We start from the raw sequence: 980004 nt of genomic DNA, 5'->3' as shown, positions 1-980004 counted from the left end.
CCTTTATTTCAATCCTTCAAATGAATTGTTGGTGTCAAAGACCTGAAGGAGACCTTAGACTTTTTAGCTGTAAGCAGTACCGAGCTGCACTCCTCCTCGAGGAGTGAGTTGTGCCAGGCTCGTAAACTGGAGAGTATGAACATGGAACAGCATCTTTTAAAAATGTAGTTGCTGCTGGGGAGCCTCCATTAACTCCACATCTCCTCATCCCTCCTTGGGCATTATCCATGAAAGCCTCTGCTTCCGCTGGGGTTTCCCTTTAACCACTCTGTGCCAAGTTGGTTGCATCTCCCTAGTATTAAGACAGTTGAGATGTCCCATGTACAGAGGAAGGGATTCAGACAAAGTCATGATTCCAAAGTAGCAGCCTATTCTTGGGATGACTCAGATGTGGCCACTGGAATTGGAAGTGGGGCGAGGAGGCCACAGAGCCTTGGACCCTCAGTAAAGGAGGCTTAGCAGCAAACCAGGGGGCCAACCCTAGATAAGCAAGCAGCACTTTTACTGGAAATTATCTTCTGCCCTTTCATCTAAAAAAAATAGAGACAGAGAACCTGCTTTTTAAACATTTTAAAATCAATAAATATTTCTAGCTGTGTGACCCTGGGCAAGTCACTTAACCCCAATTGCCTAGCCAAAAAAAAATCAATAAATATTTCATATGGCTCCCAAAAATGTTCCTCTATGGAACAGATCCTCCACTAGGACAGAAGTTTCCATGTTGGAAAGGCCATGGGGAGCAGTAGAAAGAGCATTGAATTGGGGCAGCTAGGTGGCACAGTGGATAGAGCACTGGCCCTGGATGCAGGAGGACCTGAGTTCAAATCCGGCCTCAGACACTTGACACTTAACTAGCTGTGTGACCTTGGGCAAGTCACTTAACCCTATTACCTAGCCCTCCCCCCCCAAAAAAAAAAAGAATGCAAAAGAGCATTGCATTGAAGTTAGGACACCTGCTTTCATCTCCCAACTCTGGCATGTTAGCCACTTAACCTGGTCAAGGCCTCCATTTTCCTCATCTGTGAAATGAGAATCCTAATACTTTCATTACCTACCTCACAGGGCTGTTAGAAGGACAGTACTTCCTACTAAGAGAGAATAATCCCTGATAAGTCCTGTAAAGCTGAAAATATGGACTAAATCTGCTATCCAAGTACCATCCCAGCTAAGGTAGTAAAGGTTCATTTCCAGAAAGATAATGACAGTAGCAGGTAGTAGTAGTAGTAGTAGTAGTAGCAGTGGTAGTAGTAGTGGTGGTGGTGGTGGTGGTGGTGATAGTAGTAGTACTACTAGTAGTAATAAAATAATAATAATGGCTGGAATTGATTTAAAATTAAAAATTAAATTACTTAAATTTATTATTTAAAGTTTGCAAAGCTCTTTATAAATGTTATCTCATTTTATCTTCATGACAATTCAGGGAGTTAGGTGCTATTATCTTATTTTACAGATAAGAAGACATGCAGAAATTCAAGGTATTGCCCAGGATCTCACAGCTAGCAAGTATATGAAGTCAAATTTGAACTCTGATTTTGCTGACTCCTTGTCCAGAGTTTTATCTGCGGCACCCACTAGCTGCCTCATGTTAGCCACAAGGGGATCAGTGTCTAGGTCTCAGTGACCCATGAAACAAATTACAGTGTTACCACTTATCAGGCATTGCTATAATCAGTCTTCTTTTCTAGAGAATTTTTCAAGTGAGATTTATATTTATGTATAAAGCATTTTTATAAACCTTAAAGCATTGTATAAATTTCACTATCAGCAAGTCCCTTCACCTCAGTTTCCTCACCTGTAATAATAGCACCTACCTCACAGAGTAGGCAGCTAGGTGGTGCAGTGAGCACCAGCCCTGGAGTCAGGAGGACCTGAGTTCAAATCTGGCCTCAGACACTCACTAGCTGTGCGACCATGGGCGAGTCACTTAACCCTGTTTGCTTCAGTTCCTCATGTGTAAAATGAACTGGAGAAGAAAATGGCAAACCTCTCCAGCATCTTTGCCAAGAAAACCCCAAATGGGGTCATGAAGAATTAGATGTGACTGAAATCACTCAGCAACAAAATGAGATGATGTATGTAAAGGGTGCTACAAGTGTTAAATGTGAGCCGTTGGTATCGTTCAGTCCTTTCCAGTTCTGATCTCCTGTGAACCTTCCAGGCAGTTGGTGGTCGTCCAGATTGGCAGACAGCAGACGTGAGTGACACAGCCTGGACCTTAGAGATCTAGTCTCGCCTGATGCCTCAGAAGGCAGGATGATGGTCAGAATCAGCTGGTGGACCTGGAAGTCGGGTCTGCTGGCTCCCTTACACCACCAAACACAGGGAGAGGCAAGGCAAGCTGTCCCTCCCCCAAGGGAGGCAAGCTTTCAGCCCTGCCTTTCCCACAGCAATTATCCTGCTCTAGCCCCCAGCGGCAGAAAGCTAGGAGTTGACCGAGTCCCTATCTGGAGAGTTCCAGAGATGGAGGGGTGCTTGGTCTCTAAAGTTCCCTACCTAGGTCCCCGGGGTTATGGAAGAAAGCCACAGGAAAGGGCGGGCAGCAATTTTCTCTCTGAGAAAAGCAGAGCTGTCTCCTCCTCAGAGCCTTGGAGGAAATGAGCCAGCCCCTCCTGTCTGGCATCCCATCATGGGGTCACTGTGGCCCAGGAATCAGGAACTTCCAGAACAGCATCCCACCAAGGGTTGTTGTTGTTGGAAAGCGCTAGTTTTTTGGAGGTTGTAATAAGGGATAGAGTGAGGGGAAGCTGTGACGTTGTTGGAATAGGAAGGAAAGCATTTATATAGTACCTACTATGTGCCAGCACTTTACAAATATTATCTCATTTGAGCCTCACAACAACCCTGTGAGATAGGTACTATTATTATCCCCATTTCACAGCTGAAGAAACTGAGGCAGCTAGAAATTAAATGATTTTCCCAAGGTCACACAGCCAGTATCTGAGGCTGGATTTGAACCCAGGTCTTCCTGAACTCCAGGTTCTATCCACTGCACCATCCTGTTACCTTTTCTTTAGTCAGTTCACTTTCTATTTATACATAAAAAAAAGAGAATCGTGGTGTACTAGATTGGTGTCTGGCCACAGAGGCAGAAAGCCCTGATTCCAGGTCTTGCCTCTGACACAGACCATCTGGTTGACTGACCATGAGCTCTGTCACAACCCCTTGGGACCCCTGGCAGTTTTCTTAGGCCTTAGGTTACAGGTCTACTTGCCAGGTCTTTATGGGTAGAGAGATTCCACACCAATAAAAATCATACGTACCCTCTCTCCCCCTAAAAAAATGTCCCAAGATGCAGCTAGCAAGCCCATCCAGATGTTGCATTTCCATGGGAACCAAGTCCTCGTCCAACCTCTTGGAGTTGACCCGCCCCAAGCAAGTCTTCCTTCCTCACCCCACTCACCAACCTCCCCAGAGAGGCCTGTGGTGGCCTCTGGCAGCTGTGCTCTGTTTGTGAGGTGTCCAGATAAACTTTAATCATGTATGATGGTTCTCTGTATTCCTTCCCACATTGGGATAAAGGAGGAGAAACAGCCAGGATTTCAGTCATTGTGCAGTAATATGGGCAATCATCTGCAAAGAGAAAATCATGCACCAACACTCCCTCCACTTTGGTCTTGGCTTGTAGCCCTTTCAAGTTGAAGGATTTACCAACAGTTGCAGTAGCTGACCTTGATGCCATGTTCATCCTCACTGAAAGCATTTGACAACATGGCTGCAAACATCATGCTAAAAAGCCTGGGAGCAAGCACCCAGCCTTGTTTCACTCCACTGGTGACTGGGAAAGCACGAGAGCATTGTCCATTACCCAGGACCCAGGCAAGAATGCTGTAGCTGTGTGAAATTGACCTACAATGCTGAGGAACTTCTCCGATTATGCACTCAATGCAGCCTCCGAAGCTGAGGTGCAACAAAGTATGGATCAATTCTCTGCTCCTTGTGCTAATTTTGGCCTAACAATTAATACCAAGAAAACACAGGTGCTGCATCAGCCACCACCACACCATTCATATGTGGAACCAGCAGTTACAGCAAATGGAGAAGTTTTGAGTGCTGTGGATAAGTTCACTTACCTTGGTAGCATACTTTCTGGAGATGTACACATGAGGTTGACGCGTGCATTGTCCGGAGCTGGCTCAGTGTTTGGGAGGCTCTGAAGGAAAGTATGGGAGAGAAGAGGTATTAGACTGACTACCAAACTGAAGGTCTGCAGAGCCAATGTGCTGACCTCATTGTTGCTCGCCTGTGAAACCTGGACAGTATACCTGCACCACACCGGAAAACCGAATTGCTTCCATCGGAATTCTCTTAGGAAGATTCTGAAGATCACCTGGCAGGATAAGATACCAGACACTGAGGTCCTTTCTCTAACTAAACTGCCAAGCATTCAAACGCTGCTTCAGAGAACGCAACTCTGATGGGCTGGCCACATTACTCGAATGCAAAATGTACGCTTGCCAAAAAGACCATTTTATGGAGAGCTCACATGGGGCAAGTGTTCCCACGGTGGTCAGAAGAAGTGATACAAGGACACTCTCAAGGTCTCTCTTAAGAACTTGGGAATTGATCCTGTGACGTGGGAGGCACTGGCACAGGACCGCTCAGCATGGCGTGCCCACATCAGAGAAAGCCCTGTCCTCTATGACCAAAGCAGAATCGAAGCAACTCAAAGGAAACATAGAATTCACAAATGTAGAGAAACCACCCCAAAAGCTCACACAGACTATTCGTGCCCGACCTGTGGTAGAGCATTCCGAGCTCTATTGGTCTGATCAGCCACAGTCGGACACAATGTAACTTGACTCCAGCACAGAGATGTCATTTTGGCCCTCTTGGAAAAGGAGGAAGGATTACAGCCAACCCATATGGGCAGAGCACCAGAAAAGACCCCTGCTGCCATAGATCTGAGACAGAGAAGCCACAAAGAGCCTTAGAGGCCGTGAGTACTAGCCCTCTTAGTCTACAGATGAGGAAACAGGTCCAAAAAGGCCACATTACTTGTCTAGGGTCACACAGCCAGTAATTGTCAGAGGCGAGATTTGAACTCTTTCAAGTCCAGTATGGCAGCTAGGTAGCTTCATAGCGCACAGAGTCAGGAAGACGCCTCTTTCTAAGTTTATGGCCTCAGACGCTAGCTGTGTGACCCTGAGCAAGTCACTTAACCCCATTTGCCTCAGTTCTTCATCTGTAAAATGGGCTAGGGAAGAAAATGGCAGACCACCCTAGTGTCTTTGCCAAGAAAACCTCAAATGGGGCCACAAAGAGTCAGACATGGTGGAAATGACTGAACCACAGCAAACAACTTTCAAACCCAGTGCCCTATTCGCTAGGCCGCACTGCCTGATTCAGAGTGAACCAGAGGCATTTATTAAGCACCTACTATGTATCGGGCTAAATGCTTTACAAATATTATCTCATTTGTTGCTCACAACAGCTCTGGGAGATAGGTACTATTATTATTCCCATTTTACAGTTAAGGCAACTGAGGCAGATCGTAGCTGAGTGACTCGCCCAAGGCTTACACAGCTACTAAGTGTGTGAGGTTGGATTTGAACTCAGGTCTTCCTGACTCCAGGCCTAGCACTCGATCCACTACACCAGCTAGCTGCCCAAGGTTAAGGAGAATGAGTTAAGGAACTTAATTCAGCTTTCCCACATAGGCTAAACCCCTGAATCAGTTTGGAATTGTTTGGGGGTTAAAGTTGTCACTCCTTTTTTTTCCCAATCTTTTTTTATTTTATGTATTTTTTTAGGTTATATAACCACATAAAACATTTCCATATTAGTCAGGTTGTTTTCAACATTCACTTTCGTAAGATTTTGAGTTCTAAATTTTTCCCCTCCCCTCCTCTCCCCCCTCCCCAAGACAGCCAGAAATCTGATATAGGCTGTACATATACAATTATATTACACGTTTCCACATTAGTCATGTTGTGAAAGTAGAATCAGAACAAGAAAAAAACCACGAGAAAGAAGAAAAAGAGAACATGGAACGTTTTGATCTGCATTCCGATGCCATGGTTCTTTCTCTGGAGGTAGACAGTATTTTCCATGAGTCTTTTGGAATTGTCTCAGATCACTGCATTGCTGAGAAGAGCTAACTCGATCACAGTTGATCACTGCACAATGTTACTATTACTGTGTACAATGTTCTCCTGGTTCTGCTCACTTCCTTCAGCATCAGTTCATGTAAGTAAAAAATGTCACTCCTGCTTGGCCCAGAGAAAATGAGGATTATTGGAATGTAGATTTAAAGCTGCAACGAATGTACCTCAGAGGTCTTCTCATCCAATCCCTTTGTTAAAAATTTTTTTAATTAATATTTTTGACAACACCTTAATTTCCAGATATATTTTCCCTTGCCCCTACCCATTGAGCCACCTACTCTTACAATGAGTAAAAAAGAGAGAAAGAAAGCAATTTAGCAAAACCAACAAGCGCATCAAGTGTGTCTGACGGTATCAGCAATATTCCACACCCATAGTCCCCCTCCTCCCTCACCCCACTCCCTTGCAGAAAAGAGAGATTCATTTCCTCAACTTTTCCAGGGTAAATCTTTAACTCCATCATCCCCCGGGGGAATTTTAGGTGGATGCTGTGCTGGATTGGAGTCAGGAAGACCCAAGTTCAAATTTGACCTCAAACATTTATTACTTGTAAGACCTTGGGCAAGTCATTTATCCTACCTGCCTCAGTTTCCTCAGCTGTAAAATGGGGATAATAATAGCACCTATCTCCTAGAGTAGTTGTGGGGATAAAATGATATAATATACTGAGTAGTGCTGTGTTAACGTTAGCTATTGTCATATTATCATCATTAGCTGCCAATGAAGAAATCAAAGCTCATGTCATTTAAGTGATTTGCCATCTCTAAAGCCCCAGTTCATATGCCCAAAGGGCTATAAAACTGGGCATACCCTTTGATCCAACAATACCACTACTAGGTCTGTATCCCAAAGAGATTAAAGAAAGAGTGAAAATTACCCATATGTAGAAAAATATTTATAGCAGCTCTTTTTGTGGTGGCCAAGAATTGGAAATTGAGGGCATGCCCATCAATTAGGGAATGGCTGAGCAAGTCGTGGTATATGATTGTGATGGAATACTATTGTGCTGTAAGAAATGACAAGGGAGATGGCTTCAGGAAAAACTCGGAAAGGTCTATATGAACTGATACAAAGTAAAGTGAGCAGAACCAGGAGAACATTGTAGACAGTAACAGCCACACTGTACAATGCTCAACTGTGAATGACTTAGCTACTCTGATCAAGACAAAGATCCAAGAAAATTCCAAAGAATGCATGATGAGAATTACTGTCCACCTCCAGAGAGAAAACTTGATGAACTGAGGGCAGATTGAAGCAAACTTTTTTACTTTCTTTTTCTTTCTTTTTTTTTTGCAACATTGCTAATATGGAAATGTGTTTTGCATGACTTCACACATAAAACCAGCATCATATTGCTTGCCTTCTTAATGGGTGAGGGAGAGACTGGAGGAAGGGAGATATTTAGGAACTCAGAACTGAAAAAATAAATGTTGAAAATTAGTAATAAAAAATAAAGTCTCATTTCATGAGATAACTTCAGAGGTGTTCTAGTCCATCTTACCTATGGATCCAAATCCTGCTTTTTACCCACTCTTCAAGCAGGTGTCAGGTCATTTAGTCTCTCTGAGCAAGTTGCTAATTACCAGTTACAAGCTGTTATACTGACTTTGTACCACTGTACTGGCCTGTCCTGGCCTGTCCTAGTTTTTCCTAGGCTACCTATTTTATCTATTTGCCATGTGTCAAAAATATATGTCTTACTCTACATCCTAAAGCTCTCTTTTAGGAGGTAGCGTGTTTCATCACTAGTGCTCTGGAATTGTGGTTGGTTATTGCATTGGTCAGAGTTCTTTCAAAGTCATTTGTCAAAGACTTTTGAAGTTGTTTAACTTTACAATGTTGTTATCACATAAATTGTTCTTCCGGTTCTCACTTCATTCTGCATGAGTTTGTACAAGTCTTCCCAGCTGTCTCAGAAACTTACTTTTGTCATTTCTTATATCACAATAGTATTCCATTACATCCACATACACCCATCTGCTCAGCCATTCCCCAGTTGACAGGCACCTTCATAGAATCTGGTTCTTTGCCACCACAAAAAGAGCCACTATAAATACATTTCTACATATGGGTCTTTTTCCTGTTTTATTTCTTTGGGGTATGTATATATTAGTGCTATTGCTGCTCCAAGTGGATCACAGATGAATAAATTTGGCTGCATAATTTCAAATCACCTTTCAAAATGGCTGAATGAGTTCAGAGCTCCATCAATAATGCATTAATATTCCTTTTTTTGTACTGTCCCTCCAGCATTTGCCATTTTTGGGTCAATTATGCCATTCTGATGGGTATGGTAGAACCTCAGAGCTACTTTAATTTGCATTGCTGTAATTATTGGCATTTGGAGAATTTTTCATATGGCTATTTATAAGCATGGATTTCTTCTTCTGAAAACTGCCTATTTATATCCTTTAACCATTTATCATTTGGGGAATGGCTTTTACTATAAATTTGAATCAGTCCCCTATATATCTCGGAAATGAGATTTTTTCAGAGAAATTTGCTACAAAATGTTATCCCAGTTACCTTCTTCCCTTCTAATTTTAGAAGCTTTTGTTTTGTTTGTGCAAAAAAACTTAATTTTTTTTTTTAGCCAATTGGGGTTAAGTGACTTGCCCAGGGTCACACAGCTAGTAAGTGACAAGTGTTTGGCCTGAGGTGGGACTTGAACTCAGGTCTCCTGACTTCAGGGCCAGTGCTCTATCCACTGTGCCACCTAGCTGCCCCAAACTTTTATGTAATCAAAATTGTCCATTTTATCTTCTATAATCCTCTCTCTATCCTTTATGAATTCTTCCCCTATCAATAGATTCAAAAGTGAGAGAAATTATTATTTCTTTCTTATGTTAATAACCAGTTATTGAACTAGAACTAAAGTTTTTCCACTTCCTATTTCCTCATTCAGAAACCAGTGCCTGTAGCTTATCCCACCGGCCATTGAAGTGCAGGGCTGATAATGAGATGAAATCTTGGTCAAAATCAGAAAAACTTAGATTATCAAAAGGTAAAGAAATTCTAGTTTAGGTGAATTGGTGGATTCCAGGCCACTGTGTTTTAGTCAGATAGGTCTGAGTGGAATTGGATTCTTCTTTTGGTCTAGATTTCCCTAAACTGAGTGGTATGGGGATAGATACATCTCATTGACCAAGACTGAGTGATCAGAGTCACAACCCCCCCCACTCTCATTAGAATAAGCCCACCTCTCATTATAATATCTATTCTGTCTTATTACTTGTTAACCAATCTGATGAGCTGATTTCTGCCCTCAAGTGAATGCCATTTTCCAAAGGCTTTATAAGTACTGAAGATTCCTCAGGTTAGGTCTCTTTGCTCACCTAGAGGAACAAATGAGCATTTTATTGATTATTTGCTAACTGTAAGTACTAAAATTGATTATAATTTACCCAGAAACTTTGTCTCTTGGAATTTTCACTCACCACAGAAAGTATCTTCTTCCTTGCTCCTGTTTATGATGACACCTTTCATGGCAGTCATGTACCCATTTAGAACTTATCTTATGAAATGCTACACTACACCTAGTTTCTGCCAGGCATCTTTCCTGTTTTCTCAGAACTTTTTGTCAAATGTATGTGTGTTCTTACCCCACCCCCCACCCCCAATAGCTGGCATCTTTGGGTCTATCAAAAACTAAGCTACTATGCTCATTTTCCCCTAAATAACGCATATCTAATCTGTTCTACTAAGCAACCTCTCTATTTCTTGGCCAGTACCAAATAATTTTGATGATTATCACTTTATAGTATGAGGCAGCTAGGTGGTGCAGAGGACAGAGTGCCCTGCCTGGATTTAGGAAGACTCATCTTCCTAAGTTCAAATCTGGCCTCAGACACTTACTAGCTGTGTGACCCTGGGCAAGTCACTTAACCCTGTTTGCCTTAGTTTCCTCATCTGTAAAATGAGCTGGAGAAGGAAATGGCAAACCACTCCAGTATCTTAGCCAAGAAAACCCAAATGGGTCATGAAGAGTTGGACACAACTGTAAAACAACTGAATAACCACAACAACAACACTTTACAGTATAGTCTGAGATCTACTCACTTTCAACTTTTTCACTATTTCCTTTGAGACTCTTGACCTTTTGCTTGCCCTCGCCTTGGAAGCTGCCTGTGCCACCGGGCTTCAGCAGCCTTTTCAAACTGGAAGATTTCTCTTCCCCTGGGACCCCTTCCTTTGATTGATCATTTCTTCTTCAAACCTCCTTGAAGGAAGGGACCCCCAGGTCAGCTATGTTCACTACTTCATTTCTGTCTGGGCCCTGCTCCTGACTCTCTGGACTTTTCCAGCATGCCCACACACATCCCTTAGCTTTTTGGCTTCCTTTTGTGTACTGTCTTCCGTCACTGGACCATAAGCTCCCTGAGGGCAGGAACTCTTTTGGTTTTTGCTTCTATAGTGCAGTGCCTGGCATTTGGTGAACACTTAATAAATATTTGTTAGCTTGACTCTAGCAGAATTTTGTTTGTATTTTTTTCTAGGTCTATAAAGTAATTTTTTGAGAGTTTGACTATAGAAGTTTATGTATGGATTGTTCAATTTCTTTTTTCCAAGATTGGGTTATTTAACTTTTATTTCTTGTTTTGATAATCTGGGCAAAATATTATCTAATAGTTTCCTTTATTTTTTCTTTGTTATACATTACCTTTTTCATTTTTGGTATTGATATTTTGATTTACCTCTTTCTTTTTTCAAAATTGAATTAGCTAATGGTTTATTTATTTCCTCCCCAAAAAAGCTGCTTATTTTATTTATTAATTTCATGGGGGTTTTTACCTTTAATTTTGTAATCTCTTCATTGATTTTCAGGATTTCTATTTTTGGGGAATTTTATTTGGGGAGGTTATAATTTGTTGGTTTTCTCGGGTTTTTGTTTGCAGGCTAATTTATTGGTCTGTTCTTTCTCTCTTTTATTGATGAAAATGTTTAGAGATGAAAATTTTCCCCTAAGAACTGCTTTGGCTATATCCCAAAATTTTTGGTATTTTATCTCATTGTCATTATTATCTTTAATGAAATTATATTTGTTTCTATGATATGTTCTTTGACCTACCCTTGCTTTAGGATTAAGTTACTTAATCTCCAATTCATTTTTAATCCTTTCTTCTGGGGCCCCTTTATTGAATATACTTTTATTTTACTATAGAACATAAAAGATATGTTTAATACTTGTGTGACCTTTTCAGGGAAGCCTGGCTGACCCTGCATTATTGGTCAAAAACAAAAACAACAACAACAGGTCCTTAGGACATTCCAGTGTCTTAGTGAGACAGAAAAGTTTCCTGATGATAACTTTACAGTTAGAAAAGTTGCTAGGGGTTATCCAGCTCAGCCTCACTTTGGAGATGAGGAAATAGAGACCACACAGATAGATAGTAAGAGGCAGAGGCAGGGCTCCCATTCAGGTCCCCTGACTCCAAATCCAGAACTCATTCTACTATACAAGTTGTCCTCAGAACAACAGCTTACATTCATATGGTGCCTTCCCTGCACCAACCCCATAAGTTGGACAGTGCAATTATTATTACTATCATTTTACAGATGAGGAAACTGAGGCCCAGATGGGTCAAATGATTTGTCCAAAGTCGCATAGGCAACTAGTATCAGAGATGGGCTATGAAGCCAAGGAATCTTGTCTGTCAAACAAATAGATAGTGGCTGTTCTCCCAGAGCTGGGAGCTGATCCAGGGCTCCCCCTCACTTGGGTCAGGAACAAGGAGCCCAGCCTCAGGACACTGTGCCCATAACACTGAAACCAATCATTGATGAGGACTGAAATTTGGGAAAGAGGAACTTCCTGCTCAGCTTCTCAGGGTAGGACAAAGTGACCTCCAGGCTCCCTTCAGTCTCCAAGAGCTCTGTGAAAGCTCAGAAACACCAGCTGGATCTGAAATGAAAGGAAAACAAGTGAAAGTTTTTGACTTCTCTGGTGATAATCATGAGGTTTTTTGCTAAACAAGTGAGAGGCTAAGACAAAGTTCTTACTATTCCTGAGGTCTTTGAAGACTATCCCCTTCCCTGCAAAATGCCCTCCCCACTATGATCCCTGCTTTTTTGGAATCCACCCCTTCTATCAAGACCCAGTTCATAGGATGCCCTCTAGGATGATCTCCCGAGGAAGATTTTCTCTCTCTCTCTCTCTCTCTCTCTCTCTCTCTCTCTCTCTCTCTCTCTCTCTCTCTCTCTCTCTCTCTCTCTCTCTCTTTCTCTTTCTCTCTCTCTCTGTCTTTGCCTCTGTTTCTCTCTTTTTCTTTCTGTCTCTGCCTCTGTCTCTGTCTCTGTCTCTCTCTCTCTCTGTTTGTCTTTCTGTCTCTGTCTCTTTCTGTCTTCCCCAACACTGATATCCATAGAAGCTTATTTGTACCTCCATCCACTCATTCAACTCCAGTCTATTCTGGGCCCAGCCCCATCAGCCTCCAGCCGCACTGATTCTATCATCTCTTCTCTGCCTACTTCCTAGCTTCTACTCCTGATCCAGGATGGCCATTTCCCTGATTTTTAAGGAAGATGTTATTTTCCCAAGTCCTTCTCCCTTCGTAGCCTGACACCCCCTCCCCCAGCTCTACTGCCTCTCTGGGTAGCAAGGATCTCCTGGTGTCTGGCTTTTTATGCGCCATTTCTTCTCACCTGCCTTTCCTTGCCTCTCCTCTGCCTCCCACCCAAGGGCCCAGGTCCTGATTTTCCTCTACTATCTTAGCAGATATCAGGATATTTAGTTCTCTGAACAAGCGCTCATCTGCTAATTACCAATTACTAATTGCTGGCTCCCCTCTTGGAAGCTCCATCTTTAGAGCACAGTTGGATTAACAAAGTCAGGTGGCATCATAGGTGAAAAGCCAGCCTTGAATGAGTGTGCTTGGGGCCCAGATGTCACTGAGTATTCTGGGAAAAGAAGGGGGGGGGGGCTTGGGGTAGCTGAAGGATCCTAAGTAGGAATCAGTGAGAAGCCAGGGACAGTGGCAAGGCCTGGAATCTCTGCTGTTGGGGGAGGCTAAGACTAGTGGATAATGCTTGGGTTTGGGAGTTCTGAATTGCAGCAGGGCTAAAGCTGATCAGACCTGAACTAAGCGTGGCACCGTTCTGGTGAGTGCCCAGGGAAACCATCAGGATGCCTAAGGAACTGGCCTAGGTTGGAAAAACCAAGCATGTGAAAGTTCTGGGATGATCTATCAGTAATTGGGATCAGGCCTAGGGGTGGCTGATGCACTTCTAGCTCAGGAGAAAGGAAGACCCAACCTCAAAAACAAAACAAACCAGTGAAAAACCGAGAATAAGTGGTGAGGTGGAGGTGTCCTGCAGTGAATGAAAAGAACAGATGGGAAGGCCACTGCGTTTTCTTCCTCTGTCTCTCCCACTCTGAATCAGTTACTTAGAAGTCCTTGGTACCCCCATATCCTCCAACCAGAGCTTGAGCCGAGATATATAATGGCCAGCTTGCACTGGCTAAAAGCTATAGCTCCCCACCCCCAATTTTTTTTTGTTTTTACTTTTGAGGCATTTGGGGTTAAGTGACTTGCCCAGGGTCACACAGCTAGTATGTGTCAAGTGTTTGGTCTGAGGCCGAATTTGAACTCAGGTCCTCCTGACTTCAGGGCCGGTGTTCTATCCACTGCACCATCTAGCTGCCCCCACCCCCGATTTTTTAAAATACATTTTATTTGTAAATTTTAGATCACCTTCATTTCTAAAAAATATCTTTCCCCTTGTGCCTTACCTGGCAAGCCATCCCTTGGAATAAAGAAGTAAAATGAAAGGCAAAAAAATCAGTTCAGCAAAATCAACCAATACATCAGCGGTATCTGACAGCGCATGCAATGTTCCGCATCTGTTGTCCCCCACTCTTAAGGAGGGTCCCTTCTTTTTTTCTTTTTAAATACTGTTTTTTCCAATTACACGTAAAGATAATTTTTAACATTCATTTTTAAAAATCTGAGTTCCAGATTTTCCCACTCTGTCTCTTATCTTCCCCCTCCCTAAGATGGCAAGCAATTTGATATAGGTTATACATGTGCAATCGCGCAGAACATTTCCGTATTAGTAATGTTGTGAAAGAAGAAACTGACCAAAAGCAAAAAAAAAAAAGTAAAAAAGGAAAGTAAAAAACAGTATCCTTTAATATGCAGTCAGACTCCATCAGTTCTTTCTCTGATGTAGATAGCATTTTCCATCATGAGTCCTTTGGAATTGCCTTGGATCATTATATTGCTGAGAAGAGACAAGTCGATCACAGTTGATTATCATGCAGTGTTGTTACTGTGTACAATGTTCTCCTGGTTCTGCTCACTTCAATGAAATCTGCCTGCTTGTCATTTCTTATGGCATAATAGTATTCCATTACATTCATATACCACAACTTGTTCAGCCATTTTCCTATTGATGGGCATCCTCTCAATTTCCAATTCTTTGCCACCATCAAAAAAAAAGCTGCTATAAATATTTTTGTATATGTAGATCCTTTCCCTTTTTTTATGAACTCTTTGGGATACAGACCTAGTAGCAATATTGCTGGGTAAAAGGGTATGCACAGTTTTATAACCTTTTGGGCATAATTTCAAATTGCTCTCCAGGATGGTTGGATCAGTTCACAACTCCACCAACAGCACATCAGTGTCCCAATTTTCTCACATCCTCTCCAACATTTATCATTTTTATAAGAGTCCCTTCTTGATTCACCAACACATACCCCATACTTGTTTCCTTGTAATTATTTTTGTTGTTTTCAAAAAGGAAGATTAGGAAGGATTTATCTTTGGGGAAGAAGCTCTAGAGATATGTTAATTCCATTCAACAAGAATTTATTAAATGCCTACTATGCATCCAGGCACAATTAGGTGTTGGATATACAACACAAGAATGATACTTTTCCTTCTCTCTTAGAGCTTATATTCTCTTAGGTGTACAGGGAGAGAGGGATGACAAGAAATACACAGATAATTCAATAAAATATATAGAAAATAAGTACCAGGTCATTTAAGGAGACAGGGAGAACACTAATAATTAGGGTAATCAGGAAGGAATTCTTATAGAGGAGACACTTGAGATGAGTCTTGATGGGAGCTAAGGGCTCCAAGTGGTGAGGAGGGAGAGCATTTCAAGCAGGGGAATAGAAAGCAAAGTTCTTTGACTGAAACATAAACTGAATGAGAGAGAATAATAGGAAAGAGAAATAGGAGTCAGATTGTGAAAGGTTCTAAATGTCAAATGTGCCAATTCATACCTGTCATATCTGCCAAGATTCACCCCATCCTTCAAAGTCCAGCTCCTTTCATGATCTTCCCAGATCAGTCAGTCAACAAACGTTTATTAAACACTTACTATGTATCAGGCACTGTGCTAAGTGCTGGAGATACCAAAAAAAGGCCAAAAGCTCTGCTCTCAGGGATCTCACAGTCTCCCTTTAGGGAGAGACAGCACACAAACAAATATGTACAAACCAGATATATACAGGAGTAATTGGAAATAATCTAGGAGAGGGAGGCATGAAGATTGAGAAGGACTAAAAATGGCTTCTTGTAGATGGGGGGAGGGGATTTTAGCTAGGATTTGAAGGAATTCAAGGAAGCCAGGAGACTGAGATGAGGTGGGAGAGAGTTCTAGACAGGGGACTAAGTCATGGAGATGGATTGTCTTGTGTGTGTAAGAGACAAGTATCACTATATAACAGCATGTTGGGGGGAGGGGCAGAGCAGTAAAGTTTAAGAAGAATAAAAAGTTAGAAAGAGGCAAGGTTATGAAAGGCTTTAAAGCAAAGCAGAGCTTTTTTCACTTGGTCCTAGAGGTAATAGGGAGCCACTGGAGTTTCTTAAGTAGGGAGTGACAAGGTCAGACAACCTCTCCCCTTTTGCTTTAGGAAGATCAATTTGACACTGAATGGAGGTCGGAGGGCCTTGAAGAGCAAACATCAGGCTATTATAATAGTCCAGGTGTGAGGGAACAAGAGCCTCCACCAGGATGTTGTTGGGGCCAGAGAAGAGAAGGGTACATACATACATGAGAGATATTATGAAGGTAGAATTGACAGGACTTCGCAAGTGATTGAATATCGGAGTTGAGGATGACACCTAGGCTGTGAGCCTGAGTGACTGGGAAGATGGTGGTATCTTCTACTATAATAGGGAGATGTAGAAAGAGGGAGAGTTTGTTCAGTTTGGGGCTTGTTGAATTTAAGATGTCTGTGAGAGATCTAGTTCAAAATATCCAGTAGGCTGGAAACCGAGGGGATGCCTGGGCAATGGCTGAACAAGTTGTTGTATATGAGTGTAATGGAACACTATTGTGCCATAAGTAATGATGAGTGGGTGGGTTTCAGAAAAACCTGGAAAGACTTATACGAACTGATGCAAAGTGAAGTGAGCAGAACCAGGAAACTGTTGTATATAGTAACAGCAACATTGTGTGATGATCAGCAATGACTGACTTATCTCTTCTCAGCAATACGATGATCCAAGTCAATTCCAAAAGACTTATAATGGAAAATTCTATCCACATCCAGAGAAAGAACTGAAGGAGTCTGAATGCAGATTAAAGCATACAATTTTTACTTTCTTTGTTTTTTCATGTTTTTTTCCTTTTGTTCTGTTTCTTTTTTCACAACATGACTAATGTGGAAATGTGTTTTACATAATTGCACACATATAATCTATATGAGATTGTTTGCTGTCTTGGGGAGGGGAGAGAGGAGGGAGGGAGAAAAATCTGGAACTCAAAATCTTATAGAAAAATTAATGATGAAAATTTTCTTTACATGTAATTGGAAAAAATAAAATGCTGTTTTAAAAAGATATCCAATAAGCAACTGGAATGCAAGACTGAAGGTCAGAAGAGAGGTTAGGACTGGCTAAATATGAAAATCATTTGCATAGAGATGATAATTGAATCCATGGGAACTGACGAGATCACCAAGTGAAATAATATAGAAAGAAGGAGAGAAGGTCTAAAACAAATCTTTGGGAGCATTTGGTTTAAAAAAATAGGGTTATCTTTTGTCTTTATCTCACCTTTTCTGAATATATCTATTTCAAGATGTCCTATTAGCAGCCAGGGTGTATAAGGCTGAAGACCAGGCTAGAGGTTACACCTGGATAGTTAGATGAATCATCATCTCTCTCTCCCCTTCTGTGCATTTCAATAGCAATTTATCTATACTGTTGCCTAGCCATTCCAGTCTAATCCATTATGGACCCTGAACCATCTGTCCCCCCGCCTAGATCCTGTCTTCTGTGTCTAGTTTCCCACCCACCTGAATACTTTGAAAGAGCTTCAGCTGTGGACAGCTCCTTTCCTCAATAGCTATGAGCGTTTCTCCCATAGACAGCAGTTGTGTTTGGGCAACCCCACATGCCCTGCCTCTGCTCAGGTGGCCTAGGCAACTGGCTCCAGTGTCACATAATCACAGTGCAGACCCAAGTCCTTGGGCCCCACTCACAGTGCACCACTCAGTCCTTCCATTTTCTTCTAGTCCATTTTCAGCAGCATTTTCCCACAAGCATCAAACAAACTTCTCTGTTTTGACTTTCCCCCCTCCCTGCTCTAAGCCCCATAAGTATTTAAATCACCACTAAAATGATGTGGAACAACTGATTTGTTTAGGAGCCATGAAGTCAAACGAAGCATCCCATAGAAGGTGAATCATCTAAGCCACACACATTGTTCCCAGCGCTTTATGGGGGGCAGGGATCCCCCAGGAATCCTCTCTGCACCACAACAGCTGGGAAGCCCAATAAGTGCTCTTTCTGCCTTTGCCATATCCAGCCCCAAGACGGGCCTCAGTGATTTATCACTTCCTGAAGAAGGGGGCACTCCTATCAAATGCAACCATTGCTGGTACAAAGTTACCTTCACTGTAAAATGGGAATGACAACACCTACCTCATGCAACTGTTGTGAAGATCAAATAAGATAAAATGTGTAGAAAGTGCTCACACAGTGCCTGGCAAATAGTAGGTGCTATATAAATGTTTATTCCCCATTCCTTCCCATACTTAAACACAGTCTCTGAATCCATTGTTCTTTCTACTATACCACAGAACAAAGGGCTATGGGCCAAGAATCCTGGGAAGTACTCCACTCACTTACTATGTTACCTTAGGAAAACAAGTTTAATCTTTCTGTGCCTCAGTTTCTTGCTCTGTAAAATGAATATAATAGTTGATGTACTACTTACTTCACAAAGTTGTGAGGATCAAATGGAGATGAAAACATCTTATAAATATTTCTTTCAGTGCAGACATTATGTCATTGATAGAGGGAACTCCCAGTAAGGAAATTTCCTCTGCCAAGGCAGATTGGCAGTTGTTTTGCAATAGTCTGAAAACACCCTGGGGATGCTAAGAGGTCAAATGACTTGTCCAGAGTTACTCCACCAGTATGTGTCAGAGGTGGAAATTGAACTTAGGTCTTCTGACTCCAAGACTAGCCCTTTAATCCACTACTCCATGCTGTCTCCATTTTTGTAAACATAAAGTGTTCTATAAATGCACACTGTTGTTAGTATCATTGGCTGTGACAATCACACTACAGACAGCTATCTATAGAAGGTCATACAATGAATTAACTCATCTTAGGACTAGAGCAAAGACTGTATCAGGTTTTACCTCAACACAGAGAAGGGTTTTGGAGCCCCCTTTTCCAGATTCTTAAAACAAAATTTTTTTTTAAAAAAAAGTTAAGATTTAAAGATATCACATTGCTTTAAGTATGACTCAACTGGACAATGGGAGGGTAGTTCCAATGACCTCTCAAGGGCTGTTCTGTTTCCAAGAGTTCATGACCCATTGTGAGCCAGGGACTTCATCTGTGATGTAAAATGACCAAGGCTTCACAAGCTTTGTTTCCATTGACCCAACTGGAAACCTGGATGATGGTCAGGATTTTGCTGAAAACCAGATGCTGTAAGGGGTCTCAGGTTTCCTGATAAACAAATTGCAAAAATATCCACCTTCCCGTGAAATGTTCTCCACAGCAGGGTCAAAATCAGCTTTCCAGAAGAGACACGATGTAATAGCTGCTTCCTATGTGGCTGCCCACAAGCTTCCTACTCCTAGGATTATGATATTGCTCAAGATATTAGCTTTACTCTCCATCTCTCTCTATTCCCCAAGCTACAGCTTCCTCATCTGTAAAGGGGGGATTATTGCATTTGCAACTACATTTTGAAAGGGCTTTCCTAGATTATCCTAGTACTTACAAAATGAATTCCAGCACGTTTTACCAAATTGCAAAGATATTAAGTATAGACTGCCATGATGGACTGAATCTCTGATCCCTAATGTCCTGCAGCCTGGAGGCCACATGTGGCCCTCTAGGTCCTCAAGTACAGCCCTTTGACTGAATCCAGACTTCACAGAACAAGGCAGGGTGGGGAATTTGCAGCTTCAAGGCTGCAGGTTCCCCACTCCTGCCCAAAGAAATTCTCTACACTTTGGCTAGAATAACTGTCAATAACTTACAAAGATAGGGCAGTGTTCAGGACTGTGATGAGTACCTAACTTAAGAAATAATAAATTGCTGAATTATTGAAGTAAAAACAAAACAGACTTAATTAGCTTTCTAATATAAAGCCATGAGAGATTCTGAATAGAAGAGCATAAAAGAAAAAGGCACTTCTAGATAGACGATGTGTCCTTTGTCTAAATAAGTTAGATGAAACAAAAGACAAAAACTTTTTCTAACCAATGACTTACATATCTTTCTGGGCTACCACAGGCTTTTTTACAGCTAATATTTTTGCCTATACTCAGCTAATATTCAGGTTATAAGTGATAACTGTCTCCTCTTAAAACATAAGAACTCCAGCTAGGAAGAGCCTTCGAGATAATAGCAATCCAGCAATTCTCAAAGTGTGGTCTAAGGACCCCACGGAGTCCCTGAGACTATTTCAGGGGGTCTGTGAGGTCAAAATTATTTTCATAATAATACTAAGATGTTCTTTGCCTATTAAAATACTCCTCCCTTTTCCAACTACATATCTGTGTGAGGTCAAATTTTCTTCATATACTTTAACCAAAACAACATAACCCAATGAGTTGAATGCAGAAGCAGATATGAGAATCCAGCTGTCTTCTATTAAGCCAGACAGTAAAGAGATTAGCAAACTATGTAAAATAATGGCACTTTTCTCAATTGTTTTGGAAAATATAGTTATTTTCATAAAAATATGTTATTTTTTTAACATGTAATGACTTCATTAATATTTTAAATGAACGGTGTTTTTTAAGTTATCTGTTTTAATTTCTAATGTGGTAGATATTGATAAAGCCCAAATAAATAAAAATTCTTGGGGGCCCTCAAAGATTTTTAAGAGTTAAAGGGATCCTGAGACCAAAAAGTTTTAGAATCACTAATCTAACCATTTTTTAAAATAATATTTTATTTCCCCCCAATTATATGTAAAGATAATTTTTTACAATTTTGAGTTCCAAAATTTCTCCTTCCCTTCCTCACTTCCTCCCAACTTAATATGGTAATCAATTTGATATAGGTTACATATGTGCAATCATGTAAAATATATTTCCAAATTAGTCATGTTGTAAAAGAAGAAATAGACCAAAAGAAAAAAAAAAGAGAAAAAAAAGTAAAAAGCAGCATGCTTAATCTGCAGTCAGACTCTATCAGTTCTTTCTCTAGATGTAGACAGTGTTTTTCTCTTTCTTTCTTTCTCTTTTTTTTTTTTGATGAGGCAGTTGGGGTTAAGTGAGTTGCCCAGAGTCACATAGCTAGTGAGTGTTGTGTGCCTGAGGCCAGATTTGAACTCAGGTCCTCCTGACTCCAGGGCCAGTGTTCTATTCATTGCGCCACCCAGCCATCCCTAGACAGCATTTTTCATCATGAGTACTTTGGGATTGTCTTGGACACTGATTTAATGTAATACCCTCACGTAATGCCCTCCTCTTGGCATAAAAGTCTCAGCCAACTCAAATTCATAGAACCACAGAATCTCAGAGTCAGAAGGGACCTCCAGGATCAACTCATTCAAGCCCTACCTGAACCCTTCTATCTAGCAGAGGCCAAATGACCATTTGTTGGGGATATTGTATAGATATTTGGATGTAGATATGCATTAGAGGCTCTCCAGTCCCTTCTGACTCTAAGATTCGGTGATTCTTTGACAAGCAGTCCTTAAAGTCTCCTCCTGTTCTGATCTTCTGTCTCCCTTCCTCAGCTCTTTCTATAGGTCTCTTAGGATCTAGGGCTGGAAGGGACCTCAGGCTGAACTCCTCATTTTCTCTCCACTAAGTTTGTTCTCCATCAAGGACACCATTGTGGCATTTGGCCCATAGCCTTGGTTAGAACTCAGTCAGGAAAAAGAATCTTCTGTAGAGAATAACATTACAAGATGGACTGCAGAGCAAACACTAATCCTGCCAGGAGACATTTATATTTCTATTGGAAAGGGAAGGAGGGGAAAGTGTGTGTGCGTGTGTGTGTGCGTGCATGCGTGTGTGTGTGTGTGTGTGTGTGTGTGTGTGTGTAGAGAGTTCAGATGGCCATGGACATTTCAGAAAGTTCAATTCTCTGGCTACATTCCCTGTTAAATATTTCTACTTGGGGTTAAAAAAAGGGTCATTATATTAGAATGGGGGGTGGGACTTTTCAAGGTATTGAACTTGAAATGTAAACATACAAGAGATAAATGAGGTTCCTCTTGCTTCTCTATACCACCTCCCACTCTCTTCTTTGGCCCTGAAGATTTCTGGCCTGGAATGGCAATCTTTTCCAGGGGCAGTCACAGCTGCTCCAGACCTTGTAGAGAGCACAAGGAAGCTGCCCCTTGAGCTGACAGACAGAGAGGGTACCATAATAAAATTAGTGCTAAGAAGTGTCATCTTTGGGAATCCAAGGGAAAGAAGGGAGGTAGCATAGCCTGTTAGCAAGAACACAGGACTCATAGTTTGAAGCCTTGGGTTCTAGTCCTTGTTCTCACAGGCTCACAGTGTATCCTCAGGAAAATCACATCCTTTCTCTGGGCTTTAAATCATCATCTTTAAAATAGTATCAATGATTTCTTTTTTTATTAATTTATTTTGATTTATCAACAATCACTTCCATAAGCTTTTGAGTTTTAAATTTTTCTCCCCTTCCCTCCCCAAGATGGCGTGCAATCTGATATAGGCTATACATACACATTCCTATTAAACATATTTTCACATTACTGATGTTGTATGGAAGAATTAGAACCAATAGGAGGAAATATCAGAAAGAGGAAACAAAACAAAACAGAAGGAAAAAATAGCAAAAAATATGCTTCGATCTGCATTCAAACTCCATGATTTTTCTCTGGATGTGGATAGCATTTTCCATCATGAGACCTTTGGAGTCAATGATTTCTTTAAAAAAAAAATTTCCTCCTCAGACAGTCCATGCCTCCCTAGCATACTGTATGTCCTAGGACTTGCCTATAGGCAAGGCCATGGCCACAGGGAATTGTGCATATAAAACCTTTTGGAGGTACAAAATGAGAGAGACTAAATGAGCAAATCCTAGAAGCAAAAACAAAAAACATAGTAGCCAAGTTTTTTATAAACCCAAGAACAAAACTATTTGGCAAATGTTGTTTAAAAAACACTGGAAAACAATTTGGTAGAAAATAGTTTTTAAAAAAATATTCTACCACACTTCATTTAGCTTCAAATGGATGTGATCTAATTATGAAAATATCTTATTGTTTAAAAAAAAGTTAGATAAGAATAGAAAGATGTGGATGCAGTTATGTTAGGGGGAAAATTCATAATCAGACAATGTAATTACAAAAGGCAAAACAGATAATATAAATTACTTAAAAATTTTTGTGCAAACAAAACCAAAGCAACTAGCTTAAGATATACCACAACATGGGGGTAAAAGTCTTTGCTACCAATATCTTTGATATCTAAGTTTAGTAGGGAAATTGGCACAAGATCAAGAGTCATTTCCCAATAGACAAGCGGTCAAAGGAGATGAATAAACAATTTTCAAAAAGATGTGAACAGCAGTTTTATGAGAAAAAATTAACCTAAATCACTAATAATTATAGAAATTCAAATTAAAAGAATGCTGAGATATCCCTTCACACTCATCAAATTGGCAAAGATGACAGAAATAGTTGGTGTTGTAAGGTCTGCGGGAAGACAAGCATACTAATTTCCTGTTGGTGGAGTAGTAAAATGGTCCAACCATTCTGGAAATCAATTTGGAATTAAACAGGAAACATTACTAAACTATTCAAAGAATGATTCCACTAGTGAGTATATATACCCCAAGGAGGTCAGTGACTGAAAGAAATGTCCCATGTGTATAAAAAATATTCATAGCATCCAATAAAACTGGAAACGAAGTATGTGCTCATCCATTGAGGACTGACTGAACAAACTGTGATATAGGAATATCATAGAATCTTAAGAAATTACGAATGGGAAGACTGGTATTAACTGGCTCAGAAGAAAATATGTACATAGGGGCTAAAATTAGGTAAATGAAAACAATGCTAGAGCACAACAGAAATCAGATCAAATATCGTGATCGATATTCCTTGAGAGTCAGTTCCATGAGGTTGCCAAGGTGAAGAAGGGGAAAACATGCTCCTTGGAGTCTACATAGCTCCTACCTTTTGGTTGCAAGCACAGCTCCTTCCCTCAGCAGAAAGTCACAAAATTGAGACATGCAGAGATACAGTGGCATTCACTTTCCCGTTTCACTACAAAGTGTAGAGAAATCAGTCCATTAATCAATAACCAGTACCAGGCACTGTGCTAGGTGCATAAGTCAAAGCATAATAACTGGCCAGCCACTGTGGCCTAACCCTAAGGACTGGATGTACCTCATCCATTTAGCTAGCCAATTCAGTATTAGGGAAGCTATCATAAATGGCAGAAGCCAAAGATGCAAGCAGAAATGGTGTTGAGATTCTGGTACAGACATAGTTATGAGAAAAGAACGCCAGGGGACCCCAAGCCATTAGGCTGACCAGGAATAAAGACTGAGGTTGCCATGAGGGAGGGAGGGAGCAGAGACAGATACTGAGGACACCAAGCCTAAGATAGATCAGGAAAGATACAAGCATTAGGTTGCAGGGTCTCAGCCTAGGCAAGCTACCTCTTGCAGTCACCCTAAGTTATTGCAGAAGCAGAGGCTTTTCCTGCCTGGATTTTTTGGCTGTAAGCCTAAATTGCTCCCCACCCCCACCAACAGCCCTAGAAGGCATTCCCCCGGTTCTTACCCAAGGAGCTTCTAATGAACCTTTCATTAGCCCCTTAGCTAAATCTGCCTCCATCCTGATAGTTACTCAGACGCATGGACACAAAAGCCCTGGGCTAGAGTAGGTGCTCTATGGACCCATGGCCTCCCAGCAGGGCTGTCCCTTCTATGTCTGCATTAGCATCACATTGGTATAAGCTGTTTCTATGATTCAAAAGCATTCATTTATTCATCCATTCAACAAATATTTGTTAAGTGCCAGGCATTATACTATTTTGGGGATTCAAAGACAAAACCTAAATAATCCTTGTCTTCAAAGGGCTTTCATTCTATTCAGATCTATCCTTCCTCCCACTCCCTGCACCCCAGCTGTCCACAATTCTCTCTGGACAAGTTTGATGTTAGTTCCTGCAAATGCCCTTCCTGACCAGGCTCTCAATCCCCTACCAAGCACCCTACTAAGTGAATGCTTAGCAGATAATTGCATCTCCATCCTCTCCTCTCTCCCAACCACCCATTCATGCTCACCTAGGGCCAAGCTCAATGTATCTCCTCAAAGACAGAAGCACTCCAAGTACTTTGTGAGGTGAGAGGTCATCTTCAAAGGCTTTTCTTCAGAAGTCTCACTCCCTACAAAACAGATGGGCATCTCCCCACTTCACATCCTCAAGGATCAGTTTCCACATATTGTACATTGAATTCTTTTTTGGTCTTCGTTTTTCAGGAGGCCTTGTCAAGAGCTAAACCTAAGCTCTAAGTACATTTTTCCTAGGGGCACCAGGGTGGAGGTTAATGAGCCGAAGAGAAGTCAGACAAAAGGGGCCCAATACCTCCCATTAGATGCAAGATGGCTGCCATAGGACTAAATCCATCCAGACGGCGTATGGGTCCAGAGCAAGAAGAAGAAGATGCATTGCCCCCAACGCCTCAGTCACAGCACTAGTTTCTTAATGTTAGCATATGTAGAAGGACCTATTGTTTCCTCCATTGGAATGACAATCCCTTGAGGGCTGGGACACTTTTCACTTTTCCTTTGTATCCCCAGTGCTTAGCACAGAGTCTGAAATACAATATTCAATAAATGCTACATTGAAGGACTTCTCCAAGATTTCTTTTAGCTCTAAAATCATATGACCCCATGCTTCTCCTTTATTGGTCCAGAAGCCAGCAGGCCTTCTGCCCCTTCCAGGCTTTGGATGGAATAGAGTTTAATGAAAGATTCTGGTGACTAGCTGTCTTCCTTCTAGGCAAAGCTACATCCTCTGGAGCTGTTGGAAGTCCTGCCTGCAATTCTCTCACATGAACACAGAGGGGAGCCAAAGCACATGATTTCTAAATCCAATAACCAGGGTGAAATACTAAGTAAAACAAGTATTTAATAGCATATATTTCTATTTCATCAATTCCGTCACCGCTCAAGGTCACCTTTGAAATCCACCACCACCATTCTTTGTGGGAAGGGAAGGTTTTGGCCATTGACAAGGAGTCCAGAATCAAAGATTGTCTACATCTTCTCATTGGGACAAAGCTGGACCTTTCTGGGAACTTTCTTTGCCCATAGGATTATAGACTTAGAATTGGAAGGGACCTTAGAAGTTGCTTGGTCTAACCCTCTCATCTAACAAGTGAGGAAACTGAGGCCCAGAGAGCTGAAGGTGTCCAAAGTCACCAAGCTAGCAACTTAGAGCTAAAGTTTGAATGCAAATCATCTAACTCCAAATCCAGGGCTCTTTCCACTTTGTTATATTGAGTTTTTACCTGATAATTATGTAATAAAGTAGCTTTGTCTGACTGGATCAAGACACTAATAGATGATCATTCATTTATTTGTTTGTTCATTCATTCATTTTTAAAAAATAGCTCAGGAACACCTACTCTGGTCAGGACCTTATGCTTTACACTGAGGGGGGATACAGAGATGAATACAGCATTGTCCATAATTAATTGCAAGTTCTGACTTGCAGTCTAGTTGGGAGGGTGACATTCAAATAACTATGATAGAAGGTGGAATGTGATCAGAGGTGCAAAGTCTCTGTCTTCAAAGAAAGGAGATAATATTTCTCATTGGGAAACAAGGAAAGTGTCATAGACAAGATAGCACTGGAGCTGGGCCTTGAAGGATGAGAAATAACTTGGTGGGCAGAGGTAGTGGAAGGGAAAGCATTCCAGGAAGAGCCTATGTAGGAAGAGGATATGCAAAGTAGGGATAAGACAGGAAAGGCAGATTAGGACCACATCTTGAAGGGCCTTGAAAGGAACTGCCTTAATGCTGAAAAGGGATTAAGAAGAAAGAAAAGGGCAGACAGATCTTGAGTCCCTGGGTGATGGCAGCAGAAGGGGCAATGAAGGTATATAGCCTAAGTCCAACAAGTAGATGTCTAATTCATCCAACCCAGGCACTTGGGTTCAGTCAAAGCAGCACAGTGGACCCCAGGACTGGTCATGGAAACTGTTCCTGGGAGCTGAGGCCAGGAAGCTGGCAGGCCCAACCTGCAGATGTGAACTATTAGGCCTCCACAATGGGCTTTATTTGAATTGGATGTCATTCTGTTTCTGTCCAGATCATGACTTGGCCAACAAGCCCAGGGCAGGTTTATCCAGACTGAATGCTTGACCCTGGTTTCTGGGCCCCATTTGCCCAGCTGGCCAGGCCAGCAGCGATCAGCAGCTGGGGAATGTCCAACATAACTTTACCATTGGCAGAGAAGAGGGCCCTCCTGGGCAAAGACACAAGCTCACCCAGGTCCTGACCTGCAGAATTAAGCTACATTCCCCAGAAATGAACTGGGCTGTGCTTCCATTAAATTGTGCAGAGGGGCCAAAGCTTAAATCACTTCCATTCAGTGGTCAAAGGAAAGTCAGTCTGCTACACCCCAAGCCCTTTCTCTCCTGGAATGATGCTCAGATCATTTTGGCTATCCTAAGAAGTATTTCCAGGAAGTGGGAGGACAGCAAGGAAAATCAAGAAGAATCCTTGGGCTGGAAGAAATTTTAGCAATTGCCTGGTCCAGACTCCTCATTTACAGAAAAAGAATCTAACCCCAGAGAAGTGAACTAAGAATTAGTGGCAGAAGGGGAAGAGGGACCCAGGTTCCCTGACTCCCAGGCCATGGTTATTTCCATTAGAAGCAAGTGCTGAGGTTGAGATAACAATGAATGGAACATCCACGTGGAAATGTTTCATGGGTATTGGGAGTTTCAGAATTTCCACTTAGCTGAAAGGACAGGAATAAAGCAGATAGGGTAGCAAAGGGAAGGAATGATGGATTTGGAGTTTGAGGACCTAGGTTTGAATCCTCTGGGGAGAGAGAAAAAGAGATGGAGAAAGAGAGAGAGAGAGAGAGAGAGAGAGAGAGAGAGAGAGAGAGAGAGAGAGAGAGAGAGAGAGAGAGAGAGAGATCTCAGACAGTTCCCCAAAGTTTCTAGTGTAGCAAGGTGGGGATAGGGACATCATAGAGACTGCCAGCTCTTCTCATGTCAGTTTCATCCCAGAGCTTTTTCCTTCAACAACCTGAAGTGGGGTTAGCACATCCATTTTCTTTCTCAAAACTGGAAGCCAGAAACATGTGAAGCAACTGCAGAGTACAAACACACTTGAGCCCGAAGAAGGTCCAAAGAAAACTGAAGAGCTCTCTTTTTTCTTTCTTTATCTCTTTTTTTCTTTCTTTCTTCTCTCTCTCTTCTCTCTCTTCCTCTCCCTTTCTTTCTCTCTCTCTCTCCCACCCTCCCTCCCTCCTTCCCCTTTCTTTTGCTCTCTCCCCTCCTTCCCTCCCTCCTTCTCTCTCTCTCCCTCCTCTCTACCCCCCTCCTTATTCTGATCCTAGCCCATTAAGGCAGGCATAGGGCATTGATCTCCATCAATAAGGAAAGGGTCTCATACCAATGGCCTTTGAGCCTGGGCTTTCTCTGACCCTGAACAAGTCCCCTAATTCCTCTGAGCCTCAGTTCACTTACCTGTAACATGAGGGGGGTGGATCAGATGACCTCTTAGGCTCTTTCCAGCTCTAGCTCTCAGGTCCTATACATGCCGAAGTCTGACTACAGGTATCCCCATGAAGTTTTCAGAGGAATGGAGTCATTCTCCCCTCTACTGGGAGAAAGTTTAGGTGAAAAGCACCCTGGCAGAGAAGGCTCCTTCCCCTTCATGCCCAAGAACCATTTATTTTCTCAGTCATGACTACTGAAGCCATGGTGACTGTCGTCCAAGTTGAGTTCCTAGCTCCTCTTCCCAAATTTATCCAGCTTCCTCCAGCCCCCTTCTCTCTTAGTTCCAAGAAGGGGATATTTAATTGCTCTATTATTCTTAAATATCTTTTTATGGTCTTGTCTTTCCAGTTTAAAACAATGCTACCCTATAATTCTCTGTTCTAAGGGCCGACTCTCTGGAAAAAGGAGAGGAAGGGAAAGGGACACAGTGACATTTAGCCCATTATGAAAACAAAATAGCACAATAAAAATTTACTTTCAAAAACATTTCCCTATCTAGTCTGCAATGCCAACTTTTCCCTTTATCCCACTCCCTTCGGATACTTTCATACTAAGCTCTAGGCCCCCAGAGGCATACTAGAGAAAGGGCCAACCTTCAAGTCAGGAGGACCTGGGTTCAGGTCCTACCTTCACACATTAATTTGTTGCTCTGAGCCAATCATGTAACCTCTTGGTGCCCCCACCGGCAAAACCCCCAAGTCTCTAAGACTAAAAATAATAGAGGAATTGCTGCTAGGCTGGGTAGCAGAAGCTTCCATGTTGATGAAATCATTGTTCCAAACCTCTTTCCCACCCCCACCCCCATATGGGTGTACACACATCCACATTTGTACAAAAAGTACTTGTACTGATATCACTGACCTGGAAGAGATATTAGAAACTTTCCAAACGTCATTTAATAGAGGAAGAAATTAAGGCCCAGAAAAGGGAAGGGACTAGCCCAAGGTCACCCAGCAAGTTAGCTCTAAACCTAGGACTAAAGCCCAGGCTTTCTGACTCTCTGGCCCTCGCTCTTTCCACTGCACAACATTCTCTCTCTCTCCAAGGAGACCTTTCTCTGGTGGAACAGTCCCTATCAGACAAATAGCTTCATGAATAATTGCCCTGTTCAAGAAACTGGTTATGAAATCGCAAATGTACCATGTGATCCTACAACGTGCCCTTAGGAGAGATGCCTGCTGCTCCCCCTCCTGTCTTGCCAGTGTCAGAACTGATCATATGGCTGGGTGGCTGCACCAGGACTGGCCTGATTGTCTATCCCTGCAGTATGCTTGGGGTGAATGGTGCTCCCCACGTGGCCCTCTGACCCCAAAGCTCTGCTCACCAAATAGAGCAGGGATAGGATGGAGACCCTGATGATGAAGCTGAGTTGCCCAGAAGATTTCACACCAAGGGGCTGACAGCCAGCTGAATTCCATCCCCATAAAAATGTACTTTTATAGCCAGAGCAGATTCAGCCCTCTGGATGAAGCCCATGGAAAAACAGGCCCAAGCAGCCAAGTCTCCCTCCTGCCCTGGGGCTCACACTGGAGCAGCAGAGGAGAGAGAGCACCCCAGAAACAATTCGGCACTTTCATGTAGATCTGTGGTGCTCCCTCGCTTGTCCTCCTGGAAGGAATTATTACCCCAACATGGTGCAGCTAGTTCTGGGGCACTAGTGGACTCTGGGTTGTGTCCTCCCCTCTGGAGCCTCATCCTGAGCACTCAGCTGTCCCCCTTCCCCAACCAGGCACGTCCTGTTTGTGGGGTATAACATGGTGGGGCAAATGGTAAACCTACCCTCCTCCCTTCCACCATCCTTAACCCTAAAAACTATCATCTTTGGCCAAGTTCAGCTGCACAAATTCAAGGCTACCAAATTCCTAAAGATGCCTTTTGTAGCGTTTGGGGAAAACAAATGACATCAGAACAAATTCTCAAGCCTCCCAAACAGGCCAAAGGTTGGCTTTCTGATAATGAATCTGTGTACAGTGGGCGAAGCTCCTATTGGATTTGGCATGAAGAAACCCTGCTTAGAGTGGAATGGAACAAAAGTCTCAGGCTTTTTTTAACTCCAGGAAAACTGGGTAGCCATGGAGCACTTGCCCCATACAGAATCTGGTACCAAAGCAGGCCCAGGGTGACCATGACATTGTAGGGATGGGGGCCAGAAGGACAGGCAGGCAAGATGTATTTATCAAGTATCTGCTATGTGCCTGGCAGGGACAAGGGTATCAGGAGAACAAGGCAAGAGGGGGAATGAAAAGACCAATGGAAGGGGGCAGCTAGATGGCGCAGTGGATAGAGCACCAGTCCTGGAGTCAGGAGGACCTGAGTTCAAATTCAACCTAAGACACTTGACACTTAGTAGCTGTTTGACCCTGGGCAAGTCACTTAACCGGATTGCCCAGCAAAAAAAAAAAAAGGACAATGGAGCCAATGGAAGACATTTCACTGGTGTGGGCAACTCCCCGGTAGGTACACAGTAGGTTCATAACAGATGTGTACTGCTATACACTGCTGGAGGCACTGACTGGGAGAATTATTGCTTGGGGATGGCTCTAGGCCCATAGGATTATGGAGTTAGGGCTAGAAGTAACCTCAAAAGGTATCTAATCCAACCTCTACGTTTTGGAGGCAACAAATGAAAGTCTAGAGAGAGTGTGTGACTTGGCCTAAGGAGCAGATTCGAACCCACATCCCCTGATTCTAAATTCAGCTGTTTCCTCTATACCACTTTGGCTCCCAGATTCAGTCTACCTCTTGGTACTCTCTGGCTGGACCTATGTAATTTTTTAAAAAGTAAACTTAGTGGAGAAAAAAAAAGTCAGTTAGATGGAAAAATAACCATTGCTCGAAGATTTGTGTGCAAAGATGTGGGTTTTTTTTTTTTAGTGGACTGCAAGGTTAATACGATCCAACTATGTGACACAGCACTGAGAAAAGATAAGTAGCACCAGCCTGCACTGACAGTCACGGTAACAGATGAAAGGAAGACGGAATCCTGCTGTATCCCACCCAGGGCAGTTCCATACCTGGAGCAGTTTTCACTTCTGGGGACCATATTTTGGGAAGTAGACGAGAATCTAGGAGTTCATCCAGAGTCAGGCAACCAGGATGATAAGAGGACTGGCTGATGCCAGAAGGGCACCAGCTGAAGGAACTGTTAGGTTTAGCCCGGAGAAAAAAAAGACTGGCGGGAAGGGGGAGCATAATAACTCTCTTTAAGCATATAAAAGGTTGTCATATAGTAGAGGGATTAGCTTTATTCTCTTTGAGCCCAGAGGGCAGAGCAGTGAGTGAAATACCGAAAGACAGATTTTGCCTTACTGTAAAGAAAAACTTCCTGACAATTACAGCTGCCCAAGAGTAGAATGGACTAACCTGGGAGGGAATGGGCTTCCCTTCGCTGGAGTTTTCAGGCATAAATTAGAGAAACACTTCTTTTAGAAGGTATTCATGTTCAGCTCCAGGTTGCACTAGATAGTTTCTGGGGTCCTTTCCAACTCTGAGATTTCCCAATATTACCTACTTCTGTAATAATGATAATAACATAATGTAATGCTAATAATGTAATGTAACTTATATTTCCATAGCACTTTAAGGTTAGCAAAAGACTTTCCTCACAACTGTAAGGTATGTGGTACAAGTATTCTTTACTCCATTTTACAGATGGGGAAACTGAGACCCTGAAAGATGAAGTGACTTGTCCGAGTCAAGGCAGCTGGGATTTAGACACCAGTCTTCATCTTCCAAGTCCACTATGTTCCTCTTTCCGCTGTGCTCTATACTTCATACTTTCCAAAGTGCCTTCACAAATATTATTTCATTGGATCCTCGGGCCCCTGGGGTGGGGGTGGGGTTGGGGCAAGACAATCTGCAGTAGTAACAGTGCTGGCATCAAAGAGCCAAAAACAAGGGGGTTGTTGGTAATGGGGTCAGGGTAGAAAGCAGGCAGGAGCCAGAGGAAGAGGGACAAAGTCAAGATTCAGAAGTTTAGACCACGGAGCGATGTTGAAATCCACAGGGAAAGCCAGCAAGAGTGATTTACGGTCCAGAAAAATCCAGAAAACCAGGTGTCCAAACAGATTCAAGGTCACAGAAGGGGGTTATTTTCTGCCCTAACTCTCTCATTGCAGCTTTTGTACCCTAGTGTTTGGGGTTAAACCCACTTCTTTGATCTTCTGGAGAGCTTCAGTTGTGGACAACCCCTCACTCTTTCCCCATTACTCATTAGTCTTTCCCATATTGGAAAACCACTATATCCTCATGGTGGGTGGCCACTATTTTTCTCCTCAGGGATTGATTGCCCCAGACCCTGGTGGTTTGGCTTGATCAGTTCCATGCCCAAAAGAAATCCCCACTATAACAAAATGGAAAAGAAGCTGTCCATCCTTGGTTTAAAAGCTGCAATGAGAAGGAATCCATTAGTGAAAAAGATCCATTCCACTTCGAGTTAGCAATAAATGTTGGGAAATTTTTCTTACGTTAGCCCTAAACTGGCCTCTGTAGCTTCCATCCATAGTTCCTGGTGTTGCCCTCCAAGACCAAACAGAAAATGCATTATCCCTCTTTTTCATGGGATAACCAAGACAACTGCCATACCTCTCCACTCCTGTCCCACACCTGCCAAGTCTAACCGTCTCCAGTCCCTTCAGCCTCTTTGCTGTTCATCAAACAAGACACTCCATCTTCCAACTCTGCATTTTCAGTGGCCGTCTCCCATACCAGGAATTCCCTGCTTCCCCACCTTTGCCTCCTACCTTCTCTGGCTTCCTTCAAGTCTCTGCTAACATCTCACCTTCTGCAAGAACCCTTTCTTTGTTCTTCTTAATCTTAGTACCTTCTCTCTGAGTTTATCTCCAACATTTCCTGTTTATATGCAGTTTGGACATCGTTGTTTGCATGTTGTATCCCCCATTTGACAGTGAACCTCTTGAGATCAGGGACTGGGTTTAGGGTAAGGTTCATTTTGCCTGTCCCCGACTTAACTACAACAAGCAGAAAATGAAAGAAAAAATTAATTTTCTGAAAGGGCTACATGAATACCTAAAAGAAATGAAGGAAAGGGTTAAAATGAAATAAAAGTTCACAAGGAAAGAATTGGAAGGAGAATAAATAGCTTTGAAGAGAAAGTGGTAACCCTTATCCAAGTAAAAATAGAATAGTCCAAACAGAAATTAACAGCCTTGTGAGACAGAAATCAATATTAGAATAAAACTAAAAGATTGAAAAAAAATGGAAGAAATTGCATGAAAGCTGATATCAAAAACAACTTATTTGGAAAACAGTTCAAATAATTTAAGAATCATTGGACTCCCTGAAAACCGCAATTTAAAAAAACCCTGGATACCATATTCAAAGAAATTAGAACTGAAAATTTCAGTTATTGGAATCAGAGAGCACAGTAAAAATAGAAAGAATATATCAATCACATCCCAAAAGGAACTCCAAAAAGTTTCTAGGAATGTCATATAGTCAAAATCTAGAGCTCCTTTTTTTTTTTTTGGCTAAGCAATGGGGTTAAGTGACTTGCCCAGGGTCACACAGCTAATAAGTGTTATGTGTCTGAGGCCGGATTTGAACTCAGGTCCTCCCAAATTCAGGGCCAGTCCTCTATCCACTAGAGCTCCTTTGTTAAAGAAACAATATTACAAGCATCCAGAAAGAAGTTCAGGTACCAGTCAGGATCACACAAGACCTGGAAGCTTTAATTATAAATGAGAGGAGATCTTAGAATACAATATTTCAAAAGGCAAAAGATATAGGGAAGCAACCAAGAATAATCCTGTCAAACTGAATGTAGTACTAAACAAGGGGAAACAGACCTTTAAAAATATAATAGAGAGCTTTTAAGCATTTTTATGAACTTTTTTTAAAGGAACTTTTAAATACAAATGTTTATAAGAAGTCAAACACATTCAGAAAGAAGAGTATATTTGAGCAATTGGAAGGAGCTGTATGATGATATAGTGTTAATATTACCTAGGAGGGGGGACAAGGATATCTTTAGAATTCTAATATCCTCAAAGGGTATCAGGAGAATTAAATGAGAAAAGCAGAAGACCTAGAAATAGATTGGTTCTATTCTGAGGGCTTGAAAGGCGGAAAGAGAAAAAAAATAACATTAAAAAGGAAAGGGAGGGAAAAAATAGAATCTAAGGAACAGTAGATGCCTCTCAGACAGTTGGGGAATGACTAAACAAATTGCAATAGATGAATGTAAAGGAATATTATTGCACTGTGAGAAAATATAAAAGAGGATATTTTGGGAGGTAGGCAATCAGGGTTAAATGACTTGCCCAGGCTCACATAGCTAGTAAGTGTCCGAGGCTGGATTTAAACTCAGTTCTTCCTGACTCCAGGGCCATCCACTGTACCACCTACCTTCCCTAAAAGAAATTATTTTAGAGAATCCCAGGTAGAGAATCCTAGAACTGATGCAGAATGAAATGAGCAGTACTGAAAAACCAATTTATATGACAGCAACTTGTATAGAAAAACAACTCTGAAAGACTTAGGAACTCTAATCAATGCAGTAATCAATCATGTCTTCAGACGAAGTGATGAACAGCATTAATTAACTGCCTCCTGATAGAGAGGTGAAGGACTCAACGTTGCAGAAAGAAATATACATTTTGGGGCACGACGGCTGTGTGTATTCATTTTGCTTGGTTATGCTTATTTGTTACAAGGTTGTTTTTCTTCCCCCTTTTCTCTTGTTTTTTAATGGGGGAGCAGGTGGGAGAGAGGTAGAGAAGGGTGAAGAAGTAAGCAATAGCAATACTGAAAAAGAGGGCCACTGAAACATTGTTTAAATGCATAGAAAAGAAGAGAAGGAAATTCAGAAGGAAGCATAAATGTACAAGACAATGTTGAAAGTAACATTTGGAATTTATTATATACTTTTTTAAAAAAGCAAGCAGTCTGAAGTGTTAATTCACGTTTTCAAATACAGTTTGTGTGTGTGTGTGTGTGTGTGTGTGTGTGTGTGTGTGCTCTGCTGTGCATATGGAAATGCTTTTTTGGTGTTTAAATTCAGAATAAAAAAAACTAAAAACAAAACGAACTAAAAACCAAAAGCAGTTGACTAGAGTGACTGTCTTTCCACAGCCCCTCCAACATTGACTATTCACTTCTTTTGTCATTTTTGCTAATTTTCTAAGTGTGAGGTGAAACCTCAGAGTTGTATTGATTTACACTTTTCTCATGATTAGTTTTTTTTTGTTTGTTTGTTTTTCTGTTTTTGCTTTTTGCTAGGCAATTGGGGTTAAGTGACTTGCCCAGGGTCACACAGCTAGTCTCATGATTAGTTTTTAAGAGGATTCTTTCATATTGTTTTTAATCCTTTGCAGTGCTTTTGAGTGCTGCTTGTTTATCACCTTTGTCCTTGCATCTATTAGGACAAAACTTTTTGCTCCAATAAAACATTTTTTCAAATACAGGATAAGAGGAGAGATCTGACTTAGAAATAATTCATATTTAAAAATCTGATTATTCTAGTGGATCACAAGGGGTTTTTGTTTGTTTTTTTGTGTTTTGCGTGTGTTTTGATTTGTTTTGTATTATTTTGTTTGTCTGCACTTGAGATTTCACCAGTGTGGGGAACTCCAGGCATGGAAGCAGATCCACAGCTCATTTCTAACTTAGCACTTTAGAGAATTGCCTTAGCAAGGCCAGCCCTCTCTTCACTACTATATACTGACTCACCAGTGTTGAGATATGAATATTTATTCCAAAGGGGACACAGTGCCCTGTGCTTCCGAAGGCTTTCTGAGGCATATTTGGGGGTTGGCAAACATGCTGTTTTTAGTCACGCTGGACTGATCTCGATGATCTCGAAAACTTATTGAAACTACATTTGCCCCTGTTTCCCTGCAGGCGTCCTAGGAAGCTCAAGGAGGGAAGTGGGGAGAAGTTGAAAAGAGAGAGTGAGTTTGGGTAAATGAATCCTTGTTTAAGGTCCTTTTTGTTTTTTGTTGTGTGGTCAGTACAAAATGCCCAAGTTTGCTTTTTCAGCAGCTGCTGTTTTTCCTTCTTGTTAAGATCTTAATACAGAGCATCAAAAGACCCAAGTGCCACACTGAAGAGAGGCCAGGCTCTCCTGGAGGATTTCTGGGATGTGCATTTAAGTAACTTAATTGTTCATGGGTCTTGGCAAATGTGACCATTTTCTGACAATATTTAGACTCTGATGTAAGTGTGAACCAGCAAATGACCTTTAAAGTAACAGCAAGAGCAAGATATTGTGTTTAAAAGCTTCCAATTCTCCCTTGGAGCATTTGCAGACTTTTACCCTTTTCAACACTGGCTAAATAAGGCTCTCCAAGAGTACTGCCCACTCATGCAACTTAACCCCAGACTCTCCCAGTTGGCAGGGACCTCAAGGGTCATTGAGTCCAACCTGTGCCTAGATGAGACACGTACCTTCTACCAGGTGCCCAACAAAGTGACCACCTCACCCAACAGTTGATCAACTCACCTTTGTTTGAAGATGTCCATTGAGGCAGAACCCACTATTTCTGACCATGTCAACCTCCCAGTTCAATGTGATTCCCTCTTACTACCAGAATCAAATAAAAACTCCTCCGTTTGACATTTAAAGACCTTCACAAATTGACCCTTTCCTACCTATCCATTCTTCTTGTACTTTTGACCCCTTTACATATTTTGCTGTTCTTCCCAAATTATGCTTTCCATATCTTCGTCATTGGCTATCTTCTGTGCCTGGAATGCTCTGCCCTCTCACCTTCTTTGGGCTTCCTTCAAAACTCAGCTCAGATCACACCTTTTTCAGGAGGTCTTTTCCAGTTTTCTCAGATGCAAATGAGTTCCCCTTACAGATTATATTCCACCTGCTCTGTATATCTATATCTACACGTGTGTCTATAGTCCTATTTATCTAGCTATTTACATGTTATTCCCCCCTCCCTCAGAATGTAAGCTCCCTGAGGGCAAGAACTAGTTTTTGTTTTCCTTTGTATCTTTAGCCCTTAGCACAATGCCTGGCACATAGTAAGCTTTTAAAAAATGCTTGTTGACTAAGAATGCATGAATGAATTCCCTAGGTAGCTCATGCCATTTGTGAATGACTCTAACTCTTAGAAGTTTTCTTATATTCAACCTATATTTAACTCATCGTAACCTCTCTTCATTGCTTCTAGTTCTCCTATCTAGGGGTAAGCAGGGGGAAAAAATCTAATCCCTCTTTCATGTACAGTCACCTTTCAAATACTTGAAGACTTGTGTTGTATGAAAGGAGAGAAGGTTAGCACTCCCCTTGATAAGGATAGAGGAGGTCCTACTGGCCTTTATAATACATATACGGCTAAGGCATTGCCACCTACTTTGTGGCATCTAACCATGTTTTTGAAAAATTTAAAACTCAAAAGCTTATGGAAGTGATTGTTGATAAAACAAATTTTTTTAAAAAGTAAATATAAAAAAAAAGACCTGAACAAATACTTGAAGACTGATGAATATTTCCCCTAAATCTTCTCTTCACTTTGCTAAATATCTCCCAACTAGTTATTTCAACCTATGTACAACCTATGTATGGATAACCCTCCATGCTCGTTGTTGCCTTATGGATGGTCTTTATTTTTTTTTCTCTCTTTTTAAACTTATTTAGTATCTTATTTTTCTCCAGTTACATGTAAAAACAATTTTTAACATTCATTTTTTAAATTTTGAGTTCCTAATTCTCTTCCTCCCTCCCCACCCCACTCCCATTGAGAAGGCAAGCAATTTGATAAAGTTTATACCTGTATAGTCATGCAAAACATTTCCATAATAGTCACATTGTGAAAGAAAACATAGACCAAAATGGGGGGACCTCGAAAAATAAAGTTAAAAAAGTATGCTTCAATCTGTATTCAGACACTATCAGTTCTTTCTCTGGAGACGGGTAGGTTTTTCATCATAAGTCCTTCAGAGTTGTCTTGGATCATTGTACTGCTGAGAACAGTTAAGTCATTCACAGCTGATGATGTTACAATATTGCTGTTACTTTGTTCACAGTACATTTCACTTTGAATCAGCTCATGTAAGTCTTCCCAGGTTTTTCTGAGAGCATCCTGCTCAGGATTTCTTATAGCACAATAACACACATGCCACAATTTGTTCAGCCATTCTCCAATTGATGGACATCCCCTCAATTTCCAATTCTTTACCCCTAGAAAAGAGCCACTACAAATACTTTTGTACATAGAAGTCCTTTTACTTCTTGTTTTTTGTCTCTTTTGGGATACAGACCTAGCAATGGTAATGCTAGGTCAAAGGGTATGCATAGTTTTACTGCCCTTGGGGCATAGTATGGATACTCTTTAGACTCACAAAACAGTAGGGCTGGAAAGAACCTCAGACATCCTCCAGTCCCGTCCTTTCTTTTTGTAAAGGTCAAAGCTGAAACTCAAGGAGGGGGAGTGATTTGTCCAAGATTAAATGGCAAGCCAAGATTTGAACCCAGGCTATAGATGTGAAGATGGATAGGACCTCCCAGATCATCTAGTTCTCTCTCATAGGCAGCTCCCTTCTTCCATACTGTATCCAAATGACACTGATTTCGTGGGATTTAGAACTGAAAAGGATCTTAGAGGCCATCTAGTCTCACTCCCTTATTTTATAGATGAGGAAATAGAATCCCAAACAGATGAAGTGATTTCCAAGATGACAATGCCCATTTTCATTTCGGAGAAGCTGCAACTTATTTCAAAAGGGCTGGGGATGGTCATGTCTGTGACTCCTGCTCACAGGGAGGCTGGGATGTAGCAGAAAAGGAATTCGAACCCGGGTCCTCTAAGTACAGGTCCAGCATCCTTTCCAATGCAGTAATCTGTCTCCTCTAATCTTCAGTGAGTATGCTTTCCACTACTACATACTGCCTATGAGAGCTCCTCAGAGCCTTTTAGAACAGACCCATCAAATACTGGAATGAAGAACCAGATTAAAATGCAATTGGGAAGTATTTAACAAAATAAATAAAAATATGATAGAACATAAATAATGTTAATATTTGGTTTTCTAAGTCAATATGCTGCCCGCAGGGATCCTTATGTAGGGCTTAGCACCCCTTCCTTTTCTATTTGAGTTGGATGCCACTGTCTTAGAATACTTGTGGTGGCGATGTAGGCCAATGGAATTCTTTTTCTTAGAGGCACAAATGGTGAGAATCGGGGAAACATCTTAGAGCCAACATAAACAGGTTGACAGCCACTTGCTGTAGGACAATAAAATAGAAAACCACTTAGCCTATGTGCCCAAACCAACGATAACAGAATTCTTCCAATAGGCAGTTACTAGAAAACAGTCATCAGCTTTTGCTAACATTTCAGGTCCCTTATGCTAACAACTGTGCTATTGACGGCAGCCTAGATACTTCATTCTCTACAACCTTAAGTAAGGCATTTAGCCTTTCTGGGCCTCAGTTTCTTCTTCTGTATATGTAGAGGTGGGACTAGGTTATTGCTAGGATCCCTTACAGCCCTGCATCCTATGAGTCATTCCTGCCCCTCTTTCCCATTGTGAACTTAAAACTCTATGAAATATCACTCGAGGTGTTCACCAGTTATGTCCATGAAGCTCCTTTGGGTAAAAGAAGAAACAAAGGTAAAGACAACAACCGTTTCACATGACCAATAGTTGTCCTCAGAGACTGAGAAGATGACAATCCCTATTTTTATTCGGGAGAAGCTGCAACTTATTTCAAAAGGGCTGGAGATGGTCATGTCTGTGACTCCTGCTCCCAGGGAGGCTGGGCTGGCAGATTGCTTGAGTTGGGGAATTCTGAGCTGGGCAAAAGCTAAAAAAGGTGTCCCCAGCAAGTCCAGTACCAACATAGTGAGCCCCAAAGTGGAGGATCACCAGGCTGTCTAAGGAGGGGTAGACTGGCCAGGTTTGGGGAAATGGAGCAAATTAAAGCTTCTATGCTGATAAACGTTGGGATCCGGTGCAACATTTGTAGTCATTGTGCTTCCAGCTGAGGCAAGTTAGGGAGACCTAGCCTCAGAAAACAAACCAACCAACCTTCAAAAGGTCCATGATTTCGTCAGTCCTCTCTCCACCAGTGTAGATGACACCCCCTCCAAATCTTAGTAAATGGTACATCAAGAGTTGCTGAGCAATACAAGGGTCTAAGACATCTCCAAAGGCCTCATGATGGAAAATGCTACCCACAAGGAACAAAGAACTATGGAGTTTGAATGCAGATCAAAGCATACTATTTGCTCTTTTTTTTTCTTCTGTTGTGTTTTGTTTCCTTTTTCTGGTAGTTCCTCCTATTTGTTCTAATTCTTAACTTACAACACCACTAATGTGAAAATATGTTTAATAGGAATGTATATGTATAGCCTATATCAGATCGCCCACCATCTTAGGGAGGAAGGTGGCGAGGGAGGGGGAGAAATATTTAAAACTCAAAAGCTTATGGAAGTGAATGTTGATAATTCAAAATAAATTAATTAAAACAAAACAAAACAAAAAACCAAAAAACAGTTGCTGAGGCCAAAAGACTTTGTCCTTTCTCAGAATGAGTTTCTCCAAACTTAGGCTGGGCCTAGGCTAGTGTTATCCATTGCTGAGCCGGTAAAAATATGCACATTTGTAAAACACTCCAATTCTTCTAGGATCTAGGGTCCCTGAAGTGCAGGTACCCTCTACCATGTTGCAGAACTAACTTAATTACAGTCTGGTGGATGGTCTTTGAGGATGAGAGACAGCAAAGAGAAGTCTCCCTAAGAAAGGAAAAGCATTTGATAGCTATGATTAGACACTCCCTCCTTGCAATGATAATGAAATGAATGGGGGGAAAAAAACCCATAAAATGCTGATTAAGCAGTTATTAGGTTCAAAGCACCTCGCTAAATGCCAGAGATACAAGTACAAAAGCAAGACTGTGCTTACTCTCATTTTAATAGGGGGACACAACATGGAAAGATTTTAAGTACAAGTCAAAGGGAAAGGCCTTATTGGTCCCTAGGGGGCAGTAGACTACTGCCTACAAATGCATCTTCTTTACCGTCATTTCCACTTGAAAACACCATATCCATCTCTTGTGCTGAACCATTTGACAATGCCTGCCCTCAATTAGCTTATTGTCATTTTTTTTCCTACAGCAATTTCAAGGATTATCATTCCCATCTTATAGAAGAGGGAAGTGAAGCTTAGGTGAATTCATGACCACACAGCCAGGGAGTATCAGAGCTTGGGTTGAAACTCAGGTGTTCTAACTTTTTCTACTAGAGTAGATTTCCTAAATGAGTCCATAGCTTTGCATAAATAAGGACAAATCGAATGGTATAGGGACAAACTGGTGATTTCAATAGTACGGTAAACTTCCAGGTGAGGAAACTGACTTTACCAATGCAAGTCAGCACCTCCTCTGAAACTTAAGTCTTTACAGAGTTGCCTAGAGCAGGGGTAACAATCTTCATGGGCCACTTATTGATTTGGAAAACCACAAATGAACACTATCTATGTTGTATTATATATTTTTAGAGGGCAGGTAGGTGGCGCAGTGGATACAATGCCAGGCCTAGAGTCAGAAGACTCCTTTCTCTGAGTTCACATCTGGCCTCAGATACTTCCTAGCTGTGTGATCCTGTTTGCCTCAGTTTCCTCATCTGTAAAATGAGCTGGAGAAGGAAATGGCAAACCACTCCAGTATCTTTGCCAAGAAAACCCCAAATGGGGTCATGAAGAGTTGGACACAACTGAACAACAAAAATATCGTATTGTATTTTTATGTGTTTTGTTAAGCATTTCCCAATTACATTTTAATGTGTTTCAGCTGCACTGGGGAGTTTTATAGGCCCTGTAGCAAGTTTGACACCTCTGGAGAACCCTGAGAAGCAAAGTAACTTGCTCAGGGTCAAATAGTCAGTATGTTAACAAGCATTTACTAAGCACTTACTGTGTGCCATGAACCAAACTAAGCGTAGGAGATACAAAGAAATGAAAAAAAAACCGCAGCCACTGATCTCAAGGAGCTCACCTTCTAATGGGGGAGACAAAAAAAATGTACATATAAGATATATACCGTGAAAAGGGGGAGAAGGGGTGGGGAGAATGGAAAAGGTCTTACAGAAGATGGGATTTAAGCTGAGATGAAGGAAGCTGGGACAGGTAGGTGGTGACAGTGGATAGAGCACAGGGCCTGGAGTTAGGAAGACCCAAATTCAAATCCAGCCTCAAACACTAGCTGTGTGACCCTGGGCGAGTCATTTCACCTTATTTGGGGTGTTTTTCTCATCTGTAAATTGAGCTGGAGACGAAAATGGCAAACTATTCCAATGTCTCTGCCAAGAAAACTCCAAATGAGTTACAAGTCAGACATGACTGAAATATGGTCAGACTTTTACTTTAGGAAGATCAAACACAGGATTTGATCCCAGGTCTTCCTGGATACAAGAACTTAAGCTCAAAGAAAGTAGTGACAGTAATGAATGTGACAAAGAATGAGTTATGAAGGCAATCAAGATTAGAAAAACAAACTAATTTTCCAAAAAGGGAAGAAGTTTTGAAGAATCAGAGGAGAGATAAACAAAATTGGAAAAGGTCCATCAAACTGACAAAACGAAACCTTTACCTAAATAGCTAATAAAAATCAACAAACAATAAGCTAATTTCGTTTTTTACAGAGGGAAAAACTAAAGTAAATAGAGGAAATTTAGAACATTTTTAGAAGCTTGTATACCTGATTATACAATAAAAAGGATAAATGCCTACAAAAATATTATATTCCCAAATTAACAAACCAGAAAATAAAGAATCTAAACAAGTAGATCTCACAAAGAGAAAATGAACAAGCTAAAATTAACTCACAAAGAAAATAACTCCTGGTCCAGACATATCTATAAGTCAATTCTGTGAAACATTTATATAGCATAAGCCTAAAGCTACCCAAACTATTCTCAAAAATGGAAAAAGAAGGTACCCTGTCAAACTTCTCCTATTGGATAAATATGGCCTTATATGAAATGAGTCATAGGATGATAGATTTAGAACTGAAGGAGAACCTTAGAGATCATCTAGTTGAACCAACCCATTTTAAGTAAGAGTAAATTGAGTCCCAGAGAGTTAAGTCACTTGCCCAGAATCATGAGATTGTAGGTGGCGAAGTCCATATTCAAATCCAGTTCTTCTTACTATAAAATCTAATGTTCTTTTTACTATACCAGGGCTTTCCAATTCCAACCTGAAACACTCTATACGCTGCTGTTGTTTTTTGTCCTTCATTCTCTAAAAGGACCTATGACCTTAGGGGAAGGTAGAGTAAAGAGTGCTGTGCTTGGAATTAGTAGAGGGCTTCAGTAGGATTGGGAGAAAGGGGTGTGCGGGCAAAGTGCAATGCTCTGGGAGAGTGACCGATAAATAACCCCAAGGTCAAAGTCAGAAATCTATGAACAGATCCAAGGGGCTCCAGAAGAGAACAGAAATGTGGCCTGGGTCCAGGAGCAACAAGGCCAAAGCCAGAGCAGTGAGAGTCCAGGAGAGGGTGTGTATCAGGAAGAGAATTCACAATGAACTAGGTCAAGAAAACACCGATGGATAGGAGAGGTCATAGGATGGAGATTTAGAACCGAAAGGGACCTTAGAGGCCATTGAATCTATCATTCATTTTATGATAGGGGAGATGGAAGAAAAGGAAGGTTAAGGGACCTGCCCAGGGTCACACAATTAGCAAATACCTGAGGTTGGATTGGAAATCAGGTCTTTCTAACTCCACAACTAATGATTTGTGTGCCATTCAAAGAATCAACCTGAGGACTTTTATAAGTAAGGTAGGTAGTACAATCCCCATTTTACAGAAAAAGGGAACTGAGGCTCAGAAATTTGTCCACATTGGAATGGCCAATCTGCATTATAAAGAGCATTTAAACACAGATTATTAGGTCCTGAAATTAGGTCCAGCACTCTATCCAATATACTACACAGCCTCTTCAAAGCCAAAGCACCCCGATACAACATTTCCAAGCAGGGTATCCCTCCTTTAGGAGCTGACACTTTCCTCATCTTCCAAAGAACTTCCTAGGGTCATAGATTTAGAGCTGGGAGGGACCTTCGAGGCCGTCAGATCCAAGCCTCTCATTTCACAGATGTGGAGCCTGAGCCTCCGAGAGGTGAAAGTGACTTGTGGAGGGGCACACAGCCGGTAATGCCCGAAGCAAGATTCGAACTCAGGCTTTCCTGATTTCAAGTCCAGTGCTGCACCCACTATAACATGCTATTTCTGTCACCTCCATTACTTAATGGTCCCTGGATGACCAGATACATCTCCATAATACCCCTCCACACACACACACACACACACACAATCTCTGTCTCTGACTCTCTTCCTCTCTTTCTCTGTCTCTCCCTCTCTCCTCCTCCTCCTCCTCCTCTTCTCCTTCTCTCTCTCTCTCTCTCTCTCTCTCTCTCTCTCTCTCTCTCTCTCACTCTCTCTCCTCCCTCCCTCCCTCCCTCCCTCTCTCTCTCTCCTCTCTCTCTCTCTCTCTCTCTCTCTCTTCTCTCTCTCTCTCTCTCTCTCTCTCTCTCTCTCTCTCCTGGTACTAGAAGGGTGCGTTGTCTCCTTTAGAATCAACACTTCATACATCACGGATTTGTGGTTTCATTGGTATGGTCAGTCCCTCCGTGGATGCAGAATGCAACCCTTCCCTCCATGTCTCAATGTACAAATTTCATGAATTTCTGTGGCAATAATAACAAGAATAGGAATCCATTACCTGTGTTATGTTTGAAAATTAAGGTAAACTATTTCCAGATCTATATCCCAAAGAGAGTTTATTGAAAAAGGGAAAGGAGCCTATACATACAAAAATATTTATAGCAACTCTTTTCGTGGTAGGAAAGACTTGGAAATTGAGGGGATGCCCATCAATCAGGGAATGGCTAAACAAGTTGTGGTATATGATTATGATGGAATATTATTGTGCTACAAGAAATGACAAGTAGGCAGATTTCAGAAAAACCTGGACTCACATAAACTGATGCAAAGCAAAGTAAGCTGAACCAGGAGAACATTGTACACAGCAACAGCAATGTTGTAAGATGATGAACTGTGAATGACTTAACTATTCTTAGCAACACAGTGGTCCAAGACAATCCCAAAAGACTCATGATGAAACATACTGTTTGCCTCTATAGAAAGAACTAATATTGTCTGAATGTAGACTTAAACATATTTTTCTTTCTTTCTTTCTCTCTCTCTATCTTCCTGTACAAAATGAGAAATATGGAAATGTTTCACATGATTGTATGTGTATAATCCATATCAGATTGCTTACTGTCTCAGAGAAAGGGGAAGAGAGGAAGGGGAAGAAGGATAGAATTTGGAACTTAAAACTTTTTTATTTTTTTTTTTTTGGCGAGGCAGTTGGGGTTAAGTGACTTGCCCAGAGTCACACAGCTAGTATTTATCAAGTGATCAAATGTCTGAGGCCAGATTTGAACTCAGATCTTCCTGGCTCCAAGGCCAATGCTCTATCCACTGTGCCACCTAGCTGCTCCAGAACTCAAAACTTAAAAAAAAATGTTAAAAATGGTTTTAATATGTAATTGGGGGGAAATACAAACTTTTTTTAAAAAAAGAAAATTAAGGTAAACTAAGAGACAGAGTGCAAGGCAGTTGCAGCAAAGTAGACAGTGTGCTGAGCCTGGAGTCAGGAAGACTCATTTTCCTGAGTTCAAATCCAGCTCCAGATATTTACCCTGGGTGTGTGATCCTGGGCAAGTCACTTAACCCTGTCAGTTCCTCATCTGTAAAATGGGCTGGAGAAGGAAATGAGAAACCACTCCAGGAGCTCATGAAAAGTCACACATGACTGAAATGACTGAATGTAAGACAAAGTTCTGAGCATGATCAATTTATTAGTTAGGCCAGCAGTAACCAATAAACTGGGTCTATGGCCTCTCAATAATCAAAGACCTTGAGTGAGGGCTGCCAGGGTATTTTTTTTATAACAATTAGCAAGATGACAGAGGGAAATCTCAAGCAACATAGGCATCTTCTTCTGACTGGTTAGCAATAACATAATCAGAATTGAGTTTATATCATTTGGACCTAATCTTCTGAAATTCCCTTACCCACAGCCAAGACATGTGATTGGAATCACAAGACAAAGGTTCTCTGGGATAGGAATTGCTATCCTAGTTTAAATTGATGAGATTTGACCTTTTAGGTTAATCAAGTTTCTCTGGAAAATGGGTGATGGGTAGGGTTACAAAGGTAACTGCAAGACAAACACTTGACCTTTACACAAGTTTTTCCAGGATGTGGGTGGTGGGTGAAGTTTACTTGGAGAAGGAACCAGAAAGGGAATAATAAATCTAGCTTGGTTGAGTCTTATAGCAAAATAGAACTAAAATCAATTTTCAATTTTACACCTGGAAGTCAACCTTTTGACTAGGAGCTTCTTCAAACCTGGTTAAACTTATCTTCAAATACTTCCTCATTGGACTCATCCTCAAAGCCTTTTCACCTTGATAGAAATTATAGAGGTTGAGCTTCATGGTCATCAGCTTGGAGATCTGGGAATTCTATCTGCACCAGAATGAGCTATGAGGAGCAAGACTCTTTTTACTTAAGACCTCTTGGTTATAAAACACTTTACATCCATCTTCTCTTGTGATCTTCACAACAATCCTGTGGGGTAGGGGGTGCTAGTATTGTTACTGCCATTTGCAGAGAAGGGAACTGAAACTCATAGGAGGAGAATAATTGGCCTGAAGTCATACAAGCTAGTAAGCATTACAACTGTTACATGAATTCTAATGACTCCCACACTCTTATCCCTCTTTCTCTCACTGCTCTTCTACCTCAGGACTCAGCTGCACCCAGAGTAGGGAGCAGGGAATAGGAGTTGGGAAGGGCTGCTCAATGGTCAGCTAGGTGGCAAAGTAGATACAGCCAGCAATTCTCATCTTCCTGAGTTCAAATCCGGCCTCAGACACTTACTACCTATGTGACTCTGGGCAAGTCACTTCACCCTGTTTGCCTCAGTTTCCTCACCTGTAAAATGAGATGAAGAAGGAAATGGCAAACCACTCCGATATCTTTGCCAAGAAAACCCCAAATGGGGTCATGAAGAGTTGGACGCAATTGAACAACAACAGGGGCAGTTTTAGCCCCTACTTTAAATATTTTCCACTTGGAAGGAATCCATAAAATCTGTGTTTGAAGGAACCTCAATGATCATCTAATCCAGCCTGTACCTGAGCAGAAATTTCTCTAATAACGTCCCCAACAAGTGGCCATCCAGCAGTGGAGTGAAGAAGAAAAATGCTGAATTTGGGGCCAGAAGACCTGGGTTCAAATCCTAGCTCCATCACTTACCACCTATGTGAAGTTGGGTAAGTCAATCAACCTTCCTGAGCCAGAGTTCCCTCATCTGTAAAATGTGGGGTTGGATTGGATATATCTTACTTTAGATATTTAACTATGTGTGTGTGTGTGTGTGTGTGTGTATATATATATATATATTTATCTTTATATATTGACCATATATTATACATATATTAAACTATGTTATATGTAATATTTTAAACTATATATCTAACTTTAGATATTAAACTACATATCTTTATATATTAAGTTTAGATATTAAACTATGTAACTAGATATTCCAGCTCCCAAGTTTTGACCCTATGACTTCTTGAAGACCACTAGTGCTTGGGGAACTCCCTCCTGAAACAGTTCATCCCATTTTGCTTTGCTCCAATTATTAGAAAGATTTTACCCTTAACTGAGTCAAAATCTACTTCCTTTTTTTTTTTTTTTTTTAGGCAGTTGGGGTTAAGTGACTTGCCCAGGGTCACACAGCTAGTAAGTGTCAACTGTTTGGTCTGAGGTCAGATTTGAACTCAGGTCCTCCTGACTTCAGGGCCAGTGCTCTAACCACTGCGCCACCTAGCTGCCCCCAAAATCTACTTCTTTACACCTTTCTTTGATCTCAATTGTGCCCTCCTGGACCAAACCAAACAAATCTAATCCCACTCCCAGGTAACATTCCTCCAAATATGAGAAGACTGTTGTTATGTCCTTTCTACGGTTACTCTCCCCCAGAACGGAAAACTCCCCTCCCCAGTCACTTGAACGAATCTATCAATAGATTGGCTTTAAGTTCCTCCATCCTGTTTGCCTTAAGGATGCACTTCGAATTTGTTTCCAAAATGTGATGCCCAGATTTGAACACAATATTCCAGATATGGTCTGACCAGAGCAGGGTCCATCAGGACTTAAACATCCTGTGTTCTGGGCAGAGTGCCACTTTGAATGCAACCTAAGAACAAATGTTATGAGGCATCTGGATAAAGTAGTAGAGTACTGAACTTACAGTCAGGAATACCTGAGTTTGAATCTTGACTTAGACACTTAGCAGCTGTGTAACTCAGGGCAAGTCACTTAACCTCTCTTAGACTCAGTTTCCCCATCTGTAAAATGGGGGTAATAATGGCACTTACCCCATGGGTTTTTTTTGAAGATCAAATGAGATGAATATAGAAAGCATTTTGCAAACCTTGAAGCATTATGTCAATGTTAGCTACTACTATTTTGGCTATCATGCTGCACTATTGATTTATTTAAAGATTTCAGTCTAATAAAATCCATGGGTATTTTGTTTTTAATTTTTATTTTATTTTATTTTTTGCTTTTTTTTTTTTTAGACAATTGAGGTTAAGTGACTTGCCCAGAGTCACACAGCTACTAAGTATCAAGTGTTTGGTCTGAGGTCGGATTTGAACTCAGGTCCTCCTGACTTCAGGGCCGGTGCTCTATCCACTGCGCCACCTAGCTGCCCCTATTTTGTTTTTATTTTTAAATCTAATATTTTATTTATTTCCCCAATTACACATAAAAATAATTTTAACACTCTTTTTTTCAAATTTTGAGTTCCAAATTCTCTCTCTCCATCCCCTCCCACCCCAATTAAGAAGGCAAGCAATTTGACATAGGTTATACATACAGAGTCATGCAAATCACATTTCCATGTAAGTCTCCATAAGTATTTTTACGTGAACTATTGTCTAACCAAGTCTCCCCCATCCTACTGAACAGTTTCTACTCTCCTTTTAGTCGCTGTCTAGTTTGTTACCTGGAGAAATTGCTCCAAACTTTTCATTGTTCCCTCCTTTTTTATTCAGCCCTCTGGATGCCCGCTCTGTTGTTAAGACCTTTCCTTCATCCTAAACTTCATCCTCTCATGCTTGTTCCATCTTCTTGTGTTCTTGGAAACCTGGCTTCCTCCAGAAGGAGCAACTGCATCCCTGGTCACCCTTTCTGGCATTGAGAGCCGCTCTGATGCACCTCACTTCATGGGTCAGAAACAAAAGTAAATAAAATCTTCATTTCCTGTGGTCATTTCCAAATGCTGCCTCTCCCACCATCACTCAGCAATCCTGCCTCCTTTGAGTTTGACCCCATTTGTCTTTATTACCAGGTCTAGATTCTTTGCGCAGTCAGTTACTGACTACGAGATTATCCTCCCCTCTTTCTCAAAAGTTCAGTCCTTGGCTCATGGCTTATTCTTCTTCCCCAAGCCAGACTTCAATATATGCATTGCCATCCCCTCAAATGTACTGGATTCCCAGTTAATCTCCCTCCTAAACTCTCTTGGTTTATATCTTTATTGCATCTGAGCAATCCCCAGGGATGGGTACACCATAGGATTCACAATCACCCATATCAGTGTCTCTGTTGCAACAAGAACTCTGAAATTCTTCTCTCTAATCATGAGTTCCTATTGTTCCATCTCTTCTCTTGCATCACTCTTCCTCAATTTATTTTTCATCTTCATTATGATTTCTCATCCCTGAATTATTCCCTGTTCTTCTAGGCTATCACCCTTGCTGTGGCTTCATTTTCATTCTTTCACAGTCTCAATTCTATTGTCGATCAATTACAGCACACCCTCAAGGCTCTTTCTTCAAGACCCATTTATATTGGCAGGTTGGGTCTCCATATATACATATATATATCTATATAATGGGGGACTGAACCTTCATATAGTCAATTAGCTGCCAATTTTTATTAATTCAACTCCTAAAAGAGCTCTCCCATCTATTCCCTTCCCCTTACTCTGAGGACCTCTGCCCTATTTTAAGCCATTTCTCTCATCTCTCACCTTAGCTGTTGTTATTTAGTCATGTCCAACTCTTCATGTCCAATGGACCATGCTGCCATGAGTTTTCTTGGGAAAGATGCTGGAGTGGTTTGCTATTACATTACAGTACATTAAAGCAAACAGAGGTTAAGTGCCTTGCCGAGATTCACATAGCTAGTGAGTGTCTGAGGTCACATTTGAACTCAGGTCTTCCTGAACTCCAAGCCCAGCGTTTTATCCCCTGAGCCATCTAGCTGCCTTCTCTGAGCTGTTGTAATAGTCTCCTGATTTTTCTTCCTGCCTTCACATAGCTGGCAAAATAATCTTCCTAAGGCATGAGCCTGATCATGTGACTCCTCTGCTCAAAATTCTTTATTGATTCCTTGTTGCCCCTAGGACAAAATATAAATTTATCCTTCTGGCAACTACATCCTTCTAGTACTCTTTTCTGGCCTCTCCTCACACTGTTCCTCTTCATGTGCTCCATCTTCTAGCACAACAGTTGTACCCTGGACTTAGCTTTTCACTCCCTCCTCATCTCTGTTTCCTTCTTCAAATTGCCTTGCATTTCCACAGGTTATATTCCCTTGATAAAATGTAAGCTCCTTGAGGGCAGGGACCATCTCATCTTTGTATTTGTATAGCCTAGACCAGAGCCTTACAGTAGTAGGCACTTAAAAAACATGTGTTCAGTTGGATTGAAACTATGATTCTTTTGTTTAGCCTAACCAAGAAAACCCAGGAAAACAGCAGGTGGCAGCAATGTTTTAAAAACAAAATCACTTGAGTTCTAGCAAAAACATACATGTTATGGAACAATCCTCTCTTCTCAGAGGCTGCCAGCTGGTCCTGGTAGAAAGTATGCTAGTCCCTCAATGATGGGCCAAGTTCATTAGTTGGGAGATTTCGTCACTGGAAGAGTCCGCAATGACCTAAAAATGACTGGAAAGGGAAGGAATTTCATCCCTGCCCTTCCTAGCACCTTCATTGCTGGGTCACAAAGCTTTAGAATCACAACCCCATAGGTCTGGAACTATAAGGGACCTCAAAGGTCATCAAGTCCAATTCCCTCATTTTACAGATGAAGAAACTGAGGCCCAGAGACTTGCCAAGAGTCACACAACTAATAAGGGCATGAAGCAGAATTCAAACCTAGGTCTTCCTGACTCCAAATCCAAGGCTCTACTCATTAAACAACTAACTCTTTCCCCTAGGGTAGTTGTTTTAGGACACTGGGAATAGCCTGTTCGTTAGCCAAAAAAAAAAAAAAAAGGCCTTAGATAAATCAGTTGGTGTTTCCTTCCTTTTTTTTCTTTTTTGGCTAGGCAATGGGGTTAAGTGACTTGCTCAGGATCACACAGAGAGTAAATGTTATATGTCTGAGTCTGGATTTGAACTCAGGTCCTCCTGACTCCAGGGCTGGTGCTCTAGCCACTGTGCCACCTAACTGCCCCCCTCCTTCCCTTCTTTATAGAGATGGTAAAGTGTGGGCATGGGGCATTGTATATACTGTTAGATTTGATCCACATGGTAGCTCCTTTTGTTGAATGTTAGTCCCCATCTATTTCATTCTTTGGTACAAGGGATGGCTCAGTGGGTAGGAGAGGGGGAGGGATATATGCAGAAAAGAAAGTGATGTTAAAAAAAAGACACCAATGAAAAATTTTAATTACAAAAAGATCAGCTGGGGCCTTAGCATTTAAACTGGGGTTCTTTGACGGAAGAAGAAGGTAACAGCTCTTTGCCCCTGCACAGGGACAGTTAAGCCATTAAGGGCTGTAGAGGTAGACTCTGCTTCTCTGTCAATAAAATGGGGTTTAAAGACCATGTTAAAAAAAAACAACAACTAAGCCTATATATAATGTCTCCAAAAAGTTACTGAAGTAAGTGGTCCATTATGCTTAATATCCACAGGCCAACAGGAAAAGAATCACAAAATGTTAGAAGGAAGATCCCTCAGGAAGCATCTGGAATCCGACCCCTTCATTTTAAGGGATGAGGAAACTGAGACCCAGAATGAGGATGTTTCTTGACCAAGATCTTCCAAGGACCGGAACCCAAGTCTCTTGTCGAGAGCATCATTACACCATGAGAAGTAGTTCATAGTTGGGCTGGTCTTACTTCTTTTCCAGTGGGCCAGCTGTCTCCCCAATGGGTCCAAACTCATACGTCTATTTAAACAGTCACTTAATCGTTCAAGAAGCATTGAAGTGCTTAGTAGGTGCCAGGCACTGGGAACATAAATTCAAAGAACAAAGCAATCCCTGCTCTCAAAGAACTTGTGTTCTAATAGAGGGGTCAACAATTCCTCATGGAAGTTTGTGGAGAATACATACACATGGGACATGCCAATTTTCCTCCTTTTAAAAAAAAGTATATAGGGCAGCTAGGTGGCGAAGTGGCCCTGGAGTCAGGAGGACCTGAGTTCAAATCCGGCCTCAGACACATAATGCTTACTAGCTGTGTGGCCCTGGGCAAGTCACTTAGCCCCAATTGCCCTCACCAAAAAACAAACAGAAAAAAGTATATAAACTGGATCCAGAAATCAGTTACCAAAATGTGCTTACTTTTCAAATCAAAGATTCTCTTCTCCTTGAGTCATCAAGCAATCGCTCTACAGTGATGTCAAGAAGTGTCTAAGTGAGGTTACTTGATCTCCTACTTGGAGGAAAAGCCCATATTTGTGAAAAGGATTGGTTAGAAAAGAACAATGTATTGATTGATTCAGGGGCAATTTTCTCCATTTTTCTCCAAGATGCTTGAAGAATGAAAGGGCATAACACAATTGTATTTGCTCCAAGACCCAAAATAACCCTCCTTTGAGGTAAAGAAAGGCCAGTTCTGTAACTGGAGAGACCCACATACGTGCTCCTTCTCCTTCCTAGAGCAAGTGCCAAGGTCTTCCATGCTGAGAACTCCTTAAGCTGAAAGGGCCCTTTAAAAATATCTCATGAGGAAAACATTCTGGACTTCCTCTGCATGCAATAAACAACATCTATTTGGGCAATTAGGGGCTGATGTTCCAGAACTCTTATCAACATTTTATGTCCCCCACAACTCAAAAATGATGTGAAATCAGTAAGAGCAGAAAATTGACAGCACCAGGAAACTATTTGGATAACTAACTGTCTGGAGTTACCATTATTGGCTTTAATTAGACCTAGTGGCTCTCGGATCCCGAAGCAGCCAGAAAAGGGGCTGTTCCATGCCAAAGTATTCATTAGTATCCCCTTCTGGTCATCTGTTTCTGAAGAAAAAGTTTCACTCTGGCCCCTCCTGGCAATTCTTCTGGAGAGTCTTATCAATGTCTTCAGATTTTTTTAAGGCATCCATTAGACATTGTGGTTGTATGCACAATTTCTATTTTCAATTAAGGAGCATGTTGTGGGAAGGAAGAAGTCAGATTGCCCCTGCCACTGCCTAACTACAGAAGAAAAAGAAGTGTATTTTTTTTCAGTAGGTAGGTAACAAGCATTTACTAAGCATTTTCTGTGTGTCGGGGACTGTGCTAAAACAAAGAAGTTTAAAAAAAGTTTAAAAGTTGCTGAGTTTCACTACCATATGGGACAGGATCAAACACAGCTGACCTTTTCACCAATCACCCATCTTTAAACTGGTGGACCAGAAATCTTGGTCAGATATCTTGGCTTTCTGAGAGTGTGTGGACATTTGAATCTCTTGTCCCTAAACATAAGAGAGCAACATAGGCCAGTGCTCTCTTCTGGAAAGAAATAGGAATTAAAAGTGATTGCAGACTTCTTGGAAGTTGCTCACAGTCTATTAAGAATTGTGCCTTTCCCCCAGCACATTGGGTGGACCCTGTGTGGTGAACTGATGAGACATGCATCATCGCAGGGAATGTCCACATCCCTGAGATCATAGCTCCACTGGATTCTTTTTCTTTTTGGTATTTCCTTACATGTGTACATGTTTCCTCCTAACAGAATGTGCATTCTTTGTATCGACACTTCCTGGCACAATGACTGGTTCATGGAAAGTGCTTCATAAATACCTGGTGAATGACAAACAGCAAAACACAGAAAAGACAAATTGTGCCTTTATTGTTATTGTTATTGGGCCATAAGATATGACCAATATGAGGAATAGAGAAGTATGGGAAGATATAGTATGAAATTCTTATGAAGGTATAGATCAGACTAAATGTCACCAACACACCCATCTGAAGCTACAGAGCTGTCCAGGCAGTTCAGCAGGGTTCCAGGGGCATAGAACTGGTAAAGAGTGAAATAAGTAGAAGCAGGAAAATGACATACAAGGTGAATACAACAATGTATGTAAACAGAAAGACAACAACAGAACAATGAAACTCCAAGGTATGCAATTAACAATGAGCAAACATGGCCCCAGAGTGGAGAAAATGTACCTCCTTCTCTTGTTTGGAGAAAAGGGAGCATGTAAAAGACATAGTTGGTGGGCTGGTTGGTTTTTCTGCTCTCCTTTTTTCTGCTTTTCTTTTTTTATTCATTGTTACAAGGCATGCTGGCCAGGCAGAGGAAGGGTGGGAATATATTTAGAAAGGAAGTTGATACCAAAACAAATGATATCAATAATTTCCTTTAATTGTGCCCTTGCCTTGTGGGTGAGTCCATCTGGATAATGGGCATATAGGGCAATAGCGGGTAATGGAGCAGAATCCATTCAAGGTTAAGTGTGCCTTGGTGAATAGCTCCTACATGACAGAGTCCTCTTTCCAAATTTAACATTGAGCATTTTCAAAATAGTTTTCCCTTTTTTTCTTTTAGTTGGGAAGATGATGCAGAGAACTGGGGCAAAATACTTTTTCTGGCAAGCCAATCATGTCTATTTTTTTCCCCTGAAGGGGAAGAAAGCATAGAGAACAGAAAAGGCAGGAGTTAGGTAACTTCACCTGGCAGCTGCCTACAGTGGCTCCTGAGGATGGCCATCAGAATCCCTTTCTGGTTTTAAGGCAACCATAATTTAGATAAAATGAGAAAATCATGACTTTTAACCCTGCACAGCATCGTATATCAAATGCAAAAAATAAAACCTAACTATGTGGATTTGTGTATATGAAATGTGGAAACTCTAAGCCTATTAATCTGGGCCCTAGAGGAAAAAAATATGTAAATTGTTCATGCGAGCAAGGGATAACTATATTACTTATTTACAAAAGGACTGGGCAGGCTCAGATGGCTCACGTCCTACCTCTGTGCTGCTTCACCTCTTTGGGCCTCGGTTTCCAGATCTGTAAATTAAGGGGGGTGGACTAGATGACCTCTAAGGTCTTTTCTAAATCTGAACTTAGGAACTGATAAACATTTCCCCAATCAGACTGTTTCTCACACTGAGCCCAAACTAAGAATTTTTGTACCCACTGTATAAATCCTGCCCAGGGCAAATGGCATAAAGCATGCCTTATTTGGAAGGAGGAAGGGGCAAAACACCAGCTTAGAGTGGGGAGAGACCGAGATCTCAGGACCCAGTACACCAGTGTAAGGTCATTGCTCTGGAAGTTGCCACAGAAGCGGGTGGAGAGCAAAGCACCATGGACAAGGAACTCATCCATCTGCCAACAGATATTTTCCTAATTTAAAGAATTGTTCTCACTAGGTGCTGTAACTGCTTAAGGACTGCATGTGTTGTCAGTGTCTTCCAAATTCATCGCCCTGAGGCAAAACTCTGTTTGCCCAACTGTAGTTGTCTCTGCCCATATACTCCTCACCTCTGTCAGCTGGATAACCAACAAGTTGTTTCTACAAGACCAGCATGTGGAGACCAATTCCAGCTTAACCCATGGAAGAATTTTCTAACAACCAAAGTTGCCCCCAAATGGAATGGACTTGCCTTGTAAAGTAATGAGTACCTTGTCTTTGCACGCATTCAGGTAGAGGCTAGGTGAACACCTGTTGGGTGAACCTGGAGTTCAAGGCAGGACCTGATCATTTCTGAGATCTCTTCTAGTTCTGAGAATCTATGAATCTACCTCTGTATGGACATTAGGCTCTTCTTCCCAACCCCTTATCCCCAGATGACTTTTCCCTTGGGCATAGTTCAGGACTTAGTGACCTTGGAGAAGTCACTTAATGTCCCAAGCCTCAGTTTCCCTATCTGTAAAAAAGAGAGTTAGACAAACCAGCCTCCGAGGTCCCTTCTAGCCCTAGTTCAAAGAGCCTATGAGGGAGAGAGAATCATTTCTCTAAAGTGAGATTGAATGGGAGCTGCCCTAGCCCAGCAGAGAGTGCTGGAGCTAGGTTCAGGGAACCTAGGTTCTGCTCTTACCAGCCAACTCATTTCACTTCTGTGGGCCTCACTTTCCTCATATAGAAAATGAGGTTTGCTAGATTATATATCACATTAATATTATGGTTATTTGTATCCATGTCAAAGTTCCTTGTAGCTCTAAATCTGTGAAAACAAATGGCCCTGTCCCAAGGCCCAGCACTCTTGTGTCTATGTGACTTTGTAGGTTCTCTGGAGCTAACACTAGCAGCAAGGAATTGTGCCTTAGACAAGGATGACTCTAAGAGAGAGGCCTTTCCCTCCCACGCCAAGCCTGGAAGTCTTTAGTGTATGTGCTAACTATATTTGGTCGTCCAAACCAAAGTAAGAGCTCAGGCAGGGTGCTCAACTGAGGGAAAATAAAATGACTCTTGATTTATGCTGTCTGCTTCAGACAAGGACCCACTGGCTGCCTTTGGTTTAAATGTGCTGTGTAAAGGGTGAACAGCACAATGCCTTGAGCTCAGAAGCAATCGATACTCCTTAGGTAAATGAAGAGATGAAAGAACAGTTGTAAGTAGGCTTTCTCTCATTCCCATAGGAAATCATAAAGCATTTTCCGGAATCTTACCCAGGTGGCCTTGACATCCCCAGACAATTTTTTACTCTAAGTCTCCAAAATGCAGTTTAGACCATGGCTTTAGCCATTGCAGATGAACTGGATGAAAATAATGACACCCCCTCCCTCAGCCATTCAGACTTTTGAGTTGAGCCGGGCTGCTCATTTCTCAAGAAATCACCCGGTCACCAGCTTTAGGATTAAAACCTAATGCGGGCGGGGGGGGGGGGTTTCAAAATGAGCTAACCTTACACTATAACCTCACTGTTAGGATTAAAAGAAATTACAGGATTTTAGAAAGAAAGAGAATTTAGAGCTTATCTAATCTAAACAGATCATTTTAAAGACGAGAAAACAAAGGCCCAGGCGTTGGTAGTGACTTGTCCAAGGTCCCACAGATGCTAAGTGGCACTAACCTAGGTTTGATTATAAATTCAGTGCTCTACCACACTTTTATGTACTGCCTCCCCACAAAAGTGCCTTATAAATATAACAAGAGAAATAAAATGTTATTATTAGCAGTCAGTAGTATGTTTTAATCTGTAAGTACATCCCTTCATATTATCGGTCTGTTATTAGGACTTGAACATGAGCTGAGCTAGTTAATTCTGAAAGCAATAAGTGATTTATTTGGAGCAGTTTCCTCCATTGAAGGAAAGATGCTGGGGCATGGAGTGGAAGCTGGGGCAACAGGAGAAGGACAGTAGGAAGGAAGGAGTACAACCAGGAATCCTACCAGGCCAAGGTCTTCAGACCAAAGCAGTAGGGAGGAATCCTTGACAGTCTTTTGACAGAATGCCCTTAGTTCTTGTTTTTGTTTTTTAGTCACATCTATGACCCCTTTGGGGGTTTTCTTGGTGGAGTTATTGGAGTGGTTTGCCATTTCCTTCTCCAGCTCATTTTACACATGAGGAAACTGAGGCAAACAGGGTTAAGTGACTTGCCCAAGGTCATACAAATTAGTAAGTATCTGAGGCCAGATTTGAACTCAGGTCCTCCAGATTCCATCCTTGGTACTCTATCCACTGCACCATGTAACGACTGGAAGAGTGGGACACACTTGAAAGCAACTGAATCCCAGCTCTCTGACTCTAAATCCAGCATTTTCTACTCCCTGACCTCTGGTTCATTGATCATCTGCTTTAGACCCAGACTTTTAAGGACCCTTCCATGCCCTACCATAGCAGTAGCATTTTTGATTCATGGGATCAATAAATAGCTAGTAAATTAATTTGACTAATAGGGCCTGAGGCAAAAAAGACCTAAATCTATTCCCCTCCATTGTGACGAGAACATAGCTTCAAAGCTGGAAGGGGATCTTAAAATCATTTTTACAGATGAGGAAAGGGAGTCTCATAGAGGTTAATTGACGTGCCCGAGGTCACAAAGGTCACATGTGGCAGAGCTGTGATTTGAATCCAGATCCTCTGATTCCAAGTGCAGAGCTGGGTCCATGGCATGCAGTGCCTTCCAGGTACTAGGCTCTGCTTCCCACCTCCCATGCCTTCCCAACTAGGAATCCAATTGTTCCTTGTGTCACTAATTATCAGCCTGAGTGAGAAGGTGAGAAAGAGACCGGGAGAGAGACAGAGAAAAAGGGGATGGGATCTTGGCAGGGGCCACTGAAGGAACCAGACCGCAAGATCCAGGGGACAGAGCCAAAAGGAAACGTTTCCAGAGAGCGCCTTCCTTTATTCCTTGTTACCAAAAGTGTATTTTTCTTTTCTTTACCAACCTCGAAAGGTTTCTGAGGATCTTTTAAGACGAATTCAAGGTTCGACCACCAGTGAAAGGCAGGCGAAAGCTCTCAAGGTCGGTGTGGTAGTTCTGGGCAGGGATACAGCAAGGTTCTGAAGGTGAAGGTGGCTGGGTGCGGGCTCGGGACCTGGGATCCCCCCAGGTCGGGGGTTATTGGTTCCCCTTACCCACTCACTTAAAGTGCTCCATCACAGGCAGGGGCAGGGGCAGGAACTTGGCGACTTTCCCCTCCAAGACTCCTTAAATTTTCCCTCGGTCCCCCCAAGCCCGGTCACACAATAGAGGACGGAAGCCCTGCTTCCACCCTGGAGACTCAGGCAGCACTTTGAAGTTAAAGTCCCGAAGGAAAATAAAAAGATGAAAAAAGGAACAGGGCGAGAGGGGGAGAGAAAGGAAATCAGAAAGGAGGAAGAGGAGACGGAAAGAGAAGGAAGAGGAGGAGGAAGGCAGTGGAGTAGACAAAGAGAGAGAAGGCAAGGGATGAGGAAGGGGGGCGGGGAGGCCAGTGAAGGCCAGGTGTTTCTGGGGGACCCCGCGCTGCTCCCAGGCACGTCCCATCCTGTCCCATGCCCTCCCGCCCCTGGCCGACCGAAGCAGCTGCTCAGCACAGCGTGAGGGCGCTGAGTCACTGTCCCAGCGTCGGGAGCTGCCGCACAGGGCTTGGGGAAGCCGGCCTTGGTTGGCATCCGTGAACTTTTTTCTTCTTTTCTTTTCCTGGTTAAAGTTGTGTGCTGACTCCCACGTACGAGGCTGGATCAAACCGCACGTACCGCATGACGGCTCGGGCTGAGGTGTCCGTCCCACAGCCACCCGCAGGGGGCGCTGCAGCCCTATCCAAGCCAAGCCTCCCCTGGACTTGGCTCCGGCGGGTTGGTGGGGGATGTTGTCTTTTCCAGCTGCGCTTTCCCGGAGGTGCGCGGCCAAGGAGCACAGATCCGGTGCCTTCTAACTTTTCCTGTGACCTCCGGTCCGGGAAAACCCCTCACTTAGAGACCCTTGAAAACCTCTGTCCCCTCTCTCTAGGTCATTTCTCGTCGCCCTGGGAGGGCTAGGTCCCTAAATTAAGGGCTCTGTTGCGTAATGGTGAGTCGACTTCGCGCCTGGCCTGTCCCCAGAGACTTGCCGCGCAGCAGCACACCCCACCCGAGCAGTCCAAGTTGTGACAAAGCCCCGCGACTTTGGGCGCCTGTAAGGCGCCCCGACCCAAACCACGGAAGGAGCACGTGCCGGAGAGTGGGGAGAGGAGAAGAGAGGGCATCCAGGATTGATCCTTGACCTTGTGATCTTATAAGCCATTATGATTTCTGGTTGGGAAGAATGAGGCTTGCGGAGCAGCGTGTCACTTGACCCTCTCAACAGCTGAGGGCCAAACCTCGAGAAAGCCAAGGTATTGTACCAGGAAAAAGATTTCTGCCTAGTCAAGGGAAGTGGGAGTTGGGAAAAGGATCTCCACTTAAACCCCTCCAATAGCACCCATCAGAGTCCAGCTTTCTCCAAACACGATTGAGTCCAGAACCACGTACGTCAGTATTGTAACTGTTTATTAGTTTTGCTATTCGCCACATCACCACCCTTTTTAAGAAAATATAATATACAGAGACGTGGAATTTTCTTTTTCCACCAGGACGGAATGTCATACACTCACACTTTCTCTTAACGCACTCACTCATTTCACACACACCCTCAACGTGGCTGTGAGAGGGTTATACCAGGCTGAGACCAATCTGTGACATTCTCATATTAAAATTAACGCAAGGGGAGGGAGATATACACTATTTTAAAATGCCCTTATACAATATAATACAATATATAACGTACAAAAATAACTCTGAATTTACCAAAAAAAAAAAACCTGACAGCAAGATAAATATCAGATAGTTACCTCTCTATGAAAATGCATTTTAAAAAGCCACCATTGCACTTTTCCTCTGTTATGAAAAGATCAAGTAGTTCCGAGATTCCCGCCCGACAGCGGGGAGAAGAAGCCGGCAGACTCTCAGTTTGGGCTCCTTGGGTAAGTCCAAGTTCCCTATATCTTCATTCTTCACACGTCGCAAGTCCCAGGCATCTTTCTCCCAGCCCTAGCCTTCTCTGAATGATTCCCCAAGGGACCCTAGGCCCGGCCTGGGTCCCCGCAGCTTGGATGCGGGTTAGGTTCCAGGAGAAGCAAAGGGCGTGAAGGCAAAATGCGACCGCGGTCAGTGCCCACTTGGAGAGGACGCTTTCCTCTCCAAGAATAGGGACGAGGAAGACTTCGGGAACTCCTCTAGTGGATCTAACGTCTCCATCCCGCAGGACTGACCCCCTCCCCGCTACCACGGAGGCCGGCCGGCCGGCGCCCATTGGGTGCAGTGCTGTGGTTTCGCCGCGGCTACCGCCCCCTACGTCCAGAGGAAGGCGGCCCCTCGAAGTGGCGCCGGGCGCAATCGGCTCTCAACGCAGGCTGGCTCGCTGAGGGGCCAGAGGCGCGGCTGCCGCTACTGCTGCTGTAGCCGTCCGGAGGAGGAGAAGGAGGAGGAGGAGGAGGAGGAGAAGGATGAAGAGGAGGAGGAAAAGGCTGAGAGTGTCCGAACAGGAGAGCCCTCCGCAAGAGAGCGCCTACGCCGGCGCCCGTAGCCCTGGGGGCTGATTTTGTTAGGGGGCGCCGAATTGTCCTTATCTTTGTCCGTGAGCTGGTAGATCTGATGCGCCAGGTTCTGCAGGGTGCATGTCCCAAAACGGCAGCCAATGCGCAAGCTCTGGAACTGAGGAAAACTGTTCATACTCTGGCGGTAGCGCTTGACGCGTATGCGGGCTGCGTCCGGACTGCTGCGGGGACAGGAGGGACGGAAAGGAGTTAGATGAGTCGAAGGGCCCCTAGGACCTGGCTACCGGCCTGCGCCGAATTAGACCAGAATCTTAGCCTAACTAGGGGAACCTGGGCGGGGAACAGGGATTCTGTGTTGCTCAGTCGAGGCACGTTTCTCAGTCCTAGCCTTTCCTCAGTTCTGGACCCGAGTTGGGACGGGGGGAGGGGAGGGAGGGGAACAGCAGCTTCGAAGAGGAAAAGGATTCCCCAGGAGGGACCCACAAAGTTACCTGGGCTGTGGAGTGCGGGAAGCACCCTTCACGTCCTGGGTCCGAATAAATGTCTGGATAGGACCAGCCTTCACCTCGGCTGGGCTAGCGAGGGGATTGCCTGGCACACGCAATTCCCTCTTTCCCCGGCTCAGAGCCCATTTGTTCCATCTGGAAAGTAACCAACAGCGACGCCATTAGCACCATATGGAACGAATCCCAGCGCCCATTCCCCTTGGTGAGTGGTAGCATCAACACCGTACCCTTTTCCCCTGTACCCTGAGTTAAGGGGAGGATTCCTCCCTCCAGAGTGTCTTTTTCCCTCCTGAACCCAACTTGGCTAGAGAATAGCGTCGCGACTTACTTCTTTCTGAACTCTGAAGCCAAATCGAGCCGCGCAGTGTCCGCCCCTAGGAAGGCGAAGGAGCCCAGGTAAATTAGGGCGACTGGCACCAGCTGCATTCCGGCGGCGATCCGGTCACCCTGGATGAAAGAGAGAACCGAAAAAGTCAGCGTCTGGCTCTAGTCCTGGCTGCGGCCTTAGCCCCTTCCCTGACCCCGAAGCAGCTCTAGTTCAGCCCCAGCTAGCTGAGAGCCGCAGACCAGTGGCCCCAGAAGTGTCCTAACCAAGTCGCCGCTCCTGTTTGCTCAATCTCTTGTCGGGCCAGGGCAGATAAAGGCGCCTGTAGGCTTTGCATCCGTCAGCCGGCTGAACTGACAAGCTGAGTAGGGAGGGGGGTGGGGGGGAGGTTCCCTCACTCCGTCAGGCAGGACTGCTTAAATTCTGAGCTTGGGAGTCACTTTGAAACTTTTCTAGGAGCTTATTCTTATGGGATAGAAGGAATCCCAAGCTCAGAGTAGCCCTGAGCTCATTCGCAAGGCAAGGCTTGGACTAGGCAAAGGTTCAATCTCCCTCCGCCCGCCTTTCCATTCTAACCCCCTTCCCATCAAATTCCACCCCCACCCTCCTGCCCAAATCTCGGCTCCAGAAGCCTCGGCAGGATTGTCTGGAAGAGGCACAAGTCGGTGCAGGGACCTGAGTTTTCTGATCAGTGACTTTGAGGAATAACTTAAAGCCCATTCTCCCTACCCAACCTCCACTGCCACTACTCCAAGCCCGAAAGTCCACCCTTACCTGCTGCTGAAGGTAATCCAATGAGAGGGTCAAAGAGTCCCACCCCGGCGACAGAAGTGCTATTAAGAGGCGGAGGTAGGAAGCGAAGAGAAGGCGCAGGAGCAGCACGAAGTCTTTAGGTCCCCAGTTAAACCTCTGAAGTGTCCTGCGCTTGCCTCCTACTTTTATAAGAGCTCAGCGGGGGCGGGGCTTGCTGGGGGTTCCACTGCGGCCGCCGCGGGCGCTGCTGCTGCTGTTAGTGCAATCATTTCCCTCTCTTCCTTTTTGCGCCCTGCATCGAGGGCGCCAATACTCACAACGTTTCCTGCCTCAGCCCTCCCCGCCCCCAGTGTAAGGCGAACGAGCTATCCTCTGGGTTAGGGTACGGTGGGCAGCAAGGGGACCTTCACCCACTGCATCCACAGCATCCAAGCTGCAAGAATTATCACTGATGGTGGGGGGCCTGCTCGTGCCCACTCTCTCCCCACCATATCATCTCCTTTTGGAGCCCCTGCCTACGCTGATGCCCCGGCGAGATCCTAGCCTCCAGCTAAGGTGACTCGGCTAGCCTACGGAAGTCGAGGATTCAAGGCCACTGGGACTCTCCTTGGGTCTCCCTCTCATCCTACCTGCAAGGCTCCTGTTCTAGGAAGGAGCTATCTGGGGAAGCACTTGAACTCGGCCTCAGGCGTGGTAACGAAGGGAGGGCATGGGAGTGAGGGAGGTTTGCCAGACACCAAGTCTGAGACACTGGAGTTCTGGAAAAGACCCGATGGGTCTGGCAATGGGCACGAGATCAGGAAAGCTTGGGCAGGGGATTTTTCTAAGGGGAGAATCTGTTGAAATTTCAGATATTTCACTCCGATGTGTAAATTCAAGAGCGAGATGTGTTAAATTTGTGGTGTTATTGTTTAGGAAGGAACTGGTTGGCCTCTGGCCAAGAAACTGCTGACTTCTGTTGGAACCCCAAAGCCTTCCCCCTGAGGTAAGGGCGAGATGGACAGCAACGCAAATACCCCGTTGCCTGAGCAAGAACCTCTTCCAGGGGGCTGGGGCTGCGTCTTTGTGAGGACAAGAAGATCGTAGCCAGGGAGTTGAGTAGTTTTGCAGACCACTGTAAGTCTTTATAAAACTTTTAAAGGCTGCCTCGTGATATAATGGAAAGGAAGAGTGGGCTCCAGGGCCAGCTCCAGTACTTTCCAGCCCTGTGACCTTAGGCAAGTCATTCGCCTCTTTGACTGCCTACTTTCCTCTTCTAGAAAATGGTGGTGATATTAATACTGACATACTCCTCTTGTCTGTGGATTCTAAAGTACTATTTATATACTTGTGTACTCCTGTTCCTCACTTGGCTTTGTTTCTATCTTCTGCAGGTGCTTTAAATGGGAGTCCCCGACTCCTCACCTCCTGTCTCTAACTGCCTGCCCATCAAGGCTTCCGAACCCTCTGGTTGAACAGGTGTCTCTGTGGTCCAGAGCTCTGGGAGCCTGGGCACTCCCGACCCCTCCAGGAGAGTGGCCAGCCGGCTTGTGGCGGCCACTTTCCAGACCTCTTTTCATGTCCCTTGCTTCTAAGGTGTGAATGGAAAGGCCACCTGGATCGAGGTTGCGTCAGAGGAATCACCTTGGAGTGAGTCACTTGCGCCCGGAGCAAGATGTGTGGTGGCTGTGGGATGGTTGGGATGTCCCCCAAACCTTCGCCCTCTCGAGCTAGCTAGGCTCAGCGGCAGCCTCAGGATTCCCGCCGCAGTTGTGGTAGAGTGGCTTCCCCGGTGCACCCGAGGCAAGGGCTCTCAGGGCTATCGACTCATTAACTTGGACCTGGCTCAGAAACGCCTAGCTGTGCAGGTGGGACAGGGACAACATTCATTGTTCAAATATTTATTGACTGCCTACTGTGTGTTAGGCGGCTTCATCCCTTTAGCTTCTGTCTCTTTGCTCATCTTCCTCCCTTTTAAAAATCTTTCACTTCCTTTCTTTGTATCCTTCCTTCTCTCTCTCTCTCTCTCTCTCCCTCCCCCCTCCTCATCACAGTACCCAGCGCTTAGCACAGTCACTGGCACATAGACTTTTAATAAATGTTTATTGAACTGAATTATAGAATATTAGATCAGGAAAATCTTAGAAATCATCTAATCCACCCCTCCCCCCACCTTTTTTACGGAGGAGGAGGTAAAGGTGCTGAGCCAGGATTCGAGCCTAAGAATAGCGATTGACTCCAATTCTCAGTCTCCTATTTGTTTTTTCCTGCTTCCGTCTCTGTCTCGTTGCTCCAAAACAGATTACTTTCATTTGTCCCCTTCTGTTGTCCTTGCTTTGTCGTCACCCTTGGGAAAAGAAACTTTTCCTTTGGGGAACTGGGTGCCTGGACACAGTCAAATCAAAGGACAACCTGACTGTCCCAGGAAGGAGGGTGGTTTTACCCCCATGTTCCAAGGAGGTTGCTTCTTTGTGTTGCTAGTAAGGAGTCGGTAACACTTAGAGTTGAGCTGTCAAAAGCCGGTCTCCCAACCCCACTCCCCCAATCAGCTGTCCAGAACTCTTCACTCGCTTCCAACCCCGCCACACAAGGGAGCGTTGAGCTCGGCTCAACTTAGAGCGAGTGCCACAGAGGTTTGTAGCCAGAGATAGTGTGAGCTCTCTCGGAGTTGGAAGAGACCCAGCTCTGAGACGAGCTGGGCGGTCCTGGGCTAGTTATTTCGTCTTTTTAGGTATCAGTTTCCTCATCAATAAAATGGGGATAATAAATCTTGACCCGATTGGGAGAAAGCGCTTTTTAATTAGAAGGGCATGGAGATGTAAGCTATTATTCCGCCTCCAGCCCCTGGTAGGGGAGTGAGTGTGGGGTGGAGGTGGGGGGAAGGGAGGGGAGGAATGAGGCTTTTTAGGACAAATTATGCTTTTAAGTGAGAACTTCCCCTCCCTTTCCCGCCAGGACAGAGCCAGGCTCCGGCTGAGGTTCAGGACAGGCACTCGCTTCCCTCCCCGCTCCCCAGCAGGGGGTCGGCCGTCCGGGAATGGCAAACGACAAAACTGAAACTTGGCAAGCCTCTTATCAGTCCAGGTGCACTTGGCTGCTCCTGGGACCTTAGATCTGAAGCTAGGAAAACACTTCACCCGCCCCGCCCGGCCCCCGTCCTGCCCCCCGTCCTCTAATTCAGATGCTTTCCTGCCCCAAAGAGTGAACCAGCTCTGCCTGGTTTGTTTGCGGGAGCTCCCGCTGCCTTCTGGAGTGAGTGCGTGTTTTCCAAAACGCCCTGGAATTTACCATGGCAAAATAGGCGCACCATGTGAGATCTATTCCTCTGTGGACATTCAACGAGTTTAACCACTTTGTTCTAGGGAATCTATGATATACAGTTTTTTTCTGGTCACATCCCAACTGAAATACTTCTTGGCAGAATTCAGATCTTTCTTTTTCACGTGTACCTGCTTTCATCCATTCAGGTTTCTCTGGATGTGAATTCAGATTGAGCAGAAAGTCTCCTCTGAGACTGCCCAGGGCTTGGAAAGTGCAAAGAAGAAGAAAGAGGTAAGAAGGAAGTAGGCTGGAACCCAAAGAATGTTTTCCAGATTCACATAAAGAGCCAGTCTCTAGTTTATACAGATCAGAGCATCCAGCAAATTGAAGAAGAAATCCAAGTAGATTCCCCCCCCCAACATGTCTGTGGGGTGGGGCTGGAAAAATATTTCTATTAAATTATAAGCTCATGAGGGCAGACCCCTGAATTTTATCTAAAAGTTATTTTCTTTGGTCTCCTTTAGTACCCACTGAAGGACTTCTTATTAGTAATAATAAATGCTTGTTGAATTGACTTACTCTAATAAGCCAAGAAAAGAGTCTTGGAGTGTAAGACCCCCAAAGACTCAATAGTACAGGTGACAAATCGCTAGGCACAAGTATATGTATTTAACCCTCCCCACCACAAAAAATGGAGGAAAGGATGTAGGGGAGCCACAAATAAGTATTTGGCCCAGACCTGTTATTTCAGGCATTTCAGAAATACTAAGTATGGAAAAGCCCTACCTTAAGGGCAGATCAGAAACTCCTTGGGTCTGTAACCTTTGGAATTAGAGTTACTCCAGGACATTCAGAGATGAAGTGACTTGCCCATGATTCCGGGGCTAGTGTGTACCATCAACATTATTTGAACCCAGATATATCCAAGAGGCAGGTTCTCCACCACACACATATGTGTGTGTGTGTGTACACACACACACACACACACACACACACACACACATACACACATACTTCCTGTGAAACTTTTACAGGTGCCCTCAGTGCTTCCAGGGGTGGGGAACCTGCAGCCTTGAGGCACATGTAGCCCTCTAGGTCTTCAAAGGGACCCTTTGACTGAATCTAAACTTCAAATGTGAAGGTTCCTTACCCCTGGAACTATCCCTTTTCTCTCTGTCCTCAGATACACAGCACCTCCCCCCCCAAAAAAAAATCTGGCTATCACTTTTCCCTCTTTCTGCTGTTAGATGGAGAATAGATGAAGGGCTGAACAGCTGTTTCTGACACTGACTACCTTTTCTCTAGGCTTCTCTGGTTTATATATTCCTGGTCAGTTCCTTAAACCAGTTGCCAATTAAATATCAAGAACACACCCTGCAGAGAAAATTAGGCTAAATAATCCAATGTTTGAACCATGTGTATGAAAAGCAAAGAATAGAACATTTGCTTCTTTGAAAAAGAAGCATTTGATGTCTATTGGCTCCCCTTTTAACTTGCCCTATAGCTTGGGCAGGGTTTATACTAACTTTTAGGAGGCTGTTTGAAAGCCTATTTGAACCTATTTGAAAGGTAGTTTATTCAAAGAGTTCTATATAAAGCTCTGACAGCATTTAAAAACTGACAGTATAGTTAAGGACAGGATAGTTGATAGAGATTGGACACCAAAGCAAGTCAACACCTCTCTGCAATTTATAGTTTTAGAGTAGCAAGGAGAGTTTAAGTGACTTTCCTAAGGTCAGGACAGCAGAAGCGTCAGAAGCACGAGTTAAATCCAGTTTTTCTTAGTCTGGATCTTCAAGGCATAGAAATGCACACAGCAGAGCCTCAGGGTGAAGAAAAACATTCCACTTTATACCCCCTAGTTACAATCCCCTTCCTCAAAACCCATTGAGAAATTTGCTTCCAAAATCTGATTCATCCCATCAGTTGAGTGGAATAGGGTGGTTCTCTGAAAGTCCTGCCTAAAACAAACGGAGATCTCAAGTCTCTTAATCCAGGCACAATCTGTCTTATTTGCCTCTGACATATAGGATTACAGAGACTTGTTCATAATTAAACTAGATAAGGAGCCACCCTGAAAGCTTAAAGGAGAGGTTTTTTTAGAACAAGTACAAGCATGGTCATTCTTGACATAAGGCATGTTGACATAGGCAGTCAACATGAACATATGAAACTTCTTACCCAAACAGGGTAAACAAAGTGCAGATGAGGTTATAGTAAATGAGTGGATCCAGTGGATGATATAACCAACATAGCTTATTGAAAAGAAGGAAAGGAATTGCGGTATGCATCTACTCCTCTTAGGATGAGGTTAGGGAGAGTAACTTCCATCAGGCCGTCCGATTCCACCAAATAGGCTGTCAGGGATATCATACTGGGCTGAATGATTTATTGATTTGACCCAGTGGGGCTTTTCTTGCGTGAGTGTGTCCTGAATGTTTTCTATACGTTCATGTATATATAGGTGTATATTTATATGTGTGTATAGGTATAGGTATAGGTAAATGTATACAGCAGCTAGGTGGCACAGTAGATAGAACTTCAGGCCTGGAATTAGGAAGACCTGAGTTCATATGTAGCCTCAGACACTTATTAGCTGAGAGACCCTGTTCAAGTCACTTAACCTGTTTGCCTCAGTTTCCTCATCTGTCAAATTCGGATAACAGCACCTACCTCTCAGGCTTATCGTGAGGATCAAATGAGGTAATATTTGTAAAACTCTTAGCACCTATTTCTCAGAGTTGTTGTAAAGATCAAATGAGGAAATAATTGTAGAGTATTTAGCATAGTGCCTGGCACATATATAAATGCTGTAGTTATTATTATTACTAAAGTCTGATAGAGGTGAGGCTAACCAAAGCAGGATTTCAGTGACTTTGCAAAAAGCAGGTCTCAGCCTAGTACCTTCTGCCTCATAAACCTCGGCTCACTAATTTGTTGAGCAGAGACAAACCACAGGAAGTACTTTGAATGAGTTTAGAGAACTATCCACTTTACTCACAAAAGGCAGCAGCTCTGATGCAGCGGGAAGTTGGCAAGCCTCCCTCCTTTCTTTCTTTATCTCTTTGCCATTTCCGCCTTCAGACAAGGAAGGAGATGCTTTGGCTCTTGGAGACTATTGCTTCTTTCATCCTTTGCTAGGCCCTCGGGTTTCTTCTCGAGGCTCCTGGGGAAACAAATCTGCATTTGTTCAGGCAGCTAGTGAAAGGTGGTGGTGTTTTTGTTGATCTCGGGGGATTTTCTGGCCTCTAGCCAACCCGACTAATCAGGCTATGTTGTCAGACTCTTATCAGCCTCAGCCTCCAGGCAGCTGTTGGCTGGGGAGCAAAGGGCGAAGCTACTTTATTTGTATATGAAATACTTGTATGTGCCCGGAATGTGCCCTCATATTAGGTACATCTGTGTATGTTATGCATATATGCCACATGCTGAAACCAGATTCTGCAAGCTGCCATATAGGGCTTGTCAGAGGACCTTGACTAGGGGAAAGGGGTATTAGAAAACAAGTTGTGTGTTTTTTTAAAAAAATAATACTTTTGAATTTATAAGCACTGGAGTCAGAAATAATTAGGTTAAATGAAATAATCTTAACAGTGCCTTTTACAAAGCAATTAAATCTTAGGAGAAACTTAGGAAGGACATCACGGAAGACACCACAGAGGTTATATATTCCAGTCCACACGTTAAATAAAAAAAACACGTCTACGGCACATAAGCCAGCAAGTAAGCGACTATATAGCTTTTTTGCTTGGAGACCTCTACTCAAGGGGAACCCACTCTCTCCTAAGACTGTCATTCCACTTTTGGATAGCTTTAATTTTCGGGAAATTTTACCTGACAAGCCTAAATCTGCAGCTTCTACCATTTACTCGTAGTTCAAGGAGTATTACTTTCTTCAAATATTTGTCATTTGGAAAACGGTGCAGACATGCTCTGCATGCATCAAAAGCCAGAAGCAGAAGCTGTGGGTGGAAGTTACAGGGAGAGGGGTGGTGGTGGTGGCAGAGTCCAGTTCAATCGTGGAATGAGGAAGAGAACCGCTGTGAGCTGTCGAAGAACAGTTCACCAGCGGAGCCTGGATAAGCGAGCTCCGTGCGTATTGTACAGGGGAACTCTTGCGTGGAGTAGAAGTTTGGAGTAGGTGATCTTTAAAGTCCCTTTCGAGTCTGAGAGAAAGGCTTTAAGGAAAGGCTTTCACTGATTTGGGAATAAATTAAATCAAGTCGTACCCTGACCTTGGTCAGATTCAGTCGGACAATTGCAAACTCTGCAAATGGCATTGTTTGATGTAAATATCCGAGTGGCGTCACGCTTGTAGAACTCAAATTGTTGGTTGGTGATAATGAGGAAGGGCAAAGTCCAAGACCTCAGATTGTCCAAGAGTTTTAAATCTGCAACCCAACTAAGCCGTACCCCAAAGATTCGGGCGACCCCTGCCCCTTTCCTCATGTGGCGCTGATGGAAATGCCCAGGCCAGTAAAATGGCCCGAAAGCAGAGGCCACAGGCGGATGACCGAGGGTTCGATGGAAGGGTAAACTGGGGGGTGGGAGGTCCGAGCTGTCCGTCACAGGTGGCCTGCGCTCGCCCCCTAGAAGCAGGAGGGCACACAAGTGCAGGAGGGATAGAAGGTAGGATGGACAGCACTTGTGTCCCGGCACGGCCGGGGGGCTGCGGCAGCCCGCGGGGCCTCCCCTTGCAGCCCGAGCTCGGGACGGTACAACCCCCCAACCCGGCTCAAAGGTCTCTGAAAGCTTGGCCGCGCAACGTAAACAGGAAACGAGCAGCAAAAGCCCTGGCGGGGCAGATTCCAGACCATTGGCCGCGGACTTTTCGTGAGCCGCCCCCCAGCCCGCTCGGGTCCCGCTCCACAAGTGGGCTGAGGGAAGGAAAGGCCTGTGCAAGCCACAGCTGCTCCCAGCCCAGGCGGGGGAGGGGGAAGGGAAGATGGGGGAGGCCGGCGCGGGAGGGGGAGGAGCGCAGACGCGGGGGGAGGGGGCGCCGGGGCTGAGGCTGCGCAGCTCCGGGAAGCGCTGGGAAGCCGACGAGAGGGAGGAGCCGGGAGGAGGAGCGAGTCTCGCGCGGCGCGGCGCCCCGCGCAGGCGCAGAGCGCGCCTCGGTTGTCAAACATGGCTGAAGTGCCGCCGCTGCCGCCGCTGCTGCTACCGCCGGTAGAGGGAAAATGCTGAGCGCTCCCGGGCCAGGCGGGCGGCGGCGGCGGCGAGGGCGGCGACGGGGACTGGGTCCCGCTTCCCGGGCGCGGGGGCGGCGGCGGCGATGGCGCGGCTGGCGGACTACTTCATCGTGGTGGGCTATGACCACGAGAAGACAGGTAAGGGCGTGGGGCCGGCGCGGGGCGGGCGGGCGCCGCCCCTGGCCCCTCCCCGCCTCCTCCCCTCGGCCGCCGCCCCCGCCCCCGCCCCGGGAACCCGAGCCGGGCCCAACGGCCCCGCAGGGGCGCCCATCCGCGTCCTGCTGCGCCGGGCCGGGAAGGGCCGGGGGCTCCACCTCGCCGGGCCGCACTGGGCCCTTCCAGAACGGGCCGGGGCGCCGGACTGTCCGGCTGGACTCTGGGCTCCGCTGACCAGCTGGGGAGAGGAGGGCACAGCCTGCCCCGCCCTGCCGGGAGGGATAGAAGGAAGGATGGAAACCGGGGGTTAGGCCAGGCCGGGTTCCAGCCCCGAAGGAGGATGGGGCTGGGGGGCGGGGCGGTGCTTCCCCTGCTCCTGAGAAGGGACTGGGAGATTGTGGTGGGATGGGGGCGGGCCCGGAGGGAGGTTGATCTCTCCTGGAAAAACCCATGCCGGAGTCCTGAGTGAGAGATGATGAATGATGCTGGAGGGGTGGCCTTTGCTCCCTGGAAGTTCTGCTGGATTTCTGTTGCAGCCTTATCCTTCCCTCTTGGGGGGCCTTGTGTAGCCACTTGTGGGGACCACATGATGGGAAGCGGTTTCAGGATAAGGGGGTGTAGGTGGGGTTACCTAGCTTAGCTAATGAACATCACTGAGAAGTGGCTCTGTCCAATTCTTTCTGGACAAGGGTAAGAGGTTTCCAAAGTAAAACAATTGGATATCATTAAGAAAGGATAAAGTTGGACACTCGAACTTTTAAATGTATATTTTCTTTGTTCTCATTTAGGAAAATATCAAGCTTTTTTTTCTTTGTAAAGAATACCTTCCTAAACATAGAGCTGAGTGATTTTTTAAATTCGTTTTTCTCATGTTTATACAGTTTAGGAATTTTGTGACAATTCTCTCGTTTATCTTTTGCATTTATGTCCATAGCAGTAACAAGTGGAACACAGAGAGCTCTTCTATTTTAGCATATAATATTGGAAAAAAACTTAAAGGTGATCTAACTTCCTCCTTCCTTATATTACAGATGAGGAAACTAAGTCGAAAAGAGTTTGTTACTTGGTTTTTGGTTCCCCTCCACAGGTTAAAATAGAGGCCTGTCTCAGGCTATTACTTTTCCCATTGAGCTGTTTGTCTCTTAGCGTGATTGCCTCGTCAGAGCTTTCCCTACTTCATTGGTGGCTTTGTGGCAAGGGAATTGGATTTGGAAGCGGAAGACTGAGTCCAAATCCTACCTTAGGCACTTTCCCAGCTGTGTGACCTAGGTCAAATAATCTAATTTATCTCTTATTTTTTTAATTTGTAAAATGAAGATAATAATGGCACCTACCTCACAGGGTTGTTGTGAGGACCAAATGACATACCATGTACTAAGTAAGCACTTTGCACACCTTAAACAGGCTATAGAAATGTTAGTTATTATTAGCAACAGTAAGAATCTTTCATCACTCCTTGTTATCCTGACCTTTATAAGAATGTTCCCTCCTCTTCAAAAAGAAGGGCTAACCTAGTTTGCAACTTGGAAAGGGAATAAGCATTTGTTAAGCAACTACTATGTTCCAGCCACTGTCAATTTGATCCAGTTTGAGTATGGAAGTTCTTCAGTGATAAGATAACATAAAGTGGCATCAGTTTCTTTTAGCCACATTATGTTCTCTTTTCAGCAACTTAAATTCAAGTTCACATTAGTTGTATAGAATGGAATCTTGATAGTGAACAAAATACTTTTTCCCGCCTAGATTATTGGTCAACTAGTTGTCTATATTTGACATCACTTTTTCAATAATACTTTCAATTTCAGTAATATGTTATTTTAGAAGTTTTAAAAAATACACTTTCTTGCAATGAAGTCCACTCCCATTTGTTAAATTATTAGGGAATTATGAATCTTTTAATGAATAAACCTTAATTTTAAAGACTTCCCCCCCCCCAAGACTTTATTGCCTAAATGTTTCTAATTGCTAAACACAATTTAAAGACTTCTATTAATGGTTATATGTCAAGAGACCCTAGTACATAAAGATTCTTCTATGTCATTTATTACTTAGATTTTCCTAGAATTGTAAAATCCGCTGTAAATTATAAATCTACTGTATCTTTATCTATAAAGTTACTTTGTAATTAAATATACTTCCATCTTAATTTTTTTTAATATTAGAACTTGATAGAACTTGAGTAAGATGTATCCTCTTTTTAAATGAAACTCAGGTTTCCCTTTTTAAGGTTCAAATAGGCCCTTTTAAAAACTTCTTCAGTACCTTAAGAGAATTGAGCACTGCAGTACTTTATGCAGGTTGACTATGTTTCTTTTGTGGCAGTTAAAAGCCCCCCTGAAAAAAAGGGGAATCAGGATTTGTCCTAGATGGCAGAAGTTGTTTAGTTGTTGAATAGTTTTATTAATTAGAATATACTTTTAGTATGAATTTTATTTTATGTAATTTAAGGGTTACATATATTATTTCTTTTGTTTCTCATGATTTTCTTGAGTGTAAAAGTTACTATAGTTTTTATTAAAGTTTTGCTTTGTACTTTTTACAATATTTTGAATTTTGATTGCTTTAAAATATTTGTCATGCTCTATTAATAGATTTACTCAATTTAATATAAAGAAATTGATGTCTTATAGAGGGAGAAAGCATCAAAACTGACATTTATGATTTTGAATGGAATACTTCATCCTTGATTTTTTTGTTCTCGAAAGATACTTATCAAGTATATAAGACATAAATTTATGGCATTTCTAGTGATAAGCTATGCTTTTGGGAGGATATAGTTTTTGAATGTTCATTTACATCAATATGTTATATTTACTCATTTTTTAAATTGTCTAATCATTTTTACTGTAAGAGTAATTTTCTCATGGTTTCTTTGAATTTTATACAAGGCAAATGGTGCCTGGCTTAGTTTGTTAGTGGGCTATTACTTCCTAAAAAGCATTTGTAGGATTTAAGGTTTTAGAATTTAGTTTGGGTAAATGTTGCTCTTTCCACTAAAGTCCTGTTCTGGCTCATGGTGATATTGATTTCAACGGTTATATGGAAGGTCCTCTCAAATTGGGAAGACTTCAAGTCTGTTCCTGTAGTTCCTGGATCAGCCTAACTAAATTCAGGAAAGTTATTACCACGAAGTTGGCTCGAGTAAGTGATGACCCTATCTACTAAGTCATGAAGGAGTTTTGGTCTTCGTTGGCCAAGTATGTTGTGAAAATCACATCAAGGTTTAAGAAGATGAAATGCTAGAGGGAGAAGAATGAGTAACTATCTCATAAGTTGCAGAGGTGGGGAACCTGTGGCCTAGAGCCCACGTGTGGCTTTCTAGGTCCTTGGGCTTGGCCTTTTGACTGAGTTCAAGTTTTACTGAACAAATCCTTTTATTAGGAGGATTTGTTCTGTGAAGTTTGGATTCAGTCAAAGGGCTGCACTTGAGGACCTAGAGAGTCATATGTGGCCTTTAGGCCACAGGTTCCCCACCCCTGGATGGTATGGCAACAGTATTCAGATTAAAAAAAAAACCAAAAAACTTAACCTTTAGTTTTCTTTAGGCATTGGCAGCTGAGAAGTAATTTTAAATATAATGCATAATTATAATTGCTATATGTCACAATTTGCTGTGTATTTTCAAATCTCTGATGAGTTGTTATTACCTTATCAAATGGATAGAAGAGTACCTCACAGGAATATTGTGATGCTCAGATGAGATAGTGGAGATGAAATGTTTTGTAAACTATAAAGTGCCATTGTAAATTGTTGTTATTCTCAATAAAGTCTATACAGTGAAATTTGAAGTTCCAGTCTGTTTTTATCTCAAAGTACTTGGGACTTCTTTCATTATTGTTCAGTTGTCAACTGAAGAATAATATATGGTTCATTTGTGATGTTATCACTTGTTATAGAACATAGGATAATTATATATTTTTAAACATGAAAGCCAACTTTACATTGATGAGTAATTACATGCAAAGCATGGCAGAGGTGACTTAGAGTCCAGTGGTATGAAACTCAAATAGAAATGGATCCCTGTTGGCGGTATACTGACTTAGAATACCACAAATAAACCTTATCTATGTTGTATTTTTATTTATCTTGTTAAATATTTCCCAATTACAGTTGAATCAGGTTTCTTGGAGTGCCAGCCACTTGACTACTTGTAACCTGTTGTGCCAGAGTTTGACACCTCTGCCTTAGACTTATGGAGGTGCCATTGATGGAAGTTAAGCATGGGAATCTATTTGGTGAGGGTGGGTGGGGCTTGGGGTTGCCTCAAGAGCTCAATTCTACCCGTGTGTTGATTTTGAGGTAGGTAGAGTCCTTTGGGTGGAAATTTCCTTTAGGATGCTGAGCAAGGACAGGTTAAGGTTGGAGATAGAGGTTTTTGAACCATTTTAACAATTAAAACTTTAAGCACTTACTGTATGTAGGTTCTGTTTCTAGGCTCAGGGGAAGGTAAACTGTTTACATAGTCCTGCCCTCATAGAGTTTAGACTAGGATATAAAAAATAAATGGATAGCTGGGATGTATAGCATTAGGATGATTGGGTTCTTAGCTGGAAGAATCTTTACAGATGTGGAAACTAAGAGCCAGAGAGGTTAATTACTTGCACATGGTCACACAGGTAGTTAAGTAGAAGAGCCATGATTCAGATCCTTGTCCTTTGATTCTAAATATAGGGTTCTTTTTAGCACTCCGTGTACAATCCAGTGTAATGAACATTTATTAAGCTTCTCCTACATGTACTTCACTGTGTGAGATAGGGATGGGAGGAAGGATGGTAATGATGGGGAATCGGAGAAGACTTCATGGAAGAGGTGGCATTTGAATTGAGTTTTAGATTTGGGTAGAAATTCAACAGGCAAAGAGGGGAAGGAAGACCATTTCAGAAACAATTTGAACAAAGACAACAGAAAGAGGTCATAAAGTGCAGTTGTCTAGTTTGACCACTATGGAGAGTGCTGGGAGGAAAGAGATGTGAAATAAGGGTAGAAAGGTTGGGTGTTGCTAGATTACGGATGACCTCAAATGCCAAGCACAGCTTTCCACATATTTAGTTAAATTTTGCTCCATTCCCTGAGAAAACTTTCCTTACTCTATACTTGTGTCTTTATTCCCATATCCTCCTGTCCCCCCCTGGGAGCTTACTCCTTGAAAATTTCTTCCCTTTCTCATTTATTTACTGGCTTCCTCCTTGTTGCTTAACAATATGCCCAATAGCTCCCTCATCCTTGAAAAACATCCTTAAAAAACATTCACTGACCCTGCCATTCTCTTAAAATGCTGCCCTGGGAGTCTCCTCTTTTCACCCCAAAACATTCAGAAAGCATGATCTATAGCAGAGATGTCAAACATTCTGCTCGACACTGCCAAGTGCAGCTGGAATCAGATTAGCATGTAATTGGGAAGTACTTAATAAAACAACTTCAAAACAATAAAGCATAAATAACATTGAGTTTTAAAACCTAGGTCAGTACACAGCCACCGGGATCCTTATGTAGAGATCAGTGGTTCTCGTTTCTGTTTGAGTTTGCTACCATTCATTGATTTACCTTCACTGGCTCAGTTCTGTTTTCTCACTGTGAACTCTCTCTGATGGGGCTTCTGACCCCACGACTCTAGGGTTACCAGTCATTTCATAACTTATAAACCACAGGATCATAACTTTAGATGAGAAAAAGACTTTAGATAATTTAGTATTCCTCTCCCCCCCCACCTCTTGCCACATTTTTTCTTACAGTTGAGGAAACTGAGGCACAGAGAGGTTACAGGTTAGGCGACTTGTTCAGAGTCTTACAAATATTTAACTGCTTTGTATGTGTTTGTATTTCTTTTCTTTATATTTATTCTGCACATATATACATCTCTCTCTCTCTCTCCTCCCTCCTTCCCTCCCTATTTAATCTTGTAGTTTCCATGTTAGAATGTAGGTTCCTTGTGAAGAAATTCATTGTATTTGTATCTTCAGCCCCTAGCACAACACCTACTTAGTAGATGCTTAATAAATATTTTTTGGTTGACTCCCTGATTGATCTTCCTCCGAGGAACAGTTCAATTGCTTCCTCCTCCTTGAAGCTTTCCCTGACCCCTCCAGTTTTTATTGTTTTTTCTCTCTCCTCATGTTTTCCTTGACGATCTTTCCTTTGACCTGTACTCTCTGCCTTGTATTATGCTACTTTGTGTACAGGTTGTCTCTCTCAATAACACATGCATTATTTGAGATCAGGAACTGTTTCCCTAGTCTTGGCATGGTGCTTTGTATGTAATAGGAGTTTAATAAATGTTGATTTGAATTGGACTTATTAGGCAAACAAGTAATCACTGAAGATTTGTTAGCAGGGATGAGACTTTGTTAGCAGGGAGGTGCAGCTCACCACCTCTCCTATCAGTGTTCATGAGGTTAAAGTTGAGGAGCTGGAGTTTCTGGTATTTATTTAAGCATAAAGCCAGCTTCTCTTTTGAAAACAAAATTTGTTGATCTTTTTGTTTTTCCATCAGTCATTTCTAGATATAGATTCCTGCCTCCATAAGATAAATGCCCAATGACCGCATATCTTATAACAGAAAAACCATTAGGTAAAACCAGCCAACATAGTGGTTGACATGCAGCTTTCTGTACCCGATAGCCCCCACCTCTTTACTGAAAGGGAATCAGTACATTTCACCATCTGTTCTGTGTGGCCAAGATTGGTCAATATAATCACTCAGAGCTCATTTTTGTTTTAGTGTTCTTTTCACGTCCAGTTTTGTAGTCGCTGTGTATATTGTTATCTTGGTTCTGCTCACTTTATTTGCCCTAGTTCATACAAATCTAAGGGAAAATATTCTGACAGCACTGTGAAGAATGGAGCTGGTGGGCAGAAAGCAGAGGTGGGTTAATGGAACGATTTAGAGAAAGAAACTCTGGTTTGGAATGTTGCTCACTGCAGTGTAATGCTGGGCAAAGCTCTTCATCCTTCTTGGCTTTCTTTTCCTCTTCTGCAAAATTTAGAGTTGAACAAATGATTTTTTTAGGCCCCTTCCAACATAATTTCTTCTGAAGCTATTGTGGTAGTCTACAACATGGTAATTGAAGATCTGTAGTAAAGGAGAGGTAGTGGCAATAGGAGGTGGTCTCAGGTGAGAGATGTTGAAATCAAAAAGAATTAGTAACTGAGTGGCCATGAGAAGTGCAGGAGGAAGAAGAATGAAAAAAGAAACAGGGAGAGTAGATGGGGCCAGTGCTATAGACAGACAAATAATGAAGTTGGAAGAGGAGCAGGTTTAGAAGGAAAGCTAAATTCATTTTGGATATGTCAGTTTTGAAGTGCTGGTAAGCATCTAGATAGAGCTTTATTGTAGACAGTTGGAGAAGCAGGCCTGGAGCTCAGAATGGAGGTGAGGATGTGTGTACTTGTGCATGTGTGTATATGTATGCATGGTGTGCATGCACAGGCGAGAGCATGGACTGCTGACTGAGTTGACCATATACATACAGGTAGTAGTTGAAGTATTGAGTAGACATTACGATTTTTTCTTAGCAAATGAAGTACAAGAATAGGAGAATCAAGGACAACCTTAGGGGATATCCCTTAAGGAAGAAGTGGAAACAGATGGGGTTAAAGAGAACCAGAGAAGATAGTGCCGCAGAAACTAAGGGAGAAACTAGTTGCAAGGAGGAGGGTGTAGTTTTCAGTGTCAAATGCAAGTTTTACTGTCCCAAAGAGAAAACATTTCACAAATAGAAACCTGGTACCCAGAGAGATGAAGTGATTTGCTGAGTTGTTCCTGACAGCTAGTTATTAAGAAAAATTAGATAAGAACCAGATTTCCTTGCTTTTAGTCCATGTTCTTTAGAAGGCACTTACCCTTGCATTCTGAGAGTCCAGAGATTGTTGATTGTCTTTCAGTTTTGTTGGAATGATATCTAGACCAGCAGTCTTTTAACTTTTAAAATTTCATATCCACATAAGTAATGCCTTTTGAGCATGTACCCCCAGTGTGTCTATTTATTTACAAATGACATACATATGTTATTGTATTAATAAGTTATGTTGTTTGTCCTTCATTTTCTAAGAGGACCAGTGACATCATGGGTGATGTCTTGACTAGCATGTGAATTGGATTTAAGAGAGGCAGAGTTGCACAGAGTTGTCAATCTCTCTCTTTCTTCTTGAGTCATAGAAGTCCAGTGGCAGGACAGAAGTTAAGATGATTGGCTATGGCTCAGGATGCAGTGGATGACCTTGGAGTCTTTGTTGCCTGACCAAACACTTAAGCACTCCACGTTGCCTGCTTCAGCCACCTTTATGGTCTTTGGAACAAATTGTTCTTATCTGCCCATTCTGCTGGGGGAAGTCTTCACATGCTTGGGGTAGCCATCCCCCTACCTTGTGGACGTGTTTGAGGCCCATCAGTTATCCTCAACTTGATTTAACTCATCTGCTGATACTATTTACCAAGGTGCGGCTGCTGTGCATGTTAACAGTTCTTGGAGCCACAGGTGAGAGTTGGGTGAATCAGGGAGACCCCAAAGGTGGATGAGCAGCCCTGAAAAGGGCTCAGCAGCCCTCACATGAGAGATGTTAGTCCTCCTGAACACCCCATACATATTATAATAAGTTATGTACAGTTTGATAGGGTGGAGGTGGAGTGTTGTCTTTAGAGGTCAGGGTGAAGTCATCCTTGTTTTCTTGGGGGAGAGAAGAACCCAAATAGTCATCAAAAGACTCTTCCCCATTAAGTACAGCATCATTTCTCCCCCACACACACACTTTGGTTCCAAGTTGTGGAAGACATATACTATCCATCCTTCCATAAGGATGAAGCTCTGGAATAGTCCCTATTCCTATGGAAGTCAGGTTTACCTGTCTGTGCACATTGTAGCTGGTCTCTGTCCACTGGGTGTGGAGTATGTGTGAGAGGGGTGCCTAGAAGTACTCATCTCATCCATGCTCCCCCAGTGCTGATGTCTTAGGTTCCTGCTCTTCAAGGAAGCAGTGTGTTTGCCTGTCCCCATTGCAGTCTGAGCTTTCTAAAGGCTCAAGTGTGCCCCCTGTGCTTACTTTCTGAAGGATAGAACTAGGTATGTGGGAGTCACATATGCCATCCATTCCTGCCCCTCTCCCCCTCCCCCCTCTACCCCCCCAGCTCAGTACCTCACCATTACACCCAGGTCTGAGGGAAGAAAGATCTGCCTTCCACCTTTCTCTGTTTCCCCCATCTCCAACTGAGTTCTCTGGTGCTTAGGAGGGGATGGGGAAGAGGGTTGGGCCAGGAGTTCAGCTGCTTGCCTATTATATCCATTTGTGTTGCTTATAGATGAAGGAGGGTAAAATAACTTTTGGCTGGGAAAAGATTTTGTGTTACTTTAAGTTTAATGTCCAAAGGTCAGATTTTTATTCTGAATGTATTATCTGAGAGACCACTTGTGGGCTTCCAGAGACAAGAAGGTTGTTCGAGTATTTGGAACAGAGAAGACAATGACATTTTCAGGGAGAATTAAGGCTAAGGCTAAGATGCACTAGAGAAGTAGTTGCAGTTTCACATAAAATATAATTAATTCCTTGATTGTCAACAGCATTTGATAGACAGTGGTGACATGTTTTGGGTCCAACCCAATGTTGTGTGGGTGAGACAAGAGCAAACTTTGGTAACTTCCACAGCATTACAAATTCACTAATACTATTTTTAAATACTCAGGAGAGTAATGTGATATATAAATTTTAAAAAGTCCTTTAGGGAAAAGTTACACATCAGAAGACGTAGATTAGTTTAGATTAGTTCTACTTCATCGCTCCTTTATTAAAAAAAAATCCATGACTTCTTGTAGCAGACCCCCTAGATTGTTAGGTTAAAAGAACATGCACATTTTGGTGTACTTTAACCAATAAACATTTTCTTTATTTGCATCCTAATAGTTCAAATATTTATTTTAATGAATATTTGTTTTATAGGCAGAGTTCCTGAAATGAAACTTCATTTGGGGTAAACAGTCATTTATTTTGGAGCATTTGGTTGGGGGTGGGTGGGAGGGAGAGAGAGAGAGAGAGAGAGAGAGAGAGAGAGAGAGAGAGAGAGAGAGAGAGAGAGAGATGTTTGCAAGTGTTTCTGAAAGCTAGTTGCTTTTCAGTACGCCTTCTCTGATTTCTTCTTGACCTCAAGCTGCTTTTCTGTTTAATTGGAATTCCAATAGCAATTTAGTAGCTAATAGTGGGAACACTTGTAAACACCTACAGATAGTCTTGGTGGTTCAAAAATGAAACTGTTGGCAGTTTTTTTTGAGGGGAAGATAGATGGTATGCTAACTTGTTAATGGAACTGTTTGTATAGCCAGAGGAATTCAATGGCAGTGTGTGATATATCCCTGAAGAATTCTTTCTCTACAAGTAAGAAATTCCTTTGTAGAAAATTAGTGTTAAAGAATCAATGGAAAAATTTTTTGCTATGTTTTGAGTTCTATGTTTTTGGAATTATATCCATGAGCAAAATTTTTATAGGAGTTGGAAAATTCTGAATCTTGCAAAAACTTGGAGTGATAACAGAGCAACATTATTTCAGGTTGCCTAGAAAGCTGTTGCAGAGCAGCTAGGTGGTTCAGGGCATAGAGCCCTGGGCCTGGAGTCAGGAAAGCTCATCTTTCTGAGTTCAAATCTAATCTCAGACACTGACTAGCTGTGTGACCCTGAGCAAGTCACTTAGCCCTGTTTGCCTCAATTTCCTCATTTGTAAAATGAGCTGGAGAAGGAAATGGCACACCACTGCAGTCTCTTCACCAAGAAAACCTCAAATGAGGTCATGAAGAGTTGGGCACAAATGAAACGACTGAACAGCGACAACAACAAAAGCTGTTGCAAAAGTAGGTCTTTGAGTATAAATGTTTTGGATGTTCACATGTATAAATCTGCTCTGGTATGTGTATGTGATTTGTACCCTGTACCATTTCATTTTATATTTGAAACAGTTTGAAACAACAAATCATTAAAATGTTACAAGTTCAATGAGTGACTTTTCTTTTAACCCATTCTGGTGTAGTATTCCTGTTTTTTTTTTTTGAAGGTGATACTATCTAAATCAGGGTGATTTAGAAAAAAAGTTGAGCCATATTAATAAAAAAGCTATTTAATTTAGTTTTTTAAGTGAAAAATATAAAATGTTCTGTTTACCTTTTAAATTAGTATTAAAATTAAAATTTATCTTTTAAATCAAGAATAGAAAACAAATTTTTATTCAGTAAATATAGCACACATCATAATTAAATAGACCTGTGATCTCGTTTTTGGTATTCCATTATTATGTTGCAAATTGCAATCAATCTGTGACCTTTTATCCTATATAGTTCTTGTAAATGTCTTACCAGGAAGTCTGTCCAACATGTTGGATCTTTCCTTAGGCCTTTTAGGAAGATGACTGGCTTATTTTGGCTATACATTTCTTTGATAATATATTTTATACTGCTTCTTACATGTACCTATTTATGCCTGCTTCGTGTCTCTCTGTTGCTTTTTGGGTGACCTGAAATTTTGATTCTTTGTGTATGGTAGTGTTCTATTATTCCAATCATATAACGTAATGAGAAGAATGGTGATGTTAAAAAGATGGGGGTTTTTGTTTGTTTCAGTGAGAAAACATCGATATTGTTGAAAATGTGGTTCAGTTTTTTAAATGTTATCCAACTTTTTATTTCTGGGCCCAATTCCTTTGCCTATCCATAGTGTCTGTTCAAAATGTATGTACCAGATGGTAATACAGTGAAAAGTCAGAAACGATTCCTGCCCTCAAGGAACTTATGTTCTAACGGGAAAGACAACACATATAAATCAGATGTACAAAACAAACTGGGAGTGGATGGAAGGTAACCTTAGCAGGGATGGTACTAGCAATAGAAGGGAGCCTTAGAAGGACTTTTGGAGGAGATTTCTTTTGATCTGAATCTTAAAAGAAGCCAGGGATTCTAATAGTTAAGAGGGAGAATATTCCAGGCATAGAGAGCAGACAGTGCAAAGAAAACCAGAGGGATGTGTAACAAACAGCCAAGTAGGCCAAGATGGTTGGGTCAGTGAGTGTATAAAGGGTAATGTTTGTTTTTTTGTGTTTGTACCCTGTATAGATTGCCCAGGCTTTAATCTGGCTTTCTGAGCCTGTCATTTTGTCTGCATTCTGCTACTTGTCTGCCTTATTATTTGTTCTTGTCCTGCTGTTTCCATACTTGATCGAGAACCAAAGACATATGTACCTTTGCCACACTCCTTACCTGTTCTGCTTTGTTCTGACCCTTAACTTGTCTCAATCTTCATGTCTATGTGGACCCTTTCTCAGACTGATTTGTCTATTATTGACACCTGGTCTGCCTCTTCCGTCTTTCAGTCCTGTCCCTTCACAATTTGCCAAAGTATTTTGGGCCCCACTTTACCCCTTGCACTTACATTTGCTTACTGACCAGAATCCTGAAGATAATGTCCCAACACTATGCTATTATCTAGAAATGTGCTTATATTAGATTTAGTTGAAATTCAAGGCACTAATAAAACAAATATCACATTTTCCCTTCTTTGATACTGAAAAGAATAGAAATTCTCTGGAACCTTTAATTGGTTTGGGATTCTGATATATTTATGCTGATTCAACTTAATTTGTATGTATTGAGTATATTGAAATTGTATGTATTGAATTTTTAAAACAGTGTATTTTGTTTTGATGGAACAAGTACTTTCCAACCAACACGCAAACACCCTTATAAATTACCTTCTTTTAAAAATTCCTTTTCAAATAAAAACAATCTTTTTGATAACAGAAAATAAGGATGTAACCTTTAGTGTTAGATAAATTGTTTAGCAATCATTTACTAAGTGTATAGGTAAAAGATGCGTAAGAGTTTAGATGAATTCATAGGTAATAGAGACATAATAGTTTAAGGGAAATGAAAGATATTTGGAGAGAATGTCTCCTGCCTTTAAAATTTTTTTTTATTCTGAATGTAAATACCAAAAAAATTATTTTCACAGATGTAGCAGAACACATTAAAATATCCACTTTATAACATTTGATTTTTTAAAAATATTAATTCTGCATGTTATTTTCAAAGCTGTCCTGCTTACTATCTTTGCTTCCTTTTGAATTTCCTTCTCTTCTGTGCATATTTAATAGTGTTTACAGTGACCCTCATATCTTTTGGCATTATAATTGCTAACTCCCACAGTCCCTGTTTCTGTTCTCTATTAACCAAGAGAAAGGAAGACCAAAAAAATCTCCCAAACTCCTTACAACAAATTAGCCCAATTAAGAAAAGTGAATATGTAGAAAGAGCCAAAAATGTATGTCTTTGCACCTCATGTCCATCATCTCTCTGTCAAGTAGTAGGTAACATGCTTTATCATAGGTCCTCCAGGGATAATGGTTGGTCATTGCTTTGATCAGAGTTCTTAAACCTTTCAAAATTGTTTTATTGTCCTTTCATAAAATCCTCTTTCATAATTTCTTGGGGTGCAATCTTATTCCCTTACATTTATATACTACAATTTGTTAAGCCTTTCCTCAGTTATCCAAGAGGTAAGTTACTAGCTGTGTAACCCTGGGCAAGTCACTTAACCTCTGCCTCAGTTTCCTCAGCTATAAAATGGGGATTGTGATAGCACCTCCCTCAGTTGTGAGGATCAAGTAAGATAGTATCTGTAAAGCATTTAGCTCAGTGCCCTGGTATGTAGTATATACTTGTTCCCTTCCCTTCTTCCCTACTTTTAAAAACAATAATTTAGGATCAGAAATTTGTTTTGCTCATAACTATTCCCTCTTCAATAATATTATCCTCCCTTTTAACCTAGTGTTGCCCACCCCTATCTTGCTTGTTTCCTTTTTGAGTTTGATGTATTACTATACCAAATGCATGTGTGTTCAACTCCCTTTATCCATCTCTGATAAGAGTGAGGTTAATTAATACTGTTAGTTAAGAATACAGTTCCTTTCTGTTAACAGGCACAGACTCTCAGGGCCCCTATATAAGTATCTCTCTTTCCCGACAACACAAAAATAAGCACACGTTTTCCTTGTGTTAATCACTAATGACTCAGCCTATATAGGAAGATGTACAACTGACCCAAAGTGGTCAAATTTCTGGGGTGATAGCTCCTAATGAGAACTATACATAGGCTAGAATAATTAAGCTTGCAGGTTAAAACTTAGAAAAACAATCAGACTGTCCTATAGTATTTCTTTTGGGGTCACTGTTAGTAGCACATTGAAATGAATGGGTCATATCTCGCCCAGGATAGCAGAATTGTATTCCCAAAGCTAGTTGGGGGAGCCCCAAACACTGGCAGAGAGTTCCTGGTTTGCACAACCCTGTATCTTACCTGTGAGACTGCACAGAATTCTAGCTTGTCCATGGCCTATCTCTTTGAAACTGAGTCCGGCAGGTAATTCAGATCTCTGGCAGAGGTAGCACGCTGCTAGGAATTATGACTAACTACAGCTAATGGCCTCCCATGGGAGTGGCAGATGATAAGAGCACTTGGGCTGCTTAAGTGCCTACTCTCCTATAGTTCTAGTTTGTTCCTTGCCTGTTCTCAGCCTTTCTGTTTGACAGTTGACTCTGAGGGTCATAATTGTGCTGGTTCTAAAACTTAAAAAAAATATCACTTCATATTTCCTTTCAGTATCATCATTCAGTTCAACAGATGTTTAAGTCTTTCTTTGTACAGTATGCTAGACTAGGTTTTAGGCCTGCACAAACAAAACAGTTCTTGCTGCCAAGAAGCTTATGTTCTACTGGGGGGATTATACCATGCACATATATAGATAAGGAAGTGCTTGATACATAGAGGAGTGGAAAAGGATTTCATCCTCCAAACAATGAAGTAGCTGGGGAAGTGGAAATTCCGTTATAAATTTGTTTCTTCTTAACCAGGAGGATTATGGGAACCTTGGCCTAAAGGTTGTCTTAGACTTCGTGGAAAGGATAGGAAATGTGGACATGCACCCTAGATCTTGGGAGAACATATTTCAAAGGATTCAGACTCTAAAATGTAAGATCCGTGGACTAAAATCCTCTAGGAGAAATAGACTCAAGCAGAATTGGGGTGGGAAGGAGGAAGCATGTGTTAAAGAATGAACTTCTAAAGACTCCAAAACAATTCTGATGGAAAGGAAGAAAAAGGAAAGTCTTTTGGAAGAGATTGATATAGATGTATCAACTGGTGTATGGTGTCCATATTCTTGTATGGAAGGTGGAATGGAGCCATAGTGGGGGAATACAAAAGTATAATCCTGTATTACAAGACAGCATCAGGAAAGCTTAAGTTCAGAATAAGCTGAAGCTAGAAAAATTAGTCTTTGTAATAATAATAATGATGAGAAAATAGCATTTATATAATGCCTGCTATGTGAAGGAACTGTAAGAAAAACTAAGGATAAGAAAAGATTCTTACAAAACCATATTAAAGAAAACAGGAAGAATCAAAATGACAGGATTTCTGCTTGAGATGAATGAGACAGTGACAACAATGAGAAGGCATTACTGCTCAGGCAAATGAGCTTTAGGCTAGAAAATGGGGACTAAAAATGGCTAATAAGAACTTGATACCTAAGATAAGTTAAGGGGTACCTCACTGCCCTTGTCACCAGGCCCAGATGAACTACATCTGGGATATGAAAAGAACAGGGGAGGTAGCCTGAGGCCATGGAAAGTGGGCTGGATTTCAAGGTAAAAGACCTGGGTTCATATTGGAGTCTACCACTTACTACCTGTGTGACTTTGGACAAGTCACTTGACTTCTCTGGGCCTCAGTTTTCTCAACTGTAAAATGAGGGTTTTGAACTAGGTGATCTCAAAGATCTCTTGAAATTCTAGATTTATGGTCCTGTAATCTGTGATCTTATGTCTACTATTAGTGCAGAACTGGAAAGAGGCAATTGTTGTCCAGCCTTTCAAGAGGGAAGAGAAGGTTAGCAAATTCCAAAGGTCACTGCTATGGACTTTGATTCCTGGCAAATTTTAGAAACTGCTATTAAGGGAATAGTTGGTGGACATCTAGAAAATAAAGCAGTCATCTCAAGAGCCAAAAAGAACAGGTCATGCCAAACTAACCAAATTTCCTTTTTTGACATAGAAACTGTACTGGCAGAAAAGGAGTATGTTATTGATAAAATACATGGAGGAGAGCATTTGACCAAATCTCTCATGTAGTATATTCTTGGACAAGACCAAAAGATGTAAACTGCATAACAGTACCATTAGGTGGATTTTGAAGTTGGTGAATTCCCCTTGGTGGCAACTGGTCAATAGTTGGCATTGGTGGTGAGAGATTGTGAGCCCCCTGCACTACTTCCCTCAGTGATAGCTACAGGAACCAATCTTGAAGCCACCATGGTGGTATAAGTAGTACTGCTTTTCCCAGAGCTTTTGAGTCCTGGGCTATCTCCACGGGGGTCTGAGGAGAGGTAGTGGTAGTTTCACTTGCCTGCCATATGCTGCCTCCTGTCTCTTCTTCTGGAAGGCCAGTGGGTAGCAATTGGTCTGCAGTTGGTAGAGATGGCTGGTTTCCCTCCACAGTAGTTGCTTCCTAGGATGATGGCTGTGGAGCTGGGCTGGAAGCAGGCTGAGGGGCATTACCATTTCCAGGACTTTCAAGCTTACGTGCACATCATGGCAGTTGGTCAGAGATTGGTGTGGGTGGTGATGAGGAAGGTGGAACCCTTCTCCATAGGGATATATTTGTAAGAAACATAATATCCAGGACATTGTGGTGGTAATTCTATTTCTGCACTCGGGCCTCATTGGAGGCCAGAATTTGCCTCTGGCAAATTTACATTTGTAGTATTGTGTTCATTTCTGAGCTCCACATTTTAGTAAACTTTGATAAGCTAGAGAGTATCCTGAGGGGCTTGACCAGGATGGTGAAGGGCCTTGTGATTATGCCATATGAGAATTACTTGAAAGAATTGGGGAGAAGATATGATTTAGGAGGGATGAAATCACTGTCTTTCGGTAGTAGAAGGGCTCTCTAGAGGAAGAGTTATTGGACTTAATCCGTTTGGCCCCGGAAGGCAGAACCAGAAACAGTGAATGGAAGCTGCAGAGAGGCAGATTTTGGCTTGAGGAGCACTGTCCAAATGTGGGATCGGCTGTCCCAAAAGGTTGTGAGCTCCCCTCCTTGAAGGCCTTTAACTAGGCAACATGCCCACTCATTGGGTATGTTATGGATTCCTTTTGTATATGGGTTACATTAGATAACTACTGATGACAACGTTATGCTTCTCCAATTCTTCTGTGATTCTTCTGTGGTCACAGATGGAAGAACTAGCAATCATGATTAGAAGTTGCAAAGAGACTGATTTAGGTTTGATGTAAGAAAAACTTCCTAACTATCAGATAGTGGGTTCTCCTACTGCAGGCAGAGACTGGGTTTCCATTTGTTGGACGTGTAAAGGGGATTCTTGAGGTGTAGACTGGCTACATGACTTCTCAGCTTCCTTATAATTCTGAGATTCTTTGATTGTGTAATCCAGAATAAAGAGCCTTTCACAGAAAGGGACATTCAGCAAATGTCAGCATTGTCCTTGGTCTAGCATACTTTCTTTATGTTTTAAAAACAAAAAACAAAAACAAAAAAACTAAGGCAAAATGTGGGTCAGATTTTGGTTATGTTAATATAGTAAAGAAAAATAATTGTAAGCAGTTCTGGAACTTTCAAGTCTCAAATTACTTCCTGTTTCACATAAATATTTTCCAAATAAAACTCATTAAAATATAAGATGGAAAAACTCTGGAAATTCAGATCTTGTATTTAAAGAAAACACTGAATTTTTCAATGGTAAGCTTGATGCAAACTAAATCTTCTAGGATTTAGTAGCACCTGTTTATGTCTGCAAATGGGTCTTCCATTTTTCTTAGCTTAATAAAAATCATGTCATTTAAGGAAAAGAATCAAGTATCTGAACAACTGTAGAAAAAGAGGATAGGATGAAAATTAATTTGCAATGGAAAATTTGGAAATGCATTTGGGAACGGAGTGAGTTGTACTAATACTTGACATAATTGTCCCACACAAGCCTGGGGAATTTGAAAAGAATGCTGGCTTGTTTTCCTTTGAGAGACATGCTATGCTAAATAATTATGTCCTTGCTTTCATACATCTTTAAACCAAAATATATACAGAATTAATTATAGCAAAGGAAGTTGATAAAATAGAAAAAGGTAGAAATGAAGAAGAAAGAAATTTACACTTAGAGCTCTGAAAGTTGCATAGTTTTCTTCTTCAAATAACCTGATTCCAGAAAAACAAAAACAACATTTTTAATGATGTAGAGATTATGTAAAGCTTAGTCTTCTGGGCAGGCACATATCTAAATATTTTTGGAGCTAAAAGTAACTTTAGAGCTAGACTAATAGAAATTGGCAAAGGAATCATTTAAGGCCTAAAAAGGCAAATGAATTGTTTAAATTTTATAGAGTAAGTTGTGATACCTTTTTTGTTTGTGTCCAAGCCTGTGATATCATTGATTAGGGAACTCTGAGTGTGAAAACTAGTCCCATTAACGCAGATCAGCAATTCATTTGTAACTCAGTTTCTTTTATTAGAAAAGTTGTCTGGGACAGTACAAGTTTAAATGACTTGCTCTTGTCTACACGTCTGGTGTGTGTCAGAGGTAGACTTGAGCATAGGTTCGCCTGCACCAGCACTGGCCTCCACTTCACTCTAGACGTAATAATAATAGTAATAATAATGATACAGTTCAGAATGTCATACTTGTAGTCCACATCTTCATTCACAGTACCTGGATGGTAGTTGTAGGTAGATGGTAGGCCCCAGAGACAATTGAGTTTGTCTTTTGGACTCTTGGAGAACACCCAAATGTGAGGGTTCCCTCTTATCTGTCAGAGGTTGAAGTAAAGGGGTTGCAATGAAACAGGGGCCATTTTAAGATCATATATATTTATAGTGTACCCAGTTAGTTTGGTAATGTGACTTGTGTGACACCCATGCCTTCAACATTATGTTAGTTGGAGGTGGATTTATCTCAGTAGGGCTGAGATAATCATGGTTTGGGCTTTGCAAAGGGATCAGGAGTGATCAGAAAATGAGATTGGAGCAGGGATGGTAGACTGAGATGGATGGAATATCATGAGGAAGATGAAGAATAAGTTTAATAGGAGTGAGACAGATGGAAGGATATCTGAGAGAGGAATTTCATATTTTTGGTCATGGGGATATAAAGATTGTGAGATCATGCCCGTGCCCATGCCCATGCCTGTGTCTGACTGAGATAGAGTGAAGGTGAAGCTCATGGGAATTGAGGAGTTTGATGAACTGGGCAACCAGGATGTTTGACGAGACAGGAGCATGCTCTCAGGTGTGAGGGCAGCATGGAGTGTGAGTGAATAAAGCACCAGTCTTGGAGTCAGCAAGACCTATATTCATGCTCTGTCTTTCCAGTGCATTTTTCATGCAGCTGCCAAAGTGGTATGTGTAAAGCTGGAACTGACCATCCTACTTTCCAGCTTGATAAACTCCAGTGACTCCCTGTCATGTCTAGGATCAAATACAAACTTCTGTCTTTGGCATTTAAAGCCCTAAGCCTTTCACACAACCTGGATTCAACTTTCACCATTTCAGCCTCACTATATATATTACTCCCCTTCAGGTTCTCTGAATTACAGCCCATCTGGCTTTCTTGTCCCATCTATGTGCCTTGGCAAGAGGCTGCCCTCCCGTGACTCCTGCCTCTTCTCTGCTGCTTAGAATCCTTAATTGCCTTCGAAGTTTAGCTCAATTGCTACCTCCTGTGTGAGGCCTTTTCTGATTCCCCCACTCCCCCAGTTGCTAGTGCTTCCTCTTTCCCCACCAATACTCTGTATTTATTTTATGTGTAAATACATATATACAGAATGGCTTGAAAGACATTGCAGTTTTAGGCTTTAATAGCTTTAAATTGTGTATGTGTATATGTGTGTGTGTGTATATATATATACATATATATATATAACTATGTGTACACACACACACACACACACACACACACACACACACACATATATGTATATAGTCTGTCCTGATAAAATTTAAGCTCCTTCAAGGCAGATATTTTCATTTTAGTCTTTTTATTGCTACCAGCTGACACACAGTAGGCAGTTGAAAATATGTTGACTGATTGACAATGCATAATATACATATATGACTATGTATGTTTTTCCTGATAAAATATAAATTTCTTGAGGTTAGAGACTGTTTCATTTTTGTCTTTGTATTCCCATCATCTAGCATAGTATCTGACGTGTAGTAGGAAGTTAATAAATATGTGTTGATTGACATATCCTGGCACTCTGGCCCTGAAAAAAATTATTTAACCTCTCAGTGCCCCTGGCAACTCTCTAAGGCTGTAAGTTACAGAACCATTGCTTATTATTATTGAATGTAAAGGGAGTTTCCTCACTGGGGAGGCCCTATACCAATGATATCACAGGCGTGTGAGTTGTGGACACACCCACACACAAACATACACAAATTGAGGGCAGGAGTTGAATTGAAGAGAGTGATTGTGAGTCAGATACTAAACTCCTTGAGGAAGGAGGGACGATGTCTTAGGGGCTAGAAAAGTTAGATATTTGAGAGCAGCCAGAATCTGGGTAGCCTAATATTTGTGGATGGAGTGAATCTAAAAGAGGTGAGGTTATTGAGATATCGTAGCACAGAGGAGTAGTGTTTATATTTAACAGTTCCTCCTGATCTAGTGTGTTGCCAGGTATTTCTCTTGAGAGAAGGTGAGTCTGGAGTTAGAGAATGTGACCAGGAGTGTCATGCTTTGTGTGTAAGAAGGTGGAAGTAAGATAATAGGTTTGCTACAAAGGACAGTTTGTTAACTATATAAGGAGGTTATAGAGAACATACTAGAAGGGAAGAGGGCAAGAAAGGGGAAAGCTGAGGTAGACTGCAATGAAGCAAGTAGGGAATGTATCTAATGCTCTTAAGTCTGTGATCCCCTGATCCCAGATGAGTATAAAAATATATAAGACAACACTTGCTGCAATTCAGTCAGACTTGCAGTTTTTGCTATTAGGAATTAATTTGATGGAACTCAAATATTATTAAACGATTCCAGAAAAACTTCAGTTTAGTGGAATTAATTTTATTCATGTAAAGGTCCCATTTTAACAGGTAATTATTAGAAATTTTTTTTGTTTTAATTAGTCTGCATGTTGGACCTAGATACATTTATTCTAGAAAAAGATACACATCATTGTTAAAACCTAGTTTTCTAATTAAAATTTAATTTTTTTGATGTTTTATAATCTTAAAGAAACCTGATATTTTAGTTAAGATATAGCTCGTTTTGATGTAGCATTTTTACAAATGTCGTATAAAATAATTTTATTAAATTTAAAAATATTATCGAGGTATTATTCATTCTTCAGGAAGTACAAAAGGTGAGAAATTCTGTAGTGACTATCAGGTCATCAGCTGTGATGTACCTCTGCATGTTTTGAGAAATTTTACCAGCTGTTTTAATCCAGAAATAACAAAGAAAAATTTTGTTCTCCATCGATTATGTCCTGAGGCAAATTTTTCGTTTTATGTTGTGTGAAGGGAAATCAGGGAATATTATTTAATCTTCAGTGAAATGGTCTGTGATCATTTGTATTCAATCATATACAATTGAAATGAAATAGTTATTTAGATGAAATTCAATCAAAGGAAAATATAGGTATTTGAATTACGCTGTAGTCTCTCCTGTGCAATGTAGGCTCCTTGAAGGCAGGAGCTGTTTGCATTGTTGTCTTTGCCTGGGCATCCAGCACAGTGCTTGGAACATAGCAGCTCCCTAATCAATGCTTGCTGAATGAAAGGGAACAGATTATGGAATAGAATTTCTCTTGGAGGATTAGTTAGCACCCCAAGAAAATATAGGTGAATCTGTTTTCTAGTCATTGTCATCTTCATCTAATTTAGCAACAAATAACAAATACTTTTATGTTCTTCTTAGATTTAGAATAAGGTACCAAATAGCTAGTATTGCTGTTGACAGGAAAATATGTGACCTTTCTTGAATAGTGCTAGCTAGCCTAGTCTTTGGACCTTTTTTCAAGTGTCTTTTGACCTTGAAGTATGTCTCTCATTGAGTGTGTGACATGAAGGAAGAAGTCTTCACATTTTTCTTTATATTAAGCGAGTAGGTGGTGCAGTGAGTGGTGGAACTTGAGTTGAAAAGACTTGAATTTAAATTCTTCCTCAGACACTTAGCTGTGTGTCTGTGGGCAGGTCACTTAACCTTTGTCTTTTCTGCTTCCTCATCTGTAAAATGGGGATAATTAGAGCACCTAAGTTACAGTTATTGTGAATACCAAATGAGATAATATTTAAAGGGCTCTGCTAAAAGTGCTCTATATATCTTATTATTTAATTTACCTAGTTTTAAAAAAAATCCAACAAATTTGCAAATTCCAGGAATAAGCTTTTATTGTTTAATAAATTTGCTTCAAATTTATGTGTTTTTTTTGCTATGAAACATGGTAATTTCTTCTTTTAGCTTAGATACCTTTAGAAATACTTTGACATAAAAATATATTCTACTTCCATGGCATCACACATTTTTTACAAAGCTTCTTTTAATGGAATATTTTATAAAGTTAATTGCTTTTTATTTTTTGGCTAGCACTTGTCGGAGTTCTTTCATAACTGTGAAATAGTTATTAGGTGAAATTCAATCAAAGGAAAATATAGTTAATTGAATTATGTAAACCCTAGTCTCCCTAGTACAAGGTAGGCTTCTTGAGGGCAGGGATTGTTTCATTTTTGTTTTAGTTTCCCTTAGATTTAGAAGTTTTACCAGCTGTTCTAATCCAGAAGTAACAAAGGGAAATTTTGTTCTCTGTTGATTATGTCCTGAGGCAAATATTTTCTTTTTATATTGTGTGAAGGGAAATCGGAGAATATTATTTACTCTTCAGTGAAATGATCAGTGATCTAGGGACTTCTTGATGAGGAAATGATCTTTACTACTGCAGAGCAGCCTTTGCTCTGAAACTTAGTCTCCGGTGGCTGTCTGGGGCACTGAGACAGTGAGTGACTTACCCAAGGTCACGCAGCTGGTGTATCAATCACTCAATCGACAAACATTTATTAAGCTCCTTCTACGTCCCAGGCACACTTGGGATACAAAAAGGGGCAAAAGACAGTCTCTGCCTTCAAAGAGATGGATTTGAACCAGTGTCAGATTCCTAGGCAGGCTCCCTATAGATTAAATCTCCTAGACATTATTACTCTGGTAACAACTTAAAAAACTGTAGCTCCTCATTCAGATTCCTTGATGCAAGTGAGGCATGCAACATGTTCAAATGTAGAAGCTGCTATGTTTTTTATGAGTGCTTATAGGCCTGTTTTGTCCTGACATTGATTAAACTGTACCAATTTGAAGTCCAGAATAATTCTGCATTATATTATTTTCATTACAAGAAATCTGTCAGTTAACATGCACTAATACAGTGTTTGGGGAATTATGATTTGGTGCAAACATTCTAAAAATGGTTTGGAATTATTCTTTTAAAAAGTGACTAAAGTAGGTATACCCTTGGATCACACTGCTGAGCACTGACCACTGACCCCCATGTGCCAGAATATTCCCAGGAATGCTTTAGAGTTGCTTAGAATTGGAAACAAAGTACCTGCCCTCAATTAGGCAATGGCTGTTTTGCCATTTACGGTATGAGATGATGATGCGTTATTACTGTTTTATAAGAAATAACAGATATGAAGAATTCAGAGACACATGGAGGCATTTATATGAGCTGATACAGAGGAAAGTAAGCAGAATTCTGAGAATACACAGTGACTATATCAGTGTCAGTGGAAGAAATAAAAAAACAAATCTGAACACCATGTAAAAACCACGCTTGGCTCTGGAAAAGAGACGAGATAATGTACCCTCTTTCTTCCTTTGCTGAGGTAGGAGGACTTTGAGTATGGAACATTGCATATGCTATCCAATTCAGTTGAAGTGGTAGGAAAAGAAGGGGGAAGGGAATAAGCATTTATGTAGTATCTGCTATATCATTTGAGAGGTTGTCTGAACTGTTCTCCGTTTCTTTTTAATTTTGTGTGTATGTATGTGTGTGTGTGTGTGTGTGTGTGTGTGTGTGTGTGTGTGTAGCATCTCTTCTGGGCTAGACTCCCAATTCTATTCATAGGTTGGACCCTGGGGTTGGGAAGGGAGAGGCAAATTACCCTCACTTTCTAGGGTGGGTCTGCACTCCTAAAACCATAGCTCACGTGGCTTTGTAAGAACAGTAGCTATGAAACACTTCTCCTCTTACCCTTTCCTCTGTCAAATCTGGGCGTACTGTCTACCTATGTATACAGTGTCAAAGGTAAGGATAGGCATAGATTATGCTAATAGAGGGACTCCACACTTGGGGAACACATTTGATCCAGGAAAACTCACCTCTGGCACTGAAGGTCCTTGGTGTCCTTTCTCTTCTTGTGGGAGCCTAATGTTGTTTCTCCAGGTACAGTAGCTCTGCTGGGCTCCTCAGTCAGGATTCTCCAGGCCAGTTCTTCTCTCTACCTTAACTCCCATTGGCCAGGGTTGGCTCTCAGTTCACAGACCTTACATTTCCCAAAGCTGTTTCTTGCCTTGACTGATTGCTTAGACAATCTCTCTTGCTTTTTAAGGGTTACCAGGGGCCTGGCCCAATACTTTGGCCAGTCAGTGGCTAGGTGCCCTCTAATTGAATCAAGCTTGACTGAAGACCTTTTTTCACCCTTTATAAAGGGGGTGGCTTAGTATAAATACTTCTTTGTACTTCATTAAGATCTTGAAACCTCATTGTCTTTATTACCGCCCCTTACATTCTATAATTTTATTAACTAGGCTGGTGGGGAGATGAATTAATCATATATTTCTTGATCAACTTGGACCCTCCTTCCCTATGTTTGTTAGAAGGGATTATCTTGCTGGATGGGAGGGGGAGGAATGTATTTAGAAATGAATTTGATTTGAAAGTAATAGGTCACATCATTTTTAAAAAGGTAAAACAATTGCACTAAAATTTTCTCTTGATGTGGCATCAGTCTTAATAGGTTGGCAAAGTAACAGCTCTTTCCTAACATCAGCCTCCATAGCACATCATATAATCAAAGGAGCATCTTTAATTATTCCTATTGCTTCATTCACTTGCAATGCAAAATACAAAGATTTTAGTTTCTTAATCACAACAGTCTTCTGACATCTGAGCTGTTCTTTATTTTTAAAAGTATTTATTTAGCATTTTATTTTCCCCAATTACACTTTTAAACATTTTATTTTTTAAAAGTATTTATTTAGCATTTTATTTTCCCTCTAACATTTTTTAATTGTAGTTTGTCAGGAATCTAGTGTTATGCATCACTTCAGATTTCTTATTTCAAAAATAACTTTTATGTTGAAATGGAAGCATTTTATAATTGAGTTAAAAAAAAAACCTTGCTGTTCTAAAAAGATGTTTAGCCCAAACCAGTTATTTTAACATTTGACTACATTGACTTTTTACTCATGCTAATTATGTTGTTTTCATTCCTGAATTTCATTTACTGCTGGAAGATTTTTTTAAACAAATTAACTTTTTACCCCATGGCAGTAACTGTTCTGTGTTGGGTAATTGGTAATTTTTTAATCATCTAGTGTTAGATTATTTTGGATGCTGTTTCAGAAGGATTAGTGGTATTTTATATCTCCGTTTTAGGATGTGTTTATGTTAACTATTGAAATAAATGACCCTCTATATGCTTATTGAGTAGGTGAAATAATATTGTATTTAGATGACCTTTAATGTTCCTTGCAAATTTTAGGACTGTGATTGTACATTGGACACGGATAGCATTTTGTTAGGTATTTAGCTGTGGGATCAGCTTCAGATATTGGCTTTCTTGGTATTCAGAAAAAAAAATACAACATATCCTGTAATCAGCTGATCATCATGCTGCTATTACTTTGATCATATAAAATTTAATGAATATTTAAAAATAAAATGATACACGAAAGAGGTTCACTTCTTTTGGAAAATGGAAAACTCAAGTGTTATGTCAGTTGTACTTAATGAAAATTTATAAGCATAGCGCTTTCAGAAAGTAGATTGTGTAGTATTTTCTTCTTAGTGCCATAAATTAAATTTGAAATTTGGAGGCTTAATGTTACAGTTATGGCTTAAGCCAAAGTGTCCTGTATTTCATCCTTTTCCTAATAGTGTTTTCCCTATGGTTATTAGGGCAAAATTTATTGTTATTGATACTCATAGAATGTTGGAGATGAGAGAACTTTTGAAGTTGTCTGGTCCAATCCCTTTATTTATAGATGTGGAAATTGAGGCTCAGAGAGGGAGAAGTTCATGGAAGTTCCTAAGTTCATGGAACTTGGGATTTGGACCCGAGCTCTCTGAGACCCAGTCCAGGATTCTTTCTACTATTTTATGTTGCCGCTATTGTGTGATCAGCTCACTTTCTCGATAAAGAATCTGAGGGCAGAAAGGGGAAGTTACTTGCCCAGTTCATCATTTCCACCCCCATTCCCATCCCACCTCCAAAAGCATTTCTTAGCTGCATTTGTGACATTTAGTATAAGAATAAAAATAAGACATGATTTATTTCCCAAATGTGTATATGGCTGCACATGAAGCAAGCAGCAGCCATGGCATTGTATGCCATGTATGGTGTGGCTGTAGTTATGGAAAAAACGCTGGATTAGAAGTGAGAAAGTCTAGAATCTAGATCCAGCTCCACCATTTATGGTGTAATTCTGTGTAGCTAACTGCTGTCTAATTTGATGCATTTTAGTTTGAAAGTTTTTTCATTTGAAGACTTCAGGTTATGTAAAATTAGTTAACCTTTCTTTATTCTAGCTTAATTTTTTTATGCGGAGAAATGGGTGGGTAGAGAATTTCAGTTGTTTAGACTATGATATGCAGTTGGATGGACAGTCTCAGAGAATTGGTTTATAAGTACATGTGTCTTGGACTGATACGGTACATAGACAGTGAACTGGCACTAGAATTGTAAGGAAGGAGAGTGGACAGGATTCCCTTTGAGAAATTGCTCAGGATTTTTAATGACTGCAAGCTTTTAATTGAAACAAGCCCTCTTTAGCATCAGTATTTTTCTTCATGATGCAGTGTGGCTTTCAATCAGGGAATGCTACAGTATCTAAAAATTAAGAGTTGAAGGTCAGGGGCGGCGAGGTGGTGTAGTGTATAGAGCTCTGGCCTTGGAGTCAGGAGTACCTGAGTTCAAATTTGGCCTCAGACACTTCCTAGCTGTGTCACTTAACCCCAGATTGCCTCACTAAAAAGCAAAAACAAAACAAAGAAGTTGAAGGTCATCAAAAAGACAACGGAAAGGCATGTAGTTGGCATGAGTAGGCTGTAATACTCCATTAAGTAAGAATTGCGCCTGAGTTGTGTAAAAAATGCCATTAAAGAGCTGTATACCTAGAAAAAAAGTGGGGCTCTTGCAGAGAGTGAGAGATAACTGATAAACAGATCTCTTGTTGTGTTGGTGCATATCTACCATCAAAAGATCTAGAGCACAGGTTCTTGACCTGCAATCTGAGAACCTTTTTTTTTTTAATTTGATAACTATGCTTCAATATGATTGATTTCCTTTTGTAATCCTATGTTTTTTAGTTTAAAAGCATTTTGAAAAGGGGGCCTATCAGTTTCAGCAGACTACCAAAAGGATCTGTGACACTAAAACAGTTAAGAAGCTCTGCAGAAGAGGAAATTTTCCAGTACATTGAGTAGGCACTCCCCCATCCTGAGGGATTTACAGGAGGACAAGGACAGGAGTTTAATAGGATGAGAGGCATGGATGAGTTGTTGAAGAGACTGCCTAGGTTAATGAGATCATAGACCTATTGAAGTATCCTTAATGCAGTAATAACAATTTAAAATTCTGCCTGGTAAGTTATCATAAAATAGCTGAACATTGTCCTGACTTTTTGAGAGATGTGATTCCTCAGCTTCTCACTCTCTCTACTTTTTATAAATTAGTATTTTCCTTAAGAACTGCAGAAGCTTTGCTTCCTTCCACCAGGGTAATGCTTAAGGAAGATGCTCCACATTGGGGCTGGAGTTATCTGTGCTAAAATACTCAGTTAAAATACATGGACATTTAGAAAATGTAATAAAGTCTATAGGAATTGTTTTTAAAATGCAAATATGTATTGCAGATCTGTTAAGGAGATACTGTAAAGGCATATGATACATGCATTTTAGGGGAGGAATAGTAAACTATCACAGAGCCTAATGTACACCAGTGATGCCCAGGGTTTGTTGTGTTGCACAGCCCCCAAAAAAGAGAACTTGAGAAAGAAGAGTGAAAAGCCTGGCTGAGAACCAAGGGAAGGGGTCCAGAGGGGATTATATAGGGCCAGAAATTTTGTGTTGGAAAGGATATTAGTGAACTCCTTCATTTTATTGATGATGAAACTGAGGCCCAGAGAGGTGAAGGATTTTTCAGGTGCTTACTGTATTCAAGGCATTCTGTCTTGCATGAGGTAGCACAGGTAGTGATTTTCAGAATGGAGATTGGAAGTCGTATCTGTGAGTTCTAAATCTAGTGTTCTTTCTAGTACACCATTTTTATCCATGAGTCCTAGTTCTTTTCATTGTAGGCTATTCTGAATAATGCTTTTCCCTGTTCTACATGTGCTTGTTCTTTTGTTCAGCAACTATTTATTGAATTCTTGCTGTGTAAGTGGTACAGTTCTGGTCACTGTGAGAGGAGATAGAAAAACAGAATCCTGGAATTTAGAGCTGGAAGGGACTTTTATAGATCATTCAGTTCAATGCCTCATTTTATGGATAAAGAAATTTAGATCTAGAAAGTCTACAAAGTCCCTTGATTTCTTGTCAGGTACTTTTTTCTTCTCTGCCAACATTTTTGAGGATGAGGATCCCTTTTTAACATAAACAAATTTCATGAGCCCTCACATAATATTAATTAATATTAATATAATAATAATAATTAACTTGTACAGTTAATATCTGTTGGTTGACAAAATGCATGAAGACAAAAGTTACTGTGACCAGTAATATTTTAAAATTAATTGGCATTTTAATCACTGTAGCGTCTATATAGACCTTACTCATTTTTCTTGAACTATTCTTCCATCCCACCTCATCTAAGATCAGAGATGGTGATATTCTTGATGTTGTCATCACCCACAAATGCACCACTTCCGTATTTGTGAACTCTGAAGTTCCCTCTTCTGATCACAAATTGTTGCAATTCTGCTTCTTTGCCTTGCAGCCCCAGGCCTTCACTGTAACCTCCTCATCCCACTGTTCTTTGTCCTCATTGTAACTTTCAGTTTCTTAGAAGGTAGGACTTTAGCTGAGATGGGAAGGAAACCAAGGAAGCTAGGAAGTAGAGATGAAGAGGAAGAGAGTTCTAGGCATGGAGTCGACCAGTGAAAGCACTTAAAGGCTGCAGATGTGGTGGCGTGTTTGAGGAACAGTAAGACTAGTGTCACTGGATAGCTGAGTGGAAAGTGGCAGTGGAAGGTGTATAAAGACTGGAAAGGTCGGAAGGCCCCAGGTTATAAAGGGCTTTTAAAGTCAAGAGGTTTTTATATTTGATCCTGTAAGGGCAATAGGGAGTTACTGGAGTTGATTGAATAGGGGTATTGAGGTGACATGATCAGATTTGTGCTTTGGGAAGATCAGTATGACAGCTCAAATTAGACAGCTAATGGCATAGAGACAGCCTCTGGCCTAGAGTCAAGAAGACCTTATTTTAAATTTGGCCTCAGATACTTTCTAGCTTTATAACCTTGGGAAATTCACTTAACCTTTATTTGCTTCAGTTTCCTCACCTGTAAAATGGAAATAATAATAGCACTACCTCCCAGGGTTGTTGTGAGAATCAGCTAAGAGAATAACTATAAAGCACTTATTATAGTGCCAGGCACATAGTAGACACTATACAAATATTAGTTGTTATTGTTGCAGTTGTCATTTCAGTGGAAGATGGATTGGAATGGGGAGAGACTTGAATCAGGGAAACCAACCGGGTGTTATTTCAGAAGTCCAGGTAATGAGGGGCAAAGTAAGGTAATGAAGGCTTGTACCAATGTGATAGCAGTGTTAGAGGAGGGAAGGGGGCCCTATATATGTTACAACAGTAAATTGACATAACTTTGCACCTGATTGAATATGAGGGGTTAGAGAGAATGAGGAGTTGAACATGACCTGGGTTGTGAGCCTGGATGACTGGGGGAATAGTGGTATCTGCCACACCCCGCCTCCCCAGTAAATTCCAGCTGCTCCCTGTCATTTCCAGGATCAACTATAAAATCCCATTTGATGTTCAAAACCTTTTATAACCTGGCCCTGTTCTATCTTTCAAGTCTTCTTCACCTTATTTCTTTCCATGTACTCTGCAGTCAGATGACAGTGGAGTCCTTGCTGTTCTTTGAATAAGGCACTCTGTCTTCCTATTCTGTATATTTTCAATGAAATCCTCTCCCTTCTCATCTTTTCCTCCTGGCCTTCCTCAAGACCGCCATAAAATCCCACCTTCTACAAGAAACGTTTCTTCATCTTCCTCAATGCTAAGGCATTCCTTCTGTTGATTATCTCCAATTTGTTCTGTATGTGTTTTATATTTACACAGTTGTTTTTATGTCATTTCGCTTATTAGACTGTGAACTCCTTGAGACCAAGGACTGGTGGGTTCCCCCCCTCCTGTTTCCTATTCTTTGTATTCCCAAGGCTCAGCATAATGATTGGCACATAGTAGGTGCTTAATAAATGCTAGTTGAATGACAGAGATGTCAGATATGCATGTTTGAGACTTTGTTCTGTTTATAAGAAGGTATGTTTACTTAGTTGTTCGTAATCATGGTTCGTATTTTGTTGGAGCTAAGCAAAAGTCAGAATTACAGTGCTTGAAACACGTGTGGATTTATGGACCCCTTGTAATAACTTGACCCTTTTTAAGGACAGTTGGCCCATAAACTAGCAACTATACTGTCCTACCTTTGCCTCACACTGTCTTTAAGGATATTAATTTTCTAGGTACCAAAAAGAGGGATGCTGGGCCAGTGACAGGTAGCTAATGCTGGAGACTAGTAGAGACTAGGGAGGACTAACTAGAAAGCTTATAACCTCCAAATTCAGAGTTTAGTGGAGAGGTCACTTGTCTAAAGTGGGAGTAGTGGTAAAGACTCACAGTACCTGGAAGAGATTGTTTAGTTCTTTGAAACTTACGTTATGAGATTAAGTATTTTAAACCTGTGCTAAGCTCCTTTATTATTTTGACATTGCTTGTAGTTTGTTTTGTAGATTCTGTTTTGTTTTTCAATTGTAAAACACTTATTTTTTTTTCCCTTCCCCTTACCCCCTCTCAGCTGGGAAAAAAAAGAAATGCAAAACCCTTATAACAAATAAGCAAACAGAACAAATTCCCATATTAACCATGCCCCCAAATATATATATATATTTTTTTCTTCGTTTTCGTCCATTACCCCTCTGTCAAATGGTAATTTGAGTACTTCATCTTTGGTCCTCTGGAATCATGGTTGATCGTTATGTTGATGAGAGTTCTTCAATTCACTGGAGTTGTTTGTCTTTATAATACTGATGTTATAGTATAAATTGTTTTCTTAATTCTTCTCACTTTACTCACCATGAGTTGATACAGATCTTCCCAGGTTTTTTTGAAACGATTCCTTTTAGCACAATAATATTCCATTGCATTTCAGTACCATAATTTTTTTAGTCATTCCCCAGTTGATGGACACTCCCTTAGTTTTGAATTCTTTGCTTCTATAAAAAGAACTGCTGTAAGTATTTTTGTACATATGAGTCCTTTCCACCTTTATTTGATCTCTTGGATATATAGGCCTAGGAATGGTATCACTGGGCCAAACTGTTCTTACACAATTTGGTAACTTTTTGAGCATAATTCCAATTTGCTTTCCAGGGTATCTGTACCAGTTCACAACTCTGCCAATATTATATTGATGTGCCTGTTTTCCCACAGCTCTTCTAGCATTTACCTTTTTTTTTCTGTCAACTTTGCCTACTTTATGGATGGGGGAGGTATTATAACATATTTGTTTTTGTTCAGTTGTTTCAGTTGCATGCGACTCTTTGTGACCGCATTTGGAGTTTTTTGGGGCAAAGATACTGGATTGGCTTGCCATTTTCTTCTCTAGCTCATTTTACAGATGAGGAAACTGAGGCAAACAGGGTAGAGTGACTTGTGTAGGGTCACACAGTTAATTGTCTAAGGCTAGATTTGAACTCAGGATGATGAGTCTTTCTGATTCCAGGCCTGACACTATCCACTGTGCCACCTAGTTGCCTAATTATAACATCAGAGTGTTTTAATTGTATTTATCTAATTACTAGTGAATTAGAACATTTTTTCATAGTGCTAGAGATAACTTAGGTTTATTCTCTTGAGAACTGTCTATTCATATCTTTTAACCAGTTATTAATTGGGGAATGGTTCTTATTTTTGTCGAATTAAATTAGTTTCTTACGTATCTTAGGAAAATGAGACTTTTATAGGAGTCACTTGCTTCAAAAATATTTCCCAGTTAACTTTCCCCTCTAATTTTGGCCGCATTGATTTTGTTCATGCAAAACTTTATTAATTTTATGTAATGAAATCGTCCATTTTATCTTTTATGATTCTCTCCCTTGTTTGGTCATTTTCGTATCTATAGTTCTGAAAGGTAATTTCTTTCATGTTCCTCTGTGGTTTTTTTTATGATATGACTGAAGTTATGTATTTCTTTGGAACTTATCCTGGTATATGATGTGAGGTGTTGTTCAAAATCTGATTTCTTCCAGACTGCTATCTAGTTTTTCCAGCAGTTCTTGCCAGATGGTGAGTCCCTAACCCAGTAGCTGGGGTCTAAGATGCTATGTCTGTTTTCTTCTGTGTGTTGAGTATCTAATCTGATCCACTGATTGAACTAATTGTTTTTTAACCAGTCCCAACCATAAATGTTTGTGCTTTATCCAGAGGACTGGGGAACTATTGAGGCCTCATCAAGGGAGTAAAATGATTAGACTTATACTTTGGAATAGCATTTTGACATTTTTTTTGTGGAAATTGGATTGAAGAGAGGAGATGAATTAAGAGTCAATTGCAATAGCCCAGAGGAAAGATAATGAGATTCTGGATTCAGGTGGTTAAGGTATAAGTAAAGTGAAGATGTATACAAGAGATATTGAGGAGGTGGAATGAGAGAGAGAGAGAGAGAGAGAGAGAGAGAGAGAGAGAGAGAGAGAGAGAGAGAGAGAGAGAGAGAGAGAGAGAGAGAGAGAGAGAGAGAGAGAGAGAGAGAGAGAGAGAGAGAGAGAGAGAGAGAAGAGACAAAGATTATTACCATGTTGAAAACTTAGATACTTGGAAAGAATGGTGATACCCTCAATAGAAATAAAGAATTTCAGAGGAAATTAAGAGGAATTTAAGGCCTGTAAAATACCATCCATCTCTAAATCTAAGATCCTAGCCTCTCTAAAATGGAGATTATACCTCTACTGCCTGTTATTACAGGATCAATATGAAAAGTGGGTTAGAAAATGTATATGGAAGCACTTTGAGAACAGTTGTTGTTCATCATTATTGAAGAGGTTCAGTGATGTCACAGGGTGATGTCTTGACTTGCATGTGATCTAGATTTAAGTGAGGCAGAGTTGTACAAAGTTGTCAGCCTCACTGTCTCTTCCAGAGTTATCAAAGTACAGTGTCAAGACAGAAGTTAAGACAATGAAATGGATTATCTTGAAGTCTTTGATGACTGACCAAGCTCTAAGCATTCCACAGTGTTTGCTTCAGTCACTTTCATGATTCTTGGAACCAGTTGTTCTCATCTGCCTATTCTGCCCGAAAATTTGAGAACAGTAAAGTCTTATGCAATGTGATGGAGACAGGGTGCTATATTGTGTGTGCCAAGTGGCATGCTTGGAATCAGGAAGACTGTATTTGACTCTCTCCTCAGATACTGATTGGCTATGTGATCGTGGCAAAGTCACTTAACATCTCTCAGCCTCAGTTTTCTCATCTAGAAAAGAGAAATAATGAATAGTAACATTTACTTCCTAGGGTTGTGGTGAGAATCAACTGAGGTAATAATATATGTGAAGGTATTTTCAAACATTAAAGTGCCCTTTAAATGTTTGTTATTATTAAGTAGCAATAATACGGTGGCATCATTTCTTTTACCAGTCACTTAAAATCACTTTTTTTTTTTTTTGCATTCTAGTCAGTTTATGGAACATATGGTTTATTTAGGATCACAGCCATAGATTTTTGCCCTCTTGTGGTAAAATAGGGACATTTCTCCTTTTTGGCTGATTACTGGTACATAAAAACCACTGACTTGGGGAAGGTTTGTTTTGGATGTGTGCTCTGTTGGCTTGATTCATTTACCGGCTCTGTGTGTTATTCATCTTCCCACTTAATTACTGTTACCATTTCTTGCAGTGAGAAAACTTGAGAAAAATTATGTAGTTTTACTTAAACCTGATAGGAAAAGGAGTGTTGGTTTCCTTTCAGTAAATCATGTTAGCTAAACTCATAGAAGCAGCTATTGAAGAAATTTAGCTTCTGTGTTATAACATATTTTCCTGCCTCTAATTCATGGTTAATCAGGCATTATGTTTATCTCCTTATTTCTTGATGCTTTTCTTTTATCCACTGAAGTTATTAATAGTATGTGCCACATTTTTTTCATATTTGCTGATTTGGGTGTCATTTTGTATTTGCATACTCATTATAAGGAATTTAAGCTCTGACCTATCAAATATATAACTAATTTTCATAGATATCTAATTACAGGCAACTATATATCCCATATAAGGTTATTCAAACCAATGTAGTTTTTCAATAACAACGTTAATATATTTTAAACATCTCCGTAAAGTTTAAACATCGTGTTAACTTAATTTGACTGAGTGACCATTTTGTTGTTGTTCGTTTGTTTAGTCACGTCCAACTCTTTGTTTCCTTATGGACCATAGCACACCAGGCCCTTCTATCCTCCATTATCTCCCAAAGTCTGTTCAAGCTCATGTTCGTTGTTTCCATGACAGTATCCATCTCATCCTCTGCCATCCCCTTCTCTTTTTTGCCTTCAGTCTTTCCCAACATCAGGGTTTTTCCAATGAGTCCTGTCTTTTCATTATGTGATCAAGTTATGTAAGCTTCAGTATTTATCTTTCCAGTGAGTAGTCTGAATTTCCTTAAATACTGACTGATTTGATCTCTTTGAGAGTCCAAGAGACTCTTGAAAGTCTCCTCCAGCACAATTCAAAAGCATCGATTTTGTGATGCTGAGCTTTCCTTATACTCCAACTCTCACAGCTATACACTGCTACTGGAAAAACCTTAACTTTGGCTAATACAGACCTTTGTTGGCAAGGTGATGTCTCTGCTTTTTAGTATGCTGTCCAGATTTTCCGTAGCTTTCCTTCCATGGAGCAGCATCTTTTAATTTCATGGCTGCAGTCACCATCTGTAGTGATCTTTGAGCCCAAGAATAAAATCTGACATTGCTTCTATTTCTTCTCCCTCTGTTTGCCAGGAAGTAATGGGACTAATTGCCGTGATCTTAAATTTTTTTTTTAATGTTAAGCTTCAAACCAGCTTTTACACTCTCCTCTTTCACCCTCATCAAGAGACTTCTTAATTCTTTACTTTCTGCCATCAGAATGGTATTGTCTGCATATCTAAAATTGTTGATATTTCTTCCATCTTAATTTTGGCTTTTATTTCATGCAGCTTGGCATTTTCCACGATGTACTCTGCATATAAGTTAAATAAAATGACAACATACAGCCTTGTTGTACTCCTTCTCCAATCTTAAACCCATCAGTTATTCCAAGTTTGATTCTAACTTTTGCTTCTTGACCTGCATACAGGTTCTTCAGGAGACAGTTAAGATGATCTGGTAATTTCATCTCTTTGAGGACTTGGCACACTTTGTTGTGATCCACATAGTCAAAGGCTTTAGTACAGTCAGTGAAGCAGAAATAAATGTTTCCCTGGAACTCTCCTTTGCTTTCTCCATAATCCCTCAAATGTTGGCAATTTGGTCTCTAGTTCATCTGCCTCTTCAAAAACCAGCCTGCACTTCTGGTAGTTTTGTGCTCTCACATTGCTGAAGCCTTACTTGCAGAATCTTAAATGTAACCTTGCTGGTGTGTAAAATGAATGCAGTTTATTCAGTAATTTGAACATGCTTTCTCATTGCCCTTCTTTAGGATTGGGGTGTAAATTGATCTTTTCTAATCCAGTGGCCACTATTGTGCTTTCTAAATTTGTTGGCATATTGAGTGCAACACTTTAACAGCATCATGTTTTAGGATTTTAAATTGTTCAGCTGGAATTCCATAACCTCCACCAGCCTTATTGTTAGCAATACTTCCTAAGGCCCACTTGACTTCATTCTCCAGATGTAAGGCTTTAGATCAGTAACCCCACCATTGTGGTCATTGGTGATGCAAAGATCTTTCTTCTATAGTTCTTCTGTGTATTCTTTCCACTTCTTTTTTTTTTAGGCGATTGGGGTTAAGTGACTTGCCCAGCTAGTAAGTGTCAAGTGTTTGGTCTGAGACCTGATTTGAACTCAGGTCCTTTGGACTTCAGGGCCAGTGCTTTATTCACTGTACCACCTAGCTGCCCCCTTCTTTCCACTTCTTAGTCTCTTCTACTTATGTTAAGCCCCTACCATCTTTGTCTTTTGTCATGCCCATTTTTGCACGAAACATTCCCTTGATAGCTATAATTTTCTTGAAGAGATCTGTGTTTCCCATTTTGTTATTTTCTTCTGTTTCTTTGTATTGCTAATTTAAGAAAACCTCCTTATCTTTCCTTGCTATTCTCTGGAATTCTGTATTCAGTTGAATGTATCTTTCCTTTTTGCTTTCCTTCTAAAACTAAAGCCTTATCAGTCAGCCATTTTGCTTTCTTACTCTTCTTTGTCTTTGGGATTTTTTTTTTGTTGCTGTCTTCTGAACAGTATTGTGAACCTCTGTCCATAGTTCTTCAGGCACTCTTTCTACTAGATTTTATCCCTTAAATCTATTTATCACTTTCATTTCATATTTATAAGGGATGTTATTTAGATCATACCTATATAGTTTGATGGTTTTCCCTACTTTCTTCAGTTTAAGGCTGAATTTTACAATAAGAAGCTTATGATCTGAGCCCCAGTTAACTCCAGGTCTTGTTTTAACTGTATATAGAGCTTTTCCACCTTTGGCTGCAAACTATGTAATCAATCTGATTTTTATATTGAGTATCTGGGAATCTCCATGTGTAGAGCTGTCTTTTGGATTGTTGAAAAAGAGTGTTTGCTCTGACCAGTGGATCACCTTTTGTCAGAACTCTTCACCATGATCTGTCTGACTTAGGTAACCCTGAATGGCATAGCTTATAGTTTTATTGAGCTACGTAAGCCCCTCCTCCATGACAAGGCAGTGATCCACGAAGCTTTTTACCTAATATCCTCTTTTTATAAAATCAATAAATATGTCAGAGCATTATTATAATCATTGCATCTGTTTAAGGCCCCTTTCTCACTTTATCCTTGTATCCCTAATTTTTGAGCCCACCACTGATCTCTATCTCCTCTGGTTCCTCTCTCCCCCAACTCCCATTTGCCTCAAAAATCTACTCTCTGGGTCAATGCTCTCCCACTTCCTCAGGTGCCAGTTTCCTTCAAGAGTTCTGTCTTCTCCCTTCCAATGTAGGACCAGTAGACTTTTCAAGCACCAAATTTCCCCAGGCCAACCCCAGTGTAAGGTCCCCATCTCCCTTCAAATACCAACTCTCTACCCATTGGAGCATTCATCATTGGAGCATTCTTTGGAGCTCCTTACCACCACGAAAGTAGACTCCTTCCTTTCATTGCCTTTTCAGGCCTTTCCCTTTCCTCTTTACCCATTTCCCTAGTAGGCTTTTCTCTTTCTGAGACAACAGAGGTCAAGTTCCTCTTACTGACAGTCCTTGATTTGATCCTGGTTATCACATACTCCTCTTTACTGTCTGCTTCCCTTCCCACCTGCCTTCATGTACCCTATAATGTTGTAATGTAATTCCACAAAAAAGCCCCAAAACATTAATTGTTCTATAGGCAGGGTGTCAGCAGCTTCTGTCCATAATGCCCCCTGACCACCTCTTCACTGTTACCCCTAGCAATTTTTACCTAGTATGCTTTTAGACGTCTCTTACTGGTCTTTCTATTGTTACTCTGTTGCTGTCTATGCTTTTTGCATTTGTTCATTCCTCCTATATTTTATTGCTTGTGGTGTTCAAGAAGGAAATAATTTCTTCAGTTCTGGTTTTCTTTCTAAAAAATGTCCTACTGCTTCTTTCTTATTGAACATCCATCTTTTTTCATGAATCATGTAGCTCATATTTGCAGAGTAGCTTACCCTGGGCTACATCCTAAGCTCCATTGCTCTTTAGAACATGTTACTCTATTCCATCATATGTTTGCTAGTGGGTGCAGAATTTGAATTTCTTTTCATTTGTATTTGAAGGTCTTTCTTTTGACTGCTTGTAGAACTTGTTTCTGAATTTAATTGTTAAGTTTAAACACTGTATATCTTGGAGTTTTCAGCCTTGAGTTTTTTCTGGAGATATCTGCGAATTCTTTCAATTAGTATCTCATTTCTGTATTCAGAAATTCTGAACAATTCTCTTCTGTTACTTCCTGCATTATAGTGTTAAGATTCTTTTCTTTTGGGAGATCTATAATCCTTAGGTTGTCTCTGCTCATCCTGTCTTTGATATCAATATGTGAGCATATTTTCTTTTAACGCTGTTGTTCTTTGCTTTACTTCTTCTAGATTGTCCTTCACTTCTGTTATTTGCATTCTCAATTTATTGTTCTTTCTTTTGTTTCTTTGGTGAGGCTTGCCATTGCAGATTTCGGTTTTCTATTCTGTCCATTATTTTTGTGATATAGGCCTTAAATTCTGCTCTCATAATCTCATTTCTCTTTTGAACCACTAAGGAACAAAATGTTCTATTCATATTCTATAAGGTCCTTTGTCTTATCAAGTGTTGGATCATTTTCCTTTATTTTGTAGTTTTTATTCATAGATTTCATTCATAGATTTATTAGATCTTGAGACCATATTTTCTTCTGTTGTTGTTTTTCTTGTTGATTTATCTGCTTATGTTTTAGGTCTTTTGAGTTTTCTTCTTCCTGAAATCTTTGGTAATTTTAGCCTTTCTTCCTCTTATTTTCCTGTGTCACCCACTTTCTGATTTTTTCCCCTCTGATTCTAGTTTCCTTGGGGATAGGATCTCAATGCCTCAGCCTCTTCCCATGCTGGGCAATTCACAGCTCACCGGCCTTGTTCTCTTCCCCGGGTGACTTTTGGGTAGTCAGAACTGGCCTCAGCTGGATGCTGGGCTCTTTCCCTCAGCCTTAGTGGAGTGCTGCACTCCCTTCACCCCACATTCCTATCTCCACAATGTCCTGCCTCGAGGTCCTGTCCTCCTCCCTCTGTTCCTTAGTTCTTTGTCCTGGCACTGGCTATTCAGAACTTTGCAGCATTGCTCCTACGGGGTTTTGTCCCCTGAAAGGTTTTTGTTCCTGAAGGTCTGAAGCCATACTGGATGTCTGTTGAAGCCAAGACAAATTTCTGCAGCCTAGAGCTGGGGTCTCCACCAGACTAGAAAGAAGGAGGAGAGATGGGGATGTGAGAGTGAGTACGTCTGTGGTGGGTCTTTGGGACTGCTAGGGCAGCCTTGATTCTAATAACATGGGAGTTAGGAGAGGTAGACTGAGTGAGCTTAGGGTTGGTGAGCAATGATTCATAGGTTTTTGGATGTTATTGCTTTTTTAAACCTTCTTTTGGATTCTGATTATCCTAAACCATGGAGATAACTGAAGTTGCATATCTTTTGTGCATAATTTCTATTTTGGAGAGGTTTGAGAGGTTGTGGGGATAAGAGAAAATGTCCAGTCCTCCATATTGTTGCTCATGTGACCCAGAAGTTTTCTTATAAAGGACTTTAAAAACTAAACAGAAGATTTTATATTTGCTTCTGGAAGTAGTAGGGAGGCAGTAGGCATGATTGAATAGTAAAGTGATATGGTTTAAGCTGAAAAAACCTTCAGATTCTCCCTATTATCTCTAAATACTTGGCATTTAAGGTCATTCACAGTGTTTCTTCTACCTACCTATTTTTCTAGCTCCTCCCTATCATGCATTCTATTTTCTAGCCAAATTGAACTCCAAACTGTGGGATAGTGGAGCTTGATAGTGGGCTTGAGGAGATGGTAGAGTCAAGCAAAACTTCTTAACATTGGATGAAATTTGAGCATGTAGGAAAGGGACAGGGAAGAAACCAGTAGAGGTGGCTTTAGAGGCAAGTTCTCCAATAATGAAAGAAAATAAAGGAAGAGATACTATTAAAGGCATGCAGTAGAACCTTGGTAAAAAGGACCACCTCTTCATCATATCCTAGAGGAAAGGAAGAGAGATGGTAGATGGCATCAAGGGGTTTTCAATATAGACCAGGAGAGAAGAAAGAACTCATAGCAAATAGCCTCTGTGGAGGAGAAGCCTTTTGCCTAGATTGAAGCAGATGCAGTAGTCTGGAAGGCCTGAGGAGATGAGAAAGGGTTTAAAAACAACTCATTGTGACATCTTCTAGCACTGTTCAGCAGTGAGTCAAAGCAGGGACTGTGGATCACCCAGTTAAGCATTTATTAAGCCTGCTATGTGTCAAGCATTGCTAGGCCTTGGGTATACAAATGCGAAGCGTATACTCTCGGAGGGTTAGAGAGAGAGAAAATTTGTACATAAAGAGGGTGTCTTTAGAAAGTCGATACAATTTTAACCCATTAAAACTGTTAAAGCTTAACACTTAGACTTTTTGGGATACCTGGTATAAATATGTACAGAACAAATATGAGGTGGAAGATAGAGCAGGCATACCAGTACGGGGATCAGGAAAGACTTTACATATAAGGTAGTGCTAGAGCGTCATCTTTGAGGTAAAGGTGAGGAAGGAGTACATTCTAGGTATGAAGGATGACAAAGGAAAATATGGAGAAGGGAGATGGAGTGCCATGTGGGGAATAGAGAGGATTTTGGATGGATCATGGAATAATCCGTGATTGAGGGTTAGCAAGTGGCACTAGGACAAGGGGACATGGGATTGACATATAAAAGATAGCGTACAGTTGAACTGGTCATACCATTAAGATTGAGAAGAGAGGCAAATGTAGTCAGTGTAGGAGTGTTAATATATAGGCATTGTATCAATTAATTATATAAGTGTAAAATATGTACAGCATAAATATAAAGTTAATAACTATAAATATACAAAATAGTTAAATACGGGTTAATTATAGACCAAAGGCACTCCCAGTTGGACCACCCCTCAGAAAAGGCTTCCCGAAATTGGAACACTAATGCATTGTTGGTGGAATTGTGAAATGATTCAACCATTCTGGAGAGCAATTTGGAACTATGCTCAAAAGACTATAAAACTGTGCATACCCTTTGACCCAGCAATACCACTTCTAGGTCTATATCCCAAAGAGATCATAAAAATGGGAAAAGGACTCACATGTACAAAAATATTTATAGCAGCTCTTTTTGTGGTGGCTAAGAATTGGAAATTGAAGGGATGCCCATCAATTGGGGAATGGCTGAATAAGTTGTGGTATATGAGTGTAATGGAATACTATTGTGCCATAAGAAATGATGACAGCAGGCAGACTTCAGAAAAACCTGGAAAGACTTGTATGGACTGATGCTGAGTGAAATGAGCAGAGCCAGGAAAACATTGTACACAGTAACAGCAACACTGGGTGATGACCAACTTTGATAGACTAAGCTCTTCTCAGCAATGCAAGGATCTAAGACAACTCCAAAAGATTCATGATGGAAAATGCTATCCACATCCAGAAAAAGAACTGTAGAGTCTGAATGCAGATCAAAACATACTATTTGCTGTCTCTCTCTTTTTTTTTTGTTTCTTCTTTCTTGTGGTTTCTCCCATTGGTTCGAATTCTTCTTTATAACATGACTAATGTGAAAATGTTTAATATTTAATATGTGAAAATATATTTAATATTTAATATGACTGTATACGTAGAGCCTTTATCAGAATGCATTCTGTCTTGGGGAGGGGAGAGAGGAGAGAGATGGAGAGGGAGAAAATTCAGAACTCAAAATCTTATGAAAGTGAAAAGTAAAAATAAACAAATTTGAAAAAAAAAAAGAATTCACCTAAAAAAAAAAAAGGCTTCCCGTAGAAAGTAGTGCCTGAGCTGTATTTTTGGGCTGAGAAGTTTAAGTGATCTTCTCAGAGCCACATGTAGGAAAGTGGCAAGATAGACTTGGCTAGAACAAAAGTTATAGGCCTAGGGCCTGTTGGCAATAGGATGCTTAGTTTTAAAAGTAACAGTTGAATTTCGATCTTAATCAAAGTCAGTGGAGTTCAGTTTTAGCAATTGTGGTATGTTAACTCACTTGTCTGTAGCACTTTAGTGATATGGTCTTTTGTGACAGTACCATGTAAAACCATAACTATTAGAAAATAAAAAAGAAATGGTTATCAATGATGAGAGTTAGTAGGCGTGGCATCTTTTTTCCATAGTTTGGCTGTAATGTAATGTAATGTAATACTTTTGGGGTTGTAATAGATAGAGCACTGAATTTAGAGTCAGGAAGACTTGAATTTAAATCCTGCCCTCGTTGCTTTCTGGCTATGTGGCTCTGGGCAAGTCATCACCTCTCAGCCTGAGTTCCCTCATCTACAAAATGGGGATAATAATACACCTACTACCTAGGGTTTTTGTGAAGCCATAATGAGATATTATTTGTAAAACATTGTGCAAACTTTAAAGCTCTATAGGTCTGCTAGTTGTTATTGTTGTTGTTGTTGGGTTTTTTTGCTAGGCAACGGGGTTAAGTGACTTGCCCAGGGTCACACAGCTAGTAAGTGTTATGCGTCTGAGGCTGGATTTGGACTCAGGTCCTCCTGACTTCAAGGCCGGAGCTCTATCCACTGTTTCAGTTAGTTGCCCCATTAGTTGTTGTTATTGTTGTTGTTGTCATTCCTTTTTCACTTTAAAGGGGCAAGAAGCCTGTACAGTTATCTCTTCCACATCTTGGGGTTTAGCGGCAAGGCTCTCCTGTGATATGGAAAATTTGTGTATAATTTTTTTGTCCCACCTGTCGTACCAGAGAAGAGGTCTGAATTTTTTCTTTTTCTTTTATGGAAGTATTTACAGTATCTTATTACAAAATTCGGGTTGATATTATACAATACTATACACATATTTTATGTATTTCTGAGTTTCTAAACTTTTTCTGTGTCATTTGCTGGCCTTTGCATGTCTTCTGCAGCTTCCGCAAAACTCCCCCCAAATTCCCATTTAATTTCTTATACTGACCCATGACATATTGAAACTGGGAAAGGGAAAGTTGTAATGTGGAGGGGATAACTGCATTACTTAAGATTTGATTAGTGCAGGAAATTGTCTCAAATCATTGACATGGTTATCTGGTCCCCTGAAGCATAAGAACCCAGTCTGTGGGAAGTTGGTGCTCCTCAGGTTTGGAGTAGGAGAAGATCCATGGCTGCCTCAATTGATGTTGTATCCTTACTGATCCTTTTTATAGTTGAGTAAACTTTTCTTTGGTAAATAATATTTTGTGGTCTATGAGTGTCTCATTGCTTTCCAATTTCTGAGCCTGGACTAGCCTGAGTGAGTTCTGACTTAGAACAGGAGGTGTAGACAACGTACACACACACACAAATACAAAAATTGTTGTGAATGCTAAAACTCATTACTCATAATATGTAATTTCACTTTTGCATATATTTAATTAGACTATCCAGTATGATTTATGAAATTCTTCATATTCAATGAGAATTTACTGAACACTTCCTTTGTGTAAGACCCTTATATAGCCATTGAGGGAATTTCTTTTTTGATTCATTAAACATTACTGAAGTCCTACTATGTATAGGTCATTGTGCTGCATATTCTACTTTGCATGTGATTCTTGTCCATCTGTAGGCACAGGTTGTTTAAGTCAAGTCAACAAGCATTTATTCAGCGCTTTACCATGTGCCAAGACACTGTGCAAAAAGATAATTCCTGCCCTAAAAGAGCTTACATTCTAATAGGAAAGGGCAACACATAGAACTGAAAAAGGAGCAGGGGAGGCACCTGAATGGAGGGCATGGTGGCCAAGTCTGGAGAATGAATGTAGCTGGTCTGGGCCCTTCTTCAAGAAGGAGGTTCCAGGAGTAAATTACCAATGGGGGAGAATGTAGCTGAGGCCTAAAGATTTTAGGAGTGTAGGTTTCAGAGTGTTTAGGGAGAGTTCATGTAGAATTCCTTGGAATAAAATTATTCATTAAAAGTCAGCCCAAGAGATGGCAAAAGAAAGGAATTTTTTTTCTTTATGAGGTAATAGAAAATCATAGTGTCTTCTGAAGACCTCTCAAATCTACTTTGGAGTACAAATTGGTTAGGTTTCTTTTAAACTTATAAGCATATAAACCATAAGTTTTTACTAGGTTATGAAAATCTTAAGAGTCCTTGTCTGGTGCAAAGATGCATTTAATCAACCAATAAAAATTTATTAAGCACCTATTATGTTCCAGGTACTATGCTAAGCTGTAGGGATGCAAAAAGAGACAAAAGACAGTACAGTGTGACTTGACATACCTGGAAGAAATCAGTACCAATGCTATGGACCAGCTGTATATTTGTTGTTGTTTTTTTTATTTAAATTCTTATTTTCTGTCAGTCTTATTTCTCTTAATTCTGTCATTAATTTTGTCTCCTGAATTAATGAACACGTATTACTGACCCACTTAAAAACTTTTGCAGAGTTCTACATGTAGCTGTTATTTTCTTATTTTAATGGACAAATAACATTTTCCTTGGTCTCTTTAATTTTAAAGTAAATTACTTTTCAGTTCTTTCCAAGGTATTTTACTAAATATAATCATGAAAAAAAAAAGTTCACATTCCCCCAAATAAACCTTTTGAAAAATAGGAGCTTATGCTGGAAAATGGGAGAGCCCTTATACTCCTACAGCAATTTTTGAACAAAAATTCATTTCCATAGAAATGAACAGACTTCTTTCATTATTTTGTGAAATGGAGGAAATATGAAAGCTTTTGTAAAACGATTTCCTACACTTTGTTTTAGTGAACAAATAGTTTTTATTTTCCTTATCCTCTAAAGTCGGCTTCTATTGGCCTCATTACAGATGTTTATTTTGTAAAGTTCTAATTGGCCAATAAATTGGCCGAACCTTGCAATACCCTATCTTCTTAAAGAAAAAATGGAAACAAAATGTTTTAAATTATCTTTTGCTAAACATGTTTTATGCATATTATGTATTGGGTGGGAATATTATATATTAATAGGAAACCTTTTTATGGGCAGTTAGTTGATACAATGAATAGAGTGCCAGGACTACGGCCAGGAAGACTCATCTTTCTTAGTTCAAATCTGGCGTCAGATACTTACTAGCTGTGTGACCCTAGGCAAATCACTTCATCCTGTTTACCTCAGTTTCCTCATCTGTAAAATGAGCTAGAGAAGTAAATGGCAAACCGCTCCAGTATCTTTGCTGACAAAACACCAAATGGGGTCATGAAGAGTTGGACATGATTGAAAAAAAGGGCTGAACACCAACAAAAGGTGACAGAAAGCTGGATGGTGTAGCTAATAGTTTGGAAAAAAAAATAGGGATTCAAAATGACACAGAGTTTGGAATATGATAGTCTGAACTAAAATTTAATAGGTATAAACGTAAAGCCCTTCTCACGGATTAAACCACACTCACATCATGCAACAGGGGAGACATAGCCTAGGTTAATTCATTTCATCAAATGTTTATTAACAGTAATTTGCATGAAAAAGACTTGGGAGTTTTAGTCGATTGCAAGCTTGTTGTAAGCCAGAAGTGTGATGTAGCTGCCAAGAATACTACTGGGGTATTAGGCTGCATTAATAGAAGTTGTGTTCAGAACAGGGGAGACAAGAGGCCCTGCAACTCTCCCTGTTCATACTCCTCTGTCTTGTGGTTAGTTGTGGTGCCTGCATTTTAAATGTTCCTTGAGCAAGCTAGGGTTGGTGCATGAGAAGGCATCCCAGATAGTGGAGGGACTGATAATCATGACTTGAGCATATGTGCCATTTTAAAAGAGAGTATTTGAAAGATGTATAAAAAAGGGTAGTAGGCATTTTCTGTGGCTCCAGTTAGCCAAATTAGAATTAATGGGTGGAAATTGCAGGAAAGGCAGACTTCAAAATAAAGAAGAATTTTCTAACAGTTACAGTAGGCTTCTTTTTTTTTTGGACATTCTATCATTATTTTATTTTTTAAATTCAGTTTGATTTTATTCTCAGTTCTGTATTCTTTCCTTCCCTCTTTTCCCCCAATGCATTGAAAAGGCAAGAAAAATAAAACCTATTATAAATCTGTATAGTCAAAACAAATTCCTGCATTAGCTTTGTTGGGGAATAAAAGATAAGTTTCAGTTTGTACTCTGAATCCATCAGTTCTCTATCTCGAGGTGGATAACATATTTCATCATGAGTCCTTTGGGATTTTCATCAAGAGTCTTTTGGAATCAGGTTTACTTTTAAGGTAGTGAATTCCCTGTCACTGGTGTTTAGGTAGAAAATGTGTGGCCCTCATTAGTGATATTGTATAGAGGATTTGTGGTTTGGGTGAGAATTTAAACTAGTTGGTTTTCCATGGTCTCTATTAATCAGAGATTTTATGAATGTAATAATACTTGAAAAGTGTTGCTACTGATTGGTATCACTCTTTGATATGAATGGGGCTAATGAGATTTCTGTGTATTTATATAACTAGTTACTTTTCTGACCTCCAAATTACACTAGAAGCCAAATGGATTGTTTTTAGGTTTTAATGTCAGCCTGCTATTTGGGTTGTAGTCTCAAAAATGTGGCAGGTGGCCAGCAAATGCATAATTAAATTCCTTGTATTATTCAGTAAATTTCTTGGCAGTATTAAATGTGAACATCCAGTTTGCCAGATGTGTAAAACCTTTGAAAAAGAAAACTACACTGGGAAGAATTTATCATACATTCTTGGTTAATGTTTGTGATTTGGGTCTAATGCCAAGAAAGAATATCTGTGTTTTCTAATTTTTTTTTTTTGCTGATGAATTATTTATATAATGTAGTTCTAGAAAACCTGCACTTCCATGAAGACCTAGTACTTCTATAATTTAGCTGCTTATCTTCTTAAAACATTCAATATTCAATTGGCATTTATTTAAAACCTACTATTTGTGAAGAACTGTGCTTGGCAAGGAATGGGGATAATATAGTTTTTATGTAGTCGCTGCCTTCAAGAAACTTGTTTAGTGTACACAAATAGTGGTAATACAAGTTACGTTATAGTAAGAGCATAAGAAATTTCAAACAGATTGATATATTTGTGGAGGGAAGATCAATCATTTTTAGCTGAAGATATCAGGAAAGGCTTCATGGAGGTCTTAAAGGAAAAACAAAGATTTCAACAGAGATGACAGACCATTACAGGTTTTTTGCAAAGGCTTGGGGACAAGATGGAGCAAGATGAGATCAAGGAGTGATGAGTAGCTCAGTTTGGCTGAATCATCGAGTCTTTGGAGAGAAATATCGTAACGCATGGCTGAAAGGCTAAGTTGGAGTCTGACTGGAGACCTTGAATATCAGGCTAAGGGATCTGTCCTTGATTCGTTGGACAGCAAGAAACTGCTGGGAGTGTTTGAACAGATGAAAGTGATCAGGCATGTGCATTAGGATGATTATTCTGGAAGTGGCATGAAATAATTGCTGTTTTCTAATTTTCCCATTATGTCAGTGACTTTATTCCTTTTTTCTCATAGCGTAGAGGGAGAACATGATAGAAAAGTGTTAGTATTTTGAACTTGGGCTCTGAAGAGCTAGATTAGAGTACAGCTTTTCTTATCCTTGTGATTTAGTCTCTCTGCTGAAGTGAAACTCCCTTTCCCCCGTATTCTCATTCCTAACCACTTCAGCTCCTGCTTCATAGCCACAACTACCTTGGCTCTCCTATCACATCATGCTGTCTGGAATTCCCCACTCAGCTGTTAACAAACTCCCCCATATCTGACATTTCTTCATTGTATGTTTTTCCCATCTTCCAGTGCTCACTGAAACCTAATTCTTGCTGAAAGGCATTGTATACTTGACTATTTTCTCCCTAAGTAGATTGATTATCATTCTCTAATGCCTCAGTACACACTGGGCCAAAAGAAGAAGGAGACATCCTTGTTGCACCTCACCAATTCCAGATTATCCCATTGCTAAAATAACTCATCAGATTCATCTCCTTTGAGTTTTACCACATCCCTCTCTATTAGCCAGGCCAAACTCTTACTCAGTTACTCACTGGCCTCCAAATCCTTTTTCTAAAGGAAATTTCGTATCTGATTCATAGTCTTCTCCACTTGAATATTTACATTGCTACTTTAGAATTTTAACCTACACTTGATATCCCTTCAAACACCTGGCCTCCCAGTCATCAATGCCATTAACTTCCATGACCTACATTTCTGTTCTACCTCAGCTACCCACAGGGGTGCTTACAGTCTTATAACTCATCATTACTCATAACTGTGTTTCTTCTATGACCTTCAATTCTCAGATTCTTTCCTCTGATCATAAACACCTATCCTTCCAGTTCTCCCTATAATTCATCAAGGGGTGAAGTGGATAGAGAACTGAGCCTGCAGTCAGGAAGACTTGAGTTACAATCTGTGTCTGGGTGACCCTGGGTAAATCACTTAATTTCTGTCTGCCTTAGTTTCTTCAACTGTAAAATTGGAAAAATAATAGCCCCTCACTACCAGGATTGTTGTGAGGATCAGATGAGGTGTTTGTAAAGTGTTTAGTTCAGTGCCTTGCACATAGTAGGCATGTAATAAATACTTTTCTTTTCTCCTTTTTTCCTAAAGGCAAAACATGCAGAGTTCTAATCTTGTATATTCTATTTTTAAAGACAGCTACCTGGTGCAGTGGATAGAATACTGGGCCAGGAGTTAGGAAAACATTAATTTAGATCTGGCCTCAGATATTTTATTAATTGTATGACCCTGGACAAGTCATTTAACCTCTCTTTGCCTCAGGTTTTTTTAACTGTAAAATGGGGATAATGATGGTACCTACCTTACAGAATTGTGAGACTCAAATGAGATAACATTCGTAAAGTTCTTACAAGTGCCTTACACATAGTAGGTGCTTAATAAATACTTATTCTTTCCCCTTCCCTTTAAACAATTGCTCTTCTTCCTCATTTCATCCTCTGGTTGTAGGTCCTGGATCCATCACTTCAGCCTTATTTTCCTTCCTTTTCAGTCTTAAGCCTATGATTACTCAGTTTAACTCCCACTGATTCACTTCCCCCTTGGATCTGCAACTCTGTGTACACATTTCCAGCTCCCCAACCTTGATTTGAACTCCTCATTTGCCCACTTTCATTGCCAAATATTGCTGGAGAGAAGTTACTTGTATCTCCTCCTGTGTGGCCATTTCTGTTGTAAAGTCCTATAATTAATACCTTCATAACATCTCTCCTATATCCTCCTTCTCTCTTCTACACTGCCACCACTGTGGAGGAGGCTCTCATCACCTCAAAACCTACTAGTTGGGTGCCCTGCTTTAAGTGTCTCTGAACTGCAGTCCATCTTCCACTCACCTGTCAGATTGATGTTCCTTAAGCGCAAGTCTAACCATATCACTGTCCTATTCAGTAAATTGCCATGCCTCCCACTTACCTTCAGGATCAAATATAGAATCCTCTGTTTGGCTTTTAAAGCCCTTCATAGGCTGGCCCCTTCCTCTTTTTTCAGCCTTTTTTTGTTTTTCTTTGAAGCAGTTGGGGTTAAGTGACTTGCCCAGGGTCACGCAGCTAGTGTCTGAGGCTGGATTTTAACTCAGGTCCTTCTGACTCCAGGGCTAGGGCTTTATCTACTGCATCACCTAGCTGACCCTCTCTTCAGTGTTTTATGCTTTACTCCTTTTGCCCCTGCATACTCTGATCCAGTAACGTGGCCTCCTGATTTCTTGCAAAATGGACTCCCATATTCTAACTTTGGTCATTTTTACTGGCTGTCCTCTATTCCTGGAACACTGTCCCTTCTCATCTCTGCCTCCTGGCTTCCTTGAAGTCTCAGCTAAAGTTCTACCTTTTGCAAGAAGCCTTTCCTAGTCTTCCTTAATCTTAGTGCTTCCCCTCTGAGATTACCTTCGATTAATCCTGTATAGATTTTGTTTGTATGTAATTATTTGCATATCATCTCTCCTGTTAGCCCATGAGCTCTTTGAGGGCAGGGACTAGCTTTTTTGTTTTGTTTTTGTTGTTATGCCTTTCTTTGTTTTCTCAGTGCTTAGTATAGTTCCTGGCACTTAGTAGGCACTTTATAAATGCTTTTTGACTGACTGACTCTTTCTTTTGCTGAATCATCAGTCCATTTCCTTAAAATATTTAACATCTAAACATCTAAAGGTAGATGTTCCCCCAAACCCCTTTTTTCTTGTACTATCTCTTAGGTCATTAACTCCCATTGTCTCCCATATACTCCCATGTAGAATTGATCTTATCTAAGCAGATGAGTCCCATATCTCTATATTGAGCCCTGACAGCCATTCTAGTCCTGAATCACAAACTCCTTGCCTGGACACTTTTAAATGGATAGTACATTGGCATCTTAAACTCAGAAGCCTCATTTTTTTTTCTCTTAAGTGGCTTGATTTGCTCACCTAATTGCTGCTGGGATAGTTTTCTGAAATGTGGAATGTATTTCCCACGGGGAATGGGAAAAGGGAGATCAGAGAAGCAATGACTAAAATTACAGAGTATTTGTGTGTGTGTGTGTGTGTGTGGAATAACTACTACACAAATTATATTCACCTCTTTCCAATGAAAACAGAATTCATGTCAACATTCCAACTAGCAGTGTGATGCCTGCAGTGCAGCAGTTATTTGATGATGTTGTATCTAAACCAGATCAAACTTAAGTTTGGACAGATAGATTTTTAAATTCTTTGATAACATGCAGTCAATAAATACTGCTTGGTTGATTGATGAGGAATTATATTTCATCCTTGTCAAAAATATTCAGAAAATGAGATTTATAAGAGGTGCTTTTCAAACATTGAATAAAGAATTGCTTTAATTGTTAAAATTTGCAAGATTATCTTCTGACTTGATATCTTTATTGCTTGAGAATTGTTACAGATTTGTATTGTAGATGTTACTTTAAAGTTTTAGAAAAATGCTTTTTAATAAAGCAAGTAGTAGAAACATAACAAGCTTACATTTAAAGAGGAAAAATAAAGAGTTAATATAGCTTAGACACAGTGTTATCAATGGTTTGCAAGTAAAGAAACAGTTTATCATATTTCTCATTAATTTGGAATGCAAAAAGCATTAACAGTTCACTTCTGGAATTTAAAGGGCATGAAAGAGATGGCATTTTGACCCAAAGTGGGACAAAGATTTATGCAAGAAAGTTGATGAAGGGACTGGGGTTTAGGAACTCATATTTCTATAAACAATACTTAAAGGGGAAGAGTGATTTCTGCAGTGGGATTGCCAAGGAAAAAGTGATGGATTTCTTACATGCTCTTATTTAAAGGGAATTATTCTTTTGTGTTGTGAGAGCTAGCCCAGCATAATGGATAGAGAGCCTGCGTGGAAGCCAGAAAGACCTAGTTTAAAGTCCTCCTCCTGACCCATACTTTAGGACCTTGGGCATGTCACTTATTCTCTCAGTCGCTGAAGTAGCTCTTTAAGGCTCAAAGTTGTAGAGAAGGTAGAGGGAATTGCATTGGTAGAGGGAGTCCCTCATCTGGGAGTTAGTTCCATATACTAATTAGATCGCAGATCCAGTCCCTATCCTTAAATGTTGTTAAAATTCTTTAGTCAGTTCATTTAATATAAATGTTGCATCACCTGTTGATTATCTGCATGTTCTTTAGCTGCTTAAAAACTTTAAAATAGTTTTTGGGTTCTTCCTAACATTTACCCTTATAGGAGTTGCCTTTCCTCGTGGTCAAATGGTGTTTGTTGAAAGAATGAAAATTAACTTTAAATCTTGATATTAAGCTTTAGTAAAGTGAATCACATAACTCCAAAAGAGTAATTATAGCATTGCTGGACTTGGTGTGAGAAAAACCTGGGTTCAAAATCTGACTCTTCTACTTACTGGCTCTATCACCATGTGCAAATCATGGAGCTTTTCTGAGCCTCTGAGAATTCTGTAAGGCTTCATTACTTAAGTTGTAGAATGGCTGTGATCTCAATCTGTGTATACAGTTCTCATACCAAGGAAATCATATGATAGAACAGGTTATGATTGTCCCAGTAGGATTCATTTTATGTTATCTTTTTGCTGCCTTCCTCCAGGACAGAAAAAGGGAGTAGTTCTTAGCCACATCCTTTGATCCAATGCTTTCCCCACTGCCATGCTGCTGTTTCTCTGTCAGTGCTCAATTATTCTCAACTTTCACCCTTTTCACTGTAGTCCATCTCACCAAGTTATTTTAAATGTCCAGCTAAACTTTTCTATAGTGTCAGGAAAAATTGGAACATGTGCTATTGATATATACTGTGGAGGTGAATCACAAATACAGCTGCTTTTTAGTTTTGTTGGTGCAGGTTTAAAACACTAAACTGTCTCTTCCAGTCTTACCACTTCCCCTTCAGTTCGCCATCCCTTTCTCTTGGTCCTCATCCTTGAGATTAAGGATGTCTTATCTAGTCTACCGTACACTCTTGGGTCAGGCTATTTCCTATGGTGCCCCCTTCCTCCCCTCTTTTAGTTTCTGGAATCAGTACCCACAGGCGCCCCCCCCCTTGGGGCTCCATTAGACTCTTTCTCATTGGCTATTACCTAATAAGACACTGCAGTCTCCTTCCACATTATCCAGATAGTGTCAGGTCTTCCTGGTTTTCCGTTAAGAATTCTATTTCTCTTCTCCCCCTGTTCTTTTAAAATAGACTCTTCTAAAAATCTATCTTGTAAGTACCTGCATTTTCTGATTAGTGCATCTTGGATATTCTGTTCATTCTCTTGTCTCTCCCTTCAGCCCTTTAAACTTTAATAACTTCTCTTTAGTTCTCCACAGCTATCTGCTGTGTCTGCTGCCCCCTCCTCTACTTCACATATGTTTCATATATGTTTATTCATTCTATTTCCAAAGCTTCTCTGACATACAGTGTTACCTTTTTGTTCTCAGGGCCACCACCTAATTTCAGGTCAGCATCACTTCTTACATGGTTTATTTTATTAGTCTTCTATCTGATCACCATTCCCCTCCTCTAATCCATACTCTGTACTGCCAAATAATTTTTCCTAAGGCATAGTATTGATCATGACACCCCCTTGCTCAAAAAACTTCAATGATTTTTTTCTCTTGCTAGTAATATTAAATACAGTAGACATTTAAGGCCCTTCACAGTCTGATTTCTTTCTCCCTTTCCATCTTATTTTGTATTATTTCCACAATTGGATATATCATCTCCTGTCTCCATGCCCTTCACACAAATTGTCTTCTTTCTCTAGAATTTACTTCCTCTTCATTTCTATCTTTCATGGTCTTTATCTTCTTTTAATGCTTAGCTTAAGTGCCACCTCCTCTGGAAATTCTTCCTTGAATTCCTTTCCCCTCACAAATAAAAGTTTGTTCTTCTTTTCCAGATAGCCTTAGCATACTCTGTCTGGATTTCTTCTTTATTTCCATCACTCCCTACCAAATATGATATAGTATATGTTGCAGCCTGCTAAGTTATATGTATATATGAACAGGCACACATTATAGATGAGGACTTAGTGGGGAGAAATGCTATAAGGATATCGACCAAGAATAAATATAAGACTGGGGAAAAAAAAAGAGATGAGATGGTTGGTAACTTGGTCAGATCTAGGGATAACTAATGGACAGCCGGAGTGCTCCATTAGTGTCTATGAAATGTCAAAAGAACAAGAGGAAGCTCCCTAATATGTTAAGTGGGCCCTCTGTGTCAGATTTGTGAGGTGATATGCCCAAGAGTCTGACAGAATGGCAGGCATGCATGGGATATGTTATGCATTGCTGAAAGAAGTACTCACATTGATAAGATCACAAATAGATTAGATTTTGGGCTTTATGTGTGTTTGTGAGCACATTTGTATCAGGGCAGTCAGTTTTCCTTGATAATCCCTTAAAATATGTGATATCTAGATTCATTTTTTGATCATGGCTTTCAGGTAGTCCAATAATTCTTAAATTATCTCTTCCTGATCTCTTTTCCAGGTCAGTTGTTTTTCCAATGAGAGTTCACCTTTTCTTTTATTTTTTTTTCATTCTTTTGACTTTGTTTTATTGTTTCTTTTTTTTTTTTGGCTAGGCAGTGGGGTTAAGTGACTTGCCCATGATCACACAGCTAGTCAGTGTTATGTGTCTGAGGTTGGATTTGAACTCAGGTCCTCCTGAATCCAGGGCCGGTGCTCTATCCACTGCACCACCTAGCTGCCTCTGTTTTTTTGTTTCTTGATGTCTCATGGAGTCATTAGCTTCCACTTGCCCAATTCTAATTTTTAAGGAATTATTTCTAAGTGAGCGTTTGTACCTTCCCTCTGCCCCATTTGACGAATTCTGCTTTTTAAAAAATTAATTAATCAACTAATTAATTTTTAGTTTTCGACATTCACTTTTATAAGATTTTGAATTCTAAGTTCCCCTCCCCTTCCTGTCTGCCCCTCCCTCCCCAAAATGGCAGGTAATCTGATTTAGGCTATACATGTACAATCATATTAAACATATTTCCACATTAGTCATGTTGTGAAAGAAGAATCAGAACAAAAGGGAAAATCCACAAGAGAAAAAAAGGAGAAAATAGTATACTTTGATCTGCATTCAGACTCCAGACTTTCTCTGGATGTGGATAGCATTTTCCATCATGAGTCTTCTGGAAGGAATTGTTTTAGATCATTGCATTATTAAGAAGAACTTAGTCAATCAAAGTTGGTCATCATACAGTATTGCTGTTACTGTGTACAATGTTCTCCTGCTTTTGCTCCTTTCACTCAGCACATGTAGGTCTTTCTAGGTTTTTCTGAAATCTACCTGCTCATCATTTCTTGTGGCACAATAGTATTCCATTACATTCACATACTACAACTTGTTCAGCCATTCCCCAATTGATGGGCATCGCCTCAATTTCCAATTCTTGGCCACCACAAAAAGAGCTGCTATAAATATTTTTGTACATATGGATCCTTTCCCCTTAGATTTAGAGGTGATATTGCTAGATTAAAGGGCATGCAGTTTTATAGCCCTTTGGGCATAGTTCCAAATTGCTCTCTAGAATGGTTGGATCAGTTCACAACTCCACCAACAATGCATTAGTATTCCAATTTTCCCACATCTTCTCCAGCACTTATCATTTTCTTGTTTTGTCATGTTAGCCAATCTGATAGGTGTGATGTGGTACCTTGGAATTGTTTTAATTTGCATTTCTCTAATCAATAGTGATTTGGAACATTTTTTCATATGACTATAGATAGTTTAATTTCTTCATCTGAAAACTGCCACCAATTTTACTTTTTAAGGAGTTATTTTCTTCAGTGAATTTTTTGCCTCTTTTTCTATTTGGCCAGTTCTGCTTTTTAAGGAGTTCTCTTCCTTAGATTTTTGTGTCTTTTATCATTTGCCCTATTCTGTTTTTTAAAGTGTTGTTTTCTTCAGTATTTTTTTATGCCTTCTTTACCAAGCTGTTGACTCTTTTTTCATGATTTTCTTGCATCACTTTGACTTCTTTCACCCTCTGCCACTCTCATTTGATTTGTTTTGCCTTTTCTTTTTTTTTTTTTAGGCATTTGAGGTTAAGTTGACTCCACTGCACCACCTAGCTGCCCCTTTTATTTGATTTTTAAAATCCTTTTTGAGGTCTTCTAGGAATTCTTTTTGGGCCTGAGACCAATTCACATTCTTAGATCAATTCACATTTTTTTTTTCCATTGAGGTTTTGGGTGTAGCAGTGTTGACTTTGTTGTTTTAATAACTATGCTGGCTTCTTGTGATTCCTTCTGCTTTCCCAAGTATTCACCAACCATTTGTTTAATGGCCTATTTTAGAGATTTGTTGAGAATTAATGTCGAGGTCATTAATCTACCATTTTTGAAATATCCTTTTTAACAATTTTTGAAAATTGAGACATTTGCACAAATCTGCTTTCTTAAGGATTACCTATAATTATAAAATGAATTATGTAGTTAAAATAGCCTGTAAATAGGAACCTGTATATGCATAAGCATGCTTAATAAATATTTACTCAGTTGTCTGTTGAAAGTTAGTCATAAGTGGTTTGTTGAATTGTTTTAAAAATAGTTATTTTGCGAGTTGTTATTTTACATTATAACTACAAATTTGCCTTGAATTTCTTTTACAGGGTCTGCAGAAGGAATGGGAAAAATAATCCAGAGGTTTCCACAGAAGGATTGGGATGATACACCTTTTCCACAAGGAATCGAATTGGTAAGGTGTTGCTTTATCACATTTTTTTTCTTTACAGTAATGTCTCTGTCATTACTTTTAGTGTTAATTAATTTGATCTTTTACTTGTAGCAAACTTCACATTACTGTAATACTTCAAAAAATATAGTTTTGTCAGTATGTATATCCTTTCTACAGATAAAGATGTCAACATTTCCATAATGTGGTAGATACTCTTCAGGAGTAGTTGAGTTTCCACATTTCAGCATCTAGTGGTTAACTTTCTGTTGGAGAATCTTTCTGCACCTGAGGAATTTGTTAGGACAGCAGCTCCTGGGTTCCTATTTTTAGCTTTTCTAGGTGCAGAACTTGTCAAACTTTGTGCTGCTTTAGAAAAGTCTTTGAGAAACCGGTATAATTTACACATCAGAGGAAGCATTGGAGAAGGGATTTGTTGGAGGCTACTCCTAGTAATAATGCTAAAAAAATACCAAATAATTTGATTCAGAGAGTCTTCTTTTGCTGCCTTGTTTTCATCACAAATTTCCCTATAGCAAATCGTAAACATTAGAAGTTGGTCCTGGTCCTTCTCTTTTTGAAACAAGCCCTGTATTTGGCTGCCATCTCCTCACCATTGACAGGTTTACTGAAGTATCAGATCTCAGAATGAGAAGGGGACTTAGAGGTTATCTGATCCAACCTGTACCTGAGCCGCATTCCTCTCTACAGTGTACCTGACGAGTGGGCATGCAGTTTCCAGTTGAACTCTCCCCGGGGAAAGGCAGCAGATTGTCCTTCTATATACCACATGAGGCCATTCTGTGCCGTCTCTGGAGTCTTGTGTTCAGTTCTATAGAGCATATTTTAGGAATGACTTTAATAAGGTGGAGTATGAGGAGCTGTTTGTTGAAGGCCCTGTGACTCTTTCCTCTTGAGAAGAGAAGATGTTTTTGGGAGGCGTGATAGCTGTCTTCAGATGTGGGAAGGGTCTGCGTAGATGGTAGAAGAGAGACGGCCTGAACTAGGAGCAGTGTGCTGAAACTGAAAAGAGGCAGATTTAAGCTGAATGGAAAGAAGAAATTCCTCACATAGAGTTATTCAGTAGTGGGATGGGTGTCCATAGGAGGGGGAACGTTTTCTTTTCTTGGAGTCTTAAGAGGAGGGCTGTGGTACAGATGATTCAGCTCAGGTTTTCAGAAGGAAGGAGCTTTAGGGACCATCTAGTCCAGTTCAGTCCTTGAACATAATTCCATCTTCACGTCCCCCAAGACTAGTCGTCTAGACCCCTGTGAGTCCACTGAGTCAGAGGGAGTGACTGAAATGTCACTGCTCTTCAACCCCTGAGTCTCACTACTAGGTGTGTACTCCAGAGAGTTTGTGGACAGACAGTAAAATCCCTTCTACACCCAAACAGTTATAGTAGCACTTCTTTCTGATAGCAAAGAACTAGAAACAAAGTAGTTACCCATTGATTAAGGAATAACTAAACAAACTGTAGTCTATTAATATAACAGAATATTACTGGAGAATAAGGCATGACAAATAAGAATAATTCAAAGAATTATGGAATAATATATGAACTGATGCAATGTGAGACAAATAGAACCAGGAAAACAATCTACATAATGACAATGACAGTGTAAATGGAAAGAACAAAAAGAGTGAAATTGGATAATGGGTAATTATAATGACTAATAGTGGCACTGAATAAGAGGTAAGAAAATGTACTTACCTCTTCTCTTTGTAAAGATGGGGAGGGGGCAGCTAGGTAGCGCAGTAGATAGAGCACTGGCCCTGAAGTCAGGAGGACCTGAGTTCAAATCTGGCCTCAGACCAAGCACTTGACACGTACTAGCTGTGTGGCCGTGGGCAAGTCACTTAACCCCAGTTGCCTAAAAATTAAAAAAAAAAAGAGATGGGGAACTAAGGGTATAGAATATTTTATATATTTTCACACAGTTGATGTGTTGGTTGGTTCTACTGAACTTCTTTCCCCTCTTTTTAAGCCTTTTTTTTTTGGTGGAGGAAGAAGTAGTTATACAGGTGGAGGTGAGGGTGAGGTGAAATAAAAACTGTCAGTAAAATTAAATTTAAAAAAAAGAAAATAGTTGAGTATATATAGGGAAATGATTTTTGATTTGCACTCTTCTGATTGGTTTTCTTTTTCCTTCTTGTTCCCACCTTCTTAACTTTTCTGCCATGGTGTAACACACAAGTAATCAGCACAGTTTAATAGTTTGCCATTTCATATTGCTTAACTTTCCCTTTTTTACCTTTGCATGTGACTCTTTCCTAGCCTGTGACTTTCTGCTGAGCCATGTGGCAGTATAGAAAATGTGTGTTGCTATGCTCAATTTTTGAAACCTGACCAAAGCATCTGTGGCTGTACTCTCAGTGTCCCAAAGGGTCACCTTTAATTCTAGCTGCAGTGGTATGGAACACTTGCTAAATGATATACCAGATAATGAAATAATCAGTTTTTTTTTTCTTTAGAAACTGCTGTGCTAATGGATTAGAAGTTTTCCTTTCAGCTGCTCAGGCTGTCAGGAGTGGGGATATTTGCTGCTGGGGAAGGGCAGTGAAGGAGGAGTCACTGAAGTTGACTTCCACAATCAATAATTTTTCCTTCTTCAAGACTGCCTGAAGCCTGAGCTCTGCAAATATTAGTTAATTTCTATCATGTTGATAGGAGGCCAGAAATTTTGGGTTCTAGTTTTGGCTGTTTTACCGACTACCTGTATGACCCAGGAAACACAGCAGAGTCTCAAAGGATTTAAAGCTGAAAGGTACTTTTTGGTTTATATAGTTTAGGGTTTTGTAATTTATTTGACCCCTTTGGCAGTATGGTGAAACTTATAGATGCCTCTCAGAATAGTATTTTAAAATGCATGAAACAAAAGTACATAGGACTGCAAAGGAAGCTAGTTACTTTGAATAGTTATCAAAATATTACAAAAATGTTCATGGATCTTAAGTTAAGAATCCCTGATCTAATCCGATCTTCACATTTTACAAATGAAGAAACGGAGGGCCAGAAAAGTCAGTTACCTCTGGGGAAAACATTTTCCCTCTCTGTATCTCAGTTTCCTCAATCTGTAATATGAGGGATTTTGATTAAATGATCCATAAAGTCCATTCTGTATCTAACACTATGATTATAAACTATTTTATTCATTTTTTAAAAATTTCATTTGTATGATGTTCATTTTTCTATAATTTATCCACTAATTTGAATTATCTGGCATCTGTTGTCAAAATAATATAATTTTTAATCACTAAAGTTATAGAAGCCATAATTTCTTAGCTAAATGAGTTATTTATTGCTAGATGTGTTCCTGCTTGACTGCAAATACTATTCTATGTAAAGGCCTCTATGAATTTGAGGATTGCTTCTTTTCTGAATGTTTTGTCAAGTAATAGACATATCTATAGAGTAGTCTGAGACTATTTTGTTTGTGTCTTTGTATCCCTAGCAGTAGCACAGTACCTTTAAATGCTTATTCATTGATTTTTGTTTTGAATCTAGATGTAGAATTGGAAAAGAACACAGAAAGTACTAGTCCAGTTGCTAACTGCATCATAAAGCCCATCTATAGTATTGACAGCAAGCAGTCCTGCGGCCTGTGGGTGAGGACTTCCAGAAGGAGGGAGCTTGTTGCTCCCAGCAGCCTCCCATTCCATTTTTGATGGTTCTAACAAGGAGCTTTTCCAGACTTTGAATTGAAACATGTTTCCTTATAAACTTGTGCTTTTGGTTCAGTTCTGACCCCCTTCCATCAGGAAAAAAAATCTTATCCTTCTTCCTGGAATGCCAGTCTTTCTAATGTTTAATGATTGCTAACATGTCTCTCTCAAGCTAAACAGCTTCAGTTCCTTCAAAAGATCCTTAAAATTAAATTCAGCCTCTTTTAAGCCCAGGCTTTGGAGTCGGAGGTATTGAGTTCATATACTGCTTCTGCCTCTTGCTACCTCTGTGACCTTAGGCAAGACATTTAACCTCTTTGGGTTTTCATTTCCACAAGCATTGATTAAACACCTATGATAATGCCAGGTGCTGTGGATACAAAGACAAAAATTAAATAGGTCCATACATGTCTTCAAGAAACCTAAATTCTGTGGGGGAGAAAGCAAATATAACCTGGACTCTTATCAATATAGACAAAATAAATTCACAGTCATTGTTGGAGGAGGCACTAGAGATTGGAGGTAGAGACCAGGAAAGGCTTATGGAGGAGGTAGCATTTGTTTGTTGTTTGTTTTTTGTTCTCAAAGACCACCAATGACATCAGGAAGGTGATGCCTTGACTTGCAGATGGATTGAATTAAGTGAGGCAGGCCTGTGCAAAGTCACTAGCCTCACTCTCTCTCCTCTGAAGCCATCTGGGATCAGTGACAAGAGCTGAGCCTTGAAGGAAGGCCAGATTGTAGAAGGTGAAGGGGAGGAAGAAATTCCTTCTGTCCCAGGGTGGCAGTCCATGCTCAGGCATGGAGGCAGGAGCTGGAATGGTGTCAAGAACAAGAGCACGGGGAAGGAATAAAATTGGAAAGCGAGGCTGGATACACATTGTGAAGCGTGTTCAGTGCCAAAAAGGAGTGTGTGTGTGTGTGTGTGTGTAATTTATATATGTGTGTATGTGTGTATATGTATATCTGAAGAGTTTATATTTAGTGATAATAAGGATAACACTAGAATTTCTTGAATAGTTAATTAAGTGACATGGTCAAGGTGCTTTAGGAATATTACTAGCAGCTGAGTGGAGGATATGTTGGAGAGGTAAGAGACTTGAGGCAAGGGAAGCAATTGGGGACTTTTATAATAGAACAGGCAAGAGGTAATGAGAGTCTTAAGTGAGGTGGGGTCCATATGGGTGAAAAGAAAGGGATGTGTGTGAGAGATGTTGTGGAGGTAGAACTGATGAGGTTTGGCAACAGATTGGATATGGGGGATGAAGATGTTGTTGTCCAGTCATTCAGTTGTGTCTGACTGTTGGTGACCCATGGACCAACTGTTCATGAGGTTTTCTTGGCAGAGAGACTACTAGAGTGGTTTGCCATTTCCTTCTCCAGTTGAGGGAGAGTGAAAAGTGGAAGATGATATTTATGTTGTAAGCCCTAGTGACCGGGAAGGTAGTGATACCCTCAGCAGTAATAAGTAAATTCAAAAGAGGAGTGGGTTTGGGAGAAAAGATAATGAGTTTGACTTTGGATATATTGAGTGTGAGAAGCCCATCAATTTTCCTGTTTGAGGTGCCTGACAAGTAGAGGACTAGAGTTCAGTATGGTATCTAAGGTCCTTTACAGCTCTAAATCATGTTTTAGATATCTAGTGCTGTCCTTGGGCTCCAGAAATAGAATGTGTTATTTGAAGACTGGGATGGCAGGACTATGGTGGACTTCACCTTGGACAGTGTGTATTTCTAGGACCATAGTGCTGGTTGCCAAATAATAAGTGCTTAGGCTGTATCTGTTGAATTGAATTGAAGGCTTCTCTTTCATAGTCTTTAGCCTATTTGCTCATTCAAAGAGGACCCAAACCAGAAATTTAAATTTCCATGCCCCAAAAGAAATTCTCTCTCATTTGCTAGCTATTGAAATTCTATTCTTTAGAATCAGGACTTTTTTTGTTACTAAAATTGATATTTCCCGTGGAGAAACAACACTTTATGTTATTATTAATTGCTCATACCTTAGTATGAATGAAGGATCTGTTAACAACTGTCATAAGGGGAAGAAGAACTTGTGTGAACTTCAACCTGAAGGGGAAGGCTGGGTAGCACTTTCACAGTTTTCCCTAAAGTCAGCTCTTGCATTCAAAAAATTTTAGTATGTTGAAATTTTTTTTAAATGATACTGCCTCTCTCCATGTAGTATATACCATTTTTAAAAAATTCAATATATATACCGTTTTTACAAAATTCAATATTAAATATAAATTATGTCAGTTCTCTATAGTTAAATTGTAAGATCTAATATGAAATAGGCATGGTGAGACAGCGTTTTATCCTATCACCTCCCTGCCACGTATAGAGAATGTATCAGTCCCCAAGGAGGTAATAAGGGGAAACAATGAATATAAAGGGAATGGTGGCTTAGAGAAGGTGTTTTGGTATGGGAAGTCACATAGCTGGGCATGAAGCCATTGCCAGTAGAGCTATCTATTGATCACCAACATTTTGGGGAAAGTTGGGTTGTAGTTGTTAGTAGTGTTTATTTGACTATTGCTGAATAGTTGCTTCACAGATCCTGACCAAAAATCTAACTTGGAATGTGAAGGTGATGAGTGGGTGATCTTGATCAGATTACATCTGGAGTATTGTGTTCTGTTCTCAACCTCATGTTTTAGAAAGTAGCTTGATGATCTGGAGAGGATCCATTTTAGGGCAATCAGAAGTCAAATTTATATCATATGAGGAATGGTTGAAGGAACTGGGAGTAATTAGCCTACGGAACAAAAGATGGGGGTTGGGTGGCATAGTATCTAGAGAATGATGGAGAATAGCTGTCAAATACTTGAAAAGCTCTGGGTTGACTAGATGACCATGAGATTCCTTCCAGCTCTGAAATTCTTTTATTCTGAAGAGGAATGATTTTTAGGCTTTCAAGTTCTAAATTTAACTTTTTAATTTGCTATTTCCCCCCATAGTAATTACCTTATGCTTTTGCTTTAGTTGTCCTTTACCAAGAAATAGTGAACTTTAATTTGGTTGGATTTTAAAAATAAAAATATGAAAATAAGCTTAACCTTACATAATGACTGCTCTTCCAATTTGAAGTTATTTTTATTTTTTTGTGTGTGTATTTTAGTCATACAAGGAAACCACAGACAGCCATACAAATAAATCTGAGTTAATTTTAGGGTCAGCATTCAAAGAACAGTAGAATAATAGTATTGCAGTCATTCTATGGCTTGTAGTCTATTTCTGGACTATGGGAACAAATGTTTTCTGGGGCCAAGTCTTGAAGCATCAGCAAAATATTGTTGTTTTACCATTAGTTAGAACCCAGCAGTTCTTCTTAGTGTAGTAGGGAGAGGGGGGAAGGGAGGTGATAAAGACTAATGAATGAGAGGATAGATAGCAGGCCTCTCCTGGACTATTGACCACAATATACTGAGCACCTTGGCTACTCAGTCAGTGTTCCATGAAGCTAGAACTCCATGGCGTACACTTTAGCCAGAGCAGACCAAGAGGGCCTGCTGTTTTCCATCACTACCAGTTCTATTATATTAAAATATCACACATTAATTTTATATATTTGAAATTTTATAATCCAGTTGGTCAGAGATTCTGTGTCTCCTGTGTACATGTAAAGCTAGATGCCAAGGGAACTATGAAGTCTGGATAAGACAGAATTCTTGTCCTCATGGAACTTATAGTTTGGTAGAATGTGACACCAAATTATGATAGTTAATATTTCTATAGAGCTTCAGTGCTTGCAAAACTCTTTCTCCCTAAAATTGTGTGATATAGGGAGTGTAAAGTATTATTATCCCCATTTTACAGATGCAGAAATTAAGGCTCTAGTACTGGAGAGGGTGGTCAGGAAGCAGTATCTTCAGAGAAAAGCCAGGTTTCTGAGACTACAAGGATATTAAAGGAACGTGAGAAGAAGAGGTCTAATACAAAGGTCAGTGTGTTAAAGAAACAAACACAGAACAGTGGAAAAGGTGGATAGAGTTGGATTGGGTTGACATGAAGGGGCATAAGGAACTACATAGTGATACCTGGGGATGGCAGCTTTAATTTAGGCAGTCATAAACTCAGAAGGATTGTCATGCTTTTTTCCCCTATAGTAATGAAGTTGAGAGGTGGAGGTAGGGGAGAGTGAGTGGCATTCTCTACTGGCTAGACTCTAGTGTCCCTGATGGGATGAATCTTAAATTGAGGCCAGCTAGGAGAGTTGAGGTTATGTTTGACTTGCCTTTCAATTAGAAATTTAAACAGCTGTGCCCCAGGGCAAATATCCAAGTCTATTGGGTGGAGAGGGAGGATCCCTAGAGGTCTTGAGAATTGTTGCACCAGGTAGTATGAGGTAGACAGAGAGGATAAATGTTAAGATGCCTGTACTGCCTAGGTCATAGTAGTATGGCTGAATGGAATTTGGAAGCGGCTGAATGGAATTTGGAAGCAGCTGAATGATCAGACTCAAAGTTGATCATTAATGAATCAGTATCATCTTGGTGAAAGACCTCTGTGTCAAGGTTCTATTCTTGGCCCTTTGTAGCTCAGTATTTTCATCAATGACTTGGGTGAAAGTACAAAAGCACACTTGTCAAATTTGCATATGGGAATTACCTAGGTTTACAATCTTAGGGTCATCCCTAACTCCTCCCTCTTAGGCCACAGGTCTAATCTGTTGCCAAATCTTGTTGCTTGTACCATGAATGCATCTCCTGTCTCCTCTCCACTTACACATCTATCACTCTAGTTCATGCCCTCATTCCCTCCCATCTGGATTATAACAATAACCTTCAACTTGGCCTTCCTGCCTCAAGTCTGTCACTGCTCCAATCCATCTTCTGCTCAGCTGCCAAAGTCGCCTTGCTTAGTACACTCCAGTGGCTCCCCATGACCTCCAGCATCTAATATAAAGTCTTCTATTTGGCATTTAAAGCTCTCTATAACCTCAGCCCTTCCTTTCTTTCCCATCTTCTTACTATTACCCTTCTCCAAGCATTCCAGCTACAGTGTCCTACTTGCTGTTCTTTGGATACAACGTTCCATCTCCCATCTCTGGGTGTTTGCACAGGCTGTATCTCTTGCCTGAAATGCACTCCTTCGTCACCCCCACCTTGTGATTTTCCTGGTTTCATTTAAGTCTCATCTTCTGCAAGACTTTTCTGGTCAGGCCCTCAGCTGTTGGTGTTTTCCTTCTGAAATAACTTCTCATCTATTTATGTAGGTCTTGTATATACATGGTTATTTTCATGTGTCCCCCCATTACAATATGATTTCTTTTAAGGGAGGGACTATTTTTGCCGTTATTTGTATTTCCATGGACTACAGTAGTGTCTGGAACGAGTAACGATTTAACAAATACTTTTTCATTGATTGGTTTCTTCATCTGTAAAATTGAAGAGTTTGGATGAGATGATCTCCAATGTCCTTTCTATCTCTAAATCTGTGATTCTATGTAGATAGGAGGTTAGGCTTCTTATTGCTTACTTCAGTGAGTGGGAGTAAGATTAATACATGTTTGTGAATTGAATTTAAATATTTCGGTTTGTTAATGGGTGGCAGAGAGACCAGTTTCCTAGGATCACAGATTTAGAGCTGAAAGGAACCTTAGAGGCCATGAAGTCCAGTCCCTCCATTTTACAGGTAAGGGAACTGATCCCTAGAAAGGGTAAGTGACTTGCCCAAGATCACACAGCTGAGAACCCAAGTCTTCCTTATTCTAGGTTCATTGCCATAGCCACTCGGCCATGCTGCCTCTTTCAGTTCAGTATAGGGAAGACATTTCTAACAGTTAGAGCTGTCCAAAAATGCAATGGAATGCTCTAAAAGTAGCAAAGTTCCTCTACTCTGACTTTTCTCCCGGGGTGTCACAGATCCCAGTTGTCATTTGTACACTTCAGACAAATCACTTTACCTCGCTAGGCCTGAGTTTTCTCATTTATAAAATGAAGTTGGATAGGCGACTGTCTAGGGTTCCTTCTCCTGTGGTTTGATGAAGGAATTACTTCATTGGCTGCAAGATTAGACTAGGTGACCACCAAAGTATCATCCAATTATTTTTTGTTCCTACAACTACTTGATTATTTCTTTAAAAAGAGAAAGTACCTTTATTAAGCATAGACTTCCCTCATTTTGTGTGATAATTTTGAGCAAGTCCCTGCTTTTTCATTTTAAGTAAATACTGAAGTGTGGCTAAATTCTGAGAGTCTCTTAAATCATTACAATGATTTACAACCTTTGTGAACAGTGAGATAGAGAGCAGGAAATTCCCTTTACATTTGTAGTGTATTATGTTGCAATAAGATGTGGGTTACTAACACTGAAAATCAGATTTTGATTAGCCTTTAAAATTTTTTTTAAAAGATTATGAATTGCATGAGTTAGCATTTTAAATTCCCAGATGAACACGTTAGATGCTCTGTTCTGTCAAGCATGAGATTTGGGGCAGGAAATTCTTTGAATTACTTCTGAGACCCCAATCTGTTGTTGGTTCTTTCTTTTTTCTCCACTTAATAGTATTTTATTTTATTTTTCCAATTAAATGTAAAAGATAGTTTTCACCATTCACTTTTATAAGATTTTGAGCTCCAGATTTTTCTCCTTCTCTCCCTCCCCAAGACAGCAAGCAATCTGATATAGGTTATACGTGTACAATGACATTAATAATATTTTCACATTAGCCATGCTGTGAAAGAAGGATCAGAACAAAAGGGAAAAACCATGAGAAAGAAAAAAAAAGGGAAAATACTGTGCTTTGTTTTGCATTCAGACTCCATAGTTCTTTCTCAGGATGTAGATAGCATTTTCTACCATGAGTCTTTTAGAATTGACTTGGATCATTGTATTGCTGAGAAAAAGATAAGTCAATCATAGGTGATCCTTGCAGTGTTGCTGTTACTTTATACAATGTTCTTCTGGTGCTTTTCACTTCACTCAGCATCAGTTCATGCAGGTCTTTCCAGGTTTTTTTGAAATCTGCCTGCTTAAGCTCTTTTTGTGGTGGCAAAGAATTGGAAATTGAGAGGATGCCCATCAATTGGGGAATGGCTAAGCAAGTTGTGGTATATGAATGTAATGGAATACTATTGTGCTGTAAGAAATGATGAACAGGCTGACTTCAGAAGAACCTGGAAAGACTTATATGGTCTGATGCTGAGTGAAGTGAGCAGAACCAAGAGGACTTTGTACACAATAACAGCCACATTATGCAATGACTGATATTGTTAAACTGAACCCTTCTCAGCATTAAAGGATCTAAGACATATCCAGAGGCCTCGGGATGGAAAATGCTGTCTACATCCAAAGAAAGAACTATGGAAGTCGAATCGCTATCACTTTATTTTTACCTTCTGTGGAGTTTTGTTTCATCTTTCTGATGGTTCCTCCTATTGGTTTTAATTTTTACTTACAACTTCACTAATGTGAAAATATGTTTAATGGGTATGTAAATGTAAAGCCTATATCAGATTGTGAGCCATCTTGGGGAGGGTGGAGGGGAGGAAGGGGGAGAAAAATTTTCAACTCAAAAGTGTATGGAAGTGATTGTTGATAAGTCAAAATAAATTAATAAAATTTAAAAAAAAAATCTGCCTGCTCATCATTTCTTATGGCACAATAGTATTCTATTACATTCTATTACATTACACAGTTGCCTAATTGATAGGCAATTTCCAATTCTTGGCCACCATAAAAAGAGCTGCTACAGATATTTTTGTACATGTGGGTCCTTTTCCCCATTTAATGATCTCTTTGGGATATAGACCTAGTAATGGTATTGCTGGATCAAAGGGTATGCACAGTTTTACAGCCCTTTGGGTGTAGTTCCAAATTGCTCTTCAGAACGGTTGGATCAGTTCACAACTCCACCAAAAATGCATTAGTGTTCCAATTTTTCCACATTTTCTCCAACATTTATATTTTCCTTTTCTGTCATATTAGCTAATTTGATAGGTGTGAGGTAGTACCTCAGAGTTGCTCTATTGTTGGTTCTTAGATAAATTGACTAGTTGTTAGACATTGTCAGATTTTGAGAATTGTTTTTACAAGTGAAGTAACGTTAGATATCTAAAATTCTTGACATATTTCTTAATTGTTATGATCTACCTTTTTTGATACTAGTATTCCAACAACTAATATAGTATATGATGGATACATACAAAAGAATTGTTTGCATTATATTTTTGTTGAAGACAATAATGATAAATCATACTGCTTTAGTGCATAGCAGTTTACAAAGTGATTTTTTCACAGCAATCTTTTTGAGACAGGATAAGGTTAAGTTGTACCCTCCTTTTACTTCTAGTTGTTACCTGAGGCTTATGAAAGTTAAGTAACTTGCCTTCGATAATAAATATGGAGTGTCAGATCTGGGACCCAAGTTTTTTGGTTTAGTTTTTATTTTCTCCTCCCCCCCACCCCCAATACGTTGTGCTGCCTCTCATTACTAGATAGCTTTGGGGGAAAAACTTCAAAAAGTTAAGTGGCAGTAGCCCCTGGTACAGTGGACAGCACTGACCCCAGAGTCTGAGGATTTGGGTTCAAATTTCATCTCTAACATTCACTGTGTGTTTGACCTTGGAAGTCACCTCTTCTCTCTGGACCTCAGTCTAGTCATTTGTTGTAAAAGGAAGGGGCTAAATTAGGTGGTTTCTTTGTTGTATTATCCTGTGATTTCATGGATAGCCTACAGGTAGGAAAGACATATTGTGGTAGAATTCTAAGGTGAAAGTCATTCTCAAATGTACACATACATACGTGCGGTACGATTTTGTTCCTTTTTCATCATGGGCTCATTTCATTTCATCAGCTTCTCTTGTATGAGTTCTCAGACTGCTTTGAGTCTTGACTATAGTTGATTATGTTTATTTCATGATAGAAAGCTACAGATAAATTACAGATGAATTTTCTCAAGCATTGCTCAGGATTTTTTCCATACTGAAAGCTGAATTATATGTAATTATATCTACAACAGTCGCTCTTCAATTGTACTGGTCTCTCAGTTGGTCTGTGTCGAGTCTTATAGATGATGGCATGTATTAATTTTGCTTTTAAACTGAGTCAGTCATTTATTTTTGATGCCTTTCATTGATATCTTGTTAGACATAATGCTTTTCTTCTCATTGTTATTTTGGGTTAGTGCTGTGAGTGGTAGGTAGTTTTAATCACTCAAAGTAATTTTCTGATGAAAAAAATTGTAGAGTTGTTGACTTAAATCTTACTCTACTATAGACATTTTCCTTGAGTAATGTTGTGATGTAGGGAATAGTTTTCAGTCATATTAATATAAGACTCTCTGAGCAGGTGATTTTTTTTTTCTGGGACTGTGATTTCATTTGTAGAGAGAACTCTGAGGAGGACCTTTCTTTAACAATGCAGACTGCTCCATGCTTTGCACACAGTTGTTTGGGGGCACTCTGAGATTAGTTGTCTTGCCCTTGTCTTGACTTGTCTTGACAGTCACACAGTCAGTATGTCTCAGTGGCAGAACTTGACCCCAAATCTTCCTAATGGCTCTCAAGATATGCTCCCTTTTGACAGTCCTTTGAGTCAAACATGTCTTCAAGAAAAAAGATTTGCTATCATTTCTAACAGTTATCTAATGATAACAATTCCTAAATTATGATGTTTCATTATTGTGATCAACAAAGAATTGATTAAGAACCTATATACATATGATGCTATGCTAGGCTTTGTGTAGTCTCTGTTAAAAACATAGGGATCTAGGAGCGTAGGTATCGCCATTCTGGATCAGATCTGTGATCCAAGAAGCATGTGATCTAGGACAGATTTGCCCTTCTGGACATCAGCCTTAAAGGTTATATCCTTTGTACATCCTAATTTTTACCCATAGTCACTGAAACTCATTAAACTCTCCTCTACTCAGCCACACTATGGGCCTCATCATGTTTGAATTCGGTTTCAGGTAAAAGAGAGATTAGCTTGTTCCACTTCAAGTCATGGGCATTTACGAAATATCTACTATGTGTAAGTGTTCTATACTGGTAATACAAAAATTGAAAAAAAAGATATGGTCTATCCTTGTCATTAAAGAGACATATGTTTTGATCTTGGTGGAAATGTAAGAATATATGGTATGTATACTGATAAGTATGACAGAAAGTAGCGTGTGGCAGGGCTGTAGGAGAAAACCAGATAAGGTGCTCAAGGAGTCTTGGAGGAGAGAAAGAGCAAAATAAAACATAAGGGAACCATAAAAGGCTTCATGGGGGAAGTGGGTTCTGTGTTTGACCCCAAGGTCAAAAGTAGGGGCCATGAATGGAAGTTGCAAGGGGACAAATTTAAATTTGTTATGAGGAGAAGTTTCCTAACAGAGCTGTCCTCAAAGTGGAGAAGGCAGTTTTAGGAGGTGATAAATGTCTGTTTGTTGGAGGTTTTCAAATAGAGGCAGGACAACTGCTTATTGAGGTGTTACTGAGGGAAAGTAAATGTGCTCATACCATTAAGGATTTAGAGCTGGAAGCAATCTTAAAGTCAGTCAACAGAGACATTTCTTAAGTGCTCACTGTTAAGTGCCAGGCATTGTGCTAAGTGCTGGGGATCCAAAGACAAAGAAAAAATAGTCCTTGCTCCCCCAGAGCTTATTATGATGCTGCCCCCATTCTGACCTACACAACATATACACCAACAGGTGTGTAAGATACACAAGGAGATTAAAATACTCAGCCAAGACTCCACAGGTTATATGTGGTAGATTTAAGATGCAGACTCAGGTCTTCTGACACCAGATACAGTAAGTGCCCTTTCTGTTGCACCATATTCCATCCTGTATGTGTTGGACTTAGATGACCTATGAGGTCTCTTCCGACACCGAGTTTCTGTGATCTCAGACGTCTGTATTCTCCCTTTCTGACCACCACCACATTACTTCTGATGATTTGTACTCACAAAGTCAACAGACACTTTGGAGACAAGTCCAAAACATATCTGATTATGGATTCTTTCTGCGACATCCCAAAGAAATAGTCTTCCTATCTCTGCTTGAAGACCTCCAGTAATCTGAACTTCCAGACCTTATGAAGCAGCAAATTCACCTTTAGATAGTTCTTGTTAGGGTGCTTGTCCTCATGCCAAACTTTGGTCTTCCTCTTTCATTCAGTGCTCCTAGTTCTGTCCTCATGGGCCAAGTAGAACAAATCGAATTCTATTCTTGTGTTAGTTCTTAAAAAGCTTTGGAGATAGCTGTTGCGTCTCCTCTACATCTTCTCTTTTTCTGGCTGTAGTTCTTTAAAGCATTCCTAGCATGACATAATCATGAGGCCTCTGGTTTCCTTTATAACCTGGTTCTGGTTACTTTCTAACTTATCAGTGTCCTTCCTTAAATATGGCACCCAGAAATTACTCTGACAAAGGCAGAGAACAATCGGACTATCACCCCTCTAGTTCTAGACACTAGGTCTCTCTTAATTCAGTGTAAGAGTTCACTAACTTTTTTTTGGCTGCCATATCACATTCTTGACCCATAGTGAACTCATGGTTCACTCCCTACCCCCTATCTTTTCCAAATGAGCTGCTCTTTAACCACATCATCTCCATTTTGTACATAAAAAGCAAATTTTTGGAATCCAGATGTAAAACTTTATTTATTCTTATTAAAATTAATACAATTTACAGTTCAGTTCAGCAAACATTTATTAAGTGCCTGCTGTGTTCAGGGCACTTGAGATATAAGGACAAAAATTAAATAGTCCTTGTGCATTCTGCTGAGGAGGGTGATAGACTATGTAAATAGATGGGACCTAAGACAAGGCATTTGAATGTGGGGAAGTGAACATTAGCATCTGGGGAAATTGGGCCAGTCTTCATGGAACTGAGACTTAGAAGGAAGATAAAGATTCTACAAGGTGGCTCTTAGGCAGGAAATACATTTCCAGGCAGAGAGGAATGGTTCGAGCTGATGTACTGGTGATGTACTGGTGGACATTGGGTGTGGAGCTTGGGTCCCAGCTAGTTCAGTTTGGATGGAATGTAGACTTTGTGAAGGGAAACAATTGAAGGTCATTGTAGTCACCATTATAGCGTTAAGCATTTACTTTGTGCCAGGCATTGTGCTAAGTACTGGTAGTTCAGACAAGGGCAAAAACAATCCCTGCCCTTAAGGAGCTTACATTGCAATGGGGAAGACAACATACAAATAACTATGTACATACAAGTTATGTACAGAGTAAATAGAAGGTAATGTCAGAGGGAAGGTACTGGTATTAAGAGGACTGGGAAAAGCCTCCTGCAGAAGGTAGGGTTTGAGTTGAGGCTTGAAGGAAGAGCCAGTAGGTGAAAGTGAGGAGGGGGAGCATTTCAGGTATGGGGAACAGAGCAGAGCCAGTGAAAAGGGACAGACTTGGAAGATGGAGTGTTCTGTGCAAGGAGCAGTGCAGGATCAGCAGAGGAGTGTAAAATAGAAGAAAATAGGAAGGGTAGGAAGGGTCCAGGTTGTGAAGGGCTTTCAATGCTGAAAACAGATCTTATATTTGATCATAGAGAGTGACTGCAGTTTAATAGGGGGATGTGTGGTCAGACTTGTATTCTAGGTAGATCCCTTTGGCGGCAGCTGAGTGGAGAATGGACTGGAATGGCAAGAGACTTGAGGTGGAGAGACCGACCAGTGTCTGCATGTGAGGTGATAAGGGCCTGCACCAGAGCGGGGGCTGTGGATAATGGATATATGTAGGAGGAATGTTGTGAAGGTGGAAATGACAAGATTCAGCAATAGACTGGGTGGGTGGGGTGAGTGAGAATGAGGAGTCTAGGATAACACTGGATAACCAGGAGGATAGTGCCTTGGCAGTAGCAGGAAGGTGAGGAGGAGAGGGGATAATTTTGGGGGAAAGACAGTGATATCTCATTAGGACATGTTGAGCCTAAGATGTCTATGTGATATCTAGCTTGAGATGTTCGGTAGGTGATCTGCCTTTGAGATAAGGCTGGAAAGGTAGATTGTATAGGACCTTAAATGCCAGTTTATATTTTCTCTTAGAGGCAAAGAGTGACATGATCATACCTGTGCCTTAGAATAAGCATTTTAACAATTATGTGGACGGAGCATTGAATTGGGAAGAGACTTGAAAGCAGGGAGACTAATGAACTATTTAAAAAGTTCACAGATGAGGCGTCAAGAAGACCTGAACTAGGGTGTTGTCAGTGTGAGTGTAAAGAAGAGGACATGTAGGAGAAATGTGTGAAAGTAGAATCCTTGAGATTTGATAACAGAGTGGATGTGGAAGTTGATGAAAAGGTCAAACCTGGCCCATACATTATGCATCTAGATGACTGAGAGTATCTTCAACAGAAATATGATGTTTGGAAGGGCAGGGGGATGGTGGTGGTGGTGGTAAAATTAGGGGAAAAGATGAGTTCTGGTTTGGACAAGTTGAATTTGAGATGTGGATGCAGTACTTAGATATCTAGGGGTCAGTTGGTGATTTTGAACTAATGTGCAGGAGAGAGATTAGGGCTGGTTATATTGATTTTGGAGTCATCAGTGTAGAAATGCTAATTAACTCTTTGGTTGCTGATGAGATCCCTATTAAAATAGAGAATATAGAGAATGAAAGAGGAAGGAAGGAAACAAGCATTTATTAAGCACCTGCTTTGTGCCAGGCTCTGTGCTAAGTGCTTGACAAATATGCTCTCATTTGGTCCTCAAAACGATTCTGAGAGGTAGGTGCAATTTTTAGCCTCATTTTACATTTGAGAACTCTGAGGTAGACTGAGGCTAAGCGATTTGCCCAGGGTCACACAGGTAGGAAATGTCTGAGTGTTTGAACTCAGGTCTTTCTGACCCCAGGCAGTATCCACATGACTACCTTGCTGCCTTTACAGAGAGAGGAGGGACAGTGACAGTCTCAAACTACTTGTGATGCTTATTGTAATCTTGATTTATGTCTTCCTTTGCTGCACTAGGATGACATTTATTTGAAAACTCACTTCTGTACTGTCTTATAATTTGACTTTTCTATGTATGTATCTTGGGATCTTCCTTGAGGCCAGATTCTATATATTATATTTCACATGTCTTCTAGCAGTTAGTACAGTGTCAGGCCCTGAGTGGGTGCCCTTGCTGGACAAGTGAAATTTGCACCTAGTTTCTTTGGCATTTCTCTGATATTTGTGCATTATTGCTAATATGTGGAGTGTCCCATTGTTAAGATATAACCCCTTTTGGAAGACAAGGGATGTGTATGTCATGTGAATATACAACACTTGGATACTCATTAAATGTTAAAAACAACTGGCTTCTGATAACTTAAAATTGTTTTCTTAAAGTGTGTTTACGGTCAGAGAAACAGCTGGAAAATCACACTTCTTTTGCTTCACAACATGGTCTTTGTGGGCCTTCCAATTTTCATATGCTTAGAAGATGAGCCAAAATAAGCATTCTCAGCTACTATCAGTGTGGAGTGATTTTAGCTATGAATAATATCATTTATAATATTTATATCTTCATAATCTTCTTACAATTTACATTCACATATTTTAATGGTTCACTAAAAATACATGCAGAATAGCTAGAAAAATGGTATAAAGAAAAAGTCTGTATTTTATCTTTTCTCAAGTCAATATCCTATTAAAATTTCATAGCTATATGTAAAATTGTGAGTGTCTGCTAGGAGTGTGCTGGATTTGCTGTCAGGAAGACCTAAGTTTATGTCCTGCCAAAGATCCCTGCTTGCTCTGTAGAACCAGCCATCTCCTCTGTCTCTGAACTCTGCCTTTTCTTTGGCTATCTCCCTGTTAGAATGCTTTCCCTCCTGGTCTCTGTGTGCTCTAGCTTCCCTGACTTCCTTCAAGACTGAGCTGAAATCTGACCTACTGTAAGAAACCTGTCCCAGTCCCTTCCAATGCTCATGCCTTTCCTCTGAGGTACCTCCAGTTTACCCCATCTATATCTTGCATGTATGTAGTAGTTTGCATGTTGTCTACCCAATTAGTATATGAGGTCCCTGATAGTAGGAACTGTTTTTGCCCTTTGTTGTATCCCCATGGCCTGGGACAGTGCCTGGCACATAGTAAGCTCTTATTAAATATTTATTGTGTTGTTGTTTACCCTGAGTAACTTAAACTCTCAGCGTCAATTTCCTCATCTGTAAAATGGGGTTAATAATAACACAGAATTCACTGGGTTTGTTGTAAGGACCAAATGAGATAATTCATGTAAAGTTATTTACAAACCTTAAAGTGCTACATAAATGTTAGCTATTATTATTATTATGAAAATCACAATGGACTATTTGTGCACATTTAAGTGTAAGGGAAATAGAATTGTCCTTTAAATTTAGAGAATACGACTTGGCAAACATTTACCTAGTACCCACTGGGGAGAGAGAACTAGGCTAAATACTGGGAGCACTCCAAAATGTAAATAACATACATCCCTTGCTCTTTTTTAAGCTGATTGTCTAGGAGAAGGATAACACATACTTGGATAACTAACTATCCCTCATATTGGTAGTACAGCTACATTGCTTCTTTAGGCAGATATCAGAAGAGTTTGCTAACTTGGTCACAAATTTATTTCAGCGAATTGTTTTACCTACAGTGTGACAAAAGCATATGAAATTTTATTTATGAGATGTTGACTTTGGAGATTCAGTGGTAGGTAATTCTGAGGCTTTGATCCCAGGGTAATGAAACAACACAGTTCAGAGGAGTTAAAGGCATTTTGGTCAGGACTGACAGAAGTAAAATACAGAGTAAAGAATTGCCATTTTAATTCTCAGGGATTTCTTCTGATATTTTTCTTTTTTGGATCCAGATCAGTAAATTCATCAGTGTGGGGAACTTCCAGTATGGGAACTCCTTCCATTAATTCAGATCAGCTCTTCTATGGATTAGTCAGAGATAGTTGCATGAGACAGTGAGAAACTAATTAGATAAATCAACTACAGTTTTTTTTCATTTTTTAATTAATTTATTTTGATTTATCAGCAATCACTTCCATAAGCTTTTGAGTTTTAAATTTTTCTCCCCCTCCCCTTCTGTCTCCCTTCCTAAGGCAAGCAATCTGATATAAGCTATACATATACATTCCTGTTAAACATGTTTTCACAATAGTCATGTCGTAAGGAAGGATTAGAACCAGTAGAAGGAACCACAAGAAAGAGGAAACAAAACAAAACAGAAGGAAAAAAAGAGCAAATAGCATGCTTTGATGTGCATTCAAACTCCATAGTTCTTTCTTTGGATGTGGATAGCGTATTCCATCATGAGACTTTTGGAGATGTCTTTTAACTGTAATTTAAAAAAATATGTACTAGATATAAGGTATTGGGGACACAATGATAAAAGAGACAGCATGTATACATTTAAGTACATACAAATAAATGCAAGGTAGTTTTGGAAGGAGAGCACTAACAGTTGAGGGGCTCAAGAAAGGCTTTGGGTAGAAGGTGGTAGTGAGGAGGAAGTGCATTGGCAAAGGGACCAGCCTGCTCAGAGTCTCTGAGATAAGTGAGGAAATGGTGTGTTTGAGGAACAGTATGAAGGCCATGGATTGGATCATGAAGAGGAATAATGTAAGTCAATCTAAACCTGAAAAGGTAGGTTGGGGTTAGGTAGTAAAGGGCTTAAAATGCTAAACAGAGGAGTTTGTATTTGACCCTAGAGTTGATAGGGAACTACTGACATTTGCGTAGGGGAGTGTTGTGGTCTTTAAATAACTCTGAGGTAGAGATGCCACCACCTTGGACTCTTTATCTACAGTATAGGAAATACTGGCATAGAATACTAGGAGAACAAATAGTAGTAACAATTTATATAATGTTTTATGGTTTACAGAGCTATTTAATATAGTATCTCATTTGTTCATCATAACCATTCTGAGGTAAGTTGTAGAGACACTATATGTAGGGACGTGCATTTATGTTCCTCGTGAGCATAAAGACACAGAGCATTTGAATAACTTGTCCGAGATAATGTAAGAAATGACAAAGGTATGAACCTAGGTTTTCTGACTTAGTCTCCCCATCATAATACACCACAACTGCCCCTACCAATGGGAAATTGGGAGGATTCTAATTACATTTTGATTTATAATCAAAGTTTTTCCAGTTATTACATCTCTGTCTTTTCTGATTCTACCCTTTTCTTCTTAAAGTAGAATTTTGGGTTTGAATTTCACAGTAGTTGCCCTTTTAATATTGTAGTTTTAGTATAAATCTAGTTCCTACTTACCATAATTCTTTTTTTTTTTTTGGTGAGGCAGTTGGGGTTAAGTAACTTGCTCGGGGTCACACAGCTAGTAAGTGTCAAGTGTCTGAGGCTGGATTTGAACTCAGGTCCTCCTGATTCCAAGGCCAGAGCTCTAGCCACCTAGCTGCCCCTTACCATATTTCTTAACAACAGTAATAATAACAAATAAATACATTGAAAAATAAGAAATCTTAAACCCTTTCTCCCGGAAATGTTTTTTCCCTAAGGATTAAAATGGCTGTGATTTCATAAAAAAATTTTTGTTAGCATGTTAACTACCATTGTTCCTAGGCTGAGACAAATATGACTTAGTAGTCTACAATTCAAGGCTATAACTTGATTTTTTTTTCCTTTTTGGTGAGGCAATCAGGGTTAAGTGACTTGCCCAAGGTCACACAGCTAGTGAATGTTATGTGTCTGAGGCTGTATTTGAACTCAGGTCCTCCTGACTCCAAGACCAGAGCTCTATTCACTGCGCCACCTAGCTGTCCCTTATAACTCGATTTTTTGAATACATGGAAACTGTTTTCTGAAAATGTGCTGTTTGTGGAGGCTAAGTTTTTCTGTTGCTAATTACAGAACAATTAAGATTCCATAAAGATATTAGGTTGTGTAGTCTGTTCACAGGAGTATTATATATTGAGTACCTATAAAATCTTTAATAGTCTCTCATTCAATCCAGTCATTGAACTAGGGCATCACAGTTATTATGTGAATGTAATATATTCAAATCATTATTTGCCTAGGATAGTAGCACTATATTTTAAGGACTTTTATGGGACTTGAACCATTAAGGAATATAGTTACCTCCTGCTTTTACTTGCTAAAAATGGATACCTTTTTTAATGACCAAAAACTTATCAACATGTTTAATGAAGTATGGTGGCCTCTAGTGGTGCATATGTTGATATGAGAATCACTAATATTACTAGGCACAAAATTTTGCACAAGATATACATTGACATAAAGATTTTAGGAAGTTTATATGTAATGAAAGGAAAGTTCTCTTTTTGTGTGTGAATTTAAATTTTATTCTGGAATTGGAAATCTTTCAAAGTCTTGGTAGAAGTATTATTGTGGTGGATTTTCAGTGCTGCTGAACTTTCCTCACTTTGAACCACAGAATGTCATAGTTGGAAGGGACCTCAGACACCATTTAATCTGCTCTGTGCCTGAACTAGAATACCTTCTACAGCAAATGCAAAACATATGCAAAAAATAGTTATTTACTATTGTTGACTTGAAGACCTCTAATAAGAGAGTGCCCACCATGTTCCTGGGCAGTTCATTTCACTTTTGGATAGCTCTTTTAGGAGGTTTGTTTGTTTGCATCAAGTTTCAGTTTTCAACTTCTATTTCTTTCTGCCAGTTCTTCTTTCTGGGGCAAGCAGAACAAGTTTATTATGTTTTCCATATGAAAGCCCTTTAATTACTTTTTTTAGTTTTCATATCATAGGATCATAGATAGGGGCTGGATGTGACCTCAGAGTTCATCTACCCCCAAGTTCCTAGTTTCTTAGACGAGGAAATTGAAGCCCAGAAAGGTAAATTGACATCCCTAAGGTCTCGTGTGCAGAAAGTAACAGAGCTTATCCAGCTCTGGAATTTTCTTCCAAATCCAGCATTTTCCTCAGAGCACCCAATCCCCCCGAGTAAAGTTCCCCAGTCCTTCCATGTACCTTTATATGCTATGATGTTGAGGCTCCTTTGCCACCCTAAGCATTCTTCGCTTGGTTACTCTTCAGCTAACCATTGTCCTTCTAAAAATATTCCAGATATATTCTGACCAAAGTAAAGGAAGGTGTGATAGTCACCTCTTTATTCCTGGAAGGTGTGCCTTTCTGAATAGAGTCAAGGTAACATTTACTTTTTAGCTGCCACAACACTTTTTGACCCCTGTTGATCTTGTAGTACCCTAAAAACCCCAGATCTTTTCCACAGGATCTGCTTGCTAGTTGCCACATGTATCCCCACCTTGTACTTGTGAAGCTAATTTGTTTTGACCCAAGTCTAAGACTTCACATTTATCCTTTTTAAATTTCATCTTAATAAATTTGGCTCAATGTTCTAATCTGTCATGATTATTCAATAACTGTTTATTGACATATCTAAAACTGAACTTAGTATCTTTTTCCTAAATGCTTCCCCCTTCCAAACTTCCCTATTACTGTTGAGGGCACCATTATCCTTCCAGTCCTCCAGGCTCATAACCTAGGCGTCATCCTTGGTTCTTCAATACCTCTCACCTCTCTTATATTCAGCCTTTTGCCAAGGTCTGTAGACTTCACCTTTGCAACATCTCTCAAATACACTCCCTTTTCTCTTCTAATAGTGCCACTACCCTATTTTAAGTCCTCATCTCCTCACACTTGGATTATTGCAATAGCCTGCTGGTTGGTCTGTTTGCTACAAGTCTGGTTCTCCCACCACCACCCCCAATCCGTTTTCTAGTCAGCCACCAAAGTGATTTTCCTAAAGGAAAAATCCAACTATGTCATCCACACCCCACTTAACTTAGTGGCTCCCTATCACATCCAAGATCAAATACAGAATCAAGGCCCTTCACAACCTAGCACCCCCACTTACACCTATTCCCACCTCCCACCCCACTTTGATCCAATGATACTGGCCTTCTTTCTCTTCCTAGAACAAGATACTCCCATTTCTCAGCTCTGACCATTTTCTCTGGTTGACCCCATACCTGGTCTCATCTCTTCCTTCTGGCTTCCTTCAAGTCCCAGCTAACATTCCACCTTCCACAGGAGGCTTTTCACAACCTTTTAATTCCTGTGCTTTCCCTCTCTGGTTTATTTCCCACTTGTCCTATATGTAATTTATTTGTATGTATGTTTGTGTGTTGTCTTCTCCTTTAGATTGTGAGCTCCTCAAGGGCAGGGACTGTCTTTTACCTGTCTTTGTATCCCCAGCTCTTAGCACAGTGCCTGGCATATAGTAGACTCTTTTCTTTTCTTTTTTAGGCAGTTGGGGTTAAGTGACTTGCCCAGGGCCACACAGCTAGTAAATGTCAAGTGTTTGGTCTGAGGTCAGATATGAACTCAGGCCCTTCTGAATTCAGGGCCCGTGCTCTATCCACTGTGCCACCTACCTGCCCACATATAGTAGACTCTTAATAAATACTAATTGATTTACTGATTAACTTGTAATAGGGTCTGAATTTGAACCCAGGTCTCACGGCTCCCAGTACAGTGTCCTTTCTGTTATACAATACTGCCTCCTTAGTCCCTGAATGCTGTAGTCTTCGATAATGGGATTTGTAATAATTCATATTCTAATGTGTTGGTTCAAGTTGGGAAGAGTTGGTATACCGCAGCTAGTATAATCAAGGTTTGATTTCTGTTATTTGATATAAACTTTCAAAGTCTAAAATCAGAATAATTTTTCAGAGAGACAGTTTTGTGACTCTTGGCAAGTCCCTTAACCTGTTTGTAACTCGTGCCACTCTCTAGAACATCTTTACTAAGTTACCGTTTGATCATCTGCTGCTTTGGTGGAGGCAGTTCCTACACTGCCAGCTATTTGTATTTTCAGTGACAACTTGTATATGTGGATATAGCTTATATTTTCATTGAACAATAAGGACTATGTCAAATCTTTCCTTGCATTTTTTTTACTTTAAAAAAAATGTTTTTTTGGAAACTCTGCTGCCTGGTATGTAACATACCTGGAAAATACCTAGCCATACTGAGAAATTAGCTATAATTTTTGCAGTTCCTGCCTCATTATTTGTAGTTCATTGGTTAGCAAATAAGCAGCACAACTAGTTAACCTGTTGCTGCTTGTCAAACAATTTTTTAAAGAAAGAATATGAATGGAGGTTAGGTGGGGTTTTTTTTTTATCATCTTTAGGTATTTCTGATTCTACTAAAGCACGCTGTAACAGGAGACTGAACCCTCCCAAATATCATATTGTATTAGCAAAAATGTCTTTAATATGAGAAAGTGACAGGCACTCGTTTCTTGACCTAAATTATTTCAAATTGCATGTAAAACACATTATTTTTGAGAATTTTGTGTAACAGTGGGTCACCCACAGAGTATGTAGAACCGTTTGAATTTGAGGCAGTTTCTCACATCTGTACCTATACAGTGCAAGGAGAGCAATAAAGGGTGGAGATATATGTACAGTCAGACATCTGTAATTTGCTATTGAGTCAAGTGAGTACAAGTACAAAAAGGACATGCTATTTCTAAACTAATCCTCAACTTGAGTAATTATTTCAGTGATACTAGGCGCTCAGCTTTGAGCTTATAAGGAAAAGCATATTCTATGTATCTTGTGACACCAAGGGCAATTGTGTTGATAATGAGAAGGTATTCAGAAGGATGAAAAGAGATTAGGATTTATCCTTTTAATAGAATTTTTAGCCATAGGCATGGTTTTTAGATTAACAGGCTAATTAGCTTTTTAAAGGCTAAAAACTGATCTGTAAGCTTGATTTGTCCTTTAAGCATCTCTGCTCTTGAATAATGGCCCCCTTTATTTATTTGTTTGTTTATATATTTATTTGATCTGCTTCACAAGAATTAGTGTTCCAAGGTCAATAGGCAAATTTAAGGCTCTGTCAGAAGCAGCTAATGGGAATTGGTCTGTAGATGCTTTATTAGAATGGATTTATAGACATATAGAATATAATTTTCTTGTCTGTTACAGTATCAGTTATAGGCTTCAGTTTTGCAGAGTAATTAGGTCAGTGATACATATATTCTCAATTTGCTAGCCCTGTATCTGTTATCCCTGAGGCTTTGCATTTTTCCTTAACTTGTAGCGGCCTTAAAGTAAGTTTAAAAGTAGCATCTTTCAAAGTAGCTTTAGTAAGCTAACGATTCTAGTTATTTTTATGTGCCAAATGTGTATGGCACATAGAATTATATGATCTTAGAAGGGCCCTGAAATGTCATTGCATGATCCAAATGGCTGATTAAGTAGTTGGTTACTACATGCATTTTGAAGACTTATGTTGATTCAAAACATACTGCTGCTTAAGGCACTTAAGTCCTTAGAATCTGACTGTCCGTTCAGGTGCTTTTTCATCAAAGTGAAACTAAAATTAATTGGTAGTTTGATCATAGTCATAAAGATACTTATAAGAATGCCTAAAAAAATAATGAAAATCCTGCAGAATGGATAGTGAAACATAATTCCCCTCTCATTGCAGAAAATAGGGACTACCAGGTCAAAGTATTACATACATTGTCTGAATTTGGATTGGGAAATAAAATAAAATTGAATCTAAATGAAAAAAAAAACCCAACCCAAACACTTTGCATACATTATCTTATTTGGTCTTAAACAATTATTTGAAGTAAGTGCTATTATCCCTATTTTAAAGATGAGGAAACTAAGGCACTTAGTTAAGTGACTTGTCTTAAGTTAAACCCACTGCTAGTTGTCTGAGACAGGATTTCAACCCAGGTCTTCATGACTCCAAACCCAGAGCTTATCTGCTGTGTAACATTTCCTCTCGACCAAAATCCATATGATTATAGGATCATGGACTTAGAACTGGAGGAGACCTCCAAGTCAAAACTACTTTATAGACGAGATGCAAAGAGGTTAAGTGACATTTCCAAGATTATAAAAATAGGCAGAATTTGAACCCAGGTATTCTGACTGCAAAGCCAGTGCTTTTTCCGCCGTACCAGAAAAGTCATAGAGAAAGCAGAAATTTTATATTGAATCCATCTTTCCTTTTGTTATTTTGTAGTATTAGAAAGTTGATTTTCACTAATCATTTAGTGAATTTTTGCATCTTTAATCTTTCCAGCTGTGACACCAGACCTTTGTCATAGTTCTTTATTAACAATTGTCATAGAACAGCTCCCCTTAGGTGTTTAGTGTGCACTGTTCTCTAGTAGATAAATGATCAAAGGATATGAACACAAAATTCTCAAAATATGAAATGCTAAGTATTAACAGCCATATGAAAAAATGCTCCAGGGGCAGCTAGCTGGTGCCCTGGATTCAGGAGGACCTGAGATCAAATCTGGCCTTAGACACATAACACTTACTAGCTGTGTGACCCTGAGCAAGTCACTTAACTCCATTGCCTAGTCAAAAAGAAAAGAAAAAATGCTCCAGATCACTAATAATTATAGAAATGCAAATCAAAACAGTCCTGAGGTTTCATCTCACACTCTGTAAATTGGCAGAGATGACAGAAGATGGGAATAGTCAATGTTGGAGAGATTGTGCGGAGATAGGCACACTAACTGCAGTGTTGTGGAACACTGTGATAGTAAGGAATTGGAAACAAAGTAGATGCTCGTCGATTGGGGAAAGGATTAAGTACATGAGTGGAATACTGTAAAGTACATAGTATTAATAAGTGGTAAATGATGAATATGATGAATACATAGAGACATGGAAAAATCTACCTGAACTGATGCAGAGTGAAGAAGACAGTATGTATGACAAGTACAATAATTACAACAAAAAGAACAACCTCAAAAAATCTAATGTGAATGGGTCAGAATTACAAAGAAGCTCCAAAGAAGAGCTGTCCGAAGATATTCCTTTCCCACTGTTTTGCAGATGTGGGAGGTGCACAAGTGTGATACACTGCATGTGGTTTCAAACTTTTTTGATATATCAATTGGTTTAGCTGGGTTTTTTTACCTCTTTTCTTTTTTTTTCCTTTAAAAATATTATTTGTTGTATGGGATGACCCACCAGAAGGTGAAAGGGGATGGTTGAAAAGTAGTTCTAGTAAAGTAATTGCCGGGGAAGAAAAAAGTACTGCTGTGAAATCCCCAGATTACCACTGACATCACTCTGTATAGCCCAGGAAAGGAGTTCTGTATTTGTACGACCTGAAACTGTATCAGAGGTGAAAGAGCATCTGGAGACCCTTTTCACCTGACTCCAAATCTGCCACTTTGGACCAGAGCCAAGCAGGCAGGGCCCAGAAGTTATTATGGCCTGAACTTGCCAGCTGCCCTGTGAGCTCTGTTTGGCTGCTAGCAGAACCCCATGCCCATCCTAGCTCTAAGATGAGGGATCTTGTATGACAATAACTCTAGCTATTGCTGCACCAAGAAAAGTTTGGCAGATATAGTGAGATGGCTTCATCAGCAGACACTAGGGGAGGAACTGAAAAAATGAGCAAACATAAGAAAATACAAGTACAAAGATTTCTTTTTTGGGTACATCTTACATGTTCTTTAATCCTTTAGGCCTTCTTCTGAATTCTTGAAACGGGTCTTTACCATCATTTCCCATAGTTTAGGTTAGGTAGAATATTGGGAATGAAGGTCCATACTCACAGGCACCGTAGAAACCACCTGTGCACCTCATTTTATAATCCAACCAATTCATTTTAATAATGAAGAGACTCAGAGAGGTCAGCTGGCCCTGTGTTATTTTGTTGTTTAGTTGTTACAGTCATGTCTGACTCTTTATGATCCCATTTGGAGTTTTCTTGACAAAGATCCTGGAGTGGTTTGTCATTTCCTCCTGTAGCTCATTTTACAGATGAGGAACTGAGACAAAAGGGTTAAGTGACTTGCCCAGGGTCACACAGCTAGTGTTAGAGGCCAGATTTGAACTCATGAAGATGAGTCTTCCTGACTTTAGGCCAGGCACTCTATCCACTATACCACCTAGCTGCCGTGTCCTGTTTTATAATCCTAGCTAATATGAGAGCTGGGAGCACATATACACATCAATATCTGTATGCGTGTGCATGCACACAGTATGTGAATTCTCAGATACTCTCAGAATTCTTCTATACTATGATGAAAAGATCATTTCATATTTTTATTTCTGTTTTGTATCTATTATTTTTCCTATAATTATCTAAGTTCAGCTCAGCAAAAGGAATTTATTAAAATGATCAACTTTTACAAAAAAAGATCAATTTTTCTTTTTCAATAAGATGTTTTCTCTTTGGAATTGATATCAAAGTAATAACTTTGTGTTCACAGTATTTTAGAGAATTGTATATTCATCTTGAAAATCAGAATGTAGGCAAGAAGATGGTAATTAGCCTATTCAAAACAAACAACACATCTGTCATTTCATTTACACAGCATTGACCTAGCTATGATATCCTTGTTATAAAATTGACAGTGACAATAGCTGTTTTCTTATTATATAGTAATATTGCAATGTGGTTGCTTAATTGTGATGTGGATGTAACCCGAGGCTCTTGAATGGTTTGTGTTTAGAGCAAACAGTCTCTTTCAGGTTTTACCAAGCAGGAAAGCCTTTGTGTTTAGGCTTGGCAATTGACTGTGTAGCTATCATCTGAGAAGCAGCCTAGCTAAGTTTGGGGATGTTCATCACCAGATTAGATGCAGGTGATGAATTTTTTGGCCATAACTATTAAAGACCATTTATTTAGTTGTAGAATAATCTATGCTGGTGGAGGGAGTACTCACATCAATGAAACCACAGATCCTTGAAGTATTGAAGTTTCTTAAACATTATAAAGGAGAGTTCCAAAAATTTAATGTGGCTTTATAATTCATAAAAATATTATTCAAGTAAAATCCTAGCAACACCCCCCACCCCCCAACGAGAACAGATTGTTCTTCAAAACTAAACATAAAAGTAAACATGAGGGCAGTTACACTTATTTCTTTAGTCCAGGACATCAAATTAAATTAAGACCATAAGTCAATTTTCCCTCGCTCTCAAAGAATGTAGGACTAAAGTATAATTTTAAAAAGCAAACTTTTCACTATTAAAAAATTTATTCAGCCTGCAGAATGTTCTATAGAGATATTTGTGGCTTTAGTAAGTATGGAGCTAGTTACCTAATTTCTTTCGCTGATTTGAAAGGATGGAAAATGTAATCCCAACTAGTCATATTTTGGAAAATGGAACTTTTATTGGAGTAGGGACTAATGCTGTGTTTTGTCTTTTGAGCTTTTTAAATCTCAAGTGAGCTTCTTCATTGATAGATTAAAATTCTGTGATGTAAATTATTTACATTGTCAACTAATAAGTACTTAATATGGTAGAATACTTAGTGTTTGAACAAATTTTTAAAAAATCATAGTTCACATTTATATACTGCTTTAATTAAGCTTTCTTTATAAAGTGCTTTACTTACAGTAATTGGGTGAGATTGCCAGAGATAGAATCTTTGTTTCATTGTCCATCAAATTTTTGAAGACATCTGTCATGTCCCTCATAAGTCATAATAATAATAATAATAATAACTAGCATTTATGTAGCATTTAAAGGTTTGCAAGGCACTTTACAAATATAATCTTTGATCCTCACAAGGTAGGATCAATTGAGGTAGGTACATATGAGGAAAATGACAGAGAAGTTAAGTGACTAGCCCAGGGTCTCTGGCAGATGAGAGATGAAATGACTGAGGAAACTAAAGTTTGAGCATGTCTACTCATTAAGCAATATCAGGCAATTGCCCAACAAACAGGGACTAGACTTCCTCATTTTAGGCTTGGCTCCTGAGTACGGGGTGGGGTGGGGGGAAGATGGACAGATTTTTATACATTGAAAACAATCAAATGAGATAAATAAATTAAAAGGAAACAATACAACATTAGGTAATCTGATTTCTAATTGTATGAAAGGTTAGGAACCTTTCCAAGTTGGGAGGAGAAAGTGATCAGGTGCGGTTCCCTGGAATCAGAAAAAAGGATGTCCCACTCCCCTCAAATGTCTATGAGCAATCAAAGGAAAATAGAAACAATAACTGGTTGATCAATACTGAGCAGCTTTCAGATAAGACATATGGGTTGCTTGAGATGTACAAATGTGAGAAAACTCCTTGCACCAATCTTTGAATCTGACTGGATTTCTGGTCAGCATGACCTAGGCTCTTAGTTAAGGGTGTCTAAACAGCAGGTGGGGTGGGTCAGCTTCCCAGCCAGGCAGGGCTGGGTTCAAACAATACAAAAAGGTTTTCTCTCTATTCCTACATTGAATATAATTTTCTCACAAGACAGAACTTGGACTAGACCCATAATTGAATGGAAAAGGAACTGAGCTAACTCCAGAATTGAGTCACAAGATGGAGTCAGCATGGTTCACTCCATTCCCACAATTAACCCCTTGCTATCCTAATCCCTTCAATTCCCTCCATTTCTTCAGGTCACACTGCTAAGTAAGTGTGACAGTAAGTGATAATAAATTTTAAAAATAGTTTTGGATTTTGGAGGCTCCATTGAATCTTTCTGCTTTTCTAATGTATGAAAAATTCTTTGCTTAACTCCAGAGTTAAAAGCCACTTCTTGCTGAGATAGTGTCTACTGGATGTACCAAGCTAGTACTAGTTTATCTGCAGCTCAAACTGACACAGCTGGCGTGCAGGATTAAACTCAGGTTTTCCTGATTCCCAGTCCAGCACTCTATCCACTGTGTCATTTAGCTCATCTTCTTTTCTCCATTCTAAACATCCTCAGTCTCTTAAACTAATCTTCATATGTTAACAGCCAAATGACCTTCACTACTTTAATTGTCTTCCTAATATGTGGAACTCAACAAAGCTGGGGGAACAGTGAGTAAAAGCCTGGGACCTGGAGCTGGAATTCAAATCCCATCTCAGACACTAGACATTTACTAGTTGTGTGACCCTTGGCAAGGCGCTGCACTTCTCTCAACCTGTTTCCTCTTCTATAAAATGAGGAAAACAGGAGCACCAGCCTCCCAGGGCTGTTGTGAGGATCAAATGAGATAACATATGGACAGCACTTGGCAGACCTTGCGGTCTCTAGAAATGCTGTTCCTGTTGTTGTTATTGTTAGTTATTATTTTTATTACTATTGTTACATGTGATCTGACCAGGAGAGAGTAGAGAGGGACTGCTAATTTCTGAAAGCCAAACATCTTTTGAAAAGACTAACAGACAAATTTTATTGATGTCTTTGTTTTTATATTACCTACAGTTCAGTATGTATCCTTCTCTCCTCTATCTGTCCTCTATTTCGAAAAATTTTAAGAAGGGGAAAAAACATTTTAGGAAAACTAACAAATGTTAAAAAAAAAAACTGACATTATATGCAGTGTTCCTGACCTCTGTAGAGAAAAATGGGAGAGATGTTCCTCATATCCCCACTATCCCTATGGTCATAAAGCGATACAGCCTTGGAATCATCCTCTACTCATTACTTTTATTTGTATGCCTATCTTATAGGCTGCCACACTTTGTCATTTCTATCTCCACAGCTTTCCCAACACAATTTTCTTTCTGTGATGTAGCCACACTCATCTCTCTTCTTCATGCACAGCATTGCCTCCTGTGTCCATGCCTTTGCTCTAGTACTGAGAATCTACTCAATATGCGTGGCATTCCTCTTCACTTGTGCCTTCTAGATTACCTCTTCTGTGTCATCTACAACTCAAAAACGGCTTGAAGCCTTTCTTGATCGACTGCTGGTGCCCTTTCTTCTAAACTAGCTTGGATTTACTCTTTGTATTCATGCTCTTTATCATTATTTTGTATATACTTGGTGTCTTTTGTATGTATTTGGTGTCTTCCCCATTAGAATATTAGCTCATGTAAAGGATGGATTATTTCATTTTTCTATTTGTATCCCCAGTGTCTAGTAAAGTACCTGGCACCAGCAAATATTGGATTGTGGATGATGAATTGATTGCTCACATGTGTCTGCCCTCCACTCACATGGCTACCACCATACTTTAGGCCTTCATCACCTTTTGTCTAAATTAAGGTAGTGGCTGTTTGAGTATATCAATAGGTGTGTGTGGGGGGTATGTATGTGTGTCTGTGTGTGTGTGTGTACACACACACACACACACACACACACTCATACACAGACATACATATATAACATTTTATTCTCATTTTGTTTATAGGCCATTAATATTCCATCATGTTAATGTATCACAACTTGTATAGCCATTCTTCAGTTGATGGGCATCTACTTTGTTTCTAGTCCTTTGATACTACAAAAAGGGCTGCTATAAATATTTTTGATTATATGGGGCCTTTCTTTTTTTCACTGACCTCCTTGGGAGGATGTACTTGGCAGTGTGATCTCTGGGTCAAAGGGTGCGGACATTTTAGTCTCTTTCTTTGTATAATTCTGAATTTCTTTCCAGAAGGATTGGACCAGTTCACAGCACTACCAGCACTACATTAAGGTGTCTTTTTCCACAACTCCTTTAACTGTTATGATTTTCATGTTTTATATGCACTTGTCTTAACATACCCTAAGATTGCTGAAGCTTTTTTGGCTACTATCCCACACTCTTAACTCATATTGAGTTTATAGTCCACTAAAGCCCCCAGATCTTTTTCAGATACTATCAGTCTTCCCTTCCTTCATCTTATACTCCTGTACTTGAGAAGTTTGACGTTTGTAAGCCATGTATACAACTTTATATCTAGCTCTATTAAATCTTACCTTATTAGGTTCAGCCCAGTGATCTGACCTTAGGGGTGGGGAACCTGCAGCCTTGAGGCTACATGTGGCCCCCTGGGTCCTCAAGTTTGGCTCTTTGACTGAGTGTCCTTTTGACAGAGGATTTGTTCTGTAAAACTTGGACTCAGTCAAAGGGCCAAACTTGAGGACCTAGGGAGCCACATATGGCCCCAAGGCTATAGGTTCCCTACCCCTCTAGCCTGTCAGGGTGACTTCTGACTGCCATCCATGATCCTTCCAATCTTTTATCATAAGCAGATTTGGTAAATATGCCATCTATATACCTTTATCCATATCCTTGATAAAAATTTTAAATAGCCCAAAATACTAAACACTGCTCTCTGGGGCATTCCACTGGAGATCTTTCAAGGTGATAATGAACAGTGGGTCTTGCCTTTCACCAATTCTGAATGTATCTTGTTGTCTGATAATTCCCTCCATGTATTCTCTGAACTTCCCAAAAGTAGAGTTGTCTTAAAGCGAAAGGGGCTGCCTTAAGCAGGGTATTCCCCTTACTTGTGAGCCTTTTATATGTGAGTAGATTTGTGTATGAGTTGGATTAGAAAACTACTGTGGAGCACTTGAATTCTCAAATTCTATAATTCTGTAATTCTCTATTTTCCTAAGAGGAGCTTGAGAGACTTTATGAAATTCTTTGCTAAAATCCAAGTATATAATATCTGCAACATTTCTCTTATCTTCTAGTTTAGTCACCTTGTGCAAAAAGGAAATGAATGTTAGATTTGCAGCTGGAAGGGAGCTCAGAAGCCCTTCTCGTGGAGAGATAGGAAACAAGGCCTAGAGCGGTTCACTAACTTGCCCAGGGGCAGTTGGTAAGATAGTAAGCTGCAGAGTTGAGCCCTGGTCCTCAGCCTTCGGAGACAGCTCTTTTTCTGCTGCACCAGATGGTCTAACTTAGAGTTAGAAGGGACCTTAGAGGTCTTTTAGGGTCCTGTTCTCACCTTTTACAGGTAAAGGAACTGAGGCCCAGTAAGAGGAAGTAGCCTGGCTAAGGGTACCCAGCTAATGAGCCAGCAGAGCCAGGATTTTAACAAGTCCTCTGTCTAGATCCAGTGCTTTCCCCACTCTACTGCTCTGTTCTTTTCATTAGATGGTTTAGAATTTTGTTGGCAATTTAAGTCAAACTCACTGACCTAGAATTTATTTGCAGAAATAATTTGAAAATCAAGATGTCAGTTTCTCTTCCCTTATCTTATGGCATCTTTCTTTTCCTTCATAATTTTTTAGAGATCATGGGGAATGCTTCAGGACCTTAGGATATAGTTCATTTGGGTCAGATGACTTGAACTCATTAGTGGCATTTAGATCCCATTTAGGTGTTGTCAAGTCCCGTCCTGTCCAACATCTGTCATAGACATTCCCTTCTGTCCTCTGACATTGCCACAAGCCTGGTGCATGTTATCACCTCATATCTGGATTATTGCAGTAGCTTTCTGGTTGATCCCATAATCTCAAGTCTCTCCCCACTGCAATCTGTTTTCTACTCAGCTATCAAAATTGATCTTCCTAAAATTTTTAGTAAGGCGGTCATCTGACCATGTTACCCCTTACCCCATTCATTCAACTCCACCGGTTCCCTATTGCCTCCAGGATCAAATATAAAGCCCTCTGTTTAGCTTTTAAACCCTTCATAACCTGACCCTTTCCTACTTTTCAGTCTTCTTACTCCTTACTCCTGTATACATACTCTGCAATTCAGGGGCACTGGCCTTCTTGCTGTTCCTCTCACAAGACACCTCATCTCCTTGTTGAAGCTATTTTCTCTGGCTGTTCACCATGTCTGGAACTCTCTTCTTAGCCTTGTGGCTTCCCTGGATTCCATAGAGTCTCAGCTAAAACTCTGCTTTTTTCAAAAAGCCTTTCCCAGTGTTCTGTAATCTTAGTGCATTTACTCTGTCAATTATCTTCAATTTATCCTATACTTAGCTTGTTTGTATATAATTGTTTTCATATTGTCTCCCCCAATAGATTGTAAGCTCTTTGAAGGAAATAACTAACTACCTTTTGCCTTTTATCCCCAGTGCTTAGGATAGTGACTAGTACATAGTAAGCACTATATAAATGCTAACTATTATTTTTATTTTTATCTCACAGTGGCTGTTAGAATTGGAACTTGGGTCCATCTCACTCTAGATTGATCACTCTTTCCATTGTGCTATGGAAAGATGTTATTTGGCACATGGAATTGATTTCATGATGTTTCCAGCAAATTTCACTGGAGAGGGCAGGGTATGTGGGGAAGAGTTCTGCTGTAAGTTAATGCCAAAGCAAATCTGGGGGACACCAGTGGGACTGTTCTTTGCCTAAGATATTGGTTCTTCAGTAAACATGTCATTCGAATCAGTAAATCTGGAGAGTCTCTATTGATGAATGTAGGCCAGTATACAGTGAACATATATTATTAGATTCTGTGAAACTATGAAAATTAAGCATCACATTCAGGCATGTGCATATCAGAATGTTTCCTGTTGATGATATGAAGTATAAGTAGGCTTCTCAAATTGGATGCTTGACAACCTTTTGCTTAGAAAACTGGGAGGGACCACTGAACTCTCTGTGAGTCTTTTCAGAATTCCTAGCTATTGTCCTCAAGATGATTTCACCCCAATTCCAGAAGGTTTAAATCATCAGTGATTGTGAATTTGGATACATAGTCTCTCTAATTCTTCTCCTATCCTTATTTGGTGTCCTGTCTTCCTATTACATGCCTGTGCTTGTTTTCAACTCATTGTTTGCAAGTAATTGCTTTAAAATATTCAAAAGTCTCCATCTTTATGGTCATTCATTATTAACATTTCTCCTCTATTTAGTTAAAAGGCCAACATATAATTTTCTTTTTCTATGTTTTCCTTTTCCGCTACTGAACATGGTTAAACAATATTTTTCCTTTTAAATGTTTTTATTGATGCCTGCTGTTTTTTACATCATCATAGTTTTCCCTAGTATCCCTTTCCATATCTTTCCCAGAAATCTGTCCCATGTAGCAAATAGTATTTTTAAAGATTAAAAAAAAGAAGGGAAAAAATCAGCAGAAATAAACTACACATTGAAGAAGTAAGAAAACATCTGTGGACTGCCCATTCCCATGAAGGGAGTAATTTGAGATATCCTCTTATATCTCTTCATTCAAGTCATAATTGATGTTTACAATTTTGTTATATTCACTTTTGATTTTGTGTGTGTGTGTGTGTGTGTGTGTGTGTGGTGTTCATTCCATTTACACTGTTGTAGTATCATGTGTATTGTTTTTCAGGCTCTGCTTACCTCACTCCGAATCATTTCATGTAGATCTTTCTTTGCCTCTCTGCATTTTCATTGTGTTCATTATTTCTTACAACACAGTAATATTCCATCACACTCATGTTTCACAGACAGTCAGTAGGTATCCACTTTGTTTTTAGTTCTTTGCTATTACGAAAGTGGCTGCTATAAATATTTTGGGGTATATGGCAACTTTTTTTCTTATCAGTGGTTTCCTTGACATATAATCCCAGTCAATCAACCAATCAATCAGTAAACATTTATTAAGCACCTACAATATACCAGGCACTATGCTAAGCACTAGGGTTACAAAAAGAGAAAAAAGATAGTTTTTTGCCTTCAAGGAGCTCACAATCTAATAAGGGAGTAAACTTGCAAACAAATATATACAAAGCAACCTATGTATAGGGTAAACAGGAAATAATTGAAAGAGAGAAAGCACTGGAATTAAGAGAGATTAAGGAAGGCTTCCTGTAGAAGATGGGATTTTAATTGGGACTTGAAGGAATCCAAAGAGATCAGTACCCAGTAATGGCATCTCTGGTTCAAAGGGTATAGACGTTTTAGTCATTTTATTTGTGTAATTCCAAAATGCTTATATCAATGCACAGCTTTACCAACCAATGTATTAGTGCGCCTGCCGTGCCATAACTCCTTCAACGTTGGCTTTTACAGTTTTGAGGGTTGTCTTTGCCAATTGTCAGTGGGCAAAGTAAAACCTCAGGGTGGTTGTGATTTGCATTTATCTTATTATTAGTTGTTTGGAACATTCGTGTGGTTGTGAATATTTCATATTTCTTCTTTTGAGAACTTTTTGTTCGTATTCTTTGACCACTTATCTATTGAGGAATGGCTGTTAGTCATGTATGTATATGTTTTGTTAATTGTTTATGTATCTTGCATACCAACCCTTAAAAGAATATTTATTTCTATATCCTATTCATAGGTACTATAACCTCACTAGCTACCAGTTTAATTATGAGAGCAATTCAGCGCATTTGCTAAAAATAGTGATTTTGATTCAGGCTAAAACTGGATATAGATAGTTGTGAAATCGCTGAAGGGTGAAACATCTCCAGTGAATATTTGAGAAATATTTTTGCCTCCTATTAAGAAAGCAATCAAGATTGTCAAGTCTTGTAAATGCCAAACTGAGGAATTTGTATTTTATCCTAAAGACTAAAATTGGGAGCCACTGAAAATTATTTGGAAGTAGAGAGTGACATATAAGGTCTTTTCTTAAGATTATTTTGACAACTCTGTGAAGTATATATTGGAAAAGGCTGGAAACAGTGAGACAGAAGAGGTTTTTGAAATAGTTGAGAGGAGGGGCAGCTAGGTAGTGCAGTGGATAGAGCACCAGCCCTGAAGTCAGAAGGACCTGAGTTCAAATCCTGCCTCAGACCAAACACTTGACACTTACTAGCTGTGTGACCCTGGGCAAATCACTTAACCCCAATTGCCAAAAAAAAAAATAGTTGAGAGGAAGTGATAATGTAAGTCTGAGGATGGTAGCTGTGTAATTGAAAAGAACAGAACAGAAGGCAGAGATGTGGTAGAGGTAGAATTGATATGATTTAACAACTACCTGAATAGAATTGAAGGAGATCAAGTTGTTGAAGATGAATTTAAAGTTATGATCCAGGATGGCAGGTAGAATGATGGTACTCACAAACAGAGATGAGGAAGTTTGGAGGAGAGGTGCGGTATAGATAAGGAGAAGGAAAATAATGGATTCTATTTTGAGCACATTAGACAAATATTTGCCACAGTTTTATGGAGAATTGGTCTCTTATACTCTTGATTTATATCCTTAACTAAGAGATAAACATTAATGGCAGTTACACATAATTCAGAAAGAAATTAGGACCTATTTCATCATGTAATGTGATGAAATGTCTTATTTAAACTGGTTGGAGAGATGCTTGATGAGGTCGGCTTATTTCCTATTCCTTCTAAGTGTTGTCAAAATAAGTATTATCAAATTTAGCAATTATAAGCAGTTGCCTGGATTGCTGTCAGTTCTGAACCTTGGAAGACAATTAATGAGCATCTAAGTGATTATTCTTGCTCTACTTTTCAGTAATTGACATGGCTTTACAGTAGTACATAGTCACTGACTTCTAAAAATGTCCTCAAAGAGCCCCAGATGCTTTACCAACACAGAATTTTTGTGAACAGAAGTCCTTAGGAGCTTGCACTGTGTGTGAAAAGAAGAGTGAGATATTAAAGTATGTCTGTCATCCTTTATCCTTAGCAATTCTAGAAGAAGAAAAGAAAATTCTTTCCCAGTTTGTAGGAGAGATCTGTGTATATCCAAGCCATCACCCCTGTACTAGTTCTACTCTCCTCCTTTCCCCATCTTGATCCCTTGATGTCCCAGTTCAACTCTACACTATTTTCTTCTTTTGGTTCCATTGCCGGTGTTGCCTTACTAGCCACTACCTTGGTTCACCCCCACCATCTGCTGCCTTTGCTCCTATGCAAGTGCTGCTTAACAAAGATAAAGAAAAATCACAAAACTGTGCAAAATGGATTCACTACAAATTATTTTTCGTAATTTCAGCTGGGTCCTCACTGCTGTTAAGCAGTCCTTCTTCACTCCAACTCACTATCCCACTGTACACAGTGGCTTTTCCAAATGTTTTTATCTCTTTGAAGACCTCCCAAGGCTCCCCAACACTCTCAGTTGAGAACCTTGCTTCATTTTGCAGAAAAAAAGTTGTAGCCATTCGTTGTGGACTCCCTCTTCTCCCCTGTTCCTTATGTCACATTATTCATATTCTTTCAGCTACTATCTCCTTCTTCACTCCTGTCTCACATGAAGAGTTGACCTTACTTTTTACCAAGCCCCATCCCTCCACCTGTACAGGGAATCCCGTTCTACTCCATCTCCTCCCCACAGATTTCCCCCCTGTCATCCTCACTGTATCACTTGTCTGCAGTCTCTCCCTGTCTACTTTCATCCTATATTTCTCAGGCCTTTTGTAGGTAATCTTCTTGAAAAGATTGCCTATAATGAGTGCCTCCACTTGTTTTTCTTTCAGTCTCTTCCAATTTTTCTACAGTCTGGCTTCTGATCTCATCAGTCCCAATTTCAGTTTAAACTGCTCTCTCCAAAGTTTTAATGATCTTTTAATTGACACATTTAATGGCCCTTTCTCATTCCTTATCCTTCTTGACTTCTTTGCAGCTTCTGATACTGTTGATGACCCTTTTCTCCTTGACATTCTCTTCTCTCTAGGTTTTTGGAATGCTGCTTTCTGTGGTTCTCCTCCTACCTATCTGACTCCTCCTGCTTAGTCTCTTTTCCTGAATCTTCATCTAGATCATGATCACTGATCTAGTATCCCCCAAGGCTCTGTCCTGTGACTTCTTCTCTACTCCCTCTATATCATTTCACTTGGTGAACTCATTAATTTTCACGGACTTATCATTTTTATGCTGATGATTCTCAAAATCTAATTATCTAGCCTTAACCTCTCTGCTCACCTCTAGCCTCATAAATTCAACATGTCTAAAACTGAACTTACTACCTTGTCCCCCAGTCTCTCCTCGCTTCCGTATTTCCCTATTACTGTTAAGGTCACCTTACATCCTCTCTCTCTCACCCCCTATATGCAATCTTCTGCCAATGCCTGTCAGTTTTGCTTTTGTAACATCCTTTGCATATGACCTCTTCTCTCTTCAGCCACCAGCCTGGTGCCAGCCCTTATCACCTCATGCCTGGACAATCACATTATCATGCTTCTTTTGCCTGTCATAGTCTCTCCCCACTCCATTCCATTCTCCACTCAGCTGTCAAAGTGATCTTTTTACACTGCAGGTCTGACTATGTCACCCCTCTCTACTCCATAATCTTCAGTGACTCCCTATCACCTCCAGAATCAAATATAAAATTTTTAGCATTGAAGAATCTTCCCCCACTCCACCTCCCTTCCAGTCTTATGCCCTCACCCCTTTATCCTTCGGGCAAATAACCCTGTCCTCCTTGCTGTTCTTCTCATAATACCCTTGTCACCTGACTGGGGCTGTTTTCACTTTGCTGTCCCTCATGTCTGGAATGTTCTACCTCCTCATCTGAGCCTCGTCTTTCTTCAGATGCCTGCCTTCCCTCTCTTAATTAACTCTAATTTATCCTGTCTGTAGCTTGTGTGTATATAGTCATTTTCATATTTTCTCCTTCATTAGACCATGAACTCTGATAGCAGGAACTGTCTTTTGTCCTTTTTTCTTTGTTTTTTAATCTGTAGCACTTTGCGCAGTGTCTGGCATGTAGTTGGAGATTAATAAATCTTTATTGACTCAGTGACTGGAAATAATTAAGGAAGGTTTAAGGGATAAATTGAAGAAATTAGAGAAAAAGTGCATACATTTATATCCCTCAACAGTATTTGAAGAAGAGGCTATGGTATGCATGTCTCTGTCTTGTCTATGGCACCCAAGTGGGTGCTTCATTCCTAATAAATATTTGCCCTGTGAGTACATGAATGACTGTCCTGCCCTTATTTGTGGGTCAGACTGTTAATTTTTTCCCCCTAGTGCTGATGAGAGCAGAAGAGCCTTGTGTTAAAATGTGTAGATTTAATGAATCATGTTTAGTTGAAATGTGTAACAGAAACCACCTGCTCCAGAGAGAATAGCAGGGATTGAACATACGAGGCTCTGCTAACCCAGTAAGCAAATATTTGATTGTGAAAGCCATTCATGCTTTTGTTTGTTGAGAAAACCCAGATCTCATCATTAAGTTACACTTTTCTGTTGTTGATGAAGCTGCTTGTTAAACAGTATAAATTTAACTTATTAAATCTTGTTTATGATTATCTTTTTAGGTTATAATTAGGTAACTAATAGACAGGCACTACTTTTATTTGCCTATTTTATGTTAGGTATTTGAGATTAAATTATACAAATTGCAGAGGATTAAATGCTAGACTTGGAGTAATGAAGACCTGAGTACAATTCTTGCCTCCGATATTTGCTAGCTTTGTTACTCCAAGTAAATCACTTTGTGTCTCATTTTTCTCAGTTTCTTCATCTGCAAAATGGATTTAATAGTAACATGTATTACACAGGGCTGTTATAAGGATCAAATGAAATAACACAAGTAAAGTGCTTTGCAAACCTTAAAGTACTATATAAATATAGACTACTTTTATTATAAAGATAGATAAATGGAAACCAGGACCACTTTATATTTTTTATGCTGTTGGGTTTTTTTTTGAAGATTTGCTGCTTGTTTGAACCCTAAAAAAACCCTACTAAAATATTGCTATTTATATATTCCTTGCTTTTGAATTTTGGTATCTTCATCATCATCATAGCTAGCAAATATTTAGCAATTAAATCAGTAATGAGACATGTAAAAAACTAAATTTATCTAAAGATTTTGTATTGTACAGATTAAATTATAGTTGAATACCAGAAATCAAGCTTTGGATCTGTCTCCAGAGAATCAGAATTTGAATCCAAGCCTTGCCACTTACTGCTTGTATTACTTTAAGGAAGTCACTTAACCTGTCTGGGCCTTAATTTCAATATCCATAAAATTAGGGAGCTGGATTAGATTAATTGTGAAGTCCCTTCCAGCTTTAAATCTGTGATCTATGATTCAATTTCATGAAACATCTCCTAGTTGTTAGATCTGTAGAGCTGTTTCCTAGTCCCTGGAGGGAAAAGGATGGTTGATTTTTCTCAAAGCTATCCAAGTTCTATTATACATAAAAGAAATGTACTTTCAGTTTGAGAAGTTTAAAAGATAAATAACTAATCTTTTCTGGTTAATCTCTAGGCATAGGCGTATATCTAGGCATAGAGAGAGAGATATAAATCATTTATTAAATAAAAATAATTTGTTAAGCTTTTTACAATGTGTTAAATTAAACATTTGTAGCATTCTCAATACTGGGGATACCGATATGAGCAAGCAAGACAGTTTGTGTCAAGGAGCTTGAATTTTAAAGAGGAAGCCAGCACATAAAGAGGAGCTTGAAAGGAGGGGAGCTATTCCAGTTGCATGTTGCAGGGATCCTCAGGAAGATGACAGAATGATTCATTTGAAAGAATGCATTGGTTTGTAAAAGTTAAGATATTGGGTAAATGTATATTTCAGTCCTTTATTGGATCTGTGGCCTCATCAATTATTGGTATTCCTATCCTCACTATCACTTTTGTAGCACTTTTGCTAGTTTGCAAAACATTTCACAAACATGTTCTCATATGATACCACAAAGTCTTCTTATCTTCAATTTTACACATGAGAAATCTCAATTCTAAAATGTCAGAAGTAGGATTTCAATTCAAGTCTTCCTGACTTTGAGTTTCATTCTCTGCCTGTGGTACTGTTCCAAGATTCCCTTGTCCTGGTCTTTCTCCTGAGTTCTAGCCTTGCACCACCATCTATTTACTGCGCAATTCCAATTGAGTGTGCTAGAAACTTCTCACATTTAACATGATGAAAGCAGAATGCATAATCTTTCCTCTCCCCCAGGCCCACCCCTATTTGCTTTCTTCTTAACTTCCTTATTTCTGTCAGAGACACCACTATTCTTCCAGTCACCTGATTTCACAACCTTGTATTTATCCTCAACTCTTTCCTTGCCCTTGTGCCTCCCCCTACCATGTCCATTCATTTACCAGATCTTATCAGTTCTATCTCCACAGCATCCTTACTCCACATCTACCACCTTAATATAGTAATTATATCAATATCATTAAGAAATACAGTCACCTAAATTTGCTGAAATCACCTCTCACCAGAATTGGTGAAATGGTATCCTAATTGGTCTCCCTGCCTCCAGTCTTTTCTCTCTAGTCCATCCTCCATATAGCTGCCAAATTGGTATTTCTGTAACATAGACCTAATCACATCATTACCCTGCTCAATAAGCTCATGTGGCACCCTACTGCCAGTAGAGTCATATACAAAATCCTTTGCTCTTTACTTTACTCTCCTTCATATAATTTTCAATCCAACAAATTGGTTTTCTTGCTATTTTTTCCATATGCATGATATTCCACCCCCCCATGTCTTTGCACTGGCCGTCCCTGTTACATCTAGAATGGCCTCCTTTCTCAATTCTTTTAGAATTCTAGCTTCCTTAAAAGCTCCGTTTAAATGCTTCCTTCTACATGCGGCCTTTCCTGATCCTCTCAGTTTCTCTTGCCCTGCCCTCCCAAAATTGCTATGTACTTAGTTTGTATATATTTTGTCTTTATCTCTCCATGTACATGTTGTTTCTCCAGATATCATATAAATTCCTTGACAAGAACAAAGACTATTTAGTTTTTCAAGTATGAGCCCAGTGACATACTTAACATAACCCTATCATCCAAGAACTTGTCTATGTAGGTTCAGATAGGCTCTTTTCCAGGTTTGCCATAGGGTAATCCCACTTCCCAGAGTCTAGGAAATGTTATGGAAGGAGAGAGAGAGCCCTCATACTGATGAAATCACAGGTCCTTGAAGTGGAACTGTACTTTCTTATTGTTGCCTGTTTGGGTTTTTTTTTGGTTTTTTTGTGGTTTTTTTGGTCTTAGACAACATGAAAGAGCAAATTAAATTTACAAGCTACTGATAAAATAGTTCTAATTAATTTCCATAGCCTCAGATTGGTTAGAACAAGGTTAAGTGCTGCTCAGAGCATTAAGGTCTTTATTAGTTTATTGTTTATTACTTGTGCTTCAAAAAAAGTTATACATACTGTACTTTTTAAGTGAGTTATAAATCATTGGCAATTGTACTGTCAATAGCATTTTTTCAAAAAAGAAAAGAGACTTCTTTGGTATTTTCATCAAATCTTATTTTTTGCAGAAACTAATAAATATTTTTTGTTTCTAAGACTGCTGTGTTTGACTTAATTTCATTTATCACTTTCTCCTTTCTCTCACTCTCTGACAGATTTGGTTTCTAAAGACTTTGGGGGAAATTTTTCCTTTATTAAGAATGCTATTTCATTATAAAATATTTGATCTCTGGAAACAATTTTTTAAAGGGTAAGTGGTAGAAAGCCAAATGCCATTATAAAGAAATGTATTCCGTGACATTTTTAATTCTTTTATTCAACTTGCAAAAAAGAAAAAAGGAAAATCACTAAACTTTTTAGCGACTTATTGGTCATCTTTATTTTTGTTTTATTTTTGCTTTTTGGTGAGGCATTTGGGGTTTAAGTGACTTGCCCAGGGTTACACAGCTAGTAAGTGTCAAGTGTCTGAGGCTGGATTTGAACTCAGGTCGTCCTTGGTAATCTTTAGAAAAGAAACATGTGAGTGATGTGTAATTTAGTTGCAGAGTCTCAAATATTTTTCACTACTGGGTCAGAGTTCTCTTTTTTTGTATACAGGCAGTAAACTGACATTAATATGGCAATATAAAATGCCTTTTAATTTGAATTAATCTAAAAGATAGTTGTTTCTTGATTTCTCATTAATTCAGTTAGTAAACTTGATTTGCCCAAATGTAATTTTAGTAATGTCTTTTAATTATTGAGTGTCTTCCTCCATAGTCAAAAAAGAGTAGGTATTTTATAGACATGGGCTGGTCCATGTCTATAGCACTTTGGTCCTATCTTTAAAGTACACTTCAACATTCCTTTTCTGAATTGGTCCTAGTACTTCTATAGAAAATTATAGAAAATTAAATGGCATCAATTCAGCAAGCAGTTGATGGTTAAACCTCAATGACACTTCTAGCCTAGATTAAAGCTAGAATTTGAATCAGTTTTTTTTAACTGTGAAGTGCAGTATTCTTTCTTCTCTACTACATTCCTGAAAGGGCATGCCATGAGAAGAGTCAGTATCCATTTTTGTATTGTTGTATTGTTTTGTATTGCTAGACCATTGCTTCAGGTACTGTTTAATTATTATTATATTTTGGATGAGATCTGTGATTTCATTGGTATAGGTGAGGAACTTTCCCCAGCCATGTAGGTCAATACATCTTATGCAAATTATAGTCTTACAGAATTGCCTAGGGCACTGTGAGTTAAACAGACTTGTTTAGGTGGACATGGCCAACTTGTGTCAGAGGCAAGTCTTGAACCCAAGTGTTCCTGACTGAGACTATCTTCACCGCTTAGTTAACACAATTGAATTCTTAATGCCTTTGTAATACACAGCATGGTGTAGAAACATGAGCATTAAGAATTTAGTTGTGTTATGTGGGGTGGTGAAGGGAAGAAAAGGAATGCCAAGGCTCAAATATAGGGAAGCAGTATCAAGCTAGGCTGTATCCTATTGCCTAATATCTGATAGGCTTTGAAGTTCCTTTTTTCATAAATCTCAAATGACCTGGTAATCCCCCCCAGTTTTTTTTTTAATTTTACAAATAGGTGCTAGTTGAGCTTTGAGGTTTCTTTCAATCTGAGACTCTACAGTTCTGTCAAGTGTTGTAATAACTATCAACAATTAGTAGCAAATTTTATGTCTTAAATGGCCATTGTTTCACATCATTTGAGAATTGGAAGGGACCTCAACTGCTCTCTGGTTCAATTCATACATAAAAGGAATCCCTGATACTCTATTATTGATGGACCCAGACCCTGCGTGAAGACCTTCAGGAAGGGGAAGCTTCCACTCCTTGAGGCAGGCCAATCTACTTTTGGATGGCTTTAATTCTTAGAAAGTCTTTCCCCAATGTTAATCTTAAATTGACTTGTTTGTGACAACTAACTCACTGTTCCTGGGGCCTAAGAGAACAAGTTTAATAATCCTTCTTCCACATGATAGCTATCAAATACTTGAACATGGCTATCATGTCTCTTCCCCCACCTCACACTCCTTTGAGTGTTTTCTTTTCCAAGCTAAACATGCCCAGTTCCTTCAGCCTAACTTTATAAAACTCAAAGCCCTTCACCATCCTAGTTACCCTCCTTTGAATACTTTCCAGCTTATCAGTGTCTTAAACTGTAGTAGTGCCCAGAACTGAACACCATACTCTAGGCGAACTGAGATGAGAGGAGAGAAATAGTCATCTTCCTTCCCCAGTTGATAAGTGGTCAAAGGATATGAAGAGGCAGTTTTCAGAAGAAATCAAAACAATCAATAGTCACATGAAAAAAAAGCTCTAAATCACTACTGATTACGGAAATGCAAATTAACACAACTCTGAGGTACCATCTCACATCTATCAGAGTGGCTAACATGATAAATACTGGAGGGGAGGTGGAAAAATAGGGACACTAAAGCACTGTTAGGGCAGCTAGGTGGCGCAGTGGATACAGTGCTGCCTGTAGTGAGGAAAACTTTTCCTGAGTTCAAATATGGCCTTAGATACTTCCTAGTTGTGTGACCCTGGGCAAATTACTTAACCCTGTTTGCCTCAGTTTCCTCATCTGTAAAATGAGCTGGAGGAGAAGGAAATAGCAAACCACTCCAGTATCTCTGCCAAGAAAACCCCAAATAGTGTCACAAAGAGCCAGACATGATTAAACAACAAGATTAAGGAACAAACACACTTGGGAAAGTTAAGAGAAGGTTTGGGGAAGAGGAAGATTGGACTGTTTGGGCAACTTTAAATAAAAGTCAGGTAGTTTGAATTTTGGGCAGCTAGGTGGGTGCCATTGTGCATGGAGCGCTGGGCCTAGAGTGAAGAAGACTTACCTTCCTTAGTACAAATCTGGCCTCAGACACTTACTAGCTGTGTGACTCTAGGCAAGTTATTTAACTCTGTTTGCCTCAGTTTCCTTATCTGTAAAATGAGCTGGAGAAGGAAATGGCAAGTCACTCCAATATCTTTGCGAAGAAAACCCCAAATGGGGTCACAAAGAGTCAGACATGATTGAAAATGACTGAACAACAACAAATGCAATGTTGGTGGAGTTGTGAACTGGTCCAACTGTTCTAAAAAACAATTTAGAACTATGTTCAAAAGGGTATAAAACTATGTATACCCTGTGACCCAGAAATACCTCTACTAGGTCTATATCCCAAAGAGGCTAAAAAAAAAAAAGGGAAGAGGACCTATATGTACAAAAATATTTATAGTAGCTTCTTTGTGGTGGTAAAGAATTTGGAAATTGAGGGGATGCCCATCAATTGGGGAATGGCCGAACAAGTTGTATATGATTGTGATGGAATACTGTTGTGCTGTAAGAAATGATGGATGGCATGTGTTCAGAAAAACCTGGGAAAATACATATGAACTGATGCAAAAGTAAAGTGAGCAGAACCAGGTAAACATTGTACACAGTTACAACAACATTGTAATGATGGTCAACTATGAAAGACTTAGCTGCTGTGATCAGTGTAATGATCCATGACAGTTCCAAAGGACCCATGATGAAAAATGCCCTCTACCTTCAGAGACAGATCTAATGAAATCTAAGTGTGAATAGCAGGCTTAGTGAATGTTTAATTGAATTGAATTGATTAGCCCAGGAAAGATTTCCCCCACAAGTAAGCAGGGTGATGATGGACAAGGGTGATTAATTTAACAGATTAGGATAATTATCTGAAGAAACTAGTAATATCTTTGATTACTTCAGATCATAGAATTGTCTGGAAAGGATAATCCCTTAGAAGGGAGTGTTCAAAGCAGAACTGAATGGTTTTGATTCTCCATAGTTTTGCTAAAAGTTGTGAATATTGTTGATTAAGCAAACTGTTAACTGAATTTCTGCCTTAGCCTGAGTTCTATTACTATGTCATAGCATATTGTGAAATTTTCTTTGTTCAGAAATACTATAAACCATAACTTTGGAAATGGCTAGTCCAAGAAAGACTTTCAAGTATAAGATGGCTTTATCCTCTTTTATTTTTTCTCTAAGCAGAAATACTTAGATTAGAATAATCAAAATTAATAAAAATTGTTTCTAGAAGTCTTGTCCCTAAAACAAAGAGTACGTAATTTTCTTCAATAGTGACTTGCTCAGGATTCATAGCTAGTAGATGTTTGAGGCAGAATTTCAACTCAGATTTTTCGCACTCATAAGTCCAGTGCTGTTTACTACGTGACCTAGATTTCTTTGAGTAGGTGAGAGTTACTCTTCTCTGCTCTTATCTAGAAATGTGATTTTGTCATCATGTTTTAGGAAAAACATTGATAAACTAGAGAATATCTATTCTAGAGGAAGGCAACCAGTATATCTCTTTACACACATACGTATACATATATGTACATATACATGTATACATGTGCACATATATACACGTACACATATACATGACTTTTTATTCATGCCACTGTCACTTTCAAAATATTTTCCCTATACAGAATCTGTTCTTTTGATTATATTAACTTAAGCATGTGCGTAAGCCAAAACATTCCATCAGTCATTTCTGAAAGGGCATGCAGTGTTACCTACCTGTAGTCTACTACTTTTCTATTGAGTAGCAGAAAGTATGTTTCATATGTGATCCTCTAGTGCCAAAACAGGTCATTGTAGTCAGTTTAAATTCTGATTTCTTTTACTGTTGTTTTCATTCACATTATTGTAGACATTGTATATATTGATCTCTTTGTTTTGCTTTCCATTTTTCATCAGTTCATACAAGTTTTGATATGCTTCTTTAAAGTTTTCCATTTCTTCTAGCCCAGCAATATTACATATTCATATACCACAATTTGTTTAGCCATTCACAAATTGAGAATACTTTGATTCCCATTTTTTGTGACCATGAAAATATGCTGCTAGAAGTGTTTTAGTATATATGAGGTCTTATTTTCTATGGGATATATACCCAGTAGTGGTATCACTGGACCCAAGGGCTTGAAGATTTCAGTTACTTTTTTTGTAAATTCCAAATTGTTTTCCAGAATGGTTAGATCTAGACTATTTGTGCATATCCAGCACTGGATTATTTCATTGTTTATAAGCCCCTTTGTTATCTTGGTGCATATGAGGTAAAACCTCAGAAGTATTTTAGTTTGAAAATCATCTTTGATTAGTGATTTGGACCATTTTTCATATGGTTGTTGATAGTTTGCATTTCTCTTGAAAACTGTATAATTTAACACTCATCTCGTTGGTTCTTAGTTTAAATATAAGAATTATTTTTTAAACTTTAATGAATTTAGCTGGATTTGGAGGTAGAGAGGACAGTTTGATTTTTTATTTTTTTAGTCCTATAGTATTTTTAGAGAAATGCTACTAAGATTATTTTCAAATAAATACAATAATACTACTGATGGGGTCAGACCCTGCAGAGCAAGGCTATTTTCTTCGAGAATCTTATAAATGTTTTAATAAGTAGGTAAAGATCTTGTTTAACTAGCATGCTCTTCAGGCATGAAGCTCGTACTGAAGTGGCTTTTATGAGAACTCATAAAGAGCTTCATTGTCGCAGAGACTAAATATTCTCTTTAACACTATTCTGAAGTTTGCATAGTAAGCTCTTTTTTTTTTATCTGTACATAGTACAAAAAAACCCTTAGCCTAGCAGCTTAAAATGATCACCAATTCCAAATTACTTTGGCTATATGTTTATCAAATTAGCATAAATACAAACTACTTGCTTGTAGTGAAAATATTTTTAAAGAGAAAAAGTAACCATACATTTAAAAACAATTATTCATGAATATAATGGACTATTACTGTGCTGTAAGAAATGATAAATATGAGGAATGAAGAGAAGTATGGAAGAGAAGTATGGAAAGACTTACCTAAACTGATATACAATGAGTACAACAATGTAAATGGAAAAAACAACCACCACAAAATAATTGAAAGTGAAAATAACAGATTTACAAAGAATAAACTTGATGCCAAAGAAGAAATATGAGAAGATACCTCCACCCTCTCCTTTGTAGAAGTAAGAGGTATATTGGGAGAGGGAGAGTTAAACATTGCATATATTTTCAAATTTTTTTGTTGTATTGATTGGTTTTGCTGATTTTTTCCCCTCAATTTAAAAAAAAACTTTATAGGAAGGAAAAAGGATAGGAATATTGGAAGAAATTTAGACAATGTAATAATAAATGTTATCAGTAAAATTTATTTTTTCAATAACATGATGTACAAGTAAAGGGAAGGGGAGAAAGAAAAAAACACTATTTTTTAAAAATAGGCATTGGAGGACGAGTAGGGAGAAGTCCATTCCAGGACTCTAGGGCATGCTGGGAACAAAAAGGTCAGAAAGGTCTGGACCAGATTAAGGAATTTGGTCTTTATTTATTAGGAAATGGTTGAACCACAAATCTCTCTCTTAACACGAAAGAGTGATATAATTAGTACAATGCGCTAAGGAGATTACGAGGAATGTTAAACATAATTTTGGGGAAGAGAGGTTAGAGGCAGAATCAGTTGGGAGATATATGTGACAGTGAGAAGAGTGTCAAGTTTCCTCACAATCTGTCTTTGAAAGAAGAATTGATAGAATCTTTAAATCAGAATTTGATTTTATATTTGTATAGTTTACATGAGTGCTTTATACCAAATAGGAAATTGATTTAAATTTTTATATTTATTGTACATATATAACAGCAGTTACAGAATAAATATTTTCATAGTTACAATTATAATAATAGTTATTATTATGTGTTTTTAAAATATGTGTGATAAACCTAAATCATAAATAATTTTGTTATATGTTTTGTCTCCTGTTGACCAAACTGAGCTGTGGTTGTCTATAGGTTATGTAGGATCAAGGAAGGAAATTGACAAGGATGGTTTTCATAGTTAGAGATGTCAAATTCCTTTAATGAATTCAACCAGTTCATCAACTGCTTTGCCATTAGAGTATATTTATTTGACTCTACTATTACTTGATTTGTAATGTTAAGTGAATATTTTATTTCCTTTGTATATTAAACTGGATAATTGTTTTCTTTCTTAAGACAGTGTGCTTGGTCTAAGCAATGGTTAAGTAACAATACTACATAGACTTGAGGGAAGATTATCAGTAAAACACTTTTTTAAATGTACAGAAAAAAAGTACAGATTGGGACATAAATAAAGCAATTTTTTTAAGCACCTTGTTGGACTACATACATATATATATATATATATGTTCTTTAAAAGACAACTGTATATAATAGAAGCTTAGTTTCTCTTATGATCCTCTTCCTTCCTCTTTGTACCTTGAAATATTTGTGCTTGTTGATAATTAAGTCCACATTAAAAATTAATTAAAATAGTGCACTGTTGGCAGGATATTCCCTTGGAACAGCTAGCTAAGTTTTTTACAATAATCTTCCCTCTCTTCCCCTCTGACCCTCAGATGTAGCTAGAAAAGAGGAAGATTCTGATTTTTTTGTTTGTTTTTGCCCTAGCAGGTAACTAGCAATGGAAATAAAGAAAGACCATCTGATAAATGAGCGATTGTTAACTTTAGATGTGAGGGCTCACTCTCATGCTCCAGTGTTTCAAGTTGTAATCATTTCAAGTACAAGAAGTAAAACTATTTCTAACACTTTCTCTGTGTTGAAATTCACCTGGGACAAACCATTTTAGGAATTAAGATTTCTGTTATTAATTTTTATTGCAAAATAAAAATAGCTCTCTTTTCTGTTTGACTCCTTCTTAGTCTCCTTTGCTGGGTCTTCATCCAGGTCACACTATCCATGGATGCCTCCCCCAACCCCCTAAGGTTCTGCCTTTGACCTTCTTTTACTCTCTCTCTCTCTCTCTCTCTATTATTTAGCTCAAGTAATCTGATCAACTCTCATGTTATCAAATCCCAGTTATCATCTCTATGTTGAGATTTCTCAGATTTGTTTATCCAGCCTTTACTTCCAGTCTCATCTCCAACTGCCTATTGGACATTTTAGACTGGATATCTCAAAGACATCTTAAACTCAGTATGTCCAAAACTAAACTCATATTTCCCCCATACCTCTCCCTCCTTCATAATTTTTCCTGTTATTGTTGAGAGCACCATCCTCCTCCTGGTCACACAGGCTTGCAACCTGCTATTTTCATCTCTTCAACTCTCTCCCACCGCCACCTTTCCCCTCTTGCTCCTCACCCCCTTCAGTCTTGTTACCAAGGCCTGTTGATTCTGCCTTCTTGACATCTCTCATTTATGCCTCCTCCTCTTCTCTGACACTGTCTTTATCACCTCACATCTAGATGACTGCAGTAGGCTTCTGATTGGTCTCCCTGTCTCAAGTCTCTTCTCATTCCACTGTCAAATTGATCTTCCTAAGGTGTAGATCTGACCATGTCACCTGTCCTATTCAGCAAATTCCAACGGCTCTTAATTGCTTCCAGGATCAAATATAAAATCATCCGTTTGACTTTTAAAGCCCTTTATAATCTGGCCCCATCATTCTTTTCTAGTCTTCTTCCACCTTAGGCCTGGACTTTACTGTTCAGTGACATTGGCCTCTTTGCATTATCCAGTTGTTATATTCATTTTGTTTCACAAAATTTGATTGCAAAAATAAATATAGCAATAACAGCTTACATTTATATAATTACCTTATGATTTATAATGTGTTTCTTCCACAAAAATCCTGTGAGGAAAGTAATGCAAGTATATTAATTTTATAAATTAAGGAAGTGGATCTGTGATTTCATCAGTATAAGGAACTCTTCCTACCAATTCAATTCCTTCTACTTTCTTTTCAATTTATAGTCTTAGGTAGTTGTCTAGATCAGTGCTTCTTAAATTGTGGGTCGTGATGTAACTGAATGTGGGGGTCTTGAAAAATTTGGCAACAGTGAAAGGTTTCTGAACACACAACGACCAAAAATTAATTCAAAATCAAATGCGTAATGAATCTGGGGTGTTCCTGGCAGTGCTTGCCCATGTTGCATCTTCACTGCAGCCTTGGTTCTGAACACACAACATGCACACTGTGCATGCCGTCAATGCCATGCACCACCAATGAACACTGCCAGAAACACCTCAGCTCAGATTCAAGACTGTTGTATGTTATGCATTTCAGTGTTTTTAACTGAACATACAAAATCATTAAATGAATTTTGGATTGGGAGTAGGACAGAATTTCCAAGAATTTCTGAAATGGCCCTAAACATACTTCTGCTATTTTTTACTATATATTTATGCTAAGCAGCGTTCTCAGCATTGACAATTATAAAACCAAAATATCAATCAACTCTGTGAAAAACATTGAAGATGCTCTATGTTCAGCAGTATCAACTATTATGCTGAAATTTAATTCTTTATGTAAAAATAAACAAGCACAGAGGGCAGCTAGGTGGCACCAGTGCTGGGATCAGGAGGACCTGACTTCAAGTACAGCCTCAGACACTTAACTAGCTAACTGTGTGACCCTGGGCAAGTTACTTAACCCCCATTGCCTCTAAAAAAAAATAGATAAACAAGCACATCCATCTCATTAGTATACAAATTTGTTTTCGTCTTTAATAAACAGTAAAATTATGCATGTACCAAAGACTTATTTTAAAATAAATTTCTTTGTGGTTTACTATAAATGTTTGATTTGTATACCTATTTTATATACCTGTATGCCTAGGGTTGAGTCAAATTTCACCCCATAATTTTTTGGGTGAAAAGGAGTCACAAGTGGAAAAAGTTTAAGAAGTCCTGATCTAGATCATTGGTATAAAACTCAGATAGAAAATGGGCCATGCAGGTTACATATTCACTTAGAAAATCACATATTAACATTATCTATGTTCTATGATATTTTTATTTTGTTAAATATTTCCCAGTTACATTTTAATCTAGTTTGGGAGTACTGAAACCCAGTGGACACCTTTGGTCCAGAGCACAGGATCACACAGCCAGTGGTGTGAATATGAGACTTGAATCCTAGTTTTCCTGGTTTCAAGGCCAATTTTTTTTCCTACTATGCAACACTGCCTCTCAAGTTATCTAACTTTGATTATTTTGTTCTTTCCAGCATACCATATTGCCTCATAGTATTCAATATATTTCCTATGTGTATATACATATAGATATGCATGTATATATGAATACATGTTATATGTACATACAGATATTATTATTACCTATTCTGATTCACTCATTATTAGATATTTGCAAACTGAAGTCCAGATTGGGGAACTGATTTCTCCAAGGTATTAGAACAAGGTCTGTTAAATTTCTTTGTACTGTGTTTCCCTGTGTCATACTTATAACATTCTTGAATAACTTTATACATTGGTTTTTTTTCAAATGTATTCTTCCATTTCTTTTCTCTCTCTCTCTCTCTCTCTCTCTCTCTTTTTCAAGTGGGAGTTTTAATCTGATAAATAAAGGCTGGGGTATTTTTTGGAAAAGTGGATGAGAAAGAGAGTTCTTTAATAGGTCCCCCAGTGACCCATAAGCTTTCCTGGCCATTTATTTGGCATTCAAGGCTTTACTCAACTTCTCTTGGACATAAATTTTCTAATAATATTTTAAGTGGCAATTAATAAAGTAGAATTATTTATTTCATTTTAGTTTGTACACACACACACACACACACACACACACACACAAGGATTTATATCTCTTTTAAAGAAGGAAGTAGGGAATGGGGATTTGACCTGTAATCACCTATAGATGTATGCTTAAAACCACTGGGATGTCTAACTTCTTGATTTTTTACATTTTTGTCTTTGTTTTACTCTAGTCCCTATTGTAATCTGGAATGCAGCATGAACTTCCGGGAAGAACAAAAGTGTTACTTTAAAAGTGCCTAAATAGGAATAGAGTCATCAGTCAGTGACTAAGGAAAGCTGGATTCACTGTAGCAAGTTGTTGAAAGTTTCTGATGTCCTGTCCTACAGTAAGACAAGTATTTGGCAGTCAGCTTTGGGGATTGTGGGAGAGGTGAAAGGAAAGGTGAATTCTAATAATGAATCCCGGCAGGAACTGAAGGAGGCTTTGTTTGTTTCTCTTACTTGTTTTGTAATGAGATCATTTGTTTCAATGAATAAGTAAGCTGGAGTGACATGAAGAATTGCACGTTGCTATTGATATGAAAAAATGCCAACATTCTTTTCATTTATCATGAATTCCAGAATGAGAAGACTTGACCAGAAGTGTCACATTCTTTTCAACATGTAATGTTAGTTTTTTAGAGGACATAAAATCCTAGCTTTTCCGAAATCCCACTACTGCTGTATAGTTATAATCAGAAAAGTGTTTTGCACAGGGAATAGATTCCTTAAACCTATTTAATTCTGTAATCATTTATTGAGCATCTACTTTGTGCTGGAGGGATATAAGGATATGGGAGGAATAATATATACAAAAATAAATATAATGTAAGCAGAATCAGGAGGAAGAAAACAGGAACCATATGAGAAATTAGGAAAGGCTTCCTGGAGAAGGTGCCGTCTGAGATAAGTCTCAAAAGAAGCTAAGGATTCTAAGTAGAGATGAGAAGGAAGTACCTTCTAGACAGGAGAGACAGCCTGTGCAAGGGCATGGAGATAAAAGCTAGAATTTTAAGTTTGGGAACAGCCAGTGGGTCAGTTTGGCTGGAACACAGAGTTGTACACAAATAGGAGAAATATTAAATTTGGAATGGTAGTTTGGTTAGAAACATATAGTAAAGGCTGAGGTGTTTGTATTTTATCCTAGAGGCACTGGGAACTATTGAAGACTGTTCAGCTGAGGAATGACATAGTCAGACCTGGGTTTTAAGAATATTATTTTGACAGTTGCATGGAATACAGATTGTTGGAGAGGAGGTATACTAGAAGAGGGTATCTAGATGGCATAGTAAATAGAGTGCCAGGCCTGGAATAAGGAAGACTCATCTTCCTGAGTTCAAATCAGGCCTCAGACAGTTCTTAGCTGTGTGACTCTGGGCAAGTTGCTTAACCCTGTTTGCCTCAGTTTCCTCATCTGTAAAATGAACTGGAGAAGGAAATGGCTAACTACTTCAGTATCTTTGAGAATTGGACATGGCCAAAATGACTGTACAATAACAGCAACATCATGCTAGAAAGAGACTGAAGACCAATGAGGAGGCTATTGCAATAGTCTGAGAGAGATAATGAGGGCTTTTATTAGGGGAATGGCTGTGTGAGTGGAAAGGAAAGGAATGAGAGAAATGATGCAGAGGCCGATTTGATAAGACTAGGCAGCTGACTGGATATGAGAGGGGAAAGAGTGAAGAGATAAGGATGACTCTAAGTTTTCAAACCCAGGTGACTAGGACAGTGATTCCCCCAACAGAATTTCTGAATTTGGAGGGAAATAAGATGAGTTCTCTTGAGTTTGTGACCAATACTGCAGATTCACGAGATTTCACCAGCAGGGAATTGGTGATAGGTGTCTGGATTTTAGGAGAGAGATTAGGGCTTGACATATAAATTTGGAATATAAAAATTTATATAACATATATGTATATTTTAGATATAAATTTAGATATCTAAATCTGCATAAAAGTGATAATTTGGCCCATTGGAATTGATGATATCACAGAAATAGGGAAAGAAATAGAGAAAGAAACATGCAGAGACACACAGCTAGGAGAATTAAGAGAAAGCTGGAGAAGGAAATGGCAAACTACTTCAGTATCTTTGCCAAGAAAACCCCAAATGAGGTCACAAAGAGTCTGACACGACTGAAAAAACTGAACAAAAACAGTCCCATAGAAATAAAGGGAGGAAAGAGCATCTAAGACAAAGACCAAATGAGTCTGAGAAAAAACCATAAGATTTTCCAATTCAAAGATCATTGATAACCTTGGAGACAGTTTTAGTTGATTAGATTGTGTCAGAAACTAAATTCTGTGGGAGGTGAGGAGATGAAAGCAATGAGCACAGACAGGTTTTTCTTCAAGTTTAACTGTGAAAAGAATAGATATAAGCTAATAGTTTAAAGAGGTTGCAGGATCAAGGGAAGATTTTTTAAGGATTAGGGGAGCCCTTAGGCCTGTTTATAGGAAGTGGGGAAGGAGCCAGTGGATAAAGAGAGTTTGTAGATGTTATAGACGAAAAAGGCATACAGGAAGGGATGAGATCAAGAGTGCATCTAGAGGAACTAGCCTTGGCAAAGAGAAGCCATTGCTTCTCCAATTACTAGATAAATAAGGAAAGAATGAGGTACAATTTAGAGGGGATTTAAGGTAAAGAGTAGGGGTTAAGAAGGAGCTTATGGTGGATAAACTCTGTTTTCTCAGAGGCCCTTTTCTTGGGTCTGAAGGGAAGATGACACTTGAAACAGTCCCACGAATAGGGCCACTGATGTGTTGAAGCATTACTTCAGAGAAGAGGAGAATTCACTCTGCCCTAGAGGACAAAACACTGCCACAGGCAATTGCTAATATAACACTTAGAAGTTTTTTTTTCTTCTCCCAGGATATTGCATTAAACTTTGGCAGAAAGACATCTATGTAATTTAGTCACAAAAGGAGTTTAGTTCTTGAATCTAGGTAATTGCTTCAATTGACATTGGCCCTCTTTTAATGCAGCCAAAGACTGAATTAGCTTTTGATACTATCACATCAAATACTGATACTGAGCTGCCAGTCTTGCTTCTGAGACCTCCAGATCTTTTTCAGATGAGTTACTGTCTACTCATGCCTTCTGTAGCTTTTATTGGTGAAGCCATACATACACTATTTTTTCCATTCCTTCTTACTATGGGAGCACAAATATACCGCATTGGATTTGCCATCTTTCAAATTATTTATTTATTTGTTTGTTTGTTTTTTTTTTTGGTGAGGCAGTTGGGATTAAGTGACTTGCCCAGGGTCACACAGCTAGTAAAATGTCATGTTTGGTCTGAGGTCAGATTTGAAACTCAGGTCCTCCTGACTTCAGGCTGGCACTCTATCCACTGCGCCACCTAGCTGCCCCGATTTCTCATTTTTTTAAAACAAGCTTTTCAAATGATTGAGCTCATATTTCTCATGTTAGTTTTGTCTCTTTTGTTCCTTTTTTTTGTAATTCTCTTATTCAAAGAGCTACAGCAGGTTTAGAGTGGCTTTGCTTCTTACAATGAGGATCTTTTTGTGTATTCTTTTGTTAATTTTGCTAGATCTTTATGGAATTTTGCTCCCAAAAGGTTGGTAATCTGTTTTATACTGGAGATTTAACTTATAATTACATACTGGTGTCTGTCAGATTCTCTGTTTTATTTTCCGTTTTCTTTCTTAAGTTTGAAGAGGGAAAGCCCAGATGTGTTTTGGTAAGAAAAAGTTCAATCTTGTCATGCATGGAATGTGACATTTTAGTTCATGGCTAGTTTCACTCATACTCTGTTTCTTGAAATTTGACACTTTTAATTTTGTGGTGACTCAATCAACATTTATGGCATACCAAGTCATATTTGATTTGAGATGAAAATTTTAACTTGTTTCTTCTTTGGAGAATGGTAGGTTTTGCCTTTTTAACAGTAAAAACAAAATATCTGTGACACTGTAAAATAATTTTTGTGTTTTGTTTATTTGTATTTAAAATCTGACCACAGTTATTTGCCCAGCTGCCTGAGAAAAAATTGTAAGAGAAAGCTGAAGAGTTGTTGGCTTAACATCAAACTTGAGTTTAGCGTGTATGGGTAAAAAAATAATGCATTTTATAGTACAAGAAAGAAACAACCTAAGTATTTTAGTTTAGTGGCCTGCATGATGAAGATAGCTTGCATCAAATGTTCTAATTTACTATTTACTTCACATTCTTTCAATACTCAACAAAAGTGGTGATTATAAAATAAGTGTTGTCAGGAAAGGCCCATATTACACCTGAATTAAATTCCCAGAAGTAGCATTATATTATGCTCTGGGCACATTCTTCTAACTCTCACTTGCACGAATGAGTTTGGTTACTAGCAAGTAATTGACTGTTGCGCCCATCAGGGTTCTAGGTTAATCCTGGGAAATTGGGGTTTTTAATATTACCATTCATGAGCTTCCATCTGGTGTGCTCTTTAGTATTGATTAATTACTTGCTATCAATCAGATTTTACACTAAGAAGGTATAGCAAGGTCAGAAGTTATAAAAAGCATCCCTACCAACCAGGGAATAGTTCTCTTCACTACACACACTTGGTCTCTGGAGGGTGTGGGCTCAAACTAAAAGGACAAAGGGACGGAGGCCTGTATGTAGGGAACACATGTGGCCACAGGGAGTTCCTTGACTTTTGGCCCAGGGGTTCTTTTTCTCCTTAAAGTTCCTGCCAAGTCCACTTCTCGTAGGTGGCATTGCCAAAGGATTGCTTTCTTGCTTAACTGGGGTAGTTCCTTGCTGTACTCCATGTCCTGGCTGTCAGAACATTTCAGTTTCTCTACTGGGTCAAGCTAGTTGCTTTTCATTGTTGGCTCCTCACCTTGCCATTGCACTGGCTCCGGTTTCTGAGAACATCTCTGGAGACTTTTTCAGTTTTTCAAATCTGACAAAATCATAACCTGGTCAGTTTGGCTTTGGATACTCATTCATTTAATGATCAGGAAAGAATAAACCCAGCAAACAGGGGTATCATGCACGTGGAGACACCTGGTGGCTAGATAGGGAGGTGAGGCAGCTCAGCAGCAGACTGACTGGGCAGCTGAAAGCAGATCTTTGCTAGGAACCTTTGGATGAACACTCATCTCTGGCTTAGCCAGTTAAAAGATCTTGCATTACTACATGGTATGATCATAGGATACTTGCTCTTTTCTGAAAAGGGAAAAGGGTTATTACACATGCCTGGAAGCAGGCTCATCAAAGTTTCATGTGTTGGATTGTCAGCAGACAGACAATATTGCATATCCTCATCAGGAAGGATAAATCTCTGCATGCCCTAAGGACTAGGTCCTCATTGATTGGTCTCGCATTATACAGAGTTTAACAGTAAAGTTGTGTATTCATAAATATATTTGTATATATGTATTATATATAAATTCATATTTATATACTTGTTATACTCAACACTTACACTAAATTAAAATGAAAGCTCTACTTTATTTTTATATTAATGGTGTAAATACTGAATGTAAAAACATTTTTAGAGTTCTTGTTAAGGCCATATCAAAAAAATATATATGTAGCTAGGCAAACATGAGGTTGATTTAGTTTGTGTATACTTTCCATTTTTACTTCATTAATGGCCTAACTAGAATATACATGATGACCTTCCTGATTTCCCAGCCACTTAGTGCCTTTCCCCCTCTAAAATTACCTCATATTTGTTTTATATATGAGTGGGAGGAAGGGAGAGAATTTGGGACTTAAAATTGAAACAGGAGCAGAGGGGGATGGACTGCCTTTGAGGAAAAAACAAAGTGTCTTTAATGATCCAGCCTCCCTCACCCACGGCTCTTCTCTCTGAAGACAAATGCCCATCTAGTTTTAAATTTTTTTAACATTACTTTTAACATTCTTTTTTTTTTAATTTTGAGTCCCAAATTCTCCCCCTCCCACTTATTGAGAAGGCAAGTAATATATCAACTATACATGTAAAGTCATGGAAAATATATTTCCATATTAGTCATGTTGCAAACAACAACAATAACAATAAAAAGAAAGAAACATGAAGTAAGTGAAAAAAGTATGTTTCAGTCTGCACTCAGAGTTCATCAGTTCTCTCTCAGGAGGTGGACAGCCTTTTTCATCATGAGTCCTTTGGAATTGTCTTGGATCATTGTACTGATCAGAGTGGTAAGTCTTTCACAGTAGATCATTGTTACACTATTGCTGTTGCTGTGTACAATGTTCTCTGGATTCTTCTCACTTCACTTTGGATCAATTCATATAAGTCTTCCAGGTTTTGTTTTTGAAACTATCCTACTTATCATTTCTTACAGCACAATGGTATTCCATCATAATCATATACCACAACTTGTTCAGTCACTCCCAGTTAATGGGCATCCCTTCACTTTTTGTCCAAAATTCCTGTACAAGGATCCAGCACCTTGGGTTGTGTGAGGGAAGTATGGTGTACTGAAAAGTGTGTGGTGTGATTTGTCCTTCATTCTCTAAGTGGAAGGAAGACGATGCCGTGACTTACAAGGGAATTGGATTTAAGTGAGGGAGTGCTGTGCAAAGTTACCAGCCTCACTTGCTCCTCCGGAGTCATCTGGGTCCAGTGGCCAGATGTAGATCAGGACAACTGGAGATGGCCCAGCTCATTTGTAAAATGAGAAGTTTGGACTTGACCTTTAAGGTCAATTCTCTCTCTCAGTTCATGAATTGCATATCATAGTCTGAATAATAGATGTCCTTCATCTTGAGTTTTACCAGGTAGATAGTGTGGTCACACTCATTCTAGAGATCATGGACACCGTTAAAGAGTGGCTGCAATAAATGTTCTTGGGCTTGATGGGATCAGAGTAATGTTATCTCCCTACAGTAGCCTTGCATTGAGTAGGCACATTTGTGGAATATGTAAACTTTGAAACATTGCGTAAATGTGACTAGTTGTTGTTACAAATATTTTTTGATCTTCCTAACAACCTAAGAATGAAATTGCATCAGTAACCTTACCTCTTTTGTGCAGATAAGAAAGCTGAGCTACAATGTTTTACATGGTTAGTAAATGGTAAAGATGATGCTTAGCCTAGCTAGTTTGGTCCAAGTCCAGGGTTCTTTCCCCTAGGTACAATATGCTTGCATTATGTTGCTAATTAAATTAAAGTTTGCAATGACTCATTTATCTATCTATAACAGTTTTGTCTGTAGGATTTGACAAAGCTCAAAGTCTCAAGGTATACTAATTAAAATTTCAATAAAATGTTACTTAATGTCAAAATAAGCTTTTAATTGGGGATTGCAATTAGTATGATTGAATATATGGAAGAGGATTAAAAAAATGGATTCTGAATTCTTAATCTGATTAAATCAGGACAACTTACCCTTGCTTTAAAGTAAATTCATAATATATATTCATTTTGCTAATAATTCAATAAATATCTGCAGTGTCATGATAGTTTTTGAATAGTTGAAGAAAAATTTGTGAGATTTCCTCCTTGCAGTTTTAATCTTGGCATGTTTGTAAGTGACTAGGATGAATGAGGAGGGAAATGTTGTTTTATTTTTTCCTACATCTGGAAGAGTGAATTCACATCTGGTTCACGGATTTCCTCCATGGAGATAATCCAAATTCAGTGTCAAGATTAGAGCAAGCATTTATGGGTGTTCAGAATTTTGGGTGGAATTTGAAATATTTTGTTTAGAAGCAATGGGCAAAACAATTGACTCAGATGTTTGTGTTCATATGTTCTAATTTTAGATATATTTCTCCATATTTAAAAGTAAAAAATTTTGTACTTCATACCATACCAAGGGAATTCTAAACACTTGCTGAACAAATCCTTTTTGGTGCTCCTACACCCAAAATATCCCATGAAAGGAGCTATAAATTTACTTTATTTCCTTTTACTGTTCAAGTCTTTATCATGTAAAAGTTCCCCAACTGTTCTTTTAAAAATGTACCACATCAAAGTATGCTTCTAGTACGTACTTTTTGGCAAGATGAATTGTCTCAGTATAATTATTAACTCTCTTTGTAAGTTACATTAATCATTCAAAAATTTATTGTAATCTAAACCTATGTAAAATGATATTCACAAGTTTTGCATTTTAGAATGTGTCATTCATTATTCTGCATCTTTCCCATAACTATAATGGCTAACAAATGTATTTGTGTCTGAAAGGGCTCCCTTGAGCAACTAAAGTAAAAACATGTGTGTGCCCAATCCCAGGAGTGTGCAAACTAAAAATGGCATTATTAAACTTTTCTGAATTGCTGGTTTTATAGAGTTAGGTTGCCAAACCAAATTACTGGTCATGTGAAGTAAGCATGCCATGGTGAGGTAAATGGGTGTGGATTTATAAATGTCCCACTTTAGAAAAAAATGTCAAAATTTTTAAACATTGTTATATTTTGGTTTCATTCTTACCATTTCACCATTATGTTCTTGCTGTCATGTCACCTTTTGTTTTATGTATAAGAGCACACTTGGATATTCTCAGTGACCTCTACTTTTCTTGGTGTGGGCACTCCCTTTTCAATGTTCACAACTCTTGTCTGTGTTTTTTTCCCACAAGTTTTCTACATTGGACCCACTTATTCTATACTAAGGAGCCCCTGTAGTTCTTTTCATATTGTTACACTACTAATATAACATTTGGATTTTCCATCTTTCGTTTCATTCTTGTCATAGGCCTAGTTCACCTCCTTTGGTCATCGTATGTGTTCTGGTTGACATCTTTAATTCCACTTCTTGCTTGCAAATAATCTTTGTAATGTTGGTACTTTGATAACATGTTTGTAGCTACTATACCAAATGTTGAACTTTCATAGCTGTTTGATTTATTTGTAGTTTAAATTCTTATGATTTTTTCCCATAACATGCAGTCACTTGGAATGACCTTTGGTCCTGTGCAAAGCAATATGATCAAGCACATTGGAAGATCATCGAATCCAACCTCCACTGGAGAAGGCCAAAAGAGGGTAAATGGTTGCTCCGAGGTTACCCAGTGCTAAGTAGCTAAGCCAAATTCAAACCCAGATGTTGTGCATCTAAGCCAGTGGTCTTTCCACTCTGCCATGTGGCCTTTTATTGCACCCTACTAACTCACACAGGTTGCAGCAACTTGACATTATGAAGCATAAATTTAGCTTTAAACTTTCTATGGAGTCTTCTACAGTTGACAGAATCATTTTACATATATATTAAGTATAAGAGTTCTGTCAGCTATTATTTGTATTTCATCCAATTTTTCAACATGCTTCCACCATTTAGGTAATTTGGCAGTCTTCCTAAAAATGCCACCCTTTCAGGTGGGTGACTGTGTATATAGTGTCTAATAATATCAGATAAACACTTCTTAACTAATGAATACCTTATAATGAAATAACCATTTCCTTACCTTGGTGGAAATTATTATCCTACTGTTTTTATATTACAATATTTTAAAGTTGCACATGGCTTTAGAAGGCATTTCTGTGGCATGACAAATGAGTTCATTTCATTATAGGGAAGTGACTTGTGACAGGTGTGGAATATTTAATTAGACCCAGACGGTATCCAGGCTAGCAAATGGGCTGAATTTGGTGGGAAATCCAGGTGGGAAAGACCATCAGCTTTCAAAATGGAGAAAGGGAATTGACTAATTTAGCCCCAGAAGCTGTGCTGCTCACTCACAGCTAAATCACAGCCGTGTTCTATAATGTTCTAAAGTACCTCAGTCCTAGACTCTATAAGTTCTGTTTCATTTTCATTCTTCTATCATAGTTCTTTTTGAAGAAACCCAACTGCTGTCTCAGGTAGCTAGTGTTAGAAATTGTTTGATAGAATGTCCTCTCTCACTACCTCTTTTGTTTGCCTTTGGTGGATCTTGCCATGTATGCTCTCTCTTTTTCCTTTGTCTTTCATTACTTGTTAATTCTTTCTTGTCTCTCTCTCTCTGTCTCTCTCTCTCATTCCCTCTTTTCATTCCATTTGATAGCTTGAAAAGACCACAAAACACTAATCAAGGTAGATTCATTTAATAATGCTACTTGTATCAAGGCAACTGGGAACTCACTCTCTCTCTCTCTCTCTCTCTCTCTCTCTCTCTTCTCTCTCTCTCTCTCTCTATATATATATATATATATATATATATATATATATATATACACACATACATACATACACACACACGTATACATATACATGCACACACATATATAATGTATATAATATATTATATATATATATATATGTATTATGGTTAAGTTCTGACATTAACATTGGATATACAAATATACAGTAGCTATCCATATAAGCAGGCTCTACTGTTGGCTGTCACTGTCCTCAACAGAGTTATCAACCTTTATAGATCTGAGAAAAATTGTAACACCAAACAGATGTAAGCTTTTATTATCTGTGTTGGAACTAAGTAGAATCAATCAGCTTACCTATTCTAGGCTTATCTACTTCTGTTCCCCAGACGAACCTTCTATTCTAGCCAGAATGGAATGAGTTCATACTGTCTTATTCACACATTTCATGCTTTCCTGTCTTCTTGCCATTCATTGTTTCTGACATTTTCCTACCTGGATGACTCTATCCTGCCTTTTCTACTTGTCTAAATCCTATCCATCATTTAAGGATTCACATCTTAGCTCTAATATAAAACCTTCTCTCACCACTCAAGCTTCTGATGATCTCTTCTTTCTGGGAAAGGGGGACTTACATTAGAGAGAATAAAGCCCCTCAGAGAGGCCTCATAATTCTTGTTACCACCCTCAGTGCGTTGTGGTTTCAAAACTTTAGATAGTTGTTGTGATGCACTCTGCTGGAACAGCAAGTAAATGTGGAGGCAGCTGTCCACTGCAGTCCTGTGCTGCTGCCTCATCTTGTGCCTCAGACTGCTTTATAGGTAAACATGGAATGACTGTGGCCTTTTGAACAGAGTCTGTGTTACACTGAATTCCACTCCACAGTGAATAGTTTTTAGTAGTGTATGTGACATGAAAAATTCCTAGAAATCACTGACTGTGACCCTGTGAGGACACCATTTTAAAAATGAGAGTAGATGCCTGTTTAGATCATTTCAAATTCCAAATCTATGATCCTAGTCCAAATGCTCATGTTACAGATGAGAAAATTGAAATCCGAGGAGGGGAAGTGGGTTGTCCAGGATCCCACACAACCACACATCTTTGTTTGAATTGTGGAGAATATGTGTTTGTGTGGTGCTTCATTTAAGTTTTTTCTTTGTTATTGTTTTTTCTTATCCTTTTTCTTATCTATTTATTTTATTTCCTTAAAGGAAGGAAAGGGGTTTGCTAAGACATATCATTTGGCTTCCTTTTTCACAGGAAGAAGTGTCTATCTATCAGTGTACCTTCAAGTCGATATAGCCAGAACTAAGTCAGGATGTTAGCTGCCTGTCTATTAATACAGGATAAAGGCATTTCTACCAGCCAGAGTCACATAGTACAAACAGTTGTTTCTGGATCACTTAAAGACTAAACTAAGCATCAGAAGTAACTGTTTTTAAAATTCCCAAATGTCTGAGTCATATCCTGTGATGTATACATTTATGTTGACTTGTAGTGGAAAGAGTTACCTTCCATAAATATGTGAAAATCATATAACTTTTATGAGATTATGAGTGCAACCTTAGAGATGACTTTAAGCGATCTACTGAATATTATTAAAATCAAGTGAGGCATTAGCCAGGAAGACCTGTGCTCACTTAAGGTATTCTCCACTGTTACAGAGGGTAACCTATCCAAAGTCCAAATAGAAGAAGTGTTGTGTATTGGTAGTGAGGTTATTCAAATCTTCATATTCATATATGGCATCTTGCTCGTTTTATTTAGCTACAGAATGTCACAAAACTGTCCTCAGTCATAGCTATCATAGTTTTAGCATAATAGGCTTTAACTAGCCATAGTAAAACAACAACAACAACAGTTACAACTAAGTAGATAAAGAGCTTAGTCTAACCTGTATATTGCAGTTTAGTGGGCAGTCCATAAGTCAAGAAGCACACTTATCTTAGATGAGAGTTCAGACATTCTTAGTGAAGCATTGGTTCTGGTACTTGCAGCTAAGCTGAGATAGAAATCAGAAGGGTGGTATCTAAGTGAGTAAGAATAAAGGGAATAAATGGGAGACACATTTTGGAGGCCAAATTTATTTGACAGATTGATTCAATATGGGGAATAAGGTAGAGGAAGAGTCAAAAATGACACTGAGATTTTTAACTTTAGTTACTGGAAGATGGTAGTGCCTTTGACAGAAACAGCAAAGTGGTGAAGAGGGATGAGTGTTGGGGAAATAGAATTACTTCTGCTTTGGTCATACTGAGTTTCGGATGACAGTGGGACTGTAGACAGAGATGTTCAGTGGGTAGTAGGTGATATGTGACTAGAGTTTGGGAAAGAGAGTAAGACTTGGTATATATATTTGGAAGTCCTCTGCATAGAATGATAATTGAACTCATGAGAGCTGATAAGATCACCAAGGAAAAGAGTGGAGGGGAGGAGAAAGAAGAGGTATCATGCAAACTTAGGGTGGCGTTCCACATACAATGACATTAGGATGAGTTAGAATGGTATATTGATATAGCCGAAAACAGCATAGAAGAATATAGCAGTTCAGTCAGGGATAGAATTGTATATGGCCTTCCTTGCCCCGATTGTCTCATGAAGCAGCATGGTATGAGTAATGGCCTGTCCAAATGAGCAATGGGATATACCTTCTGGTCGACAGCTCAGTCATTGGGGGCCTAAATTTACATAAAGTTTTCAGATAACGCTACTGTGGCAGCTGTCACATTGTCAGTGGAATGGTAGGACAAGAGAACATGGGCTAGTGTCAAAAGGAAGTTTCTAAAAATGAACCAGAAAGACCTACTCAGGATGAAGAAAGTAGACTTATAACTATTGTCCATTAGGAAGCTTGCTGGAGATTTTCAGCCGCCGTTTCTAAATAGAACTGGCTACAGTGTAAATCTTAACTTACACAGAGTTATGTAACAGGAAACAAACCTAGGAATGTGGGGTTGTCAACTCCTGTGGATATTCAGTCCACCTCCTGGAATCATTGTTTTGGCCTACCTCAACGTAAGCTTCACCTCTACTAATTCTACATCAAATGGCTGAGAAAGTGTCTGTTGGATACATCTTAGAACACATCAGACAAGCATTAATACTATGACAATTAATATGAGGTTTGAGACAGTTGATTGTAGAAGGCTTCTAATCCATCTTCCCCAAGATCCTAGCCTGGACCAGAACAAATCCCATGCCTCTTAACCTTGCTTAACCTTGGAGAGCCAGGTGGTCTGGCTCCCTAATCTTTTCTAGGGATAGTGCTTCTCTGCCGCTGTTTATCCAAAAGCAGAAGGAGGTGTTTACTGTCTAGCAGATAATGTAGGACAATGCAGTCATGCCCAGAACTGCCAAGGAATTAAGACTTATTTCCATTTCATTAACTGTAAGAGTTATGGTGGTTGGAAGTGGCAGATCATGTATTCTACTTCATATGTCCCTATCCACGGTAGAAAGACCCTGACAATTTGGTGGTTTATTAGTGCATTTAGTATAAAAAATGAACTCCTTGACTTGGCATTTAAAGTCTTCCAATCTGGAACCAAACCCACCTTTACAGGCTTATTCTGTATTATGCTTCTTGACACACTTAATGTTTATTTAGCCTTCATTGTTGGTGTTAAGTCATGTCTGACTCTTCGTGACCCCATTTGGGGTTTTCTTGGCAGATACTGGAGTGGTTTGCCATTTCCTTCTTCATCTCATTTTACAGAAGAGGAAACTGAGGCAAACAGGGCTGGTCCAGGGTCACACACTGGCATGTGCCTGAGGCCGGTTTTGAACTCATGAAGATTATTAGTCTTCCTAATTCCAAGCCCAGTGTTCTTATTCACTGTGCCACTAAGCTGCCTTAGATTGATTTCCTAGAGAAGCTCTATCTCCTGCCTCTGCCTGCCTTTCCCTAAACTATTTCCTATGTAGAAAATGCTTAATCTCCTCCCACCTGCCTCTTGGAATCCCTAGCTACTCAAGACTCTGCTCAAATACTTCCTCCAGGCACACCATCACACCATGATGTCTGGGGCCCCCAACAATGGAAGGGAAGAGAGCCCGAGGGGCATCATTTCCGCAAAGCCAGCTTTGCACATTCCAGAGCCACTGTCAACAAGGAGAGCAGCAATATCATCCTCCATGGTGAACTTTGAAGGGGCAAGTTTAAACCCTTAAGAGAGAGAGAGGGGAGGTGGTACTACACCTGGAGGCAGGGGCTGGGAGGAAGATCTCACAGCTCAGCTTCCTAATTTCTAAGAAATTTCTAGATTGTTTCTAATCTTTTCTTATAATCTATCCCCCATATAGCTGCCAAAATAATATTTTCCTTTTTTTTTTTTTAGATATTGGATATTGTAATGTGTAGCAGTCTAAAATATCCAAAGCACAAATTCAGTATTTTAACTTACTAGACAGGCAAATAGGCATTTCAAAATCGTGATGAAATTGATTATATAATGTATAATGTAAATAGTAATAAAGGCCTATATTATGCGTACTGCTTTTCTCAACACAGCTGTCTTGCAGGCCAACTCTGCATAAACATGGTATTAAGTGCAAAATAGCTCTGTGGTACCTTCACCTGTTTTGAAAAATTAGACCATGAAAGTACGAAAAACCTTTTTACAGGTAGGCACCTAGTTATTCTAATAATTTTCTTATATTGGTTGTTTCTAAATTTGTTTTCATCAGATAATCTAATGTGGATGATACATATGATTTGCCAGGAAAAAAAACAACCCAGCACCATCTCAGATTGAGTACACTTAAACATATCACTCTCTTAAGAAGTACTATCAGTATAGCCTTTGCAAGTATCCCAAAGCGTATACTTAAAGAATTTTTTAAAAAGTGTTTGTGGTGTTGATATGTTTAATTCTTATACCATACAGTTTTCTAGTGAAGATAGCATTGTGCTTTATGCAACAACAGAAACCTCAAAATAATCACACAGGAAGACTTAAGGGAGAATAAACTAGGATGGTCCACAGAGATATAAGATGAAATCCACTGTGTTGGGATTATAACGGGAAAAAGTGGCCCAGCCTACGAGACAAGCCCAAACCGCCATCAGAAGAAGGAAACATGCTGTGGTCCAAGATGTATGCTTAATGTTTTGTCTCAACCCTCAGTCCTTAGTGTGAAAATTAGTCTTCAGTCCAGTCCAGTCAGCAAAAATTGACTGTGCAGTTTTCCATTGTGCTTATTGTACAGACTGTGTACATTCTAGAGAGTTCCTTCAGTGCTACACTGTTGTACTTCTTGTCCCAGCAATTTGAGAGCTTGCAGATACCATAGTGTCATCAATAAGAACAGGCCATGGTCCTTCATCATAATTAGATATGGTATTTACTGTCATTATACTGAAGTCTAAAAGAAGATTCCAGGTATCTTTAGGTATTGATTGTTTATGATGTTCCAACAAAAATTTGCTCCCCAAGGCTAGGAACTTAAATCTCCTGCTAAGTACTACATTCTAGGAGACAATGGCCATTTCTAGATCTAATTCTTTTTGTCTAGATTTAGAGTTAGAAGGGCTTATGTTTCCACAGGTAGAATAATACAGAGATTTAAAGAACAACAGCTCCAGGAAGTAGTACACTGTAGGTGGGCTCAGGCTTAGCCAATAAAAAGTAAGTTGATGGTTCCATAAAGACCCCAAAATCAAGATAGGGGTCAAGCCAGCTCAGACCAGTTAGGGTCAACCTGAGGATACCTGAAAAATGTTAATGCGCCTGCTTAATGAACTTCATTACTATTTTCTGACACACCCCGCATAAAATTAGAGCCTCATTAACGAGTCATGGGATGTATGACCAAGGGAGGGGCAACATACTTGAGCATATCAAGGGGAAACATGTAAGGAAAGGTGTAACCTGGGAAGGGATGGACCAATCCAGGCCTGGGAGGTTTCCCGCTGAATTCAACTGCATAAAAGCACACTTGCCCTTGCACTCAGGGCCCACCCCTCCTGAAGAGGGGTGGAGCCCGCTTCTGGCCAGAAACATCTAAATCCTCTGGACTTTCTTTGTAATAAATTTTCTTGATACTAAATTTTTGGTGTCAAGCCTATTTCTAACACTAGGATTCTTTCTAAACTTTAAAAGTAAACTGGTAAAAATCCTTAAATCATCCTGGCTCTTTCAACTCTTGTTCTATCTTGGGTATCTGGGCCATTAGCATTTCTGTGTCGTCACATCTTCATTCTGTCATGAACTCCATCCATGAACTCCTGCTTTGACAGTTCACACTATGTTGCTGCTCTGAATTTCCAAGCAGTGATTAGTATACTAATCCTGATTGCATTAAGTGCTGGGTCATCACAAAAATGCTGTATACCATCTAAATCAATTTTATTTTCATCTTGAGCATCAGGAATGTGACCTCTTTGTATCTGTTGTATAGCTTTTCTAACTTCTTTCTGTCTAGTGATCCTTTAGCACTTTCTTGTATCAGTATGAAGTTCAGGATTCTTTGGAGGGGAGAATTGTCTGTTGCAACATCTTCCTAGATGGACAACTCACAGCTGTTTATTCTCTAGATTGTGTGAAGATCATAAACTGACAAACTTTATTCTTCTGCAGTGATTTCAACTTGTTCCTGTTGGCATCATCCAGGCCTCTCCTCTCCTTTGCCTCCTCCCAGCCACCTATGCCCTTTAAGCCACATGACGTTAAATGGAATCTTTTAAACATAGATTCTTTTATATAAATTTTACTTTCACCTTTTGGACAGTATTGTATCTCTTTAAGTTTTTCAACCCTACTAAGCATCTCAAACTCCTAGTGATTAATAAATTCTTTATCCTAATGGGAGGCTCTCTGGGAGCCTATTGTGATTTAGCAGTAAGTTATATTGGGTTAGTGCTATCAGTGATTTTCTATAGGTTATCAAGGTAGACAATGAAATGAGCTGCTTGCTATATTCTGCCTGCCACCACCTTTCTACTGAGAGGCTAATACATAGTAGATACAGCTTGACCTTGGGTGCCATTCTCAGTCCTACTGTTTGGCATACCAAATCTAAACCTCTTTAGCTAGTTTATCTGCCTTCCATAATGTGGCCCTGCAATAATTATTCAGTTTTAATCATCATCTTTAATCCTTTAATAATAATTCTTACTCCCACCTCTGCTCTGGACTTGTCAGGTCAGGTTTTTGTCAATTCTCCATTACATTATATCCATTTGTACCTTTGGATCATTGTGTTGCTTTTCAAGGCCAAGATGCTTTACTTATCCCTTGTCCACTTATTCTCTCTGTTTCAGATTGTATGTATCCTTCAAAGTCCAGCTCAAGACCCATGAAACCTTCTCTGGGCACTCTCCTTTCTTTGGAAGTTTTCTGCCTCACCTCACTTAGCACTTAATTATCTTTTGATGTGTGTCAAACTCCTGAGAGCAGGAAACTTTGCCTTTATGGTTCCCAAATACACATGGCACATATTATAGTATTAGATACATCTATGGGTTAATACACCTTAGAAATATTCTGGTCTGAACTCCTCCCACTATTTTACAGATCAGGAAAAGAAGACCCATGGAGGGCCTTTCTTCCTTCTCTGCAGCTGTAGCCACAGCTTCATAGCTGCTCTCACAGCACAGGCTGCTGTGGAAAGGAAGAGGCAGGCCCAAATAATCTTTTCTTAAATTTTTTCTATTAAAATTTTATTTTCTCTTCTACCTACCACCCTCCCCAACCACTGGAAGAAAAAAGATAAGAGAAAGCCTAGTAACAAATATGTGTAGTTAAGCAAAATAAATTCCCTCATTCACCATATTAAAAAAATATATTTTTTATTCTGCACTCTTCAGTTCTGTATCAGGAGGGGGTCAGCATTCTTCATCATTGGTCTTCTGGAATCATGGTTCTGGTAAAATAATCTTGAATCATGTATCACTGCCCCATTCAAGAAAATTTAGAGGCTTTCTTTTGTTACCTATTGAATAAAACACATACTCCTCAGCCTGGCATTTAAAATCCTTCATGCCTGGCCCTCATGCCTGAAATGTACTCTCTTCATCCCTGCCTTTTAGAGTCCTTAGATTCCTTCATGGCCTTTCCAGATTCTCTTAGTTGTTGCAGTTCTCACCATTTTCAAATTATCTTGTACTTACTCCCCTCTGTAAAATAATAGTCAGCTCCTTTAGGGCAAAGTTTTTTTTTTTAATATGAATTTATTTATTTTTAGTTTTCAACATTTACTTCCACAAGATTTTGAATTCCAAATTTTCACCCCATCTTGCCGCTCCCCCATCCCAAGATGGCATACATTCTGAATACCCCTTCCCTTAGTCTGCCCTCCCTTCTATCTCTCACCTTCTTCTCTTATCCCCTTCCCCTTCTATTTTCCTGTAGGGCAGGATAGATTTCTGTATACCTCATTTCCTGTATTCCTTATTTCCCAGTTGCATGTGGAAATATATTTTTTTAAACATGTGTTTTTAAAACTTTGGGTTCCAAATCTTCTCCCTTCCTCCCACCCCATCCACCCTCCCTCATTGAAAAGGCAAGCAAGTCAATACAGGCCAAACACGTGCAGTTATGCAAAACACTTCCATAGTAGACATGTTGTGAAAAACTAACTCTATTTCCCTTGATCCTATCCTGTCCCCCCCATTTTGTCTGTTCTTTCTTTTAACCCTGTCCCTCCTCAGAAGTACTTCCTTCTGATTACTTCTTTCCCAATCTGCCCTTCTCTCTGTCATCCACCTGCTCTCTTGTCTCCTTCCTCCCCTATTTTCCTGTAGGGTAAGACAGATTTCCATACCCGATTGAGTATGTATGTTATTCCCTCCTTAAGCCAAATCCTATAAGAATAAGATCCCCTCATTTCCTCTCACCTTCCCCTGTTTCCCCTCCACTGTAAGAACCTTTTCTTCTTGGTTTTATGTGAGATAATGTACCCCATTCTACCTCTCCCTTTCTCCTTCTCCTAGTGTAGTCCTCTCTCACCCCTTAATTTTATTCTCCAGATATCACCCCTTCATCTTCAACTCACCCTGTGCCCTCTATCTATCTATCTATCTATCTATCTATCTATCTATCTATCTATCTATCTATCTATCTATCTATCTATCTATCCATACATATAATTTTTCCCCTCCCACTACCCTAATGCTGACAAAGGTCTCATGAGTTATAAATATCCTCTTTCCATGCAGGAATGTAAACAGTTCAGTCTTAATAAGTCTCTTATGATTTCTCTTTCCTGTTTGCCTCTTCATGTTCCGCTTGAGTCTTGTATTTGAAAGTCAAATTTTCTATTCAGCTCTGGTCTTTTCATCAAGAATCCTTGAAAGTCCTCTATTTCACTGAAGGACCATTTTTTCCCCCTGAAGGATTATACTCAGTTTTGCTGGGTAGGTGATTCTAGGTTGTAATCCTATCTCGTTTGCCCTCTGGAATATTATATTCCATGCCCTTCAGTCCCTTAATGTAGAAGCTGCTAAATCTTGTGTTATCCTGATTGTGTTTCCACCATACTTGAATTGTTTCTTTCTGGCTGCTTGCAATATTTTCTTCTTGACCTGGGAACTCTAGAATTTGTCTACAATATTCCTAGAAGTTTTCCTTTGGGGATCTCTTTCAGGGGGAGATTGGTGGATTCTTTCAATTTCTGTTTTGCCCTCTGGTTCTAAAATATCAGGGAAGTTTTCCTTGATAATTTCTTGAAAGATGATGTCTAGGCTCTTTTTTTGATCATGGCTTTCAGACAGTCCAATAATTTTTAAATTCTCTCTCCTGGATCTATTTTCCAGGTCAGTTGTTTTTCCAGTGAGATATTTCACATTGTTTTCTAGTTTTTCATTCTTTTGGATTTGTTCTACTGTGTTGTGATTTCTCATAAAGTCACTATCTTCCAATTGCTCTATTCTAATTTTTAAGGAAGTGTTTTCTTCAGTAAGCTTTTGGACTTCCTTTTCCATTTGGCCAATATTTCTTTTTAGGGCATTCTTCTCCTCATTGGCTTTTTGGACCTCTTTTGCCATTTGGGTTAGGCTATTTTTTAAGGTGTTATTTTCTTCAGTGTTTTTTTGGGTCTCCTTTAGCAAGCTGTTGACCTGTTTTTCATGATTTTCTTGCATCACTCTCATTTCTCTTCCCAGTTTTTCCTCTGCTTGTCTTACTTGCTTCTCAAAATCACTTTTGAGCTCTTCCAAGGCCTGAAACGGATTCATATTTTTCTTGGAGGCTTTGGATGTGGGAGCTTTGACTTTGTTGTCTTCTTCTGGTTGTATGTTTTGATCTTTGTCACCAAAGTAAGGCAATATAGTCTGACTCTTTTTGCACTGTTTGCTCATGATCCCAGCCAACTACTTGAGTTTTAAACTCTTTGTTAAGGTAAAAGTCTGCAGAGATACTGTAGGGACCTGTAAATTTTCAGTTCTTCCAAGGTGGTATGATAAGGGGCGAGGTGTTTACTCCTTTCCTGGCCTGTGCTCTGACCATTGAGTGACCGGCCACAAGCAGTCTTTTCTCTCTTGGAACTGTGAGGAGGGTTTCTTCTCTACCACTACAAGCTCCACCACACCAGCACTCCTCCTCACCCCAGGACCACCACCCAGAACTGTGACCCAGATCCAAGCACGGGCAAAGCAAGAGATTCCTGCCTCAGCACTGGCAACGAGATCCCTGCAGTCCCCCTCTGATCAGCCACTTGATTCCCCCTCACTCAGTGGACCAGAAACTCAGGACGCAGCCACCGCCAGGGCGCCCTCACTCTGTGCTCTGGAACTGGCTCTGACCTACCTCTTCTCTCACCGAAAAAACAGACTTTTCTCACTGACCTTCTAAGTTGTCTTTGGCGTTCCTGGATTGAGGAGTCTGGAAACCGCCACAGCTGCCTGTGATTCTTTCCTCTGAGGCCTGTTCCAGGTTCCCTGGGGCCTGCATGCCCACTCCACACTGAGCTCCTCTCCTCACCCAGTGCGATATGCCTTTCTGCTCAACCATCCAGGCTGTCATGGGCTGGAAATTTGTTTTACTCTGTCTTTTCGTGGGTTCTGCTGCTTTAGAATTTGTTTAGAGCCATTTTTTTAACGTGTATTTGGAGGGTTTGGGGGAGAGCTCAAGCAAGTCACTGCTTTCACTCCACCATCTTGGCTCCGCCCCCAGGGCAAAGTCTTTTTAAAAATTTTGTCTTTATATATGCAGAACCTAGCATAATGCCATCTACTTAATAAGTATTGAATGAATGAATTTGTTGCTATTTATGTCATTTTATTCTATTCTATTTGATTCATAATCATAAACTGTCAAGATTATAGGATCCTAATCTCATTCAGTGTGTTTGCTCTTCTACCCAATTCTGTATTATTTGCAAATTTTATAAGCATGCCATTTATGTCTTTATCCAAGTCATTGACTCAGATCCCTGGAGTATTTCAGTGGGTTCCTCCTTCCAAGTCAATATTAAACCGTTAAGTGAAGTCACTTTGAGTCCAGCCAGTCAATCAGTCCTGAATTGTACTATGGGTTAGAAACATTCCTGCATCTTGTCCACAATAGCATGATTTTGTCAGATAAACTGCATCCACAGTATTGGCCTTAAGCTAGCAGTCTTTGCAAAAAAGGAAAGGCGTTTAGCCTGTTGTGCCCTTTTTTGATGAAACCTTATTGATATTTTTAAATTTCTACTTTGATTTCTAGAAATAATTATCCCTTTCAAAATTCATAGTAATAATAATTAAAATTTCTGTAGTGCTTTAAGCTTTACAAATTACTTTCTTCTAAACAACCGTGTAAGTTAGGTAATGTAAATGTTATCACCATTTTCATTCAGATGAAGAAACATCTAAGAATATATAAGTAATATATCCATAATCAAACAGAATATCAGAGCCAAGATATATTTATTTACTGAATTATACTTAATAACAAATGAATAAACATGTATGTTTATCTTTTTAATTTAATTATAATATACATAGAGAAAGACATAAGTACATTTAAAATGTCTTTGAGGAAGATTATTTAATATTTCACATGTGTATATCTTATTTTGTCAGCTACTATAGGTAAATTCCTGGAGAACAAAAACTGTGTCTTATAGTTAGCTGTTCCAATTCCTCTGGCTCCCAGAACTGTACCTTTGCATATAGTAAATTCTCAGTAAGTACTTACTGAATAAATGAAAACTTCAGTGGGAAATTGAATAAAAGAAAGAGAATTGCTATAGTTCCATGAAGAAGCTTCATCTTTTTGGAAAATGGCCTTTTCTCCTAGTAATATATTTTAATATGTATATGTATGTATGTATATATATACTCCATATATAAGTATGTATATACATATATATATACACACACACACACACATAAACACATTTGTAAATATCTGGCATAGATACAAGGGAAAATGCTAGAGTGATGATGGAGTTAGGGGTTGGAGACAGAAACCTCTGCTCTTCTATATGGTAGCGATTGCAAGGGAATTGTCTATACTTGCCAAATTATGTGTATATATTGTGGCAACTTTTAAGCTTACCACCTCAGATAAGAGCCTTGGAAAAGGATATAGGAAGATCCTGGCCCATGCCCTCTCTGTTAAATCAGATAAAATTCATTTTGTGTCAGGGTATTCAGTAAAACTATGAGAATATGCTTCCATAGATGTTACTCATTATCAGGAGGATTACTTATGAGATCAGTCATTGTTGATGACAAAATGTGAATTATTTTTATTTTTCTCTTCATGCATTATGAACCCTTGCAGTAGTATTTTTCTTACCTATTTCCCTTAGTCATAGGATTAATTTTCAAGGCTGCAAAAAATAGGAGCTGCCCTGAAAGTTCAAAGAAATGCCATTTTATACAAAAGCTGCCTTGGAATGTTGTCTTGCAGTCTACTTTCATACATGGAAACCATAAGAATGATTTCTAACGTAACTAAACTTTGCACAAGACTAAGATTTTATTCTTAGTTCTTGTTACTATTCTTAGTTCATGGCTTTAAAAATTGTGTTTAAGTACATTTCTAGAGGAAATTTAGGGTGTGGATGGTGGTGAGAAGAGAGGTTCCAAATATATCAGTTTATTTATTACTCTTGAGTTTTACCTAATTTGTAGATTTTCTGAATTGCCATCATCTCCTCCTGCTGTATCATATGCCGTATGATATCAGAGAGAGGACATGTATACAAAGAACTATAATTTAAAATAGATTACAAGTACAAAGAAGCGGTACAATTTAAAGAAGCACTTAAGAATCTAAGGTAGATGCTTTTGTCTGACGAATCTGTGTATCAGGAAAAGCTATTCGGACAAAGTGGTATGTAAATTGAACTTTGATGGATGGATTGGATTCCAATGGGGCAAAAGGCTGGGGGAACTTAAGGGGAAGACATAAGCAAGGAGGCTGTGAAGGAATGAACTCAGAGAAGAGAGAGTAGTAGAAAAACATGAGATATGGGGAGGTTATAACTGGATTTGTAGAGGCCTCAAATGCTAAGGTACGGAGTTTGGACTTTATTTGGAGACAATGAGGAGTCAGTGGAGGATTTTGAACAGGGGAATGGTGTGATGAGAACTATATATTAGGAAGATCATCCTACACGTTTACCTGTTGGATCTATGGATAAGTTTATGACCAAACAAGATAGAGAGTAGCATAGGAAGCAAAATGGCTTGATTATATAAAATTAAAAGGGGCAACTAGGTGACACAGTGAATAGAGGGCTGGGCCTGGAATCAGGAAGACCTGAGTTTAAATCCAACCTCAGATACCTATTAGCTGTGTGACCCTGGACAGTCACTTAATCCTATTTGCCTTGCTTTCTTCATCTGTACAATGAGCTAGGGAAGGAAATGGCAGGCCTCTCCAGTATTTTTGCAAGAAAACCTCACATGGAATCACAGAGAGTCAGACATGACTGAAATGAATGAAGAGCAGCAACAACAAAAAACAACAAAGATTTTATACAAACAAAACCAATTCAGCCCAAATTGGAAGGAAAGTAGGAATCTGGGGAGAAGATTTTACAACAAGTTTCTCTGATAAAAAACCTTGCTTCTCAAATGTGTATAGGAAACTGAGCTCTCCTTGCCAGTGGGATAGAATACAAATTCTTTAGCCTGTTATTTAAGGCTCTTTACTCTCTGGTTCCTACCTTATTTCATATCTCTCCCTTTCAGAAAGTTTACATGATAACCAAATTGAATTACCAATTGTTCCTGAAACTCAACACTTCTCTTCTCTCTCCATGTATTTACAAAATATTTCACCATATTGATTTGAAGTGCCTTTCCTCCTCCTCCCTGCCTTTAGAAGTTCCTTGGCTTCCTTTAGGGTTCAGCTTAGGAAACAATTTTTTGTGAATCCTTCTGTGATCTTCCCAGTTATTACTATTTTCTCCCTCCTCAGTTTTTTGTACCATTTTTATTTGTATATGTGTAGAGTCTCCCTCCCTGCCCTGACCTGGTAGAATGGAAGCTGCTTGAGGGCAGAGACTGTTTAATCTTTGCCTCTTCAACATCAGGCACATAGTAAATATTTAATAAATGTTGAATTGAACTTGAAAATGTCTCCTATTGTAAGAAATGAGTATAGAGGAAGAGGGAGAAGCTTCTGTTTTTATCCTTCTCTTTCCCTCATCCCCTCACGTGGAAAGTAGATTTGTTTGTATCCAACACCCTATTCTCCATTAAGATATAGAAGAATAATAGGGGCATACATAGAGCTAGAGGGAACCTCAAAGGTCATGTACTCCAGCAGTTGAGGCCCAGGAGGATGGAGTGGGGTGCCCAAGGGCCACACAGGTAATAAGTGACAGAGCTAGGGTTTGAACCCGGATCTTCTGATTCCACTGTCTCACACAGCTTCTCCAAATACTGTAGATAGACACGAGTGATGGAGAAGTGTGGTGTGTTTGGGACAGAAAACAAGTATTGCTAAGGAATGCTTGGCTAAGTGTGAAAGGTTTACATTCTGTTGGTAAAATAAATGATGCATTTTCTGTATGGATGCACAGTATGAAACTTATTCTTTTGTTGCTGACCACATCCTTCCATTCAGAAAACCAAGGCATTTCAAAACAGAAGCTGGGCAGCTGAGTGTCCAGGACAGTTAGTATTCTCAGCCTCAAGTGTTGGCCAAAGACTGTTCTTGGAACAGAGAATCTTTTTTTTAGGGTTATGTGGCTTCCTGCTAAGTGCCTGGTCCACAGATAGCTAAAGAATAGCCAAACAGATTCTATTCTTATCGTAATTTTACTTTATTGAATGAAGCGTAAGTTGTCATAAATAACTTTTTGTTTCCTTTGTTTTTCAAGTGTCTACTCTTCTTTTTGAAGGTCCTCACTTGTTTTTACAATGCTGGTTGTTAGTTGAGTGGCTTCTTCAAATCAAGTGACTTTTTAAAAATAGAAATTTGCACCAATAGTGCTGTCATTTATAACCATGCTGTTAGGGATGGCCCTTATAGTAGATAAGTCAGGTTGAGTCAGCAGTCATATATTAAGCATCTTCTCAGTACTAGCCACTGTGCTAGTGGGTATGGGGATACGAAGAAAGGCAACAATAACAAAGAGAATAGAAATAGTCCCTGGTCTCAGGGAGCTTACAACATTCAAAAATAACTGTGTACACACAACAAATACTGAGTAAATTGGACATAATCTTAGAGGGAAGGCACTCAGTTTAAGGAAGCCTGAGAGAGGTTTCTTGTAGAAAGTAGGAATTTACCAAAGACTCAAAGGCAGCCAAAGAAGCTGAGAGGTAGAGAAGAGGAGGAATACCATTTCGTATCATGAGGGTCAGCCGGCCAGAGAAAATGCACAGAGTCAGAAGATGGAAAATATTGCAAGAGGAACATCCAGGAGGGAAGTGAGGTGTGAGCAACTGGAATGATGGGAAGGAGCCAGGTTATCAAAGGCTTTGAAAACTAGAGGGTTTTATATTTGGTCTTAGAGATAACAGGGAGCCATTAGATTTGATTGAATGGAAGTAACATGGTCACATACATTAGGAAGATCAATTTCAATGCTGAGTGGAAAATGGGCTGGAGTGGGGAGAGACTTGAGGCTGGGAGACCAACCAGAAGGTTAATGCCATAGTCTCAGCATGAAGTGATGAGGAAGTAAGTATACAAAGTATTGGCTGTCCAGAGAATTTTTATAGATGGTATAAATTATATAGATAAAAAATTTAAACACACAAAAAAGATCATCAGGCCTATGCTACAAGGACACTGACCAGAAGGGCAGCCAAATAGATATTCCATAGTGTTTCAGAATCCATTAAGAAGATATCTGTCCATATTTCTACAAAGATGCCCCTTTTGCATTTGATGACCCTGATTTAGCTCAATTCAGCAAGCATTTGTTAACCATCTACTATTTCAGTATACTGTGCTGGGCTTTATGTAAGGCCATCTCTGATGACATAACTATAACAAGTAACTACTTGTTGAAAATGTTCTTTCTCCCTCTGGTTTGTGGTAGTAGAAATGTCAGGAATTATAAAGACGTGAGGTAAGAACTTTGTACTCTGATATTGCATCCTGTGGTACTGCAGAGGGGATGATGATGATGATGATGATGATGATGATAGCTCTCATCTGTATAATACTCTAAGGCTTCCAAAGCATTTTTCTTATGTTATTTCATTCAATCCTCTCAATAGAACCTACCTGTGAAGTAGGCGCTATTATTATCCCCATTTTACAGTGAGGAAGCTGAGGCTGTGAGAAAGGTTAAGTGATTTGCCCAGGGTTACACATATATTAAATGTCTGGAGCAAAATGTGCACTTAAGTTTGACTGATTTCAAGTCCAACATTCTATCCATTGGGCCACATAGCTGCCTCAGAATTAAAGATGTCTCAGGGATTAAAAATGGACTTTTGACAACTACAAAATAAATAATCCACATATAGATCACTGAGAGTTTTTATTTCTTGATTAGTGTCCCTATATGATGACCTCTTTTAAAAGATTTTTCTACTGGAGGAAAAAATAATCGTTGTTTGGGGAGAAATTTGGTAGAATTTAATTTGAGTATTTTATTGTATATCTTCTGCCAATCAGTTAGCATTTATTACTAGATTCCTTTGTGACTTCCAACTGACCTGTGCACTGTGGAGGGATACAGAGAAGTATATTAACAAATCATTACCTTTCAGGATCTTGGAACCATGGTATTTATATACATGAAGCAGTTGAGGGGCAATATAATGATGAAGTTTAATATTCTAGTTTCAAAATATCTGGTGTGTGTAGTAATTTCTGTGAATGGCCAGGAAGAGAAGACAGCATAAAAGAAAAGTTGCTCCCTTTACCCTACCATATCTTCTTACTAAAGAAGGTAATGATACGAAACTGCCTTGGAAAGTACAAAGCACTTCACCAATAGACAATGGGTATGGGACTCCAAGACTTTTCCCTTATTCTTCACTCCTAAGAAGCTTACTCTTAACTCTTGCCTCACAAGTGAGCATAGCCTTTATTCAGACTGTGACAAATACTTTTGTAATGAAGCCTATATTTTTGTCATTGTACAGGTACGCATCACTTTAGATCTTTTCTTGAAATGTATGTAAATCAATCAAACAATCACTTATTAGACATGCATAGTATATACATATTAGACATGGGCATACAAAGACAAAAAAATCCGTGCCCTCAAGATGTGTGTGTGTGTGTGTGTGTGTGTGTGTGTGTGTGTTTGTGTATAACATACACAAATAAGAAAAGTACAAGGAAAAGTGAGGAAGGAGAGCTCTGGTAACTAGGGACACTCCACAAGGCTTCCTGGAGGAGATGGCTCCTGAACTGAGCCTTGAAGAGGGAGACAAGGATTCTGAGAGGTAGAGACGAGGAAAGAGCATATTCTAGGCATGAAAGGATAGCCTGTGCGAATGCGTGGAGTCAGAAGGTGCACCTAGCAGTGGTACCGTTCTTCTAGAAGCAATTCCTAAAGGGGAATAATTGGAAACAAGCCTAGGAAGATAGCCAGATTTTAAGTCCTTAAAATGTCCCTCCAGGAAGTTTGTATTTTGTCTTTGAGGCAATAAGGAGCCAATGAAGGTTATATCAAAGCAAATATTAAAACACTCTCCTTCATAACTTCATCATATTAAGTATTATTTTCCTAGTGAGGCATATAACTGTGTCTGTCATTGTAAATTCATTGAGTCTTGGTCCATCAGAATAGGTTTTTGTAAGACTTAGCCCAATTCCTAGTGCAAGAAAACTTCTTCATGAATGGCTTGGTAACAGTAATGATGACCAGAGAGATCTCTTCTTTTTTTCTCTTGTACATTGCTCCCAGTGTCCACTTTACCTCCTTTATGCTTCTTTCTAGGCAGCACAGTATGGTACAGTCCAAAGAATACTGCATTTAGACTTAGAAGGTCCAGGTTCAAGACTTTTGCCTGTCACATACTAGTTCTAATTATAAACCAGTCATTTAGCCTTCCTCAGCTTCCCTTTCTGAGCCTGGAAAAGAGAGCTTGTATTCTGTCCCCTAGAGGTTAGTTTGAAGTTTAAATGAGGTGAAGTACAAGAAGCAACGGTGGAGTATCATTTCTTTATTTGCTTCAGGCATTCAAATTAAACCAGTACTTATTCAGTTCCGTTTGGTTGCCTAACCTTGTTATGCTGAGAGGAATAAGAAGCTGTAGTCACACCTTAAGCTTCACATATGCAGCCCACAAAATTGGAAGATCTTTTTGGTTTCACATTACCCTCTTTACACTGGCCTTTTTTGGGTGTTTCATTCTCTACTGTGCTGATAGGCACACTTTGTGGTTCTGCATGGGGGATACCACTTTGAGTCAGGAGGAGTTGGCTTTCAGGCCTGGCTCTGCCACTAATTCAGTGAGTGACTTTAGACATGACTATCTTTCTGTGCTTCATTTTTCTTGTTGGTAAAATTAGAAGCATGCTTAGGTGACTCCTGAAGCTCCTTCCAATTCTGGAATTTACTCTGGAATTATAGTGGATCATTGCACTTCTGCCATTTACTCAACATTATAATGCCTTTCATTGAGGCATAAACTCAGAGAACCATAATGGCTAACTGTTGAATTTTACCTCTCCCTTCTGCTTTACTGGACTGTGCACTTCATTAGACTAGGTACTATTTTCCAGGCCCTCTCTTTGTGAAATAATGTAGTTTGGCAGACATTTAAATTAAGTACCCACTATGTGCCTGTATCCCCAATAGACTGCTCTTTCCACAGACACATGATTTTCTTCTCAAGTCCTCCTTTCTTTCTGCCTAGGAAGGTTTAAAAACAATACATTTTAGATTCCAAGTTTGGTGATGAAAAAAATTGATTTGCTTTATGAAATAAGTTATCTCTAAACAGAAGAATTATAGAAAAAACAGTGACCCAAAGTAACAAATGGATGAAAATACTCAGATTTTTCTTAGGTCCTCTAAACAGCAAAGCAGTAGTTATTAAAGAGATTATTAAATAATTATTAAAATTATTAAAGAACAGCTGATTTGTCTGTCAGATTTATCTTCTAATACTATAAGAATTTAGGAAGGGACCTTAAAGATCATTTAGTTAAACTCATTTCATATTATAGAGAAGTAAACTGAGATCCAGAGAAGAGAGAGGGATTTGTCCAAGGTCACACAAGTCGTTAAAGAGCTGAAAATAGGACCCAGATCCTCTGACTGCTTAGTGTAGTCTTTTCCCTACATCATCTCACCTCTAGGCTATGAACGATTTCATTACTTTGTATTTACATAGTGACCTTCATCCAAGCATCATAAAGCTCTTTACAATAATTTTCTTTTCAAATGGCACATAAAGTAGAGGGCAAGTATTTTAGATTTGAATAACTGATTGCCTGTGACATTCTCAAGGTTACTGTGGTAGCACAGCCACACATGTAATAAGGCCCTTTCAGTTCGATTCAGTCTACAGATCCTTGAATTTTAAAATAAAGCTGATTAATTTTAAGTGGTTGAAAATGAGTGTTTATAGGAAAATTACAAGTTTTCACTTACTCTGACCATGATGTAATAAAATAATGATAATCTTCCCTAAACTTAATTTAATTCAAGGATTTGATTACTAAACAGATTTTAAAATACAATATTGTTATGTGGAATATTGTAATTGTAAGTATTTCTGATTTTTTAAAGTTTTTAATTCATGTATGTCTCCACTTTGGAAAAATCAGGGAGTCACTATATTCATATATTTTAAGAATATTGAATGCTAAGCATCAGTGTCTTTCGGTGTGTTATAATCAGTTTAACTTATTTGGAATAATTGGATGTTAGAAGAAATTCTGTGATGGTTATCCAGTTTAATATAGAAATGGTTCGGTACTGCAAAATAGCCTAAAGACTGACTGGAGGCAACTTGAAATAAAGATATAATTAACTTCTTCAGGTATCTAGTTCAGATCTTAGAGATATTTTTCCTCTCCAATTTTACATGAGCGTTTTGGTTGGGACATTTTGTTCAACTATGTAATACTGCTACTTAAATCCAGTATCAGATAACAGTAATTTCTTCCCTTTTTCATACTTTCCCTCTCGCCACCCCTACCCTCCCCCCCAATCTTTGTGGTCTTTGTGTTATTCTGGGTGCCAGGAATTTGCCTCATCTGACCTTATTCAACTGTGTTGTTAAATCTTAAACAACTGTATGGAGATGTGTTAGATTTTTTACTTCATCTTAAGATTTTGCCAACATGGAACATAATTCCTATGCAGTATGTACTCTGTGTTTTATCTATGTTATTCATATATGATGGTGGAACTTTTAATGTTTATTAATCTTGAACTAGTTTTGAACTTAATTTTTGTAAGGCAGTTATTTTGCCACTAACTATACCTTGGAAGGCTTTCAAAAGTACTTTATTTGCAGTATTTATAGCAGCTCTTTTTGTGGTGGCAAACAATTGGAAATTGAGAAGATACCCATCAGTTGGGAAATGGCTAAACAAGTTTTGGTATATGAATGTTATGGAATATTATTGTACTATAAGAAATAATGAGCAGGTAGATTTCGGAGAAACCTGGAAAGACTTACATGAACTGATGCTGAGTGAAGTGAGCAGACCCAAGAGAACATTGTACACAGTGATAGCAATGTTATATGATGATCAACAGTGAATGACTTAATTATTCTTAGCCATACAGTGATGGAAGACCATTCCAAAGGACTCATCATGAAAAATGCTGTCCACCTCCAGAGAAATAACTGATGGAGTCTGAATGCAGATCAAAGTATAATATTTTTCACTTTCTCAATTTTTTTCCATTTTTTTCCCTTTTGGTTTGTTTCTTCTTTTACAACATGACTAATATGGAAATATGTTATGCATGATTACACTTATATGACCTATGTAAAATTGCCTACCATCTTTGGGGGTGGGTGGGAGAAAATTTGGAACTCAAAATTTTAAAAAATGAATGTTAAAAATTGTAATTGGGGGGAAATGCTATATATGAAAATAAATACTTTATTTACAAAACCCTATGACCCCATGACACAGTTTCTGCTATAATATCAACCATTTTCTGGCCTCACGTCCATCTTGATTTGTTGCAATCTTTCTTTTATAAAGGCCCAACTCAGGTACCACCACCTACATGAAGCTTCCCTGGATTAGTATCCTGTTGTTACCCTTGGCAAAAAGGATCTCTCTCTCTGTCTCTCTCTTCCTCCCTCCCCTCACTTCATCCCTTTCTCCCTTTTTCCCTCCTTCAATTCATCCCTCCTTCCCACTCCTTATACTTTTCATAGCCCTCTTCCTGGATCTGCCATTTTACATTTCACTAATTGTCCTTTATATCATAGTTATTTGTGTATCACATTTGTCTTTGTAACCCATAGTGCCTAGAACATTCTCCAGAGCACTAGAAGACTACTCCAAATATATAATGGGCACTAAATAAATGTTTAGTGAATTAAAATAAGTCCTCCACTCGTCTCTCCCTTTGGATATTTTATTATCATTTGATTGCCAAGAGACTGGCTGCATTCCAGAACTGCTTTATTGAACACCCTGTCTTGCCATTTAAAGTTAAATGTGGCATTAAAATGATGTTGATGCAACTGATTAAAAAGCTAGATATCATTGCTATGCAGGTACACTGCTCACATTCTTTATGAAGCCTCTCTACAGACTTCAGGGAAATAGTGGCAGACAGATAACCCTGGCATAGGGCAGTCTGGAATACAGTGAATCCCTGAGGAAAGGCGTAGGACGTTCTGAGAGGAAGAATTCTATATGGCCCCACATTTCAAAAAATAACTTCTGTAGTCACAAGATAAAAAGAGGCTTTATGTGTGTGTACTTTGGAAAGGTTTGTTTGTCTTCACAAACACATCTGTAGACAATTAATGGTGTTGCTTATCAGTAACATATATCAGTAGTAGTTCTAATATTTGTGCAAGAAATTTCAAATCTTTAATAATTGTAAAAAAATAGTATATAAGTACTTGAAGAATAGTTTCAGACATTTGTAAAAAAAAACTCTGTTTTTTTTTCTTCCAGAATATTGCAATGTGATGTAAAAAAGAGCACTTGTCCAAGAGTCGTGAGACCTGGCTTCTGGGCCCTGTTCTCCTGCTCTGTCTCTGACTGAGAACAAGTCCCTTTCCTTCTCAAAGCTTGTTTCTTGAAGCTAAAAGGAAAGAGATTAGACTAGATTGCTTAGGAATCCTCCAGCTCTGGGAATCTGTCATCTGCACTCCCTGCTTTGGTTGATTTTTATGTCTCACAACTTTGAAGTTAGGTGAGATGACCAAGACTGCCAAAACTGACGTGGCTATTGTATTGTCATAGAACTCGAGGCATTGGACACTTTTTGGTTAACTTATGGCAACATGGCACACTTGATTTGAAGTCAGAAACCCCTCCTGCCTTCAGCCTCTGACTCTGGCTCTGGCACTTGCTAGGCCTGTGACCATGAGAAGCTCACTCATCTACTTGCTCCTAACCTGTTTCCTTGGTATGTAAGGACAAGCATGTGTGATCAATTACCTCACGGGCTTAGTGTGAGGACCAGTTGACATAGTTTATGTAAAGTACTTGACAGACCTCAAAGTGTTATAGAAATATAAGCTACTGTTATATTATTATGTCAGAGACCTGTGATTTCATCCACGTGCAAACTCCCCTCCTCAAGACATATCATAACCCATCTTTAACTTTATCGATAAGCCTTAAGAGTTGTCTCAAGGTCAGAGAAGTTGTGGCTTGCCCTTGGTTGCACATTAGTGTTGGGGACAGTCTCTCTGATTTTAAGTTTAGCACACTCTCCATTGTATTACTAAGCTGTTGTTGTTTCTACTGCTATCTTGTGCTGATCATTTTCAGTAGAATTCAGATAGAAATAGTTCTAGGACAAATCACTATCCTGCTGTTATTCTTTTATTGTTGCTGTTCTACGAATGTCAACACACAAGAGAATAAAATAACTGCTTTTTTAATTAAATAAGGGTATTGGGATATAGGCTTGTCTTCTGTAGAAACATTAAAAGCATCTGTGGGACTTCCATTATTATGAATACTGATAGTAGTTTAATTTGGTTATTGTCTATAGGAGAATATGGATACAAATCTTGAAAGAGGTGTGGATAGGATTATAGTATGCACCAGTGGAGAGAGAGTACCCATGTAGATGAGATCACAACTTCATTAACAGAATATTTTTGGAAATTAGGGTTTGGGTGACCTTGGACATAGACCATAACTTCTCTGGGCCTCAGTTTCCTCATCTGTAAAAGAAGTAGGTTGGACTAGAAAATTTTAGCAGCTCATTTATAAAGTACTTTATAGTTTAGAAGTGCTTTGTGGTCTGTAAGGCCCTTTTCAGTTCTAAGGTTGTGTTCTACCCCCTTTTTATTAATGTAGAACCTTGGGACACATCTCCCTCTGATGGCCACAGAAGGAAGTGGGATGCTTCAGACCAATTCTGTTAACTTCTTACCAATATCTTTGGCAAAAGAACAGTTAAACCCTACATTTGTTCCTTCCAGAATCTATCTACGATGATGATAGTTTATAAAAAGTGCACAGATACTGTATCTGGTCTGGAGGATGGAGGAAAAGGTATTCAATAGCTGTTCTTTAAGAGGCGATAGGAAGTCATCGAATAACATCCATGGTGGAACAGTGATGACACTCTGATCTGATGTAGCTCTTCTGGTATTAGAAGACCCATAGCTTTCTCAGGAAACTGCAGAGGTACTTCTGATGTGTAGTGATTTTCTTGAAATCACTTTGCTTGGATTTTCATATCTGTAAAGAATATGAACATTTTCTTACAACATTTCTTTCCAGTTATACCAGAGGCCATTTACCTCACTGGAAATAGATTTTAAGACATCAAGTAGAATTATAATTTTGATTTTTAAATACTTAACAAGTGGCTTGAGATTATCATGATTTTTAGTGCAAATATGTTAAGCTGTGTGTGTTTATTTAGCCATACAAAATTGGAAGAACTACCTTATGGCTTTCTTCCAGGGGTTAGGAGAGAAGCAAAACTCCCTAAAACCTTGGTGGAATTGACAGCTTTCTCTGGCCCAAATTCTTTCTTGCTTCATTAATTGTATTACCTTATTTTTACAGACCACAAAAATGTATCCTGTATCACCTGTCAAGTATGGAAATTCCCTGAAATGAAAATGCTAAGTTATTCATTCATTCAGCAAGTATCTATTAAATACTTCTTTATTGGCTTTAAGCACAGGGCTAGGCACTTTTAGGGATACAGTGTTTATGGCTGTGTTCCTGCAACCTAGGAGTCTAGAACATAAAATAAAATAATCAAATGTCACTGACAGAAGGTTGTTTCATATTATGGATGAAGAAGGGGAGGTTTTGAGAGGTGACCTGTTGATTATAATATTTTTGTAAATGAACCTTCTTTCCATTATATATCACTGTGCAGTACTGTCCTCTAAGGGCTGGGAGATAAAGAGTTAGGCTTCAAAGATTGAAAAATAACACTAGACAGTGTGCATTTAAACATGGAAGGACAGAGCTTATGAGTGTCTCAAATCATCTGGAAATAATAGTACTTCAAGAAACAGTGATTTTGTCCTTGTGAGTGTCATTTATGCCAATGAAGTTCATGACCTTCCCATGCCTAAGTTAGAGTGCCTTCATCATGTGGCTGTCACCAAAAAGAAAGTCACCACTTGGTGGCCAGCATTCCTAAAATAGCTAGTCTTGTCCGCAGACAATAGACATGTTACTGATCTACCACAGGACTTATGTTCTGCTGGCATAGCCAGAGAAAATTCAGGATGACTTCCATCAGAGGAACATTTTAATGGAGGTGTTTGGAATTCAGTTTAAATTCAGCAAATATTTATTCAGTTCCTACTATGTTCAGAGTCCTCTGCTAGAGTCTAGGAAAAGACAGAAGCAAAGACAGAAATGAGAGTCCTTGTCCTCTGAAAGTTTATATTCTACTAAAGGAATGAAACATGTACACGAAGAAGTGTGATGCAGTGGAAAGGAAACAGTCCCTTTGGACCTTAATTTCCTCATCTGTGACATGAAGCAGTTCGATTAGATGACCTGCATGGTTCCCTCCAACTCAAGATCTGTGACTGTAGGTATGATACGAGGTCAACTGGCAAGTTGAGGGATTAGCTACTAGTCCAGTTTATCTGGAATGTAGTATTTATGTGCTTGCTACACATAAAGCCAAAAGATATGAGAGTTGCAGCTAAGTGGAAAGGCTCACAGGTTCACCTCCTAGAAGCAAATAAAGGAATTAGTGGAATTGGTTTCATCATGTGCCCTAAGACAATAAAGAGCATAATTTCAGGAAACAGTTGGTTATCTCTGCTTTCAGTACTCATGATGAGCATAAGAGATCACTACAAATTTGAATGCAACTTATGAGCCAGCATCTTTTGTTGAAGGTTAGAAGGTAAAGAAATTCTGTGAAAGACTCCACAAAATCCTCCAGCACATTGATTCTTGGTGACTTTAATTGAAAGGTAGACATAAGGGAGTATGGTTAAAAAAAAATCTTGGAAAATATAGTTAAGGATTAAGAAACAAAAGAGTCCGAAAACTTGTAGACTACTTAGGAGCCTCATGCTTCTATATTGAAATGGTATATTACAATTCAATAGTATATGCAGATCAGGTATTTATTGAGCCAACTGCAGTGTTCAAGATGTCAACCTCAGCTTTCTAGGAGCTAACAATTTAGTTGGGACAAGAAATACCTAATGAACAATGTAAGGCAACACATGAAGAACTATTAGAGACAAGTCCTCTCTTGGGCTGGAGTAATCAAAGAGGAGGTAGGTATTAATCTACTTTCAAAAAAAGACTTAAAATTCAAGACATTGATGAATGAATAAGCATTTGTTAAATTCTTGCTGTTTGCCAAACACTGCATTAAGGTCTGGGGATACAAATACAAAACCAAAGATAGTCCTTGCTCTCAAGGAACTTGTATTTTAATGGGAGAGACAACACACTTAGGAGAGTTGCACTTTGGTCTTCTAAGTCATAGGAATGGTGAGTGAAGCCATTAAGAAGTAGATTGACAGAATCCATTTGGAAACAATTGAAAAATTGATTTGATCATGATTTGTGGTTCCAGAACTGGAGGGCAAGAGGACTGGGCAGCAAGGCAGCTGAAGGTGACCAGAAAATAGGGAGTGAAGTGAAGCATCATGGCCTAGTCTTTTCTGAAATTGTGGTCTGGGAGATAGGTATGCTCTCCAGAACCCACTTTAGATGTATCTCCTATCTAGATTGTAAGCTACTTGAGGGCAAGAACTGGGTCTAATTCATGTTTGTGTACCCAGGACCTGGCACATAGTAAATGCTTAATAAATTTTTGTTGTTAATTCATACTTAACATTCCAGATGTGCAGATGAGCCCATGGGGCTTTCTTTCTGTATTACTGTTTTCATAGCTTGGTCTTCCTGAAAGAGAACAACCAGACTTTTTAATTGTATCAACTTTATATGAATCAGTTAACACAAAGGCCAGATTTCAGTTTAGTTCAGAAGTTTCCTAGCTCCAGGAATTGTCATCATGGTGGAAGTAGAAATAACAGCAACAACAAGAAGTGACTTTACATACTTCATATACATTCTCATAGTTGTTGGTTGAGCTTCATAAATACCCTGCGATAGATACTACATGTATTATGATATTAAACCTATTTATATTATATTAAAAACCTTTTATAAGTAGGAAAACTGAGGTTTAGAGATGTCAAAAGACTTGTCCCTAAGGTAACACAGCTAGTAATTGTCAGAATTGGAACTTGAGCTCAGGTCTTCCTATTTCCAAAGCTGTCAGTTGAACCCCTGCTCCATTCTGCCTTATAAGAAGAAGAATAAGTAAGATGTAAAGTTAGTTTGACCATATTTTTGGTAGGTATACTCAGTAAGTACATAGGGCTTATTTGAAGCTATTGAGTTATTGTTTTATTTGTCAGGGAGGATGAAAGATAAGCTAGAAATAATCCCCCTTTTCTATTTTTTTTTGTTCACATTTGTGAAGTTGTTTGAAAATACATACATGTGACGCATCTATAAATCCAAGAATATAAATGTTAATTATCAGGGATTTACTAACTACTCTAATATATAATATATAATGCTCTAATAACAAAGGTTATAGAGTGAGTCTTAAAGTTTAATTTTTATGTCAAATTTCTTCCCCTGCCTCCCCGTTTGAGATATGATGAATTGTTTGGGTTTTTGTTGTTGTTTTTTGTTAATTAGTTGCAGTTACTCTATGGGAGCATTTCTGAGTCATTCATCACATAAATGCTGCAAATGATAGTACTTTATTATGGAGGGAATGGAAAAGTGGTTGGAATGTATTTAAAAGTACTGCAAGATTGTATGGAGCCAAAAGAGAAAGAAACTGACTGAGAATAGTCATTCTGTAAGTGAAGGAAAAACCCAGTCATGGGCTTGGCAGAGAGAACACTATAGCAGCTCAAGCTACTATAAAAATACTATACTACTGGAGATCTCTCCCTGCCAAAAGTAGAGTAGAGATAGATAAATAGATAATTTATGATAGTGGTTCCAGGCAGTGGAATCAATAAGTAGGTCTGGGAAGGGGTGGGAGTGGAGAGTACAGGGTAAGAAAGGGGCAAGGCAGCTCAGATGGAACAGAGTTGAGAATGAGCTAGAAGTGAAGAGCAACTAATAATTTGTTTAGTTATAATTTCATCCTTTAAAAGATGAAGGAACCAAAAAGGGGATATTCTGTTCTGGAATGATTTTCACTAATGGGGAGGAACTGGTCCAGAGGGTTGAAAGGATGTGAGAGGGAAGTGTCCATTTCATCTTCCAGTTTATGATAGAGGAGAGGAAATCTGAACAAAGTCTAACTTGAACCCTAGATTTTTGGAAATCAAAAAACACAAGATTAAGAGTAAAGATAAAATGGTTCAGGGGAAGTCAGTCCAGGAGAAATGGGAGATGCTAAAAAATGAAATTCTGAAGACTCAAAAGGAAACAATTCCAATGAAGAGCGAGTGAAATTTGTCAGAAGAGACTGATATAAATGCCTGGGGAGGTTACCAACCAACCTAGATTTTAAAAATAAATGTACATAAAATAAAATCAACACCAAATAACAGAGAATAAATATAAAAGCATAGCATCACCCTATAAAAATAATGTCAGGAATACTGAAGTTCAGGATAAGCTGGATCTGATGAGAGAAGCTAATGGCAACAAAAATGTTTTGGTTTTTTAAAAAGCAATATTGGTGAGGGGGAAGGAAGATCAAAGAATCACCTTTGCCTTAGGTGGATTTGACAATAATAACTGACAACAGGGAGAAAGCAGAACTTCTCAATTCTTATTTTGGTTCTGTTTTTTCTGTAAAGGAGAATGACCTTTACACTGGAAATGACAGAACAAAAATGACTAACTGAGAGTGGATACCCAGGTAAGAGGATATCTTTTTACCTTTGATGAAATCAAGTCACTTGGCCCAGGTAAATTACATCCTTAGGTACTGAAAGAACTGGCATATATGAGTGCTGACCCTCTGTTAGTGATGTTTGAAAGATAATGGAAAACAGGAGAGCTACCACAAGATTGGAAAAGAGAAGAGAGTCTGCAAACTAGAGACCAGTGAGTTTTACTTCATTTCCTGGGCAATATTTCTAGAATGGATCATTAAAGAGATGGGTATTGAACATCTAGAAAGAGAAACAGTGATTACAAAGAGCCAATATGTCTTTGAGAGGAACAGGTTATTTCCTTATTTGACAGGATTACTAAACTAGAAGTTTGAAAGGATGCTGGGGAGATAGTTTACCTAGATTTTAGGAAACTTTTGATAAAGTATTTAATACCTTTCTTTTAGAAAAGGTAGAGAAATGTGGATTAGATGATAATATGATCCAACAAGATTCACAAGTCAGGAAGTTTACTCTGTTCTAGTCACTATTCTAAGCACTGAGAATATAAATAAATGCAAAAGAAAGGACAAATCCCCAACTGGGATGGCGGCTCATAAAAGGAAGCTGAAGAGTAGGGTTATGTATGAGGTTTCTGCAAGGGGGGGCATGGTGGTGAAGTCCAGAGAGTCAAAAACAGAGCTGGGAGGAATGATGGATGGCTATCCTGGTCCTTTCCTCGAAATAGAGGTTCTAGGAAGAACTCACTAATAAGAGAAAGGGATCACAGCAGTATAAGGATCTTCCAGCATGAGAAGATAGCTGGGGCAGCTTGGTCAAGTCCAGAGAGTCAAATGTGCAGAGGGGAAAGAAGTGAACAACTGGTTGGACGACTAGTCTCTAAGAGTGAGAGTGTTGTCAACTCAAAGAGTTTTAATAACAAAGGTTATTAGCAATTCAATGTCATTGTGATGGGAGGTCTCCTGTAGAGTATCCAAAGTATCTGCTTTTTTGGCCAGGTACTATTTAACATTCTTATCAGTGACTTAGATAAAGGCATAGATAGTATGCACCTCAGACTGGGAGGATTAGCTAATGTACTGGATGAGGGAGTCTGGACCAAAAAGCATCTTGACATGCTAGAGCTTTGGGCCAAATCTAATAAGACTAAATTCAACAGGTATAAATGGAAAGCCTTGTATTAGATACAAAAAAATCACCTTCATAATTAAAAGATGATGGAGATATAGTTCGACAGCAGTTCTGAAAAAATATTTGGGGGTTTTAGTAGATTTGTAAGCTCTCTATGGGGTTTATGTATATACACATATACATATATGCAATATTTGTACATACACATATATATGTATGTATGCCATATATTTACTATCAGTAAACCTCATATCTGATCAAAACCAGTTATGATCTGGATTTATAAAAATCTGAATTCTAATAGAGAGTCCAATTGTTTGCTTGTCTTTTTTCTATTAAGTGCCATTGATCTGAAGAGGGAAAAATTACCTGGAGGTCACATGTAAGCAAAGAAAAAAATAAATTTAAATTAACTTTATGTAGTGTTATTTTATACATGCATATACACAGGGATTCAATTGAGTGTCATATCCAGAAAGATTAAAATGAAGAGAGAGGGGGAGAAATAAAAAGAAGACTGATTTTTTTACTTTTCATTGCTACAGTTTAGGAATAAGCAGTTTATAATACCTGCCTAATGATCCATTTTTTTTAACCTCCTGGAATCTGTTTTTTACCCCTTCCCTCTAGGAACTGACCTCTTAAAGTAATCATTGATGCCCTAATTGCTAAATCTTGTAGTAGCCATATTTCAGTCTTCTTCCTTATTGAAATTTCTATAGCATTTAACACTATTAACTACACTTTAAAAAACAATTCACCCCTTGGTTTCTCTGCTACACTTAGTGGGGGGGGGTGAGGTGAGAGAGTGGATGGGAATTGGGATGAGGGGATTGTTTTTATAATATCGTATTATAAAATACAATATTTCAGAACATGAAAACAGTAGTATAAAGTGAAAATTTATATTGTAATATGAAATGAGATGTTATTTCATTTATTTGAATAGATCTCATTAGTGAGGGTATTCCATATATTTTTACAGATTGCAAACTATCTATATCTTTTTTGTAAAACCATCACAGAGGATCTATTCAGTGTGCCAGAAGCCTGTGTTTTGAGTCTTTTATTTTAAGAAAGTTGGTCATAAACCAAAGCTGCTGCAAAACTTTTTCTGCATGAGAAAGGGACTGAAAAATTCTGGAGGGTGAGGAGAGCCTTAGCTTGCTTCAACCTTTTTATGTTCTTACGAGGCCTCTGCTAGGGTACAAATGGGCCAATTAAAAGCATAGCAAAATGGATCTGGATATACAGGGACAAGATAAAGAAGACACCACTCTATGTGAAATACCACATGAAACACTATGTGGAATAACTTTGAGATAGAAATCACTTGAAAATTGAAATATTATGATATTTATTTGGTATCATTTAATATTTAGCACCTGTTGAATTACTGTATTTTTGGTCCTTTGATAAGACTATATAAAGTCCAGTGCAAATGGTCTTATCCTTCTAAAAGTTTATGCCCATAACTTGTAAGACTGGCATAGATGTACCATGCATAATAAGTATGTGCATAATAAAACAGAAAGAAGCATCTTTCCTTTTTTTTTTGAAAATTTTTATTTTCAATTTCAAATTCTATCCTTTCTTCCACTGCTTCCCCTAACCATTGAGAGGCAAAGAAATACAATACCCATTACACATACGAAGTCCTGCAAAACAAATTTCCACATTAGCCATGTTGGGGGAGGCAGAGAGGAGGCAAAAGAAAGAGGGAAAAAATACGCTTCAGTCTGGACTCAGAGTCCATTAGTTCTCTGTCTGGATGTGGAGAGCATTTTTCATCATGAGTAATAGGCATAATTTTCAAAGGCAGTGATAAGAATCATAAAGTGAAAAAAAAACCCTAAGATTTTATTTTATTTTTCCATTTTGATGACAGATTATCTTGTCAAACCCCTTCATTTTACAGATGAGGAAATGACACCTTCGAGGTTGTGATTTGCCTAAGGTCACGTGGCTAATAAGTTGCAGAGGTGGACCACAAGTTCCTGAAGGAACAAGTGAATTCCTTCCATAGAGGGGAGGAGGGAGCCACTGACCAGAAAAATTATCTGCAGAAGTTTTTGAAGGTTAAAAGAAACTTTAATCCAGGTTCCTAGTTCCAGCAGGTCTCAGAAAAGGGCCCGAGTAAAATAACTGGCTTAGCTTCTCCATATGTATAGTCTTCCTATCCGCCTATAGAAGCAAAATTCAGTACCAGGACAGTAAGGCCAGCATATTACAGGAAAATGCTAGAGCTATGTAATGTACGCTAATGTCCATGTGAAACTCAGTATCTTGTGATGGTTTTTTTCCCCCTATGGAAGAAACTGCATAACTTCATTCACCTGAGTCTTCTGATAAGTGCCTGCTAGTTTGTACTACCCAAGTGCTTCATTTCTTAATTAACCTGATACACAAACCACTGTTTGACATACAGATTGCAGCTTGACTGTAAGGGAAATGTAATACCCAGGTGGTTGAAAACTTGTCTCCAGTCTTCCCATTCACCCTTTTCCCAATGTGCTTCTTGTTCAGCTTGCCCTTGCTTTGAAAGATGGATGTTAATGTTGCTGCTCACGAGAGAAATACTTTTTAAAACTGATGATGGGGGAAGGGAATCAGTTGAGTGAATTAAACAAATTTCTGCATCCTACCTAAAGTAAGTGGCAAAATATTACTTATTCCTTAGTACTTTAACCAGGTAGAAATGTGGGAAGAGTTCTCCCTCTAATCAGATCAATTAAAGGTGTAATTCTGCCTAAGTGTGAAAAGACCTTGTGTACATGGACTGTCCTCCAAATTGCATGTAAACTGCTGGAGGGTAGGGACTTTATCATTTTTGTCTTAGTATTCCTGGTTCCTAGAATTGTGCTTGGCGTGTAGTAGGCATTTAATAAGTGCTTGTCAAGTGACTAAGTGAATAACATAAAGCAGATTCTACCTCTTGACCTCTTCTCCTATGTGTCTCATTCCCCCTACTCCACACACACACAGCACACTCCTTTTTTAAAGGCAACACTGCTGTAGAAATTCCTGAGAAACTGCAATTGATGCCATTGCACAGATATGTCCAACTGAGCATTGTTTTGCAATTAGAACATGTTGTTCTGTTTGCAATTGCTTTTTCAAGCAGTAGTGAGAAACAGCTTAAGCAGATAGCAATCTCTTGTTACTGCTTCTAACAATAATATTTAGTAGCCAGTGGATATTCTGCAAGTGTATTTCTCAGAAAAGCTGTGTTAAGTAAACAAACACTAAATGCTCTGAATGACTGATAAATGATAGAATGAAAAGACAGTCAGCTGCCCGTATCAGAGTAAAACATTGTTTATATATCATGGTAAATAATACTCCTCTTGTTTAGACAGGTCTTATCAAAGACAGTGTTAACATTTCATACCAAACATTTTTATAAAGCTCACGAGAACTAAAACTAACAAATTTTGAACAAGGCTGCCTCTAATCATATTTCATCAGTTTGTATTCATTGTATATTTTGATCTATTTCCAGATCAGAAGTTATAATACTGTTTCAAAGGAGGGAAGATCATAAGTTATGCAGTTATTTGAAACAGCCAACATTTACAATAATAACTGTATTTGTGGAATACAGACTAGGTTCGTTTTGCCATTGAATTCTGAGCAATAGAGAATGCGTTGACTTCGCTTTATGCAAACACTTCTATCTTTCTTAGTCATTTTGCCTTATACAAAAGAGTTCAAAACAATGAGTATTTCTCTTTGGAGGGTGTGAGTGGTGTACACACCCATACTGGAAGGTGAAACCTGACTAAATACTTTTGAATTGATGTAGACTAGGCATAGCCCTATTAAATGATCATTTAGAAAGAGGCCTTTTGCACTTCACTTCTGCAGAACTTTGTGCTCTGGTGTTATGAGGGTTTCATAAGGTACAGTCAGTGCCCACAGAGAGCTTACCCTGTGCTAGGCAGGCTCCTTGTGTATAAAGACAGGCCAGTACTTGTCTCTGCTTTCTGGGAGTTTATAATAGTTTGGAAAATAAAACTAAACTAGGTGAGACAGCGTGGTATAGTTGAAAGACGCTGAACTAGTGCTCGGGAGATGGGGATGTGAGTTCTGGCTCAGCCACTATCCATCTCTATAACCTTGGACAAATCAGGAAAATGAGGAGGGTAGATTAGATGATCTCTAAGGTGTTGTAGCTCTAAACTTCAAGAGATTTTTGTTATTAGCACATTATTTCTTACAATAGTAGCTTTCTAATGAGAACTTTGTATTTAGTCATTTTTTCATTGTTTCATTCATTCATCAGATATTGATTAATAGTCTATATACCAAGGATTGGACTCAGTATTGTAGGAGCGATACTGTACAATGTACAGGGCCTTTGCTTATAAAGAGCTTACAAGAAAATAGGAAAGACATGAGCAAATAAGTATTTTATTCTTACATAATAAATCAGCATAGCTAAGAAACACATACCTCTTTTCAGTATCTTGAGCACTGATGAATGAATTTAGGCCCTATGTTTTAATTGCTTTTAATATGGTTAATCCCATTTAGGTAACATTTTCTCTTTTGAAAGCATATAATATGATTCAAGCCTACTCATAATCTACTTCTATTTGAGAAGTTGTTCCTTGTCTTGTGAATTTAGAAATCTTTCCTTTAGGGCCTGTATATCTTGTAAATGATGTTCTCTTTGCTGTGGAAATACAGGAGAATTCATGTATAGAGAATCCTCAAATCCTATGTTTTTGTAACGGTGACCAACCAGTTCTGAAGTCAGTAAATTCAAGACTTCCTCCTTCCTTGGGATGTATTAAGGCAGTTTACAAACATAAGAATTCAATAGTTGAAATGTTGTGACTCCTGGCATAATTATTTAATTATTTATTATGATATTCTGGATGCATAATAAGCTAGAATAGGAGAAGTGTGGCTATTTTGCATGTGTAAAAAATTCTAGTAGAGTGGCATGGGAATTAAAAGTGGAAAAGCCCCAAACTAGAGAATTCCAAATTGTCTTTATCCAGGAAGTTAGTAAAATTCCTATGTTTATAATTTACCAGAAGGAAAGGTCACACAAGGTCATAAAAGGAAACCTACCTTACTTCCCATGTGCAAATATTGATTTTGAACATACTTTTCAGAAAAGGGAATTTTTATGACTAACAGGAAATTTCTCTTTTAAATATTCTCAGTAACTGCTTCCTGAAGTTATTATGCAGGTATGTTTTCTTTTCCTGAAATATACGAAGTTTTGAGAAGTGAGCAGGTTTGGGATACCTAGAAGAATTAAAAATGATCATTTCTTTGATTTCAGATGAAATATACAAAGCTTCTATTATGCATTTCCCTCTTAACTTAGAAATTGTTCATTTCATATCGCATGTTAGAATTGTTTTTAAGAATGTCTGCCTAATAAACTTGACTTTGTTATAAAATGATGCAATGGTGCAGTCATGTGAAATTATGCTTGGCAATTCTTACCATGCATTTATTTCTACCTGAGTTGTAGGTTGGTTTCAAAAGAAGCCCTGAAGAAAGTCTGTTGTACTCTTCTAAATGTGGCTATAATATAATTTATTACAAAGTCACTCTATATTGCAAATAGTTTGATCTTCTGCCAGATAACTTCAAAAAAGAACTAATCATAGGCTAAGGCTTTCTTGTCAAAAGTGTACAGGTAAACCAAGATATACTGTATGTGCTTTCTTAACTTTGAAAAGGTATCAGTTTAGGGTTCATTGTATTATTTAGTTGTTAAAGAGATGCATTTATTCTGCCACTTCCTTTGTAGGATTTAGAGCTGAAAAGAACCTTAGAAATCATGTGACCCAGTTCTCTCATCTTATAGATTAGAAAACTAAGGCTCAGAAAGACCTACAAGTTGTAAGTAACGAGCTGAGATTCCCTGAATCCAAATTCAGTACTCTTTCTAGTAGACCTTGCTAGCTGAGTTTCAAAAGTTACTTTTCAATTATTTGAAAATATATTTTTAACCTTTCTTTACCTATCCACTGCTGTTTTCCCTTCCCCCATCCCCAAAATATAAACCGTGTAGCCAGGTAATTAATTCATAAAACTGTCTAGGTTAAGCGAGTTGTGAGGAAATTAAACGTGTCTTTGACAGCATTCCAAATATAAATGGCTTGTATATTATTTATTTTGTATTATCTGTACTTGGTCTCCTTTCTTTTGGAACAAGTAATAGAAGGTTGACTAAATAGAAAAACAATTTTAGTATCTTTAATGAGCGCTTTGCGGATGCCAGTGCTGAGATTTTGTTCATATAAAAATCATTTTTCTTTTGTTTAATGCTGTTTCTTAGTCTTGCAACTATGACATTTACATTCGAGATTCTTTTTGTAATAATAATAATAACTCTTGCTTATAATGATTGGAGATTAACAGATTAACTCATCTCCAAGATGAGAATGGAGATGAATAGGTTCAAAATGTATAATTCTCTCTGCTAGGTCATATGGACTAATATAATGCCTGAGGAAAAGCCGTACAGGGGTAAGAAGAGCTTTTCGGGAAGAACATTGGGAAAGACACAAGCCAGGATGAGCTGGCCCAGAGTGGGCAGGGCTAGGAGAATACTTTAGTGGAAACACCATAGGGAGGAGAGAAGAGAGAGAGAAACTAGGATTACTTTAAAGTGCTGAGTGAATTCTTTGTAGTAGGTAGCAGTCAGGTAAGCAATTACTAGTTTTAATCAGAAGCCAAAGGGAATGGATATGGAGAAAAGGATTTGCTTCTTCCGAGATCATGAGGTGCTGTAAGAAGTAGGTTGGCCTTCTAGACTATAGGATAGAAATAGGAGACAGACTTCTCTCTGTTTGGAATTTAAAGATTTTCACACTGGCTTCAAGCTCTCTTTCCAGACTTATTTCATATTACCTCTTCTTACATAGTCCATTTGCCAGCCAAACTGGCCTACTTGCCATTCCCTGTACATGGCAAGCACTCTCTCTCCAATCTCTTTGCCCATGCCTGATATACTCTCCCTCCTCCATTCCATGCCTTGGAATCTCAGCTTCCTTCAAGGCTCACATCAGCTGCCACCTCCTGCATGAAATCATTCCTGATGCCCACAGACCTCTCTTACTACTTGATTTATATTTGGCGTTTATTTGTCTGTGTACTTTTTGTTTTCTCCCGATAGAATATGAACTCCTTGAGGCTGGAGACTGCTTTCATTTTTGTCTTTATAGCTTCAGCTCCTGGCCAGTGCCTGGCATACAGTAGGTGCTTCATAAATATCTGTTTAACTGAATTAAATTGGTGTACTAGCAAGCTAAAAATCTAACCTAGAAAACAGGACTGCAGAAGAAAAGGATAGTGAGAACAGGCTGAGGAGCCTGAAGGTAGAGTTCCAGTGCTGCCCATAATGGGTGGAACTTTCAGATACTTCAGGGAAATTCTCATGGCAGTAGAAGGTCAATATACTTGAACAAAAAGAACAAAGTACATTTTTATAGCTTTGGATAAAATTGCGTCTCAAATCCTATATTCCACGATGACCTGGCACTTGGGAATTGTTCAGCCTTGTATTAATGAGTATATTTTCCTAAGCACAAGTGCTCACACTCCATTAGAGAGGAGTGAGTCACTCCCTTAGTAATCTCCTAATCTCAATTAGAATAGTAAGATTTTTTTTAGCTGATAGGTTTCTTGAATGTCTATGTTTGTACTACCAAATAAGGTATTGTACTAGTTTTCTGAAAAATATTAAATGTTTTCTCATTTAAATAAAATTGTTTACTTACATAAAACATAGCTAGTATTTACATAAATCATATCTAGTATCTGGGCTCACAAATTAGATAAACTTGTTTTCATAGAACATTTTATGGAGCAATAGCAATTTTAAAATACATTGATAAACCACAGAAGAGACTGCATTTATAAACACATTTATTATAAAATCTACAAATATGAACATAAATCATTAACCAAAGAAAAAGAATGTCTACCAGTAAGCTACTGTTCTGCATTTAGAACTATCATAGTCTCAATTTTATATCAACAATATATGGCTAATTTTGTCTCTTCACCTCAGGTATTGCATAAAGTCTTTGCTTTAAAATATTCTGCTGAGTCCTTTGTTAGATTCCTTGATACAGCATTTTCTAAGTAGACATCAGTTTTGCCACACTGTTTGAAGTTATTCTTCAGATTCTTTCTGTTCAGTAATGCCATATCTGCTTTATAGCACCAGCCTCATCCTGCAGATGTGTGCCATCAGTTACAAGGTAGTCAGCTGTAAATCCATCCCTTTGCCTAGAAAAAAAACTCAGAGCTTATGCTGTGCTTTTGGTGGGCTATAGGATCATAGAGTGTTAAATCTGGGAGCATGTTAGGGAATATCTGACCCAGTTTGCTCACTTCACAGATGAGGAAATTGAAGCACAGAAAGAAGTAGCTTGTCCCAAATGATTGATCTTGGAAGTAGCAGAGCCATGACAAGACATTGATCTTCTGGCTAAATAGTTAAGTGTTTATCCATAATGCCACACTATAGTAGTCTCATCTTAAGCTATAAAGGGTGAGAGGGCCTTGGTGTGGCATTTAGCAAGATACTTGGCATGTAAGTGATGGATGAAACCACTCAGGAATGTCCGTGTGATATCTTTACAGCTTGAAGTCTTTGCCCTTTAGGAGGCTGAATGCTACTGTTTCCCTGTTCTGCAGACCTTTCATTTTTGTGGCTCTTTGGCACTGAACTCATGATATTCTGCAGCACGTGTTGATAGTACCACCTCAGAATCCCAGAGTGCCAGAGGTGGAAGGAAATTCAGTGACCAAACAAGTCCATTCAATAAGTGATCATCCAGCCCTCTCTTAAAGACGTCAGCATAGGGGCAACTCACCGCTTCCCCCGGTAGCCCATTTTACTTTGGCTTAGCTTTGGTGATTAGTAAGTTTTTCCCTTTTGCTTCTTTGCAGCTTCTACCAGCTGCTCCTAGATTGGCCTGTGAACTGTAGAAGAACAAATCTAATCCATCTTCCAGGTGACATCACCTCAGATAGTTGAAAGCAGCTATTCCCCAGTGTCCTGCCTACATCTTCTTTTTCCCAACATCCCCAGTTACTTCAACTGATCCTTATATGGTAAAACTTGGGGTTCTGACATCCTGGTTTCTATTGTCAGGATGGGAGGGAGAAAGAGAAGGGAATAAGCATTTATATAGAGACTCTTATGTGTCAGGCACTGTGCTAAACACTTTATAAATTTTATTTCATTTGATCTCATTTGCTTTTCAGTTTATTGTTGTCCTTCCTAAACTTTGGCACTGAGAACTGAACATAGTACTCCATATATTGCTTGACTGGCGCAGAGTACTATGAAAATATCACTCCCTTTTTCCTGGAAAATGTGTCCCTCAATGCAGCCTAAGATTATGTTAGCTTTCTTGGCTACACTATCACACTGTTGATTTAAATTGAACTTTCAGTCTATTTACAGATGAAGTCCTGTCTCCTTTATCTTAGAAGGGCACTCCACTGGACCATGATCCAAGTTGACATTAAATTATTGACTACTTTTTGTGTCATAACCATTTGTGGATTTATTTCTGATTCGATCTAGTCATACTATCAAGTTAATCACATTTCTTCATCCTTTTCACAAAAGTAACATGGGAATTTTTATCCTATGTTGTACTAAAATTGAGGTAAATTATATCTATAGCATTCTTTGAAGTACCTGTTTAGTAACCTGTTTCAGCCCACCTTCCTCACTCCACCAAAAAATGAAATGAAGTTAGTCTGGCAGGACCTGTTATTGATGAAGATATGCTGAATCTTTGTGGTTAACTGTTTCCTTTTGTAGATATTCACTAATCATCCCTTTAATAATACATTCTAAAAATTAATTTTTGACTAGCATCTTACACTATTTAATACATTAAGTTTAAAAAGCATATATGTCCTGAATATAAAGGTCAGACCATAAGAAATAGAGGAGAACAAGATCAAATACCTTTCAAAGCTATGACCAGGGGGACAGTCTAAACTAACAAGGAATAGAACTGGTCACAGAAAATAAAATATGTAATTTAGATGAAATGAAATTTTAAAACTTTTGCATAAACAAAATCAATGTAGCCCAGATAAGAAAAGCTTTGATTGGGTAAAAAAATCTTTGCATCATGTATCTCTGATAAAGGTCTGATATCCAAGTTTTACAGAGAATTAACATAATTAAAGATGAGGGACTACTCCCTGATGGCAGAGTGGGTCAAATAACATGAATAAATGATTCTCAAAAGAATTCCAAACTATTAAAGTTTGTGAAAGATTGTTCCAAATCAATAATAAAAAAAAGAAATGCAAATCAAACCGAACAGATTTTGAGAAGGATGACAAAAATGGAAATGGTATTGGAGGGGTTGTGGTGTGCCTAGAGAGGCATATCAATATGCTATTAGATCTCCGACTTCTCCACCATTTTGGAAAACAATTTGGAATTTTGCTAAAAATGTGCCTAGAATGGCTTTATCCTTTGACACAGAGATTCCACTTTTGGGCATACAACCCAGGGTTATCAAATGCAAAACCAAAAGGTCACATATACACAGATATTCTTAACAGCATGTGTGTGTGTGGGGGGGTAACATAGAAGTGTCAACAAAATAGCTGTCTTTGATTGAAGAAGGGCTAAACAAATTATGGTACATGCATGTAATGATAGAATATTACTGCACAATAAAATGATGAATGTGAAGACTTCAGAAATGAATGGGACAATTTGTATGAACTGATTCAGAGGTGTCATTAGAACCTGGGGGATACACACACACAAACACACACACACACACACACACACACACACACACACGTAATTGCTACCACAATGTAAATGGAAAGAATAAAAGAGATGAAAGCAGAGAGAGAGAGAATGTTTTGTAATTATAATGACCAAGAAGCTTGGTCCGGAAGATGGAATAAGAAAAAAGTTCTCCTTCCCATCATTGGAGAAGTAGGGATCTATGAGTGTAGAACATTACAAATACTGTCAGACTTATTTGAAATATTGGTTGTTTTTGCAGAACTTCCTCCCCTCCCCTTTATTCTTTGTTGTAAGGAATGGTCTTCAGGAGATCTGGGGTGGGGGGGAGGGGAGGATATATTCACAAATGAAGTTGACCTAAAACCAAAAGATATCAGTACAATTTTTAAAAAAAATAAAGCCTTCTAGAATTTGGCCAGGATTTGAAATCAAACCCATTGGCCTTTAGTTTGCAGACTTAGAATCATAGGACTATAGATATAAGGCTGGAAGGGGTGGCTAAGAGGCCATTGAGTGTAGACTGCTCTTTTTTGTAGATGAAGAAACAGGCCTAGGGAGGTTAATTGGCTTGCCCAGCGTAATCCAGGTAGTAAGTGTTAACAGAAGAATTTGAATCCATGGCCTAGGACACCATAGGCCATTACTCCTATGACTCCACTACTACACCCACTATATCCCATTCTTTTTTGGTTTTTTTTGAGAAAGAGAAGTCATTCATTAAGACAACTATTCTCTATGTTTTTTTCAAAGATTACTGACAGTTCAACAATTATATCTTCCACTTCTTTCAGTATATGGTTCACTTGGGCCAGTGAATAACTCATCTCTATCTTGCTTATTATGGGCATCAATTCCCTATTAGTCATTTTTATTCCGTCCTTTTCAGCCCAAAGATAATTTGACTTGGCAGAAGAAAAAACAAAAACAAAAAACAAACAAGAGCTGAGCATCAGTTTCTTCTCTGTGCTATCCATTAATATCCTGGCTGCCCTGAGCAGCAGCCCATCCTCTCCTACTATCTCATCTGATAGTGGGTTGCCAACAGAGGGAGAGCTTTTATAGCTCTTTCTTCCTTCAGGGGTTTTGGCTATTAGAATTTCCTTGGTACACATTGTCCTTGGATTTGAATGGCACTTTCAGAGCTGTATTGTAATGGAATTGAAACACTAGATATGGAGTTAGAAGACTGGACACTGGTTTAGCACTCTCCCTTACTTCCTAGGCAAACTTGAGTTCCATGAGTCTCAGCTTCCTCCTCTGTAAAAGCAGTGATCCATCATAAATAATAAAATGTTCAAAAGGCTCTTGGACACTTCTACAACCTACAGTTCCTGTATCACTCTGTGCTGTCTTTGTTGATCCCGTCCTGTCCATACCATCTAACTCCTCTTGTCCCTTCCCTGCCCATGTTCCTCAGTCTGCACTTTATAGATATTCTTCCCCTTCTTCTACACTCAGCTCCACTGTATCTTCTCTGATCCCAAAGTAACTAGCAGTGATTCCTCCCTCATGTGAATATTAGCTTACTCTTTACTCTTAGGACTTGTAGTATAGTATAATGTTAGGAGCTATAGAACCTTCTGAAAGTTCCCATAATTCTTGGTACCCTCATGAGAAACAAAGATGACTATTAATGGAAATGACACTACAGAAGACCTCACCATCTGCCTGCACTTGCCTCCTGAAGTATCCTGGGCCTTTCCTTCCTACTTGGGACTAAAGTCTCTTATGTGCATTGTCTCCCTCTGTTAGAATGTGAACTCTTTGAGGGCAAGGACTACCTTTTCTCTTTGTATCCCGATAACTTAGCACAGGGTTTCACAAAAACTAAGTACTTAAGACATGTTTTTTTCATTCATTCATTGCTTAGGATATACAGATGTGAGGCTTTCAAGTTGTTATATGCTTTTCACTGTTTCATTTCTTAATTTGGAACACATTTTCTTACCTTTTTTTTTGATACCTTTTGTCATGCCCACTTTCTTGTTGGAATAACCGAATTTCAAGGCATTATGTCTAATTACTTTGGATACTCTTATTAGATTATTTATATAATTTCTCTTCTTCATCCCTTGCAATGTATTGGTGCTAAACAGCGAGTTTTCTTAATGATAGTCTCTCTGCTTATGCTCATCATAAGCACTGAAAGATGAGGTGACTAGATTTCCTAAGGAATGGTATTTCTTGTTGCCTTTGGCTCCTGATGGAAACTAGGTTCACCAACTTCTTCATTTGCATTTCTTAGTAGAGCTTTTGAGCCACCTTTCCATTTAGATAACTGTTCATGGTTTCTGGTTTCACTTATAGAGAGAATGTTACTTTGAGTGTGATTTAGTTACATGTTCAGTTCTAGTCAAGTCTAACTCTTTGTGACCCCATTTGGGGTCTTCTTGGCAAAGATACTGGAGTGGTTTGCCATTTTCCTCTCCAGCTTATTTTACCCATGAAGACACCGAGGCAAACAGAGTTAAGTGACTTTCCCAGGGTCATGTAGCTATTAAGTATTTGAAGTTAGAGTTGAACTCAGGAAGATGAGTCTTTCTGATTCCAGGCCGAATTCTCTATCCTCTGCTCTACCTAGCAAGCCCTATTTAATTACTACAGAACTATATAAACTTTTCATCACTAGATAAAGATTTCACATTGAGAATCAACATTCAAAGTAATCTTTATAGTTAGTATAAAAGCTTTTGTGACATAGTACTATCTCTCACTCACTGCTCATTTTCGCTGAGGAAGCCCAAAGGGGCAATACTGACATCTTTTGCCTATTTTAGGCTTCTGGAGCAAAAGACTTATCAGCTATTGGCCACATTGCTAATCATGTCTTTTTGTTCTTAGGTAGGCTAGTCCTTAGATAGCAGATAACCTATTACTGGCACCTTATCAAAGCTTTTCTAACTTGGGAAGCTTGAGTTTTGCTTCCACAGCCTTCAGCCAATTAACAAGCATTTACTAAGTACTTACTGTGTGACTGGAATTGGTGATACAAAGACAAAAATGAATCAATGCTTACCCTTCAGGACCTTAGATCCCAGATTCACTGTTACCATATTCCCTTCCCCCCACTTTATTTTTCTTCTTTGTACAATGATGTGTAAGCATTACAGGTCTCCATTATTAAGATGACTGACAAATTTTAGTTTTCTACTATCATATGAGAACATTGAGACAACATACAAACATCTTACATAAGTTAACTAGATGCACAAATTTACAATTATGTAAATGAAATTTTTTTTTCAGCTCAAGATTTAGTAACTTATCCCCATGACATTGAAGGAAAATAGGTTGCAGAGGGAAAAAAATCCACTGGCCCCCATGGTTTGGATTTAAAAATATCTCTATGACAAATTGTCACATTCATCATGAGTTCTTATTGGTCTCAGTAGGGAAATTCTAGAATAGATTCTAAAGTATCTGAGCTTTTGATTCTCCGTATAGACCTGATACTCTGCATAATAAATTGTACAGTTGACAAGTCTCAACCAGGCAGAGAGCTATGTTATATTGCCAGCTCAATTCTTTACAGACAAATTAATCCTTAGCATTATTTGCCTCTTGAAGTAACTTGTATCAGGATTTAGATTAAAGATAGGTACAAGGTAGGCTAAAATACACACCAAAGGAACATATAATTTAAATATGAGGCCAAGTCACTGTTGGTTAAAAAAAACTAAGAAGTTTGCTTAATATTTGTTTAATATTAAATGCAAAATTCACCCAAGACAAGGGTTTTGGTTTTGGTTTTCCCCAAAGAAGGCTTATTCCAGTTTCGTGAGGTCTAATATGAGGTCTGTAGTTGCCATGGCAAATTTATTATTTTGAATAATCATGCAAATGCTACACATGTACTGGCAGTCCCTTTAGGATCATTTGTAGCAGACATTTTCCTAGGGAAAAAAGCATAATATTTTAAATATGAAGGCAATCTTATTTTGTAACATTTGTGACATATTTTTTGATAATGAGGCACTCCATCAAAATATTGGCATTTTTAATGACAATGAAGGGTGTAAGATTTGTGAGATAGTAAGTTTTGACTATATAGTTTTCACCATTTTAAGTCCTGCACCTGTGATAGCGTATTTCTTCCTGTTTGCCAATAAAGTCATTAGGGGAAAAATCATGTTTTTGTCCTGTTTACTCAATCCTTATCATTCTGTTCACAATCTTTCAGTGACCCTTCTCATTACCAGCTGTCTAAACATTCTTTCATATCCCTAGCAGGATCTTATGTACAATTTCAAGAATTGTATTGTCCATTCCTTGACACATCTTTTAGGGGGGAAAAAAAGATCTAATTGCTGAAATAGCTAAGTTGTCTAATATTGTGGTATTTAAAGACTAAGTTCTATGATGAGTGGATTTTTTTGTTTTGTTTTGCTTTTTGTAATGATCAGTTGGATTTTCTGTATCTAAAGAAATGATTTTTGTCACTCAACAGCCCTGCTTGAGAGGGCTTTCAGAGAGAGAATGGTATAATAACTAAAGACATGGAAAAGGCCTTGGCACAAGTCACATATGTAGCTGTAGTAGAATGTAGGGGAAGGACCTCATAGAGAGGTAGGCCAGGGCGCTCTGAGATACAATGAGAGTATAAACTGAAACTTACACTCAAAGGAAATTGAGGAAGCTGTAATATTCAATTATCATTCTGTATCATTCACCTTTATAAACAGTTTTAGATGAATTAGCAAATTTGAAGAGGATATAGAGGTTAAATCAATTTATGTCCTTCTAAAATTGTTTTTGAAACAAAGCTCTACTACATAATGGGAAATCTTTCTTTATTCTACTGAACAAGTGAGCTTCGTATCTTAAAATATGTAACTTTTATACACATGACAAATTTTGCCTCCATACCTCGCATGCTTCCACAGCAAACCACAAATGCATAGATTGTAAGGCTCTTATAGAAGTCCTAGCAGCAAAAATCCAGAACCAGCCTTCTAGCCCACAAAAACTCCTACCCTGTTATAATATGGCAAGTTTGAATTTTTTTCTAGGAAAAACTCTAAATTATGTCACCATAATTGTCCCTGAAATTTCCCTTGACTCATTCTTGCTGAAAATTTTATGAGCTACTCCTTTTGTATTGTAGACAGGACAAAAGTATATCCATTAAAGTGAGGAGTCATGGTCTATGATGGCTAATATTCTGGTATTGGAGGCAGGATGTTCATTTGTATGATTAAAAGAAGGAATTTTGGCACAAACTTTTTTTTCTTTTCAAATTCATTTTTATTTTAAAACTTGTGAAATACATAGGACAATTAAAAAAACTTTATTGAACTATGGAGGTAAGGAAATGGGTAAAGCTCTTGGAAAACTGAATGTGGGTATGATAATACAAAGAAGATTTTAGAATGATAGACAAATTTGTCATTAACTTGTAAGGCTATTTGTCTTATTTGTATTTGTCTTGAATTTATAGCATATAAAACATCATATGTCATGCTTTTTTAGTTTTATTATTATGAAGTAATATTGATGCAGATAAATAGTAATAAAATACTAGCTATATTTTCTTACATGAAGTTATTTTATGATATCCATTAAATATACCTTCAGTAGAATAAAATCATTTATAGCTGTACAAATACATTCAGTTTTCCTGTTTTTAAAAAGTCAATTTTGACTACATTAAATTGAAAAGTTTTTACACAAACAAAGCCAATGGAACCAAGAAAATTGGAAAAGAATTTTTACAACCAGTGGCTCTGATAACGGCCTCATTTCTAAAATATATAGAGAATTAAGTCAAATTTATAAGTATGCAAGTCATTCCCCAGTTGAGAAAAGGTCAAAGGATATGAACAGGCAGTGCTCAGATGAAGAAATTAAAGCCATCTATCGTCATATGAAAAAATGCTCTAAACCACTATTGATTAGAGAAATGCAAATCAAAACAACTCTGAGGTACCACATCACACCTATCAGATTGGCTAACATGACAAAACAGGAAAATGATGAATGTTGGAGAAGATGTGGGAAAACTGGAACACTAATGCATTGTTGGCGGAGTTGTAACATGATCCAACCATTTTGGAGAGCAATTTGGAACTGTGCCCAAAGGGCTGTAAAAATGTGCATACTCTTTGACCCAACAATAGCACTTCTAGGGCTGTATTCCAAAGAGATCCTACAAATGGGAAAAGGACCCACATGTACAAAAATATTTATAGCAACTCTTTTTGTGGTGGCAAAGAATTGGAAATTGAGGGAATGCCCATCAGTTGGGGAATGAATGTAATGGAATACTGTTGTGCTATAAGAAATGATGAGCAGGCGGACTTCAGAAAAACTTGGAAAGACTTATATGGACTGATGCTGAGTGAAGGAAGCAAAACCAGTAGAACGTTGTACACAGTAACTTAACAGCCATGTTGTACAATGACTAACTTTAATAGTCTTAGTCCTTCCAGCAATACAAGGATCTAAGACATCTCCAAAGGTTTCATGATGAAAAATGCTATCCACATCCAAAGAAAGAACTATGGAATTTGAATGCAGATCGAAGCATACTATTTGCTATTTTTTTTTCTTCTGTTTTGTTTTGTTTCCTCTTTCTGGTAGTTCCTCCTATTGGTTCTAATTCTTCCTTACAACATGACTAATGTGAAAATATGTTTAATAGGAACGTATATGTATAGCCTGTATCAGATTGCGCACTGTCTTGGGGAGGGAGGGGGAGAAAAATTTAAAACTCCAAAGCTTATGGAAGTGATTGTTGATAAATCAAAATAAATTAATTTTTAAAAAGTCAATAATGTTTGTGTAACTTGAACAGTTTTAAAATATATCCTATATGAACTTCATTGAAAATTTGAGAATTTGTTGGAAAAAAAAATGAGTTGGCAACATGCCACCATGGTTCAGGGGGTATCTTTGAGCTCCATGGGTCTATTAGCTCAATGGTCAGCTTATCCAAGGGGCCATTGGCCTCTGAGACAATCCTCTACTATCCAAGCTCAAATAAAACTAATTCCTTTATAATGAAGGATATGAGTGAGTCATATCTTCTATGTAAGACTATTTTTTTTCCCCTTGTATCAAGGCTCCTGGAAAACTGTGTGAATAATTAGAAGTTTAATGAACACAGAGCAAAGGAAAGGGGATAAGGTGGTGTTAAAAGCTTGCCAAGATGAACTCTCCCTCATTAACCACAATCTAGTACACTAGAATTCTTCAACATGGTCCAAATATATGCTGTGCTGTAAAATGAGAACTCTTTGGAAGGGGAAAAATATGTGTAGTATACATAGTGTTTAGATACACACACACACACACACACACACACACAGACTGGATAGACTTCATCTAAGGTAGATTTGTGTAGGTGGAAGGAGAGAAAGGAACATGTTCCTTCTGTTCATTCTTCTTTTCTTCTTCCCCTCTCCTCTATTTCCTTTTTCTTCCCTTACCCTATTCTCTCCTTTCTGTTCATTCTCTCTTTGATTGGGAATCCATTAGAATGGACCTTTAGGATTTTATCACCATAGGGCTCTTGGGCAGCGAGGTGGTGCAATGGATAGAATGCCAGGCCTGGAATCAGGAAGAGTCATCTTTCTAAATTTAAATCTAGTGTCAGACACTTAGCTATGTGACCTTGGGCAAGTCACTTAACCCTGTTTGCCTCAGTTTCTCAGCCATAAAATGAATGGAGAAGAAAATGGCAAACCACTACAGTATTGTTGCCAAGAAAACTCCAAATAGGGTCACAGAGAGTCAGACACTAGACTGAACGACAGGAAAGGTAAGAGTGTCTTCTCAACTGATGTAGCTCAATCCCTGTTCTCTCCTCTTAGAGACACTGAGCTGTTATTTAACTTTCCCATGGTCACAGAGCCAGTATGTGGAGTAGTTAGGATTTGAACACAGATCTTCACTTTGAAGTCAGGTCTGTAGGCAGCTAGGTGGTATAGCAGATTAAGCACTGGGCCTGAAGTTAGAAAAACCCAAGTTCAAATCCAGCCTCAGTTACTATGTGTGTGACCCTGAGCAAGTCACTTAAATTCTATCTGTTTCTACTTTGTCGACTGTGAAATGGGGATCTTATTTAATAGCACCTACCACAGAGTTGTTATAAGGATCAAATGAGGTAATATTTATAAAGCATTTAGCACAGTGCCTGGCACATAGTAGGTACTTAATATTTTTTCCCTTCCCATATTCCCCCCCATCCATTATGCCATGCTGTCTCTCACTTCTTTATTTAAATTAATGCAGTAATTTGGCCATGGAACACATTTGGGCTTGAAATATATTGATGGTGTCTATAAATGTTGCTGAAGGAAAGGGAGGAGGTCTGAGGAATAGATCAAATAAAGATAAAGGGTTTTGAGGACAGGGAGAACTGGCAGTGAAATTCATCACATGAAGTAGTATAGGCTAGGCAACTATACTGCCTAGTATATAGTGGCCCAGTGGATAAAGCACTGGGTCTGGAGTCAGGAAGACTTGAGTTTAAATCGAGTTTCATTTACTAACTGTGTGACCCTTTAACCTCTGCCGCAATTTCCTCATCTGTAAAATGTGCATAATAATAACATCTGCCTCTCTGGGTTGTGAGGCTTAAATGAAGTAATATTTATGAGGCACTTCACTAATTAACTAAACTATGTGCTTGACACATAATAAGTGCTATGTAAATGCTAGCTATTGTTATCATTATTATTTTTGGTTGAAAGAGTATTGGATTTGAAGTCAGAAGACCTGGATTCAAACTTAACTCTTCTGCTTACTACAAATTTGTCTTTAGGCAAGGTAGCCTTTCAGAGCCTCAGTTTCCTCATCTATAAAATGAAAAGACTATATTAGATGGTATCTGTGATTCCTTCTAGCTCTAACATATTCTAATCATAATTTTTATAAAAGCCAAAATAACGTTGTGACTCAAAATCACAGCCCTCTGGACCCGTGTACTAATACTGACTCAGCTCACATCATGCGAGGACTTTAGCCAGCTCGTGGACTAGGAAACTCACTACTGATGAGGCAGCCCTTTTCCAATAGCTCTAATTTTTACCAAGTTTTTCCATATACTAAGACTAAATTTGGCCCTGTCACCTTCTGGGCCAAGCAGAATAGTGAAAGAAGCTCCAGATTGAGAATCAAAGAATCTGGGTTCCAGTCCTACCCCTCTGGCTTCATATCTCTGTGACCTTGGGAAGATCACATTGTTTCTTGGAGTCTCTTTTTTAAAACATTTGTGAAATAAGAGGATGGGATGAGATGACCTCTCAGTCCATCTCATTTCTAAATGTAGGCTCCCATAGGTTTGTAGCTCATATGAGAACTTTGTAAATACTTGAAGATGTGTTCTCACCTCTCTCTCTCCCAATTCTTGTCATGTCCAAGCTAAACATCCCTAGTTAGTTAGTTAGGTTTTTTTTCTCTAACCAATACTCATGAAAGCAGGTCCTTTTATCAACTGGTTGCCCTTTCTTTGGATGTTATCCAGTCAATCAAAATCCACCTTAAAATGTAGTGCCCAGTATGTTATCAGGGGGTAGCCAAGATGGCGGAGTGAAAGCAGTGAACTTGCTTGAGCTCTCCCCCAAACCCTTCCAAATACCTATAAAAAATGGCTCTAAACAAATTCTAAAGCAGCAGAACCCACAAAAAGACAGAGTGAAATGAATTTCCAGCCCAAGACAACCTGGATGGTTGATCAGAAAGGTATATCGCACCAGGCTAGGAACGGAGCTCACTGCAGTGTGGGTGCACGGGCCTCAGTGAACCTGGAGCAGGCCTTAGAGGACTGAAATCGCAGGCAGCTGTTGCGGTTTCCAGACTTCTCAACCCATGTAAACCACAGACAACTTAGAAGGTCAGTGGGAAAAGTCTGTTTCTGCGGTGCTGAAAGAAGAGCGCGCGGTCTCAACTCCGGTTCCCTGAGAGCGTGGCCCTGGGGAGGGCAGCTGTGTCCTGAGCTTCTGGCCCACAGACTGAGGGGGAATCCAGTGGCTGATAAGAGACAGAGTGCAGGGATCTCTTTGCCAGTGCTGAGGCAGGAATCTGTTCCTTTGCCCATGCTTGGATCTGGGTCACGGTTCTGGGCGGTAGTCCTGGGGTGAGGAGGAGTGCTGGCGTGGTAGAGCTTGTAGTGGCTGTGGAGAGAAAACCCTCCTCACAGTTCCAGGACAGAAAGGAGTGCTTGTGGTCACTAGACCAAGCACAGGCAGGAAAGGAGTAAACACCTCATTCCTTATCATAACACCTTGGAAGAACTGAAAATTTACAGGTCCCTACAAGTGTCGCTGAAAACAGCTGTACAAACCCCAGAAACTTGGGACAGAACATTCTCCACATTGGAAGCAGGCTTTTACCTTAACAAAGAGTTTAAAACTCAAGTAATTGGCCAGGATCATGAGCAAGCAGCGCAAAAAGAGTCAGACTATATTATCTTACTTTGGTGACAAAGAAGATCAAAATATACAACCAGAAGAAGACAACAAGTCAAAGCTCCTACATCCAAAGCCTCCAAGAAAAATATGAATCCGTTTCAGGCCTTGGAAGAGCTCAAAAGGGATTTTGAGAAGCAAGTAAGATAAGTAGAGGAAAACTGGGAAGAGAAATGAGAGTGATGCAAGAAAATCATGAAAAACAAGTCAACAGCTTGCTAAAGGAGACCCAAAAAATACTGAAGAAAATAACACCTTAAAAAATAGCCTAACCCAAATGGCAAAAAGGTCCAAAAAGCCAATGAGGAGAAGAATGCCCTAAAAAGCAAAATTGGCCAAATGGAAAAGGAAGTCCAAAAGCTTACTGAAGAAAACTTCCTTAAAAATTAGAATAGAGCAATTGGAAGCTAGTGACTTTATGAGAAATCAAGACACTGTAAAACAAATCCAAAAGAATGAAAAATAGAAAAAATGTGAAATATCTCATTGGAAAAACAACTGACCTGGAAAATAGATCCAGGAGAGAGAATTTAAAATTATTGGACTATCTGAAAGCCATGATCAAAAAAAGAGCCTAGACATCATCTTTCAAGAAATTATCAAGGAAAACTGCCCTGATATAGTAGAACCAGAGGGCAAAATAGAAATTGAAAGAATCCACAGTCTCCTCCTGAAAGAGATTCCCAAAGGAAAACTCCTAGGAATATTGTAGCCAAATTCCAGAGTTCCCAGGTCAAGGAGAAAATATTACAAGCTGCCAGAAAGAAACAATTCAAGTATGTGGAAACACAATCAGGATAACACAAGATTTAGCAGCTTCTACATTAAGGACTGCAGGGCATGGAATATAATATTCTGAGGGCAAAGGAGATAGGATTACAACCAAGAATCACCTACCCAGCAAAACTGAGTATAATCCTTCAGGGGAAAAAATGGTCATTCAGTGAAATAGAGGACTTTCAAGCATTCTTGATGAAAAGACCAGAGCTGAATAGAAAATTTGACTTTCAAATACAAGACTCAAGTGGAACATGAAGAGGTAAACAGGAAAGAGAAATCATAAGAGACTTATTAAGGTTGAACTGTTTACATTCCTGCATGGAAAGATGATATTTATAACTCATGAGATTTGTCAGTATTAGGGTAGTTGGAGGGAAAAATTATATATATATATATATATATATATATATATATAGTAGTAGATATATAGATAGATAGACACAGGGCACAGGGTGAGTTGAAGATTAAGGGGTCATATCTGGAGAATAAAATTAAGGGATGAGAGAGGATATATTAGAGAAGAAGGGAGAGGTAGAATGGGGTAAATTATCTCACAAAAAAAACAGAAAAGAAAAGGCTCTTACAGTGGAGGGAAACAGGGGAAGGAGAGGGAATGAGTGAATCTTATTCTCATAGGATTTGGCTTAAGGAGGGAATAACATACACATTCAATTGGGTATGGAAATCTGTCTTACCTACAGGAAAATGGGGGGAAGGGGACAAGAGAGCAGGGGGATGATAGAGAGGAGGGCAGATTGGGAAAGGGGGTAATCAGAAGCAAATACTTCTGAGGAGGAACAGGGTCAAAAGAAAGAATAGAATAAATGGGAGGGCAGGATAGGATTAAGGGAAATAGAGTTAGTTTTTCAGAGCATGTCTACTATGGAAGTGTTTTGCATAACTGCACATGTATAACCTATATTGAGTTGCTTGCCTTTTCAATGAGGGTGGGTGGAAAGGGAGGAGGGGAGAAAATTTGGAACCCAAAGTTTTAAAAACATATATTTTTTTAAAATGCTTTCACATACAACTGGGAAATAAGAAATACAGGAAATGGGGTACAGAAGTCTATCCTACCCTACATGAAAATAGAAGGGGAAGGGGATAAGAGAAGCGGGGGAGAGATAGAAGAGAGGGTGGACTAGGGGAAGGGATATTCAGAATGCGTGCCATCTTGGAGTAGGGGTAGGGGCGAGATGGGGTGAAAATTTGGAACTCAAAATCTTGTGGAAGTAAATGTTAAAAACTAAAAATAAATAAATTTAATAAAAATTTAAAAAATAAACTGTGATATCTTGAAAGAAAAAAATATATACACTAAAATGTAGTGCCCAGAACTGAACACAGTATTCTCCTTGTCATCTGAGTAGAGCAAAGCACAGCAGTGAACTGTTACTATCCTCTCATTGTTAGGGTACAGCAGTCACATCTCCCCTTATTCTCTGTTCTCTATCCTGAATATTCCCTAACTGCTCCAACTGTTTATTCCTATACTCCATTCTCTTTTGGTTGCTTTCCTTTGGATGCCTGTTAAAATGTAGTGTCCATATTCTAACACTTTTCAGATTCAATCTGATTAGCACAGAGTAAGGAATGATTATGACTTCCTATGATCTGGGTACTTTATTTCTATACAACAGGAAATTCTTCTGCAGCCGAAGATTGTTTTAATTTTTCTGGAAACTGTCATTGACTCCTGTAAGCCTGTTGTCACCTAAATTGCTCATTTTTTTTTCATATGAGGGGCTGCCAAGCCGTTTTCTCCACTTTGTACTTCCTTAATTGATTTTTGAACTTAAATGCAGGATTTTACATTTATTGTTATTTAGATTTTCAAGCTTGATGCTATTTGAGGACTTCCTTTATTCATATTTTTGGATTGTTTATAGCATATTGCCTAGCCCATAGTAGAAGCTTTATAAACATCGCATTGACTTGCAGAAAGCTGCCATATCTGTGCTCTGGCCCACACCTTTACAAGAGCGGAACTGAGCTCTGCCCTATGCTGATGTTTCCTAGTGTGTGGGACAGTGACCACCAAAATCAAGAATTTGGAATCTGAATCAGAGATCAGAAAAGGTCTTTATTCTTTCTCATGAGAAAGAGCACAGCCCTTGTGACTCCTGAAGCAATGGCAACCAGGGAGTGCACAGCTGGCCATGAGAAGCAAAGTTTTGTAGCCCTAACGGGTGCCCCCTCCCACTCTCTTACCTCTTTCCCCCATTGGCTGGGTACTCAAGGCGTACAATCTAAACGCAGCAACTGATACCCAGTAGAAGCAAAGATACCCGTATTTGGGAACTAGATGTATGCGTGCGCCAGGAAACGGGAGTGACCAGGAGGTGCCTGTGCTGACTTGGATTTTTCAGAAAGGTGAAACCCAACTCAGGGCTTAGGCCTGAGGAAATTGCACTTTAGGCCATCTCTCACACTAGGATTTTCTTTTTTCTGGTTTGGGGGAGTGGGAGGATTTCTGAGCTGTCAGGCAGGAAAAAGCCCAAAGGCAGCTTAGAGTTCATCCTGCCATGGGGGGCCCAAAATAGGGGTTTCTTTATCTGAAAGCATATACATGTTTTCTCACAAGTAGAAGATTTTTTTGTGTGTGTTTGGACAGAACTCTTCTTACTTTAAAAATAGAAATATTTATTTTAAATAGGAGATAGTTATAGCTATTGATCTCTACTTTAAAATTAAGAAAAATTAGGAGAGGTGATTTGAACTATATTACTAATTTACTGAGCTTCCTGCAAAAAGGTCGTGTTAGTTGGTTACAGTTTTTCCTTTCATAACTGTTATATAACTCTCCAAACAAAAATGTGGCAAGATTTTCATTTTGTAAAGAAGTGGATAGTGCCACTGGCAGCTTATAACTCATTTTAGCAATAGTCAGGTTTTCATCTTTGTTCTCTGTAGGTTAATGGTAGGTAAAAGTGAAGAAAGGTGCTGATGGGAAAGCATGTGCGATCAGGAATGGCCATAAAGAGAAGTAGACAGCACATGAGGTACTGCTGAAATGTGAGAAAAGTGCTTTGTAAACTTCATAGCACTTTATAAATGTGAGCCATTATTGGTAGGAATTGAAAGTAACTTGTGTTAGGGTATGGTCATGCTAATGAGATCAGAGAATGAAATAGTATTCCAAAATAACCTCCAGTTCTGTTTTCTGTCACACATATTTTAAGAAACATTGCTAGATTATTCTTTTTATGCTGAGTTGAAAATTAAGTTTGTGAACCTCTGAGTGAACTTTAGACAATCTTTTTTTATCTAACTTGATGCTCTTTGCTATTTTTATTGCAATTACTCATGAATAGCCTTTATTTCAAAACCACCAGTTCTATCTTTTTTTTCCCCTCATTCTCAAAAAAATGAAAACTTTCTCTTTCTTTTTTGCCTTCCCTCAGGCTAGTATCTCTGGAAAATTCAGGCTCTCCTTATAAAGCAATATACATGTTAATGAAAATGCCAGATGTTATGAGTTTCTAAACAAAATTTGACTAATTTCATGATGTAAGAGATAATATAGGTCAAGTGGATAGTAAAGCGTAGGCTGTAAATAACTGAGTTAAAGAGAATTTTTTGTATACATTTTTTTATTTAAATATTTCACAGAAATTTAAGGAGAGATAGACATATGTGTGTATATACATATATGAAAAAATGAATATATTCACATATATGTATATGTAGGCACATGTTTGTGCTTGTATCTGTCTCTTTTTTGATGCAGAGATAGATACACATAGATATAGCAATATGTGTATTAAGCTATTATGCTTAAAATGTCACTAAAACTTTTGTAATACCCTGTATATCTCTTTAGTAATTACATAATATTAATTTTTCATTGTTCTTTAAAATTAAATTATAAACTGCTTTTTTTCTTTTCCCCAATTAGTTTTGCCAACCTGGAGGATGGCAACTGTCCAGAGAGAGAAAGCAGCCAACATTCTTCGTGGTTGTCCTGACAGATATTGACTCAGATCGGCATTATTGCTCGTGTCTAACTTTCTATGAGGCAGACATTAACCTCCAGGTAAAGTACCTTAATAGCAAAAATTCAGCTCAGTTTAATTGAATTAAAGTGAACATTTATTAAATGCCTGGTACATAAAAGGCATTATGAACTCAAAGATGAAAAACAACAGTTCCTTCACCCTACAGGAACTTACAGTGTAGTATGGGTGATGAGTTACATACATAAGTAAATATAATGCAAATTAGACTATGATGAGTGAACTATTTTTATTGTTGTTCAGTTGTTCAGCTGTGTCAGAGTCTATGTGACCCCATGGACTTTGTTGATGGTATTTTCTTGGGAAAGATCCTAGAGTGTTTTACCATTTCCTTCTCCAGTGTCTCCCCATTTTATAGATGAGGAACTTAGGCAAATAGGGGTTAAATGACTTACCCTTACAACTAGTAAATGACTGAGGCTGGATTTAAGCTCAGATATTCCTGACTCCAGGCCTGATCTCCTCTCTACTTCACCACCTAGCCGCCCATCATGAATGAATAGGAAAGATTAAATAAATGTTACAACAGATTCAGGGGGAGTATGGTCGCTTGTGGCTTGGTGGATATAGGGAAGATTTGTTAAAGCATCTTGAATTTCATTTGGGGAGCCACTGACAGTTTGGTGGCAGTGTCAGAATGGTACGTGAAAAAGAAATTTTTACCAGGGGAAAAAAAGACACTGAAGTCTAAGAGTTTGTTGGCATTTTCTTAAGATTTCCCTAGATATATTTAGTGAAATTGTGTTTTTAATTTTTAATAGGCTAATGTTCAAAAGTAGTATTATTTTCTGTTTGACAGAAATAGAGACATGCAAAGCTCAGTTACTTCCCAGTATTAATGGTTCTTTTTGAAAATGTTAACTATAGTGGGTGATTTTAATGAATAGAGTGGATATGAGTAGTAGGAAACACATTTTCTATTGCTGAAAACATCTGATTTTAGCTTGGAGCCCTTCTTCTCAGGGAAGTTTCAAGGAGCACACTATAACCTGGTGCTTGGAGCATAGAAGAACCATTATTCTTATTTAGATCCTTTCCAATTCATCCTGTTAGAATATGTAAGACTTTATTTGCTTGTGAATAAATTCTTTGTTTGTTGGATAGATACAATGAACATTGATATAAAATGTGGAATATTTTTCTATTCTCTCTTTTTTATGAAGAACTGAAAAATATTTAATATATTCAGTTTTTACTTTAAAAAAAATTAGGATCTTCCAAGACAAAAAGGCAACTAATAGGAATAGGAACTAATATGAAACTAGAAACCATTGTCCCACAAATGAGCAACAAATAAATAAATAAATAAACCTCTAAAGAAGAATTTCAAATTATTAATAACTATATGAAAGAATGCTCTAATCTCTAATAATAAGAGAAATGCAGATCTTAAGGTTTCACTTCACGTCCATTACATTGGCAAAGATAACAAAAGATGGGAATAGTAAACATTGGAGAGGTTGTGGAAAAATGAGTGGAGCTATGAATTGGTCCAACCATTCTGGAAATCAATGTTGAATTATACAAAGAAAATGTCTACAATATCCCTACTCTTTGACCCAGAGATTGTACTTGTGGAACTATTGCCCCAAGGAGGTTAATGACAAAAAGAAAAACCCAGCATGTACTCCACGTATTTATCAAAGCCCTTTTTGTAGTGACAGAAGATTGCAAACAGAGTAGATGCCCAGGTGTGAACAGGCACATGAATGAAATGGAATGTTAATCTACTGTAAGAAATGGTTACTATATTAAAGAGAAATTTGGGAAGACATATACAAATTGATACAGAAAGCAGAACCAATGAAATCCATTTACATATTACAGTAACAATGTAAAGAGAAAGAACTACAATAACAAAGCAGTTGAAGCTGAATGATACATAATGATAATGACCAAGCTGGACCTAAGGAACAGATGAGAGAGGGAGTTTCAACCAAGCAGAACCGCAGATGCTGGAGTAGGGTGGTATACAGCCCCAGTAGAGGCATAGAGATGAAGCGTAAAATGTTGTGTACTAGGAACAGCAACCTAGTACAGCAAGAAGGTAGGTAAAGGGCAGGCCAGGGGACTGGCAGAAGTAGTAGGAATGAATGGTATCTTCCTCTGTTCCTTGTAATCCAGAGAAGGCCAGGCCAGGAGACAGAACTCTTTTGAGATGAAGTCATGGCTAGTGGGGGAGAGTCTTTCAGATGATTTCTCTGCAGAGAGATGAAATTTGCTGTAAGAATTTGCATATTCTCCATATTCTTAGGTTCCAAATCATAAATCAGTAAGCAGTCACTGGAGGGTCATCAAAGTCAAACTTCCTAAAATCCACTCCAGAGTAGGAAGATCTAGTGTTCCTTTCTTTTTTTTTAATCTTATTTAATATTTTGTTTTTCCCAATTACATATAAAAACAATTTTAACATTTTTTTTCACATTTTGAGTTCCAAGTTCTCTCCCTCCCTCTACTCCTCCACATTAAGCAAGCAAGTAATTTGACATAGGTTATACATGTGTCGTAATGCAAACACATTTCCACATAAGTCATTCTGTGAAAGAAAACAGACCAAAAAACCCCAAGAAAAATAAAGAAAGTAAAGGAACAGTGTCTTTAATCTGCATCCAGATTCTACCAGTTCTTTTTGTGGAGATGGATAGCACCTTTCATCTGAAGTCCTACAGAATTGTCTTAGATCATTGTATTGCTGACAATAGCGAAGTTATTCATAGTAGATCATTATACAATATTTCTGTTACTGTGTACCATGTTTTCCTGGTTCTGCTCATTTCACTTTTCATCAGTTCATATAAGTCTTTCCAGGTTTTCCTGAGAGCATCCTACTCATCATTTCTTAAAGCCCAGTAGTATTCCATCACAATCTTATACTATAACTTGTTCAGCCATTCTCCATTGATGGAAATCCCCTCAATTTCTGATTCTTTCCCACCACTAAAAGAGCTGCTATAAATATTTTTTATACATAGGTCCTTTTCCTTTTTGTTTTTTTATTTATTTGGGACACAGATCTAGTAATGGTATTGCTTAGTCAAAGAGTATGCATGATTTTATAGCCATTTGAGCATAGTTCCAGTTTGCTCTCCGAATGGTTGAATTAGTATAGAACTTCACCATAGCACGTAAGTGTTTTAATTTTCCCCCATCCCCTCCAATGTTTGTCATTTTCCTTTTCTGTCATTAGCCAATCTGACAGGTGTGAAGTAGTAGCTCAGAGTTGTTTCTCTCATCAGTAGTGATTTAGAGCATTTTTTTGTATGACTATAAATACTTTGATTACTTTGTCTGAAAACTGCCTGTTCATATCCTTTGACCATTTATCAATTGAGGAATGGCTCTTATTTCTATAAATTTGACTCAGTTTTCTATATGTTTGAGAAATGAAGTCTTTATCAGAGAAACTCATTGTGAAAATCCTTTTCATAGTAATGATTACCAACTATATTTCCCTCCATCCTGTTTTCTCCGTTTATCCTATTCTCATTCTCCTTTTACCCTGTCCGTTCTCTAACATGTTTTTCTTTTGACTTTTGCCTCCCCCAACCTGCCCTCTATTATATCTACTTCCCACCTTCCTCTCTTCTCTTATCCTCTCCCCTTCTTACTTTCCTGTATGATAAGATAGATTTCTGCACCCAAGTGAGTGTGTATATTATTCCCTCTTTGAGCCAATGCCAATGAGAATAAGATTCATGTGCTCCCTATGCCACTTCCCCCTTTTCCTCCTCCATTGTAAAATCTCTTTCAGGCCTCTTTTATGTTAGGTAATTTATCCCATTCTGCCTCTCCCTTTCCTCTTCTCTCAGTGCATTCTCCTTTTTCATCCCTTAATTTTATTATTTAAGATAATCATATCATCACATTTAATTCATACCTCTGCTTTGTGTCTTTTTATACTCTTTCTAACTGCCCTAATAATGAGAAATTTTTTAGGAGTTACAAATAGTATTTTCCATGTAGGAATAAAAATAAACAGTTCAACCTTAGCGAATCTTTTTCCTGTTGAACTTTTTATGCTTCTTTTGCATCTTCTATTTGAAAGTCAGATTTTTTATTCAGCACTGGTCTTTTCATCAGTAATGCTTGAAAGTCCTTTATTTCATTGAATATCCACTTTTTCCCCTGAAGGATTATACTCAGTTTTGCTGGGTAGGTGATTCTTGGTTGTAATCCTAGCTTTTTTGCCCTTTGGAATGTCATATTCCAACCCTTCTGATCCTTGTCATGTAGAAGCTGCTAAATCTGGTGTTATCCCGACTTGCTCCACAGTATTTGAATTGTTTCTTTTTGGCTGCTTGCAGTATTTTCACCTTGATCTGGGAGGTCTGGAATTTCGCTATAATATTCCTGGGAGTTTTCATTTTGGGATCTCTTTCAGGAGGTGATTGGTGGAATTCTTTCAATTTCTGTTTTCCCCTATGGTTCTAGAATATGAGGCCAGTTTTCCTTGATAATTTTTTAATATGTGATATCTAGACTCTTTTTTTGATCATGACTTTCAGGTACTCCAGTAATACTTAAATTATCTCTCCTGGATCTTTTTTCCAGATCAGTTGTTTTTCCAGTGAGATGTTTCATATTTTCTTCTTTTTTTATTCTTTTGATTTTGTTTGATTGTTTCTTGATGTCTCATCAAGTCATTAGCTTCCACTTGCCCAGTTCTAACTTTTAAGGAATTATTTTCGTCAGTGAGCTTTTATACCTCTTTTTTCGTTTGACCAATTCTACTTTTTAAGGAATTCTCTTTAGTGAATTTTTTAAATGTCTTTTTCTATTCAGCCAATTATGCTTTTCAAGGCATTCTTCCCTTCATTGGATTTTGTGCCTCTTTTTACCCTTTGGCCTATTCTGTTTTTTAGGTTGTTACTTTCTTCAATATTTTTTTGTGTCTTCTTTACCAAACTGTTGACTCTTTTTTCATGATTTTATTTTATCGCTCTCATTTTTCTTTCTTGATTTTTAAAATTCTTTTTGAGCTTTTCCATGGGTTGAGACCAATTCATATTTTTCTTTGAGGCTTTGGGTGCAGGAATTTCGACTTTGTTGTTTTCTTCTGAGTGTGTATTTTGATCTTTGTTACCATAGTAACTTTATGTGGTCAGAATATTTTTCTGTTGTTTGCTCATTTTCCAGCCTATTTCTTGACTTTGAACTCTATGTAAAGTGGAGCTCTGCTTCCCAAGTTTCAGGGGTTTTTTTGCAGCTGTTTTCAGAGGTAATTCTAGGGATCTCTAAGTTTTTGGCTCTTCCAGGGTGGTATGATCTAGGCCCTAGGTGTGTTTACTACTCTCCTGTACTATGCACTGGCTTGTGAGCAACAAAACTCTTCATCCCTGTAACTGTGACTAGGACTAGGGGCTCTGCTCCCTTGAGGCTGCAAGCTCTGCTGTGCTAGTGTTCCTCCTTGCACTATAATTAAGACACAAGACTGTGACCCAGATCTGAGTATAGGCAATGCAACAGAGTACTGCCTTGGTGCCAGCAAAGGGACCCCTGTCAATCTCTTTCTGACCTATTGTCCAATCTCCTTATTATGTATGAGCTGAGAGGTCTGAAAACTGCCCCTGCTGCCACTGATTCAGTCACCCCCCCAGTCCCGCTCCTGGTTTGCTGGGGCTTGGTCTGTGCTGAACTGTGTTCCTCTCTCACCCTGGTGCAACAAAACTTTCCTGCCAACTTTCTAAGTTGCTGTGGACTGGAAAATTGTTTCACTCTTTCTTTTTGTGGGTTCTGCCTCTCTAGAATTTGTTTAGAGTCATTATTTAAAGATATTTGGAGGGGTTTGGGGGAGAGCTCAGGAGAGTCCTTGCCTTTACTTGGCCATCTTGGCTTCGCCTCCCCAGGGCTCCATTTTTTAGTGGATAAGTGATCTATGGATATGAAGAAATAGTTATGAAAAGAATATTTGCAAACTGTTAATAACCATCGAAAAGATTGCTCCAAAGCACCAATAATAAGAGAAGTAAAAATCACCCAACTTTGAAATTTTACCTCAAACTAGTAAAGATGACAGAAGATGGGAATAATAAATGTTGGAAAAGATTGTGGAAAGAAAAGTACATGTATAGGCTATTGGTGGAGCTGTGCATTGGTCCAACCATTTCTAGAAAGCAATTTTGAAGAATCCTAAGAAAGTGATTAAAATTATCATATTCTTGGACCCAAAGATATCACTGCTAAGCGTATACCCCAAGAAGGTCAGGGACAGAAAGTTCCTATATACACCAAAACGCATGTAACAAAACTTTTGTAGCAGCAAAGAACTAGAAGCAAATTAATGTCCATCAATTAAAGAATATCTGAATTAATTGTGGTACATGAATATAATGAAATATTACTGTGTTGTGACAAAGGATGAATATGAAAAAGTCAGGGAAGCATGAGAGAACATATGAATTGGTGCAAACAAGTCAAAAAGCCTGTGGTGAGGTCTAGAAAAGTCAGACTTGGCAGATTACCTGTCCTAGGCATTTCTGGAAGAATACTGAGAAAAACTGCAACTGGAAAAGCTGTAAGATGATTGCAGAGCCGGGTGGGAGTCAGAAGTCCTGAGGTGTGTTGCTAGAGGCAGTGTTCTCTCAGGGAACTGAAAGGCAAGAGCTTTGGGGTTCTAGATAACTCATTGTAGGAGAGATGGAAAGGCAAAGCTGGCAACGAGGAAAATTATATTTGTCTGCATTTGGTTTCCAAATAATGTAAAGAAGTTGATGTTTTCAAAGTGTCTCCAGGAAATGCACGTTGTTAAAGCACCAGTAGAGTAGTCATATATAATTTTCAACCCAAAGTCACTTTAAATCTCAATTTGTGCCTGACATACTATTTGATGAAGTTTTATGCGTGTTTCCTTACCTCATGCATGTGATTGCAATCATGTTTGTGGTAAATATAAATTCCCAGCAATTCCTATTGCAATCTTTGATCAGATGCCTTTCAAAACACTTGGTGATTAATTCTCACAATAACCTGTGAGGCTAAATTACCCTCCTTATTTCATAAATAGTAAACAGAGGATAAATGACTTTCTCTGGGTATCTATGAAAACAAAGCTTAAGAACTGCTTGAATTCTATAGCCTGGGTTGGGGGAGGGAACGATATTTCTGTATCTGCTGTCTTTGTGATACTTAGTAAATACACCTTTTGTTTTTAATGTCTTTTTAATTTTGTAATTTTAATTAATTTATTTTGGTTTATCAACAATCACTTCCTTAAGCTTTTGAGTTTTAAATTTTTCTCCCCCTCCATCCCTACCTCCTTCCCCAAGAGAGCTCGTAATCTGATATAAGCTATACATATTTATTCCTATTAAACATATGTTCGTATTAGTGATGTTGAAAGTAAGAACTAGAACCAATAAGAGGAGCATCCGTAAGAGGAAACAAAACACAACAGAAGAAAAAAAATAGCAAATAGTATGCTTCGATCTGCATTGAAACTCCATAGGTCTTTCTTTAGATGTGGATAGCATTTTTCATCATGAGGCCTTTGGAGATGTCTTAGATCCTTGTATTGCTGAGAAGGGTTAAGTCTATCAATATTAGTCATCGCACAACGTGGCTGCTACTGTGTATGATGTTCTCCTGGTTCTGCTCACTTCACTCAACATCAGACCATACAGATCTTTCCAGGTTTTTCTGAAGTCTGCCTGTTCATCATTTCTAATATGCCTTTTGTGAAAGCTTAGAAAAAAAGAAGTGAGAAGGCAACTCCTTCCCTGTTTTACAGAGTTTGGAGACTATACCTGTGGCGCATTAAAGATAACATCAAACTCTCTCAATATATGCATTAGTTTTCCTAAACTGTTTGTTTTCTCTCTTTTTCTTTGTTATAAGGGATATAGTTCTCTGCAAGATAGGAGGAGTATATTATGAAATGTAAGTGATGTAAAAACAAATGATATCAATAAAAATTTTAAAGGGCAAAACATGAAAAGTTTAAATGCTGTTTGTTTATGATTGTTCTTTTTCACATAACAGTAGTGTTTAAGTGTGAATTTGGGGGTTAAGGATCCAACTTCTCTGTTAAGTGTTGTCAGGCATCAGACCCTAGCCAGAATTTCCGGGCAGTTAGATGATTGGCCAAAAAAAAAAAAAAAAACAAGTATTCAGGCACCTAGCCTAAAATATGGAACAAACAGTTTGAAAAGCTAATAATAAACATGATTTGAACAAAATTTGAACCAGATGACCTCTGTAGTCCTTGCAGTTCTGCAATTTTGTGATTCTCCAATTCTGATTTAGAAATCAGAGATATTCCCTCATAGATCATCTTGGTTTTAAGATGTCTGCTTTTCTGGCATGAACCATTTATTAGTGTCCTTAAAAATCTGTTTTTCTTTTATTTTTGGACAATTTAATGAGCTCAAAAATAGATACTTGAATTCCCATTTAGTGTGAATTACTTCATACTGTGTATGCTATGACACACTAGTTGGAAGCCTAAGAAGGACCACCTAGGGACAGATATAATTCAAAATACAGTTGTGCAACTTTAAGAAGATATATTATCTTTCCGATATACAGTTATACTGTCAGTAATCACAAGAAATACTTTGGCATTAGATGTGTCAGTACCTTTCCAGAGTGATCTATCTAGGAAATCTGATCCCAAATTATCTTTGGTAATTAATAAGAGATGAGTTATTTGATACACAAAAAAATGTTATTGTTATAGCTTATTAAAAAAAGAACTTCTTGGTGTTTCAATTACTTTAAAATCTTGTTTTAAAGAAAATATTTTAATACTTGTTACAAACCTAGACCTGATTATGCAGTTGATATTTTAAAACGTGAGCCTAAAATGTACTAATATTAAAAAAATGTAGATGTGTCAGCATGACTGTTTTTTGCTAAGAGCCAGTATTCTTAGCAGATTGAGCAATATGAGCCAAGAAATTTAACACTAGCAGCACATCAATTTTGGGAAAACAGATTTTCAAAGGCCTCAGGATAGATAGGACCATACAGCCCAAAATTCAACAGGTCGTATCAGCACAGGGAAGAGAAGATGCTCTCAGTAATGGCGTTCTGAAGACACAAAAATCACTTCAGTGAGAAGGAAAAGATGGCGTTGTCTAAAGAGCATGGATATGTGGGAAATACAGCAATTAAACTGTATTTTTAAAATATACGTAATGAAGATGAATTAAAGCAAGGGCAGATAATGGAGAATGAATGCCAAATGTTGCACAATCCTGAGAGAATCATGACAGGTGTACAAAATATAAGTGTGTGAGCTGAGACTGATGAGGAAACCTCAGCACCACAAAAAGTATTGTTTTGTTTTAAGTTGTATTGGGAAAAGCAGTATTAAAGAAGGAATAGAGCTACTTCTCCAGTTGGGATAGGGGAGTAGTGGCAAATGACAGAGAAAATGCAGAAGTATTATGGTCTTATTTTGCGTCTGTTTTCTCTGCCAAGGAGAATATTTTTTGAATCAGAAAGGACAAAATTAAGTTGGCTAATTACAATATTGATAACCACAATAAGAAATGAAATGGTAAGAGAGACACTCATTGCCCATGTTTCATTTAAGTCATCATTTTCAGATCATCTGCGTTGTAGAATATTGTAAAAAAAAAACTCAGAAGATCTTTGTTTGATGATTTTTAAAGATGATAATAATAGCTAGCATGCATGTAGCACTGTGAGTTTTCAGAGTGCTTTGCCTGTGTTCTTTCATTTAGTCCTTACAAGCACCTGGTACTATCATTATCATTCTCATTTTGCAGATGAAGAACTGAAGATGACAGATGTTAAGTGAGTTTCTTAGAGTTACAGAGCTAGTAAGTGTCTGAGAAAGGATTTGGACTCCTGACCTCAAGTCCAGCACACTAGGCACCTTGAACTTGCTTCTTATTGTGGCGAATAGAAGAGGCCAGTAGACTGGAGAAGAGTAAATGTTGTTCCAAATTTTTTTTTAAAATGGAGAGAATATGTAAACTATAGGCCAGTTAGTTTGACTTCAGTTTCTGTAAAATTCTTGAACATGTTATTTGAGAAATAATTAGGAATTTCTAAAAGAAGAAGCAGTGGTTATAAAAGGCCAACATGACTTCATCAAGAACAGGTCATGCCAAACTAACCTCATCTCCTTTTTGACAAGCTTACTAGATTGGTATATTTGTATAGATGTGGAGGTACATTAAACTTATTTTTATTTCAGGAAAGCATTTAACTAATCCTCTCATGTTATTCTTGTGGAGAAGTTGGAGACAGAGATGAGAGATAGATAGTAGTATGGTTAGGAGGATCCAGAACTGGTTGGATTTCCAGACTTAAAGATTACTCATTAATAGTTGGAAAGAATTCTTTAATGGAGGCCTCCAAATATCTGTGCTTTTCTTTGTACTGTTTAAAGTTTCTATCAGTGACTTGAATAATAGCATAGATAATATGTTTATAAAATTTATAGCTGACAAAAAGGCAGGACGGTTAGCTAAGAAATTGAATGAAAGGATAGAACAATATATACAGTCTATTGTTTAGTACACATTTTCATTTTTTAATTTAATTTTTTATTATTAAAAAATCTACTTTCTCTCTCTCCGATTTTTTACCCTCCAGTTGGAAAAAACAAACAAAAAACAAAACCCAAGTAACAGATATGTATAGTCAAGCCAGACAATCTCCTCCATCACATGTCCAAAAAATATATCTTGGTTTGTACCTTGAGCTTCATCACGGTTTCTGTGGAATTATGGTTGATCATTGCATTCATCAGGGCCCTTAAGTTTTTCCACAGTTATTTACCAGATTATTTTCCCATCATTTCTCTCTTCCCCCATTTTATGTCTTCTTCCTTTCTTTTCTTTTCTTATTCTTTTCTTGTCTTCTTCAAGACATAACAAAGCCATACCCAGGCCTTCTGTCTCATTTAACTCCCTCTATGACTCCTGATGATATTAGGACGTTAGGGGATACTTGTATCATCTCCCTCTCTTAGAATGTAAATACTCTGAGCCAAGATGGCAGAGTAGCAGGAAGCGGTCCGGTGAGCTGTGCCCCTCTCTCTCAATTCCTCCTATATCAAACTGAATTCTGTTGGGAAGTCTAGGAAGTCACAGTGAATCATTTTTCCAGGCCAGGTCAGCCTAGGGAGATGGAGATATTCGAACAAGGGAGATGGTGTCTGGCCAGAAGTGTTTGCCACACTGGTCATTCTGTCACTCAGGGACAGGTTGTGTACCAGGTCAGGAAGAAGTCACAGACCAATATCAGGGCATTGTGACAGGCTTGGGTGCCATCTGACTTCCTCTAGACTTCAAAACCATGCTTATTTTTTCATGCTGCCTTATCTTGGAGCCTGACTCCAGAACAGCCTACCTTCCCAGCCCACCCACCTTGAATTGTTCTCCACAAAGCTTACCCCCACCCCTTTTCAGATCGCTGAAGTTCTTCCTTGATCCTCCAATTTGTGGAGGAGTCAAGGTTGGCTCTTGGGCCCCCTACTTCAGGTTGTCAGCTATCTTTTGTGAATTGTATTTCTGCATTAGAATGTAAGCTCCTTGAGGGCAGGAGCTGTCTTTGTTTTTGCTTTGGATTGATTTTCCATAGAACTAGTCCATTAGTACTTCTTATCTTGAACGGAGGCTGAAGAAGAACAGTGGATGAATCCAAAGTTGAACAGATCCTATCTTATTGTTGGTTTGCCTTCACACTTGGCTTTTAAAATTCATGTACAAGAAAAGATACATCATGAATGGAGAGATATTTCAGAACCATTTTATAATTTAGATCTGATAGCTAGACTTTTTACAGAAGGCTTTTCCTTATCCTTAAGTTGGAATTGGCTTACTCTGGAGGCTGAAGCTAGCAGTGAAATGATTAAGGGTTACAATATTGTTTTGGAAGTGCTGCCTGTCACATGGTTTGAGGTATTATGTACTATATTTATTTATAGGTGTAGAGTGACTACTGAGGATCCCATAAATATAACTGCAGCTAACTTGGCATTGACATACTAGTTCTTAAAAGAGGAATGCTGCATTATACACAGAATTACTCCAGACAATATAAATCTTTACTGTATGTTTGAAGAACAATTTACAAGTAAATGCTAATAACATGCAATTCGATTTAGAAGAATGATAGTTATAGGAACTTTTGGCACATGTTTTTATTCAGTGTGACTTGATGCATCTTTTAATTAAAATGTCATACTTGGTTAGAAAGATTTATTAAATAAAAATGCTAGAATCCTGAAAAGACAGGTTTATTACAAACATTCCAATTCATTCATCTTATTTTTTAAAACGATTGTTCATCCTTATTAATTCAGACATCTCCTGAAGAACGACTATTCAATCCCAACTAAAAGACTTTCTCTGATGCCACAACATGGTGAGGAGGTGACCCTGGGGTCTTCAGAATCAGTGAAGTGCTGTAATGTTCTACCAAGTTGACAGTATTTTGAGCATGGGACTTCCAGTAGCCTGCATATCTTTTGTTCAAGGGCAGCTTAAGTTTAAAAAGACTCAGTACCAGAAGGCTGCCTAATAGGTGATGAATTTTTGGCCATAGCAACTCATGAAGACTACCTATTAAGTCATAGAAGGATCACAATTGAAGTCAGTGGATGTCATATTCAGGCTGATGGTATTATGGATTTCCAAAGTATTGGAAGACTAGCTTAAACCTGTGTCTTCATATTCATAAATCCATTAGTTAATCATTAATTATTTCAGCCTTATCTCATGTGATGAAATATGAGGAGCAATTAAACCAGTCAACCAGAGTGACTTGTTGATGAAGTAAATCTCTTCTACACTGAATCTACCATAAGGACATAAATTGTGGTGTATTATATCCCAGAAATTTATTTCTATGAGCATAACTTAGAAACACATAAACATATCTTAATAACTTGCTTGCAGAGTTAGCTTTTGGTTCACAGTGCAGCAGCCTAGTAGCCTACCTCCAACAGTCCTTCAGTAAGAGCCTTGAAATATTGTAAAAGTGGCAGAATATTATCATAGAATGTTAGGACTGAAGGAGGACCTTAAAGGTAATCTATCATTTTACAGAATTTAAGATGTATTTTTAGGTAGGTTGGATTCTGAACTAGATAAGTTCAGAGCACTGATGTCTATCTGAATGCTAGCTAGCCGCAAATATTCATTTGTCACATATTCCACATATTTGTTTTTCTTAATAAAAATAATTTATTAAGTAAGATATTTAGTGTGAATAATAGATGTCTTGGGAAAGACAAAGAAACATGGGGGAAAGAGGGGACGAGTGTATGGATTTACAACCAACTTTCACATCTAGTGATAATTTTATTTCCAGCATTGGAAAACTGTGATTTTCAAATATTGGAGCATTTTTTTTTCAGAGGAGTATTGATAGCTTGGATTTCTTCCTTCGAAAATTGCTTGTTGGGGTAGCTAGGTGGCACAGTGGATAGAGCACCGGGTCTGGAGTCAGGAGGACCGGAATTCAAATCCAGCCTCAGACGCATAACACTTACTAGCTGTGTGACCCTAGGCAAGTCACTTAACCCTGTTGCCTAGCCAAAAAAAAAAAGAAAAGAAAATTGCTTGTTCATGTCTTTTGTCCATTTATCATTTAGAGAATGTCTTTTATTCTTTTTTAAATAGTATTTTATTTATTCTAATTACATATAAAGACACTTTTTGACATTCTTTTTTTAATTAAATTTTGAGTTCCAAATTTTCTCCCTCCTTTCCTTCCCTTCCCCTGCCCAAGACAGTAAATAATTTGATATAGGTTATATATTTGCAAGCATGTGAAACATTTCCATGTTAGTCATTTGTGAAAGAAACAGAACAAAAGAAAAAAAACACAAAAAAGTGAAAATAAGTATGCTTCGATCTTCATCCAGACTCGATCAGTTCTTTCACTGGATGTGGATAGCATTTTTTCCATCATGGGTCCGTGTATAATGTTCTCCTGGTTTTGCTCACTTCACTTTAAATCAGTTCATGTAACTCTTTCTAGGTTTTTCTGAAATCAGCCTGATTGTCATTTCTTATAGCACAATTGTATTCCATTATATTCATATTCCACAACTTGTTCAGCCAGAGAATGTCTTTTATTCTTATAAATTTAAATTTGTTCCTTATATAGTTTGAAAGTGAGACCATCATCAGTGAAACTTGCTGCAAAGATTTTTTTTTTGGGTCCTAGTTAATAGTTTACCTTTTAATTTTTGCTGCTTTGGTTTTATTTGCATAAAACCTTTTTAATTTCATGTAATCAAAATTACCCATGTTATCTTCTGTGATCTTTCTATCCTTTGTTTTCTCATTAGTGTCTTCTGCTTTCCCTAGATCAGAAAAGTCATTTCATATGATCCTTAATTTATGTTATTACCCTTTATGTCCGTTATGTATCCATTTAGAACTTATCTTGGTATATAGTGTGATGTGTAGGTCTATATCTAGTTTCTGCCAGAAATCATTCCAGTTTTTTTAGCAGTTTTTGTCAAACAGTGAATTCTTACCCCGGTAGCAGAAGTCTTTGGGTTTATCAAACACTAGAATATGTTTCATGCATCTAATCTGTTCTGCTGATGAACCTCTCTATTACTGAACTAGTACCAAATCAGTTTGATGATTACTGTTTCATAGCAAAGTTTGAGATCTGGTCCTAAGACCCCTTCTTTCTCGTTCTTTTTTCAATATTCCTTATTTCTCACCACCTTGGCCACCATGTCCCCTCAGATACCAATGGAGACAATGTAGGACCATGAAACCAAGAGCCTTGGGTATAACAATACTTCCAGTTCAGTGCTCTCAGCCATCATCCTGGGAAACAAACCCTATGGAGATGCAGCTTCTCCTGCAGGTGCAACAGCCAGAACTACTGAAAATAAAGAAAGGAAAGTTCTTGTCACTAAAATCTTTGGCATTATCAAATGGTTTCACATCAGAAATGACATCACAGGAGAATTGTTACCATCTGCTTTGCCACTGCACTCTACTGAACATGGAGTAGCTGAAACTGTCCATATATGTTGTCTCCTTTCTAAAAATGTAAGCTCCTTAAGGGCAGGGCCTATCTTACTTTTGGTTTGTGTACCCAACACATAGAATACTGCTTTGTACATAGTAAGTGCTTAAGAAACACTTCATTCATTCACTCACTCACTATTTTTATTGGGATCCTTGACTTTTGTTTCTCCAGATGAGTTTCATTATTATATTCTTCTAGCTCTATAAAGAATCCTTCAGTAATTTTGGGTAGTATTGTCATTTTATTATATTGGCTCAGCTTATCCATGAGCAATTAATATTTCTCCAATTATTTAAGTCTGTATTTCCATAAAGAATATTTTGAATGTTTCTTTCTTCTGTATATATGTTCATAAAAATCTGAGTTTATGAGTTCTCATTGTATTCTCATTGATCTCCAAACTAATGAGGGATTGAGGGGATTAGGATAGTAAGTGATTAGTTGTGGAAATTGAGTGAACCGCAACTGATTCCATCTTGTGACTCAAATCTGGATTTACCTCATTTTCCTTTCTATTCAGTTATGGATCTAATAATAAATTTTATCTTGTGAGAAAACTACTCAGTAGTGGGAATTGGGAGAAAACCTTGTTGCATTGTTTGAACCTGGCCTTGTGTGGCTGGGAAGGTGGACCACCCACCTGCTGTTTAGAGACTTTTAACTAAGAACCTATGTAATGCTGACTAGAAACCTGATCATATCAAAAGATTGATGCAAGGAGTACATCTCAGACAACCCATATGTCATATCTGAAAACTGGCCCAGTATTAATCAATCACTTATTGTTTCCATGTTCCTTTGATTGAATACAGAAACCTAGGGGGAGTGAGACACCTCTTTTTCTAATTTCAGGCAATTACACCTGATTACTCTCTCCCTCCCAACTTGGAAAGTCCCTAATCTTTCCTTCAGTTAGAAATCAGATTACCTAATGTTGTATTGTTTCCTTTAATAAATTGGCCTTATTTCATTATGGTTTTAACGTATAAAAGTCTCAGATGTGTTCTAGGCCTAGTTGAGGAGATCTGGAGCCAGTTTGTTAGGCAATTATCATGCAATGCTTAATAAATCAACATGCTCAGAAGATTGAACCTTTCTTTCCTCAGTCATTTCATCTTTTACCCGCCATACTAGCAAGCATTTATTAAAGACTTACTATGTACTAGGAATACAAAGACAAAATGGAAACCAGTACCTGACTTGAAAGAGCTTATATTCTTTTTTTTTTTTTAAGGCAATTCCCTCCTTTACCTTCTTATCAGGGTTATTATTATTGGGGGGGGTTTGTTTGTTTGTTTGCATCTTTGAAATTTAATTCCCTAAGAGCTCCTCGTCCTCTTTGGCCAGCTTCTCATACAAAATACTAGTCCACAAGACTAATCCTTTCTCTGCACACTTTGTAGTCTGTTCTCTTCGTGTAGCATTTATGTCAGACTTGTAGTCATTTGCCCATAAAGTTCCTGTCATTTTTTAGCAAATCTATTTTGTTTGTCATAATCAGATATAGAAAGTTCCCCCTTAGACCTGTAGAAGGATGAAATTACCATTAAGATAAGACACATGTTTATCATCAGGTAGAGTATACTCACAGATGCTGGTGCAGTTAACATCTCTAATCACATCACATAATGCTTCTGTACCACCTGTGTAATGTTTCCCAGATTCCTCACCTCATTCTTTCTCCTAGCCAAGTGATCTGCAGCATACCTTTGCAAGTCTTACTTCTGTTTTTGCTTCCACTGAACTTCACCAGAACAGAAAAACAAGGTGCACAAATGCTACAGCAACACTACAATTTCGTCAACACCAAAATTAAAACAAATTTGGTATCATTTTCATCACCCATGTTGGTCTCAGAGAAGAGATGAAAAAATACATCTTTTTCCTTTTTCTTGGACAATTCCTGGGAATAGTGGCTGCAGAATGTTGCATAAAATATCATAAAATACCTGTTTTAAATGGTTTGGCTTATTTTGTTGTTGTTACCAGGGAAGTTTACCTAGTTGAGTGGGTAGCAGAGTAAGTCTGGAAATGACAATAATGGGAAAAAATAAAAGTCATCAATAAAACTTAAAAGTAAACTTAAAATGGTTAAGGACTAAGTGATTTCATGGGTTCTGTGTAGTTCTAACATGGTAGGTCTATGAAAACTAAAAGAAAAAATGAAAACTACTCCTTGAACTTAAACTGAGATAATTCAGGAAACTATTACTACCATGTGATGCGATGAAACTTTATAGTTGTAGTAACCAACAAAAAATATAACCCATGGGAATATGGAGAAATTTTCCAGTCACATACCTGGCTTATTTTCCAGTCAATGCTCTGAGGTTTTTTTGGAGGAATGTAGGCATCAGAAAACTCAACAGCACCATGTATTTCTTTTAAAGATAATTGTGATATTTCTAAAGAGGGAGAAGATATTATGCCAGAGGTGTCAGATATTCTACCAGCAGGCTACATGTGGCCCACAGCATTCCCAAGTACTGCCCCAATTTTAAAATGTAATTGGAAAATATTTAACAAAATACATAAAATACAATAAAACATAGATAATGTTAATATTTTGTTCTCTAAGTAAATTATGTACCCATAGGATCTTTATATATGACCCCCCATTTTGATTTGAGTTTGACACTATGCTTTATGTGATCAACTGAGTATTTATAGAATTAATAAATTATTTCCAAAGTATCCTATTGCCTTCTCATGGACCAAGCCCATGTTACATCATAGGCTGCAGTGTGTATTTTTGTCATAGAGTACATTCTGCTTGGAAACAGAGAATGGGAATTTATCTTTAAACTTGGAACATCTTATTCTCCTGGGGTAAATATTCTGAATTAAGAATAAAAACATCTCATGATTCATAACAGTCCTACAAAATGAGAATCAACATCTGTAATGAGAAGTGATAAAGATAAAAATGGAAATGTTTTCTCCTTACTAGTTTATGGGAGTGGGTATTTTCTATTTCCTGTTGTTGACTGCTCCATTGAGTGTGTATTTTATGGAAAAGGGAGACTTCTAGAACAAAATTTTAAATGTTTTATTTTGCATTGTTATTAAAGTAGGTTAATTGCCATTTATTTTAAATTGCTGTCTGTTTTAGCTGACCTCTAATAATACTCCTGGGTATTTTTCACAATGTGGATATCTTTGTCTTTTCCAGGAATTTCCATCATTTCTTTGTCATTTTGAATTCATTAATAAGCATATGAATCATATGATTCATTATTTGTAGCCACCTATTGGTACATTAATGTTCTTCAGATTTTGTTATTTTTAGGGATTCTAGAAGGCATTAATTTCAACATATGCTTTATAATGAAGTAAAATTCCTAGAAATAGTTATACATAGTATACCTCATCCTGAAAATTAAATGTAAGTTAATATTTCCTTTTGGAAGTTTATTCTTAGTCATCAAAAATTTCTTAGGATCATAAAATTTAGAGCTGGAAGGGAACTCAGACATTTTTTCTATTCCTGGCACTTTACAAATGAGAAAACTGAGTTCACAGTGACTCAAGGTCACAGTGGTAGTAAATAGCATAACCTGCCTTTAGAGATTAAATCCAGTGTTATTTGCTCATTCTACTGATAGGACCACCATCTTAGTTCAAGCCCTCATCACCTCTTAACTGGATTACTGTATAGTCAGGCAAAACATAACATAACATAACATAACATAACATAACATAACATAACATAACATAACATAGTCAAACAAAACAAATTCCACATCTGGACATTGCCCATGTCTAATAAGGTCTTCCTCGTTCTGAATCTTGAGTCCATCATCTCTCTGTCAGGGAGTAATGTGCTTCACCATCAGTCCTTTGGAATGGTGATTGGTCAGTGCCTTCATCAGAGCTCTTAAGTCTTTTGAAGTTGTTTGAACAGTAATTTATTATTTTATAAATTGTTCTCTTGGTTCTGCTCATTTTGCTCCAAGGTTTCTCTGAAACTGTCCTTTTTGTTATTCTTGCTACACCATGGTATTTCATTACATTTATGTACCCTGTTTTGTCCAGCCATTTCCCAGTTGATAGCATCCTATTAGCTTGCAGTATATTACCACTATAAAAAGTGTTACTGTACATATTTTTGTATGTGGGTCCTTTTCTACTTTATTTGATCTGTTTGCAGCATACCTGGGTCATAGTGTCTACACAGTTTAATGTTTTGGGCATAGTTCTGAGTTGCTTTCAAGAATGGTTGGACTAATGTACATCTTCACCAACAGCATACGAGTGTTTATTTTCCCCTCAACTCTTCTAACATCGGTCATTGTCCTATTTTGCCATCTTTTTCAATTGGATCAATATGTGATGAAATTTCAGTTACTTTAACTTGAATTTTCTACTTATTGGTGTTTTGTTGCATTTTTTTCTTGTACCTTGTCATATCCTTTGACCATTTGACCAATTGAGGAATAGCTTTTATTCTTACGAATTTAAATCAGTTGCTTATACCTATAAATGCCATTATTATTATTGTTATTTTTATGTGTCTTGAAAATTAGACCTTTGTCAAATAAATTGGCTGCAAATATTTTTTCCCAGTTAACTATTTCCCTTGTAATTTTTTTGTTCGTTTGTTTGTTTTGCTAGGCAGTGGGGTTAAGTGACTTGTCCAGCATCACACAGCTAGTAAGTGTTATGTGTCTGAGGCCAGATTTGAACTCAGGTCCTCATGACTCCAGGGCCGGTGCTCTATCCACTGCGCCACCTAGCTGTCCCATCCCTTGTAATTTTAGCTGTTTGTTTTTATTTATGGAAAAAATTTAATTTGTATAATTAAAATTGTCCCTTTTATTTTCTGTGATTTTCTCTATCCCTTTTTTAATCATGAACTCTTCCCATATATAAAAGTTATATAAAATCTAATTTAATTTTATCTTTATATATTTTCTTTATGATGTGACTTTTAATATATAAAAGTTATAAATCTATTTAAATTTATCTTTATATATGGTATAAAGCATTTATTTGAATCTAATTTCTTCCACACTGCTTTCTAATTTTCCCAGTTATTTTTGTTAAATAGTGATTCATTACCTCAGTAGGCAGATGGTAGTGGGTTCCCCCCTTGCAGGAGGTATTCACTCAGGGTTTGATGACCAGTTGTTGGGTATGTTATAAGTCATGGGTTCTATCAGGTATATGTTGTATTAGATGACATTTAGAGTCCCATCCAGTTCTCAACTCCCGTGATTCTGCAGCTGTTTCCCCTCTGGGTAAGGATAAAGAACAGGAATCCTTAACAATATCTAGTGACTGTCTACCTTATCTCTAAGTTTCAAGCTTTCCTAGCCTCAGCAACTGCTGTTGCCACTGCTCAGGAGTACACTGGAAAGGTTAGGGGTTTGGACTGAGAGAGGAGGAAGAGCAGGACGCTGCGAATGCAGTCTTTGCTGTTTACTTCTTTTCTTTTAATTTTCTGTGGCACTTACTTTTTTGGACTTTTCATTTTTTTTTCCTTTTTTGATTATAGTTCTTTTACTTCGTTTGACACATTTTTAAAAAAAGTTTTTGAGGTAGAAGTGTAGAGAACTGGGGTTGTCCACAACCTTTCACTGCCTTCTGATCCTCTGAGCCATAATCCTCATCCATATGTAATCTCCCCTCCTGTCCTCTAATTCACAGTGTCACAGGTACAAGTTTGAATCACTGTGCAGATTATTTGTATATTCTCTTAACTCTGTTCTTCCCATTAGTAAGTCTGAGCCAATACAGGCTGGATTTCTCATCAGAGTGAGAGCAGCTAGAAGTGGCACAGTGGGTAAAAGAGCTAGATTTGGAATGAGACCTGAGTTCAAATCTAGCCTCAGACTCTTACTAGCTGTGTGTGGCCTTTGGCAAGTCACTTAACCTCACTCAGCCTCAGTTTCCTTATCTGTAAAATAGGGATAATAATAGCACCCATTTAACAAGGTTGTGAGAATCAACTAAGATAATATATGTACAGTGATTTGCAAACTTTAAAGTGCCATGTAAATGATGTCTGTCATCATCATTATGACCATTATTGTTCATTCTGCCCCCATTCAACAAATAGAGAAATTATCACTTTGTTCTATATTCCAGGTTCTGCCCACTCTCTTCCAACAAACACTTGTAAAATGTGGGATCATAACTCTCCCCTTGCAACAAAATGAAATAATATATGTGAAAATGCTCAAAATAGTTCAGCACTACTTAAACTGTGGGTCACAACCCCATATACAGTTACAAAAAATTTGACAACAGTAAAAGATTACGCGCAGGGACCAAAAATTAATTAAAATCAAACATGTAATGAATCTGAGGTGTTTCTGGCAGAGCTTGCCCATGTTGCATCTTGCAACTTCACTGCAGCCTTGGTTCTGAACACAAAGCACGTGCACTTTGTTTCTTACTTCATGGGACCTTGGCATAGTCTAAAATTGACAACTGAGAGTCATCACCAAACCTCTGTAGGACCATAGGTTTAGAACTGAAAGGAACTTCAGAAGCTATATATAGGCTAACCCTTCTGTTTAAAAGATGAGAAAATGAAGAAGTAGGGAGAACCAGTGATTTGGCCAAGGTAACGGTAGTAACAACACAAATAAATATTAAGTGTCAGAGGTTCTGTGGCTTCATTTAGTCTATTCCCCACCCCCACCCCCACCCCGGCTGCCTTTCTTAAAGCAACTTTCTTCCTAGCTTCTACTTTAAAATTGCCTTTATGTGGTTAGGAGAATATTTGGACTTTCTTAGTCGGTGCAGGTTTAAATCTTATGATGATCTATACTATTAGCTACAAACCAAGGATAATACTTCTACATGTTGATTGCTCTATCTCTGTTTTCTAGGGAACAAAACAAGAAGACATTGAAGGTGAAGAGGAAGTGACTGGTTTAATTCAGCCTGCAGAAGTATTTGCTCCCAAAAGCTTGGTGTTGGTGTCCAGATTAGATTATCCAGAAATTTTTAGGGTAAAGAACCTCACAGCTGTCACACATGATATGTGCTAGTTTGCAAATTTGTTTTTAATGAATATTGATGACAACCTTATTGGATTTTAAATGTCTCAATATAGGTTTAAGAATTTCCCAATAACATGAAATTAATCCAAACTGAATAGAATCCTTATCTAACGGATGGAAAACCCGATAAGTTAATGTAGTTATTCTAAACTCCTGAGGATCTGATTTGTAATCCTTGATATCCTCTACGTATATGACACATGATTTTTATCATAAAGAAATATTTACTTTTTAAATTATTCCAAACAAACTTGACATTTGGAAGAATGTAATGAGCATGAAGATGGGCTCTCAAGTGCAAGTAAAACAATGAGGCAGTTGGAGGTTTTGACTTGTTCTACAAGCACCAAATGCAGTGCAAAGCTTATACAGTGGGGTGCAAGAGTTTTCTTTCCTTGGCCCCTGAGTATTTTCACATCAGCAGTTATTTTTGTTTGTAAATATTCAGAACTAAATAATGATGACATGATACATGGATTAGGGAAATAATTCATATACCACAGAAATTAAATGACAAGAAAGAACTAAGAAATGTTAATTTGTCAGGATTGTAAAATTGTGGACAGATACAGGGAAAATTTTAAGCAAAGGAAAAAATTCTATAAAAATGTATTTTTTTAAAAATTGAAAGAAATTTCTAAGTGTACTATTTTATCACCATTTCTACCTGTCATTGCAACTCTGTCCCAGCTCTTAGGGGAAGTCTTTTCTCATCCTAACCTGAAACACACCGATGATTCTCTTCTTTTCGTTAGGAGGGGAAGATTGGGACTATGATTTCATTGATATAGGGGATTCTTGGTGAGGAAACTCCCTTCCCAGAATCAGATCAGCAAATGTTCTTCAATTTACAGACTTAGTGAGTTGCCTAAGTTACTGAGAGTACCTTGTCCAAGGTCACATGGTAATGAGTCAGAAGCAGGTTTTGAAGGTCTTGCTGATTCTGAGGCTTCCTCTCTGTATAAATGCCAATGTATCTGCCCCAAATGATGACTAAAACAGATTAATTATTGTTATGAAACAAATTTGTGGAATTTATAAAATCTAAAACTAAAGGAAGTTTAAAAATGTTTGCTTTTAAAAATTTGGGGAAGAGGGTTTGAGGTTTGTTAAAGAAACCTAGCAGTTTTTCCCAGGTTTAATGGAAAAATTTGAAATTAAACAGAAAAACTCATTTTACAAAGTTTCTGTCATAATGATTCCATAAAATATATGACATTTTCTTCATGAAATTCATTATACATTCACAGTAAAATAGCCTCATTAGGCTCAAGGAAAAAACAGTTCAGGGAAAAACTTGAGTTTTTCTCATGAGATAGAGAAAGAGCTCTTGTGCCTCTGTGTTCATTGTCTGCCCTTGTTTTATTTGTAGGCTTGCCTGGGCCTGATCTACACTGTGCATGTGGATAGTCTAAATTTCTCGTTGGAGAGTCTCATTGCAAACCTCTGTGCATGCCTTGTCCCAGCGACTGGGGGTTCTCAGGTAAATACAAGAAAAAGGGAGCTGGAGAATGGAATATTTTCCTAGTTAATTTAATTTATGAAGAAAGCAAAAACTAAATTCTTGGAATATTCTTCTTAAAAAAGGGATTATAGTTCAGTTAAATACTGTCCCCATGGCCTGCCTTATAAAAAGAGCAAAAATTCCATCCTTTACTTAGGTCATAAGGTTAATTTTGGTGGTAGATTTCCTTTACAACAAAGCATAATAAATTAGATTTTGTGTAACTTGAACTGTACCTTAAATTTAATTTGAGGTATGCACATATACATAATTCTAGTAGAGCTATTTTTTTCTTTAAAAACTGGATTCTCCATTTCTCTGTACATTTTACTTCTTCTAAATTCATCCTTAGCTTATTCTAATTAGTCTCAATAATAATTTTTGTGAAAATAAGATAAATCACAATTCTTTATCACATCTTCAAAAATTCCCTCTCTTCTGTCACTATCTTATTTATAAATAGGGATGTGGAAGTAAAAGGAGGGAAAATGCAAAGGATAGGATGAAAGTAAATACATAATTAAGTCATAACTGAAAATCAAATAACTCACCCATAAAACAGAAAACTATCGCAGAGTTTGTTAGAAAACAGATCTCATGGTATGTCATTTACAAGTAATACATTTGAAACACAAAGATTTACAGAGATAAAATGAGGAGCTATAGCAAAATCTCTTATGTTTCTGCTGAACTTTAAAAAAAAGTAAGGATAGCAATCATGATCTCAAATAATGCTACAGTGAATATGGAAAAGACTAAAAAGAGGTAACCAGGCAAATCAAACTGAATTGTACTACTTAAAACTACCATAGATAAAGAATATCAACAATTAACATAGATGCACATAATAACATAGTATCTAAATACTTAAAAGAAAAGATAGCTAAATTATACAGAGAAATTGAAATATAATAGTGTGGGACCTTAATGTACTCCTTTCAGACCTAGATAATATCAACCAAAAGATAAGAAAGAAATTAAGGACCTAAATATAACTTCAGAAAAAGTAGAGGTGATCATTGTCTGATGATTACTAAATGGGAATAAAAAGAATTTACACATCCCTCAACTGACTCTACCATCTTTACAATTTACACTATATTGGGGCAGAAAGACTCCACCGGGGGACACCTAGGTGGCGCAGTGCATAGAGCGCCAGCCTTAGAGTCAGGAGGTCCAGAGTTCAAATGTGGCCTCAGACACTTGATACTTACTAGGTATGTGATGCTGGGCAAGTCACTTAAACCCAATTGCCTCACCCCAAAATAAAGACTCCACCAGCAAATGTAGAAAAGCAGAAATACTAAACACATTATTTACTGCTCATAGTATAATAAGAATTACATTCAATAAAATGTCCTTAAAGAAATAATTTAAAGTAATTGGCGACTAAACAGCATAATTCTAAAAAAAAATGAATCAAATAAAAAAATACAGAACCAACAGAAAATTCCATCGTGACAAAAGTTAGGGTACATATAAAAGCTTATGATATGCAGCTAAATCAATTCTGAGAAGAAAATTTAAATCTCTGAATACTTTTTATCAGGAAAAGAAAGAGCAAATCAGTAAAGTGAGCACAAAGCCAAAAAAAAAATACATGAACAAATCACAAATTTCCAACTAAATAACAAGGTAGAAATTCTGAAAATGAAGAGATTTATAAAATTGAAAGCAAAAAGAGAATCGAATTGATAACTTCAACTGGGAGCTTATTTTAAAAACTAATAAAATAGATAAGGTTAGTTAATCTGATTTAAAAAGAGAAAGGCTTCACAGCATGGCTATCATGGAAGTGTTTTGCATAACTACACATGTATAACCTGTATGAAGTTGCTTGCCTTCTCGATGAAGGTGGGTGGGGAGGGAGGAAGGGAGAGAATTTGGAACCCAAAGTTTTAAAAACAATTCTTAAAAATTATTTTTACATGCAACTGGGAAATAAGATGTACAGGCAATGGGGTATAGAAATCTGTCCTGCCCTGCAGGAAAATAGAAGGGGAAGGGGATAAAAGAGGGGGTGGGGGGTGATAAAACGGAGGGCAGATCAGGGGACGGGAATTCAGAATGCATGTCGTCTTGGGATGGGAGAGGGGAGAGATGAGAAAATATGGAACTCAAAATCTTGTGGAAGTAAATGTCGAAAACTAAAATTTAATTAAATTTAAAAAATAAAAAGAGAAAGGAAAAACAAATTGTACATATCAAAAAATGAAAAAAGAGAATTTGCAGCAATTGAAGAAGAAATAAAGGAAATTATCATAAACTCTTTTACACATTTATCATCAGTCAGGAAACTTAACATTTACTAAGTTGCTGGAGTGTGCCAGTCACTGTGCTCATACATGCTGAAGATACAGAGAAAGTCCAAAACACACACACACACACACACACACACACACATATACACACACATATACACACACGTGTGCGAGCTCACCAGCCCCTGCTCTAAAGGAGCTCTCAGCCTAAATGAGGGAGACGACCTGCAAACAACACTGTACAGATGTAGGATAAATAAGGGATAGTCTCAGAGGCCAGGCATTCACATTAAGGAGGACTGGAAAAGATGTCTTAGCAGAGCTGGAGCTTTATCTGAGATTTTAAGGGAGCCAGGAAAGCAAGGAGGCAAAGATAGAAGGGGGATAGCCAGTTAACATGCTTGGTGTTCAAATTGCAGCAAGGAGGCCAGTGTTACTGGATTGGCACAGTAGTACATGGTGGAGTTAGGTGTAAGAAGACTAGACAGGTAGCAGAGGGCCACACTTTCAAGGGCTTTAAGAAAATTTTGTATTTGCTTGTGTGGAGATAACAGAGAGCCCTTGGAGTTTGTTTTTTAATAGGAGGTATGAAGGGGAGAAGAGAGTGATATAAAATATAAATTATTTATCATCTCCTGGAGTACTGTGGGTAGCATACATTTGTCATTGTGGTCTGTCCCTCATAGCCTCCTCTTTGCCTTCTTTTCCCCATTGTCACCCTCCTCATCCCGTCATCTTACCTGCCTCCTCTTTCCCAACAGAACACATGCTGACTGAGCCTGCAGTCTTTAGGCTTGAAGGGGACTTGACTTTGGGAGATTTTTCTTCAACTAACTTTACTGTTTTTACAATCTAATGAACTTTGTTTTTGGAAAACCATGTGCATCTCCTGTTCTTTTTTCTTAAAATATTATATGAATATACAGAAATAAGGAATTTTTAGTAATAGATGATACTAAGTTCTTTAAGTGTTAAATATGTTCATTTTCTACTAAGCTCTATTTGCTCGCATCTGCTTTTGTGAACTGAGTCTTAGTCATACAGTTGTAAACTGTGGGAGGGAAGAGGTTGTTTCATTTCTGTGGTTCTGTCCTAAACTCTGAGCTTAGTGCCTGGCACATACAAGGCACTTTAAAAATGCTTGCTAATGGATTGATGAACACTGTCCTTGCTGCCTTGATTGAAGCAGCTTAATGAGTGGCCTAGCATAAGGCAGAGCAGCTCCAGGGGTCTATTCCCCATTCCTGTCTAGGGAGTTACTTTAGTTTATGCAGAACAGCTTAGACTAAAATTCTGAAAGTTGAAATTTCCTTGTGTGCAACAGTAAAACTATATTCTTAAAGTCGAAATGTGAAACCCTAAGTATGACAGACTATGTGTTTGCAGATATTTTCTTCTGTTTACTCTAGATAAAAGGAGTAATTTTTTTTTTCTACAGAAGCTGTTTTCCTTGGGAGCAGGAGACAGACAGCTGATACAGACTCCTTTACATGATAGTCTTCCTGTCACAGGCACCAGTGTGGCTCTCCTGTTTCAACAATTAGGTATGTTTATTCTGGGTTCCATAATGGTCTCTTAAGGAAGATGATGAGAAACTTTTCCTTTTAGGTCAGGTCACCTGTCATGAATCCAAGAAAGCTTTTACTATATAGATTTTTTTTTTCTTTTAAATATATTTTAGTCCTAGTTTTATCTGCTTTCTTCCTTTCAAACTTTTGTTGGGGCCTAATTTTGTAGTATGTTACTTTTGTCATTTAGTCAGAAAGCAAATTAGGCTAAATGTATTCTAATTTTTATTGTGATATGATATGTCCTTAAAAATGCACAGGAAGCAGGAAACTTTATTTTTCCCTTTCCTCAGAAACTAAGTCAACAAGCTTCTGAAAGCTACTACGTGCCATAACCCCTCATGTTTCTAACAATTAGAGCTACCTACCAAACAAAGTGCCTACACAGCCCTGCGTTGTCCCACAGCCTATCCCAGTTCTGGCAAAGTTTCTTAGAATAGCCAGAACTTGATTTCTTACAGGTAGCACACAGTCTAGCCTACAGTCCTAATTCCTCAGTTTGTACTATAGTTTTGCACTCTACTTTTCCCCTCAAGTCTTTCTTCTTGAGACACTGTTGTGTAGGCATTCAAGGGAATGTTTAAGGAAAGGAACTAGAACTGGACAGATGAGGAACACAGTCAGAGTTGTGTGAATGGCTGAGCTAACTCACATGTTGGCAAGAAATGGTAAAGAGAGATGCTGTTGCCTCTCAGATAGAATATATGCTCCTCTAGTGAGCATTAAAAACTCTTCACAACCTGGCCCCAAGCTGCACCCCCAATCTTCCCCACACTCCTATACAGCCAACCATCCCTTGCTGTTTCTCACATACCGTGTTCCCACTCCTGCCAATGTCCTCCCTCCTCACTGCCACCTTTTGGAATCCCCAACTCCCATCAAAGCTCAGGCGAAGTGCCACCTGCTCCAGGAAGGCATTCCTGCCTTACTCCTTCAATGCCATTAGTGCCTCCTCTGCACAGTCACCCTGTATTTATTTTGCATATACATAGTATTCCTACCAACTCAGTTTGCTCATGTGTAAAAGGATAGGATTGGACAAGATGGTCTTTGAGTTCCTTCACTGCTTCAGGTCTGTGATATAAGCCTCTGCATGGAATCTCCTGTGATTGTAAGCATCAAGGACTGTTTCATCTTGGATTTTGTATCCTTACCTAACACATTTCCTGGCAAATAGCAGGTGCTTAATAAATAAAAGCTTGTTGGTTCATTGATAAGGGAAGATGGTCATATTGTGGAGAGCCTTGAATGCCAGGACAGAACTGTTTAGATTTTATTCTAATGGATCTTTATTAGATTAATAGATAAGATAATAGATCTTTAAATAGATAAGAGATAATAGATTAATCTTTATTCTCTACTCAGTGGGAAGTTATTACAAGTTCTTCAGCAGGGTGAAATGATTGTTTTAGGAAGTCTAGAATTAAAAAATAGATTGGCATAAGGAGAGAGAGACCAGCTAGAAGGTTTGTGCAGTAGTGCAGGTAAAAGATGATGAGACGTTGGGCTTTTTCTACCTGTTCATTTCAACTGAATGGCTATGATTTGTTGATTTCAAGTTGTCAGTAGTAACAGGGTAGAACCAAATAAAAATATGCTTCTTCAGGCTATAAAGAGACAGCATCTTTATCATTTTAAAGTCTGTTTCTATCAACACTGAAGAAAAGGAGATACATTTTGGCTCTGAAAATCAAAATTGATGCATGTGTTAATTTTTCTGTCATTGACCAGCCTTCTACTTCTGCAACAGCCATAGATAGTTTGTAGGAACATTTTAAAATGTGCCCCAAATGGCAAAAGCACAAATAGTACAACTTTAAATAAAGGGTAGAAGTTACAAAACGTGTTGCTCATAAGTCTTAATCTTGGTTCACTGAGTTGAAGAAGAAATAAAAACAATCAGTTTTTGAGCTTCTTGGAGATAGGTAGCATTTAACATCATTTGCTGTCACATTGGATCATATTTCTCCTTTGAAAAGCCCAATGTGCTACTTTAGAATTGAATATGCTTTACTTGAAAGAAAATGCTCAGAGTAGATCTTGTCTTCAATAGTTTCACAAATGTCAAAGTATGCTCTTTGTGAATTCTGTTTTTTTATTAATTGGTAGAGGCTTCTGGCCCACCAAAATATTAGCATTGTCAAGGAAATATGAGCCTCAACAAGATCATAGGACCAACAGTTTTGTTCTATTTATATCTATTTATATTTTCTTTTTTTAAAAAAATTTTATTAATTCATTTTGATTTATCAACAATCACTTCCATATGCTTTTGAGTTGAAAATTTTTCTCCCCCTTCCTCCCCCCCACCCTCCCCAAGACGGGACACAATCTGATATAGGATTTACATTTACATTCCTATTAAACATATTTTCACATTAGTGAAGTTGTAAGTAAAAATTAAAACCAATAGGAGGAACCATCAGAAAGATGAAACAAAGCTCAACAGAAGGTAAAAATAAGTGATAGCGATTCGACTTCCATGGTTCTTTCTTTGGATGTGGACAGCATTTTCCATCCCCGAGGCCTCTGGAGATGTCTTAGATCCTTGTAATGCTGAGAACGGTTCAGTTTAACAATATTAGTCATCGCATAACGTGGCTATTATTGTGTACAAAGTCCTCCTGGTTCTGCTCACTTCACTCAGCATCAGACCATATAAGTCTTTCCAGGTTTTTCTGAAGTCCGCCTGTTCATCATTTCTTATAGCACAATAGTATTCCATTACATTCATATACCACAACTTGCTCAGCCATTCCCCAATTGATGGGCATCCTCTCAATTTCCAATTCTTTGCCACCACGAAAAGAGCTGCTATGAATATTTTTGTACATGTGGGTCCTTTTCCCATTTGTTTGATCTCTTTGGGATATAGCCCTAGAAGTGCTATTGCTGGATCAAAGGGTATGCACATTTTTGTAGCCCTTTGGGCATAGTTCCAAATTGTTCTCCAAAATGGTTGGATCATTTCACAACTCCACCAACAATGTATTAGTGTTCCAATTTTCCCACATCTTCTCCAACATTTATCATTTTCCTGTTTTGTCATGTTGGCCAATCTGATAGGTGTGATGTGGTACCTCAGAGTTGTTTTGATTTGCATTTCTCTAATCAATAACGATTTAGAGCATTTTTTCATATGACTATAGATGGCTTTAATTTCTTCATCTGAGAACTGTCTGTTCATATCCTTTGACCATTTATCAATTGGGGAATGGCTTGTGTTCTTACAAATTTGCCTTAATTCTCTATATATTTTAGAAATGAGGCCTTCATCAGAAAGACTGGTTGTAAAAATTCTTTCCCAATTTTCTACCTTCCTTCTAATCCTAGTTGCATTGGCTTTGTTTGTGCAAAAACTTTTCGGTTTAATGTAATCACAATTATCCATTCTGCTTTTCATAATGTTCTCTATCTCTTGTTTGGTCATGAATTCTTCTGTTCTCCATAGATCTGATAGGTAAACTATTCCTTGTTCTCCCAGTTTACATATGGTATCAGCCTTTATATCTAAATCATGAACCCATTTTGACTTTATTTTGGTATATGGTATAAGATTTGGGTCTATGCCTAGTTGCTTCCATACTCTTTTCCAGTTTTCCCAGCAGTTTTTTTCAAAGAGTGGTTCTTATCCCAGAATCTGAGGTCTTTGGATTTATGAAATAATAGATTACTGTAGTCACTGACTACTGTGTCTGCATATTTAACCTATTCCACTGATCCACCTCCCTATTTCTTAGCCAGTACCAAGCAGTTTTGATGATTGCTGCATTATAATACAATTGAAGATCTGGAATTGCTAGGCCACTTTCCCCTGCATTTCTTTTCATTAGTTCCTTTGATATTCTGGACCTTTTGTTTTTCCAAATGAATCTCGTTATTATTTTTTCTAACTCTATAAAATAATTTCTTGGTAGTTTGATTGGTATGGCACTGAATAAGTAAATTAGCTTAGGTAGGATTGTCATTTTTATTATATTACCTCAGCCTACCCATGAGCAACTGATGTTTTTCCAATTATTTAGATCTCTATTTATATTTTCAAGGACATTTAAAGTTATTATTGATAATTAGCAGCAAGTGGCAGTGAAATACAAACATTTGTAGTTTTATTTTCAAGCTTATGTAGTGGCTCATATGCATTTACAAGTTGGAAAAAATGTTTGTTTAAAATTGCACAGGAATCTATTTTTTTAAACAGAAAATTTATCATAGTCTTTAGCCATAAAGAAAATGAAATGCTTCCAAAAATTAAATTGTTTTAATTCTCTGACTAATATTAAATCAATGAAACAACAAAATATTGCCTTGATTTACTAAGAATATCATGGAAGAAAATAAAACTATGTTGCCTAAAATATTTTTATTAATAATAGTAAGTTTTAAAAATATTTATCCTGAATTACAATGATTTTAAATTGTTTTATTTAAAACAATTTTGAAATTAAATTATTTTATTAAGAAAATTTAAACTTCTTTTTTCTTGCAGTTTAAAAATTAGAACTTTTTAATGCATTTTTGCATGATAATTATTTTCCACTAAACACTCTTATGCCCACTACCCTTACCTGCAAGCAAACAAAAACAATTAAGTTTAACCAATCAGATAAAACCACTGGTACTGACAATGTATTGTATAGAACATTCTGTATCTTTAGGGCAGCACTACCCAGTAGAGAAGAAGAAAAATTTTCAGCTTTATACATATGGAATTAACATTGGACATTCCAATTTTTCAGACTTCTATTGACTTTATTTACATTATTGTATTCATTGTGTATATGATTTTCCTTAATTTGATTTGTTCATTCTATATCAGCTCAGTTTCCCTATGCGTCTCTGAATTCCTCATATTGTTCCCTGTGTTTTCAATTGATGGATATTTGTGTACAGTTTTTAGCTATCATAAAAAGTGCTACTATAAATTTTTTGGTTTACATAGGACTTTTCTTTCTGTCACTGTTTGAATAGTCTTTTACATTTTTACACATAATTGTGAATTGTTTTAAATAATAACAATAATAATAATAATAACAACTAGCATTTATATAGTATCTATTATCTGCCAGGCACTGTGCTAAGTGCTTTGCAATTATTATCTCATTTCATCATCACAACAGCCCTGGAGGTAAATGTTATTATATATATTGCCATTTACATTTAGAGGTTAAGTCACTTGCCAGGGTCACACAGTTAGCAACTGTCTGAGGCTTAATTTGAATTCAGGTCTTTCTAGCTCCAGGGCCAACATTTTAATATACTCTGTCACCTTGCACACCAATTCATAGCTCCAGCAACACAGCATTAGTGTATTTCATCATCTTTGCCAATTTGGTGTATGTGAGAAGATATCTCACTTGTTTTACTTTGCAATTCTCTTTTTACTAATTTGGGGTATTTTCATGCATTTCAAAGTAATATTTTGCACTTTTTCTTTTGAAAATTGCTCCTGTCCTTTGAACAATTATAAATTAGAGAATGGCTCCTAGTTTTAGATAATTGTATCAATTATTTATAGATTTTGGAAGTCAGAATTTTGTCAGCAATATTTGGTGTAAAGATTGTTTTTCATACTTGATATTTTCTCTTTTCTCAGATGCATTGGTTTTGTTCATGCAAACAGTTTTAAATTTTAGATAATTAGTTTTTATATTTATTTAATAATAATTGTTCAGTTTTTTTTTCAATTTCTTCAGTCACTTGTCGGATTATAAATGGTTGGTCTCCATCTCCCTAGTTGTGATAGATGCAACCTTCTGTTCTCCCCTTTTGTTTTGTGATCTGTGTGTTGTGATATGACTTGATAATACTCAATGAAAGTTTCACCACTACAGTGGAGATCCAGTACAGGGTTCAAGTTCAAGAGAATTCTTCATGGATGGTGAAGGCCTCTTTTCCTGGTTTGAGATGACTTTGTGTTGGTTGCATCAAAGTCTGGTCTTTTGCAGAGCCTCTTGGATGAGAGTTTTCTCCTCTTTTTGTCATCTTTTAGAAGTCTTAGGTCTTTTCTTCTGCACAGGAAACATAAAGGGGATGAAGAATGTATTTTACCCAAAGTATGACAATCATTTGAAAGGATAACCCATGGAGTTGGTCCATCAGTATGTATCTCTGAAATAATCAATACAGATGGGCAAGTTGGGCACAGAATTAAACAATAGGGGAAGCATGGGATGGATTGCCTTAAGGAAATTATAAAACTCTTTGAAAAACCCCAAATCTATTGAAAATAACACCCCCCCCCCCAAAAAAAAGGGCCAGGTTTTCTAGGTATGTGACCAACAATATGAAGGAGTAGATACTTTCTTTGATCTGCTAACCTCTCATACCTTTCCAAAATAGGAATCATGTTTAAGAGTTAAAGCAGTTTCAACTATTTCTATAGTTTAAGACTCCAAAAACCCTAATGAGGCAAAAACTCAGTAAACAGCAAAAAAAGAAAATCCCAAATCCATAACATACTCACTTAGCACCCTTTCATCTTTTGCCCCACCAGCAACCACAACCTGGCAGACCTGCACAAGCTGATCCACAGGCTTGAAATAGAACTCAACCCTACCCCCATGCCAACCCCGACTCCTTCTCCCTGAACCTCAGAAAAACCTTGAGGCAGAAGCTTTCTCTGGCTGGCATAGCAGCATGGCAGTGTTCTATTGTTGCAGCAGAGCTCAGCCTGAGGATGAAGGAAGCAGGATGCTAACATATGTGGGGGCCCTTCATAGGTCATTAGGAAAAAGGACTGGTATCCAGCTATGACCAGTTTGGTCCCACCAAATATTACTTCAGGCAGAGACCAAGGCCAGTAAAATGTAAATTCCCCAGAGTGGGAGGAGGCTGAGATAGTTTTGAGGCCCACTCTCAGAAAAACTACCGTCAAAGGGGAGAGAGTCAGAAAGGGAGCAATAGGAGATTATACTATAGTAAATGATCAGAGATATCAAGAAGAAGAAAACTCAGTTAAAGAGCGTATGTATGAGGTGATAAACCAACAGGGAGGATATATACATGCGTATGAAAAGCAGCTTATCTTTATTAGAAAAAAAAACATAAGGGTACAAGCAGCAGGTAAACAAGATTTAAAGAAATGAGGAAATTCTTGAGGGTAAGAAATAAAGGTTGATCAGGCAATGATGAGTCAGGGTTGGAAGGAGGAAATGGAGACTGATAGAGCTGGGGAGAGAGGATTGGTATTGGTGCAGTATAATGGAGTGTCTCCCTCCCTCCTTTTCTCTAAAACCACACTCTGAATATCTCCAAACAGATTTTTCTGTGATTGTGATTGTTACGACAATAATGTATTTTAAAATAAAAGATCAAATGAGAATACAGTTAACAAAAAATCAATTCAGTGTGGGCCATAATAAAAGACCTATGGCTTTTTGCATTCTTGGTATGTCTGTTTCTTTGTTGAAATGCTTTCGAAGTCTCAATAACTACTAGTAAGGAGTGCTACACATTCCTTATGATTATAACCTTGAGATATTCCTTAATGCTGGGGTTCTTCACCTTTTTTTGAACCCCTTTGCTATTCTGGTGTAGCCTATGGACCTCATCCTCAGAATAATGTTTTTAAATGCATAAAATAAAATATTTAGGATCATAAATAAAACTAATTATGTTGAAATACACTTATAAAAGCTGAAAGTCCAAATATTTAAAAGGTCCAAGGACACCTTGAAATTTACCCATGGTTCCCTTAGGGGTCTGTGGCCCCTAAGGTAAGAATGACTGATGTTCCAGTGGGTCTTGTCTCCTCCGATGAGAAGCCCCGGTAGAATGAAGCTAATTGACCCATCTTTTACCACTTTAATATTCTTCCTTACAAAGTCCTGTCATTGTCCATTACATCAATTCTGTATGTGTGCCAGGCCAGCAGAGACTTTCCACGAGAATGTGCGACTTTCATTTCTGTGAAAGTTAAGAGACATGTAGGAACTGGGTTTGCAGTTGGTGGTGTGGTACTTCTTTGCAAGGTGCTCCTTGCCATGAGCTCTGTATTGGGCTCATTATCTTTGGAAACTATTTGTCTGCTCTGAAGGGAAGATATTAATGATAGAAGGAAATATAACAAGAAAATCCAAGAGGTAATAATAGAAAGGAAAATCTCATTCCAAATAACTACAAAATACTTAACTTGGGGATCAATCTACCAAAGTATAAAAAATAGATGTATGCATTCAATTATAAAATATTCGTTCCTTAAACAAATAAAGAACAACTTGAATACCTAGAGGAGTATTCAGTGCTCATGGCTGAACCATAACTATATGATAAAAATAACAATACTAACAAAACTAATTTATACTTTAAATGCCATATTAATCAAATTATCAAAGAGATACTTTACAGAACTTGAAAAATATTAACAAAATTAATTTTTAAAAACAGGATATAGAGTGTCAAGGGAAATTATGAAAATAAATAGGGGCAGTAGCACTTCCATATCTCAAGCTATATTGTAAAGTGCAGAAGTCATCAAACCATCTAGTATTGGTTAAAAAATAGAGACATAGGTCAATGGAACAGATTTGACAAGAGAGAATCAGAAACAATGGAAGTCAGTAATCCATTGTTTGATAAACCAGAAACAGATTACTTAGGTAAGAACTTTCCTTTTGGATTAAAAAAAAACCCTCAAAAAATTGGATTGCTATGTGGCAAAAATTGGGCCTAGACCAATATGTTATGTCATATTCCACAACATAGTTTAAATGGATATATAGCTAATATTGAAGATTGTACTTTAAAAAAATTAGAAGAAACAGATCATAAAACTTTCACAGTTATAGGTAGGAGATGTATTCTTAAACAAAGGATAGAAGCAATTATGAAATTTAAAATATATAACTTTGATTACATGAAACTAAAAAATTTCTGCACAAGCAAAATGAGTGCACCAAAGATAAGAATTGAATGAAATGGGAAAATTTTTGTATCAAGTTTTTCTGATAAGGGTTTGGACTGCTGCCATCCTCCTAACATTCTTAACCACCTACTGAAATCTGGCTCAACCAGTGGCAAGCAGCCAGTTATTGATTGTTGCACTTTCATTTTAACCCCTAATCTGGTCTGGTAAAGATAAAGTACACTTTCCTTTATGCCAAAAAAAAAACCATTCACTAGTGGAAGAACTTGATTATTGTGAAAGGAAAGACTTTTAGTGTTATGAATCATTTTGTACTAAACGACTAAAACCAACTGCTGTTCTTGAAGCTCCTGGATATACTCACCTTAAAGTATTATGAAATAAGAATTGATTGGATTTCTTGACTGATAGGGCACAGGAGACACAAATGATGGCTTAGCATTTGGAGCTTGGATTACCAGAAGTATGATGAGCGTATTGAAGGAGAAGAAAGCAAGCTATGAGGAGATAGGTGGTGGTGGTAAAATCAAAAATCAGGATTATTCAGATCATAGTGTACTGTTAATAGGGGGACATCATTAGGTCTTACATTTCAACAGTACCTTCTGCCTCTGGGCCCTTCCCTCTGATTAGAGAGTGGAGAGTTTCTCCCAGAAACTTTATTTAAGGAGGGAAACCAGGCCAGCCATCTCGTCCTTTCCCACCTCATCATGTGCCCCTCTACTGGATATATGCATTCCCTTTCCCCCTTTTCAGCTTCCTTTTGTGTGTTGTCTTTCCTCATTAGACTTTAAGCTGCTTGAGAGCAGAGCTGTTTTTCAAGAAATCAAAAATGGAAACTGCACAAGACAAAGTAAATTGTTCCATCGAAGAAATAAAAAAGAGGAGGAGGAGGAGAAATAACAGCAGCATTTGCCAACTTCTGTTCAATTTGACAAATTGGGTCCACAGAGGCCAGCTATTACTACGGTTACCCCTTGAACATTAGGGGATTAGGGGTGCAGCACACTGCAAATCTGGAAAATTCGCATAAAAACTCTTGTCCCTCTCTTCATACCAGAGAGGAAGTCTGAATTATTATGATACTAAGAGATAAAATATATTGATATTATACAATATTCTGTATATGGTTTATGCATTTCTGAGTTTCTAAACTTTTTGTGTGTCATCTGTGACTTCTGCAAAGTTCTGAAAAAATTCCCATTTAATTTCTTATGCTGGCTTGTGATATATCAAAACTACAATATCTTCTAAGCACCTGGTTCACTCCTTCCACAAATGTACACAGCATCCATGGAAGGAGTAGGCTTAAACTTAGACAGTAATAATAGTGAGGCACATATGTAAGACATATGTGTGATAAACCTTAGCTCACATCACCTGCTCTGGAAGTCCTTTCTGTATAAAGGCTTCATGCAGAACCCTTGTTGTTGATGTTGTTCATCCTTTGTTCTTGAAGAAGACCAATGACATCATGAGTGTGATGGCTTTACTTGCTCATGAATTGGATTTGAGTGAGGCAGAGCTGCTGAAAAGTCATCAGTCATCAACCTCCAGCCTCGCTCTCTCCTCCAGTGCCATTAGAGTGCAGTGGCAATACAAAGGTCAAAATGACTGGCAATGGCCCAGGATGCAGTGGACAACCTTACCCTTTCTAAATTAAGGTCTTTCCCAGGTCTCAGTTTGATGGAGGCCATACCCGTTCAATGACTAAGGGCTAGGTAAGAATTGAGACAAAAGACGACCCAATTTACCATCCCAGTGATATCAGTCTGGGAGAGGAAGACCCTCAGAGTTTCTGGCCAGAACTGAAAACAATTGGTATCTCATTTTAAGCCATCAAAACCTACAGTATGGGCCATAGTTGCTTGGGCCAGGCTTATTATTGTCCATTCAATGAAACCAGAATGATTTGGGTTTGAAGACTTAGTCAGGTAGCTTTTTTAAAACCTGTTTGTCCTTGCCTGTCATCTTGACCTTTGTCTTGCCACTGTACTCTTGATGACTCAGGAGGAGAAATAGAGGCTGAGGACTTTGAGCAGCTCTGCCTCATTCAAATCCAATTCACAGACAAGTCAAGACGTCAAAAGATGACCAACAACTTGAGAGCAGAAACTGTCTTTCTTTTTCAAATTTGTATTCCCAACACTTAGCAGCAGAATGTCTGGTACCTAGTAGGTGCTTACTAAATAGTTATTGACTAAGTTCTTGGACAGGTTGTAAAATTTACCTTCGTCCTTATATACCTCATTGATGGTAATTTCTGGAAATAAAAGTCAACTAGCCTATCTAACTAAGGTCAATAGTAGTGTTTAGTTTGAAAAGAGCTTAGACCACATCCTGTAAAATTAATTAAGCTCTGAAAGTGAATTATTAAGAGTTTGAGCTGTTTGAAAGAAGTTGGTTGCTCAAAAGGATCTGTCATTTCACCAGTTTGAAAGTTCCCTCCAGTGATGCATTTTCTACCCATTCATGCCAGACTATCCTGGACTCCTCTTACTCACATCCTTCCAAAAGTTCTCCATAGGAGATCTCTCTGGTATGAGGGAGGCCTTTTCCCCAACATTGCAAAGGTACTAGTGAAGAACTCTAATTTATAACTGTCATACCTCATTCTTGTCACATGACGAGCCTATTTTCTATTCCTGTCACACAATTCTTTACTTCTATTCTTTTTCCTTTTCAGAGTTCCCTAGTGGATCATATATTACATCTTGCTCATGCCTACCATACACCTTTTCTTTGCCTTCTACGTGATACTCTAGTGGGGTGTATGAGATGTCAAGGGAGGACGAGTATCCCTGGTGTGAGGGCTTGCTGAGCCCTTTTTGTGTCTCCTTGTCTACCTTTTGTGTACAACCAGTCACCCAACTCTTGCCTGTGGCTCCAAGAAGCTGTAGCATGTGCAGCGGCAATACCCTAGTAAAATCATCTTGTCAGATGGGTTAAACCAGGTTGAGAGTAACGGACCACTCTTAGACCCATCAGTGAATTAGGACTATGAATACCTCAAGCATGTGAAGATTTCCCTCTGGCAGAATGGGTGAATGAGAACAATTTGTTCTAATGGCCATGAAGGCAGCTGGAGCAGGCACTATGCGGGCCTTAGAACTTGGTCAGACATTGAAGATGCCAAAGTCATCCACTGCATCCCAGACCATCAACAGACTTTTGTCTTGCCACTGTACTTCAGTGATTTTGGAGGGGAGAATGAGACTGATGACTTTGTGTGACTCTGCCCGTCTTAAATCTAATTCACATGGAAGTCAAGACATCACTCCATGATGTGGTTGGTCCTTTTCAAAAGACAACTGATACTCTAACTCTTTTAAGGCAATGGTGTTCCATAGCTCACTGCCAAATGGTAACAATAATAAAATGCCAGTATTAAAAAGGTAGACTTTTGTTTTTATAGGATGTGTTAGATCAGTAAAAGAGCTTTGCAGTTTTCCAAATGCAATCCATGCTAGTCTCATCCCCTGTTCAATTTCAGGCACAGCTCACTGTCCACCTGGATTTTCTGTCCCAGATATAAATGCTGGTAGACAAACGACAGAATGTCTATGCAAATGCAAGTTAAATTCTGAGCAATAAACATCTTCATCCACTTGGTCTTTACTATATGGATGGATAAACCAAACTTTTGGGGAACTTTATGTAATTAGCACAGTAACATCTGCCAACAAGAGTATTTTGGGGGACCTCACCATTCGCAGGTCCAACTGGACTTGGACAATCTCCATCAAATGGCAGATGCCTTCAGTGCACATACTTCTTCCTGTTTTATCCCTGCCTGGTGTTTATTGCCAGATGGTCATTGAATGTGATTATTTATATTATTAAGTACTCCAAAGAATCTTAAATAGTCTTGATATGTGGATTGAAGACATTATAAGAGAGCTTATGAGTTATTACTTGGTTCTACCAAATCCAGTGCTTTTCTTAATTATCAAGAAACAATAAGTACAGTGAAATCTTACATTCTCTGTATCTTTCAATTCTCTAAATCTTCCAGTTAAGTGTTAAAGATATATAAAGATGTAATCTATTGTTGAATATCACTTTGTGAGAGCCTGCTTATTCCCAACTAATACTCTCAGCAAGGAGACCCTCAGTTTATGTAGAGATGGTTACCATGAAGATTTTGTATAGCTGGAAAGTTGGTAGTTATTGATACATTTTTAATAAGGTCCAATATTTTTTTCCCATACCTTTGCTGTTTTCTCCTTTAGATAGCTTGTATGTTGATCCTTCACTGTCTTTATAATTGTATAGTATCAGAGGTAGAGCCAAGATACAAAAGTCATAGGAAGCAGTAGAATTAGCTGCCCTCCAAAAACTCTTCCAAACAGATCTAGGAAATGGACCAGAATAAATCTTGATGGGGAAATCTAGAAAAAATCAAAGTGAGTCATTTGTCCAGCTTGGTTCAGAATGGGGAGATAGATGGAGGTCTATAGACACCAGGGTTGGGGCTGGTCCTGGAGCACAATGTATGTAACTCCCCCAGCACCCTGGGAGAATCTGTTCACTGGACCAAGAAGAGGTCTAGACCCATACCCAAGCCGTGCTATGGCAGTACAGTAGGGATAGGTGTAAACTGGCAATTTTGTTGCCCACTGTCTAGTTCTGGATCACAGATCCAAAGAGTAAGAAAAAGAGGACCTCTGCACAGGCATGGAATCCTTGAGTAGGGCAGTCCTTGATAGTGTTTCAAGAAAGGAGGAAGTTTAGAAGTCAGCAACAGAGATATGACTCAGATCCCAGGTACAAGGTCTCATTTTCAGCATCTAGCCTAGCCTGCAGAAGAATAACCAGGGCAGAAATCCTAGACCAAAGGGGAGCCTATAATTTCTGCCACTCTGAACAAACAGAGCTTTCCAGCTAGCTGTTAGGGGATGAGTCCAGCAGTAATCTGCTGTTGCTCGGACAGAAACCTATGTCAGGAACTCAGAGCTCAGACTGGGGTGGGGCTAAAGGGAGTAGCAATCAGACTCTGCCTTGGATCAGACCATTTCAGAGCACTGAAAGCTTACAGGTCCCCAGACTGCCCTGAAGTCCTGGAATGACGTAACACTCAGTACTCCAAGAAGCCATCAACAGAACCACCTCAGACCTTTTGTTCTGTAGTGCCACACACCCCAGCCCTAACTTCAAGGTCCAGAGTCAGGAAGTAGGCTGGAAGAATGAACAAAGGAAAATAAGAATCCCACCATAAAGAGCCAGTATGATGATGGAGCAGCTCAAGACAAAAACACAGAATGACTCCAAAACATATATAAGCAAAGACTTAGAGAAAAAAAAATGCAGGTTGCATACAAACTCAACTAGAATTCCTAGAAGAAATGAAACAAGAATTCTTTTTTAAAGAGTTAAAAAATGTTTTTATAAATGGCATGAGAAAGTGTGAGGAAAAAATTGGAAAAGAAATAAAAGCTTGAAAGAAAGAATTGCAAAGGGAATTAACAGCCTAGTATAAGAAGCACAAAATCTTTCCCAAGCAACAAAACTTCCTGAAAATTAGGGTGGATGAAATAGAAACTAATGATTCCATGAGGTAACAAGAAATATTAAACAAAGTCAAAAGACTTTTTAAAAGAACAGAAAGTGTCTTATAGCAAAAACAGCTGACCTGGATAGCAGATTAAAGAGGAAAAAAAAACAAAAAACTAGGAATCATTGGACTATCTGAATGCCATGACCAAAAAAGTTTAAACAAAAAAAGAGCCTAGATAGCCTCCTATTATAAGAAATCTTAAAACAAAACACCAACTGCCCAGATCTCTCAGAACCAGTTGGCAGAGCAGAAACAGAATCAACTGATCCCTTCCTGAAAAATAATCTTAAAATGAAAACTCTCTTGAATATCATAGCCAAAATCCAGAGTTTACAGATTAAAAGAAAATACTGTCAACAGTGAGAAAGCAAGCCAGGATCAGAGTTACACATGGTCTAGCAGCCACCACTCTACGAGAGTAGAGAGCTCAAGAATGACTTACCAGGCAAAACTGATTATAATGCTGCAGGGAGAAAATGGACCTTTGATGAAACAAAAGACATGTTCTTGAATAAAAACAAAACAAAACAAAGCTTTGTAGAAACTTTGAAGTTCAAACAAAGTTTAAATCTCTGTAAGCACATTGAGAGTGTTAGAGTCTGAGTGTTGTCGTTCTACCACTTTTCTTGGAGAATCCAGATTATTTAAATATTTTTGTTCTAGATCATTTCTATTTTTATTTTGTTTTTCTTCTTTTGTTTTTCCTCTTAAGGCCCTTTGGATGACTTTTATGCTGGATTCTTAGCAAGCTATTTTAAAAAATTTATTTTACCCCTCATAGCTTTTCTTTAGTTTATGAAACAATACTTCTCATAATTGTAAGATTTTACAAATGAGTTTATGTTTAACCCAGTTTGCATCCAATTCCCTCTGGAAGAAACTCAGACATTTGTTGACAGACATTTTACAGGCTCATTTGGTCCCTTTATTGAGATTATTTATATAGGTTAAACTTCTAAATGAATTATTACAGTCATTGTTGATGTTGTTTTTGTTGTCTGTTTCCCATTTTTAAAATATTCAGTTATTTGTTCAAATAGTTCAAGTTTGTCATTTCCATTATACACCATACCTTTTCTCACTTTTGAGTGGGTGCTTTGTCTTTGTTATGTTTCATTTTATTTCTTCAGGGCAAAGAGCTGACATCAAAAAAAAGTGGGAAGACTGTTCTAAAGTAACCTATATTTTGCATCTTGGTTTAAACTAGTTTTAAACTATGAATTAGGTATTTTTTAAATTGAATGATGAGAAAGATTTATCGTTGCATTAGGTTTGTCTTCCTTCTTGCCACCTCCCCTGCCTCTAATTTCTTTTTCTTTTCTCCTTTTAGTATAGTCCCCCTTTTAAATTGATACTGATCAATCTAAATTCCAATTAAAGAATTTTTAGTGAAAACTTTAGTGGAAGATGTGTGTCCCATTTCTCTATAGTGGACTAACAGATATGAGTAATTTCTCTGGCTCCTACTGAGAGTATATCAAGAGTTTTAGCTAGAGCTGGTGCAGATAAGATTCAAAATAAATGAGCCTGCAAAGAAATCTTGACTTGACTTTTCCATGCAAACAACTTCCCATTGCTGAAGGTGATGAAGTTGAGACTAAATAGCCAATTATTGAGGAGAATCACATTTCTTTTAGTGTTTAACTAGAAATTATTCATTTCAATTGTGATATTCCTATTGTCACACAAGTAGTAGCTAAGTGGAGTTATACTTGATATCTGAGTCTTCATATTACAAATTCAGCACTCTGGGGAAGCAGTATAGGAAGAGCGAGTCAGATGGAGGACCTGGCCTTAATTCCTACTTCTGGTGCTTATGACTTGTGAAGCCTTAGGCAAGTCTGAGTTCCCCAGTCTATAAAATGAGAGGTTTGGACTATTGACGTCTAATGATCAAATGAGATCTAATAAGATCAAATGAAAAAAATGAAGATCTAATGAAATCTAATGATCTAATGAAAAAAATAAACATTTATACAGCACTTACTGTGTGCTAGGCACAAGAAATACAAAGACAGAAATAAAAGTTTTTATCCTTAATAAAAATAATTCTAATAGGTAACATTTAAGTAACACTTATTATGTGCTAGGCACTGTTTTAAGTGCTTTATGAATATCTTGGATGATCTTCATGGCAACCCTGAGAGGCAGGTGTTATTATTGTCCTTATTTTATAGGTGAGGAAACTGAGGCAAACAGAGCTTAAGTGACTTGCTTAGGGTTCTACAGCTAGGAAGTGTCTGAGGCTAGATTGGAACTCAGGTCTTCTTGACTCCTGGCCCTACTCTCTATCCATTGTGCCACCTAACTACCTAAAGGAGCTTCCATTCTACTGAGGAAATACAGCATGTTTATAAGTCAGTATTAGAAAGCATAGAGAGAACTACACAGAGTCACCAGAAGAGGCAACTATCAGAAAAAAGCCTTGCTCAGGTAACATTGAGTTGAGCCTTGGAGGAAATGAAGCCTTCCAAGGGGTGGAGATGAGAAGGAAGGGTCACCAGAATTAAGAGTGAGCAGGCTAATTTCATTAGAACAAAGAACGTGCCGGGGGCGGAGCCAAGATGGCAGAGTGAAAGCAGTGACTTGCTTAAGCTGTCCCCCAAACCTCTCCAAATACTCTTAAAAATGGCTCTAAACAAATTCTGAAGCAGCAGAACCCACAAAAAGACAGAGTGAAACAAATTTCCAGCCCAAGACACCCTGGATGATCGATCAGAAAGGTGTATCGCGCTGGGCTGGGAGCGCAGCACGGTGTGGGAGCGCAGGCCACAGCAAACCTGGAGCAGGCCTTCAAAGGAGTGAATCATGGGCAGCTGTGGAGGTTTCCAGACTCCTCAACCCTCTAATGCCAAAGACAACTTAGAAGGTCAGTGGGAAAAGTCTGTTTCTGTCGGTGCTGAGAAAGGAAGGCAGGGTCTCAGCTTCATTCCCCAAGAGCGTTGGGGGGGGGGCAGCAGCTGCTTTCCGAGTTTCCGGCCCACAGACTGAGGGGGAATCCAATGGCTGATCAGAGAGGGACTGCAGGGATCTCTTTGCCAGTGCTGAGGAAGGAATCTCTTGCTTTGCCTGTGTTTGGATCTGGGTCACAGTTCTGGGTGGCGGAGCTGGGGTGAGGAGGAATGCTGGCGTGGTGGAGCTTGTAGTGGCTGTGGACAGGAACCCCTCATCACAGTTACAGGACAGAAAGGAATACTTGTGGTCACAGGCCAGGAAAGGAATAAACACTTCTCACCTTATCATACCGCCTTGGAAGAACTGAAAATTTACAGGTCCCTACAAGTATCTCTGAAAACAGCTGTACAAACCCCTGAAGCTTGGGACAGTACATTCTCCACACTGGAAGCAGACTCTTACCTTAACAAAGAGTTTAAAACTCAAGTAATTGGCCGGGATCATGAGCAAGCAGCGCAAAAAGAGTCAGACTATTTGATCTTACTTTGGTGACAAAGAAGATCAAAATATAGAACCAGAAGAAGACAACAAAGTCAAAGCTCCTACATCCAAAGCCTTCAAGAAAAATATGAATCTGTCCCAGGCCTTGGAAGAGCTCAAAAGGGATTTTGAGAAGCAAGTAAGGGAATCAGAGGAAAAACTGGAAAGAGAAATGAGAGTGATGCAAGAAAATCATGAAAAACAAGTCAACAGCTTGCTAAAGGAGACCCAAAAAAATACTGAAGAAAATAACACCTTAAAAAATAGCCTAACCCAAATGGCAAAAGAGGTCCAAAAAGCCAATGAGGAGAAAAATGTCCTAAAAATAAAAATTGGCCAAATGGAAAAGGAAGTCCAAAAGACTACTGAAGAAAATACTTCCTTAAAAATTAGAATAAAATTGGAAGACAGTGACTTTATGAGAAATCAAGACACTGTAAAACAAATCCAAAAGAATGAAAAATTAGAAAACAATGTGAAATATCTCATTGGAAAAACAACTGACCTGGAAAATAGATCCAGGAGAGAGAGTTTCAAAATTATTGGACTGTCTGAAAGCCATGATCAAAAAAAGAGCCTAGACATCATCTTTCAAGAAATTATCAAGGAAAACTGCCCTGATATAGTAGAACCAGAGGGCAAAATAGAAATTGAAAGAATCCACTGATCTCCTCCTGAAAGAGATCCCCAAAGGAAAACTCCTAGGAATATAATAGCCAAATTCCAGAGTTCCCAGGTCAAGAAGAAAATATTACAAGCTGCCAGAAGGAAACAATTCAAGTACTGTGGAAACACAATCAGGAGAACACAAGATTTAGCGGCTGCTACATTAAAAGACCGCAGGGCATGGAATATAATATTCCGGAGTGCAAAGGAGATAGGATTACAACCAAGAATCACCTACCCAGCAAAACTGAATATAATCCTTCAGGGGAAAAAATGGTCATTTAGTGAAATAGAGGACTTTCAAGCATTCCTGATGAAAAGACCAGAGCTGAATAGAAAATTTGACTTTCAAATACAGGACTCAAGTGGAACATGAAGAGGTAAACAGGAAAGAGAAATCGTAAGAGACTTATTAAGGTTGACCTGTTTACATTCCTGCATGGAAAGATGATATTTATAACTCATGAGATCTTTGTCATTATTAGGGTAGTTGGAGGGAAAAAATTATATTTATATTATATTATATTATATATATATATTATATTATATTATATTATATGTATTATATATATATGTATGTATGTATGTATGTATATAGATAGATAGACAGACACAGGGCACAGGGTGAGTTGAAGATTAAGGGGTCATATCTGGAGAATAAAATTAAGGGGTGAGGGAGGATTATACTCAGAGAAGAAGAAAGGGAGAGGTAGAATGGGGTAAATTATCTCAAAAAAAAAACCAGAAAAGAAAAGTCTCTTACAGTGGAGGGGAAACAGGGGAAGGTGAGAGGGAATGAGTAAATCTTATTCTCGTAGGATTTGGCTTAAGGAGGGAATAACATACACATTCAATTGGGTATGGAAATTTGTCTTACTGTACAAGAAAATAGGGGAAGAAGGGGACAAGAGAACAGGGGGATGATAGAGAGGGCAGATTGGAAAAGGGTATAATCAGAAGTCAATACTTCTGAGGAGGAACAGGGTCAAAAGAAAGAATAGAATAAATGGTAGGGCAGGATAGGATTAAGGGAAATAGAGTTAGTTTTTCACAACATGTCTACTATGGAAGTGTTTTGCATAACTGCACACGTACAACCTATATTGAGTTGCTTGCCTTTTCAATGAGGGTGGGTGGGAGGGAGGAGAGAGAAAATTTGAAACCTAAAGTTTTAAAAACATATGTTTAAAAAAAAGTTTTCACATGCTATCGGGAAATAAGAAATACAGGAAATGGGGTACAGAAGTCTGTCCTGCCCTACAGGAAGGTAGAAGGGGTAGGGGATAACAGAAGGGGGGAGAGGAGGAAAAGAGGACAGACTAGGGGAAGGGATATTCAGAATGCATGCCATCTTGGGGTGGGGGGAGGGTGAGACAGGGTGAAAATTTGGAACTCAAAAACTTGTGGAAATGAATGTTGAGAACTACAAATAAATAAATTCATATTAAAAAAAGAACAAAGAACGTGCCAAGTGAATAATATGGTAGGGTGGGCTTAACATGGTCACAAATCACTCTTAAGAATTCTCTGATTTTTATGGCATCGGATTGTAGTATTATGCTGACTTGTTGTGTGACTTTCGGCAAGTTATTTAACCTCTCTTTCTTTATCTCAGTTTCTTCATCAAATAAAGAGTTGGATTAGATAATTTCTAATGCTCCTAATTGCTTTGATTGTATAACTTTCTATTCATAAGAACAAAACACAGCATTAATGAGATACCTGGTATTTTTGAAGAAATTAAGGATAGATGGTAAGCAGTGTGGAAAGATTCCTAGACTAGTAGTCAGGAGACCCAAGTTCAAGTTCCAGCCCAGCTACTTACTTAACTGTGTGACCTTGAGCAAATAATTTAACCTTCCTGAGCTCACTTTCCTCATTTGCAAAAAGATGATAAGGATAAAGGGAAATAGCTGAGATCATAGACTTTGAAGTTGAAAGAGATTTTTGAGATCATCTCAGAGGAGGTTTCTCGAGGTCACAGGTTCCCCACCCCTGATCTAGCCCAACCCTTCATTTTACAGGTGAGGAAATGAAGTCTCAGAGAGGGTAAATGCCCTGGCTTTTCAGCTAAACATTTCCTCAAGGGTAGGACTCTCTTCCATATAACCTGTCTTGTTCCCAGAAGGTAGCAGCAAGTAGCACAGTATCCTACAGTAAATGTGTTGTTGGTGGCAATAATGGTAACTAAATACATTTATCAAGATAGTTTTACTGGCATTTTGACCAGAGGGTAAGAGTATAGAATACAAGCCATTATCATGACAAACAGATAAGCATAATTAGTATGATTCATAATCTACTACTCTAAGAAGGCTATCTTTGAATTAGAAGAATATTTTTGAACAGTTCATGAATTAAGCCTTTCTAGATGGTTCTGTTTTAGTTTTTATTTGCATTTTAATTACAAATTATGATTAAATAAAGCATTTTGATTTCTTATTTTGGTCTTTAAATTTTACATGCATTGATTATCAGTGGCACATTGTGTCTCAGTTGCCAGAATGTGTATACCTTTAATGTCAGATTGTTCAGGTCTCGACTTAATTCCCCTTCTTTAACTAGGGCAGTCTGTCTTCTTATTAGGGAAATGGTCCATATTTTCATATACAAAATTTTCTTTTTGTCATTTCCCACAAAGAACATTAGACTTACCTTCAAAAAACCTTCTGAAAAACTGAAAATAATTATGTCTTTCAGTAAGCATGAATTTGACCCAGATAGTTATCAGCCAGGCCTTTCAAAGCTGTTTTTCCTGTACATCTCAGTAACACAGCTGATGGAAAGGGGGAAAAACATTCTCATTTCCAGAGTGGATCCAGATGGCAATTGTTTGAAGTTGAGCAGTCCTTGAATCTTGGAAAGTAGTGACCAATAACAGGAAACAAATAAACAAGATAGAGACATAATTGAGAGCTCTCTTGTCTTAAAGTCAGAAGGCTTTATATATAATACTTATATTTAAACATTAATAGAAAAAGCAATATAAACAATAGAGTAGAATCCTGTGGTTCTTCATCCTCTGCTTTTTTGGTCAATGTGTATGGAAGGATGGGTTTGAATGTTGTATTAATTTTAGCTTGGATTTGAAAATTTAAGGATCCTAATATCATTTTAACTGAAGAAGTGAAAGGGAAAAAAATGACAAACCCCAGCAAAAACCACCATACCACCATAGTATCATTATCAACTTACATACTTATTAAGGTAGTGAGTAATGCCCATTACTTCATTGAAGCAGCTTTAGAAACCATCTGAATTATCATTGGCTTCTTGAGATATGGGGAGGGTTTTCATTTTTAGTTTTCTAGTACAGACATTCCTTATATAATATTACCCTAATCAACTTTGTTTGGCAGTAACATCATTACCTAGTAATAGTAACATTATAACCAAATCTCACTGCAGCATTCCAGAACTCTTCTGTAAGGTCATTTTGCCATCTACCACTTTAGAACACTGTTCCTAAGATAGTACATGACAGCCCTTTAAATACTTGAACATAGAAATTCTATCTCCTATAAATCTTCTGTAGGCTTAATAACTCCAATTTCTTTCATCAATACATATATGCTGTAGTTATAGGAGGGTCTAAAATTATTCTGGGCTTCTCAAAGAGGGTGGAAGTTTGAGTGAGGCAGATTTTGGTTCAGTATAAAAGAGAGCTCTCCCGTACTTCAAACTGTAACGCCATGAACTTCTTCCTCACGTTAATGAATTGTTTTACATAATAGGTAGACCAGCTGACATCTCCACTAACAGTGTATTAGTCTAACCGTACAGTCTTAACTGTATTGCTACCAATCTTCTAGTATTAACTTTTTAAATCTTTTTTCTCCGTTTTCCGGTTTCATGTGAGTTAGGTAATACTTCACTTATTTTAATTTGCCTTTCTTTTATTAGAGATTTGGAGAATTTTTCACACAGTTGCTTAGTTTTTATTTCTTCTTTGGAAAACTATTTGGTAATATCCTTTGACTAACTGGGGAATGGCTCTTAGTCTTACATATTTGTACAAATTCCCTGTAGATTTTTGCTTTCAAACTTTTAGCAGAGATGTTTAATGCAAATAATTTCCCTACTTATATCTTTTTTTATTGTTACAGCATGCATTTTGTTCATGTAAAAGTCTTATTTATATAAAAAAAACTTTTCTGTTTTTTCTTTCATATTCTCTTGGCTGGTTATGAATTCATCCACTAAATATAATTGTGAAATATACACACACATACATACATGTGTATATATATGTGTGTGTGTGTGTATATATATATATATATATATACACACACACGTACATACACACGCACACACGCACACATATATATGCCTATACAGAGAGAGAAAGGGGAACAGACATATAAAAGATATTGTCCTTTAATTATTTTGGAATTTATTGTGCCACAGTGTGTAGCGTGTTGCTGTAAGACAGTTTTCTGCCCTATTCTTGTCCATTTGCCAGGTTTCTCAGCAATTTTTGTCACATAAGGAGCCCCTCTTCTAGATGTTTGTCCTCTTGGATTCGTTTAACCTGGGAGTACTCAACTTATTAGGTTCTGAAACTTGATTGTCCACTAACCTGCTTCTCTATTTTTTTTTTCTAATCAATACCAGATAGTTGCAACAATTACTGCTGTATAATTTTTAAATGCTAATTCCTGACCTTCTTTATTCTCACCTTTTTTCATTTTTTCCCTTGAAATTCTTAACATATTTTCTTATCATTTGAATTTTGTTATCATTTTAGTATTTTCTGTAAAGTATTCCCTTGGTAATTGAATTGGTAGTGCTCTATATGCAAATTCACTTAAATAGTATTGTCCTTATTACATTGGTGTAAGAAGCCATGAACATAGAATATTTCTCAAACTATTTAGTAAGTTTTTATTTCTGTGGTGTGTTTTATAATTTTATTTGTATAGTTTTAGTTTGTGTCCTGTTAGATTAACTTTCAGATATTTTATTCATTCTTGTAGTTATTTTAATGGAATTTCTCTTTCTAAGTATTTCTCCTAGTTTTGTTGTATTACACAGAAATCTAGTGATTTTGTAGTTTCATATTATATAATCTTATTATCCTCTTCATTGATTCCACTAGGTAAATTTTTAAATTTCATAGGATTTTGGAGTTTGAAGAGACCATGAAGATCATCTAGTTTAGTCCCCTTACTTTGCAGAGAGGGAAACTGAGAACCTGAGGGGTTAATTGAATTGACCAAGATCACACAGGTACAAGTGGCAGAGCAGGGATTCAGACCCATAACTTCTATTCCAAGTCTTGCATTCTTTTCTTTACTCCATGGTGCCTTTACTAGAATCTCATGTAGTGAAACAAATATTTGAAGATTAAAATTCAACTTCCACAGATTTCCAGCTTCCGTCATGACTTCCATTCATGACATGTGGAATAATTTTTTACCTTTACCATTTCACATGATTATAAAATACCTAAATATCATTTGACTGGAAATATTGAGGATTTGTAGCCTTGATTAGGTTATTTCATGTATTTGTGTTTAACTAAATTGTGGCTTGTTGTGGTCAAGGATTTATACCAAGAGTGTTTTAACACGTTTCTTACTAGAGCACTGGACATGACGTCAGGAAGAGCTGAGTTCAAATTCAGTCTCCGACCCTTACTAGCTGTGTGACCCTGGCAAGTCACTTACTATCTATCTTTCCTTTCAGTTCTCTCAACTATAGAGTGGGGATAATAATAGCACCTCCTTCCCAATGTTGTTGTGAGGATCAAATGAGATAGTAATTTTAAAGCACTTTAGCATAGTGCCGGGCACATAGCAAATCCTGCATAAATGCTTTATATCGTTATTATTATTTGCAAATATTGTAAATATTTTTAGGTTGATTGATGAATCCTCAGTTTTGAAAATGAAAACTAAAACAGGAGATAGGCAAGATTATTGAGGCCTGCCTGATCAGGATCTCTGCACTATTTTCCTGCTGCTTTTTGTTTGTTTGTTTTTTCCTTATGTAAAAAGATCCTTTAGACCTGAGGGCTGCATACCCTGTGAAGAAGAGAAAACCGAATGCATCAAATATTCTGTCTTTCATACATTAGATTTTAAGAGTATGATAGATATACCTTAGTAGGTTTGGGGCTAATATGCTTTTTTTTTTAAAAAATTGGCAAATATAGTCCTATATTTGTTTCAGCAGATAGAGTGCAAAGATTTGACTCTCCCATGTGGTAAACACATAAAGTCTTCCTTCACGTTTTAATTTGACGCTTCTTGGGATTCAGGTTCTTAGACCAGTACTGGGCCACTCATGTGAAATAATGGATTAGCAGCAGCAATTTGTTTTTGTTTTGTTTGTTTATTGTTGGGTTTGTTTTGTTTGTTTTGTTTTGTTTTTTGTTTAAAGCCCTTATTACACTAGGTCAAGAGTTCAGTACCTGGGGGAAAACTTTAAGGCATATATACAGGAAGCAGATAAGGCTGCTGTCTGTGGCTTTCTTATTCTTGACCAGTTTTCTTTCCTGTGTGTGTATCAGGCTAATAGCATTATTCCAGCTCTTGGGTGTTTTCTTCTTTCTAAGGATTGCTGTGATAGTGAATTGTTTTTTCCATTTTTGAGCATTCTGCTGTTGTCACTGTCATTACAAGGCCTTCCCTTCCTTGTGATTTCCTATTAATCTCTTGTTCTCTATCATTTTTTTTTAAACAAAAGTCCTTATTGTTTCCATGTCAATTTTAATGGAAGTACTTGGGTCTTAAATGTAATGCAAAATGATTACTTTCAGTATTTATAATATTTTCTTCATTTTAGGAATTGGACTTTATATGAGTCAGTTATTGCAGTGTATTTCATATAAAGTGTTACAGGTTCTTGGAAGTGGATAGAACCTTAAAGAACTGTTAAGTAACTCATTTTAACCAAGTACAGAGGAATACTATAGCTGGCCCCAATTACCGGCGGGCAGGAAGACACCAGAGCCAGAACCAGATCAAGCTGCTCTCTTTTCTCAGGTCACTTTAAATTCAGATTTGAATTTGGGTATCTAGATGATTTTTTTAATGTCCCATTTGCTTTGCATTTCCCATTTCATGAAGAATTCTTTTGGTGCCATGTAACTAGCTATTCAAAAGAAAGTTTCATTTGAACATTTAAATTTTTAGTATGTTAGAAAAGGAACCGTTTCATTCACATCCATCTTTATCTGCTTCCATTAGTTCTTCTTCCTGTTCCTACCAATTAAAATCGTGTAATTAGTGACTTTTGAAGTGGGATTAGCTTTTGTAGCAGAAATGAAAAGATTCTGTGTTCCTGAAAGTAAAGTTTGAAAATACACAAGAAGAAAGAACCAAGGGTTCTGACAATTGTTCTCTTAAGTAGCATCTTTAAAGAGAACATTCTGTTTCTTGAATCAGAATAGTGAGTGCTTACAACACTAGGTTTATGGCCATGCAAAAGTCCTGGGATTAGGAGCCTCTCAAATTGTCTTTCTATTGAAGAATGAATGCTTGTAGCTATGTTTCATAAACTCACAAAGTGATATATCAGAATCTGATGCTTAAAGACATAAATGTGTAGCTGTTTGTGCCATTTTCCCTACAATGTTTCTATCACTAGTCTTTCAATTTCCGTGCAACTATAGTAAAAATAAGTAAAATGACCCTTTTCTGTCTTGTAATACATATAGTAAAAATAGTTGGAGAATTTGGGGACCATAAGAAATCAGAACATATTTTGTGCCCTAGAAGAAGGAAATAGGATATTTAATTTTCTAGTACAGCCATATTCACAATTATTTTCTTGAGTTTCACATCCCTTCCTTTGGGGACTGAAGCAAGCTTTAATCTATGGCATCAGTTTTTGCAGAGCACTGTATTTTGGAAACTGCTTAGAGGTCATGCTGAGGCAGGGGATCCCAGTCCAGTTCAGTTTCTCTAAGGACACGATGGAGAAGAAAGGCCTGCTGCAGAAGGTATGAGCTGAATCTTGAAGGAAAACAAGGTTATGCTGGGCAGAAGTAGAGAAGGAGACCATTCCAGTAATGGGAGATAGCAGCTGTTTATCCAGTGGTATAACTTGTGCATTCCCCAACTCCACTGTTATCATCATTACCTCTTTGGAAGATGACATTTCCATATTCCTTGCTATAGACACCATCTCTGTCACTGCTACAGTACGGTTTCTTTAACTCCACTGTTTCTTCAGTCATTGCCTTTGACTCAGGACATCATTAAAAAAAATTCAACATTTAGAATCAAAAGATTGTAAATCTAGAACTGGAAGGGACTTCACAATCCAACTCCTTCATTTTACTGATGTGGAAACTGAGGTCCTAGGAGACTGAGAATCTGCCCAAGGTCCTACAGGTAGTAAGTACCAGAAGGTGGAGTTTGAATAGTGCACTTTCTGCTATACCACATCACCAATTAATTACCTTCCAGTATGGGATACTGTGTCAATTTCTGGAGGTATAAATTTTCTTTACTAGCTCACAATAGCAAGGGAAGGACAAATATGCAAATAATTTTGATGAAGGAAAAGTGAAATTAGTACAAAGTAATGTAAGAAATTTGTGGGAGAGATATTTTTGTCTGGAGGTGGCAGGGAAGGCTTTATGAAGGAGGTAGTATCTGAATTGGGCCTTCAAAGGAGAGAGGGATTTAGACAGATGGTATGGAGGGAGACTGTTCTAGGTGAAGTAGAGTGTGTGCCAAAGACATGGATACTGTATGATCAAAATAGGGGGCGGTGTTCAGTACTTTAAGGTAAAGGTAAAATTAGTCTAAGTTGAAGCCTGATTGTGGAGGGACTCATAGGCTAGTATGAGAAGGCTGAGAAGAAAGAAAAATGCTTTTTTACTGGACTCTAACTCTCAAATCCATTTTAAAAATACAACAAAATATATATATATAGATAGATAGATAGATAGATACAGGAACCTCCCTCTAAGGATTGATTAACTAAGGTATCCTATATTGAATCAAAAGTTGAAATAACTTTCTAAACTGTTTTCTTGCTTCCAAATTATCTTAAATACTTATCAATGTATTTTGACATTTAAGAAGTATCCCAAATATGCTTTCATTTCAGTATCAGTTAAACATTTCATCATCCTAGTCAGTTGCAAACAACTTGAAATGAGAGGTTTTTTTTTTAATAATACCATCACTGTCTGTGGACTTGTAGAATGTGGCCACTGTAGATCATTAAATTCAAGTTGTATTTTTACAGCCGTAGTTTGTTTGTTTTTTTAATGGAGACATGCTTTCCTTTTGTTAAAAATTATTTTTACCTATTTTTTTTACATTAGTTTTTTTAAATGTTCTTTTTCTTCTTCTACCCAGCAGTGTATTCTTTCTAACAATGGTTTGTTGGGAGTTTTTAAAAGAAGAAAAAATAGTTCAGCCAAACTAACTAATTCGAGGTCTGACCATGTAATATTCTGTACCCATAGTTTCCCACCACTATAATAAAAGGACAGAGATGTATTTTCTCAACTCTTCTCTACTTAATGCAGTCTGAGGTTTTTATTCTTTTTATTTATATTGTTTTAATCATTGTCAGTGTTGTTTTCGTAGTTCTGCCTATTTTATTCATCATCTCTTCTCATAAGTCTCCTTATGCTTTTCTGAATTCTTCCAAATCATTTCTTATAGCACAGTAATAGTCCATTATATTCATGTACCATAGTTTGCCCATTCTTCTAATCAGAGGGAATCTATTTTGTCTATAGTTCTTTACTACTACAAAAAAGTGTTGCTAAAAAGATTCTGTAATATATATGGAACCTTTCTATCTTTGGCCTTCTTTGCATATATGCCTAGCACTGAGATTTCTGTACATGGTCATTTTAGTTACTTTACTTAGCATAATTCTGAATTGCTTTCCAGAGTGGTTAGGTCAATTCACAGTTGTTTTCACATGTAATTTGGAAAAAATAAAATATTAAATATTCAAAAAATTCAACAAGCAGGATTTTTATGTCACAAGGTGGCAGACTGAATATTTTCTCTCATCTTCTCTAACCTCTCTAAAGTAGAAATTGTACATAGAGATAAAGCAGTTTCAGCTATCTCCACTGTCTAAGACACAAAACTCAAATATGATAAAAATTTTGTGAACCAACAAGCAGAGAAGGCCAAAATTTCCTAACCTCTAATGAGTGTCATGCAACTCCCTCTCCCACATCCCTGAAGATGCTCCAGGCAACAGGGTTGCACAAGCCAACCCACATCTTAAAAAATAATTTATCTCTACACCCTAACCACCTTTCCTTCTTCCTAATGCAATGGAGATCCAAACTTGAAAACAGCAGAAATTTGCTCAGGCCCCAGTAACCATGTGACAACATTCTGTGCCACTGCAAAGCTCTTCAGACTAGTAGAGAAACAGAGAGAACAAGATAGTACATATGTCTTAGCTGATAGAACTCAACTCTACACTCTGATGCCCCCTCCCTTCCTCCTAATTTTATGAAGATCCAAACTCCAAAGAATAAAAATTTGCTCAGGTTGTGATAGTAGTTTCATAAGACTCTGTGCCAGTGGGTTATAGATCTGAGGAACGAAGGAAATGGAACAGGACACATGTAGGAACTACACAGCACTCCACTAAAGGGCCCAGAATGAAGCTGCTGCCAGTTCTAGGCTCCCAGAAATCATTTGGGACAGGCACTTAAGGCTGGCGAACTGTAAATTGCCCAGCATAGTAGGAGGCTGAGATGCTTTGAGATCCAACCATAAGTGAAACTGCCTTCAGAGGGGAGGGAGTCAGAAACTGACCAATAGGGAAAAATTAGTGGTGAGGGTAGGGGGAAGGGGAAGAGACTGAAATTACCGAATATTTCAGGAGGAAAAAGCTCAAAAGCCTTGAGTATCATCAGATAAACCAACAGGAAAAAATATTAACAGCAGGAAGAAATATGGATGAGTTTCGGCATCTCTGAGTAAATACTACAAAACAAATGAAAATGATTCAAAATCTGATGAGATAGAGGACTCAGTGGATATTGAAGAGATAATGGAACCACAGCACAATGTTCCTGAATGTTTGAAACAGAAACAGACATTGTGACAATATAATCTATGGCCTTCGCAGAAATAATTATCAGAATAGAAAAAATTGTATCCATAATGGCATCTCACCATAGAGAATATAGAGTGGATAAATGATTATAAATGCAAATTTACTGAAGAACAGTCTCAAAGAAGAGAAGTAAAAAAGCAATAACATTAAAAGAAAGCATGTTTTCCATACAAGCAAAACATGATGATCTCAAAGACATAATGCGTAGAGACAAATTAAGGATTATAGGTCTCCCAGAACTCAAGTTAAGAAACCTGAACACTATAATAGAAAAAAGTAATATAAGAAAACTTTCCAGAAATTCTGAACATGGAAAAATAAACTGACAATTGAAAAAAATCACCTCCAGGGGGGAAAAAAACCTGACTGCAAATTCCAAGACATATAGTGGTTAAATTTAATAACTCCATTCATAAACAACAAATTCTGCAAGTGACCAGGAGGAAAGCCTTCAAATACAAGGAGAAAAAAATCAAGACTATTCTGTCCCCACCATAAAATGTAAGAAGGAATTAAATAATATGTTCTGAAGAGCAATGGAGCTCAAGACACAGTCCATAGTGATCTAACCTACAAATCTGAGCATAACTATAAATTAAAAATGGTGGCTATTCAGTAGGGAAAAGTGATTTGAAATATTTTTAGAAGAAAATCAGACCTGGGGAAACTATACACTTCTCAAACACCTTGGACAACAAAAATACAAAAAGTGTTAAGATATACAGTAACAAAGGACAACAACAAAATAACAACAGAGAGGTCATTAAGAGATTCTTTCTAAATGTACTCAAGGCAGCACGGTTGAAAGCATAAGTCAAATAAAAATGATAGTGGAGAAATAGGCCTAAAACATCATGTACTAAACCTCACAACACTTCATCTAGAGGTGAATCAGTGTTTGTTTTTTCTTGTTGTTTTTGTTGGACTAAATTATAAAAGGGGAGAAATAAAAAGAGTAATCAGAATGTTTTATGCACAATTATATGCTGACAAAACTGAGAACGCACAAAAAATTAGAAAATAACTCAAAAAATATAGAATACCTAAATTGACAGAAAACTGAATAGAGATTTTATATAACCCAATCTCCAAAAAGGAAAATAAATCTAGCTGTGAAAAAAACTATCAATGAAAGAAAAAACTCTAAGTACTAATGAGTTCACAGGAGAATTATATCAAACTTTTTTAAAAAATCAGTTTTCATACTGTACAAATATTTTCAAAATTTTAAGTAAGCACCCTACTAGAATCCTTTTACAAGACTAGTCCTAATACCTAAACCAGAGAAGGACAAAACACAAAAGGAAAACTATAGACCAATATCATTAATGAATATAATTTTAAAAATTTTAAACAGAATCCTGTCAGACTACAGTGATTTATCCAAGAAATTATTCTTGATGACTAAGTTGGATTTATATCACGGATGCAAGGATGGTTCAACATTAGGAAAACAATCAACATAATTAATCATTTTCAAAGCCAAAATATCCATGCCCCCGCAACCTACAAAATACTGGCAGAGAAGAACCTTTCTTAATGTCAGAAAATGTATTTAAAACCAAAAGCAAGTATCATATGTAATGGGGATGCACTAGAACTTTTTACATTAAATAAAGGAGTAAAGCAAGGATGCATGCTCTCCCCACTCTTATTCAGCATAGTTATGGAAAAACTGGCAACAGCAATAAGGCGGGAGGAAGAAGTTAAAGGTACGAATATAGATAAAGAGGAGATAGAACTATTTCTGTTTGCTGCTGATATGATGGTATACTTGGAAAATTCTAGGGAATCAGCAAAGATACTAATCAAGACAATAACTAGTTACATGGTTGCAGGCCACAAAATTAATCCTTAAAAATCACGTACATTTCTATGTAATGATAAACTCTTAGAGGCAGTAATAGAAAAGCAAATCCCATTCCGAATAACTGTAAAATGACTAAACTATCTGGAGATCAGTCCACCAAAGCACAGAAACAACTTGTATAGATTCAGTTACAAAGCGGGTAGTTATGTGGCATAGTGGATAGAGCACCGGCCCTGGATTCAGGAGGACCTGAGTTCAAATCTGTCCCCAGACACATAACACTCACTAACTGTGTGACCCTGGGCAAGTCACCTAACCCCATTGCCTAGCCAAAAAAAGAAGAAGAAAGTTTCAATTACAAAGGGCTCCTTAAATAAGTAAAGAACACTTTGAATAGCTGAAGTAATATTAAATGCTCATGCTAGGATGTGCTAGTATAATAGTGAATTTACAGTCTTAATGCTATACCAATCAAATAATCAAGAGGGTATTTTATGGAACTTGACTAAATAATACCAAAATTCATTTGGAAAAACAAAGGATCTGGGATATCAAGGAGAATGATGAAAAGAGCTAGGGATCAGGGGAGAATAGCACTTCTAGTTCTCAAGCTATGTTATAAAGTAGCAGTCACTAAAACCGTCTGGTATTGGTTGAAAAATAGAGTGGTAGCTTAGTGGAACAGACGAGACAAGGGGGAATCAAAAACAATGAAACTTAACAGAAAATAAAAATTATTTAGGGAGAAAATGTTATTTGATGAAAAGTGCTGGGGAAACTGGAAAGTAGTCTGGCAGTAATTCAACTTAAACCAATATTTTATACTATAGTCCACAACACTTTCTAAATGGACGTGTGACCTTAATATTCAAGATTATACCATCAAAAATGTGAAGAGAATCAGATTATATACCTCTCATAGCTATAGGTAGCAGATGTATCTTAACCAAATAAGGAGTAGACAGAAGATAAAATAGATAACTATTTGCAACTGAAAGCTTTTGCAAAGACAAAAATAATGTTTCTAAGATAAGAAGGAAAATGGTCAAATAGGGAAAAAAAATCTTTGTTATCACATTTCTCTAATAAAGGTTTAGTATCCAAGATAGATAGATTAGATAGATAGATAGATAGATAGATAGATAGATAATCACAATTCCTCCGTAGTTAAATGTTCAAAGGATATTTACAACTACATAAAAGAATGCTACAAATCACTAATAATAAAACAAATTCAAATCAAAACAACTCAGGTTTTACCGCACACCCTGCAGATTGGCAAAAATCACAAAAAATGTCAATGGTCAAAGTTGGGAAGGTTTGTGGGAAGATGGGTGTTCTAATGCATTGTTAATGGAGCTGTGAATTGGTACAAAGATGTTGGAAAGCAGTTTGTTATACAAATAAAGTGATTAAAATGTTTATACCCTTTGACCCAGGGATTTTATCACTGGACTTATATCCCAAGGAAGCAATTGATAAGAAGAGAAATTCCCTATATACCCCCAACGTACTTATAGCAGCCCTTTTTATGAAAGCAAAGAATTATAACTAAAGATGATACTCAGTGATTGAGGAATGGCTAAACAAATTGTGCTACATGAATGTAAAGGAATATTACTTTGCTATAAGACATGAGGAAGGTGATGAAGATAGAAAAGCAGGGAAAGGGCTACATGTACTGATCGAGGTTGAAATAAACAGAGCCAAGATAACAATGTACACAATGACTGCAATATTGTAAATAGAAAGAACAATAACATATAAAAAAAGTTAATGCTGAAAACTTATAAAGAACAAGCATATTTTGAAAGACAAGCTATGAGAGGATGCTCCCAGCCTACCCCTTTGCGGAGGTGTGAGGTCCACAGGTTTTCCAAACTGTATGTGTTTTCTTACTTTTTCAGTGTATTGATTGGTCCTGGAACTAGATCGTCATCAGAGGGAAAAACAAAAACCTTTTATTAAAAAGTAAAAGTACTTTTATCGCAGCAAATGTATAAAACCTTGAGAACCACCTGACGGGAAGAGGGCAGGGTTCCCCTGATTATAGCCAGTAGGGTCAATTACTCATCTAATGGTAGGGACAGTGTCATTTAAACATTTAATTTATATTTTGTGTAATAACCAGTCAGTACTTTCATTCATTAAATAGTATTTATTGAGGTGAGGGGGAGTGGCTACATGCAAGGGCCCTTGCTAGGTGCTGTAGTGAATACAAGTAAGCAAAAAGACATTTGTTCTCACAGATCTTACAGCACAAAGGAGAAATTAGACATATATTAATAACTATGGCAGAAGGAGCACGTAGAAGTGTTTTTTCCCAGCATGACAATTGGTATTGTAGAAGGAGTTCTGGTTCTGAAGTCAGAGGTCCAGGGTTCAGGTCCTCTTTCTGAAGCATATCATCTGTGTGGTCGTGGGCAAGTCATTTAAACTTCCTGGGCCATAGTTTTTTATCTGTAAGATGAGGAAGTTAGACTAGATACCATGTGAGTCCTTTCTAGGTCTGGACTTAAAATCCTAAGGGGTACAATTCTTCCAATTGGTGCCAATTGGTGGCATTTGAACTGGGCTTTGGGATAGAGATTAGGTATGTGGAGTAAGAGGTTGAAGGATGGAATGTCATTGCAGATTAGACAACCTAAAGAAAGGCAGGAATGAAGAAGAGTTCAGAGCGTGTTCAAATTTGGTTAGAGCATTAAAGAGTGTAGAGGAGAATGATAGTAGATGAGGTTGGAAATGTAGGGACCAAAATATAAGAAGCCTTGAATACCAGCATGACTAGTTTTTATTTTGTTTCATTTTGCTCAGAGCAGGAGGTACAGTAGAGAAGTACCAGGCCTAAAGTCTGGAAGACCTGAGTCCACATTGAGCCTCAGATGTTTTCAAGCTATGAGGTCCTAGTCACTTAAGCTCAATCTGCTTCAGTTTACTCAACTGTAAAAATCATTCACCTTTCAATGTTGTTGTGAGGATCAAATGATATAATATTTGTAAAGCATTTAGCACAGAGCCTGGCACATGGTAGACACTTAATAAATGCTTGTTTCCTTCTTTCCTTCCTTCCTTCCTTCTTTTTTCCCATATTCTCACGCTATTCTCCTTCAATAAGAGTATTTATTGTACAAATCATTCCCAAGGGCTGCTTCTCTCTGTGATTCATCTCTGCTCAGCAGCTACTTTCTGAACCTGCTCTGTTTGGCTCAGAATCTTCTTCTTCTTCTTCTTTAACTTAAAGCTTAAAGCTTAAAATAATTTATTGGTTAGTTGGTTGGTTTATTTGTTTATGATTTGCACTCCAAACTAGTTATAAAAGCACTTTATTGATTGGTTGGTTGGTTGGTTGGTTAATTGGTTTATTTATGATTTAGAGGCCCAACTTCTTGTTGTTATTGTTGTTTAGTCATTCAGTCATGTCGGACTCTCTGTGACTTCATGAAGCATAGAATATTGTCCATAGGGTTTTCTTGACAAAGGTTTGCCTTTTCCTTCTGCAGTGGATCATTTTTTATCAGAACTCTCCACTGTGAGTTATCTGTCCTGGGTAACCTCAGCTACACAAGCCTGTGCCACAACAAGGCAGTGATCCAGGAAGGAGCCCAACTAGTTATATACAAAAGCACTGGTCATGTTGTTTGGTTTTCATTTGAAAGGCAGTGGAAAGGAATTGAAGGAATCACATCGAAAATTTTCCAGTGTGAGGTGGAAAGGAAAAGGACACGTTCTGATCAGAACTGTAATCTGACAGCCACATTCAGAATGAATTGGAACAGGAATAAATGCATGGAGAGCACTCAGTTAGAAGGCTCCAAGAAAGAGATATTAAGGTCTTTAACCCACCTGGTGGCTGCAGAAAAAGGAAAATATCTCTATCAATACTTTTTAATAAGAGTGATTCCATTTTTCAAAGAGCTAATTTGTATTTGTACTTTTTAAGACCATTTCTGAGTCTCATCTCTTTAGTGATTACTACTACTGCACGTTTCAAAAAAAACCAAACTCTTCCGTCTCATTTAATCTGCTAATACCGCAGGTCTGTAAGGAAGCATCATTATTTCCATGTACTCTTTTAGTAACATTGGTTATCACTATTCAAAAACATAGACTGGATTGTGGAAATTAAGTTTAAGAATGCATAATAGTATCCAGACTATAATAAAATAATGAGTGTTGTACTGATTTGAAGGATTAGGCAAACTAAACTGACCATTTGAAAAAAACAGCAAATTCATTGGCTTTCTGCCACTTAGAACTGTACCACATGTTTTCCTACAATGATTCCAAGAGCACTGATTTCTCTTTCTTGTCATTTTAATCTCTCTGTTCTCTGTTGGCAGTGTGTTTGAGGTATGTACATGCATGTGGTAAAATTGTGTTCTTCTCTTTTCAGGAATCCAAAATGTCCTCAGCCTCTTTTGTGCTGTACTCACAGAAAACAAGGTTCTCTTTCATTCCACCAGTTTCCAGAGACTTAGTGATGCTTGCAGAGCACTAGAGTCTTTAATGTTTCCTCTTAAATATAGGTGAGCTTTTATTAACTGGCCCTAATATTTATTCTCAATTTATATACTCACTGACTATAAAGTTTACAAAGGGATTTCAGCTAAATAGTATAGTTAAATATGAGCCACTTACATGTGTCTCACTGAAGGTTATGCAACAAACTGACTCATAATTTTGAACACTGTCAATAATAAAATTCTAGGCCACATTGAAGAAATTATAAAGAAAAATGTATGCAAAATGAAAAAGAAAATATGCTTAATGTGATTTTCAAAAATTACTCCTAGTTATCCTTATATCCCTATTCTTCCGGCTCAATTATTGGAAGTTCTAAGTCACCAACACCTTTCATTATCGGAGTTCATTCTGTCTTTCGTACTGAAGTCCATGAACTTGTAAGTATTCACATTTACAATTACTATCGTTATTTAAAAATTTTACCATATCTCTTTGTTTCCAGTGATACCTTTAATCTAGTGTTAGGATGTTTCTGTTTAATTCTCAATAAAATGGTGATGATAAAAAAGGATGATAGGATCCACTTGAACGTATAACTGTCTATATTGCCTTACGCCTGCTAGAATCAGTGCTCCTGGAAATAAGTCTATTCATGTAATTAATTTCTTCTCTCATAGAATAATAAGTTTGTATATTCACTAATGGTATAATAAAATTGATATCTTATTATCTGTATCACAGTCAAACAACAATCATAACTTCCATCAGATCCATCAAGAAAGATGGATTTGAAGTTCCTTGGCAAATGTCCTAGTTATGAATACATTGTCAACTCTAAAAGCTTACTTATCCTAATGTACAGTCCCTAGAACATAGTAAACGCTTTTATATGCTTGTTGCCTCCCCACCTGAGATGAGATGCCTACTTGTCTTCATTTGAAGTCATTATTACTTGTCAGTAAATAATTATTAGATTGAATCTTGCAAAAGATATTGACAGAGATGGTGTAGCAATAACAAATAACAGAGAGAAAGTAGCTCAACTCCTATTTTGCATCTATCCAGGATTTCAAAGGTTCTGTCAAGACTTTCTTGCTGGAAAAAGGCCCTCATGCCATATTTATCTTCTAAGCCCCTTGTGAAACTATACAACAGAAAGGGCCAAAGTTAAAGTCTTCTCTTTGATCAACAAAGATTTCCTTCCCTGATGTAATATTCATATTAAGTCTGTAGATGACACAATTATAAATGCAGGTGACAAAAAACTAGGAAGACTAATCAGTATATTAGAAATGAAAATTCAGAAAGATTTTGATAGGTTAGAATGTGGAGGGAAAACTAATAAAATGAAACATTTTCTTTGATACCTCACTGGTCCACGATTTCATCAATGCAAGTACTCCCTCCACCGATAGAGATCACAGGGAGCCCAGCTGGTCATTGAGTGGTGCCTACATTGTGTCTCTAGGATTGTACCCCACATCTTTCTGTCTTGGGTGAACATGCAGAACCTTGGACTCTATTGGCATAGCCCTCAAGAATCCAAGGTTCTTACCGTGCTACAGTGAGACTCCAAGAGTAGGATTTTTATGAAGAATTTTACATGAGGTTATCAAAATACCAGTTTGATTAATGTTAACCTAAAATACTTGAAAATTCTGTTCTCTTAATTAGGTAAATAGATTCCTTTCCTATCTCATTTATACTGTTCCATGTGCTTATTATTAGCAGGATATCCAGGACCTCAGTCTAATTGATTAGTAATTTTGAATAATGACATACAGTTGAATAATTTTATAATATATTAATTTATATTTTTACATTAGCATATGATCAGTTTCAGTTTTGGTTTATTTTTGTTTCCTCCAGTTGGATGTAATCATTGCCGATTTGGATGGAGGCACTATTAAAATCCCTGAATGTATTCACCTCTCTCCACTCCCAGAACCACTGTTACATCAGACACAAATGGCCCTTTCTCTGGTATGTCATATTTTTAATGGTGATTTTGTTTGCAAAATCAGCATAGAAATTAAATGGTTGGGAATATAAGGGCATTGGACACCTATTTAGGTGAACACTATGGTTTCCAGATTCTGAATGAATATTAGTAGGTGAATAATTGCGTAACACAGTATGTCATAGTGGATGGAGCTAGAATTGCTGTCTGGGAGACCTAGATACACATCCAGCCTCACTCAGACCTTTACTCTGATCCCAGGCAAACCCTTTCAGCTTGCTGAACCTCAGTTTCCCCATCTGTCAGTGAGGATAATCATCACATCTACCTCACAGGGATACTATGAGGATCAAGTCAGATAATGTCCTGTATGTAAAAACCCCTCACCAAACACATCCAGTCAGTCACCAAGTCTTGTCATTTCAGCCTCCACAGTTTTTCTCATACCTGGCAGTTTTCTCTGTTCACATAGCCAGCACCGGTATTCCAGGCCTAGGCACTTCTCCCTGGATTCTGGCAGGGGCTGTCTACTTTGTCTTACTGCCTCAAGTCTCTCCCCTCTCTGGCTGACTATCCGTACAGCTGCCTGAAGCACAAGTCCCACCATGGTTTTTCCTGTACTCTATAAGCTCTAAGGAATCCAGGGTCCAGTGCAGACTCCTCTCTTTGGCATTTAAGGCTCTTCACAATCTTGCTCCAACTTTGCCTCCTAACCTTATTACACACACCTGCCCTTCAGCCCCTTCTGTAGTGCAGTTACATTGGTCTTCTTTCTGTCCCTCTCCCATGCCAGTCTGTTTCCTACCTCTGTGCTTTTGCCTCAGCGGTCTCTCCTGCCTGCAGGGCCCTCCTTCTGTTTCACCTCAGAGAACTCCTAGTTTCCTCCCAGCTCAGCTCCAGCATTACCTTCTCCATGAAGATTACCCTGATCCCCCCAGTGCCAGGGGCTCCTCTTCACCTACACTTGAAAAAAATAACCTCTCTGCCTTATGTCTACACTTCTGTATGTATGTCATCTCCCTCGATCAAGTGTGAGCTCCTTGGGCAGGGTGGGGGGAGGGGTGGAGGAGGGTCAGGTCCTGTTTTATTTTTGTCTTTTCGGGTGATGGATATCGATTTTTCTTTCCAACCTTAGAACGCTATATAAATGTGCTCTTTATTTTATGTCAGTTTTCTTAGCTATATTTGTCAAATATAGACTCTCCTCTCCAGCACCCTAGATGGGCATCACTACAATTTCCAGTTCCTTGCCACCACAGAGAAAGCTGCTACAAACATTTTAGAACATATAGGTTCTTTTCATTTTTCCCTAATCATCTTTGGAAATAGACCAAGTAGTGGTATTGCTGGGTTAAAGGGTAGTTTAATAACTCTTCGAACATAATTCTAGATTGCTTTCCAGAATGGTTGAGGATATCTTAACAGATCTTGGAGAGCTTGATTATTCATTTATCCTGCCTGTCAAATTGATATCATCCTTTATCATCTTTGCTGATTACTTCAGTTTCTGAAACAGGTAATCACTGTGCCCAAAAGGGCAAAGATTTTGTGTGAGTCATCTAATTGAGTGACTCAGCTCTTGTGAAATTTTGAATACTTCTCGGCTAGCAAGATGGTGCCTATTGATGGAATTTTATCATTTTCTCTGTTTACAGAAAAGTATTTCCACAGTATTAGGACAATTTGTTTATTAAAATATATTTATTTTAGATTTTGCACCCAGACCTAGAAGTAGCAGATTATGCATTCCCTCCACCACGGACAGCTCTGTCACACTCAAAAATGCTAGTAAGTTTATCATTTAATTTTGATTTTTTTGTAATAATTTTTAAAAGATACTTTTATTGAAAAATATTTAAGGAATTGAGATCTCGGCTTCCTTAATTTCAACCAGATAAGCATCACAGTGTTCTCTCACAGGACAGCTAGAAGAAGAAGCACTAGTCTGGGAGTCAGAAGCCCTGACCACTGGCTGGAATAGAAACAAGGGTTGGGTTGTGACTTTGGGCATGTTATTTTTAAGCTTCAGTTGCTTTCTCTAGATAAGTATCTAAGATCTCTACTAGTTCTAAAATTCCCATGATTATTGCACATGTATAATTATATAAGATTGCTTACTGTCCAGGAGGGGAGGGAGGGATAGAATTTAGACCGTAAGACTTAATGTAATTGGGAGAAAATAAAATATTATTTTAAAAAATCCCATGATTATAAAAACATAATTTGCCAAAAAGAAATCTTGATCATCACTTTATTAATATAGGAAAAGTTAGTCATTTCATAGAGGAACTTTGATAGAATCTTAGTTTTTTAAGATCTAATACAGCTTTGATTTCTAGAATTAATTTAGGATTGGAAGCTTTTAGTGTTGTTGTTGGATACGAGTTGAAGGAAGAGGGGTATTCCTTTAGCCCACGGACAAGGGAAAGAATTCTGGAGCTTCTGTTTAATGGAGAATGATGTTATAATCAGTGGGTAGAAGGTGCAGGGAACCAGAGTGGAAGGAGGGGCCGTTTCTTTCTCCTGTGGGTTGCCGTCGTGGAAGTGCTGAGCAGAGACTAAACCACCTCTCAGAGCTGCTACATGGGGATCCCTACGTGGGGGGCAGAGGAGACCAGATGATTCCCAGGTCCCTTCCCGCTCATTGGTTCTGTGGCTTTTCTCGTTGTTTCAGTAAAGCCTAACATTTTTCCCTTCTTGTTTTCAGGATAAAGAAGTGCGGGCAGTTTTCCTTAGATTATTTGCACAGCTTTTCCAAGGCTATAGATCTTGCCTGCAGCTTATCAGAATCCATGCAGAGCCGGTCATACACTTTCATAAGGTAACTAACATTAACAAACCTTTCAGCCTGTGAAAAGAAAATGAATTACTCCCCTTTTAGAACTAATACCAGGAGACAGTTAAATGTGAGATATTAGAAGAAACAAGCAGTAGTACAATGTAGTGAGAAAGCTATTTGATCACAAATCAAGTGGATTCTAGTTCTCGTGGTTCTGCCATTGGCTGACTGTGATCTTGGCTAAGTCTTTCCCTGGACCTCAGTTTCCTCTTCTGTAGAACAAGGGAGTTGGACAGTGATGTGTGAAAAATTATTCATTTGGACCCCTACTCCATTCCAATCAGTATCAGTCAGTTCAGTGTGATTCCATAAGGGGTAATGATGATTAATGATTATTAGTGAAATATTCATCTGGTAACATACTAGTCAGTTATCTAACAGTCAATACAAGAATATACATGTACTAATACATATTTTATAAAATTCATATAGGGATAATTAGGTAAGGTAGGTCCTAATAGTAGGCCTCTATGGTGGGCCTCAAACTTTAATCCAACATTCACCACTTGTTTACCAATTATGAAGCTTACTTGGCAAGCATAAGAATGCTGACAAAGGTATCTCCACCTGTTTTGCTCAAATTCCATGTCCATGCCTACTGTGGGTAGCATGATATAGAAAGTCCCCAATTTGTACCTCCAGACTACCATCTCTTCTCTGACATGAGAAGGTGACCATCTTATGACCACTTAGTCACTGGAGATGACCCTTGCCTTGCCCATCTTGTGTCCCCCCACACTGATGTATCATTTCTGGCCCTCGTAGAGGGTCAGAATCAAGGTCTGTCAACCAATGAAATTTTGTATTTTACTGTGTGTCTTTTGCATGTTTGGGTATGGGTATCAAGCCCTACAAAAGTAAGGCCCTGGGAAAAGGAAGATCATGAGGAAGATCTGAGGTCCACTTCAGTAGTGGGAACCACCGACCCTTTAATAAAGTGCTATTGGCTTGGAGCTGTGCCTCAGTGGTTTTTCTTGCCGATTGCACAATTTTAAACCCACAGATGTTAGTAACAAAAAATGTTCATTGACATTTACTTAGCCATTTTCATTTACGAAGCATTTATAGACTTTATCCCATTCAAGGCTTTTAGCAGCCTTGTGTGACAGGTTGTGTCACAAGGATTCTCATTTCCATCTTAGCAGTGATCCCTACAGCCCCTGTCAGCTCAGACATGTCATCCAGAGTTATCAGGCCTCCACAATGGACAGGACTTACTTCCTTTTCATGGATATTGTGAGATCCAATTTTTTAATAAGCATGTTTTTTATTTTTTAATCATATTATGAATTTTTTTTCACTTGGCATTTTATTTCAAATAATCATAGCTCACATTTCCGTAGCATTATAGTGTCACTAAGGTGTTTTCCTCTTAAAAGCCCTGTCCTTGAGCAGTGTTACAAAAGCCATTACACTTTTTACCTTGTTGAATCCTTAGAACAAGCCTGCCAGAGAATGGTTCAGATGGTATGATCCCCATTTTGCAGGATTACTGATTGAATCATTTATTAAGCATTTACTAGTGGTGAGGATACAAATAGAAAGGCAAGACAGTCCCTGCTCTCAAAGAAATTATATTCTAGTGGAGATGACATTTATGAAGGTTTCAGGGGCAAGTCAGATGGAAAGGTCCCACAGACCTTAGTTAGGGTCAAGTGGCAAAGCAGATGGTAATGCCTCTTCTTTCATGACGTTTCTATTGATAAAATTGTATCAATTTTTGATGATGAACCTTTCGACAAGGATTTTGGTGGCAAGAACTTTTTTGGGGGGGGTGGGGAGCTTTTTTTTCTCTTGGTGAGGCAGTCAGGGTTAAGTGACTTGCCCAGAGTCACATAACTAGTAAGTTTCAAGTGTCTGAGGCCAGATTTGAACTAAGGTCCTCCTGACTCCAAGGCTGGAGCTCTATCTTCTGTGCCATCTAGCTGCCCCCAAGAACTTTCTTTTCAGGGTCTTCATTAGCTGTGGCTGTAGCCCCTTCAGGAACAGAGGCCAGGCTTCATCTTTCAGGGGCTGCTGCTTAAGATGATGGCTGAGGGCACTGGTTTGGAAGCCTTGCTGTTCCCAGGGTTTTGGGGTGGGTCCCACCCTGTGTCCATCAGGGATGAAGGGTGACCTTGGTCAGAGTGGTTATTTGATTCACCTGGCATCTGCTACCTCCTGTGTCTCCCTCAGAGGGCCTGGCTACTCCAGCTAGTCTGCCTGGTCTGCCCTGTGGGTGGCAATTGGTGAAACTGTCTTAGAAAAGGACTTGTCTTTAATCTACCTAGCTAGTAAATGGCCACGTCAGGTTCTTCTAACTCTGAGTCCTAACTCTGATCAAAACATAATGTATCAAATGTTCTTTAAAATAGTGGTGCTTCCTCATGAACTGAAGAAATTTGGTAGTTTTGGTTTTTGTTTTATATTTACATTTTGTCCATGTGTACCTTAGTAAGTTATTAATTGGTCTCTCCCATTCATATTTTTTATTGTACAGACAGCTTTCTTGGGACAGCGTGGTTTGGTTGAAAATGATTTCCTCATTAAGGTGCTTAATGGAATGGCATTTGCAGGCTTTGTGTCAGACAGAGGGCCTCCATACAGATCCTGTGATCTCTTTGATGAGGTATGAATTATCTAAGGCAATGGTTCTTAATGTGAGGGCCACAGATTCCCCAAGGGGTCTATGAATAGATTTTAGGAGTACATGAACTTAGATGGAAAAAGCAAATTGTTATTTTCTGTAACCTCTAGCTGAAATCTAGCATTTACTTCAGTTAGGAATTTTAAAAAAAAATTATTCTGAGAAAGGGGTTCATAGGCTTCACCAGATTTCCAAAGGGATCTGTGATACAAAACAGGTTAAGAGCCCCTGATCTAATATGTCGTATTTTATATAGAATGAGTGTAACAGGTGAAAGTGAAGGGGATTTTTTCTTAAATCTTCGATCTAATAACAATTATTGCTATAAGTACATTTTTAAAAAAAACCATTCAGTATCTTGAGAAGGAAGTGCATGACACAGTGGATAGAAAGCTGCCTCATTCAGAAAACCCTGGGTTAAAACCCCAACTTGACACCTGCTGGTTGTCCAACCAAGTCACCTGACCTCTCCTCCAACTATGAATTGCAGAGCAGCTTCCAGTCTGCATTGGTGGAGGTAGATTCCTAACCCAATGAAATCACAGGTCTGGACAAAATAAAATTATAGACCCTTAATAGTTTTTACTATACATCTTGAGTATAATTTAATTTATTTTCTGTTTTAATTATCTGGAGAGTTTATATGAATATTAAGTAATAAAGTACGTATTAGAAGTAGTAAATACACGTCATTGGGACTAATGATTTTTCATAAAAAAGAAATAACAATTTAAAATTATTTTATATAATTTTGCTTTAAATTTTAGAGTAATTTTAATACATGAACAGAACTTTTGATGTAGAAAGTGATAATAAAGTGATAACCTTACCAGCCTTATTGGAGTGAAATTATATATTGGTATGTAACCAACAAACTTCAAGGTGGAGTCTGCTAAGTAAGTGGTCATTTCTGAAGAGCTCAGACTTATCTGCTAGGCCCCTTGTGTGTTATTCAGCAGTAGCTACAATGTATTCAGTTCTTTCTTATCAAGCTCACTCCTCTAAGAGCTACTGGGGAGCCCTAAATGAAAGAAAGTAGCCTCTCTCAGGCTCATAGTTTACCTCTTAAAAGGTTACATGTGATAGACCCACGTACATCATCATGATGCTGTTTAACATCAGGATCCCCACTATATTAGGAGATCCAGAGAGCAGCCTCAGGTACATTGGGTAGATTCCTCAGATCACAACTTTGGAGTTGGAGGAAAGCCCAGCAGCCTATCTGTCCTTGGAAGAGAATCTCAGCCACCAGACATGTGACAAAGTCATCCCATGTGTCCTTGGAAAGCCAGGAGGAGAAACCCCCTGCCTCCTGAGGCAGCCTCCTCCTCTTTGTGACAGCTCCTATGGTTCACTGGTGATTCTTATTTGTCTTCCCATGACTTTCACTCATTTTGGTCCAGGGAAGAACTCTGAGCCAAGCCCAGGCATCTGACCCTTACTGCTGGTGTGACTGAGGGCAAGTCACTGAATCTCCCTAGGCTTTAGCCTCCTGTTTATAATTCAATACAGCCCATATCTATTGCATACCTGTTATATACAGACTCTATGCTAGGCAGTGAATGGGAATATAAAGAGAAATAAAACAGGTCCTTCCTTTAAAGAACTTATATCAGGTAGAGAGGAAATAAAACATGTATACAAATAAATATGATATATTAATATAGTATGAAGCAGAAGGCAAAATTGAACAAGTGCTAAGGTATTATGAAAGTTCCTAGGAGGGAGGAATTGTTTCTTACTGAGGAGATCTAAAGCATGCCTCTCACCAGTTTCTAAAATAAGTACAAATTTAGTTTTGAATTGAATGGCCAAAGTTCAGAGGAGAAGAGACCAGAATTACAAGATGTTATACTTTTTTTCTGGAAGATTTTGAAGGTTAATGAAAATCTTGACATATTGAGGAAATGTTTAGACCTCCTAAATTCTAAGTGTTACCAGTTTTATCAGTTTTGGGATTGGCAGGGCTCCTGTGGGCCCTAGAAATATCTTTAACAGGAAGTAATATCCTACATTATTAGAGAATGACCATGGCATTCCTATGCCATGAGCCCTAAAGCCTGAACAATAGCCAGAATACAAAGTGGGGTAGGTTTTTAGCATCATAGTTTTATGCTGGCATTTAAATTTGTGAATAATATAAGATTATTGTACATTTTAATAACATAGCAAGTAGATGTTGTGTGTTGAAATTGGTTCCTGGCTTTTGTTTCCTCAGTTGGTAGCCTTTGAAGTGGAGCGAATTAAAGTTGAAGAAAGTAACCCTCTGAAAATGATAAAGCACATTAGAGAACTTGCAGAGCAGCTCTTCAAAAATGTAAGTTATATTCACGTCTATTTAGTTAACTCAGGAATGTTAACAGTACCAAATGAGGTGATTTATTGTCTACAAAATTGAAAAGCAGCCTCCTGGTGATAATCTTTTTGCTCTGGTTTAAAGCTGTGGGACTATAAATTTCATGGTTTTACAGATGGTACTCTACAACCTACACTGAAATAGCTCACATTTTTTAGACTAATTTGCCTGTCAGTCACAGCATTATGAAAACTTCTAGTTAAAACCCTTTAGTTTGGCTTTTGTCTCTGTTGTACGTAAGTGGATTTGATCTGTGTTTTCAGTTTTTCTAAGAGAGTATTGAGTATGTACGTCACATACATATAGAATTCATTTTGGAGCCATCACCACATTAATGTAGACCTGGTTTTTTTCCCTTCTTTTATTACTATTTTTGGTACTTCTTCCATCACCCTTTCTACCATCAAATGGCTCCTGCCGTGCCTTCCCTCCAGCATACATTTATCTAAATGTTTGGGTAGCCCGTGTCTACTTCAAGAATTCCTTGGTGGGTTAAAGCTGCTATATAGCTAGTGGCTTTTTAAAACCACTAATGATCAACATTTTGTGAGTAAATGTTCATTTCATATACTACTATAGTCTTAAATTTAGCTATTATGATCTTTTGGATGTCCAATTGTAGTGTAGATCCTTGCTTTAGGGGATGCTATGCAAAATATAGGATTTTCATTGTAACAGGTTTAGTCACACAGCTTGATCTAAAGTGTCCTACCAAATGAATTTCAAAGATACATACATACATATATATGTATATATACATATATATGACATAAAGAGATATTTAACATGATGAGAATTATATTCTCAGAAGTTGGGTGTCAATATGATGAAAATCAGTTAGTTGCTTGCTATTTAGGGTTCCAGTATAGGTCTGTGCCAGGATTTCTGGAAAGATATAGGAGAAAATATGAATAAGAGAAGAGTGGGAGAGTTTCTTCATCTGTCTTAGGTTGTTGTATGAGGTCTGGCATCTAGGCAGAGCTGGTCATAGGCCAGAGTTAGGTGGAGGGAATCATGGTTACCAACAGGGCTCAAGTTATGGATAATTGATGTAAGTGTCAAAGAGCCTATTTATTCTTTTTAATTTAATATTTTTTTTAGAATATGATACATTAAATTTATTGATGTCTTATTTTTATGTTACTTACATTTACCAATATATGCCTCCCTATATGCCCTATATGCCTCAGAGATATGAGAAGGGAAAAAAAGTTGAAACTAAATAGCTGAGGTGGGTGGAGCCAAGATAATGGATTAGGGGCAGCTAACCAGCTGAACTCTCTCAACATTCTCCTTCAAACAACTTTAAAATAATACCTCAAATCAAATTTTGGAGCGGCAGAACCAACAAAAGGTTGGGATGAGCCGTTTTTCCAGCCTAAGAAAACTTAAGAGGTTGGCAGGAGTAGGGCGGAGCCAGTATGACAGAGTAAAGGCGAGGAGTCTCCTGAGCTTTCCTAAATTCCCCTCCAAAAAACACTAAAATAATGCCTCAAAATGAATTCTGCAATGGGAGAACCAACAAAAGGACAGAGTGAAACAATTTTCCAGGCTAGGATAACGTAGAAGGTCAACTAGAAAGGTTTGTCTTACTGGGGTGAAAGTAGATCACAGTCCAGTATAGGCAGCACTCTTACGAGCCAGCAGTAGGCCTTGGGGATGACAGAATTAGGTACAATGGCTTCCCGAGTTCTCAGCCCACAGATTGTAAGGGGGATCAGAAATCTTGTCAGAAAGAGATTGAAGAAGACCTTTTGCTGGCACTGGTCGCAAGACTCTTGCATTGCCCATATGTGGTTCTGGATCATAGTCCCAGAGTGAGAAGGAGGAAGAGAAAGAGCAGAGACCCTGGTCATACTTCCCGGGTGGAAAAGAATGGTTGTGGTTGCTCACAGACCACAGCACAGGCCAGGAGAATATTGACCGTACCTCTCCTTAGAGCATACCACCTTGGGAGAAGTGAAACTTAGAGGCCCCCCAGGACTAGCTCTGAACACAATAGCATGAAAAACCTGCAGCCTGGGACAATGCCCTCTCCACCCTGGGAACAGAGCCCAACTTTATACAAAGTTAATAGTTAAGATAAAGGCTGGAAAATGGCAAACATCAGAAAAGTACCTGACCATAGAAAGTTACCATGGGGACTGGGAAGATCAAATCACAGACTCAGAAAATGAGACCAGAGCAGCTACATACAAAGCCTCAAAGAAAAGTTGTAAGTTGCTCTCAGGCCCTGGAAGAGCTCAAAAAAGATTTTTAAAATCAAATAAGGGAAGCAGAGGAAAAGTGGAGAAAAGAAATAAAAGTGATACAAGAAAGAGTCAGCAGCTTGGTAAAAGAGGCACAAAAAATACTGAAGAAAATAACACCTTTAAAAAACAGAGTAGGCCAAATGGTAAAAGTGTCACAAAAATCCACTGGGAAAAAAAGGATTCCTTAAAAAGAATTGGCCAAATGGGAAAAGAAGTACAAAAATTCACTGAAGAAGAAAACTCCTTAAAAAGTCAAATTGGCCTCATGGAAAAGGAAGTACAAAAGTTCACTGAAGAAAATAATTCCTTAAAAACTACAATGGGGCAAGTAGAAGCTAATGATTCCATGAGACAGCAAGAAACAATAAAACAAAATGCAAAGAATAAAAAAATAGAAGAAGTTGTGAAATATCTCATTGGAAAAATAAGTGATATGAAAAATAGATAAAGAAAAGATAATTTAAGAATTATTGGACTACCTTAAAGCCATGATCAAAAAAAGAGCCTACACATCATATTTCAAAAAGTTGTCAAGAAAAACTGCCCTATTATCCTAGAATGAGAGAGTGAATTAGAAATCAAAAGAATCCACTGATCACCTCTTGAAAGAGATTCCAAAATGAAAACTCCCAGGAATATTATAGCCAAATTCCAGAGCTCTCAGGCCAAGAAGAAAATATCGTAAGCAACCAGAACAACAACAAAAATCCAGTTCAAATATCATGGTACCACAGTCAGCATACCACAAGATTTAGCAGCTTCTATATTAAAGGATCAGAGGGCTTGGAATGTGATATTCTAGAGGGTAAAGGATCTCAGGTTACAACCAAGAATCATATACCAAGCAAAACAGTGTATGATCCGGGGGGGGAGGGGGAGTTGATGGACATTTCATAAAATAAAAGACTTTCAAGCATTCCTGATGAAAAAAACAGAGCACAATAGAAAATTTGACATTGAAACACAAGACTCAAAAGAAGCATAAAAAGGTTAACATGGAAGAGAAATTATGAGGGATTTGATTAGAGTAAACTGTTTATATCCTACATGGAAAGATGATACTTCCACCTCCTAAGAACTTTTTCCTTATTAAGGCAGTTAGAAGGAGTGTACATGGAGGGCTCAGGTGTGAGTTGTGTGATGAGATGATATCCAAAAAAATAAAATTATGAAGAGAGAAAGAGAGATGCACTGAGAGAAGGAGGAAGAGAGAGGTAGAATGGTGTAAATTATCTCACATATAAGAGGCACAAAAGAGCTTTTACAGTGGAGGGAAAAATGGGGGCAGGTGGTGGGCAACTCTTGAACTTTGTCCTCATTGGAATTGGTTCAAAGAGGGAATAACATAAACACTCAGTTGGGTATAGAACTCTATCTTTCCCTACAAGAAAGTAGAAGGGAAAGGGGATAAGAGAAGAGGTGGGGAGCTGATAGAAGGGAGGGTGCATTGGGGGAGGTTGTGGTCAGAAGCAAAACATTTATGAGGAGGGACAGAATAAAAAGAGAGAGAGAGGATGAATGGGGGAATGCTGGATGGAGGGAAATACACAGTAATCATAGCTATGAATGTGAATTGGATGAACTCACCCATAAAACCTAAGTGAATAGTAGAGTGGATTAAAAACCAGAATCGTACAATATTCTGTGTATAAGAAACATACATGAAACAGAGAGGCACACACAGAGTAAAATAAAGGGCTAGAGGAGAATCTTTTATGTTTCAACTAAAGTGAAAAAAAACAAAAAGCAGGGGAAGCTATCATGATCTCAGGCAAAGCAAAAGCAAAAATAGATCTAATTGGAAGATACAAGCAGGGAAACTACATTTTGCTGAAAGTACCATAGACAATGAAGTTAATAACAATACTAAACATACATATATGCACCAAATGCTATAACATCCAAATTCTTACTGGAAAAGTTAAATGAGTTACAGGAGGAAATAGTAAAACCATAGTAGTGGGGGACCCCAATTTGTCCCATTCAGAATCTAATATAAATCTAAATGAGAAAGACATTAAGAAAATGAATAAAAATTATAGAAAAGTTAGTTATAATGGACCTCTGAAGAAAATTAAATGGGAATAGAAAGGAATATTGTTTTTTTTCTCAGTGGTACATGGCCCCTGCATAAAAATTGACTTTGTATTAGGGCATAAAATCTGCACAACCAAATTCAGAAAAGCAAAAATATTACATACATCCTTTTCATACCATAATGCAATAAAAGTTGCATGTAATAAAGAGCCATGGAAAGATAGATTAAAATTGATTGAAAATTAAATAATCTAATCCTAAAGAATGAGTGGGTCAAATAACAAATCATAGAAACAATCAATAATTTCATTAAAGATAGTGACAGCAATAGACAACATACCAAAATTTGTGGGGTGCGGCAAAGCAGTACTTGGGGGAAATTTTATATCTCTAAATACATCAATAGAATAAAGAGCAGATCAATGAATTGGTCATGCAACTAAAAAAAAAACTAGAAAAAGAACAAATTAAAAATCCCCAGTTAAACACCAAATTGGAAATCCTGAAAATCAAAGGAGAGATTAATAAAATTGAAAGTAAGAAAATCATTGAACTAATAAATAAAACTACCAGCTATTTTTATGGAAAAAAAATAGAATAGATAAACCATTGGTTAATTTGATTAAAAAGAGAAAGAAGAGCACCAAAAAGGCTTGGAAAGGGTGAATTCACCACCAGTAAAGAGGAAATTAAAGCAATTTTAGGAGGTATTTGCTCAATTGTGTGTCAATAAATCTAACAATCTAAATTAAATTGATGAATATAAAAATATATAAATTGCCCAGGTAAACAGAAGAAGAAATAGAGTACTTAAATAACCCTATGTTAGTAAAAAGAAATTGAACAAACCATCAATGCTTCCTAAGAAAAAATCCCCAGAACCACATGGATTCATAAGTGAATTCTACCAAATATTTAAAGGACAATTAATTCCAATAAAAAAACTAAATAAATAATTTGGGAAAATAGGCAAAGAAGCAATCCTTCCAAATTCCTTCTATACAAATATGGTGCTAATACCTAAACCAGGAAGAGCAGAAACAGAGAAAGAAAACTATAGACTGGTTTCCCTAATAAATATCGATGCAAAAATTTTAAATAAAATACTAGCAATAAGATTACAGTAATATATCAAAACGATCGTATACTGTGGCCACATGGGATTTACATAATGAATGCAGGGCTGCTTCAGTATTAGGAAAGCTATCAGCATAATTGACCATATCAAAAAGAATAAAAAAACAAACAGAATCCTATGATTATCTCAATAGCAGAAGAAGCTTTTGACAAAGTGCAATACTCATTCCTATTAAAAATACTAGAGAGCATAGGAATAAATGGAGCTTTTCTTAAAATGATAAATAGTATTTATCTAAAACCATCAGTCATCATATCTGCAATGGGATAAGCTAGAAGCCTTCCCACTAAGATCAAGGGTGAAGCAAGGATGGTCATTATCACTACTATTACTCAATATTGTACTGGAAATGCTAGCTATAGCAATAAGAGAAGAAAAAAGAAACTGAAGGAATTAGGATAGGCAATAAGGAAATAAAACTATCCCTCTTTGCAGACAATATGATGGTAAACTTAGGGCCTGGTGGAAATAATTAACAACTTTATCGAAGTTGCAGGATATAAAATAAACCCACTTAAATCATCAGCATTTCGGTATACACAAAGTCTAGCAATAAGAGATAGAAAGAGAAATTCCATTTCAAATAATTGTAGCAATATAAAATACTTGGAAGTCTACTTTCCATGACAAATCCAGGAACTAGATGAACACAATTATGAAATACTTTTCATACAAATAAAGTCAGATTTGAACAATTAGAAAAATACCAAATTGCTAATTGGTAGGCTGAACATAATAAAAATGACAATTTTACCTACGTTAAGTTACTTATTCAGTTCCATACCAATCAAACTACAAAAAAAAAAAACATTTTACAGAGCTAGAAAAAATAGTAACAGTAATTCATCAGGAAAACTAAGAGGTCAAAAATATCAAGGGAATTAATGAAAACAATATTAAGGAAGCTTAGCAGTACCAGATCTCAAACTGTATTATAAAATGGTAATCATTAAAACAATCTGGTACTGGCTAAGAAATAGAGTGGTGGATCAGTGGAATAGATTAGGTGCCCAATAAACAGTAGTAAATGAACACAGTAATCTAGTATTTGATAAACCCAAAGATCCAAGCTTTTAGGATGAGAATTCACTATTTAACAAAAACTGATAGGAATATTAGAAAACAGTTTAGCAGAAACTAGGTATAGACTAACATCTTACATCATTTACCAAGATAAGGTCAAAATGGGCACTTGACTTACACATAAAGGAGGATACCATAAGCAAATTAGGGGAGCATAGAATGGTTTACCTCTCAGATCTAAGGGAAGAATTTATGACCAAAAAGGAGATAGTGAATTTATGAGATATAAAATGGATAATTTTGATTATATTAAATTTAAAAGGTTTTACGCAAACAAATCAAATGCAGCCAAGATTAGAAGGAAATCAGAAAGCTGGGAAACAATTTTTACAGCAAGTTTCTCTGACAGAGCCCTCATTTCTCAATAGAACTGAGTCAAATTTACAAGAATATAAGTCATTCCCTAACTAATAAATGGTTAAGGAATATGAACAGGCAGTTTTCAGATGAAGAAATCAAAGCTATCTATAATCATATGAAAATAGTGCCCTAAATCACTATTGATTAGAGAAATGTAAATTAAAACTACCACCTCACACCTGTCAGATTGGCTAATATGACAGAAAAGGAAAATGAAAAAATGTGGAGGAAATATGGAAAAATTGGGACACTGATGCATTGTAATGAATATTTATAGTGGCTCTTTTTTGTGGTGACTAAGAATTGGAAATCAAAGGGATGCCTATCAATTAAGGAATGGCTAAACTGTGGTATATGATTGTAATGGAATATTATTGTGCTATAGGAAATGATGAACAAAATATTTCAGAAAAACCTAGACTTACATGAACTGATGCATAGTGAAGTGAATCGAACCAGGAGAATGTTATACACAGTAATAGCAATATTGTTCTGTGATCAACTGTGAATGACTTAGATATTCTCAGTAATACAGTGATCCAGGACAGTCCCAAAGCACTAATGATGAAATATAGTATCCACCTGCAGAGAAAAAATCGATATTGTTTAAATACAGACTAAAACCTGCTATTTTTCACTTTATTTGATTCTTTTTCTTTTATTTGAGTCTTCTTGTACAAAATGACTAGTGTAGAAATGTTTTACATAATTGCATATGTATAACCTATGTCTAATTGCTTACTGTCTTAGGGAGGGAGGGATGGGAGAAAAGATACAATTTGGAACTCAAAACTTTAAAAAAATGTTAAAGATTGTTTTAGCATATAATTGGGGGGGAATAAAATATATGTAATATATTTTTTTTTAAAATGATAAAATCATTCTCATCAGAAAAACAACTGACGTGGAAAATAGATAATGACATCATATTTCAAGAAATTATTAAGGAAAACTAGCCTGATGTCATAGATACAATAGAAATTGAAAGAATCCACTTATCATCTCCTAAAAGAGATCCCAAAATTAAAACTCCCAGGAATATTATAGCCAAATTCCTCCTAGGTCAAGAAGAAATTATAGAAAGCAGCCAGGAAGAAATAATTCAAATTTCATGGAGCTAGAGTCAGGGTAAAACAAGATTTAATAGCTTCCACCTTAAAGGAGCAGAGGGCTTGGATTATAACATTCCAGAAAGCAAAGGAGGTAGGATTACAACCCAGGATCACCTATCCAACAAAACTGAGTATTATCCTTGAGGAGGTAAAAAAAAAAAGGATATTTAAATATTAAATTAAATATTAAAATAGAGTACTTTAAAGCATTCCTAATGACAAAGCCAGAGATAAATAGAAAATTAGACATTCAAATGCAAGAGTCAAGAGAACCATAAAAAGGTAAGCACGAAAAAGTGATCATAAAGGACTCAATCAAGTTAATCAGTTTACATTCCCCTATGGGAAGATGATAGATATTTTCTTTTAATTTTTTTAATTTTTTATTTTTTTAGGCAGTTGGGGGTAAGTGACTTGCCCAGGGTCACACAGCTAGTAAGTGTCAAGTGTTTGGTCTGAGACCAGATTTGAACTCAGGTCCTCCTGACTTCAGGGCCTGTGCTCTATTCACTGCGCCACCTAGCTGCCCCTAAGAGCTTTTACTGTGGAAGGGAAAATGGGAGGAGTGGCAGACAATGCTTCAACCTCATTATCATTGGGTTTAGTACATAGAGGGATGAAAAAAATATATATACTTAGTTGTATTACTTAGATATATAACTTACCCAATAGGGAATACCAATAGGTGGAGAAGGTGGTAAAAGAAAGGGCAGGAGAATAAAAGGGAGGGAGGATTAAGGGAGGCAATGATTAAAAACAAGATAGACTTTTGAGAAGGTGAGGATAAAAAGAAGAAGAAACAAGAAATGTGATGGATACACAGTAATCATAACTGAGTGTGAATAGGATGAACTCATCCATAAAGTGGAAACAGAGAGCAGAATTGGTTAGACATTGGAATCCAGCAATATGTTGTTTACAAGAGACACAGTTGAAACAGAGGTACATTCAGAGTTGAAATACAGGACCGGAAAAGAATCTGATATTCTTCAGCTGAAGTTAAAAATAAGGCAAGGTTAGCAATTATGATTTCAGACAAAGCAAAAACAAAATACAATCTAATTAAAAGAGATAATCAAGGAAACTATGTTATGCTAAAAGGTATCATAGACAGTGAATTAATATACAACATTTTACTGCAAGTGTCTCTGATAAAAGCCTCATTTTTCAAATATATACTGAGTATGGAACTGAGTCAAATTTATAAATATAGGAGCCATTCCCCTATTGACAAATGGTCAAAGAATATAAACAGTTTTCAGAAAAAGAAATCAAAGCTGTCCATAGTCATGTGAAAAAATTCCCTAAATCACCATTGATTAGAGAAATGCAAATTAAAACAACTCTGAGGTAGTACCTCACACCTATCAGAAATGATAAATGCTAGAGGAAATGAAGGGAAAATAGGTATACTAATGAATTCTTGGTGGAGTAGTGAACTGGTCTAACCATTCTAGAGAACAATTTGGAACTATGGCCAAAGGGCTATAAAACTGTGCGTACTCTGATCTGGCAATACCACTGCCAGGTCTGTATCCCAAAGAGATCAAAGGGGGAACCAAGATGGTGGAGTAAAAAGTAAGTTACTCTCACCTTCCCTCATTGACCTCTGAAAACCCAGAAAATATCTACCCAGGAAAAACCCTGAGCCAGCAAAAAGACAGGGCACAGCAGTCTTGTACCCCAGGAAACTTGGGGAATTAGTGGGAAAGGCCCCTCTCATTATGCGGAAAGGGGAGCAAACCAGTGGCATGCCTCACCTCAGCATTTCAGGGGAGATCCTGAGAATCAGGTTGGTGGAGCAGGCAAATGCCAACACCAGGATCCCCCCTCCCCCCAAGAGCTTCAATACAGGAAGGGGAACTGGAAGACACCAGTTCGGAAAACCACCACTGGTGACGCTTTCTTCAGCAACGAAATCACCCAGTGCTTCAACACAACTCTGGGAAGCACAACTCCAGAATGCAAAGCTCCAGGCTGGCAGAAATCTACCAGCATTGAAATATTCCTGTGCAAGTCCCAAGCCAGCAGGAGCCAAACATTCAAGTGCAAGGCCGCAGTGAGCAGTAAAAGAAGCTTGGGTAAGTGCCCCCTTTGTTCCAGCAGGAGAACTCAACATTTTTTTTTTAAAGTCAGGAAATAGGCAAACACCATGAATGAAAGGCAGAAACTGAAAATGACCTTAGATTCTTATTTTGGAGAAAGGGAAGATCAAGGCTCAAAATCAGGAGAGGACAACATTGTTAATATACCCACATCTGAAACCACAAACGGCAATATAAACTGGTGTGTAGTCCAAAAAGCCTTCTTGGAAGAACTCAAAAAGAATTTTAAAAGTCAAATAAGAGAGGTAGAAGAAAAATTGGGAAAAGAAGTGAGAGGTATGCAAGAGAGCGTCAATAGCTTGAAAAAGGAAGGACAAAAATTAACTGTAGAAAACAAGTCCTTAAAAAGTAGAATTGGCCAAATTACATGTAATAAAGGACCATGGCAAGATAGAGTAAAAATTAATTGGAAGCTAAATAATCTAATCCTAAAGAATGACTGGGTCAAACAACAAATCATAGAAACAATCAATAACCTCATCCAAGAGAATGAATGACAATAGTGAGACAACATACCAAAACTTATAGGATGCAGCAAAGTTTTATATCTCTAAATGCTTATATGAATAAAGTAGAGAAAGAAGAGATCAATGAATTGGGCATGCAACTAAAAAAGCTAGAAAAAGAGCAAATTGAAAATCCTCAATTAAACACCAAATTAGAAATCCTGAAAACCAAAGGAGAGATTAATAAAATTTAAACTAAAAAAACTATTGAACTAATAAATAAAACTAAGAGCTGGTTTTATGGAGGAAAAAAAACAATAAAATAGATAAACCTTTGGTTAATTTGATTTAAAAAAAGAAAGAAGAAAACCAGATTAACCAGCATGATAAATGAAAAGGGTGAATTCACACCAAGGAAGAGGAAATCAAAACAATAATTAAGAGCTATTTTGCCCAACTGTAAACCAATACATTTGATAGTCTTAGTGAAATGGGTGAATATTTACAAAAATGTAAATTGCCCAGATTAACAGAAGAGAAAATAAAATACTTAACCCAATTTCAGAAAAAGAAATTGAACTAGCCATCACTGAACTCCCTAAGAAAAAGTCACTAGGGCCAGATGGATTTACAAGTGAATTCTATCAAACATTTGAAGAACTAATTCCAAAACTATATAAACTATTTGGGAAAATAGGTGAAAAAGGAGTCCTACCAAATTCTTTTTATGATACCAAAGAGATAAAGGAAAAGGAAAAGCATCTATACATATAAATTTTGTTGTTTTTTAGTTTTTGGTTTTTTTGGGTTGTTTTTGGTGTCAAAGAATTGGAAATTGAGGGAATGTTCATCACTTGGAGAATGGCTGAAGAAGTTGTGGCATATAATTGTGATGGTGTAAGGTTGTGCTATAAGAAATGACAAGAAATGACCCAGGACAATTCTGAAGGACTCTTGATGAAAATATGCTATCCATCTCCAGATAGAGAACAGATGAACTTTGAATGCAAATTGAAGTATAATTTTCTCACTTTTTTCCTTCCTTAAAAAAAAAAAAGATATGCTAACAAATGTTTTGCATGGTTTCACATACATAATTGATATTATGTTCCTTGTCTTCTTAGTGGGTTTTGGAGGTTATGGGAGGGAGGGAGAGAACTTAAAATTCAAAATTTAAAAAGAAAAGAATGTTAAAAAATTTTTTTTTAAAAAGCCTAACATGATGAACCAGGTCCTGCTTTATATGCAGCTTCACACTCATACTATCAACTCCCCTTCCCTTCACTTCTCAGCCTGTTAAATTTTCTTCTCAAGTCTGTTTTTCTTTATAGGAGTGCTTCAGATGTCTCTTTTTTATTGAACATTTATCTTTTCTCTTTAATAACTAAGCTCAGCTTTACAGGATATACCACCTTGGTTTGAATCCTGAGCTCCTTTGCTCTTTGGATTTATTCCCTCCTACAGTTATTTAAAGATTTTTCTTTTGGTTTCTTGTGGAATTTGTTGTTTATCATTGAAATTGTTAAATTTAACTACTATGTATCTTAGAGCTTGCTAGCATGGGTTTGTTGTTGCTGTAGTTGTTTCTTCCCTGTAGACAGTCTGTGGATTTTTTCAATTGTGACTTTATTTTCTGTATTCAGAAGTTCTGTACCAGGGGTGAGCAACCTTGGAACTTTTTATTAAAGGATTTGTTCTGTGAAGTTTGCATTCAGTCAAAGGCCCAAACTTGAGGACCTAGAGGGCCACATGAGGCCTTGAGGTTGCAGGTTTCCCACCCCTGATCTAAACAGTTTTATTATAGCATTTCTTGTATTGTGATATTCAGGTTTTTTAACTTTTCCTGTTCTTCTGGGTGACCTATAATCCTTAAGTTATCTTTACAGATCCTGTCTTCTAGATCAATATACTTTGCTTGCATAAAGATCATATTTTCTTTTAATGTGATTGCTTTTTACTTTTTTCTTCCAGATTGTCTTTTACATCACTGTATTTCTTATTACTTGTTCTCTTTTATATTTCTTTGGTGAAGTCTGGTACAATGAATTCAGGTTTTTCTGTTTTACCAAATATTTCTCCTGTGCAGACCATCAATTTCATTTCATAATTCTTACTGCTTTTTTAAACCATTCAGGAATATCCTGCTGTGGTTCCATGCTTTCTTGGGAATCCATAGGGGCCTCTGTGTCATCAAGTGTGGATTCATTTTCCTGTTTCTTGAAACATTTAGTCATAAATGTCTGGACTTGTTTTAATGATCAGGAGGCCATATTTCCTTCTTAGTTTATCTATTTGTGCTGAAGGTCTTTAATTGAGTTTTCTTCTTTCTTCAATCTTTTGGTATTTCAATCTTTTTTCCTTGTATTTCCCTATTGCTCATTTTCTGACTCCTTTCCCTTTGATAATAGTTTCCCTGGGGGCTGAACATAAAAACTCCCATCTTTCTCCCATGCTGTGGATTCATCTTTCATAGGACTCAATCTCTGCCCTGCATGACTTTTAGTGGGAAGAATTGGCCCTGGCTTGATGCTATTCCACCTTTATTTTTTCAAGCTAGTTGGACGCACACATACACACACACACACACGCAGAGTACCCCAATTCTCTGGCTGGGCACTATTGCACCACACAGGGTTGTCACATTGCAGTCCCAGCCATAGCAAGCTTTTGGTTCTTGGGCTGTGAAAGGAAGAAGAGGAGTTGAGTTCTATTGCAAGGCAATGGGTCAGCTTGTATAGCTCTCCCAGAGGGAGTTACCATTGGGAATGTCCAAGGAAGACCATTAGGGATTGGCTTTCTCTCTTTTAGTTCATTGTATTATTGCCTCATTAGGTTTCTTGGTATCTAAGACCATGGAAAAAGCTGATATTGCACTATCTCTTGTGCATAATTCTAATTTTGGAGAGGTTTGAGAAGTCATGATGATCAGGGAAAGTGTCTCTAACTTGTTGATCAGACGACCAAGCCTGTTTAGTCTTAAAGTTTCAAAATCCTGCTATATCCCATCTGATTCTCCAGCATAAGAAATTGACTCCTCTTTCATCTAATATCGCTTATCATCATGTTTCAAGTTAATAACCATAGAGTTAAGACTGAAAGTAGAAAGCTGGGTAATAAAGTACCTGGCCAAAGAAAGTTTGAATGAGGTGTTTTGTTTTGTTTTTGCTGTTGAGAAGGAAATGAGAAAAATATTGTAAGTTTTAATGTTATAGTGAAGAATGAAACATCAGATTTTCACAAATGTTTGAATATCAGTATTGCTAAAAAAGGCAAAGCCAAAAATGACTGTAAGAATGTAGCATCATAGTAGTGCCAAAAGATGGAAAATAAAGAAAATTTTGAACTGTTGGCCTTTGGATAGTGGAACTAAGCCTTCTTGAGTCTTCTGTGCCTTACTGTGTGATGAAGACTTCCTTGGCCTGTTGCTTTCTGTCTGAAGGACTGTTAGAGTACTAATCCTTCTGAGTAATGGCAGGAAAGCAAAGGTAATTTTCTTTTACTTTTCTTTTTTTTGTTTGTTTGTTTTTAGGCAATTGGGGTTAAGTGACTTGTCCAGGGTCACACAGCTAGTAAGTGTCAAGTGTTTGGTCTAGCATAAAATTTGAACTCAGGTCCTCCTGATTTCAGGGCTGGTGCTCTATCCACTGCGCCACCTAGCTGCCCCAAAGCTAATTTTCAGAAGCTAAATTTCAAGGGAAATTTCAGTCTAGAGGTACAGAACATGTCTTTTATATAATTAAGATAGCATAAATTGATTTTGGTGCAATGCACAGCTCGTTTGGGTGCGTTTATGAAGTTGGTTTTGTGACTAAACTTTTTTTTAGTTTTTTAGTTTAAAAATGAATTTTTCAAAAGTCTACAAAGATTAGCATTTCCATATAACAAAAAACTTAAAACAAGTACTGCACGTAAATTCCTGAATTTATATTATATACTGCTTATTTAAGTTTATATTATATTAACACAATAATATACCCCTTTCATATGTAGTGCTGTCTTCTGTGTATATTTTTAAAAACTTTTTACTGATTCTCTTTTCCTTTTTGCATTACTATCACAACTCATGCATCCCACATACGTGTACCCGCAGCTCAATACATGAACACTTCCTGGAAACTGAAAGCCTTATTAGAGACCTTGCCTTATTCGCTTGAAATCTTAGTGTGGTTGTCAGGCTAAATTGGATGAAGACGTTAATATGAAAACGTGTAGTTTTTTAGATTTATTGGACTATATCTTGAGTTTGTTATTCAAAATAAACAAAAAAAACGTTCAAAAAGGAAAAATTGCAAGTGCTTGTTAGTTTCTTAAAAGAACAAATACATCTTTTACAAATTACATTTATGCAGAGTCTGTTCAGTCATGATAATTCATGGATCCTGGAATTTTATCAGTTGTCAGTTCATTATACAGTTCTGTCTTTATAAGTGAGGAAAACTGATATTATAGGCATGTATAGAAACTTACTAACCTTAGCATTCTTGTGTTCTATGGAAGATGAATTTATTTTCTTTTTACATTGGCTATATTTGGCTCAGAGGGACTCTTAGTTGTCTGCTATTTGTATATTATTAGTTGTTTCAACTGAGAAGCAGTATTTTTTTTATCCCTAAGGATTATTTTTTAAATGTCAATTATATTGAATTAGTAATATTTTGAATATATGGTTCTCAGTAAATCACCTGCTTTTTTTTTTTGGGGGGGGGTTAGGCTAGGCAATTGGGGTTAAGTGATTTGCCAAGAATCACACAGCTAGTGAGTGTTATGTGTCTGAGGCCGCATGTGAACTCAGGTCCTCCTGACTTCAGGGCCGTTGCTCTATCCACTGCACCACCTAGCTGCCTGTCGCTTGCCTTTTCATAGAAGGATATACATTCTTTTGTTGACCACATTCTAAATATTTTATTGTTTTTCTTGACTGATTCCCTAACGTCCAAGACTAGCCAACAATAACAAGATAAACTTTTGATTTTTCTCTTTACCATAAAATTTTTTTAAAACCCCATTAGAATAAAATTGCAGGTTCCAGCTGCTGAGTGCCCACTGTGCTTACTGAATAGAGCTGGCATTCAGTACAGACGGATGGTGTTCATTGAATTATTGCAACTTACAATTTTTCCATTTCTGATTTCAAAAACAGTACAAAAGTTATCATAGGGATCAGGCATGCCATTTTTAAAAATAATCATTTAGGTGGAGTTATTTTGTTTGTTTTTACTTTTTGGTAAATGTTAATAAATTTTGAAAGATGACACCTTCAGATAAATTTAAGGAAGCAAAGGCTGGGAATTAAAACAAATGTTTAGCCAAGGGAAGGTCACTTTTAGAAATGGTGCTGATTGTCTCTCCTGTAATTCTGGCATAGCATGTTCAGGTCTACTCACAAGAGACCCTTATGTCTCCACTGAGACCCTTAAGAGATTTTCTGACACTGAGACCCTGGTATGTCAAGGTTCCCTTCTTCTTCCTCTAGACCTAGCCTGACTTGATTTGTCATATCCCTATGCCTTGGGTCTACTTGGACAACTCCAAGTCTTGACTGCTTTGGTTCAAAACATTACTGAAAAAGTATGTTTCTAGTAAAGACTGAATGAGAGACTAACTCAGTTTTTATTTTTTTTTAATTCAAATATTTATTGAGTGACTACTATATGTGCACTGTGCTTCTAAGGCATTTGGGAGGGATACAAAAATATGTAAGTTATATTCCCTGCCCTCAAGAGCTTACAGTCTAGCAGAAGAGATAAACATGTACAAAAATAGCTAACTCAAAGGAGTATTCCCTGATGGAGTTCAAGGAAGAGAGAGATTACTTCCAGCTGCAATGATCTGGGCAGATTTCATGGAGGAGGGAGTATTTGAACTAAGTCTTGAAGGACAGAAAGGCTTATAAAATGGCTTTGTAGGGACTATTCATCCAAATAAGTATTATTTCCTTTACTGTGTGAAGCTGTGTGACCATGGGCATTTCTTTTCCACTGGAACCTCTGCTTTGAGGTAGGAGCAAAGCGGTGATTTCCAGCAGGGTCACTCACTGCATGGCTCCCAGAACTGTCTCATGACCTCATACTGGGAACAATCAGGTACATAAGGAAATGGAAGGACAAGGTCAACCACAGGTATTTTTGGGAAGTTGTATTAGATCAGTCAAATTCAGCCTTTAACAGAATAAAAGGATATGAGAAGGAATGGGTTCCAGTCTCACCCACTTGCCATGAAACAGAGAGAAGAGAGGTTAGGACTGTCTGTTCTTTATGACTCAGGATTCCTTCCAACCACTGGAGTGACCACCTGTGATTAAAAAATAAAATCCCAAACCCCCAAAGCTGTATACCTTTCCTCTTATCTGTTTACAGCATACTTCTTTTTTCCTTTTTTCTTTTTAACAGTCATTTTTAATAAAATTTTTGAGTTCCCGGTTTTCTCCCTCCATTCCCCCCCTCCCTAAGGCAGTAAGCAATTTTATATAAGTTATATATGTGCAATCATGTAAAACGTATTTTTGTATTAGTCATATTGTGAAAGAAGAAACAGAACAAAAGGGAAAAAAACACAAAAAAAATAAAGTGAAAATAGTATGCTTCGATCTGTATTCAGACTCCATCAGTTCTTTGGATGTGGACAGCATTTTCCACCATGAGTCCTTGATGAACTGTCTTGGATCATTGTGTTGCTGAGAAGAGCTAAGTCAGTCATAGTTGATCATTGCACAATGTTGTTGCTGCTGTGTACAATGTGCTGCTGGTTCCCTAGAGCTCACTTCTGATGGTCTCTAAAGGAGGTTTGGTACGAAGAAACGTATTACAGATGTCTCTTTCTCTGTTCAGTGTGTTGAGGGGAAGGAAGATCCCACTACCTTCCTCTTCTCCTCTTATTGTCTTCTCTCCTCTCCTCATGGATTCTTTTTTTAAATTTTTTTATTTATTTTGCAAGGCAATTGGGGTTAAGTGACTTCCCAGGGTCACACAGTTAAGCATCAAGTGTCTGAGGTCAAATTTGAACTCAGGTCTTCTAGAACGCAGGTTTTCCTGACTCCAGGGCCAGTGCTCTAGCCACTGCACAACCTAGCTACTCCTCCATAAATTCTTAAAAAAAGACTGCTGCTGAGTATAGGAAAATACCAACCTTCCAGTCCTGATCTCACCTTCGTTTTCTCTCTTCTTAGACTGGGGATAAAAAAACCTACAATTTCCACTGTCTTTATAGCCATCCCAAGCCTTGCCAAAGAGTTGGTATATATTACTAGTTCACATTTATATGGTGCTTTACCATTTATAAAGTGTTTTTACATTCACTAGCTCATTTGATAACAATAACCCGTTTCTTTTTTTAAGATTCAAATATTTTGTTTTTTATCCAATTACATGTAAAAACAATTTCTAACATTCTTTTTTTTAAATTTTGAGTTCCAGATTCTCTCGCTCCCTCGCTTCCTCCCTCCCTCCTCTCCCACCTCTCTGAGATGACAAGCACTTTGGTATTAGGTAATAACCCATGTTTCTTCAAAATTTTGATAGACCTCCCTGGAATGGATATTTTTTTCACCAGAATATATTGAGAAATGTCCCTGTTTTCTTATCTTTGTCATGATTATCTATGTACTTATTCCCACAAATACTTCTCTAGACCTAGCCTGACTTGATTTGTCATACCCCTGTGCCTTGGGTCTACTTGGACAACTCCAAGTCTTGACTGCTTTGGTTCAAAACATTACTGAAAAGGTATATTTACAGTAAAAACTGAACGAGAGACTAACTCAGCTTTTAAAAACATTTATTAAACATTTGCCATGTTTAAGACACTATGCTAGGTGCTAGAAGAAACACAAAATTTAGGTGGGATACAGTTCCTATCCTTATAGACCTTAGTCTAATAGAACACTTTCCTCAAAATAACTCTGTAACATAGGTGGTATACCTGATGTCGTCCTCATTTTACAGAGGAGCCTAAAGCTCAGAATGGTTAAGTGATTTGCTGAGACATAGACAACTAGCAAATGTTGGAGCCAAACTTAAATGCGGGTGCATTGTTCCTCTCTGCTCAACTGCCTCTCTTTTTAGAACCAGACTGACTATGGCATAGCAGACCACAGTGAGATAAATTTCACTTTTGTGTCCTGTCTGAGGTTCCAGTTTCCTCCAACCAGTCTTGAGATTTGTAATCTCCCAAGCAAGGCAGTGGAAGGGTGACCTGATGAGCCTGATGGCTTATGTCCCTAGTATGGATCTGATCTTTGGTAAAGATTTAGGCTCTAAGCCACATAGTCTTGAACAGTGATTCCCAATTGTGGCCTTGGATTCCTTCAGGACATTTCCAGAAGAACCACCCTCAACTAGTTATAGGTCCTCAACTAGATATAGGCCATGATAATCTTCTACCTTTGGATACCTTACAGCAGAACTCTGCTGAGATAAAAGATAAGGGGGAAATGAAGGAAAAAGTCAGGAGGAGCTGTGAAGGTGGGGGTGGGAGTTGGGGGGATTGTCCAGAATAGTTTTTGGTCCCAGAAGAAATAAATTTAAGCCCTGAAAAAAACTAGAATGCCATTCTACCCCCTTCTGTCCTACTTCTTTCTTTGTCTTTGAGGAAATGTTAAAGGAGGGATTTTTGGGGCAGCTAGGTGGCGCAGTGAATAGAGCACCGGCCCTGGATTCAGAAGGACCTGAGTTCAAATCCAGCCTCAGACACATAATACTTACTAGCTGTGTGATCCTGGGCAAGTCACTTAACCCCATTGCCTAACCAAAAATAAATAAATAAATAAAATCAAGGAGGGATTTTTATCCTGGGATCTATTGACTTTTTATGTCTATATTAATAACAGTTCAATATAATTATTTTTCTTTATAATCCAATGGATTTTATTTCATGCATTTAAAGACACTCCTCTTAGGAGACATCCACAGTTTCATCAGACCACCAAGGGGTCCGTGACACAAAAAAAAGTTAAGAACTCCTGGACTAAAGGAAATTAGAATGAGTAATAACAGAAAGACTAGATGATTCATTAATTGTCTTCTGGAGAGAGTCTGGCCATTGTCTTTCTCCATAAAGGAAACATATCAAAGAGATTAACTTAATTTCAGGAAGGAAAAGAAAGGTTTGATATATGAAAGAAAGAGCTTCATGTGCTTTTCCGAGAGGGTCATTAGACAGTGGAGCAGAAGCTTTGGAGTCACAGAATAATAGAGCTGGAAAGGATTTTACACATTCAGTCCAATACCCCCACCCCCACATACACACATAGATTTTACAGAGGAGGACACTGCACCCTAAGAGAAGAGAAGAATCTAAAACAGAGGCCTGGTCTTCTCAGTTTTTTGATTCAGTTCACTACTCTTTCTACCAGACTTCTCCTCCAGATCATGCCCTCTAACTGTAGGTGTCCCTCAGAGTTCTGTCCTGGGCCCTCTTCTCCTCCTATACTTCTTCGCTTGGTGATCTCACCAGCTCCCATGTATTTAATTATCATCTCTGTGCAGATAATTCTCAGATCTACCTTTCCTACCCCATTCTCTCTGCTGACCTCAGGTCTCCCACCTCCAACTGATTTTCACACATCTCAAACTGGATGTCCAGTAGACATCTTAAACTCATTATGTTCAAAACAGAATTTATTATCTTCCCCCTTAAGCCCTTAGTAGGTATTTAATAAATGTTTATTAACTTGCTGACTAATTAAACTGTCTTTCTTTTTAGAAACTCTGACCATGGTAATATGGAGAAATGCATCTCTCTTTTTTAAATTTTTTTATTAATTTAGTTTGATTTATCAACAATCACTTCCATATGCTTTTGAGTTTAAAATTTTTCTCCCCCTTCCTCCCCACCACCCTCCCCAAGACAGTGCACAATCTGATATAGGCTATACATATACATTCCTATTAAACATATTTTCACATTAGTGTTGTTGTAAGTAAGAATTAGAACCAATAGGAGGAACTACCAGAAAGAGCAAACAAAACTCAACAGAAGAAAAAAAAATAGCAAATAGTATGCTTCTATCTCCATAGTTCTTTCTTTGGATGTGGATAGCATTTTCCATCACAAGGCCTTTGGAGATGTCTTAGATCACTGTATTGTTGGGAAGGATTAAATTTATTAATATTAGTCATTGCACAACGTGGCTGTTATCATGTACAACATTCTCTTGGTTCTGCTCACTTCACTCAGCATCAGACCATACAGGTCTTTCCAGGTTTTTCTGAAGTCTGCCTGCTCATCATTTCTTATAGCACCATAGTATTCCATTACATTCATGTACCACAACTTGTTCAGCCATTCCCCAATTGATGGGCATCCTCTCAATTTCTAATTCTTTGCCACCACAAAAAGAGCTTTTATAAATATTTTTGCACATGTGGGTCCTTTTCCCATTTTTATGATCTCTTTGGGATAGAGACGTAGAAGTGCTATTGCTGGGTCAAAGGGTATATATAGCACATTTATAGCCCTTTGGGCATAGTTCCAAATTGTTCTCCAGAGTGGTTGGATCATTTCACAACTCCACCAACAATGCATTAGCGTTCCAGTTTTCCCACATCTTCTCCAACATTTATCATTTTCTTGTTTTGTCATCTTGGCAATCTGATAGGTGTGATGTGGTACCTCAGAGTTGTTTTGATTTGCAGAGAAATGCATCTCTTAAAAAAAGGTGACTAACTAGATGACCATTTGGAGTTCATTCAATTCAGTTCAGTGTTTGTCAAGCCCTTGCTATGTGAAAAGTCCTTCTAGCTATAGCAATCTAGGATTGGTGATGCTCCGAGTGCCTCAGAATTAGACACTGCACTTCTTAGATGGAGACTACAAAGGATAATGATAAAGTGACTACATTGGATCCCACACTAAATTAGCAGCAGTGGAAGGAAAAGAACCCAGATGGTCCCGTTTTTAACCGGTCAGTTATTTAATAACACTTTTAAAATTCCTTTTTGTTAAGTAAAGAACTAGCCATGTAATTTGAATGAGCATTTTCCAATTATTGTAGTATAATTGTGAACCAGTGATTCCATTCAGATGTTTATAAATGCTTAGCTTGAAGCCTGGTATGTTCATCTTCACATACACCCCTTCTCCCTGCTTTTTAAATTCCTCAAAAATAAATCTTATTGTAGACTTTCTCATCCCTTTTTAGAGTTTCTTTCTAGGACTTTTTGAGGTAGGTCTAATGAGAATTTCTGAATGGTAGTTCATTGAGTCGATTTGGTTAGGGATATATGTTTATCACCTTATCTTGGTAATGACAGAAAGAGATTGACAGGGTACAAGTAGGCAAACATGGGCAGCTGCAGAGTGAGCTTTATAGGAATGGAGACCATTGCGGGCTGGACATATGGCTAGTATAGCCATTACCAGTGTGTAACAACCTGACTGCTTTGACTTTTGAGCTTTTGGTGTCAGCATCTGGTCGTATTTAGGGCTTCTGGACCACATCTTTAGGATCACTGATATACTCAACACAAAGGAGCACTTACTGCACAGAAATAGAACATTGTGATATAACATGAAACCTACATAAAGTGAATAAACCATAGCTCAGAGCATGCCGGTTATCATCTTTGTGTGTTTTATTTGGGAAAACTGTAATGTTTCTTCTTAATTCCATTCACTTTAGAGTTCCATCCTAATTTGTTTCACATCTGGAACTGAGCATTCTCATTCTCTAGTTTATGTAATTTAAGTCTGTTTTCTCAAAATTTAAAGAAGGGAAAAATGACAGAACTTGGGCTGTCTTATATAAATAACATGTGATCTTTAGCCTTATTTCATTCTACAACAACAACAAAAAATACCAAGTAGATGTTTAGTACATAAGGTAGGATTGTTAACGTATTAGGTGGAAAATACTATTCCTATTACATTTTTCAAGGAAGTTAACTGCCAGACAAATTGAATTTACACCACTAACATTTATGCCTTAGATTTCTGTTATGAAGCAAATGGAAAATGCTACTCTCCAGCTGCTTTTTTTTCTTTTAAAAATGAAATGTGTTTTTAGAACCTTAGTATTCAGTTCAATTCAAAAAACTTTTATTAGGCATGGTGGTAGGCATTGGAAATACAAAGAAAAAAAATTAGATAGTTTCTGTTCCTAAGGAGTTTAAACATCAATACCAGTAAGTAACTTGCCTAGCAAATATCTACACATAAATTAGTTAATTTCATTGTATAAAGTATTATTACATTTTTTCAGTCCTTCTAAATTCCCTTCAGGTTCCTTGACAATTAATTGTCCATCACTTTTCCTCATATGATTTATATGTTTCACTTACTTTTATGTGTCTATCTAGACATACACACATATACATAACACACATGCATAACATACAGTCATGCATACATATATACATACATACATATAGCTAGATGGTACAGTGGCTAGAACATTAGACCTGGAATCAGGAAGATCTGAGTTCAAATCCAATGATCAGCTTCTCATCCCTGGTCTTTATCCAAGCCTCACCTCTTTAGGAATCAAGTCCTTATTGAGTGTTAGACTTGGAATCAGGAAAGCCTAAATTCAAATCTTACTCAGACACTTTCTGTATGAACTTGGCTGGGCAAGTCACTTAACTTCATCTACCTCACTTTCCTCATTTATAAAATGGGGAAAGTTCTGTGCACGTGACAATTGGGTAATAGAAATATAAAGTGCCTATTAAAGTCAGAGAGGAAGGTTTATTTCAAGCTTAGGGGGATTACAGATTTCAGGGAAGAGGTGGCATTTTAGTTGGGTCTTGAAAGATAGGTAATATTCAAACAGGGAGAGTTAGAGCAGAGATTAAGTTCTAGACATGGGACATGATTGAAACCAAAACAGAAAACAGCAAGTACTGTAATTTGGCTGAACGTAGGGAATGTGAAGAGGAGCAAGAAATAGAACCAGAAAGGCATGGTCTCACATGACTGTAGAAAGCCTTGTTCAGCTGGGCTGAAAGAGTATCAACTGTGTGCAGAAGGCAATACAAAGGGAACATTTCTGAGAAGAGGAATGGCATGATCAATTTTCTGTCCAAGGAAGATTCATCTCAGAGTCATGTTAAGGAGGGGAGATAGGCTCAAGGCTATCACAGTACTTCAAATAAATGATGTTACTTAGGTAACAGCAGAATTGAGAAAGAAGATCCAGAGTGGAGAAATGGAATGCAGGTGGAATCTTGGCAAAGAATTTAATATGGGAGGTGAGAAAGAGGGACCAGTGAAATGTAGCAGCGATGTTTATAAACTTTAGAGCCTGAGTGAATGATAATCTACTGATACAACAAAAATAAGTCATAAGGAAGAGCAAATTTGGACCTAGGGAGGGGGAAGAAAAGAGGGAGATAATTTTATTTTTGAACATGCTTAATTGGAGGTACTGGCAGGGGCATCCAAACAGAGTTGCTGAGGAGGCCTTCGGAAATGTATTTTTAATTGTTCTTCATATTAAATGTTTACTTCTATGCCATCTAGATGACATTCGACATCTCTCATTTTTTGTAGTATTTATCCACTACCAAAAATATTAAACTAAATAAAATTTTTCTTTCATAGTAATTTACTCTAACTAGAACTGTGTTGTAGCTCAATAAAGGCTACATTGAAATCCCTAAATCACCCTGAATTTTAAAAAGCACTGCTGTTATGTTATGCTAGGTGTAGTTGAAAGTCTGCACAGCAGTATGAGAATTTTGTATATATCATTTCTAGAGTATAGTCCATGTGATATGATTATGGAGTACCTTCAACGTGGAAAATGTTGCTTATCCTCCCTTTGGGATCAAAGGAGAGTGGCACTTTCCCATATAAAGGATAACCTTCTCTGTCCTGTGTCCCTACAAAGTAAATTTCCATCCTGATCCATTCATTCATTAAATATTTGTTGAAAAATTGTATGCAATGCCATGTGTGAAATTTTAAAATGTATAAAATACAGACCCCAAACTAAAGGAGTTTACAATCCCGGCTTCCACTTGGGGGAGAATGGAAGCAGTCAGTCAGTCAACAAGCATTTATTAAATGTTTACTGTGTGCCTGGTACTGTGCTAAGAATTGCTGGGGATACGAAGAAAGTAAGAACAACAGCAACAAAAGCCCCTGCTTTCACAGAGCTCACATTCTAATGGAGGAGACAACACATAAAGAACTGGGTTATTCATTAAGGCAGGTTAACGGCACTGTGCAGAGTGCTGGACCTCAGGTCAGGAAGACCTGAGCTCAAATTCAGTGTCAGACACTTAGTAACTCTATGTCCCTGGACGAGTCACTTAAATATTTCTTGTCTTGAGTTTCCTCAACTTTCAAGTGAGGATAATAATAGCACCTCTAAAGAGTTTACTTAGCACAGTGCATGGAATATAGTAGGTGCTTAATAAATGATCATTTTCTTCCTTCAGTTAGCTGCATGCAGGATATGCAAGGTATTTCAAAACTCTTAGTCCAGTTCTATGCTAGTAAAACTATGTATGGCGGGCAGTAGAGAGGCACCAGAAGTTTTTGAGTAGAAGTGATACGATCAGATCTGGAGTGTGATTGATTTAAGGAAGATTCATCTTACAGCTGTGTTAAGGATGAATGATACGGGGAGAGACTTGAGGCCGTTAGTGGAACCCAGGTTTTAAATGATGAAATGGGGTAACATCAGAATCAAGAAAGAGGTACTGGAGTTAAGAAATGCAGTGGAGGTTCGGTTTCAAGCTACTAATGCTCCAAACAGCACTAAGATTTTGGGGACACTCTAGATACAGTGTAGATTTAAAACTAATTTTGACAAGCATACCAGGGCATCTCAGTGGTTGTGATCTTCCCAGCAGAAAAGTCCCTACAGGAGAACATCTATTCATTTCACCACAGCTTCTGTTATTCAGGCCACTGTTGGGACGCCTGGGGGAAGGCCTTTGAGAGCCAAGTTACTTAGATACACAAGAGAGAGAGAGTCTCAGTGCTTTGTAGTCATGCCACATTTTTTAAACAAATTTGACTTAATTATCCACCCTCTTCATCACACGTGGTTCCAAGGAACATTTTCTGTTTCCACAAATCAAATATGTCCTCAATGGATGGGATTTTGTCACTATCAAAATGTTTAGTTTATGTAAAATTCTAAAGGACACTTCCAAAGAGAAATTCTTACATGTTTTGAGCAAAGGCAGCTCTTTGAGATGCATGAGTTCTGGTGTATTGCTTACAAGGCTAATCTTGTTATTTTATGGACATCTTTCACTTTTATTTAAAGGCTATACTTAAATTGAAAAAAAAAGATAGCACAAAGTAACAGTATATATATATATATATGTGTGTGTGTGTATACATATATATGTATATGAAAGAGGTAGATTTTCAATCTGAGGATCAGAGATCAGAGAATCATACTAAAAATTTTGACCTGGAAGAGACCTAAAAGTTTACATTTTGTCTCCCCCATTAGATTGTAAGCTCCTTGAGGACAGGGTCTGTCTTTTGCCTCTTTTTGTATTCCTGGCACATTAGGGACACTTAATAAATATTTATTGAATTGAACTAATATCCACCCTCCTCACTTTATAAATGCCCAAGGCCCCAGGTAATAAGTATCAGAGGTGAAATTTGAGCCCAGGTGCCCTTACTACACATCTAGCACCTTTTCCTATGTACCATGCAATACCTAAGGATTAGAGGGCCTGGGTTCAAATTGGAAATTGAATTTAACAAATATTTATTACATGCCTACTATGTACCAGGTGCTGTGCTAGGTGCCTTGGATACAAAGACAGAAACAAATCAGTCCCTGTCTTCAAGGAGATTACACTCTATTGAGCAGGCAGTTTACAAAATTCATGCAAAGTAGTGCCAAGAACTTCATGAGGTAGACAGAGCTAATTACTGGAGGATCCAGAAAGGCCTCATTAAGTAGAAAGTACTTGCACCTTAAAGTAAGCTAGGGATTTTGTTTGGTGGAGGGGAGAAGGGTGTGATGCATTCCACTTGTCGAAGGCACATAAGCAAGAGATGAGACGTCACGCGAGAGGAACCACAGCTGGCAAGCCAGCTTGGCTAGAGCAGTGCCTGAAGTGTAGTCATATCAAATAAGCAAGAAAGGTAAATGGAAGGCAGAGAGAGATGGGGCAAGGCAGGGAGTTAAAAGCTAAGCTGTACCCGGAGGTAGAGAACCAGTGACAGTTTTTTGAGTAGAGTGATGACATAGTCCAATCTATATTTTAGGAATATCTAATTAGCAGCTGTACAAAAAAGGAAATGTAGAGGGAAGGTCCTGGAGACAGGATGACCAGTTAGGAGGTTATTTCTGCAGTCCAGAGGAGAGATGGTGAGGTTATGTTAGTGGACAGAAGGGGAGAGAGGCAGGATGTGAAGATGCAGAATCAACAGGGTTTGGCAACTGATTGTATATGAAGATTGAAGGAGCATTATGAGTCAAAGATTATTCCAAGGTTGCAAACTTTGTTCCTGAAAGTATGGTGTTGATTGACATCAATAGAAAAATGGAAGTTTAGAGGGGATAAGGTTTGAGGAAAATAAGTTCTGTTTTGAGTGTGGTGACTTTGAACAAAATATGCAGTTATGTCCTTTGCTGTGAGGTTATACTAAGTTTTTCAGTATCTAAGGTGCAGTCAGTCCTCTCCCCAGCAAGTCTTGCTTAAGTCCTACTGCCATTTGTTATTAACAGTGTCTCTCCCAGGTGCTGAGAGGTAGAACGGTGACTCCTTGGGGGTTTGGAGAGGAGAGGAGGTCTCCAGGCATGGCTGCTTATTTTGGATCAGGGTTTTTTTTAACAGGGTAGCCAGTAGAAAGCATCAGGAATTCCTTGCTCTTCTATATTGACCTGTTGTATTTTCAAGGATGATGTCATTTTATTTCCATAGCTATACATCTCTTCCACCAACACAAAACTGGTTCAGCTTTAGAATTGTGGTGACCAGGCAAGAAATGGTAAGATGCCTACAGTAGGGATAGTCTACATCTACACATCTGCATTTGAGTTTAAAGTTCTTATCATGCAGCCTCTATTACTTGTATTACTACAAGGGTCTTCTATGGGGAGAGTGGGATTTACCAGTAAATCTAGAAGCCTTGCTTGGTAGGTCCCCATTCCCAATAAAGTTCAACATCAGCACATACATGCACATTTATGCCGCATATGTCTAGGGAATATAGTGGATAAAACATTGGACTTGGAGTCAGAAGGTCTCAGACCAGCTGTATGAGCCCAGGCAAGTAACTCAATCTCTCTCTGCCTCAGTTTCCTCAGTTTAAAAAAAAATGGAGATAATAGCACGAGATTGTTTTGAGGATCACATAAGATAATTATGTAAAAGTACTTTGTAAACCTTAAATCTGTTGTTGTTATATAACAAGGCTTCATGTAAATGGAGAAAATGTGTATTACTTTATTACTTCATATGGAGATGTAGTTAGTTTGTAGTAAGCCCAGTGCTATCACAGCAGAGATGATCAAACAGTAGTTCTCGGGGATGTGACAATCACTGAAGCTCCTAGAGATGGCCCCCATCAAAGCCAATGGCCTTTTTTCAGCCTTTGGTAACCTGGAACCACACCTTGCTTCTAGGTCCTCCTCCTTCCTTGGCTTTATTGCCTTAAATAATTTCTTGCTGGCTTTGACTTTCTTCTGGTTCATTTTCCTCCTCCCAGCCACTTAAGGGAATCTAGCCCCTGCTCAGCCCTTTCCTCTCTTTACCTTCTCATGGACATCTCCTTCAGTGCCTCCTTGCACTTTAATTATTTCCTTTGCCCAGGTGACCCTCTGATCTGTGTTGCTAGCCCTGATGTTTTGCCCGTGCTCCAGTTTCCAGCTCCCTTGTAGCCCTTTCACCCGGATGAAACACACTTCAAACTCGGTGTATCTGAAAAACTCATTATTTTCCTTTCTAAATCAGTGCCTTCTCTCTTGTGTCTGCTTATGGTGATCCCATTTTCTTTGTCTCATAACTTTGGGATTATCTTTGAGTCCTCCCTTGCTGTCACCCACTGCAGTGCCGCCTTTTGTATTCTATTTGTTTTGCCTCTACACTCCTTGCTACAGAGTCCAAGGGCTATGCTATTGCCAGATTAATTTTTGCAATGTATTGCTTGCATTATGCCACTCAGAATCCTTCCATGGTTGCACACTACTAAAAGATGAAGCAAAACTCCTTTGTTTGGGATTCAAGGATCTCAGCAGATTTACCTTTTTAGCTTTATTTTCAAGTGTTTCTCCTCGTCATCGTTATGATGATCATTATCATAAATCACATTGATACAACACCTTGAGGTTGACAAAGCATTTTAGGTACATTATCTCACTTGATCCTCATAACAACCCTGGGAGGCAAGGGCTGTTATCATCACTATTTTACAGATGGGGAAACTGAGGCAAAGACAGGTTAAATGACTTGCCCAGGATTATACAGCCAGTAAGTGTCTGAAGCAGTCTGTGAACTTTGGTCTTCCTGACTCCACTGTGCCACCTTTACGTGAGCCTTCCATTGCTCCCAAACCAGTCTCCTCACTCTCCCCTGAAAAAGCTTTGTGTTGTCTTGCCCTGTTGGTTCACACCTTCACTCATAGCTGCCTAGAATGTCTTTCCCTCTCTCAACCCTCTCAGTCTTCCTACTCCTCAGGTCCCATGTCCATGCCCTAATGTCCTTCTGTTGTACTACTGTGCCAAGTATAACATGGGGGAGATTTAGGGACAAATAAGTTCCTATTTGTAAAAAGTCTTAGGGACAGTTTTAATTGACTTTGATGTGAATCATCATTGTGAAGCGCCAGCCCATAAAAACTAATGTAGTCTGACTACATACTTGCTCCAAGGATCTGTGATTTCATCAAAGTGGGTTTTCCTCACCAGTGCAGTCCTCAGTCCCTTTCTCATTGCCTCATGGCCCTCACAGGTTTCTATGGTTAAAAAAAAAAAACTGGCTTATGAAGTAAATCGGCTTATGACTAATCTTCCAGTAATAAACCTCTCTGAACTTAGCTAGCTTCATCCTTGCATGGCAGACATATAATCTATGGTCAGGCCCATCATTGAAGAGTTACCACTTTGTACTGCCTGCTAGACATTGCAGGCCACTGGCATGCACTTTGAGAACCCAGGTTCACATTCACACAGTGATGAAGCATTAGAGTATCAGAACTTGGTAGTTGAATGAATGAAGTAGGCTGAATGAACTAGAAGTAGAAGGATGGTGCCCAGAATAAGGAAAGTAATAAAGGAAGTCTGATATTTTAGAAAGAACCCTGGATTGAGAGACAAGAGACCCAGTCTTCAAGTCATGGGACCACGGTAAGTCCTTTAACCTTTCCAAGAGCCAGCTGTGATGTAGTAAAAACAACACTTTTGAAATCAGAGAACTTGTGTTCAAATCTTGACTCTACTACTTATTAACTGTGATCTTGTGCAAGTCATTTCATTTTCTGGGCCTCAGTTATTTTATCTGTGCAATGAAAGAGTTGGAAGAGATTTCTGAGGTGCCTACCAATTCTAAATATGTTGGTCCTGTAATACAGCTTTGGCTTCCTCAGATGAGGGGCTAATAATTGGCTACCTCACAAGACTGTTGCAAGGAAACTGTAAAGGTATCATATTATTCAACTTCCTATCATACTCTGTACTAGTGCAGTTATACCTAGAATATTATGTTTAATTCTGGTTGCCACAGTTTAAGGGACATATTAACAAACAGGGAGACAAAAGGGGAATAGCAAAGAGACTTAAAAACCTGTCTTATGAACGTAGTATACTCTCTAGGGAGAAAGGAATCTGCCCATGTTGTACCCAGTAGGTAAAATTTCAGTGTTCTCTGTAGGAGAGTGCATTGTCACCCTCACCTATAGTCCTTAGAGGGCTCAGCTGCATTAGAGGCTAGCACCCTCAGGTTCAAAGGTTACCCTAGTTACAAATTCCTAAATCTCTATACCCAGCGAGTTTATCTTTGATGGTCAGTAGTCACAATTATTATTATAATCAACATTGTTATTATTAATAACTAGCATATATATAGCACCTACTATGTTCCAGGCACTGTATGAAGCACTTTGCAAATAATATCTTATTTGCTCCTCCCAATGACCCTGTGAGATAGGTACTATATTATTCCCATTTTACAGTTGAGATAACTGAGGCAAGCAGCTAAAATGACTTGCTCATAGTCACACAGCTAGTTTCTGAGACTGGATTTGCACTCAGGTCTTCTTGACTCCAGGCCCAGCACTTTATCCACTGCACCACCTAACTCAAAGCAAAGATATTTATTAAGATGGTATAGTATGAAGAGTAGCTACAAAACACTTTCCTCATAAACCTGGGACACAGTGTCCCATAAATATACAAAATGTTAATGGAAAGAGCTATAAAAACTTAGAGCACCCTGGTTATGAAGTGCATATGTATATGGCTAAGTGTCTGAGGGAGAGACAAGGGTAGCATGTACCAGGCAGGTCAAGCCACCACCACTACCTTTACCGCCAATGCAGGGGCCTCTGAGCCTCAAAGCCCTGGAACTGTCACTGCCCCACATAGCTATCATCCAGAGAAGCTGGAATCTACAACTCCCCACCTGATTCCTCAAGAAGCTCCAGTCAGACGAGAACACAATGCTAGGCACTGTGCTTATCACTCAAGATACAAAGTAAAACAAAACAAAATCAGTCTCTGCTGCAAGGAGCTCACAGTCTAATGGTCTGTGACATCCTGCAAACACTTATATACAACCAAGATACAACCTCAGACAGAAGGCACAACTTTTAAGGAAGACTAGAAAAGGCTTCTTGGAGAATATGGGACTTTAGCTGAGACTTGAAGGACGCCAGGGGGCAGAGTCCTAGACATGAAGCACAGCCACTGAAAATGCCCTGAGTCCAGAAATTGTATGTCATGTTTGAGAAGCAGCGGGGAGGCCAGGGTCACTGGATCTCTGAGTAGGTGGAGCCTTATCCGGCCACCCTTGAAAGTGCTGATCTCCCTGTAGTGCATCTATTCTGTTCCATTCACATGGCATCTTCCACCTACTTCCTTATATAATTGTCATTCATATGTATGTGCTGTCAGTTAAGAGAGCCAACTATCTTCTACATCTTTGTATCTACACACACAACACCTGGCGCAAGCTCTTTAGAGTAGTCAGTAAATATTTAGTAAACAAAAGCCATGCCCCTGGCTACCAATTTGGTGCCATGTGCTTGGTGTTGAGCTGGTATCAAAACAGTCCCCATAGACCTATCAGAATTGTGCTAATCTCCTCATGTCCTGCCTGTGCCTCTGTTCTTCAGTCATTTTCACCCAACCTGGTCCCTCATGGGTCAGCAGGGAGGGATATTAGACAGATGGGAAAGATGGATGTGAATCCTGTGAGTCACTCAGAGGCATGGCAGCAGCCTTCCTGGAAGCAGAGCAGGCCCCTTTTGAACCTAGTGCCCAGAGCAGCTTTTCTTATATTCTGGAAGGGAGTGTGCCCTCATTCCTCTTCTTATTGAGGGGTGAGGCACAAAGTTGTTTTATTGAGGAAGGAAGAAAATTGCCCAACTTGTACCTAGTAGGTGAAACCCCAATATTCTCTGTAGGAGAGGGGACTGTGACCCTCACTAATAGGCCTTGGAGTCATCTGGGAATTCAGCTGCATTAGGTCTCCCCTAATTTATTGTTACTTTAGAAAATACTCTTCTCTAAGGAGATTGGTAGCTTCTAATTAATGCACATCATATTATACTGCCCCTTACTCAGGGCAAGGATTAGCATCTGGGCGTAATGACTGCATTGTTTCTTAATATAGTAGCTATTAATATGTTTGCCTCTTGTAAATTTCCAGTTGAGTTTTTTTGATTGGAGGGGTTTTTTTGTATTTTCCTCATCTTCAGCCTTATTTTCCATAGACCTGAAGATGTATTCTCACTTAGTCTGCCTCCCCAAATCCATCTGTTTCCATACTTCAGAATGAATGTCTTTCATAACTGGGGATTTGGGTAGGGGGAAGCCTGTCTCCCTCCCTATCACGGCCTTGTTCTCAGGGCCACTAAACATTCCTTCTGGAGTACACAGCAATTTGTAAGACTTTTTGACAGGTCAGGATTGTGACTGAAAGAAGAAAGATATTGGGACAGCAGCTCTCTCAGGCAATTCAGTCTGGTCCTTTTGGAGGAATCTTTGCCAAATTCTCTGAAGCTGTCTAAATTTTTTGCCTTTTCTTTGTATTTGAATTCCTTACTGAATCAAGGGACAAATTAATTTCCCTTCTCTTCAGTGGAAAAAAAATATTTTTCCTTAATGAAAAATAAAAATCAGCCTGCATTTGTAGGCTGATGATAATACCATCACCATATTTTTATATAGGTTTTCCAGTTTAGAAAGCTTTAGAAGAGTTTTTACATTCATTATCTCATTTAATATTTGTAATTTGTGAAGACAACTTGATTTAGTCAGTCAACAAACATCTATTAAGCACTTAACTGTATGCCAGGCACTATGCTAAGTGCTGGGAATACTACTACAAGCAAAAAGAAAGCCAGTACCTGCCTGTAAGGAAGGAGCTTACATTTTAATGAGGGAAAATACCACATAAAAGGGAGCTGAAGGGGTGAGGGAAGGAACAGAGCCAAAAGATGGCAGATCTGGCCCTCCCCGAAATGGAGGCCATGGAAGTGTTTTAACAGTGGGATAAGAGGATATCTGAGGGGGAGGGGAATGAAGGCACCTGATGCGTGGAGTGGAGAGTCAGAAGAAGAGCCAGGAGAGGGAAGAGCACTGGACTGTGAGTCAAAGGACCCAAGTTTGAATCCTGTCCTAAAACTTACTAGTGGTATGACACCGAACACGTCACATAACTTCTCCAGACGTCATTGTCCTCATTTGTAAAATGAGAGCATTAGACTAAATGATTTCTTATGTCTCTATATCTCTGATCCTTGTAATATAAAAAAAAAATCAATTAAAATTCATTTTAGCTATAGGAAGACTGTTAAATACTAGAAGCCCGAGACCATTTAGAGACTTTCACTGTTCCAGCGCATGACTAGATCATATTTTCTGAAGCTCCTTTGTAGACCAATGTCATTTGTTCTATGAATCTATGTAACTAATGTGAATGGGGTCCTCTAATTTAGACACAAAAGTTGTCATTTGTTCCTCTGCCCAGTAGAGGGCAGCAGCACGAGGGCTATGACATCACAAGAGCATCAATTTGGAAGAGTCTTATTTTAATTTCCTAAACTCAAATGAATGAACCATGACCAAGCAGAATTCATCTCTAGACTTTATTCTAGTGAAACCTGCCTATACACATGAAAATTCAGTCTCACTTCTAAAGGAACACAGACTCTAGAGTCAGGGCCTGGGTTCAAATCCTACCTCCCACACTTACTTGTGTGACTTTAGACAAGTCATTGAACCTCTTTGGGCCCCAATTCTTCATCTCTGTAATGAGGAAGTTGTACTACTAAGTTGGCCTCTGAGGATCTCTGGATCTATAATTCCATGATCCCATGACCATGTTTTACCTTGACCAGAATGGACCTTTACCCTGGCTGTTTAGGGTTGTGGGGGATGTTGAGGCCAAGCAGCAAGAACACTGACAGGCCAGGGAGTCAGAGCACCTGGGATTGGATTTCAGCTCCTCTGCTTACTTCCTGAGAGATTTTAATTAAGTCCTTTTAGCTCTCTTGTGAATAGGCTCTGAATCCTGGGAAATCCTGTAGTGGAATGCATAAGAAAGGTAATTCAGCACACTGTATTCAGCTTTGAATTGTGTTTTCTGAACTGTATTTTCAGCTTTGAATGCTTGTGGGTGACTCAGAATGTGGACAGCCAGCCTGTGCTTCTCAGAATCCCATTCCCCAACTTGTCAAATTAACAATCTAACCCTACACCATCTGCCCCTCCTCCACACTTTCTCATTTCCCATGATCCTCCTGGTATTCAGGGCCTCCAAAATCAGAGTTGTCCTTGACTCATCCTTCCCTGTTACCTTCCAGTTATGAAAGCCCTACAACATAGCCTTACTTTCTTATCAGTGGTAGCCATTTTTGTTTGTTGCATGGGCCCCAATTTAATCTGTTGACTTGATTATATTCAATTTAATTTTGTGCTTGTAGAGTGCTGTAAATGTGAATTGCTATTATAAACTGCTAAACTGAAGTCAGCAAACAAGTAAACAGCATTTATTCATTTTATTATTCACTGTTTGTGGGAAGAAGCAATGAGACTAGGTAGGATATACAAAGGATAAAGACATAGACCCTGACTTGAAAGAGCTTCAAAATGAGTATGTCATGAAAGATTACCCTGAAAGAAATTGCTGGATTGTAATAGACTAATCTTTTTTTTTCCATTTCCTGCCTGATCTTCATTTTCTCGTTCAACTTGTTCCCCACACTGTTGTTACATTCAATGAACTGTTGACATAATTTTCCCTAAATTTACTCTTTTGCAGGAAAACCCAAATCCTCACATGGCATTCCAGAAAGTTCCACGCCCCACAGAAGGTTCACACTTGCGAGTTCACATACTTCCTTTCCCGAAGATTAATGAGGCCAGGGTTCAGGAGCTGATACAGGAAGGTCTTGCAAAGAACCAGCTTGCGCCTCCTACTTCTCGAGTGGAGAAGAAATGTGTTGTGCCAGCAGGCCCACCTGTTGGTATGTGTATTGGGCTCCTTTTTGATGTTGCTTATGTTGTCTTGTTCATTGACTCAGGCTCTTTATAAGAATTCAAAGCTCTAATTCGCTACTGTGTATACCTATGAGGATTAAGAAAGGCCAATTTGAGAATTTTTAGGCAATTACATTTTTAATGGATTTGTTACATAATTATGGTTAGTTTGATTCTTTTTTTATAACTGTCTTGGGACAGGTAGAAGGGGAATTTGTTCCCAGTTGAATTTAGTTGGACAGTAGCCTTCATTTGTTTCCTTTTTTGTAATCTCCTTCTCTTCAGAATCCTCATTTGCTTCATCAGCATAATTTAGGCCAAATTCTTTCCTCAGATTCATGTGGAAGGTCCCACTGGACTCAGTGGGAGCTGCACGTGTGCATCCAAGAATCTAGCCCCAGCAGCCCTTCCTGTAAGGCGAAAATAAAAGTTGGCAAAGCCTGCATCCTACTTGCTATTTCATTACACACGAAAAATTGAAAATGCTTCGTTATACAGTTAGTATTTCATAGACTTGCAGAATTGCCTGTACCACCTGAAGCAGATTTTAATCTTTAAAGATTTAGAAGCTAATTAGTTTTAATCTGCTCGCTGAGAATTTCAAAGAAGGAAAAAACCCAAAGAATGAAGATGAATGAAAGTGAAATCCTGGTATAGTGGAAGAACCCCAGATTAGGGATTCAGAAGAAACAGATGTAGTCCTTGACTCATCACTGGGGCACAAAGAGAAGCCTGGTCCCTGGTAACACTGGCATGGCTTGTTCTTCACGAATCCATGCTGGCTCTTAATGATCAGCACCTCCCTTTATAGCTGCTCACAAACTATTCTTTTAATCATTTGTTCTGGAATTTTTGTCAGGAATTGCAAAGAAGCTCATTAGACCATTCATGCCTCATTTTAAAAACTGTAAGATTTGTTCATTTCTAATCCTTAAGTACCTCTTTCAAGCTCTGCAGTTTTTCATAGATCATTGACAGCATCCCAGCAACAATATCAATGGCTTGTTTTTGGTAACTTGGGGTATATTTTCTGTGGAGCCATTTCCTCATTTACCTGGGGTTTCAGTTCCTTGTTTACTGTTTCTTTTCTACATGTACTGCCAGTCTGAAGATCTTTCCCCTTAGAAAAAAACAATAGGATTCTGGGAAGATGGCAGAGTAGGTCAGAAAATCCTAAGCTCTCCAGATTTTCCCCACTAAGGACTGATCAAATAGCACCTCAGGGCCAGCATAAAGCAGTAAAAATAAATGAGAGTAGGGGCAGAACAGTGGTCCTCCTGGAACAATTGGAGAAGATCTGAAGAAAAATCCGGAGGAAGAGGTTTGGTCCCTGTGAAGAATAAACACCTCCAGGCTAGTTCTGCTTGAGTAACAAGCCCTGGGGTTAGCTGGGTTGGGAGGCTGCTGTCACAGGAACTTTTACTCCTGGGAGAGTGAGGGGAGTTGGGCATCTGGACCAGGAAAGATTGAGGGACCCTGTCCTGACAAGGAAGGCCAGTGGAACTCTAAAGAAAAAGAGGAAAGTTTGGAAGAAGGACACGTTTAGGGAGAAGATAATCATCTCTGTTTTGGGGAAGAGGTCATCAGATGTCTCCTGGAGCACATCCAGAGATTGTGAGCGCACTACTTGGTAGCCTGTTCCATTTGTTACAGCTTCAGTTCAGTTCTTCATGTGAAACCAAAATCTGCCTCCTTTAACTTCTATCTGTTGGTTCTAGTTTTGGTCTCTGGAGCTAAATAGAGTAAGTGTAATCCGTCTTTCATATGGCAGTCCTTCAAATATTTTAGAAACAGTGATCGTACATCCCTGTGTTGGGAAATAGAATGTCAAATTCACCCAGTGCTTGGAATTCAATTAATCAACAAGTATTTATTAAACAGATTATTATGTTACTGGCATTGTACTAAGCCCTGAATAAAGAAAGAAAAATCCCAAACAGTCCCTGTCCTCAAGGAGTTTACATTCTAATGGGGAGGGCGGGGGACAACATATACATAAATAGATACATGCAAGTTACGTGCAAAAGAGATGAAAGGTAGCTAGTCCAGCACAGCAATTCCCCTTACTGATCCTTCCAAGCCTTTTTAACTTTGAAGTTATCATCAAGGAAAGTTATCAGCTGTTCTACTTTTCAAAGACAAAGAATTCTAACAGATATCCCAATAATCCCCTGTGTGTGCCTATTATCTTGTGTCTCTGTACTACTATTATGATTAGCTTCAGGAGCTTCTCAGCCAATCTCCTCTAATAGCTAGTTGGGGTTAATATATTAGTATCACAATGTTCCTTCTCTTCCTCTGTCCACTGATCCTCATCCAATTTCTTTCCACTTTGTATCTCTTGGCTGATGCATAGATTTCTCCACAAAGCGTATATCTTCTTCACATTTAGGGTTACACTCTAGCCTTTTCATCTAATCTGTTTCTTTTAAATAAACATGCTTCTGTTATTATATTCCAGTCTTGAATCACACCCTCACCAAATGATAACTCTGAAGTTGTGCTGTCTCTGTTTATTAAGCTCGGTTAGTTCACTTAGTTTATTACCCATATTCTGTGTATAGACATCTGAAGCTATGAGTGTCATTAGTTCTTCCTTGAGTCATTAATTTAATAAACATTTATTAAACACCTACATACAGAACACTATGTTAGTATCTGAAAGCAATAATATTTTAGATAAAAGCCCATTTCTTTGGGAAGCATTAAAGTTAAACTGTACTGCGGTAGCAGGAATGGAATAAGGCAGAGAACAGGTGCAGAAGAGGTATTACAGAGGTGAAAAAGGAAGAACATTGAATATCGAGGGAGAGAAAAAGGAAGACAGAGAAGGAGGAGAGACACAGAAAGAGATAGAAAGAGGAGGGAAATGGAGGGAGAAAGCAGAAAAGAGTAAGAAAGGGGAGACAGAAAAAAAGAAGGGGGAGGAAAGGGAGAAAGAGAGAAACCACACATTACCCCATCCCCCCCAAAAAAAAATTCAAACTTGAGCTACTGAGTGAATATTGATACTACAAGCAGGATTAGTGAAATCAGAAGGAGCAGGATTTTAGATAAGGATAACAAGCTCAGTTTGGGACAGGTTGAGTTTAAAGTGCCAGTGGGACATGTAAGTAGAACTATCCTAGGGACTTGGAATCATGAGTGTGTGGCTCAGATGAGAAATTAGGTTTTTTTTGTTTTTTTATTTAATATGAGGCAATTGGGGTTAAGTGACTTGCCCAGGGTCACACAGCTGGTAAGTGTCAAGTGTCTGAGGCCAAATTTGAACTCAGCTCCTTCTGACTGGAGCTCTATCCACTGTGCCACCTAGCTACCCTGTCAGAGGAGAGATTAGAATGAGAAATGGAGATCTGGTAGTCATCTATGTTCTTTCTTATTGTCCCTTGTTAATTACTTGACGTATTCACTACAATTTTTCCTACAACTTTATGCAATTCTCTAATGTATCTGATTTAACAGATATGCACAGGCAAGTTTCTCTTTTACCCTCCATTATTAGGTTAAAACCTCACCTGAGACTTTTCAGACAGCCTCTTTCCCTCAGTTAATTAGATGGCCCTAACCTAGTAGATTTTATTATCTGAAGTTTAAAAATAATAGCAAAATGTAAAAATTTTCTTAGAAGCATACTTCCTTTAGGAAATTTAGAAGTATTTAATTTATTTTATGGATTATTGCATTATTTCTCTTCTTGTAAAGTTGGAAAGTAAGTTTTTCTTAAGGCTTTTCAATTTACATCAAACTTGTAAGCATATATTTTATCATTGCCTAACATCATTGCCTTGCCTAAGAGCCAGATACCTCATAGAGATCTAGTATGTGAGATCTATGGCACTGATCCTTAGCCACCCCAACACTCGCCCGGTGACTGCACAGCCAGAAGAGCGACATAGAGTAGTGCAATGGGAAGTGACCGTGGACTGGGATCTCAGAAGGCTTCAAGCAGCATTCTTTTGGTCTTTGGGTCTTCTGAAGGTAATTGACTGATATTTCTGTTTCTTTGCTAGTTTCAATCATGGATAAGGTGACAACAGTGTTCAACAGTGCTCAAAGACTGGAAGTTGTTAGAAACTGCATCTCCTTCATATTTGAAAATAAAGTATTAGAAACTGAAAAGGTAATTTTTTAAAGTTTATTTGCCAAAGTACGTGTTTGCTTGTTTCCATGTTAAATTTACTCATGTTAAATTACCAATGAACCTTTCCACAAACCCTGTCCATTTTTCTTTTACCAGATTCATGACCTGTTTTGGTAATTTGAAATGAATATGATTATGTATCCAAATTAAAACTACAGAAGATGATATTGCTGCCAATTAAGTTCCACATATAGTTCTTTATTTTATTTAACCTGGCAAGAGCTGGCAATGAAATATTATTCTTGGACTTTTCAGAAAATTTTTTTCAAAGTTTTGGCATAATTGTCTGCATTGTGAAGGATTTTAGCTATTCCACAGAAGTGTATTTTACAGATACCTAAAACTTCTTTAGTTATCAAAACTTATTTTCTTTTAACCATTTAGCATAGAATATTTATTAAAATATATTAAATTCTTTTCTGCTTTATTAAATAGAGTATGCAGAACAAATTTTTTGACCTTTAATCTTGTCTAGATGATTCAGAATCTTTCCAAGTACCAAGTGTTATACTGTGTATTGCACATTGAGCCTTTTCAGGCCTATTGAGGATTGCTGGAGTAGATGACTCTCTTTCTCTCTCTCTCTGTCTCTCTCTGTCTCTCTCTTTCTCTCAGGTGGCCCCGAGCTGCTGTGCTTATGGGGTTCTTTTGTCTGCTTTAGTAGTTTTCTGATCTTCCCCCATTACTACCATCAGATTTTCCCTTCTTGCTGCTGTCACTGTTCCTATCTCCTTGGTCTTCTCCCAGTTCTCTTTAATTTGCTGCTTTTTAATATAATTTGGAGAGAGATAGGTGGCACAATAGAGAGAGTGCTAGGCCTAGAGTAAGGAAGACTTATCTTCCTGAATTCACATCTGGCCTCAGACATTTACTAGCTATATGACCCTGGACAAGTCACTTAACCCTCTTTGCCTCAATTTCTTCATCTATAAAATGAGCTGGAGAAGGAAATGGCAAATAAGCTTCAGTATCTTTGTCAGGAAAACCCTAAGATGGGATCATGAAGGGTCAGACACAACTGAAATGAATGAACAATAAAATATAATTTGAACTGAAGAACCAGATAATGAAACTTTTTAGAATTATATATAAAGTGAAAATAAATGGTCTGTGAATGAAAAGTTGAAGAGCTTCCTTAAGAAAAGTACATGAACTTTTGTGCATGAACTTTATGACAGCTATTTTGGCTTCTCAGAGTCCTTTTTTTGCCCATAACTTGGGTATCTATTCTAAATAGTTGAAGTTTTTAAGTGAGACATTAATATATGCTCTTTTCCCCAGTAGATTTATTTGAGTTCTTTTCAGATTAGAAAATAATTTTTCTACAAATCAAGGGTTGAACTACAGTTAAACATCTGGTCAGAAAACGTTGATACTTTGAAAGATCCATGATTTTGTTGGTATAGGTATTCCTTACCCTAAAGCTACTAACAGCCTTTCCATATTCCAATGGATGCAGAGCCAGGATCTCAGCACCAAGTTGCCAACCATCTGTTGATGAGATTCTCTTTAGCTGAGCTGGTCCTTGGGTCAAGGTCTGTCCCTGGGCCCATTTAAACAAAATGTCCCCCCTGAGGAGGACTCCTTAGAGCTTAAGTTCTGCTGGCATAACTTGTGAGAACCCAAGATTGATTTTTAATGAGGGACTCTAGCAGAGGCTGACCAATTTCAATATGTAAAAGCTGTTGCTTTTCAGAGTTTTCTGATTATCTTTGTTATAGAGAATCAGCCAAATTTATGTGAAAGTCTGACTCATGGTCTTGTAACAGTAGTGAATTATATGACAAACTTTTTCATAAAATTAGTACACAAGACCTAAATAAGTTGATCTTCAGTGATTCCAACAGATACTTATAATTCTACTTCTAAAGGTGGATGTGAAATTTTTACTATATTTGCTTCCTTGTAACTTAAAATCAAGTGACAATCTCTCTGTTTAATGTCCCCTTCCTACCCTAAAAGCTGTGATTTCAGTCATATAGGAAACTCCCTGCCCCAGAGAAGTTTAACCCTTTCTCTGCTAGACACAGATGTAGAATTTGGCCTGTAGTTCCCAGCAGTTAAGTGACTTGCCCAGGTGCACAGTTAATATGCATCAAAGTCCCGGCTTGAGCCCCAGATGCTCCTAACTCTAATGCCTCCCCTCTGCTTACTATAATGATGCCTTTCTCAGGAGTCTTCATTTGGAATCTTTTTTTTTTTTTAAGATTTTTTAAAATTCATCATGTCTCTGGCCATGTTGTCTCTCATGCTGGTTGCTTTTCTTTCATATTCCCATAGAATGCTAGACCAGGAAGACACATATGCATATTCCTTGCTCCCTGTCATCATTCTCAGCTCCTCCCTCTATCACCAGTCAGCAACCCCTTCTCCTTTGTGGTTCACTCCATCTCTCTCTAGTTCATAGAGTAGATTCTTGTGGCTGTACTCAACTGGTCTCTAAGTCAGCTTTCCTTTCTTTCTCAATAAGTTCAGGATCAAAAAAAAAAAAGTTCAGGATCTGGCTCAGTCTCCTTCCTTCATACTTGGAGATTTCAGTTTGTATGTTGTTGTCCCTTTAAACAACCCCACCTCCAAGTTCTTCACCCTCTTCAGCTCCTATGAGGTACATCTTAATTCTATGTCTAACACTTAGCTCATGCCTGAAACATAGTAAGTGCGTAATAAATGTTGATTGATTACTTAATGTCAGCCATACACAGGCAATGGCCATACATTATGTCTAAGCATCACTCATAACTTGGTCATCTCTCAGGTTCGAACTTCAGGATTCTCTTCTGATCATAATCTACTGTTCTTCCATCTTATCTTCTGCCTCACTTTTCTTACCCCAGAAAACTTCTGGCCCTCCTTTTCTCCCTTCTCTCTCCCTCCTAATCTCTCATCCAAGTTTGATCTAGCCTCACTTTCTTCCCTTTATAATTTTTACTCTATACGTTGACCTCCACTCTTGACTCCCTTATTCTGTCATTGTTCTGCTGTTTACTCTCAGCTGTCACTGGATCACTCCTACTGTCCTCCTTATCCACTTTTACTCTTATGCTGTTGAATGTGACTAAAGGAAGTCACACAACCACACCAAACAAATCCCTTATGGATTCATGCTATTTCATCTCAATTGGGCCATTACTGTTGCAGTGGCAGTCCTTTTGTTCTTCTTTGATTTAACTCTATCTCATTCCCCTTAGCAGTTGTTCAAAATCTTCTCATCTTTCTTCAAGACCACAATTTTACCCTATGGTCCACCAATCTCAGCAGATATAACCTTCTAAAATAGAAAACTGAGGCCATCTATCATGAGTTGTTTTTTTCTACTACTCTGCACCTCAAAAGCCCTGTATATCTTCACCCATTATCTGCTTCTTTGTGCCACTCTCCAAGAATGAGATCATCTTGCCTATACTCTACTTCTGCCTGCTATCCCATCCCCTCCTTTACTTTCTAGAAAGTTTGCCACATCCGTCATTCCTTCTCTTTTATCTTCAATCTCTCTTTTCTGCTAGGTCCTTTTCTTCTACCTACAATTATGTGCCAGTCCATCCCATCCTTAAAAAACAAACAAACAAACAGAAAACCTTCCTGTTGTTTCCTCAAACTGCCATACCATCTCTTTTTTTTCTTCTTCCTTTCACTGTCAGACACCTAGAAAAATTATCTCTGCCTCCACTTCATCAACTACTCACTCTCATGTAATCTGACCTCTGACCTCTGCTAAAACTTTCCCAACTCAAGTGACTTCTTAGCAGTTAACTCTGATTATCTTTGCTAAGGTTTAATCCTCCTTTACCTTGCTGTGCTTCTAACATTGTTGAACACCCAGCCCCCTTTCTCATAGATGCTTTTCTCTACCTTGGCTCCCATGACACTGCTCTGTTGGTTTTCTCCGTCACTTACTTTGCTTGTGCTTCTTTGACCATTTCTCAGTTTCCTTTGCTGATCATCATTGCCCAGCTAGGTTCCCTGACCCTGGAAAGCATGTTTGTTACCTAGAATTCTCTCTTAGGCTCTCTGTTCTTCACTCTTGGCAAATCTCATCAGCAGGCTTGAGTTCAAGTGTTATCTTCGTGCAGATGACTCCTACAGACCTCTTGATTGTCCCATTGGCATCTCAGATTCTATCCAAATAGAAGTCATTATCTTCCCTCCAAATGCCCATCTTCTAAACGTTCTGAGGCAGCTAGGTGGTACAATGGATAGAATGCTGGGCCTAGAATTAAGAAGACGAGTTCAAATACCACCTCATATACTTACTAGCTGGGTGACCTGGGGCAAGTCATTTAACCTCTTTTGCCTCTGTTTCCTCAACTGTAAAATGGGTACCATAATAGTATCTACCTCCAGGGTTGTCGTAAGGATCAAATGAAATAATATCTATAAAGTGCATAGCAAAGTATCTAGCATGTTGTGGGTGCTATGGAAAAGTTAGCTGTTATTATTATTATTGTCATTAAACATTCCCTATTGATGTTAAAGTCACCGCTATTCTCCCAGCCACCCAAATTTATAGCTTCAAAGTCATTCTTATCCCATCTTCCATATCCAATAAATTGCTGTATCATGATGCACATTCTTGATCTCTCATATCTTTCCCTTTCTCTCCATTCACATTGCCATCACCCTAGTTCAGGCTCTTATCTCCTCTTGCCCAGACCCCTACTGGTCACCCTCCATCCAGTCAACTCTCTCTCCAATCTAGTCTCCACATAGTTGCCCCAAATATCCTTTATGTGACAAGGTTCTGACCCTGAAAGCCATCAGTGGCTCCCCATTGCCTTTAGGATAAAATATACGCTCTTATTCTAGTGTTTAAGGCTCTCCACAAACTGGATTCTACCTACTTTTCCTGCCATATTTGCTTTTTCATGAATTCTGTTCTAGCCAATTTAGGCTTTCTCTGCTCTCTTTTCATTCACAGTGGCTGTCCCAAGAACCTGGAATGCATCACCCCATCATCTCAGTTTCTCAGACTTCTGGCTTCTTTTACTGCCCAGCTCATGTGCTGCTTCCTACTCAAAGCCATTACTTTATTCTCCTTCAAACTGCCTTTTATTATGTTCATTCATGTACATATTCTGTTTGTGCATGCACACACACAAACACACCTGTAGTAGACTGTAAGTTCCTTGATTGTCCGCCAGAACATAGTTTGGAGTCGTTTATTTGTTTGTTTCCAGTAACTAACAGTGCTTTTTGCATGGTGGGTATTTAATAAATACTTCTTATTCAATTGAATTATTGTTTTAAAATGATCTCCTGTGGGCTATGATTCACATATTTATTTCAGTAGAATTAGGGTTTTGGTCGTATGAGTAAAGTGAAATTTTCTTGTTCTCAGACTCTTCCTGCTGCATTGAGAGCCCTCAAAGGAAAGGCAGCACGACAATGTCTTACCTATGAATTGGGTTTACATGTGCAGCAAAACCGGGCCATACTAGATCATCAGCAGTTTGACTACATTGTAAGGATGATGAACTGTACTCTACAGGTAATTTGTGCTTTTTCTTTCAGACCCCTCCCCCCTTTTGGGAATGATATTTATTATCTGAGATTTAATAAAAAACTATCTGTGAAGTTCTTAGACTTTCCAGAGCCAAAATAGTAAAGAGCCAACATCCACACCATTTCTGCCAAATATGCTTATTCAGTGTTTGGCATGAATATTAAGTTTCCTTTCCATCCATGCTAGATATTGGATTATTCTATTAATTTTACAAACAATGTCTTTGGAAATGAAAAGTTATCTTACAAATATTATAGTGCATATTGCTTTATAGAATTGCTTATTCACTTAAAGACAGTTATATTACCATCGTGTTTTTAAGTCTTGGTTTTTATGAAGGGTTGGTAGCAGAATAGAAGGTCAAACGATGCCATAAATGTAAGGATAAATGTATTTTCTGGCACCTGTTAGCTCAAGTACTAGGTACTCAAGGATACTACATGTTCCCATAGATAGAGCCAGCCAGGAACAGTTTTAGTGCCCAAAATTTACAGTCTTATATAGACACACTTTACATTATTCCAGCTGCTCTTGCTCTTCAGATAATCAAGTTTGTCCCTGTTTATTAAGAAACTAAGGGAATGAAGAGAATATGTATGGCCTCTGTTCTTTTTAATCTTCCCATAATTCCAAAGCCAGTAGTAAATCTGGGATGGGTACATAGGTAAATAATGAAATGCATTTAGAGCAGAAGATAGTAATGTGTTAGGACTACCAGAGCCAAGATCCTCTACAGACATTCCAGTAAAACTTAATGAGAATCACCTGTAGAATCCTCCACCCAATACAGGGATGGACAAGATAGGATTCTGCAGAGAACCTTGAGTAGATAAATGAGGTAAGGTGGAAAACACTGCACAAAGTAGCCCCAGACACCTGAAGAGGAGTGCTTTGGAATTGAGCCTGCCTGGAGTCTAGCTACACCCAGAAGGGAAGTGGGAGAGGAGAGGAGGAGAAGGAACAGCCCTGGTTTAATAGAAAGGCCCATCTATGAAGACGCCATACCAGGCAGCCATAGCAGCAGCACAGCAGCCAGAGAGAAGGGCTTATCCAGAGCATCTCTGAAGCCCTGTAACAAGAGGGAGTTCCTATGCAGAGTCTAGCATCAGAGTAGCCCCCAGAGCCTTGGCCAGACTCAGAACCAGGCAGGACTTCCCCACACCACTTATGATTGCTGGAGCTGAGCTTCACACAAGCATCCCCATCTTCTCCTCCTTACCACCTTCCCTCCAGCCTAGATACTGGGGCTGCTGAGATCAACAAACAAAATAAAATAGTAAATGCTATGACCAAATACCTTGGATTTAGAGATATCCTGTGAGTAAACCTGAAGGATAAGAGCCTTCCCACAACAATTAGGTGAAAAGCCTCAGGGAGAAAAAGGCCTGGCTACAAAGATTATAGATTACCTGGAAGAAATGAAACAAGAAATACAAAATGAAATAGCAAGACAGGACAGAATGGCAGGGAGAATTGGCACTTTAGAATAGATGATGGAAAATCTCACCCGAGAACTGAATGCCCTGAAAATTTGAATGGATCCAATAGAAAACAATGACTCAATGAAACTATTAAAATAAAAAGATTGAAAAAAGAGAAATATAAAAAAAATATGTATTACAAAAAACTGACCTAAGAAGCAGATCAAGGAGAAATACCTTAAAAATTATCATACTATGTGAAAATCATGATTTTTAAAAATTTCCTGAGTACCATGTTTCAAGAAATTATAAATAAAAACTACCAGAATTCTTACAACCAGATTTCAAAGTGAAAATAGAAAGAATCCAACGATTATCTACTGAGAGATACTGCAAAATGAAAACTCCAAGAATGTCATAGTCCAAATCCAGAGATTTCAGGTCAGAGAAAAAAATGCTACAGACTGCCAAAAAGAAAGAGGTCAAGTTGCCAGAAGCCACAACAAATATCACCTATTACTTTGCAACTACTACTGTAAAGGAGAGGAAAGCTTGGAATATGTTTTTGCAAAAGATGAAGGCTTACAACGAAGAATAACCTATCTAGAAAAATTAAATATAATTCTGAAATGGATTTTTAATGAAATAGATTTCCAAAAAAAGACCAAACCTGAATAAACATTTTGGAAGTGGAAATGCAGGAGCCAAGAGAAACATTGAAAGGTATGTACATTTATTTAATTGGTTGGAAATATATGAAACTGAATTTTTTACATGACAATAAGGGGGAAATAAATTTTTTTCAAGAACCTAATATCTTTAAGGGTCTTAGAGAAAAGTTAGTAAGACAGAAGGCCACTGGGTGGTTTTGTGTTGTTTGGATGATTGTAAACAAAAAAGGGGTGGGAACTGTACATCAACATCAACAAATAAAAAAAGAACAAATCCATGATTGAGCACACAACTGAAAAAAACAAAAACCTTGAGCTATAAATTAACCCCCCCAAGTAAGCAACAAAGAAGACATTCTGAAAATTAAAAAAGAGATTAATAAAATTGAAAGCCAAAAAAAGAGCAAAAGCAAAACATCACATTTATAAATAAAATAAGGAGCTGATTTTTGAAGAAAGTAATAAAATAGTTTAAAAGTTAGCTAATCTGGTTGTAAAAAGAGAGGAAAACAATTGTCCGTATTACAGATGAGTAATGGGAGTTCACAAAAATGAAGAAGGAAAATATATTAAATGATTTTTCTCAATTATATATTAATAGCATTAATAACTTAAATGACATGTACAAAATATCCAATACAAAATATCTAAATTAACAAAAGAAGAAATAGAATATTTAAATAACACAATGTCAGCAAAAAATTAAACAAACTATAGTTAACTCTCAAAAAAAAAAAAGACCTCAGGAAAAAATCAATTTGCAAGTAAATTCTCTCAGACAGTCAAAGAATATTCCAACATTGTATTAACTGGGTGCAGAAGTAGAAGAAGATGGCACCCTTCTAGTCTCTTTCAAATATTGTCTTTATATCTAAACGTAGGAGAAATAAAGCAGGAGAAAAAACTGGGTCATTTTCCCTAATGAACATTGAGGCAAAATAAATAAAATATTAGCAAATAAGTTATATTACATATTAGAAAGATTATACACTATGACCAGGTTATATTAATACTAGGAATGCAATAACATAAGTAAAGCTATATAATAAATCATATTAATAATAAAAAATAAAAGCCATGTGATTATATTAATAAATGCCTAAAAGACTTGTGATAAAATTCATTAACAGTTTCTGTTAAAAGCTCTGGAAAACATAAGAATAAATAGATCTTTCCTTAATATAGTAAATAACATCTGTATAAAACCAAGAGCAAATGTTGTATATAATAGGGAGTAGTTAGCAGCTTTACCAATAGGATAAAGGGGAAAGCAAAGTACTATTTAACATGATTCCAGAAAAGGAAATTAAAACAGTACGACAAGGAAGAAAAATTGAGGGAATAAGCATAGGTAAAGAAGAAATCAGTTATCACCTTTTGCAGATATGATGATTTATTTTAAAAGCCCTAAAGTCAATTAGAAAATTAATTGAAACAATAAACTAAAGTTTCAGTATATAAATTAAATCTATATAAATTACCAGTATATTACCAACAAAACAGACCAGAAAGAGCCAGACGGAAAATCTATTTCAAAATGACTACAGAAGGTATAAAATATTTGGAAGTCTATCACCATAGGTACAAAATTTTTGGAAATTTATCAACCAAGATACATCCAAGAACTATGAATCAAACTAAATAAGGACAGACCTTGATAATTAGCAAAAATATTAATTACTTATTCATTACTAATACTACTTAATTACTTGGGATGAGCCAACAAGATAAAATTGACAGTATTTCCAAAATTAACTTATTCAGTGCTGTACTAAACTACCAAATGATTACTTTGTAAAATTGAAAAATACATATGTGTCAAAATTTATTTGGGAGAAAATAAAGTCAAAATTCTCAAGGAAAATAATGGGGGGGAAAAGGGAAGCAACAGAGTCTATCAGTACCAGATCTCAAATTATTCTACAGAGTAGTGATAATTAAAATTATTTGGTACTGATTAAAAATCAGGCTGATCAGTAGAACAGATTAGGTGGCTTGGTTGGTGGTTGTTCATTGTACTCAAAGACAATCAAAATGACATCACTTTGTCAGGGTCAGTGTAGAGTGTGACCCACTGTAGCTGATCAGACCAGTACTAGTTGGAAAACTCTATTAGAGGTTAGGCACAAATAGCCATATGAACGTTTGGGATGAAGATGTCTCCAAAATTGTGCATCTCACGTTTCTTTTGAGCTATTCCAATTCTGCTTTGCTCATAGAACACAGTACCTGCTTTGGTGTGGGCACATCATACTGGACGGTCCTGTTCCATTGTCTTCTGTGTCCCACAATTGATACCAGAGTTCTTCAGAGAGACCTTGAGTATCCTTGTATTTTTTCTTCTGACCTCCTCGTGAGCACTTGCCTTGTGTGAGTTCTCTGTCAAATAGTCTTTTACACAAACGTGTGTTTGGCATTTGAACAACATGGCTGGCCCATTGCAGTTGCACTCTCTGCAGTAGAGTTTGAATGCTGGGCAGCTCAGCTCGAGAAAGGACCTCAGTGACTAGTATCTTATTTTACCAGATGATCTTCAGAATCTTCCTAAAACAATTCAGATGGAAGCAGTTCAATTCCTGGCATGGTGCTGATATGCTATCCAGGTTTCACAGTCTTAAAACGGTGAGGTTAGCACAGTGGCTCTGTAGATCTGTAGCTTGGTAGACATCCTCTTCTATGCCACACTTTCCTTCAGAGCCTCCCAAACACTGAGCTAGCTCTGGCAATGCATGTGTCAGCTTCATCATCTGTGTGTACATCCCTGGAAAGTATACTGCAGGGTAATTGAACTTATTGACAGCATCCAAAATTTCTCCATTTGCTGTAATCAGCAGTTCCACTTATGGATGGTGCAGTGCTAGCTGGTAGAGAACTTCTGTTTTCTTGTTGTTAATTGTCAGGCCAAAATTAGCACAAGTGGCAGAGACTCAATCCATACTTTGTTTGGATCTCAGCCTCAGAGGCTGCGTTGAGTGCACAGTCATCTGCAAACAGAAAATTGTGCACCAACTTTCCCTTCACTTTAGTCTTGGCTTGTAGCCTTTTCAGGTTAAATAATTCAACATTAGTGTGGTAGATGAACTTGATGCCATTTTTGTCCCTATTGAAAGTGTCTGACAATGTTGCTGAAAACATCGTGCTAAAAAGCATTAGGAGAAAGCACACAACCCTGATTCACTGCATTGATGACTAGAAAAGTATGAGATCATCCCCCATTATCTTGAACCTGTGCAAGTATGCCATCACAGAATAACAATATTCAAAGGAAGAAATCCAAGCTGCCAACAATCATATTAAAAAAAATACTCCAAGTCACTTAATTAAAAGTGAAATGAAAATTAAAACAACTTTGAAGTTCCACCTGACATCCATCAGACTGGCAAAGATAACAGGTGTTGGGAACATAGGATTTTGGAGTGTGAAAAAACAAACACATTTCAACATTTTTTTTTTTTGGCGAGGTAGTCAGGGTTACGTGACCTTCCCAGGATCACATAGCTTGTAACAGTCAAGTGTCTGAGGCCAGATTTGAATTCAAGTCCTCCTGATTCCAGAGCCAGTGCTTTATCTACCATACCACCTAGCTGCTTCCCCTCCATTCTAACATTTTTGATAGATATTTGGTCTAGCCATTCTTTTTTTTTTTAATGTAATATGTAGAATTTATTATGTAATTAAAAAAAACCAATTGGTGTCAAATGTAGGTTCATGAGGTCTAGCCATTCTTGAAAACAATTTAGAAGTGTGCCTCCAGAGTTACCTAACTGTGATACCCTTTGACCTAGCCAATACTATTACTAGATCTATAACCCAAAGAGATTAAAGAAAGAGAAAAAGGACTTAGGTGCACATAAATCTGTAACAGATCTTTTTGTATTAGCCAAAGACTGGAAACTAAGGGACTGCTCTCCTTTTGGAAAATAGCTAAGTAAATTATGGTATATGGATATAAGGAAATATTATTGTGCTGTAGGAGATGGCAAAGTGGACAATTTCAGAGAAAACTGGAAAGACATTTTTAAACTGATGCTGGGTGAAGTAAGCAGACATGGGAGAACAATATCCAGTGATAACATTATACAGAAAAATGAGGCAAGACAAAAAGCAATTTATTAAGTGTTTACTGTGTGCTAGGCCATAGTGATAAGTGGTAGGGATACAAATACAAGCAAAAAGACATTCCCTTGCCTTCAAGAGGCCTATGGGGGAAGACAGCACCAAAAAGGGAGTTGGAAAGTAGTGAGGAGAAGGGAATATATCCAGCATGGAGACATGGTATCTAAGTCTAGTAAATCAGAAGCACAGCTAGGAAAGGAATGAAAGCAGGTCAGCCTGAGCCTCCCCACAAAATGGAAGCCCCAGGAGAAGCTCACCAGTGAGACAAGAGGACCAGCATAACAGAGGGATGTTCCAGGGTAAGAAAGCCTCAAGGGACTGATGGGTGTTCCGTGTAAAACTGCAAATGAAACATGGTAATGTCATCTGGAAAATTAGAAGCACAGTCAAGAGGAGAAAAATAATTTTCCAGGGACTATAATCAGTGCAATGTTAAACTACTGATCCAGAGAACTAAAATGAAACACACTACCCAACTCCTTCCAGAAGGGTGATAGCCTTGAAGTGCAGAATTAGGCATACAATTTTGGACATGGGCAATATAGATATTTGTTTTGGTGGATAATAAATAGTTGAGAATTAAATAATTTTTTGTAAAAGAAATGCATTTGAATCAGAATCCACAAACCCTAAGTAATGCAGTCCCTGTATGGTCAGTTCTCCAATAAGATCAGTGCAAAAGAATCATAGAATAATAGATTTGGAGTTGGAGGAGCCTCAGAAGTCATTTCTGAAGTCAATCTCTGAAAACTAGATTCCAGAGAAGGTGAGTGCCCAGAGTTAGAGAGTTACAAATTCAGGTCTCTTTCCACCACACAATGGAAATGCATTTTCCACCAGCACCTCACATGAAATATAGAATATAATGGCTCAGTCAACTAGAATACAAACATCTACTATGTACAAGCCAAAAAAAAATCATTTTTATTCAACTTTTCTATGTATTTTTATGCTTACATTTGAACATATATACGCATATATATATCTCTGTCCATCCCCCTCAGTTGTGAAATCTTTGTTCATGGCAGCCCATGAAACAAAGAAAAATGAAAAATGGCTCTCTGTCTTATGTGACCTTTCTCTACTTGATCAGAGATGGTGGCAGAGGGGCAGAAAATGGGTAGGATCAATAGGAGTCTTTTTCTAGTGACTAAGATTAAATTATAGGAACTAGATTTTTATCTGGCAGGTCATTCTCACTCTAAAGTGAAACCAGGTAACCCAATCATTAGAGTGTTGTAGCTGGAGTCAAGAAGACCTAAGTTCGAATCTAGCCTCAGATACTTACTAGCTGTGTGACTAGGGTAAGACATTTCACCCCTCTGCCCCAGTTTCCTTATCTGTAAAATGGGGATATTAAAAGCACCTATTTCCCAGGGTTGTTGTGAGAAGAAAATAAGATAATTTTTGTAAAACACTTTGCAAACCTTAAAGCATTATATAAATGCTAGCTGTTGTTATTACTATTATTACAAGTTGGAGAAACAAAGGAGTAAGTTTTATTGTGCATCCAAAGAAACAAGAAACATCATTTTATGAGATATTTGGTCATTTTATATTGCAAGACTCACAGTAAGCATTTGAGAAGACGACCATCCTGCTAACAGTGACAGCTTATGTACCCATATCTGTCAGAAGTTTAGATAGTAGAGGAATTATTCAAAGAATCCAATTAGATATCCCAAATGAAATGAATGTGTATTGTAATATTCATTGTACTTCAGTGCAATGGTAAGCATAGTGAAAGATAGCAAAATATGTTGGAATTTATGAATATGTTCTAGGAGTAAGAAATTAAAGGGGTCAGGCCTGTGTATTGTTAATACTTTCTTCGATAATAGAATCAGGAGACACAATAAGGACCAAATAACATCATGCAAAAATTAAATTGATCATATTTTATTAGATGGGAAACAATAGGTAATTAATGTGGAAATATTTGTGATGTTTGTGTGCAGCCAGACCACTACTTCTTAGAGCAAAGATTAAAACGAATGCCAAATGGGAAAAAAAAATTTAGAAGATATTATTTACAACTAAAACAATTCCTTTCTGACCTATTTAAAGAATCTGTTGACACCAAAGAGTGGGAAATAGATAAAAGGCTAGACATTTACACTGACTGCCCATGTTTGCTCAGGAAGATTAACTGATGTGTCAGTTGCCAGAATAAGTAAGTTTAGAAAACCAGCCTTAACCAGGAAGCACGAGATCTCCTGACTAAAAAGAAGGATGAGGCAGCCCAGAGGAATACCACTTAAAACTATAAACTCATTTGTAAAAATCTTACAGAGAACAATAGCAGAATTTTACCAGAAGTTTAATCTCCTAAAACAGTAAAAAAAAAACAAACCCAAAACCAACAACAGGGAGAAAACAAGTTTAAAGAAGCTAGTGAGAGATTCAGCTAAGCAAAATGACCCTCAGGTACTTAATAATTTAACTGGAAGGAGGATAGCAAAGAGACAACAAGAGGAAAAGGTCTGTGAAGACTTCTGCAGCAGACTTTTTAACCGTAAATTATAGTGGAGCTACAATATTCAGAGTCTTAACATCACAGTCCTAAATGCTACATGAACACATGGAAATGGCACTAAAGAAAATAAAACTTTTCCAAAGTAAAATGGGCTGCCTTGGGGGGGTATTTGGGTTCCCTTCCACTTGAGGTCTTAATGTAAAGGCTGAATGACCTTTTGTCAGGATATATTGTACAGTAAAGAAGATCCATTTTCTGACATGAGTTCCTTTTAACTCTGGAATTATGTGATTCTGTGCAAGATGGAAAGAGCACCCAAACAAGACCAAATATGCAGAAGAGTTCCATGATGGAGGCACAGAGTTCTGAGTAGGAATTCCAATAGCTGAGGCAAGATATCAGACAAAAAGTAGCCAGCCATAGAGTGGGTGTCAAGAGTTCTTGTGTCTTTATAACACTAGCTGTGTGACCCTGGGCAAGTCACTTAACCCCATTGCCTGGCCAAAGCCAAAACAAACAAAAAACAAACAAAAATAAGAACAAGACTTCTGGTGTCTTTAGGAGAAAGCTAGGTTTCAGTGGGACCAAAATATAAAAGGAATATGAGAGAGAAAGATTTAAGATGAAGGGACGTTAACAATAAAGAAGGGTCCTAGAGGGCACAGTGAAAAAAGAGGACTGAAAGGGGCAGCTAGGTGGCGCAGTAGATAGAGTCAGGAGGACCTGAGTTCAAATGCAACCTCAGACACGACGTTTACTGGCAGTGTGACCCTGGGCAAGGCACTTAATCCCCAATTGCCTCACCGAAAAAGCAAAAAAAGGAAAAAAAGGACTGAGGAGGACTGGGGCTGAGCTTTCTAGATATGCAAGGATGAGAAGATGTCACCAGGCAAAGGGGGTTTTGCTTAAGCAAAAGGTCATTTTGAATCACAGGGCTTAGAGGAGCAGGAGGCAGAAACTGGAATGGCAGGTATCAAGTAGAGGAGAACTGAATTGTCTCTGAAGTTCTAATGAGAACAGTTGACAAGTGTGTGTGCAGATGCTGCCTGTGGCAGCCCCCCAGGGGAAGGCAGTGCTTGTGTTTGGAGGGTGGGGATTCTTTGTTTGACAGGAAGCATATCAGTTGTTACAGTCATCACCAAGAACTTATTGAGTGCTTCCTCTTCAGAACACTGTGCCCAATACCAGGGAGAGTAAGGGAGGCAGGAGTGAGGTGGGCAGAGACAGGCTTTGACCAAACGTGTCCCAGGTGTCCAGCCTGGGGTGGGTTTTCATATCAGGTGGACTGATGGGAACAGTCTTCCCCTGTAGGAAGGTGGCCCTGCTAGGGGTGGCATTCCTGACTCATTGAGAGAACAGTGCACACCTGACTGCTGTAGAGGCAGAGGATGGGAGAAGTACACCCTGCCACCCTCCTCACTGTCACTGTCCTCTAGCTCTGTAGAGACACAAGAAGTGGGTGGGTGTTGAGTGAGTGATTCTCAAGATATCATAGAATACTGCATAAAGGGCGTGGTGGGTAAGAAGAGGCTGAAAAATGTTATAATGAAGAATGGCTTAGGAAAAAAAGCCTAAAAACTGTAATCAAAGAAATATATACAACCAAGAAAAAAAGTACCCATCATGTAGAGATTGTTGAGAGATAATCCAAGGATTTATAATCTCCATCACTCTACACGCAACCATTAAGAAACCTAAAGGAAGACATGAAGCGCATTGAGCGGACTCCCTGTGGAGGATTTCCATGAGGACATGGGCAAGATTCTCTCAGGATTGGGGGGAGAGGAGACTAAGCATTTATATAGGATCTGTTTTGTGCCAGGCGCTGGGCTAAGGACTTTACAAATACTGTCTCCCAAAAACCCTGCAGGGTAGATGCTATCATTATCCCCACTTTACATTTAAGGAAAGTGAGTTAGAGGATACCTGATTTGACTGGGGTCACACAGCTAATGTGACTCACAACCCAGGAGTCATCCTAGACTCCTCTCATCTCTTACCTACCTCTCTAGTCCATTGCCAAGGACTATCTGTTTCACTTTTGTAACATCTCTAGAATGCACCTCCTTCTCTCCTCCGACACTGCCACCACTCTTATGCCTATCACCACATGCCTGGACTTATCATAGTAACCTACTGCTGGGTCTGCCTGCCTTAAGTCTTTCCCTACACCAATCCATCCTTTATTCAGTTACTAAAGTGATTTTCCTAAAATATAGGTCTGATCATGTCACACACACAACCCCCCAACTCAGTAATCTCCAGTGGTTCCGTATCACCTCCAGGATCAAATACAAAATGCCCTGTTTGGCATTCAGAGCCCTCTACAATCTAGCCCCTTTCTACCTTTACAAAGCCCATAACCTAGCGCCCTTCTATCTTTGCAGTTTTCTTATGCTTTACTCCCTACCACATCCCCTTCCACAAACAAGGCACTCCATCGCGTGGCTCCAAGCATTTTCTCTGCCTATCTTCTATGCTTAGAATGTGTTCTCCCTCCTCAAATATGCCTACTGACCTCCCTGGCTTCAAGTCCCAACTAAAATCTCATCTTTTACTGGAAGCCTTTCTCAAGCTCTCTTAATAATAGTGTCCTCTCTGTGTCAATTATTTCCTATTTATCCTATGTGTAGCCTGCTTTGTATATGTTTGTCTGCTTATTTTCTCTCCCATTAGATTGTGAGCTCCTTGAGGGCAGGGACTGTCTTTTGCTTCTTTTTTGTATCCCCAGAACTTAGCGTAGTGCCTGGAACATAATAGACACTTAATGAATGTTTATTGTTAAGTGTCTGAGGCCAGATTTGAACTCAAATCTTCCTGATTCCAGGCCCAGTGCTGTAACTAACTGCATCACCAACTGCATAGATGAGTTGTGATCTGCATCATTGGAGGGAGTACCTACATTGATGATGTCCCTGATTCATGAAACTGTTGAATGTATAATGATCTCAAAATTGTTTTTGAATAAGATATTCAAAAACTTGATTCAAGAGGTATTAGGAAGCTACTTTTTTTTGTCTTTCTTTTTCACCAGTTTTATAAAATGTTAATACCATGGTCTCAAGTTAATCCAAAATCCCTTTAGAATCATTTCCTATGGCAAAGAAGGCAGTTAAAAATTAGTGTTTCAAAGTATCCCTACGGCTATATACAAAGTAATGATATTTGCTAAGATGCCAACAAAATAAGTAATTAAGTAGAATACCTTATAGATACTAGTAAAACAGAAAATAAGATTTGCCATGGATAATAAAATCTTTACATTTTCCTCAGATGCCTTTCACTAATATCTATTTGTTGTTGCCTCATTTTGTTTCATTTTGTTTTTTTTAACTAGCTTTATACTTCTAGAGTATTATCAAACTAATATCTTAGATTTTAGCATGTTCTTTACCCAGTTACAAAGAGGCCTAGCAATTGACCATCTAGCTTTGAGCCATATATTTATAAGTTAAAAGATAAAAGATGGGGAATGAGTTACCTTGTAGTAAATATCGATTTACTTGTTAGTTTAAACAACTAGCTATGTGGACCTGGGCAAGTCACTTACCTTCTCTAGGTCTGTTTTCTCATGTGTAAAATGAGTGAATTCGACTGAGGTCCCTTCGAACTCTAACATTTTATGATCTAAGGGCGTGTGTCTGCCCTTGGAGTGGCCCTGGTCGACATTTTTATCAATTACTAGAGTCTTATCAGGCATACCTGTCAATTTTTCAGATGACATAAAGCTGAAAATCATTGTGGATGACAGAATTGGATTCCAAAACTTTTTGTGAACAGTTGAAGATAAAGGGCTAAATCTAATAAGATGAACTTTCATAAGGATAAATGTAAAGTCATTGACTTAGATTTAAAAACTCAACTGCCCCTAAAGATAAGGGAGATATTTCTTGAAAGGAAAGAATTCACTAGGAAAAAACAAACAACCTCAGGGATTTTTATTGACTGCCAGCTTCAGATGAGTCAACAGGATGTTGTGACTGCCAAAGAAGATCTCGAGGGCTTGGGCTGCATTCTAAAAGCATAATCTACAGAATCAAGGAAGTGACAGTCCTTCAGTGCTCTGCCCTTTGGGGACCACGTTTCAGAATATTGCATTCAATGCTAGGTGACACATTATAAGAAAACTATTGACTAACTGGAGCCTCTGCAGAGGAAGGAAGCAAGATCATGAAAGGATCCAAGAACATGTCATAAGAGGAGAGGTGAAAGAACCCGAAGAAAAGACTGAGAGGGAACATGGTACCGGAAGAACGATTAGATTGTTCACTTAGTTCCACTGGGTATGTTACAATGCAGCCAGTGTTGGCTCAGTCTGAACAAAAACTTCCTAACCACTAGAGCTGAACAGAAGAATGGACTTCCTACAGGAAGGGGGGAGGAGTTTCTTGACACTGCAAGTGTTCAAGTAGATGCCTGATGACTGAGTATTAAGTATATCACAGAATGACTTAGTATGTTGGACAGCTAATTGGAATAGAATGATCAAAGGATCTTAACTTTTTTGTGTCCTGGATGTCTTTGATAACCCTGAGACCTCTTTTGACAATGACATCCTTTGTAAAAAAATTCATAGTTGAAGGAAAGGATAATTATCAGAGGTTAGTGAAAAGACCCTAGAAATCTATACCAAGAATCCCAGGTTAAAAACCTCTCAACTTTGTGTTCTTTAGGGTCTGGTCCAATTCAGAAATTTAGTGGTTTTATAAGTGGTGGTGGTGGTGAATATCAATTGTCCTATTTCTGGTACAGTTTCTCTATTATATAATAACTAAAAGATAACACTATATAAATGCTCCAGAAGATAATTTTAGAGTAAGCTTGGTCTAATTGCAAAGCCACCTAGGCCCTAAGTTTTTGTTGCTTTTGCATATTCTTATTGTGCTTCATAAAAAAAAAGAAAGAAATGTGTTTTTCGTTGCTTTCAAATGTGCCTTAGTTGAAAGATTTGTACACTCAGCATACTGAATTATTCCTATAAATACAAATAAACTACACCCTAGTCTTTGTCTAGCATTCAGGATTATACAGAGGTCTTCTGCAGTTACAATAGGCCCAGAGGTGATATTCTGGGGTTTAATGTGTTATTTATTGGCACCTTGGGATTTTTCAATATTTATGCTCTTGTTACAACAATGTACTTTGTAGGGTTTGACTTGACATTCTGAACATTTTTTACAAAAGCATACAGTTTCATGGCAGAAAGGCCAAACATCTGCAGTGGTGTTTTAGAAGAGAAACATGAGTCAGATGAACCAATTTTTAGGTAGTGATTCAAAAACTTCAGTGATTTTTGCTTTCCATGACCTAGAAATATTCTGCTTTTCCTGCCCCCTGGGGAAAACTAAATAGGATATGATTACCGCCCAAGGGCTATTTCATTTATCAGGATCATTTTATGGCAAGTTAATAAAAAGAAATGGTTCGTAGAGACTATGAGTTTTTCTAACACATCCTTGTCATTCAAAAGAACCGATTCCATTTTGTATATAATCTGTGAACCTCTGACATGTGATAATTTTTTTTAAATTGCTAGTATCTTTTTGAACCTAGACTAATGAAAAATTATCTTATAAAATAAAATAGTTGGCCAATAACTCTCTTTCCATTTTAGCAGGTATAAGGTGGAGCCTTTATATTGTCAAGATTTTAACTGAGTTATTTTGACTATAGAGCATAATTTAAAGGCCCAATAAATAATACAATGTTAGTATCAGTGTTTGTGGATTCTTAACTAGCTGCCAAAGTGTTCACTCGGTATATGACTTAGAATTTTTTTTAATGCTCTATTAGTGTTCTTTTCTTTTTTTGAAATTTCACTGTCACTTTGCATGGATCTTCCACCAGCCATCTCCCTTCCCTTACCCCTTGTAAGAAGTGGAAGAGTCAAACAAAATAAGCCAACATTTGCTGTTTCTAAAATGTGCACCTCACTCCACATTGCTGGTCCACTTCTTGGCCAAAGTGCTTCAAAGTCAGTCTTCTGAAGTTATGAGTAATCACTGCTTTCACCAGAGATATTCAGTCATTCAGTACTGTTTTCTTTGCCATTGCTGGCATCCTCATGTAAATTATTTTCCTGATTTGAGTCATTTTGCTCTCCATCAGTTCTTACAAATCTTCCTTAGTTTTTTTCCCCCCAACTTCTTCATATTTATTACTTTTTAAATGGTACGATAATATTCTACTGTATTCATATACCTCAGTTTGTTCAGCCATTCCCAGTCAATGGGCTCTCTCTCCCTTAGTTTCCAGTTCTTTGCTATTACAAAACATGCTATTATAAACGTTTGTGTGCAGACTTTTCCCTCTGATTTTTTATTCTTTAGATATACTCCTGGTAAGATTACTACTGGACCAAAAGTACAGTGTAGCAACTTTTGGTGTCATTCCAAATTATTTTCTAGAATAGTTGAGTAGTTCATGGCTCTGCCATCTGTGCATACTGTGCCTCTTTTCCCACAGCCCCTGTAATATTTACTGGGGTTTTCCCCCCATCTTTATCAGTCTTGTGTGTATGAGATGAAACCTCCGTTGTTTTAATTTGCGTTTTTTATTTTTATTAGGGATTTGGAGCATTTAAAATTGTTGCCTTGTCTAACTTTTTTTAAAAGACGTATTTTGGAAGATTATTAGATAAGATATGATCTGCATACTTCTCATGATTTTAGAATAAATGGGGATTTGTTATTGTTTAGTTCAAACGTATGGAGTATTTTAATTTTAAGTTTCAGTTATCTCTGTATGTAGTCAGTTAAGGATGTTCCACAAAGGATTCCTGTGTTGAGGGGGAAGTTGGATCTCAGAGGTCCTTAGTGACGCTTCACATTCTTTGATTCTGTGATTTACTCATCTTGTTTCCATTTTTATTTTACTGCTTTCATTGTTACTTCATTTTTTAAAATCTTCATTAATTCTTTGTGGAGAGTCATTGGACTTTTTAATCACCAAAATGAGGGTGAAACAATCAACAAGCATTTATTAAATGTTATTGCTTATTCAATCAACAATCACTTATTAAATGCCTAGTAAGTGGTAGGCACTATACTAGTCCCTGGGGATACAAAAGCAAACACTGCTCCTTAGGAGCTTACATTCTAACATGTGAGGCAGCAAGTAGAGATAGAAATACAGAGTAATACAAAAGGAACAAATACAGAGTCATTAAATACAAGATTTTTTAGCATCTGAGGGGATCAGGAAAGGCTTTATATCGAAGATGATGCTTGAATTGCATCTTCAAAGAGCAGAGGAGTTCTTGGAGACAGAAGTGAAGAGGGAGTGCATTCCTGATACAGGGACAGCCTGTGCAAAGGTCTGGAAATGGAAATGGAGTGCCATCAGTTTGACTAGATTACAAAGTACAGGACAGGGAGTAGCATATAATGAGCCCAGAAAGATAAATTGAGGAAGGCCATGAAGGGCTTTAGAAGCTGAATAGAGGAGTCTATATTTTATACCAAGGGCAATAGAGAGCCACTGGAGTTTATTGATAGAAGAGTGGCATGCATGAAATAACTAGTAGAATTCTTCTCCTTACTAAATGTAATGTGACATACTTGCTTATATTATCAATGGGTAAGAAACTAGCAAGGACATGACCTTCAGGAGGAGGCACACAGACATTTCATTTCTTTAAGGTAGCACTTACTAGCTGAGTGACTGTGGGGATTATGTAACTTCTGTTTTGCCTCATTTTCCTAAACTGTAAAATGAGAATAATAGTAGTACGTGCCTCACAGAGTTGTTATGACCATTAATTGAGATATTTTTGTAAAGCACATAAACAGTGCCAAATAGATGTCCATTCTCTTCCCTTCACCCTTCTCTTCTTCATAAGCAGTGGTTAGGATTTACATAGATGTCCATCTGAAAGTATATGAACAACATTTGCTTTGGCAGTAACGAGGTACCTAGTGAGGAGGTGAGAGAATGTTCAGATGGCTTAAAGCTCGAAAGGCACAGAGGGAGGCATAAATTACTAAATACCAACATAGACTATTAGTATGCGCTGGTGTCAGCATGAAATACCAATTATATTATGCAAGCTAGGGTTTAGGACAATGGCATCACGGAACCTTTTATGTATATGCCCAGGTCACTTTCTTGCTATTTTGCTCCTCTTGCTTCTTAGCACATTTTCTTGCTAATACCTTTAATCCTTGGGACCAGAATCATTCCTTAAATCTGACTTTGTCTTTCTAATTATTTTATTTAATCTCTAAAGCCCCCCCCCATATCTCAGTCTTATGATTCTGTCTATCCAGGAATAGATTTAGCCCTAGCTGTCCGATGGTGTACTTATACTCCTACTGAAAATTGCATTTTTATCTGTGTATATGTTATATGCGTGGTTTATGTCCATTCTCATTCTATAAATTCTTTGAGAACAAGCTGCTGTTTTATTATTTTTTGTATACTCTTAGAGCCCAGTGCAGTGTTCTTAATAATTGTTTGTTGCATTTAATTAAATTATTAAATGATATGAAAAAAACTATTTTTCCTTACACCACTCTACCCTACCTTTTTTATAATTTTTTTTATACCTTAGGTCAATCAAAAATATGGTTGAGTAGTTTTAAGACTGCTTTGGGAGCTCAGGTCAGATTACTGTATTTTAGGTCTCCAAAACAGTCTCAAAGCCTGCAGTGACTATGTAGTGGACTTGGCCAAGCTCCTTCCTCTAGCAGCAGTTGTGTTCAATGTCAAAGACAACCCAGCAGACATCCACTGCTAAGGATTTCGTGGTTCAGGTGATTGCAGAGCGCTCCTGTCAGAAGCAACAGGAGCATGGAAAATAGTAATTTAATTGTTCCATTATTTCTGTCAGTACCAAAGAGCCAACAGAGTGACTAAGGACCATGCCCTCTCAGAGTAGGAGAGCATTAATATAAGACTGAGTATTGACTAAAAAATAAAATTAAAAGTCAACAGTGATGTTTCTTAAAAACAGCTTGTTAAGGATTATATATATTCAAAAGTCTTGGCTTTTCTAGAAATATAGAAGCTCTGAGTAAAACTAGAGAATAGATTAGGAGAGGGGAAAAAGCAGTCCTTGAGATCAGAATCCTGAAACCCTCCAATGTGCCATCCACAATAAAGTCATATAATCAAGAAGAGTTTTAAAAGCATTCTAGGAATGCTGACTTAACCAGCCTGCATGCAGACAGCTCTAGCCACTCAGGGAGTGCAGGATTGTGGGCATCGTCAGGAATTTAGCTATCAGCAGAATGTATACAATATTATAATAATAGATTGTGTTTTTCTTGTATTTTAAAGTTTGCCACTACAGCCTTGCGGGGGTGGGGTAGAGCACATATTATTCTCCCCAATTTTTCAGATGAGGCAGCTGAATAACAAAGAAGATAAAGTGACTTGTTCATGGTCACAGTCTTAAGAAGTATCAGAGCTGATCTTGAGGTCAGGCCTTTTGACTCTGAAACTGGGTCCCTTTCATCTAAAAGCACGCATGCCTTTTATTAGACTCTAAAGCTTCTTCGGGACTCAAAACTGCTGTTTCATTTCATTCACTTATTCAGCAAACACTTGAGTACCATCTCCCAGGTAAAAGATCCCATGCTGGGCATTACGCACAATTGCACTGGATATCCTCAATCCCTGTCCTCTTGCATCAGTGCTACTATAGCATACAAAAGGCCATTGGAATGTTGGTGTGAAAGAGGTCACTTCCAGAGAGGAGAATCAGCAAAGACAGAAAGGAGACAGCATTGGCCACAGGCCTTGATAGCTAAAGGTTCTTGCAAATTCATAACAGTAGAATTGTTTCCAGATCTTTATAGCATGTAGGAGATTCAGAACTGGGTTTTCTGTATGTTGAGAGAAATTTTTGTATTAGCTTTTAATCAGTCCTTATAGAACCATTATCTTGATCAAACAGCCCCCCTCTTCAAATTAAAAGTTCTTCATCATTCCTTTTTGTGATTAGAATAAAACAATGTCCTAAGACACCTTAGCAGCACAAAAATTTACATGCTCTAAAAAGTATTTCCAATTACCATTATCTAAACATTACTTCACTTTCTAAATTGGGAAGGAATACCAATTACCTCCAGAGACTTTGAACTAAGAATTATTTTGGAGTGTATCTTCTGGCATCTGCTCTCCAACCCAAGATTCACTAGTGCAGAACCTACCAGATCTTGCAGAAAAAACCTCTATCGATCTGTCATGTCATATGTCAATGATGAAATACAGACCAGTTCTTAAATATCAGAAGCAGAAATTCGATTGTAAATTCCATTATGTTCCTTCAGTAAACACTGTTCCTATGTTTTTAACATTCCACAGTCTTAGCAAAGGCTTTGGAAGTAGATCCCAGAATTTCACAGTTGCAAGGGACCTTAGAGGCCAACCAGCCCAAGCTATACTTAAACAAGAATTCTCTCTACATAATTGACTTGATGACTACAGTAGTTAATTCTGATCCAGTGAAGCCAAAATGAGAGGGACTGAAAATTAGTCATCCAGTCTTTGCTTGAAGAACTCTAGTGAGAGGGGAACCCCCTGCTTTTCAGAGCATCCCATTATGCCTTTGGAGGCCTGTAATTGTAAAGAAGTTTTTCATTAATCGAACCTCAGTCTGATTCTCTGAAATTTCTACCTGTTCCTCCTAATTCTGCTTTCTGGGGGCAAGCAGAACTAGTCTGATCCCACTTTCACATTACTGTTTCCTGGGGTGGTAATGGGTCAAAATTCAAATCCATACTCATATGAAGAAAGTCTCTCAAGGTTTGGCTCTATCAGCTATTAACATCCCTCAATTTCCCAAAATTAATTCTCCCACAAAATTAGAAAAAACAAAATTAAGGTACTTTCCACATTGTATCCTTCTACATAGGCCCAGAGCCAATTCAGGAAAACACCAGCTGTAAGCTCCAGATAATAAATAGTTCAGCAATTTCAGTTCAAAACAGAGAAGCAGTTGGATAAGGACCAAACTTTGCTTCTCACATTATGCTTCTAGAAAAGTGGCCCCCAGAGTTATTTTAGCATATGAGCACAGAGAATGTCCTTGAAGAAATCCCTGTGGCAGTGGAAATTATTTTAAAGTTCAGTCTGCTTCATATAAAAGTGACTGTGTGGGTACAGTATCACTGTAAATGCACTATTACAGTGTAGGATCAAAACTTTAATCTTTTAGGTTAGGCTCTAGAATGCATCTAGAAAGAGAAGAGTTTGAGATGATGAAAATGAGAGAATATGTAGATTAGGACATAAATCATTTTTCCTAATGATATGCCCTGATTGGGGTTAAGAGTGAGCCAGTTGAAAGCTATGTAAAAATAAAAAGCAATTTATTTTTTCTTAGAGAACTACAGACTGCTATATTGTTTTTTAAATTAAGAAGTAAACATAAAACAGCATTCATTAAAACAAATACCAAGATTGAAATATTGCTTCCCTGTTATAGAGTTTTCTTTTATGCCACCCCACACCCCAAGCACTACTCCATAAATATTTACAAAATAACTTGATGCTTTCTAGGAGCAATATAGGGACACCAAAAAGAAGTCACTCTGAACTAATTTTATATTGATAGAGTACTAATTTGTTAGATCTGGAAAATGCTACAGATATCATTCCTTAGGACTTCAGAAACATGATATACTTGTGACTTTTAATATTATGAAATTGAAACTATTAGGTAGATTTGAAAATGGTTGAATAACTATGCTGTTAGAATATTTTTTAATGACTTGCTATCAAGGTGGATAGAAATCTCCAGTGTAGTACTGCAAGGTTCTTTATAATCACCCCCATAAGGTAGCAGGAAAGATTGAGTCAGGAGGGGACCAAGTGAAACCTAACAAAGGCCATGTGAGATTTGATTTTTGTAGTTTATGCTAGTTTTCCTCCCAGCCCAGACCTTTCCTCTTCAGCTGCCCTTCTCTTGTCCACCAAATCCCTAGCATCTACTGCATGCCAAAAGGTGGGACCTAATAGCCCTGTCCTTCATGCTGTCTTTTTTGTCATTTTTATCAAAAACAGATGGAAATACAAGAAGGCATACTTGCCAGATTTTCAGGTGATCGAAAACTGAATGGTATAATATCATTAATGATGTAATACTGTGGGTGACAAGAATACTGAGTAAAAACAAACAAAACATTTCAATGGATGTAAAATTCTTCTTTTTTGTTCAGAAATCAATTGTACAAATATAGAAGGAGAGAGAATAGTCTTGGCAATAGATCATGGAAAAAATATCCAGAGAATTTATTCAACCATGGACTAGATATGAGTCAACTATTTAATGCAACTGTTTTAAAGAAAAAAACTAACCACGTCAGGCCATACCAACAAGATATGATGTCCAGATCACAGGCGCATTTGTTTTTCTGTTCTTGAAGCTCATCAGACATCAACTAAAGTACTGTGTCTAGTGCTAGGCATTTTGTGTTAATTTTATTTCATTTTATTGATTTTTTTTTTGGTACCAGAACCATTTTATGATTTATCAGTGTGTTTAACGACTTATTTAACACACTAGTCCGCTCTTCTCCTTCTACTCCCATCTCTTTTCCAAAAGCAGGGAGGGAGGGCATAGGTGGGACCAACATTGCTCATTGATTTTATTCTGAGTTCAGATGCCATTAGTGTTACTTTTGTTCACATTATCGTAGTCATTGTGCATATTATTTCTTGTGTTCTACACTATTTGTATCAGTTAGTACAGATTTTACCTGCTTTTCTGAATTCCTCATACTTATGGTTTCTTATAGTGCAATAGTATTCTGTTACATTCATTTACTATGATTTGTCCAGCTATTCCCCAACTGATAGGCATTCACTTTGTTTCTAGGTTTTTGCTGCCATGAAAAGTATAGGGATTAATATCTTGTAACTAAGATACTCAGGGGACTTGAAACCATGTCATTAGTAGAATGTTCAAGGAACTGGTAATAATTAGCCTGATGAAAAGATGACTAAGGAGACGTACATGCCTTTCTCTAGATATTTAAATGGCGAGCATATTTGTTCTGTTTCATACTAAGAAAAGAGAACTAAAATCAATGGATAGGACGTAATTATTATTGTAAAAGAGCTTTCCAGCAGGAATGGATCACTTTTGGAAATAATGAACTCAAGATATTCTACCAGAGTCTTCATGGTCACCTGGAAGAGATGTTGTAGAAAAGATTTCTCTCTAACTATAACAGTTAACTATCTCCAGACTAACAGCTAAACTATTACTGTCTCAAGATTTATCTCAAAGATGTGTGTGTATACATACATACATACGGAGAGAGGGAGAGAGAGCAAGTCATTGGGTTCTGTTTTCTAATCTTTTCTAAAGCACTCTTCTTTTTATGGGTAAATTTATCCATTAACATTCAAGGTTATAATTAAAGTTTCCTTTTATCCCCACTATTAAATCCTGTTTAATTTCTTTTAAAAAAGTTTTGCTTGGAATAAACATTCTGATCCCAGTCTCCTCCCTTAAAGACATTTCTGCCATCTTCCCTGCCCAGCCTAGATCTAGATCTTAAATTCTGTTTTTGCTAATACATTTTCTTCTGCATTTTGTTTGCCATGTTCATGGTTATAAACATGAATGGAGATGCTACTGGAATATAAAGATAAATAAATAAAATGATCTCTATTTTAAGTGGGTTGAGTTTGAATTTCCACATCCAGGCAAAAATGTCCTGTAGATAATTGTAGAAACATATCTGAAGTTAAAAAAAAAAGAAATGTCAGGCCTCAATAGAAATATTTGGAAGTCACCTGTTGAAATCATTTGTGAAGAGAGAGGGCCAAAGAAAAACCTTTGAGGCATACTCACATTTTTCTTTGGCAGAGCTTGGTACAAAATCTTCCTTTCCATCCATTCTTGGCTGTTATCATTAGTGATTTTATTATTCATATGACAGTTTTTCTCATAATCTGATCATGCAATTCCACAACTTCCTCATTACCACTTATCTCCTCCGTTTATATTCAGACATGTTCAAATATGATCATACCTGTCACTTCACCATATCTCAGGATTACATTGCCTCTAAGATGCTGAATTTTGAAATCCCACTCTCCAACTAAAACTTCCTATGCTTTGACCTTTCCCACAGTCTCACTGACACAAAACCTCCTCTTTATAATGAATAATTTTGGGGGTTTACTGCTATAGTCTCTTTTCTGTGGTTTTACTTAAAATTTTATTCCAGTATTTATTAGTGAAATTGGGCTATAGTTCTTCTTCTGCTTTATCCTTCCATGGTTTGAATATTAGAGTCCTAAGTTATCTCATAAAAGCTGTCTAAAACTTAACTTTGACCCTACTCTTCACAGGGTCTAATTAGTTACTGACTGGGGAAGGGAATAATATTTATATGGTACCTGCTATATGTACCTGCTAAGTGCTTTGTGAATCTTATTTGAGCCCCACAACTCCCAAGGTAGGTACTATTATTATTTACATTTTGCAGTTGGAAAAACTGAAGCAAACAGAGGTTAAGTGACTTGCCTGGGGTCACAGAGCTAGTAAGTGTCTGAGATCAGACTTGAACTCAGGTCTTCCTGACTGCCTTGCTTTATCCATGGTGCCACATAAGTGTACCTACATGCTGAAAGAACAATGTTTCCTAGAATTTGCCTGGAGGAATTTAATTCCAATGTGCCACCACCCACCCACCCCCAACCTGTAGCATAAGCTTTATTTATTTCTTAAGTGATAATGGGCTTTTTCTTTGAGCACTTCCTGATTTTACCTTATCTGCCAGGAATTTTGAGTCCTTTTTCTTGTGGATCCTCTTCTGATTTCTGTGTGGAAAAGCAGGACAACAAAAGCACTAACCTGTTAGTTCACTTTCCCCTTATACTATATGTAGAAGAGACTCCTGGACTGGAAGACAGAACCCTCTATTCTAATCCAAGCTCCATCACTGACTAGATGTGTGACCTTTTGTTAACTTACTTCTCCTCTTTGGCCTCAGTTTCTTCATATGTAAAATGAGATTTAAGTTAGCTAATTTCTGAGGCCTCTTCCAGCTTTTAAGATTTGTTTAAGCCCATCTTGAGCCGATTTATTCTTTCAGACATCCCATTCATCATGTATGGCTTCTTGTTTAGTATGGCCATTTAGACAAGTATCTCCACAGATACTTTGGCTGTGGTTGTAAATTCCAGAAGGTATTTGTATGTAGTTTATAGAACACAGTGCTAGGCTCAATATGTGCATTGGGAAAGAGTATCCTCAAAATAGCATTACTTCATTTCTAAAAAAGATATGTCCCTGTAGACTGTGGCAGTGATCAGACTCTTGGCTGAACATTTTCTGATGTATTATTGATAGAAAAGTCATTTTTTTAAAATGCAAAGCCTGATCTGAAACAGACACTCACTAAAATCAAAACTGATAAGGCCAGAGTTGCATTCCACCACTGGAGAATCTTTAAATGATTTAAATCCAATGGAAGAATTTTTGGCAGATCAGAGATAGACTTTAAGGAGAGATGGGACTGTGAAAAAACACAGCTGGAATATTTATAGTCTGAAATTTAATTCTTCAAGCATAGGAGCATGTTGGAAGCTGTTTACTGTTGTGAAATTTGGATCTGTCAAGAGTTGTTTTGACCACGTAACCTTAAAGAATGAAGAGTTATGTAAAAGGGGACGATCTTTTTGGCTTTAATAAGTAGAAAGATACAGGTTGCGGAGACCTTCAGGGTTTCCCAGCCAGACTCCACTCTCTGTGAGCTCCTCCCACCATGTTGGTGTTAGGCTTAGAGTTGCCAAAGTTGGGGCTTAAGTGGTCTCCTTTAGTAATACACCCCAACCCTGGCAAAAGGCCCCTGAAGTTAACTGGTTTTCTCTCCTTTCTGAAAAATTCCATCTTAATTTCTGGCATAAGACTCCTAACTGATGCGTAACCAAAATGAGGCAAAGCCAGGCCAAACTGTGAGGTAAGCATAGGATCTGAATCAGCCAAAGAGTTACCCACTTGGACTGAATTGTGGGTTATTTCAGTCATAAAGGCCTTCCTTCCTTCTTTTTTTTTTCCTTCCTTCCTTCCTTCCTTCCTTCCTTCCTTCCTTCCTTCTTTTCTCTGTCCATGCTTCTTTCCTTCCTTCCACCCATCTATCCATCCTTCCTTCCTTCTTCCTTTCCTTCCTTCCATCCTTCCTTTCTCCTATCCATGCTTCCTTCTTTCCATCCATCCTTTCTTCCACTCATCCTTCTTTCTTTCCTTTCTTCCATCCATCCTTCCTTTTTACTTCTTTCCTTCCTTCTGTCCATCCTTCCTTCCTTCCATCCTTCAACTCTTTAAGGGCCTTAATTTTTTTTTCCACAAGAAACTGTCAGTTATGTTCCAATTCTCTAGCTTCAGTGACACTGATAAGAAGAAGATGAAGGGTGTAGTCTAAACTGAACAATGAAGATTGTTGCCTTGGGTTAAGTAGAGGAGGCCAAAGCATGACAGCTAGAGGAGTGGCTGTTTGTTGTCTCCCATATGCTGACATATCCTTAGGATCCCTCACCTGAGAATTCTCTTTCTCTTGAGTCATAGAAGCTGGGACCTCCAGAGGGCATCTAGTCCAACCAACCCCTCTCCAGTAGAGTGATCTCTCAGCATCCCCACAAGTAGGCAGGTCTTTGATAAACTAGACAAGGACAGTGAAGGATGGTAAAAGACCTTAAGGTGTATTAGCAGGTCTAACCATGCCACTTCCCTACTTGGTAAACTCCAGTGGTTTCCTGTCATTTCTGGGATCAAAGTTAGACTCTCCTTGGAATTTAAAACTCTTCATAATCTGGCCCTAATCTTCCTTTTCATGCATGAATGCACTTGCATTGCATGCACACACACACACACACACACACACACACACACACACACACACACAAGTATGTTATCATGGGAAGAATGCTGGACTGTGTGTCTCCAAAGAACTTAGTTCAAGTCCTGACTTCATCACTTTCTATAATGCAAGCTCTTTGGGAGTAAGGACTGTTTCAGTCTTTGTCATTATATCCCCAACACGCAGGACTCTGGTTCGTGGTAGATTTCTTACTGACTGATTATATTTGAACATCCTACCTGCCTCTGGGCTTCCGTTTTCTTTTAAAACAATGATTTAGATTAAAAGCTTTCTGAGATTCTTTTCAGAGATGACATTTTCCTTACAGTAATATGACCGTCTCTGTTACTTATGAGGCAGAAGTATAGTTGGGGGGGGAGGGGAAGTGCTAGGCTTGGGGTCAAGAAGCCTTGGGTTCAGCTCCTGTTCCTGCCCTGCCCCTGCCCCTGGCCCTGGCTTCTTAAGCTCCAAGCTCCAAGAGCCTTTGAAATCACTGAGGATGACCTCCTTCTTTTACATGAGGAAATTGAACCCAGAGGAGATGAATAACTTGCCTAAGGTCACATTGTACCAGACCTTACCTCTCTGAAGGTCAGTTCTTCATAAGGTACCTGTGGCACCCACTCACAGGGTAGCTGTGAGAATCCAGTGAGATAATGTGTATAAAATACTATGTAAATTTTAAATGACTCTTATAGCTACTCCTGCTCCTGCAATTGCAGCAGACAGATGTTGTTTAGAAAGGAGACACAAAAGAGTGCCGGGCTACCTATAACTCTACAGAAAACATCTCTCCTCTCAGGGTCAAACCCCCAGGAGCTGTTTGAAAACAGGTAATGGAGCACAAGGCACTTTTCACAACGAACAGGAGATAAAAGAGATGAGTTAGCCTGAACTTCAAAGGGTCTGCAGGCAGCCAGAGTCAGGAGATATACATCTTCTACCCTCTGGCCTGCTTATTAAGCTGCACTTGAGTGCTTTGCAAACTATCTCTAATCTTGCCTCAGCTCTATTTTTTTTATATAATGAAATTTTCCCCCCACTTTGAGTCTCTTCTTTGTGAGCTTTTCTGATCACTCTGTTGAATGAGTAGGGCTGATTTGGACTCTCTTGTTTCTCTGTTAAGGATACTTGCATATATTACTACTGAGTTACCATTGAAAAATTAAGTGTAAAAAAATTGAGATCAGTATTTTTACATCAGTAGAAATTTGTAGTTGCCCCCCAAGTTGTCCTGTACTGGGGTGAGGTTGCCAGGAAATTTAGTTGAGATGGCTCAAAATAGAACAGGCTTCCTTAAGAAGTCGGAAAGTCTTCAATTGAAGAGATGTCAGAGATGTGGCTGAGGTATGAATTGGCCTAACCTAACTACTGAGTTTCTGAAAGTCCATAATCTTCTTCAAAATGGTCTGAAGCCTCTAACTTCCCTTTTAGGACAGATGTGCCAAAGTGAATTTCATTAAGTGCAGATCTGTCCAGGTCGCTACCCTACTTAGCAAACTCATGGCTCCCTATTACCTCAGGGACAAAATATACAGTTCTCTGTCAAGCTTCTAAATCCCATCACAATTTGACCCCAGCCTATCTTTCTAAACTCATTTATACATTTATACTTCCTTCCCATACTTTGTGATCTATTCTGGAGATAATCAACAGAGGAAAATTTCTCAAATTATGGGAGAATGGGAAAAGCCTTTCTGTAGATTCTACAGGGTTGTCAAACTCAGCCAGCAAAACTCATAAATGTGGCAGAACCAGATTAAAATATAATTGAGAAGTGTTTAAGAAAATAAATTAACATGCAATACAACATAGATAATGTCCATTTGTGGTTTTCTAAGTCAATATGTTGCCTGCAAGGATCCCTTTCTGCTTGAGTTTGACACCACTGCTGCAGAAAATGAGATGTTAGTTGGGACTTGAAGGAAGCTAGGGAAACCAAGAGGGGGAGATGAAGAGAGAGAGCATGGGGGACAGCCAGCCAGTTCTCAGGAGCGGTAAATAGAACGTTGCATTTAGAATCAGGAAGACCTAAGTTCAAATCCTTCCTCAGACACTTATTAGTGTGATCCTGGGCGAGATATGTATCTTCTCCTAGCCTCAATTTCCTTATCTGTAAAATGGGAATAATAGGGAATAACCCTAACTTACAGAGTTGTTGTGAAGACCAAGTGAAATAACGGATGGAAATGCTCTGCAGACCCTAAGTGCTATAACTGAGCCATCGCCAGCCCTTGTCTTGACACTGGACTCTGATGACTCTGGAGGAGAGAATGAGACTGATAACTTTGTTCAGCTCTGCCTCAAACCCAATTCACTGGAAAGTCAAGCTGTCACCCCCGAGGTGTCACTGGGACTGTTCCAGAATGAAGGCCCAACAGCAGCAACAACCAGCCAGGCTGCCCCTGGCTCTGCTCCTTGTCTCTGACGCTCTGTCTTCATGCTTTTGTATTGTCTGTCTGCCAAGCAGGGAATGTGTTACCACACTCACCTCACAGAATCCCTCCTTCCTTCGTGACTTAGCTCACAAGCTTTTTCCTAATCTTCTCCATTTTTAATGTTTTCCCTTTGTTTGCATACAAATGATTTGTCCAAATGTATACAATCAACGTATTCTCTTCTTGCTGTTAGCCATAGCCCAGAAATTTTACTTATCCTATTATGTACATAGTCCTTTGCTACAGATAAATTAAAGGTAAACTTTAATCCCTTGGTCAGTCAGTAAATATTTATTAAGTACTTACTGTGTTCCAGGCACTATGTTAAACATTTGGGACACAAAAAGAGGCAAAAGACAGTTCCTGCCCTCAAGGAGCTGATGACCTAATGGGGAAGAGAACAAGCAAACAAAACTATACAGACAAGTTCAATATTGGATAAATAGGAAACAGTGAACAGAGAAGGCACTAGAATTAAAAGAGCTTGAGAAAGGCTTCCTGTAGGAAGTAGGATCTTAATTGGGACTTATAAGAAGCCAGAAAAGTCAATAGGTGGCAGTGAATAGGAATAGTGTTCCAGGTATGGAGGACAACTAGGGAAAATGCCCAGAGTCAAGACATGGAGGGCCTTATTTGTGATATAGCCAGTGTCACAGGATTGAAGAGTATGTGTTGGGGGGGGGGAAGGTGTAAGAAGACAGGAAAGATAGGAGAGGGATGGGTTATAAAGGACTTTGAATGCCAAATAGGAAGCCACTGGAGCTTATTGAATTGGGGGAGGGGAGTTTGACATGATCATACCTGCATACTTTGGTATGAAAATCACTTTCATGACTGAATAGAGGATGGATTGGAATGGGGACAGACTTGAGGAAGGCAGACCCACCAGCATAAGGATATGGGGGGCTCCATTAGAATGGTAGCAGTGTCAGAGTAGAGAAGGGGGCATATTGGAGAGATGTTGTAAAGGTGAAATTGAAAGGCCTTGGCAACAGTTTGGATGTGAAGGCTGAGAGATAGTGAGGAGTCAATGATAACATCTAGGCTGCAAAACCCAGGGACTGAGAGAATGGTGCTGCCTTTGACAGTGATAGGGAAGTGGGGGGAGATAAGTTTTGTGGGGAAAGATAATGAATTCAGTTTTTAATGTATGGAGCTTGAGATTTCTGTTGGACATCCAGTTTGAGATGTCTGAAAAGCAGTTGAAGAAGCAAGATTAGAGTTTGGCAGAGAGTTTGGAGCAGAATCTTTAGATTTGAGATTCATCAGCATAGCGACGGTAATTAAATCCATGGGAGCTGATGAGATCACCAAATGAAGTTGTATAGAGGGGGAAGAGAAGGTGGCCCAAAACAGAACCCTGGGGGATAGCTATGGTTGGAACAGTGTGGGCTGGAGGAGGATCCAGAAAAGGATACTGAGAACAAGTGGTAAGAGGAAAACCAGGAGAGAATGGTACCCCAAAAATCTAGAGGGAAGAGAATACCAAGGAGAAGAGAGTGGTCAGCAGTGTCAGAAGTTGCCATGATGTTGAAGAGAAGGAAGATGGAGAAAAGGCCATTAGATTGGATAGTTTCAATGAAAAGATAAGGTTGGAAGCTAGATTATAAGAAGTTTAGAAGAGATGGGGGAGAGAAAGGGGAGGCACCTATTGCAGTCAGGCTTTTCAGGTAGTTTAGTCACATGAGACAGAAGAAATATAGGATGATAGCAGGGATAGAAGGATCAAGTGAGGGTTTTTGCAGGATGAGGGAATCAAGAATATGTAGGCAATAGGAAATGAACTCATAGACAGAGAGTGATCATAAGTAAGTTATAGACAGTTACAGCAATATTGTATGATAATCAGCTGTGAATGACTTAACTATTCCCAGCAATACAATAATGCAAAATAATTCTAAAGAGGACTTACGGTGAAAAATGCTCTCCACCTCCAGGGAAAGAACTGCTGGAGTCTGAATGCAAATTAAAGAATGCTTTTTAAACTTTCTTTATTATTCTTGGATTTTTGGTCTGCATTTTCTTTTGCCACATGGCTAATAGGCAAATGTTTTCTATGACTACACATGTATAATCCATATCAAATTGCTTGCCTTCTCAATTAGGGAGGAAGGGAAAGAGAGAGGGAGAGAATTTGGAACTCAAAATTTTTAAAAATGAGCATTAAAACTTTTGTTTACATGTAATTACATATTTATATGTAATTTTGTTCACACAGAAGAAAAAACAAAAAATTAATGTATAAAAAGAAAGAAAAAAAGAAAAAAGTGACAGAATAGTGACAACAGAGGCAATAGGATGGAATGGAATCGCTTGAGCTGGTAGAGGAGTTAACCTTGGTAAGGAGTAAGACCACCTCATCATCTGAAACAAGAATGAAGGAGGGTGACGGAAAGCATGTGAGTGATGTGAAATGAGATGGGGAGAAGAGGGAGCTCACAGTGAATGGCCTCAACTTTTCCTGTAAAGTATGAGGTAACATTCTTAGTTGAGAGGCTGGGAGGAGGAGGAGGAGCCATGGGAGGTTTGAGGAAGGATGAAAAGGATTGGAAGAGCCACTGTCAAAAGTAGGATAGTGAGTTGATAAGGCAGATATAGTAGGATGATTACCTAGCAGCAGTGAGACCAAGTTGAGGTTGTGTGACATGAATTTGTAGTGGACCCAGCCAAAACAGTTGTGTGATTTTCTCCACCTACGTTCAGTAGCATGCATGTGAGTAAAACTGGTGAGTGGTGGAAGAGATGCAGTGCTGAGGCTTAGCAAGGTGCAATCAATGAAGTGATAGAAGAGGCTAGGAACTCAAGAGAAGAGGGCAGTGTAGAGTTGGATCAATTAACCAAGGGGTCAAGATGGGTAAAAGAGTAGAGAGGAGCTAGTAAAGAGAGATGACCTGAGAGAGAACTGAAGGGTCAAGGGATTGGAGGTCATGGTGCAAACAGAAAGTAGAGTTTGGTAAGGGAAAGCAGAGGAAGAGATGAAAAGCTGATTGATTATGGTTGGATTAGGGAATTTCAGAATTCTTGAACATGAAGGTAGTGTATTTGTGGTGGTGGCAAGATCAAAGGTATGACTATCTTTGTGGGTGGCTGAAGTGGGGTAATAGGGAAGATCGTCATGGGAAGTGAATATTTTGAGGAATTGAGTGTTTAAGGGAGAGTCAGTGTATGTTGAAGTGCCATAGTAGTGTGAGGACAGAAGTTGGGGAGGAGAGAAAACTTGTGATTCATGTACCAAACTCGGTGAGGAAGGAAGGGGAGGGATATGGAGGATCGATAGACAACAGCTACCAGAATTTTGATTGGGTGGTAGATATGAACAGCATGGACTTCAAAGGAGGAGAGGTTACCAAGATGGAGGTAGGGGGAGAATCTGGAAGTCTCAAGGGGGAGCAAGGAGTATTCCAACTCCCTTGCCTCAACCAGGAGCTGAGGGAAATGAGTGAGGGTGCAGCCAGTACTAGGAGGAGTAGCCAGGTACGCTGTGTCATTGATGGGAAGCCAGGTTTCAGAAATAGCTGGTAGATGGAAGGAGTGGGAAAGGAATAGGTGGATTTAACTAAACTCAGTTCCTAGAACCCCAGTTCTTAGAGTTCTGAAAGAAAAATGGAGTGGCCAGGAATTATTGGAGCTAATAAAGTGACCACAATCAGAGAGGTTGTCTGAGAGCTGTAATTAAATAGGTCCAAGGCAGCCCTCGAACCAAAAGACTTCCTGGATGGGTAGCTTTTATTTGCCCTCATCCAAGGGGAGAGGCTCTTCTCTTCCAAAGATTTCACCCTTGGGCCTTCCCCTATGGTGTGTATGCTTCTCCATATAGAGTATAAAAATGACTTTATTGCCATATATAGGTAGCTTGGAAGATAAATTTTATATAGGTTAATGATTTCAAGTATATTACTCACTTTAACTTGGTTAACATGATACTCAGGTTAATGCAATCCCCAGGCTTTTTCAGGCTCTAACTCAAAGTTTCACTTCCTGGATGGCTATCTAGCAAACCTTGTAGCCCTGATTTTAGGTTCCTTGTTTTCTTCTTTTCTACTCAGCATTACTATTTTTGTCTTCAGTCATCAAGCATTTTTTCTCTCTTCCACCATCTCTCCACTAAAAACAAAAGGAAAACAAAACATATACAATAAATATATATTCAATCAAAGCAAATTCTCATATTGATTATGTCTGAAAATGAGTTGGCATTACTTCTTATCCCTTGTCCAAGCCAATAGCTACTTCTCTTTGCTCCCTTGGACACTAAAGAAGCAAGTTTTGTGTTTGTTAATAGTTTATTTTGTTGTATTGTGTTTTAACAAATTTAAGGTCCATCCATGAGCTGGTTGTGAGCTTGTCTGTAGTCACCTGAATACTCACTTGGGTAGCTTTCTTAGATTCCTTCCCATCCATAGAAATCTTCCCATACTAGCTGGTCTCTGTCTTCGAGGCAGCACTCTGAATGACTCCCATGAACCTCCACTTCTTTCCCTGTTGAATTTCTCACCCTCAAGTTTCTTGCACCGTTACTGGGCTCATAAAATTCAGCACTGAAAGGAATTCTACAGTCCAGTTCTCTCATTCCTCACTTACCAGATGAGGAAATTGAGGCACAGAGAAGTGAAGTAACTTGCTAAGGTCATCCAGCTGGTGAGCAGTAGAGCCCGGTAAAGGCCAGGGAAAGCTGAGAGAAGTATCGGTCACTGTCAGTTGAGGTTACCTGGTATGCTTCTTGGCTGAGGTCTTTTTTTGAATGAGTCTTGAAGGAAGGGATGGACTTCAGCCAGCAGAGCCTGGCAGAGGTAGGGGAGTAGAGAATATATTCCAGGCATGGGTAAAGGAGTGGAGATGGAAGTCAGAGCAAGAATGGAGCTGGAGGGTAAGTATGAAAGTAAAGCTAGAGTTAGGAAAATCAGTTAAGACAGTAGTCTGGGCAAGAAAAGTTGAGAGACTGAACAAGCATGTTTGGAATGTGAATAAAAAGGAGGTAACCAGGTGTAAGAGAGATTGTAGAGGGAAATTCATAGAACTTGGCAGTTCATTGGTTGTAAAGTGAGGTAGAGAGAAAAGCCAAAGATGACTCCACAGTTATGAGTCTGAGTGACTGGGAAAAGGGTGGTACCATTGACAAAAATAAGATTATTTCCTTTAAGGGCCTTTAAATTATTTTCTTTCTATTCATACTGCTCATCCCATAGCCTAATGTAGTTTCTCCAGTTTTCTGTTAAATCTTCATGTCTCTACCCCCTTTTGACTTTGCTGTAAAAGCTCCTGTAAATTCTCCTTCATTCCTTATGTTGTTCCTACCTCCAGCCTTCTGACCACACTACAACCCTCCCAGGAAGACATATTCAACCCAAGCATAAGTCTCTTCCTGTTTCTTCTACAAACATCAACAGACATAAAACTCACATTTACCGTGTGGAGATTTATCTACAGTAAAAGGATACCTTGGAGTTTTCATCCAAAAATGTTCAAGCAGGAAGTAATCTTTGGGTCAACTTTTACTCCTTTTGGCCAGAGGCCATTTCAGAACTTAGAAAGCAGTATGATCTTCGTGATAAGTTACACAGCATGAGTTTCTCAGCACAAGAATATTTAATGTCTTGAAGCTAGGTAGCACGGTGGATAGAGCGCTGGCCTCAAGTCAGGAAGACCTGAATTCAAATCCAGCCCCAAACACTTATTAGCTGTGCAGCAATGGACAAGTCATTTAATCTCTGTTTGCCTGAGTTTCCTCATCTGTAAAATAATAATAACACTTATCCTAGGGTTGTTGTGAGGATCAAATGAGATAATAATTATAGAGTGCATAGCACAGTGCCTGACACATAGTAAGTGCTATATAAATGTTATTCTGTTAACATTATTACTATTAGAAGGCATCAAACCAGACACCTTATTTTCCGAGGATTTGAAATACATCTGCACTGACATTCTGTTAAGTATGAGACTACTATTTCACTGTCAGTTTAACCGTCATGTTACCAATAACTAACCAATTTTAATTTTTATTGATATCTTTTATTTTTATATCACCAGCATTTCCTATTTATTCCCTGTAATAAAAACTAGAAAAGAGAGGGCAAAGTTTAGCAAAGCTGTATACATATCAACCAAATGTGGTGTTACATGCAGTCTTCCATACCAGTATCCTCCTTCGTCTGCAAGGGAAGCAAGGAATTACATCCTTGTATTTCTTTCCTAGGACCAAGCTTGGTCATGATAGATTTACAGAATTCAGTTTCCGTTGTTGTGTAGTGGTTCTTTCCATTTACATTGTTGCAGTCATTGCATGTACTGTTTTCCTGGTTTTGCTGATTCCATTTTGTATCAATTCATATGAGTCTCCCCTTGCTTTTCTGTGTTAGGGTGAGGTCAAAGCTACCCTACCATTTAGCTTTGATAACTTCATTAGGTGAGAATGCTTCTCCATCAATTAATTAGTCAAAAGCCCTTAGACTAAGTGTGAAAAGTCTTTGAAAGCCATTGGGTGAAATGAAATGAGCAAGACAGGAAGTCAGTTCTAATAGCCTGAGGAAACTTGGTAATACCCAGGGATCATGGGTCAGCTATAATTTATCATTTGAGCTGAGAAGGGATAGAATTATAAAAACTGGAACATGTGGCTTTCCAGTACACGCCTAAGGAGGATCTAGGGGGGGTGGGGGTAGGCTTTGGCTTCATCCTTAGGCTCAGACTTGGCCAGTCTCTCTCCACCCCCTTACTTGGAGGAAACTCTTCCAGCTTCATAGGGTCCAGAGGATGTTGAATTTCCCATCAGTGTCCTAAATGCCATTCCCTGATCAGCTGGCAACAGTGTCTCTATCAATTGCCAAAGACAAACTCAAAACAGATTCACCATGCTTACAGGAAACTTCTTGAGTACCCCACGAATGGGATGAAAGGACTTCAAGAAACCAGGAGTCCTAAGTGACCTCTTTAGCACATGTGCTTCAGAAGCTTAAGGCTGTTCTCTCCTGTACTCTGTGTGTACTGGTAGAACATTGGGTCGCAGATGTTCTGGGGAATGTTTTGTGCCAGCTGTTCTTACCACCTTTGCAAATATCCCTTTCTTAAAAAACAAAACAAAACCCTACTTGAAACTGCCTAAGTGATTCTGAACTGATCATCTTGGAGTGAAGCACACAGTAGAGTCTAGAGCCAGTGTATTATAGAATTACCCCCTGACCCTTCAGAGGTTACTCCTAAAACCCTGAGGGGGGAAAGTAACCAAGCTATGGAGACCCAGTGTGTCCATGGAAGTGGGAGTCACAATAAGGATCCCCAGAGCTGACATGAGTTAGACCTATCTTCATCATATTTATTCTTTGTTATATCACAGTAATATTCCATCATGCACATGAACTTGTTTAACACTTTTCCAAAAGATGGTAACTAGATGATTTTTGAATGAACCATTGTAAAAAAGAGAAAAAAGTTTATGGGTCTGTCAAAAAACAAGTAATTTGCTGTTAAAATTCATCTTGAATAAATGCTAGTTAAAATTACCCTCTCTCCACCTCTTCTTCCTTCATCATCTCCCCCAAGGAATCTCTGACATGGATCAAGACACAGAACAGGATAGAAGGGGAAGAGGAATAGCCTCTGACTCAGTCACTCCACTGATGCAGGTTGGTGGGTCTACAAGAGACAATTGGTGTCTGCTTTATAGCAAAGCACTAGGCATATTCTCGAAACATTGTTCAAAAGAGTTTTCTCAAGTTAGAGAAAATAAAGTTGACTGAGTAGAATTATCTGTTGTGATTACTTTAAATTTTCATTAGGTCTAATAAGCCAGTCAGTATTTTGATCAAGACTATAATTGAGAGACATTATAAGTGTGCTCATTACTTAGTCATACCATCTGTAAAATGACATTTGTCAAAATTTAGCTTTGTCCATAAAATTCAGATTTATGATATATTATTTATAGTTAATATAAATTATTTAATAAGGGTGAAATAAATCCATAACCATTCTTTATTTTCTCCACCCCCCAAAAAAAAATTTAATCCTGTCACCTTCCTGTTTTTTCAAGCCCACTGCCCTGCTCTGGCCTTGGTGTTTTGTTAAAAAAGAGGAGAGCAGGCAGCCTCTACAGGTCCTTCTTCTAGCTCTGACATGGTGCAGTTTCATGAAGGACTTCAGTAATGGAAAAACTGTCACTGTACATTGTGGTGCTTAAGAGTTTAGGACATGAGGGGCAGATAGGTGGCGCAGTAGATAGAGCACCGGCCCTGAAGTCAGGAGGACCTGAGTTCAAATCCAGCCTTAGGCCAAACACTTGACACTTACTAGCTGTGTGACCCTGGGCAAGTCACTGAACCCCAATTGTCTTTAAAAAAAAAAAAGAGTTTAGCATATACAGAAGCAAAAAGAGAAACCTTACATTGAGAGAGATTAAAATTATCTAGTGACCAGAATAAAAACACAAATGAAAAGATGTAAATAATCCTTTTTGAAGATTTAAAAATATAGTAGAGATAATTTCTACATTTGAAATTAGACATGATTGTTGTGTTACCTGCTGTGAGTGATTTGCATATTAATTGATTTCCTCCAGTACAACCAATATAAACCCGTTGAAACAGAATGCCAATGAATTAGTATCAGGATACATTTGGACCTGAGCTTCATAAATATATTACAGAGGTGCTATTTTGGACATGTAGTTTGGCCAGATTCTTTATGTGTGTTTTCCCCAATCTGTTTGGAAAGAGTTTCCTTGAACATTTTCTTGAAACTTAGTAGGAATTAATGATAAGGCAATTTCATTTAAATGTCCCAAATGGCCCATTTTTCTGGTCATTCCTGAGATATGAGTTTATGCTGGGATCATAAGTTGAGATAATAATTTGGAATACAGCTAGTATAAAGCACAACATAGTTGTATTTATTCCCAAAATATTTTTGGCAGATATAATAGATTGTAGTTAAGTATAGTGAATTGTTAAATACTTTAAATGGACATGTGGTATCCCTCCCTCTTTCTTCCTCACCTCCCCCCACCACAACACACACAATAAACTTGAATTTTGAATTTTAGGTGTTTTATTTTTTTTCGTTATGTTTTTTAGCTTGAAGGGAGTGTCTTCCTCCTCTGAAATTCTCCCATATATTAAGCGAAATTCTTATTTATTTGAGTCTGGATTAGGTGATATGGCTAAATTGTATAAAGGTGGTTAATATAAATGCAAAGGTTTTTTTTAAATATCATCTTTTTTTTCTTATTTAAGGTCATGTTTTCATGATCACATTTCATTAATATTCTTGACATTTTTTAAGAGGTAGAAAAGTTTATTTTACCATTAATTCTAATAGACCTCGGCATTAACAAGGAAAATATTTATACTATCTTAATGTAGTAACTCTACAGTCTACCACCAAACTCAAGCAAACTAGTTATTTACTTAGATGCTGTGCTCAAAAAACACGTACTTGATGTTAGGACTCAGAATCGTAGAGCTTGTCACAAAGGCCTAGTCAAGTATTGTCTTTGTTGTTCAGTCACTTCAGTCATATCCAGCTCTTCATGATCCATTTGGGGTTTTCTTGGCAGAGATACTGGAGGGGTTTGCCATTTCCTTCTCCAGCTCATTTTACAGATGAGGAAACTGAGGCAAACAGGGTTGTGACTTGCCCAGAGTCACACAGCTATTAAGCATCTATGGATGGATTTGAACTCAGGTCTTCCTGAGTTGAGCATTATATCCACTGTACCACCTAGCTGCCCATTTGGAAATTATGTAACCCAAACTGAACAGGAATTAAGTGGCTTATTCTTAGCCACAGGCTGGCAGTGTTAGAGACAGGACTCAGACCCACATCTTTCCATTCCCTTTCCATTGTACCATACTGTACATGTGAACATAGGAGAGTGACCACGAGTCTCCCCAACAAATACCCACCCCCTCAGAGCTCCATAGGAGCCAGAATTGGAGCTGGAGAGACTTGTATCTCTAGATCTCATGATTTTGTCCTCTCAGAGTTTATTTAGTCCAACTTCCTCTTGACACATGAATTCTTTTCACCACGTCCCAAAACGTTATCATACAGTCTCAGCTTTAACATGACCAGTGATTCAGGGAACCCACTACCTCTTTAGCAGCCATGACTGAACAGCTCTAATGGTAGGAAGTTTTTTATTATGTTAATCAGAAATCTACTCCTGGTGCTGCCCTCTGGGACCAAAGAGTAAGCCTCATCCTTCTTCAGCAGGACAGTCCTGCAGGTGTTAAAAGACAATGAACTGGTCTCATTCTATCCCCTCTTAAATATTTTTTCTCAGGGCAGCTAGGTGACACAGTGGATAGAGCACTGGCCTTGGAGTCAGGAGGACCTGAGTTCAAATCTGGGCAGCCTCAGACACATAACACTCACTAGCTGTGTGACTCTGGGCAAGTCACTTAACCCCAGTTGCCTCACCTATAGATATAGATAGATGGATAGATGGATGGATGGATGGATGGATGGATAGATAGATATAGATATGTGTATATGTGTATGTATGTATGTGTGTGTATGTATATATATATATATATATATATATATATATATATATATTATATACTTTTTTCTTCTCTAGGCTAAATTTAATAAGCTCTCTCCACTTACATAAATAATGTAGTGATTGATTGGTCCCCTTACCATCCTGGAGTTGCCAACATAGGTGATGTTTAGAAGTGAACACAATTCTAGAGATGCTAATATTGTAGCATAAGACTTTTTGATCTTAAAATACTTTTAAAAGGCTACTAAAAATTGCTACCTTCCTTGTGAATTTGTACATAAAATTCATAAGGTACAAAGGGTATTAGACAAATAGAGTATGGCTTATTGGTTATAAACCAATAAAAAAAGGCATTTGGTTATAAGCCTCTGACATGTAATTTCAGAAACCTAATCTGAGCTGCAAATCTTTTTGGGGGGGACACCAAGGTCGCTTAAAGTGGGTCCTTGACCCCATCCTTGCTATCTTTTGACCACTGCCTCCCTCAATCCCACCTCCCTTCTGTTAGCTCCTCCCTTTTCTCTTTTACCCTTATTACTTCTTCCCTTTCTTCTATCCCCCCTCCCTTTTCTTTCCCCTTTTCCCTCCTACTGCCTATAACACCATCCTTGTTATTTTGAAGGTGTAGGATGTAGGGAGGAATAAGTCTAGCATATAATGGGGGAGAGAATGAGGAAAGCAGGCTGATTAAGGTAAAGTGTTCCTGATAAAGAGTAGGTAAAATTAGATTGGTGGAGGAGTTGATGGTGTATTGACTTCAAAACATTAAAACCCACATTGTCCTTGCTTTCGTGCTTTTTTTTTTTGCTTTTTTTGTGTCTATAGAATGAATTTACTGATACTGTTGTGTCTAAATATAGTTGTAGTCAATGTGTGCATCATTCTTTGAGTCCTTTCAATTAAGTCTTCCCATATTTACTTAAATTGTTCTTATTCGTCAGTTCTTATATTACAATAATAATCCGTTCCATTCATGTACCATAATTTGTTTAGCCATTCCCTCCTCAGTGGAGACTTGTTTCTAGTTTCTTGTTATTATGCTGCTGCTAGGAGTTTTTTAATGTAGAAATCAGTCTTTTTTTTTCCTTTCCTGTCAATAACTTCTTTAACTGTCATCCCACTAGTGGTACTATTGGGTTAAAGGGTATGGACATTTTTAATAGTAAGTAAATATTGCTTTCCAAAAAGATTGGACCAATTGATAATTCCACCAGCAGTGTAATAATATGTCTGTTTGTCCACAGCTGAACCAACATTTCATTTTCTCATCTTTTACTATTGTGTAATTATTATTATCTTTTATCTTTGCCAGTTTGATTGTTGTCAGGTGGTATTTGTTTTAATTTGCATATTGCTATTTATTAGAGAATTTGGACTTTTATGATTGTTGATAATTTGTATTTCTTTTGAGAACTTCATGTTCATATTCTTTGGCTATTTACCCATTGTTGAATGATGTGGCAGTTTTTGAGCATAGAAGTGACATGATGAAAGAAGTTTAGAAAATCTGTTCTAATAGAGGAGCCATTAACTTACACTTTCTAAACAAAAGGAAACTTCTCTTCCCCCACCCACCCACCCAATTTGTATATAATGGAAAGTCCACTCTCCAAATAAAATTTTAGTTTCAGATACTATTTTGAAACAATGAAAATTTTGTGTTAATAAAAATATGAAACAACTTATATGAAAAATCCTGTGAATTTTTTGAAATTGTCAATGCTTATGGAATTTTCTTGGGGAGAGGCATGGGAAAGAGAAATATTAGAATTGGCTTCTCAAAGGTATTTGGGTTTATAAGATGAAGTAGTCGTAGACAGTTGGGAATTAAGATTACTATACTCACTCTGCAATCACAGAGAGAAAAATTAAAGACAAGCTGCATTGCAAAGTCAGGACAAAGCATATGCATGAATTTTCAAGTCTTTGCAAGTTTGTAAATTACCTGGTATGTTTGTGGCAACAATGCTATTATGTAGCAGAAGGACAAGGAAATTGAAGATGTATATTTAGGGACTGATTCTCCAATAGATAACTGCACAGGAATGTGATTGCTATATTAATAGACCTGACATTATTTTTTAGGCTTTTTCCGTTGTTTCTTAACTTAATTAAGCAGAAGGTTGGTAATGTGGTTTACAAGGTATTTTGTATTTGTGTTTTGCAATCAGTGTCTGACTGGAGGACAGGTTTTAGACATGTACTACAATGTGTAAACACTGAAAAAGAATAAATAAGTACTGCCTGTCTAAATGCTTTATGATGGTAGGTCCCTTGCTAACTGGTCACGTATTTTTAAAATCTCCTCTTGTGTAATTTTTTAAATTTGTGAAATATTTTTGGAAATTATTGTGTGAGACTTTGCATCACAGCTGGTGTCATTTAAGACTTGGACAGAGTCACTTCAAATGAAGCCCCGCTGTGAAATGAAAGTCTGGAGGCATCTTGGCATCCTAACCATTTCCTTGGGAGAAGATTACAGCTCGAATATGTTGAACTTTATTGCCATGGGCCTCATGACAGTCTTCAGAAACATGCATGGCATTCCTGTTAAAGAATCTCAGATGTTCAGAAACAAAGGAAATTGTCTTCGTGTATGCAGCAGTGTCCCAAGGAGGAAAGAAAGAAGGAAAAATGTGTATGGGGGGAGAGGGGAGGATAATGTTATTTGCTCACTATGGGCCATTAGACATGGGGAAATAATGGAAAGATGTGCAACTTTGGCAAAGGAGTTAAGTACAATGGCTTCCTAAATGTCTCAGATGCCTTTTAAGTGAAAAATCCAAGTAGCAAAGTAACATCCAGACCACAGCTATAGCGCCTGTCTGTTCCACGCTAAGCATTCCTACAGTATCACTATAGTATCACAGCAATTTTGGATTGCTATTTTGAGATGAACATAAAGGAAACTAGCATCATTCAAATAAAAGAGTTATACTCTTAGTGATAGTAATTTTACAATATATGCTAGAATATGGGAATTATCTCATTGCTTGTACCCATGTTCCAATTTACCCTGTATAGATTCCAAGGTTCTTGAGAGCAGGAAGCAAATTTTATCCACCTTTATAGCTCCAAACAACACATGCTTTGTACTTTTTTGGTCCAGACCTGTGATTTAATCAGTGTAAAGAACTCTACATTTAGAGACATCCTTCACTGATCTAGACTGACAGCTCACCTGTGACAATCTTAGATAGTTACCTGGGGCACTGAAAGGACAGGCCCATGATCATATATCTAGTATATGTCAGTCAGGTCTTGAATCAAGGTCTTTCTGTGTTCAGAGCTTGTCTTTATCTGTTGTACCACAGCTACATGTCACACAGCAAATCCTTAATAAATATTTGTTCAATTGAATTGAATAATCAGTCTCTGACAGAGACATCTCAAAAGATAGGACGTAACAAAGACATTGGAAATACCCTCCATGAGGGGTCATTGAAGAGACAGAGGCAAAATGGCAGAGTGATAGGAACAGTACAAGCGTGCTCGGCACCACAAACTTCTCCTAACAGGTCTAGAAAATATGCTAGACTAAATACTGAAAGAGAAATCCAGAAAAAGTCACAGTGAGTCATTCGTCCAGCTCAGGCTGGCATAGGGAGACAGACAGAGGTCTGCAGACTAAGGATTAGAGTCATTCCCGGAGCATAGTATATGTAGTACCCAGGGAAACACTGTGTATTGGGGCAAGAGGAGATCCCATACCTAAACCACAGCACTACAAGACCCATATTGGGTACCACGATGGAGACAGGTGCCAACTGGCAGCGTTGGTTCCCACTATCCATTCCCAGATCACAGATCCAGGGCAGGCTGAGAAGGGGACTGCAGCAGGGGAGCAGTGTCCCAGGTAGAAGGGCCCTGGGCTTTATGTGGAGAAAGGAGAAACTTCAGAAGCCAAATGCAACAGTAGTATTGTGCCTCACACTCCAGGCACAGAGCACAATCTCCCTTAAAGTATGTAGCCCAGGGCCTGCAAACAAATAACCAAGGCAGGAATCATAGGCCAAAGGAGAGTCTACAATTCTGCCACTTTAAACCAACAGAGCTTTCCAGCTGGGTGGTAGGGACTGAGTCCATCAGCAGTGTACTCTTGCTCAGACCCAAACCCAGCCACAGTCTTACAGAGCTCAGCCCAAGGGAAAAGCAGTCAGACTCTACCCTGGATCAGACCACTTGGGAACCCTAAAAGGTCTCAGGTCTCCAGCCTGTCCCTGGTCTCCTGGAACAACACAACCCTCAGTACAACAAAAAAGCAGCAAGAGAACTAGCCCAGACCTTGCTTTCAGACATGCTCAGGACATAGCCTTGACTTCAAGTCTAAAGTCAGAAAGAATGGGCAAATAATAAAGAACCCCTCCATAATGAGCTATTTGGGTTGTAGGGATGCTAAAACATCTGTAAGTATTGTCTCAGAGAAAAACAGTTTGGGCTCAACTAGAATTTCTAGAAGAAATAAACATGAGGTTTTTTTTTTAATAAAATATGAGTTAAATTTTTTTTATTTAAAATGAAATTAGTGCCCGATGGGAAAATTGGTAAAGAAATGAAAACTATAGAAGAAAGAATTGGAAAGAGAATTAACAGTTTGGCACAAGAAGTACAAAACCTTGTCTAAACAACATACTCCCTGAAAATTAGAGTGGGCCAAATAGAAGCCAGTGACTCCATAGTGCAACAAGAAATCTTAAAACAAAGTCAACAGACTAAAAATAAAATAGAAGAAAATCTAATGTATCTTATAGCAAAAACAATTGACCTGGAAAACAGAGAAACAACTCGAGAATGGCTGGACTTTCTGAGTGTCATGCCTACACACACACACACACACACACACACACACACACACACACACACACACACACGTATGCCTAGATATACTATTATGAAAATCTTAAAAGAAAACTGCCCAGATGTCTTAGAACCAGAGGGCAAAGTGGAAGTAGAAAGAAGGTCACCTCCTGAAAGAAATCCCAAAATGAAAACTATCAGAAACATCATAGCCAAAACCTAAAGTTTCCAGGTCAAAGAAATATAAGCAGTCAGAAAGAAAGCACAGTCAGGGTCACACACAGTTTAGCAGCTACCATGCTAGAGGAGCATGTGATTGGCATATGATATTCAGAAGGCAAAGTATATGAGCTTACAGACAAGTTTAACTTACCCATATAATGCTACAGGGGGAGCAAGGGCTCTTTAATGAAATAGAAGACTTCCCATGCATTGCTGATGAAAAGTCCAGAACTTTGGAGAAACTTTGAAGTTCAAACTCAGGAATGAAGAGACACATAAAAAGACAAACTTGGATGAAGAGTGACAAAAGACTAAACGAGGATTAACTGCTTGCATTAAAATATATGGAACTGATACATGTTGTCCTCTCCAAACCCTATCATCATCAGGGTCCATAAAGGGAATCTAATTAGACAAGACCTGGGAGTAGTTCTGTTATGTCTTGATGTTCTTCAGAGAAGAATGGAAAATAGAGAAGAGGAGCAGACTTGGGGAGGGGGGAAAGTTAGGGGAAAGTATCTCGAATAATCAGGGGGCACAAGTAGAAGTCTATACAAACGAGGAGGAGGAGGAGGTGAGCAGCAGCTGATATTTGAACCTCACCCTCATCTGAACTGGGCAAAAGAAGGAAGAATACACACACACACACACACACACACACACACACACACACACACAGCTGGGTACAGAAATACTTTTCATTCAAAGGAGAAGTAGAAGAGGAAAAGGGGAGGAGGCAGGAGGGGAAGTTAGAGGGAGGATAGATTAAGGAAGAGATTAGTCCTAGAAAAACAAAGTCTAAGGATGTACTAAAATATTTATGATTCTTTTTGAGGTAGCAAAGAGTGGGAATCTGAGGGAGTGTCCCTAAATTGGAGAATGGATGAATAAGTTATGGCATGTAAATGTGATGGAATACTATTGTGCTGAACTCTTATCAAGGGAGAGAACAACCCCAGTTCCAGAGGACTAATGATGACACGACACACGCTATCCATCTCCTGATAGAGTGGTGAAGGATTCAGAATGCAGAATGAAACCATTTTAAAAATATGACCAATGTGGAAATTTGTTTTGATTGTATATTTTTGTAACCAGTCTTGCTTTTCTAATGTTCTCTGTTTGGTGGGGAGGGGAGAAGAAAGGGTGGAACTGGGAATGAGGGGGAGAAGGCAGATCTTGGCTGATGAATATTTTATTTTATTTTCAAGCTCTTATTTTTTAATTTTTTTCCTCTATCACATCTTTAATTTACTTAATGATTTACTTAATGATTTGCTTTTATTTAAAGATTTATATTTACTTGATGATTGCTCAGATTTCAAACTCTTTCCTAAACTCACGTAGTTTTTTTATCTCTATATTAATTACTTTTTAGTTTTCAACATTCTTTTCCACAAGATTTTGAGTTCCAAATTTTCTCCCCATTTTGTCTGTCCTCCCCACCCCAAGATGGCGTGCATTCTGAATACCCTTTCCCCTGTATCTTGCCCACTTCTCTTATCCCTTCCCCTTCTGTTTTCCTGTAGGGCAGGATAGATTTCTATACCCCATTGCCTGTATATCTTATTTCCCAGTTGCATGTGAAAACAATTATTAACATTTGTTTTTTAAAATTTTGGGTTCCAAAATTTCTCCCTTCCTCCCTCCCCACCCACCCTTATTGAGAAGGCAAGCAAACTCAATCTACATGTGTAGTCAACACACTTCCATAGTAGTCATATTATGAAAAACTAACTATATTTCCCTTCATCCTATTCCACCCCCTCTCATTTATTCTATTCTCTCTTTTGACCCTATCCCTCCTCAGAAGTGTTTGCTTCTGATTATGCCCTACCCTATTTGGCCCTCCCCTCTATCATCTCCCTGCTCTCTTATCCCCTTCCCCCCATTTTCCTGTAGAGTAAGATAGATTTCCATATCCAATTGAGTGTGTATGTTATTCCCTCCTTAAGCCAGATCCAATGAGAATAAGATTCACTCATTCCCTCTCACCTTCCCCCATTTCCCCTCCACTGTAAAAGCCTTTTCTTGTCTGTTTTATGTGAGATAATTTGCCCCATTATACCTCTCCCTTTCTCCTTCTTCTAGTATAATCCTCTCTCACCCCTTAATTTTATTCACTAGATATCACCCCTTTATCTTCAACTCACCCTGTGTCCTATATCCATCTGTCTGTCTGTCTACATGTTTACCTATCTATCTGTCTTCACACTCACACATATTTGTTTTTTCTTTCCAACTACCCTAATACTGACAAAGGTCTCATGAGTTACAAATATCTTTCCATGCAAGAATGTAAATAGTTCAACCTTTCTCTTTCCTGTTTACCTCTTTCATGTTTCATTTGAGTCTTGTATTTGAAAGTCAGATTTTCTATTCAGCTCTGGTCTTTTCATTAAGAATGCTTGAAAGTCCTCTATTTCACTGAATGACCATTTTTTCCCCTGAAGGATTATACTCAGTTTTGCTGGGTAGGTGATTCCTGGTTGTAATCCTGTCTCCTTTGTCCTCTGGAATATTCTGTTCGAAGCCTTCTGGTCTCTTAATGTAGAAGCTGCTAAATCTTGTGTTTCTTTCTGGCTACTTGCAATATTTTCTCCTTGACCTGGGAACTCTGGAACTTGGCTACAGTATTTCTAGGAGTTTTTCTTTGGGGATCTCTTTCAGGAGGTGATTGGTGGATTCTTTCAATTTCTATTTTTGCCCTCTGGTTCTACTATATCAGGGCAGTTTTCCTTGATAATTTCTTGAAAGATGATGTCTAGGCTCTTTTTTTGATCATGGCTTTCAGATAGTCCAGTAATTTTTAAATTATCTCTCCTGGATCTATTTTCCAGGTCAGTTGTTTTTCCAATGAGATATTTCACATTGTTTTCTAATTTTTCATTCTTTTGGATTTGTTTTACAGTGTCTTGATTTCTCATACAGTCACTAACTTCCAATTGCTCCATTCTAATTTTTAAGGAAGTATTTTCTTCAGTAAGCTTTTGGACTTCCTTTGCCATTTGGCCATTTTTGCTTTTTAAGGCATTCTTCTCCTCATTGGCTTTTTGGACCTCTTTTGCCATTTGGGTTAGGCTATTTTTTAAGGTGTTATTTTCTTCACTATTTTTTTGAGTCTCCTTTAGCAAGCTGTTGACTTGTTTTTCATGATTTTTTTGCGTCACTCTCCTTTCTCTTCCCAATTTTTCGTCTACTTCTCTTACTTGCTTCTCAAAATCCTTTTTGAGCTCTTCCATGGCCTGGGACCAATTGATATTTTTCTTGGAGGCTTTGGATGTAGGAGCTTTGACTTTGTTGTCTTCTTCTGGTTGTGTGTTTTGATCTTCTTTGTTACCAAAGAAAGAGTCTATGGTCTGACTTTTTTTGCAAGGTTTGCTCATGTTCCTAGCCAATTATTTGAGTTATAAACTCTTTGTTAAGGTAGGGTTCTGCTTCCAATGTGGAGAATGTACTGTCCCAAGCTTGGGGATTTTGTGCAGCTGTTTTCAGAGATACTTCTAGGGACCTGTAAATTTTCAGTTCTTCCAAGATGGTAGGATCAAGGGCAAGGTGTTTACTCCTTTCCTGGCTTATGCTCTGGTCCATGAGTAACCACAAGCACTCTTTTCTGCCTTGGAACTGTGAGGAGGCTTCCTCTGTACTGCCACTACAAGCTCCACCATGCCAGCGCTCGTCCTTGCCCCAGGACTGCCACCCAGAACTGTGACCCAAATCTAAGGACAGGCAAAGAAAAAGATGCCTGCTTCAGCATCAGCAAAGAGATCCCTGCAATCCCCCTCTGATTAGCCACTCTATTCCTCCTCTTTCTGTGGGCCAAACTGTAGAAGCAACCGCCACCCTGGAGCTGTGCTGGGACTGGGGCCAGACTGAGCTTCTCTCTCACCATGGTCATATAAATTTATTTAAATCGCTAACAACTCTAGAAATAAAAAGAAAACCTTTCGTGGGAAATATTAATACCTCTTCTTGGTCTTGAACTTTCAATAATCCCTGAAGATGCTCCTTAATTCTGGGAATTTGAAATTTTGTAACAAGTCTATCTTCATCATTTCTCTACCATTTGTTATTTTTTTTTCACATCGATCATCTTCCCTCTCAACATACTTTCCAAACTAGAGTACTCATTTTTTAAGTGACTTCATACAGCTGCTTAAATTACCACCTAAACTACCAACACTTTGATCATTTTAGTTAGACTTTTTTCTAGTTCCATTATATCTTTTTGGAGGTAAAGCTATGGGAATATTATGAAGGCCTGCAAGGGTGGGTAGCCCCTGACTTTTTATAGGTCATAAGATAAAAGTTTTCTCATGCTTTTCTATTACCCTTCTTGATGATGCTGCTATATGACATGATTGATTTTTTTGGTTCCAGATTGATCTAACGTGTTCAGGGAATAATCAACAAATAGGCACTTATTAGGAATTAGCCAGGCTCTGTGCTAGCGGTACCAAAAGAACCAAATAGTCCTAGCCTTCAAAGGAAGTGTGCTGGATCAGGGGACACAGAATGTACTCATTAGTGATGAAGTAAACACAAGGTCATGTCAAGGGGAAGGCCCACACAGCTGTGAACTGTCTTCAGTGAGTGCTAGATCTCTTTCCTAGGTCAACACTGTTACCTCAGAGTTTATAGTCCATTCAGCAGAGTTTGGATTATTTCTCCCAAATCTTGGCCACATGGAAACTCATCTGCTTTTCTCTTCCCATTCATATGGCCTCACAAAATCTTTCTGTAGTTTATTTCCTTCAGCTTGATTTCTTACAACCTTCAAGAGTGCCATTTGCAAAGCCGAAGATTTTATTGTTTGTTGTTCTCTTTTTAAGATCATATAAAAATATCCCTAAGCTATTTTGTGTTCAAAAAATGAGTCCTCCCTGCCCCCTTACTATGTAGTAACTCAATTTTTAAAATAGTCTTTGGTATGGAACTTTGTTAGATGCTTTTTGAACATCTACATAGATTGTGCTTAGTAGTCTCCTTTCACTCCCGTAAATATTTGCCCTTCAGAGATCTCTAACCAAAACTGTTTTCCCTATACAGAAGCCTTCATGTGTGCTAATTGTTTTGAGTGGTCAATGATCCTGCCCATTATTATAGATCTCTTCAGTTTGCCCACTGCCGTTGTGAAACTTGCTGTCCCCTAATCTCCTCTTGATTAAGAATGCGTACCACATTAATCTATCCCAGCCTAGTTTTATTACTGGAAAGAGATCATCTTATCCAATCTGCTGATCTTACAGATGAAGAAACTGAGGGCCAGGAAGGATAAATAACTTGCAGAAGGTCACAGAGAGTAAACAGAAGAGCCAGGATTTGATCCCAGGCATTCCCAATTTTGAATCCAGTTCTCTTTCTAATAGCTATAGCTAGCTAACATCTTTATAATACTTTAAGATTTGCAAAGTGCTTTACATATGTTATCTCATTTGCATCCTTACAGCAACCATATGAGGGAGGTACACAGTATTATGATCCCCATTTTACATATGAGGAAACTAAGACTGAAACAGGTCAAGTTACTTGCTCTGGGTCAAGCAGCTAGTGAGGTCTGGGACAGGATTCTAACTCAGGTCTACCTAATACCAAATCCAACCTACTCTTCTCTATGACACCAAACTGTCTATACAACTTCAGCTATACCATTTCAGACATTCATAATGATAATGTCATAATTTGAGCCAATAGTTCTACAAAATGAATTTTATGTTTCTTCAGAACTCTCGAATACCATTCAACTCTGGTGAAATGTCATCATTTATTTTTTGCATTTACTGTTATTTGAAATTATACATCCAGTTATCAAAGGATTTTCTCCAACATCTTCAGTAGAGATACTTAAAGTTAAAGAATACAGTCAGTCTACCTGCTGTCTTCTTTTATCCTTGAGCAGGTCCTTCTGTACTATCTGCAGGCATCAAGAGGTAATATTCATTCTTTAACTGGCTTCATCCTTTTGATAAAGTTAATTAATATATTAGAGATCAATCGGTCATACTCCATAATTTCCTTTCCTTTTCCATTATTACCAGACCAAAAGATCTCTCAGGTTTACTTCAGATATAACAATATCTTGTTTAAAATGCCAAGTTTAACTCTTAAATTCATAAGTAAATTTAGCCACTTAGATATTTTTTAAAAGCTTATTCCCTCCCCCAACACATAAGTCTCCCATTTTTTAGAGGAAGAAACTGAGTAATTTGCCGATGGTACCTGGACCCAGGACTCAGGTTCCCTGATTCCTAATCCAGTGTTCTTTTCTATTACAACATGCTACACAACTTGTTTTGAAATCTTTTACAAAAGTACTTTTAGCCAAGTGTAGAATCTTCTCAGATAAATTATATAGATCTTGAAATTCAAAGTAAGTTATCAACAACAGTCAGCTCCATATTAAGTTTATCCTTTGGAAATATGCCTGTTAATGAGCATATGTAATAGATGCTTCTATGAAAATGGCTGCTCTTTACTTATATAGCATTTGCCATTTATTAATAAAGCATTTGCTGAAGATATGATCATTTATGTCTTTAGATATAATTTTTTCTAGGACTTTTGTCAATGTTTTATAAAACTTAAAGTAAATAAGTTAAGCCATCTTTGAAAGTTCCCCTTTTTCTCCTCTTCCTCATCTCCCATGACTTGGATATATTCCCCAAATATCTCCTTCATCCTTGTCACACAGATGTGGCCCTTCTTCTTGCTTCCTTCATGCACAAGTTATCATCTTCTCCATCCTCTACCATGCCCACTTTCTCACTAATCTTCAGTTTCTCCGTATCTACTGGCTGTTTCCCTGTGGTCTAGAAATATGTATTTTCCCATCCTTAAAAAGCCTCCCTTGATTCAAACATTTCCCACCGGCTACCATCCTATGTCTCATCTTCCTTCCTGGCTAAACTCTTTCAGGAAATCATCTACTATCTCTGTCTCCAATTTCCCTTTCTCTTGCCCTTTTCTAAGCCCTCTGGAGTCTGGCTTCTGACCTTATCATTCAACTGAAACTGCTCTCTGCAAAGTTACCAATGATGTCTTAATTGCCACACCTAATGGTCTTTCCTCAATCCTTGTCCTTCTTGACCTTTCTGCAGCCTTTGGCAATGTTGATCGCCCCTTTCCCCTTAACTCTCTCTTTTCTCTAGGTTTTTGTGACATTGATCTCTCATAATTTTCCTCCTACCTCTCTAAAGGATTCTTCATTCTCCTTTGCTGGATCTTTTTCCAGGTCATTATACACTAACCACAGGTGTCTCCCAAGAGTGTGTCTATGGCCCTCCTCTCTTCCCTCTATAGCAGGAGTCATCAAACATTTTATGTAAAAGGCCAGGTAATAATATTTTAGGCTTTGCAGGTCAAGAAGTAAAATCAAGGATATTATATAGGTACCTATATAGCAAAAGAAAATAAATTTCCACAAATTTTTACTGATAGAATTCAAAATAAAATAATTATGATGGATACAAGTTTTTGTAATACAGGCCTACTAGTGAGAAGAATGGAATTCTTTTTGGGGGAATAACATTTCTCTTAATTGGGGTTCAATGTTAGTGTTCCCTATCATCAAAATCAATTGCAAATGTTCATCTGTTAATGCTGATATGTAATGAGATTTTGCATATTTTATATTTGAAAATGGTTTTTCACACAGATAGATACTGCCAAAGACTGACATCATTCCATAAACATGATTTTAATTGAATACATTCATCTCTTAGGAGACATTTATAAGAATTCTATTAGATTTTTCTTGATATTTGCCTTTTTAGGCATGTCATTACATTTCAGATTAATCACATCCATTTGAAAGTTAGGTGGAAGTTCCTCAATTGCAGAGTTGAGTGGATTTTGAAATATGGAAATTTCTATTGCACTTGAATCAAGGTCTGAAAAATGCTGTTAGAACTTAGAAATATATATCTGCTGTAAATTGGTGTGGGAATAGAGATCTTGCTGCTTGTTTTAACTTTTGACAGCTCAGGAAATATATAAATAAACTTGACATTTGTGTCATCAAATTGACTTTACTGTAGTAGAAGTTTTGCATGTAAGCAGTATTTTGCCTCGTAATTTTAGACTAAATTCATGAAGGATCATTATCAGGACTGCAGATAAAGCAGTCAAAATCATTCAGAGATTTTGACCATAATAGAGGTTGAAGGCAGTTTTGCTCATTCAGAAAAATTTCAGTCTCAGCCCTGAGCTCAAAAACCATAATAAGACTGTTTTTTCTTTCTTCTTTTCTTGTTTTGACACAACAGGTATTCACTTGTAATTTAAAAAAAATAAGGGGCAGCTAGGTGGCACAGTGGATAGAGCACTGGCCCTGGATTCAGGAGGACCTGAGTTCAAATCCGGCCTCAGACACATCACACTTACTAGCTAGGTGACCCTGGGCAAGTCGCTGAACCCCATTGCCTAACCAAAAAAAATTTAAAAAATAATAAAATATCACAATGCAATGATACATACGGCACCTGAAACACTTTTAAGTAATAACTGTGTTACTGCAATTTGTAGTGGGCCAAGCAGCAGTACCTCCATTGCATCTACTGCACTCTGCCCTTGTAATGCAAAAGCAGCCATAGACAATACAGAAACGAATGTGCAGCTGTGTGCCAATACAGCTTTATTTATGGAGACCGAAATTGGAATTTCTTATGATTTTATGCATCACAGAATGTTATTCTTTTGACTTTTTTCAACCATTTAAAAACATAAAAATCATTCTTAGCTCATAGGCTATAGAAAAGCAGGTAGCAGGATAGACTTGGCCCATGGGCCACAGTTTGCTGACCCCTGCTATATAGTCTATATTTTGTTGTTTAGCTCCCAGAGGTGCAATTATCTTCTCTATGCAGATGATTCTCAGATCTCTTTATCCTGCCCTAACCTCTCTCTTGACCTCCAATCTCACACTCAGCTTATGCGAAATTAAACTTATTTTCTTTCAAACAAACCCTGTCCTCTTCCCAATTTCCCTCTTTCGTTTGAGGGTACTACCATTCTCCCAGTCTTCGAGTTGGTCTCTATGCCTCATCTCTCATTACTCCAGTCCATCCTCTAAAGCAATCAGCTACCAAAGCAGTCTTTCGAACACTTAGGTCTGACCACATCAGTCCCCTGTTCACAACATTGTATAAGCTCTGTATTACTTCCCTGAACAAGTGTAAAATTCTGTGTTTGGCTTTTAGAGCCCTCTGAAAACTGGTCCCTTCCTACATTCCCAATCATCATACACTTTATCCTCCTTCATGTACTTTAAATGCTGGCCACCTTGGTGTTCTTCACACATGACACTCCATTTACCGGCTCTTTTCCTTTTCATTGCCTAGAATTATCTTCCACCTGATATCACCTCCAATTTGTTTCAAGACTCAGCTCAAATCCTACCTTCTTCAAGAAGGTTTTATACCTGGTACGCACCTCCCCTCATCTCCTTTCCACCCTCACCCCCCCCCCACATACACACCCCTAATGCCTTCTCTCAGCAATTACCTACCAGTTATATTGTCTGTATCTTAATCTTTACATGAGTGTGTTGTTTTCTGTTTATTGTGCCTTTGATATTTATGGCAACTGTTCGTTACTCTTAGCTAGAAAGGACTTCAAGACAAAGCAGTAGAAGTCATAAATGAGCATTCATTTATTTCTGCAAAATAATGTGGGAAAACATAAAATGCATATCCCTAAAAGAGACCAGAAAGAAACTCAGTCTGAGGACTTTGTGAAACCTTTTACATTTCTTTGAAATGCCCTCAGCCCCTTTGAGTGTGTTTTGTGAATCAGTTTCCAGTCTGACATGAGATTATGGAGTGCCTCCACTGCACTAAAAGCAACTAAGGGAAATCCACTTGACTCTAGTTGTTGCCTGATTAGCAAGCGGATATTCTACCCTTCAAGGAGTCGAGTTACGTTCAGCATCCTTAAATGCCTTTGATTCTGATACCTCTCTTCCCTTGAACAGCCAGATTCCTGGGGGGGAAAGCTGTCTACACTAAGTTGCCTGTACTTTCTCTCACTTTTCATTCCTTTCCAGTCTGTTTTATCACCTCACCGTGACTCAGCTGAAATGACCCTTCCCGAGGTTACTAGTGATATCTTAGTTGATAATCACGAAGTCCTTTGCTTAGTACTCATCCTTTTTGAGCTCTTTGCAGCATTTGATACTGTTGACCACCCCTAGACGCAGTAACATCAACTATGCCAGCTGCCCCTTTGTTTCGGTTTCCCTCTCTTTCCTTCCGTCGCTCTCTGTCTAACTCCGTCTCTCCCCACCTCTTTGCCCACCTCCTTTACAGGATCACCAGTCATGTCCTGCCTTGGACCGTGGGCATCCCACCAGGCTTTATGCTGGTTCCTCCTCTTCTCTCTCTCTTAAGAATTACGTCAGCTCCAATGGGTTCGATTACCTCTGCAGATGATTCCCACATTTATATGTCCATCCCTAATCTCCTTATATACCAAGCACATCACCGACTACTTATGTACCTTCTGTGTGCATCTCAAACTCAGTCTGTCCAAAAGGTAACTCATTCTCTTCTCTGCCACTCCCAAAAACCCAACCCATCTCAAACTTTCCTATTTTCCTGAGGGCAAATTAGCCTACCCGTTAACTAAGTTTACAACCTAACAAAATCGTCTCTGACTCTTCACTTTCCCTCAGCTCTCATATCAAACCAGTTGCTATGTTTTGTTGGTTCTTACTTCACATCTCTTGCATTATTAGTCCCTTTTTTTCCATTCTGGTGGCCACCATCCTAATTCTGGCCCTCATCACTTCTCATCTAGACTGTTGTGATAACCTTCTGATCAAATTGTGCTTCCAATTTCTTCTCTCACCAATTCAAACTCTGCACAGTTGCCAAAATAATTGTCCTAAAGTACAAGTCTGATTGTATCAGTCCCCTGCTCAATGACCTTCACAGTTCAAGAAACAGTTGTCTCTAGGATCAAACATTAACACCTTAGCATGAAATTTAAAGACTTTCCCAGTCTGGCATCATACCTTTCCAACTTTGTATTGTACATTACTCTCCTTGACACACAAAGTTCTACCCAAACTGATGAACTTGCTACTCCACAGATTCAAAATTCCATCTCCCATTTTTATACCTTTGCACAAGCTGTCTTCCATGCCTAAAATGTACTTCCCGCTTACTCTGACTTAGAATCTTTGTCTTTTTATAATAGAAAGATTTTTTATGAAGTCTTTAAAGATCTTTTCTCTTTGTCATTTATTGTCCTTCTTTCAGTTTCATCTTTAAATGCCCTCTGATGGTTTTCCTTAGTTGTATCTCTCACAAGTGTTCCTTAAATTTACTTATTCTCTTCACTACATCTTATTGTTTTATGAGGTGATTCTAACTGCAATCATCCATCATACTTCTCCATAAAATTTTTAGTTTGTATTCTAACCTGTTTCTGCCCTTAACTACTATACCTCTTCATTTGGCAGAGATCAGATATTTTTTAGTTGAGTCAGTTCTTAGACTATTTTCATCTTTTCTTTTTGGTGACTTATTTGTATCTATTAATCTTCTTTAGGAAATAGTTATAATCTGTGTCTGTATCCGTTCTGTCAGTTTCCCTCTTTTCAGTATCAACAGCTTGTTTAAAAGTTAGGTTAGAGTTATTTTAATTGTATACAATATCTTTTTCTCATTTTTAAACTTCCAATTTTGAATTAATTTTATCTTTGAACTAACAAGTCAGGAGCTGACCACACACAACCAACCAGCTCATTTGGGTACTACTCCCATAGAGAAAGTTGTTCCTTGTATATTAAAATATAATCAGTTTCATTTTTTGTTATATGTGATGTTTGCCATGTCTAGTAATTCCAGGTTCTTTTCTTGAAGAAAGGATTTATGATATATAAGCAGAAAGTTTTTTCACCCACAATCCTTTGGCTTCTTTTACTTTGGACTTCTATGCCATATTTTCTAGTCTATCTATCTAGCTATAGGGTATCTGTAGCTTTTTTTTCTCCTATGCTCAAAGCCATTGATTATCAAAGTATAGATTTAATTTGGAGAGTTTTATCCAGTGCCTTAAAGAATTTCTTTGCCTCCCCAGTCTCTTCAGTAGACATTGGGCCATGAGCTACAGTTATTTTAATGGTTGGTCTTTTTATAAATGTTTATCATGAACAACTGATTATCAATACAAGGGTGACCAAGTATTGTAGGAAATGCTATTGCTTGCCTGTACACATACAATAAAACTCAACTGTGCCAACTCCTTTATTTGTTTCCTCCAAGGACAGTGTTTTGGGCATTCTTCCATTTAGCTGCTATGTCTTTTTGTCTTCTTTTAAAGGAATACCTTAGTACCTAAACTTCAACATGGATAATCAGCTTCCTAAATCTGTTCGTGCTTATACTCATTTTTATACTTTGTTGGCTTTTTTCTGGATGAACATTCTAAAAGATGGTGGAATTATTTTTTTTTATCAAAAACATTTTTAGTTACATAGTGATTAAAAGCCACAATACTCCAAAACCATCATCTGAGCAAGTTAAACATCAGCTTGATATAAACTTCATTTCTCTTGTATAAACAGCCATAAGAAATGTATAAATATATATTTCCTTAGAACTTTTTGAGAACTTTTAAATGTTGTGTACATTAAGAGACTATCATAGTTATGTTGAATTTTGTAACAAGAAAGTAAGGGATTTAAATTATTTTACATGTGGCATTAAGCCACTGAAACCTTTCACAGAGTAAAGCTAGAGTTCTTGGAGTTCTTTCTTCCAAGTTTACTCTCACTAGGGAGAATTCACATTTTTAGCTGTAATGAGGGACAAACATTTTCTCTGATCCCTTTAAGCCTCTGGGCTAAACTAAGAACAGCCACCACTAGGATCTAGACTGGTAAGAGATGTGCCACATAGGGGAAGGGCTATATACCAGGATACGTTGTTGCCTTTCTCTACCTCTATAAAAAACACTCCTCTTACTTACCTTACCTACTATACTAGAAGAGATTATATAAAATAAGGGCATGGAGCCCTAATTTCTGTAAGCCACAATCACTTGGCAAGATGAATTGCTGAACTGTTTCTTTTTGTTTTGTTTTGTTTTAATGTGTGTGTCCATGTTTGCGTTAACTTTGCATTATTTGCAAAAACTGGAAAATCCAGTGTTTTATACAAAGGCAAGTAAATTCCACATAAAACCCTAGAGATTATAATTTTGCTTTTGCAAATAATCCACCGTGCCCATGAAAAGACATTATGTCCTCCAGACTATTTGCAAATAATATATTTCCTTTTGCTAGTATGAAGGCAGTCTGTGTCTTTATGAATTATATGAATTACATATATGAGTTGAAATTTTCTTCTAAGTATATAGCATTGTTCTAGCCAACTAGTTAATGTAAACTAAATGGAGTTAATGTAAACTAAATGGAGACCTTGTGATGTACTAAAAAGAGCCTTAGGTGTGGAGTCAGGAGAAACCTCAGTTTGAATCCTATGCCTAATATGAATTGTATGACCTTGGTATAATATGGTTTAGTGATAACAAGTAGCCAGCCTTTGAACCCAGGACCTCTGATTCTAGCTTAAGCACTGTCTCCACTAGACCACACTGCTTAATAAAACCTATAGACCTTATCTAGAAGGGCTATTTTGAGAATCAAATAAGAGGGATCAAAGGAGAAATAAAACACTTTGCAAACTTAAAAATACTACATAAAATATGTGTTATTACCTGAGATAACTAGTGTTTCAGAGGTGAGACTAGAAGTGTTAAAGGAAAGTTGGGGGATTTAGTATGAATTTCTAGTTATCCTTTCTGAAGAGCTAAGCAAAACTTTGAAATTTAGAAAAGTAATGAAGAATTGGAAAAGGAATTGGAATTTAGACAAGGAATGAGAACCTGTAGAGGTTCATTAGGGAGAATAGTTCCATCTGATGTGCAGTAATGTCATCTGCCATCCATTTTCTCTGGAGTTATCTGGTATGCATCTTATGAAGCCTTTTTATGATATTCCTAAGAAGTATTAATCCAACCTCCATGAGCATCCCTACTGAAGAAAGAACTCACTCCCATTGAAGCTGCCTCTTCTATCGCTGGACACTTTTAATTGTCACTTAATATTGGTCTAAAATCAGGCTCTTATCACTAACCCTGACTCTCCCCTCCCAAACCACACAGAATAAATTGACTCCCTTCTCCAGATTACAGTCCTCCACATACTAGAAAAGACAAACGTTGAAGGATCATAACATGTAAAACTGCAGAGGTCTTCTAGTCTGACCCCTTCATTTTAAAGAACTTGCCCAAAGTCACATGAATATCAAGTTGCATGACTGAGATTCAACCCAGGTTTTCCGATTTCAAATCCAGTGGGAGGTTTTTCCTACTGTTCCATAATTGTACACCCAGTCTGCCATGCCTTTGCTTTTCCCCAGCAAGCCAAGCCCCCATATAAATTCCTTGGCAAAGCAAACTACCTCCATCCTCCCAAAGCATCATCGTTCCCCCGGAGCAAGGAATGTGGGAAAGGGAAGGAATAGCCCCAGGTGCACAATCTCAATGGCACACATTCTACCCTACCGGAGTAGCGCCTTCTTTTAGGTTTCAGATAGCTTTTTGTTCCAACTCCAGAATCTGTAGAGGGTAGCCATTTCAGAGAACCTCTGAGATAGAAAAAAGAAGTCTAGCATATATTACTAGCTCGCCTCAAAAGCTCATATGAAATAAAATATTTACATAGTTTAAATAAAAACTTTAAACAAAAATGGTTTCATTCATGGGTTTGGTTTATTTCCATTTACCTTTAAATTTCCATAAAATGTTTAAAGAATTGCAACCTCATTGTGAATATCCTAGCTACAACACATAAAATTGCTTTTTCCATGTACTTCAATTACTATTAACTGAGGTGGGTTTGGGTTGGTTTTTTTTTTTTTGCAGGGGAGGGGGAATGCTATTACAACTTAAGCTTTTCCTTTGCTGTTAAATTGATCCACTTTGTGTGAACAACTTCCCAGCCTAATTTTCTAAACTGTAATTTGGCACTGGCAGTGAGAAAACTGTGACTTGGAATGTAATAGGGGTTCAATTCAATTCCAAGGATTTGTTAGGCAACTTTAAGAATGCTCTTAAGAATGCTCAATGCCTTTGTTGCTGGAGGATTACAGAAGTATACAAAATTGTACCTGCCTCTGAGGAGTGCTTAGCATCTTTTTGGAGACAGATAAGTCTTACACTGGGAAAATAAGAAAATAATAAAGAACTATGCAATAAATTGAAGAAGTGAATTGAGGTTGTGAAGAGAAAAGACCTAGTGGGTCAGAATTACCAAAAGGGAACTGCAATCCCATCGTTCCTGTGGTTGCCTGAATCACAACCTCAGGGTCATCCTTGGGTCTTCACTACAAATGCCAAGTCTTCTCGCTTGCCTTCACAAAATCTCTCACATTTGTCCCTCATTTCTACTCACACAGCCCCTGCCTCAGTTCAGGTTCTCGTCACTTCATGCCCAAGCTGTTGCAATAGCCTGTGCTTCCCTCCACAGAGTCTGTGCTGCAGCAATGCTGGCCTCATGACGCTCCCTGCACATGACATTACATCTCCTAACTCGTCAATTTTTCATGGGCTGTCCCTGGTGCCTGCAGTGTTCTCCCTCTTCACAGCCACCTCCTGGACTCTCTGGCTTCTTTCAAGATTCAGCTCAAATCCCACCTCCTGAGAGAGGGCTTTCCTGGTCCCTTTTACTGCTGGTCTCTTCTAGCTGTGATCACTTGCCATTTACTCTCGTCTGTAGTTTGTTTGCATGTTATTTCCCCCATTAGAATGTGAACTCCTGGGGCAGCTAGGTGGCACAGATACATAACACTAGCTGTGTGAACTTGGGCAAGTCACTTAACCCCATTGCCTAACCAAAAAAAAAAAAGAATGTGAACTCCTTGAGGGCAGGGACCTTATTTTTACTCTCTTCATATCCCCAGCATTTAGCACATTGCCTGGCACATAATAAGCGCTTAATAAAAGCTTGTTGATTGACTAATATTAGTTCCTTAAGAGAAAGTGCTGTTTCATTTTCAATTTTTTTATCCCCAGCACCTATTCCATCAGTGCTACTTCATAAATCTCTGTTAGATTTACAAAGTGAGGGAAGGAGAGAGATGTACTACTTATCACCAAGAACGGGATCTGGGAGCATAGAGAGAAGTCTAAAGGAGCTAGAAAAGTAATGGACCTGAGGCCAGTGTGTCATTCCCAGCAGAGACTTTTTAGGACCATATGTGGCATTGACCCTGCCCCTCTTCACCCCAGAGCTCTGACTGGGGGATGACCATACCTGTCACAAAAGTTTGTTGTTGTACACTTCTCATGGATTCCTTCAGCTGGCCCTTTCTGTCTCCCTTCTGTTAAACTTGCCTCCTCTATGCCACAGGAGAGAAGTTTAGGGAACCTAGAATTCAGGTCAGCCAGCACTTCCTAAGAATCTAGAAGTGGACACGCAAGGCATTTACTAAGTCCTGGGAAGACAAAGTAAAAAATAATAATAACAATAACGCTTTTGTCCTTGGGCTGAAATGGACAGACAGAATGGGTAATGAATGGACAGGTGCCAAAATAAGTTCCTAGAAGCCACCCTAAGACTAGGGCAGCAGAGGAGGGATGTCACAATTGACTTTTCTCAGAGTTGATCTTTCAGCCAGATATGTCCATACTAATGCTTCTGTTTCTTTGCTTTGTTTAAGGACTGTTCAGCCTTGGAAGAATATAACATTGCAGCAGCATTACTGCCTTTGACAAGTGCTTTCTATAGGGTAAGTTTGAATGAGATTATAATAAGTTGGTTCTGATTTGCTTAAACATATTGCTTTCACTTAATTTAAATTCAATTTAATAAACCTTTATTAAACCCTTACAAGGCCCTCTGCCATGATGGGAATTCAGATAGATCAATTTAAAATGGATCTCTTAAATCAATAAAAAGGAAGGAGTAATCAGAATACATTTTTTTTAAATTTCATGGATACATCTTATTATTTGTTTCTCTCTAAACTGAGGAAAAGAAGAAAAACATGCCAACCCAGCTTATCTTTGAACTAAATGCATACTGTTTTCTTCAGAAAGCTTTAAAAACTTCACTTCATATAATTAGCCTTAAATAAACCTGTGTGCTTGTTAATTTTTTCAAAAGGCCAGTTATTTAATTTTCTTTATCTTTAATCTACAATGAATGTTACATGGAAACATTGACAAAATGCAGTCCTATTTATAAAAATCCGATAAGATTTATCCTTAATATCAGACTTAGCAGTTGTTAGTTTGTTTCAGTTTTTTGTTCATCATTATCATTATTTGTCGAAGCCACACTGAAACTGGACAAATTTAGCTCTTTACCTTTTTGGAATTTATTTCTAGAACATAATGTAAATGTCAGCTTAGACAAATTCCCCCACGTAAAAATCATAAACCTCTACAAATATTGAGAATTGCTTTTCCCTGCCGCATCACCATGGAGAGAGAAGCCAGCCTGCTAACAGTCCTGTCAATAGCTCAGTCTGTGTGACAAGTGCGAGTGACATGGAAGCTCCCAAGACTTTGCCAAGATTTCTGCCTCTTTTAGAGAAAATGTGACTACTTTATGTATTCATTCACTTATTTGTGGAAGAGTTTAAATAGTTACAGTTCTTGTTAAACCTGAGTATATCATTTACCTACATCTAATCTTTACCTATTAAAGCTTGACCTCGGGCGCAAGTATGCAAAAATTTCCACTTGTGACACTATCCACCCAATCGTTTCTTTGCTCAGATCTTGGGAATGTGTTGTTCAGTTCACTCCACTGAATTATTGGTTTTCTGAACTAAGATTTTGCTTTTGGACTTGCTTTTTCCAGTTTGAATTGCATTTTTATGTTGCTTATACATCTTTAGCTACAAAGTCTCACTGACGAGCAGAATCTCAGGTCTGGCATGCTTTTGACAACAGAGCAAAATTTTTTTTTTCATGTTCTAGATTATTGGCGTCAAATTCTTTCAAGGTCATCAGCCCTCAGTAATCAATGTGTTGCAACATATAGTGCTACTCTTTGTATGCTTTTGCCTTTTTCAGTGAACAATGATATTTGACAAAGTCCTTCATGCTGTATCTGTGGCTAATATGAAGGCATCCTTGCTAGACATTAGTAAAGTTAGATACTAATAATGTTACTTAAAAAAAAAAGAAGAAAAATAGCCATTCATATATTTCTGTAAATGCACAAAAGAAAATAGAAGGAAGCTCACAAAAGCAGGACAGCTTTGAAAGTTACATGTCAATTTGTTATATACAGTTTTTAAAGAGCAAACTTTGCATACTAGAGAGTTGTGGTTTTTCCATATGATTCTCCTTTTTCTGATCTGCTTTGTATATGGAAATGTTCTTTTTTGGTGTTGGCTAAATTTAGAATTTTAAAAAACTGAACAAATAGTATGGTTCATTGGAATTAGAATTGGACAAATGGCTAGATTCAAAAATAGTCATGATTGGTTCATTGTTAACTTGGAATGAGATCTCTAAGGGAAGTCTCCGAGAGTTCTGTGCCTAGCCCTGCAACACTTATAAGTAACTTGCATAAAGGCATAGGTGGCATACTTATCACATTTTTAGATAACACAAAGCTAAGAGTATTAGCTAACACAGATTGACAAAACTAGGGTCTAAAAGGAACTTGACAGGATAGAACATTGTGTTGAATCTAATAACATGACATTTAATAATTTAATTTAATAAGAGATAATTGTCTTCCCTTGAATTCAAAAAGTCAGTTTCACAAGTAAATCAGGTGATTTAAGTGAACTTTAAGCTCAGTATGAATGATGAGTATTAGTTAATTTTATGTTAGCTTATATTGAGAGGGGAGTGTTGCCCCCAGGTGATGGTAGTCAAGTCACCTCAACTGGTACTTATTAAGTACTTACTATATGTCAGAAACTATGCTAAGCACTAGTGGTACGAAGAAAGGTAAAAAAATAAAAAACAAACAAACTCACCATCTAAGTACAAACAAGAAGTGTAAAGAATAAATTGAAGATGATCTCAAAGGTAAGGCACTAAAATAAAACTGAGAAAACCTTCTTGGAGAAAATAAGACTTTAACTGAGACTTGAAAGAAGCCAGGGAAACCAGAAGATGGAGATGAGGAGGGAGCCAGACATGGAGGACAACAAACAAAAGTGCCCAGAATTGGGAAATAGAGTGTCTTGTTCTAGGAACAGCAAGAAAGCCAACGTGACTGGATCTAAGTGTACACGGTGGGGTATGGGACAGAGAATTAAAGGGCAGTAGGTATGAAAATCCTAGAAAACTAGGAAAAGGCCAGGTTATGAAGGACTTTAAAAGTTCAATAGAGAATATTTGATCATGGAGGCAACAGGGAGCTTCTGGAATTTATCAAATAGGAGAACAACCTAATCAGACCTGTGGTTTAAGACTGTCAATTTGACAGCTGGACAGAGGATGGACTGGAATGCTGCTGTAATAGTCTAGATGTGATGTGATGAGGGCTTGCACTATGGGTGGTGGAAGTGTCAGAGGAAAGAAGGTGGTAAATGCAAAAGATGTTGGAAAGGTAATATCAACAGACTTTGTAACACATTGGATAAGGGAAATGAGAGAGAGTGAAGAATTGAGAATAAAACCTAGGTTTTGACCTTGGGTGACTGAGAGGATAGTGATGCCTTTAACAATAGTAGGGAAGTTGGAAAGAGAGGAAGGTCTGAGGGAAAAGATAATGAGTTCAGTTTTGGCAATGTTGAGTTTAACATTTTTACGGACTTTCAATTCTAGATATCCAGTAGGCAGTTAAATATGTGAGACTAGAAGTCAGTAGAGAGGTTAATAAGTAGATAATAAGTAGAGGTGAATAAGTAGATCTGCACAAAAATGACAATTGAATCCATGGGAACTGATAAGCTCACCGAGCAAAATACTATAAAGGGAGAAGTGAAGAAAGCCCAGGACAGAGCCTTGGGGAACAGCCGCAGTTAGCAGGTATAGCCTGGATGAAGGAGACAGAGAAGGATTGGTCAGACTTGTAGGAAAAGAACCATAAAAAATCAATTTTGTGAAAACCTAAAGAGAAGAGAGTGACTGATGGTGTCAGAGGGTGCAGAGAGGTCAGGAAGGATAAGGATTGACAAAAGGCCTTTAGATATGGCAACAGAGATTGTTAGTAACTTCGAAGCAGCAGTCTCGGTTGAATGATAAGGTTGGAAGCCAGGCCACAGAGAATTAGGACAACAGTGAGAGGAAAGGAAGTGGAGGCCCTCATTGTAGACAGCCTTCTCCAGAACCCTAGCCAGGAAAGGGAGAAGAGATAGATGCACGATGATAGTCAGTAGGCAGAGATGGATCAGATGAGGATTTTTTGAGGATAAGAGAGATATGAGAGTGTTTTTAGATAGTAGAGAAGCAGCTTGTAGAAAGAGAAATACTGAAAATAAGTGAGAGAGTGGCAGTGATGGAAGGAGCAGTCTGGAGAGAACGTGATGGCATAGGAGCCCTTGGGCGTGTTGAGGAGCTTGCCTCCTCACAGAGAAGGGCCATGTCTTCCTGTCAGTCAGTCAGTCCACATTCATTAAGTGACTACTGTGTGCCAGGCACTGTGCCAGGTGCTGGCAGTACAGAGAAAGGTAAAGACAATCTCTGCTGCCAAGGAGCTCGCAGCCCGATGGTGGAGAGAGCGTGCAAACAAGCTATGTACAGGATAAATCGGAAATAATCGACAGAAAGAAGACCCTAGAATTGAGGAGGATCAGGAAAGACTTCCTGTAGAGGTTGGATTTTAGTTGGTTTGAAGGAAGCCATGGAAGCCAGGAAGTAGAGGGAGCTGAGAGAATTCTAGGTGTAGGGGACAGCCAGGGAAAATGTCTTGTTCAAGGAAAAAAAGAGGCCAGTATCACTGGAGAACAGAGGACATGGTGGAGTATAAGGTGTAAGAAGACTGGAAAGGTAAAAGACGGTTTGATTTGAAGGGCTTTGAATGCCAAACAGAAGATTTTATATTTGATTCTGAAGGTGGTAGGGAGCCACTGGAGTTTATTGAGTAAAGGGGTGACATGTTCAGACATGAGCTTTAGGAATATCACTTTGATAGCTAAGTGTAGGATAGACTGGCATGGAGAGAAACTTGTAGCAAGGAAGCCAGCCAACATGGTATTCCAGTAGTCAGGAAGTAGACATTCAGTGTCTACTATGTTCCAGACACTGTGTTACGAGCAAGGGATACAAAAAGAGGCAAAAGATAGTTCCTGCCTTCAGGAAGCTCACAGTCTAATGGAGGAGATGACAAGCAAACAAATGTACAAACAACTTATATTTACAAGAAAATAGGCAATAGTAAAAAGGAAGACATTAGAATTAATAGGTTGGGAAATACTTCTTGTAGAAGATGGGATTTTAGTAGAGACTTGAAGTCAAGGAAGTCAGTAGGTAGAGATGAGGAAGCAGAATGTCCAGGTATGGAAAACAGTCAGAGAAAATGTCCAGAACTGAGAGATGGAGTGTCTTGTTCGTGAAACAGCCTGGAAGAGTGCATGGTGATATGTAAGGTGTAAGAAGACTGAAAAGGTAGGGAGCTAGATTATGGAGGACTCAGAATAACAGAGGATTTTATATTTTATCCTGGAGGCAGTAAGCAGCTACCAGAGTTTATTGAGTAGCGGTGTGACATGGCTAGAGCTGAGCTTTAGAAACATCACTTTGGTGGCTAAACGAAGGATGGATTGGAGTGGGGAGACTGGAGGCAGGCAGATCTACCCATAGACTGTTGCAGTAATCCAGGTGTGAGGTGATGAGGGCCTGCACCAGGATGGTGACAGTATCAGAGAAAGAAGGGATCATATTCAAGAGGTGTTGTAAAGATGAAATAGACAGTCCTTAGGAACAGACTGGATATAGAGGGTAAGAAATAATAGAGTCAAGGATAACGCATAGATTTTTATTCATTTATTTATTTTTAGTTTTCAACATTCACTACCATAAGATTTTGAGTTCCAGATTATCTCCCCATCTCTTCCCTCCCCCCAAGACAGCGTGCAATTTGATATAGGTTCTACTTATACATTGAATAGTGAACCTATTTTCACATTAGTCGTGTTGGAAAGAAGACTTAGAACCAATGGGGAAAACCACGAGAAAGAAGAAACAAAAAAGGAAAGAAAAAAAAGAGAGAGAGCAAATAATATGCTTTGATCTGCATTGAGATTCCATAGTTATTTTTCTGGATGTGGACAGCATTTCCATCATGAGTCTTATGGAGTTGTCTTGGATCCTTGCATTGCTAAGAAGAGACGAGTCTATCAAAGTTAGTCACCAAACATTGTGACTGTTACTATGTACAGTGTTCTCCTGGTTCTGCTCACTTCACTCAGCGTCAGTACATACAAGTCTTTCCAGGTTTTTCTGAAGTCTGCCTGCTCATCATTTCTTATAGCACAATAGTGTTCCATTACATTTATATACCACAACTTGTTCAGCCATTCCCCAACTGATGGATATCCTCTCAGTTTCCAATTCTTTGCCACCACAAAAAGAGCTGCTATAAATATTTTTTGTATATGTGGGTTCTTTCCCCATTTGTATGATCTCTTTGGGATACAGACCTAGAAGTAACACATAGATTTTTGAGCCTGGGGGACTAGAAAGATGGTGGTACCCTCTAAATGAAAGAGAAGTTAGGAGGGGTGGAGAGTTTAAAGGGAAAGATAATGAGTTCAGTTTTGGAAATGTTGAGTTTAAGATTGGACATCCAGTTCAAGATGTCAAAAAGACAGTTGGAGATGCAAGATTGGATGTCAGCTGAAAGGTTAGAGTAGGATAGGTAGATTTGAGAATCATCAGCATAGAGATGATAATGAAATCCATGGCAGCTGATGAGATCACCAAGTGAAGTAGTATAGAGAGGGAAGAGAACAGGACCCAAGAAAGAACTCTGTGGGACACCTGTGGTTATAGGGCATGATGTGGATGAGGATCCAGCAAAGGATACTGAGAAGAAGCAGTCTGACACACAGGAGGAGAAGCAAGAGAATGATGTTCCAACACCTAGAAGAAGAAGAGCGAGATCAACAGTATCAAAGACTGCAAAGAGAGAATAAGGATTGGGGAAAGGCCATTGGATTTGTCAACTAAGAGATCACTGGTAACTTTGGAGAGAATGGTTTCAGTGGAATGATGAGGTCAGAAGTTGGATTCTAAGGGGTTAAAGAGGAAAGAGAAGCTACCTATTGTGGATGGTCTTTTCAAGGAGTTTGGCCACAAAAGGCAAAAGGAAATAGGATGATATAAAATGCGGATGGAGGGATTAAGTGAGGGTTTTTTCAGGATGAAACAAATTGATGAAATTTTCAGATATGAGCATGTTTGTAGTACAAAAAAAGGAGACAGTAGACAAGGAGAAATTGAAAATAAGTGATAGAGTAGGGATGACAAAGGAGACAATCTGTTGGAGGAGATGAAACGGAATGGGATCACTTGTACAGGTGGGGGAGGGGGACCTTCATAAGGAGTCAGGCCACCTCTTCATGTGAGACAAGGGTGAAGGAGATGGTGGTAAAAGGCATCTGAGTGATATGAAGATGGGAGAAGACAATGACTTCAACTTTTTCTGAAAAATGGGACAAGGTTCTCAAGTGAGAAGGTGGAAAGAAAGGGAGCCATGGAAGGCTTGAGTAGGGATAAAATGGTCTGGAAGAGCCACTGTATGGAGAGTGGGATAGAGAGTTGGTAAAGAAGATGTAGAAGGATTGCCTAAGAATAGCAAGGGCCAGTTACTGTTGGGTAACAAATTTATAGAAGACTTAGAACAGTTGTATGATTTTTCTCCACCTACATTCAGTAGCATGTGTGTGGGAGGGAAGGTGGCAGATAGTGGGAGTTATCCAAAGCTGAGGCTTGGCAGGCACAATCAGTGTTAGGATAAGTGGACCAGGGAACTCAAGAGAAGAAGACCGTATAGAATTGAGCTGGTTCACCAAGCGGTCGGGATGGGGAAAAGAGAGAGAGTGTCTAGTGCAAGGGACATGGCCTGGTACAGAACTGAAGGGGTGACAGATTTTAGGTCACAGTGTGGACAAAGGGTTGTTGTGTTTGGGTAAGGGAAAGCAGAGGGAGAGGTAGAAAGCCTATATATATATATAGACTTTGGGGAGCAGAGGAGAGGTTACTAAATGATGGAAGTAGAGAACCTGGAAGTAGCAATAGGGAGCAAGGAGTAATACAACTCCCCATACTTCAACCAGTGAGCTAAGAGGAATGAGTGAAGGTGCAGCCAGTACTGAAAAGGATGGCCAGGGATGCCATGTCATCCAGGCACAGCCAGATTTCAGTGATTGCTAGAAGATGGAAGGAGTGAGAGAGGAAAAGATTTAGGATGAAGGGAAGTCATGCCAGAGGGACACATGCAGCAAGAGGTGGAAGGAAGGTTCAGTCATTCCTCTTCTCACCTGAGACAAGAGATCAGGCAGGGCCAGAGGTATGGGGTGATGAAGACTTACACCAGGGTCAAGGCAGGACTAAAGGAAAAAAGAAGGGGTATATGTGAGAGACATCACAAAAGTCAAGTCAACAGGCCTTTGCAACAGATTGAATGTGGGCAGTGAGAGCGAGTTGAAGAGGATTCCTAAGCTGTGAGGCTGGAGAACTGGAAGCATGGTGATGCCCTGGAATGTAATAGGAAAGAGAGGAAAGGAGAAGGGTTGGGGAAAGGGAAGAGATGAGTTCAGTTTTGGAGACTGCGAGGCAGGGCAAAGGAGGAGATAAGTAGCAAAGGCATCTGAGTAATGTGACAGGAGGAGGAGAGCAGAAGAGAGAACTCTTATGGAATGGTCTACATTTTTGTGGGGTTTTTTTTTTCAGTGAAATGTGAGGCAAAGTTCTCAGCTGAGAGGTTTGGGAAAGGGGAGCCCTAAGAATTTGAGAAGGGATGAAAAGTTTGGGAAAGATCTCTGTCGTGAGTGGGATAGTAAACAAAGGATTGCCTTGCCACAGAGAGGACCCATTTGAGATGATGTCACATAAATTTGTAGTGGACCCAAACGGCATGGTTTTGTGATTTTCTCCAGCTCCGTTGAGCAGCATGTGATCAGAAGTGAAGACAGTAGATTGTGGGAGTGATCCAGGGCTGAGGCTTGGCCAGGCTCTACTCTGCTGTACTCTCCTATACTCTGCCCTGGTCAGACAATGGTAGAATATTGCATTCAGTTGTAAGTCCCACACTTAAGTAAATAACCAGGATGTTAGAGATCACGCCATGTCAGGAATGGTTGAAAGAACAAGCAGCATTTTACCTGGACGTGGTTATATGGAACAGAGATTAGACTTGTTCTCATCAGAGTGCAGAATTAATAACAAGAGATGCAAATAGAAGCCTGATTTAAGGAAAAACTTGCTAACAGCCAGAGCTATCCAGTAATGAATGGACTGACTCAGCTCAAGGAGTACTGTAGAGGTGTACATCTATTACAGAGGTATTCTAGCTGAATAACCATTTGTCAGGTGTGTTGTAGAGGGCATTCTCATTCAAGTGCTAGAATCATTCAGAACTAGAATAGGTAGTCTCTGAGGTCCCTTCCAATTCTGAAGAGTCTCTGATTTATTCACTAATTTCTTGACACTAGTCATACTATCATGGGCAAGTCATTTGGTTTCCTTACCTGTAATGTGGGAATAATAGTACTCATAACAAGTTAGTGTAAGGAAAGTCCTTTTTATCAGCCACTGATATCCCAGTCCCTAGGGGCAGCTAGGTGACACAGTGTGTACTTTGCCAGGCCTGTAGTCAGGAAGACTCATCTTCAAAACCTGCCTCAGACACTTTCTGGCTATGTGACCTGGTGCAAATCACTTAACCCAGTGAATCTCAGTTGTCTCTTCTGCAAAATGAGCTGGAGAAGGAAATGGCAGACCATTCCAGTGTATCTGCCAAGAAACCCCCTAATGAGGTGACAAAGAGTCAGACATGACTGAAACAACTCAATAACGCAAGTCATAGTCCCTGCTTCCAGAACTTCTGTGCTTTTTTTTTTGGGGGGGTGATACATACGTGCAAATGGTCATCGTACCAAGTAGAATATATAACTATATGGACAAGGTCTAAATATAATGCTATGAAAGATTCAAGGAAGGAGAGACCACTTCCTGCTAAAGGAAAAACTTCTTGGATGAGGTAATATTTGGTCTGTCTGGTCAGATGATTCTTAGACCCACTTCACAGAAGAGGTACAAATCTCTTCATTTACCCTTACATGGTATAGTTTGCCAAAGTTGCCATTTTAATGCAAACAAAACAGAAAATACCTTTCTCTGACCTTGATTCAAGGATACAATAGGGTCAACCTTGAAGGATTCTAAAGTTTATCTAAGTACAGATGAAAAACCACCAAAAACAGGTCATAGGAAGACCCAGAATGTCTTACTGACTGCAGAGTCATTTATGCAGACTTAGGCTCTTAACCAAAAAAGGTCACACTTATTTAAATTGTAGACTCACAAAGCATTTGAAACCGTTTGGGGTTGAGAGGTCAACATGAATCTGAGTTATTCACTGTGAGCATTGTAGACTAAGAACATTCAGCTTACAGTGTGTAGCTGAGAGCACTTGAAGCAAATTGTGTGTCATTCAGGAGATAGTGCTTTTTGAAATTAGTTGTGATTTAATGGGAGGTTAAATAAAGACATGAGATGAGAAGGAGTTCCTCACTCACTTTAAAGCAGAGGTTCTTAATCTTTTTATGTTATTGACCCCTATGCCAGCCTGGTAAAACCTAAGGACCCCTTCTTAGAATAAGGTTTTGTTGCCTATATTCATAACTGAAGGAAATGCTAAATTTTAGTTAGTGAAAATAAAGGTATATTTTTCCCATCCAAATTCACACCCCCCTCAAAAAAAAATCTATCCACAAGACCCCCTTAAAGGCCCATGGACCCCACATTAAGATTTTATAGCTAAGAAACGTAAATTTTAAGTCTCTTTAAGAAATTTCCTACTTGGTAATTTCAGAACTTTGACTTTACACAATTACAACACATATCCAATTGGTAGCTGCCTCTCTTCCCAATGAAATTCCAGGCTTGACTCTCCCTTCTAATTTAAAAAGCAAAAGCCCAAAGGAAACAAACTTAGGGTTTCTTAATGGAAAATCAGTTGAACCAACACCTGAGAAAATAATTTGTGTAAGTATAGTTTGCCAAATATATGTCAACTCAACAGGAAATCAAAACTGGCCTATAAATTCATATTGCTTTGTTTCTGTAGCTGCCATTATTTTAAGAAAATGCTTCCCTCATGCCCTTAGCCTGCCCTTCCCTTTGAGTATTAAATTAGTAACATTAAAATTTACTATCTCTGGCCTTCATCTCAAATTCTCATTTTTAGTGGTGTGGGCAGGGAGGGCTGTGGCATCTAAGATTCCTTTAAACTCCATTATCTAGGAATAGCCAGCCAACAAAAACTGTGGTAAACTAGAGGATGGAGTAACCTTAGGTTGTGGCAAAACAGTTTATTTGGGGGAGGGGGCAGGGGCTTTCTTATTCTTTCAGACTGAAGACACTACTACATTTTTAGCTTTTCTCCACTGCTTTAATACTCAGCAAATGTGCTTTAACAAATTCTCTTCTAGTTGGAGCGTTATTAAGAAATGTCATGTTCTGGCTAATCAACTATTTAGGCAGACAAAAATGTATCACCAGCCCATTTGTTCTTACACATGAATGGCTAGGATGGGGAAGTGCAGTACGGAAGGGCAGCGTGACCATATAGAAAGTACCCTGGATTTGGAGCAGAAGACCTGAATTCAAGCCCCAGCTCTGCTGTTTTTACTCCCTTTGCGGCCTTAAACAAGTCATTCTTCCATTCTGAGCTTCTGCCTCCTCATCCATAAAGTGATGGTGTTGAACTAGATCGTTTCTAAGGTCCCTTCCAACTTCCAATCCTATCCACGGCCCCTGACCTTATGGAGCTGACCGGCTGACAGCACGCTCCCAAAGGACTATTACAGATGCCTAAGAAAAGTACAGAGTGTTTGGCTGGGTCTGAGCAACATCATGTTGTACTGGGGCCATGAGGCAAAGATATAATCCAGTCCAACCAGAATTTGCCAACAGCCTACTATGTGAAAGGGGTGGGTGGCACAAGGATGAAATATGGTCCTTCTGTGAAGTAGCTGACGTTTTACTGGAAGAGGACACAACCTGTGTGATGAAGGAGGTGGGAGAAGAGGCATAGGTAGTTAAAGAGAGAGGCCAAAACAACCTGAAAAACATGGCCATGGAGGCTCTAAATAAACCAGCTTGACTGGAGCATAGCGTTCATGAAGGATCATAAATAGAGAGCTGACATACACCCTAGAGACCATCGAGTCCATAGAGTTGAAGAAACTGAGGCCCAGGAAAGTTAAGCAACTTGCCCATAGTCACACAGCATCAAAGGTGGGACTTAAACTCAGGTCCTCCAGGTCTTTTGACCCTAGAGCTGGTCATCTTTCAACTGTGCTGTTTCCATGAAAATAGTGTGAGATAAGGCTGGAAAGGTAGCGTGACCCCAGCTTGGGGAAACCCTTAAATGCCAGCCTAGTGTAGGATCGTTATAATAATATCATTTCCTTGCCCCTAAATTGGTAACAAATAGACTTTAGCCTTTGATGTGTTAGGAGTCACTTCAGTATTAATGTCACAGAATTGTCATGACCATCAGCTTTCATACTGTAGCTAAGTTAATGGTCAGTTATAATTGACTGACTAATAATAATTACTATTGTTATAGCTAATATTTATATAGTTCTATAAGTTTTACAAAGAATTTCACAAATATTATCTCACTTCATCCTTACAACTCCAGGAGGTAGGTGCTATTAGTCTGCCTGTTTTACAGATGAGGAAATGGAGGCTGAGAAATGGTAATTGACTTACTCAGGGTCACACAGCTAATAAGTATGTGAGGCCAGATTTGAACTCAGATTTCCTGACTCCAGGTCAAGAGCTGTAGCCACTGTGCCACTTGGCTGCCAGAAAAACCAGCTTTTACTACATAAAAACATAATAATATTTTACATAATGTTTCATGATTATAAGATGCTTTAGTTATTTTTCCCATTTGATTTTTCCAACAGCCAAAGGAAGTGGGTAACACAGGGGTTGTTGTTTCATTCTCCAGATAGGAAACTGAGGCTCAGAGAGGGTGAATGACGCCTAGTATTTCATGGCTCAGAAGTGGTAGCAGAGCTGAGGCCTGAACCTGGGTTCTGTGTCTCCAGGCCCAGTGCTTTCAGGAGAGTACTGCACAAATATAAAAAGAAGTAGAACACTAAAAAGTCTTCCCTTCAATTTGTAAAATGTAAAAGAAAAGAAAATGTTCTTAAAAATAGACAAAGAATTTTGTTTTTTTCTAAATCTAGTATCTGCATAAATTACATTTCCTATGACAGGTCCCAGAGGATAAGCATTTCTGGCAAAAAGACTGAAGTATCTTTATTTATTATCTTCCCTAAAATTCAGTATCAGTCTTCTAAATAAGTCAATCTGTTCAGCAGAGAACTTTTCTGAGAGCGAAGAAAGGCCCAGAACACTACTGCTGGGTCGCATCAAACTCAGGACCTGGATGGTGGTTAAAATGTTTATTATACTAGATACTTCCAGCAAAACCTGAGTCTTGGGGATGGTTTGAAAATCAGTGTCCTCTTCACTTGGTTCTCTCATCTTTCTTCTTTTATTTCTTTTCTTTTCTTTTTTCCACTCCTTTCTCCTCTAAGTCCTCTATATCATCCTCTTTTCTCATGGGAATATTGATACAGAAAGCCTTCCCAAATTGCTTTATACTTAGATTTTTTTTCTCGTGATGTTCATTTCTCTTACTTCTCTGGGAAATTCTGTTTCTGTGGGAGATCACCCACCCTGAAAAATTGGAACTTATCCATAGTAGATATAGAACGAGAGAATGTCAGATCTAGAAGCAGCCTTACAAACCATCTTGTCTGATCTTCTCATTTTTCAAAGGAGGAGACTGAGGGCCCTAGAGAGAAAAGAACTTTTGTAGGTCATACAACTCATTTGTATAGTTTATTAAGAAGAGTTTCCACTCACCATTTAAATCAGTGTTTCAGCCTGACCTTTGGAGGTATGTGCTAGACAGGAGTGGAACTCACAATTCTTTTTTGTATGTTTTTTTCAGTCAACACTTATTTTTGTAGTATCATATGTTCTTCAGCCTAAATATTGTCTCGTATTAAAACTAATTGTTGAAGATATCAGTACACCTCTTTCACACCTGGATAAATATGATGTAAATATAAAGGAGAAAGTAATTGAGAATTTTTTTTTAAATTTTTACAAGTTGAATATGATAGACCTATGGTGATTTCCAAATCAGAATCATAAAAAGCATGCATAGTTCTAGTTTTAACATGTTACCTTTACAGTCATGTTCTAGGGCATAAAAATTCATAAATGCAGAAAAGCATAAAAAATTTTAAAAAAAGAAAAGCATTTTATTGAAGATATCCTTTATTGACTTCAATGCAATAAATATGTGTATAATATATATATGTATCATATATATACATGCATACTACATAAATTATACATATATAAACACATACTAATAAGGAGAATTTAAGAAAGTTCCAGTGTTTCATGGAATCTAAGATATGGTGCTTGGAACTGAATTCAGTAGTTTAGATGTGACCTGACCAAGACAGAAGACAGAAGGACTAATACCTTCCTTTTTCTGGACATTATGCTCCTGTCACATATTTGACCCATAATTGAGTTTGTAGTCCACAAAAATGTCAAGGTGATGTGAATTGCTGTTGAGCCATCCTATCCCATTCTTCTACTGTTGATTTTTTTTTTAAGCTAAAGTGCAGCTATTGAATTTTATCTTGGTAGATTTGAGGCAGTTTTCCAACCTGTGAAGATCTTTTTGGATCCCTAGGCTCTCCTATAATATATTGACTATTTCGCTTAAAATCTGTATTGCTTATTTATATTGGCTTCAGAATCACTCAGGTCATTTGTCTGCTGGCTTACATAACCTACCTCAACCTTTCTAGTAGATTTAGGTGCTTGGCTCCTGCTTTTTTCTCTCCTCTCCATACCTGTGTGACATCATTATCTTTGTGGATGACCCACCAGATACTCTGGCATCAGTTCCTCAGCCTCCTTAGCTCTTCTTCCTTAACTCTTTTCACCCCCACTCTCTGTGAGGCTCCAGCCTATTCATAACCCTGGAACTTATACAAATTATACTCTGCCATCAATATCTCAAACTTGGTGCTGTCTCTGTTTGAGGAACAGCCTCCTTACTATTGCTTCTCCCTCTTTCATGCCTACTGAACCTACTCCAGATTTTCACTAAGACCGTTAATTGTCCCTGTCTCCCACTTGACCCAACCCCCTCCTAGCTATATTTCTTTCAGTGATGTACTTAGTTTACAAATGAACCACCAATGTTCAGTAAGTTCCTCATTACTGCTATATCTATTGGACAAAATTTAAAAGAGATAATGAAGAATACTAATATCATCTTACATTGGTAGTGAAGGCTCTGTAGTCATGCTTCCAGGTCCCACTTGGACTACAGGTCAGGGCCCCAGAAAGGAACTGCTGCTTCTCTCCTTAAAATTCCAGGGGAAACCCTGAGAGGCCCAGGGGCTTTGCTAATACTGTTATTCATGAGTCCCTCTGGAGTGCTCCATCTTGATTAACAGCTAACCAGACTTAATTAGCTTTTGGAAAATAGGTATTTACTGAAGAAGTAGAGTTAAGTAGAGGTGGTAGAAAATATGCCCCTAAAGTGTGGGCACACTTTTTGTACCAGTAGATACAAAGTCCTGGAGAAAGGAGGCTCAAGTTTAGATGATACATAGGGCAAAGGGGTATCTCACAACTCTTGGTTGCTGAAAGTCCTTTTTTCACTTTGTGGGGTCCTTCTAAAGTTCCCCTTTGGCATAACATCTGCTGGACCTCTTGTAGATTCCTGAAGTTGCTTTTCCTCAGCATGTCTAATTTGTCTTTGGCTTTGGATTCAAGTGCTGTTATCAGCCAGTGTTGTATCACAAGCATGATAGGATGCCAGGGTAAAATCTGTGTCTTCTAACCTTTCAAAGTCCACAAGATCATCCTTGAGTTAAGGTAGGGTGGAGAGAACATGGGGACTCCTCTCTTCACCCTCACCCCTACCCCCTAAGCATTCCCACACCAGGGTTTTGCTGGAACCATTTCCACTACTAGAGGCATGCTGCTGATCTTTTTACCTAAGCCCACAAGGTGGGACTGACTGTCCTCTATAAAAACCACATTGCTATCATCCAGCAGCTCAGAAGTACTTCACTATTCCTTTGAGTGATTGTTCATAGCTAATTTATGCCTTTGATTGTTTGATTCAATAGAGATATCCAAGCCTTGTTCACTTAGATCACATCTCTGTTTGATTGATTGTTTCAATCCAAGGTCTTCTGTAATTATTGAGTTGAAGGTTAAGTAACAGCAAGCTGACCTATTGCTGTAGCCTTCGAGTTTTTTTAACATGCACAACTCCTATCCCATTTACTGTTGTACAGAGATGTTGGTTCCAATTCTAGTTGCCTGTTTAACTTTATATTCTATCTTTATCTTGTTTCTCAAAGATGTCTTAGTCTCAAAGAGCACATAATATGCTTTATGAATCTTTATCCTTCCCCCGGTTTGAGACGCCTGCAACAGAATATACTGCCGATAATTTTTTAAATATCAACAATCATTTTCATCTCAAAGAACAAGATATAATGGCTTAATAAAGACTTTAAAATACTTTATAAGCAAGGACATTAAATTATTAATAATTATTCCATGATCAATTTTCTTGGACTAGGATTTACTTTTATGTTTTCTGTGACTAATAAATTTGCTTTGTAAATCAATCATGTAAGTAAGATGGTGGTAGAACAAATTTAGCCTATTAAAGAAAGTCAACTCCTACTCAAGAATTGATCATATTCTTGCATACAGTTGTATCTTGATTATAAATTTGCCCATCAATTCATTAAAGCAGGCTTAACAAGACTTGAACATTGTAGTGCTTTGTTTTTGATTGGTTCCAGGCAGTATACATTTTAGGATAATAATGGAAGGGATGTCAGAGGTCATCTAATCCAAACCTCTGATTTCCTAGGTGGAGAAACTGAGGCCCAGAAAGATTAAGTGACTTACCCAAGATAACTTATCCAAGAGAGTTCAAGAAGCATCCACTGAAGAACTGCCAAGAGTGAGCTCAGGATTAAAGTCAAGGAGCTGATAAAATATAAGTCATAGATTTGGAGCAGGAATGGACCTTAGACGTCATTGAGATATTCAAATTAAGCATAAATTCATTTAGATTCTGCAAAGTGATGTGCACTAAATAGGGATAAGTTTTTGTTACTTGCTGCACCCCAATAGTACTTCAGCTCAGAGCCTGATGCCAGGACTATAATGCATCCTGATACCCACCAACCCAACAGTTTAGCTTTTGGTATTAGTTAATATCATAAAGGAAAGGAGTGAAAATAATATGTAGAAGCTGCCAATACTGGCCCTTTCCCTCTCTACACACCTCATTGTGTCTCAGGAGCAAAGGTAGAAATTCCTGTTCCTCCTTAAAAGTGGTGGCCCAAGCTCCAAAGGTGATATAGCTGTCAAGGAGGCTTGAAAAACATGGCACCTTCACATAAATTAACCATGTATTAGGGCATAAAAATCTCACAAACAAATGTAGGAAAGCAGAAATATTAAATGCATCTTTTAATGATCATAAAGCAATAAAAATTATGGCCAATAAAAGGCCCTCGAAGCAAAAATTAAAAATTAATTGGAGATTAAGTTAACAATCCTAAGAATGAGTTTATCAGAGAACAAATCATAGAAACAATAAATAATCTCATCAGAGATAATGACAGCAATGAGACAACATGAAAATTTTGAGGATACAACAAAAGTAGTACTTAGGGAAAATTTTATGTCTACGTATGTTTATCAGTAAAAGAGAGAAAGAGCAGATCAATGAATTGGGCATACAACTGAAAAAAACCAGAAAACTAACAAATATTAAAAACTCCAATTATAAAAACTCCAATTAAATACCAAAAGAGAAATTCTAAAAATCAAAAAATCAATTAACAAATTAGAGCAACAAAGAAGAAATTACCTGTCTGATCTGTGGATGAGGGAGAGTCCATGACCATACAAGTGATAGAGGTTCATGGGAAGTAAAGTAGACAATTTTAATTACATAAGTTTAAGAGGTTTTTGCACAAACAAAACCAATTCAGCCAAAAATTAGAAGAGAAGCAGGTAAGTAGGGGGTGGGAATTTTTTCTGCAAGTCTCTCTGATAAAGGTTTCATTTGTAAGGTATATAAGAAACTGATTCAAAATTATAAGGGCTATTCGCTCATTGATAAATGGTCAAAGTATATGAGTAGGCAATTGCAGAGGAAGAAATCCAAGCTGTCAATAGCCATATTGTTAAAAATGTTCCAAATCACTAATAATTAGAGAAATGCAGATTAAAACAACTCTGAGGTACCACCTTACACCCGTAGGATTGGCCAAGATGACAGAAAAGGAAAATTACAAATGCTAGAAAGGCTGAAGGAAACCAGGCATATTAATGTACTGTTGGAGTTGTGAACTGATCCAGCCATCGTAGAGAATAATTTAGAATCATGCCCCCAAAGCTATTAAACTGTGCATGCCTTTTGACCCAGCAATACCACTACTAGATCTATACTGCAAAGAGATCAAAGAATGAGGAAAAAACTCATATATACAAAAATATTTATTGCAGCTTTTTTCATGGTGACAAAGAATTGGAAACTCATGGGGTGTCCATCAGTTGGAAAATGACTGAATAAGTTATGTGTGTGTGTGCATACATGGCATTGAGTGTGTGTGTGTGTGTGTGTGTGTGTGTGTGTGTATTATGTATGTATGCATGTGTGTATCTAACTATAAGGAGCCAATGGGGTGGGAGGAATGGGAGATGACTTTTGAAAAACCTGGGAAGATTTGTATGAACTGATACAAAGTAAAGTGAGCAGAACCAAGAGAACAACTTATAAAGTGACAATACTGTAAAGACAACTTTTTTTTTTGTGAGGCAATTGGGGTTAAGTAATTTTCCCAGAATCACACAGCTAGGAAATATTATGTGTCTGAGACTGTGTTTGAACTCAGGTCCTCCTGACTCCAGGGACAGTGCTCTATCCACTGTGCCACCTAGCTGCCCCCGACAAACAACTTTGAAAGACTGATCAACACAATGGAACCAACCACGATTCCAAATGTCTTGTGATAAAATATGCTGTCCACTCCGGAAAGAGATGTGATAGACTTAAGAGTGCAGATTAATGCATTTTTTTTAAACATAGCTAATAACGAGAATTCATTTTGCTTGACTATTCATATTTGCAAAGGGCTTTGTTTTTCTTGCTTTCTCAAAAGGTAAGGTAAGAGAAGTAACTGAAAGAGAATTTAGTAAAGAAAGTATTTTTAAAGGAACTTTGCCCAGATTTATGACTCCTTCCATGAATAAAATTGGAATATTTCAAGATTTGCCAAAACCTTGGCAATGCCTTGCCAGCTTTGATTACCTCATAACTGATGTGACCACTTCTTGTGTATTCAGCTCCAGTGGCCAAAACTTATAGTATTTTGTTAGCGAGGAAGGCTGGTTAGATCAGCACCTTCACCCAAAAGGCGAGGGGCAGAAATAGCTAGAGTGATTGATCAATATCCATTAACATAGCCTCTGATTGCAAAGGAATTCTACCAACTCCTATGTTTAGCCTTGTCTGTTTAACCTAGAGTAATGGCTTTCTAAAAAGCTCTAGTTTCCTTTGTCTAATTCAATATAAAATCAGCCCATAGATCTAGTCAAGTGATTATTATTTTCAGGATATAACTAAGTCATATGGGAGGAGTTATGTGTGCAATCTCTTTTTCCCTGGCCAGACAAGGACAGGGACCAAAAGGAATCTTTGGATCGAATCTGCATCATTGGATTTCTATACAATTGAGTATGTCCCCGTGGTGTGTGACACTATACAAATCCGCATCATTAGATTTCTATACAACTGAGTATGTCCACATGGTTTGTGACACTGTACAGTACAAGCAGTACAAATCTGCTCTCGGCCAAGTGGTGCCTTCCTTAAGCCTATTAGAAGATACAGTGCCACTGTATTCTTTAGTTTGTATAATACCTAAGGTCTAATCATGGTATAACCAGTATCCACACTGGCTACCCTGGGGGCATGGAGCCTGAAGGTGCTTAGACTGCCCCTTCCACCACTAAATTCAAAGCTTCAAGCAGCAGCACTTACTAATTTGAATAAATCTCTAATAGCCAGGTACAGAATTAATCTAGGAGATGAAATATTTAAATTTAAAAATTCACAATCAGTAAAAGCTCATGGCCTCTGCCTTATCTGGCTGGGCTCCCCTCTCTGTTTACTGCTTCCCAATTCATAGATTTAAACACTTACCATAATGTGACTGAATAGTTTGTTGAATATATCATAAATTGAAAGGATATGTCAAATGTACCTGTAAGGAAAAAATCCTCCCACTGTCTCATAAACCTTTTCCCACTTGCCCTCCTGTATCTTAGGGTTTGAGGAGAAGAGGGGGCTCCCACTACATATAACGCAGGAAAGAGGATGAGAGTACCTTCACGCATCTTAAGATTATGACCATAAACACAGGATAGGTCGGAAGTGGGAGAAACAGCAATGAAAATTAGTCTTCACCCTCCCAGATCACCAGTCCAGTGGGATTCATAATGTCCACAACTTAAAATCTCTCTTCTTGCAGCTCTAATACAGGTTCCATATTTCTCCCATAAGCCTGGTGCCTGTTTGTATAGGAAACATTCCTGGAAGAAATAGAACTTGTACTGGAGCACTGAGAAAGTCTATAACCAGGCTTAAAGGAGAGGAAGAATCATAGCTCATGGTTCCTTAGGGATCATCTAGTTTAAGGCTTCATTTTACAGTGGAAGAATGATGTTCAGAGAAGTGAGGCTGCTTGCCTAATTAGGATCACACAGCCAATTAAGTAGCAGAGGCTGGTTTGGAACCATGTCCCCTGACTCCAAATCGATTATTCTTTCTGCTAAACCATACCTCCCCCAGGTAAATCTTACACGCCAAAACAAAGATACTGTGACAAAATGGAGCATGTTGTATCTGATGGCTTGACTCTATCAAAGAATTTCTTGGGAAGGTGAGATTTTGATAACCCTCAAGGCCAGACTGAGGATTTAGAACTTAATGTCAGGCCACAAAGAGCCATCTTAGGTATTTAAACTGGGAATTAGCTTCATGAAAGCATTGTTTTATAATCCAGCAACAGTATGTAGAGTGGGTTGAAAGCAAGAAAGATTAGAAGCAGAGAGGCTAGTTAAGAAGATAGTACAGTGTGGGGGCAGCTAGGTGGCACAGTGGATAGAGCACTGGCCCTGAAGTTAGGAGGACCTGAGTTCAAATCCAGCCTTAGACCAAACACTTGACACACTAGCTGTGTGACCCTGGGCAAGTCACTTAACCCCAATTGCCAAAAAAAAAGAAGAAGAAGAAGAAGATAGTACAGTGTATGCCGGGGTGTGCTAGCACTAGCCCAAACTGATTATTACATTTTCAGTGTAAGCATTCACACCTCAGAAATCAGCAAAGTCACAAATCAGAGCTTGATTTATTGTTCTTTTGATTGTCAAGACTTAACAAAGTGATGGAAAAAATGGTTCCTGCTACTCATTAAACTTAAAAATATATTCCACATACTTTTTTTCAGAGTTGTTAAATATTTACCAGTGTACCATGTAGAGACATATAAAAATAAAACACCATATATGGAAATATTCTTCAAAGGTTTCATTCTAGATTGCTTTCCATGTTACTGCTTATACCCAGGTTATGCAATTATGCAGCCTTTATAAGCCAAGATATTGTGTCATTTTAACTTGCTTTTCCTAAAACAACTCAAAGTTTCCTTTCTGTGGCCTCATCTCACTGCCTGTGAACTTTGTAGGCAACCAGGGTTTTTCTATAAAGTAACTATGACAGTGCTGATTCCCAAATCTTGGGTTTTCTGCACATCTCAACTCCGGCAGGATTAGTAAGTCATGACAAACGCTTGCCTCTCTTAGGCAAACATAGATCTGAACTCCAAGTGCCCTAGTTCCAGTTTTGCTTTCTCATTAGTTCTGATTATTAAGGAGACACTTGTGTGGAAACCAAAGCTTTGTCTTCTTCCTGAGTCACTAATTTCACAATTGCATGTTTAGTGATACAAGCCAGGCTCGAGTAAAGAGTTTTGTGTTCCAAGCAAAGCTGTGTAAAAGCAGTGGGTTTACATGATCATTTTCCATTAAAAAAAAACAAGCCTATTATAGCTTAGAAAAAAGTGGAGTTTGGTCCAAAGACACAATCTGTTATCTTTTCCATCAAGGAAGCTAATTGGAGCTGACATGACTTCTGGGAAATGCATTGCAACTGACATCTGGGCCTGATGCACGCCAAGTGTTGTCATAAGAAATCAGGTTATCCAGAAATGGAATCAGAAGCCTTTAGGAAGACCAAGTGGGAAAGACAGTCTGTACTGCATCAGCCCATTTATGATGAATGTTCTCTTCATAATGACATTATTTACATATCCCTATTGAAAACCCTAATTGCCTGAATATTTTTGTCCTTTCTTTCAAGTCTTTTCCCTTTAAAAAATATTCCCGTGGTGGCCAAAGACAGAGTAGAATTCTGTTGTTATTGTTCTTGTTGTTGTTCAGTTGTGTCTGACTCTCTGTGACCCCATTTGGGGTTTTATTGGCAAAGATGCTGGAGTGGTTTGCCATTTCCTTCTCCAGCTCATTTGACAGAAGAGGAAACTGAGGTAAGCAGGGTGGAGTGATTTGGTCAGGGTCACACAGCTAGTTAATGTCTGAGGCCAGATTTGAACCCAGGAAAATGAGTCTCCCTGACTCCAGGCCCAGTACTCTATCCACTCTGGCACCTAGCTGTCCAGAGAACATAAAGACTAACTCCTATTCTCTATCCTTCCTCTCTCACTTTTTTCTTCCCTCTCCTCCAACCACTGCCTGCCACAGATTCCCTGATTTTGTCATATTTATGACTTTTGTCTCCTCAATTATACTATAAACCCCTTGGCTTCACAAGTCATGTCTTAAACATTTTTTCCCTATTAAGATACCTTCTCTGCAATTTAGAATTAACCTCCTTCCCAATATTTGTAAATCCCTTCTTTAAATCTTCAACAGTGGGCCATTGGGTTGAACACCCTCAGCACTATGGACCCTACTATTAACCCATTCCATTTTTGGACAGGTGTAATGGAAAGTTCTTCCTTGAATTGAGCTGAAATCTGCTCCTGTAGAATTGGTTAAGTTGAACTGTGCTTCTCTCTAACGTTGGTCTTGGTTATGTTCTGGAACCAAGAAGAACATGTCTGTTCTTCCTTGTGATCTTTCAAATACTTTAACAGCTAATATGTCCCAAACTCACTCTAAATCCTTCATCCGTCTTTCTCTTTTCAAGGTTAAACCTATCTAATTCTTCCAACCAGCCCTTATACAGTATGGTCTCCAGGATGGTCTCCGGGATCTCCTCCATCCTGCTCACCCCACCCTCTGGATGTGCTCCAGCTTGTTGGTGTTCCTCCTAAGATGTGTCATGCAGAACTGAACACAGCTCTCCAGATGTGCACTAACATTTCTGGCAGCTCTGTCATGTGGAGTGCTCAGATGATAAATATGTGTTAGTTGATACAGCAGTAACTGAATTTATCCACAGCTAGCGCTGTTGTGCACATACCCTTTCACCGTGGATGCCTACCTGTCTCTGATCTGTCGTTGTACCTCGTCATGCTGGGCCTCAACCGAGAATTTGCTGAAGTGCGCATTTGGGCCATTCGTCGCCTTTCTCTTTGAACCCTTCAAGTTTTTCTTTCTGGTCTTGATAGAAAAGATAGAATCTGCCCAAAAATATTTTGAGAGCAGTTTAAAATCCAATTCAAAACAAAGAAGTTACAGTATTAGTGTTGCTCTCATTATTAATATTCATTTATCATTTCCTTGAGGAAACATTTACTGGGCACCACTAGGTATAATACCCTGTGCTATAGGGCAGTGGGAGTAGATGAAGAGTAAGATGCAACCTCTGGCCTCAAATAGTTCGTTGTTTAGCAGGAATTGTTAGAGCTGTACTCTGATAACTTGAATACTAAGGAGAATGTAATAAGTGCATAAGAGTTTATTGATGCCCAGAGATGGAAAAGGAAGACTTCATGAAAGAGATAGCATTCAAGCTCACCTGGAGGGATGAGTAGGATTTCAACAGATAAGGTGAAGAAGATGGAATTTAGGTGCAGGGAACAGCCAGCGTGAGCAAAGCCACAGAGGAGAGAAAACAGGGGGTGTTTAAAGAAAATGAATTGTCTGCTGTAGCTGAAATGTAGTGTAACCGTAGGAGATTAGGGAGATGTAAAACTAGAATGGGAGGTCAGAGGGTCTTGACTGCCAGGCTAAATTCAGTGTTTTTCGGGGGTGGGGGAGTCATTGAAGGTTGAGCAGAAAAGTGATTAGATTTATACTGTAGATTAACTTGGCAAAGTGTGCAGGTTGGATTGGAAGCTGAGAGAGTAGAGGTAGGAAGTTAAGTTAGGACATGAAAGAAACCAGAAAAAAGAGAACATCATACCTTAGTCACCTTGGGCTCCACATCTCATTTACGTTTCCGGCTTTTGGTCACAGAAGTGACCAAATCAAGGACTCTTTCCCCTGAGATTTATAACCTGGGGCACTTAGAGGTGGAGAATCCTTCCATTAAAGTGCTACCTAAAAGTTGGTATCTTCATTCCTGTTGACTCAGACTAGACCTTGTCTTTTCCTCCTGTTCTTTCTCTGCTGTTGTTTAAAAAACAAACAAACAAGAATTCAAGAGGAGTGTGTTTCACAACTCTTCTGTGGGTTTCCTTGTTCCCTTTATTGTGCTATCACAAACACATATAATGTGAATTGAAGCTTTTGCAGAATGTGTTGGCATTTCACTTTGTTTGGGAGGGTCCTTAATATTTTTTTCACTTTCCATTGGAGCTCACCGTTGCCCAGTCCCTACATAGAAATTGGAAAGAGTTTGTACAGTGTGGTAACAGTGCCTAGTTCAGGGCCAAGCTCAAAGTAGGCACTCATGTAAATGCTGGAACCTAGAAAGAAGAGCAACTGCAAAGTCTGTGCTATTTTTAAGCCAACAAGAAGATCAGCCAAAGAAAGAAAGGGAGGGTCTGATTAACCACTTCCCTGAAAGAAATCTGTAGACACAGCATCCCTCAGCAGCCAGCATCCTCACCCTGAGTCAGCATTATTGGAGTTTTTGAGGAGTCACTGGGTGCATGCAAAAGAGCCATGCAGGAGTTACTAAGCTAAGGAAAGGGTTAGTAGAGCAGAAAGTCATCTAGGCTGTACTATAAATAATGCCTTCAGTGACTCAGCACATTCATTTGAATGTCACAATACAAACATGTTGTCCCTGACCCCTGAAGTTTTTGTACTCCAAATTCCTTGTGAAACTTCTGCAGCTTTATAGCTACCCCTAATGACCAACCAGGAGGTTTTACATACCACCAGAGGAGCTGCCTTGGAAGAGCAAGTAGAAAGGAGGGTCACCCCCAGAAAGGGATAGAGGAGATCACAAAAGATAAAAGAGGTCATTTTGATTACATGAAATTGAAAAGCTAGGATAAGAAAGGAAATCATAGATGGAGGGGGGAATCTTTGTGCATATCTCTGATAAGGGTCTGGTATTTCATATACATACATACATATATACACACACATATACATATGTTTGAAAGTAATACAAATCTGTATTACCCATAGCCATTCCCTAGTGAATAAATGGTAAAATATGTAGACAAACAATTCTCAAAAGAAGAGTTTCAAAGAATTAACAACCATATGAAAGATTGCTCCAAATCGCTTATTTGATTAGCTCCAAATTACACCGAAAGAAATGTGAATTAAAACAACTTAAGGAATCTCACATGTTCAGCAGAATGGCAAAGTGACAAAAGATGGAGTCACTCAGTGTTGGAGGAAATTAATCCAACTGATAAAATAATATGTGAAATAATCCAACTAGTTTGAAAAAGGTTGAAATTTTGCTTTTAAAAAAGGTAACATTTTCGTATTCTTTGGCTCATAGATTCCACTATTAGGCATATACACCATTCCTAGCCTGGTTGAGGGCAGATAAAACCGAGTTGGAATTGCAATCACAATCAATGCAGATAAGAAAAATGAAAATTGAAAAATGTGGTTCCCAAATGACTATTTTTCTTAAAGAGTCATCTGTGTTTATAGAAAATGCCTACAAGGTTTCCCTGCTTCAGACACAGTTCTGCTAATGATATTTTTTTCAGTTTTAGTTTAGTTTTTAGGGGGAAATGAGTAGCTGGAAACTAAATGAAAAAAGTTATATTCAAAAAATATAATAGTACTATAGCTTCCCCCTCCATCCCTTAAAAAGACTTTTTTCCATATTATTTAGCTGCTAAATTCCATTAAAATCATGGATAATTATGACAGTCATATTTGTGTATTTTTTTTTAATTCTCTTTACCTCATGTGAATTTCTGAGGACAATGGAGACATTTTGAAGTTTGAAGTGCCTTTGCAGGGTACTTCATTTCCTTCTAGCTTCATGATAGGCATGGTAATCTACTTTCTAGAGCCTTCTAGAACCTGTCCACATCATGAGTGGCAGGAATGGCCCACCTGTTTCAGGCCATGAAATAGTGTCTTGGATTTGGCCCCATCCCTGTTATAGTGTGAAGGATTGAGAGCCTGAAGCAGTCAACTGGACCCAAAAAAAATCAGACTAATAAATTCTTCCTTTCCTTTCATATGTTTTATCTTTTGGCTCTGATAAAGAAAACTTTGGCTATCTTTTTGTTACCTTATCTTACCTGAGAGTCAAGACAATTAAAGAATTGAAAACTATTGTTATAGGTGTTAGAGTTTAACAGAAGTTTCTAGAAGTAATTACCTCGGTGTCTCAGACAGGAAGATTTTTTTTTTTAATTTAAAAATATGTGCAGTAGATAACTACCTACCTTGCTTACCCCTTATTTCCAGTTACTCCCCCATTTAAAAAAAAATTATTTAGAAATTACATGTAGGGCTGACCTTAGGGAAAAATGGTCAGTCCCAGACAAGCTGCTCCTAAAAATGCCACAAAAACTGTTCCATATGCCCCTCTCCCTTATCCAGTCACTAATTTGCCTTTCCATGTCTCAGCAACTTTGCTTTAGTTCCATGTGAGCTGGTCACAGTTTCCATAATGCCTACAATATGTAGGTGCTCAAGGACGCAGGCCTTTGGTCTCTGCTAAGCTAGACTGCCCTGAAAAAAGTTTAATAACACGTTTATGCTAAATAGTTCACTTTTCTTACTTTCCTGTGAGGTAGTTGATAAAAATAGTATTCCCATTTTTACAGTTGGAGAAATCAAGGTCACCCAGAGAGGAAGTGACTCAGTCAAGATTACCCAGTTATTGAGTGGCCAGGCCAAGATTCTACTGTGTTTGTATCAATTGGGTGTAGTGGCAAGAGCTCTCAATCTGTGGTCGGTGGTCCTAGGTTTAAGGCCAGGCAACCTTGGCTGAGTCATTTCATTTTTGTGACCCTCAGTTTTATTCTCTGTAAAATGGGATTAATCATTATCTTCCTCACATGGTTATTGTAAGAAAATGCTTTCTAAACTTTAAAATGCTATATAAATGTGAATTATAATTTAAACTGGAAAACTTTTCAGGCTAGTCTAGTCCATATTGAGTCATTTATCATATAAACGTGTATTGGCCCACTTTCTTTCCTTAATAAATACAGAATGACCATATTTCTATCTCCTTTTGATTAGTGAGGCTTCCATAGGTGTTCAGTCATGATTATTCTTGTTGCCAGACTTGAAGATAGAAAATACATAGCACACTGGTGAATTTGGTGATTTGTCACTGAACCCAGACTTTATTCTGGAACCTTTTTTTTAACCAAATCTCTGACTCTGGCTCATAGTGAGCATCAGGAAATGGATGTAGGTGTTACAAGGCCCAGTCAAGAATCTGCTTGCTGACTTTGTTAGGACAAAACTCCTGTACAACAAAAGAATCTGCATGCTCCCACCCACCCCCCCCAGCTCATTTCAATGAGGTTTTACCTATATCACTAATTCATTGCTAACCTTTAGCAGCTCTTTGATTTCCTCCTTTACTTTCTCATTTGTAAAATGAGAATTCTTAAGGAAGAGACTTCCCTTGTGTGGCAGGGAATGAGTAGTTGTGGACCACTGCAGAAAAAAGGAGTTTAAATCCACCCTGGCTGATGCCTTCTTTCTCTCACTTCTTTTGCATGTATTATCTCTATCATAGCACTTTATTGTATGCAAACAGTCCTCAAGTTGAAAAAGTCCATTTATAAGTGGTTTGGGGAACTTGGATTGGTTTTTCCCATGCAACAACATTATAGATGGTGGTTAGATTCCCAGACCAACCCACAAAAATATAAATAGCTAGTTGAAGTATGGGACTATCTCAAATACATGTAACTACCATTTATATTGGAAAAGGCATGCCACGTGCCAACTTGGGATGCCTTACGAGCAGGGACTCCCTGTGTGGGTCCCCACAGGCATGTGGGGAATTACACAGGGCCTGTCTGGGGAAGTTGGGGGAAAGCTAGATGAAGTAACTTGTTCAGTTTCAACATTTGCACAAAGAGAACTGGAAATGAAAATATAATCAGATGATATGCAAAGTCAGAAACTACAAAACAGCAGATAAAGGGATTGTTTTATTGTGGAAATGCTGATCATCTGCAGGCTTTGATAACCGTTGCTAGGCATATGCACCATTCCTAGAAGGATTTGAAAGCAAAATCAACTCAGATAAGAAAAATAAAAATTGAAAAATGTTCTCAGGTGGGAGAAGCTTAGGGGTGGGAAGGAGAGATTTAGAGGCAAACTAATCTGTGGCCCGTTTGTGTACATAAGAAAGTGTCTTTCAGGCAAGATGCTCATTATTGCCTGTTGTCTAAATGTCTCTGTCCACACAATTTAGCATTTTATTTTAACAGTGTGTCTGTGTGTGTATAAATAATGCTGTTATATGAGATGCCATCTTCATCACATGTGTGTATATGTGTGTTATCTTCCTAACCAGATTGTATGGTCCTTGTGGGTGGAACATATCTTAAGTTTCTTTGGTATCCATAGTGCTTCTCATAATGCTAAGGACATGACAGAATCTCAAATAGCAGTAGGCCAATTTTTTAAATTACCATTGGAATTTTAATATTAGGATTAAAGTGGTCGTTTATGCAGAATGTTTGCATTGTATTTTCTTGTTACTATATGCTGTTTTAGAGATGATTTTAAAGAATTGTTATTTAAAGGTAGAGGTTCTCCTTCTACCTTACTTTCTGTGCCTTAGATATCTGTGTGGTTGAAAAAAATTCATCACTCAGTGGCTGACCCTCTGAAGTTAAGCCTCTGTATGCTTAGCCAAACTGTTCTTGAAAAAGGAGACTTAAATATATCACTGGGCCTGGACATAAGGCCTTTCTGGCTTGGTGTAAGACCTTCCTAAATTTCTGTCTCTCTGGAACAACTTTCAAGAATCCAAGGTTAGTACTCCAAGTGCTACCAAAAGACGTCAAAGGAGAATAACAGTAAGATGTAGGAATAACCAACATATAATAATTCTAAACAGACAACAGTGCAGACAACCAAGGGACTTACTGAAAGCAGCAATAGGAAGTTAATTTCTAGGGCAGTAAAATTAGGGGAAAGGTCTTTCCTTGCAGTACTCTGCCCCTTCCAGAAATAATGCATACCTTATTTCCTCTAAATATTTGTAAAAGCTATTTAGGAAGTACTGAGAATTTGTGATGTTCTCAGAACTGCAAATACTGTCCAACTCTGGAGGAGAAAATAGAGGATTTTATAGCCGTATAAAAAAGAGTTGAAAAGGACTTCAGTTGCCCTCTGGTAAAGTCTTTCCTCTTAGAGAAAAGGAAACCAAAGCCCAGAAAGAAGAAGTGGCATTATTTGCCATGCTTCAAGTTAGCCTAGAGGCCTCAGAGCTCCTTTCCAACTCTGAGGTTCTGTTATTCTCATTGTAAAAAGTCAATAACTAAACATTCCTTTATCTGTTAAGGACAGGGACAAAAGAAATGGTTCCAAAAAGTGAGAAGGTCCAAGTAGGCCTGTAGGATCCCAGAGGCCTCTCCCAAGCTTGACATCCCAGGATGCCATGGTTCTGTTTCATGACAGAACAGAGATCTCCCTTTACCTACCTTCTGGTGGCCCGTAGAGCTTAAGCGTTTCCAAAAGAAAGATTGAAAAAACTTTTAAATGACTAATGTTTGAATGACTGGAAATGAAAGTATAATCAGATGGTGTGCAAAGAGAGAAACTAAAAAAAAAAAAAATACAGATCAAGGGGATATTTTGTTGTGGAAATGCCAATCATCTGCGAGCTTTGATAGCTGTTATATTGCGGAAGTTCATGGCTACAGAAAAACCTCAGCATGTAGTCAGTCTTTGTATCCGTAAGCCCGGGACCTTCCTTAAAAGTAATTGATTGCAGCCGGCTCATCCAACTTTCTGTGCTAAGGTTTTGTTTCTCCGAGGGAGGAGAGCTTTCTTAGATAAGCCAGCCCCATGTGCCTTCTTTATTTGAAAGGCTGCCTCACACTGACCTTCCTTGGCCTTCACTTGTGCTAGCTTTTCTTCTGAAGTTTTTATGCCCAGTTGTATTTGTTTAACCAGCCCCTGACCATTAAGCCCCGGTATTGATGTTGTGTCAAATAGACCATTCTGTGTTCTTTTTAGAAGCCCTAGATAGAAAGGAAGAGGCGCTGCTTAATATTGAACCTCTAGGAACTCATAAATCACATGCAAAATTACTCAGGGTTGGGAAGGGAGGCTATAGTCTATAGTTATTCTTTCACTACTCAGTAACTAACTGTATTATAAAATCCATGCAGAAATATTACCTGCTTCTATAGGATACACGTATGTGCAGACATACATTACATATATACATCACAGTTGTGAAACACGTAGTAAATTTTCAGTCTCCAAAAATACATTTGGGTGTTATTTCCCATGGGTAGAAAACATCTCACATACTCAAAGGATTTAGAGTTGGAAAGGACCTTAAAGATAATTCTTAAGAAATCATGTTTAAACTGTGTTTTATAAAAGTACTTAACTTTCCATTTTGAAGAAGAAAGGTAATCTTGTGTGTGGTGTGACAGAAAATGGGATGCATGGCTTACAAAAAATTTTGAGAAACGGATTAGAAATTCTGTTTTGTTGCAGTAAGAGATTTGAGATTGACTGTGGGTTTGTTCTGGGATTTGAGTTGGTTTTTTTGTTTTACATTTGAATGATCCTGATAAAATCTGCCTCTAGAATCACGGTTGGCTAGCTGGTTGGGTGGTTGGTTGGTTTTTTGCAGGGAGAAGGATCTAAACTTGTGATCTCATCAGTATAAGGAATTCCCGATGAGGAGCAATCCTCTGCCCCAGTAGACTGACACCTTCCTGCAGCCTGCAGTTTCAGTGGCTGCCCGGGCCTGAGAAGGTGAGTGACTTGTCCAGGGTCACATAGCAAGGATGTTCAGAGAAAAGACTGGAGCCCAGGTCTTGCTGAGTAGCAGACTGGCTGTCTACCTGTTACACCATGCTACCTTTCCTAGAATCATAGAAGCTGGAAGAGACAACTCACGTCAAGAAAGGAGACAAGATAATCTCCTTTTGGAGAGTGTTTTATTGGTTGCTGCCATTAGAAACCACCATAGTAACCATTTTCTTCAGAAGCAGCATGATGTAGTACACGAAAGGGCTAGACTTGGAGTCAGCAAAGACCTTTGTTAAAATCCTGCCTGTAGGAAAGTTACAACCTTTCTGGGACTCAGTGTCTTCATTTGTAACACAGGGATAATAAATACATGTACCTAACTCACAAGGTAGTTGTAAGGCTGAAATAGGATAATGCATGTAAAGAATTTTGCAAACCATAAAGCACTATTATATAAATAGCAGTTTCTATTATTTATATTAATCAATGGTAAATAAATAATAAACATTTATTAGATACCTACTAAGTGCCAGACACTATGCTAAGCACTGGGAATACAAATAAGAAAAAGAAAGACAGTTCCTGCCCTCAAGGAGCTTACTGTCTACTAGAGGAGGGCAACCTGCCAAAGGAAGCTGAAAAATAAGGGTTGGTAAGAGGTAAGGGGGCATGGTAGAAAAGTCAGAGAAATCCAGAATTAGTAAGTGAAGCCAGGTGGGAAATGAGAAGATATCTGAGGATATCTGTTAATACTATTGTAAGTATTGCTATTCTTATGTTTGTACAGCTTCATGAGCATCTGTCTAGAATCGTAGATTCACTTCTGGAATGTACTTCAAACGTCACGTAGCCAAACCCCCTCATTTCACAGAACAGTGGACTTGACCACAATCCCATGGGTAGGAAAGAGCTGAGGTAGATGTTGACCTTGGTCCTCTGACTCTAAAACCAGAGCTCCTTCCAGGTCTCTCCAGTCATCTTTAATCTAATCCAATGGATGAGGAAACCAAGGCTCAAAGACCGCCAGCAATCTTCCCCAGACTCAGATGAGCTCACGTATATTAAGCACTTTGCAAACATCGAAGTGTCTGTTGTTCTCATTAATAATGTCTTCACCAAAAGCCAAAACGGAGAAAGACAATTATAGACCAGTTTCCCTAATGAATATAGATGTAAAAATTTTAGATAAAATATTAGCCAAGAGATTACATCACTTATTATGAGGATAATACACTATGACCAAGTGGGATTTATACCAGGAATGCAGGGCTGGTTCAGTATTAGGAAAATATCAGCATAATTGACCATATCAATAATAAAATTAACAGAAATTTAATGATTATCTCAATAGATGCAGAAAAAGTTTTTGACAAAATACAATATCCATTCCTATTAAAAAAATAAAACACTGAAGAGCATAGGAATCAATGGAGTTTTCCTTAAAATGATAAGTAGCATCTATCTAGCATCAGCAAGGATTATATGTAATGGGGATAAACTAGAAGCATTTCCAGTAAGACCAGGGGTGAAACAAGGTTATCCATTGTTATTCAGTATTGTACTAGAAATGTTAACTTTAGCTGTAAGAGAAGAAAAGGAATAGAAGGAATTAGAATAGGCAATGAGGAAACAAAACTATCACTCTTTGCAGATGACATGATGGTATACTTAGAGAATCAACTAAAAAACTACATGAAATAATTAACAACTTTAGCAAAGTTACATTATATAAAATAAGCCCACATAAATCATTGGCATTTCTATATATTACTAACAAAGCCCAGCAGCAAGAGATAGAAAGAGAAATTCCATTTAAAGTAACTGTAGACAACATAAAATATTTGGGAGTCTACCTGACAAGACAAACCCAGGAACTATATGAACATAATTACAAAATACTTTTCACAAAAATAAAGTCAAATCTAAATAATTGGAAAAATATCAGTTGCTTATGGGTAGGCCAAGCTAATATAACAAAAATGACAGTTCTACCTAAATTAATTTACTTATTCAGTGCCATACCAATTAAGCTACCAAAAAATTATTTTATAGAGCTAGAAAAATAATAACAAAATTCATCTGGAAGAACAAAAGGATTAGAATATCAAGGAAGTTAATGAAAAGAAATGCAAGGGAAGGTTGCCTACCCATACCAGATCTAAAACTGTGTTATAAAGCAGCAGTCATCAAAACTACTTGGTACTGGTTAAGAAATAGAGTGGTGGATCAGTGGAATAGGTTAGGTACACAAGATGCAGTAAGTAGTCAATGTCTATAATAATCTACTGTTTGATAAACCCAAAGACTCCAGCCTCTGGGGTAAGAACTCACTCTTTGACAAAAACTACTGGGAAAACTAGAAAACAGTATGGCAGAAACTAGGCATAGATCAACATCTTACACTGTATACCAAGATAAGGTAAAAATGGGTACACAATTTAGACATAAAGGTGAAACTGTAAGCAGATTAGGAGAGCAAGGAATAGTTTACCTGTCAGATCTATGGAGAAGGGAAGAATTTATGACCAAACAAGAAATAGAGAACATTATGAAATGCAAAATGAATAATTTTGATTACATTAAATTAAAAAGGTTTTGCACAAACAAAGCCAATGCAGCCAAGATTAGAAGGGAAGCAGAAAGCTGGGAAACAATTATTACAGCCAGTGTCTCTGCTAAAGGCCTCATTTCTAAAATACATAGAGAGCTGAGTCAAATCTGTAAGAATGCAAGTCATTCCCCAATTGAGAAATGGTCAAAGGAGAGGAACAGGCAGTTTTCAGATGAAGAAATTGAAGCTATCTGTATTCATATGAAAAAATGCTCAAAATCACTATTGTTAGAGAAATGCAAATTAGAGCAGCTCTGAGGCACCACCTCATACCTGTCAGATTGGCTAACATGACAAAACAGGAAAATGATAAATGTTGCAGAAGATGTGGGGAAATTAGAACCCTAATGCATTGTTGGTCCAACCATTCTGGAGAACAATTTAAAACTATGTCCAAAGGACTATCAAACGATGCATACCCTTTGATTCAGTAATACCACTGCTAGGTCTTTATCCCAAAGAGATCATACAAATGGGAAAAGGACCCACACTTACAAAAATATTTATAGCAGCTCTTTTGTGGTGGCAAAGAATTGGAAATTGAGGGGATGTTCATCAACTGGGGAATGACTGAACAAGTTGTGGTACGTGAATGTAATGGAATACTATTGTCCTATAAGAAATGGTGAGCAGGCGGCCTTCAGAAAAACCTGGAAAGATTTGTATGGACTGATGCTGAGTTAAATGAGCAGCACTAGAGAACACTGTTCACAGTAGCACAGCAACATTGTGCATTGACCAATTTTGTTAGACTTAGCTCTTCTAAGCAGTGCAATGATGTAAGACATTTCTAAAATACTCATGATGGAAAATGCTACCCACATCCAGAGAAAGAACTATGGAGTCTGAATGCAAATTGAAGCATAGTGTTTTCTCCTTTTTTTTCTTTCTCATGGTTTCTCCCTTTTGTTCTGATTCTTATTTCACAACATGACTAATGTGGAAATATGTTTAATATGAAAAAAGCATCTGTTTCTCCAAAAAAAAAAAACCAGGTCATGCTACATTAACCTCAAAAAAAATAATAATGTCTTCACCATCCCCATTATTTACTATGAATAGTAATAATAGGGCTAGGACTTGAGTGCCAGTGGCCTTACTTACTTTTCCTGAGTGTCAGTGGGCTTCTCATGCTGAGCCTCTCTCAGTTTACAGAAAAGAACGTTTGGTTGGAAAACCCAGGTGGTATTTAGGATCAATCTGCCAGGCAGAATAACTGGGCAGTACACTCCAGGATCAAATATAAGTTCCCCTTTTTGGCTTTTGTACCCTGGCCTCTTCCTGCCTTTCCAATCGGCTTACATTTTATACCCCACACATTTACACTTAGATTTACACCCCACCCTGTCTTTCAGCTCCATGTTTTTTCACTGGCTTCCCTCAAAACTCAGCAAAAATCCCACCTTCTGCAAGAAGCCTTTCTTGACCCCTGCCCCCTTAATGCTAATGCCTTCCCTCTGAGATTACTTGGAGCTTACCCTGTAAATATCTTGTTTGTTCTAGTCGTTAACATGTTTTCTCCCTCATTAGACTATAAGCTCATTGAGGATAGGGAACATATTTTTGCCTTTCTTGGACTCTCCAGGAGTTAGTCCCATCGCCTGGCACTTATTAAGGGCTTCGTGAACACTTACTAATTTACTGACTAACTGCCCAGGGAAATTAATGACTCACCCAAGGTCAAGCAATTAGTGATTAGGGATCTGAGCCAACAATGCTCTGACTCCAGATTCGTTATTCTTTCCCCTTTATCATGCTTCCCCTCTAAAAAAAAAAGTAAATTCACATTAACAGAAGTTGCCTTTTTGAGCTTCATTCCCAAAATAAATCTGTGCTTTCAGACATACAACACTCTACATTTTTTTCAATCTACAAAAAGTCTGCCTGCAACTATGTTGCGCTCGTTTTTCATGAGAAATTGGCAAAAATTAGCATTCAAACTGCCTTAAGCTCCAGCCCATCATAAGGTCAGTCAGCAATCCACGGGTCACCTTATGAAAGATCTAGTCAGTCATCAACAAGTCAGAGGGAGTCAGCCTCAGAAGTTTTAGATCTCGATTCAAGTTTAGGAAAGAATGTTCTAAGAAACAGAAGAACAGTTCTTCATGGAGCTGCAGCACAGCAGGATCCATGAGGGAGGAGAGGCAGAGAGAGGGAGCAAGAGCAGCGGCGAGGGGAGGCGAGAGAGGAAAAGTAAGAGAACTGGGGAGAGGAGGAGAGTATCTACACCAAAGCCTATGAGAATCTTCTTTGTAGAGAATGTGCGAGCTGAGGACACAGGATGGGAGCTGGACAGCTTTCTGGCGTTTCCGAGAAAATCTTAGGGTGACTTCAGCATTTAGTTTTAAATACTTAATTACAGAGTAATGACATATAGAGTGGCATAGTAGATGGATAGGCTGCCTCAGAATCGTGAAGACCTGGATTCAAGTTCCTCTTCTGACACTAACTGACTTTGGGACCCTGGGCAAACTTCTCAAAGCTAGGGCAACTCTCTAAGACTACAACCTAAGGTGCAGAATAATTCCCGATCTGTATTAGTAGGGGAACTCTCCTCATCAGGAATTTTATAAGTCAATGAAATCACAGAACTGGATCAAAAAACCCCCACTAAATCCAAATAGCAAACACAATAACCACTTCAAGAGCTTGCGCGCATGCGCACACACACACACACACACACACACACACACACACACACACACACCCATGATGCATTTTAAAACCTGTAATGAGCAATTTTTGCACTTTCTGCTAGTTTAGTTATGTCTTTAGCTCAGATAATCTAATGCCTAGCATAGTGCTTTTTACATTTTAGACAATTAATGTTGGTTAAGTTGAATGATTGAGTTGAATGTATGCAAAAATAGTACTGTGTACTGTTGTGAAACATTCTTTGGGTAAACTTTGTCAGAGATGGTCCTTTGGGTGACTTAAATTATTTGTTTTCCACACTGATGGTTGTGTTTTGGTGTGTTCTCACAGAAACTCGCCCCTGGAGTCAGTCAGTTTGCTTATACTTGTGTGCAGGACCACCCTATATGGACTAATCAGCAGTTTTGGGAGACAACGTTTTACAATAATGTGCAAAATCAAGTTCGCTCCCTATACCTCTCAGCCAAGGAAGACAATCATTCAACACACTTGAAGCAAAAGGTGAGAAAATAGGAAATGTCTTTGTAGACTAGAACTCAGACAGTAAGTGGAAGCGTATTTTTAAATGTACAGTCACAATTAAAAAAAAAACTCAATCGCTTTGGTTTTTTTGCTTGTTGTTTATTAGGTGAATTGATATTTATGATGTTTATTTATATTAGTATCTTTGAACTGTTCATAAGCCCTGAATTTTAACAAATGAGAATCCATTGTGCCTCTTTTTGGGAACAGCTATTGGAAAACAGAGGTAGGGGGCCTCCTAAAGCCTCTCCCTATATGTTTATGCTTTTGTGAAGTTCACCTTTTATAAAACCCTCTTAAAGTGACCAACAGACCATTGACAGGTCACTGCAGGCAGGCTGGCATAGTGCTGGTGGCACTGTGAGTTGGCTTCACCTTTGGGGAGCTTAGTCTGGCAGTGTATAACAAAAGCTACAAAACTATGTGCCCTTTGACTTGGAAATTCCACTTTGGAACAGATATCCCAAAGATATAAATCCCAAGGGGAAAAGAGTAATTTGTACAAGGATCATTTCTAGAAGTGCTATTTATAATCATGAAAAACTAGAAGGGTAAGCATCTGAACAAATGAAGGTGTTGGAAGAGGATAGAACACTTGGGAATTGAAGACTAAATTACCTGGGCTTTGTTTATTCCTCAGAAGGTCTGTCACCTGAAATCATGTTTAGTGACAAAAAAGAAGACATGAATTACAAACATGCAAAAACTCATCCCTGTAAAGCTCATTTAGCAGAAACAGGAATGAAAGAGGGATGGGATTCAGACCAGCTACAGCCAGATCTGGGTAACCAGCTCTTCCTCAGCTGTGCTCTCTTGAATAAGTTACAAGAAAAGGCCTTTCTGTCCATTGTGGCTCCTCTCACTGGTTTTCTATAGCATTGTTTGCTCTTTGAAAGAATCTCTTCAAGTCTGTACCTCATCTAGCAATTCGAATGGAAATCTTAAAATTCTGGATTAACATCTTCACCAGCAGAACATATTAGACTGCCCATCCTCTCCCAAACTTGCTATCTTTTTACTTTCATGGCTTCCTTATTCCTGGAATCCTTTCCCTTATCCCCACCCCTAATTACTACCCGTTAAAATCCAACTTATCATTTTTCCCCAGCTCAGATGTTGTTTCCTTTATAAAACTTTCCTTAATTCCCCAGCCAAAATTTCTATTTCCCTTATCTGTACTACAATAGCACTATATTTGTACTTCCGTTATGCACCTATGACAGACTGCCCTGTGACATGATTTTTCATGTATGCATTCTGTCCTTCCTCCCCATAAAAATGCTGGGATATTTCCTTGGCTGCCTTTGTATCCCCAGGGCCTACCATAGTGCCTGACATGGAACTGGCACTTTAAATAAATACCTGTTGGATTAAATATTATGTTATAATTAAATCCTATGTGGTAAATTTCTTGCCAGCATAGCTGTCACTGCTAGAGTTCCTTTATAGGCTTATGAGGACAGAGACTGTACCTTTTCTTTTACCAAGTCAACAAGCATTTATTAAGCATTCACCATGTATGAGGCACTGTGCTAAGTGCCATAGCCAATCATATAACATAATACTGTATGTGACCAGGGTAGGTTTGTGGTTATATGGTTTATTTAATTTCTCTTCTACAACTGACATTTTAATGCAGTCCTATTTGTATGAAAATAGTAGATAATTTTAAAGAGGCAGCCATTTGGCACTGCATTTAATTGAAAGACTCATTGCATTTATATATCATAGATTGCTGGATGGCTCATCTTGGGCAAATATTACACACTAGGGGCTTAAATAGTGCTTTTTATCAACAATATATGTTGCAGTTATTCTTCCATCAACAGAGTCCACTAGACACATGATTGTGACAGTACACCTTTGCAAATTTAGTCACTGGAAATTCCCATTTTGGGAACATACATCTAGAATCTTAACTAAACTAACATCATAGTTTAGTGACTCCACTTGAAAATTGTGATTATGTGCCTTCTCATTCAATCAGCTGGTAAAAGCTTAATTATTACGGTCATCTCTCATAATCTAAGTAATTATTGTGTGATAAGTGAAGCATGCTTTTCTGAATTTCTTTTGGAACATGTGATTTGGTTAAGAATTGACTTTCAGTAAGTATTCATCTTTTGTCATAGACTACTAAAGATTAGTGTCTGTGCTATTGCTTTTGAAATCAAATTAGATTATTGTGCTCCAGTGGTCGTTTTTAGCATGTAGTAACATTTAAATTGAACTTTTTTCAAAGTCATTTGTATATCAAACACCAAAGTTTGTGTTCACGTCCTCCCTATTTGTTTTAAATGGCTAACCCCAAACCAACACTTACCCATGTACCACTGCACAAAAAAAAAATGCATTCCATATAATTTAATTCTGATAAAACCTATAAGTTCAACTGTATGGGGGCACCCCTCTTTTTACAGAAATCATTTTAGTACTATTATATTCAACTGCATAATCTTCACTTTCAAGAAAATGTAAGTATTTTCCATCCCTGCCATCAAAAAAAAATTAGCATCTCAACATTGTTTCAAGGAGCAATAGGCCAGTTATTTACTATAGTTAATATATTGGAAGTGATACAGTTTACAGATAGAGTTAAGTAAAGCGGAAACCACTTGGTCTGTTAACCTGGTTTCACTGTGTTCTTCATAGAGGTTCATTGAAGTACTGAGAATTGAGATTATTAACTCTCCATTTTTATTTTATTTTTTACACAACAGGTTATAGTTATCCAAATGTTAAGCTATTGAGACATAGTCTTCATTTTTTAGCAACCTCTGTCTCATTCTTTGGACTATATAAAATGATTAGTATTTTCTCTTCATTCTAATTACTTTTTTTCATAGGAGAAAATTCCAAAAAGCACAGAGCAGGAGAAGACTGCAATGGACCTGGCCGCAGAGCAACTGCGGTTGTGGCCTACACTGAGCAAAGAGATGCAGCAAGAGCTGGTGCAAAAGGAGGAAAGTACGGTCTTCAGTCAGGCGATCCACTTTGCAAACCTCATGGTCAACCTGCTGGTACCACTGGACACAAGTAAAAACAAACTCCTGAGGACATCTGCCACTGGAGACTGGGAAAGTGGAAGCAACAGCATTGTCACAAACAGGTTGGGGAACAAGAGACAGGATGTGGACTTTGTTTGATGATCTTAGGCCAATATCATTTTTTTAAAAAGAGAACATATAAAATTGGGGACAGTTTTTCCTATAAAATGTCAAGTCTTGACCTCTTGGTGTCACTTCATAATGCTCACTTGCCCAGCTTAAAAAAGCTTTACTTGATCCTATTACTCCTTACAAATACTGTCCAGTGTCTCATTTCACTGCCAGACACCATGATTTACGTCTGTTATGTCTACTTCTAATCCATCCTTCCCATTAATCTGTCTTCCTTTCACTTGTCCGTGTGGTGAGATTGCTTCCTTCAAAGATCACCAGTGGCCTCCTTCTCATCAAATCCAAGGGCTTTGTTTCGCGTCTCCATTGGCTCCTTTGACCTCTGTGCAACATAGGATACATCCTCTGTGTATTCTCTGTCTTGAGTCAATAGCCAATAAGCATTTATTAAGCACTGTGCTAAGCGCTGAAGATACAAATATGAAAAAAGAACAATAGTCTGCCCTCAAGGAGCTTACAGTCTAACGGGGGAAGACAACACAGAAAATGAAGCTGAAAAGCGGGGGAAGGGTGGAAGAAAGGAACTCAGCATGGGAGCGTGATAGACGTCAGTCCGAGAAGTCCCAAAATAGAATGGCAAGCCAGACAGAAAAAGTTGGCAGAGGTAAAACTGGAAAAGCAGGAGAAGCATAAGGACAATACAGTGTCACAGAATCCAAAGGAGGAGAGAACATCTTATTTCTCACCTGGCTGCATTACTTTGGGGCTTTTCTGACTTCTCCATCATGCCCCAGGAGGCTCATTACTGGGATAACCTCATTGGCCTGTCTGAGCTGAGCTCTCTACTTAAATGAAGGTTTGGAATTCATGTCCCCCCCCTCCAGTCAGAAAGGTAGAGGGGAGTGATAAGATGGAGTACCAAGACCAGTGGGCTCTTGCAGGCAAATGAGGTTATCCCAGTAATGAGCCTCCTGGGGCATGATGGAGAAGTCAGAAAAGTCCCAAAGTAATGCAGCCAGGTGAGAAATAAGATGTTCTCTCCTCCTTTGGATTCTGTGACACTGCATTGTCCTTATGCTTCTCCTGCTTTTCCGGTTTTACCTCTGCCAACTTTTTCTGTCTGGCTTGCTTTTCCCGTCTCCCAAGTGTCTCCCAGTATCCTTTCCTTCTAATATTCTCTCTTACTGAGCTCATTCACTCTCAGTTTCACCTTATTCTGATTATGCAAAGTGCATCTCCAACCTTAACTTTTCCAAAACCCTTTCCTGTTGGTAATCCATAATCATTCTGCCATCATCTTGGGTTGGAAACTTTGAGATCATCCTTGACTCTCTTCTTCACATCACTCCAGGATAGGGGATCATCACATCCTTGTAATCTTTTCATTTGAAAGGTTTCCCAAATTGTTGCCATCTTCTTCATTCCAGTTGCTATCAGCCTAGTCCTTACCCCTGTATTACTATAATGGATCATTTCCTCACTGGTATCCCTAATTCTAGTCCTTTTCCCTCTATTCATTTCTGTATACCACAAAGTGTTTCTTCTAAGAACACTATTTTCAATATGTCACCCAACTCAAAACCTCAGGTAACTCCACATTACCTGTCTCATCAAATCTGAATTCTGTTACATGTTCAAGGCCCTACATAATCAGATCCCACCCTCAATATCTTGCCTTATTTCCTTCCACTCTGTCATGCTAACATCCCCGTTGTCCCTACAGATGCAGTGCTTTGCTTGTGGTGTGTCTTCCCACAGGCTTTCCTTCTGGCCTCTATCTGTGCATGTCCTATCAGTCATTCAAAGATTGGTTAGGCCGTCTCCAGGAAGGCCTCTTCACTGTTTCAACCCAAGGGATCTCTCCCTTTGCCAAGCACCAATTATCCTCTGAACTAGTACCATCATCTTTAGCATTTAATTATTATGTAATTGTTTCCTATAGTAATGGCTGCAGCAGGGAGTTGGTCAGGTGGAAAGGAGTTCCAACTCCCACTTCCCCAGGATGCTTTTCCAGCTTTATCTATTGCCCAGAGCAGCCCACCTTCTTCCCTTGGTCTCTTATCCACCAGCCCTTCCTTGGCCCTTGCCATCCACAGGCAGCTCTCCGGAAGAAGGAGACACAATTGCCCAACTTCATGCCTTTCCTGTAGATGAAGGGCTCTTAATCTTAGGTCTGTGGATAGATTTCAGGAGATCCATGAACTTGGACAGAAAAAAAAATTACATCTGTATCTGCACTAACCTCTTAACTGAAATTTAACATTTCCTTGAATTATTTAAAAAACTTTATTTGTAAAAGGATCCATAGATTTCAGCAGACTGCCAGAGGGTCAAGTAAAAGAACCCCTGCTGTGAGACTGAGATCTGTATATACATATTCCTTAGATTTTTTTCCTGTGGATTTTTTTGCAAGTAATTACAGAGAATCAGAGAGTATTTTAAAATAAACAAGGAAAACTATAAGAAGTCTCCAAAACACAGAAGACACAATAGCCTGATTTTCATTGTACATACAAGTAGAACTGGGTCTCGATACTTGTAAGCATCCCTGTTCATTGATCGTATTCTTTTAGATGTCACATTTTCTACTAGATGGTAAACAGTTATTAATTAAACAGATGCCAGCAATATGTGGTGATGTAAAAAAAAAATAAACAGAATTGGAGCTTTGAAGAAGCCATGTGCCTATAGATGTGAAGATAGCTTTTGAATTTTACATTATTTTGTCAAAGTTAGGCACCAGTATTGCAGCAGATGTTACGTAGAGCAGGTGAGAATAAAGTGCCCTACTCTTGAGATACAGATGTTAATATTTGACAAGCGGCCCCATCAAATCCCCCTGGGTTAATCAGCTGGATAAATGAACCAGTAGAGTGGCTCCCCAGCATTGGTCAGGTTTAACACCCATTTCTGCCGCTGGCTTCTTCAGCATTGCCGGAAGTGTTGCTGAGAGCTATGACACAGAGAGTGGCTTTGAGGACTCAGAAAACAGTGACATCGCAAATTCTGTTGTGCGTTTTATAACCCGGTTTATTGACAAAGTTTGCACGGAAAGTGGAGTTACTCAGGATCACATCAAGAGCCTTCACTGCATGATCCCAGGTAACTTCTGATTTTGTAATCATGTTCTTTGGTGAGATCTTTTTGTTGTTGTTATTGTAGCTGCTTTGGTTCAGCCCAAGACTTATGAGTCATAAATTTAGAACAGTACTCAGAGGCCACTCTGAGATCACCCTTCAACTTATAGATGAGAAACCTACAGTGCTAAAGGTTAAGTGACTTGCCTAAGGTCACACAGGTAAGTAAGCAGGCAAGCTAGGAGCCAGCCTCAGGTCCTCTGACTCCAGAGTCACAACTCTTAGCTGCTCTGATAAATACCTAAATAATCTATGAATCAAATATTTATTTTTGCCCTACTCTGTGCCAGGCACTGTGCTGAGTACTAGGGTACAAAGACAAAAAAAAACCAGTCCTTGCCCCTCAAGATACTTCTGCTCTGTTGGAGGGAACAAGTGTGAATAAGTCAGTACAAAATATATGCAAAGTCAGTGCTGGGTGACTTGGGATGGGGGCGAGCAGAGGGGAGGGAGGAAGAGAGGCCCAGACAGGTGACATATGAGGAGACCTCATCTAAGACAGGGCTTTTGAACTGATCTTTGAAGAAAGTGGGGTATTCCAATCTGTGTGGGCTATTTACTATTTAAATAAATACAGGATTTCAGAACTCATTTGTTCATTTGCATTTCATTTGTATCATTTTACCCTACATACTCTGAATCCTTCTAGGAATTGTAGCAATGCACATTGAGACCTTGGAGGCTGTTCATCGAGAAAGTAGAAGGCTCCCCCCAATACAGAAGGTAATACTGCAAAAGGCGTGCTCTCTCCATAGGGAAGATTCCTTTGTGTTTGGCAGCATTTTTTTTTTCAAAGAGTGGCAAGAGACGATTGAACCTGGAGGGGTCATTCAGCTTCGTTCCTGGGAATGGCTTGTTCTAGCTTTTTTCTTAGCTCACATGCCGTACTAGCTTAGGAGAACAGACCCAACCACTGGGCCAAGCCCAGAACTTAAACTAGACCACGGGTAAACAGGCAAGAACACCTAGTGAAGGAGCTGGGCTAACCAAGTGATGCGGACATCTACAAAGCAAATAGTCATTTTGAAAGTCTTGAGCCCTCCACTGCCCCAGGATGTAAGGACAGTGGCCGTACATGCCCAGCTTCTTGCGGTTTGGTCAGTGTATTGCTCAGTTCACTGAGGTCTAGATGACCACTCAGACCCCTGACCCCAAGCGACAGATTTGTCATCATACATCTTGGGTCAAAATCAGACATTGAAATAAAGCCTTGTGTGCATATCTTTTTCAGTGCCTTTTTCATGTCACTGTCTTCTGCAGGCCTGACTCCCTGACACTTCCCCCAACCTTGTCAATATTGCAAAAACCACTAGCTCCTTATTAGGATCCCCCTTTCTTATTCCCTAATTCTAAACCACCTAGCTTATCATTTGGGGTCTCATGATAATAGGTACAGTGCATACAGTGTCGGCCTGGAGTCAGGAAGACTCATTTTCATGAGTTCAAACCCAGCCTCACACACTTAATAACTGGCTGTGTGACCCTGAGCAAGTCACTTAACCCTGTTGGCCTCTGTCTTCATCTGCAAAGTAAGGTAAAGGATAAAATGGCAAACCACTCCAGTATCTTTGCCAAGAAAACCCCAGATGGGGTCACAGAGTCAGACACAGCTGAAATGACTAGACAAGAACAACAGCAGTTCTAAGTGAAGCTTTATATCCATGTGCAGTAATGGAAAAAAGTGTCTTGTTTCTTGAGTATTTAAACATCCAGAGTTTTGTTGGTGATACCATGGTGTTTCTTTTCTCATTAGCCTAAGATTCTAAGACCTGCCCTACTTCCAGGAGAAGAAATAGTTTGTGAAGGCCTCCGTGTGCTACTCGATCCCGATGGAAGAGAGGAAGCTACAGGAGGGCTTCTAGGAGGTCCCCACATCCTCCCTGCAGAAGGAGCCCTGTTTCTTACCACATACAGAATTCTGTTTAAAGGGACCCCTCATGATCAGCTAGGTATGGCTCACAAGATACAAAAAATCCATTGCTGGTAAAAAGGTTATACAGATCTTGTACTCCATGCCAATGTGGTTAAAGCAGTTGGTTGTTGGGGGTGGGGGTAGGGGGCGATTTGTTAGCTATTATTTTGGAGCAAGAGCTAGTACTTTGTAAAGTCAAATTTCTCCCAATGTGCTTTGGGTCTGTCATTAGCTAATAACTGATTGGACAGTCGGATCATTTGAGGAATCTCAGGTACCTTCCTAACAATAAATCACAAGTGCATTTGTTCAAATGAGCATTCATTCTGTTTGCTTAATGAATTACTTCAGGACTAGCAAAACTTGTGGATGGACCAGGCAGCCAGCCACCTACTTGGTGTGATTAACTGGGTGCCAAAAACACCTCATTTCCTAGAATGCTTCCATTACTGTCCTTGAATGGAGTTGAAAATCCCACCACCCATCATGGTCCTGACCTTCTGCCAGCTCTGGAATCAGTGTCTTAGCCTAAATGAGCATTCTTCTCAATTTTGTCCTATGATGCCACACTTTTACAAGGAAAATAATAAGAACAGGTCTTTTTTTCCAAGTTCTGCCTGATATTTTTATTGATTCTCACTTTTTACGTTTCTTTAAGGCATATTGAATTAGCTTGAAAGTTCTTTACTGGTAATTGCAGATCAAAAAAACTTAATAATTGGGGATCAATCAACAAGCATTTATTAAGCTCCTGCTGTAGCTTCAAAGAGTGACTAACATTTCTATAGCACTTTGCAGTGCACAGAGCACTTTTTATACTTTATCCATCGCATTCGATCCTTATAACAGCTCTGTGAGAAGGGTACCACAAGTATGATCCTGATTTTACCTTGGAGGAAACTCAATGGAGTCAGGAGGAATTGAGTAAGTTACCCAAGACCCAGAGCTCCCCAGTGGCCCGACTCCAGGGCTCTTCCCCCGCAGTGCAGAATGGCTGGAGTCATCTCTCCTGCCTCAGCCCATTTCTCTTGTGATGCTCAGCAGTGTTATGGAGATGGGTGCCTCAGATTAGATTTGCCGTCTATAATTACCAAATAGACTTTTCTGCTTTACCTAAACAGGGAATAGACTTTCAACCGTGCCCTTAAGAGCATGCTGTCTTAGCTTCTGTCCCTGACTGGCTCAGATGATCTATTGTCAGTCTTAACACTGAAACATAAAGGAATCTTTTGGGGAAAATGACGGTTTGTGTTTAGGCTTTGCAGCCTCAGCCTTCTCATCCCCACCATTTTACTCTGTGATGCCCTCTTCTAGGGAGGCAACTTTGGAGGGCTTCTTGCATCACGTTTCTCTCTAGTTTTTGTTGCTCTGGAATTACTTTTAACCTAGATGTTGTCTTTAAACCTTTATGTATCTCAAGGACTAGTAAATTATAATCACTTAACATCTCAATTCACAGCCATAGTTGTGCCAAATTTACTAGCCAGATTGGAAAGGCAGGAAAATATGGCAGAAAGGCCCAGTGGGTAGGAGATCCAGGGCCCAACCAAGCTGTACCAACAACATGCGACATCACTTTGAGCAATTACTCTGGTTCTCAGTTTCCCCTTCTGTATAATTAAGAGATTGAAGTAGATGGTCAATATCCTTTCTAGCTCTGACATTCCACATTCAATGACAGAGTGTCATCCTGTCATTCAAACCCTTTAACAAAGAATATGCTTTACCAAAGGGTGTTAAAAATGGTCATAGTCCTGGGTAGGGGGAGTAGAGGAATGTTATATAGTGGGGAATATAGATGACAGAGAAACAAATGATAACAATAAAATTGTATTTAAACATTTTTAGGCATTTGAACAGATGTGCTGATGACTGTGGAAAAAAGGCAGCAACCTTTCAAGCTGTCTTCCTCATACATGAATACGTGTACAGGATTTTTACTCCTGAGAGTACATTTAAGTTGTCTTTTCCTTTATGGTACCAGTTATTTTATGTGCTCTAAAACTTTATTAGAAATTTAGTAAGCTTTGCCAGCACCTGAGTAGTATTACACTAATGCTCAGGGGATGTTTGATTTTCCAGACTATGATAGGTTTCTTACAGAAGGCATAGAACAACCATTTAGCATTTGCCTGTAACTGAGCCTGAATATTTTCTCATTTCTTTTTCCTATTATTACTACTTCTTAGAAAGATTATTTCATTTTTGTCTTTGTAACCTCAAAGCCAAAGGCATGTCTTCTCTAAGGAGTCAAATCTGATCAAAAAGTCTCCTAAGAAAAAAAGGAGTCATTGAGTACACAGTTATCAAAAGCCTTGGAAATTAAGAAAATCATGCATGCATTATGAGACAATCGCTTCAGATATTTATATGATTTTGGTATTTACCGTGTGCTTCATTTACATTGTTTCATTTGACTCTCCAAACAGACCTGTGAGGGAAATAGCCAGGTGTCCCCATTTTACAGATGAGGAAAACTAAAGCCCAGGTGAGGAAGGGACTTACCTTCTTGCCCAGCAGGAGACAGTAAATGGCACAGCTGGATTCCTGGACTACTTCTCTCTCTATACTCTCCCCCTTGGTCAGCTCCTCTGTTCCCATGGCTACAACTATCATCTCTACATAGATTTTGATGAAGGAGTGACTACCAACGTAGATGGCATGTTTATACAAGTTGTAGCTAATGTTTTGGATAGCACAGTCAGGATACAAAAAAATCTTGGGGCAAATCTAATAACATGAAATTTAATAGGAATGAAGGCAAAGACTTAACAATTGGATGCTCTAGGCAACTCTCTAAGACTATCATTTGAAGAGAAGTTGCTAACCTGCCTTGATAAAGGGAATGTCCCCACCTAGGAGCTTCCTGTACCAAATGAAATCACTCCCTGTCCTTATACCTATCTTACATTTTGTCCAAAGATCAGATTCAGAAGTACAAAATGTTGGGGGAAAGGGGAGGGAACTGTTCAGTGAGCAGTTCATCTGAAAAAGCTCCATGGGAGTCAGCAGCATGGTAAGGCAGCTGAGAAAGGGGATGCCTGGAAGGAGGGCATGCAGCTGGCTAAGAAGATTCTAAGGATGGGGTTTAGATTTCTAGACCACAGATTAAAGCAGAGGAAAGCAGGCCCCTGTCCAGGGATGCAGGCACCTAACAAAATGTGTGGATCTGGAGTCTTGCAAGTCCAGTCAGAAGGACTGAATGGTCCATGTGTATCCACTCACTGCAAGATGGAGGCACTTCCTGCCCTCCAGGACCTCATCCTCTCATAGCGAGAGGCCACATTTCCAGGAGGATTCAGCCACAGGGCAACTGGCAAGACCCAAGGGGGTCTGGAGGACACAAAGGCAGGACAGGTGGAACTTAATGAATTCAGGTCACCAAGCCCAGATGAACTGTATTTGTGGCTTCTGAAACACTGACAAAGTGATTGTTAAACCACTTTCGTTGACCTTGGAAAGATTGTGGTATAGTAACAGATTTGGAGTCAGGAAAACCCAAGTTAAAATTTTGCCTCAGACATTTACTAGCTGCATAACCCGGAACAAGTCACAACCTCTCTCAGCCTCAGTTTTCTTATATCAAATGGGAATAATAATAGCACCTCCCTCACAGGGTTATTGTGTGGATCAAATGAGCTAACTTATGTAAAGTCAGTTAATAAGCATTTATTAAGTACCTACTATTTACCAGGCGGCAAAAGACATTCCCAGATTTCAAGGAGCTCATAGTCCTATGGGAGAGACAACATGCAAACAATTTTGTACAAACAAGCTATGTGCAGATAAATTAGAAATGATCAACTGAAGGAAAGCACTAGCACTAAGGGGGATAAGGAAAGGCTTCTTGCAGAAAGTGGGATTTCAGTTGGAACTTGAAAGAAGCCAGGAGGCAGAGATGAGGGGGGAGAGCACTGCAGGCATGAGGGGCAGCCAGTGGGAATGCTGTGAGTCAGGAGATGAGGAACAAAAGGGGGCCAGTGTTACTGGATCACAGAGAAGGTAGGGGTGAGGGAGTAATGTGTGAGAAGATTGGAAAGGCAGAGGAGGGTGGGGAGGTCATGAAGGACTTTAAAAGCCAAACAGAGGCCTGGAGGTGCAGGGAGTCACTGAGTAGAGACCTTCACTTTAGGAAGATCACTCTGATTGTTGAATGGAGAATGGATTGTAATGGGGAGAGACTTGTGGCAAGAAGACCAGTCAGCAGGCTGTCCCAGCAATCCAAGCATGAGGGGACGGGGGCCTTGTCATGCTGGTGGCAGTGTCAGAGGAGAGAAGGGGCCATCTGCAAGGGACATAATGAAGGTCAAATCAGCTGGCCTTGGTAAGATTGTATGTGGGGATGAGAGAGAGGGGGATGGTTTGAGCCTGAGTGATTAAGAGGGTGGGGAAACCTTCAGGAATAATATGGAAGTTAAGAAGAGGGAGGATTTGGGGGAAAAGATAAGGAGTTCTATTTTGTACTCATTTTTTAAGCTGTCCAATAGGCAATCGGAGATAGAAGATAAAGTGAATTGTTTTGAATTCCCAGTCCCCTAATTATATAAAATCTAATAAAGAAATCACCCTGTGCTCATTGACCTGCCTCCCCACTGCAGCCAGGCGATTTGCATTGATTTCTATTTTGGTCGAGTCTTTCTTGATGACATAAGCAGGTTATTAGGAACCTATGTCTAGCCCAGTAAATCCACAAATGCCAGGAGCCAACTAAATGTCTGCCCTTCTACCTCTTGCAGGCCCTCACTCCTACACATCTGTGAATATTGAGTGTCCCAAGTACGATGTCAACTAAAAAGAATCCTTGCCTCCCAGATTCGTTTGTGAACATCCTAATGGAGAAACTGTCCCCTGCTACTTGTGTCCTCTCCAGTGCCTTGCATTTAGTACATCCCTTGACCTCATGTAACTTTACTATTTAAACTTCTAGAAACCCAAGACCTGAAGTCAGAGCTAGGCAAAGGAGCATATATGCCCCTTATGAGGCTTGGCTGTGGCATCTTCCTGTGTATGACTGTCTCAGGACATGGAGAGTTACTTTGGTGTAACATACAGGACTTTTCACAAAAGAAATATCTCTATACCTCAGAGAACAGAATTAGTGGGCATTAATATCATGTCCATTTATGCAAAATCAGATTATAAAGTGTCCTTTGTTACATCCTTAACTATTTACCCCAGTTACCTGCCTAGCTTGCCTACCCCTCATCCTGACTTGGTCTGACACTAAACCCCTCATCCTTACTCAGGCAGATATTTTTAGTATTTGATTCTTTATCCTAGGTGATTAAGCTCTAAAAATACAAGCCCCTCTTTGCTGTACTCTGGAAGGTTTTTTGTTTGTTTGTTTGTTTGTTTTGTGAAGCAATCAGGATTAAGTGACTTGCCCAGGGTCACACAGCCAGTAAGTGTCCAGTGTCTGAGGGCAGATTTGAATTCACGTCCTCCTGACTCCAGGGTCAGAGCTCTATCCGCACAGCCACCTAGCTGCCCCTACTCCAGAAGTTCTTGACCGTTTTTGTGGCATGACCCCTCAAGCAGTCTGAGGACTTGAGTCAAGGACCCCTTTTCAGAATAATGTTTCTAAGTAAGTGAAGAAAATGCTAAATTTCAGTTAGAAGTTAGTAAAAAAAAAAGATGGAATTTTTTCCCCTCTGACTTCGCAGTCCCCGTGCAATCTGTCCATGGACTCTCAGGTTAAGGACCCCTGTTTTACACAGACATTATTTGGCAAAGCATTTCGTGGCCACTGACTAATTTGATGCCCACCATGCCCCTGTAAGTCATGTAGTACAAATAATATCATCCTCGTTTTAGCACAATGCCTGGCATATAGTAGGCATTTAATAAATGTTGGTTGACTGCCAGATGTAGAAGTTGAGGCCCAAAGTCACTCAGGAAGTGGCAGAGCCAGGGCTTTGAACTCTTTCCATGCCACAGTGCTGTGATAGGCACCTGCTGACCTCCAAGCTGCTGTTCTTTCAGACAGACAGCAACTAGGCTGGAGATTGGAGGGAAATGTTGCAACAATCCCGAGGTGAGATGAGAACCAATCTGCAGGTAATAGATGAGCAGCATTCACTCTTCCTCTAAGCCATTGTCACTGAGCAAGAGAAAGTCTCTTGCTCAGGTTTTGCCCCAGCCATCTCCGTCTCTCTTTCTCCAGGGAAGTGTCTGAAAGACAGTGGTGTCCCTGGTGAACTAACCCACAGTCTGTGTTCTGTCTTAGTTGGTGAGCAGACAGTCGTGCGAAGCTTTCCCATAGCGTCCATCACCAAGGAGAAGAAGATCACCATCCCAAACCAGCTGCAGCAGAACATGCAGGAGGGGATGCAGATCACATCGGCCTCCTTCCAGGTACCAGGGAGGGAATGATGTGGTGGAGTTTAAAAGGGACCTGCCGGTTGGACTAGACCAGGTTCAATTCAGTAAACATCTAATAAAGACCTACTATGTCAGGCACTAGGTGATACAAAGGTTAAAAAAAAAAATGGCACAAAAATGGTGAAGACCTCCCACTCCCCCAGTGGCTTACAGTTAAATTGGGAAAAGATGAGACATACATGAATATGGATGATATGGGGTGGAGTAGGCCAGGGGCAAATGACAGATCCAAAGTGCTATAAGAAAATGGGGACAGCCCTGAAGTCAGGAGGACCTGAGTTCAAATCCAGCCTCAGACCAAACACTTGACACTTACTGGCTGTGTGACCCTGGGTAAGTCGCTTAACCCCAAATGCCTAAAAAAAAAAGAAACTGGGAATGGAGAAAGCACTTCTAGTTTGGTGGGGTGTGGGGGAGGAGCCACTCAGGGAAGGCTTTGTGAAGGAAATCACTCCTGAGCTGGAGCTTAATAATAAGCTGGTATTTACGTGTAGAGCTTAAAGATTTGCAAAGCACTTTACAGATATTGTTTCATTTTTGTCCTCATAACAACCTTGGGAGGTAGGTGTTATTTCCATTTTACAGATGAGGAAACTGTGGCAGACAGAGCTTAAGGGACTTGCCCAAGGTTACATAGCTAATAAGCATCTGGTGCTAGATTTGAACTCAGGTCTTCCTAGCTTCCTCAAAGAACTTAAAGGAAAACAAAAGTTTCAATAGTCAGAGACAATTGGGAGTGCATTGCAGATAAACTCAACCAGTCTGCACTAATGCTTGGAGTCAGGAGAAGATGGGATAAGACTGAAGAACAATGAGGAGTCTGTTCTGATTTGAATATAGAGCTTTTAAGAAAAACTGTGAGATAAGGCTGAAAAGTAGGTCGAATCCCTGTTGTGACAAGCCTTGAATCCTTTGAGCAATGGGGAGCCATTGAAGGTTTAAGATTGTTACTCCAGAAGCTATATGAAGGTGATACTGGAGAGGTTAAAGACTCGGGGTGGGGAAAGCAGTTAATGGGCTATTACAGTAGTCCAGTGAAAAGGTGACAAAGTCTTGAAAAAGGGAACACAGAGAATGAAACTGTTGATGATGTGGAGGATGAGAGTGTAATAAAAAGCTTCAGGAAGAGTTCAGGCATATCGAGAGCCAAGCCTACTAGAAGGTAACCTTGGAGACATTGCAACAAACTCCACTGCCCCATGGCCACGCTCCATATGGGGATGATCATCTTCCTCCTAGTAAGAGACTGTGGTTTCAATTAGGGAAACTATGTAGGGAACTGTGGAGACAAGGTCTGGTTTATTCAGAAGAGAACCCTGTTGACAAATAGTGTGCTGCAAAAGAACCCATTTCCCCTGACATTTCTCTTGGGGTAGCCTTTAAATTTCTCTGACCTCGGAATCGTCAAGATAATATAGTCTGATTAGTATTAGTCAGAGGAAGTTAAAGTGGAAATGAGACTTTAGGAACAATCTACTCCCAAAGGCCTTGACTGAATTCTTCATGGCCACTCCATGTCACGTGACACTGTAGATTACTGCCTCCTCCTTGCGTTTGCAGGACACCTCTTTCCCAGTTCTCGTCTCGTCTATCTGACCACTCTTTCTTAGTCTTCTCTGCTGGATCATCATGTAAGTCTCATCCCCTATGCCTACGTGTACCCTAGGGTTTTCTCCTGGGCCCTCTTGTTTCTCCAAGTTCTCTGTCTTACTAATCTCTTCAGTTCCTGTGGCATCCGCTCCGTACAGATGACTGTTATATCTGCCTCTTCAGCTGTCATCTCTCCTGAGCTCTGTATAGTCCTACATCACTAACGAGATGCTTGATGAGCACCTCCACTTACGTTTCCTGTAGGCATTTCTAATTCAGCAGGTCCAAAATGGAACTCAAGGTCTTTTCCTTTAAACTCAAACTTCTTCCTAATTTCCCTGCTTCTGTCAATAACACCACCATCCTTCCTATTACCCTGGTTTGCAACTAGGGTCCTCCTTGCTTTTTCATACTCTCTCATTCCATATATCCAACCAAGTTGCAAGACTCATCAGTTCTGTCTCCAGAATGTTTCTTGCATCCATCATCTTTTCACTACTCCTGTATCCACTGTCCTAATTGAGGCCATCATCACCTCTTACCTGTCACAATTCTTTCCTGATTGGTGTTCCCACTTCTAGTCTCCCATCTCCAGTACATTTTGCACAACTGCCAAAGTGATATTCCAAAAGCCTTTCCAAGAGGAACCTGTGAGTCACCCATTAATTTAGCTTCAGTTTCCCTTTGTCTTCTGGTTTCATTTAGAGGAAGAATGTCAAGAATGATATGATTGATTCCTTCCACTAATATGTCCACTCAATGGTCACTGAACAAGGTTCTCACATTCACAGCACCAATAGTTAAATTAATGTTCATGTAGACACTCTAAAGACAGCGATTCTTAGCGTTCTCTTCCCCACATTCCATCATTCTCATTGTCTCAGTAAAAACAGAATGGAGCCATGCAAAACGGAAGACCATTTTGTATTTTTCTTCTTTTTATCATGGGTTACCCTGACCAAAGAATTAATCATCCGGTGGCAGCTTCTGGTGGTATCTTACTTAGTTCTTACTTACGCAGATTCTTAGAAATAGATGTAGGCCCTCCCTGGGACTATGTTGTAAAGCTCTGTAGTCTTTTAGGCCTCTCCACAGCTGGTACTCCCCTGGCACAGCCTTTGAGAAGCCAAGATCACCTCCCGGCCAAGATGATGCTCTCAAGACTGTTTTGATGAATAAGATCCAAATTCATTTAAAAGTGTTACTGGAAGGAGAGGGAGGGGGAGAAAATTTAAAACTCAAAATCTTATGGAAGTGAATGTTGAAAATTAAAAATAAATAAATTATTTAAAATTTAAAAGAAAAAAGTGTTACTGGATTTATAGTAACTTTTTGTCATGTCTTTTCTTAATCAACCAATACTAACAGTCTACCTGATCATGTAAATGCCAAAAACATTTTCACCCAAGGGGTCATTATATTCAAAAACAGCTGGAAGCTATGGGCCTTAGGTGATTTCTGAAATCCAGACTTGCCCCAACTAGTTAGTGACAAAGCCAAACTATCACCCAGGTCTCCTGACTCTGGGTCTAGAGAGCATGCTTTATTAATGCATTATGGCACGCTTTCACACCATCACTCTGGCCAAGACAGACTCTCCTAAAGATGGCGACAAAGTGGTAGGTGAGGTCAGTGTTCAGTAAACCTTGGTTTTCCCATTTCCCAGGGGCTGGGAATCTGCTCTTCCCATGCACTTTTGGATGTCTAAAGACTCTGAACTGCATTGGTAACAAAGATATTTTCATACTGCCATGGACAAATGCCATTTGGCTTCTTCTGACTATTCAGACTGCCAGCTATTCCACAGTGAACATCGTATGGGCCATCCACGTGACCATGAGTTTTGGCCAAGAGCTTTCTAGCCAGTGTCTTGTGGCCCATCTGGGTAGACCTGTTGGGCCATGTGCCCAGGTGGAGAGAGTCAGCTACTGGCACAATATGGCATACATTTCCTCCAGCCTCTCGTGGCTGCTAGGTGGCATAGTGGACAGAACACTGGCCTTGGAGTTAAGAAGACTTGGGTTTGACTTCTTCCTCAGGTACTTCCTAGCTGTCTGACCCTGGGCAAGGCACTTACTCTCTCTCGTCCTGAGTTTCCTCATCTGTAAAATGGGCATAATAATGACCATAGCATCTAATTGTCACAGAGGTTTGTGAAGATCAAATGTAATAATGTATATAAAATATTTTGCTAACCTTAATGTGCTGTATACCTGTCAGTTAATATTATTAGTTTGTAGATTCCATTTCCTAGCACAGTAGGCACTTAGTGAATGTGAGTGTAATTGAATTATAAACTAACAGTGGTATGTTAGCTACTTCACCAATAAAATAATAATAATAACTAGTTGTATATAATTTTTTAAGATTTGCAAAATGCTTTACACAAATTATCTTATTTAGTCCTCAGAACAGCCCTCTAAAATAGATATTAACTGGTGTGATCATCCCCATTTTACATATGAAGAAACAAAGACTTGAGAGGTGGAGCAGCTTTCATCTGGTAGCACAGTGTTGGATTTGAGATTACAGTTGTATCTCCCAAGTCTGCCTCTTTCTCCCAACACCCTTGTTTTTCCTCAGTATAGACGTGGCGTTCAAGAGATGAGTTATTTAAATGATGACAAAAGAGCAAGGCCAAGCCTTCCCCCTGAACCTGCTGCTGGCGTTCAAGAGATGAGTTATTTAAATGATGACAAAAGAGCAAGGCCAAGCCTTCCCCCTGAACCTGCTGCTGGCAAGCAGCTCTGGAATGCCTGGTAACCAAACCTAATGCGTTTTCTCTCTCTGGTCTGCAGCTGATCCAAGTGGCCTTTGATGAAGAAGTAAGTCCTGAGGCGGTGGAGATCTTTAAGAAGCAGCTGATGAAGGCCCGCTACCCCCCATCAATCTTCAGCACCTTTGCCTTTGCTGCTGGCCAGACTGCCCCACAGGTCATCTTACCCAAGCAGAAAGAGAAGAATACTTCTTTCCGGTAAGAAGTTCTCTCTACATTCTCTCTGTGCTGCCAGGCTTGATTGTGGGGTTATTGCCAAGCCTTTAGTCACTTTGATTTTTAAATTAGGTAAGATCACAATAAATTGTGAGAGCTGGAGTTTCTAATTCTAATTAGTTAAATGATCAGTGTCATCAAAAGTATATTAGTACTATTGGCCAGGTTCTATATAACCTGTACTAGAGTGAGGAGGGGGGACCTTTATAAACATGGAGAAAAGGCATACGGTGTCCCCTATAGTTTGCAAACTAGAAGTGTAGGATGTTTGTAGTTGCCATTAATACAGACTATTGATAATATACAACTAGCCACCTGAAAACACTCTGCCATCTTGGGACTCCTATTATCAGTTCTACCAGTTAGAGACCATGAATATCAGACACCATGAAAAAAAGTACAAATATTTTAGGTAATTATAAGCATAATATTACAGAATATCTGTGCTAAAAAGGAGCTCAACTCATCTAGTTCAATGCCCTCATTTTTACAGATGAGGAAAGTGAGGCTCATTATAAAGGACTTGTCCAAAGATACACAGCTAGCTAATTAGTGGCTGACATGGAACTACCCAGAACTACCCAGAACTCCTGATTCCCAGGCCTGTGCTCCTGTCATTCTGCCAGACGGGCCCTAGAATCACTATATTATCCAACATGCTGGGATCTTATGCAGTTCTATTGGAGAACAGTAGGAAATAAGGGGAAAGAGAACAGGCCTGGATTGTGGAGAGTCCTGGAAGCAAGGTAGGGAAGTTTTGGCTTGATGAAGTAAGCAATAGAGAGTGATTGTATGTTCTAAATGAAAAAGTAAACCTTACATAATGAAAGTGATGCTTGAATAAGAGCTAATCCAGCTACCAAGTGCACGGTGGTTTAGAAGACCTGAAACTAGATCAGGGCAACCAGTCAAGGAGTTGTTGCAGTGAAGTCCTTATAAGGTGAGAAAGGCCTGGGTCAGGCTGGCAGCAAGGAGATAAAGAGGGGGTAAGTCTGTGAAGTGTTTGTGAATACTAGAATTCAAGTATTTTTTTTTCAAATTCTAATGAGTATTTTGTTTGATTTGTGATCTGTAGCACTTTTTCAAAAACAATAGTGAAAGGTGCCAAACGAGCAGGGAAAATGACCATTGGTCGCCAGTATTTGTTGAAGAGGAGAACAGGAACGATTGTGGAAGAGCGAGGAAATCGTCCTGGGTGGAATGAAGAGGATGACATCTCTGGTACACACAAATTCTATTTCATAATTAAATTGTGTTTTGACTCTGTGTAGGAGACAAGGATCCTACTGTAACAGGCAATAATCTGAAAAAGGCCCTACAGGTCATCTAGTTTAGACACTCCTTTTAGATCTAAGAGAAATGAAGCTTAATGAGATTAAATTATTTGCTCAAGATGACACAGAAAATTGTTGAGAATGCCAGGAATCACACTCTGGTGTAGAATTTAGCAGCCCTCTAGCCATGGGTTTCCAAGACCCAGATTTCCTAGGGAAAATTTTGGCTGCTGACCAGAATCCCACAATTAGACTTTCACAGTTTTCCAGTGATGAGGTAGATTTTGTTCAATGGTCTCCATGTCTCACATTTCTAAAGCTGCCTTGCTATGTCTGTCAACATTAAACTTCAGGGTTCACAAACAGCATTACCAGCCAAACATGGTGAGGAAATCAAGTATTTTTCTGTATAGTGTGTGTATGTGGGCGTGCATGTGCACGTGTACTTGGACAAAAGGAGTGGATAACATGTTCAAATTTGTCCTTTTTGGGTTAGACAGAGCATGCTCTAAGGACTAGGCTCTTAGTGATGAAGGAGGGCTGCTTTCCCAAGTTCACTGAAAAGAGAAACATCTGACAGGACCTGTATGTAGTGGTGGACAGGGAGGGGACCTTGAGTTCTTGTAGGTGCTGCCTGTACAAGCCAAGGTCTGGTCAGTCTCCCTACTTGAAGTTTCTCCCAATTTCAATCCATTCTCCACTCAGCCACCAAAAGACAGGTCTGACTGTGTTAGCCTCTTACTCAGTAAACTCCAGTGGGTCCCTGTTACCCCAAGGATCAATTATAAAGACCTCCTTTTGGCTTGTCAAGTCCTCCCTACTTTTACAGCCTTTTTATGCTTTCATCTCTTTCATGGGCTCTGGGATCCAGGGACGTTGGCCTCCCTTGTGTTCCTTGCACCTTCTTGTCTTGTTCTCCTTCTTGTCTCTCCTTCGGGTCTCAGCTAAAATCCCCTACTGGGAAGAAGTCTTTCCTGGTACTTCTTAATACTAGTACCTTCTCTCTGAGATTGCCTACATTTGACCATTCAGAATATCTTATTTGTACATAGTTGTTTGAATGTTGTCTGCCCCATTAGAGCGTGAGCTTCTTGATGCCCTTCCTTGAACCCTAGTGTTTAGCACAGCAAAGGCACATAACAGGCACATAGTTGATGTTGACTCATTAGCCTTCAAGGTCCTACCTACCCAGAATATTGACCTAGTATTGGATTGTTTGCTTATTGGCCAAAGACCAGTTTAGGCAAGTGTAGAGAGAGTCATCGCTAGAAGTTTGCCCACTGAGAGATCAGTCTTTTATTGGCCATAGCATTCTAATGAACATCCCTTTATCTGTGTCAGTGTGGGGTGGGCACACACCAGGGAGAACAAATGGACCATTTCACCAACACATGAACATATCAGATGAGAGAAATCTTAGAAGAGCAGAATAGAAAGCAGTGATGTACTGTAACAGGCAAGAAGCTATAACCAAAAATCCAACTGGTAACTTCTCCCTGCTCCTGCTTCCAAAATCAATGAAATCACAAGGATATGCTTCTGAAACCCACTACGAGAAGGAACCCTTCCAGAGAGGCAAGTGAAGAGCATTCAGCTGTTGGAAATAGATCAAGATTAAAGGGTAGGGCAGGTAGAAACCGTCTTTAGTTACTTTATTTTATAGATGAGGAAACTAAAACTCTTAAGTTTCATTAATTCAAGAAAAAATGGAGGAAAAAACCATCTCATCTCCATGGTTTCTGTGGACCAAGGTGGTAATAGATGTTTATAAACAATAAATTATTACACACAGTCTTTCTTATTTAAAAATTTAATTTTTTAATATATTGAGTGAAATGACTAGAGTTATTTAGGACATTACCGTAATTTAGAACATGTTAGAAGGGGCAGCTAGGTGGTACAGTGGATAGTGCACCGGCCCTGGAGTCAGGATGGACCTGAGTTCAAATCTGCTCTCTGTTTCTAACTGTGTGACCCTAAGCAAGTCACTTAACCCTGATTGCCTCACTCCCCCCCAAAAAAAAAAAGTTAGAGCCCTGAGCATCAGGAAATGAGGGTTCCAGACCCACCTCTGCTAACATGCTGTGGGACCTGAGCAACTACCTTCCCCTATTTTGAGTCTCCATGTTACCCTCTCTCAAAGGAGGGATCAGGTGGGCTTTTAAGGAGCCTTCCAGCTCTGGTGGTCTGAATCTGTGCTTAGCTATAACTTCTCTTTAAATCATCTAGTTCAATAGCTCATTGCTTTCAAGGAATACTGTCCTTGACAGCACTTGAAAAAAAAAAAAGAATTATCCTTCCAGAGAAAGCCTACAAGCATAGAAAATTCTGTACTCCCGAAGGAAAGTAGACCCAGCTTCCATTATAAATATTTTGCTAGATTTTTCCTGGGAGGATTCTAAAATAAAATGAATAGCAAAATGGCAAAGCAGCAGTAATTATAACTTGGATTTTTAACCTCTGACCCAGAACCCCTCAGCTCCAGGTTTACATGAACCAGGTTCCCTCTTGGGCACTTCTCACATAATCACATTCTTTGGCTCAAGATTTCCCTTAGAAACATTAGAAATTGGTTCACAAGCACTGTGTTTGGAATCAAAGGACCTAAGTTTACATCCTTGAATAGTGAAATTCATTTACCATCCAAACGATGTCAGGACTGAGTTTGTACAGCAATTTTGTTGGAGTTGAAGATCACCGGTGTAGGACTCTGATATATTATTCTCAGCCTCATATCCCGTCACAACCTGCCTGGCCTTCATAAACAAACCTAACTAAAATAAGAGATCTTGGATATCAAGTCAAATTGGAACTACTTTTAAATAACAAGAATTTGTTTAATGGCACTGAGAATATGAGTGAAATGGTAATAAAATTATCTCTTGGCATTAATTTTCCTGAACATCTCCCATCATTCCTGGAAAAAAAAATACTTCTTGTAGATGTGTTTGAATATGATTTTTTTTTGTAAAGAGTTACAGCAACAAGAAAAAAATGCTATGTGGATATTTATGTGTGCTGTTCTAACCATCTTTAATACCCGTTTGAATTAAACCCCTCTATACTAAATATAAGTGTCTCCCAGAAGTTTTTAGGCGCTATTTTTTTTCACTTTCTCCTTTCTTATAAATGTGTTTTTACTATCACAGTTTCAGATGACAGTGAACTGCCCACCAGTACAACCCTGAAGGCTTCTGAAAAGTCAACAATGGAACAGTTAGTGGAACGTGCCTGTTTCCGAGACTATCAGCGTTTGGGTCTGGGAACCATAAGTGGCAATTCTTCCCGCTCCAAAACGGAGTATTTTAGGATTACCGCTTGTAACCGGATGTATTCTCTCTGCTGTAGGTAAGTACAATGGTTTCTTTGTGTCCCCCCCCCCCTTAGCCTTCTTATTATGTTCTCCTGCACACTGAGTGCACGCACTTAGAAAGTCCGAAAAAGGGTCTTGTCCCTCCTTCACAGAGCCTGTTCTTGCCACATCAATTTCGCATCAAGGCAAAGGGGTTTTTTTCTCCCTAATTTTGCTTTTTTCTTCATTATATTGCTTTTGGTCAGATACTTCCTTCACAATTTGTTTCCTTCCAGAATTTTTCTTTGGGTAGGTGGGAGGGAGATCAGTCTGAACTCAAGGTCATAGGGCAAGCTTCACAGAAGAACCTAGGACTCAACTAAGTCCTGAAGAAGAGGTAGCACTTTGATAGAAGAGGAGGAGCAATAAAGGCAGGCATGATATATGAACCATTTCTGTGTGCCATACAACCTGGACTTTTTTTCTTACTGTTATATTACATATTAGATGTAATTTAATTTCTGTATTGTTTCTCTAGATTTTAGATCTTTTTTTTTTTAGTGAGACAATTGAGGTTAAGTGACTTGCCCAGAGTCACACAGCTAGGAAGTATTATGTGTCTGGGGCTAGATTTGAACTCAGCTCCTCCTGACTCCAGGGCCACTGCTCTATCTACTGCACCACCTAGCTGCCCCTTAACAATTACATTTTTTTTTCTTTTTGGTGAGGCAGTTGGGATTAAGTGACTTGCCCAGGGTCACACAGGTAGTAAGTGTCAAGTGGCCGAGGTCAAATTTGAACTCAGGTTCTCCTGATTCCAAGGCCAGAGCTCTATCCACCGCGCCACCTAGCTGCTCCGATTTTAGATCTTTTAAAATCATTTGTGAAAGATAAATTTTATTGAAACTAAATGTGTATATATAAATATAGAGAGACATATTCAAATCTTTTATCCACAAACTTTCTCACCACAGATGTTTTTCTTTTTCTTCATGAATTTGTATTCATAAAGTAATCTTAATTCCTCTCTTCTGTTCATATATTTCCTTTTCATATAATAGTTCAGTTTCACGAAAACAACTTGGAAACTTGGAAATAGTTAGCACTAGTGCTCTTTGAGGTCTTGATGCAAAATCAAATGTTTGTATTAGACTCAATTTGGGCTCTGTAAGAGGCACAGCATTTTTATGACGATCTATGGCTGAATTTTTTTGCTGAATTTAATTTCATCATTACCTGTTTCCCTCACCCCCAAGACTGGTGTCATCTCTTCCTTATCTGACAACACAGCGCATTATTTTATTTATGTACTTTCATTTTGGTATTAGACTGATAGGTCAGGGGAAAGCTTTAGGCATAGTCTGCCTTGATTTCAGCAAAACATGGGACAAAATCGCCATGCTGTTCTTATAGACAAGATGGAGAGATGGGGGTTCGACAATAGTGTATGTGAGTGGGTTCAGGAGTAGTTGAGTGAATGCCCACACTGAAAGAGCAGTCTTTAATGTCCTCATGTCAAATTTGAGACAGTTTTATAGTGAAGTGGCCCCAGCATCTGGCCGTGGCCCAATATAGTTTGACGTTTTTATCAATGACTTGCATATAGATATTGATGACAAGCTTCTCAGATGTCTGGATAATACAAAGCTGAGTGGGATAACTAACAACATTTGGTATAACAGTCTGAATTTTTAAAAAGCTCTCAATAGGCTATAATGTGGACTAGTTAGGAAATTTATTAGAGGTAGATTTTGCATTTTGGTCCAAGAAAATCAGTTTCATAAATGGGTAAGGCATACCTAGCGATAACAGAAACAATGTTTTTAGGGAACTGCAAGCTCAATGAGTTGATGGTGCAAAATGGAAGTCAGAAAAAGCTATGAAGTCTTGGACTTTGAGAGGCAGTCACTGGGGGTGGAGGAAAAACAGAAAGAGAAAGAGAGGGAAGGTAAGAAAAAGAGAGATGGCTAGAAAGGGAAGGAGAGAGAGTCAGTGACAAGGGGGAGGGAGGGAGAGGGAGAGAGAGAGAGAATGAGAATGGATTTAGTCTGAGTACATGCCCAGGCGCTGGGCTAAGCCTATCTCACTGTACTGTGCACTGGTCTGACTGAATTGTTCTCTTCAGTTCAGGGCACCACATTTTAGGAACAGCATTAACAAGGAGGAGAGTAAAGCCTGGGTAAAGGGAGCTAAGGTTGTTTAACCTGAAGAAGAGAAGACTTAAGAGAGAGACATGTTAGCATTCTTCAAGTATCTGAAGTGCTGATATTGTGGGCAAAAACGAGAATCAGTGCTTAGAAGCATCAAAGAGTCAGATTGAGGTTTGATGTTGGGAAAAACTTTCTAACTCTTAGAGCTATCAGTTTCAGTCCTTAATAGCAGTTTTACAAAAGGATCAGATGGAGTAGTAAAGCATAAATTAATAAGGCTTTTATTAGAATACGTTTAATCTCTCATGGAGGGTGGCTCAGGGCCTCAAACAAAACAGAGAGCCATACCTTTATGTTGCCATCACCCACAAGTGTTCTGCTTCAGTATTCATGAACTCCGGAATTCATTATCTATTGTCGTTCCACTTCTCTCTCTGCCTTAAAACCTCAAACCCTGTTCTTCATTTTCAACACAACCTCCAGTCAGTCCCTCCACCCCTCAGTTCCTTGCCCTGCCTACATTCTTCTTCCTTCCTCATCTTGACCTGCTGGTGAGTCAGTTCAACTCTGCATTGTCTCAGTTCAACTCTGCACTATCTCCTTGAGTCCTTTGCCCTCTTATCATGTTGCCCTGCCAAACCTCACACTTGGATTATATTCACTATCTGCTATCTTTTCTCCTGTTCTCATGCTGCAGAATGAGGTTGAAGTCATGAAACTGCTGAGTCCACTACAGATTGATCTCACATAGTGTTACCTGGGCCCTCACTGCTGCAAAGCAATCCTTTTACACCTCACTTTAGGCTCACCATCCCAGTCACCACAGTGACTTTTCCAAACCTTTTCATCGTCCTCAAACTTCCCCACGGATCTCCCTCCTTCCACTTTTTCAGCTGAGAATCTTGCTTCATATTTCACTGGAAAAAATTGAGTGTGTATGTATACACACAAGTACACATAAACATACACGTACACATACACATATACACGTAAATTCTGTACCCTAAATCTGTCATGTCTTTCTAATGGAATGCATTTCTAATGGATGTACTCACTCACAGGTCCAACAATAGTGTATCAGTGTTTTCCTATAGCTCCTTCAATATTTATCATTTTCTTTTCACAGTCTTTGCTAACCTGATGGGTGTTAGGTGGATTCTCAGAAGAGCTTTAATTTATACTTCTTTAATTAATAATGATCTGGAGCATTTTTGGTCATATAGACTGGAGTATTTTGTAGATTCCCTGGGTTTCGTCCCCTAAGAACCTTAGACCAGAGGTATCAAACTCCTGGCCAATACCAGCAAAACTCCCCGAGTGCAGCCTGAACCAGATTAAAAATGTGATTGTGAAATGTGTAAATAAATAAAAATACAATACAACATAGATAATGTTAATTCACAATTTCAAGGATTAGTTTCTATTTGTGTTTGACACCCTGCCTTATATTCTTATAAATTTGAATCAGTTCCTTATATATCTTGGAAATGAAACCTTTATCCAAGCAACTTGCTGCTAAGATTTTCTCCCAGTTAATTGCTTCCCTTTAATCTCAGCTTTATTTGTGCAAAAACTTTTATAATGTGATCTTTTTTATGTTTAGGTCCAATATATATTTGGAATTTAACTTTGTATGAAGTGTTAGGGGTTGATCTAAATCTAATTTCTTCCATATTGCTATCCAATTTTCCCAGCAGTTTTTGTCAAATATTGAATCTTTATCATAGTAGCTGAAGTCCTTGTGTTTATCAAATACTATTGTAGGGTATTAGAAACATTTCTTTCTGTGTGTTACATACCTAATCCATCCCACTGGCCAGTCTTTCTACTTTTTGATCAGTCCCAAATTGTTTCAGTTATTGCTGGTCTTCTTTGTTTCATTTTCTTTTCATTATTTCTTTTCAGATTCTCGACCTTTTTTTTTCCTCTCTGTGAATTTTGTTAATATTTTTTCTAGTTCTGTAAAGCAGTCCTTTGGTATCTTGATTGGTATGGCATTGAATAAATAATTTAGGTAGTATTTTCATCCTACCTGTGAGGAACTGGTATTTTTTCCATTATTTAGGCTTGTATTTCTGTAACCAGTTGTTTGTAGTTGTATTTAGTTCTAGCATGTGACTTGGCAGGTAGACTCACATGTATTTTATATATTCTGTGATGATTTTAAAGGAATTTCTCTTTCTTTCCCTTCATGCTGGGTTTTTTGGCATTAAGGTACCATAGACAATGAAGTAATATCAATACTAAACATACATGTATGTGCCAAATGGTATAGCATCCAAATTCTTTTTTTTTTTTTGGCTAGCAGTGGGGTTAAGTGATTCACCCAAGGTTACACAGCTAGTAAGTGTTAAGGTCTGAGGCAGGATTTGAACTCAGGTCCTCCTGACTCCAGGGCTGGTGCTGTGTCCACTGTGCCACCTCGCTGCCCCCAAACATCCAAATTCTTAAAGGAAAAATTAAATGAGTTACAGGAGGAAATAGACAATAAAATTATATAAATGAGGGACCTCAACTTTGTCCTTTCAGAATTAGATAAATCTAACCACCAAAATAAACAAGGAAGAAGTTAAGGAGATGAATAGGATTTTTTAAAAGTTAGATATGATAGTTCTCTGGAGAAAATTGAAAGGGACCATAAAGGAATATACCTTTTTCTCAGAGATATATGGCACCTGCACAAAAATTGAGCATGTATTAGGGCATAAAAACCTCACAGCCAAATGCAGAAGAGCAGAAATATTAAATGCATCCTTTTCAAATCATAATACAATAAAAATTACATTCAGTAAGGGGCCATGGAAAGATAGATTTAAAATTAATTGGAAACTAAATAATCTAATGCTAAAGAATAAGTGGGTCAAAGAAAAAATCATAGAAACAATCAATAATTTCATTAAGGAAAGTGACAATCATGAGACAAAATACTAAAATTTATGGGATATAACCAGAGCAGTATTTAGAGGGAAATTTGTATCAATAAAATAGAAAAAGAGCAGATCAATGAAATTGAGCAGGCAGCTAGAAAAAGAACAAATTTAAAATCCCTAATTAAACACCCAATTGTAAATCTGAAAATCAAAGGAGAGACTAGTAAAATTGAAAGTAAGAAAACCATTGAACTAATAATAATAAAACTAGGAGCTGGTTTTATGGTGGGGGAGGGGGGACAGTAAAATACATAAATCATTGGTTAATTTGATTTAAAAAAAAAAAAGAAAGAAAACCACGGTACCAGTATCAAAAATGAATTTACTGCCAATGAAAAGGAATTTAAGGCAATTATTAGGAGCTGTTTTGCCCAATTATATACCAATAAATCTGACAATCTAAGTGAAGTGGATGAATATTTACAAAAATATAAATTGCCCAGATTAACAGAAAAGGAAATAGAATACTTAAATAACCCCATCTTAGAAAAAGAAATTGAGCTCCCTAAGAAATAAATTGCCAGAACCAGATAGATTCACAAGTGAATTCTGCCAAACATTTAAAGAGAGTTAATTCCAATATTATATAAACTATTTGGGAAAGTAGGCAAAGAAGGAGTCCTACCAAATTCTTTTTGTGACACAAACATAGTGCTTTTACCTAAACCAGGAAGAGAAAAAACAGAGGGGAAAAAAAACTATAAACCAATTTCCCTAATGAATATTGATGAAAAAATTTATACACAATACTATCAAGGAGATTACAGCACTGTATCACAAGGATCATACACTATGACAAAATGGGGTTTATACCAGGAATAAAATGCAGGGCTAGTTCAATATTATGAAAACTGTCAGAATAATTTACCATCTCACTAATAAAACTAACAAAAATCATATGATTATCTCAATAGGTGCAGAAAAAACTTTCAACAAAATCTCACACTTATACCACTATAAAGTCAAAATGGGTGTGTCATTTAGACACAAAGAATGATACTATAGGCAAATTCGGGGAACATAAAATAGTTTACCTGTCAGATTTATGGATAATGGAAGAACTTATTACCGAACAAGGGGTGAGAACATTACAATATAAAATGGATGATTTTGATTACATTAAACTGAAAAGTTTTGCACGAACAAAATCAATGCAGCCAAGATTAGAAGGAAAGTAGAAAATTAGGGGGGAAATTTTATAGCAGGGTTCTCGAATGAAGGCCTCATTTCTCAAATATATGGAGAACTGAGTCAAATTTATGAGAATACAAATCATTCCACAACTGATAAGTGGTCAAAGGAGATGAACAGGCAGTTTTCAGATGAAGAAATCAAAGCTATTTTAGTCATATGAAAAAGTGCTCTAAATCACTGTTGATTAGAAAAATGCAATTTAAAACAACTCTGAAGCACCACCTTACACCTATCAGATTGTCCAATATGATAGAAAAGGAAAAGAACAAAGGTTGGAGGGGATGTGGAATAACTGGACACTAATATACTGTTGCTGGAGTTATGAACTGATCCAGCTATTCTGAAGAGCTATTTGGAACTATGCCCAAAGAGCTATAAAACCGTGTATACCCTTTGGTCCCGCAATACTAGTACTAGGTCTGTATCCCAAAAAAAATTTTTAAAAGAAGAAGGAAAGGTCCTTTATGTACAAAAACACTTACAGCAGCTCTTTTTGTGGTGGCAAAGAATTGGAAATTGAGGGGATGCCCATCTCTTGGGAAATTGCTGAACAAGTTGTTAATAATTGTGATGGAATACTATTGCACTATAAGAAATGATGAGCAGGATGCTTTAGAAAAACCTGGAAAGACTTACATGAAGGGAAGCAAAGTGAAGTAACAGAATCAAAATAGCATTATATGCAGTAATAACAATATTATATAATGATCAACTGTGAATGACTTAGCTATTCTCAGCAATACAGAGATCCAAGACAATTTTGAAGGACTTGAGATGAAATGCTATCTACCTCCAGAGAAAGAATATCCGATAGAGTCTGAATGCAGATCAAAGCACACTATTTTTTAAATTTTCTTTATTTTTTATGGGTTTTTTTTCCTTTGGTCTGTATTTTCTTTCACAATGTGACTAATACGGAAATATGTTTTGCATGACTACACATGCATAACCTATATCAAATTGCTTACCTTCTCATTGAGAGGGGAAAGGAGGAAGGAAGGGAGAAAGTTTGGAACTCAAAAAATTTTTATATAAATGTTAGTTGGTTTTACATGTAATCAGAAAAAATAAAATGTTTTAAATTTTTTAAAAAAAGAAAGATTTCACTGCTTGATGAGGAATGGTAGAAAATAGGATGGTTCACTTGGAAAAAATGGAGGGAATGAGAAGCCCCATAGAGGGCATAGAGTGAGGTGGAAGCAAGATGAGTTGAAATTTCTTAATGGAACAAAGGGAGCAAACTGGCTGCAGCCCACTGTCCACACAAAGCCAAAACCTGAACTTAACCATGCTTCCTAACCAGTGTTTGAAGCTGCTCTCCTCACTTCCTTCTACTCTATTCGAGGGCTGTGTGTGTTGAGTTTTATGTTGGCTTTTTTGTTATTCCAGACTTATAATTTAACTGGCTAGGGAGCTTCAGGAATGGAAACTTCCTCTGTCAATGCACATTAGGAGTTCTCTTTTATAGTCTTCAGGAGTTGCACAAGACACTGAGTGACCTGAACATAGTCACATAGCCAGCATAAAGACACAAAGATAAATAAAATATGCTCTTACCCCTCAAGGAAAGTAGAGTTAAGTGAATAAGACACAAATACAAACGACTGTAATCTAAAATAGAACATGAAAACTGTATGGAAGTAGAACAGAGATCCAAGATCCACTCCTTTCTGGAAAGGAAGGTGGTTCAGATCCTCATTCGTGGAGGAGATGGTATTTGACCTGGACTTTAAAGAATAGTGGAGAGAGTCCTAGGTGTACAATCAAAGGACCTGGATTCAAATCCTGGCTCTGTCACTGTCCACTTACCTGGAGCAAGTCATTCAGCCTCTGTGGTCTTCACTTTCATATCTGAAGAATTAGAGAGATGGCATGGTTAGATGGCCCTTCCAGCTCTGAGTCCATGGTCCATTGGGTTACATGTAGTATATGGTTTTATCAATAATTTGGGGCTTTTTAAACAGTTGGGAAATGGATTCTCCCACAGTTAATCTGAATAAATGAGATGTTACTACATATTAGAAATCCAGAATAAGGCTACCTGTCGTACCCAACCTTCAAAATGCTTTCCAACATGAGCTTAGAAGCTTGAGAAATGATTTTTGCATCTTCCTTTGTTGAAGGAGGTAAACAGCATATCTAAATAGGAGCCTTCCTCATCAGCATCAGAGCTGAGCTGCCCATAGACTAGAGAAAGGAGGATAGTGGTGAGTGTGAAATCTCCTTGGGGTTGAGTTTCTAAATTGACTCATAGAAGGAAGTATATTAAATTCCTTGAAACCTGCCCATCTTTTTACACTCACTGAATTGTAAAATAAGATGCTCATCTGTTTTTCTGTTCTTCCTGCATCATATCCTGCAATTTTTAGCTAATCTGTTTTTAAAATAAGTATCACTATGCAGTGTTAATAAAATATTTAAACACACTTTGACATGTGAACATATTGTCCTAGTACCAGCAATGATTTGTTTTTCATTTTTAATCCTTTAGCCATCTCAGGCAATCATATATCCTGGTGCTAAAACCTTTGTTTTGTTTTCAATGATCCAGTCTGCTGTTGGCACTGTGACATGTCATTCTCATAAACCGGACACCAAACCATTAATCTTTACAATCTTTATTTCAAGTTGAGGAAAAGCAGAGCTAAATTAAGAACACAGTACAAGGGGAAAAAACAGGTTCAAACTGCAGGCTTTTCACCAGTCAAACTTTTCACCAGTCAGCTTTGCTTTCAGAGTCCTCTAAAAGCAGAACTTGTGCCGCTAAGGGATGCAGTTGTCATTGAAAGTGTCCTGTATATTAAAAAAAAAAGTTTCCCATTTCAAAATTCATCACAGAAATAAATGAAGGGAACAAATTGTTGACATAAACCAATCTACTCCCCCAAGAGATTGCACATGTTGCCATTTAAATTGTGATCCTCTCCTAAAAATAAGATTTTCTGGAGCTTTGAACAACCAGTCTGATATTCATTCTCATTCTCTCTCTCTCCCTCCCTCCCTCTCTCTCTCCCTCTCCTTCCCCCCTCTATCTTTTCCTCCCTTTTCCCTCTTGCTCTTCTCTCCTTTCTTCCCTTTCTGCTCTTTACTCTCAATCCCTCTTCCTTTCCCTCTCACTCTACTTCCCTGTCCCTTCCTACTTTCCTCCCTCACTATGGAACTGAAGCTACCCAGGGCTTTTAGTGGTACCTCAAGCTGTCCAGGACAGTAGCTTACCAAGAGTGGCTCGCTGCTATCGGCAAAATCGCCTGCCTGTTGTCTGCTGGAAAAACACCAAAACCAGTACCCTGCTGCTTCGAGCCGGTGGATTCCATGGAAAAGGAGTTGTTGGGCTTTTCAAATCTCCAAACCCTCATTCTACAGGTAAGCACTCAGTGTAGCCCATACAGGCCAAATGTATTCATTTTCCTCACCAGGAGAAGCCATGATCAAGGCACAGCAGAAAGAGCCCAGTATATTGCTATTCTACTTCCAGCTCTTCCATTGATTTTCTGTCTGGGCATGGCCAAGTCATTTTTCCTCTTCAGATCTATTTTTCTTCTCTAAAAGGAGAGAATTAGACTGGATGATCCATAAGGGTCTTCATATCTCCCACCCTAATCCTAATGCATGCCTAGGTTTTCCTTATTTTCTCTCATGTTCTCAAGTATAAACACCATTTACTTCTGTCACTTTATCCTTCTACGTCATGCTGTCATTTAGCTGATTAAAGCCTTTTCCAACTTTACCATAATATGAGCCAAAACTATGCTAACCTTGACTGCTGGTAGTCTACTTTTATTTAAATCCCTTCCTTACTTGGATCTTAATAAAAGAACTTCTCACAAAGTAGTCTTGAAAAAGTACCTGGCAGGGCCAAGATGACGAAGTGGCAAGAAGAAGAACTGCTGAACTCCTCCAAATATCTCCTCCACAAAGACCTAGAAAATGCACATACCAAGTCCTAATTGGAAATTCAAAGAAAAGTGACAGTATGTCAGATTTCTAATCTGAGAAAATAGACAGGTCTGTAGACCCTGGGGAGGGAAGTCTGGCCAAAGGCATGCCATGTGGGACATTCCAGAAGGCCGAGGCTGGGCACCAAGGAAATTAGAGGACCCAGACCCCCTTAGGAGGACTCCAACTTTCTGCAGGATGCAGGAACAGGTGCCTGCTGGCAGCTCTGTCATTTAATGCACAGTTTCAGGTTGCAGATCTAGAACAGAATGAGGAGGGGAACCTGCACCTAAGGGTAATGTTCTGGGATGAATAGCAGGTGTGGGCCTGAGTCTGTATGCTGAGTGAAGAGCAAATTCAGAAGCAAATAATGGCTGTGTGGCATAGATCCAAGAGTATAACAGTGTCTCATTTCCAGCCTCCATCATGATCTGAAGCCTTCAGGGTCATAACCAGGGTAGGAGTGCCAGAGCAAAAGGGAGCCGACATTTCTGTTGCTCTGAACCAGCAGAGCTTTCCAAGTGTATGAAAGTGGCTGAGTATAACAGCAGTCTAACAGAAACATCTAACCAAAGGCAAGCCCACAGGAGGATGGTGCATTCCCAAACTCAGGTCAGGAATCTGTAGAGCTCAGACCATGAAGGCGGTGATCAGACTTTTCCCTAAATCATGTTGCATGAGTTTTCTTTATATTTGCTAGCTAACTACTGCCAATAATCCAACATAAGACAGATAGGAAAAATTGCAGTTTATTCATTCAGAGTGAAATGTGCTCTAGACATGTGAGGTTCTTATAATTCAGGAAGTAATTCATGTAATCATTCTTTACCTGAGGCAGAAAGGAGACATGCTTGTTACAAAGCAGGTTAATCATGTAGAAAGGAAAGGTATACTTGTTACAACAAAAGAGGATGCCCATCACTAGTTTAAAAAGTATGTCCTTGTTAAACATAGCCATTCACACTAGATCAAAGAGAATCACTTGTACCTTGTGAGACAAGAAAAAGAAAAGGAACAGACTGTGGGCTGTGAAAATATTGCTTTTCAATGATAAAACCTTTTTTTGTATCAATTAGAACCATAAAGGAGATATTAAAAGAAATCAGTATGTTGTGAGCTGATCCTACAGTACATGCTGAGGCAAAATGATGAATATAGAACAAAATAGAGTTAGTTATATCAACTCTTTTTTTTAAATTTATTTTATTATTTATTTTTGGGGGGTGAGGGACCTAGGCAATGGGGTTAAATGACTTGTCCAGGGTCACACAGCTAATGAGTGTTATGTGTCTGAGGCCAGATTTGAACTCAGGTCCTCCTGACTCCAGGGCCAGTGCTCTATCCACTGCACCACCTAGCTGCCCCTTATGTCAACTCTTAACAGACCACTTTTAGCTATTAAAAATCCACTTTTAACAATCACAAGAGTTTGGGATCATCAAAAGCTTAGAGATACAAAGCCTGACCTGTCATTGAGATTCTAGAATACTGTAACGTTCGGTACCCCAGGAAAGCAGCAAAAGGACCCAGGATGAGATAAGCTCAGCCCAGATGTTCCCTCCACAAGTGAAAGGGCAAAGTTCTAACATAAAGTTCAAAGTCTGGAAATAAGCTGGAAGAATGAGTGAATTTTTTTAAAATCCCACCATAAAGAACTATTATGATGCTAGGGTTTCTCAAGACACAAACTTAGAAGAAGAGAATGATTCCAAAAGGTCTACAAGCAATTTCAAAGAAAAATTCAGCTTGGACACAAGTTCCACTAGAATTCATAGAAGAAATGCAGCAACAATTTAAGACAAAACAAAACTCATAAAAGATAGTGATTATTAAGTGGTTTTAAAAATCAAATGTGAACACTAGAGGAAAAAATTGGGGAAAAAATTACCTTGGGCAAGTCATTCAACCTCTGTAGTCCTCACTTTAATATCAACAAAATGAGGGGAGAAGATTTGGAAAAAGAAGTAACAGCTTGGAACAAGAAGTATAAAATCTTACCCAGGAAACAAACTCTCAGAAGTTTAGAATGGACCAAATAAAAGCTAATGACTCTGTGAGACAACAAGAAATATTCAAAGTCAAAAGAAATATAGAAGAAAATGTAAGGTATCACATAGGAAAAAAATAACTGACCTGCAAAATAGAACAAAGGGAGAAAATTTAAAAATCAATTGACTCTCTCAAAGCAATGACCAAAAAAGGGCCTAGACACCAAATTTCAAGAGATCATAAAAAGAAAACTCCCTAGATCTCTTGGAACTAGACAGTAGATGGAAATAGAAAAGAACAGACTTCTTTGGGTCTTTTTTGTCAGTCACCTCCAGAAAAAAACTCTGAAAAGAAAACTCCCAGAAACATTGTAGCCAAAATACAGAGCTTCCAAATCTAAGGAAAAATACATTACAAGGAGCCAGAAAGAAAGAATTCAAGTACCAAGGAGCCATAGGCAGGATCACACAAGATTTGGCAGCCATCACATAAAGAAGCAGAGATCTTGGAATATGGTATTCGAGAAGGCAAAAATATAGGCTTAAACCAATAATAACTTGCCCAGAAAAACTGAGAGTAATCCTGCAAGGAGTAAAATGGGTCTTTAATGAAACAGAGGGTTTCCAGGCACTCCTAATGAAAAGACCAGAGTTATCTAGAAACTTTGAAATAAAACTTGAGACGCAAGAGAAACAAAAAGGTAAATGTGAGAGAAAAATCATAAAAGACTAAATAAGGATAAATTATTTATGTTAGATTAAGGGATGGATTAGTAAATAAAAATAAGTTCTTTTTTTTTGTTTGTTTTTGTTTTTTAGGCAATTGGGGTTAAGTGACTTGCCCAGGATCACACAGCTAGTAAGTGTCAAGTGTTTGGTCTGAGGCCTGATTTGAACTCAGGTACTCCTGACTTCAGGGCTGGTGCTCTATCCACTGTGCCACCTAGCTGCCCCAATAAAAATAAGTTCTAACTAAGAAGGATTGATTTCAAGGAGGAACTTAAAAGAAGGGATAAGAATTAATTATTGGGCCCTGGGCAAAGGAAAGAGAAGAGAGATAGGTGAGCAGAAGCAGATTACACTAAACCTAGAACAAACCTTGTGCTGAATTTGCTCACACTCTGTCACCACACTCATGTTCTTTTTAAAGAAGGGGCAAAAAGCAAAGAGAAGGAAAAATATAAAAGAATAGAATGGATGGAAATTCACAATTAACAATCATAACTGTGACTGTAAATAGTATGAACTCACCCATAAAATGGAAGAGGATAGCAGAATAGATTAGAAAATGGAATCCAACAATATGTTGTCTCCACGAAAAACATTTGAAAGACAAAAGACACACAGCGTTCAAATGAAGAGCTGGAGCAAAATCTAACATGCTTCAGCAAAAGTTAAAAAGGCAAGGGTAGATTGGGTAATTAGGTCGCACAGTGGATAGTGTCATGCCCACAATCAGGAAAATGAGTTCAAATCAGGCCTTAGACATTTACTAGCTGTGTGACCCTGGGCAAGTAACTTAACCCTGTTTGCCTAGTTTTCTCATCTGTTAAATGAGCTGGAGAAGGAATGGCAAACCACTCCAATATCTTTGCCAAGAAAACCCCAAAAGAGGTCATGAAGAGTTGGACATGGCTGAAAATGATTAAACAACAACAACAACAACAACAAAGTAACCATGATCTTAGACTAAGCAACAGCAAAAATAGACTTAATTAGAAGAGAAACAGACCTAGATGATGAATTATTGTCAATCCTAAATATATATGCACCAAATAGCAGAGAATCTAAATACTTAAAGGAAAAATTAAATGAGTTATAGGGAGAAATAGTGAGATTATAATAGTGGGGTATCTTAATTTATTCCTCAGACCTAGATAAATCTAAAGCAAAAAAAGTGAAAAACCTGAGTAGAATTTTAGAAAAGTAATTTACAATAGACCTGGAGACTATTGAATGGGAATAGAAAGGAAATAAAAAGGAGTGTGTGTGTGTGTGTGTGTGTGTGTGTGTGTGTGTGTGCGTGTGTATTTCTCACTGTGCATAATGCCTTCACAAAAATTGACTGTGTAGTTGGGCATAAAAACTTTGCAAACAAATATAGAAAAGTAAAAATAGCAAACACATCTATTATGAACCACAGTGCAATAAAAATTATATTCAGTAAAGGGCCACTGAAAATGATTAAAAATTAATTTGAGAAATTGTAAAGAATAGGTTGGCAAAAAAAATGTATCAGAAAAAAATCATTAATTTCATTAAAGATAGTGACAACAATGAGACAACATACCAAAATTTAGGGGATTCAGTCAAAACAACCCTTGGGGAAGATTTATATCTCTAAATACTTTCAGCAATAAAAGAAAAGAATAGATATTGGTCATGCAGCTAAAGGGGAAAAAAAGCTAGAAAATCAGCAAATTAAAAACTCCAATTAAACACCAAAATAGAAGTCATGAAAATAAAAAAGATTAAATTTGAAAGCAAAAAGCCCATTGAATTACCAAACCAAAATAGAAACCTTGAAAATCAAGGAAAAAATTAAAAATGAAAGCGAAAAAACATTGAAATAAAAAATAAATCTTGGCACTTTTTTAAGCATCAGAGTACACAAACCATTACTAATTTGTTAGGGAAAAAAAGGAAAGAAAGAAAGAAGAAAAGCAAATTACAGGTATCAGAAATGAAAAGGTAAGTTCACAACCAGCTAAGAAGAAATAAATTGTTAGGAACTATTTCACCTAGTTATTTGCCAATAATATAGGCAATCTAAATGAAATATATGCATATTTATAAAAATACTAATTGCCCAGATTAACAGAACAAGAAATAAATGACTTAACCCAATACTAAAGAAAGACATTGAATAAATTATGAATGAAATTCCAAAGAAAAATACCCTAGGACCAAATGGATTTGCAAGCAAATTCTTATTTTAAGAACAATTAATTATAATATTACATAAACTGTTTTGAGTAACTAGGAAAGGAAAGAAGCCTTGCCACATTCCTTCTGTGACACAAATATGGTCCTGATATCTAAACTAGAGAGAGTCAAGCAAGAGAAAGCAAACAATATAGAGATATCCCTAATGAATATTGATCTCCCCCAAAAAATGTTAAATATTAGCAAGAAAACTACAACATATCATAAAGATTATGCACTGTTGCCCAATTGGATTTATACCAGAAATGCAGAAATGGTTCAATATCAGGAAAACTGTAAACAGAATTGACCATACAACAAGAACAGCAAATTGTGTATGATCAATAGATATAGGAAAAGATTTTTGACAAGATACAATACCTATTCCTGTTTTAAAAAAAAAACCTTAGAAGACATAGAGATAAATGGAACTTTAATTAATGTGGCAGGTAATATTTATCTAAAAGCAAGAGCCAGCATTATCTGTAATGGTGATTATCTAGAAGCCTTTCCAGTCAGATCAGTGGTAAAATAAGGATGTCCATGATCATTATTGCTCTTCAGAATAGTGCTAGAAATTAGATATAAGACAAGAAAAAGAAATTTCAAGACTAAGCGTGAGCAAAGAAAAAACAAAATTTTTGCAGAAGATATGATGGCTTACTTGGAGAACCCTAAAGAGACAACTAAAAAAGCTAATCAAAACAATTAACAATTTTATCAAAGTTGCAAGACATAAAATAAATCCCCATAAATTATTAACATTTCATACATTACCAACAAAATCCAGCAGGAAGAAAAATAGAAAAAGAAATTCCATTTAAAATAATTACAAAAAGTATAAAAACCTTGGGATTTTACTGCCAGGACACATGCCAAAACTATATGTACAAAACACTGTTTACACAAATGAAAACATTTAAATAATTGGGGAAATATCCATTGCTCCTGGGTAGACCAAGCCAACATAAAAAAATGACAATATATCCTAAATTAATTTATTCAGTGCCTTAACCAATCAAACTGTCAAAGTAAGATTACTTTATGTAGAGCTTGAAAAATTAAGAATAAAATTCACCTGGAGGAACAAAAGATTAAGAATATCAAGGAAATTTGTGGATAAAAGTGGGAAAGAAGGGGGTCTAGCACTATCAAATCTCAAACTATACAGCAAAGCAGTATCAAAACAACTTGATACTGATTAAGAAATAGAGATCATTAAAACAGGTTAGGTACACAGACAAACAAGCAGAGTAGCATAGCATTTGATAAACTGAAAGACCCCAGCAATTTAAATAAAAACCAACTGTTTAACAGAAGCTTGGGAAAACTGGAAAACCAGCTGGAAAAAACTAGGTAAAGACCAACATCTCACATCATAAACCAAAATAAGTTACAAATGGGTATATGTCTTAGACATAAAGAGTGATATGATAAATTAAGGGAGCAAGAAAGTAATGACTTATCATATCTATAGATGGAGGAGAAGTTCATAACCAAACTAGAGCTTCACAGGAAGGAAAATGGACAATTTTAATTACATAAAATTAAGAAATTTATGAACAACCAATTCAGCTAAAATTAGAGAAGCAAATTGGGGTGGGGGGAAGAGAACTTTGCAGCAAGTTTCTCTGATCAAGGTCTCATTTCTTTTTCTTTTCTTTTTCTTTCTTTTTTTTGGGTTTTGTTTTTTTTTTTTTGGAGGCATTTGGGGTTAAGGGACCTGCCCAGGGTCATACAGCTAGTAAGTGTCTGAGGCAGATTTGAACTCAGGTCCTCCTGACTCCAGGGCTGGTGCTCTATCCACTGTGCCACCTAGCTGCCCCCAAGGTCTCTTTCTAAGATATATGTAGAACTGATCCAGAATTATAAAAATACAAGCTATTCTCTACTTGATAAGTAGTAAAAGGATATGAATGGGTAGGTTTCAAAGGAAGAAATCCAAGCTTTTAATAGACACATGAAAGTTATTTACATTGCTAATAATTAGATAAAAACCCCTCTAGGGTTCTACCTTACATCCATGAGGTCGGCAAAGTAGAACAAAAAAGAGAAATGACAAATGCTAGAGAAGTTGTGGCGAAATAGGCAATTAATATTCTCTTAGTGGATTTGGACTGATGCCCTTTGACCTGCAATACCACTACCATGTCTTTATGGCCCCAAAGAAATCAAGGAAAGAGGAAAAGGACTCATATGTACAAAAATATTAAAAGAACTCTTTTCTTAGTGGCCAAAAAAATGGATACTAAAGGGGTTCCCATCAGTTGTTGAAACTAAAGAAGTTATGGTATGTGAATGTGATAGAATGCCATTGTGCTGTAAGAAATGATGATGGGGATTTCAGAGAAACCTGTGCAGACTTACTTGAACTGATTGAGAGAGAAGTGAACAGAACCAGAAGAATAAGTTATACAGTAGAAACAGTATTATAAAGATAAAAAACTTTGAAAGACTTGGGAACTCTAATCAGAAAATGACTAACCACAGTTACATTGGACTCATAATGAAACTCATCTCCTGGCCTCGAGTACAGATTGAAACATTTTTTTACATGGCCAGTGCAGGAATTTGTTTTGCTTGACTATACATGTTTGCATCAGGAACTGTGTTTTTCTTGCTTTCTCAGTGGTGGTAGGGATTAGGAGGGAGAGAAGGGAGATCTTTGTTCAAAAAAAATTATTTTAATCTAATTTTTAAAAAATAATGTGAGTACTCATAGCACATCACTAGTTTCCATGAAGATGAATAAATGAAGGATGAGATCCTTTCTCTAAGTCAAGGTTTCTTAACCTGGCATCCATGAATTTATGTTTTAAAATAGGCTAGTAACTGTATTTTAATATCATTGGTTTCCTCATAACCCTATGTATCCTCTCTTATGCATTTAAAAAAAAAAATTACTCTGAGAAGGGATCCTTGGGCTTCACCAGAGGGGTTCATGACAAGAAAGGGTGAGTAGTTTGCTCTGACTTATTCCACCCCAAAGAAAGAAAGCAAGATGTGGGCAGCAGTTCTGTCAGTGGGCCACAGCCTTGCTAGCTAAACTACCTTGAGTTCTCCTAGTATCCATCCATGTCCTTTTGCCTTTTCTAATGTCAGCTGCCTCCTTTTGTCCCATTTGGCTTAGTGAAAGCAAAGGCATCCTCTGCTCCTGGTATAGAACAATTTAAGACCATGTATATTGAAGTCTGAACATTTTCGTGAATTTAGGTAATTGACCTCACTGAATTGCTGGTGCTCTGGAATTCACCCAAGCTGTACTGTAGTTATAGTAGCGTCTAAGTATGTCTGAGTTACATAACTGGACTCCTGATGAGACTTCCCTTAAGCTTGGGACATTAGCATTTTTGGTATAATCTTTTCAATGAAGTGCTGCCTCTTTAATCTAAATCCTTTTCACTTTTAAATGGGAAAAAAATCTAAATTTTTTTTTGTTGCTTTCCTCTTTTCTAGTAAAAAAAAAAGCACCTGCAAATTATAGATGGAGGCTAGGGTTGTGGTGAATAGATAAATGAAATGCATCGGCATCTCAAGTCATGTGGGTAGGCTCAGTTCTCCTCTCTGCCCTTAAGAGAGATATGAGCAATGCTTCTAATGTTTGCAGAGGGCAGCAGCTCTTTTCCTTGTCCACAGAGCTCAGGGAAGTGTGTAGGGACTTTAAATGAGCATCTCTTTTTCTCAGCTTGGAAGGACATCGGGTATCAGATGTTGGAAAATTCAACCACCTTCTATTACAAATGGGGAAACTGAAGTCTGGACTGGAGATGTCACTCACCCAGCTTTACGTAGCTAGCAAGTAGCAGAACTTAGGCCTGTTAATGCCTCATCCAGGGTCCTTTCCACTCCACAGAAAACCAAATCTGTATTTACTTCAAGGACATTGCTTTCAGATATGGCACTAGCAATGCCAGTTTCTTTGGTTCTTCCAGCCACTGTAGGAGCAGCAGCTACATGATCAGGAAATTCAGCAGTTATATTTGTGGACTTATATCCGTGCCAGGCATAAGGGGCAAAGTTGGATTGGAACACCAAGCCTGCATGGCATGGAGAGCCATTTTCCCCAGCATGACCAATTCTGGCGTGCACAACCAGATTTGACCAAGGACCCTCACCCTGCTAAATTTGTGAGGAATGACAAAACTGAGGAGATTTTCATTATGAAGATATTGTGTATTGCTTGAAGTGGGCCTTTTTCAAGTAGTTTGGGGGGGGGTGTGTTTAAACTGGTAACATGAAGCTTTGTTTGACATGAGCATGCATAAGACCATGAATAAGCAGCCGACAAGTACTCTGGGCCCAAGTTGTGCTGATATAGTCACTGCTTCTCCCCTTTGACCTTTTCTTCCATTTCTCTCTCTCTAGCTCCCACCTCCTCTTTGGAAACTTCAAGTAGTATAGAACAGGAGAAATACCTGCAAGCCTTACTGACTGCAATTTCAGTTCATCAGAAACTCAGTGGCAGTAACACCCTCACTGTCAGGCCAGCCCTTGCTCTGTCTCCAGGTAAGGTCTTCTTAGAGCTGGCTTCTACTTGGGAAGGCGCAGGATAGGACTGCTGAGTCATTTGCTTGTTAGTTTTTCTAGCAATTTGTACTGTTCCTGTCAACAGGGTGTCACCGGGAGATTGCTGGGCTCTGGCTATTTAGCAATCAGGTTTGTTATCTATCCCAGTCAGGAATAACCAGATTTAAATGTCATATTTGAAAGTTGGAATGAGGGGTGGAAGACTAGTGAAATGGGAAAGTTTCATTTTGTTTTTAGTGAGAATCATTTTTTTAGCTGAAATGTTATGAAGTGATTCCAAATCCCAAATTGTTAATGGTGTTACAGAAATTATAGGGGAATAGGTATCTCCATTATCATATATGTAGTTTCAAATTCCCAAATTACTGCACTATCTTATTGCCACCTGTATTTTAGATAAAGCCTTGCAGTTCAGTGTGTTTTGGCTAGATCTGGATGAAGCCATTGAGACTTACATTCATATTCTGTTTCAGTTATCATGTGATGAAACCCGATAGGGTTCATGTAAAGGTAACCCTGATGTGTTAGACACAGGCGCATGTGACTTGAAAAGTTGGTCTACTTGGCATAATCACCTGTTTGAATCAGCCCAGCAGACGCAGAAGATGGCTTTTCTTGTAAAGTAACACCATCTAGAAAGCATGCTTGCTTTGCTGCATTCATCATTGAATTCTTTGATTGCATTATCCAGACCTAACCCTCCATAATCTTGCAAATGTGTACGTTATCTCTGACAGAGTAATCATGTCTACTTATTATCTCTAATACAGCTTTGGGTGCTTAAAAAGTACAATATTTGGCAGCAATTTGACGTGTTATACGTGAAGAGAACAATATGTCATTTGAGTAATGTCAACTTGAACAACGTGATAGTTTTTATTCTTCTTTTTGGCTGACTTTAGGCTCTGAGCGAAAGACTTCAAGAATGTCCACTGTGCTCAAGCAGGTAGTGCCAGGACATTTGGATGTAAATCCATCCAATAGCTTTACCCGAGGAGGTTAGTAAGATTAATTTTATAACTGAGCACTGATGTAATTAAAGAATGCCCCATAAAAAATAAAAGTGGAAATCATAAGCTCATAGTTAATTGTTTTAAGTCTCCATGGAGCACCTTATATCCATTAATTTTTCATGTTTTTTAATCACCTTTTCTTGTAAATTATTGATTAATGAATTAATAAAATGTTAAGATATAAGCTTAACTGCATGAGATAAGTGGTATCATAGTAATCTGAGGCTTATGAGTTTTTTTACTTGAGGACATTCAGAAAATCTCTGAGGGGAGAAGGGGATCACTTGGGGAAATGCATAAATGACCCAATTTGTAGAATAACTCGACTTGGTGAGAGCTCCATAGTGGTTTTAATTTTTAGTCATGGGACAGCCAGGCCCCAGACCTGTAGCTAAGCAGAGACAGCAGACATTGGACCCTGGGGGCTTGTGCTTGTCAGGGGACAACTCTCGTTACCCCTGAGCTTCTGATTTGGAGGGTTAGGTGTCATTATGAAAGTAAAATCTGCATGCTGGATTATTTGCTAAATGCCTCCTTCCTCATAAAGAGCAGCTGATCTTAGGAGGAAGGGAGAGAACAGTTTAGAAAAGACCATGTTAGCCCTGAGAGTCCCAAAGGGCTCCCTAGTATGTGCTTCCCCAAGAGAGGCAGGGAGAAGAGCGCCATTCCTTCTCTAGGTGAATCGAAGGAGATAGCTCCTCACCCAAGCTGCGCCTTCTCCCCTCTGCCTCCTGCAACATACGTACAGCTCCTTAGAGTCTGCAAATGGTCTCCATGTACATGGAGACGTTCAGACCATGGAGAAGTGACTGAGATAGGCCTCCATGCATCATTGAGTACAGACCTGCTGCCCAAGACTATGGCTGAACTTAATTGTCAGTCTATTTAATAATCTTATCAAGGCCTTCCAGCCCCCTTCTACACATAGTGCTGTGAAAGTCATCAAATTTCATTAGGGTAGAATATTGACCAAGCCATTTGGCAGTGCTGGCTACAGGAATGCCTCTGCATGGCAGCCAGTCACCAACCCCAGCTGCATCCCTCAGAAGCATTTTTCCAATTTTTCTACTGCCAACTTATAACCCTGGCTTGTGTGCTTCATTGAGAACCCCCCCACCATGGCCTAAAGCCTACATTAAGTTATGGTGACCTCAGTTATAAAAATCAGTTTTCTGTCACAAAGAGCCTAATTTATATCACTCAGAATACAAAAGGACCATCTCTAATTCTGCCTCTCACTTTGGTGCAAATAGGTACTTGAGGTAAAATGTCAAATGTGCACGTGTAGATAAAAAGACGGGATTACAGGTTCATGCTGCTTACATAAACGCCTACGTATTTGTGGAAGAGAGATGCAGCTTATGAGTAAAGGCATTTATTTTTGAAGCCGGAGCTCTTGTCGTTGTTGTCCTTGTTGTTATTGTGCTTTTTAATGAACATGTCTTTGGTTATACCAAATGGTTCCATGGTTACTTTATCCCAATTTGGTGCTGCACGGGTCTGATTTATACTGGCCTCCTCAAGTGCTCATACTGCTATCTGGCATTTCCCTGTCAACCCAGGAAGCTCTAAAAAGATGTGGTTATTTTATTGAAGAAGTGTGTTTCTGGCTGAATGGAACTCCCAAAAACCTGGTTCCTTTTGGTGTAATTCAACGACGCCTCTCAGTTGCGCTTCCCATTTCAAGTTTCATGGAATATTTATGAAATTTGGTACCTTTGAAAAAACAGGTACTGAAATTTCATTGCACAGGAGCGTGGTTCATCTTTTGGTGTGGGATGAGTTGAATCTTGTACTTTTTTACTGTGGTTTCATAAGATTTTCTCTTCAATGTTAAATTCCTGAGAAAATTAGTAACCAGTTTCTTCTTTCTTACTCTACTGTGACTTTTGCTTCACTGCCTATCCCTTGCCTTCTCCCGCCTTTAATTCTACCTACCAGTGTCTGGGCACAGAGATAAATGTTTCATTCAGACAAACCCCAAATCAACAACAAAGGGAAGAGTCCATAATCAAGGTACAGTTCTCTGTGTTCTGAGACATCCATCATTCTCTACCATGTCCATAACTTGGCATGTTTTCATGTTGTTCAAAGGGATGCTTCTATTTTTATTTCATAATTTAATTCACTGTGCGTTGAATTACACCCCTTTTGTCGAGTAGCATGGCATAGTGGATGGAAAGCCAACAAAAGAGTCAGAGTGACCTGGGTTCCAGCCCCACCTCTGGCATCTGCTGGCTGAGTCCCTAGGTGCCTCTCCAAGACTATATGGTGCAAACCAGTTTCCAGTGTTCATTGGCAGAGCACGTTTTCTTACCACGAGATCCCTACACCAGTAAAATTATAGATCAGGTCCAAAAATTTTTTCATCCATATTCTAAATTATCAAGTCCACCATTCTGTTTCCCTAAGCTTAAAAATATCCGTTAGCATGGCCCCTAAAGCAAGCTCAGTGCACCATATATGAGGACACCTTTTTTAGCTAGAAAGTGTTTTCCTAAGACTTGGGGTTGCTTCTCCTCATATCACAAAAATACTCACAGACAGAGAAGCATACAAGAGGTTATCATGTTGGCTTCTAGCCATGTAGAAACTCAGCCCTGTGTTATGCCTGTCAAAGAGGGCTCTTCCAAGAATAATGCAAGCTTTTCTTTGCAAGCGCACTGGAAGTAGCCGAGAATCACTGTCACCCCATCACTGGTAGAAACATTTCTGTCTGTGTGCCTAGCAAGTAATTCTATTGCTCTGAATGTGCTGTAGCAGATGTTCTCTGATTATATATGAAATAAACCTCTTCCTCATTGCCCTATGATGTGAGATGTGATACAACATGATTCAGATACCCATCATACCTCCTGGAGTTTATAGTTTTGTAGAAGCCAAGCAAATAACAAATTGCCTTTCTCACTAAATATGTAATATCCTTGCCTAAAGAAAGAAATTCCTAATGATAATTGATATAATGAAGACAAAATTAAAACCTACATGGGCTTCTTCAAACATCAAGAATGTGCATTCTTTTAGAACACATCTGCATCTGACCTTCCTTTTGGATTTGTCTTCTTCCCTGGCTTCAGCGAAATGCAGAATTCCAAGCCATCATTGCTTACTAGGTTTTAAGAAACTGTATGTTAAGAGAAAATAAGGGGGAAATTCTGTCATTCTCAGAATCTTCAGGCTCTCAGACTGTTCATGGCCTCTGTATGATTCATTCAAAGGTATTGTTTTCCAGTCCAGCATTGAGTTTTTGTAACTTTTTTTTTTATCATAGCTGCTAACTCCAGCAGGAAGAATGTTAGTGACATCAGTCCTTAAGTCTTCAGAAAGTATTGGGGAGAAGATTCCCAGAGAGCACGACCTTTCTTCTACCCCCACCTTTCCCCAGTCTTCAGCCTGAATACTATGCCCGGTACACACAATACTGGTGATGCATGGCTAGCCTTTCTTTCAGCAAGCTTTTTACCAGCCTCTAATCACCAGTCAAACATGTATATGATTCTATAACACAAGCTGATCCTTTGCTCCTTCTGTTCCCATGGCAAGTCAACTGCTCTTTGAGCTCTGGGGAAGCTAACTGTCACTTAGCTGTCAGAAGGAGTTAAATAGGACTCTTAGCTTAAAACTTCCCAAAACAAGAGGCCTGAGATTCTAAAAGCCATGCTCCTGGAGAATGCCAGAAATAGCTCTGCTAAGTGATGCACTGATTGTGTGCATCAGAGGAACCTGCAGAGAAGCCTCTTCTGTTGTTGTTAATGATAATAATGCATATCTGAAGTGCACTGAAGTTGACAGAGCCCTCTGACACAACACTGGGGGTAGGCAGTTCAAGTGCTAGTATCTCCATTTTATAAATGAGGAAACTAAGGCTCAGAGAGGGGGAATAACTGGCTTAAAGGGACATAACTAGTGATCATTAGAATAGGAATTCATCTAGCAAAATGACTTTCTTCTATTTCCTCCAAGTACTCTGGTTCATTTTGGAAAACTTTGGTTTTAAGAATATATTAATCCTGGTTCAGATTCTAGTATCATTAAGCTATATGGAATTGATGCTGGTCTCTTCTCTTCAGAATATGTACGAAGTGCATGCTTTTGGTACTATAGTCAATATAATTTCCAGGTAAGATAATTGCATTCGTCCGACCTGTTTTGTAATGTTTGTGCCTCTTACAAAGGTGTCTGGGCAAGTCTTCGCTCCAGCAATCGCTTTATCACCTCTCCAGCATCCTTCATTGATGTTGGCGCCCGACTTGCAGGCAAAGATCACCCGACATCCTTCAGTAATAATGCCTACATACAGAATCAGCTCCTGAAACGCCAAGCTGCCTTGTACATATTTGGTGAAAAATCACAGCTAAGGGTAACGTTTCTCTTTATCACTCAGGAAAGTGAAGACAACTCTTTGGGCTACTTCTGATTCAGATGCTGTTCTTTGTGAGCCTGTTTCTCTAGCCTAGCTTCCCTGCATGCCTTGGGTATTTTAAAGATAATGAACCTCACCTAGTGACTCTGACCCTGGTGAAGCCCCTGGGCATCCCCAACGCCAGCCCCCTCCTCAAAGAATGGGCACCATTGGCTGCTCATGTTTAAAGCCCTTTACAACCATTCTTTTTGTTCAGTTTCTGGGAAGCTTTGTGAAGAAGGCAGGGCAAGTGTTGTTATCCCCATTTTACAGATGAGAAAACCAAGAATCAGAGAGGTAAAGTGAAAGAGCCCAAAGACGCTGTTAGGAAGTGACACGGTAGGGTTAGAAAATAAACACACTTATATATGTGTATACACACATGGATTAGGCCCATCCTTATTTGGGGAGGATTGTGAGTCAGTGTCAATTTTGATAGCTAATATATGTATACATACTAGCATTATATTGAGCCCAGGTCTCCTAACTATAAATCCAAGGCTCTTTGGGACACAGTAGAGCCTAATTTTGTCAAAAAGTGGCTGAGCTAGAATGATATAATGTGAAAGTTTGGAGATCAAGACTATTCTAATTATCGTTTGGTGGGAAACATGCCTTACCTTGAAGTCCCTAGTCAAGGGAAGCAGGTTTCTGGTAATAAGCTTATACATATAGAATCTGTACCAAGGCTTTGAAATCTAGCCGTAGCGGTGACTGTGCTAGGAACAGGATTGAGTACCCTGTGTTGGTGCTGTAGCCTTCCTGAATGGGCATGCTGAGCATGCCCAACACTCTAAAGAATTTGGGTCTGTTTGCAATACCTTCAGTTATTCAGCATATGTTTACTGAATAGGTGATACATGTCAATTCAATAGTAGGAGCAAAAAACCAACTAATTCATGTTGTACCACCCACCTTACCTGTAGTTGTTCTGGGCCTTAATCTCCCTGGGCACGTTATGGCTAATGCGTGCATGCACATGCATGAACACACTTACACACCCGGACTCAGGGCTATGAAGTAGTTTTTAGAATTCATCTTATTGATTTAGAGTTATAAAAATATTTCAGGTACTGAAGTATGTTTGTGTATGTGTGTATATTTATATATCCATTAGCCATGGAAATATGCATGTACCCATAATCCAAAGAATTCAAGATACACTTAAAGAAAATCAGGCCATGACACCAAAATAAAATCACTATTCTAAACATACTTTACAGTCACTTTTGGTTTGATTTGGTTTGATTTGTGTGAGAATCTGTATTTGTAAGAAGACATCCAGCAGATATTTGTGTCCTCAGCCCCTTGGGACAAAAGAAGGAGGAAGGTTTTTGAAAACCTTTGCAAGGTTGATGTGTGTGTTATATATTCAGGGGGATGCATATACTCTGCTCCTTCATACAGGGCTAATACAGTGGATTGGGGCTCAGAGCCGATGCTAGCTTTGTTGTGCTGTGAATCTGTGGCAGTCACAAGAGTCCTCTCTAAAAGAGAAATGCCCTACAGCAGCAGTAGGTGCCATCCCCGAGTGAAGCTCCCACTCATTGACACTATGAATTGATTTTTAATTAAGAAGTCCCCAAGAAGCTTTCAGTCTGAGGTCACATAGAAAGTCATTCCAAAGTAGCTGTCTGTTAGTCCAAACAGGCCTGGTGCACAAGCTATAACATGGAGCAAAGAGCAGAAGTACCTGTCAGTCTCCTTTCCATGCCTCCCTGTGGCCCTTTTGCCTTATGGGGTCTTCATCGATATGACAGATGAGGAGCAAGGCCAGCTAGTCAGATGCCAACATCAGGACAGCCTCATCAGTGGGACACTAGCCAGTCATGTCATTCCATCAGTGATAGGACTGTCAGAAAAAGGGAGCAAACAATAGGTTTTCCCTTTACCCATTGAAGCCCAACCCTAACATATATAAGAAAGAGCTGGATTTCATCAGTATGCTCCAGTTGCCACACACTAGAGCAGAGTTTGTCATTTGTTCTTTTAGAAAGGAGCTCCCCTACTTAGAATGCCAACAGCGGCAGCTGGTGAGTTCCCGCTGCCCAATCTCAGTCTCACCATTTATCCTGGACAGTCACACTTCAACACATGAAGCCATCTCCATCGACAGCACTCTCAGGAGAGGTGCAGCACTCCTTGTGAACATGCCCTGCTGCCCTTCCATAGGCATGGCAGCCAGCAGAGTGCCGTGCGTGGCCCAGCACCAGGCTGACGGTGGTCGACAACTTAGGAAAAGAATGTTTAACTTAACTCTAAAGGGACCAAAATAAAATACTGTTCCTAGAAAACTACACATGTGACCTTATCAACAATTTTCCTCTTAGAGCAGTAAGGGTGAGTCGTTGTACAGTGAAGTTGGAGGGGTTTAAAATGAAAACATCTCCTCACAGATGAGATTGGGAGGCTTTTTAGTCATCTTAAGAGCAAAGTAATCAGTCTTAAAGTTGAAAGAAATTTCCAGCTGTGAAATAACATTCTAAATAGGACCTCCATCAGTGCAGTATTCCTCCATAATAAAATATTTTAATGGATGGATCCACACAGCTCACCCAGGTAGTTAAATATCCTAAGTGAGATAATGCAGAGTATTAGGAACCCTTAGAGCTTCATGAGATAAAGTGTTTCAGATGGAATGGGTATCTTGAATTGGCAACTTCCTTTGTTATATGGTTTGTAACCTACAGTGGGGGAGTCAGGACTGAAAGGTAGCTTCTTCAGCAGCCACACCTTCCATCTTAACTAACCTTTAGCTGCCACACAGGGTAGTAGAACAAGCCAGGCTCAAGACCAGAAGATCAAGGTTCATGTGGCCAGGGACATCAAGCAGGTGACTTTATCCCAATGGTCCTTGGCTTCTTCCTTTGTAAAATAAGAGGGATAATATGTGCATGTCCGCCTGTGGGAATGTGAGCTGTCATTACTGTTATTATTTTCTGTTCCCTGGCTTTCAGAAAATTTGCATCACAGGAGCAGTGTAATTTGTTTTTTGAAACACTGTATGACGTGACACTCTCCCCTGCTTGAAGAGGTACAATAACATATCCTCCCTTAGGATTAACCTAAGGGTACTTTGGGCACTCTTGACTGGCCCTGTTGGATTATTAGTATAGCACAACCATCTAAGGGATTCCTTCCTATTTACTGGCATCACCAACTCCCTCTAATTGACCCATTTTAAACTTCTAACAGGTTTAACCTAACCAGTTGAAAATAGGCTTAAAGAATAGGCAGTTATAAGCTCAGCCAGTATTTAAGCTTTACTCTGTCACTTTAGGGTAGCTAGGCAGTGCAGTGAATAAAGTACTGGGCCTTGGAATCAGAAGACCTGAGTTCAGATCAGGCCTCAGACACTTATTGGGCAAGACTCTGGGCAAATCACTTAATCTTTTTTGTCTCGGTTTCCTCATCTATAAAATGAGCTGGAAAAGGTAATGGCAAGCTACTCTAGTATCTTTGCCAAGAAAGCCCCAAGTGGGGTGACGCAGATTTAGACACAACTGAAATGTGTATACAACAACCCTCTCTTTAGGCTCTCAAAATGATAGTAATTTTCCATATTCAAGTGATACAATAGAGGACACAGGGAAGGTGGAGGCATCTTACCCTGTACAAGCTTTGGAACACCCAATTTTACTTGAATGACAGTTCCTGTAAAGTAGATGGGATTAGCCATACAAGTCCTCATTTCCTATGAGGCTCTTCTGCATGTTCAGGGATGGAGTTTGAACCAATAGGCTTACTTGGTCACATCAAGTATTGACAGTTTTGCTAGGTCATTTGCAGTGCCTCTTCTGAATAACCTTTGGCACCTTTGTCCACAGGGTTTCAAATTAGAATTTGCTTTAAACTGTGAGTTTGTTCCTGTTGAATTCAATGACATCCGGCAAGTGAAAGCCAGCTTTAAAAAGCTGATGAGGGCTTGTGTCCCCAGCTCTATTCCTACTGATTCTGAAGTGACATTCCTCAAGGCACTAGGAGACTCCGAATGGTTCCCACAGGTAATTAATTGATGTGGTAGGTTTCTTCCAAGTCCCCTTAAGTTTCCTAATCCTGTCTGTCCAAGAGATTTCTCAGCATTAGGAAAAACTGGATACCAAACTTCAAGGTAAGCTGGTCTGGGGATCTCAATCTTTGAAAACCACTCACAATCCACACCTTAGTGTTTGAGTACCTTTGTACTAGTCCCAAACAAAAAACAAAATCTGGCTATGGCAAGAGATGGATGCACCCCTCTGCTGACCCCCCAGCTTAGGTTACATTTCTATCCCCGTATGCTCTTAAAGAAAAAAACTTAAAATCATTTTGATAGCAAGAAAAAAAGGGGACATCTGAATGAAATTCAGTTCAGCAACTTGTGGACTTAGCAGGATCAAGTAAAGGTATTTTGTTTGTGTTGGTTTGATTGGGGGTTTTTTGGAGGTAATTGGGGTTAAGTGATTTGTCCAGGGTCACACAGCTAGTAAGTGTCTGAGGCCGGATTTGCTCTCTGGTCCTCCTTACTCCTGGGCTGGAGCTCTATCCTGTTAAGGATAGAAGAGACCTTGGCATGTTTATAGGCACTGGGACAACTGGACAGACATTGAAGAAGGGCAGAAAAAAAGAATACCTTTGGGACAGGCTTCTGGAGGAGGAAAGTATGGATGGAATTAAGGGCAGGAAAGGGACTAAGTCCAGAGACTAATACAGAGAAGAGAGATGATGCACAGTATGTCCAATCAACACATATTCATTCAACACTTTAGATGTTGTGCTCAGCTTCATGCTTGGCCCTTTGGGATACAGAAAAAATAAAAGACCTAGCCCCTGCCCTGATGGAGGCTACACTTTAATTAGGATGATATCCACAGCTGTCCTACATTCTCCAGTCCAAGGTTTCTATATGATCTTCCCCGATCTTCCCCTACCTTCCCTAGACTATTGAACCTGGTTCAGTTCTCCTGCCACCACCATTCTAGCCCCTAGGGAAGGCTCCTACACCACCATCACTGCACCCTGCTGCCCAGCTTAGTTACCCTCAAATGCCTTCCTGTGCACAGTCCCTGCCCCCTGGTTTCTTCTCTCCAACTCATCTCTAGACCAGGCCTCTGTCTGCCCTTCATCACCCTCTGTTTGTCTCTTGTGTCCTATGGAATATTCATTTGATTGTAAGAAAACCCTATTCTTTGACATTCTTTACAAGCACTGCCTCCATTTCCTGGCTTTAACAGAAACCTGGCCTTACCCTGATGACACTGCCATCCTTAAACCTATCTCCAGCAGAGGCAGCTCCCACTCTTGCTTTCCTAACTCACTGGGAGGAGAAAAAGGGTCCTTCTTGCCAGTTCTGGAGTAGTCCTGTTGCACATCACTCAACATTCAACTTATTAGACCTTCCCTTAATGCATATGTCTTTGTTTCTACCTATATCATTCCCCCATTCCTATTGAACCTTTATTATGACCTCTGCTTCCTTGACCACTGAGTTATTCTCCAAGTCTTTAGGCCTCTTTTAGCTTTACTTGCCTTTCTCCCCAGCTAAGACCCCTTGGTCATTTCAGTGATGTTCCCACTAAGCACTCTAGAATCCCTCATGCCCTTGACCTTTAAACATACCTGCTTTGAAAGTCCCAAATTCTGTCTTGGGAATCCTATAGACAGCACTACCATAATGCACTTTCTTGGCTTATACTCTTAAGCAGCCAAATATAGCTAGAGAAAGTAATAAAACTATGTTGATTCCTAGAAATTCATGGTTCTTAATCATAATTTGGGTCAGCTAGGTGGCTAAGTGAATAGAGAGCTGGGCCTCAAATCAGGAAGACTCATCTTCCTGAGTTCAAATCTGGCCTCAGACACTTTACCTGTGTGACCTTAGGCAAGTCACTTAACCCTATTTGCCTCAGTTTCTTCATCTGTAAAATGAGCTGGACAAGGAAATTAACAAATCTTTGCCAAGAAAACCCCAAATGGAGTCACAAAGATTTGGACACAACTGAAAACAATTCAACAAGAACTACCACAAATCATAGCTCTTTATCAGATTTCCCACATTGGCTGTTCTAAAACCATTTCCACCATTTCTGAGCAGATGAGTTTGACTTCTCTTGCACTGAGAAGACTGAGACTATAGAATACAAGCTTTCTCAACCCCCTTCCTGCACACCTCCACATGTCTCCATGTCTTCCCTCACCTATTTCTCCTTTCTTTCTCTATCTGAGGCAGAAGCAACTCTTCTGTTCATCAAGACCTGCTGTTTGACTTGTGTCACATTTCTCTTCCCTCTTCTCTTTCACTGGATTTTTCATCGTAGTCATTTCCCCCTCACATGTGTATACACACACACACACACACACACACACACACACACACACACATCTTCACACTTTCCCCTCCACCTCAAAACACATGTATTCCTCCCCTGTCTTAAAACACTTTCCCTAATACTTCCCCATTTGTCCTACTGTCCTTAAGACTTCTTTTCTCTGCCATCACTTCTTCACTACCAGTCCTTAACCCTTGGAAATCTAACATCCAGCCCAATCACTCTACTAAAAGTGTTCTCTTTCACATCAACAAACCACTTAATGACCCACTCCAAAGGCCTCGTGCCCATTCTCATCCTCCTTGGCTTCTGTGCCACATTTGACACCGTTGGCAGTGCCCTCCTCGAGTCTCTCTCCACTCCCGGCTTTCTCGCTACCATTATGACCTGCTCCTTCTTCAACTCTTCTTCCTTTTCCTATTCTCTCAAAGAAGACATTCCCTTGGGCTCAGCTTCTCCTCACCTATTGACAGTCCTCACCCATTACCTCTGTGCAGATCACTCTCAAATCTAAATCTCTGGCCCCGTTTCTCTCCTGAGCCTCAGACATATATTTTTAACCAATTCCAAGGCATCTCTAACTGGATATCCTGCCAGCACCTCAAATTCAGTACATCCAAAATTAAACTCATCATATTGCCCAAACTAGTTTCTTTTCTTGACATCCTTTTTTTGTTCATGGCATTATCTTCCAAGTCACCCAGGACCAAAACACCACCTTTGATTCTTCCCTTCCATTTATCAGTCACTTCCAATTAGTACCAAATCCTGTGAATTTAATCTCCACAGTGTCTATATCTTAGTCTTTCCATTTCAACTGCCCCCATCCTAGATGAGGCCTTCATTATCTCCCACCTGAACTGTTGCAATGATCTTCTAAGTGGTTTCTTGTCTCCTATTTCTCGCCCCTTCAATCCATCCTACTTAAAAAATGGCCTGATGCATATCTCTGATCAGGCTACTTCCCATTGCCTACCAAATTCCTTAGGCTGACATTCAAGGTCTTCCACAAAGTTTCAGCTTACTTTTCCAACTTTATTTTGTGTTGCTGTCCATCATGTACCAGCCAATTTTAACAATTCATCATGCCACAAACATTTCTAGCATTTTTCATTCATCTGCCTTTACTCATGTTATTGTCTAGGCTTTACATGTCCTCCCACTTATCTGTATCCATTGAAGTCCCAGCTGTTGTAAAGGACCCAGACCAACTCCTCTAGGAAGCTTTCATTGATCTTCCTGCTAGAGAGTGGTCCTCATCTCCTTTAGCCAACCCGAGTACTTCATTTATACTTCTTTTATAACTTTACCACATTCTTTATCTTTGTATGTACACACTCACTTAAGCACAAATGCACACACCCAGAGTTTCCTTTTAAGCATGTTGAATTTGTAATGATGATGAGACATGCAAGTTGAAATACCTTATAGGTTGTTGTAAATATGGGACTGAAATTCAGGAAGGTTAGGCCAGACATAAAATTGGACATCACCAGCATAAAGGCATAGCTGAAAATGTAAAAACAGATAAATTCTCTGAGCATAGGACAAAAAGGAGGACTGAAAAGAGAGCCTTCTAAACTTTTATGTTCAGGACAGGAGAAGAAAAGGAAAGGAATAACAAAGATGATAGAGAAGGAATGATTCGAGAGGAAGGAGGAAAACCAGGAGAGAGCAGTGTCAAGGAAGCTAAAAGAAAATAAAACTTCTAGAAAGGGAGCGAGAAGGAAATCAGTAGCATCAAATGCTGAAAAGGGCCAAGGATGATGAAGATGGAGAAAAACCATTTGTATATGGCAGTAAGTTTGTCCTTAGTAAAGTCAGAGTCTAGGAGTTAGAGGAGAGAATGGAGGGGCTATGGAAGCAGCAGGCATAGTCCACTCACTAAGAGAGGAGAGTGTGGAAGGAAAGAAAGAGAGAAGAGTGGTAATTAATGACTTCCAGGAAAGTCCTAGCACTGGTTTGTTTTTTGTCCAAAACTATGATTTTCATCATTAGGTGGTATGGGTAGTAAGCTAAATGAAAGTAAACCAAAATAAGATTCACCTATGATAGTCAAAAAATATTATTTAAATTACATTATGTCTGAGAGAAAATTTAACTGCTTTACCTTCTTTATTCAAAGCACTTTTTGGTTGCTTCTAGATAGCCCTTTCCTCTCCTGGACAAGAGAGATAACCATAATTTTATCTGATTTGGGGCAAAATTTATCATCTTCATGTGTAGAGCTAGCCCTTAGCAACTTTAAGAAGTAGAATTTATTTTTGGTACCCTCCACCTCTCCTTTTAGAGCTCCACTTTCTTTTCCTGGTTCCTCTTTCCTCCTTAGCCCCTTCCCCTTACTTATGCACTCAGATATCTGGTGCCTAACCAAGCTGTCCCAAGATCTCCCTCCCAAGGCCTGTGCTTTAATCTTCAGATTTGTCTGGCCATCCTACTCAATATGCAGGCTTGTCTGTCAGTCTCTGGTATCCTCAGTCCCCAATTCTCTAGGAAAGTTAGGTTCTCTCAGTACCTAACTCCCCAGCAAACCAGAGTGTGAATAACAAATAACAGGTTCATGGGCTGTCCTCAGAGGAAATTTAACAGTGAACTCATGGACATGTGGTAGGTGCCTAGTCCAAAAGAATTGCAGTCATTATGGCAACCAAAAGGTGAGCAGGCATGTCAGGTGCAGAAGGACATTCCCCTCCCACTATTCCATGCTTAGAAGTGACACCAGCAAAGACTTACATGAACTGATATAAAGTGAAGTGAACAGAACCAGGAGAACATCAGATGCAGTGGCAGCATCATTGTTTGATGAAGAATTTGAACGACTTAACCATTCTCAGCAATATAGTGATCCGAGATAATCCCAAAGGACTAATGATGAAGCATACTATCCACCTCCAGAGAAACAAATGATATTGTTTGAATAAAGAGTGAAGCATGCTATTTTCCACTTTCTTTTATTCGAGTCTTGCACAAAATGACTAATATGGAAATGTTTTACATGATTGCACATGTATAACCTATATCTGATTGCTTACCATCTCGGGGCGGGGGGGGAAGGAGGAAGGGGTAGAATTTAGAACTCAAAACTTAAAAAAAAATGTTAGAAAAATTGTTTTAACGTATAATTAGGGGGAAAATAAATTTTTTTTAAAAAGTGATACCAGCCTTGTTCTTGGGGCCCCTCCCACTTATTAAAATATGCACATGGTTTTTAAAATGTGGACAGCCCCCACTGGTACTGCCAAGAAAAAGGCCTCTGAAATCTTGGGTGGAACTCTGTGGCAAATTTATGGGAGGACCCAGGCAAAAGTCACATAGGTTGGCCAGGCACAGAGGAATTGTAGGCGTTGGAGGGAATCTCTAGATCAATGAGATCACAGATTAGTTTGAGGATTTTTAAATGTGTCTATGTCTCTGGCCAGCTCAGATATATTAATGTTGAAATCTACCTACTAAGCTCAAGGCATGAATTTATTATAAGGACTTTGAGTCAGTTGGCTTAGTATCATCTTTGAGAACAAATGGAGAAAGCTTTCTTCCCATTTGATTACATAGTTATTATCATGATTGACTTGAAACATTTTGAGCAGTACTCAATTAAAATGGTGGAAACATTTTAAAAAGCACAATCATTCAGCACGTGCAAAACAGTCTTCTTACGCCCAAAGATCATCTCAGACCAGACTACCTTGCTTTGAGATTCTAGCTTTACCACTTGCCAAGGAATTCTATGTGATCAAATTCTCTCAGGACATTATTACTTGGAAACTTTTAAAAGCAGACATTAAGACATTGTACTAGGCATTTTATCTTGATTTTACTGAAACGCTTCAAAGTTTACAGACAGTCCTGGGGTTACATTGTCCAAAATACTCAGCCGTGTTCAGAGCAAAATAACCTGTTACATCCCAGCTTGACATAAAGGCTCTGTGTCTACTGTTGCCAAGCGAAGCTGTGTTTAATCATGGTCTCATTTCTGTCCATCGCTCAGCTCCACAGGTTACTGCTGCTGGCCATGGTGGTAGCTGAAGTGCTGGAGAGCGGCTCCTCCGTCCTGGTCTGTTTGGAAGATGGCTGGGATATCACCACACAAGTAAACTGCTTGCATGCATTTTGTCATGTTTTTAACTTTGTCAGTTTAACATGTCAGTTTTAACATGTCAATTTAGTTTGTTGCAAAGTTCAGCAAATACATCTTATCATCAGATGAGCACTGTCTTTGTCAGTAAAGAAATTCTGTTTTGAATGTGCTCTTCCATCCAAATATTCTGGCTTTGGAATTTCAGCACCTATTGGGCCTTTGCTCAGCACCCTTGGGCAAAATACCAGCATTCGTAGCTATATTGAGTTGGCAAAGGAATGAATATCAACCTTCATTTGAGCTTACCCTTACTCACTTAGGCAAAGATTTGAGTCATTCCTCTCCATTTCTTGGCAATGGGAATCCTCCTTGTTTTTCCTGAAATGGTCAAGAATAGAGAGAGGAGACCATCATTATTGGTGGAACAAGGAGAATATGAGTGAGTTGCGTATGGATTCTTATCAGATTGATTCATTGATTAATAGAATAGAAAAAGCACTAGAATTAAAGGAAGAAATTATGGGTTCTGTTCTTGGTTCTGCTACATGATAATAAGCAACCAACAATCTATCTGAGACTCAGTTTCCTCATCTGTAAAACTGGGATAATCATAATTCTCAAACTATTTCCCTTATAGCACAAATTCACTAGTACAGTATCAGGAAGACATGATTAAACAGTGGTGAATCACCAAAAGAGCTGCAGGGTTTATTGAACTATAAGCTCAATATAAGTCATTGCCAAAAAAAGCTAATATGATCTTAGACTGCATTAAGAGAGACATGGAGCACAAAACCTAGGAGGTTGTCATCAGACTATCTTCTGCCCTGGTCAAGCCACCACTGGAGTGATGCCACCACTGTTCAGTGTAGGAAGGACATTGGCAAACAGGAAAGTATCCTGGGGTGGGTAATGAGAATGAGAAGGAACTAGAGCCCTTTTCATTCAGTTTAATGGACAGTTATTAAGTACATACTATTGTCTAAGATGCTGCTAAGGTGCTTTGAATAGAAAGACACAAACAGAATTGGCCCTGCCCTCAAGGAGCTTACATTGTATTGGGGGGGAAAGGGAAGGAATATAACATGTACGTAAGTGTAGTAGAAGAAAAATTGAGAAAGAGAAAGCAGTAATATCTGGAAGGCATCAGAAAAGACTTCACAGAAGAGGCAGTACCTGATCTGGGAGTCAAAAGAAAACAAGGATTCCAAGAGGCAGAGATGAAGGCATATGTTCCAAGCATGGGGGAATGAACCCATGCACAGAGGCAAGAGCTGGGGGGGTCTTAGCCAGAACCTAATGTTTGTAAAGGGGGTTGGCATGAAAGAAGACTGGAAAGATAGGTGGTGCCAGGTTACAAAGGGCCTCAGTGCCTAGCTCAGGAAGCTGCAGAGTAAGAGAGTGACCTGTTCAGGCCAGTGCCTTAAGAAGGCCTGTGGAGTGGCTGAGGAGAGGGTAGACTGCAGTGGAAGAGACTGGAAGCAGGGACACCAAATAGGAGGCAATTAAAGTAGTGCCAGAAGAGGTGACTAGGGTGATGACTGTGTAAGTGATGAAAAAGGAAATAGGGAGACAGAATCAACAAGGCTTAGCAGCAAATAGGACATAGGAGGTGAGGGAGAAGGAAGCATTAGGGAGGACTTTGAGGCAATAAAAGTAGGTGACCAGGAAGATGGCGGTGCCCTCAACAGAAACATGAAAATTGGAAGTAGAGAAGGGTTGTGGGAGAAGATAATGAGTTTGAGGTGCCTGTGGGGGGATATCCAAGGAAAGATTTCCAACAGGCAGTTGTTGAAGCAGGGCTAAGGTTCAGAAGAGGGGTTTGGCAGCTTGGGAAGTCATCTGTAGAAAGGAGACTTGAACCCAATAGGAGCTGATGAGCTTTCTAATAGAGGGGGGAGAGGAGAGAAGAGAGCCCAGGACAGAGCCCTGACAAATGCTAACACTAAGGGACCAGAAATTGGATGACAGGCCCACAAAACAGGCAAACGGGTAGGAGGGGGACCAGAAGAGACAATGACATAGTAGAAAAAAAGATGGGCAAAATAGCTGCCTTCATGTATTTGAAGCATTTAAAGGTTCACACATTTAGAACTAGAAGTCACTGTCATCTGGTCCACCCCCCTCATTTTATAGTTAAGGAAACAGGCTAAAGTCATAAAGAGGTTAAGTGACTTGCCCAAACCCACAGTTAGTAGAAGAGTCAGGATTTGAATTCAGATCCACTGACTCCAAATCCACTTTCTACTGCAGCGTACTGATTATTATAGCTCAGTCGAATTCTTTTAGTCATAAATTCCTTCTTTAAACATAGATCTTTTCTTCACATTTGAGGCAGAAAAAGGAAACGTGGGTGGAGATTACAGAGAGGCAGAACACTTCCTAACTTTAGAACTATCCAGAAGTAAATGGGATGCTTTAGGAGATAGTGGGGTCCTGAGGTCTTCCAGTAAATGCTAGATAACATTGGGGATGCTGTCAGGAGAATTCTTGGTCTGGCACAGGTTGGACTAGATGGTTTCTGAATTCCCTTCCAGCTCTGAGCTTCTCTGACTCTACCGGTGGCTATGAGATTAGCACTTTGTAAGCAATAAAGTGCTGTGAGCAGCAGCGTCTCGAGGGCAAAGAGAGGGTCTCCAAACACAGAGATCTGGGCAGATCTCCAAACTCAGAGATTTGGGCTCAAGGGCAACTTCCTGTCTGGGTGACCCGCATTGGCAGAGGAAGTGTGCTCCTCATGGAGTTCCATCTGCTGCTGAAGTCCCTATCCCTGGGCTTATCAACTAACCTCTGGTAACACTGATAATCTTACCATAAGCAAATATATCATGGGCTAGCTTAGCCAATTGTGGTTCAAATTTCGTGTTTCCTGAAAGAGAACACTGTAGTCCAATTTATCTTGAGTTTGTACAACTTACTTGAAAATTCATGAATGAATTTGTCGCAACCAACTTGATCTGCTGCTGGCAGTGCTTTCACAGTGTGTTTGTTTTACTCTGTAACTGCCCTTCTGTCACACAGGGATCATCGTGGAGCGCAGAAGCCTTTGTCTTTATTTCTTTTCTTTTTTTTTTAAAGGCAATTGGGGTTAAGTGACTTGCCCAGGGTCACACAGCTAGTAAGTATCAAATGCTTGGTCTGAGGCCAGATTTGAACTCAGGTCCTCCTGACTTCAAGGCCAGTGCTCTATCCACTGCACCACATAGCTGCCCCTTGCAGAAACCTTTTTCAAAATCGTTGCTAACAACCTGTCCTCCCTGTCTGCGTTCTAGGTGGCATCCCTTGCCCAGCTGCTCAGTGACCCATTTTATCGGACTCTGGCAGGCTTCCAGATGCTGGTGGAGAAAGAGTGGCTCTCTTTTGGCCATAAATTCAGTCAGAGGAGCAACTTGACCTTCAATTGTCAGGGCAGTGGCTTTGCTCCCATCTTCTTGCAGTTCTTGGACTGTGTGCACCAGGTAATCATGATGCAGTTGGATTTGTATGGGCTTCAAGGGAAGGGAAAGGAAGGGGAAGAGAAGAAGCATTGGTTAAGCACTTAGTACAAAGTGCTCTGCTAAGCACTTTACGAAGAATATCTCGTTTGAGCCTCATAAAAATCCTGTGAAACAGGTGCTATTGTTATTCCCACCTTACAGTTGAGGAAAGTGAAGTAGACAGAGTTTAAGTGACTTGCCCCAGGGTTATACAGCTAGTGAATATTGAAAGCTGGATTTCAATTCAGGTCTTCCTGACTCTAGGCCCAGTGCTTTATCCACTGCACCAAGTGACTGCCTCCATTCATTAGCTTATTGAAGTTGTTGAACTTCTTTTTTTTTTTTTTGCAAACAGGTTTTTAATTTATATATATTTATTGCTTTTGAGTGAGGTGATCGGGGTTAAATGACTTGCCCAGGGTCACACAGCCAGTAAGTGTTAAGTGTCTGAGGCTGGATTTGAACTCAGGTCCTCCCGACTCCAAGGCCAGAGCTCTATTCACTGTACCACCTAGCTACCCCAGTTGTTGAACTTCCTGAAGAAACTGATGGACTGATACTGGCTGGTTGTAGTTATTATTAAGAAGAGTAAGCCACTGTGACGTGCATTGATCTTTGATGTCTCCATCAGTAAGAAAAATGAAAATGTTTTCATGGCACAGAACAGGCTTCAGAACAAGGCTGATTGGTGTTAAACTGTTTGACCAGGCTTTTTAAAGAAAATGTCTATTGAGTAATTCTGACTGTGTGTGAGCAGCATCTGGTGAAGTTGGTCACCCCCACCCAAAAAAAAAAAACCTTATCAGAAAAAAGAACATCCATTTTCCATCAAAGGAAATCCCAGTCTTCCTGCAAATTGCTTTTCTTTTGCCAGCAGATCAAGATCAAGCATGCTTTCTGCAAAAGCATTCTTACTGGGCTCCCAGGAAAACAATGCACGTGTTAATTCCCATGCAGACAATAGTGTCCTATAGTGGAAAGAGCCCTGGACTCGGGATTGAGGAAACCTGGCTTCAAATACAGGCCCAGGAACTAGCTGGCTGTGCAAAACTGGGCATGTCATTTCTCATCTTCTGTAAAATAAGTGTTGGACTGCTTTATAGGCTCCAAGAGGTTAGAACTGAAAGGGACTTTAAAGATCATTTAGACCAACTATCTCATTTTACAGATGAGGAAACTGAGGAGAGGAGATGTTCCTAGCCCAAGGTCGTGAAGGGAATAGATGACAGCTAGGGTTCAAACCAGTGTCTTCTGATTCCAGAGCTCGTGCTCTTTCCACTATACTACTAGGAGATCTGTCTCTTAGGCTGAATTCAGGTATTATGACACATGTAAAGAGAAGGTCTGTTTTAAGAAAGAACTTAAAACTGAAAAATTTAATAGTGCAAACAATGGAAAATGGCCCCGATTGCAAGCCTGGCTCAATAAAACATGTGAGGCCATGATACAAAAGTAATTGTCATCACATATTCCAACATATTTCTCTCCGAAGTACATTTATAATTTTTTAGAACCTTAGATGCACTTTTAAGATGATGTTATCAAAGGGCAGGGGGAGGGGTGGAGTATGTGAGCCATACATTTAAAAGTAATCTACATCCCAAGCACACCAAGGGGTAGTTTAAACAATATATAAATTGGAATGAACTAATCCTTACACAGTATGATACATAATAGCTTCTTGAATCCTGGAGCCACGGAAAGCAGTCAGTACTGGGATTTGGGTTTTGGAGATGCATCTGGCCCAACATAATACAGACAAAGGAAACTGAGACTCTGAGAAGGAAGGTGACCTGCCCCCAAGGTCATACAGATAGTATGTAGCACACCCTCAGTCTAGTACTCTGGCTCCTACACTATGCTCTCTTTTTGTGTGTTTTGTCTTTGTTATTTCAGTACTCCAGCACTATTACACTAATTAATGGAGGTAGTTCCTTTAATGGTGTAACTCATAACTCATCTGCACAGTGTCATCTTGTCTTTTTCTTATCCATACCCCCCCCATACATCATTGACACAGGGGTCCACCTAGTTTGGTGAGCGTCTTCTTCTAGGTCTCTTTGCTGTCATGTGAGTATCAGTGTCCTTTTCTTTCTAACACCTTTTCTTGTTCTATGGCTAGATCACACCCTTGTTTGGCCAGAGTTCTCTTTGTGGATATCTTTTATACCACTTCTTACATATAATTTTTCATTTTTAATTTGCTACAAATCATTTATATTCCCCATACAACTTAAAATTTTGATTTGTTGGAAATAGTGGTTTTCCCTTATTCCCAGCTGTGTCGCATCACCAGAAGAACATTGGTGTTGAAAAGAAGGGTCTTTCAGAGAAGTGCTCAATCCAGTCTGCTCTCTTCCTGCTTTTTAATTCTGGAAACACCATTTGCAAGCAGTGAGCTCTCTATCCAGTTTGCAAACCATAGTCAGGATGACAGGGATTTTTCATCTGCTTGGCTTTTCTTGTGTAGATGGTTACCATTTTTGTGTTTGTGAATTTAATTTTTAATGGTTTGTCATAAACTTAAATATTAAATCAGCAAGCATTATTAAGCTATTACTTTGTACCAAGCACTATGCTAAGTGCTAGGAATACAAAGAAAGGCAAAAAGAAAAACAACCCTTACCCGAGGGGCTTACATCCTAATGGGGAAATACTGCATATGAAAGGAGCCTGAATAGTGAAAGGACAAGAAGTTGGATGGGAGAGAAAGTACAGAGAGTTAGGAGAAGAGCCTGGGAGGAATGAAGTGATGATCAGGACTGACCTGGTCACTTTCCTTAAAGTGGAGCTTCTTGGAGGAATCAGCCCATCAGAGGAAGGGGCTGCAAGTGTGTAAGAGTCTTCCAGGGTGAGAAGACCACTGTGACATGGTGGCCAAAGCCACAAGATTCAGGAGAGGAATAAAGCAATAAACATTAAATATGAAACATCAGTAGGACCAGTTTAACTTGTTACATTTAAATTCATTTCCTTGTTCTAACTCCTTTGATTCTATAACCTAGTCCAATACGTGTTTCACAGAAGAGCAGGGAATTCACGTGGCCCGAAAAAGGCAGGGCCTTGATTTGAGCCCAGGTTTCCTGAGCCCTAATGTCCACTGCTCATTCCACTTTCAGAAACCACCATAGCTTTTCCAGCTGTCCCACTAACTCTTTATCAGAGTGCTTTATTTGCCTGCTTGTTTCCACTTACTTTCCTCTGATGTGGTCACAGTATGTACTCTTTGGTTTCTACTTTTCTCGTTCTGCAATATTTCTTAAAGGGCTTTCCTATGTTCATTATATTTGTCAATCTTAAATTGCATTATATTATTACCTCAGTTTAATTCCCCTCTAATTACACATTCAGTTTGCTATAGTTACATAGAATACTATAAAAATATGTGAATAGATAGCTTTTTTTAGTTTTTGACAATACCCTCAGTATATATTCCCAAAAATAGTATTATTGGATCAAATATAACTTTTACTCCATACTACCTACAGACTACTTTCCAAAAAGATCTTGTTAATTTGCGATTCCACTGGCAATGAAGGAATGTATGTATGCCTATTTGTCCAAAACTTGCCAACACTGAGTTTTATTGCTTTTAATTTCCCCCCCTCAATTTGAAGGGTGTGAAATGGTACTGATAATTGTTTTAATTTGTGGCTCTTTGATTATTTGCAAGGTTGAGCATTTTCTCAAGTGAATGTTGACAACTTCTGTTTTTTTGAAAATTGTGTTTTTTGATTATCCATTGTAAATTGGGAAAAAACTTCATAAATTTGTAATTGTTCCGTATATATTATCACTCATAATATCTAAAAGAATAGGAATACAGGGATTTTCCCCCAACACAAGAAAAACTATCTACCTTAAACCAAGGGCCAACATAATACACAATTTTTAAGAACTCCAAATATTCCCATCCAAACCAGATAAAAAAACAAAGATACTGAGTTTTTCCACTTTCATTTCGCTGAATACTAGGAATTCTGGCAGTTTCAATAAGACACACACAAAAAACATATAAGTGATTAACATTGCAAATGACAAAATCAAGATAGCATTATTTTTTAGGTGACATGCTAGAATGTCTACAATATCTAGCAGTATGAATCAAAAAATGAATTGAAACAGTGAGTTTAGCAAGATCTTAAGATATAAGATTAGCCTGCAAAAACCATTCACATTCTTATTTGCAATAAAGATCAAGGAAGCATTCTTTTAAAAAAAAAAGTCATTTACAATAATGGCAAAAACTGTTAAATATTTGAGAACTAATTTAATCAGTCAATCAGTGCATATTTATTTAGTATTTAAAATGTGCCTGGTGCCCTAAGAGGCTCTGAGAAATACAAAGAAAAAGTTAAAAAGTCCTTGCCTTCAAGAAGCTTACAATCTGAGGAGGAAAGAATACACATACATATACATATACACACATGTATTATGTGTGTGTGTCATGTACATGCAAAACAGATACAAGACAATCTGGATAAGGGGAAATCCTTGCTCCCAGGGGGATCAGGAGAGGACAAGCAGGGGAGGCAGAGCATTCCAGGCATCATGGATGAGGAACAGTAAGAAGGTCAGTATGGCTGTGAGCAGAAAGGATTGATGCCCAAGTCTTGAAATAGAGGATGAGGCCAGGTAGCAAAAAGCTATGAATTCCAAACAAGCACAAGAGTTTATTTTTGATCCTAGAGGTGATAGGAACCTTCTAGAATATTCATGGCCATGCTGGCACTTTAGGAACAATCAGTCTGGCAACTGTGTGGAAGATATATTTGAGTAGAGAGGAACTTGAGGCAGGGAGAATGAGTCAGGAGCTGTTGGAATAGTCAGTGCAAGAGGTAATAAGGACCTAAGTGATGGTGGAGCTCACATCAGTGCAAAAAAAGAAAAGGAGACAGACAGATGATGTTAGAGAAGAAACGGTAAGATTTGGTAACCCGTTGGATACATCAGATGAGTGACAGTGACAACTTGAAGACGACACCAATATTGTGAACCGAGGTGACTGGGAAGTTGGTAGTACCCTAGACAGAAACAGTGAAGTTTGAAAGAATGGTGGGTTTGAGAGATTGTGACATTTAAGAAGTGTGAGAGACATAATTTCTGGATAATTAATCATTTTATTAATAAAAGGAATGGACATTTGCTCACAGCTTGGAAAAATGGGTGTTCCACAGGATGGCAATCAACTCTGATTAACAATTAATGATAGGTGGGCCTATTCTAATGAGTGACATCTTGGGCAAAGGGACTACTTCTACACCCAGGTAGCCTTGGGCTACCTAGATTGAGGATTAACCTCTGCCCCAGTTAGCTGGAGTGGAAGCAGTGGGGGATTAGAAGTCTGATCTAGTTGGGTGGAGTAGCAGTACCCAGAATGAGAAGAATGTTAATCCTATTTTCCATCAGCCTTGTCCTTGAGAAGACTGGGCTTTGGACAAGGAAATAGGACAGGGAAAAAAAGCTTGGGTCTCCCCAGTTTTAATAATTGGCTTAATATGAGAGAGAAATTTCTCTCAAGATAAAATGAGTTCTATTTTAGGCATGTTGAGTTTCAGATACCAGTGGTAATCCAGTTCAAAATGTCCAATAAGAAGTTTGTTATGCATAACTAGAGCTCAGGAGCAAGACTGATACTAGATATAAAGATCTGTGAAACATTAGCATTGAGATAATTAAAGCCATGTGAGCTCATCAAGAGAGAAATTTAGTTAAAAATGCATATAAACTATGAAATGATAATGACTGAAATAATTTGAGGAACATTCTGTGTTTACGAATAGGTTGGTTTACTATAGTAAAAATGACAATACTCACCAAATTAATTTATATATTTAATGCAAGACCAATAAAAATGCCAAGTTTTCTTCATAAAACCAAATAAAATCAATATGAAAGTTATATGGAAAAACAAATGGGCAAGAATTTCAAAGGACTTATAAAAGCAGTCTAACTCCCCCAGACTTCCAATCTATCACAAAACGTTCATGAATCTCATTTCGGAGGTTCCATGGTATTCTGGGCCTTGATGCAGTTAGTAAAATGTGTCATCTGCACACTGGAGCATATGGAAGACTTCTCTGTGGACATGATGCTGAATGCTGTCCATGTGAGAGGCAAATACCTCTGACTATTCACGTTAAGTAAGGCATAAACCAGAGCTGACTGTCACCAGAGGTGTTTCCCACTACTGTTTCTGTTAAGTTAATATAATACTTCATAGTTACCAAGTGCTTTAAATACATTAATTCATTTGTGCCTGATGGCAGCCCTAAGGGGGACTCACTTTTTATTATTTAATTGTTCACACTTTTCAAATGAGGAAACTGAGACCCAGAGAGGCCAGATGACTTGCTCTAAAGCCATAACTAAGAGGTGGCAGATCTCTGCTTTTTCTACTAGATCAGGCTTATAGCTCTGTTGGTTATTATATTAATATAGAAAAAACTATTTAGAAGAGTATTTTTTTGTTAGATTGTTTGACTCTGAGATGAAAGACAGGTTGTTTTTCATGTATTGCATATTAATGGTTCACTAAGCACAGTGAAAGAAAAGACATAACTGCCTTAAGACTTTTCAGCATAGGGGCAGCTGGGTGGTGCAGTGGATAGAGCACCAGCCCTGAAGTCGGGAGGACCTGAGTTCAAATCTGGCCTCAGACCAAAACACTTGATATTTACTAGCAGTGTGACCCTAGGCAAGTCACTTAACCCCAATTGCCTAAAAAACAACCAAAAAAAAAAAGACTTTTCAGCATAATTTCAAGATTTTTTTTGAAATTTTAAATTATTTTTCAAGTCTCTTCTGACTTAACAACTCCCATAACCATAACCATAACTTCAGCTGAAGGAAGTAGTGGCAGAGTGGGTAGGCCTCCTTAAGTGGAGCATTCAAAATGGGCTTTTATTATTTGCCCACGTTCCCAAAGCATTCTGTGGCTTTCAGAGAGCAGCTTGTTTTATGTTAGAGTGGGGCCATTTTGCCCTGGAGCAGTGGAGTTCAAGGAGTGCCACTGGTAACAAATGTCCTGTCTGTTCTGATTGACTTAACTCTAAGGAGGTGTTCTATCACCTCCAGCAGGCTGGTCCAAGGAGAAGAAATGCCTTTTTGGGTTTCCTTTCCAGTGAACTTCAGGGAGAAGTCAAAGTCACAGGCGTACTCCAGTTGGCCTGTCTGCTGCCAGAAGTTAAGCCAACACACCAAAGATTGCTACCAAAATAATTTCTGAAAGAAACAATGACCCATGAAAACATCCCCCTTTACCCATTTTCTCCACCATTTAACTCTTTCAGACTCATGGACTGAAGCCTCAGAGCAATCCAGTGAGGCGTACTTGAGCTTATCCATGCGTTCAAATTACAAAGAAAACACGTGAGGTTCTGCCTCTTAAATTAGAACTGCCTCATGGCATAAAAAGCTCTTGTTGATGCCAATAGCTCCAGGTGTCAGCTGAATTACAAATGCTAAATCACTGTTTCATAATAGCAACATCTGGCAAGTTTCTCCTCCAAATGACAGTTTGGCTAAAGTGATGTCATTACAGGAAGCTTCGTTTGCTTTCAACAATGGAACTCAAGTCAAAAGGACAATCACCAAACTACCAAGAGCCAATCATTACAGTAGGTTGCTTTTCCAGTTACATGCCAGCAAAGAGGCCTACCTTAACAGGGAATCTGTTTTCTCTGACTATGTCAGAGTTTTCCTTTGGAATTCTGACAGATGCTTCCAGGACAAATTTGGAGAAAGAAAGAAAGAACTACAACACATTTTTGCCTTCTGAACTTTAATGAAACTGACTCACACCGGTGTGTCTATAGACATAGTTACCAAATGCCAGCAATCTAATTAGGGCTGTTCAAAAAAGTGAAGAGGTAATCGACTCATTTAAGATTTGAATCCTCTGGTTGGTGTCACGAAGTATCAGCAAAGCTGTAAAATGGAGTACAGGTTTGGGCTCTTCTGAGGCATTGACAGATGGGATATAGCCGGTAGAAGTGGAGCAAACACTATACCTGTGTCTCAGCTTTCAGCCATCAACATACGCAGGCACAGCTAATACAGACTGAGCTTCATAACAGAGCACCTTCCTTTATTTAGTGGAAGGAGCACAAACTGCAGCAATATCATGGCTTCCTGGTCCACAGTTGGAGTCATAGAATGTCTGAGCTTCAAGAAACTATCTAGTGCGATTCCTTGAATGTACAGAAAGGGAATCCAAGGCCCAGATCTGGGAAGAGACTTGCCCAAGGATGCATAGCTTCTAAGTATTAGAGCTGGAATTCAGACCCAGGACCTCAAATTCCAAGTCTATTGCTCTTTCTACTGGGCCACATTAATCCTCTACACTGGATTTTCATCTGGTATTAGACTCTTCTAAAATCATAAGTAGCTTGAAGTCTGTGCTTGCAATATTATGATAAATTCTCAGTGTGAGAACTCCATTTTTAATTTGATGGACTTCATTAGTTGCCCATCTTGGCCTCTCACTTTAGGAAAGTATTTAATGGTATACAGTCATAAATGATGTAAAATACATAGTTCACCAAGAGCCACTTCATATTCCTTTACTAAAGAACTGAGATATTCAATTTTCCTTGCATATTAGGAGATATCATTGAAATGCTTCAGTCTTTCAAACTCCACTTCTGACAATTTTCTTTGAAACCACATAGAGTCATCTTTTAACTTAATGTAGCCTTGTACATGTAAAGGCACATTGGATTTAGAACAAATGGAGGAAAAGTGTTTTGTTTATAATAAGAATTTCAAGGCCTCAAGTCTGATTTCCAGTGGCTGTCAGCTATTGGCTTGTTCATGCCAGTGAAGTGTATGATATCGGTGTATCCAATAACAGGAATCTATGGGAAGCCCACCAGCTAATGTGGCAGTGGCTTCTTTCCCAAAGGCAGGTAAACTTACTCTGAGTGCAATGCCTGTGGCCCTGAGTGGGAGAAGAGTAGAGACTAGCTTGATGTATTGTTGAAGGACCACACAGGACATGGAGTTCTCTGCTATCTTGGGGGTTACAGAAGCTCAGTCTCAGGTATTACAGAATTTCTGTCTTTGATACTCAGGCCTGAATGTCAGTGTGTCTCTGAGCATTTAGTATTAGTGTCTATGTCATATGGAGGCAAACTGTCAACCTGCATGTTGATTGTAGATGCTAGAATACCAACAAAGAAGGGAAAAATCTAAGAGTGATGCTAATTACAGTCATGTTATGTGAACTTCTTGCTAATTATGCTGAATTACTATGCAGCAGGAGAATTTACATATTGTTAAATATATGTCAGGTTAATTTGAATGAGTTTTATATGATTAGAACCCTAACCTCTGTTCACGTGCACTCAGTCTTCATAGTGTATTGCTCCTCAGGCATGTTCATAGTATCTGAACCTGATTTAATCTAGAGATCATTTTGTATAATACCTTTATTTAACAGAGAGAGAAAGTAAGGCTCAGAAAGGTCGAGTGCTTTGCTTAGAGCAATTTTGTGGCAGAGCTCGGACCAGAATCTGAATCTTCTAACTCTCAAATCAAGGGCTTTTTTCCATCAGTTCTACTAACAACTTAATAACAGGGAGTTATGGCCCTGTTTCTTGAGGCAAGTTTTCCTGTCCATGCAAATGAGGCATCTGGGGCAGCTAGCAAGAGCGGCAGCTCATTATCCAGGTATGCAATTGATCTGGGGCCTGTTAGGTTAAGGGCCTGACTGTCCTCTTATTGCCTCTTCTGAATTCCATGTCTTTTCTAGATAAATTAAGAGCATTTTAGCCTGATCCAGTTAACAAACAGGCTGAAAACATGTTGAAGGAGCCTTTCTTCACTATAGGAAATTAAGATTCAACTGTGTAAACTATGGCAAACAACATGCAGAAACAGCACATATGACTTTGGATTCCTATTTCCTTTTGGAGTAATTAACATACTATAAAGCGCCAAGTTCACCTTGGCTTGCAAAATACAATTGAATATATTTGATGCAAGATGCGTTTTGGAGATGATCAACTTAAAGAAAGAACAAAGTTGACTTTTGCAGATGCTTTTTGAAAATTCCAACTGCAGTGCTAATTTGAAACAGCTTTTTAATAGAGTAAAATTATGATTGGAACTTTATTCATCCAGCCAAAGACGTCCTAGCTTCCAACAAAAATATTTTTTGGCTTAGGCAGAATGAAGTTAGAGTTGTGTGTTCTCTCTCTCTCCCTCTGTCATCTTGGTCCTGGAAGGAGAATATATCATAAGTCTGCAGTCAGATGGTCCATTTGAATCCTAGAAACTAAACCCATTTTTTGCTAATGCCAGATTGCCTTCTAAATATCTTCAGATATTTAATCTGTGTGAATCCCAGAACCCTTAGCAAAATCTTCTCATTGACTATTCTAAAATTTCTCTACCTTTCTCCAGTCCCCAGTGCCATTCCTACCTCCTCAATCTTAGCAGATAACCTTGTCTTCTCTTTTACAGAAAAAAAAAAAATTAAGACCAGCTGTGATTTGTGTCACCTTCTCCCCTCTCCACCTTATATAGCTCCTCCTCCTTTATCTCTTCCTTCCTTCCCTCCTCTTTTCCAAGACTAGCCCTTTTTCCATTGCCTTTGACCCTCTGCCTTCCCATCTCCTCTAGGACTTTGTTCCTCAAATTCTCCCTTTATTCTCTTTTATCTTCAATCTGTTCTTTGTTGGCTTCTTCCTTTTAACATCCAGCCATGCCTGGGGCTCCTCATCTTAAAAAGGCCTACATTTGATCCTGCCAGACTGCCCTCAGAAAGCTCACCCTTTGTAAAGACATTTTTCCCACTGTTTTGACAAACTGCATTCTTAAAACTCTTATCCTTAGCCCAGGTTCTGTCCTCACAAGCAGCACAGAACACACCTTGTCTCCAGGAAGGTATAGCTTGTGAGGGAAAAGAACAATGAATTTGGAAGTGCAGAATTCCCGGTTCAAGTACCGTCTTGGCCACTAACGAGCTGTGTGACCTTGAACAAGTCAGTTCTCTCAGAGCCTCAGTTTCTCCCTTTGTAAAAGCAGAGCGTTGAAGTGATTTCTAATGTCCCTTCCAGCTTTAATGTTCAAGGAGTCTGATAATGCGTGATAGCCCCTTCAGGTGTCTGAAAATATTGTCATGTCTCCCCTTAAAACCTCCCACCCTGCAGGACAGTTGTGGGATGAACCAGGAGTCACTAATTAAAATTCTTTGCTAAGATGAAGGACCACCAGGCTTTACCAGTTTCCCTTCTCCTGTACCCTCTAGACCCCTGGGTACTGCCATCTAACCTACCACTGTTCCCTGAGGACCCCTAGGTCTTTACATCACCTCAGTAATGCACCCTTAGGACTCAGGGGCTTTTCTAGCTATCCTGCAAATGATCTCCTCCCAAGCTTGTTGTCTCCTTTAAGAGTATACAGCCCCTTATGATCAATGACTGTCTCACTTTTCTGTTTGTATCTACCATGCTTGCCACATTCTAAGTGCTTAATAAATGCTTTTTCATTCAATCACTCATTCCAAGATAAATATTCCTGGTTTTCTGACCCCTCACCATGGTTATCATCTTCTGTTCAATTCAATAGTTGGGTGTCAAAATATATCTAGGGAAGTAGGAAGGGAAGGCAATAAGAAAAGGCAAAGGGAGGCGGATTGGGGGAGGTGGTGGTCAGAAGCAAAACACTTTTGAGGAGGGACAGAGTGAAAGGAGAAAGAGAGAGAAGGATAAACAGGGGGGAAATAGGGTGGAGGGAAATACACAGTAATCAAAATAATGAATGTGATGGGATGAATGGGATGAACTTACCTGCAAAGCAAGCAAATAGAGTGGATTAAAAACTAGAATCTTACAATATGTTGTTTACAAGAAACATACTTGAAGTAGAGAGTAAAGGTAAGGGGAAGCAGAATCTATTATGCTTCAGTTGAAGTTTAAAAAGCAGGGGTAGCCATCATGATTTCAGACAAAGCAAAAAATAGATCTAATTAAAAGAGATAAGGAAGGGAACTACATCTTGCTAAAAGGTACCATAGATAATGAAGTAATATCGATAACTAAACTTATATGCATCAAATGGTATAACGTCCATATTTTTGAAGGAGAAGTTAAATGAGTTACAGGAGGAAATAGTAAAACTATACTAGTGGGGGACCTCAACTTTTCCCTCTCAGAACTAGATAAATCTAACCACAAAATAAACAAGAAAGAAGTTAAGAATGTGAATAGAATTTTAGAAAAGTTAGATGTAAAAGCCCTCTGGGGAAAATTGAATGACATAGAAGGGAATAAACCTTTTCCTCAGCAGTACATGGCACCTACCCAAAAACTGACCATATATTAGGACAAAACAGTTAATGATGTCGTTGAAGAGGATGACCAACCTTGAATTCCTGGTATAAATCCCATCTGGTCATAGCATATGATTGATATATTTCTGTAATCTCCTTGCTAGTATTTTATTGAAAATTGTTGCATTGATATTCATCAGGGAGATTGGTTTATAGTTTTCTTTCTCTGTTTTCACTATTTTATTGATGTAAGCATTTGGAAATATAAATTTTTTCCCATGAATTTTACTATGTTGTCTCATTGTTATCATTCTCTTTAATGAAATTATTGCTTCTATAATTTGTCCTTTGACCCACTCATTCTTTAAGATTAGATTATTTAGTTTCCAATTAATTTTTAATTTATGTTTCCACAACCCTTTATTGAATATAATTTTTATTGCATTATGATCTGAAAATGATGCATTTACTATTTCTGCTTTTCAGCATTTGGTTGTGAGATTTTAATGCTCTAATCCATGGTCAATTTTTGTGTAGTTATGTTTAGTGTTGATATTACTTCATTGTCTATTGTACCTTTTAGCAAAATATAGTTTCCCTGCTTATCTCTTTTAATTAGATTTATTTTTGCTTTTGCTTTGTCTGAAATCATGATTGCTGCCACTGCCTCACTCAGCCTGCCTCCTCTCAGCACACCATCACCTCATCTCTTATCTCCTTCCTCTTGTACTTCCCTGTAGGGTAAGATAGATTTCTGTACCCACTAAGTGTGGATGTTATTCCCTCTGTAAGCCAGTTCTCATGAGAGTAAGGTTCCAGTATTGCCTACCACGCCCACCTCTATATTACCCTTCACTGTAAAAGCTCTTTCATACCTCTTTTATGTGAAATAATTTACCCCATTCTACCTCTTCATTCCCTGTTCTCCCAGTATATCCCTCTTTCTCACCTCTTTATTTTTTTGGATATCATTCTGTCATAGTCAACTCATACCTGTGCCATCTATGTGTAGTCCTTCTAACTGCCCTGATAACTATTAATAAAGTTCTTAGGAGTTACAAGTATCATCTTCTTGTGTAGGAATGTGATCAGTTTAACCATATCAAGTCTCTTATTATTTCTCTTTTATGTTTGCCTCTTTATGTTTCTCTTGAGCCTTGTATTTGAAAGTTAAATTTCCTATTCAGCTGTGGTCCATTTTTTTCCCCTGAAGGATTATACTCAGTTTTGCTGGGTAGATGATTCTTGGTTGTAATCTTAGCTCTTTTGTCCTCTGGAATATCATATTCCAAGCCCTCTGCTCCTTTAACATAGAAGCTGCCACATTTTGTGTGATCCTGATTATGACTCCATAATATTAAAATTGTTCTTTTATGGATGCTTGCAATATTCTCTCCTTGACCTGGGAGCTCTAGAATTTGGCTATAATATTCCTGGGAGTTTTCCTCTGGGGATCTCTTTCAAGAGGTGATCAGTAGATTCTTTCAATTTCTATTTTACCTTGTAGTTATAGGATATCAGGACAGTTTTCCTTAATTTCTTGAAAGATGATGTCTAGGCTCTTTTTTTTTCAGTCATGGCTTTCAGGTGGTCCAGTAATTCTTAATTATCTCTCCTTTATCTGTTTTCCAGGTCAGTTGTTCTTCTGATGAGATAGTTTACATTTTCTTCTGTTTTTTCATTCTTTGCATTTTGTTTTATTTTTTCTTGATGTTTCATGGAGTCATTTGTTTCCACTTGCCCAATTCTAATGTTTAAAGAATTATTTTCTTCAATGAGCTTTTGTACCTTTTTTTCCATTTGGCCAATTCTACTTTCTGAGGAGTGCTTTTCTTCAGTGAATTTTTGTACGTTTTTTTCCATTTGGCCAATCCTGCTTTTTAAGGAGTTCTCTTTAGTGGATTTTTGCATCTCTTTTGCTATTTGGCCTATTCTGTTTTTTAAGGTATTATTTTCTTCAGTATTTTTTTGAGTCTAAATATCAAGCTATTGACTCCTTTTTCATTATTTTCTTGCATCACTCTCATTTCTTTTCCCGGTTTTTCCTCTGCCTCTTTTATTTGATTTTTTTAGCCCTTTTTGAGCTCTTCTTTGAGCTTCTTTTGAGCTTTTTCTTTGAGGTTTTGCTTTGATTCAACTGTCTTCTATTGAGTTTGTGTTTTGATTTTCCCTATCACCATAGTAACATAGGTCAGGTTTTTTTCCTGTTATTTGCTCATTTTTCCAGCTTATTTTTTTAACTTTTAAGTATATGTTAAAGTTGGATTCTGCTCCCAGGGTTGAGGGAACATTGTTCCAAGCTTCAGGTTTTTCATGCCACTGTTTTCAGAGCTAGCTCTGGGGGTCTGTGAGCTCTCAGTTCTTTCAGGATGATGTGATCTAAGGAGAGGTGTAGTCACTGCTCTCCTGGCCTGTGCTTGACCTGGAACTGCAACCCAGAAGTGTGTATGGGCAGTGCAACAGAGTCCTGTTTCCAGGGCATGTCCTGCAGTAGTCTGCACTCCACTCTCATCCTAGTGACACAAACCTTTCCTATTGACCTTACAAGTTGTCTTGTGGTGGAAGATTGTTTCACCCCATCCTTTTGTTGATTCTGTCACTCCAGAATTTGTTTTGAGACATTATTTTAACATTGTTCAGAGGGTAATTTGAGAGAGCTCCAGTGACCTGCCTTTACTCCACAATCTTGGCTCTGCCTCCTTCCATTTATTTTAAAATTCCTCTCAAATCCTTCTACCTTCCATGAATACCCTACCTGTCCCACAGAGTTGTGAGGATCAACAGTAACAATATCATTGGAAAACAGTTCTATTCCATCCATAAAGCCTTATAGAAATTTCAGGTTCCATTATCAGCAGAAACCGCCTTGATTTCCCCCATACTAAACTCATACTACCAGAACTATAGGGGATCTTAGAAATTTTCAATCCTACCCCATCATTTTTCATTATTCATTCAGAGGAGGAAATTAAATCCTCACACCACTTGTTATCTGGGCACATCCACAGGTATGTGCCAGTCATATGATACCTGTCACATTCTACCTCATATTCTAGTTATTTGTTTATGTATTTTGTTTCCTGTATTAGCTCCTGAAGGACAAACCTATTACAATGCTTTGTGTATAGGAGATGATCAGAAAATATTTACTTAAAAATTAAATGAATTTAGATAAATAAGTCCTTTTGGGGACATACTTGTGTGGAAGAGGTATGAACATACCCGAGACCATGATGTCTCAGGTTCTCCTTTGAGATCTTCCATAAAGATCTCAAAGCTAGGTGACAACTTTGTTTTATCACATGGATCACTCTTGTCTTTGTTTGTTCTAGGTTCACAACCAGTATCCAACAGAATTTGAATTCAATCAGTATTACTTAAAATTCCTGGCTTTCCATTATGTCTCCAATCGTTTTAAAACCTTTCTTCTGAACTCAGACCACGAGCGATTAGAGCATGGTATGTATCTGCATATAGTCCTTGCACCTCTGTCCATAGGTTTGTGTGTTTTTCTTGTGGTGAGACCAGGGGAGTTTTGTAGTGGGGCAGTTTGCCTTAAATTAGCCATATAAGACCTGGATTTTGAGCTCCACATAGTTCTTCTTCAAGGCAAATATTTTGTTCTTGAGAATGGGATAAAACTATCTCAAGCTAACAAATACAAAAGTAGGATTACTTTGCATTTCATTACATCAACTAATTTCATGTAACTGTTCATCACTGTACTTCAAGCAAGCCCATCTGTGATAAGAACATCCCTATGGTTTTTTACCTTGGAGAGGGAGGAGAAGAAACTGTCACAGGATGATTTTTTAATTTTATATTTAAGAAAAGGTTTCTGTAATTCACATTCTAATTCTTTGAAATTGTACTTAATGGGCTTCTTGTGGCTGCTGTTATTCTGAATCTAATTATTCTGAAAAATGTATTTTCTGTATATTAACATATGTCCAAAGATTCGTACTTGGGCGGCTTTTGTAGGAGGAAACAAAAAACCATTTATTGATAGTGTTGATTTGACTTAAGCTTAAGTTTAAGCAAAGATCTCCTTCACGGCCTGTTGGCTTCCTTAAAGACTCAGCTGAAATCCGCCCTGCTATGAGGAACCTTTCCTGCTCCCCCTCAATGCTAGTAGTACTTTCCCTCTGAGATTGCCTTTGACCTATGGTCTTATCCAGCACGAATTACAGCCCTCTTTCTGCCTTTAGAAATCATTTCATGAATAACTATGACCAAAAATAGTCACTCCTGCCTAGTGGCCAGAATTCTGGTGGTGAGCGTCTCTTCACTTCAAATGACAGCAAACAGTCTATTCCTGGGGCTCTCAATGGAGCCTTCGAGGTCACCTCCATGTCGCAAGTCACAACAGGAGAAGACGTTAGTAGAAGAACAAACAGTGTAAATTTAGATTACTTGTTTAATGTGCTGATGAGTGCCATCTTTTTTAAAATAATATTTTTTTTCCCAATTACATGTAAAGACAATTTCTAACACTCATTTTTTAAAATTTTGAGTTCTAAATTCTCTCCCTCCCTCCTCCCCTCCCTGAGACTATAAGCAATTTGCTATTGCTTATACATGTGCAGTCATGCAAAACATATTTCCATTTTAGTCATGTTGTGAAAGAAGACATAGACCCAGAAAAAAAAGACTCTATTTAACCAGAAATTGAGTGGTCCGTTACAAAGTTCCCACCCACATGTCCACCTTAAATTTTCACATCATGAACATAATCACAACATCATCATTTAGCATTCCCAAGTATAGCTATTGTAATGTCTGAGTAAAGCTGGTTACAGCACATGAGCTCCTCGTCTTTCCAAGAGAGATCTGAGTGGTTGTTTAAACTAGCTAAACTGGCCACTTGTTTTGGCAGCCTCCCCACTTGTCTTCCCTTCACAGCCCCTGCCCCACTTAGACCCTGTCAAGACTGCTAGTGAAGAAAAGCAAAATGGCTTGTTTACACAGTGTGGATAGGATAGGAGTCAGCTACTCCAGTCCTTGTGGTGAGGAGGCCTACCAGGCTGTATGTTCTGCCCTGCAGCTGTATCCTAAGATCTTCTGGGTCTTACCATCTGCCCTTTTCCTGCAGCCACCAGACCCCTAGGCACTTTAATTTGACCTCTTCATGCACCCTAAGGATTCCTGGGCCTTATCATCCTCCCTGCTACAGAACCCTTAGGACTTGTGGGCCTTTCTGGCACCTTTGATGCATTGCCTCTCTCAATTAGAATGGGAACACTTGAGCAGAGACTGTTTCTGTTTCTCCGTTTATCTCTCCAGAGCTTAGCATAGAGCTTGACATAGAGCTAGTGCTTAATGTTTTTTTCATTCGTTCATTTACTCTGTCATCATGAAACTATGGCACAGTACATTTCTTCGTTCACATTAAGTATTACTGTGACTGGTGAAGCCATTTGTGAAAACTTAGCACCATTTAAGAACCATGAAAAAATTTGTCATTTAAGAACATTCTGTTGTTTTTTTCTCTTAGGGTCATAGAGCCATAGGATGTCATACCTGGAAGGAACCTTTAGAGAGTGCTTAGTGTAAGCTGGGGAAATGGTCTCAGAGAACGGAGCTAACTTGCCCAAGTAAATCTAAGAGCTAGTGACACATGTGAGACTAGAACCGTATTTCTTATTTTAAATGTTTCTCTTTTTTCCATCTGTGTTACTTCCCATTATCTCACCCTGAACCCCAACAAAGGAGTCCTCCTCTGTAAGAAATAAAACAATAGTCAAGCAATATAAGTTATTGCATTGGCCATGTCTGAAAATGTATGCCTCATTTCACACCCCTAGTCCACCACCTCTCTGTCAAGAGGCAGGAGATATGCTTAATCATCAGCCTTCTGAAATCTTGATCCATCATAGAGTCAGGGTTCTGAAGTCTTTACATTTTTCCTTTACATATTGAGGTCATCATGTACATTGTTCTCATAGTTCTACTTATTTCACTCTTCTTAGAATTTCTTAACCTCCAGTGCATTACTCTTTCCACTGTACCATTACCTCCCTCAGTCCTGTTCCTAATGAGTTAAAAGGATAACCATATTTTAGGAATACCTGTAGTGAATCACTAACAATACATCATTTGAGGAATAACTTTGGCTCTCTGTGCTTGACCATTGTCAAGAATACAAGAGTCAGAATATGGAAATATGTTTTGCATGATTACACATATATAACCTATATCAAATTGCTTACCATCTTAGGGAGGAGAGAGAGGAAAGAGGGAGGGAGAACATTTTGGAATTCAAAATCTTATTTAAAAAATCAGTGTTGAAAATTGTCTTCATGCGTAATTAGAAAAAATAAAATACTATTTAAAAAAAGAATGTAACAGTCAGGGACCCCATCCACATAATTATATAATAGAATATTAAAGACTTGATCATACACTAACAGATGCCAGATGTGTGCCTTGGAAGATTTAACCCTACATGCCCAAACACTTTAAGTATTATTAAAGGTGTTGATAATGTAAAAGGGTGTGTGATCTAGCTGTGATTTGTTTTTCAAGTTTCCCAACTGGCCTTTTTTCATCTCACTCACCAACAACTACCAGCAAACATCATGTCCTGAAGGGGAGGAGCTCATGTTAGGGTATGAGAGGCAGGATATTGTGTTGTCAAATACAGCTCCAATCCTTTCCTCCAAAAGGTGACTGCAGCCAGTTTGGACTGATACTCTCCCACATGTAGTATGACATAGTGGGCAGGAACATTCCCTGTTTCTTTAACTGCATTAAGGCTAAATGGATGAACAAGTTCATTCGTCGTGGCTAAATGAAGTCCTGTCAATCATTGTGTATTTGGTGTAGCTTTCAGGTAATTGAGCGGAGCAGGAATTTTAAAACAAGCTTCAGCCACTCCTTTCTGATAAATGAATAAATAGTTGGTTGACATGAGTCATTTGAGCCATAGCATAGCAAGAAGTCACTCCTAGATGAGGCACCACTCTTAATTATCAAGGAACCAACATATCCGAAGAGACTCCTGGCTTTTGGTCCCATGTCTTCAGTCCAGTCTACCCCAGCCTGCCCAATCTACTTAGAGAATTATTCTAGGTAAAATGCAATAAGGGGTTGCAGCCCATTTTAATTCATTAAGAAATACAAAAGAGCTGCATGGAGCATGCTGAATTGATCTTACAAATATGTCTTTGATTATCACCTTTTTTTAAGTTTAGTGCTTCAGGATTGAAACCACACCTATTTTCTATCATATGAAATCACCGTGATCATTATTTAAGGCGTATATAAATGGTTAAACAATTAAGAAAACTCCTTAAAATGGTTTCATGTCTGACAAGTACAGACTGGGGAAAAAATTCTAATTATGTAGTGGGGTGCAGCACATGATTGCACATTATTCTGATTTTCAACAAAGGAAAAGAGTAGGGTTTGCATATTATAGGCCAATGAGCTGACTTCAATTCCTGGCAAACATCAAGGATGTAGTATTGGAGGAGTGGTGAACATCTAGAAAAGGGGACAGGGGTCAGAGAGATGACATGGCTCTCTAAATCACAGATCATGCCAGGCTAACCTTGTTTCCTTTTTTTTTTTTTTACAGGGGTACTAGACTGAAAGATCAGGGAACCACTTCAGATATAGTTTTAGTTTGCCTAGATTTTAGCAAAGCACCTGACAAAGGTTCTCATGCTAATGAACAAGATGGAATAAAGTAGACTAGACAATAGTACCATTTAGTAGATGTGGAATGGCTAGACTCAAAGAGCAGTCATTAAGGATCTGATTATCTGCTTGGAAAGAGGTCTCTCATGAAGTACTTCTGGAGTCTAGGGAAGCTGTGCATGCCTGAATTTCCCACTTGTTTGTAGTGTTCCCAGCTAAAATCTTGAGTGTACTGGCCAAGAATACTGTGCCATGATAGTCACTCATTGTCTCCTCTTTATACACTCTGGTTTAGTGACACTGGCCTTCTTACTGTTCTTTGAACAGAAGACTCAATGTCTCAAGCTCTGGGTACCTTCTCCAGGTCCTTCACACCTGGAATTCTCTCCCTTATTTCTTCTTCTTGGCTTCCTTCAAGTCTCAGTTAAAGTCCCACTTTCCACAAGAAGCCTCTCCTAGTCCTCCTTGATCCCTTTGAGACTACCTCAGTTTATCCCTTCTCATATCATCTCCCCACTGGACTGCAAGCATAGTTTCCCTTCAATAAGGGCAACCATTTTTGTTGTATCCTTTATGAGTTCAAAGTCTGACATATTTTGAAGTTAGTTCCTCACATGTAATGAACAAGCTTTATTGATTTTGCTAGGACTATATTTATCATACTATGTGTGTGAAGTAAAATTTATATTAAATTTATAAGTTTTCTTTTTTCTTCAATTCATATCAAATCAACAAGCATTTATTAAGCTCTTGCTATGGTGCCAGGCACAGTGCTAAGCACTAGGAATACAAAGGCAATAACAGGGGTCCCAGGCTTCAAGGGAATTACATTATAATGTACTTTATAAATACTTTGTACCTAGCAATTTTCATACTATAGTGACAGGGAAACTCAAGACACAAACACAGAAGAAGACAATGACTTGGAAACATCTGAAAGAAGAGCCTCAAGAAAAATGCAGAATGGACACAGGCCCAACAAAAATTCTTAGTAGACTTAAAGATATGAGTTTTTTTTAATAAAAGCAGAAAATGATTTTAAAAAAACAAGATCAGTAGAGGGAAAAAAATGGGAAAAGAAATGAGAGCTTTGCCAAAAAAAAAAGTATGAAAAGAGAATTAGAAGCTTTGTAAAATAGATTCAGAATATAACTTTAAAAAAAACCTCCTTAAAAATTAGAATTGGACAAATGGAAGCTAATTACCCCATGAGACATCAAGAAATAATAAAGTCAAAAGTCTGAAGAAGAAAAAAAAGAAGAAAAATGTGAAATCACAACAAAAATAGCATGATTATTTCAATAGATTAAGAAAAGGCTTTTGAGAAGATACAATAATTAGTCCTATTGAAAACACTAGAAATCACAGGAATAAACAGAACGTTCATTAAAATGATAAATAGTCTCTATCTAAAACAAAGAACAAGCATTATTTGTAACAGAGTAAAACTAGAACCCTTTCCAGTAAGATCAGGGGCAAAGCAAGGATGTCCATTACCACTATTACTATTCACTATTGTACCAGAAATGCTAGAAAAGAAAAATTGAAGGAATAAGCATTGAAAAGAAGGAACAAAACTATCACTTTCTGATGGTTTACCTAGACAACACAAAAGAGTCAACTAAAAAAAATTAGTTTAAACAATAACTTCATCAAAATTGCATCAAAAATCATCAGCATTTCTGTATATTACAAAGAAAATCAAGCAGGAAGAGGTAAAATGAGAAATTCCAATTAAAATAACTACAAACAATATAAAATACTAGGGAGTCTACCTGCCAAGACACACATAAGAACTATATGAACACAATTAGAAAACACTCATCACACAAATAAAGATAGATCTAAATAATTGGATGAATATTAATTGCTCATGAATATGTTGAGCCAATATAATTTAAAAAGACAATACTACTTAAATTTACTTATTCAATGCCATACTGATTAAACTACCAAAGAATTATTTTATACAGCTAAAAAAAAAAAGAAGAACATTCATCTGGAGGAACAAAAAGTCAAGAATATCAAGGGAATCAATGCTGAAAATGGGAAGGAAGGGAGCATAACTTTTCCAGATCTCAAGCCGTACTACAAAGCTATAATCATCAAAAGAATTTGGTACTAGCTAAGAAATAGAGGAGTTGATCAGTAGAACAGATTAGATACACAGTATACAAAAGCAAATGAACGCAGTAACCTCGTCTTTGATAAACCAAAGATTTCAGCTGTTGGGGCAAGAACTCACCCTTTGACAAAAACTTAGGAAACCTAGAAAGTAGTCTGGCAGAAAAATAGGCACAATCTAACATCTCTCCTCAATACAAAGATAAGCTCAAAATAGGCTTATAATTTAGACATAAAGGGTACTATCATAAGCAAATTAGTGGAGCAGAGAAGAAATTACCTGTCAGATCTATGGATATGGGAAGATTTTGTGATCCAACAAGAGAGGTTTGTAGGAGGTAACATGGATAATTTTGATTACACAAAATTAAAAAGTTTTCGCACAAACCAAACTAATGCAGCCAAAATTAGAAGAATAGCAGGAAACGGGGGAGGGGGGAAATCTTTGCAGTAAGTTTCTCTGATAAAAGTCTCATTTCTGAGATATATAGAGAACACAGTCAAATTTACAAGAATAAGAGCCATTCCCCAATGTTGAAAGAATTGGAGATGTTAACCTAGAGGAGAAAAGATTTAAAGACATGGTAATTATCTTCAAATATTGCAGGAACTGAATTATATTCCTTCTGCATGATCCCAAAGGGAAGAATTAGAAACACTAGGTAAAAGGTACAAGGAATTAGAACTTATCTCAAAATAGAATGGACTATTTTAGGAAGGTAGGAATATCCCACTCCAAACAAGGATTAGATGGCCACTTATCAGAAGCATTATAGAGGGAATTCTTGTTCGGGGTGGATTGGACCATGAACCTCTCAGGAGCCTTCCGGCTCTCAGACTTTTGAGTTTCTGTGAATGAGTGAATGAAAAAGCATTTATTTAGAGCATTTTGTGGGCCAAGCACAGTGCTAAGTGCTAGAGATACAAATGCAATAGCAATTGTAGTTCCTGCCCTCAAGAAGTTTATGTTCTAATGGGAAAGATAACACACGTGGGGCGGGAGCGGAGATGGTGACCAGTGGGACTTTGGTCTGGAAAGTTAAAGGGATGATGAGTAAGACCATAGTTGAGTAAACTGACATACCTCACCTAGGATCAGACAGAGTTGATTTGGTCATGGTTCCAGAAGGGGGTTTAGGTGTGTGATAGGTATATGCACATGTGGATATAGGACAAGGTGATTGGAGAGACAGCTTGGAAGCTGGCCAGAGAGTGAGGAGTGAGGTGAGGCATGCTGGGGCTTTGAGTGGTCCTGGGGAAGCAGTCACCAGTCAGAACAGTGGGGCCCAGGGCTGAAGTTCAGCCAAGCTGTGGTCCAGAGCCAATGTATTGTAGATTGAGAACTGGAAGGGTCCTTAGAGGTCGTTGAGTTTGACTACCCCATTTAAAAAGAAATTCACTTAATCTGTTTTCTCTCCCTCCCCCACTACCACCATTGGAAGATAAAAGAAAAACAAAGCCCATGTGATAAATATACACAGTCAAGCAAAACAAATTCCCAGATCATCTGTGTTCAAAGAATATCTATCTCAGTCTGTGCCCTAAGTCCATCACCTCTTTGTCGAGAAGTAGGTACCATGTTTCATCATCGGTCCTCTGCAATCATAATTGGGCATTTTGTTGATTAACATTCTTAAGACTTTGAGAGTTGTTTGTCTTTGTGGTCAATCCTCTTCATTTTACAGATATGAAAACTGAGGCCAGAGGAGTTAAATGACTTACCCAGGTCACATAGGTAGTAAGTGAGAGGCTGATCAAATCCTCCTTCAACAAATTCAGTGTTCTTTCCATCACATTCCATATTTTTTCTTATTCTCATTGATCTGTGAAAGCTGTCGTTTTCATTTCTATAAAATTCCCATGGTTTTAAGACCTGTGAGCATTTGCTGTGGTTTCTTTAAGTTAATTTTGTCAGCACTTAGCATAATGGCTGGCTCATAGTAGGCACTTAATAAATGTTTATTGATTGATTCCCTATTCCATTTAAAATATCCCTCCCTTTTCTGTTTAAATTTTTTTCTTACCTCACATTTTTGTCCTAGACTTCATTTTATCTAACTTTTATTTTTGTGTTGTTTTTAAGGAACACTATTTGAAGATAAAGGAGACAAGCATGCCAAAAAGGGAATTTGCATTTGGGAATGTATTGAGAGGATGCACAAGAGGAGTCCCATTTTTTTTAATTACTTATATGCACCAGTGGAAACAGAGGTACTCAGAAAAATCATTGTTGTTTGATTTTTTTTAACATTGCCCTGGAGTTAACGTTTTACTGAGTTTAATTAAAGTAGCATAAACTGATTATAATCTGTTTAGACTTTCAGAAAAGTTATATACCAAAGATACCTTGGGACCATTTGGGGTAGGGGATAAGGAGATTGTTTTGTCAGGGAAAGAACTTTCCTGATTTAGAAACAGGAGACAAAAAGTAGTTCCTCAAACAATAATGCCGGATCTGGTCTTATTGGGCTTTTTAATAAGTCATCTGAAAAAAAGACATGCTAAATGAAATCCTCCAAGTCTGTGAAATGTGAGAAGTAGGATAGATAAGCTTGGGGCAGATCTTAAGAAGATACATGGGGGAGATAAAAAGAGGCAGCTGAGCTTCAGTGTTTCTCAATGCAAAATAAAGGAGTAAGGGGAAAGTAAACCAAACTCCTCTACTGCAAGACAATATCTGAACTCTCCAAAGGGACCTAGGAGTCCTAAATGTCACGGACAAGGCTGAGGTATTACAACATAGGCCAGCCAGGTGTTGGACTTTCATCAAGCAGAGTAATCCTACACTGGTGCAGAATCGTGGCACGTCTGTCTCTGGAGTTATAAGGGTAGGCCTGGTAGCCTCTCCTCAAGAGAGAACATGAAACTAGAGATAGTTTGGAGAAAGACAGCTCCCTGATCAAGGGGCTGGAAGGGGATGGGGGGAAGGGACAGTCCTGTATGAAGTCAGACTAAAAAGATGATGAAGACACGTTGTTAAAAGGAGGAATTCTAGGAGGATTATGATTGAAGTCTGCAAAATGGTGAACATCCAGGATGAGTAGGATTTGGGCTGGCTCACTTGGTCCCAGAATACTGTCACTGGAAGAGTATGAAGCTTGAAAAGGGCAAGGTTAGGGTGTATAAAAGGAAGAAAAGGAAGTTTGCATGGCTGGAAGTAAACTGGTCAAATTCATTAGCCTTAGTCTAAATCAATTCTGAAGAGATTTCAGTGAAGTCATATAATAGCAGGGCTGTAATGGCTTATTAAGGGAAGCAAAGATGTTTGGAGCATATCCCTAGAACATGAGGCTGTCATTGAAGACGGTAGCCATATGCTTCTGCAGCACATGTCCCTCGTGCCTCTTGCAAAGATAGAAGAAGTCAGGGTCGAAAAGAATAACTCAAAGTGACAGTCCTCATGCTTAGGAATGATTTGTAAGGGAAAAACTAGATAAAGGTATCACTCTTTACCTTCACAAAGAGTTCTTTTGGCTCAACTCATGGGCAGTTCTAGATGTATGCTTTTAAATAAATTGCTTAGGAAAGTCAGGTCACCAGGATTGGTATTGAGAGTATTTCTGCCAAGGTGATGGTCAAAATATTCCATGTTAATTCCTGACACTTTCAAAAGAACGGTAACTTTACTACTTAAAGCAAACTGCCTCACTTCTTGGAGCCCAGCACGTAGGTATGGAGAGGGAAGATTCCCAATGTGTTGAAAAACGTTCAACCTTCAGGGTAATGGTGTGAATTGCAATGTTCCATTTAAACAGGTACTAAAGCCCAGTATAAATGTATCCAGCCTCAAGAAATGGGATTATTACATGGAAGAAACACTGTCCACGGGGCCTTCTTATGACTGGACAATACTAACTACAAAATCCACACCTTATGAAGACACAGACCAGGCAGATGGAAGCAGGTCACAGAGCCAGAGGAGATAGTGTGGCCATGCTATGATGATGTCAGTAAGGTGCAGCCGGATGCAATCACTAGCCTCTTCTGCGTAAGTCAGCACACTCAGAAAGTACCATTTCTTAAGTTGCCTTAAGACACAAGTGCCTGTTTCCTCCTCCAGATAGAAAGCTAGGAACTGCACTCAGTTAGAGCCTTGGGCTTAGGAGATTTTTTTCTGTGACCTTAGGAAGTCAGTGCAATTGACCTTGGATCTGGGTTTCTGTTGTTTTCATAAACAGATGTACACACTGCTCTTGTTACTCAATGACAGTACTGTAGGAAAGCCTCAAAGTATGCACAAGAAAACCAGTTTTGCTTAGAAACATTGTCATGGGAAAAAGTGGAACTGGCAAAGTTTGGTATCCTGATGTCACTGCTGTAGTTGAAATGAGCAAAATGGCTACATAGTTGGAACCCAGAAAGGCCAATTTTGTGGCATAATTATGAAATGTGTAAGGGTAATTGTTAATATCCCGAACAAGAACCCACCTTCCTTTGTAAGGAGAAAGGGTTGCAATATCCATGATAGCCAACTGCCTTGCACTGCAAGAATATTCCCAGATAAACTCAATCCCTACCAAGAAACATTTGGAAATAGAGTAAACTCCAGTTATATGACTGCCTGCCTCTCTGGGTGCTGTATCTGTTAACCCTATGCTGGGAGATTTCTAAGTTTGAAATCCAGACCAGTAAGACCAGCTTGCATGGGCAGGGCCAGATATCATCACCTCATACCTATGTAGGCATCTCTCAGTCTATCTTTCCCACTCTAGGTTTATTTCCTATAGGATTTGTTTTGCTGACTGTACCAGAGATACACCAAGACAGTCAGGTCCCAAGGCTCCACAGTGGTTTGGGAGGAGCATTTTCATCTTTTATTATCTAAGCCCTTTCATTCACTAAAAGGCTTTGTTTTGAATTCTTAAAACATCACTTTACACATATAAGCATCGCATAAGGAAGTCCCACCACCTGGACCATAGGGACCCTGGCTTTGGGGGCCAAGCAAAGACCCTGTTTCATTTCTCTCCCTGGTTGCTATTTATAAATAATAAGATATTGGGTTCTAATGCCAGAGCCCCAAGCCTCATCTGGGCTTTTTAGTGTCCACTCTCTGCCGTCCTTCACAGATTTAGATGTGATACAGCTAATGAATCAGTTAACCTGAAGTTGACTTCCCCCAAACCTCTTTTCTTTGACTGCAGGAAATTGAACGGTTAGAACACAAGTTGAACCAAACCCCAGAAAGGTGGCAGCAACTATGGGAAAAAGTGAGCGTGACTCTTAAGGAAGATACAAGACAAGACCAGGTAAGTGGGTTCACGGTAGTACTTTCATGTATCTACCATCTTCTGGACCATCATTTTTCAGGTCTCTACATGTGAGGCTTTTGATGCGAGGCAGCCTGAGCTCTGGAGTCCATCACAGAAATATTCTGAATAGTCATAACCTGGCTTCTGCACAGAGAGGACCCAAGAGACACAACTGCATGAGTGTCTCACATTGCCAGGTGTCCTTATGCAAGCAGATCATGTGTGTTTCACTGATCCATTCCTGTTGTCAATAGTCATGTATCATATGCCTATTATGTGTAAGGCAGTATGCTAAAAGTAGGGCAGCTGGGTGGCACAGTAGATAGAGCAGTGGCCCTGGGTTCAAATCCAGCCTCCCACACTTACTAGCTGTGTGACTCTAGGCAAGTCACTTAACCCCAATTGCCTCCACACACACAAAATAAAATAAAAAATAAAAGTAATAGGGGAGATACAGGTGTAACTACAAGAGATATGGGCATTGCCCTCCAGGAATTTACATTGTAGCAGAGGATGTCTAAACTAGATATGCATGTGTGCATGTGCTAACAGATGATGAGTCCATATTAAGAGTCCATATGAGATGAGAGAAGAAGCACTCCCTTCCAGCTGCAGGGGACCAGGGAAGGCCTTGCCTCACGAAGGAGCCAGCATTTCTGCTGAGCCTTGAAAGATGGGTGGATTTCCCATCACCTCTCTACAGTCTGGCTTCTGTCCTCATCAACTGAAATTGCTCTCTGTAGAGTTACTAATGATCCCTTCTTTGACACATTAATGGCCTTTTATCAGTCTTCCTTCTTCTTGAACTCTCTATAGCCTTTGACACCTCCAGTCACCCTCTTGTCCTTGATATTCTCTTCTCTGTAGGCCTTCAGGACACTGCTCTCTCCTGGTTCTCCTCCCACATGTTTGACCATTTCTCAGCCTCCTCACTAGATCTTCATCCAGGTCGTGCCCCTTAAATGCAGCTGTCCCCAAGGTTTGGACCTAGGCCTTCTCTTCTCCCTCTATACTGTTTCACTTGGTGATCTCATCAGTTCCCATGGACTCAACTATTATCTCTGTGCAGATGATTCTCAGATTTATTTGTCCAGCCTTAACCTCTCTACTGACCTTCAGTCTGAAATCTCCAACTGCCTGTTAGCTATCTCCTGTTGGTTGTCCCAGAGACATCTTAAATTCACCATGTCCAGAACTAAACCCATTATCTTTCTCTCCAAAACCTGATCTCTTCCTAACTTTCCTATTACTGTGAAGGGTCCCAAAATCCTCCCATGCACCCAGATCCCCAACCTAGGTGTCATCCTCAACTCCTCATTTACAGCCCCCATAATCAGTCAGTTGCCAAGTCCCATCATTTCTACCTTCCTAACATCACTCACATACACTCCCTTTTCTCTTCTGACACTGCCACCACCTGGTCCAGGTCCTCATCATCTCAAGTCTGGGCTATTGCAGTAGCCTACTGGATGATCACACTGCTTCAAATCCATCCTATGCCCTACCCCAGTCAATCCTCCACTCTCCTGTCAAATTGATCTTCCTAAAGTACAAGGCTAACCTTGTCACCCACCACCATTCAGTCTATACCAGTGATTCCCTTCTCCCTTTAAGATCAAAGATAAAATGCTTTGTTTACCTGATAAGTCCCTCTATAACCTGGTCCTTCCACCTTTTCAGTCTTTTTACACTCTTCATATCCTTTGTCATCCAGTGACACTGGCCTTCTTGCTGTATCTCCCAACTCCAGGCATTATCGTTGGCTGTCCCCTGTGTCTGGAGTGCTCTCCCACCATCTCCACCTCTTATGCCCCATGGCTTCCATCAAGTCAAAGCCAAAGTCTCCACTTCTGCGAGAAGGTCTTCCTCATCCCCTATCATAACAGTGCCTTCCCTCAGATAGTCTCTCAAATTCATCATGTCTGTATCTTGTTTGTAGGGAGTTTTTTGCATGTTGTCTCCCTGCTATACTGTGAGCTCCTTGAGAACAGCAGCTGTCTTTTGTCTTTCTTTATATCTCTAGCCCTCAGTACAATGCCTGGCATATAGTAAGTGCTTAATAATTGTCTGTTAACTGACTGACTCTGTTGAGCTTTTAAAGGCCTTCACTACTTATTTCCAATCAATTTTTCCAGTCTCAGTGTGTATTACTTCCTCATCCACACTCTCAGTCTAGCCAGCCTAGCCTTAGAATCAAGAAAACCTATGTTCAGCTCCTGCATGTGGCACTTATTAGCTGTATGACTATGGTCAAACCACTTAATCTCTGTGAGCCTCAGTTTCCATATCTATAAAATGGAAACAGTGGTATCTACTTCCCTGCATAAGACTGTTGTGAAGCCACAGTGAGTTAATGTACAAGCTGTAAAGTAATATATGAGTGTCAGTTGTTGTTATTGTCGTCTGGTAGACATTCAGTAAACAGTCATTAAGCCAAAAAAGGTTCAGAGGAATATGAAATAATGTCAGATGTTGTTGTGAATACTGACTCTGCAGGTAGAAGCTCTGGGTTAAGAATCTTGTCTCTGATACTTAGAAGTCGTATGACCTTTGGCAAGTCACTTAATCTTCTGAGCCCTCAGTTTCCTCATCTGTAAAATAGAAAGGATGGACTAGATAGTCCCTGAGGTCTTGTCTAGATCTAAATCTACAATCTCATGAGAGGTATTAGAAAAAAAAGGAGGCCATTGGATGTTGTAAAATGAAGTCATTGGTAACAATCTCATTGCTTTGCATATAGTAGGTACTTAATATGTATTTGTTGAAATGAATTGAATTCTCTCCATTTGGGATCCAAAAACTACTAATAGGGGTGGGTAAAGGCTTCCCTGGTGGTGGTATCCTAGGAACAGGATGCATGTCTGTAGCCTCAAGTTTTCCAGCAAGCTGTTGAGTTTTAGAAATGATTTTTTCAAAATGTTCTAACTCACTCTTGATTGGCGAAATGCAAATTAAATAATTCTGAAGTACTACCTCATACCTATTAGATTAGATGATAGGACTGAAAAGGAAAATGACAGATGTTGGAGGGGGTGTGGGAAAAATGAACCATTAATGCACTGTTGGCAGAATTATGAACTGATTCAATCATTCTGGAGAGCAATTTGGAACTGTGCCCAAAGGACTATAAAACTATTCATACTCTTTGTCCTAGCAATACCACTTCTAGGTCTGTATCCCAGAGGAGATTAAAAAAAAACAAAAAGGAAAGGGTCCTATGTGTACAAAAATATTTATAGCAGCTGTTTTCTGATGGCAAAGAGTTGGAAATTGAGGGGATGCCCGTCAATTGAGGAAAGGCTAACCCATTGTGATATGTGATTATGATGAAATACTATTGTGCTATAAGAAATGATGAGCAGGATACTCTAGAAAAACTTGGAAAGACTTCCATGAGCTGATGCAAAGTGAAATGTACTGTATACAAAGTAACAGCGATATTGTAAGGTGAGAAGCTGTGAATGACTTAGCTATTCTCAGTGGTACAGTGATCCAAGACAGTTCTGAAGGACTTAAGATGAAAAATGCTATCTGTCCCCAGAGAAAGAATCAAGGCGTCTGAATACAGATTGGAGCATACTTTTTAACTTTATTTTGCTTGAGGTTTTTTTGTCTATGGTTTTTTTTTTCACAGCATGACTATTATGGAAATATTTTGCATGACTACACATGTATAACCTATATCAAATTGCTTGCCTTCTCAATGAGGGAGGGGGGAGGGAGAAGGAGGAAGGGAGAAAATTTGGAATGCAAAGTTTTAAAAACAAAAGTTAAGAATTGTAGAGTGCTTGTTGTGTGGCGAGCACTGGACTAAGTAGTAATGACACAGGGCCTTCTGTTCAGCAGGTGGAGGCAGCGTGTGTCGGGTGCACGGCCTCAACAGGACGCAGCGTGGATGGGGAACTGGGGGGGAGATATTGAACAAATTTCTAAGAATTTCATTAGTTGTAAAAAAAATTCTTTTTCCAGCTTGCTATCCAAGGTGGACTAAAAAATGTGTTTTATGTTTTCAGCCCCGGAGACACCCTTCTAGCTCCTCAGGAATTGTGACCACCAACTTACACTCCTATCAGAAGAGATCTCTGCTTCACCTGCCTGACAGTGGCCTGGGGGAAGAACAAAATGCCAGCATCTCTCCATCCAATGGAGTGGACCGGAGGGCAGCCACACTCTACAGCCAGTTTACTTCCAAGAATGATGAGAACAGGTGACACACAGGGTCCTCTCCAGTTTCCCTGCCACCTAGAGCGTGTGTCCCTGTGGTCATCGGCATAGGCAAGGAGGATGCTCATCTCTGTGTCCCTTTTCTTCATTCCTCTCTATAGCTAACTCAATTTGTCTTTCTTTGTGGAATTGCCTGCTATTTGCCAGGCAAAAAGTCGTAGGATGCATTTCTGTTTTACTGAATGTTTGATTAACTTTGGCATAGATGAAGGTTTTATATACTTCGGTGGATCTGTGATCTCATTGGTGTGGACACTGCCTCCAGTGGGGTAGGTCATCGCCCACCCACACCTTCTCCTGCTGTCCTGCTTTTTCCTGTGTTCTCTGTAACTCCTCCCCAGGGGCTGACCAAGTATCTGGGGTCCTTCTAGTGGTCTCAGCATTCTGTGAGTACCAGTGCAGCACTAAGACTCTGCCTCTGTTATCCCTTACTGGTGCTACAGAATTGGTCAGAACACGCCCCACACGTGTTGTCTCTTTCCGTTGAATAGAAAGTCCTGTGTAATTAGTGCTTATTCCAGTGCTGGCCACATAACAAGCACTTCACAAGTGCCTTTTCATTCATTCGTCTGTCCCGCTACATACATTATGTTTTGGACAGTGAATAGTCTTCATCAACTTGATTCCCTCATGAGTGGTGAGGATGCACACTTTGGAGTAGCTGTGACTCTTACTTACAAGGCTCTTCAGTGTCCTAGGGCTTGTTAAACTTTTTCCAGTCACGGCCCTTTCAGTGCTTCTTAAACTGTGGATCAGGACCCCATGTGGGTCACGCTGGGGCACAGTGTGATCTGCAAACAGGAGCATCTAAAGATATCGCCGTTTATAGAGAATTGCTCTCTCTCCGTTTGCGTCCTGCACGGACATTCTCTGTGACAGTGGAAAATCCCCAGTTTTGTGCTTCACTGAATATTACTAAACGAGCAAGTTGTCAAAGTTACCTCTCCTGTTAGGTCCATCAAGAATCTCGTATCATCCTAATGTCGGCATCAGAAATACCTTTAAACAGCTTTTGGAGCAGAGCCTTTAAGATTACATTTTTCCTCTACCAAACCAAATCCTACAGGAGAATGGTATTCACTGTAGAATCTTGTGTTTTCAGCCAATTGGGTAAAGGTGTGGTTTGCTATAGAATTTCATTTGCAAAAAATTGCCTATTGCTTTCTCATGTTCTTATCAGAGATGCTTGTCCTTTGTGTAGATAACTCTGATGACAGTTTCACAAAGATGGAAAAGTAGGTATATGGATTGGTAATTGTTCATGTCCTCTTTCTATCACCTTTTTTCTGTAGTTGATTTTTTTTTCCCAGTCATTTTGTATGTTCCCCTCTTGTAAATATCTGGGGACTCAATCTCTCAGTGCTTTCAAAACTATGTTCCTTGTATCATGGTCCTCTTCTTTATATTATACTTGGTCTAATTTGGCATATTTCCTTTAGCATTATTTCTCTTTAACGGAACACACTAGGGACTATCATGTTAGGAAGGGTTTTCAGAGTCTAAATGTGGTGGTTCCACTGTCACTGAGGGAGGAAATTGTTTGTTGATGGATCTTTTCCATTTTTGTCTTTTTATCATCCTCCTTCCAGTTTCCTCTTTAAATAGATGTAGGATGATCTGTCTTAATTAGACCTCAAGCCAACCATTCTGCAAACTTATTTTTTCTAAAGTTACTTCTCACTCTTTTGTGAAGTGATTTTTGCTTATAATCTTCCACAATCTTCATCCTTCAGATTTGAAATTTGGTAACTGGGCATCTGTCTAAGCCTGTGTTGCCCTTGGTTACCACCTCTCTCTACCTGGCAGAGATCAGATTTCTGTCTGAGGCTGTTCCTAGATTTTTTTGGCCTCCTTTTGGTGGTTAATTTAACCTTTGCAGTGGTTAAATTTCCATGAGCAATGGTGATTGTCTACAAAGATATCTGTTCCTTTATCTATTTCCCATTATAAAAAAATCAGTAGATTGTTTTTCAATGTAGGCCTTATGTTTTCATCTTACCTTTTTATTTGGTGTTTTGATCTCTTCTTTAACAAGTTCTTGGCCTGTCTGACACAGACAGATGATTTGGGGATTATTCTCACATTGGTAACCAGTCAATTCTTGTCTCTTAAGATGTGATCAGTTTGGGGCAGCTAGGTGGAGCAGTAGATAGAGCACCGGCCCTGAAGTCAGGAGTGCCTGAGTTCAAATCCGGCCTCAGACCAAACACTTGACACTTACTAGCTGTGTGACCCTGGGCAAGTCACTTTAACCCCAATTGCCTAAAAAAAAAGAAAGAAAGAAAGAAAAGAAAGATGCGATCAGTTTAATTTTTTGTGATATTATTCATTGTTTAATATGTCTGACTCTTATTCAAGAGAAAGTATACATGCCATGTAGTTGTGAGGCTTCTGTGTAGTCTACAAGCCTTTGGCCTTTTTTTGTTTCATTTTCCTGATCTGTATTTTCCAACATTTTTCCACCTTCCTCCTTTATTCCTACCTTTACATTGGAGCCACTGAGCATAAAGTAAATGTTGATTTAATTAGAAGTCCTTATCAAATTAATTTTAGAATTTGGAGTCAGAAGACCTGCCAGGCTCATATGCCAGTTTGGTCACTCGCTAGCTGCGTAACTTGGCAGAGGTCCCTCTGCCTCTTTGCACTTCAGTTTCCTCATCTCTAAAATTGTGAGATTGGACAGCCCCGGGGTGAGCCGTACCCGCAGTCAGAAGCAGCCAGACAAAGCACAGAGCCGGAGCAGAGAACATCAGCGCCTGCACCTTAGGTTTCCAGGGGAGGGAGAGAGGCCTAGGCGTGGCCGAGGCCTTTCTGCTCATCTCCTCAACTTCCATCCTGCCAGGTCTTTTGAGGGGACGCTGTACAAACGAGGAGCTCTGCTGAAAGGCTGGAAGCCCCGCTGGTTTGTGCTGGATGTGACGAAGCATCAGGTAACACTTCCTTCCCATCTCCTTGACAGGGCTGTCCTATCAGGCTGAGTAGCCCCTGGACGATTACTGGAGTGACCAGATGATGTGTCTGCCTGCTGCAGGGCACACTCATGCTCACACATGCACATGCTCGTTATTCCTTTTTGTCCCGGTGATCGCAGACCCTCCGCCCATGTCAATAATCATCAGTTTCATAAGGTGCTGTGGCTGGTCTGCATCCTTGAAGGGAAGGTCAGTGATGAGATCCCAGCTCTCCTAGAAATAGCAGCTCCATTTCTGCAGGGCTTTAGAGGGTGCATAGCACTGCCCTCACCACCCTTGGCAGAAGCTGTGATTAACCCTTGTGGTTATAAGAAGATCAGGGTTCACTTGTGTGGCTCCAGTCCCTGCCTTCCTCACCTCCTGTGATTGGCCTCATCCAGCCCCCACTGCACAGCCCTGCTCTGTACTTTGTCCTGAGATTGTGTGGCCCCCACAATGACGAGTCAGAGGACACCTTGGAGGGCAGAGATGGAACAGGCAATCTGAGTGGGGGAGAGTGGGCTTCAGTAGGGGCTGGTGTCCTCTAGTGCAGGGGCTTCAAAATGACCTCGGTAAGGCGGTCCGTCCCTAGAGAGCTATGGCGTGTGTGATCTCACACTCACCACTCCTGCTGTACTCTGGCATCCTTATTAGTGGGGGCCACATGTCCAGCTGTCCTTGGTGACAGGATGGGCAGTGGGGCAAAGTGGAGAGTTCTAGATGGGGGATCATCGCTTCTTTGTTGGGTCCTCTGGCTATCCCTTTGCTGCTCTGGCCTTGTCTTTAGAGAAGGAGCTTGGATCAGATGATCACTGAGACCCCCTGCAGCTGCCTAGCTTATATGGCCCTAGAACATGCCCTCTGCCGCAGGTAGGTGTGGGGATGGAGCAGTCCCTCCCAAGTCTCCAGCCACTTCTGTACCACCCTGCAGTCCGTGCCATGAGGAAGGCCCCCTGAGTACTAAGGGGATTGCCCTTTCCCAAGGCATCCTGTCCTCATCCATAAAACTGAAGCACTCTTTTTTTTACAGTCTGGTGAGAAAGGCTTGATATCCACAATGCCATATCTCCACATTATGTGAATGTGCCAGATGCACACCAAAGACCCACAGTCTTTCATTGTGTGAGAGTGTTCCAGTCTCCAGGTGCCCTGGGGACCTCTGCTAGGACCATGTTGAGACTGCCTCTGCCTTTGCTCCAAGAGTTTGGCAGAGGTCATGCTTTTGGCAGAGGAATGTAGAGAATGTGCTTTCAGATAGGCAGAGGGCAGCCCTTTTGATGGACTTAGAAATGTCATGGAAATCCTGGTGTCTGCAGAGCAGAAGAGAACACCATCCGACCACTAACCACAGGAGAAGACTGTCATGTTGTAACCATAATTAACAATTACATGAAATTATACTCACATTTTTTGCTGATCATTATAAGTTCTTGAAAACCCAAGAACACAGACTTTTCATTAGTCCCACTGATCCCAGGCCAGGAAGGTGGCCACAGGGAACATAAAGGAAATTCTGGGCCCAGCAGTAAAAGACAACAGTGGAACTAGATGTGAAAAGAAGCCAAGGCATAGAGCCCAGGATCAATGGTAGAGTCGTCCATTGCCCGCCTGAGTGAGGAGGGTCCTCAGAGGCACCCCCTCTAACACCCCAGACCAGCTCTCATCCAGCCTGTGTTTGGATTGCTGGATCGAGTCTCACCCCTGGCAGAGTTTTAAACAAAACAGAAAATGTTGCCTCCCAACACTGACTTGGGCCCTTGATATCCTTGGATTCAAGATACATAATCCTGGGCCCCTTGGAAGGGTGGGAGCGTCGGAGGGGTGTGAGTGGACCAACTCAGAGGTGATATAAATCCACTTGTCAAGGCACATTAGAAGTGGGTCTGCTTTGGTAGAGCCCAGCAGGTGTTCTCCCTGCTGACACTATCTTAGACCTAAAGAAAGAAGAGACCTTAGAGGACATCCAATCCAGTCCTCTCGTTTTCCAGACCTAGAGAGCTGAAGTGTGAAGCCCAAGGTTAGACTGGTGGCAAGTATGAGGAGGGTAGGGTTTGAACCCAGGTCCTTTTGAGCCATTGCTCCTTCCGCTGTACCACACTGCCTCAGGATCACAGCTTCTTTGCGCCATCACATATATTTAGACCAGATGATCCTCCACTTTTGTTCACATGTATTTAATTCCTTCCCTTTGTCTCCTGCATGTTCTAGTTGAGGTACTATGATTCTGGTGAGGACACAAGCTGTAAAGGGCACATTGACTTAGCTGAAGTGGAAACCATCATTCCAGCAACCCCAACTATGGGCGCCCCAAAGCATGCCAGTGACAAAGCCTTTTTTGATGTAAGTACATCATGCCTTTTGAGTTCCTTCTGAAGCTAGGAAACATTCTTTCCACATATATTTTCATGCTTCCAGGGTACCAAGAACAGTGTCACACACCTGCTAATTTAGGCCTGGGTGGCCCACATGCAGCCTAAAGGCCAGAGGGGTCTTACTTGGCCCCCAGGTGTAGCCCACTTGAAATATTTAGCAAACAAAAATTTTAGCTAATTAACAAACATTTTTGTTCCCAGGGGCTCGGAGGGCCAGATCACCCACTCTTGATAAGCACTACCCCTGGGTGTCATGGGAACGAGCTGGGATTTAATTCCATTAAAGTGAAATGTCAGTAATTCTATAATTAAATCCTTGTCACACAAGTCCAGGGATTTCAGATCTCTGATATCTGGGAGTACTGTTGTGAAAGGTAGAACTGCTCCTGCCTGAGCCAAGAGAGCTGTCTCAGCCAGCCCTGCGCTCTGTCCTTCGCCTCTACACTAGTGGCCGCTTGGCTTTCGGACAGTCTGAGCAGGTGGCATATTATTAACGTGCAAGAACAAACATACTTTAAGGGGGAGGTGCATGGCTGTGAACTCGTTGACATCCAGCTCAAGTTCCCTGAGCCATTGCTGCGTCTGTGAAGATAAATTTTTCCTTATCCTGTCTTCACCACAGACTTTTTTTCGTTGGGTTTATATCCCATTTTTCTACCTTCCATGGATGAAAATGAAATCGACCCATTTCTCTGAAATCACTCACTATCCCATCAGTTTATCCTGAAGAGCAACAATTGGTCTTTATTTTCCCTTGTCTTATGTCCAGGCTTAGTCTGCACAGTAAGTCCACTAGTAGAAAAATGACTCCCTAGTTGTGTCAGGCCTCCCTAAAGACCAGGCTTCCCAGATCTGTTCTTCCCTAAGTTTCTGGGGGATTTCTTGGGAGAGCCCAGCCCCCTGCAGCTGATGAAAAGGGCATATAACGGACAGGCAGTCACCACCACAACTTATGGCAAGACCCTGGTCAGTGCATTTCTGCTCCTCAGCCCTCTTTCCCCTTCATCCCTATCCCTTCCTGCTCTGACCAGGCAGTCTTTTTCTAAGAGCAGATACTCTGGTAGGAGAACCCATAGCCCTGCTCCCGGGGAGCTGCCTTGTGTCCATCCCTTCGGACCACTGACAGTATTTCTTACTTGGAGAACTGAAAAGAGCAGTGTTTATAGGAAGTCACATCAGAGGTATGGAGGGTAAGAAAGTGATTGTGCCTAGTGAGAGTCAGAGGAACCAGAAGAGTTAGCAGAGCAGAAATGACCTCTGGGCGAGATGCTGTTGACAGCTGACTAAGCCAAAGCGGAGCAGGCTTAAAATCATCACAGTGTTTGACTCCTGCCCTGGCAAAAAGCCCCCAGGGAGTCTTCCTTCTCATCTCTGGTGTTTCTGTTTCATTGTGTAGCTGAAGACCAGCAAACGCGTGTATAACTTCTGTGCCCAGGACTCACAAAGTGCCCAGCAGTGGATGGACCGGATCCAGAGCTGTATTTCTGATGCCTGACCAGACCCCCTCTGGGATACAGGAACGAGAAGGAGGCCTTTGGCTGCACCAATGGGAAAGGTCACAGGAGAGACTTTGGGAAGCACCAGCACCAAGAAATAGCTCTCTCTCCCCTTGAGCCAGCCTCACTCACTGTGTAGATCTCTAGTCTAACTCGCTTCCCCAGACTACTTCCCCCAGTTGTGTTTGTCACATGGAGCCTGCTTGGGTCTGCAGTAAGCTGTACTGACGGGGCAGCGTGTACAGCCCAGCCTCCTTATGCCATGACAGCAATCTGGGGCCAGCCCAGGGGGGATTTTGGAAACATCTGCCTGGGTCGCTATTTACTTGGCAGAGCCAATGGTTTTGCAAGCAAAAGTAGAAAACCTCTGGTACCATCCATCCTTAGTTGGAGCAGTCATTGCCATCAGGCCTGATGCAGATATTTCATGGGCTACATCCCATAGCCAGCTGCTGGCTGTGCCAGGTGTGGGCTGTTTTCAATACATGCTGAGCTTACCAGCTTTGGTGGGACTGAAGGAAGAGACAAACCATGTGACCCTGCCAAGAGATTTGACCTCTGGGGAAATGGGAGAAAGATTAGTCTTCAAATGTATAGACTCTAAAAGAAATTGCTTTTCCAAGGCTGAAAGAAAGAATGCTCTTTGCATGCTCTTCTGCTCACTCTCAACTTGTATTCACAAAGTAACACAATGATAAATGCACTAAACAATAAAGCAGGGCTAGGCCTGGAAATCCTCTCAGTGCAGCCACGTGGGCAGGCAGGAGTGTGCCACCACGGTCGTGCCATGTCCCGCCATGTGCCTCCGAAACAAGCCTCAGAGAAGGGGACAGGAAGGAGAGGCAGAGCCCAGGAGGGTCATCACAGGCTGGAAGGTGGGATTGGATGTTGAAGGCAACAATTTTTGCACATAAATTGTAAGAACAATTTTAGATTTTTACATTTGAAAACATTGTGTTTATTAAACTTAAAGCTACAGAGCAAATACCCTTCCCCTTGTCAGCAGGGAGCTAGAGCATCGTGTCTTGTTTGGAAATGTTAATATGTGAAATATCAGACTAATATTTCAAAGAATCTGTATATATGATTTAGTACATTCTGATTTTTTCAGACTTCCTGCTTGTAATTTAATATAAAACTAACCAAACTGATTCACTCATAGGATTTTGTTTATTCCATGGGTCCTTCTTCTAAGAAAAACCACTCTCTTTGGGGGCTGAAGATTAAGAGTAAAATGTCCAATTTCAAACTGTATACATACCAGGAAAAAAAGAGTTGTCTTAATATATAAGGAATTGGGGGGGGAGGCAGGAGACAATAGGAATGAAGGACTTTTCTGTCATTTTCAGTTTATACACCTCCACCTGTGAAAATGGCCGTTGCACATAATTTGTATTTTTCTTTGTATATGAAGTACTTTTTTATGTACTTTGTAAGATATGGACCCCATCATTTCATAGGTTGAAACTGTGCACAACACTCTTTGGTAATGAGGTTATTTTAACAATTTTATGTAGGTGTGACATGACTTTATAACCATCTTGTAATAAACATACTTCTTAAAAAAGCACAATCCCTCCTTTCCTGGGGAATCCAAGCCCGGCCTGGCACTCTCTGTTTTACATGCATAGAGTAATGGGGTTAATAGGTTTAGGATTCAGATATGGGCTGAAACCCAAACAGGGAGAGCCTCCTGACTGAGGAGGCCATTTTCCCAGCAGCCTGTGCAGCATGCTGACTACCAGACACATCCAGCTGGCAGTCCCAGCAGCATCTCAGCATGTCCAGTCCTGCTGCTTTCCCAACTTCCCTGTTTCTGCTGGTGTCATCACATCCTTCCAGTAACCCTGATTCAGAACTTCACAGCCATCTGTGACTTCTTCTCACCATTCCCTCCCCAGCTTTCTGTTTCTGAAACTCCCTACACCCTAGTCCAGATCTTCATAATTTCTTACCTAGATCACTAATTCAATTAACCACCATTAAATGCCTCCCATATGCAAGACATGATGCGAGGCAATGGGGCTAAAGCTCTAGAGAAGCAGGGTTGGCAGCACATGGAGGTTACTGTAGACACATAAATAAATGTTCAGTAACTCAATCATAATAAAACATAACCATAATCTGAGCAGAAGAAAAATACAATGTACTATGAGAGATCGGAGGAAGGAAAGACCATTTACAACTTACACAGTATGGAAGGGAAGAGAGAAAAGATCAGGAAAGGCCTCATGGAGGTAAAGCTGGATCCGACCTTGGAGATCATCTAACCAACCCCCTCATCTTCAAGATGAGCAAGCCAACACTATGACTTGTCCAAGGCCACACAGTCAGTAAATAGCAAAGCTAAGCTTCAAACCACATCCTCTGACACAAAATCCAGGGCTTTCTATACTATACTACACTTCACTGCCTCTGTTGTGCTGGCTCTTCAACCACAGACAGAATTTCAAGATGCAGAGATGAAGAAAGGACCTTCAGGTATAAGCAAAGACCCTGAGAAAGGAAAACATTGGATGTATACAACGAACTGTTGCAGCAACCACCAAGGGGCTCTGTTATCTTCTCTCCCCAATCCATCCTCTGTGCACCAACAGAGTAATCGCCCAGGTTCTAATAGTATGAGCTGTCTTCCTTAAAAACCTTCAGCAGCTTGTCGATGGAAGGATGAAGTCCAAATTCCTGAGGCTGGCATCCAAGGCCTTCAGTGACTTGTTTCCAACCTAGCTCTCCAGCTTTATCTCAGTTTGTGGAATCTCTGAGCTACAGGGGCTCCAGGGTCATCTAGTCCACCCTTTACTTCACCAAAAACCCCCTCTGCAGCACAGCCAACACTGGCAAGCCTTTATACAGACTGCTCCTGAAGGAGACCCTACCACCTCTTGAGACAACCTGATCCGCTTTGGGATAGCGCTCATTGTCAGCAAGTTTTTCCTTACATCGAGCCTTCAAATACTTGAAAATAACAATCATGCCTCCACCTTAAGTCTTCTCTTCTACATGTTAGACATCACCAGGGCCTTCCATCAAGCTTCATGGGATAGGATTTACAACAGGAAATAACTGGTCGCTGGAGCAAAAATGATAAGAATCTTAGGGGAAAGGACTCTACTGTCTTGGAGTTTGCGTTAGAGAAGAGGAAAGCTAGGAATAGTCCAACGTGCTCCAAAGGTCTTGGGAGATTAAATTACAAAGAGTGCCAGAAAATGTAGATAGCAATGCATGGACTAAAATTCCACAAGAAACTCTCAAGAATGTAATTCTGAAAACACAAAAGCCGTTCCAATGAGGAGGAAGAGGGGAAGTTGTCCAAAGATAGAAGACAGAGACAGAAAGAGGAGAGAGGGAGATGTGCAGGCACAAGCACCACAAGTGTTTATTAACTGCTCACAGGGCCTGTGGATACAAATACAAACAATCAAACCAACACCTGCCTTCAAGGACCTTACGTTCTAATAGAAGATGACAAATAGAAAGGAGAGTTGAAAATCTGGGAAGGTCTAAAAGGAACAATGCAAATACGAAAGCAACTCCCTAGCCAATTTAGATTTTTTTAAAGACCCGTACAAAATATGGAAGCAAGATTAATTAACCAAGGATAAATACTAAAGAATGACACCCACCTGTAAAAGTCAATAATGCTAAAGCTAAGAATGTAGGAAAACTGACAGGGAAAGTAAGGACAACAAAAGGCAGGAAAACTGTGTTGTAGAAAATCAATAGAAAGGATAAGATGCTTTTTAAGAAGGTAAAAAAAAAGGATGAGATGGTAAAAGTTCAAGTCACTTTACCTAGGTGAACTACATGTTAAAGTTTAAAATATAATGGAGAATAGGAAGAGACAGCAGAGAATTAATTGTCAATATCCCACTTTCAAGAAAGGGAAGAGAATGGAACCTGCAAACTCTAAACTGATGAGCTTGATTTTTATTCCAAACAAAATTCTAGAACATATTAAAAAGATGGTTAGTGGACATTTAGAAACAGAAGCAGTAGTCACAAAAGGCCAGCATGGCTTCACCAAGAATAGGTCATGCCAAACTAATTTTCTTTTTCTTTTGGCAAGATTGCTAAACTGACAGATAAGAATGCTGTCAATCTTTATCTAGATTTTAGCAAAGAATTTGGTGAAGTCACTCATTCTGTTCTTGTGAGAGAAAAACAATGGAGAGATGTAAGCTAGATAATTTGGGAGATGCAGAACTGATTGAATTGCTGGATCCAGAGTATTTCAGTATCAGCTTGGAAAATGGCAGCATACAATAACAGATTGAGTGCTGGGTTTGGAGCAGAGAAGACCTGAATTCAAATTCCCCATCTGACTCTAGATGTGTGACCCTGGGTAGGTCACTTAAACCTCTGTTTGCTTCAGGCAACTCCTTAGGACTTGTCTATCAACTTGTAGATGGGTTTCAATTTGAGTTCCCTCCACATTGAGTTACCTACATTGATTAAATCACAGCTCCTTCTCATTTTTTCCCATTAACTTGAAAGGACTTCTCCAGTGAAGTGAACAGGGATATGTGATTGGCTTTGTACTACTAGGCAGCTAGGTGGTACATTAGATAAGAATATTGTATTGTTGTTAGGAAGATCTGAATTCAAATCTTGCCTCAGCCACTTATTAGCTGTGTGATCCTGAACAAGTCATTCAGTTTCCTCATTTGTATAATGGGGATGATAATAGCACCCACCTTCCAGGGGTGTTGTGACGATAAAATGATTAACATGTTCAATACTTGGTAAACCTTAAAATGCTATATAAACACTAGCTATTATTGATTATTACCATTATATATTGTTATTAATGACGTGGATAAAAACATAGATGGAACACTGATGAAATTAGCAGATGACACAAATCTGGGAAGGACAGTAACATACTAGGTAACAGTGTCAGGATCCAAAAAGACCTCAACAGGCTGAAACAATGGACCTAATCTAATAGGATGTGATCTAGTAGGGATGAATGTAGAGTCTTATACTGGATTCAGAAAATCACAAGCTCAGTATGAGTCAACATTGTGGTATTGTGCCCTAGGAAGCTAAAGTAACCTTAGGCTGCATTGAGAGGTATAGTGTCCAAGAACAAGTCATAATCCCGCTGTGCTTTGCCCTGGTCAGAATATATTAGGTTCAGCTGCAGGGAGGGGAGGCTGGGAAGGGCCTTGCTTTAAGAAAGATGTTGAGAGAGACCAAAGAGCATCCAGATGAGGGCAATCAGGAAAACGGAGTCTCAAGGTCTTGGTGGAAGGAAGTAGGAATGTTTAGCTTGGAGAAATAAGTGAAAGACATTAGGAAAGACATAATAACTTTCTTGAGGTATTGAAAGGTCCATCCCATGGAAGAGGAATGAGGCTTGTTCTTCTTGGCCCTGGAGGACAGACTAGAAGCAAGGAGGGGCTGGGGAGATGGCAGAAAGATAGATTTTAGGTGTGATGTCAGGAAAAACTTCCCAGTAATTAGAGCTACCCAAAAGAATGGGTTTTCTCGGGAGGTAAGGGGTTGCCTCTCTTGAAGCTCTTTAAACAAAAGCGCCCCCCTTCGGGTATGCTGCAGCAAGCGCAGAATCCTGGGGACTGTGTGACTGACACACCTTTGTTCTGCTGAGACCACTGGCCAGAAGCTTGGCCTTGGGAGCCACACTCATTCTGCCAGAGTTGCTTGGGCCAGAGCAGCAAATAGCCTCCCACTTTCTCTCTTGTGTTGCTTTCCAGGGGGCACCATTAGACTACGTTATTCTAGCAGTGTTGTGTCTTCACGAGGAATTTCACTGGGAAATTCCAGCTGGTTGGGCTTTTGACCCTTTGTTCTGATTGAGTCGAGTCTGCTTGGAATGTCAAAATTTTTACCTTTCAGTGACCTTTGACCAGAATGTGGCTGGAGGAGAAGTAGAGTCAAGATGGTGGAGAAAAGGCAGCAGCTCACCTGAGCTCTCCCCAAAACCTCTCTGAACACCTTGAAATAATGCCATAAAACAAATTCTGGAGCTGCAGACCCCGCAAAAGCATGGGGTGAAATAATTTTCCAGCCAAAGACCACTTAGAAAGTCAACAGGAAAGGTCTGTTGCACCTAGGTGAAAGTGGAGCACAGTCCAGCACAGGCCACAGCAGCACAGACTCAGCCCCAGGAAACCAGGAGCAGGCCTTGGGAGCCACTGAATTGTAGCCCCACCAGCAGCTTCCGGAGCTCTTAACCCACAAACAGTAAGGGGGTCAAACAGTTGAACTGAAGGAGATTACAGAAGTCTCTTTGCTAGCACTCAGGCAAGACTCTGTTGCTTTGCCCATACTCAGATCTGGGTCGCAGTCCTGGGTGGCAGTCCCAAGGTGAGAAGAAGCACTAGCACACCAAAGCTTGTAGCCACAGTGGAGCAGAGACCTTCCTTATAGTTCCAGGACAGAAAAGAGTGCTTGTGATGGCTCACAGACCATAGCACAGGCCAGGAGAGTAGTAAACACACCTCTCTTCAAATCATACTACCTTAAAAGAACTGACAATTTACAGGTGCCTAAAAGTCTCTCTGAAAACAGCTGCACAAAACCCCGTGAAGTTTGGGACAATGTGCCCTCCACTCTGGAAGCAGAACCCCACTTTAACAGATAATTAAAAGTCAAGAAATAGCCTGGAAAAATGAGCAAACAACAGAAATAAAAACTCTGACCATAGAAAATTACTATGGTGACAAGGAAGATCAAAACACACACTCAGAAGAAGATAAAGTCAAAGCTCCAACATCCAAAGCCTCCAAGAAAACTATCAATTGGTCTTAGGCCATGGAAGAACTCAAAAATAATTTTGAAAATCAAGTAAAAGAGATGGAAGAAAAATTGGGAAGAGAAATGAGAGTGATGCAAGAAAATCATGGGGAAAAGAGTCTATAGCTTGGTAAGGAGACAAACACACACACAAAAAAATACTGAAGAAAGTAATACCTTAAAAAACAGAATAGAACAAATGGAAAAAGAGGTTTAAAAAAAAGCCAATGAGGAGAAAAATGCCTTGAAAAGCAGAACTGGCCGAATGGAAAAAGAGGCACAAAAATTCACTGAAGAAAAAACTCCTTAAAAAGTAGAACTGGCCCAATGGAAAAAGAGAAACAAAGGCTCACTGAAGAAAATAATTCCTTAAAAATAAGAATTGAGCGAATGGAAGCTGATGACTTTATAAGAAATCAAGAATCAGTAAAAACCAGAAGAATGTGAAATATCTCATTGGAAAAACAATTGACCTGGAAAATAGATCCAGGAGAGATAATTTTAAAATTATTGGACTTCCTGAAAGCCAGGACCAAAAAAAGAGCCTCGACATCATCTTTCAAGAAATTATCAAGGAAAACTTCCCTGATATTCTAGAACCAGAGGGTAAAATAGAAATGGAAAAAATCCACTGATCACCTCCTGAAAGAGATTCCCAAAGGAAAACTGCCAGGAATATGATAGCCAAATTCCAGAGCTCCCTGGTGAAGAAGAAAATACTTGAAGCAGGCAGAAAGAAACAGTTCAAGTATCATGAAGCCACAGTCAGGGTAACAAGAGATTTAGCAGCTTCTACATTAAAGAATCAGAGGGCTTGGAATATAATATTCCAGAGAGCAAAGGAGTTAGGATTACAACCAAGAATCACCTACCCAGCAAAACTGAGTATAATCCTTTAGGGGGGGTGTGGATCTTCAATGAAATAGAGGACTTTCAGGCATTCTTGATGAAAAGACCAGAGCTGAATAGAAAATTTGACTTTCAAATACAAGACTCAAAGAGAAACATGAAAAGGTAAACAGGAAAGGGAAATCATAAGGAATTTAATAAGGTTAAACTGTTTATATTTCTATAGGGTAAGATGATATTTGTAACTCACAAAAACTTTCTCATTATTAGGGCAGTTAGGGTTGTATGTAGAGGGGACAAGTGTGAGTTTAATACGAAGGAATGATATCCAAAAAAAAATTAAAGAGTGAGAAAACAGAATGCACTGGGAGAAAGAGAATGGGAGGGGTAGCATGGGATAAATTATCTCATGTAAAAGAGGCAAGAAAAAACTTACAGTGGAGGGGAAGACGTGGGAGGTGAGGGGGAGGGAGGGAGTGAACCTAACTCTCATTAGAATTGGCTCAAAAAAGGAATAACATCATAAGATAGAAATCTATCTTACCCTACAGGAAAGTAGGAGAAGAAGGGGATAAGAGAAGTGGAGGGTGATGGGAGGGCAGTTTGGGGGAGCTGGTAGTCAGAAGCAAAACACTTTTGAGGAGAGACAGGGTGAAAGGAGAGAGAATAGAATAAATGGGTTAGGGGGAATAGAATAGAGGAAAATACATTGAGCAATCATAACTGAAAAAAATTTTGAAGCAAGTTTCTCTTATAAAGGCCTCATTTCTCAAATATATAGAGAACAGAGTCAGATTTATAAAAAATAGGAGCTATTCCCCAATTGATGAATGATCAAGAGATATGAATAGTTTTCAGATGAAATAACCAAAGCTATCTATAACCATATAGAAGGTGCTCTAAATCGCTATTGACTAGAGGAATGCAAATTGAAACAATTCTGAGGTACTACCTCATACCTATTAGATTGGCTAATAGGACAGAAAAAGGAGGATGACAAATGTTGGAGGGGATGTGGGGGAAGTGACACATTAATGCACAGTTGGTGGAGTTGTGAACTGATTCAACCATTTAGGGCAATTTGGAGCTTATAGAGTCAAGGGGTTATAGGACCAGGCTTACCCTGTTGATCTAACAGTGTCACTACTATATCTGTATCCAAAAAGAGGTTTTTTTTAAAGGCAGGGAAGGGGGAAGGACCTATATGTATGGAAATGTTTATAGCAGCTCTTTTCTGGTGGCAGGGAGTTGGAAATTGAGGGGATGCCCATCAATTGGGTAATGGCCAAACAAATTGTGCTATGTGATTATGATGGAATACTATTGTTCTGTAAGAAATGATGAGCAGGATGCTCTCAGAAAAACCTGGGAAGACTTACATGAGCTGATGCAAAATGAAATGTACTGTGTACAAAGTAACAGCAATATTTAAGATGATCAACTGTGAATGTCTTAGCTATTCTCAGCAATACAATGATCCAAGACAATTCTGAAGGACTTATGATGAAAAATGCTGTCCATCCCCAGAGAAAGAATTGATGGTGTCTGAATACAGATGGAAGCATTTTTTTAACTTTCTTTATTTTTCTTTAGTTTTTTTCTGTGTTTTCTTTCACAACATGACTAATGTGGAAATATGTTTTGCATGACGACATATGTATAACCTATATCGAATTGCTTGCCTTCTCATTGTGGGGGGTGAGGAAGGAAGAGAATTTGGAACTCATGGTTTTAAAAATGAATATTAAAAATTGTTTTTACATGTAATTGGGGAAAAATAAAATACTAAAAATTGAATAAGATGAAATAAGAAAAGCAAAACTCTCTGTAATGAGGTTAAATGTAGAGTACATCTATGGGCCAGAAAGAATAAGGGAGCCCCTTGACCTGTACGTATCCATATATACCCATGCAACATGAACTCTAGGGTCCTGCTCAGCCTCTCCTGGGCACTGGAGAGCTGGATAGTGGGTAGGGATCTTGTCTGGTCACAGAATCAGAGATGGTTATGGTCAAAAAGATCTCCCGAGATCATCCAGCCCGATACCTTCATTGCACAGAAAAAGAAGCTAAGGCCTGGGGAGGACAAGGGAGTTTGCCCAAGGTCACATGGCCAGCTGCAATGAGATCTGCCAGGTGTAAGACTCTGCACTGGTTCAACCTTTCCCAAACTGATTGAGCCACAGAGCACTTGAGAGTCTGTAAGGTACTGATCGAAAGTGTGAGTGCTGCTGAAGGCATATTCATCCAATGGGCTCTTATTAAGTGCCCTCTGTGTGCCAGATAAGGTGCCAAGCATGGAAGACACAAAAACAAAAACAGTCCCTGCCCTTCAGGGGCTTACACTGTACTCTCGCTGACATTATCTATGAAATAAATTTCCCTCGGTAAAGGGAGAGTTTGGGAGGTTGAGGATCAAAATAAAAATAAAGAAAAAACTAAAATTGTCTGCACATAAAAAGAGCTGAGAATCCATCATTTCCTGCCTTGGAAGGACATCCCTGCATCAGTATTTTTTCTTGGCAGCCCGGACACACCATGCATGGTTTGAGAAACGTAACTCCAGACCTTTCTTTTGTCTCTTCTTGGCCGTGCCCTTTGGTTTGGATATGAGCCTGGCCAGGATGCCATGATTTGCCTGCCCATTGCTGGTCACTGTTTCTCCCCATCCCACTCCCAGCACAGGTGAGTGAGTCCAGCAGGACTGAGCATCGTTAACCTGATGAACTTGTTCAAAGCCTCATGGGGAGAAGACAGGGATCTGCTGGCAAGCAGGATACAGTTGGCAAGCATTTAAGTCAAGCGTCTAAACATTTCCCTGACCTCTCTCCCAGCCAAGAGTGGTAAAAAGTGCATCTGGCAACCCAGCTGGTGGGGAAAAACCAATGGAGAGCAAGAGACCTTTCCTGGAACAGTTCCAAGCCTACCACCATGCAGCTGAACTTAGCCCTCACCCAAAGTGAGCCATTGGACTTTTCCTCTTTGCCCATGAAGGATGCTGGACCCCCTGAATTAGTCATCTCTCCCTGCTCCCTGGTGATCAGTCAGCTGTCCCCTGGGGTTCCTACCACACCTGCCCTGCCCTATTCAGTTCACTTGAGAGTCTAAGTTTAACTGAAGTCACTAACGAGAAGTGCCTCAATTCAGTTCAATACAAGCATTTACTTAACACCTACTATGAGGAAAGCCCTTTTCTTGGGCTGAGAATACACAGCTAAAGCGATTCAAGCCCTGTCTTTAGGGAACTTCTAATCTTTGAAGCAGGGAGGGAGGGAGAGGCAGAGAGAGAGAGAATTAAAATACATCATTGAAATACGAGCCTTTTGGTCCAGACTATGATTTCACTGTTGTGAGGGAACTCGTAGTGTGAAAACTCCCTTTACCTTTTCAGGTTGGCAACTTGTCTGTGACCTAAATATGACAGAAACATAGGAAATAGACGGATGACAGATTTGCAAGGGGAGGAACCACTTCTAATTGGTGGAATCAGGAAAGGCCTAGTGGACAAAGTGGCTACTTCTCATCAGGCAGGGATATAGAGGGAGGGGACCTGGGGTGGGGGGGTGAGGAACTGAGTTAGAGGAAGTTGAGACCAGATTCTACAGAGCCTTGCGTGCCAGACTAAGGACTTTACCTCCACTACATGTGAAAGTCTACATTTTGAGGAATAAAATATGTGACTTTCCCCATCACAGTTTCAATATATCGTGGGTCAGCATAAGGAATTATATGGGAATTTTGTGGGAGTTTTGCGGAAGCCTCAGACAACACACAAAGGCCAGCAGACAGCACAGAAAAAGTTTAGAAACACAGAAATGCATAAAATGTATGTATGTTATTGTATAATTTCAACATATTTTGTTTTTTAATACCATAGTAATTCAGGCTTCTTCTCTGGTAAGAAGAGAGGGCCAAAAATATTTTATGCAGATTTTCCAGATTGCAGGGGCACTGTACCCGTAACCCCCATGATGTGGAAGAGATAGCTGTAATAGAATAACAAATTCTGTTAATCAGCTTTGAAAGAATATGAGGTTCATAAAGAGTTTGCAAAATATACTAAATGGAGAAAAAATATTCCATGGACACCATAACCAGGACTATCAAAAACATAAGTCATGATTGAAATAAACATCTTTTGAACAATCAGACATTGAGAAGAAAGAGCCCCAGACATGAAGAGACCTGGGTTCTAGTCCTCACTCTGTTACCATCTAGTTATGTGACCTCCAGCCATTTAATTTCTCTAGGACTTGTTTCTTTCACAAAATGAGGGGATCTATATATTTTACTCTAGAGAAGGTGCTCTTTAACCTAGGGTCCATATTTTTTATATTTGGTCATACATTTCAATACAATTTCCTTTGTAACCTTATGTGTTTTTAAATGCATTTAAAAATCCTATTCTGAAAAGGGTTCCATAGCCTTCACCAGACTTCCAAGGGAGTATCTAACATAAAAAAGATGAAGAAATCCTGATCTAGTGTCAAAAGTTGCTAAATAGGACTGAAAATGACTCAGTGTGAATAAAAGACATGATATGGAAGCCAAGTGAACTAATGAGATCTTTAATTGCATTAATGTAAACCTGGTGTCCAGAATGAAGGAGGTAACAGTCCCTGGTCAAGTCATATTGGAGAGTATTGGGTTCAGTTTGGGGGCATCCTATTTTAGGAGGAAAATTATCAGGTGGAGCGTGTCCAGCAGAAGGCAACTCGGGTGGTTAAAAGACTGTGCCATACTAGGACCACCAGCTAAAGAAATGAGGGAGGAAACATGGGGGTGAGGGCTGTTTTTGAATTCTAAAGGGCTACCATGCAGAAGAGGGATCAGATGTAGGGGAGTACTGCCGCCAGCTCAAACTAGCTCCTGGGAACCTACTGTCAAGTTTTCAGAATGAACATTTACGCCTCGGAAATCGCAAACCCCACAATCAGGGCTTGATTTACTCTCTTGTTGTCTGGCTAGACTTAAGAGTGATGGAGAAAGTGTTCATCATGTTCATTAAACTGCAAAGTGTGTCAAGCACGCTTTTTCCCCCAATTGTTTGTTAAACATTTACCAGCACACCCCTGAAAGTGCATTCTATATGGCCCCATTGGTGCAAAGGAAGATCAGTAAGTGAAAACTCAGTGGCTTCCTATTGCTTTGTATTCCAGAATCCAGTATCACCCTACCATTCCATTCTTAACTTAGTTACTTTCTTCCATGACCATACATTCCGGCCAAAGTGGCTAGCTCCCACCCAAATATGTACATGCTTACCTGCCTCCGTACTAGAAAATGCCCCTATCCTCCATGCTGGATGAATCGCTACCTATTTTATAAATAAAGCCTAGTTCAAATTCTTCCTCCTCTGGGAAGCTTTCCCTCGTTCCCTTGACCAATAAGGACTTTTCCCCTCCCGCAACCTGATCTCACAAACCAGTTTGTTTTGTACCTCTCCAGTATGTCATGTAGTGATATGGATGACTACAGTTTTCTGTATTCATGTCTTGTCTCTCTGCTAGACTGGAAATTTCATGGATCAGTCAATAAGCATTAGTTAAGTGCCTGCTATGTGCCACTACTACTATGTTCTAAATATGGGGGTTACAAAGAAAGGCAAAAAAAAAAATGATCTCTGCTCCCAAGGAACTCATTTTAATGAAGGCAGGAACCATGTCTTATCTAACCTTGGCATTTCCTGTAGTGCCTAGCACAGAGTGGGTGCTTAATCAATGATAAATCAATGCATAGAGATTATAGGGAGACTTATTTCAGCTTACTGTAAGGAAGAACTTTGTAACAAGCAGCAGTCAAGCTGTCTTTCTTGTGAAGAAATGAGCTCCCTGTCACTGGAAGTGATCAGTGATATTGTAGAGAAGATTCCTACACTGGGCAGGATAGGAGATAAGGCTAAGCCTCTAAGGGACCTTTCAAAACTCCCAGATTCTCTAATAGGTCTAAGTTAGGAAAAAAAGTGTAAGTGAATGGCCCTAGAGTTCAGAACCAATGAAGTAAGACCATCAGAGAGAAAGAAAGAGAGAGGATGACTGATGGGAACAGAAGCATGGTCTGAACCCAGCACAGGTGGATTTTAAAAAGCAAGAGAGGCCCATGATGGGTGTGTTTTGGGCAGGTGAGGGGGGCCACGGGCTCTGAGGGGCTTCCCTCAGCATCTACATGGGCGTGCAGAATGTAGCAGTTGAGAAGAAAATGTAGGCCTGAAGAAAATGATGGTGAGGGGAGAGCGTGGGAGTGAGGAAGGATTACTGCCAGGGAAAACACCAAAAACATCAGACCTCCATCAGTGCCAAGACCTGACAATGGTGAAACAAAGCTCCCTCTTCTCAAAAGAGTGAGATGAACCACATTCTGTCGGACAATTCCAATGCATTGGTTGGTTGTTGTTTTTTTTAATGGTATTTCATTGTTACCAGAAGGGCTCTATTGGTATTAAGGAGTTAATTGGGGAAATAAAGGTAATGCAAACAATTTTTAAGCCTTTTTTTGAAGAAAAGAAAATAGGAGGAGGAGAAAGAATGGAGAAATGATAGTCAGTGTTACTCATTCCCCAGGAAAAGGAATTTACCTCTAGGGAGGCAGCAGGTACAATGGAAAGAGCCAGGGTGTGGAGTGAGACAATGTAGGCTGGAATCCCTGCTTCTCCTGTGACAGTGGACAAGTCACTTTATCCCCCCAAGCCTCAGTTTCCTCATCTGTAAAGTGGGAGTAATAATATTTGCACAACCTCCCTAGTAGAGCTGTTAGAAAGAGAGCACTTTGTAAACTATTAAGTGTTATTTAATATCGTTATTGTTATTTTATTATTATTAGGCTCCTTCCCACCAAAGTCCTCCTCCTCTGATGTTTCATTATGACATGAAGGTGACTGTGGGTTCTCAAAGGCCGTGCCGATGGCCTCTGAGCTTTGGGAAGTCCTACCAAGATGGAAGAGCTTCAGGGATGGACTTGGCTATCGGCCATCGATTGGTCATCCAATGACTAGCCTCATTAACTATGGTGAGGGGCTTATCAGTAAATTGCCTGCAGGGAGATGAAGGCTTTGGCCACAGTCATTCCCAAAGGCCATCTAGTTAAGCATTGAGAAATCACAATCTACATAGACAGCACCCATGCCAGGGAAATCACAGGTCTTTGAACTATTCAAGTTTTAATACTTTAATTACATCTAAGGTCACATCAGTGACTTCAGAGGTAGAGATGATCTCTCTATCAACATAGGTCATACATAACTCCTCTATTATTGGGTGAAAAAACAGATCAATGGAACCAAATAGAAAAGCCAGTAAAAGAACCAAATTTAAATGAGAAATTCATAAACCCAGTCTCCTAAAATATTTGAGAAAGAAATTAATATTTTAAATTTTAAATTATTAGGCCAGTTGGACAGCAGTTCATATATCAATTACTGTCAATAATAACCAGAGTCCAGCCCATCACCTGTGTCGTAGGGGAGTGGAGGGGACAGTGGAAAAGTAAGAGATGTCGGCCATGGTGATATACCACGTACCGTGGTCTCTGCGTTCCCCAAGACCACTCCAGTTAGCTGTGAGGGGCTGACAAGAACCCCCAAACTCTGGCTAAATGATCTCTGACACCACCAGTAATTGGGTCAACATCAGCCAGTATGATGTAACTTCTTTTATGAATCTAAGCACTATGTCTCACATTCTGCATAGCATTCTCTCCACCAGTCTGGAGTCACGTGGACACAGCATGCAGAAATACCCGTGGCTTGGCTTAAAACCTGGGTTACCTCAGAAATAGATGAAGCCTCTTCAAGAGCATCAGGATGACCAGCTTGACACTGAGGCCAACAAAGCTAACATCCCTTCCTTGTAGTCTGGCACCTCAAGAAGGCAAGAAAGATATATTGGTACAAATCAGAAATAGCATTTCTGCCCTTGCTGGGGAGCTTCAGGGCAGATGTCACTGACCACAAAAACAGGGAAACCACAAAAACGCGTGAGATGGACCGCAGATAAAAATGCTTTTATTATGTGCCAATATGACGATATAACAAAATTGGAAACAGATTTTGCCAGCTGCAGGCAAGGATTCCATGCTGCTTTTTGATGACAATATCTTTAGTTCCAAGTTGCACAACCACAAATTACAGATCAATGCAAGGCAATGGTAAGAAATAACTTCACTCCTAAACCCAGATTAGATAAAATAAGAGAAATTGAGATGTTACTTAAATCTAAACAGGGAAAAGCTAAAGAACTTAATACCAACTCCCTCCCCACCCCCCAAAAAAGGGCTATCTACTCCTGAATCAGATGGCAAAAATAATTCAAATGTTGCAAATGATTTTGAAAAGGAGATAGAAGGGATAGATCATAGGATCATGGACTGAGATCTGAAAAGAACCTTAGAAGTCATCTAGTCCCTTAGTTTACAGATAAAGAAACTGCAGTCTGGAGAGGTTAAATTATTGCCCAAGGTCACACACATGATTCAGGACAGAAGCAGGACTTGAACCCAGGCTCTCTGGCTCCAAAACCAGCACTCTTTTCCCTCTATCACAATGGCATCCAGAGCCCAGCAAGGCCTCCCTGTTCCCAGCTCTTCCTTCTCTCCCAAGCCCCACTCTGTTCATGGCCAGAGGCAGCCAAGCCACAGTCTCTTGGGGCTCTAGCCACCCACCTGTGGAGGCCAAGAAGCCACAGGCTCTTCCTAGCATCCTTCTCCTTCACTAATCCCCCCATCCCATGTGGGTGTGGGAACAGAGCAGCACTTCCGCTCCCCCAACAAGCCAAAATGAATCCATCTGGTTCTCTTCCTTCCCTGTGGGCGGGAGCTGTCCCTTGGGACCATTGGTCAGAGTGACAAAATTGGCTTCAGGGTCTCTGTGACTGGAGCCCTGGCAGCGGGACAGAGGACGACTGTGTCTTCCTTCTCTATCTCTCTCTGCGCCCTAAGAGCCACTGTCCAGGCCCAGGACTTCTTTGCTGAAACGCGGGTGATGGGACCAGTAGGTTTCCAGGTGGGAGTGAACAAGCAATCTGGTCCCACAGAACCCTAGAATCTCAGAGTAAAATGAGACCTCATGACCGCGTAGTCCAGTCCAAACCCAACAAAAATAAATGATCATCCAATGTATGCTTGAAGCCGTTCCATGCAAGGGAAGCTGCTATGCACTACCTGGGCAGCTCTAATGGTTAGGAAGCTTCTCCTGAGACCAACTCCCTGTGCCCCTGGTTCTGCCTGATGGAGTCAAACAGAACCGATCAGCTGCTGCTTATGCAGGATAGCCCTTCAAATGCTTGAAGAGTAGCATGTGCTCTCCCACCCACCCACTCCCTACCCTCAGTCTTCTCTTCTCTTGGCCAAACATCCACAGGCTTGGTTTCACACTTAGGATGGTCTAACCATCCCACTGCAGCACCTCCTCTGACTGCCATCTGATGCCTGTAATTCTGCCATTAGAGTTTCTAGAGTTTTGAACTTGGAGTTAGAAAGATCTGAATCCAAATTCTGCCTTAGGAATTTATTAGCTGCATGACCCTGGGCAAGTCATTTAATATCTCTTAGGCTTAGTTTCCTTATCTGTAAAATGGGGGCAGTTTAAAAAGGGCATCTACTTCATAAGATTCTTGTGAGGATCAAATGAGATAACATGTATAAAGCTCTTTGCAAACCTTAAATGTCACATAAATGTATCATCACCATCGTCATCATCATCATCATCATCATCATCATCACCACCATCATCACCATCATCATCATCATCATGGTAGGCCAAGGTTTATCCCAGGGAAGGGCGTACTATAACTGTCCTTAGTCACGAACATAGGGTAAGTGGATGAAGCAGATCTGGATAGAGGGATGGGGGCATAGAGCTTTGGTGCAGAGGTTGGGGTCAAGAAGAGTATTCGCACTAAAGAGGAGACAGTCAAATACACCAGACCCGCCCTGCTGCCCTTGAGCTCTAGCTGCTGCTTTCTGTTTCACTCAAAACCCAGTGTTCTGGAAGACCTAAAGAAGATTCAGAAACCTCGTGGACCTCATGGAACTCGAGGCTATGAAGCAAATCACTCAAATGTGTATAAAAGGAGGAGAACTGGATCTGAAGGGGCAATCAGCATCATAGAGAGGACTCCTATATGTCAGAGGAAGGGAGAGGTCATTTCTGTCTCAGAGAGGCATGGAAAGTTTCATGAAGGGAATGCCATTTTAGCTGGGTCTTAAAGAATTATGCCTCTGGTGGGGTGAACTCAGCTGCTTCCAATGCAGGAAAAACTAAAAGGGGCCAGGAGCTGTCCACAGCTGAACTTCATGCAGAGGATCAGGAAGAGGTAAGGAGCACCCCAAAGATTAGGGTTCAAGGGGCAAGAAGATAAGAATTCATTATTTGTTTTTAAAAAATTGTTGGGAAAACTGGAAATCAAGTCTGGCAGAAATTGAGCTTAGACCAGTATCTTAACACCATTTACCAAGAAAAGGTTCAAATGGATACATGACCTAGATATAAAGAGAGAGATTACAAGAAAATTTGAAGAAGATGGAACATATTGCCTGTAAGACCTATGGATAGGAGAACAATTTATGAATAAATAAGAGAGGGGGCAGCTAGGTGGTTCAGTGCATAGAGTGCCAGCCCTGGACTCAGGAGGACCTGAGTTCAAATCCGGCCTCAGATGCATAACACTTACTAGCTGTGTGACCCTAAGCAAGTCACTTAACCCCATTGCCTAGCCAAAAAAAAAATAATAATAATAATAAAGAAAATAAATAAATGAATAAATAAGAGATAAAGAGCAGTATGAAGTATAAAATGGATAATTTCAATCACATTAAATTTAAAAAGTTTTGGAAAAATAAAACAAATGTAGCCAAGATCAAAAGAAAAGCAGAAAATGGGGGGGGATTTTATAGAAAGTTTCTCAGATAAAGTTCTCATATCTCAAATATATAAAGAATATTGTCAAATCTCTAAGAATACGGGTCATTCCCCAATTGACAAGTTGTCAAAGAATATGAACAGGCAGTTTTCTGAAGAAATCAAAATAATTTATAGTCATGAAAAAAGTGCTCTAAATCATTATTGATTAAAGAAATGCAAATTAAAACAACCTTGAGATATCATTTTATACCCAGATTGGCTAAAAGATTGAAGGGGAAAGTGACAAATGTTGAAGGGGATGTGGAAAAATTGAAACACTAATTTGCTGTTGGTTGAACTGTGAACCAATCCAAGTCATCTGGAGAGCAATCTGGAATTATGCCCAAAAGTTATTAAACTGTGCATACTGTGTGCGTACACTTTGACCCAGAAAAACATTACTAGGTCTGTTTCCAAAGATGATTAGGGAAAAAGGAGAAGAACCTATGTGTTCTAAAACATTTATAGTAGCTCTCTCTGTGGTGGCAAAGAGATTGGAAATTTAGGAGGTACCCCTCAATTGGGAAATAGCTGAACAAATTGTGGCATAGGATGGTGATGGAATACTGCAGTGCTATAAAAAATGGTGCACTTGGTGATCTTAGAACAAGGATAGACTTGCACAAAATAATAAAGAGTGAAATGAGCAGAACCAAGAGAACATTGTAAACAGTAAAGCACTATTGTTTTAAGAAAACTTTGAGCAACTAAGGCATTTTGACTACTATAAATACCTAAATTAACTACAAACAACCTGTAAGGGAAGATGCTGTCTGCATCCAGAGAAAGAAATTGATAAATGGAAGTATGTATAGAACAATTTTACATAACTATGTACATATTTGTATCTAATGATTGCCATCTCTAGGGCAGGAAAGGAGGTAGAAAAAAAAGGGGAGGAAAGAAAGTTACATGGTAACTTAATTATATATTTAAAAGGAATAGCAAGTTGTACATAATAGATTTGCAGATTCATGTACAATCACTTTTTTTTTCTATTCTACTATATTGTGGAAATGCTTGTTTTATTTCTTAAATTCAAAATAAAAATTTTTAAAAGGGCAAAGGCAGTCATCACCCCTAAGGAAGTCAAATTAGGAAATACACCCTGTGAACCCTATGAGGTAGGTGCCATTTTTACCTCCCATTTTACAGCTAAAGAGTTCGTCTGTTTGGAGAACAGTTTCTTAGATGCCCAGCTGGCCCTAGACTGCCCTCTCCACTGCAAACCTCCTTCAGTCATTCACTTGGAATGTCAGTGGTTCCAAGTTGACATTGAACCATTAATGACTATTCTCTGAGTCAACTGGTTCTGAATCTGATTATGTTAACATCCTTGTCACCGGGTCAGCATGAGACATTTTATCAAGTGCTTTGCTAAAATTTAGGGAGAGCTACTACATTTCCCTATGTATGTGTGTATATGTGTATGTGTCACACACACACACACACATATGTATAATATATACACATGCATACACACATGCATTTCTCTATATACATAAACTTACATGTGTATACATATGTGTGTCAACATACATCTATGTTTATTAACACATATAGAGAGATGGGTACTAGGCCTGTGACTCCATTGAATTTGGGAAACCCCTGGATGACAAAACTCCTTCTATCAATGCCAGGCAATTTATGGTCTTAGGGAGATATCTAGAGAAATGGTCCAACCCAAATAGCAATAGGGGCCATAATCCCTACATAAGGATCTCGGTAGGCTGCATATTGACTTAATTTTAAAATGTAATATTATCTGTTTTGTGGTATTTTATTTATTTTGTTAAATATTTCCCAATTTTAATCTAGTTTGGGCCCATTCTGGACTACATATGGCCCACAGGCCATGTGTTTGCCACATGGCCTGAGAGGTTAAGTGAGTGACTTATCCCGGTCCACTGAGCCCCATTACGTTTCTGGGATGGGACTTGAACACAGGTCTTTCTGGCTCCAAAATCGCCTTTTTATTCAATATACCAAAGTATATATACACATACACATGTATATACATATTTATATCTTTTGCTTTTAATTACATTCATTTCTAAATATGCCTATATACATACCCAACAAGCCATTTTTATGACAAATATTTTAAAAGAAATGAAAAAAAAAATCAGATTAGAACTAATATTGACCTGGCCTGATAGTGTTTGCAGCATTCTACATTCATAGTTCACTATTTCTTACAATAAAGTGAAGAAAGTGCTTTTTTTTGCTTTTTTTCTATTAATAAGCTCTTATTTTCTCTCCCTCCCACTTCACCCCCATTAAAAAAGAAAAAGAAAAAGAAAACCTTTGTAGCAAGCATGCATAATGAAGTAATACAAATTTTCACATTAGCTCTGTCCAAAAACTATGCACATCTCGATTCTGTACCTTGAGTCCATCACCTCTGTGTCAGAGAGTAAGTAAATAATAAATGTCATCATCCACTGAAATAGTGATTGGCCGTTACCTTGATGAAAGTTCTTAAATCTTTCAAAGCTGTTTGTCTTTACAAGGTCATTGTTACTATAAATTGTTCTCCTGGTTCTGCTTACCTCGTTCAGAGCCAGTCATACAAGAGTTCCGAGGTTTCTTTTAAATGGTCCTTTTTGTCACTTCTTACAGGACTATAGTATTCCTTTACATTCACATGCCATCATTTATTTAGCCATGCTTCCATTGATAGGTATCCTCTTAGAAATCTGCCACTACAGAGTTGCTAAAATTGTATTTTGCACGTATGGATCCTTTTCCTCTTTCTTTCATCTTTTCTGGAGGATGGATCTAGTCACGGTGTGTACTACCAGGTGGTATGAGTTAAAGGGAATGTACAGTGCAGGCACAGTTTGGCATCCTAATTCCAAATCACTTTCCAATAGCGGCTGCGCCTAGTCATAGCTCCACCAACTGGGCATTTATGTGCCTCTTTTGCCTCAGCCTCTCCAGCATTTAGCATTTTCCTTTCTTTGTCAAGCTTCACTTATGTGATGGATGTGAGGCAGAAGGAAAGCATGTTTTCTCAACTCTTCTTCAGGGTAATACGAGGTTACTATGATTCCATAAAATTTAGTGTCAGTCTTTTGTCCTTTCCATTTATATTACTATAGTCAGTCTATATGTTGTTTTCCTAGTTCTATTTATTTCACTCTGTATCAGTTCATATAAGTCTCCCTGTGGTTCCATGAATTCTTCACATTCATCCCATATTGTAAAATAATCTCCTATTGCATCCCTGGACCACAAATTTGTTTCAGTCATTACTGGATAGATGGATACCTACTTAGCTTTTTAACATAATTCCAGATTGCGTTCCAGAATGGTTGACCAACTTAAAACTTATTAGTTCCTCTCCCTTCTCATAACATTTTTAACATGACAATTCCCTCTTTTTTTTTTGCTACCTTTGCCAATTTCGTGGGTGTGATAAAACCTCAGTGTGGTTTTGTTGTGCAAGCTAATCGTGATCATAGACTTCCATATGGTTGTTAATAAAATAAGACTTTGCAAGTCTTCTTTTAAGAATTGTTTGTTCATATCTTTTGACCTCTTACCCTTTGGGGAAAATGACTCGGGCATAGCCTCTTCTTGATGAAGCTGTGCTGACTCTATAATCACCATTTCCTTTTCTAGTTATTCACTGACAATCTCTTTACTAATGACTTATAGATTTTTGCCAGGAAGTCAAGCTCACTGCCTATAATTTGTAGGCTAGTTCTATTCTCTTCCCTCTTTTGAAAATTGGAACAATATTTGCCTTTCTTCATTCCTGTCATAGGCACTTCTCCTATTTTTCAAAATATTTACTCTCACAGTGATGTGGCAATCTTGTCGATCAGTGGTTCAGGTGATTTGAACTCACCATTGGGCAGCCAAGTGTTCTCAAGCTAGGTCCTGATTTATATTGAGTATCCACTCCCTATTAGTTATTTTTATCCCATTCTTTCTAGGCTAAAGGTCATTCTCATTAGCAGAGAAATAAAAAAAAACAAAATAAAAACTGAGAAACAAAACAAAATTAGAACAGAAATGAAATAAAAACTTCTGGACATATCTTTTTAATATCTAAATTGGCCGGTAACTTCTCTAAAAAGCCACATCATTCTCTTCAAACAGGTGTCATTTTTCCTCCTCCTCAGAATTGTTCCCCTGCATGCATTAGATTTTTATTGTTGGGAGTCACCTGTTTCCCCTGGGTTTACTTCCCCTTGTCCATGGGATCCTATCTATTCTCCCTCTTAACCTTTTGAAACCTATTCCCCCAAGATCTGGAATAGTGGATTTGGTTCTGGGCTCTGTGTTTTAGGGAGAACATTAATAAGCTATCTTATTAAGCTGGAGGACAACCAGCATAGTTATGGTGGTAGGTTCATTAAATATAAGAACTGGTTGAAGGAACTGGGAATATTTAGTCCAGAGAAGAGAATATTCTTGAGACCATGAGAGCTGCCTTCAAACATTTGAAAGGCTGTCATGTAGAAGAAGGAATCGAATTCTGTTTGACCCCAGAGGGCTGAACTGGGTATATTAGATTGTAAGTATAAAGAAAGATGGAGTACTTATTGCTACAACATCCTACTGTATTTACCATATTCTTGTTTTCTTCTACAGATTCCATATCTTTCAATGCCAAAGAAAAGTGAAAAGTTGGGTGGCAAAGATTTAGGGTTCTATCCCAAAAGATGCTGGAGATTCACTGGGAGGAAAGGGGGTATCACAGGATTGGAGATAAGCAAATCTTAATTTCAATTTTCAAAAAAAGGACAAGAATAAAGTTTGCAAATTGTAGACCAGTGGGCTTGACTTAGATTCCTGGGGGGAATCTGGAATGGATCATTAAAGAGATGGTTAGTAAATCGAGCAAGAAACATTTCTTAATTTATTTTATTTTATTTTATTAACAAAAATCCATCTTCCCTCCCTCCAAGCTCCCCCTTCCCGTAACAAACATTTGTTATGCATCTACTATTCACCAGGAACTGTGCTAGAAACTAAAGTTACAAAAAGAAAAGTTAAGTAGTCCCTGTCCTAAAGGAGTTTACATTCTATAAGGGGAGATACCATGTGCATAAAAAATAGACTCAAGCTACCTACCAAAAAAAGGTAATTTGGGAGGGTACTTAGTAGCCAGGGGGAGCAGAACAGGCTTCACGAAGGAGGTGGCACTTTAACTGAACTTTGAAGGAAACTTGGCATGCAAAGAGGCAGAGGTAGACTAAATATTCAGAATAAGATGCACATTTTTGGACATGGCCCATATGGGAATTGGTTTTCTTGACGATGCATATTTGTTGCAAGAATTCTGTTTTTCTTCTTTTTCTGCTGCTGGGGGAAGGGGGGAAGGAGGGAATGCTACTTAATTGAAAAAATAAAATTTAATTTTAAAAAAGAGGTAGAGATGAGGAGGAGTACATTCCAGCCATGGAGAACAGCCTGTACAAGTCTCAGGGGTGAAAGACGGAGCATCATATTGAGAAATAACATGAAGACCAGTTTGGCTGGGTCAGAGAATACATTAAGGGGTATAATGTATTATGAGACTGGAAAGGTTGGAGCCACATTGAAAAGGGTTTGAAATGCAAGGAAGAATTTGTGTTTGATCCTAAAGATGAGAGAGCCATTGGAGTTTAATGAACAGGGGAGTAGATGTGGACAGACTTGAGTTTTAGGAATATCATTTTGGCAGGGTGCATAGAGGTTGGATCAGAAATGGGACCAATTGTTAAAAGGTTATTGCAATAATCTAGGAATGAAGTAATAAGGGACTGAACTAGAGCAGCTGCTGAGAAAGGGATGAATGGAAGAGATGTGGAGGAGGAACCCCAAAATCTGATGACTCACTAGGTATGTGAGGTGAGAGACAGAGAGTGAGGAGCTGGGGATAACTCAAGGTGAGAATATAAGTGAAGCATGATGGTACCCAGAGCAGAAATTCAGAAGTTCAGAAGAGAAGTGTTTTGGGGAAAAGATAACGATTTCACTTTGGACATCTTGAGTCTGAAATGCCTTTTGAATATCCAGTTTGTAATATGCAAAAGGGAATTGATGATATGGGACTGTTCAGGAGAGAGACTAGGGCTGAAGAGGAGTCATCTGCGTAGAGAGGATCATTGAACCCCTGAGAGATGACAGGGCCACTGAGAGGAAAGAGAGAGGAGGGAAAAGATGCCATGACAAAACCTTGGAGGATGCTATAAGCAGTCACAGAGAAGAAGCAGTCAGGTGGGAGTACAGCCAAGGGAAATGGGCATCCCAAAAGCCCAGAGAGAAGAAAGAGTCCTGGAGGAGATGATGAGCAGCACTGTTAAATGCTGCAAAGAGGTCAAGAAAGATGGCAGATAAGAAAGACCATTGGGTCACTGACAGAGTTGTTGTGAGGAGCAGCTGAGATCGTATTTGTAAACCACTAAACAAAGTGTCTGGGATGTAGTTATTATTGTTGTTATTGAGTTGTTTTCAGCCACGTCCAACTCTTTGGACATGTCCATTGGGGATGTTCTTAGCAAACACTGGAGGGGTTTGCCATTTGCCTCTCCAGCCCATTTTACAGATGAGAAACTGAGGCAAACAGGGAGAAGTGACTTGCTCAGGGTCACACTGCTTTTAAGTGTCTGAGGCCAGATTTAAACTCAGGTCTTCCTGACTCCAGGACCAGCACTCTATCCACTGTGACACCTAGCACCCTTCCTTGTAATGCCCTGTGGCCAACACTGTCCTAGGGCTCAGGAGAGAGAGGTTTGAGTCCCAGTGAAATGACAGAGCACGTGGGTTTAAATGCCACCTCCAAGCCTTACTACCTTGGGCAAATCACTTCTCACCCTTCATTTCCTCATCAGTAAAAAGAGACTTGATCTCTGAGGTTTTACAGGGCCATTTTACATTCCATGGTCTAAGACTTTAAACTAACAGCAAGGTAAGATGCAGTGGGAATGATGCTACCATTGCCCAAAAATATAAAACTGTGTTTAAGGTGATTGAAATTGTGCCAGCCCAGGTCAAGAAGAATTTACTGCCAGCCTTGGAGAAGCTGGGAGGTCACAGAGTTACTCGCGGGACTTGGTGTGTTGAAAGAAGAACACAAACAGCCAGGCCACCTGGTGTCCAGCTGCCCTGGCTGCCCCTCTCTCTTTTCTGGACTGTCCAAGGGAAAGGGCAGGAACGTGAGGGGAAGGAAGGGGAAAAAAGCAGGCAGAAGAGGGAGATGATTGATTGAAAGACAGCAGTGCCCCCAAGCCCTAGTGGCCGACGGACCCCGAGTCGGTTGGACTGATTCACCACCTCCCTGCAGAACTAGGTGTCTGGGGAGGAGTCTTTTGTGAACCTTGGCAATGAACTGGGTCGGAGGTTGAGATGTGGTTTGAGGGGCTGATGGAAAAACCTGTAATGGATAAGAAATCTCCTTCTCCCCACTCCCCTCCCCATCTTGGGAGAGGAGATTTTCCAGGAAAACTTTCCATCACTGCAAAATGTTTATTACCAAAGGTCCATACATCTTAAAACCCACCCCTTAAAAGCCTGACTCTCCCATCTCTTCTTTTTGCTTGAATTTTACTCCTCACAACCCTGGATCCCTGTCAGCAAGAGTCTGTAATACGGAGGTTGCAAAGAACAGCCTGTACCCTGTGGAGAATTTAGAATCTCGCCTTTCTCAAAATAGTCCTCAGAAAACTGCATGGAAATTCATGGAACTCGTAGAGTCCTCACCCTTTCAGAACCATAGCCCCTCAGCCCGCATCCTGTGTTTCCCTTTTAACAGGCCAACCAGACAACATTTGGTAAAGCAAAAGCTTGAATTGATATTATTTGTTGTATTTATTGTGTATTATTTGTTATAAATATATAATATTTATTTGTTATTCAGTTATGCCAGACTCTTCATGACCCCATTTGGAGTTTTCTTGGTAGAGATACTAGAGTAGTTTGCCATTTCCTTCTCCAACTCATTTTACAGATGAGGAAACTGAGGCAAACAGTATTTTGCCCAGAGTCACAGAGCTAGTAAGTGTCATAGGATGGATTTGAACTCAGGTCTTCCTGACTCCAGGCCTGGCACTCCATCCACTGGGCCACCTAGCTCTCCCAGATTATTGATTCTATATAATGATATATCATTCTATTGTTTCATTAAACTAAACAGAATAGCTAGGTACACAAGAAGGAAAAATCTTCTGTCCTCCCCCATGAACATAGGGACAGTCTCCAAGAGCTTTAGACCCCACTGGAGTGAAGGGAGAAAGGAAACCTGAGAAGCCCTGGGAACCTGCGTTAATAGGTTTGTGTCCCCGCTACAATCCCTCTCTGTCTATCAAGTGGCTGTTTTCTTCATCCTCAAAGAGCTGCTGGCATTATCTGCTGGTTTGTTGATGTCCTGTACTATCTCTTGCCCTTTTTATTTAAATAGATCCTGGCAAAAGTGATCTGGAATACACGTATTAGATGGGGAGAACAGAAAAAGGGGGCTGCCGGTCGATGTAGGAGAAATGGATTTGGAGCACAAAGACCTGCCATCAGCTAGTTGGGTGAGCTCATCCGTAACAGGAGGGTGTGGCAGAGGGAGAGAAGAGGACATGAGGATGGACGAGGTACCCTGCACATCCTCTTCTCCCTCGAAATTACACGATCCTCTGGTGCTAGACAGATCAGATGTCGCAGCACTTTGTGCTCAGAGACAAGGAGGGTCAGGAGGCTCCCGGCCCACTCCCCAACTTCCAGGCATGGCCACAGAGCAGCAAGGTTTAGATTGCAAAGCAGAGGAAGCCTGGGATGAGGTCAAGGTTCTCCTGACTCAGCTCTTCCAAGGTTCCAATTCCCCAGGGAAGCTTCGGTCCCATGCAGGGGCCTGCATCTAGAATTCCTTACACCTCCCTCTAACCTCCACCTAGAGGACCAGCTGCCCCATGCCAGGGTTTTCAGGGATCTGGGGAGATCAGCATGTGAACGTGGCTAGAGACCCTCTTCCCTGCCGGAGCCCAGCAGCCACCTCCGTGTCAATGAGCAGGCAGGTGTCTGGGGATGGGAGCCAGGGCTGGGTGCTTCCAGGAACTGTTGCATTTCAAGCAGGATGCAGACCCATCAGGGGACCGGGACCAGGTGCGGCCTGTCCAGAGCAGGTCCAAGGTCCAGCTGAACTCCCTGGATGACACAGAGGAGGCGAGCTGAGAAAAAGGAAAGCAATGATAACCATCTGGAGCCTGAGAAGAAACATTACAGGGCTGGGCCAGGAAAGCTTCCTAGAAATGAGAGTTTTGCTCTTTTCATCCTGGTTCCTTCAATTACAGTCTTAGACCATCCCCACCCCCCCCCCAGACTCCCCCACATCCCCCACACCCCCGCCACCGCCGCCCCAGGGGCCCTTTCTCTCTAATTGGTGGATGTGTTTGTGATGAGTTGGCTTTGAAGAAAAACAAACACTGGACCCCCTAGGGCACGGCAGCCAGCCAGGAATGGGGACTGAGCCCATGTTGGGAAAGCCCTCACAATCTTTCCTGTCCTTCAGGGCCCATGGGGGCAGGAGGATGGGTCCAGAGCCCACCAGAGTGTCAGGAGGAGGAAGCTGTGTCTCAGGAGACCCAGGACGAAGCAAAGACTTCCCCGGGCTCTGAGATGTTGGTCTGCAGGCCCTTTCCAAGCCCCAGGCCTCAGGGCCCTGCTCAGCCTCTCCTGGTGACAGGAAATCAGCTGGCCAGTCTCCAGCTCCTTCCTGCAGTTGGCATTTGTATGTCCCTCCTGTCCCAGACGTGCATTTGTACCCGAGTCCTCTGAACGCTGAGGTGACAGAAAGAACCCTGGACTTGGGAGTCTGGGGCCCAGTTCTTGGAAACTGACTAGCTGTGTGACCTTGAAATCACTATGATGCCTTAAAAGTCTCAGTTCCCTCGTCAGGATAATTAAAATCACATTTGTCCTTCTTACTTCACAGGGTCATTCTGAAGAAAGCCCTTTGAAAACCTTAAAGCAGAGGTTCTTAACCTGGAGTCTATGGAGAGATTTCAGGGAGCCCATCAACTTGGATGGGGAAAAAAATTACTTCTTTATTTCAATATAATTGGCTTCCTTTGTAAGCCTCTATATTTTATTTCATGCATTTAAAAATGGAGTCCATGGGTTTCATCCAACTGCCTAAGTGGTCCATGACAAAAAAGATCCCCTGCCCTAAAGAGCTGGAAAAATGTATAGGAGGTCAGATGGTGTAGGGCTAGAGCCAGGAACACCTGGGTTACAATCCTGCCTCTGACCCTAGAGCTGTGTGATCGAAAGTAAGTCATTTAGGCTCTCTGGGCCTCAGTTTCCTCATCTATAAAATGGGGTAACACATAAGAAAATTGCAGTCTTTTTTTTTTGAGACAATTGGGGTTGACTTGCCCAAGGTCACACAGTAAGTGTGACTAGTAAGTGTCTGAGGCCAAATTTTAATTCAGGTCCCCCTGACTCCAGGGTCAGTGCTCTATCCACTGTGCCACCTAGCTGCCCCCTTTCTTTTTTTTTTTTTTTAACGTGAGAGCATAACTGCTTACAAAAGTGTTGAGCTTTTTTTTATTGTTAAGTCACAACATACATGGTTTAATACAACAAAAGCATTTTAAATCAAGTGAAAAGTAATAAAATGAACAATTAAATTCTCAAAACAAAATACTTTCCGTTGGAAATGTGTTAAGATGAAAAAGAGGCTTAGTTATCATCTTACTGCAATTATGTCCTGTTACCTCACGAGATTGTGTCAAGGCTCTACACTGATACAGTACTGTGGATATCCCTTATGATGAGTTATCCTCATCCTCCAGCAGCCCCAGCCCTGGGACCAGCTACAACCCAGGAGGGCTCCAAGGAGGGGAGTAGAAAAGCAGCAGAACCAGACAGAACAGCCTTGGCTTGGGTATCTTGGCTCCCCCTCAGTAATATTCCCAGTGCCAGAGCCACACAAGGTAAGGAACACACAAGATTCCTTGATAGCTGCAGCCAGGGGAGAAATTAGTGCAACAATCCCCCATCAGATGTCAAGCAAAGCCTCGAACCAAAGGAGTACGCCATTGTCCTGAAGAATATGCATAGTTCAAGTGGAAGGATTTCCAATAGATAATGGTGTCCTCTAGGGGCTCCCATTTGCAGATGATATTGTGCTAAGTTCAATGAGCCTTGGAACACTTCAGGGTCACTTCATAGAATCCAAGGCTGTTCAGAAAGAGCAATACAGAGGGAGGAAAAAACAGGCAAGAATGTATATTGATTGGATGATGACATGCAGTTGGATGGGTGATCTAATGAGTTTGCCCACGAGCCCATTAATCTTGGTTAGTCACAACCCGTGGACACTTCACTTGGCGATCTCACCAGCTCCCATGGATTTAATTAGCGTCTCTGGGGGGATGATTCTCAAATCTACTCCTCCTGCTCCAACTTCTCTGCTGACCACCAGTCTCCATCTCCAACTGCCTTTCAGATATCTCAAACTGAGTGTCCAGTGGACATCTTAAACTCAACATGTCCAAGCTTGAACTTGTTATCTTTCCTCCTAAATGCTCTCCCCCCACTTCCCTATTACTGTAGAGGGCATCACCATCCTCCCAGTCCCTTGGGCTTGGGACCTAGATGTCATCGTGGACTCCTCTCTCTCTCTCTCCCCTCCCTCCCTGCTTCCCTCCCTCCCTCTCTCTGTCTCCATATCCAACCTCTTGCTAAGGTTTGTTGACTCTACTTTTTCAGCATCTCTTCTCTGACACTGCTTCCACTCTGGTGCAGGTCCTCACCACATCACACCTGGATTACTGCAATAACCTTTTCGTGGGTTTGCCTGCCTCAAGTCTCTCCCCACCCCCATCCAGCATCCATTCAGCCACCAAAATGATTTTCCTAAAATGTAGCTCCAACCAGGTCACCCCCCCCCTGCCCCCAGTAAACCCCAGTGGCTCCCTATAGCCTCCAGATCTAATACAAAAAGCTCTGTTTGGTATTCCAAGCCCTTCATAACCTAGCCCCCTCCTCCCTTTCAGGTCTGTCCAGAATCCAACGTCAGCTCTGGGGAATATGTCCAGAGCCTTGGAAAGAAAACACCTCCACATTGTCCAATAGAGGACTATTTATTCTCTCCAGTCCAGTGACACTTATCTCCTGGCTGTTCCACAATCTATACACTCTATCTCTCAGCTCTGGGCATTCTCTGGCTGTCCCCCATGTCTGGAATGCACTCCCTCCTACACTATGACTGCTGCCCTCCCTGAATTCATTCAAGTCCCAGCTAAAACCCTCTCTTCTACAAGAACTTTTCCCAACCCCTTAATTCTAGCATCTTCCCTCTGTTCTTTCCCTTCTATTTATCCTTTCTGTAGCTTGTTCGTACAGATTTCTTTGCCTGTTGGCTCCCCTATTAGATTGTAAGCTCCTTGAGGGCAGGGGCTGACTTTTGCCTCTTTTTGTATCCCCAGCACTTAGCATAGTGCTTGGCACATGGTAGACACTAATAAATGCTTTTTGACCAGCTGACTGACAGTGAGAGTGGGCAGGTCATGTTACTTTCTTTGCTCAAGTCTTCACTGGTTCCTTGGTGCCTTCAGAATGAAGTTCAAAGTCCTTTCCTCTGTTAAAAGCCTGACATCACCCCACCTTTCCTGCTTTATTTCACATTACTCCCCTCGACATACTCTATACACCAGGAAAACTGAATATTTCACTGTCCAAAACGCACACGAGATCTCCTGCCTCAGTGTTTTTGCTTATGATGCCCTCTCTCTACCCACCATCGCCAAGAAAGCTCCAGAACCAAAAAAACTCTCCGAGCTGGAAGGGACTTTAAAGACCGTGTCATTCAACCCATCCCTACACAGGAATCATTCTCCTCTGTAATAGCTTCAGTGAGAAAGAACTCACTACCTCCCAAGGCATCCAAAGGGATTTTTTAATGACAGAATATAGATCATAAACATTTTCTGAAGTTAACAAAAAAATTAATAAAACAATTGTAAGTTAATGGCATCTCAATAAATTTAGCAGATCAATATCCAATAATCTACGTGCATACGTGTGAGGCAGCACTAAAATCACAGGACTGTAGATCTAAAGCTAAAAGGGCCGTAGAGGATGTCTGGTCCAACCCCTCTTTCTACAAAAGAGGAAGCTGAAGCAAATAGTGACTTGTCCAGGGTCTATGTGATCCTAGTAAGTATCTGAGGCAGGACTTGAACTCAGATCTTCCTGACTCAAAGGCCAGTGCCCTATCTGTTGCACCACCTAGCTACCACTAGTTCAGTAGAGATCAAGTTTTTGAACCAATTGCATTAAGACCACTTAAACTCTATGTACTTCAGTTGACTCAGATTTATCTATTTAGTCCCAAAGGAGTTATGATTGAAGGAGAGAATTCCTTGCACCAGTTCTTCTTTATTTGTTCTTTTCTGGTGAGGCTATCTAGAACTACCCTTCCCCCACTCCCACCCCCCACCCCAGCCTGCGCAAGCAAAGTCTTCTAGAATTCCAAAAGTGGTGGTTGTTTTTTTTTAAATCAATTTTGTTTTCTTCACATCCAAATTTTCTTTTGGTCCAAGATTTTATTGCCAAGATGTTATCTATGAAGAAAACAGAGAATGGTTTTGTTTTTCTTGCTCTCTCAATGGATGGAGGAAGGGAAGGTGGGAGGAAGAGAGTTCAGAACTGAAAATAAGATAAAATTGAATATAAGAGAGAGAGAAAGAGAGAGAAACTAAATTATGCAGGTACCAGGGGAAAAAAAGAGAGAATTAACATCAATTTCAGAGTGACTACTGGTAATATATCTCAGAGAGTCCCAGAGACTAACCTCCAGAAGTGTTAAAATAAGCAACAAGTCGTCAGATATTTCCTTTCAGTGGCTGAATGCAATTATGTTGATGGCAAAGATGGATGTCTGCAAGAGTAATAAAAACATCCCCCCAAAAAATACAAAGAAGGAACTCGCAACAAGCAAAATAAATGCATTCTAAGAAAAAAAAACACCAAACTTTCACATCTTAAGATTCAACACGAGGAAGCTCCTACTCAGGGGTATTCCCAATTTTTGAATTTTCGGCTCCTGATGACAGCTGAAGAGGCAGCTCAGAGGAGGGGATAAAATGGGTGCCGGGCAATCAGGGAGATCTGGATTCAAGTCTGCTTCTGGCTCGGAGTGGGTGATATGGTGAGCTGTTTGCTTTAAACTCTCAGTGCCCCCAAGCAAATCTCTTAAGACCACAATTACTCGACCTTAGTCCAGTGTCTGGCACCTGGGAGACAATAAGTGCTTACTGATTCGTTGACTTGACATCATCTGCATCAGGGGAGGGAGCTTCCCCACTGGGAGTTCCCCATACTGACGAAATCACAGGTCAGGACCAGAAAAGTCATTACAAATAACATTTATAGATCTCCTGAAGTTCTTCAAATGCTTTGCATGTATTTGATCTTCACAATAACCTGGTGAGGTAGGCCATTTTACAGATGAGGAAACAGAAGCTCAGAAAATTTGAATAAGTTGACACCCAGGATCACACAGCCAGTAGGGGTCAGAGACCCGGGTCTGCCTGACTGCCCTGTATTGAGTGGGGCATGCTGCCTCGTATGGTTTCTGGGGGATAGTACCCCACCTCCAACGTCTCTGACCCAGTCTTCATGTCGGGGATGGAGCCCCCTCTTCCTCAGCCACTGCTACCTCAGGACCAACAGAGGCTACTCCTGCTGTCACTGTCCTGGGCATCCCTGCCCCGCCCCACCTCACCCCTGTCCAGCATTGGGGATCTCCTTGAAACCATGGGATGCCTGAGGTTTCCCCCTGCCCCGTTCAGGCCTGAACATTTCTCTTTCTCTTACCTTATCCGCCTCCATCATCTCAGTCAGTCAACAGGCAACTCATTGAGCACTGATGACGAGCCTGAGCTAAGGGGAGAGGGGAGGAGAGCTACAAAGAAAGACACAGACATTGTCCCTGCCCTCAGGGAGCTCCCAGTCTAAGGGTGCAAAACAGCCAGTCACGGAGGGAAGAGATTGAATATGTAGAAGGAAGCAGTGTCTCTATTTTACAGACTACACAGAGGGAAGGAAAGGGTTAAGAAGACTGGGCGGGGTGCAGATTGTGAGGGACTTTAATAGCCAAAAACAGGATTTTATATTTGATTCTGGAGGTGATAGGAAGCTAGCCTTGGTCAGTTGTGTCCATGACCCCATTTGGGGTTTTCTTGGCAGACATACTGGAGCGGTTTGCCATTTCCTTCTCCAGCTCGTTTTACAAATGAGGAAACTGAGGCACACAGGTTAAATGACTTGCCCAGGGTCACACAGCTAGTAAGTGTCTGAGGCTGAATTTGAACTCTCAAAGAGGAATTCAGGCCCAGCGCTCTATCCACTGCACCATCTAGCTGCCAGATAGGGAGCTACTGGAGTTTATTGAGTAGGGGAATGACACGCTCAGATCTCCCCCTTAGAAAAATTGACTTTAGTAGCTCAGCCGAGGATGTGAGACTGAAGAGAAATGAGGCAATGAGGGTCTGCGCCAGGGCGGGGGCAGCATCATAGGAGAGAAAGAGAACGTTCTGCCCTGCCCCAGGAGCCCCCTCTTGCCCTAACTGTCCTCTGGGGGCCCCCAGGGGAGCCGAGCTGACCCAGGTTAGGGGAAGGAGTCCAAATCTCAGAGTTGGATTGGGGGGGATCCTCATCATTGCGGATGCAGCGAGGCGAGCTGCATCCTTGGAGGCTCGGGTCCGCACACGGACGAGGTTTTCCTGCAGAAACACAACACAACACAGGTTCTAGAGCAGGGGTACCAACCTTTCTCAATGTGTATAATCCCTTGGCTTTCAGTGAACGTCCCCATTCAATTTGGAAGGAAATCCATTTTAGAGTTCACCATTTACACCGTACTCAGTGTGCAAAGTCTTTCCCTTGATAGGTTACAAATTCCTGGAGGGTAGGGATTTGGGGAAATCAGTTACTGAGGAATGGCAAGTTTCCAAAGAACGGAGGGTCAACGCTTTTAAGTGAAATGTTTTTGTTGTCCTGTCCCTCTCCCCTTAGGTTTAAGGAAGACTGTCCAAGAGCCCCAGATGCCGAGGTCTCTAAAACTACCACTCCTAGGAGCCTGTGCCGATTCCCACACGTGTCTCCTAGGAAGTGGTAACAGCTTACATCAAGGCATTCTTAGTGGAGCGATAGGAAAGCTTTGCTGCGATTCTTAGGAGCTCTGAGCTTCCAGGAATGTGAACCCTGATACATCCCTCCCTCCCGATGGCCCCTTTTCCAATTGGTGAAGCTCCATTTTGAAGAGCCCAGGACAACCGTCCTTCTTTCCTTTCCCATCTCTGCTGCTGACTCTCTGAACCTTACCATCATGCCTCAGTTTCCTTTTCATCCTGGAACTAGGGGTGGGAAACCACCCCCAAATACTTGTTGACTCGACTGCTGAACCAAAGGCTAGGGAGTGTTTGACACCTCTTGATGTAGAAAGAGCAGTCTGGAGAATGCTTGGTGTCTTGGCCCAAGGACGAGACGATCCCAGAAACCTTAGCCCTGAATTTCATTGTTATCAAAATCCGGATGGGACACGAGCTCATAATTCCATTGTCTTCTTCTTGTCTCTCCCTGGGCATCTACCTGAGCTTCTCCCAAAATGTCCCCTCCTGCTTTTTAAAACTTCCCACAGCCTTGGAGACTCACAGCCTTCTGCAGAATATCGTCCCAAAACGAATATGGAGTCTATGCTGTGAGGACCTGCCCCTATACACACGCATACCCTCTTACATAGCCTCCATTATTGTGAGGGGCTCTGGCCCCTAAATCCCCCCCAGCCCATCCAAGTGAGGTGGGCTGTCGGCTCCAGCATCGAACTGGTCCAGTCGGCTGTATAATTTGTTTTTTAAAACACTTCTTTAGTCTCCTCGCTAATGTCAGGAGCTACTCGCAGCCACCCACATTTACTTTTCTTCTAATTGGATTTGATTTCAATTTTTTTGAAAAAAATGTCTTAAGAGCCCCTGTGTGCAAAACCTAAATCATGGAGATTATCAAAATTATAAGTAAAATAAAGGTAAATGAACCCTGAATGGGACCTCCCTTCTACTTGCAGGGCATGCATTCAAAAGCATCTATTTTGACTGCTCAGAGACATTTTTTTGTTTTCTCCCTGGGTCTCAGCTATACCCTGACAGCAAGCTGTGACGGTTCTCTGTACCCTGCTCAACTCGGGACATATTTTATGCCCCCACCACTCGGTATACACCTACTGGATCAGTGAGTGGTTAACCGAAGACTCCCCCTGCATCTGCCACTTTTCTCTGCTCTAGCCTTGGAAGTGAGCAATATGGCCAGTCATTTGCTTGTGTGTTCTTCCTACCCCCAGGTTCCCCTGAGGGCCCCCTCCATTCCCCCCCTCAACAATCCCAGGAACTGCAAGTGGCCGCGGGGGGCTAAGAGGCTGAAAGGAATGTCAGCCATCCCTGGAATCCCGCTTTCCAGCAGGCCTGGTCTCCAAAAGAGCCCCACATCTTGGCTGCCTGGCCCCTTGGGGCTGTACTCTGACAGGAAATGAATTGGAAGGGTTCAGAGGCAGGTCACGGCCCTGCTCCCCCACTGCCAGCTGCTCTGCTGACCCTCACAGTGTGTTTTCAGAAACTCGATCCCCTTGCTTATTATGAAACTCTTTTTTCTTGGTCCTCTGAGAAGTCCCTGGCAAAGCTCAGCCCCGCCCCACCAGGAGCCCCTCCTCGGCCTGCAACCCCCCCTTGCTCCACATTCCTCAGAGCTGACCTCAGAGTAAAGACACATGGACATCAGGACTGGAGGGGTGAATGAGCCCGGGCCTGGGGCCTACCTGGCTCGTGTCTGGGGGAGCTCAGATACTCTCAGTGTCCACTGTGGGTCCAGCTGAGATGTAAGTGCAAGAGCCCCAAGCTTCACTAGGCCCAGGTCTGCCCCCAGGTCCACAGGGTGGGGTTCCATGAGGCCTCCAGCATCCCCTCCTCCTCCTGTCCTGAGTCCTCTGAAGCCCCAGGGCTCTGGCCAGCTGGGCCTGGATTGGCAGGCCTCCCACAGCCCCAAGGAGTGGTAGAATGGGGAAACAAACTGACCCCCATGCTTACACCATGCAGCCAGTCTGGAGTCTTTTCATAGAATGGTGTGATGGAAAAAGGAGGGATTTGGGAGCCAGAGGCCCCGGGGCGGAATCCCGTTCTTCTGATTCCTAATTACTATGACCTCGAGCGAGTTCATGAATCTCTTTGGGACTCAGTTTCCTTCGTCTATGGAAGGGAGGGGAGAACTGAAGGAAATGGCCCGTGAGATCCTTGCTAGCTCTAAATTACACAATCCTGTCCTCTCTCCCAGCTGGAAGGGTCAACTTGAAACTGGAAAAGACGCCCCTTTACAATCTTCTGGGTAAGTGGTCAGATTCTATGATCCCCGAGTCAGGCCAGCTAACCTGGAGGCCAGAATGGGGGCTGAGCCCGGCAGCCTCACCCTGCCTCCCTCCCACTCAGAAACCGCCTGGAGCCAAAGGAGAGCCCCTCGAAGTCACAGGGCAACCTCATAATTCCTCCTGACCCCAGACCAGCATGCCCAAAAATCAGACCTCCAAAAGGAGCCAGAGCCTCACTGAGTCAGAGCCCTGGGCACCAGCCCCTGTAACCCGGGAGCCCCTCTCCCACCAGAAGGAATAAACCTGGAGACAGAGAACAGAGAGGACATTCTGGATTTAATTATTCCTGTATTCTGGCTTTGTTAATCAAATAAGAAACCAGCTGGCCCCTGTTATCAAACTTCAGGGACAGCAGACATGCCCATCCAGGGGCCCCCTCAAGGCTTATGGAGCCATCTCGGCCACCTCTGCCCAAGGAAAGCCGAGCAGGGGGATCAGCAGGTCATGTCCAGCCATCCAGCCGTCCAGCTGGGCCGTGTCCTCTGCTCTGCCCTCAGGCCCAAAAGCCAGTTGATGGGAGCTTAGCCCGCTCTATTAAGTGGCACAGACCCCCCAAGTCCGGGCCATGCTCCAGCTTCCTGTCCCATGCAGTCACCCACCCAGTCACTTTGCCATCTGCCTGACATTGCACGTACCCCATGTGGCCACCCCACCTCCCACCCTGGCTTTTCCCTTCCTGCTTTGGGTACAGTAATCAAATCCATACCTCCATTGCTTCTGGAAAGGACATGATTCATCATCCCTACCACTCCCCTTCCTTGACCACCACCCCCCAGATGTACTGCCCCCCCAATATAGGGGTTCTTAATAAAAGTCCATGAACTTGGTTATTTTTAATATATATTTTGATAAATGCATTTCAATATAATTGATTTGCTTTGTAATCTTATATATTTTATTTTTGCATTTAAAAACATTATTCTGAGGCATCCGTGGGCTTCCCAAACTGCCCCCTCAAGAAGTCCACGGGCTTCTCCAGACCACACAAGAATTCATGACGTGAAAAAGGTGAAGAGCCTCTGCCCTGTTAGAGTGTAAATTTCTTGAGGCCAGACACTATCTTATCTCTCTTTTTATATTTGGATTTCCAAATAAAAAAGCTGTGCTGGGTATCCCCAGCACTGTACTAGCTCATAGTAAGTGCCTAATAAGTACTTTGTTCATACATTCACTCATTCATTCATTCATCTAGAGCTAGAAGTGATCTTAAAGATGATCTAGTCCAATTCTCTCATTTTACAGATGTGGAAACTGAGACCTACAGTGACTTGCCCAAGGTCATTAAGTGGTAAGTGTCAGAGACAAGATTCAGACGCAAGTTTGGTGAAATCAAAGTCAAATCAATCCACAAGTATTTGCTAGGCATTTGCTATGTGCAAAGCTCTAGATTTACAAACTAAAAGCCACTGGACCCTATTGCTGTGGGTGAGGACAAGAACCAGCCAGGATTTGATTTTTAGAAAAAGTTGTCAGGATCAATGCTCATTTGTTTGTATATGCAGTTTTTGGGTGCCCTGCCCCCCCCAAGTTTGAGCCAGTTGCAATCCTTAATTCTGGGCTTTCCCTAACCTTGTGGGAAGGTGGGGAACCAAAGCCCAGGCGCTGGAGTGGGAATTGTGGGCTGGAAGAGCAAAGGAGGCTCTGAGGTTTTCACCTTATGATTAATTTAACCCTTCCTGGCTCCCTGGGGCCCTCATTCCCGTGGTTTCAGACAACTACTTATTTTATGCCTTTGATGTAAGTATGGGAGAGAGAGAGTGTGTGTGTGTGTGTGTGTGTGTGCGTGTGTGTGTGTGTGTGTGTGTGTGTGTGTGTGTGTGTGTGTGTGTTTTAGGCACTCATTTTCTTGGGACTCAGAGAAGGGTAGATTAGAAACAGGCCCAAATGAAGGAGTATGACCAGATCAGATCTTGGGCAAAAATAGTCGAGAGAGCTTAGGGATAAGAGAAGAGAGATGAATGCAACCTTGATCAGGGTCTGCCAAGTACACGCCGATCCATACAGATGATGAGAAGAGATTCCACACGTATTGGCTATGGGACAAAGAAGGGATGACTGTCCCTGGGAGCGGCCCCAAGCAGGGCTTTAGAAGAGTCCACCTAAGAGAGTCTGATCTTGGAAGCCAGGTCTGCAGACAGCAAGCTCTGGTGTCAGATGAACTGCAGAAACATGATAATTTTAGCATGGAGGGGGCCACGCGGAGAAGGGCACACCTGGAGCCCAGCCATCCAGACCTCTTGTTCTTCAGGGGTGGGGTGCATAGAGACAAAGCAATAGCTCAGATCCTTAGGGTCTCCAAGTTCCAATCTGACCTTTGCCACCAGGCAGTGATGAATGGGCCCCTCCCCAACTACTCGGGCTGTAATTGTACCCCTGGGTTCCATGGACCGGTTACTTTGGGTCTTCTGTGAGTTTCAGAACTTGGACTAAGAGGCTGCTGGCTAACATGTGGATAAAACCGGCTGCAACCAAAAAATCCCAGCCCAAGTCACACCAAGTAGACTCCATAGATAAGCTGAGCACCTGTAACTTCCCTGGATTTCAATACCAGCTCCTGTTCTGGAACCCTCACCCCCTCCCCACTCTCCAGTGGATAAAAGCACTGGGCCTGGAATCGGGAAGACCTGAGTTCAAAACTGACCTCAGATACTTACTAGCTGTGTGAGCCTGGAAAAGTCACTTAACCTCTGCCTCAGTTTCCTCAACCATAAAATGGATTTAACCTTCCTAGGGTTGTAGTGAGGATGAAATGAGATATTTGTGAAGTGCTTAGCACAATAGTAGGTAACTAATAAATGCTTATTCTTTTCCCTCTTCCCTTCCCGATTGTGTTATAAGGAAATGTCAAAGCAGTCAATGGGGACTCAGGAAGTCCCTGGCTTGAAGGTCCCCTGATCAATTTTATCCCACATCCATAGGTATCCTCTGAACTTCTCTACCTAAGCAGTGGGCTGTGAGTGTAAGGGGCAGAAGTGCCCCCACCCAGAGCTGGTTGTGAAACATTTGACAATCACACAAGAGCAGACCAGCGGCCTTCCTTGTTTACTATGGAAGTCACTCAAGGCAAACACCAGGCGGAAGAGACCTGGGTCTCTGAACAGAAAGAGAGGGAAGAGCCACAGCCTATTCCCAGCACTGTTGGCTCGTCTGAAGAGAAAAACGTGTGACCCCTGGGAGTCGCAAGAGAGAACATCTGACCTGGACGTGGCTGCCCAGGCAGAGAACTCAGGGGGTCAGAGTTTCTCAGCCCTGACTCCTCCACATGAGGGCCAGGGGGCAAGAGTGAAAGCCAGCACTGAATGAGAAGGGAATGGGGAGTGGGATGCTGCTTGGTGAGGAGCAGGGAAGCCCTGAAGGAAGGAGGCCAGACAGGAAGCCATCCTCTCCCTGGTCTATTGCTCTGAGCCCAGCAGGGCTTTCCAGGATGGTGACCACAGAGCCACTCTGTTGGTTTTCCTCAATAACTCCTCCTCCTGAATAAACCCAGGGGGCTTCCGACTTCCTGCCCTAGGCTGTTCTACTCCCTGACATCCTAGTCCCCCCACTTCCTATCTCACTCTTTTTTAATCCTCTGTGTATTCTGGCTTCCAATCTCTTGGTTCAACTGAAAGTACTCTCTCTAAAGTCACCAGTGATTTCTTTATTAAGCAAATCTAATGGCCTTTTCTCACTCCTCATCCTTCTCCACCTCTCTTCAGCTTTTGCGTTGTTGACCCCACCCTTGGAAACTCTCTGAGTCGCTATGATACCACTCTATCCTAGTTTTCTGATTGGTTCCATGGTCTCCTTAGCAGGATCTTTAACTTCACCATCCCTGTCAACTGTGGACATCCCCCAAGGCTCTGTCTGGGGTCCTCTTCTTTATTCCCTCCACAGGAGAAATGAAGAAGAGAGAGGAGTCCAAAGATGACTATGAAATTTCCAGCCTAATTGACTAGAAGCCTCTAGGGTCATTGTTTGAAAAAAGAGTCAGGTTCAAAGGGAGGGGTTTGTTGTGGGATGTGTTGAGTTTGGGGTGTCTCATGTAGATGTAAATGGACAGTTGGTGTTGCCAGCCTGAAACTAGAGGGAGATCAGGATGGAGACATAAAAAAATTTAAGTTAGTTGCATGAATAATTGAAGCTAGGAGCTAATGAGATCACTGAAGGTGATGGTAGAGACAAAAGTTCATGGACAGAGCATTGGGGCCATTCAAACACAGAAGAACCAAGAAAGGAGACAGAGGAGGCCCAGAAGACTTAGAACCTGGGGAAGGCCATGGAATTCCCAGCTTTGAATGGAGAATGAAAAAGGAATTAGGTTTGGGGAGGCCAGCAGAAACAGCTGCAGAGTGAGGCCAGGCCCAAATTCTGGGAAGATAGAAACAACACCCTTATTGACTCAGAGTCTCAGATTTAGCAGGCCCTCAGAGGCCATTGAGTCGGACCTTCTACAATGTCCCTGAGCAGTAGTCACCCAGTCTCTGCTCAAAGGCCTCTGGTGAAGGGGAAACTCCCCAGCCCCTAATTGGGCCCATTCCACTTGGGGTCAGTTCCAACCATTGGAAATCTTCTCTTGAATGGAGCCTAAATCTGCCTCTCTGCACCTTCTCTTTATGTTCCCATTGCTCTGTCTTCTGGGGCCAAGCAGAACCACACTGATCCTTCTTTTAAATAATTGAAGACAGCTAATTTGTCTCCCCTCAGCCTTCTCTTCTCCAGGAGAAAGATATCAAATGATCCCTTGGCATGCTAATCATTCTGGTAACTATGAGGCAGACACGCCCCAGCTTGCCAATGTCCTTTCTAAAAGGACCAAGGCAGAGGACAATGGGCCTGTTCTCTCCCTTGCTCTGGACCCTCTGTCCCTCTGAATGTAGCCCAGTTCCTGGTTGTGGCTTTTTGGCTGTCAAGGCATTCTCTTGACTCAGAACAAGCCTATCATCTATCCAAATATTTTCCTGAAAACTTTCTTGTCTTACATCTCCTCAACTTACATAGGTGAGTCTTGGGGACCCAGGTCTTCAAAAGGTGGCCGAGGCTGTCAATAAATGCTAAGAGCAGCAAAAGGCACTTTTTTCTGGCTATGTTGGGTGTAAGAGGAAGATCAAAGAAGGGAAGAATGGGAAGGCTAGGCTGGGCTAGGGGCGGAGCATGACAAGATAGGACTGGATTGCTACTCTGGTGGATAGAGCACGTCCTAATCGGAATTCATCCTTCCTCCAAACTTCTCCTGTTTCTGCTGAGGCTGCCACCATCCTCCCATTCAGCCAAGTTGGTGACCTTAAGGTCATTCTCAACTCTTCCTTCTCCTCACTCCCTCCAGTTGCCAAGTCCTTTGAATCCTTCCTCCCATGTGTCTCATGGGCATCCCCTTCACTTCACTCACAGGGCACCACCCTAGTTCAGGTATCTCACCTAGACTACTGTAATGGCTTCCTAATTGGTCCAACCTCTCCCTTCTCCAATCCATTCATCATTATTGATTGTGTTGCTCATTCAACAAACATTTTACTAGAGGTAATGCGCTGTCAGACTTGGAGTCAACAAGTAAAGAGGAAGAACGTTCCAGGTCACGGGGATAGCCAGTGCAAGGGGACAGTCAAGAGAAGGAGTGTCATGAGCAAGGAATAGCAAATAACCCAGTACAGTGATTGAGGCTTGCAAAGGAAAGAGAGAAGAGAGCCTTGGGAAACATAGTACGATGTTGTTGGAAAAGTGCTGATTTTGGAACCCTGAGGACCTAGGTTCAAATCCCAGCTCTGCCACTTAATAACTTTGGGCCTTTAATATCTGCAGGTCTGTTTTCTCATTTGTAAAGTAAAGGATACTTATTCAGGCCATACCAATCAATCTACCAAAGAACTACTTTATACAGCTAGAAAAATTAGTAACAATAGTCATCTGGAGGAATAAAAGATCAAAAATATCAAGGAAATCAGAGAAAAAAATGGGAAGGAAGAGAGTGTAGCAGTGCCAGGTCCTAAGCTACACTACAAAGCTGTAACCATCAAAACAATTTTAGTTCTGGGTAAGAAATAGAGTGATTGATCAGGGGAACAGATTAGGTATACAATATACAGGAGCAAATGAACACAGTAACCTGGTCTTTGATAAACCCAAAGATCCCAGTTATTGGAGCAAGAACTCACTAGTCAACAAAAACTGCTGGGGAAACTGGAAAGCAGAATGTCAGAAACTACATATAAACCAACATATCGTACCACATACCAAGATAAGGTCAAAATGGGTACATAATTTAGATATAAAGGGTGACATCACAAGCAAACTAGTAGAGCGGGAAAGAAATTTCCTGTCATGTCTATGACCCACTATGATCCCAAAGGACTCATGAAGAGACTGCTATCCACTACCAGATGGAGAGCTGGTGGACATTTCTTTCGTTTTCTTTTTTTTTCTTTTTGACTTGACCAATTCAGGAATTTGTTTTTCATGACTATACATACCGATAATAGGTTTTGTTTTTCTTGCCTTCTCAATGGGTGGGGTCAACAGAGAGGGCAAGTAGAGAATTTGGAACTGGAAATAAAATAAAATTGGATTAAAAATAAAATAAAGGAACTGGGCTGGATGGCCTCTAAGGTTCCTTCAGGCTCTAAATTTGTGACCTTATGAGCCATTTGAAGAGGTCAGAAGGAGGCCAGCAAGAGAGGGGGTCAGGTCAAAGAGTGGGAGTGGAACGAGGACACCCGAATCCCAGTCATCAATGCCAGGCTGGATACCCATGTCTGGAGGATGTCCAATGAGTATCTCCCACTAGGTCTGCCCTCGTTCCAGCCTGGTTCCTTTTCACTGGCTGGCCCCCATGCCTGGAATGCTTTCCCATCTCACCTCCACTTTCTAGATTCCTCAACTTCCTTCAAGTCCCAGGTAAAATTCCACCTTCCACAAGGAGCCTTTTGCAAACTTCATTAATCCTTAACTCTTTGATTATCTCCAATTTATCTTTTTATAGCTTGTGAATAATTGTTTGCATATTGTTTCTCCCATTAAACTGTGAGCTTCTTGAGAATGGTGGCTATCTCTAGCATTTCTTTGGATCCCCAGTGCTTCGCACAGTGCTTGGCACATAGTAGGCACTTAATAAATGTCTATTGACTGCCTGCCTATGTGCTCCCATTCTGGATCATCAGGGCTGGACCCAGAGCTAGAAATGTGTTCTTTATGGAAAGTATAGGGCCCTGACCCTGTCCAAATACATCTCTCTTTCCCAAGGATATCCTGCCCATGATCTGAGATGTATCTTAGCATTCCTGGAGACCATGACAAGCAAGGTCCCAGATGCCACACCCCAAGACTCCCATGCCACATGACCCAAAAACTACCACTACCCACCCCCTGCTCCACACCCTAGAAATTACAAATGGCAATTTTGTGACTCATTAATTGTATTTCTACTTTAACTTGGAGCTTAAATTCCTTAATTCCACTTAGTAAAAAAACAGAATGTTAATAGTAGAAATATCTTCCATCTAATCTCTAAAAATATTTTGAGTTTCATTTAATGGTACTATTTTAGTCAAGTAGAACATACTTCAAATGCATCTGATAGTCACTTTTAAACATCAAAGTGCATTTCAATAACTTGGACAGATCTTCATTCCTTATTTGTAAGGAAAAATTGCAACATGGAAAGACGAAGAGGGGATTGTTTACTGGAAAGAGCCCTGGATTAAAAGATCCAGAGATTCTAATCCCAGTTCTGCAATATACAAGCTATATGGCTGTGGGCAAGTCCCTTCCCTTTTCTGAGCTTCAGTTTCCTCTCTTGTAGAAGAGGATTTACCTTTTGACCCAGCAATGCCACTAATAGGCGTGCACGCTAAGGAGATCAAAGAAAGAGTGAAAGCACTTGTATGTACAAAAATAATTATAGCAGCACTTTTTGTGGTGACAAAGAATGCAACTAAAGAGGTGACCATCATCTGGGGAACAGCTGAACAAATCAATTATGGTAGGTTAGTGTAATCAAATACTCTTGGTGTTGTTCTGTAAGAAACGGTAAAAAGGGAGAGTTTCTGAGAAATCTGGAAAGACTTGTATGAACTGACACAGTGAAGTGAGCAGAATGAGAAGAACAATTTATATAATAAACCAGAACAATCATATAATAACAACATTGTAAAGAAATGTTTACATTTGGCTGGGGTGGAAAGTGAGAAAATGGATTTTTGCTGATTGAAAAAAATATATAATTTTTAAAGTAATAATAGTAATAGAAAGTCAAATTGACCTTTTCCTAGCCTGCTCATTTCCACCAGAGCCCTGGAGGCCACTCTTCATCCCAAAGGTAAGGCTCAGTGGCATCCTCAAGTCTGACCAAGCCTTGACTGGGAAGGGTGAGGGTAGGAGCAGCCTTGGTCCCATCCTCAAGAGAGGCAGGATGAGGCATGGAAAGACTTGAGGGTCACAGAATCACAGGATCCCAGAGTTGGAAGGAACTTCAGCAGCCTTCTAGACCAACCTCACCTAAATAAGAATTCCCTCTACATCATAACTTTGTTTGAAGACCTCCGGTGAGTCAAGTCAACAAGTATTTATCGAGTATCAGCTATGTGTCAGGACCTGTGCTAAGCACTGAGCAGATAAGGAAAATCAGAAAGATAGTCCCTGCCCTCAAGGAGCTCACAGTCTAATGGGGGAAGAAAATATGCTAATAACTACATGCAAACAATAGGTAAACAGGAAAAAATGTAGAAATCCACAGAAAGAAGGCATTAGAATTAAGGGGGAGAGGGAATGGCTTCTTGTAGAAGGTAGGATTTGAGCTAGGGATTGAAGAAAGGCAGGGAGAGAAGCCGGGAGATGGAGGTGAGAAAAGAGAGAATTTCAGACATGGGAGGAAGCTGGTGAAAATGTAGGGAGTTGAGATGTCTTGTTAGAGGAACAGCTAGTGGGCTAGTGTCACTGGATCTTAGACTATGTAGAGCAGAGTTCAGTGTAAGAAATCTGAAGGTAGGGAGGGGGACAGGTTAGGAAGGACTTTGAAAGCCAAATAAAGGTTTTTATATTGGATTTTGGAGGTGATAGGGAACCACTGGAGTTCATTGAGTAAGGAGGTGACATGGTCAGACCTGCACCTTAGGAAGAGAGGCAGCCCTCTATTACCTCCTGAAATAGCCTACTTCACTTTTAAGGTAGATTTCATTACTGGAAAGTTTTTCCTTCCATCAAACCCAAGAACCTCTTTTTAAGATATGTTCATTGTACCCCACCCACTTGCCAAGGGCCAATTAGCCCAAGTGAAATCCTTTTTTGGTGCAACAACTCTTCAAATTCTTAAAGTTGTTGATCATATCCTCCCCCAATGAATCTTCTCTTCTGCCAACTAAATATTCGCAGTTCCTACACCCATGTGGCATGAGGCTTTCCACTATTCCTGTTGACCTCCTCTAGCCATTTTCCAGCTTATCAGTGTCCTGGCCCTAAGGCACCCAGAACTGAACTTAGAACTCCCAGTGTGGTATGATCAGGGCACAGAACAGAGGAACAATTACTTCTTTATTCCTGAACATGGTAATGCAATTGCAGCTGCTCTTTTGGAAGTCATATCACTTTGTCAATTCATAGTGAGCTTGCATTCCACTTAACCCCCCCAAATCTTCTTCATGTGAACTGTTATCTAGCCATGCCTCCCCCATCTTATATCTGTGAAATTGATTTTTTGGCCCCAAAGTAGAACTTTACATTTATCCTATTTAATTTCCTCGTAATGGATCAGCTCCAATGTTCATGCTTCCAAGATCTTTTTTGGATCCCAATTCTATCAGCCAACATGTTAACTCCATGTCACCTGAAAATCTAGTAATCATACCATCTACACCTTGTCGAAGTCAGTGATAAAAATGTTAAATACAACAAGAGAATAAGCTAAGTAGTAGAACCCCGGGCATGTAGTCAAGAAGACCTGAGTTCAAATCTGGTCTCAGGTGCTTTTTAGCTGTGTGACCATGGCACTACCTGCCAGTTTCCTTAACTGTAAAATAGGAATAGTACCTACCTCTCAGAGTTATGGAGATCAAATAAGATAATGTTTGTAAAGTGCTTAGCTCAGCATCTAGCACATGGTAGCTGTTTAATAAATGCTTGTTTAAAAAAAAAAAAGACCAAGCACAGGTCCCTTGGAGACCTCCATCCAAGTTGATATCAAAACACGAATGACTATTCTTTAGATGTGGCCATCCAGTGAGTACATCTCTTCATTTTTTCCACAAGTATAACATGAGACACTGTGGAGTGCTTTGCCAAAATCTCCATAAGCATTCTCCTCACCTCCTAGTTCAGTAATCTTGTCAAAAAAGGAAACAAAGTTAGTCTGGCATAACCGGTTCTTAATGAAGCTATGCTGATTCCCTATGATCACTTCTTTTTCTAGACCTGCACTAGCCATTCCTTTAATGGTATATTGTAAAATATTGCCAGGAATAGAAATCAAGTTCACTGGCCTGTAATTAACAAAGATCGTTCTCTTTCCTTTGTTTGGAAATCAGGACATTTACCCTTCTTCAGTTCTGAGGTATTTCTCCTATTTTTCATGACCTTTCAAAAACCACTGGCATGAACTCAGCAGTTGCATCCCCCAGTTCTTTCAATGTCCTAGGAGAGAGTTCAGCTGAGCCTTTTGGCTTTACAAGCCCATCATAACCTGGCCCCTTTTAGTGTTCTTATACCTTTCACCACCCACATATTCTTTGATCCAGTGACACACGTCTCCTGGCTGTTCCTCAAACAAGACACTTCATCTCCCGACTGGAGTCATTTTCACTGACTGTCCCCCATGCCAGGCACTCTCTCCCTCCTCAGCTCCAACTCCTAGCTTCTCTGGCCTCCTTCCAGGCATATCTGAAGTCACACCTTCTGCTTTGCCATGTTCTCTTTAACCTTAGAATCTTTCATCTGAAACCTAGCCTGTATGTATCTTATTTGTACACAGTTTTTATATGTTGTTCCTCACTCCGCCATTAGACTGTGAGCTCCTTGAGGGCAGAGACTTTAGGGGAAGGAACGATTGTTATGTGCCCAGTCCTGACCCTCAACTGCACAGAAACACCATCTCTGGTCATAGGTTTGCCCCAAGCTCACTAAACTTCCCCAGGGTAATTCAGCCCCACCCCACTCACTCCACCGTGCCTTTTCTGATTCACAGGAGGCTGCTTCTGGTATTTGGGCATGAGATGCCGAGAGCCCTCATCCACTCCCTAAACCATGCGATGCCCTCCCCCTCTCTACGTGCCCTATCACTCCCTTCTGTGTGCCGTCTCCCATCCTGGTGAGCATGATCCCCTGATCCCCTCCCTTTAATACCAGACTAAGGAGTTTGATTTCTGTTTAGGCAGTAATAGAAAGCTGCTACAGGCACCTGTGAGCTTTGATGACAGAGGTGTGGAAAGGCAGTAAAGACAGACGGACATTTTATTGTGAAACTTTACAAGCCTGCCTCTCAGTATGCCCCAGGAGTCAGCTACTCTTCCACAGGGAGGGAGGGGGAGGCCGGGGTTGCCTACAGGCAAGGCTGACACTTCCTTCAAAGAGGGTTTTGCAAGGGCTTCAGTGCTTGGCTGAATCCTCATGAATTCTTCATCCTCCTCCCCCCAACCCCCAAAACTGGCTTTTACAGAGATGGAAATTCATCTTTGCAGAACATTGCATAGAGCATCCTTTTTTTTTTTCAATATATTGATTGGCTTTGCTGAGTTTTTTTCTCTTCTTCCTCTAAAAAAATTCTTTGTTATAAGAGATGTTTCTCTGGGAGGGAAGGAAAGCAGAAGAATGGTAGAAGATATAAAAACAAAAAAATCAATAAAAGTCTATTTTTTTAAGTAATCCTAGTAGCCCTGGTTACAAACTAATACAAAGTGAAGTAGGCAGATACTAGAAGTGACTATAACAATGTATATGGAAAGAACAATGAAATGACAACTGGCCAGAGGGTAATGAGAATGAACTAGCTTCCTGCTAAAGAGGGGAGGAAGAGGGCTTATGGGTTTGTGACATCACATACATTGTTAGATGATATGTTAATTAGTTTTGTAGATGGCTTTTTTTTTCTCTACCTAATTTTTGGTACAGAGGAAGGAGTCAATCACAGACATGAAGGCAATAAAAAAAAAAAACATGATAGGCAAGCCATGGGGTACAGTAGAAAAAGCACTGGGCCCTGGGGTCCAAGATCCTGGGTTCAAATGCTTCTTACCTGTCATTTAACCTCAGGCTTGCGTTTAAGCTCCCTGGGCCTCAGTTTCCTTATTTAAAAATTGAGGGGGTTGGATAAAATGACCTCTCAGGCCCCCCCTAGTTTTATAGCTATATGCCAATTAGAATTTGAAAAGAAAGGAAAAAGAAATTAATATTCAGTCGGAATACATAGGTTGAAGACTCAACTCTGACTATCCCTCGGTGTGTGACCTAAGGAAAATCCCCTGAGTTCTCTGATATTTGGTGGCCTCATGTGGAGAAGGATAGTTAACATTTCTAGTCAGCAGCTCCTTTGAACTATGGAAGGATGATGATGCTGGACTGAGATGGTGAGGTCAGGTGTCAACAGAAAATAGCTTTGACGTGGCCCCAGTGGAATGTCTGAGGGATGCAGGGCTGCATCGGATGGGCCTCGGCCTGCCTGGATGAGTCAGCTGCAAAATGTGGCCCCAATGGGGGGGCTCAACTATCCCAGGGAGCAGGTAACTGCCCATTTCCAAACTGGAGAATGTCCCCAGCCCAGCAGGGAGGCGGGTGGCTGCCACACGGCAGTTCTGAACAGAAGCCAAAGAGAGTGGACCTGGGCCAAGGCAGGCAAGAAGCTTGAGTCATCCGAGACCACCAGAGGAGGAAGGAAATGCTCAGCCTTGTCGCAGAGTGAGGAAGTGGGTGGAATCAGCAGGAGAACTGGGGGCCTGGGTGGGCTGCCTGCTGCGGAGTCTGTGGGCTAGGGTATGGATAAGAACCAGTGAAACCCAGAGGAGGCTGCTCCTCTGTGCCCATCTGAGCTGTGTGACCAGAGCCGAGCGAGTTCCCTCTGGACCTTGGTAAAATGAGATTAGAGCAGTTGACCTTGAAATACCTTCCAGGTCTGATGTCCTATATTAGATCTTCCAAGGTCCCTTCCAGTTCTGACTTTCTATGTTGTATGTCCTAAAGGGGCTTTCCTGCTCCGGTATTCTGTATTCTCAAGTCCCTCCTGAACCCTGATGTTCCATATTCTGAGATCCCTCCCAGCTCTAGCATCTTACAAGTCTTCCTGAAAGCAGACATGTGTGGCATGTTTGGGGACCTAAGTTTTCCTCACACTGTGGAATCTGTCAGTTGTGACTTAGTGTGCTTATCTGTAGGGGCCAGGACAAAGTCATGATTGGGGTGGGGCAACTTTGCCGCAGGGTGCTAAGACACAGAAGATGCTAACAGTGCTTGGGCTCCTTCAGCGGGTAGAAATAACTGAGTTCAGCACCTAGTACCAAAAAAAATAAAAGAGTTAAAATAGGAAGAGACCAGAGAGCATGGCTCCTTCCCCACCTACTTACCCCAAGATGATCTCATCTCCAGCCCAGGTCTACCTTGCTTCCTCTCCAATAGCCATCCCACAGTGTCCACACCTCCAAGGTGTGGCCCAGCAACCCTCTTCCCATGATGCCTTGTGTTCAAGACCTCCAGGGTTCTCTCCCACCCCTTCCCACTCCCGAAAAACAAAAAACCCAGACTTGGTCTTTAAAAATGTATTTACAAATGCTTGCTTGCCGTGGTACATTCTATGGCATTTGGCCTGGACATCTGAACTGCCAATTACCTTTCTGTGGAAGGTGGGAAGGGGAATGCATAGGGGAAAAAGATAAAGCAAGTATACCCCACCCATAGAGGTGGATATGCCCACCACTCTACATTCTACAAACTTGCCCCATACCTTTCAGCCTTTCTGTATCTGTATACTCTCTTTTCTATGCCTAGACCATCCTCTTCTCCATAAGTCTTCACTTGTCAACATCCTTCCCACCCTTCAAGACCCAACTCAAATTCCTGTTCCATGAAGCCTTCTATCATCTCCTGAGCTGAAAATGATGTCTCCCTCCTCTGATCTAATATCACTTGGTGGTCCTCATCATATTACAATTTGTATGATGTTTATTTATGCCTTATCTCCTCCTGTCTCTTTATTTCCCTCTCCTAGACTATGAGCCCTTATACAGGAAGTGTCTTATTAATTTGGACCACTGTACATTGATGGATGAATGAATGAATGAGAGAGGCTGGGAGCCAAGATCATTAACTCAGGAGGGGAAACATTATCACTTTGTCCCCTTGGCAGGTGGCAGTGGGAGGTTAATGTGAGAAGAACAAGGGGACCTTTAAGCCTCTCTGTTCTGAGAGGTCAGGTAGAGCATCTGGTCTGTTACAATGAATGTCTCCTACTCTAGGGGGTCACCCCTGGCAATGACCAAACTCCCTGGTGTCAAGCCATGAAGCATAGCCTGGATATCAGGCTTTATTCCAACCCTGTGGCCTGATGGAAATCACAGCCTATCGAATTTTTTTCCAACCTCAACAATTTGGGGGGGGGGGATTCCTCCCTCCCCCAATTGAGGGGAGGTAGAGGCAAAGGCAGCAGGGATAGAAATGCCAAGATGGATTTCACCTGGCATGAACAGACAAAGGGAGCCGAGGCAAGGTTTTGGAATGATGCACCTGGCTCTTTGTCCTTACAGCTAAACACTGGGACCAACCCCTGTCCTGGGGACATAGGCAGCCCTGGGTCAGCATTATCCATCTTGTTGGGGGTCCCCTTCCCACCCTGGTGTCTCTGACCCCTCAGTAACTCCCAACATATTTCTCCCTTTGCCCACAGGTCCACCTGGTCCCCTGATTCCCCATCAGAATGAAACTCCAGCCTGTAAACCCCAGAATCCATATGGTAGAATACCTGATACCTCCTAATGCAGTTACCTGAAAGTGACTTCTCACCTACCTGGAGCTCTGCCAATCACCTGCCCCACCCCTGCTCAGACAGACACCCTAGAGCTGGGGAGGACATGGTGAAGTGGAAAAATCACTGGAGTTGGTAGAAGCTTAGCTCTGATACTAATTGGGCCAGTCAGCCTCTCTGAGCCTCAGTTTCCTGCTCTGAATAATGCAAATAACAGCATCAATGTCCTCTTACTCAAGGGATGGTTATGGAAAATAACACTTAAAGAGCAAAAGAAATGTGTAGTATTATTATTTCCCTGGACCTTGGGCAAATGATAAATCATCCCTCTCTCCCTTCCTTCTTCCAATAGAAGAATAAAGCATAGAATATCAGAGTGAAGCAAAAGGCATTTACTTAAAAGGGATCTAAGGTAACTAACAAGGAATTTAAACAATCAGCAAGTCCTCTCACTGACTGTTTCCGTCTAGGGATTAAAGTGAGTCTGGTCTTAATGCCTCTTCACAAGAGAAGAGGAACAAAAGGGGTTTCATGCACAACATGAGTGTTAAAGATTAGAACTGAAGGAATTCTCGACTGGGGACGTTTCTGTCCCACCTTGCCACGGTGCTGGAAGCCCGTACTCCTCAGTTCAGCAATCACGATGCCTGTTGAAACTGAGGGCCATGCTGAGAACACTCCTCCTCAGCAGACAGCTGACGAACAAGATGCCAAGGTCAGCTACCAGCCGCCCTTTAATCCCTTGCTCTGTCCAGGAGGCCTGGGTTTCTATAACCCCACATCTTCCTAAGATTCCCATCCTCCCTCCATTCAAGCTGGGAGTGTTAAAAGCTGCTAAGCTCACATGCAGGCTTCCAAAAGATGTAGTTCAGAGACTCCTGGTTGCCTTTAAACACATGTGCTGACCAGTCTCTCCCTCAAATAGCTAATGCACCACTGGGAGTTCAGAAAGGACTAGCACCTGTGGTGTAAGGGCTTACCAAGCCCTTTTCAGGGCTGCTCAGCTGCTTTTGGTATCCACCTTTTACCCAACTCTTATCTATGGCTCCAAGAAGCTGTAGCATGGGCAGCAGCCACACCCCAATAAAACTGTCTCAGCAGCTCAGACTCTTCACCCTTCCCTTTTTCTCCCCTCTTCCTCCCTTGCCTCCCCTCCCCTTTTCCTATCCTTTCCCATCCCCATGCTTCCCTCCATCCTTTCTTCTTTCTCCCTTCCCCAGCCTAGACAATGCCATTATGGAGATGGCCAAGGAGGCCATGGAGCCCACAGAGGCAGACATCATGGTGCTGTGCCAGGACACGATCTCCAAAATGGCCACGTACCTGACAGGTGAGCTAACGGCCACCAGTGAAGACTATTAGCTTCTGGAAAATATGAACAAACTGACTAGCTTGAAGTATCTAGAAACGAAAGCTATTGCACAGAAACCTAAAGACCTCAAACCAGAAGTCTGCAGCATTTCAGCCTTAACCAGCTCAGATCACTTTAACTGCGTAGCAGCTCTGGAGCAGGCAGCCTACAAGTTGGATGCACATGCAAAGAAATGAAAAGCAAAGGACAAGAAGTTAGAGAGGTGATGAAAGAATTCTTTAGCACAAAGACCTTAACTACAAGAATGTTTCATGAGAGCTGAAATGTGCCGGATGGAACCTATTAAACCTCTATGCTTCAGTTCCATAAAGGAAAGCGGTGCTGCTGATCCAAGGAGAATCCCAGGCACCACCTTGGGTTGGATATGTGACTTTGGCCGCCCCTCGATGTCTTCCTAAACCTATGCCCCCTGGAACTTCAGCCTATCCTGTGCTTCATTGCGTGCCCTGGACCAAGCTCAGAAATCAGGATCAACCCCGTCTAGGGCAGGCACAGATGAGAGGCTCTGGTCTCCCTGTCACCTCCCTCCTCTCCCTCTCCTAGGGCTCCCGCTTTGACTCTTTGTTCTGAATTGCCCTTTACCCACTTCATCATCTGTTCTTGAACTTAAATAATAAATACCAATTTATGACCGTAAAAAACTGTCTTAGCAGATGGGCTAAATCAGGTTGAGGAGAACCAGTGAGCCTCAAACCCATTGGTGAATTAGGAGGATGTCTACCCCAAGCATGTGAGGACTTCCCCTGGCAGAATGGGTAGATGAGAACAGTTTGTTCCAATGTCTGTGAAGGTGGCTGAAGCAGGCACTGTAGAATGCTTAGAGCTTGAAAAGACGTCAAAGAAGCCAAGGTCATCCACTGCATCTGGGCCATTGCCAGTAGTCTTGACTTTTATCCCGCCACTGGCCTTCACTGACTCTAGAAGGGAGAGAGGCTCATGACTTTACACAACTCTGCCTCCCTTAAATCCAATTCACCGGCAAGTCAAGACATCGCCCCATGATGTCATTGGCCCTCTTTGAAAATGAAGGACAAACAACAATGCACCACTGCTCCTCATGTGCATATAGCAGTTCACAGTTTCCAAGGTGCTTTCACAAATATTATTTTATTTAGTCTCTAGCTTCATTCCAATGTCCCAACACTCCACCTTCACGCTACCTGACAGCTCAGGCTCATCCAGGTCTGGCTCATGCCACGGCCAGTCGGTCCTGGCACCTCCCTCGGGCATTCATCCCCCTGTCCCAAAGCAGCTGTCAGAAGTGAGTCACTGAAAGGTACTAGTCAGAAATGCTTCTTTAAAAGGACAGATCTGACATTGGGATTTCTAGTGTAATGTCTGGCAATTTTACTGATCAAAAGGGAACAGTGAGACTCACATTTATGAAATCCATTGAGGGAGCAGCTGGAAGAGACGCCAATCATAGCCAGGGCAAAGACTGGCATCAGTGCCTTATTTCCCAACTGTTCATTTGCATTTGTTCACAAAGAAAGCTTTAGAATTAATAAGTGGAGAACCCTGAAATCCAAAACTGTTTTGTGGTTATTATGAACGCCCATTGTCTGCTTATGGCTTAGCCAGAAGAAATGATGATTTGGTAATACACTGATTCTTCACTGAGAGGACTCAGCCCTGAACCAAGATGGGTTGGTCTCAGAGCACTGAGGAAGAGAAGCACTACCTCTGTGAACTGCCCCCAAAAGAGCTTTTTTGATCTGCAGAACCACACTGGGAGGTAGGTGCTAATTATTATCCCCATTATACAGTTGAGGAGACTGAGGGAAAAGAGTTTAAGTGACTTACCCAGGCTCAGCCAGCTAGGAAGAATCTGAGGCTGAATTTGAACCCAGCATTCCTAAGGCCAGACTCAGTGTTCTATCCACTGCAGCCAGCAGCTGCCTCTGAGAAGAAGGACGTGCCTCAGAAGGAATTATGAGAAAGACAGGATCCACTCTGACAGGACACATCAATCTACCTTTTGTGGCCTTTACTATCATCATGGACAAGCTGCAAGAAGGAAATTGGTGATTTTTTTTTCTTTTTGATCTCATTTTTACAAAATCTTCTCTGTAGTCAGTAGTCCTAAGCAGTAGGCCCAGAGAGGACCATAGAATCCTAGGTTGAGAACTAGAAGGTACCTTAGAGGCCATCCAAACTAATGCTTCCATCTTACAGATGAGGAAACTGAGGCATGAAGGGGTAAAGTGCTTAGCACAGTACCCAGCACATAGTAGGTACTTAATAAATGTTTGTGATTGAAGTGACTGCTGAGCAAAGTTGTAGAGTGATAGACAAGATTTGAAGCCAACTCCTCTGTTTCCAAATGCAGCACCCACTCCATGGCATCTCACACTGTCTCCTTGGAGCTCTCTTAACCAACTCGCAATTTATGATTGTAAACTCAGATTTTCATGGTGCAAATCTAGAGATAAAGATAGCTCCTTTTCACTAACACACCCATATCACACACACACAATCACAATCACAAAGACCCCTTAATGGTCCAGTTTCACACTGGTCTTGTCATCAAAAAGGAAATCAGTTACTTGGGCTTGTCCATAGTTGGGCACTCCCAATAGACTGTAAGCTCCCTGAGGGCAGGGACTGTTTGGGTTTGTAGCCTCAGCTCCTGGCCCAGTCCCTGGCCCGTCTGCAAGGGCTTATGGAGTGTTTGTACATTTGAGTTGGGGAGGCAGAGGGATACAATGGGAAGAATGCTGTCAGAGGCCCTGGGTGTGGAGCCCTGCTCTACTCCTCAGGTGATGCTGGACAAGTCACTTCAAAAGCCCTAGGCATACATTTCCTCACCTGTAAAATAAGAGGGTGGCGCCAGACCACGTTTAAGGTCCTTGCCAGCTCTAAATCTGTGCATCTGTGAATTGAATGAGATCCCTCCCTGGGTCCTGGGGTAGCAAAAATTGAAATAATTTTTTTTTCTGCAGATAGAAAAGACAACTTCCCCTCTGTGAAGGGTTGGCAGGCAGGTGGCCAGAGCGTGCTGGTTTTGTGCAGCTGAAGGTGATCCTTGTAAGTATTGTACAAGTGTTTCTTGGTTAGGTGCAGGCTGGGCTCCCTTCCAGCTCAGAGAGTCTGTGATTCTGGGGATTAAGCACAGAGGCAGCTGAGTGAGGGCGGGCCATGGCACTCAGGTTGCCTCCCTCCCAGCTCCATAAACGCCGAGGAATTTCCCAGGGGGCTCAAAGCCTCAATGTCCAGTCCAAGATGTGCCTGTGGGAGGCTCCACACCCTCTGGCCCAGGCTCCCACAGCTAGAACCTGAAGCCAAGGGGCCAGCTCAAGAGCTATTTATATCCCTGATAAAAACCCAGCAAAGAAGTTAGGGTGGAGGAATGCAAAGTTTAAAGCTCATTAGGACCTTCCAGTGTACACAATCTAACCCCTTAACCCTCACTTGGGGCTCTTCTTTCACCCTGTCCCCATCCTGTTACCTGCACACAGACCCCCTTGTTCTGCCCTGCAGAAGCCTTACCTGCCCCATCCAAGGCTCTTCCTAGGCACCAGTGATTTTTAGGGTGAGTGAAGCAAACTGAGGCAGAGAGCAGAAGCCATTCTCTCCCAGAAACTCAGAGCTGAAAGGGACCTGAGAGGCACATGGTCTAAGCAGGAATTCCCCTCAACACCATCCAGCCCCCAGCTGAAGTCTGCTAGTGAGGGGAGCCCACCCTCTCCCCTAGCAGCCTGTTCTACTGTGGCACCGTTCTAATGGTTTAGAAGTCTTTCCTTCCATTGATGCTAAACCAGTCTCTTTATACAGCCCCTTGGTCCTTGGTTTTATTTCCTGGGGCCAAGCAGAGAGAGTCTTTCATCTGCTAGCCCTTGAAATTCTGGAAGACACTCAGCATCCCCATCTTCTCTTGTCCATGCTAAGCATCCTCAGTCCCTTCACCTCATCCTTGTTTGCCCTGGTCTCCAGTCTCCTCCTCACCGTACCGCTCACTCTCCCTGTACACTCCCCAGTGAGTTGGTGCCTTTTTCTTAACTGGGTCACCCAGAACAGACCAGTCCTCGAGATGTGGTGTGAGCAGGGCAAAGTATGACAGGACTATTGCCTCTCTGGTTCTGGACACTGTTACTACCTTAATGCAGCCTAAGATAGCATTACATTGGTCATGCCATACCTTGGACTCACTGAATGTGTAGCCCATTAACACTCCCAAGCCTCTGTTGTACATACTAAGCATCTCTCCAGGGGAGGCCTTCACTCCCTTGTGAACCAACTAGGTTCATTATTCCATTCTCCCTGCCACAGTCCCATGCTACCCAACAGAAGATCCTGGATACCAGGTCTCTGTGACCTTCCAAGAGGTGCTGGTAAATGTTTAACAATTGGCTTTCCAGGGGGAGGGGGAAATGTCCGCAGGACTTCAGTTTCAGCTGCATTTTTCAACATTTTCTTCATCACTTTCTTAAGTCTAGACAATCAACAAAGCAATAAATCGAACCCTGACCGGTAGGGCTTGCCAACGTCCAAGGTGTAAATGCTCACACTGAAAATTGAACAACCACCTTTCCCCATGCATCCCAAGTTAGCTCCAGCTCGCCCCTGCCTTGAGCCCTTAGCATTATTCTGAGCAGGGCCAAGCTCAGGCTGGACTTCAGGGGCCCCCTGGCAGACAGAGAAGGAAGGACCCCCCCCCAGCAGTGAACAGAGCCTTCACCAGGAAGCAGTTGACTTCATGAGCAGAGGCCTGTCCCAGGCAGTAGAGAGTCAACGCAAGAAGGGGAAGTGAGTCCCATGAACCCCACCTGAAAGGAAAGGAAAGGAAAGGAAAGAGAGGAGATTCTGAGAAAGCTTTGTTCACTTATCAAAACCGGACCCCGCACTCTCTGCAGGGGTCACCGTGGGATGGTTGGTTTCTAGAGAGGGAACAAAAGCCCAGCCTGGCTTTCTGGCTCTCCAGCTGTGAGGGAGTGTTCAAGTCATCAGAATACCATCTGTCCGAGAAGAAATGTTCCAACTCCTACTCAATTTAGATGAAAACTTCCTGGCCCCTGTTCAAGCCAGCCCGTCCCTGCGGCCCCCAGAGCCCAGACTCCTGCCTCAGCAGGCGCCCAGCCCACACTCCAAGCCTCCCAAGGAGTCAGACTGTCAGGACACAGTGACAGGGCCTTTCCCCCCCTTCCTCTCCTCTTTCTTCTCCTTCTTCACTCTCATGTCTTTAAGGCAGAAATAGGTGGAGCCCAAAACAGGTTACAAGGGCTGTTGGGAGGGCCCTTTATGGACAGGCTTGGGACTTCCAAACTGGGCCGGAGCCCCACCTTGACCTGCCATTGCCCCGAGCTATTTTTGAAGTCCTCAAGCTTCTGAGCCAGAGAGATAAAGAGATGACCAGTCCATGTGCTCAGAACGCCCCAATCTAGGGCCTGTATTTTTCCACGCTGAGCTGGGCTCAGGAGAAAAGAGCCTGTTTCTCGTACACCCTATGCCCAAGGGTAAGGATAGGTCCTTTTGGACCTGGGTGGGGTTCCTGAGAGAGGAGCTGAGCTTCAGGTGGAGGAGAATTTCTGGGCCCAGGCAGGGGTGGCAGGAAGGCGGCAAGCCTGGCTTCTCCCTATCCCTTTGCCTCCCCTCCCAGGGCTCCCTGGCCCTTGTCTTCAGGCTCTGCATTCTTGGGTGCCCCCCTTCTTCCCCTTCCTCCTTCCTTCTCTCAAAGACCCCCCCCCATAGATTTCCACCCTTTGCACCCACACATCCTGTGGCTTGCATGAAGACTACTGTTTCTTCCCCCACCTAAGTCTGGGAGCCTGTCTCATTGGCATGGGGGCTCATGAGTTCCTGGCTCCAGGCAGAAATGCCAGCTCCTTTCTTTATCCTTCCGAGGCTTAGATCCCCAGAATTATAGACTGTCAGAACTGGAAGTCCTCTCAGACAACATCAAGCCCAACCCCCACCTTAAAAGAGACCCAGAGAAAAGAAATGTGCCCAAGGTCAAGTGGGAGACCAAAACAATCGCTTGATGGAGGGGGCGGCTTGTCATGCTGGACACAGAGTCACAACCACCTCGGTTTGAAGTCTGCCTCAGACATGTCCTAGCTGGGTGACTGGGCAGATCTATGACCTTTCTTTATCCATCTGCAAAAGGGGATAATAATAGTACCTACCTCACAAGGTTATTGTGAAGATTACATGGAAAAATGTCTATGAAGTGCTTACAAAGTCCTACATAAATGCTAGCTGCTATTATCATTATTATTATTATTCAAGTGCTACATAAATGCTGTCATCATCATCATCATCATTATTGTCCAAGCGCTACATAAATGCTAACTAGTATTACTGTGATGATTGTCCAAGCGCTACGTGTCCCAGGCCAAAGCTTTTGCCCCTGGCCCCATCTAGCTCCCTCATTCCACTATCCATCCTCCTCCAAGCTGTATCTGCAACTCCTGCTTTTGTGGTATTGTTTTCCCTTCTACAAACTTGCCTAGCAATTAAATATACCTCTGGTTTTCAAGGTCACTCCAGGACAGCCCTCCTGCCCTCTCCCAGAATCCTCCCCACTCTGCTTGTCCTTAGCCTGCCTGATAGTCCTCAGAACGTTTCAGGCAGACGGCTATAAACAGCTGATTAAAAAGAACTGCCCCTTCTGGGGAAAAACAAACTGTAACCCATCTCCCTCCCCAGGGGCCTCCCCAGAAGAAGCCAGGTCCCGGGCTTGCCAGAAGGAGGCGGCAAGGAGCCATAGACGAGCTAGTCAAGGGTGGCCAACATGCAGGTCAGCTGAATGTTCTTCCTTCCCTGTGGGCTGGGGAGGGGGTTGAGTGTCTTCAGACAGCTACTGAATCACACTGTCCTTTCTTCTCCACGTGGAGAGCCTGTGAGGGATGCAAGGGTCACACAGGGCAACAAATTATAGAGTTAGAAAAGACCTTAAAAACCATCCAGTCTGACTCCCTTGTTTTACAGATAGGGAAACTGAGGCACGGAGAAGTTAGATGACTTGCTCAAGGTGACACAGAAATTAAGCAGCAGAGCCAGAATTTTAACACGACCGTCTGACTCCAAGCTCAGGACTCTTTCCACTGCAACCCTTCCAGAAAGACACTAATCACAATAACTAATATCTAGGTAGCACTTCAAGGTTTGCAAAGCACAACCCCATTTAAATCCTGTCTCTGGCCCTTATAAGCTGTGTGTCCCCAAGAAAGTCATTTAACCTCTCTCAGGCTCAGTTTATCAATCTGTTAAATGGAGATAGTAATAGCATTTACCTCATAGGGTTGCCATGATCATATATGTGTAGAGGGCTTTGTGATGCAGCGGATAGAACACTGGGCCTGGAATCAGAAAGACTTGTCATCCTGAGTTCAAATCTGGCCTCAGACATTTACTAGCTGTATGACCCTGGGCAAGTCACTTCACCCTGTTTGGCTCAGTTTCCTCATCTGTAAAATGAGCTGGAGAAGGGAATGGCTAACCACTCCAGTATCTCTGCCAAGAAAACCCCAAATGGGGTAACGAAGAGTCAGACATAACTGAAATGACCAAGCCACAACAAAACGTTAGCTAGTATTATTAGTATTAAAAAGGTTGTTCAGGGCCCCCGGTCAGAGAGTTGAGGAGAATGACATGGGTCTCATGTCGCTATGCCAGACAGATAGACAGCCTATGAAAAGTGAGTCAGATGCAGTCGGCAGGACATTCTGTTCATTCCGTCGGAATAAACACACGTGTCTGTGAGTTAAACTCCGGCCGGCACTAACTCTGAACCTCATTAGCACACTATCTACTCCACAACCCACCAGCCTAATGAAGACAGGCTGGGGGAGGGGGGTGGCTAAAGGGGGAGCCTGCCTCGGGCTTGGCCTTTCTCTGGCATCAGCATCCCAGCATGTCCTGAAGCACGTCCCGCTGGGGAGCAGGCCTGTCAGGCCTCCTAGCATGATGCATCCAGGCGCCAGCTTCTACCACCCATTTGCTTAAAAGCTAACATTCTCCAGACTTATCACTATCAGCAGCCGGGCCCTGGAGTGAAGACTGAGGGAAGAGCCACATAAACACAGACCAGATTGCCAGGACCAGACCTCAAAAAGGCCAACAAAGAGGTGTTTTGAGAGCCCTCTGGTTCTCAGAACCTGACCTTGTTTGATAAGCAGAGCCCACCAGCAGGCTTCAGCCTCCAGAGGCCCTCCCAGAGAGCATCCTGAGCCAGGATTCCTGGCTTCTGGTCCTGGTTCTGTGCTGTCGGACCCCTGGGAAGCACCAGGGTCTAGTAGCCAGTGCCCTAGATTTAGAAACAGAATACTTGTGTCTGAATCAGGGCTCTGCTGCACCCTGGATGTATGTATGACCTTGGGCATGTAAGTATCATCTCCAGAGGCCTCTTCTCATCATTATTCAAAGGAGAGCCCTGAGCTAGATGGTTCCTAAGGGCCCTCCTTGCTCTAAATCTTGTAATCTCATGACTCCAACCTATTCCAACAAACATTTATTAAACAATAATTCCATGCAACTTACTGTGCTAGACACAGGAAATGAAGGCAAGCAATAAGTATTTATTAAGCACTTACTGTGTACCTTTGCACTGTTGTAAGAGCTAGATACAGGGGGGTGCAAGCAATCAGCAAACATTTATTAAGCACTTACTGTGTACCTTTGCACTGTTGTAAGAGCTAGATACAGGGGGGTGCAAGCAAGCGGCAAACATTTATTAAGCACTTACTGTGTACCTTTGCACTGTTGTAAGAGCTAGATACAGGGGGGTGCAAGCAAGCGGCAAACATTTATTAAGCACTTACTGCGTACCTTGCACAGTTGTGAGAGCTAAGGATACAAAGAAAGGCAAAAACAGTCCCTGCCCTCAAGGAGTTTACAATGTAATAGGGGAGACATGTAAATGTCTAAACACATAAAAAGTACACACCAATTAGATGAAAGGTGATTTAAGAGGGGAAGCCTCTAGCAGCAGGACAGGCAGAGAAAGGCCTAATGCAGAAGGTCATCCTTGAGCTGAGATTTGAAGGAAACCAGAGATTCTAAGAGGTAGAACTGGACATTCCATGCCAGGGCAAAGCATGGAGCTGGTAAATGGGGTATCACGTTCAAGAACCAGCATGTTGACCAACATAGGTGTTTATAGACTTCATGGAGGGGGAAAATATAAGAAGACAAGAAATAGCGAAAGGGGCCGACTTGTGAAGAGTTTTATATGCCAAAACAAGATGAAAACTAGCACTGATCAACTTTTCCACAGACTTGAAATCCCCTGCTCCAGTGCATTTCCTCACCATCCTCATCTCAGATTGTAAGCTCCTTGAGGGCAAGGACTGTCTTTCTTTTTATTAATTGTGTCCCTAGCACTTAGGACAGTGCCTGGTGCATAGCAGGTGCTTAATAAATGTTTATTGGATTTATTTCTAATCGATCTCTGACTTTCAGAATCCTCTTCCTTCAAGGCTCCCCACTTGGGCACCACCTTCTCCATGAAGACTTCGTTGACCAACCCAAGGAAAATGTTTTCTCCCTCCCTGAACTTTCCCAGGGCACTTTGCTTGATTATTTTTCCTGCCTTTTTTCTTCCTTTCTGTGTCTTGCATTTATCTGTGCACATGTAGTATGATTTACCTAGATTTTAGCAGAACATTTAGCTGAGTGTTCCTGCTATCTTTGGGCACAAGATGGAGAGATATGGGCTCGAAATGGTGTACCATGTAAATATTTGTAAATAGACAAATTTGGATCCAGTTGAATGCCCAGACCTAAAGAATTAGTTAAGGAGACAATGAGTGAATGTCAACTTGGAAAGAGATCTTAGAGGAGAGATCTAGGGATCTGTGCTGTTGAACATTTTTATCAATAACCTCAGCAAAAGTATAGATAACTTATCACAATTATGCATGATGCATAGCTGGAAGGATAACTAACATGTTGGATGACAGAGTCAGGATCCAAGAATATTTCAACACACTAGAATGTTGGGCTAGATCCAATGAGGTTAAATTTAATAAGGACAAATGTAAGGTTTTGTACTTGGGTCCAAGAAATGAACCTCCTGAATACGAAATGAGGAGGTGTGTCTAGATTGTAATTTGTCTGATAAAAATGTAGGGGTTTAGTGGATTAAAAGTTCAATAGGAGTCCACAGTGCAATGTGGCTACTCTCCCCCCCACCAAAAAAAAGAATACCAGTGTGCTGTTAAGCTGCACTGGGAGAAGTCCAGTATTTGGAACAAAGGAAAAGATAATCTCAGTGTCTTCTGGACTGCTCCAGCTACTTTAGAATCTCTGAGTTCAACTGTGGATTTCATATCTTAGAATATCTGGAGAGTGTCCAGAGGAAGATGGACCAGGACAGCTCTGCTCCAGATTGCCAAGGAGACTATAGATCACGCCACATAAGGTTCAACTGAAGGAAGAGGAAGAAAGGCTGAACTATCTTCAGTGCCCTGAAGAGCTGCCCTATAGAAGAAAGTTTAGGTTTGTCCTTCTTGGCCCTAGAAGGCAGATCAAAGAGCAGTAGATGGAAACAAGAAGAAAGCAAATTTCAGCTGAATGAAAGGAAAAACATCCTAATAATTAGAGCCAGAGAGGAAGAGAGGGAGGGAAGGGAATAAGCATTTATATAATGCCTACCATGTGCCAAGCACTGTGCTCAGCACTTGATAAATATTATCCCCTTTGGTGCTCACAACCACCCTATGAGATCAGCACTATTATTATCCCCATTTAACAGATATGGAAACTGAGATAAACAGAGGTTAAGTGACTTGCCCAGAGTCACACAGCAAGTAATTGTCTCAGGTCACATTTGAACTCAGGTCTTCCCAACTCCAGGCCCAATGGTTCCAGCAAGATGGCTAAGCATCTTGCCTAAGATGAACTCTTCTTCTTCATTTCAAAATAATTAAGAAACATGCTTGTAAGTGGGGAGAAAAAATAAAATAATATATTTTTTTAAATGTGGTGAATAAAAAATGGTAAAAGGTAGAACTAGAGTCTTTGCAATTGGAGAATTTTTCAAGTGCTAAGAGAGTGAAAATACTCAACAGGTATGGTGACATGAGGAGGCAGGTTGGTTTTGAAATCGGGGACATGTGGTACAACCTAGGTTCCAGTGTCCAAGGAATATTAATTAATAGATCCAGAAAGAGACCTCTAACTACCTATTTTTTTAATTAATTAATTATTTTTAGTTTTCAACATTTACTTTTCTAAGATTATAAGTTTCAAATTTTTCCCCTTCCTCCCCTCCTTCCTTCCCAAGACAGCACGCAATCTGATATAGGCTATATGTGTACAATCATATTAAACATATCTCCACATTAGTCATGCTGTAAAAAAAAGAATCAGAAAAAGGGGGGGGAACCACAAAAAAGAAAGAAAAAGAAAATATTGTACTTTGATTTACATTCATAGTTCTTTCTCTGGATGTGGATAGTAATTTCCATCATGAGTATTTTAGGATTGTCTTAGATCCTTGTATTGCTGAAAAGAGTTAAGTCTATCAAAGTCAGTCATCACACAATGTTGCTGTTACTGGGTACAATGTTTTCTGGTTCTGCTCTCTTCACTCAGCATCAGTTCATGTAAGTCTTTCCAGGTTCTTTTGAAATCTGCCTGCTCATCATTTCTTATAGAATAGTATTCCATTGCATTTGTATACCACAACTTGTTCAGTCATTCCCCAATTGATGGGCATCCCTTCAATTTCTTTGCCACTACAAAAAGAGCTGCTATAAATAATTTTGTACATGTGGGTCCTTTTCCCTTTTTTATGATTTCTTCGGGATATAGACCTAGTAGTGGTATTTCTGCATCAAAGGGTATGTATGCACAGTTTTATAGCCCTTTGGGCATAGTTCTAAATTGCTCTCCAGAATGGTTGGATCAGTTCACAACTCCACCAACAATGCATCAGTGTTCCAATTTTTCCACATCTTCTAAAACATTTATCATTTTCCTGTTTTGTCATATTAGTCAATCTGATAGGTGTGAGGTGGTACCTCAGAGTTGTTTTAATTTGCATCTCTCTAATCAATAATGATTTAGAGCATTTTTCATAAAACTATAGATAGCTTTAATTTCTTCATCTGAAAACTGTCTGTTCCTCTCCTTTGACCATTTATCAACTGGGGAATGATTTGCATTCTTATAAATTTGACTCAGTTCTCTATATAGTTTAGAAATGAGACCTTTATCAGAGGCACTGTCTGTGAAAATTGTTTCCCAGCTCTCTGTTTCCCTTCTAATTTTGGTTGCATTGGCTTTGTTTATGCAAAACTTTTTAATTTAATGTAATCAAAATTATCCATTTTGCATTTCATAATGTTCCCTATCTCTTGTTTGGTCATCAATTCTTCTCTTCTCCATAGATCTGACAGGTAAACTACTCCTTGCTCTACTAATTTGCTGATGGTATCACCCTTTATGTCTATATTGTGTACCCATTTTGACCTTATCTTGGCATGAGACGTTGGTCTGTGCCTAGTTTCTACCACACTATTTTCCAGTTTTCCCAAAAGTTTTTGTCAAACAGTGAGTTCTTATCCCAGAAGCTGAAATCTTTGGGTTTATCAAACAATAGATTACTATAGTAACTGACTACTATGTCTTGTGTACTTAATCTATTCCACTGATCCACCACTCTATGTCTTAGCTAGTACCAAGCAGTTTTGTTGATTGCTTCTTTAAGGGTAGGCCACCTTCCCTTGCGTTTCTTTTCATTGATTCCCTTAATATTCTGGACCTCTTGTTCTTTCAGATGAATTTTCTATTATTTTTTCTAGCTCTATTAATTAGTTTTTGGTAGTTTATAACTCCTAGTGTTAATAAAAGAACACCCAAGATTTGTTTTAAAGGCTGGGGGAAGATGTAATAATATACTCTTGGTAGAACAGTGAATTTTTCCAACCCTCTGTCCATCAACAGCACTTATTATTTACCAAGCATTGTGAAAAGCACTGGGGTGACAAAGAAAGGCAAAATCAGTGCTCACCCTGAAGGAACTCGTATTCTAAGAGTTACGGCACATGTAAGTAACTAGATTTACTCAAGAAAAGTAACTTAATTGTTCGTATCTTTCAATCCAGCAGTGAAGAGTATTGAGTTTGTGTTTAAATCCTAGAACTGCCACTTACATTTTGTGTGTCCTTGTGCAAGTCACTTCCCCTCTGTACCTCAGATTCCTTAAATGTAAAATGGGGAAGATTGGACTGGATGCTTTCTAAGTTTTCTTCCACCTCTAAACATACGGTCCTATGATTCCACTACCAGGCACATATCACAAGAAAGTCAAAGACAGAAAGGTCCCATGGATACCCCAAATAATCATAGTAGCACTTTTGTGATGGAGAATAACTAGAGACAAAGTGAGTGGCCACTGTTTGGGGAAGGGCTCAACAAAATTGTGTATGTAAATATAAAGGAACATTATTGTACTATAAAAAATGAGTAATTCCAAAGGAACATGGGAGGATTATGGCTTGACGCAGAGTAAAGAAAGCAAAACCAGGAAAATAATATACACAATGACTACAATCACATAAATAAAAAGAACACCAAATGGAAACCAAATTCTAAATAATCATCATGACCAATGTTGTTCCTAGAAAACATGTAATGAAACACATCTTTCTCCTCATAATAAAGAGGTAGAGGCAGGGGAGACCCATTGGTAGGAATGAAGTATGCAGTCAGATGAGGTTAATGTATCAGCCAATTTTGCTTAATCTTTTTTCTTTGTTACAGGAAAATTGCTCAGTGTTAGAGGAAGATTGGAGGTAATGCTAGGGGTATATCTGTGAATGACTGTGATATGAAAACAAAAAGGATTAATCAACGATTAAAATAAAGCAAGAAATGTGCCCAATAAAGTAAAGGAGCAGTCACAAAAAGGAGAGGAAAGGGAAGAAATCCCTACAAGGAAAACTTCTAAGAAAAATTAAGAGACACTGAAGAAATGAATTTAAAAAAAAGCCCTACTAAAATGAGTAAGTTGTATGGAGTAAAAGGAAGCCAAAAGAAATCTTTGGGAAAAAGAACCATACTGTGATAATAACTAGATCCCTTCTCCCCAAATGAGGATGAAATGACTGCAAGAACCCCCAGAGTGGATGAAAAACTTAATAAAAAACTAAAGGAGGCTAAAAGGAGAGAAACCAGACCTCTTAAAGAATTAAAAAAGATGGACAGGAGAATTGGTGATATAGAGCAAATGGTGGGAAACTCAATAACATAGGAATACTCTGAAAAAGTAGCAAATTAGAAGACTATCTGAGATCTTAACAAAACCAAAGCAATAGAAAAAGACTATTTGGGAACCATTATTCTCTCATAAAAACATGATGAAATGAGGAGTCTGAATGACATATTTTGCTTTAAACTATTGGAAGAGAACAAAATGTGAATTGATGAATCCATAGGATACTCAGAAAAGAACTCAATTTTAACTCAACTAGTTTACAAAATCACAGATTTAGAGCTGGAAAGGACCTCAGATATCAACAATTATTCTCATTTTAAAGATAAGGAAACTGAAACCCAGAGAGCCCAAGTTCCCATCCCCCCCACCCCCAGGAATCAGAGCCTAGATTTGAACCAGGTCTTTTGACTCCACATCTAACAGCCTTTCCATTACACTATGCTATTCCCTAGAACTTTGCTGTCAAGTAAAGACTCTTACAAGTACCCAGGAACGGGCAATCAAGTGATTTGCCCAAGTTCACACAAGTATAATAAATGCCAGAGATAGGATTTGAACTCAGGTCCTCTAGACTCCAGAGCTACTCTTCTTTCTCCAGTACTATGCTAAAAAGCAAAGAAAAAAGTCCTGTAATCTAAAAAAAAATCCTGTACTATGTTCTAGAACTGTGAGTATATTCCGACATAAAAAGACAGACCTTCAACAAGATGACAAGTTTCCAGTTATTCGTTCACTGAAAAACAGAGATGAGTATAGTCTTTAAAAAGCAAATGTAGTCAACAAAAGAAACTTATTAAAGGTAAATAAGCAATGACTAAATAGTGATATGCTGGAAGGAGCAAACAAGATAAATTCTTTAATCCAGCTTGTTGGATGTTCATTGAAGGAATATAGAGCGAATAGTTACGGGACAGTCTCATAAAGAGTGATCAAATTGAAGTCTCATGAGGAAGGAAGGAGAGGGGAAAGATAAAAAGTCAATTAATATTTCTTTAAATCAGGCGAAGGTTATTAAAAAAAAGCTAGAGGGATGAAATGAGGAGATGGGAGCTCTTGAACATCATTCTCATCTGTACTGGACAAGAGTTATATGAGAAAATTATATCAGTAAAAGTAAAACCTAGGGATCTAGTGTAGGACTGGACTAGGCAGGGAAAGGGTGGTAACTGGGTTAGTGTGGAGGCTGGGATCAGATTGCTTTGAGCAAAACAAGCTGCAGTAACATTCTGATGCTTTAATTTTTAAAAAGGCAATATAAAAAGATTAGATGGAGAGGAAAGCAAAGAACAATTCCAAACTTGAGTCTTAATGGGCTAAACTTATCTCTTCAAAAAGAGAAGAGAGTTAAAGAATGGATTAGAAAATAACATAACAACAATAACAGTACACTTAAAAAATAAAGGCACATATAGAATTGGGTAGGATGGACTGGAATAAAATATACAGTGTGTCCCAAAAGTCTTGGTGAGTTGTAAGCTGTAAAACTTGTATTATGCTGAATTTAAAAAAAAAAAATTAAGGGCCAAAATCATGATTTCAGATAAGGCAACAGTGAAAATTGATAATATCAAAAGTAACAAACAAGGAAACTATACTACACATAAAATCATCTTAGATAATGAAAGAATATCAATACAAAATATTGTACCAAGGAAGCACCATGATTCATTGGAAAGAATATAAGTTCAGGGGACATTGGATTCAAATCCTGACTCTGCCACTTAACTACCTTTGTGACCTTGGGCAAGTCACTTAACCTCTCTCAGCTCCATTTTCTTAACCTATAAAATGAGAGTTGGAATAGATGACTTCCAACTAAATCTATTAGGATAATAGGATCCTAGAATTAGAGTGGTAAAGATCTTTTATGACCCAGTGGTACTTCTAATGGTGTATCATCTTAGTATTTAAAGGAAAAGTCAACTGAAATGTAAAAAGAATTGGATAGTAAGACATGATAGTAAGTTACTTCAATATGCCTCTTTCAGACCTTGATAAATCTAACAAAGATAAACAAGGAGTAAATTATGAAACTGAACAAGAAATTGAAAAACCTGGATCTGGGAGCTCTAAGGTGATTATTGAATGGGAATCTAAAAGAATGTGCTTGCTTTCAGCATTACATGATACCTTTACAAAAAATGATCTTGTGCTAGGGCATAAAGAACTCCTAAGTATGTAAATATAGAAACATTTAGCAAATTCTTTAGACATCACATTCTTTACATTCTTTCCTTAAAAAGTAGTAATCAGTCATAGAAATATGAAAAAGATGCAGCTCTAGATGGAGACTAAATAATAATATCCTAAATGATTCCTGAGTCAAATCAAAACAAATAATTTTATTGGAGAGATCAATAAAGAGACAATATACTAAAATTTATGGCATATTCCTAAAGCAATATTTAAAGGGAAATTTATATTTCTAAGCAGTTATATTAATAAAAGAGAAAAGGATGGGGATAATTAATTGAATGTGTAATTTTAAAAATTAGAATAACATTAATTGATCATCCTAACAATTAGAGCTATCCAAAACTGCCTCATGAAATACTAGGTTCCTCCTCATTTGAAATCTTCAAGAAAAGACTGGATGACCATTTGTTGGGCATGTTGAAGAGGAAATCCTGTACCCTTAGGTGTACAAAGTGCGGGGTTTGAGAGCAAAGAGAGACTCTGTCTGACAGGAAGGTCAAAGGAAGACCCAGAATTTGGTAGCATGTAGGATCTAGAAAAGGAGGAAGAAGGAGTCAGAGAGTGTCCAGAGCCTTCAAGCCTGGAGCCTGGTACTTCCCTCAAGAACTCCTACCCCAATGAAAGCCAAAGATACCATGTGGAGACATTGAGGGCAAGCAACCAGGTCTGCCCTCACCCAAGGGCATCAGACTCTAATCCTTTGAGGTTTGCATAGAGATATGGTATGCATGTAAAGTCAAAATAACTAGAGAAAGATCATGAGTATAGTGGGTGAATACTCTATGGAGGATGTATGGGAGGACATGGACAAGGGTCACAGAGGATGAGAAGGTGCAGACAGGGAGGCATCATGATACAGTGAAAGGAGGCCTGGCTCTGGAGTCTGAGGTCCCAGATTCAAGTCATTTAATTTCTTCAGAGCTTAGTTTCCTCATCTGTGAAATAAAGGGTTTGGAGTTGGACTAAAGGCCTCCAAGGTTCCTTCCTGCTTTAGATCTAGAACCCTATGATTGTGATCCCCCCCCACCCTCTACCATCATGGAGGACCCACATGGATGAAATCACAAATCCTCCAAAGGGACTTAAGCAAAGGAAGTGCTGAAGTAGTCACGAGGTAAGAAAGGGCTGAAGGTAGGTGGGGAAAGGAGGAGGCACATGAGAAAGATATCATAGTGCAGAGTGAAATGAGCAGAGCCAGAAGGATGCTGTACACAGTGATAGCAATATTGTATGATGACCAATCGTGAATGACTTAGCTCTTCTCAGCAATACAATGATCCAAGCCAGTTCCAAAGAACTCATGATAAAAAATGTTATCCATCTCCAGAGAAAGAATTGATGGAATCTGAATGCAGATTGAAGCACACTTTTTTTTTAACTTTATTTTTCTTGGATATTTTTTGGTCTGTGTTTTCTTTTGTAACATGGCTAATATGCAAATACATTTTGCATGACTGCACATGTATAATCTATATCAAATTGCCTGCCTTCTCAAGGGAGAAAATTTGGAACTCAAAATTTTTTAAATGAATGTTAAAAATTATTTTTACATATAATTGAAAAAAGAAAAAGAAAAAAAAGAGTGGAAGGAAGAAAGAAAGAGAAAGAGAGAAAGGAAGAAAGAAAGAAAAAGAAAGGAAGGAAGGAAGGAAGGAAGGAAGGAAGGAAGGAAGGAAGGAAGGAAGGAAGGAAGGAAAGAAAGAATAGATAGAATCATATATTCAGGAAATCAGGGTAGACTCAGCCCAGGTGCAAAGGAGGATGGGGAGGTGCCTTGGACAGCTATGGTTTCCTCCAAGAAAGCCAACCTTGAAGACCCAGCTCTGAACCCTGGTTCTGTCCACCAGCCTCTGAATGGGTATGGTTCCAAGAGGCCTGGTCATGACCCCCTGCCACTGAACCCAGCTCCAGTCAGCTGCTGAGAAGTTTCCCCACAGGCTTGGTTCCTGGTTAACTTCCCTAGATTCTGCTGCCCGAGTGATGTCACAGCCTGGGGAATGGAGCTGGCCACAGTCCCAACGGCAGAGGCTATATTTGGAGCCCGGCGAATCCCAGCCCATGCACTCAGGACGTGAGGCTGGAAGACCATGACTGTGTGTATGTGTGTGTGTGTGTGTTTGCTTGCACGCCTGCCTGCTGCCTTGTGGGGATGTGACTCAGATGCACATGGTGTCTCTGTAAGCACCCTGGGCTGGCAGCGAGGTTATGTTATGGGCTTCCTGCCAAGACAAATAGGGATTGTTTTGAGTCCATATTACATTTCTCCAGCATGAATAAGTCCCCCCTGCAGCCAGTGAGAAAAAGACACTCCAGGAGAAGAGACGCAAACCTAAGCTGCTCCCTCCATGCAGACAGGCTGCAACAGGAAGCGCATTCCAACTGGCCTGGCGATGCCCGCCTCCAAATTCCAAGCAGGTCCCAACAGGGTCGTGTGGATGCAGGCAGTAGGGCCTCACTTGCCGCAAGACCAGCTTGGTTCACTAGTCATGGTGGGGACCCAGATTTCCTCCTCCCCTCTCCTCACCCACACTTCTAAAAAAGCCAGGGAGTTAGGAGTAATAATAGCCCTTCACACATGCGTTTCAAGGACTTCACAATTTCTACCACCTTCACATGTATGAGACCCTCATCACAGTCTTGAGAGGGAACCAGGGCAGGGACCGTGAGTCTCATTTTATAGATGAGGAAAAAGTGTGATGTACTGGAAAGAGAACCAGGCATGAAGGCAGAAGACTCATTTTCCAATGCCAGGTCATCCTCCTACCAGCTGTGGATGAGCAGGGCAGGTCACCTGAAATCTCTGGGCCTCAGTTTTCCTCCCTTGTAACATGGAGGTAATTCTACCTGTACTTTCTGCCTCACAGGGTAATTGTGAGGGTAAAAGGAATCAATGCCCATAAAGTGATTTGCAAATCTTGGAATAATATATGCTAGCAAGTTTGAGTGTTTAACCAGGAACAGAACCCAGGTTTTCAAATTCCTGGTCCATTCCTGTGCCATGCTGCCCAGAGAGGAGGAGTCTGCATTCTTGGCCCACTCTTCCTCTTCTTCTGGCCTCTAAGAGATCTTGCTGGGAGGCTTACTAAGGCTGAAGCAATACTGGAAAGGTCCCTGAAATGCCCTATGAAAGCCCAGGAATGTCATCAGAGGTTTCCCCGTTGACCCTGGTCTCCTTCTCAGTACACCCTCTTCTCAGGCTTTCCTGACCCAGATCCCTCCTGGCTCTCCTCCTACCTGGTGGGCTGCTCCTTCTCAGATTCCTTTGCTGTATCAGCACCCATCTCCCAACCCTGGATGTACCTCCAAATCTCTGCCCTGGGCCCCCCTCTCTACTTTCTCTAATTTTCTTTTACCGACTTCATTAGTTCCTATGGGCTCAGTTATCATCTCTACGCTAATGAATCCCAGATCTATAATTCCATCCCTGATTTCTCTCCTGAGCTACAGTCCCCCATCACCAACCATCTATTGGATGTGTCAAACTAAACTCAATATCCTCCCCCTGCAAGCCATGACTATTCTGAACTTCCCTGTTATTGATGAGGGCACCACTACCATTCCCATTACCCAGGCTCGCCATCTGGTCATCCTTGACTCCTCCCCCCACCATATCTGCTCCATTGCCAGATCTTACTACGTCTATCTTTACAATTCTCAGTTTACCTGGGCACCACCCTAGAATAGGCCCATCGCCTCTCACCTGGACTCTTATCAATAGCTTCCTAATCTGTCCCCTGTCCAATCCGTCATCTGCAGCTGGGGGACACAGCAAATGGACTTGGGGTTCAGGAAGATGTGTTCAAATCTGGTGTGACCCTGGTCAAGTCACTTCACTTGTCTGCCTCCGTTTCCTCAACTCTAAATTGGGGGCGATAATAATAGCCCTTACCTCCCAAGGTTGTTGTGAGAATCAAATGAGATACTATTTGCAAATATAGTAAATGACTAATAAACTCTGTCTCTCTGTCTCTCTCTGTCTCTCTGTCTCTTTCTCCCTTTCTCTCTCTCTTAGATCTCTCTAGCCCTAACCTGGATGTTAAATTGTCCTGGGCTCCCTAAAGAGACACTTTCCTGAAGCAGTCCATGTATCCTACTTCCTTTTCCTAGAATTCAGTGCTTTCCATGATCGAGCTGCTTACTTCTGTGAACTCTATGTTTTGGCCAGTCCTCGCCATTCTCTGTTCCTGCCTTACCCTTTCCTATATCACCTGCTTTGTGTGGGTGACTGTCCCTCAGAAATCCTGAGCTCCAGTGATCCTCCAGCCACAGTGTCCCCAGTTAGTAGCAGGGACACAGAGTATAGGCGTGTACCACCAGACCCTGCATGTCCCTACCTGTCAAAGCTCCTTCTCCACGGATGCAATGGAAAATCATTGTATCAGAAAGGGACAATGAATATGAAGAATTCAAAAAACACAAGAAGACTTATACGAACTGATACAGGAGGAAGAAAGTACAATCAGGAGAACAATGTATGCATAGACCACAACAACATAAAGGAAGATAATGCTACAGGACAACAGAATTCAAATCAGACTCTTGGACCAGTATTGGTTCCAGATGACTGAAGTTAAAATATAACGCCTTCCCTTCTGCAAAGAAAAGGCAAATGATGTGAGTGGAGAGTTAAGCAATGGTGGCTGCGGGTCTCAGTCCTTCTATTAGACGGTTTTGTTTAACTATATTTTTATGAGAAGGTTCTTTGACAGGGGAGTTTATTGGGAAGTGTTTCCAAAAAAAAAAAAAGTACAATGGGCTGTTTTGAGAGTTAGCTAACTCAGTGGATAGAAAGCACTGGACTTAGAGTCGGAAAGACTTGAGTTTGAATCCAGCCTCAGGCATTTACTAGCTGTGTGATCGTGGGCAAATCACTGTCTGCCTCAGTTTCTTCATCTGTAAAATGGCTATAATGCTAGCACCTACCTCCCAGGGTTATTCTGAGGAGCATATGAGATAACATGGGAAGCACTTTGCAAATCTTCACGCTCTGTGTAAATGTGACCAATGATTGTTCATCGCCCCCTCTGAAGGATTTCAAGCAGAGGCTGGGTATTGGGTATATGACCAAGAGAATTCCCTCCTGGAAGACCTGGGACTAGGTTAAAGGTTCTTCTTTGCGGCACAGACCCCTTTTGGCACATGTGAAACCTGTGGGTCCCTTCTCAGAATATTTTTTAATTCATAATTAAAGAAATTGCTAAAAAAAAAAAACCAGTTAAATGTTAGTGAAAATAAGGATTTGTTCTCATCTGAGTTAACAGACCTCCTGAAATCCATCCACTCCCCTCAGTCAAGAACCCCTGGACTAGGTGGTCACTAGGGTCCCTGTCAAATTCTGCTGCCTCTGGTCACAGCTAACACTGTCCCCGATGTGTCCCTGCATCCCTGAGTGCTGGAGCCAGGATAGTTGGGAGGTTCCTAAAAACCCCCAGGCGTGAGTGAGGGTGGGGTGAGACTCCTGACAGGAAGAGGGCAGGGATTCTGGGCTCAGGGAGTCTCTGGGTACAGACTTCACAGGGCTTTATCAGAACCACTTCAGCCCCTTCCCAGCATCCCTTCCCTTGTCTCTCCCCAAGCAGCTCACTGGAATGTCACTCCTAGATAACATTGCTCAAGATGTGCCTGGCCCCTTGAGATAAACGGAGCTCCTCCAAACCCGCCCTGGGCCAGCCCTGCTCCGGCTCCTGCTCCTCCTCAAAGCCACTCTGTTCCTCCAGCACACGACTTACAGAACAGGAAGCCAGGAAGGTTTTTGAGTCACAGAAGGCCCGTCCTTGAAGGCCCTTCCAGGGGTTCTCGGGGGCAGGAAACACCTGAAGCTTCCAAGGACTTGTCCTCCCCACCCCCCACCCCAGCTGGAGGAAGGGGGCTGTGTACTGAACCCAATTAAGCTTCCTGGTGGAGAGGCCTGACCCCATCGCCCTCCAGCTCTAAAGTTTCCACTGGATCCCCTTTGCCTAAAAGACAATGTACAAACGGCAGCCTTATCTCCCAGGCTCAGAACTACCTTTCCATTCTGGGTTCACCCTGGTTCGATCCAAGGCCTGGAAGTACCAGCCAAATTGACCCATTCTCATCCTCTCTTCTGCTGCCTCCTCCACTTGGTGAAATCTTTCAAGGTCCACGCAGCTCAGGTGCCACCTTCTCCATGAAGCCTCCCATGATTCTCACTCCCCGCCCCACCCCCTCACAACTCCCACAGAACTCTGTATTGGCTCATTGTGGTTGTGTGATTTGTCCTTTGTTCTCAAAGCGGACCATGACATCAGGGAGATGATGACATGACTTGCAATTGACTTGGATTTGAGTGAGGGAGGATCTTGTAGCACACTTATTTGTAGAGGTGTCTTATCCTCTCTATTCAATGGTAAATCAAGCACTCTGGTTTCCTCTCCTCTGTCCTAGGGCTATTCTGGTGTAGTGGAAAGAGCCCTGAAGTTGGAGTCACAGATCCTGAGTTTGAATCCTGGCACCAACACTGTGTGGATCAAGTCCTGGATTAGGGTAAAAAAAATACTGGATTTGGAATAAAATCCCAGACCTTCTGTCTACTAGTTGTGTGACCCTGGATCAACCACCTCACTCTAGTGAATGTCTGAGGCTAGAATTGGACTCAGGTCTTCCTGACTGTCCACTCCAGCATCTATCCACTGTAGCACTTAGCTGCCATGCTAAATTCCTTAAGGTCAGGGAAATGCGTAGGGTTTCTTTTTAATCTTTGCATCCAATACCTGTATAGTAGGCATTTAATGAATGTCTATTGGATGGATCCTGCACCAGCAGATAGGGTCTCCGTGAGATGCTTGACCTTCCTCATCCCAACCCCAAGGATTCAGATGCCCCTTGAGGATGGTGTTAGAATTTGCAAAGATGACCAAAATAAAGAAGGAAAATGGCAGACATTGGAGGGACTAAGGGAAAACTGCCATCCTAATTGCTGTCCTGTTGGTGGAGTTGTGAACTGGTCCAGCTATTCTGGAAAGCAATTTAGAACCATACTCAAAGAGCTATTAAACGATGCATATCCCTTGACCCAGACATACCAGACTACTAGGTCTGTCTGTATCCCAAAGAGATCAAAGAAGGAGGAAAAGAACCTATCGATACAAAAATATTTGGAGCAGCTCTTTCTGTGGTGGCAAAGAATTGGAAACTGAGGGTATGCCCACCTATTAGGAATAACTGAAAACATCATGGTATATGAATGTAAGACAGGATGGTGCTATGACAAGGAGGTGGCCGACCTTGGAAGTGGGAGATTTATAGGGGGCTAGCATGTACATCAGTCTCATTTCTTCTTCTGCACCTGCTGGGGAAGCCAGATGCCTCTTCCATCAGAACATGAGCTCCTTGAGCTCAGGGAATGTTGTTTGTCTTTCTTACCTCCAGTGCTTAGCACAGTGCCTGGAACGTAGTAGGTGGTTACTAATTGTTTGTTCACTGACTGGCTGACTCTCCCAGCTGCCTTCCTGAGTGACTGCCCAGACCCAACAAGGGCTGGTGACAAAGTCTGAAGCCAAGGACGGCTCAGCTGTCAGGACACAGCCTCTCTCCCTAGTGCAGCCCCGGGACCTCTCCTTGCCTCCTCTCTGCCTCCACTCTGTTCAAGTTTATCTTTGATGCCTAGTCTCTTCCTGCCCTGAAGAATAACTTGAGAATCGCAGTCATGGAACACTCGGAGCTGAAAGGCACCTCAGGACACCATCTCTTCCCACCCTCCCATTTTGCTCAGGAGGAAACTGGAGCCCAGCAAGATGAAGAGATGTGCCCCAACGTTACCCAGCTGATTAGTGAGGAGGCCAAGGCTAGGACCCAGGTCCCCTGCTTCTAGCCCAGCAGTCATTATTAATTAAAACCACATGATTCTCAATCAGGAGGCTCCCTACATCCTAGCACTTCCAGCCCTTCCTGGCCAGAGTCCATCTTGCTGGGTCAGGGGACTATTGGTATCCAACCTTAGAATCAGTAATAGAGACAGACAGAGGGAGAAGGTGGAGGGAGAAGGAGAAAGGAGGGGAGAGAGAGGAGAGGGGGCGAAAGAGACAGATAGAGACAGAGACACAGAAACAGAGACAGAGACAGAGAGTGAGACAGAGAGACAGAGAGAAACAGAGAAAGAGAGACAGATGGGCAGCTAGGTGGCGTAGTGGATAGAGCATGGGCCCTGAAGTCAGGAGGACCCGAGTTCAAATCCGGCCTCAGGCCAAACACTTAACACTTACTAGCTGTGTGAGACCCTGGGCAAGTCACTTAACCCCAATTGCCTAAAAATAAAAGAGAGAGAGAGAGAGAGAGAGAGAGAGAGAGAGAGAGAGAGACAGAGAGAGAAGAGAGAGAGACGGGGGGGTGAGACAGAGAGAGGGCGAGAGAGAGACAGACAGAGAGACAGAGAGACAGAGAGAGACAGAGAGAGAGAGACAGAGAATTTGCAACTTGCGGCTGAAGCCTCAGGGCTGGGCTGGGTCCAAGGCTAGGAGGCGGTCTAAGCCTGACACCCAGTGGCCAAAGGGTGGAGGGACATTCTCCCTGCCGCTTAAGCCATGGACTGCTCACAGCCCTGGGGTGGGCTGCTGGGTGACCTCCCCCTGCACCTTGCCCTCCACCCTGTTCCCCTCCCTCATATCTTGCAGTAGAATGAGTCTTCCCTGGGCTAGGAGCTTAGAGAACTCGTTTCCAGCCTGCCACTAACAAACTTTGTGACATTGGCTAAGTCTCTTCTTTCTTGCGCCCCAATCTACTCTGTAGGAGAAGAGGGATGGTCTTCAGAATGTGACACCGCTCCTCCCATTGCATTGACAGATAAGAGACCTAGAGCCGGCAGGGATCTCACCCAACCTCCTCATTTTACAGATGAAGAAACTGAGGCCCAGAAAAGGGACCTGACTTGGACAAGATCACACAGGTGTTAAGTAGAAGCCCAGCTCTCCTCTTCCTTAGAGGCCCCTCGGTTCCTCCTTTCATATAGTGTGTCTAAGCCCTCTTCCTTGGGACTGTAATTCTAATATTTGAACATGGTATCATTCTCCCATTCCCCTCATCTTCTCTTCTCCAGGCAAATATCCCTCAAGGCCTTTCCAGCTCTGCCACTCTATAATGCTCTGTCTCTTTGATCCTCTAGGAGGTAGCAAACAGCCCTCCATCCCAAAGAGAACAACAGAGCCCCGAGCAGCCCAAGAATCTGGCCTGAAAACAGAACAGGAAATGCAAAAGTACATAGTTTAGGTTCAGAGGGATCTGAGGATTGTAAGAGACTGCCTTCCATAGAAATTCATAAACCTGGAGTAGAATGAAGGTTTTCAGAAGTAGGAAGGTTGGAGCCCAGCAAGGACCAGGGCTGGGGCAGCTAGGCGGGACAGTGGGTAGAGTATTGGCCTTGGAGTCAGGAGGACCTGAGTTCAAAACCAGCCTCAGACACATAACACTTACTAGCTGTGTGACCCTGGGCAAGTCACTTAACTCCATTGCCTAACCAAAAAAATAAATAAATAAAAGGACCAGGGCTGCCAGGTGTTCCTAGGAAGATGGGAATGAAGAGATTAGAATTAAGAGAGAATAAGATCAGCTGAGAAGTCTGCACTAGGCAGCTGGATCAAGATGAAACAATGTCAATGAGATTGGTCCTAGCCATTCTTAGCATCTCTTCCATGCTTGTATAATCCGAGTGCTTTGGGGACATGGGGAAATGAATGACGAGAAGGGAAGTGGCACTAGCCGGAATGGAACCTTGGAGATGGTGACTGTGAGATGGGGGGTTGAGACTCTGATGGGGAGCACAATGAGCATGAGATGCCTGGTGCAAGGCTGGAGTTTTCAGTGGGCAGCCCTGGTGGTGATGACTATGTCCATAGGCAAGAGCTCAGGTCTGTGGAAGAATAACTATGGCAGCTGTAGCCCAATGGCTACCTGCAAGCATCTTGCAATGCGAGGTCAGAGACTAGTGTGAGCTCTGCTGGGCTCCACCTGCCAAGACTCCGGGCTCTAGAAATAAGAATTCTAAGGGGGGTGGCTAGGACAAAATGGAAGTGGTTGTTCCTTGGGATCAGCTATAGGATAATAGAGGTTTAACTCCCTCTCTGATACCTATTGCTGGCAAAGAGTTTCTTTGTGCTTTCCTCTACTTTTTTAAAAAGTTAGTTCTATCTCCTGATTTTTTTTTGTCTCCTACAAAATATGATTAGTAAAAAGGGATCAGTGACTATCCCTGTTAATTAATTGCATGTGAAGGGGGTGGGAACAGGGAGGTGTCCAGTGGAGGACACCAATGACTACTTTGCTATACACAGAACTAAAATGGGTCAGAGGTTTAAACCTCTATCCAAAATGCTAGGGTTTCTCTAGCTGGGGGTTGAGCTGATTGTGAGAGGACTTTATGGTTTTGATTTTATTAGGAACCTTTATAACCTCCTAAATGGCAGAGATAGATAAACCACATGACTCAGGGCTGAGGTATCCCCTAGCTGAACTGAGTCACTGCTGAACCAGATTTAGGTGGCTTAGAGCACAGGTGTTTCACAGAAGCTCTGACCTCTGAAGCAAAGGGGAGGAGTAGAGATACGAACCACCTGCCTCTTGGGCCACCCAGTGGGAGGAGAAAAGTGTGTCTGTAAAGGATCTGCCCTGCTAACATTCCCAAGGTAGCACTGAGCTAGAAGATACGATGACTGATCTCTTCACTGTCCACTCTAAATCTTCATGCCTTGCCAGAGAGTGACACCTGCTGGTTATAGATAGTTGTTACCTGCATAACTCTGGGTTCTCTGCCCTTTGCAGAAAAACACTCAGAATGTGCAGCTTTGACAGACCAAGTTCAACACCCAGAATCCAGCAGAAAAAAACAGTGAACTTGGCACCCAAAGAGTTGCACTTGCTCAGTTCTTGGCTCCTCCTTTCTGAGGCACAGTGGAAAAGTCACTGAAGCTGCCTGAGCCCCATTTCCCTCCATTGTCCATCAGCTCAGGAGGTCCCCAGTGGCGTGCTCCAGGGATCTGAGCTGGTCCTAAGCAGTTTATCACTTATCAATGACATGGATAAAGGCATAGAGGGCACACTCATCAACTTGACAGGTGGAATAACTAAATATATTGGATTTAATTCAATTCATTTCAACTGGTATTTCTATTAAGTCCTTAATAGGAAAGGCACTGTGCCAAATACAGGAGATTTAAAGGCACAAAAAAAAAAAAACCCTACTGCCTTCAAAGAGATCACTGGGGTAAAACAACATAGATGCTGATAAATCAACACAGAAACCTGTTCTGGGAACTCATGACAAGATCAAGGTGACCCTGAGCTTTTATAGCTATTTCAGTGGAGTCTAAATATTGGTAGATCCTACAAGGTTGGAAAGGCATTGGATACAGGTCCAATGATGGACTATGAGCTCGTTGTTGGAGGACCGGCCCTGCTAAGTTAGAGAGACTTAGCAAGAGAGGAATGGCCACCAGATTTTGTTTTGAGTTGTTTTTTTAATGGCAACTCCCCAAACCATCTAATGAGTCATGGAGGTATGGGATGTGCCTCAAGTCAAAGCAACTAGCATTTATTAAGCACTTACTAGGTGCTAGGTATAATGCTAAGCACTGGGTGTACAAAGATAAGTAAAAGGAAAGACAACCCTGTCCTCAAGGAGTTTACATTTTAATGAGGGAAGACAAAACATAAATGAGAGCTAAAGGGGGTAGAGGGAGGGCCATGATGGCAAAGTCCAGACAGCAGAGCTGGGAGAGGAATGAAGAACAGTAAACCTGGGCCCCTCCTCAAAATGGAAGTTCCAGTATGAACTCACCAGTTGGAAAAGGAGACTTCAGGGGTAGAGGGATGCTCCAGGATGAGGAGGCCACAGAGGTGGAGGGTGGGAAGGCAGCTGAAGCACAGTAGCAGAGTCCAGAGAGTCAGAAACAGAGCTAGGAGAAGAGATGGTACTCTTATGGAGGAAGTCATGGCCTTTAAGACTATTGAAAAAGGACCTCTTTTCTCCCCTATCAAATATGGTTCTAGTAGCTCAGAGGTGGCATGGTGGAGCTGGAATTAAGAAAACCGAAGTTCAAATCCTGCCTCAAACACTTACTTGTGTGATTGTGGGTAAGTCACTTAAATTCTCTCAGATAGTTTCTTCATCTTCAAAGCAGGGGTAACAATAGCACCTACTTCACAGGGTTGTGAAGACCAAATAAGACAAGGTAATGCTTTGCAAACCCTAAAGTGTTATATAAAGGCTAGCTATTGTTTTTCTAGGTATAGTTGTGTTGTATGTAACTTTTCAGTAACAGATACATAATGAATTCAACCTGAGTAGAAATACAAATAACTCTTAGCCTAGAGCCTGGTCTGATTCTTGACCAGTTCCTGAGTTACTACAATCTGAAATGGCCCTGAACACTGGACCCAGCCTTAAGTCCCAGTCCCTCAGACCCTGAAGGACCCAGGTCGGCTTATGGATTTGGGTTAAAGCAAGGATTTGAGTTAAATGGCATAAAATCCCAGACCAATGTGGATCTCCAAGGCCCGCCCTGCAATGACACTTAACCTCTAGGTCTGGAACAGAACTGAATCAAGTTGATTTAACTGAATCAAGAATTAAATCAACTGAATCAATCCCAAGCTCCCAGGGGTGGAGGCAAGAGAGGACAAGACTATTGACGTGACTTCATTCTCAATACAAATCCATCCTAGCCAAACCTACAGAATAAGCTAGAGAGAATGCTTACCTAAGACCCAGATGGCACTGGTGGCGATCAAAGAGAATGATCCAAAGGGGATTTTCAAGGATGGAGCTCACAACCCAATAATTAAACGTTCAACTTCAGAGGCAAGCTAGAAGCCATCAGACACTCACTCTTTATATCCTTACTAGTCTCATGACTTTAACTCAGGGGTCAGCAAACTATGAGGGCCAAATCCAGCCTACCACCTAACTTTAACGGCTACACAAGTTTAGAGAAACCATTCTCATGGGCTATACAAAAATGAGAGCACACATAGTACAATTCCTTCATTTTGCAGAAAAATCTTACACACTAATGTATGTTGGCGTGATTTTATGAGGTCTTCTCAACTCCTCCAGACCTCAAGTGGATGGAGAAGATTGGCTCTAAAGTTTTAGCATTCTAGTTGCCCCCGTGACCAGTTTGGGGGTTTTAGGGTTTAGTGTTGCATCTCACACGTTTCGTTCTAGGCAGCATTTTCTGATATAGCAGTGATGTGAATCGTGACTGGCTGGTGGCCTCTGTGTTACCATGTGTATTTAATAATCTACAGAATGACTTTTTGTTGATTGATTGACTGATTACATCAGTTAGTCAGCATTTATTAAGCATTCTCTATGTGCCAAGAATCACGCAAGATATTAGAAGTAATTTCAAGCAAATCCAGGTCTATTTCAGCATTCATAATAACTTCAATATAATAAATGTTTATAATATCTGTGTGAAAATTCTTGACTAATACTTATTTACATAGAGCGTATCATGGGGCTGTGATTTATCCTGTAAAAACAGATATCAGGCACCTTAGGTAATGATGACAAGGTAAGATGGAGAAATACCAGGACTTAGCATATGTCCTGCCCTTTCGCCCTGCAGATTACCAGACCTTTCCATCTGCCCTGTAGCTGACATCCTTATATGTCACCTCCCCCAACTAGAATTTGACCTCCTTGAGAGCAGGGTCTGTCATGTTTTTCTATTTGTATTCCCAGGATCTAGCACAGTATTTGACACACAGTAAACTCTTACTAAATGTTTTTTCATTACATGGTGCCTCCATTATATTTATTGTTTATTGTCCTTTGCTGTTGTAGTTCAAGAGAAAACCACCAAGTCTCAAAAGTTCATTCAGCTTATATCATCAGTCTTACATGTACGTCAATATCCCTTTCCAAGTCATGGTCCAAGATAATGTAGAAAGGCCCCCTCCATAGCTTGTGCATTTGAATAAAGTACATGATTTCACAATCTCTGAGAGCAAGTTCCCCTTCAAGGGCAAGCATGAGCTGCAGTTAGAAATAACAAATGGTTAATTCTGGAAAATCCAAGGAGAATAACCCTAGAAGCAGAAGGCCAAGAAAGACCACAATCATGGTCCAAATGGATTTGCTCAAAGGAAAGTCTTCCACTGACATGGACTGGCTTAAAAGTATAAGGGAGACATTATGGATGTGGGTGGGAGTGAGTATGTCTGGGCACAAATCCACATCACTTTCCCAAGTTATGTTCCCTCTGGGCCTCAGTTTCCACACCTGTAAAACTAAGTCCCTTCCAGTTTCAATGATCTAGCTGCTCTTGACGAATTTCAGTCACCTGGCTCAGTGTGCCACATCCTGGGGTGACGGAAGAACTGAGGGAGTTGAGTGCTTAGCCACGGTTGGAATATTGAAAAGATTATGGGAGACAGGAGAGGCACTATAAGATGAGAGAAGGGGAAATGTCCCAATTTTCAGAAAAGGGGAGAGAACAGTCTGCAAATTATAGGTCAATGAGCTTGACTTAAGGTCATGTCAACCTAGTTTTACTTTTTTTTTTTAACAGTGACTAAATTGGTAAGGGAAATGGTGTAGACACGGTTTACTTGAATTTTAGCATGGCATTTGATAAAGTATCTCATGCTATTCTCATGGGGAAATTGAAAGATATAAACTAGATGACAAAACAGATATATTCAGAACTGAATGGATGGCTGGACTCAAGGAGTTGTTAATGGTTTGATGTCTACGTGAGAGGAGGTCTTCAATGGAGTATCCCATGGAGCTATGCTTGTTCAGTTTGGCATTTTTATCAAACTATGATCACCACCTTGACCACCATCTTCCCTCAAACCTTGATGGAGATAGCCCAGAGCCCTGAGCCCAAGAGCCTTGGGAGCAGCAGTGTCCCCCAAATCACTGGACCTAGACTGCCAGCCCAACCCCTGCAACCAACATTAAGGGGAAAAAAAACTTTACGAAGAAAGGGCCCACGTTCCTCATCACCACTAGCAACAACTGCTAACCAGCTGATACTGACCGACAGATAAGCATGAGAGCCCAAGGAATGGCTGCAGCCTCCATCCATACCACTGGCTCTGCTTTCAGCCTAGCCCTTGCAACCATCATCTGGGGAAGTGGCTCCTGTAGAGAAGGGAGTCATCCCCACCAAGTGCTACCCAACTGCAACTCACAGGTCAGGCAAGCCAGCATAGCTGAAGTACCAAGGCACCCTAAAGGAGACACAGGAGGCAACATGTGCCCAGCAAGGAAACCCCCATCCCCACTGCCTTGACTACCATTCCCCCTCAGACCCTGATGTAGACAGTCCAGACCCTAAACCCAAGAGCACTGGGAATAGCAGTGCATCCAGCCCAGTGCCCTCACCCTCAGCCCTGGAAGCAACCCCTGGGCCAAGTCAGCCTGACCACTGCTCCTACAGAGGCTGTAGCCACTGCTATTGAAGACCCTGAAAATAGAGTCCTTGGAGGGGCAGTTAGGTGATGCAGTGGATAGAGCACCAGCCCTGAAGTCAGGAGGACCTGAGTTCAGATCCGGCCTCAGACCAAACACTTGACACTTACTAGCTGCATGACCCTGGGCAAGTCACTTAACCCCCATTGCCTAAAAAGCAAAAAAAAAAAAGAGTCCTTGGCACTGTCAGATGATTCTACATTAGAAACTGATGTGATTTTATCACCAGAAATAACATGAAAGAAGAGGCCATACCACCTGCTCTGCTGCTGCCCCCTAAAGTCCACGGCACCTTTCATCTGACTTGCTGTGAAACCTTCCATGTGCGCTGTCTCCCCCATTAGGATGGGAGCTCCTTGAGGGCAGGAACTGTCTTCCTTTTCTGTTTGTATCTCCAGCACTTGCACAGAGATTTGCCCATACCTAGTGCTTAATAAATTAATTCATTCAGTGTGAAGTAGCAGATAGCCAGCCTCAAAACTAGTAAGACCTGGGTTCAAGTTCCTCCAGGCACATACTGGGCAAATCACTTAACCTCAGGGATGCAATGCTGAGACTGAGATGCATAGGAGGTGCCAACCTGCATCCGTAGAGGGAGTCTCCTCACTTGGGAGTTCCCTATACCAACAAAGCCACAAGTCTGTTCTCTATCCCCATCAGAGGCTTGGGAAAAAGGCCTAGATGAAATTCTCATCAAATATGCAGATGACATAAAAGTGGAAGGGACAGCTAATGCTGACTGGGTAACTGTCAGGATCCAGTGAGACCTTGACAAGCTAGAGTTATCAAGATGAATCTAACAAGATGAAATGCCAAAGGAATTAAGTGTGGAGTCATACTTGGGTCCACAAAATCAACTTCACAAACAAAGGATAGGAGGAGGCAGGGTTGGGTAGATGTTTATCTGAAAAAGATGAGGATGTTAGTGAACTGCAAACTCAGTGTGAGTCAGCAGTGTGATGATGGCTGCAGCCAAAAAAAGCTTATGCCATCTTGGGCTGCATCAAAAGCAACATAGCCTCCAGCAACGAAGAGGTGATAGACCCTCAGTTCTCTGCCCTTGTCACACGTCTGGAGCCTCCTCTTATTATGAGTACCAGAGATTAGGGATGCAAAGTTGGAGAGCATCCAGATGCGGGCAAGCAGGGGCAGGTGAAGGGCCAGGATGGTTCATGCCAGAGAATTTGTTGAAGAAACTGGCAAGATTTAGCCTGGAGAGGAGTCAAGAGGATATGGTAGCTGGCCTTGGGCATTTGCAGAATTATTATGTGGAAGGGGGGATTACACTTGTTTTCTTTGGCCCCACTTTGTCCAAGGTTGGGGCCTCTGTTGGCAGAAGTGGGGATGGGCCCTTTCCTCATTGGCTCATTCCTCTTCTTAAGAGTCAGAAGCAATGAGTGCAAGTTGGAGAAGAGCAAATTTAAGCTTCCTCTCAGGAAAAACTTCTTGATGATTAAAGCTGATTTGAGAGGTGACGAGTTCCCTCATTTAAGGTCCTTCACACAGTCTGGACAACCACTTTGGGGCTGTTATGGTGAGGATTCCTTTCCTGTATGAGGTTTGACCAAAGGGCTGCCGAGGTCCCTTCAACCCTCAACTTTTGTGATCTGTGACCATCACCTGCAGTCCAAGGCACTGAGGATCTGTCTGCATCCCATAGTTTGACACCAGATCAGACTGACCCCTCAGGTTCCCAGCTAAACAATGAACCAACCAACCCAGCCTTTGAGAAGGGGAAAAAAAAAAATAAGGAAAATAAATAATGTCCCCAGACATTAGGACTCTCTCCCTCAGATGTTCTGAGAGCTGCTCGATCCCTCCTTCACCCTCCACCCTCAAGCATTATCTGTATTGGTGCTTTATCCCAGCCCCCACTGTCATTGCACTGGCTGACCCCACTTCCTACAACTCTGGCTTCCTTTAAGATGGCTCAAGCACCATCTCTTCCTGGCGCACCCCTCTCCTCTCACCTAGGAGTGCCTCCCCCCTCTAAGGTTCCAACAGCTCTGGGCATGTTTTTTTCTTGTCTTCTTCCCCAGATTCCAAGTTCCCTTTAAACTACTAACCTCTCTTATGGACACTGACGGTTTTCCATCTATTCTGTATTTATCTCGTATGTATTGACTTATGTATATGTTCTCTTCCCCCATTCCAAAGTAAGTTCCTTGAAGGTAGGGGCTGGTTTGGCTTTTTCTTTGTACCTCCAGCATTGAGTAAGCATTTAACAAATGGTTTTTGATCGATTTATCCCCTGAAAATAACATAACTGAAGACAGGGACTTTGGGGGAACGTCTCCAAGCTATCGTAGAGTTCCTTGTATCCAAAGGGTATTTAAAAATATTTGAATTTTTGCTGAAATGAGAAGCAGAAATGTATAGGACCTGAACACGAGGGTGGATTTATGACTCAGGGACCTTCTGCCTGGGCCAAGGCTGCCAAATACATCCACTGCTCCTCAGTTTTAAGACGTTAGAAAAACACTCCCTTGGACCAACTGATACTGACTTCTTGGTTAACCCGGCCCCAAGAATAGACTGGACCTGGGCAGCTGGACAGACATGCAGAATGGTGGCATCTCTACTTCTGACTTATTCCCTGTGAAAGCCAGAACAGGCTTTAACTGCTCACTTTAACTGCATGTGGTTCATACTTTCACAGAAAGTCTCAAGCCTCAAGTAAAATATATTTTGTTCCACTCAAGATAACTGGCCTGTGTGCCTGCTGCAGCTTATAGGGAGCAGCCAACGAGGAAAGAGCCCATCCACACTTTTGCCGACCCAGAGGCCTTAAGCTTGGGCAGTTTCAGCAGAAGTAACAAAGGTAGCTAGATACAACGTCCACAACTCATTCACAACTAGGCCCCTTCCTACCTTTCTGGCCCTATACACCTCGCTTCCCAACCCACACTGAGGCCCAGCCATCCTGGCCTACTCACTGGTCCTCACATCATATCCATCAACCATGAGTACACTTACTTTTATACTTAGCTGTCCCCCAGGTACTCCCTCCTGGCCTCCACCTCTTAGAAACCCTCATTGCCTTCATTACTAAACTTGAACGACACAGATGAAGGCTTTACTGATTCCCCAGCTGCTTGTACAATCCTTCCATAAGACTACATTATATATATACTTATACATGTCCATGTTGTCTCCTCTATTAGAATGTGAGCTTTCTGAGGACAGGAGTCATTTCACTTTTATCTGTGCATTCCTAGCACTTAGCCCAGTGCCTGAAATATAGCTTGATTGATTTGGGAACAGGACTGAGGGAAATTTTTTTATTTCATAGGGGATAAAATGAGACATAAGAAAATAAACAGGCCCAAAAGGAGACTGGACTCTCACCTCCGTGGCTGGAGGAAATATAGTTTGAAACAAGAAGACAGGGCCTTCACTGCTGTGTGTATGTGTGTGTGCACATGCATACATGTACGTGTTTTGGGAAGTAAGGGAAGGGGGTAAGAAGGGTAAAATCTTATCACCGGAACTGAATTTAATATTGAATACACTGAGACTTGATGCGTTGGGTGGCTTTGACAAACAGCTTTTTTGTCTTTTTTTCATCCTTTCTGACAAGGGACTGCTCTGTGGCAGGGGAGGAAACAGGATCCGTTTGGAAATGAAGCTGATTCAAAAAGAGGTAGAAATGGAAAAAAATTTAAAAAGAGCAAATTCAAAACACATAGGAAGAAAAGGTGAATACGTGAGCTCTGTACAGTTCCTGCAAAGCATCACATAAAGAAGGGGAAGAGAGGGATGGTGGAGAAAAGGCACGGGAGGGATGGACATTCCCAGCAGTACAGCAGCAGCTCCCAACCTTTTAACTATTAGGAGTGCAGCACAGAGAGCACCCAGACTGGAGTCGGAAGACCTGAGTTCAAATCTGACCTCACACACCAGCCATGTGATCCTGGGCAAATCGCTTAACCCCTGTTTGTCTCAGTTTCCTCAACTGTAAAATAATCTGGGGAAGGAAATGGCAAACCACTCCAGTATCTTTGCCAAGAAAAACCCCAAATGGGTCACAAAGAGCTGGCCACAACTATCAAAAAAATCAGTGGATCACCCAAACCCTATAAGAGTTGGGGCCCAATGCCTATTTTGTGGGGGGTAGATAAAAGATCAAAATAATATAACAGTGTATATGCACTCTTGATGCACAAAATTTAATCACCTGGGTTCAGAGGCGGATCCCCAGCTCCTGCTTCCCTCCCTGCCAAGGGTCCAAGCAGTCATGAGCAGACCCAGACATCTTTATGACAAGCAGAAGGGAAGTGAAACCAGCTGGGCTCTGGGTCTGCTCTGGCTCTTCCAAAAGGAAACAAACAACTCCACACTGTTTAATCTGTGGATCAAAAACCAAAATGGCCCAGCAAAGAAAGCCCAGCATATAAAGACAAAAGACACATGAGGGAGAAACATCTTCATAAGTTTTCTCATGTGACCCGATAGAGCAACTCGGACAAGGCCATCAGCTATTATCTTCCCCATATTAATTAGTGGCTCAGAAACCAAATGTTAGAAAACCTCTCTCCCTGCCAACATTGGTTTTGTTCAGTCACCAAGTTAACCACACAGTGTAATGTTTTGTTGGTTTTGGGGGGGGGAAGTTGGGGGGGTGGCAGAGGGGGAAGTAATTTCCACAAAACTGAGCATATGCATATATTTCTTTATTAAGAAACACACCATACTTTCCCTCACTGTTTTATTAATGTGGACAGTTCTAAATTCATATCATTCATGCAATCTTCCTCTTATTTGGTCTGTTTTCCTAAAAAATGATACGAAACACTTCACAAATATTTTAGGAAAATTAGCAAAAAGTTAAGCAAGTGGCCAATCTTACAGCGTTCAGACAATGAGATTGCTTGTAAATTACGATATGCTGCTCCACTGCATCTTCAGACCTAACAGAAGACAAAAGTACGTTAACTTTTTCATTACCTGTGTTTTCTGACCTCTTTCTCCATTCAACAATCACACTGCTAGTCATTTAGGAGCCAATGACCCATGCCAAGCAGAATCCAGATACTGCTGGCAATTCCATCGCACGGTCTGTGGGCACTCTGCCACAAAGAGCACTTTACTTCCAACATCAGGAAGAATACTGATGAGGATGGAGAATGGCACTGAGTCCATGCATATGAGGCCTGGCTGTAGGACCTGGAGGTTCTGAATGCAAAGAGAAGTCTTAGGGAGGAGGAAGGGGCCATGGCAGCTGTCTTCAAGCAGCTGAAGGGCAGTCCAGTGGGAAGATGGATTGGACCAGAGGATGCAAGTTGCAAAGAAGCAAATTAAAGCTTGATATCAAGAAAAATGTCCCGACCAGCAGAGCTGCCCCAGACTGAATCGGGCAGCCTTGCACAACAGTTGGCTCGCCCTCCCCAGAGGCACTTCAGCCAAGTCTGGGGGACCTTTGTTGGGGAAATAGCAAGGGTTACCCTTTCTAGGTAGAGGTTGAAGCAGATGACCACGGAGGAGTCACCCAACTCTGAATTTTATGATTATTCCAAATTATGAATTGAATTAACTCATTTCCATGTTGTCTATGATCCATGAAAATCTACTAGAATTAAATGGTTTTTAACACGATGCTACTTTTTCCTCTATGGTAACTAGGGTATTTGGAATACTACACACAGTGCACATGACAGATGTCACTGAAGATCTCTGACACTGATATTTAACTGAAAATTATTTAACCACTTGGTCAAGGTTGAAATGAAGTTAAGAATACTGCTTGTGAAAGCCAAGCGAGGCAGAAGCGGGCTGGCAAAAGGCAGATTCTCAAGAGCCAACAACAATGGGCCGAGCCTTCAGCGCCACGGTCTGTTCGCTTCAGAAAAGAGGTGGCATTTCAGCAGGAAGCAAGGGCCTTCACTCTCCTTCCATTTAAGAGCAGAAACCAATGTGTTTTCCTCAAAGAGAAGCATTTTTCCAACCAGCACTTTATACTTCTTTGGAAAGTCTAGAGTCCTTATTAGTGATTTGTCATACTGGAGACATATATGGGATCCTTAATCAAATTAAGAGAAAACTGTCCATCCTCTTCTACGTCTCCACATTTTATTGGCAGAGTTTAAGATGACTCCAAAAGACTACAAGGCCTCATTCCATACTTGTAAAATACATTACTAAATAAACAAGGTAATAATACTGATAAAGATCTGGATAGAAGAAACAGAAACCCAAACTGTATCTGTAAATTTTCAAGACCCCTAATGAGAAGTAACTTTTAAAAATAAGAAAATAAAGTTTACAAGGGCAGGAAGAAGTGAACATTAAATGAAACTTATGCTTCAGTGAATTGCCAAAGGCAACGTGATTAAAAATTTGTAAGGGCATTCCACTGGTTAATGTTTTTTACTCAGATAAGAGGCAGTAACTTATAGGATTATATCCCTTTTGATTGTATCTACATTTGTCTAAAATAACAAAAATCTGCATGCATGACATTTCAGAACAGTTTAATATTATTGATATTCATCTTCCCCTAACACACTCCTCTAACGCCTCGGGATGGTATGAAAACAAGCCTGCGTTCTTGAAGGCTCTGCCAGTGAAACATGAGCTCTGGCATGTCCTATGATGCTGAGAAGGTTTCAAGCCTGGGCCCAGCCTAGCTGAGTGTGGAGAGGCTCAGTCTCTGACAACTGGCCACAAGCTGATGGGCTTTTTGGAGCGCTGACAAGAAAAGCTGATTCGGCTGTTTTCATGGAAACATCTGCACTGAGGCAGGGGTGGAAGCGGGGGGCACTAAAGCCACTGAAGTCATGTCTCATCGGAAACACCTCTATGGTGTCTGTGGGTGAGGGTGTCAGACGTCTGGCCAGGACACTTTCTCCATTTAATGTTAGGTGGGGAAGAAGAATGTTAGTAGAAATGAATGCTGAATTCTCTCCTTATGCCATAATGAGCTTCAGAAGCTGTTCCCATGAATTATCCCCCAGATGGTTGCCCCACTTTAAGAATCATGTATTACCCCTGCAATGGGATTACTTATGCTTTTAAATTATATTCCAAAGGCTGTGTTCTCTGAACCCAAAACAGGCACAGAGAGGCTTCCTAAGATGCCCAGGACAACCTGTGAGGCCAAGCAGCCTCTTTTACCTAGTTCTTAGGCACAGGAACTAGACCTGCAATTTCAGTGGCAAAGGGAACTCCCATGTAAGGAAAGTTCCTCTACCAATGCAAGTCAGCACCTTCTTGGCAAACAATAGCCTGAGGGAGCAAACAGAGGCACACGGGCAGTCTATCAGCATGTGAACCTTCCTGGCTTCAAGGCCTGTGTTCTACCCACTACACCACACTGCCTCTCCTCTCTTGTTCTTCTCTACGTCCTCTTCAGCACCACCCAACACACGTTGGGTCCTAGGAAGTCAGGGGGCAATGACAGGCCATCACTTATAACTGAGTGAGCTACCAGGCCGATACAGACATTCTCTATCACCCACGTGTAGAGAGTATGGATCACCCAGAGCCCATTTTTAATTCCAAATTAGTTTGCTCCCTAGGTCATCTTCTCTGCAGCCTAGCCACTGGGTTCTTAGGGAACACAAAGGGCAGAGAATATCCACTAACACAGGCCAGTCTACAGTTGGCTGGGAATTTAGGGAAGGTGAATATTAGACTCAAGAAGAATACACATGTGAGGGTTTATTTGTTTCTTGGGGAAGGAAAGGAAGGAGTCCTGGAGAACTCAGGAAAATCTCATACGGCCAATGATATTCTGGAGGGGCAACCAGGAAGTCACGATTCCCAATGGCCCCACGAGAGCATCGACTGGCCAGTGATCAGTATGAATCAGTAAGTATTTGGTCAGCTTCCTGGCCAGGGAGGCTCCTACATTGCTAGGAGCAAGGAGGATGCATTACAGAGACAAAGGGGTATTTGGAAACTGTACACTGCTGTAGATTATCCAAAACATGGCTCTCCTCCACCTGGTAGAAAAATGAGAGCTATCTTCTATGGGGTGGGGAGCAAGGACCAACAAATAAACAGGGTGGACATTTGTGATGCTGCTTCAGAGATGGTTCCCGTGCAGAGAGGTGCACAAAAAAAGCATCTCCCTCTGCGTGCTGGCCCAGCTGACAGCACTCAAGAGGCGACCGTGGCAGGGCCACACACCGCATGGTCTTTGGCACAAAGCTCCCCAGCTCCACCCGACCTCTGGCTCCAGGGGCGCACAGTGTCTGCCCTTGGAGTCATTCCGTGCTTTTTTTCCCTTTCCAGCTCTTCTCTCGTTCTTCAAGTTCTGCTTGAGTGAAGGCTGCTGGTCCCCAGTTTGTAATTAAATGAGGATTTTTTGAACCTGAAAAACAAACATGCCTATATGCTAGCTTTTATATAATATTTATACGATACACAAACATGTTATAGGCACTACATTCCATTATAATAGTGCCTGAAAACAAAATGAAACAAAACAAAAACTTGTTTTGTCTGTCTCCTACCTATATTTACAATTCTAGACTATGGAAAGTTATACTTCTGGTCAGCAGAGCATTTCCCCCAATTAAGAGGCTGGCTCCCAGGAAAAGTTAAAACAAAATTACCACAAACAGCTTTGGTTTCTACTCTTTCTGGCCAAAAGAGGGGCTAATCTGAGGTCCTTGAACTTGATTTTCTCATATCTTTAGAAGTGTCTTTCATATAACATTTCCTTTGTAACCACTGTATTTATCTCAATGCATGTGAAGACACTATTCTGAGAAGTGTATGGACTCCATGACACAGAACAGGTAAGGATCTCTGCCCTAGAGTCACACACAGACAAACAGGGGACTAAAAGCCCAGGTGAACCTGGTGCCGACTTCACAGAGCCCTTACCTGGTTCTATCAATCGAATGAGCCCCTCGTGCTGGGCCACCTTGTCCTTCCAGCTCCTCGTCTTGCTGGCTGCCATCTCTAGCTTCTTTTTGACTCCCTGAAATAAAGAGTTGGGACTTGGATTAGAAAGATCACTTTTCCAAGTTTCCCTGTGCATACGCATTACACAATAAAAAAGCAATCAGAAAAAGCAGTCCAGAATTTGAGCACCAGCATCAAACCAGCATGACCTGAGGTGCAAATAAGCCTTCCTCAAACACAGCTCTTCTCCAGCTACTTAAAGAATCCTCCAGCCTATGCCTCAGAGGTCACCTTGTCCAGCAGTCTATCTCCAGACACCCCAGCTTCGTTCTGAATCGACCACCTCCAGTTTCCCAAGAAGACCACTAATCCTTGCCCTTTCCAGGCTAAAAACACTCCTTTGTTGAAGCAATAAAAGCAACTAAAAATCAGTTTGTGTGACTTCAAGCACAATGAATCAATAGGTGCCTGCTGAAAAACCTTAATAGCTCTGAATCAGCAGCAAGGAAAAAATAGCAGGAGTGGTTGGAGGAGCAGCAGCTGACATGTATGCACAAGGCTTCAAGATTTAGCCCTATATGTATCCCTTTATATTTATGCTATATATATTTTTTTCTATATGTACTTCCCATCCCTCCCATTAGAATGTAAACTCCTTGTGAGTGGGATTGTTTTCAGTATTGTATCCCTAGCATAATGCCTGGCACATAGTAGCCACTTACTACATGCTTACTGACTGATTTCTAGGAATTTAAATATGAAAGGGAAGAGGGATCTGGGAAGACAGAACTGTTAAGGGAATGGCAGGGCTAAGTGAAGGCTTTTAAGAAAAACGGACACCTATCACTATTAGCCCTATACCCCCAAAAAGATAAAAGAAAGGGGAAAAAAGCCCATATACACAAAAAGTACTTAGAGCAGCTCTTTTTGTTACATCAAAGAACTGGAAACTAAGGGAGTATTCATCAATTAGGGGACAGCTGAGCAAATTATAATACAAGAATGTAATTATTATTGTACCATAAGAAATAATGAAAGGGATGGTTTCAGAGAAACCTGTGAAGATTCATATAAACTGATACAGTGGGAAGCGAACAGAGAAAGAGGAACAATTTAGACCATCACAAAAACATTAAGAAAAAATTATTGAAAAGACTTAAGAACTCTGATCAATGCAAAGGTCAACTACAATTCCAGAGGCCCAGTGATGGAAATGTTTCCCACCTACTGGCAGAAGGGTAAAGGATCAAATGGACCCAATGAGACATTCATTTCTGGACACAGACAGTGTGTGAATTTGTTTTGCTCAGCTACGTTTATTTGTTAACAAGTATTGTGTTTTTCCCTTTACATCTGGAAGGGAGGAAGAATAACTTGGGGGGGGGGGGCCGAGTGCTATCAATAGTCTTCCCAAAAATAAATAAAAAGTCACTAAAGCATCTTGAAAATGCACAGAAGACACACACACACACACACACAAAATAATGTTGCACAACTATAAAGGAGAAGCATATGTCAGAAGACACTCCTATTCCAATCCCCTCACAGAGATGGGAGGTCCATTGCACATATTTTCAGACTTTCTCAAGGTATTTATCAGTTCTGCTAATTCTCCCCCTCTTCTTTCTTTTCTTGCATACCCTTTGATTCAGCAATACTACTACTAGGTATATATCCCAAAGAGATTTTTTTTAAAAAGGGGAAAGGGCCTATTGTACAAAAATATTTATAGCAGCTCTTTTTGTGGTAGCAAAGAACTGGAAAATGAGATAATGTCTATTAACTGGGGAATGGCTGAATGAGTTGTGGCATATGATTGTAACGGAATAGTACTGTGCTTTAAGAAATGACGCGCAGGCTAATATCAGAAAAATCAGGAAAGACTTACATGAACAAATGCAAAGCGAAATGAGTAGAACCAGGAGAACATGGAATATAGTAACAGCAACACTGTATGACAACCAACTACGAATGACTTTGCAATTCTCAGCAACACAGTGATCCAAGACAATTCCAAAGGACTCATGATGGAAAATGCTATCCAGAGAAAGAACTGAAGGAGTCTGAATGCAGACTGAAGCATACTATTTCACTCTTTTGTGTGTGTGTGTTGTGTTTTTCTTTTGGTCTGTTTCTTCTTTCACAACATGACAAATATGGAAATGTTTTGCATAACTGCACATATTTAACCTATATCAAAGTGTTTACCATTTGAAGGAGAAAATTTGGAACTCAAAAAAATTTTTTAAATGTTTAAAATTCTTTACATGTAATAAGATAAGAAATAAAGAATAGATAAGAAATAAAAGAAAAGATAAGAAATAAAGAAAAGATAATAAATAAAAATAAAAATACTATGTATTAGATATAGTGATATAAAGAACAAAAGCCTTTAATAAAAGCTTATTTAAAAGGACAGTGAACACAAGGGAGTAGATAAAAGTTCAGAAGGAAACAGACAAACAGGACAGCGGTGAAGACATGACATAAAAAGCGAGCTGTACAGAAAAAGGTTTTCTTTGCTACTTTGCATATGGAAATGTTCTCTTTTTTTGATGTTCATTAATTTCAGAGTAAAAATATTTTTTAAAAAAAGGAAGTCCTAAACGTTTGCAGCAAGCAAAAGAGCCTCTATTCACCAGTCTGAAGGATTAAACCTCAATCTAATATAAAAATTTTATCCGGATGCACCCTATTTTTCTGCTTTTTTAATTTTCTCCCCTCCCCAGTTTTCAGGCTCTTCCTTACAAACCATGCCTTGCACTGTAATCCTTCAGCCCCACAGGAGGTGGGAACTCACCTCGTACTGCTCGAGTGCCTGCTTCCTCTCCAGCTCCAGTTGCTCCAGCTGCTCCATCGCTTCCTGCAGGGCACGCTCTTTGAGCAGCCGCTGGTTTTCCAGCTCCTGCTTCTCAGCCTCGGTGGTCTGGATGGCCTGCTGCTGCTCCAAGTGCCACCTTTCTAGCTCAGCTCTCTTGGAAGACTCTTCTTCCAGCAGCCTGCAGAGGGGAGAAGTGGGGATTAAACAGAGAAAAGGCCACTTGTTTTACCACATCTACTTCCAGGCACCAACTCACTATTTGTGAAAGACCTGCCAGGTGTGATGACAACCTCAAAAAACGCAGCCAAAGAATTTGTGGGAGGAGGGTGGTGACCAAAGGGAAAGGAATGGGAATGTCTTCTAGGCACTCAGGCAAAGCTCCCAGTCACTGTGGGATGAAAAACCAAATGAGCATGCACTACAGGGAATGTGGTAAGCTGTTGGGGCAGCAAAGGTCTCCAGGCATTGAAGGGTAAGTAGTCCATTACTATTAGGGACAGGAAACTACATGCACACACAGAAAAGAGAACCTGATATGGAGAGTCAGGAATCACGGCTTGATAGGTCAGATACAAAATCTGTAATTCCCCTAAAATAAACAGAAAGGAAATTGACAGGAAATTACAGGATCTCTGAGTTGGACGGGATCATCAGTGTTCCTGTAATCTAACTTCCCAGCCCATGCAGGCATCCGCTCTATTACATACATACTCCCCAGCAGGGAGTAGAGCAGCCGCCTCTGACTGAGTAATTCCATCAGCAGGAAACCATCTTGCTAGCACCCAGCATGGTGTCTGACACACAGTAGGTGCTGAATAAATACATGTTAATTTGACCTGACTTGCCAGGCAATCATCCTACTTCTGAACAACTTTTGCTGTTAAAAAGTCTATCCTTGTGCTAAGCCAAAAATGCACCTCATAATCACTTCCACCCTGGCCCTAGCTCCCTCTCTGGGCCAAGTGGTATAAATCCATTCCTTCTTTTTTTTTTTTGCTTCTTTTTTTAGGCAATTGGGGTTAAGTGACTTGCCCAGGGTCACACAGCTAGTAAGTGCTAAGTGTCTGGTCTGAGGCCGGATTTGAACTCAGGTCCTCCTGACTTCAGGGCCGGTGCTCTATCCACTGTACCACCTAGCTGCCCCAAATCCATTCCTTCTCTAGGACTCCACATACATGTGGAGTTCTCTGAAGGCTTTCAGGAAGTTTCCCCCTGCTCTTCAAAGAGTCCCTTCCTAGTGGCTTCAGTTCTTCATCTGCTCCTTATACTGCACGGCTCTCAGCCTTCTTCTGGACACCCTCCAGCTCTCCAATGTCCTCTCAGAAATGCGGTGCCCAGAAGGACACTCCAGGAATGCTCAGTCCAGGCTACAGGATACGAGCCCTGCTGGCCTCTCCCTCACTCTGGACATTGCATCTCAAGATCATATGAACTGGCACACACTAAGCTTGCAATCCAATAAAACCCTGAGGTCTTTTTTCACACAAATTACAGTTAAGCCAACGTTTACCCATCCTGGAGTTATCTTATTTGGCAGCCTTGCAAATAGCAATTTAACCACTCAACATGGGCAATTAGGATAAAAATAAGCCCAGCTACAAGGGGAAAAAGCTTATTTCCTTGACTTTTATCATCATCATCATCAACAAATGGCATTTATTGCACTCAGCACAACGCCTTTGTTTCATGAGCTGAAACCAAGCAGATAATGAATACTCATCACCAATCTTCTGATATGCACAGGCAAAGGGAAAGCTCATTCAGCTGCATCATTGGTCTATGCACCTTATATGGGCACTGCAACTGGACAATAAACCATGCCCAAAATTGAAGAGGAGGAGGAGAGTGAATTGGATTGTATGTGGGAAAACAGTGAAGCATTGCCAAAGACCCCAAGCTTCTCCCTGAAACAAAAACCCAACTTTTAACGACCAATATTCTTAGGGTGTTGCTGTATGGCTTCTAATTACGTGACATGACAATTATTTGAAGAATCAAAACTACAGATCACCAAAGGACAAAAGGGAGACACGGTTGTCAGATGTGGGCCACAGCATATTATCAATGACGGAGAAGGTGCAAGAAGTACAATTATTATCATCCAAGAAATGTAAGCCCAGGAAAGATGAGCCAGTCACAGAAAGCAAAGGCTAACAGGTTAACAGCCCTTGGGGGATACTGATACCCACATAATCTTAAAAGACCTAAAGGAAGGCTCCCAATATGTCGAGTGGACCTTCTGTCGGGAGAGCATGGACAAGAAATGTACAAGAAAAAAAGGTGCCAATCAGCATAATGTAGGAGGTCCCCAAACCAAAGAGGCCATGTCTGCACTTAAGTACTGATGAAGTCTGAACACAAGGCTAAGAAGAAATATTTTTTGGATTATATGGAATTGAACTCTTATTTCCTGCAGAGATCACATTGGACCAGCAAATATTTTCAAGCTTATTATATATAGATGACTATACTTTTTTAATGAAAATCTTTTTTTCATATTTTATTTTTTAATTTTATTTTGATTTTCCATTCCAAATTCTCTCTCTCTCTCCTTCACACACTGAAATGACAACAAATGTGATACCTATGATAAAAAATGTGAAATGCTTCATGAATTTGTGTCATCTTCAAACAGGGACCATATTAATCTCTTCCGCATCATTCCAATTTTAGTATAGGTACTGATGAAGCAAGCAGAAATGAATACATTTTTTCTGCTGTTAGCTCGTTTTTCCCGCCTCTTTTTTTTTTCTGGCTAGGCAATGGGGTTAAGTGACTTGCCCAAGGTCACCCAGCTAGTAAGTGTTAAGTGTCTGAGGCTGGATTTGAACCCAGGTCCTCCTGACTCCAGGGTCAGGGCTCTATCCACTGGCCACCTAGCTGCCCCTCCAACCTGTTTCTAGATTTTTAACTCGGTGCTATGGGCTCTGTTTCCGGAATGGAAGGGTCACTGTGCCAAGCTCCAGGTTTTTTGTGCAGCTGTTTTCAGAGATGATTCTGGGGACCTGTAAGTTTTCGGTTCTTCCAAGGTGGTATGACCTAGGGATAGGAGTGTTTACTCCTCTCCTGGCCTGTGCTCTGCTCTGTGAGCGACCACAAGCACTCTGTTCCACCCTGAATCTGCGAGCAGGGTCCCAGCTCCCCTGTGGCCACAAGCTCTGGCATGCTAGTGCTCTTCCTCACCCTGGACCTGAGACCCAGGCCTGGGACCCAGATCTAAATGTGGGCAATGCAACAAAGTCCTATTATGCCAGCAAAAGGACCCCTGTAACCTCCTTCTGACTAGTCGTCTGATCCCCTCTGCTGACTGAGAGGTCTGGAAACTATCACTGCTGCCACTGACTGAATCACCCCCAAGGGCTAGTGCTGCTTTGCTGGGGTGAGCTCCAATCTCACCCTGGTGTAACAGACCTTTCCTGCTGACCTTCTGATTTGTCGTGGGCTGGAAAATTGTTTCACCCCATCCTTTTGTGGGTTCTGCTGCTCCAGAATTTGTTTTGAGGCATTATTTAAAGTTTTTTGGAGGGGTTTTGGAGAGAGCTTGGGTGAGTCTCTGCCTTTTCTGCACCATCTTATGACTGCATTTTTCAAAGAGAAGTCATCTATTATGGTGCTGGCTAACCAAAACCTGCCCGCTCTAATTTGTAAGCTATCCATTGTAAACACATTTGCCTTCTAATAAGGGAACACTCTGCCTTCTACAGAAGTGGCCAGCTCCTTCTGCAAGATGCAATAAAGCTGGAAAAATTTGCTTACATTTAACTTTCCTTCCAACTTTGTTTATGTCTTTTCTTTTTGCAAGTGCAACCTACAATCCATAAATATAATGTAGTTTAAACAAAAAGAAATTTTGAAATAAATTATAAGCCTGGCCTTGTAAGTTATGATTAACTTATTACAATAGAAAATAATCAGCTTAAAGAACTTCACAGGTTACCTAACGCAGGCCCCTGCTTTCAAGAAGACCACCCATGACAGCATGGCGGAAGGAAGGCAGGTCTGGACCTCAGGACCCTCTAATTCCAGTCCTGGCTCCTCCATTAACTCAATATTCCCCTCTGGGAACTCAGTTTCTTCCCTATGTAAGATGAAAGGGTCAGACTAGATGATGTAGAGAATAAGTTCAAAATTCCACAAAGGGGATTCCCTCAGTCACCTTTCTCAAGCAACCTTAACTACCAAGGAATCTTCTCTTGCACACAAGCTAAATTCTTGTCTATGCTGTGTTGTGTTGTTTTATTTTGCCAGGCATTTCCCAATTACACTTTAATCTGGTTTGGGCTTCACTTTAGCTCCCTCCCCACCCTGTCCTCCTCCTGAGGTTGACATCTCTGCTGGAGATGAAGCACTTTATACCTTGAAAGTGATGATTTTTTCTACTATTTAGCACAGATTTTTCTAGGAGTTTGACTTCTAGAAAGGAAAGGGAAAGATAAGGTGATGGCTTAAGGGGGTGGAAGCATTTTTAACATTTCTATTTCCTTCAACCTGTCCTTAAAAAAGCTTTAAGTCCCTGTCCAATATTGCTAACACTTGGCCCCAGAACTGGATACGATACTCTACATATAATCAGGACAGATCTCAAGTCTCCAGTGCAGACTTCAGCCCACGAAACAATATCACTTCCTCCTTCCCAAGCTGTCTGCCCTACGAATGACCAAAATGGCCACAATTCTCCTCAAGGCCACTGTTTAGAGGCAGCCTTTGGCCCAGAGTTCAGCTGAAGCCAGCCTGGCCTCCCAGGGAAGAAAGTTCCCTGAGGCACACGAATTTCACCCATGGCGTCAGCACCAATGTCAGACATCTCCGGGCAGCTATAAACTTAGGATATGGGAGCTTGAAGCATATAATAGGAGCTGGTAAATAATTTAAAGAGAGGAAACACATCCAAGGCACAGTCACGTTCCAGCAGAGGGCTGCTGGAATACTTCAGAAGGTTCCTGGTTCTCTCCATGGTCCCAGATCAAAGCCCTGCCTCAGGCCTCTGAAAAGGGCTTCATATGCCCCACTTTCTGGTGATGAGCCCCCCTGTATTCAGGTAAGTTTGGTCTCAGGTAACAGACACATCCCACAGTCTATACAGGAGCCAAGCCTGTAGGAGCGTCAGAAGCCTGGAGGCCACCAGTAGATGTTTTAAGAAGCCAGCATCATCTCTGAGACCCAGGGAGGAATCAGAGAAGACCTGAGTGGCTAAAAGCAGAGATTGGTTGTAGGGAGTTACCTGGCCTGAGCCTATAATTTCGGTAGTGCAGGAAACTCCCTCAGTTGAAACTCTCTTCACTGATGCAAAGAAGCAACTTCTCAGTAATTTATAGAATGTAAGAGTTGCTTCAGAGACTAAAAATGCACATATGTATTCATGTGAATAGACAGAGACTGGAAGGAGATTCCAAAGAAATAATGGATAACCTGTTCGTGCCACTCCTACATTAAAAATGGCTTCTCATTTAAACTAGTTTTGAAGTTGTGCTCCCTTTTGTTGGTTGGGCTGAGGAGAAAACTTATGAGAGCATGAAGTGAAATGAGCCGGCACCTGGCCTGAAGCTTCCTAACCGTCTCTTCATCTTGCCGAGCCTGCTTCTCGTCTTCCAGAGCTTCCTGTAGCCTTAGGTACATGTCCTCAAGCTCTCGGACCCTCTGCAGATACTGCTCCAGTTCAGACGACTTCTGGGCAACCTGCTCTTCCATCTGCTGCCGGATCTAATGGTGTTAAATGAGAATATTTCAAAGTTCCACCCCAGAAGACGGAGCCTCACTGACAAGACCCATCCCCTAGAATCCCACTGTGCCCATCCTCCCCCATGATAAAACCACCATTGGGCAGCCTTCAAAAAGGGATAGCCCACTCTAATCCAAAAATTATTGAGAATTCAGAATCAAATATAAGTACGCTAATTTGCCCATCCCTCTAAAAAAGTTCCTTCCCATAATCAAAAACATTTTCCCTCTAGAATCTCCTTCCCTTAAACACTTTTTCTGCATTGAAAAGCAACTACTGGTTGCCAGTAAAGGGTTAAGTGGAATGACCTCGGTCCTTTCCAAGGCAAGCAACGGGTTAAAGAGCAAAGCTCGGCCAACTGACTGACCCTGAGGGTTTTAGGAGGGAGGGAGGATAAGGGGCTTACTTAGCCCTCCTTTCTCAGTCCCTGCCCCCTGCCCCCTTCCCCCCTCCTCCCCTTTCCATCCTTTGTGGCTCCCCTGGACTACAGGCATTAGGCTATCACTCCCCAGCCTAGTACACCTCCAACCCTAATGGGCACACTCGAGCAGTGAAGTGGGACCAGAGCATCTGGATGGCCTCTCTTCAACTAAAATCAAAGATGTTTAACCAGAAGCCTAAAATTTGAAGGAAAAGAAAACCCTAAAGATAATAGTCTCTCAAACGCAAATTAAAACAATTCTGAGCTACTATCTCATATCTATTAGATTGGCTAGTAGAACAGAAAAGGAAAATGACAAATGGTAGAAGGGAGTGGGAAAAATGAGACATTAATGCACTGTTGGTGGAGTTGTGAACTGATTCAACCATTCTGTAGAGCAATTTGGAACTATGCCTAAAGGGCAATAAAACCATGCATAGCTTTTGATCTAGAAATACCACTACTAAGTCTATACCCCAAAAGAGATTAAAAAAAAAAGGAAAAGGATCTATATGTACAAAAATATCTAGCAGCTCTTTTCTGATGGCAAAGAGTTGGAAATTGAGGGGATGCCCATCAACTGGGGAATGGCTGAACAAATTGTGGTATGTGATTATGATGGAAATGATGAGCAGGATGCTGTCAGACAAACCTGGAAAGACTTACATGAGCTGATGCAAAGTGAAATGTTCTGTGTACAAAGTATCAGCAATATTGTAAGACAATAAGCTGTGAACGACTTAGCTATTCTCAGCAGTACAATGATTCAAGACAAATCTGAAGGACTTATCATGAAAAATGCTATCTATCCCTAGACAAAGAATTGATGGAGTCTGAATACAGATCAAAGCATACTTTTTTAAAAAATTTCTTTACTTTTCTTGAGGGTTGTTTTTTTTTCCCATGTTTTCTTTCACAACATGACTATTACAAAAATGTTTTGCATGACTACACATGGATAACCTGCATCGAACTGCTTGCCTTCTCAATGAGGCGGGGTGGGGAGGGAGGAAAGGAAAGAATTTTGGAACTCAAAGTTTTAAAAATGAATGTTAAAAATTGTTTCTACATGTAACTGGGGGAAAAATAAAATGCTAAATAAACAAAATCTTAAGAAAGAAATTTAACAGCCTCTCAGCCATCTGTAAGAGCCCCCCACCCCTCACCTTCTTTTGTCTTACATACACCTCCAATCACAGCCTCTTTCATTCCAAACAATGAGAAACTGCTTTAGGGAAGAAGACATGTTAGGAGGCCTATATTTCTGAGTAATTCTGGTTGGGTCAATGTTCCTTAGGAAGATGATGAGAATGAAGCTGGCCAGGCTGATGGAAGACAATGACTCAAATGTATACATGATTCCACTAACCCACACCCTTTTCATTTGAAAAAGAAAATATGTGGGGAGGGGGAAGCGAGGAGAAGAAGGAAAACAAGGGGTAATAGTCATTGAATTTTAGAGTTAAAAGGGATTTTGAAAATGATCTAGTCAAGCCCCCTCACTGAAATCTGGAAAGGTATGGCCACTTGTCAGAACACAGGGCTGGTTCCCTTTCCATAATACCACACTGGTGGGTGAAAGAAAAAAAATTCTCTTTTTTACCCAAATGTGATTCTTACTAGTTTCTCTCTTTCCAGCTCCAGGCTAAACCTGTCCTGTAGCTCCACTTGAGTCTGAAGACGCTTCTTCTCCTCTTCTGCAGCACGAGATGCAGCTTCTTCCAGTTTCTGTGTAGTTTAGCAAAAATAACACATAACAAAAAACCAAGCTGACCAATTACACACAAATTTGGAGAACCGTAATACCATGTACACTGTTTCTAATGGACCACTTAAATACAATGCAGAACATCTAAGCAACCTCATGAATCACAGGGCTTCAATGTTCTAAGTCTGAAAAATATTAAGAACTGGGTATAATGTGCATTCTTTCTTTCTATTCTAATAGATAGACCTGCTAATCATAACATCATGCCCTTTATAATCCTAGTAAATGAGGCTGAATATTAATCATCAGTGAATGCATAACATTTTTCTGAGAAAAACCGTATGCTGTTACTGTGCTGGAAGAAAGGGAAAAGCAGCTTCCCTGAAGAGGGAATTATTTCATACATAAGTTCTTATGCTAAGACTGTAAACTGCCAGGGATGAGGCAATGTTGCCTTGCAAATTAATCTTTTAAAAAGTTAACAAACCACAGGATTTTTAAACCCTAAACTTTCTACCTCTAAGAGGATCGTAGATATGAAAGTAAACCAAACCAATGTTTTAAATACTCACCTGGCATAAAATGATTATTCAACCTAAGAAAGTGGCTGCTTGCAGATTAAGAACTACCTCTGCAGAGGACACAGACTATAACTTCACCAGTGTGGTCAGGCATTCATGTAGGAATGAATGAATGAATAAATATTCATTAATTATACATTATTATGTGCCAGGCACTGTACTAGGTGCTGAGAATACAAAGACAAAATAGAGGTAGTCCCTATCCTTGAGAAGCTGACATTCTTTACATTACTCCCCCATCAGGGGGAGAGAATACACGTAAGGGAATGGTGGTCAATGAAGGGAGGTTTTTTCCCCAGGGAGTCACAGAAATGGTGAATAGAGCCGTAGGACAATCCACTGTCCTAGAAGCAATGGTAGCACTGATTGATTATTCCCAGGGCTAGATATAAAAAGGAGGACAGGAGAGTATGTAAGCATAAACACTACTTGATGACTCTTGACATGGCCACAGTTACCATTTTCAAGCATCTTCCCACCAATCTGCTGGTTAACTCACCAGAGAAGCGCAGAGATCATCTGGTCCAGCCCACACCTGAACAAGACTTCCGGGGCCAAAACTCCCAACAAGCCATTCCCCTGACTCTGCCTAGAGGAGACCTTCCTCCCTCATGAGGCAGTTCACTCCAGTTTTGAACAGTTCTAATGGTTAGGAAGTTTTTCTTTCCAGAGAGCTACGTCACATCTAAATCTGCCCCTTCTTAGCTTCTACTCCCTGGCTCTAGAGAGCAGGACTAATAAGGAACAAACAAGCTTAATCTCCCTTCTGCACGAGAGAACACACCTATCTTGCCCCAAGTATATTAAATACCCTCTTTTCCTTTAACCAATCCTTTCGTGGCAGACGTCTTCCCAACGGAATACAAGCACTCCAGTCACACTCTGAGCAGAGCACAGTACACTGAAACTTACCACCTTTCTAGTCCTGTACATCATGCTTCTCTCAATAAAGCCCAAGTCGGCATCTGCCTTTTTAGTGATTTCTATTAAGCTTATAATCCACTGAAAAACCCAAATCTTTTTAGATGAACTTCAGTCTAGACGAATCAGCCAAACATGTGAAGCAGAGGCTCGCTGCCACGTGACACAGGATCTACTTCCCTTTTCTAAGCTAGTTATCGTCAAGTTAAAAGACGCAAAATTCCGACGATGGCTTCCTGGCAAAATGCAGTTTTACAATGTGCCTATTCTGGGGCAGCTAGGTGGCACAGTGGGTAGAGCACTGCCCCGGAAGTCAGGACGACCTGAGTTCAAATCAGGCTCAGACACGTAACACTTACTAGCTGTGTGACCCTGGGCAAGTCACTTAACCCCAACTCCCTTACCAAAAAAAAAATTAAAAATCAAAAATCAAACCAAAAAAAGTGCCTATTCTTATGAAGACATTCTTCCTTTATAGATAATACAATTATTTTTTAAAATATTATTTCTACAGAAAAATTACCTTGAGGTCTATGGTCTAAAGGCTCCATATATACCAAAATATTTATGACAGCACCTTTTGTAGTAGCAAACATACGGAAAATAAAGTAGATTCTCAGTGATTGGGATATGGCTAAACAACGCGTGATATGGAATGAAATGGAAAAGCATTTCAGAATTTATTACATACAAAGCACCGCGGACATAAAAAGAAAATGGAGACAGATCGAGGAACTCACATTCTAATTGGGAAAGACAGCACATGAAGGAAGGCTCGTGCTCGTGTTCAGTTCATGGCAGATGGAAAGGACAGAAAGTCCTCCAGCAGGTAAAGCTGCAGTGTAAATGGCAAGGCCCAAGGGATTTGTGGGGAGCATGGCAGGGCACATGGTTCTCTACCAAGGGGACAGTGAAGAGTGCAACACTTACAATGGAACAAGGCTCAGGATACCTCCAGGAGATTTAAGGATGACAGTCTCCAAGTAAATGACGCAAATGGGGAGAACAATAAAAACTGAATGCTGTGGAATTATAATCACCAAACGTGGCCCCTGAAAAAGAGAGATGAGAATGTGCCTACTTCCTTCTTTGCAGAGACTACGTGTGTGGTACATTTCAACATAGTATTTGACTTGATGTGTGGTTTAACTGCATTTTTTATTCTTGTTTAGAAGGGATGACTGGGTGAGGAACGGATGTTGGAAAGTAGAGAGTGATATAAAAACAAAAGATACTAATAAACACATTTAAAGACCATATATGTTTAACTAAGGAAGAACAGCACAGCACAGAGAATACTAGACACTGAATTAGGAGACCTGGATCTGATTCCTAGCTTTGATACTGACTCCAGCAAAGTCATTTATCCTCTCTGTATCTGAATTTCCTCACCTAGAAAAAAGGGATAATAATTCTTCAATTTTTTTTTTTTAGGCAATTGGGGTTTAAGTGACTTGCCCAGGGTCACACAGCTAGTAAATGTCAAGTGTTTGATCTGAGGCCGCATTTGAACTCAGGTCCTCCTGACTTCAGGGCCGGCGCTCTATCCACTGCGCCACCTAGCTGCCCCCTAATTCCTCAATTTTCAAACTTCAAAGCACTACATTAATATGATGTAAAATTACTATTAACTAAGCCCTCACTTGTTTTGTGTGCGTGTTTGTTGTTGAATCATTTCAGTCATGTCCTACTCTTCATGACCCCATTTGGGTTTTTCTTGGCAGAGATACTAGAGTGGTTTGCCGTTTCTTTCTCCAGCTCATTTTACAGATGAGGAAACTGAAGCAAACAGGGTTAAGTAACTTGCCCAGGGTCACGCAGCTAGTAAGGGTCTGAGGCCAGATTTGAACTCTGGAAGATGAATGCGTTTTCCTGACTCCAGGCCTGGCACTCTGTGCACTATGGTGCCCCCTAGCTGCCCCGTGTGTGTACTTATTTTTATTTCCCTCTTGCTAATCACAAGAAATTTTAACTGGTCCACCATTAATCCTGAAGGCACCCAGTGAGCAAACAAACGACACCAGAAGCTCGTTCTGATAAACACAAAATGGACAGGACTGAGGTCATCTCCAGCTCCAAAAGGTGACAACTGTATGAGCCCAAAGTTTGTTCAGTGATCCTAGTTCTGTAAACGCATTCAGAGAAATGTTACCTTAAGCTCTCTTTCTATTTTGTTTTAAGTTGCACAAACTCACAGGAAAGTACCAAGGACAATTCTTCCTCAAAGCTTTACCCATAAGTGCAAAGCATGTGAGTGAGAAGGGAAGCACGCAGGTTTTTGAACCACAGAAACAAGTGGTTGTTTTTTTCCTCATGGCTACAAATAATTAAATAATGATTTATATCAATCAACCACAAGTGTGTGAACAAGAAACCAAGAGTAAGGCCTGCTTTTGAAGTTCTCTCGCGGTACCACTTAAATATCACTAACCATAGAAACTTTTAAAAATTTGCCAAAAGGTGTTTAAATATAGAAAGTGATATCACCATACCCGGAGGCCTTGAAGAAGGCTGAGCGGAATACAACATAATATAACATACGTTTCTGCCCTCTCTCAATCAAATAATTCAGAAAATAAAATTCCCTGATTTCCTTCTTTCATTTTCGTAGAAAATTACAGCTACAGCAAATACAAACTACCTTTCTTCTCATCCACCATTCTCTCCTGTACTGTCTTTCCAAGGTTCTCTTTTCTAGCAGACAAAAACAAAACAAATAAAACAGCTATGTTGTCGCTAATGTTAATTCACTTTCTCATGGCAGAAAGAAACCCTTGCTCTCTAAGACCACTTTCTTTTGTCCCCAGCCAGCTGGTCCTGTCAAAGAATTCTTATTCAGTTCTGGGTTAGACTAACTGGCCTCTGAGATCCCTTCAGACTTCCAAATTCTGTGAAGCTTTGCAAGCTAACACTACATCTGCCATTTATTCTCCTGCACACACAAAACTACCAAGGTGTGATCCAGTTTAACTCAAGAAACACCTAGTAAGAGTCTATGTGCAAAGCCATGTGCTGAATATTGGAGAAACAATAAACAAAAAATTCTAAGAGTCCTTCCCCTCAAAGAGCCTAAAATTTAATGGAGGATGAGGGAGAGGGAAAGGAGAATACAGCATGTCTACAAAATAAGGATGATATAAGATGATATGTAATATGATGAGGACAAAGGAGGGGTCCAGAGGGAGTGTTTTGGGAAAACTCAAGGAGGAAAATTTTGCTCCTGAAAATGATTTTCAAAGAAGGCTTCATGGAGGAAGTAGGGCCTGACCTGAGCCTTGAAAAGAATAGTTCGACAGGTGGAGCCAGTGAAGAGGTCGTGTATTCCAGATAAGGAGGGTACTCTGCCCAAAGGCATGGAAGGAAGACAGGGAGACAGAGTGCAGCACTACTTGTGTCTGTAGAGGATATAAGGGTAACTGATGTAAAATAAGGCTGGAAAGCAAACCGGCACCAGATGGCAGAGGGCCAAGTGCAGGCAGAGAAGTTTGTATTTCATCCTTTCGACCACAGAAGGCTTTTGAGCGTGGCTGACAGTGCCCTTGGAAGCAAATAAAAAGCTACTGGTTGTGTCATGACTGCCCTGGAAGGGAAACCACTTCTGCTGCTCACGGCTGGCAGGGCCCTGAAATGCAAATGGCTATTTGAACAAGTAAGCCCATCCCAGGCAGAGAGAACCCTCCTCTTCTGTGGTCACTGCCAGTGTAACAACAGAAAAATGACTGATACGATCTCTATCTAGTTTTCATATGTGTGGGCTCAAAAGAGTTAAGTTCACAATTACAGGAAGGGAGCGGCCATGGCTGGAAAGCAGTTTGTCTTTAAAAAGATCTGAAGGTTTTCATAGATGGCAGCAGCCCAGGAATAAGGGGGCAACAATCCCCTTCTACTTGCCAATGGTAAATGTTCTATTCTTAATAAACATTGGTTTAATGAGGATGCTGAAAAGCTAGGCAGTACCCAGAGGAGGACAAACCAGGATGGTGAAGACCTTTAAATTCATGTCATATGAGGAGTGACTGAAAGCCTGGAGAAGAGAAAACTTCAGCTGGAATATGAGAGCTGTTTTCAGGTATTGAAGGAAATCAGAATATTAGAACAGATACATGGAAAGGGGTAAGACCTGTTCTGTTTTGTGTATATGTTGTTTCCTTCACTGGAACATAAGCTTCTTGAATGTCAGGGGATGTTTCTGCTTTTTGTTTATATCCCTTGCACTTAGCACAGTGGCTGATATATATGATTAATAGTTGTCTTTTGACTGATTTATTGGCCCCAGAGGATATAACCAGGAGCCATGGCTTTTGGTGGTAACCTAAGTTCTGTTTGGGGCATGCTGAGTTTGACGAGTCTACTGGACAACCAGTTTAAAATGTCACCAGGCAGTTAGTCAGGGATACAGGCCTAGGCCTAACCGAGGTTCCAAAGAGTGAGCGGAGCCAAGATGGCAGAGTAAAGGCAAGGACTCACCTGAGCTCTCCCAAATTCCTCTCTGAACAACTTTAAAATAATGCCTCAAAATGAATTCTGGAATGGCAGAACCAACAAAGGGACAGGGTAACACAAGTCTTTAGCCCAGACAACTTAGGTCAGAAGAAAAGGTTTGTCTCACTGGGGTGAGAGTGGAGCACAGTCCAGCACATCCCCCTGCAAGCCAGCAACAGTCCTTGAGGTGGGCGACTTAATTGGCAGCAGCGGCCTCCAGAGCTCTCAGCCCACAACCAATCGTGTCTGACTCTTTGTGACTCAATTTGGGATTTTCTTGGCAAAGACACTGGAGCAGTTTGCCTGCTCTTTTTCCAGATCATTTTACAGAAGAGGAAACTGAGGCAAACAGGGTTCAATGACTTGCCCAGAGACTTGACACAGTTACTGTCCGAGGCCAGATTTGAACTCAGAAAGCTGAATCTTCCTGACTCTGGGCCTAGCAGTCTATCCAGGGCACCACCTAGCTTAGGACAATCACTTCGATTTCTCTAAAAGCATCCATTTAGCAGTCTGATTCTTTAGTATTTCTTATTCCTTCAACTAAGCAATTAAATTCTCAGTCAAATTTTATGAAATTAAAATAAGTGATCCCGTGATAGTTATCTAAGCATTATGTTTTTCAGAATAGCTTTCATGGAGCCTTACAAGGTTGTTGGTTTGTTTGTTTGCTTTGTTTTTTAAACCAAAATTTCAAGATCATTATGGAATCTACACCAATTTCCCAATACTTCTCCCTAATGTCCTAAATCTGCCACTTTGACTTTGGGCAAGTCGCCTAATCTCTTAATGTCCTCACCTGTAAAACAAGAGAGTTGAACTAGATCATCCCTAAAATCTCTTTCAACTCTAAAACCCTGTCCAGAAGACAGGGAATGGCCAAGCAAGGGCAACCGCTCCTCGTGCCTTTCTAACCCAAATTACTCTTACATTTATTCTACACGTATTCTGTGTTTCCCTATTTATGTGTGGGTTCTCTCCCCTAATGGAAAGGAAGCTATTGAGGACAGGGCTGTTTCACTTTTGTCTCTGGATCCCCAGTGCCATGTACAGTGCCCAGCCCGTGGCAGGTGTCTCTTAAATGCCCACTGATTAAGTGTACCATGTGGTGCGCTCTAGGGCAACACCTACATGGCTGGTGTCATAGGTCAGAAGGCCTGCTAAGAAATGCATGTGTTTTATATTTATTTTTTGGCTAGGCAATGGGGTTAAGTGACTTGCCCAGGGTCACACAGCTAGTAAGTGTTATGTGTCTCAGACCAGATTTGAACTCAGGTCCTCCTGAATCCAGGGCCGGTGCTCTAACCACTACGCCACCTAGCTGCCCCCATGTGTTTTATATTAAGGAAGCCGCTGGCTTCGTAAGCTTCCTTCATAAGTGGCTGGCTCTTATAATGGAATATTAAGGGCCCAGGGAAAGAAAAAGTTGATGCTGGAAAATCACAGACAAGAATGGAGAAAAACATGATGGAGTCTGCAAGGTCAACAGGATGAAGTCAGGAGAATCTCCTCAGCTGAGAGATTTCTAAAGGAAACTAAAGGAAAAAAGCCCCCTCTGTAGCAGAGGTGAGGAGTTGGGAGCTGAGGAAAAGAAGGCAAATATTACATCAACAGACGCCACTGTCTGGGAAACCAAAATGAAGGCCCAACACATTAGCATGCACATCAATTCTTAGTTAAGTTACTGAAAGATGGACTAGAAACCAGAGATGTATGTATTCACACCACAGTATGGGCTCCACCAAAATCAGCCCTGGAAACGTTTTCTAAATGACATATCAGGCCCAAAGCCTTCCTCTTTCGGGCAGCCTTTTCCAGGCCCCTTAGCGGCTGAAGCCCTACCCTTCCATGTACCCAATCCATCTTATAAAACCTAGTTATTTGTAGGTTGACTCATTAAAAGGTAAGCTCCTCAAGGGAAGAGACATTTTCTTTTGGCACTTAGCCCAGTACCTAGCACAGAGTATAGGTTAAATAAAAACTTTTCACCTCCCTGAGGTCAACCTCCCAGGTCAATGACATGGTCTCACTGCGCAGAGATCCTTAACTTATGGAATCTGACATAGGCAGCTGCCCTTGCACACTGACCTGCTTGCGTCTGCAGTAGATAAGGTTGACCAGCAAGCCCTCTTGGCAACTCTCTCCACCCTCAGTGGAAGCCTGAGGCCCAGGGGAGGGAAATGATTCACTCAATGTCATGAAGCTAGTGAATGACAGAGCCAGGTTTCGGCCCAGGCCTGAGCCCAAGTCCAGGACCCCACTGACCAAACAGACCCAGCCGTAGCCAGTGCACTCCCACCTTTCTCACTTGCTCCAGTTCCTGCTGCTTATTCTCATTGGCAGCCTGGAGCTCTTTCATTTGCCTCTCGAGCTCCTCCTGCTCTGCCAGCATCTTCTTCCTCAGTTCCTTCCGCCTCTGACGGGCTTCTTTGTGAGGGGGGGGACTGCCCAGCTTCAGCAACTGCACAGTAGAATGAACGGCTGCAAAGTGTTTTCATTCAGAAAGGAAAAAGAGAAGGAGAATAATCATTACTCTCAGTTATAATGACACTTTAATTGTGCACGGAATATCTCTTATTAATTACTTCCCCCATAGTAAGACTAAGGTATTCCTTTGTTTCCTTAACCCTTGAAAAGCAGGCCAGTAGAAGGCCTGGTCCCAGCGCGGGCCACGAAAGGAGCTCTGTGACATCTGATTTGCTCTCCTAGATTTTCTTCAGTTTGTGCTTAAAGGAGACACCTCCCTTCACATACTCCTGCCAAGGATGAAAACTAAACTGCATCTTCAACAGCATGCAATGCTATCTGATTCGATACCTGAAAATGTTCACATTCCTTTATACTGCCATCAATTCTATGCTGAATAATCTGTTTTCTCTGCTAAAAAGAAATATTCTGCTTTCTCTTCTTTGGACTGGGAATGACAAAAAGTGGTTAAGAAGAAAATGAACCCCAAAATAAATGAGACGGGGGTATAGCAATCTACTCCTCTACTGCCCTATTCACTAACTCCGCCCTTTAACCTTTCAAAGTAACCTTTGGGTTACCAAAAAAATAACCCAAAGTCACCTAACCAAAGGGCTACCATCCCTTTCTGTGCATTGTTTCCCCTCTAGAATGGAAGCTGCTTGAGGGCGCCATCTTGCTTTTGTATCTGTGTTCCAGTGTTTAGCCCAGTGTTTGGTATGTAGTAGTAAAATTGCCTTTAAAATGCCTTTCATTCATTCATTCATTCATTCATTCATTCATTCATTCATTCGTTCATTTATAAAAGAGTGCCTAACAACACTCAATGCCTGGTTCAAGCCACCATACTGAAAGGCATTATATCTTCTGGTACTGGACGTCCAGGCACAGGTGACTATAAACATCCCTGATCTTTGAGACTAAGAGTGGAAAAAGCAAAGAGGGTAATCTAGAAACCAAAAGCAAATAAGACTGACTTCCAGTCTTGCTTTGACTAGATAAAGCCCATCCAAAGAAGGTAAGGAGGTTGATGGGACCAGAGAACTTGCCATATAAATGCCACCTGAGGAATCAGAGAAGGAAGACACTCAGGGAAGGAACACGGTATCTCTCCAAAGCATCTGACGGGCAGAAGAAGGATCAGATTTGTTCTGCTGGGCCCCAGAAAGCAGAACAGGGAACGAGGGGTGACAGCTGCAGAGGCAGACTTAAACTTGATGCGAGGAGAGCTGGCCAAAGATGGAATGGGCTGTCCGAGGAGGTAGTGTCTCCCCTCACTAAAGGCTTCTAAGTGGAAGCTGGATGGTCACTTGTCAGCAATACTGAGGAAAAGATTCTTTTTGTTTTGTTTTGAGGAGGCAATCGGGGTTAAGTGACTTGAGGCCAGATTTGAACTCAGGTCCTCCTGACTTCAGGGCCAGTGCTCTATCCACTGCACCACCTAGCTGCATCCCTAACTGAGATCCTGAATCAGCTCCCTTTTGAGTGGGAAGGCTGCTGAGGTCTCTTCCAACTCTGAAATTATGGGGTTCCGTGTCAGAATTACCCACAGTGCCCCCTCCGCTTTAAAAAAAATAATAAGCTTCTTTTTGTAGGATCCAGGTAGGTGTCTAGGAGGAAAATCCTGGTAGAAACAAAGTGACTGGTAAGAAGTTGGGAAAAATTGAGGGGAGCTTCCTGACTCCCCCTACCCTGGGTTTCATATGCCACACAACTGTTGAAAAGACCAAGTAGGCACCGATGCCAGCTTTTACTCAAGCCTTCCTCACTCTCCCATAAAAGCCCAGAATTTTGTAACTGAAACAGGAAACCAAGGAAGGAAAAAACCAAAATCTCCTCCCATCAAGTCTCAAGAGGAGGCAGTCAGCTGATTCCGAGGAATAAGCCCACACTGACACTTGCCAGAAAGTCTTCAAATAATGCAACATTTAAAGTTATTCAACATTAACTCACTTGTATTCTTGAGGGATTCATTTCAAATTTTTTAAAAGACCTTAAGGTAACCAAAAGTATTCCCAATCTAAAGCATTCTTGCCTCTTTTTGCTTTCCTTATTGCTATGAGCTCGAAATAGACCCCTTCCTTCTGCTTAGGTAACTAAGGCGAATGCCACATCCTTTGCAGATGATGAGAGTTGTAAGAGAAATCTCTGGATGAATTCGTTCCTCTGCACAATTTCCCCAAATCTATTACGTAAAAGAGACTGAGGAAAAATGAATCCAAGCTCCAAGTTTAGTCTCACTCTTCTCGTCCACGCGGCAGCTCAGACTTTAGGATAAGATCCTGGCTCTGTCTTTGTACCATTCTCTCCTGCTTGTGTGTGTGTGTGTCTACTCTGTATCTCCCTCATGCTAGGCACAGGGCTCTACACCCCACAGTACTTCATAAATGTCTATCGAATGAATCCCCAAACCAGGCTCTCCTTTGAGCTCTAAACCAGTATCTCCAACTGTCTGTTGGACATCTCCATCCAGACATCTCAACACTTCACAAATCAATATGTCAAAAATATCTTTCCCCAAAAATTTGCCCCCTTCTTCTACCTCTGCCATTTCTGCTGAAGCACCACCATTCTCCCAGACACCCAGGCTCAAGACATACCATCATCTTTAACTCCTTCCTCTCCCCTCATCCCTGACCCCCCAGTGCAGGGGGTTGCCAAGTCCTATCAATGCTACCTCTACAGACATCTCCAGCATATCTCTCCTTTCCACTTACATTAGCACCATAATGCAGTGCCTAGAATTACATGAGCAAAGAATTCAAAGCCTGAAGGGGCCTTAGAGACCATCTAATCCAACCCCTTCCCCCCCTTTTTTTTTTGCAGGAAACAGAGAAGTTAAGTGACCTGGCTAGATTAGCACAGCCCAGATCCCTGGACTCCAAATCCAGTGCTCCTCCCCCTCCCCATCCTCCTCCCAGGTTTTTCAAATAGGCTTCTGGCTGATTTCCCCACCTCAAGCCCCCTCACCTTTCTCCAGCCCATTCCTCACCTAGCTCACTAAGTCATTTCCTAATACAGAATTCCTAATATAGAAGTTGGGTCATCTCACCTCTCTGATCCAAGAATGATTTCTTATTTCCTAGAGAAAAGAGACAAATTCCTTACCCAGCCTGACGTCCAAACTCTCCTCCAGGCTTTTCTAACGGAAGGAAGACTTATCCCCAGCTACCGTTCTGTCCTCTCCCTATCTCTGCCAGATTAAATCCTCCCTGTCTCAGCTATCACTTTCTCCAGAAGGTCTTCCCCCAGCTTCCTGACCAGACTACTGACATAACCCCTCCTTTCCCGATCTCTCCTCCCTCTCTCTTTTACCTCTCTGGCCCCTATCTAAGCCGCATCCCCTCCTCACCTATCTCTAGCCCAGCTGCTCCTAGACTGTTGACTCACTGATTCTTCCAGGTCCAGCTTTAGCTCATTCCATCCCTCGAGAGGCCTCTTCTGATTTCCCCAACAGTCAGTGCCCGCCTCCTCGCTATTTTGTGCACCTCCTATAGGTAGATACTCATGTGACTTGGTCATATCCCCTAACAGAATGTAAGATTCTTGAGGGCAGGGATTATCTCCTTTTACATTTGCATCTGGCATATGGCAGGTGCTTAATAAATGCTTACTGACTGATCACAATCTAATTTATATCCTAGTTGTTTCTCTACATATCTTGACCGTCAATTACACCGTTAAGTTTCTTGATGACAAATACTGCCCCAGAATCTAAAAAGGGCCTCAGATGCTACCCAGTCCCACCACCAGCATTTCCTCAATAACATACAAAAGAAGCCATCCAGCCCTTGCTTCAGGGCTGCCAGAGCGGGGAAGCCACCACCGCCACACTTGCAGAGCTCCAACTGTGAGAAACTACTTCCTGAGCCCACACCTGAATTCCTCTCTTTGTGACTTCCATCCCTTTCACTGCCATAGGAGCACTGCCCTCGGGGGCCCGGGAGACTCATCACTTTTTGACGTGACCACGTGACAAATATTCAAGGGCAGATAATGCGGAGATCTTTATATCCCTGGCTCAAGCACACTTAATAAATGTGAATTGCTGACCTGAACACTAAATATTTGTCATCCCCCATAACAGAATATTCTCAGAAGAACCTAAACTAAGGCAAATTATTGGAGTTATCTTACCTTGAATCCACTCCTGTTTTTTCTTCTTATCTGAGGCACTGATTTCAAATGTCTTATCTAGACATTTTATTAGGAAAAGACATTTCTTTCCATCTTTGTCAGGCAAGGACTAGAAAGGAAAACAAATTATTAGTTCTTCTAAAACCTATCCTGGAGTGTTTATGACATAACTCATAAAAGTTTGACCTGAAATTCTGAGGTAAAATGAAAACAATGTTAATTAACACCTTGATTTCCTCAAACGACATCAGTGATATATACAACGGGCAGCTAGGTGGCACAGGGGCAGCTAGGGGCTGCATCACATAGAGCTCCAGGTCTGGAATCAAGAAGACTCCCCTCCCTGAGTTCAAATCCAGCCTCAGTGTGATCCTGGGCAAGTCACTTGACCCTATATTTGCCTCAGTTCCTCATCTGCAAAATGAGCTAGAGAAGGCAAACCACTCCAGTATCTTTGCCAATAAAATCCCAAATGGGGACATAAAGAATTGGACACAATGGAAATGACCAAAGAACACAGAACATTTCAGATACCAAATCAGATTCAGGTTAAATATCTCATAGTACTCAATGACTTTTAAGAGTGGTAAGGAATGTTAGCAAATATCTAGTCCAACCCCATCATTATTGTTGCTGTTCGATCATTTTCATCGTGTATGACTCTCTGTGACCTTATTTGGAGTTTTCTTGGCAAAGATACTGGAGTGGTTTGCCATTTCCTTCTCCAGCTCATTTTACAGATGAGTAAACTGAGGCAAACAGGGTTAAGTGACTTGCCCAGGGTCACACAGCTAGTAAGTGTCTGAGGCCAGATTTGGATGCAGGTCTTCCTGACTCCAGGTCTGGCGCTCTCTCCACTGCACCACCTGACTGTCCCCCCACCCCATCACTATACACTTGGGGAAACAAGGTCTAGGGAGGGCAATGACTTGTTTAAAGTCACCTAGCACATGGCAGAGCTGGAACTAGGAGCAAGTCAAGAGATGGGGGTCTCTTGATTCGAGTCTAGGCTCCTTCTATTACACTACAATGTTTGCCTCCACATTTCTGAAAAAAAGAAAATTTCACATTTTCCCAATGTCCCATTTTCAAGAGGCAAACATAGACCCAGAATAAGGATGATTGCAGCAGCGGGGTAACACCTAGTAAATCATCCCAACCGAAACTTAATAAAACAATAAAATGGAAACTTCACCTCTACACAGCAGCTGTCATCCAGCATTATATCTCCTTTCTTATCCTTCAGATCCTCACTCACATAATAAGAAATGATGTTGGGTTTCAGCACAAACCAACGTTCAGTCCAATTTTTCCTTCTATGGCCTTTTTTCATCATGTAACCCTAAAAGAAATTAGAGTTGATATAAGTGCTTCTGGAGAACCAGCTGCTTTTCTCTTTAGTTATCAGAGTTGGCATGCTATCCAACCATCTGGTGCTCATCGACTGAATTGCACTTGTCATAAATTACCCGCCTTACTTACCTAAAATAGTCAGGAGGAGGTGGATGGGGGCTTCTGGCCCAGGCTGAAGCCAAACTCCTAAGCCTGGCTTTTAAGGGATCTAATTCCTAGCATAAACCTCTCATTCTAGAGAGGTCAGTCTATCTAACCCATCGTCAATTATACTACGTGCATTTCTGCCTTTTCCACCACATCTCAGCCTAAAGGGCCCTCCTTCTCGGGCAGAATCCTCCCCAACCCTCAATTTCTAGATTAACTGCCACTTCTTACGGCCCTAACATAGCATACCAAGTAGACAATAAATGCTGTTGAATTGGATTGCTAAAAAATATATTGTCTGCAACATTCATTTGATCATAAATGACCTTTGGGTATATGTGTGACCAGTGCCTTTAATTAGTCTGTCACCAATCAATAAGCATTTATTAAGCATTTACCATGTGCCGAACACTGTGCTGGGGACTGGGAGCACAAAGATGTGAGTGAGGTAGTCTGTGCCCTCAAGGGGCTCACATTCTGCCAGGAGAGACAACATGTTCATAAAGAAATACCAAGCAACCGGGGCAGAGAGAATCAGCAAGTTTCACGTAGGCATCGGTACTTGCACTGAAAATGGAAGGAAACAAGGGATTTGAAGAGGCAGAAGTGAGAAAGGAGAGCCTTCTAGGCATGGGGGCTAGCCTCAACAAAGAGAAGATTTGTCACATGTGACTAACTGTAAGTACAGCAGTTTGGCTGGATCTTGGAGTGCACGGAGGGGAACGATGCACAACAAGGCAAATCAGAGTCAGACTGGGAAGGGCTTTAAATGCCAAAAAAAAAAAAAGGAATCTGCATGAGAGCTTGGAGCCTAGAGCAGCCCCGGAGCGAACAGAGCAGCGGTGACACTGGTCAGATGTGTGCTTCAGGAGCATCCCGTTGGCAGCTGCATGGGAGATAGACTGGAGACAGGGGAGGGCAGTGAGAAGCCTACAGGAGACAGGTGAGGAAGGCCCAAAGAGGGCACAGGCTATGTGAGTGCAGCGAGAGAGAGGGCTGTGTATGAAAACTGCTGGGAAAGGACAGGCCAGGAGAAGAAGGGGGAGGAGTTAAGCCTGTCTCCAAGGCTGTGATCCTGAGTGACTGCCAGGATGGAAGTGCACTCGTCTGCAAAAAAAGAAATTCAGAAGATGAGCGAGTCTGGCGGGAAAGGTGATGAGCCTGCTTTAGAAAAGGCTTCATTTAGAAGGCTCACACAATATGCAGTTGGAAGTGTCCAAACAGCTGCTGATGTAAAATGGGAGCTGAGGAGAGACTAGGGCAGGATCATACAGACATGAGAACCATATGCAGAGAGCAGAATATTGAATCCATGAGAGATGATGAGGTGGTCAAGAAAGAGGGCAGAGATAAAAAAAAGAAGGTCTGGAACGATTCTTGGTGGTAAAACCACAGTTGGGAGGGCGGGGAGGGGGGGCTGTGAACCCCTGGAGAGCAAGTAGGGACATGCTCTTTATAGCTCTGCATCCCTAACTTCCAGAACAGCATCCTCAATACCTGAATTTTTTTTGATGATGATGACTTAAATGAAAAAACATTCATTAGGCAAGAGAAAGTACAAATTTCAGAAAATTCTGATTTGGGATAACATTAACATAGGAAATTTGATGGGTCCAAGAAAAGCAGTATAAATTATATGAAACAACAATGTAAACGCGAGGTTTTACTAGATGGGGATGCTCTACAGAAGTCCTTGAAAAGGGAGCATTCACATTTCTCTTCAAATACACATAGTTTAAAACTGCATTTAAACCCTTCAAAAATGAAAACCTACTAATACTAATAATACTAAGGAAATAAACTTTAAACCTGTGAAAATTAAAGATTGCAAGATAGAAGGAGAATCCAATCACTTTTACCTGTTTCAGCACGTCTAATATAAGTTCATTAAAAACTTCATTGATTGCCATGGACACTGTCTGTCGATCCATGCCTTTGCTAAACTGTCCACTTCCAACAAGTTCTATCAATTCCCATGCAGAAAGGCCATCTCGATTGGCATCAAAGTTGATTTTGTAATGTTCAAACTCTTCTTGCTGCCAAACTCCCCCCATTGCTTCAGTAAGTTTCTTAAGCAGGTATTCAATCTGTACAAAAAAGGAAAAAATATTATTTACGAGTAATATGCCCGGGCAGGCTCAGTGGATAACGCAAGGGACTTGGAGTCAGGAGGACCTAAGCTCAAATCTGGCCTCAGACACGACATTTACTAGCAGTGTGATGCTGGGCAAGTCACTTAACCCTGATTGCCTAGCCAAAAAAAAAAAGTAACATACCATATTTAAAGCAAATGTTGACAGTGTTGTTTAGGAGAAATGTCATTTAACTTAACTCTCAGTGCCGTCAGCAACTCTCTAAGACCAGAAATTCCAACTTGCATCAGCAGAGGGAGTTTCCTCATTTGGGAGTCTCCTCTGTCAACAAAATTCTGAATCCAGTACATATCTTTATTCTGTGTTGTTTAAACGGTCATAGTAGGTTTAAGGAACATTCATTAAGAGGGTCAACAAGGCACAAAATTAAATGTTTTACAATTTTTAACTAAAAATATGTAGACAGCATAATACACAATGTTTTACACATAAAAAAAAGGCAGCAGTACCAATTGTGCCGATTTGGGATAAGAACTACATGAAACTGACAGTCCTCGATAAGCACATAAATATTTAGCACTAAGCCGAATGAAGAAAAACAAATAAACGTGATCTAGGATTTTTCAAAGATGTCCATACCTATGAAAACATTATTAAGGGCCAAAAGTTAATCTTCTGTAATTAAGATACAGATGTTAGATTCAGGATCTAAAATAGACAGGAAGTCCCCAAGTTACAAAAGGAATGCATCCCCAAATCCAAAAGTTATTTGTAAATGTGTTGTTTGAAATTCAAGATGGTTTTTCCTCTAGAAGTATTATAAATGAGAGTTGAGTTGCTAGGCAAACCCAGGAGTTTTTCTAATTAATCTATTTAATTCAGTTATCCATTTAAAAAGAAAATGTTGAAAATAATACTATTGTAATGCTTAGTAATTAAACAATAAAGGAAAAACATTGAATAAGAGCTTTATTTTTCTATCAGATGTTGCTGCTTTAAGCAGCCTAAATCAGAGAGCACAGGACATGAATTCTTTGCAGAAGGTTCCCTACGGGAACATTCACTGCCTAAGAGGTTGATGACAATGAATCTTTAACATATTTGATTTCACTTTCAAAAACAGGGTGTCTCTTGCCTTTGATTCAGTGTAAGATTAGGGTGACTCTTACCTTTACTATAAAAAGAGACCTGGAATGGACTGGTTCTTGCACATTTTAAGCTGTGGCATGTCAGTCGGTCAACAAGCATTTACTAATGCCCCTTACTATGTGGCAGGCCCTAAGCTAAGTGCTGAGGAAACAAAGAAAGGCAAAAACCAAACCCTGCCCTCAAGAAGCTTACATTCCAACAGAGACACAACATGTAAATAACTAGGTGTAAACAAAACACAGAGAGGGGACTGCACTAGCAGCTAGGTGAGGAGGGGAGGAAGAGTCAGGGAAGAGCTACGAAAGGCTTCCAAAAGAACACAGGATTAAAGCCGAGTCTTGACCGAAGCCAGGGAGGCTAAGAGGCATTGGAAGGAGCAAAGCATTGCAGGCATAGGAGAGCCAGTGAAAAGATACAGGGAGGAGAGAGAGGTGCAGCAAGCCTTATATTCAAGGTGCAGCAAGGAGGTCAGTGTAGCTGGACTGCTGTTCATGGAAGGCAGTAAAGTATGAGAAAGTTGGAAAGGTAGGAAGAGTTTTAAATGCCAAATATGTTTGACTTTGGCTGCTGTATGGAGAATGGGCTGGAGTGGAGAGAGACCCTGGTGAGGGCTGTCACAGTAGTCCAAGTGAAAGGGGATGTAGGAAATGTGGCTGGGAATTTGCTTCGGTGTATCACTCACCAGGGTGATGAGTAGCTGCTGGGGTATTGACAGCTGTAGGCTGTCGACAAGGAAATGTGTGGAATGGGAGGTGTAATTAGGAGCAGAGATTCACGTGGAGAAATCAGGCACCCTGGATAGGCTGTAAACCCTGCATTACCCAGCCAATGGGGAAACAAGGAGGGAACTGCAATCTGGGCCTAGGAATAAAAAGCTTTGCTCTCCCTTCTGTAAGGTGTGCCCCCACTTGGGACACCCGGTCTTGCAACGCCGGCAATAAAAAGTTGTTCTGGTTCACCAATAGCTTCTTGGAACTTTTGTTGCTAACACGGAGGAAGCATGCCTGTATGAAGGGAGAGAAGGGGATGGATGGAAGACTTGTGGTGAAGGTAAAGAAGAAAAGATTTGGATATGGAGGGTGAATTGGATGAATATCTCATTGGAAATAGCCCCTGCCTTCAAGGAGCTTGCCTTCTGTTTTGAGACACCACGTACATATAGAAATAGGTACAAAATGAATCAGATGTGGAGGGTGAATAAGAATAAGGAATGGAGAGGACACCAAAATCGCAAATCTGGGGTACTGGGAGGATGGTGGTGGCTTGAGCTTGGGAAATTCAGAAGAGGAAAGGGTTAGGGGAAAACCAGTGAGTTCTGACTTGGACCTGCTGAATCCCAGGTGCCTATGGGACATCAAGATGTCCAAAAGGAAGTTAGTGATGTGGGACTAGAGGCCAGAAGAGAGACTAAGGATCTTTCTGTGAATCACCTACACAGGGGTAGTAACAGAATCCATGGGAGCTGATGACACAGAGAAGAGAGAAGACCTACAACAAAGCCGGGGGGTACATCTACAGATGAAGAACCAGCAAAGGAGACTGAGAAGGGATGATCAGACAGATGAAAGGAGAATCAGAAGAAAAAACTCATGAAAACCTTGAGAAGTATCCAGGAAGAGGTGGCTAAGAGTGTCAAATGGTGCGGATACCAAGAAGGATGAGCCAGACCAGCCTCCCTGCAATCTCCCACCTCAGTGGCTTGGCCTGTGCTGACACTCATGTCTAAAATGCACTCCTTCCCCCAGACCCTTAAGAATCCCTAGTCTCTTTCAAAGCTCAGAGCAAGCACTACCCCTACACCTTCCGGGGGCACGCCCTCCCACCAATATGTGCCCCCTTCCATTCCAGTTACTTTGGATTCATTTTGTATCTATTTCTATACGCACGCGGTATCTTGAAACAGAAGGCAAGCTCCTGGAAAGCAGAGTGCTTAATACATAATAGGCACTTAATGAATGCTTGCTGATTAGTCAATGTCCCTTCCTCACTTTCACCTCTTAAACACCTTAGCTTCCTTCAAGGCACAATCAGGTGCCCAAGGTGATAAGGAGTTTTTCTTGGTGCCTCTAATTGCTAGCACTCAGTAACGCCTCTATTTCTAGGGTATTTATAGACCGCCCCTTCCCAAAAGTCAAAGCTCCTGCAGGGCTTTTTTGTATCCTCGGCACCTTGCATATAATAAGCATGAAACAAATAGCTATTAAGTTGCTTCGGCCATGATTCAGGCTGGAGTTTTTGGTGTTTTTTTTTTAACTTTAAAAAACAGAACAAATCTGGAGAAGTAAAGACAGCAGGAAGAAGGAGAAAGAGAAGAGAAGTGAGACGTTTCCAGAAGGTAACTAATTGGGCAGGAGTTCAAAGAGAGAGAAGGAGGCAGGAGGTGTTTAAGCTCGGTACAACTGCCTGGTGAAAAGGAGGATGGGATCTAGCCTGTTCTCTTTTAACACCCCAGAATGTCAAAGTGACTTGCCCAGGTCACACAAAGGAGCGAGGGGAACCCAGGCCCTCCTCTAGAATGCCTTCCCTTACGCTGGGCTAGCTTTCTCTCTCCATCTGCCTCTAAAGGAGGGGAGGAGAGAAGAGACGGTAAGGAAGAACACCAGGACTCAGACAGCTCCAGCTGCCCCTGGGACAAGGGCAGCACAAATGCTGGGGGGAAAGAGGGAGAGCAGATGGCAGAAAAGCCTCAGGGGGGGACATGAAGGGGAGCAGGGGCCCCTAATTACAAACTGGGCTAGTGCCCTGGTCTAGAATAAAGAGCCCTGGAGAAGAATCAAGAGACCTGGGCTCTGGGCCCAGCCCTGCCACTAACTAGCTTCCTATCTTTGAGGATATCAATTTCCTCCACTGCTAAAGGACAACACTGGATTAGATTCTCTCCAAGGTCCCTTCCGGCTGCATGACCTCCATCCTAAACTATATCAGTTACACTCAGTATTTTATCCAAGTGCAAAAGTCACTAACTTCAGGATCTCCTGAAGCATTAAAACGTTCCTACTTGTCATTGCTAAGTAATATTAAGAATCAGCCCATGTGTCTCCATGGACTCCTGCTAAACACCAACATTCTGCGAGCTCATTCAGTTTCAGGAAGCAGCTTACTTCCTATTTCCATTCAAGTTTCACCCGAAATAACAAAGAATGAAAATTCCAGTCGCATGTGATCTCAGATAACTGGAGCTTTATCGCCTTTTATAGTTGAAAAGCCTATTACCAGGGTTTGGCTTAACAGTCAGATTTTGTTTAAGGATCTTTCAAAATTATATCAGTTTCATTTGAACAGCATCTTGCAATGCAATTCTTCTGAGCATCAAACACACATCCTGCTTTATTCCTGACTCAGTGAGCAGCTGGCCCCAAATAAATAGGGGTAATGGCAAAAGCAGTGGTCCTGGAATCCGAGACACTGAGTTCAAATCCCACCTCTCACCCATATGAGCTCAGTGACCTTGAACGCGTCACTTAAGCTCCAGGGGCCTCAGGCTTCTTGTCTTTAAAAGGAGGAAGGGATGACTAACTAGTCTCTGAGGTCCCTTCCAACCCTGTCTCCATGACCCATGACCACACCTACTTTCTGTGGCAAACACAGATTTCCAGGAGTGTCCCTAAAGGAAGGATGGGTCAATGGACTGAAATTCAGAAATCAACTAACAAGCATTTATTCTAAGAATGACCTTGGCCAAATCACTCCACCTCTTCTGGTCTCAGTCTCTTCTGTATTGAAGCGTCTTACCCACGTTATTTGTGGTAAGAATCAAATAACAAAATGTAGGCTGAAATGGGTTATGTGTCATAGTCACGTGTTACTGTATTAAAATAAAGCAAGTTGTCTGATGCAAGAGGTGAGAATACCTTAACCTTGGAATTAAGTCAATTAAGTTTTACTTAATATCCACGGCACTACTACTAGTATGTGATGGAAAAATGAGTCCCCAAAGAACTAAACAATTTTCATGATAATTAAATATTCTCTAATTTTGTCTATGGAAATTATCTCATAATTGGGGTGCGTAAGCACAAGTCTACATAAAAGAGGGAGAAAAGGGTGGGGGGAGCAGGCAACCATTGAACATTGCTCATTTATACTGGTCAAACACAGGAAGAATACATTCACACAGTTGGGTACAGAAATGCATTTCACTCAACAGAGAAACAAGAGAGAAAGGAAAGAAAAGAGAAAGGAGAAAAAGAAAAAGGCAGATCAAGGGAGGGATTAGTCCTAAGGATCAACAAATTATAGCAGCTATTTTTGCAGTGGGAAAAATCTGGAAATTGAGGGGTGCTCATCAATTCATGGTATAAGAATGCGATGGAATACTATTGTACTGTAAGAAATAATGAAGGGAATGGTTTCAGAGAAACCTGAGAAGACTTACATGAACTGCTTCAATGAAGTGGGCAGAACCAAGATCACAATCTATACAATAACCACAATATTACAAAGACAAACACCTTGAAAGACTTAGACCAAGCAATTCAATGACTGACCACAAGAGGACTCATGATAAAACACATTACTCACCTCCTGATAGAAAGGTGATGGGACTGAGTGCAGGGGAGACATATTTTTGGGGGGCAGGGCCACTGAAGGAATTTGTTTTGCCTGACTATGAGTGTAACAGGGATTCTGTTTCTCTTTCTTTTTCAGTGAGGGAGATGAGGGAGAGAGAAGGTGAACTTCAATTGATTGAAAAAATTTAAATTTAATATTAAAAAAGTGAAGGGGCAGAAAAAGGAGGAAAAAAAGCAGAGGAGTTGTCAGAGACAAAGGAAGAACTAAAATAAGAAAGGGTCAAAGATGCATAATGAGGGAAAAATGTCAGACATCAGGGATCGCTTAAAAGTACTAACTGCTACAAAGAGGTCAAAGAGAATCCAATTCAAACATTCATTAAGCTTCTACTCAATTAGTAGAAGCAAGACATTGTTTAAAAAAAAAAAAAAAAAACAACCTGGGAACTCAAAAACAAGAACCCAGAACTCCAGGCTCTCAAGAGCTGGGAAACAGAACATGTTCACAAATAAGTGTACTGTAAGGGTCCTCACGAACAGCACAGAAAAGGAAATGCCATGAAATAAGGCTGAAAAGACTAACGGCCTTCTAGACCAAGCTGAGTTTGGTTTTCTCCCAGAAGCCAAGGACACAGCACACAAGTAAGACATTTCTAGGGTGTCTCTCCCATTACAACAGGAAGCACTTGGAGAGCAGGGGCATCCCCAATACTTAGCACAGTGCTGGTACACAGCAAACGCTTAGTAAATGCTTGCTGAATGACTGATTCAGCAACGAAGACATATGGGAGCTTAAGGGGAAAGCCGGGCCATGTGAATTTTTTTTTAAAGGATGGCATAGACATGTCTATAGGGAACAGAGGAGCCAGTAGAATAAAGACTGTGAAAATATCATTCAATTTGGCAATCAGAAGCATCATTCTTCACATCTGCTTATAAGGAATAATAGCATTTCAAAGAGAGACACCACCAACGAAATTCTCTATTTTTCACATGGCTTAACTTTTATCTACCTCTATCTGGCTGACATGTGCAGCTGGTTGGCACAGTAGATAACGCGCCAGGCTTGGAGTGAGGAAGACTCATATTCTTGAGTTCAAATTCAGCCTCAGACACTTCCTACCTGTGTGACCTTGGGCAAGTCACTTAAGTCAGTCTGCCTCAGTTCCTCATCTGTAAAATGAACTAGAGAAGGAAATGACAAACCGCTCCATTACCTCGGCCAAAGAAAACCCCCAAATGGGGTCATGAAGAGTCAGACACGACTGAAATGACTCAACACATGGCTGACTCCTAAGTCCATTTTCTTAAGACCTTTTCTCTCTCTAGAAGTCCAGTCCCATTTCTACAACTGCCTCTTAGACATCTCCATTTGAATGTCCCATTACCAATCTCAAATTCAATGTTCTCTTCGCCACAAAGGGAAGACTGACTTCTGATCTTGGGTCCTGCCTCCCCTATTTCATACAATGAGATCATCATTCCCTCAGTCAACCAAGATTTTTTAAAAGTCCATTGAACTTGACTTTTTTAAAAAAGAAACAGTTGTTTCCAAGTATAAAACCCCTTTATGGAGCTGTTAAAATGACAATGTAGCCCTTGGTCTAGAGATGTGGGGAGGGCAGGGAATTTCCATGACCAAAAACCCCACAAGATTAGGCCTCAAGGAGGCAGCACTTATCAATAATTTACAACAATATCTGTGTATCTTCTTCCCAAGGTTTTCCTCCCTGAGGTCACTTTTTCATTTTCTCTAGCACACCCATGCTCAGTGGCCCATCTAAAATAATAAATAAAAACAGGATCAAACACGACATGTACCAGAGATCAGAAGATGAGAAACAGAAGCCATTCTCCCTCTCATGTGGTCACACATCTTGTAGAGATTCTACAGCTTAAGGCGAGGGGCCTGGCAAGTGCTCAATGATGGGGCATACTCAATCCAGGCCCCAGAAGGAAAAGGGTAAGACTCCTGTCCACAGCTGCTTGCATCGTCCTCCCCCTTAGACTGTGAGAGCTCCTTGACCACAGAGACTCTGTGTATTTCCCTTTTTTTTTATCCCAGTGTTTAGCCCAATGCCTGGCACACAGTCGGTGTAATAAATGCTAAATTACTCATGATATTATCAGTAAGCACCATTATCCTAGAATTCCAGCAACAGAAGTGACTGCAGAAGTCCCAGAGTTATCTAGGCTTGGAATCCAGGCCTAGGCTCAAACTACAGCTCTCCTACTTACCAACTGTGCTTAGATTCCTCATCTACAAAATAAAGATGGAAGACAACTTCCCTCACAGGGTCGCTATGAAGATCAGATAAAAAGCACCTTGTAAACCCTCACCCTCTACAGCTCATTCTCATCATCTCAGGTATCAATCTTGTTTATTATCCCTTATTATCCACATTAGTTTTATGTGGAGAAGCACAAGGCTCAGAGAAGATATGAAAAGCTTACCTAATATATTTCTAAGGGTAGCTAGATGGTCCAGTGGGTAGAGTACTGGGTGTGGAGTCAAGAAGACTCATCCTCCTGAATTCAAATCTAGCCTCAGACCCTTAGCAGCTGTGTAACCCCAGGCAAGTCACTTCACTCTGTTTGCCTCAGTTTCCTCATCTGCAAAATGAGCTGGAGAAGGAAACAGCAAACCATTCCAGTATTTCTGCCAAGAAAACCCCAAACAGGCTCATGAAGAGTCAGACATGACTGAAATGAGTGAACAACAATATATTTCTTGTGATGAGTTTGTATTCTGGAAAGATACAAATGCAATTTTATTTATCCCACAGAAGATTCAGATTCATTTTCTAGGCAATAAAATCCACTACTAATTTTTGCTCTGTGCTATACTCTCTCTTCCATAAAGCTCTTCTGGTAGCTAAAGAATAATGTGTAAATTTAACTCTAATTCTAATCCGGAGAAGATTCTCGGTGATTTAAGGCCAATACTCTATGGAAAATCCTCACCTTCCCCCTCTCCTGGAAAAAAAATAAAAACAAAAACAAAAACAAAAACCTAAGAAATACTGACAGTTTGTGACTCATGGCTTGCTTAGGGAGCCTGAGAGACACACCTCCCTTTCTAACGGATTAGCTTCTCTTGCAACAGCACCAGATGTCCCTACCTGCCCTGAGTAACTCCATTCACTACTTATAGACTCCAGGCAACACCTGGTTCCAATGCAAGTCCAGGTGGTGAAAGGAAGAGACTGCCCCCAGGGCACCCAAGCGAGCTCTCTGTACTAAGTGGCCCGTGCACTTTTCCAGTGTGTCTGGTAAAGCAAAGCTGTCCTACAAGTTCTGGATGATGGCAAAGCCAAGAGCACGCCTCCAGAAATACCCTGCCTCTGGTAACTGAAGTCTCCCTGCCCAGGGTGAGGCCCTAGAGACAGAAATACAACAAATGAAATAATCTTTACAGGCCAGAAGTGCCCTTTAAGTCAGGGGCTCAGAGGCACAGGGGAGGAGGTAAGTGCATCGCAGCTAGCAAAGGCCACAAGACCAGAAGGGAAGATGGGGAGGTGGGGGAGGGGGGAAACAGAGAGATGACCAGCGTGGCCACAGACTGAAGAATGAGGAATTACGTCTAGGGAAGCCAGAAAGACAGATGAGAAACAGGTTATAAAGAACAGGTTTAGAAGATAAACAGAGGAGTTTCTATTTTATTCTAGAAGCAAGAGGAAGGCAATGGAGTTTATTGAGAAGGGCAGTGATATGGTTAGATCTATGCTTAAGGCAAAATCACTGCAGCAGCAGCGCGCAGGATGAGCAGGATGAATTCACGTGGGGAGAGTCGAGGGGAGGAGATCAACTAGAGACTGGGGCAATAAGCATTCTAGGCCAAAGGTGATACAGGCCTGAACTAAGGTGGTACCTTCATGAGCAGAGAGAAAGGGCTGGATACTAGAGGTGTTGTAGAGGAGAAACAAGTAAATTTGGGAAATGACTGGCTATGTGGAGTGAAGTTGAAAAAAACACTAAGGTTGCCAACCTGGGAGATCAGAAGTGTGGAACCAACCAAAGAAACAGGGAGGGTCAGGCATTTCATAACACAAAATAGAAGAGGACTGAGGTGGGGGAGGGGAGAAAGAGAATGGGTTCCCTTTTAGATGAGGTGAATTAGAAATATCACTAGGACATTTAGTTTGAAATGTAAAACAGGCAATTGGTGATGCAAGACTGAAGCTCAAAGAGAGACCCGGGATAGGTAGGTAGAGAGGGGAGTCGTCTGCATAGAAACGATCACTGAACCCATGGGAGCTGTCTTCATCTTTCCAAAAAGAAATCTACAATAACAATGTCCATTTCCAAGACAGGTTAACATGCTCATACAATGCCCTACAATTCTTTCCACGGGAAATGACTTCGCTTGAGTATCTACTGAATGATATTCCAATTTCGGAATTACTGGAAGCCCTACAATGGTAACACTATTTTCTTCCAATTTCTAGAATAACATAAATGATCAAATAAATCTGGTATACTTAATAAACACTCAAAACTCAATTTTTAAACCATCACAAATCTCTCTTAGCATTAAAGGTAGGGTTTTTGGATGTTTGTTTGTTTGGTTGGTTTTTTTAACAACCTCTGGGTAGATGCTTCTTAAGCTGTCCCTTACTAACATTCATAGGATCAGAAGATTTAAAGTTCAAAAGTTCCTTTGCCTTTTGTTTTACAGATCAGGAAACTGTGGTCCACAGAGATTAAATGAAATAATTAAACAAAGGTCACACAAAACATAAATATCAAATCTGGATTTGAATGCAGGTTCTCGAGTCTAAATTCAGCAATCTATATACAGTATTATATCATCCTGATTCATTAGATTAAAAAAATTTTCTTTGGCAAAAAAAAAAACCCAGCATACATCCCACTTTGCATTTCCCCACTGAGGTACACATACAATTCAATTCAACAACCAATATTTATTAGAAGCCTATACCTCACACCAAGCACTTTTGTTATTAACACAATAAGATGCCAAAATGTCAAAGAATCAAATGAATCTCCTGCTCTAATTTATGATTAAGTTATCTTCCCTGCTTCCCCCAAGTTAAATTCAGAAATCTAAGTTTTTAAAATAGCTAACCACCCTAACACTCACAGCTTGAAGTCAAAGGAGCCATGTTCGACTCTATCACTCACTACCCATGTGGCAATGAGCTAGTCACGTACCCTGTAGTGGCCCCAGTTTCATCACTGGTCCCATGGGCGGCTGGCGGGCTGGCCTCGAAAACCACTTCCATCTGTCCCTTATGACTCTAAGAGCAGGAGTACTGTGCATCCTGGCTGTCTCATTTTCCTAGTCTCCATTTTGCTTCAGGGGACAGCAAAAAGACGCATCCTCCAAAATATGTTTTCAACTGACAAGTGCCTCAAAAAGACAAAAGCCATCACGTGGCATGGGATTTCTCAGAGCTATGTGGTTATTCTAGCATGACGTCAGGCACACAACTGAGAAAATCCAATTCTTCTTTGCATTTCTTCAGGAAGAAGGAAAATGACCCAGAATGCCATGGACAGACATACTACCACCAACCTACCTTTGAGGCAAGGCAAAACTCATGAAATGTCATGACTTCCCTGGGAGAGAAGGCAGCTGCAGCTGCTCAAGTAAAGATGTCAAACACCGGCCACTCCACGTGGCACCTAACACTCCCAAGAGCCCCAAACCAGATTCAAACGCAATTGGGAAATACTTATGTAGTTTGTTAACTATATAAAAATGCGATAGAACATAGGCGATGTTAATATAATGGTTTTGTAAGCCAATATGTGGCCCACAGAGGTCCTTAGGCAGTTTAGTGGCCCCTGTTTCTATATGGGTTTGACTGGCCTACAGTAGCAATGACAGGTTAAGTGACTTGCCCAGGGTCACACAATCTAGGAGATGTGTGAGGTGGGACCTGAACCCAGGTCTGTATGAATCCAATGCCAGCTGTCTTTCCACTAAGCAATACTGTCTGTCTCTGTCTCTGTCTCTGTCTGTCTCTGTCTCTCTCTCTCTCTCTCTCTCTCTCTCTCTCTCTCTCTCTCTCTCTCTCTCTCTCTCTCTCTCTCTCTCTTTTTTGGTGAGGCAACTGGGGTTAAGTGACTTGCCCCAAGTCACACAGTTACTAAGTGTCAGGTGTCTGAGGCTACATTTGAACTCAGGTCCTTCTGATTCCAGGGCCAGTGCTATATCCACTACACCACCTAGCTGCCCCCTGCCTCTCTTTATAATAAATATTTCAGCAAAACATCATCCTGGAACTTAAAACACTATGTGATAGACCCATATTCAATAGATTAGGACAGCCCTGAAAGAAATTTCCCTCTGATAATTCTAGCTGACTTCTGTACAACACAGTCATCATGTAAGTAGGCAGAAAGCTATGTCTGCTAAATATGCCTTTTCTTGCAGAAAGACATTTTGGGCATCAGAAATGGATTTTTCTATAATTGCAGCGATTTAGAAGACGAAGAAAAAGAGTCCCACCCTGCTTGCCAACCTACAGAAGAATTTAGCTTTCCCACAGCATTCCATTTTGGCTTTCCCCAGTGAAAGACTATCTGCAATTATATGAGGCAGATGCCTGGCTAAATACTGCATTTCTTACCAATAACTCTAGTCCAGAGGCTTTTTTTCCTACATCCATTTTAAACCACAATGTTTCTAATTTGTGTCTACCAAAATACTCCATAGTTTAAAAAAAAAAAAGGTCGGGCCTGAGTCAAGAGATCTGGGTCTGCCACCAACCTTGCTAGGTGACTTCATGCAATTAATTTAACCTCTCTGAATACGCAATTTCCTTCTCTGTGAAACAGTACCCATTCCAGCTATAACATTCTATTACTCTACCATAATAAGAAAGCTCATTTACACATGCTTTTCAAAATTACTCCTTACCTCTTCAGGCACAATAATTAACGGGTATTTGTCCTCGGATAAAAAGTTGAAAATAACCCACACTTTAAATGAATCTTCTTCACTGATGAGCAAGGGACTTTTGGTGAGATTTTTTTTGACACAAAGCGTCCAGCACATCCTATTAAACTCAATCTTGTCAAAGTTTCCTTGAACCTAAAAGGGAAGGAAAAGTACAAAACATTTAAAACCATTACAAGGACAGCCAAAAATAAGTCCAGGTATACATCCTGGTACTAGTGCTTTGGCCTCGTACATGGTACGTAATATGTTAGATATATACCCCTGTGTGGGGCAGCTAGGTGGCACAGTGGATAGAGCACTGGCCCTGAAGTCAGAAGGACCTGAGTTCAAATCCAGCCTCAGACCAAACACTTGACACTTACTAGCTGTGTGATCCTGGGCAAGTGACTGAACCCCAACTGCCTAAAAAAAGAAAAAAGAAGAAAAATGCCCCTGTGAAATAACTAAACCCCAATGTAAAGTCCTCCCTCTGAGTGTTAATTCATATAAAATAGCGATTGTATTGAACTGCCTTCGTGTCCTCGTGTGCCTAAAGTCATGTTTTGGAGAAACCAATTAATGGCAGGCATTAGAAGGATGGCTATTGTTATCAAAAACAAGCACAGCAGAAAAGCAGAGCTTACAAACTTCGCTAGACCCTTCTGATGGCAGGACAGATATGTTAACATCACAACTTGGGACCTAGAATTCCTTTTTCCTGGTTCTGCAAGAACTCCTAGAGCAAGAGTCAATGTTATCAAAGGGGGTCAGGTTGAGAAAACTGTCTGAATCCATCTATTTCCCAACGGATTAAGAAATAGAGAAGCCAAGTTCCAAAAAAACAAAGACCACCACCCTCCCTGGACTTTCTACCACCATCACACCAGCAGGGCCTGATGTGATCAGTTTATTTCCACGTCCACCTTTCTTATCCCCCAGTTTTTTCTTCTTTACATAATTGGAATTAGAAGTTGCTCCTGTCAACACTATCGATTTGAATCTCTCTGATATTTTCAGCACTTGACATAATAAATTCTAGCAGAGTTTCACAATTTATATTATCTATAGAACTCTTCTTAATAAACCAACAAACATCTACAGAACACACTGGGGTCCCTGCCCACAGGAAACTACCTAGCTGTGGAGAAAATGCCTAAATACACGAGAAACTAAACAACCATGCAAGTGTTACATAACACAAAACAATCCAAAAACTGTCACAAAGCACTCCATAATTAATTACCGAAGGAGAATATGTGCTATGAAGGCCGAAATCACAATGACCCAGAGGTCTGATAAAGCGTCTCTGAGGCTGTGGGCTTAACACTGAAAGAAAGATGCTACAGACTGGAAAGCACACTGGCTTTGGGGTCAGAGACTTTGGATGCAAATCCGAGCTTGGCTCCTTAGCATCTTTAAAAGGGTGGGCAAGTTGCTTCACTTCTCTGGGCCTCAATCTTTTCCTTTGTAAAATGAGGAGCCCGGACTACAGATGACCTCAAAGGTCCCTCCCAACTCCATGATTGTCTAGTGGAAAAAAAATGCCTAGGGATGTGCAATGTGCCACAAGAGCACAAAAGCAGTTAGAGAAAGCCAAAAATGCTTCTGAACAAGAGGGGTAGGGAAAGCCTTCAGAGTACGCAACATCAGAACTGACCTCAGAGGTAGGTAACACTTCAATAAATACAGATGGAGGAGTGGAATAGCATTACAGGCCAGAGAGTCCAGAACACCGGGACAAAGGGGCAGAAACAAAAAAGCAAAATAAGATGTTCAAAAAATGGAAGTGGTCCCAGTAGGCTATAGATTTCTGTGGAAAACAAATCAGCTCAGCAGAAATTAGGTTTAGACCATATACCACCACAGGCTCCAAATGTATACTGAAACAAAATATTAAATGTTCACATCATTTAAAAAAAGTATACTTCATAATAATGGCTACAGGGAAAATTTTTAACCAAATGAGCAAGACTGTAAAAGATAAATAGACAATCTGAATTACCTAAAATTTAAAAGTTTTTGTATAAACAAAATTAATACAGCTAGGATAAGATAATTTTTTTTCATTTTGCATCAAAAATCAAAAAAAAGTCTGATAACCAAAATACAGAAGGAATTGGCACAAATATAAGCCTATTCCTCAATGGCCAAAAGATACAAACAAGTTTCTGAAAGAATTTTAAGTGATCAATATCCACATCAACAATTAATCCAAATCATTAATAAAAGAAATGTTTTATCTCCCCACCCCTCAAAACGGCAAGGATAAAAGAGAGAAATAAGCAATGTTGGAGAAGCTACAGAAGAATACAGAAGAAGGGACATTAAACACACTAGTATTGTGAATTGGTCCAAAAGCTCCGAAAAACAAATTTTTGGAAACCAAATTTAGTGATTTTTCTTGCATCATTCCAAACTGTTCATACTCTTAGACCAAGAAATTCCACTTTTGGCATATATCCCCAAAGAGGCCAATGATAGTAAAGAAAGAAAAGGCGTCATAATAACAAAATGCTCTTAGTAGTGTTTTTATGGTAATAAAAAAATTGGAAACAAAGTGAGTGACCATTAATAGGGGAGCGGCTGAACAAGGCATGGCAGACAAGTAATGGAATATCATTGTGCCAAAGATAGCTGCAGCTGCCAGGGTATGTGCAGAAGCTGTTGCTCAATCTCTGCTCCCCTGGGATGATGACTGGGGCGGGGAGGGAGGGTCTTGCTGGAAGCATCATCCCTGAGAAGCAACACTAGTGTTGCTTCCTGGCATTATGGTGACTGGGGCAGGGCTAGAAGGGGGTGCTACCATTCCCAGGTCTCTTGAATGTAAATGCCTTTCTTCCGGTGACAGTTGTTCGGGTAGGAGTTATGGTAAAAAAGGCAGACCTTTTCTCTATAGTGATTGCTCCTCTCAATGATGGCTCTGGGGCCTGGGATGGAAGCAGGGCTGATAGATGATCTGGAGAACACTGCTATTCCCAAGGCTGGTGGGTTCAGGGCCCTGGCCTAGCTCCATTAGAGTCTGAGAGGAGGCAGCAGGGGAGGAGACAGACTTACCTGGTGCATGCTACCTCATATCTCTCTCTCAGGGTGCCTTGCTACTTCAAAAGTACAACTCTGAAGTTAGTTTTCAACACCAAATAATACTATACAGTACATAAGATCCAGTATGCACTTGGCATTGTACTATCACTAAACCAGAAAGGCAAGGAGGCCCAGACAACAAAATCAGACATAGTACCACAAATGGGATGTGAGATACATACACATATGTAAGTACGTATATGTATGTGTGCATGTATATGCATATACGTATACGTGTGCGAGTGTATAGCTAAATAGAAAATGTGGTCAGATAGATTAGAACCAAAGCTGGCAAAGCCTTTTTAAAGCAATGTTTTACTGATACTTTTTTATTTCTTACAACACTGCTACTTCCCAATGATAGACACCCTTAGACCAGTAAAGCATCGCATCATAGATGACAAAGAAAAGTCATGGCCCTTTCCTTCAAAGATTTTGCCCATTACATAAAACTACATTACTAACACATGAAAATCCCAAGACTTAAATGATTCTGCAACTATGTAGCAAACTAACAAGATGAAAGGGAGACAAATTTAAGTACTGAACTTAGAGTCACCTAGAGAGAAGTCTTAATGGCAGGAAACAGGGAGAATAAAAGGATTTAGTGATTTGGGGGGCCATAAGGTCAACAGGAGCCAAAATATGATATGACAGGGCAGCCAAAAAGGATAATGCAATCTTGGGCTGTAGTAACAGAAGAAGTGACCAGAACAAGTGTGACAGCAGGGTCCCCATCCTTGGAGCTGGTTGGACCACACTGGGAGTATCATATCGAGCTCTGGACCCATTTGAAGAAGAGTACTGATCAACCGGAGTAGACCCAGAGAAATGGGACTGGGATATTAAGAATGCTCTTTTAAATGTTTTTTTTAAATTAACAAGCATTTATTTTCTTTGTCTACCCTCCCCTCAAAAAAAAATAATTGAAGAAAGAAGACAAACAAACCCTTGTAACAAATATGCATAGTCAAGCAAAACAAATTCCTGCACTGGCCATGTCCAGCAATGTACATCTCGTTCTGTATCTTGATCAATCACCTTTGTCAGAAAGTGCCACATTTCATCACTGGTGCTTTGGAATTGTGGGCGGTCACTGCACTCATCAGAGTCGAAGTTATATCTCTTTACAATGTTGTTTTCATATAAATAGTTCTCCTGGTTCTGCTCATTTTACTCTGTATCAGTTCATATAAGTCTTCCCAGATTTCTCTGAAACCATGTCATCATTTTTACAATTAATAATACTCTATTACATTAATATACCATAATTTACTCAGCCATTATCCAATTAATGGGCATCCCCTTAGTTTCTAGCTCTATGCCATAACAAATATTTTTGTACATATGGACCCTTTTCTTCTGTATTTGATCTCTGTAAGGTATAGGCCTAATAATGATATCACTGGGTCACACTTTTAGGGGACAGTTCCAAATTGCTTTCCAGAATGGCTGGACTAATTCAGAGTTCCACTAATGGTACATTAACACGTCTGTTTACCCACATCCTCTCCAGTATTTGTCATATTTCTGTCCTATCACCTTTGCCAATCCAATGGGTTAAAATGGAACCTCAGAGTTGCTTTCACTTGTATTTCTGTTTACTAATTATTTAGAGCTTTTTTTCACAATGGCTATCGATAACTTAGATTTCTTCATTTGAAAGATAGGCCTATTTATATCTTTTAATCAATTTATCACCAGGGAAAGGCTTTTCACAATAGGAAGTGTCAACCTGTCACATGAGAAAGAGCTGAAAGAACTGGGGCTGTTTCATCTAAAAAGGAGAATACTTAGGGGAAATATGATCTTGTCTGGAAACACCTCGAAAAGTATCATGGGAGAGAAATTAAACTTGTTCTATGTGACTCCTGTAGGTTAAAGAAGATCCAGAGTCAACGGAGGGCAGAGTCTGGCTAAAGACAAGCAAAGAAAAACCAAGAATGAGCTCGGTCAAAAAATGAAACAGGTCCTTGTACAAGTGAGCTTCTGTGCCTAGTCTATATCATCAACTATTAGGGAAGTTGTCAAAGGCACGTGTGCATGCAGGGTTGGAAGAATCGGATGACTTCTGAGTCCTAACTCTAAAAATTGATGATTCCATTAATCAGCTCAACAAATTACTGTTTAACAAGACCAGCACACTCATGTACTAGTGTGAACAACGAAGCCTGGTTTTACACTGAAGTTTGAAAGATTCATTTTTCTTATTTTCTTTTTTTCTATTCAGGGGTGGGGAACCTGCTGCCTCGAGGCTACATGTGGCCTTCTAGGTCCTCAAGTGCAGCCCTTTGACTGAATCCAAACTAGAAGGACCTAGAGGCCACAGGTTCCCCACCTCGAAACCCTTACACATCTCAATATAAGTTAAAATAAAATGTATCTTTTCAAAAGTTTGAAGCATCATCTAACTGTTAAGCTTCGTGATTTAGTAATTCACACTAATTCATGCCTTCTGCTCCAAGTTCCTTACTTAGGTGCCTGAAAGTGTGGAATTCCTTTTCCTCCATTTGTTTAAACTGGGGGTATGAGGACTAACACTGTTCTAAAGGAGACAGCTGGAAACAAGGCCAGGCTGAATCTCCTCCCTGTAGGTTTTAGGTTCTAAAGCAGTTCAAACCCTTCTTTTTCCTCACTGTGTCTATATCTTCAGTCACTAAAAACCAGAAAAAAGTGAAAGGACCTTAGGAAGAAGAGGAGGAGAAGGAAAAGCAAAAAATAGTCAAAGGACCCAGGCTCAATCCCCATCCCTGCTACTTAGTGTGTCTTTGGGCAAATCACTAAATCCTATTATCTTTAACTCAACTTCAAGACCAGGCAGAAGAAATGACTAACCCACAGGCACACAGATTTGGGACTAGATCCCGACTCACAGAATGACAGACTTTCAGACTTGGAAGAAGCCTGGGTTTCCATCTAATCTAACACAAGCACAAATAAAGAATCTCAACTACAACATGTCGGACAAGTGGTCATCCTCAAAGCCTCCTCCAGAGGCTGGCCTTTCCCTATCCAGATGGTGCTCCTCTGCTCACTCTCTAATTTATCAATATTCTTCCTACAATGGGTAGTCCAGAAACGAACACAATACTCCTGGTATTGTCTGACCAGAGCAGCGTACGAGGGGACTATCACCTCCTTACTCTTCAAACTTATGCCCTTCAACATCACCCAAGACCATGAGATTTTGTGGCTGACTTCTCGTGCTCTTGACGTGTATCAAGGCTGTCCTTTTTTGTTGTTCAGTCATTTTCAGTCATGTCCGACTCTTCATGACCCCATTTGGGGTATTCTTGGTAAAGATACTGGAGTGGTTGGCCATTTCCTTCTCCAACTCATTTTACAGATGAGGAAACAAGAGGCAAACAGGGTTAAGTGACTTAACCAGGGGTTACACAATCAATAAGTCCACTGCACCACCCAGCATCCTAGTATCAAGGTTACAATCCACTAAAACTCAGTATGATCCTCCTTCTATGACATCATACTGCCTCATATATAATCTCTCTGGTTTCCTCATTTGTAAAATGGGGGCAGTCTACATGATCTACAATGCTTGCAATCTACCATGCTTGCAATCTACAATTCCATGGACCTAGAACCTACCTCAAACGTGACTACGTAGTATCCACGCCTAACCATGGGTGAAAAATCTCCTATCTGCTCATAGAGTCTGGAAGGACTAAATGCTGGACATAAAGATCATCTAGAAATGCATGCTTGAGGAGTTTCCTATTTTAATGCACCCCCAGAAGCTTTTTGCCCAGAAGCACAATTTGAATGTTAAAATGCACATTTGGATCAATTAATAGGTCTTAATTCCAAGTATTCAAAGGCACTTAACTACATTCTAGACTTACTTAGAGACACTGATATTTAAACTCCCATCTTCATTGCAATGCTCCAAAGTTTGTCTCCGATCTATAAATTCTAGACTTTAAGGCTCATAAAAGATTTGACTATCCCACTAAGTGGCAGAGCCTGGACATGAACCCAATTCTGAGTTCAAAGCCAATGTTCTTTCTGGCTCCACATTACAAAGCCTCCCAAACCTCAATGTCTCCTCTACTTGATGTTGAAAACACGAAAGGCAAAAGAACAGCTATAGAAACCAAAAGGAAGCATGGCATAAAGGACAGAAAGCTGGCCTCAAAGCCAGAAGTCCTGGGTTCAAATCCTGCCTCTGACCCATCCTGGCTGAGTGACCCTGGGTAAGTCACTCAAGCTCTCTAAGCTCAGGGCACCTCTCTACAAACCTGTTTTGGTTCACAGAGTCTCCTAGCCTGTGAAATCATGGGTCCATTCTCTATCCCTTACAAAGGAACAAATCCTGTGGTTAGATCGTGTGGGTACACCCCAGTCAAGGGTGGTTATCAAACTATACTTAAACTTTCGGGACGCTTAAATGACAAGGGAAAAAAAGTGATAAATGCCCTTTATGTAGGGCAGTTTCTTTGTTTAAAAAGCGTTCACAAAAGCCCAAAGATGTCCCTTCTCAAATGTTCTCTCTAGATAACATCATGAGCTCCCAGGGGTTAAACTCTCATCTCTATGTAGATTACTTCTCATCTGAGCCCTTCTCTTCACTTACACAGCCAGCCACCCCCTTAGTTCAGGCCTTCATCACCTCTCGCCCAGATCACCACAACAGCCTCCATTCCTTACCGGCTCTGGTCCTTCCAACCCAAAGCTTCCAAGGAACCATCCTGAAGTGCAGATCTGACCAGACCCCTCCCCTACTCAAGCAACTCCATGGGCTCTCTCTTGCCTCTAGAATCAAAGAGAAATTTCTGCTTGACTTTTAAAGTTCTCTACAGAATCTGGTCCTAAATGATCTTCCCAGCCTCACTGGACATTTCTCCTACTCCCCTCCTCTGTGATACAGTCACACTGGCTTGCTCTCTGCTCCTTGGTCTCAGAAGTCCATCTGTAGTCATCATGCCTTTGCAATGGCCTTTCCCTATGTCTAGAATGTACTCCCTCTCAACTCCCTACAATCTAGATTTCAGCCTCATCACTACACTGAAATTGCTCTCTACCAAATGACCAGTGATTTCTTAATCGTCAAATTTGGTCTGTCTCAATCCTCATCTTTCCTGACATCTCTGCAGCATGACACTGTTTACCTTCTCCTCCTGAATACTCTCCTCCATTATCACCTCTATCCAAACAGGTCCCAGCCCTGTATATCTAACCAACTCTCTTTCCTGATCTCCACTCCAGTTGCCTGCCAGAGATCACCACCTGAAGGATCATAAGCACCCCAAACTTAGAAAGTTCAAAAGAGAACTCATTTTTCCTCAAAACCGATCCCTCTTCATTATTTTCCTATTTATGTCAAGGGTATCACTGTGTTTCAGCCTCAGCTCACCAATTCCGCAAGGTTCACAACTCTGGAGTCATCCTGATTCCTCATTCCCCCATCTCTCATATCCAATGCCAGTCAAACTGAGGCTTGCTAAAGATCTTAGTTTAGAGGGCCAAGGTCTCCCAAGGCATCTGCAGCCACCTCCAGTCGTCCTGATCTATATCTCACCACTGGACCCAGATGGCTCTGGAGGAGAGAGTGAGGCTCTCGACTTTGCACTGCCCTGCCTCACTTAAATCCAATCCACTTGCATGTCATGGCATCACCTTCCTGACTTCACTGTCCTCTTCAAGAATGAAGGACGAACAGCAACATACGCAACCAGTCTGCAAATCTTACTGATTCCACTTCCACCTCTCTCCTGTCCTTTTCTCCAGCCACAAGGTCACGCCACAATGGCTCACTTGGCATATATGCAGCCTCCCCATAGAATATAAAAGCTTTTTAAGGACAGTGACTGCCCTCTGACCATCTCAGCAGTCTTCCCAACAGTCTAGTCTGGAGGACAGTCCCTGATCACTAGTTCAGCTCTTTTGTAATAGGAAAAACAAACCAATTATTCTGAAAGAGCCTAATTAGATGTCCCAGTTTTAACAAGGATGTAAAGGCTTAATTCTTTTTCTTTATTTTCTTTGGATGACTGACAACACCATTAAACTTTACAGCACCATTTCCAGTCACCAGTAGACTTTTTTTCCATCTAATTCTCAAACCTAAGCACGAATTTTTGCTCAATCTAAATCCATGCCATGGAAACCTTGGCTGCTTTTCTGTGGCTGGAAGAGCTGGCCAAACTCCACTCCAGGTGGCTAAGCAATAACAAACAAGCTCTCACTGTTTATCACGTCCTAGCTCCTTTCGTGAATAGCTTTCCTCTAAATTTAGTGATATATACTGGCTTATTTGGGAAACGTTGAAGCAGTACTGCATTTACTCTTTCAGTTATGATTAGGGCTTTAATCAAGTGAAACTGAACTGAAACAAGGAACATTTTAGGATTTGCCCTAGTGATATTAACACGATACTGGCATTACCAGGGAAACAAACTACTTTAGTCAGCCCCACCATTGAGTATATGAGGTATACTGAGGAAGAGAGATAATTCTTCTTAAGGAATTTATAATTTACAAGAGGCTATCTTTACAGCAAGTATCTGATAAAGGCCTCATTTCTCAAATATATAGAGAACTGAGTCAAATTCATAAGAATACAAGCGACTCCCCAGTTGACAAATGGGCAAAGGATACGAACAGGCAGTTTTCAGATGAGGAAATCAAAGCTATCTATAGACAGATGAAGAAGTGCTCTAAATCACTTTTGATTAGAGAAATGCAAATTAGAACAACTCTGAGGTACCAGCTCACACCTATCAGACTGGCTAATATTACAAAAAAGGAAAATGATAAATGTTGGAGAAGATGTGGGAAAATTGGGAAACCAATGCATTGTTGGTGGAATTGTGAAGTGATCCAACCATTCTGGAGAGCAATTTGGAAGTATGCCCAAAGAGCAACCAAATTGTGAATACCCTTTGATCCAGCAATACCACTACTAGGTCTGTGTCCCAAAGAGATTATAAAAAAGGGAAACCTACACGTGCAAAAATAGTTATAGCAGCCCTTTTCATGGTACAAAATATTGGAAACTGAGCTGCACAAGCTGTGGTATATGAATGTAATGGAATACTAGTGTGAGGTAAGAAATGAACAAGCAGATTTCAGAAAAGTCTGAACAGACTTGTACAAACTGATGCAAAGTGAAATGAGCAGAACCAGGAAAACATTATACACAGTATCAGCAACACTGTCTGATAATCTAGCATGAATGACTCAGCTCTTCTCAGCAACACACTGATCCCAGACAAGAACAAAGGACTCACAAAGGAAAATGCTATTCACATTCAGATAAAGAACTGATGTACTCTGAATGTAGATCAAAGCATTTTTCACTTACTTTATTCTTTTTCATGGTTTTTTTTCCTTTTGATCCATTTCTTCTTTCACAACTGTGACTAATATGGAAATATGTTTTATATGATAGCACATGTATAATCTATATCAAATTGCCTACCATTTTAGAAGAGGGGAGGTGAAGGAAGGAGAGAGAAAAATGTGGAACTCAAAATCTTGTAAAAATGAATGCTAAAAATTGTCGACATGTAATTTGAGGAAAAAATAAAATACTATTAAAAAAAGAAAGCAAAAAATAATTTTGATCACTGCCCTCTTGGTCTGAGTTTTGCAAGTTCCTGACCAGGATTTGAGTCTTCACTATATCCCTGTGGGCTTGCCCCTGACTGGATTCTGCCCTTATCAACCAGCTGGAAAGCTCTGCTGATTCAGAGTGACAAAACCACCAGCTCCCTTTTGATCTGGGCTTCCTATTCTGGTTGTTCACCTGTAGGCTTCAAAGTAGTGTAAGGGTTGGTATTGAGACCTATCCCATGTCCTGGGATCAAAACCACACAGCTGCTGCTTGTTTCTGAACTTGCTCCTCACTCCCAATATAACCAGAGGACCTTATCCTGGAACATGGTCTCCAAGTGCAAGGCCCCTCCTCAGTCTGCCCTTGATCTAGGACCCACAACTGGAAGCTGAACCACAGAGCTGCCCATCCATCCTTGTCTTCTGCATCTTTTTGTATCTCCAGCGCTTAGCACTGTGCCTGACACATTGATAAATGTTTATTGATTGACAGTAAACGGTAAAGCCAGCATCAACAAAACATTTTTTAATGAAAGTAGAAGGATATTCATAAGGGAACACAGACAAGCAGGGGAATACTGGAATTGCCACATTAAATTTTAATTATACCCCCCCAAAAAAAAGTATGTCATAGGAAAAAAGAACTGTATTTAGTTTCATAGACAATTCCCTCTGTTATTATTCTTCGCATATGGAAATGATTGCTTTCCTATGTTTATCAAGCTCATAACTAAAAATTTTATTTTTAAGAACCAGAATAAATGTAGGTGGCAGAGCCTGACAAAATTCTAAAAGACCATTTGACCAAAAACTGAAACTTGACAATCTAAGGAAATTTCAATAAATTACCATGGCAATAACTGTGAAAATGAAGATGAGCCATTCTAAAAGATCTACTTTACTGTCAGAAATCTGGTTGCCAGAGTAACAGATGTAAATATATAAGGCCCAAGAACTGCTTATGTTAACATCATCTTCTAACTCCATCCTTCAATCACCTTGCCAGACAGTGCCACCAACTCTGCTGCCACTTTTGCCTCTTCCCTCCATATATTCAATCAACATTAATTGTTTAGCGAGTGTAGAGCACAGTGTTAAATCTCAAGAGATTCATCCTCTGACCTCATGAAGTCTACAATTTTAAAAGAGGATAAGACATTGATAACTATAATACACCAAAATACTTACATATATTCAAGATTAGAAAGACACTCTGAGGTCAAAGAAGTAAGGTGACCATGGGAGACTGCATGAGAGAGCATCTGAGCTGAGCTTTAAAGGATGTTTAGAAATTCAGCAGACGAAGACAGAAAGAGGGGAAGTGTTCCAGACACAAGGAGTGTCCAGTACAAAGGCACAGAGGCCTTCAGGAGGGCTCCTGGTTCCTTCCAGGAGCAGAAAATAGACCTGTTTGGATGGAACGTGTGTGAAGAGTATGAAAGGTGTCCAGTGAAAGAAAGGTGGGGAGGCACCAGAATGGAAGAAGAGGTCAGGCAGGGAAGTTGTGAAATGTACTCCAGAGGCAACAAGGCACCACTGCCGATTTTTAGCAGAGCAGAGGCATGACTTCATTTCAGTAGAGAGATTATTCCGGCACCAGTACAGAAAAACAGGTTGGAGTGAATGAAGAAAGGAAGGCCTGTTCAAATACTCCTGCTACAGTATACATGTTGGCTGGTCCTGAGCATGGATACTAGTATGGCAATGGTGAGACTAGAGGAGAGGGGACGGATGCAGATCCCCTCTGCAGTCCTGGTCACCTCTCGCGCTTCTGTTTCCATCAGTCTCCACAGCCTCCAATGTTGCTGTAATTTTTCCTGGCCCCAGGTGCTTCCCCTTCTCCACTACAACAGACAGCCCCCTCATCTGCCATTAAGACCATGACCCAACCCACACTCACACACATATCACCTGGCCATCAGAAATGACTATGTTTCTGTGTGGGGGACAGGACCACTTCAGCAAAGACCTCCATCAGGTTCCCCTCTGATGTGCCTCCAAAGTACGGTTACCCTGACTTCCTGAATGCTCCAGCCACAGAATACAAATTCCAAAAGCTTCTACCACACTAGAAAGGCTCCAAGTACTGTCTCAGCAACAGATTCTATCTTCTTTCTTTGGACCAGCCCAGCTAAGGACAGATAGGCTCATCACCAAGAGCCTGGTTACTGGGGAATAAATTCTCTGACCATGTTAACCCATAAAACAAAACAAAACAAACAAACAAAAAAAAATCACCCTTAGACCTAAGCAGATGAATTCTGCAGCAATGGTGGCAGAGTACAAGAAAAGACAGGAGAGAATGAAAAGCATCCCAGTTTTTAGACACCTATAAGCATTAATTTGGCTAAATGTGAGATTCCTGCCCAGTGGCCAAAAAGACATGTTATTTGAGGAAATAAATCATGTCAATATTGACATTGTTACTAAAAATCAAAGCAGAAGACAAAAGGAAGTTGCAGCTAAATGGTGAAGTTTAAAAAAAAGGGAATAAATGTAGTGTTTTATCCTGCCTAGAGGCAACAAGAAATATTTTATGAGAAACCTAGCCATCTCATATTGTAGCTCTCATAATCAGTAACCGCAGAAAGACCACCATGAACATAACTGCAGCTCATGTTCCAACATCTGTTGTAGAGGATGAGGTGACGAAGAAATTCTACAAAGAATTCAACAAAATGGTCCAAACTAAATCAACATATGTTAGAGCAAAGGTGGGCCTAGGGGAAGACAGCAAAAATATTGGAAAATAAGGTTCAGAAATAAAAGCAAAAGGTTTTTAGTAATACATAGATGCCTCACACAAATATATTCATTTATATATATGTCAACCTATATCTATATATCAATATTTCCTTCAAGAAGAGAGGAAGCACTAGACATGAAAAACACCAAATAACATCATAAAAACAAAAGATATATTTTAACAAACAGAAAAAGAAATCATCTCCAAATAACAGTCTATGTACAATCAACTTTTTATTGCAAACATCAAATACCAAATTATATGGCAGGCACTTCAGGCAATTCCAATATGATCTATTTTTAAAAGCTACTGATGCAGAAAAAAAAGTAATAACTTTTTAGTAGTAAAAAAAAAAGAAACCACTAAAATAAAAGAACATCAAAATGAACTATCACCATTTCCTAGGAATGCTTAACTAATGTAAATCAATCACCACAACCTGGGGACTGATAGAGCCTACAAACTGTTATCAGACAGCAAATATTTGTTCCCCTTCAGAAGTCAACAGTAACACTGGCTTAGACTATAAATTCATTTGTAAGGTCTTACAGAAGAATATTGGAAGATCATTTCATAAAACAAGAAACAGAAGGAAAAATAAATTTTCCTAAAGTTTAGAGAGAGACTCAACTAAGTCAGATCACCACAAGGCCATTTAAGGATGAAAATGGTAGGACAAACAAAACAATGGAAAAGGTGCCAATGTTTCCATTTTTCTCCATAAATGACAACAGAAACCATCATATTGTAACTCTAACATTAACAATGTGGCAGGAGGAAGGAAAAAGGGAAATGATAACACCTGGATTAAGTATACTCAAAAGAGGTTTATACAAAAATAACACAAGTTGGGGGATCAATCCTTAAAATAGCAGAAAAAGGAGAGAATATCTTGGGTTGGAAAAAATTATACTCTGTTATTACCTCCTCTTCTACACCCCTAACAACTGAGAAAATACCGTATATTATCAACTCACATGCCTACTTTCCCATCTCTACAAAATCTTTATGAAATTAACTTATACATGCATATACTATCCTTGATGAAGGTATGGGAAGCAAACAGCCAAGTTTTCATAAGGGATATTCTTTTTTTTTTATTTATTTTTAGTTTTCAACATTCACTTCCATAAGATGTTGAGTTCCAAATTTTCTCCCCATCTCTCCCCTCTCCCCACTCCAAGACAGTGTACAATTTGATATAGGCTCTACATATACATACTGAACCTATATTCACATTAGTTATGTTGCAAAGAAGAATTAAAACCAATGGGAGGGGAAAAAACAATGGAAGAAACCATGAGAAAGAAGAAACAAAAAAAGAAAAAAAAAGAGAGAAAGCAAAAAATATTCTTCAATCTGCATTCAGACTCCATAGTTTTGGTTTTTTTTCTAGATGTGGACAGCATTTTTCATCATGAGTCCTTTGGAGTTGTCTTGGATGCTTGCACTGCTAAGAAGAAATATATCTATCAAAGTCAGTCATTACACATTGTGGCTGTTACTGTGTATACTGTTCTCCTGGTTCTGCTCATTTCACTCAGCATCAGTTCATTCAAGTCTTTCCAGGTTTTTCTGACGTCTACCTGCTCATCATTTCTAGCACAATAATATTCCATTACATTCATGTACCAGAACTTGTTCAGCCATTCCCCAGATGATGGGCATCCCCTCAATTTCCAATTCTTTGCCACCACAAAAAGAGCTGCTATAAATATTTTTGTACCTGTGGGTCCTTTTCCCATTTGTATGATCTCTTTGGCATACAACTCTAGAAGTGCTATTGCTTGGATCAAGGATATGCACAGTTTTATAGCCTTTTGGGCATAGTTCCGGAATGGTTGTATCAGTTCACAACTCCAGCATTTATCATTTTCCTGTTTTGTCATGTTAGCCAATTTCATAGGTGTGATGTGGTACCTCAGAGTTGTTTTGATTTGCATTTCTCTGATCAGTAGCAATTTAGAACATTTTTTATATGACTATGAAAACTGCCTGTTCATATCCTTTGACCATTTATCAACTGGGGAAAGACTTGTATTCTTACAGATTTGACTCAGTTCTCTACATATTTCAGAAATGAGGCCTTTATCAGAGACACTGTTTGTAAAAATTCTTTCCCAGTTTTCTGCTTCCCTCCTAATCTTGGTTGCACTGGCCTTATTTGTGCAAAAACTTTTCAACGTAATGTAAACAAAATTATCCACTTTGCATTTCCTAATGTTCTCTATTTCTTGTTTGGTCATAAATTCTTCTGTTCTCCATAAATCTCACAGGTAAACTATTCCTTGCTCTCCTAGTTTGCTTATAGTATTGGCCTTTACATCTAACAAGGGATATTTTGCAGCATAAATCTTTACAGTCACACAACCAACTGAAAGGTGCAGAAATGATCTCGCTTTACCTCTATTTTAAAAAGTTGACTATAAAGCAAATTCTTGCCTCTCCTCAAACACGGCAGAAATCAAAAAGGCTGACATCCAAATCACACAAAATTCCTTTCAGAATGAAATAGAGACAGCTCTGTTCAATGATGCTCTGGCTTTTAATCCCAAGTAAGGCTTAACCAGGAAGACCCACGCTTGTCAAAGGTGTTTGCCACCATCAGGGAGGATGTGCAGCACAAAGTCAAAATGGAAGCAGGATTCTCTACAGACAGTGAGGCCTTCCACATGCTCCTGTGTGCATATGATACTGGGTCACTTGCAGCCAGTCCTAAACACCACAGAGCTTCCTGTTCCACATAAAAGGGTGATTTATCTGATATGAACCTGCCTGCCTCTCCTGGATCCTGACACAGTCGTCTCCTTCTGCCTAGTCTCCAATTCTTCTCTTTCAAGTCTGCCAGGGACTCCCACTTGAAGCATACAGAGACTGAACCAAAGGAGAGAATACTGGCCCCACAGCCTTGTTTTCTTGACCACGCTTTCAAACGAAGAACGCTTCATCCACGCTTCCAGATTTCAGCATCCAACACCTTGTTACAGAACAACTCGCTCACTAATTTGCCAATGATCTGTACCCAGAAATTGTTCAAGTTTTAAAGAGAAGCATAAGTTTAAATTTCAGGATGGAATCCCTAACCCTGGAATGGCAAAATAAATATTCAAGCAAAATTCATACTCTATTCCCCCTTGGGTGGTATGTATAGTTATTCTTTCCAATTTTTCTTATGAAGAGATAACTGGGAAATAACAATTATAACACTGTCCCAATTAATTTCAACAGTGAGATTCAAATACAAAGATACCCATTAAAAAACTACTGAATGGGTGCCACACAATTCATTTCAATAAATTATAACTAGAAGGCATCAGGGCATACTGGAATATACAAATATATATAATATATAATACATAACATAATATGTATTATATTTATAATATATATATAATATACATAAGAATATATAAAAAGCCAGCCTCATAATAGGGACAATGTGGGCCCAAGCCTCATCTCCAACACACGAAGGCCACTTCTCAGTGTCCAAGGAACTCTCCAAGGGTGCCACGTGCATAGAAGGTGCTAATCTCTATTTGTAGAGGAAATATCTCGCCAAGAGCTCCCAATACCGATGAAATCACAGAGCCAGTGAAGAATAAAAATTGGAATCCATCAAAGCTGATGTTATATAATTTTATGTAGCTACACTATAATAGACAGCTGATCAAGAGGCATGCTACCTCTTGGGCATAAATATTAATTATTAATTAAATTAATTATTAATTTAATATTAATTTGGTCTCTGGTTTACAGAACTCTTCTTCTCAAAGATGAATCCTTTTTCACCTAAAGGCACTAGAACTCTGAGGGCTCCCTCTGTTACACTGCCAGCAGGAAGGGCCCCCGGAGCACAGGGGTTCCTTGGGACTGCCCTTAGGGAACCACCCAGGAAGCTACTTCATCCCAAGCCACACACCAGGCAGTCCTTCTTCTGGGATCATCCAGAGCCCCGTGCCTCAGTCAGTGTGGGATGTGAGCCTGCCTGCCTGCCTCTCCTGGATCCTGACACATTCTTCTCACTCCGCCCAGGCTCCAAGTTCTCTCTTTCTAAGCACTCCTCCTTGAAGTGAACAGAGACTAAGTGTCTCTCTTGCCAACACAGCCTCAAAGGCACCATTGAAAAACAGCAGCTTAATGAAAGAACTGTAAGCAAGGACAGACCACAGAGGTGAGAAATCGGCCTCCTACCTTTTCCAAAATGAACTTGTTTAAATATGGCATATAGCCCTGATTGGAGACAGGCCCCTCGTCGTCATCCCGAAAGTGTTCTTCCAGGGCCACGGGGTCATGTGGAACCTTCAGCACCGTACACAGATTGTGAGACAGTACCTAAAAGGACAAAGGTCTTTGAGACAGCAAACCACAATACTCATTTGCAATAGTACCACCCACCACCACCACCACCATGAACTCTTCTTCCTGGCACTTCCAGTAAGGGGGCCGCCAGCAAACCCTTGGCACCTGCCCTTTGGCAACCCTGACCAGGCCTGCACTGGGAAGGAGAAAGGCAGAGGATGTGTTCTAAGGACCACGGGGAGAGCTCCCCAGTCTGCGCCCAGCTTTGTCACTAACTAGCGGCAAGACCCTGCACAAGGCATTCTGAGACTTTGTTCTCCATCTGTAAAATGGAGAGGGGTGAGCTCATATCTTCTCAGGTCCCTCCCAGCTCTCAAATTCTGTTTAGTCTTCAGTGTAATTCAACTCAATTTGACAAACATCTATTAAGTGCCTATAACATGCAAGCCTGCCCTCTGTTCTAAGGCTACTACTCAAAGAGTCTACACAACAATAAAAGAGTTAACTTGTGCACGCAAAAAGAAAAGGGTGAAAAGGAGAGGCCAAACAGAAGCATGAAAAATGATGGATACTGAGATGACAGAGAGTAAAATAAATAATAATAATAATAATAATAATAATCCACACCAATTCATTTCTGTTGTCACTTAAAAAATCCACCATGACTAAAACAATTTGTTCAAAATGTATTTTACACAGCTCTGAACCTCATCGGGCCATCAGCACACACAGCTGGGACATCAAGCTGAGTGCACCTACTTGGTGCAGGACCTTCCTTCTCCTCTCAGACATTTCCTAGTTTAGTGACCCTGGGCGTGTCCCCTGACCTCTCCGTGTCTAAAATGGGAAAGGCTGGACTCTGGCTTCTGAGGTCCCTTCCAGCTCTAAATCTATGATACTACAAAGCAAAACAAGGAAACCTCTGAATCACCTCCACTTCACATGCACATTTCTGAATACGCTAAATAAATTCATTCTAAATCTTCCTGCTGAGACAGCCAACCTTAGGTTAAAGTTCACCTTATTTCTGAAAACAAAAGCAACGACCAACATTCAACATTTGGGAGGTGGCTTTCTTTGCTAGGAGAAGAACTTTCCTTTTCCTCAGAGTTTTTCGTAAGGGTTTGCTTTTAGTATCTTTATATTTTTATCCATGAAAAGAACATGTGCAAATCCCCATTCTGCATCTGTGTTTTTCTTACAGTGTACAGAAAAGGACCTCACTGAGAGCCTTTCCTACAGGCTGAAATGGTTTTAAGGAAGTAAGCAAAGTAAAGGACGTAAATACTAAAAAGATTCTAAATGCAGTCAGGAAAACTTATCCAAAAAAAAAACCCTGCAAAGCACTGTGCTTTTTAAGTAATCCTCCTACTTGCCAGTAACGGCAAGGTTTAAAACAAGGAGCCATTTCTAAAGAATAAGGGGAAATCAATGCCTGGGCCCTGCCCTGTGAGCCAGTCTCCTCCCCAGCCCTAGCAAAAGCAGCTTCAATTCCCCTCCCCCCAATCCTATTTCATGTAAAAATGAAGAACTCTACTCCGGCTGAGCTCTGGCTCTGAGATCTTTCTAAGTCTCCCCATTCAAAAATGTTTGGGACTTTACCCAACACATTGTATTTACCCAGTAAAAAGAACTGTGTGTATAGAAGCTTTCCTATGCTTTTCAAGTCAGGACAAATGGAGTAGCAACAAAAAGTATAAATAAGGAAGACAATAAGAAATTTGTTAATAGAAGGGAAAAACAAAGTTGCATCCTGTACCTTGGAAATCTTTATTCTTCATAACAATTAAAAAGCACAAACTGTATCAAAATGGTTTTTATTTCAATTAAGAATCAGAATAACATTTTGAGGACCAGACGATAAGCACTCTAAATATACACCACCTTTATGGTGTACAAAGCACTTTCTCTACATGACAAAGTTGGATCCTTTAAGAGCCTTCCTGGCAGGAGGGGCAGGCAGAGATGATTAGTGCCATTTTACACACAGGCGATCAGCTCAGACAATCAGAGAAGCGGCTCAAGGTCACACACTCAGCGAGACCAGGGCAGAACTGGACACCAGCCATGCCTCCAAAGCCTAAATGCTTCTCACCATAGCAAGTGAGCCCACAGTAGCAAGCATCACTGGGTGGGCCCCAGGACTCCAACATGATGAATTACATTCTGCTTTACTCACAATTACTAATAGATTCTTTTGTACTTGGAATGACTTACAGCCCTTCCTATAAAAAGATGACAGTCACAGCCTTCTAGCAGTAACAGTGATGGATCTGCATAGAGTTCCCAAATTTTCTCTTACTTCACAACATTTAATCAACGCATGATAATGGACCTAGTCTGTGGCCATTAACAGGGCCAGGCTACCTGGTTCACCTAGAAACTCATGCTGCAAGCTTTGGTGAGCACGATGCTCTAAACAGAGCTCCTGGTAGCTGCTTTACTGAAAGCCACAAGCCTTAGAGGAAAACCACTGTTCAGCTTAGCAGCAGTGACTCCACTTTACAGATGGGGAAGTAAAGGCCAAAGATCACAAAATTCTTGCTTTAAAAAAAAAGTGATCCTATCTTTAATCGGGACGTTTGATACTTCTTTTTTTAAAAAGCTGAATCTCTGTAACAAGCACCTTCCATAAAATGTGTTAAGTGACCATACAACTGTGAAATATTTTTTCTGCTTTCCCATTATCAAATATGGAATTATTGCTACCACATTAAAAGATATATTTCTATGCAAGAAACCATCTCTCCAGTTCATCTGCTGCATTCTGCTATGGCTTCTAATTAATGATATAAGTCCCTACTAAGATCTTCTTAGCCTCAGATTCTTCTGGGGTTTACTTTTCATCCTTTAAGCACTTCAAGTAAGATCAATCATGAAAATGAAATCAAGACTTCTCCACATTGATACTTACTAGCTGTGTGACCCTAGGCAAGTCACTTAACTCTGACTGCCTAAGCTAAAAAAAAAAAAAGACTTCCCATATTCAATGAACAAGCAATTCTCAAAGGAAAACATCGAAGCTCTCAACAACCCTATGAAAAAAATGCTCCAAATAACTAATAAGTAAAGAAACACAAATTAACAAGACTATTTAGATATTAACTCACACTTAACAGATGGGCAAAGATGACAAAAAAAAAAGTAAAGTGACAATTGTTGGAGGGGCTGCAGGAAGACAGGCACATCAACGTACTATTGGAGGATATAAGAAATAGTCCAGTTGGAACTGTGCGCAAAAAGTTACTAAACTTTTCACACCCTTTGATCTAGCAATACAACTACTAGCCCCATTCCCAGAGACCAAAGAAAGCAGAAAAGGACCCATATTTAGAAAAATATTTATAGCAGGTTTTCAGGGGTGGCAAAGAAGCAGAAACTAAAAGAGTGTTCATCATTTGGGAAATGGCTTAAGAAATTATGCTATATAATGTAACAGTATTGTACTAAAAGAAGTGACAAATGGGATGGTTTTAGAGAATTCTGGGAAGACTAGTACGAAGTGGTACAGTAAGATGAGAAGAACCAGGCGAATAATTTATATGATACTAAAAATGAACAGTTTTGAAAGACTTAAGAACACTGATTAACGTAAAGATGAACTACAATTCCAGAGGACCTATGATGATGCATGTTGCCCACCTCTTGACAGAGATGTGATCGACTCAATGCATAGAATGAAACATACATTGCTGGACACAGCAAATGTATGAATGTGTTTTGTTTAAGTATGCTTACTTGTTACAGGGATTGTGGAGGAGATCGTGGTGGAAAACTACTTACTGTTCCCCCCAAAAAATGGGGGGATGTCACTGAATCATTTTTTTAAATGCACAGGAAAGAGGAAGTTCAGAAGTAAACACACAGAAGACCTGCTGCGAAAGTAGCAGGTTGAATAAATGATGTATTTTTATAAAATGAGTTGTATATAATAAAAAAAAATCAGTTTCACTTGTAATCCTTTCTTTTCTGCTTTTTTATGGTGTTTGTTAAATTCAGAACACAAAATAACTTTTAAAAGTTTTAAAGAAAATGAAATCAAGAGATGTTCCCTACATCTATTGGCTCAATATAGTAAAAATAATATTCCCAAATCTACATTACCATACCAGTCAAAATATCAGTTCTTCATAGAACGAGATAACAAAATCTATTTGCAAATTGCAAATACCACCAATAAAAATATTTAAGAACAAAAGTCATTCCCCAATAAATAATTGGTAAAAATCTATGAACAGATCTCAAAAGAAGAATCATAAAATTATTAACGACCACATAAAGGAGTGCTCCAAATCACTAATAAGAGGAAAGTGAATCAAAACAATTCTTAAGGTTTACCTCACACCCAGTAAACTGGCAAAGAGGAAAAAAGAAGAGAATTATCAATGTTGGGGAGTTGTGGGAAGACATGGGGCAAATTGGTCAAACCACCAGAGAAATTTGGAATTATTTAAAGAAAATTACTAAAAATACCTTTGATCCAAATATCCCACTACTAGGTATATAATCACAAAGGTCAATGATAAACAGAAAGGCCCCATTTACAACAAAACATTTATAACAGTATTTTTTTAATAGTAGTAAAGAACTGGGAACAAAGTAGATGCCTACTGATTGGGGAATGGTGAAACAAAGTGTAGCACAGGAATGAAATGGAATATTATCATATTACAAAAAAACGAACATAATGAGTACAATGAATCATGGGAAGACTTATACGAACTAATGCAAAGTGAAGTAACAGAACCAGGAAAACAATTTATACAACAACTACACTGAGAGGCGGAAAGAGCTCTGGATATGGAATCAAAGGACCTGGTTCTGCCACTTAGCATCTCTGTGACCTTGGGCAAATCACTTAATCAGTTTCCTCATCTGTGAATGAGGGTTTGACTAGAAAGTCTGTAAGGTCCCTTCTAGCTGTAAATCTATGATCCTATGATCAAGTGTAAATGGAAACAACAACAAAATAGCCAAGATTGAATGTTGTAAAAATAATCTAACTTTCCCCTCCCCCCAAAAAAATAAAAGAAATATGAAAAAGTACATTCTTCTTCTAATTCTTCTGCAGATTTGGGAGAGAGGAAAAGGAGAGACAGAACAGGACACTATGGGCCTGTATATAATGCCAGTTTAGTTTTGGGTTTTGGTTTGTTTTGTTTTTTTCAATATGTTGGCTGGTTTTACTTAATTCTCTCTTTTTATTCTTTCCCATAAGGATGGCTCTCTAGGAGAGGTGGGGGAAGAATACATTGGAAAATGTAAGTGATATAAAAACAAAATATATAAATACAATTTTTTTTAATGAACAAGAATGTCACGTGGGTATATAAAGGGGAAAAAACTGATGATGAAGAAGAACTTGTATACCCAAATTTTAAGACATATTATGAAATGATTATCATCAAAACTAGTCCTGGGAAAAAGTAGGAAAGTAAATCCATGGACTAGAACAGAGATCTCAGACATTGAACCACATAAATGTAAAAGATGAGAGTTTGACAAGCTTGTAGAAAATAAAACTGGAGGGGCAGCTAGGTGGTGCATTGGATAGAGCACTGGCCCTGGATTCAGGAGAAGCTGAGTTTAAATCCTGCCTCAGACACATAACACTTACTAGCTGTGTGACCCTGGGCAAGTCACTTAACCCCACTGCCTAACCAAAAACAAACAAACAAACAAAAAAAGAGAAAAGAAAAGAAAAGAAAACTGGAGAAATAAATGCAATTAGAAAAGTGATTAGCCATGTAATAGAAATACATTCATATCTCATACCATATACTAAAATGTGTTCTATCTGGATCAAATACATTTTTAAACTAATTATTAGAATATGGAAGAAAAAAGAATATTTAATTCAATTGCATATTTAAAAATTGTATCCACTATACAGAATGAGGAAAAATCGGAGACAAAATGTGTTTGATAAAATAAAAATTATTTTATGTATAATAAACATATAATCAAAAAGAAAATGAGGGGGCAGCTAGGTGGCTGAAGTCAGGAAGACCTGAGTTCAAAACCGGCCTCAGACCAAACACTTGACACTTACTAGCTGTGTGACCCTGGGCAAGTCACTTAACCCCAACTGCCTAAAAAAAAAGAAAATGAAACTAGAAAAATGCAGAATTAATATAACATTAAAAACTTGACATTTACAATTCATAAGGAACTATTAAAAAATATCCAAAGAACTCCTTAACCCGGATTGCCTCATCAAAAAAAAAATATCATATCCAAAGGTAACACCCAGTCCCCAGTGGGCAAACAGTCAAGGAATATGAACAGTTTTTCCAAAGACCATACATATGCTGTAAAAATCACTGAAAAAAAATTGTTCATCTTCGTTAATATCCAAAGAATTAAAAACTCTGAGGTAGTAGTCAGTCAATAAGAATTATGGACCTACTATGTGCTAGGCATTATACTAAACACTGGGGATACAAAGAAAGGTAAAAAGCCAGTCCTGGCTCTCAAAGAACTGGCACTAACGAGGAAGACAACATGAAAACAATTTTGTACAGACAAAACATACACAGGATAAAATGGAGATAATCAACGGAGGTAAAACATTCAGAGGGATGTGGAAAGGTATTTCAGCTGGGACTTGAAGGAAGCCAGAATCCTGAATGAGGAGGGAGAGAATTCCAAGCACAGGAGACAGCCAGTGCCAATGCCAGGAGTGGGGAGCTGGAGTCTGAAATGAGGAACAGCCAGGAGGCCAGGGTCACCGGATCACAGAGTAAGTATCAGGGTGTGAGCAAGGTATGAGAAGACTGGACAGGAAGGAGGGAGCCTGGTTATCAAGGTCTTTGAATGCCAAACGGGATTTTCTATTTGATCCTCGAGGAGACTCGGAGCCACTGGAATTTACTGAAGAGGAGAGGAGACATGGTCAGACTTGCCTTTCAGGAAGATTAATTTGACAGTTGAATAAAAGACAGACTGAAGTGGGGAGAGACTTGCAGCAGAAAACCAAGGAACAGGCTAATGCAATAGTCCAATTTGAGATGAGGAGGGGTGATAGGCAACATCAAAGCCTACAGACAAGTCAAGAAGGAGATTTGAGAAAGGGCCATTAGATTTGGTAATCAAAAGATCACTGGTAACTTTGAAGAGAACAGTTTCATTTGAACGAAAAGGTCAGAAGCCAGACTTTGAAGAGTTAAGAATAAAATGAGAGGAAATTAAGTGAAGGCTTCTGTTGTAGACAGCTTTCTCATACTCATCAAACTGGAAAAATAATTGAAAGCAATAAACAATGCTCACAGGATTATAGAGAAATGAGTACAAGAATACATTGAAAATTTCGGGGGAAAAACAGTGCAATCTTTTTGGAAAGGAATTTGGCTGATAGAAAATAATTACAAAATTACAAAAATAATAACACTCTATTACAAATTCCTAAGGAAGGAGGAGGGAGGGAGTCATCTAGAAATTTCTATGACATAAAAACAAAATGCATCAATAAAACTAATTACAACCAAAAATGTTTTAATAAAGAAACATACGCTTTGCCATAATAATTCTGTCACTGGAAATATACCTGGAAAGTGGAACAGACAACACACAGAAAGATCCACTCAAGGATATTTATGGTGTCCTGATTTGTCACGGGAATGGCTAAATAAACTTCTGAACCTTCACATATGGGACGCTATGATGGAAGACTGATAAATGTAAGGCAAAAAAAAAAAATCCAGAAAGACCTTTATGAAGTCACACAGTTTAAAGAGAACCAGAAGATCTCTCAAAGTGCACACTCTTGCAGAAATGGAAGGGAACAGAAATCAAGGCCCAAACCAAGCTGGCAGAGATAAAGAAGTAGCTCACAAGTTGCAAGGGACTTTTCATGTGCTAAAATTCCCTTATTCAAATAAAAAGAGTTGTAAAATGATGTTGGTCAGGATAGTGCACCAGTCTCAAAGCAAGAAAGACCTGGTGTCAGACAGTCTTGCCTCTGGGACAGGTTTTGTGACCTCAAGCAAATTATTTAACTTCTCAGGGCTTTAGGCACTTCTAAGCTGCAAAGAAGTAACCAACTAAATTGGTAAAGGGAACTTACTCACCTAGAGTTCCCTACGCCAAGGAAATCACAAGTCCTGGTCTTATTTTACCATCAAAAAACAAACCAAAAACTGTGCCTTGGAAAGCAGTATTTCAACATAGCTGAGGGCTTGAGTTTCTGATGTGAAATTCTCCCAGAAAGTGTTTCAAAATAATGAAGTCAAAGAATTCACCCTTCTAAAAATGTTAAGATTCCACAGACTTTGCAACTGGCCCAATGGACAAATGACAGGTTTTTCTTTACAGCAGATAACCAGGTTTCACCAATGCAAAAAATGAGGGGTTAATTCCAATTGACTGACACAGTACTTGACTACAGAACAAGTCTTTCTTTTTAGGTATGAACATTTCTACGAGTTTTAGAAAACATCAAGCTAACAGCAAATCACTGGAAAATTCCTCCTAACAATGAACCACTATGACCAATTTCCTACAACCGTTCCACACAGACGGGAGTATTGTCTCCCTGGGAGTCTTGTCCCATTCCACAAGGAGTCACTTTTCCCTTTCCTGACAATATCCTTACTTCTAACTTTCCTCTCTGTGGTCTTCCCTTTTATGTTCAGACTATCTGATAGACTCTTCTATTCTGGCTCATGACTCAGTGATCTCAGATGACTGACTACTCCCTCTCTCTCAAGTCTAATTAACTCATCCTTTACAAGTTCTCTCCCCAATCTCAATTCTTTCCACTGCCACCATCTACAAAGGCATTCAAATGGTGTTTTACAGTTTACAAAGCACTGAACCTAAATTATCTCATTTCAGCCTTACAAGCACTCTCTGAAGTAGAAAGCATAAGTATTTTACAGATGAGGAACTTAGGAAATGACTTGATCAAAGTCAGGACTAGTGAGCGGCAGGCAGAGAGTCCTTGGCTTCAGGATCTCCTTGAAAGGCTGAGATCAAATCCCACCTTCCTTCTGCAACAGTCTTTCCTAGTTGGCCCTTCCCAACCCCACTCCCCAAGTGCCTTCTCTAGATTACCTTCCACGTACACTTTCTACTTCATTCCTTACTGTCTCCAGCTGCTATCCACTGCACCACCTTGCTATCCCAATAAAGCCTATATACCCCCTGCTCATCGCCGTGGCTGCCTGGCACACAGACAGGGCCTAGTAAATGTTTGTTGCCTAACCCACATCTATGGGCCCATGGACCAAATCCATTGCTCTTTCTTGTATGACAGCATCTTCTCAGGCCCTTGTTATTTTGTTCCTAGACTAGGCTCTCCTAACTTGTCTTTTGACCCTTAGCCCCTCCTCTCTCAAATTCATCCTCAGACAAGAATTCTACAACCAAGCTCATCTTTAGAGCTGAAAGGAAACCTTAGAAGTCTTCTACTCTGACCTCCTAGTTTTACAGGTAAGAAGACCCAGACAGATGGTTACAGGGTACTGCGTGTCAGAGGTTTGAGTCCAGGATCTCTGACTCCATTGGAGCAACCCCTCCCTCTCTTCTTAAAGCATTATTTTAACTGTTATTCCTTTGCTTACAGGCATGGCATTAAGGCATTGCTGAACATGGCAGAGTGGCTGTTGCACTCACTTTCTCTCCACCTCCATCCATCTCTACCTTCATAAAGCCTACCCATTCTTCCAAACCTAACTTGAACACTAACTTCTCCTTGAGCCTTCCCCAGCTAAAAATGCTATCTCCTTTCTGTGAATTCTTATATATTATGGACCACTGGTATGCAACTTAATGTCTTTGCTGTTGTTCAGTGATTTTTCGCTGAGAGACTCTTCATGACCTCATCTAGGATTTTCTTGGCAAAGATACTGCAGTGGTTTGCCATTTCCTTCTCCAATTCATTTTACACATGAGGAAACTGAGGCAAAAACTTGTTCAGCGTCACTGCTAGTGTCTGAGGCCAGATATGAACCCTATCCACTGCACCACCTTGCTATCCCAATAAAGCCTTGTGTTGTAGTCATTTGTATCTTATCCCTAACTAGTCTCTATCTTACCCCTAACTAGTCTTTATAACCCTTTCAACCCTTGGAATACAGTTTGTACTCAACATTTATGGATGGATATTGACAGATTCCATATCTCAATTGCTTTTTCCTCTAATAATATCAAATCATGATTCCTTTCCCTAGAAATTCACTCATCTGCCTAGCTATATTTAGCTATCCTTCCTCAGGGACCAGCTCCTGTCTCACCTCATTAAGCTTTCCCTCCTGGCTCTAGACCTTTCCTATGCCTCTTTACCCTGAATACCAATGTCACAAATAATCTAAACCACACAATTCAGAATAACTACATAGCTTCGTTATTTCATATTGAATGGATAGATGATTTGTCTCCACAACTGAACCATAAGAGCAGCAACCTTGCCTTTTTTCTTTAGGCCCCCAGGGCCAATTCCACCACCACCACCATGCTGAATACAAAGCAGAGGCACAACTAATTCAGCTGGTACAGCTAGTCAAGGGAGCCTGGCTAGAACCCTGTCCTTGAGACGTATATATGCCACAGTATTCAGATGGAGGCCATCTCCTAAGGCTGCTTTTGGTACCTCCATAATTAAACTTTCCCAGATGAGGTTCAATTGAAATTCACTTTATCGCTTTTGCGATTGGCAGGAAGTGAAGCGGCAGCAGCATGAAGGCCTCGGGCACCCTGAGAGGATATAAGGTAGTTGGACGCTGCCTGCCTACTCCCAAGAGTCCAGTGCCGCCTCTTCATCGGATGAGGGTCTTTGCTCCTACTCATGTTGTAGCAAAGTCCCAATTCTGGTACTTCGTTTCCCAGCTGAGAAAGATGAAGAAGTCTTCCGGAGAAATTGTAAACTGTAGACAGGTCTTTGAAAAGACCCCTCTTAGGACGAAAAACTTTGGCATCTGGCTGGGCTACGATTCCAGGAGTGGAACCCACAACACGTACAGGGACCTGACCACTGCTAATGCCATCACTCAGTGCTACTGAGATATGAGAGCCCATCACCATGCATGGGCCCACTCCATCCAGGCAGTGAAAGTGGAAGAAATTCCTACCAGCCAGTGCTGCTGGCCTACAGTCAAACAGTTTCATGACTCCAAAATCAAGTTCCCTCTGCCCCACAGAGTTCTGCATCACCAGCACAAACCAAGAGGCCCAACACATTCTTCTAAGAGCAGAGACAAGGAGGCACCTGTTTTATTTGATCTGTTTAAATAAATTTCTCAATTGGAAACCCCCCCCAAAAAAAAGAAATTCACTTTGTCCTAAAATCCACTCTTAGAGGGACTATTATAATGTAGAGACCTTCCTCATCACCTCTACCCTTCCACTCCAACCTCTCCCTTACTTTGAAATCTAGTTTAAAGTTGTCAGATTATATCACAATATCTGCTAGGAAAGGATCCATGTGGACACCCAAAGTGAGAAAACTCTTCACCATACCCCTAAGCAAGAGGAAACTGAAAATATCCTCCTTGAAAATTCACTCCAATGTTGTCAAAAACCCTTGTAGCCATTCCATTCCTCCTCAAAAACCCCAAATAGCTCTTCATTACACAGTCAATTAATCCAACCTAAATTCCCCAGTCTAACATTCATAGGCTTCCCCTCTTTATGCAAGTCAAAATTCTAGATAGTCAAGATATCTGGAAGTCAAGATTCAACTTTTCCAGAAAATCGTTCCCAAACGATCACTCCCTTAGTTTTCATTCCTTCAGTAGTTAAGAAAACATTTTGCACTATACCTTATATTCATATGTTGATTTTTTGTCTTTAAAACCCTTTGCATATATTATTCAAGAATTAAATATTTGTAATTGTTCTTCCTTAAATTACATATTTTGTGTAATTTATGTAATATTTTACGTAAATAAAAATTTTAAATTAAAATTAAAAATTTTATGTAAATAAAATTTTAAATTAAAATGTAATAATTTATGTAAATAAAAATTACATATTTAAATTACATATTTGAAAAGACGACTGAACTTGGAATTAAAGGCCTTATTTTGAGTCCCAGCTAGGTCATTTTTTAATTACTTGATTTTGGGCAAATCACATCCCTTCTCGGGACCTCAGGGAAATGAAGGTGTTGGCCTAGATAATTTTTAAGGTCTTTTTCAGCCCTATTTAATAATCTATGATTCTAATTTTTTTTCTCATTCAACTTCACTGTAAGCTTAGGGACAAGACAGAGGCTGTTTTCTAGTTCCTTGATGCGTGTACCTAAGGGCTCTGCAGCAGGTTTCCCTTGTTGGACTTAGACCACTCAGCTTCCTATGAGTTACCAGAATGATGATGACCAAATTCTCTTGGACACAAGGACCACTTAGTCTACACTGCTGTCCCCATCTCCATACAACCCACTTTCTTCTTAATCAGAAATCTTGTTCTTCCACAGAATCTTTGGTTCCTAAGAATGCTATTTCATCACAAATAAGTAATGCTCCCCTCAATGCAGACTGCAAACCTTCTGACACTCAGGAACTTAATAAACTGTCTTTGAGAATTACTGTAGTCAGAAAAGTCATCCCCCTGCAGAAAACCTACTGAGGAAGCTGGTCCTCTCACAAACATTCAGTCAATTCACTGTAGGGCTCATCCCTGCAGCCTTTCTAATCTGGTAGAACCCACCAAAATTTGTAATCAGACAGTATGGCCTTCAGGACCCAAAGTCAAGTTCACACTCTAAGGCACTGCCCTGAAACTCTTCTCTGGACATTCCTTCTTGACTAAATCTTCAGGTCTTTTCTTTGTTCTCAATTCCCTTGATTTCTCTTCAGGACCTGATTTTTCTGGACACCTCTTCTTTTTAAACGATTGTTTTCCCTCAGTTTTCATGTAATGCTTTCCTTTAATATCAGTGAGGTGAGAGGTGTTACAGACACATACAAGTAGCAATTTCCATCTGTCAGACTCATGATATGTTACATCTTACTCCTACTTAATAAATGAACCTCAAATGCAAAGAGGAAAGCAGCTTTACCCAAGCCCACAGTTAACAGCAAACTCAAAACAAATCCAGTTTTGCTACCTTGTGATCAAGGGATCTTACCACGACTTGAACAGTGTTCCTTCCATGTTTCTTAAACTAGAGTTGAAAATTATCCAAGGCAGCCACAGAGACCTGAGCTCCGTCTCTTTCCAGGACCAAAGACTCTTGCTTTCACCTTTGACGGAATGGCCCACATTGCAGTTCTTTGCCTCGCCATTCTCCTCCCTTCTATCAATACCCCGTGACTGATACCTTTGCAAAAACTGTCATTCCCTGGAGCTTGCAGGGAAACCCCCCTTTTCACCTTCACGTCTCAAAATTCCCCTTTTCTCCAAGCTCAGCTCAGTGTCCCCTTCAACATGAGCCCTTTCCTGATCCCAGCAGCCCTCAACGTTCCCCACGTTACTTCATATTTATTCTGTACACTTCTTGAATATATTTACGTGCATGTAGTCTCAGCTAAAGTTCTTTAAAGGCAGGAACCATTTCATTTGTGTCTGTGTGTCCTTCAATCTAGCAGCCGTTGAATAAATGCTCAATGACTGACTGGACCATCTTCCCAAGCAAATCTCCCTCTCCCTAGGCAAAGAGAGATCTCAAGTGCAAAGTAGACCATTATGAAAGTGACTGAAACCATGAAAACACAGAGTGTTCACTGATTTGGAAAGGAAAGTCCAGGCATGGCAATGGGAGGACAGGGAGGGTTACCATGGGAAATACCCAAAAGTTCCAGAGTACAGGAAGTCCCTCCACCTACACAGGTAGCATCCTGACTATAATGGAGAGTCTTAGGGCCCAGAGGGGTTGAAGTGACTGGTCCAGGGCAGTCAGTGTCAAAGATGGAATATGAACTCAGGTCTCCTGACTTAAGATGAGAAAACTATCCATTAAACCAAGATATTTCTATGGAAGGGCTATTGCATATAAGTTAAAGAAAGAAAAAAATCAAATCTTTTCACTTAAAGCCCTTGATGTATTTATTGTAATGTCCTTTATACAAGAGGACCGCATCTCTCAGAAGTGCTGCACACCCTCCTCATTGTTTTTGCAGCAGTGGTGATAAATCCTATCTCTGCTACTTACTACTTCCATGACCTTGGACATCGCTTACTCACTCAGGGCCTCAGTTTCTTCATCTGTAAAATGAGGGGGCTGAACTAGATGGTCCCAAGGTCCTTCCCAGTCTAAATCTGTGATCCAATGAGTTGAGTCATTTATGGCCCAGGGTAATCAATAAATGAAAGGACAAAGCAACTGGGCCCGCAAAGTGACTGGATACAAAACCTGAGCTTCACTAACACGGCAGATGTCATTTAGTTGAATTTAATTTAGTTGAACCACATTGAGAAAGGAATAAGTAATAAGATGTTTAGTTCAAGCCTTCAGCTGGATGACAAAGACTTCTACTTTAAAAATAACAGAATAAAAGCAAATTATATGCTTCTAAAAATAACACGTCGGGAAAGAGAGCCAACTAGTTTAATTCAAAACAATATCACTGACATGTAATTCCTACTAAAACCATAACCACAAGCAGCAAAGTTGTAACTGTGTTCACAAAAGTACCATTTGATTTTGTTATATTTAACCAAAATGAGAGGCATCGTGACATAGTAACTCTAACCTTGGAGTCGGGGAGACCAGGGTTCAAATTCCACCTCTGATACCCACTAGCTTCGTTAAGAAGTGCTAGGAGAGGCAGCTAGGTGGTGCAGTGGATAGAGCACCGGCCCTGGATTCAGGAGGACGTGAGTTCAAATCCAGCCTCAGACACATAACACTTACTAGCTGTGTGACCCTGGGCAACTCACTTAACCCCATTGCCTAGCTAAAAAAAAAATTTAATTAAAAAAATGTGCTAGGAAATGAACTTCTCATTGCCCCATTCCCCTCTCTGGGCCTTGATATCAAAGATGAGGACCCAATCCACAATGGTAGAGGGAGTTTCCAAACAAAGAGTTTGCCACATGGATGAAATTGGAGCTCCACAGCAAAAACAAAACAAAACCCTGAAATAGCATTCCCTACATAATATGGACTGAAATATACTAAATGTATTATCAGTTTTAGGACTTTCTCTTTGTGGGATACACAGCCTTGAAGTTACAGGTAAAGCAATAGAAAAGTAAAATGTTTACATAATTTAAACCTAAACATATTTGTTAGCAAAGGCATTCTTAGTCAATCAGTCAATAAATATTTATTAAGTGCCTACTATAGGCCAAGGGAAATACAAAGAAAGGTAAAATTCAGCCCCTTCTCTCAAGAAGCTTACAACGTAACGGAGTTGTTGCTTACAACACACTAACATGTACAAAGATACTTATCCCACAGGATAAACTGGAAATAATCAACAGAGGAGAGGCTTCCTGGAGAAGGTGGGATTTTTGCTGGGCCTTGAAGGAAGCCAGGGAAGCGTGGAGGCAGAGATGAGAACGGGGGGAGCATTCAGGCAAGGAAGATAACCAGTGGAAGGCAGAGCTCAGGAGCTGACGACGAATGTCTTGTTAGCAAGGAGGTCAGCATCACTATACCACTGGATCACAAAGTACCTGGGGGCATAAGATGTAAGAGGCTGGAAAGGTGGGAGAGGGGGTAGGTTATGAAGGACTTTGAACACCAGACAGAAGATTTTACTTTTGATACTGGAATCGATAGGGAGCCACTGCGGTTTACTGAACAGGGAGAGGGAAAGGGTGATGTGGTCAGACCTTCTCTTTAGGAAAACAACTACAGACAGATGAGTAGAGACTGGACTGGTCTAGGGTGAGATTTGCGGCTGGGAGACCAACCAGCAGAAGATTACAATGATCCAGGTATGAGGTAACGCAGGTCTGCACCCGGGCAAGGGCAGTGACTGAGAGAAGGTAGCGTGTGCAAGAAAAATGAGATGGAGGTAAAATCGACAAGCTTTTGCTAAAGACTAGACATGAAGGAAGAGGAAGGCATTGAACATGACATCGAGCTCATAAGCCTGAGTGACAGGGAGGATGATGATACCCTCAAGAGTAACAGGGAAGTTTTGAAGAGGGGAGGTGGTGACGGCAGGGGGTTTGAGATGTCAATGGGACATCCAGTTCCAGATGTTGAACAGACAGGTGGAGATCCTAGCCTGAAGGTCAGCAGAAAAAACAAGCACTCATTAATAAATGATGCCAGGCACCATGCTAAGCACTTTACAAATATTATCTCATTTGATCCTCACCACAAGACACGGAAGTAGGTCTTATTATTATCGCCATTTTGTACTTCCAGAAACCGATGCAGACAGAGTTATTTAAGTGACTTCCCCAGGGTCACACAGCTAGTGTCTGAGGTTGGATTTGACTTTAGGAGTTCCTGACTCCAGACCTGTTGAGAGGTTTCCATCATACCACCTGGCTGCCTCTGATGACAACACCCAGTGAGGATGCAGAAGCAGAAGAGAGGAGGATCCAGGACAGAGCCCTGTGGTACATCCACAATTAGTGAGAATGATCTGGATAAAGACCCTGCAAAGGGGACTGCAGAGTCAGAAGAGAGGAGTGTCACAAAAACTTAGAAGAGAGTATTAAAGAGAAAGAGGTGTCAAAGGCCCAAGAGAGGCCAAAAAGGAAGAAAACTGAGAAAAAGGCTGTAAGGTGTGGCAATTCAGACAGCACTAGTAATGTTTCAATTGAAACGATGAGGCTGGAAGTCAGCCGGGAGGGAGCTAAGAAAAGAATGAGGGCAAAGGAAGTGGAGGCGCCTATTGTAGACAGCCTTCTCAAGCCACAAAAGGGAAGAGAGATATGGTCAGTGGCTGTCAGGGATGGATGGACCACGTGAAGGTTTTTTAAGGATGGGGGAGATATGGGCATGTTTTGTAGGCAACAGGGAAGCAGCCAAGAGACAAGGAGAGATTGAAGATAAGTGAGGGAATGGGGAGGATAGAAGGGGCAATCAGCTGGAGAAGATGGGATGGAATGGGATCACTTGTGCAGGCAAATGGGTGTGCCTTGGCCAAGGAGAAGGGGATACCTCATGACGTGAGACAGGTAATGGAAGAAACAGTGGCAGAAATATCTAAGAGACAAGAAGATGGGAGAAGAGGGAGCTCCCAACAAATGGCCTCCACTTTTTCCAGTAAATTATAAGGCTAGATTCTAGGCTGAGAGGGTGGCGGGGAGGAGGAGTCCTGGGAGGTCTGAAGAAGCTATGAAAAGATTCAGAAGACCTGTGGTGAGAGGAATGGGGAGTTAATTAGGGAGATTGTAAAAGGATTGCCTTGCAGCATCGAGGGCCCAGTGGCAGTTATATACATAAATCTTCAGTGCACCAGGTCAGCATTGTTTCTGATTTCCTCCAGCTTCATTCATGTGTGAAGAAGTAAAAGCAGCAGACAGTGGATTCTGTGCACTGTTCTCTTCATCTATTTCCCCTGGCAGATCATAGCCCAAAGCTACAGTGGTTTTTTTAAGAGGCAGTTTTAACGCTGTTTCACACAGATACAGATGAAGGAGGTTTCATGTCAAGGTATGCCTTGCTTTTAAGAAAACCAAATATAGTTACAGGCAACCACAACAAGGCAAAGGGGACACAATGAAAATTTAGGGGGAAGTAAATGAATAGGAAAGTTTCTACTACTCAAATTTAGTTCCATTATTCAAACATTTATTAAGTTTCTGCTAAGCGCTCAGGGTGTGAGGTGGTGATCAAAGGGAAAAACAGAAGTGCCCAGAAGTTTAGCACACACAGTTAGTAAAGTAAATAGAAGGTAATTTGAGGAGGCAGAGAATGCTAATAACGCGGAAGCAAAGGGACCCGGGAAGACTTCACAATGGCAGGCACCTGAGAAAAGGCTACAAGAAAGATAAGGTTTCTGAGAAGTGATAGGAGGGAGCACGTTCAAGCATGGGATACAACATGTGGGAATACACACCAGAAATGGAATGTCAAATTTAGGGACTATCTAGTGGTCCTGTTTGACCGGAATAGACTACATGGGAATATGAAATGTAGCTTAAAAGGCAAGTTGGAGCCAGATTATACAGGACCCTAAAAACCAGCCAGAACAGTAATATTTTATCCTGGGAGAAGCAGGGAGCCATAGGACATTGAGCAAGTGAATGGGAGACCGGTCCATTAAGAAGTATTTTGTCAGGGATGTAGAAGACAGACTGGAGTCAGGAAGACCAATTAGAAGGCTAGTCCAGCGGTCCAGACCGGAAGATCCTGAACTCAGATGGCATACTTGTGAGTGGAGAAAAGGCTATGTAAGAGATGTCATGGAGGCAGAATCTAAAGGTTGGACATGGAAAATGAAAGATAAGAGTCAAAGATGACTCCAACGCTTTAAGTTTAGTGATGATAATGCCAGCCACAGAACAAAGTCTGGAAAGGATGGGTTTAGAGGAAAGACTATAGGTTCCATTTTGGACACGTGGAATCTGGCTTGCCAAAACATGAAGCAGGAAATAAATGCCCAACAGGCAGCTGATCACCCAAGACTAAAATTCCAGAGACATTAGGGTTGGATACACAGCAGAAATCTGGAAGGCACAGAAGCTCAGGGCTGCGAGGAACTTCTGAGGCCTCCATCAAAACGCAGCCAAGGCAACCTACTCCACTTACTTCAAGCCCAACACTGACCCTGCAAAGTACACCCATCGTTTCTAATTCTGCCCTCTGAAGCCGAGCAGAACAAATCTGATCCCTCTTCTAGGTGATGACCCTTCATAGCTTGTCCCCTCTAGGCCATCATCCCTTCTCCAAACTTAACAAGCCCATTTCTTTCAAATGGCATGACCTCACAGCCTTCACCATTCTGGCAGCCCTTCCCAGGATGCCCTCTAGCCCGTTCATCAGAGTCCCTTCTAAAACGTGGCCCTTAGAAGTAAATGCAATATTCTATGTATGGTCTGACTGGGGCCGAGAACCAGTAGGACAATTTGTGGGCCCTTGACTGATGAACGAATCCTCTTTTACAGCACCAGCAGGCTGTCCTGGCTTTTCTGGCTGCATCACTACTGACTGCCTTCTGAGTTGGCCTCACGTAACGGTGAATATCCCTAATGATGCTAAATACTCACTCTTTAAGGGGAGATTTATAACAGCAAAAAATTCACACAGTGTGACTTAAAAAAGACTGATTTTAATAAACAAATACATCAGAACTTCCATATCGATTAAGTGTTAATTCCCTCCCATCTCATCTCTAATAACTGATTGTTGTTTGTCCTTCATTCTCTAAGAGGACCATGACATCGGGAAGGTAGTGTCATGACTTTCAAGTGAACTGGATTTAAGTGAGGCAGGGCTGTGCCAAGTCACCAGCCTCACTGTCCTCCAGAGCCATCTGGGTCCAGTAGCCAGATATCGATCAGGACAACTGGAGATGGCCCCCAGCATTCATCTAGGAAAAAATGTTGCCACTACTGAAAACATGCTTAGAATACCTCTTCGGGAATCACCTTCAAAGCACCCCCATTACCTTTCAGTCAAATAGCCTTAGCCTTTATAATTAGCACCATTTTGTATCAAATAAGTTTTAGTTATTTACAAAAATCAGATCTAACTTTAAGGAATGAAGATTTACCATCATCAGGGATGTAACACGAAGCAGAAGCAAAAAGCAATACCAAAACAGGATTCCCAAGATGTTTTATCAATGGCGGTATCACTGGAATAAATGCTTCCCTCTGGGACAACACTGATTTGGTATTGTAGAGTTCTGATGCAATTTGTTTTTTAAAAAATCACTAGGGGCAGCTAGGTGGCGCAGTGGATAGAGCACCGGCCCTGGATTCAGGAGGACCTGAGTTCAAATGCAGCCTCAGACACATAACACTTACTAGCTGTGTGACCCTGGGCAAGTCACTTAGCCCCATTGCCTAGCTTAAATTAAAAAAAAAAAAATTTTTTTTTAAATCACTACTCCCCTCCACCCAGCAGAATGTAAGCTCCTTGAGGGCCACATTTGTTTTCTCCACCCATCCCCAGGGCAGAGCATAGCTCCTCACCACAGAACCAGAACTCACTCACTGATGATTATATATTCATTTTTTTTTAAAGCCAAAGGATAAGAAATTCAGGAGGCCTTGGCAAGGGCCATATAACAAATGTATGTCTATCTTTTTTTTCATGTTTGGTTTTACTTTGCTAAAAGGGTTTTACTTTATTCCTTATTTTTTATGCTTATTTGATTACTTGTCTTCATTGATATGAGTTTATAATAATTTTTATAATAAAATTATTTTAAGAATTAACTTTAGGAAAAGTCTTTACAAATGTGTCCATCCTGAAAATTCACCTGGAAGGTTCCTCTTCTTTCCTCCAAATCTTGGACTTCTGAAATATCTGCCTGCCCATTCCTCCAGTCTGAGCTTTTTCCCTTGCTCACTTAACTCAATACACAGGCAATCCTTTATAACCCGACTCACAGACAGGGCATGAAAAAAGCTTTTGACAAAGCTAAAAGCTACAGTCAAACCATGGTGGGAAGGGGAAGAAAGATCAGAGCTAATCAAGGTAAGAAATACTTTACCCAGAAGAGTTAAATACCATCTCTTGAGTTCCAAATTTCCACTAGTTCTAGCCTTAACAGAGAAGTAGCTGTGTCGTGCAAATCAGAGAATACCAACCCACCCAAGAGGGTGTGTAAGAAAAAGTCGGAAAGGGAGTAAAAGCGAACTTCCAAAAATAGGTGTCGCCAACCATGCGAATCCCCACCCCCGTAGAGGCTATTCAAACCTGCTATTAACTCCTTCATTTCGGAGGTGTACTGACAACAGATGGGAACAAGAGGCAACCAGGGGTGACAGAGAGAAAACAGAACTCACCAGAATTGAGGCCAAAGTTCGTCTGGTAAAGTCAGGCTCTGCCTCCCCCCACCCTCACTAGGCGCGCAACCTCAGCCACCTTCTCTAGAGCTGGACACACACACACAAACACACACACACACACACACACACGAAACCAGAACCTGTGTAGACTAAACGCGTGCACACGCGTAAGCACATTCGCCATACTGAAATTTACACACACACAACCAGAATCTGTGCAGACTGAAACACACACGCACACACAACCCACACTGAAAAACACACACAAAACCAGAACCTGTGCAGACTATAATACACACCCCAGATTGAAAACCATACACACACAACCAGAACCCGAGCAGACACACACATACCCCAGATTGAACCTTTACGCACAACACATCAGATTGAAATAATACACTCCAGATTGAAAATACACATGGCACACAAAACTAGAACCTTTACACACACACAGATTGAAACACACATACACTCCTCTCCTCCAGCCTAGTCTCAGCTCCCCCAGCCTCAGTTTACCCACTTGTTCTATAGGGGAATGGCCCAGACCCTCCCACGTGCTGGGGGGCTCAGCCCAGCCATTCCCCAACACTGCCCGAGGAGCAGTCTGGAGTCTGCGGCCGGGGGTCGGGGAACCTCGCTGGGCCTCAGTTTCCTCCTCTGTAAAATGGGGAGGGGGTCCCGGACTACACAGCCACGGGGCTAAGATGCAGCCAAGGTTAAAGTCGGGGAAACCCAGTGTCCCAGGCAGTCCCCCCTCTTCCGCCCCCGCCGAACAGAAGGACAGACAACCCCGGCGGGGTCGGGGGTCCGAGGCGCCCACCTTGAGCTGAGACTTGGAGACCTTGCCGCTGCGGTCCAGGTCGAGTGCGGTGAAGGCGTGCCAGATGGCCTTGAGCAGCTCCTCCTTGAGGCCCCCCATGGCGTGGCCTTGAGCCCCCGATTCCCAACCACCCCAGATCAAGCAGCCGCCTCCGACACCGCCCCCGGGGCCCCGGGCTGCACAGCCGCCGCCGCCGCCGCCCGCCTGCTCGCTCCCCCGCCCGCCCGGTCACCTGACCCTGGCCCCGCCCCGCCCCCCACTCGGGGCTGGGGAGGAGACGGGGGCGTGCGGAGGCGCCAGGGGCGGAGTCTGAGTGGAGTTCCCGGGGCCTGAGCTCGGCTCCGCTCGCGGATCCCGGGAGCGAAGCCTTCGGCACGCGCGCGCTGCACGCACGCCCGGCCTCCCTGAGGCCCCTCCCCCTCCCGCCTCTCCTGGGACGGACCTCGAAGTGCGTCCCAGCATCCCAGCGCAAGCCTCTTCGGGGGCGTCTCCACTCTCCACCCAGGGGAACCCTAGAGGCAACCCAGGGGGGCCCCGGGACCCCTTTGGCCGCTGGGGAAACCCGGTAAAACCTGGAATGGGTCAGTAGAATGCGAGGCAGAAGGACCAGCCTTGGACCGTAGCTGTGTGGCCCTGAGCAAGACGGCCTCATTTTCTTCCCCTGGAAAATGGGGGCATCATGATAGCACCTACCTTCCAGGGTCGTTGTGGGGATCCCATGAACTAACAGCTGTAAAGTATGCCCGTCATATACAGAAGGTGGTTAATCAATGTTTCCTTCCTTTAAAGAGTGCTTTTAAATTGGTAGAATAAAATACATAGGATTACAGAGGAAACCAATTCTATTCAAATTGATATCAAAAAAAATTTTAAACAGTTCACGAACCCCAGGTTAAGAACCCCTACTCTGCACAAAGATGTCCAGTAACGGGGACCCACTACCTCCTGGAGCAGCCCCTGATACTTTCAGACAGCTGGAAAGTTTTTTTAGCGCAGCTTAGATTTTTTTTTCGGGTTTTTTTTTCTGACATGGAGCCCAAATCTGCCTGTCTGCAACCTCCCCCCCCCCCCATTTGTCCTCTGGTGCCAAAAAGAAAAAGTATAATCCCTCTTCCCCAGAGAAGCCAAGGGTCGTTAAGTTCATCGATTTAAAGTTTAGATGCCATCTAGGCAACGAATCCCCTTCTTTTTACAGATGAGGAAACTGAGGCCCAGTGAGGTTATGGGTCTTATCTAAATTCTGCATCTCCCCAGACCACTAACACACAGTACAGTGTTAAAACTTATGAAGGGATCTCAAGGTTTCCCCAGACAGTCTCTGGGTTCCACAGGGTGCAACAAATTAACATTTGTTGAAGCTGAAATAAAAGATTGCTTTTGGGGAAATCTTTATTCTTTTTTTTTTCCTGTGTGGATTCTATAGATGTTCAACTATTCCCTAGAGCCGATTTCACCGTGGTGTAAGTTGAATTGTTGAACCAGGAGTTAGAAGCATGGGGTGTCCAGTCCCAAGTTTGACATTCATTAGTTGTATAACTTAACCTTAGGTCTCAGCTCATCTTAGCGCTTGCCATAAATGTCAACTCCTATTTTGTTCTGTTTAGCATTTAAAACTCCTTAACAGTAATCAATGCTATCCAAAGATGGAGTGGAGTTGCTTCCAGAGGAGTGAGTCTTCACTGGGGCGTCTCCAAGGGGAGGCTTCTTGGCCACTTGTAGGGGATTTTGAAGAAAGGATTCTTGCGCTGGAGAGGCCACCTGGGGGCCCTTCCCACTGTTTAAACGTTCAGCAAGAGAATGTTTGAGTGCCCTTTGACTCAGAGATCCTAGTGCCATACCTACATCCCCAGGAGGGCACAGACAGAAGGTTCCCACATCCACCTCCATATCCACAGCAGCACTTTAGAAACAAAGTGAATGTCCATCCAAAGGGGAATGACTGAACAAATTGTGGTATATGAATGGAATGAATATTATTAGGAGGAATTCAGAGAATATGAAATTAGGCAGAATAAAGGACACAGAACCAGCAATGCAATATGCAGGATGACTATAACGATATAAGTGAAAAAAAGGAAAATGGAACTAAACTGAATTCTGATAATGACTAATAGCTCTGGAGAAGAGATAAGGAGGTTCACCTTCCTCCTTTCACTGGAGAGGTGGGAGGCTGCAAGTGCACAATGTTGCATACCTTGTCAGGGGTGATTGATGAGTGCATTGGTTTTGCTTACCTGGTTTTTTTTTCTTCTTTACAGGAGAGTGAGTGGGGAAAGTGGGAAATGTAATGAAAAAGATAAAAGGTATCAGTGATAATTTAAAAAAAAAACAGAAAGGAATGCTGATAAATATAGTTATGCCAAGTAGGGGAGAGATGTGGGGAGAGGAATGGGCAAGTTATAAATTTGGGCAGACTAGGGAAGGTTTCATAAAGGAGGTTAGTTTTCAGGGTTTTGAAGAAACTGTCATTTTTGATCACAACTTTCAAAGTCCTTGTTTTTTCATAACTTCCTACTGTTAATGCAAAGGATGTGATGCTCATTGCCCTGGGAAAATTATGGCATTGAGTGTCATCTCAGGACTCTTGTGCTTCTGCAAAATGAGACGTGGGGAGAGTCAGAGCCCTAGGAGAAGTATTAAGCCTGGAAAGAGGCTCAGAGGTCATCTAGGACATTCTACAGATAAAGAAACCAGTCCAGAGAAGGGAAGAAACTTACTCAGGGTCACTCAGGAAATAGTAGGGCTAGGCTTCCAACATGTCTCCTGACTCTGAGCCTAGGGTTCTTTCCGCTATATCATACTGCCTTTCATAAAACCGGGATCAGTGGGGCTAAAAGTGACTTGAGAGTCCAACTGGATGATCCAATGAATTTATTCCTCTAGAAGAGGAAATTGATGATCACTCCAAACATTCTGTATGTCAGGAGGTAGCTAGATGGAGAAGTACACAGAGTGATGGACCAGGACTCAGGAGCTTAAATCTGGCTTCAGACGCTTAATAGTAGTGTGACTCTGGGCAAGTCACATAACCTCTGTCTGTCTCAGTTTCCTCATGGGTAAAATAGAAATAACGATAGCACCTCCCTCCTAGGATTGTTGTGAGGATAAAATAAGACTATTCATGAAGTGCTTTGCAAACCTTAAAGCACTATATAAATACTAACTATTCTATCAGCACCCGGCAGAGGGTACCAGTGTGAGCAAGTGTTCAATCAATATGTGAAGGCACTTACTAGCTGTGTGACCCTGGGCAAGTCACTTAATTCTGTTTGCCTCAGTTTCCTCATCTGTAAAATGAGCTGGAGAAGGAAATGGCAAACCAGTCCAGTATCTTTGCCAAGAAAACCCCAAATGGGGTCACGAAGAGTCTGACATGACAGAAATGACTGAACAGCACCAACTGAAGATGATGATGACAATGATAATTATAATTCCAGACTCCCAAGTGGTGGAAAGTACAAGGTACAAGGGTCAAAAGGGCTGCAGGCCAGAATTTGATATTTACTAGTTCTATGTCCTTAAGCCTCAGTTTCCTTATCTGTAATAAAAAAAAAAAAATCTGCACCACCTTCCCAGGGCTGCTATGAGGACTGAATGAAATAATACTTGGGAAACTGGAAAGAACTATGTGCATATGAAGCAGGGAAACAGAGGACTTTGGGTCAACCAGACTCACTTGCAGTTCTCCCCCAAGCCTGCTAGTTAACTCATTGCCACATTTAGTCTCATCATCATACTACAGTTCTAAAAATTGTAGGATAATCCAGGAGTATGTTTGGATATTTCTTAATCAATTGCTAAAATTTAGGGGGCAGCTAGGCGGCGCAGTGGATAGAGCACCTTCTCTGAAGTCAGGAGGACCTGAGTACAAATTTGGCCTCAGACCAGACACTTGACACTTACTGGCTGTGTGACCCTGGGCAAGTCACTTAACCCCAATTACCTAAAAACAAAAACAAAACATAAATTGCTAAAATTTAAACCTCTCTTGCTCTCAGTCAGTTAAGGTCAGAGCCCCCACTCCAGTTCACCAGATATTATTTATTCAGTGAAGACAGGACATGGGTGAGGAAAATCCCTCTACCAATGTGGATCAATACCTTTTCTTCAAGTTAAAGTCTTAGAAAGCTGCCTAAAGTATTGACAAGTTAATTAATGTGCCTGGGACCATAGAGCTAATACAGGGTAGAGATAGGACTTTAGTCCAGATCATTTGGACTCTCTGTCCACCATACCATAATTCTACTCCAGCCCCAGCAACCTCACCTAGTCCAGACATGGAAAAGATTAACAGATTTATTTAATAAACTGGAGAAAAATTTCCCCATAAGCAATGGGATTTCAAGGCTGTGGCAATAGAAAAGAGAGAATCTCAGACTTTTCAGGGTACCCTACAATTCCAAGAGGCTGATGTCTCCAACACAGCTTTGGGAATGCAAGCCAGAGTGCACTCACTACACATATATAAGGTGATAATAACCCAGTGAAGTAGAATTGCTGTCTTCTCTGAACTGAGCCTAGAAAATCTGTAGAATGGGCAGAAAATAGCTAACATCACTGATTTCCAAAGAAGCAATGCTTCGTTTTCCTCTGGAATTGTTTCTTAAAGGCAATGCCCTCATTAAATCCCTTAAGTCTTTCAAAGAAAAGGCATGAGGAAAAAATGGTATGAAAATGAGAAGGGAAGAGTGGAAAAGGTAGAGGAGGATACCCTCAAAAGGCAAGAATAAGAATGGTAACAGGACAGAGGGAGGAAAGGAAAGAAGAAAACAGTGATAGGAAAGTGTCAGGTAAAATGAAGAGCTGGGGAGAAGATGGGAAAGATGAGTGGGAGTTGGGGACAAAGGAGAAAGAAGGGGACAGAGAGAAAGAGAGAGAGAGAGAGAGAGAGAGAGAGAGAGAGAGAGAGAGAGAGAGAGAGAGAGAGAGATTTTGTTTTCATTACATGGCTCAGAAAACCACTGCCAATCTGCCAAGTTTTAATATTTCCTTTACCAGCAGACTAATGATCCTTCCCTCTCCAAATCCCTCACCCCTTTGGCTTTGCCCTCATCTATGAACTTACCACACTATGTATACATCAATACATTAATTATACATGATGCCATAATTATTTACATATATGTTACTTCTCCCCCGTTGGATTCTAAGCTCCTTGAGGGTGGGGACTGTGTGTATTTTCATCTTTGTTTTCCCAGTGCCTTACACATAGTAGGAGTTTTAATAAATATCCGTTTTATTGAATGGAATTCAATACCCATACTTATGCCACTTCAGCTCCTTCAAAGGTCAGCAAATTAGAAGAAACAAACATTTTTAAATTCTGACTCTTGCTTGCCAGCACCGGTGTTCATGGTCACAATTAATAGCAAATTTCCCATCTGAAAAACAGGGTGGGAGCAATGGAAGGGGCTGGAAGACAATGGAAAGAAACCTAAATTTGGGATCAAAAGACCAAGATTCGAAGGCCACTGCTCTCCTTCACAGCAGGTGTGACCTTAGACTAATCATTGATTTCTCACCTCTGAATGTTTTTCTTCATCTGAACCTACATCGTTCCTCTTGCTGAGTGCTATGAGAATCAAATGAGATTATTTATGTAAAACAGTATAGAAATATCAACTACTTTTATGATTGCCGGCTTCAGAGCTGGCTAAGATCCCTTCTGGCTCTAATAGCCAGATGACCCTCCTTCTCCTTCCCTGTCTCTGCAGGCTCTAAGGAGGTATTCCAAGGCCTGTGTTCAGATGACCAGGGGAGATGACCAGAGCCTCCAGAGCCACCTCTGTCCCACCACTTTCACAATCCTCATAGTCTAGTAACCCAGGCAAGTTAGGCCTGCCAAACGTGTCAGTTAATTCTTGAGTCTTTATCTTCCTAAAAGGTCATTGCTGTCCCTAATCATTGCTTGCGATCTGGCAACAGGAAGCTAGGGCTGCTGTAGGACTGCTTAACTGTCTTGGCAAAGATCCCAACACCCTCCTCCCTCGCCCTACCCACCCTATCATCTTCTTTTATCGACAAACACAGGTAAAAACATCTGTGGACTGAATAACAAAGTTCTGAAGAGGGAGAAAAAAATGCATATGCCTATCTGCATCACCTGAATTCAATTAATTGAACAAACTTATTGAAGCATGAATCCCCAACTTTGGCCTGACCAAGTAAGCTGAATGAAATGGATTTTCTGAATCAGGGGGAAGATAACCTCCATAAAAAACTATTTAGAAAGTCAAGTCAACAAGCATTTATTAAGCTCCTACTGTGTGCTAGGCACTGGGTTAAATGCCGGAGATGCAAAGAAAGACAAAAACAGTCCCTCATCTCAAGGAGCTCGGATTCTACAGGGAGAGAGAACATGCAAACAACCATGTAAAAACAAGATCTATACAGGATACATCAGAAATACTCTCAAGGGAAGACAGTAAGATTAAACAGGGCTTAGAAAGACTTCTTACAGAAGGTGAGATTTTAACTGAGGCATGAAAGAAACCAGAGAATTTGGGGGGGAGGGGAGGGGGTTCCTAGGCATCTTGGACAGTTGATGAAAATGTCCTGAGTCAGGAGATGGAGTATCTTGAGTGAGGACCACTGAGTGGAAGCCAGCATTACTGGATCTCAGAGTCGATGGAGGAGAGTAAGTTATAAGAAGAATAGAAAGAAAAAGACTAGAAAAGTAGGAAGGGTCCAGATTTAAAAGGAATTTAAAAGTCAGAGGATTTTATATTTGATCCCAGAGGTTTAAGAGGGAGCCACTGAAGTTATTGAGTAGTGAGGGTGACATGGTCAGACTTGAACCTTAGGAAGTGACTAAACTTTTTCTGCCTTTTGACCCAGACATGCCACCACTGGACATCTATCCCAGGGAGGTCAAAAGTAGAAAAGGAAGATCCCATATGTACCAAAATATTCATAGCATCTCTTTTTTGTGGTAGCAAAAAGCTAGGAACAGGGGCTACTAGGTGGCGCAGTGGATATAGCACCAGCCCTGGATTCAGGAGGACCTGAGTTCAAATCCAGCCTCAGACACATAACACTTAATAGCTGTGTGACCCTGGGCAAGTCACTTAACCCCACTGACTAGCCAAAAAAAAAAAAACTGGAAACAAAGTATGTTCTCATCAACTATGGAATAGCAGAACCAATTGTGGAATGTGAGTATAATGGAATATTATTGTACTGAGAAAAAAAACAACAAATATAAGGATATTTTAATTGCCTAATTATTAATAATTAGAGAAGCATGGGAAGACTTGCAGCAACTGATGCATGGTACAGAAGCAGAAACAGGAAAGGAATAGGCACAATACAAATGAAAACAACACTAAAGGGACATCAGATTTGTTGTTGTTCAGTATTGTCTGACTCTTCATGACCTCATTTGGGGTTTTCTTGGCCAAGATACTGGAGTGGTTTGCCATTTCTTTCTCCAGCTCATTTTATAGATGATGAAACTGAGGCAAACAGGCTTAAGTGACTTGCCCAGGGTCACACAGCAAGTAAGTGTCTGAGGCCAGATTTGAACTCTGGAAGATGAAGCTTCCTAGCTCTAGGCCATGTACTCCATCCACTGTACCATCTAGCTACCCTAAAGGATTTCAGAACTTAGATTAAATGTAATTACCAGCCTTGATTCCAGAGGACTGGTGATGAAACAGATTTCATTTTAGAAGAGAGGTTGTGAACTGCAGGTGTAGAATGTCAGATGCACTAATTATGTTGGTTGGTTGTGCATAATTGTTTGTTTTTCTTTGCTTACAAGGGAGGATTCTAAGGCGTAGGGTAGAAGATGGGGTGAAGTGATAATTGGAAATGAATATGGTGTAAAAAATAAGAATCATCAAGATGTTAAATATTAAGGACAATTAAAATAAATGGCATAAAATAAGTCACATGTCTATAACACGTATACAAATAGTTAAGCTTGTATAGTATACGAACGAGTAATACAGTATAAACACTATTATCCTTCTTTGTAAAAGATGCTTGCTTCTTGGAAGGAAAGCTATGGCAAATCTGGGCAGCATACTAAAAATCAGAAATATCACCTTGCCAATGAAGTCAAAGCTATAGTTTTTCCAATAGCAACATATGGCTGGGAGAGTCAGACAGTCAGGAAAGCTGAGTGCCACAAAATGTACGCTTTCGAATTGTGTTGCTGGAGAAAACTGTTGAAAGTCCCTTAGCAAGAAGATCGAATCAATCAATATTTAAAGAAATTAATTCAGACAGTCACTGGAAGGTCAAATACTAGAGTTGAAGCTTAAATACTTTGACCACATAATAAGAAGACAGGACTCATTGGAAAAGACTTTGATATTGGGAAAGATTGAAGGCAAAAGGAGAAAGGGATGGCAGAGAATGAGATAGTTAGACAGTGTCATGGAAACGATGAACATGACGCTAGATAGACTTAAGGCATGCTGTGGTCCGTGGGGTCACGAAGAGTCAGACGCACTTGAACAAATGAATAACATCACCAGGAGACATATTATTGCTCAATAATTACTGAACTGGTCATAATATATATTCCTATGACTTTTCGGCACATCCTTTTTTACTCTTCAACCAAGATATTCTTTTCTTGCGTTTATAGATTTTTTTTTCTTTATTTGTTTGATTTTTGGTGAGGCAGTTGGGGTTAAGTGACTTGCCTAGGGTCACACAGCTCGTAAGTGTCAAGTGTCTGAGTTCAGATTTGAACTCAGGTCCTCCTTACCCCGAGGCCCAGAGCTCTATCCACTGTGCCACAATTTTTTTTCTTTAGAAATACAATGTCAATGCTTTGCATAAAGCACATAAACATATTTAAAGGGGCCCCTGGTATTCTAATCCTTTGGAAATAGATATGTGAACCTTTCTATTAAGAAAGTTGGGGTCAGGCTTCCTTCTGAGAGAAAGCTGGTGAAGAGCATTGCTAATAATTCACATATCACTGTAAAACATTTGAGCCAATAATCACTGTACCTTATCCAGCCTGGCCATTGTCTAATTTTGCAAAAAGGCTGGAGTTTCAGTGAATCTTCCTTAATGTAACTGTTCAGTTGTTTATTACATCAATGATGTACAAATTTTCTGTTTCTTGTTTGGCCCAACTTTCATTTTCATCATATAGGACTTCTTGTGACCACATATAGAAATATTCCACATCTACCTTCTTTGGTGATTCTTTTGTTTATCATGATTGTTATTAATAATAATTATTATTACATATGCATTTGGGTGATTGTTGGTATTGGTTGAAGTCAGGAGACCTGAGGGATTCTTATCTCTAAAACTTATTAACAGTGTGACTTTGGGATAATCTTGCGCTTAGCAACCGATGATTGGCTGAGTTCTAGACTACCATCTTGTGTGTTCCAGGCCCGGGCAAGCAAACAGAATGACTATGAATGAACATTAAAAGGGTCCGGTAGTTGGTGGCACGCTCTACATTCTCATCCTGCATTGACACATAACTGAGACTATAGTAGACAGGGAACATGGAAACTCAGTGGAAGGAACAGGACTGGCCCAGGAATTTCCAAACATTTACATCCTGCCTCAAATTACTTACCACCTGGGTAAGTTCTCTGGCCCTCAGGTTCTCCATCAGTAAAAACGAAGTAATAATTTTGCTCCAGGACAAGGCTGTTTGTTGTGAGGTTTAAATGACGTGATGTATGTTAATTACTATATAGAGGTAAGGGAGTATGATGATCATTAAGGGAGGCTCCCCAAGCTAGAAGGAGAATTAAAAATTAGAGTTCTGAATCACAGAGTCAAAGGTAGAAAGTACCTACTTAGTCTTTCCCAGATGACTCATACCTGCCTAAGAATCCCCTCTAAGAAATCCCTGACAAGTGGTCATCCACCTTTCTCTCACAGACTTCTAATTAGGGTAGGGCTTCCTAGCCTTTCGTGAGTCACCGACCCCTTTGGCAGCCTGGTGGAGCCTATGGGCATCTTCTCAAAATAATGTTTGATGCCTACATTCATGATGGAAGGAAATGTTAAGTTTCTGTTAGAAGTCAGAAAATCAAGACCCATCCAAATTCATGAACCTCCTGAAATCTATCCCCAGGCCCCCAGGTTAAGAACCCTGGAACCAGGGTGTGCCCACTACCTCAAAATGGTTCATTACACTTTGCAATTGCCTTCATCATTGTGAAGTTAAATAAATTAATTACATATTTTTGCTTCTCTGTCCCTCACTCTTTATTTTGTGTGTGTAGCGAAAGATTGAAATCTGAGTGGCCACCTCCCTAGCCCTTCTGATGAGATCACAGGGCAGGGATCTTTATCAAAAAGGGGAGCCTGCCATGGAGCCAGGCCTATGCCATGACCTCAGCCAGGAGGTCAGAGTAATCTCATGACAGCTCCCCAGTTTCTGCTTCAAAATGGTGAATGACTGAAGCTCAGCAGCATAGACACCTGTCAAAAAGAAGGGACCTCCACCCATGCAACTGAGAAGCATAAGGCTCTCTCCTCCTTGAATGCATTGACCTTGGGTGTCTTTTCTAGACCCTTCCCCCTGAGTGAACCTGAATCTGTGTGAGCCCAAAACCCATCTGATTTGGAGCCCTAGGATTGATGTATATGGGTCCTAGCTTCTTAGCTGTTTAGTGCTTTCTGAGGGCTGGGAGCATGTCATCTACTTTACCATCAGTATTTATGGCCTACCGTATTCAGAGCCCAGTGCTGGAGACTAGGTTTAATACAGAGTTTAGATAAGACCCAATTGCTGCCTTCATGGAGTATATAGTCTTTATTTTTCTTACTTTCTTTTCTTTTCTTCTTTATTGGGAAGAAAAAAAAAGGCTGACCAAAAGTGAGAGTCTCCTGTGGCTTACACAGTTTCTTTCTTTTTTTCACACTGTTTTTAAAATTTTCAGTTCCAAATTCTCTCTCCTTCTAGCCCCTCCCCCACCCATTCAGGATACCCAATATACATGTGAAGTCATGCAAAACACATTTCCATATTACCCATATTGCAAAAAATAAAAAAAAAGGAAGAAAAATAAAATGGAAAAAATAGAGTACATAGTCTTATAAGGAAAACACGCACATGTGCTTTTTTTAATGACAGACCTCCAGGGCACAGGATGGTCCCAGCAACAGGGAACACTGGATGAAGCCTTGGCTGAAGGGGAGCTAAGTTACTGCCCAGGGGATCTCGGGAAAGGAGAACAATAGACATATCAGGAACTGGGGGGCAGAACAGTCGCCCTTAAATCTCTCTTGCCTAAATGTCCTTAGTTCCTTCTACGCATCTTTGCATGGCATGATCTCAAGGACTTTCACGATCCTTATCTCTGTCACAAACTCCAAGATGGAGTCACTCCAAGATGCCCCCCCCGCAAGAATCCCACCATTCCTGGACCTCGGCAATAAGTTTTTCCTTGTCAGATATTCCTCCTGGTGGTGTTAACAACTCCCCCTCATTGCTTCCTCCACCTTTTGAAGAACAAAACAGTCGTTAAGGCAAAAGCCAAGTTATCGGTTGCTCTAATTTTCCAGTAGAGAGTTTGTTCCAGGGGGTGTCTAGGTAACTGAAGTACCTCACCACTATTATGTTATGACTGCCCTGCCTTAAGAGTCTCCCAGCTCCAACCTGTCCATCACACAGCTGACAAAGTGATTTTCCTAAAGCACGGTTCTGACCACATCACTCACCCCTTCTCAATAAACTCCAGTGGCCCCTTATTCCCTATAGGATCAAAAATTAATTACTCTGTATGACATTAAAAGCTCTTCACAACCTGGCCTCACTCTGCCTTTCTGGAAATATTACAGCTTCCTCCCTTCACGTACTCTATGATCTTCTTGCTATTCACACAACACCCCTTCTCCAGTATCTTTGCACTAGCTACCTTCCATGCCTGGGATACTATCCCTACTCCTCTGTGGCCTTGAGAATTCCTACTCAACTCAAGTGAGAATGAAGGCTTTTATCGATGCTACTCACCATGAGGTGCTAATGCCTTCCTTTTTTAACACACACACACACACATACACATATACACATATAGATAGATAGATATAGATAGGCAGATAGATAGATTGATAGATGTGCCTAATGGTAGCCATCTCTAGGGAGGGAGAAAAAAGAAAAAAAAGGAATTTAAATAACTTTATTATATATTGAAAAGGAATAGCAAGTTGTACATAATAGATTTGCAGATTCATGTGTAATCTTTTTAAAATTACACTGTTATGGAAATACTTGTTTTATTTTATAAATTAAAAATGAAATAAATATTTTTTAAAAGAGAGAATGAAGGCTTTTATTGATGCTACCAGCCATGGGGTGCTAATGTCTTCCCTTGTCCCCACCCCCAACTTTGTGTTTATTTTGTATATATTTTGAATATATTCATACATATACTCTAAAATGCAGACTCCTTGAGCATAGGGATTTTTTCGCTTTTGCTTTTGTATCCTTAGCACTTAGCCTAGTACATTTTGCTTTATAAGCTGGAGACTAGGATTAATACAGAGTTTAGATAAGACCCAATTTCTGCCTTCATGGAGTATACAGTCTTTATTTTTCTTACTTTCTACTCACCTTTATTGGGAAGACAAAAAAAAAAGCTGACCAATAGTGAGAGTCTCCTGTGGCTTACACAGTTTCTTTCTTTTTTTTAATACTTTTTTTAAATTTTCAAAAATTCTCTGTCTGATAGATGTTTGCTGATTGACTTTGCTCTGGATTTGTGATCTAGTTGCCAAACTCTCCATTTCTTTCCTCTTTCTGTCCAGATGATCTGCAATATGCCACCATGAAAATATTGCTTCTCTATCACCCTCTGTTGATCTTCATCCAAAAGTTCTCCGTTATGTTCCCCCTCTGGTTCCCAGACTTCCTCATGTGAATATATCTCATCAATATACAATGCTACTCTACTACTCATCACCTCTGCGTATTTTGTTCCTTTTGATTGTTATACCCTTCTACCCCCATATTCCAGTGATGGGTCTCATCATCTCATCAATTCTAAGTGATACCTAAGAGATCAAATTTGCCTCCCTGAAGTATGACCTCCAGGTCACTTTACCCATTACCCATCTTTGGTGTGTCTGTGTACAGGCATTTGTATCTGTGCCTTTGAGGGCAGGATTTGGATTTCTAATTCCCTTCCTGGATTTTTGACTCCTGTGAATTACTGGGTGTCTGTACTACCATTCTTCAGATTGCAGCTCCCTCCCTGTTTTCTATCTGGATTATTGTTGTTGTTGAGTCATTCAACAACCCTTTGTGACCCTGTGGACCATGGCACATCAATGCTGTTCACGGGGTTTTCTTGGCAAAGATTCTGCCATGGTTTGCCATTTCCTTCTCCAGTGGATTAAGACCAAAAAATGGTTATGTGATTTGCCCTGGATGACACAGCTGAGGCTAGATTTGAACTCAGGTCTTCCTGATTCCAGGCCCAACATTCCACCCACTAAGCCACCTAGCTGGGTAGATCTATGTAAAGGATTTTCCCTCTCCTTTTTCAGTTAAGACCCTTTTGATTAGATTTGTAAAACTCCAGGAAAATACATTTTCATCAGTATTTATTAGGTAGAGTCCATCATTGTGTGCCCCTTATTCCAATATGTAGCCTCTAGATATTCTCTCAAACACATATCACCTCCCCAACTTACCCTGGATTCTAGGCACCATGTGGTATAGCAAATACTCGAATCATTTGTTCCACTCATGCTTTTACTTTTAAATAAGTTCCACTAATGCATTTATTTTTAGCACCCAAAAGACACAGGATAGTAAATAAAGTAACATGAAAATATTCCTCATACATAGCAGTATGCCCTACCAAAGGTAGCCATATCACATTAGAGAAAGATAAGACATCTAGAGAACATGTGTGGCCGTGGAATATACATGGCAGGCATACATATAAGAAACGCCTATGAACAGGGAACGTATATGAAAGGACACATGCCAGGAACCCAGGTAGTCAGAGTATAAACCTGGAGAGCACATACATGTGCTTGGGTTTGGGTACATGTGTAGCCAGGGTAGTTTATGCCTCTGATCATGCAGAGGTGCACATGTCTTCTGGTGACCCCATCATGCTGTCCTCTCCTGGTTGCCATATTATGTTCTCTGGGAGTCTTGTGGGCCATCTGCTGCTTTTTGTTTCCATGTGCAGGGTATTGGCTCTTCAGGGCTATCTTCTAGGTTCTGTGCCCCATCGACTAAGGTGCATTGGCTAGAAAGCCTCTCCCTGACAAGAGTAAGCTGACTGACTCTCTTTTTAGTGCCTTTAAGGTCTTCAGTTTCTCGCCTACAACTTCAACATCCTCAGCAATAATTTTTAGATTCCTTCTGGCATAAGAAAGAGGACAGACTTATTACTGCTACATTGACAAATAACTACCTTGATACATTTTTACAAGGACTCCCTAATACTATGTATCTCTCTTCTTAGAAACAGCTGGTAACCTTGTAGATAAGAGCACCTGACTTGGAGTCAGAGAGACTTGAGTTCAAATGTTGCCTCAGACGAAAACTCACTATGTGACCCTGGGCAAGTCACTTACCTTCTTTCCCTCAGCCTCAGTTTCCTCATCTGCAAAAAGGGGATAATAATAGCATCTCCCTCTTTCCCAGGGTTCATGTGAGGGTAAAATGAGATGCTACTCGTAAAGAGCTTTGTAAACCTTAAAGTGCTAAAAAAAAAAAAGCTAGTTACTGTTATTGTTATTATTATTATTACCCTGATTGTCACTAGATGATCCCACTTCTGGGGATCTATTACATCTAGTAGTTGATTACTCTTCACAAAGATAAGCTACCTGTCTACTACATAATTCCAAATATAATTCCTTTTCTCCTTGCAGTATGTTGGTGATAAAAGTGAGGGATAACAGGTGAATGCAGCGGTGAGGACCCTCCGTACCACTGCAGTGTGTACATGGCAGTGACCAGTGCTCTCTACTTCAGCATCTTCCTCTGCAGAGAAAGGTGGAAGAGGAGGTTTTGTCCAATACAACCCATCTAAATTTTGAGATCTTTCTTCTAGATAGCTCTTTCAGAAAAACAGTGGCAAAGTGAGCAATAGGCTAATTAAAGGATTGCCCAGACGATGATGTGCAATTGGATAGATGGATAAATGAGATTATCCATCAGTGTATGTATTTTGGACAAAGATAAGACAGTGACCTGAGCCCAAAACTGAATAGCAATATCAGACTAAAGGAGGAAAGAAAAGGGGGAGAACGAGGTGGGGGAAGGAAGGAAAATAGAGCAGAAGGAGAGAGACAGAAAAAGACAGAGGCAGACAGACAGCTAGACAGGCAGAAAGAGAATTGGGAGGCAAGGAGTGAAGCCTAGCAAGGTATGAATGTAGACATGTCAGGAAGTAGAGGAAATGTAGACCCTGAATTGTCAAAAACTCAACGTCAGGAAACTTCCAGACTCTAGAATGTGTGAGATTTTGGGAACAGATTACTAATGAGAGTGTGGGAATATCTTTATAGGCAGACTTTTTATCACAGAGTAGTTAAAAGTGAACTCCTTAGGCATTTGGCTGGCCATATAGTCTTTAAAAGGTCAAGATCATGACTGGAAAGTACAAGAGACAATTACCTTGGCCTTTGGGCTTAGCTTTGTCTCTGAGCTTTCCTTCCTTTCTGCCTATATGCGTGGGAAAATGAAAAGGGGTTGGAGTCTGTAAACTACAATAGGCCTGAAATGGATGATAACTATGTGTAGGCTAGCCTTCAGAGGTTAAAAGTGAAAATCATAGGGAATGCTTACCATAAGCTAGAGTGAGGTCCCCCACAAAGATTCAAGCCCAGACATTAGGAAGTTTAATCCAAAGAAAAGATTTATCCTGAGGGCATTCACTAGCTTGGATGACCCTGCTCAGTACCCTAATGAGCTTGGTGCCTGGGCCAAAAAATCTGATGGGAATAGGAAAGCCTTTTAGATGAAACTGAAAAGAAGAAAACTGGTCATTCCATAAAGGAAAAAAGCCAGAAGGATTCCACCACCCCACAATCCCACCTAGGGATGGGGCTATTGCTAGTCGTATGGAGGATTGCTACTTTTCTAAAAGAACAACAAAAAATAAATAAACCTTTCAGGCTTAGCTCTAAAAGAACATGATAGAGTCCATTCTCCTCTAAAGGAAAAGATTTCGCCATCTACTCCACAGCACACTGACATCATTAGAAGACAGCAGCAGCCCTACAGCTTCAAAACATGTTTCCCTTTCATTTCTGAGCCCAAGGCAAGTGTTCCCTAGGTGTGTGTCTTTCTTTTAATGATCCCTATATAGATCCATGAGGGCAGCTGAGTGGTACAGTGGAAAGAACACCAGTCCTGGGGAGTTCAAATCAGGCTTTTAGATACTTACTAGCTGTGTGACCCTGGGCAAGTCACTTCACTCTGTTTGCCTCAGTTTCCTCTTCTGTAAAATGAGCTGGAGAAACCCACATGTACAAAAATATTTATAGCAGCTCTCTTTGTGGTGGCCAAGAATTGGAAATTGAAGGGATGCCCATCAATTGGGGAATGGCTAAACAAGTTGTGGTATATGAATGTAATGGAATACTACTGTGCTATAAGAAATGATGAGTAGGCAGACTTCAGAAAAACCTGGAAAGACTTGTATGGACTAATGCTGAGTGAACTGAGCAGAACCAGAACATTGTACATAGTAACAGCCATGTTGTGTGATGACTAACTTTAATAGACTTAGCCCTTCTCAGCAATGCAAGGATCTAAGACACTTCCAAAAGTCTCATGATGGAAAATGCTATTCACATCCAAAGAAAGAACTATGGAGTTTGAATGCAGATTGAAGCATACTATTTGCCTTTTTTTCCCTTCTGTTTTGTTTTGTTTCCTCTTTCTTGTGGTTTCTCCTATTGGTTCTAATTCATACTTACAACACCACTAATGTGAAAATATGTTTAATAGGAATGTATATGTATAGCCTTTATCAGATTGCACACTGTCTTGGGGTGGGCGGGTTGGAGGGAGGGAGGGGGAGAAAAAATTTAAACTCAAAAGCTTATGGAAGTAATTGTTGATAAATCAAAATAAATTAATTTTTAAAAAGAAGAAAAAATGAGCTGGAGAAGAAAATGCCAAACCATTGCAGTATCTTTGCCCAAAAAAACCCAAATAGTATCACAAAGAGTCAGACATTGAAACAAGCAAACAACAACAACAACATATGTCCACTCTTCCCATCAGTGGTGTGCGTATTTTTTGTGTGGGGACTCATGTACTATGGTTTTGGCGAATGTGAGCCCTCAGAATACCTTGAACCTGGGGTAGCCTTCTCTGAGGAACCTACCCTATGTAGGTGTGGGGAAGTGGGATGGCCCCAAATGTTACAGATCTACAATGCTCTTGCCTGGAAACAGAGGTAGACAAGGTGGGTTCATTAGTCCTTTTCAGCCTAATATTTTAGGAGACAGCAATAAACTACATTGACTCTGCTGAGCATTCTTTGCTTTCATATCCTTCCTGCACAGAGAACTACAAAACAGCTCCAAGATCTGGGGCCATGGTCAAGCAAACAACCAAAAAGCATTTATTTGGTATTCACGGTACTATGCTAGTGCACATTCCTTGGAGGAGAATGGACTCTACCAGGCTCTTTTAATTCAAAGCCTGAGGATACAAAGACAAAAAGTATAACAGTCCTTACCCTCAAGAAGCTAACATTCTATGGGGGAGACAACATGTACATACATATATGGGTACTATACAAAATAGATACAAGGCAATTTGGGGAAGGAGGGTACTAGAAGCTGATGAGATTAGAAAAGTTCTCCTATAGAACTATATCCATCTATCTATCTATCTATCTATCCACATATATACATACATATATATATATATATATATACAAAATGGAAGTAAGAAGGAAAATGGAACACCATGTGGTAGGAATGGTAAGAAATCCAGTTTGACTAAATCATAGGGTACAACATGAAGATTAGTGTATTGCAAGTCTGGAAAGGTAAGTTGAGGCCAAATTGCAAAAGATTTTAAATGCCAGAGAAGTTTATATTTGATTCTAGAGATAATAAATAGGAAATCACTGGAGTTTCTTGAGTAGAGAAGTGACATGGTCAAGCCTGTGCTTTAGGAAAATTACTGTGGAGGCTGTGTGGAGGCTAGATGAGAAGAGGGAGAGAGTTGCCTAGTTTGGTTATAGTAATATATCATGTGATGAGAGTCTGAACTAGGGGTTCAAATAGAGAGGCAAGGAGAGATACAAGGGATGTTGTGGAGGTAGAAACAAGATTTGACAATGGATTGGATATGTAGGATGATGGAGACATGGTAAGAGCCAGGAATGACACTGAGATTACAAACCTGGGTGACTGGAAGGGTGGTGTGCCTTTGACAGAAATTATAAAGTTTGAAAGGAAGGGTGAAGTTGGGGGGAAAGACAATGAGTTCTGTTTGAGATATGGTGAACAAAAGATGTCTCTATGACATCCAGTTCAGAATGTTTACTAAAGTGTGACGTGGGACTGGAGCTCAGGAGAAAGACTAGTGATGGGAGCCATCCACTTAGATGTGTTCATCAAATCCATGAGACCTGCTAGGCAGGCCAATGGTCTGGAAGTTTATTTCATTACACTGGCAGCTTTCCCCTAGTGGGAGAATGGGTGATGAGACCTTGAAAGGGAAAACAAACCATTAATTCATTTTTAATTGCCCTTTCTCCACCAACCACTGGTACTTCATGCTCTTGGATTACAAGGTCAAGGAACCAAGGCCCAAAACCCACTTTCTCCTGCTTTACTTCTCACATCCTCAGCTTCCATCTTTCTAAAATGAAGGTTTACAAGATCTGCAGTAAATTGGGTAGGTTAAGTAATAAAAGGAAGTGGTTCCCCCAAAGCAGGAAATTCTGTCCAAAGGTCACCTATGTCCTCTGAGATTCTGACCCAGAGAAGTATCAGAGAAACTCTTGGGAATTCCAAGTGTTTTGGCCACTTGCCCATTTTCATTTTCACTAAAGTTTTCTTTTGTTCTTTTGTTTGCTTTTAATTAAGCAAACAAACAAACAAAAAAAAACCCAACCCAAAACCTATAGCCCAAGTTCCAATGGTTCTGGACCTTCAGAATCAAGTTCAAATCTTGAGGCATTTTCAATAGTATTTTATTTCTCTTGTTCACTTTTGCTCCCACCCAATTTAAAAGACTTACTTCACTTGGGTATAAATATTCAGGACATATTTTCTTTTCTTTTGTTTTCTTTTTTTTTTTTTGGCTAGGCAATTGGGGTTAAGTGACTTGAGTATAAATATTCAGTTTCATGTATGATTTCAGGTATTGTTTTCCTTCTCAATGGGTGGAGGAGGGACTGGAGGGAGGGACAGAATTTGGAACTGAAAATAAAAATTTGAAAAAAAAGTATTCAGTTGCTGAAATTGCTATCAGACCTGGCAAGGAACAGCGCCAGAATACTGGAGTATTTCATGGGGACTGATGCAAATAACAAACCATCACAACAACCAATGTTCCCAAACAAGTATAATCTCATCCCCTTTTCCCCAAAGTAGTTTGGGAAATGAACTTCTCCACCACCACTCCGATGCAGTAGGTATAGGCAAGATTTCTCTCTGCAGTTGGAATGAGAGAGTTGAAACCTTTGGTCTTGGCAGCCTTGGCCTCCTTGCCGGGAAACTGTTCCTGATAGTATCTGTTGCCCACTGCTTGCTGGTCTCCACACAGTTTCTGGTTTGTCTCCCTACTCCGTATGGCCCCAGGCCAGTATTGGAGAGCTCGACCAGCAGGGATGTGCTGGTAAATGTTTAACGACTCACTCTCTGGAATGGAAAAAAAAAGACACATTTTTAAGTTTAATTTGCATTAATAATATTGTCTCCATTGCTTTCAACAATAAATCAAACCCTGATTTCCTCACACTGAAAATTTAGCCATCTACTCCATACTGACAAAGACACCCCGATTAATTCTCCAGCCCATGGTCCCCTTCTCCACCCCCCCAACATAATTCATCTACGGTGCTAACACACCCTCTTTGAAGTTCTTATTCTCCCTAAGAATGGTCATTCTCTTCACTCAGGCATCCTGGGAAGTGTAGCAAGCCTCACCTGCTCCAAACATTGGGCTAAAATATCCTCCTCAGCATGAATTTAAGGCCCTCCCCAGTGCAATTCCAACCTATTTTGCCATCATTATTTTCAAATACCCTGCATTCCAGCCAAATGAGACTCTGTTCCCTGATCTCAACCCATAGTCTTCTACCTCCAGCCTAACCAATATGCCTGTAATAATAACAGTAATAGTACCAGCTGATAATTTTATAGCACTTTGAGCTTTGAGTTTATCAGGGGTGGGGAACCGGCGGCCTAGAGGCCACATGTGGCCTGCTAGGTCTGCAAGTGCAGCCCTTTGACTGAATCCAAACACAGAACGAAGTTTGGATTCAGTCAAAGGGCCAAACACATGGCGTCGAGGCCGCAGGTTACCCAACCCTGGTTTAGTTTTTTCATACACTGTTCCTTTTGATACTCACAACTCTTCAGGAATCCTTTCCTGGCGCTCAAAGTGTTTCCTCTCTCCTTAATTGGATTCTACTTCTCCTTCCCACTTGGGATCTATCAATATAGCTCACATTTCTCTGGTATTTTAGGTCTGACAGTGTTATAGGTAGGCAGCCTATTTCTAAAACTCTTTATCCATAAAAACCATGCTCAGTGTAAGCATGATTATCCCCGTGTATACAGATAAGGAAACTGAGGCTCAAAGGAATTAGGCCACACTGTATAGCCAACACGGGTCAGAATCAGGATTCGAACCAGATCACCTGACTCTCAGTCCGGCTCTCCTACTATATGAGCCTTTTAATCCTATTTTAGGCAACTGCATGGTTCAGTGGATAGAACACATGCAATAGGAGAGTAGTTTTTACTGCTGTTGTTCAGTCATGTCTGACTCTGGGTGACCCTATAGACAACAAAACACCAATACTGTCCATGGGGTTTCCTTAGCAAAGATCCTGGAATGATTTGACATTTCTTTCTCCAGTAGATAAAGGTTAACAGAGGTTAAGTGACTTACCCAGGGTCACACAGCTAGCAAGTGTCTGAGGTCACATTTGAACTCAGCTCTCTCTGGCTCCAGGCCTGACACTCTATCCACTGCAACCCCTAGCTGCCCCATTCTCCCTCCTTACCTCCACCTTCTAAAATCTCTAAGTTCAATTCAGCTGCCAAAAGCCTTTTCTGATCTTCCCAGCTGCTGTTGTCTCCCCTCAATAAAATTACCTTCTCTGTCTCCTCTCTCTCTGGCTCTCCCTTTCTCTTCCTTTCTCTTCTCTCCTCTCATCGTATCTCTCTTTCTCTGTCTCTCTCTGTGTCTGTCTCCCTGTCTCTCCCTGTCTCTATCTCTGTCTGTACATCTGTCAGTCTCTTTCTCTTTCTCTCTTCTCTCCTCTCCTCTCTCTCTGTGTCTCTCCCTGTCTCTTTCTTCTCTCTCTGTCTCTCCCTTTCTCTCCCTCTCTCTTCTCTCCTCTCATTGTGTCTCTCTGTGTCTCTTTCTCTGTCTCCCTGTCTCTCCCTGTCTGTCTCTGTCTGTCTCTCTCTCTCTCCTCTCCTCTCCCTCTCTGTCTCTCCCTGTCTCTGTCTCCTCTCTCTGTCTCTCCCTTTCTCTCCCTCTCTCCTCTCCTCTTTCTCTGTCTCTCTCTGTGTCTCTCTGTCTTTCTCTATCTCTCTTTCTCTGTGTCTCTCTCCTCTTTGTCTCTCACATTCTCTCTCCCATCTCTTCCCCTCTCCTCGCCCTCCCCCACCTTATGACCCATTCATTTCCTCAGCACACCCTAGGACTAATACTATGGCAGAAAAGAAGGAGCAGAAAGAGGAAGAGTACAAAGCCTGCAAAAACCACACAGTGGGTGGATGAAACTTCATGGGTTTCTCAGTTTCATTCATTCCAAATCTAATAGTTTTTCACCTTGGGCAAATATATCCATTTTCTTCTCTGAGCACTCCCTCTGTAATCCAGGCAGACTATCCTCTCCATTCTTCACATGTGACACTCCATTTCCCATCTCTGTGCATTTGGTCTGACAGGCACACACACCTGGAATGCCCTCCTTTCCTCCCTTGGCCTCACAGAGTCCCTCTGTTCCTTTAAGACGCAGCTTTTTCAAGCACTATCTTCTTAATGGATCTTTTCTGATCCCTCTGACTGCTGGTGCCCTTCTTCCCAAACTTCCTTGACTACTTTGTCTGAGTTCATATTCATCCAGTATATTTTTACATGTTCTTATTGGTCTTCCCCATTAGAACATAAGTTCATTACATGTAGGAATTTGTTCATTCTTGGTACTGGTACTCCAGCACCTAGCTCAGTATCAGGCACACAATAGGTCCTTGGTAAATAATTTGTTGACTGATAATCAATCTCATTCGACTTGTCCTGGCCTTTGGCATTTGAAAGCTGATCTGTAGAGACCAAATTCTGTCATCAGAAGAACCTGAGTTCAAATTCAGCTACCTGTATGACTCAGTGTAAGCCCCTGGGCCTCAGTTTCTTCATCTGTAAAATGAAGGGTTTGGAAGGCCTCTGAGGCCTCTTCTAGCTCAACATCCATGATTTCCAGGTCTCCTCCCTTTGTGTTCTGAGCATCCCAAACATTCCCATTAATTTAATTCAACAAGCATTCATTAGATACCTACTATATGCCAAACATTGTACTAGTTCCTAACATGCAAAGATAAATACAAAACAGTTCCTGCCTTCAATAAGCCTACATATTTTTTTTTGGGGGGGGTGTCTAAATATGTCCAGAGATAATAAAAGAGAGAGGGTGAACAGGACAAGGGAGAGAGAAGACAAAGCACCTGGACACAATTTGAGGAGAGAGCAACACAGGTGATCAGGAAGGACTCCAAGGAGGTGGTGACAACCTGAGTTTAGCCTTGAAGAAAGATTGGGGTAGGCAGAAATGAGGCCAGCTCACCAAAAAGATCACTAGAGGATCTTCCTCCAAGTGAAATATGTTGTTCCTCCTCACTCCTCTCCCACCCCATCCCCACCCCCAGTTTAAATCTTATTTCACAGGTAGGTCCTGGCCATCTCAGCCATGGTTGGGTTTCTGGGGACAAGGAAGTGGGAATTTAAGATCAGGACCATATTAGGATATATATCTGGACAAAGTACTATTATCCTCATTTTTACAGATGAGGAAACTGAGACTCTGAATAGTGAAGAGATTTGTCCAAGGCCACCCAATTAATGAAGGGTAGAACCAAGACCCAGGGCTCCCAACCCCAAATCCAGGGCTCTTCTCATGAAACCAGAGCTCCCTCTTGCAGGGGAAGTTAAGGCTCATGGAAGACAGACACATACAATGCAAATTAGAGTAGGGGAAATCCTTATGCTAAGTTTGACCCAAGGGCAAGGCAATACATTGCCCAGTGACAGGCTCCTATAGTTCCACATGACCTTCCTTGAGCTCCAGGTCAACTGGAACAGTAGAAAGTGTCCAAGGGTATTATTGCACTGAAAGAAATGACAAATATGAAGAAATCATTGAAACTGGTGAAGATTTGTTTGAACTACAGAGGAGAATAAGTAGAACTATCTCATAAGAAACACAAAAATATAAAACTACAATGAGATGACTAATGCGGAAATATGTTTTACATGATTGCACATGTATATCAGATTGCTCGCCATCTTGGGGAGAGGGGAGGGGAAGGGGGAAAAGGGGGGGCAGAATTTGGAACTTAAAATCTTTGCAAAAATTGAATGTTGAAAATTGTCTTTACATGTAATTAGAAAAAATAAAATACTATTATTAAATACTATTTAAATTAAATTAAATAGAAAATTAATTTACTGTTTAATTAATAGTAAAAATTAAGTATTTATTATTTAAATTAAAATACTATTATTAAAATACTATCAAATTTTTTAAAACCACACTGAGAGACTTTAGAACTTTGATCAACCCATTGACCAATTTTGGCTCCAGAAGACTGACAATGAAACATGTCTCCCTCCTCTCGGCAGAGAGGTGTGGAATGAATTGAATAATAGCATTCGTTGTTGAGTCATTTAAGTCATATAGACTTCTGATACTGAACCATCTGACACTGGGCTGGAAGGATTGTTATTCCTAAGGCTCTTGGCCTTAGAGTTTTGGACTTTATCCATCAGGATGGGAGGTAAGATGGCAGGCACTGGGGAGATGTTCATGGTGTGACCTGCCTAACTCACATCGCCAGCTCTCTCTTTCTTCCTCAGGCTGCCTTGATGCTCCCACTAGGTTGGCTTTTGCCTTTCCTGTGAGAAGCAATTAGTGGGGAAGGCTGACTCCTCCGCAGGTGCTGCCTCCCCAGATAATGGCTGTAAGGGCTGGACTAGTAGCAGGTAACAGTGGTCTGAAGGGGTTGGGCAGGAGAGCAGAAGGAGGGTGCTGGCCTTGAACCTCTGTACTCGTTGGTGGTAGTTAGATAGTAAAGAGTTGGTAGAAGATAGTAGAGACAGTAAAATGATGGCCATGGTGATGATGAGGAAGGTAGGCCCCTTCTCCACAATAATTTCTCCCCTTAGTGGTAGTTGTGGGGGAATGGAGTATACATTCCAGACATTACTAATGTACCCATATGTTTTGCTTAATTGTACTTATTTGTTACAAGGTAGAGACCCTTAGGAGGGGAGAAATCATTGGGAAATGACCAAGATTTTTTTTTAAAGACCATCAATAAAATATTTTAAGAAAAATAAAAAGAGAAGGTCCCAGGGTCTCGACAGAGTCCAGCATCAAAGTCTCCAAAAATCCGAGGCGGCAGAGGAAACTCTCAGACTACTGAAATAGACCCCTCCAGAACTACCCACGGATGCAGTGATCTATTGGGGGAAGGCTCATGCGCCTGCCTGAATGTGCAGGTGTGTAGGCAGACCCAGAATGAAATCTGGTGGGGAGTGAGGCATGAAGAATTTGCATGAGTAACATGGAAAAAAATAGCCACCTTGGGTGAGTGTCATGAAATGAAGAAATGCCCCTGCTTGCATTGAAATAGGTTTCACAAGAAAATTTGCTTAATTTGCTTGTGCTATCAGAGTTTTCTTGAGGATGAGAAAGCTGAGGGACCACGGAGAATCTCCCCCAAGTTCTTACTATAGGAACACTAGAGGAGCTCTCACACATAGACATGGAATAAATAAAAATATCTAACTATAGTTCCTACTATGTACTGCTAAACTTTACAATTATTATCACATTTAATCCTCACAACAATCTTGGGAGGTAGATGCTAGCTATTATTATCCCCATTTTACAGATGAGGAAACTGAGGCAGACAGTGGTTGCGTGACTTACCCACGGTCACACAACTAGCAAGTTTCTGAGCCTGGATTTGAGTCAGCTCTTCCTGACTCCAGTCCCAGGCTCTACACGCTGCCCCACCTAGCTGCCCAGCAGGGAGTCAGTGGGACAGGCTCAGACCACAACCTTCTAAAGGTCTCTTACCCCACCCTCTTCCCCTTCTCTTTACCCCTAAGGCCTCAGGCACAAACCCCAGTATGGAGGTAATTGGATTAGTACTTGGGGATTTTGTGAGCAGGTCACAGTTCTACTTGGCTTACTTTCTCTGCAAAGCTAAAAACACCTTTAAAATGCAAATTGCAAATAAAATTCTTCAGATGTCTTGAGCTCCCAGGCAATCTGTCAATTGCTAAGCCTTGATGGTGATCTTCTAGCCAGCTGAATTTAGCAAAATCAGATATCCAGAGCTTTCCTTCCCTCTTACACTTCCTAAGGCAAAACACAAAGTCAGGATGCCACTATCTTCATTGAAGCATTATTAGAAAAAGTAAACAATTAATGGGCAAACTGTTTGACTATCAAAGCAATCTATGGTGATTAACCCTTGTCACTCACTGCTTCAGCCAAAAACACAAATAAGAGAAACTGAGAGTGGAGGAGATTCCCCTTCGTTCCTGTGATTTCTCCAAGAAGCCGGAATTGAGTCATTCTCTGATAAAATGTTTTATTAAGCCAGGCTGAGTCAAAGAGAAAAAAATGGCTAAGAAGAGTCTTCCATCCATCTACACTCCCTTTAGCACTATGCCTCCTCTTAATACAGTGCCCAGCACATAGTAGGCACTTAATAAATATTGATTGATTGATTGGCACTGCCACGATCTATCTCCATTTCTCTTCTCTGTCTCCAGAGAGTTTTTAAAACTCCCTCTGTCCCAGAATGAACACCCCCAGTCCTGATTCCTCAGTAAGGGTCCTTTCTTCTCCTGCTTGGAAGAAAAACAACTCCCAGGGTCTTTAGCACCATGTGTCTCCTTGGAGATTATTTGTCCAGCCTCACCAGGGCAGGCGTGACACATTCACAAGTTACACCAGGAAAAATCCCACGGACCCAGTGGAAGCTAGCCAATCAGAAGCCTTCAGATGCTTCTGAGCCCCTACGCATCTGACATTCTGACAGCTAGATCTGCATGTGCATTCCAAGACAAGGCTAATACTAGAATTTGTTTTGCTTGTCTATGTATATTTGTTACAAGGGTTTATTGTTTTGTTTCCAATTTGGCAGAGAGAAAGAAAAATAAATGCTGATTATTGAAAAAGAAGTTAAAAATAAAAGGATGAGCCTTTGTTTCAAAAAGTTTGGGGCCACTAAAAGCCCTAAGAAGCTTCTTTACTCTCTTACAGCCAATACTTCCTGTGTAATGTGGTAGAAAGAGAGACTTGAGTTTCATTCTTGACTCTGTCAGCTGTGTGACTTCATGACCAAGTCACTTAATTTCTCTGACCCTCAGTTTCTTCCTCCCTACAGTGAGGATAAGAATGCTTGCACTACACAGTGAGGAAATTCCCTCTATTACTGAAATCACAGGTCCAGAAAAATTAGATGCAAGCTACCCACCTCCCAAGTTTACAAAGTACTACATAAGTGTATTATTATTATGTTATTAATATTGTTATTATTATTTTATTTCCTTTACTCCTGGCAATTAATTCCATTCAATTCAACAAGCATTTATTGAGTCCCTACTAAGTATCAGGCACTATGCTAAGCATTAAGGATACAAAGAAAGGTAAAAATACATTCCCTGATCACAAGAAGCTCATAGACAGCATGCAACAAAAAAATTATACATACAAAATATATACTGTTTAAATGGAAGAAGCACTAGCTGTGGGAGGGAGGGAAAGACCTCTTGCAGAAGATGGGATTTGCCACATTCAGAGAAAGAACTATGGAATCTGAATGCAGATTGAAGCACGCTATTTTCTCTTTTTTTTCTTGTGGTTTTTCCCTTTTGTTCTGATTATTCTTTTCACAACATGACTAATGTGGAAATATGTTTAGTATGATTGTTTGCCATCTTGGGGAAGGAGGAAGGAGGGAGAAAAAACCTTAGGACTCAAAAATCTTATAAAAGTGAATGTTGAAAACTATCTTTACATGTAATTGGAAAAAATAAAATACAATGAAGTGGAAGAAAAAAAAAAGAAGATGGTGGGGGGTAGCTCGGTGGCATAGTGGATAGAACTCCGGCCTTGAAGTCAGGAGGACCTGAGTTCAAATCCAACCTCAAACACTTGACACTTACTAGCTGTGTGACCCTGGGCACTTAACCCCAATTGCCTTACCCAAAAAAGAGAAAAAGAAGAAGATAGGATTTGAAATGAGGCTTGAAGGAAGTTAGGAGTCAGAGAAAGGGCATTCTGGGCATGGGGGACAGAGGGTGAAGAGGCAGAGGGAGTTGGGAGAGCTGAGAATGCAAAGGCAAAAAAAGTCTGCCCTCAAGGAGCTTACATTCCACTGAGCCAGGAGAAGCAGAATCCAATAACGTCAGCACCTTTAAGAAGAGTTATAGGGGAAAGAAAGCATTGAACTGGGAGTCAGAACACAGAGCCACAGCTCTGTTACCGGCTGCCAGCCAAGGCCAAAGTCCTTCCCTTCTTTGGAGCTATACTGCCATCTACAAAATGAGAGGCTTTTCCTGAAATGTACCCTCCAGCTCGGGCGTTTTATGATCCCAATATCTGTCTGAATCAATGTCACAGGACAGACTTTTAGCCATGGGCATTGCTGGTCTGGAATGCAGTCTGCCTTTCTGGGAAGTGAAGCTGAAGACACGTCCATCCCCCTTGAGTCAAGGTAGGTCCTTCCCCTCTTTGGGAGAGCAGAGCAAAGAGTACTCCATAGTCAGTCAGTTACTAGACCCTGCAGATTCTCGTTTCCTACTCCCCCTCACATCCATCTGCTCCTCTCTGTTCCTGCTGTCCCCGTTCTAGGTCAGGCCTTTCTCACTTTTATCTCACCCAGGCTATTGGAATAGCTTCCTGACTGGCCTCTCTGCCTCCAGCCTCTCCTCTCCACCTAAGATACCTGGTGTCACGCCAGTCTTCCTAAAATCCAGTTTTGAACAGCCTCATCTGGGCAATGCCTACTCAGAAAAGAGTTCCTCCCTTGGATACTTATGAATGAGCTGTGATTTTCTCAATGTGGGAACCCCTTACCATTCTCCCATCCCAGATCTCCCATCACCTCCAAGACTTCTCATCTCAAGACTCTTGTCTTAGGGGGCAGCTAGGTGGTGCAGTGGATAGAACGCCGGCCCTGGATTCAGGAGGACCTGAGTTCAGATATGGCCTCAGACACATAACACTTACTAGCTGTGTGACCCTGGACAAGTCACTTAACCCCATTGCCTAGCCAAAAAAAAAAAAAAGACTCTTGTCTTAGTCTGAAACACAGCGTGGAATAGTGGATAGAACACTAGATGTGGAATGAGGCAAGACGCTAACACTTGCGAACTGGGTGACCACTTACATCTGGAAGCCTCAGTTTCCTCATCTGTAAAAGGGAAATAGGGAAAGCACCTACATTACAGGGATCTCCTATGGGTCAAATGAGATGACCCAGGCAAAGAGCTTCGAATGACTCTGAGTCATTTCGAAATGCTAGTTGTCATTATTATGACATTGGTCCTCCTTAGAAGGATCTCTGCTACCTATGGGATAAAATCCAAGGTCCTTAGCCTGGCATTCAAAGACCTCCACAGAAACAACAAAAATTCATATTCTATAGCAACTTACAGTTTTCAGAGTAGTTTCCTCACAACAGACCTATGAGACTGATAATGCACACACCATTCCTACTTGACAGATGAAGAAATGGAGGAGGTTCAAGAGAAATGGGCTGATTGGTGTTAAGTCACTCTGGAGTGACTGCTGAATGCTGGAGCCAGGATACGGACCTCTCTTACCCTTCCAAGGATGCCTCACCCACATATCAGCCAAACTACTGGTGTACTCGCTGTCCTTCAGACACTTACAGGATTCAGGACGCTTTGAGTTCAAATTCAACCTCAGACACTTACTAGCTGGGCAAGTTACTTAACCTTTGCCTGCCTCAGTATCCTCAACTGTAAAAATGAGAATAACAATGGCACCTACCTCCCAAGGTTGTTGTGAAAATCAAAAGAGATAATGATTGTAAAGCATTTAGTACAGTGCATGGTGCATAGGAGGTGCTTCATTGTCGTTGTGGTTGTTGTTATTATCACTATTATCATTATGATTATTACTAGCTGTGTGACTAGGGGTAAGTCACTCAATGTGAATGAGTCTCAGTTTCCTCATCTGTAAAACAGAGATAATAATCGCACCTATTATCAAATAAGATAACATGTCTAAAGTGCTTTAAATGCATTAAAATAAATGCTAGCTATTATGACAATTGATTAAGCATCTATTAAATACCTAGGCCTATTGCAGGCACTGTACTAGAAGTTAAAACTGACTACAAAGACAAAAACAAAATAGTGTCTGCTCTGGAGGAGCTTACATTCTGCAGGGAGAAACAACATGATCTTATGTACAGAAATAAGCCAAGGGGCAGCTAGGGGGCACATTGGATAGAGCACCGGCCCTGGAGTCAGGAGGACCTGAGTTCAAAATCCTGTCTCAGACACAAAACACTCACTAGCTGTGTGACCCTGGGTAAGTCACTTAACCCCAACTGCTTCATCCAAAAAAAAAAGGAAAGAAATTAATATGCAAGTGTTGATGCCCAAATTCTAACCATTGAGTGGCAAAGGGAAGAGGTGGCCTTACACAGTCCCCTGGGTCTATCTCATCTCTTGGTGGGGGTGGGGGTGACCCAGGACCAGAGGTATGAATGAGTTCTGGGCTGGCTTCCCAGTTCCCCACATCGAGCCCCAGTGAGCCAACCACATTCATTCTGCATTTGCTTTGTCCCAGTTTTGGGGCCCTAGCCCCGGGTCTTTCTCCTCCCAGTAAGCCTCACCAGGACACACTTCTTTGCCTGCACATGTCCTTTTTGGACATGGCCAATGCAGGAATCTGTTTTGTTTCACAATGCATATTTGTTACACAGGTTTCGTCTTTCTTTTCTTTAAGTGTGTGGGGCAGAGACAAGGGACAGAAAATTTATTTTTGTTCACTAAAAAAAAAAGGTTTTTTGTTCGCTTTTAAAGATGAACCTTTGTTTCATGGAGAAATATGGGGTCATTTAAACCCTTAAGCAACTTTCCAAAGGGCTCATTCAACCTTTTTCTTCCTGTTTAACTCTAGGTTCAGCTTATTCTCTCCTTGCAGAGTCTATTCAAGATATATGATTATAATAATAGCTAATAATGATAGTAATTAGCCTTTATATATCACTTTGAGGTTTGAAAACACTTTGCTGTACCTATCTTATCTCATGTGGTCCTCATAACGACTCTGGGAGGGAGGTGCTGTTATTATTCCCAATTTACAGATGAGGAAAGTGAGTCTGAAAGCAGGTGAGTGACACCCTATATCACACAATTAGTACTGGTGGCTGGGGCAGGTTCAAACTCAGGTTTTCCCTACTCCAAGTCCCAAAGCCTGTCCACCATGCCACTTAGCCAGTGGATGAGGTCTCTGGGCTGATCACCCAACAGCATATCAAAGCCTAGATGGTAATCATTCTTCATCCACTTGGTTTTTCCTGTGTAGATGATTGGTTTGAGTGACACTTTCTACCTCATTTAGAAAGCTCTGTAATATTCTATTGCTTGTTGCAACCAGCACAATGTTTTCCACAAAGTCAGTCAGTCAATAAACATTTATTAAGCAAGTGACAAGCATTGGGAAGGTAAAAGACAGTCCCTGACTTCAAGAGGCTTACGATCTAATAAGGAATATCTGGATGACCTTACCAGCTATAAGGTAATTAAGGAAATGCATTCATGTTTAATGAATGTTTCTGAGTTTCTCCTAGCTCCCTGACGAGACCGGGAGCTCCTGAGGGCAGGGACTAAGCCTTATCCTTCTCTTTATCCCCCAGAGCACAGCCCAGTAAAGGACTGAGCCTCACTCAGTCCTAAGATAAATTGAAGCAAGTCTTGCTGCTGAAATCCCAGTCTTTCTCTAGAATCTTTACCCACAAACTCACTCACTGCTCATGACCCGGGGGAGGGGTGAGCCTTGCGAGAAGAATACTTTAGTATTTGTGGCCAGTCTTGGCATCTCTGAACGAGAGGAACTGCGAAAGAACAGAGCACGATTTCTCACCTTTGTGGAAAGGGACAGGCCGTCCTGAGCCTGCTCACGGAGCTTTTCTATAAAATGGTATTTATGGTTGGGCCTTGAGGTTACCACTCTGGCTGGATTTTCCAGAAGGATGTTTACCATTCCCCACTCCCACCACCAGGTCCCTGGGGATTAACTGGGACGCTCTGACCTGCTCTGGCTGAAGCAGCATTGACTGCCACCCTCTCCTCTCCTCTGAACTGCTTGAAGAGCTGGGGACAATCTGTCAAGGGCTCTGGGAGTCTAATTGGACAAAGAAGAAGAGGGAAGGAATTTTTAAAAGGCCATGAGTTTTTAAGGGGATCGGGCAGAGAGCCGTGAGCCATCTTCCCTCTCCCACTCCCCAGTACGCACAGACACATTATCTTCTTCATCTAAACCCAGAGGCCAGCTCGAATTCCCTGGTACTTTTCTCAGACCCCTTACACTACTCTTTCTTCTTAAGGACTAGGATTTTTTTGGCCAGCAGGTGTTGCTACAAGCTGCAATAGTAACCAGACCAGAAAGCAAAACTGAAGTTGATTTTTGGTTTCCAGGGAGCCCGAGTTTCTTGATGTGTTTTGGAGACTTGGTAACTCAAGAAGAACCCAAACAAACAAGAGCCGGGGATAGAGCCCAGATGCCTCTGCTCGTTGTGGGGAGGAGAGGAGACCCCAGACCTCAGTGGCTGTGCCAGGGGAGCCCAAGCTTCAGCAGCTTCACCCATCCATCTATACAAGGTGCCGCGGCTTGGAGGAATGAGAGCCTGGCAATGGTCCACCCTCTGAAAACCGGGCTGACATTCATGAGACTTGATCACCTGGGGAGGAATTTGTTTGGGGTTTTGGGGTTTTGGTTTGTTTTTTTTAGTTTTATTTTCATGGACACAGCAACTTATAAAGACTGTCTGCTAAGACACTGAAGGGCAGTGATTTTCGGGGTGAAAGAGAGAAACTCTCTCCCCTATCCCCACCCCCCACTTCATGAAACCAAGGATCCTTCCAACATTGAAGTAAGTGTTTAGAATATCACTTGTGGCATTTTGCTAGGGGGCTGTGAGTGGAAGGTACACTTTCTCTCCTAGACTCTTTTATGCGTGTGAGGGAATTGCAGAGGAATTGGTTAATGACTTACTGATTTTTCATGGTCCCACGCAGGCTGTCAAGTTACAGATGCCAGGAGATTAATTAGGAATAAACTGTAACTCGAGTTAGCTCCTTTTTGCTTGCTTAGCAAATGTCTGGGGATTCAGAGGACCCCGCATTTACAGCTGGTTGGGGGTCATCTGCTCCAACACCTTCATTTTATAGAGGAGGAAAGTGAGCCCACAGAGATTTGCCCAAGAACATGTGATGTAGCAGAGAGTGTGCTCCCCAGTAAAGGGGGGACACGTATGTAACTCATGTTCTTGCTTCTAAGTAAATGTTCTGTTGGGTAAGGGGGAATCAGGCAGGTAGGGAAGCGTAAAGCTGGGCTTAGGCTTACAGAGCCCTCAGGAGCCATCCCGTCCACCTCCTTCATTTTGCAGATGATGAAACTGAAGCCCAGGGAGGTTGACTCGTCTAAGGTCACATGGAAATCAAATCCCAGCTCCACCATCTTTGTAGCCTCGGACAAATCCAATTCCCTTTCAGGCCCTTGGCTTGTTCTTCTATGAAAAATAAAGGGTTTGGATTAGATGACCTCTTAGGTCTTTTCACCTTGTAAGAGCTGATTTACATTTTCAGTGTAAGCCTGGTTATGCCTCAGAAATCTCCAAGAAAAATGCTACAAATCAGGGTTTGGTTTATTGTTTTGGGTAACAAGGGGAAGGAAATAAGCATTGATTAATCACTTACTATGTACCAGGAACTGTGCTAAGCACCTTAAAATATCTCATTTGATCCCCTCAACAACCCTGGTGCTATTATTATGCCCATCTTACAGCTAAAGAGAATGAGGCAGATAGAGGTTAAGTGACTTGACCAGGGTGACATAACTAGTAAGTATCTGTGGCTGAATTTGAACTCAGGTCTTCCTGACTCCAGGCCCTGGACTCTGTCCTCTTTGTCAGCCCCCTAATTATTGATGATCTAGATCTAAGAAAGTATAAGTGCAAATTAAACTTAAAGGCATTTATGTATACATTCCTGCCTACCCTCTCCCAAGATCTGAATTGTTATACATTTACCAGCACACTTGGGCTTCCAATCTGAAATCTACGATCTGACAATCGCATTTATTGTTGTTGAATCATTTCAGTCAAGTCCAACTCTTCACGACCCCATTTGGGGTCTTCTTGGCAGAGATACCAGAGCGGTTTGCCATTTCCTTCTCCAGCTTATTTTGCAGATGAGAAAACTGAGGCAAACAGAGCTAAGTGACTTGCCCAGGGTCCCACAGCTAGCAAGGGTGGGAAACTGGATTTGAACTCAGGTCCTCCTGATTCCAGGCTTAGCACTCTATCCACCGCACCACCTAGCTACCCAACAATGCCATTAGTGCGAATCTATCTAAAGATCCCAGAATTACTGGCACACAGAAAACCACAGCAGGGCCCTATAGAGGATGCACTTTTTTTTTTCCTGCTTGAAGAAATGACTTAATAATGTATGAGGCACTTTCCTGTTCCAGTTCTATGATGGGTGTGTTCTAGCTCAAGGGTAACTGATAGCCTCCTGGTCAGTGGTCTGTGGCAGGTACGTGCCCGTTCTTCTTGCTGGAAAAGAAAGGGGAAAAAATCGTGACAGCTCCCCTGTTCTTCAGGGTAACAGTGACTGATAACTGGTGTTTCTATAACTCTTCAAGGTTTTCAGACTCCTTGACCTACATGAGTTACCATCCATGAGGTAAGCACAGCTGTTAGGACCTTCACCACTAAGATCTCCTTCCATACTCTGCACCTTTGCGCATGTATTCTCTCTCCCCCATTACAATAAAAGCTTGGACAGAGGGGATTATTTGTGCTCTTAGTTAGTATCCCCAGCCCCTAACCTAGTTGTCTAGAACACAGTAAGCACTTAATAAGTATTTTTTTTGGTTTTGTCTTTTTTGTTTTTCTTGGGTTTTTTGTTTGTTTGCTTGTTTTTTAGGCAATTGGGATTAAGTGATTTGCCCAGGGTCACAGAGCTAGTAAGTGTCAAGTGTTTGGTCTGAGACCGGATTTCAACTCAGGTCCTCCTGACTTCAGGGCTGGTGCTCTATCCACTGCGCCGCCTCGCTGCCCCTTAATAACTATTTTTGATTGATTGATTGGTCAGCTGGTTACAATAAATATTATTGGCCTTAGGAAAACTTGAGTTGAAATCCAGCCTCAGACATTTACTAGCTATGTGACTTGAGCAAGTCACTTAACCTCTATGTGCCTCAGTTTTTTCATCAGTAAAATGGGAATAATAATAGCATCTATTTCCTAGGATTGTTTGTGAGGATTAAATGAGATGATATTTGTAAACTTACTTAGCTCAGCACTTGTTACATAGAAAGTACAATATAAATGTTAGCTATTATTATTATTATTATCCAGATAAGCATGAGGCTCATAAAATGCAAAGGGCTTAAATGTCTTACCCAGGGAGACACAGCTAGAGTCAGAAGTAATACTCAAGCCTAGGTCTTCCTGATTCCAAGTTCAGGGCTCTGTATAGAAGAAAGCATACCGTCAGAAGGAAAGAAAGGAAAAAAGAGTCTGAGGAATTGGAGAGAACTCAGCATCCCAAGGAGGTGGGTGAGGAGAAAAACATGACAGAGTTGGGAACTAGAGGGAAAGGGCATCCTGGCTAGGGAATGCAGGAAGTCCTGCTCCTGGCACATACTAGTTGTGTGACACTAAACTCCTTGAACTTCAGCGTATATTTCTATAAAATGGGGATAATAATAATACGCCTAGTACAATGCTTCTTAATTTTTTATTATTACTTTTATTTTTTGGTGTCATAGACCGCTTAGACAGTCTTGGCAAAATCTTTGGACCCCTTCTCAAAATAAAGTTTTTGAATAATTGAAGGAAATGCCAAAATTTCAGTTGGAGGTTAGTGAAAATGACTGTGTAATTTTTCCCATGTTAGAAAGCACAATTTAAGTTTAAAAGTCTAATGTTACAAGGCTGAAATAGAACGAGGAAAAGAAAAAGTTCATGGTATCCTTGGTTAGACCTCAATTTGGGGATTCAGCAGATGTGTGGAAACTGAAAATTTTTCTCCTTTCTTTAAAAAATTTTTCTTTTGGGCTTCCCCAAGTGAGTATCTTTTGAGCCTCAGCCTAATGAACTACTTCACCTAAGGCAGTGCAAGGGTCTTCTTTTTGTGGTATCTTTTGTTCAGGTGCCGAGGCATTGGTCATTGCTTATACTTGAGCCAGATAATATGTCCCAATGATTCTACTTGAAGGGTTCAAGGACCCCGCCTCAAGGACCAAAGTATAGAACAAGGTCGTCTGGAATGAACTTATGGACTCAGCATTCTTTAAGTCAAGTTGACAAAGGTTTATTATAACACTAATACAGCAGGCAGAGCTCCTTAAGAGATTCTGCTGTGGTGGGCAGAGCTCCTTAGGGAACTTGCAACCTAACAGGAATGATGCTAAAGCTTGTATAGCAAAAGTAGTGGATTGTGTGCCAAGCCTGCTAATTAGGTGATAACATACAACCTTAGTCACAGGGGTTATTTACTACTGGAAACTGGGGAGGGGGGTTCCTAAGGGGTGTATTTTTGGTCTGTTATGTCTGTGACAAGATAGCTTTGGGAGTGGATGTCTATAACTTGACCTCTGGATCTATATAATAATTGCGGGAATTAGTACATACTTTGGTTGCTACAAGATAGTGTTGTTCATACAAGGGCAATTCTACAGAGGTCAGCTTGTTCTTGTAACAGGAGAAACAGTGAGATAGTTTACCTTACTGGGCCCACTCATGAGTTACTGCCAGAGATAAGGTCTTTGGGCTGGGGAGAAAACTGTCAGGGATAGTGTTTCGAGGCTAGGGAGAAATATGGTCTTGGAATTGGGGTCCGAGTACAGGCACCCAAACACCCTATCACCAATGTCTATTTTCTGCAGGCACTTAGTCTTGGCTTTTCTTGACCTGTCTGAAGAAGTCTTAGAGTATCTTCTCTTTCCTGAACAACTTTATCTAAAGCATCCATAGACTGTGACATGTTTTCTAATTACTCTGGACTTGGCATTGGCAACTCTGCCATCTCTTGTACATGCCTTAAAAATTAAGTTCGTTGCTGAGTTCTCTATGTACCCACAGGGGTCTCTCTAGACCACTGGTATCAAAGTCAAGTGGAAAAGGGGTCACTAAACCCTATGTAAGTGTCCTTGCGGGCAATATGTTGGTTTAGTTTTAAAATGTAGTATTGTCTATGTTTCATTATATTTTTTATTTATTTTATTAGCTCCTTCCCAATTAGTTTAATCTGGTTCAGGCCACATGACTGACATCTTTGTTTCAGGCCACTTCTCCTTTTTCCTCAGAATTGTTTCTCAGTTTCATTCCTGAGAACTCACCAATCCCTGCTGGGACGGCTTCCTCTTGTAGAATCTTAAGTCATGGCTTCCGACCTATCATTTTTCTGAATCCTTTGCAAACAACTCTCCCCAAATCTAGGAAGTCTACCAGGCTATGCCCAGATTTCCTCTCCTCTATCACAAATTCTAAGATGAATTGGTTACTTCCCCTAGGGTACCTAAGTATCAAATGAGGGAGGCATGACAAGACAAATAGAATTACAGAATTTCAGATTTGGAAGGGACCTCTAGGGTCTTTAACTGAAAAAAAAAATCCTTTCTACAATGTGCTTGGCAAGTGGTCATTCAGTCTGATTAAAGATCTCAAATAGGTCTCCCCTTATGGTAGCTCATCTGAAAATAATCTGAGGGTCTGAGTGGACTGCTTAAGTCTCAATACGCACCATCAGTGTGATGTGATCGTGAAGAAAGCTAATGCAATCTTTGGCTGGAATGAGAATTAAGAAGTTGGCAGCATTGCTATGCCCCTGCCAACATCAGAGCACACAGAATATTGTGTCCAGCTCTAAGTACCACATTTTAGGAAGCACATGGGTAAGAGGAGGGTGAAGGGCCTCAAGACTGTGCTGTGTGGGAATGAAGAAACTGCAGATGTTCTGGAGAAGAGTGGGGACATGCTAAGCCATCGTTGAGCGTTGGCAAGGTTGTCACATTAAAAAATCAGACTTTTTTTGGTTCTGCTTGGCCTCAGAGGGCAAAACAAGGAGGAATGTGTGGACCTTGGAAAAAAGGGAAGTTGAGGTTTGATGAGAAGAAAAACTTCCTGCCATGTAGAGCCGTCCAAAGGTGAAAGAGGCTGCTTCTGGAAATAGTTGGTCCCTCCTCCCTGGAGGTCTTCAAACCAAGACAGAGTGATGTCAGGTGTGTGGCAGCGAGGAATCTGATTTAGGTTTGAGTGGGATTAGTAGGTTTCTGAGCTCCCTTCTCATTCTGAAAATCTGTGATTCTGTGGTTATTTTTTTGGCATGACTGTGCACAGAAACTTGATATCTATTGTAGAAACAAGCCCCTTTCACCATGATTGATTGTTATACACTGAAGAGGGGACTGGAATCACATCTCTGCAGGAAGCTGAGACCTTCTGTGGTAGTCCCCATGTTTCCTGTAAATTACTTTCACTGATTGGCTTAGCAGTGCCAGCAGTCAGCTATGAATGGATTTGAGCAATGGTCCCCAGGATTGCTGATTCTTGATAAAATACTCTCTGGGATTTGCATGGAAAAGTTTTTCTTTCTCCTAAAAAAAAATGGTTTATATCATTTTTTTGTTTTTTACACTGCTCTCACTTTCCCGTCCCCCACTAGTAAAAGAACCTTGCCATACAGAACAGTCCAAACAAATCAACATGAAACTTGTCTGAAATACAGATCTCATTCTGAGCCCATATTTTGCCACCTGCCAATAGGTTTGTTTCATCATCAAGTCCTCTGAAGTCATGATTGGTGACCAAACTGATCAGTCTTCCAGTGTTGTTTTCTTTTGCAGTGTTGAGATCAGCGTGTAAATCTTCCTCCCAGCCTGCCTACTTTGCTCAGTCTTCCTTTTAACGTGGCTTCCCTGAATTCTTCATCCTTGCCATGTCTCATGGCACGACAGTATTTCATTATATTCATATGCTAGTTTGCTCAGCCATTCCCACTTGAGTTCACCAACTGTGAATCACATAACTTTGTGCACATTTAACTGTTGGATTCCACTTTATTTTACAACGAATACTTACTTTCCTTGTATAGGACGTGAAGGCATGGAAGGTTCCCAAACTGATGAGATGAGATCCCCGCTGTTTTGAAAGAACCGGAAGCCTATGGTGCATTGGGTTAGGTGATATGATTCAGAGCCAGAAAGGACCTTCAAGGTCATTCAGTCCAGCAGCTTCATTTTGCAGGCCAGGACATGTGGAGCCCAAAGTCACATAGGTTTGGTAACAAAGATACAAATTCAAGTCTTCTGTCTCCAAATCCAGTCCTTTCTCCATGACCCCAGCCTGCAACTCCACTGACAAAAGCACAAAAAAGAAAATGGCACAGCAAGTCATAGATGGGTTGGGACATACATGGAGATGGAGCAGAGATAATGGAAAGAGCCCAGGCTTTGGAATCAGAACTGGGTTCAAATCCTGGTTCTAGTATTAACTGTGTAACCCTTGGACAAGTTATATACATAACCATGGAGGCAGCTAGATTCAGTAAGACCTGAATTCGAATCTAACTAGCAGTATGACCCGAAGCAAATCACTTAACCTTAGTCTGCCTCAATTTTCTCAACTGTAAAATAGGGGTAATGATGAGATAATATTTGTAAAGTGACTAGAACATAGCAGAGGTTTAATAAATCTTATTTTCTTCCCCTTAATAAAATGAAGGGATTTAATTAGATGGCTAATTAAAATTCCCTTTCAGCTCTGAACAGCTTAAAGCCATAAGATCAAAGACCTGAGTTTCAAAATAGTATAAAATACCTATTAAAGTGTCTAGGATCATTCCAGCTCAACAGATGAGTGGTCCTTTAAAAAAAAAAAAGCACCTATAGGGAGATAATGGTTTATGATTCAGGCAGGGTTTAACACAGTACCTGGGACTCAGTACTTAACAAACGATGGTTAGCTGGCTGGTTGGTTGAGAGTCGAGAGTTGCTTCCTTCTCATATTTTCATCAAGGACAGATTATATGTAGATCACTGTGATTTTTATAAAGAAGGTAGACTTATGGGTCACAGGGCAGATAGGTGTCACAGTGGACAGAGCACTCAGCCTGAAGTCAGGAAGACTCATCTTCCCGAGTTCAATTCTGGCCTCAGACACACTAGCTGTGTGACCCTAGGCAAGTCACTTAACCCTGTTTCCTCAGTTTCCTCATCTATAAAATGAGCTGGAGAAAGAAATGGCAAACCACTGCAGTACCTTTGCCAAGAAAACCCTAGAAGGGGTCACAAAAGTCTGAAACAACTGATTGATGTGCGACCATCTGGCACACACTCAGACCTATTTATTTTGGTAGCCTTATGGAAGATGAGTGGAAGAGACAGAAGCAAGGAAAGCAATGGGAAGGCTATTAGTTACGAAGGCCTAAACTAGGGTGAGTGGAAAAGGGAACAGAATAGAGAAACGTTATAAAGGCAGGACTGCTGGGACGTGGGAACTTATTTGATGTGGGGAGAGAAAGGAGATGAGGACTGAGGGAGGAGCTTGAAAGATGATTCAAAGGTTATTAACCTGAAGCAATTAGCAAGATGGCGCAACAGGAATAAGAAAGCTGGTGGCAAAGATATGGAAATCGAGGGGACGCCCACCAATTGGGGGATGGCTAAACAATCTGTGGTATGTGATTGTGATGGAATAGTACTGCGTTGTAAGGGACAATTTTAGAAAAACATGGTAAGATTTGCATGAAATGATGAAAAGTGAAATAAATGGAACCAAGAGAATATTGTATACAGCAATAGCAATATTATTCAAAGAATAATTGTGAACCAAAGTTATTCGGAGTATCATACTCAAATCAACTACAAAGGACCTATGAAGGAAGATGCTGCCCACCTCCAGAAAAAGAATCGACAAACAGAAGTATGCATAGTATGTTTTTACATATATTTATAAATCTGTGTTAAATGGTGGCCTTCTCTAGTGCGTGGTGGGGATGGAGGGAGGGAAACAGTTTGTAACTTAGAATGCAACAAAATAAACAAATTAGATTTTTTTTAAAAAGGAATAAGAAAGTTGGGAGGGACAGGTTTAATGGGAAGCAGGTGAGTTTAGTTTTAGACATACTGAATTTGAAGTGACAGGATTTTTGGGGTAATGTCCAACAAGGAAGCTGAAGATGTAGGCCTGGAGTTAAAAAAAAGAAAGATAAAAGAGATTAGGGGATAGACATATAGATTTAGGTGTCATCTTTGTAGAGGTCATAATTAAGTCCAGGGGAAGAGGATTAGATCAACAAGAGAGTATACCTGAAGAGACGGCCCAAGAAACCAGGAGAACATCCATCCAAAGGGCAATTACCAATAGTACCAAAAGCTACAGAACTATTAAACATCAGGACTGAGAAAAGGCTATTTAGCTATCACATATAGCCAGCAATCTTTGACGGAAATTTCAGTAGAGTGATGTCACATTTGCAAAGGTTTGAAGTTCAGATGATCATATCCAGGTCAAATGTATTTGAATCTACACTAACTGAAAAAGTAGCTGGGTAAATAATGGAGAGATGCTAGGACTGCTAACAGTCTTTGAGTACGAGCCTCAATTCGGCCACATCAGTGATCATAAGCTCCTGGAGACTGATTTTCTTAATCTGTAAAGTGAGGCTGAATCAGGTTCTTTTGGCTTTGTCCAGCTCCATGGCTATTATTCCATGGATGAAATAACCTCAGGAGAAAACCAAGGTAACTCAAACAAACACTGCTTTAAAAGTATTTGAGGACCAGATTCCTTTTTCTTGTTTTAAATCCATTTTCCCCGACTGTGGGGAATTTCTTTCCACCTGCCTCACTTTTGATCAGCATTTCACTTTGCACACCCAAATTCTGAAACCAGTAAGTCTGATATCCCTTCCAGTCGTTTTCCAACCTAACTGATCTCTAATGATTTGGGTGCAATGAGAAAGTAAACAATGGTAACTAGAATGCTCCCAAATTGAAGCTACAGAAAAGAATTGCAATCTCTTCAGTTGGCCAAAAGTCAAATGTGTAGTATATCAAAAGCCACATGAAAACACTACATTTCAAACATTTAGAGTTGTGATTAAAAATTCTCTTGATTCTCAAGAATCCTGAGAACCTGAGCTTTCTAGAATTTCTGAATTAAGGACCATAAACCAAATGGTTGCAATTATTCTGGTCAACAAAAATTGTTCTACAGTTAGAGAAAATCATGTAAGCATTGAGCATTGAACCTTTTATGAACTGACAAACTGCCCAGTGAAATCAAAATGCTAATCATCTCTATCCCCAGCAACATTTCCAGTGCAGCAATGGTCTTCAAATTTGTCATGGCATGGCACAGATCATTAATTACGGCATTTAACAATTTACCAAGTGCTTGCCACCCAAAATCTCTGTGAGGAAGATAAAGTATAAGTGTCATTCTATTTTATGGTTAGGGATAATATAATTAATATTTACAAATAGAGATTTTATGCTTTTATAGGAAACTGGGACAGAAGTCAAATGATCTGCCCAGGGTTACATGGACATTATTAAATGAAAGTTCTAGAACACAAATCCAGATTTTCTCCCTCTAGTATAGTACTCCTTCAAATGATACCATACTCTGGCTACACAAAATGCAAGACCCAACTTAAGAGAGCACAAGGGCATTCAGAGACAGTTAGTAAGCTCCGAATGACTTTTAATATGCTCAACAACACTAATAAAAATATAACCTGAACCCAGACAAATGTAAATGTTTAAAACCAAAACTAATGACAAACAAAGCAGTAATAGCCAATTCTATTTGAGGCAAGATACACTAAATCCACTAACAGTCTGTATTATTAGTTCAAAAGGCTAATTTACAGTCAAGGTATGTTTCATGAAGAACTTGGAATAGTGAGAAGTCATTCAGCTATTTCAGATTGCAGGTCTGTACAGTATCAGCAAAAATCAATATATATATACATGAATACCAAAGAAAAAACAGGCAAAACATTTAAAAACAGACTAACAGTACAGCCCAGTACAAATACTTGGGAGTAGGGAAAAGAAAAAGGAAACGTTTTAAAAATTGGAAAGGGTTAGGACAGGAAGGCCATTATTGGGAAGAATTACAAAACCAGTAATAATTATACTACATTAATACAGAGTTCCAAAAAGAGACAAAGGTGCATCTTTCTAATGCACTAGCTTCCAAGAAAAAAAGGGAAAAAAGCTGCTTTTTCCTGAGCAGCTTATATGTGTCACATAATTGTTTCAACAGAAAGCCTATTAACAATGATTGTTTTAATGCTACAATTTTACAGCAAAGACAAAACTAAGATAGCAGCAAATTCACAAGGCAAATACTCCCATGGGACCATCCTCCCATGGTTTCTGTAATGCCTACAAAGTGCTCCCAGTTGGATATACAAGTAAAATTCACAATTAAAACAAAAAAGCTTGACACCACATACATTAAAGGTGGTTGGTGCAGTCATATCAGCACTTATTTTCGTTTTTAAAAAGGCAGACTCTGATTTGCAGTAAGGCCACATAGTCCTCCTGATTGGTGGAAGGGAGAAATCAATGCCTTCTATCATACAATGCGATAGCAATCTCAAAGCAGCACACCACAATAGTGGTTGACCCTGGGACAGCTGGTGAAACATGGAACGGGCTGTGGGTCTCGGTAAACAGGCCACAAGACCAGGTACCAAGTCCAAGATAAATACCAATGGTCAAAATACAGCTTCCAAATGTGATTCACCAAGAAAACCCACAAAAGGGATTTCGGCAAAACTATAGACATGGAAGATGGAGATGTCATCTTTGCAGCTTCTTGTCCCAGGTTTCAGGGAGAGGTCCGTGGCCGAGTTCAATAGATGGTCAGGCTAACGGAGCGGTTCATCTTCTTCCCTATGAGCCTTGCTGTTCTGTTACTCTGCGTGCTGGACCGAGTGGCCATTCTGTCTGTGAACAGGGCTCGCTCCTCTGCAGCTGCTTTGGCCATCTGTGCTTTCTTGAGTTCTCTAACAGGAGAAAGAACGAATTAGGAAGGAGGAATTCAATAGCTATGCTAGACTTAGCAAATTCATTCAAGTGAGGACAAAATTCTGAGGAGCAAATTGCAGAAAAGGCAGGTTTTGATTGACCACTATTATCCTCAGATGAAAATATGAAGATAAACATTAAAATGTAAAATTTTAGCCTCCAGATAGGCTTAAGATTTTTAAGCTGTTTGTTTCACACTTAGAAATTCAAGTACTTCTTGACAGAACTTTGGAATTTCAGAGTTGGAAATGTACTTTAGCAATCAAATAATCCCAATCCCTGACCAATTCAGGGCTGTTTTTGCTTTTTGGTGAAACAATCGGGGTTAAGTGACATGCCCAGTCACACAGCTATTAAGTGTCAAGTGTCTGAGGCCGGATTTGAACTCGGGTCCTCCTGACACCAAGGCCAGAGCTCTATCCACTGCACCACCTAGCTATCCCTAGGGCTTTGTTTTAAAACACTTCCACAGCAAGTATTTGCCTGCATCATCTTTTTGGATGAATCCTAAAGATGCCTGCAATGATTCTGTTCTCAACCAAGAAGGACATGCAAAACATACTGTGCGCTCTGAGTGATTCACAGCCTGAAATCTGTTGCCATGGCTTTCACATGCACCTGCTTACTGACCTGACAGTGAATGTCAATTAGGCTCACACCCTGTATGTATCAAGTGAGCTAACTCAGGACAAACCAATTCCCTTTAAAAGAACACATTTACTGTGATACAAAGGTTAGCTCTAGGGGCTGGGGAACTTGCAGCCTCAAGGCCACACATGGCCCTCTAGGTCCTCAAGTATGGCCCTTTGACTGAATCCAAACTTCACAGAACAAACCCCCTTCATAAAAGGATTTGTTCTGTAAAACTTGGACTCAGTCAAAAGGCTGCACCCAAGGACCTAGAAGGCCACATGTGGCCTCAAGGCTCTAGAGCTAGTTCATGGTTGCCAAACCCAGTCTCTCCTAGATAACTAGAGAGTTGTTAAGGCAACACAACTGAGTGGTTTTATTCCTACTTGTCTCCCTACACCCATCTTCACAAAACACCTCCCTCGATGCACAAGGGTGACTTCCAGTTCTCAAAGGCTGGGCCAGAGGAGACAGACGAGTCACAGAGAGTCTTCCAGCTTTGAATACGGCTCCTGTGGCCTGCTGTTTGAGAGGCAGCTTAGCCAAGGTGACAGAGTGCATACCAAAGGTTAACTTCCATGAGATCTTTTCAGCCAGAGACCCACAAAACTGACAAAAACACAAACAGTCCTCACCCAGTCCTTCAAAGTCTCTCCCTACTTCTGTTGTCTAGAAGGCAAAGCAGGGAAAGGGCCCTTTCAGAACCATGCAATTCCCTGACACGCGCATTCCTTATCCAACAACCATCAAGTTACTATCTTAATACAGAGGCGCTGAAGCTATTACTGAAAAGAGGGAAGGGGCTGCTAGAAACAGAAGGAGAGAGACAGCAGGTCAACCACTTAAGAGTTACACATTAGGAAGACCTCTGGGATGCTGGGCAGCGAGTCTGTAGAAGATTTATGGAAAGATACATTCATGAAAAAGCATGGAAGAAGGTGCTGGGATCTGTGTCAGCGGGTGGGACACCAACACTTATGAGCCAAGAATGTAGTATGACAGCAAAGCTTTCTCCCACTGAAAACCAGTTTAGAATGATGGCCATGACGTCTAGATTATATGCCCATGGTACAGAGCTCAGACCAATGGAACTGTTTCTGATCTTAATACAGGCTGTACTTTTCCCACCAACCTAGCTTTTCTTATACAATCTGAGCATGACCTACCAACCTCGGTGTCTTTCAGCACCTACCCATTTGTTTTTGTTTTCAAAGAGAACATTGGAGGGATGTAGCCTATACTTGGACCCAGACAGTTCTTTAAAGAAGTTCTACTTCCTTAAAAGCTGCCCTGTAACACAGCATTATGGAGATGAAATGAAGAAAGGTCTCACAAACACCAAAACATTCACAGCAGCAAAGAACTAATGTAAGTGACGCAGTGCTCATTCAAGGGCTAAATAAATTATGTCATGAATGTAACAGAATACTAGTGTACTATAAAAAAACCGAAAACAATTACTATGAACAATTCAGACAAGCTTGGGAAAAATTAAATGAATTTATCCAGAGATAAAGGAAGCAGAGTTAGGACAACAATTACGCAATGATCACGACATCTAAGTGGGAAGACCAAAAAGGATGTGTGCAATTGTAAGGGCCAAGGTTGGCCCAGAAAAGAGAGGAGACAAAGCATCTCTCCTCTTGGTAGAGTTGGGAGACCACGGCTGCGGAGCACTGGCTGCACTGCAGCTCTGCCAGACTCCATCAACAGTGTGGCTGGTTCTGCTGAACTGGTTTTCTCCTTCTTTAAAATCTGTTACAAGGAATGTCGAGGGATCCACTGAGAAAGGAGAGCGACACAAAACACAATGCCTATGAACTCATCCCCAAGCAAGACAGAGGCTTCCAATGCTGTGACAACACCCAAAGACTTACTTCTGCAGGAGGGAATTCTTGAATTTTTCGGCATTCAGCTCTATACGTAACTGCTCTGCACTCTTCCTGGAAGCAGAGAGTAAAACTGAGTGCTTGACCAGCGCCACTGCTGACGGTCTCCTCTCTGGGTCAGGGTGAATCATGACCTTTTTGAAAGAAAAGGAAGAGATGCCCAACTGAATGACACTCAGAAAATGGAAGGCCCCTCCGTGATCACCCTGGTGAACAGAGCAGGACAAGGCAGAGAATAGCCAACACTCACTTTCAACAAATCTGTCAGTTCTTGTGAAAGGACTTGTGGTATCCGGGGCAGCTTTCCTTGTCGTATTTCATGCCACTGGTCTCCATTTGTAGGCAGCGGTTCAGCGCCAGCAGCACAAACCACAGTGAGGGCCAGAGCAAAAATATCGGCCTTTGGCAAGTGAGTGTAGTTCTAAAAGGCAGAGAAGGATATGATCTCAGAAGGGAATGCTCTTGACTCAAATCAATACCAGCCTTGTTTACATATGAGATGCAATAAAAATGCTGCTAGGGACCATAGGTTCGCAGTGTTACAGCAGGGATTCAGACTTAGGCTGGACTAGCTAAGCAACAAGAAATTGGCCAGAACCTTAGGCCCAACACATGGTCACAGAGGTCAAAAAAACAAGATATTTACAAAAATATTTTAGTAGCTTTTTTCATAGTAGCAGAAAGGAAGGAAGGAAAGAAGGAAGAAAGAAACAAACTAAAGGGGTGCCTACCTATTAGGGAATGGTTAAACAAATTATGGCATGTGAATATAATGGAATATTACTGTGCTGTGAGAAATTATTAAATGGACAGTTTCAGAGGAAACTGTCAACACTCCTATGAGCTGATGCAGAGTGAAGTGAGAACTATTTATGTCATAACAAGAGCATTCTAAGAAAAGACAACTCTGAAAGACTTTAGTGCTCTGATTGATGCAAAGATAAAACCACAAGGGGGCAGCTAGGTGGCGCAGTGAATAGAGCACTGGCCCTGGAGTCAGGAGTACCCAAGTTCAAATCCAGCCTCAGAAACAACACTTTCTAGCTGTTTGACTCTGGGCAAGTCACTTAACCCTAGTTGCTCCCCACCTCCAAAAAAAAAAAAAAGTCAACTTCTTGGGGCAAGGACTGGCTTTCTTTCTAGGGGGCAGCTAGGTGGCGAAGTGGATAGAGCACCACCCTTGGATTCCAGAGGACCTGAGTTCAAATCCAGCCTCAGACACTTGACACTTACTAGCTATGTGACCCTGGGAAAGTCACTTAACCCCACTGCCTAGCCAAAAAAAGAAAGTTATTCGGGGCAGCTAGGTGGCATAAGGTATAGAGCACCGGCTCTGAAGTCAGGAGGACCTGAGTTCAAATCCGGCCTCAGACCAAATACTTGACATTTACCAGCTGTGTGACCCTGGGCAAGTCACTTAACCCCAATTGCCTAAAAAGTTTAAAAAATAAATAAATAAAAATAAAAAAGATAAAACCACAAATCCAGAGAAATGAAGATGAAACATGCCATTTTACCTCCTGCCAGGGAGGTGATGAATTAAAAATGCAGAATGGGACACATTTTTTGAGGTTACATGTTCTGTTGGACTATGCATATTTGCTCTAACAGCTTTTTAAAAAATTATTATTTTATTATTTCTTATGGCAATGGGGAAGGACAAACAATAAATGTATTCCTGAAATACATCATAAAAAAAAATATCAAAGGGCAGAAAGAAGAGAGCTCAACAATCCTTTCATTATCCCTTAAACAAGACGAATTTCTCAGCTTTTCCTTACACAGTGACTGAGCCAAAACCTGCTTCCCCGTGGTACTTCTCCCTGCAGGGGCCAAGCATAACAAGTCTAACCTGTTCTTCCTTGTGAAAACTCTCACATATTTTACAACTGATAAGATCACTTCCTCAGTCTTCTAATCTCCAAGCATTTTAATACAGACATACCTAATTTAATATTACTCACTGGTTTCAGAGAAACCCAGCATTCTGTAGAACACTGGAGGGCCATTAGTTCCCTCGCGCTCTACCATGTGACTCCAGGGTTTGGTCACAGTGTCCTAAATGATATTACTACAAGGGTGACCCAGCTGAGGCCACGTTATCTAAGCCACAGTGTCTTTCACACAGTTGGCACAGACTGGTTTGTTGAATTTAATGAAACAAACATTATTAAGCACCTACTGTATGCAAGGGAAGAATAAAGACAAAACAGCAAAATGATCTCTACCCTCAAGGAATTTGCATTTTACTAGGATGCCCTGTATGAAACCACAACGGCCCACGGTGTAACTTAGCCTGATCCAGCACTGGCAGCTCCTTACCTCTTGTAAAACTTCATTGGCAAGGAAGCGACTATCCCCTTCTTCTACCTGAGGACTAGATATCCTAGTTACATGTCCAAGATCGCCTAGGGAAAACAAAAGTCGAGTCAAACAACACAGAAGCTTGTTTTATTTATACTAATACAAATAATAATCTTCTGATGATCTAGATTTCTTACCTATTTTAAAAATAACTTTATTGGCTGTCCAGTCATCTTCGTCCCCTTCTTCAGCTGTACCTGGGATTGACACCCTAGACATGAAAATATTACCTGCCGAAGGGGAAAAAAACTGTGAGTAGAAATAAAAATTCCACTTTAAAAAATTACATAACACAAGTTTCAAAGTTTAGACAAACTCCATTAATTTCAGACTAACTGGAATAGTAATGCTAGACTTGAATTAATGACAGTCAACAAATGGCATAGGGCTTCATTGGGGACTTTATTAACTTATTATTATTAAACAGACCCTTGTTGGAGACCTACAACTGTGTGAAGCACTTAAGTTAAAATACTAGCATCCCACTTTGCAGATGATGAGGGACCTGAGCAAGGTTTAGGTGTTAAGTGACTTACTCAAGGTCACAGAGCTCTAAGTGGCAGAGCCAGGGCTTGACCCTTGTAGAGGGCTAGTTTACTATTACTTATGGAAACAAAAGGTAAATAAATTCAAATTAGAAGTCTAAGCTAAGGTGATTTGTTATAAACGTTCCTTTAAGGATGTTAATATTTCTAGAAATGCAAGATCGACAGGCACAAACACACAGAGACACAAGACGCACAATTCCCAGACCTGGCCAAAGAGATACCTCCTTCCTTGCTCTTTGATCACAGTTCCCCAAAGAGCTCGAGTCTCTAAAGCTGAACTACCTACTTGTGTGCCACAGCAGATAGTGCACTGGGCCTAGTGTCAGGAAGAACTGTGTTCAAATCCGGACTCAAGACACTTGATTATCTGTGTAATCAGGGGCAAGTCATTTAACCCCTATCTGCCTCAATTCCTCACATATATGAAATGTGGAAGGAAAAGGCAACCCACTCCAGTATCTCTGCCATGAAAATCCACGGACACAGTTCATGGGGTTACACAGAGTCAGACACGACTGGACGACAACAATAATGCCACACGGTAAGGCATGGGTTCTGAGAATTATCTAATCAATAGAGAGACATACACCCACTTATACTGATGAAGGAAGCCAAGAATACCATGTCTGTTGGTCCGCACAGCCTGCTGTCATGCAAAGAGCAATAAAGCACAAGATTGGGACAGAATCCTTTGGGTCCCAGCTCTGTCATCACCTGTTTCACCTGATGTGCCCCTTTTCAGGGCCTATTTCTGTGTCTGTAAAATTAAACTATTGGCCTACGTGATCTTTTTTTTTTAGGTCCCTTTCAGCTGTACTTCTATAATAACTCATACTCTTCTAGAAAAAGGATGGAGACAATCTCTACTCCTCACGATCTCATTTTGAGAAGCAAGCCTCAAATAGTACTTCTAGCCACAGCAGTGAAACTAAAACTACCTTCTAAGTTTTTAAAGCAATATCTTAAAAGGACCACAGACTGCCACTTAACTACATTACCATGTTTCTCTCAGTATCTCAGCCACCATAAGGACTGGTAAAAGTTACATATTCATTTTAAATTGCCATTGATGTCTGGAAGTATAAGTTTATTATAAAGTTCTTAAAAACATTCAATAAAATACTCAAAATAAACTCATGTAGGTTTTATGAAAATAAGCACAGGCTGTCCCCAAAACTTGGGGCTCCCAGTATTATAATTCCTAAAATAACCTGTAATCTGAGTCAAGAACTATAAGATATTTCGAACTCACAACACTGTCCCAATTTTTAATAGAATAAGTTGTTCAAACTTTTAAATAAATGTAATAATGTATAAAGCACTTTGTAAACTTTAAAGTACTACGTAAATGTTAGCTAATAAAGAACACACAAAGCTATTTAATGGCAATATTTTAAGGATTGGTGAAATCACCAGTGTGCACCTGTGATTTCACTAGTATGGGCAATGCCCTCCACCTCTTAAGAGACATCTCTGGGAGGTGCTGTAGGTGAAAAAAATCATTGCCTAGTGGCCAATTCTCTGGTGGTGAGTCTATCTTCCTTTAGTCAAAAGCCATATCTGTACCTGAAAACTTCCTAGTTTGTTAGAACCTGCTAGCATACTTTTTGAGAACGCAGGGTCACCTCCACACCATGATGATGCTTTAGAGGACGACCCATCAGAAGCCAGGCACCCAAAGCTAACCAAAGAAAATTTACTATGAAGCTACACAGCCCTCTCATCTAAGATCAGATAATGTAGCCTCCAACACAGCAAAACTTTTATATTATACTTACTAGGCTTAATATCCATGTGTACCAATGACATCGAGTGAATATATTTCAAGCCACGAGCAACTTGTATGAGTAGATCTTTAAGTTCTGTTTCCGAAAAATAATTCATGCTTCTGTAGTTTTCACTTATGGCATCCCCTAAGCTTCCACCTGACAAAAATAAGACAAATTAGCTTTTCCCTTCTGCAATATTTTTAATCAAGTCCCTTGATTTTAGATGGAAGTTATGCTTATTTAATTAGCCCCAAAGAGGTTCTCTCTGAGAACAAAGCACAAGATGTTTTCAGAACTTCTTCCTTGTAATTACTCTCATAGAATCACTCAAATCAGACCAAAGAGAAATAGGATAACACTGCATTACAGACTTGGTTGCTGGCCTTCACGAGATTCAACCAAACAGAATACCTTTTCCATGTTCTCTGTGGCTGGGCCAGATGCCAGCTCTCCAGTCAGAATCCTCAGCTCCTCTTAGCCGGCCCTTTAACTCTCTGGACAGTTCCTTCTGTTCTAGAGAGACTATATGATCGACGATGCTCATCGTTTCCTGGCCTGCTTAGCATTACCCCTTCACAGAGATTCATCCCAAAGCTCTGGAAATGCGTCGCACAGGCCAGACAACGTCTTTGCCCGACACCTTCAGTCAGCAATGATCTTTCACCATTCCTGCGAAATTCTGTTAGTACCTGCTCTACGCACTTACCCTGTTCTGCTTTGCATCACGGGTCAGCTGTTCACATCTTATCACCCCTATTAGATTAAAAGCTTCAAGGGGCAGCTATGTGTCACAGTGGATAGAACACCAGCCCTGGAGTCAGGAGGACCTGAGTTCAAATCCAGCCTCAGACACCTGACACCAGCTGTGTGATGCTGGGCAAGTCACTTAACCCCCACTGCCCCCCCCAAAAAAAGTTTCAGAAGGTCAAGAATCATGTCTTTCTTCAATTTTGTGTCGCTAGCTTCTCCCCTAGTGCACTGCAGATTCAGAATTTAATACACATTTGTTGTATTCACTCAATAAACATTAAGTGGCAGCTACCGTGTGGTAGGACCTGGGCTAAGTGCTGAGGATACAGTCCCTGCCTTCAAGAGCCCCTCACATCCTAATGGGGAAACAACAAGCAAACAACTATTTACATAGATATACATGCAGTATAAATGAGAGGGAATATCTGAAGGAAGGCACTAATATTAGGGGGAGAATCAGGACAGGACTTCTGCAGAAAGTAGGATTTAGGGTGAAATTTGAAGGAAGCCAGAAGGCTGAGGTGAAAAGGGAGAGCATTCCAGGCATACGGGACAGCCAGTGAAATGGCATGGGTCTGGGAGATGGAGGGTCTTGTTCAATAAGTAGCAAGGAGGCCAGGTCAAGAGATCATAGAGTATATGGAAGGAGGTAAAGCACAAGAAAAATGGAAAGGAAGGGAGCAGATTATGAAGGACTTTAAAAGCCAAAGAGAGGATTTTATCTTTGATCTTAAAGGTAGTGAGATACTACTTCGGTGGCGATGTGGTCAGAACTAGGTTTTAGATGTGGCAGGTGAACGGAGGATGGACTGGAATGGGGACAGACCTGATGCAGGGAGCCTCATCAGAAGATTATCACCATAGCTCAAGCATGAGGTGATAAGGGCCTACATTTGGTGGGAAGAATGAATTGTGTTTGCGACATCCAGTCTGAAGTGGCCAACTGGCAGTTGGTGAGGTAAGACTGGACGTCAGGGAGAGATTAAGGCTGGATAAATAGATCTGAGCATCATCTGATTAGAAATAATTGAACTCAAAGTAGCTGATAAGATCATCAAGTAAGATAATGGTGAAGGAGAAGGGGAAGAAAAGCCAGGCACGACCTGGAGGAAGATCCAGCAAGGAGAGCCAGAAGGAATGGGTCACAGAGGTGGAAGAAGAATGAGGACAGAGCAGTGTCACCAAGTACCAAGAAGAGAGTCATCTACAGTGTTACAAGTTGCAAAGAGGTTAAGAAGGATGAGGCTCAAGAATACACCATCAGATTTGGCCATCAGAAGATCAACGGGAACCTTGGGAAGAGCAGTTTCAAGCAGCACGAGGCCAGAAGCCAGACTGCAGAGAGTTTACAAAAGAATAAAAGAAGAGGAAGGTGAGGCACCAATTGCAGATGGCTTTATAGAGGAGGTTAGCCATGAAAAGGAGGCAAGACAATTGAATTCCTTTCTTCTAAAGACTAACTGGAAAGGGAAGCCTTCTCAAATGGATCAAGAAAAAACTCTTGGCTCACCCAGCTTGACCCCAAGGTCAACTTAATTCAATAAACTTTTAATTTATATTCTGTTCAAGGCCTTATTGCTAAGTGTTGAGGATATAAGAACAAATTAAAAAATAGCCTCTCTCCTCAAGGAACTTATTACAGTCTACTTGGGGAGGATGCTATACTCACACAAATAAATGAGAGAATGTGAGGAGGGAGAACACCCCACCTAGAGATAACAGGAAAAGCTTCCTATAGCCAGGCAAGTACCTCACTTCGAAGGAAGCTAAGAATTCTCCCACTCAGAAGTGAAGAGGGAGTATCCAAGGCACACTCAAGGCACAGGGCATACCTTATGCAAAGGAATGGAGGCTGGAAATGAGAAGTTCAGGGAACAAGTAAGCTAGTTTGGTTGAAACACAGACTGTGGAAATGAGTACAATATGAAATAAATCTGGAAAGGCTGGATGGAACCAGACAGCAAAGGGCTTTAAATGCTAAATATTTTATCCTGTAGGGCAATAGGAGCCATTGAAAATTCACAGACAAGGAAAAACATGGTCGGACTTCTATTTTATAGATTATTTTGGCAGCTCGGAGGAAGATAAATTAGAGAAGAGAGATCCCAGAAGCATGGAGACCAGGTAGGCAACAGTTACAATAGTCCATAGGAAGATATGATCAAGTACCGAACCAGGGTAGTGGCCACATGAATGAAGAGAAAAGGCAGTTGCAGATGTTGTAAAGGTAAAATGTATAACCATGGGCAATTGACCAGATATAGGGAAGACGGGGTAAGGGAGGGAAGGGTCAAGAATAATTCTCGAGTCTGTACACCTGGCTAACTGGGCCTTAAGAGAAATAGTGAATGTTGGGAGGCAGGGGTGGGTGGGTGGGTGGGAGTTATGAGTCCACTTTGGACATGCCCAGTTTGAGATGCCTACAGGACATCCTAGAAGAGATGACTGCTAGACAGCTGGCAATACAGGAATGGAGCTCAAAAAAGATGAGGTTTGGATATATAAACTTGTGAGTCATCTGGCAAAGAGATGATACATGAACCCACAAGAGCTGAAGAGTTCACCAAGCAGCTGTCAAGAAGAAGAAAGGCCCCAGGAAAGAGTCTTAGGGGATGTTCAGTTAAGGGGCGGGACTGAGGATAATGATTCACCAACGCAGATGGAACAGGAAAGATCAGATAGGTAGAACAAAAAACAGAAAGTAATGTAAGATATTACAAATTACAAAGATGTTAAGAAGGGAGGACCAAAACCCAGCAATTAGCTTTCGTAATTAAGAGATCCTGATAACTTTAGAGAGAGCCATTTCAGGTCAGTGGAATTAGAAACTAGATTACATGAGTCTGAGATGCAAGCAAACAGTGAGAAAGTGGAATATATGTAAACAGTTTTCTCTAGTAACATAATGACTTTCCCTCAAGACATTTCTCAAATATTTTTCCCTACCAAAAAAACCCTGTTATTTTGTGCTACCTATGTTGCACAGCCCAGAAAGCATGATGCAGGGTTTGTTTGTATTGAAAAGGTGACTGTGATGCCCGTTACTTTTCCTACTTTAATTAGAAAATTGCTGTGATGCTTTCTATTTAATGAGGCAGTGAGACAGAACAGCTTACTGGCCATGTGAATCTGAAAGGGCAGCTGGATGGAAATAAACTCAACTTATTAAAAACAAAACCAAAAACTCAGTGCAGTGTTCTAGCTGGAAGGAAAATGGATTTTTCATGGCCTTGTTAGTTTCTCTTTAAACAGGCAACTGATGATAAATGCTTGTTAAACTCAACTGATATAGAAAACTCATCAATAAAGTTAAGACTTTAAGCAACATTAGGAATAATTACTTTCAGTATTCACTTTGTTTAGAACAACAATATCAACAAATGACACTCACTCAGCGCTTTACCATTCACAACAAAGACTTTCACAGTCATAATTTCTTAATTCTAAAAAGAACAGCAAGAGGTAAGTGACACAAGGAGGATTCCATGCTTTATAGAAACCGAGACACCTCAAGTGACTCAGTAAATAGCAGTTAGGACTAGAATGCTGGTATTCCTTTCAATTCAAAAGTCTTTTCCTACTTCACTCATTTGGGAAGAAATAGGAAAACAAAATATTTTTTTAAAAAAGAACGCAAAAAAGTCTGGCTTACCGTTACAATACTCATTCTGTATCAGCATGTGATCATCTTCTGCCCATGCAGAGAAGTATCGAACCACATGAGAATGCTGTCCAAGTACTGCGTGGGCATAGACTTCTCTTAAAGCATTCTGCCTGTTTATAAGAAGTCTGAGATCAGTACCAACATAAACCAGGCAACTTCACCCTTATTATTATAGATCCTCTGATAAATTCTATTGGGCTTTACTCCTCCGGAGACCCTTTATATAGTACAGAGGTTTGGTTAAGGGACAATAGACACTTCAAGTCCTATTGACACAGAAAAGCTTAACTGTGAACTTGATTAAGAGGTAAGGGAATAAATACCTCTGAGAAGGTTTGATATCCAAGACATAAAAAGAATAAAAACATGTAAGACCAAGACAGTTCTCAAGAGTGTTGTAAACTGTTAATAAGCATATGAAAGAATTTCTAAATCATTTGTAAGTAATAAGAGAAATGCAAATCCAAACAACCCTGAGGGTTTCACCTCACCCCCAGCAAATTGATAAAGATGATAAAAGATGGGAATAGTCAATGCTGAAGGGGTTGGGCAAAGACAGACACACTAATGGTCTAGTTAGTAGAGCTATGCACTAATACAATTCGGGAAAGTAATTTGGAATTATGTAAATAAAAACTGCTAAAATACAATTGGCCATACCACTTGACCCCAGAATACACACACACACACACACACACACACACATTCCACGTGCAAAAAAATTTTATGGCAGTACTTTTTATGGCAGCAAAGAATTAGAAACAAAGTAGATGCCCATCAGTTGGAGAATGGCTAAATAAATTGTGGCATATGAGTGTAACAGAACATCTCTGTGCTTTAAGAAACCATGTGTGTATTGAATACTGAGACACACGAAAGAACTGTATGAACAGAGGCAGAGAGAAGTGAGCCAAGCCAGGAAAACAACATATACAGTGACTACAACAAAGTAAATGGAGAGAACCTCATAAAACAAATGAAAGTGAATGTTGCAGAATTACAAAGAATAAGCATGGCCTCAAAGAAGAGGTAGGAAAAGACACATCCTCCAATTCCTTTGCAGAGATGGGAGGTCCATAGTTTGAAACAGCATCTAATGCATCTAATTAGATTTGTGTGTGTTGATTTGTTGATCAGTTTTTTCCTCATCTTCTTTAAAAAAAATTATTTGTTATAAAAACAAAAGTTATCCATAGAAATATATTTCTTAAAGGTTAAGGGCAGTACAGTTATGTCCCAAATTCAGATTAGACTTCAAATATTCCCAGGTCCAAAAAGAAAGCAAAACTGACCAGAACATTTTTCCAACTTTAAAGAACCTTTCCAATTTCAATACCTTTTAAGTTTAGAATTTGAATGCAGCTAAAACTCAAAGAGCTTAACAAACTACCTCTGACAACGGAGCATAGAAACAAAGACTAGGGTTAAAAAAAATACTCACTCATCGACAGAACCAGCCAATGGCTTCTTTGATCGCTTTATGGCATAGATACATCCATCCAGCCTCTTTACACATTTAAATACTGAACCAAATTCTCCTGACCCAATCTTCTCCAATTCATGAAATTCACTTTCATATCTTGATTTCATGTTACTTTCTGTAATTGTAATTCTCTGTAACAACGAAAAATTTGGCTGTTTCAAAACTATAAAAGTCAAGTCAACAGAAGTGGCACAAGAAAGGAGGAGGCTACTAACAACCCACCTTGGCAGGCCTGGTGGTCTCATCTTCAAGCTCCCCATCACTTGCTTCCATGTCTTCATCACAGGAACTGAAATAAGAATTGGTGCTCTCTTCATCAAATATACTTGGAAGACATATTCCAACCTCTGAACTTTATCTGGCAAGTATATGCAGAATACTAATGGAATTTTAATAGGAGGATTCAGTGAAGATAGAGCTTTTGAGAAATTAACCAAGTATCACTCCCTCAAAGGTTTTTAAGGTAAGATTACTAATCAGCTTAGTTTAAGGTGAAGACCTTCACCCCACATTTGTTTTCTAGATTCTATGACTCTCAAATAAAATATTATATTTGTCCCAGCCCAATGACCTGGACAGTAATTCCCTAACCCTACCACAACTATGTCCCAAAGCCCTTCCAAGTTAACTCTCCCAACCTGGAATTTAATAGAATTTAATAGAGTTGGAAGAAGCCTCCTTATCTAACAGCTATAACCCTTTCACTGATAAAAAACACTTCCTTGAAGTATCTCAACTCTGCCTGAATATTTCCAATGACAAAGGTTTCACTACTTCATGAAGCAGTCTGTATCATCAACAGCACTCCATCTCTCTAATTTTCCCCTATTGTAACAGTATTCAGTACCACCTCTCATTTCCAAGCTCTTAATGCCTTCCTCCAAGATGTTCGGGCAATCCTTTTATTTCTTCCTACTCTACAAAGGATGTTTTTCAACAGGAAATAGCACGCTCATAATTTACAGCTAAACATACTTCTACCTTTCAAGAACCTCTAGAACACAACATAGCTAGAAACTAACTGTAAATAGGACCATTAACTACAAATTTTTATTTCAACCATATGTATAAAAGCAAACTTGAAACTAATATTAGATAACAATTATCAAAGAACATACTCATTCCAGTGTGTTCTCTTCCTTCGACGACACTGTCCGGAAGAATGAAGCAACATTGAATCTGGAGTGAAGGGATTAATATTCACTTGAGGGGTTTGTCTCATGTCAAATCCTTGTTTTTCTGATCTTCCTGAGCTCATGAACAGACAACCACCTCGGAGTTTAACAGAGCTGGAATCTATTCCTCGAGCTTTGGATAGCAAACTCTAGATTGTAACAAGGAAATTTTGTCAGCATCTAAGATGATCAACAAAGTCCTCCCCCACTCCCACCTGGCCAATTTAATCTGCCCCCTTGAAGAGTAAGAATTAGTTTATATTATGAAATCATCTGACAGCAAAACAAACAAAAAACAAACAAGCAAGCAAACACACACACACACACACACACACACACAATGCTCATAAGCCTCTGTCTAGTTCCTAGACAAACAAGGCTTACATACCTGGTTCAGGGTGATTTCTCAAATTTGGTCTACTTTTTGAAAAAGTAACTTAGTTAAAACAGCTGAAACGAGCCCTTCATTTTTCATTATGAATTGAGCTCAAAAGAAGAAAACCAGCAGGCTACAGCTCCTAAACAAACTCTTTCAATGCCTAAATCAATCGATAGGAGGGGCAGGCAGCCAGAAAGCTCCTCCTCCCCGCGGCTGTCTTCCTCCCCCAACCCACTCAAACTGACTCCAGCAGATGTGGGATGGGCCAAGCTAGCCAATAACAAGGACAACTTGGAGGGTCATACTACCACCATCTTCATAGCTGCATAAACAAGGAAACAAACCCAAAGAGGAATGTATGTTGTTTAGCTTTTATAAAGTTAAATATTTCTGCTAACTTCTTCCTGAAATCACTTAAAATGTTAAAAGACTAACTTTCACACTGGTTTGACAGAGGAGACATTCATTCATTCATTCAACAAATGTTTACTAAAGGCTTATTATAGGTATTACACCGCCTGCACTCATAAGGTGAAAGAGAAATACTGGGGTGCTAAAATAAAGCTTTTGAAGTTAGAAGACAACATTATGTACACCGAAGTCCGGAAGACTTAACATTCTGTGCGCATACATACATATACATGTATGAATCTTCAAATATATATTATATATGTATACAGATACACATATTTTATGCTCTGATATGACATAAATGATGTCATCTCTACTGTCTTAAAAAGTAAACAGAAAACAGATTTTGTCCCATAGGCCTGAAAAGATTCTGCCAACTCAATGTGTAAAAGTCTTTTCCTAAATGTCTCAGTTTTCTTCTGTCACAAGGCAAGGTTCAATGGGAGATGGGGAAGGTTGAAATGACCGATGTGAAGATAAAAGTCATCTTCAACAAAACGCATTTTTAAAAAAAGACACAAAAATTTGGATATCACTACAAAGTATCCCTATGTACCCTAAACTTACAACTGCAGAATCTAACACAACCTATGAAATTAAAGCTAAAAAGACACAGAGGCAAAACTTTTTAAAACTCCAAGTCTTCAGTACTCCAAACTGACAAAATGTAGGGGGGTCTGGGTAAGGTCCCACGACACATGGCAGCACGTTGGGGATTTATCGAAATCAAGACCCGCTGCCCGTTCTTCCGAAACTTTATAAAGGCAAGCTGTCTTTTTTTTTTTTAAGCCCCACGTCTTCAGGATGGGTCAGCATTGCCACAGACAACACCCAGGGGGTTGGGTCGGCTGCCCTCGCGGCTGGCGTTCCCAGGAACCACCGCCCACCTCCCCAAAGCCCGGGCAGCCCGGCCGGGCCCGGGTGGCCCCTCGGGGAAAGCAGCGGCCGTTCCGGGGAGGCTCATGGTTCGGTTACATAACCGTAACGGCCACTTGCGAGGTCAGGCCCGGGAGCAAGGTGCCAAGCCTGGGCCGCGGGTCCGGAGATGCGGTTGGGAGGTTATGTAACTGTCCCATGGGCTGGGCCGGCCCCGCCCCCGCCCCGGGGGGGGGTCTGGCCCCGCTCCCGGGGCAGCTGCAGCCGCCGCAGGGGCCCCCTTTAAACCCGGCCCACTTCCCCCCGCGGGGGTCGCGCCCCCCGGGCCTCACCTTCGGGGTGTGCGGCGTGTCGAAGAGCCGCAGCTTGCGGAAGGTCTTGTGCGGCGGCGTGCCCGGGTAGTCGGGCACCGGAGAGCAGGAGCCGTCCCGACGCTGGCGGCCGCGCGGGGACCGGTCCCCGCGGAGCGGCGACAAGGGGCTGCTCAGGTAGTAGGGGGCGGAGGCGGCCGGAGACTTGACTGGGGACGACGAGCCGAAGCCCTCCTCCTCCCACGAGTCGCCCTCGGCGCCGCCCGCGTCCCCGTCGGCCGGCGGCATCTCCTCCTCCCGCGAGGCCGGGGCCGGGAGCCCTCCAGGGGCTCGCCTGAGGCTGCCGGGCTCGCCCTCCGGCTCCGCGGCCGGCCCGGGGGCCGCGGGGCTGCGGGCGGGCGGCAGCGGCGAGTCGGGCTCCTGGAAGGCCGAGTCCTCCCCGGTGCTGTGGCCGCTGCCCTCGTCCTCCTCCTCCTCCTCTTCCTCCTCCTCCTCGCAGTCGCTGCCCGGGGAGAAGATGAGCTTCTGCCGCAGCGCGCAGGAGCCTCCGGGCCGACCGCGGGGCGGCGGCGCCTGGTGCCGGCTCTGGAAGCTCATGGGGGCCGGGACCGGGAGCGGGGGCCGAGGGGGCGGGACCGCCACGTGCGGCCCGGGGAGCTCCGCAGGGGCGGCGGCGGCGGCGGCCCGGGCAGCTCCGGCTCCCGCGCCTCGGCGGGGCGTCACCGCGGGCACCGGCGCTGACTGGGGCAGGGGCGAGAACCGGGGTCGCGGCTCCGGTCCGGCGGCAGCGGCGGCGGCTGATCCGAGCTGCTGCGCTCGGGCGGATCTGCTGCGAGGTTGGGGATACGCGGCTTCCCGCGACCGTTAGTCACGTGAACGCCCAACCCACCAATCCCCGCCCAGTTTGGGGTTTGAAAAAAAGGAGGGCGCTACGTTACCCGCGGGGGGAGGGTACGTGCTACGCGATTTTGGCGCGAAATTTGCGACTCCGCCCTTCCCCGCCCCCCCCCCCCCGCACCTCTCCTCTCCACACATGCAGTTGGAGACACACAAACACATACACACAGCAGCCCGGGAGGGGGAGAGGAGCGGGGAGGAGAGAGGGCGTGGCTAGGGATGCTGGCCAATAGGGGAGAGAGACCGCAAGGGGACCGGGTTTGGTGAGGGTCCCTCCCCACGAAAGGGGGGGGAAAGGGGAAAGAGAAAGAATTGGGGGAGGGGAGAGGAGAAGGGGAAGGTGGAAGGAGGAGGAGGGGAAGAGAATTGGTAGGTGAGAAGGAGGACGGTCAAAGGGAGGAGTGGGAGAGTATCAGGGACTAGAAAGAGATAAGGGGAGAGAACAGAAGGGGAGGAGGAGAAAAGTGGGGGTGGGGAGAATAGGAGGGGGAGCAGAGGTGGAGAAGAGTGGGAGCGGAAGAGAATGGGAGGGAAGGAGAAGAGTGGGAGGGAGGAAGAGAAGGGGGACAGCTGGGGGGAGAATGAGAAAAGGGAAAGGGTGGGCGAGGGGCAGACGAGAATTCTTGGGGTCAGTGAAGAAGGGATTTCCCCTCGGGTGCTTTCCATGAGCTGTGATGGGGGAAGAAGCGAGCACCGCTCAGGGCTGGGCGCCCAGGGTTTGCCGCCTGCCTGCTGCTGCAGGACCCTGCACAGCCTTCCTGGGGGGTGGGGGGCTGGCTCTGCGGAAGTTTGGGGGCGGGGGAGACCCGCAGCCCCCCTGGGGAGAGCAGTCACCACAGGGCCCCTTGCTGCAGGCAGGCAGGAAAAACTCCGTCTAGCAGCTGAGTAAACACGCGTGACCAAAGTCCACGTCCGGGGAAAACTTGCTGGGGGTGGGCGGCCAGCCGGGAATCCCACCGAGAACGTGCCTCACTTCTGCGGTCAGGTCACGTATGGGCTGTTTAGAACCCTGACCCTGACCTTTGGCAAATCCCGATCCCGTCCGCTTGCGAGTCAAGCAGGCGCCACAGGCCGGTGGATGGCAGGGGGGCTGCAGACAGAATGTCCCAAAGGGCCCAAAGCAGACACACTTCGGTCTACAGGAGTGTATACACACGAACCGGGTAGAACTAGAGCCCGGACTACTGGCTCCTCCTGGGGGACAGCCGGAGATCAACGGGCCCCACACGTATGCCGTCTTTTTGTGACTTTCCAAAGGGGACACCAGCAAATTAAGTTTCCAGTTTGAGAGATGTCCACCCCCAGGAAACAATTCTCACCTCCCGAGTACAATCCTATCTTAAATGCTCAGAGAGGGGAGGGGTTAACAGAATGAAAGATGAACCTAATAATCATTGCCTTATTTCACTTATCTACTCCCTTTGTTGTCCGTTAGTAATCTTTTGCTTTCCACTCCCACTGTTTCAGTTATCACTTCTCTGCAGATGTCTCCTAAATATATCCCCAGCCCCGACTTATTTCTCTCCCTGAGCTCCAGTCCCTCATCCAACTGACTTCAAGACATATTCACATAGTAGTCTATTCCCCCTGCCTCAAATCTAACACGTCTAGACAGAAATCGTCTTCTCATCCCTAAAAACAACAACAAAAAACACCGGACTTTCTTTCCAACTTCCTATTTAAGTTTGTTAAATTTTAATTTCCAGTTCCAAATTCTCTTCCTCTTTCTACCCCCTCCCCACACTGAGAAAGCATAAAATGCTACCCTGTATACATGTGAAGTATGTAATTCCCTATTTCTGTTAAAAGGTATGACTATCCTGCAGTCACCAGGATCCAAACTTTTGAATTCATCTTGAACTCTTCCCTCTTCTTCGTTCCCAACTTCATAGAATCCCACCCCTCCATCCTTTTTTTTTCTTTACTCCCACCTGCCCCTCTCTGGTTGGGGGGGGGTGCGTCATCATATCTTTCAAGTAATAACCTCTCCAGTGGTCATAGATGGCTTCTCTTTCAAATCCATCCATCCATCTCACAATGTTAAAATAACCTTCCCTAATTCTCAGGTTAGAGACTATGTTATTCCCATACCCCCAAAAACTTTCAGTGGCTTCCTACAGCATAAAAACCACAGGTTCTCAAATATAGGGAAGGGAGAGAGCCCAGAAGCCATCTACTCTCACCTCCTTTTACAGAGGAGGAAATTGAGTCTATGACTCTGCCAAGGTCACACATGTAGTCAGCAGGTGCACAGTTCCTCCAGCTCTATCACCACCCTTCTTTCCTTTCCAGTCTAAGCTCTTGGTATAGAAGACCCTTCACATTATGGCTCCAACAAATTTCCAGCTTTTAGTCCTTTCTGTATTCCCACTGTTTCCTCATTTTGTCCTGACCTCTCAGGTTTTTCTGCATTCACATAGGCTGTGCCCACTGGAGTGCAGTTCCTCCTCATCCCTATTTGAATAATTTCTCTTCCTTGACCGGCTCAGGTGTCATTTCCATGAAGCCTTCTCTAATTTCCACCCCCAACAACACACACACACACCCCTAAGCAGCAGGTCAGACTCAAACAGAAAAGGGCCCACTAAACCATACGTAAGGAACCCTGCAGACCAAATATTGACTTACTTTTAAAATGTTATCTATGTTTTATTATTTTTTATTGATCTCATTAAATATATCCCAATTACATTTTGATCTGATTTAGACAGTACTCAGAAATATTGACCCTATGTTTGCCTCTTTTGCTCTAGGGTCAAAGTGACCTCTCTTTCCTTCCTCAAATTTCTCCTAGCCCTCTGGATCTCACCTTTCCTGCTATCACATTAAGCTTTATAGTATATTCATTTAGATTCATCTCATCCCCCATATTAATTGTCAGCTCCTTGACAACGAGGATAGTGCTGCTTTTCATTCTTCTGTCTCCCTCGGTGTTAAGCACAAAGCCCTGCCCACGGGCAGTACTTAATAAATCACTAGTAAATTGAATGTGTGTGTGTCTTGTCTTCCCAATTAGACCATAAGCTCCAGCAGGGCAGGGATTCGCTCTGATACTTAGTGTTTTATCCTTAGGCTGATGCTCAAGAAATTGCTGACAGGTAATTAGCACTAATTCACACTTTCCATCTTATTTGAGCCTTACCAACAGTCCTACAAGGTAGATTGCGAAGGAGTGTTCCTGTTGTTCGGTTGTATCTGACTCTTTGTGTACCCATTCGAGGTTTTCTTAGGAAAGATACTGGAGTGGTTTGCCATTTCCTTCTCCAGTTCATTTTACAGATAAGGAAACTGAGGCAAGCAGGGTTAAGTGATTTGCCCAAGATCACACAGCTAGTGTCTGAAGCTACATTTGAACTCAGGACAACAAGTCTTTCCGATTCCAGCCCCCCTGAGATTTATCCACTGTGTCACCTAGCTGCAGATAAGTGTAATTAAGTTCCAATCCATTATCAGACACTTTGTGGACCGACTGAGCTGTCTGCCTCAGTTTCTTCATCAATAAAATGGGGATAAAAATAGCACCTTCCTCCCGGAGGTAATGAGGTAATATTTATCAAGCATTTTGCAAATCTTCATGAGCTCTATAAATGCCAGCTATTAATAATAATAATATAATAATAGTTGAGTAGTACCAGGCAAATGAATGGGGCCCCTTCCAGACTGACTTCCTCGTGGAGCCCATTGCAGGGGCATGATCCCAGAGAGCATAATCTACCAGGCAAAAACATTGAACCTCCCCTTTCTCTCAGGTCAGAACCAAACTGTCAGTGCCCCACCCTTAACTCTTTTTTACCCCAGGTGAAAATATACCTAGCTGAAACTATGATAGATAGTATTATCCCTATTCTAGAGATGAGGAGAATAAAGCTCAAGAAAAAGAAATAAAATGGTTTTATCCAGGGTCCCGTAATTACTAATGATGGCAAGGGAACTGGAATCCGGGTCTTCTGAAATACCCAAATCTATCGAGTCTTTTTTCCCTTCTGCATCATATCTAGTGTGTGAGGTCTCCCCTTTGTCTGCCTTGAGACTTTAGCAGTGAAGTTGCCTTTTTTTTTCCCTCTAAGTAAAAGTGCTCAGATAAGGAGAAACTATCCCTGGGAACATAACGCATCCTGTGTGCAGGCTGAGGCGACAGGAGGGTATTGTAGCTTAATAGGCAGCAAACTACAGTTAACCTTTTAAATGGCCAGTCCCGGCTTCCTCTGCCTTTGGCTGTTTAAAGGGAACAACAGGGCATCTCACACAGCCTCCCAAAGCTGGAGAGAATTATTCACACCCACCAGCCCCGGGGCCTGGAAAACCTACCAGCCCCTAGTTCACTTCCCCACCCACTGGTGTTGCTCAATGGTGTTGCTAGGTGATTTTTGCCAAATCCATACACTTTTGATAATGTTGCAATAACCGAAAAAAGGGCAAGTTTCTTGCTGCTAGTGGTTGGGAAAGCAGACCTAACCTGTTTGTCTCCTTTAAGAAACCGGACTGAAAGAGTGAAAAGGCCTTTTGTGGGGCCAGAAATTCCTCTGTTTCCAACAGAAGTGGATTCTTGCCTGGAAGACTTAACAGTCTCAGATTCATAAGCCAAGTCAACTTCTGGTTTTGAAGTTTTTTGTTTTAGGGTGGATTTTTTTTTTAAGCAGATAGTAAGTTTCTGTTCACATCTGCATCAAATTTCACTTTGAGAATGGAAGTACCTCTAAGGCTTGACTTCCCCTTTTTCTAGTGTTTTATTTTTTGTTATTATTTTATTCTGGACCTGTGAGTTCACTGGTCCAGCGAGTACCCTCCTGAGGAAGCTCTATCAGTAAAGATTAGCAGTCCTTCTACACTTTAGGGGGGCTGTCCAAAGCCTTAGAGAGTTGTTTGGGATGATGAAAAGCTGAATGACTTGGCTAGGATTATAGTCAGAATGTGTCAGGGACAGGACTTGAACCCTGGTCATCCAGCTTCAGAGGCTGACTCCCTATCCTCTCCCAGTGCACTAAGTCACAGAATCACAGAATGCTGGAGTTGGAAAATACCTTAAAAATCTTCCATTCTTTCATTCGGTGCCTTCACTTTCTAAAGGAGGCAATGTGGAAAAGAAAAGGAGGCTAGATTCTAACCTCAAGTAAGGACTCTTTTCTAGCTGTACTTTTAATTCTGGGAAGCTCGTTAGATATATGAGCAAGAACTAGCTGTCCTGCAATTTGGAATCTGCAATTTGGAATTTGAAAGGGCAGTCAAATTGTGAATACCTTTTGACCCATCCATACCACTACGAGGTCTGTATGTTAAAAACATTTTTTGAAAAAGGGGAAAGGAGCTATTTGTACAAAAATATTTATAGCAGCTCTTTTTTGTGGTGGCAAAGCATTGGAAATTGAAGGGATGCCTATCAACTGGGGAATGGCTGAACAAGTTGTGGAATATGATTATAGTAGAATACAATTATACTGTAAGAAATGATGAGCAGGCTGATTTTAGAAAAACCTGGAAAGACTCACATGAAGTTATGCAAAGTGAAGTGAGAACATTGGACACAATAACAGCAACATTGTAAAATGAGTGTGAATGTCTTAGCTCTTCTCAGCAATCCAATGAATGATCCAAGACAATTCGAAAGGACTCATGATGAAAAATGCTATCCACATCCAGAGAAAGAACTGATGGAGTCTGAATGCAGATGGAAGCATACTATTTTCACTTTATTTTTTTTCTTTTGGTCTGTTTCTTTTTTCACAACATGACTAATATGGAAATATGTTTTATGTCATTGCACATATATAATCTACATCAAATTGCTTACCATTTTAAGGAGGGAAGGGAGGAGAGAGAAAAATTTGGAACTCAAAAATATTTTCAAATGAATGTTAAAAAATGTCTTTATGTGTAATTGAAAAAACTAAAATACTATTTTTTTAGGCAATTGGGGTTAAGTGACTTGCCCAGGGTCACACAGCTAGTAAGTGTCAAGTGTTTGGTCTGAGGCTGAGATTTGAACTCAGGTCCTCCTGACTTCAGGGCCAGTGCTCTATCCACTGCACCACCTAGCTGCCCCAATACTATTTATTATTTTAAAAAAAGAAAGAAAGAACTGGGTCTCCCTATCTTGCCCGGGCTAGATGTGCAGCACCCACTCCTTGGCATGGAAATTTTAACCTGCTTCATTTTCCCTATCTGGGCTCATTGGTCCCACCTCAGGCAGCCTTGGTGGCCCTCTGCTCCTCGGGGCTCACTGTATTGGTGCCAGACTTAATGTAGGCAACTGATTAGCTGTAGCCCTGCTGTAGCTCCTCAATTCAAGCGATCCACCAACCTCAGCCTCCCCAGCAGCAGGAACTATAAACATGTCCCTACACCTGACTGGAGCAGTTGTTCCTATATTTATTGATAGGTTGGATTTCTTCCTCTGAAAGCTTGCTATTCATATCCTTTGATCAGTTGGGGAATACAAGATAATTTGAGGAAAGAGAGAAAGCACTAGCTGTTGTGGAGATCAGATAGGCTCTCGGCTGGATGGGTAGGCTCCCCATGGGAACTCAGCTTGCCCAAGGCCATAGCAGGTAAATCAATAGCAGAGGTGTGATTAGAAATCAAGTCCTCATACTGCAAAGCCCTGCTGCCACCCCTGACCTTAGCCCAAGCCTGTCCCAGCCAGCTGGCCATACATCACCTGTGATTTTGACTTCTGTCTAGTTCGGTTTTTCCCACCAGATGAATCCTCCAGTTCCTCAGCACTGCTTCTCCTTTAGGCATGTGCCACCCAACAGCTGGTGCCCCAGCTTTCACACACACCCCCAGCACCACCCCGCTCATTTGTGATCTCACTGGCAGTTCAGAGTGCTCTGAGGCTCTCTTTGTGCAGTTTCTTAGACTCTCAGATGCATGGTTTGCTCCATACATCACTCACATTTATGATCTTAGAGGTATTCTGAATAATAATAAGCACTCTCATTTATGTTGTGCTTTAAAGTGCAAAATGCTTTTACACATATTAACTTATCTGTTTCTCATCACAGCCTTGAGAGGTAAATGGGCATTATGATGCCCATTTTACAGATGAGGAAACTGAGGCTGAAAAGCTTAAGTGCCTTGCCCCAAGCCACTTACCCACTGGTAAGGAGGGATTTGAACTCGAGTCTTTATCTACTGCACCATCTAGATTGTGGGGAATCTGACTTCTATGTAGTCAAGGGTTCTTAACCTTTTTCTAGTGGCATGGACCCTTTCAGCAGTCTGTTAAAGCCTATATACGCCTTCTCAGAATGATGTTTTTAAATGCATAAAATTAAATACATAGCATCACAAAGAAAATAATTATATTGAAACACAATTATCAAGGGGCAGCTAGGTGGTGCAGTAGATAGAGCATCAAGCTTAGAGGCAGGAAGATCTGAGTTCAAACCTGGGCTCAGCCCCTTGGCAAGTCACTTATTTGCCTCAGTTCCTCATCTGTAAAATGGGGACACACTAGAGAGGGAAATGGCAAACCACTCTAATGTCTTTTTCAAGAAATCCTGTGGTCAGACATGACTAAATGATTGAACAATGCAATTATCAAAATATGTATTTTTTCAAGTTCATAGACCCTAGGTTAAGATTCTTTTATCTAGATTTATGATGTCAAATTCAACAGAAACAGTGCCCTGACACCGTTCATCCCAGCTGGTCAGCATATTGACTTAGAAAACCACATATTAACACTTCTATGTTCTATTGTATTTTTATTTATTTTGTTAAATATTTTCCAGTTACATTTTCCACTCTGACACCTCTGATCTAGGTGGGAGTAATACTGAGTCAAATCCATTTTATCCCTCCAAAGTCCCAAAAACAATTCACCTTTTACCCAGCACCAATCTCAAGTCCAGTTGATCCTTCCAGCTCCATCCATGACTGACCCTTCCTGGAGGGAGCACACAGCCCTTCAACCAAAAAAGATCCAATTCTTTTCTTCTAGGTTAATTCTGACCCTGGTATTCCCTTGAAGAAGCTTCTGTGGTTCCTACTTGCCCAAACCTAATTTTTAAGGAATTATTTTCTTCAGTGAGCTTTTGTACCTCCTTTTCCATTTGGCCAATTCTACTTTTTAAGTTGTTTTCTTCAGTGAATTTTTATACATCTTATTCCATTTTTTGTCCTTCCTTTACCAAGCTGTTGCCTTTTTTTCCCATGATTCCCTTGCATGGTTCTCATTTATTTTCACAATTTTTCCTCTACCTCTCTTATTTGATTTTTTTTTTGAGGCAATTGGTGTTAAATGACTTGCCCACAGTCATGCAGCTAGTAAGTATCTGAAGTTGTATTTGAACTCAGGCCTTCTAACTCCAGGGCCAGTGCTCTATTTATTGCACCACCTAAATGTTCTTTATTTGATTTGTAAAATCCTTTTCTTTTTTCTTTTTGGCCTGTGATCAATTCACATTTTTTTTGAGGCTTTGACTATAGCCATTTTGACATTATTGTCCTATTCTGAGTTTGTATTTTGAGCTTCCCTGTCACCATAGTAACTTTCTATGGTCAGGTTCTTTTTTCTTTCTCTTTTCTTTCTTTGGTTTTTTTTTTGCTCATTTTTTCCCAGTTTATTTTGTGACTTTTAACTTTGTGTTAAAGTTGTCCTCTGCTCCTGGGGTGGAAGAGGCACTGCCTCAAGCTTCAGGTTTTTTGTGTAGCTGTTTTCAGAACTAGCTCTGGGGGTCTGTAAGTTTCCAGTTCTTCCAAGGTGTTATGAACTAAGGAGAGGTGTGTTCATTAATCTCCTGGCCTGAACTCTTGCCAGTGAGCAACCATATGTATTCTTTTCTACCCTGGACCAATGACCAGGATCCCTGTCCCCTGTGACTCTAATGTGCTAGTGCTCGTCATCACCCTGGGACTGCAATCTGCACCTGTGACTTAGATCTCTTTATAAGCAATGCAACAGAGTCCTATATCCAGTGCCAGCAAAGTGTCCCCTGTAATCTCCTTCTGACCAATTTTCTGTCTGTGGGCTGAGAGCTCTGGAAATCACTGTTGCCCTCAAAGCCTCTGTTGGCTTCTGGCTTGCCTGGGGGTGGCGATGAAGGGGGAGACCCTTGCTGCTGGCTTGTCCAGAAAGAGACCTTTCCTGTTGACCTTCTAAGTTGTCTTGGACTGGAAAATTATTTCACCTCGACCTTTTGTTGGTTCTACCACTCCAAAATTCATTTTGAGGACTTCATATAAGTTGTTTAGAGGGAAATTTGGGAGAGGTCAGGGGAGTTCCTGCCTTATTTTGCCATCTTGGCTCTGCCTCCATCTCAGTGGTTTCCTATTGTCTGTAGCTTAAAAAGCAGGCTCCTCTGTTTGGCATTTAAGGCAGTTTACAGTCTGGCTCCAGCCAGCCTTTCCAGGATGACTATATGTTATTTTACCTTAGGTATTATGTTAAGCAAAATACATTCCCTATACAAATCATCTTACCTCCTTTACTTCTGTCTTTGCACAAACTCTCCTATGTGCCTGGAATGCTCTCCCTCTTGGAATCCCTAACTCCCTTCAGGGGAGCAAGAGCCTCAAAAGCCTCCTCTGAAAGAGAAGCCTTCATTTTGCATTTATTTTTATGTATTTATTTGTATATGTGTTGTTTTCCCCAAGTAGAATGTAAGCACCTTGAGGGCAAAGACTTTCATTTTTGTCTTTGTATTCCCAGCACCTAGCAGCTGAGAAATGTAAGTGATGGAAAAATAAGGTATCAGTAAAAATTTATTTTCAAAGAGCTTATATTCTGCCCAAAGTTCATTCTTCTCCACAACATGGATAGCAGGTAATACAAGCAATATCAGCTCAGATTTGTCCAAAGTCACCCAGTGGCATTGCTAGGTTTCAAACCCAGGTCTGCTGAGTCAAATCCAGAGCCCTTCTTGTGGTTGCTCCATGCTCGAACTGGCTGAAGCAGGAAGTGACTCAGGCCCTTCTCAGGGCTAATGGCTGGTAGGAAAGGGGGGTGAGGTGGGGGGAGACTCTGGGAGGCTCTAGAGTGGGGGAAAGGAAACCAGGATCTGTGGGCACAGCCTTCTCTCCTGCCAGAAGAAGGAGGCAAGACCAGCCAGCCACTGTAGGTACTTGATAAATGTTGAATTAAAGTGAATGCCTTTTAAGAGAATAGAAAAGCAAAGCCCACATGGGATATATTATAAGATGACTCACACTTTGGTAGCGCTCTGTGATTACAAAGCCTTTTATTTATCAATGCTTATTGACAGACATATCAAGCTACAGTCCCAGAGATGCTTCCTTGATTAGCATGACTTTTAGCTCTCATCTTGTACTTCTTCTCCCTTTCCTGGCTATTCGTGTGTCCTTGGACAGATCACTTACCCCTCGGAGCTTCAGCTCCCTCATCTGTAAAATGAAGGGACTGGATTGGAGGGCCTTGAAGGTCCTTCCCGGTTCTGTATCCCTGATTTATGTATGTTCTCATCTGACTTGTTCAGCGTCACATAGAAAATGGTAAACGGATGACTTGGGATTTAAATCAGGTTTCTAACACCAGTAGTTGCCACGACAAAGTCATTCCCTTTCTGTTTTGGTCTAGGACTAGCAGCTGTGAGACACACCCTTGGAGGATGTTTAAAAGTTGTCATGGATGTGGGGAGACAAAACAGGTCCAGATGAGGTCACAGTTGTTCAGAGTAGACCTCTGACTTGTTTCTCAGCTATCTGTGCTTCCTAGGGGATTACATAGGCTCCTTATCTTGACCAACTTGTTAGACCATCACTGCAACAGCTCAGACCAATGGGCTATAATCCTGAATCTAGGACTTTTCCCAAGAGAAAATTCTGACCATGTCATACTTAGATAAGGAGGTGAGAGCCAGTCAGACAGATGGCAAAGTCCAGGTCTTTGAAAAGAATTAACTGGGGAGATCTGCAGCCCAGCCAGCATTTCATTCATTCATTCATATTTAAAGGGCTTTGACTCTTTCTGTCTTTTATCTCACAATCATTTTCTGATACCTCTCCACTTCTACATTGAATCTTCCTCTGTAACAAAGAAAAATAATTAACAAAATGACTCCATGTGACACCATGTGGGCCTTAAATTCTAGGCTAAAGGCTTTGTATTTTCCCCAGAGACCTTAGGAAGCCTCTGATGAAGCATAACAGAGGGCAACTGGGCAGTATAAAAGATAGAACACTGAACTGGGAGTCAGGAAGCCCTGAGTTCAAATCCTTATTCAGACAGACTAGTTGTGTGACCCTGCTTAAGTCACTTACCCTTTTTCAGCCTCAGTTTCCTTTTTTAAAAAAAATATTTTATTTATTTATTTTTGTTTTGAGTTCCAAGCTGTCTCCCTCCTTCCCTTCCAAACCCCCACTAGAGGAGGCCAACATTTGACACAGATATGTATGTGAAAACCATAAAATAAACCATTCCATGTATCAGTTTTTTCTCTGGAGGGGGATAGCATCTTCCTTCCTAGGTCCTTTGTGGTTGATTTGAATATTTACATTATTCAGAATAGCTTAGTCATTCACAATTACTCTTTGAACAATATTGTTGTTACTGTACACAACATTCTCTTGGTTCTTCTGGTTTCATGCAAGTCTTTCCACGTTTTCGTAAAATCAATCAGCTTATCATTTCTTACAGCACAGTAGTATTCCATCACAGTCATATACCACAACTTACTCAGCCCTATTCTGCCTCAGTTTCCTCATCTGTAAAATGGGGATAATAATAGCACCTACCTCCCAGGGTTGTTGTGAGGATCACAAGATAGTATTTGCAAAGTACATACTTTACAAACCTCAAAGCACAGTGTAAATGTTAGCTATTATTATTCTACCTTAGTAATGTAACATTATTTTATTAGTAATATTATATATAATATAGCAATATATGGGAGAAGGGGGAGACTACAGGTAGAGATACCAGTTAGGAGGTTATTATGGTAGTCCAAAGGAACGAGCTGGGGTTAGGGTTGATGGAGAAAAGGGCATGGATTAAAGAGATGCCATTGTGAAGACCTGGCAATGAATCCACTGGATGTGAAGGAGAAGGAAGAACCACAGATAGCGGCCAAGTTCTGAACCTGGGTAATTTAGCTGGCTGTCATTGACGGGAATAGGGAGGTTGGGAAGAGCAGCAGACAAAATGATGAATCTCGTCTTGGATATGCTGAGTGTGAGGGGCTGGCAGGACGCTCAGACTGAGTTGCATTGTAGGCTTTGGGAGACCCATGACTGGCATTCTGGTAGGAGTCAGGGCTGACTAGGTCAATTTGCAAATCACCTGCACTGAGTTAATAACTGAACCAATGCAAGCAAACGAGATCACCAAAGGGACAGAAGGGCCCAGCGCAGAGTCTTGGGAGACACCCAGATTTAGGAGGCAAAAGGAGGATATTGAATTAGCAAGGGAGACTGAAAAACAGGCAGGTTGGAGAACCCGGGAGGAACAATGTCTTGGAAGCCAGAAGATCATAAAACTTAAAGCAGGAAGGAAGCTTTGAGGTCATCTAGTTCAATGCCCTGGTTGTATGTAAATAAATTGTAGACCAGAAAAGTTTAAGTACTTTGCTCAAAGTCGCACTGGTGGTGAGTCCCAGAGCCAGGTTTATGAACTGGCTTCTTGACTTCTGAGTCTAGGTCTGAACTGGTTCCTTTAAATACTGTACTTCAGGATCTGATTCGATGACAGAGTTCAGTTTTGATGGCAGTAGGGAAAGTCCAGAGCCTCAACAACAGGAGAGGCAAGCTTTAGAATTATAGAAAGTGAAGTGTTAGGTCTTTGCAAATCAGAATTCATCTCTGTCGTTTTAAAGATCATCAGCCACGCATAGGAAATCAATTGGAGAACCCAGGGAATTTCCTACTTAAAACCCAACACAGTAAAAAGCAATTGTCTATTTAAATCAGGTTTGTGCAGTTTATCTTAGCACAAAAAGTCCTAATGACTCCTCTTGGATGAGTCAAAATGCTATAAAAGGCCCCAGGAGAGGAGAGAGGGATGGGGGAAGGGGTTATTCAGCCATCCATCTCAAGCTGGCCTTTGTGTTCGAGCCTGGCTAAGTTTTGATGACTCAGGCTAAGCCAGTTTAAAAGTATTGTAAACAGCAGCCCTGTTGTTTAGAGGTGATCTCATCCTGGAGCAGGCTGGGGGAGGGGAGGAAGCCCAGGGTCCGGGACGTAGAGCAGGGCTGTCTGCATCTCTGCCCTTGAAAAGAGTGAGAGACGAGACAGAAACAGGAGCAGAGATAGAGACAGAGAGACTGAGATAGAAAGACAGATAGAAGCAGAAGCAGAGAGAAACAAAACCAGAGAAACAGGCAGGAAGAAACAGAGTCAGAGACAGAGACAGAGACTAAGCTAGCCTGCAAATGCAGTAGTGTATTTAAAGAAGCTCAGAATTGTGAGTATGAAGGAGGAAAGGTATTGGGACAGCCACAGACACCAAGGTATATAAGGACAGGGCAGCCTTTTGGGTTTTCAAAGCACAACTCTCTGTACAATCTATTTTAAAAAAAGAGAGGAGGGGTGGGAAAGGGGTCTCTGGAGAACTTATCTGGGTCCAAATACTAGCTCTGCCACTTACTATGTAACATTAGACAAATCACTTCCTCGTCTATACTATTCATTTTTTAGTTCTCTCCCTTTTAAAAAAATCTTAATTATAGGGAGAAGGGTCTTTGGGTAGGGGAAGTGGGAGGGAAATATTTTGGGGAAAACTAATGTAAAAATAAAATATTGATAAAAAAAATTAAGCTTAAGTTTTCAAAGAGAAGAGGAATAGCTCAAAGCTACATGATCTCAGAAACTCAGAGTTGGAAAGGAGATCTTGCCAGTACAGAATTACTTGTCCCTTCCCAACTCTTTCCTCCTTCCCCTTTCTTAAGAAAGACTGAAGCTTCAGGGAAATACTAATAACCTCTCAGATAGGTGCTCACAACTCTTCACATTTGAGAAAGTGCTTTCCCATGCATTATTTCTTTAGATCCTCGCTATAGTCCACGGAAGAGAGACAGGGTAGGATTATTGACCCTATTTTACAGTTGAGGGGAAGCTAAAGCAAACACCGAGAAGAGATTTTGAGTAGCCCTAGGAAGGTTAGCAGTGACTCCTGGAGGCAGCCATAGGGTAAGTGGGTTTGGGGGGATGTGAGAGGAGAAGGAATCACCCAAAAGTCATATAATCCAACCTGTCTGTACCAGATTTAGGATATATTACCAACGCCTGGTCATCTAGCTCCCACATGAATGACTCTAGTAAAGGCAAGCTCTTATCCAGAGGCAGCTCAAACCCCCAAAGCTCTAGTCCTCTGGAGGTTTTTCCTTTCCATTAGGAAGTTCAGGAAGCCTAAAAGTGCCTCTCTGGAACTTGCTCCCCTCCTTGCTATTTCCTCCCTCTGGGGCCAAGCAGTACAAATCTAATCTCTCTTCCACAGAACAGCTCTTCAAATACTTGAAGACAGCTTCTGTGTCCAACTGGAGAATTTTACAGAATCACAGAATTTGAGGGTTGGAAAGGTCTTACATAGCAGCCATAAAATTTCAACCCAAATACAAAAGAAATCCCCACTACAACATAGCACACGAGTCTACAACATCTTGTCTTAAGGATAGGCATCCCTTCTTCCAATGGGTCCTATTTTGGCGTGATCTCATATCCCTTCACCATTCTGGATACCCCTCTTCTTCTCACTCTCCAGATTATCAAGGTCCTGTTTTAGAATGTGGCTCAGTACTATGTTCAAAAATGTTCATCAAATTATGCACTTCAAGTTCATCACCTCTTAGGGGCAAGAGGTGGGGTAGCATGTTTCAACATCCATCCTCTGGAATCATGGTCTAGCCTTGTGCTGATCAGAGTTCTTAAGTCTTTCAAAGTTGAATTTCTTGTCTGCCTTAAGTCTCAGATCTTCTGATATTCTAATTTCAAGCCAGGGACTTGATTATGGGGATGATCTTTTACAAATGGAATGTTCACTACCATATGTCCTCTCTCAGTGCCTACAGATCACCTCTCCCCTCATTCCAAACTTCCTGAGAGAAGACAACTGGAGAATAGAAAGCTTAGGGCTAAAAAAAAATTAAATTAAATTAAATTAAATTTAAAAAAAGAAAGCTTAGAGCTAATAGGAAAAACTGTGTTCAAGTTCTTGCAGGACACATATTAAGGGCTAATTCTGGCAGGTCCTACCAAGATACAAAAGACCTCAAGGTCAAATCTAGCCATGGACAGTTCAAGGATCAGCCTGCTTAGATTTGGAAAGGTTCATCCCCAGATTGGCTACACAGTGTTAAATATTTGAGCCCCAGAAAGTACTCAATCTGAGAAAAGTTGCAATCTGTATCTATAAAGGGAACATTCACATCAATGAAATCACCAGTCCTCAAAGCATGGGGGGGGGCGCCCCACAAATGTAGAACCATTTCAACTCTCCAAGGACTCCAGATTTGAGTCAGAAAGTTCAGATAACAATGAGGAAAAATGATCTCTTTGGAATTTTCCTATTTGTCAACTTGCTTGATAACTACAAAAGCCTTGTGAGGGAGGCAGAGCAGGAATTGTTATATTCGTTTTATAGAGGGGGAAACTGGGGCTCATCCAAGATGAAGTGATTTCCCTAATTAATCACACAGCCAGTAAGCAAGGGGAGCTAAAGCTAGCCTCAACTTCTAAACAAGTGAGCTTTCCACCACAGCAGAATTGTTCGGCCAGAGTTAAACTCAACTGGTAAATTACCATCTTCCTATATCAGTGGTGAAGGAGAAAAGCCTGTAACCCTAATTATCAGTCAGTTCTCAGTAAACAGCAAACAAATAATTCTGTATTGAGCAGTGAGAACCTTGGGCACGTCCCTTCACATTCTGAGACTGCTTTCTCATCTGTGAAATGAGGGTAGGATGAGACTGGATGGTCTCTGAGAGTCCTTCCCAGTTCCACCATTCAACAGGTTTTCCATTTGGACTTGATTTGCAATCCATCCAGCTGGGTGAATACCAACCAGATAAGTCATTTTCTGTTGCAGTTGTACCAATGGCTCTTGTAACAATAGTGGTATACAAGTTACAAATTATTGTTTCCATTTCACAGCTAAGGGAATTGATCTTTCCTGTGCTCCCCTGTTTTAAAGTTGTCTGGTCAGTTGAGTTGTGAAGGAAGATGCATATAAGAATGTTAATGCTGGGTCAGAGGCTTCACTCCTGCTTGTCCTTCTTTTAAATTAAATTTTCTTATTTTTCTTTTAATTCTTACAAGCACTGATTTTCTGTGACTCCCACTCTCAAAAAAAGAATAATAAAAAAAAGAAAACCCTCATAACAAATATGCACAGTTCAGCCAAACAGATTCCTATCTCGGCCATGTCCAGAAATGTATGTTTCATTCTGATTCCTGAGCCTATCACCTTTCTGGTAGTACGATTGTCTCTGGTTCTCTGAAATCATGGCTGGTCACTGTGTTGATCCCAGTTCTTAAGTCTTTCAGAGTTGTTTGTTTTCACAATGTTGTTTGAATAAATTAATAATAATTTTAATAAATTGTTCTCCTGGTTACTCTACATCACTTTTTACACATCTGGAATGCCAAAATATTGAAAGGACCTGCAGCTTTGACCTTTCAGGTCAAAGGAGCTGAAAGGACCTTTGTATTATTGTAGAGAAGAAAGCTGCCTAGGACTGGAGTAAATGTCCCAAATCTCTAAAGAAGGAAAAGGAAAATTCTGCAGACTATATACCAATGGCCTTGAGCTGTCTTGCTAGAAAAGATCTAGCACAGATTTGGTTATTAAGCACTTAAGATGGGAAGCCATAGTCATTAAGATCTAGCACTGGATTCAGTGAGGAGTCAAGCATGAGTATGGACATTTAACATGTTGTTGTTCAGTCATTTCAATCGTGTCTGATTCTTTGTGACTCCATTTGGGGTTTCCTTGGCAAAGATACTGGAGTGGTTTCCCATTTCCTTCTCCAGCTCATTTTACAGATAAGGAAACTGAGGCAAACCGGGTTGAGTAACTTGCCCAGGATCACACAGCTAATAAATGTCTGAGGCTGGATTTGAACTCATAAAGATTGAGTCTTTCTGATTCCAAGCCCATTATCCTCTGGGCCACTTAGCTGCCCCACCTTGTACATTGGAAGTCTTTAATAAACATTTGTTGAATTGAGTCAAGTAACCTCATTTTTCTTTCTAGATCAGGTTTTTGTTTTGTTTTGTTTTTGCTAGGCAATGAGGTTAAGTGACTTGCCCAGGGTCACACAGCTAGTAAGTGTTATGTGTCTGAGTCTAGATTTGAACTCAGGTCCTCCTGAATCCAAGGCAGGTGCTCTATCCACTGCGCCACCTAGCTGCCCCCTTTCTAGATCAGGTTTGCAGATTGTTAACTCTTCCACCTCAAGTCAAGTGAAAAAAGCTTCTCTCAGGGCTTTGGGGTGTAGGGACGGAAGTCTACCTCATTCCAATAAACACTGCCTGGACTTCTCCCTGAATCAATTAAACAAAGTGTGAAAAAGGCTCAGACCTCTATCGCACCATCAAAGGTGTAAGCCAGGTGTGAACAAAGGAAATGTATTGGGATTGTTTGAAGAGAATCAATCATGCCTTGTGGGCTTTAGATAAAAACAGCCAGCTGGTTCAGAATACAGCTTTCTGGTTGTGGGTCAACATAGAATTGACTCATCTTTCATTGGGTCCCTGCAAGTAAATCACTGTTGGGGGTGGTAGTGGTGGGGTTAGAGGAAAGAAAACTTCATTGATCAGAGCTATGGTTCTCAAAAATTTTCCTTTCAGGACCCCTTTATACTCTTAAAAATTGAGGACACCAAAGACTTTTGTTTATGTGGGTTCTATCTGTTAATATTCACCATACTAGAAATGAAAACATCTCAGTATTCTTTTGAAAATGGCTTTGACCTCATGGACCCCCTGAAAGAGTCTCTGGGATCCTCAGGTGTCCCCAGAACACCCTTTGAGAAGCCCTGGACCAGAGGAAGATTTGGGACTTCCTACTTTGACAGAGAGAGCCACCTTTTGGGGAAAGGTGGTACAAAATAGAATGTGAGTTCCTTCTATTCAATTCAAATCAGTTCCACCCAGGGTAGGATTTGGCCTTTATTCAGAAACTTCCAATGGGTCTTCAACTCATCAATGTGGGTATTCCCTCCAATGATTCAGATTACAACTCGCCCACACCTCACCATCCTGTAACAACTCTTGTCCAAATATTCTCCCATAAATTTGCCAAAGGAATGACAACACTAATGAGACTGAAGTGTTTGAGTAAATGTCAGGTTCTATACTCAGTTGGATATTTCTAATTTACTAGTGTAGGATGGAGAACTTGATGGAAAAAATCCCAATAATAAACTTTAAAATTGTGTATCTAAAACTGGTTGTAAGCAACTGTGAGCTAGATCCTTTCTGTGACCTTGCCTCTCTTCCACGAGAAGAGATTTCTCCTGAGTGGTCCCCAGCTTAGGGTCTTCAGTGTTCTTTCCTGATCAAAGTCTTAGGAAAGACTTTAGAACAAGGGTTCTCCACCTTCCTTGTGGCATGGTCCCCTTTGGCCAACTAGTAAAGCCTTGTTGTTACTGCTGTTGCCACTGTCTGTCCTTTGTTTTCGAAGAGGATCAAGGTATCCCTTCTCAGAATCACGGTTTTTTTGGGGGGTGGGGTGGGGGCTAGGCAATGGGGTTAGGTGACTTGCCCCGGGTCACACAGCTAGTGAGTGTTATGTGTCTGAGGCCGGATTTGAACTCAGGTCCTCCTCTATCCACTGTGCCACCTAGCTGCCCTACAGAATCGTGTTTTTGAATGCATAAAATAAAATACAGGGTGTCCCAAAAGTCCTAGTGCAATTTGAAGTCTTAATAGTTTAAAACACTACAAAAATGACTGCTATAATTATATATTTTTCCTATTCCTCCTTTTTCCTATTTCTTTGATCTTTTGGGGGGAACAGCCTTAATAATGGTATCACTGAGTCAAAAAGTATGACCAGTTTAGTGACTTTGGGGGCATAGTTTTAAACCGCTATCCAAAGTGGTTGAACCCAATTTTTTATATGATTCCTTCTCTCTATGCATTCACACATACAGCTGTCTCCCTGGGTCTCTACCAATCTTCCCCTGGTGATTGTTGCTTCCTAGAGGAGGCAAGGTGCTTCCTCTCCCTCCCTCCTTCCCTGTCTCTGTCAAGTTGTCTGATACAAATTCTTTCTCCTCTCCTTTCTCTTCTCCCTTCCCTTCCCTTCCCTCCCCTTCCCTTCCCTTCCCTTCCCTTTCCTTCCCTTCCCTTCCCTTCCCTTCCTTTCCCTTCCCTTCCCTTCCCTTCCCTTCCCTCTCTCTTTCTGTCTCTCCCTCCTTATCTCTGTCTTTCTGTCTCTCTCATATATACACACCCTTTCCCTTTATCTGTCTCTCCTCTCCCTCTCTGTTTCTTTCTCTCTTTCTCTCTCTCTGTTTCTGGTATATTTCTTGCTACTCCTCTCCCTACTTTCTCAGGGAGCAGAGAGACAGGTCGTCTTTTATTTGTGAGGAGCACATTAACAACGTGACATCTTTCCTTTGTTTGGCCTATAAAAGAAAACCTTCACAGGAAGCCAATGTTGTTTGGGAATGAGGTGGCAGACAGTGTAGTGGGTGGAGGAGGGACGAAGAAAGGCAGACTGAAGCTAGCGAGTGTGAGGGATAGAAGATTGCTGACTCTGGGTAGGATCAGAAATACAAAGCTGGCAGGGAGTGGAGTGGTGCAATCGATTAATAAATTTATTGAGCACCTACTATGTGCCAAGCACTAAGTACTGGAGATATAAAAAGAGGCTAAAGACAGTCCTTGTCTTTAAGATTAAAGGCCTGGGTTAGAGTCAGAAAGACCTAAATTAAAATCCTATCTCCTATTTGTTAGCTCTGTGGCCCTGGTCAAGTCATTTTACCTGTTTTCCCATCTGTACAATGAGGGGATTAGGGCAACCAAGGGGGCACAGTGGATGAAGTGGAGCCTGGAGTTGGAAGACCTGAGTTCACCTGAGTTCAGCCTCAGACATTTAGTCTGTGTGACCCTAGGCAAGTCACTTCACCCTTTTTGTCTCAGTTGCCTCATCTGTAAGATGAGCTGGAGAAGGAAATGCAAACTGCTCCAGTATCTGTGCCAAGAAAACCCCAGATGGGGTCACAAAGAGTTGGGCATAACTGAAACAACTGAACAAGAACCCTTCCAACTCTATAATCCTAATCCACACAACTACCTCTTCTTCAGATGGGGAAAGTGAGGCCCAGGGGGGTTAAGTGGCTAGTCATGGTCGCAAAAGTAGTTTGTGGCAAAGGTAGGATCTGAACCCAGATGCTCTGACTCTAGAACCCCTCCAGATGTTTGATGATGGGGGTTACAGCCTTGAACTTGGAGTAAGGAGATCTGAATCTGGGGCCCAGATCTTGTTCTGTGGATTTAGCCAAGTTCTCTTCTCCTTTCTGGACCTCAGTTTCCTTTTCTATAAAATTATGGAGTTAGACTACATGGCCCCTTTGATTTCTAATAGTCTGTATTGTCAGGTCCCTTCCTTGGGGCTGCTAGGATGCAGAGTGAGAAGAGGCCTTACAATGATCAGTGCAACATCTTCATTTTACAGAACCCCAGAGAAATTAGGTGACTTGACCAGGATCACACAGGACTCAAACCTAAATCCTCTGATTCCCAATTCAGTGTTCTTCCTCTTCTTCCATCTGGCCTCCATCTCTATTTTTCCATGTTCCACTTTTCTAGGAGTTCTCCCAGCTTAAGCCTTCTACCTCTGAGATACCTTCCAGATCTAAGGTTTTGCGACTTCTGCATCCCTGAGTCATGAGTGGAGGGGTTAGATTCTGTGACTTTTGCAGTTATTGAGTTTCTGATCCCTTCCAAACAAGAAGCTTATTTCTGCCCACTCCCATCTGATGGTGGTCCCTAATGCAGGATGTGGGCCCAGCTCTTCGAGCCCTTCCTTCTCTTCTTCCCTTTTTCCCTCCTACCCCAAAACTGCTTCTTCCCAGGAACAATGCCTTCTCCTCTGGGCCAAGGAAACCTAGACGACTCTGAGGTTCCATCTTACACTCCTCAGATTGGCAAAGAGATCAAAAAAGAAAAATGACAAATGTTGGAGGGATGGGCTTTGGAAAAACTGGTATGTTAATGTCCTGTTGGTGGAGCAGTGAGCTGTTTCAGCCATCCTGGAAAGTAATTTGCTACTATACCCCAAAAAGTTTTGTCATAGATGTGTTGAGGCTGAGATATGTCTGGGATATTCAGTCCAATAGGCAGTTGGTTTGATGTAGGATTGAAATTCACAAAGAGGCTGGGGAGGTATATATAGATCTCTGAGTCATCTTCATGGAGATTATAATTAAACCCATGTGAGCTGATGAGGTCACCAAGAGAGAATGCATGTAGAGAAAAGGGCTCAGGAAAGACCTTCAAGGAACACCTATAATTAAGGGGATGAGAGGACCAGCAAAGGAGACTGGGGAAGAACAGGCAGACAGGAATCTGGAAGAGAACCAGGAAACAGCAGTGTCATGAAAACCCAGAGAGGAGCTACCTCCCTTTGGCCTCTAGAATAAAATACGAACTTAGCTTAGGATCTAAACAGCCTCTCAATCTACCTTTCTAAAAATTTCATATTTCTCCCTTCATTCTCCCTATGGTTCAGCTATACTGTACAGAGCTCCCCAAACTTGGCATTCCACCCACCATCTCCAGGCCTTTGCTCTGGACTGTCTTGTATGCCCAGCGCTGTCAGTTAGAACAATCAAACTCAGTATTCTGCAGGTTTGATGACGTCGGGGCCCTTCCATCTCCACAGGCTGCGTCTACTCTGAGGAAATGAGAAGACAGTCTCTATTAATCTGATCGATCTCTCTCTCTCTTTCTCACACACACACACACACACACACACACACACACAAAATCTATCTGTACTTGATCAGCTTAGATCCCCAAGCTCTACCATCCTTTGACTCTTTTTGTTTTTGTTTTTTTAGGCAATTGGGGTTAAGTGACTTGCCTAGGGTAATACAGCTAGTAAGTGTCGAGTGTTTGGTCTGAGGCAGGATTTGAACTCAGGTCCTCCTGACTTCAGGGCCGGTGCTCTATCCACTGCCCCACCTAACCTCCCCCATCCTTTGACTCTTAAGCAACAATTTAGAAGGCAGAAAAACTTAAAAGAAATAGTATTCCTGGGGCAGCTAGGTGGTGCAGTTTATTGGCCTTGCAGGTAGGAGGACCTGAGTTCAAATTTGACCTCATATACTTGACACGTACCAGCTGTGTGACCCTGGGCAAGTCACTTAACTCTGATTGCCTCACCAAAAAGCAAAAGAGAGAGAGAGAGAGAGAGAGAGAGAGAGAGAGAGAGAGAGAGAGAGAGAGAGAGAGAGAGAGAGAAATAGTATTCCCCTGGGAGTCAAAAATCTTTTTTTTGTTTTAAAGGCAATTGGGATTAAGTGACTTGCCCAGGGTCACACAGCTAGTGTCAAGTGTTTGGTCTGATGCCAGATTTGACCTCAGGTCCTCCTGACTTCAGGGCCAGTGCTCTATCCACTGCGCCACCTAGCTGTCCCCAAAATCTTGAGCCCTTATCCTGGCTCTGCCAATTTAAAGTCAATGAAGATTAATTTTGAAAAAAAAATTGATATCTTTTTTTGTTTTGTTACTTACCTTTAAGACTCTAAGTTGTGGAGAGGTTGCTTTGATAGAGGGAGCTTCCTCATATGGGAGTTCTCAGAACTAGTCCTTATCCCTATCACATTCATTTCCCAACATTCCAATAAAGAGCTCCTTAGTACAGGCACTGTTTTTTCATTTGTTTGTTTTTTTGTCTTTCCCTCACAGTGCTATGTACTAATATACCTGGCATATAGTAGGTGTTTAATAAATGCTTGTTAATTGATTGATTGATTTGACTCTGAGCTATGCAACCTCTCATCAGCTTCCAGCCTTTGGTCACCTCCAATTCAAACTTCAGTGCAGCCCTGCAAAATGGTGGAAAATATTCCATCCTTCTTCAACATAGACTTTAAGAGCACACAGTTCTGATTTTTTTTCTTTTGTACAATTCTACGCAAGATGTTTCTTTTGCCTAATACTGCCCAATCTCTAGTCCCTATCTGCCCACTTTGATCTCAGAGGATTATAGCCTCAGAGGGGACAGCTGCAAGAAACTTGATAGCAAATTGTGTCTCATTGTAAAACTTAGTTTATCCAGCTGCCTAGTTGGAAACCATTCAAAATACTATACAATCTTTAGCTTCCATAGCTAATCCCACCCCCGCCCTCCAAAAACTCTTAATTACAATATATTTTATCACCTACACAGTAAACAGAGGTCACTCCTCACTTATTTTCAACCTGGAAATTTTCAGGATTATGGAAGATAAATAGAAACTAGTCAAGTCACCCTATTTGTCCAAGCTCAGAGTTGGACCTTGCTCAAACTTTATAATTGCACAATAACTGGGGATCAGCACAACTGATACCTAGAAGTACAAGGCCTCATAGCCAGTGAGGGGTGGCAATTTATATTACTAAAGTGTCTCTTGAAGGGAAAGCAAGATGGTCAACTTTGGGTTCTGATTTGCTATGCTGACTAAAGGTCTGGAGATAACGAAAAGAGGAGTCAAATATAACAGGTGTGAAATGAAAACTCAATTTAGAATCTGAATAGAATCTTAGAAATATCGGTTTGTGGGTGAAGAGGTCCCAAAATCCAGAGCAATGAACTCCTTACAGAAGCAAATTCTCCCTGTGGGTGTTTCAATCTAAAAACCTCAGTTTTCATTTAGGTTTTATTTTAATGCACATGGAATCCCAAAAGTCCTCCTGCAGTTTTTAAGCTACTAAAGTTTTAATAGCTTAAGGCTGTACTAAGACTTTTGGAACTCTGTGTATGTCATTCGAGGCTCACCTTTGCCAAGTTTAGAGTGGCCTTCTCACTATTCCTCATCCTTGGCATTCTGTCTCCTGTCTACCTGGATGTACTCCCTCTTCCTCTCCAGCTCAAAGAAGTTAGCTGGTGTCCCACCTTTTACATGAAACCTTTCCTTATCCCCCCATCCCCACCTCTACCTGCTAATGACCTTTCTCCCTGACTCCCTTTGTATTTATTCTATATAGAATTTTATATAAATATGTGTATATGCCTGTGTGCACATATAGAGACATATGTGTATATACATATATGTATACATATATCTACATACACACATACATAAGTGTGTTATCTCCCCCAATAGAAGTTCCTTGAGGGCAGGGACTATTTGGGGTTTTTTTTGTCCTTATATTCGCAGTGCCCAGCAAGATAGTGTAGGCACACACACAACAGACACTGAACAAATGTTTATTGATTGACTGATTGACAAAAGATGGTCTGGATTAGTGGAGGCAATAGGTAGAACATGTGGATCATGGGTTCTAGATGCATTGAACTACCTGTTTACTGAAGCCTCTGTGTTAAGCTTTGTTTTTTGGTTATTGGCTTTGAAAATGATGTGTTTAGGGGCAGCTAGGTGGCCCAGTGGATAGAGTCCTGGATTCGGGAGGACCTGAGTTCAAATCTGGCCTCAGACACATAACACTTACTAGCTGTGGGACCCTGGGCAAGTCATTTAACCCCATTGCCTAGCCGCAAAAAAGAAAAAAAAAAAAGAAAATGATGTGTTTATTATTTAGGCAATATGGAGCATTTAAATGTTCTGAGCAAGGGTTGGACCTGTGCCCCAGGAAGATTATTTCCGAAGGAAGGCCTAAAGAAGAGAGATATTAGGGTCAAGGAGACCAGCAAAGAGCTATGACAGTAGTGTAAGCAGGAGGTGACAAGTATCTGGTGGTCCTGTGAGTGAAGAGGAGGAACTGAATGGAAGCATTCCTGAGTTCAAGGCACAAGGAAGAGAGAATGATAGCTTTAGGGGATGGCAAGGTCTAGGGAAGGATTCTTAAGGATGGAGTAGACATGAACATGTTTTTATGCAGTAGAAAGGAGTCAGTAGATAGAGATTAAATCTGCCCCTGATGAAGAGGATAAACCCTAGAAGACAGGCCAGAGACAATGGGATCAAGGGCACAAATAGAGGGACTGCCTTTGGCCAAAAGGAAGGAAGGAAGAAAGGAAGGAAGAGGAAAGAATTTCAAATTTATAAGAACACAAGCCATTCCCCAATTGACAAATGGTCAAAGGATATGAACAGACAGTTTTCAGATGAAATTAAAGCTATCTATATTCATATGAAAAAAATGTTCTAAATCACTATTGATTAGAAAAAAGCAAATCAAAACGACTCTGAGGTACCACATCACACCTATCAGACTGGCTAACATGACAAAACAGGAAAATGAAAAGTGTTGGAGAAGATGTAGAAAAATTGGAACACTAATGCATTGTTGGCGGACTTGTGAACTGAGCCAACCGTTCTGGAGAGCAATTTGGAACTATATCCAGAGGGCGATAAAATTATTTTTGACCCAGCAATAGAACTTCTCGGGCTGTATCCCAAAGAGATCATAAAAATGGGAAAAGGACCCACATGTACAAAAATATTCATAGCAGCTCTTTCTGTGGTGGCAAAGAATTGGAAATTGAGGGGATGCTCATCAATTGGGAATGGCTGAACAAGTTGTGGTATATGAATGTAATGGGACACTATTGTGCTATAAGAAATGATGAGCAGGCGGACTTCAGAAAAACCTGAAGACATATATGGATTGATGCTGAGCAGAACCAGAGAACATTGTACACAGCAACAGCCATAATATGTGATGACTAACTTTGATAGACTTAGCCCTTCTCAGCAATGCAAGGATCTAAGACAACTCCAAAAGACTCATGATGGAAAATGCTATCCACATGCAAAGAAAGAACTATGGAGTTTGAATGCAGATCGAAGCATACTATTTGCTCTTTTTTTTTCTCATGGTTTTCCCCTTTTGTTCTGATTCTTCTTTCACAACATGACTAATGTGGAAATATGTTTAATATGATCGTAAATGTATAACCTATATCAGATTTCATGACATCTTGGGGAGGAAGGAGAGGAGGGAAGGAGAAAAAGATTTGGAACTCAAAATCTTATAAAAGTGAATGTTCTGGGGGCAGCTAGGTGGCGCAGTGGATAGAGCACTGGTGCTGGAATCAGGAGGATTGGAGTTCATATTTGGCCTCGGACACTTGAGTATGTGACCCTGGGCAAGTCATTTACCCCCATTGCCTCACCAAAAAAAAAAGTGAATATTGAAAACTATCTTTACATGTAATTGGAAAAAAAATAAAATACTATTAAGTAGAGAGAAAAAAAAAGAAAGAAAGAAGCCCAGCTCCAATTAACAAACCAGAGGACCTCTAATAAAGCATGTGACCCACCTCCTGGCAGAGAGATAGTGGACACAAGATGCAGGGACATATATATTTTTGAACATGACCACTGCTCCAATTTGTTTTGTCTGACTGCCAATTTGTCATGTTTTTCTTTCTCCTTTCTTTCTAATGGCTAATGGTCATGGGAGGGGTGAGAAGTCAAAGGAGAGCAGGCGTTAGTTAATGGTGATGCCAAAAATAAAGAGGACCATTGAAACATTTTTTAAAATGTGTGTAACAGAACAAGAGGAAGTCTGGAAGGAAACACAGACAAGCAGAAAAGTTTCAAAAGTGACATTTAGAATTTATTATATGCTTTTTTTTTTCTTAAAGTAAGCCGTATTTAAAAGAAAAGACAAGCCATGTGAATGGAGCTTCATGGTTCCAAATAGAATCCCCTTTTTATGTTCTCTGTGTGTGGTAGATAGGTGATACAGCTAGGTGATACAGTGGATAGAGTGCCAGACCTGAAGTCAGGAAGACTCATGTTCCTGAGTTCAAATATGGCCTCAGACGCCTAATAGCTGTGTGACCCTGGGTAAGTCACTTCACCCTGTTTGCCTCAGTTTCCTCACCTGTAAAATGAGCTGGAGAAGGAGATGGCAAACCACTTCAGTATCTTTGCCAAGAAAACCCCAAATGGGGGTCATGAAGAGTCAGACAGAACTAAACAACAACAAAAGTTTGTGGAAATTCTCTTTTTGGGGGAGATTTGAGTTCCAAATGAAAAAACAAAATTAAAAAGATAAGTCCAACTCTCTATTATAAAATTTGTGCTCATGGGAAAACAATTTGACTCGTAGTACAAGGATAAGAGTCCTATGGATGTAGTCTTTTAAATAGGACGCCCTGCTTCTGAGAGGCTCTTGAACACTGTAAAACATCCATGTAAAATGTCTCAAATTTCAGAATGTTGATCAATGCTGGTGCTAATCAGGATGTTGGGGTCCAGTGGTGACACATGCCTACCTACTCTGGGAAAAAGAATGTCAATAAAATACCACCTCCAAAGACCCCCTTTAAAAACACAAAAAAGTATTAAAGCCTTAGCTAAAGTTGAACTCAAAGGGTCAGGATTCACATCTGAACTCTGCTACTTCCTACCTGTGGGACCTTAGGCAAATCACTGCCCTTCTCTGGGGCTCAGTTTCTTTCTCTGTAACATAAAGGGCTTGGAGCAAATGATTTCTACGAGCTCCTTCCAGATGTGAATCCACGAAGTGAAGACTGAGCTCCTCTCAAGGAAAATTTCCAGTGTTTAGATACCCTGCTGAGTTTTTGATTTGCAGATGGAACAGGCCACATTGCCTGATTAGCATGTGAATTCCCAAAATGTTTTTCCAGGCTTTGCAAGAGACTTCAGTCTTGCTCCCCTGCATGCAGCTTTACCCGGGAGAAAATCCTGGTCCCAAACACAGCACCTGACACAATGCTCAATCAATCCATCAAACAGCGTGCTGTTTATTAATCACTCATGATGTGCCAGGCACTGGGGAGATGAAGAAAAAACAAAAACAGTCTCTGTCGTCAGGGAGCTTATGTTCTAATGCAAGGAACCGCATGTATCTAAATAGGCACATGACAGATACACACAGAGGAGAGGGAAGGAGATCCTAAAGGGGGAGAAGGGTGGAGGGGAGGGAAAAGCCTCTTGAAAGAGATAGGATTTGAACTCAATCTTGAAGGACTAGAAGAGGCAAGGTTGAGGAGGCATAACATTGTATGCATGGGTGATAACTGATGTCACCCTGTGGGATGCTACAGTTTCCCAAAAGCCCAACTGCTCTAAGACTTTTGGGACGCCTTGTATGGGGGAAAGTACCCATCTCAGAGCTCTTGTGGGAGAATGCTTGGCTGCTCCTAGAGTCCTGAGAGGGACCGACTCCTAGGGATGGACCTGCTCCACCAAGTAGCTCTTGCACTTCCTATTTAGGGATGTGTCTACCTCAGAACAGGTGGGAGACAGAGTAGGGGAGGGGAAAGAGTGATGAATTTGGAAGCAGAGGCCCTTCTTTCCAAATCTGGCTCTGCCATTTACTACTAGGTGTGATTTTGGGCAAATCGATTCCAGTGTCTGGGCCTCAGTTTCCTCATCTGTAAAAGCACAGTCGTAGCCAACATTTACATAATGCTTTGGCATTTACAAATTACTTTATGGATTTTATCTCAGGTGGTCCTCGGAACCTCATTTTACACCTCAATTATCCTCATCTTACAGCTAAATGTCTGAGGTAGGATTTGAAGTCAGGTCTTGATTCCAAGTGGGGCACTCTACCACCAGATTTGGTAGGAGGCTCTACAATGAAGAGGTACACGTGAGGGTCTGTAAGGTCCCTTCCACCTCTAAATCTAAGACGCTATGACCACTAGATGGTTGGGGGGGTTGGGGTAAACACGCCCTTTAAAACTGATGATGGGGGGCAGCTAGGTGACCCAGTGGATAGAGCAATGGCCCTGTATTCAGGAGGACCTGAGTTCAAATCTGACCTCAGACACATAACACTTACTAGTTATGTTGACCCTGGGCAAGTCACTTAACCCCACTTCCTAGCCAAAAAGGAAAAAAAATACCTTATAACTAATTTAACAAATGAGGTAAGTGAGGGGCAGAAAGGCTGTGACTTGCATACGGTCACACAGCGAGTGAGTGTCTGTCTACTATGCACTTGAGGGAGGATTTGAGATGGTAAGTAGCTTCATTTATGTCTTTTTATCTCCAGTGCCTGCCTGATTCATAGTAATTACTTAATAAATGCTTGTTAGATTGTTTGCCTGATTGAGAGCAGAAGCAGTATGATGGGGGGGGGTGCAGCTAGGTGGTGCAGTGACAGAGGACTGGCCCTGAAGTCAGGAGGACCTGAGTTCAAATTCGTCCTCAGACCAAACACTTGACATTTACTGGCTGTGTGACCCTGGGCAAGTCACTTAACTCCAACTGCCTAAAAAGAAAAAAAGAGCAGTAGTATGATGAAATGGGGAAGAGCTCTCAAGTCAAGGTCCTGGGTTCAAATCCTATCTCTTGAGGCATTTAAACTCTCTGAGCCTGTTTCATCTAAAAAAAAAAGAGAGAGGGTCAGACTAGATGGCTTTCTGAGGTCCACATCTGTGACTCTGTGATTGATTCCTGACTCCAAAGGAAGAGCTCCCATTTTCTCCTAAATCAAGAATACAAAGAGGAATCAGTTTCATAGCCAAGACTGGTCCTCAGGTAATATCTCCTATCAGATCAGTGACACAGCTCCTCCTCCCCAGCAGTCAGATGATGCTTCTGTTTTCTAGAGAAGAGGAGCCATTTTATTTCCAGTCTAACTCCTATTTTAGGGAAGAAAAAAAAAAGCATTGTAAGCCCTGGGAGAAGCCCTGGAGAAGTGTGGTTGGCTGGGAATAGTTCACCCACAGAGAGATAGGAAGACACACAACTCAGTAACAGCACCCTTTCCATAAAGTCGACTGGGTCTTACTCCAGGTGCCAATCCCCTACAGAGTGTCCAGGGGCAGTATCTACTGCTGCTTCCTCTTCTGCAGGTTGAATTGGGTGAATTTCTCAACCTCTCTGGGCTTCAGTTTCCTCATCTATAAAATGAGGGGGCTGGGGTATATTCATTCATTTAATAAGCATTTATTAATAATAATAGCTGACATTTATGCAGCGCCTACTATGTACAAGGCAACTGTGTTAAACGCTTCACAATTATCTCATTTGATCCTCACAACAACCCTCAGAAGTAGGTGCTATTCTTACCCCCCTCCCATTTATAGATGAGGAAACTGAGGCAAACAGGGAGTAAGTGACTTGCCCAGGGTCACACAGCTAGTAAGTATGTAAGGGTCACATTTGAATGCAAGACTTCCTGATTCTAGGTGTAGTGCTCTATTCACTTTGCTACCTAGCTGCCCCCTGTGCCAGCCCCTATGTTAGATGGTGGGGATACAGACAGTAAGGCAGTTATTTGTCCTTGAGGAAACCTCATTCTACCGAATGACCTCTAAGGTTCCTGCCAGTTTTAAATCTATGGTCCTATGAATAGTGATGAGAGCTGCTGACACTTCCTTTGGGACAGGCCAAAGGAGGCTAAGCTCTTCGAGGGCAGGGATTGTCTTTTGTCTTTCTTTGTATCCCCAGCACTTAGCATGGTGCCAGGGACACAGCAGGCACTTAAAAAATGCTAGATGACTCCCTAATTTGTCTCTGACATTCTGGGACACTATCTCTCCCCCTATCCACATTCCAGCTGAGTTCAATTGCAGATAGAAACATGATGCTTCCACAAAAAGGCCCAGGACCAAAGGTGGAGAACATAACTTAAACACAAGTGACCAAATGAGTCTGACATCATGGAGCCTCAGTGAGGCAGGGCTGACACCTATGTGAAGTAATTCCCAAGGGATTACTAAGGGAAAAAGTCAGCTGCTGCTTTGAGGAAACCTATCCTTTCCCTTGTGACCTTGGAGGGAAATGAGTCTTAGGACAAAGTCGCTACACCTAATCAGAGCTTTAGAGATGGAAGGGACCCCAGAGGTTATCTGTTCATTTTACAGATGGGGAAACTAAACCCTAGAGAGGGGAAGGGGCACAAACAATCCATTAGCTTACCACAGTATCCACAATACCTTCAATGCATTAACTTTTTAGCCCCACAGCTGACCTTGATGAGCCACGCAATACTGAAGCTTGATGGGCCCTCAGGAGCACCTATCCCCTCATTTTAGGCCAATGAAATTGGAAATGCATTTGGGAAAAAAAGCTGGATTGGGGCCTGAGTCTGAGCTTCTGGGTTCAAATCCCAGCTCTTCCACTTGCTAATAGCTGTACGGCTTTGGGTAAGTCCCCTCCCCTCAGTTACAGAAAATGAAGTGGGAGGGTGAAGTGACTCCTAAAGTTGCTGGTGGCTTTAAATCGATGCTTCCGTGAGGTGCAGGAAGTGTCCCAGTGTCCAAGGCCACCCAGTGGCATCGTAGCAGAAATTCTGAAGCCTAGGACTCCTGGATCCTTTCTTCAACCAAGCTTCTTGTACAGTAGGACAAGTTCAAGCTGGGTTACCAGACATTTGGACTGTTGGTATTCTGGGCAGTGTAGGGCAGACTTGACACCTCCCATGGGGGAAACCAGGGACATCCTTAGCTGTTCCCGGGGGTGGGGGGGTGGGGGTGTCGGTCTAGGGCAATAATGTGTAGGGGAAGGGATGGAAAGGTAGAGAAAGACAAGGAGATAGAGGGAGATAACAGAGGTATAAAAGGGTAGGGGCCAAGTAGAACTAATTTTCTTGGACTGAAAGGGTTTTTCTGACAAAAGCTAGTGGCTAAGTTTTCAGTCTGGCCTTACAGAATCCATCCTATCAGGTCTCCCTCCAACTCAGCCAAGTTCCACCTTCCTCCCGAAAAGGAATTGGGAACTTACGGCTTTAACAGCTCCCAGGAAAGTCAGACCAGTATTAGCAAGTCATATTTCTCCTTCCTAGGGGCAAGTCACAAGCCCAATGACAAAAGGAAAGAAAACAACCTTTTAGTGCCCGAATACATTACAGGGGACTCATTACTCCAAGCACAACTTTGCAAGCCCCCTCCTCCCTTTTCATTTCTGTTTTAAACAAACCCCTAAAAGTCAGTGCAAATGGTTTCCTTCGAGAATGCTGACAAAAAGCTTCTTCCTGGGGCTCACAAGACCCATACAGGAAAGCATCCAGAAACATGAAAAATTTGCCCAAGGGTCAAGAGGCTTGTCAACTGTGGGATTTGGTAACACATTAAGAGGAGGTGACCTTGGGGCTGGAGAAGAGTGAATTCCAAGTGATCCATGAGAGATTCCTTGAGTACAGTCCCTGTGGCCTCCCTCCCCCTCCCCACAATCGGAGGGCAAGACCTGCCACATGCCATTTGGAGTGACCCTTCGGGCAGGGAGGGCCACGGGCCTGAGCCGGTACAACCACAAAAGCTTCCACAAAGGAAGATGGGTGGGGGTCTCCTCTGTCTCAGCACCTTTCTTTTCTCCCTGGAGAGTCCACCCTGGAACCCCAATATTCAGTAAAGGAAGAGAAGGGGGTTTGTGAATCCTGGAATTTCCCGTTCGAGCAAGGACTTGAGCAACAGTGGTCCTGGTTTTGGTAGGAGTTCTGCTACTCAGGCCAAAAATGCTATTTTATCTTAAATGTTTCCTTTCGGTAGAGACTTCAAAGAAAGACAGGTAAGAGATGGCATTTACATTCAATAATAATAAAAAAAACCAGGAAAGTTTTCTTTTTAACTATACAAACTGAAATGAAACATTCCCACAACTGGCTTCTTAACTGTACAAAGAACAATATAATGCTAGAATTAGGGGGCGAGGAGGCAATGCTTCTTGGGCCTGAATTTCTACTGAAGCAGAATCTGAACCATGGATCTATAAAAAAAATCTTCTCAAGGCTGAGCTTCATTCTGTCACAAGAGGCCTCAGAAATGGTTGTGTCCGTTATGTTTCTGGTCCGTTTTCCCTCAGCAATTTATTCACCCAATTTAATAAAAGAAAATTATTGTTTATTGAACTACTGGATTCAATTAAAAATGAGCTACAGGATAAATAAACTTTGGAACAAGGATAATGTTAAACAAAAATAAATAGGTTACACTGAACTCATCCCAGAGTCAATTCACTTCAGATCATGGCCCTGCCTTCTTCCCTGGACACTGTGGTCACATTTTTCTTGATCATAATTGGAATTATTAAAAACCAAACCAAACCAAAAACAAACTCATCAGGTAAAACCTTTAAGGAAACCAAAGTATTGGATTAAACCATTTAATTCTGAACAACCAAAGCTTTTCAATGATTACATAATCTAATTAAAGCTAATGGAATTAGCTGAATAGGCTGCACTTAACAGGGACAGGGGAAGACAACCAGTTACCTGGGACAGAAATCAAAATGGAGAAATGTAGAACCAAAATCGCAGGGTCCCTACTAATTGAAGAACATATTTGAAGGCTTTGCATCCTTTTGTCATTTGAAATGGCTTCTGGAATTATGATTGTAAGGACCTTTCAGACATCTGAAAGTGTCTGAACAGCCTTGATCATGTATTTAAAGTTAAAATTCATCCTGGGACAGAATTCTACAGCTGCACTGGCCATGCAGGTAGACTTCAGTAGTCTGAGAGTTGATAAAGAGCAACAACAGGAAAATCTACCATCTAGTCCTAATTTCATATTTCTGCATACACAAGGGGTCAGGTTGGAAATCGAGAACTGCTGACCTGCAGAGTTGGAAGGGACCTTGGTGGTCACCGAGTCCAACCAGTCTATTTTAAGGGTCAAGCATGAGACGCGTCCACTTGTGCATAAAAATGTGTGCAGAGGATCAGGGAATGGGAAAGTTCCAAGTGTTCTCGACTCTGGCTGCAGGGGTCTCTGTTGTCTGAAAAGAAAAGATTCTCTGCCGGATGGTTCCAAGGCCCGGGTTAATCGTCCAAGCCTGGTGTCTCTCCTTGCTGGATTCTGGAGGCTATTCTGATGGCTTCTTCCAAAGACTGCTGTTCTCCAAGCTGCAACACGAATATGTGAGAAAGATAAAGAGTTTTCACTCAACAAAAGTTTTCAACAAAATAAAAATTATAGGCCAGGAGCCAAATCTTTCCCACTCTCACTTGGAAAACTTGGCTTCCTGGAATCTAATATGCTCTCCCTCTTACACTCCTTTGTATATACTTATTATTTAATTTTTAAAATATATACACTATTTTATCATTCTTTTTTTAAAATTTGAGTTCCACTCAAAATTTTAAAAATAAATGTTAAAAACTGTTTTTACATGTAATTGGGGGAAAAATAAAATCCTAAATAATTAAGAATATTTTAAAAAGTAAAAAAAATTGAGTTCTATATTCTCTCCCTCTCAATCTTCCCTTACCCATTGAGAAGGTAAGCAATATGATAACAATTTGTATGTACTTTCTATTGACTAATTTGTGCCCTCTTATCTGCATCCCCCAAGAAGAATGCAGGCTGCCAGAGGGCAGGGATGTTCACTTTTTGCCCATGGCTCCCCAGCTCCCAGAGCATATTAAGTACTTAATAAATGTTCTCAGTATTTGACTTTGAATGAATGGGCACAGCCAGAGATATCTACCTAAGTGATGTGAGGGGAAAAGAAGGTGGGAAGAGATTAAATGTAGTTTCGTTAGGTATTGGATAAAAGTCTTCACACCAAAGGGGCCAAAGGAAATTCCTTATTTTAGAAGTTCAAGATAAAGACAGTCTACAGGCCTTTTCTCCTAAGGAGTTGTCCACATCAAGACATAGCGTTCACATTCTTGAACTATATTCTAACCATCATTTCAAGTTAAGCACCTATAAAAGCATTTTTCTAAGGCATCTTTGTTTCACATCTCTCCAATATGGGGCATGCTGCCAACCATTCACACCAGGAGCCAAAGGGTTTCAGAGCATTCCCAACTCTAAGAAATGAGGTCAGTGCCTCTCTTGGGGGCAATAATCATGTTCTGCCTCGCAGTACAGTTCCACTGTGCATCTGTCTTAACTCCTCATTCAACTTCTTATCTCCCCATTCAACTATTTATTCCTTCTGGGTAGGGGGGCCTTGGCTTAGCCCCAGTTTCTGTATCCACCACAGGGACTTCTGCAAAAACACTAGGCTTCAACAAAATGTTTGCTGAATTGACTGGGATTGTGTAATGAGTATTTGAAGATTAATCAATCAGCTGTCCTTGTTGAAAGGGTATATCTCTTCCAAGAGGTGAGTCTGGCTATATATAGTAACCTGGGGCAAGTCACTCCTCTTTTCTGAGCCTCAGTTTCCTCATCTATAAAATGGAAACAATATTACTTGCATTATCTACCTCACAGGGCTATTGTGAGAACAAAATGAGATGTGTTCAAAGTGCTTTGTGACCATAAAATGGTCACATTAGGTGACCATGTGACATTATGTGACCATAAAATGATCTATAAATGTAAAATTTTATTTTATAACAAAATGGCAGTATTGTTAATTTTTTATTTTAAGAATGGTGATGACCAGCTGAGGGCACACAGCAGAATGTGTGCCTGTAAAATTGCTTAGCAATGGTGAATGGCAAAGAAAGGCTTAAGGGAAGGAGAAAAGGGAAGGTTTTGGTGGGGAGGGGCGAAGAGAGAGACAGAGGGAAGGTGGGAGAAGGGAGGGGGAGAGCAAAGGAGGAGGGGAGGGAGAGAGGAAAGAGAGAGAGAGACAGAGGGAAGGGGGGGAAGAGAAAGAGAGACACATAGATAGACACACAGAGACAAAGACAGAAGGGGCGCTGGGACGGGGGGGCATCAATATAACATTAATAAAAACACTGCAAGAAATATAAGAGTTTATAGGGGAATACAAATAGAGCAATTTTGTTACCACCATGTTAAATTTAATATACACTTTCTATGTCAGCCTCTCATTCTGACAGACAAGGAGACTCAAGCCTTTCTTTAGTTTTCTGAAGCCACTTGTCCAAGATGCTACCACAGGCAGGTAAGAGCTGAGATAAGACCCTGAGCCTTTTGCTTCAGATCTGGTGGGTGGTCTTTTCATGACCCTGTGCCATGGTCTACCGATGAGGTGTGAGGTACATTTATTTTACAAAGGCCTTTGAGAAACATTTAAGAGACTTTTGAGACCGTGGTGGCCTGTGGGAAGAAGTGTATCCAGGCAGGTGTCTACTTATACAGGCGGCAGGTTACGCTCCTGGGAAAGGCTCTCTTAAGCTGAAGCATATTTTCCCTCAGAAACAAACACGGAAGAGGCCTGGTTCCAAGCCAAGGGCACCATGCCCAACCAGCCATCCTTTCTGCAGTTTACAGAAATTAAGCAGGGCCACAGAGGAGCCGGTACCTAACCTCTAAGACGGTCTCGAGGCACAGGACACAACGGTCTTAGCCAAGGAAGCACAGAATCGTAGGCTGAGAAGGGATCACTAGCGCTATCCAGTCTAACCTGTAGCTGACCGGTATCATCAGTCCTGCCTAGTTTTAACCTGGACGGATCCATGTCCTTTATTTGTCTTGCTGTAAAGCAGAAGGTGAGGAGATGCTCTCATTTACCAGATTACAGAATCTGGAAGGGAGATTTGGACAGGCATCTATCTATACAGGGAGACTTTTAGGAAAACTGGGCGTGATGTGATGGCCCTTCAGGATACAGAGCTAGGAATGTCTTGCCCATTCTTTTTCTGTACATGCTCCTGTAGCAAGTGAAGAAATTGGAGATGAGACATTGATATCTGGGCCACTGGCTCCATGGGTGCTGAGCGTTGGGTTGGCCCACGTGCGTGCATCTCTTTGCTGCTGTTTGCCACCAGGACCAGAAATAGCCCCTTGGGCACAACTGACAGAGTGGGCCACACTTGCTACATGCTTAGGCTTACCTGCACTGCAATTTGTGTTCCGTTGGACGTGGCCACTAACGTCAGCGGTCGAGCTTCTGTTGTCACCAAATGATGCCCGTGTGGCTGATGACCCATGTCTGAGGAGGCCGTGTGGAACGCTGCTAAGTCCTGGGCCACTATCGCAACCTGCGACACACGCCAGAGACACTCAATGTGAGGCTCATCCTCAGAACTTGGGGCGCTCAGGCCGATTTAACAGACTAGCTCGTTTCCCCAACCTCAGGAAAGCCTGTCTTCAGTTGCTGGCAAACCTTCTCTGCCCCTAAATTTTGCTGCCCCCAAGTGGCTAGTTAGGAGGCAGCCACGTTGGCCCACAAACACAAAGAGTCACTATTCCTAAACATCTCTTTATTCCTGGGTCTGGGTAAGTGTTGGGCAACATCTTTTCTTCTATTCAAACCCATAATTATTTAAAATCACATTTTTGTGTAATTAGCACATCTTTACTGGACCAATATATTATGGTGTGATATCTAATATAAAGCTCAAGTTTAGATACCATACATCCACTTTACTTTCCCCCTCCAAATGTCAAGGAAAGGGAATTGAATGTGCTTTTCTCAGGAGTCACAAGACTGCCTTTCCTATATAGCTGGTGGGTGGACAAAAGGCATCGATCCTTTGTCCTGTAGCAACCCAAGGAGAGGCTGGATAAGAAAGAACTCATTCAACCAAATGCTGAGGAGTCAGAGCTCGGCTGCCACTGCTCGGTAACCTGGGCTTCACTCCACTAACAAACCCTGGTTTTTTAACCCACCAGAAAATTCCAGATAGGATATTCGCAGGTTCTATTCCATGAAGTAGAATGAAAAACCATGCTAGGTGGCCATGGTTTTCCAAAGCCTCCACTTAGAGAGCGTGTCTGAAACCAGGCTGCCTTGGTCTCTTTTTAAAGACCCAGAGGATCCCCCCTCTCCGAGCACACGGAAAGCTGTCCACAGCAGAGCTCAGCCCTGGAGTGGCAGGTGTTCCAGGAAGGCTTCAGTCCAGATAAGATCAGAGCACTCCAGGGGAGATTTCAACATTTCCCCAGTGGATATCTACCTCTGTGCTTAAGATTCTGTTAAGAGTTTACTGAAACTATTTCAGGCCATCTAATGATAGGGTCAATGCAGAGTCCTTGAATTTTTAAATACGGAAGTGGATATATAGCAGTGGTAAGGGGAGACGAAGAGACATTAAATCTTAAATGACACTCCCAGTAACATTACTGATCCCTGGCACTTTTTCTTCCAGATGCTCTAACCAAGAAAGCACACTGGATTTCGACCTAGGAGGCAGGCTCTGCCACTTACTACTCCTGTGACCATGGGTAAATCATGTCAGTCTCTGGACCTTAGCTCCCTTATCTATAAAATGAGAAGACTGGAGTAAATGGCTGAAGGATCCTATGACTCTAAGTTCAGGATTCTGTGGCCTGTGCTTCTTGAAACAAGATTTTAGAGAGGGTCTGCTATGGGGTGTCAGTTAATGGTCACAAGACCTGCTGGAATTTCTGCATCTCTGCCTGCTACAGAGAACCCATGAGAAAAGCATTGGGACCATGGGAAATATAAGAGATAGGCTGGTTGGGGCCACTCTAAAGACAGCCAGAGGGAAGGGATGATAGCCTTCTTTCTCCGGACAGACCCCATCGTTAAGAGCTGCAATAAGCTATGGCACAAACTCCCTTTAGAGAGCTACAGCTGAATCTGCTATTGCTGGATGACCACTGAGCGAGTGACCATGGAGAGCAATGTCGCATGGCATTGATGCCTCAGAAATTGACAGATTAGACTACAGAATGTCAGGGCTACCCAGGGCCTTGGAAGGCACCCAGTCCTGCTGTTCATTTTACAGACAGGAAACTGAGCCCCAGAGAGGGGAACAGCCTAGTCTAAAGATATTACCCAGCAAGAAGGGGGCAGAGCCAGGATTAGAACCTGTATCATCTGACTCCCAATGCTCTAGTTTTTCCATGATACTATACTTTCTCCCAAGCTGGCTCTGGACAGTTTTTTTTCAATGTCACATATATGAATACAAAGGCCTTTACCTGCTGTCCTTCCGTACCCTCAGCAGTCACCATGGCTACAGAGTGTGTTCCTGCTGAAGAGATAACTGCATCATGAGTGGGGACTGTGATTGGGGTGCCATCTTGCGTCACCATGGTGATGGTATTGCCGATGGCTTGCATGTCTGCCTGAGATATGTTGACCTGAAATGAAACATTAAAAAAAAAATCAGAAATGCTTCAAGTACATTTGGTCATTTGAGCCCCACCCTTCAGCGAATAAATTGACAACGAGTGAATTGAATCTTCCTTTGGACACCTAAGAAATGCATTTAGGCCACCAAGAAAGCAGACTTGAACAATGGTCTATGGCCAGCAAATTCAAACCTACTTTGCTGGGACACTAGATCTAAGGGTAGTTTGTTTATCTAGCAAGCCTGGTCCAGAAAACCGAAAAATATTTCATGTTAGAAAAATACATAGAAGAAATATTTTAGGTTCATGAAAGACCCTCACTGGTACCTGCTACAAGCACACACTGCTAAGGTAAATGTGAACTATCGCCAGGGGACAGCAACAGCATACTTCTCTCTGATAGAATCACGATGGGTTGGTGAAGCCCCCAACCAACTGTAAGTAAATATTAATTTAAGCCATTGACTTGGAACTGGGGGGGACCTAAGATATCATGGAGCCCAATCTCCTGTCCAAGAGGGAAAGTGACTTGCTGGAAGGTCACAGGATAGAGCCCGAATCAGAACGCTTCCTTCCAGGGACTGCCCCAACCTGCTTTCTCTTCATCTTGGGGAATATTTATCAGTGGTTGACAGAAAGGAGGAGTGTGCCCTCTCATTTTGATAGGATGGTATGGTTAACCCTCCGTCATTCATTTACCATGCATTTATTAAGTGCCTGTTGTGTATGCCAGGCACTAAGAATACAGAGACCAAAATAAAACAGTACCTGCCCTGAAGGTGCTTATAGTCTAGCTGAGGGAAGGAATATGTATGCAGTATATGCAATATCCATAGAAGATAATCTAGTGGGGGGAAGGGACTAGCCATGAGGGGAACAGAAGAGGTTTCTGTAGAAAGAAGGGAGCACATGAGCTGGGCTTTCAAGGAAACTAGAGATGCTGAAGTGGGGATGATGAGGGAGTGCGTTCCAAACATGGGGTACAGCCAGTGTAAAAGTTCACAGAGCAGAGATGGGGTGTCATGTATGAGGGACAGTAAAGAGACCATTTGGCTTGACTTGCAGAGTATTATTTCTCCCTCTGCCCTGTCTTTTAACCACGCCAGATAAAGCTTGGTTGAAGGAATTAAGAATGTTTAGCCTGGGGAAGAAGGGTTAGACTTACACTGATTGACCCAATAATTAGGACCAATGGGTGGAAATTGTAGGCAGGCATATTTCAACTTAACAGACACTTTCTAATATTTATTGATGTCTGAAAAAGGAATGGACTGCGAAGATGAGTGGTGAGGTTTGTGTCACCGGAAGTGCTGAAACAGTGTCTAGCTTGTCACTGAAGACAGAATTCATCATTTGGATAGGAGATGGACTAGCGGAACTAGCTCCAAGGTCTCGTCCAACTTGGCAATACCGTGACAAATATCCAGCTGCCAATTAGTGAACAATATAAAACCCATGAAACAACATTCTAGGGCTAAAGTGTACGTTATCAACCAGGGGTCCCAAAGTTCTTGGTAGGCCCCTCCTAGGCACCACCAGTCACACTGCATAGATTCTCGCCCTTTGGGTCAGACAAAGATATAAAACAGATAATCACTTCTTTATAAAGAAAACAAATTATACCTATATCTACAATATAATCTATTGATATAATTTTATATAATACATAAAATATAAATTTAAATACATATAAAGAAAACAAAAGGATAGCAGTAGTACAATAAACGGGAGTGCTATAAACTTAAAGCCATCGTGATACTTCAATCTGAAAGGAGTGATACTGATGATAAAGGCTACAGGTGTTTTGGAGAGGAAGAAAATCTAGGTATTGTGAGGTGGTTTCCTGGAGGGGGTAGAAATTGAGTCAGACTTAGAAAAATGGCTCAGTATTAGCAGGAAGGGAAAGGGTGAACCCTCCTCTCTGATTTTCTTTCTTTAGAGCTCACTGCTCCTCAACCATACCTTTCAGATACCTTACAGGTCACAATGCACACATGATCAAATTCCACCTCAAATTTGCCTCAGCATTTCTTTGTGAAGTCGTATTACGAAATCTGCTTTGGGAGCTTTTCAAGCCAAATGTAATGTGGGCTTGGATAAAAGTGTCAAATACTTGTGTGAGAGAGCTCTCTGTTCCAAACTGCACTTTTGGGTATTGTATCAAGAGGTAAGTTTTCTCCATGTTAGATATTCTTGGAGTGCTAAAAGTCCTCACACTCAGTTTAAATTTGGAGGAAAGGGTAGAAAGCAATTTGTAGTAAAAGGAGCAAGGCTTCTAGATTTAGGTGTCTGAGAACATCTTTTGTCCAGTTTACAGCATCAGCTGACCAAACCTTTGGCTGGGCCACCAGTTTGAGAGAACCATCCTGTCAAGGTTGGCTGTGACACTGAAGTATAGAGAGTGATGTAACAATCTCTATTATTTCTTGGTGTCTCTGATTGGGTGAGACACTTGATACACTGGTAGCTTTGAATAAAATGAAAGCGTAATAAAGGACAATGAGGATAAATTGTGGACAAGCCCTTTCTTACAAAAAAAAAGTTTCTTAGTAGGACAAATACCACCATTATTAGTAGTGACATTTATTGAACATTTATTACTTGGAGCAGAGCTCTAATGTCAGTGGAATGGTGCTGAACTTTTCTGGTTATGATAAATTTACTGACAGAGGAAAAAAAGCATCAGTTCAAACTTCCAAGGATAGCTTTTTGAAAGCAAACTGAATAATGAAGTCATTAGAATAATTTTTTTTCGGGGGGGGAGGTGCAAGGCAGTCAGGGTTAAATGACTTGCCCAGGGTCACACAGCTAGTAAGTGCCAAGTGTCTGAGGTCACATTTAAACTCAGGTCCTCCTGACTCCAGGCTGGTGCTCTATCCAGCATGCCACCTAGCTGCCCCATGAATAGTTTTTTTAAAAAATTCATTCTAAATCCTAAGAAGGCAAACATAATTATTGTTTATCTAATGTAGTGAGAAGGCTGGTTTCACTGATATCAGATTCACGATACAATGGTCTGTTAATACTGAGGCAGCCAGGTAGGAGAGCGGATGGAACACTGAGTCTGGAGTCAGGAATATGAGTTCGAATTTGGCCTTGGACGCCACATGCTGCATGACCCTGTCTCCCACCCCTTGCTGTGAGAATCAAATGAGATAACCTGTGTAAAGCACTTGCAGACCTCAAAGTGCTACACAAATGTGAACTATTATTGTCGCTGTTGATGTGCTGTATTACACTTCTTAGTCCTGTTTTTATCAACAAGGTACATTTATATCCATTTTACAGAAGACGTAACACCATTTTACTACTTTAAATAACTGTTATATGTTTGGCATCGATTTCTATAATTCTGTATGTTCTATGAATCATGCAGTCCCTAATTATTACACTACCCCTATGGGGAAACAATCTGCTTTGGGACAATCCACTGCTTTAGAGGCACATCACAAAAAGTGGCAGCTGGGAGCAGTGAGGTGGCGCAGTGGATAGAGCACCTGCCCTGGAGTCAGGAGGACCTGAGTTCAAATCCCGCCTCAGACACATAACATTTACTAGCTGTGTGACTCTGGGCAAGTCACTTAACCCTGACTGCCAAAAAAACTAGCAAAAAAAGTGGCAGCCGATCTTTGTCTGTCCTCCAGGGAGATGAGAAGCAAAAAGGGGTTGAGAATGTTGAGGAGGCAGAGTGATGAGCTCTGATGCAAGAGGGCAGGGACACTTCAGAGGCTCTGCGTGCACATGGCTTGGAACCCTGGAGTCATCTTGGACTCCTCCTCCTTTTCATCCCCCATTCCCCAACCTCCCCATCGTCAGATGCTGTGGACCCTTTGTGGCAACTCTTGCCTTCATCCCTCCTTCTCATTCCATTACCACCCCAGTCCAGGCCCTAAGCACCCCATACTTGTACTACAGTAACAGCTGCCTAAAAGTCTCTCTCATATCAATGTTTCTAAAACTTCATTCTTATCTAGTCGCTCAGCAGCTCAACAATGTTCACAGGCTCCCTGCTGCCTCTAGGACTAATGTCAGATTTCCTTATGCGACAATCAGGGGCTTCCAGTCTGGCCCAAACTCACAACTCCAGCTCCATCTCCCACCATTCCCTGACAGGAATATCCTCCAGGATTTTCAGCTGACTTGTACATGGTGGACACTTACATGTTGGGTCCCATCCTGGGATATGAGCGTGACCTGCTGGCTCAATCCAGATTGCGTTACAGTAGCTACATGTGCAGACACAACATCCTCCCCTTCTACGCCTGTAACGTATGTTATCTGCGGACCTTTGAGGACATCCTCGCCTTGACCTGTTAAAAAAATATATATACAAATTAAAACGAAGGGGGAAAAAGACAATGATCTTTGTGTTATTTATTAAATTACTAACCACAAAGAGCTCTTTCTTAGGGACTCTTTACAACACCCCAGCCGCTTCCCCAAGTTTAACACCATCAAATCCAACAAATTGTTCCAAGGTCTTGGGTCTGTTTTTCCCTCATTGTTAAAGAGTGTGTGTTTGGGGGGAGGTGAAGAAGACAGATGTAAATAAAGCTTCCAAAAATAACCAAAAGTAAATATGAATTTAGTTATATACTCACTTCATTTGTTCTACTGGCTTAGAAAACAATAAAAAAAAAATAACGCCCAGAGATAATGATTCACCAGGTTAACAATACTAACCAGCAAACCTGAATGGTTTGTAAATACAATAAAGTGGTACTAACAAGTATTCATTAACATAAGTGACCTCTGGTCCTCAGGAAAGGACACCCACCACTGTGTAAAGATGTACTATCTGAGTTCAAGTTAATCATTTAATAAGCCAAAGAGGCTCTTATTCTACTTCTTAAATAACCACAATGCACTCCAGGGTCCCTGCTGTAATTATATCACTCAGGAAGAGCCACATGTGGCAATTACATCAGATTCTTCTCTTTTCCCATTCTCCATTCTCTATCCTTCATGAAAGGCAGAAAAAGGGCAAGCAAGATCTTTATCCAATTTAAAAAGGAAATTGAAGGTAACCTACAATGTTATATACACTGTTGCCTGAAGACTGTGGATGGTGAGTACTGGGCTGAGAAGGCCCAGGGTCATCAATTTAATCTCTAGGGGGCACCATTAACCTTTCTCCTTTCTATCAACTTCTTGCAAATGTATGCCCACCACCACAAGGGCTCCAAGTGAGAGTGTACATAATATTAACGATGTTTAACCTCATTTCCCTTCCAGAACTAAAATAAATACACCATTCCATTCACTTTCTTATTTTTAAAGGGTTTTGGCTTTTTCTAAATATTTAAATCTGGACATTTAAAGCTGGAAATCACTGAGGAATATGGTATGAAATTTGGGGGAGTAAGGAGGAGGGGTTCCCACAGCATTTTCCCATGTAACCTCTGAAAAGTCTATTGTGTCCAAAAAAAAAAGTCTGAATAGTTGTTAATCCACTAATCCACTGCTTCTCATCTTGACCCAGAGGTGTTTTGTAAACTTCAATAGTAATAGCTCCCAATTGCACAACTCTCCAAGATTACAAGGTATTTTCAACAACCCTATGAAGTTCGTAAAACAAGTATTCTTCCCATTTGACAAATGAAGACATTGACCCTCAGAAGGGTCGAGTGACTTGCCCAAGGAGACACAACTAGGAAGTGAGAGAGCCGAGATTCGAACCCAAGTCCGCCAAGTCTACTTCCCACTCTACTGTGCTGCCCTGCCCCTTCCCCAGACCCACACTGTCTCTTAATCCAGTGTTCTCTCCACTATGCCATCCTTGTTGCTTCCCTTTTAAAGAGGATCAGAGAATGTCCTTTTCAGAAGGTGAAAAAGTCATAGCTTCACACACCACACCGGCAGGAGTATTCTCCTCAAGAGAAAGGAGAGACACGTGAGTCCTGGTCCTGAGTCTGACTCTTAGGAGCCACCCTGGGAAAGTCAGAGCCCCTCTGAATTTCAGTTTCCTCATCTGTACAATGTGGGTAACAACACAGGACTGCTGTATGAAGAAAGTGCTTTGTGACCGTTAAATACTATAAATGTGTATTATTATTATTATTATTATTAGTCAACAGTTTCTTCATATTTCTTCAAGAATGAATCCAGTAACTTATTCTCATGGAATGCTAATCTCTGAGTCTCTAAATGGCTGAGCTGGCCAACCCAAGTCACAGGTACCATCAGAAAGGAAAACCAGTACCAAGAAGGCTTTAGATCAGAGCGCTTCCAAGCGTCCAGGTGAGTCAGGAAAGGCATCCAAGAGGACTCCAAACAAAAGCTGGGAAGGAATCTGACCTTTCAGGTCCCCCTCCTGCCCAGTGCTACCCACCTGGTGGGGGCTCGAAGAAGGCCTCTTGCTCTTCCTCAATTGGCTCTGTGTCGTTGTGAGCTGTTCGCTTGTGCATCGCTAAGGTGGAGATCTGCTTATACGTTTTCCCACAGTGATTGCAGTTGTACGGTTTGGAGTGAGTGTGAACAACGTGGTGTTTGTACAAACTGGAATATTCTGTGAATCGTTTATCACACCCAGGGACTGTACAAACATATGGCTTCTCCCCTAAGGAAAAGACAACACACACACACACACACACACATACATACACACAAAGTCAACATGTCACATATTAGGTTATAAAAGTTAAAAGGATGGGGATGGAAAGCAATAACCTTCCCACCAGGGACAACAATAAGCATGACGGGAAAAGCCCACATACTCGTATTCCAGATGGGTCTAGCTCAGTCCTCTGCCTTTCCAGCTAGGATTCTACCTCCTTTGGCACCTTCCCCATATCTACAAAGTAAATGACTATTTAACCACTAAGCTACTCCTTACATATGGGTAGAGTTTCCCATTTCCATCTGACACCACTGCCCTATGCAGATGAATCATAGGTCTGGACCGAAAAAAAAAATCAGCTCACTAAAATGTAGGAAAGGATAATAAAATACTCTTTAATATAGCTGGCCACTTCAGGGCAAGGAATCAAAGACTACTTTTAGTGACCTCACCTGACCTTTTGTTACCACTCAAAAACTCTGAGCATACACTGCATACCCAGAACTGTAAGGGACACAAAAAAAGGCTAACACATTGCCTGTGCCCTCTTGTGGTGAGGTAAGATTTATACACATGAAGCCATGGGTGTTACAGGGAGGGAGGGATGGAGTAGGCAAGGAGGGCTTCCCGGGAAAAGAAGCTGATGAACTGAGCTTCAAAGGAGGACTAGCAGAAACAAAGACCCCAGCCCCAGAGATGGATTACCTGTGTGTATCCTCACATGATTCTTATAATTTGTTGCACTGGCAAATGCCCTCCCACATCCTGGCTCTGTACAGTAATAGGGTCTTTCTCCTGTATGTGTCCTAATGTGCACTTTTCTGATGTTTGATGTAGTAAAGGACCTGCCGCATCCTTCAAAGGTACACTTGAAGGGTCGTTCACCTGCAAACACAGAGGAGGGTAAATTAAACGGTCAGGAAGGTGCTGTCAGACATAGAGCTGTGTCTGTAGATTTTGTTCAAATTGTTTTTTCCTTTCTTCCAACAGAAGGTTCACTGGGTGGGAGGGAGTGCAGTAAAGCTGGAAATGACTGACATAAAACAAAAGGCATCAATAAAACATTTTTTAAAAATAAAAAGCAGAATCAAAATCCATGATTTGCAGCTTTGCTACTCAGATTTCTCTCACTTGAGCAAAACTTTCTAAGTAAAGTTTATTTTTCTTTCCAGGTTTAAAGGGACACAGAAAGGTTTCTGAATGGAAATAAGAACTCACAAAACTCATTACATGAAAGTCTCAGAAGGAATTGTCAAGTGTGCACATTTTAATGATAGACTGGAAGGGAGAGACAACTGAGTAAGATAGATTTGAGAATGATAAGGCCCTAAGTCAGAACCTTCTAAGTAAGGACCACCTTTTATCAATTATGGAAATTTTGGTTCATTAGGAAAATGAGTCTCCTTCTGTTTTGTGGTATTATCATATAGAGAAAAGAATGATCCTTTCTTCATTAGGCTGACATTAACTACAAGAAAAACTGCTCAGTCTGCTTGTCTCTGAGTATTCCCCAGTACCAGGGACAGGCAAAAGGAATGTATCAATCGTCTTTCAAAAATGAAAAGGAAACTAGGCTTCACTTTTAATTTTCAAACGTCTGAGATGCAGCTCCAGAAAAGAGATCAGTTCAAGTATCACAAGAAATTTTAGGGTGGAAAAAAAAAGATCCTGGAAAATAGAAGGCAAAATAACTCCATAGACTGGAAGACCATGAGAAGATTTCTGAGGTCTGCCTTTTTGACTAAAGCACCTTATTCTAATGATGCGTGTGTGTAAAAAACAAGAAACAAAAACAAGCCCTCCACATCTAAGGTTTGACTATATGAGCCCAGTTTCTTTACAGTGTACCTTTTACCTTGACTCCATTTGTAATAATAAAAACAGTTGTTCACATTCATATAGCACTTTCAATTTACAAAGTATATTTCTCATTCATAACCCCATGAGGTCAGCAGGCCTGGAATTATTATTATCATCCCTATTTTAGAGATGAGCAAACTCAGAGGAGAAGTGATGTGCCCAAAGTCACCTAGAAAGCAATTTGCAAGGCCAGGACTCCAGGCTCTAAGCTCAGGGGTTTTTCCTCAACAGTAAGACACTGCTTCTCTATTTATACTACATTTCAGAAAGCGTCCTGGAGGAACTGAGGCCCTCTGTGAGGCTGAAAACAGCTTCATGCACATGAAAATCCTTTCAGATTTTAAATCTTCATGTGAGCCATGAAGGTTGTTAGGAAGGAGGAGGAGTTATAGCTTTCCTGGGTCATACATTTAGGGTCAGGGGTTGCAAATGTATGCTAGTGGGCACAAGGACTTCCAAGTGAGAGTGCGATAATTATTGACCTTACCTCCCCTCAACTGTATTTCAATATAATTTGTTTTCTTTGTAATACTTTGTATTTTGTTTCATGCATTTAAAAATATTACTCTGGGAAAGGATAGGCTTCCTCAGACTGCCAATAGAGTCCATGATCCAAAAAAATGTTAAGAATCCTTAAGTAAATTACACTAAGTTGTAGGATGGTTCATATGTCCTCTTCAAAAACCTGGGATTATCTTGAGGGGAAATATTCAATTTTTGATGGCCAGAGGGGAAAATAGCCAGTGAATCCTCTATTGAGCTACTTTAGAAAACCCATTAGAGGCAACAGAAATCTCAATGCCTGTGGGTAAAACTGTCACATGACCCAGCAAAACTGAGCATAATCCTTCAGGTGAAAAGTGGACATTGAGTGAAATAGAGGACTTTGAAGCATTCTTGATGAAAAGACCAGAGCTGAATAGAAAATGTGACTTTCAAATACAAGACTCAAGTGCCATATGGAAGAGGTAAACAGGAAAGAGAATTCATAACAGACTTACTAAGGTTGAGCTGTTTACATTCTGCATGGAAAGATGACATTTGTAACTCATGAGTCCTTCGTCAGTATTAGGGTAGTGGGAGGGAAAAAATTACATGCGTGTGTGTGTGTGTGTGTGTGTGTACACAGATAAGATAAATAGATAGATAGATAGATGGCACAGGGTGAGTTGAAGATGAGGGGGTGATATCTGGAGAATAAAATTAAGGGGTGACAGAAGATTATACTGGGAGAAGAAGAGAGAGAGCGGTAGAATGGGGTAAATTATATCACATAAAACAGACAAGAAAAGTCTTTTATAGTGGAGGGGAAATGGGAGAAGGTGAGAGAGAATGAGTGAATCTTATTCTTATTGGATTTGGATTAGGGAGAGAATGACATACACACTCAATTGGGTATGGAAATCTATTTTACCCTACAGGAAAATAGAGGGGGAAGGGGACAAGAAAGCAGGAGGATGACAGAGGGGAAGGCAGATTGGGGGAGGGAGTAATCAGAAGCAAACACTTCTGAGGAGGGACAGGGTCAAAAGAGAGAACAGAATAAATGGGGGCGGGTTGGATTAAGGGAAATATACTAGTTTTTCACAACATGATTACTATGGAAGTGTTTTACATGACTACACATGTATAACCTGTATCGAGTTGCTTGCCTTCTCAATGACGGTGGGAGGGGAGGGAGGAAAGGAGAAAATTTGGAACCCCAAATTTTAAAAACAAAAGTTAAAAAAAAATTGTTTTCACATGCACCTGGGAAATAAGATATACAGGAAATGGGGTATAGAAATCTATCCTTTCCTACAGGAAAACTGAAGCGGAAAGGGATAAAAGAAGGGGGGGAGAGATAGAAGGGAGGGCAGACTAGGAGAAGGGGTACTCAGAATGCATACCATCGTGGGGTGGGGGGAGGGACGAGATAGGGAGAAAATTTGGAACTCAAAATCTTGTGGAAGTGAATGTTGAAAGCTAAAAAAAACCAAAACAACCAAAAACAAAAACCCTGTCATACGGTGTTTACAATATCCCTGCTTACATGCACAGTATAAATGAAATGAGAGCTTGTACTGTGTGACTAAGGCAATGGCTCATAACAACACCAGTTATCAGCAACTTCTTAGACTCCTGGAACCGAGGCCCAGGGTAAACAGCTATCTTTTGACTTCTGGCTCAACAAAGTTGATGCAGGATAAATCAAGTGTGAGGAGGAGCAGAGGGGATAAGGCACAGGTACCTGTGGGCAAGGGGAAGGAAGGGAGAGCTGAGGTAACCAAGGGGCACTGCACTGTCCAGTCCTCCCATCCGCTGCAGAGGCAACAGGGTATAGGTAGAAGAACAACGGGTTTGGAATCTGAGGTGGCTCAGTCTTTGTTCTGCCTCTGGCACAATGAGCCGTTTGACCTAAGGCCAAGTCTGTCCATGCATGAGAGGAAGGGGCTGGATTTTATGATTTCATATCCTATGAGCTTACCCACAATGCCAGTACCTGTATGAGTTCGAATGTGTTTCTGTAGGTCACCTGATGTTTTAAAAGACTTCATACAATTATCTTCTGAACACCGATATGGCTTTTCTCCTGTGTGGGTTCTGAAATGACTTTTTAATCCATAACCTTGGAAAAAAAGAAATTTAAACACCTGAAACCTTCAGGATTCAATCACTGAATCAAACAGATGAAAAGCCATTTAATTTTTATTAGAATGTGAATAGCTCAGTAGACTCCTGAAATGCGTATCTGACTGAGAGAGGGTCACTGGAATAACCTTCTCATAGGAAATTCAAAAGTTTTAAAATTAGCATTCCTAATGTGTTAGATTCTATTCGTGACAGTACAAGGTGACCTTTCCCATTCAAAGAGCTCACATCACAGACAAGAAAGAGACATTTATGCATGCATATAGGAAGAGGAGTTGGATAAAAAAATTTTTTTTTCAAGTTTTCATTTTTTTCTCCTTATCTAAAAGGAGGCAGGCAAAGCAATGGGGGAATGAAGGAGAGCAGAAAATGGAACAGAGGGAAGGGGCTAAAGAAAACAGGGGACAGAGAAAGGGGACAGGGCAGAGGGGTCAACAAGCCACTTAAGATGAGGATTTTTATTCCTCTTTTATGTATGAGAAATTAAAAGCACAACTGCTAGCTCCCCCAAGGCCTGCCTCTGCCAACACAAGTGGGTGGATGACAGAGAATGTTGTGTTTTCACCTGTGGCAAAGGCCTTCCCACAGCCACGATGCTCACACTGGTACGGCCGGTCCCCTGTGTGTGACCTTTCATGGACCTGTTAAAATAGGGCTGTCAGTCCCCTTGGACATTCCCACTATGAAAACAGTAGCATTTCCCCTCACTTCAGATTTGGGGTTTTTTAAAAACAGAAACCACTCCACCCCCTCCCTCACACACTTCTCACCTTCATGGTTCATCTAGGAAGAAACACACACTGACTTAGGTTCCCAGCATGAGTTTTTACCCTGTTTCTACCATTCGCCCAACACATACTGTGTGTTTTCAGGTTCAAAGCACTAGGGAGGGGTGGTGATACAAAGATGCATTAAGGCTCAGTCCTGGCCCTTATAAGTTATTGGGGGAGATAAAACAAAAACAGATAAGTCTAATGTATGACCGAGTATGATAGAATAATAAGAAAGATATGGAATCAATGGGAGCTCTGGAGGGGAGACTGATTTTTTCCTTTAAGCCTTGAAGTGCCTCCTGGGGACCCTAGGGGAAGGGCAAATACAGATAAGATGCAGTCCTGGAGTTCACAAACTTAGGGAAGATAAAATGTAGTCACAAATAATACGTGAAAAAATGTGGCAGCCGCATGAGAGGTGTGACCATGGCAACACAGGAGGCCGAGATCATGCTGCCTGCAGAATCTCAAGGCTGTAGACCTTGGCCTTCAAGGACAAGCAGAATTTCAACAGGCAGAGAACTGGGGAGAGGAAGGGAGGGCCTAGGGCATGCCAGATACAGAGAACAACATCAAGTCTCGGAGGTGGGAGGCAGCTAGATGGCACAGTGGATAGAGCTCCAGCCTTGGAGTCAGGAGGACCCGAGTTCAAATCTGACCTTAGACACTTGACACTTACTAGCTCTGTGACCCTGGGCAAGTCATTTAACCCCGATTGCCTCACCAAAAAAAAGTAAAAAAGAAATAAAAAATTCTAGGAGGTGGGAAAGTGCATGGCACATCCAAGGATGGCAAAGGGTCTGGTTTGGTTGGAGCACTACAGGATTAGGGCAAGACTGGCACCAAAGTGTTCAGGACCTTGGGTTTGGTCTTTATTAGATGGGTGACAAGGTGCGAATGAAGGTTTCTGGGTAGGAACATAACTTATAATCAAATATATAATAATAATGAATTAATGTAACAATAATAAAAATAATAATAACTAATGTTTACACAGAGCCTACTATGTGCCGCTGTGCTAAGTGTTCTATAATTCTTATTTCATTTGCTCTTCACAACAACCTTGAGGGGTAGATGCTATCATTATCCCCATTTTATCAATGAGGAAACTCAGGCAAACAGAGCTTAAGTGACTTGCCCAGGGTCCCACAGCTAGTTAAGAGTCTGAGGCTGTGCTTGAATTCAGATCTTCCCACCTCCAGGTGGGTGTTCTCTCTCCTGTGCCACCGTGACAGTGCTGATTGTTTTCACCGGAGGCATTCCCCACCACTGGCGGAGATCACAAGCCCTCCCCGCTTTGCAGGTCACTATGAGTTACTGCGCTGACAAAGACTCATCCCCTGGTAGAACACTTACAGATACTTCACACGTACTTGGGAAAGATCTCTCCACACAAGGTCAGAAGGGTCATCCCCAAAATCTCCTACAGTACAAGTGAACTGCAAGATGACCATCTTGCTTCTCTAAGGATTATGGCACCATCATGCCTCTGTGTCTTTATTTTATGCAATACACATGCGCGCACACAGTCAAAATGCTCCTGCTATGCAGAAAGTAAGCACAGCAGCAGTACCTTTCTGTGGGAGCCAAGAACTGGAAACAGAGTAGGTGCCTGCCCATTATGGAATGGCCCAATTTAATTAGAGAAGGTGGTACAACAAATAAGGAGGGTTCCAGGCGACTAGAAAAGAGTGATACAAACTGAGGACCCGGCCAACCACCTGGGCCACAACCACAAAAATGGAGAACACCCCTGAAAGGCACCAGAAGCATCTCAGGTGGAGAAGTGGCCACTGCAAAGGGTGGGGACAGGGACGAGGCAAACGTCTGCCGGGCAGTGAACCACTACTGGGAAGTGCCACCAGAGCTAAGGGTGTCAGGGGAAGAGTCTGAAAGCCAAGGGCAAGGTCACCTTCAGGTGGTGAGCCGTCGTGTAGAGTTTTCCACATCCTTCGTAGTTACACCGAAAGGCCTTTTCTCCGCTTTGTTGTGATTTAGCGGTGACTCTCGTCCCGTGTCCGTGCAATACAATCTGGAGGAAAAGACATCACAGGAATGATTGAAGCAATAATTTATGAAGTAAAAAAACAAAAAGTAGCTTCAGATTCTGACTCAGTCACACGATAAAAAAAGTTAATGTCAACATTCTGGGGGATGTCAGAACATATGATGTCATCACTTTAGGGGATGGTCTCCCCCACGTCCAGATGGGCAGCTCATCTGCTGCTTATAATCTTAGACCTGTTGGGCACACTGAAAGAGTGAGTGATTTACTTGGGATCACGCAGCTAGCACGTGCCAGGGAGAGGAGCTTAACCAGGCCTTCCGAGGCCAGCTCTTCATCCTCCACCGCCTTTCACTAGTTAGGCTCAGTTGGTTAAAACACTGTGCGAAGGAAGAGAAGGCAATGTATCCGATCCACCTATGGCCTCTTTGATTTTGCTCTATTCCTTGGCTCAGTCTTAGGCTAACAATTCTACAGTTGGTCCTGGGGGTACCAGGCATAAGGGTGGCCATATAAGTGGCCAGGGAGATTCCCTTCCCTTCTCGTCCCTCCCCAAAACACAACTCCCTTCCTTGGTCACGACTTCCATATACGTATTTGTCTTTATTAGACGAAAAGCAACTTGAGAACTGGGATTGTCTCTTTATAAATTTTTGTATCATGCAGAGCTTAGCATAGTACCTGGCACATAGTAAGCATCTAACAAATGCTCTCTTTTCCATTTGTTCTTTCTTTTCTCTCTTTTCTTTTGTTTCTTTCCTTCCTTCTTTCTTCCTTTTGTAGATGGAAAGCTAGAAAGAGACTGAGAGGCCTTCTAGTCCAACCCCAATCCTGTATATTGACTTCTAATTCATCGAAGAGTCAAGGTCCTCATTCACAGAAACCACATACCTACTCTAATGTTTATGAGCCAAATTAGGCAAACCAACTTTCAGATCAAATGGAAAAAGCAGCCAATCTTGGTAAGGCCTACTTTTGGAAAATTTCTGTGGCCAACTCCCCGCTATGCTCCAAAAATGCTGATGGTAACAGGTTTCAATTACACTTTGCTATATTATGGACCCCTACCTTAAAAGTTGTTTAAATGAAAAAATAATGTTAAAAATTCCTCCCCTGCGATCTATAACCAACACTTTGAACATACAAATATATTTAAGTGGCTGGCTTTGGGGTGGCTACATCTCAGGGGGCCAAGATAAACTGAGCTTTGCGATATCTGTTCTCTTTTACCAAGTGTAAAAGCCACAAACAGTTATACCCTCTGTACATGGAGGAATGAAAAAATTCCAGGCCTTGAAACCAAAGAGCCCAGTGTGGTACAACATATTCACAACATCTCAGCTGCAAGGGATGGATCCCAAGCTAGTCTTAGTCCAGCCCACCTCTGGACAAGCATTTCTTGTACATCATACACTGCATCAGATGTCAAAGAGCCTTTGCTACAGGATCTCCAGGGAGAGGGACCAGCTGTCCAATCCACTTTTAAACAGCTCTAACTGCTAGCGAGTTTTTTGCCTTCTGTGAAGCATAAATTTGCTTCTCTGCAGCTTCTACTGGTTTACTCCTGGTTCTACTTTGGGGCAAAGGGGAACCAGTCTGAACCCTCCCACCCTAGAGAGTCCTTGAATTATCAGAAGACAGGTAATTCAATACATGGCCTTGTAACTCTTCTCTTCTCTGGCTAAATATCCCCAGTTCCTTTGACTGACTTTCATATGGCATGAATTGGAGGCCCTTCACCATAATGGTTGCCTTCTTCTGGAGACTTTCTGACTCACTGAAGTCCTTTAAAAAATGTAGCATCTAGAACTGAGAATAACAATCCAAATGTGGTCTGACTGGGAAGAGGACTACCTCATACCATAATCCTGGATCCCAAGTCTTTCTAAGGGTGGTCTAAGATTGCACTAAATTTCTTGGCTCCAACATCATAGCGTCTGCAGCCTATTAAAAGTCCCAGAATAAACCGCTTTCCAGCTATGCTTCCCACATCTAGTACTTACAAAGCATAAGACTTTAGGTTCGTAACTATTAAGTTTTGTTGGACGTGATTTGTCCCAGTGTTCTATAGAGCCTGTCTAAATGTTTCAAAATCCTGATTTGGTCACATGATGTTTAAGGCTGTCCTTTCCAGCTCTGGGAGATGTGTAAATTTGTTAAGTACGCCATTTGAGTTTGTATCTCTGATAAATAATGCTAAACAGAAAAAGGACAATCCCAGAAGCCATTAACAAGGGGAACTGTTCTGAAAACAGTAACACTTTTCAGGAAGGTCCAAGAAATCCAGAGTTTCTTCAGCGTGATCGCTGGGCCCAGCCACAGACTAGCTCCTGTGAGGTGCGAGGGCAGTCCAGCAGTGTCTCATCACTCTAAAAGCTCCAGTTCTGCTATTCAACCAGGGACGTTCGTCATGCACTTGCAGGGCCCACTAGAGCCCTGAAGGAACAAAGAGACCACCTCCTCGTAGCGCTGGGCAGGGCAAGAAGAACTGGACATAATAGCGAGAAGGGTCAAAAGAACTCAAGCCAAGGTCACTGCAAATTTCCATACCTGCATTTTCTTCTCCTGCTCATTTTCACCAATTATCCCAGCACCAGTGACACTGTCACTTCCATCAATAGACACCTAGAAATAAAGAAAAGAAAATAGGTGCTTTTTAATTAAGAAAAAAAAAAGCAGGGGCAGCTAAGTGGGACAGCGGGTATAGCTCCGGCCTTGGAGTCAGGAGGACCTGAGTTTAAGTGCGGCCTTAGACACTTGACACTTACTAGCTGTGTGACCCTGGGCAAGTCATTTAACCCTGACTGCTTCACCAAAAAGCAGCCAAAAAAAAAAAAAGCAAAACAAAACAAGGCAACTTCTAAGATGCACATTTTGTGGGTCCTATGCTTCATAATCCATAACGGAGTTCAAATCATATTATCTCAATGAAGCAAGTATTTACTGAGTTTTTAACTACATGTAGGACCCTGTTCTGGGAGGTATGTGAAATCCTAAGATAAAACAAAATAGTCCCTGACCTTACAAAGCTTATGTTATATAGGAATAAGCATAAATGAACACAATATAAAGTATTAAACTATAATATAAGATGCCCAAGAGGAAGAAAGCACCACGGAGGGAAGAAAAGGGAGAAATCACTTGAGTACGAAGGCATCAAGAAAGGTCAAACTGGAGTCCTGCAAGGATTTTAAGTCTTCCCTCTGTGTATCGCTATCTGCTTACCCTCCTTCTAATTATTCTCATGCTAACTTATTTTATTTAGACACTAGAAATGATGTCCTTTGGACACTGATTTTTAATTTAAATAGATAAATACAATAAATGCTTATTAAATAACTATGGTGGGCAGAGCCCTATATTCTGGACAGCAACAAAACCGAGATTATACATAGTGATGTGGTCATGGGGAAGAGATCCTAAGGTCCCACAAGTGTTGAGAATCAGAGTTAGAATCTGAACCCAGATCCTCAGGATCTATATCCAGTGCCTTTTTGGTCCTTGGGGAGCTTACAGTCTAGTAAAGAGGGAAAAAAATACTGACAAAGCTAGACTGCCCAGTCATAGTAAGTGAATGAAAGAGTTACAAAATGGAGGTGGATAATAGAGAAGTTACAAATTGAAGTATTATTTGAAGCCTGAATGGAGCATCTGGGAAATTTTTCTTGAGGTAATGATTTGGATTTTAAAGAATGAATAGGAATTCATTGGATGAAGGTGGTGAAGGAGGGTTTTCCAGGTACAGGGTACAGTGTGAACCCAGGCCCACAGCCGTAAGAGTCCTGAGTATGTCTGGAGTATGTTCAGATAACACATAGAGTGTGGAGAGGAGGGCAGAGCCAGATAAAGCTGGAATGGGAGCACAGACCTGGTTTATGGAGGCAGGTTCTTATTTAGAAAACAAAACAAAATAAAAAATCCTGAAAAGGGGAGACAGCAAGTTTTCTTAACATACTAGTCTTGGCATAGATTACATCTCCTATATCTGGTTTGTATAAAACCTGAGTGCGTCCTATAAATGTATTAATTTTCAGTATAAGCTCTTTTTTTTTCTTCTCAAAGAAATTTCATTTTAGGGGCATAGGGATTACTCAGAGGTGCTAATAATAATGTGATGAAGTTGACAGCCCCCACATTTCAAACCAATCCCATACCTTTGCAGCATACTGTTCCAAAGCACTTATGGTATCAGGGTCAATGGTGGCGTCCCCTGTGTGCAGGCCCGCCACGGTGCCATCTGACTGAATAGCCAAGATGGTGTCCGACTGGGGAACTTGTACAGTGTGGTGAATATAGGCAGTGGTGCCGTCCTCCAACTGGACGGCCTGTAGTGCACTCTGGTCATAACTGTCTGAGATACAAGGTTAAAATACTGTTAGAAGAGACGACAAGAATCTGGCCAACAATAAATGATAACCACTGCATCTCCGAGAAATGCGGGATAGTGATGGAACGTGAACACACAGATCACAATAACATGTACAGGACCTAGCTTTTACTACTAAAAGAACACATACACACACACACACTGTCTGTTGACCTTTCTACCTGTAATCAGGCAAATCTTACTAATGTTATTTAATTTATGCACAGGCATAAATAATTTCAGCTATTCTTCTGGGTTACCCAATACCTAAGCGACCTTCCAGTGTTATGTTTTATAACTGAATTTATTTCAAATGAAGGTAGAACACTATAAAAGTGGCAAAGATAGAGGAAAAAATGATGATAAAGTGGAAAAATCGAGTTATTTCTCAAATCACAATTTCTATCTTTAAAAAGGTATGTGGTAACTTTAACTCCGAATCATTCATTAATTCATTCAATAAGCAAGGAGGTAAGAGACCCCCTGTACCCTGCCCCTGTCAAGCCATATGTGGAATATTATGCTTAGGAACTGGGAACCACAGTTTTGGGAGGATGCTTATAACCTGGAGAGTGTCCAGGGCAACCAGCACGGTGAAGGGTCTCCACTCTATGTCACATGAGAAGCGGATGAAAGACCTGGCGAAGACTGAGGGACAGGATAACTGTCCTCGAGTATTTGAAAGGTTTTTATGTGCAAGTGGGACCAAGCTTATTCTGCTTGGCTCCAGAGGCCAGAAGAGGATAATGGGAGGAATATACATACAGACAAATTTAGGCCTGATATTAAAAAAAAAATTCTTACCAATTAGAGCTACCCAAAAGTCAAATGTTCTGCCTCAAGAACTGGTTAGTTTCCCCTCTTTGGATATATTCAAATAAAAGGTGGATGACCTTGTGGGATATGTTGTAGTAGGGACTGTTTTTCAGGTACGAGGATTAAATGGCCAGAAGGCCCTTCTAACTCTGAAATCCTGTGTGGTGAGCACCCACTATGTGGAGTATACAATGATGAGTCCATTGTGTCCTCCTGTTGCTTACAGTCTAATAGAGAGTCCCTCCCAAACACAGCTGTTACACAAACTAGAATGTCACCAGACTGTAAGCTACTTGACGGCAGGAGCTAGAACGTTTTTTTCTCTTTTGTGTTGCCACTACTAAGCGGGTGCCCTTCACATAGCAGGTAATTAATGAACACTTCTTAAGTTTCATTGACAAATAAATGCTTTAAAAGCCACACTGGTGCCAAAACAACCCTGCCAAGGCACAGGCCTGCCATGTTCTCTTATGCTCAAGAGCCTCCCTCAAAACCTCCCAGTATGCCTGTAGGATAAAGAGTTCATCCCTTAGGTTGGCAATGAAAGTCTTTCACAATCTCCACATGAACTTTCCTACACTTTGAAAGCAGACTCCCACCTCTTCTGTGAGCTCAGTGTTTTGTCTCTTCCCATCTCTTCTAGGAGCTCGCCTTTGTGGGCACTGTGGAGTACCTGGAAGCTCCTTCCTTACCAATGACCTTTGGAATTCTTAGCTTTCTTCAAAACGTAACTTAGGTGTCCTAAACTATGGGAAGCATTCCTGAGCCCCCTAGTTGTTACTCTTTCTCTTCAAAATCTCTTCTATTTGCTACTGTCCCCCAGTAGAATATAAGCTTCTTGAGGGCAGGAGCCAAGTTCTTGGTTGGAGATGAGAATCCCCACATTTAATTATTTATAAAGATAAAACACAAACTCCTTATTCTGAGTCACCAACATCTAGTCCCAACCTGTCTTTTCAGACTTATTTCACATTCAGCCTCTGCTTGAACACTTCTAAAGACCCTGAGCTCATTAGCCCATTCCACTGCTGGAAAGCTCTGATTATTAAAAAACTTCTTCCTTACACAGAACGGAAACCTGCCCCTTTCTAAGGCCCATGCTCTGCAGCTGCACACAATGAGCTGGCCTCCTTCAATACAATAGCCCTTCAAATAATTCACTCAAATATTAAGTCTATCCCAAGTTTTCCCCTTCTCCTTTAGTTGTATCCCCTACATGTTCCAAAAACTATTTTACCTTTGGAGGTATGATGAATAAAAGCTGTAGTTCCATCTTCCAACTGAACTGCCTGTCCATCTTCTAAACGCAAACTGTCCCCTGCTCCAGAAGAAATATTTAAAGTTAGGTTTCAATTTTCCCATCCTGATAATTTTCTCGAGAAAAGAATCCCACTGGGGCATTAAAAATCTGAACAAATAACACACTCTACTTGCAAGCCCTTTCATATTTAAATTATGTTAGTAAATATCAGGGTGAATTAATTGAAGCCAATTGGCACCATGAAATAATTACAGAAAAGCCATCCACACAATGGTAGGGGCTAAGTTATGGGAACCCTCTGAAACAGACAAATATCTAAGCCTTTATTTTGGACAAAACGTGTTTAGAACAGCTGTTTACTTTCTCTCCAGAGCCAGGAAGCACTGTCTATTTTGTTCAACCAACAATGAGGGAGGCCTCAGTCTGGGGTTGCCCAATGTGAATGGCATTCACACCTACTCATTTTGTTAACATCAAGGACAGGGTGACCTTGGCTCATGCAGGCGTGGCAGGAGAGAGCCTAGAAGAGTAATCTGACCACCAGGAGAGCCCCACGATTGTTTTTTAAACACTTACTACTCTTAGGTATAGGAAGATGTTGGACATAGGCAGCAGAACCGTCCTCTAGTTGAATAACCTGGCCATCCATGAGTTTTCCATCTGAAACACAAGATTCAGGTACCAATAAACATATTAACACTAAATTAATACGACCGTACACTGGCTATTCTTCTCTCCAGTTCTGAGGCAGTTCACAATATATTTGGTGGAGGTGCAGAACGAGAGACGGGGAGACACAGCCAAGGTAGCAAGCTGCTTTGCCAGACTCTGCTATTTCTTACAAGAGGGCTTTTTTGGTTTGTTTTCTGTTCAGTGGGTGTGTTTATGTGGGGGGAGTATGTGGGAAGGAGAGAAAAGGATTTTTGTTCATTGAAATAAATGAAATTTTAAAAAAGTGATGAACCTTGTGGAAAGGTAGAAAGGAGGAAGCTTTTCCTCTGTTAACTCTCTTCTTCTCCAGTCTTTGGCTGCAAGAGGCCTTCAGAGGCAGGAACCACTACACTTCTGAGCAGCCCCTGGGCTGGAAGAGGCCAGTCCCCAGTGACCCTGCTGGGGCTACAGGAACACTTGAGGCCTTCTATTTACCCATACGTAACAAGGGGAAGAAGCTTCCCTCCATTGTTTCTACAAATACTCACTTGGAAAGAGGATTTGAGAGGGGCTGGGCTTTCACTATCTGGGAGGCACAAAACAGACATCGCCTTTAGTCTCCAGTACCATAAAAATTAAACTTACTGGCAAATTGCACACACTTTTGCTCAAGTTTGCCTGTCATATTTTTAGGGATAATTAAAAAAAAATCCTACAATATGAGATATGTGAGAGATGCCCAGGGCTTTGAGGGTAGGAAGGGACCTGAGAGATTAGCCTGCCTTATCCCTCATTAATGTCTAGCTGGCAAAGAGTTCCTGAAATCTGGTTTTGTGATATCCCTGCATGTCTTCAAGTGGTAACAACATTTCTCAAAACAAAATTTATTTTTAACCCACTTCAGTTTAAAACATAAGCATATGCCATGCAGTACCATGGGAAGCAAGAGATATGTGCATGAAAATATTAATAACAACATCAATGACAACAATAAAAGCTAATATTTATATGATAATTTAAGATTTGTTTAGTGCTTTACATATTATTACATTTGATCTGCAAAAAAAAAAATCACCCTTTGAGGTAGGTGGTGTTATTGTATACATTTTCCAGATGTGGAAGCTGAGGCAGACAGAAGGTGAGTGACTTGTCCAGGGTCACAAAGCTAGTGAGTGTCTAAAGCAGTATTCAAACTCAAGGTTTCCTGACTCTAAGTCCAGCACTCTGGCCGCTGGGCTATCTAGCTGCCTCTGAGAAATCAAGCTCCCACCAAAAGGGCAATGAAACCACAGGAGCAGCAGCACTCCCTGACGGAGGCCACCAGCAGTGGTGGCGACTCGGCCACAGAGGCCGTCCCTACCTTTGGAATTGTGCTGGATGTAAGCTGTGGAGCCATCTGCCAGGGTCACTGCTTGCAGGCTGACACCTTCCATGTTTTCCAGATTGTCCCCATCTATGAAAAACAACATCTGAGTCAAAAGTGCTTGCCATTTTAAGAAGGGGTGAGGGAGAGAATTTGGAACTCAATAATTATAAAAAATAAATGTGAAAAATTGCTTTTTACATGTAATTGAGAAAAAATTAAAAAACAAACAAACAAATAACACCATTCTTTAAAAAAACAAACCCCAACAATATCCAGTATTTCATTTTGGAGAACACCAGGAAAACCAGATCTACAGACCTCACCAAGGACACAAAAAATAAATGGACCAGGCCCAAGCTGTTGAGCTCAATTCAATGTTTGATTACAGTGGGCAAAGCTCCAGGAAGCTTCCTGGGATGTTCCCATCTGGAACCATGGAAAATCACTTTAAAAGGCTTAAGTTTACTCTGAAACTTGAAGATACATTGAGTTGTACACTTCTGGGTAAATAATGATGGCTCCCACATAAGGCCTGACCAGAAATTACATTCTGTAATCTCCATTCACTTAAAGTATCTCTCAGCAGAGTCAAGGGAGAGCTCCCCTAAACAAACTGCAATGCTGCACGGACATGACTAAAAACACCCTAACAATCAGGGGCCTCATAGAACCCACTGCAACTTGGAGGTGCTGAGGACTAACATTTTAAACAACTATTTCAGAATAAGTATCAGAGTAAGTATTCAGAATCTTCTTCCCCCCCCACCAAAAAAAAACCCTCAACTATATCTGGCAATGTGTTCAGTTCTCCATATTCTTATTCTGTGCTTTGCTGATCAAACTGCAATTCCCTTTGCTCTAGGTCTATGTTTCTGGAAGCATTATTGAGCTGCATTAGATGTTAAATAGCAAGATTACTCACCTGCCACAGTTACTGCCTCTGTCAGGCAAAGAGTGACATGCTGAGCCTCCATTCCCCCTCCAGGAAACTCAGTCATTCCCTGAGAATCTCGATTTATCTGGGCTAATAACATGGTTTACCCTGAAATAAAAACAGAGTCACCTCAGAACCAAAAGGAGAGTACACAAGAGGAAAGTATATACTCTAACATGTCTTTCCTCCAGATGTATAAAAACTGTCAAGGAAAGTCTAAAAAGATTCTTACCTTACCCACAATTTTGCTTAATATGCAAAGCTAAGAGGATGAGCCCCAAATCCCAAGTCATGCTCTTTTGGAGCATTCAAACAAAACCCAGTGATCTTGTAAATAACATTCTAAACACAAACAGAGATTTTCATCATCCCTTTCACACTCACTAGGTTAGCATGCCAGGGCTAAGTCTTCAGAATCCTCTTCTATAGGATGACTTGGAGAGATCCCAAGAACTTGCTCCCCAAACCTTCCTCATCAGCCTGCTCCCATGGCTGGATGCACCCTCGTAGAGAATCAGTCATTCCTATGCACTTAAGAGAACTAAAAAATCCCTCAAAAGCTTCCCTGGTCTTTGGTCAAACAGAAGGTGCTCCCTTGGCTTGAGATTTGGTACACCTGGCTAACTTAGGGTAGGAGGAGGGGCAGAGCTGCTGGCCCTGGCCACCTTTTCCACTGCTCCTTCCTGCTACTACAGCTCCAGAACTGGAGAAGAAACTTGGAAGGGATCATGGTAAATAGCAATTTACAATAACAATGATGATGTTGAACATAACGGTCAAAAATGGAACTTCTCCTCTCAACTTTCAAAGTCTCATATTTCTATTAATGGCACCCCACTCCCCCAGGTGAGCAGTCTGGTCTGAAACCCTAGCTCATCTTGGACACTTCTCTCCTTTGCCAGAACCCATTGGGTCGGCCTCCATAACACCTTTCCCAATCAAGTCTCTCTCCGCTCCAATCCACCCACCACAGAGTGTGCCCATACGCTCCAGCGGTTCCTGTCACCTCCAGGGTCAAATAGAAACTCCTCTGTTTAGCACTCAAAGCTCTTCATCAGCTGGTCCCAATTCACATGTCCAGGGTTATTACTTACACCCCCTTTCATGAATTCTCCAGTTCGACCAAACTGGCTTTCCTATTCTTCCTCACAGATGACACTCCATCTCCCACCTTTTCGTTGGCTGTCGACTCTTCTTCACCCTCCCTCATCTCCGCCACTTAAACCCTGTTTTTTTCCAAGTTCACCTCAAGTTCCAGCATCTACATGAAGCCTTCTGGATCCTCCCTCCTCTAACTTCTAGTACCTCTCCTCCCCATGCATTTTGTACATACTTATTATACACTGTCTTCATGATGCAATCAAAGCTTTCTGAGGACAGAGATGGCTTCATTTCTGTTTCCGCATCCACTGTACCTAACAGTGCTTGGCACTGAACAGGCATCCAATGATGCTTGTTGACTGACTGTAGGAAATAAGAGGCACTCAAAGAAATATGAGAAGACCTGTGTGTGAGGTCCCTATGACCCTACAATCCTATGAGCTAATGTGGAGTGAAGTAAGCCAGAAGGATAACATAGTAAGTACAATAACATAAATGGAAAACCAAAACAAAACAAAACTCTAAGTAACTGTAACAGCCTCATTTAGTCTCAAAGGACAGATAATGAATCACATTTTCCTCCTCTCAGGAGAAAGGAGGGGGACTATGGATACAGAATGCTGACTGCATTCGCTCAGATGTGGCTATTCTGCTGGATGGTTTTGCTTTAACTATTTTTCTTTGTTACTGGAAGAGTTCCGTGCCAGGGAAGGGGAGGCCTGTGTCTGCAAACAAATGACACCCAAAAAAAAGTATCAATAAAACTTATTTTTTTTAATACAGTAAAAAAAGAGTATTTACCAAGTACAAGCTACTTATTTTAATAAGATTGTTGTTGTTCAGTAGTTTCAGTTGTGTCTGATTCTCTGTGACCCCATTTGGGGTTTTCTAGGCAAAGATACTGGAGAGGTTTGCCATTTCCTTCTCCAGCTCATTTTGCATATGTGGAAACTGAGGCAAACAGGGTTAAGTGACTTGCTCAGGGTCACACAGCTAGTCCCTCACACACACACACACACACACACACACACACACACACACACACACACACACAGAGAGTTATTTTCTGCAAATAAAGTGTCTGAGGCCAGATCTGAACTTTGGTCTTCCTGATTCCAGGCCTGGCACTCGATCCATTGTGCCACCTAGTTGACCCTTTCAATAAAATTAGAAACTGTGAAACATTCTTTTTTAAAGTAAAGGAAAAGGAATACAGTTCCCACCATCAAAATGCCTTTCTCCCATCTATTCTGTTCAAACTCTGCCCATCTTTCAAGACTCATCTCGGATGCTTCTTCTTTTAGGCATCGTCTTCCCTGACAGCATCCTTCCTCACTCCAAGCCCAAAGTGAACTTTTCCTCTTCTGAATAGTACTTTGAACCAATCCTTTGAAATTACTCCATTTTTATCTTGTTTCTCTGTCTCTCTGTCTCTGTCTCTCTCTCTCTCCATCCATCCACCCATATCTGGATCCACCCCTCCCCACCACTCTGTGGGACTGGGCCTGATCAGACAACCTTAATGCCAGCCGGCACCCTCGCCCATGCACCCCTCGTGCCCCACATTTATTAGTTGCTGGACTCCTGTGGTTTCTTTCTCCGGAACATCTCGGGCGGAGGTCCCTTTCCCTCCATTCACTCGTGCGCTCCTCACCATCTTACGCCTGGGACTAGCGCCTTCTGGTTGGTCTCCTGCCTCAGGTCTCCCCTGACTCCAGTCCAACCTCCACAAAGCTGCCAAAGGTCTGACCATGGCATTCTCCTCCTCAGTGAACTCCAGACACTTCTTCTCCTCTCAAGAATTACATGGAAGCTCTATGTGGCATTTAAAACCCTCTACAATGCGGCCCATTCCTGTCTTTCCAGACTTCTTAGACATTACTGTCCTCCAGAGCCCAGCCACACTGACCTACTTGTTGTTCCTCACACACTATGCCTCATCTCCCGTCTCTGCACCTTTGCCCTGGCTGTGCCTCTTGCCTGGAATGCCCTCCCTTCTCACCTCCACCTCACAGAATCCCGGGGGTTCTTCAAGACTCAAATTAAACCCCATCTGCTTCAGGAAAGTTTTCCCAAGTCTCCTCAGGTGCTAGTGCCTTCCAGCTAAGGTTTCCTTGTATCTACTCTGCAACGATAGTGTACATTCCTATTCAAGTACTCATCTCCCCCTTGGAATGTAAGCTCCTCGAGGGCAAAGGCTGTTTATGCTTTTTCTCCCTCTCCCTCCAGCTTTAGCCTAGTATCTGGCAGGGCTTAATAAATATTTATTAATTGACTGATTGGAGGATCACAAATTTAGATAAAACGGATCTCAGAGGTCATCTCTCTGACCTTGTCACCGACTACCTAAGCAAGGCTCAGGCAAGTTTAAGTCACTCACCCACCACAACTAGGCAAGAAATAGGGAGCAGAGCCAAGACTGAAAAGCAGATCCTTACGCAGCAAACTACCAGTCCCCAGCAAATGTCTGGTGAATGCACGACTAAATAAAAACAAGTTAAAGGGAAACATTTTGCAGCTGCTTATGTCTCGTCAGCCACAAGACCTCAACTGTTTATATCAACGCCCTATCTAGTATGAAACCTCGACAAGCACATACTCTCTCATTTAAGCTATCTCCTGACAAATGTCGGGGAAAATGAACGGCAGGGAGAAGCCAGGTGACTGCCAGTAATTCTCCTCTTTGTGAGGGGCTTTGTGTTCACTTTTGTAGGAAAAGTTGCAGAAGTGAGATAAAGATAAAAATGAGGTGGAAGTATTTACTAGCAAGTACATTTCTGCTTAAACCTTCATTTTAGAACAAATTTAAGTGCTGAATTATAGGAAATAAATTGCTCATTTGCAGTGAGATTTGACGCGTTACAATTTTAAATACATTTTCCAGTACTTTTAGGGACAATACCCCACAAAAAAAAAAGTATTTGTGGTAGCCATTTGGTGGCCAGGATGGCTGCTAGGGCCCAATCGCAAATGACTAGACCTGTCTGTTTTTTTAAAGGCAATTGGGGTTAAGTGACTTGCCCAGGGTCACACTGCTAGTAAGCGTCAAGTGTTTGGTCCGAGGCCTTATTTGAACTCGGGTCCTCCTGACTTCAGGGCTGTGCTCTATTCACTACGCCACCTAGCTGCCCCCTCAAATGACTAGGCTTTTAAGAACATTGTTTATAACCCTGGTTTTAAAATCAATTTCAAATTCATTTGCAGTTATTTTCTGCAAATTGTCCTAAAACTATGGGCCTACAATCACACCAATGGAGTATTTGCTTTATATCCTTAGTAACTGAACCATAGCAAAAATGGTAACAGTTTTAATTGAATTTAACAGATGAAACATCTCTCTCCAACCACAGCCCAATATGAAGCTACATTGTTATCAATGTACAGTCTGGACTGGCATGAAGACTGATGAGAAAAGTCAGACAACAATGACTCCTTCATGAAGTTAGCTTGGTTTGGTTTGTACCAGGGAATTTATGGTTCAGACCAACAACTCGATTCAAGTGAACTAAGGAAACAGACTTCAATAACAGAAAATAAAAATGGAAGGATTTCTGCTTTTAAACTTATTAGGAATATAAAATCATCACAGACACATGTGACTAGGAATGAAGGCTGAGTAGTCAGAGGACATGGCTAGGGACTGTACCTTACCCTTGAAGCAGAAACATAACTAAGGACAATATGGAGGAATTCCCTATGGAGAATTCATGCAAAGACGGAAGAAAATCACACAGGATGAAAAGGCAAGGACAAAAGTTTTGATCTGTGCTCCTGGAGGTAGGGGGATCATGCATCTAAGTATCTAAGTGATGAAAACACTATTTCAGAGAAAGTGATCATTTTTATCTGGTCTGTGTTGGTTCACGAAGAGAGACTTATTATGGCCTACCATTAATCCAATACTGCCAGTGCAGATTCCTAGCAGAGTCCTACTCATTTTCATTGTGATTGGTTCACTGAGATAATTTCTAAATTATTGTTATTAAAACCCAGATCCTCTCACTTCTCCCTGAGGATTCTCACACTCAAACTCCCATCTGTGGAAACACCATTCTTGGTTGAAGACCCCATTTAGTGCTGACTAGGCAAACCACTAGGGCTCAGTTACAAAGCATCTAACTGAACCAAACAACAGGAAGGCGTGACAAAATCTTAATCCCTCATAAACCAATGGAAAACTATTGACTCCCAGGCTCTGAGGCCCTCCACCCGTGGAGGGAGGGTGGGCTGCCTTGTTGCTGCTGGGGTATTTCTAGAGGCTTCCCCTGTCTCCTGTTCTCAGGTGTCCTTTAGCAGAGCTGGCCTGGGCCTCGGTCATCACTGCCAGGCTCCACTTCCAGCAGGTGTTACTCCTGAGCCTAACCAGCTTAGGCTCCAGCCAGAGGGGTAGAGCTGGAGCAGCCAGGCTAGGGATATGGGCAGGGGAGCATTCCAATCTGTGGCCTTTTTCAAGCAGACCTAGAAGGGCCCCACAGACAGCTAGCTTGCCTGAAGAACTTCACCCCTCCAGTCTGGGTTAGGGTGAAGGACTTTCGTTATTTCTCTGCCTCCCTCTGAGAACTCATGCTGTGGTTTTCTGAGGCTTGGGTTAAACACACACAACCCTCTTCATTCATCTGCCATAAAAAAATTATTTTGAAGTTCTGATAAGCCTCATGAAGGTTGATAAAACACCACCAGTTAGGCATGACTAACGAATCCTCTATCATTCCAGCTATTCCAACAGCGCCTTTGCCCCCATTACGTTACCATTATGTTATAATATATTACATACACTAATAGCTTGTGTCTATAAACAGACTGACCACTTACAAAGTGCCTTCCTCCTAATGGCTTGTTAATATTCATATCCTTTTTTCAAAGGGGGATTCAGAGCAATACCCAAAGATCCCTCATCTCATTAGCAGCAAAGCCAGAGCCCAAAGGAAGGTCTTCCTTTGGATGACAAGTCTCTCCGTGCCACTAGTCTGCCACCTCATCTAGGACATCCTCTCAAATAGGGACCACAACTAGCCAACATCTCATCTTGGGTCATTCTTGTGCATGTCCTTTCTTTCTTAACTCAAACATTAAAAAAATTTAGAGCTGAGGGGTCATGTGCAAATCTATGACACCAAGCAGGCTTAACAACTTTTTAAACAACTTTAAAATTTTAACAATCATATTTTAATTCTATAACAATTCTATTAAAATGTTTTCATTTGATTTTTTTTCAATGAACAAAAATCTGTTCTATTTCCAACCCACTCCCCCATTGAAAAAGAAAAAAGAAGTACCCAAACCCTTGTAACAAATACACATTGCCAAGCAAAACAAATTCCTGCATCAGTCAAAAACCAAAACACTGTGTCTCATTCTGTAGCCTGAGTCCATTACTTCCAGGTGCAGAGATGGGTGAAATGCCTCATCACTGGTTCTCTGGTATCTTGGCTGTCCACCTCACATAGTCCAGCCAGAGTGCATCTTTCCACAACAGCACTGCAGATGTCTTTCCTTACACAGGAACTGAGGAATCAATTTCTTAGTATGGTGAAACAAGGACAAGGACAAATTCATTCATGTGGGAGCAACTGCTGATCCCATGACAGTGTTAGGAAAAATCTTTAAGTACATTTAAATACATGCAGGTACAGAGTGGAAGTTCTTCATCACCCTGATGAAATTTAACTCAGAGGAGCAAATGAGAATACATTAGCAGAAGGAGTAGAAAGTTTCCATAGACTTTACTAGATTCTGATACTAGAGAATAAGTTGTAGGAAAAAAAAAACATGTATCTAATTTTCAGGTAGGCAGCAGATTTATTTATTTATTTGGGGCAGGGCCCTTTAACTGGAAGATGAAATATTAGAACCAGAAGGTTGTGTGAGATTCTAAGACCCTTCAGAAATGGGATGCTTGAAGCAAGCTGGCAGTTAGAAATGGGAAGCTGGAACCTGCTGCCTGGGAATGGCAGTTGGGACCTGCATGACAGCCTGGGAGGAGAAGTGGAGGGAGAGGCTGAGACCTGGGGACTGGGCTCCAAGCTCCCATCAGGGGAACGACAATTTTGGATTAAGAAGCTTGAAGATAAAGCTGATGGGTGAGAAAGGAATATCCTGGACCACAAGCCAAGAGAAGAAACCCTGGGCTTTGAAGGGAAAATTCTATAATGAGCAAGTTGGTGAGCATATGTCAAGGACCAGAATTAGGAAAGATGAGGAGGACAAGAGAGGAGAGTGAAGGTAAGTAATGTGCTCTGGCTTTCTTTCATTGAGATTAGGAGGAAGAAGATGGTCACTTCAATTTAAATATGCACTATTTCCTGTCTTAATGAAAATTCAAAGCTTGGGTGCTACTTTCTCCAAAAGACACTTCATGTTACAGGTTAATCTTTTTTTTTTTTTTAAATAATCACCCTTGTTATCCATGATACTCTCCAGCTCCAATGAATGCTCCCACTGGGCTTCATGCTTTGGGGACAGTGTTACTGTACTCTGTCTCAGGGGCCAACCCTGAGCACACTGAGAATGGAAGGAAGAGAGAAGGTCTTTTCCCCAGCACTTTACACATAGCTCTTAGCCCCCAATGTTAAGATACTTCATTCTCCTCAAAGCAGTATTCAGACAGGACCTTAAACAGGGTTTGTGTGCTAAAATACTTGAAGTCCAAGATATTTTAAAATGTTGGGTGTGGTGGAACATGCCTGTAAATCCGGGCTACCTGGGAGCCTGAGAGTGGTGGATTTCTTGAGCACTGAAGTTCTAAGCTGTAGTAGGCTATGCTGATCAGATATCTACAATAACCCCATCACCAAAATGGGTAGGTGGGCGAGGAACACAGCAGGCTAGCTCCAGAGCTAAAAGGAGCTGATAAAATGTAAATGATAAAATGACCCAGTCTTCAAAAAAGGAGGGAGGTAAGGAGAAAGAATAGGAATTTCTAAATGAAAGGTAGATAATGGCAGATAACTACACTCCACGAGGTGGCAATTGTTTTGTTCTTTTTTTTTAACATAAAATGTGTATTAATGACTCACATTTCTATGATTCTTTAATAATTACAATGTGCTTCCTCAGGACAACCCTGTGAGTTAGGTAATACTTATTACTACTATTATTCCTATTTTGTAGATGAGGAAATTAGCTCTCTCCCATCCAGACTTCGCTCAAGTGCCACATCAAGGTCCATCTAAAATCCTCTCTTCCATAGGAAGCCTTTCTCAATCCCTCTTGGTGCCTTTTACTTCTCTGGCGATTCTTTCCTACATATACAACTTTTCTGTACATGCTGGTTTGCATGTTGTCTCCCCCATTAGATCACGGCTCCTTGAGAGCAGAGGTGACTGCCTTTTGACTTTCTTGGCATCCCTTGGTGCTTAGCACAGTGCCTGCCACAGACTAGGTGCTTAAATAATGCAAGTGACTGAGTGATGACCTCCCAAAGACTTTTCCTGAACCCACTCTCCCAACTACTGGTTACCTGGTATGTACTTCTCTATGTAGAACATAAGCTCCTGAAGGCAGGGACAAGTCTAAGACACATTCCCCCTCTCCCCCAAAACCCTACCTTCTTTGTCTTTTTTGTCAGTGTCTCGCACATACTACCCTACATGGCAGCTCATCTCAACTGAGCTACATGACAGCTCATATCACCACATAACTCACTGTAGTTAATCAATCAATCTATAAATACTTAGTAAGCACCTACGGGCCAGGTACTGGGGAAACAAGTACTAAGAATGGAACAACCCCTGCTCACAAAGAGCTTACATTCTAATGGAGGTGACAAGTACATATAAAAATATACGTAAACATAAATACACAGTGAATAAAATATATACAAGGCAGTTAAACACAAGGTAGTTTGGGAGGGAAAACAACAGCAGCTGGAAATCAGGAAAGTCTTCATGCATAAGATGGTGCTTGAGTTTGCATCTTAAAGAAAGAGCAGGTCTCTCGGAGGTAAAGGTAAGGAAAAAGTACACTCTAGGCATGTGTTTGGCCAGGAGATGGAATGCTATGAGTGAAGGGCAGGGAGAAGGTCAGATTTGGCTGGATTGCAGAGGGGGAGTAATGCCTAGTGGGGCCAGAAAGGTAGGCTGGGGGCAGTTTGTATGGGGCTCTAAAAGCTGAATGGAGTTTATATTTGATCCTAGATGCAACAGGAACCCACTAGAGTTGGATGAATAGGGGAACTGCACAGTTAGATCTGTACATAAGGAAAATTACTTTGGCATAGGATGGACAATCCTACTCCTCCTAATTGATCCTCTATCCCACTCACTTAGGTAGATGTTTCAAACCTTTTCAAGACTCCCATGCTTGCTGACTTTGCTGAAGACTTTATCACATCCTTCACAAAAAAAATTGAGGACATTCACCAAAAGTTCCATCTTCTCTCCACTGACTTCACCCTTCACTATCCCTTCATTCCTGTTTGATGATGAGGTTGATCTTCTGCTTGCCAAAGCCAACCCCTTTACATGCCCCCTTGATCTCTTCCTCTCCAGTAGACTGCCCCCATCTTCATTCATTCTCTCTCTAATTCAGCTTTTTTCCCCATCTACTGGCTCCTTTCCTACCACTTATAAATATGCTCTTGTATCCTCTATTCTTAATTATCTTTCTTGATCCTATCACGCCTAATAGTTATTAGTCCTATACCTTGTCCTTCCTTCCCTCTCCTCTCAGTCTTTTAACCCTCACAAGCTTGCTTCCAACTTCATCCTTTAACTGAAACTGTTCTGTCCAAAGCTGCCAACAATCTCTTACTTGCCAAATCTTATGGCCTCTTTATCTCCATTCTTCTTGATCTCTCTGTAGCATATAACAATACTGACCACTTTCTTTTCCTGGACCTTTCCTCCTCTCTGTTTTCGTGACTTTACTCTTTCCTTGATTCTCCTGCCACTTGTCTAATTGTTCTTTCCCAGTGTCTTGCCAGATCTTCATCCATGCCACACCCACTAACTGCTGGTGCCCCCAACACCTCAGCCCTAAGCCCTTTTTTCTCTCTACTCACTAGATAATCTCATCAGCTCTGAAGGGTTCAATTATTAATCATCTCTAAGCCGATGATTCTCTGATTATCTATATCCAGCCTTATGCCAGTCCCACATCACCAAATGACTTTTGGACATTTTGAAATGGATATCCCACAGGCATCTCAAACTCAACAAGTCTAAAACACATTCCCCGCACCCCAACACCCCACCCTCTTTTGAACTAGTCTATTACTGTTGAGGAAACCCCATTCTTCCAAGTTGGCAGCCTCAATGCTATCCTCAATTACTCTTGCTCACTCCACAATTCCAATCAGCTGACAAATCTTATGGTTCTTTCTCTACGTCTCTCTCCCAAGTTCCCTTCTCTACACTGATACATACAACTGCCACCCTAAGTTTAGGCTGCACCACTTCTCACCTGTACTATACTACTACAACAGCTTTCTAATTGTCTCCAGTCCCTCCTTTCTCCAATCCATCCTCCACTGCCAAAGCAAACGACCTAACCATCAAGTCATCCCTTCCCATCTCAATAAACATCAATGGCTCCCTACTACCTCTAGGATCAAATACAAAGCCCTTTTTTGGGGGCACTCAAGACTTCTTTGTCACCTTACCTTCTGTTTCCCTACGTGTAGGCTACAATTCAGCCACATGGGGCTACTTGCTGTTCTTGCACAGCACATTCCAGCTCTGATACCCATGTCTCTGCATGGACTATTCCCTCTCCTACCCTCTGTTAGAATCCCTGCCCTCCTTGGAGGCTTGACCGAAATGCCATCTGCTCCAGAGAGCCTTTCCTGGTCCTCCCAATAGCTACTGCCATCCCCTTAAGGTCACCTATAAAATTAGCCTATGTACTTTGCAAACCTTAAAGTGGTATATAATACTAATCTTGTACGTTCTGATGTATATACGTTGTCTTCTCTGTTAAAATACAAACTCCTCAAGGGCAAGAACTGTTTCTGTTTTTTCTTCCCATCCCCAGCACTTAACATGGTGCCTGGCATAGGGAATGAAGTGATTTGCCCAAGGTCGTATTAGAGGCAGATCATCTGACTCTAGTCAATGCTCTTTCCTCGTACATATTGTCTCCCAATGTGTTACAGACTGAAGGAAAATAAAGCCAAAACAGGGGGTGTGGCGTGGGACCACAGGGCAGGGTAGATGGGCCTGAGTGAGGACAAAGTGCATTTTTAGAAGATGAGAGATATGGAAGGATAGGGAATTATGATCAGCAGGGGAATTTCAGAGTTCAGCATCACCAAAATAACACAACTTGTGGTAATGAGATCCAAAGTATGACCATCCCTGTTGAGGGTGTCTGAGGTAGAATGAAAACGAATAGGTCATGGGAGTCAGATGCTAATTAACTGGGCAGCCAGGTTGTTCAGGAGACCAACAACCTCAATGGGGGGGGGTGTTTTGGAACGTAGATGAAGACTGTACGGAATTCCTTTATGGATCAATCCTAAGATCAACTTCAGAACTGGAAAGGACCACAGAGGTTATCCAGTCCAACTAACTCATTTCACAGATGAGTAAACTGAGTCCCAATGAAGGTAAGTTTATAAAGGTATTAACTTCCCAAAATGACCTCAGGAATGACCGTGAACCTAAAAAGAAGAGGATTTTGAGTGACAGCAGCAGAGGAAGAGGTACAATAACATTAAGAGTAAAAAGTTCCTCCTACTCCTCCTCCTGTTTCAGTGTGAGGCCCCCCGTTACTAGAGAAGGTGACCCAGGGCTACAATATATCTCCTAGAGTAAGTCAAGTGAATACAAGATGAAGGAAGCATGAGGATCAGATCTAGGGTGAAAGGAAGTTTGTAACAGAAGAGAAAGCAAAATGGAAGGTAAGACAGGTACTAGGAAAGAACAGTAATTAAGTAGATGGGGAATGAGAGAGAAGTACACGGTAGCAGAATAGAATGTATAACTCATGACAACAAAAAACCACATGAAATCTGCTAGCCATGGGATAACAATTAGCAGTTGACTACATCCTCCAGGGTCCTATGACAACAGTTAATGTTTTCTTTCAAATATTAGTGGAATGGTGTCTGAGGTACTGTTTTCTTTAATTGAAAAGGAAGGCTCTACAGGAGATTAGGGTCCAACGCCAAATGGAGTAGCCTACTGCCACCTACCCTGGCACTCAAGGGTAATGGAGGTACTCCCTCCGCATATGGCAGCAGACTCCAGGGGATGGGGGCTCCAAATCCAATCCCTAGAGAGGTGGAAGCTGAAGCTTCATCAGTGATGAGAAGGGAAAAAGGAAGTGCTGGAATAGTAGCCTTGAAATCATCAGCTGACCCCTTCTCCTGGGGTGCTGCAAGTTTACTAGGAGTCAATAACATGACAGTCAAAAATGCTAATAAGATATTGGGCTTTACTAAGAGGCAGTTTCCAGAATCTAAGAAAGTGACAGTCTTGCTGTATTTTGCTCCAGTTGGACCACATCTATATTTCTGTGCTTGATTATAGACATCCCACTTTAGGAAAGTCAATGACAAGCTGGATAGCATCAGGAGGACAGCTAATACGATGAGGGGGCCTGGACAACATGTCATAAAAGGACAGTTAAAGGACCTGGCGGTAGTTAGCCAGGAGAAGTGAAACCACAGGGAAGACATAATAACAATCATTAATTACATGAAGAACTGTCACAAGGAAAAGATGACATTTTTCTGCTCGTCCCCAGGGCAAACGGCAAAAAGACTGTAGAGAAAGATTTAGGCTAAGTGACCCCCCCAAAAAAAGTTGCAACTATTTGAGCTATCAAAAGTGGAATGGGCTATCTTAGGAGGCAGCTGGTATCCCCTTCACTTGTGATCTTCAAGAGCAGGCCAAACGTCCACTTTCAAGGGGATGTTATAGAGGAAAAGTTAGGTTCAGGTTGTAGTAGATGGCCTCTCAGGGATTCCATTACAGATGTGTTAAAAAAAAAAACTTGATTAAAATGATTTTCCTTTAATTTTAGCCTTATTGTTCCAACAAGAATTTTTTAAAAACAAGTTGTTATTAAATAACACATTTCTCAGCACATTTCCTTGGGTCTTTTGAATCAACATGGAACATAAAGATAATGTAATCCAACCTCATTTTTTTACAGGCAAGGAAATAGGAAAGTAGAGAATGGAAGTAACTGTCCAAAAGTCCCAGCAATGTAGTAGCAGAGCCTGGATGAGAGTTATGAGCTCTTCAATTCCTTAGTCCAGGGTCTTCTCATTCTATCAAGGTAAATGCCTTCAATGTATAGATGTGGGCATCAGGTCCTTGAGTTTTCGGGAAAAAGTAATCCAGCACATGCTGCCCTTCAACAAGACCGTAACCTAAGTCACAGATGTATGGAGCTGAAATGGCCTTTTTCTGGTCATCTAAACCAAACCCATCACTGTCCAGAAAAGAAAATGAATGGCTTTATCTGCCTGCTTGTAAAACTCATCAAGTTAGTACTCTCAAAAATAGCTTGGCCACAGAATGCCCATCCTGCTGACACAAAAACCTTTCTATGGCTCACATGCTCACAATTAAATTTTGCTCAGTACAAGAAACACTAAGCATGGTGGAGAGGTGGCCTGGATGAAGATGCTGGGAAGAGCTGGTCCAAGTCTTGCCTCTTGACACAAAGGAGCCATGTCGTGTCACCTCAGGGCCCAGGCAACTCTGTAGGATTAGAAGCTGTGGAACAAATGCTGATCTTCATTGGTGATGGGAATTTTCTCACTGAAAGTCCTTCACACCAGTGAAATCACAGGTGTGAACCTGGACAGGTTCCTGCCTTACTGGAGAAGCAACACCATACGGCAGGCAAAGACAGCAGACTCAAATGCAAGTCCTACTACACGAGCCTGGACAAGCCACTTGACTTCTCTGTGCTGTAGACCAGAGGTGTCAGTCACACTTGCCCCTTCCCCCAGGTACCAGCAAAACTAAGGAGTGTGCCCCCAAACCAGATAGCAAAATCAACAAAAATACAAAACAGTGTTTTCCGAGTTAATGTGGCCAGAAAACGCCTGTTTTATTTGAGTTTGACCCTACTGCTCTAGACCACTCTCTATAAGTTGTAGGAAAGGTAGAAATAGATTCTCTATACATTGAATCCACGGATCCTATCCCTAGAACACATACAGCCCTGGCATTGTGCTATATATAGGACACCAAGAAAAAAAAAAAGAAAATTTCTATCCTCAAAGAGCTTACATTTTATTGGAAATCAGAAATTTGTAAGATACTCTTCAATGTACACAAATTATAAAAATAAATACAGTGAAGAAATACCACTGCAACAGAATTGGTAGAGACACTGTGAAGTCACCTTTACAGGAAAAAGCCAAATCAATATATTCATCAGGTAACCCCCACCCTCCCATCATCTCCAAACACTGTTTTTATATCCACAACACTTTGGATGAACAGATTAGATCTGGACAGGTTCTGGTCCCTGATGTCACTAACTAGTTATGCTGCTACGGGCAAGACAATTTTTCTAAGGCCCCAGGTTCTTTAAAGCTTGAAGGGTATTAGACTAGATGATTACTAAAACTTTCTAACTTTCAAAATTTCAACATTTTCTTGACCCTCTAATGTCCCACGTTGTACTCTCAAGACTACTAAATTCTCTCATCTCTTTAGAATAAAAATTAGAACCTCCCCCTCCTGTTTTGGTTTTTCCTTCACTAAATAAAGCACACTCCTGGCTAACAGTTCACACTACTTTGCTTTCTTGTACCACTGGGTTTCCTAACAAGGCCTCCACCCTTTTAGCAAAGTTTTTAGCAAAGATGAATGATTCCCATTCTTTCCACATAGTAGATGTTTATCTGCTTAACACAGTTTTAACCTTGTCTTTCTCCGGCCCAAAAAGAGCCAAGAGCACACTGGAGAAACAAAGGGAGGGGAAAAAAAAAACCATTCCCAATCCTCATTTACAAATCGAAAAAACACACACTCCTACCCTCCTTTACATTTTACTTAGGGAGTTTTATACACACAGATAAATAAGTCGATGCAAAAGAAAAACAAACAAAAAATACATTGGGGGTAATCGTAGAATCAATAAAGTCCTTTGAGACGATATAGTACTGGAGCCAAGTGCAAAAGTTTTAGTAGGCTTGCAACTGAAATCTGTCAGTCTGACCCCTTACCTTGCTCTTCACTGTTTTTCTGTTTCAATCACACAGCTACCTGTGCTCCTCAACACATCCTGTTCTCCCAGCTTAGAAAAACCTTTCTCCTTTACCTCTATCTATGTCCCAATTTTTTCTTCACAACCCAGCTGACAATCTAATCCCTTAATCACTGACAATTCTTCAGCCATTTTTTTCCTGTATCATTTTGCACTATCTTATATAATGATTTTCCTTGTATGTACTATCCCTTTAACTAGAGCATTAGCTTATCAAAAGCCAGTTCCTATCTTTGAATTCCTCAGCATCTAACACATACTAGGTACCCAATACAAATATTAAATTATCACTACATAATATAAAATCTCTCACATTTAAAGTTTTATAGGAGGCTGCTGTGGTGTGGTGGATTTGAAGATAGAAGACTTGAGTCGAGTCCTACTTGATTAATTACTAGCTTCGACCTCTGGTTAATTCTAACCACTTGAGTCTATCCTTATCTGTAAAATGGGGATAAGCTTGGTATTAATGTCTCACGAGATTGTACTAAGGATCAAAAGGTATAATGTAAGATGTAAGGCGATTTATGTTGACTAGTATAATCTACATTTATACTTCTCATTTGATTCTCACCTCAACCACACAGATATTTGCCATTCCCAATGTATAGATAATTCACATCGTTTTCCTTGCAAACTCTGAGACAGGGAGTCCAAATAACATTAAGCCCATCTTAAAGATGAGAATACTGAGAAAGTAGAAATTTGCCCACAAAATACAGCTGGTCCAATAGCTAAAACAGAACCTGAACCAAAGCATCCTGTATATATACTATGCTCCTCAAAAACCCCTTTGATGAGGAATCTAAAAGGTTAGAGTGGTTAATGACCGACCCCAAATCACGCAGCTGATAGGGTGCCAAGCCGGAATAAGGGACCTTATCTCCTGACTCCTATTCCCACGTGTATTGATTTTTCAAAATGTTCTCACTTCCACGATCTCGACTTTGTTACAACATAATTTATGTAGTTCCTCGAGACCATCTCCAGACTTCAAATTCGAATGCAGAGCACACCAAAAGAAAAGCCTATTTTAAAATGTAAAAAAGTATCCCAAACTTAACAAAAATGTTAACTCCAAATGACAACGCTGCCATTTCAAATTACTCGACATTTGAGAAAACGACTCTCGCCTGAATCGGAGCAGGGGTAAAGTTTAAGACAACCCTGCTGCCCCATCTTCCTTCCAAACGTTCCTTTTGTTCGGGATAAAAGTGAGCTCGGCGGTCGCCGGGCCCTCGGCCCTTCGCTCAGGACGGCCACAGCAAAGTTTGCAAACACTACTTCGGCAGGAGCCCACGGGCAGGCCCAGCGAAGGGCGGCAGGCCACCCCGAGCACCCGGCCCGGTCCCTGGGGCCAGGTAACCGCGGGCCCGGTGGCTGACGTCTCCGGTACACCCGTCCGACCTCGCTCCCCACAATGACGGTGATTATCAACAGCCCCACGAGGCGACAGGCCCTAAGCCACCCACCCACTGGGGGCCCGGGGTCACGGCCCGCATGGGCAGCCGCCGTTGCCGCCGCCGCGGGCGGGAAGCGCGGCTCAAGGCCTCGGGGCAGCGTTCGGGCTCCCGCGGCGGCGGCGGCTCCGGCTCGGCACAGGCTCCCCCCGGGGCTCGCGCCCGCCCTCCCGCTCGCTCGCTCTCGCGCCCTCCCCGGCGGGCTGGCGGCCGTCCCTCGAGGCCGGGGGGAGGGGCGGAGGAGAGGGCGTGAGAGCGGCCCGCAGACGAGGAGGGAGTCCCCACCAAGCTGCACCCGCCGCCGCGAGTTATTAATAAACTCCGCTTCTGCCCCAGGCCGCCGCCCTCAGCGCCCGGCCCCCAAGGCCCAGCTCCGGAGCCGGGGGGCCGAGGCCGGAGCCCTAGCCGGCGCCGCTGCGCTGAGGGCGGCGGCCGGGTGGAGAATAATGCACACTGGGTAAAAACACATTTATATACGAACCTCCGAGAAAATTTTCCAACAATTCCTTCGTCCGACCACCATGCACCAGGACAGGAAACAGCCGCCCCGGCCCCAGGGCCCCGCAACACGCATAGAGCCCCCGAGGCCCGCCCCCGAACTCCATTGGGTCACCGCCCCGTCATTCATGGAGCAACTCGTGATTGTCATTGGCCAAAACCCCTAGTACCGGGAAGAAGGAGGCCTCTTCTGTGCCCTTCCCCGTGACGTAGACACTTCCAGGCTTGGGCGCTTGCCGATGAGTGGCTGGCCAAAGGTGCGGAACACAGACTCCACAGGCTGATTGGTTGGGAGATCAGTCTGTTCCCGTCGGACTACACCTCTCCGGAGTGTGAATTATGCCGGTTCTGGGGCCTCAGCGGGAGGCGCCATTTTGTAGCGAGGGAGAGAGGCTGGCACTTGAGATTAGCGGGGAAGGGAGAAGCGGTGGCGGCGGCCGCCATTTTCCCCGTGGACTTTCCGGCAGCGGCTTCTCTGCCTCCCGGGGGCTGAGCCCTAGGGGCCCGCGCTCTTGCGAAGATGGCACCGGGCCGAGCGGAGCGCGGAGAGGAGCGGGGAGCTGGGCTGACCGCTCCCCGGAGCTCCCAGGGGGCTCTGGCCCGAGGCGAGCCTGGCTGAGCGGAGGCCGCTCCCTCCCCGCCGGCCTGTCTCCGCCTTTCTCGGAGCGCGAGCCCCGGCTCGGGACCGCCTGCCTCTGGAGACGAGCGGTGGGTGACCCTCGCGAGGCGACCCCGCGGGGGTAGCGACCCGGAGGGAGGAGGGTTCGCCTTCCCCGGGGGCCTGGCAGGCTGAGGGCAGTGGGGTGGGTTGCTTTGGCTGTGACCAAACCGGGTAGCAGCCCGAGGAGCAGGACTGGCCACAAACATGCGGCCCCGGGTGGGATGGAGAGTAATAATAATAATAATGATAATAATGATAATAATAATAAATAGTGTCATAGCCAACGTTTGTAAACTCTTAAAGGGCCTTACCTGAGTTACTCATGGTCCCCTGTGAGGTAGGACAAAGAAGGAACGAATGAATGCAGCGTTTATTAAGCGCTTGTTAGGTGCAAAGCACTGTCCTAAATACTGGAGATACTAGTAGAGTTCACAGTCTAACGAGGAAACCACACTTGGGCAAGGTTTCAGCTTCGAGTCAGTTAAGAAGGCCCCAAGGTAATGCCTCTTCTTTAATGTCATTTCCACTGATAAAATCATGTCAGTTTCTGATGTTATTGATGGCATTATCCCCGTTCTGAGCAGCAAGAGCGGGAGCTGATGCTCTGGATGAGGAGCTCCTTTGGGAACCACTTAATCAGAGCCTCATTTTGCTATTTTTCTAAAAACAGCAACCGCAACAAAAACCACCCAAAAATAAAACAGGATGCTTGACTTGCCTACTTTCCGGGATGGTTGTTAGGAAAGTGCTTTGCGAACTTTTAAGAGGGTATAGGATGAGGACTATCGAGAACTCAAGAGGAAGCAAACAAAGGTGTCTCTCTGAGTTCTTTGGGAACTTTTAGGTGGGTATGGAAAGTGAGCTATTATGAGAATTCACTAAAGAAAGCAAAAGTGTCTAAGTTCTTGTGGGAACTTTTAATGGTGTATAGAAAGTAGACTATTAGGAAAACTCACAAGAGGAAGCAAAGGTACATAACACCTGAGTTTTGGGAGAACTTTTAAGGATGTATAGAAAATGGATTTTTATGAGAATTTGAAAGAGGAAGAAATGGTGTCTGAAAGAGTGATGGCTTATGTTTCTATGGAATTTTTAATGTCTACAAGCCCTTTCTGTACAACTCTGTGAGGTAGGTTGTACCTTTTTTGTCCTGTTTTACAGAGAAGGGAACAGTTGTTAAAGAGGCCTCGTTAATCACCTAGGGTGACACAGTTTTAAATCTAAGTATCCCACAGTTTAGTCAGTCAAGATGGGAGTGCTTGAAGATAAGGGAAGTTGCATTTGAGGTGGACCCTAAGAATGTAGGATTTCAGATGTAAGTAATCCAGGCATAGGAAACTGGGAATGGTGGGGATAGAGAAGCACAACATTATTGTGAACTGTGCAGTATGACTTCAGCTAAAGGGTTTGTGAAGGGTAAAGTGTAAAACTTGGTACTTACCTGCAGAAATAACTTGGGAAATTGACCCAGTAATAAAACAATACAGCTTACAAAGCCTTTTTGGATATATGATCTCATTTGGTCCCATAGCCACTTCTCCAGGAAGTCTTTACTGACCCCTTCCAGTTGGTAATATCATTTCCATACTAGGACCTCACATAGCACTTTGCTCGTGATAACTTTTATATTATATGCATATATTATAGCCTGTTAGACTGTAAGCTCCATGAGGGCAGGGACTTTTCTCTTTCCTAGTGCTTCTATTAGCTTATGTAAGCACTTGACAAAGATGTTTGATGTTAAATTGTTGAATCTCTTCAACCCCAAAGTTGGTAGAAGGGAAGATTATTTTAAAGATCTCCACTTTCATTCGGGTACTCCACACACTCCTTCACATTTCAGGAGTGACTATTGGTAAAAAAAAAAAAAGTCTTGTGGTGGCTGACGTTTTGGTGATTGGGAAGCTGTTTTGCAGTTAAGGAAACAAGCTCAAGCTCCTAATGAAACAAGTAATTTCCCTAAAGTCACTTAACAGTCACTGCATAGAGCCAGAGCTAGAACTCGGAAGAGATCGGAGAGATCTCAGAAGCCCAGAGTTGGAAGAGACCATAGAAGCCACTGAATCCCAGCTAAACATCGATCAATGAACTCTTACACCAGTGGAGTCATTCAGCCTCCACTAAAAGTGGTGGTCTTATGGCAATTTATGCATCTGATTGCATTTTTTCAATAGGTAATTGTTAAGTTTTCCTTATATCCACCTAGAACCTGCAGTGCTCTGCAACTTCTACCCATTACTCTTTGTTATTCTCACCTTAACCAAGCAGAATAAGTCTGATCCTTTCTTCCATTTGACAGCCTTTCACATTTTTTTAAAATTTCGAGCATTTGAGCTCCTACCAGGGCTAAGCACTGTGCTAAGAGCTGAAGGAAAGACAAAAGATAGTCCCTGCCCTCGAGGACCTCAGTCTAACAATGATAGCCATTTAATCTTCAGATAGCTACTCATTTTCTTCCTGGATCAATCAATTGAAATAATGAAAGGATCAGTATCTTAATCTTTTCTCTATAAAAGTGTGGGTAGGTCGCAGACCAATCACTTTACTGGACTAGTGGTATTCTTTATTCAAAGTTTGGTTTCCACCTGTCATTTCCACCCAATTTCTGGGGCTTTAGAGAAATACATTTATTTATTAATATTTTCAATTTAGCTAAAACAGGAGGTTTTTAATATGTTTCCACAGTCAATTGATATAGTTTAGATTAAATAGAACGGATTTGTTCTTCAAAGAAGATTCTCGATTTTATTGGCTCTCTCCAACAATGTTTTGTAAGCTAGACTCCTGCAAAAATCAGAGGTAAAAGGGATTCTGGAAGGTAAATTTAGAAGAGGGCAAGATGAGGGAAGAGAGGAGTGAAGCAGTGTGATCAATGAAAAGTAACGCGGTTGTGGTTAAACAGGAAAACATATAAGTTCCAGGAGTGGAATAGTTTTGAATAATAAGTACATTTAGGATTTATGTAGGCTGACAGGTGCCTGAGTATTTAGAGGAATGTTACTTTGCTTCCACTTCGAGTAAGTCACAAGCTTTAAAGTATTATTAGCTGCTGACTATTCCGGGGGAAAAGTTATTCAGGGCACATCCTGGTTTGTTAGCCTTCAGACTGCATTCCACAGTAGAGAAAATGCCATTTTCTTAAGTGAGAGGCTCACTTATCTCCATTGAGACAAAAAGCATTAAATTAGAAAGAAGCCCAGAGATGGTACACCAGAGCTTCATTTTTTTTAAGCAAACCTGGCATGATGTGTGTGTATGCCATGGTTGTACTTAATCCTCTGCACTGTATGTTCTGTGAAATGTTTGAGAAACCACAGTTAACTGGACTGAGAAGTTCTTACTCGAATGTCAGCTCCTGGAGGGCAAGGACAAGGTCTTGTTTGTCTTTGTGTCCCCAAAGACCAACTTGAATGAACAGCTTACAGCTTTATTGAGAAGAGAAGACTGACACATGAAACAATTAGAGAACCACATAAAGGGGCTAGGTTCATGTTGAAAAGACTTTCAGTGATGCAGGATTTAAAACAAGAGAAATAATCTTTGTGCCTGTAGAGGTTTGGAAGCATGTATGGAGATGATAGGACCTGAAAGTAGGAAGAGGGAAAACTGGGGTTCTGGAAGGTCAGATGCCTGATTTCTATTTATCACTTTCTTACCTAGTGGTAGAGGATATTCATGCCTAGGGCATGAATTCCTGAAATTGAACATCTCTAACTATAAAGATAATAGAGGCTTAATAAATGCCTATTAAGAGCCCTTCACATTCTTAGAAGACCTAAGTATTCTCAGTCTCTTCAGTAGTAAGTCATTGTAAGTCACTCTGTAGCCCTAAAACTCCCCTGGTCCCCTTCCTGGAGACATACTCCAACTTGTCACTACTGGTCTTGTAATGTGGTTCTGTGAACTAGTACTACTCCAGATAGGACTGTTAAGATTGGTGTCTCCTGTATTTCTGTTAATGCAGGCTAGAGGACATTATTAAAGCATGTCAGTGTGTATAAAATTTATGAATTATGTGCATTTACCACTCTACTAATATGTGTACTATAAAACAAATTTGAAAAGAATCCTTTCTAAAATAGGTTATTGTGTACATCAATGGTGTAAAAGCCTTTTTATTCCCCGAGTTTTCATTACGATAATATTTTTAGTGAGAACAAGGTGATTGCTTCATTATTTTTGAAATCTTGTTTTAATACTGATACTTTGATTCAGAGGTCTTATTCTGATATTTTAATGGCTGTCATAGCTGAAAAAATAACAAAAATATTTAATGTCAACTGGATGGAACCAGCCTCTAACCTGTGGGAGCCAAACAGACAGGAGAGTCAAGAATCAAACAGAAGTTTAATTTCAAAGTGAGGGAAACAGCTTGCAAACGAGGAGGTAGATTAGAAACGAGAGCCGGGGTCCTGCTTCCAGTGGAGGGACCTGAAGCAGTGTGGGGAGATCTCACTATTTACACCTATGGCTCCACATTAGCCCTGACAGTGAGGGGTTACAGCAGCAATGAGACAAGTTTGATTCATAGCAGGACTTCAGGGGTATTTGTTCGAGCTTGTCTGGTGCTTGTCCAAGCTCAGAAAAACACCTGGTGCTGGTCAGTGCAATACAACAGTTACGTGATTTTTGCCACAGGGTAAGCACAAAGAACTGTTGTTATGCCAAGCTGAGGGCATAGTTGCTTGCTAGGCCTTAGCTCTGGAAAGCAGGGGGTCTCTTAATATCCTGACAGTAGATAGAGCAAAGTATAACCTCAGTCATCTTTCCTATCTCTGATCTTGACCTTATCCTTATAGGTTTCTTTCCCATTGCTGCCTTCTAACATGCCTCTCTCCTTCATCCCTAGAAAAACTCGCTAGACTCAACCATCTCTTTCAGCTATTGTCCTGTATTTCTCTTCCCTTTGTCAGCCAAAATTGTAGTAAAAGTTATCTGTACTTCCTATCATTTCCACCCTTTTTCAGTCTGGTTTAAGACATCGTTTAACTGAAACCACTCTAACATTACAGATGATCTCTTAATTGTCAAGTCTTATGGCCATTTTTCATTCTTCATCCTCACTTACTCTGCTGTATTTGACCATTTACCATCTGCCTTCTCTTGAATAATCTTTGACCACTGATGATACTACTTTCTTCTGGTTTTTTGTATCTGCCTGCTTTCTTAGTCTCCATCATCCATATTTCATAATTCCGTATCTGGAATGTACCCCAAGACTCTGACCTGGGCTTTATATGTATTCTCTTGATGACCTCATCAATACCTATGGTAGGGTTTAATTACCATCTTTATACAGGTGACTCATGGATTTATACATCCAGACCTTAGTAGTCTTTCCTGACTTCATTGGCACATTTCAAACTGGCTATCTCAGAGACAGAACGTGGCCAGACTAGAATTCATCTTTCCTCTCAATACCCATCTTCTTCCAAACTTCACTGTGTCTTTCAGAGGCACCATCATTCTTCCATAGTATCCTTGGCATATCCTGGACTTCTTACTCCTCATTCCCACATATCCAACCCAAAATCTCGACTTCTACATCTTTCTCATTCTCTGTCCACAAAGTACAACCTTCCTTCAGTTCTTTATCATCTGTAGCAAAGATTATTACAATGACTTGCTAATTAGTATGCCCCTAGCCTTTACTTTAATCCATCTTGCTCTTGGCATGCTTGCCAAAGTGAGTTTCCTTATACACATTTTTGGTCAAGTCACTCAATAAACTCTATAGCCTCTAGGATCAAATATAAACTCTAGCTTTTAACACCCTTCACAGCTTGACCTCAGCTGATCTTTCCCACCTCAATGTGCATTATTCCTCCTCAAAACACTCTGGAGTCCATCTAAACTGGCTGCCCCTCTGTGCTTCCCATGGTACATACATCTACCTGCCTTTGTACTGGCCATCCACCATTCCCAGGATGCACAGCCTCTTCCCCACCATCTCTTAGACAAAGCTGCAGTACTACCTTCTATGTGTGCTTGTCGTCTCCCCCTCTCCACCCCCACCAGTAGATTGTGAGCTCCTTGAGAATAGGAATTGTCTTAATAGCCTCAGTACCCAGAACATTGCCTGATGAAGAGGAGGCCCTTAATAAATGCTTGTTGGTTGATATGTAGCTCCATGTGGAAAAAGTGCATTATTGACTTTGCTTATAAATCTTGGTATTCATTTTTCAGATTCATTTACCAATGTTAACTGAAGTGTCTAATAAAGTTGCATTTTACTTGGTGTCATTTATTATATACTAATTAAAATAGTTATATTTTGAACAAATGGTTCAAAACCTACTGAAGCTTGCCTTGGAAGTTTTTTAAACAAGCTAGGAAATTGTTTCTAAAGTTAAAGCATAGAGATTTTTATAGGTGACATGTTTTTGGCAATAAAAGCTACATTTTAAAAGTCTTATGAACTATATTTTGCTTCATACTATCAGCTAATATCACCAATGTACAAGATACACTTAGGGTGAGGTTTGTCAGCAGTTACAAAAATAAATCCATATTAAAATAAGCTACTTGATAATTTCAATTTTTTTGGCCAACTTTTTGTAAGTTATGATTGTCTTACCAAAATGTTGACAAAAAACTCAAAGTAGAATTATTTTTTCATTTGTATTCACATTTATTAGTATTTTCTTCAATTTGTGATTTCTTTGTATGAATCTTTATAAGCCAGTTGTTCATTTTGTAGTTGTTAGTTTAGTTAAAACTTGATAAATCAGCTGGGCACATGTATACATACTTCATGACACATTGAAAACAAATCGTAGTACCATTTTCAATCTCTGTTGTGGACAAATAATTACATTTATTATAGAGCCTTGTTTGCAGATGTGTTACATATATATCTCGTTTGAGCTTCACAACATCCTTATGATGTAGGTGCTATTGCCCCCATTTTACAGAGGGGAAGACCAAGGCTGAGAAGGGTTAAGTAACTTCCCCAGGGTCACACAGCTAATTAGTGTCTACGGTAGGGATCAAACAAGTTTTCTTCAGTCCATGGCTCTTTAATCAATACACTATCTTGCCTGAGGGAATCCCTGCTCTTCTTTTGGAGAACCTCACATACTATACATACATGATGTGACCATCTAGCATAAAGAGTAGAGGTACCAATGTCAACCTGTATGCTAAGTATTGCTCAGTTTTTCTTGTTTTAGGTGAAAAGAATATAAATAGAAATTATTTTCTCCTTCAATGGATGGTCTTGCACAAGCCTTACATTGGAAATGACTGGTCAAAAGCACCCTTGCCCCTTGTTTCACATGTGATTCCTCTCACCCCAGCTCTCTTCTGTTCACTCTGCTCTTTGTTGATGATCTGCTCCTTTTCCACGGGCTCTAGTCCTAATATCTCTCCTGAAGATGTCGGTTACCTAACGCATCTCAAACATAAGTCCAAAGGAAAACCAGTTCTAAGAAGAGGAATTTGGATTGGAAGACCTCCAGTGGAATTCACTGAAGAAGGGGAGTGACAAGGTCAGATCTGTGCTTAATACAAGTTGCTTTGGCAGGATTTGAGAAGGGACCAGAGAAGGAAGAAGTGAAGCAGGCAAACTAATAAATCAATTTAGGTAAGAAGAGGAGGTGAGGGCCTGACATCAGGGAGGATGGATTGGAGAAATCACACTTGACCCTTTACTAGTGGTGTGACCCAGGGCAAGTCACTTAACCCGAATTGCCTTGTGCCTTTCCCATCCCCCACCCCCCCAAAAAAAAGGGAGGATGAAAAAGGAAAGGATAGCAAGTTGACTCTGAGTGGTAATGCCACTGATGGAAGAAATAGAGAAGTCAAGAACTGGTTTTTGGAGGAAAATGTTCATACCTGGCATTGGAAATATTGAGTTTAAGATACACCAGGACATATTCCACAGGAAGTAGTTGTTGAGTTGTTTCAGTTGCATCTAGCTCTTGTGACCCCATTTGAGGTTTTCTTGGCAGAGATCCTGGGTTGGTTTGCCATTCCCTTCTCCAGCTGATTTTATAGAGGGGAAACTGAGGCAAATAGGATTAAGTGACTCTTCCTGACACCAGATCCAAAGCCCAATCCACTGCATCAACTAGCTGCCCTCCAGTAAGCAGTATGAATCTGAGGCTTGGCAGAAAGATCGGAGCTCCAGGGAAAGCAAGGTTTGCAGAGAGGTAGCAAGTGACACATGAGGAGGGCTCTGGAGACTGTCTGTGTCGAGGAGTTAGGAAGAAGACGTGAAGGAAGTGTTAGGCAGACGTAGGAGAGCGGTTTTATAAGCTAAATGAGGAAAAGTAAGGTCATGGATCGAGCGGATGATCAATAACATAAGTAGCAAGATACAAAATCAATCCACAAGAAGCATTTCTAATACAGTATTTTTAAAATGGGTGAAATATTTAGGAGTTAGCCTACTAGGGCTACATAAGATGTATATGAGCACAAGTACAAACCATTCATTAACAGAAATAAAGGAAGATAAGTGGAAAGAGTTTATGATTTGGCCATGCCAATAATAATTTACAGATTTACTACTATAAAAATAAGATTACCAGAGGGATACTACAGTATGGACAAAACAGTAAGATCCATTGGAAGGAGCAGAAAGTATAGAATCTTAAGAAATGAAAACTAAAAAGGGGTCATAATAGCATTACCAGACCTGAAAATATAGAATACTTACTGGTTTTATTTTTTTTTTAAAGGTTCAGTGGAACAGGATAAGCAGCCTGAAATTCCTTCTATCACCTGACTTCCCTCAACCTGCAGTTAAAACTCCATCTTTTTACTTTTTACCTTTCTTCTCTCTTAATGCAAGTGCCTTCCCTCTGTTGATTATTTTCAATTTAACCTCTAAATATTTTGTTTCTATAGTTGTTTGCATGTTTTTTGCCCCACCCCCATTAGACTGTGAGCTGCTTGAAAGCAAGAAATTCTTTTTTGCCTTTGTATCCCCAGCTCTTAGAATGGTCTCTACACCAATTAACACTGCTACCATTGGTTCAAATATTAACCTACTGAAATATGGTGACTAAACTCTATGTCCCAGTCTTTCCCTAAAATTAAGTTGGAATAGCTTTGGCCTAATGTCCAGGTCCTCTAAAACCTAGTCCCATCTACCTTCCGCTTATACTTCTCACGTAAGTCAGTTGCTCACGCCAGACTGATGTACTCGTTCACTGTCCCCTAATCTGAACATTTTCTCAGCCTTTTCCAATGTATTTAACTCTTTCAATAACCTTCTAAAAATTCCTCCCAGAGTCATAACCTGCAGTTTTATAAGGAGGATGTGCTAGGCACATCTTTCTCGTTTGATCCTCCCAACCACTTTTCCAGGTACCCCATTTTACAGAGGAGGCAAACAGATTGGTGATTTGCTCAGGGTCACCAAAGCTTGTGTCCAAGGTTGGATTTGAACTCATCTTCCTAACTTCAGGCGTGGTGCTCTATCTCCTGTACCTCCCTTGATAAAGCCAAGAACATAAAGTATTGAGACTTCCTGTTCAACAGAAATTGCTAGGAAAAACTGAAGCGGTTTTGAAGAAAATAGGTTTAGCCCCATTTTTGACAATTCACACCACAGTAAGTTCCAAGTGAATATGCACGTAACTTTGAAATGTCCCATCAGAATGGAGAAAGTCTAGAGATGCCTATCTCAATTATGGCCAATAGTAGAAATCTCAATTACAGACGGAGGTGATTAAAAAAAATACCTTGAACAAATGAGAGCACTGTGAGGTATAAAATGGATAATTTTGATTACATTAAAAGTTTTTGTACAAATGAAATGTAGTCAAGATCAGAAGGAGAGCAGAAAACTGGGGGGAAAATTTTATAGACAGTTCCTCAGATAAAGGTCTCATATCTCAAATATATAAAGAATTTTGTTAAATCTGAGTCATTCCCCAATTGATAAATGGTCAAAGGATACAAACAGGCAGTTTTCTGATGAAGAAATCAAAACAATAAAATGAAAAAATGCAAATTAAAACAACCTTGAGATAATCATTTTACACCTATCAGCTAAAATGATAGAAGGGGAATGCAACAAATGTTGGAAGGAATATGGAAAAATTGGGACCATAATTGTTGATGGATCTGTGAGGTGATCTAGTAATTTTGGAGAGATTTGGAATTATACCCAAAGAGTTATTAAACAGCCTGTACCCTTTGACCCAGCCACTATTAGGTCTATTTCCAAAGATGATTAGGCAAAAAGGAGAAAAACTTATTCTAAAATTTTATAGGTCTGTTTGTGGTGGCAAAGAACTGGAAATTGTGAGGATGCCCATTAATTGGGGAACAGCAAAAGAAGTGGATTATGTCTGTGATGGAATACTACTCTGCTATAACAAATGACGAGGATGATTTCAGAAAAACCTTCAAAGTAACGAAGAGCTAAATGAACAGAACTAAGACAACATTGTATATAGTAATAATATTGTTTTGAGAACCAACTTTGAGTGACCAAGTCATTCTAAGTATCCAAATTACTGACAAAGGTCTTCTGGAGAAAGATAGTAACTGCATCCAGAGGAAGAACTGACATATATACATATATATTTGTGTCTAATGGTAGCCATCTGAGGGGGAGGGAAGGGAAAAAAGTTAAATGATATTTTTCTTGTATATTTAAAAGGAGTATCAGGTTGTACACGATAAAACCTGTAGTTTCAGACACAATCTTTTTTTTTTTCAATTCCACATTGTTATGGAACTGCTTGTTAAAGTTCAGAATTCAAAAAAAAGAATAGGGTCAAAAAGACATTACCCAGGAGAAAAGTGGTCAGAATAATATCCGTCATATTTATGGAGAACGGAAGGATTTATTACCAGACAAGAAAAGAGAACATTATGAAATGCAAAATGGATAATTTTGATTACATTACGTGGAATTTTGCACAGATAAGACCAGTGCAACCAAGATTAGCAGGGAAGCAGAAAACTGGGAACTTTTACAACCAGTGTCTCCCATGAAGGCCTCATTTCTCAAATATATAGAGAACTGGGTCAAATTTGTAAGAATACAAGTCATTTCCCAATTAATAAGATAGTCAAAGGATATGAACGGGCAGTTTTCAGGGGAAGAAATTAAAGCTATCTATAGTCATGAAAAAAATGCTCTAAATCACTATTACAGAAATGCAAATCAAAACAACTGAGGTACCACATTACACCTATCAGATGTGCTAACGTGACAAAAAAGATGAGAAATGCTGGAGATGATGTGGGAAAATTGGAACACTAAAGCATTGCTGATGGAGTTGTAAACTGATCCAACCATCCTGGAGAGCAATTTGGAACCTTAACCAAAGGGCTATAAAACTACATACCCCTTGACACAGACTACTCCTAGGTGTTTCCCAAAAGATCATAAAAATGGGAAAAGGACCCACATGTACAAAAACATTTATAGCAGCTCTTTTTGTAGTGGCCAAGAATTGGAGGTGGACTTAAGAAAAATGTGGAAAGACTTGTGTGAACTGATGCTGAATGAAGTGAGCAGAACCAGAACAGTGTACACAGCAACAGCCACATTACTAACTTTAATAAGACTTAGCTCTTCTCAGCAATGCAAAGATTTAAGACAACCCCAAAAGACTCATGATGGAAAATGCCATCCACGTGCAGAAAAAGAACTATGAAGTCTGAATGCAGATTGAAGCATATTTGCTTTTTTTTCTTCTTTCTCATGGTTCTTCCTATTGGCTCTAATTCTTTACAACATAACAAATGTGAAAATAGATTTAACATGAATCTGTATGTTGAGCTTATATTAATTTACATGCCACCTTGCAGTGAGGAGAGGGGAGAGATGGGGAGAAAATTTGGAACTCAAAAATCTTATCACAGTGATTGAAAACTAAAAATAAATTTATTAATTAAAAAAAACCATATACCCTTAAACCCAGCCATACAATTAGGAAGTATTTTACTCCAATTAGGTCATATACAGAGGGAAAGTTTATACAAGTACTGAAGCAGCCATAGGATCACTTTTTGGGGTGGCAAACAATTGGAAAGGTGGTTTGGGAAAAATAAGCTGGCATAGGAATGCAGTAACAGTGCAACAAATAGGTGTTCATTAGATGTGTGTGAACCAAGGCAGAAACACAACTTACACAGTGGTAACTTGGAAAGAAAATTTGAAAACTGAAAGACAACTCTGGTTGACGCAGTGATTACTGACCTCAAGGGACTGATGATGATGAATGGGTACCTCCTTCAAGTCAGAATAAAGATGAGGGTCAGAAATATCATAGGTGTGGAATGAGGCATGAGGCATATTGTTGTTTAGATGTTGGCAATATATTAATTTTTAAAATTCAACTTTATTTTCAGTTCCAAGTTATCTCCTCCATCCCAGCCCATTGAGAAGGCAAGAAATATAAGTATGTATAAAATGCAAAATAAATTTCTGTATTAGCCACATTCCAAGAAGAAGAAAAAAAAAGCAAGAAAAATGTAGAAAATATGCTTCGATCTGCACTAGTAAATCCATCAGTTCTCTTTCTGGAGGTGCATAGCGTGTTACATCATGAGTCAATCTTATTTTTTGTACTTCTATTGTGAGGGAGGGTTGGGGTAATGGGAGAGTCATGTAGTGCTTTAAGCAAGGTTTGCAAAGCACAATACCATATTTCTGACTTTTTGCACTGTGCCACTAGTCACTTCATTTATAACAAACCATTCTTGATAGAAATGGCACTTCACAGAAAAAGATGGCTTCTATTCAGTCACTATCTTTTATTACTCCATTTTGCTAAGGATCTTCGATTTCATGGATTTCAAGAGGCCATCTAATCTAACACCTTCAATTTTCAGAAGAGGGAAGTTGGAGTCACTGACATTATGACAGGTCCAGACTCCAAAGCTAGTGTTCTTTCCACTTGACTACACCACACTGCTTCTAAAGGTTTTTTTTTTCTCAATTTCTAACATTCAAGATAACAAAATTGTTTTTAATTATTTCAAGAATGGCTTTTTCTGGGCCTCGATTTTTCAGTTGAGCTAGACTCCGAAAGAGCCATTGATTCAATGATGACTTATTAGTAAGATGGGTCTGTTCTACTCTAGTAAAAGTCTGCATTTATTTCCTGCTCTGATCTTGGCTGGACTGTGGATAAGACAATTGGAACAGTCTGATCTGTTGTTCCTCCCTTTTGCTGGAACCCCTCAGAATTTGTATTGTCAGAGATCAGGGATGCCACCACAATAGAATGAGGCACTGGGCATCCTCAGGCTGTATCCTGGGTTTGAGTACACTTTCATAAGAATTCAAATCACACTTAAAACTGTCTTGTTGGAAGAAACAGAATGGAAGTTTGTAATTATGGGCAAACACAACAAACTTAAGTTCAAGGGAGACATTATAAGAACTATACCTTGGTTTTATTTAAATTACCCTCCAAAGATGATGGTGGGAACTGGCCTTAGAGAATGTCAGTCTTTGCTGAGTCAGAGAGGGACAGCTTACCTGGCACTCAAGACTCCTTTACCAACAAGTGAAGCTCTATGGCAAGGGTAGGAGCCAGAATTCACCAGGTTTATCAACAAAGAGTCATAGGATTTTTTTTTCTCCAAACTTTTAATAACTAATTAAATGAACAGACCAAGAAATGTTTACATAATTCATTTTTCCGTATCTTCCTGAGAACACGATTATTTCTTTTACCCTCAATATTAAATACAATTGCCAATGACTTTTCTTCATGCTTGCTCCAATGGGTGGCCAGCACATGAAGCTCCAAAGAGCCATGTCTAGGCCTACAGTTGGCCACCATTGTTTTAGGATTCTGGTCTTCATAAGGTGAGCATAGAAGCCACCATCTTGATAACTTGTGGAGATTAGCAGCCAACATTTTACATATAACCTGTAGAGAAACAAATTTATTTCTTTTATTTAGTACTAGGAATATACATTTCTACAAAATGGATGACTTTTGTTCCCAAGGATGTAAGAGTAGTATTTCTGCCTGAACATTTAATACCATCCAAGATAAAAATGTCAAGCCTCTACATTTTTAGTACATCCATTAAAAAAACAAAAAAAAAACCAAAAAGGAAATAACAATAAAACTGTTATTCCACCTATTTGTAGTTTAAGATTTTAAGAAACAAGGATCAAACTTTTTAAAAACATGGCAATATGGATACAAGGTATATAAACTAGTGATAATAAGTTATCCTTAAGAATGATGAAGTTTTCCTTGAAGTAAAGTATGTCTACTCACTCAGTATAATACTACAGGTCATCACTTTTTACAATAAATACAGTCTTAGTAAATTGCCAAATGATGTCTCTTCCTATTTACTTCCTAAACAACCCCTGGGAATAGGATAACATCGTATTTTAAGTTCAGTGTTGAATTTAACAGTAAGTCTCAGTCTTAGCTTCCCAATTTCTCACACACCACCCATTTGTTTCTTCAAGTTAAAGTACCTTAGCAAAAGAGAACTTTAATACTATGACATGAAAATAATAAACCTTTATTAGAGACGGCCTTTTCCAATGACAGATTAGTAATGTGAAAATTAAAATTATCAATTTATTTAATAATGATGTCTAAAACAGGAAGCCAAAAATAGAATATCTGGAATCAAGGGAAGGAGATTTGGAAGGATGGGAATAAGGTGGCAATAGGTGGCTTTTCTATAACCCCATTCAAGTATTTCCACTCCTATATATAACACCAAAAACATATAACTGTTTCAGGTTTTATTTTAACTATTATAGGTCCATCACAGATTCAAGCACCTGGATGATGCTACCAGATTCACATGAGGATGGTTAACTATACAAATTGATGAGAAATAAAGGCTGTGGCATAGTGACACACTTGATCTAAACATTAAGAGAAAACTCATAAATCAGTGTCAACCACACTGATTTTTAGATGGCTAGCTGAGTCTTTTACCCAGGGCACAGAACTAGAAGGTCAAATGCCCCAATGTAAGTAATGGGATTTATGGATGCCTTCTGACAAACCTAAGCATGGGGATAAACGTTTAATTATTTGCCCTTCAAGAAAACCACATGTTCCAAAAAGCAGACTTAATTATTAACATACAAGAAATACACAAAGACAGACCATTTTCCGAAGTTTTGCATTTTGAGTATCAGTATGTGCAGGTTTCATTTTTTACAGACGTAATCAATTCTCTAGACTGTTTTGAGACCCAACAGCATTTAAATTAAAATAGCTTAGAATCCAATAACACAACACTTTGATACATGTTAATATGTGTGTGTGTGTGTATATATTTAATATATAAAAACAACCCAAATCAACGACTAACTAGACAAATATTAAGATCAATGCAAGATAAGAAACTAAGGATTTCTTTTAGAGGTGTCAATAGGTTGAGGGATGGCAAACCAACCTCTATGCACCATCTTGCTGCTGGCTTGTTTGGAGTGGTATCAATAGTGGTCCCAGAGAGAGCTGTGCCTACTGACTGAGTTAAAAGACAGAGATACTGTGATAGGCACAGAGACACACGTGGTAGTTTAAATGCAAAACCAAAAGGAAATCAAGCACTTAGCACTATTACCAGGTGCAGGGGGAAAACTAAGTCAATATAACAGAAGTTTTAAAAATTAGAAAAAAACCGCATCAGATCAAGCCATATCAGCCGAATTAAGTTCTTTTAATAGATTGCATATATAGATGTTCATCCACACACTTCAATCAACTCTTTAAGAGCAGAACTTAGGTCCAATTTACATGCTTCAGAGAAGATAACCTTTCTCATTTTTACATTAAGGTCTTATATCCAAATTTCCACTTGTACATTGAGAGCCTTAAGAAAAAAACAAAGGACACAGAGGGTGTTGCCATTTTTTAGCAGCAATGAAGTATCACTAACCCCTTTTTACATACCGAATTCAAGTCACTGTCAGAGGTGAGTGCACCACAGTCACCAGGTACAAAACTGCTAGTTCATTTTTAAATTAATAACTTGAAATTACCCCAGCCCCCCACCCCATTACATCCCTTCTTTTTATAAACAGCAAACATTTTGCTATTTTACACATAGGCTAGCAGGCTTGTTTCAATATGAAAGTGCTAATTCATTTACAGATTTGTATCAGTTATGTAGTGCTACAATAAGTGTCCAATAATCTATATAGGAACAATCTTTGATAAATGGAAATGATGAAGATTAAGTAAGGCTATCAGATTACCTTATTTACATTAAAAGAATAAAGACCCAATGGGGGAGGGGATGGGAAAGGGAAGGAAACTGGGCAAAATATTCATAAGTGTAAAAATTACATCTACCTTTGAGCTTGTACTGTAAATGAGACATTTTAAATAGTCCTGCAGCCCATGCCTATTTTTTTCCTCAGAAAAAGAAAAGCTGCCTTATGACATCCCCTCGTTTGTTTGCAGATCTCCACAGTGTGTCATTTGAAGCTCCAAAGTCAGGTTCTTCTTTTCTTCCAAAAAAAAAAAAAAAAAGGAAACAACCCTCCCACCCCCAAACAAAACAAAAACCACCCAGCCCTCCCCCCACCCCAACCAATACCCCTCTGGTTTACTTTCCAGTGCCAGGTTGCATGATCAGGTCCCACTTCCTGGGTTTTCTGTCCAATCTATTGATCAATTAGTTTAGAGTGAGCTGTAGAGAACACAAACCAGTTCTGGAACCACTACTGGGAGGAACACAAGCTCTTTACTACAATCACACGGTAGCAGGAAAAAAAGGGATAATTCAATTCATCCCAGGGGCTGGACCTCCAAAATTGAATGAACTTGGCACAACTGGAGCGTTGAATTTGTATCCTCCATGTTTCTCAATCATTTTGGATTCTGGAAGACAAAACATTTATTTTGGCTAAACTTTTTAAAAGAAAGCATTCATTACCACATAAGGAGGTAATATAGTAAAATCATCTTTTAGCTGTCAAATATATACATGCATACATACAACCATACATGTACATTGTGTGTGTATATGCACGTTCAGTTTGACAACAGATTTCTCAGGTAAGGAATCCCTTGGCCGTAATCTCTTAGCTCTTAACATGCTTCTGCTATTACAAAAAAGACAATTTATTTTAAGCTACTTCGGCTTAATAACAAAATAATAACAAAAGTTAGGCACATATTGATGTTGTAAAAATATGAGGAGACACCGATAAGGCGTAGCAAGCAAGCTGTGTCCCGAGAACACTCCCTTGTGCTAACCCTCTGGATGAAGTCAGCCACAGCAAAATCCCACAATTGTTTCTAGTCAAGAAGTCCTGCTACGAATCAAGCTGGTCTCAACTGCTGCCATTCGCCCTCATCGTCAGGGCTACCGCTCAACTCGGAGCCAAAGGTGAGTAACCAGTGAGGTGTCCCCACACTGCCGCAGGCCCCCCAACCGGAGCAGGGCTCCGGCTCCTGTGTCTGCTCTGCCTCCCTCCTCGCAGGCTGTTTCTTTCACCTTGAAATCCAACTTCCCTTTGAGCCTTGACTCTGCTGTCTCTAGCCTGCTTTGTCTGGCTCCAGGCCAGCTGGCTGACAATGCTCACTTACAGCCTGCATAATCTTGAACATGACATGCCCTCTGGGACTCAGTTTCCTCATCTGTAAATATGAAGACTCTAAACATATGTTCTAAATTCTATACACTTTATCTTGTTGGTAATGCTCTTCAAAACCTATTTTGGATGTTCTGGTTTTTACTTTTTTATAAGATCTTAAAACTTTCTTCCTTGTTATGAAAAAGGAAAATACAGCATATAACCCCAATAAAAGCCTACAATAGCAAATATCAAGTACAGCAAGTAAGTGGTATGAAGGACGGAAAAAAAGGTTTTTTCATCATTAGAAAAAAATTATGTAATTTCTGATAAAAATGGGGGACATTTATCATTGTATGACCTCTCATGGCCTCAGGATTCTTAATTAACTGCCCTAGTCCACTGTCAGTAAGTACTCAACTTCTATACCTTTGATCATGGGATGGGCCAAAACATCTCCCCCTTTTTGATTCTCTTGCAGAGAGAATTAGGTGTCTCTACCACCCAATAAGTGATTTCTGGCCCTATCCAGTGACATCATTGTTGTGTGGAAACTCCCTTTTCAAATGTATGATGGCTTTGAGGGGTGAGACAACTTGCCTACAATTAAATGACTATTATTAAAATGCTACAGGCATAACAACTGGAAATTGCCTTTCAGATCCTGAGCCCAATCATGACTGGCATTCATCCAGTGCATTAACCACCCTAAACCAAACAGGAAATACACAATCAACTAGTTCAACTCAATTATGCAAAAAGTTCAACTCATTCAGTGTGCCATGCACAAGCTCTAGGGATGTTGTTGTTCAGACATTTTCCAGTCACGTCCAACTCTTTGTGACCTTATTTGGGGTTTTTCTCAGCAGAGATACTAGAGTGATTTGCCATTTCCTTCTCCAGCTCATTTTGCAGACGAGGAAACTGAGACCAACAGGTTGAAGTGACTTGCTCAGGGTCACAAAGCTAATAAAGCGTCTGAGGCTAAGATGAGGCTTCCTGACTCCAGGCTCAGTGCTCTGTGCATTATGGCAACACCCAGCTGCCTTGCACTTGAGACAGAAGGCAAAAATGGAATAGGTAGTTCCTAGCCTCAAGAAAGGAGAGATGTTGATAAATAAATGTAGGAGAAGGAAAATGTAAGAGAGTAATTATCTCAGGTAGCTGAACAAAAAAAGCATCAAAAAAATTTTATAAGATACATTAGAGAAAAAAGGCAGAAAGAACAATGAGAAGGTTATTACAACAGATTGAGTCAAAGCTGTTAAATCTAGGATGGTGGCAGTATAAGCAGAAAGGCTAAAGATGGAAGAGATGTGGAGGGAGAAACAGTACAATTCTAGATATTGGGGGTGAATGGGGAGATTAGATTCAAGGTGACTCCAAGGTTAAAAACTTGGTGAATGAGAGGCGCAGAGGTTAAAGAATAAGAAAATTACTTATGTTTTGGGGATAATTAGTTTGATTTTCTTATGGGCCACTGAACAGGAGATAGAGAAGAGACAATGACTAGAATACAGGAGAAAGAGAATAGGGAAATAAATACAAACATGGAATTCATCACCATAGACAACACTTTTTCAATCTATGGAAGCACAAGAAATATTTAAAGGAAAAAAGTATAGATAAAAAAGAAAATATCCAGGATAGATCCTTGGAGGACATCCAGAATGAGAGGGCAGGAGGTGAAGCAAGCAAATGTGACTTCAAAGGAAGGGTCAAACAGGTAAGAGGAACAAGGTGGTGAGAGTCCATGGAAGCCAATGGAACAAGACCAAAGATAACTGCAGAGAAAGGGCCTGATGTAACAATAAGGAGATCACCGGAGTCCTTGGAAACAGGTGAGGGTCAGTGAGTTCAGATGCCATATTTGAAAGGGATGAGAAAAGAGAGGTTTGGTGGTGGGGTGAGTATAGGAATTCTTTGAGTTAAGTAAAGGTTTGTTTGAAGCCAGTGGGAAAAATCAGTAGAGACTGAAGATGAAAGGAAATAATTTGGCCAAGTGAAGAAGTTGAATTTGCCAAGAAGGGCATGCAATGCCTACTTCATAGATAGGAAGAAAGGAAGGAGAGGCTAGGTGAAGATGCAGAGGAGCTGAGGTGAAGGGGGTAAGAGAAAAGGCTCCCACCAGAGAGGCTCTATTATTTCATTAAAACAGGAGACAGAGGCAATCTTGAGAGAGAGAGAGGGAAGAAGGGTACTGATAAAGATTCTGAATAGCACAAACTGACAGCATTATCTACCATATAGGGTTTCTGTGAAAAAAATACTTTGTAAAATTTGAAGGGCTGCGTGTATATTTATGTTATTACTACTATTATCATCATTATAGGATCAGGTTACATGTTAATATTGTGAGTTGAATATATTTTCCCAAGGTTCTACCAATCCTCCTATGACTGAAAATTAATAGTTCGCTTCCACATGATAGGACTTGGCACCCTTTAGAACTAAGAACAGAAAGCAATTTGGTGACTGTACAACTCAGTAAATTCAACTGTCTAATGAAATGATAAGGACATTTACTTTAATATTACAAACCTATTAACAGTGATAAATTATATTGACCATGTGGTCTGTAAGAAACAACATAAGTATACATTTGGAACAGAAGGTTTTTAACTTCAAAAACACGCAAAATTATTTCAGGCACTTAAAAAGGAATAAAGCATATGGGAGTACCATGGGCTGCTCGTCTCTGGTCCGCCAGAGTTGCTATGTCTTGTAACTGTTTCCTTTGTTCTTCATTAAGACCATGAGTCAGAGCTTGGTACCACACAGGATTACGACTCTGAATAGCTTAAAAAAAAAAAAGATAAAGAAACCAAAAAATTATCACCACAATCATACTACATGAGGTTTCTAGAAGCATTGAGGCTGGAGTCCTACATAGTGTTTGAAGCATTCTTTTTGTTCCCCAGGAAATACCGTAGTTAAAAAGAAACGATTCTTTTAGACCACTTTACAGTTTTACCAAGTGCTTTACATGCAGCAGATTAATAAATCCTCACAACTGCCCTCCTCTTGGGGAAGCCTTCAAAATATGAAGTTCTGAGCTTTTCAAGACAGCAAGATGGAAGAGCTCCATTTTGCTCCTCCTATATAACTTTTCTCATTCCTCCTCCAAAACAAACAAAACATTTCAATAAAACTTCTCAAAGTTCAATTACATTATGAATTATAATTAAAACAGAAACCTTCAGCATTCATAGTTATATGGAGTGGTCACCTATAATTAATACATAAATGACCATTTCAGAGAGTAAAATAAAAGGAAAAGCCATGCTGGCCCCCTGTTCCCTTAAGTCACAGGACATAGCGATTTTGGGCATGTATTTTCTAGGCCTTCAGCACAATTGGTATCCTGTACAGAACAAGGTGATTTATATTTCAGTGAAACAGTTATGATTCAGCTGCTTTGGCTCAACAGGAACAATTCTCCATCTGCTTGAACACCCACAGTGATGATATATGCTACACCTTACTGAGTCAGCCCACTGCATTTTTTATACAGCTAGTAAAGGTCTTTATATTAAGCCCAAATTTATCCAAGTATTAAATACCTCTTGTGCTCTAGACAGTCCAAAAATTTTAATCAAAATTTGAAACTAATTCACAAATTTCCAGTGAGATCAAGAAATTCTAGGTCACCTATGGGATTTTTAGGATGGAGTAACTAGTGTATTAAGCATGCTCATTGGGTGCACAAATCTATTAAGTTACAATTTGCGTCATATTGCAGTTACTTACTCTGAAATATAGCTTTAAATATCTGATACTCGTCAACAGGGTTCTCTTCATCATCAATGATTGTGGAATAGCCTTCCAGGGCAGTTTCTTCTGCATCATCTTCTTCCCATTCTTCATCATCTCCATCTTCTCCTGCCTGCTTAGCCAGGATCCTCTAAATACTCTTGCCCATCCTCATCAATATCATCTTCATCACTTCCAAGCTCTTCTGTCAAAAAACAAGAATGTTTTTAAACTTGGGAAGATCATTTTAAATTACAAAACGACAACACATTCACAGTAATAAGTATACTGTTAGTTCCACAAGTCAAGAATTTACAGGAAGAGTATTCATGGCACCATTAATCATTCTGAAAGCCCATTTTAGAAGCAGACTTAGCAGACTTTAGAAGCAGGTTATTAATGACAACCTCAAAAGAAAATTCAAATCCTAGTGTGGTTAAAAAAGAAACCAACTGCTTAATAGTTTCTACAGGTGATTTATCAATAGAAGAGAACTGAATGATCATCTCATACACCCCTTGTTGATTCTTCATTAAATTCCATTCCTTATAGTAAAGGAAAAAAGAAAAAAGAAAAAAAAAACCCAAACAAAAAACAAGTTGTAAAGGAAGGTCCCATAAACAAACCATATAGTTAAACACCATTAATTTCAAATTCAACTCTTTTCACTATGATATTGTGTATTACCTAGTATTACTAGAAACTAAAAATAACTATGCCAGAAACTGACATTAAGATTATAATCATAGCATGTTGGAGTGTTATATAGGATCTAGTATAAAGTCATCCTTATGAATGAGGAAATTAGGGGTCAAAAATTAAGTGACAAACCCAAGGCAGACAGATATTAAAAACAAGAGCTCAGGAAGCAGTGTTTTCCCAAGCACAGATATACAAAGTAGTAAAATTAGCCTGCAGGAAATTTTTATTCCCAGGCCAAAAATTTCCCAACTACCACAGAAAAAAGTCCTTCCTTCTATAAACATTTGAATTTCAAAAAAATAACTTCTTGTCCATAACCTACTCCTTCTTCCTCCCCCAAATTACCACCTAACTCAATGTTGTACTTCAGAAATTCCTACAATGACACAAGGGATGGGGAGAACAAAAGCTAGTATATCTCATCCCTAAGGTTGTAGCAGATGCAGAGCAAAAAAAAAAAAAAAAAGACTGAGTTTATTTACGTCTGACAAAGATGAGCCAACAGTTTATAAAAATAAGAAACCTCGGTTCTAGATAAACCCCTTCATTTTATTAAAATTGAAGCAGAACCCCTACTGTCCTTCCCCTATGGAGGCATTAACAGAGTCTTTTTCCGAAACTCCAAAAAGTCTTTTTTCACCAACCAGGATGCTACCACCAGGACATGTGTGCATCTAAGAGGTAAAAAGCAGTACCCATGGTTCACTTGATTTACCTTTGCACAGCAGGTATGCTGGAATATTAGTAGGGAGGAGGGTTGCTGAGGGAGGTTGTTACAACTAATCCAACCTGAAGAGAAATGCATTTAGTAAACACTCCGTTATCTGGCACTCAATGAATCAGAAATATCAACTAGTGCTTCTGGCCTTGCTCAGGACAAGTACTAGGGAAGTTCATGACCATGATGATCCTAGGGCAAGCGGTAGCTTTCCAGTGCCTCCTTAATGCCCGAGGAGATTCTTTACCTGCATGTGAAGAACTCTCAGCTAATCAGCTTATCTGATGAATGAGAAGAAAACCAAATTCCAGTCTCCCAAACTATGCCAGATAAGAGAGAGTTTACTGTACATTTCATTTTTTTAAAGTTGATCAGATTACTTGTAACTGCATTTGCTTATTTAAATCCCCAAGTGCCTAACTTTCGTCTCAAAAATATATTCTGACCTTCCTCTTAAAAAAAATGCCATATTGATTCAAATACAGGCCATATTTTCTCTGAAACCTACAGCTACACAACCATTCACTAAAAATATATTCTTGACTCTTCATCCAAGCCTAATTTCTTCTCAGAGTGATTAACCACAAACCACTAAAGATGGAATTGATCTTGGAGAACATTTCAATTCACAAGTTAGGGTAAGGTCAGGATATGAATCCAAAGGTCAAAAGTGAGTTAGGTTCCAGAACTGTGACAGTCAGTACCCTTTCCATTATATAACAGACTAGATCACACAAAAATGTGACAGCCCCAAATGGTGCCTGGGTCTTCTGATTTCAAACCCTTTCCCTGCTATAAGGTAAACACGGTGTGAGTTGGGCCTCCACAATTTCAGTCCCCTTACCTGTTTCTTCATCATCATCAGCTTCATCATCTTCATCACTATCATTTTCATGCTCTGCATGACAAGCATACGCTCTTTTTAACCCATTAAATAAAAGGATAAAGGCTGGAAGAATTTGTCCCGAAACCTGATTTAAAACTTGCGGTATTTGTTCCAAGTCAATAAGAGCACACAAGCCTAGAACACACATCTTTCTATCGTGAAGCCTAAAAACAAAAACAGAAGTTTAGTGGAAAGAAACTCTTCACAAAGTTTAGTTTAGACGCAATTCTCCTTATTAAGTCACTTACCCCAAGAAGCAATCAACATCATTAAGCCACTGTGTAATAAAGTGATTTGTGACAGGTTCAACATTGTTGGGGAACCGAAGGTTTTCCAGGGTGTTGAGGAGCAGGTGAGGATTATAATAAAGAGCTGCAATGGCAACCTGAAGACACATTGTTCTGAGTTCACTGGTTTTGACCTCTCTGGTCAATCTCTCCAATGCAGCTTCCACAAACAAGGGAATACACTGTGTAAAGCATTAAAAAGCAATGTATTTCATAATGCCAGCAAGGACCACATCCAAACCAATTTCACATAATAAAGTCCTGACCAAATTTTACTACCATAATGCAAAGCCCTGCTAACTGCCTGCAACTTTTACTAGATACTTAAACTTGGAAAATAATTACCTGCCTTACCAGTTCCCAATTAATATAACAAGAATATCAATATTCAAGGCAATGCCTGATATGGACATATCTTGGAAGGCCTTTAAGAGGGAACCTCCAACATTCTAAGAGTTCCTAAAGTCACTGTTAATGACAGAAGTATTGTGCTACAAAGCAAGGAACAATTTTGGCGGGGAAAAAAAATTTTTGGCCTTGACATAATATTCAAACTTTCCAAAAGGATGGGAGAATGATTACATGGAAATTTTTAAAAGATTTAAATATATCCCTGGTATTTCCTCCTTGAAATGCTCAAAAAATCACTTGCAGTTGGTATAATTACTGACCTGATCGATGCCACGCCCTTTGCATTGTAGAATGATCACTTCCAACAACTTGGCTGCATGACATTCTGCATCTTCTCCTGCTACGCCTGTCAAGACCTATCAAAGTACAAGATAAAACTAGAATGAAGCTTCTTAAAATGAGGTCAGAGTAGGGTGGACTCCCCCCAGCACTAGTGGCTGCCCTTTCCCTGAGTGAAGGCTTGGGGCAACCGAGGAGACTAGCAATAGATTCACAGAAAAAGATGGTACTATTTAGTTATCAGATACTACTCAGAATACTAAAAGTATCTGTATCAGTTAAAAACAAAAGAATTTAAAGTCATTTTCCTAAACAATCCTGCGGTAGGCACTGCAGATACTATCGTTCTCCGTTTATGACTGAAGAATCTGAGGTTCAACATGGCAGAGCACCCAACAGTAAACAAGCAGCTTTCTTCCAACACTTCATCATGCCACACATGCTCCTAGTACTTGTCCCATGTGAGTATTAACTCCAACAGTTCAAAGAAAATAGCTTAAAGGGCTGGGACCTCTACCCACCCATGTCCCATAGAATCCTCAGTGAATGATGCAGAACACCAGCTCATCCTGAAGGAGGACCAGAGCAGGAGCACTGTTTTGCTGATTCTGTGTGAACTGGTACCAACCATCACTAAGTTAGGAACACCTACCTTTTTGCACATGCTGTATATCATTTCAAGATATTTGGTGTCCGATAAAAGAGTATCTGTGTCCACGGTGACATAATTATGGAGAAGAGGCATCATATCTGTGTTAAATAAAGATCATCAGTTATACATGTGATTTGTTTCACTGTAACAAAGGTTTAATCTTCAGCCCTGTTGGAACAAGAGCAGCCTAGCTTAGAGAAATTCGTTTTTAATAAAAACTCCTCATGCTAATGGAACACTTCATGAAAACAACCCTGTGCAATATGTACTACTTGAACCCAGGGTTACTGAAATGGTCCTTCTTACTAAGTTACTCTGCTTGTCATTAACTATTCTCTAGTAGGCTAAATTTACTGGAATTAAGGCATGCATGGACAAAAATTTTATTTTCCCAGGGTGCTGATTCTGAGTGAAAAAAATAAATTTTTCCCCCTCAATTTTCCCCATCTAAGAAAACCTGAGCTGGGGATCAAAACAATTGATACTACAAAGAAGCAAGAAAGCCAGAGTATTTCAAAGCTGACTTCTTACCTGTAAAATAATCAAATCCATCCTGCTGAAAGACTTCAAATACAAGAGGCAAAAGCTGCCACATCTGTGGAGAGACTTGCTGACAGGTCAAACTGTGAGCTAAGGAAAAGATTTCCTCATAGAACTCTGAAATAGTGAATTGTGAAGGAGTTAGTCTTTGTTCAAGTAAAATTGGAATTATCTGATATCAGAGTTCTTACTCCATACAAATGCATATATATATGTGTGTATATATATATAGCTATATGTACCTAAAACATGCTGTTGTAAAACAGTACCAATAACTTGCAAACAGATGCCCTCCAGCTGCTGTGTTATCTGAAAGAGAACAGATAAATGAAATTACATCAGAACCCACTACTTAAGTTTCTGCCTCCAAAATATCTAGAATATCACAATTTCAAAACAAATATTCACTCTTTATCCGCAGATTGCACCCAATAAGCAATGACCTTTTGTGACAAGGGACTGAATGTATGACATACATAAGTATAATGTAACATGAACACCACCAAAAGTTTTAAAAGCATATAAGCACAGAATTAGGAAATATATTTAAAATACGAGAAAATATCTACTCCGTTTTACCACTTCACAGTTTAAAATTTAAATCTTAGCAGAAAATAAGAAAATGTATGCAAATGTTGAAGTTTCAGAAATGCCCCAAGACCTCTGCTCATATCATTAGGTATGATAACATGAAGGATTCCTAACTGCATCTGCCAGCAAGACAAAATGACAAACCCCATGGCCATAAGCTGCTGATTCATGTTTAACATTCTGGGGATCCAGAGACCTACTGAATGTTACTTGGCTTGTTTTTCTTCTCAATTCTGTTGCACTAGCTCCTCCTTCCCAAAATGCCGGTAGAGACTTGTGCGTATAGGAACATATATAGGAAGAAACTGTGCTTGATAAATTCAAGGAGACTGACCCAAATAAACTAAATCCCAGAAAAGGACAAATAAATGGGGAAAAGTAAAAGACCAGAAGAGTCAAAAGAATTGCCCACATTTTTTTCTCTCAAACCGTGAAAATGAACATGGTGGCCTTTGGAGAAGTGCTCATGGACAACAATTTTCTTACCTCTTTATGATCTTCCACCACACTAAGAAGTGTATCGATTGTATTTAAGATTCCCATAGCTGTTACTGCTTTATCATCACTTCCTTCTTCATCTGGCCCAGTCTGGATTACCTGGTTAAATGTCATGGCCTGGAAGAGCAGAATATGTCCAATTACCTTAACCAACACAAAACATTACCTTTCTGAAATAGCTGCCCATAATGATTTAATATCTTCAATTATGGAAAGCTATTAAAACAAGACACCTTTTTGAAATCAGCCTTAATTCACGCAACAATAGGTAACTCTGAGAAGGGTTAAATTCATTTTCAAAGAAAAGTCACTAAAGGTTATTACTGTCATTAACTGAAATATTGCAACTTGGAGAGATTCATAGTTACTTCCTAACTAAAAAACATAAGATTTCCTCTCCTAATACCAAATAACAGCTACTAGGCCTAGAATATTTGAAGAACTGCTGTTTCAAAATAACACTAAGCAGTAAGATATTCAGTGGCAAATATCTAAATTCTCCCAAGCAAATCCTTCTATCTTTGCAAATATCAGGACCTCAGTGCTCTTCGAAACACAAGTCCATGGTTAGGAACGTGAAGAAGAGATTGTTAAAAGGACTGAAGGATCCTGGCATGTTGATTTTTTTGTTTTTGTTTTTAATTTATGGCTTTTCTGAAGTATGGAGCTTACTTAGGTTGTAAAAGTATGATTTCCTGCTGGGAAACCCTATAGCAGATAATACCTATAAGCAACAGTCTATATCTCCATGTAAATGCCCAAACCGTAACCACCATATACAATAAAATCAGAGAAATTCACAGGTCCTTGGGAATCAGAGTTAAGTCCATCTTCTACCAAAGCTGGACCAAACATTTAAAGCACACAACATGCAAGAACGCGACACTTACCAAGTGTTGGGTCATTTCAACAGCAATAGGAGTAACCTCTTCACTGTACTCGCAAATCATTTTCTGAATCACATTGGTAAGATCATCATTTTCTGTTTCTCTTATGATGTGAAGAAGAGCCTGCATTACAGGCCTAATGAATGGTGTAATATATTCCTTAGCTGCAAGATTTAAAAAAAAAGTTCCCATTACTTATATACTACTTTTTGAGTGTTATCTTTTTTGTTTTATACCAAGGCAACTGGGGTTAAGTGACTAGCCCAGGGTCACACAGCTAGTGAGTGTTATGTGTCTGAGGCCGGATTTGAACTCAAGTCCTCCTGACTCCAGGGCTGGTGCTCTATCCACTGTACCACCTAGCTGCCCCTTTGAGTGTTATCTTAATGGGCCTTCACAAAAGGCTTCTGGAGGTGATGATGTAAAAGTATTGCAACCTCAGCTTTAAAGACGGGACATTGAGAAAGGGCCACCCAGCTCAGAAGTGGGGACATCACCATCAAACTCTCCATCTTCTGGCTTTTGCTTTCCCACCACTGCATGCTACCTTCAAGGGGCAGCTTTGGTGATATGAAAGCCTGCTTCTGAGCCACAGGTTTAGAATGTCTGGGAGGGAGGCACCACAAGACTTCCATTGAAGCAATTCTATCTCTATGTATAATTTCCTATACATATACATACTTAGAAAATTATGGCAAGATTTATAAGAACTAGGGGCAACTAGGTGGCGCAGTGGATAGAACACCAGCCCTGAAGTCAGGAGTACCTGAGTTCGAATCCGGCCTCAGACCAAACACTTAACACTTACTAGCTGTGTGACCCTGGGCAAGTCACTTAACCCCAACTGCCTAAAAATAAAAAAAAAAATTAAAAAAAAAAAAGATTTGTAAGAACTGAATGAAATGAAATGGAGTAAGGGAAACAAAATAAGGAAAACATAAACAAAGTGCAGTTTCAACAAGATAAATATAAGGACAACTACAAAAACCCCTGAAATACTGGTGTGTACTTATGACCAAACTTGTTCCCTAAAAAGCAGCCAAGAAAACGTACCTTCTCTTCACTGGAGAGACCGTGAAAGTAAAACATTGCTGAGACTGTCAGATGTTAGTGAATGTGCTATTTACTTTCACACAATTTTAAAATTCTCTCTTTTTTTTCCTTTGGTACTAGAAAGGAATGACCCTCTGGGGAGGGGGGGTTATAATTCAAAATAAAGGGCATGTAAACCAAAGCAATAAATATACATTTAAAGTATCAATAAAAAATAATTTAACGTAGAAATGTAATTTTGCCGACAAGGTCTCACCTTTCTCCTGATTGCTGATCAGAACTTGAAGGGCAATAGCAGCTTCCACTTTCACAGGCATCTCTCTGTCATCAATCAGACATCGTCTGGTCAGCTCCAAGGCTGTCTGCAGGTTCTGGTCACTCTTAAACTTCACTTCGCAGAAATAATGAAGCACCCAGCAAGCCTTTAAAAGATGTGGTTAACAAGTAAAAATGCCTCATTTCAACCATACAGAAAGATGCCTTTTCTATCAATACACAGGAAGGGGGAAAAAAAGAAGTCATATCATAACCAAGTGTTCTTAAACATCCAAGTTTTATATGTCTGGGAGTTCGGAGGCTGACCAGCGGTAGGTTTGTCCAGAAAGACGTCACTAGGCCAGTACTATGATCCCAAGTTTCTCTCTGGCTGCAGGATTATGTGTGGGCAGCAGCATCTGAACGCAAAACGCAAACGGACAGTGCTACCAGACACAGATGGAAACTATGCACACAAGGCCGTAGCCATTTAGGAAATCGATGTTAAACAGAAAACCCAAACAGTCCACATGTAATTAAGTGCCAAAAGGGCACGTGAAGAAAAGCAAGGTTTAAAATACACTTACCCTTGCTCTCATGTAACCTAGTTCACTGCTAAAGAGAGGGAACACGTGATTTTGCAGCATGTACTCCATCTGATCTTTGTAGATCTTTTTCTGTTGATACATAAAGATGATTATTTCTTGCTGCAGTAATTACTCTTTAATTAATTAGTTGTTTTCAAATAGCCAATCTAAGGCTAAAACTAAAACTGTACATCATGACGACACAAAAAGGCCTCTACTGCTCTTCCTAGTCATCCACTAGGCTTGGTACTAAAATCTAACTCCTTGGGGTTAATTAACATTTACCCCATGACAGCTCACTCCTCCAACCACAGCCTGAAACCCAAACGTACTTTACATATGTATTTGTACATATGTACCTGTGTGTGTATCCACACAAAATCAATTACCTGGGCTTATTAATGCAAACCAAAGAATGCTTTTCTTTTAAGTGTTTAACTTTGAAATTTTTCTAGTCAAGACTTCTAACTTCATCTGTGAAAAGAACTCTAGATGTGCAACTCCTTACACAGAAGGAGGTTATCTGAAAAGACAGCCTCCAAGCCAGTAACAGCACTGAGAAGCTCAGCGTCAGGAACAGGACCTGAACTCAGGTCTCCTGTTCCATGGCCTGCTTTTTATCCCTATCATGCTGCCTCTCATTCCACATATTACAAGAACATAATAGAAAAAATGCAAAATGGGCCCAACAAAACATAGAGGTCTACTATGAAAATGTGTTCTCCCAAAAATCAGGTTGCAGTTCAAAAAAAAAAAACAAACCCAACACATTTTAAACACACAAGAATTTATAATTTAATGAATTCTTTTGTAATTCATATATTCACTCCGGAATTTATATCTGCTTTGTAAGCTCACAGCTATTCTGTGTTTGAATTAAAAGCAGGACCTGTTACAAAGGTCTGACTTTCCCTGAATGCCAGTGGCACATGCACATGTCCATGATGCATCAATTAACCAAAATCAGCTGGATGTCCAAGACATCATTCAGCATGACTAGACACACAAAAAAGAGAGCTGCCATGTCCCTGCCCCCACCCCCCAGCTCTCTATACCTTTAGCAGGATTTCAGCCAAAGAACCGATCATATGCAGAGCACCATCTTTTTTCCGAGGATCAGCATTTGGCTCTGTAAGAATCTGATAGCAAAATCCCATTGTTTTCTGCAAGACCTAGATTAAAAACAAAGGCCAACATGCTGAGTATTCAAAATGAAGACTTTATTTTCTACCAGAAAAAATTTTAAAGAATCCATGATGTTAACCTATACAATGGACAGCAATAATATAAGTCATAACAAATTAAAAGTACTAAATTTGCAAAGCAATTGTCTTTGGACCTATTTTAGAATAATCATTCAATGGTTGTGAATGGGTATTTTGTCCCAAAGAATTAACTTACCTCTTTTCTCTTACTACAGGCTGTAAACAAGAGTGTCTGGGCAGCAGTAGTGGGGGAAATGAAGTCTTCAAACACATCTATGGGACAAAGTATACTGTAAGGCTAAGAACATCTTAAATCACAATAATTCCCAGCATTTAACACCATTTATGAAAAATGTATTTTATAAAACACGACCGAATTTAGAAGCTGGTTTACCATTTCTCTCTATACCTACATAAAGAGTAGAGATACTATGCAGATGCTCCCCCAAACTCTAAAATGTCCCAATTCCTCAACCTCCTTCAATCAATCCTATGAACTACTCCTTTACTCCACCTCTGCTCCAGAGACATGGTCACACCTTTTTTTACCCCAAAATTTTCTATTTCCCTAATCAGATTATTCCTCCTCCCTCCAAAAACTATTCTTCACCCTCAATGAGACCTTCAGGAGTTTCTCAGGCCATTTCCCCTGTTCTTTACTTGCCAAATCAACCCAACAGTTAAGGCATTTCAATGCTATGCTATACTCCAATCTCCAATTCCTTGCCCCTTTGTCTTGTCCTGGTGATCCTAACAACTGCCACCTTTCCTCCTACCCACAGGCAGTCTCACTGATCGGGTACATTAATCAAACCTCTTCTAGGCAGGCCCTTTATTTCCTTTTAATTGTTGCTATATTTCACTCCCCACAGAATCTACTCCCAATTTTCTCTTCCCTCTCTAACCTTCCTGTACCTCTTCCTACCCCAACCTCTCAGCTAAGGACTTCAACACTTGGCTGAGAAAATCCTGGCCATAGGGTATATTGCCATCACACCCTAGGATCTTTTAAATTTATTTCTGCCATTAATATGACTCTATCACTAACCTGGAGGCCCAGTTCTAGAATTTCTTCTTCTGAATCCTCACATGCCTGGTCTAGCTTAAAATGCAGACACTGAACTTCCTGTACAGCTCTATGGAAAAGAGCCAACTGCTTATGCTTACAGCATGTGCCAGAAGAGCACACGAGGATAGCAGAACTGGCCTCAAACAATGCTGATTTTGCACTAGGAACATGCATATTCATTTTGTAATGCTTTATGACTAATTCTGTAATCATGGTTGTTCAAAATAAAATATGCAATTAATATAAGCTCAAAAGAGAGACAAGCCCATGGAATAAAGCATACCTAAAGGTAGAAATCTGACATTCTAAGTCTACTGACCTAAAGCTGGAATGCAATTTTTTTTTGGTTTTAGGCAATGGGTTAAGTGACTTGCCCAGGGTCACACAGCTAGTAAGTGTTATGTGTCTGAGGCCGGATTTGAACTCAGGTCCTCCTGAATCCAGGACCGGTGCTCTATCCACTGCGCCACCTAGCTGCCCCTGGAATGCAATTTTTAAAATTATCAAGTCCATACCAAATTTCATGCGTATATATTCATAAGGATCTTCTTGCCAGAGCTCCTCATCAGCATCTGTATAGCACATCAATGGAAAAATAACATCTTGGATAATGCCCTGTAATTTAAAAGTTAAAAGTGACCATTTTAGACTTTAATGGCTACTATTCTTTAAACTCTCTATAATATGTAAATGCTATTAAAAAGAATGCACTTATCTTAATGAATCATTAGTTATCTGCCCGATGAATTATTTAACCTCATCCTTTCTTCAACTTATAAATTTATGAGGGTGGCAGGCATATATTGGATATTTCAAGAATTCAGTGCTACTTTACTGTGTGATTTTAGGACAAAATTATCAAGTTTGCATTCTACTACACAAAAGCAAACTGATTAGTTATAGAAATATTGGCTAATTACAATGGGAAATCAATCTGATGTGAAGTTTTGCCTACAGCATTATAATTAAATTTAATTTCCTGTCATTATAATTAAATAACTGGCTACCATCATGTGGTCATAGATCCAAAGCTAGACAACACCTTGGGAACCATGTAGTCTAACCTTTTGATTTTACTGATGAGAAAGGTGAGGCTAAGAGAAGTTAATGGGACTCTCAATGTCGTACAAGTAGGAATCATCAGAGGCAGGCTTTGAATTCAGGCTCTCTGATCCCCAGTGCTTCTCACCGTCCCAAGCTACCTCCCACTTTAAATGAGAGGAATACATTCACAAGATAAAGATTAAAATTTAATAACCCAATTCAAGACGCGTGTATCTTGGCATCAGATAAGATTAGGTATCAGATTCATGTTTTCCATCTCCATCATAGCACCAGAACTAGGTAACTAAATCATAATATTGCTGAGCAAATAAAAATCATACTCAGGTTATTTTGTTGTTTCTTTCTCCATATGTATCCTCTCTACTTCTACACGCATACACAAACACACAAGCACCCCCCTCATATTTCTAATAACCACAACTGCCATTCTTTAGAAAGAGAAATCTTTACTTGTATGTGGGGTTTCAGGCTCTTCCACGTGACAGCGTGGGACACTCCTTGATTGATATAGTTCAGTGTCTGCTGTAGAACTCGAGGAGCCATATACTGTTTTTCTTTGTATTGATAGAGCACCTTCAGCAATACCTATGGAGTGAAAGTGTAACAGCGCAATACATGTGATAACAAATAGGACCGGAGTATTTGCCGATAAAAGCCTCACCCCAAAGACAGACACTAAAATGCTGACATTCCTCATATCTCAGAAGAAGACACAGACTTGGATATAGCCAAAGAAGGAATTTGTTTTGCTTGATGATGCATATTTTCAAGAAAGATATTTTGCCACCTCAACTGGGAGAGTAGAAGAGGTAAGGAGAAAAAATTCCTGTTGATTAAAAAAAATGTAAAATACAAAAGAAATATAATGAAGTTAGGAGGAAAGAGTGGGTTTAGTAGATACTTATATTCAAAAACAACACTAGGTCAGAGCCTAAATTTATGAATAAAATTTAAATCTGGCAAATCATATAGAGAGCAACTGCTACTGGAAAGTTTCTATCTTTTCCAGTACAATGCTAACATAAGGCTGTGGTTTGTAAAAACGTAAACAAAGCAAAATATTTAAGTGCTTATATAAATTAGAGAAAAGTAAGGTTAAAAACTTAGATTATTGGGGTAATTAAGCAAAGGAAATCAGAATACTAAAAGAAGCATAATGTAAATAAAACTACAAAAAATGCTGAATTTCCTATTATAAAATATTTCCATAGCGTGAATATTCCCTTCACCAATGAAGCCCCTTCAAATCTTCTGCAGATGATATCTATGGCCAAAAGAAGTCATGGCCTGGTAGTCAATAAGCAGTCATTAATTACCTACTCTGTGCCAGGCACTGTGCCAAGTTCCTGGAATACAAAGAAAGACAAAAAGACAGTCCCCCCTCTGAAGGAGCTCACGTTTATAATGGAAGCGACAACTATGCAAACAGCTATGTACAATCGAATTATATCTTGGGTAAATTCGGATAATCAGCAGAGGAAGGCATTAACATTAAGGAGGAATGGGAAAGGCTTCTTAAAGAAGATGGGATTTTAGTTAGGACTTGAAGGAGGACAGGAGGAAGAAACAAGGAAAAAAAGTTCTCTGTATGGGGACAGCTAATAAAAATGCACAAAATCAAGAGCTGGATTGTCTTGTGCAAAGAATAGTAAGGATGCCAGTGTCACTAGATTGCAAAGTACATGGCAGTAAGTGACAGGGAAGCCCTGAAGGGTACTAAGGACAGGGCTAACATGGTCAGACCTGGTGGCTAGCCTTCTAATACAACGATAATACTCCATATTTATTAGATTAGTGTTCGAGTGATAGACTGTGATTTCAAGGTCCAAACACAAAGCCTTTCCAGCCTGCAAACTATCCCAAGAGCAGAAGCTCAGTTAGCAGAGCAGTCAAATCTAGGGATCACCTTCATGTCACGAGGAAGCATCAGAGTAGTTTAATTCTGCTAATACCTAACATAAGGGCTTTTTACCTGCTGGACACCAACGGCAAATGCTTTGAGGAAGACTTCAGCAAATTCATTATACTCCTTGGAAACATTGCCAGGGCTTCCATACCTAAAACAAAGTAAAAATCTCCAATAATCTTTTGCTATGCTTTAAAATAGTTCCATCTTAGGAGGCCGGGGGGGGAGGGGGGAGAAATAGGACAACATTTTTAATTACTGGTCACAAAGAAAGAAGCTTACCTTTCAAAAAGCCTTGCCAAGATATGTAAAGCCCACTTCTTGCATTTCCACCATGGTAATTCTGGCCGATCATCCTCTTCAACCTGAAGGGTTTCCTTTTAGAAGAGATTTTATTGACTATAATAATCTTTTTAGAATTAAATTAAGCAGAAGCTATTATGCTATGCTACAGAAACCAAAATTATCTCCCAATGTAAAAATCTTCCATTTAAATAAAACAAGCTAGGAATGATAAATAGTATCTTCAATATGAGTAAATTTCCAATACTTTCTGCAAATCATGGTGATTTGTACTATAAAACTTCCACAGACAAGGGGGTGGGCCACTTGAGGTAAAATTACTCTTCAGGTAAGTCCAAGAAGAAACACCACCCCTGCAATTATCACTAACAATCAGTTTAAAATTGGAAATTGCTTATGGTTTCATATGCAATTCAACCAACTGCATTTAATTGGTTCAATCAATTGAACCAATTGGTTGAATTCAACCAATTCTGATTCAACCAATAAATAATTTAAATAATGCTTGGAATTTTTACTTCTTTTAAAGATATCTAAATTGCCATAGCATGCAAATATCAGAACCAAAAGAGTAAAACAGAAAACTGCAGAAATGTCACCTAAAATATGTTTTGGGCCCTTTCCTTGAGAAGGACAGGATAGGGAGGCTGCTTCAGAGTTAGGAAGCCTTGATTAAGAACTGCCTGACACACATTCTAGCTAAACAATCACTTAACTTCTTAGTGCTCCAGACAATCCTCTCAGAGGAAAAATGGCAGACGTTTTAATCTGCCAGTGTGCCCCACAAGGAGTTCTCTACACTGACGAAAATCTAAGACCTTTACAAGTTCTCCTCAAGAAGCCCCTTTCCTTAGAGTAGATTAGAGTGAGGCTCTCCTGACAAAGGTAAAGGCAGAGGTCCACCAATGCCCAATGGTGCTCCACAGAAACATTTATCACCTCTCGTTTACTCATCTGATATTGAGAATTATGAACACAGTTCTTTGTCTAATCTTCTAGATTGAGTAGCAAGCACATAAAGCACTCCAAAGCCAGATCTGAAATGAGGACCTAGGCTCTCTCTATTCAACTTCAGTGCTGCCTCCATGCATTAAAGTCCTGTTGGCAGTAGACTGCTTTTAACTCAACATGATATTCTCCAACAACTAATTCTGGGAATAAGGCCTGCAGTCTACACCACAGATGGAAGACACCCATCGCTGAAATTTGCTCATACATGAAACAAGACCTCAGGGAAGCCAAGACTCTAATGACACCTTGACCCAGATACAATTATCCCTGTAATTCGGGTAACAACTACAGTTAAGAAGCTGGAGGAGCTCTGGCTCCACCTGACAGCGACACAAGGCCTGACCTGTGACTTACCCCACTATGGGACATACCTCAGGTTCTTCTAAGACAGCTTCTCTCACATGTCACATGTGGTTGGTAACAAACTAATGAGGGGGGGTGTGGATAAAACTGGTGTATGGTTAATGACCACAAAACTACTCTTAATTGCTGATTCAGAACATTAAAACATTTAATCAAGTTCAAACCACCAATAGAAAGGGGAACAGATCTGAATCAAGAGCCCAACCAGCTTCCTTTACTCTAATTGCCCTAAACTGGCTCAGCACCAACAAGGAAAGAAACTACTATCTCAGGGTGCAACCAATCACAATGCAGCAGAGAGATACCAACAATACGGACAGCACCCAGCTCCAAACTTTCCTAGGGAGTACGGCCCTCTCACACACATCAAAATGGAAGCGCAATTAGGGTTACTGGAAAAAGGCTAATGAAATGTTTCTTGGCGTTCAAACCCCAACGAAAGCCCAAGCTGACAGTTCCCCACCCCACGCCCCAGAGGGACACACTTACAGGAGGGATGTCCCTGTTCACAACCGTCTTTAGAATTTCTATCCATTCGGTCAAATTTGCTTGATTTATCAGCTCCAGTGGAAGAGTATACTTTAAAAGGGAAAAAAAAAGTCCAACTTTTCTTTAAACTGCACCAAAATGTTCAATTACCAATCAAAATACTTTATTTTTTCTGTATTTTCTGCTTCTTACTAGTAAAAATGTCATTCATGGGGCAGCTAGGTGGCGCAGTGAATAGAGCACTGGCCCTGGATTCAGGAGGACCTGAGTCCAAATCCGGCCTCAGACACTTAACACTTACTAGCTGTGTGACCCTGGGCAAGTCCCTTAACCCCACTGTCTACCTTTAAAAACAAAAAAGTCATTCATTACCAATCTCAATCTTTTCTTCTCATTACACATAAATGAACCTCAAAAACAACCTTTATTCATGTTCTATTAGAAGACATATCTTCTAATTTATTTTAGGTAACTGGTCCTGTCACATAACTTATAACTTAATCTGGGCAAAGTGGCTCTTACAATGACTTCAGACTGTCTTTCTGTGAATAAAAATGTCAATAAGGTACTAACAGGTCCTGAGGAAGGTACCCAAGGGAGAACAAATCCTTTACAGAAGCTTTATGGGAAATCATGGCCAAGCCACCTGAGAAGGACACGCCCATGAATGAAATAATGAGTCCAAAGTACCTGAACAAGGGCATAGAAGATCTTGAATATTTGTTTCTGAATGAGAACTGATTGATCAGATTGATCAGGCAGAAGCTGAATAAAGCGATCCTTCAAAACGGGTAGGAAGTGCTGCATTGCTGCTACCAATGGACTCCGTTCCTCTGGCTTCTTGTATCTTTGGGTTCAGATACAAAAAGAATCCATAAGAATTTAAAGTCACAATTATATATAAAAACAACAACAACAAAAAACACTTCATATCCAATGAGACAGAAACACTACCCTGGAGACCATTTAAGGAAAACCAAAGTTATTTCAAATACAAGGGTAAGAGCAGTGACACACCTTTGCTGACAGGTAATTCCAATAGCCAACTGACTTGTGAAACAAAAATTTAGAGTGTATTTTTATCCTTTAGACATGTCATTCAACGTCATTTGAGCGTTACAATTCTCACTTAGAAGAAGAAACTCTTAGACATAAAGTTGGTTTTATCAACTCTACTGTCCAAATGGGACCACAGGCTCAGAAGGAAATGGGCCCGACCAAGGAGGACTAGTGATCTGGAAGAGCCAGATCTCAAACACTTCTGACCATAACCTCAGAGCTTTTCCCCAAAATGCCCTTTGTCATCACTAAAATATAATCTTTCAACTTTACACAGAAAAAAAAAGAACTTTAATAAAATTTGGTGATTGCCACATGTTACTAGATCACTTATCTCACAAGAAGTACTTACGTTTTTCTCTTTCAAAAGATTAATTTAAGGATAGCTGCTTTGAAACAAACCCCACACTCTAAGTAAATTGCACTTCCTGTTATTTTCTGACTTTTTTCCTTGGCAACTATAGTACACAGTGAAACAAATGCAAAATAGGACATTTTCAATATGATAAAGACTTATAAAAAGCTGCCTCCTATAGACTGAGGAAAGCGAAACTGAACAAAAATAAAGGAATTCTGGGCAGTACCAAACACAGATTAAAACTAGTACATAACATTACCAAACCAGCACTCAATAAAGTTATTTTTGAAATCAACGTAATTGGTAAAGAAGAGTAATCAATAACATGGGGCCATGACCAACAGGATGGAAACTATTTTAAGTATGCAGAATGAATTAGCTAATGTGTATACCTCATTACATTCAGTAAGGTTGATCCTGGAAACAACACTACTAAGAAAAACACCATTCTTTGGCAAGTCAATTTACAATTTCTATAATTCACAGCTGACATTCTAAAGGAACATAACAAAAATATCTACATTATCAGTCTTTAAACCAGATAAAACTTATTTCCTCTGTCCTATAATATGAAGCCATTTCTATTTTGGGGGGATGCTGCTTTTTATATTACATAAATGCAAATTCTGGCTATGGAGAAATCCTTACACTGATTAAATTATTGAACTGATATTTACCATCTAGTGAATGAAGATGTATTCTATGCTAATAAGATGATTTGTAAATATTTAGGTTACTTAAATGCAGTTATCCCTTTCATCTAGCAACTTTCCCCACTAAGGTTTCAATCAGGTCAGCATTAAGAACTTAAATGGGAATTTTGGGGGCATTTTGGAAGCTGCAGATGACTCTTGAAGGCCAGCAGATGACACAGAGATCATGACTGAATATTTTCCCCAAATTTACAATAAGGGACTGTTAATACCCCATAAAAGAAAAAGAACAATTCAGACTTCTTCTCTGGTATGAAGGAAAGACTGAAAATTTTTATGTGGATTTTCCAGATCTCAGGGGCACCACATTGCACCCCTAACTGCCGTGATGTGGAAGGGATAACTTTAATAGTCACATACTAATATGCTTAGTACAATTTCACACAGTTTTCAAGATGCTGCGCTATAACTGTGCCACACATTTGGGCCTATAAAATAAAGCTCTTTTTAACTCGGAGCAGGAAACAAGTCCTCTAAGTCTTGTAAATTTCTAAGTTCTATGAAAGCTCACAATCTATGAATAACAAATTGTTTGAATAGTTTGACTCTCATGACCTAAACTAAACCATAGGTGGTTTTTAATAACTGTGAACCTCTTCAGACTCCTACTCCTCTTTCCATTTAAGGGACTCCACAATCTGAACCGTTATTTCCCTAATATAAAAGGCTTCTCTACTCATCACTAAATTCTTCTTTTCACTATCCTACAAACATAATGATTATTCCCACTGCCATACAACTATTAATTTCTCCTGCCAGGCAGTGCCTATTGCTCTTATTCCTCTAAATATCAAATATTAGTCCCCTTTCAATCAATCAATAATTTACTGAACATCTCTCTTTGGAGGCTATTTTTATTTGAGTCTTTCATCCAACACTGGTATATGCCTTCTCTCAACTCTTATCACACTTAAGAGTTGAACTTCATGCCACAAATTGAATTTATTAAATTCCCGTTATGTGCTAGGCACTGGAGACACAAAAGCAGAAGTGAACATTCTTATGTATGAATCTAGACAGAAAAAAATACCGGGATGGGAACAGCCTTAGCAGCTTGGAGGTAGGTAGAGGGGGGCTTGTTTGTGGAGAAGATGGCTACTGAGTTGAGCAAGTCTTAAAGGAAATCAAGGATTCTAAGAGGTGATGCAGAGAAGGCAGGGTAGGTCAGCAGCAGGGACAGCCAAGGCAAAGGCAGGGACCCAGGAAATAAAGTATCACGGGAGGAACAGTAAGAAAGCTGGTGAACTGAATAATATAGGAAAAGGAGGAACAGATTATGTCATAGGTGGAAAAGAAGTAATGCCAAAGACAAACAAAATGGTTATAGGTTCAAGTTTAGTTACTAAGGAAAGGGTAAGAATCAGGAGCTGTGAGTTACAGGATTACAAATGGAAAATGTGAAATCACAGGGACAGCTAGGTGGCGCAGTTGGACAGGGCTCCGGTCTTGGAGTCAGGAAGGACCTGAGTTCAAATCCAGGCTCAGACACCTGACACTAGCTGTGTGACTATGGGCAAGTCACTTAACCCCGAATGCCTTAAAAAAAAAAAAAAACAAAGAAAAACCCACAAAATTCTGTGCTTAAAAAAAAAATGCTATTAAGGCTTACATATCCCCTTTGAATTTCCTTATCTAGATACAGATTTTCTCCAAGTATATAACCCACAACTTGAGAATGACATACTTACTCATAGTTTTTCACAAGCTGATACAGGCACAGAAGGATTCCGAGCCAGCAAGCACTGTTATCAGACTGGAGATAAAAACCAATTTTGTCTACAACTGCAGTCCAGCGGCTTGGGTAATCATGTTTGATTATGTGATGAATACACGTAGTAAGCTGTACCCTGAAAGTCAAATAAGACACATAAGTAGGGAAAAATGCTACAAAGACTGCATTATACAATTATTACACATTTTATTAATCCGACTTATATGTAATTTCAAATTATGATTTAGTCTTGAGGGATGCAGATCCTGTGGGTAACTGAAACAGTCAACCAAAGCTCATTTCCTTTTATGAGTCAGCAGACAGAGACAGGGCCAAGGACAGTCACAATCTTGGGCCACCAAGGAATAGCTGTCTGACTCCAGTTACTTCTACTCTTGGAATCCCTTTCCTCACCTATAAAATTGTTTACTTCATAGCGATGTTGTGATGTCTGAAAGTACATGTAGGACCTTGAGACATGCAAAGATGGAAAAGGCTGAATCCCTTCAAAGCTAGTACTGAGGGAAAGAGACACTTAGAATATGATTAAGGGCAAAAGAAAAGTAAGAAGTAGCATTAGGATTCTTAAGTGGAATGCACAAGGAAAAGATAATCATCATAAAAATTTAAGGTGTTCTCATTATCGAACCTGTGATATTGGGTTTCCTAGTTGTGCTTAAGTCTTAAGTGTCTGAGAAGGATCATCCCAGGATAGTACACACTTCCTCTGTACTTTTACAATCAGGAAGTTGTCACTAAACAATTAACTGACACCATGAGAATCTGTTTGGCTCGACCCTGCCTATGTTACAAGGGTTTTGCAGTGTTTTCTTTCCAACGGAGGCAGTGCAGGTAAACAGATACTTGTTAACTTCCTTAATAATTCCTTAGAATGATCCCCGCCAAACCCACTTAATGCCTAACATTATAGATGAGAAAATGAGCATACACAGAATTCCTCGGTAAGAATGATTTAACAGATATATTTGCCGCATAGTAAAAGAACTATTACTGCACTGGTTTCTAGGGTCTCTGCTACTTCAATGTCAAAATATGTGAGGGTTTTGGTTTTTTTTAAAGGCCAAGACAGAGCAAATATGATGTTACTGAAACAATGAATAACATTTTAAAAATACCTGATGAGTTCAGGAGAGTGAATGATAGCTTCTACAATGTTTTCGCGGATACAATGTCGATCTTCCTCAGGAATTGTATATGGAGGTATTTCCCCTGGTGTGGCGTCCCTATCAGGCCAATACTGAGTTATCATATTTTTCAAATAGATAACACCTGAAAAACATCAGGACAGTTGGACAAAAGGATAGTTATGTACATGAATAGCCCCTTTACGTCTTGTTTGTATCTCAACGAAGAACCTACAGAAGTGCTTTCGGACTACCTCTGATTCTTTTAAGAACAAAAAAGCCTTATTATAATACCACTATTTCAAAAGTTGACTAAGTACAATTCAGATATTGGCTTCTGCTATATTGACAGTATAGCCTAAAGAAAATGCTATGAATGCGTAATTCTTAAGGAGATCAAGATTTCAAGGTATAGAAAAAACAAATTATTTCTCCTTACCAAGGGCAAATGGCAATTTGCAAGATTGCTCTAAATTATAGGTAATTTGTTAAATAAGGTGTTCTTCAATGCTTTCAGCATAACGCAGTACCAAATAACTATCATTTCACATGCCATAGTGCTTTGATAATCCAGATTAGGTATTATTTCACTCAACCCATAATGCTTTACAATCCCAAGTACAATCTTGGTTCAAACTTCACTTAGAATACCAAAAGATTCAAGGGTAGTTTTCACTATTCCTATATTACAGACCACGCCTTCTTGTTAGCAGTTAGAATGCTGAAGTTGCCTGTCTGCTAGTTACCAAACTTAACTGAAAATGATGACATGGCAGAACATATAGACTTAGAGGCGCTCTTTAGATATGCAAAAAAGACCTTTATTGCAAATGCAAAAAAGAATCAGATACTGATTACTGAAAAGCACTAGTTCTATGATTTATAATTTATTAATATGTTTATGCAGGGGCCTGACTCATTTCAAAATAGATTCAAAACCCAAAACATCTTCTGACTCTTCTAATGATAAGTGATACAACTGGAGCTAATTATTGCTACTTTCCTTCTATTTGCAACTCAAGCACTACGCATATTTTAATAAATCGTCAAAAAGAACAGACAAGGTGCTCTGGTGTTCTCCACCTAAAACTAATTTTCCAACATAAATTGATTCAGTTTTGCTGCAAGTGTAGTTTCAAGTCTCTGAAATTCAGTCACATCTTCTGAAGAGCCAGGGTAATCCTTGCTTTCATCATAAATTGTGACCTACATTCCATTGCTTCAGACTTGAAATGACCCTTATTAGTCATCCAAAAGAATAAATAACAGTAACGTGACAAAGTCCACAAGCAGCACTAATACTCTGCTAAGAATGCTAAGCTCCAATCCTTTACATTATAAGAAAATGTACTTCTCCCACTCTAAACTGTTCTCATCTGTAAAATAAAGTTGAGAATAAAAATGGGTAAAACAACAGCAAACTCTATACTCAGAGCTCCACAAACACTTTTCAACAATAAGTAGTCTAGTCCTTAAACCTTGGGTGTTCAAATTAATCATCCTTCACAGGCTACAATCAAGAACAAAAACTTACATAAAGGAAGAGACTCTTTGGGCACATCTTTCTAACTATATTAATACATTCCAAGCTCGCATTTACTAAGAAGTAATGTTTTAATTTTCTCAAATTTTATACCATTTTCTCTAGCCATAAACTGAGGCATTTAAGTTGAGGTGACGTTCTTCCTACTGGGCCCCTAATAACATAGGCATTCATGACCCAGGATATTGGACCTTAGCCCAATAGGCAGAAAACTCACTAAATGACATGCCATTGGATAAGTCAATTCAATTGTGAACATTTAAAATAACATTTGCACATTCAAAAGAGAAAAGTCTCTGCAAACTTGCCTGCCTGTCTCACTGGTAAATCCAGCTGCTCGGACATGGTGATTTGTAGCAGAGTTGAAACAAAGTTCACGGACTTGTGGGCCTACAAAGCAAAGGAGATGATGACATTTTTAAAGCTTCTACAACTAAGATTTAAGTCTACTACCAAATAAATGTTAAGGAACACCAATTAAATACCTCTTAGCCTTAAAAAATCTGCACCCCACTTTCCAGACTGTTGGAAAAGAACACTCCTCTCCCTCTCCCAACATCACTCTATACGACAAATTGGGCTGTTGTGCTCATTGCCTCCTAAACACACCTCACATACTGCTACCTTCATGACTTACTCATACCATTGGCCCCATCAAAAATGGATCTCACTAACCTCTGCATGGCTTGTTTCAGGGCCTAGCTTAAAAACCACAACCCCTTGGTGCAGTGGATAGAGCGCCGACCCTGAAGTCAGGAGGACCTGAGTTCAAATCTGGCCTCAGACCAAACATTTGACACTTACTGGCTGTGTGACCGACCGTGGGCATGTCACTTAACCCCAATTGCCTTAAAAAAAAAAACACACCCCACAAAACCTTAGAACCTTCCCTGATGAACCCATCCAGGTATGATCTCTCCCTTCTCTGGCACTTCTATACTACTTACGCGTGGCCAAGTCTTACATTGCTAAACTGAGATCCCAGAAAGGAACTGCTCATCTCTCACATACCACTGTACAGGTAATTTACAGTTTGTATTGAAAGTTGTACCAAAAGCAGTTACACAAGCAATCAATCACTTTCTAGATATTAAATTTTGATACATTTAGCAGCCATTAAAAAGGATATGGAAAATGTTAGGAATGGTCTGAAAGTTATTACGCACCCTTTTGATCTATCTGGACATCCCCTGCTACTAGGCAAAAAGCCAGAGAAGATTGGAAGAATGATTATGTACATAATTAATTATGTAACTAATAAATAGTTAACCCTTTTTTAGTGGCAAAGAATTGGAAACAAAGTAGATGCCCTTCAGCTGAAGAAGAGCTAAACAAATTGTGGTACATAAATGTGACAAAATATGGCACTGATGTAAGAAATATGAAGAACACAGGGATGCGAGGGAAGATTGAATTGATGCAGAGCAAGGAAAAGTATGTGACTAAATCAACGTAAATATAAAGAAGAATGACAAAAACCTAAGACTGATGTGAAATTACACTAAACTGGGCCCCCAAAAAGAGCAGTAAGAAGGTCCCCTCCCTCCTTTCTTTGCAGAGGTGATAAGATTTGGGGAGTGGAACACAATCAGTGGATTTTGTTGATATGTTGGTTATTTTTGCAGATCTATTTTTCCTTCATCCTCTGTCACTGCATGGATGGTTTTCTAGGAAGAAAAGACTGGGAAATGAAGGTGATGTAAAATACCAACAACAGCTAAAATTTAAATAGTTCTCACTATTTGCCAGACACTGTGTTATGTGTTAAGTGCTTTTACAAATATTATTTTATGATGAGGGGAATAGTTTTAGAAAACTTGACAAAACTTATACAACTGATACAAAGTGAAGTTAAACAGAATCAAGAGAACATTATAAACAGTAACAGCAATACTGTAGAATGATCAACTATGAAAAACAGCTACTCTGACCAAGACAATGATCCAAGATAATTCCAAAGAACACATGATGAAAAAAACAATCCACTTCCAGAGAACTGATGAAATGAGTGCAAACTGAAGCATAATTTTCACTTTTTCTTGCTTTTTTTTTTTTGCAACATGGCTAATATAGAAATGTTTTCTATGATTTCACATATATAGTTGATATAGCTTGCCTTCTCAGTGAGGGAGAGGGGCTAGAGAGAGAATTTAGAACTCAATTTTTAAAAATCAATGTTAAAAAATTATTTAATTTCATCTTCACATCAACCTTTGGAGGCAAGTGCTGTCATTATCACCCCCATCTTACAGATAAGGAAGTCAAAGCAAATGTGTTAAATGACTTGTACGGGGTCACAGAGTCAAGTAACATCTGATGCTAGATTTGAATTCAGATTTCCACATACACCAACAAAACATATCAAGGATACAAATTATTATGTAACTCCTAGACTTTTGTTGGAAGTAGGGATAGAGATTGTGCTCTCACTGGTACAGAAAACTACTTCTACCAAGGCAAGTCAGTACATTTTCTATAATTTTTAGTCTCTGTACTGAGAAGTTAATTGACTTTTTTTTTTAATTTTTTAGGCAATTGGGGTTAAGTGACTTGCCCAGAGTCACAAAGCTAGCAGGCGTCAAGTGTTTGGTCTGAGGCCGCATTTAAACTCAGGTCCTCCTCACTTCAGGGTCAGTGCTCTATCCACTGCGCCACCTAGCAGCCCCTAAATGACTTTTTCTCAGGGAAACCCAGTCACTGTCAGTCCGTTCTATCCAACCACCAGAATGCCCCTTGTGTTTTGTTGGTAATACTGTACACTTCAAATACATGGAGGAAATCATAATGGAATAATCACCATAAATATGGACCGGAAGAACTTACAGCCCAAATATCAACAGGGCCTTTACTGAACAGGGTCAGAGGGCTTTATCCACCTAGGTAAGGCAGTAGAGTGCTGAGCTTCACCCCCAGGTCTTCACAGGCTCCTCACCTGGAAACATATCAGCATCTTTTCCTCCTGGCAAGGTCCAGAGCCTCCATGAGAGCAGGAGCCCAGGTGAGCCATCCCTCACTCCCCTGTCCCAGCTCTGCTTCTGACTTTCCGACAACTGTCCCCATGAACGTATCTTCCCACTCCACTCTCCCAACTCTGTTTTTTCAGCTCCCTTGGGTTTTGTTTGCCTCCATTAGAGTGTAAGTTCCTTGAGAGAAGGGATCTTTTGTTTTTTCTTATATTCTTTTCATTTCTCCATATTTAGCACAGTGCCAGGCATATAGTAATTACTTCATAAATGAATAAAGCACTTATTAAGCACTTACTACATGCAAAGCATGCATACAAACAGAAAAGACAGTCCCTACTGTCAAACAGCTCTTCTTTGCCTTTTTTTTTTTTTGGTGAGGCAATTGGGGTTAAGTGACTTGCCCAGGGTCACACAGCTGGTACATGTCAAGTGTCTGAGGCCAGATTTGAAAGGGAGCTCTTCTAGTAAGGGAGACAACACATATATGAAAGGTTACAGCTGCAAGTCAAGAAGAGAAAGTCCCATGGTCCTTAGGGTGTATCTGCCAAGCAGATGGGAATCTCTTCTTTAATGTCCTTTCCACAGATAACATGTATCAATTTCTGACACTGAACCATTTGACAATGGGTTAGAAGCACTGCCTTTCCAAATGTTCTTGAGTTAAGGGTCAGCTCTGTCTTCATGGGTTCTGAGGGGAGATGGTGATCAAATTTAACTGATGTCTGCTGCCTCCTAACTCTCCCCTTGGGTACCTTACGGCAGTTGGGAAGGATGGCTGGAAAGGCTGAGCTGGAAACATAAATACTTACTGCCTTCTCTTGCTATAAAATTAGTATAATTACCATCCCTTGTCAATACACAAAAATGCTTTATAACTGTAACATACTATATAAATGAAAAAGATTTGTGAAAATGAGCATTCACTCCCCCCACCTTCCCACCCTTATTCCAGTAGCAATGAAAGGCACAGGCGGTTTAAGAAACACACATAAGAGTTTGGCATAGGGGCAAGCTAGATGGTACAGTGGATAGAGCTTTGGCCTTGGAGTCAGGAGGACCTGAGTTCAAATCCAGCCTCAGACACTTGACACTTACTAGCTATGTGACCCTGGGCAAGTCACTTAACCCCACTGCCTAGCCCCTGCCCCCACAAAAAAAAAAAAAACAAACTTTGGCATAATAGGTACTTAATAATTACTGACTGACCTAATCGAGTCCTGGCTCTGAAATTCACTTTATAACCAAAGGAAAATTACTTCTCTGTACTTTACCTTCTTCATCTATAAAACTGGGATAATATTGATAGCATGGTTATAACAAAACAAAGCTTTATGCCTCCATCACTCAGCAGACAGATAAAGATGATCAAAAAGGAAAATAACTGCTGGGAGAACTATGAACTGGTTCAACCCTTCTGGAACACAGTTTGGAACTCTGTGTGTGTACACACACACACACACACACACTCGTAAGGTATAAAATCCAAAGAGATCAAAGACACAGGAAAGGGGTCCTCTGCAAAAATATTTATAGAAGCACTTGTTTTAACAAAAAAATTGACAAGTGGTTGCCCATCAATTAGGGATTGACTGAACAAATCATAAAATACAAATTACACTAGAATCTCCTTATTTTAAGAAATGATGAAAGGCATGGATTCAGAGAAATCTGGAAAGGCACATGAATGATGAAAAACTAAGTGAGCGAGCAAAACCAGGAGAGCAATTCATGCAAGGACTACAATAATGAAAACAACTTTGAAAGAAAAGCACAACACATATGAACTGATGTAGAATGAAGAAAAAAAATCAGAAAAAAAACCATACAATGTAAACAGAAAAAAACAATAAAAACTTGAATGCTCTATAATTATAATATAAAAAATATGGGGTAGCTAAGTGGCACAGTAGATAGAACTTCAGCCCAGGAGTCTGGGGAGCCTGAGTTCAAATGTGACCTCAGACACTTAATGGCTGTCTTGAGCCTGGGCAAGTCACTTAACCCTGACTGCCTTCCAAAAAAAGGGGAAAAAAGAGATTCCTTTTAAAAAGCATTAAATTGAGGCTCAGGAGTTGTATCACTTGGCTAGTCATACACTGATAAGTGAGAGATGGGCAGCACTGAATCCAAATTATCTGAGTTGGGAGAAAAGGTTTTTCTCCTTAGGCAGAAAGGATTGTTTTTAATACATTAAGATGAGAAAATACACTTGATCCATCTTCCTGTATTAGTAGGGTTATTAGGGGTAGGGTTGATCAGGAAGAACCTGATCAAATGATAAATAAACAATTAGAAAATCTGTGCACGAAAATATTCAAAAAGTTCTGATAAATTTCTACGTGTGACCTACATATCACAACTTTAAATCATATTGTATCTTACAAAGCCCACTATTTGGGGCAGTGGGGTTTTAGGTAAATATACTTTAGACAACAGGTCTCCTGCAATCTAAAAATTTCTCTTTCAAACTTGCTCATTAATTCTTGAAATCTTTGTAACAGAAAACAATTAGAAAGAAGGCTTAAAATGTAAATGTCCTTGACAAAAAGTGAGGTGCCTAGGCAATTCACATAAAATGGGCTGATTCTTTCCTAAATAATGTTTTGATAGCAGGAAGAAGGAAGTTCCTGACATTGAAGTAAATAATACATAGATATGAAATAAGCTTTTGGTAACCCTAACTTTCAAATTTCCTCTATGACTAAGCCCCATTACACCCCCCAAAAAAGGAATGTGTTTTCTTTTTTAAAAAGATAAATCATTAATAATAAATCCTCCTAATTGCTGATTCGAATGAGGTCTTGTGCCTCACTGTATATAGAATGCCATAAACTTTGGATAATAAAATTAGATACACCATAGGAGAAACTAAGAAAATCTTAAAAGAGCTTTTACATATTTCTAACACCAGCTTACAAGCTTTATTTTAAACAAAAGTATTTTAGTTAATTGTTCTATGATCACTGTGGCTGTTTTGGAAATACAAATTAACAAGAGTCTTTCTCCAGCTAACTGGGACAGATTAAAACCCACTGGCAAATGCCAGATTCACTGAAGGTTAGAGTCCCGGCTTGGGGATGATTCTGCATTAAAGTTGCAGTACTGGCATAGTTCTTAGTTGGATCTGTGTGAACTGAATGCTATTTTTAGAAAAGCAGAGATAGGAAATTGTTGGTCTCTTTACAGCCTAGTGATGAATTTCAACCTATACATAAAGGCAATTGAGACTTCCATACATTCAAATGGAATTGCCAATTTAAAAAGAAAAAAAAATTTCAAGAGACCTGTATGCTTATGAATAATCTACATTGATGCCATCTTTAGATATCCAGATGAATGAAATCAAATGAAATGAAAAATGTTAATGGTTCATCCTCTAAGGGTTCAGTAATAAGAGAATAATGTAAATAGGCAAACTTTTGTTTAACTCCCCCTGCTATTAAAATCTTATTATAGATTACCAATATCAAGATTCCCTTTCTGGAAAATCTGAAAATAAAAGAGATAAACACAAGTTGTCCTAGACAACTCACTCAGTCCAATGGGGATACTGGTCTTATGTCTTAGTTTCCAAATCATCCATCACACTGAATTCTCCTTAATGTCACTATTTCCATTATTCAAACAAAAATAAGCCTACATATGAGGGTACTTAAAAAATTAAATAGCAAAACTCAGAGATTAATAAACTGCTTCCTTTATTAGGCATTTTTATGAAAGTTCTTCTAAGTAGGCAAATTTCATATGGACATGGTTAGTGTCCTCAGGAGGAAGTCACTGGGAGCCAGACATCATGGTAGCTATGAGTGAGGGAAGTCCTAATGGCAGTATGCCATAGCAGCTGGTCTAAGACTAGATTCAGTATACCCTACCAAATATGGCACTGAATAAACTCCTGCTCCCCCTTTAAACTGGCTCCTAACTACAAGTCCAGAGAGGAAAGCAAAGGTAAGGCATACTTGAGCAAGGTACTTAACAGAGAACATAGATTTTAGAATTGTGATCATCCAGTTAAACTCTTTTCTTGTTACATTCTATTGTAACCACTTACCAATAAACCAGCTGCCCCTTCCTATCAGCTTGGAGTAAGGAGAAAATCCAAGGAAGAAATGCATTTTGATGACTTAAGTATGTCTTTCAGTTCCAGTCTCTGGCCTCCAAATTAACTACAAAGATTTTTAATTTACATAAGCTCTCCTCATCATTTAAACTACTCTAACTCCATTTCAAAAGCTGAGCTCCAACTCAGTGACAATTGCTCTTAGCCTCCACTTCTCCCATTCATCACACTACTTACCATTATAACACACGCAACGTCTCAAGTCTATTAGCTTTATATGACTCACCTAATTCTAAGTCAGTCATTTCAACATTTTGGACCTTTGGCTCCACCAATCCCTGGGTCAGCTGTCATTTATCTTCACCAATTCTGCTCCCAGGTGTCTGAGAACTTCTGGAACATGTCACAAATTCATGCTATATTTAAAATCATTTAAACGCCTTACACCCCAGCCACTCCATAAAGGTTTCCACAGTCAAGGCCCCAAATCCTCTATCTATCCCTCAGAAAACACCTTACCTTTTTTAAGCACCTCAAAATTTCTTTATTCCCTTCCAAGGCTAAGCCCTCCAGATGCGCTCATGAACCTCCCCCCATTCTTACATTTACTCAGCTTCTACCCACAAAAACATTAAGATTTCTCCCATTAAGCTAGTCTAAAGTGACTAAGGTGTTGACACCTTTTGACCCAGAGTTCCCAACACCAGACACAACACAGGGGGAAAAAATTATAAGAAGGCCATATCCACACTCAAATACTTACTGCAGCACTTTTTGCAGTAGCAAAGAATTGGAAGTAAAGTAAATCCCTACTGACTAGCCAATGGGTAAACAAACTGTGGTGCATAAATATATCAAAATTTTATTGTGTTGTAACAAATGATGAATGTGGTGAATATAGAGAAGCATGGGAAGACTTGTACAAAATGGTGCAAAGAGATCAGAACCAGGAAAATACATGCAATAAATATCTAAACAGAATGCTGTGAAATTATAATAACCAAACTTGGCCCCAAAGAAGAGACATAAGAACAAAAATGAGGTTCAATGAGAAGCTCCAGGGGTGGTCAATGGTTGAATGCTCTCTAGGTGTCTTATTTCATTCCAATATGTTGGTTAGTTTTGCTTAACACCTCCCCCGCCCCGGTTTTTTTTTTTATAAAGGTTGGCTAAGGGGGGGGTAAATAGGAATGTGCTGGAATATAGTCATATAAATACTGGTCATGTAAAAATATATATATATATCACGTAAAAAAAAAACAAGGGGCAGCTAGGTGGAGCAGTGGATAGAGCACCAGCCCTGGATTCCGGAGGACCTGAGTTCAAATCTGCCCTCAGACACATAACACTTACTAGCTGTGTGACCCTGGGCAAGTCATTTAACACCAATGCCTAGTCAAAAACAAAAACAAACAAAAAACAAAAAAAAACCCCAAAACAATGAGGGGCAGCTAGGTAGTACAGTGGATAGAGCACTGGCACTGAAATCTGAAAGACCTGAGTTCAAATCCAGCCTCAGACACTTACTAGCTGTGCGACCCTGGGCAAGTCAATTAACTGCAAATGCCTTTTAAAAAAAGAAAAAGAAAATTCCTTTAAATTGCTAGCTGTATTTCTTCTTTATACCTCCTAAAAATGGAAAATACACACAGCCCCCCTCCCAAGGTTCAGTCACTATTTTCCCCTATTCTCATAGCTTCAACTAATAGTTAAGGGTAATTCCATAGTCACCTCTCTCAAGCAACCACATCTAACACTCAACCTGTCTTTCCCCCTAAACAAGCTTCCCAACTGAATTATCTCTATTTCTGCCAACAGTATTCTCCCAGGCATAAAACTAAAGGGTCATTTTTTCACTCCTTCCCTCCTCCTACATCTATCAACAGCAACAAACATGTATTATTATTAAATATCTACTATAAATATTAAATTAATTAAATTGCACACACACTGAAAGGGATGAATGAATGAGCATTTATTAAGGGCTTACTACATGTAAAACACAGTAGTAACATGCTGAGAATACAAACAGCAAAGTAAAAGTCAGTAAGCCCTCAAGGATCTTATTATGTTCTAATGGGGGAGACAACTTGTATAAAAGGTTTTAGCTCCACTCAGATGGAAAGGTCCCATAAGCAAAACAGAGGAGGGTAAAACATCGTTAATAAAGGAGGATTTCTCTTGGTAATCAGCTGCTCATGTTGAATCATTTCACAATACCAAGGACTTTGGTGGCAAGAAATTTCTTTTCTGGGTCTCCATAATCTTGGGCTTACCTACCCATTGGTGGCAGTTAGTCAACAGTCTTCGCAAGAAGTTGTTCTTGGAAGAACTTAAAAAGGACTTTAAAAATCAAATAAGAGGGGTAGCGAGGTGGTGCAATGGATAGACTACCATGAGCCCAGGAGTCAGGAGGACCTGCACTCAAATCTGACCTCAGACACTTGATACTTACTAGCTGTGTGACCCTGAGCAAGTCATTTAACTCCAATGCCTACCCCCCTCCCCAAAATCAAATAAGAGAGCAAGAAAAAATTAGGAAAAAAAATAAGCAATCCAAGAAAATTGTGAAAATAAAGTAAATCAACTGAAAATAGAGAATAAAAAATTTAGGGAAGAAAATAAGTCCTGGAAAACTAGAATTAGGCAAGGGGAAGCTAATAACATGCTAAGACACCAAGAAATCATAAAACAAAAAAACTGATCTGGAGAACAGATCGAGTCAGACTACCTGAAAATTACAATAAAAGAATCTTGATATAATATTACAAGAAATTATCAAGGAAAATTGCCCTGAAGTTCTAGAACGAGAAGGCAAAGTAGAAATAGAAAAAAATCCACTCTTCACTACCTGAAAAGAGATCCCAGGAGGAAAATTTACAGGAATAACCATAGCCAAAAAAACTCCTAGGTTAAGGAAAAAATATTGCAAGCAAAAAGAAAAAACAACAACAACAATTTAAATATGATGGAGCTACAATAAGGATTACACAAGACCTAGGAACTATTATGTTGAAGGACTGCAGGTCTTACCATAGAGCAAAAGAGCAAGGGTTATGACCAAGGGTAATTTACCCAGCAAAGTTAAGTATAATCCTGAATGTGGGAAGAAAAAAAAAAGGACATTTAACAAACTCAAAGACTTCCAGGTTTTTGTGACAAAAACCCCAGAACTTAAGGGAAAATTCAATATATAACATCCAAGAGAAATATAAAGTAAACATTAAAGGCCAATTATAAGGGACTCAATATGGAAACTGTTTACTTAGTATGTGAAAATACTAGCAGTACTCTTATGGTTGTCATCATTATTTTGGTAGTTTGAAAGAAAGGTGTGGGCTGAGCTAAGTATGATGGAGTGATTCTAAAAAAATAAAACTGCAGGGAGAGAGAAAGTAATTATGTCATACAAATGAGGCATAAAAGAAAAGTTGATATGAAAGAAGCTAATAAGGAGGAGAGTGGGTAGTGCTGGAATCTTACTCTCAATGGGCTAAAGAGAGAAGTATATATATATGGGTATAAAATAAAAGTCTTCTAAATTCAGAAGGAGAATATACACAACAAGTAAGCTACAACAAGTAATTGCGGCTCAGAATGTGAATGGGACGAATGTACCCATAAAATAGATAACAGATTTAAATATTTGAATTCAACAATCTTGCTTTCAGGAAACATAAAAATGAGAAACACACAGATAAAATAAAGGCCAGGAGTAGAATTTAGTATGTAAAAAAAAAAAACAGGGACAGTAATCATGATCTCAAAGTTAAAGTTAAAACAGATTTAATCAAAAGCGAAAAATAAAGAAACTACACTATGTGTCAGCAATATTATTCAATATTATTTCAGATCATTTAAAATAGCTAGACAGTATAAAAAACCTGAGCAGATACCTGCCACAACAGACATAGGAACATAAAACACTTTTTATACGAATAAATTCTGATCTAAATAATTGAAGTGACATTTATTGATCATGGGTAGGTAACACCAATATATTTTTAAATTGACAATTTTACCTAATCTGTTTATTCAATATCATCCCAATTAAATTACTAAAAAGTTATTTTACTGAGTTAGAAAAAAATAAAAAAGTTCTTCTGGAAGAACAAAAGGTCAGGAACTTCAAAGAAAACATAAAAAAGATGTAAAGGAAGTAGATTCAGCAGCATCAGACCTTAAACTATATTATAAGGGAAGAGCATTGTTGAAGTGTGAAAAGGATAGTTTTGATTATTTTAAACTAAAATTTTCTTGTATAAATAAAATCTATGTAGCCAAGAACAAAAGGAATGAAGAAAATTGGGGGGGGGGAACCTTCATAGATAATCTCTCAGATAGAATATGATTGGGTTGGAATTAGAAAATGATGAGCTGAATGATTCAGAAAAACACTGAAAGACTTGGCCTTGTGAAGGAAGATGCTATCCACATTCAGAGAAATAGATGACAGGAGGAAATAAGCATAGTACACTCTTACACATATGTATGAGTATATATGTGTATATAGGTATATGTTTATAGATATCTATGTATATGTATGTATATATCCATCCTTAACTGCAGCCTTCTTCAGGGTAGGGTGGGAGAGGGAAGGGAAAAAAAGTAAAAAGTGCTCAGCAGAGAACAAATGAAAACCAACAAAGAAGCAACGACAAGCTGGGGCAGCTTTGAAAACAATGTAGTATTTATTATATAGATTTTCTTGAAATGGAAATGTATTGCTTTATACTGAATCCTCTCTTATGTTCTGCTGTGACACGGCAAAAGAAAAAAAAAAGGAAAGCGAGATAAGAGGATATACTGGGGTTATGACAGAGTTGAGAATGGGACCCTTTTGTAATTATCAGGGATGATACCAGTCTATAAAAGACCAGATGATTAAAAAGAAAACTGATAAAATGATAATGGGAGAAATCGGCTGGAGAAGGCTAGAGCAGGGGATGGGATCAGATGTGTAAACTGAAGACCCTGGCAATAACGGCTACCTCTTTATCTGAGACTGGAGGAGAGGAAGGGAAAATCAGGGAACAAGCGCAGAGGAGTTAAAAGGTAAAAAAGGGACAAGGGGAAGGAAACTTACAGTGAATCACGTCCATTTTTTCAGAAAAGAAGGTGAGGTCTTTAGTTGAGGGTAAGTTAGGAAGGGGTAGTATCATGTGAGACATTTCAAGAAAGTGGGTAACTGAATAGAGAAACAGGGAATAATAAAAGGATTGCTGTGCTGTAGTATTAGGTGATAAATAACAAATCTGTGATGCACAGCCATCATTAGATTTCAGGTAGGGGAAGGGAAGGTGGGAATGCAGTAGGTTTGCTAAGGACAGAAGGAACTTGTTCAAATGAACTGCACAGAGTCACATAAGGATGAGTGGTCAGAGCTTGAGATAAATGGCTCAAATGAAGCAGCATAGTGAATTGGGCATCTAGCTTGGGAGTCAAGAAGGCCTGGGTGACACTGGGAAATCACTTAAGCAATCTGAGTCTTTTTCTTCATTTGTGAAATGGGAGAATTGGGTTTGATGGCATCTAAGGTCCCTTCCGGCTCTAAATTATGATCCAAGAAGCACTAGAGGGAGAGAAGAAAACTGACTTAGCCACCTTAAACCTGATTCTCAAAGACCAATATTTTTAATATCAGGATTTCTCCCCCTCCTCAAAAGCCAAAAAGACTGGAGAACTCCAAACACTCAGCAAGCTATTTACTTCAGGAGAATGACAAAACCCAGGACATATAAAATGAACTAGAGCTATTACAAGTTGCTATGGACAAATCTTTACTTAATGTTCTATCAGAATTTCTTTATTTCATGGTATTATCTTATGAAGTACAAGCCATTGAGAGTTTCTATTCAATTATTTAGGCAGTAGTTTTTCAGGATAAAATTTAATTCAAAACTCTGAAAAAAATTAATGCCTTTCAGTCACCATAGCCTTCAAGGGAGAATCGTAACTCGTAATACTAGAAAGGGAAAACTGTAACTAATAAATATTAGGACCTTAGATTTACACAGCACTTTCTGTCAAAAGACTTTCACATTTGATCTCATTTTATTCTCATAGCTAACACATGATAAGGAAGTTAGGGTTATCCATGTTAGCCCTGAATTAACTACAAAGTTAGAATTGAGACTGTACCTCAAAGTGTGACTCCAAGCCCTATAATCTTTTCACCAAACCCTGATGCCACAGGGTAGGGGTGAGGGGGCGCAAAAAAGCTGGGAACACCTCCTTTTCTAGAGCATATTAATCTGGTATTTAAGCAAACCTTTCTCAAAGCATTCTCCTAAACATGCTGTGTCACTGGATGACCTTTTTGTTTAACAGCCAAAGAATCCAAGGACTTTCCTTATCTATCAAATTCAGTAGTATCCACTATTTTGTATTCCAACATTAGGAATGTTTTCTTCTTATAAAATATAACTCTACCTTCAAAAACATTTTATTGTATGCATGGTATGTTCATTATTCTCCCCTTACCCAACACTAGTCAAGCCTACTATAAAACTAGCTTTTCTAATAGAAAATGGGTCTATTTCAGAAGAAATCACACTACTTAGTAAATATTTAGCACCACAAACTCAAATTATCCAAATGCTGTCCCAGGGTGGGGTGGGTGTGGATTAAAAATTTAATTCAAAACAAAGCTCTGCTAAGGAGTTTATGATACAATTTTTATAAAAGGCCATAATCATATCCATGAATTCCACTTTAAAATATCATTTTATCTTCTTTGGTTTACCTTTTTTTTTTTGGAGGAGGAGTTATTATTCTCTTTTAATACATTAACTGAAGAAAACTGCAGGGAGAGGGTGATTTTATATGGGGAGTTCCAATTCTAGTTCTGCCACTAACTAGCTATACAATCTCATGCAAGTCTTTGCTCCTTTCTGATCCTAGTTCCCTCCCTGTAAAATGTGGGAGATGGAAAAGATGATCCAAAGGTTCTCTTACAGCTTCAAATCCTACAACACACATACTAGCATTGGGACTGGGTGATAAATTGAGCATAAGCTAGACCACCTCAAGTTTTAAGACAATGGAATCAATCAATAAGTACTCAAATTAAATTAAGCACTTAGCAGACATCCTGCTAGCTTCACTGAAAACAGAACATACTAAACTTATTTAATTTTTTGATAATAGATCAGGGTAGGTTTTTCTGACCAAGGATCAAATGCTTTATTAAGACCTAAATTTGGGGTAGCTAGATGGGGCAGTGGATAGAGCACAGGCCCTGTAGTCAGGAGGCCCACTTTAAGTTCAAATTGGGCATCAGACACATAATACTTACTAGTTGTGTGACTCTGGGCAAGTCACTTAACCCCAATTGCCTCGCCAAAAAAAAAAATAAATAAAAAAACAAACAAAAAAAACCCCTAAACTTGCTCATTTGTTCCTCAACCAGTGAGATTATTATCCCCATTTCACATGAGGAAACTGAGACTGTAAGGTTAGTGACCAACCCATACATAGCTTATAAGCATCTGAGACAAGTTTAGAATTTAGGTTTTCCTGATTCCCAAATCCAGCACTCTATTCACTATGCCACCTAGTTGCTTCTATGATGTAGAGTAAATTACATGGATTTAGAACGAATAGCTGAACTCCAAAAGCCATCTTCAGATCATAAATTTTGAACTATAAGATAACTCAGAAGGCATCTAGTACAAGTCTATTTTACAAATGAGAAAACGAGACAAGACCCAGAAAGTGTCCAATAGCACACAAGTGGGCACTTGGAAGACCTTGGCTTTTGAATTGAGGCCCCCTCATTACAAATCCAATGCTCTTTCCATTGGACAGACCTGTCTCCTGTAACGGATAGACAGATCTCAACTTGGACTGCTTTGAGTGTAATGCCCCAGGGATCTTTCTTTGGCCCTGTCCTGTTTAACATTTTTATCAATTACTTAAAAGTATAGATGGCACGCTTAAAAATGTGCAGATAACACAAAGCTGGAAGGAAAAGCAGGATGACAGTCAGCATATAGAAATCACCAAGCTAGACCACTGGGTTGAGTTTAATAACACTACATTAAAAGGGATAAATAAAAGAAAGTCTTACACATAAGTTTTTTAAAAATTGAATTCAGAAGTACAATAATAGCAACAGTAATAATAATAACAACAACCACCACCACCACCACCAGAACTACTGAGAGTAGAACAGGCTGCCTCATAAGGTAAGGAGTTTCACTTTTGGTGAAGGTATTCAAGGAAAGGTTGTTAGGAAATTTTTCTTCACATATTTATTGGTAAAGTAGATAGTAAAGAGGCAGGGCAAAAGCCTGGAATGTGAAGCTACCTAGTACAACAAATTTAACATGTGCCATACCAAATCATCAGCAGGTCAGCCTGATAAAATGACTGCCTTCCTAAGCTTTCATTATCAGGTGAGTCTCTTAAGATGTGCGCATCTTTACACTTTTGTTCTTTATAAGACACTTTAGAACTCCAAATCATGTTTGGATAACACGCTGTCATTTTCCCAAGAATGGTGCTGAGTTTTCACATATTCTTCTCCCCCTCAATACGCAGTTACCCTGGTCTAGTTCCGTTTGTGATCAACAGCACACTTTTGTGAGGTAGTGGACCTGGATTAGGAATGCAGTCTGTTGTAATTTAAGTGTTCTGGGCTATGAAAAACCAGCCCCCAAAAGATCAAACTCGAAACTTTAACCTTGTTGAATATTTACGCAAAAAAAAATTTTTTTAAGCTAGGCTTATGGCATATACTGGGAAAAGTGGTATTTTAAAAAGAAAACAATGAAAACATTAAAATTAAACTGCACCCCAACCCCTGAATGTTTATTTGCAGAGGTGGGCATTAGGATACCATGGGTGTGGAATACTGCATATATCACTTTTCCCACTAGTTTTGCTGAACTTTTTTTTTCTTACATTATTATAAGAAAAGTTTCTCTGAGAGAGGGGGGAAGGACTACAGTGGAAAATTAGGTGATGCTTTCCACATTTCCTTTTCAAACTTTTCTACCACTGTGAAAAAAGCTTGCTAAACCAAATATTTATCAGTGAAAAGTGATTGAAACAATTTCTTCTTGGCATATTCAATGATCTTGCCAAACTGAATCCTGGAACTTTTCCTCTTACAAGCATGTGCTCAAGCCAAGATATGCCCTATGCCTGGTATTCCCATCATCACCACCTCACCTAGCTGAAATCCTGACCATCATTCCAAGTCCAGCCCCATGACTATTTTCCCCGCTAAGCTTTCCTTTACCTTCCCAGCTAGGGCTGAAGTCTCTTACAGCACTCTGTTGGTACCTTACACTCTTGGGCAATTATTATATTCAATTTTATTACATCAATCAATCAATCAACAAGCAGTTTTTTAGTGCAGGAGATAAAGACAGTGTGGCAGGCACCTGAGATAGACAAAAATCAAACAGGTTCTGCTTATATCCATTTCTATAATGTCTTAGGTTTCCCATTAGAGTGGAAACATTTGCAAAAAGGTTCAGGACTGTTAGGAGTGGCTAGAAGGCTGGACATAGGAGTCAAAAATACCTGGATTCAAGTGCCACCTTGATACTAGTTATGTGATGATGGATTATTCACTGTCTCTCTGACCCTCAGTTTCTTCCTCTGTGAAGTGGCGATGATAATAATACCACCAACCTCGTAAGATTGTTCTAAGGTTCAAATGAGATCAAAGAATGTTACTTTAAAATGTCAGTAATTTTTTATCCATCCTCATATCATCCTAATTTGAAGAAAATTAATTAATTTCTTCAAATCTGTATTAAAAAAAAGGCAGTGCCTTGCCCTCAGCAAGTATACTTAATAATAGTTCATGTTTATAAAGCCCTCCTCACCAAAGAGTTCTGTGAGATAGGTATAATGCAGTTACTAGTCCAATTTTTTTAATCTGTGATTTCATCAGTATGAGAAAGAAAGGAAACCCAAAGTACAGAGAAGTTAAATGTCCAGTAGGGCTTTCCTTCTGAATTCAGTGTTTACTACAACATAACTGCATTTGTCTCTCATCATAATATTACCATTAAAGGAGGAAGCCAGTATCACTGTGCAAGGGAGAGTAGCCAGCAAGTCACTCTAAGTCAGCTTTTCAGTATCTCCAAATAACAATCTGCAGGAAAAAAATTCCTGACATGCTCACCTGTTTTCTAATCGCATTAAGTTGTGATTTCATCTACACTTGGGATAACGGTTAGTTGCAGAATATTGTCACTTCACAGATTAACCCTCCTTATTCTTCTAAGAGTAAATAATAGACCTATCAGCTCTTCAAGGGCAGGGATATTTAATTTTTTGTTTTTGTATCTCCTGTACCTGACTGAATTAAAAAGCTGACAGTAAACCTCTTCCCCTACCCTTTTTATCACTCCCACTTAAAGAAAGCTGTTCTTTATGTAATGTTTATTAATAGGTACTTGTAAATATCAAGGTGGGCAGCTAGATGGTTCAGTAGATAGAGAGCTGGGCCTGGAGTCAGGAAGACTGAGTTCAAGTCTGGTCTCAGACACTCACTAGCTGTGTGACCCTGGGCAAGTCACTTAACCTTTATTTGCCTTGATCCACTGCAGAAGGAAATGGGAAACCATTCCAGTATCTTTGCCAAGAAAACCCCTTTGACAGCATGGTCCACAGGGTCATAGAATCAGATACAGCTCAATGACCCGACAACAACAAAAAATATCAAGGTATGTATATAGAAACCACTATATATGCTAGCATTTAAGTATGTTACCATTTGGTCCTTAGAAAGGAAAACTATATGCACATTCATAAAGACCTTAAGATGATGAACCAGTCAGCTGTTAAGTTAGCCTTTCAAAGGATCATAGGATTTAGAGCTAGAAGGATTCTCAGACCAAGTGGTCCAGATCTCTTATTTTACACATATGGAAACTGAACCCCAGAGATTAAGTAACTTGCCCCAGGTCACAAAGGTCCTAATTATCAAAGCAGAATTTAAGCTCCAGTTCTGGGACACCAAATCGAGCACTTCCTATCTGACCACACTAGCACGGTGTAACATATTCAAGCACTAAGTGCCATTGCAATGTGTGGGAAAATGTGCCAGGCATAGGGGATACAAAAATAATCAAGTCCCTGCCCTTTAAGAAGCTCACAAAAATCAGCTAGTTGTTGCAGTGGATAGAGTGCCAGGTCTGGAATCAGAAAGAGTCATCTTCCTGAATTCAAATTTGGCCTCAGCCACTCACTAGCTATGTGACCCTGGACAAGTCACTTAACTCTTTGCCTTGGTTACTTCATCTGTAAAATGAGCTGGAGAAGGAAATAGCAAACCAATCCAGTATCTCTGCCAAGAAAATTCCAAATGGGGTCATGAAGTCAGACAACTGAAAACAATTAAGCAACAACAAAATCTATTCTTTATACTTAACCTGTGAAATTAAGATATTTTGAAATTCATAGTAAATGCTTAACAAATGTATTTTCATTCATTCCTTCAGGTAAGTTCCATAAAGGCAAGTAATAACTCCGGCTTCTAAGAGGCGCAGTACTTCCACAAAGAAGGTATTAATAAGTATTTAATAAGTCAATGTGTTCAATTGAACCTTCAAACTAACTTGGAAGAATGCAAAAGTTATTCCATTCTCTTGCAGAATCACAGACAACAAACATTTATTAAGTACTACTATTGGTCAGGTATTTTCTAGATGCTGGGGACAGAAAGACTATCCCTGTCCTCAAGAAGCTTACATTTTATCATACAATGTACATATGTATATAAATACATACAAAAGAAACACAAGGTATTTTAGGAAGGAGTAACTGGAGAGGGTAGATTATGTAAAGCTCCATGTAACAGGTGTTCCTTGAGCTGAATTTTGAAGGAAACAGGCAGTGGTGATGAGGGGAAAGTGCATTCCAGACAGGGGAGAAAGTTAACGCATGGAGAGGGGAGATGAGGTATCAGAGGACAGGCAGTTTGGGGATCAGATTTTAAAGACTGACAAATTAAAAATTCAATCCAAAAAAACATTTGTTAAGTGCTTACTAGGTGTAAGGCACTAGGCAGGGCTGAGATTAGAAACCTATGTGTACCAGCTTCCTGTTCAGCGTTCTTTCCACCAAACCACTGCTGCTTGTTTTCTTCTATCACCAATACATATATGATCATAAAAGTGGTTTTAAAAATATTTTAGTATAGGTATAGACAATGACTAAGTACAGCTTTATCCTGTAGAGAAAATGCCAAACGGCAATTGTCTTTTTCTTTTAACAAAATTAATGAAAAATGACATCAATGGAATGTAACACTATGCTACAGCTGACCGTTTCTATCCTTTCCCAAAACAGATTTGTCCAAAACAAAATATCACTTCCTCATTCTTACTATAGTCTAGCCTCTCTAAGATTTATCTAAGTGCTTCCTAAATCATTATCTTTCCAGTAGATGAACTAATTAACTAAATCACGGGAAGCTGCCCAGAAAAGATTAAAAAGCAGAGGAGTAGGACTGGTAGAGCAGATAAGCTCTGACAGATAAGAAAGAGAACACATTCTACCAAGTTTTCGAGGTGGAAAAAAAAGCGCAAATTAGCATAAACTCTCAAAAAGATGCAAACCTTAAATGTCAACTGGGTCACAAAATCCAGGGAGGCTGCCAAAAATTCTTTGACAAAGATGAGAATTCAGCAGTGTTGAAAATATTCAAAAAGCCACTGAGAGGCAGCATATTATAATGGAAAGCTGACTGACTAGACTTAAAAAGGGCCAGGGTCTCAGTTCTATGATCCTAGTCAAGTCCCTTCTCATAGCCTCAGTTTTCCTCATTCTGTAGCCAATTTTATACTTGCCTCCCCAAGGTCTCCCTCAAACTCCCCTCCCATGCCACCCCTGCCCCATTCACAGGAGTATTTGAAGAAAATCTTTACAAATCGAAAAATATCATGTAAATGTCAACTGTTGTCATTACTATACTTAAGCATAGTTAGTTATCTTTGTTTGGCCAGCAGTTCCTAGGACTGAGTTTTGTGCAATCTAAAAGTGAATGGAACTTACTGAATATTTATGAGTTCAATAGAATGTTAGCTCCAGGAGGAGCTCAAGAGACTTCCATTTGTGTCGCAGTATCCCAGACCCTGAATTCAGTGCCAGACCCTTAGTAGGCACTTAAAAAAAAGACAGCCAGAATGACTAAATTGAATAAAGCTTTCCTGCAGATCATTTGCCTCAAATCTCCCAAACACAACTGGACTGTTAGCTTCTACTCCGGCCAAAGAATTAGAGTTGAAAGGGATCTAGTTCACCCCCTTTATTGTACACATAAGGAAACTGAGGACAGCAAAATGATCTGAACTGGGTCACCTGACTTCAAATCTAGCCCTCAGTCTGCTGTGCCATTTCTTCATCTTCAGTGTCTCCCTCACAGCCTGGCTCCAGCCTACCTTTCTAGCCCCATTCACATTCTTTGAGATCCAGCCATACCTGCCTTCTTGCCCTTCTGCACACAAGACACTCCATTTGCTATCTCCAAACATCTCCGTACTAGCTGTCCCCCATGCCTGGAATGTTCTCCCTTCTCATCTTTCTCTTCCAATCCCTGGTTTCTTCCAAAACTTGCTCAAGCACCACCTTCTACATGTTGCCTTTCCCTGTTCTTCCACTTGCTATTCCCTTCCCCCACAAGGTTACTTTGTGCTATATATTTCTCTATATGCTTGCTGTCTCCCCTAACAAGATAGAGAGAGCAGGGGCCGTTTTGCTTGTCCTGTTGTGCTCAGTGCACAGCTCAGTGCCTGACACAGAGTGTGCTTAATGTTCGTTGGCTGATTAAGGGACTCCATATTTCTATGTTAAAAAAAAATTAAATTTGACAGACTACATTAGCTATCTAGTCTACCTTTCCCCCCATCTTCTTGTTAAATTGGTAAATCTACAAGATAGAGTTTTAACCATTACAATATAATACCGTGCCAAAGTGGTTTTTTTTTAAAGGGAAAAATCAGTTCTTTAAACTTTTATAGTACCCTAGAATAAGAAACATAATAACCCCAGCATTTGTATATCACAAAATGAAAACCAATTAATAATAATAGTCATAGCAGAAATTCCTTCCATCTGACTCTTTGCTTGCCCAAGGTGACTTTGAGGTACTCAGAATATGAAGAAGCAATCCTGAGCCTTTGTGTGACAGCATTCAGTCTAATTCAAACTAACATACACAAGAGTTAACAAGACTGGAAAATGAACATTAGGATCTAATATTAAAATACAAACTACTTCAGCCTGCACACTAAAATGCTTTGCTCGAAAGATAAGCTTCTCGAGGTCAAGAATCTCTAATGTTCTCTCTGATATCTAGTATATCACAGATGAAATAAGTCTCTCAGCTTCCTCTAGAGTCGGCAGGTGCATTGCCTCAGAAAAAGATGGGTTTGAAGGAAGGCAACGTTAAGTGCTGCTGTCTTATTTCTTCAGGGTATAATAGGAGATTCAAAGATGCTTTGACCCATATTAACATTGACAAATATCGAACATCTCATGTGAGAATAATACTTGTACCACCTACCTTCGAAGTCTGTTGTCAGCCCCCTATTGGACATCCACAACTGGATGTCCCATAGTCATCTCAAACTCAACATCCAGTACTCTCTGATGAGTCAGTACAAATGAATTCACCAAAGGCCATACAATCATGGAAATAAAGAATTCTATCTAACTTAGTATTCCTTTGAAAGAGAAAGGGTGAATGAGGACAAATAAAACTCTTCGAATACAGTAAACACGCATCACACACAGCCCCCTATGTTTAAGGAATGCTGGTTTAAGAATGTTCAGAAGTTCAGCAACAGGAGTACAATTTAAGAACAGTTGCATCAAAATTCACAAGATTGGCCACATGAATCTGGTCCCGTTAGTACTACATAAAGGTGTTACTGAATGTCACCAATATGATTTCCAGGCACTAATTCATTTCAAAAGAGAGAACTAGGGGACTAAGAGACAAAAAAACCAATGCAGTATCTTTCAAAGCCCTTTGACCCGAACAACCCGGTTGATCAGGTGGAGCAGGAATCATCCCCATTCTACTGATAGGAGAAACAGACAAAATCATTGCCCAAGGTCACGCGGCCAATCAATGGTGGAGCTAATGACCAGAACCCAGGTCTCCCAAGCCCCGCATCTCGGGATCCTAGCATGGTGAAGCTGGTGGGGGGAGGGCCGGTCAGAGGTCATCTGGTCCATCCAGAAGCAACAGAACGCACACCTGTAGAGTTGCAGCCTGCTGGCTTGTGCCTAGCCCTGCTTTCCATCCTCACCAAGCATCCCGGGGCAGGGATGCAGCCCGCCGGGGTCTCGGCGGCCCCAGCCCCCCGGCAGGAGTAGGGAGGCATATGCCCCTGATCAACCCTGGCCCCTTCCCCCAAGACGTCGCTGTTGAAGTGCCCAACATGGCCCGGGACCTTGGGCGGGCGGCGAGGCCCGGGCCGGGCCGGGCCGACCTCGGAGTGTCCAGGCCATGTGTCCGGCGGCCCCAGAGGCCGCGCCTCAGGGGTAGCCCTCCCCGCGGCGGCCGCCTCCCCGCCGCCCGCCGCCGCCGCCGCCGCCGCCTCAGGCCCCAGGCCCCGGCGCGGGCCCAGGCGCCGCCTCTCCGGTCCGCGCCGCCCTCGGCCCTTCCGCGGCCGCCGCCACGGGCCGCCGAAGCCCCCTCGGCCCTCCCCGGCGGGGCCTCGGCCACAGCCCGCAACCCAACTCCCCGCCAGGCCCCGCGGGGCCACCCGCTCCATACCTCATTGAGCTGGCGCTCCGCGGCCTCCCGCAGGGCTGGGTCCATGGTGCCCCGCAGGGCCTCGATGATCGTGTTGGGGTCCATGGCCGGCGAGCCGGGGGCAGGGGGAGCGCTCGGGGTCGTGCTGGGCCGCGAGTAGCGCCGCTCGCTGCGCACATGGACCCACCGCGCTCCGCAGCGGCAACCGGCGCGAAAGGAAAGAGAAGCGCCAAGGCCCCGGATAGAGCCTCTTCTCCGAGGCGGGGAGGCGGGAGGCGCGCGAGCCACTTCCGCTCGGCGCGCTCGCGCGAGGCGCCCTGGGAGTTGTAGTCCCTCGGCTCCCCCAGGCGACGACCCACGTGGCTTAGGAGCGCCGCTCTCCCCTAGGGTAGGTAGGCGCACTGTCTCCGAGAAAAAAGGGTTGTATGGAGGATAATGGGGGAGGACGCGCGCTCTCCCCCTTTTTCCTTCGGGCTGTAATAGGGTGTTCAAAGATTCCTAGATTCTCCTCTTAATTAAATGGCTAAGTGGAGAGAGTACTGGACCTATACTTAGGACCGAGTTCAAATGTAGCCTCTCGCTATAGCTGTGTGAACCCTGGTGGGCGAGTCGATTAACCTTTGTCTGCCTCGGTTTCTTCATCTGTAATTTAGGAATAATAATAGCACTTACCTCCCAAGGTTGTTGTAAGGATCAAATGAAATAATATTCGTAAAACAGTTTGCAAATCTTAAGCCACTCCATCAATGCTATTATTATCTTTACATTGACAGTTATAGATAATATTATTATTATGTGAAGACAATACTTACTACCCAGCTTAAGTTTGTTGTTCCTCATCTCCAACTGGATGTTCTATAGATATCTCAACCTAAAGGTGTCCAAAATAGATTGCATTTATCCTTTTCCCCTCCCCTCTTCCAAACTTTATTTTCTTTGAGAACTAATACCTTCCTCTCCGTCGCCCAGGCGCACAGCTTCATCCCCCTTCCCTTCTTCCCACCCCTCACATCCAATCAGGTTTCAAGTCTTACCAGTTCTACCAGTCTTGTCCATTTACACAACTACCATCCCAGTTCAAGCCATAAATATGGACCACACTGTGAGATTTTGCCCTTATCTCACTAGAGAGTTTCCCAATTAGCCAGAAGGGTCTACTCTACACCAGAAGCAAATCTGATTTTTTTTTTAAATCAGGGCACATAAGCACGTGGTATAGTTTGAAATTCCAGACAGCCTAGCAAAAATTTTTCAAGAGACATCTAACTCTTGTTCATATAGGAAAAAAAAATCTCATCTCCGGGTAGAAGGAGACCAGCACTCACCATTGCTGGACACCCTATAATAACTCATCTTTAAGAGCACTTCAACAATAGTAAGGCCTGTAAGTCCCTTGTGTGGATTCTCTGTGGAAGATGTTTGGGGAAAGTATAGATGAAAATATTAGAAAATGAAAAAGCAGGGAAAAGACACTGACTTGCTTAGGTGAAGGAAATAACTGTAGATAGGATCACATCTCCACTGAGTGCTTGTTAACTTGATGTTGAAATATCTGAATGAAATATTATGAGAATAGCTTCCATCAACAACCATTTATTAAGCATTACTTCTATGTCTCCCTCTGCTAGGGGTTGGGGATAGGAAGACAAAGCAAAACTTTCCCAGAACCTCAGGCATTGCTGGTTTGTTCTTTCTAGAAGAGGACCATAACATCATGATGTGAAAGTAAATTGGATTACAGTGAGGGAGGGCTGTGCAAAGTCACCAATCTTACTTTCTCCTCCTGAGCCATCTGGGTCCAGTAGCAAGAAATAGACCAGGACAATTGGAGATGGCCCGCTCCAGTAGCTTGCATTCCTTTGAGGAGAAACAAGATGTAAATAGAAAATTCAATACAAAAAATACATACACACACATACACACAAATGTCTGATAGGGAGTGTTATTACCAAAGTGGGGGTTGGGAATAGTGATCGTTTTCCTGAAGGAACTTGGAATTTGAGCTAAGCTTTGGAAGAAGCTAAGAATTCTAAGAGATAGAGATAAGATGGAAAGCCTGGGGAATAGCTTGGTGGCAGACAACAGAATAAGTATGGGGCAGGCTGACAAGTCAGGTTACGACATAGAACACTTAAAGGAGAATAGTGTACAATGAGCCTGGAAATGTTGGCTGGGAGTAGATTGTGAAGGGCTTCAAAAATCAAACAAATCTTGTTCTTAGAAACAAGAGTTAGCCACAGGAGCTTTATTGAGCAGTAGAGGGACTTTTGCTTTAGGGAAATCAGTTTGGTAGCTGTGTGGAGGATGGATTGGAGAAAGAAGAGAATAAGGTCAGGAAGAACTAGGATGCTACTGCAAAGGGTGATGAGGGCTTGAACTAGTGTGGGATGATTTGATGGGAAGGGAGAATTGACATGTCAATGGACAGGGTGATTAGATATGAAGAGTGAAGGAGAAGAGAAGGGGAGGAAATTGTGAACCTGGGTGATGGGAAAGAAAGTGTTGGCTTTCAGAAATAAGGAAGATAGAAAGAGGGAAGAAGTGGGATAGTGTGTTCTGTCTCAGATGTCTTGAGTTTGAGATGTTTCAAAGGATAAGATCTCTGGTTGGACATGTCCAATAGGCAGTTTCTCAACAAGAAAGCTAGAAGCACAATGATTACTTTCTACATAATAGTATGACTATGTCCAGAGAAAGAAACTGACATGTGAAGAATAAAAATGATTTGCCAGTAGTTAACATTACTAGTAATCATCAGACAAGAGACTAATTAATACTAATTATAGCAACTCTACTATACCATTTGCTGGCTATATTCGTTTTAGGAAAAACTATTCTCTTTGGACTTCTCAGGTGGGAGAAACCCTAGAGATGTGAAACTCCCTTAGGAAAAAAGTTATTGAAAATTGAGGGATGTTTCTCCCCATTTTTTCTGGTTCTTTCTCCCTCCCTGCTTTCCTTCAAATTCCTTGTCTTTTCTAATCTTTCCAGCAGCTAGTACCTTCCTCCTCAAATTGCATCCCTTTAACATCACAGACTTGCTTCTAGGCAGGTGGAATCTGTAAAATATTTGCCTTCTCCCTCTAAAAGGGCCCCTAGCTCTAAACTCCTGTGGGAGCACCCATTTCAGTCCTGGGGGAGTCTGCCCTACAAAAGGAAAGGTAAAGCTCTTTTTTCTCAAATTTTCTAGCTCTTTAAACTCCCACTCTGGCACCCCTGGGGAAAAATCACTTCAGGCTGAAGTTGGGCTCGTGTCTCAGGTTTTCACAGAAAACAGGCAGTAGAAAAGTACTCAGTGTACAACTTCAATCAGGTATTTCAGAACAGCTATTTATTTCTTCCATACAAAAGAAATGTTTAAAGCATAAAAGACCAGCACCCATTCACAAAGGCTTAAATACAAAGCAGTAACTTAGAAGTTCTATTATACCCTCCCAGGAGGGTGACCCTTAAAATATTAAAACCTGAAGCACTTAGTGGGGTTCTAGTGGGAGCATTTCTCCACATCAGCATTTGCCCCGTCAGAACGATTCCCTCAAAGGCAATGTGCTCTGGCAAACCAGGCCAGAGGCTGTGCTTCTTCTCCTCCTGTCATTCAGGAATAGCCAAGGAGCCCAGCCTGGCTCTGGCCCTGCTGCAATTCTCTGCCAAAGACCTTTGATGTACCTTGTCTTAGAGTATAAACTCCTTAAAAAGCAGGGACTGTTTCAGCTTCTTACTCTTGTATTCCCAGCACCTAGAATAGTCCTGAGAACACATCAGGTGCATAATAAATGCTTGTTGATTTATGTATCAATTGACAGGAAAGCATCTGTGTCTTGTATCCAGGTGAGTAACTTCACCTCTCTGAGATTCTGTTTCCTCATCTGTTAAAGGGAATTGGACTAGATGACCCCCTGAGACTTGTTCCTAACTAAGTTCTAGCTAAATGGGGTTGTGGAGTCAGGAAGTCCTGGGTCCAAATTTAGCGCACAGGCACATAGATGCTATGATGAGGGGGATGTGATCTGAACCCCTAAAAGAAAAAGATCTTTGGGATCTGGACCCCAAAAAGAAAAGCCCTGGACTTTCCCAGGAGGCCCAGGTCCCTGGCATTTGCCTGGGGAAACCAGCCCTTCCCAGTTAATTAACTGTCCAGGCATTGGTGGCTTTGACCCTGCCCCAATCTTCAATTCTGTTACCTCTGACCCAGCCCAACCTTCATTGTCTGTTACCTCCTGCTACCACCTTTGATCCTATCAAGACCCCATTCTACCTCTCAGTCTCTCTCATCAAGATCCCCTCCTCCAGTCACCCCAAACTATTTGGCTCTTCCTAGGTCCCTCCCACAGTCTTTCCATATATAAGATCCATCTTGTCTCCATGCTCAGGTTTTTAAAATCTGGCCAATAGCCCAGAATCTCCAGGAATCTCCATCATCCCAATCAGTATTCTCTTTTTTTTTGTTTGTTTGGGTTTTTTTGTTTATTTGTTTTGCTAGGCAATGGGGTTAAGTGACTTGCCCAGGGTCACAGAGCTAGTAAGTGTCAAGTGTTTGGTCTGAGGTCAGATTTGAATTCAGGTCCTCCTGACTCCAGGGCCAATGCTCCATCCACCTAGCTGCCCCTCCCAATCAATGTTCTAATAAGTCTTGTCTTTGGCTGAAAGAAAGCTTGGGTCAAATTCATTTGGGCAGAACCAAGAGTCTCTTGCTCTCACTATTTTGGGGTCCCAGCACCCCTGAACCTCGACAATATAACCTTGGGCGAGTCATTTAACGTCTGCCTCAGTTTCTTCATTGGTAAAATGGAAATAATAATGGCTATTATCTCCCAGGATTGTTGTGAGGATCAAATAAGATAATATTTGTAAAGTGCTTACTGCAGTGCCTGACATACAGTGGGTGTTCTATAAATGCTAGCTTCATTAGAGCAGCCAGATGGTTCAGTGGGTAGAGCACCGGGCCTGGAGTAAAACGTAAGTTCAGATCTGGCTTCAGTACTGGCTAGTTGTACAACTGGACAAATCCCTTCACCCTGTTTCTCTCAGCTTCTTCATCTGTAAGATGAACTAGAGAAGGAAATGTCAGTATCTTTGCCAAGAAAACCCCAAAAGGAGTCAGGGAGAGTTAGACACAGCTGAAATGACTGAACAACAAAAAGCTATTATTATCCTATGAAATCCTATGGGAGCTAGTCTGATGTATTTTGTGGAAATGAGGGTATTTTTGCCCTACCAAACCCAGACGGTAATGCAGTGATTGGCCAGACCCCTCTCCCTCTCGGCAGTAACCCAGTGTGAATGTAGTTGCTTCTATTCATCAGAGCAGGTCTGTACTGGTTACTGGGAAGCTGTTGTTTGTCCTAGGTTCTACAAGAGGACCAGTGACATCAGCAGGGTGATGCCATGACTTGCAAGTGAATTGGATTTAAGTGAGGCAGGGCTGCGCAAAGTTATCAGCCTCACTCTTTCCTCCAAAGCCATTTGGGCCCAGTGGCAAGATATAGATCAGGACAACTAGAGGTAGCCCCTCATGTTGTAGGAGGCCTTGGCCTTTTTAAGCTAAAGTCTTTCCCAGGTCTCAGTTTGACTGAGGTAACATCCATTTAGTGATTAAGGCTAGGTAAGAAATGAGGCAGAGAATGACTTCTTTTACCTAGTAAAAAAAAAAATCAATTTGGGAGGGGAAGAACCTCAGGGTTTCTGGGAGGAACTTATAAAGGAAAGAGTAATACAGTTGCTTCCAGTGTGATTGTAAAAGGACTTCTGGCCCAGCCAGGGGGTTTCCACAGTGAAGGTTGGGAAAGTATGTGGAAAAATTGCTTCTTCACTGAGTCATCAGAAAGGCAGTAGGTGGGGAAGGGCCATGTCCATTCTCATAGGATCCTAGAATCTCAGAGCCAGCAAGACCTCATAGGTCAGATAGTTTAACCTGCTGTCCAGTACAGAAATCCCCCTTCTTACAGGTGGCTGGCCACTCAAGCCTTCCTCCAGCCCCAACCAAGTCATAGGAAGAAGTGGCATTAAGCTTAAATGAGGAATAGCTTTGTCGTTCTGGAATTTGAATATCATTCCAGTCCTGATGCTCAAAGCATGGAGGAAATAGTTCCAGGACCCATAAATTAAAACCATCCAAAACGTTCAGGGATATATTTGCATTGGTCCCTGGGGGAGTCTTCAGGATGACCTTCCCCCTGCCTCCTTTGTCTAGATATGTGTGACCCACAAACAGAGTAACAGGAGCCATTTAAGAGTGGGCTCCCCATCCAGTGAGTCCTTCAGTGAGTGATAGGAAAAGACATTTTCTGTAGAGAAATGCTTCATTTTCCAAATGGACTTGAGTGACTGTGGTGTGTCCTGGAGTCAAATGGAATCTGTCTCCTCTTGTACCTTTGAGCCCTTTCCTTCCCACCTACTCAGGGACTTTGCCCCATCAGCTGTCCCTTTCTTTTAAGGAATCTTCAATCTCTTCCTTCCCTCAGGCTGCTTAAACTGTAGGGTAAGGGTTCCCTTTTCCTAACAAAAAAATCCTTATCTGGAACCCTCCCCTGCCCTCCCAAATTACCTGCCTATCTCCCTCTTTCTCTTCACTTGCCTGACCTTGAGAAAGAGTTACCTCCATTAGAGGCATCTACTTTTCTGAATCAACTTTCTTCTTATTCTGTTGCAAGTTTGTTTAACTGCTTAACTGCTTTCTTTAACTACTTGGCCAAAATTACTATCTCCACGTTCATAAGTACCCTTCAAAAGTGTCCCCCTTTTGACCTTCTGCATAGTTTGACATTGTTAAAAGTCAAAAGTCAAAAGTCTCCTTTCTTTTGGCTTCAGTCAGTCAACAAACATTTATTAAGTTCCTGTTGTGTGCCAGACATTGTGCTAAGTGCTGGGGGATACCAAAAGAAAAAAAGAAAAGAAAAGAAAGAAAAAGAAAAAAAGTTCCTGCTCTTAAGGAGCTCACAGTCTAAGGGAAGAGATAACGCACAAATAACTATATACAAACAAGCTTTAGACTGAATAGATTAGAGATAATCAATGGAGGGAAGGCCCTGGCCTTAAGGGGAAATGAAGAAGGACTTCTTGCAGAAGGTGGGATTTTAGGTGGGACTTGAAGAACTATAGCTGAGTCAAGAGACAGAGATGAGGAGGGAGATTTACAGAAATGGGAGACCAGAGTTGGGAGATCTGACTGTCTTGTGTGAGGAAGAGCAAAGAGGCCAGGGTCACTGGATGGAAGAGTACATGATGGGCCTACATAAGGTGTAAGAAGACTGGAAAGCTAAGAGGAGGCCAGATTAAGGGCTTTGAATGCCAAACAGAGGATTTTATATTTAATCTTGGAGGAGGTAATAGGAAGCAACTGGAGTTTATTGAATGGGGAAGGCAGGAAGTGACATGAGCAGATGTGCTTTAGGAAGATCAGCTTGATAGCTGAGTAGAAGATGGACTGGAGAAGGCTTCAGAAAAACAACACTCTCCTGTCTTTTCTTCTATCTCTTCTCTGCCTTCTTTGGTAGTTTCTGTTCTTCCTGTTACCTACTAAATGTAGGGATCCCCTAAAACTCTGTCCTTGGCCCTCTTCTCTTTCTGATCTCTCCCCTGGTAATCTCATTCATCCCTATAACTTTAACTAGGTATGTAGATGATATGTTGTTGTTCGTCCTTCATTCCCAAAGAGGACCAATGACATCACAAGGGCCATGTCTTGACTTGTGAGTGAATTGGGTTTAAGTGAGAGAGAGCTAAGCAAAGTCATCAGCCTCATTCCCTTCTCCAGAGTCATCAGAGTCTATTGGCAAGATATAAGTCAAGACGACTGGTGATGGCGCAGGATGCAGTGGGAGACCTTGGCCTTTTTAAGCTAAGGTCTTTCCCAGATCTCAAGTTTTGTCTAGTTAGTGACTAGACAAGGGCAGGGGACCTCTCACTGCACAGGAGCAGTACCCAATATCTCCATGCCTTGACTAGAATAGGGTAATGATCAGACTGAGAAAAGGAAAAAATATGGTAATTCAATCAACAGAAGTATCTCATGAGTTCCCTTTCTACCAGGCTGAAAGAAGAATCCTTGAAAGTTGTAGCTAAAGAGTTAGTGAATGGTTAGATAGATAAATAGAATGATCATTTATTTTCCACTTAGTATGTGCCAGGCACTTTGCTAAGCACAAGACAATCTCTAGCTTAAAGAACTTACATTGTAATGAGGAGAGACAGCTTACAAACTTCCAGGAACAAAGGAAAGGGTAGAGTAACTTTCCAGGTTCCAGGAGAGCTGAAACAGGGTAGCAGTGGTGGGGTGGGGAGGAAGGAGAGATACCTGGTCTGGGGAGTCTGGTGAAGTGCTGAAATCCAAAGAGTGAGTCAAGCTGGGAGTAGAAGGATCATGGTTAGGACCCTTCATGGAGTCCAGGCTAAGGACTTAACACTTCAGTAGAGTGGGCCTCAAGGTGGAGGCCTTCCCAGGGTGAGAAAGTAGCTAGTGAGGAAGAGAAATCCAATATTGAGTCATCTTTAACTTTTCTATCCCTCTTTCTCTGCATCAAAATCAATTTAAAAAACACCATTCACCAGATCCAGTTGATTCTATAGCCACAAAGCCTCTTTATACCCTCCTTACATCCCCACTTCTACCACTGTAGTTCAAACCTTGATTGGTTCAAGTCCTCCATCTGGACTCTTGGAAACACCATCTGACCCACTCTCTCTGACTTCCATCTTTCTTCCAAATCATTACTTTTTTTTTTTTTTGCTTTTTGGTGAGGCACCAAGGTTAAGTGACTTGCCCAGGGTCACATAGCTATTAAGAAATAAGTGTCTGAGGCTGGATTTTGACTCAGGTCCTCCTGATTCCAAGGCCAGAGCTCTATTCACTGTGACACCTAGCTGCCCCCCAAACCATTACTTTTAAAAATTATTAATTTAGTATTTCATTTTCCCCTAATTTCATGTAAGAACAATTAAATTTTTTTTTTATTTTGAGTTCCAACTTCTCTCCCTCCCTTCCTGTCCTCTCTTCTGTCTTCCAATCCGTTATACCCATTACACAGCTCACCAGATTGATCTACTTAATGCACAACTCTGATAGTGTCACTCTGTCTGAAAACAAACAGACTAATATGGAAATATATTTTGCATGATTATAACATATAACCTATATCAAATTGCTTGCCATCTCAGGTAGGGGAAAGGAGAAGCAGGGAGAGAATTTGGAACTCAACATTTTTTTTAAAAAATGTTAAAATTTGTTTTTTACATGTAATTGGAAAACAATTATAAAAAAGAAAGAAAACAAACGATGGCTTCCTGTTGCCTAGAAGATAAAATCTGAACGTGTTGGTCTAATATTCAAGGACTAGGTGGCACAGTGGATAGTATGCCAGGTCTGGAGTCAGAAAGACCTGAGTTCAAATGTGGCCTCAGACACTTACTAGCTATGTGACCCTGGGCAAGTCACTTGACCCTGTTTGTCTCAGTTTCTCTATCTGTAAAATGAGCTAAAGGAGATGGCAAACCTTTGCCAAGAAAACCCCAAAAGGGATCACCAAGAGTTGTACGTAGCTGAAAACAACGGTCAAGGTTTCCCGCAGTCTGGCTGCAGCCTAACTCTCTCATCTTGTCTCACAGGACTCCCCTCGCTTATCTGAAATCCAAGCCAAACGCATACCCGCTTAAGGTCATGTCCCCAACCATGTTCTGCCTTTCATCTTGTCACTGTCTTCACCTACTGAATTCTTACCTACCCTTCAAGGCCCAGCTAGGACAACACTTCCTCTGGAGCTTTTCTTAATCTCCAGAGCAGAAAGTGATTCCTCCCTGATTTCTAATAGTTCTTGTTCTTTTTTTTGTTTGTTTTTCCTTCATTTTGGAAGAGGACCAGTGACATCACAGGGTGATATCTTGACTTGTGGGTGAACTGGATTTAAGTGATGCAGAGCTGCACAAAGCTGTTAGCCTCACTCTCTTTTCCTGAGTCATCAAAGTGCAGTGGTAAGACAAAAGTGAGGACAGCCAACCTTGGCCTGGGGATTCAGTGGTTGCCCTTGGCATCTTTGATGTCTGATCAAGCTCTAAGCACTCCACAATGCCTGCTTTAGCCACCTTCATGGCTATTGACTGAGATGAGAACAGATTGTTACTCAACCATCCATTCGGCCAGGGGAAGTCTTCATATGCTTGGGGTAGACATCCCCCTGTTGTTTACCCTCCACCTGGTTCAGCCTGTCTGCTGAGATGGTTTTACCAGGGTGTGGCCGCTGCACATGCAACAGCTTCTTAGAGCCACAGGTGAGAGTTGGGTGACAGGTGGACAGCTGGATGAACTTTGAAAAGGCCTCGGCAACCCCTCCCATCAGAGGTGCTAGTCCTCCTTGGACACCCCATAGTCATATAACCTCTGTTTGCCTTAATCCACTGGAGAAGGTAAAACACTCCAGTATCTTTGCCAAAAAAAAACAAACATCAAATGGAGTCATGAAGAGGTGGACATGGCTGGAAAGTGATTGAAGAGCAAAAGCCACCTCAGAGGCTTATTGTAAGAAAAGTGGTCCAAGATACAAGTCATTGCTTTTCATCATCTTTGTATTCCTCCCAACCCTGGTTAAACCCATCACACAAAGCTGTCTCTCAATACATAATGAATTAAAGCTAGGTCCCTTTCTACATGGCAAAGTAGTTAACTCTCAGTTTCCTCTCAGTGCTACAGAAGTCTTAGCTCCCATGATTTCAACTGTTATCTCTATGCAAATAATCCTCAGATTTATTTGTCCAGCCCTAACCACTCTTCTGACCACCAGTCTTACATCTCTAGCCATACCCCCAGTAAACTCACCAGTGGAAACTCTCAACATCTTGAAACATCCAATCAGCCTCTGCCCCTCTGATTGGAGGGTGGAGCCATTTTACTCCTACATCTAAGGAGGGGGACAGGACAGACATCTCAGTACCTTCCTCCCTCCTACTTTTTAGCTTTCTTTCATGTGTTGTCTTCCCCCGTTAGATTGTAAGCTCCTTGAGGGAAGGGAGTGTCTTTCTTTTTCATATCTGTACCCCCAGCACGCAGTGCCTGCCACACAGGAGGAGCTTAATAAATGTTTATTGACCATTACTGACAACAGTATCCCATACCAACTCTTCACTTTACTCTCAAATCCCTTGCCCCACTGTCCTAGCAATGCTCATTCCCTGCCTAACCTCAGCATTGCATTCCTCCAGTAACCCACAGAGAAAAGGAAGGAGATCATTTCAGGCAGGGAAGGGATGCTTGGCATCAGGAGCTGGCATGTCATATGAGAGAAGAGCCAGGAGACGCTGAGGAATGTTGAAAAAGCCTGTGAAAGAAGGCAGGTAGGTAGCACAGTGAGTAGAGAGCATTGGGCCTGGAGTCAGGAAGACCTGATTTAAAATCCAACCTCAGATACTTACTAGCTGTGTGACCCTGGGCAAGTCACTTAACTTCTCTCTGCCTCAGTTTCTTCCACTGTAAAATGAGGATAATAATAGCATCTACTCCCCAAGGTTGTTGTGAGGATGCAATGAGATAACGTTTGTATGCTTAGCACAGCTCCTAGCACAAAGTAGGCACTTAATAAATGGCTCATTCCTTTCCACAATGTCCTTCCCTTCTATGCAACCTATGCTGGCCAGACCACATCTGGACTCTCACGTTAACTCTTGGGGACCACATTTTAGGAAGGACGTTGTGGACAAGCTGGAGCCTGTCCAAGCAAAGCAGATAGAAGAGAGAAATGCATTTCAGGCATGAGCAGAGGCACGTAGGCAGATGTAATGTTGAGTTTGGTGAGCTGGAAGATGAGCATCATAAGGAGAGGACAAGGAAATACACCTGGAGAAAGCAAAACACAACTAGATTTTTGAAGAGCTTTCATTTCCTCAATTCGATCCACTTTGGTGAGCATTTTAGTACGCTATATGAAAGGCATGGTGTATGCCAAGGGCTGAGGTTACAAAAGTCAGTGTAAAGAGTTTCACAGTCCCTGCCCTCACAGAACGTAAATGTCACCAGTGGAGGGTGCAGAGAGGGGGCCATGTGGGTGCCAGAATGTAGATACTTATTTGATTGTCTAAGCTGAAAGAGGCAAAGCTGGGGGGTGGGGGTTGGGACTCAGACACATGCCTGGGTCTCCTGGTGTGTGTGTGTGCATGAGAGAACAGCACAGCAGGGGAAAGAGTAAAGTCACTTAACCTCAGTTTCCTCATCTGTAAAATGAAGAGGGGTGGGGAGAGGTTGGACTAAATCACCTCTAGGCCTGTTCCAGCACCAGGTGAGTGATGTTATGAAATTCCAAAAGAACAATACAGCTGCAGAGATAAGACAAACCCTTATCCGCCAACATCAAACAATAGGAGGCCTGAAAAGGTAAGCCTCAAGCTGGTAGAACAGATACTGTGGTCATTGTTCAGAAGGTGCTGCCGGTCTGGTCTGGGAAAGGCTACCTGGTCCCTTCTAGTGCTGAGATATGGATCTAGCTATGGGAGTGAATGACATTGCTAAGGGAGAGATTACAGAAAGAGGAGAAAAAAGAACCTCTCACTGAGATTTCAAGGTTAAGATGATGGGGAGGGAAACAAAGGAGGCAGAAAGGGAACATGTAAAGGGAGTAGAAGGAACCTAAGGAGAGCACAGCATCCCTGAAACCCAAAGAGGTTCTCCGGGACATTTCCCCCTTACTCCCGGCCTTCTACAGCCTAGGGGAGGAGTCACCTTATTCCTTATTTCCCCATTTCTTCTAGATCATCCCCCTGCACCTCCAAACCATCCCAACCCGAAAGCCTTCATACAGCAGAACAGCTAAATGAACACAGATTTTAGAGTGAGGGAGGAACTCGGGGTCCCATCCATGCCTGATACTTCTTAGCTCTTCCAATTTAGGGGAGCCCCTTTACCTCTCATGCCTCAGTTTTCTCATCGGTAAATGGAGGGGACTAGACCCATGGCCTCTGTAGTCTCTTCCAGCTTTAAATGTGTGATCTCTGACCAAATCCTGGTTTATGGATGCATAAACTGAGGTGAATGGAGGTAAAGTGATTTTACCAGCCCCAGGTCAGCCTCCTTCCAAGTATGAGGGCAGAGGAAAACAGCCACATTCATTAAAAAATTTTTTTTTAATTCTGTACTAAACAAACATCAAATAAAATGGGCATTTCCATATATTAAGTATAACAGAAGAAGGATTATAATGATAATATGGATCTCTATTGCATGCAGCCTGCTTTTCTTTTCAAACATGTAATATATATATTATTTAACTTCCAAAGCTATCCTGCTTGTCTGTGATACTTTCTGGTTTTCTTTCTGTTCTCTCCTGTCATTTAAAAAATATTTCAAATACCCTCTTCCCCTCTCCACCTCTTTCCTTCCCATTCAGCCCCAAATTGGGAAAAAGAAAAGTCTTTGTAGCAAACATACATAGTCAAGCAAAATAAATTCTCAAATTGGCCTTGTCTGAAAATGTATTTCTTATTTGGCATCCTGAGTCGATCATCTTTCTGCCAGAAGGAGAGTAACATGTTTTATCATCAGTCTTCTGGAATCCTAATTGGTCATTGCATGCATCAGAGTTCTTAAGCCTTTCAGAGTCATTTGTCTTTACAATATTGTGGTTGTGTAAATTGTTCTCCTGCTTCTGTTCATTTCACTCTGCATTTGTTCATACAAGTCCTCCCAGGTGTCTCTGAAACTGTCCCTTTCATTATTTCTTGTGGTATAACAATATTACATTATTATTCCTATTCCATAATTTGATTAGCAATTCGGCAATTGATGAATACCTCCTTAGTTTCTAGTTCTTTGCTGCAACAAAAATGGCTGGTATAAATGTTTTTGTACATATGGATCCTTTTCCTTTTTATCTGTTATCTTTGGGGTATAGGCCTAGTGATGGGGTATTTGCATCTTAGTGACCTTTTAGGGGATAGCTCCAAATTGCTTTCCAGAATGGTTGGACCAGTTCACAAACATCACCTACAGGCTTTAACAAGTTCCATTTTTCCTTTTAGGATACATACACACACACACACACACACACGTATGTATATGCATATATGTGTATATATATTCTTCTCTCTTTAAACCAATTCTGAAGAAAGGGAAGGTCAAGCATTGCCCACCAACTCCCATTTTCCTCTTCATTGTAAAATCTCTTCCATGTGTGCTTTTTTGTGAGAAAATTTTCCCCATTCTATCTCTCCCTTCCCCCTTCTCTCAGTACATTCCTCTTTCTTACTCTTTCATTTTTTTTTCTTTTGGAGATTATTCCAACAGAGTCAACTCACACTTGTAACCCCTGTCTATGTAAACTCATTTTAACCGTCCTAATAATGATAAAGTTCCTAAGAATTACACAGATCATCTTCCCATATAGGAATGTAACCCATTTAACTTTGAGTCCCTTATGAATACTCTTTCATGTTTACCTTTGTAGGCTTCTCTTGAATCTTGTGTTTGCATGTCAGATTTTCTATTCAGCTCTGGTCTTTTCATCAACAATGCCTGAAAGTCCTCTATTTCATCACATATCCATTTTTCCCCCCTCTAAGGGTTACAGTCAGTTTTGCTGGGTAATTTTGGTTGTAATCCTATCTACTTTGTCTTCTGGAATATCACATTCCAAGCCCTCTGCTTCTTTAATGTCAAAGCTGCTAAATCTTGTGTTGTCCTGATCTGAATTCATGATATTTGAATTGTTTCTTTATGGCTGCTTTGCTTTTTGACCTGAGAACTCTGGAATTTGGCTCTAATATTCTTGGGAGTTTTTATTTTGCTTTCTCCTTCAGGAAGTGATCAGTGGATTCTTTCAATTTCTATTTTATCCTCTGGATCTAAGATGTCATGGCAGTTTTCCTTGACAATTTCTTGAAATATGATGGTTAGGCTCTTTCTTTGTTTATAACTTTCAGGTAGTCCAATAATTCTTTATTTATCTCACAATCTATTTTCCCTATATTTTGATCTGTTTTTCTGATGAGATATTTCACATTTTCTTCTATTTTTCATTCTTTTGACTTTGTTTTATTGTTTCTTCGTGTCTCATGGAGTCATTAGTTTCCACTTGCCCAGTTCTAATTTTTAAGGAATTATTATCTTCAGTGAGATTTTGTACTTCTTTTTCCACTTAGCCAATTTTGCTTTTTAAGGAGTTCTTCTCTTCAGTGGATTTTTGTGCCTCTTTCACCATTTGGCCAATTCTATTTTTTAAGATATTATTTTCTTTTTTTTTTTACCTCTTTTACCAAGCTGTTAATTCTCTTTTCATAATTTTCATAGATGTTTGTCAAATTGAACAGAAGGCACTCAATAAATGTCTACTGAATTGAATTGACCTCTATATCTACGGGGTGCCCTGGGAGATGAAGAGACGCATTTGAAGACAAGAAAACAGGGTATTTAAGTTCCATCTCAGATACATACTGGTATTGTGACCGTGGGCAGGTAATTTAACCTCTAAGTGCTTTCCCCCAACCCTTTTTGCCTCCCCTTTTTGTGTTGTCGTTGCCCACTAGAAAATAAGCTTTTTGAAGACAGGGACAATCTTGCTTTCTGGTATTTGTATCCTCAGCACTGAGCACAGTGCCTAACCCATAGTAGGTACTTTAAAATTACCATTATCTTTCTATCTTTCTATCTATCTATCTATCTGTCTGTCTGTCTGTCTGTCTGTCTGTCTGTCTGTCTATCTATCCAAGTTGCAAATAAAGTGATGACCTGCATTGGTAGATGGATTTTCCTCACCAGGGAATTAACCTATACCAATGGAATCACAGGCCCAGTTCCTATTCCCCTATATCTCCCGTATCCTTTCAGAGGGGAGGAAGGAAGGAAGGAAGGAAATTAGCATTTATTAAGCACCTACTATGTGCCAGTTTCTGTGCTAAGCACCTTAAAAATATGTCATTTGATCCTCACAACAATTCTGAAGACTAAAGCAAACAGAGGCCAAGTCACTTACCATAGGTCACATAGCCAGGAAGTGGCTGAGGTTAGATTCGAATTCAGGTCTTTCTGACTCCAGCACAGTACCCAGCTGTGCCATCTAGCTGCCCATGCTAGTGCTTTCTCTCCCCTGAGATTACTTTGCATTTTTTTAGGGGGACCAGACCTGTAATTTCATCTGTGTAGGAAACTCCCAGTAAAGAAAGTCCTTCTGCCGATGTTCTGCAACTTACGGTCTTAGAAAGTTGCCTGGGAGACTTGTCAGATTCACACCACCAGTAGGTGTCAGAGAAAAGACTTGGACTTAGGTCTTCCTTTCTCTAAGGTCAGTTCTTCAGCCACTAAACCAGACTGCCTCTATTTTGTATTGAATCTATATATATTTTTAGTTATTAATCTGTAGACGTGTTGTTTCATCCCTATATGATGCAAGCTTCTTGAAGGCAGACACTGTTTCATCCTTGTCTTTGTATCTTCAGTGCCTAACCCGGTACCTGGTCCACAAAATAAAAATAACAGTACTACCTGTATCAATTTGCTCATTCAGAATCTTGCCAACCACACTACCAAAGGATCATTTTAGAGTGTGTGTGCACATATATGCACACGCACACACACATGTGTGTATACACACACACATACACACATCCATACGTATGTATATACACACACATACAGACATATACATACACACATACATATATACATATATACACACGCACACACACGTGTGTGTATACACACACATACACACATCCATACGTATGTATATACACACACATGCAGACATATACATACACACATACATATATACATATATACACACGCACACACACGTGTGTGTATACACACACATACACACATCCATACGTATGTATATACACACACATACAGACATATACATACACACGTACATATATACATATATATGCATGCACACACATATGTGTGTATACATATATACATATATATATACACACATATACATATGTATAATTTATAAAAGTAGAAAAAATAATAACAAAATTCATCTGGAGGAATAAAAGGTCAAGAATCTCAAAAGAAACAAGAAAAGTGGGAAGGAACCTAGCAATACCAGATCTCAAACTATACTGTGAAGTGGTAATTATTAAAACTATTTGGTACCAATTAAAACAAAGAGAGAGAGTAGCTAGGTGGCACCATAGTACAGAGAGCACTGGCCCTGGAGTCAGGAAGACTCATCTTCTGAATTCAAATCTGGCCTCAGACACTTACTAGCTGTGTGACCCTAAGCAAGTCACTTCACCCTGTTTGTCTGAGTTTCCTTATCTGTAAAATGAGCTGGAAAACCCCTAATGGAGTAATGAAGAGTTGGGTACAACTGAACAATAGCGTCATGAAAACAAAGAGAATTCAATCAGTAAACTAGATTAGGTTCACAACTTAAAAAAGAAAATGTAGTAGCATAGTAACTACTATATAAGTTTGATAAACCTGAGACCCCTACTGCTAAGTTCAATATTCACTATTCAATAAAAATTGCTGGGAAAATGAGATAGCAATCTGGCAGAAATGAGGTTATAAACCAATATGTTCCTCATACCTTATACTAAGATAAACTACACATGGATACATGTCTTAAATATAAAAGATCACATCATGAACAAATTAGAGGAACATAGTGTCTGTCTCATAATAGGTTCATTGTGTGAATGAATAGTAAATTATCAATGAATACTTGTCCCATGAATGCTTTTCTAAGCTGAACAAAGTTTTTGCCAAGGAGCTTAAAGCAAACCGATAAATAGGATATTATCCAGAGCACCAGTGTTGAAGCATGCTAGCCACCTCCTTACAGAAAGATGAGTGATGGCTTAAGGTGTGGAGTGAGTCATACATTTTTAGACATGACCAATATGAAAATTTTTTTTTGGTTTTTGCCAAGGTATGTTTTGTTATAAGGGATTTTCTTTTGTTTTTTAATTGGGGCTAAGTGGGAAAGAGAAGGAAGATAAGGATAGGGTTCTTTTCCAAAATGAGAAGACAACAGAAAGAAGGGCAGAAGGAATCACAAACAAGCAAGAGATTTTTTGAAAGCTATATATTGAATTTGTTAGATAATTTAAGAGAAAAGTAAAATAACTATAGACAATATAAAATATGGGAGTCTACTTGCCAAGACAAATCCAGGAACTATATAAAAACAATTCTAAACAATTTTCACACAAATAAAATCAGATGCAAATAATTGGAAAAATAATCATTGCAATTCTACATAAATTAATTTATTTATTCATTGCCATACCAATCAAACTACCAAAAAATTATTTTATCAAGCTAGAAAAAATAAAAGCAAAATTCATCTGGAAGAACAAAAGGACAAGAATATCAAGGGAATTATAATAAAAAAAAAGTGAAGAGAAAAAGCCTAGCAGACACCAAGACATCAAGCTGTATTACAAATCATCAAAACAATCTGGTACTGTCTAGGAGACAGAGTTGTGGATCGATGGAATAGACTGAGTACACAATACATAGTAGGTAATGACCATACTAATCTAGTGTTTGATAAATCCAAAGATCCCAGCTTTTGGGACAAGAACTCACTGTTTGATTAAAAAAAAAGAAGACAAGAAACTGCTGAGAAAACTGGAAAGCACTTTGGCAAAAAGTAGGTATAGACCAGCATCTTATCCTACCTACCAAGATAAGGTCAAAATGGTTACGTGATTTACAGTGATACCGTAAGCAAATTAGGGGACTATGAAAGAGAAAAGCAAGTTGTATATAAGAGAGATTCACACTTTCAAGCATAAGCCTGTCCTCTGTTCTACAGTGTATATGAAAATGCTCATTTTAGAACTATGGCATCTGAGAGCAGGGGGATGATAGAGAGGAGGGCAGATTGGGAAAGGGGGTAATCAGAAGCAAATACTTCTGAGGAGGGACAGGGTCAAAAGAAAGAATAGAATAAAGGGGAGGGCAGGATAGGATTAAGGGAAATAGAGTTAGTTTTTCACAACATGTCTACTATGGATGTGTTTTGCATAACTGCACATGTACAACCTATATTGAGTTGCTTGCCTTTTCAATGAGGGTGGGTGGGGAGGGAGGAAGAGAGAAAATTTGAAACCTAAAGTTTTTAAAACATATGTTTAAAAAAAAAGTTTTCACATGCTACTGGGAAATAAGAAATACAGGAAATGGGGTACAGAAGTCTATCCTGCCCTACGGGAAAATAGAAGGGGAAGGAGGTAAGAGAAGGGGAGAGAGATAGAAGAGAGGACAGACTAGGGGAAGGGATATTCAGAATGCATGCCATCTTGGGGTGGGGGGAGGGGGGAGATGGGGTGAAAATTTGGAATTCAAAAACGTGTGGGAGTGAATGTTGAAAACTAAAAATGAATAAATTTATATTTAAAAAAAAAGAAAAGAAAAAAATCCTACACTTCATCATAGAAAGATTATCAAATATCCTCATTACTAATGATGTTACATCCAGACATGAGAGTGGGGTCATAGTATTCAGAGCTGGAAGATACCTTTAGAGATCACTCCTCTTTTACTTATAAGGAAATGGGGCCCAAATCCAGCTAACTCAACTAGCCCCAAATCCAGCACTCTTAGGCTTACATCTAATCAAATCGACTCTTTGACTTTTTTTTCCTGTCCCCCACTCTGATTTTTATTACATTTATTCCCCAAGGTGAATATTTAGTAACCTACACACCATTTCCCCCAATTATAATACCTTACTACTATTTTTTTGCCATGTCTTCAATTGATCACTCTGAAGAAAATGCTGGGTTTCATTCAGAGTTACCTTGCAACATGATATTGTGTCTTGGATTATACACAGGCATAAAACTTGGCAACTCATCATATTGGGATTGTCCCATTCAGGTAACACAACTTACTAGAACAAACACACACCTCAAAATTCTATCACCTCTGTCCTACAATTTGGGCCGGAAAGTATGTATACATATGTGCATGTATATACAGGGACATATGTGTAGTACTTATTAGTAGGAAAGATCACCAATAAGAAGTCTGGACATGTAAGGCACTACAGGCAGGGATAGGCTACGGCTATCTGGCTGTCAGACTCTTAGAGAAAGGTGCCTTACAAATTTCCCTGAAGGTGATTCCATGGTGGAGCAAACAGAACATTGGGCCAGAAATCTAGTCCTGGCTCCACAGGAAATTAGTCGTGTGGGCAACTCAGCCTCTTTGGGCCTTCATTTCTTCTCAGAAAAAATAAGTGACTTCACTAGCTGGTCTCCAAGGTCTGTAAGACAGCTAGGTGGCATAGTGGATAGGATGATGGGCTTAAAACCAGGAAGACCTCAGTTCAAATACTGCCTCAGACACTTATTGCTTGAATGACTTGGAACAATTCATTTAAACTCTCTCAGCCTTGAAAAAAAAAACTATGGCGTCTGAACGCGGATCAAAGCATACTATTTTCTCTTTTGTTATGATTCTTCTTTCACAATATGACTGATATGGAAATATGTTTAATATGATTGTACATGCATAATCTATATCAGATTGTTTGCCATCTTGGAGAGGGAGGAAGAGATGGAAGGAGGGAGAAAAAATTTACAACTCAAAATCTTATAAAAGTGAATGTTGAAAACTTTACATGTAATTGGAAAAAACAAAATACTATTAAGTGGAAAAAATTTTAATTTAATTTAAAAAAGAAAATGCTAGTTTTATTTAGTATATGTTAAGTTCAGAATTTAAAAAAAGAAATAATATGTTAAAGTATTAAATATTATGAAAATGAATATTAAATAAAATAATATTTAAAATATTAAATAAAAAGAGCTATTTCCTTCTTTAAATTTTTTTTTGTATACTCAGCTTCTAGCCCAGTGACTGGCCTATAATAGGTGCTTGTTGAATTGAAATATTTGTTGAATTAAATTGAATATGGACTCACCTTGAAGTAAGGACCAGGCCAGTCCATTTCACCCCTTTAGGCTTTGGTTTCCTCAGCCATAAAAGTGAGGCTGCTTGTTGGGAAAGCTTCCCTACCTCAGCCTGTCATGCTATTAAATGGTTAATGTTCTGTAGCTGCTTTGAAGACACAAAGCCTGAGCATTATTAAACTCTAAAAGGGGAGTAGCCAGCATTCCAGGAGCCCTGGGTAAGCAAAGTCCAAAGCTGAAGTTGTGTCGGGAGTGGTCATTAAGCAGCCCAGCCACTCTGGCTCTTTCTTCAGGGGTGGATGAGGTCATGGCAGAATGCAATGGCAGCTTGGAAACGGGCTTCCCCTTGGGCTTCTCCAAAGCAGAGACCAAAGACAGCTGTAATTGCAGACAGGAGGCCAGGGCCTGTAGGATGAGTCAGATCATATCCAGGACAGAGATCAAGGAATGTGGATGACTTCATGCTGCCATTGTTCTTTCCCACAGCCTTGGGAGTAATGACTCCCTAGAAAGGAAATGGTTGCCCCTAATTGGATGGCTAAGCAGTGCTATTTAGCCCTTTCCTGATCCCAGACAGATATGGGGGAATGAATCCTATGCCACACACCCAGGGAGTCCTAAAATATCCCTAGTCTCATTTTGGCAATAAATAAATTTAAAGTGTCCTCTGTCAGAGGTTCTTAACCTTTTTTTGAATTATGGACCCTTCTGATAGTTTGGGGAAGCCAATGGATCCCTTCTCAAAATAATGATTTTAAATAAAATATATAGGATTCCAAAAGAAACCAGTTGCATTGAAATACAGTGATCAAAATATTTTTAAAAATTAGTTTATGTCCCCAGGTTAAGAACCTTTGCTCTATGTGAAGATGTACAAGAAGGGTTGATCTCAGAAATGAGATGAGACCTAGTTGATGAATGATTCTTCCGAATGGAATGTTTTTTCCCAAAAAAAAATTTTCCTGATTCCATTCTCATAATATGCATAATTTCTCCAAAGGAAAATCCAAGTAGATGAAGAATATCTATTGTCTAGACTATGTACTTGGATGGATACTTACCTCTCAGACCTGGTCCATCCTGAATAGACCTTGCGGATAGATAATGAACTGGGATCAACAATGAATAGGAGGAAGTGAGCTAATTAGATTACCCTTGGGAAATTGCCAGATTCTTTTAATGGCCCCAAGATTCTCACTGAAACATGGGATCATTTTTTTTTTAAACCTCAATGTTCTTCTAGTGTACGTATGGCTACAAGTCATGGAATACCACAGTCCCCAAGAATTAAAGTTGTGGGTCAACCAAAGGGTAGTGGAGAGTCTCATGGAAGACATGGTCAGATTGCAACATATGACCAATGGAGAACTGTGAAAGAGAAGCAGCTAGTATCATCATACAAAGAGATCATTGGAAAAGGAAATAAGTGTGTTATGTAGTAAGAGTATGGTATAACTGATGGCCAGGCCATATGCTTTGCTTTTATTGATGCAACATCAAGTGTTCTAGAGGAAAGCCTTGAGCATTAAGTTGACCCTGTATGGAACACATGTGGGAGTATATGGACAAATGCAGCACAACATTAGAAAGTGTGGATGGGTTGGCTGTGAGGTGTGTCACTTTGGGGGACCATATTGATGACTTCCCATTGCTACTGAGATATCCTAATGGCAATAATGGGGCAGCTAGTTGACACAGTGGATAAAACACAGCCTAGAGTCATGAAAACCCAAGTTCAAATTCAGCCTCAGATAATTACCAACTGTGTGACTGGGCAAATCACTTACCTATATGCCTCAGTTCCTCATCTGTAAAATCACCTGAAGAGGGAAATGGCAAATCACTCTAGTATCTTTGCCAAGAAAACCCCAAATGGGGTCATGGAGAGTCAGATCTGACTGAAATGATTGAACAACAAAATGACAATAATAATAAATGCTCACTTTTCAACAGCGGTTTACACTTTACAAATCTGTCTCTAAAACACTCCTATACGATAGGCCACACAAATACAATTATCCCTAGTTTTTAGCTGAGGAAACTGAGGCTTAAAGAAGTAAGGAAGGAAAATTCTGTACTCTGTGTTTTAGCCACAAAGCTGGCAGAGATGAATTTGTGAATAAAAGAACTCTGATTCTAAGCATTTATCCTTAGGAAGGAAGAAAACTGAAAGGGACAGAAATCCATCCTGCCTTTGAAACGCCATTTCTACTCACAGTTTAGAGTTCCTAATTAAAAAATAAAATTCTGCAATAGGATGGACATAGTTACAGAGCTTAGGTTAGCTTCATATTGGACATTGCCTTAAACTCAATCATCATGAGATATAGAAAAGATTGGGGAATGGCTTGGTCCTTAGGATAAAAAAAACATTTGTTATTAATCACTAAAATGAAGCACTAGGGCATATAAGTTAAAATACCACTCATTGACACTAGCAGGGTTGTTGTGAGGATCAAATAAGATAATATCTGCAAAGGACTTGCACAGTGCCTGGTACATAGCAGGTACTTAATAAATGTTTGTTCCCTCCCTCCATTATCAGAAAGGAAGGAAAGTTTTGTGGGGTTTTTTTTTTCCAGTCAAAGACAAAGTTTATTAAAGATCCGCCATATTGGTCAGACTCTTAAGGAATCTGAACACCTGTGAGCTGTTGGCTAAATTGAAAGTCTTTTTTTATTCTTGGAATGTTTTGTCAAATTGGTGACAATGCAAAGAGTCTCTAGCATTTGTGGTTAAGCTAACATTTGCAGGTGAGATCACATAGTATGTGAGATCACATACTAGCTACCAGGCTGCCTGAGTCATCCAGCAGAGCAAGAGTTATTTAACTTTTGGCTTAACCTGGAGAATCATTATCCTAATACCATTCAATAGCTCTGTAGCTTCCTACAACTTTCAAGGATTCTTCTTTCAGCCTGGAAGAAAAGCGAATTCAAGAGATACTTCTGCTGATTGAATTACTAGATTTCTTCCTTCTCTTAGTCTGATCATTAACCTCTGTTCTGCTCAAACCATGGAGAAATTGGGTACTGCTCCTGTTCGAATTAATCAGGGGTCCCCTGCCCTTGTCTAGTCACTACCCTAATTGTATTTTAAGGGAGAACAAACTGAACCTTAGCTCAGTTTTTCTTCAGAAACCACTTAAGCTTTTGAAAAAGATGTTAATGACTAATGTGAAAATACGTTTAATATGAATGTATATGTAGAGCCTATATCAGATTGCAGGCTGTCTTGGAGAGGGGGGGAGGAGAAGGAGGGGAAGAAAATTTAAAACCCAAAATCTTATGGAAGTGAATGTTGAAAACAAAAAACAAATAAATTAATTTTAAAAAAGGAACAAGATGTTAAAAGGATTGCAGACTAGGACATTGATTAAATACTTACAAGGTTGTCTATTGATGTGAGACCAAGAACTTCAGATGATGGCGACTATAATTACTACTACTACTACTACTACTACTACTACTACTACTACTACTACTACTACTACTACTAGCTAAGATTTATATAATACTTACTATGTGCCAGGCACTATGCTAAGCCTTTTTGAAATATTAGTTAAGGGGGCAGCTAGGTGATGCAGTGAATAGAGCGCTGGCCCTGAAGTCAGGAGGACCTGAGTTCAAATCCAGCCTCAGACCAAACACTTGACACTTACTAGCTGTGTGACCCTGGGCAGGTCACTTAACCCCAATTGCCTAAAAGCAAAAAAAAAAAAAAGAAAGAAAGAAAAAAAAGAAATATTAGTTAAGATAGCTAACGTTCATATAGTACTTACTATGTGCCAGGCACTATGCTAAGCACTTAACTATTATTATAAATAATGACTTGCCCAAGGTCACAAAGCTAGTGTCTGAGACCAGATCTGAGCTCAGACTCAGGGCTGTATCCACTGAGCCACCTAGCTGACTACAGTACTGTCTTTACAATATTTTCTAATATGCAGCCTCAAAGAGGAATAAAAGGGTGTAGGGAGGGATGGAGGGGAATCAATGGGCACCTGCAGAAGCGAAATGTTTTTCCTAAGATTACATAGTTGTTTAAACTGATAAAAAATAGTAAAACACCCACATTCTGCTCAAGAACCTAGAATGGCTCCCTATTGCCCATTAGATGAAGTCTCAGTTCTTTCCTACTTCTTAAGCCTCTCCACAATGGGTTCTTCCATGTGCGTCTACACCTACTCTCTTTGTTTCCAGCCAGGCTAGTCTTCCTGATGGGCCTTTCTCAAGCCTTTACTCAAGACCTCCCCCTTATCAGGTGGCTACTTCACAGCACCAAAAGGCATTATTTCATTTGACTTACATGGAAACCTTATGAGAGAAATAATTCAAGTATTACTACCCCCATTTTACAAATGAAACAGGCTCAGAGAGGGAAAGTCATTTGCTCAAAACTGGTGACATCAGTTAAATAAGATAATTTGTAAAGTGCCTAGCCTAGTGCCTGGCACATAACAGGTACTTAATAAATGCTTATTCCCTGTGCCCAAAGGGATATAAAATTGTGCATACACTTTGACCCAGCAACACCACTATTAGGTCTGTATCCCAAAGAGATCATAAAAATGGGAAAAGGACCCACATGTACAAAAATATTTACAGCAGCTCTTTCTGTGGCAGCCAAGAATTGGAAATTGAGGAGATGCCCACCAACTGGAGAATGGCTGAACAAGTTGTGGTATATGAATGTAATAGAATACTATTGTGCTATAAGAAATGATGAGCAAGTGGACTTCCGAAACACCTGGACTTACATGAACTGATGCTGAGTCAAATGAGCAGAATCAGGAGAACATTGTACACAGTAACAGCCTCACTGTGCAATGATTAACTTTCATAGACTTGGCTCTTCTCAGTAATGCAAAGATCTAAGAAAACTCCAAAAGACATGATGGAAAATGCTGTCCACATCCAGAGAAAGAACTATAGACTCTGAATGCAAACTGTTGTTGTTGTTTTGTTTCTTCTTTCTTGTGATTCCTCCCATTGGTTCTAATTCTTCTTTTCAACATGACTAATGTGAAAATATGTTTAATATGAATGTATATGTAGAGCCTATATCAGATTGCACGCCCTCTGGGGGAAGGAGGAGGGGAAGTAAGAAGAGGGAGAAAATTTAAAACTCAAAGGCTTATGGAAGTGAACGTTGAAAACTAAAAATTAATATAGTAATTTAAAAAAACCGTGTGTTCCCTCCTTTCCTCTCCCAAGCAACAAGTTTTTAATTAAGCATCTACTATATGCCTAGGAAAAGGGCTACAAGTACAGAGAATAAAACAATTCCTACTTGTAAAAAGTTTATATTGTAATGGAGGAGACCACAAGTATACATATATAATATATATATATGTGTATATATATATATATACACATATATAATATATATATGTATGTATGTATATATAGCATAAATATAAAATGATAAATGTAAATATATTCACAAAGTAGTTTGGGAGGGAAAACAATACCAATTGAGGGTAGGGATAGGGAGGAGTAAAAGCTTCATGCCAAAGATGGCAGCTCAGCTGGATCTTAAAGAAAGAAAGGGACTCTTTGAGGTGGAGGGAAGGAGGGAATGCATTCTAGGCATGGCTGATAGCCAGTATAAAGCCACAGAGAGAGGAGCTAGAGTGTCCTGTTCAAGGAACAGAGAGAAGGCTAATTTGGCTGGGTTACAGAGGGAGGCAGGGAGAGGAGAAATACACAATGTGAATGGAAAAGATAGGTTGGCTCCAGGTCACGTAGGGCTTCCAAACTTATACAAAGCAATTTATCTTCGATCAGAGAGGCAATAGGAAGCCACTGAATTGAGTAGAGGAGTGGCTGCCCAGATCTGTGTTTAGAGTGAGGAGACACTTGAGACTGTTGAAATAATGTAGTCCTGATGAGGGACTGAACTAAGGTGGTATCTGTATGGGGGGGGGAGGACAGGTAAGTGGCTGGGGTTTGAAAAGATGTTGGGAACATACAAAAGGACAAGATATGGTAATGGTAACTGATTGGGTATGTGAGGTGATGGAAAGAAGGGATGAGTCCAGGATCAAATGGAGGTTAAGAAGCTGGGAGACTGGGGAATGGTGATGCTTTTGATAGAAATGGTTGCAAGGGGAGGCTGGTCACTGCCGATCCCATTCCCCACCAGGAAAAGGCTGGGAACACTCACTGCCTGCAGAGTCATGATAATGTGTAATGGAAGTATCTTGGAGAGACTTTCTGTAACTGGCTCTGGTCCGAAAATCAGAGATAAGGAGAAGCTTCATCCTGATTGACTATGACTGTGAAGAGCAGAGCTGAAGCCTCATCTTCTCATAGTCTCCATTCTTCTGTTTAGTGTGACTTCGCTGGATGACAGAGTCCCCATGAGAAACAAAGATCTGAGGGCAGAGTCTCACTCCCTCCGAGGCCCATGAAAATGGCCCTTGCTTCTTTATCTCAGCATTTATTCTTAAATTTAGATGAAAGAAACTGGAGGCTGTGTGTGACCTTGTGAGTTTGGAAAAGTCAAGAGAGTGAGCCGCTCAACGTGCAGGCATTGAGTGCATGCCAGTCCATTGCAGCCAGCTCAGAAATTATGTCCAAGGAGGGAGGAATGACCTGCTGGACCCCAGCCCAGCTATCCCTGGGAGAAGAACTCAAAAGGCAGAGATGTCATATTTGGAGTAGTCAGACAGAAAGTGAACCAGGAGAGAGAGTATTCAGGAGGAGAGGGTGGTCAACAGTTTCAGGTGTAGCAGATAGGTTGAGAAGGATAAGGTCTTAGAGAAGACCACTAGGTTTGGCAAATAAGAAATCCTTGGGGTGGGGCAGCTAGATGGCACAGTGGATAGAGCAGTGACCCTGGAATCAGGAGGACCTGAGTTCAAATCCGACACCTAACACTTACTAGCTGTGTGACTCTGGGCAAGTCACTTAACCCCATTGCCTAGCCCTCCCCACCCCCCAAAAAAATCCTTGGGACTACAATGATATAAATGGAAAGATCAACCACTACAAAGTGAATTTTGCAAAATTACAAAGAACGAGATTGTCTCAAAAGAAAAGATATGTGAAGATACTTCCCCTACACACACTCCTTTGCAGAAGCAGGGGTTCTGCAGGTGTGGAACATTGCATATGTTCACAAATCATTTTGATGTGTTGATTATAGAATTTGGCTTTTTTCTATTTTCTTTCCTTTTAAAAAAATCCTTTCTTGACACTTACTAGCCATGTGACCCTGGGCAAGTCACTTAACCCCAACTGCCTCACCAAAAAGCAAAACAAAAAAAATTCTGTGTTATAAAGGATGATTCTTTTACGTGGGGGCGGACCACAGAGAGAAATTTAGGGTAGATAAAAGCAAAAGATATTCATATGTATTTTTTTAAGAGATCATTGGTAACTTCGGAGAAAACCGTTTCAGTTGAGTGATCAGGTCTATAGGCAGATTCCAAAGGGTTGAAGAGTTAGAAGAGAGGAAGTGAAGGTGGCAAGGAGTTTGTCTGAGAAAGGAGAAAAGATATAGGACAATGGTTTAAGGAGGTGGCAGGGTCGGGTGAAAGTTTTTTGAGGATGGGGAGACTTGGACATGTTTGAAAGCAGTAAGGAAAGAACCAAATGATTAGCTGAGGTTGAAGATTTCAGAGGGAGAATGATTGAGAATGAGATCTGCTGGAGAACATGGAAGGGGATAGGATCAAGTGAAGGTTTGGCTTTGGCAAGGAGTCTCCTTGTTAGAGCCTGGGGGAAAGGAGGAGACAGTAGGAGAGGATGTCGAAAGGTTCCAAGATGAAGAAAATGGAATGAGAGGGAGTTCACTTTGAAAGACTTCAATTTTCTCAGTAAAGAAAGAGACAAGATCCTCAATTGAGAGCATGGTAGAAGGAGGTATGGGGAGGTTGAGTAAGGAAAAGGTCTCGAGTACCTTCTGTAAGGAGTGAGATAGGAAGTCAATTAGGGAGGAATAAAAGGATTGTTTTGCTACAGTGGAGGCTACTGGAGGTTGGATAATATAAGTTTGTAATGTACCCAGTTAGCACAATTGTGAGATTTCCTTCAGCTTTATTAAATAGCTCTTGAGTGAAGGTAGTGGGTGGTAGAAGGAATGCAGAGTTGAGGTTTGGCAAGAGTAGTGATAGGATAAGATGTATGTGTTTGGTGGTGGTGTGAGGGCAGTCAGTCAGCTAGTATTTATTAAATGCCTACTATGTGCCAATCAGTCAGTCAATACACATTTATTAAGTGCCTACAATGTACCAGGCACTGTGCTGAGTGCTGGGATATAAGAGGAAGACAGTGTAGAGTTGGAATGGCTATTGCATGGAGCTTGGAGAGTGAGAAAAGTGAAGTCAAAACAGGGCTAGTATGCCTGAGAAACTCTGGAAGGGTAGATTGATTGAAAGTCACAAAGAGGGTAAAGCATAGGTTAGGAAGAGATGAGGCATAGGGAGAGGTAGAATAAAAGATTTTGATCCTGACAAGGGAATGTCAGATTCCAGTTAGGGAAATAGAATACTTATGAGATCTAGTGTGTGATCATCTCTATTTGTGGCTTAGATAGAGTGAAGAATAAGGTGATGGGACTTAAGGAAGTTGAAGAATTGGCAAATTAGAGAATTTGAGAGGGCATTTACATGAATATTAAAGTCTCTAAAAGCAGGAGCTGGGTGAGCCAGGTACTGAACTCCTGGAGAAAGATGGGAGAATGAGCTACAGGTCAGTATATTATAGCTACCATAATTTTTCATGGGAACCAAAAGCTCTTTTAGACATGATCCAAGTTCTCATGTTCCCAGGGGAAATTCTGAGTAGGGCATAGGTTGTAGAGATCATTAAAAGAGAGGTCTTCAAGATTGAATCTATGAAAGTATACTCCCTCAAAACCACTAAACCTTACATATCCTTTCACCTAGCAATAACACTACAAGGTATATACACCAAAGAACTTAGAGGGCAAGGCCTCAGATGTATAAAAAGGATTGATAGAGGTTCTTTTTGTTGTAACAAAGAATTGAAAACAAAGGAGGTCCCCATCAACTGAGGAACAGCTGAACAAATTATGGAATGGAGTATTATTGCTCCGTAAAACATGATGAAAGGGATAGATTTGTGGAAACCTGGGAAGAATTGTACTAACTGATTCAGAGTAAAGTAATCAGAATCAGAAGAACAATTTCTACAACTATAACAATGTAAAGGAAGATAATTTTGAAAGATTCAAGAACTCTCATCAATGAAGTGTCTTGTTATGACAACATAAGACATAATGTAGCATATTTCCTATCTCTTGGCAGAAAGGTGATGATAAAAAGTAGGTTTAGAATGAGGTACATTTTCAGACATAGACAATCTATGATTTTTTTTTTTTACTTAACTATACTTACTTGTTACAGTGGGAGGCTTTTATTTTCAGAGGGAGCATAGATGCCATAGTGATAGAGAAACAAACAACAAAAAAAGAAAAGAATGTCAATCTAATATTTACAAAATATTGAGGAGAGAAAGGAAGAAAGTTCATAATGGGATGAACAGAGTACTGTTAATACTATGGTGTTTAATATCAACTAGGAAAAAAGAAATAATCAATACTTAATAGAAATTCATTGTTTCATATACAATCCTGTTTTATGTTCTTTATCCATAGAAATACTCATATTTATTGATATATATCTTCACAATATTTAAAAAAAAAGAAAGAAAGAAAATTTGGGAAAAAGAAAGAAAATTGAACCTGTGAGACCAGAGCCTCAGGTTTTGGGCCACAGGTTACACTCTCCTGGTTCTCCTATGTCTTTGGCTACTCTTTCTTTGTCTCCTGGCTGATTCCTATTCCTATTCCTGCCTTCTATGTTCACCAAGTTTGGCTTCTATCCTTAGTTCTCTAATCTTTTCTCTTTCTTGATCGGCTCACTTGGAGACTTGGCTTCCATCTGTGGCTTAAATTGTCTATCTGTATCTTCAATCCTGCTATTTTCCTCAGACTTCTGGCCAAATTTCCAGCTGCCTGCCAGACAGTTCCACAGGACTGATGACATTCACTCCAATTCATCATGATCACAGTTGGACTGTAAAACAAACAGGGTTACTACCGTCTGTCATTAGGTGGCAGACAGGGGTATTCTAGGATGTCTTTTGTGATTCTCTGTTCTGGAAATTTGAATCCTTATGCAATATTCTTGTCTAGGAGCAAAAGATGCTGCTATTGGGTTGTCCAAGACATTGTGAAATACAGCAGTGATATAGAAAATAATTGTGACTCCGAGTAAGTGAACAATCGGTGAATATCCCTGTCCTGTACTAATCTTCTGCTTCTTTCAGTCTAAATTAAATCTCTATCACTTGACTCACTCTGACCTTTCTGGTGTCCTGTTCCTGCCCGTGACCCAAATTAAATTATCATCTTCTCTGAGCGCCTCTGAAGAAGTAAGCCTTAATTGCCCTCTGTTCTCCAGGTCCTTTTTCAATACCTGAAAAAAAAAAAGCCTTTAAATTTGTCAATCTGGGAGATTGCTCCACTAATATTTACCTTAACTTTTATGATAAGAGCTCATATTTACATAATGTGTTGAGGTTTACTTCATTTGGGAAATTGCTTCCAATCATTCTAAATGGCTCCCTGGTGCAGAAACAGATCTTTTAAAATGTTTTCTGGGTGGTCCCTTAAGGTTGAGAATCATGGAGTAGTCAGACAATGAATAAACATTTATTAAGCACTTATATTATGTGCTGGGTACTGTGCTGAGCACTGGAGATTCAAAGAAAGGTAAAAGATAGCCTCTGTCCTCAAGAAGCTTACAATCTAACTGGAGAAGGCAATACACAGAAGATAGTTTAAAAGCAGGTGGGGAGGGAGTATGTACTGGGCCTAAGACAGGGAAATAAAGAAGCAATAGCCATCCTGGATGCCTTCCTCAAATGGAGGTTTTGGGAGGAACTTTCTAATCTCCATCATCCAATCAAAGGAAGGGCAAGACCCCAGGGGAAGAGAGGACTGGGGAAGTGTGAGTTCCAGGGCTGAAGAGATCTTTTAGGTTGAAGAGGGATAGCTAACTGGTTAGAGGAGATGGGAGAAGTGTATTTGGAAATAAATGTGTCATAATAATAAAATTCATCAATAAACATTATTTAAAATGACCAATTAGAGGCAATAAAATTTTTAGATAATTTTAAGAAAATTTAATTTTTTGGGTTTTTTTTTTTTGGCTAGCCAATAGGGTTAAGTGACTTGCCCAGGGTCACACAGCTAGTAAGTGTTATGTGTCTGCGGCCAGATTTGAATTCAGGTCCTCCTGAATCCAGGGCCAGTGTTCTATCCACTGTGCCACCTAGCTGCCTCTGAAAATTTAATTGTTGAAAATTACAAACGATTATAACAATTCTAGAGTTGTTTTAGTTTATTTTTTTTGTTTTTGAAAGTTGCAAGGGTTTTTTTTGGGGGGAAGAGAGGGGTTGGGGATAACCAGCTTTTTATATTGCACTAATCAAAATGAATGATGTTGAGAGATATAACACTTATTAGCACTTATTAACTTTCACACCAAGACTGACTTTGAGTTTACTTATTTTGGGTTCAAATGTATTAAGACACTGTAGGATATAACTATCAGCAGCCTACAAAGCCAGCTGAGGGAGGTTGTGGGTGGTAGATCACAAAATTTAACATGGACAGTTAGAAACTAGAGGAATGCCCATCAATTGAGGAATGTCTAAGCAAATGATGATATATGAAAATAATGGAATAATATAAGAAATTGTATATAGGATTGTTTCAGAGAAACCTGAGATTTGTATGAACTGATAAAGAATGAAGTGAGCAGAACCAGAAGATCAATTTCTATATAAACAATAACATGGTAAAGACAAACAACTTTGAAAGACTTTAAGAACTCTCATCATCACAATGACCGATCCTAATTCCAGAGGACCCATAATAAAACATGCTATCCTTTTCCTGACAGAGAAGTGATAGATTCAAGAGTATAGACTGAAATGTATTTTTTTGGATAGACCAATGTGAAAATTTGTTTTCCTTGACTATACATATTTGCTACAAAATATTATTTTTCCCCTAATTGATAAATGGCCAAAGGATATGAGTAGGCAGCTTTCAGAGGAAGAAATTAAAGCCATCTATAGTCATATGAAAAAATGCTCTAAATCACTATTGATTAGAGAAATGCAAATCAAAACAACTCTGAGGTACCACATCGCACCTATCAGACTGGTCAACATGACAAAACAGGAAAATGATAAATGTTGGAGAAGATGTGGGAAAATTAGAACACTAATGCATTGTTGGTGGAATTGTGAAATGATCCAACTGTTTTGGGAGAGCAATTTGGAACTATTCCCAAAGGGCTAGAAAAATGTGCATACCCTTTGACTCAGCAATAGCACTTCTAGGTCTGTATCCCAAAGAGATCATACAAATGAGAAAAGGACCCACATGTACAAAAATATTTATAGCAGCTCTTTTTGTGGTGGCCAAGAATTGGAAATTGAGGGGATGCCTATCAGTTGGGAAATGGCTGAACAAGTTGTGTTAACGAATGTAATGGAATACTATTGTACTATAAGAAATGATGAGCAGGCAGACTTCAGAAAAACCTGGAAAGACTCATATGGACTGATGCTGAGTGAAGTGAGCAGAACTAGGAGAATGTTGTACACAGTGACAGCCACATTGCGTGATGACTAAGGTTGATAACTTAGCCCTTCTCAGCAATGCAAGGATCTAAGACATCACCAAAGGTCTCATGATGGAAAATGCTATCCACATCCAAAGAAAGAACTATGGAGTTTGAATGCAGATGGAAGCATACTATTTGCCATTTTTTCCCCTTCTGTTTTGTTTTGTTTCCTCTTTCTTGTGGTTCCTCCTATTGGTTCTAATTCTTACTTACAACATCACTAATGTGAAAATATGTTTAATGGGAATGTATACATATAGCCTGTATCAGATTGCATACTGTCATAGGGATGGAGGTGAGGAGGGGGAGAAAAATTTAAAACTCAAAAGCTTATGTAAGTGATTGTTGATAAATCAAAATAAATTAATTTAAAAAAGATTAAAAAAAAATAAAACCTCATGCCATATATCAAGATTAACTCCAAACTGATACATTACCTTGACATAAAAGGTCATACAAATAGAGAACATAAACAAATTAGAGGAACAGGCAAGAAATTACTGTTCATATTCATGGATGAGTAAGAGTTCATGACCGAATATTGGATAGAGAAGACACCTAAGATAAAATGGAAAACTTTGATTATATACACCTTTAAAGTTTTTCCATAAATAAATTCAAAGCAGCTAAGATTGGAAGGAAGTCTATGAACTGGAAAAATGTCTTTGCAGCAAATTTCTGTGGGGGTGGGGAGAATGGGAAGGAGAAAAAAATGAATGTTTGATCATTGAAAAAAAGAAATGTAACCGAAAATGTGAAAATTACAACTTATTTGTATTTCCATAGTTTTGGAAAACTCTGACTTTAAAAATATTGAAATGAAATATATGAATTCAATCAATTCAATTCTATGAAAGAGGGGTTTATCACAAATCTTTTGAAATATTAAAGAATACAGTTATTTAAACACAGCTATCCTTGACTGGCTACGCAACTATCTAGAAAGGTCAAGAGTCTATGGAAGCACACAGCTATACCCCACAGTCAAGGATTCTGAACCTGGGGTCAGAGTGTCCATGCTTTAGGTGTGGAAAAAAATTATGTCTTTATCGTCACTAACCTCTGACTAAAATTTAGCATTTCCTTCCATTATGAATATAGGCAACAAACCTCAGTGGAATGAGTAGTTAATCTGTGACTTTGTCACTAATAGAAAATATTACAAATATTTTCATATCACATTTACGGTTGTTGCAGAGATTTCAAAATATCTTCTATGCTCATCACTACTTCAATTTACTGTAGTTATTAGACCCACTGCTAAATTGCCAACAGTCTTCTTGTCTACGGACTATTTCATTTGATTTCTTTTATAGTCGTCTGTATTTTATTTTATGCATTTAAAAACATTATTGGGAGAAGGGGTTTGTAGGCTTTCCCAAACCACCAAGGGATCCGTAACATGAAAAAAGCTTAAAAGCTCTTGATCTAGGTGCTTCTTGTTTCCCTAGTAATGACAACAAAAGTTTATCTTGTACATAACATGTGCTAGGGGCTGGGTAAAGTGCTGGGAAGACAGACCAGCAAAATAGTCCAATAGGAACTCCCAATCTAATGAGGGACAGGCAAACTATGTACACAGGGACTGAAGGCAGTGTAAATTGGGGGTGATCTCAAAGGGAAGGCACTAGCATTTGGCACAGCCAAGCCTGAAACTCACTCTGCAAAAAATGCCCCATGTTCTGAAACATAACCTTGGGTGATAGATGAAATGAGAATCGGGAAACAGTGGGAGGGAGCCTGGGGAAGCCAGGAGAGATGTCTGTTCCCTCTGCATGCAAAAGGCTCCCATTCTGAGTCAACAGAAGCACTCGTTTTTCAATCTCTGGCTGGGAAGAAGGTCCTTTGGGAGAAAGGCAAAGGACGCCTCACCCTAGGCTAAAATTCAAAGGTGTTGTTCAGTTGTGTCCAATTCTTTGTGACCCCATTTGGGGTTTTCTTGGCAAAGATACTGGAGTGGTTTGCTGTTTTCTCCTCCTACACATTTTATAGATGAGGAGCTTGTAAGTGTCTGAAGTCACATTTGAACTCAGGAAGATGAGTCTTCCTGACTTGGAGCCAGGCTGGTGCT

At 40.2% G+C, this 980004-nt stretch overlaps 7 protein-coding genes, 1 long non-coding RNA gene, 3 other non-coding genes and 2 pseudogenes across 17 annotated transcripts; 4 read left to right on the top strand and 9 right to left on the bottom strand.

Annotated features, from left to right (window-relative positions):
* The first annotated feature begins 37500 nt into the window (after nt 1-37500).
* LOC144455533 (U6atac minor spliceosomal RNA) lies at nt 37501-37628 on the top strand. Its single transcript, XR_013484254.1, has one exon. It is a non-coding gene; the product is annotated as a U6atac minor spliceosomal RNA (small nuclear RNA).
* A 22826-nt stretch (nt 37629-60454) lies between these two features.
* Nucleotides 60455-63255, bottom strand: ADM (adrenomedullin). Its single transcript, XM_021002025.1, has 4 exons — nt 63123-63255; nt 62352-62470; nt 62009-62158; nt 60455-61738 (listed from the first exon to the last, which is right to left on the bottom strand). The coding sequence occupies exons 2-4, from the start codon at nt 62447-62449 to the stop codon at nt 61408-61410; spliced, it is 579 nt and encodes a 192-aa protein (XP_020857684.1). The 5' UTR covers nt 62450-62470; nt 63123-63255; the 3' UTR covers nt 60455-61407.
* A 110-nt stretch (nt 63256-63365) lies between these two features.
* Nucleotides 63366-66829, top strand: LOC144455119 (uncharacterized). Its single transcript, XR_013483789.1, has 2 exons — nt 63366-64730; nt 66548-66829. It is a non-coding gene; the product is annotated as an uncharacterized LOC144455119 (long non-coding RNA).
* A 65-nt stretch (nt 66830-66894) lies between these two features.
* LOC110218922 (uncharacterized) lies at nt 66895-71470 on the bottom strand. Of its 2 annotated transcripts, none has more exons than XM_078148120.1 (2): nt 70176-71470; nt 66895-69507 (listed from the first exon to the last, which is right to left on the bottom strand). In XM_078148120.1, the coding sequence occupies exon 1, from the start codon at nt 71468-71470 to the stop codon at nt 70931-70933; it is 540 nt and encodes a 179-aa protein (XP_078004246.1). In that variant the 3' UTR covers nt 66895-69507; nt 70176-70930. The 2 variants fall into 2 exon arrangements, with proteins under 2 accessions (XP_078004246.1, XP_078004247.1); XM_078148121.1 differs by having other exon boundaries at nt 70577-71470.
* Nucleotides 71471-71474: 4 nt separating this feature from the next.
* Nucleotides 71475-565807, top strand: SBF2 (SET binding factor 2). The gene is given in 43 exon segments (XM_078148119.1): nt 71475-71671; nt 128123-128208; nt 248891-249028; nt 270827-270949; nt 272373-272483; nt 276204-276309; nt 312122-312254; nt 312522-312568; nt 312571-312629; nt 314062-314175; nt 315863-315940; nt 316860-316973; nt 319471-319599; nt 321836-321934; nt 356908-357112; nt 361136-361245; nt 366602-366751; nt 426956-427024; nt 463504-463674; nt 466542-466804; nt 469744-469916; nt 470601-470674; nt 471705-471900; nt 478090-478217; nt 482633-482808; nt 483902-484047; nt 487250-487448; nt 496833-497029; nt 506881-507021; nt 507945-508040; nt 512231-512415; nt 516285-516461; nt 522754-522855; nt 526116-526301; nt 541929-542055; nt 550445-550572; nt 552117-552282; nt 552285-552349; nt 553506-553610; nt 557627-557820; nt 560680-560767; nt 562997-563128; nt 564557-565807. Coding segments are annotated over 43 exon segments (5640 nt in total). The 5' UTR covers nt 71475-71616; the 3' UTR covers nt 564656-565807.
* Nucleotides 198284-199597, bottom strand: LOC110218983 (DCN1-like protein 1; annotated as a pseudogene).
* Nucleotides 565808-654286: 88479 nt separating the features above from the next.
* On the bottom strand, nt 654287-737435 carry SWAP70 (switching B cell complex subunit SWAP70). Of its 3 annotated transcripts, none has more exons than XM_021001931.2 (12): nt 737230-737435; nt 715491-715631; nt 697880-698053; nt 685097-685324; nt 682933-683079; nt 681738-681846; nt 677434-677615; nt 669063-669170; nt 666836-667002; nt 661282-661480; nt 658461-658557; nt 654287-657942 (listed from the first exon to the last, which is right to left on the bottom strand). In XM_021001931.2, the coding sequence occupies exons 1-12, from the start codon at nt 737326-737328 to the stop codon at nt 657836-657838; spliced, it is 1758 nt and encodes a 585-aa protein (XP_020857590.1). In that variant the 5' UTR covers nt 737329-737435; the 3' UTR covers nt 654287-657835. The 3 variants fall into 3 exon arrangements, with proteins under 3 accessions (XP_020857590.1, XP_020857591.1, XP_078004729.1); XM_021001932.2 differs by lacking the exon at nt 737230-737435 and adding an exon at nt 736112-736197; XM_078148603.1 differs by lacking the exon at nt 697880-698053.
* LOC144455573 (U6 spliceosomal RNA) lies at nt 663895-663997 on the bottom strand. Its single transcript, XR_013484286.1, has one exon. It is a non-coding gene; the product is annotated as a U6 spliceosomal RNA (small nuclear RNA).
* LOC110218917 (large ribosomal subunit protein eL20 pseudogene) lies at nt 726276-726843 on the top strand (annotated as a pseudogene).
* Nucleotides 737436-777834: 40399 nt separating the features above from the next.
* On the bottom strand, nt 777835-797887 carry WEE1 (WEE1 G2 checkpoint kinase). Of its 2 annotated transcripts, none has more exons than XM_021002020.2 (11): nt 797224-797887; nt 795169-795374; nt 794273-794339; nt 794009-794181; nt 792556-792677; nt 788163-788309; nt 785974-786066; nt 785795-785880; nt 783723-783893; nt 783461-783606; nt 777835-780931 (listed from the first exon to the last, which is right to left on the bottom strand). In XM_021002020.2, the coding sequence occupies exons 1-11, from the start codon at nt 797797-797799 to the stop codon at nt 780778-780780; spliced, it is 1941 nt and encodes a 646-aa protein (XP_020857679.1). In that variant the 5' UTR covers nt 797800-797887; the 3' UTR covers nt 777835-780777. The 2 variants fall into 2 exon arrangements, with proteins under 2 accessions (XP_020857679.1, XP_020857680.1); XM_021002021.2 differs by lacking the exon at nt 797224-797887 and adding an exon at nt 795614-795834.
* A 33029-nt stretch (nt 797888-830916) lies between these two features.
* ZNF143 (zinc finger protein 143) lies at nt 830917-877552 on the bottom strand. 3 transcript variants are annotated; one of them, XM_021002022.1, is made up of 16 exons: nt 877447-877552; nt 860218-860337; nt 859290-859382; nt 857855-857938; nt 857255-857338; nt 854990-855186; nt 853386-853460; nt 850743-850862; nt 848623-848698; nt 847909-848034; nt 844272-844451; nt 843339-843566; nt 841169-841317; nt 836855-837016; nt 834799-834945; nt 830917-831942 (listed from the first exon to the last, which is right to left on the bottom strand). In XM_021002022.1, exons 2-16 carry the CDS (start codon nt 860327-860329, stop codon nt 831859-831861), a joined length of 1917 nt encoding a protein of 638 aa, XP_020857681.1. In that variant the 5' UTR covers nt 860330-860337; nt 877447-877552; the 3' UTR covers nt 830917-831858. The 3 variants fall into 3 exon arrangements, with proteins under 3 accessions (XP_020857681.1, XP_020857683.1, XP_020857682.1); XM_021002024.1 differs by having other exon boundaries at nt 857255-857335; XM_021002023.2 differs by lacking the exon at nt 877447-877552 and adding an exon at nt 860614-862307.
* A 15255-nt stretch (nt 877553-892807) lies between these two features.
* On the bottom strand, nt 892808-944681 carry IPO7 (importin 7). The gene is given in 26 exon segments (XM_021001915.2): nt 892808-894920; nt 898301-898417; nt 899369-899510; nt 899512-899576; nt 901636-901841; nt 901926-902146; nt 902636-902731; nt 903307-903404; nt 903838-903963; nt 904089-904155; nt 904924-905052; nt 905826-905986; nt 907132-907297; nt 907718-907807; nt 908773-908889; nt 909119-909195; nt 910507-910606; nt 911507-911641; nt 913029-913113; nt 913245-913339; nt 915129-915218; nt 915819-915975; nt 918947-919105; nt 920106-920259; nt 921966-922047; nt 944435-944681. Coding segments are annotated over 26 exon segments (3117 nt in total). The 5' UTR covers nt 944519-944681; the 3' UTR covers nt 892808-894822.
* On the bottom strand, nt 907432-907614 carry LOC144455517 (small nucleolar RNA SNORA23). Its single transcript, XR_013484238.1, has one exon. It is a non-coding gene; the product is annotated as a small nucleolar RNA SNORA23 (small nucleolar RNA).
* Nucleotides 944682-980004: the final 35323 nt, after the last annotated feature.

The sequence above is a fragment of the Phascolarctos cinereus genome, unplaced genomic scaffold, assembly GCF_003287225.1.
Source record: "Phascolarctos cinereus isolate Bilbo 61053 unplaced genomic scaffold, phaCin_HiC Scaffold_9;HRSCAF=440, whole genome shotgun sequence".
Taxonomy (NCBI): domain Eukaryota; kingdom Metazoa; phylum Chordata; class Mammalia; order Diprotodontia; family Phascolarctidae; genus Phascolarctos; species Phascolarctos cinereus.
Note: the sequence above shows the minus strand (reverse complement) of the source record. Positions and strands in the feature narration are given on the sequence as shown.

Bases quoted from the DNA above. Each gene is read 5' to 3' on its own strand.
- WEE1 (XM_021002020.2), bottom strand. From the start codon at position 797,799: ATGAGCTTCCAGAGCCGGCACCAGGCGCCGCCGCCCCGCGGTCGGCCC. The intron at 795,375-797,223 runs GTGAGGCCCGGG...GTTACAATCTAG, and splicing joins ACACGCCGCACACCCCGAAG to AGTTTGCTATCCAAAGCTCG. The intron at 792,678-794,008 runs GTGAGTATTTTT...TCTTATAAACAG, and splicing joins TTGGCTGGTTCTGTCGATGA to GCAGAATGCTTTAAGAGAAG.
- SWAP70 (XM_021001931.2), bottom strand. From the start codon at position 737,328: ATGGGGGGCCTCAAGGAGGAGCTGCTCAAGGCCATCTGGCACGCCTTC. The intron at 715,632-737,229 runs GTGGGCGCCTCG...TTGTCCTTTTAG, and splicing joins TCTCCAAGTCTCAGCTCAAG to GTACTGTCTCACAATCTGTG. The intron at 669,171-677,433 runs GTGGGAGTGCAC...TAAACTACACAG, and splicing joins AACTGGAGCAAGTGAGAAAG to AAACTGGAAGAAGCTGCATC.
- ADM (XM_021002025.1), bottom strand. From the start codon at position 62,449: ATGCAGCTGGTGCCAGTCGCCCTAATTTACCTGGGCTCCTTCGCCTTC. The intron at 62,159-62,351 runs GTAAGTCGCGAC...GTTACTTTCCAG, and splicing joins GCTTCAGAGTTCAGAAAGAA to ATGGAACAAATGGGCTCTGA. The intron at 61,739-62,008 runs GTAACTTTGTGG...CTGTCCCCGCAG, and splicing joins TCCCGCACTCCACAGCCCAG to CAGTCCGGACGCAGCCCGCA.
- LOC110218922 (XM_078148120.1), bottom strand. From the start codon at position 71,470: ATGTTTGACAACCGAGGCGCGCTCTGCGCCTGCGCGGGGCGCCGCGCC.
- ZNF143 (XM_021002022.1), bottom strand. From the start codon at position 860,329: ATGTTATTAGCCCAGATAAATCGAGATTCTCAGGGAATGACTGAGTTT. The intron at 859,383-860,217 runs GTGAGTAATCTT...TGTTTTTCATAG, and splicing joins AGAGGCAGTAACTGTGGCAG to ATGGGGACAATCTGGAAAAC. The intron at 844,452-847,908 runs GTACTGGCATTG...CTGTGTTTGCAG, and splicing joins ACACATTCGAACTCATACAG to GTGAACGACCCTTCAAGTGT.